We start from the raw sequence: 874,349 nt of genomic DNA, 5'->3' as shown, positions 1-874,349 counted from the left end.
TTCCACATTCAATCCATGATACCATTTAAAGGATCTCAGTAACCTTGAAAGAACCTCTCCTTGAGACTTTGGAGCACCAATCTAAATAGGCAATTGTAAGTTGAATAGTAGAAAGACATGTAAATAAATTTAGGCAATGTTATTAGGGGTCAAGAGAGTTCCATCTCCCTCCTCTACTTTTCTGTCTGAGCAGGATGCATTGGGTGCATCTCCATGTTCATATTTGAACAATTCATATCAATAGGACATTAATGAGAAAATTAAACACATGGTTAACTCCCTTCCATTGAAACAACGGGGACTTAAAAAATGTTTTTGACTGGATTATGCCCAAAGAATGATGAGTAAAAAAAGATTCTCATGCCCCCTTTAAACATGCAATTACCCATGCCTGCAGTTAATTTGTAATGATGTGGGATGTTTTGATTGCCCTGTGTACAATCTGAGATTTGAAGGAAGGAGCTCCTGCTAAATCCTTTATTTCAATTTAAACCTCACTTCTGAAGCTGTTGCTCCTTGATAACCATATGGAATAGATTAAAAAATACTGGACCAATATTGGGTGACTTAAGAGATTTCATGGCAGAATGACCACAAAGCAAAATAGGAAGCTAGTACTTGTTAAAATTCAGATGTGTGTGCAATTCACTTCTCTAAATTAAATTTAGCATCTTTTCATTTCTAGTATACATGCCTTCTTTTCAGCTCTAATTGTAGGCATGTACACTCCCATAGGAAGGGTGCAGTTATGCACATTTACTACTTTTCACTTCATAATGGAGAAGGCAAATCAGGCTCAAATTAACATCTTTTCCTGCAGTGGAGAAGGGGATCTTTGGATGGGTTGTCCTTCTTGCTAATGCCACTGGGCAAGGCATGTAAATGAGGTAAAGGTCACTCTCCAGGTTAACTGACAGCCATATAATCAAAAGCATGAATGAGTTACAACTGTTAGGCTGAATAATGGAATAGTTAGGATTCAATATCTATCTTTATGATGGATTATCAGATATCATGGGGGTGAAATTCTGGGGGAGTGAGCAACTTGCCTTGGAACATGAGTTAGAAAACTTTTAATTAACCTTTTACTTGTGTTAACTTCTCAGTATATAATCTTGTTTTTATTATTATTATTACTATTATTAATTGCATTTATATCCTACCTTTTCTCCAAGGAGCTCAAAGTGGCATACATTGTTCTCCCTCTCCTCATTTAATCTCCACAACAACCCTGTGAGGTAGGTTAGGATGAGAGGCAGCGACTGGCCTAAAGTCACCCAGTGAGCTTCATGACTGAGTGGGGATTCAAAGCCTGGCCTCCCAGGTCCTAGTTCAAAACTCTAACCACTGCACCACACTGGGTTTATAATACTAGGTTATAAAAAACAGAAATATTTAGAAAATTAAATTTAAGTTTATATCTAATCAGCTGAGGCAAGTCCTGTACCCAGTTCTTGGCTGGCTGGCTGGCCTAACCTGAAGGAGGAGACTGCCAGGACCACGCTCACCATATGCAAAGATACCCAGACCATGCTCACCATATGCAAAGGCCTGCATAGGGGCATTTGGCTAGACTGCCCCATGAGAAATGAAGATCTGCTCTGAAGTTTTGACACAAGAGTAGGGGAAATAGTCAAACTTCTTGTTTCTGCATATAAAGCTCTAGGCTTGACATATTATACTCTCATCTAACAAAATGGAATTAGGACCTAAGCTCAGAGGTACAAAGGGGTGCTGCTGCTAATCTTAAAGGCCTTTCATGGACATTCTGTTACAAAATAGGAACAGGTCATTGAGTGGTTGAAGGAATAATTAGCAGCAGGGTGGAGAGAGAGACAGTCCAAGGCCTTTACCAACTTAAAAAACTTCTCTTGGGGAACTATTTCCACACTCTTAACATCCCACATCTCCAGTCCTGCTGATTCGTTTGATCATTGGAAAGGAAAGAGTTACAGGTAAAATTGCTATATGTGTTTTTGAATGTTACTGCTTGACATAAAATGTTGGAAAACTTTTTTTTAATACTGAAGGGAAAACATCTTATACAACAAAATTAACTGTGGGCTACATGAAACATGTTGAACCCAACATAAGTCAGGCTAATTGGTCAATGGTCTGCTTTGGATAAAGTTGTACTCCCTCTGAAATAGCAGATTTGTAGTCTGGGGGTGCTCCTGGATCCATCTCCATCACTAGAGGTCCAGGTGACCTTAGTGGCTGCAGCCATTTCTGGATTGGGATAGCCTGACCACTGAGGTCCATGCACTGGTAACCTTCAGGCTGGATTACTGTAATGCACTCTATGCAGGACTGCCCTTGAGGTTGGTCCAGAAGCTGTAGCTGGTGCAAAATGTGGCAGTGTGACTGCTAACTGGGGCAGGATATTCCTAACATGTTACCCCACTGCTGAAATAATTGCACTTGTTGTCCATTACCTACTGGGCCAAGTTCAAGGCACTGGTTTTGGTGTACAAAGCCTTATACAGCTTGGGACCAGGACACCTGAAAGATCATCTTACCCATTATATACACCCAGTGGATCACTGCACTCTGCAGGTGAGGGCCTCCTGCAGATACCATCTCATCAGGAGATCCATTCCACAAAACATAGGAAGCAGGCCTTTAGTGCTGTGGCACCTACCCTTTGGAATTCTCTCCCTTTAAATATAAGACAGGTACCATCTGTTATCCACAGCATCTCCTGAAGATCTTCCTCTGTTAGCCCTCAGAAGACATATTTACTCATTTGTGGGCCCCAGATACTAAGCTAAAATAGAGGTGGGTGATGGATTGCAGGAGCCCACAAACAAGCATGGTGCACTCAATCTGTCTCCGGCTTCAGGAATGTTATAGTTAATATGTAACTTATTTTTAAATTTAAAATATTTATATGTTGTCTTCATGCCTGTAAAACACCTTCTTTCCACACCTTTGGGATGTTTCTGTTGGTGCTCTAACTACAAATTAAGGGCTTTACAATGCCACAGGAAAAAAATCTTCAGTCTTTTAGTACTTCTGTTAAATTGGCTCCTCAGATGCCCCTGAGAGGCTATCCTAAGGCAGGAATGTTTAAAACATCTAAAAAAATGTAAAACATCTTAATTGCTGTAAACTGCCCAGAGAGCTTCAGCTATGGGGTGGTATATAAATGTAATCAATCCTCTTTCAACAAGCCTTTGAAGTGGAGACCTTATCCCAATGTTTGCTGGAATTGCTTTAACACATTTTAAAGATTTTTTTTAAAAAATGTCTATTTTTTAAAATGGTTTTTTAAAAAGATTTTTATTTTTGAGATTTGTGTTTTGTTCTTTGGTTGCTGCCCTGGGCTTCTTCTGGGAGTAAGGATGGGACAGAAATGTAATAAATAATAATATACCACATGCACAAATCATCTTGGCAGTAGAAGGGGTGATTTTGGCTGATTAGAGGTGTTAACTCCCCTTTCTTTTAAATAGAGAAACCAACCTGTGCCTAGTTAACACTGCAACCCATTTTCTTGCCCTATTAGATTTATTCCAGAAGCAAGTCTTAGGTAAAGTGTTGCAAGTTATTTGAAACTTCATAACCTTCTCACTTAATGCTGAGGACACTAGAAAGCAGATACGAGCAAGGCAGAGCTATTTGAAATATGTAACAAGTTAAAGGCAACAGTGAATACTTAGTATTTAAGATTACTGCAACACAGATCTTGTAGTTAGCTCTAGTAATGTGGCCACCTACTGTCTTTCATATGCCTTTGAAACCTGGAAAAAATAATAATGTCCTAGCCTTCTATTAAAGTAGTTATGCTATGCCTGGCTCAGATGTAACGGCAAACCATAGTTTCAATTTGAGAATGTACTACAGTGAATGTACAGATGCTGCCCCCTCCTTCAAGTACAAGTGGAGAAAGTTTAAAGCCTCCATTTGAAATCAACCACAGCTTCCTGAATTCTGATGTAATAGGAAACAATAGCAAATAGGAGCTTTAAACTTTCTTCCATCACACTCAAGGGGGTGGGGAGGTGGTTGTCATAGAAGTTCCAAGGATCCCTGTGGTGTATTCTTGTAATGGCTCCAGGTCAAGCAAAATTTAAGTGGCATGGTTGCTGGCTACTTATTGTACCAAGACCGCCTTTACCATATTTGCATAGTGGCTTTTATTAAGCTAGTTCTGGTTAAGAGTGGCTTGATACTTTATTTCAAATTTCTCTAGGTTCTTATTCCTTGGCTGTATACACATACTCCAGTAATCCTGCAACCTAGGTGAATGAACCATGCTTAGTCTTGTGTACAGCAAACATAGCTACATGAACAAGAATTTGTCAAGTACTGCAATCTCACCTTCCTCGTCAGTGAAGATGCTACTCATCTTGTTTTTTATTGCCCTAGACAACAGCTGGTGCAGTTTAACAGCAAGAACATACGCCAGAAGTTAGAAGGTTCAATTTTCACCTCAAGTCACAAGCCTACTATGCAATCCACTTTTCCCTCTGCCCCACATGCAGTGCAGGGATAAGTGGTCCATATCAGAAGGCAGCTGTGAGAGCTCCCAAGTGTATGGGAGAAAAACTCTGAACTGAAATTGACTATTTGTTTAGATCATGTAATTTTCAACTGAAAAAAATAGTTAAAGAATTTAATGAAGTAGTTACAAGCCATGATAAATCATCATGTTCACTTTATTTATACATTTACCAAGATAGCTCCTCATATTTAGAAGCACGCCATTCCCTATTTTGGCTTGGGACAAAGAAATCTTGATTGTCTTAACTTTGAATGATAGCCAGCCATTATATATATCCTACCACTCATCTACAAAGTCCTTTGAACTGGCATTGCTTTTGAGATAATGTTCTCTTTATACCCAGTAATGTACCTACTGTGCCTATAAGTATACAGTCATGCATACAGCTTGGACTCTGGATAACTGTCTAGTTTTTACCCAACACCTTTAAAATACACCTCAGCTGGTCAAATCTAAAGGACAATTAATCTCTGCCACCAACTTCTGGCATTAGGCAATTCATTGCTGCTCCACCCCGTTCCGTATCAATTACATCATAGACTTTCAGGCCTAGCCTTTTCTACAAATGTAACCATTTTCCATATCTTTGCCCATTTGTGCAGGGCAAGTGTCACTGTGAAACTAGTGCATACATTTGCATTTCCCAGTTTTCGGCCACTAAGTGCATTAGGTTCTGCATAGCAGCATTGCATAGCAAGAGGGTAACAAGCAAGAAGACTGCTACACATCCATGTAGATGGACAGGCAGGTTCATTCCCCCCCCCAGCCCCCCAAAATACCAGTTGCTTGACTTGCTTTTCAAGTCTTTGTCCCATACAAGAAAATCTAGTTGCGTCACAGTATGCCAAGCAGATTCCCTCCCCTTAATACAATTACAACAAATGAGGTAGACATTAGGTTGCATTAGACTTCACAATTGCTTTACTACAGCTTTATTGGCAGGCTTTCCATTGCTGCAGCTTATTACTTCCAAACAAAATCTCTGCAACTTGCAAATTTATATTTAGGCTTCTTTCACTATTACCCTGTTCAGATTATATATTTGAAACTAAATGTACTATCACAAGAGAGACGTTTGCCTTTGCATCTTCCGCAGAGATCCTGACGATGGGGTCTCTTGGGATCTACATGGCGCAATTTCACAGGGCAGGTGCACCTTGTCTGCTTGCAGCTCTGAAATTGGCACACAAAAGTCAACTCTGAAACGTATTGCATGCATCCATGTATAACTTCCATAGGTGAAATATTTTTCAGGAGCATAAGTACGGCTAGGTTCACAGATTCTATACTTTAACACACTTTCTGCTGCAGCCCAAGAATTGCTTTCTATTAGTTAGGCTTTAGTGACTGGAAAACTCATGCATATTGGGTGCAATCTGTCCTACTAAGGCAAACTGTAAAAGCTAGTACTATTGAATCCTACCTAGTTTATACCACTATGACAACAAAGTCCAACTTCTCTCTAGATGGAGGGATGAACAGCAATTCCATGTTTAAGGCTGCCCAGTGGGGAAAGGTGTGTCTTGAACTTCAAACCCTGGTCTACACATGTAGTAGAATGAGGCAGAATGCATTGCATCACTTCATGCCACAGCTGAGGATCAGATGTGCATTATCTGCCCACCCCCATTTAAAGCTTCCCTGAAGATTAAAAGCCAGTCAAACAGGCAAAGAGATGGACTATACTGTATTTGCAGTATCTTAATTACATGGGGCAGCATTCCAAAGTAGTACTCCCCATTTGTCTGAGGCAACTGTCCATTCTATTGCCACATGTGGACCAGGCCCAAGTTAAACCTTAACAACTCCATAAAATATCCAATGATGGACCTATCCCAGTGCCACATTAACTAAAGACATACATTATGGCAGATTTCAGACTTCATGACATCAGTCCAATAAACCACAGTTTAGTAGCAGTAGTGGAACAACTGCCTCAATTTCAATTACCCACCAAACTTCAGTGAAGATATCCTGGTTTCTTAGGCCAGTTTCCCATTACAATCAAACCAGAAGAATGTGATTTAAGGGCACCCTCCTAACCAGGATCAGATATAGCCTAGAATATTTACTTTGAACAATTAATTTCCACAGATCCTCTCAATTTAGCTATCCTAACTATTAGCCATCCTGGTATAATCCAAGTTACAAGGTAATAAAATTCTCTTTTATCTTTGGTATCATCAGTATAAAACCTGAGAATTGCAGCAATTAAATGTACATACGAAACTATATATGCTGTCATTTAATGATTTAAAGGGTTTTTCATGTCCTTTATACAAATCCTTTATACAATCAGGTGTACATCTCAAAAATTGGTAGGAGCTAGGCAAGGCCAACCAAATGGAATGATACATCTTGATTCTATATAAACAAATCCTTTGTATTTTATGGGGAGACAAATATATCCTGCATTGTAATGTGGCTATCCAAATACAAGCAGTACAGCAAAAATCTGCCTGGAGTCAAAGAGTAAGCTGGAAAAGTATTTTGCCTTAGAGATAGCCTTCTAAGGGTCATTGCTTACTTGACAGGTGATATCCTCCACACGGTAAGGATTGTAGGATTTCTGACAAGTTCGGCAGAATTGCCTAAAGTAAACCTGATGGAGTGGGAAGAGAAAGGGAATGAAAGGAACACCAAGATGCTAAAACACCCCACTCAACCACTCTAGCGATACAATACCTACCTTGTTTGTGCCTTGCACACACCACACATAGGCACTCTCCCAGCGGATGTTGCAGTCCTTGCAATGGTAATAGCCATACTTCTGCTCTAGGAACTAGAGAGCACAAACATTAAGGGAACTGACATCCAAATTTGAACAGCCTCTTGTAAACCCTGAGTTGTGCTCACCTTGGAGCAGGTGGCAGCAGCTTCCCCACAGGCTTGAAGAACAGGAACCTGTTTAAGTCAAATTGAATCTGAGTCCAGAGAATTTTCCCTGGAGCGAGGTCACTAATGCCTCCATCCTGTATCAGATCATTGCCACTTTTTTATTATCTTTTGTATTCAATGAAAAGAACTAGGCAGGCTTCTTCCCCCTGCAAGATAGTCTTCATTCTCTCAAATAAAGCAGGCTATTATTTCACCAGGAGGCTTAGTGGTGGGAGGTGACAGTCTTGGGCCGATGACTTTTCCACAATAGCCAAGCCCCACAGCAATGGAGTTTAATTAACTTACCTATATTAACTCAGTCAGACCCAGCCTCAGTCTTTCATGCCCTACCCGCCTCTGGGTCAATTATTGTAGTACACTTTCTGTGGGCCTGCCAGAAGCTTCTGAATCATCTCCAGGTTGTCCAAACTGCAGTTGCCAGGATTCTTGACTAGAACCAGTAGATCAAGTCATATTACTCCAATTCTATATCAGCTAAATTAGAAACCAATTTATTTTGGGGTTCAATTCAAGGTACAGATTTTAATCTTGCCTATGGACTGATTTGTTTCGGAGGCCCCTGCTCTGAATGCCTATTCTCTGACCCCTGAGGCATAGCAGGAGAGCACAAGAGGCAAGATCCTCTCCCCTCCCTCTTTTTTTTTTTTTTTTGCAATGCCCAGTAACTGGGCAAGTCTTTCCAGAGATTTTTGGCTTCATTGCTTCCCACTGGAACATGAGCAAAGGCTCTTTACTTCAGAAAACGTCTTGCATATTGCTTTTTAATACAAGTATCTTCTGCCATATTGATTCCTCAAGTTGCATTTTATGTATTTTGTATTATTTTGATAAACTATTGCCAATCACCTTAATTGTTCCCATAAAAAGGCAGGATATTGAAGTTGGAAACAAGTTACTGCCATGAGGAAATTTAAGTTGCTTCTGGTCCCCATTTGATCCACACATTCAAAGGATGTGGTGGGTCAATCCACAGCAGGGGCAGTTGGGGATGCAGCACAGTATGTAGAAGCAGGGAGAGTGTATACCAAGTGAACTTTTGCCCCCTCCACCAACCACACAATTCTATAGATGACCTGGAGTCCAGTTTCTTCATACTCAATAACACCTTAGGCTCATGAGCCAACCACCTAAATTATGAAGGAGTTCTTTTTATTAACCAAATTATTTTGGCAATTGCACATGCACAACTGTGAAAACATACCTGAAGGTTTGTCTAAGCCAGGGATGGGAAGCCTGTCTCCTTCCAGATGTTTTGGATTCCAACCTCCATCAGCCCCAGCCAGCATGGCCAATGGTGCGGGATGATGGAAGTTGCAGCTCAGCAACATCTAGAGGGCCACAGGTCCCCCGCCCCTGGCCTAAGCCAACAACCTACAAAACATGAGTAGATCCTATGAATCCAGAACCAGAGGATCTACAGTATTCAGCTTTGCCCCCTTCCAATTAGCCTCTGATGCAAGTAAGTAATTTTCCTGCATCTCTGGATACTTTATCCAGTGATGCATCCCTGCATGAGTTTCTACTGTGGCATGCCACCATCTAATAAACACCAAAATCAGCCTCAGGCCGAAATATACAGGGCAGCTGCCAGGCTTGCAAAGTTTCACTTGCACACTACATACAGCTTTGGGTTTGTTTTTTTATCTGAAGGCAGCTTGGACAACTCACCACCACCCCAAGTTTGAGAGATTTATTTTGAGAGAAAGGGAAGTGGTTAAGCTGCTCCTCCATCTCATCATTCCTTGGTTCATACTTCCAGGCTGGGGGGGGGAGGGGAGCTCTCTCCAAACAAGGAGTTCAACCCCTAGTATATTTCACCCACCTAGAAATATACATTGCTATTTCTATGCCCCCTCCGAATTTTTTCCTGGTGTCTGTCCTCCTTGCCTATTTTTTTCTGGTGCCATTGCTGCCTACTGAGGCTGCTTCTTATTATAAACAAAAACGTCCAAGGAGAGAGATGTCAAACATCACATAGCCTATTGTTTGCCCCTTATGTTCGCCAAAATCCAGGTTTTCCGGTGCAAGAGCGGAAGGGTGTCTCTAATTTTAATTCAGAAAAGCAGCGCTTCTTTCAGCGACACTCGTCTGATCAAACTGAGTCCCAAAAGAGGAGAGGCTTGCATAGCAGAGCCAGACAGTACAGGGCAGATGGGGCTCATTAAGTTTTATTCACTCCGCCGATCTTTTTATGTCTAGCTGTATATGTTGTTCTGTTTTGTTTTATTTTGCTGGCCATGTGTTATTGTACTTTTATATTAATGTTTTCTTGCATACCCCTCTGAGAAGCGCAGCCAAAAAAACCCTCCACTTATATAAGGGAAAGCGCAAGGCATCCCAATCATCGACGGGGAGCTCACCCAGTTCGTTCCCCTCCCGCTTGAGCGTCTCGCGGCTACCACCCACCTGGAAGCGCACGCGGGTCTTACTTTGCCCCGCTTCCTTCCGCGCTTGCTGCTGAGACGCGGGTTTTTCGGCGGCCTGGAGCTCGCCCTCGGCTTCCCGCTTCTCCTCTGGCAGAGCCTCCTCCTTCTCAGTTGCCTCCCGAGACTTCGCTGGCCGTTCCTCCCCACCTTGAGAGGCTTCTTTTCCTTCTGCAGCCTCTTCCTTCTGAGGCTGCCGCCGTTCCTGCGCCTCGGCGGGGCTCTCCTCGGGGTTTTTCCAACTGGCGCCGACGGCGCCGACCGCTCCTTCGTCGACTTCTGGCGGCTGAGAGGACGCTGGTGGCGGCCGGGGCGAGGCCGTCAGCGTTTGTGGCTCGGGTTCCTCCAGAAAAGTGGTGAGGCGGCGGGAGGCCACTGGCGAGTAGACGGCGATGGTCCTAGGGAAGCGCACCGGCCGGGAGCTGCCGGTGACGGGGCTACCTTGCTCCTGCTCGACGTTGGCGGTTCGACGGCGCAGGAGCAGCGGCCGTGGCCCGAGCGAGCACTGCACGGAGACATCTTGGCGCGGGTTAACTTGCACGCCCACCTCCTTAGTGTTGGCTTTGCGCAAGCGCGGCGTTAGGTTGGGGTTCACCTGTGACAGGATGGCTTTCAGCTGCGCCCGCTGGTAGTTGTCGAAGTATTCAGCTGCCGCGGCCGCCACTGCCGCTGTCTCGCCATAGCCGGAGAAGTAGCCGCCCCGCTGCCTCCAAGGCCCTGGTCCTCCTTTGCCCTTTGGTGGCTGGTAGCGGTAGGAGTAAGGGTTGTAAGAGGGATACACGTAGCTCTCCATGGCGTCCTCCACCAAAGTAGCCATAATGTGCGCCCCAAACGGCGCTCGTTACGGAAGCTGTTTAAGTACCCCGCTGGGCGGGTCCCCAGAGGCTGTAGTAAGTACTCTTCTTCCCATTGATACAAATGAGAATCACTCAGCACAGCTGCGCTGTTCTCGTGGAGCAATAGGGCTAGGTTTGCAATCCTATGCACATTTACCTGAGAATAAGATCCACTGAACATAGGATGATTTCCTTTGGAGTAAACATGCATATAGGTTATGCTATGTACACCTACAGCCAACTCTACAGAAGGTTGTTACCCTGCAAGAAATACCATTTAATTTAATGTTTTTTTCCCAGTGAGTGTGCACAGGATTGTAGCCTCAAAGAGGAATAAGCACCACTGAACACAGTAGGATTTTCTTCTTAGGAAACATGTAGAGGATTGAGCTGTTAACCTGTTTTCTGATATCACATACAAATAAATTGTACATAGTAGAAAATGATTAACATGGATTGACATGCATTCAGATTCCCATATTATCCATAAATATGCATTAAAAGGGGAAATTAAACTTTTTAGGCTGTAATCCTAGGGCCACTTACACAGAAGTAAGGACCACTGACCTCAGTGGAACTTACCTCTGAGTAAATACACACAAGGTCTGGCTGCAAATGAAAATAATCTACTTTGAAATCAGTGCCATTTAAGGCTGCAAAACTCACCTGACAGTAAGCCCTGTTGAACCCACGGTGCTTACTTCTAAATACACATATACTGGATTGTGCTATAAGTGTACCAAATATATAGTTTATTAATCTTACTGCTAGGCCACATCCCACAAATGGCCTTGGTTTGGACTCTAGAATAGTCCCATAAACTTTGATATTATTGCACTTCAGACCTCAGTAATATTTAGCAATATTAGCAGAGGTCTAGAAATATGTTTCCTTTTAGTCCAATCCTAAACATATTTACCTGAGTAAATCCCAATTATTTCTGTGGAACTTAATTTCTGATAAATAGGCTTGGGATCACATCCTTGGTGAACAAGAAATCCTAGGTTTGATTCCCAAGCAAGCCCATGACCCGCAGAAATAGGATGCCACACACAATTAGCATATAGTATGCAAATAGCATATAGTATGCAAATTATAGTATGCAAACAGAACAATTTTCAGTTCCTGGCTTCTCCAGTTAAAGGGCTGGGAAATACCCTTACCAGTAGGGTTGCCAGTTTCAGGGCCTGAGACTGATCCTGTATGTTTAGGAGAAGAGAAAGTCAGCCAAGTGCAGGTGTTTTTGCAACACTGTAATGAGGAAAAACCACAAGGTGGAATTCTCCCTTCCCCCTGCACAACTTTTAAAGACACAGAAGACCTCTTGGTTGCCAGGCCCGGCCTCCAAGAGGTCTTCTGTATCTTTAAAAGTTGTGCAGGGGGAAGAGAGAATTTCACCTTGTGGTTTTTCCCATTACAGTGTTGCAAGAATACCTGCACTTGGCTGACTTTCTCTTCTCCTAAAGATACAGGATCAGGATCAGGCCCTGAACCTGGCAACCCTACTTACCTGATATCTTGGAGAATTGTTGCCAGTTAGAGTAGATCTGGACCACTGGTCCAGCTCCTTTGCTAAAACAGATTTGCCACATCTGCCATAAAGAGTTACTAATACCAAGGAGCTTTTTGTTTTTAAAAATGACCCTGCCCCGTTGGGGGTGTAGTCATCCAGGGTCCCATCTTAGACCCTTTTCATTTTTGGGAGCAGAGTCTCAGCAAGGTCCCAATGTCTCCAGCATCCTGTGAGCCAATCAGCGTGAACAGGGAGTATATTTTTTGTTGTTGTTGTGGGAGAAGGCATTAAGAAAGATCTCATTCTCAACCCCACAGCAAAAAAGGGGGGAGGAGGCATGATTGTGACCCTGCACTTCTGAATTTACCACTATACTACTGCACCCAATTTGAAGAGTACTTCTCAGACCACCACTGAGTGTCATAACAATCAGAAGGGAGTGAGTTCTCCTTCCTCTTCCCTCCGTGAAAGGAGTGACAGGTCTGATTTCAACTAGATGAAGCAGACAGTTTCTCATATGTCCTCTTAATCAATGGCTTGGTATCTTTACCAGAAATTTAATCAGTGGTAAATACACAGCATGAGTTCAACCTTTTCACATACATAGAAGCTGAATAATATGCAAGATACACAGCTTTGTTTTTTAAAAAACAGCAAATGTTGGTGACATTCAGTTACACTAGACAAATACTACCAGCATTTCCCCCTTGTTCTTTTCTTTCCTCCCTCTCACTCTAATCTTTAAAATTACCTTATACACCCGCTCTTTCAACATGCAGCCTTTTTCCTTGCTTCCATTTCTTTGTTCTATGTTTATTGTAATGGCTCATATTGATTCTTTGCAATATTTTGGGAGGTTGTCAGAGATGAGAAAAATATTGGCCTGGTTACAAACCATGCTGCTTCCTGTCATCATCCCCACCCCCACCCACCCCCACTTTGCTACAGTTTGCTACACTAGTCTAAAACAGGATTTCCCATTCAGGTCTTCCCTTCCTCTAGAGGGCAGTCTGTGTGGGTTCCATGAGCACTGAGGCATGGCCTTCAGCAGTCACTGTGCCATAAGAAGTATCTGGCACTTCCTCTTCCTTGAGTTTTTTGTAGGAAATTTCTGTATCTTCTTCTTCTTCCCCTCCTAGAGGCTCTTGTTTGTAGAAATCCTTGCCATACATTTTATAGGCCAATACAAACAGACCAGCTTCTGCAGCCTGGAAGAGGGCGTAGAGCAGGGGAAACATGTACATGCTCCCTATGAGCTCTGGAGGGAAAGTCAACTTGAGTATAGCGGTACAGAGCTGTACATTCTGGCAGCCGGTCTCCAATGACACTGTCCTCTTGCAGTGAGGTGGCAAGTGAAATAATGTAGCTATGCCATAACCACAGCCATAGCCCGCTAAGGGCATCAGCACAGCTACCACATAGACAGTAGCAGGGATAGTAGCCAACAGTTCAGGACCCAGCATAGTACCGGTGAGAATGAAAAGGATCACCAAGGTCATCAGGAGAGACCATAAGGAAACCTAGCAATGAAAGAAGTGGATGAGAAAGAATGGGATTTTGAAGTACTGCTACTCTTAATTATATCAATTATATTATTATTATTATTATTATTATAGATTGTTATTATATCCATAAGCAAACAGGTTATTTAAAAATATTTTAAGCATCAAGAAAGGGTGGGGGGAGATCCATGAAAAAGACACATACAATTGTTCCATTTGCCAAAGCATATTAATGCATCATGGTGATGTTATTTCAACAAAGGGCATGTACTTCAATGCATTATTATTGATTATGATTTATGTATATACTGCTTTTTGGCCCACAGTCCCCAAACAGTGAGCAGCATGTTAAAACAAAGGGAGGTACTCAACTGAGTCCAACTCATAGTAGACCTGTTGAAATTAATGAACGTAAGTTAGTCATGTCTATTAATTTCAATGGGTCTACTCTGAGTAGAGCTAGCATGGAATGCCACCCAAACTACACAGTAGAATTCAGTGAAATGCCATATATCATTCAGCAAGCAAAGTAATATAAGACAGCAAAATTACAAAGGAGAGCCAAAAGAAAGCCTTCCCTAGGGAGAGAGTTAAAGGGCGCTCTCGCAACCCACACACAGTATAGGGCTAGGAGCCTGAACAGACAATGAGAAATACTTAGCAAAAGCTTGCCTCCCCCCAACTAGAAGAATCAAGGGTGCTCTCACTACCACCCCATTCTAATGTGTTCAGAGGTTCAGGCTGAACAAGTAATCTATGTAATTAACTGCCAAAACATTTTTAAAACAAGAATACAATACTTAACAATATTAGTATTTGCCACAAAAATCCTATCTCATGTTTTCTAGGCAAGGACAGACCCTCCAAAAGTTTAGGATAAGCTTGCCCTTGCCTTTTGCCAACCCAACAGGATGATTAAAGGGGCCTTCAGTAATGATCCATTTATTGATGATAAATGATGATTAAGAATAATTATTGAATATTAATAAGTAGCAGCAGTAGAGTGTTGAAAAACATATGCCAAGAGATGAACCATATACTACTAATGTAATTTCCATTCATATACTTTGCTTCTCCATGGTACTATTCAGTTAGGTTGTCATGGAGGTGTTCATAACCTTAGATTATTCACATGTTGTAAGCCTCCAGTTAACGTGTTTTGTATTGACTGGCTCTTGTAATTATGCTTACCTTAAGTTGCTTTGCTTTTACTTTTGCTTAATTAAAATAGTTGTGCACATAGTATTGTTTGCTTGAGTGGGCTGGGAACAGAAAGCTCCTTACATGCCTCCTCTGAAATTCCCTAATTTGGTTGACTCCAACCCCATCCCCAACACTGAATATAAATCTACAGCATAGTTTCATTTTCTGCACCTCAGTCCCAAGGGGCACCATTTCAGATTTCAGCCAGTCCAGGGTGAGAGAGTTAAGTAGCAGGGGCACATTTCTCAAAAAAGTTTAAAGCATTACTCTTGATTGCATCAATGCATCATAGCACATGCCTCTCATGGCTTCTTAAAGCTATCTGAGAAGGTCTGACCATGTGGGTCCATGGTGTGATTAACACTTTGTTGCAGGATGGTGCAATTCCTGCCACCTTGAAGGAGGTTGTTGTGCAACCACTCCTACCCTTGATCCTCTGGTATGTGATAACTATTGCTTGGTCACTAATACTCCTTTCTTGGGGAAGGTAATTGAGAGGGTTGTAGAGGATCAGTTGCAGTCATTCTGGGAGGAAATGCATTATCTGCAACCATTCCAGCCTGAGTTCAGGCCTGGTTATGGGACTGAATCTGCCTTAGTCACCCTGATGGATGACCTATGTCAGGAGAAGGAAAGGTGGAGAGAAACTCTGCTGCTTCTCCTTGATTGGTCAGTGGCTTTTAATACCATTGACTACAGTATCTTACTTAGACGGTTTTATGTGATGGGAACTTGGGGCTCTGTTCCTGTTTTTGAGATTGGTTTTAGAGAATAGCATTGGATCACTGCTCCACAGCCCCCTGGCACTTGTTCTATGGTGTGCCACAGGGCACTATTGTGTCCTTAATATTATTTATCTATATGAAGCCGCTATTGGGAGCTGTCATTAGGGAATTTGGAGCCAGGTGTCATCAGTATGCTGACAGCTCTGCTTTTCTGTAACATCTAAATTGGGAGAGGCTTTGCAAGCCCTGGATCAGTGCCTGGACTCAGTGATGGACTGGATGAGGGCCAATAAGTTGAGTTTAGATCCTGGTAAGATGGAGGCATTGTGGGTGGGCAGTTTCTGGGTCTACAGATTGAGCCATTACCTGCTCTAAATGGAGTTGCACTCCCTCTGAAGCAATTCATAAGCTGGGGATGGTCTCCTATATCCAGAGTGGTCATTGGAGACACAGGTGTCTTTTATCAGCTTTGATTGATGAGACAGTTACAGCATTCCTGGATTGGAAAACCTTCACACACTAGTCTATGCGTTGGTAGTCTCAAGACTTTATTACTGCAGTATGCTTTACGTGGGGCTACCCTTGGATCTGGTCTGAACGTTTTAGCTGGTGCAGAATATGGCAGGTGATTGCTGACAGGAGTAACTTTCTGACAGCATATAACACCTGTACTGCAGGAACTGCACTGGCTGCCTGTATACTACCAGGCCAGGTTCAAGGTTTGGTACGAGTGTATAACCCTAAACAACTTAGAACCAGGGTACCTCAAAGAATGGTTCACTCCAAACTGGCTGGCTTGATCACTGAGATTGTCAGGGGCTGAGATTTTGGAGGTGCCTTATGTCCCAGAAATTTTGCTATAGAAGAAAGCATTCAGCTCAGGAGCCCCTGCATTATGGAATGCCTTCCCACTGGAGGTGAAGGAGATGCCAACATTGTATTTGGATTTCTGCGTGCGATGAAAAAAAATTTATATCAGCAAACATTTCTGGAATTTTAATTTTATCTGGACACTTTTAATACTCTACTGTTTTACTTATGATAGGTTATTTTATTATGTTGTAAATCACATAGAGATCACCAATGATACATAAATGTTATAAATAAATAAATAAAAATTATATTCAAAATTAAATTGCAAAAAGGAAGTGTGGCCCTCATCTACTACCATTTTCCGCCAAACATATGGTTGGGATATTTTACTACTCCAATCCAAATTCCAATGTATCTTGAGGTAGTAAAGGAAACCAGGTGTGTGGTGTCAGGAGATGTCAGTTTTTGTTTGAAAATCCCATGGTACATTTTTTTACCCCAACATTTTATATTGGGACAAAAAAGCACCCCAGTGGTAAAAATCTCATTTTATGGCACATGGCACTAATTTTTTTTCAGAAAGAAAACTGTAAGTGGTAAGCGGATGAAATTTGGGGAAATTGTTTATAGCTGTACATGTAACAATGTCCCAGAAGGATTATATTGTAGGTCTTCTTCTGTGTAAATTCCATTAATGAAATGTGCTCCCAGGGAGGATTTTATCTCACTGTACTGGATGATGGATCACCTGCTGTGGTTTATACTATTGGCCCATCTACCCCAGCATTGTCTACTTGTGCAATGACTCTGTAAGACCTCAGCTACAGTTCTTTCCCAGCCAACCCTGCTAGAGTCACCCTTTCACTGGGAGTGCCAAGGACCGAGCAGCAAATATTACACTTGGCAAAGAATGCAAAGCCATCCTGTACATTCTGAGCATATGATTTCTTGTTGCCTAAATGGAATAACTTTTAATTTGTTTCTAAATTTTTATTCTTACATTTATATCTTACCTTATCTCCAAGGAACCCAAGGTGGTGAATTGGGTTTTTTCTCCTCCCATTTTTTATCACAGCACCACTGTAAGACAGGGTAGGTTAAGAGGTAGTCACCCTCATGTTATACAGTGAGTTTTGTGACTACGTGGGGATTTGAACCCAGTTCTCCCTGAGCCTAGTCTGACACTCTTAACCACTGTTCTTGCATCAAATTAGATAGACCTATGGCCTGACTCAGTATAAGGCTGCTTCCTATATTCCTATAAAACAGGCATCTGGGACTAGGCTTACCTTCAGCAAGATGTCTGCCACCCTTGTGAATCTGTATCTGATGAAAACCCCAATGCCAATGGGGAGCAGAGTGCTGCATAAGGTCAGGGTGACAGCGCCCAGGGGCAACAGGCGCACTAATGGCGTGTTGATCCAAGCACGGCTGTAGATCCACAGGCAAAGAGGCATCAAGGCCAAAGCAAGCAAAGTGGACGACGCAGTCATTATAATACTGTAGGGAAAGAGAGAGAGCATCAGAGTCCTCAGGGCAAAATATATGTTGGATACTGAAGCTCCCCCCACCTCTCCAGTCACTTTCCATGGACTGATGAGGCATGTTATCACCTCTTGATTTAACATTTGAGATGCAAAAGTCTGTTGCTTTTATATTTTATTCGAATCTTTTCCCTGTAGCCTTTCCAACCTCACCCTGTAGGTGGGACCCTTTTCTCCAGTTGTTAATTTTATACACCCTTTGTGGTTTTTTTGCAGAAGTAGTAGTAGGTAGCTTTGTAAGGAGGGGATCTTTTCCCATTCATTTAATGCACAGTTGTCACCAAGACATGATGTGACATCCTTCATCTCCCCAGAGCAGGCTTTACTTAGATGCATTATCTCTCTTCCCCACACTCCTCTCTCTCTCTCTCTCTCTCTCTCTCTCTCTCTCTCTCTCACACACACACACACACACACACACACACACACACACACACACAGGTTCCTGCAAACAATGTTTTCCAGCTTTGCTGCCTGCAGGGTGTGTCTGACCATCATTGCCTGCGTGCGCGCACACACACACACTGGAGAAAAAGAGGGCTCCACATAGGTCTTTCCTCTTTGTGCCACCTTGCAAGTAAAACTAGACAGTCTCAGAAAAAGTGAAGGGGGAGTGACGCAAGATCTTAGTGACTTGCAAAAAGATGCAATGTGTGGAGGAGGAAGGCTGCCCAGATTGTGGAGGGATGGATGTGATTGTACCCCACCCTACAGCTATCTCCTCCCCCATTAATTCTTAATTTACAGAAAACAGTTGTGGGGGGCTAAAGCCATTATAGAAACTTTTTCTCCAAGCCCAAATGCACAGGTCTGTGGGTGATTCCTGGCAGAGCACCTGTGCCTTTCACAGGTGCATAACAGGCAGGCATTCAACAGGTCTAGCTTTTCTCAGCCTAGAAATGCAGTGATGGCAAAGGCTCTGTTATGAATGAAAGCCAGCTCTCCCCAGTACAGTTGCTCTGCACTTGCTCTCAGACAGTCACCTCTCTAACCCAGCCTGCAGATATCGATGAAAGGGCATTCATAATAACTCATCTAATAAATAAGCTGGGGAGTTAGGGATGCCATCTTTTAATATTTATTTATTGCTTTTTCTTGCAGGACTCCCATGCCTTTTGCAGCTGTATAACTGGCAGATATTCTACAGGTGGATCAGTCTTCTGCTGGGGATGAGAGGGGAGAAGGGTGCTAGGCCTGTTGAATGTCTACCTGTAGGGAACATGACAACCTTATATAGGGCTTTAAAACAGACAATAAGCACTGGTTCCCCAGACACCACCAAAGTCAGGATCGTTCAGACCATGGTATTCCCGATCTCTATGTATGGATATGAAAATCGGACAGTGAAAAAAGTGGATAAGAGAAAAATCAACTCATTTGAAATGTGGTGTTGGAGGAGAGCTTTGCAGATACCATGGACCATGAAAAAGACAAATAATTGGGTGTTAGAACAAATTAAACCACAACTATCACTAGCAGCTAAAATGATGAAACTGAGGTTATCATACTTTGGACACATCATGAGAACACATGATTCCCTAGAAAAGACAATAATGCTGGGAAAAACAGAAGGGAGTAGAAAAAGAGGAAGACCAAATAAGAGATGGATTGATTCCATAAAGGAAGACCTGAACTTACAAGATCTGAACAGGGTGGTTCAGGACATATGATATTGGAGGTCGCTGATTCATAGGGTCGCCATAAGTCGTAATCGACTTGAAGGCACATAACACACAAACACACCCCAGACAGGGGCATCCGCAGTCTTTCCCCACCCTTTGTTCCTTCCTCCCGCAAGAGAAGCGCTTTCCCCGCCTGATCTCGTCTTATTGCCACTTGTGTAGTACCACCACTTTTCCAAGGAGGGTGCTCGTTGTCACTACCCTCTTTGGCGCTTTCCTCTTCGTGCCACCACCCCTCCGCCCCGCCAATTAGACCTGTTGCCTGGCTCCGGCTTGCCTTTCCCAGAGTGACCCACCACAGCCCGCTTTGCCCTCCGTGTCCCGCCCCGCGAGGAATACCTGAGGTTCATGTCCCCGTTGACCAGAAGGGACATGATGTTGGAGAGGTTCCCTCCCGGGCAGCAGCCGCAGAGCAAGACGGCCACGGCGGCCACCTCGTCGAGGGCGAAGACAAGGGCCAGCAAGAAGGCCACGAAGGGCATGAGCCCGAACTGGCAGAGCAGCGCCAGCAGCAAGCCCAGAGGCCGCCTCAGCTGCGCGCCCAGCTGGCTCAGCTCCACCGTGCAGCCCAAGCCCAGCATGGTCACGCACAAAGCCAGTCCCACGAAGACGCTCAGTCCCTGGTTCAGGGGAGTGTTCCAGAACTCCGTCGAGGGGCTTCCGCCTTCCCGGGGCGAGAAGCTGGCGGTGGGCGCCCCAGGCGGAGCCAAGCTGGGGCTCGCGTTCATGCCGTCTGTGGTGCTGGTGGCGGTGATGTTCCCGCGTTCAGGGAAAGGAAAGAGGCCAGCAGTGCCGTTCTCTTCCCAGAAGCTGTCCATGGCCAGAGGCGCTCTGGACGTGCGTCCTCCTCGCTCAGACGCAGAGCTTCAAGTAAGACAGTCAGACGCTGTGGGCTCCCGTTGCCAGCCTCTTGAGCGCTGGAGAAGCCGGGCAAGCCCCCGCCAGACGGGGACAGACAGACAGACAAATGAGGAGGGCAGAGGCGAAGGAGGCTGCCGCTCGCTCGCTCGCTCGCTCAGGGGCTGGGCTGCGGCGACGCCACGTCCCAGCAGGAACCCTTAGACGCTTCTTCAGCACCTCTCTCTTGCCTCCATTCAATGTGCTTCCCTCCCAGCCACCACATCCCTTAGGAAGCCATTGCCCACCAAACTCGCAGCCTTTTGACTCTTTCCCACTGCCGGTGGATTTCTTGCCCTGGATCGTGCGAGTAAGTATCTTGCGACAAATATAGAAAGGACAGGCGCCTTCACAATCTCTTTCCCAGTGAATTTCCAACAAGTTACATTTTATTTTATTTTATTTTCAAAATAAAAACAAAACCCGTTGTTAGCCAAGGATGTGTAAAACCTCCTGACAAATTTTCTCTTATACTTGTAAAACAAATGATGCTTCTCTTGAAAACCTTCAGGTGTTTTGCACCAGTAGGTGCCTCCAAATTCATGTAGGCCAAATTTGGTGACATCTAAGGAAATATTACACCCCTCCCTCCCTGGAAATTTATCATATGGGGCCCAAGCTCCTCTCCCTCTCAAAATTTTTCAGATACCTTCTTTTTTGGTAGTGGTGGTGAGATTTTACAACAAATCTAATTATTTACACAACAATCTAACTATATCTACTCAGATGTAAGTCCTATTGAATTCAATGGGGCTTACTACTGGGTAAGTGAGGTTAAGATTGCACAGTAATTTATTCAAGGGCATCCATGTATAGGTTGTACTTCTCTCACATGGACATTGCATTTTCCCAGTCCTTCAACTACAGTATTTTATCCTGGTGTGTGCAGGGGGACGATGTTAATAATTTCTTCAGACAATGTGACAACAGCCATGAGAAATGTGCTTCAGCTAATATGCAAGCCCCCCTAGTAGCTCTGCAAGAGCACATAGAGATCATTAGAACTGCCCAGTAGATTGTCCACATAATAACCAGTGACCAATTATTTTATTAAGATTATCCTTTAAGGCTGAGCATTTACCTGCTATACCACCTGAGCACAGGAATTCTTGTAAATCTTTAAAAATAAACAAATAATTATGACAAGCAGCAGTACTGCCTCGGTACCCCAACCTGGGAAGAATACATGTTATTTTGGAAATAATATTTTAATATTTGCATATATTTCATTCTTAGCTGTTTGTGCACTGCTTTCCAGTGTTCCCCTAGTACAGAAAAAAGTGTTAAACATGATTATTCCGCAGCCACATTCTCCCTGCCCACATCTATTACAACATATAGCACAATTGTCTCTTTAAATGAGTGTATGGCACTACAGCTCTAAGCATAAAGCACATTAAGAGCTCACAACATAGACATGGATGAATGCTATCTCCTGCACTTGGACTGAAAAATTGAGGAGAGGAGCATAGCTTGATGGTCGGGCACAAGCTTTGCATGTAGACAGGCTCAGGTTCAGTCACTGCTATCTTCAGCTAAATGGATCAGGCAATAGACCTTGGGAAAGACCCTCGATTTGAGATCCTGGAAAACTGCTGCCAGTTAAAGTACACAAGTGTAGGTGAGATTGACAATATCTTACAACTGGTATGAGGCTATTTCCTATATTCCTATCAGTCACCTCTCTGTGGTCAGCCACATGCTTTTCACACAAAAGGTCCCAACCCCTGGCATCTCCAGTTAAGACTAAGACTCTGCCTGAAATCCTTGATTGCTGCTGCGGTTGGTATAGACATACTGAGCTAGATGGATCAATGGTCTGATCATAGAAAGCAGGTTCTTATGGTGGCATGCCCAGAAAAAAAGAAGCAAATGAATCACAAAATGATGTGGGTGGATGTTGCTGGTCTTCATGCTACAAGCACGATCCAATACAGGTTTGTCATGCAATGATCTTCCATATGTCAAGGGCAATAAATGATTATCGTGTTTGCTGGGCTGCTAGAAGGGAGAGGAGAAGATTGCTTTTCCCAGCTAGCGATACAGTGTTGTGTGATTCCTGGGGAAATGACATATTTCCAAAATAGAATTACTACCTGAAGAAAAGTTGTTGGTATTCCATGCAATAAAACAAGTAAAATGTATCTATTGTTTTATATATTTTAGGCCACCTTTCAGAATAGAGTCCTCAGGATGTCTTAAAGAACACCATAAAATCACAGGTTCAAGACATTTTGGTTCCTAATGCTGAAAATCCAAATGGTAGCCTGTGACATACATTATGTTAACATGGGGCTCAACACACTGAGGAGTTTTCCTGGGCAAGGCCCATTAAAATGAATGACAGCCATACAAGATCACTATTGTGGTCTTGCACAGATCAGATGACTCTAGCATTATCGCCATCATCATCTCTCTCTCTCTTTGCTGCCCTTAATAGCATGGCACTCGCATCTGAGGCAGCTTGCTTTACTTGAGAGACTGATTTACTCCTTACATACCCAGTAGGTCACTGCATTCTGCAGGAAAGTCTCCTCAAAGTCCCAAAAATATCAGCAGCCATGCTGCACAACAACTCAAAGCTGGGCTGCCCCTGTTTTGTGAAGTACCATCCTTGCTGAGATATGATGGGCACCCACTATTTGTACTTTCTGGAAATAACTGAAGACATTTTTGTTTTGACAGGCTTTCCTAGTTGGACAGCTTGTTTGTTTTTAAGGTCTCCAGTGTTTATTTGTTTTAAAACCTATTCTTAGTTGTTCTTATTGTATAAATGTAAGTCGCCTTGAGACTTATGGGAAAGATGATTAAATAATAATAATAATAATAATAATAATAATAGGGCAGTCTTTGCCTTTCATCTGATCAAGGAAGATCTGAGGTCTCAGATAATGGACCTTTAAGTATGTATGTACTGTATACAAAAAAGCCCCCTATTCCGAATGTGATTCTTTCTTACTAAACCATATTTAAAGCAATAGAATATAATCTTGAGCTAAATGCATAATAGACAACTGCTTATTTATGTGTAAAACCTATTAAGGATTATGTTTAAATTGGTTTTGGATTAGTCAACTGTAGATGAGAAGAAGGTAAAAGGGCTGTCCTCTCAGTATTTATTCATTTCTCCCATGTTTTTGTTATAACTTTGAGATTCATAGAGTATAAGTCCCCCAACTGCATATTTTCCTCCTCTCCTGTACATGCTGATCCTCACATGGGATCCCCTCCCACCAACTATATTCTTTCTATTATTTCTCTGCTGTATGAAAAATATCTATTAAGTGATACAGTAGCACACAGAGTTAATTTGTAGCCAACACCCAAGGGCCTTTATATAAGACTGCCACTAAGTGGTTTTAATATATTGGCCTTAAATTATCTGTAAAATTACTTATTTAAACATGTCAGCTTTCTAAGCACATTCTGCCTAGTTTAGTTCTTCCTGCTTGTCTTTGCTTGTCACATGTGTAGATAGCAGATAAGGAGACAGAACAGTAATGCAATGGCTGCTGCTTTAAAAGCATAATCAAATTTGGGGATATTGAAGGCTCAGTGTTAGGAATGGAAAGATCTGTCAATTTCTGTTAAAGATCTGTTAAATTCAGTTCTCTACATTCCTGCAGCAATCTGCAATTTAAAAAAAAATCTCATGAAAATTCTCCACCATTTCAGTGCGAATTTCTCCAAATAAACACATTCTTGTAGGCAGTTTTGACAGATACACATTTTTGCAAGCTATTTCTCTTACCATGTCATGCCTTTTTGCATGTTATTTTCATTCATATATTCATTTTATGCACACTGTCCCCTAATATATTCATTTTTGTAAATATTGTTTAGTTGGTGAACTGCATCCCAAAATTCAAATAAATGCGAATTTCAAAGGATGGCTGTGTTTCGGTTCTCATATTGTTTCGGAAAGTGCAGATTTGATAAATTCTGCTTGAAATGCGAACTGAATTGAAATTCTCACCCATCCCTACTCAGTGTATTGGTCTGCCTGTTTGTATAAATTTCAGTTGGTATTGCCATGCAAAACAGAATGTGGTGATGGTAAGATTAGATCGTAGGTGTGAGGAGACATCTTTGGGATTAGATGCTATGGTGTATGAAAAACATGATTCTGTTAGGTCTTTCTGGTGCCTTTGATACCAGTGGTCAAAGGTGTTGGTAGCACATCCTCAGAACATAGCAAGTGGTATTTTGCTGCATGAGATGCTTCCTCGGGTCCACTTCACTTGTGTTGTCTAGGTGTACACTTAAGATGTTTGATGTTTATACCCCAAAAGGTAGCATGTGAATACAAGAAACAGATGTTTACAAGCCTGCATTTCTTATGGGTGCATATTTAAGTGATTCAAGATTGGCTCTGGCTCCCAGCTGAGTGTACATTCAGAGGCACTTGGGTTTGCTGTCACATAATGTGTGAAACAGCCTTTTGATCTAGTGCAGAAGCTGCATTAGCAGCGAATAACTATTTCTGTTTGGTGGTGCACATAGCCATGCTTGATTCCAGACACCAAATCAACCTGTCTGTAAGCCTCCCTATCTTCTTGCAATTGAAACCTAATCATATGTCCTCTGTCCTCAAGGATACAGTGAACGATTGCTTTTTCATTTGCTTCTTGTAATCTTTTAGATATATAAGCATAGTTGACTGATCTCCTGCTTGCAACCACTTAACATTTCTTTCTTAAGGCTAAATATATTCAGTTCCTTCAGTCTTCCCTGAGGGCAAGATATGGGTACAGCCCTTTTTATCTATAATGTAACTTCTGAAATGCAGGCTGGCGTTAGAGATAGACACCTATATTCTGTAGAATTAGGTATTCGTTTAGACTGAATTTTAATGGTGAAAAATATGCATACAGTTAAATTCCTCCTTCCATTCCAGTTCCATTTGTTATTCTCAGTTGAGTTTTGCAGGGGAATTTTTTTTGGGGGGTAGGGGGAAGCAGCTCAGCTATGAGAACACTGTGATGTCCCTGTATATATAATACTGTAAATATGGTAAGTGCAGGTTTATTAGAGTATATGTGGTAAGTAGACTGAGAGGGGGGAATACATGGGTTGGAATGTTGATGAGTGTTGTATGATGATTGGCTGAGCGTTTGAGTGTCTGAAGGTATAAATGAGAGGATGACAGTTGAGAGGGAGTTGGTTGGTTGGTAGGATGGTTTTTGGTTGGTTTTGGAGAGAGTTGTTGGGTGGATTGGATGAGGTGGGTAGTGAGGCAGGATATTGATGACTAAGAAACATAAAGAGTAATGCATCTTATGAAATCACACGCTTGTTGACTATACCTTTAAGTAATCTTGTTATTCCCTGTGTATAAAAATAAATATTTCTTGGTTTACCAAAACACCTGATCCTTGACTGGATTTTCACAGACCAGAAGGGTGGGCAGGGCATATACCAAGGTTGGGAAACAGTATCAATGGTGACAGCGGTGAAGAGATAGTGTAACATCATCAGGTATCCAGAGCAACCCAGGGCTGTAATCTTTATAGGCACAAAGATACAGGGAGGTTGAGGCCTGTAAGTGCACCCAGACACAACGTAGCAATAAGTCAGGAGGAGACGAAGGCACAGTCTCAAGGCAATATTGTTTACATGGCCCGAAACACTGTAAAAAACGTCCTTTGTTATTTTTTCTATAAAGGGGGGCGTTACGTACCTGCAGCAATCCAGGTGTTCCAAGCACAAATTATTCCACAGTTACTTTTTGGTGTGCCATTGTGGATTCATGCTTTTAATTCATCAGTTGAAGCTGTTATTTCTCTTTTCTTACGTCAAATATTGGGGGCATTAAGATGTGATCCGGCGGCAGCTCTGAGATTAGAATGCGGTCTGCCTTCCATTGAATGCCAAGCGTGGCTGATGGCCACAAACTATTGGGCTAGACTATCCTATGAAAAACCTCCGGGATATTTAATATATCTCTGGAGAGATTCATTCAATTCAAATTGGAATATAAAACTTAAGAGCAAACTTTCCTTGATAGGCCTTTCAGTTGAACATTTAGCAACACATACCCCTACTTCAGCTAAAAGTGTAACACGGTCTCGCCTCAAAGACATAGATTTACAAAATGCCGTATGTATGGCTACAAAAACATGCTCTCCCATCCATTTTAATCTAAAATTCGAGCCCTTCATCTATGCCTCTTACCTGGATTTCCTTACGGTCCCAAAATTACGTCTGGCTTTTACTAAGGCCAGATTTAACTCTCTTCAGTCTGCATTACTGACAGGGAGGTATCAAGGAATTCCCTATGAACACCACTTGTGCCCTTGTGGGAAGGGTAACATTGAAACACTTACCCATGTTTTGATTAATTGCCCTATTTATGAGCACATACGATGCAAGTTTCTATCTGCCATAATGGAAAGCAGCCCTTTGCTGGTTCCGGATAATGTGGTTCACTATTTTTTATCAGGAACAAATAGAGCACTTACTCTTAAGGTTGCTAAATTTATATACGCTGCGCAATTGGTACGAACTGAAGTGTTGTCCAGTTAATTTGTATTTATATGTATATCAAATCCCTAACAGACAAAATGCATTGTTTTTTATCCTTTATTGTTTTTACTTTTATTTTATTTGGCTTGTATTATATGCCTGTAACAGGACGGGTCTTTGACCGCAATTAAACATACTACTACTACTATTGTTTACATGGAGTGTCTGGTGGTGCTGCCTAGCAGGGAGATCTTGAGAGATCTTTGCTAGAGCCGGTGAGAGAACCATTAAGATACCAGGACCCTGAGGTGGGACCATGACAAGGCGGTGTCCACAGGTGGGGGTCCTGACAAACACATTAATAAATTTGCAACTATAATAAAATAACATTTGTGATTACTATACCAATCTGAGTACTAAATTCTTAACCAGTGTAGTAAATCAGCACAGATATGTATGCAAATCAAATTGGGAGCTGAGTTAACAGCTGAGTTGTGCAACAGGAAGCCTATAAGCCAAATCTGGTTCAAATGCAGCCAGGCCCACTATTCTGTAAAGCCATTTAGCATGTTTAGCTCTAGTTAGTATGTTTAGTTCTAGTAAATCAGCTGTCCTTAGGAGGGAGGGAGAACTGGCAGAAACAAATAGATTGTGCTGCTTTTTGTGCTGTGTACCTCTTTCTACCAGAATAGTGAGTGCACCACTGGTTAATACCACTGGTTAATAATAGGGTTGCCTTTGCCTTTGTTCAGATCAAGGAAGAGCTCAGGATCTCAGATAATGGAGCTTTAGGTATGTATGTATACAAAAAAGCCCCCAATTCTGAATGTGATTCTTTCTCAGTAAACCTTATTTAAAACAATAGAATATTGTTGTGAGTTTGGGGTTGAAATGGATAATTTCTATGAGTCCCCTTCGAGCCCCCAATTTGGAATCCTGATGAGTTTCTTTTGTTAAGCTAATAGAGTGGCCAGGTTTGTTAATGGGTCTATCAGGTGTCCAGCAACTGGTGACTGGGCCAGGAAGACCCTTTTGTCATTGAAACTCTTCAGGAGAGCTTCCCCCCCTCCTGGGGCCTAGGAGAAGCTTGTGTTTTGAGTGTGTCTGAAAAAGGCTGGAACTGGAAACTGGAAAGAACAAGATGCCGTCAACCGGCAGCTGCAGGAGCACCTCTGAGAGATCCGTGAGCTGAAGGTGGTTAATGGGCGGCGGCAGGTCAACAACCGCGAGCTGCGCGACCTGTGCTGCTTCCCTGACGAGGACCGGCTCAAGGCCAAGCGCCTCACGTACCACTGGCAGCTCTTTGGGCACCACGTGGCGCAGGTGCTGCACGACGAGGTGGCCGCCTGCCTCTGCAAGCTGGCCGGCCTGGAGGGCCTTCAGGAGCGCCTGGCCAAGGACAACCTGGAGCTGAAGGAGCTCTGCCTGGCCCTCGAGGAGGAATGCACCTCCACACAGCCCAACACCAGCCCAGCCACGCCGGCGGCTCCTCAGAGCTTAGCCTGCCCTGTGGGCCCGTGACCTGGGCAATGGCAGCTCCAGCAGCCCAGACCAGCTTCACCCTGCTTGCACCCCGACAACTAAACCCGCGGGGAGGACACCTCGCTTCCTTCGCCCCCGCATGGGAAGATGGGTGCACCCTGCCCTAGCCCGCGGACTCTGTCCTTTGTTCTGTGCTCCTGGCATCAAAGAACCTGGACTGGGCACTATGCTTGCCTCTGTTCCTATTTCTCCCGCCCGGCTGAAGATGTCATGCCCAGGGAAACGCGTACATGTCTCAGTTCCAAAGCAGGGCAGCGGTGCGTGTATGTAATTTATTCTGAGTTTTTTTCCTGGACATTTTTTTTCTTAATAATGTTATTTATTTAGTTTAATTTTTGTAAATTGTATTGGTTTCATTGATGTATTTTTATACTTGTGTTTATTTTTCTTCGTAAGCCGCCTTGAGGGCCTTTGGCCAAAAGGCAGGGTATAATTAAATTTATAATAACAACAACAACAACTGGAGGCAGGGAGAAAGACTGGCTCTCTGCACCTTAGGATGCCTCCTGTAACCCTGATGGGAAAGCTGGATATTGGACTGCTGATGCCTTGAACGCCTCCATCCTAAGCTCAGGTTGGAATGTGTGTAAATAAACAAACCATATTTCATAAAGTCACCACAGACTCTGCTGACCTTCCCAAAGGAAACCAAACCCAGGGCGAGTGCAGAGACCCCTGGAGATCTCACTGCTCAGAGATTGGGGTGGCACGCAACAATATAATCTTGAGCTAAATGCCTAAGATACAACTGCTTATTTATGCTTAAAACCTATTAAAAATTATGATTAAATTGGATTTGGATTAATCAACTGTGGTTTCGAAGGAGGTAAGAGGGGCTGTCCTCTCACTATTTATTCATTTCTCCCCATGTTTGCCATTTAGCATGTTTAGCTGTAGTTAGTATTTTTAGTTCTAATAAATCAGCTGTCCTTAGAGGAAGGGAGAACTGGCAGAAACAAAAAAGTTGTGCTGCTATTTGTGCAGTATACTTTTTTCTACCAGAACAGTGACTGTACCACTGGTTCTTTCACTATAGACTAAGCATGGCCCTCTCTAAAAGGAGTAAATCAAACGGAAAAGAACATGAAATGCCATTTTGCCCTCCTAGATTTAATAAGACAAGGGCAAGGGTTGATCAATCAGGGAATAGGGCACATCTCTCTAAGCTAAGTCCTTAGTCTGTCCATCACCAGGTAACAATATAACTGAAATTTATTCAAGTAACCTAGGTAAGACAAAGTCCTGGACACTTTTATCCCAGACTCTGTGACAAAAGAAGCATCTGTCAGATTGGATGTGAGCAACTTTATCTGCAAAGTGTTTAGCATTAGGTTTGGAAGGGCTCTCCAAACTATACAAAAATGTTGGATGGCACTGAGCAGATGTTGTGGTAACAGATAAGAGGTCTTTGCTGCTCCTATCACCACCACATAGTATGTTCTAAGCAGTGTTTGATTGTATTCTGCACTAGAATTTTTGCAGGAAAACTTTGCAAACTCTACCTTGTGTTGAAATATGAGGATCCAACTTGTGAATCATCCCTCTTTCTGTCACTCCTTAAAAAGGATGTCACAGTCATCTTATTTATTTATTTATAGTTATAAGTATATATAAATATACTAAGTGCTGTGCAAAAATAAACTGTATAGGATAGGCTCATAATTTGAAAAAATTGAGATAAAAGGAGAAGGGTCTTGGAGGGGGAAGGAGGAAACTGGGACTGGGAGAGTTAAAGAAGCAAAAAGAGCTAAAAGTAAAAGCTATATGAAAAAAGAAAGTATTATTTTAAAAAATAACTTCTTAAAGTGAGACCAGCGAAGTATCTAAAGGGAGACAGTTCCACACATAAGGGTAAAATAAACAGGGAACAAGACCACTAAGAGCCTCAAAGGGTAAGATAATTATAGGAAACCAGTGAAAGGATACAAAGAGAGGCATACACATGATTAAAGCACAACAAAAGCAAAAGAAACAAAAAGAGTTGAGAACAAACATGAATGGCTTAGTAATAATATAATGTGCCATTTTATCAACACAAGATAGAATGAGAATCTGAATATATATATTAGTGCAATAAATAAATAAAAAGGATTAATTTTAAAAATATTACAGAGAAAGAACCAACAAGTCTTAACTAGAGTAATAATGAAAGTTGAGGAAAAAATGATCAAAGAAAATATCCATGAAAAGCGAAGAATTATGTCAATTGAAGGGGAGGGAGGAACTTTTTGTCCTTTCTTTAACTTAAACTTAACTTTAAGTTTTAGGGGAAACTCACTATATTTTGTCTTCTGTATAAGAACAGAGGAAGAGAAAAATGGAAGAATAAGATAGACCTGGATATCGTCAGTGAATTGTTGATATTGCAGCTTCTCTCCCACAAAATAAAATAAACATGAAATCAGATTGGCAAAATAAAGTGTATAAAGAGTAACGAGAAGGGAGCAGAGAATGGGCCTTGAGGGAACCGAACCAAAAGAAGAAACTGAGAAGAGAAAGAGCTATTGACAGGGCTTTAAAATAATTATTTTTTAATCAAGAGAGCACATTATCACCAAGTCCCAACGAATGAAGAGAACTAAGAGGAGAGTGATCAACTGTATCAAAAGCTGATGAAAGAACAAGGAGAAAAAGGACAAAAGCCCTTATGACTTTGTGTATGGAAAGTTACTAGAGATTTTACGTAAAACCATGTCGGTTAAAATGTTGAGGTCAAAAACCCAGTCTGAAAAGAGTTGAAAAGGAAGTTATAAGCCTCAGGTAGTTTGGGAATGAAAGAAAGACAGGAAATAGCGAGTTCAAGAGGAGAAGAGAATCCATTAATATTATTTTAAGAACTAGGGAATCGATAGCATATTACAGCAAGAAGGGGCAACACTAGAAGAGACAAACTGAAAACCTGAACAAGAGGAAAGAACAGAAGGAGCAGTGCAAAATAGTTAAAGGGAATGCATCAAAAATACATGACTAGTTCTTTAAGAAAAGAGAGAGAGGCTACATCACAGGCAGAAACTGGAGAAAGCAAAAGGATATGACAGGATGGTAGAAAAAGTAACCGGAAGAAGAGCAAGGTAACCAAGAAAGAAATTTTATCAGAGCTTGGAAGATTACTTTTAACAAGGAATAAATTACCATTACTGTTACATGGCCCAAAAAGGAATAAATTACCATTACAATTACAATTGTTCCAAAACGAATTGATTACTTTACCGTTACTCAAAAGTAATCACTACAATTACAGTTAAGTTACTTTAAAAAAAACCTAGAGTGCCTACAAGATACTGGCCTTGGCTCCTGCATACCTAAGCAGCCTAAAACAACATTAAACATAAACACACACAAACACAGAGGTAGTAGAACCATTCTTTTTATCCAGAAGATAGCAGTTGTGGTCTCTCCACTGATAAGGGAGGGAGGGAGGGAGGCAGACACCACCACTCAGATCTTTGTGTGTCAAATAGGGTTGCCAAGAGAAGATGGAAAATAAATAAGTTGAAATTGGCAAAAAAGGATAGGGGAAACATGCCACCCCCCAGCAACCCATTAGGGAATTTCATCAGCAAAGAATGACCTGTCCTACTTTTCTCTCTTCTTGCTACCATCCATTTACGTGTGCAGGTGTCCCACTGTCTTGCTGTGGTCTACTCAGGGGGAGGGCAGCAGTTAGCTGAGTTCTAAGAATGGTATTTAACACTAGTCCTACTAAGAGTAGACTACTGACATAATGGACACGACTAACTTAGGTCCATTTATTTCAATGGGTCTACTCTGAGTAGGACTTAGTTGACTACAACCCTAAGTGTTTTACATGGTAACTTCAGTGCATCACCCCTCATGATTTCCTAGGCCCTTTAAACCAGTAACATATTGCCTAAGTGGTCTAAGTAGCATGGCCGCGAGGAGGGGCAAACAGCCCTTGAGTGTGTTCAGAAATCAGTGCAGCCCAGAAATCCAATTAAGCAACTTGTTTAAAATGAGCATTTAAAAAAGGGGGAGAGACAGTGAGTATACACCATCAAAATGGAAATAAATCACTAAATTAGAACTGGCCTTATACTAGTTTAAGCAACATAGCAGAAAATTATTCTATGGTCACCCTCTGATGCTAGTAGCTGTTGTTGGCAACATTCCTTTTGTAAGGGCTCTTGACTCAGGTGAGCTCTGACTGACAGGTAGCTCTGAGCAGCCAATCACAGGAGTTGCACATAGCCTGGAAAGTGGGCATCAGGAGTGTAGTCATCTGTGGTTTTGGGGGCTCTTAGGCCCTCTACTTTTTTGGGAGCAGGGTCCCAATGACTCCAGCTTCCTATGAACATGAAAGGAGAATGTGTTAGCCACCAAGAAGGGTCTTCTAATATGCTTCTTTGTCCTTTCCTGCTAATTGGAGCCAATCAGAGTGAAAAGAAGTGAGTGAGCCACAGAGAAGACTCTTCTCAGTAGCTAACATTCTCCCCTTTCATAGATATTGGCTCCTAGGGGCATTTGTTGTTGTGGGAGAAGGCATTAACAAGGATCTCATTCTCAACCCAGCAGAGAGAGAGAAAGAGAGATTGGTGTGTGTGGCTGTGGCTATCATGAAGAGATCCTGCACTTCTGAGATTGCCAATACACTACAAGTGGGCATAACAGATTTTGAGGGCAAATGGAGGAAGTTGTCAGGGTATCAATGGTAAGGGGGCAGGGTACTGCCAGGGTAGACAGCAATCTTTCCTCAGCTTGGATATTGAGACTTGGCAGAAGCTATGTAGTGCCCACCTCTAGGGAATGGAAGCTAAGTGAACTGTAGGTTTGAAAAGAGACAGGCTAAGGATAGACCAGGTTGTAATATTAACTAGAAAAATCCACGTTTCTGTGAGAGCAAAGAAAAAGTGTCTGTGAGGGGGACAGGTAATGTAAAATTATTATTTATTCATTTCTGCAGAATCACAATTTAGAAGACCAAGTGAGGCAAAGACATGACAACAAATGCAAACAGCATTCAGATTATGAGAAAAATGTGGAGAACAGCTGGGATCAAAAGCAACAACACTGGCCAACGAAAGGTGAAAGAGATAAGAAACAGCCCTTTGAATGTGCAAAGAGTTGTATGATCTTCATTATGCTTGCAGAGGTAGAGCTAAATGTTGTTGATGATTTCACTTTTGTAGTTAGGGAACTGACATTGAGAGATAGTGATTTCCAGGACAAAAGAGTTCAGAATGGAGGTAGGACTTCATCTAAGGTCTCTCATGTCTCAGTCCAACTCTGCATCTGATATAAATAATGCATTGGCCTGATAGGTGCTTTAGCCCAGTTGTCCTCAGCAGAATGCAATTTCTTTTTGTATGTTAAGTTCTGGGAAGGAAAATAAAGTGAATGAGTGTTATTGAAAATAATTTGGGGTGCTCTTTCATGATGTCCTTGCATGATGTCCTTCATGAATTATATCTTAGGTTGTTGCTGTTATATATGTATGACATTTTACAGTTGAACCTGAGATAAGTAGGTAATAAGTTGTGAAACTTTGTATTTTACTGAGTATTTCTCATCATAATTGCTTTAATTTTTTATATTGTATAGATATTACATTAAGTATTGATTATACAGCCATGAGAGTGGCTGTATACTATAGTCAGTAGGGATTTTTTGTGTTCTACCATGTTAAATGAAAATACTCCCCTCACCCCTTTCTGGTGCTTTGTATAGTCCCAATTCAAAACAAAAACTTACAAGTCTTATACTGTTGGATTCAGCATCGCTTGCTCTACAACTCTGGAAGTTTTCTTGGTGATACACAACCCCCTCCCCCCACGGAGAATCCACAGGTTAAAGTGAAAAACGGGAGGGGAAAAAACTAGAAGCCGTTTGGACTTTTTTTTTAGAAATTGACATCTGTTGAAATTCATTAAAAATCAGAGATGACTGTAAGGTATCCCTAATCAAATCCCTGAGCTTGCCCCATACACAGTACTTCATCTGTAGTAGGTTTAAATTTAAAAAACAGCATGGTTTATTTTTAATTAATTTATTTAAAATGCATTAAAGTGGATCATAACGTACTGCATGCACAGAAGAAGAGTTCTTTCATTTCCCTCCCCCTCCCGTTAACTTGGAGGAAGTAGGGGAAGTCTGCTCCTGTGATTGGTGGGCAACAGACATGTGACTCACACTGGCCTTCTGCTGAGCTTGCTCTGTGTGAGGAAGCACATGAGAGAGACAGAGAAAATGGCCGACGGAGGGAGAAAGCAGCAGCAGAATGGAGGCGAATGGGGGGGGAGCTTTGAAGAACTCTGCATTTTTTTAAAAGTCTACTCAGAAGTAAGTCCCATTGAGTGCAGTGGGGCTTACTCCCAGGTAAGTGGAGTGGTGCTTCTGTGTGCTAGCAGTGAGCTTGAGGGAAGGCAGGTTGTAAAATGTCTACTCAGAAGTAAATCTCACTGAGTTCAGTGGGGCTTACTCCCAGGTAAGTGGAGCAGAGCTTCTGAGTAGACTTTTTAAAAATTGCAGAGTCCTTCAAAGCTCCCCCCCCCATTTTTTGACTCTTTCCTTCCCTCAAGCTAGATTCAGCGAGTGGGGAAGGCAGGCAGTGGGAGAGAGCACGGTGGGGGCAGGGCGATTGAGCCAATGGAAAGGGCAGGCTGTGGGAGACAGTGGGGGTGGGAACACACACACACACACACATCACCAGAAGTAAGTTCCACTGAGTTTATTGCAGCTTACTCCTGAAGTGAAAGTGAACATAGAATTACAGCCTTTAACTTCTAAATTCAGTCCTTTCATTTAAATACTAGGTGATTTATCAATAATTATAAAATTTATGTCTGTTAAATGTTCAGTGTGTCATCATGTGACTCTTACTGTTGCTTTTTTAACACCTGCTCTTCAGGATAGTGCCACAAATAGATTGCAAAAAGTCTGCTTTAAACTTGCTCCAAACCCCCCGTGGCATGTAATGAATATAATGAATGTTCCAGTTTGTCTGCATCCTTTTTGAAGTGCGAAGACCAGAACTGGATGCAGTATTCAAGATGAGGCCTAACCAGTGCTGAATAGAGGGGAACTAATACTTTACACGATTTGGAAATTATACTTCTGTTAATGCAGCCTAAAATTGCATTTGGTTTTTTTGCAGCCACATCACACTATTGGCTCATATTCCGCTTGTGATCAATGACAATTCCAAGATCCTTCTTGCAAGTATCCCCCATCTTATAACTGTGCATTTGATTTCTTTTTCCCAAGTGTAGAACTTTGCATTTATCCTGGTTGAATTTCATTCTGTTGTTTTCATCCCAATGCTCCAGCCTATCAAGGTCCCTTTGTTTGTCTTCCACCGTATTCACAAGGTTTTCCGTTTGAAAAGGAAAGGGGCTTCCCCTCTGCCCAGTGCCCACCCACCCAATATCCTCCCCTCCTCTTTCCCCCTCCCTGCCCCTCCCCTGGGTCAGTGTTGGACTATGACCTGGGAGACCAGGGTTCAAATCCCCACACAGCCATGAAGCTGACTGGGTGACCTTGGGCCAGTCACTGCCTCTCAGCGTCAGAGGAAGGCAATGGTAAAACCACCTCTGAATACCATTTACCATGAAAACCCTATTCAAAGGGTCACCATAAGTCTGGTCGACTTGAAGGCAGTCCATTTCCATTTTCAAATATGATTGCATAGAAATAAATCCCACTGAACTCAAGAAGTATGCAAATGATCAAACCAACCTCCCTTCTCCTCCCTCCTATCCTCTCCCTCTTGCCCCTTTGTCCCTCTCTCCCCATTCCCGTCCCCTTCCAATCCCCTCCTCCCCTTCCTCCTCCCCATGGTCAGTTTTACCTATCTTAAGCATGATTGCATGGAAGTAAATACCATTGAACTCTATAAGCATGCAAATGATCAAACCTGCCCTCCTCTCCCCCTTCCTTTGCCACCCTCCAATATACTCCTTCCCCCTCTTTTTCCCCATGGTCAGTTTTTCCTATCCTAACCATGATTGCATAGGAGTAAATCCCATTGAACTCAATAAGCATGCAAATGATCAGACCAGCTTTTCCTCTCCTTCCCCTCTCCTCTCCCTTCCTCCTCCCATCCCCTCCTCCTTCTTCCTCCTCCCCTGCCCACTCCAGCCCTCCCTCCCCCCTCCGGTCAGTTTTACCTATCCTAAGCATGATTGCATGGGAGTAAATCACACTGAATTCAATAAACATGCAAATGATCAAACCTGGCCTTCTCCACCCCTCCCCCTCCTTCCTGCTCCCATCCCCCTCCTCTCCTCTGTGTTTGTTCCCCTCCATCCTCCTTCCCTCCCCATCCTTTGTGGTCAGTTTTACCTATCCTAAGCATGATTGCAGGGGAGCAAACTCCATTGAACTCAATAAACATGCAAATGATCAATCCATTCTCAGCAAACTTGCACAGGACAGGATCAGAGGCACATGTTACCAAATTCTTCCAAGCTACACAGGAAGTGGATTGGACTGTGAAAGACCAACCCAAATGGTGTTTGCATTTTGACCAATTTGTAGGGCAGTCCAATATCTCAGAGAGGAGGTCAGGTCTCCTGCTCCCCTGGTGCATTCACTATAGCTGCCCAATTTCCCTGCTTTTTAAAGTTTGATAGAAATAGCTGTGGGCTATAGGTACATTCTTAAACCGCAAGGTTTTTTGCCTATTAGTGAATATATATTGTTTTTTCCGTTCTGTGTTGTAAACCACCATGGGGTCTCTTGACGAAGGGTGGTATATAAATGGAATAAAATAAATAAAATAAATAAATGATGTTTACTGCTTTCAGAAATCAATTCTATTGTTTCCCTTCTTCACAGCCAATAATTTGAGAAATTACTTTAAATAGTGTCCAGTCTATAGAAACCAAAAGAAGAAAAAGTGATAAATTGGGACTATGGTGTTAAGAAATCAACATCCTTTGTCGATTTCTCACTTTCAGCCTTGTGATGCTGAAGAAAGTTTAATTAAAAAAATGACACAGACTCAAGAAGATAGATTTTAAATCAATCAACCTATTTGATAAAGATCCAGATTTTGATCTGTTTTCACATTCAGAAAACTGCTAGATTTAAGGTAGGTCAGAGAGGAATATTGTGTCTGGAGGTATAATCCTTGCTACAACAAGTGTTTCATCATAGGCACAAGAAGGAAATCATGCCTCCTAGCTCCTTCAAGAATGTCCAAAGGGGGAAAAAGTGTAGGAAAGAGGCAGGGTATAAATCATTGTCACTGGGATACTTAGAGGAACAGTTTTTTTAGTTCTTTTCTTTTATGACAATTTAACTGAGGCATTCCTAAATCTTTTTTTCTAATTCCACTATGGATAGCAGGCTCAAAAATGTGGAAAAGTGTGAGGCTGCCACATCCATCTCTTTACTGATAATATTCATAGGCAATGGGCAGAAGTACAAGCTTCCACTGATTATTTCTTAAAACTAGTTGAAAGCCCATATTATTTGTTCTGTGTTTGAAGGGAGAGCTTGCATATTGCAGGGAGGTCTGGAAGAGTTGCACAGTGGCTCTGTGCACTCTGCACATTGTCCTCCATGGGGCCCTTGCCAGTGGAGGCTGGGCCATTCACTTGCAGTCCAGGACTGGCATACTTGGTCCCCAGTACAACATTCCCAATACAAGGTCTCCAAATTTTCCTCTCATAAGAGGATAGCTAGACATTTATGTGGGTGAAAGTAATGGGATCAGTTGGGGAGTAACAGCACACTCCCATGCATGTCTATTCCCAGATAAGTATAGGCCTGGTCTAGTGTCCAGCTGGTACAAAACACTGTGGCTAGACTGTTGATATGGACAGACTACCACCAGTGCATATCTCCAGTGCTGCCCATATGCTACTGAGCCAATTTCAAGGTTCTTGTATCAATTTATAAAGCCCTTAACATGCATCCAGGATACTTCAGGGACTGCCTGATCCCTTACATCCCTACTTGATCACTGAGGTCTTTGGGGGAGTCACTGTTAGTTGTCCCCCGTGGCTTGGATGCGTGACTCAAACCCACCAGGAGCTGTGTGTTCATTACATGGACCTAATTTGATGGAACTCCCTTCCAGTTGAGGTTAGACAGTCCCCTCCCTCCCTGTTGAACTTCCAGCACTTACTGAAGTCTTTTTTTTTTAATGCCAGCAGGCTTTTATAGTTTTAACTCATTTTTAGTTTCATTTTGTTGAGTCTCTGTATATTATTTAGAGACCACTATAATTAAGTGGTATATATATATTATCTAAATAAATAAATATAGGATTTCAGCCTTATTAGAGTGAAGTCTAAACCTAGCCCCTCATCTCAGTGACCCTATTTTCTATTTCGAAGGTCAGGATTTGCCTGTTCTCAAGCTTAACCCACATTTACTGTTTATATCCCATAAAAATCATTGTGCATTCTGCATTTTGACATAGGATTACCTTTTCATCTGTTTATGTCAACCTAAATGTAATACTAGAGAGTCATGGAACCTTGGGATCTGGCTTTTTAGACAGGCAAACAAAAAATACATCTGGATCTTTGCAGACACTGATCTATAGCTCTTTAAATTCCACAAAGCCTGCTTGTGCAATACACACAAATATTTAATAGTTGGATATAGCAGAACACTCTTTTAAAAATTAATTCTTGCAACAATTATTCATGCTTTTGGAGAAGATAATTGGAGATTGGGAGTGGAGGCTGTGGAGAGATTTGCTCCTCTCATTCAGTTTGCTATCCAGACAGAGGACATGAAACGCAGACATATTGGCTGGGAAAACAATGTGGTTATAGCCTTTTGGATGTTCTATTTTTTAGCACAAGCAGCAACCACACTGAATCTAACTTCTGTGGACTCTGTATCTTTTAAAAGCAAGGTTTGAACCACATTTCTGCAAAACAGAATGACAATACAGCTAGAGATTTATTTCTTTTTTCATTACACATCAATCTTTGGTAATTACATAAGAACGTTCAAAAAGCGTGCTGTATCAGGCTGATGACCCATCTAGTCGAGCATCCACTTTCACAATGGCCAGCCAAACAATGGCATTGAGCACAACCAGGAAAAGAAGTGGCTGCTCCGTTGCAAAAGGACAGAATCCTAGAAGCACTACCTTTATTTATTTATTTATTTATTTATTTATTGCATTAGTATACCACCCCATAGCCAAAGCTCTCTGGGTGGTTTACAACAATTAAAAACATTAAAAACAAATTTAAAAACAAATTTTTAAAAAGCAATTTAAAACACATGCTAAAATGCCTGGGAGAAGAGGAAAGACTTGACCTGGCGCCGAAAAGATAACAATGTTGGCACCAGGCGCACCTCATCAGGCAAATGATCCCATAATTTGGGGGCCACCACTAAGAAGGCATTTGAGGTGACTAGAGTAGACTGTGCAGGACCCTTATATGCAAAGGCGAAGAATTCACTAGAAAAGACATACATTGCACTTTTTACACATGCTATGACCAGAGCAATTCACTTGGAACTTGTCTCAGATCAAGGCACAAAGAGCTTTCTACTGGCTTTGAGAAGGTTTGTTGCTAGGCATGGATTGTGTAAAGTTATTTACTTTGACAATGCCAAGACCTTTAAAAGAGCAGATCAAGATTTGAGAGATCTTTGGTCACAAATGGAAGTTCACTCTATAACGAGGTGCCTGGTGAGGTGGATTTTGGGAGAGACTTGTTCGTTCTGTCAAAACCTGTTTAAAAAAAACACTGGGAAGGGCAGCTCTGTCATATGAAGAGCTTGAAATAACTTTGACTGAAGTAGAAGCCATACTAAACTCTAGACCAATCACCTTTGTTTACAGTGAAGTGGAGGAACCAACACCTCTGACACCAGCTTACTTTCCTTGCGGGTCAAAGATTAACAGCTTTACTTCCTCAGAGGTATCCTATTCCAGTGACACATACAACTACTCAAGATGAACTCAGTAAAAGATAGAAATACTGACAAACATTGATGAATCAGTTTTGGAAAAGATGGCGACAAGAGTATTTATTGGACCTACAATCAGTTCACCGGTGTTCCATCAGAGCAGAATGCTGAACTCAAAGTAAATGACATAGTTTTGATTCATGAGGATAACATGGAAGCCTGGTAGAATTGAAGAAATGTTCCGAGGACATGACAATAGAGTCCACACATGTGCTGTGCAACTTACATCTCAAGCGGTTCTGAGAAGGCCAATCCAACTATTATATCAATTGGAACTCGAGGATGAACTTACATGAAGCGCATTGGGCTGGAGCATGTTGAAACTATTTGTTGTCTCTTGAAGGGGAATGGTTTGCGTGTAACACAAAGAGAGGCCTAAAGGGATATCTTTTTATGTAACTCATATTGAATATTATGAGAACTGAAAGCAACTAGGTTTTCCTGACTTTTTTATTTTTCTTCCTTTTCCTCACAGTTTGTAGAAGCAGAGCTTAGTTTTGTTGTAAGCCAAGTTTGTCAGTTAATATATATAATCAGTGCTAAAGAAGTCAAGCCTCCAAGAACCATTATTCATTCCTGTTAAGAAGACCTTAGCTGTTGCAATAGAGCATCTTGAAGGAAGAGCAGGATATTAATGTGAGAAATTTAAAACTTTCTGGCTTAGGACATCAGTCTCTCCTTAATTCCATATTTTCAAGTAATAGATAGGATATTTTCCTTATTTGCTTCCTTAGTATTTTTGAAACAAATCAACACTAACTTTAGGGTTAAACTAGGAGTTACACAGGAGATATAACACTTCATTGGCTTTTATTTTTTAATTAATACGGCAGGGAGAGTTGTGATTAGAAAAAGAACAATATTGAGAGGGGAGGAACGACTTAATCCTCCCCTCTTTGCTGTTTTCATGCTGAACTGCTTTTCCATTTGTAGGAGAAAAGATACCCATACTATTTTTCCCTGTAGGGGAAAAGCAGCTGGGGGAGGAGTTGAATGGAGAAATGGCTAGAAGGAAAAAGATTAAGCACCTCTTCCCTCCCACCCTCATCCAATCAAATTTGTAAGGTGCTACTTCTGTTATTTTTATTTTATTTCATTTTAAATTGGGAGATTGTTATACATGTCTGATGTGCAACATCCACATTGGGCCTTAATCTAAAGATGATGGAAATGGAGATTGTGGGAAGACGTTCAGAGGAAGTTCATTTAACAAACAAATAATATGTGTAATAGCTTGGCATTTGGTGCACGATGCCCACTTACTGTCACCCCCTTTTTTATTTAAGATCAAACTATATGCAGGGGAAGAATTTATTCTCATTCATCACTCCCCAGTCCCCAGTCTACTGTTGGCTCTTAATCCATATGCAGTTACTAAAAATTGCTGTCACGTATTCAAGTGTTTCCTGATATATATTTTAAAATTGTACTATTAATCAGCAAATGAGAACAGAGTGACTCAGGACCCAATGTTCCACAAACTCTGTTGTCAGCTTCAATTGATAGTGCTTCCCATTTACATTCATGGCCACGTGCCCAATGATTTTCTTGGGCACAGGACTCTTGTCAGGTCCATAAGAGCACATTTTTCTCTATTACCTTATAAATGATCCACAATTATTATGCAACATTCATTTCCAAACTTTTTACTCAAAGGATCATCATTAGAATGTTAACAATGCTTGGGGCCTGCTTTTGGTCCATGTGCTCACTGACCTACATCAGGTCCTATCATGCTGAGGACAGCCCATCAGCCATATACAGTGGATCACCAGGGACTTGAAAAACCTTCTGCTTTTGCTGCTTGCTTAGGACTACAAAAACATGGGATTGGCAAGCAAGTGGGAGGCCATAATGCATGGCAAGTGGGCACATTCAGCCTGTTGGGTGGCAAGTTGTGCTAAATTGCACCCAAAACCCACAACTGGTAAAACAATTATGAAGCATGTATTCATGAAGACTTTCCTGCTCTTCAGTAGTTTAATTCATATCTACAGCATTAACATGATTAAGAGGTGAATGCATTCCTGCCTTATATGGTACTGATGCAGGCCTGCACAACTTGTGACCCACCAAGATTAATATAGCCTACCAGCTATGTATTGCCTGCCAGGTGCATGATAATCTACTTTTGCAGTCTCAGGCAAAGAGTACAAATAAATTTATCTAGCCACCATACATGGCAGGTGGGCTCCATTCAGCAATCACGAGTTGTGCTTACCCATACTAAGCTCTTCAGTCTGGATTTTACAGCATCCCTGCTACTTCTACTTTTCCACACATTTCTGTCTATATATCTAATATTTTTCTAAGCTGTCATGCCATCACACAGCGTCATATGATTGTGGGGCACAGTGTGGCGGCAGGGTGGCAAGCGAGGTGAGGGCATAAGGAAAGCAAGGATGGCTGGTGAGGGGTAGCCAGATGTAAGGTACATGAGATGAGTGGGCAGCTATGGGGTGGGCAAGCAAGGCGAGTTGGCAAGTGTGCAATGAGCAGGCAAGCAGCCAGGGGGAGGGAGAGTGGCTGGGGGGCAAGTGGCAGCAGCAGTCGCCTTGGGGGGGCAGGTAAATATCCTCAGTAAGGAGGTGGCCTAGGTACACTGTGTGACAGCACCATTTCTCAAGGGTAAAGCGGTGGTGTGGGGCGGCAGTGAGAGAGCAATGCAGCACAGGAACAGGCAAGGAGCACAGGGTCCAAGGCAGCTGATGTACACCAACACCTGCAGGCACTGGGGGGAATTGCAAGGGGGGTGCCTAGGGGGCATTTGCAAGTGCCTAGGGGGCACATTTCTGAATGTGTGTGTTTCTGAGTCTGTGGTGTGTGTGTTTGGGAGTGCCTAGGATGGGTATGTTTGGGGGTGGGTAAGGTTGCTATATTGCCCGGTTAGCCGGGTTTTACCCAGATTCTTTGCATGCCACCCGGCACCCGTTTAGCCCCTTAGGTGGCCTGGATTTTCAGCTTTAATTTTTTTTAAAAAAATTAAGTTTCTAGGTGGTCCAGTTCTCAAGATACACATAAAAACGTCAGCCACCCTCCCACTGTTAAATCTTTTTTTAAAACAAATCTGTCCTGTATAGAACTTCGTAGCTCAGTCTAACCCCGCCCGTTAGGATTGCAGCCAATCAGCATGAAGCCAATTTGGTTGACCTGGGCAGTGTCTAGAAAACCTCATTGCAATGCCAGAAAATGGTGGTCCCCCCCCCCGTTTATCTGAAAATCTCATAAATTGGGTAAATATATACATTTCAGGTTTTTTTCCTCTTGTGTGCAGGAGTCAGATCCTGGGCAGTGTTTTCAAAACCTTCCCAATACTTGCTTTTGTGGGGGTAAAAGCATGCTAATCCCATATGCCCAGAGTAAATCCCATTGAATTCAATAGGACTTACTTTTGAGTAGACATGGTTATGAATGTGCTGTAAATTAATGGGACTTTTGAGTGAATGTAAAAAAGAATTGTGTTTGTGTTCTAACTATTTCTGTCCCCTCTCCAGTCCTATTTTAAAGCAAGTAGGCAGGTATTACAGTTTTTATGCTGTAGGAAACTAATACTGATTTTTTAAAAACTAATACTGATTTTTCTGCAATGACCATCTGGTTTGACAATAAACTATTATATGGGCTGTATGTATTTATACATCTGCAGTGTGTGTGTATGGAGTCTTTCCAACAATCGTGTGAGGTAGGGTTGGGAAACCAAGGCAACTCACAATAAGAAATAAATCCATTTAAAATCCAATAACCATAAAGTAAGAATAAACAGTTGGAAAACAGCCTAAAGAGGCATGATTCTGTATTTTGGTTTGGGTGAATGAAGTTTATTTATTTATTATTTGATTTATATCCCGCCCTTCCTCCCAGTAGGAGCCCAGGGCGGCAAACAAAAGCACTAAAAGCACTTTAAAACATCATAAAAAACAGACTTTAAAATATATTAAAACATCTTTGAAAATATTTTTAAAGCTTTAAGAAAACATCTTTTTTTAAAAAAAGAAAAGGCTTAAAAACATAATAAAAAGCAATTCCAACACAGACTCAGACTGGAATAAGGTCTCAACTTAAAAGAACAAGTTGAGAGAACAAGGTCCTTATCACTTAAGGCTGTAGTTCTCTGCACACTTCCCAGTTTGAGTAAGCCCCATTGAATACATTGGGACTTGCTTATGAGTAAACAAATATTGGATTGCACTATAAATATATTTACAGATTGTGTAATTCATAAACATATTTGAGAGTCATGTTTATATAAATATTTCTTCATACTGTGTCCCAATAAGTATTTGATTTCACACTATGGTTGTAGATTATTTTTTCCTCTACATTTTAAGTGTGCCCTTCTTCCCGGGGGTGGTCATGGTTTTCTGTTGTTTTCATCCTGAGGGGAGGATAGTCTGAGAGATGGTGAGTAGCACATTTAAGGTCTCTTCACCTCCCCCCATTTTTTTATTTGTATTTATTTTATATTTCTCCAATATCTTCCCCTGGCTGTTTTTATGTATTTTAAATATTTTTAGATTAAATAAATAGGAAATCATAATTGTGAACCTCCCTAAAAGCAATTTACCTATACTTATGTTTTGGCAAAGTGATGGTGTGAAGGCATGCTGGTAGAACAAGAGACCATGTCTGAGGCATGTTATAAGGTGTTTAAGGACTTTGTCACACATTACTTTTTGAGACCTGTAGATTCATGTTGGAAAGAACACATGCACGTATTGAATGGTGGCTTGGGTGCTGTTTTTTCAGTCTGCACTGCATGCGTAGGGAAGGTGATACATCATCTGGCAGCTAGCTTCATAACGAGAGAATGAAAAACATTTGGATCACCATTCACTTGTTTACTTTTCTCACTATTGAGACCACTTCATATATTACTTTTTCAGACACAGAAATGTAATCTTTGTATAGGAAAAAGTATTTTGTAAAATATGAAGGGCAGTGGCTGCCCAGTCGGTATAACCACTGTACAAGATCTACTCAGCCACTGTAATTACCTTTTTGTTTTGAGTGCCCTGTTGTCTGGGTCTTGGTTCAGGTGTGTATCCAACTTTGATGTGCTTATGGAAGGGGTGTGAAAGTAGTGCCCCACCCCAAGTGTGGAGGCTTGTACAAACATTGTGTTATGGAAAACCAAAGTCTGTGTGAAAGTACATATTTGGGAATGCCATCACTGTAATCCTAAGCACACTTAATAAATAATGTCATATCGAACTTGCACGTCACAAAATATTTTACGGTCATGTCCATAAGCACCAGGAGTGTAGTCGCCCAGGGGGTCTTAGTCCCTCTGCTTTTTTGGGAGCAGGGTCCCTATGTCTCCAAGCATCCTACAGTCAGCATGAAAAGGGAGTGTGTTAGTCACTGAGAAGAGTCTTCTAATATGTTTCCTTGCCTTTCCTGCTGATTGGAGCCAATCAGAGCGAAAGGAGGTGAGTCAGCCACTGAGAAGACTCTTCTCAGTTGCTAACGCTCTCCACTTACATGCTGATTGGCTCCTAGAGATGTTTGTTGTTGTGAGAGAATGCATTAACAAAGATCTCATTCTTAATCCAGGAGCAAAAAAGGGTGTACGTGGCTGCAACTATCATGAAGGGACTCTGCACTTCTGAATTTTCTACTAAACAACTGATAAATACCTATGTAACTTTGTGTCTGGAGACTTATGATTAAGAATCACTTTCCATAATTGTAAGGAGGTATGTCCACACGCATGCATCCCAGGCACCTAAATGAGGGGTGAGAGCAGCATAGGGACATAAGCAGATGTCTTGTTCCAGGGGTTCCCAATCTTTTCTTCTACATAGACCACTTGAAAATTGCTGAGGGTCTGAAAGTATCTGAAAATTTACTATGGGCATATGCAAGATAATTAACTCCCATTAGTGATAAGAGCAAAAATGTATAATTATTATTTTAATTAAAACAAGAGGCTAATCAGTACTTTGAAGAGGTTGTTGTTGTTATGTGCCTTCAAGTCGACTATGACTTATGGCGACTCTATGAATCAGTGACCTCCAAGAGCATCTGTCATGAACCACTCTGTTCAGATCTTGTAAGTTCAGGTCTGTGGCTTCCTTGATGGAATCAATCCATCTCTTGTTTGGTCTTCCTCTTTTCTACTCCCTTCTGTTTTTCCCAGCATTATTGTCTTTTCTAGTGAATCATGTCTTCTTATTATGTGTCCAAAGTATGATAACCTCAGTTTCATCATTTTAGCTTCTAGTGATAGTTGTGGTTTAATTTGTTCTAACACCCAATTATTGGTCTTTTTCGCAGTCCATGATATGTGCAAAGCTCTCCTCCGACACCACATTTCAAATGAGTGGATTTTTCTCTTACCGCTTTTTTCACTGTCCAACTTTCACATCCAGGACTGGGGGGGGGGGGAGCAGGAGAGTAGTTGATAAGACAGACATCCTGGCATTGGTAATCTAATTAGCAAGGTATGTGTGGGGTTGTTGCACGCTTCCAGGCCCAGTTTCATTTTGAGTATGGAGGTGGAACCTGTGTAGATGTGGTTGATCAAAGGGAGAAGAAATTTTGAGTTAAGCAAAGCTCTGCTTTTATAAAACCTAAGAAACATACAGATACTTTGAATGTCTGAGTGCCTGCACCAGTGGAATACTGGAGGAACTTGTAAAACTCGCTGCTCCAGTATTTAGAACTGAGCATGTGGTGTGAAAGACTCCTTTTTCTAACATTTTGGCTTCTTGTTTTTCTCCACCCCCCACATCGTATATGTAATGGTTAACTGGACTGGTGCCCTGACTTACTTTATGTTTGTTGCTATTTTGTGTTTTTATTGTGTTTTTATATTGATTGTGTATTTTTGTTTTAATTATATTTGTAAGCTGTCCTGAGCTCTGTTTTGAACAGCAGAAGGGCAGGATATAAATCCTCTTAATCAATCAATAAATATTCCATAGTGTTGGAAACTAGAGTCTAGGCATTTAAGGCTGAAAATGTAAATAAATAAATAAAAAGATTTCTCACATCTTTCCCCAGTTTTTGGTGGTAATTCCTAGGCTCAAAAACAAAACAACTGGACAATCCAAATATTAATATGCAAATATTTGCATAATATGCAAATTAGCCTGCCCGGATTTGTGGAACTGGAATATGACAACCCTAAGGTTGGGGGATTGGCAAGTGAAGCAAACAGAGGTGCAGAGACTCCCTAGTCTTTTGAAAAATTCTGTATTATCTTTCAATAAAAACTCTCAGGGTGACACACAACAAAATAATAAAGAGAATAAATATATAAAAAAGATTGATGATGAAATGATGGAGTGCCTTCAAGTCGATTCCGACTTATGGCGACCCTATGAATAGGGTTTTCATGGTAAGCGGTATTCAGAGGGGTTTTTACCATTGCCTTCCTCTGAGACTGAGATGCAGTGACTGGCCCAAGGTCACCCAGTGAGCTTCATGGCTGTGTGGGGATTCAAACCCTGATCTCCCAGGTTGTAGTCCAGCACCTTAACCACTATGCCACACTGGCTCTCAAAAAAAGAGAAAAAGATTAGAAGAAATTAAAATAAATGCATGACATCAGCAGAACGGATAAAATTATAATTAAGACTAGTTTACATTATATGTTGAAATGTCTGGAGAAATTAGAATTACTTTGAATGTCACAGGACTGACACTCCCTGAGGAGGGCAGGGTGTCACAGTGAGGTAGGTCCTCTCTCTAGTTGCCACTCACTTAACTTCAGAAGATGATTACTGCAGAGCTTGGGCAGGCTTGTATGGTGGAAGCCAGTTCTGCAGAGACTTTGATCCAAAGTCATTTAGAACCTCATAGATTATCTCTAGTACTTTGGATTGTTATCAAAAGCCATGTTTTGTGAAGGCCAAACCAAACCTGACATTTGTAGTTTTATTTTATTTAAACACAAACTGTCCCAGTTACAAAGAGTAAGTCGGGTTCATGTCTAAAAGCAAAATGGGTGTGTGGCTGACGAGTGCAGAGCTTTTCACCCATCTGTGGATTATCTCCCCACAGCTTCTCTACCCAAGTGCTGAGCTCCAGTACCAGAAGTGACCCCAGCTAGGAGAAAAGTGCTTGAGGAAAGGAGCTCCAGGAAGGCAAGCTGTAGGCAGAGTTGGGAATTCCTCACCTGTGTGCCTATTTTGCTGTTAGAATCAGATCCCAGCTGCTCTTTTTGCATGATTGGGACAGCTTTTTGTTTCACCACATGGACCCACTACAGTCATGCCTAGTTTGGCTCTGAAGCACTGTTTAGGGTTTGTGTGTGGAAATGGATGTAGGGAAGGCAGGATTTGAATGAGAAATGACAAGGGAAAAGACTGCAGAAAAAAATGAAGGTTATGCTTAAGTTATAAAATAATGGTTCAAGTAATTAGATACATAAGAATATAATTTGATTTTTTTACAGAAATATCTGTATCTTCAAATTGTATTTTCCTCTGTTTTTGAGGGGTAAATTTTCATATACACTCACATTGTAATAAGTGGTTCAAGGACAAAGTGTCATGACTTTTTCTCAAGAGTATTTCATAAATTCCTATATGTGTGCTAATTCAATGCTAAGTGCTAAGTCAGTGGGAGTGAAATTTGCTCTGTACATGCTCAAAGTAACTAATTATTAATTTAATACATTCTTGGTGGAAGTCTGGTGCTGAAAACAGGCTCTGGAGCTGAGCCTTGATTACTCTTGGCTCAAAAAAAAAAGTCTTGATCCAGCAAAGCTGTTGAAGAAGCAGTAGGTCTGAAGGAGAGATTTAAAGTCAAGGACGGGGGCTGATTTGATGCATAGAGAGGATGCAGTTCCAAGCAAAGAATGTAGCTTTGAAGAACAGCATGGAAATGTGTCTTTTTAATTAAGAGAGAGATGTTTCGTCCAAAGCCCATGTTCCTTGCCCATTATTATTTTGTCATCCAAAAGTCTTGCTAAGACTGGGGACTTTGAAATGCAAGGAATGAAGCACCACGAACAAAGTGATGTACAGAGAAGGGGCAAGTTGACAGACAAGTCGGAATCAGACCACTGTATCCAGACAAGCTTCTGTTTTCCCTGCCTATCACAAAGTAACCCTTTATCACCGCTTGCCATTATTCCTTCCTATGAATCTCTGCATAATCCCCCTTGATGGCTCCCCATTGCTCAGTTCAGCCTTCCATTGCTTCTCACTTCCTCTCCTTTTCCTTGCCACAGGACCAGGATGTACATGGATTTCCCTTTAAAATAAGTCAGCATTGCTGCTCTCAAACCATTATATGCATCCTCCTGCCTTTCTGGACCCCAAACTAGGTGCATCATTAATTTTATTTTATTTATTTATTTTATATCCCACCCTTCCTCCCAGCAGGAGCCCAGGTGACAAACAAAAGCACCAAAAACTCTAAAACATCATAAACACAAACCTTAAAACACATTAAAACAAAATTTAGAAAGTCAAGGGACTTAGACCACATGTGACCTCAGGAGCATCCAATTTTGAATGAGGTTTAAAAAGTAGCCACAACATATGCTCTTAAAATTCTGTCCCCCTCCTCCCCAATTTCACTTCAAACAGGCCTTAGACTGTTGGTGCAAATTGTCTTATGAAACTTTGACCCAAACCAAGTCCTTTTTCATTCATCTTATTTAATTGTTCATCCATGTTTACCTTGACATTCTATGCTCACTTCCTGAAACTAGACTATTCAGAACACACACATTCTCCTTCACCTTACTACGCATATTACTAGCTGTGAAACAATAAATCTGTAAATAAACCACAGTTCTAGATGTTAAGCTGAAGCTAACTTTGTGGAACATGGACATAAACATGGGCAACCTGTAATTTGTGTTGAATCGTGTGTGTGTACACACACCAGGGCTTGTGCCAGGACCCACATGCATAGTGGAGTCTCTCACCACTAGCAGCACCTGGCATAGTAACCTCCTCCTGCCACCCATCTTCTTGATGCTACTGCTCCTCCACCACCACCACGTCAGCGCCTAGACCAGTGCTACCCAACCTTTTTCAACCCCTTTGCAAAATCTTTTTGTGCCCAATGCCCCCCTCAGATTAAGTATATGCCAATGCTTCCTATTATACTTAATATACTTAACAACAAACTCATTCAGTTTACCGGCATTGTTTCGTTAAACAAGTTCATTTAAACATCACAGAAACAATGGGTAGCGAGTGTGCCCCATTCCTGAAGAAAACCAGCTGTCTGTGTCACCCGTTTGCACATGGCACTCATCCGTTGGAAGAATGTGCCCTCCACCAATACACCCAGCTTATCAAACACTCTCTCGTGATTGGTTCCAACATCCCTCAAGACAGCATCAGAACATTGCTTAGTGCCGGGGCTTGGCTAATATCCCCATTCCTTGATATGACACTGGCCGCTATTCAGAATTTCTTTACTAAAGAGCACACACTATTTATAGTGTTATTTTCATGAACTGAGACTATTAAATACATTCTAACTGGGGACAAAACAGTTCAAAAATTAATAATTTGTGTATTAAATAAAATTAAACTTAAATGCTTCAACTGTCGCATCAGACTGCCAAATGTCAATGCCCCCCTAATGAACCCAAACGCCCCCCTAAAGTTTGTAGTCATGCCAACGCCCCCTCAAAAGCTGTAACGCCCCCCAGGGGGGTGCTACCACCCACATTGGTAGTCGCTGGCCTACACCCTTCAGCAGCTGGAGGCTCCAGGTGCTCCCCCACAAGCCCTTCCGCAGCCACCGCCACCAGAAGCATGTCGGACCTCCATGGTGCGGGGAACCTTGCCTTATGGACACCGTAGCTGTGCCGGCAGGCCCCTGCAGCAGCAAAGACAGGCAGTGGGAGGAGGTGACCTGGCCCAGTGCTGGTGGTGGGCCCCTGTGAGTTTCTGGGCTCTTGGGCCAGTGCCCAACCTGGCCACCCACTGCTGCTGGGCCACACACACACACACATGTCCCAGGGCAGTTGTAAGAGAGGGAGCGAGTGGGCAAAAGCCACGCAGCATTGCTGTTTTCAAGTGGGCTTTCAGGGAGCCTTTAAATTTAATGCCATTTTAAAGTACAGGCTGTTTCCTGTCTGTTCTAATACCGTCAGGCTACCTTTTACAATTCCATTGGGAAAAGTAAAACCAGCCTGTGTTTAATCTGATTGATCAGGTTAATTACCATCTGTTAAGAACATGCAATGGAGAGCCGTTATAAAAATTAGCAGATTTTGTTCTCAACAATAAAAACAAGAAGACTAACAACCACCTAAATTGACAGTATTGTTTCTTTGCCATACCTCAAATTTAAAGATGGTAAAATTCCTTTAAGATGATGCCTGGATGAAAACATTAATCACTAGAATTGCTGTTTGCACAAAATGGTTTCTTTTCTCCCTCTGAATACATAATAGGCCACAGCAAAACACTCAAGGCCAGCTTCAGGATTCTGTGAGCCCTTGGAAAAGAGGCCACCAGTGGGCTCCTTTGAGCAGGGAGGAGCAAAGACAATGGGATGTGTCAACTGAGAGAACATCCCGGAATCAGAATCCTCCATCCACATGATTAATGCAAGCCAGCCAGCTAAGCCACATTCCAAATATAATGTGCTAGAGATTATTATGCAAGTATGGTGTGTTTCAGCAGAGGGCAATAACAAAACAAGGTATGGCTAAAGGGAAAGTAAAAGATAATGTGCTGCCTTTGAAGGTTTTGTTCTGTTTTCTAAAACCTCAGTGGGCATTTCTGTTGGCCTCAGAGCTCTGGCAATTTCTCCACTTTTCCAGTCTCTAGAACCAACCATGGTAGCTTGACACTGGCAGAATGTACTAGATGGGCAAGTGTAACTAATTATTATTGTAGTGTGTTCTCTTGTAATATTAAGGTATCTCCAGGATGGAAATAATTCTGACAAGCTACTGATGTTAAAAAAAAAAGTGGCCTCATTATTCTGAGAGTTTAAACCACAGAAAAATATGCAACATTAATCCGTGGTGCTTAACCTCTGAAAGAATGAAGGAATTACATGTAACTTAACCAGAAATCTAGAAAGAGCTTGTAAGAGGAAAGCAATAGCTCCCTCTGTTGTGTCCTTTCCAAAGGTGTACAAGTTGAAAGTAATAAAATGAAGTAAATAAGATTATTTTTAAAAAATAATCAAAAACTGGAATATGCAATACTGACAAAATTTGCTTTGAGAAACTGAGAGAGTATACAGGCTGGAAGTACCATTAAATGAACATCGTAATCTGTATGTTATGTTAAACTGTTTATGTGGTTAGGAATAGAATTATACAGTTGTATCCCTGGGAGGAACCAGCAGTATTTCATCCATAGAGGGAGTTATTTTTGTTTGCTTGCTTATTCATTACCATACAGCTTGCACTTGGGGAAATTCTTGTATTTAGGATGGTTTCAAACATTACAATTTTCCCAAATCTGCCATTAGGAAAATTAAAAGTCAAATGTATTTTGCTGCATGAGCATTTTCATGAATGATATATTTATACTGTGAAAATAATTGTGCAGTTCACACATTACAGCCAGCTCTTATTTTCCTATACAAAGTTATCCCCATATATAAAAATGTTAATGTAGCATTTTTAATGAAGCAGACTTCTGTCTGAATGACTATAGAAGGGGGTTAACATTTGAAGAGAAGCACTATTGAGGACCATTAGCTGATCTTAACCTGTACCGAAATCCCAGTTTGCAAGAGCAATGACTGTTACAACATATTCATTGCAGATGATGGCTTCTGTGGTGGTGTTTAAAAGAACAAAAAAAAACACCTTGTCTATGAAGGCCTAGGCAGTTTGGCAGTGGGGAAGAAAGGGAGATGAAAAACCAATGACTGCTGCTATATAGAAGGGAAGTGGTTGCTCCTGAGAATGTTTCCCCCCTCCCAATATATGAAGACAATTTGATAACCCCTGCAGAGATGTACTGATCTGGGGACTCAGGGGTCTTAGACCCTTTACTTTTTTGGGAGCAGGGTCCCTACGTCTCCAGCATCCTACAAGCTAATCAGCATGAAAGGGGAGCATTTTAGCCACTGAGAAGAATCTTCTAACATGCTTCCTTGTCCTTTCCCGCAAATTGGAACCAATCAGAGTGAAAGGACCAGCACACAAAACATCTGTATAATCTGCGCATAAAGGTAAAACAGTACTACACTCCAAGGATGTAAGATGAGAGATTTCTATACACATGTCAAAGGGAAAGAAGAAACTGTCTTTTTCACTTTATCAAGAAGGCCTCTATACGGCCACTGGATTCAGTGTTGCCTATTGACTCAGTACAGTAGTGTACTGCAGACAGCTCCCTTCTTGACTTCACTGCCGAGAGCTATGACTAACCTTTCCTGCTCCTTTGTTCCCTTAGAAATACAGCACTCTGCTTTTAATTGCTCCTGCCTTTCTAGTAATAAATTATAACAATAGTCCCAAGGGATGTTAGGTTTGCTGAGATGTGTAATAGTGTTGATATCACTGAAAGCTATCCAGGTCATTAAGACCCAGCTAAATTACTTTTAACTCCTTTAGTTCTGCACGCCAGTATTGAAATATTACTACACAACTGGTTAAGGCAACAGAACAAAATGCTAGAGTATTATATGCCTGTGATACCATACTTTTTACATTTTGGGAATCTTGATGGATATATTTCACTGAATATGTTAAGAACAAAGACAATTGTTAGTTTATATAGCAAACACTATCTGACGTTGTGCATGTTTACGTTGTGTTCATTGAGTCTCACTCCCAAGTAAATATGTATGGGAATTGTTCCTTAATTGTTCAGATTCAGTTAATATAAGCCCTGAGAAGACATTGTATCAGGAAGGGAAGATGTTTGGAGGGGGAGTCAGGGTTCTCTCCTTTGACCCTACCTCCTCACTACCCCTGGCTATTTGATATTCATCCAATCTTCTGTTCAAAGCTTCTGTGTATACAAATAGTACACAAGTTGCAGTTTGTACACATGATCTGTACCATACAGCTTTGCTGGGTACACATATTACACAGCTCTTTAGAGAATGACAGATTAATGGACAAGGCCAGTGAGTGCAATCTCAATCCCCTCTCCCGTCCATGTCCTCATTGTTAGCCCAGAACTACTTCAAATGGTCAGTGTCATGTTTTTTAAAATACCATACCACTTGTTTAGATTTATATGTAAGAGCAATTTTTGTGACATATGTGTGGCCAACAGTACACATGAACTTATACCATATTACAGAACAGAATGGCAATGTGCAACTTTTCCCATGTTGTTTTGATTCACGTTGTATAGCACTTTAATGCCAAAAGTGGCCTGCAGTTTTGTTTGCTTCCATCCCAACAATCGTTTAAACAATACTGCCATTTCACTAATAGCAAATTGAGGCTGAGTGACACTACATCTGAGTAGCAATTTGAACTCATGTTTTGCAAACCCTTTAGCCTCTAGACTTGACAAAACTCTGGCTGGCACACAACACTGTATTTTATAATTCTGATCCCTAGCCCTCTTTTACTCTATCCACTTAGCAAATCAGGCCAAGAGGCATTTGGCCAATAATATAGGCAAGTTGTCATTCATAATTATTCTGCTATAATTCCTCATTCCTTTTTGGTTTTTTGTCTGAAGAACACGCAAGTGTCTCTATCCAGCTCCATCCAGGCAAGAATCCCCATTGAAACAAATGAGATATTACTTTCCTGTGCTGTCTCTACCAGTGCTTCATACTATATTTTCCTATAGTCACTGGGCATGCCAAGTGGATATAAGTAAGTTACAACTGCACAACTTCACACAAGCTCATTGGTCCTCTGAATTAGTAGTTTCTTCAGCAGTAGCTCAAAGTGACCCCAATCTATCTTGTATACATTCTTTGCTTTTGGTGTTCTTCAGTGTGTCCTCTTCAGTGCTCCAGAGCAGAGGTAGCCGACATGGTGTCCTCCAGATATTCTTGGGCTCCCATCAGCCCCTTCCAGCATAACATTGGCTACCCCTGCTTTATCCCACATCTTGCAAATGTATTCTCTGCCTTCGGCTTGAGGATGTTAAGTCTTGGGGCACAAATAAAATTTGTGACTGGCTTGAGTAGGATGCCAAATGAAAAGCTGGTCTGGTTCACCACTCAAAGTTTTCACTGTGGTACCCCCACTTTAAGAAAAACAAGTTTATCTCACAGTATTTAGTCAATCTCACCAGTGTACCATTAAGGAAGGCTTTTACCAGTTTATGTTTCAAACTATACCCCCCACATATCTTAAGCGCAGATATTATAAAGGGCCCATGTGGCCAGAGTAAAGTGGAGGACATTAAACATTATGTCCTACACTGCAGTAAAAGCGCTGGGTCAAATTACCATCACCTTCTCCCGCTCAGAAGCAGAAAACATACATGCTGGCAGATGCATTTCCTTATATTAGCTATCTAGTGGCAATTTTTACTCTTATCTTTTAAAATCAGAAAGAGATCTGCATTTGCAAATCATACTAGATGCCTGGCTAAATTGTAGTTTTAGGACTTGCCCTAGAATCTGGACCATTTTTATTAGCATTGTAATTACTATTTGACATTTTGAATTTAGTTTTATCTTAATTAATTTTTGGATGCATGATGTTTTAGTGCCTTTAAATTTTACTGGATATATGATGTATGAATGTTCTTGTGTGCGTTTTGATTTGTATGACCTGTGGTTACAATAAACTTACTTGCTCCTTCTCTGGAGAAAGCTTGAAAGCTCAAGTATTTATACTGGTCACATCTTTTTTCCCCCCTAGAAAGGAGCAGACAAGTCTTCTATGTTTTTAGCAACTGTACAACAGTAGACATTCAAAAAGTGAGGCTTTTACTGGAATAGATAAATAGGAAAAATTTAAGTTTCTGGTCTCACAATAGTTAAAAAGGCATGAGGGCCATGCTTTGGGGGGGGGCAACTCCTACTTAATTGCCAACACCAGAAATAACTTTAAATAGTTTAATGGTGAGACCACTTCTGAAAAAACCTTCCTTGGACCCAGAAAATTTCAGCAGCTACAGACCAGTAGCGAATGTTCCATTCCTGGGCAAGATCTTGGAATGAGTGGTTGCTGGCCAGCTCCAGGCGCTATTGGATGAAACCGATTATCTAGATCCATTTCAATCGGGTTTTAGGCCTGGTTTTGGCACTGAGACGGCCTTGGAGAGAGACAGAGGGAGTGTAACTCTGTTGATTCTCCTTGATCTCTCAGCGGCTTTTGATTCCATCGACCATGGTATCCTTCTGGAGAGGCTCGCGGAGTTGGGAGTTGGAGGTACTGCTTGGCAGTGGTTCCGCTCCTACTTGGTTGGCCGTCTCCAGAAGGTAGTGCTTGGGGAACATTGCTCGACACCGTGGGCTCTCCAATGTGGGGTCCCACAGGGGTCGGTTTTGTCTCCCATGCTTTTTAACATCTACATGAAGCCGTTGGGTGTGGTCATCAGGAGTTTTGGAGTGCGTTGTCATCAGTATGCTGATGACACGCAGCTCTACTTCTCCTTTTCATCCTCTTCAGGTGAGGCTGTCGATGTGCTGAACCGTTGCCTGGCTGCGACAATGGACTGGATGAGAGCTAACAAACTGAGGGTCAATCCTGACAAGACTGAGATGCTGTTGGTGGATGGTTTCTCTGATCGGATGGTGGATATATACCCTGTCCTGGATGGGGTTACACTCCCCCTAAAGGAGCAGGTTCGTAGTCTGGGAGTCTTCTTAGACTCTTCCCTTTCACTTGAGGCTCAAGTAGCCTCGGTGGCACGGAATGCGTTCTACCAACTTCGGTTGGTAGCCCAGCTACGTCCCTATTTGAATAAGGAGGACCTCACATCAGTTGTACATGCTCTGGTAACCTTGCGTTTGGACTACTGCAATGCGCTCTATGTAGGGCTACCTTTGAAGACAGTTCGGAAGCTACAGCTAGTGCAAAATGCGGCGGCCAGATTGTTAACAAGGACCAAGCGGTCCGAGCACATAACACCTGTTCTGGCTCGCCTGCACTGGCTACCAATATGCTTCCGGGCCAGATTCAAAGTGTTGGTATTAACCTATAAAGCCTTATACGGCGCGGGACCACGATACCTGTTGGAACACCTCTCCCGATACGAACTGGCCCGTACACTACGGTCTACTACGAAGGCCCTCCTCCGGGTTCCGACTCATAGGGAGGCCCGGAGGGTGGTGACAAGATCTAGGGCCTTCTCAGTGGTGGCCCCCAAACTGTGGAATAGTCTCCCCGAAGAGGTGCGCCTGGCGCCGACACTGTTATCCTTTTGGCGCCAAGTTAAAACCTTCCTCTTTTCCGAGGCATTTTAATTTAAGTTAACTTAATTTTTAAAATTTGTGTAACTGATTTTAGATTGTTTTATTTTTATATGTTTTGTTGTATTATACTGTGTGATTTTATTGTATTTCTTGTGTTCACCGCCCAGAGAGCTATTGCTAGTCGGGTGGTATAAAAGTCTAATAAATAAATAAAATAAATAAATAAATTCACAGCAAAAGTGTTGAGAAAATGAGACAACACAGAGGCATTTTTAGAACACACTATGGTGGCCTATTGATTTACATTAGTGGAGATTCCCATAGAAGGATCCATATTTTGTGAACTGGGAAATCCCAGTATTGATACCCGACTCTAAGATAAAGGTTTCCACAAAGGAAGGAAAAAACAAGACTAGTGGTTAAGTAGCCAAGCCTATATGTTTATGGACATGTGCAGGTGTTGAAAAGATACTACTGTTGAGATGTCAATGAGTGTTAACTTATCCTGGATCTTTTTGCACCTAAAGCACAGCAGTTTCTTCTGCACTTCAGAAGCAGGTAAGAACTACAAGACTCCCTTTAGGCAATAGCTTAAATGGTGCTATACAATAGTGGCTGTGAACATGTAATTGTTTATTTTTTTTAACAGCACAATATGTGGTACATTACACATTAGGATTGTCAGAGATGGTTACAAATAATATACTTATTTTCACTTCAACAGATCGCACCATGTATTGAGGGAGGTATGACATAAGAGTCTGCGGGATCACATTGATGAGCCCATCCAGTCCAGCATCCTGTTCTCACAGTGGCCAACCAGTTGCCCATGAGAAAGCCGCAAGCAGGACCTGAGTGCAAATAGCACTCTCTCCCTCCTGCGGTTTCCAGGAACTGGTATTTGGAAGCATACTGCCTCTGGAGGGCACAGGATAGTCATCGTGGCTAGAACTACTGATAGCCTTTTCCTCCATGAATTTGTCTAATCCTCTTTTAAAGCCATCCTCATTGGTGGCTATCACTGCCTCTTGGGGGAGCAAATTCCATAGTTTAACTAGGCACTATGTGAAGTACTTTCTTTTGTCTGGCCTAAATCTTCCAACATTCTAGTGTTATGAGAAAGGAAGGAAGAAAAGCTTTTCTCTATCCACTTTCTCCATGCCATGCATAATTTTATACACTTCCATCATGTCACCTCTTATTTGCCTTTTCTCTAATCTAAAAGGAATTATTCTAGTTTCTTTTGATTTTTTCATCCATTGAATAAAGCTGTACCATTGGCCCACAGAATCATCTACACCATCCAGACAGCTCAGTGCTCAAACTTGTTTTGTCAGCTTCTTTGTTAGTGCATTTTTCCAGACATAATACTACCATTCTTGTACTGTACATAATTAACTAATTTGCTACACTTTAACACCATATTCCAGTCCCCAAAGCAGTACAGTCCTTTCTCCAGCACTTAGTACAATTGTTAAGCCTACCTGCAAAAGGTTCTCTTCACACTACTGAGATTTTAGTCTGGGTGCGAGGTACATAATTCAGAAAATTTATCAAGAACTGTTGTCTACTGAAATTGTTCATCTTCACTGAAGGTCATCCCCCAGCCCCACACGTGTTGCTTGAAATAAGGCATACAAATGAATCACAATATTTATATTCTAGCTGTAAAGCAGAAAATGTGATTTTCTCAATATTGCTTCATCTTCTGAAACAAAGTTTTGTGTCAATAGCGTGACACCTATTTACGTACACTTCTCTTCACTGAAGAACTATTTTAAGTTTCCCAAACGATAAAGAATCAAGAGGAGCAGCCTTTACTAAACTATCTTGTGGAAATCCTGAAATGTCTGGTTGTTAACAAATTCAGGCAATTTGTAACTGAATTCAGGTGATTTAACCATAAATACCTTTGAGTCCTAATTAACGTTGCTTAAAACGAGCCATGACAACCATCTGTTTCAGTTTGACACTATCTTATTTTTGCAGATACGTGGAAGGGTGAGTGTGAAATAACCAATAAGTGAGAACATTAACCAGCTTAGGAAAAATATTTGAATTGGAACAAGTCTTTACAGGCTTAAAACAAGCAGTATATATAAACAGCCTATTGCAAATGCAGCAAGAGGTGAATAATGGAAGCAGATGTGAATCTGCCTGCTAAATTCTGCAATGCAACCATTTGTGGGTTTTGAGAAAAGACAGACATCACCAGCAGATGTCATTCTAGAGCTGTGCATGCTCTCTTGTTAAAAGAACGATTGTAATATAGAACTGCTTTTCCAACCCACCCATCTGAAAAAATTATTCAAAAGGCAAAGCAGGAATATTTTATCCAACTATACATAACATGAAAGTTCTTTGACCAGAACATTGAATGTTTTTCTTTTATAAAATGCAGCTGGGGAAGACCAAGCTGGATAAGGACTGTGGCACATGTAGAGGGAAGTTTAACCTACCTGCAAAATCCTTCCTGCAAAACTGTTTGGTCTGATTGGTAATACGTACAGGTATAATAGCCCAGTAGGCCTGTAAGTTTTTACTGCTGTTATGCTATATAGCCCTAAGCTACATAGGTCCAATAATGAGTTCCATTTCTAAAGAATACAAATGACCAGAGTATTTAAATTTAGTTGAAGAAACTTCAAATGTTGAATTGTATATACAGATTTTATTTTTTAAAAAGAGTCAAAGAATGTTGTGGTAAGAATATTTATATTTTTCCATTTTTTGTACTTTTTTATTAACACTTACAAAAACATTCAAACACTGAGAAAAAAATTAAATAACTTTGGAAGCAGAATTCCTTTCTTTTCTGCCTACATACATACAACAATTCTGAGCTGTTGGCACTAAAAAATAATCCACATTCATAAAACCCTTACTACTGTTATAAAACATAAATTAAGAAATCATAGGCACTAGTTTATCAATTTCATGTTTCCACACTTCTTCAATATACCCGAACCTCTAAACACATAAAGCCCTAGGATGTCTGGTAATCAAAATAAAATGGTGATGCACAAAATCTCCCCTAGTAAACTGGCAGTTTTCTTCTTCCAAAAATTTGTATTCACTGGATGTTTATTATGATGTAGCAGCAGAATGTTTCCAGAACTTAATATACTTTCAAAACGATTAAACAGCTGAGCTTTATAAAAACAGTGGTTTATAAAATATGGTGATACAGCTTGGTTAAAAAGGCAACATCTGAATTTTTGAATAAAACAAAATAAACATTTTCCTAATAAAAAGGACAAATTAGAATTTGTTCACTTCTGAAGACAGCAACATCTACTTTGTTAGAGACAAGTTTTGAAAATGAGGCTAGAAGGATTTACCTCAAATACCTCATATATTTTGCTCAATATACCATGTGTACAACACACTACAACATAGCTCTGTTAATTCTGCCTCAGGTTTCCTACAGGTTATTGGTTACTTTGATTTCAGAAGACACACCAAATCAGTGGATTTTGGTCCAGACAGACCTTAGCTGGATGTAAAGATCAGGGGAAATGTTTACTATTAAAATTAATGCCACTTCCCAGACTGTGCTTATGATTCACAGAAGTGTGTATCATTTCACTGTATAAAAAAAAGGTAGCATGGGAAAGTTTTTTGTACACGTCCACAGCATGCCCAAGTCTTTTTTGACAGTTTACTTATATTTAAACCATTTTCATATTGTGTCTTTAGAAATCAGTATGCTAAACATTCCAAGCAGTAGGAATCCCATGACTTAAACATGGTCAAATGAAGGGCCTCTTGTTTAATCAAGGCTGCCCATAGATGATGAAACTGCTGGATAAAAGATCTGGTCCTTCCCTGTCTTGTTCACTTTTCCAATTCAAGTAAAAGTTGCATGGCTTTTAATCCACTAATCTATGAAGACTAAAAATCCGAGGACTGAAACTCTAAAATCAATTACCCTTTGCTGCAAGGTTCAAAATGCACACATTTAAGAAGCAGGCACAAATGAGTTTAAAAGGCAGCCTACCACACAGTGCCTGTTGGATTCTTCAGTCATTACATAAAAAGTATCCTGATTAGTTTGTTTCATCAAGTACTTAATGAGTGCTACAGATTCATATCAGATGTCATACTTAGAGACTGCCCCCTCATCCTCTAATAAAGACATTTTCTCTTTACAACTGACCTACTCCCAGCCTGCTGTTTTCACGACACATATTCAGTCTTTCAATGTAGCAAAAAAACACAAACAAACTGAAAACAGGTATGTGTTTATGTTGCTGGGATAATGATGGTGGCGGGAGATGGGTTCTGGGTGTCAATAGTAGGAATTTTCTTTTTTGTTTACTGAGCAGATACTCGGCCAACAAGGAAAAGTAAAAACAGTGCCAAGTACTGGTTAGTCCGACAGCCATTAGAGGAACTAAGTATCTTGTAAACATATATGGCTGGGGTTTGTTTTTTTTAACTCTTACCAAGAATGTAAAATACAGGTGTAAGGCAAAGTACATGGTTAAAATACTAACATGGGCAATAACTTCAGAAGAAGTGCTTGCAATTAAACACAAATTAATTTAGTAAGCTAATCCATTTTTTAAAAAAGTGAAAGAAGATTCCCTCATACCATAAAACATTACCTAGATGAATATATAATTTGGTATCAACAGTACAGCTCATTTCCTTAGAATCTCTAGGGTATAAGTGCATAGTTCTCATTTCTTCATGTTACCTATAGGCATGTTCAGTTGAGTTCCAGGCTGTAAGCACTGTGGTATTTTTTTAATGGATAATTTCTCCTTCTTCAAGGAAATTTGCTCTAAAAAAAGGATTTCACAAAATAGTGTGAGCTGCGTGTTCAAAATGTGGCTGACAGCAAAGGCCATCTTCCTGAGCCAGGAACTGCTAAGTTTAGAAAGACTGTACAATTGATACTAAGCCCTTTTGGCAATCAAAATAAAGTAACACAAAACCAGTTCATGTCAAGTCAACATAAAAGAATGCAACCTATCCAACCCAAATATAGGAGGGCTGCTATATCCAGACTATTTAAAAAGACAAAACAATGACATGGCTTCCCTACCACTCCCAGATGAGACTCCAGAGAAAATTGTTCAACTGTGACTCAGCAATTTCTCCATCCAAATCTTCCACAATTGTCTAAAACCATTTTACTACACAGTAGCACCTTGCAATCCATTTTTTGCTTTGATTAATATGTTAATGTTTCCATATGCCAAACATATCTTTTCTTTAAATCAAATCAAGTCATACAATGTTTTAGATTTTTTTTGTTTATTATTTTACATGCTGCTTTTCAGGATGGGTATTTCTTTGGCATTTTGTGAGGTGTTTGCCCAGATATTCACCATTCTATCCATGTAAGCATTTACAACAATTTTTAGGTAGCAGGGGAAAAGCTCCACAGGTGAGAAGTGATTCATGTAAAAGTGATTTGAGTGATCACCAAGTGTCTGATGTTAATGTCATTAAAGTGCTGTTTTATAATCTCTGCCAGTTTGTGCTAACTAAGGACAGAGGTCTGAGGATTTACAAACCCCCCAAAGTCTTATCTGATCAGTCTGCATATTGATCTGTCATTTAGCCTGGTGAAGGAGTACCTACTGAACTATGTAGCTTTGTAGTTCAGTAGCAGCCGTCCTTCCAGCTCTCATCTTTCATGTTGCTGTAGGTTTTGGGAACTGGCAATGTTCTGAAATAGACAAAATAAATTCATATGGAAGTCTTCAACCTCAATATACAAAGACAATTGCTTCTTTAAAATTACATTTCACTGAACATATTAGCACCAACTACTATTTTAAGAAATTATCCCCAACATTAGACTAATGTTCAACAATTCACTAAGTGATTAACAAACAATATTAATATTTAACCAGTTTCAGCATTTCAGACACATCTGGCTGACTGCTGTTGGAACCAGATGCTGGTTTAGACTGACCATAGTCTGATTCAGCAAGGCATTTATTACTAGTACTGCATGATCCTGATTCTTTTAAGGAGGAAGGCCCTTACTGAAAGGATTGCTCCAATCTTTTTCTCTTAGTCTAGTACCAAAGTCAATCCTAATATTGAAACATAACGTCCCACAAATGGCACGTTCTACTGTTCTGTGCAGGCTATCTTGAAATGAATGGCATAGAAACATGGGAGTTGCATAGCAGAGGCTGTTGGTGAATTGTACCCAATGACAATAATGAAATTCTTTATAAGCTTGGCTGTCTCTCTAAGTTAAAGTTAATTGTAGTAACAGCAATTCCTTTACCTCAATGAGAGGGATAAAGTGTTTGATGTCAGTGCTAGGCTCAGTGGGAGCTAATAAATGGATATACAATTAAAAAAGGGAAAGGTTTCAATATGGATGCTTAACTAACATTTGAAGAGACTGAGCTCCCACTGAAAATGCAGGCTCATAGTTTGGGAGGTGGACGTGGACCCAGTATGAGACCTGGCTTTTCAGGCCTCAGCTGTGCTTTTGGAGACTATTAAGATTGGTGTGCCAGTTGTGTGCCTTTCTGGAACCATCTTGCTGCAGTGATCAGTTCCTTAGTTATCTCTCATCTTGATTACTGTAGCATGCCCTAAGTGGGGCTGCATTTGAAGACAATTTGGAAAGTCCAGCAAGTTTAGAATGCTGCAGCCAGGCTTCTTACAGGGGTGGGATGCATGGCTCATGTTCCTTTGCTTTTGTATCACCGACATTGGTTGCCTATTGAGCTGTGCTCAGAAATGAAAAGAAAGTGTTGGTTTTCACCTGTAAAACTCTAAATGGCTTGGGACCAGGTTACCTGAAAGATGCCTTTCCCCTCCCACCCCAGTTTTCCATATCCCGCCCCACTCCAGTCAGCCAGTCAGTATTCCATGGTCAGTCCTCACTGGAATGTTTTGGATCTCCCCTCCATTCTTAAGCCCACCCACCCCCCAAGATTTTTCATACTTCTGCAAGCCTCTGGTTCTCCTATTCTGCCAATACCTCTACCTTATGTGTCAGTGGTGCCTTTTTGGCTACAACCTGCCCTCTGAGACTTAACATTGCTATTAGTACACAGAGCAAATTTTACCCTATTAGAGCTCAAGACATGCAAGAATTTCTTTGAGGACTGCTTCAGATGAAAGCAACAGACTCACCTGCGAACAGGCTGTGCAAGTTTGCTGCGAGGCACTGGTATGCCCCCAGTGGAGGGAGCACTAGGTCTTGGCAAACCACTCCTCATCCCTGTTGTTCCTGCAGGTCTTGTAAGCGTAGCACTGTTGATACTGCTGGCTGGACTTGGAGATACTGAATTGGCAGCTGCTAAAGGCCCTGGTGAAGAGCTGCCGTGTGGAAGCTGGACGGCTTCTGGAACAGCAGAACTAGGTCCATGGTTACTAAATGCTTTTACCGGCTGTCTCAGAGCCAGAGGAGATGGTGCTGCTGGGGACCGGAATTTACTGGGAGAAGGAACTGGAAAATCATCAAAACAAGAATGTCATATTCATTGGCATAGCAACAAGATATAGCTTAAAACAGGCAGAACCTGTTTTTCTGCATCTGTATTATACTATAGATTAACACAGAACACAACACAGAGGTATTAATGCATGTAGACATCTTTTGGTAAAGTCAGAGAAAGAGTAAGTGTTTAGTTTACAATGTTCCACTGGAAGAGATTAGCTATTTGAAGTGTGGCAGTACACGAAAAGGTACACCTATCAGTCATGATCACAGGCAGACAAGCAGTTTTGCACCTATTTTGATTTGATCATTTTTAACAGATAAACCAGCTTGCATTGCGGTAGATATATTGTACACTGATTTTTACTGAGAAAAAAAAGAAAGGATAGAGACTCTATTACAATATGCTCCTGGCTCACTTAGAGAACTAGTTAGTTCTATATCTGAACCTGGTTGATACTTCAACAGCTGCACATGGAAGTTAGCATAGCACTCATTTTTGCAGTTGATTTTTTTCTTACATAGTTAAAAGTTATTCCCCTCTGTCCACAGTACTGCTCTCAAACACCCAGAACTCCCTCACTGCATCAAAAACATGGGGATATTTGGGATAGAAATTATGTAGTTGCTTCTTCCAGAGCTGCTGAAATATGCTGTAAAACAGGTATACACTGAATACAGAAAATAAGCTTTTAGTCACAACACAGGGGTAAATGGTAAATCTTCATGTAATATGAACCAAATCTATTTGCTATATTTGAAATATTTCTATTACCTTTTAAGATGGGATGAGGATAGGGAGATAATTCATAAGATAATGTAGCAAATACATATTATTAGAGAGTCTACATAAGCACTTACAGCCTAAATTTAAGGCAATGTTTAAAATCGCCCCAATGGCGAAGTTCGCAGGCACCATTCTTTTAAGAGATCCAGGAAGTATGGCTACAGCTCACAGAGAGTGTGAGTGGACTTCATAGTGGGATCAGAATGATGAAGGCAGGGATTATAAATCAAAGGAAATAAATAAATACAGACTCTTAACGCTAGAAGGTTTTGGAATCTCACTTCACGTAACTGTATCACAGGGAAGCTTCAATTGTTATTCAAGTTAATTCTTAGGGCCCTCAACTTACACATGCTTTAGCATCTTGAAAAAAAACATAGCTGTAGATGGCAATACTTCTTGGAATGTTTCTGGGTGAACATTCCATAAGCAGATAATGGATGCCCACACAGTAAAAAGCCAAAACCAAGTGAGCTGTTTTGGAAGAGATCAATACCACAAACTACAAGAACTACTAAATAGAAGTGAAATGTAGGAGCAACCTCAAATGTAATTATAGGATTTAAACGCTCTTGAAACTGTAATGAAAAAAGGATGCAGTTCCAGCATACTACAGAAAATGGTTTTCTGAACAATGCAACAATATTTTATACGTGACATTAATGAATAAAACTGATGATGAAAATCTTCTGAAGATTCCTATAAGTTCATGTATCCTCTAAAATAAAAACAGAATCCCTAGTCCTTTCTATTCAAATGACCCAAGTTATTCTATAAGACTATCAAAGCTCACTTTATACAATACGTCAATTTCCAACACTCCAGCCTGCCCACTAATTGTGCACAGCTGTGAATTTTGCCTGTTAACAAAAAGGTCTTTACAAGAGGAAGCATGTGGCTCAAAAAGGATTTCTTTGTTTGAGCTCCAAACTATGACCAGCCTGATGTAGTTATTAATAGACTCCTTAGTTAATTCCATTACACAGAAGCCTTTTGCTTAGTACATCTACAAATATCCTGCATATTCACTCTGCATCTTTTCAGCACCAGTTATCTCAAGGCAAAATTAAGTGGAATCTCTTATTTGTTTATTTATTATTAGATTTATATCCCACCCTTCCTCCCAGTAGGAACCCAGGGCAGCACACTTATGGTGGCACACTGGTAGTGGCCTTTCACTTAAGGAAAGCATTGACAAAAAAAGACAGAAGTATATGTAGTAAAAAAATAAGTGTGCCAAGAGTATCTTGAGGAATCGTAACCCAATAGGTAAAATCTACCTGTGTTTACTTACTTAAACACACACACACACACACACACACACAGAGAGAGAGAGAGAGAGAGAGAGAGAGCACAGCAAGCAACATTCTGATATATGGAGGGAAGCAGAATTACAACTTCTTGTAAATAAATGCAGACCAAAGTATACCACACAATCTAAACAGGGCATTTCCTCTTCGAGCAAAGTCCATACTTTGAGAAAGAAAATAATAGTATTCTAAAATAAATTCAAGAGATTTCTAGAGATATGGAGTATGCCCAGAGAAGTATCAGCACACTGTTGAACTCAAACGGCAGAAGAAACTAAGGAATAAGCTTGCTATCCACTACCTATTCTAAATGAAAAAGGACTAGTGTTTCAGAAGTAAGGAAACAAAGTCCAAAATAAAACTCTGAGTCCACTGTTAGGACAAAAATGTGTTCGTGCTTTACGAATGACCAAATAGGCTGCTTAATCCTCATAGCCTTGACTGGTATTGAATGTATTACAAAATATCTCTAAATGATTAAAACTATGGCATAGTCCCCCAAACAAAAATACTAAGAAAAGCGCTGAGATATTGGGCTTCAAGACCTTGGATCGACAGGGAATTATTTTGAGGAAGTATCATAACTAGTCACATGAATTCTGAACTAAGTTCACACTCTACATAGAAAAACTCCCAACACACCAAAACAAGGCAAAATGAACATGAAGAAGCCTCCCCAAAGATCATTTGACTAAGACTATCAACTTAAATAGGGAGCCAGACCAAAACTGCATGAGTAGTAAATAAAATGCACATACCCAACTACATGCAATAGTGTGCAAAATGGTTTTGGATTTTGGGGGCCTTCAGGTAATTATTGATGATATCCTGAGAATCTCACATTTGCTGTGAGGTGCTGGTGGGGGAACAGGCCAAGAACAGAACCACAAATAGTATGATTTGTAGTCATACCATATGATTACTATTGCCTATTAAAAACTTGCTTACTAAACCAAAATTGTAAAGCTTCTAGCGAGCAATAACACGTTTTTTTGGCCTTGCTTCTTTGTTTCCCAAATCAAGTAATGAAGACATCAGCTTGTTTTACCACAGCTAAAGATAACATAAGCTTGAAAACTACTGCTTTACGTCTGTGGGTCCAGTGAAAACAGGTTTTTCCCCTAAGATTAAATCTTATATTGATTTTAGTAATTTTAATTGTTTTATTATGATTTATGTATTTTATGATCTTTTTAAAACGCTATGAATTTATTTTATAAAGAAAAGCAGGGTATATATTATTAATACAAGAAAGTAACATGGAGGAAACTGGTGCTAGAATATAAGGGTTGTATTCAATGCTAGTCCTACTCAAGTTAATTGACATGACTAAGGCTGCAATCTAATGCACACTTACCTGGGATTAAGTCCCATTTAACCCAACAAAGCTTATTTCTGAGTAGATATTTATTTATTGTACTTATATACCACCCCATAGCTGAAGCTCTCTGGGCAGTTTACAGTAACTAAAAACATTAAAACAAATATACAAATTTAAAAACACATCTTTTTAAAACAATTTAAAATACATGCTAAAATGCCTGGGAGAAGAGGAAAGTCTTGACCTGGCACCAAAAATATAACAGTGTTGGCACCAGGCGCACCTTGTCAGGGAGATCATTCCATAATTTGGGGGCCACCATTGAGAAGGCCCTCTCCCTTGTTGCCAGCCTCCAAGCTTCCCTTGGAGGAGGCACCCGGAGGAGGGCCTCTGATCTTGAACGTAGTGTACAGGTGGGTTTATATAGGGAGAGGCATTCCATCAGGTATTGTGGTCCTAAGCCGTGTAAGGCTTTATAGGTCAAAACCAGCACCTTGAATCAAGCTCGGAAACATACAAGTAGCTAATGCAAGTGGGCCAGAACTGGTTTTATATGTTCAAACTGTCTGGTCCCTGTTACCAATCTGGCCACTGTGTTTTGCACAAGCTGCAGCTTCCAAACCGTCTTCAAAGGCAGCCCCACATACAGCGCACTGCAGTAATCTAACTTGGAGGTTACCAGAGCATGGACAACTGAAGCCAGATTATCCCTGTCCAGATAGGGGTGTAGCTGGGTCACCAACCAAAGCTGGTAGAAGGCACTCCGTGCCACCGAGGCTACCTGAGCCTCAAGTGACAGAGATGGTTCTAAGAGAACCCCAAAGCTACAAACTTGCTCCTTCAGGGGGAGTGCAACCCCATCCAGGACAGGTTGGACATCCACCATCTGGTCAGAAGAACCACCCACTAGCAGCATCTCAGTCTTGTCTGGATTGAGCCTCAGTGTATTAGCTCTCATCCAGTCCACTGTCGCAGCCAGGCACCGGTTCAGCACATTGACAGTTTCACCTGAAGAAGATGAAAAGGAGAAATAGAGCTGCGTGTCATCAGCATACTGATGGCAACACACTCCACAGCTCCGGATGACCGCACCCAACGGTTTCATGTAGATGTTGAACAGCATGAGGGACAGAACTGACCCCTGCAGAACCCCATACTGGAGAGTCCAGGGTGCCAAGCAATGTTCCCCAAGCACCACCTTCTGGAGGCGACCTGCCAAGTAGGAGCGGAACCACCGCAATGCAGTCCCTCCCACTCCCAACTCACCCAGTCTTCCCATAAGGATACCATGATCGATGGTATCGAAAGCCGCTGAGAGATCAAGGAGAATCAACAGAGTCACACTCCCCCTGTCTCTCCTCACAAAGGTCATCATACAGGGTGAGCAAGGCTGTTTCCGTGCCAAAACCAGGCCTGAAACCCGACTGAAATGGATCCAGATAATCGGTCTCATCCAAGAGTGTCTGGAGCTGGCCCGCAACCACTCGTTCAAGGACCTTGCCCAGGAATGGAACATTTGCTACCGGCCTATAGTTATTAAGATTTTCTGGATTCAGGGAGGGTCTCTTCAGGAGTGGTCTCACTACCGCCTCTTTCAGGCAGCCAGGGACCACCCCCTCTCGCAGAGAGGCATTAATCACTTTTCTGGCCCAGCCGGCTGTTCCATCCCTGCTAGCTTTTATTAGCCATGAAGCGCAAGGATCCAGCACAGACGTGGTTGCACGAACCTGTCCAAGCACCTTGTCAACGTCCTCAAGCTGCACCAACTGAAACTCATCCAAGAAATCAGGACAAGGCTGTGCTCTGGATACCTCACTTGATTCATCTGCCATAACACTGGAGTTGTAAGTCCTGGCGGATGCTAAAGATTTTATCCTGGAAGTGCCTAGCAAATTCATTACATCGGGCCCCAGATGGTTCTACCTTGTCCCTGGGGCCAGAGTGTAATAGTCCCCGGACAATTTTGAAGAGCTCTGCTAGCTTTTATTAGCCAAGAAGGGCAAGGATCCAGTGGTTGCACGATATGTACTGGATTGCAGCCTAAGTTCGGTTCATTAATTTCAGCAAGTCTATTCTGAGTAGGACTTAGTCGAATACAAACCTAAAGGGATATTCTCCTAATATTTATTTATTTATTTATTTATTTATTATATTTCTATACCGCCCAATAGCCGTAGCTCTCTGGGCGGTGCACAACATAAAAACATGCAATATACAAGTAAAAACATATATCAACAACTTAAAAACAATATACCAAAAATAGTAGAACATAATTAAACATATAAACAACTACAACACAAGCCTAAAAATATTAAAACGTATTAAATCAGTTAAAAGTATTAAGATGTTAAGATGTTAATACTATAAAATATTTTTTTATCTTTAGCAAAGATGTATCTTCCATAAATTCCAACAATTGTTTAAGCACCCAAAGCATGTGAGGCATGCAGGGTTGGCAATCTTTATTTAAACAGAAATAATGGTGTTTGATTGCATTATAATCAAGTTATAATAAATCTTATCAGAGATGAAAGATCCAAGACTGAGGCTGTTCTCAGATTTTTACAGATAATTTTTATGTGAACACTGGAACCAAATTATTCTGTGATAACTGATATGGGTGAATACAGATGACCATGGTATCAAAAATGTGTGCCTTGTGTGTAGCAAAGTTTTATCTGCCACTTAATCCTAAAATGCCAACTACAGGGTTACTACATGGTTACATTCATCCTGGGACCAGTCACTATTCAGGAAAATAGTATTCAGTGTCAACCATGTGCCTTCCAAGAATGTGGTAAAAAGTACAGACTTCTGGGCCTAATCAGTTCAGAATTTATGTTATGATAAAATACTGATTATTTTATCAGTTAAAGATTAAATCTCTTAAGCTAAAACTATGCAGCCAGTGACCATGGACAATACTTGGGTACTACTAATCCTGCACACAGTATCCCAAAAAGATAAAATTCAGTGTCTTGTCCCGTAATTCCATGGTTGAGGGCCAAAGATCATGGCCTAAGGATATATGCCAGTTTGAAGAAGGGACCATGATTGAAAGCAATAAATAAATAATAAGCTTCTTCCTTAGGTATTCTCAAACAAGACACTTAACCAACCATGAATCCACAACAAATTTCAGATACTGAACTTAAGAATATATCCAAACCTTTGGAAAATGCCACATAAATATTCTGTAAGTGTACTGAATTTGGCAAATGTTTGTTTCAAAATGCTTAGAACAAGATGCTCTTTAAAATATCTTATTTAGCACCAAGAGAAAGAAATGCAAGCTACATTTTGAAATAACTTATTCAAATCAAATCAAATTTTATTATGCGGTCATAGACCCAATATACAATTGATTTTACAGGTAGTAAAAACCATGGATTATAAAATAGAGCTGGCAAAGCTCGTGGAAGTTAAAACAGAGCATTGTTAACTAAGAAAATAACTTCTTATGAACTTAAGTAGTACAGATGCTTTAACTTGTGTACATATTGTATACAAAACCATGAAATACTGAAGATGAGTGCAATATGGTTAATAATCTGTATAGGAGTCTAAACCAACAGCTCCATCTCCAAACAAGAGAAAAGCTGTTGATTTCTGGAGAGTAGCCATACTTGAATAATTTTTTCCAGCTGTCCCAAACAGCCTACAAAGAAGACTAAATGGAAATGCCAGCTAAGGAACCAACAATGAAAGTCTATCTGGAGAGTATTAGGCAAACTTCAACTGTTCCAGATATGCCTGTTATCTTCAAATAAAGAGGAAGGAGACCTTAATAAATTTGCTGGTCTTCTTAGAATTCACCACGTGAATTTTAGTTCTATACTAACTATTCTCAAATGCTAAAACTATTAAGAGGGTTTCATTTCAAGGTAATGAATGAATTCTTTAAAACCTTATCCAGTGTTTTCAGAATTCTAAGACAGTAGCAGTGCTGTTACGCTGAAGTGAAAATATAAAAGTTTGCGCAGCAGAAGCAGCTGGTGATTTATGTTCCAACCTAATATAACCCATTCAAGTCTGCTTCTAAGATAGTTCTGACATGACTGATTATTTTATCAGTTAAGGATTTTTATGCAATCCTAAAGCATTTAATAAGTTTTAGGATCAATGCTGGCTAAAATTCAGCATTTATTTCCATTAAAAGCATATGAGCGAAGGCCACAACAGTCAATAGCTAGTCAACAGTCAATGTTGTAATGTTTTATATAGAAGAACCTATGACATTATATTCACCAATAAATGCACTTAATGTTAAGACTCCAGATTTCAACTGTATAAGGTTAATAAGCACAAAGGAACTATTTTCTAAATTTAGCTGGGGTTCAATAAGTGGCTGTAGTTAATTACCTCCTTTGGTAGCTGGAGTATGAAGTAGCTGTTTGGTTTTGAAGGCAACACGGGACAATTTTTTCTGCCTTTGCAGAGCTGTTGAAACAAAGACATGTTATATCTGTCTAGAGAGAGAAGATAATGAATTCAAAATCACTTAAGATTTAAGGACCTTATCTATCTATGAAGTGCCAGGGAGCAAAAAAAGCAGAACAGTTTTCAAAAGCTGTTATGGCTCCAGTAGTAGTAATAGTAGAGGTGGTTTGTTTACTGTGCTCACCACATCACCACAAGAAGGATTGCAAACAGATACATGAGATATTTTATAGAACAAAATGTGTTAAATGTTTTAAGCAGGCGGACAGCTTCTTGCAGGCCAAAGCCCAAAGAGGCAAAAATAATCCACACACCCAGAAGTGAAAACAAACCACCAGCCAAACATGCCACAGCCATATCAGTGCAAGGTTAAACTCAAAACACAATGGTCACATTTACAGTAGGGCCCCGCTTTTCAGCGGCCCGCTAATACAGCAGCTAAAATTAGAGTAAGGCCCCACTCATACGGTGCTTGTTCTGCTTTTACGGCATTTTTCAGGTGTCGGGCACCATTTTATTGAAGGAGTTTCGCTTTTTGGTGGGTTTCGCTTTTCAGCTGGGGTCTGGAATGTAACCCGCCATATGAGTGGGGCCCTACTGTACTCCCAACACAAGACACAAAGTTTCAATTCAAATACTCAATTCTGGAACATAGCTTCATTCTTCAATAGCTGAAGAAAATAACGTCTAATATGTATATATATGCTCTGTGCATGTGTAGCCTTTTACTTTCCTATTTGAAGCCAACATTTCTCCAACCCAAATATAATTTCAGTCAAATAATCTAGCACTATAGTATATCAAGTTATAATATCGAACTATAATTCTGGCCTCCCACAAAGAAGAAGCAGGCACAGGTTCAAACAGCAAAAAAAATCATCTAAACATGGGTTCCTTAATCAGTAGTCCACGAGCTTCATTCAGGTGGTCCACACTGTGTCTGTGGATTTATGGTTGAAGACAGGAGACAGCATATCCGTTGCATTAAACATTCATATTGATCTTTAATTATATTTTATTGCTTCTTTTATTTCTTTTATTGTATTTGATTATATAACAATTTGAATTCTATGGAATACAATACAATATAAGAACATAAGAACATAAGAAGAGCCTGCTGAATCAGGCCAGTGGCCCATCTAGTCCAGCATCCTGTTCTCACAGTGGCCAACCAGGTGCCTGGGGGAAGCCCGCAAGCAGGACCCGAGTGCAAGAACACTCTCCCCTCCTGAGGCTTCCGGCAACTGGTTTTCAGAAGCATGCTGCCTCTGACTAGGGTGGCACAGCACAGCCATCATGGCTAGTAGCCATTGATAGCCCTGTCCTCCATGAATTTGTCTAATCTTCTTTTAAAGCCATCCAAGCTGGTGGCCATTACTGCATCTTGTGGGAGCAAATTCCATAGTTTAACTATGCGCTGAGTAAAGAAGTACTTCCTTTTGTCTATCCTGAATCTTCCAACATTCAGCTTCTTTGAATGTCCACGAGTTCTAGTATTATGAGAGAGGGAGAAGAACTTTTCTCTATCCACTTTCTCAATGCCATGCATAATTTTATACACATCTATCATGTCTCCTCTGACCCGCCTTTTCTCTAAACTAAAAAGCCCCAAATGCTGTAACCTTTCCTCGTAAGGGAGTCGCTCCATCCCCTTGATCATTCTAGTTGCCCTCTTCTGAACCGTTTCCAACTCTATAATATCCTTTTTGAGATGAGGCGACCAGAACTGTACACAGTATTCCAAATGTGGCCGCACCATAGATTTATACAACGGCATTATGGTATCGGCTGTTTTATTTTTAATACCTTTCCTAATTATCGCTAGCATGGAATTTGCCTTTTTCACAGCTGCCGCACACTGGGTCGACATTTTCATCGTACCGTCCACTACAACCCCGAGGTCTCTCTCCTGGTTGGTCACCGCCAGTTCAGACCCCATGAGCATATATGTGAAATTAAGATTTTTTGCTCCAATATGCATAATTTTACACTTGTTTATATTGAATTGCATTTGCCATTTTTCCGCCCATTCACTCAGTTTGGAGAGGTCTTTTTGGAGCTCTTCGCAATCCCTTTTTGTTTTAACAACCCTGAACAATTTAGTATCGTCAGCAAACTTGGCCACTTCACTGCTCACTCCTAATTCTAGGTCATTAACGAACAAGTTGAAAAGTGCAGGTCCCAATACCAATCCTTGAGGGACTCCACTTTCTACAGCCCTCCATTGGGAGAACTGTCCGTTTATTCCTACTCTCTGCTTTCTGCTTCTTAACCAATTCCTTATCCACAAGAGGACCTCTCCTCTTATTCCATGACTGCTAAGCTTCCTCAGCAGTCTTTGGTGAGGTACCTTGTCAAAAGCTTTTGAGGTACCTTGTCAAAAGCTTTATATATATCATATAAAAGAAGCACTTAAACTGAAAATCATACAGCATTGAGCACAGGTGCATTATAATTGCTACAACAGGCAGAAAAATCATTAAGTGGCCCATCAATATCCTCAGCAATTTTCAAGTGGCCTGTGTGAGAAAAAGTTTGGAAACCACTGATCTAAAGCAAGCTGCTGTGTCTAAGAGGTCCTGCAGCATACCACCTGCCAAAGAGAAAGGGCCATACAAGCAAATCGGTGCTTGAAAAACATTAAAGTATGGCTAAGAATTCAACGCAATATGGTGGTCCACTGCAAGTGACTTCAAACTGGAGCCAAATAAATAAAAAAAATATACAGTCACACATCCATAACATAATCTTAAGCGATTTCTGGGAAAGGAACATGGAGTTCAGCCAAACCTCCTCTCCTGTATGTGAAATGTCTCATACCCTGTACCAGTGATCAGTGTTGTACTTGGCCATTGGCTAGTCCAGGTTAGATATAGTGCCTTGCAAAAGTAACCAGACCCCTGACCAAAGCCCTCATATTACTGAATTACAAATGGTACATTGTAATTTCTTTCTGTATGATATTTTACTTTGAAACACTGAAATTCAAAATCAATTATTGTAAGGTGACATTGGTTTTATGTTGGGAAATATTTGTAAGAAACAAAAAAACTGAAATGTGTTGCTGGCATAAGTATTCAACCCCCACACATTAATATTTGGTAGAGTCACCTTTCACTGCAATAACAGCTTTAAGTCTTTAGGGGTAGGTATGTACCAGCTTTGCACACAGTGTCGGAGGGATTTTGGCCCATTCTTCTTGACAGAATCGCTTCAGGTTGGTTGGACATCGCTTGTGGACTGCAATTTTCAAGGAGTGCCACAGATTGTCAATGGAAGTAAGATCAGGACTTTGACTGGGCCACTGTAGGACATTCACCTTTTTGTTCTTGAGCCACTCCAATGTTGCTCTGGCCTTGTGCTTGGGATCATTGTCCTGCTGAAGAATGAATTTCCTCCCAAGCTTCAGTTTTTTAATGGACTGAAGCAGGTTCTCTTGCAGTATTTCCCTGTATCTTGCTCCATCCATTTTTCCTTCGATTTTAACAAGATGCCTAGTCCCTGCTGATGAGAAGCATCCCCACAGCATGATGCTGCCACCACCGCACTTCATTGTAGAGATAGTATGTCTTGAGGCATGGGGGGTGTTAGGTTTGTGCCATACATAGCACTGTGAGTTTGGCCAAAAAGCTCTATCTTGGTCTCATCTGACCACAAAAACTTTTCCCACATTGCAGCTGGGCACTCTCATGCTTTCTGACAAACTCCAGACGTGCTTTCAGATGGTACTTTTTGAGTAATGGCTTCTTCCTTGCCACCCTCCCATACAGGCCAGTGTTACACAGAGCTCTTGATATGATTGACTGGTGCACCATTACTCCACTCCCAACCACGGAACTCTGTAGCTCCTTCAAAGTGATTGATGGCCTCTCTGTGGCTTCTCTCACAAGTCTCCTTCTTGTTCAAGCCCTGAATTTTGAGGGACCGCTTTTTCTTGGCAGTGCCTGAGTGGTGTGATCCAACTTCCACTTCCTGATTATTGATCCAACTGTGCTCACTGGGATATCCAAACACTTGGATATTATTTTGTATCCTTTTTCTAATCTATGCATTTTATTACATTATCTCTCACTTCTGTAGAATGCTCTTTGGTCTTCATTTTCCTTCAGATCCCCAACCAGACCAACAATCCCTCAACAATGGGGTTTTACTCCTGACAATGTGACAGCAACTTTAATGGTTCACAGGTGGAGGCCAATGCTAAGATAATTGTGTCCTTGATAGGGCAATTTCTTTCATCTGTGTAAACTGGGAGCTTCCACAGCACAGGGGCTGAATACTTATGCAAGCAACATGTTTCAGTTTTTTATGTTTCTTACAAATATTTCCTAACATAAAACCAATGTCACCTTACAACAATTGATTTTGAGTTTCAGTGTTTCAAAATAAACTATCATACAAAATGAAATTACAATGTATCAATTGTAATTCAGTAACATGAGAGCATTGGTCAGGGGTCTGATTACTTCTGCAAGGCACTAAACTCACTTTGAGGACCCTGATTAAATGTAGGTTGTCAGCATGAGTGTACTAGCATATTCAGTTTTGTTTTAACATGGGTTGGCAATGGTCACACAAACACAAAACTTGGGTAAAGAACGAAGGGGGGGAAATCATGCGAGAATTGAGTCAAATGTGGTCCTTCATCCTACTCCTTAACTGGATCGAATCAAAACCAGGCCTCAGACAGAATCTGCCTCTCACTTCTCTAGATTTATGTCTATGCCTAGCAACATGGCATTGAGAACTAGAATATGTAGATAAAACTGTAACTTAGAAAATGATGTTCTACCACTGCTACATTAAATTAATATACACCAAGTAGCGCCCCCCCCCCCTTCAGCAAGGATAGGAGAAAATGCGGTTCTCTTTGCTCTGGATAAATGGATGTGTCCACTTTTTCTGATCATGTAATCCCAAGCATATTCATTCACAAGTTTATTCCACTGAGTTCAATGGGGCTTAATCCATAGGCTGAGCTCCAAGGCACATTTACCTGGGAATAAGTTCCATTGAAATTCTGAATAAACACACTAAGGATTGCACTGTGAAGTCACATATCATTAAAGCTTAAAGCATAGCTTACGTTAAAAAACTGCAACAGACTAGAAAGTCATTTAAACATGCATTTTAGGTCTTAAAATAAATATAGTCCTGGCCATAACCAGCTAAAGTTAATAGATACACTTGTAGGATCCACTGTATGGTTCAGTGCAGTGTAAAAAGCACAGGTATGTTACCCAAATGCTTTCTCTTACAAGTAATGTCAAAATACAGTATCTAATCAAGTATTTACTCAAGGTAAGAATTCCCTTGCTAAACCAGACAAAAAGGTCCACCTAGTATCTGCTTCCAAAGATGGCCAGAAAGCAGCATTCAGGAAGATCTCTAAAAAAGCATGTCTTGGTTTAGATAGCTACATCTTATGACAATTCATTCCATAGTCTGCATTAATATATACCTCTTCTGTTTGTCCTAAACCTACTGGAAAAATCAGTTTCATTGGATGGCCCCAGTCCTAGTGTTTGAGGGAATTTCTTTGTTCACACACAGTCTACACTATTCTTGTTCCAGCTCCATGATCATCTTTGCCACGACTTTTCTGTACCATTCCTGAAATTAAGATATCCTTCTGGAGATTGAGTGACCAGAATCAGACATACTATTTCAAATATGGGTGTGTTATAGACTTATATGGCTGTTTTATATTCAATCCCTTAGTGATTCCTAATCTTGAATTTGCCCTTTTAACTGTTGTAACTCACTGAGCTTTCTATTCTAACTTCACAATCTGTTTCTCAGGTAGTTAGAATCAACTGAACCTTCAAAATATATGTGAAGTTAGAATTAAAAGTCACTTTGCATATGATCAAACCTAACTTCATCTGCCGCTGTATTGCCAAGGCATTCAGTTGAGTTCCTCAGAATGTGAAATTTTCAAATAGCTTCATATCATCTGCAGATTTGGTTACTCGCTGTCCATATTAGTTTGGAACAAGTTAAATACCACTGGCCCCCAGTATAGATATTCTGTGTTACATTGGCTACTTTCCAATCATTTGCATAAGAATAGAGATATGAAAGCCTGGAGGGGAAAGGGAATTTTTTCCCCCAGGCCTTAACATATCTAGATAAGAAGGCTGTTTTTAGTAGCAAGTTACGTATTAATAGATCATTTGAGTTCAACAACTTACAGATTAATGCTAGTCTGCTATGGTGACATTGCTTATATAGAACATGTGTCTTTGATAATATATTTGTTGATAAACTTGCTCACACTGATTCTACTACATCAGTCTATAGTTAGATTAATACCTTTTTCATTCTGCAATTTCAGTTTGGTGGGAAACTGCATAATTTGGCTGCTCTGGTACTTAACAGTTTAAAGTGAAGCTTCAAAATAAACCACACTTAAGTAGATGGCACAACAAGCCATAAGATTACCAAATTAGATGACTATTTTTCATGAGCTGGAACAAGCCTTGAACAGGATGGAAAAATGAAGCAGAATAAATTCAAAATTTCAACATACATTGCAGAAGTTTAGAAATCATCTTCCCCGAAACTTGTACAGGCATACCCCGCTTAACGTTGCTTCACTTAACGTTGCCTCGCTATAACATACTTGCTCCATACGTCCCCATACCCGCTTAACGTTCGCGCGCTTCACAATAACGTACATTTTATTGGCATGATGCCGCTGCCATCTAGTGGTGACTGCGTGCAGTACAAGTGAAGACAATTCCTTCACTTAAAGTAGATTTTCACTTAAAGTATACTCTCCAGTCCCATTGCGAATGTTAAAGCGGGGTATGCCTGTATAGGTGTGTCAATGAAACATGTTTACGTTTAGACAAGCTTAAGCTACACTGTTACACTGCCAACATATTTTGTATCACTAGCACCCACAAATTAAATACTGTAGCTTCTGAAAGTGAAAATTAAGGAATGAACAAAAAGCAAGAGTGGTTTTAGGCAGAAATCAAAGCAACCTTCCCAAGTTAAGCACATGCAGAGCAGCAATCTGAAGAGCGAGAACACCACTACATGTGTTTGGTAGTGTTTTGCAAAAAATAAATATATCAATAAATCCTAAAAGGTTTGATTTATTTATTTATTTATTATTTGATTTATATCCCGCCCTTCCTCCTAGCAGGTGCAGCAAACAAAAGCACTAAAAACACTTTAAAACATCATAAAAACAGACCTCAAAATACATAAAACAAAACAACTTTAAAAGCTTTTTTTAAAAAAGTTTTTTAAAGAACATATTAAAAAGCAATTCCAACACAAACACAGACTGGGATAGGTCTGAACTTAAAAGGCTTGTTGAAAGAGGAAAGTCTTCAAAAGGCGCCAAAAAGGCAACAGAGACAGAACAAGGCTTGAACAGGATGGAAAAAGGTTGAAGCACAAATACAGAAAAACCTCAGAACATCTATATACAAAATTGTATATACACTAGGGATGGGGAATCTGTGACCCTCCAGATGTTGTTTGACTCCAACTTCTATAAATCCCAGTCAGCCTAGCCAATGGTCAGGGATGATGGAAGCAGAAGTCCAACATCTGGAATGTCACAGATTCCCCATCCCTGATCAACACTAATCAATAAGCTACATGTAATTTAAAAACAAATAATTTAACATTGCATGTATTGTTGTAGACCGCCCAGAGAGCTTCGGCTATGTGGCGGTATACAAATGTAGTAAATAAATAAATGTATCATTGTTTAGCTGCAAATAGCCGCTGGAGTAGCCCAATCAGTATCAGGATGACAGTGGGTGAGGAGAAGACAACTCTTTCCTTCCCCGTGATCCTGACAAAAATCCCCCCAAAGCTGTTATTTGCATGAATGAAGAAGCTCCCATGAGCACTTATGGAAGGCTCTCTTCTGATGAAAACAAAAGCAGGGAGGGGATTTTGGCAAAATGAGGTAGGAAGATTAAGGTTTCCCTCCCCACCAGCTGTGGTTCCCATACAGCTTGGACCACCCCAGTGGTCACTATTTGCAATTAAACAAAGGTACATGAAATGTTAAATGACATATTAATGTGTAATTTGACCTTAAGCTTCCAAAGAGTGCATTTGTTACATTTACATATTCCTTCCAAATTGTAAAATGTATTCCCCAAATATGAAAGCACTTTTTACATTCTATCTGCATAATAAAGACCAAATTCCTTACAAACAAGGAAATTACCAGGAATTGAAAAGTCCGATCTCCATTTTTATAAACACAGCCTCCAAATAAGTTCCCTTAAAGGAGAGACTGGTTCTTTGGTACTATGGATGCGTATAAACCTCTACGAAACAACTATTAACAAAAGAGCATGTTCATACAAGGCCTTACTACTAGCGTTTGAGCTCACAGTCATATTACTGTGCTCAGCATACACACAGTAATTAATGGTTTGTTGTTTGGAGAAAGGAGTGCCCATTCCAATTCCTCCAAACAGTGAATATTATTTTTGAAAGGTGCAAGTTTTTCTATATAAAAATATTGTTTTAAAACAAAAAAACTTTATTACCTTTCTTTCAGACTCACTGAAATTTGTACCAAGGCATAACTGCAGAAGATGGAAATCTAGACTATCAGCGCACTTTTTTTACAGTCCTACAAGAATCAAAGTGTGTAGCTGCAAATTGCAACCCAGCAGGAGACTTCACAATTCCTTGCTTAATGAATATAAGCTAAATATAAAAAAAATGCAAGTCACACCTGCTTAGCAAATCAAGGGCTCATGGAATGATTAAGAAAGACTGTTAGGAAAATGCTTCCTATTGAAATGTTCATTACAAAATGCAGACAGTAAGGAATTTATCAATAACGAGAAGCAATGTGGGATAGCAATGTACACTTTGACATTAAGTACTGCACTTCAAAATTCTTATTTGCCCAACATACATCAGATTTGACTAAGTTTGCATTATCTGCATGAAATGTCTAATCCCTTTACCATGAAACTGTAAACACACTGCTAATTGTTTTTAGCCAGCTTTCAGAAGCTGTGTTTACAGCATCACTGTAAAGATACTTACTGGCTGAGGGTTGAGGTTGAATACGAGGTATTCCTCCATTTGGCACTTGAAAGTTTGAGTCACTTCTACTGTTTTTCACAGACTCAATTTGGATGTTAGATGTCCTGGATAGGTTTGGAAGACTACGCCTTAGTTTCTCTGTATTAAGGAAAGATAACAAGAACACCACAACATACCATCTGATACAGAGAGTGAACTATCATACCAGCCATGGCAAACTGAAATCCAAAGGAGCTGAGGAAAAACGTTTGCTACAAAGCTGCATAACACAAATACTATTTGCCTAATGCTACATTAACAAAATTACATTTAAGATATTTTAAACCTAGTAATATATACAAAATTACTAGGTTTAAATACTGGGAAGGAGGGAGGGAGGGAGGGATATAGCAAATACAATGTGTGTATTTTTTTCTATCCAGAGCAAAATGTATATAATTTTTGCCATCTGCTCTGAGAGGTTTGGATTTAAAGTACAGAACAAAGAAAATTGTTCATCTACGACTCCATTCTATTCTCTCAACATAACCATGGTGAGTGTATGTGGAGAGGGAGAAGGTTCCTATACAAGTTCTTGTGAAGGTCTGCACGGAGTCCACACACATACAACTGGAAAAGCATGGCAGCCAATTGTACCAAGAAAGCCTAAAACACAGTCACATGCAAGCAGAGTCCATGCAGGCACCCACGTGAATGTGGAGGCCTGCTCCCAATTATCTTTTTCCCACCATCATTTGCTCACCACACATGTCATGAGAATAGGATTTATGAAAGGAAGACCAGGGAAAGAAACATGTCTGACAAATAGTATCTATTTACATATCAAATAAATGTCATTGTTTAGGAAAGGAAGCATTTTTATGCCAGGCATTTATACTAGCTTTTTGAAGAAATCCTTCACCAAGTAGCTTACTATATTTTAAAAATATGTATCTTGCTTTATCAGTTAAAGGGGACTTCAATGGAAAATATCAAGTCTTTCAAATTCTATCATACAGAGATATTACTAATAATCACCTTCATGATGGTACAAAACAATTATTTAAGCATCACATTAAAACCATCATTAGAGAGTTTATGAAACACTGTTCCCAAATGAAATCAGTGTTTAGACATGAAGAATCCAATTAATTAAAATGGAATTTGAATGAATTTGTATTTCACAAAAACATTTTAGTTTGGACTTAACATAATCATTTAAATCTTTGCTCACGATGTTACAACTTTATAATTACATCTAACCAATCTGCTTTTTTTAAATTCTTTATGATTTTACTACTACCTTTTAGGTAACATTCACATTTGAAAAGACCAATTTCATAGTTATATGCTTTTTTGGCTACCTTTTCTTAAAAGGAAACATACTCTCAATATATTTATACTGCAACCACTGCCAAAAACATCAGCACATGTTAGCTTGTGGTAACTTTTGCTTTCTCCAAAAGGCAGATTCAATGGACCTTTTTTTACATTAAAGTGAATAGTGCAATACCACAATATCTCTATGTCATCCAAAAAGTCTTGGAAACTAAACTGAATTGCAAAAATTTGATATAGAATAATGATTTGGGCATGTGTTGAATCAGCTTTTAGACCACTGAAAAAGTCAACTCCTACTCACCAATTTATTAAAATAAAGCTATGGAGTTTGACTTAAGTGCCTGTGAGCAGACACAACATCCAGCAACCTTCTCCTGTAAAACATGGTACTACCCTAACTCCCTACCAAGTGAAGTGGTACCAGAAATTGCAATGGATGAATCTTGCTTTATCAGAATGAGTAGCTTCACCAAACCAGCCATTCCAGGTAAGGAATAAGAATACATGAAAATAACCTCTCAAATTTAGTAGACTTGAGAATAAAAGGTCAAGGTTCCTTGGCTGCTTTTGATGCAGCTCTAAATGCTCAAGAAGATTTATGTTCTTCTAATACATTAGATTCAACAATAGAATTCATGTATGATACACCAGCTTTACATCTACTTTAGGGGGGGTTAGTCAGGTAGCAACACTTCTTGTTGGTTGTTGATGTGTCCCTGTTTTTGGAGGCAGTACAGGAAAAACAAAAGGAAAAGTTCAAAAGCAAGAAAAATAATGCAAGGAAGGAGGAAAGAAAAGATTAGCAAGACTAGAAGCCTGGTCCATCCTATTCAAGATTTGTGCAAGAAACGTATTTCAGTAGCTTAAATCGTTTACCTAACATACAAAGTCCACCCTTGTGGTTGGTCTCCCACCCCATGCAGTTGTATGGCTACTGAAGAACAGAACTGGGCAAGCCTGCTCTTGCCATACAAAAGCTATGGTCACTTACAGCAGCAGAGGGATGTGTGAGAGGATCACCATGGACACATTTGCATCTCTATGGCCAGACAACTGCAGCAGCAGCCAGCCTTTCCCTAGCTCCCAAGTCCATTACTGTGGAAAGCATATGAGGGCCTTTGTCTAGCAATCTCAATACTGAGATATATCTTGAATCAGAATTAAAAAATTCAGTAGCAACATATATTTTAATTTGTGCCGTGTACCCAGACTTGGAAGAAGGGAACAGACTCCATTGTTACATTTTGGGGAATCTTTAACCAATTTCCAGAAAAATTATCCTTTTCCCTCTGTTTATTTCTGGTGCACGGATACATGTGCATGCAAAAAAGCATGAGATCTGCTAGCAGACCTTGAAAAGAAATGAGGAAAGCTTTGTTTTTCAGCCACATTATTACCTTTGCTATAGCAGTAGTGTTGAGCCATAAAATGCAGCAAGCAGAAGTTGCACTAACCACATGCTTTGCAGAACAGGAATACCATTATCCCCCCCCAAATACATCACACCTGATCTATTGCCCCAGCACCAGTGCTGCTACTGATCTTTCTAGGATCCATCTCAATTTTCTTTCTGGTCACTAATCACTGGCTGACATGGACACTGGTACAGGACAGGACACAACAAGTTACCCCACCTGTCTTCATCAGGACTCAATTCCTAACAGTTAGTGGCAGGCAGCACATTTGATAATGATGGCAGAGAGCTGATTGCAGAAGGATGAGCAAAAATGTTAATGTAGAAACGTCCTCCAGACCCTGAAGACTTTAACCAGCATTTCCTACTAAATGGATGGATTTTCCAGATTCAATTTTTTAAAAAAGGATTGAGATCTATAGAGGATGAGGTTACCGAGGTGCCAGTGTCAAGATTTCAGAAGTACATTCCTCCCCTCCGAGACTGTAAATTATTTTCTATTGGACTTCTGCAAGAGGACTTCCATTAAATTGTCACATTCTAGGCTTAGACCATGTACAGGAGATAGTGACAAAACCTGTTTAGACAGATAGCACAGGGAGTTTTTAAAAAAAATGAACATGCTTATTGTGAACCCTGGGCTTTTTCTGGGAAGAAGGGCGGGATATAAATTTAATAAATGATCATCATCATGTTTCTATACCATATAACCTTCACGCCTCTGAAAAAAAGGCATTCTCTGAGTATAATGACAGGGCCAAAGAATGAATATATTTTAAAGCAAACAACTGATCACTGGATGACATGGACACTGGTACGCGACAGGACAAGTTACCCCACCTGTCTTCATCAGGCTCCAATTCCCAAGACTGTCCCCTGAATATGTAGACCTTAATCAACATGCAGTTCAGCTAGTTAGCTGAGATTTTACACTGCAGAAGATATACAGAATTCAAAGCTTTCAAACAAGGAACTGAAGGAACATGAAAGCTTTAAAGAGCTGAATGAATGGATCCATTTACAGCCAACTTTACCATACAGCACAATGGTCTCAGCACCCCCCTTCCATAAAGCAGAGTTTGCAATGCAAGCTATCTGAAGGCATGCCTTAAGATATCTAAAGCAGGTTAAAAGCTGAGGAACAGGAACATTCAACAACAACAGAAAAAAATAATACTACCAAATATATTTATGGGATTTCCTAGTACAGGTTCAGTGTAAAGTTCTCCATAATATGTGAGAAGCCAAGCTGAGTGATTAAGCAATTGCTGATTTTACATACCTCATTAAAATCCATACAAAACAGTAACATCCTTTAAAATGGAAATGGTGACGCAACAAACATCCTGGTGACTTTTTCTTCTGTAATGAACTTATGGTTTGGGAAACACATATTTAACTTAATATTTTATTTTACACTGTCCTTGGCAGAAAACTACTTGAGAAACTTGATTATTAGGCAAATGTCAGGAAATTTTTAGAGAACCTTGTTCATGTATTTTGTAAACCTGACTATACTAGAATGTTTATGTTCCTCCCACAAGTATAATTTCTACGTTTCTAGACGTTGGAAATAGATTTTTAGGAATCAAATTAAGCTGTCTTATTTAAATCTTCCATGTAATATTTCTCATTGGATATGTCAACAAAACAGCAAGTATATACCGAACTTGTTACTTTAAAACAGGGGTGGAGACCCTTAGGTCCCTGGGCTGAATGTGGTCCACAGGCCTGTCTATCTGCCTCTTGGGACTCTCCCAAGGCCCAGCTTTGCATCCTCCTTGAATGTTTGTGCCTGGCTAAAACGTATCCTCGAACAATGAATCTTGCTTGTCTGGATGGAGGAGAGGTATGCTCGAGTGTGTGTACAAACAACCGTACTGTACAAAGGTAAAATATCATTATTCCACCAACTTTTGGGGCTTCCGGCCCTAGCCACCACTATCATGTGGCCTTTGGAAGGTTGCCTAGAAGACAGCCCTCAGGCTGAAAAATGTTCCCCACGCCGGCTTTAAAATACATACCTTTCTTTCATATGTTCCCTCCATTATGCTCACATCAGTATCAGAAGCCCTGCTTCACACCCCACTTCCTAATTGTGCAGCATGGGGGAGGAAACAAGCCCAAATCCGCCTTTTCATGACAAGAGAACCCGGTTTCTGATTTGTTTCCTTCAAATAAAGTATGAGCAGGAAGCCAAGAACCAACCTTGGCTTCCAGTGGGGGTTTGCTCACAGAAAAACAAATCATAAGCCCTGGTTTGCATGTCACAGCAAGCCAGGCTCCGCCTTGTTTTGGGTTTGCTTCCCCCTACACATAGTACTATCAGAAGCAGGGGGGAACAAAGTGCTTGGGTGCATTATTCCAGAGTTTATTTTAAAAGAAGGTTTAATATTCAGTGTGGATTAGGCCAGTAACTGAATACAAGGGTCAGGTCCTTTTCAGATGTGACATCAATCTTATAATATTCCCTCCACAGGTATACCTATCTGAGTCTCGTTCTGTCATCTACTTAAAACTAGCATTTTAGGCAAGTATTGGGTTTTTATTTCATTTTGTCTTCTAAGGTTTTCCAACTCTAGCTTTGTATTCATTTGCTGTTTTGTTGCTTCTTTTTTTTTCTTATATCACTGATATGCTTATTTTGTAGGTTTATGTGCTGTCATTATTTTATATTTAGTTTTGTACGGCACCTTTCTGAATATTCAACCTTTCTGGTGAACTATTCAGCACAAGAGCAATTGGAAAACTAAGCACCCACAAAATAACAATAATCTACATCTACTTGAAATTCAGTTAGCTCAATTACTTTTTCAGCTTATTGATTTCTAGGCACCCTAATAAAGAGAGTGGTCAAGATGCTTATTTTACATTTTCTTGCATGTTTCCCAGCAATTCAGCAGAAATGCCACTTCATTTACTTGGTTTTAAATTCTACTGAGCACCATACTTCCTAGATGCACACCACGACTAGATTAACGCTCGATGCACAAAATTCGAAACCAAGCCTTTTACCTTCATTTTTGACATTGTTAGTCTGTGAATCTGTGGGATGACCTTGAAGTGAAAGACGAGGCTGCTGTAAGCGACTAATCATAGGCTGGGGTGACACTCTACTATACTCCATTCCTCTAGCAGGTGATCGAGATCTAGGAGAATTCTTTGGGGACTGCTTTGGTGAAGGCCGTGGTGAATTGCGTGGTGATGGAGAGAACCGGTTAACAGCTGGGTGCACTGCATGATGGCAGCTGTCTTCATCATCTTCTAAGCTCTGTGCATCAAGTTCCTGGTCACTAAATGTACCCCGCCTCATAGAACTGCATGAAGAACCAGAGCTACGTCGAGAAGCAGTAGCTGCATATTCTTGCCGGAGACCTAATAACAGTAAGAATTATAAAAATCAAGAACAGCATAAAACAATTCAGCATAAAACTGGAGACAGAAGTTTAACTCACATTAAGAACTTCTTAGCTCACCTGAAGTTTAAAAAACAGAGGGACAACTGAAACTGAATTTTGCCCAGAAATGAACTGGAAACCAGTGCAGATAAAACAAAATGGGGGTAATATGATCAGCAAAATGGTTTCCAGAAATCAATCTGACCGCCTTTATTGTGCACTACCTGACATTCTCAAATTCTTTGTAGAAGCAGCCCCATGTAGTGCAAATTTCAGTAATCCATTCTGGATGTGACCAGAGCATGTGTGACAGTGGCTAGATCTGCTTTATCCAGATAGGGGAATAGCTGACACACCCACGAAAACTGTGCATAAGAACTTCTAGCTGTGGACACTACCTCAGGATCAAAGAATAAGGTTGGCTCCAGAAATACTTCTAAGTTGTGGACCTGGGAAGGCTGTCACTGAGTTCATGAGGAGGACTGCCACATCAACCACAAAGACACTTAGCAGCTGCAGGCACCTATTATAATTATACCCTTGAATTTGGGAGTTGTCTTGTAGGGAAATGGTCAGAGGCTCCAAAGAAAGTATAAACAAAAGAGGGAATAAGGGGCAGTCTTGCTTGGCACCTCAAAATAAGAAGGGATTGAAGTCCTAATTGTTAGTGCAGACTATGGCTTGAGTAGAACTATACAGTTTGGCTGTGACCCACTCCACTTTTTCACCCACTAGGGATCTGTTTAGTAACCTCAGCAGGTATGGCCACTCAAGACAATCAAACAACTTACAGGTGTTTAATGTGTTCAGGGTCTACCAGTAAGCCTGGTGTGTTGGATGAAGTTGAAGAAGAGAGTATGCCACAGGCTCTTTTAAAAGGTACCCACTTACCCATTCCAGATCAGGGGACATGTGCAAACAAGGGAACACATGCAGCTCAAGTCTGGTGATGCTGCTTTAATCTCGTTGTGTGTTCATCCAATTTAGAATCTCATGCAACTCTTCCACAAAGGGGAGGACATTACTTAAAAACCTATCAATCTGGGCCACTTCAGGATCGGTACAAGAATAAAGGTTGGCATAGTACTTGGCAAAGCACTTATTCCCCCAGGATCCCAAATTCTCTCTCCTTGATCTGAGTGAATTGAAAGGATTCTATTTTTAGCCTACTTTCTTCTGAGGGCATTGGTAAATAACCTAGAATTCTTATTCTTGAACTGATAAATGTTTTGATTCAGGAAAACTAAACATTTTGCTGTGGTTTCTATCTCTAGGTCCTCCAGAGATTGACTCCTTGTCTCTAGTGCCCTGTGGATTCTGAGGGAACACATTAGTCTTTAACACTCCTCAAATTCTTTGAAGTTGGGTGGAAGAAACATTCTTTAATCTGACAGCATCACTGATTGCCACCCAGAGTACCACCTGAGACCAAGGCTGGAACATGACTGTAGACCTTCCTTAGACCCAGGGAAGCACAGAGGCATCCCTCCCCACAAAGGAGGAAGCAGTCTACCAGGATATAGGCAATTCTAGAGACTGACCCATGATGGAAGAGCAGAAAGTGAATCCCAATTTAGTTGGATGCAATTCCTGTCATACATTCCTCAGATTGCTGGTATGCAATAAGTCTGCAAACCGGCTCTCCCGTTCTGGCCCTAACAGTCCAGTTCCTCCCAATGCCACATATTTAAGTCACCCCCTAATACAATTTTACCCTCCCTGGAGGAGTCTAGTAGGTTGAGAGTGAAGTTTATGAAAGACTACTCTCTGTGGTTGAGACAATATATAGATGCCACAGTTAAATGTTTAGAACCCAGGTTCCTTTTACAAACACATACCAATCCTTATGGTCCCTTTTAGCTTTCCGGACTTAAAAAAGGAAAGGGGAATTAAAAATTAGCACCACTCCCCTTGATTTCCTATCCCCTGCTGCTGACTAAAGACATCTGACTACCTGTACATTCTATGTAAGCATCACAACATCACCACTCCTACATTATGTTAAAAGAAAATGGTTGTCAAAATCACCCTCCCTGACCTAAGACCATGCCAATCTCTACTTGTTATGGTTGTAAAACTGTAGTTTAATAATAGTTTCAGGACAATAAGGAAACAGGAACTGTAAAACCAGTAACTCTAAAAAAGAAAAGCTAAATGCAGTACGCCCTCTTGCTAGGAGCCCTGACAAGCATGACCCTACAGCAGATTAAGGTAACTCCTTGCTGGTGACTGGCAATAAATTGGGAGTGGGGAGACCAAGATAGTAGAATTAACAGCCTCCCTCCCAACCAACCTCATTAGATGCAACAATTAAGCAGTACTGTGCGCCAGTCCCACCTTAACACATCCCACAGGATAAATGCCCACTTATAATCATAGAGACTTGTAGGGGAGCACCGGACACCAAGTCTGAGCTAAAACAAGGAAAGAATTCACCCAAGAAGTCTCATGCCTTCTTATGGATAATTTAGATAAACTTTTGAGTGGATCTGAATAAGCTGCTCTATTTGAGTTATCCTTGCCTGTTTGAGGAGCAGCTGTTTTTTGATGTCCCAGGTGCAGAATCAGGTCCTTGGAGCCCCTGATGGTGGTTCTTTAACTGATTATGTGAGTCTGATTCTTTAACTGATTATGAGGGTTCAGTGTGCTATGGAATTTCCAGGGAGCCTGAAATCAGGGCCAATCAGCTGAACTGTGGTGAAAGGAAGCCTTGGCAATGCACAATCAGCAGCACACTTTAAGGCTCCTGATTGTGAATTGCCAGCTGCATCTCCACCTGTCCCTCACCTGATATTACAGGTACAACAGGTGTGGAGAAGGTGGATGTGGTTTGGAGAACGGCCTTTCGGGCCAAACAGGGACCAGAGCTGAGCTTAATTACATATGTGGGCTGGAGGTTTCCCATCCTTCATAAAAGCATGCATATCATCCCATCAGAATTTGCAGGAATCCTGTGGAAGCAGGAATTCTGTTAACACTCTCTTACTTCAAGGTCTGAGATTCTGAGCTGAAGATCTAGGGTCATCTTCTTAAGCTTACCAAGCTGCTTTGTATGTTGAAACCTCATTTTTAATGCCTCAGAAGCTGAGGCTTCTGCATCTTTCATTTTTGAATCTAAAGGGAGGATTTTGTTTTTTAAAAATATTTTTTTATTTTTTTTTATTTTAAAGACTCTAGGGATTGCACCCATTTCTACGTCAGGTCCTTTTTTTGTTACAAGAACTGAGCTGCCATTTCTTTCTGTATGAGTGAAGCCAAGTCCCCCACTTTGGGTTTTCCCGCCTTCATGTTCTGCTAGCCATGACAGAGATCTCTTTCAAAGAATCCCCTGCCCCATCTTCAGGAGGATTTCTTGCTTTAAAACAGGAAGTTAAGGACAGTCCTTGCACCAGTGGGAAGCCCATCATGCCCCCAACATGGACTGATCAAAGAAAGCAGGAATCCAGATAATTTCCAGGGCTGCAGCCTGTTTATGCAGCGGTGGGACTGGAGCTCTCAGCCTAAGTGGCCATTTGCACTATATGACGTCACTTCCACCCCTCTCTCCTGCATTTCTCTTGGCCTATTAGTTTCTCAGACCCCCTCACCTTGGTCTCTGCTTTTTCATCCATCCTCTCAACTCATCTAATCACTTTTTGGATTAGACAGTTGTTTTTCATGTTGAATCTCTACAATTTTCCAACAAGAATCAGTTCTCCAAAAACATTAGTCAAAATTGGAGACTTGAAATGACTTACAAATATACTTACTTTCCTCTTGCATCCGTGCTAAAATTTGCACATCTGTTAAGTCATTTAGTTTGTAATTTGATCCAATTGAATCTTCATCCATTTCTGAAGCACTTAATTCACTGTCTATAGAGGATTGTGGGCTCAGTGGAGGATTTCTATCTGCTGAATTTTTGTAATGACCTATAAGAAAAGCAAAGAGAAAAAAATCTAAGACATACATCCACTATTTTACCTATGTGAATAATTTAACACAAGGAGAGGAACTATACTCGAAAAAGCAACTTAAGCTAGCTGACACACAAATGCACTTTTCCTTAGTTTAGGTGCAGATCAATTTACAATGTGTCAAATAGCATTAACCTTGCCTAGTGTAGATGATGAAGTCTTCACTTCACTGTCACTGAAGAAACAAAAGTAAGTGGGATGAAACACTTAAAAGTGTTTTGTCAAGACTGAATTAAGGAAACACTTTTTTACAATACCATTAATTCATGTATTCAATTCAGGCTTCTGAAGCTCCTTGCATTACCATCCTCAAAGTAAGTGTATTCAATCCTTGATATTAAGTAACGACAAAACTATTATTTAAAGTTATGCTTCCTGGCATTAAAAAAAATGAAATTGTAAGAATCAAATATCCTCACCCCCCCCCAATAGCAAGAACCACTTCAGAGCAGTTCTGTACTATCTCTAGCTGCATCAGGGTAGTTGGGAGTATTGGGTCTGGACATACTTCACCAAGTCACAGTAGATGCAATTCAAGTGTCTTGCTGAACAAAGCAATCTGCATGAGGCTGAACAAATCTGAGTGAGCCTTGGGCACAGTGGTCTCCTCCCACACATCCAGGAGGGCAGCTTCAGCAGCTCTTACTTTCAGTTTCCTTTAAAGTTGTATTGTTAGTGCATTTAAACTCAGGATCATGGTGTACCACTAACTATTACTAGTTTAAACAAGCCAGCTTCATAGCCCATGCGTTGAAGGTGGTATGTTTTGAAACCATTCATACATTAGTGATAAAACATAATCCCAAATTGGAACACAACAAGCTGACTTTAATGGAAACTTTAAATAAACACTGGCTAAGTTGTCTTCTTGGTTCTGTGGAAGGACAAACTATTTGCAAACACAGCCTCTTGCCTAGACATGTTTACTTCACAAAACTATTGCAAGCAGCAAGACTGGAATTGCACAGCTCTTTCAACTCTCCAAGTGCTACAGATGTTATAAAAATATCACTAATGTTCACAGTACCTCTAAGATTTCATTTTAAAAAAACAACACTAAGTCTTTAGCCTTCCTAGAAAGAAAGTTATGAAGCAAAATGTGCAGGCACCCTTCCAAGCTATTTCTCTGAAATTAACCAGCCTGACTGCTCCACCAATGAGTGAAGTCAGAGCTGTGAGTTATCTGGACACCAGGCAATTAGAATCCTTGGGGTCCAAAAGAGCTTCTGTTTTCCCTCCCTTTTAGTGTACTGCTTCTGTATTATTTTCTATAATTCCTTCATTCTCCAAAGTTTGCCCTTCCTTTCATCCTAGCAACCTGGATGCATCTTTCCTGCGGTGGGTTTATCTGAGATTAGATACTCCCTAGAAGTTATTTTCTGCAAATACAACGACATAATATGTGCAGGTGGATGTCAAGGAATCCCCTCCCCAAAAAGCAAATGTGAAAACTTTGCAAAGAGGCTTCAGCATGTCTCCTGCTGTTCAGGAGCTGATGTCCAGGCACTCACTAAGAATTCACCAATAATACAATGGTATATATGTCTATTTCAGAAGTAAATATATTTGTGTTTAATTGTGCTGGCTCCCAAGCAAATAGGTACAGCATGGCAGCCTATGCTTTGATTTAGGACTGGCATTGGGAAAACAGGGTTCTTATGCCTTTTACAACTGTATGTCCACAATCAGGACCAGCAGGATATAGCTGACTTCCCATAGTAACTTCCCATGAGGTTGTCTGGGGCAAGGGGGTGAAAAATCAGTAATGACTGCACTCTCTAAAATTTTATATTATTGCCATGACCCCCACAGCAATTACGCTGTTTTATGCCACAAACCCCACAGCAGCCACTTTGTGACTGGCGCCCTCTACACACTCTCAAAATTCAAAATGTGCCCTCTGGTCCAAAAAGTGTGGTGATCCCGGGCATAGGTAGAGATAGAGTCAAACAATAAGACTATTCTCAAAACACAGGGAAAGAAACCAGATCTCCAGTCTGACATTCCACTATACCATGACGTTCACCATGATTAGCACAAATACACACACCTTAAGGCTCATCTATTATTTATTTATTTAATTAATTAATTCAATTCTTATATCGCCCATAGCAAGGCTCTCTGGGCGGTGTACATTGGATAAAAAATATATATTTACATTCAATTTAAAAACCACCTGATCATCAAATCAACAATTTAAATATCTATGGTGTGAGTGTGCACTTTGGATGTCTAAATTAGCATAATTCATATAAATATTGGGAAAAGAGTGATTCTACCAACAATCCTGAAGCCACTCAATGGAAATCCAATAGGTGGCCCTGAGACTGGCTCTACCAACCATGAAATGACTTGTGTCACATTTTTTAAACTTATTTCAGAAGGGAAGTGGAGACACACTGCAACCGGCAGAACAGTGAGGGTGTTTCTACTCCTGGTCTGCTGTGAGGTATGGCTGTACCTGTCACTGTGGCCTTGCACAATTTTGGCTACAAGTTTTCATCAATGTAATATGTGCATGTTTCCAGCATGAAGTACAGAGAACGTTTATGGCAGATAATGGGGAATTGGCTGCTGCCTCTGCGGTGACAGTGCAGGACTTCACAGCTGGTGCTTTTTCTTTTTTTTACCTTTTTCCATATGTTGCTAATACGACATATATAAGCACTAACATCATGCATGGCAGTCTTCAGACTCTACTAACTATATTTAACACAATTTAGCCAAGTATTGTAGAGGAAAGAGATTAAGCAGATTAATAGGAGTACTGCTAGTATGTGAAGTCACAACACATTCATCTTTCTCGCAACTGAACATAGTTGTGCTAACATGCAAATCTCTTTTAAAAAACGGTTCAAAATTAACAAGGTTTTCTTGATGAACGTCATTTGCAATTTACAACCTGGTCAGACCCTTACCTGAGTTGCCAGGAAGTATGAGTTGTTTTACTGAAGGAGGTTTCACTGGAGTGGAGGAAGGAGAGTTGAAACTACTACTGTAAGGACTGCCAGCATTTGGACTATAGGAGTTTGCATAATTGACAGTGCTGAATGGACTACTATAGAGGCTGTGTCTCTTGAGGGCTGTATAAAAGAGCAAAAAAAAGTATTCGTACTAATTGTTTAATTTATATACCATAACCCTGCAAGTCTTAATTTTAATCTCATGTAGCATTTTAATAAAGAGGTGTTGGGGAGAAGAAAGAGAGCCACCTACACCATCCTGAGCTCAGTAGAGGAAGATCAGATAAAAATGTAATAAATAACAAGTGCTGAGCTGAATACTTCGATGAAAACAGCAAATGAATTTCATAAACAGGACAAGAACTCACTACAATAAGATAGTGAGCATCTTCATAAGGAAGAATGTTCGGCATAATAATCTACCATATTATCAGTTTTCATCTCAAAAACGAAGAGTTAGTGGATATTTAATATTACATCTCAAAAGAACGAGTCAAAAAATAAAATGATTAAAAGTAAATAAAAGCCCCCTTCAGATTGTTACAAAAAATGGAATGAAATTAATGAAATCCCTAACCTTAATGAGAACAGGTTCTAAGAGTTAACTCTGACTTCAAATAAAAAAATGCCGCTCACACAAAACCAGTGAAAGAGAAGTTGTGAATTGTGTTCTTTTTACTGGCAAGGAGCACAAGTTCATGATTCCTGTATAACCCTGTTCATAAAATGATCACTCACAAGAGCAGTTCCCCCCACTCGAGCTGGCTATTAGGTATATCATCAGAACTAGCATAGAGAAACAGTATTAGTTGTCAACCATATTTTCTTTTTACTTGGAAAGCAAACTTTTACCCATCTTCACTATTATATTCTATTTGAGTTACTTGCTTAACCTGAAAAAGAATGATTTTTCACACATAAAAGTAATAACTGGGGGTGGTTGTACACAACACAATTTTGCAAACAAATTAATCAAAGTGGGCAGTTGCTTCATCTGTGTATTCCTGGCTAAGTAAAAAAAAAAAATCCACTGCCACCACACTCATATATGTCATTTCCAACACACATTTATTCAGCAGTAAATGGTAATATATGAAGCAGGTCTGAAAGAACAACTGCCATTCCCAAATCCCCTTTAAAATGTATAAATACAGTAAGTACAAATAACAATGATAAGCACATCGATCTTAGTGATTTTGACACAAGAAAATCAAGTATATATTTAAAATTTCAATTCAAATCAACTGCAAGTAGAACTGTCACTTTCACAGGATCGTAACTTTTTAAAAAATCAAGTTTTGATATTAAAATACTGTACCTTTGCATGATTCACTAGAAAAGACAATAATGCTGGGAAAAACAGAAGGGAGTAGAAAAAGAGGAAGGCCAAACAAGATGGATTGATTCCATAAAGGAAGCCACAGACCTGAACTTGCAAGATCTGAACAGGGTGGTTCATGACAGATGCTATTGGAAGCCGCTGATTCATAGGGCAGCCATAAGTCGTAATTGACTTGAAGGCACGTAACAACCACCTTTGCATATTTTATTAGCATAACATTGATTCACAAACTCACCTGACATTGTCTGTTCAAGCCTGTGGATCAATGATTTTTTAGCACATTCAATATCTGGAGTTGGATAATCCAGTATTTGCCTGCACCAAACTAGTGGACTAATAGATTTCTGTAAAGCAGTTGCTTTCTTCTTTGGTGAGGTATACAACCTAATGGAGACCAAAACATCACAATATTAGATGAAGATACATATATTAAAATCTTGGAACTTAAGTGATTCTTTTTCATTTACGAAAGGAGCATAGGTCAAGACTGGTTATTTTTAACATGTGATTTCCTCAGTACCGAAAACAAGTCAACAGCTGAATGGCCAACAGTAGATCCTGTCAAGCTGAATAACAATAGGAATGCAAGCAATAAACTGTTCATCAGATTGTGGTAGGATATCTCTGCTCTCAACAGCAATGGATGACAATATAAAATAAGAAAAATTCCCTTTCCAACAGGATGAAGTGTCTATGCATTTCATATCTCAAGTAATTTTCAACAGCTATGATCTTGGGCCTGTCACTACCTCTCATCTTCAGAGGAAGGCAATAGTAAACCCCCTCTGAATACAGCTTACCATGAAAACCCTATTCATATGGTCACTATAAGTCGGAATCACCTTGAAGGCAGTCCAGTTCATTTTTCATCTAACAGGGAAAGCCTATGGCTTCTGACTCCAAAAGGATTCAGATTGATTAGAACAATCTGCATTTTAAGGAGTACTCTCTGTACATTTCAGTGCTTCTAGCTGCTATGCATTGCAAATAGATGGTTATAACCCTTCTCAAACATACGAGACCCAAAGTTCATTTCAGCATTCAAAGTCATCTGAATTTTATAAACCCAACAGCATGACATCTTGGTTCATAGAACGAAAGACTGCCAGATACGTGCAAGTATACGAGTATAAAATAAACTTGTTGATGTGTTTTAATCTTTTAGTTAGTTGCTGTTTTGTTGTAAAAATGTTTTATTTACTTGTTAATTGGTTTGTTGGTAATTTCTTGTTTTTTTTGGCAAACCGCTTAGAGGTTTGTTTGTTCTTTACAATCAAGCAGTATATACATTTTGTGAAACAATAAAAATTGTTTCAAAGGGCTTGTTCACACCTGAATTTAAGGTGTATTTGAAGCTGTTTTGCATTCCGCATGACATCCCCCCCAGACAGCTCCTATTCTGCTGGTTTCCCCTGTAAATTTCCCTGATCCAGGTTTAATCCAGTAAATTTTGAAAAATACAACTTCAAACCAGTCCACTCGAGACAGCAAACACATTGCCTCTTTCTGGCGCTGGTGAAAGTATCCATTTTCACTATTCCCTTTTCCATGCCCCAACATCCCCCCCCCAACACCTGTTCTGGCAGCGATGGTATCTATTTCTGGGGAGCTCCACAGCCTTTAAAAAACAACAGGCAGATATGTGCAAAACAGGAAAACTGAAAAACAATTATTTCTCCAGATTCATTTTTTCTATTGATTTCACTGTATATTATTGCACTGATTTCTTCCACATCTCCCCGTTTTAAAATGGGAAAGGCCTGTCATTTTAGGACTGAACATAAAGTAAACTGTGTGCACGCAACCTTGTATTGAATTTGGAATTCCCAGATGCATACTATTGTACAATTTCTGGGCGGACACTTAAAAAAAGGTGTGTGCACTGCTCAGCTGATTCCTGCGCACATGCCTTGTTTTTGCAAAATTAACACACTCGAATCAGCAAATTGGAAGACGGGGACAAAGACAAAAGGGAACACCTACTGGTATGGATGGGAACAAGTGGATTTTATCTTCAACAGCAACTGCAACTGCATGTGTGTGTATTCTAAATGGTGAAATCTGAATGGAAAAAGCATGGATTCCAAGCAAGATCAAGCTCAAACGTGTACAAGCCCTAAATTAACACAAGAACAGGTCTCTTCGTGCAAAAGGCTTTCCTGCCTCCTTCCCCCTGCCTCCTGCACCCCCCAAATGCCTCTCGTAAGGGTCAGGAAACCCTGAGGGATCGGAGCTGGTCAGGAGGGTGCAGCAGGCTAACACTGGGTGGAGGCAGCTTGCATGAGAGGAGCCCCTCCCCCCGCTGCCACTTCCTGAGCCCCATCAGACGCCGTTCCCAAGAATCCCCTGATCCTCAGGAGAGATATTTGAAGGGTGCAGGAGGCTGCAATGGCAAGGAAGAAGTGGGGAAAACTACTGCACAAATGGACTTCCAATGGAACTCTGGAAACAGCCTACATACTGTAAACCCAAATATTTCTGATGCAGAACACTGTTTGCATCAAGTGTTTGTGACAGGCTAAAAATGGAGCACAGAAACTATATTTGGGCCTCTTACAGCTTTAAACTTTTAATCTGGAACATTTATATGAAAGCAGCTTAAACTGCAAAAAACTACAGCTGTACATCCTAGTAATGAACCCCCAAACATATCTGTGTGCACACACACACACTCCTCTGAGCTAGGTTCAAAGAATATACTAGCCTTCAATATAAATCATATTAGGAGCTAAATTACAACATTTAAATGGAGTTTCTCAGTTATGTCAAGGCTCTAAATACTGGCCCCAAAAGATAAAACATTGGTATGACATCTTGTTTTATCTAATGACACCCTTCACAACATAAATGAACAAGTTTTATCTAATATCCAAAACTCTGTCTTCTTTTCAAGATACAGTTTCCATTTATTCAACAACTGTGAACCACATGTTCACAAGACTTATAAGCAAGTCTTATAATAATAGCTGTGTTTCTTTAGGTAGCGCCTGCAGGGTGAAGAGGACCGTCACCGCCCAGGGAGGGAGAGCCATCTGCTTGCTTGTGCTGCTGCTGCTGCTGCTTGGTTAACATCACCGCCCTCTCCTTCTTGGGCTTCTGCTCTGCAGGTTGGCACCTTGCAGGACCAGGCCCCAGGGACTCAGCCAGATATTGTTCCACCTGTCCCTTCCTCAGAGGGGATACATAAGCCAGCTGACTGAGGTGGCTCCTACTTTGTTTGCCTTTTTGTGGGTCTTGAATCATTTGCCTGGGAGAGAGGATTCCGAGCCAAGTGGGGAGACTTGAGGGGCCCCCAATTAGTGTAGTGACGGGTAGAGGGAGATATGGCGTTGTGAGGACTTGCCAGATAAGGGGAACACGGCCCAGGCAGTTAACGGCTGTGCCTTGTTCCAGTCCTCCTCACACCAGCAGGTTTGTTGGTTGCCCTATCAGCCAGCTCTCAGGCCTCCGGATGCTGCTCCTAAACGCCAGATCGGTGCATAATAAGATCTCCCTCATTCACGATTTAATTGTGGATGAGACAGCCGATCTGGCATGCATAACCGAGACCTGGGTGGGTGAGCAGGGAGGAGCCAGTCTCTCCCAGCTATGTCCACCAGGGTACCTGGTCCAGCATCAGGGTAGACCTGAGGGTCGGGGAGGGGGGCTGCTGTGGTCTATAGGAGCTCCATCTTCCTCTGCAAGCACCCTGTCCATGTGACTACTGGTCTGGAGTGTTTGTACCTTATGTTGGGTCAACGGGACAGACTGGGGATTCTGTTGGTGTACCGCCCACCCCGCTGCCCAACAGACTCCCTAGCTGAACTGACGGAGGTGGTCTTGGGTGTACTGTTGAGATCCCCCAGACTGTTGGTTCTGAGGGATGTCAACATTCATGCCGAGGCCACCTTATCCGGGGCTGTTCAGGATTTCATGGTTTCCATGACAACTATGGGGCTGTCCCAATACGCCATTGGCCCAACATATGTAGCAGGGCATACTCTAGATCTAGTTTTTACAACTGGACATGGAGTTGGTGATCTGAATCAGTCCCTCTGTCATGGACAGATCACTGCTTGCTGAAGTTTAGACTCACAGCAGCTTTTCCCCTCTACAAGGGTGGGGGACCTATTAAGTTGGTCCGCCCGCAGAGACTAATGGATCCGGATGTTTTCCAAAGGGCTCTGGAGAGTTTTCCAGCTGATAGGGCTGGCGCTCCTGTCGAAACCCTGGTTGAACTGTGGAATACAGAAATGACCCGGGCGGTTGACATGATTGCTCCTGAGCGCCCTCTCCTGTGTAGAGCTCGTATGGCTCCATGGTATACCCCAGAGCTGAGAGCGATGAAACAATATAGGAGACGGCTTGAGTGCAGATGGAGACGAACTCCTGGTGGATGCCATTATACACTGGTAAGTGCCTATGGTAAGCTGTATTTAGGGGCAGTAAGGGCAGCAAAAAAACAATATTTTGCTGCCACTATCAAATCATCACTCTGCCGCCCAGCAGAGCTCTTCAAAATTGTCCGGGGACTATTACACTCTGGCCCCAGGGACAAGGTAGAACCATCTGGGGCCCGATGTAATGAATTTGCTAGGCACTTCCAGGATAAAATCTTTAGCATCCGCCAGGACTTACAACTCCAGTGTTATGGCAGATGAATCAAGTGAGGTATCCAGAGCACAGCCTTGTCCTGATTTCTTGGATGAGTTTCAGTTGGTGCAGCTTGAGGACGTTGACAAGGTGCTTGGACAGGTTCGTGCAACCACGTCTGTGCTGGATCCTTGCGCTTCATGGCTAATAAAAGCTAGCAGGGATGGAACAGCCGGCTGGGCCAGAAAAGTGATTAATGCCTCTCTGCGAGAGGGGGTGGTCCCTGGCTGCCTGAAAGAGGCAGTAGTGAGACCACTCCTGAAGAGACCCTCCCTGGACCCAGAAAATCTTAATAACTATAGGCCGGTAGCAAATGTTCCATTCCTGGGCAAGGTCCTGAACGAGTGGTTGCAGGCCAGCTCCAGACACTCTTGGATGAGACCGATTATCTGGATCCATTTCAGTTGGGTTTCAGGCCTGGTTTTGACACAGAAACAGAGTTGCCCTGTATGATGACCTTTGTTGGGAGAGAGACAGGGGGAGTGTGACTCTGCTAATTCTCCTTGATCTCTCAGCGGCTTTCGATGCCATCGACCATGGTATCCTTCTGGGGAGACTGGGTGAGTTGGGAGTGGGAGGGACTGCATTGCAGTGGTTCCGCTCCTACTTGGCAGGTCGCCTCCAGAAGGTGGTGCTTGGGGAATATTGCTCGGCACCCTGGACTCTCCAGTATGGGGTTCCGCAGGGGTCAGTTCTGTCCCTCACGCTGTTCAACAACTACATGAAACCGTTGGGTGCGGTCATCCGGAGCTTTGGAGTGCATTGCCATCAGTATGCTGATGACACGCAGCTCTATTTCTCCTTTTCATCTTCTTCAGGTGAGGCTGTCAATGTGCTGAACAGGTGCCTGGCTGCGACAGTGGACTGGATGAGGGCTAATAAACTGAGTCTCAATCCAGACAAGACTGAGATGCTGCTAGTGGGTGGTTCTTCTGACCAGATGGTGGATGTCCAACCTGTCCTGGATGGGGTTGTACTCCCCCTGAAAGAGCAGGTTCATAGCTTGGGGGTTCTCCTAGAATCATCTCTGTCACTTGAGGCTCAGGTAGCCTCGGTGGCACGGAGTGCCTTCTACCAGCTTTGGTTGGTGGCCCAACTACATCCCTATCTGGACAGGGATAACCTGGCTTCAGTTGTCCATGCTCTGATAGGCTCCAAATTAGATTACTGCAATGCACTCTACGTGGGGCTGCCTTTGAAGATGGTTCGGAAACTGCAGCTTGTGCAAAATGCAGTGGCCAGATTGGTAACAGGGACCAGACGGTTTGAACATATAAAAATGATTCTGGCCCGCTTGCACTGGCTGCCTGTATGTTTCCGAGCTCGATTCAAGGTTCTGGTTTTGACCTATAAAGTCTTACACAGCTTGGGACCACAATACCTGATGGAACACCTCTCCTGATACAAACCCACCCATACACTACGTTCAAGATCAAAGGCCCTCCTCCGGGTGCCTACTCCAAGGGAAGCTTGGAGGCTGCCAACAAGGGAGAGGGCCTTCTCAGTGGTGGCCCCCAAATTATGGAATGAGCTCTCTGACAAGGTGAGCCTGGTGCCAACACTGTTATCTTTTCGGCGCCAGGTCAAGACTTTCCTCTTCTCCCAGGCATTTTAGCATGTGTTTTATACAATTTTTAAATTGTGTTTTAAATTGTTTTTATAAGATCTGTTTTAAATTGTATTCGTTTTAATGTTTTTAGTTACTGTAAACCGCCCAGAGAGCTTCGGCTATGGGGTGGTATACAAGTATAATAAAATAAATAAATAAATAACATTTGAAATTTGCTTTGCTGGTCTTGAAGATCATCTAACTTCTAAATGTAGATTTAGAAACTTAACAATTATTTAGCCCCAACCTATGCACCAAGACAATTCAAAATAATTTTAAAAGGAAGGAAGCCTCATCAATCCACTCCAAAAATTGAATAGCTCACACTTTACAGATGCCATTAGAATTGGTATGGTATAGTGGTTGAGCACATGAGTTTTGAAGGGGAAGTGCATCTCAAATATCTTTCAGACACAGATTTAAGTGCATGTGTGTTTGTCAAGCAGATGTGCTACAGGGTTAGCAGCAACATCAGATGCAGGAAAAGCAGTGGCGGGGTGAGTGCATCTTTATTTTCCACCTGCTCTTGCCTAGTATCTTTGTTGTTTTGTGGGCAATTTGGGCGGGTGATGAAACAAACCACACTGAAGGAGATATCCATGCTCACACACAATGCTAAATCATAGTTAAGGTCAGTAAACCAACAAACTGTGGCCTATTTTCACTAAGAAACCAACAAACTGTGGCCTATTCTCACTAAGAAACCATAATTAGGGCACTGTGCTGGGTTCAAATGTAATGGTAAACCATGGTTTAATGTAATGTGTGAACCAGGTCTAAGTGTTACATAGTACTGGTATGTAACATTAGTCTGATGGATACTTCTTCCTTGCAACGCACCCTTGAAGAAGCTGTGAGAGAAAGGTGAGTGCTTCACCCTTCACCTGCTAATAACTTTCACACTGAAACCCGCTATCTGCAAACCAGCTTCTACCCCCCTCCATGTTTGTGAAGTATACACTGGACCACAACTAACAACAGAAGGAGCATCTTGGGAGTATTAAATCTCTACAGGAATACAATAAGGAAATGGGTCAAGTAACCAGTCCTGGTCCACAGCTTTTCCTTGCTCCAAATGACCTCTGAGGATAGTCATCTGGCTAGTGCTACACAAAGATTCAGCATAAAATTTGTCTAGGTACTTAGATGACAATCTTATGTATGTTTTCTCAGATGTGATTCCCAATGTGTTCAATATGGGCTTGGGTTTAAGCACACTTAGGACTGCAACTTAGATTTGGGTGGGGAGGAAGAGACAAAAGATTGGCCTAATCCTAATTTTTGTTTATCAAGAAACAAGGAAAAATCAGCATCCAAAAGTCATATTGGTTTTAACTACGTATTAAAGCCAATACATAAGAATTGATAGGTAGAGGGTACTGAGTTTAGTATTATTTTTGTTGTTCTTTAAGTATCTCAAGTATTTTTGTCATATAGTCCAAACAGCTATTGTAAACCGATCACTTTTAGAATAGCAAAGATGCTGGATTATTAATGAAGTACTTTGATGTACTGAACCTTTTTTTTAAAAAAAGGGAAAACAAAACAAAAACAAATCAAAACAGGGTGTTTATCATGATGACAGTAATAACTGCAGTTGCCATTACATAACAAAGCCAACCCTAAAACAGAAGCATCAGCACTGACTCTCTGAAAGTGCTTTATTGCTCTTTTCTAGGTTAAGGACCAACAAAGAAAAGGGAAATCACTCACCTACTAGACCAGTGGTTCCCAACCTGAGGGCTGGGACCCCCAGGGGGGCCGTGAAGTAATCCAGAGGGGGCCGTGAACAGTAAAGAAATGAATTATTTATTAATTTTTTTAAAAAGTCTTCACTCCCTCTACATTGTCTGCTTTCTGCTGCCGCTGCAGATGACACCTCCCCCTTGCTCCAAATGAGAGTGGAGGCCCTTTCCTGAAGCACCAAAGCGTCTTTCAGGTGCACTAAGGGCAGGCATCTGCCTATAAAATACATGGCAGATGCCAAAGGAGGCTGAGGGTGGGGCTACCAGGAAGAAGAGGGGATTACTATCACTGATTCCCGTCTCCTTGCACTGCCGCTACTGACAACACCCTTACTTAGAATGAGAGGAGAGGGGTTTTTGTGAAGCAAAAAGAAGCAAGGCTGCTTTCCCCCTTCCTTCCTGGCAGCCAGCCTGCCTCCCTGGGGGGAGGGGGTCACAAAAGGTTTTAAGCTTATAAAGGGGGCCCCATGCTCATAAAGGTTGGGAACCACTGTACTAGACTGTAGTTATTTCATAAAAATGCCATCTACTTTTCTTTTTTTTAAAAAAATTAACTATGTATCTGGGTCCTCCAAAAATTAACATTCAAGACTTTAAACAGAGTTTTAATGTCTCCGTTTCTTGGCTAGCTAAAACAAAAAATCTCAGTATACTTTTCAGCAAGATAATTCCCCTTGATGATGATACCTGACAAGCTGGTACAAATGCCTTCTGGCTATCTCGAGAGTGAAAACACCCTTGAGTGAAAGAAACAGTAAACAACATTTCCAAAGCATTCACGTTACGTAAAAGGGAAACAAAGACTGCATTAATGGTGGAAAGGTACATACTCCATAAAGTATCTTAAAATAAAAAGCCACATAACACTAACTGCTGCAAGGTATTTTTAAAATGAGCATGGTCACACAACCAAATAGTGGTTTGAGCAAATATATTCATTTCTAACAAAGAAAATAAAAGAAAGAGCAATAGACAAAACTTGCAAATCACCGAATGGTATAATTCAATTCAATTTCCAAACAGGCTTAGCTGTCACTGTCAATGAAGGGACTGTGTTGATGGTAATATTGTCTGTCCATCTACTGTTTATGTAACAAGATCCCATCTATTCCATCGTAACATTATGCTATATTAATATCTGGAATGCTACAGCTATTTTGAAACATGGATAACATTTCTGGCTTACATAGAACTTAAGTCACTAGCAAACAAACACAGATGAGCGCATTTGCACTTTATGCTGCATACTTAAGGGATTTCTATACTGAACCTCCAACAGGAAGTTTTCAGGGCAGTTTTCAAAATGTACCATCAACAAAAACACAGTATAATAAAATTATTAAAACTACCAAAAAAAAAGTAGCAATTTAAATTAGCATTGAAATAGTAAGGCCTGGGAGAATATAAATGTCTTCATCTGAAGCTGGAAAGATAAGGTAGGCCTAAAATGAGCCTCTCCGGTAACAGAATTCCAAAGGTGGGATTCCACAACTGAGAATGCCCTCTCTCTGATACAATCATAACACACAGAGAGATACTTGTACTACAGGCGTGGGAAACCTTTGGCCCTCCAGATGTTGCTGAACTACAATTCCATCATGCTTGGTCATTGGCCATGCTCGCTGAGGCTGATGGGAGTTGTAGTTTTGCAACATCTGGAGGGCCAAAGGTTCCCCAAGCCTGCTGTATCATCAAGGAATTGCATGCATTTTCAATATCTGCTCACATAGCATTTTCAGTGCTTCCACACTGGGCGTTAGAAGCGGGAAAGTAGGAAGTTATATTCTCTAGGAGCAATACACTTCCCTTGTGGAGATTGTTCCATTCCTAGGACAGGGATGAGTAAAGGCCAGGAAAGAATCATGCTGATATACAGGGCAGGGTAGGAGAATCAAATACACTACCACAGAGCATTCACATTTTTCCTCCAGACCACACTGCTTAAATTAGTATCTCTGCATGTCAGTCAGTTTCTGAGATTTCATCAGGCATTGTCTGCTCACTTTCAAGTTTATCAACATCATCCTAAAGGCTAGAAATTGTTCAAACTGTTTTAAGTTGATGTCTTCAGTATGCTACACTCAAAACCAACATCTTTTCATATGCAGGATCACAGATCTTCACAGTTGCAACTGGGGGCACTTTGAAACAACAGTTTACTATGGACTCTGCATTCCTCATGTGTGTAAGTTTTTTACAGTATCCACAAGACATCAATCTCATCAAAATGGCATTCCACATTTCCCCATTTAATTCAGATTTACTGTTTCTGCAGGTTTTTCACTTATTGGATTTTCTGTGAAAACAAAAAATTCAGATTAAATGGGAAAATAAGGGATGGCATTTTGATGAGGAAGGTGTTCTGTGGGCACTGCACATGCATGAGCAGCACCAACTCCATGGTAAACTGCCACATGGAAGGGCCCTGGGATTTCAACCTACGTTGGTCTTAAATTAGACTTTTAGCCCATGGATGTAATAATGACTCATTCTGACACTGTCATACAGATGCTCCCAAAGCATGACCTAAGTCTTGATAATAAAACATTACTAAGAAATAAACAAGTAATTGTGTTCGAAAACAAATACTATGCTTAATTTCTTTATTTTGATTTTAGATATCACAAAAATCAAACTGAAATATTGGCTTGTCTGTCCCACAAAGTGGAACCCCAAAGCAGCTAACAGATAGAATTTCACACAACAAGAATAAAACAAGTTGCATAAATAACTGAAGTAAAACAAGAAACAACATAATAGAACTACCTAAAAAAATGAGTCAACAATTTTCAGTTAAGCTTGTCAAAGGCACATTGGAACAAGCCAAAACGTCAGAAATATCATCCTCAATTGGCCTCGTTCATTCCACACTGAGCATCCAAAACATAGGGAGTTAGTTAGAAAACAAAGTTAGAACAAACTTATTCACATCCCATTTACAACCACTAAATTAGTCTAGTGAATCATCTTGTAGTTTACTGAGACAAGGCAGTTGCTCTGATACCTCAACTATAAACATGTCTAATTAGAAGGATGTACTAATTTTAAATGAACAAATAATTTGAAGAGGATAGCAGTTTTATGTCTGAACAGTCATTTTAATTTAAATATGTAACAAAAAAGGAGAAATATACCTTAACTGATGGAATATCACAACAATAAAAGGAAGTCAAGGGTACACAAATATGTAAAAGCTGTTATATATAAAAGCATCAAATACGATAAAAATACTAACAAGGTTTACAAACAAAATGTATTATAAAGGAATAAAACCTACAGCTGAAAGATTGGCAACAACCATACATGGATCAAATATGGATAAGGCCTATATGTAGCACATTAAAAATGGTTGTGCATATGGTCTAACCAACATTGCTTGCACAGCTGACGCAACCATACAGGTTACTCCTCTGTAGATTTTCTGGATGAATACATGCCAAATGTGTTTTGTCTTCTTAGCATTCTTCAGTGGCCTGTCTGGTTACAGTATATTTTCAGCATGAATTCACCAATTTTGGTTCAGGAATTGCTTTGTAAATATCAAATAAAGCAGTCCAGCTACAATGGTGTGTAATTTAAAAATCAGTACAGAGGTTTGGGTTCTGTAGGTCAAAAATTTGTGAAAATTGGTGAACTCATGCAAGAATTGTCCAGGATTCAGCTTGTCACATGTTTAACTATTTTCTGTTCAGGTTTTGTATTTTATAATATACTGTATAATTTTGGTTTATGTTGTGAAATGTATATATTTCTGTGTCATCAGTCTTTCACCATATTTGTTTTTATATACAACAGCTTTTACACATTTGGGTACCTTTGACTCCCTTTTTTGTTGTTGCTTAATTTTAATATTCCTTGGTTTAGTTAGTTAGGAAAGAGATAAAACAAATCCAACTTGCATTCAAGCAGTCCACAAGGCTCTTTAAATGGTTTAATAAAACTGATAAATGCTGCTTACACTCTTCATTCTGCTAAAACTGTGCTTTGGTCTAAGCAGCACACAAAGAAAGTTGGAACTTTAAACTCAGGTACAAGTCATACTTCCAAGAATCCTTGTTGTCAACTATGACTGAGGAAAACTTCTGGAAGCCAAGGAATATAGGAAGCTTCCTTATACCGAGTCAGACCATCAGTCCATCTAGCTCAGTATTGCCTACAGCAACTGACAGCAGCTCTATAAGGTTTCAGGCTGGTGACATTCTCAGCCCTACTTGGAAATGTCAGGATTTTAACCTGCGACTTTCAGCTTGCAAAGCAGGTGCTTTGCAATGGGGTTTCCCAAACTGTGGCCCAGGGACCACCGGTGGTCCATGAGCTTCATTCAGGTGGCCTGTAGCACACTTCTAAAAATACAATTAAAAATCATACAGCACATTAAAATTGCGACAACAGGAAGAAAAATCATTCTGTGGTCAGCTAAGACCCTCAGCAATTTTCAAGTGGTCTTTGGGGGAAAAAGTAATCTGGGAACCACTACTCTACCCTTCAGGTACGGTTGTCCCCCTTCCACAGCAAGCCTGAATGAGATTCACCTCAGAGTGTTCACATTAGGGAACTTGCCACTATGAGGCATCAGGGCAATCCACACCTACAATTCTGCATAGCAATCATAGCAGCATATCTGCAACAATAGTACTCAAATGCAGACATAAGACATATTTGAGGTATTTCCTAGTTTGGCCCCTTCTTCACAGTCATCCAGAACTAGTCACGAAAACAAAAATAAGACCAGCTTCAAGTGTATCTAAGATCATAAGGTGACATAAAGTGCATCACCTGGGTCAAGAGGAAGACACAGGAGGGGAGAAAGAAGTTTGGTTATCTCTGTAACCATCAAACACAAAGGATCTCAGCCTTCTTCAGTGGCAAAGGGGAATGGAAGGTTGGCACTGCTTCTTAGCTTGATACAGATATACTAAGTCAATTCACATGCAATGCTAAGCCAAACCATGACACAGCAAAAATGTGTGGGTTTCGAGAGAAAAGATCATGACCGCTCCGATTCTCCTCTGGTCCTGCTGCTGTGAGCTAAGCCATGGTTTGGCTTAGTGTAATGTCTGAACTCGACTCATGGTTTATCTCCCTCAGATAAACCATGAGTGGTGATCCATAGAACAAACCTTTGCAACAGCTCATGGTTTTTCTGCAACAAGATAAACGACTAGTCTGGGTTTGGACTTAATGATGTCAAACCATGGCTTACCTCACAGCAGTGTGGCAGCAGGACCAGAAGAGGAGCAAAGCATCCACAATCCTCTCCAAGAATCCACACGTTTGCTTATTCATGCTAAGCCATAGTTAGGCTTAATATTACATGTGAACTGGGTCACAGTAGGAAGAGCTAGAAAGAACCTCTCACTTTGAGAACTGCTGATCTAATTAAATTTCCATTTCTAGTCACTCCTAACTATGGAGACATTATTTGTTATGACTTTATGAATTGCCTTTTACATGCATCTCAGAGTGATTTACAAACAAACCATAAACAACTAAAATAGTTTTGAAAATAGTACAACCCCCATCCAAGACAGGTTTAAAAACAATACAAAATGAACACCCTAAGGAAAGACCTTTTCATGCAGGTGGAAAAGCTTGACAAAACAAATGTCTTCAATTGTTTTTGTAAAGTATACATAGAAGAAACGTGTCGTATCTCAACAGAGATATTGTTCCACAGAACAGAAGCAGCCACACTGAAAGCCCTGCTCCAAGTTTCTGTAGAACAGGCTTCTAATATTTTCGGGACATAAAGAGGTAACATCAGAAGATGATGATGTTGGACGCACAATATCCACAGGGCTTTGGTTAAATTTTTCCTTCAAGAGTACAGTTATATTTTGGCTGCTCTTGTTGCAATACACTACACAATTCATGAAGATTCTCCTTCATGATAAACACTAGCTCCAAAAACTTTTCACAGAAGCAATGAAGAAGAAAAGACTGTGCAGCAGCTGTGAAAAAGGCAAATTCCAAGCTAGGGATCATTGGGACTGCCAATATCATAATGCCTTTTTACAAATCTATGGTGTGGCTGCATTTGGAATACTGCACAGTTCTGGTCACCTCACCTCAAAAAGGATACTGTAGAGCTGGAAAAAGTTCAGAAAGGGGCAACCAAAATGACCAAGGTGATGCAGCGATTCCCCTATGAGAAAGGTTGCAGCATTTGGGGCTTTTTAGTTTAGAGAAAAGGCGGGTCGGAGGAAACATGATAGAAGTGCATAAAATTATGCATGGCATGCAGAAAGTGGAGAGAGAAAAGTTTTTCTCCCTCCCTTATAACCCAAGAACTTATGGACATCCAATGAAGCTGAATGTTGGAAGATTCAGGACACACAAAAGAAAGCACTTCTTCACACAGCATATAGTTAAGACTATGGAATTTGCTTCCACAAAAGGCAGTGATGGACACCAACTTGGATGGCTTTAAAAGAGGATCAGACAAATTCATGGAGGATAAGGCTATCAGTGGCTACTAGACATGATGACTATGCTCTGCCTCTATAGTTGTTTTTGAATACCAGTTGCTGGACACTGCAGGAGGGGAGAGTACTCTTGCGCTCAGCTCTTGCTTGTGGGCTTCCCATGGGCAACTGGTTGCTGAACTAGATGGGCCATTGGCCTTATCCAGCAGGCTCGTCTTATGTTAACACTGTAAAGTTTGTTTTAAGAAATACTTCTATGTTCAAGTAGCAGCAACACTTCCCTCATTAGCTCCTTTTGCAGTGCATCACTCAGAAGGATAAACTGTTATAAAGTAACTTCATACTTTGTACACAACTACAAAATACATGTATATCACACATGTTATGAAGGACACATGTACGTATATATTAAAACCTCTTAATATACACACAAGCAATGAGCAGAAAACGAATGGATTATCCCTTACATCTATTTTAAAGGAAAAAGTCACAATGTTATGTGCACATGCATATTTGATAATCATGTAATATTTTGTAGTCAGGTATTTTCCTTTCGTAGCCTACCCATAAGATTTCATTCATACACCTATCAATCCCAAGTCACCATTTTGGGAATTATTAAAATATACACCAGTGTGCATATGTAGATAAAAGGATTCAAAAAATCAGTTAGATAATATTGATCTGTTTTCCTTGCCTATCTTCCACATCCTTCACAGGCATATTCCAAGTTCCCTTCAAGCATTCGTCTCACAAAAATTAAACATTTTGAAGAATACCTGCTTAGCATCTTCTCTGAAAAATAAAGAGAAGTCAGATTCAGAAAGGAGAGAAATGCCTAGAACTTGTAAAGTGAAGTGATGTAGCTTATGAAGACAAGCGCTAAAACCATGATATTGGAATATGTAATCAATGTACCAGTATACCAGTGAGCAAAGAATTTAAACATCTTTTTCTGGAATGTGCAGAAACCAGAGTAAGAATTTATGTACTACATACTATCCCAATAGCCATGCCTGAACTTTGTACGAGACATTTAGCATTTTTTAAACATTTCAGAAACTACAAAAACAAGCTCCCAAATACGCAAATCCAGATCTCAGACCACAGAAATATGAAGATTCAGTGCACCACCCAACAAAAATCTGAATGGGTATCCTTCATTGCTGTGATTCTGGCTAGGTATAACAAAAGTATACTGGAAGCCACCGCTTACTGGAGGAAGGACAAAGAGATTCTCCATTTGTAAACCCTTCCCTTCAGAAGAATTTGGTAGATTTTCTTTAACTTGACTAGACTCTCTAAAAGGAACCAAAACAAGCCTCTCCACTAGAGATAATGAAGGTGTGGGACACAGTTTTGTGTGGAGCCATCCAGATTCAAGATACCACATAAATATCCAAAAAGGAAAGCCGATTTTCTTGGGCTGCGGCAGCTTGAGGAACAATTGCTCTCTTCAAGAATGTACAGACAAGGTCTTGAGTCGGAAACTTGTGGCTCTCTCACTCCCGTCTCTCATTCCTGGACACCAAGATCAGGGGCAGTATGGCCCTAACCCTTCAAGATAAAAATAGGAGGCTTTACAGCATAACTGCCTGCATCTAGAGGGGCCACTACATTTAAATCAGTGGCATGTAATCATTCGTGTTTCCCATCTCTGTCAACCAAGCCCACCCACAGACCCACTGAACCCCATCACCTCCCTGCTTCTCACCAGCCAGTCTCGTCTTCTTCGCAGCCGGCCAGTCGCTCCAGTTCATCGGGCCTCAGTGGCTCCACTTCATCCAGGAGGCTGGCATTTTCCCCGGCTCCCCCTACTGCTGAAACCTCTGCCGCCGCCAAGCTGCTTCCTCCTCCGCTCTCTTCACTCGGGGGAGGCCGCCTGGGCCCTGCCTTGGGACTAAGGCAACGGTTCTCAAGCCCAACCAACAACGGGCTGTTCCTGACGGCGGGGAACGACGAGGAAGGTGACAGCGGGGCATTGGTGGCAGCTCCCTGGGCTGCGGCAGGAGGCGTCGTCGTCAGGGGAAGCGGCGGCGTGCAAGCGCCCGACCCTCCACTGCTGTTATTACTACTAAGGAGCCGTTTCGGGCTGCCGCCTGGAGCCCCACCAGCACTACGAATGCGAAGCTGTTCGTTCTGCTTCTCCAGCTTCTTTACCAGTTCCTGCAGCTTCCGCACTTCGGCGTCGGCGTTCACGTTGGAGTTAATGTCCTCCATGGCGCCCCGCGGCTCCACCCAACCCGGCGACCCTCTCACCTCACAAGATAACAGCAGGATCGCCGCCGCCTCTTCTCCCTCCCTCTGTCAAGCGAAGCTCTCCCCCCCCCCCTTTCCTTCGCCTCAAACTAAGGCGGCCGGTTGTCTCCTAAGCTGGGCGAAGCGAGGCGAGCCCCCTCTACATGGCCGGGCGGGGAAGCGCAACCTAGCCTATTTCCACTACTCTTACTGTTACCGCCGCCGCGCCTCCTGTTCGGGAGGTTGGGCCGGGCTGAGTCAGCTGTACCGGTGGCGGCCCTCAGCGGAGGGAGGCGGACACGCATATCCGGCCGTCGCCTCCCTCAGTATGGCCGTCGCCATGTCCGTTCTTTCCTTTCTTTCCGTTCTTTTCGTGGGTGGGAAGCTTTCTCTTTGACAGCCACAAACTTCGGCGAGCGGCTTGAGGCTCAAAGAACGGGCCAAGCCTTGTGGGAGTGTGAGGGAGGCACGCAGATGGCGCTTGGACAATAGTCGTGGACGATGATTTCATACATACATACCGCGAGCAAGGGAAGCTGCTACTGCTGCTGCTTGAAGGGCCATTAATAGCAGCTACGCCTTCCTACCGATCTGAAAAGTCCACGCGTTTGTTGCTGCCGCCGGACCTTAGGCGCTTCATTATTGTCTATTTACTTAGAAGTGATTCCTAATCTAGCTCTCTCAGCACCCGTTTTCAGTGTTACTATTATTGGAGATAAGGGTGTACCTGAGCATGTGCCAAGTGTTTTGCCATTAAAATAAGGTAACCCCATCCCCCCTCTAGTGCATGGGGAATTACAGTAGGGCCCCGCTTTACAGTGCTTCGCTTTACAGCGATTCGCTAATGCGGCGCCTTTCAGTTAGGGAAAGTCCCTGCATTAAGGCGCTTGTTCCGCTTTTACGGCTTTTTTTAACGTCGCGTACCATTTTGATGTCATTTTCGCGCAACGCGCACCATTATCATCAGTGGGTTCTGCTTTATGGCGATTTCCACTTTATGGTGGCAGTCCGGAACGGAACCTGCCGTATAAGCAGGGCCCGCCTGTATAGCTTTAGGGTCCCGAGGGCATAGGCCATGGCTTCTAGGAATAGAGGGGCAGGAATCCTATCTGTTCTTACTGTTGTTTCTTTTCTTTTTTTACAGATTAAGCCCTTGGGAAGTTGCACCAATTAAGGCTGCAATCCAGTGCACACTGCATTAGAAGCAACCTCTATTGAGAATACAACAGAAATGTATATAGGCTAGAGCTCTTAACATGAAGTTATTTTGAATCATTTCCATATTTGGCATACTGTAATATAGTTGAACATGGAGGGGGGCACCCAATTTGAACTATTCCCTGATCACCATATTTTGTCCATTGTGATGTAGGCCATCAGTTTATATGAGGTAGCACACATCAGGCCAGCCAGAATAAATAGACCTCAGCCTTTCTCCCCTTGGCAATCAGCAAATCCATTGGCAAGAGACAATATTTCTATACTGAGGAAAGTAGACGCATCAAAATTTGTGTTGTCCCATTAACCTTGATTGATTTGCTCCCGTTTAGCATACTGTATTATTTTTGTTATGATGGCTGAGCACTGCCTCTTGTATCAGAGGCAGTATGCCTCTACATACCAGGACTCACAAGTTGGAGACCGCTAATGTGCTCATATCCTGCTTGTGGAGCTTCCCATAGCCATCTGGCTGGCTACTATTCAAACAGAATGCTGGACTAGATGAGCTTTTGTTTGATCCAGCATGGCTACTCTTATGTTGTTATTTAGGTCATAATCTGCTCCTTTCAGTTGAACTCCTTGAGGCAACTGATGTAAAATTATGCAAGACTGGCTCCTGTCTAAATTCTAAGTAAGTGAAAACAACATAGTAATCTAAACTGTGTAAGTTTTCTATACTTTTTTTTACAGAATTGTTATAATTATTATGAAATCTTTTTAATCTTGTCCATGTATTCATTTATATATACGACTTGCCTTGGTGGCTGTGTAAAATGTTACTGGCAAAAGAACTCCCAAATAGGGGACTGGCTTATGCATGCTTGGAAATAAAGTCCTGAAGTGTTCAGTGGGACTTGCATCCCAAGTGTAATTAGGATTCGAGCCTTAATATACTCTCTTATTTAAATACCTTGAATATTATTTATCTTTTTAAATGTAATTATCTTCAGAACCATTACATCAACCAAGATGGCGGCAGAGGCTTCAGTCCCTTACGGAAACCTCGGCCACCATCTTTATTGATAGCAACCCTGCGCGAACAGCAGAGAAAGGTAGGTGAAGCGCGGGGGATGGCGGGCGGCTCGGAAGCTCGTCTTGCGATCCATGGGATCGCGAAAGGGGAGCGGAGGGCCCCTCAGGGGCTCCTAGAGCTGCGGGGCCCTCGGGCCAGTGCCCAACCTGGCCGCCCTTTGGAACCGGCCCTGGCTGTAAGTTCCCTGTTTTAGGCTGGCTGGAGCCTTGAAGAGAAGCACTGCCTGTTACATGGGCATACACTCAACATTTTGTTGTTGGTTTCACTTATCCTGTGTTCAAAATATATGAGTGTTCTAAAATGCAACAGAGCTGACCTCCAGAGGTGGGCTTAGAACATGCTACATAGAGGAATTAGCTACTATCTGAATCAAACAGATGCAGGCATAAATTGATGGGTTTGGATTGTGGAAATCCAGCCCTGTCCTGGAGAGCAACTGTAAGAATTTTGTCAGTAGCTGTGGCCAGGGGGAAGCTTATTGTGTGGGCTCTTGTTTGATGATGGCAGTTGTGTTTGTAGAGAGCACACAAAAAACTTATGAATGAATAAAGTGTGATGTATGGTATGCCTGGGTTTTTGTTATTTTATATTTTTATTTATTGTATTACACTTTTGAATTTGTATTTACTGATGTATTATTTTATTTTCTTCTGTATTATGCTGTTCACTGCTTTGGGAGCCTTGCCCAAAATGTAAACTAAATTGAAAATGTAAAAGTAAACTAATAAATGAATGAAATCCTACTGTGTTTAGGAAAGTTTGTTTATACCTGGGTAGCCTGGGCAGGTACAGGTGTATCTCCCTTGCTTTTAAAATGCAAATTAATACCCCCTACTCCACTGAGCTTGTGTGAATGAATGCAATAAAGATTATACGTGCTATAAATGAATATTGATTGTAATCTTACCCAAGCTACAGGACTGTTATACAATCTACTTTACTCTGAAATGGAAGGGAGTGAATGAAATTTTACAGATCAAGAGTTCCTCAGCTGTATACCTCCCTGTCAAAGCACAGTGTATGGAGTATAGACTATGGCCATTATACAAATAATTTGTATTGTATTTTGGCATTATGATTGCTTTGTTGGTCTTGTTTAGCTTTACTCTGATTTTCAATATTACCAGTTCATGATCTGTACCGCAGTCTTTCCTGGTCTTGTTTTCGCAGAAAGTATGGAACTTCTCCATCTTCTGCTACCAGTTATATAACCAATTTATTTCCTATATTGACCATTTGGTGATGCCCACATTTACAGTTGTCTTTTCTGTTGCTCAAAAAATGTGTTTGTAAGAAACAAATTATTGGTTTCACAGAATTCAGTAAGTCCCTCTCCTGCTTCATTTCTATCTCCTAAGCCCCATTTCCCCACAATTCCTAGTTCTTCTCTGTTCCCTACTTATGCATTCCAGTCCCCCATGATTATCAAAATGTCTTGTTTTGGTGTGTGATCAATTTCTTCCTGTACTTCTGTGTAAAATCTCTCCAATTCCTTTTCTTCTATGGGCTTGTCGAAACTGACCCGGATAATCCATGTTTTCCATATTCGCTTTGTCATCTGACAGTCCCCACTTTGTCTGTTTGTTCGCTCTTTCCGATGTAAAAAATACACTTTTTTTGCTCCTGCACACGCAGCGGGAAGACCCGTACATTATTTTTGCTTTTTCCAAGCTCCGCCTATAACACCACCCCCTATCAGCCAATTGGTCCGCAAAATATGATGTATGCTCTCCCCCTTTGCACCGAAGCGCAATAACGCGCATGCGCTTGAACATAAGAGCATGAAAGTTTGAATTCCCTGATGGTTTGGTAGTAGTGGCTCTAATGGAGTTCCTTGCCGCTTGCCACTCTAGAGCACGGCTGGCCCGGGGGGGGTGTTTCCAGGTGCCTGTGAGCGTCCAGGGGGATTGTGGGCAGTGCAAGCGATAAGCGCTTGTAATCACCGGGCGAATCCCCCGTAACCCTTGGGCTCATTCAGTGGAGGGTGTTGTGCAGCTCGGCGGCAGGAATGCTGCCCCCAAGGGAAGCAAACAGCCCCCCCGGCGGGTGACCACTCTGGGCTCGGGCAGGGAATGCAGGCAAACAGCCCTGCGCGCTGCTATGTCAATCTGCGCTGAAGCGCCCAGCACAGGCTTTGCTGTGTTCCCTCTGATAAAAGTCACATGCAAACCACTTATATGCCAATAATTCCTGTATTTTTGTTTGCTTTATTTGCGATATTTTGCAAAACTGACTGTATGCTTTTCTGTCTTTATGCATATTAAAATTTCTGGAGATACAGACGGCTGGCAATTCCACTTATTTCTTCAGAAAAGCAAGTAACGATGTGTCATGTCTAGGAAGGTAGAGCACCAGTCTCTATGGTTCCAGGTGGCCAAGACGCTCTAGCAAACCACTTGTATGCTTATGCCAATAATTCCTGTGGGTTTTTTTGCTTGTTTTGCAATATTTCGCAAAGCCAACTGTATGCTTTTCTGCCTTTATGCATATTAAAGTTTCTGGAGATACAGACGGCTGGCAAATCCACTTATTTCTCCAGAAAAGCTAGTAATGACGTGTCATGTCTAGGAAGGTAGAGCACCAGTCTCTATGGTCCCAGTGGCCGAGATGCTCTAGCAAACCACTTGTATGCTTATGCCAATAATTCCTGTTATTTTTTGCTTGTTTTGTGATATTTCACAAAACCAGCTGTACGCTTTTCTGCCTTTATGCATATTAAAGTTTCTGGAAATACAGACGGCTGGCAATTCCACTTATTTCTCCAGAAAAGCAAGTAACGACGTGTCATGTCTAGGAAGGTAGAGCTCTATGCTCTAGCAAACCACTTGTATGTTTATGCTAGTAATTCCTGTGTTATTTTTTGCTTGTTCTGCGATATTTCACAAAACCAACTGTATGCTTTTTTACCTTTATGAATATTAATGTTTCTGGAGATACACACGGCTGGCAATTCCACTTATTTCTCCAGAAACGCAGGTAAAGAGGAATTTATTGTTTCTAAACACGCACACAGAGAGAGCAAGCAGGTCTTTGCAGGAGGGGGGGAGGGGGGAGGGGCAGATAACGGGAGAAGATAAGTAGTGCATGGTGTGTGCGTGTGGGGGAAATCTCCGCCTGGGTATATGTCCAGTAGTATGTCGGTAGATGGAAAGGAAAATGGAAAATGAATGAGGAAGAGAAAAGTTAGTTAATGCGAAAGAAAAAGCGCCAGGGTCTCGCTTTCCCCCCCTGTGTGTGCCTGTGCGTGTCTGTCTGCCTCCCAGCGAGGAGGAAAGAGCAAAGCGAGCTCCCTGCACCAACCAGCCGCACTTGAGTGAGACCAGCCAGGAAAAGGGGGGTTTACAAACAACCACAATTGCCGCCCAGTTCGCACGCTGGCTAAAAATTAGTGCTGATTCTGCTTCTGCGCAAATGTGCTTTTTTGCATCTGCGCAGTAGAAGTTGCAGAGTCCCTCCCCAACACCACCCCATTGCTCTGATTGGTTCAGTTTTCCCGGGCTTTCCTGGTCATTTTCGAACATGCGCAAAAGTGGAAATACATGATTGGCTGGGAACTAGGGAAGGGGTATGGGGAAACGCCCAAGCACCTCCCACAGAACGCCTCCTGCTCTAAAGTCCGCGGTATTGCATCCGAGCACGTGAAGGTACAGCGGATGATTCCCGGTTTAAAAAAGCAAATCACATTTTTTGCGGTAATGCGAAAGCGGATTTAACCGCGAGAAAGTCCGCTTTAACAGGTGAGGTCGTATGGACCATGGAAAATTAATGAACACACAAAGAGATCATATTGCAGATTATACAGTCGTCTGGATGAGCCCTATGTTTGCCATTGGAACGTAGACTTAGATGATGGTTAGGTTAATAGGTTTCCTGTTTAATCTCATTGATATCACTCACTCGGACCTTGCGTTATAGCTCTTAATTGCTGTTGCTATATCACTTCTCACTATTAAAGCAACCCCATTTCTTCTTAATTTCTCATTTCCTGCCTAAAATTTGTTGTAGTTGCCTGACTGAAAATGTCCCATTCCCGTCCATTTTAATTCACTCATGCCAAGTATTGTAATGGTGATAAGTTCCATTTCTTGCTTGACAATTTTTAATGTTCCCTGGTTCATGCTTCTCACATTCCATGTTCCTATTGTGTATGTCATGCAACTCCGGACTCTTCTTTTGCATCTGTGCACATCAGTCTCCAGGGCTTCCTTTTGGCTTTGACCCAGCTGCATCATTAGTCACAGCGCTACTCAGGCTTGTCCTTTGTTCTTCCCCAGTAGCTTGGTGAGTGCCTTCTGACCTGGGGGTCTCATTTTCCAGCACTATCTCATGTTGCATTTTGGATAGTCTGTTCATAGGGTTTTCGAGGTAAGAGGTATTCAGAGGAGGTTTACCATTGCCTTCCTCTGAGTTTGGATGCATCTTAGTCTGGTGTCTCAGCTTTGACCATTCTGCCTTGGTTGACCCTGCTAGGAGTCTAGCCTCTTGGTCCAGACTCCTGACGGCATTCCTCTTAGCTTCTTCAACACTCTCAAACCCCCTCACCACATTAAGGTGTGCATCCTAGAGGAGGATGCACATTATAGATGAAAAGAAATTGTCCATTTTACCGTTGGTCATGCCCCCCATCCCAATATAATTTCCGAATTGTCCAAATAGTGTTACCATATTTATCCATAATTCATTGTTTCATCATTTTAACCTGGCTTCAGACAGATTATGTAACTAGCTTTATAAATAAATGATAATGTTCACATTTTAACATAGATGTAGACTACAATAATATAGTCCCAGACTAGTTTTCCTATCAGGGAACCAAAAGTGGTTTAAAAGCCCTAGTTCTACCACTGCTGATGTGAGACGGCTATCTCACGTTATTAGATCAGCTCAGAATTCAGGTGTACGGGTTGGACCAATTGTTTGAAACTACTCCCACATCACAATGTACTGTATCCTGCATGAAAAAATTAGATATCAGGATGAAAACCTAGGCTCTAAATTCTCTCTCAAGCTTTCTCTCAGATGACATAATGGTACAATTTTGATGTGTGGGGAAGGCTGGGGCACTTTCAGAAAAATCGCTCTTATGTATATTTTGAGGTCACACACTCATAAAGTGACAGTACCAGATTAAGCACTATTTGGATTACATAATGAGACTCCAACTTTTTGATTAACAAAAAGGCTGTTCAGATTCCTGATTAAGTCACTGTTGCCTCCCAGCTTTGCAGACAGAGGTTTTCAACATGTTTATACATACTCCTATATGTATAGAAGTGTTTAGCTGAATCCTTAAGTAAAATCTTTTATGAATTACAGAATTTGATACATAAGTACCTTCAGTTGTGAATGAACTGATAAATACACAGTTAGACTTTTAAAAATTAACACTATTTCCATGTATTTACTTTTTACATTTTTTACTGTTATCATATATGATACTGGACACCAACAAGAGGGGGGAAATAGATCCTTTCGGAATTTCAAGTATTGGCCCTTTCCTCAATAGAGATAACCCAGCAACAGTCATCATGGCCTGATAATGTCCTGGTTATATTACAGCAATGTGTTGTACATGGAACTGCTGCTGAAGACTGTTCAAATACTTCAGCTAGTTCCAGATATGGAGAAACCGACTGGTTCCCAATAGAAAAGGGTGTGAGATGGGTTATTTCATCACCCTATTTGTTTAATCTGTACGCAGAACATATCATACTGAAAGCGGGATTGGACCAAGATGAAGGAGGTGTGAAAATTGGAGAGAGAAATATCAATAATTTAAGAGATGCAGACACCATAGTACTAGCAGAAACCAGTAATGATTTGAAATGAATGCTGACGAAAGTTCAAGAGGAAAGCACAAAAGCAGCACTACAGCTGAACGTCAAGAAGACTAAAGTAATGACAACAGAAGATTTATATAACTTTAATGTTGACAATGAAGACATTGAACTTGTCAAGGATTATCCATACCTCGGCACAGTCATTAACCAAAATGGAGACAATAGTAAAGAAATCAGAAGATATGGATGTGAACGTTGGACAGTGAAAAAGGCGGATAAGAGAAAAACCAACTAATTTGAAATGTGTTGGAGGAGAGCTTTGCGCATACCATGGACTGCAAAAAAGACAAATAATTGGGTGTTAGAACAAATTAAACCAGAACTGTCACTAGAAACTAAAATGATGAAACTGAGGTTATCATACATACCATATGTATCATATGGACACATAATGAGAAGACATGATTCACTAGAAAATACAATAATGCTGGGAAAAACAGAAGGGAGTAGAAAAAGAGGAAGGCCAAACAAGAGATGGATTGATTCCATAAAGGAAGCCACAGACCTGAACTTACAAGATTTGAACAGTTCATGACAGATGCTCTTGGAGGTCACTGATTCATAGGGTCGCCATATGTCGTAATTGACTTGAAGGCACATAACAACAAGAAGAAGTTCCAAATATAGCTGCAAGGTTTTTGAACAGAATCAACAGGGAACATAGATAACTGATTATTAAATATATCAATTGGCTATGGGTCCACCGCTTTGCACAATTCAAAGTACTGGTGCTTATCTTCTAAGCCTTGTATGGATTAGGACCAGGATACCTGAAGGAAAACCTTTCTCCACATTAACCTGTCTGTGCACTGCAATCACAATCTGAGGCTTTCCTCCAGTGTCTACACCAGATATAATATGTAATATATTACACCAGATGTAATATGGATGGTGATTGAGGGAGGATCTTCTCAATCATGGCAGGGGTGCCCTGTTTACATGTTATATTTATTGTTTTTACTGTGTAAGCTACCCTGAGAATATTTAGGATGCACTGAAAAATAATTTAAAGCTGGTATTGGTGATGAATCTCGGTATAGTCAGGTTTTGAGGCCAAGGTGATTAGGTAAAAACAAACCTAACCCACACCTTACCTGATGGTCTAGACTCTGAACAGAAAGGACTCATTTGTCGTTCTTTTCAAAATTAATTGTTCAGCACCATGTATAGTAATGGTGACTTTCTATACCCAAAAAATAACACAAATTGAAGACAGTTTTCTAAAGGAATCAAGAGTATTGAAAAAGCGATTAAAATTGTTGCAAGTAAACCCGCTGTTGAGAAGTTAAAACAGATTTATAGCTATATATATAACTTGGTAATTTCTTTTACTGCTGTACTAAGCACTAGAACCCCACCCTTATGAGGCAACTTGATGATCTAAGATTCTACCCTTTGCAGGCCTCCAGTGCTCTGAGAATATTTTGCTCCACCTTTGCAAGTGTTGGCAACTTGATTAGGAAAATACCAGTTTCACTGCATTTTTCTGTAATTGAAATACCCTACATTTACACACATGCACACACATGCACACAATATGAACACATTTTTAGCCTCACACTTTTTAAATAAAAGGTATGTATGCAAATTCTCAGATTTGTTTAAATCCTCCAAACGGAAAATCACATGTGAACACTCTATACATAATAAAAGAAATATAATTTGGATTCAAAAATATGCTAATAGCAAGATTTCCCTTGTATATTTATCAACCATTGTAGTTACATTAGCTTTTTACTCTAAGAAGATTGAGGAGCTTTCTGAAAGGAATTTGCTTATAAAATATCTATCTGTAGAAGGGTGTCATGCAAAAGTTTAAATTAGCCTTTAATTAGGCCACTTTTCCAACACAAGTCTTGCACCAGCTGTGCAGTCTTGCTCTAGTAGGGTCATCTCTGGCACAGGGTTGCATACCATGTTTCAGAACCCATGTGGTTATTAATCAGGAACATCCATTTCTATGGCCACTTGACTGGTCATATATAATAGGTGATTATTAATAAACAATTATAAAGGAATAAAAGTTGTATTCAAAGTTGTCCATGCTCAGAGTAGATCCAATTAAATTAATACACATGATTATCTTAGGTCCATGACTCCCAGAGGGTCTGCTCCAAGTATGACTAATATTGGATACAACTCTAAATATGCATGCCAAAGACTCTTTGCTTGAATTTATTTATATTTATTTTGTTCATGATATTTTTATACCATGCTTCAATAAAAACCCCCAGGTTATTGTCCTGGATGGATGACAGTGCTATATTTATTACGCAGTATACAAAGTAAATGCCACCTTAGAGTCCTACTGGGAGGAAGGGTGGGATATAAATCTTATAATAATAATAATAATGAAACTACAACAAATGCTATTATTGCGTACTGGCTGTTTTTTCTTCGTCTGTTGAATACATCAAAGGATGGGCCTTTGAACCTTGCTGTGAATCTTGCTTATTGAAATATCTTCCCTCACTGAAATCTGAAATGGAACCATCTACCTTGCATCAGTGTACCCCTCAGGATTCAGCCATTTCCCCAGAAATTCCAAGAGTACATGCTTCTTTATGATGCAGTCATCTGCCCGCTTTACTAAACACGTATTTATGCCAGCATAACTGGGTGAAGAGTAAAAGCAGACATAGCAGTCCATCTTGCTGTTCCAAGAGAGTAAGGGGAATTCAGAATTACAGCAGTGTGCCTAGAGATGTGGAGGCCTGGAAGAAAACTGGAAAAAATGGGAGGAGGGACAACAATTCCCCCCACTTTTTGAGGGGGGACAGCAAAAATGGGGAGAATGGGGACCCCCCTTTTCTGGGTTTTTTTCCAAGGCCTTCACATCTCTAGGCGTGGCATGTCCATCCTTCCCTTTCTGCCCCTTACTGCCTTGCAATGGCCAGATGATCCAGCTCATCTCCACACAGCCTCCTGATCATTTGAAGGAAGACTGAGTCATTTCTGTGCAAGCTGATGCTTTTACTAATGCATCATAAACACACAAGGGTAAAATAATTTATAAAACTGTGATATATATTATATAATAAAATGCATACAGTATTGTACAACCTTACATCCTTTAGAAAAACATTAGAACACTACATTGTATACATTTCTATTTGTATTCACACTTTCCTGTAGATGTATGGCAACCATAGTAACCTAGCGGCAAGCGTGCATAGAGTCATTTACTTTGAACTATTAATAAAGTGTTATGTTACTATAACACAAGCCATTTCCTGGTTTTATTACAAAAATCATACCATTATATAAACATAGAGTGGTGACAATGCGTTAAGTTAGCTGTATTATTTAAGGAGTATGTGCAATTATCTTCAAGGGATTAGTTACCATACTGGAATCTGCACCCATTCTCTTGATACATCGCTACAGGAGAGGCATGTTTTTTCAGATTGAAGGGGGTGGGGTGGGAGTCCGCTATAGATTTGAAAATAGTTTTTTGCTGAAGATGACATGAAGGTTGTTATACTTTTTTTTTAACTTTTAAAACATATTTAAATCCAATACTGTGTTTTTTGAGGGAGTGGTGAGAGAGCCCTGGATTTTGCAGTTTTATAGTCAGTCTACACATTGGACACATGGATCAGGTAATCTATATACATGGTGCTGATGAGGGGCTATAGTGGTCATGGGCCTGTTTTTGAACTCCATATTTCCAATTAAAATACAGTAGATTATACAGCAATCCCAACAAGTCCCTTGATGCCTTACTTGCTTTACATCATCGACATGATATATATAATAGAATTGTCTTTTGCCATGTAAAAAGATGGCAACCCTAAACATTAAATGCAATATTATCAATATGGGCAAGCAGGCAACTTTTCAACATAAACTGGATGTTTTGTTATCTGTAAATGATAAAAGATTTAACGGAGCCTTCATTAATCGAGTTCACTTTAGTACTTCCTCTTCCCTTGCAGTCTCCATTATTATTTACAAGTCTGCTGTTTGCCTTGCCTCATGTCAAATGAAGATCAGGATAGATCATGATTTAAAAATAATTACCCAAGAAGAATGAGAGGGAGTCTCAGAACCATCTGGCACTGCATATTTGGCCACACAAAACTTAAATTACAAGACCTTTCTAGACATCTGGGGAGAAAAGTAGAAATTCAATTATAAGACAAACATAATTACACACAGGTCATCTTTTTCAACAATTATGCTCTTTCACAGCAGATAAGATTAATGGTAATTGTAAATAGGAGGCCTCTTTGACATTATATATGGCAAAAAGTTATTCTAAGGATATATTTTCCCTTTTTATCCTGCACGCTTTTTAGCTTTGTTCTCTGGAAAGTGAATGTGACCTTAATATGAGTCAAAATATCATGAACAGTTTAATGGTCAATCCGTCTTGTATTTTCTGATGCTTGCCTGAAACCTGGTAGAACTATATCTGAAAGTGGAATTTTATCTCATGTATTACAGAATGAAATCTATTTAATTAGAGAGCAATGTCTCATAAACGGGATCCAGCGTAATTTTAATGACAAATTTCTAACAATCCTAAACAAGAAACTCTTTGCTTGCAAAGAAAAGTAGTAATGTGATATGCTTGTAATGGTTTAACAGTATGCCATTTCCTTTTTTTTTTTGTATTACTTGCGGCTTAAGCTGACAAAATATAAATGACCATCTCTAGATGCTAAGCTATCCTGGGAAGTACTATACTGCTGTCACTAGAGGTCAGATTATACACAGTTATACTTACTTGAAAGTCTACATAGAAAAATATATCAGCAATATAAAACAATATATATATATATTATTAAATCTGAAACTACCATCACAAAGTTTGTAAATATTTTTTATGAATTTAAGTACCCAGGACGGAAAGAAGTATTACAATGGTACAGTGACATCAATTCCACCTTTACTTTGGCATATTTGTGGCATATATACTGTTAAACTACATCTAGGTTACTGTGACATGCACCATTGGGTGGGGGAAGGCTCAAAGCCATAGTTTTGGATTTAGCACAGAAAGCAGAACAAGTCTCTCTGTCTCTTCCTAGCCCAGTTCAGGTCTATTGTTCTTCTACGCTCATCAGTGAATCACCTCTAGCCAGAGGAGACGGGAAGCCTGATTTCGTTCTGGAAGCATGTCTAACTAGTTTTGTAGCAATCGTAAAAACCTAAGAAGAGCCTGCTGGATCAGGCCAATAGTCCTTCTAGTCCATAACTTGTTCTAGTTATACAGTGGCCAACCAGATGCCTATGGGCAGGCTGAAAGAAGGACCTGAGAAGGACAACAGCATTCTCCCCCACTTGTGAGTCCCAGCAACTGGCATTCAGACACATACTGCCTCCAACAGTGGAGGTAGAACATAGCCATTGTGGCTGGTAGCCATTGATACCCTTATCTAATCCTCTTTCAAAACCATCACAACTTGTGGGAGCTAGGGATGGAAAAATCTGTCAATATCTGTTCTTTCAGTTTTCCATTGTTCCAATCCTAAATTCAGTTCAGCAGCACTATGATAAAATTCTCATGAAAATTCTTCAGCATTTTAGTGTGAATTTCTCCAACTAAACACATTTTTGGATGCAGTTTTTACTAATGTACACATTTTGTAAACAATTTCTCCTAATACATTTTTGTATGCTGTTTTCACTAATATATTCATTTTTATGTACAATTTCTCCTAATATATACATTTTTTATAAACATTGGTTGTTTGGAGAACTGCCTCATAGTTTGGATAAGTGCAAATTTTGAAGGATGGCTGGGTTTCAGAAAGTGCGAATTTGATACATTTGGCTTAAAATGCAAACCAAAAAAAGTTTGTCCCCCAGGGCTGGCTCCAAATCATGGGGTGGGAGCTCCACCCTCCCAGGGGGCCTTCTGAGCCCCATGGTCCTCGGGCGTGTGCCCTATCTGGCTGCCCACTGACACTGGGCCTGTTCTCCCCTATCTCTAGTAGGAGCAAACTCCAAAGTTTAATTATGTGCTATATGAAGTATTTTCTTATTTATTTATTTATTGCATTTGTATACTGCCCCATAACCGAAGCTGTCTGGGCTGTTTACAAAAATTAAAAACATTAAAAACAAATATACAAATTTAAAAACACATTTTTAAAATGCAATTTAAAAACACATGCTAAAATGCCTGGGAGAAGAGGAAAGTCTTGACCTGCTGCCGAAAAGATAACAGTGTTGGTGCTAGGTGCACTTCATCAGGGAGATCATTCCATAATTTGAGAGCCACCACTGAGAAGGCCCTCTCCCTTGTTGCCAGCCTCCCAGCTTCCCTCGGAGGAGGCACCTGGATGAGGGCCTTGGATGTTGAGCGTAGTATATGGGTGGGTTCATGTTGGGAGAGGTGTTCCATCAGGTATTGTGGTCCTAAGCCGTGTAAGGCTTTATAGGTCAAAACCAGCACCTTGAATTGAGCTCAGAAACATACAGGCAGCCAATGCAAGTGGGCCAGAATCGGTTTTATATGTTCGAACCGTCTGGTCCCTGTTACCAATCTGGCAGCTGCATTTTGCGCAAGCTGCAGTTTCTGAACCGTTTTCAAAGGCAGCCCCACATAGAGCGCATTGCAGTAATCTAATTTGGAAGCCAGGTTATTCCTGTCCAGATAGGCGTGTAACTGGGCCACCAACCAAAGTTGGTAGAAGGCACTTCGTGCCACCGAGGCTACCTGAGTCTCAAGTGACAGAGATGGTTCTAGGAGAACCCCCAAGCTACGAACCTGCTCCTTCAGGGGGAGTGCAACCCCATCCAGGACCAGTTGGACATCCACCATCCAGTCAGAAGAACCACCCACTAGCAGCATCTCAGTCTTGTCTGGATTGAGCCTCAGTTTATTAGCCCTCATCCAGTCCATTGTCACAGCCAGCCGTTTTCTTGTGTCTATCCTGAATCTTCCAACATTTAGCTTCATTGGATGACCATGAGTTCTAGTGTTATGAGAGGAGAGACACTTTCTTCACACCATGCAGACTGACTGATTGACTGATGAAATTTATTGCAGTCTTAGACCAATAGTACAAATACAGAACATACAATCATACAATCATACAAAAGGCGATTAAAACATAATTAAAACAAAAAAAATTAAAAGTTGATATAATATTAATATGGGAAAATAGTAAAATCACAGAATTTGGTTACCGTATGCAATATCTATAGAAATAGAAGCAAAGATATTTAATTGTTAATGTATTATACACCAATGCTGTTAGAAAGAGATCATTCAAATTTCATTCCTTTTAGGAAGACATAGTTATACTTTTCCTAACAGAAATGGTTGCAGCGCAAAATTTAGCTAAAGATTGAGTGATATTAGCGAATTGGTCAGCAAGGAGGTATTTAATATAAAAAGCTTCACTTCTGCCTGGTAAGGAGGTAATTAAAGGCTTAATCAAAGAGTTCCTAGATTCGTGATAAAAAGGACAGTGCAGAAAAAGATGGATTAACGATTCAGGCTTTCCAACATTACAGGGGCATATTCGATCACTATAAGGTGTTTTGTTATATCTGCCCATCAGAAACGCATTTGGTAGGCAGTTTAATCTTGCCCACACAAATGCCCTCCGATATTTAGGTATATCTAAATTAGAAAGATATGGCATTGGGAACTGAGGGTTGATGTTCAAAATATGTTTCCTAATCAGAGCAAAATGCTGTTGGAGATCCAGATCATTAACTCTCTGGAGAGCTTGTTCTTTGGCTTTTGAAAAGCCCATAGCTAGGATAGCAGGGATTGAGAATCCTAAATATGTTATTTTATTACTAATCATCAATTCCCATGATGAGTGAAATCGATTCCGCAGGATATAAGGTGCAAGGCCTATAGGGCTAAAAATCAGCTTAAGCCAAAGACTGATTCTAAGGCACCAAATCCGCTCCTCTAGGGATGATAAACCCGCTTCCATTCGCAAAATAAAACTAGGAACGCAAGTAGGGACAGCAAAAATTGATCTGAGAAAAGTATTTTGGACAGCTTCCAATTTTTCAAAGTTTGTGAAAGTTGTAACTTGGGACCCATAAAGTAATTGAGGGATTATTTTAGTTCTAAAAATATTGATGTCTGGTATAGGGAGTTGGCCCCCTTTATTATAATAAAAGGATAGTAACGCTTTGATGGTTCTTTTTGCGTTTAGGATGGCTAATTTCGTGTGTAAGGACCATGAGCCATTAGATTGAAAAGTCAGCCCTAGATATTTAAAAGCTTTTACCTGGTCAATGGTATGTCCGTTAATTCTCCACACGTTTAATCCTTCTATTGGTAAAAATCATTATCTTAGTTTTCCCATGATTTATTGTTAGGGATTCCTCGGAACAGAAGGCAGCCACCCTGGCCAACAGTCTCCTCAATCCTACCGACGTTCGAGAAATAAGCAGAATGTCGTCTGCATATAATAGAACGGGTCTCGGAATTTCTGTTAATTTAGGGGAGTGTGAAACAATTGGCTACATCTGGTAAATGACAGAATTAATATAAATGTTAAACAGTAATGGGGCCAATATGCAACCCTGTTTTACCCCCTTATAGGTGGGAATGGGGTTAGTCAGTTGACCCATATGGTTGCATCGAACACGTAAGTACGTGTTATCATATAAGCCCCGGATTAATGAGAGTAAACGTAAGTCGATATTAGTATTAGCAAGTTTGTGCCATAATCTTTCCCTCGAGATGGTATCGAAAGCTGTTTTCAGGTCAATAAATGCTGTATACAGCGAACTCCCAGATCTGCCCTTGTACTTGTCAACCAAATGCTGGAGCACCAATGCATGGTCCAGAGTTGAACGGCCTGCACGGAAGCCAGCTTGCTCAGGGGCTAGAATATCATTTTGCTCCACCCAAGACTTTAATTTCTCATAGAGGTGTGCTGAGTAGAGTTTACTGACAGTATTCGGTAAACTAATGGGTCTGAAGTTAGCTGGATCCTGGAGCGAGCCCTTTTTATGGATTGGGATGATTATAGCTGTTCCCCAATCCCTGGGTATTTTCATTGAATGATCAATGTGCTTCACACGATGCATAATTTTATACACCTCCATCCTTTCTCTTCTTACTTGCCTTCTTCCAAACTTCTCTGAACCAGTCACTTGTACTCTTTAGTGATGCAAAGAGATACTTAACAGATTTGGCTAAAGCCATTCACTTAACAAAGAAACTGGTTTGACCACTTTTGTTGTCTCTTTTTCTACAGAATCCTGTTTTACAGACATGAAACTACAGGCTTGGAGGGGACCACAAAGACGACATCCAGACTGACCCCCTCAATCTTATAACATTATACATAGGCACTCAAATCCCTAGACTTTTGATGCTGGGGGATGTCAACATCCATGCCGAGGCCGCCTTATCTGGGGCGGCTCAAGACTTCATGGTCTCCATGACAACCATGAGGCTGTCCCAATACGCTATCGGCCCAACGCATGTGGCAGGGCATACTCTAGACCTGATTTTTGCAACAGGACAGGGTGAAGGTGATCTGAAGGTAGGGAGTCTTACATCAGCCCCTTTTTCATGGACAGATCACTGCTTGTTGAAGTTTAGACTTACAGCGGCTTCTCCCCTCTGCAGGGGTGGGGGACCTGTTAAGATGGTCCGCCCCCGGAGACTAATGAATCCGGATGGTTTTCAAAAGGCTCTGGGGAGTTTTCTGGTTGATAAGGCTGGCGCTCCTGTCGAACCCTGGTCGAATTGTGGAATACTGAAATGACCCGGGCAGCTGACATGATCGCTCCTGAGCGCCCTCTCCTGGGTAGAGCTCATACAGCTGCATGGTACACTCCAGAGCTGAGAGCGATGAAACAGTATAGGAGACGGCTTGAGTGCAGATGGAGACGAACTCCTGATGGATGCAATTTCGCATTGGTAAGTGCCTATACCAAGCTGTATTTAGGGGCAGTGTGGGCAGCGAAAAAACAATATTTTGTTGCCACCATACAATCTTCTATCTGCCGGCCGGCGGAGCTTTTTAAAATTGTCTGAGAGCTGTTACATTCTGGCCCTAAGGACATGATAGATCCATCCAAAGCCCGTTGTAATGAATTTGCTAGGCACTTCCAAGATAAAATCTCTTGCATGCGTCAGGACTTGGACTCCAATGTTATAGCAGTGGAACTAAATGAGGTATCTGGAGCACAGTCTGGTCATGATTTGGTACAGCTTGAGGATGTTGACAAGGTGCTTGGACAGGTGCGTGCAACCACTTCTACATTGGACCCTTGCCCCTCTTGGCTGATAAAAGCTAGCAGGGTTGGAACTGCCAGCTGGGCCAGGGAAGTGATTAATGCTTCATTGCGAGAGGGAGTGGTCCCTGGCTGCCTGAAGGCGGCGATGGTGAGACCACTTCTGAAGAAATCTTCCCTGGACCCAGAAAATCTTAACAATTACAGGCCGGTAGCGAATGTTCCATTCTTGGGCAAGGTCCTGGAAAGAGTGGTTGCGGACCAGCTCCAGACGCTCTTGGATGAGACCAATTATCTAGATCCATTTCAATCGGGTTTCAGGCCCGGTTTTGGCACGGAGACGGCCTTGGTCGCCCTGTATGATGACCTTTGTCGGGAGAAAGACAGGGGGAGTGTAACTCTGTTGAACCTCCTTGATCTCTCAGCGGCTTTTGATACCGACCATGGTATCCTCCTGGGGAGACTCGCTGATTTGGGAGTTGGAGGTACTGCTTGGCAGTGGTTCTGCTCCTACTTGGCGGGTCGCCTCCAGAAGGTAGTGCTTGGGGAGTTTTGCTCGGCACCCTGGGCCCTCCAATATGGAGTCCCACAGGGGTCAGTACTATCCCCCATGCTTTTTAACATCTACATGAAGCCGCTGGGTGCCGTCATCAGGAGTTTTGGGGTGCGTTGCCACCAGTATGCTTATGACACGCAGCTCTACTTCTCCTGTTCATCTTTTTCAGGTGAAGCTGTCAAGGTGCTGAACCGATGCCTGGCTGCGATAATGGACTGGATGAGAGCGAATAAATTGAGGCTCAATCCAGACAAGACTGAGATGCTGTTAGTAGGTGGTTCCCCTGACCAGATGGTGGATGTTCAACCTGTCCTGGATGGGGTTGCACTCCCCCAAGGAGCAGGTCCATAGTTTGGGAGTTATTTTAGAACCATCCCTGTCACTAGAGGCACAGGTAGCCTCGGTGGCAAGGAGTGCTTTCTATCAACTTCGGTTGGTGGCCCAACTACGCCCCTATCTGGACAGGGAAAACCTTGCTTCAGTTGTCCATGCACTGGTAACCTCTAAATTGGACTACTGCAATGCACTCTACATGGGGCTGCCTTTGAAGACGGTTCGGAAGCTACAGCTTGTGCAAAATGCAGCGGCCAGACTGTTAACAGGGACTCGGAGGTCCGAACATATAACACCGATTCTGGCCCGCTTGCACTGGCTGCCTATATGCTTCCGGGCTCGATTCATGGTGCTGGTTTTAACTTATAAAGCCTTACATGGCTTGGGACCACAATACCTGATGGAACGCCTCTCCCGATATGAACCTACCCGTACGCTGCGTTCAACATCAAAGGCCCTCCTTCGTGGGCCTACTCAGAGAGAAGCCCGGAAGGTGACAACAAGAAAACGGGCTTTCTCAGTGGTGGCTCCCGAATTATGGAATTCTCTCCCTGATGAGGTACGCCTGGCGCCAACATTGTTATCTTTTCAGCGCCAGGTAAAAACCTTCCTCTTCTCCCAGGCATTTTAATATGTTAATATTTAATATTTAAATATTTAACATCTTAATATTTAACCAATTTAATACTTTTTAAATATTTAATATTTTAGTGTTGAGTTTTGTAGCTGCTTATCTGTTTAATTGTAATATTGTACACCGCCCTGAGAGCCTGTTGCTATAGGGCGGTTTAAAAGTGTAATAAAATAATAATAAATTATTATTATTATTATTATGTTTAGGTTTCTGGTATAATTACTTTATTTTTAAGTTGTTTCATATATATTTTAATTGTATATTGGACGTTTATGTTGTGAACCGCCCAGAGAGCTTCGGCTATGGGGCGGTATATAAATCTAATTAATAAATAAATAATAAATAAATAAATAAATAATCCAAAGCTTAAGTGTGCTCCACTGGGCACAGTAAAGTTTCTGTTCAAGGGCGGTTCTCCATTCATTTGGGTGAGGGGAAAAATGTGAGAATAGCTGTCCTCTTCATTTAAATAAATGGTTAATATCTTGTGGGTAGGTTTCCCCACAGAGTCCATACCTAAAAGAAATAATTGTAAGAGGGCAACAGTTTGAAATCTGGGGCACAGTTTACCAAATGTTATGAAACAAATCTCACTGTTTTCAATTGGAGAGTAAAGCACATGCATACATTTCTTGCACTTAACTCAATGGGATTTAAAAGTGCTTATTTTTGGCTGGTGTTTTCAGAATGTACACATTAATATTTAAGGAACAATTCTATACATGTCCAATCAGATGTCAGTCACATTAAGTTCAGTGAGGCTTATTCTCAGGTAAATTGGTATAAGACTGCAGCATTAAAAATAAATTATTTGACCATATCAAAAGATCATTTTAGGCTCAAAATAATACTGATTTTGAGCAATTGTATCCCAACCTAATGATGGGAAAAGAAGAGAAGCAGGAACCTTGGGATGGGTTTCAAAGTAGCTGAGTTCCAAAACTGCGGGTTAGCTTCTTCTAAAAATCAATTGTTACAAAATGTCATTCATTATTATTATGAAGATTATTTATTAAATTTATATCCTGCCCTTCCTCCCAGTAGGAGCCCAGGGCAGCAAATAACAACACTAATAATACTCTAAAACATAATAAAAACAGACATTAAAATATATTAAAATAAAACATCTTTAAAAACATATTAAGACAAAACAACTTTTAAAACATTTTAAAGGTTTAAAAACATCTTAAAAAGCAATTCCAACACAGACACAGACTGGCATAAGGCCTCTGCTTAAAAGGCTTGTTGAAAGAGGAAGGTCTTCAGTAAGCGCCGAAAAGATAACAGAGATGGCACCAGTCTAATATTTAACGGGAGGGAATTCCAAAGGGTAGGTGCCACTGCACTAAAGGTCTGCTTCCTATGTTGTGTGGAATGGACCTCTTGATAAGATGGTATCTGCAGGAGGCCCTCACCTGCAGAGCGTAGTGATTGACTGGGTATATAAAGGGTAAGACAATGTTTCAAACATTCTGGTCCCAAGCCGTATAGGGCTTTGTACACCAAAACCAGAACGTTGAACGTAACCGAGTAGCTAATGGGCAGACAGTGCAGTTCTTTCATCAGCAGGGTAACATGTTGGCGATACCCTGCCCCAGTGAGCAGTTGTGCTGTTGCGATGTGCACCAGCTGCAACTTCTGAACCAACCTCAAGGGCAACCCCACACACAGTGCATTACAGTAATCCAACCTGGAGGTTACCTGTGCATGGACAACAGTGGTCAGGCTATCCTGGTCCAGAACCATCCACAGCTGTCTTACCAGCCGAAGCTGGTAAAAGGTACTCCTACTCACTGAGGTCACCTGGGTTTCTAGCAACAAAGATGGATCCAGGAGCACTCTCAGACTACGAACCTGCTCTTTCAGAGGGATCAATTATCTGACCTGATCAATTATCTGAACTCAGGAACCACCAACCCACAGCACCTTCATCTTGCTAGGATTCAGACACAATTTATTAGCCCTCATCCAGCCCAAAACCAAGTTCAGATACTGGTCCAGGGCTTGAAGGGCCTCTCCCAATTCAGATGTCACAGAGAAACAGAGTTGGGTATCATCAGTGTACTACTGACACCTTGCTCCAAATCTCCTGATGACTGATCCCAAGGGCTTCATATATTTGTTAAACAGCATTGGGGACAAGATGGTACCCAGCAGCACCCCACAGCATAACTGCCAGTGGGCTGGAAGACAATCACCCAATGCTATTCTGTAAAAACGACCCTGAAGGTAGGATCAGAACCAGTGTAAAACAATGTCTCTGATACTCATCTCACCAAGTAGGTTGAGAAGGATACCATGGTCAATCAAAAGCCGCCGAGAGATCAAGAATAACAGGGTTGCATTCCCCTTGTCATTCTCCCAATAAAGGTCATCCATTAGGGTGACCAAGGCCGATTCCCATAACCATGCCTGAAGCCAGATTGGAATGGGTCAAGATAATTTGTTTCATCCAAGAGTACTTGCACCACAACCCTAGAAATCACCTTTCCTAAAAAGGACGTATTTGCGACTGGGCGGTAGTTGTCACAAACTAACGGGTCCTAGGTGGGCTTTTATTTGTCTTATTCATAACCTGTTTTGAAAACCTTCCCAATATGAAGCTTTTCTGGGAGTAAAGCTGCAATGCTAATTCCACGTATCTGGGAACTAACCTCATTGAATTCAGTAGAAGTTACTTCTGAGTAGACATGATTAGGATCGTGCTGAAAATCAATGAGATTTGAGTGAACATAGAAAAGGATTATGTTCTACATCTTTCTCTCCCTCTCCGATCCTTTTTTTTAAACAGTTAGGCAGGCCTTACTTAGGTGTTGCTGCTTTTATTTGGCAGGAAACTAATACTTAAAAAAAAAAGTTCTGCAATGGCCAACTGGTTTTGACAATAAACTATTATATGGGGTGTTTGTATTTTTACATCTTCAGTGTGGGTGTATATGGAATATTTCCAACAACCCTATGAGGTTAGGTTGGAAACCAAGGCAGCTCACAACAAGAAATAAAGCCATTTAAAATCCAGTAACCATAAAACAAGTATAAAACAGTTGCAAAACAGCTTAACGTGGCATGAGTCTGAATTCTGGATTGGGTGAGTGAAGTTCCTTATCACTGAATTGCAGTCCTGTGCATGCTTCCCTGTCTGAGTAAGCCCCACTTAATACATTGGGACTTGCTTCTGAGTAAACATGCATAGGATTGCACTATAAATATCTTTACAGGTTGTGTAAATAATAAACATATTTGACATTCATACTATGTCTTGATATGTATCTGATTTCACACTATGGTTGTAAATTATTATTTACAAATTATTTCCTCTACATTTTAAGTCTGTCCTTCCTTGGGGTGGTCATGGTCCACCTCTGTTGCTTTCACCCTGAGGAGCAGATTAGGCTGAGATGGTGAGTAGCCCATGGTCACCAAGTAATCTTTGTAGCTGATTTCCATTGCAAAAATTAATTAAAATGATTTATATGCAGGCAAAGTTTATGAAGTAACGCAGATCTTCATAACAAATTGAAAGCACATCTAACCTGCATTTAAAGTGCAAGACATCCCCCAAAGAATCCTGGGAAGTGTAGTTTCTCCCTCACACTTATAATTCACACCACCCTTAACAAACTACAGTTCCCATGATTCTGTGGTGGGATTCATGTGCTTCAAATGTATGTTGAATGTACCTCAAATGCATGGTGTGGATCTACTCTGGTATGCTGTGCATTCATTAGTGAATTGAAAAGAACAATTTTAAAATATACTTTTTAAAACAGGGCTGTACCTCAGTGGTAGGGGACAGCTCTGCATGCAAAGGTCCAAAATTCAGTCTCTAGAAGAGACTATTGCCTGAATCCTGGACAGCCAATGCTAGTCCATGTCATCAGTACTGAGCTTTGTTGTTGTTGTTGTTATGTGCCTCCAAGTCCACTACGACTTATGGTGACCCTATGAATCAGTGACCTCCAAGAGCATCTGTCATGAACCACCCTGTTCAGATCTTGTAAGTTCAGGTCCGTGGTTTCCTTTATGGAATCAAACCATCTCTTGTTTGGCCTTCCTCTTTTTCTACTCCCTTCTGTTTTTCCCAACAGTATTGTCTTTTCTAGTGAATCATGTCTTCTCATTATGTGTCCAAAGTATGATAACCTCACTTTCATCATTTTAGCTTCTAGTGATAGTTCTGGTTTAATTTGTTCCAATTATTTGTCTTTTTCGCAGTCCATGGTATCCGCAAAGCTCTCCTCCAACACCACATTTCAAATTATTTTTCTCTTATCAGCTTTTTTCACTGTCCAACTTTCACATCCATACATAGAGATTGGAAATACCATGGTCTGAATGATCCTGACTTTAGTGTTGTGATACATCTTTTCATTTGAGGACCTTTTCTAGATGTCTCACAGCTGCCCTCCCCAGTCCTAGCCTTCTTCTGATTTCTTGACTATTGTCTCCATTTTGGTTAATGACTGTGCCGAGGTATGGATAATCCTTGACAAGTTCAATGTCCTCATTGTCAATGGTAAAGTTACATAAATCTGTTGTCATTACTTTAGTCTTTTTGACGTTCAGCAGTAGTCCTGCCTTTGTGCTTTCCTCTTACCCCCTCCCCAACCCCATTCCCCTTCCCACTCAGACCTGACCATTCCCCCCACTCTCCTTAAACTAGGCAGCGGCTGAGCATGATGAACAGTTGGCCCGCATAAGACAGCAGTGGTGGAGAATGAGAGAGGCCTGGGCGTTTGCCAACCTCAGGCGTTCCCTCCTGTCCCTGTAGTCAGTCAGTATAGGAAGCAGGCCAGGGAGAGGGTGACGTGTGGTCTAGAGACTCCAGGGGTGTTGCTTCAGGCCTAGTTGCCACTCCTGAGGTGTGCTCCCTTACCCTGCATGCTGCTGACTCACGTGCACTACTTGGGACATGGCAGCAGCAGATCTCCAGACTGGCTTGCTGCCACTTCTGGCCACCTTTTCATTGCAGTTCTCCTTCTCCTGCATCCTAATTGGCTGCTAGGGATGTGGCAACAAAAGTAGCAGAGAATCTCTAGGCTGGCCAGGGATGAGAAAGGAGGCCAGTAGTGATGCCAGCCAGCCTGGGGATCTGCAGAGACCCCAAGGTGGCAGAAGAACCAGCACAGCAGGGCAGATGCAGGTGGGCAGCTACAGCCTGTTCTGACTGTCCCTCCATAGCTTGCCTGGGCCACTCATCCACTGCCTCATGTCACGCTGTAGTTCACAGTGCCATGTGTCTGTGGCCAAGTGAAGTGCAGTGTGATGACAGACTTACATTTTTATCAGATAGATAGATATTTTGGGCCTGTAAATAAGCAGCACTGGCTTCCACTATCTTGAGGTCAATGTCCCTTATTATTATGGTGTTTTATTCCTTCCACCAGCTATCCCTCCCTCCTGCCTATGTTCAAGGAACTCTTGAGACAAGTAGTTCTTGAGAGTGTATGTCAGATAGGAAAACACAAATATGTATCTTAAATATCAAATCCTGGGTTACTTTTGTACTACAGAAAGGCCCAGAACAGCAACTCACTGTTCAGAATGTTGCTTGTGTTGCTCTAACACTGCTTCTGATTGTTTCCAGCACAAGATCTGGGCAATAGTTCAAAGACACATGAATGTAAGTTTCCATAAATATCTTCAAATATTATCTAGAATTTATTCTCAATTTCCCCTCTAATGGAGTTGCAGCCTGGGTCACCAGCCCTCCTTCTCCAGGTCCCAGCAAAGTGTACCCCACCCCATGCTTGGGCCTTGGCCTAATGTGAGGTGGTTGGCTACTTGGTGATGGTGCCTTTTAGGCTCCAGGTGAATGGATTTTCTTTAGTCCACGTATGTAATGGGCTGTTTAACTTGATTGGCCAACTAATTAATTTTGCTACTCTTTTCGGTTAATGGTTTTAATTACAGTACTATTGTTTGTTCAATTTGATTTTATTAATCATATATCATTTTAATTATATTAAAAGCCACCTTGGTTGACTCTGTTGAATGGCAAGGTATTTAAATACATTTCTTGTGAACTGCTTAGAGGTTTCATAACAATCAAGTGGTAAATAAATTTTGTTAAATAAAAAGTGTGGAAGCTGGCTGGGAAGAATACATGAGACTAATTTTTAAATATATTATGAGGCTTGTACCTCTTTAATGAAGGACAAGCTTTCATACATAATTCCCCAGCTCAAAAGTGTGGCAAAAGAGGATCATGGGATACAGCATGGACTGAATCATCTCGTGACATTATTCAGACAGACAGCATGGCTAAATATCGACCTCAACACACCTAAATATACTTCCTGGTTCTGAAATGACGGAATGCAACTGATGTGGGAAAGTGAATTTAACATTCTGTTTACTAGGATTTATGAACATGTTCCGTTGATGTATACCATGAAGAGGACAAAAGCATTGTATTCTGTGATTGTACACATCTTAAAATACTGTGCCAAAATGACCAAGAAAGCCAAACCCTTTGTGGAAGAATCAAAGGCAGAGCTTGCTTTTATTTTTACTGAAGAATGTTGCCATATTTTCTTTGCAAGATTTCCCAGCAGAAACAATGTGGGCTGGCTTGGCAGAAATGAGGTATTTCCTCTGGGTTAGGTTCCTACTATTGTTTACAAGTGAGCTGTTAATGGAATTATCCATTTCTTGTCATGCAATAGATATCTGCTACCAAACACATGCCTGCATATCAAAACATGAGGACTGTTCCTTACAGACTTCTTTATTTCACATGTTCACTACAGAATAATGGCACAAGAACCATCAGTCCCTTTCTAGGGAAAGTTCTTGTTAGCTTGTTTACTTAAAGCTTTAAAGGCTGTTGCATTTAGCTCCCCTAAAAATTAGAGAAATGTTTTCCCATTTTAATAGCTTTGGAGCAATTTTGCTCCTAATTATACCCTTTGATAAATGCTAGTGATAGAAGATCCAGTAATGATTTGAAACGAATGCTGATGAAAGTTAAAGAGGAAAACACAAAAGGAGGACTACAGCTGAACGTCAAAAAGACTAAAGTAATGACAAAAGAAGATTTATATAACTTTACAGTTGACAATGAGGACACTGAATTTGTCAAGGATTATCAATACCTTGGCACAGTCATTAACCAAAATGGAGACAATAGTCAAGAAATCAGAAGAAGGCTAGGACTGGGGAGGGCAGGTGTAAGAGAATTAGAAAAGGTCCTCAAATGAAAAGATGTATCACTGAACAATACAGTCAGGATCATTCAGACCATGGTATTTCCGATCTCTATGTATGGATGTGAAAGTTGGACAGTGAAAAAAGTGGATAAAAGAAAAATAATTTGAAATGTGGTGTTGGAGGAGAGCTTTGCGGATACCATGGACTGCAAAAAAAACAAATAATTGGGTGTTAGAACAAATTAAACCAGAACTATCACTAGAAGCTAAAATGATGAAAGTGAGGTTATCATACTTTGGACACATAATGACAAGACATGATTCATTAGGAAAGACAATAATGCTGGGAAAAACAGAAGGGAGTAGAAAAAGAGGAAGGCCAAACAAGAGATGGATTGATTCCATAAAGGAAGCCACAGACCTGAACTTACAAGATCTGAACAGGGTGGTTCACGACAGATGCTCTTGGAGGTCACTGATTCATAGGGTCTCCATAAGTCATAGTTGACTTGCAGGCACATAACAACAGCAGTGATAGAAGATAATGTCTTGATTTAAAGCTAATCATTCTACTAAAATTCAGAATTTTGTCAGGGCAAGGCATTCTTACAGAGTTAAATAATAGATAATGCCCTTTTTATATCAATTCTTTACTTAATCACTTAGGTAGGACAAGAGCCCGTGTGATATAGTGGTTAGAGTATTAATAATAGAACTGTGGAGGAGAGGAGACCCAGGTTCAAATTCCCAGTCAGCCATGAAACTCATTGGTGACTTTTGGCCAAACACTCTCAGACTAAATTATGTCACAAAGTTGTTGTTGTGTATGTGTGGGAATTGTGGCACCCTGAATTCCTTGGGGAAAAGGCTGGATATAAATGCAATAAATATGGCTATTATCAAGTGCTGTTCACAACCATTCAGTTTAACATTAACATTGCCATTATACAGAAGTTCAGTATGTTCAAGTGGGACCTCTAACAAATTCTTGCAGTGTAGCCTCCCCTCTTAACATGAATGTTCTGGTTCAGGTTTCAGCCAGCCACCTATACCATTCTCCAAGAAACACCATTCATTCCCCCCTACAAGTTTGCAATTTTTCTATTTAAACTGACCCTCAATGTTCTGTAGCTACTGAACATGCTCAGTCTTTATTGGGTTATTTTAGGGTTTTTTCCTGTCGTCTTAGGGGTTTTTTTTAAAAAGATCTTAATATTTCTGCAAAACTCAAGTGTTCCCCTTGAGCTTGCTGATAAATCCCTCTTGTTCATCAGTGACCTCTTTATGGCTTGAAATCTGTTAACACTTGCCATGTGGGTTCACTATTAGAGAAGTAATTCTGTTTGTGCATTTACATTGGTACATTCCAATCTACTGTATATTTAATAACAAACCAAGAGTTACAAAATATTGTATAAGAGTGCAGTACTACACTCTGCTCAATGTTAATGACTGTTGAGGGTTAGGATAATGTGTAGTAGGTTTTTCCTCTGCTGATAGAGGCCAGTAGAGAAGAGTGCTGTGTGCATGCATCTGTTGGTTCTGCCATGGAGGAGATCCCAGCTTTATCCTAGTGGGTGAAAAGCTACCATCAGTAGGTCTCCTGCTAGTGGTAGCAAGCCCCAAAACAGGGCAGGGCTTTGTTGGTTTTGGATCCAGTCAGCTGATCCTCAGGCCCTTCAGGTACACCAGCCTGGATCTGGCATAGGAAAAAAAAGTCACACACCCCATCTTGCACACTGGCTGGCATGAGACAGTAGTTTCAGATAAGTGCTTGTGTGTGTGCGTGTGCTTATCCACTGTTCTGCTCCTCCCACCTTCAGATTTCCTTGTAAATTGAATAAGAGTGGTTTAATGGATTCACTGTTAGATTTACTCTTTTTTTTTAGACTAAGTACATATGTACAAGAGAGCCAGTGCGGTGTAGTGGTTAAGGTGCTGGACTACGACCTGGGAGACCAGGGTTCGAAGCCCCACACAGCCATGAAGCTCACTGGGTGTCGGGACGCGGAATTGGGGTCCCGTGGATTTAGAGTCAGAAGACGAGGGGGAGGGGAGCCCCCTGTCAGACTTGAGCGAAGGAGAAGGAGAGGAATGTCCAGAGATAGGGTTGCCCAGCAACGGAGATCCTGGGAGCACCAGAGTCTCAGAGCCAACCTTGAAAGTTCACACGCCTCCCCCTCCGCCCGGACCTCCCCTTACGCCCATACCGGAGTCGGAATCTTCAGAAGGGGAGGGGCCGGCGCTTCCCCCCTCACCGCGTACTCGACGACGAGTGAAGAGACAAGAAAGGGGGAGGGGGAGACAGGTGGCCCCTGAGGGTGGATTGAGGCGGAGTGAAAGGCTTCGCGCCCGTTTGGGTCCTACTTAAGAGTTGGGCGGGAAAGTGCACTTCGCTCTGTCAACTATCTTTCCATGTCGCAGGATCTGTAAGTCAGTGGCGCTTTATGAGAAGGCGCAGCGTTTGTGTGGATGTCACTCTAATAAAAACTGAATTGCTTTCACCCACTGGTCTGGTCCCTCAGTCTCATCCTGGACCTGACAGCTTGACAGAGCCACCTAAATCGCTCTCAACGCTCTCTCCACGGGACGAGGACAAGATGTCAAAGGGAGCGGAGGGAGGAACAAATCCCACTTCTGAGACGGAAGAAGTGAGACTCTTGAGGACTAATGTGGCTGATTTACAGACGGATGTTCAATCCTTGTTGGCAGCAGTCAAGGCGCTGGAAACGGATAATCAGGCCTTGAAAGCCACGATCGATCGGATGCGAACCGCCTCTCCAGCCGCTGCGGTAAAGGTGCCCATTGGATTACCCCCAAAGTATGCGGGACAAAGTGATCAGTTGGCAACCTTCGTGGCTCAATGTGAACTATACTTGGATGTCAGGAATGCAGAATTTCCGGGTGATGGGGCTAAAGTGGCATTCGTGATCAGCCTCCTGGAGGGAGAAGCTGCAAAGTGGGTGACTCCGTATCTGGTGAGAAAGGATGCTCTCCTAGGAAGGTACAGAGGATTCATACAAGAAATGACCGAGATGTTTCAAGACCCGCAAAGAGCGGAAACTGTAGCGCGGCAGCTAGGCGCTCTGAAACAAGAAAAAGGAACTGTTTCCGAGTATACTAATGCGTTTAAAATTTTATCCCAAGAGACTGGCTATAATGAGGCAGCCCTGATGTTCATGTACCGGAGCGGACTGAACGCGGAGATCCTGGATGAACTGGCCAGGACCGCCCCCCCCACCGACCTGCCAGAACTTATTCGGCTGTGCCTGCAGATCGATCACCGACTGGAGGGGAGACGCCTGGAGAAGAGACAGGAGGCCCCTCGATACTCCGCCTCGGCACCTCGCAGCAAGAATCCCTCCACTTCGGGAACGACGGGTAGCGCGACCGAAGGGCGGGGGGGGCCAGGCCAAGGCTCTCGGAAGAAAAAAAAGAGAGACGACACCGAGAACACTTATGTTTCTATTGTTCCAAACTGGGTCATATGGCCCGAGATTGTGGGCTAAAGAAGGGGAAGACGGAGCCATCGGAAAACTAGAACACCCAGTCCACGTGAAGGCCGGTGGACTGGGGGCAGCGTTGTACAAAGGCCCCCCGATGACCCAGCCTCCCTCCAAAGGAGTGCTGGTTCTACCTGTGCGGATTACAACTGCCAGAGGAGTGATGTTCAACTCTACTGCCTTAATCGACAGTGGAGCCTCCACCAACTTCATTGACGCAAAGCTGGCCAAGCATTATGGCATCTCTAGCTGGACACTGGACACCCCCCTTTCCGTGGAGACCATTGACGGGAGACCCCTGAAGTCAGGGGGGGTAACGCAAGCCACGGAGGAATTGAAGCTTCAAATTCCCGGGCATGAAGAGCTCATCTCGCTGTACGTGTCAGATCTTTCAAGCTTTGAGGTGATTCTGTGGATGCCCTGGCTCACCATGCACGAGCCTAAAATAAGTTGGAAGGAGGCGGTGGTGTGGTTCACATCTCAGTACTGTCAGGAGAACTGCCAACCAGAAGGAATCAAGAACACCTTAGCGGGAGCCATACAAGAGGGCACGCCAGCGATGCTCCCTCCGAAGTATGAGGAATTCAAAGATGTGTTTGACGAAAAGGAAACGGAAACCTTACCCCCCCACCGTCCTTATGACTGTACGATCGATCTTGTGCCAGGGGCCAGCATACCGGCGGGAAGGATTTACTCGCTCACAGAGACTGAAAGGGTGGCTCTGAAAGAGTTCTTGGAAAAGAACCTGAAGCGAGGATTCATTCGCCCGTCACAGTCTCCGGCTGGGGCGCCTCTGTTGTTCGTGAAGAAGAAGGGGGGGGAGCTCAGGCCGTGTAATGATTACCGCGCACTGAATCAGATCACCACCCCTAACAGCTATCCACTGCCTTTAATCTCACAGTTGCTAGATCGGCTACGTTCAGCCAAGATTTTCACAAAGTTGGACTTGCGGGGCGCCTACAATCTAATCAGAATGAAGGAAGGACATGAATGGAAAACGGGGTTCCTCACATGTTACGGTCAATTTGAATACCTTGTCATGCCGTTTGGGCTTTCGGGAAGTCCAGGAATTTTCCAAAAATTCATGAACGATGTATTTAGAGACTTACTGGACACGTATGTAATCTGTTACTTAGATGATATCCTGGTGTTTTCGGAGAATCAAGAGGATCACGACCGACACGTAAGAACCGTGTTAAAGAGACTGAGAGAAAACCACCTGTATGCTAAGTTGGAGAAATGTGGGTTTGACCTCGAGTCTTTGGACTTCCTGGGGTATCGAATCTCAGCGGGAGGAGTGGAGATGGACCCAGGGAAAGTGAGTTGCATAAAGGACTGGGGGCAACCCGTCACGAAAAAGGATGTGCAACGGTTTCTAGGGTTTGCTAACTTCTACAGGAAATTCATCCCGGGGTTTTCCAAACTAACGGCTCCCCTGACCGACTGTTTAAGGGGAAAGAAAAAGTTCCAATGGATGGAGCACGCTACGAAGGCTTTTGAGGAGTTAAAAGAGAAATTCGCTACCGAACCCATTTTGCGCTTCGCTGATCCAAACCGTCCCTTCATAGTGGAAGCTGATGCCTCGGACTTTGCCATCGGGGGGGTTTTGCTACAAGGAGATCCCGAGGGAAAGGAGTTGTACCACTGCGCATACTTCTCTAGGAAGTTAAAGCCTGCAGAGAAGAACTACACGGTCTGGGAGAAGGAGTTACTGGCCATTAAGGACTCTTTTGAGAACTGGAGGCAGTATTTGGAGGGAGCCTCCCATCAAATTGAAGTGCGTTCCAACCACAAGAACCTGGAAAGTCTGCAAACGGCCAGGAAGCTGAACCAGAGGCAGATCAGATGGTCCCAGTTCTTCGCCCGGTTCAACTTCAGGATTACGTATCACGCCCAAGCCAAGAATCAGAGAGCCGACGCCTTGTCCAGGCAGCCGCAATTTAAGGAGAGTGAGCCCCAGGACCAGCCACAGTACGTGATCCCGCCGGAGAAATTAACACTAGGATCATGCCAACCTTCATGGGAGGAAGAGCTCAAAAGAGCGCAACGGGAAGGGACGGGCATGCAGCAGTACATTCACGAGGCGGGGCAGGATCCAGACTCAGAGGTGAATTTCTACTGGCGAGATGGGTTGTTGTGGTTTAAAACGGCCAGGGTCGTGCCAGAGGGAGACTTAAGACTCAAAATTCTACGCCAGTGCCATGACTCTGTCACTGCAGGACACTTCGGGATTTACAAAACCATTCAGAATATAGCTAAAGACTTTTGGTGGCTGAAGATGCGCCGGGACGTTGAGGACTATGTGAAATCCTGTTCGGTTTGTATGCGAGCTAAACATCAAACAGGAAAACCGGCAGGGCTGTTACAACCGTTAAAGGTCCCCAGTGAGCCTTGGAAGGACCTTTCCATGGACTTTATAACTGATCTACCAAAGTCACAAGGGATGACTGCCGTTCTAGTCGTGGTAGATCTACTTACCAAGATGGCACATTTTCTCCCTTGCCCGGGGCCCTTAGAAGCGAAAGAAACGGCCAAATTATTCATCAAGGAGGTTTACCGGTTGCATGGATTGCCCAACAGTGTGGTCTCAGACCGAGGGACTCAGTTTACGGCTAAGTTTTGGAGGACGCTCTGGAAGCAGCTGCAGACAGAGTTAAAACTCTCATCTGCCCATCACCCCCAGACAGACGGTCAGACGGAACGCTTGAATGCCGTTTTGGAGAAATATTTACGCTGTTACGTTTCTTATCAACAAACTGACTGGACTTCGTATTTACATTTTGCAGAGTTTGCCTACAACAACGCCTTACACTCCAGCACTCAGCAAACCCTGTTCTTCGCAAATTATGGATTTCATCCTAAAGCCTTTCCTAGCAGTTCGGAGGGAGTGTTGGTGCCCGCCGCTGAAGAATTTCTACAGGAGTTACAAGCCATCCAACAGACCCTGAAACAACAACTGGACGAAGCCAAGACGGACTACAAGCGAGCTGCCGATTTACACCGGAGAGAAGCCCCCCCCCCTTCAAGCAGGAGACCAGGTATGGTTGTCCACTCGTTTCCTCCCCATGCCAGGCAAATGCAGAAAACTGCAAGATAAGAGGGTGGGGCCTTTTGAAATAGAGACTCAAATTAATCCGGTGGCGTACCGGCTGAAGTTACCCAATTCATTCAAAGTACACCCTGTGTTTCATCGATCTCTGCTCACCAAAGCAGCCCCCCCCAGTGAGTTGCGGCCAGTGGAACCTCCAGGGGCTCCGATCAGGGTAAATGAGCAGACGGAGTACGAAGTTGAGGACATCTTGGACTCCCGAATAAGACGCAAGAAATTGCAGTATTTGATCCATTGGAAAGGGTACGGGTCTGCAGATAGGAGTTGGGAAAATGAAGTCGATGTGCACGCTCCAGAGTTAGTGAAACGGTTTCATGAGTTATTTCCCCACCATCCCAAGCCAGGTAGAGGGGGGGGGCTCAGCCTGGAAGAGGGGATGATGTCGGGATGCGGAATTGGGGTCCCGTGGATTTAGAGTCAGAAGACGAGGGGGAGGGGAGCCCCCTGTCAGACTTGAGCGAAGGAGAAGGAGAGGAATGTCCAGAGATAGGGTTGCCCAGCAACGGAGATCCTGGGAGCGCCAGAGTCTCAGAGCCATCCTTGAAAGTTCACACGCCTCCCCCTCTGCCCGGACCTCCCCTTACGCCCATACCGGAGTCGGAATCTTCAGAAGGGGAGGGGCCGGCGCTTCCCCCCTCACCGCGTACTCGACGACGAGTGAAGAGACAAGAAAGGGGGAGGGGGAGACAGGTGGCCCCTGAGGGTGGATTGAGGCGGAGTGAAAGGCTTCGCGCCCGTTTGGGTCCTACTTAAGAGTTGGGCGGGAAAGTGCACTTCGCTCTGTCAACTATCTTTCCATGTCGCAGGATCTGTAAGTCAGTGGCGCTTTATGAGAAGGCGCAGCGTTTGTGTGGATGTCACTCTAATAAAAACTGAATTGCTTTCACCCACTGGTCTGGTCCCTCAGTCTCATCCTGGACCTGACACTGGGTGACGTTGGGCCAGTCACTGCCTCTCAGACTCAGAGGAAGGCAATGGTAAACTACCTCTGAATACCGCTTACTGTGAAAACCCTATTCATAGGGTCACCATAAGTCGGGATCGACTTGAAGGCAGTCCATTTCCATTTCCACATATGTACATTGGGTCACATCCACACTATAAATTTAAAGTACGTGACTTTCCCAAAAGAATCCTGGGAACTGTAGTTTGTACCTTTCAGAGAGACAGTCTTCTAAGCTTCTACCTCAAGTATCTTTTCTAAAGTATTCCCTTACCTGTGATATTCATACTGTGGGGTGCGGTGGGGACTGGATTTCTATATAGCTGGGCTGATTTTTAATGTCTGAATAACCATTCATGTACATACATGAATAATAAAGCATCCTTTACTAACCAAGTTTCTACTTTCAAGAAGACTGTAAAATGAATTAAAAAGTTGAGGCCTATAAATCTGACCAACAAGCTATAAACTTTGGAGTTTATAGAGGGCTGAACCAGGCTTCCCAGATATTAATTTACAGTAGATGACTTCTCATCACCAGCCAGAAACTGGGCTGGGGAGGAAAGACACCAAACATATACTTTGTGGGCATCATAAATCAGTGCAAAGCATCAAAAACAAGAAGCCTATTATGTTGAAATTCAACGTATTATATTTCATAGAGCACAATCCAATTTCCACATGTGGATTTCCATACACTGTGCCCACATATGTATTCCCCTAGACTCTATTTTGGAGGTTCAAAGAGCAGTGCTGGGAGGGCAAGCACTGTTGTTCAAGGTATGTTCCCAATGCCCATCAGCTGACTGGCAGGTGTGATCATGCCTTGCTCTAACAAAGGAACAATAGGTAGTTTACTTTAAGCTTCTGATTGTTCCTTTGAAGACCTGCCCTTATCTGCCTCACACCTGATATCATGTATGACATCAGGGTGTAAGGTGGGTGACCATGGTTGGGCCAAAGGTTCCCCACCCCTGCTCTAGAACTCTCTGCTGCATAGGAGTTCATGCAGGTAGTTACAGGAAATGCGAAGTCTGAACATGCTTCCCTTATCACCATCTAGCTGTCTCTCACTTCCCCTGCAAGTTACTGTATGTATGTGCACTATGCCAGCAGCAGGATTTAATCGTAATTTTTACATATACAACTAAATACCAAAATTCCAATGCCTTTTAATTTAGTGCTCAGAACACTAAAAGGCAGGAATAGATTTTTTTTCTTGGTAGAATACGATTGATTAAACACTGTCTGTGTAGCTATTCATTGTATCCCTCTAAATAAAGGGGTAAAGCATGGGTGGTGAACCTATGGCCCCCCAGATGTTGCTGGACTACACCTCCCATCACCCCTGACCATTGGCTATACTAGCTGGGTCTGTTGGGAATCCAACATCATCTACATGTCCAGAGATTCCCCACCCCTGGGCTAGACACAACTTCATTTATATAGAGAGCAAAAAATCCAGGAAAGGGGCAGGGAATATTCATAAGGGGGACAACTCCTTGCAGACCCTCCCACAGCTATGTTCCTAAATATAATTTATATTAGAATTTTGAACTTAAGTGCAGAAAGAGGGGAGATAGCACATAACACGGGGGTCATCCCCCTTCCCCCATAATGCTAATGAAGTGGGCAGCATTCATGAACTGTTCCTGGGTTAGGACTTAACTCTTAGGCAGAGGCTGAGGTAAACCATCCACAATCAGGTCAGCAGCAGACAGAGATCAGAAACACATGGCATTGGTCAGAATAGGTAAGGTGGTTTGCAATTGCAAGAGTCTAGAAATATGTCCATCATGCTGGATGAGGCTGATGGGAGTTGGAGTCCAAAACATCTGGAGGGCACCAGGTTGCGAAGGCTGCAACATATACTGATCTAGATGGTTGGATAGTACAAAGCAGCTTCCTCCTATGTTCCTTGTTTCGTACACATTAATGAGTGAGCTCAGGATGCCAGCTCCTCAGTCAGATCAGGCTCAGCAGCTATAGTCTTTGGGCTCTTGGCTTGGTGGGTTGAGTCATTGGTGTCAAGACTCAAGGTGTTCCTTGGTTTGGTTTTGGGGCCCAGCCCACCTGCATCCCTGGCCCTCTTGACTCAGCTGCCTCCTTTCCCTCTTTTCAGTTGCAAGGTCACTGCTTGGATTCGAGATCATGACTCCTGGGAAAGGGTTCCCCAAGTACGTAAGAACCTCCACCCTGCCCTCTCTCAGGGCCCATTTTGGCCCATTAAAACTCAACATTTATCATATCCACCATTATAATGCGAGAAATCCCATAAATTAATGTTTAAATTCAAAGGAACATTCTGTCACGACCATGAAAATGTAGAAAGTTTGCTCTGAAGTGAGCAAAACTGCATCAAAACTAAGATTATTATTTTTCTGTGCTGAGTATGACATTTTGAACTATTTAATCACAAAGGGAAATTAGCTTCCTAAATAGAAGGATGTAATATAAATAAACAGCCTCTGTATTCCAGAAAATGGGTCAAATGGTAATTCTTTTCAGTAGACCAGCTTCTGTGGGTTGAAGAGTTTTCAACCTTTTCAGACCCAAGACCACACTTTTAATCCCAATCTGCAACAGGAGACCCATTTTTACTGTACAGCTTCATCTTTTTTCTCTGTGCATTTTTTTACTGTATATCTCCAGCTTTCTCTGTCTCTTTTTATCCATCTCTCTCCTATACAAACAAACCTTGAACAATACATGACAACGGTGGTACTACTGATATGATTCCCCTCAGGTCAGGGAGCAGCCCAGTTGTGGGTTGCAACCCACCAGGTGAAGAAGTATGAGAAGGGTATGTGTGATACAGGACTCAATGTTCTCTTTGTCTCTTGATGGCTCAGGGTTAGTGTTTGTATGTTTTCTATAGATGTATATATGTTTTTCTTCTTACTGAGACAGAGGGCTGTTCTTTGAAGTTAAGCTAATTATTTATCATTTAAAGGCATCAAATATTTGCCGCACATTCACCATATTGTGCTGTGGGTACACACACAAGGAAGCAAACATGGTCTGTCTAAGTTTCATAGTCTGTAGCTTTTCAGGATAAAGGTTAGTATCTCCTCCTTCAAGAGGTACTAAGTTTCAAAGACTGGAACTCTAATTAGAAGAGGATTGGGGATGTGTGACTCATATAGATATACAGTGCCTTGCAAAAGTAAGCAGACCCCTGGCCAGTGCGCTCATATTACTTAATTACAAAGGGTACATTGTAATTTTGTTCTGTATATTTTATTTTGAAACACTGAAACTCAAAATCAGTTATTGCAAGGTGACATTGGTTTTATGTTGGGAAATGTTTGTAAGAAACATAAAAAACTGAAACATGTTGCTTGCATAAGTATTCAACTCCTGTGCTGTGAACATAAGAACATAAGAAGAGCCTGCTGGATCAGGCCAGTGGCCCATCTAGTCCAGCATCCTGTTCTCACAGTGGCCAACCAGGTGCCTGGGGGAAGCCCACAAGCAGGACCCGAGTGCAAGAACACTCTCCCCTGCTGAGGCTTCCGGCAACTGGTTTTCAGAAGCATGCTGCCTCTGACTAGGGTGGCACAGCACAGCCATCATGGCTAGTAGCCATTGATAGCCCTGTCCTCCATGAATTTGTCTAATCTTCTTTTAAGCTGGTGGCCATTACTGCATCTTGTGGGAGCAAATGCCATAGTTTAACTATGCGCTGAGTAAAGAAGTACTTCCTTTTGTCTGTCCTGAATCTTCCAACATTCAGCTTCTTTGAATGTCCGCGAGTTCTAGTATTATGAGAGAGGGAGAAGAACTTTTCTCTATCCACTTTCTCAGTGCCATGCATAATTTTATACACTTCTATCATGTCTCCTCTGACCCGCCTTTTCTCTAAACTAAAAAGCCCCAAATGCTGCAACCTTTCCTCATAAGGGAGTCACTCCATCCCCTTGATCATTCTGGTTGCCCTCTTCTGAACCTTTTCCAACTCTATAATATCCTTTTTGAGATGAGGCAACCAGAACTGTACACAGTATTCCAAATGCGGCCGCACCATAGATTTATACAACGGCATTATGATATCGGCTGTTTTATTTTCAATACCTTTCCTAATTATTCCGAGCATGGAATTTGCCTTTTTCACAGCTGCCGCACACTGGGTCGACATTTTCATCGTGCTGTCCACTACAACCCCGAGGTCTCTCTCCTGGTTGGTCACCGCCAGTTCAGACCCCATGAGCATATATGTGAAATTCAGATTTTTTGCTCCAATATGCATAATTTTACGTTTGTTTATATTGAATTGCATTTGCCATTTTTCCGCCCATTCACTCAGTTTGGAGAGGTCTTTTTGGAGCTCTTCGCAATCCCTTTTTGTTTTAACAACCCTGAACAATTTAGTGTCGTCAGCAAACTTGGCCACTTCACTGCTCACTCCTAATTCTAGGTCATTAATGAACAAGTTGAAAAGTACAAGTCCTAATACCGATCCTTGAAGGACTCCACTTTCTACAGCCCTCCATTGGGAGAACTGTCCGTTTATTCCTACTCTCTGCTTTCTGCTTCTTAACCAATTCCTTATCCACAAGAGGACCTCTCCTCTTATTCCATGACTGCTAAGCTTCCTCAGAAGTCTTTGGTGAGGTACCTTGTCAAACGCTTTCTGAAAGTCTAAGTACACTATGTCCACTGGATCACCTCTATCTATATGCTTGTTGACACTCTCAAAGAATTCTAATAAGTTACTGAGACAGGACTTTCCCTTGCAGAAGCCATGCTGGCTCTGCTTCAGCAAAGCTTGTTCTTCTATGTGCTTAGTTAATCTAGCTTTAATCATACTTTCTACCAGTTTTCCAGGGACAGAAGTTAAGCTAACTGGCCTGTAATTTCCGGGATCCCCTCTGGATCCTTTTTTGAAGATTGGCGTTACATTTGCCACTTTCCAGTCCTCAGGCACGGAGGAGGACCCAAGGGACAAGTTACATATTTTAGTTAGCAGATCAGCAATTTCACATTTGAGTTCTCTGAGAACTCTCGGGTGGATGCCATCTGGGCCTGGTGATTTGTCAGTTTTTATATTGTCCATTAAGCCTAGAACTTCCTCTCTCATTACCACTATTTGTCTCAGTTCCTCAGAATCCCTTCCTGCAAATGTTAGTTCAGGTTCAGGGATCTGCCCTATATCTTCCACTGTGAAGACAGATGCAAAGAATTCATTTAGCTTCTCTGCAATCTCCTTATCGTTCTTTAGTACACCTTTGACTCCCTTATCATCCAAGGGTCCAATCGCCTCCCTAGATGGTCTCCTGCTTTGAATGTATTTATAGAATTTTTTGTTGTTGGTTTTTATGTTCTTAGCAATGTGCTCCTCAAATTCTTTTTAGCATCCCTTATTGTCTTCTTGCATTTCTTTTGCCAGAGTTTGTGTTCTTTTTTATTTTCTTCATTCGGACAAGGCTTCCATTTTCTGAAGGAAGACTTTTTGCCTCTAAGAGCTTCCTTGACTTTGCTCGTTAACCATGCTGGCATCTTCTTGGCCCTGGCGGTACCTTTTCTGATTTGCGGTATGCACTCCAGTTGCGCTTCTAATATAGTGTTTTTAAACAACTTCCAAGCATTTTTGAGTGATGTGACCCTCTGGACTTTGTTTTTCACCTTTCTTTTTACCAATCCTCTCATTTTTGTGAAGTTTCCTCTTTTGAAGTCAAATGTGACTGTGTTGGATTTTCTTGGCAATTGGCCATTTACATGTATGTTTAATTTAATAGCACTATGGTCACTGCTCCCAATAGGTTCGACAACACTTACATCTCGCACCAGGTCCCGGTCCCCACTCAGGATTAAGTCCAGGGTTGCCGTCCCTCTGGTCGGTTCCATGACCAACTGGTCTAGGGAATAGTCATTTAGACTATCTAGAAATTTTGCTGCTTTGTCATGACTGGAACACATATGTGGCCAATCTATGTCTGGGTAGTTGAAGTCACCCATTACTACCACATTTCCTAGTTTGGATGCTTCCTCAATTTCATATCTCATCTCAAGGTCTCCCTGAGCATGGAAGCTCCCGGTTTACACAGATGAAAGAAATTGCCCTATAGAGGACACAGATACCTTACCATTGGCCTCCACCTATGAAACCATTAAGTTGCTGTCACGTTGTCAGTATAAAACCCCCACTGTTGAAGGATCATTGGTCAGGCTATGGATCTGAAGGAAAATAAAGACCAGAGAGAAGTGAGAGATAATGTAATAAAATGCATAGATTAGAAAAAGGGTACAAAATAATATCCAATTGTTTGGATATCCCAGTGAGCACAGCTGGATCAATAATCAGGAAGTGGAAGCTGCATCACACCACCCAGGCACTGCCAAGAAAAGGCCGTCCCTCAAAATTCAGCGCTTGAACAAGAACGAGACATGTGAGAGAAGCCACAGAGAAGCCAACAATCACTTTGAAGGAGCTACAGAGTTCAGTGGCTCGGAGTGGAGTAATGGTGCACCAGTCAACCATATCAAGAGCTCTGCATAATACTGACCTGTATGGGAGAGTGGCAAGAAAGAAGCCATTACTCAAAAAGTACCATCTTAAAGCCCATCTGGAGTTTACCACAAAGCATGAGAATGCCCCAGCTGCGATATGGGAAGATGTTTTATGGTCAGATGAGACCAATACAGAGCTTTTTGGCCAAAACTCGAAGTGCTATGTGTGGCCCAGCCCTAACACTGCCCATGCCTCAACACACACCATCCCTACAATGAAGTATGGTGGTGGCAGCATCATGCTGTGGGGATGCTTCTCATCAACAGGGACTGGGCATCTTGTTAAAATTGAAGGAAGAATGGATGGAGCAAAATACAGGGACATACTGCAAGATAACCTGCTTCAGTCCATTAAAAAACTGAAGCTTGGGAGGAAATTCACTTTTCAGCAGGACAATAATCCCAAGCACAAGGCCAAAGCAACATTGGAGTGGTTCAAGAACAAAAAGGTGAACGTCCTACAGTGGCCCAGTCAAAGTCTTGATCTCAATCCCATTGAGAATCTCTGGCACTCTGAAAATTGCAGTCCACAAGTGACATCCAACCTACCTGAACGACCTGGAGTGAATCTGCCAAGAAGAATGGGCCAAAATCCCTCCGACACTGTATGCAAAGCTGGTACATACTTATCCCAAAAGAATTAAAGTTGTAATTGCAGCGAAAGGTGACTCTACCAAATATTAATGTGTGGGGGTTGAATACTTATGCAAGCAACATGTTTCAGGTTTTTCTGTTTCTTACAAACATTTCCCAACATAAAACCAGTGTCACCTTGCAATAACTGATTTTGAGTTTCAGTGTTTCAAAATAAAATATCACACAGAACGAAATTACAATGTACCATTTGTAATTCAGTAATATGAGAGTGTTGATCAGGGGTCTAATTACTTTTGCAAGGCACTGTATGTGCTGTGATCCAGGTGCAAGTTATGCCAATAACAGCTGGTGCAGAGAGGTTCAGATCAGTTTCTGATTCAGACTACTACAAAACACTCTAGAGTAGTTTAAAAGAGAAGTAGCTTCTTATTTCATCTATACCATTCATTCTTTGTGACTGTCACAGCATAACATTCCATCTTCTTTAGCAAAGATAGACAGCCAGGTCCAACAAAAATGGGATAATTGGGTGACAGGAAGTGTGAGTTCTTCCACCAAAAGCCATTTCTTGCTTCTCTTCGCCTCTTTTTCAAAGGAATCGACTTTTTCCATAGGAGTCAGAAGGTCAGTTGTGCATTTTGGAACTAGTCACCTTAAGAGACTGCAACTATTCTTTTTTTCTGGCAATCTTTGGATGAAGATTAATTGCTGGAAACATGCTGGGATTCATAATCACCTGGATTAATATATTCATCTTCTACACCTGTTGAATTTCTGTTTTTTTTCTTTGTCCTGCTGACAGTCACTATAGGTATCAAATTCACATGTTTATGCAGGAAATGTAAAAAACAAATGTAAAGACATTTTGATATGGGATGATTAAAATGGTTTTTGCATTTCTTGCATCTAAATAGGTAAAGATGAAATCCTGTGCACACTTTCATTGAATCACAGAATAATAGAATTGGAAGGGGCCTATACGACCATCGAGTCTAACCCCCTGCTCAATGCAGGAACCCAACTTAAAGCATTTTTGGGGAGTAAGCCCCTCTGAACATAATGGAACTTACTTCTGAGTGACCATGCACAGGATTGCGCTGCATATAAGTACAGAATAACAAGTCATGACAACTACCATAATTAGATAAACAAATGGTCAAAAATATACACAGTTCTATCATTAAAACTGTCTTGTCATCACATGCATTATGTTGCAAGAGCAAATACAGGTTTCTTCTAGACTATCAGTATTTTGTGTGAAGAATTCAAGCACATACTGGAAATATATGTTAGCACAATTAAAGTGGATCAAAGCATGCTGTTACCGCAGTGCAACAAATCCACTTTTTAAAAACTGCAGGGTTTTTTTGCAGTTAGAAAAGTTACAGGGAAATGCTCTGAAAAGTGTGAAGATGAAGAATTAATTAATGGGAAGAAGTGCAAGATGATTTACTGTGAAAGTAAATCAGTTTGAAAGATAATTGTCCTATACGTGAAAATAGAACAAATGCTCAATAAGGAGCTTACACAGTCTAACCTTTGCATAAGCTTTGTGCAACCAAATCAGGATGAACGCTCAATAAACAGGTTGTCTGGAAGAGCCCAAAGCCACCCTTTTCAGTTATATATCTGTTACTATTGGTTAATAGGAATTACTGGCTTTCAACAGAGCTATGTCATTCTTTTTCTCAATTTGGATGAAAGCTGGTTTGGTGGGAAATGCATCAAAATGCAGTATTTCATAAGAAATTACAAGATAAATATGGATTGTGGCTAATGTTGTGTGTACGCCGCTTTCCAAACCAGCAGTGGGTGTACACTGGATGCAGAGTAAAGGGGAGTGTGTACACAGGGCAAGACTTTGGGGCAGAAGTCCAGGGCTCCATTCAGTAGCAAGAGCGGAAGGGGCCCCAAACGCAGCCGGGCTCCCGGGGTACCACATTTTGAAGTAAGCGAAGCAATATCCATTGCCATCTAAAGATGGAGGGTCCTAATAGGCCATCAAATCCAGAGTCTAAAAGTACCTAACTGCATCACCGGTTGACCCACATCTTGCGCCAACCCCCCACCCCACAGTATTGGCAGTTTCTCGCCTTTGTAATTCCAGACCAATCAGAGTTCGATTTTGTTTCGAGACGGCTCTCCTGCACGTCATTACCTGCATCCACACCATTCACACGTGCAGGCTCCAAGGCGCTTGCTCTTTTGGCGCGGAGCCCTCCCGGAAGGGCGAGTCGTGAGAGCGGTGGCGAGAGGCGCCTGCTGTTGCTGGAGAGACCAGTGCGCGGGTGAGAAGAGAAGCTGCGAGCGAAGACCTCGTAGCCGTCGCTTCCTTTTTCTTACACCGCCAGAAACGACCTCCTCCTCCTCCTCAAAATGCAAACAAAGCGGGCGCCAGTAGAGGGCGAGGGAAAGGCCGCCCACTTTGGTGATCTCGAGCTGAAGGAGCGGCCGCGTTGCTGCTGCTGCTCAGCCTGTGGACGCCACAGTGCAGAGCTCGCTCACTCCAGCCCTTTCCGCAGCCGCAGAAGCAATTTCGGCTCTTCGCCCCGGCGTTACAGCCACTTTTAGGTAAGGACAGCGCGGCTGCGCTTGGCTTCTCTTTTTCAACCGCTTCCGATTCCTGGAACAAGCCAACAAGACTCTTTCCTCACGTATGTAGCTGGTTCTGAGACCAGCCGGTGGTCTGGCTAGCCCAGTGTTGCCAACTCGGACCGGGTGACAGCGGCTCTGTAGATCTCAAGTGTTCAACCTTCCCAGCGTCTGCTGCCTTAGGTCCTTTCACGATTACAGTTCAAACTGTGCTCTGGTGATCGGCGGTGGCTCTTCCTAAAGGTGAAGGATTTGCGTGTGTGTGTGTGTGTAATTGGGAGGCCGCTCACCTCCAGAGGAAGTTCTACTGATAAAAGGAAGGAAACTCAAAATGAGATCAGACATACTCTCGTGGACTTGTTTCCACACCTATTTTCATGCCGACGTCTCCCTCCCTTTTGCGATGCACCGCTCAAGATTCTTCTTCATCTGTGGTAGATTACAAATTACATGTCTGTGCTGCATGGCTTGAAACATAGACGTTTAATAAGTTAACGCTAGCACTTTCCTTAAAACACCTTGAGAATTGTTAGTAGAACTTTTAATCTCACGATGGATCTATTTGTGTTTAGTATTATCCCTGTGGCTGCTACCGACTGTTCGGTAACATTTACCTTCCCAAGAAGGGTTTATTAGAGGGCTCTGTGAAAGGGAAGCAGTGTGACCAGGACAGCCAGTGTGGAGAAGTGGTTTTAGAGTTTTTGACTAGGGTTGGGGGAGACCACAATTCAATTCCTTACTCAGCCATGAAGCTCATTGAGTAACATTAAGCTAGTCACAAGCTTAGTCTAACCTACCTCACAAGGTTGTTGTGAAGATAAAATGGGGGCTGGGGGTGGACAGAATGACGGGGATGGGACCTCTAGATGTTGTTGGACTCCCAGCTCCCAGGGTGAATGGTCAGGGATGGTGGGAATTGTAGTTTTCATTTCAGCTCAGGTTGAGAAATACTTGTTTCCTGGCATTTTAAGAGTTTTAGTCATAAAACCAGGCAAGTGTCTATTTTCAAGCCTGTTGAAAGTATATTCTGGGGGGCTTCTATATCATCCTGACATGGTTGCTCCTGTATTTACAGCTTCCACTAGAGAATCATACCTTGTTTCCCCAGTGTTATGGGGGTGCTACAGTGAATTTCACAAGAGAGCTCAAGACGAACATTATTCATGGTGTGGAAAAAGTGGATAGAGAAATGTTTTTCTCCTTCTGTCATAATACTAGACCTCAGGGCCATCCAATTAAGCTGAATGTTGGGAGATTCAGGACAGGCAAAAGAAAGTACTTCTTCATACAGAACACAGTTAAACTGTGCAATTTGCTCACAGATGATGTAGTGATGGCCACCAACTTTGATGGCTTTAAGACAGGATTAGACAGATTCATGGAGGATATGCCTATCAATGGCTAGTAGCCACAATGGCTGTGCTTGGTTTCTACTAGATGGATGAATGGCCTGACTCAATATAAGGTAGCTTCCTATGCACTGTTGAAGGTAGTATGCCCCTGTACGCCAGTTGCTGGGGATCGCAAGTGGGGAGAGCACTGTTCCACTCAGGTCCTGCTTGAAAGCTTCCCAAAGTCATTTGGTTGACCACAGTGAGAACAGGATGATGGCCTATGAGGGGCCTTTAGTCTGATTCTTATGTTCTTATGTTTAATCTTAATGTAGTTTTGGCTACACTCACACAAGCATGGTAAGCATGTTCTATGTATGCACAGATGTAGGTACAGTGCCAGTGTTATCCCTCCATCACAAATTTTTCATCACAAGGCATCTTGCGAACCCTTCTTCCACTTTCCAGCATGTTAAAGTTGCTGTAGTCACAGGGGGAGGTGCTGAAAAGACCACCTCTCCTTTTCCAGAAGAGTAGTGATAGTGTGTTGCATATCAAAAGGCTGTAATTTAAAGGAGCAATATACATGCAAGTACAACCACAGTTTTTACCACAGCAGTTTCCACTGCTGATGAGAGAAGTCACTGTTAGTTGAAAAAAGCAGCTTGGCTTTTTAGTAGCGGTAAGTGCTGAGCTGACAACGTCAAACACAGTTTCAGTTATTTTCACAGTTCTCTTCTCTCATGAGTATAATTGCCTCTATTGGGTGCTGTAAAAATGCTCTGGCAGTTTAGAGGCTATCTGGTGTGTATATCACTAATATGTTGCTAAAGGATTCTTTGACTGGGTTCACATGAAACACTGGCTTCATTTTTCTTGGCATACCAGCCCACACATTCTTTTGTCAATCATTTATAATCTACAAGGAAAAGAATAAGAACAAGAGAAACCTTTTCTAAAACTACCCCACTGAAAATGGGGTTGAAAACCTTCTTGTGTGAACTTTTCATTGCCAAATTTATACAGAGATAAACTATAATGTAGTCCTTTTTAGAATAGCGTCACATGCAAAATAGTATACAATGCCCATCAAAATTCTGCCACTTACCGTATATAGCACTGGGGGGGGCAAGGGGGGGAAAGAACTCAAGAAAAGCAACTGAATTTTACATATGCAATGCTTTTGCTCTAGCCCTAACTTACTGGCCTAAGAAATGTCCCATGAGATTATTTTTCAAGCAAACACTGACCCAGAGCAGCATATAGGTACCCTTCTTCTGACACAACACACATGGTTTTATTGTGGGACATTTTCTGAGACATATTTGAATTTACCTTGGGGTAGAAAAATACCCCATAAAACTGCCTATGTCTGTTTTTAAATTTCTTTTTAAAAATTAACATATTGGGGTATTTTTCTTTTTGTCCCATGTAGTTTTTCAAGCAAAAACTGACTAAAGTGCCTTACATGATACACATGACCTTGTTTGGGGCATTCTACTACTCCAGGATACATTGGAATTCAGCTTGGGGTGAGAAAAGGCTCCATAAAATTGTCTATGCTAATTTTTCTTGAAGAAGGCTAGAAGATCTCTATTTCGAATCTTGGAAGAGATAGGTTTACCTGTGATTGATGGGGTTGTAATCTCCCTAGCAGAACAGGCTGAAAGTCTGGGAGTTGTTGTTGCATTTGATCCAGTCTTGCTTTTTGATAAGCCAGTTGCTATAGTAGCTAAAAGTGCTTTCTGTCTGCCCTGTATGTTTGCAGTGCTCTGCCCCGTCTTTGACAGAGAGGATATTGCAATGCTAATCCATGCTTTTGTAACTTCCAGGTGTGATTACTGCAATACACCCTACTTGGTGCCATCCTTGAAAACAATTTGGAAGTTTCAGCTAGTTCAAAATGCTGCTACACATCCCCTTACGAATAGGAAACAGCACCATCATATTTAATCAGTCTTGCTTTAGCTAGCTGACACCATGCTTCTGGGTTCAATTCAAGGTGCTGATACTTTCCTACAAAGCCGTTCAGGTTTGGATCTCACAGATGGTGCCTCTTTCTATTTTGTCCCCTACATCAGCTTCAACTCATCTATTAGGGATGCTATAACAGCAGGTTTCCTGCATTGTTGTGAAGTTGGACTAGATGACTTTAAGGTTCCTTCCAAGTCTTTGATTGTTCTCAGGCCTTGCTCTGAGTTCTAACTGCACATGAAGTGGGGACTGTTGCAGAGCCTTTTAATTTAGGAAGGGAGATAAAGCTGTTAGATCAGCGGACAGTGCCTTGTTTATGATGGCCCCACAGCCATGGAACTCCCTCTCCTGAAATATAGTATCAGCTCTCTCCTTAATAGTGTTGAAGTGGGCTCCAAAAACATTTGATTTCAGAATATCTTTTAATGAGGGGGCTTGATAGACAGTTAACTCAGTTTTTATCATGTCTGGCTGTAACATGTTGATCTGAAATAATTTATGTTTTTATAAGCTTGTTATAATGTGGGAAAATAGCATATGTGAATGGTGCCTATTTTTTTTAATAAATAATGCCCTAAAGCTGTAGAATGGATACCCCCCAACATCTGCACTTCCCTCTCTTCACTTCTAGAGGGTGTTCATAACATATTACTTCTGTTTAGCCTTGGCTAGTTTTGTTTGTCAGCTAGTTTTGTTTGTTCTTCTTGATGCTGATTTTTTATGAGTGTGTCTGTGTTGTTAAATATGTTTAATTTGTTGTGTATGTTACCTGGAGCATTGCAAAGGCAGCTAATACATTGTTTTGACTGACAGATAAATAAATGTGGACACTCTCCACATATTCCAGACCTGTGTGCTCCCTCCTCCCTCTTTCTCAGATTCTTTTCTTCAGTTTTGAATTACTGTAACCACAATTTTATATGAAGTCCAAACTGGGCAACTATGGTTAGCAATAACTTCCAAATCATGATTTGCAAACTAATAACAAACTATGGTTTGGACATCAGCATTAACCGTAGTTGCCCAGATGTCATAGCATACTATGGTTAGAGCAACCTGTACATGAAAGAAGGAATTAGTACAGAGAGAGTATGTGGAGTGGGAGATCTGCAAACATGAACTGAGGCAATAAGAAGCACTTTTGAAGCTTTTTGAGCTATCTGTGAATGTTGTTTAATATGTGAAAGAATGTACAAAAGAAATTGAATTTCTCCTTGTGAGGTGTGCTGGGCCAGTTGGGGAAGGTTGCAGCTCAGTGGCAGAGCATCTGCTTTGCATACAGAAGGTCCCAGGTTCAACCCCTGGCATCTCCAGATGAGTTGGGAATGTCTCCTGTTAGACATCCTGGCTAGCCACTGCCAGGCAATGTAGACAATACTAAGCTAGATGGACCAACAGTCTGACAGTATAAGTCAGCTTCTTATGTACTATGCTCAGGAACACCTGTCTTTCTAAACTAGTCTACCAGCAAATTCTAATACCGCAGAGACTACTTCCTTCCCATCTTTGGCCTCTGGGTTGTCAGTTGCAGGACCAGACAGCACATCTCCAGGATCACCTTTGGCCCAGAGTCTTCTACTTGCTGACTCCAATAGAGGTTTTATATTTGCATGACTACAGATGGATTTAAGGAAGTGCTGATTAAAGCCTTGCATGTAAAATGCCCTTTGTCCATTTTTGTGGCAAATCATATATATCTAGCGGCCAAACAAAATCATTTCCAAAATTCAAGACATGTATATACTACCATATACATGCCACACAATCTAATGCCACACAAGAAATCCAGTATTCTTCCAGTGTCCGGTTCAGAGCGGGAACCACAAGTCAGAGACGAGGGTGCAAGGAACTCTTGCTTTATTAACGTAATGGATACATCAAAGGCGGAGCGCCTCATAGAAAAACCCTATGCTAACTTACTACAAGTCCCTAACTACCCTCTAGACATGCTCTGCAACATGTAATGAAAGTTGACTCAGTGTGGCAGTCTTAAATAGGAGAGGTCTTGGAGCGTAACCTTTCACTCCTTCGTACACACACCCTCTGCCCTGTCCGCTTCTCCCTACATCATGAGCACGGTGAAGGGGGGTGAGCCTACATGGGCTCATCTGACAGAACAGGGTCCTCATCTGCAGGTGGGGAAGCAGAGGGCTGGGAAGCGTTGGGCGTCTCTAGGATACTGCTTGGCACAGGAGGAGTTACTGCTCTTTCAGAATCCTCCCCTAATGGCTCCATGGGGGTGCTTGATGGCTGAGCGCTGTCCCATTGAGGGGCAGGGCCATCCGTGAGAACTGGCGGGGCGGCTAGCTCACTCTCTTCCTCAAGGTCTGGGCTAGACTCAACAACAGCTGGATCGTCCATGCCCGCTGATGGCTGAGGCGCCTGCAACTCATGCCTTCCCCCTCCTTTATCCTCAGGAGAGAGGCTGGGCTCAACACCCCTGGGCTCAACAGCCAGCCAAGTATGCAACTGGATGATACAAAAGTACAAATTCAAAATATTCCAGCAATTAGTACTCATAGTGACAAAACTGGCTGTGTATAGTTGGAGAGCACACAGTAAATTTCCTCCTAGAGAGCTCATCCCCCTCTAGGATGCACATCTTAACATGGTGAGGGGGTTTGAGAGTGTTGAAGAAGCTAACAGCAATGCCGTCAGGAGTCTAGACCAAGAGGCTAGACTCCTAGCAGGGGCACCCAAGGCGGAATGGTCAAACCTGAAACACCAGACTAAGATGCATCCAAACTCAGAGGAAGGCAATGATAAACCACCTCTGAATACATCTTACCACAAAAACCCTATGAACAGAGTATCCAAAATGCAACACAAGATAGTGCTGGATGATGAGACCCCCAGGTCAGAAGGCACTCACTGAGCTACTGGGGAAGAACAAAGGACAAGTAGCGCTGTGACTAATGACACAGCTGGGTCAAAGGCGAAAGGAAGCCCAGAGGCTGATGTGCACAGATGCAAAAGGAGAATCCGGAGTTGTACGACACACACAAAAGGAACATGGAATGTGAGAAGCATGAACCAGGGAAAGTTAGAGATTGTCAAGCAAGAAATGGAACTTATCAACATTACAATACTTGGTGTGAGCGAATTAAAATGGACGGGAATGGGACATATTGAATCAAGCGAGTATAAAATATTTTATGCAGGAAATGAGAAATTAAGAAAAAATGGGATTGCTGTAATAGTGAGAAGTGACGTAGCAAAAGCAATCAGGAGCTAAAATGCAAGGTCTGAGCAAGTGATATCAATGAGATTAAGCTGGAAACCTATCAACATAGCCATCATCCAAATCTATGGTCCAATGGCAAACACAGAAGAAGAGGAACTGGGGAGATTTTATGCAGAAGTACAGGAAGAAATTAATCACACACCCAAACAAGATGTGCTGATGATCATGGGAGACTGGAATGCAAAAGCAGGGAACAGAGAAGAACTAGGAATTGTGGGGAAATGGGGCTTAGGAGACAGAAATGAAGCAGGAGAAAGACTTATTGAATTCTGTGAAGCCAAGGATTTGTTTCTTGCGAACATATTTTTTGAGCAAAAAGACAACTGCACACAAGGACATCACCAAATGTTCAATATAGGAATCAAATATTATATAATTGGTAGCAGAAGATGGAGAAGTTCCATACTTTCTGCGAAAACAAGACCAGGAGCAGACTGCGGTACAGATCATGAACTGGTCATATCGAAAATCAGAGTAAAGCTAACAAAGAACAAAGCAATTATAATGCCAAAATACAATTTAAATAACCTCCTAGAAGAATATAAAGACCAAATAAGGAACAGATTTGAGGCTTTAAATTTGGTTGACAGAGAACCGGAAGAACTATGGACTGAAGTCAGATACATTATCAGGAAAGAATGCAAAAAGACAATACCTCTAGTTAAAAAGAGAGACCTCAATGGATGACTGAAGAAACTCTTAAAATGGTTAAAGAGAGAAGGAAAGCAAAAGCGAAAGGAGATAGAAACATGGTCAGAACCCTAAATACAACAATACAGCGCCTAGTACGTAGGGACAAAGAGAACTATTACAATAGTTATTGTATAGAAATAGAAGAGGACAACAAAAAGGGAAGAACAAGAGCCCTATTCCAAAAGATTAGAGAAATTAAAGGGAAATTTAAACCAAGAGTAGGGATGTTGAACAATCAACAGGGGAACACACTAACTGAGCGAGATGAAATAAAAGGAAGATGGAAGCAATACACTGAAGAACTCTATAAAAGAGATGCCAGGATGACAGATTCATTCATGGAGGAGCCGTATGATGAAGAACCAGAAATTTTAGAATGTGAGGTGAAAGCTGCACTTAAAATGCTTGAAATAAACAAATCACCAGGAACAGATGGCATACCAATAGAGTTGCTACAAGATACTGAGACTGAATCTGTCCAAATTTTGAGAAAAATGTGTCAAGAAATATGGAAAACTAAACAATGGCCCACAGACTGGAAGCATTCCATATATATCCCAATTCCAAAGAAAGGGGATCCCAGGGAATGCAGTAATTATCTAACTATTGCCTTAATATCCCATGCAAGTAGAGTAATGCTCAAGATTCTACAACAAAGGCTCTTAGCATATATGGAGCGAGAAATGCCAGACGTCAAAGCTGGATTTAGAAAGGGAAGAGGCACCAGAGATCATATCGCAAACATATGTTGGATAATGGAACGGACCAAGGAATTTCAGAAGAAAATCACCCTGTGCTTTATAGATTACAGTAAAGCCTTTGACTGTGTAGATCATGAAAAACTTTGGAATGCTTTAAAAGAAATGGGGGTCCACAGCATCTGATTGTCCTGATGCGCAACCTATACTCTGCACAAGAGGCTCCTGTAAGGACAGAATATGGAGAAATCGACTGGCTCCCCATCAGAATGGATGTGAGACAGGGGTGTATTTTATCACCCTATTTGTTTAACCTATACGCAGAACATATCATATGGAAAGTGGGATTGTACCAAGATGAAGGAGGTGTGAAAACTGGAGGGAGAAATATCAATAATTTAAGATATTCAGACGATACCATACTACTAGCAGAAACCAGTAATGATTTGAAACGAATGCTAATGAAAGTTAAAGAGGAAAGCACAAAAGCAGCACTACAGCTGAATGTCAAGAAGACTAAAGTAATGACAACAGAAGATTTATGTAACTTTAACGTTAATGAGGACATTGAACTGGTCAAGGATTATCGATACCCTAGGCACAGTCATTAACCAAAATGGAGACAATAGCCAAGAAATCAGAAGAAGGCTAGAACTGGGGAGGGCAGCTATGAGAGAACTAGAAAAGGTCCAAAATGCAAAGATGTATCGCTGAACAGTAAAGTCAGGATCATTCAGACCATGGTATTCCCGATCTCTATGTATGGATGTGAAAGTTGGATAGTGAAAAAAGCAGATAAAAGAAAAATCAACTCATTTGAAATGTGGTGTTAGAGGAGAGCTTTGCGCATACCATGGACTGCAAAAAAGACAAATAATTGGGTATTAGAACAAATTAAACCAGAACTATCACTAGAACCTAAAATGATGATTCTGAGTTTATCATACTTTGGACACGTAATGAGAAGACATGATTCATTAGAAAAGACAATGCTGGGAAAAACAGAATGGAGTAGAAAAAGAGGAAGGCCAAACAAGAGATGGATTGATTCCATAAAGGAAGCCACAGTCCTGAACTTACAAGATCTGAACAGGGTGTTTCACGACAGATTCTGTTGGAGGTCGCTGATTCATAGGGTCGCCATAAGTCGTAATCAACTTGAAGGCACATAACAACAACAACAACAGAGAGCTCATGACTAATGCATGCAGCACAGATAAACAAACTGTTATATACCATAAAGGTGAGAACTACTTTACTTAGTAATTAATAATTATTACCTGATGCCCCTTATCATGGCCAGCCCTACCATTTGACAGAGTGAGATGGGCACCTTAGTTAGTAGGGGTAGGGACAGTAGCAGCAGCAGCCCCCTCGATGTTCCCTCTGAGTACCCCCTTGCCATTTCCATCCTCATGAGTTGGACTGATGAGTGAGTGGCTGTCCTTAGGTGTGGTAGAGAATGCCGTTCAGTTGCCAGTGTTGAAGTAGGAGTCAGCTGCTAGTCCGGTTGGCTTTTGTATGTGAAAGGGACTGTGCCATCTTATCCTTTGCTTCAGGCAGTAAAATATCTTTGACCAGCAGGGCCTGCCCAGGATGTGCCCTCCTGAGATGCACAAGCCAAAAACGCTCCCCATCAGGCCACCGTCCCTGTGCCCCACCCAGCCCAACATTGCCCATTGCTGCATTGCTTGCAGCAGTGGTACTACTCATTCCCCTCTTGCCAAGGTTAGACTATTTTAAATAATTTTGAAAGGTAAAATACCTTTTAAAGCACATTGCTGCCCTGCCAAACTTCTGTAGTGGGGGGGACTGTGGATGTAGTCCTTAAATATTTCTAAAACTTATGAACATGAGAAGAGTCCTGCTGGATCAGACCAATGATCCATCTAGTCCAGCATCTTGTTTCCACCATGGCCAACCAGATGCTTCTGGGAAGCCTGAAAGCCGGACAAGAAGGAAAAGCCTTTTTCTTTTGTTGCTCCGAGCAGTTGGAGGTTGCATATAGCTGTCATCGTGACTTACAGTGAGTAAGAGATTTATTCTCCATGAATTTGTCAACCCATTTTCAAGCCTGCTAAACTTGTGGCAGCCAGTTCCATACATCATGACTAGTGTGAAAAGCACTTCCTTTTGTCTGCCTTGAATCTCAGTTTAATTAAACATCCTGAGTATTTGGTATTAAATACTTATCTCAGTCCAGTTCCTCCACTGCATGCATAATTTTATAAACCTCTTATCATATCACCCCCCTCATTACCTTTTTTCTGAATGGAAATTCCCAAGTTTTGTAATCTTTTTTCATAGGGAACAGCTACCTAATAATTTTGGTTGCCTTTTTCTGCACCTTTTCTAGCTCTGCAACTAGAACTTTACACAGTATTACAAATGTGGCTAAATAACATATTCTTTTTTTTGTTATTATATGCTTTCAAGTCAGTTATGACTTATGGAGACCCTATGAATCAGTGACCTCCAATAGCATTTGTTATAAACCACCCTGTTCAATCTTGTAAGTTCAGGTCTGTGGCTTCCTTTATGGAATCAATCCATCTCTTGTTTGGCCTTCCTCTTTTTCTACTCCATTCTGTTTTTCCCAGCATTATTGTCTTTTCTAGTGAATCAGGTCTTCTCATAATGCGTCCAAAGTGTGTATGATAACCTCAGTTTCATAATTTTAGCTTCTAGTGATAGTTCTGGTTTAATTTGTTCTAACCCCCAATTATTTGTCTTTTTCATGGTTCATGGTATGCGCAAAGCTCTCCTCCAACACCACATTTCAAGTGAGTTGATTTTTCTCTTACCCACTTTTTTCACTGTCCAACTTTCACATCCATACATAGAGATTGGGAATATCATGGTCTGAATTATCCTGACTTTAGTGTTCAGTGATACATAAGTCACAGAAGTGAAAGGCCTAGTGCAGGACTAGCCGACATGGTGCCTGTAAGGATGTGCCCATAGCAGACCAACATCTTGTTCACTTAGAGCCTGAGATGCACACCTTTACGTGGTGAGGGGGGTTGAGAGTGTCGAAGAAGCTGAGAGCAATGCCGTTAGGAGGCTAGACTCCTAGCAGGGGCACCCAAGGCGGAATGGTCAAAGCTGAGACACTAGACTAAGATGCATCCAGACTCTGAGGAAGGCAATAGTAAACCACGTCTTGAATACCTCTTACTGTGAAAACTCTATGAACAGACAGATTGCCTGGGCATTCAGGGTCAAGCCTGGGTCCAAAAGAACCCTACTTCCCTTGTCCTTATTTCCTAGATGCTGAATTCTTCTAGCTGTTCTTCCCTAGGAACTTTGATTTATTTCACCCCTCTTTAGGTTCAGAGCAGCCCATGGCAACTAGAGATCTGTCTGCTTACATTACTCTTTTGTAAAATTAGAAGAGCTCAGCCAATCACTTCTTACTACCACCTCCAAAAATTCTGTTGGCATATTACAGTAGAGATGGCATTCTATAAACCTCGACCAGTTTTTCGTCAGAGAGGTTTTGTGTGTGAATGATGAAGTAAATAAAGATATAGTAGTTTGGGGTCAAACAGCCACACAACAATTTTAAATTAATATATATTTTATATGTTGTGAAGGCATATTTCCTAGATTTCATTTCAGCATATAGAAATTAAAATGCTGTTGTTTATTATACTGTATACAAAATGTTTTATACATTCCTTTTTAAGAGATAAGAGAATATTTAAATGCTGAGCCATCACATATAGTGTTCATATGGGCCCTCAGATAGCTAAACCACTGATGTCCGTCTTGAATAGTGCTTCCTCCCTCCACCGCATGCTACTTCCCCTTTCTCAAAGTCACAGGGTATGCTGGTGGTTTCCCCTCTCCTCCTCTGTGGTTTCTTCTCACTCCCCTTTTTTTTTCCTGATTGTCTTTCATCGTAGTCTAAGTTCCTTTGAGGCTTGATCCTCTTGTCCATGCATTACCTTGCATGGACTTCATGGAGCAAGCTGAAGAATAATAATTTCATGAGATTCATTTCCTAGAGAGGGATCCTATTTCTTATAGTTTCCTGCAGCGGGCACATAATTGCCCCTCTATTTGTGCAGCTGTCATGACGTGCTGGATCAGAGACCAATGCAAGAGAAAAAGGGCAGGCAAAAAGGTGGGTGAAGGGGCAGTGGGTATTACAATAGTGATTTTTAAATCTGCCCAATGCATGACTGTGCATTTCTATAAGCGTTTTCTGCTCTCTTCTCTCTTCCTTCCAATAAGAAAGGATTAGCTAAATCATTATGGCCAAACTTGACATGCTGGGGCCATCATTCATGTGTCTTTGCTTATAAAGCGGGATGGGGGGGAGGGTTCAGGGTCTTATTTAAGAAACAGTGAAACAAGCTTGCAGAAGAGGTGCACTGAATTTTCATGCATGAACAATCCTTACCTCTTATTCCATTCCTTCAGTAATGTTTTCCCTTTTGTTGGCTTTGATATAAGTGAGCTAGGAATGGAGAACAGGGCTGGGGCAATGGACTGAGGGGCTGTAACATGCTGGAGGGGGGAGGGTTTAGTGTCTTTCCCCTGCAGGATGTTTTTACTGTTAAAAGTGAATACACACACACAAGCACATGTGAATGGGTCCACTCAGATCCTGAAACTCCTAGGTCTCTCTGGTTTTCAGTAAAATGAATTGCTAAATATTCTGACTAATGTCACTGCAATCAGGAATACACTCTGGCTTTGGTCCTGTTGTTTGGTCTCTTTAAACTGTATGCCCATATTCTGTTTGTCTGCTGTATGCTATATTCTGTCTTTGCTGTGAACAATTCCTCTTTTTGCAGACCAATTTAATGTCCCATAAAATGTGACTAGACTTTTTGCGTGGGTGGTTGCTCTATTCAGTTTATTTTGGGGCAATATAAAATTGTGCATATTCAGCACGGCTGCCTCTAAAAAGCAAAAGTTTTACAATTTCAATCATCTCAGAATAATGTATCACTCTACAAATGTCTGCCATTAATCTTATCTACCACAGATACATGATGATAAACAGCATTCTGGAGAAGAACTCAGATTAATGTCTCCCAATTAATTTAACTCAAAGGAACCAATGATGCAGTTTTCACAAAAGGCTCTTGTGTTTTTCTTTTCTTCTGCTGGTCTTAGCTAGTTGTGGAAGACATAGCACTGATAAATATGCTTATTGGTGGGCACCTTCTAGAGTGACCTGTTGTCAATAATTTATCTTACATATTGAGACTTTAAATACTGAAGGATGGCATGGAGGAACTTGGTGTTTGCAAAGGCTATATATGGGGAAAAGTAAAGCAGATTTTGTGATATGGCACTGACTCACCCTGCAATAGCATTATAATCAGTGTGTGAAATGTCACTACTTTTGCCTTGCATTGAGATTAGAAAGTAACTTTTTTAATACCACAAGAAAATGGTGTGTGCAGTTATTTTGATTTATGTTCTAGATATAATTTAATACATTTAAGACTGATTGGTTTCATTTGAAGAGGTAAGCAGGTGCCTTTTAAGGAATAGTCTGAATGAACATAGTGAGATTTATTTTCCAAGTAAACATGCATGGATTTGTGCTGCACAAATGCTGACCTTTCACTGGATCATGCCCATTAATTTTAATCCCCAAATAGGCAAGCCCAGAGTCTTAAACAAGTGTATTAGCTCCCCAGAATGAAAAGCACAGAGCAAAATGGCAAGATGGAGATTTATCCTGATTCAGGGTAAAGGAACCTGTGGCCCTCTGGATGTTGCAGTACTCCAGTTCCCATCATCCTTGACCATTGACCATGCTGGCTGGAGCTGATGTGAGACAGAGTCCAACAACTTCCTTGTGGTATTTGGTGCTTTTGTTTCTCTTCCATCTGAGAATTTTCTTAAGCCATGAAGCAGTATTAGCTTTCAAAAATAAATGTGTGCAATCCTCTTAATTATCTAAATCAGGGGTAGGAAACTGTCGGCCAGATCCATATCTTCTCTACCCCTTATGGGCCAGATTTCACACATGGGCGGCAGCAATCAGTCACTGGACATTAATATAACATCTGGTGATGGGGTGCTTTGAAGTCCTGATGATTGTCAGCACTCCAAAGCACCACACTGGGCTGGCAAAGTGCCCTGCACAGTGCTTTGCAGTGCTGCCAATCAGCTGGTTATTGGTGCTTCAAAGAGCTGAGCAGGGCTCTTTGCAAGGAGCAAGGGGCTTGCAAAAAGCCCTACTCAAATCTCTGTAAGCCCCTTCAAGGATCAGCTGGCTACAGAATTCCCCCATGGGTAATCCTAGGAAGCGTGAAAGCTCCACTTTCTGCAGAATTTGGCTGTGCTACTGAGTTCACCATGGGGAGTTCAATAGTGCAGCTGTGCCCAGCTGGATTGCTCTCACGGCCACTTAGCTGATTGGTGGTGATTGCAAGCTTTGCTTGCCAATACATAATTGGGAGTGCACTTTAAGAGTTCCGATTGTGCATTGGCAGCCACATCTCCACCTGCATTTGATCTGATGTCACATGATGTGGACAAGGTTTGGGGCAAATAGACATAGTTTGGGGGAAATGCCCTCATTACCCAAATTGGAATCTGTGCCCAGCCTAATTAGATCCATAGTCTGGAGGTTCCCCCCTCCTGATCTATCTGTTTTTAAATGACTATGGGACTCTGTGCTTCTTTAGTGTAGAAACAAAATACTAGAACAGTTTATTAGCACTTTTGAGCAGGTTAACTCATAATTTGCCCTTTCGTTTTCCTTACCTTTGCTTACCCTCCCCCATGCCTTCTTTTCCTACTAATTAACATTTAAATAGTGGCTGGAAAACTACTGATAGAGTCTGCAAAAATAGCTGTGTTATTCAACAAGAAAAGTATCCCGAAGAGGTGATTGTCTTGTAGATATTATTGTATGAAAATGAGTTGTAGTGCATATTCTGTTCTGCAGTGGCACTGGAACAATCCCATTAATTTGTGGGAGCTGAAAATGTCATTTCTAGAAAAGACAGTTTAGATGTTTGATTTGTGGCATACAGTTTATTGATATGTTTCCCAAGATGAACCCTAAAAATAACAAAAGGTCTCTCCTCCTTCACATCATGCTTCATGGAAACATCCAACCCAGCTATATCTACTAAAATCCCCTTTCTATCTATCACCCTAACCAAGAGTAAAGAAAATTACTATAAAGCCATGTCCTTACACTCACACATGCATATCTATATCTCTATCTATATCTAATATACTAGCAACTTTGTACCTAGCATCACTTAGGAATTCTAAGAAACCAAGAAATCAGTGCAGTTTTGAAATCAGTAGTTAAAATCAGTGCAGTTTTGAAAGGCTTGGTCCATCATCTTAATACAAAATGTTGTCCCACTGTAATCAAACATAAAAGAAAACCTATCCCAATGCCAGGGAGCACCTGTCAGCTCCACTTTCTGCAGGGTTTGACTACGCTACTGAGTTTACCATGGGGAACCAACATGCAAAATTTGGTTACAATATCTTAGGAGGCATCGAAATTCATAGCAAACAAGCAACTTTCCAATATATATAGTAGATGTATATATGATGATGAGTGTCAACTGAATGTATGAATTGACTCCATTGACAAAACATTGTATGTGAGATGAACTGAAGAGAGACACCTCCATTTGCAGTGTTTGATCTGTGATGGTCCATTCAAACATTCAGACTACCACTTAATGTTGTCATCACCAAGTGAATGGGTATTTGTGGAGCCCACACATTCAGTTAAGAACATAAGACCCTACTGGGTCAGGCCAGTGGCTCATCTAGCCCAGCACCCTGTTCTCACAATGGCCAACCAGATGCCTATAGGATGCCCGCAAGCAAGGTCTGAGCACAAGAGCACTCTCCCCTCCTGTGGTTTCCAGCAGCTGTTATTCAGAAATATACTGCCTCTGACTGTGGTGACAGAGCATAGCCATCATGGCTAGTAGCCATTCATAGCCTTATCCTCCATGAATTCGTCTAACCCTCTTTTAAAGCCATCCAAGTTAGTGGCCTTCACTGCCTCTTGTGGGAGTGAATTCCATAGTTTAGCTATGTGCTGCGTGAATAAGTACTTTATTTTGCTGTTCTAAATTCTCCAACATTCAGATTAATTGCATGTTCATGAGTTCCAGTGTTATATGAAAATTAATTTGCTATCCACTTTCTCCATGCCATAATTTTATACACTTCTATCATGTGGCCTCTTACTTGCCTTTTCTCTAAATTAAAAAAACCCAATTGCTGCATCCTTTTCTCATAGAGTTGCTGCATCCTATTGATCATTTTGGTTGCCGTTTCTGACTTTTCTCCAACTCTACAATAGCCTCTTTGAGGTGAGGTGACCAGAACCGTAGACAGTATTCCAAATGTGGCTGCACCATATATTTGTATAATGGCATTGTGATATTGGCAGTTTTTAATTCCTTTCATAATGATCCCTAGCATGGAATTTGCCTTTTTCACAGTTGCTGCACACTGTTTATCAAAGTTGCATTTGATAGCTTCAGTTAATGGACTGAAGTAATTTTTAAGACAACACATGCTTCAGCTCTTGGGATAACTTTGAAGTTGTTTCCTTTACAGCTTCCTCTTCTGGAGAAACTAAAAGTAAATTTGCTACAGTATTTTCTTTAGTCCTAAATTCATTCCATTGCAATAGTATAGGGGTGGCAAACCACGATTTCCTTGCCTATTCAGAAGAGGTATTTTAGAAGACCAATCCTGTGTGGGCAGCAGTTATCAGTTACTACAAACAGCGAGGCTAAAACAGCCAGGATGTGCACTAAATTACACATAGTTGCCAGTTACAGCTGCTAAATTTCAACTAGGGTGTCCAGGGCTGGCCCTAACATTGGGCAGAGTGAGCCAGGGGTCTCAGGCGGCAGATGCTAAGAGGTGGGGAGCAGTGAAAATGTGTTTGTGTGTCCTAAGCTAGTCTACTGCCCTGTTTGCACATTCTTTTTTGCAGAACATACAGGAAATGTCAATTTACCTTGCATTCTACAGGCAGGAGAGTATTTAAAACATAGTTAAACTATGGAATTCACTCCCACAAGAGGTAATGATAGCCATGAACTTGGATAGCTTTAAAAGAGGATTAGACAGATTCATTCTCAGAGGCAGAATGTCTCTGAGTGCCAGTTGCTGGGAATCACAAGCAGGGAGAATGCTGTTGTACTTAGGTCCTGCTTTTGGGCTTCCCATAGGCATCTAGTTGGACACTCTGAGAACAGAATGCTGGATTAAATGGACTAATGGCCTGATTCAGCAGGATCTTCTTATGTTCTAAAACACTGACCAAGATCTAAGCACTTATAATGAATTAAGAAACTCTTACACCAGGGCAGGTGAGTGAGTAAGGATGGGGGTGAGTGACTGCAAGGGTGGGCAATAGGCAGTGATAGTGTGGAAGGTTGGTAAGTTGTTGAAGTGGGGCAGCTGTGGTGGCAGCCTGGGCAGGCTGGAGGCTGGTAAGCTGCCTAAACGGAGTGGCGGTGAGTGTCTGGGGGCCATTTATTTATTTATTTATTATTATTATTATTATTATTATTATTATTATGTATTAGATTTATATCCCTCCCTTCCTCCCAGTAGGAGCTGGAGTTGCCTGAGGGTGGGGGGCATTTTGGGAGTTTCCTGGGGGTAGGGCTGGTTTTGGAAATTGCCTGGGAGGGTGGGGGCAGTTTTGGGAGGGGTGTGTGTTTGTGTGTTTTTTGGGAGTGCCTGGTGTGTGTATATGGGTGGGTATCTGGCGGTTGGCATGGGTGTGTGTGTGTTTAAGAGTCTTGGTGTGTGTGTGTGTGTTTGGAAGACCCTGTGTGTGTATGTGATTGGAAGTCTCTATTTGTATGTGCGTGGGGGGGGGCTTGCAAAGTATGCAGGGGCAAAGCCCCTAGTACATAAGATATAAATGGAAACCATGTGTCCATAAACTTATCCTGCTTCACCAGCCTTCTCGTTTATTATTGTGTGTCCATTTTTCTGCTAAAGCAATAGTACAGATACAGGAGTATCAGCCTGTAACTCTGTAAATCTCATCTGTAAGTCTCTGGTTGCCACTGAGATGTAGTCTAACATACTCATATGTTTTAAGCCCAGTTTTGTGACTGCATTTGCTGTTGACCCTATTTCTGTCAATTTCACCACCAAGTCATCCAGCCTTCTTTCAAAAGATAGCAGCATCACAGTCTGATCTTTAAGAGATGCTGTGGCAGTTGCTTTAGCTGTGTGGTTAATTATTTGCAGGCAGCGGTGTAGCTCAGTGCCTTGTGATGACTTTATTGGCCCTCTTGCTCCTCAGGCAGCAAAATGTCTTTGTTCAGTCCTGCATGGAGTTTTCTGTTTACAGGCTGGCTATAACTACTGAATCTCCTTTGTTAATCAAATAGAGTGGCCAGGTAAGATAATGGGCTCTATCAGTTGCCCAGCAATGGAGAATGGGCCAGGAAGACCCCTTTTGTCATTTAAACTCTGCAGGACAGCCTCCTCCCCCACTCCTGGCAGCTAGCAGAAGTTGTGCTTGTAGTTTTAGTGTGTCTAGAGGATTGCTGGGAACTGGAAGGCAGAGAGAGACTGGCTGTCTGCACCATGGCCTTTGGGGTGCCTCCTGCAACCCAGATGGAAAAGCTGGGTATTGGACTGCTGATGCATTGAACCGCTCCATCCTTGAGCTCAGGTTGGAATGTGTGTAAATAAATAAACCATATTTCATAAAGACACCGCAGTCTCCGCTGACCTTCTTCCCAAAGGAAACCAAACCCTGGAGGAGTGCAGGGACTCCCAAAATCTCACTGCTCGGAGATTGGGGGAGGCGCGCAACAGTAGTTAGCTATTCAAAGTAGTTACAAAAGCAGTTCCAATTACTTTACTTAAAATGTAGTTAACTAGAAAGAGCTAGATTTAGGTTGCAGTCATAATTAAAAACACTTTAAAAGTAATTAATGGTATCTATCAGGGAAAACAGCTACTCAGAACAATCTGTTCTGCCCAAGCATCAGCATAGCTAACATCATGCTCACCCTTGGACTCTTTAGCTGATTGTGCTTCCTGGGTTCGTCTCTGGATAAACACACACACACTTTTTTCAGTGGCTTTGAGAATATCTTCCTGAACTACTAAGTACCCAGAGCACCATTTTTAGATTAAGAGGAAGCCCGTAAGCAGTCTCCTTTCCAGACTTCCTATAAAATCAAGTCGTGCCCCTTCTCTTTTGCGACAGCCAGATCTTGTTTCCTCCCTCAGCAACTTTAAGTCCTCCCTGGCTGATTGTTTAGCGTTGGTTGTGTACACAGCACACACTTAAAGCACTTTTATTTTCTCCAAAGAATCCTGGGAATGTGTAGTTAAGGGTCCTGGGGATTGCAGTTCTGTGAGAAATAAACTACACTTTCCAGGATTCTTTGGAGGAAATAATGTGCTTTAAATGTATCCTGTGTACACAGCCGTGAGCTATTATTATTTTAGTTTTGGCTAGGTAGCAGGCAGAATGTCCAGCTCAGGAGTTTTCAGATTCTAAGCGGGCCATATGTACTCATTGCAAATACAAGGTTAATTTATTTATTATTTTTATTTATTTGTTTCATTTTTAAACCGCCCATAGCGAGTGGCTCTCTGGGCGGTGTACAAAAGATTAAAATACAGAATATCACAATAAAATCAACCTACTACATGTTTGTTTTATGATTTCTAGGAGCTCAGTGTGGTAGAAAGGAATTTATTTGCTTAGGATATAATGTAGTCTAAATATAATAAAATATAGAAAAGGCTTCTCTCACATTCCACAATTGCATCTGTAATGGGATGCAGAACTTGAACCCAGGATTTCAGAGTCTGAGGTGAGCTGTTCAGGAATATGTGTTCAGGCAGAATAGGTAAGAGCCAGGGCTGAGTGTGCTTTAAAAATCCTGTGTCAACAAAGGCCAGATAATGAAATTAAGCAAATTAAACAAGTTTTGCATAATCACCTTTATTGCATATTTTACTTCAGTTTTCATGGCAAGGGGCAAAGAGCTATGCAAAAAACTGTAGCCATACCTGTAGCCCCTGAACATTTAATTGAATATTGCTCACATACTTTCAATCATATATGTGCAGACATCTGCTCCTTCTGAAAAGGGAATGCAAGATTTTCAGAAAACTGGATTTTGCAACCAATTTGACATTCTTTATTTTTCTTGTTGCTTCTGCAGAATTGTAACATACAGGCAGCCCTAGGAACAGGGAAGCCCAACATCAGCTTCTGTGACATGCAAGCAGTTAGAGGCCTCAGGATTTGCCAAGTTAGGTATAAATACGAGAGCCTAGCTGTAGCATTCTTTGTAATTGCTATAAAATAAGACTCCCTTTCAAGCTGTGAAAGGAAGAATCCACACACGGTCTTCCTAACGTTGTGTGCAGTGTTTTGTTTATGCTTGAGACTTTGGGCCTGTTGAATCAGGAACAATGTGGATAAATAAAAGCCCATAACTGAGGGGGACTTTGCCAAAGGTGAACAAAGATAGTAGGTTAAAAGCAGGGCTAGGGAATTAGATCCAGGTAGCTGTCCAGATCATTATTTCCCCCCCCATGGGCCATGTTTGACAGGTAGGTGGGGCCAGTCACCTGATATCACAGTGATGTCAGGTGACCCATCTTTTGCCCACAAACAGTTTGAAATTAAACCATGCAGGCAAAGGTACAGCCTGAAAAGTGTAGATTATCAGCAGATCATCAGATCTTGCAAAGATTTGTGCGCAGGGCTTTGTAAGACTGAATAAAAAGTTAATTTTATACTCTCATGCGTACTGCATTTATTCAGCAAATAACACAGACTGACATTTTAAATCTTCCAGGGGTTGGGTGGAATACCAGACTCCATATCATGACGCCTTGAAAGTTGCATATACCATAAGTCATAATCGACTTGAAGGCATATAACAACAATAATCAGGGTGATCATAACTGACAGCTAGAGGGCAATTGACCAATGAGGGGGGAACTCATGTAGGTAAGGAATACTGGAGGAAGAGGTGATTAATGCTGGCAATTCCCCTCTGCGTTAGAAATGGGGTGGAGGTGGCTGCCAGACAGTGATGTGGAGTCAGTATTTCTGGGCTCTGTGTGTTTCTGAACACACTAAAGGGCTGTTGGTGCCCCCACCTTGCTTTGACTGTTTGGGCTACTTTTCTGGGTTAAAGCACATGAAAGATGAGGAGGGGGTGATAGGCTGAAGTTGCCAGACAGTTGGAGTTCACCTACAGTTCCCCTACTCATGTGTGGACCACTCTGAGGCAGTGGGGATCCTGCATCCTAAGTGACAAATAAGCAGGTAGCAGTGGGTAAAAAGAGAGGAATGTGACAAGTCACCCACTGTTAGTGTCCTACCTGACTGTGTTGGTGCTGGAGTGGGGTGTCGCCATCCTTTACATAGCTAACATACAACTAACTGTTCCACTTTGAGAGGAAGGGATCACACCATCAGGGATCATGCCACCTAAGATATTGACCTATGGGACAAGGCTCCACTACCTAGCAGATAGACTTCTCGCTACTCCCCCACCTGACTTGGCTTGATCACTCAGTTTGTGTATTATTGATTGTTATTGGTTAGGATAACGAAAAGTTGTTAATCTAGTTTTTGTTAGATTTACAGTATGTAGGTTTCATGCTTTAGAAATCTAAGAAATATGCCTGTGTGTATATGTGTGTTCAGAATTGTGTGTTAATAAATAATTGAAAAGACAAATTGACCCAGCTCACATTTAATGCTAAGGCAAACCATGGCTTGACATGAACACAATGAACATACAAGCTCCCAGCTAAGGGATTGCAGCCAATACACCCCTCCCCAGGTTCTGCTGCCATGCTACCCAGGGCTAAGCCACAGTTTGCCTTAGTAGCATGTCTTCTGAACCTAGGTTTGTTATTGGTTTGTAGCTTGTGATTTGTCTGTAGCAAGACAAACAATGAGTCCAGGTTCAGATGACGTGCTACTAAGCCCTGGGTAGCAGGGCAGCAGTAGAACCAGGTGTGGAGTACAGGAGCTGCTATGTCCTTTCTGAGAATGAGCACACCCACACGTTTGTGCTAAACCATGGTTTGCCTTACTATTGCATGTAAACTGAGTCACTGATTCCAACTCAATTCTACCATAAATGTATATTGTGTAAATATGAATATCAGTACTTACAAATATTGCATATTCCTTTTTAAAAGCAAAGAATCATCGAGGCTGTTATCCAATTTGTATATATATAATGATTCATTTTAGGATGAATCTTGAGTTTCAAAAATTAGAAGAATATCTGAACATGCTTATTTTTCATTTCTTTATTCTTAAAATAAAATAGCATCTGCAAGACAGAAGAGGGGTTCAGAGTATGTTTCCTTTTGTTAAATACAGATGAATGTGTTCTGACCTGACTTCTTCTTTTTTAGTGTCACACAATGCATGTGATTTTTTTCTTTTAATACTCCCCCCCTCCCATTTTCCAGTTCATATGACAGTCTTTGCTTAGTAACATCTTTCCAGAAATAGTTTTAAACAAATTTTTTTTTTTTTGAGCGGGGGTGGTACAAAGTCCTGGTGGAGAAATGGATTCAACACAATAGGTCAAATTAGAAGTATATCAGGAACTGGAGGGCAATAGGTAATGAGCACAATTTCTCACCCATGAAATTATAGTATTACCATAATTTGTATAATATACACATGAATAGGATGGATACCAACATTATTGTCTGCTTAACTTCCACCAAAGGGTGTTTCCCAGTTCCTCAGAAATTGGCAGTTAGTTGTGATTTATACTTACTTTTCCTATGCAGTGTATGTTATATATGTTAAAGGCCCCTGGAATGCCACCAAACACAGCAGCTGTCATGTTGATGGTAATTTTTGTAACCAAAACCTGCCAACTTTTCTGACCCTTTCTAACTACTGATTAGGTCAGGAATTGCTCAGCTTGACCATTTTTTCTGGCCTATGGCATCAGAGGTGGCTTTTTGTTTAAGTGTCCCGCATAGATTTTTGCCTCTCCTCCTTACCAATTAGCAGAAGCAGCAGAAGTTATGCAGATCAGTAAAACGTTTTAGAATGAATTTTGCAAAATTGGGGAAATCATTCATAATCGCCCATTTTGCATTATTCATACTTGGCTACAGGAGCGTAGGAAGTTGCTTTATACTGAGTCAGCCAATTGGAGCATCTAGCTGAGTACGCTGTCCAGGTTTCAGGCAGGGAACATTCCCAGCCCTACCTGTATATGCTGAGGATTGAGCCTGGGGCCTTCAGCACGCCACGGAGATGCTCTGCCACGGAGCTGTGACAGAATTCAGCTCTTGTTGCTGAATTTGACACATGCTAGTGCAAAATGTATTTCTTTGCAGAGCACAGCCAAGACTATGAGAAGATTTGTTAAACTAATTTTAAACTCGTGCATTTGTCATGGCTTCCCTCAGCAGGTTTTTGTTTGCGGTGCAAACATACTTCATGTTTACATCTAGGAAAGAGATGTTTTGAATATAGACATTTTTTGTTTTGGACAGCACAAAGAGACATTTTGTATTTAATTCTTCTTAAGAAGAAAGAGAAACACTGTTTTCTGTAGGACTAATCTTTGAACAGCCTATAGATACTTCCGTAGCTGTCTGTGTTGTTATTCCTGCAGATATGTGATATTTATTTTCAGAATCGAATTTATGCCTGTACCATGCTAACAGACACATTCCTCATCATTTCCTAAACCGTAAAATAAACCCAATTATTTCTTACGAAGGCTGCTACAGCCTTCAAATCAGGCCAATTAGAAAGTGCCTTAAACCCCTGATCTGCAGCTAGTTTTCCAGAAGGACCACTTTGAAAAGGGATGGAAGGTGGTGGAGCAGTGCTTCAATCCCCACCTCTTAAGGAGTTGGCAAGTTCTGTTGCTGCAGCTGCCACTTTCTTGATTTCTCTTTTCCCTCGATGTTGGCAACAGAGGGGTTGCTGGTTGATGCCTCCATTGGCCAGATTTGGTCCAGGATGCTCCAGATACCGATTCCTAGATTAAATTCTCATTAATTTCAAGTGAGCAAAGATGCCTTTGCTGATTTGCTGGTTATTGCAGAAAAATACTAAATATGACACTGAGCTGGAGAGGTTTCTGTGTATACACATACACAGAAACCTCTAGCTTAGTGTCATATTTACATTACAAATGAGACATGATTTGTAAAGGTTTTCTTCTATGTCCACAGACAAGTCTCTTGGATTTTTCAAACATTTTTTCCACTGCAGTTCATAGATTGTTATAAATGGGAGAGAAAAGAACAGAGTTTGAGGACCTGAATTGATTTTGCCACTGACTCATCCTATGATAAATCAGCTTACTCAGCAACTTAGTGTTGCAATTTCCTTGTGTGGAAAATGAGTTCTAATATTTTCTTTGAGGCTTTGATGCACAGATTAAAACATCTAGGTTCATAACTTGCTTTTATAATAAATAAGGTTAATGAAAGGAAGGAGTACGATGGACTACCTTGATGTTATTTCCTTTTGAGAAACAATGGGTTGTACTCAGCAAAGCCATTCTGTCCACACTAGCATTTCTGCAATGGAACTTCCCCTCCCTTTCATTTCCCCTCTCCGCATGCCTCCAAATCTGTTTTGGGGTTCTCCCAACCCTCCAGAACAGATTTGGGGGGGCACAGGGAAAGGAAAGGGAGGGGAAGTTCCGTTGCACAAGTGACAGTCCTTGTGTGAATGGAATGACTTTATTGGACACAACCCCATGTAAATCACTCTGTTAACCCAACTTGCTTGTTTTGGCAAGCATAGCTGTGCATTCTTGGTTGTGCCTTTCTTCTAGTGTAAGGGTTTTTTTTAAGTGTTTGAAGGGAGGGCCTCCAGATTGCTCCATTTTGTCATGTGTGGTATGTTCCCAGTTGCTGCTATAAATTAGTACAGTAATCTGAGGATTGTTGCAAAGTATGAACTGTCCACTCAGTGATGCACCTCCAACTGAATTCAGTCTACTGGAGTGAGGTTGCTATTATAAGGTGGAAGTCATACTGTCACTTTTGAATGAGACTAATTAAAGTGTCCTGTTTTCAGGCTTTCCTAGTATTCAAGATATCTTGGGCTGTGTGGATATCATATTTCATTTTTCTGTCTGTTGTATTTTGATACACACATTGACACCCCCAGTGTATTGATATGTTTGACTTTGATGCTTTGCCATTACATTTTCATCTATGGAACTCGCATCAGATATATGTTTTATACTGTGTTGTTTTGACAATTGAAATAAGAGTTAAGAGGCATAAATATTCCAGCAGCCAGAGGAACTGAGCATTTGAAACTCTCTCTGAGTTCTCAGAGAAGTGGTGGTTGTAAGTCCTCAGTAACTTAGCTAGTCAGACTGGCTAAGCAAGGGCTGGTGGAGCTGAGAATTATGGAAATTTGGGAGGGATTGCACTCTGAAACTCCCACAGCTATTGCGAACGAGGTTAGCCATATGCCTTTCAGTTTCTATAGGATATTATTGAAGTGTACAGCTGCTACGTGAGGAGATATGTTTGGCAGGAAATTACACTAAAAGCAGAAGTATTAAGACTGAACTCTGTTTTCACAGGTAAGTTTGGCTGCAGTGGATCATTTTCTAAGAAGTAACAATGCTGTAAAACTTCAACTCTTTTGACAGTGCACCCAACAAAGCTGGAATGGAAACTGTGGCACTGATTTAATATAACAATTGGAACGCTGGGGCAAATTACTGGCACATTACCTCAGTGGTTTGCACTGTAATAGGAGCCAAACAGGATGCCCTCAGGTAGTTTTTACAAATAGGTCATGATGGTGATGTCCATTTCCTATTGTTAAATCACAGAATTTGGTGGTTAGAAGAGTACCACTTCTGCATATGTCATGGATTCAATTGTCATGGCAAGCAATTGCCAATATATCCATCCAAGTATGAATATAGCCTTTTTGTAGCTATTTATTCTGCTAGCTATCACACCTTCATGTGGAAATAAGTTCCATAGGCAAATGCTATATTTTGAAAATAATTACTTATTTGGTATGTCTTAAATGTAGATGAACCTGAGATTTTTGTTTCAGCTGAGCAGAAAGAAAAATCCTTTATTTAAGCTGTTATTTTATGGAAGATGATGATCCATTCCCTCTCATGATTTAATTTACCCTTTCCCCTACATTCTCCAACTCTATGCAGTTCTTCCCACGGAGAACAAAATTGCAGACTGTCATTTAGCAAAATAAAATTATAGATTCATTATAGATGTAATATAATGCAGGGGTGGCTAGCCACAGGATGTATCCAGCCTCCTCAAAAAAGTTTTTTTGTAGTCCCCTTCCTCATTTGTCCATTATTTTTTAAAATGTTTATAACTTTCTCTCTCTCTCTCTCTTTTTAAAATGTAAACTGCTCCTGTAGGTATTGTGCAATAGCATTGTGATGCCAAAAGTAGCCCCCAAGACTCCTACCTCCCATGGATCCCCTGCTGTGATGTCAAAGTTTTTTGTGATCTTCCAAGACCCCTCCAAAATTTGTCAGAGAGAGAGAGAGAGAGAGAGAGAGATTTGTCTATGATCCCCAAATCTCTTTGCTGTAGTCAAAACCCCTGAGTGTGTTAGTTAGGATTGTTATTCCAACATGCACTACCTTAGATCAATTAACTTTGAATCTCATTTCTCTAGTCATCTGACTTGGAGACTTTTTTTTTTGCAGCACCCCTACATTAACTGTAATATGGGTATGAGATCTTGAAATTACTTCCAAGCAACTATATTTAGGCTTTAAGAGTAAATCTATGTAGGGCCTTTATCAGGTATTGTGCTAAGAGAACCCTGAATGTTGGTTTGCACATCCAACTTCTTCTGCATGTCAACAACCACAGCCTTACTTTGAATATGCATGCCAAAATTACAGTGGGAATAGTCTGTGCAGATATAGCTGGCAGCACTTCTGCTGATTGTGTTAGTGCTTTAAACAGCTGCCTGTCGTATAACCTCATTCTCGCTCACATTTCCCACTCATTTGTGATCTCTTACAAATGGCTGAACAGGGGTTGTAGCTGCCAGCATATAAAAAATACTGTGTGAACTCCTCCTAATGCTGCCTGATTTAAAATGAAAGGTATTAACTCCTCTGACATCTCTATAAATTCTCAGCTTAGCCCTTCGTTTTTTAAAAGGGAGTGTCAAATTGATTCATAAAAGGAAATAGGGAAGATTGGAACTATCTATAGATTGGAACTAGCAGCCTTTCTTCTGAAGAAGGTAGTTTCTGCAAGTAGCAATTTTAATCACCAAGTAAAATGTGAGTGTGGTCTACTACACACAAGGATCAGACAGACAAACAGATAGCACCATCAATCTTTTGACAGTTTCTCTTTTAAAGGAAGCCAACATTGGCTGGGTCCAGCATGCTGCAGAATGAGGTAGGAACAGATGCTAGAATGCTGAGGTAATAGAATAATGGACTGCATCCAGACTACAGATGGGTTATACCATTTTCAAATTTCCCCCTCACATTCAAAATATCCCAGCAAATAAGTAAGTTGTGTGTGATTCCTTTGTTCTCATGAGCTCTAGCAGTAAGCCTGCATGTGTTCATTTGGGGTAGGGGAACACTATTTCATTCTGTCTGAATATTCATTTAATATAGAGCTTATTTAATCTGTTTTGCATGCTCTGCTCTGTTCTGAGCAATATGAACTTTGTCTTCAACACTACAGCAGCTGAAATATGCTGTTCTTCATACCCATCAAGTACAGGCCTCCAGCTACAGGTAACATGCCATTGCAGACCTCTGCTAAGTAAAAAGTAAACCTTTCTGTCTAATGTTTAACTTCTATAAATTTCTGAGTTACTGTGCAATTCCACTGCATTTTGCAAAGTATACTGGTAGTTTGCCTTATTTTTACTGCCATGTATCTGTGTCACAGAAAAATATGACAAAATATTTGTTTGCTTTTTTTGCAGAATTGGATTTTCAATGGCTGGGGAAAGATTGATCAAGTGTCTGAAATGAATATGAACACTATCCTTGAAGAGATTCTGATTAAAAGATCACAACAAAAGAAGAGGACATCTCCTTTAAATTACAAAGAGAGGCTTTTTGTGCTTACAAAATCTATGTTAACGTATTATGAAGGCCGTGCAGAGGTAAGAAACTGGGTTTAAATTGTGCTTTTTTGCTGATCCTTGAGAGAATATTTATGTGGGGGATGGAATGTTTGCTGTGCTGATTAAATATGTATGGCACTGAACTTTGCTAGTGGTCACGGTGAGTTCAAGCAGTTGGTACTGAATGGAAAAATCATAACATTTATATTAGTAGTTTACCTTTTATGTAGGATTGTACTGAGTCTAGCTTGTACTGAAAATACTGGAAAATAGTTTGCTTGTTTCAAAATCAGCTGCCCTGAACCAAAGATCTGGATGTTGAATTGGGAAGGTTGAGGGAGAGTACGAAAGTGGTGTGTTGATTCAATGCATTCTTATATTAAAAAATCAGGACTAGTTGGAGGTAAAGGTCATTTTCTTAAAATCATTAGAGAGATTTTTTTTAAAGGGCTGTAACTTTTATGCAATGTTAAATCACTTTGTATGTGACTTAGAATTTAGAATCCTGCATTAGAGGACTGTGCCAAAGTGAAGTGGTACAGGTCAACCAGTGACCCATTAAAAGCCTGTCAAGGTTCACTGAGAGCTAACATCTCAAATGGTAATGGTTGGGATCCTAAGATCAGGAAGAAGCAAGCTAAATGGGGGCCAAAGGCCCCCCCCCAAACAACCAGTGTAGACTAAGGTAAGCAAACAATCAGGTTCAAGAGGCAGAATATGGGGAACAGTGATGAGCAGACAAGTAAAGGTAGTTTACAGCAAATGCCACAAAATATAGGTCCCTCAAGATGACTGAAGGTCCTTTCAAGAACTGATGGCATGAGCTCCCTGGACTGCTTCACTTCTGCCCTCCATCACATGGCACAGAAGGTTGAGTGAGGCTTTATATGGCCAGCACTGACACCTTAAGTCAATTGATCAGGTGCTGAGTCAGATTGTGGGGCTTTTAACGCTGCATAGGTTGCATCGCTGGGTAGCACAGTGCAACCTGCAGCTCCTTCAGCCAATGTGATATGGAGAAGATAAGGCACTGGAGCTAGGCTGACAGGAGTCCTGACTCAAAACCCACAGAGCCTTATGAAACCTTATTAACACCTAAAGCGATTGTCGGTTATGTGATCTGTGTTGCTATTAGAAGAAGAGTGACATGAACCCTTGTCCCAGGAGGACTTTGTATTCCCTTTGCAGACACACAAATCCTGCCCAGGGAGCTGTGTGGGTGTTGGGTGCTTTTCTCCTTCCTTCACTTTGTGTGTGATGCTCTATAACAATGGTTTTGAGGAGCATAGCAGGATTTTAAACCCTGCCTATAAGGATAGCTGTGGACTGGCAGTAGAGGGATTTTTTTATATTATTAAAATCATTTATAAACCACTTCCCATCCAAAGTTCCTGAAGTGATTTGCAGAATAGAATTCCAACATTAAAATGTTAAAAACATGTCAAAATCAAATAGGTATTAAAATATATATAAAATCAGCAGCAAAAAATAAACAATGTCAGGAATATATTCAAAGTGTCTAAAATGGGCCAATAACTGTGTTTTTAACAACCTTCAGAAGCACCCTTCTGTGGGTGCCTCCGAAATAGCAGATGGGAGAGCATTCCACAAAGTGGGCACCAATGCAGAGGACTGTTTCTGTGTCATCACCAAGCAATATATTGTAAAATGTGGCACCATTAACAAGGCCTCCTCTGATCATTTTAATGTCCTGGTAGTCAATATATGTGAGGAACCTTTGGCCCTGTGGATGTTGCTGAATCCCAGGTTCCTTTACTCCCAGCAAGCATTGTTTTGTGGTTATGTCTAGATCTAAATGCATGTCCACTCCACATTTATTTATTTTATTTTTATTATTTGATTTATATCCCTCCCCTCCTCCCAGTAGGAGCCCAGGGCAGCAATTATTTCTTTTATTATTTATTTATTATTTAATTTGTATCCCGCCCTTCCTCCCAGCAGGAGCCCAGGGCGGCAAACAAAGCGTTAAAAACACTTTAAAACATCATAAAAACAGATCTTAAAATACATTAAAACAAAACAGCGTTAAAAACATTAAAAAAAACAACTTTAAAAAAGGGTTAAAAACATTATTAAAAAACATTAAGCAATTCTAACACAGACGCAGACTGGGATAGGTCTCGACCTAAAAGGCTTGTTGAAAGAGGAAAGTCTTCAAAAGGCACCAAAAATATAGCAGCGATTAGACCTCCAACATACTATGTGAGAGAAGTTAGATCTTGTGCTGGAGACTAACGTGTGCCTGCCTTGATTGAGTGCCTTCTTCCATCCTTCTACACCCCCAGAACAACACAAAAAGATAAAATAAAGATTGGTTTATTGAAAGAGGAAACAGGAAAAAATATAGCATTTTAATTACAGTTAAACACAGGCAACATCTAACACAGTCATTCATTCCTTAGAGCTAAGAGAACATAAAGAAACCTTTACACCTAGTCACTTTCAAGAATGCCAATACATGGGGGCGTGGTTTGCCATCCAGCAAAATGGCGGCGTAGAGCTGTGTTTCTCACAATCACGGAGCAATAATCGCATGTAAAATCCTGCAAAACATAAGCAATTTTCTTATAATCATCTGGATTGGGTAGGTGATGCCACAGGCAACTCAAGGAACCCTAGCAAAAATCCTTAAAATTAGTGCAGAAGCTAATATTAGCACTGACTCTTCAGACCTGTCAGATACAGTGTGTGAAACTGACATGGCATGGGGAGGCCAGAAAGCACTCAAAGGCGGGAAACAGATAACCTCTATGTCAGTTGACTATGACCCAGATGGATATATTAATAAAATAAGAAAAATGCTTTCAACTGATTGGGTAAAGGCCCTACAGCCAATGGAGGGAAAAATATAAATTATCTCAACACAAGTGAAAGAAATAACTAAAGGAGCTAATGCAGCTATGGATCTAGGTTTAAGTCATAATGACAAGCTTGAGCAGCTAAAAATGGCATCTAAAAAGCTGGAGCTGAGAGTGACAGAACAGAATGATCGGGCCCGTCAAGGCAATATTCGAGTGAGGGGGATCCCAGAAAAAGAGGAAGGGGCAGACATGCCTAGGTTCATTACAGACTTGCTTAATACACTCAACCTAGGATTAACTCTCTCAGTCGATGACATTGACAGAGCACACTGGGCATTAGGGGCTCGCCCCAAACCAGACGGTCCCCCAAGGGACATTATTATAAAATTTGATCGCTTCACAATAAAAGGGAAAACCTATAAAGCGCTACACAATCTTCGGGAAATCAAGTATAATGATAATTTAATTGATATATTTCAAGGCCTTTGTCCAGATACACTGCTCAGGCTGAAAAGCTTTAGACAATATATAGCTGCACTTCAAGAGGCAGGAATCAGATACCTCTAGGGGTTCCCGTTTAAATTGGTAGAGCTTCATGAAGGGAATTTTTTTACGGCAAGCACTGGGAAACAGGCAGAGAAGCTACTCTGTGATCTTCATGTACCATATGCCAAAAATCGATGGTCAGGACCCTGACTTGGATGAAGGGGTCAAACAATGGGAACGCCAAAAAAAACAATAGGAATAAAAATAAAAAACAGGAAATCGCTACAGCGTCTGAAGGGGAAAGCAGCAGATGCAATAACCTCACTTTGGAAAATACTGATGACTGATCAAACTCGCAGCAGACCTCAATCTCTATATAAGCAAGCAGGATTATTTGTTTCACTCACATAAGCTACTTTGGCCACACCATTCACATACTCAGTGAAGGGAGAGGATCTATGTAGGATTATGGCTCCCATTAACCTCCCATTATCCCAGTGGGCTGAGACCATGCTCAGTGCTGTCTCATGGCAGTCTACTATATGTGGGTGGCCCCTGCTGATCTGTTTGATTTTGCTGTTCTGTTTAGTTTTTTCCCTATGTGGGTTTATAAGGTTCAGAGTACAGTCAAAGCAATCATTCCTCTGGCACCAACAAAATGAATCAGCACTTAAGCTTTCTCGTCCTCTCCTCTCAGCACTATGAGTATAATGATTAATACATTAAAGATACTCTCACTTAATGTCAATGACTTAGGGTCCCCCATTAAATGAGCCAGAGTAGTAGCAGCGATCAAACATGAACTCCCAGATTTAATGTGTTTATAAGAGACTCATCACTCTAAAAAAAACACAAAGCAAGGGGGCTGGATTGTTACAGATAGACAAGCAAGTATGTGCTGCAGGAACATCAAAGGCAAGGAGGGTGGCTGTTATGGTTGCCAAAAATGCCCCCTAGTGGTGACAGACAGCCTGATAGACCCAAATGGACATTATGTAATAGTAAATGGCATGACTGAAGGGGAGCAACTCACTCTGTTCTATATATGCTCCTAATGAACGACAACTGGTCTTTCTAAGAACAACACTGCAGATTATAGAGAATTTTGCCCACGGACCAATTATTATTGGGGGAAACATTAATAGCTGCCTCAACAATATGCTGGACTGTAGTGATAGTAGACAAGTGGGATGCATTAAATGACACTAGCATATCAGATTTATTCGCATCTCACATCTTGCTGGACTCTTGGAGATTGCTTCACCCTTCGGAAAGGAACTACACATTTTACTCCCATAGGTTCCATTCACATTCAAGACTGGACCACATTTTCATCACTAAAGAGGCATGGGAGCGAGTAGTGGAGGCTGAAACAGGAGTAAAAACTTTAACGGATCATGCTCCAATATCACTTATACTGCATAAGAAGTCATCCTTGAGACAAGCTATCTCATGGAAATTTAACCCCAACTTACTCGCAAATGAAAGCTCCAGCTTCAACTTGAAGGAAAACATTGTTCATTATTTCCAGGAAAATCACCCCAGAAGTTGTTTTGCACGTGGTATGGGATGCCATGGAGGTAGTTGTGAGGGGACATTGCATTAACGAAATCAGCTTTCTCAAGAGAGAACTTCAAAAACGCATCAAGATTGTTTTGGATGATATTGACAAACTGTACAAAAGGACTGGAGACAGGAAAATAGGCCAAACATTGAATAACAAAAAAAAAGGAACTACAATCCCTAGAGACTGACAAAGATATGTGTCAATGGCTTACACGAATAGACAATATTATGAGTTTGGTGCCAAAGGTTCCAAACTATTAGCCCAATGAAAACAACAATCTCAAAACCTCATTCCAGGAATTAAAAATGAATCTGGGTCTTTGCTTGTTGATTATCAAAAAATTAATGAGGAATTTACAACTACTATTCTAAACTTTACACATCGGACATGCCAGATAAACACAAAATAGAGGACTTTTTGGCTAAAACGGAATTGAAAAAATCTTTCTCCAGATCAAAAGTCCTACTTAAACCAACCAGTGACAACTGAGGTCACCGATGCTATTAAGAATTTGAAAAATGGCAAAGAGTCGGATGATGGTGGATTTACTAGCGATTTTTACAAGGCATTCAAAACTAAATTTGCTCCTTGGCTTACTCAACTGTTCAACAGCATTTTGTCTGGGAGGGTAATACATGACACCTGGTGTAACTAAAAAATAGTAGTACTTCTGAAGCCCGACACAAACCCTCAGTTAATGAACTCTTATCACCCCATAACACTCATAAATCAAGATGCTAAATTGTTGTCCTCAATAATGGCCAAGGGACTGAATGTGTTTATTAGACAACTTATATCCCCGGGCCAAACTGGATTCATGCTGAGGCACAATATTGCAGATTCAATACGTACAGTTTTGAATGCCGTACCTGTTATCAATACCGGCAATCTTCATGCAGCTTTTGTATCTCTAGACGCTTCCAAAGCCTTTGATAGGGTGGAATGGGTGTTCCTAAAAAAAGCTATTGCATGAGATGAACTTTGGGGAATAATTCTTTCATCTAATTGACCAATTATATTCAAAATCATCGGCAGTGGTCTGCACCAATGGTTTGGAAGTTTCTCATATAGAACTGGGGAAGGGAAACTAAACAAGGTTGCCCTCTATCTCTGTTGTTATTTGCTCTCACCATAGAAGCCCTGGCTCAGGGAGTCAGGCTCAGTCCAGAGATAGAGGGCATCCACACTGGTGGCAAAGACCGTACCATCAATTTATTTGCTGATGATGTGTTATTAATGCTTAAAAATCTAGGTAGAGCCATTCCCTTCATAAAAGCTATTGTTATTATGTGCCTTCAAGTCAATTACGACTTATGGCGACCCTATGAATCAGCGACCTCCAAAAGCATCTGTCATGAACCACCCTGTTCAGATCTTGTAAGTTCAGGTCTGTGGCTTCCTTTATGGAATCAATCCATCTCTTTGGCCTTCCTCTTTTTCTACTCCCTTCTGCTTTTCCCAACATTATTGGCTTTTCTAGTGAATCATGTCTTCTCATGATGTGTCCAAAGTATGATAACCTCAGTTTCATCATTTTACCTTCTAATGATACTTCTGGTTTAATTTGTTCTAACACCCAATTATTTCTCTTTTTCGCGGTCCATGGTATCTGCAAAGTGCTCCTTCAACACCACATTTCAAATGTTGATTTTTCTCTTATCCGCTTTTTTCACTGTCCAACTTTATTTATTTATTTATTTATTTAATTTGTATCCCGCCCTTCCTCCCAGCAGGAGCCCAGCTGGAGATCGAGAATACCATGGTCTGAATGATCCTGACTGTAGTGTTCAGTGATACATTTTTGCATTTGAGGACCTTTTCTAGTTCTCTCATAGCTGCCCTCCCCAGTCCCAGCCTTCTCATTTCTTGACTGTTGTCTTCATTTTAGTTAACAACTGTGCCAAGGTATTGATAATCCTTGACAAGTTCAATGCACTCGTTGTCAACTTTAAAGTTACATGGATCTTCTGTTGTCATTACTTCTTGACGTTCAGCTGTAGTCCTGCTTTTGTGCTTTCCTCTTGAACTCTCATCAGCATTCGTTTCAAATCATTACTGGTTTCTGCCATTAGTATGGTATTGTCTGCATATCTTAAATTATTAATATTTCTCCCTCCAATTTTCACACCTCCTTCATATTGATCCAATCCCGCTTTCCGTATGATATGTTCTGCGTACAGATTAAACAAATAGGCTGATAAAATACACCCCTGTCTCACACCCTTTCTATTGGGGAACCAATCGGTTTCTCCATATTCTGTCCTTACAGTAGCCTCTTGTGCAGAGTATACGTTGCACATCAGGACAATCAGATGCTGTGGCACCCCCATTTCTTTTAAAGCATTCCATAGTTTGTCATGATCTACACAATCAAAGGTTTTGCTGTAATCTATAAAGCACAGGGTGATTTTCTTCTGAAATTCCTTGGTCCATTCCATTATCTGATGTATGTTTGTGATATGATCTCTGGTACCTCTTCCCTTTTTAAATCCAGCTTGGACGTCTGGCATTTTTCGCTCCATATATGCTAAGAGCCTTTGTTGTAGAATCTTGAGCATTACTTTACTTGCATGGGATATTAAGGTAATAGTACGATAATTGCTGCATTCCCTGGGATCCCCTTTCTTTGGAATTGGGATATATATTGAACTCTTCCAGTCTATGGGCCATTGTTTAGTTTTCCATATTTCTTGACACATTTTTCTCAAAATTTGGACAGATTCAGTCTCAGTATCTTGTAGCAACTCTATTGGTATGAGCTAGGTTCAGATAAAGCCCTAGATACTAGGTAGGGGCGTCCACTTTCAGTAGCAAAACTCTAGTTTTTGTTTGCTTGTTTTGTTTTAAGGAGGAGGAAAGGAACTATGTTCTTTTTGTGTAAGGCCACTTGGAGGATGTGGAGGAGAACTAACAATGTATTCTCATCTTAAAATGTTGTCATGGTATTCTTTTGTATGGTTTAGATGTTTGACGATAGAACATTTTTAGAAGAGTTTGTACTCCCCTCCCATATGTGGTCTGATTATGCTTAAAGCATTCTGCCTATGTGCAGAGATACTTTTTTGCTTAACATATTTTAGGGATGAGTTCTGATAGTGAAAACTGTACTGGGAAATTATGAATCAAGTGATGGCTGCAGTTCTACACGCTGGGAATACATCACACTGAACTGAGTAAGATGTTCACCTGAGTAGACATGTATAGGATTGCAATCCTAAACTTTGGATTATGTGTACAGGGGAAGGAAAAGAGACAGGGAACAAAGCCCTGTTGTGAAAAGTACAAAATAAGTTCAGTTTGGACAAATCAGCTACCAAAGAGTATAAGGAAAAGGATAAGCAATGTAAGCCTATCCAAATGTAACCAGGTTTTTTTGGGGGGGTGGGGCCCAGAAAAATAATTACTGTTCTAAAGTTGTCAATTCAAACACACAAACACACACACTGGTTCTTATTGTTTTGAAATCCACTGTTAATATGCTTCCTTTGAAAGTCTGTGGATTATTAATATACTTGAACTGAACTTTTTAAAAAATCTGTAGTTCCAAATAGTTGTGTGGAGCGTTTGTTTTTGTCTGGTTGTTTACATGTGATTTTAAAAGGAATGACATTACAGAGTTTTCTGAATTTTGACAAATTTAAAATCCTGCAGACTGGCTAGTAATTATTTTTGTGAGCTAGTAACGCTTCAGGACTTATTTGCATTGGCTGAGTCAAAACCTTTGCACATTAGTAGTATAGGTAGACTATACTACTCCCATTAATAGGTTATGGCCATCATAACCTTGATCTCACAGAGTTTAAGTTACTAACCCCACTGGCTCCTACTGGGTGGAAGGGCGGGATATACAGTGCCTTGCAAAAGTAATTAGACCCCTGACCAATGCTCTCATACTCCTGAATTACAAATGGTACATTGTTTCATTCTGTATGATATTTTATTTTGAAACACTGCAACTCAAAATCAATTATTGTAAGGTGACATTGGTTTTAAGTTGGGAAATGTTTGTAAGGAACATAAAAAACCGAACCAACCCCCACACATTAATATTTGGTAAAGCTTTAAGTCTTTTGGGATAGGTATGTACCAGCTTTGCACATAGTGATGGAGGGATTTTGGTCCGTTCTTCTTGGCAGATTCACCCCAGGTCGTTCAGGTAGGTTGGATATCGCTTGTGGACAGCAATTTTCAAAGAGTTCCACAGATTCTCAATGGGATTGAGATCAGGACTTTGACTGGGCCACTGTAGGACATTCACCTTTTTGTTCTTGAACCACTCCAGTGTTGCTTTGGCCTTGTGCTTGGGATCATTCTCCTGCTGAAAAGTGAATTTCCTCCCAAGCTTCAGTTTTATAATGGACTGAAGCAGGTTCTCTTGCAGCATTTCCCATGTTTTGTTCCATCCATTCTTCAGTTTTAACAAGATGCCCAGTCCCTGCTGATGAGAAGCATCCCCACAGCATGATGCTGCCACCACCATACTTCACTGTAGGGATGGTATGTCTTGAGGCATGGGCGGTGTTAGGTTTGGGCCACATGTAGCACTTTGTATTTTGGCCAAAAAGCTCTATCTTGGTCTCGTCTTACCACAAAACCTTTTCCCACATTGCAGCTGGGGCACTCTTATGCGTTGTGGCAAACTCCAGACATGCTTTCAGATGGTACTTTTTGAGTAATGGCTTCTTTCTTGCCATCCTTACATACAGACCAGTGTTATGCAGAGCTCTTGATGTGGTTGACTAGTGCACCATTACTCCACTCCGAGCCACTGAACTCTGTAGCTCCTTCAAAGTGATTGTTGGCTTCTCTGTGGCTTCTCTCACAAGTCTCGTTCTTGTTCAAGCACTGAGTTTTGAGGGACGGCCTTTTCTTGGCAGTGCCTGAGTGGTGTGATCCAACTTCCACTTCCTGATTATTGATCCAGCTGTGGTCACTGGGATATCCAAACACTTGGATATTATTTTGTACCCTTTTTCTAATCTATGCATTTGTATTACGTTATCTCTCACTTCTGTAGAATGCTCTTTGGTCTTTATTTTCCTTCAGATCCACAGCCTGACCAATGATTCTTCAACAGTGGGGGTTTTATCCTGACAATGTGACAGCAACTTTAATGGTTCACGGGTGGAGGCCAATGGTAAGGTAATTGTTTCTTCGATAGGGTAATTTTTTTCATCTGTGTAAACTTGGAGCTTCCACAGCACAGGGGTTGAATACTTATTTAAGCAAAATGTTTCAGTTTTTTTATGTTTCTTACAAACAGTTTCCAACATAAAACCAAGTCACCTTACAATAACTGATTTTGAGTTTCGGTGTTTCAAAATAAAATATACAGAACAAAATTACAATGTACCCTTTGTAATTCAGTAATATGAGAGCATTGGTCAGGGGTCTGATTACATTTGCAAGGCACTGTAAATCTAATAAATAAATAAATAGATAATACTTACAGCTCAAATTAAATTAAGTTGCCTCAAGCCATAAATGTCTGTCTTTTAGAAAACATTTGGAATACTGGAAATAACTTTGCTTTGTAGATGCTAAATGTATATGCCTTGTTTCCTTCTGCAAACAAGACACACATTTCTCTAATGACTTGACAGGGTCTAATTGCAGATTGACTAATAAAATTTACTATTTGCTACAAGGGATGGGGAAGAAATCTGATACAGTTTGCATTGAAAGGCTAAAAGAAATTTGCACTTTGAAAATAATATATGAACCAAAACACAGCCCTTCTTTAAATTCACACTTCTTATGGCTTTTGTAGTGCAGTTCTCCAGCCACGTAATGTGCACATAAATGCATATAGTAGTGGAAAATGTGCATACTTTTTTATTTATATATTTAATTAATTTATATCCTGCCCATCTTCCCAGCAGGAGCCCAGGGCAGCAAAGAGAAACATTAAAAACACTCTAAAATATAAAAACAGACTTTAAAATATATTAAAACAAAACATCTTAAAAAATATATCAAAACAAAATATCTTTCAAATCATCTTTTTAAAAGAACTTTAAAAACATCTTAAAAAGCAATTCCAACACAGACGCAGACTGGGATAAGGTCTTTACTTAAAAGCCTTGTTGCAAGACGAAGGTCTTCAGTAGGTGCTGAAAAGATAACAGAGATGGTGCCTGTCTAATATTTAAGGGGAGTGAATTCCAAAGGGTAGGTGCCACTACACTAAAGGTCCACTTCCTATGTTGTACAGAATGGAGCTCCTGATAAGATGGTATCTTCAGGAGGCCCTCACCTGCAGAGCATAGTGATCGACTGGATATATAAAGGGTAAGACAATATTTCAGGTATCCTGGTCCCGAGCTGTATAGGGCTTTGCACACCAAAACCAGAACCTTGAACTTAGCCTGGTAGCTAATACACAGCCAGTGCAACTCTTTCATCAGCAGAATGGCATGTTGATGATATCCTGCCTCAGTGAGCAGTCATGCCGCCGCATTTTTCACCAGCTGCAGCTTCTGGATCAGCCTCAAGGGCAGCCCCACATAGAGCGCATTACAGTAATCCAGCCTGGAGGTTACCAGTGCATGGACAACAGTGGTCAGGCTATTACAGTCCAGAAATAGCCACAGCTGTCTTACCAGCTGAAGCTGGTAAAAGGCATTCATAGACATTGAGGTCACCTGGGCCTCTAGCAACAAAGATGGATCCAGAAGCATCCCCAAGCTATGAACCTGCTCTTTTACAGGGAGTACGACCCCATCCAAAGCAGGCAACTGACCAATTATCAGTTCAGAAGGATACCATGGTCAGTAGCATCAAAAGCCACAGAGAGATCAAGTAAGAATAACGCGGTTGCATTCCCCCTGTCCTTCTCCCGATAAAGGTCATGCATCAGGGTGACCAAGGCTGATTCAGTCCCATAACCAGGCCTGAACGCAGATTGGAATGGGTCAAGATCATCTGTTTCATCCAAGAGTACTTAAAATTGCTGCACCACAACCCTCTCAATCACCTTTCCTAAAAAGGGGTATTTGCGACCAGTTGTCACAAACCAATGGGTCCAGAGTAGGCTTTTTCAGGAGCAGTTGGATCACCACCTCTTTCAGGGTAGCTGGAACCACTTCCTCCCACAACGATGCATTGACCACACCCTGGACCCACTTAGTGAAATCCCCTCAGCAAGCTTTAAGGTCAAGAAGACACGTTGCTAGCTGCATCATCGCAAGCACCTTGTCCACGTCATCAGGCTGCATCAGCTGAAATGCGTATATTAATGAAAATAGCATACAAAAAATCAGTATATTAGGGAATTGCTTGCAAAAATATGTATATTAGTAAAAACTGCATACAAAAGTATAGTAAGATAAACTTACACTAAAGTTCTGACAAATTTTATGAGGATTTAAAAAAAATAAATTTACAAATTGCTGTGAAAATCTGGAAAACTGAATTTAAGATTGGAAAAATGTGAAACTGAGAGTACTGAAACTGACATCTACCCCTATTTAGTACTAACTTTGGGCTATCAGCAAATGTTAGTTCCCTGGTCCAAAACAGATGTAACTTGGAAGGTCCATGAGTAGGTTGCCCCACATTTTAAATTAAATTAAATTAAAAGAGCTGTAATGGTATTGGTTTGGATTTTGTTTATTTATTGTATTTATTTATTGTATTTATATACTGCCCCATAGCCAAAGCTCTCTGGGCAGTTTACAGTAACTAAAAACATTAAAAACAAATATACAAATTTAAAACACATCTTCTAAAAACAATTTAAAACACAATTTAAAAATATTTATTTATTTATTGTATTTATACAATGGATTACAGTTGTGAGGCGAAGGGCAGGTTATCCCTCCTCAAAATCACAAATCCTCCCACCCACCCACCTCAGCTGCTATTTGTTCTGCAAGACAAAACATAACAGTGTCATACAGGTACCTCATATTACCCCAACACACATTTGGGGTGAATTGCACCTTAAGGGCAATTTCAATTAGGAAACAGCATGGGAGAGAGGGAAAGGGTTATCGCCGCTTGCGGTTGCAATCTGCCCCACTTTCTTGGAGGTAGGCAATCTGTGGCACTCTAGATGTTGTTGGACTTTAACTCCCACCAGGCCCAACCAGAATGGTCAATAGAGTGTTTTAGTGCTTTTGTTTTCTGCCCTGGGCTCCTACTGGGAGGAAGGGTGTGATATGCATTTAATAAATAATAAATAAATAATAATCAGAAATGATGGGAGTTGGAGAGTAGCAACATTTGAAGAGCAGAGATTCCCCATCTCTGTTTTAAATTAACAACAAAAAACATGGAGGATCTTTTTCATGGATCTCCCCCTTTATATATAGTTTGGTTCTTAGTAACCAAAACCATAGGAGTTTGGATTTGGCTTCCTAGAGATGTAGAGAAGGCTGCTTTAGTAAATTTTGACCCAACAATTAACAAAAATCTGTAAACATCTAGGGCAGCAGCATCCAATGGCTTAGTCAAGCGGATGTTTTTATTATACTGTTGACGGAAATCCACTGTAAATATGATAACATAATTAAGCCAGATTTATAATGGGTTTATATCTCCAGGCCTGGCACAAAGTAGCTGGTATGTAGTCATTGTCATCTTTCAGTATTTTCAAAACAGTGTATTTTGAAATAACAGTACATTTTATCTGACCACTTCCTCCCAAGTTCAGCAACCCTTCAGTAAAGCTGTGACACTAATAACACTGCTACACACATCCATTCCCCAAACAGTGAGATCAAGGGTTTTCATTTTCGTTCAGGTGACAGATCACTAGTGTCTTATTGTGTTGTTATAATAACAGTATGTATGGCATTTTGCGAGTGAACGGAGTGCTAATGTAGACAGCAGAACTGCTAAACCTACTTCAAATTCCCAAAAGAAAGAAAATGCATTCCAAAATGGTATGCCTTTAGCCAACTCATACTTGTCTGATTTGATCAGTTGTAACGGCCATGGTTTCTCTCTCTGTTAATGAGCTGTGGTGAGTCTCCCCTTTCCTCCACTTCAATGCACCAGAGAAGGAGACTGGAAACTTCTGATTTTAAGCTCAGCACATTTTCCAGTGATGTTGGAACTTGAGGAACTATTAATTAGTGAAAACAAGCCAGGATCTGAAACCACAGTTTGTCCCTTGCTTATTCTCAAACCATTATTTAAACCACAGTTCACCAAGTTCCAATGTAACAAAAACGGTGGTTGGCTTGTTGCGGATCATTCAGATAACAGGAACACATATCCGAACTGAGGCTTCTATCTCTGCTCAAATTAAAATAAGTTATTTTCTCCACTCTCACTACCCTTCCCCCCCTACATTTCAGGCATATTGCCTGTTTACAAAAAACTCCCACAGAGGAAACATCAACCACCACATACTGATTATTAGCAACTTGTTAGTTTCACATTCGATAGTCACCCAGCATCTATAATAACACTACAATAAAGTTGCTCTACGTGTGTTTGTTGATTCTGAAGTGGACTGGTGATCTGATCCGGGTCATGATCCACATGGATCAGATCAGGAGAGTTTGCTTTCGAATCTGAGTAGGGTGGATTCCTTCTGTCTCTAATAAGAGCATGTAACTTGTATATAAGAGGCCATGTTGCAATAGGGTGAGACGTTAACCTTGTTTGAATTTGTGAGAACATTGTAGGTGGCTTGATATGAGTGGAAGTCATGTTGTACACATTTTATTCTGTTTCTGTTCTTTAATATTATAATACCCTGCAACTCTTTTGCAGTTTATCAAAGATTTCTTTATGAGATCAGTTTGCCTGAAAGACAATTTGTCTACCACTAGATTTTCCTCTTTAATATACCATAGAATTACCAACTACCATAGAATTACCAACTATAATTATAATTACCAATTATAATTACCATAGAAGGCGAAGAAGAGGCTACCTGTACCTTGTTCCTTGCTGCCACTCCTCTCATGGATTGGTTCCTCGTTGCTCATCTGCTGTGCCCACTGGCCTGTGTGTGTTGTTGTTTAATGCCAGATCGGTACATAATAAGACCACTCTCATCCATGACTTGATTGTGGATGAAGGTGCCAAATTGGTGTGTATTACCGAGACCTGGGTGGGTGAGCTTGGAGGAGTTGATCTAACCCAACTTTGCCCACCTGGATACTCAGTGCAGCACCAGCACAGGCTGCAGGGACTTCAGAACTTCCATCTCTGTCACCAGGAAACCACTCTGTCTTGGAGCTGGCTGTGAGGGCCTGCACCTGGTGTTGGGCCGAGGAGACAGCAAACTAGGGTTGCTGCTGGTGTACCATCCACCCTGCTGCCCAGCAGCTTCTCTGACTGAGCTGGTGGAGGTCGTCTCAGCTGTGGCATTGGAGCAGCCCAGAACGATAGCCCTGGGTGATTTCAGTGTCCATGCAGAGGCTGCCTCTAGTGTTTCAGCTCGGGACTTCATGGCCTCCATGACGACCATGAGGCTGTCTCAACTTGTTACTGGCCCAACACATAGGGCAGGGCACATCCTCGACTTGGTTTTTGCTCCAGATGAAGGAAGGGGTGGTCTGGAGATGGTGGGGTGGATGTCACCCCATTGTCATGGTCGGATCACTTCCTGGTGAAGTTTAGACTTACGGCTCCGATCTGTTCCTGCAGGGATGGTGGACAGATTAAGATGGTCCGCCCCCGGAGACTAATGGACTCCACTGGATTCCTGAATGCCCTGGGGGAGTTCCCACTAGATAGAGCAGGTGACCCTGTTGAAGCCCTTGTCACACTGTGGAACAACGAGGCACGTCGGGCTCTCAACACGGTTGCCCCCGAGCGCCCTCTCTGGCACTGTGGAGCCCGGCTTGCACCTTGGTACACCAGTGAGCTAAGGGCAATGAAACAGGCTGGATGACAGCTAGAGCGCAAGTGGCGAAAGATGTCCTGTGAGGCTGATCGGGCACGAGTAAAACATCATAACCATGCCTACTGTGTGGTGGTGACGACGGTGAAGAAGGCCCACTTCTCTGCCTCCATCGCATCCTCAAGTAGCCGTCCAGTGGAGCTTTTCCATATTGTCAGGGGTCTGTTGACATCAACTCCAGGAAATGGAGTCTTAGACCCTTCGGAGGCCCACTGTGAATTGTTTGCAAGGCACTTTGAGGGTAAAGTTGCTCGCCTCCGTAGCAGTCTTGATGCCCCATCTACATCTACTGTAGTCCCCAATGAGGTGTCCAGTGCAATGTCTGCTGCAATTTCTTGGGAACGGTTTCAGTTGATGCGGCCTGACGACGTGGACAAGGTGCTTGCAATGATGCGGCCAGCAACGTGTCTTCTCGACCCTTGCCCTTCTTGGCTTATTGAAGCTTGCCAAGGGGGTCTGACCGAGTGGATCCAGGGTGTGATCAACACATCATTGCGTGAGGGAGTGGTTCCAGCTGCCTTTAAAGAGGCGGTGATTCAACCACTCCTGAAAAAGCCCACCTTGGATCCATTGGTTTGTGACAACTACCGACCGGTTGCAAATCCTCTCTTTTTAGGAAAGGTGATTGAGAGGGTTGTGGCGCAGCAACAGCAAGTACTCTTGGATGAAACAGATTATCTTGACCCATCCCAGTCTGGGTTCAGGCCTTGGTTGCCCTGATGGATGACCTTTACCGGGAGAAGGACAGGGGGAGTGCCACCCTGTTACTCTTACTTGATCTCTCAGCAGCTTTTGATACCATTGACCATGGTATCCTTCTGGGACGACTTGGTGAGATGGGTATTGGAGGCACTGTTTTATAGTCGTTCCAATCCTATCTCAAAGATCATTCTCAGAGAATAGCATTGGGTGACTGTCTTTCAGCCCCCTGGCAGCTGTGCTGTGGGGTGCCACAGGGTACCATCTTGTCCCCCATGCTCTTTAACATCTATATGAAGCCCTTGGGAGCAGTCATCAGGAGCTTTGGGGTGAGGTGTCAGCAGTATGCTGATGATACCCAGCTCTATTTCTCTGTAACATCTGAATCGGGAGAGGCCGTGCAGGCCCTGGACCGCTGCCTGGACTCAGTGGTGGGCTGGATGAGGGCCAATAAACTGAGTCTGAATCCTAGCAAGACGGAGGCGCTGTGGGTTGGTGGTTCCCGAGTTTGGATAATTGGTCAGTTGCCTGCTTTGGACGGGGTTGTACTCCCTCTGAAAGAGCAGGTCCGTAGCCTGGGAGTGCTCCTGGATCCATCTTTGTCGCTAGAGGCCCAGGTGACCTCAGTGGCTTGGAGTGCCTTTTACCAGCTGCAGCTGATAAGACAGCTGCGGCCGCTTCTCGACCAGGATAGCCTGACCACTGTGGTCCATGCACTGGTAACCTCCAGGCTGGATTACTGTAATGCGCTCTATGTGGGGCTGCCCTTGAGGTTGGTCTGGAAGCTGCAGCTGGTGCAAAATGCGGCAGTGAGACTGCTCACTGGGACAGGGTATCGCCAACATGTCACCCCGTTGCTGAAAGAATTGCACTGGCTGCCCATTTGCTACCGGGCCAAGATCAAGGTTCTGGTTTTGGTGTACAAAGTCCTATACAGCTCAGGACCAGGTTACCTGAAAGACCGTCTTATCCCTTACATACCCAGTAGATCACTGCGCTCTGTAGGTGAAGGCCTCCTGCAGATACCATCTTATCAGGAGGTTCGTTCTGTACAATATAGGAAACGGACCTTTAGTGTGGCGGCACCTACCCTGTGGAACTCCCGCCCTTTGAATATTAGGCAGGTGCCATGTCTGCTATCTTTTTGGCGCCTTTTGAAGACTTTTCTTTTTCAACAAGCCTTTTAAGTTGAGAGCTATCCCAGTCTGCCTCTGTGTCAGATTTGCTTAATATGTTTTCAATAATGTTTGTAACCTTTTAAAAAAGTTTTTAAAATGTTTTTAATGCTGTTTTGTCTTAATGTATTTTAAGATTTGTTTTTATGATGTTTTAAAGTGTTTTTAGTGCTTTGTTTGCCGCCCTGGGCTCCTGCTGGGAGGAAGGGCGGGGTACAAATTAAATAAATAAATAAATAAATAGCTGTAGGGGTGTGTGTGTGTTAGGCTCTTACTAGAATGCATTTGCACTTTAGTTGAGCCAACAGCAAAGCCCAGCAGGCTCAACAGGGCATACTAGTGCCCATTTGAGCTGAGAGTGTGCCTCAGAATGCACCCCAGAATCCCCAGCAAAATGTAGAACCTCCTCAGCAGACAAATCAACATTTACCGAGGAGGAGAACTTTAATACCACTGGCCCATTGAACAGCATCCATTAAGAACAACAAGCTTTCTATACTCCACCCAACCTCTGTGTGTGTGTGTGTGTTTAAAGCAAAGATGAGGAGTCTGTAGCCCTCCAGATGTTGTTGGGCTACAACTCCCATAATCCTTGACCATTAGCCAAGCTGGCTGGGGCCAATGGGAATTGTAGTCAATATCTGGAGGGCCACAGGCTCCCCATCCCAGTGTTAAAGGATGAGTTCACATAGCTGCATATGTGTCCATGTTGTAATCATTTAGTTTTTTTTTTTTCAATAATTTTTATTCAGATTTTCATAAAACATACAAGACAAAATCATAAAACATTCAAAGACAAAAAACAAAATCAAAAATAGTTAAACAAAAAGAAAAAAAGAAAAAAAAAACAAAAATAAAAAATAAAGAGTAAAATATTGACTTCCCATTTGTCAAAGATCAAATCAGTTATAAGTCTATAATATATAACAATCCTGTCTCTTAAGTCATATTATAAAATCACTTTCCTCCAGTAGTTATCTTACTTAATCATCAAATCTCATAAACATTACTTTATTCTTTCCACAAAAAGTCAAAGAGAGGTTTCAATTCTTTAAGAAATATATCTATCAATTTTTTTTTCCAGATAAGCATATCGATTAATCCATCTCATTACTAATTATGATAATCTTGTTGTCATAACCATAGTCAAAATAAACATTTCAATTAATCCATCACATCAGAATCTGTTAGGTTCAGTAATTTCAGTAGCCATTGTTCTATTATCCCTATTAGTTCCATTTTCCATCTTCCATCTTCAGTAGTCTTGTTAAGTCCAGTAATTTCAGTATCCAATCTTCCATTATCAGTATTCCATAATAATCTTGCTGTCAAAGCCATAGTCATATAGTAAGAGTCTGATGGGAATTACCTCTATCCCAAATATTTTCTTGCCATCCATTCTGAATAGGTTGCTGAAATACTGCTGTAAAATCATATCTCTGTTCTTTTTTTCAAAATACACTGGGTCATCTCTTGAAAGTTTTTCCATTGTCACATGTTGTAATCATTTAGAAAGGAAAGAAATACAAAGTTTCAACTGAAGTGGAATTGACTAGAGCCAAAAGTACTTGTCAGAAAAATACAGCATTAGAACAATCTAAAAGAATGCTAAAATGCAGAGTTGTTCCTTGACATTCTTCACTGAATTATGCTAATACAAATATAAGCATAACTCTAGGTTTTGTAGCCCTTTAATTTAAAAAACTGTAGACTGTTTTTTGTGCATATTTTTAGTTTTATCTAGATTCACACATCCTGACATTCTTCCTGATTCTGAGCAGTAAAGCATGAACATAGAGTTCACATTTTCTGCTTCACAGTCGGCATTGCTGCTAAGCAATCAATCCTCCTACAAATGCACTTTAGCCCCTGTGCAATATTTTCACTAGTAACTTTTTAGTTACAATACTGTAATACATCTCCTGTGTATAGCAGAGGGGGAGGAGAACAGCCTTGCTGCAGGAAGTTTTATCACTTCAAACAAAAGCTTGCTGGATGTGCATTCCCACACTGTAGTAGTTTAAATGGTTCATAAAATTGTAGGGCATCATTATTGCTGCAGAGGATAACTTTCCATCTCTTTGTCTCTTTAAAACTCTTGCTAAATGTGCACAGGATTTTTAAAAGAGTGAGCACAAAGCCTCCAAGGAATTTAAAAATTAAATGTTTTCCAAATTGACACAGCCATGGGCAACTACATTCCCCACATCAGCCACTACAACAAGGGGAAGCATTTTATGCTCAGCTATAAAAATACTATGCTATAATATTCAGAAAATGAAATATCTACAAACAGGAGTGCTGCATCGGAGGAAGCAGTGAATGCAGTGACTGGAAAACAAGTGCATATTTATTGCACCAACAATTGTGTGGAAAGGCTTTGTGTAGTGCTCTTTTCTTTGTTGTTCCACATGAGTTGAGTGTTAACATGTGCCCCAGCAGCTTCTGTTATTGTTTTTATGCTTTTACCCAGAGTTTGCTCTCTTTAGAATATGTAAATGTATATATTTTCCAAAGGATACTTTCCACCTTTATATTTGGACAGATTCCAGAAGCCCTGTTGATTGAGCAGTCATCCTGATTAGGTTGCCCAAAGTTTGTAGGATATTTATACAATGAATATTGAGCATTCATTCTGATTTCTTTGTGTGGAGCTTGTGCCAAGACTTTGTTATCTCACACTTTCCACAGCATTTCCCCCCCATTTTCCTTACTACAAAAAAGTCCAGTGAGGGGGGAGGGTTGTTGGGCAAATGTGTCAAATCCATTTTAATTCAGCAACCTGAATTTGCTGGCATGCGATTGAATCCCATTTGCACAATAGCAACAGTCTGGAAGCAGCCCTAGAATTCAGCAAATCATTGTGTGGGTTAAAATGTTTACTCAGGAATGTTTGACACATGGCTAGTTGTGAGTCACACATGGGTTTGCAGAGATCTTGGCATACCTGTATCTCTCTGCAGAGATGAATCAGTATATTGCAAGAACACTTCCAGAAATGAAAATTGCACAAAGAAAATGACAACAGTCTGAGTGAGAAATTAATCTCTATATTTTTTCCCCTGTGTCCTCCACCATCTGGTTTTTCCTCTGCTTGCTTCTGCTATGGTTGGCAACTACCAGTAATTCTGAAGCATTTGTGCTCCACCTTCAGGATTGTCAAAGCCATTCAGCAATGCGTTACATTTCACTTGAAGAAAAAATGTGTCCCCTTCTGGCATAGTCTGTACAACCACATTTTGTAATATCTCTGAAGTTTGTACTGTAATTCCATGCATTTTAAAAATGTGATCTCATTATATGTTTGTTTAACATGTTGCAGAAAAAGTACCGAAAAGGATCAGTTGACATTTCCAAAATCAAGTGTGTGGAAATTGTGAAGAATGATGGTTTTATTATTCCCTGTCAAAATAAATATCCATTTCAAGTAAGTTAATGTGGTTTAAGAACACAGTCAACCCCATACACAAATCATAACTATAATGCACCCTTCTTCCACCTAGTCCAGATGTTTGGACTACCCTGACTATGGCCCATGGTGGTTGGGATGGATGAGAACTGTAGACCAAAACATCTGGAGCACACCAGGTTAGGGAAAGAGCTATATGGTCCATAGATTTCAACAAACATGTAAATATTAAAATACCCAGCAAACCATCCAGGTACAGTGTGGCCCCTTGACATAATTCAAATTGGACCACTTTGAGAAAGAATATATGTATGTGCTTCACGTTACCGTATTACAAACATGGTTTTGTTTGGAAAATCTGTAATGCAGATGTTGTGACTGTGGCCTGTAGGCAGAGCTGATTGCATTCTTATGCTCACCCTTATCCCATTTGAAAAGTGTCTTTTTTCACTTGCAATTTTTTCCTTTATTATTTGTTGCGAATTAGTGCAGACTTAAACTGCACAGAGTCTCAAATGTTCACCCAAATGTTACCATGCACTGGGCCTTTTAGGAATGTTCCTTCTAATTGCAGCTCTATTTTTTTAATTCCATATTTGGTTGAGGGCTGTAGATAGTAATGTTACAGGGTTCCCCTCCATTCTACCACCACTCCCAGGTTTCCAATAGTTAATCAATATTCTGTACCCACTGAGCAATGTTCAGTCCTCATTGGCTGCCTTTGTGGGGGAGGAGGTGTTCTTTCTTCATTAAGGTTTTGCTATGTTTTTTGGAAGGTGAGTGGACACACTGATCTCAATCCCAGCTTCTGTAACATCTTGAATTTCTCCTTTGAGTTCTATGTGCAGCTCTCACTTATGTCTCACCTGGGGACATTTTAATATAACTTCTCAGTATGAACTAGGCAATGACCTTTCTAGACAAATTAGATGGTTAAGAAGAAGAATTTAAGAAGAATCTAAGAAGAGCCCTGCTAGATCATACCAGAGCCCCATTAAGTCCAGCATCCTATTCTCACAGTGGCCAACCATATGCCTATGGGAAACCCACAAGCACAATAGACTTCTCTTACTTATATTCCCCAGCAACTAGCATTCAGAGCCGAAGCTTTACAACATGACTTGTTGCCACTGATAGCCTTATCCTGAATGAATTTGCCTTTAATATCCTAATGGTATTATGCAAATCTGTAGTGCAACCACACTTAGAACACGGTGGACAGTTCTAATCACCTTGCCTCAAAAATAATACTGTACAGCTGGAAAAGGTTTAGAAAAGGGCAAGGAGTGACTCCCATATGAGGAAATGTTACAACATTTTAGGCTTTTTAGTTTAGGAAAAAAGTTGGCCACCACTTGGACGAACACCACCTATCCAGGCAGATGAATGAGTTGATCACAAAGAGTACCTTTGTCTTGACAGAATTGAGCTTCAGTTTATTGATCCTTATCCAGGCCATTACTGATTCCAAGCACTGATTTGGCACTTATTCAGAAGATATTAAATGTATACTTCCTGCACAGCCAATGTTATCACTACTCTAGTAACTTTTCTTTTATTTCTCCTTTCCAGGTCGTGTATGACAATAGCACACTTTATATTTTTGCACCCACTGCACGTAGTAGAGATCAGTGGGTAAGGAATCTGAAAGAAGGTAACTGCAGCTATTTATAACATTTAGTGGCGAGAGGGAAGGGAGCCTGATCTAAAACCTAACAGACCTTTACCACATGTATATACTAAAAGGCCCTCAGACCGCATTTTTTAAAGCAGAAAACCTTAACTTGCATATTTCTAGTGCTATATTTTTGGGGGAGGGGAAGGTGTTTGTCATTTGAAAACTATTTAAGTGGGTGAAAGTGTGAGGAAAGGATCACAAGTAGTCACAGAAGTTAAGACTTCATAAGAAATCATTTTTTTAGAAGCTTATTTTCCTCTTCTCAGGGAACCTTGAGGAATAGATCTAGATGTTAAACCAGCAAGTGTGTCTTTCCTTAACACTTCTCTGCTGGTTAATGGTAATGTGGAACTGGAGCATAGCCCGTGCAGGGGAGAATAATCTGCTTAGACATTCTTGTAGCTGCAATGTCCCCTTCCAAGTCCTCATTGTCCCTGCAGGCAGGCTTCTTCTCGTCTTGAAGATTGACCAAGTGAACTTTTTTTAAAGCTGAGGAGAGGGGAATTTGCAGGGAAGAAACAGTGGACAAGTGATTAAGCCCCTCTACCCATTGATTTTTCCCTCGCAATTGTCCTCCCAGTCCTTGTGTGCATATTATGGGGTAAAGAAAGGGCTCCAATGCTGTGCTGCTGGATAACATCTAGTTCTACCCTTCCTCTGAGGAAGGAGGAAACTCTAATAGAGAACTCTCAGCCCTTTTCTAAACTGCAATTCCCAGAATTCTTTGGAAGAAACCATGCTGGTTAAATTGATATCAAATTGATGTAAATTTTGAGTAGAGGGTGAGTTGGAGTGTATGTAAGGTCTGTTAATGTTAACATCCTCATTTTCTCTACTTTGTTTTGGATTGTATGAGCAGCAAAGCAAAAAGAAAAAAAATCTCCCCCATCCCAAAATAAGTGTTCAGAGTAAAGTCTAAGATTGTATTTTGCCATAGATGAATTGGCTGTTAATGATTTGATAGAAGGTTTGACTTTTAATAATTATTGAATAATGTCAGTCTGCATAGTTTTATATTTGCATGGTGTTATTCATGTTCAAGTGTAATTAATCTCTGAACCGTGGAAATGTGTCAAAACAACTATTAATAAGTATGGTTCCCTTAGCGGAAAATATTAACACTGTTGAAGTTATAATATTAAATTATTAATAATACTTTGAAATGTTGCCATTTTGCTTTTTTGTAGAAATAAAGAACAATAATAATATAATGGTTAAGTACCACCCTAAATTCTGGACAGATGGAATCTATCAGTGTTGCAGGCAAACAGAAAAATTAGCACCTGGCTGTGAAAAATATAACCTCTTTGAAAATGGTAAGTGCTTGTGTTTATTACACCAGGGATGGCCAGACTTCAAACTTGCGCAATCTGCTCTCTCTCTCTCTCTCTCTCTCTCTCTCTCAATCTCAATCTCTCTCTCCCTCTCCTCCCCCCCTCGAACCTTAAACTGGAGTTAGGTGCAAAATAGTGGCTCAAGCAGGCAGACATACACTAAGAATTAAGGATCAGTGCCTCTGAGCATATGTTCCACCTGAGAATTTGTGATTAGTATTGCAACCAAGCTTACAAATCTATCTGTAGATCCCAAACTACCTTCTGGCAATTCCTGTCTTACTCTATTCAGACTTATTTTCATTTATGTACTTTGCCAGTGTGGTTGTTGCCACCTCCTGTTTCTGTTCAAATTCTGTTCTGTTTCTGTTCAAATGCTTCGGCCCATGCATGATTCTTTTGATAGCGTGGTTACCATGCAACACAAGTGACACCAAACACATTCTTAGATCCTGCTTTGAACCACAATAGTGGTGAATGCTGCTGCCAGATTAATTTAATTAACCATGGTTAGGCCCAATGTGGAAAGTTTGCACATCAGAAGGGGGGAATGTGTGAGATCCTGTGGCTCATTTCCATTTGCACAGTCATAGTTAATAGATCATCAGCATAATATGATTAGGGACAGTGCAACCATTATGATCTTTCAAATATCTGACATTTACATCTATAAGCCTACAATAGATAACTCTAAATTTAAACATTGCTGATTTCTCTTGTTTGTTTTAGGCATAAAGACATTGCTTCCACCAATGCCAGATAAAAATAAGGTAAGGAGAGAATTCAGAACACTAAACAATTATATCTGATAGAATCAATGGCTACTAGTTATGATGGCCACATTACCACCAGTATCAGAGGTGGTATATATCTGAATACCAGTTGGTGGGGATCATGAGTGGGAAAGTGTGGTTGTGCTCATGTTCTGCTTGTGGGCTTCCTATAGGCATCTGGCTGCCCACTGTGAGAAGAGAATGTTGGATTTGATGGGCCTTTGGTCTGATCCAGCAGGGCTCTTCTTATGCTCTTAACTAAGGGCTCATCCAGACGAATGTATAATGTGTGACATGATCGCTTTGTGTATTCATTATTTTTCAGTCGTCCATATGACATCGCGTGCTTTTGCACATTTTCGTGCGGTTAAATCCGCTTTGGCATTACAGCGAAAAATGCGATTTGCTTTTTTAAATCGGGAATCATCTGCTGCAACATTAGGGGCTCGGATGCAATACCGCGGACTTTAGAGCAGGAGGCGTTCCATGGGCGGTCATTGGGCGTTTCCCCTCATCCCCAGCCAGTCATATATGTCCACTTTTGCACATGTGCGTGAATGTCTGGGGAAAGCCCGGGAAAATGGAACCAATCAGAGCAATGGTGTGGTGTTGGGGAAGCCTCGGCAACTTCTACTCCGCAGATGCAAAAAACCACATTTGCACAGAAGCACAACAGCCATTACTTTTTAGCCAGCCTGCGAACTGGGCGGCCGCTCAGGGTGAGATCTGCAATTGTGGTTGTTTGTAAAGGCCCCCTTTTCCTGGCTGATCTCACTCAAGTGTGGCTGGTTGGTGCAGGGAGCTCGCTTTGCTCTTTCCTCCTCTCTTGGAGACAGACAGACACGCACAGGCACACACAGCAGAGATAAGCGAGAGCCTGGCGCTTTGCAAGGGCCATGGGAAGGAAAGGGAGAAAGGGGGGGTGAAGGCATCAAGTTTTGCCCAAAGTGGTTGGGAAGCTGCTGGGAAGCCTCTCTCAGTGGCTCTTCCCTTATGCTGCCGCCACCGCCTACACGGAGAGCAAGAGGCAAGCAGGGAGAGAGAGAGAGAGAGAGAGAGAGAATGGGGAGGAGCTGTTCTGGAGAAATAAGTGGAATTGCCAGCTGTGTGTATCTCCAGAAACGTTAGTAAGCATAAAGGCAGAAAAGCATACAGTTGGTTTTGCGAAATATCGCAAATGCAACCAAAAAACCTACAGGAATTATTGGCATATAAGTGGTTTGCTAGATGGCCACCCACAACCATCTAAGGAGGCTCTGGAAGGAGTGGAGGAAGGGGTCGCTGGTGGCAAGGGCCAGCTGGGGAGAGAGCGGGCAGTGATGCCAGGCCACCCCCACACGGGGGGAGACCCTAGGGAGCCTCCCAGGCAACCCCTTTCCTCACAGGAGCCTCTCTCCCACAGGCTGCTTGAAGCTATGTTCGCCAGCCTGAGGGAGAGCTGGGCAGCAAGTGGCGAGGGAAGGGGGCTGCCGAATCAGCTGTGGGGCGCTCCGACGGCTCAGCTGTCAGCCCAGCTGATCGGCAGCTTGGCGGAGGGGGGGAACGGCTGCCTAACGTGGAGCAGCCGGAACAGAGAGAGAGAGAGCAAAGGAACGAAGCAGGTGGTTGCAGTGCAAGCCTGTCTGTTGGGGAGGAGGGGGAGGGGAGGGGGAGATGGGGGTGGCGAGGGCTCTCGGAGGGGTGCCCCATCCCCCACTAAGCCCCTGGAGCCGTTGGCCCCCTCCTCGGGAGAGCTGGAGATTGTTTTTGCCGCCCCTTCGCTCCAGCAGCTCGTAGAGCGAAGTGGTGGGCTAGAGCACCCTGGAAGCCCTGGGGTGGATCAGAGAGAAGCCAGCCAGAGTGGCGAAAAGGGGAGGAGAGCTCAGGTGGCCTGGCAGCAGCTGGCAGGGGGTGCTGCCAGGCAAGGCGCCGAGCAAAAGGGGCAGCAGGCGATGGAGAAGGAAGGGGTGCCAGTCGCCCAGGCGCCCCTTCCCCCTCTCCAGAGTGCATTCAGCATCCTTTGGCTAGGAACCCCTGGCTCCAGGCCAGGATTTCATTCTTGCCTGCAGCCTTCTGCTCTCTCTGCTGATTGAGACTTGCCAGCCCTGTGTATCTCCAGAATGTTTACTATGCATAAAGGCAAAAACACATACATTTGTTTTTGCATTATATCGCAAATACAAGCACACAAAAATACAGGAATTATTGGCATATAAGCACACACACACCTGCCGGCCCTGCTCCAGAGTGGCGAGTGGCAAGGAACTCCATTACACCCACAGGAAATTCAAACTTTTGCGCTCTTACGATCAAGTGCATGCGCGATATTGTGCTTCGTTGTAAAAGGGAGAGGAGCATACGTCATATTTTGCGGACCAATTGGCTGATAGGGGGGAGTGTTATGGGTGGAGCTGGGAAAAAGCGAGAAGAAGTACGGGTCCTCTCGCTGCATGTGCAGGCACAAAAAAAGCGGTTTTTTTAATCGGGAAAGAGCGAACAAACAGGCAAAGTGAGGACTGTCAGATTGCAAACCGGATATGGAAAACGTGGATTATCCCGCTCCGTTTGGATGAGCCCTAACATACAGATCAATATTATTGTACTTGTTCTAATAAAAACTGAAATATCTAAGATTAGGTTTATGCTTGTGGCAGCACATTTGATTATTGCACAGCATTGAATATATAGAGCTGGTACACCAAACTTTGGGACTTGGGAATAATGGAGAAAGTAACTTGCTACCTTAAGTCACTAAGAAACCCAAAGTCAACAGGTTTATTTTCAACAACCTGGAGTGACTTTATTTCTTTTGTCAACCAGGAAAATGATGAGACACAAGTCTCTGCCAGGTGTACACAGATATGGGACTCATAAAAGGTTTGTTCAAATTTGGTGACAACAGTGCAGAGTTGGGAGATGTCACTTTTAAAGTTAGTCCCCCAAGATGACCTAAATGTCAAAGAAATGCAAAAATATAATATAGAAATCCTTCTCACCTGCACTTGAGATTTGATGTTATCATGCATTGTTATGTATGGCTGTGCTGTTTAGATGTGCTTATGCCGTATATGTTATTTTGGAATATTATTTCTTATAATAAAAGTTCTTTTAAAAAAAAAAAAACTTGAAATACAGGTCCAGATCTAAATCAAATGGGAGTCCAAAGAAAAGCTCCACACTTACCCTAGTGGATACTGGATCAATACAGTTATTTCTATTGATTTCAGCAGAAGCAGCCATCAACTGAAAGGTCTATCCCAAACTAAAAGGGCACTAGGCTGGGGATGGACAGATGAGTCTATTTCCGGTCCGTATCAATTTCACCTGTGTTCATTCTAAATTCCCTTCTTGCCTGTTTCCACATTAATCTGCAAATTAATCTGCAAACATTTTCTCACAAAATAAGGTTTTCTAAATGTATTTTATCATGCATTTCTAAACATATTATATCCCAAAATACACCTTTTGGTAATATTTTTTTTGAGCAGAGAACTTCATTGCAAGATGTTGGTGCACATATTAGTCCTGGAGGTGTAGCTCAGATCAATTTGCAGCGGAATTTGGCAAGAATGAATTCCTCAACTAGGCACACCAGTTTCTAAGGAATACAGGTGTGAAGGGGTCTGAATGCTAGGCAGACCCCTTTGCACCTGTATCCCTTAGAAACTGCCTCACATTCAGACTGCTTTGACTATCATTTTAGTAATTTCAATCAGAGCATGTTAAGGTCTTATATAGCACAAATTAAATCCTTGCTACCTTTATAATAGTCTTTGACACTCCTTACTTTCCCCGATTAGTTTTTCTGGAGTCCCCCCTGCTGTATTGACAGGATTAACTATTTCCTTGCCCTGCAATTCCTGACACACACACCCCAATTATTCAGTTAATTGTGCTGAATAAGAAGCAGATGGGGAAACCCAGGTGTATGTGTAGTGTTGCTTGTGTGCATTTTAATTGTTTCATAAATTATGATGAATCTTGAGTGAAACTGGGGCACAAATCCATAACAAAGAGCAAGGGTGGTATAGTGGCTCAAGCCTTAAATTTACATTCATTTGTATTTCTATTCAGCTGTGAAGCTAACTGAGGCCTAGTTCTCTGTGTAATGGCTGAATCTGCACCACTTCATGTTGCATACAAAAAATCCCATCCACATGGGCTCCTACTGGGAGGAAGGGTGGGATATAAATCTAATAAACAAACAAAGAAATGAATAATATATAATAGAAAGCATAGATGTTGGGGAGAAGAGTTCCAGCCCAACATTTCTCCTGATGTGTAGGAATATCTTTTTTAAAAAAACAACCACCATGGGGGAGCATTCCACCATGTAAACCCTTACTTGCAGTCAGAAGTGGTATAGCCTAGACCAGGCATAGCCAACATTGTGCTCTCTCTATGTGTTGTTAGATTCCAAATCCCATCAGACCCAACCAGTATGGCTAATGGCCAGGGATGATGGGAACTGCAGTCCAACAGCTACTGCAGTGCATCATGCTGGCTGCCCCCTGCTTAGACTTAGGCTGCTGCTAATTATTAAAAGAAAAACTGCAGAAGGTCCTAATCATGGATTATGTCTACTTTGATCCTAAGTACTAGTCCTGAGAGCTCTTGAATACGTCATGTGTCTCATAAGAAAGTGCTCTGAGTCCTTGACCACTCTTGACATTTACATCCACGGTCCTTACGATTTCCATTTGAGTGTTCATAGTGGAAAGTATTATTTTACTGTACTGATTTTATTCTCCTTCATTCAGAATCTAAGCAGTCTCTAATAATAATTTTAATTAAATATCATGATGAGAACCTTTCAATGAACAATACTTTAATAGCTTATTTCATTTTCAGAGAAGACCCCCGCCCCCTATTCCCCAAGAAGAAGAGGAGGAGGAAGAAGAAGAAATAGTAGTAGCCATGTATGACTTTCAGCCCACGGAATCTCATGATTTGAGATTAGAAAGAGGTCAAGAATATATCATCCTTGAAAAAAATGACATTCATTGGTGGAAAGCAAGAGATAAATATGGGTAAGGAATGTTATCATTATTTCAGCTTTTAATACTGGCAGAAATTATTTTCATAGTTGGTAGAGGGTTGGCTAACCATTTTTTACTCAAGAGCCACACTGAGGGTTCACCACCCTTCCAAAGGTTGCATGCCTGCGCACACACCCATATGCATGTGCACGCACTCACGGAAGACACACAGTGCACACACATACAGGCAGGCAGATGGACACAAATATTCAAGCAGGCAGGCCGGCCGGCTCACACACGCACATATACAAACATACACTCAGCAAATTGGATGCACGTGTGCATGCACACACATATTCAAGGAACTTTCCTGAAGGCAGCCACCACCACCATCACCACAGAGTGAGGGAGAGAGTTCAGTGCTAGATTAATGTTTACTGATGTGCTGGCACAAATAAGACTTCTATCATAAGAGGCAGACAGGACTTTTCATCCTCTCTTTCCTTGCAAGGCACCCACACATACAGGGGAAGGGGGAGGTCTGCTACAGTACTTCCTCGCTTCATGCCAATGCCTGATAAAGAGATGATCTCTAACTTTGTCTGCTCTCAAGACTGATAGGGATAGTATCTCTTCATCAGGCATTTCACTAGAAAAGACAATAATGCTGGGAAAAACAGAAGGGAGTAGAAAAAGAGGAAGGCCAAACAAGAGATGGATTGATTCCGTAAAGGAAGCCACAGACCTGAACTTACAAGATCTGAACAGGGTGGTTCACGACAGATGCTTTTGGAGGTCACGGATTCATAGGGTCGCCATAAGTCGTAATCGACTTGAAGGCACATAACAACAACAACAGGCATTGGTGTGAAGCTTCTGGAAGAGCCTGTGACAAAGTTTATCTAGCACTGCAGAACTGCTCTTACTAAGGAAAAGTCTGCCATGATCACTTAAAACACACCTAAGCAAATTACAAGAGCTGGAGATATAAAACCTCACCAAAAAAACCGTTTAAAGAAAACATCAGTTTTAAATAAATAAGGGGCTAAATGTCAGGGGATCTTCAGAGCCCACTAAAAATGTCTTGGGGGGGTAGTAGGGGCATATATGGTCCACTGATTGCAGGCCATGTGCCTGCCACCTCTAATCTATAACAAGCAGCCCATGAGAGCCAGAGTAATGTAGTGGCTACATTATTGGATCAGATTCCCAAATCTCTGTTCAGCTGTGAAGCTTATTGGGTATCCTTGAGAAAATCATTGTACTAGTATATCTTCCAGATCTATTGTAAGTCTAAATTGTTGCTCTGAGAACTTTGGATTAATGAGAAAATTCTGACTTGAAATACAGTACCTTGTCTGTGTGCCTGTTGGGGATGGGTGAGAATTTCGATTCAGTTTGTATTTCAGGCCAAATCTATCAAATCCGCACTTTCCAAAACAATATGAGAACTGAAACATAGCCATCCTTTGAAATTCGCACTTATTTGAATTTTGCAATGCAGTTCGCCAACCAACCAATGTTTACAAAAAGGCATATATTAGGAGAAAATGTGCATAAAAATAAACAGATGAGTGAAAATAACATGCACAAATGCATTATATGATGAGAAATGGCTTGCAAAAATGTGTGCAGGAGTCAAAACTCCCTGTAAAAATGTGTTTAGTAGGAGAAATTTGCACTAAAATGCTGGAGAATTTTAATGAGGAATTTTAATTTTTTTAAAAAAAGCAAATTGCTGCAGAAATGTGGGGAAGTGATTTAAGATTGGAAAAATGAGAAACTGAGAGAACTGAAACTGAGAGCACTTTTCATCTCAACTGCCTGTACAGATATTTAACACATAGTTGAACATATCACAGCACAGAACCTTTATTTGTTTATGTATTTAAGATTTATATACCACCAAATATTTAAAAATCTAAGTGGCATACAATTTACAAAATAAACAATATCATGCAACATAAACTCAGTAAACAGTAATATAAAAGCATATCAAAACAAAAGTTCAGGGAATTAAAACTGATAAAACTGGGTCTGATATTATGGGTAATGGAAAGCCTGGACCAAAATATAGTCTTTACAAGACATCTGAAGCAACTGATAGTTGCTGCTTCACATATGGCAGGGAATAGCTGTCCATAGCACAGGGGCAACAGTGGGAAATGCCCATTTTCAGGTCACCGCCCTATGATACTCTGTAGGGGGTGGTATATGAGGTAATTTCCTCAGATGATCTAAGCATCTATACAGGGGCAGTCAGTCTCTCAGGTAACCTGGTCCTAAGTAGTTTGGGGCTTTATATGTTGACAACAAGACCTTCAGCATAGCCCAGTAGCTGATCAACAGCGAGTGAAGCTCCTTCAGCATAGTTACATCCAGGTGCTCCACTCAACAACCTGGCCACAACATCCAACATGGAGATTAAGTAGATAGATCCAGAATTTGATTGGAGGCTGTTCAACATACTTTTTAATAGAAGCTACAAATAAAAATCAGCATTCCTTTATATACAGTGAGAATGAGAATTGCTTAACAAAAAGGATAGTAGAACAAAGCAAGCTATTTTATATATTTTTATTAGTTTATGATTATCCTGTACATTGCTTTGAGTGCCCTATATGGGCTACAAAGGTGACTCTGAAATTTATAAGTAAATACAAATTTATTACTGACGCTTGTCTGATATGTGTTTTCGAAGCATTTGTTGTTGTTGTTTTGTCATCTTTAGAAGCAAAGGATATATTCCAAGCAACTATGTAACAGGAAAGAAGTCCAATAGTTTAGACCAATATGAGTAAGTAAATAATTTCTTTCAATACTTGGTAGCAAAGTATTCTTATATATTTTGGCAACTGCATAAAAATAATTGTGTCAAGTGAGCTGTGACATCCAACTCTACATTATTCTTCTTTTGCCTGTTTGAGAGTAAGCTAACATTTAAAAACCACTCTTGGCCAATTCAGGAACTTCATGGATTTTTCCAGAAGACTGGAGAATCCAAAATGATTCTTTACACATCTCCCTGGTTCTTTTCACACCCTTATTAATAGAGGACCACATATTATCAACAGATATATCCTTCCATTCACAGATTAGAACCCTACAAGCTGTTGTACTGACACCTGCCATCTTTACTCACAGTGTAGAGTGGCTAAGTGCTCTACGCATTACACTGAGAAAACGGGATATTTATATATATGGATACACAACAAGGAAATGTAGCTAATGCAGAAGTCCATGTGACTTCTTACAGATGAAATGCTGGCAATCTTTTTTCTGTGATTAAGGGACCGGAACAGTTTGTGCCTTGAGTGCTCCCTTCACCTCGCTTCAGTACAAATATTCCCCCACATTTTTCTGTCTTAATCATGCTTTAATGTTTATTTTTTATTATTAAATTTTTATCCCATCCTTCCTCCCAGAAGAAGCCCAGAGTGGCAAATGACAAAACACTAAATATATCTATAAAACATCTTAAAAACAAAACAGCTTTTTAAAAAATCATAAGGACAAAATATCTTAAAAGAACATCTTGAAAACAAAACCTCTTAAAAAAAACATTAAAAACATCTTAAGAACAATTCCAGCACAGATGCGGATTTGGATAAAATCTCTACTTAAAAGCCTTGTTGAAAGAAGAAGGTTTTCAGCAAGCACCGAAAAGACAACAGAGACGACGCCTGTTTAATATTTAAGGGGAGGCAATTCTACAGGGTAGGTGCCACAACACTAAAGGCCTGATTCATATGTTGTGTGACAATTTGTAATCTTTTGACTGACAATTTGTAATCTTTTGAATAATATCAATAACATCATCACTTTGGAGGAAGAATTTAAACAAGCATCCCCTGATGAAGGCTATGTGTGATTAGCCGAAACGCGTTGGGCCTTTTATACATTTTTTATTTATAAAAACGGAATAAAATTGTGACTTTTTATCATATTGTTTTGTCATTCTGGGCACCTCCCTCCAACTACTTGTTATATTGAATGACATCCACTTTTTTCTACCTCTCATATGTTGTGTGGAACAGATCTCCTGATGAGATAGTGTCTGCAGGAGGCCCTCACCTGCATAGCGCATTGATCAATTTGGTATATAAGGGATAAGACATTCTTTAAGGTATCCTGGTCCCAAGCTGCATAGGGCTTTATACGCCAAAACCAACATCTTGAACTTAGTCCAGTAGCTAATGGGCAGCCAGTGCAATTCTTTCAGCAGCGGGGTAACATGTTCATGATGTCCTGCCCCAGTGAGCAGTCACACCGCCGCATTTTGCAGCAGCTGCAGCTTCTGGACCAACTTCAAGGGCAGACCCACATAGAGCACATTACATTAATGCAGCCTGGAGGTTACCAGTGCATGGACAACAGTGGACAGGCTATCCCAGTCCAGAAACAGCTGCAACTGTCTTACCAGCTGAAGGTGGTAAAAGACACTTCTAGACACTGAAGTCACCTAGGCCTCTAGTGACAAAGAAACTGCTCTTTCAGAGGGAGTGCGACCCCACCCAAAGCGGGCAATTGACTGATTATCCAGACTTGGGAACCACCTAACCACAACACCTTCATCTTGCTAGAATTCAGAGTAAGTTTATTGGCCCTCATTCAGCCCACCAGCAAATCCAGGTACCAGTCCAAGGCTTGCACAGCCTTTCTCAGTTATGTTATCTGCACCATTGTTACATCTGCACCATTAATATTACAACTGCACCATTATTAACAGATGAAGGCTAATTGGAGTTTCCCTTGTTTAAGAGAGAACATAGTCAGCACTAACCTTGGCTATCACTGCAGATATATAACCCTAAAACACGGTAAAGTAGAAAGGTAATGTCTCTGTGTTTATGTTATATATGTATAGGGAATACACACTGAAGATAGAAGGATGGTTTGGGGAAGTTTGCTTGAAACTATCTATTCCCAAGATCTTAACCATGGTTAAGAGATCATTAGCATTTCTGGACTTATGTCCTGTTGTGCTTTTAGAGCGTAAATACAGGCATACTATAGATGTAACATCCAAGAGCAACAGCCTAACATGTAATAGCTTTTGAATTTTTTTCTCTTTAGATGGTACTGTCGAAATCTGAACAGAAGTAAAGCAGAACAACTCCTCAGAAATGAGGTGAACATTTGTATTATTATGTTTCTGTTACAAAAAGCCAGGCCTGAATGGAGGCCAGACTGATAGGAACTCTATATTCCTTGAGACACCAATAAGGAATAGAGACGAGACCAGAGTACTGCAAATGCTTGCCTTTATTTGAACCTTTGCAAAGGGAGGGCCACTCTCAAGTGGCTCTCCAGAATTGCTGACAGCCATCATATTTATAGGCTATAGATGCGTCACATACATAACATTAGAAATGCATAGCTAATCAAGAATACATCATTGTTTAATTTCTCAGCATCTGTCTATTCTGGTCCACTTCTCTGTTCTCCTTCCAAACTTCCTCTATCCTTGACCTTTGGTTCGGTAAGCTGGGAACAACATTTTTAATTGTTAAAGAAGCTGATAAGCGGAAAACTCCCATACTTTTCATAAGGGAGGCAAGCATATGTTTCATTTAGCATTGTTTGATTTTATTTCAATACAATATTTTAATTTTAACTCATTGCAACATTTCTAAGTGCAATAAAGTTCAAAACTGTTAAAGCAACTCACAAATGCTTGAATAGACTCATTCTAATAGTAAAAGTTTCAAATTTAGTTTGATCTATAAAGCTTTCATTTTTTTGTTTAATTTTAGGATAAAGAAGGTGGCTTCATGGTGAGGGACTCCAGTCAACCAGGTTTATATACAGTATCCCTTTATGCAAAATTTGGAGGGTAAGTCACTCATAATCTCCTGATTATAGTCCCCCACACCTGAATTTCTTGCTTGTATGTATACAGACCTCTAGCTTTTAAAAGATCTATCTTTAAAGGAAGTAGTGTATGTTTTAATCGCCAAAACCTTTCTGCAGGATTGAGATGGGTGCTTCCATCCTTTTATCCAAATGGGAATTGGGAAAACTAAATTTGATCAAGTGACATCCTGGGATTTCCCTTTTATTATTGTTAAAATAAAATAATGTAAGACTTAGACTCTAAGACTCTCAACAATCAGGAGCACACACAAACAGCTTCACAGCAAACTACCTGACCTTTTTCTTGGTTACAGTATGTCAAGGCCATGCCCACTCATTTCTCAGATGTCAAACATTCCTTTTTCCCACATGGCTGTAATTCCACCTCTAGCTTTGATGTATATTTTATTTATTTATTTATTTATTTATTTACTTATTGAATTTCTATACTGCCCGACTAGCATAGCTCTGTGGGCGGTGTACAACAGAGGAATATAAATATACACAATAAAATCCAATAATTCGGTGCAAGGAACATGTATGTAGGCATCCACAAATCTAAAATCAGTTAAACATATTTAAAAGACTAAAATAGACTAAAATGCCTGAGAAAAGAGGAAGGTTTTAACTTGGCGCCGAAAAGATAACAACGTTGGCGTCAAGCACACCTCATCGGGAAGACTATTCCACAGTTCGGGGGCCACCACTAACAAGGCCCTAGTTCTTGTTATCATCCTCCGAGCTTCCCTATGAGTCGGAACTCGGAGGAGGGCCTTCAATGTGGAACGTAGTGTACGGGCAGGTTCATATTGGGAGAGGCGTTCCAGCAGGTATATAAGAGATCCTTCACTGGCCTCTCTTGTGTTTGTCTATCTGTTAGTACTCTTTCATTGGTCTCTTCCATTGAATGTGGCTTGATTCCTCACCACAGGTCTGTTTTCCTTCTGAATATATGAGGCTGCTTTATTCTGATTCAGATCATTGCATCTAGCTTATAATGTTAATTCTGTCTAGCAGAGACCTCCTATCTCAGATCCTTTATGTAGAAATTTATTTATTTATTTATTTATTTATTTATTTTATTACATTTTTAGACCGCCCTATAGCAATAAGCTCCCAGGGCGGTGTACAGCATAATAAAACAGATTAAAATACATGCAGATGTAAATACAATACAGTACACAATAAAACATAATTAAAATTTCCAAATTTAAATTCAATTTTAAATTTTTTAAAATGCCTGGGCAAAGAGGTAGGTCTTTACCTGGCGCCGAAAAGATAACAGAGAAGGCGCCAGGCGTATCTCGTCAGGGAGAGCGTTCCATAGTTCGGGGGCCACCACCGAGAAGGCCCTAGCTCTAGTTGTCGTTCTCCGTGCCTCCTTATGCGTTGGGACACGGAGAAGGGCCTTCGACGTCGAGCGCAGCGACCGGGTAGGTACATAGGCGGGAGAGGCGTTCCGCCAGGTATTGCGGTCCGATGCCGTTAAGAGCTTTATAGGTAAGAACCAACACTTTGAATCTGGCCCGGAAACATATTGGTAGCCAGTGCAGCTGGGCCAGAACAGGTGTTATATGATCAAATTTTTTAGTCCCAGTAAGGACTCTGGCCGCAGCATTCTGCACCAGCTGAAGTTTCCGAACCGTCTTCAGAGGTAACCCTATGTAGAGTGCATTACAGTAGTCCAATCTAGAGGTTACCAGAGCATGGATAACTGTGGCGAGGTTCTGCCTCTCCAGACAGGGTCGTAGTTGGGCTACCAGCCGAAGCTGGTAGAACGCATTCCGTGCCACCGAGGCTACTTGAGCCTCCAGTGACAGGAGCGGATCTAATAAGACCCCCAAACTACGGACCTGCTCCTTTAGGGGGAGTGTAACCCCATCTAGGGCAGGTTGGACATCATCCATCTGGGCAGAGAGCCCCCCCACCAACAGCATCTCAGTCTTGTCAGGATTGAGTCTCAGTTTGTTAGCTCTCATCCAGTCCATTATCGCGGCCAGGCAGCAGTTTAGTACATTAACAGCCTCACCTGAGGAAGATGAAAAGGAGAAGTAGAGCTGCGTATCATCAGCATATTGCTGGAAACGCACTCCAAATCTCCTAATGACCTCACCCAGCGGCTTCATATAGATACTAAAGAGCATGGGGGACAGAACTGAACCCTGTGGGACCCCATATTGGAGTATCCAGGGGTTCGAGTAATGCTCCCCAAGCACCAACTTCTGGAGACAATTCTCGAGGTAGGAGCACAGCCACTGCCAAGCAGTGCCTCCAACTCCTAAGTCCGCAAGACGTCCCAGAAGGATACCATGGTCGATGGTATCAAAAGCCGCTGAGAGATCAAGGAGAACCAACAGAGTTACACTCCCTCTGTCTTTCTCCCGACAGAGGTCATCATACAGGGTGACCAAGGCTGTTTCTGTACCAAACCCCAGCCGAAAGCCCGATTGACATGGATCCAGATAATCAGTTTCATCCAAGAGAGCGTGGAGCTGGCGAGCGACCACACGCTCTAAGACCTTGCCCAAGAACGGAACATTTGCTACTGGTCTATAGTTGTCAAAATGTTCAGGGTCCAAGGAGGGTTTCTTTAGGAGCGGTCTCACCACTGCCTGTTTCAGGCAGGGTGGTACCACTCCCTCTCATAGGGAGGCATTGATCACCTCCTTGGCCCATCCGGCTGTTCCGTTCCTGCTAGCTTTTATTAGCCATGAGGGGCAAGGATCCAGAGCAGAAGTGGTCGCCCGCACCTGTCCAAGCACCTTGTCCACGTCCTCGAGCTGTGCCAACTGAAACTCATCCAATAAAACAGGACAAGACTGTGTTCCAGACGCCTCATTAGGCTCAACTGCTACAGTGTTGGAGTCGAGGTCCCGGCGGATGTTCGTGATCCTATCTTGGAAGTGTCTCGCAAACTCATTACAGCGGGCTATTGATGGTATTATTGCGTTCTGAGGCCCAGAGTGTAAAAGTCCCCGAACAACTTTATAAAGTTCCGCTGGGCAGTTAGAAGATGACAGAATGGAGGCAGCAAAGTACTGCTTCTTCGCTGCCCTCACCGCCTTCACATAGAGCTTGGTAGAGACCTTCACAAGTGCAAGACCACAGCCGTCGGGAGTTCGTCTCCATTTGCACTCAAGCCTTCTCCTTTCTTGGTTCATCACTCTTAGCTCCGGGGTGATCCACAGAGCCACTTGAGCTCTGCAAAGGAGAGGGCGCACCAGGGCGATCGTGTCAACTGCCTGGGTCATTTTCGTATTCCACAGATTGACCAGGGTTTCGACAGGAGCGTCAGTTTTATCAGCCGGAAAACTCCCCAGAGCCTTCTGAAAGCCTTCAGGATTCATTAGTCTCCGGGGACGGACCATCTTAATTGGTCCTCCACCCTTGCAGAGGGGAGAAAACATTGTAAGCCTACACCTCAATAGGCGATGATCTGACCATGACAGAGGAATAGATGTAAAATCCCTTACTCCCAGATCACCATCCCCTGTTCCAGTAGCAAAAATGGGTTCTCTCTTCTTCCATTTCCCCTGGATATCAGTCCATCACATGGGTTAACCTGCCATCTGGTGTCCAAGGACAGGAAATGCACTGTATCTTTGAGGAAGTAGTCAGTTGTCACTGGCTTGTAGAGGCCAGTTTATTTCCTGTCCTTGCCCAAGGTGGATCTCCCAATCCTGGCTCCCACATCTTCTATTGTATGTATTCTAAACTGGTTTTTCCTGTCTTCCTTGACTTTTATTTAGACTTAGTATTAAATAAATAAATAAGGATCCCTCCCCTTTTCTACCCCCTTTGTACCTAGTGGGGTCTTTTTCTCCTGGCGGGGGGGCTTGGTTTTTTTCCTTGCCTCTACCTACAAAAGGAAAAAGAAAAAAAACAAGGCTGTGAGTGTGCTTAAGTCGTTTTGCCCCTTTTAATCCTCAGATATGACTCTTGCTTGTTGGCTCCCAGTCCCTTTGTTCTGAGGGACTGGCACATCAAGATTGTGTGAGGCTCCTGCCATATTGAAAAGGGACCAAGAGGCAGTTGAGCCAGCTGCCAGAGTCTATTCAGATCCTACTTTTTATGGCCCTTTCTTTCCACGTGGCAGCCCCTTCCAGTCCTTACGTGCTCGCTCAGATAGGGCAGCAGCTACAGCAGCCAGGAAGCAGCAGTTTATAATTTTTTTCTTTTCCTGGTCTCCCACCCTGCCTGCCCAGTCACAAACATTCTTTCTGGGGGGTTTCTTCCCGTACCTTCTTCTTTGTCCTCACCAGCTGTTTGTCCCCAAGAGGCAAGGAAATAAAAATGTGGATTATTTTGCCTCTTCCTTGTATTTTCCCTTTCTTCTGGTATCTTGTCTGGACAATTCCATTATAATTGAAGGCCCAGGGCTGCAACATTCCCTGTTGGTGAACCTTTTTCCTACATATTGTTGTTGTTGTTGTTGTTGTTGTTATTATTATTACTGGGGGGCCTCTCTATTACCTACTTGCCTGTCTTTTATTATTCTCTTCATTGCCTCAGACAGGCTAAAGAAATACTGAACCCCCATAAAGGGTAGCCATTCATCAAGGACCCAGAAGGGCATATGCGGCAAGCCTTTTCAGGAACAACTACAGCCCTCTTTTCACTCTCCCCCTCCCTGTTCGGCCTCTGCTGGGAAGTCAGGCCCCTGCCTCATTCTTCTTATCGGCTCCCTGCCCACAGGGAGGCTCAGGCCACATGGGTCCATTCCATTACCACAAGAGGCTTGGGGCTGTGGCACCCCCTACTGGTGAACCGTTTTTGGTCATTATTATTACAGTATTACTAATACAGTAGTGCTATTATTATTACTACCAAACCAGGATGTTCAAAGCTAATCTCCCTTACTATAGGGGACACTCTACATGTCTCCCTCCCTTCCTCCCTCTTCTTCTTCCCCTTGCCTCAGACAGGGTTAAGAGAGTGTGGAGCCTATAGAGGGCACTTCTCCCTGCAAAGATCCAGAAGGGCATATGCTGCAACCTTCCTCTGGAAACACAGCAGCCGCCCTTTCCCTTTTGCCAGCAGCAGCAAGCAGAACAGGCTGCCATAACAAGGAAATATGGTAGCAACGCAGGACGCACCCAACCAGCCCTGCTCGTCGGTTGGGCAAGCTGCAAATATTAGTGGGCCCAAGGCACTTCCGCCAGCAAGCATAGTGCCCCTAAATCTGCCTTGAGCACCAAGGTACGTGCAGAACCCTCCAAGGCCACAAAGTTCAGAAGTCTCAGGACAAGGGCTCAAAGACCTTGGCTGCATGCAGGGCCAAGTACATGGGACAAGAAGAGCTGGTGCAAGGGCACAACTTGGCTGGGGAGCAAACATCTGAGGGTCCCTGACACTACAATGCAAAAGACAGCCATCGCTAGGTTTGTCTACCTTCCCCCTGAACTGTTCTGCAGTGGTTCCTTTGCCTCTCAGCTCACCTGGACTACGATGCTATCTGGTAGCTGTTCCTCGGTGCACCCGCTGTTTTCTCTCCCCATTTCTGCTCTCCTTGGAAGCAGCTTGCTGCTGTAAATGGCTGCCTAAAGGTGAGTAGGTGCTTCTTCCAGGTTTCTGGATTTGCATTGGCCAAAACTTTTCTGCACTTTTCCTTCCTTTTTTGGTTGAGCTCTGTACCAGCTCTAAACCTCCCCTGAGCATCATCCCCAGCCAGTCCTGTTTTGCAAAGAAGGTGGAAGCACTTGTCCCTTAAGCATTTCCTTTCTTCTTCATTGCTATTTCCTGTAAATAATATGCTGTGGCTGGACATGCTAGTTTTTCACAGGCCTGGTGAACGATAAAAACAAGGATCATAATTGTTTTGTAGTAGCTCACTTCAATAACAGTTTCAGGGCAAAGCTTTTCCTAAATTGCACTACTGATTAAAATATGTCTGAAAATGTTTAATGAAATAATTTTGTTACTAACATGATTTTATTTAGTATAAGTGAAAAAACAAAACCATTCTACCACATTTTATTTTTTAATGTTTTTTTTTAGAGAAGGGTTATCTGGAATAAGACACTACCATATAAAAGAAACAATGACATCACCAAAGCAGTACTACCTAGCTGAAAAACATCTATTTGACTCCATTCCTGAGCTAATTGAGTATCATAACCACAATGCGGCAGGTAAATGGGTCTGTGTTTCTTGTCACTTGAATGAATGCTGCTTAGTAAACTAGATGCATAGCTTGGGAAGACAAGAAAGCCTGACTAGAGAGACTAGAGAGACTGTTGTCCACCGTACTATTTTTGACAACTACTGGATAGATTTAAGAGACTATATAACAGTACTAGGCACTATTACTTTATTCACTCATGGTCAAATATATTCATGTTTATAGCAGTCATCAATTTTATTGTAGTACCTATTGGCCTTGAAAACACATTGCTAGCAGTCTGTTTTTTAAAAAAAGATTTATTCAATAAAAGGATTTTATTCTAATCATCTTGCTTAATGGCCAATGAAACTTGTGACTGATGGATTGTTCCAATCTTTATTTGAACTGAGTTAAACAGCTGCCATTATCATGTCCATGGCAGTGAATTCTAGTGATTAATTATGGCTGAGCAAAGAAACATATTTTGTTAACACTCCTAACAATAATATTTGCAATTAAGGCCCACTGATATCAGTGGAACGTTCTTGCAGGTAACTTACACCCCAATATTATGATTTCAGTGGGTGTTCTAAGCGAGTGTGCTTATGATTGTAGCCATACCTTTATTTATTTATTTACTGCATTTGTATACCGCCCCATAGCCGAAGCTCTCTGGGCGGTTTACAACAATTAAAAACATTAAAAACAAATATACAAATTTAAAAACACATTTTTTAAAAGCAATTTAAAAACACATGCTAAAATGCCTGGAAGAAGAGGAAAGTCTTGACCTGGTGCCAAAAAGATAACAGTGTTGGCATCAGGTGCACCTCGTCAAACAGATCATTCCATAATTTGGTCGCCACCACTGAGAAGGCCCTCTCCCTTGTTGCCAGCCTCCAAGCTTCCCTCACAGTAGGCACCCGGAAGAGGGCCTTTGATGTAGAGCATTGTGTATGGGTGGGTTCGTGTCTGGAGAGGCATTCCATCAGGTATTGTGGTCCTAAGCCATGTAAGGCTTTATGGGTTAAAACTAGCGCCTTGAATCGAGCTGGGAAACATGCAGGCAGCCAATGCAAGGGGGCCAGAATTGGTTTTATATGTTCGAACCGTCTGATCCCTGTTACTAATCTGGCTGCTGCATTTTGCACAAGCTGCAGTTTCCGAACTGTCTTCAAAGGCAGGCCCACATAGCGCGCATTGCAGTAATCTAAATTGGAGGTTACCAGAACATGGACAACTGAAGCCAGGTTATCCCTGTCCAGATAGGGGCGTAGCTGGGCAACCAGCTGGTAGAAGGCACTCCGTGTCCCCGAGGCTACCTGAGCCTCAAGTGACACGAGATGGTTCTAGGAGAACCCCCCAAGCTATGAACTTGCTCCTTCAGGGGGAGCGCAACCCCATCCAGGACAGGTTGGACATCCACTATCCGGTCAGAAGAACCACCCACTAGCAGCATCTCAGTCTTGTCTGGATTGAGCCTCAGTTTATTAGCCCTCATCCAGTCCATTGTCGCAGCCAGGCACTGGTTCAGCACATTGACAGCCTCACCTGAAGATGAAAAGGAGAAATAGAGCTGCATGTCATCAGCATACTGATGGCAACGCACTCCAAAGCTCCAGATGACCGCACCCAACGGTTTCACATAGATGTTGAACAGCATGGGGGACAGAACTGACCCCTGTGGAACCCCATACTGGAGAGTTCAGGGTGCCGAGCAATGTTCCCCAAGCACCACCTTCTGGAGCCGACCTGCCAAGTAGGAGTGGAACCACCACCATGCAGTCCCTCCCCCTCCCAACTTAGCCAGTCTTCCCAGAGGGCTATCATGGTCGATGGTATTGAAAGCCGCTGAGAGATCAAGGAGAATCAACAGAGTGCTAAACTTGGTGGTCAGGATCAAAGAGCTACTTTGGGTGCACCCAAAGGTTGTACATACCCAGTGGGAGTTTTGGTGTGTTTTTTATTTAACGGTAACGGTATGCCATATCACACTTTGCTGCTAAAACTCCCTTCAGTTTCAAAATTAATTTACAGCGCAGCATTGGGGTAGCCTGCTCTTCAAGAAACACGCATTTAGAAAAAGTCCAAAATGCCTTGGAAGTGTGAGATTAAATGTACACTTATAACTAGGGGTATTTTCATTTGATACTATAGCCTTAATATTATTCAAGAAAGTAAACTGTTAATCTGTACCTCTCCTGTGTTGTCCCTCATTTTATTTGACTGTTTTCTAACATTTGAAGTTCCAATGTATTCTATATTCATGAACATTTTTACCACCAGACTGCTCTTAATTTTTAAGGCTCTGAGGGCTATAACTTACTATATTTAACATTCTTGACAATAAAGTCAAGCAGATGATGATGTACTTTAAAATTATTTTTCAAATTAGTATTTAACAAAAATATGCTCAGTAGGGTAATGCAACATGATAGTTTTAACAACAGCAGGACCGCATGACTACTCTTCCTAATTTCTGATGTAGAATATTCTCTGTATGAATTTTATCTAAACTTTAGGTCTTGTGACAAGGTTACGATATCCGGTGACTCCAAAGATGAAACCTTCACCAACTACTGCAGGATTCAGTTATGGTACATTTACATATCTATATAAAAATATATGAGTGTTGGAATTAGATTACGTAAATCAGCAAAGAGCTAAAAAACTAGAAAAAAATCTGTTTTTTCTTTCCTTGGTAGTGGATAGTTCAATGTTTACATTGCTAAAAAGTTTTCTCAACTCTGTAGACCTGCACAGAAGATGAATAGCAGTGGAGGCTGGTAGCTCTATGTCAGTGGGGCAGTGAAATCCACTCTGGGTTTTTCCTGGAGCTGTCCAAGGTGCTGCAACCTATTGTGAGAATAGGTTTCAGGAAATTAGACATGTTAGTCGTGTGATTGGCCCTTACATGCTTGTCTTTTACAAAATAAAAGGTGTGGGGTGGAGCAATCCAGGTCAAGACCACAGCATGCGGAGAGGGGGCTTTAACCCTTTGCCCCTGTTGTGGTCACAATGTGGATTTCCCACCTCCATGGTTACAATTTGTCCCTGGAGGGAAACTGACATTGGCGCTAACGTTTGCCTAGAGCAACTACCAGCTGCAGGGACCAAGAGTTAAAATAGTCCCCTCCCCACACCTCCTGGATCATGGTCTTCCCACAGTTGCTGTTTATTAAAGAAGCAAGCAGACATACATGGGCCAATCATGTGATTAATGTTGTGTCTAGTTTAGCCCTTGAATTTGCTTTTTACCAGGACAGTATAGTCTCCTCAACCCCAGTGTTGTGCCTTGTTTAACCTTGTCTGAAATGTTGGCTCCCCCTATGATGATTATAATGTACTGTTAAGTTAGGCCCAACAGTAATTAATAAGAAATATAATACGGTGTAACAAGACTAAGGGGAAAGGAGATATTCGCAGTAGAAAAAATACTTAAAAGTATGCTGGAACAAGAATTGATCACTATGTCAATGACAGACAGGACGTGAAATAATGTATTTAAATTACAAAAAGATAGGTTGACACATTAGGGGACGAAACTTCCTAGAGCAGTAGAACCAGCTGCCTAGAAAAGTACCTTGTAGTGCTTGTAGGTTGCCTAACAAAGGCTGGGTTGGCATCTGTTCAGCTCAAGAAGCATGAGAGATATTGTTTCAGAATGGGCAATTACACATCTACATTTGTTGGAATATAAAACATCTCTCATGCAAGATTTGTCTATATAAGAAAGATTTGAAGGTTGGGAGATTGGATATAAAAAGTTGCAGATGATTCAGCTGTTGTGATCATTTTCACTGAGAGACAGAAGGTCTACCTCTGGATCCAAGGGCAGGTTGCATTTCCCCAGCAATCCATTCTTCAGGAAGGTTTTGAGATGGGAATCCTGAAGAGCATGCCAAAGTACTCTGGTTGTGGGAAGGGAGTACTTTGGCAAGTAGTTCTGGCGGAACTGTTTTGGGTGCATGCGTGGAAAAGAACAGGGAGCCATAGGCACTGTCTTCCTCTCAATTTTATGCTGCTCCTGTGTTTTGTGGCCTATTGCCAAAATAAAACACAAACACCATTCATTGGGTTAAATCATGGGCCACTTTATTAAACGGAATCAATTAGAATAATGAACCTGCAGAGGGGAAATCAAGTGCGGGAGCATTCTGATGATCCAGGCAAAGCCTGCTTGCAGCCATAGGGCGACTAAACCTTGCCTGAGCCCGGGGCTGCCCTATGCCAGACCCCAGCTCAAGCCACACCCTGAAGATGTGTAGGGGGTCCAACCCGCATCACCGCCCCCCGGAGCCGTGAAACTCCGAGCGGATGAGGCACGTTGGCCCCAAAGGCGGCCCGTGTTCTGCCCCCTGGGCCGTATAGCCCTGAGCTGCAGGCCCCCGGACCGCCAATCGCCCCCAAAGGTGCCTAAAGGTGTCACCTAGCTGCCCTTTCCCTTTAAACCTTTTCCCGCACTTCTTTGCCACAAAAGGGGGACAAGCCTCTGCTTAGTCTCCCTTTACCCCACACCCGATAAGAATCTCGTGCAGACCCCTCTGCAGGTCCATCTGGAAGATGCCATCGTTGCCCCACAAACTGCATGTCCACGCATGCCTACTACTGAGGGCCTTGCCCTCCATGTCTGACCACAGCAGACGACCCGAGGCTACCGAGGCCTCAACTGCATGTCCTCACATGCCTGCCACTGAGGGCCTTGCCCTCCATGTCTGACCACAGCAGACGACCCGAGGCTACCGAGGCCTCAACTGCATGTCCTCACATGCCTGCCACTGAGGGCCTTGCCCTCCATGTCTGACCACAGCAGACGACCCGAGGCTACCGAGGCCTCAACTGCATGTCCTCACATGCCTGCCACTGAGGGCCTTGCCCTCCATGTCTGACCACAGCAGACGACCCGAGGCTACCGAGGCCTCAACTGCATGTCCTCACATGCCTGCCACTGAGGGCCTTGCCCTCCATGTCTGACCACAGCAGACGAACAGATGCTATTGTGGCCTCAACTGCATGTCCTCACATGTCTTGCCCTTCAGTAACCAAGGTAATTCCCACCCAGGGGAATGACCACCACCTGCAGAACCTTCCGCCCTGAACCCTGCTGGAACAACATGGGTAGGAGACCATTCCAGTGCATACTCTGTCGACCCAGCCACCAAACTGTGGCCCACCATCCGAGGCCCAGCTGTGAACCAATGTGCGTTTGCGGCCCCAAGGCCAGCCTATGAGATCATGCCATGGCTGCAGAGTAGGCTGCACGTCTGCTCCATCCCCATCCAGCAACCTGCCAAAACAGAAACAATCGTGAACAGTTGGGTCGCGGACCTTCAGACTCACCCCCAGGGTGAATGTATTCCATGCGCCCCCTACTTCCACCTCCTAATGGCGTGCACCTGCATATACCAAAACCAAATGGACCGTCCCAGGTAGGCAATTCCACTGCCGGGTAGGCAAACCCCATTCCGGAGGAGCATGTCCCTCAAACCCCCATGGGTCTGCTCCCAGGCACTGCGACACTAGACTGAAACTTTATAAGGGAAGATCCCTCCCCCTGAATATCAGGCAACCAGGCCTGTAGCTTCAGGCCAAAAACACTATGACGCCGTCATTGGGAAATGTCCAGTCCAGGGGGAGGGTAAAATAATGTGGACTAACTCTTGCACCCCTGGTCTGCCTGGAAGTCTGACCTGGCCCCCAAACACCCTCACCCCCCATCCGGAAGGCTCCGAATTAAGTGTGAGGGCCGCTACATGCAACTGCTGAGCTTTGAAGCATGATGGTCTCAGGGCACCTCCCTGATCAACCATCCCTGGCGGGTCAGGTGAACATGGAGGATGAGGATAAGGGGTGTGGGGGTGTGCATGGGCCAGCTGGCCAGCACCTGACATATCCCAAGACATCTGAATGGTCCTAAAGGCCCCCTGCCAGCCTACCTTGCGACACACTGACAGACAAGCTACACTCCTACCATGTGATGAATTCCAGCACGTGATTCATAGGAATAGGCCACACTTTGCATAGCCCCTGCCAGCCCCTAACTCCCAGGAATCCCCTCCTGCCCTCTGATAGCTGGTGAGCATGCTGGGGCAGCAGATAGGCATATGGCCATCTCTGACTCCCTTCCCCCATCTCCCAGTATGCAGTATGTGACTAGCTGAGTCGGTCCTTCCTCTAACTGAAACACCATTGACGCGCCGCAGGAAAGGAGGGGGCAACCACAGGTTGGCGCACAAGGCAGCCAAAAACTTTGAACTTGTGGTAAGGCTGTGAAATCCCTGTTATGGCACCATCACCCCCACCGTAGAAGGCCCCCAACACCTGAAGGGGAGGAAGCAAACACCTTCCCCAGCCCCTGAAAACTGCAGGATCTTGATCTGCAACAGTTCAAGCTTTTCCAGGGGAGCCTGCAGCCCTGGGTCCAAAAGTCAGTCTTCATACCCTGGAAGGTGAACACTGGGGCAGGATCTTCCCTTTCCCCAGCTGCCAAAGGAACCCCCCAGTTCATAGCTACGCTATAAACTGTGCCATCAGGTGCTAATATGCACCCAAAGTCTGCCCTACCCGTAAACTGTAAATCATGAAAGTAGTGCCCCACTGCTTCTGAGCCCTCTCGTCTCCAAGAAGGGGCTGAAGTGCTCCATGCAAGAATACAGCAGCCCCTAGGTAATGCTCTGCTGCATAGTTGACTTAACAGGCAAAACTCAGCAGCTCAAAATCCACCGTGTGTAACGGCCGGCAATGCAGGCAGATTAGCTGCCACACTTGCCCATAAGGCATCACTGAGTGACCCCACTTGTATGACAGATGGTGAATCAGGTAGACTTTGCCCACTGCCACTTTGGGCACCATACGGGGGGGGGCGCTGAGAGAGCAGAGGTAGGGGATGATGGGAAGGGGCCAATAACCCTGCCCAACTGTATGTCTTCATCAATTGTCCCCTGGACCAGTGCGTCCATAGGATCCGGAAAACCGCATAATAAAGAAAAACCACATCATAAAATGAGTCCCCCCATAACTGGGCAGTCTGCAAGCAAGGTCCATAGCCCTCGAGCGTAGCTGGGAAGGGACACTTTTTCCGAGCAGCCTCTGCTGGGGGCTGCCCTGGCCCCACATATCCTTCTGGCTTGTTGTTGTGCCTTTAATAGCAGGTTCGTATTCAGCAGTTATTAGATGGCATGGAGTTAAGCAATGTCATCTTCTAATGTCTGCAGATCAAATGACCCTTAAAGGCACAGGACTAGAGGCCTGTAAAAAGGTGGGCACCTTATCTACAGACCAGTTTGTAAACTAGCTAAAGTGAAGATGCAAGCAAATGTGCAGCCTGCACGTGATTAATTCCATTATGTTTAAATAATTTACTCAGAGAAATATGAATTGGACCAATTCTATGCATACTTACTTATGAGAAAATCCCCGAGTGTCTCGTTACTTCTTCCCCTGGAAGGGTGCATGTGATTGCACACATACAGCAGAATCCTATGTGTGTTTACTCAGAATATCACAGATTAAATGGGTTTTAGGACAGAGGTTTATGGGACTTAACTGATGGAAAGGTTCATATATTTTTACCTGGGTTTGAAGAACATATTGGGGGGGGGAGAAGCTTAACAGTGAAAAAAGGGGGGATGAGTTCCCTTTGCATTTTGGAGTTGAGGTAGTTTTGGAGGTGAGGTTGCAGCACTAACTGGGGTCCCTACAGGCTCCTGCCGCCTCCCTTCTGTCTCCAGCTGCCCCCCACCCTCCTCAAAAAGCCCCTGCTCTTTGTAATTACATTACATTGCTCCAATCCAAATGGCCGCTACGTTATGACAGAGCATCTTTCTAGGTTATTCTGCAAAAGAAGTGGCGGCCACAGGCAGCAGGAGGCTGAAATTTAAAGGAGGATTAAATTTAAAAGAGGATTAGACAAATTCATGGAGGACAGGGCTATCAATGGCTACTAGCCATGATGTCTGTGCTCTGCCACCCTAGTCAGAGGCAGTATGCTTCTGAAAACCAGCTGCCGGAAGCCTCAGGAGAGGAAAGTGTTCCTGCACTCGGGTCCTGCTTGCGGGCTTCCCCCAGGCACCTGGTTGGCCACTGTGAGAACAGGATGCTGGACTAGATGGGCCACTGGCCTGATCCAGCAGGTTCTTCTTATGTTCTTAACCCATGGCTGCTAAGCTCTGGAGGAAACCAGGTTAGGGAAGGCTGACTTATAATCATAAGATCACCTAGCTTTTCATTTTCGTAAACTGTTGTGATACCTCAGTTTGGTTCTTCAGCTGAATCCCTTTTTAAACAGTATTGTCACCCATTGTATCACATTGATTCACCATTCTGTGCAGTGAATTAAATAGGAATTAAATGATTGACAACAAAAATAAGCAGCTGTTTTTTAAACAAAAACACTCAACTAAATTGTACTGAATGGTTTTGATGTTCAAACAAAAAATCAACCACCTGAATTCCCACTATCCAGGGATCTGCAGTTCTGACTCATTTAAACTTCAGATGCATTTTCCATCTCCACTGCATATTAACATATCCTCCTGCTAGGATACTTTGAAAAACATGGATTAAATGCTAGCTTGCTCTTTATAATTCCATGGGTAGATCAGGATAATGAAGCAGCTGCCTTTTTATGAACAGCCACAGAGAATCAACAGGACTAATCAAGTAGTTTGGGGGCCAAAATCTTTATTAACCTCGTTGCCATGCTTGAAATTCTCACTGATGCACAGCATGGTGCTTTCAAGATAAACCAAGAAGCCAACCAAGTAATTAAAAAGAAGCTGGTAAATGTCCCTGGCTGGCACTCATTGCCTGATTAACAATCAAACAACAAAGCACTAGTTTAGATCTTATTCTACCGAGTGCAACTGGGAAGAATAGCATAAGCAGGCTGATCCTTTCTATGCTACTTAGAATTAATTCTCCCGTATTCAGTGGGCCTTATTTATTCTCTAAGTGTGCTTAGGAATGCAACCATAAATCTTCCTTACACCACCTCGCCGCGGCTGAAAGTCCTCCCGCGCCTCGCCGCCGCTGGAAGTCCTCATGTGTCTCGTCGCAGCCGCAAGGCCGGCCCATCGCGGCCAGAAGGCCCCCCGCGTCCCGCCACTGCCCCCGCAAGGCCGGCTCACCAAAGGCCCCGCCGCGGCCGGAAGGCCTCGCCCGCGCCGGGAGGCTCCCCGCGCCGCACAGCAGCCGCCGCCACAAAGCCTCAGCCGCCAAAGGCCGGCTCACCAAAGGCCCCGCCGTGGCCGGAAGGCCTCGCCCGCGCCGGGAAGCCCCCCACGCCGCGCAGCAGCCGCCGCCACAAAGCCTCAGCCGCCAAAATTCAAAGGAGGGCGGGAAGCTGGCAGAGCGGCCTTAAATGGCCTTCAGCCGCCCCGCCTCCTTCCTGTGTGTCGCGATGGCGCGCCGGCGCGCCGCGTGCATGCCCGATGGCGGCCTGAGCTTCGGCTGTGGCCGCAAACTCGCCCCTTTGCCCGGAAGTACCAGGCACGGAACGGGAATCTGGACATCTTTGTTTTATTTTCCTTTCTTGTAGAGAAATGGGAAATCAATCCTGCAGAGCTCACTTTTATGAGAGAATTGGGCAGTGGTCTCTTTGGAGTAGTTCGCCTTGGCAAATGGAGAGCACAGTATAAAGTGGCAATCAAAGCAATCCGAGAAGGTGCAATGTATGAAGAGGACTTCATAGAAGAAGCTAAAGTGATGATGTAAGTAACTGGAAAAGATACTAATCATTACTTTGAAAATGCCCAAGAGCCTGATCCTAATGTATCTTTTGGAGTACCATCTCCCTAAGATTTTTGGATGCAGCTTTACTTTGTTTCCACTTGCTTATACAAATTAAATAAGCTGTGACATGTAGGGCATTTTCTGTGATGGTTCCTATGTTGTGGAATCTGCTCCCTTGGGTGATTATTCAGTCCTCCTTGCTTAGCTTCATCTATCAAAAGTAAAGACATTTTTACTTCAGAGAGCTTATAATCATCAAGGCATAATTTGCACAAGGTTCTTATTTATTCTGCTCTGGCTTTTATTTTGTTTTAGATTGCAGATTAAAAAGCTTTTTTATTTATCTAATATAAACTAATGATTTTTAAATATCCCATTCTTTAGCTAAAGAGGTTTCTAAAGTGGCTTGCAAGGATGATGATGAAGACGATTCATCAAATGTATATCCTGCCTCTCCTCCCAAAGGGAGCTCAGGATGGCCAACAGATGATAGAGCACTAAAAATGTCTTAAAATATCTTGAAACGCAAAACACAAAGTCAATCCGTTCCCTCAGTCTGTGAGACATGACATACAAGGAGAAGGGGATGGGTAGGAAGGAGGGGGAAAAGCAAACTTACGCACAATTCTTAAAGTCAAAATGATAGATCATATAATGAGCAGGTGGGATAAAAACAGTTGTGGCAACTTGATGAAGTGGCTTCCAGTAGGTGACAGTTGTGGGAACAGTAGAAGCAATGAAATACATGTATTTTAATTTCTTTCAGGAAGCTGACCCATCCAAAATTAGTCCAGCTGTATGGCGTCTGCACTCAGCAAAGACCTATTTACATCGTGACAGAGTTCATGGAGCATGGTTGCCTTCTGAATTATCTTCGACAAAGACGTGGACGCTTCACTAAAGACAACCTGCTGACAATGTGCCAGGATCTATGTGAAGGAATGGAGTACCTCGAGAGAAATAGCTTTATTCACAGAGATCTGGTAAATAATATAATGAAAAGTCTATATATTTTGATTCATGCAAAAATCATACTGATTAAAGAAAGTGTGTTTAAAATGCCTGTTTTTGGTGGTTCATCATTTTCTCTTACCTAACTGGGGTGACAAGAGGCAAGGGAAGATGGGATTTAAGATTTGCTTTACCATGCATGACAAGTAGCACTTACCAAAATTTCACTTCTGCACCTCTATTAGTGCCTTGGCCTTTGTCAGGGATTCCCCTGGTTCCTCATCCTCACTTCTTGTAAAACAGGCTTCCTTAACTCTTTTGGTGCCATAAATTCACACAGAAAACTTTAAACCCTCCTAGTAGCATGTATGAAGGCATTAGGTGTGAGGTAACACCACCACTGCGAGAAAGCATAAATGTTAAACTATGTTTGTAGGTTTATTAAAGGGATATTATTTACAAAAGGGAATGCTGTTACTGAGGTTGGGTGTTTAAAGGTGCTTGCTGATGGGTTCTAAAGACTCCAGAGACACCATTGCTGTCACCAGCCTTTATGTGGCTGTCTCTTCAGGCCAATCTCACTAAACTCCACCCCAGCCAATTACCTCCACAACCCAGTCCAGCTACTGAGGCCACTCTGCCTCTGCCCCCAAAGCTCGTCTGGTTGCACTCCTAGCTGTGGGACAGTTTAGCCAGTGTTATACCCCAGTTGTGACACTTCCCTCTGGCAAGACCTTTCTACAGGGTGGTCCCTCAGACTAACTCAGTCATTGGCCCCCTTCTGATCTTCACCAGACCACGATTAGTGACATCCTTGGTAATGCTATATAGGCCTCACTTCTTCCCCCAGCTATTCTTACCAACACCAACTGCCCTTTCCACCTGCTAACTCCTGACTGGCGATTAACTCCCAACTGCCTAAAACCTCCAGCCAATCAGAAAGAATTTACCTGATCAGGCCCCATCTACTAGAATCTTAAAGTGTTCTTATCTCTCTCCTCTCAGAACCTGTCACCAAGCAACCACTGCCAAGCTGGCTTGCAACAGTGTACCAAAACAAGGTCTCATGGCAGTCATAGATATCATAACATTTTTTAACACAAACACATACATAGCATTTCTCCACAGCCTTCTTTGCATCTGGTTACCTCACATCTAGCCCAAACTGTCCTATTTCCATAGGCAAGAGGATATATTCTCCAGTAATTTAAGAGTTCCTGGTAAATCTCTTTTATTTGCATTCAACATTAAGCATTGTCCAATATTGGAAGAGCAACCAAACTCTTGCTCAGAAGCCATGCATGACGCTCCACTTTGAGATCTTTGGACAAAGGGCAGGATACAAATTTAACTAATATAAATAGATTATTTTGACTGTCAGATAATTAAGGAAGAGATAACCATTTCTTTTTCTTAAGCTCTGTTGTAGAAACTGTGGAGACTTTCAAATTGGGGACTAATTTCAGACACATGGATCCTCATGTGGAAATGAGACATCAGTCACCATGTGCAAGCTTCCAGCCTCATCAATATGCAATATTCAGTGGACTGAAGCATTTTATTAAAACGACTTTAGTCCTAGGTGAACTGGCTGGGCACTGGCTTAGGTGACTAGTTCATGTTTCTCAATAAGGGCTCTGGCTAATCAAAGCTCTATTAGGCTGTACAAGACTTTTTGTAGTTCTGTAACTGCTATCCCTTGAAAATATTTGGCTTGCCCTTAATGGGATCTAAAATATGCCTTCACCTGAGGCAGCCCGTACTAGGGTTAGCCCTGCACATGTGCATTTTTTACAATTTAAACTGAGCACACTACTGGATGTATCTTCATGGTTAACAATTTTTTTTCCCCTCCAGGCTGCTAGGAACTGCTTAGTGAATGAGTCGGCGGTGGTGAAAGTGTCCGACTTTGGAATGACAAGGTATTGGGCCAATGGATTTTGGGTGGAATTTGCTTGGGCAAATTTACAGGTGAAGCAGTATTTGTATCTAGATTAAATGTGCACAATTTGTGGTCCACAATCCATATTCAGTCCATCCTCCATAGATGGAGGCCTACAAGGGACTTGATAAATGACTGTCAAGTCCAGAGGGCTAGGACTCCTAGAAATAAGAACTTGGACTAAAGCTATGGTTGTGGAATATAGAGGTTTATTTCAGAGTACCTTCCTTGCTCACAAGTTACATATAGACTGCAGTTCTTCCTTCCAGAATTCTCTGTAAATCCCGGGGTGGACCACCCTATGCCCAGCCCAGAGCTTTCTGGAATCTTTGGTCTGGATCAAGGAATGTCTCTGCCATAGATATTATCAACTACTGCCTGCCTGGGACTGCAAAACAACAGGAGGCTGAGGTTGTCCAATTTCTGGCGGTTCCTAATGTATGTCATCTGGGCTGCAGTCACATTGATGGATCACAAGTTGTAGGTCTGATTTCAATATCAGTTCCATAGTTAATATTTTCCAACTATGTTTGTGAAACTTACAAGTAGCCGCTATGTAGGTGTTAAAACCTACCAATTTTTACAGGTTTCTAGGACTGATTCAGACTGGAAGAATCACAGTATTTTCCTTTTTAGGTATGTACTTGATGACCAGTATACAAGCTCTTCAGGTGCTAAGTTTCCTGTGAAGTGGTGCCCCCCAGAGGTTTTTAATTATAGCCGATTTAGCAGCAAGTCAGATGTCTGGTCTTTTGGTAAGATGGTACTGGTTTTTTGTTTTAAATTATTATTTTCGTTTATGAATCGCTTCCAATGAAGTATCCCAAAATGATTTACAATATAACATATATAAAACAGTTAACTATGTAAAAACAGTTAAAACAATTACATGTGTTCAATCAGTTAAATGTAGAATTAGTATTACTATTGGTGCAAACTGCCCATATAATTTTTATTTACTATTTAAAACGGGTGGGGAACCTTTTTAGCCCAGTGGACTGAAATTCATATTATTGAGTTTCCAGACATCAGCTTTTCATCATGAAAATGGAACTTGAAACAAAATTTGAAATGTTGAAGCTTATATTTTTAATCTCAAAGTTCACTTTATAATAATTTTTGCAAAATATATTGTGCTATGTTTTTGATACTGTTCTCTAAATTTCATTTTCATTTGTTTTAATTCTGTTTGAGTAATAACGAAGATCATTTGAAAAACTGGCTTTGAACCAATGAGTTCTGTATTTTCATAAGGAAAATGCCCCGTCCGTATTGAGCCTGTGAAATTGATTTTATACAGCCAAGAAATCATGTGATAACCATGGTTGTATGAATAGGCCTTCAGACCTCCCCGGAGATGTTACTCTTTATTATACTATTCTTAATTCTTCTTTTCAGTCACACTAGTTTTACTTCATATGGCTTATTCTCATTGCTCCAGTGTTAATTCTAAATTATTTTAGAAGATTTGGAACCAGCAGATTAAGGCCAATGAATAGTTTATTAGAAATTGTTTTCTGTTAACATAACATTCCTAAAACTTGTATGTTCTGGTTCAGAGCCATCTCTCTGGTAATCTGCCTAATAGTGTTTTTGTGTATCTTAATTTTCCAGGTGTTCTCATATGGGAAGTGTTTACTGAAGGCAAAATGCCCTTTGAAACAAACACAAACTATGAAGTGGTGACTATGATTAGCCAAGGACACCGTCTGTTTCGGCCAAAGTTAGCATCCAAGAATATTTATGATGTGATGATGATGTGCTGGCAGGAGGTACTGCTGCTACTACTTCTACTTTGTATTTTAGTTGTGCGTTTCCATCTGATCCCTGAGGTTCAGTGTAGGAATTCTCTTATCCTTAATCATGAAAATTTATGTTATCAGAGAACATTCAAGAAATAAAAGCAATGAGGTGTGTGTGTAGACAAGCATGTAATCTGATGGCTGTGCTCTGCCACCCTAGTCAGAGGCAGCATGCTTCTGAAAACCAGTTGCCGGAAGCCTCAGGAGGGGAGAGTGTTCTTGCACTCGGGTCCTGCTTGCGGGCTTCCCCCAGGCACCTGGTTGGCCACTGTGAGAACAGGATGCTGGACCAGATGGGCCATTGGGCTGATCCAGCAGGCTCTTCTTATGTTCTTAAGTCTACTAGAGACTTGAGAGTGGAATTTGGATGGTTCCTGGGTTTTAAGAATGAGCAATCCCCACTTTGCATGCTTAGGTGAAAGAGATGCCATAAAAAATTGAAAAGCAGGAGGAAAGTATTATTTATTTATTTATTACATTTATATATCACCCCATACAGCAATTAAAAACAAAAACAAATATACAAATTTTAAAACACAAAAAACAATTTAAAAACACAATTAAAAAAAATTTAAACAATTTAAAAACACATGCTAAAATGCCTGGGAGAAAAGTCTTGACCTTGTGCCAAAAAGATAAGTATTGATGCCAGGTGCACCTCGTCAGAGATCATTCCATAATTTGGGGGCCACCACGGAGAAGGCCCTCTCCTTTGTTGCCATCCTACAAGCTTCCCTCGGAGTAAGCACCCGGAGGAGGGCCTTAGATGCCGAGTGTAGTGTACGGGTGGGTTCGTGTCGGGAGAGGTGTTCCATCAGGTATTGTGGTCTTAAACCGTGTAAGGCTTTATAGATTAAAACCAGCACTTTGAATCAAGCTCGGAAACATACAAGCGGGCCAGAATTGGTTTTATATGTTCAAACCGTCTGGACCCTGTTACCAATCTGGCTGCTGTTTTGCACAATATATTACTTTTGGAGAACCTGGGAGGACTGGCCTCATAGGACCAGCTATGCCTGTAAAAAAGCTTTAAAGAATTAAGTAGAATCTCTTACGTTCAAAGTTACCCACTAGTAAAATGAAACCTTTGTCACTGTCAACAGATCCATTCTGATACTTCTAAAGTCTGTGTTCAGTTGCCCATCAGCAGTGGAGGATGATTGATTTGGTAACAGCAGTGATGAACAAGAAATCATTTGCTTCACTCTGTGTTCTCTTTATCCACTTATTTTCCCTCTACCATTTGAATTGGCTGAAGGTCCTTAATTTTAAAAATGAGAAATCAAACTCTTGCTTTCAGTGGTTTCTTCCCATTATATAAGATTTGTCTGAGCAAATTCATTAATGGGGTTGGGGGAATCCTCTCTCCTACTGCTTTATTAGTTTTTGCGTGATATATTATTATTGTATCAATACCAAAATTATTTTAATAGTCATTGATAACAACTGATAGTTTACAACATAGTCTGTTAATTTCTAGAAACCAGAGGGACGTCCTACATTTCAGGATCTGCTGCAGATGATTGATGCTATAGCAGAGGATGCTTCCTGAAAAGGCATGAGAGGAGCACAGAAGTTCACAGTGAAGAGACAGCATCACAGATGCTACTATGCTTTCATGAAAAGGCACAATCCTAGATAGATAAAAGGGAAACTTTTACCAAGGCAGCCATAGTTTGTTCAGCCATTTAAACAACTGTCTATGAAGTGAACACCGACAAGGGCTGCCAAGGTGAAAAATGTGGATCCTTTTTGGGACAAAGAGACAGGATGGAACCATCCTTTGAGCTCCAAATCACCAAGCAGTAACTGAATTATATAAAAGTTTATTCCCACTTCTATCAACCAAATATTGAAGAGTGTCAGGTAAAGTAATTCTCTTTGAGCAAGGACTAGATACTGCCACAGCAATGTTTTCAAAGCCTTCCTGAAAATGGAGTGTCACAATGGCTCACCAAAGCTATAAACAGTGCTGTTAGCTCATGAGCTTATAGTGTTCTATTTTTGTTTGTTTTGCTTCCTTTAATAGGGGGCACTGCAACACCTATCAACAGCTAGCTCAGAGCTGCCTCACCCCACATTAAGGACCATGTTTTAATCTTCCTATAGAATTTGCACTGGCAAATAGGAAGCAAGTCCTACAAACAGTGCTACTTAATTCACTATAGCATTTAGCTGATAGTAAAATGGTGACTGGATAGTGCTGTACTAGCAGAGGCTAGTTCTGTTCAGCAATGAATCGCATGGGGACTGTGGACCAATTACTGTATTCTAACCTACCTCACAGGGTTGTTGGGAGTATAAGGGGGAATAGATTCGATACCACCCTTACATTTCTTGGAAGAAGGGTGGGATAAAAATGTATAAATTTAACTTTAAACAGCATTCATATTTATATATAGTCTACATTCTCTAAATATACACACTGCACACGTATTTATATGAATGGGAATTTAATTTTTCCTGAAGGATTTAGAAAGCACAAATTGTTGAAGCCTTTTTATATGTTGCACATGCAGATTAACATACCACCATTATCAGAAAGAAAACAGTCTCAACTTTACCATAAATTGGGATGTTCTTGGTTGGTGTTTTGTTCCACCATGCAGCTGATAAAATGCGCTTCATAGCACTAATAATAAAATACTGTACTAACAAAGTGTGTCTATTGTTGCATATTGTTTGAAATCCTGATATAGCCTGTGGCATTGACTCTTATTTTCAGACTAGACTCTGCTTTATTAGGATTGCCCCAAGATGTTTTGCTGCTCTGGCATGGTGTTCTGCATAGTGTGACATTACAAGGAATCGTCAGAATTTTCTGCAGGGTTTTACCTCTTGGATCACAAGCTGCTTTATTAGAAGTCCAGGCCACCTTAGATGCAAGAGAGAAACTGTGACTCAAGAAGGTAGCCCTCCCATAGATTACATCAATCAGTGGCTCCTTGTAGCCATCCTTTGGCACTAAACACCCAGGGAAGGGGCAAGACAAAACATACAAGTCTAAGGTGTTCTGGAGCCTGCTGTAGTCTGTTTAATTATATGTACATATATTTTTTGATTACAATAAAATGAAGACAAATATTTTATTGTTTTTGTCAACTTAACACAAGTAAAAGGTTAAATACTAATACAAAGACAAACAATCACTAGATAAGCTACACTGCACTACCTTCAGAGAAACCCAAGGGATATTTGGATGCAGTGTGATAAGCAACAGCCTTGTGAAAGTGTTTAATCCATTATCTGATGGCAGTGACTACCTCAGAAGGGGAAAAGGAGTGCATCAGAGAGGTGTACTCAATTTTGGCTGGATCTCCCTTCACCAGGCACCCAGGGTAGCTTGGTGGAGGCTGCACACTGCCTTCAAAAAAACAGCTAGTCCTGGGACAAAAAACCCCTCACCCAAATTTTATTCAGAAACTTTTCTGCTTTTGAAATCTCATTGTTTCCCTCATACACTTGCAAGAGCTAGAAATGTAGCTCTTCTTAAAATACAGAGACTTTCAGGAAGCTGAATCTTATACTCACATTTTGTAAGACTTGCAAACCTGCGATATACATAGCTCTCCCCATGTTACCTCTAGAGAAGAAAGCCAAGATAAATGAACCCCAGAGTATGTCTAAGTTTAGTGTCTCATACAGAAGGAGAGGATACCTGAATGTTGTATGAAAAAATTCCCACATATTTTTCTTTGACTTTATTCAAAAACAGAGCTGCGGGAGGCCTATATAAACAAATCCTTGCACATAATGCCCATTACTCGTTCCCAGGGTGGTCCACTATAAGTTCATACAGGAAACATCCCAAATCCCCCAAAACACTACTCAGTCTTTTAAAGAAAAAAGTGGGCACGCACTGATTTTATCAAAACAATATACTTTTATTCTACCATTCCTTTGTTTGAATATTACCATATCAATCTTCAAAAATATTTCTATGAAGTTAACATTTTTTTAAAATTGTGTTCAAATACAAAGTCAAAATGTTTGTACATAGAAAAAAATCTTTCCTGAATAACATTAAAAACTTTTCTGCAAATAAAATTATGGTTCTCTAATACGCATTTTAAAGGACAATGCTTGCTCATTTTACAATGGATGTCAGTGCTGGGTAACTAGAGTGCAAATAGGAAATGATCAAGATATTTCCTAAGTTGATCAGATATTTTTTACACCCTGTTCAATTTCCAAGTTTTTAACATGGACAAATACCATATCTAATATGAACACAAAGCATGTATCTATAGACGTATGTAGGTATTTGGTCAAGCCATAAATGTAGTAAATACATATAAAAAGCTACACCTGCATAAATTTACCATTAATAAATTGTTTCTGATGGAACATTATCTCAGTGCCTGTTGATGGGTGACTATTCTCAAACTGATCCAGAAAACTCTTTACGTTCTGTAACAGATTAAAGGCTTCTGTGCCCTAGCATATACCTTACGTAGTTAGGAATACATCTTAGACAAGCCTCCTTAACCTCATATACCAGGGGCATAAAGGGCCTGATAAAGACAGGAAGGGGGATGGCAGGCACAGAAGCTTCGAGGCCAAGATGCTCATCTGGTAATGGCATTGGGTATGCACTAGAGTCTAGAGAACCCCTGAAAAGATTTGGTTTCCTTTGGACCAATTTAGGACTACTAGAAATTTAAACCAAGCATCTAAACAGCAGATCCTGCCCAAAATCTGTCATAAAATGCAGTGGTATTAGAACTCACTAACAATTCTCATGTATATGACTTAAGTTAGTTGAATGTCAGATTTCAGAGAATGAGGGTCCATAATAAGATACTCAGTTAAGGTAATCCATCAAAACTCTGTATAGGTAACTTCCTTGAAATGAACACGAGTAGTTTCAATGGAGCTAATACAAGAAGTTCCTGGCAGACCAAGCACCAAAATAAAATTTATAAAGCTACACGGTCAGATTTTGCTATAAGCAACAGGGTGTTATGTAAGTCTGTACTTGTTCCACTCCTATAATACAAGCATGCCTTTTGTATTCTTCCAACCCATACACTTTCAGAAGGATTTCCATCGCAATCCTTTTTTTCTCCCCTAAGCAGTTTTGGAACTGAGCAGGTAGTATTGGATACTGAAGAGCTGGTTCAGAATTTACTTCAGCAGCCAAGACAATGATTACTGATGCAATGCTGTTCCAAGAAGAAGCTTTCAGGACCTGACCATTCAGGTTTGAGATGCTCACATTTGATGACTAAAGTCATCTTCTGGTTCACAAAAAAGTAAAAAGGTAGATAAGAAGAACCCTGTCAACACTATAAAGAACTGAAATATAAGAGAGGAAGAATGTTTTTGTTTCTTAATTTAATTCATCTACCCTGTGCATAAAGGACTCCTTTCTAGTATAAGTACAAGATGATTTTAAGTTTGGTAGACTTTTGTAGGAAATGAAGATGGAGGATTTAAATGGCCAGTGGCAACAATTTTAGCAGAACCCCCTTCTTAAAACTGACTACATATAATGGATTGGTTTTATTTTTCTTTTAATGTTAACAGATTTTGACCAAAACTACAAATCAACAAAATTGGCTTGACTCATTTGTGATGAAACATATTCAGAATTCTTAAAACTCTTCTACAAACTAAGTACTGCATGATGGGAATCCTGTTCCAACCTCCATCTATTATATAATAATACAGTAATTATCAATATACAAATTTCCCTTTCCTCTTTTAGATGGCCAAGAGGAAATACTTCTAGAAATCTGGTTTTAGAAGTCTAGGAGCAATACTTTGGTCTAGATACACACCATCATATTAAGAAAAAGTGGAGTGAGTACTCAATAGGAATGTAGTTTTGAGGTTTTTCCTAAAACCACTAACAAAGTTATTAGGTCTGTTTGCTAGGAATATGTAGTAGTTCTCACATAAAGGAGATAAGAAAAAAATCAAGTTAAGTTTTCATGATGCCAGTAAAAAATATGCTTCTAAATAATTCAGTGCTATCTGGCCTATAAAATATCCCTTTTTCCAGTGAATGTATAGTTCTTTGATAGAATTTTTAAAAAGATAAGTTTTTTTTCTCCTTTTGGACATTTGCTTACTGAAAAACTTTTGAGTGAACATTAGACATCCGCAATGCTAAGATGACAACCTTTTGGAAGGTCACGATTTTTCATATAGAACAGTAACTCAGCCAAGAAAAAAACTTAATTTTTTTCAATGCAATAAAAACCATAAAGTGCTATCTATAAAAATATGTTACATATATTGTAATTCAGTTATCTTTACAAAGAGTACTATCCCCCAAACAGCACCACAATTATCAGTGAAGTTCATATGCTGCAAAGATGGGAAGTACATGGAAACATCATCAGTACCACATTTTCTTTTTTGTGCTATGAGCAAACACCATAGCAACTACTTTTAGTCCCTCCGAGTACAACTCAGGGGTGAATGGTTATAAGTTTTCCAAATATTTATTTTGCTCTGGATAGCAGCAGAGATGATTTAGTGGTGGCCATTACCTTGCTCATTTCCATGACTGAACAGAGCATTATCGTCATCGTATGTCGAGGCTGGAGCCTCCATATTCTCCAATAGAGTATGATGAGCCTCATAACCATGGAGTGGCAAGACTGGCTCTTTTTTAACAGAAGATGCTAACTGGTTCCAGGTGATGTTGACATTTTTAAAAGCATGCAGAAAGAAGATGCCTATAATTATGGTGAAGAATCCACTCAAAGTCCCAATGATATCGCCAAGCTCCATGCTATTCCACTCTTTGAAGAGGATCACAGAGCAGATCACCACCGTGGTTGTAAAGCACACATAATAAATAGGTGTTACTACAGACGTATTAAACACATCCAACGATTTGTTGAGGTAGTTAATCTGAGTACTGACGGATAGCACCAAAACTGCTGCCAAAATATAAACCAGTGGATGTCGGAAGACTGGCCTCTGATATAGCAGATCTTTAATAGCAATACCCAGCCCCTTGACAGAGGAGACTGAGAATGCTCCAATCACTGAACAAATGGAAATGTAGACCAGTATATTTGTCTGGCCAAGCCTTGGAGCAACAACAAAAATGAGCACCAGCGAGATCACAATTATGATAGCAGCAAATGCAATGAATACTGTTTGAGAGAAAGAGAGAGAGAAAGGAATATAATTACATAATGTGTTTTAAGCACAATGAAAAAGATGTCAAATCACAATTTGTTCACCTCACTGGACTGGATCCATATACCCATGGGCAAAGTTCAGCTCACAGAATACTCCTACTTATGGCAAGGCAAGGGGAAGGCAAATTTTGCCAATTCCTTCTACAGCCCTCAAAACTCTGCTCTGGGGGCTCCAGAAGACCCTTTCAAACAGCATGGGACATGATGCAAGATGAACTGCATCACTTCCTTCCCCTCATCCATGAGCAACTCCTTTTAGCTTTGCATCCAAGCCAGTGTAAAAACCATTAGTTAAAGACAACATAGTTGCATCTACTATACCAATTTGTGTGGCAAGGCAGTCCCATGCATAAACATTTAAAACTTACCCATTATCATCTACAGACCAGGGAAGAGCTGTGTATACTGAGTGCAATCTTACACTCCTGCAGAGGGAGTTGTATGCACTCATGGAGCTCTAGGTCACAGCCAAATATATTTCAGCATCTTACATTTACTTAAGTTTTCATATAATGAGACTTCAAAATCTGTTTGCAAATAAGAGTTACACCATGGTTAGCAATAAACAAATATAAGCACAGCTATTATCAAAAATGGCTGAACACATCATCTGCTTTTTCCTTCCCAGACAGGAAGTGTTTTTCTTCTGAAACATCATAGTATTTCACCTCTAGATGATTTTTGATTTCCAAAATTTGTTATACAGGATTTGGAAAAGATATACTTTTGTTAGGAAAAGATACACCAGTAGTGAAATCATACACATCAGCTCCCTCTATGTTCAATGGGGCTTGTTCTCTGGTAAGAGTGCAACGGATTCCAGCTCAAATCACTCACTCCAAAATCCGTAATAACAGACATCTGATCGAGAAATTAAGTGAATGCTTCCACTCACACAATAATGCTCCAGGAGACAGTGCTGGCACCTTCCAAGCCCCTATGGAAATCTGCTTGCTGTCTCAAAAACCTCACTCAGTTACACGAGAAGGGCTATTGCTGCAAGAGAAGCCACCCTTCTCAGGAAGATACCAGCCCACTCCCCTCATTTATTTTCTTTAATTACATGTGTGTATGAGTATGTGTGAGAGAGCTCTAGCCGTTTCACAGATGGTGACATAAGCAAAAATGTGCACAGTTTTCTATGCAACTGCACATGAAGAAGAAAGCCCATGATTGCCTTCCAGTGTTCCAACTGAATTCTAGTACTCCATGGCGGTCTGGATGCTTCAGTTCTTCAACCCCTTTTGGACAATTTTATCAATGGGTGGGATCTCCAATCTATCACCTAACATCACCATTACATCAGATGAAGTCTTGTGCATTTGCAGGTAAACAAGTGTTTGCAAGTATTGACAATCACCTGATTACCAGTGCTTTGCAAACTCCACTTTTGGCAGGGAGTCAAAATATATGATGTCACATGTATGGCAGGTGGATGTGGTTTGACTGAAACAACCTCACAGACCAAATAGGGAGGCCTGCTAGGACTAATTAGGCCTGAGGGCTGTAGGCTCTTCAGTGCCGTTCTATCAAATAGCAAATTCATGATGGATCTTTCTACGAGACCAAGTTGCGCATGTATCTCAACCAAGGAATATTTAAGAGAATGTACTTTCCGTACAAAAAGTCTCAGTTCCAATCCCCAACATTGCTTCTGAAAGAATATTAGGTAGGAAGGCTAGGAAAGATCTCTGGCAACAGTGGACAGCAGATGGCTCAATAGACCAAAGGTCTGCTTTGGCATAAGGCAGCTTCACACGTCCAACACTGCCTCAGAACAAGAGAAAGCCATTGTATGACTCCACCATCACATTAACTCAGAACAAAGAGCATGGAAGTTTGCTCAAATAATTAAGCAGGCAGAGTACACAGTAATGTCAAGGTTGATTGCTTGACAATATCAGCCTTCTGATCTCTGCAAAGCTACACACTCCTGCACCTGTCTGCCATGTAGTCAAGGAATCACCTAGAACACAATGTATGAACAAAGCAAGATCTGATGTCAGAGCTGGGTCTTACGATATCAAACATAACTTACTTTTTCTTACTTATTGGTTTGGTACCAGCAATACAGTGGGAGAAAGCACAGTGTGCATCAATGCCAATGCCCAATCTGAAAGTCTATAGTTCATAATTCACACACAAGGCTTCAACTGCAGAGAACGTGGGTGCAGTGGGGAAACAGGATCTACCCACCTACTGGGCTGCCAGTCCACTATTCAGGCCCACCTAGCATCCAAAATTGGATGTAACACTGCAATGGGGTTCTTTACATTGTAGAGTACAACATGCACAGACCATAATCCATCAGCTCTAGGAATGAACAGATTTGGCACTAAAGCAGACATTTCTACATTGTGGCATTTACACATTCCGAATTAATTATATGAATGACATACCTGGGTCTCTTAGCTTTATTTCCATTTCATCCAATGATGTCACCTGCTCCTCTTCAGGGGCATGAATCACCATCACAGTGGATCCCAAAATGCTCAATACACAGCCCAGCTTTCCATGAATATTGAGCTTTTCATTCAAAAAATAGGAAGATAATATTGCACTATTTGGATTTAAACAAAAGAACAGCTTACATATCACAAATCTAAAAAATCATGTTCAGAACAGCCACAATTTATTTATTTAGACAATTTATATATTGTTCACTACTATTGTCTCTAAGTGGTAGGCAAAAAACTCAATGCCTGCTGGAAATAAAAATGCCTACCAAAAATTAATAAGAACTAAAGAAAATACCATACATGTATGGCTCTAGCTTCTTCAAAAGACACTGAAGGCATCTGATGGAATATTTCTACAGACTTGAAGTAACAATGTCTACAACAACAAGAAATGTGAGACACAGAGATGGGGCAAGAACAGAGATGCTGTGAGTGCAACAGAGGTTTCTCAGGTCATACTCCCAATTCCACCCATAAGAGAAGTTCAGGTGGGTGGTGGCAGGGGAAAGGCCCTTTTCTGTGGTGAATTAATTTCAATCTGAGATGCATCTTGCACCAATGCTGTTGGCCTTTCATCCACAGGTGAAGATGCACCTTTTTGCACAGCCCTTTGGGAGGGGTGAAGTTTAACTATCAGAGGCTGAGATACCTGAAACTGGTTGCTCATCTGCTTCCATGGAGTTTTGCCTGGCAATAGAGTTGTTATTGATGGTTTCACAATTGGCAGAACCTGTGTGTGTGTGTATGAGTTTTTGGAATTATTAATTGTTTTAACAATGTATGTATCCCCTTGCAGGGACCATTTGTACAGGTTATGAATACAGAAAATAAAAATACTTTTGGCTAGTTCATGTACATATTTGGTCAGAGATATGAAGTGCACGATTGCATGATGGACAAAACAGGCACATATACGTTCCTTCCTGCTTAAAAAAAGGGAGGATTATACAAATTGTGTGTGCATGTGCCTTTTCATGCCTATATCACAACACCTGTTATATAACACAGAGAGGGTGAAACAGGTGCATGCCTACACTTGCTCTCCTAAAATGCATGTTGTTTCCTCAACTTGATGATTTGTTGATCATCTCATTTTTTCCTAGGCAGTATTACAAATCAAAAGCTTGATGAAATTATCAGGACTTAATGTGGAATTTATATGCCATGTATAGTAAAATGTCACATTACTAAGAAAGGCGCACCTTTCTGCAGAAAACATGAGATTATTTGCTCCAGCTTCTTAAAAATCAACTGATAACATCCTTTTCTGAGAATTATGGTGTAAATGTATAAAATGTAGAAGAAAAGTTATTCTCAGGTGTAGAACATTCATGTTATTTACAGAGGCAAAAGGTACATATTTAGACTATAAAACCATAACCCCAACACAGGCCTTCCCAGATTGCTGCTTATTATGGTTTGTGGAATGATTGTATTTTAAATTGATTTATCTTATTTTTATTCATTGTTTACTCTTTTTTGTACACCGCTATGGAATTGGCCAAAATTTCTACATCATCAATGTTAAGAAAAAATATAACAGTGGTGAACAGCATAAAATCAATAATAAAATTGCATTCATAAAAAAGTACAAAATAGATCACACATTCATTTTTATAAATATCAATTTATTTATTTGTAAAGATTTATAACACACAATACACCATAAAAAATGTAAGAGCAGTCATACTGGATTGAACCAGGTGTCTGTTCAGAGCAGTGGCGGACAGCCTTTTTGACTCCAAATCAATGGAGTTAGGCAGACGGTTGGAGGCTGCACACTCAAATATACACTCAGACACTTCTTCCCTCACACACACAAATTTTAATATTTCCCATTTTCACTCCACTGCTAGCAAAAATTGTAATGACAACCTGAGGGAAAGTTAAAGACCAACCAAGAGCTCTGTGCATTGCCTGCAGTACCTCAACCATAGTACCTGCAAGGTAGACCACTGAGGAAATGCTTACCCTTGCACATCGAAGTTGGATAAGAAAGAAAGAAAGAAGTTGGAATAAAGAGCGGATGGGGAAAGCAATTTCAGTGATCAGCACAGTGCTGGAGCGAGGTAAAAAAATCTGGACCACTGGATCTTTATGCTGCACTCGGCAACAGAGTAAATTCAGCAGTAAATTTGGCAGCAGGGGGTCAGATGCAGGCCACATAGGAAAAGAGCAAGGACCACTTGTGGCCCATAGGTTGCTCACTTGTGATTCAGACACCGTCAGTAGTAGTGACCATTCAGTTGCTTCTAGTAAGCCGAAAAACACTCCACTAAATATCAGTTCAAAGCACAAGATCAATTTAAGATGTAAATACCACTCAACACAATACGTAGGAACCATTCAGATGATTCTCAAAACTCAGGGAGTTAAAAATACGGTAAGATGTTTCCTAACTAGTTTCTAGGAATAGGTGCACCACTGTGGCAATATCCCAGCCAGACTCCTGGTTTTGACAAAGGAGTGTTAATAACCTGGGATATTCAGGTGATGTGTTTCTATGGAAACTCATTGCTAGACAATCATCTCTAAATCTTCTGAATGGGGAAAAAACAGCCTACCTCCCCCCAGCTAAGGACGATATAACCTAGGTGACTGTAAATAGAAAGGTAAGGGATAGGTTGCAGCTTTCAAGTAGGATACAGATATAGTTTTGGGCTCTCATCGATCACTCAGGCTCCTAGTTCACTTCCAGGCTCAATTCAAAATGCTGGCAAACAGTAAGTGTCAAAATAAAATTTCTATAAGCTATGCCAGCCTTTCCCAACCAGTGTGCCTCCAGATGTTGTTGGACCACAATTCCCATCTTTCCTGACCATTGGCAATGCTGGCTGAGGCTGATGGGAGTTGTGGTCCAACAACATCTGGAGGCACACTGGTTGGGAAAGGCCGAGCTATGCTTTAGGTGGTACTTGATGCTTGTGAGATTAAAGCGGATACATTCAAAGAGTAACAATACATGTTAGAGATGTAGGAATCTGCATGCTGATATGTAATGTTTCCGGCATTACTGGGGGGGGGGAGCAGGGGAGGTCTTCTGCTCCTCTGATTTGTGGATGAAAATCACGTGCCTCAAACTGGGCTTCTGTGCAGCGTCACTCTTCTCTCATGTTCTGTGGGTGGATAGAAGGTGATGAGGGAGGAGGTGGAGAGTGAGATTGGGTGGAGTGGAGAAAACAATTGTTTTAAAAATGGATGGTGGTGGGAAAGAATGGAGTGGAGAGAAGAAGGAGCCGGAGGGCAAGAACATGGATAAAGGAAGAGAAGGAGGCAGCAGCAGAATTTAGATAAAGAACTGTGGAGATGAAAGATGACAACGTGTGTGTGTGCGTGTGTGTGAATACTGTGTTTGCACTTGGCACACAAAGTGGCCTCCACCACCCTCTCTGGCTACTGTGCTGCATTTGCAGTATTTTAACTTTTATGCATCTCTGGGGAAAATGTTTGCTTGGGTGAGTTGTCCCTTAGCTGGTGGCAGGGCAGGGTCCGGGAAGTGGTTAAGTGAGAAAGATTATGCTTGCTGGCTGAGTGGCAAGGGGGGGATTGCACTTGGTTTGATGTGCAAAGATCTGAGCTGCGGCCTCTGCCTCCCTCCCCACCTCCTTTACCAGTGGAGAGACCACCATTGCTATCTTATGGATAGATAGAATTATTCTACTACCTCTGTATGTGTGTGTTTATTTTTAATGTTGTTTTAGGCTACTTAGATGTGCAGCAGCCAAGGCCAAAACCTTGTCGGCATTTTTTTAAAAAAGTACCTGAAATGTAATTGTAGTGATTACTTCTGAGAAAAAGTAAAGTAATCAGTTACTTTCAGAGCAATCGTAATTGCAACGGTAATTACTACTTTTTCGGCCATGTAATTGTAACTGTAATTTATTACTTCTTAAAAGTAATCTTCCAAGCTCTGGTTATAACAAGATATAATTTACCAGCAGATCCTTTAATAGTTATCCTAGGCTATATTAAAGATCTAGTATTAAAGAATGATAGAGAATGGTCACCTCTTTATTAACAATTGCCACGCTTACAATCACTTCACACTGGAAGAAAATGAGCCCTCCATCATTAGATAATTGGACTACTAAGCTATAGAACCCCTTCTAGGATGCACACTTTAACATGGTGAGGGGATCTGAGAGTGTTGAAGAAGCTGAGAGCCATGCCGTCAGGAGTCTAGACCAAGAGGCTAGACTCCTAGCAGGGGCACCCAAGGCAGAATGGTCAAAGCCAAGACACCAGACTAAGATGCATCCAAACGCAGAGGAAGGCAATGGTAAACCACCTCTGAATACCTCTTACCATGAAAAATCTATGAACAGACTATCCAAAACGCATCACGAGATAGTGCTGGAAGATGAGACCCCCAGGTCAGAAGGCACTCACTGAGCTACTAGCGAAGAACAAAGGACAAGTACAAGTAGCGCTGTGACTAATGACGCAGCTATGTCAAAGCCAAAAGGAAGCTCAGACGCTGATGCGCACAGATGCAAAAGGAGAGTCCAAACTTATACGTGCACACAATAGGAACATGGAATATGAGAAGTATGAACCAGGGAAAGTTAGAAATTGTCAAGCAATAAATGGACGGGAATGGGATATTTTCAATCAGGCAACTGCAAAATATTTTATGCAGGAAATGAGAAATTAAGAAGAAATGGGGTTGCTTTAATAGTGAGAAGTGATGTAGCAAAAACAAGTAAGAGCTACAACGCAAGGTCTGAGCGAGTTATATCACTGAGATTTAACAGGAAACCTATTAACCTAACCATCATCCAAGTCTACGCTCCAATGGCAAATGCAGAAGAAGAGGAATTGGAGAGATTTTATGCAGAAGTAAAGGAAGAAATTGATCACACACCAAAACTAGATGTGCTGATAATCATGGGGGACTGGAATGCATAAGTAGGGAACAGAGAAGAACTAGGAATTGTGGGGAAATGGGACTTAGGAGACAGAAGTGAAGCAGGAGAGAGACTTATTGAATTCTGTGAAGCCAATAATTTGTTTCTTGTGAACACATTTTTTGAGCAACCGAAAAGATGACTGTACATGTGGACATCACCAAATGGTCAATATAGGAATCAAATTGAATATATAATTGTTAGCAGAAGATGGAGAAGTTCCATACTTTCTGCAAAAACAAGACCAGGAGCAGACTGATCATGAACTGGTAATATCGAAAATCAAAGTAAAGCTAAAGAAGAACAACAAAACAATCATAATGCCAAAATACAATTTAAATAACATCCCAGAAGCATATAAAGATCAAATAAGGAACAGATTTGAGGCTTTAAACTTAGTTGACAGAGAACCAGAAGAACTATGGAGTGAAGTCAGAGACATTATCAGGGAAGAATGCAAAAAGACAATACCTCTAGTTAAACAGAAAGAAAGACCTCAATGGACGACTGACAAAACTCTTAAAATGATTAAAGAGAGAAGGAAACCAAAAGCAAAAGGAGATAGAAACACAGTCAGAACCCTAAATGCAACAATACAGCGACTAGTACGTAGGGACAAAGAGAACTATTACAATGGTTATTGTATAGAAATAAGACAACAGAAAAGGTAGAACAAGAGCCCTATTCCAAAAGATTAGAGAAATGAAAGGGAAATTTAAACCAAGAGTAGGGATGTTGAATAATCAACAGGAGAACACACTGACTGACCAAGATGAAATAACAGGAAGATGGAAGCAATACACTGAAGAACTCTATAAAAGAGATGCAAGGATGACAGATGCATTCACGGAGAAAGCGTACAATGAAGAACCAGAAATGTTACAATGTGAGGTGAAAGCTGATCTTAAAATACTTGGAAGAAACAAATCACCAGGAACAGATGGCATACCAATAGAACTGCTACAAGCAACTGAGACTGAATCTGTCCACATTTTGACAAAAATTTGTCAAGAAATATGGAAAACTAAACAATGGCTCACAGACTGGAAGCGTTCAATATACAACCCAATTCCAAACAAAGGGGATCCCAGGGAATGCAGTAATTATTGAATTATTGCCTTAATATCCCATGCAAGTAAAGTAATGCTCAAGAGTCTACAACAAAGGCTCTTACCATATGTGGAGCGAGAAATGCCAGGCATCCGAACTGGATTCAGAACAGGAAGAGGCACCAGAGATCACATCGCAAACATACTTTAGATCATGGAACGGACCAAGGAATTTCAAAAGAAAATCACCCTGTGCTTTATAGATTACAGCAAAGTCTTTGATTGTGTAGATCATGAAAAACTATGGAATGCCTTAAAAAAAATGGGAGTGCCACAGCGTATGACTGTTCTGATTCGCAACCTATACTCTAGACAAGAGGCTACTGTAAGGACAGAATATGGAGAAACCAATTGGTTGCCCATTGGAAAGGGTGTGAGACAGAGGTGTATTTTATCACCCTACTCATGTAAGCTATATGCAGAACATACCATACGGAAAGCGGGATTGGACCAAGATGAAAGAGGTGTGAAAATTGGAGGGAGAAATATCAATAATTAAGATATGCAGACGATACCATACTCTTAGCAGAAACCAGTAATGATTTGAAACGAATGCTGATAAAAGTTAAAGAGGAAAGCACAAAAGAATTACCAAATTCTTCCAAGCTACACAGGAAGTGGATTGGACTGTGAAAGACCAACCCAAATTGTGTTTGCATTTTGACAAATTTGTAGGGCAGTCCAATATCTCAGAGAGGAGGTCAGGTCTCCTGCTCCCCTGCTGCATTCACTATAGTTGCCCAATTTCCCTGCTTTTTAAAGTTTGATAGAAATATCTGTGGGCTATTGGTACGTTCTTAAACTGCAAGGTTTTTTGCCTATTAGTGAATATCTACAATAAGATGGGAGCTGGAGAGCCAGCAACTTGTTTATGGCTCAGTTCAAATGCTGGATTGTACACTGTCTAACATAGCAAACTGGATGTCCCAAGTATGAAAAATTTGTACTAACCTTATAAGAACACTCAGTGCACCCAAAGGAGTTACCAAAGTTGCTGGTGCAAAAGCATATGCGGCAAAGTTTGCTGCTTCTCCTATTCCCACTGCAAAAGAAACTATTGTTAGTAGGACAATTGAGATTTGCCAACAGTTGCAAGAACCTTGGGATTGCGTGTCACAAGAAATTGTGTGTATTTCTTGATGCCTATACCAGTTCCATAAATGTTTTTTTCCCCATGTCGTGGGTATTACCAGAATAAGGAGTATGAAGTTACTGAACACAAGTTAAATTATTCCATTTCTTATTCTTATAGGCCCACTAGTCTTTTAGCCTGAGTAGACGCGGGGACAGAGTTGACTTCTGTGCTTGTTGCAGGGTTTGATCATGTTCTCTGTTTCTCTGTTGAGTGGATCATCATTGCAGATAAGCTGTTGTTTCAAATTAAGGTGTTTGTCAACAAGGAGAAGCCTATCCCTGAAGCCCTGAGCAAAGGAGGTGGAATATTAAGATGACAGTTACAAAAGGAACACTACTTAACATCTTTTTTTTATCATTAATTTTTATTCAAATTTTCAAAGACAAAAAACAAAACAAAACAAAAACAATTAAACAATAAAATAAAATGTTGACTTCCGATTTGTCGCAGATCAGTTATAGGTCTACAATATATAACAATTCTGTCTCTAAAATTATATTATAAAATCACTTTCCTCCAGTAGTTATCTTAATTAATCATCAAATCTCATAAACATTACTTTATTCTTTCCACAAAAAGTCAAAGAGAGGATTCAATTCTTTGAGAGCGATATCTTTCAATTTTTCTCCAAATAAACATGTCGCTTAATCCATCTGATTCAAATCTGTTAGGTCCAATAATTTCAATAGCCATTCTTCCATTATCTATATTAATTCCATCTTCCATCTTCAATAATCCTGTTAAGTCCAGTAATTTCAGTAGCCATTCTTCCATTATCAGTATCCCATAATAATCTTGTTGTCATAGCCATAGTCCAAATAAACATATCGATTAATCCATCTCGTCAAATCTGTTAGGTCCAATAATTTCCATAACCATTCTTCCATTATCAATATTAATTCCATCTTCCATCTTCAATAGTCCTGTTAAATCCAGTGGTTTCAGTATCCATCATCCATTATCAGTATCCCATGATGATCTTGCTGTCATATCCATAGTCATATAACAAGAGTCTGATGGGAATTTCCCCCATCACAAATATGTCCTTGCCATCAATTCTGAATATGTTGCTGAAATATTGTTGTAAAGTCACATCTCTGCTCTTCTTTTTTACAAAATGCACTGGCTCATCTCTTAAGAGTTTTTCCATTGTCACATATTTGTAGTTAATTCCATAGATTTTTTCTATGTCAAGCCCCATCACATCATTCCAGTCAAGAAAATTATCCAAGACATTGATAACTTTATCACTAATATCTTCATTAATTTCTTCAGAGACAACGTTGAATTCCAAACAGTAAACTTTATTTCTAACATCCATAAACTCCAGATCTTTTTCCAATTCCATATTTGTTCCAGTCTCCAGGGCTTGTATCTTCCCTTTAATTTTTCTTTTCTCATCTCTAATCCCATCAAACTCCTCTCTCACAGAATCCCCTATTTCTTTAAACTCCTGCATCATTTTGCTAAATTCAATTTTCATCTCCTGTCTACCCTGTCTCAGGGTTTGTTTCATTATCTCAATCTCACTCATTATTTTCTGAAACATAATTTCTTCCATGGTCTCAGTCACTTTCCTGGTTGCCATTTTTAAAACCACAAAAACAAAAAATTATTTCAGCCACAATTGGGTTAATATTCCAGGCTTGCTGACATCAGTGTAGACAGTACAGCCTGCCTTATCTCTTATATGTTCAGGAAAACAAAATAAATTTAGTTCCCAGCTTCAAACAGTTAGTGGCGTCGTGAACAAGCAGATTCGTCAAAATGAAATAGACCAAAAAAAAAATAGTCCCAGACATATAATACTCCAAAATTCATAAATCAAATTTATTTATTTTTTTCCCTCCTCGAAATAGAAATCCCTCTTCCGTTAGTATCTTTAGAATGCACCTCCAGGCCAGCTTTTTGCTATAAAAACAAAGATAAGCTTTTTTCGATTTCTTTCCTCCTTAATTTCGTGAGTAAAAGAGAAGAGATATAACTCACCAGAAGTTCTTTATAGCTGATTCACTGACAAATCTCTTTTTTGCTGCAACAATTTAAACCAAGTAAAAAAAAAAAAGATAGAAAGAAGGATGCTTGGCTGTTGAGTTCCGTTTTTCTTTGAAGAAAAGATAAACGTGTCGCTTATTCAGAAAGAGCTTGATGGAAGTCCGTCCGCATTGCTGGCTGAACTTTCTCTCATAAATTAATGAAATCCAGTCCTCCCAACAAAAACAGGCTTTGTGGTTAATCTCTACGTTTCTCCCTGCCCGGGAGAAAATCTTTACCAGTCAAAAATAACGTTTTGACTGATTTTAGAACTGAAAAAGCTTCTTCAGAGACGAGAGCTCGTCTCAAAAAGCAGGCACAGACGAAGCTATCCTTCCCGGAAGTCACTACTTAACATCTTAATATTCAATCGATTTAATGCATTTTACATTTAATATTTTAGTACTGAGTTTTGTAGTTGTTTATATGTTTAATTATGTTTAGGTATTTTTGGTATAATTTTTAAGTTTAATATATGTTTTTAAATTGTATATTGGATGTTATATGTTGTGAACCGCCCAGAGAGCTTCGGCTATGGGGCGGTATAGAAATATAATAAATAAATAAATAAATTCTATTGGCATGCATACTAGTGCACGAAAAGCTAAATGGGAGGATGACTTCCCATAAACCAGCTATGTCTAAACATCATTTTTAAAAGCCAAAAGAAGCGTTTTGAGAAGGATTATCTTGCAAACTTCCTAATCCAGAAATTTGTTTACAAGCTTGAGAACAGTAAATGGGATGTAACTAAAGAAAAAAAGATAGCTCCCTGTAGACCAGGGATAGATAATATTTTTCAGCCGGAGGACTGCATTCCCTTCTGGGCAACCTTCCAGAGGTCAAATGGCAGAGGTGGCAGGGCTAGAGGCAAAAGTGGTGGAGCCATTAATTTGTTATATACAGTAGGCTAGTTTCTATACACAGTCCTCACATCCAGACAAGCAAGGGTTATTACCAGAGTTCAAAACACATTCCAGCCAGGCAAACGTACTTAGCCAAGGAGGGTGTGAAGCAAGGCCAGTGAGGGGTGTGACATGGGAAGAGTCCCCAGGGTCAGACAGAAAGGCCTGGAAGGCCACACTTGGAGCTGGGCCTGGGATTCCCCACCCTTGCTATAGACCAATAATCCTGAATTCTGCAATGGAGACATCAAGTAAGATCACTTGTGTGTTTTCTTTCACAATACTAATGTTTTGTTTATATTTATTTATATATTTATTAAATTCATGACCTGTCCTTCCTCCCCAAGAAGCCCAGGGCAGCAACCACAAAAGTGAAAAAACAACAGTGTTGCACTCCACCCCAATCTCCGAACAGTGAGATTTCCGGGGTACCTGCGCTCGCTCTGGGTTTGGTTTCCTTGGGAAGAAGATCAGCGGACACTGCGGTGTCCTTATGAAATATGGTTTGTTTATTTACACACATTCCAACCTGAGCTTAGGATGGAGGGGTTCAAGGCATCAGAAGTCCACTATCCAGCTTTTCTATCAGGGTTACAGGAGGCACCCCAAAGCCATGGTGCACAGAGCCAGTCTCTCTGCCTGCCTCCAGTTCCCAGCCTTTCTTAGACACACTAAAAAACACAAGCCTCTCCTCGGCCCAGAAAGGGGGGTGCTCTCCTGAAGAGTTTCAATGACAAAAGGATCTCCCTGGCCCATTCACCAGTTGATGGGCACATGATACACTCAATAACCCACCTGGCCACTCTATTAAATTAACAAAAGAAACTCATCTGACCAGCAGAGCGGGTTTCTCACCCCCAGGTGCAAGTCTCCAAATCAGAGGCTGGAGGGGACTCATAGAAAGTATCCAGCTCAACCCCAAACCCATAACAATATAATTAAAAATAAAATAAAAATACAAAAAGTGGCAACTGTATACATTCGGTTGTATTCAACTAACTCCTGCTCAGAGTAGACCCACTGAAATTAATCAACCCAAGTAAGTCATGTTCATTAACTTCAATGGGTCTACTTTGAGTAGGACTAGCACTGATTACCATCTATGATGGTTGCCACAACAAACAGTGATGTTTTTCTAGCAGCAAACACACAGATACGTTGGCCTTTGACACAAGAGTATGGGCTGGTTCACACGGGAGCTGAACTTCGGATTAAAGACGCAGCTTTTCCCATCGTGATAGGTTTGCAAGGGTCACATTCCTACCTTCCAATCCACTGTTTTCCATTCACACTGTGGGGAAAGGATTAATCACACAGCTTCCTAATGATCACGCCCTCTTAAGGTCAAATTTTCACTTCCTCTGGTTACCTTGGCAACTAAGCATGCTCAGTTTGTTCCAGAGTAAGTTTCATTAAAAAAAAAAACACCCTGAACTGCAATTATTTCTATTTTCAGAATCCAGTGTAAATACAAATATTTGTTTGAACAGTGTTATGCTTTTTTGCACAAGTTAGTGGGGAAAGAAAAATAAAGCACCATTTGCAGCAGGCTTACAGAACGGGAGCCACCAGGTAATGACATGAAGAAAGGGAGGAAGAGGAAGTGGGCATGGAGGGAAGAATGACTGATACACCCATCTAAAAGCATCGGAGCAAAGTGTCTGCAAGCCCTACAGATACGAAGCATAGACATTTTTTCCTTCCCTTTTCGGATTAGAATTAGATTGGTTTGATATGGGAAAACTGTGCGGTAGCTGCTGATTGCCTGCAACATCATGTGAACCATGCAAATTAAATGGGGATGCAAGTAGCACCAATCTCACAGCACGTCACCATGTGAACAAGCCCTCTTTAAATACCAGTGTAAAGCCACATAAGAAGTCTGGCCCAGTCATGGTTTCCAAATGAGTATACACATAGCTTTAAACACCAGTGCGTGTTGTCCACACATTAGCTTTAACACTGCCATTTTCCTTCAGTAAGCAGCATGTGGAACTATCCATATACTTTGAAAACAAAGCTCTTTAATACTCACTTGAAAGTAAACCTGCCCACCATAGCCATTCCTTCAGGTAAGAATGCCCACCCTGTCCTGGAAAAAAAAGTATTATTTTCACCTAAAGTAACATAGAAAGACCAAAGAAATCTTTCAGTACACCTTCTTGTTAGTTTGTCTATTAAAGTGTCCTCTGTTCAAGCATGCCTCTGTGCAATTCTTACTCCATTAGCTCTACCTTCAGTTTACGATGGCAAACACAGTGCCATTAAAACATAAATTTCTTTTTCAATAATATCAGGTTTTGCTTTGTTCAACTTTCACTGGCAGCCAGAGGGGCGGCACATGTGGATCTCTGTTGCTCTCCCAGCACCACAGGTTGCTGTCACAGTCCAAGAGGGAGAGGGGCAAGGAGCTCAGCACCGTGGGGAAGCTAATCCAGTGTTCCTGCCACTATCCGCAGCACCAAGCTCACCCTGCCGCATCAACCATCTGTGGTTTTGGGAAGCCAGGAGAGCAACAGAGACCACCAGCTGCTACTGGTCAACATCTTTCCTGATGTAAGCAGCCTGCTTCCATCCAAAGTGGTGCTGGGGTGCCATCCAGGCTTTCTGTTCTGCCCACTGCCAGAAGGCTCAGAAAAGATGAAAGGAGAAAACAGACGAAACAGCTCTAATTGGGCAGTAGCAATAGAGCGAAGAGAGATCAATTAGACCTGCTTCCTCTCCACTGATGAGTTCTATTTAGAACTTTTCTACATTTTAATTTAGGCATTACTAGCACAAAGAAGGCCATATTGATCACTGGTCCCACCACCAATGCACCAAAGATCACCTTGAAAAACATTCCATAAAAAAGATGGACCTGCAGAGAAGATGCTACACAGACTCTATTAAGACTGTGCTTTTGGAAACTTTAATAATTCCACAGAGGCAGTGCTGATTGTTAGAAGCAACGCTTTGATTATAAAACAAAGAAATGGCAAACATTTGAAATATATTCTATGGCAGTGTTTTGACAAAAGCATTCACAGATTTCAGTGTTGACAAAATTCTACAAAATCCAGGCCCCAATGTTATGTCAAGGAAAGTTTGCTTTTTTCCCTCATCACCTTTGTCCATGACTCGTGGAACAACTTTTAAGAAACAGAAGAAAAGGCAAAGAAAATTAGTCATTAAGTAGAAGCCATCTATTCAGTTGAAAGATCAACAAGATGGAGACACAAATCCATTTTCCAAGACAGAAAAAGTAACTGCAAGCTAGCTGGCAGAGACAAATTAAGGGTGGAAACATAATACAATATCTTAGATAAACTTCAGATGGAACTGGGTAAGTGCTCCTGCGCTTACACAAAAATTGTGAACTTATTTGGATTCCTGGCAAGACTGGAGTAGACTCCATAAAAATCACAGTACGCTGAAAAGGGATGCAGAGCATTTGTGAGAATTAACCCAAAAGATCTTCAAATTTTTGTTGAACCTAAAACATTTTGTTAACTTCTTAGATAGAGTTATCCGAATACTGCACAGAGTAGTTTGAAGATAAATTTATCACAAGCAGCGTTTCCAAATGTTACTATAGCTTTTCACTTTTATGTAACTCTGCCATTTTAAATCATAAAAAATAAAAATAATAATTTGGAGAATAATTCCATTACAAATAAATTACAGTCAACAATGCTGCAGTCAAGACTGTAAAAAAGTTGTCTCTAGAGAATGTGAATTTATGAAAGTCTGTTGATAATCCCATATCTCAACTGCTGCCAGGAAAATTAGAAAAAAGATACAACTTTTACAATATAACTTCTACAATGACCTGAATATAATATGTCATTAAATATTTTAATTTACTGATGTTCATATTAGTTGATGAAACTTGAAACGAGGATCCCATATGCAGAAGGACTGAAGAAGTTCCTTATATTGCAAGTGAATTCATTAATGATTTTTGGTCTTTGAATTTTAATGACATAGAATCTTAATATGCTGCTTCTGGTACTAAATACATATTTTTTTAAAAAAAAGATTACATGTATATTTCTTTTCTTTTTTACTGGGGAGAGGGAATGGCATTGACACATGATACAATGAGGGTCCCCCTCAAATGACCATTCTGCCATCCCCAGAGTCTTGAATAGGCCCTGCCTGCACATCTTCTGAGGTAAAAAGATTCAACTTTGCCTAACTGTGCCTAAGGAATGATGGATGACCAAAAAAAGCTCAAGCTCTCCAAGGTCTTTCCTACCTTGGAAAGTTGTTTAATACACTGACAATGTCAAAGAGAAAGGTTAGATGGTAAAACAATTCAAAGTATCACTACGTTGTTTTAATGGACGACATTCTATTTGTCACCAGTAATATTAAGTCATGTTAACAAAGAATAATGTCCATTTTGTATTATTTTCATGTCTCTTCATGAACTTATTTGGATGAAAAGTGACTAAGTCAATAAGGAAGCTCCTGTAATGTATTGCTCATACAAATCCATAGCAGATAAACTGTTGTCTCAAGTCCTCACAGCAACCATTCAAACCCAAGTGATTGCAGAGGAAAGCCTTTATTAAAAATCAGTAGTCCTTGCCTATGTGAAGAACAGAAGCTATGCTTTCCATAATATTCTCACTTTGATACAATTGAAATTTACTAAATATTAAAATACTTATCTTTTTAACATGTAATGCCTGCTTTTGGGCTTGAGCTTTCCATGTTTAAGACAGGAGGTTGGTTATTTATCTGAAAGTTATAAAGTATGTAGTATTTCTTACCAGCTCTAGTGAATCCTTTTTCAGCCAACTGCAAAAGGCCCTTTTTTTTCAGTATAAAGCTGGAACCAACAAAAATACTGGAGCCTATGGCCAAGGCCACGCCTACGTACAAGCTGTATTTGCTTCCAGCAGACATGGAAACACTTAGCTTGGTTTCATTGGAGTATCTGCCAGAATAGGCCAAGAAAGAAGCTTCTAACTCTGATACATTGAGGATCTGACACCATGCGTGATGAGAGTTGGGACACAACAAGGGAAACACGTCACCTGGGCAAAGAAGGAAATATACATATATATATATTATTGAAACTTGTCAAATCCACATGTATAAAAGACTCTGAAGAAGCTATTTGCAGGTTTATAACAAATGATATCTCTTGTCTCCAGTCCAAGCTTTTGTATAGCTTATTACTACAGAGCAGAGCTCTGACTTCCTGCCATCCATTTCACCTGAGCAAGCTAAGCAACTCCTAACCTCCCATTTGTTACAATTAGAGTTGTGGTAGCTGTTTTTTCCTCTCTCCCCCCATTTTTCTTTTTTTCCTGGGGAAAAAAATGGAGAAAATGGAGTTGGGGGGAACCATTCCTCACACACCCAATTTTCCTAGTTTTTTCCCCCAGGCCTTCACATCCCAGTTACTACTTCAACAGTTACTACTTGTGAAGATTTACAGCTCACCTTTAAATACAGCAGCACCCAAGGCAGGAAACTATTAAAAATCACAGAAACAATCTGTAAAAATGTAAGTGAATAATAATTTCATAACTGATGATGGATATCAATGTCATGATTAGGCACTGACAATAGTTCAAGCCTCTGGAATTTCTGTTATGTCCCCTGGTCTTGGAACAGGGGTATGAGATAACGAAAATCTTTTTACTATCTTGATTTTGGTCAGTCGCTTAAACAAAAAACCTCCCACAGTTCTAATTTTGAAGCTGAGTCAAGGAGATAGCTGAGAGGTTCCTAGCTATCAGGAGCAGCTTCTGGAACACCACAGTGCTAGACTAGAGATGTAAAATTTCCAGAAATTTTGAAACCATGGAAAAAACCTGGGGGTTTTCTGTTTTTTTTCAGAAAAAGAGAAATTTTCAGAAAAATGGAAAAAATGCAATATTAGCACTTTTTACAGATTGAAAGTCACTTTGTTACTTCAGGAACATCAAATGTAATTATGTACAAGTTGGTTTGGCATAAAATTACCACATTTGGTATATTAAAAGTACATTTTATTCAAACAATTATTACAAATTGAATTTACTTTTTAAAATGTTTACTTTTTTTGGTAACAAATGGATCTACAAGATCCTGAACTGTAAGGAACACCTGAACTGTAAGGAACCTCTTTGTTTTGCCAGTTTATGAGGATCAGGCAAAAAAACAATTTAAAAAACCAGAAGAAACCATCAACATTAATAACAAAGAAAATTATTTATGTCTCTCCTAGTCCTCCACACTGTCAGACATAAAGCATCCATTCCCATAAAAAGTACTGAGAAAAAGGGGTGGACCAAGATTCAATGAAACATTTTATTCATCATGCTAAAATAAAACATTCCATAATCCATTATTTCTTCATTTTCAGAAAAAAACAAAAAAGGCTTTGGGAAAAAATGGGGGGGGATTCCCCCCCCCCTGAATTTTTCTGGTTTTTTTCCAGGCCTTCACATCTCTATGCTAGACTGATACTGCTTTGGATAGACAACTGCCTACCTACATCCCATCTGCTCAACCTATATATTTCTGTAAACAAACAGAACAAATCCCCAGTACTTGTCTTCCCACAAAAAAAATCACCCTAACCCAGCAAAGCTAATCCTAGAACTAACACCTGGGGACATATATGTTGGAAGTAAAGTACCAACACATGGAACTAGTAGCCTGAAGGGGGGGGGCAATAGACAGAAATGCAACCTGTTCTTCCCTTGCCGATTCCTTCTTTCCTGTTGTTTTTTCTCAAGCTTTACTTCCTTCTTTCCTCTTGATAGTTAGTATTGGTGTGTATGATGACTCTGTATGCGTATACTCAGAACAGCTTTATTTCCCTGTAATAAACCTTAAGTTCCTTTATTCTTTTAATCACCTCTCTTACCAGACCACTCATTTCTGCTCTCTGCTGCTACATATACAAAACTCCAATAGCATAAACCACCTTGAGATCATACAGCCATGAGAGTATACTATATTTTTCACATTCTGCCATTTAAATTGAAAATAGTCCCCCACACCATCCTGCTGCTTCCCATAAACTAATTTCAAAACAAAATCTTATAAAACTTATATTCCTGAACTCAGAAACACTTGCTTAACAACCCTCTTAAGTTTTCATGGCAATATAAAAAACATTCAGAGAGAATCCAGACTTTAAACTCTGAAACACAAGTAAAGACAATCCAGACCCCTGTTGGACCTTTTTCTGTCAGTGGTCTCATAATTTGTTGAAATTAATTTAAAATCAGTCATGCTCACAGAGTACCTGTAATCCTATTACTGACCTTATCTCATACTCTGACCTTCATCTTCTGCAGTTTAAAAGTTTAAAAAATGCCTGCTGATTTTTAATTAATTTAAGAAAATTAACACTGGAGTCTATGATAAGCACAGGCATGCACAGTAAGAACAAACTGTCAATGTTTTAAAAGCCAGAGCAACAGCTGTTTGGCTTGGGTAATTCAGGGGGCCACACCCACGCCAGACATTTATTCCACTTTAAACAGTTATGGCTTCCCCCAAAAAATCCTGGGAAGTGTACTTTGTGAAGGGTGCTGTGAGTTGTTAAGAGACTCCTATTTCCTTGATGGAGCTCCAGTGGCCAGAGTACTTTAACAGTCAGCCCCTCTTACCAGACAATTCTGGTAACTGAGGGGAATAGGGTGTCTCCTAACAACTCTCAACACCCTTCACAAACTGCACTTTCCAGTATTCTTTGGTGGAAGCCATGACTATTTAAAGTGGAATACGTGTCTGGTGTTGCTGTGGCCAGGGACAGCTTTGGTTTAAATTTGGGTGGGAGACTATACCCAAATTCTGCTGCAGAATAAAAAGGTAGGGGTAACCCTGAAAAATAACGATACTGTTAACAATGTTTTCCTTTTGGAAAGGAAAGGGTCTTTCTCTCTGCCCAGTGCCCAGCCTCCTCCCCCTCCCCCCACCATATGCTCAGAGGCACGTTACCAAATTCTTCCAAGCTACACAGGAAGTGGTTTGGACTGTGAAAGACCAACTCATATTGTGTTTGCATTTTTACAAATGTGTAGGGCTGTACAATATCTCAGGGATGAGGCCAGGTCTCCTGGTTCCCTGGTGCTTTCACTACAGCTGCCCAATTTCCCTGCTTTTTAAAGTTTGATAGAAGTATCTGTTGGCTATACGTACAGTCTTAAACAGCAAGGGTTTTTTGCCTATTAGTGAATCAGCATTATGAAGAGCGATAGATAAAGTGCCTTAATAAATAAAATAATCAATATGAATTTCTCTTCTTAGCAGAGCCATTCCCACTGAAAATATTACTTCTAACTATCACTAGAAGCTAAAATGATGAAACTGGGGTTATCATACTTTCGACACATCATGAGAAGACATGATTCACTAGAAAAGACAATAAAGCTGGGAAAAACAGAAGGGAGTAACAAAAGAGGAAGACCAAACAAGAGATGGATTGATTCCATAAAGGAAGCCACAGACCTAAACTTACAAATACTATTGGAGGTCACCGATTCATAGGGTTGCCATAAGTCATAAGCGACTTGAAGGCACATAACACACCCAAAATCCTTCTTTGGAATGCATAGCAACATATAAAATTTGCCTTAAATGATTTGCCCATCTCACCCAGTATTGTGTACTCTGACTGGCAGCAGCTTTACAGGGTCTCTACTATGCTGCAGAGTGAAGTGACAAACAGTCCTGCTTCAGGCAGCACCATGCTGTTAGAGGTGGAGAGGAAAATACCTGAAGGCAGAACTGGTGTCTGAATAATGCAGCAAGACTTTTTAAAGTGTTGGCCCAGACAGGCAGGCAGGAGTGGTCAGTAGGGCTGCTCCTAGCTTCCCAACACTGGGGTGACTGCCAGCAACCAAGAGGGAGAGAGGCAAGGTGGTGGAGTGGTTGGCACAGTGTAGCCCTGCCAAATGCTACTGTAGGCAGGGGTCTTTCCAGCCCTCCTACCTACTAGAGAAGCCAAGGACCAAACTAGAACCTTCCTCAGATTATTCACCATATTGTTTGAACACATCAGAGATACATCCCATGAGATACACAATACAAACAGGGAGCTAGATAGTTAGCAGAGTCCTATGGCGCTTTCCACTAATGCATGGCATCAGACCCTGGTTTTGTAGCCAAATCTCACAACAGATTTCATGCCAATTAATGTGAGCTCTACTTACTTTAGAGGGGGAAGTTAATTAGTAATAGGTGGGCAGTGCCCTCATGAATATATATTCCACAAGTGGCTGCTGCTGAAGAAAGTCATTCATTCATGAACCGTTCATAACAGAAATAAAAGGAAGTTGGAATGACGGCATGTCAGCCAAGTGTGGGGGGAGGGAGGCAGTGGGAGACAAATAATCCCCTTCAGTTTGGGGAGGATTTGAGTGTAAGTAAAGCAGATGTACTTTTTTAAAAAGTAAAAGCACTTTTCTTTTAAGCAAATGGTTTTGGTTAAAGACGAGCAACAGTAAAAAGTCAGGATGGATGTTTAATAGCTAGAAAAAAGATCACAGACCCCAGAAATCCTCCTTCAAGCATTCAAAACATTCAAATGCTACCTACATCTAATGATGTAATGCTTGGCACTATGGAGAGGTGAAACAAACCCCGGGGGGGGGGATATTGAAAAAACTGACAGTACACATAATTTGCTATGGAGAGGTACCCTAGAAAGAAGCAGGCTCTACCTCAGTATAATTCCCACAAATAGTTCAGGAATGAGGTTATTACTCCACTTTAAAAAATGTAGAATCCTGTTTCTTCTGTCTCTCAACTGCAAAGAGGTAAACAGGGGCAGTTAAGGAATATTAAAGTGGATACATGCACTATAATGGCTTCCCTTCGCATATTAATGTCGCAGCCAGGAGCCTCTTCAGCCAGCTTAGTTACTCTGCAAGGTGTTCCTTTTAATATATCTTATTTCTGAATCAGACTGCTTCATTACGTGCACAGGTAGGTCAATATCCAATATACAAAGTGCTATTCATCATTTCTGAAGTAGAGTTATTTACTATTCAGAAGTCAAATACACATTTAGCAGGAGCAAGACAAAAGGTTGTATCGCAAACAAGAAGTTGTAGTCAGGAGCAACACAAAAAGCAAACCTAGCGTAGGTGAATTTTGGTTGTTCTGGGGGCAGTAGTGAAACCCTATTAGACCAGTGGTCTCTATGTGTTTATTCCACAAGAAAAATTAATAAAGAGATGATATTAACGGAAAAGCAACTTTAATCTGGATAGCAGTTTAATTTTTTGATGTTGTGTAATTTTGTTTTACAAGGTTTGTTTTGTATTTGGTTGTTGTTGTTATGTGCCTTCAAGTCAATTACGACTTATGGCGACCCTATGAATCAGGGACCTCCAAGAGCATCTGTCATGAACCACCCTGTTCAGATCTTGTAAGTTCCCATCTGTGGCTTCCCCTATGCAATCAATACATCTCCTGTTTGGCCTTCCTCTTTTTCTACTCCCTTCTGTTTTTCCCAGCATTATTGTCTTTTCTAGTGAATCATGTCTTCTCATGATGTGTCGAAAGTATGATAACCTGAGTTTCACCATTTTAGCTTCTAGTGACAGTTCTGGTTTAATTTGTTCTAACACCCAATTAAGTGTCTTTTTCACAGTCCATGGTATGCACAAAGCTCTCCTCAACACCACATTTCAAATGAGTTGATTTTTTTCTTATCAGCTTTTTTCACTGTCCAACTTTCACATCCTCACATAGAGATCGGGAATACCATGGTCTGAATGATCCTGACTTTAGTGTTCAGTGATACATCTTTGCATTTGAGGACCTTTTCTAGTTCTCTCATATCTGCCCACCCCGGTCCTAGCCTTCTTCCGATTTCTTAGACTACTGTCTCCATTTTGGTTAATGACTGTGCTAAGGTATTGATAATCCTTGACAAGTTCAATGTCCTCGTTGTCAACTTGAAAGTTACATAAATCTTGTGTTGTCATTACTTTAGTCTTCTTGACGTTCAGCAGTAGTTTGTGCTTTCCTCTTTAACTTTCATCAGCATTCATTTTAAATCATTACTGGTTTCTGCTAGTAGTATGGTATCGTCTGCATATCTTAAATTATTGATATTTCTTCCTCCAATTCTCACACCTCCTTCATCTTGGTCCAATCCCACTTTCTGTATGATATGTTCTGCATATAGATTAAACAAATAGGGTGATAAAATGCACCCCTGTCTCACACCCTTTCCGATGAGGAACCAATCGGTTTCTCCATATTTTGTCCTTACAGTAGCCTCTTGTCCAGAGTACTGGTTGTGCATCAGGACAATCAGATGCTGTGGCACCCCCATTTCTTTTAAAGCATTCCAAAGTTTTTCATGATCTACACAGTCAAAGGCTTTGCTGTAATCTATAAAGCACAGGGTGATTTTCTTCTGAAATTCCTTGGTCCATTCCACTATCCAACATATTTGGTTATTTCTCTTTTATGTTAATTCTAAAATTAAGTAAGTGCTTATATGTTACTGCCATAGTTTTGACTCCTTGAATATCTTGTCAATAAACTATTTCTTGTCAAGAAACTTTTACTATTAAAATATCATTAGTCTGAGAACATATAGTAGTATTACATGGTTTTAATTTGAGCAGGTATTTCAGCTAAGGATTTAACCTAAGCCTAAATTACTGAGGGCATACATGTTATTTAAACAGGACCCAAGGACAGGTTAATAATAATTTTCTTCTTCCACATTAAATTTTGACTTAAAAATTCTAAGTGTTACTTGGCACAATATTAGCAGACTTCACCTGTTGCATCAAAGAGAGAAGGTTGCTTAGCAAAACAATAGCAGACTTTGGGTGCTTTCTGAAGTGGAATTAACGTTATGAATATTGAGATATTGCAAAAGGGTCACCTTTTGTTTTTAACATCAGATTTTTTTCCAGAAAGGGTAAATCCAGATTAAATTGGACTATGGACTGGCATTTTGAGGACAACAGCATTGTGTGGTCACTGAAAAAATCTTCATGCATGAGGAGCATCCATCCCACAATAAATCTGTCTGAAGCACTCTTGATCTGTTTCATTGAAAGAAAAAACGAAGCAAAGTACTGTTGGCACTTGGCAATCAAAAGGGTCACTCCATCCTCTTAAGGCAAGATGGGGAACATGTGGCCACCCCCAGACGTTGTTAGATTACAACATCCATCTTCTCTAACCATTGGCCATGCTGGCTCCAACATCTGGAGGACCAGATCTTGTCTGTTTCCTATCCTCCTCATCTGGCTTCTTGACACAATAGTACCCAAATGCCTTTTAAAACAAAAACAAAACAACTTTATGGGACAAGCTGGAGTGGGAAAACTGTGAGGCAAGGAAGGGGCACTTAACCCTTTCCCTGCTCCAAATCAGCTCTCCTAGAGCTTTTCACTTGTGGGGTTGCAAAACTGTGTGGGCCATGTAAACTCAGGCTTGGAACCCTACAGGAGGTATACCCTCTGGCAGAGAGGATCTGAAGCTGAGATACCCTGGACTCTCCATTGTGGAGTCCCACAGGGATCGGTACTGTCCCCCATGCTTTTCAACATCTATATGAAGCCGCTGGGTGCAGTCATCAGGAGTTTTGGAGTGCGTTGTCACCAGTATGCTGATGACACGCAACTCTATTTCTCCTTTTCATCTTCCTCAGGTGAGGCTGTTAACGTACTAAACCGTTGCCTGGCCGCGATAATGGATTGGATGGGAGCTAACAGACTGAAGCTTAATCCAGACAAGACTGAGACGCTGTTAGTGAGTGCCTTCTCTGCCCAGATGGTGGATGTTCACCCTGTTCTGGATGGGGTTACACTCCCCTTGAAAGAACAGGTTCGTAGCTTGGGAGTTCTTATCGACTCTTCCTTGTCTCTTGAGGCTCAGGTAGCCTCAGTGGCAAGGAATGCTTTCTACCATCTCCGATTGGTAGCCCAGCTACGTCCCTATCTGGACAGTGACGACCTTGCCTCAGTCGTTCATGCTCTGGTAGCTTCTAGATTGGACTACTGCAATGCGCTCTACGTTGGGCTGCCCTTGAAGACAGTTCGGAAACTACAGTTAGTCCAGAATGCAGCGGCCAAATTGCTGACGCGGGCAAAAAGGTCCACTCATATTACACCCGTTCTGGTTCGTCTGCACTGGCTTCCTATTTGTTTCCGGGCTAAATTCAAAGTGCTGGTTTTGACCTATAAAGCCTTACACGGCATGGGACCGCAATACCTGGTGGAGCGCCTCTCCCAATATGAAACTACCCGTACACTGCGTTCAACATCTAAGGCCCTCCTCCGAGTACCATCCCATCGAGAAGCTCGGAGGGTGGTGACTAGAAATAGGGCCTTTTCGGTTGTGGCTCCCGAACTATGGAATGGTCTTCCTGATGAGGTGCGCCTGGCGCTGACGCTGCTATCTTTTTGGCGCCAGGTGAAAACCTTTTTATATTCCCAGGCATTTTAATGCGTATTATTATATGTATTGTTGTATTTTGCTACTGTCTGATTATTTTTGTTTACCTTTGTTGGTTTGATTCTATTGTTTTATTGTATTTATATATTCCTGATTGCTTTATTTTATGTACACCGCCCAGAGAGCCCTTGGGCTTAGGGCGGTATATAAATTAAATTAAATAAATAAATAAAATAAATGTACTCCTTTTCTTCCTATTCAGTTTTGCATTCAAAAAAAGGCACTGTTATACTATTTTTGTACTATTCCCCTGAAATTATGTTTATTAGCCATGCTCCTGCCTTTTAGTTTTTAATGTTTGTTGCTGCAATGTTGATATTGTTTTAAACAGGTTGTAAGCTGCCTTGAACTTTTTTTTTTTTTAATAGAAAGGGAGGATAGAAATATGGGCACTTAGCTCCTCAAAACTAAAAGGACAGATAAAGAATGATCACCCTCTTGGACCCCTCCATCTTGCATTCTCACCAAAAACAGAAAGACAGGAGACCATGTACATAACAGCGGGTTCCCTCCTCCTTTTGTTCATTTGTCTCCTTTGCCATTTCATGTAGTGTAGAAAAAAAAGAAAAGAAAAAGAAAAGAGGCAGTGATGGCTGGACATATTGCAGAGCCACTTGGTGGTGCATATGTGGCCTACCCAATTCCATTCAAAGTAGCCAGCAAGTAGATGCACTGGCCACTTAGGACCTCAGAGATTAACAGGCAGGTTGCAGCATGCACCTTTGTAGACCAGAGCTTCTAGCAATGGAGTGAGAGACGGCTGGGCAAACATACATGCAAACTGACATAACAAATATGATTGATAACCTGTTTTCAATATGAATAGGAGAGAAGGCAGAGGCAAGGGAAGAGTAGGAAGCAAACACTGGGCCAATTACTCACAGTATTTACATATGTCAGATTGCTCAGTAGTTTCATCAACAGTATGGCTGCATTTCTTAACTTGCTTTGACTACTAGCTCCAGTTTCAATAGAAAATAACTGGTTTTGTGTGTGCGTGCGTTCAATATGAGACTTATCTTGTTTTCTATACCACACATTTACCATCTTACTTCCTAAAAAAAATCACTTCTCTCATTTGCCAGAATCAATACAACAACACCACTTCAAATATATGTTATTTATGTGGGGCTTTAAATTGAGGGTTTATGCCCAGTTCACAAGAGCTTTTTCGTGGAACAGCTACAGCTATCCCGATCAGAAATCACACAGAGTTTTCATATCACATGGATTATGTGCCCAACAGTAAAAGAAGCATGTTTATTCAGCAATAAGCTTCAAACTGGTTCTGCCAGTGCTCTGAAGAGATGTTTATGTGTTCAGTTTAATTAGCAATAACTATCACATGATCAGCTTCCTTGCTTTCCGTAGGTGACTCCCTGATGAGGTAAGAAACAAAGATCACTTGAGAAGTGACCAACATTTTACAACTCTAGGCAATCAAGCAATTTTGAAAGTTAGTACATGAAAAACATAGTGCCCTCAAGTCCATTCTATTGCTGCTATTAATATCAAAGAACATCTTTCTACCCAGTGATTAACGGCGCCACATACACCACCTTGCCACTCTGTGATAAATAGTACTCTATACACCCTGCTATACAGTGCTTTAACCTGGACCACTTTTGTCCTGTCTGCAGTCCAATCATCCGGTAAAGCATTTGGTTTCACCCTTTTTACTAAGATCACATGCTCATGGACATTTTTCTTCAAGGCTCTTATGTTGGCCTCCTGCAGGGCTTTTCTACCATTACATTAGGTAGGGTGAGACAGCCCGCCGGAGCCCTGAAGTGACAGATTAAATTGCAAAATGTTTTTACCACTAGGGGTAGGTCGAAGAGTATCCTTTGGTTATTATGCCTCAGGCCTTGGCCATCTCCACCTGGCTTTACTCAAACACACCTTGATTTGTATTACTTTTTGCCAGATACTCCACCAGAAGTGGCAAGAGGATCCACTCATGACTCACAGAGGGAATCACAATACATTATTGGAAAAAGCTTTTGTAGGACTCAGTCTTGTAAAACAAAAGATGCTGGAGCTCAACTCTGCTTCAGAAGTTGAGTTCCCCTGTCATGTGGGAAGCTGCTCCGGTTAGCATGGGAAAGGGACACTGAAGATGCTCAGAATCACCCTTCACAACTGTTTCACAAGCTCCAGGTATGAGTGTGGGTACGAAACTGAGACTGCAGCACACACCCTTAAAACCTTCCTCTCCCTCCGCCCCTGGCCACCCATCATCTGACAACTCTTCTTTATTCTCAAATGTGTGGGGAGGGAATGCCACTCTCTCTTTCAGATATTTCAGGGAACCTTGCTTCATCCACCTGTTCTCACTCTACAACTTTTTCTTCTCCAGGACTCAGAAATTTCACTTATCAGCATGTCCTCTTAGGCAAGTGCAACCCTCAATCCGGCACTTCCCTCTGCAACCTTACTACAGGGTGGGGGAACCTTTTTGGCTGGCCAAGTCCAATATTTATCTCTCTCACCCCTGTGGGCCAACTTTGACAGCTGGACAGGCCAGTTCACTTGTTAGTCATCTAACATTCTGTTGACACCAGGTGATTGACAGGTAGGTTGCCCTGCCCAGTTGTCAAAGTTGGTCTAAAGTTGGGGGCAGATGCTGCCCAAGCAGGAATGCACTCCCTGCACATCAGCTGATGTATGGAGAGTTCAATCCTGCTTCCTGTGGCGTTTGGGGGTGCCAGTATCAAGCAGGATTGAACTCTCCAAGAATCGGCTGATGCATGGGGAATTCAGTCCTGCTTTCTGCTGCTGTGCCTCTACCTATCCCCACACACTCAGGTGTAGGGCAGGTGGGTGTTGTTTCAGGAAAATGGCCCCATGGGCCAAATGAGATGGTTTGATGGGCCAAGTTTGGCTCATGGGTCAGAGGTTTCCCACCCCTGCTTTACCATATCCCCTCTCCCCCCCCCCCCCCGTAGCAGCAGAAGTGGCTTAATTTGTGCCAGGGCTCCAGTTTGGAGCAACACATAATAAACAAGACTACATGCAAAGTAAATTTCCTACACTAGCAAAGCAATTACACTTAGTTTCCAAACATCATAGCAGGGTCTTTGAAAAGAAAGGGAAGGGAGGCTTCAAGAAAGTATTTAGACTCGGCGTTCATCTGGGATTATCAGAATTCAACCTTCAACCTATTGTCACATGTTTCCTTTCCTACAGGGCAAAGCAAAATATTCTCTAACAAAGAAGATATAAAACCTGGGGGTTGGACTCAATGGTCTGATAGGACCCTTCCAACTCTACTATTCTATGATTCTAATACAGCTAAAATATGGATATCCATGCAGTCTATGGTTTGTATTATTTTATGGCTGTTGGAAATGATGGGGTTTTTTGGCATTTTTTAATTTATTAGTGGTTGTGCTCATACATTTTATATTATTACAAACTGTTCTGTAATTTTTTAAAATAGTGATATATAGGTAAAATAATATGGGGTTGCTATCTCCCTCCCTTTTTTTACACACCTCAAAATAATTTCTACAAGGCAGATACAAGTACAGCTTTCCCCATAAAGGCACCTGCAGGTCAGAAGCTTAACTTGCTTAATTTCTGCCCACAGCTGAGTTCTACAAGAAATGTTGGCCACAAATGCAAAACAAGAATTTGAGCAGTGAATAGACCACACGTAGAGACCATACGGCTTCCAAACAAATCACAGCCGCCCTCTTCCACAGAGAATCAGGGTTTCTTACCAAAAGATATAGCTTCCCAGTAGGCGTGAAGCCGGATTAATACCTTCAGATATTAATTTCTACCCACCCATCTCTCACAGTAGAAATATCAGCAAGGGAAGAGGGAAAACCCACACAGTGACTGACCTTCGCGGCATGTATCTCGGAAGGGCACTACTTTCACCCCCATGGCCACCGCCTGAGGTTCTCAAAGAAACCAACCGCCTTGCGTCCCCTACACCGAGTTCTCACAACCATGGAGAAAGCAACAAGCTTTTGCTACTTCAAACGCGAGCCCGCCCCCTTTCGCTTTAAAGATAGAACAATAGTTTGCAGTCTCTTGCCAACCCTCTCCGGCCAATCCCAACCGAGGGGCGGCCGTAAAGAAGAGAGACCACGGACTTTCCCGGCGCCTGTTCTTTCTATCGTATCAGTCCATTGTGGCGTAATAATTATGAGGTTATAAGAGAGGGAACTCCACACTCGCCCGCGTTCCTATCAGTGTTAATCTTAGTAGAAGGAAGGCATTGCCTTTTTGTTTACATATTCATTTTCATCAGTCTGGGGGGGAAATCACCGGCTGAGGTATCGTTGCTGGACCAAGTCTTTACCCAAAACCAATTTTCACAGAGTCTTTGAGGATATTCTTGTTTATTTTCTTAATACGAATTACCTTCTGGAGGCCCTACTTCGGGATCCGTTCAAAAGATGCATATCACAACAATCAAAACGTTGTACTTTGCCTGTGGTCAGAGGAATAACAATTCCTTTGTACTCAGTGACCACTAACTACCCTCACTCACTATAAAGCATGTTTGTTCCGTGTGTGAATGTCGTTGATGCAGGAGGGGGCACAGAAGGGAGGAACTTGTACAATAAGGCTAGAAACCTATACCTTTTATCAAGGGAATAAAACCTGTTTGACTCAGTGGAACTACTGCTGAGTAGATACGTATAGCGTCGCACTGTCAATACAGGCTTTCCACTTGCATTAATAATCCGATTTAAACAAACCCCTCTTTAAACCAGTCAGCAGCAGGGATTAGAATCAATACGCCATACTTAAATCTCTGTTCATAAAGTGAAAAAGATCTACACCCCTTAAGCATCTTTAAATTGTTCTGAATAAAAACAGGTGGTTAATTTTTGTGTTGGGAGAGATTAATCCAGGATTGTCAACAGATGGGCTGCCTTTTCACATCCTAAGAGATAAACATTATTACCTGCCTCCAGATCCAACTGCTGTTAAAGATACAAAAGCAGGGGTCAGTAAACAATCTGGAAATCCTCTGAAAGTTACATCTGCAGTTTAGGCTACAAACATTAGACTTTCCACAGGAATAGTCGTGTTAGTCTGGTGCAGCAAAAGCAACAATGAGCCTTACAGCACTTTTATGACCAACAAATTTATTATGGTACAACCTTTATGAACTAAAGTCCATTTCATCAGATGCATGAAGTTACAGGAATATATACACATGGTGGGGAAGAACTGTAAGCCATAATTTCAGAAGGAAATTAAATGCAGAAAGTACATGAGATTATAGTTATGCTGTTAGCAGCCATTCAAGCAAAAAAGGTTGTCATCAATTGACACATGTAGTGTGATTTTTTAAAAACCGCACACTTTGTCCCTATTCAATCCAAAAGTGATAGCGCTGAACCTCTTGAGGGATACTAATTCAGGGTTTAATATTACAGTCTTCCTTTGTAGTCCCTTTGTTCAAGCACAATGACGTTAAGGTCAGCTACAGACTATCCTGGAAGGCTGAAATGTGTCCCCATGGTTTGGAATATTGCAGTTTTTGATGCCAGATTGTGTCCATATTTTTGTGTGTGAAGAGACTAGCCTGTTTGTCCTATGCAGAACGCAGAAAGGCATTGCTGCCAGATGATAGCATATATCACATTGGAAGATGAGCAGGTGAATGACACCCCAACCCCCATGTTGGGCATAACATTATTAGGTCCTGTAATATTGTTACTAGAGTAGACATAAATACAGAGGTGGTAGCTGGGTCTGGGCCCTGTGTCTGCATCTCATTTATGGGGCATGTTGCTGCTGCTGGTGAATAGAACTAGATTTAGAAGTACACCTTATGTTTCGTAGCCTGTAACTAAACATAAACTAGTGTCACTGAAACAATGGCATAGTCTTTCTATGTTTACTCCTTTGTCCTCTTTTATAATTTTCCCAATGCTGAATTTGAGTTAGACTATACACATCTTGGGGTAGAGACCTATCTTATTGTACACTGTAAGATGTCATACATATTGATGGTGCTTTATTGTATTATTATTAGTCTGACACAGTGAATTAACTTCACAGTGTGCCTTTTTAACTACAGACCAGAGTCAAGATTCCTTTAATCGCTTGGTAAACCACCATGGAGGCCTTTGTTGGTTGCCCTGTCAAGGAACCAATGTATAATATAAATAAATTGGTTAATAGCACAATCCTCACTATGCCTGCTCAGAAGTAAGTCCTATTGAATTCAGTGAGGCTTACTCCCAAGTAAGTGGAGTTAGGATTACAGCTGAAATTGCAACCTCCTAAATGGAGTCTTAATTTAACATCGAAGGTGCAGCAGATATGTGTTTCCTACATTTTGCATGTTAGTGAATAAGATTTTGGGGTCCATGACAAACACACGCACACAACAATAAGGTTGTTGTTTATTTTTATTTATGTTGCCATTGGGAATAGAGTAGTGTATTCCAATCTTCATTCCATAATTCTAAAACTAGTTTATAATCTGTAATTGGTTTTTGGACATTATAGCCATGTGGCCTGTACTGAGGGCTGACTCTGAAGGCTACTACTTGGGCCTAGGTAATTCTTGTTATTTGTCTGGTGGGAAAGTTGCTGTAACAGTTCTGTGTGGTTGATTGCTTTAAGTATATATACATAAGTGAAGCCTGACTTGTTGCAAATATGGTCATATTTACCCATTAGTGTAGAAGACCACACCCTTATCAGGAAAATATGTAGCTCTGTAATAACCAAGACAGATGCTGAATTGGAATATTAACCATATTAATTATTACAGTTCTAGTTTCAAGATGTTGAATGCAAATGGGACCTGCAATAAAATGTTGAAGTTTATCCCGCACCCCCACAGAGCGGTGTTCCTTGTCATAGCTGCAGACAGCATAGATCAAGAGGGGGGGGGGTCAGGTAAGTTTCAAGAGTGGAAAGGGATAAAGGATGTGTTACACAGCAAGTAGGAAGACAGCAGTCACAAGGAAAAGAACTACCTATGTGCTTTACAGTATAAGCCTGTAAATGTCTAAGCAGAAATAAATCCCATTGCATCCTTAATTTCCATCTTGGAACTTGGAGGGAACTGCAAACATGTTTTTAAAGGTTTAGAGTCTCTTTTCTGAAGAAGGCAAAAAACACAGCCATCCTTTTTGCTCCAAATCAAATTGCTCCAAATTGTGCTTAAGACCTTTATTTCAGAGGCCTGAATTGTGTAATTTAAAAAACAAAGAGGTGCAAGCCTAGCAAAATAAAGTACTTAAAGTGTGGTCTTTGTTCTGGAGTGCTGGCCTTATTGGGTCTGAGTTAAAGGTGTTTTATTGCATCAGAATCAAGATGACCCCCACTTCCATTTGGAGACTCACAGCCGTATGGAGGACTGAATTTATTGATACTGGTTTGGGACTGTGGAGAAGAGCACTGGGTGGCTCATATTCTTGTATCTATAGATTAAGGCAGCTATGTTGGCAATAAAACAAAATGCTCAGTTTTAATGCAATTGTAACAAGGAAGAATTGTTTTCATTTACTTGTAGTAATCCATTGTTTTGTCAAGTAGCTTTTTAAAATGGTAGACATTTTCGTCTGTGTTAACAGTTCATTGTTCCAAATACTGTCAGAGAGAGAGAGAGAACAAGAGAAAGAGAAATAGGAAGACCTCTACTCCAGCATCCCATTGACCATTACAGTCAACCACTCCAGGGCGCCCACAGCAGGCTATGATCTTGATGACAACCGTCCTCTCCTGTTGCTGTTCCAGATAACTTATTTTCAACAGCATCCTGCATCTAAACTCTGCACCTGCACTTTGCTTGCAAGCCAAGGTTGGGCTACAGCTCATGGTTAATGAGGAGCCCGGATTCAGACAACACTCTAAGGCAAACCTTAGCTTACCTCGCATGGCGTGGGAGTAAAAACCACCAGAGAGAAGCAAAGCAACTGTGAGCTCCTCTCCAGGAGCCCACATCTTCATATAGACCCAGTAAGTCATAGTTGGCTTATTGTGTCGTGCAAACAAGTTCTGGTTAAAGAGTACCTTTTGAAAACAAACAGGATGAGTTCTTAACACTGTTCTGAATATTCCAGCTGAGGTTGAGAATGTGTTCTCTAATTTCAGTGTTGCATCTAGAACTTGGAAACAAATAAATCAGATCAGAGGCAGAAAACTAGTTAAATTGTAATGAAAAATTATATTGATGTAACAAATCCAGTTCATTCTGGCCAGAAAGGATAATAGGTCTATACTTGGAAGTAATGGAGGTTGGTCTATTAGGGCAAATGGGGCACTGGCCCAACAATCTGTCTGCTATCAAGCTAGCTCCCACTGGCCTATCTCCTTACTTATAACCAGTTGAAGTGATGACCCTGGAGGTCAGTTTCCTCTTTAGTCTCAGTGTTGCCCTAATAGTATTCAGCAGGGATGAGGATGGTGACAAAACTATCATTAGTTGGCTCTGCCTGTCATTGGCTCTGGTAGTCCCAATGAGTACCAGCTTCCACTGGCTGGAAAGAGGTAAGCAAGATATAAAATATCCTGATCTGAAAACTACTAAGCAGGAACTCAACATGACAGAAGCATAATAATCAAGAATGAAGTATATAAATATTGGAAATTGGACAGGAATGTAAGTATTTGCCTTATACTGAGCCAGACCATTGGTCCATCTAGTTTACAACTGTCTACAGATTTCTCATGTCCAGGAGGTGGGAAGACAGCCTGTTCTGGATGGCATTGCTCTTTCCTTGAAGGAGCAGGTCTGCAGCCTGGAGGTACTCCTTGAACCAGCTGGAGGTTCAGGTGACCTCAGTGGCTAGGAGTGCATTTTTCCAGCTCCGGCTGATTCACCAGCTTCAGCCCCTTTTGGACAGAGAAGACTTGGCCACAGTGTTTTATGCTCTGGCAACTTCAATAATAGATTATTGTAGTGCACTCTACGTGGGGCTGCCTTTGAACATGACTTGGAAACTTCAGCTGATCCAAAATGCAGCAGCCAGATTACTGGTAGGGGTTCTGTTTAGAACTCATATAACCCCTGTTTTAAAACAGCTGCATTGGTAGCCAGTTAGTTTCCAGGCCCACATGAAGTGTTTAAAGCCCTAAACGATTAGGTCCCAAATATCTGAATGATCCCCTCCTTCCCTACAGACCCTCTCGGGTGTTGAGATAATCAGAGGGGGCCCTTTTGGTAGTTCTGCCACCCTCAGAAGCTCACGGTGGTGGTGGCCTGGGAGAGGGCATTCTCTGCAGCAGCCCCTAAGCTGTGGAACTCCCTTCCCACTGAGGTGTATCTGGGTAACTTTGGGCAAATGCTGAAGATGCACCTCTTTACCCTGGCTTTCAACACCTAAGATGTATATTTTTAGGACCCACCCTACCTTCTGTGATGATGTTTAGGTTATTTTTAACTGTTTTAATTACTTGGTTGCCAGGCCCGGCCTCCAAGAGGTCTTCTGTATCTTTAAAAGTTGTGCAGGGGGAAGGGAGAATCCCATCTTGTGGTTTTTCCCATCACAATGTTGCAAGAACACCTGCACTCAGCTGACTTTCTCTTCTGCTAAAGATACAGGATCAGTCTCATGCCCTGAACATGGCAACCCTAAACACAATCCTTTGCTATGTTCACTCAAAAGTCCCATTGATTCACAGCACAATCCTAACCATGTCTACTCAAAAGTAAATAAGTCAATTCAGTGGGGTTTATCCCCAGTGTGTGGAATTAGCATTGCAGCTTTCCTCCCAGAAAAGTGAGTATAGGATTTAAGCTTCATATTGGGAAGGTTTTCACAACAGGCTGTGAATTAAACAAATAAACTGGCCTCTTCAACAGGCCAGGAAATTTTAAACTTGTATGAGTCCTTATAGTTAGAAAAGTATAACACATTGTAATGGCATCATATGCTTCAGCATGTGCACCTTTTCATATTTCTGTTCAAAAACTATTTTAAAGATAAAATGTATAATATGTTTTTTGCAAGTAATTAAATAACCTGCATGTGCACTTTTATTATAATCATAATTGAAATCGTTTACTGTGTGTGCATCCCTGCCAAGATCCTGCTGTGATCTTCAGTTCTAGATTACATTCTGTTGTGAACAGTTTAGAAAGCTGCACATTCTGCATCAAAATAACAGCAAACAAACTGCTCTGGTTGCAAATATTTCTTCAAACCTAAAATTATCAATCTGTTCAGACCAGATTGTATGTACATTGTGGGTGTTGGTGTCAGAACACAGATCTGATACATTCTCATAAGAAAAGTCATAACAAAGTTTTTTTTATGTTGAAATACATTTGTTTGGCTATGAGATGAAAATCAGTAAAGGATATTTTTTTAAAAAAGAAAATGGTGCATTTTTCTTTTTATTGGTTATACACATAGACTTATAATTAATAGCCTCACTTAGGTTTCTCAGTTTCTGGCTCCTTACACTTTGATGTTGGTTTTCATGGGAAGGAAGTTTTTGTCCCTCAGGAGAATATGGTAGAGAATGCAGAATGTGAGGCTTTATAAACTGTTCACAATCCAGAAGTGAAGATGTTACATCTGAACAGTGGTTTTAGCTCCCTCTCTTGACTTGTGGTATGTAGAACCCTTTGTGATGCTTCTTGATCCATAGGATCAGGTTTTAGGAAATTGCATATCTTACAATTACACTCCTTCAGAACGTTTAGGAAGTGCCTCAATCAGCTATCAAAGCCTTTAGGAACTGTCCAGGAACACAGAACAATTTGGCATCTGCCTTCCTGCAGATCTTTGAAACCGTTTGAATGGTGACAGCTTTAATGAGATAGAAAGGAATTAGAAAAGATCTGACCAAGCAAGATCCAAGAAGAGTTTAAAGATGGCCTATTTAAAAAAAATCCACTGCTGCTATCTTTCTCCAATCTAAGATTACAAACTTCAAGTAATCAAGGGGTGGGCGATCCTATTTTGCAGAGAGATTGGCTAATCCTGGAAGTTTAATTTTCTTCTTTATTTGGAGATATCTGTGAATTTTACTTCCAAAGTAACACAAAAGCTGTCTCACTCACATTACTGAGATGGCATGGTGGCACTGATCACAATGTTCCTTCCTCCATCAGTATTGATACATGTGTGTGTACATGTGCTCATCCACACACACATGCTTTCTACATGTGGCTGCTTATGCTGGTGTGGGAAGGAATGATCTGTTCAGTGCAATCCCATGTGATTTGGAGTGTCATTTATTACTGAGACAATATGAGAACAGACCACAAGGAAGTGGTATTTCAGAGGCTACTATTGTGCCTTTGAGTCAGGTTTAGCATCCAATGGGACAAGCATCCTGATGGGATAAGCCTTAAATACACTGAGCCAGTGAGATGCTGCAAAAGAAGCATGTAGAGGGCTGCTGCACTAATTGACTTAGATTGTCTGTCTGGAATAAGCAACGGTTCTTGTGAATTCCACCAATTATTCATTTATGCATTTACTTTTGCATTTGTATTCTACCTTTCCTCCATGGAGCTTGAGATGACGTACATGGTTCTTCTCCTCTCTATATTGCCTGCACAGCAACAGACAGGTTGCTGAGAGTTGGTAACTGGCCCAAGGTTACCTAGTGAACTTCATAACAAGAGCTTGAAAGTAATTAATTAGGGAAATGAATTACTTGTAATTTGTTACTTTTTGATTGTAATAGAACAAAGAGTAATTTTATTATTTTTGAGGTGTAATTGTAATGTTTCCAGGATTCCTTTTGGGCATTACTGGGGGGGGGAGGGAAGCAGGGGAAGTCTTCTGCTCCTCTGATTTGTGGATGAAAATCATGTGCCTCAAACTGGGCTTCTGTGCAACATCATTCTTCCCTCGTGCTCTGTGGGTGTTCAGGAGGCGACGAGGGAGGAGGTGAAGAGTGAGACGGTGGTGGAGTGGAGAGAAAGAAATTATTAAAATGGATGTGGTGGTAAAGTATGGAGTGGAGGGAGAAAGCAGCCAGAGGGCAAGGATGTGGATGAAGGAGGCAGCAGCAGAATGGAGATGAAGAATTGTGGAGGTGAGAGACGAGGGTGTGTGTGTGTGTGTGTGAAGTGTGTGAGTTAATATTGTGTTTGCACTTGGTGCACAAAGTAGCCTCCACCACCATCTCTGGCTACTTGGCTGCATTTGCAGTGTTTTAATAATTTGCACTCCAGGGGAAAATGTTTGCTTGGGTGGGTTGGTGGCAGGGCAGGGTCTGGAAGGTGGTTGAGAGAGAGAGAGAGAGAGAGAGAGAGAGAGAGAGAGAGTTGCACTTGGTTTGGTGTGTGAAGCTCTGATCGGTGGCCTCTACCTCCCTCCCCATTTCCCTTACCAATGGAGAGACAATCACTGCTATTTTATGGATTAAATGATTTATTCTCCTACCCTTTGTGTTTATTTTTAATGTTGTTTTAGACTACTTTGGTGTGCGGCATCCAAGGCCAGCACCTTGTAGGCATTCTAGTTTATTTTTAAAGAAACTTAACTGTAATTGTAGTGATTACTTTTGAATAATGGTAAAGTGATCAATTCCCTTCAGAACAAAATTGTAATGGTAATTTATTATTTTTTGGGACCATGTTACAGTAAGTGTAATTTATTTCTTTTTAAAAGTAATCTTCCAAGCTCTAGCTCTGTTCATAACTGATATGAATCCTGGGATACCAGGTCCTAGTCTGACATTCTAACCACCACACCACACTACCTCTCTTATTTTATCTATTTATTTATTGAGCCCAGCTCTGTTTCAAGAGTGTTTAGAGTGATGATATATTTTTTTAAAAACCAAATAACAATGATTAAAAACAATTTTTAAAACAGTACATAACCAACTAAACACTTACCTATTAACATAGGGCCGTTGACAGCTGGCACTGGGTCCAGGGCAAGAGGCATGATTGGGCCCTCCTCCCTTATCTTCCTACAAACCAAATGTTACTGCTTGCTTTAAACAATTTTTTAAGTGACTTAGGGTGAGAAAGATTGAAAATAAATGAAAAACATCAGAATGGAATAGTTAGCTTAATATGTTTATTAAAAATAACACTGTTCACAAATCTTAACAGTTTTAGTACTACTACATTACTAAATTACTTAATTGTGTTAATACGTTTGAATCAAAACACACTGTTTATGACTGATTATCAGTCTATTTGTCTACAGCACACTTAACAGTGCTTTGCAGGATTTTCTGTTAGAAAATGTTTCAGTTATGTAATTAACATTTACTTTTCTTGCAAGTTTTGATTTGATAGCCAAGGTTCCCAAATCTGTGAGGCACTCTTCTTGATACATATAGTACCTGAGGCAGTTTTTAACATGAGCCAGAGTGCTGAATGACCTCTCTGTTTCAGCTACGGTCACTGGTAGAGTGCAAAAGATATGAAGAACTACACAATCAGGAAATAATCTTGAAATGTTAACATATTTAAAGGCAGGGGTTGAAAGTCCAGGATATTAGTTTCATTTGTACAGATACTGGCTGAAGGTGTGTCTACAAAGCATAGCATAAAATATAATATATTACTTTTTATTTAATATGTCATCTAACAACTAAAATACTGGCTTGGGTCTCGGCAGTCTGAAAGAACATAGTGTCCCTCACAAGTCCGCCTAGGCTTTGAGATCTGCGCGAGTGGCTTTTCTCTCAGAGATGGATGTGAGATAGGGCCTTCTCAGTGGCTGCTTCCAGACTGTGGAATTCACTTCCAAGAGAGGCTAGGCTGCCCCCCTCCCTGTTGTCCTTCTCTGGCAGACAAAGACTTTCTGTTCAGGAAGGCTTTTGGCAACTGACAGGCTATTGAGGACACGGATTTTAATGGGTGGGGGCTGTACTTTATTGTTGGATCCTGGCATGAGCCATTAAGCTGTTGTGCCTAAAACAACCTTGAAAAATGCATAAGTTTTTGCATTGCATTTTTTTAAAAAATCCACATTATTTTGAGACATGTATTTTATATCAGTTATATCATAATTTTATACTGTTTCCAATGGTCTAAAAGATTTATTTTTTTACTTAGAACAGGACCTACAAAGGAGATTGAGAAAACTGATAGTGCTCCTGCATTTTACTGTCCACTGTACCGTCCACTAATATTAATTCGATGTTTGAAGAACAAGTATTTAGTATTTGGTTTTACTCGCACACACACAAAAGGATAAGGACAGAATATGGAGAAACTGATTGGTTCCCAATTGGAAAGGGTGTGAGACAGGGCTGTATTTTATCACCCTACTTGTTCAATCTATATGCAGAACATATATGGAAAGCAGGACTGGACCAAGATGAAGGAGATATGAAAATTGGAGGGAGAAATATCAGTAATTTAAGATATGCAGATGATAGCAGAAACCAGTAATGATTTAAAACGAATGCTGATGAAAGTTAAAGAGGAAAGCACAAAAGCAGGATTACAGCTGAACGTCAAGAAGACTAAAGGAATGACAACAGATGATTTAAAGTTGACAATGAGGACATTGAACTTGTCAAGGATTATCAATACCTTGGCAGAGTCATTAACCAAAATGGAGACAATAGTCAAGGAATTACAAGAAGGTTAGGATTGTGGGGGCAGGTATGAGAGAACTAGAAAAGATCCTCAAATGCAAAGATGTATCACTGAACACTAAAGTCAGGATCATTCAGACCATGGTATTCCCCATCTCTATGTATGGATGTGAAAGTTGGATGGTGAAAAAAGCAGATAAGAGAAAAAGCAACTTACTTGAAATGTGGTGTTGGAGGAGAGCTTTGCGCATACCATGGACTGTGAAAAAGACAAATAATTGGGTGTTAGAACAAATTAAACCAGAACTATCACTAGAAGCTAAAATGATGAAACTGAGGTTAGCATACTTTGGACACATAATGAGAAGACATGATTAACTAGAAAAGAAGGGAGTAGAAAAAGAGGAAGACCAAACAAGAGATGGATTGATTCCATAAAGGAAGCCACAGACCTGAAGTTATAAGATCTGAACAGGGTGGTTTATAACAGATGCTCTTGGAGGTCACTAATTCAAAGGGTTGCCATAAGTTGTAATCGACTTGAAGGCACATAACAACACAAAAAGGAAAGAAAATGTGAAAAATTATTCTGGTGTGCTAAGTGTACAGGCAAATTAATTCACAATGAAAAATTCAATAATGCAATATGAGACCAATCTATCCTTTCCCCGAGTAGTGCTAGTGCATCTCTGTTCTTCTACTTCAGCAGATCCTCACCAGCTTTTTCTTGAGTGTTTGATGACTGGCTTTCACTAAATTCTTCTTCATCACATGATGATTTTGAAACAAAGCACAAGTTGAATAAACAAGCCTGCCTTTTTTGTTTGCTTTTTAATATTTTATTGCTTTTATTTTCTCTTCTTTGCTCCAGACTTGCATTTGTACTCCATCATGTTAATTTCACCTTAAACCAATGGCAAAAAAATGTAGATTTATTCCAAAGTGTTCCAGTCACAGACCAAATAATGGAAGAGGTGACACACACTTCCATGTATTAGCTTTCTCTTTATCTGCCACTCTGGCATACTGTTCCTTTAAGAGAACTGCAGGAAATGCTTGCGGAGCATGCAGTAGTTCTGGTCTCAAGGTGTATATTGCATTTTGCCATGTCTGAATCATATTAATAAATCTTGGTGCTTATAGAAGAGTTGGATATGTGGAGATTTAGCAACAGGCCTTATTGCCACTCTCTGGTCTGTTGAGAATGAGATAGCAAAAGTTATTTTGTAATGTATTGTTTGTTTTTTCACAGTCCAGGCCCTCAGAGGTCCAGGCCCTGGGGATTCTGCTTCCCCTGTCCCCCTCTTCTCAGGCCTGTATGAACACCTCAGAGAATGCAAATATTTAGCTGTGGGTGAAAGCTGAATAGGATGGGAGCTGGCCAGTGTTCCCTGGGTAGGGAGTTTCAAAGGTAGTTGACCCAACTGAAACAGTCCTGTTTTGTATCCTCACTGTTCTGTATCCTAATAGTCCATCACAGGATGGAGTACAAAGTGGAGCAGATATGACACCCAGGGACGGATGATATCTGTTACAGTACTTCAGAATGTCAAAGCATCCTAGCCTTTGACATAATATTCATATTATTAATATTCCAAATATTCATAAGCTCATGTTAGGTTGATATCTTTTCTCTGACAGACACTCTGCATCCTTGAAAATTGCATGACATACAGAAATGCAACAGGTGGAATTTTCTCTTACTCCTAGGGGACAGCATCAGAACATTATGAATTTCTGACTGACACAAGCTGCTAGAAACATAGTTTCTTTTTGGGAGTGGTGGTGGTGGTGAGTGGCAGCTATAAATAAAGGTGCTTGGTGTTTCTGTCTAATTGAAAATCTGTCAACAATGTGTCAAACAAATGTTACTAGGTGCTTGTGTCCTCCCCTTAGAATAATACTGAACGGTGCTAACTTATATTGAACCATTTGAAACTACTTTGAAAGGGTCATTTGTTCCTTGCTTGATTTGGAATTTTCATTATGGCTGTGGTTTCTACAGTGTGGAGGTTTAAGGGATTGCCTTCATTACACGTAACAGCAGATTACATTTCCAAGGTAAGCACATGCAGTTGCTATAATACCATCTTATTGTGACTGTATCACTGGCTTTCTTTTCACTAGAGTTCATTTAGCTTAGCTCTCTCTTTTTTGTTTTGTTATAGATATACGTTTACCTAGGAGGCTAACAACTTCATTACCATACAGGATTTACTGCAGTACATGGAATGAATAGAATGAGGTTGGTAAGTTTGACTATATCAGTCAGTTTTGTTTAAAAGACACACAGGAACGTAGTAGTGGGTTATTAATAGACATAAGTTTGCCTGGATATGTTGCATGGAATGTAAGGAGTGAGCAATATTGAAAAGAGGTTGAGCTGAAGTTGCAAACTATGCATAACAAAATAAGAAACAATGTAAATTTATTTTGCAATATGTTGTGTACCCCCCCCCCCGTTAGTCTGGTGATCATTGTCTAAACTGCAATTACCATGTCTAAACTGCAGGAAACAACTGTTTCTTTTCCAGATGCATAATGCTAGAGAAAACAGATCAATGACATAATTGGCATGATCCAGCTAAATGGAAGTACATTTACTAGCATAGTCCTATGCATGGTTCTACTTGGACAAAAGTCCCATTGTGTTCAGTGAGGGTTAGTCCCTAGCAAGGATGTTTAGGATTACTGCCCAAATCCCATTTATTTCAGTGGGGGAGAGTTAAGCATGCAGTATTTTACTGACGTCAGTAGGATTTATATGTGCTTGGATTTGGCTGGATCATACCCATAGTCCTTTTTGTTTCTTATTTTTTTCTTATTAGTTTTCTGTTATTCACTCTAGATAAAACCAAGCGAACCAGCCTCACAAACACTTTTAATTCCCATTGGTTTAAATGGGAGAGTGTTTGAAGTCAATGGTACATGTTTTCTTTTTACTTGCATCATGCCTATGCAGATTAAAATCAAGCTGACTTTGTTTTAATGCCGAATCTTCAGACTGGACATTTTGAAGGTATTTTTTCTTCTCACTCTCTCCCAGATAATACTCTTCAATTATGACCACAAAGACAGGGGTGATCTGTACCCATCACTCACATTCAGATGTTCACAGCTTGGTGATCCAGGGCAGAAATGAAAGTATAGAAGAAGTGGAAGATGGTGAAAGCAGGCAAGTAGTACTAACCAATTGATCTTTTCTAAATTTTTCATTGAGGATCTGCATTTCAATGGAAGTTAATGTCTTGTCTATTACATTCTTCACTAATATTGCTATCGCATTTCACTATCACAATTTAGTGAATACTTAATTATATGCAGTGCAATCCTAAACATGTTTATTTAGCAGTAAATCCCATTAAGTTCAGTGAGATTTACCTCCTAGTGTGTGTAGGTTTGCAGCCTTACTTACATGGAACACAAGCCAGCAATCAATTGAAATTAGTAGGGCTTATAATTGGTTAACTTTGGCTGGATCATGCTTTAACCTTATATATGACATCACCATATCTAACCTTATATATCCTTGTGCTGTATGAGTACTGAACATGGTCTTCAGGTTTGTGATTCCTCTTGACTTGTTGACAAAGCAGCAATAACAACATAGGAAGCTGCCTTATACTGAGTCAGACTAGTGGTTCACTTAGCTCAGAACTGTCTACGTTGATTATAAGAGGCTTTCCAGGATTCCGGTCAGGGATCTCTGCCAGCTCTACCATGAGATGCTGGGGACTGAACTTCTGCATGTAAAGCAGATGCGCTGCCCTAAGGCCCTTCCCCACTACAACACTGAGAAGGAGTAAAACATGTCAAGATGTTTCCATACAGGGGCTTACTGTTGCAAATAGGTTGTTGAAATATTGTGAATGGGTTGTTGCCAACAGGTTTATTTATTTATTTATTGGCTTTTACCCAGAAAGGGAAAATCTGGATTAAAAGGGGGGGGGGAATAACAGCATTGTGTGAACACTGCAAAAAAGCTGCATGCAAGAGAAACACTGATGCCACAATAAACACCTGCCTGGAAGTATTCTCCATCAAATTATGTAGCTTGAAAATGGAAAATTCCCTTGAAAATTCTAGTTTCCATCCCATTGAAGTAAATGGCAAATTCTTGTTGATTTGGATGGATTTGGATGGACTTTCAAAGGGTATAGCGTCTCACAAACAAATGAAGTTGAGTTCTTTGCACAGCTGTGCACATTAAATTTAATTTATTTTGATTCCAAGGGACTTACATACAATTACGCAGAACTGCATAAGATCAGCTGAGACCTTGCTGCCATCTACAGGAGGACTAGATGATTGCCAGTGACAACTGCTTTTGATTATAATTTGCCATAGCTTCCAACAGATGTTTGTGAAAACACCGTACATGACAACTACCTACAGAAGGAGCAGATAAAGCCATACATTTGCTGATGACAACACTGGTCTTTCTGGAGGAATGAGTCTGGTATTTACAGCGTCTGCCTCACCCAGTTGCTTAAACCACTCTAGTTGGTTAGCATGGTAGAACTTATCAAATTGCAACAAGACATACCTTTATTAGGCCAGCAGAACCCGAAGTGAAACACACAGGATATGATTTAAGTCATGAGGCAGATGTATAGAACTGCTGGATTTTATATTTTCAAAAGTGGAGAATTTGGCAATCCTTGTGTATTTATTTATTTATTATAATTTGATTTATATCCTGCCCTTCCTCCAACAGGAGCCCAGGGCAGCAAACAAAAGCACTAAAAACACTTTAAAACATCATAAAAACATCATAAAAACAGACTTTAAAATACATTAAAACAAAACATCTTTAAAAACATTTTTTAAAAGCTTTCAAGACATCTTAAAAGAAAAAAGGTTAAAAACATATTTTTTAAAAAGGTTTAATTAATTAATTAATTAATTAAATTTCTTAGTCGCCCATCTGGCTGGCTATCCAGCCACTCTGGGCAACGTACAAAATAAGCATACAGATACAATAAACATGAAAAATCTGGACACAAGATAATAAAATCTAGCCCATATTAGAAAGCAGTTCCAGCACAGTCATAGACTGGGATAAGGTCTCAACTTAAAAGGCTTGTTGAAAGAGTAAGGTCTTCAATAGGCACCAAAAAGATAATAGAGATGACGCCTGTCTAATATTTAACGGTAGGGAATTCAGCAGGGTAGGTGCCACCACACTAAAGGTCTGCTTCCTATGTTGTGCAGAATGGACCTGCTGATAAGATGGTATCTGCAGGAGGCCCTCACCTGCAAAGCGCAGTGATCGACTGGGTATATAAGGGATAAGACGGTCTTTCAGGTATCCTGGTCAAGCTGTAGAGAGCTTTGTACATCAAAACTAGAACCTTGAACTTGGCCTGGTAGCAAATGGGCAGCCAGTGCAATTCTTTCAGCAGTGAGGTGACATGTTGGAAATACCCTGCTCCAGTGAGCAGTCTCGCCGCCACATTTTGCACCAGCTGCAGATTCTGGACCATCCTCAAGGGCAGCCCCACATAGAGCACATTACAGTAATCCAGCCTGGAGGTTACCAGTGCATGGACAACAGTGGTCAGGCTATCCTGGTCCAGAAATGGCCGCAGCTGTCTTACCAGCCAAAGCTGGTAAAAGGCATGCCTAGCCACTGAGGTCACCTGGGCCTCTAGTGACAAAGATAGATCCAGGAGCACCCCCAGACTACGAACCTGATATTTCAGAGGGAGAACTATCCCATCCAAAGCAGGCAACTGGTCAGTTATCTGAACTTGGGAACCACCAACCCACAGCACCTCTGTCTTGCTAGGATTCAGATTCAGTTTCTTGGCCCTCATCCAGCCCACCACCAAGTCCAGACAGCAGTCCAGGGCTTGCACGGCCTCTCCCAATTCAGATGTTACAGAGAAATAGAGCTGGATATCATCAGCGTACTGCTGACACCTCACCCCAAATCTCCTGATGACCGCTCCCAGGGGCTTCATATAGATGTTAAACAGCATGGGGGACAAGATGGTACCCTGCGGCACCCCACAACACAATTGCCAGGACCCCGAAAGACAATCACCCAATGCTATTCTCTGAGAGCGACCTTGGAGATAGGATCAGAACCACTGTAAATCAGTGCCTCCAATACCCATCTCATCAAAGTCGGCCCAGAAGGATACCATGGTTAATGGTATCAAAAGCCGCTGAGAGATCAAGTAAGAGTAATAGGGTTGCACTCCCCCATTCCTTCTCCTGATAAAGGTAATGCATCAGGGTAACCAAGGCTGATTCAGTCCCATAACCAGGCCTGAAACCAGACTGGAATGGGTCAAGATAATCTATTTCATCCAAGAGTACTTGCAATTGCTGTGCCACAACCCTCTTAATCACCTTCCCTAAGAAGGGGGTATTTGCTACCGGTCAGTAATTGTTGCAGACCAGTGGGTCCAGGATGGGCTTTTTCAGGAGCAGTCGGATCACCGCCTCTTTTGGGGTTGCTGGAACCACTCCCTCCCACAATGAATACAGACTGAAATCTTCATTGCCTCCAGCAGAGCCTAATCTATTAAAGTCTGTTACCTCTTTCTAGCTCCTATATACCAACACAGCCACTCCTTTTTCTGTAACAAGAAAATAATGGCAACAGCAATTGATTGTAAAATTGTTTCTGTGGTACTCATGAGGAAAAGGAAAATCAAAAACCGAAGATGGACTAATATAAGATAATTAAATAAGCATTGCAATAAGTAATAGGACAGCTCCTTTTCTGAAGGGATGGTTCTACTTTTACTGTTACAGTGATATAATTTCAATCATTTTTTCAGCAAATTTGATGGTAAAAGGAAAAAAGAAAATGATGCCGCGGGCAAAGAAAATAAGGACAACCATAAGAGAAATAAAGATAAACCTGAGAAGAAAAATAAGGAAGAGGAGTAAGTGTTTTCCAAAGCTCTCATGCATTATCACTGTAGAATAGGTTACACTCTTCACATGGCTGGTCCTCACACCACACTGTGACTGTTGGTCATTCTGGTTGGGGCTGGTGGGAGTTGTAGTCCACAACATAGGGAGGGCACCATGTTGACTACCTCTGCCATACAGGAGCATGTGGACTGGGCTGATGACATGCTTATGTGCTAGCATGGGAAGTAACCATATAATTTCCCCCAGCCTCTATAGTAGGGATCAGCAACTGGCAGCCTATCCTAGGGCCACATTTGGTCCCCAAAGGATTACAAAGGATTACCAGCCAACAGGTAAGTGTGTGTTTGTGTGCTGTGGACAGAAAGTAGTGGCTGTGGGCATGGGATTGGCCAGTAGTCCTTTTCAGTAGGTGAGGTATTGCCCTGGTGTGCCACCCACCATCTCCTCTCAGAGGGTCTCTCCATTAAAACTAGTTACTGACAAGGAATGCTTACAGACAATACCAGTTTGTTATGGGACCCTACTCTGTGGGATTCGTAACCATACATGCATGAATTTTCCTATCCATTTAGTGTTAATAAATTTTATTGCAGACAAATGGAGGAATCATCCCTGCCCCCCCCCCGGTCAATGGGAATATGTCTCCATGGAGAAGTACAGTATTTGTTTATTTATTACAATTACTTACACCCCACATTTCAGGATACAAATCCTTCCAAGGTGGTTTACATAAAACTACATTTAAAAAACAGCCACACAATAAAACAATACTAATTCCTTAAAAAGTCATCTAGATCCTTCTTACAGGCAATTGTTTGCATGTTTTTTAAAAAAGATTTTAAAGATTATTTTATTATTTTTTTCTTTTTACTTTAGGATTATACCTTTTAAGTTTTTATTTTGTATTGTTCTACCATGGTAACTGTAAGAGCATCCATGTGGATGTCCCTTTATCCAATTATTTTTATCTACTTAGGCTTGTAAGATGACTCCTAATTATATGTTGTACTATATTTGAATTGTATATTGTCTTGTGATTTATTTATTGTATTTTAAGAGTTTTGCTCATAATGATATTTGTTAGTAGCTTTTTTTGAGAATGAAACTCAAAGTGACTTACAAAAAAATCTCAAAAACATACACAGAATAAAGATATCTTTATTCTGTGTATGTTTTTGAGATTTTTTTGTAAGTCACTTTGAGTTTCATTCTCAAAAAAAGCTACTAACAAATATCATTAATAATACTAATACTAATGGCCCTTGGGGCAGAAGCTGCTGGTGCCCAACGGGACTGGTAGAGCAGAAGGCAGGGAGATCAATAGTAGCTAGAGCCAGAGACAATAACAAGTAGAGACAACTAATTCTAGTTTTCTCCCTATCCTCCTCCCTGCTGAGTTCTACAAGGGCAAGTAGGTGTGGGTGAGGACAGATTGAGGTTGGTTAGACAGTGCCCATTCACCCAAATGGACCATCCTCCACTACCCAGGGGTGGGGGAGTCCAGCTGAAGTGGGCCCTGAGGTGGTCTTTGCCTGGCCATGTTAGTGTGAGCTTATTTAGTCAACATAACAGGGAAGACTTTAGTGGTTAACTATACATATATTTTAAAGCAAATGCCTACCAACTGTATGGAACAAGGGCGGGGAACCTGAGCCTCAGGGCCAAATCCAGCCTCCAAGGCAGCCTTTCCCAACCAGTGTGCCTCCAGATGTTGTTGGACCACAACTCCCATCAGCCTCAGCCAGCATTGCCAATCGTCAGGAAAGATGGGAATTGTAGTCCAGCAACATCTGAAGGCACACTGGTTGGGAAAGGCTGCTCCAAGGCCTCTCTGTCCAGCCTTTGGGACTATCCCTAGGCCACCCCCTTCTCTCTAGTCCACCCCCTTCTCTCTAGTCCACCCCCTTCACTGGCCCTGCTCCATGCTCTCCTCAGGTGCCCTGATCTATGATAATGCCTCATGCTTGCTTGCCTGCATGGATGTCTGCCTTTTGTCTGGTTGAAATGCAGCCCACTGTGCAAAGTTAATCCATTGTCCTGCCCAGAGTCCGAGACATGGGACATGAGACGGAGGCGAGGTTTGGTTTAATTCTTGTTTTATTAGTGTGATGGTTACATCCAAAGCAGTGTGCTTCATAAATCTGTCTACTCTGACTCACTACTTTCCCTAACTAGTCTACCTAATCAGTCTCTGCAGCGTGTGGGGAGAGTTGACTCAGCATGAGAGCCTGGGTGGTCACCTGCTTAAGTAGGGAAGGTTTTCGTCCATAAACGACGGCTCCTCCGAAGTTTCACCCTCTGAAAGTCCCTCTTCTCGCACCTTCTTGCGTGGGGTGAGGGGGGCGAGCCTCCGATGGCCCATCTGACAATGGGGCTTCGCTAGGTGATGGCGCAACCTCAGGGAGCAGAAAGCTGGCTGGCGGGGAAGCTTTTGAAGTGCCAGGTGGGGATTCCTGCATCGGTGGGGTTGGTGCGCACGCAGGGTCGCTTCCTAACAGCTCAGGCGAGGAGCTTGCAGATGGGGCGGGATCTGCCTCGATGGGGGTGCTGGCTGAGGAAGTCTGCAGGCTAGGAGAGTCCCCCCCTCCATCAACACTCCCAGGGACCTCGTCCACATCTGACTCCTCTCCCTGATCTAACTCCCCTTGCGCCTGGGGCGCATGATCCATTGCCCCACCCACTCTCCCCTCCTGAGGCTTCTGGCAACTGGTTTTCAGAAGCATACTGCCTCTGACTAGGGTGGCAGAGCACAGCCATCACGGCTAGTAGCCATTGATAGCTGTGTCTTCCATGAATAAATGTGTACAGCTTAAGTTTCAGTAGAGTTAAACCCATTGAAATGAATGGGAAAATGCTGTTGGCTTTTTTTTATTCTGGCTATTTTGAATCAGTTTCTCATTAATATATTATTTCCTTCTGCTTACTGTTTAGGGAGAAGGAAGAAGTATTTGTTATTGATCCCTCAGGAAACTTGTATTACAAGTGGCTATTCTGCATCACACTACCTGTCATGTACAACTGGATAATGATCATTGCTAGGTATTGTAAAACAACACAAGGCTGCAGCATATTAATCTTTACTGGTATTTTTCTTTATCTTAAACAGAGAAATGAAAGGAAGCAAGAACATTTCAACAATAAAATGATTTTGCAGTGTCTAATGGGAGAACCCATAAGATGCTTCATGAGCTAGCTAATGTAGTTGGCTAAAAATCTGAGCAACAAAATGTCGCATCCAACTTTAATTCACTAGGGTCATATTCACACCATAAACTGAACGTGACAATTCCCAGCACCCATAACAACCTACCGTTGCCAGGATTCTTTGGAGGAAGCCATGTGCTTTATATGTACGGTGTGGATATGACTGGAGCCTTTCCCAACCTTGGTTCCCCAGATGTTGTTGGACTACAGCTCCCATCTACCCCAGCCAGCATGGCCAATGGTCAGGAATTATGGGAATTGTAGTCCAGCAACATCTGGGGACCCAAAGGTTGGGAAAGGCTGAGTCCTAAGGCAAGCCCAATCATAGTTAGGTGACATCTCTCCATCACTATTCTGCAATGTGGAGATGGTAATACTCACTTGCTTTGCAGGGTTGTTGTAATGATTGCAGCTACAATGTAGGCAGAGAGCTTTGAACATTCAGAAAATCCACAAAAAATGACAATTTATTGAACCATCATGTGATAAAGTTAGATACAGATGTTCTCACTGTAATGAGTGCTGCACTAAATTTGATTTAACCTCAGCAGGGGGCTGATTTACACACTCTTGTATTTGGCTTGAGAGAATCTTGATTTGAGCCAGGGTGACAGCAAAGAGATAATTTGATTGCTCTCTCATGCATTCTATCAGCACATTAAAATTTAATTATTTTTAAACTTATGCACTGATGAGCAAGCTGAACAAAGGATAAATAATACTTCTGAGCAGGTTCTCTTAGCTACTTTAACCTGTGCTGTGAGACATTTATATTACTTTAACCCATGTTGGGGTGTATCATTTTTAAAACCTTGATTACATTTTTGGCTGCATTTTGCCATTGGTTACAGGGCATTTCCCCTAGGAGTTCCGACCTTAGATGAATGCAAACATTGAAAAAGTGGTGTGAGCATTGTCATGCTTACCCATGATAGGAGTTTTTAGTGGCAGTGGAGGCACAGCCCCATCAACCTCAGCCTTCTCTTAGCCATCCCCCACCTGCCTGCCTTCTTACTTACAAGTCCAGGGGGTGGCACTGCCTGTCACCTTTCTCCTCCTCCTTTATCTCAATGTTGCCCTTTTAGAACTCAGCAGGGAAGAGGAGGGGCGGAGGAGGAGGGGGAAAAACCAGAATTAGTTGGCTCTGCTTGTCACTGGTTATACGTCTGCCTGTCATTGGCTCTAGTTCCATCTATTATTGGGCCCCCTGCCTTCCACTCTACCAATCCCAATGGGCACAGCTACCACTGTGTCCTGGAATATACTGGGCAAAATGGAAGTAAAAAGGTCACTCAGGATGCACACAGATTCAGAATGGGAAATATGAACGGGCAGTCCTCCCTCAATCCCATTGACATGCCTATCACACATGGAAGTTAATTTCTATAGATTAGCTGAATGCCTTTTGTCCTTCTTTTGAGTAGTGCAGGGGTGGGGGACCTGTGGCTCTTCAGATGTTGTTGGACTACCGTTCCCATCATCCCTGACAATTGGTCATTCTGGATGTGGCTGATGAAAGTTGTAGTCCAACAACATCTGGAGGGCCACAGGTTCTCCATCCCCTGGTTTGATGACTGTATGGCCAAAATGCTTACTTTTTAATTCTAATTTTTAAATACTGTTTCCTTTCTTACTCAGAGCCTGTTTTGATGAGCTTCAGGGTAACAATTTAGAAATGTGGTTGATTTTTGACTACATATCAGATATTATTTATGTTGCTGACATGTTTCTACGAACAAGGACAGGTAAGAGTACGCCCTGTTGAATAATCTTATCAGTAACTTTTTATCTGTCTGGACTTTTTCTCTTGTTAAAATGTATAACAAAGAAAATGTAACCTGGTAAGCTTCTTAGGTAGGTGTCTTGAAAGTGTCTTTGCTAAGAATGGACCATCTTAAGATGGGGAAATGCAGCCGTGAGGTCCTGGAAGCAAAATTTAGGTTGCTAGGACCTCCAAGGTGGCTTTCTCTGAAATGCTACCGGTTCCACGCGCAGGACCAGCCAGACAGGCCCAGCTTCGCAGTCTCAATGCGTGGATGAGACGATGGTGTCGGGTGGAAGGGTTTGGATTTGTTAGGCACTGGGGAACATTTTGGGACAAGCCGGGCCTGTACAAAAGGGACGGGCTCCACTTGAACCAGAATGGAACCAGACTGCTGGCACTTAAAATTAAAAAGGTGGCAGAGCAGCTTTTAAACTGACTGAGGGGGGAAACCCGACAGGAGCTGAGAAAGGTCCGGTTCGGAATAAACCTCCCCCCTGGGATAAAAACCAAAGAAATGATGAAATTTTAAAAGGGGTAGGCCTAGAAGTAGGCATTGTGAGAGCAGGGGCACAGGATATAAATTCAGAAGAGCAAAATTACCACAGGCCTAACCACAAGTGCCAAAGACACTTGAAGAGAGACACTGCTTACAAGTGCCTGTACACTAATGCTAGGAGCCTGCGAACCAAGATGGGAGAACTGGAGTGCTTGGTCTTAGAGGAGAGCATTGATATAGTGAGCATAACGGAGACCTGGTGGAATGGAGAAAACCAGTGGAATACGGTTATCCCTGGATATAAACTATATCGGAAGGACAGGGAAGGACGTATTGGTGGCGGAGTCGCTCTATACGTGAAAGAAGGCATTGAATCCGGCAAGCTCGAAACCCCAAAAGAGGCAGACTCCTCCACAGAATCGTTGTGGGTGGTGATACCATGCCCCAGGAGGGACTTAATACTGGGAACGATCTATCGTCCCCCTGATCAAAATGCTCAGGGAGACCTTGAGATGAGATATGAAATTGAGGAAGCATCCAATCTAGGAAATGTGGTAGTAATGGGTGACTTCAACTACCCGGACATAGACTGGCTGCATATGTGTTCCAGTCATGACAAAGAAGCAAAGTTTCTAGATATTCTAAATGACTATTCCCTAGACCAGTTGGTCATGGAACCGACCAGAGGGACAGCAACCCTGGACTTAATCCTCAGTGGGGACCGGGACCTGGTGCAAGATGTAAGTGTTGTTGAACCGATTGGGAGCAGTGACCACAGTGCTATTAAATTCAACATACATGTAACTGGCCAATTGCCAAGAAAATCCAACATGGTCACATTTGACTTCAAAAGAGGAAACTTCACAAAAATGAGGGGATTGGTAAAATATAGCGTGCTTTTAAGCTTCAAAGCTATGAAAAATATTGTGTGCTCTAAAAAATTGTTTTAAACCACCAAATACAAAATACAACAATGAAAGAAGCAGACCTGGTAGATTCTTAAAACAATAAAATATGAAGAACAGCAATATAAGTTGCCTTAGACAATAAGTGCATGTACACTGCTGCTTATATACTTTAGCTTTTGCTGATCTTGCAAACAGGTTTGCAAACCAAGATCAAACTCTGCTTTGCTATTCTAGTTTATAGGAAGTTGCTATTTTTAGGTGAGATTCAATCACATACCGGCAAATTCAGGCTGTGCAATTATAGTTGATTGGGAGGTCTTGTGCAACACACCCGCTTCCCCAAAACATCAGACTTTTTGCAATAAGGAATGTGACATGAAAATGCACTGGAAAGTGTGGGATAACACTTGCTTTGATGCAACATCATCTAACGTCCCCACAAACAATCAAAATGAATGCTCATTAAACAGCCAACATTGTCTAAGCTCCCTACGAACAAATCAGGACAAATGCTCAATAAACAGGTCATCTGGAAGCATCCACAATTTCCTGGTTTGGATGTCACAGGAAAACGGTGAGGTTTAACAAACCAATTAGTATTTTCCGAGCCTGCCAAGCAAGAGGAAGGGGGAAATGGATGAGGAAGCAATTGAGCTTGTCACTAGTTCTTGTTTTAACTAGCCATAGTTTGTTGGATTCCATTTGAACTAGCTCCCTCTCTCTTTCTGCCTAACCTTTCTCTGAGTTTTTGTGAGGATAAAAGAGCATCATGTTTGCCTCTGATCTCTTTGGAAAAAGAGTTGTAATAGAAAAAAAATCAATTCTACTAAACAGCGCTTCAGCATGCTTTGATATTATTGCTGACAGGAGGAAGGGAATAGTTCAGAATTATTACCCAGTTATGGTTTCACTGGAGTTCACTGTTTTATGAAAACATTTTTTAGTGAATTCAGGTGTTCATTTACCAAATGTTAATTTGCCATTTCCCTGCTAGTCCAGATTTCTGATTAGGTGTAGAACTGGAAATAATATAAAATTCTAACCACTTGGCAGGTTTACCAAGTAGTTACAAGTAGTCACTAAATTATCATCTCTGTTTAGCCTTTGCCATATCAATAAAAACAAAACAAAATTGCATCACAAATAATTTTTATATTTTATTTTAGGTTACCTGGAACACGGTTTGATGGTGAAAGAAGAAATTAAACTTAAGAAAAAATATAAGGGAATGGTACAATTTAAATTAGATGTATTGTCCATTGTACCAACTGATCTACTTTACTTCAAGTTAGGGCTGAACTATCCAGAAATAAGAATGAACAGATTACTGAGAATATCACGTATGTTTGAATTCTTCCAACAAACAGAAACAAGAACAAGCTACCCAAATATATTCAGAATCTCTAATCTTGTCATGTATATTATAATTATTATCCACTGGAATGCATGCATGTACTTTTCAATCTCCAAAGCCATTGGCTTTGGCACAGACACATGGGTCTATCCCAACATTACCCATCCTGAATTTGGCCGGCTTGCTAGAAAGTATGTATATAGCTTATACTGGTCAACACTGACCTTGACAACTATCGGTGAAACACCTCCTCCTGTGAAAGATGCTGAGTATTTCTTTGTCATTGTTGACTTCTTAGTTGGTGTATTAATTTTTGCTACCATTGTTGGTAATATTGGTGCTATGATCTCTAACATGAATGCTGCAAGGGAAGAATTTCAAGCAAGAATTGATGCTATTAAACAGTACATGCAATTTCGGAATGTGAGCAAAGACTTAGAAAAAAGAGTTATTAAGTGGTTTGATTATTTGTGGACAAATAAGAAGGCAGTGGATGAAATAAAAGTATTGAAGTATCTCCCAGATAAATTACAAGCAGAAATTGCCATCAATGTTCATCTGGAAACATTAATGAAAGTCCAGATTTTTGCAGATTGTGAAGCTGGTTTACTGGTTGAGCTAGTCTTAAAACTACAGCCTCAGGTGTACAGTCCTGGAGATTATGTCTGCCGAAAAGGTGACATTGGGAAAGAAATGTACATTATCAAAGAAGGGAAACTTGCAGTAGTAGCTGATGATGGAGTTACTCAGTATGTGGTCCTAAGTGATGGCAGTTACTTTGGGGAGGTTAGCATTCTTAACATTAAAGGTAGCAAAGCTGGAAATCGGAGGACAGCTAACATTAGAAGCATTGGCTATTCAGACTTGTTTTGTCTATATAAAGATGACCTAATGGAGGCTTTAACAGAATATCCAGATGCAAAGGCCATTCTGGAAGAGAAGGGAAGGCAAATCCTTATGAAAGATGGATTGCTGGATTTAGATGTTGCAAATGCAGGAACAGATCCTAAAGATATTGAGGGAAAGGTCAACCAAATAGAAGTAATGCTAGATAGTTTACAAACAAGGTTTGCTAGACTTTTGGCTGAATATGTTGCTGCACAGCAGAAACTGAAAACAAGGCTAACAGAAGTTGAAAGCATTGTCAAACCTCTTGTGGATTTTGATTTCTCAAATTTAGAAGAAACTGAAATAGTTTCTGGTTACTAAAGAATGCGAAGAGTAGAAATATGGATATTCTGAGCACTCCAGAATCTGTAATAAAGTCTAATAAAGGACAAAATAAGGAGGCTTCATTGAACATGAAATCTGTTAATCTTAAGAACATAAGAACATAAGAAGAGCCTGCTGGATCAGGCCAGTGGCCCATCTAGTCCAGCATCCTGATCTCACAGTGGCCAACCAGGTGCCTGGGGGAAGCCCGCAAGCAGGACCCGAGTGCAAGGACACTCTCCCCTCCTGAGGCTTCCGGCAACTGGTTTTCAGAAGCATGCTGCCTCTGACTAGGGTGGCAGAGCACAGCCATCATGGCTAGTAGCCATTGATAGCCCTGTCCTCCATGAATTTGTCTAATCTTCTTTTAAAGCCATCCAAGCTGGTGGCCATTACTGCATCTTGTGGGAGCAAATGCCATTGTTTAACTATGCGCTGAGTAAAGAAGTACTTCCTTTTGTCTGTCCTGAATCTTCCAACATTCAGCTTCTTTGAATGTCCACGAGTTCTAGTATTATGAGAGAGGGAGAAGAACTTTTCTCTATCCACTTTCTCAATGCCATGCATAATTTTATACACTTCTATCATGTCTCCTCTGACCCGCCTTTTCTCTAAACTAAAAAGCCCCAAATGCTGCAACCTTTCCTCGTAAGGGAGTCGCTCCATCCCCTTGATCATTCTGGTTGCCCTCTTCTGAACCTTTTCCAACTCTATAATATCCTTTTTGAGATGAGGCGACCAGAACTGTACACAGTATTCCAAATGCGGCCGCACCATAGATTTATACAACGGCATTATGATATCGGCTGTTTTATTTTCAATACCTTTCCTAATTATCGCTAGCATGGAATTTGCCTTTTTCACAGCTGCCGCACACTGGGTCGACATTTTCATCGTGCTGTCCACTACAACCCCGAGGTCTCTCTCCTGGTCGGTCACCGCCAGTTCAGACCCCATGAGCGTATATGTGAAATTAAGATTGTTTGCTCCAATATGCATAATTTTACACTTGTTTATATTGAATTGCATTTGCCATTTTTCCGCCCATTCACTCAGTTTGGTCTTTTTGGAGCTCTTCGCAATCCCTTTTTGTTTTAACAACCCTGAACAATTTAGTGTTGTCAGCAAACTTGGCCACTTCACTGCTCACTCCTAATTCTAGGTCATTAATGAACAAGTTGAAAAGTACAGGTCCCAATACCGATCCTTGAGGGACTCCACTTTCTACAGCCCTCCATTGGGAGAACTGTCCGTTTATTCCTACTCTCTGCTTTCTGCTTCTTAACCAATTCCTTATCCACAAGAGGACCTCTCCTCTTATTCCATGACTGCTAAGCTTCCTCAGAAGCCTTTGGTGAGGTACCTTGTCAAACGCTTTTTGAAAGTCTAAGTACACTATGTCCACTGGATCACCTCTATCTATATGCTTGTTGACACTCTCAAAGAATTCTAATAGGTTACTGAGACAGGACTTTCCCTTGCAGAAGCCATGCTGGCTCTGCTTCAGCAAGGCTTGTTCTTCTATGTGCTTAGTTAATCTAGCTTTAATTATACTTTCTACCAGTTTTCCAGGGACAGAAGTTAAGCTAACTGGCCTGTAATTTCCAGGATCCCCTCTGGATCCCTTTTTGAGGATTGGCGTTACATTTGCCACTTTCCAGTCCTCAGGCATGGAGGAGGACCCAAGGGACAAGTTACATATTTTAGTTAGCAGATCAGCAATTTCACATTTGAGTTCTTTGAGAATTCTCGGGTGGATGCCATCCGGGCCCGGTGATTTGTCAGTTTTTATATTGTCCATTAAGCTTAGAACTTCCTCTCTCGTTACCACTATTTGTCTCAGTTCCTCAGAATCCCGTCCTGCAAATGTTAGTTCAGGTTCAGGGATCTGCCCTATATCTTCCACTGTGAAGACAGATGCAAATAATTCATTTAGCTTCTCTGCAATCTCCTTATCGTTCTTTAGTACACCTTTGACTCCCTTATCATCCAAGGGTCCAATTGTCTCCCTAGATGGTCTCCTGCTTTGAATGTATTTATAGAATTTTTTGTTGTTGGTTGTTATGTTCTTAGCAATGTGCTCCTCAAATTCTTTTTTAGCATCCCTTATTGTCTTCTTGCATTTCTTTTGCCAGAGTTTATGTTCTTTTTTATTTTCTTCATTCGGACAAGACTTCCATTTTCTGAAGGAAGACTTTTTGCCTCTAAGAGCTTCCTTGACTTTGCTCGTTAACCATGCTGGCATCTTCTTGGCTGTGGCGGTACCTTTTCTGATCTGCGGTATGCACTCCAGTTGAGCTTCTAATATAGTGTTTTTAAACAACTTCCAAGCATTTTCGAGTGATGTGACCCTCTGGACTTTGTTTTTCAGCTTTCTTTTTACCAATCCCCTCATTTTTGTGAAGTTTCCTCTTTTGAAGTCAAATGTGACCGTGTTGGATTTTCTTGGCAATTGGCCAGTTACATGTATGTTGAATTTAATAGCACTGTGGTCACTGCTCCCAATCAGTTCAACAACACTTACATCTCGCACCAGGTCCAGGTCCCCACTGAGGATTAAGTCCAGGGTTGCCGTTCCTCTGGTCGGTTCCATGACCAACTGGTCTAGGGAATAGTCATTTAGAATATCTAGAAACTTTGCTTCTTTGTCATGACTGGAACACATATGCAGCCAGTCTATGTCCGGGTAGTTGAAGTCACCCATTACTGCCACATTTCCTAGTTTGGATGCTTCCTCAATTTCATATCTCATCTCAAGGTCTCCCTGAGCATTTTGATCAGGGGGACGATAGATCGTTCCCAGTATTAAGCCCCTCCTGGAGCACGGTATCACCACCCACAACGATTCTGTGGAGGAGTCTGCCTCTTTTGGGGTTTCGAGCTTGCTGGATTCAATGCCTTCTTTCACGTATAGAGCGACTCCGCCACCAATACGTCCTTCCCTGTCCTTCCGATATAGTTTATATCCAGGGATAACCGTATCCCACTGGTTTTCTCCATTCCACCAGGTCTCGGTTATGCTCACTATATCAATGCTCTTCTCTAAGACCAAGCACTCCAGTTCTCCCATCTTGGTTCGGAGGCTCCTAGCATTAGCGTACAGGCACTTGTAAGCCGTGTCTCTCTTCAAGTGTCTTTGGCACTTGTGGTTAGGCCTGTGGTAATTTTGCTCTTCTGAATTTATATCCTGTGCCCCTGCTCTCACAATGCCTACTTCTAGGCCTACCCCCTTTAAAATTTCATCATTTCTTTGGTTTTTATCCCAGGGGGGAGGTTTATTCCGAACCGGACCTTTCTCAGCTCCTGTCGGGTTTCCCCCCTCAGTCAGTTTAAAAGCTGCTCTGCTACCTTTTTAATTTTAAGTGCCAGCAGTCTGGTTCCATTCTGGTTCAAGTGGAGCCCGTCCCTTTTGTACAGGCCCAGCTTGTCCCAAAATGTTCCCCAGTGCCTAACAAATCCGAACCCTTCCACCCGACACCATCGTCTCATCCACACATTGAGACTGCGAAGCTGGGCGTGTCTGGCTGGTCCTGCGTGTGGAACTGGTAGCATTTCAGAGAAAGCCACCTTGGAGGTCCTGGCTTTCAGCATCCTACCTAGCAACCTAAATTTTGCTTCCAGGACCTCACGGCTGCATTTCCCCATGTCGTTGGTGCCAACGTGCACCACGACCACTGACTCCTTCCCAGCACTGTCTACCAAACTATCTAAACGACGGGCGATATCCGCAACCTTCGCACCAGGCAGGCAAAACACCTTGAGGTCTACACGCCCATCACACACCCCACTGTCTATGTTCCTAATGATTGAATCACCCACTACAAGGATCCCTCCACCCCCTGGAGATATATCCTCGGCACGAGAGGATAGCTGCTCATCCCCCAAGGAATGGGTCCCTTCTAAGGGATCGTTTCCCTCTTCCTCAGCTGGATGCTCTCTTTCCCCGAGACCATCGTTCTCCATGATAGCAGGAGAGCTATCATCGTTGGAGTGGGACACAGCTATAATGTCCCTGAAGGTCTCCTCCACACACCTCTCTGCCTCTCTCAGCTTTTCCAGGTCCGCCACCTTGGCCTCAAGGAAATGAAGTCGTTCCCGGAGAGCCAGGAGCTCATTGCACCGAGAGCACACCCACGACTTCTGTCCAACAGGCAGATAGTCGTACATGCTGCAGGCGGTGCAAAACACTGGAAAGGCCCCGCACCCCTGCTGGCTTCTTACCTGCATAGTTTTGTTTAAGGTTTATTACGTCAATGGGTTGGAGACTGCGGTTTAGTTGAGGTCAGGGAACAGACGGGCAGAGTGGGGGGCCCTGGCCTCCTCGCCCTGCTGCCGAACTCGCTCTGCTGCTTAACTCGCCTTGACGCTTCGTCAGCTGGGGCTCCCTCTTGGTATTGATTTTCTTTTTGAGGAGAGCTTTGCGCATACCATGGTCTGCGAAAAAGACAAATAATTGGGTGTTAGAAGAAATTAAACCAGAACTATCACTAGAAGCTAAAATGATGAAAATGATATTATCATACTTTGGACACATAATGAGAAGACATGATTCACTAGAAACGACAATAATGCTGGGAAAAACAGAAGGGAGTAGAAAAAGAGGAAGGCCAAACAAGAGATGGAATTATTCCATCAAGGAAGCCACAGACCTGAACTTACAAGATCTGAACAAGGTGGTTCATGACAGATGCTCTTGGAGGTCACTGATTCATAGGGTCGCCATAACTCGTAATCGACTTGAAGGCACATAACAACAAATGAAGACTATTCTCAGTGATTTACATTTTACCTGTTACAAGTTTGTGACTTCAATGACTTCACTTGATCTGGATTGTAAATATGCTAAACTCCCAATGGATCAACATTTATGTCAATTTGAACAGGAATCATTCTGTACAGTTGTAGTATATTCTGTATTATTCCCTGTATAATGCACCTAATATCAGATAGCTGGCTGGGCTCCTCAGCAGTCTGTTTGGGTTTACAGATGTTGGAAAGTTTGTTATGCTGTCCAATCAGAACAAAGTAATTACTAATTCGACATCTTTGTTTGCAGTAACTGCCCAGAAATTTAGAGTGGTAAGCGGCGGTAACACAGCCGAAGCGCTGCTCACGGCCGGAGTTCGATTCCAACGGAAGGAGGAAGTCGAATCTCTGGTAAAAGGGGTTGAGGTCCACTTAGCCTTTCATCCATCCGTGGTCAGTAAAATGAGTACCCGGCATATGCTGGGGGGTAAAGAAAGGCCGGGGAAGGAACTGGCAATCCCACTCCATATATACGGTCTGCCTAGTAAACGTCGCAAGACGTCACCCTAAGAGTCGGAAACGACTCGCACTGTAAGTGCGGGGACACCTTTACCTTTACACATACTCAGTTTTGGGTTATGAAGAGAATTTGATGTAAGAAAATTCCATTCTGGTTAATATATTTAATGATATATGTATGAGAATGTTGGTATTTGTACTGACTGGCTAAAAGCAGCCTCTGAGGCTGATGTGTACAAATGTATTTCCTGATATATATGGCTGTGTTGAATTCTTGTCATGACTGTCCACTGTTTGAAACAAATAAAATATAAGTAAACTATTTCTAGAGTGCATATGGTGACTGGTACTGTAGATTAAATAAAATAAAGACACAAGTCCTGTCCTCAGGTTACAAGATTGGATAGAAGGAGAAAGTGGAAGGAGGACATAAGTTTGAAAATGGCAGAGTGAAGAGGTGAATTTCAAAACACATGGATTTAAACATGCAGCGCTGTTCTCCCTGAGTGTCAGTCAGCTGCAAGGCAAGACTCTTCATTACTCAGATCACTGAGCCACTCTAATCTAGAAGTTCATATAAAGGGGCCTATCTGTGTTATACATTAAAGCAGCATGATACTACTTTAAAACAGGCATGGCTTTCCCCAAAGAATCCTGGGAACTGTAGTTTGTTAAGGGTGCTGGGTTGTTAGGAGACTCTTATCTCCCTCACAGAGCTACAATTCTCAGAGTAATTTAACAATCAATCCCTTATCTCAGGGAGTACTGAGACTTGTAGGTCTGTGGGGGTCTCCTAAAAATTCTCAGGACTCTTTACAAACTACAGTTCCCAGGATTCTTTGGGGGAAGCAATGACTGTTTAAAGTAGCATGACACTGCTTGAAGTGTATAATGCAGATGGGGACAAGGTCATGGAATATTACCTGACCTAGTCTGGACTAACAGTTTAGGATTCTTCAGTTGGTGTGGTTTGTTTACACTGTTTTTTTTCCTGGTCAATGTTTTGGACCAGCTGATCTTCTTCTTGAAGGTGATCTTGCTGGGAGAGAGGAGTGTAAACTTTCAACAACCCTTGGTGAACTGTTTCATCTTGATTATTATATTACGTACCTAGTATTTATTGGTAACGTTTGCAGCGGATGTTTATATGATTTATGCTTTTACTGGTCTATCCAGGCATCCTTAAAATGGGAGAAAAAGTTTATTTACTCAGAAAAAGAAAGTTGTACTGCAACCATTAGCACTTATTTGCAGACCACTGGTATTTAAGACAAGCAAGAATGAATTTAGCTACAGGCAGCCTGAGTCAGATCACTTGATTTAAAAAGAGGGTTGAAGGGTTTGTTTGTTTATTTCAGCCTTCGGGGAGGGGGCTGAAACCTGGAAAACGGCAATTCTAATATATTTGTATGCACACAAAATATTTTTAAAAAGGATCCTGAAAACTTTTTCCTACACGTTGCTTCCCCCCCCCTTTTTTTTTTGCTACAGGGCTTTTATTCTGAAATAGTCTAGCGCGTATATTGGTTGCTTAAATGTGATTAATGGCTGTATGAACCAAAGTGACACTTGTAGAAAAAGATAACCTCTTCCAAATATCAAAGATCTGAGCCTAGGTGAATTAGCCCTTACACAAAACGAAGCGCCCGATGGCACTCCTGATGCACTTTGGGTACTGTAGTTCTGTTTGAGTAACTTTCAAGGCCAATCGTTCTGTATGCTCTCTACAGAAGGAAGGGGAGGGGAAGTCCAATACACCATGGTTCCGGTTTTTGTCTTTCCCTTTTCCGGATATTTAATGCCAGGTCTTCTAAGCTTTCTCTGGCGTGAGGAATGCTGGGACTTGTAGTTTTGGTGCCGGCACGTCGTGAGCAAAAAGCTACGTTTCGTAAACCAGCTGTGTCTTATTTGGAAGGTGGGGGTGGGGTGAGCGAGCGAATTACTTTCTTGAGATAAGGCGGTGAAGAACAGCCACTTGTTCGCTTAAGGTCCAAGCAAGGAACTGATCCGGTGGTGGTGAAGAAGAAGGGGGAAGAATGGAAACGGCTTGGCGCCAGGGCGGCCGCGGTCGGGGTAGGGGCAGAACTGGAGCCGGTGGGATCCCTGTAGGGAAAGGACCTGGCGGCCGGGGAAGGGGAAGAGGCGTGGGAGGCATTTCACCGGTCGCCCGTGGTGGTGGCAGCAGCGCCTTGGGAAGCAACGGTGAGTATTTCCCACCTTCGGAAACATCCTCATGCTCCACGTCGGGCCCAAGGGAATAGCAAAGGGGTGTTTTTTGAGAAGAACTTTTTTTTTTTAAGTATTAAAGGGAGCAAGAAGAGTCTCCTGTAGTCTCCTCAAATAAGAGTTAGTAGGATTTTTCCCCATTGAGGATAAAAAGGTTGATGAGGACGGTTATGTGCTTGTGATAGCTTCTAATCAGAAGCTGGTAGGTTCTGTTTGAAAAATTAAAATATGTAGTTATATCTCCATTCAGATCCAAATCTGTTCGTAATAATGAGTTTTTAATATAGTACAGATTTTAAATTCGGCACCTTAAGCATATACAGTACGGTACCCAGTTACCATTTTTATTAGTAGATTAATCAATAAAGATGGGATTGTTAAATCGGAGATAGGAAATCTAAGAGCGTATCTGCTTTCTATGGCTTCTGTTGTAATTACTGAACAGTTCCATCGTATGTAAACGATCATCAATGGGCATATATATGTCCTCTCTCCCCCCCCTCCCAAATCTGCCTTGAGAGTGGTAGATTTGGAGTAAAGAATGTGGAGGTTGGCTACTGTGTGAACAGGATACTGGACTAGATGGCCCACTGGCCTGATCAAGCAGGCTATTCTTGTGAGGTAGGATAACTGTTTAGCCTTGCCCTGCCCATTGCTTTTCTACTTTAAATGTCCTTACAAAATATACCAAAAGTCTTTGCAGATATACATTTGGAATCCCATAGTGGAGGGTAAAAGCAGCCGTGTGGCTGTTGGAGTGGAGATGCAGCTGGCGGACAGAGAAAGATTTAAGCAGCCCTGTCCACTGCTTCTCTGCTTCAAATTGGCCCCTTCTGAAACAGAAGAGAATGTGGGGTCTGATTATATGCATTTTCATATAATTATTAGTTAGGCCCTTAGAATCAAGCCATTATATGCCTTTTTCACACAGATGACGATGCAGTAAGAAACCCAAGTGTTGGTGTTTCAAGAAAATATTGAAACCAGCTGTGAAGAGAGTCTAAACTTTCATGTGGCCTTGCCCTGAACACAAAAGATGCTCAAAACTATAGAAAAAAGCAGGGTGTGGCCATTGTCACAAATCTTTTTAAAGCTACTAATCTTTACTTAAATGACTATTTATTTAAACTGAGTTTTTATTTGTTGCATTTATTTTTTGTTAAAAATGCTTTCATATTTTAAAATCTATTGATAGCTTAATGTGGATGTTATCACTTTATTCCTTTAACAGAGTTAACCTCTCAGAAAAAATTTGATGAAATTAAGAAGGCTGATCAAGCTGCAGCTAAAAAGCTTGTTGAAGATCAGTTTAGTTCCTCCTCTGAAGATGATGATAACAACGAAGATATTAAAGGAAAACATGGAAAAATATTGGCAAAAACATTTACGACTTACACTAATCAAACTGGTAAAACCTTTATATTTTCCTTTCTCAGATCCTTAAAGTCCTTTCATTAGAAAGGCTCAAATATCATTGCATTGAGAACATAATTCAGGTAATGATGTCTATAGTTGGAGAAATAACACATTTCTTAATTGATAGTTTGTTCTAGGAACAATATTGGATCTAAGTATGTTTGCTCAGGAATATAACTCAGTCCATAACAAAAGTCATGAGTTTAACTGTAAATACGGCAGCTGCATGAGACCATATAACACTGGTCTTGAAAGATCAGCACTGGTTACCTGTTCCTCCCTGAACCCAGTTCAAGATGTTGGTGTTGGTCTATAAAGCCCTAAATGGCTTTGGACACAGTAATCTGAGGGAGGGCCTCCCCCTGTACTGTTCTGCATGTGAGTTGAGATTCACCAGAGATCGTACCATTGTCCAGGTGAAGTCTGGAAATGAACTTTGAATAGGGTCTTCCCTGTGGTCTCCTTCCCCTGATTATGGAAAGCTCTTCCCACATATTTTAGGCTGAGACTGACATTGATGTGTTTTGTTGCCAGGTGAAAAATTCCTCTTTTGTTAGGGAGATGTGCTTTAAACTATTTATGGAGCTGATGAATATGTTTTTTTAACAGGTGGGGAACACATGTACTAATTTTATTCTGATTTTGCTGAATTAGATTTGTTTTTTACTGAACTGAAGCAACGTGTCTGTTGTGACTATTTTTGGTGAAGGGTGGCATATAAATACTCCAAATAAGTAAATTTAATAAAGTGCAGATTCAATGCTCTTTTTTCCAACAGTACCTAGCCAGGTGACTTATGAAAACCCAGAATGAGGAATTATTCTATTAGATTTCATTATTTCAAATAAGTAAATCATTATAGTACTAAAATTCATTGTTGTAGGTCCGTAGGTCGTGCCCCTCTGTCTATTTGATGCCCCCTAATGGAATTCCAAATAATTGAATATGGACCTTTTTAGACCTCTTTTCGTGGGCACATTACAAAAATGGGAGTTGAGGTGGAGAATGCCTGTGTCACCTGCATTGCTTTTCTTCCTGGATTCAGAGGCATGTGGTATCAATTTTCCCAATCTGTTATAGGCAGGCAGACAGACAGCCATGCTATATAAGCCATTTGCACAGGAGATTTTTAATTGTATGCATTTCTGGAATAGAAAGCCTTATGTAATGTTGGTGCTAAACTCTGCAAGGAGGACTAGAAATAAGGGAAGGGTAGATGAGACTGAAGGAATTGGCATGGGAGGATATGGGTGTGGAGTGTGATGGTAGTACAGAAAGGGAGAGAGTATTATGGTATATAGAAACTTGTCTGATGGGAAAAGTGAGAGGGTAGGGTAGCTGATATTTATTTACTTATTTATTGCATTTATATCCCACCTTTTCTCCAAGGAGCTCAAGGTGTGGGGTACATGATTCTCTTCCCTCCTCATTTAATCCCCACAACAATCCTGTGAGGTAGGTTAGGCTGAGAGGCAGTGACTGGCCCAAGGTCACCCAGTGAGCTTCATGGCTAAGTGGGGATACGAACCCTGGTCTCCCAGGTCCTAGTCCAGCACTCCAACCACTATACAACATTGGCTCTTATGATGAGATCTTAGGGGTGGGGAGAGAGCAAGCAGTATAGCCAAGAGAGAGAAATGTGGAGAGATCTACAGAGCGCAGAAGGAAAGGGAGGAAGTTACAGAGATGCAAATACAGAAAAAGCTGTGATAATTCAGAGGGGGGGAAAGAACAGCATCTGCTGTGGATTGCAAAGCAAAGAGAGGTTATGCTAAGGAGCAGAGATATAAAAGAGAGGGGTGGGGTTGGAGCTACTTGTGATGATGCTGTGTGGAAAGTGCGTGCTATGGGGCGCAGAGGAAAAAAAGACTAACAGTTGGGTGTTTTTTTAAAAAAGCACTGTTAAAATTATAGCAAAAACTTCAATGAGGTGTTTAATGTAACAATATAAGTCATAATTGACTTGAAGGCACATAACAACATTAAATAATTAATGTAACTATATTAGTAAACAGCATCTTTACAGGAAGGCACAGATAGATGCTGAAGGTGTAATGCTGAAAATGTCTCATTGAGGCATGATGTAGGCATGCCCAGTGATATATATTCTTTTTGGTCTGAAGGTGTTCATACTAATTTTTGTCTTGGCAAAATCCTTGATATTTGCAGCTGTTCATGTACTTTAAACTGTATTCCTGTAGTATGGGGATTAATGGCAGGACAGCAAAAGTGAATTTGTGGGGCCTTATAGACTTTTATGTTGAGCCAGGAAGGATCAACACTGACCCTCTATTATGTAATGGTTTGAGGACCTTATCAGCCTTGCTACATTTGAACATAATTCCTATAAATGTTAATCTCATGCGAATACCTCTTTGGATATCAGAAGGGCTTATATTGACATGTTTAATTTAAAATGCGTGTATTGATAGTTATTGTATCCTTTATGTGAGCTGACAGTGTTTTTTGTTATCATTTTTTTCTTCCCTTCACTTTCTCTTTTTGTATTTCCTTTTTCTTTATTCAATTTGCTGTTAAAATATTAATTAAAAAAATTAGTAAATGATTAGTAAAAATATAAAAGCAGCTCTAAGTGATTTAAGCTAGGCATCTTTTCTATGTTGGCTTAACCCAAGAAGCAAAAACCAAGTCAATCATCATCTATTGCTAAGAATTTCTGTATCTGCATAAAGTAATAGTATCCTTTGACTGTAACAAAGTTACCTGTGCTCAGAAGAAAAGAGGTAATTAAGGCTAGTAAGTCTTGGATGCTTTCTTGTTGCATTTTGAATGGAAACCTATCCAATTAGCCTTGGATTCCACCAGGAGAAAAAAAATTATCCATTTTAATATGTAGTGTTTTATGTGAAGAAGTTAAATGTAACTACTTAACTTCATCTTCTAAATGCAATATTGCAGATGTGCAGCCATATTGGTGTAGTTCCCTTTTATGGGAGACATATAGGAAGCCTTTTAAAATTTGGTTGGCATGATTGTTGTATGTACTTACAGGATTTATGTATTACTTTTTTTGCCAAGGCAGTTTTCAGTTTTCCAATTTTCCCATCCACTCACCAGCAGATAAAAATAAAATGCAAGTGTACCCAGTCCTCTTCCCTGGCCCTCCTCCTTTCTTTCTTTTCACAGGGCAGATGAAATGTTTCCTTTGGCACTGTGTGCGGGATGGGACAGTCTGACTAGCTCAGGGCCTGAGGGTGCCTCTGCTTGCCTCCCCTGGTAATGCGGTGACAAGCTGAGCAGTGATGTGAAGGAGGGGGAGATGGTCATGAAGACAAACATAACGCAGTAAGAGCTGCACTGTATGCTGTAAAAATGGTATCTCCCTAACAAGTTTCCCCCTTCCTACCATAACATCTAGGACAGCCTTTCCCAACTAGTGGCCCACCAGATGTTGTTGGACCACAACTCCCATCAGCCTCAGCCAGCATTGCCAATGGTCAGGAAAGATGGGAATTGTGGTCCAACAACATCTGGTGGCTTGCTAGTTGGGAAAGGCTGATCTAGGACATGTAGGGCATACTATCTACAGCTTTGAAGCAGATGCACCTTGGAGGTTTGTGGAGGGAATATGAGAGTAGGTGTTGCTATTTGATTGTCCGCATCATCCCTTCAGAAAGAGAGATGGCAACAGAAGTTAGGTTTTTTGCATAGGAGCACTAATTTTGACCCATCAGCATCTTTGAAGGATAAAATGAGTCTGTTAAGGAGCCTTTATAAATTGGGCTTTAGAGAGGCATAGCCTTGATTCATGTGGTTTCCATTGCAAACAATCACTAAATATTAACATGGCATTTTCTTTTATATGGAAATAGAAGCTTCACAAACAAGCTTTTGATTTATCCTTTGGCACTGATCCTCTGATATATTTACAAGTTAGAATAATATGCTCTTGACTACTGCTTCATATAATAAAAACAATTTTATTGCTATGTATTCAAAGATGGAGATGCAAGTGAACTGGAACGCACAAGGCAGTACATGAATGATGCTTTTCAGTCTGGGTCAATGACTTGCTTGATATGTATTGCTTCAATTAAGAGAATCCAAGCGGTAAGCATGTTCCACTATGAGTATTGTCATAGTACCACTTTTTCTTTATTTACCATTCAGTTGGAATATCCTGGCTCTCTAAACAGAGAGGGCATATAAAGAAGTATACTCATAACTGCACCTCCACTTCATCTTTGAAACCCCCTTCAAAAGGCAGTTGGTATCTTCAGAAAGTCATTAAAAGCCTCTCTTTTTTCAGGTATTCATCTTGTGGCCAGGCATCAGCTAAGCATGAATGAACAATTTTATTTTTACAAATGGTTTATTATTTGGACTGCCTGCATTGGATTCAGCTACAGAAATCCAACCTGATCTATATCCTGTTGCTACTGCTACAGTTCGCATTTTCCAGGTCTAATAGTAACACACAGTCTGCATCTATGTTGGCATTGCTTTTTAATATGTTCTTAAACCTTTTTTAAAATGTTTTTAATCTTAGAAGATGTTTTGAAAGCTTTTTTAAGAAACATTTTTAAATATGTTTTTGTTTTAATTTGTTTTACAGTTTGGTTTTATGATGTTTTAAAGTTTTTAGTGCTTTTGTTTGCCCCCCTGGGCTCCTGCTGGGAGGAAGGACGGGATATAAATCAAATAATAAATAAATAAATAAATGTTGAATTCATTGGTCCAATTCTGCTGTAATCAACACACTGGCGTTCTCTCACTTGGATTGGTACAGATTCTACTCAAAATGAGCATTCTTTGAAAGAGGTCAAGACCAGGGATGAGTGACTTCTTTGAAGGACAGATTGGAAAAAAAGCCACTTACCTTTCTGGTGCTCATTGACTTTGTTTGCACATCACTGTAAACCAAACTATGGCTTACTACAGGGGTGAGGAACCTTTGGCCCTCCAGATGTTGCTGAACTCCCATGAGCCCTATCAAGCATGGCATATGGCCAGGGTTGATGGGAGTTGTAGCTCAGCAACATTTGGAGGGCCAAAGGTTCCTCATCCCTGGCTTACAGGGACCATGTGAACCTGCTGGCTTCCAGAGAGGAGCTTGTGCCCACTTTGCTCTTCCCTAGCTGTTTTAGCACAGCACAATATGGTGTGGCAGCTAAGCCAAGTTTTGGCTTAACATGTCCAAATCCATGGTCATGGTTAAGGTCTTTCCTCCTTAAACACCCAAGGTTTGTCCTAAAGTTACAGATCATGGTTAAGGGGGAGACACCTTAACCACAATCCCAGGTTTAGGTGATAGGGGAAGCCAAACCTTTGCTCAACTGCCATGTCACACTGTGCTAAAAGGACAAGGAAGGAACAAAATGGGTGGAAGCTGTTCTTTGGGAGACAGTACATTCATACAATCTACGTAAGCCATAGTTTGTCTTGCTGTGACATGCAAACTAGGCCACTGTGTCTGTCATGCTTTGACCACTTTTTTTTTTACTTCTTACGAGGCTCTGCTCCATTTGCTTAAAATCTAGCCAAACCTACAGTGGAGCTTTGGCTAAGGCAATTCCACAGCTACGCTTCCTGCAGGAGGCCTACCAACTCCTCTCTCTATAGGCTTTTGGGAAACTTAGAAAAACATTCATTTTTTTAAAAGGAAAGCTTTTGTAGGCATAATATGTAACGCTTTGTATTTTAGAGTTTGATATTTTAGTTGCTGTTGGACTTGTATAGTTTTTGAATTTTATTAAATATATTGTTGGCTGCAAGAAATAGAATGTGGCAATTACTGGATATAAAATATTGAACAGATACAATGGTTGTTCTAGACAGGCAGATGTAACTGGTACAATAAATAAAATACAATCTTCCCCTTAGTTGCCTCTATATGGTGAATTTCATGTGCCAAATCGCTAATGAGTTTACTAGGAAGGGACTCTGATGCATCTTTGTCTGTCTTCTAGGTCTGGAGTTGTTCTGGATGTTTCTGCATATTTCACATGCCATGCATTCAGAAGTGGGCTAAGGATAGCCTTTTCCTAATATCTTCCCCCTTGACAGATGATGATTTTGGAAAGAAGGATTATCCATGGCCATGGTAGGCTTTTACAATTTTATTTTGAAAGCTTTTATGTACTGGGAAAACGGCTTCTAAAAAAGCTGTGTGTATTGCTAAACAGCTGCAAAACATATACTCTAATGTTGCCTTTAACAAAAAAATTCCTTCACATTGAAGTATCCTTGGCAACAGCAGTGTACTTTGGTATTATATATATTAAAAATACCACCTTGGTGACTGAGGACTTGCCCGCACTGTTGGCAAAACCAAATAAAGTTAAGCAGTTTTAAGTAATGATGGGTGAACTTGTCGTATCAGAAACCATAAACAACTTGTCAAGTTTTGAATCCCACATTGCAGGCTCCAATGAAAGTTCTGTGTTTCAAGATCTTTTAGTATATACAATTTTTTTTTTTGCACATGGACATCAATCAAGTGTTTGTTGGGAACATGTCATGCATACTGTGGCATAATGTTTGGCATGATATCAGGCACCACTACATTCCCTTCTCTGTCTGTTCACACATGGGTTTACAGTTAATTTGTTATTCAGCTGCTGCTGTTGTAAGATTTCAGATCCAGATTTTCAAATTGATTAGTTAAGAGTAACTAAAGAGTTGAAATAAAACTATTCAGTGAACAACCACAGAGGCGCACCTGGCACCTTCACTGTACAGTTTTCAGCAAATTCTAAAAATGCACCTCTTTACCTTGGCCTTTGGCACTGGAGATGTATATTTTCAGGACCCACCCTATTTCTGTGTTTGTAATTTGATGTTTATACTGCTGTAACCTACCCCGGGACCTGCTAGTGAAGGGTGTGTAATAAATATACAAATATTAATGTGAGTATGCACAAAGAAGGTGGAGTTTGGATGCTTAGTAATTCAGAATGTGTAGAAACTTGAAATTAACACTTAATCTTGGTTTGAATTGCAAAAGTACTTTAGTTTGTTTGACAGAAAACCAGGCTCAGTATGCATTCAGGCATTTGCAAACTTAATAGTAAATATGTGAACTGCCTAATTCTTTGTGGCATTAGTACTCTTAAGTGCCACTGATTTCAAAGTGGCATTTAAGCACTTTAACTCCCTTTCAAGTTTATCAATTTTAAATAATAACAATAATAATAGTAATAAATTTAATTTATGTGTTGCCTATCTGGCCAGTGGCCACTCTAGGCGACGTACATACAATAAATATAGCAAAATACAATACAAAAAATACAGTGTAATAGTATAAATTATAAAACAAACAATACATAATAGGAGGCATGTAAACAAAAAATATTAAGCCTCCCCAGAAATCCCAAAAGCCTGTTGAAAGAGCCAGGTCTTTAAGGCCTTGCAGAACATATTCAGGGAAGAGATGTGCCGAAGATCTTGTGGGAGGGAGTTCCAGAGGGTGGGGGCCGCCACTGAAAAGGCCCTCTCTCTAGTACCCGCCAATCTAGCTGCTTTGGTTGGCGGGACTGAGAGAAGGCCTTGTGTGGCCGATCTTGTTAGGCGGCATGATTGGTGGCGTTGTAGGCGCTCCTTTAGATAAACTGGGCCGAGACCGTATAGGGATTTAAAGGTTAATACCAACACCTTGAATTGGGCCCGGAAAACAACTGGAAGCCAGTGTAGATCAAACAACACTGGCGTGATGTGGTCCCGGCAACGACTGTTTGTGAGTAGTCGAGCCGCCGCATTTTGTATAAGTTGTAGTTTCCGGACCGTTTTCAAGGGTAACCCCATGTAGAGTGCATTACAGTAATCTAATCGAGAGGTGACCAGGGCATGCACTACCAGTGGGAGCTGATGAACAGGAAGGTAGGGTTGCAGCCTACGTACAAGGTGTAGTTGATACCAAGCTGCCTGGCTCAGATCTGAAATCTGAGCCTCCATGGACAGCTTGGAATCAAGTACAACCCCGAGGCTGCGGACCTGGTCCTTTAGGGGTAAACTCACCCCATTGAACTTCAGGTCAACAGTTCCCAACCTTCTCTTGTCCCCCACGAGCAGTACCTCGGTCTTGTCGGGGTTCAGTTTCAGCCTATTTCTTCCCATCCATCCACTCACGGACTCCAGGCACTTGGACAAGGTTTCCACAGCCAACTCTGGCGAAGATTTAAACGAGAGATAGAGCTGAGTGTCATCCGCATATTGGTGACACTGCAGCCCAAATCTCCTGATGATCACCCCCAGCGGATTCATATAGATGTTAAATAGCATGGGAGAGAGGATAGAACCCTGTGGCACACCACAATTGAGAGGCCAAGGGTCTGATACCTCCTCCCCCAACGCTACCTGTTGGTACCTGTCGGAGAGAAAGGAACGGAACCACCGTAATACGGTGCCTCCTATTCCCAATCCCTCTAGGCAATATAAGAGGATACTGTGGTCGACAGTATCAAAAGCCGCTGAGAGATCGAGGAGGACAAGGAATATGAATTCTCCCCTATCTAATGCCCTCCTCATATCATCTACCAGAGCGACCAAGGCTGTTTCAGTTCCGTGACCAGTCCTGAAGCCCGATTGGTATGGATCCAAGTAATCCGTTTCATCCAAGTGTGTCGACAACTGATTGGCCACCACTCGCTCAATGACCTTGCCCAAGAATGGTAAATTCGAAATTGGGCGAAAGTTATTAAAAACTTGGGGATCCAAGGAGGGCTTCTTCAGGATGGGCTTTACAATTGCCTCCTTGAGGGCTGATGGCATCACACCCTCTTTCAAGGATGTGTTTACCACCGCCTTGATCCCCTCACCCAACTTCTCTCTGCATCTCATGATGAGCCACGATGGGCAAGGGTCAGTTAGACAGGTGGTAGGCCTTACAGTCGAGAGCACCTTGTCCACATCCTCAGAAGACAGAGGCCGAAAATGATCCCAGCATACCGGCGTGCAACTGGTCAACTCTGGTTCATTCACTGTATCCACGGCGCACGGGATCGAGCTCCGTATGTGTTCGATTTTATCAGCAAAGTGCTTAGCCAAAGTGTCACAGGAGGCTTTTGACTGTTCCAAGGGTTCCTGAGCAACTGGACCGACCAGACTTCGGACCACTTGGAATAACCTCCTGGGACAGCACTCTGCAGACGCAATAGAGGCAGTAAAGAAAGCTTTCTTTTCTGTCTTTATTGTCACTTGGTAGGCAGTTACTGCTGCTCTAACTTGTGTCCGGACACCTTCGGAGCGGGATTTCCGCCACCGGCGTTATAGTAGTCTCACCTCCTGTCTCAGAGTACGCAACCGTGGCGTATACCACGGTGCTAACTGAGTTCTATTCAGGGGGAGAGGACATTTCGGAGCCACCCGGTCTAACGCCCCGGTGATCTTTCCATTCCACTCCATCACCAGGGTTTCAACCGGGCAACCTTCAGCAGGTTCCAGTTCCCCTAGCGCAGTCAGGAATCCATCAGGATCCATCAGGTGCCTGGGGCGGACCATTCTAATAGGTCCATCACCCCTGCGGAGAGGGTGTGGCATCGAGAGATCCATGTTTACCAGATGGTGATCTGACCATGACACAGGAGTGGAAAGAACCACTCCCAATTTCAGAGCACTTTCCTCCTCTCCCAGGACAAACACAAGGTCGAGAGCATGACCGGCTACATGGATGGGCCCAGTATTACTGAGGTGCAGTTTCCAGGAAGCCATGGTTTCCAGGAAATCCCAAGGGGCTCCAGTGAGAGGCTGTATTATACTTAGGCTGTATTATACTTAGGCTGTATTATACTTAGGCTGTATTATAATCTTTGAGTTCACTTGTGAGCTCAGTGTTAAACTGTTGGCTAAATTCAACTCGGCTCCATGTACACTGAAAACACCAGAGAATATCTGTGCATGTTCTGCAGAAGCTGTCTATGAGCTTCAGGCTGCACTGCTTTTAGAGAGGGGCAAATGCTCCTGTCGAATTGTAACCCAATATAAAATAATATCTGAGGATAGAGAGCCTGATCTGACCTTTTTCTTTACCAGGCATCTTCCTTGTTGGTGTGATCTGGTCTTGTAACCTTTTCTTCCCTTGCATTTTGACCTGCACTGTTTTGGCCTGTAGCCTTGGTTAATTTCTTCTGGCACATGTGATCCTATTCTGTTCGTTTCAAGGCTTAGCAGCTGCGCAGAACAATATAGTAGAATATGAAATTTCCCCATAAAATCTGTCCAGCTCCTCCAGTCAGTACCCAGCTGTAATCCAAATGCTCCTTGATGTATCACAAAAAAGCTCTACAGAGGTACAAAATGATGTCTTGCAAACCCAGTCAGGACTCTGCCCACTTAAATTCAATTTATCGTAGACATAATTTTTCTGACGACTCATTGCAGTCAGCTGGAGCTGCAGTCCCAAGTGCGTTATCTTGTTCTGTTTCATTCTATTTTATTTTATTATATTTTTCTTAATTAGGCACATATACTACTATGCACTGACACCCCCCTCAAAACAGAATGTGGCAAATGACTTTCCAAGGTGGGTGTTAAATGCAGCTTCAGGTATATGCTGCTCTGGGTGCCTTTTTTCCTTCCGCTACAGGAATCGCTCAGCTATAACAATTATATATTCCACACTAGGCTAATATATAGACTTTATATACAGATTTGTCCAGAACGAAACCAGGGTGTTTAGTTTCACCTGTTTTAGGACAGCTAGGTTTTTTAAAAAAAAATGTATACACCAAGCCAAGAGTTCTGTGCCTTTTTGAAATGACCTTGAATTGGGTTGAATTAGGTGAGCTACTTCTGAAGAAATCATCATGAATTCTCTGCTCAGTGATTCTTGTTTAATCTATTAAACAGAATGAAAGTACAGTGGTCAGGCTACGTTCTAGTACAACAGCAGCATGCTGTTATGACGGAGAACTCAGTACTCCAGAATTGCTGCATTAGTAAATAGTATTCATGCAGTGATTTCTAAGAGCACAGACAGCAAACTTGCTATTGTAAAAGTTTTCTTTCCTAGCAATGAGAGAGTCTCTGATCAGTTCATCTGTGATCTTTGGATTTTACCCATTCTCAGCATCTGCTGTCTTGGGGAGTCAGCACGCCTTCCCCAGCATAATCCATCAGTATGCCCTCTGCATTTGCCAGCATGTGGGGACGGGGGTAGGAGCAGGGGGAAGATGCTGCATGTAGGGGACATACCCTTGCAATAACGTAAATGTAGCGGAGCTTGCATCAAGCAACATCTCCTTGCCACATTTTTCCAGATGGCTACTAATTATATTTTGCCAAAGTTCTGTCAGTTTGTTAACACGTGTACATGTGAATCCCCACATGTGTGTATACCCATCGGGAACTCAAACGACACCCCTGAGAGTGTATTGGAACCTTTTACTGAAATTAATCACACATGTCACCCTTACGCTTGTATAAATCCACTCTTAACCCCAATAAAGCACACAAAGAAAAGGAAACAGGAAAAATAAAAGTAGTTTCAATTCTAATTAATATGATCAGTGTCTAGCTCTACTCCAGTCATTCATTCCCTAATGTTATAGATAGCATAAGACAAAGACCCTAAATCTAGTTCTCTTCAAAGTTACACAATGTCATACAGAGAGAAAAAGAGAAAAACTCAAGCACTGGAGGTGAGTATATCTTTCCTGAAAATGCAGCAAGACTCTAGGCCAGAATGGAACTTCTGTATCTAGCCTGTGAGCCAAAGCTCCACCCTTACTGTAACCTGAAAGATCTCACCCTTCTTGTGTTCCTGTGTAGTCTTGATGTTCCTGGAGTGTATTGTGTAGAAAGAGGAAGTTGTTGGAGCCCCAAGAGGCGCTGCCGACTCCCCCCAAATACTAGGTGTAAATATACTTTGAGACTTCATTGGACCAAATGTAAATTGGGAGGGGTGTACTAGTGAGTAATTTGGTACGTGAAAGAATATCCTGTGACTTGATTGATCTCTGTCTCAAGTTAAACCTTTACCTGTAGCTTTCTGAGAAATAGTATAAATTAAACCTAAACCTTTGTTTGGGTTTTGTTGAATCAAGCTTTTCACCTGGGCATAGACTGTTGTTTAATTAGAGGGATTATTCTTGAGCAAACCTGAAATTTGGAACCTTCCTTGTTACTTGTTAACCCTGTTTGTATGTGTCTTCCTAAGATCAGCAAGCCAGTTCATCCCATGACTTTGAGGTCAACGTAAGGTCTTTATTATAGAGGTCACCCAAATTATAGATCTGATCCACTGAGATGAATCCGAGCATAAAAAACCCATTTTTTGCATACCTCCTTACAAGTTTCCTCTTTGGCCCCTTAAGAGTGCCTTGTTTTCCTCCTGTACTAGAGGAGCCACCATTGCATAAGTTTGTGCTACTGCTACGCAGTGTAGAATGATCAAGGCCTTGATCTCTTCTGACAGATGACCCATGGCAGGTAAAGAATGGGGGTGGGGAGTGTGACCCAGCTAATTCTCCTGGACTGTTTGGTCTTTTTGGACACTATTTTTCATGGTTTCCTAGCTAGAATCTGGGAACTGAAGTCATGCTATTACAGTGAGTTCAGTCCTGTAGGGCCATTACCACAAGGTGGTGCTGAGGGATTGCTACTTGGCCCCGTGGAAATTGTGCTACAGGTAGATTTCCATTTTATCCCCCATGTTTTTAAATATCTACGTAAACCCACTGGAGGAGGTCATCCAGGAATTTGGAATGAAGTGTCATCAGTTTGATTATGATGCCTAGCTCTGTTTCTCCTTGACAGATGAGCCTGGTGAGCCTGTGGAAATGCTGAACCAGTGCTTAGAATCAGTAATGGGCTGGATGGGAGTTGATAAACTGAGCAAGACTGAGGTTTTTTGAGTGGCTAGGTTTTTTTAAAAAAAGAAATAGTGTTTGGCCTGTTCCAGGATGGAGTTGCACACTCCCTGTAGTAGATCCAGCTGTGTCACTGGAGGCCCAAGCGACCTTGGTGCACATAATGCTTTTCACCAGCTTAGGGTGGTACATCAACCTCTCTTGGATAGAGGGAGCCTGACCATTATTATCCATGTGTTGGTAACTGCCTTCTTAAACTGCTGTACATGGGACTGCTCTTGAACACAGTCCAGAAACTTTTAATTAGTACAGAGTAGAGCTGCCAGGGTAGGAACTGGGGCCGGCTGCTGGGAATACATCTAATAGGTGTTGAAAGAAGTCAACTGGCTTCCAGTCTTGTTTCCAAGCAAAACTCAAGGTGCAGGTGCTCTACTTTTGAAAGCTCCATGTGGCTTGGGATAGGTACCTGAAGGGTCACATACTTCCATGTGAACTTTATGTCAACTAAGATTATCTGCTAAGACCACTGTGCAGCTCCCCCTGCTATCGGAAATGAGGCAGCCTGGCAGCCAGGGAAAAGGTGTTTTTGGTTGTGGTATCTTGAATTTTTTCCCAGAGAGGTTCATCTGGTGCTTACGCTGGTGTCTTTTTGGCAGCAGGCAAATCCTTTTTTTATTCTCTCAGACTGTTTAAACTGTTTTGTCTTTCTAATACTGCTTTTCTTTGTTGAATAATGTGTTTGGACTGAACCTGTTTTTGTGTTATTTTTTTACATGTATCTTTGTAAGCTGACCTGGGTAATCATTTTGAAGGGTAGTGTAAAAATCCAATAAATAAAACTATTTTCAGTTTCTCATGATTAACACTGTAGTGTCAGACTTTCACTTTTTTTGGTAGTATGTTAAACTCTTTGGATTATCAAGTGTATATTAAAAATTGGCATTTAGCATCCTTGCTGGAATATTTTAATTGTGGTTGCATCACTATTGGCCTAATGTGTGGCTGCAATAAAGCTGTAGATTTAACTTCAGTAAACACTCCATGAATTTTTCTCTGATATTTCAGTCCAAAATGCAGGTTTGAGTACAAGCGATCGGAGACTCCCACTCGATATTACTGCTATTGTGGAAAGGTAGAGGATCCACCACTGGATCCCTGGCTAGTTCCACATTCTTGTGGCCAAGTATGTGAAAGAGATTTCAAACCTTCCTGTGGACACAAGTGCCTGCTGCTTTGTCACCCAGGTATGTAATGTTAATGTAACAGTATATAAGCTATAATGAAAACCAAGCTGCTTGAAAGCATAGGATGGTGCAGATTTAAAAATGTAATGTGGCTATGTAAGAGTGAATTGATTTTTTGCATCGGGTAGCATTATAAAAAGTTATTAATAAGTGAAAGCATTGGGATACTAGGCACTTGAAGACTACTTGTCTTCAAGTTTGTTTATAGCTTATTAGGCTTTTCACATAATTACAATAAGACAATACAATCTTTTTCTCTCCCTTCCTCCACCCAACTCCCCCATCTCCATTTGCCCTCCCCCCTCTTTTGTGGTTACAACATTTTCATGTCTGATGTTCAGTTGTTTGGTGTGCTGTGCGGTGTTCAGATTAACATGCTTCGATAAGGGTTGAGGTAAAAGAGTGTCAGTATTTTGTTGGAGTCCCAGATTAACATAAGAACCATGAAGCTGAAGTTTCCATCTCTGTATTGTGCCTTCCACACACTATATATTTTATATGTACCTGGGCATTCTCATGTTATCCTTGCAGTAACCTTATGGGGTAGGTTAGACTGGCCTAAGTCACCCAGTGAGTTTCAGGGCTGAGTTGGGGTTTGAACTGAGGTCTCTTGTTTATTTTGTTGACAATTTCATAATAACTCGGCAACTCAGTTGGCCTGTGTTGGAATGTCTGTTTCTTCATAATGTTTCCTTTCCTTCTTGATAGGCCCGTGCCCACCTTGTCCAAAGATGGTCACAATAACCTGTTACTGTAAGAAGGCGAAGCCTGTGCCACGGAGGTGCAGTACGAAAGAATGGTCATGTCAGCTGCCCTGTGGACGAAAACTGCCATGCGGACAACACAACTGTGAGAAACCTTGTCATGCAGGTGTGGAGCTGTCTGATGTTACTTTACATTAAATCTCTCACTTGTCTGCAGGATCAGCCTCCTTCCTCCTTTCCTTTCTCTCTCCTTCTCCCCCCCAATCCTGCTCCCCATTGGAGAAAAAATTAAAATGATCACTTTTCAAGCTATATTCTAATACTTAACTCCACCTTACCTTTAGGAGACTGTCAACCCTGTCCAAGAGTCAGTAAGCAAAGTTGTGTCTGTGGTAGACAAGCAGCAGAAAGACTTTGTGCAAGTCCTTTATGGCATTGCGATCAGGTAGGTTTTTTCTTAAAAGTTGCCATGATACAAGGTTTGGTTATATAAAAAGGTGGGGCAGATGTTATCAGTGCTGAATCCTCTCCCACCCCTAATAATGGTTATTATGAAGAAGTGGAAGGGCTTTATATTGTAGCTTGGAAAAACAGCAGGTTTTGAACCCGTCATACTTTTAGCAGCCAACCTACTAGTCAGCTTGCAACTCATCTGGGATTACATGTAGATTCTGGAGTGTAGGTGCCTGGTGGTCTGAATCATTGCTTCTGCGTGGGAGCCATTTGTGTGTGTGTGTGCAATAGCTCTTTTCCAAGTTGCCACTGTATATTGCTGTGGCTCCTTGCGCTGTCAAACAAGTATCCATGCTATGCAGTGGGGCTTTCCTGGCCCCTTCTCATTGCCATAGGCCCCTATGCTCCCCAAAAACTTCTTCAGGGTGTAGGATGTTGCTTCAGTGGGAAGGAAAAATTGGAGTAACTGCCTTCTGTAATGAGAAGTGACTTTGACTTCCGCTAGAACAACTTTGGATCTAAGCTATAACTTCTAGACTGAGCTGTTGTCATTATGGCAAGAAATTCTCCAGTGACAGTATGAAAGCTTAGTTTTTTTAAGAGTCAAATTTAGTTGCTCTCTGTTTAAAATCTAATGTTAAGTGATAGGAATTTATCACAGTAGTTTTCTGTTGTAAGACAGTGACCAGACATTGCACTAAACCACGGCTTAGTGTGTTGTGAAGAAAGTGGAATGAGGTGTAGTGAATCTTGGAGACTCATGCTTCTGCCCACTGCACAGCTGGGAGGAAGAGTTCAGAAGGTTTCATGGTTTCAAGTTTATTTATTTCAAACAAACCATAAATAATATCACAGTTTGCTGTTTCTGATAAAACAGCACACTGTGATCAAGCAAATGCTTCCAAACTCCTCCCAGCCTGGGGAGGAGGAGAAGGAAAGGGTAAACTTGCAAGTTTGCAGCTTATACACATTGCACTAAACTGTGGTTTAGCATGATGCTGGAATATGGCCAGTCTGTAATCTGATGTCATTTTTTCTTGCTGAATAAAGTGAATGTAATTTTAACCAAGCTTTGTTCTGTAAGAGGTTTAATTCTTATTATTGAAATATAGTTCAGGGAGAGTTAATCTTTTTTTCTTCCTGCCTCCTATGTATTTTTTGTACTTTGTTGTTTTGTTAAGCTCCTCACTTGCAAGTGTTGTATGTGCTTTCCCACCAGGTGTGTGGCAAAACATTGCCTTGTGGCTATCATGCCTGTGAACAGATTTGTCATGGTGGCCCCTGTGGTGAGTGTCCTCGATCTGGCAAAAGGTGTTGCCCATGTGGAAAATCAAGTGAGTGTTTCTTTTCTGCCTATCTAGTATACATCCAGTTCATCAATATAGTTAAGCTTCCTAAAATGGAAATCTAAACTGCATTCAGATCAAGCTAAAGTAATACTACAACAGACTTTGGTTAATACTTACGCTGGGACTGGCTTATTTAAAGGTTACCAAAAAAGGTTGCCCTGCTTAGCTTAATTAAATTGTATCATAGATATAAAAGCTAAATCCCTGTTGTGATGTAAAGTCTTATTTTTAATGAAACGTGATACACAAAAATGTAGCTTGCCTTTTTCAGTTTCATATTAAATGAGAGCAGCTTTATTGTTTCATTTTGACTTTTTACTTAGAATTTTCTTTACCCTGTACGGAGGATGTGCCTACTTGTGGAGACAGTTGCGACAAAGTGCTTGACTGTGGAATTCATAAATGTTCGCAGCGCTGCCATCGAGGTCCTTGTGAAATCTGTAGACAGGTTAGCATTTCTCTTCCAGTTGAGCCCTGTACTTTTGAATAATTTTTCATTATTTCAGGAGCTGTGAAGGGGGTTTACCTCCAATGAGCTTCCCTAAGGTATTGGAGAAACAGAAGACATGTTCCTTCTTTTAGCTGTCCTCTTGTCTCTAAGCCCAGGACATTTCCTCTTTGCTGCTGCCTCTGCATTCTCAACCACACACACAAAAAAACAAACCACGAACTACCACAACCCCTGGTTTCTGTTCTTCAAATCAGGAGAATGAATATCTAATTGGTTTGAGATACTGAGCTCAGTACCTTGGATCAATGTGTGGGAACATGCTGAAATGTGGCATGCTGCTTCAGATTTATCTGCTTGTTGTATGGATTCAGAATGCCTTTTTCCTAGACAATCCCACCGAACAGTGTCCTTCAAAATAAGCTTAGCAAGTGTAACATTGCAGGGGAGAAAGGCACACTTCCACAAAAGTCTAGCATCCAGTTGCAGAGTTCAAACAGGACCCAAAGGTTAAGTTTGAGAGATTCCAGGATCTGGAGGCCTATTGGTAGCTGCTGCCCCCAAACCCAGCCCCTCCTAGCTTCTTTCCCTTAAAAATTGTTTTGCGGATGCTTTCCTTCACCATCATTTTAGCTGCTCTTTGCATGATAAGGCATGCTCCAAATTACAATTTTTCTCTTCTGAAAATGGTTGCCTTCCCAACTCCCTCATGCTTGTTTGCGCCTATATTCGCCTAGTACATACAAATAGATGAGAAAACAAACAATTTTCTCAAGATCTGATCAGATTAAGCTGTTTTTATTTCAGGCCTTCTGTCACAATATATTAGGAATCTTCTATGCAGCTTAATTTCCATCATCAGATTCTTTTATATGCTACTTTTTTCTTTGTAGATTTTCTAGTTGCTTGAGTTCTGTTATCAATGATATCCCTTAACTTTGACGCGCTTTATTTACAGCTCTTAGCTTTAGTTTCCTTCTAATTGTATCCTAACAGGAAGTTGAAAAGCAGTGCCGCTGTGGAAAGCATACAAAGCAGATGCCCTGCCATAAGCCATACCTTTGTGAAACAAAGTGTGCAAAAATTCGTGACTGTCAAAAACACCAGTGCAAGAGGAAGGTAAGTAAGTATTAAAGATGCATCAACATTCTTTTGTAGTTAGAATCACCTAACTAGAATGATCAAGGGGATGGAGCGACTCCCTTATGAGGAAAGTTTGCAGCATTTGGGGCTTTTTAGTTTAGAGAAAAGGCGGGTCAGAGGAGACATGATAGAAGTGTATAAAATTATGCATGGCATTGAGAAAGTGGATAGAGAAAAGTTCTTCTCCCTCTCTCATAATACTAGAACTTGTGAACATTCAAAGAAGCTGAATGTTGGAAGATTCAGGACAGACAAAAGGAAGTACTTCTTTACTCAGCGCATAGTTAAACTATGGAATTTGCTCCCACAAGATGCAGTAATGGCCACCAGCTTGGACGGCTTTAAAAGAAGATTAGACAAATTCATGGAGGACAGGGCTATCAATGGCTGCTAGCCGTGATGGCTGTGCTGTGCCACCCTAGTCAGAGGCAGCATGCTTCTGAAAACCAGTTGCCGGAAGCCTCAGGAGGGGAGAGTGTTCTTGCACTCGGGTCCTGCTTGCGGGCTTCCCCCAGGCACCTGGTTGGCCACTGTGAGAACAGGATGCTGGACTAGATGGGCCACTGGCCTGATCCAGCAGGCTCTTCTTATGTTCTTATGTTCACCTGGAAGTTTACTTAACCTTCCAAAGTTTCTTTTGTTTCTAAGAAACAGCCTGTAAGTGTGTGAGTACATGTAAGAAAGTCACAACAGTTTCCACCTTACAGTGGTCTGGTTTGCATGTTATAGTAAGCCAAACTATGGCCAAGCAAACAAGCTGGCTTCTGGAGAGGAGATTGCACCCACTTAACTCCTCTCCATTCCTTTTAGCTTGGCACAACAATTATGCCAAGATTTGACTTAGCATGTCATCTGAATCCAGGCTCATGGTTAAGCTCTTTCCTCAACCGTGAGATATAGCTAAGAACAAACCTTGGCTGAGGAAGGGAGAGCGTAGAGCAACTAACCCATGTTGACACAACACACTGAGCCAAACCATCTAAAAGGATTGCCGGGGAAGAGCAAAGTGTCTGTGATCTCCTCCTTGGGAGCCCATGTGTTCATGCTAAGCTGTAGCTTGGCTTGGCATTACTTGTGAACATGGCATGTGAGGGCTCCTTTGCTGTTTCGTTGTGAAACGACCTCATATGTATGACTTCCTCATTATTTTGTACTGCATTTCCACTCATGGAAAGAAATTTGCTTGGTAAAGAATGGTCTAATTAAAAATTGTTGCTATTATGGTACTTCCACTATGCAAGACCTGCAGAAGGTGGCAGTAGTAGTTCTAATTGGACTAGCTTCTCCCAGGCATTTTAGCATGTGTTTTTAAATTGTTTTTTTTTTTAAAGTTTTTAAATTTGTATATTTGTGTATTTGTTTTTAATGTTTTTAATTGTTGTAAACCGCCCAGAGAGCTTCGGCTATGGGGCAGTATACAAATGTGATAATGATGATAATAATGATATTATTATTATCATCATCATTATTATTATTATCATGATTAATATAGCTTGTTGAAGCAGTTAAAGAAAAGAAACATGCTTTTTCTCTGATATGTATTAACTTCCTTCAGGCTAAGATGACTTAGATTTCAAAGGGTTAAAGGAGCAGTGGAGGGAAAGGAATGGAGAAGAGTATTTGCTTGCTCAATACTGATTGTATTAGCCATTCAAAGCCAATAATCTGATATACAGAAGAAACATACAGGGTGAAGTAGTGGGTGCTGGAAACTTTATCTGCTATCATATTGCTTTTTGTATCTCGCTCCCTTTCTCTGGAATCGTCTCCTTATTCATTTATTTAATTTACAGTATTTGTATGCTACTTCGTAATAGTATCCTCTGGATGGCTGGTAGCAAAACATGTAAAATGCAGTGACATCAGTTTCTCATTGGTCCTTACCTCTGTTTTTTCTTGTTCCATTTTAAGAGACTTCTTCAGCCTCTCATTTTTCTCCCAGCCTTTTCCAGGCAAACTGTTTTGCTGAGGCTTGTACTTTGACCCTCTCTCCTTCTCTTTTTGTGTCCAAGATTATAAATCTGTGAAGAGCAGCTGTATTTAGGTAGAAAGTCATCTGATCAGCTAAAATGTATTTGAGGTGATATGCAAAATATAACTTCAGTTTCATCAAAATAGGATAAAAAAAACCCAACCATGCAGAGGTAGCTGTGCTAAAACAGAAAAACAGATGCTTAGTTGTAGGTGCTGTACTATTATTATTACTATTAGCAGCAAAGTCTTTGTATTGGACAGAGAATAGGAAGAAATCCAGAAAAACAGTCATATAGATTCAGCGGTATATAGTAGCAAGATATTCTGTTAGGGCCAAACTAAGTAGGTTTTTCAAAAGTAGACAGTGGGTGTGAGGGGAGAGGTTGTTGTTGTTATATGCCTTCAAGTCAATTACGACTTATGGCAATCCTATGAATTGGCAACCTCCAATCACATCTGTTATAAGCCACCCTGTTCAGATCTTGTAAGTGGCTTCCTTTATGGAACCAATCCATCTCTTGTTTGGCCTTCCTCTTTTTCTACTCCTTTCTGTTTTCCCCAGCATTATTGTCTTTTCTAGTGAATCATGTCTTCTCATTATGTGTCCAGAGTATGATAACCTCAGTTTCATCATTTTAGCTTCTAGTGATAGTTCTGGTTTAATTGTTCTAACACCCAATTATTGGTCTTTTTTGCAGTCCATGGTATGCGCAAAGCTCTCCTCCAACACCACATTTCAGAAGAGTTTATTTTTCTCTTACCCACTTTTTTTACTGTCCAACTTTCACATCCATACATAGAGATTGGGAATACCATGGTCTGAATGATCCTGACTTTAGTGTTCAGCGATACATCTTTGCATTTGAGGACCTTTTCTAGTTCTCTGATAGCTGCCCTCCCCAGTCCTAGCCTTCTTCTGATTTCTTGACTATTGTCTACATTTTGGTTAATGACTATGCCAAGGTATTGATAATCCTTGACAAGTTCAGTGTCCTCATTGTCAACATTAAAGTTACATACATCTTCTGTCTTCATTACTTCAGTCTTCTTGACGTTTAGCTGTAGTCCTGCTTTTGTGCTTTCCTCTTTAACTTTCATCAGCATTTGTTTCAAATCATTACTGGTTTCTGCTAGTAGTATGGTATTGTCTGCATATCTTAAATTATTGATATTTCTCCTTCAGTTTTCACACCTCCTTCATCTTGGTCCAATCCCACTTTCCGTGTGATATGTTCTGCATATAGATTAAACAAGCAGGGTGATAAAATACACCAGTCTTTCACCCTTTCCGATTGGGAACCAATTGGTTTTTCATGCAGACTCTGTGAGGTCTTTCTGGAGTAATTAATACAGAGATTATATACTCACTCACTCACTCACTCATACAAAGTAAAATATTTAAAAATTATACGTAGTACTTTCAATTGTACAAGTGCTTTACTTAAATTATCTTGGTGATCTATACAGTGTTTTTGTTTGTAATTCAGTGTTGTCACCATGATGTGGTTATGGAGGTGAAGTTAAGATAATAGTAGCTGAAGGCCATCTAGTTAGTTCATGGCTGAGGCAAGTTTTGGATTGGGTACTTCCCAGCTTTATGCTCTTACCTCCTGGAAGATACCAGCTCTTATTTGGAACTTGCCTGTTGGCTTCTGTCAAGCAGTCAAAAGATTATTATCCCTTCTTTAAAATGTACAAAAACTCCATCCTGGTGTGTGTGTGATCAAACTGCTCTCTCCAAACTGCTAAAACACTGTAAAATGGCAAAGGATTTTCTGAAGGTACAATTTCAAGAAAGGGACATCTTCACATGTTAATTTTTCTTTGACATTATCATTTAAAAAATAAATCCTTGTTGCTTCACTGTAGGCAGACTTGTACAGCACAATCCTACGTGTGTTTAATCATTGGCTAACACTCCCATGTAATGCATAGGTTTGCAGCATTAGATACAGTTTCTATGTGTCAAAAAAATTGTGTATGTTACAGTGTTGTTCTGGAAATTGCCCACCATGTGATCAAGCATGTGGACGAACTTTAGGATGTCGGAATCACAAGTGTCCTTCAGTCTGTCACAGAGGTAAGATTGAGCTGGAAATCTTTATTGTAGTCTTTCAACCTAAATGACACTTTTAACTTTACTTAGTTGGATCTCTGTTGGTGGTTGTTTTGAAAAAATAAGTTCACAAGCTCATATTACAATTCAGATTCTTTAAGTGTCTGTCTTCATTTATTTATGTTTAAAACAGACCAACAGCAGTGTGTATTAAAGTATAAGGAGAAGTGAAAAAGCTGTTTAAAAAGCTGTTTAAAACTCATTATTTCTGAGTCTATATCCTGCTTTTTGAGACTCCAGTCCTAGTCATTAATGGTTGTTTCACAAGAACCTTTCAGAGTAAATGTAATGTGTTAGGTAGCACTTATGGGGATAAAAATTATATTGTGAATAAATGTTCAGTTGCTGCCCTTTGGCTTCTGGAATGCTTAGACTGTTTTGGGCTGAATAAGTTGTCTGTCTTTGGCTACAGTGTGACAAATTTTTATTTCTCTTACATTTGCTTTATCTCTCTTCCACCCCTTTATTTTTCATATCATAAAAGGATATTCATATTCCAACATTATTGAATACAAATGTTGAGCCCCTTATGCAGACAAGGGACATGTTTATATCCCTGCAGTCTGTGATTTCAAAAACTGCTTCTTATAAATGTCAGAAATCTGATGTTCTCTAACCTTTCAGAAAGTAGAGAAAGGTGTTCTTTGTTTTGACATTCAAAATTAATTCATGAAATATAAAAAGCATTCTCTAGGTGCAATTTGGTCAGCCTGATGCCTCTTGAATTCATAATCCTTTTGGGAATTTTAATTGTACTAATTGGCTAACTTCATAATTGGATCCCAGGTAATTGCAGGATAGTTTTAACTGCTGTAGATGGCTCCTAAAACTGTGTTTACTCCTTTTCCAAGGTTGGTTACTTGTAATGTTTGTCTTCATTTTAGGCAGCTGCTATCCCTGTCCTGAGACTGTAGATGTGAAGTGCAATTGTGGCAAAACTGTTCTCAAAGTACCCTGTGGTAGAGAACGTACCACCAAGGCCCCCAAATGTAAAGAGCCATGCAGGTTAGTATTAAATAACAATACATCTGAGTTGTATATCTGCAAGCACATACAAAGGATGGGACCCAAAGAGCTACTTAGGCATGTCCAAAGGAGTTTTTTCACTATTCTCCCCTTTTAACACCAGTCTCCTGTGTGAAATCGTAAGTTGCTTTTGAAAGTTCCTTTGGTTTCAAAAACAGCTTGCTTCACAGAATTAGTTGGGCAGTCCCTTGGATCTTGGCGAAGGTTCTTGTTTACAGTTGACTGTATGATTTTGATATATATTTCTAAATATTTTCCTAGAACTATAGAAATAAGGTATACATTGAACCAAGTCAGTGGGCTTTTAAACAAGGGATGTCTATATTCTGTGCCAAAAAGGCACCAGATGCCGAATTCACATTTGCAAATTGGATCCGAGGACTGTGGCAAGGTAAGGGGGATATTCACTTACTTTATAATAACAAAACCTAGCTCCCACTCCAGTGGTTCTCCTAAACCTGTGCCACTGCCATTACTTGGTTTCACTTATTTCTTCTGAATCCTTAATTTACCAGTGACCTGGTAACTGGGGTATAGGTGCAATACAAAGCCAGTCAGATAAAATATTACACTTAACAAAGGTTTTGAAAAACTCCAAAATGTCCAGTGGTAGGAGAATCATGACACTGACACAGGACTTTGGCTCTTAAATCTCCAGGGGGCACATGCATAGCTGCATAATGATACAACACCCCCCCCCCCAGCGCAAAGTCAACTGTGCTTCCTGGAGGCTGCCCCTCTAGCTCTAGCTGCTTTTCCTTAACAAAAGGATCGAGCTCCTGCGCCGAACACAATTCCTCGAACCAGTAGTCCTGGCATGCAGCCGCCACCATAAGAACATAAAGAACATAAGAAGAGCCTGCTGGATCAGGCCAGTGGCCCATCTAGTCCAGCATCCTGTTCTCACAGTGGCCAACCAGGTGCCTGGGGGAAGCCCGCAAGCAGGACCCGAGTGCAAGAACACTCTCCCCTCCTGAGGCTTCCGGCAACTGGTTTTCAGAAGCATGCTGCCTCTGACTAGGGTGGCACAGCACAGCCATCACGGCTAGCAGCCATTGATAGCCCTGTCCTCCATGAATTTGTCTAATCTTCTTTTAAAGCCGTCCAAGCTGGTGGCCATTACTGCATCTTGTGGGAGCAAATTCCATAGTTTAACTATGCGCTGAGTAAAGAAGTACTTCCTTTTGTCTGTCCTGAATCTTCCAACATTCAGCTTCTTTGAATGTCCATGAGTTCTAGTATTATGAGAGAAGGAGAAGAACTTTTCTCTATCCACTTTCTCAATGCCATGCATAATTTTATACACTTCTATCATGTCTCCTCTGACCTGCCTTTTCTCTAAACTAAAAAGCCCCAAATGCTGCAACCTTTCCTCATAAGGGAGTTGCTGTGGTCTCCGGGTCGGATTCTCCAGATACTCTGGCTTGTGGGACAGTGTGTCTGCCTGCTTATTCTGTGCCTGTGGAATGTAATGAATTTTGAAGTGAAGTTGAGTGAAAAACTGAGCCTAGCACATTTGTCTCTGGTTCAGCTTATGTGCGCTGTGGAGACCCTCCAAATTCCAATGATCTGTGCAAACCGCCAAGTTTCAAAAACAGTACGGATTGCCAGCAACTCTTCCCCATATGGTATAGTTTTGCCCAGAACTTGTTGACTTCCGTGAAAAGTATGCACATGGCCTCAGACCCTCCCCTCTCTGGGCTGGTTGCAAAAGCACTGCTCTGATGGCCATGTCCGATGCATCTGTCTCCACCACGAAACGGCGTGTAGGATCCTCATGCTGCAGTATGAGTTCAGAGGCGAACAGGACTTTTAACTCCTCTCAGGCTCCTTACACAGCTTCTGTCCAGCGAAAGGGACCTGAACCCTTCAGGCAGTCCGTGAGCAGCACAATTTTGTCAGAGTAGTTCGCAATGAACCGATGGTAGTAGTTAGCGAACCCTAGGAACTGATGGAGATCCTTCTTCATTTTGGGAGGTTGCCACGTGAGAACTCTGTGGACCTTACCCAGGTCCATTTCGACTCCTGTGGGAGAAATGTGGTATCCCAAAAAGTCCAACGTGGTTAAATCAAAAGTGCACTTCTCTAGGTTGGCATAGAGGTGATGTTCCCTGAGGCGTTGCAGCACCACCGCACATGCTCGTCATGCTGAGCTGGGGAGTCTGAGTAAATGAGAACATCATCCAAATACACGATCATGAAGTGGTCTAAATAGTCTCTAAAGATGTCATTCATAAAACTCTGGAAGACCCCAGGACTATTCGATAGCCCAAACGGCATGACCAAGTACTTGAACTGTCAATATCGAGTCTTGAACGCAGGCTTCCACTCATCCCCTCCTTGATTCGGACAAGATTGTAAGTTCCCCTCAAATCCAGCTAGGTATAGATCTTGGCTGACTGCAGTCGCTCCACCGCCTTGGTGATGAGCGGCAAGGGGTAGCTGTTGGGGATCGTGACTTTGTTAAACTCTCACTAATTGTTACACGGACATAGCTCCCCCCTCTTTCTTAACAAACAGCAAAGGTGCCCTGGCAGGTGACTGAGACGGTCAAATGAAACCCCTCTTTAGATTGGTCTCTAGAAATTCCCTTAGCACCTCCAACTCTGGTTCAGACAAGGAATCGATCCGTCCCGAAGGGATGTGCACCCCCAGCATCAGATTTATTGCACAGTCATAGGGGTGGTGGTGGGGCAACTGGGGAACTTCCTTCTTGTCAAAGACATCCCGGTATTCCTCATATTTTTTGGGCAAAGTGGCTCCCTCTTGTAGCACAGTTCTGGCCAAGACGGTGGGGGGAGTCTCCTTTCATGGTTGGCAGTGCTGATGGCAATAACCTGAGGTAAATACTACCACCGCTTCATCCCAGAAAATGGTGGGGTTGTGCTGAACCAGCCAGGCCATTCCCAAGACCACTGGAAAGCTGGACAGAGTGGCCACGTTAGAATGACAGGCTTTCCACATGTCCCGGAATTTCTATTCTCGGCATCTCTGTAGCCTTAGTAGCAGTTCCTGACTTTAAGGACCGCCCATTAATGGTTTCGACAGTCAAGGGCTTCTCCAGTGTTTGAATTAGCACTCCATGCTCCTTAGTAAAACCCCTATCCATAAAACTCGAGGAAGCCCCAGAATCTATCATGGTGTGGACCTGGAGGCTTTGTCCCGAAGGTAGAATGAGCTGGACTGGCAGGTGGAGGGCTGGCTGCGATGGAAGGGGCTGCTGGTGAGGCCAGTATTCTTGCTCCATTCCCAACTCTTTGGCCTCTACGAGAGCTGGGATTTGGAGTTTTTCTGCACCAGAGCCCTTTCTTCTTTGGAGAGGCACCCCCAAGCTAGATGCCCTGCCTTCCTGCAGTACAAACACAGCTGCTCCCTCCTGTGCTTCTCCTTCTCTGACAGGCATGGCCTTGCCCCTCTAATTTGCATGGGCTCCACCCCTGACAGTTGAAATTCACATGCTAGGGGTGAAACGGGCGTGGGGGAGTGGCATGGGAGCCTGAGAACATGGAGCTTCTGCCTTGCACTCCAAGCAGTGACCTTCGGGCTGACTGTCTATCTGCAGACATAATTGGATCAACTCTGCGAGGCTGCTTGGCAGGGAGGCACATGCCAGTTCGTCCAGCACTTCTGTGCTACCTCCACTCTGGTAGAAATACATCAAGGCAGAGTCATTGTAATCCACCTCTTGAGCTAGGACACAAAAAGTGTTGGTGTACACCCCCACAGAACTTTTCCCCTGCTTCAGGGTTCCCAACTGCCAGGACACAGTCTCTTTCCGCTGAGGATCATGAAACATCTCGGTCATAGCATTAACAAACGCAGTATACTGGGTCAAGACAGGATTGTTATGCACCAAAAACGGAGTAGCCCATTTGGCAGCTTCCCCTTCCAAGACATTGATACCTGTCATGGCCCCGTCAGAGGACTCCTCAGATGAGGACGACTCGGGAGTAACAGCAGCAGACCCAGGAGCAGCAGGAGACACGGAGGAGCCTCCTGAGAATCCAGCTCCTTCTGCCCCTCAGCTGCAGAGCACCCCAGGGACAGCAGAGGCCCTGCAGCCAGACACAGACAGTGAACAGGATATTCCCCCCCTCACCTGCAGAACGTAGACAGCAGAAGGTCAGGCAGAAGAGAGGCAGGCCTGTCTCTTAAGGCCCAAACGCTGAGGGCTCACACCTGCTGTCCATCCTGCTCTTTATAAGGCACACCTTGGCTGCAGCTTGTTGCTGACTGCAACGTTAGGCGTGGCTTGTGTGTTCCTAGTTTCCTGGCACCCTCTTTCGGACTGACCCCTTGGCACTTGATCCCGGACCTCTACTGACCTCGCTTCTGGACTCCTGACTCGGCAAGTACGCTTCGGACAAGCCTGGCCCTTATCAGATTCCCTCCTCCTAAGACCTGGCAGATTTATGGCCAGACTGCCGGCTAAGGACTTTGCTTCCCTGCCAAAGACCCAGGAATTTCCAGCCCCCCCTGACACTGCTGATGCAGTGTAGAGCTGACAATAACAAAAGCCACCTTCACATCATCATTCGGGAACTCTGCTTGATGCACTTGCATGTACAGTTCACACTGGGCAAGGAACGTGGCAAACTGGTCACTCTGGCCACCATGAGGCAATCCCACTGGCTCTTTGACATGGGTGGGCAGCGCAGCTGCTTGAGCTGCACCTCCTTCAGCAGCTTGGTTAAACATGGCTTGGAGGTTTTGATTCTCCAGTTGGAGATTCTGGGTTTCTGTGTGGAGGCTCTGGACTTCTGCATACAAAGCTTCAACTATTCTCTGAAGACCCCTTCTGTGCCGCCGCTGGCCTCCATGGCGTCTGTCATGGGACCGTCAGTGAAGGGAGGTAGTGGCTGAGTCAAGCTGTCCTACCCACAGCCAAAGGATGCAGACTGAGACAAGGTAATGTCTTTTGCTCTTTTTATTAAAGTTATGGTTACATCCAAAGCAGTGTGCTTCATCTACCTGTCTACTCTGACTCAATACTTTCCCTAACTATCCTAACTAAGCAGTCTCTGCAGTGTTTGGGGAGAGTTGACTCAGCACTTGTGCCTTGGCAGGCACCGGCTTAAGTAGGGAAGGTTTTCGCACATAAGCGGCAGCTCTGCCTGAGTTTCACCCTTTGAAAGTCTCTCTTCTCTGCCTGAGTTTCACCCTTTGAAAGTCTCTCTTCTCATGCTCTGGCGTGGATGGCACGATCAGAGTTGCCTCCTAACTGCTCTGGCATTGGACTCGCAGGAGGGGCCAGTACTGCCTCCGTGGAAGTGGAGCCGTTATCTGATAATGACTCCATTTGTAGGATGGTATCTGCTACTAGAGAGTTAGAAATCTGGTGTTGTGCAATTTCTGTATCAAAATAAAACTGAAGGCTACTTCTTTTGAAGTAAACTCCATAAACATGGATAGGACTGGGCTGGAAGATTTTTAGGGTACCTCAATGCACGGTTGTCCCGCTTTTCATATGGAGCATGCTCAGCCTTGTTCTCTCTCTGCTTGCTCTCTTAGTCCAGCTGGTGTACCTGGGGTCAGATCTGGTCTTTTGCACTTTTAAAGTATGGGGAGGGAGACAAGATGGCTACGTGATAGGACGCATAACAAAGAAGCTCCGTGAATATACCTTATTTTATGTTATTTTATGTTATTTTAACCTTCACTTCTAAGACTCATGAATGCTAGACTCTTTATCACTCTATTACTCCTCAAAAGATATTGCTAGCTCTATTAATACGGGACTTTTACAATTTACAAACTTCGTGCTTATCTATTCGAGGTCCGTTCGACATCAGAGACAGTAAATAACGCAGTTATAATTCAAAGAACTTCCTTTCAAACTTTAGTCTTATCTTATCATAGAAAGATGGATATTTTAACTTGGAACCTTGAAACTCTTGCATATACTTTCAAGAAGAGAGAAGAAAAACTAAATAGGAAAATAAATAAGGAGTGCTAGAAAGAAAAAAGAAAGACCAAACCTGTGTGTACTATAAAAAGGAGTTGGGATCAATTGAAACAAAATGGTCCTAACAAGACAGTCTTATAGAGAGCAGGGTATTACCCCCTCTACAACCATGAATTTACAAATGAATATAAGTAAAAAACCTTTTAAAAACAACAACCAAAAATAACACAATATTATAAACATAAAGAACAAGAAGAATCAACTCACCTGCTAGTGAGCGAACTAAGTGGATGTAATTTAAAGGAACATGGTTCAATAGAAAGACCACCTTCATTTTCAACGAGAGAAAATATGTTATCAAAAGACAGCATAGCCTTTGAACTATTAGGTGAAGGAGAATTAAAAAACTTTTTGCCGCCCTCTGAGGAAGACGATCCAAGTTTAGATACATCTACAAATATGATCATAAATAATAGCACAAGCAGTTCCATGCCAACATTAGAATCATCCTTCAAGAGAGATCTATCTCCTTCAGAAGATGTGCACCAACAACCCGGTAATATAAACCAAAGACCTGAGTACTACGAGAACTTATCCCTGACAACCCATAACATCATAGAACATGAAATTCTTGAAGATTGGACTCCACAACGGAATATGGATGAATCAATAACATCATTTTGGAGATATATGGAGAACATAGAGAAGATACCTACCCAAGACAGATATATAACAGAATAAACATGGACAACAGCAGTTACTGCTTCCCTGGCACAAATCTCCAAATACATTGAAGAATCTGTCCCATTACTAACACTATTAACAGAAATTATAACAAATACAAAGACTCTTGAAATTGAAGATGATAAGAAACTTACCAGGAAAACACAAGCTACACAAACAACATTAACTGATCCCTTGCTAATGGAAAAAAAGGGAATAAAGATGAATAGGAAGATAATAAATTAAAAAAAATCAGAAAGTGAAAGTTAATAAAGGAAAGTATCATTCCTCTTTTAATTTTAAGAAATTGTTTTATTAGACACCTCGCAACAATTGGCCAAGAAAAAAGAAGAAAAGAAAAAGAGAAGGAGAAGGAAACATAAAAAATGTAAGAACGGACCTAACCAAGAACTAAATTCACCTTCACCCCCACTCTCACTGAGCCGGCCCCCAGAACAAAATCTACCTTCACCTCTGCCTTCTATAAGCCAGTCTTGAAGAAATGTAGCCGGGAGAGGGATGATGGATGACGTGATCGACGGTGTGAGCGGTCGGTTGATTATGCCAGAGCCTGATGGAGAGAGGATGTGCCTTACTCCGGAGATCTTACCTGGCGATGAGTCGCCCCAGCCGAATGCTTCGAGCCAATATCAGAGAGACGATATGGGAGAGACGATGGAGGATGTGACTGATGGAGAGAGCAATCAGATTACTATATTGGAGCCTATCAAGGATGAGACGTGTCTTAATTCAGACCCATTGTCTGATAGTGAAACAAATCTAGCAGAATATAAATGGAATTTAACCCTAAATGATTATAAACTGGTGTTTATCAATTATCCAAAACCGAGAGGCATGTTAAATTCCTACCAACGTAAATTACACTGCTGGAAGATTATAGAAGCCACGGAAACTGGACTGTTGAACATAGATAAAATTCTATCAATTCAATATTTATTATTTAATTATAAAAAAGCAAGAGCAATAATTAATTTTAAAGATAACGATACCGTGAGACTCATATATAATAAAAGATCAATATTCAATTATCAGAACATCCAAATATCGAGATTATTTGAAAATACTGCTCCGCCGCTGAATCTTAATATATTTAAATCTACTAAACAAACGGCTACTTATCAAAAAATTATAAAGAGAAACACAGTTCCTAAACTAACAACAAAAACACCTTTGCCAGAAAAGTCTAAAATTTGCCTTCAGGAAACATTTGACCAATCTACTACCATAGAGAACTATACATCTTCGGCCCTCCTACCAGAAGAATTGATGCTTTTAGGTCTATGTAATGGAGACAATACAACTGAGCGACTAAACATTATTACTCGATTGAGAACGTTACTATCAATTGCTGAAAGGGAAATGACAGGAAATATATCAATCAACGATGAACTAAAAGAGCACCCTTTGAATTTAAATATAGCCGCAGTACCCTTCGAGTACAACTTAGAACCAATACATTTGGATCATTTAAAGATGAACTCCATTATCTCGTTAACCAACTCTATCACACGTGACCAAAACCATGAATATAGTAAATCTACATATCCATCTACTTGACTGAATAGACATTCTATATTGGATGATCTTAAAATAATATCTTGGAACATTGCAGGTTGGCAAGCCAAAGCAAATGATGAAAATCTAAAGCTGTTCCTATTAACTTATGATATTATCCTATTGCAAGAAACCTGGTTAAAAGAAAACCTATATATCAATGGATATACTGTATTTGAGATCCCAGCCACCCCTAGTTCTATGGGAGGGAGACCTAAGGGAGGGATAGCAGTATTAATCTCGACATCTCTAACTGTTAAATTAAAGCAATTGAATTCCCTTGACGAATTAGCAGTGGCTATAATATTGGAATTCTCCTATATATCAATTATCCTGATCAATGTCTATATACCCCCTGGCCGGGCTAAAGCTCTTATTATTAACAGTTTTAATCTCCTAGGAAAATATCTTACTGAATTGGCAATTAAATACCCAGCACTCCTGATACTATTAATGGGAGACTTTAATGCCAGAATGGGCAGTTCCGATGGCGCATTGTATTCTAGGTACTCCCAACAACATTTAATTCCTGATGAGCTATCGATATTCCCCACAAGAACCTCAAAAGACCCTGGAATAAACTATGCGGGACTTTTGTTATCGAAATTAACACATAAAATGAATATGACTCTGATGAATGGTCGTTGTCCGGGAGATATAGAAGGAGAATTTACTTATGTCTCATATTCAGGAACATCTCTTATAGATCTAAGTTTTATTTCAAATGAACTTCTCCTCTCGGTGTCAAATTTTGCAGTTATTAGATGGATAGAAAGTGACCATTTTCCAATTGCTCTAACAATAAATGTTAATGAAGAACATATTCACCTAGTTAAAGACTCCTTCCCTGATGAGAATATTGAGGTAAATACCAAGAGAGTTAGATGGATTCCCAGAATAGCTAGCCAAACTACAAATATACTTAATTCCTCAGAGATGCTGACGATTAAACAAAAAATAATAACTAAATTAGAGGTAAATGAGACAGTGAATCAATTCCAAAAAATAATGGAGATATTAAAGAAATCCCTGTCAAAACAGGCCATAAAAAATCCGAAAGGTAAAGTTAATAGAAGGAAAACCTGGTTTGACCAGGACTGTATCCAGTTAAAAAAACAACTTCGTGAAATATATAAAACATACATTAGGACAGGCCTACATGAAGATTTACAAAGATATGTAATAGTCAAGAAGAAATACAAGCAATTAATTAAGATGAAAAAACGAAAAGAAAGATCGGAAATATGGACACGGTTGCTAGAAGCTTCCAAATTAAGAAACCCAAATATATTTTGGAAATTGATTACACATTACTGGCCAAGATCTCATCTACACTCTAATATTTTGGCTGGAGATTGGGAAAAGCATTTTGAAACTCTCTATAATAATTCAGGGAAAGAGGAAATATATGAATATGCATTATTGGATGACTTCCAAACATGGACACCTGTATCTGAAGAAGAAATTATAGGACTGATTAAGAACTTAAAATCTAATAATGTCCTGACAACATTCCATCTGAAGTATTCAAAAATAATGTTAATTGGTGGGCTCCAATCTTGGCGACATTGTTTTCACATATTGATAATACTACTACTATACCTGAAGATTGGGGCATGGCGACAGTAGTATCTATTTTTAAGAAGGGTTAAGGACAGACCCAGCAAATTATCGGCCAATCAGCTTGTTAAATGTCATAAGCAAGTTATACTCCGCCCATCTATTTAACAAACTGATTAATTGGGTTGAACAATTAGATGTAATAATCCCAGAACAAGCTGGCTTCCGCCCAAAGCGTTCAACAATGGACCATATAATAGTTTTGCAGCATATTATTGATAAATATACTCTTAGAAAAGGGGGATTTTTCTATGTGGCCTATATTGATCTGAAAGCGGCATTTGATTCGATCCCAAGATCAAGACTATGGTTGAAATTATACCGTCTTGGAGTTGATAGACGACTACTAACCCTGTTACAAGGCTTATATAAAAATACTAAACTAAGAGTTAGATGTAACATCCAGGGACACCTAACAAATTCGATAAAAACGCAAAAAGGGGTAAGACAAGGATGTGTTTTATCACCCTTACTCTTTAATTTATATATTAATGATATTATCAAAAAGATAAATCATTGCGCTATACACTCCCCTATGCTACCTAACATCCCAAGAAATGCCCTCCTATATGCTGATGACATTGCTCTATTATCAAAGACCTCGATAGGGCTGAAGAAACTATTAAGAGGAACAGCTCAATACTGTCAAACAGAAGGCCTAGAAATAAACTATCAAAAGACCAAGGTATTAGTATTTAGTAAAAAACGATTGAAACATAATTGGATGTTAAATGGAAGCACAATTGAACAGGTGAACTCATTTAAATATTTAGGATTCACCTTTCAAGCGACAGGCAGCCATAGCCACCATATCAAATCAACTATATTAAATGCTAAGAGAACATCTAAAGCCTTGATAACTTTTTATTACACCAATGGAGGACAATTAATCATCCCTGCCCTCAAAGTATTTAAAGCCAAAATAATCCCACAGCTCATGTATGGACTACAAGTAACAACAAGGGACAAATTCCCAGAGATAGAAGCGTTACAAACCTCTTTTATACGATCTATCATGGCACTACCTAGATGTGTCCCTAATAGTCTTATATGGCTAGAAACTGGAGTACAATCCATAGAATCCATTATTTGGACATCGAGGATTAATTATTGGCTAAAACTATCTTTAGATCCTCAAGGCCTAGCGCCCCATATTCTGGAGGACAATTTTAAGTCAATATGGAACACTATAATTATAGATAAACTTCAACATCTTGGCTTTACCGTACAAACAATAAAACAGATGGGATACGATTCGGCAAGGATAAATATTAGACAACGTATCAGAGATATTGACTTACAAACCCATCGAGAAATGGCGAAGAAATATAGATATAATACCAGTCCTTACCTTCCAATGCCCTATTTGACTAATCTTAACATACCTAAATATAGAAAAGCATTCACCTGGATTAGATGTGATGTTCTCCCATCAGCGGTACTGGAAGGCCGATATAGTAAGACTCCATATATTGATCGCCTGTGTCCCTGTGAAAGAAGAGAAATTGAAACGAATGTTCATGTCCTATTATATTGCCCTCTATACGATCAACCCAGATTACACCTTATTGCACCCCTTTTAGACAACCAAATTTTAAACTCTGATGCTCTACGAGTAGGCTATTTATTGTCGGACCACAAGAAAGAAATCACATGGGAGGTAGCAAAATTTGCTACAATAGCAATATTAAAAAGGAAAGAGTCATTTTAGAGTTTTAATCTTTAATATCATGAGAAGCAGATATGATATATAAGTTTTAAATTAAAATATGTCTATATTCGGGAATGTAAACCGAGATGTTATAAATGTTTTTATATGTTGTATGGATCCCTGTGATCGTTAATAAATACTTACTTACTTACTTTTAAAGTAGTGTGTTAATTAGGCGCAACTCGGAAGGGAAGGGTAGGTGGCATGAGCATAATGTGGTCAGAAGTGCCAGAAGCTGGTGTGTGGTCAAAGCAATTGTGAAGAATGAAAGACAAGTTTTGTCCTTGTGGGCTGTGGTGTGGCAGGAACAGGTAGACCTGTGCACCTCACCCAGAGCTTGGAAAAGTTACTTTTTTGAACGACAACTCCCATCAGCCCAATCCAGTGGCCATGCTGGCTGGGGCTGATGGGAGTTGTCGTTTAAAAAAGTAACTTTTCCAAGCTCTGACCTCACTAGATGAAACCATGGGTGTGCTATAAACTCCACTTTCTGCCCTTGCAGGGTTTAGAAGATGTGTCAACCCTGATGTAATTTTATATGGGACAAACTGATCAATTTTTTCTTACTGCTTCATTATTTTTATTCTTGTGCCTGCTATCAAGATAGAGGACTGAGAGGCTTTTAAAAAGCTATACAATATACATAGTGTGATATTTTTGAAACCTGTGGACCACAGTGACTTCAAAGGCTTTTTAAAAACAAATGTGACCAGTGAATCCTATTTACCACACATCTAATGGCTAGTCCTATAGTATCATGGACGCAGCCTTCATGGGGATGTGAAACATATATAAAGCACAACTACCAAGACATGAAACAAGAAAAGAAACACACTGGATTCAGTTGTTTTTCCCCCTAAATGAGATCTCTTTATCAGTGTATAAATAAGGATTTTTAAAAAAACTTCAGGGTTCAAAATAAGGATGTTAAGTTTGAAATGGTGGCAGAAAAAGTTCTGATCAAGTTGCTAACCCTGGCTTGTTACACACACCATTAATTCCTACTAAGTTCTTATTTTATTTTAAAAGTTAATAAAGGATTAACTTTAAAAAGTCATTCATGTCTTGCAACAATATTAAAAGGATTTTGATACTTATTGAACAGTGATTTTGCGATCTGATCAAAGGAAGATGCGAACATGTAGTATATCTGTTTAGACACATATTTAACCCCATTTTTCTCAAATAAATAAATCCACCAGGAAGTTGCTAGCAGCTATTATGTTCTCCCTTGCACCTTAAGAATAAGGTACCCTCTGGATATTGTGTGTATATGAATGGACATGATACGTAAGGCTTCATGGAGGCACAGTTCAGATATATATTTCTTTTGGCTTGTTGCTTCCCAGTAGGTGGTGCTATATTAAGACAGCGTGCATTTGGCAGGTTACTGCTTTGAGATAAGTATGTAGTGAAACGATTAGTGTATTTATTAGCCTTTGACAGAAAATAGTGCTTTCATACAATGTCTTGTCAGCCTGTGCATAATATATAAGAAACCAATACCTAGATACCTTTTGTGAGTATCGGTTCAGGGGCTGATGTAATTGGAATGTTTTATAACTGTTTTTGTAATAAAAATTACAACTTAAAACAGCCACAATAAAATGAACAAAGTATTATTAAAACAGTATGTTGTATATACATACTCGCACATGCGTGTATATATACAGCAAAATTCTGTACATATCTGCTGAGAAGAAAGTCCCATTTAGTTCAGTGGGGCTTAACTGACACTGAACTAAATGGAACTTGGGTATAGGATTGCAGCTCTTTGGAGGGCGTTTCAGAGGCTGATGCTGCTATGGGGAAGGCTCTATTTTGAATCCCAACTAGAAAAATTTATTTATAAAAATATTTCTATACAATTTCATAAAAAATAAAGTGGCTTACAACAATTACAGTACAATAACAGTACAGTAAAATAAACAATTACATGAATCAAAACAGTTCACCAGCTGACTATTACAGGAGTGTTCTCTTAATTATCTGCATAAGTCTGGCAGGAAAGAAGAGTCTTCAGCAACAACTTGAAAGTCAATACCGAAGGCCCCTGAGGCCTCTGCTAAATCTCTGTTGGAAGAGCATAGCACAGGAGTGGGTCAATAACACTAAAGACTTGGCTTTGTGTTGTCAAATCAGCCTCACCAACTTGGGGAACAATCAGTAATGCTCTAACAGATGATCTCAGTGATTGAGCTAGGATATGAGGGCGGTTTCTAAGATACATTGGACCTAAATTGTTACAGGCTTTGTAAATCAATACAGGTATCTTAAACCTGGCTTGGTGGTAGATGGGTAGCCAGTGCAAACGTTTTAACAATGGTATTGTATGTTGGCTGCTATGTACCCCCAGCAGTAGTCTACCTGTCACATTCTGTACCAGCTGGAGCTGCTCGACCAGGCCCAAGGGCAGCCCTACATAGATTACATTGCAGTAATCTAGCCCTCAGGTTACCAACTCATGGACTAAAGTGGTCAGGCTGTCCCTGTCCAGGAACAGCTGTAGCTGGCGATTCAGACAAAGCTGGTAAAAGGCACTCCTAGTCACAGAGGACACTTGAGTGACAAAGATGTATCCAGGAGTACTATCCCAAGTGGTGAACCTGCACCTTCAGAGGGAGTGTAACACCATCCAGAACAGGTAGCTTGTCTGTCTCCCAGACATGGGAACAACCCACCCAAAGAACCTCTGTCTTCTCAAGATTCAAGCATTGGCCCTCATCTGATCCACCACTGCATTCAGACACAGGCCCAGAGCTTTCACAATTTCTGCTGATTCTGATGTTTACAGAGCTGGGTGTCATCAGCGTATTGATGACACTTGGGTCCAAAACTGCTAATGACCACTCGCAACATATAGATGTTAAATAGCACTGGAGAGATGCTAGAACTGGAACAGGTTCAAAGGACAGCAACAAGGATGGTCAGGGGACTGGAAACAAATCACTATGAAAGAACTGGGCATGTTTAGTCTTGAGAAGAGAAGACTGAGGGGAGATACGTTCGCACTCTTCAAGTACTTGAAAGGTTGTCATACAGAGGTGGGCCAGGATCTCTTCTTGATTGTCTCAGCGTGCTTAGGTTGCAGGAAGCCAGATTTCAACTGAACATCAGGAAAAACTTCCTAACTATTAGAGTGGTACAACAATGGAACCAATTACCTAGGGAGGTGGTGAGTTCTCCAACACAGGAGGCAGCTGAACAGTCACCTGTTGGGTATACTTTAAGTTGGATTCCTGCATTGAACAGAGGGTTGGACTTGAAGGCCTTATAGGCCCCTTCCAGCTCTACTCTTCTATGATTCTAGTACTTTGAAGAACCTCATAGCACAAAATACTCACCCAGTGCTATTTGCTGAACACAGCCTTGAAGGGAAGAATGGAATCACAGTAATACAGTGCCTCTGAAACCCATCCCACTGAATAGGTCCAGGAGGATACCATGGTCAACGATATCAAAAGCTGCTGAGAGATGGAGCAGAAGTAATAGGGTCACACTTCTCCTGCCTCTCTCAGAATAAAGGTCATCCATCAAGGCAACCAAGGCTGATTCAGCTCTGCAACTGGATCAGAACCCTGATTACTATGGATCTAGATAATTAATCACACCCAGCAATATCTGCAGTTGCTCCACAACCACCTTCTCCTCTGCTGTTGCCAAGAAAGAAGTATTGGTGACTGTTCAGCAGTTATAACAATCCATTGGGTCTACAGTGGGCTTTTTAAAAAGTGAGTGCACTGTCACCTCTCTTAAGGGCACCGGACAGTGCTCCATCATGCGAATATATATTTACCACTCCCTTGACCCATTCAGTCACCCCACTCTGGCTAGCTTTAATAAGCCAGGATAGGCAAAGATTTAAGGAGCAGGTGATTGGGAGCATCACTGCAGGTATCCTGTCCATACCATCAGGCCGCATTAACTGCAGTTGATCCCACAATGCTGGATTCACTGTTGCATTGGGCACCTCAGCTGGCACTAACACAGTAGTGTTGTCTGAATCACTGTGTAGCCAAGCGATTTTATCCTCAAAATGTTTAGCCAACTGGTTATAGCTAGACACCGTGTGCTTCAGAGGTCTGCCCCTCTGGTCAGGAGTGACCTATCTCTGGACCACATGGGATAACTGCCAAGTGACTCCTTGAGGATACAGTGGAGGCAGCAAAGTAGGATGAGATGAGATCACCCCTCAGCCACATAGTAGGCCAGATTATGAGCCTGAACCTGTGCTTGGTTGGTTCTTGAGTGAGATTTACTCGACTTGCACTCTAGCCCTTGCCTGGTCTGTTTCACTGACTGCAGCTCCTGAGTATGCTAAGGAGTGAACCAGGTTCCATAGCACCAGAGAGGACCCTCAGGAATGATTGTGTCAATGGCCTGCGAGTCTCACCATTCCATAATGAAACTAGGGCTTCAACAGGATCATCTGCTCTATTCACTAGGAAAAATGAGGAGCAGTCAGTCTCCTGGAGTGGATCATCCTAACCGGTCCTTCACCCCTGCAGGGAGAATTGATGCTGCAAGTCCAAACCTCAAATAGACAGAACCTGGAGCAAGCTTCTCTTGGAATCTTGGAGCACGAGGTGTGGGTGGTGGGGTGGTATCAATGGGTGATGTTTGCTGCCTTGGATATCATTCAGGGAGGAAGGCGGAGATATAAATTTAATAAATAAATTTTCTGTCAAATCTTTTTGTTCAGCTAGGGAACTACAGAGTTTCCTTTCAAAAATACTGTTGGAGGTGAGGCAGGATTGGCTGACCTGTCTATAAAATGTGGAGTGAATGGTAATTTTAAAGTGGAGAATAACATAAGAAAAGTAATAAAATAAAATAAAATAAATGCTGCTATAAATTGTTTATCTTTTCTTCAGCAGTGGGAAATTTCAAGATAGCCATCGAGTCAGTTTCCTATGTAGTGGAGACAGAGAACTGGCATTTATGGCTTTCATAAATGCCTGATTATTTTACAATTATACAGGTTGAGTAGATTACATCAAGTAGGTACACAGGAAAGGCAATGCTAGTTCCAAAGCTGAATTAATCCCATAGCAACAGCAGCACCCCTAAAATTCCAAGACACCTTTTTCGTGCCAGCTGTGAAAACCTTCGTTTGGCCTAATTCAGACTTGTTACTTTAATGTGGAATTGTATATTCCTTTGTTGTGAGTGCTAAAGCTAGACCAAGACTATATTGAGAAAATTACTGTACATAAGAGAACTTGCTTATAGCAATAATGGGTTCATGAATTTCAGTCACTTGATATAATCCAAGCTGTCAAAAGCAAGTCTAGAAATAGTGTTCATAAGTATTCTGAGAGCTATTTGGGGCTTTATGAGTATCATAACTCTAGTAAAGACACAGTAAACTACCCCCTCACAGACTTGGCGTACGTGGATGCTACTACTAAGAATGCATCCTCAGCTGATCTTGGAATGCTCCATTTCATGGGATGTAACAGAGCAGGCAATCTACCAAGTATGACTGAATCCAACCCAGCAAATTCTACATTTGCTTGAAATTAAGGTTATGAGTTCAAAGGTTGCTAAATATAACTTCTTGTTTTCAGTTTGAAATAACTGAGCAGTGGTGTATTGTTTCTGTTGCTTCCTTTTACTTAAATTTGTTTTCTTTTAAGTAAACTGTACCGAAATGTGATGAGCACCAGAGAAAAAAGCTTTGCTAGCTGCCATTTACCATGTAGTCTGGGCTTCACCAAGCCTCTATGGAAACTGGGACTGAGGCCTCTGCAGCTCTTTAAAAGAGTTTACTCTGCTTGATGCTTGTTCGCGTGAAAGAGTTTATTCATCTCATGATGCTACGATCTCCTAGGCCAGAGAATGTTTTCACTCTCTTTCTGCTAATGAGTTTTTTCTGATTGGGAGGTTATTTTATTATGTATGTAATGAAACTGTTTTGTTTTCTGTGGAGATATTATGGATAGCAATGTACTATATAAGCAGTATATCAACTTGGTTAAATAAATGATTTTAAATCAATTTTTGTAATAATTATTAACAGTTCTTGTTTTTGTTTTAGGCAGCCACCTACCTGCCATCACCCTAGTCGAGAGAAGCACAGCTGCCACTTTGGCCCTTGTCCTCCTTGTCGTCAGCCCTGTAAGAAAATCTTTGAGAAGTGTGGTCACTCCTGCCCTGTTTCTTGCCACGATGAAGCGCTCGTAAAACAAACCGGTTCGGTGAGAGAAGATTCTGTGTTCTAACATACTAGCTTACTTCTTATCAAGGAAAAACTGGGGGGAAATTGTGTTGTGTTCAGCCTAGTTTCATGATTAATAATTTATCAGCTAAAAGGAAAAATTTAAGGACAGGTTTTATTTTAGAGGTATTTTCAACTGAAACATTTAGAAGAACTTTTTTCTGCCCAGGTAACATCTGTTGTTTAATTTCTTTGCTTAATTTGGTAGTCTGCAGCTCTTTCAGATCTGGACTTAATTTAATTTTTTTGTTTTTTTCCAGTTCAGTACCATTTAAGAGTTTGTTTGTTTTCTGTTCAAGATAATTTTTTTCGTCTTTCTCTCCCTGTTCCCCTCCCCCAAATCTATCTTCCCTCCCCTTTATAAAGTGGGAGATAATGGTATGTTGCCATGAGTGTGGTGTGCCTAAGTTTGGGGAAGTACCTAGATGTGGGGCAAGACTCACCACTTGAAGACCGATGCTGTGGCTAACATTTAGTTCTTCATATTTCTGCAGAAAATTCCTTTCTTCTCTTGCCCATCAATGTCCTCTGTCCCTGCTCCCCCCCCCCCAAATGCTATGCTCCTGCTTGTCGAGATGCTGCTCAATAACGGCTTTCAAATGTCAGAAGGAATTTCATACTTGTCGAATCACAGTGTCCAGCTGCCATCCAGCTGCCAGTATGAGCAGTGGTCAGGGATGATGGTGACTTTAGTCTGATAACATCTGGAAGGCCACGGGTACCCATTCCTGTACTAGAGGTTTATACTGTCATATTAGAAAGAAGCTCCTAATAAACTCTGCACTGGTTTTTTTTATTCTAAAGCTACTTATGTAATCTATAGCATTGCTTAAAAATGTTCAGTAAAAATACTTGGAAAATGGAGAACTGTTCTGTATTGTTTAACTTGATGGACAACTCCTATGATTCTGAGTTGGCTAATTGTATTTCATTACCTCAGTCATCTTGCAGCAGCCCTTTTGAAGTAGTCAGTCTTTGGCAGATAAGAAAATGAGGCTCAGCTATAGGGCATGGGTGGGTAAACTCAGGCCCGGGGACCAAATGTGGCCCACCAATCCTTTCCATCTGGCCCTTGGAATTCTCCCCAGGCCACAACCCTCACCAGCCCTGCTGAATACCCCGAGTGTTTTTGCCTTGCTGGAACATGTCCTTGAACTCTGATGCTGCTGCTTGCTTATCTGGATGGAGGATAGAGAGGGAGATGTGAGTGTGTGTAGAAACTAGTCTATTGTACAAAAGTAACATTTATATTCATTGCTCTGCCCTCTTGTCTCTGGCCCACCTACTACTGGCATGTGGTCCTTGGAAGCAAGGTTGTCCAGAAGGGAATGTTGCCCTGGGGCTGAAAAAGGTTCCTCGCCCCTGCTATAGGGCCATGTCTTGCTACTCAAGTCCCAAGACACTCTCCAGTGGGTCACGGTGGCTCTTTCCAGCTTTCTTGTTTTGTTCTTACTACATATATTACACACTTTAGAATAATTTTGCTAATATTTGACTTTAGTCTCTTGCTTGACTTCAGTCAATCCACCACACCAAACAGCCTGCCAGGTATGTGCCCAGACCTGATAACCTCTGTCTTTTGCTTGCTTGGGGCTGCAAAAATGGGCTAATTGGTTGTCAAGCAGGCCAAAATACATGGCTTGTGTGCTGTGATCAGCTTAATGTGTCAGCTGGACGTAAAGCTTTATGATGTGAAAGGTAACAAGTTGCATGACTTCAACTCTTATTCATTTACTCAAGCAGCATGTTGTTGCTTGCTCTGAAATGTTTTGAGGTGAGTGTCTTTGAGGGAGGGGAGGATATCATGAGCACTCCCCATAGCAATGTCGCCACTTTCCTGAGAGAAATGTGCCAATTGCATGGGAAGCAGCCATGATGACGCTGACATTGTTTGTTTGTTAGATTTGTTGGCCGCTTGCTACCCAAAGGTCTCCAAGTGACTTATAGCACTGTTAAAACAAAAACAAATACATCGTTCCATAAAAAAAACCCAATAAAACAGTAACAGCAAACATCTCCACACAGCCGCAGAAAGCTTTGGCAACACACTAATAGCAAACAGTATCATCTTAATCTATGAAAAACTTGGGGAAAAAGTTAAGTCTTTACCTGGTGCCGAAAAGATGTCAGTGAAGGCTCTAGGCAGACTTGACTGGGGAGCGCATTCCATAGATAGGGAGCCACAACTGAAAAGACCCTTCCATTATTCCCTTCCATGTAATCTCCCCATTTCAGATGTTGCTGGAACCTATATGGAAGTGACAGCCATCCTGTTAGGGTATCATTAAGAATTGATGGTTGGTCATAACAACTTTTAATTGTTGTGCATTGAATTCTAATAAGTCAAGGACACTTCTGGAGCAGAGGGGTGTGTAATTCTGGACTTGCTAGGCATGCTTAGTGTTCATAATATGTACTGTGCAGCAAGTGCTAAAAATGTATTTCCTCCTAGCATCAGCCTGCAGGCCCTTGGGAACAGTCAAATGAACCTGCATTTATTCAGACAGCATTACCTTGTCCTCCATGTCAAGTCCCTATTCCAACGTGAGTATGAAAGTATGCCTTGAAATGTCGTATCTCTATGTGTTTGAGTGACATGGCACTTTTCTTGTTTTAGTATTTCCAGTATGTGCTGTAATACTGCGGGGGTGGGACTGTGCTGGGACCATCGGGGGGTGGGCATTTCTGCCTGCCTTGCCCCACCCCTCTGCCTGGGCCTTGTCGGGGGGGGGCTGCAGACTGGGAGGTACTGCTGCAGGGATGGGACTGTGCTGGGACCATTAAGGGGCATGCTTTTCTGCCTGCCTTGCTCCACCCCTCTGCCTGGGCCTTATCAGGAGGAGCTGCAGGCTGAGACGTGCTGCTGCATGGGTGGCACTGTGCTGGGACCATCAAGGGGCAGGCATTTCCACCTGCCTTGCCCCCCACCCCTGCTCTTAGTGACATTTTTCTAGGGACTGCCCTTTACCAGGAAGATGAATGCTTTTGGTTTGCTGCTCCTGTTTTTTAGAGATGTTAGGACTTTGTTAGTTTGATTTTTTTTTTTGTAAATTGTATTGTTTTTATTTGTATTTGTATTTTTGTGTGTGTGTAAGCCGTCTTGGGGGCCTATTTGGCCGAAAGGCGGCCTAGAAATAAAACATTACATTACATTACATAATGTGCTTTGTTTAAAAGAGCTTCTCTTTAAAACTATTTCCAAAGGTAAAAGCAGATCATTTACAATAGGTAAACAGCCTGTAGTTAAAGATCCACAATCTGGCACGTGCATAGACTTCTGTTTGGCTTTGAGCTGGTGGTGGGCACAATCTACTGAGAGGTTCTCTTGGGCAAGAGTGTGATGGTGTCCTACGTAACTCCTGTCAGTTTATTGGGGCTTGGGCAGACAAACTTCCCAGTGGATTGTGCACATTGAGAGAGCCTAAATTATGTGTATAGCTCAGCATTACTGGACTCTAGCCAACACCTGTGAATTGGATCTACTGCTTATTTATAAACATCACATCTGTCTGAGAGTTTGTTGTTCGCTATGCAAGAGAGTTCAGGTACTCTCAAAAGATGGTGCCACCCCATACTCAATCCAATGGCCCACTTATCTGGCTGATGGTTCCAGCAGATTTGTTTTTTTGTTTTTTACATTTATCCTACCTTTCTTCCATCATGGAACCTGAGGCAGCATACATGTGGTTCCCAGGTGGTCTCTCCAGATACTGACCAATCTTGCTTAGCTTCAGCAATGTAACTTCTGTGCCTTCAAACCACACCCTGTGGTAGCAGCAGGCCATCTCTCTCTCTCTCTCTCTCTCTCTCTCCCCCCCCCACTCCCTCCCCCTCTGCCAATCCTTCATCTATGTAGCATGCCAGGCACAAGTATACCAAGTAAATAAGTAAAGGTATAGTTTCCTAAATTTCGCAGATGTACTTGCACAGAGGGGGGTGGGGAGAAGAGGAGAAATGTATCACTGGAGCAAGCCACCATGTAAGGTGCTGGGGAAGGGGTCTTATCAGACCCTTTGGTGCTTCCAGAGACATAATTGGGGGCACAGTGGGGTCTTGTTGAGCTCATATGTGGTTTAACAAGGGACCATCTTCCATATTTGGGAAAACATTTGCCCAGTTATGAGTGTAAAAGGGTCAGCCCATTGCTATTTAACCAGATAAAGCCTATTGCTCACTGTTAGAAGGAAACACAACTTTAATGTTTGTGTTTCTTTCATATGATACTGTAACAAATGGCTACGTTGTGATTGTCATGCCTGCATCTCCTAAATGGCTGCTGAAGTTCAGGCGGTTGATTAATTCAAGGCGTAATGTTCAAACTGACTTTTTTTATTCTTATGTATTTACAGGCAGTGCCTTGGGAAACACGAGGTGAGTCATAAAAACAGTATAATCTTTTAGAATAAATCTGAAACATGAAGCCTTAACATTTAATTGGTTTGCCATGAGATTTATTTGCAACTGCAACTATTTTGCTTTTTCATCTGAAACCCAAAAATTGTTTTTCTTTAGAGATCTGGCATTTCCATAAGAGTTGCCAAATTGTTTTAGGAAATTTGTAAGAGTGAACTCAGTATTAATCTTGATGGAACTTTAAACTTTTGACATTGTGTTTCAAGCAGTGTGGAATGCTGGCAAAATGCTTTTCTGCTAGTGTTTACTAGAATGATTTAGGATGAGCTCTGGTTTTATAGAGCTTACTACTTTATGGCTTTTCCAAATTGTTTGGACATGTTTAAATGATCTCTTCTTGTGCAGTTTATATTGCTGGCTTGATATGTTCTGTAGCTGTTTTTAAGGAACATCTGCAAATTATGTTTTGAAAATTGATACTAACTGTTGCTTGGGCTAGTATGATGTCTAAAGTTGGAATATGAGAGCTCTCAAATTGTAATGCAGGACTTGCAGCTAACATTACACAGTGAGGCTTATTGTAATCTAAGGGTGTTTTTTGTCTGAAGTTGTTTTAATATTCTGTAGTATAAATGGAAACAAGCATGAACTCTGTCTTGAAATAAGCGATGATAATATTTCTGTGGGAGGTTACAAAACAGTGACGATACAGGTGGACATTATATTTGTGCAGAGGAAAAGTGAATTGATGATCTAGGTACAACAAATACATTAGAAAAAATATGTGGGTGATATTTTACTTTATCACTGTTAATGCAGAGGTTGTATCAAGATTAAACCATTATGCAGTTTGATTTGTAATAGCTATTGAAGCATAAAAGTGTGTTTACACAGATGGAAGGTTGCTCAGTGGCTGGAACTGGTTGAGGCAACTTTATACAAGTTTAAGTAGATTTTTAAATTTATTTTGCTAATGGTATTTTAAAGCAATCAGGGCATTCCACTTCTCTCTTGCCTTTGGGTTCAGTTCTTGTTTTTCAGCTGTCAAATCTACATTCCGTGGCTACTGAACATGTTCAGTGCTTAATAGGCTGTTTGATGATTGTTGGGTGGTTGTTTTTAGTTTTGTTTCTGCGCCACCTTTGTTTTCTTAAAGGTTTTTTTATATCGCTGCAAGCCTTGGGCTTCTTCCCAAACATGCTGATACTTCCATCTTGTTTTCTCAGTGGCTTGGTTATGGCCATCATCCTGGCAGCACTCTCAGCCTGAATTTGCTGTTCGGATGGGAGATTATTTCAAATAGGCATAACAGAAAAATGCAGGGAATTTCATCTGTAACAATTATGAATAGTTGTATGTATTTTGAGTAGTACCATGCGATTTCAGATGGCATGCCATGGGAATTTATCTAGATAACTGAAAAGCTACTTAATTTAATCTAATCAGTTTGGACTGAAGATTTTCTCAACCTACAGGAAGTGATTCCAGAAATGCTATGTGGCCTTGGCAATTAGTGTGATCTGGGCCACATCTCCTAAAATCATGCTTTTGATGTTATCGGCTTATGTGTGGGCCTGAAGCAAAACATTTATCTTCTTGGGCTTTGTTCAAGACTTGCAATACTCCATACTTTGAAATAAATGGGTAGATGGAACTGTCAAAAAGTAGTGGACAAGCAATATCTTAGTAGGCTAGTCTTAGTAGGCTAGTCTTATAGAAGTCACATTAATGTGTTGCAAGAGGTATATGCCTTGTTGATTCATTACAGAGAATATAATTTGATTCCAAGCAAAAAGGTCTTGGCAAAAATGAAAAATGTTTGCAGACATATTGACCTTTATGAAGTGCATAAGGGGTGCCACATTTTCAGACTGATTGTGCACAATCATCTTCAGTTACAATGCAGCATATGTGACATATGGAACTTTGCTGGTTACTCTTATCTCCTGTTTGTGTTACCCATTGGTGGGAATTATTCTGTTTTTATCAAGCAAGAGTAAGTCCACTCAAAAACTATGTCTGGGTCTACATATATAGAAGAATGAAGTAGCATAATGGACTGTGTCACTTTAGACTGTAGGTACGACATAGCGTAAGAAAAAAAATACTCTCCATATTGAAAAGTAATACATTAGATAGAAATTCTGTTTTGAAGCATTTGCATGCTGAGCTAGTTTTCTACTTGCAGGGAGTTTTTAATGTAACCAGGTATTAAAATATGATCATGCACTTGCAGTGTGAAGTTGTGTTACCACCTTCTGCTGCATTTACCAGGCAAATACTCCAGAGTTCTTCCTCAGCATCACTCTTTTATAAATTTTGTATGTAGGTTTTTCTTAGATAGTTTGCTAAAACACAGATGGGCTTCAGTTCTATAGTTTCTTGGTACTAAAGCAGAAAAACATGGAAGTGTAGGAATTATGTTCACCTTCAAACAAGTGCTGGTCAGTATTGATGTGCCTCTGCTAGACTTCTCAGATTGGCCCCATTCATGTAGAAAAAGTAAAGGTAGCTGGTTGGTCCATGAAAGAGATGTCAAAATCTGTGGTAGGCAGATGATAGTGTGCACCGACTTCTCCAGAACTCTTTATCAGGCTACATGGTAAACGGAGCGAGAGAAAGAAGGAAAACATTGGCTGTTGATGGAGTCTGATAAAACACTTGGACTGTGGGAGGAGATAGCAGACAGTCAAATGAGGTTCAGTTAGGTGGTAAGCTGGTTTGGGGGTGCACTTATAGATGTTGGGAAGAAGGAACATAGAATGGTCAGTCATCCATATTTGAGAGTATGATACTCAGCTGTTACCCAAATCTATCTCCATCCTCAGATGAAACATGCAGGTGACTTATTCCTGTTTTCCTCCTACCAAAGAGCCTATATGCTTCACCTAAGGCAAGCTATCTTGATATAATTTTAACTATACCAACAGTGACTTTGTATGAATGCCACAAATACTGACATTTGATTCAATGTATTTAATATAATTTAATGCATATTATATAATTATGATTCTTTATGGATCACCTTAAAATTACTAACAGATTCTAATGTTGTGTCAATGCTTCTGATTAATTTTAATTTTTTTGTATAAATTCCGCCATCTAGGATGCTGGTTTATGGAATGCTCATTTTCAGATTTCTAGGAATTTAAAGGAAGCATGCTAATTTTAATATTCAGATTATAGGACAGTAATGAAATTACCAAATCATAAATGAGAGGGTGCTGTGCTCTTCTGCTGATTGCTTTTAACTTTGATTTGGTTAGAGAGCTAATTTCTCATAGATGTAGCATAATGTGCATGTCAACTTTTGGTGGTTTGATGATTGGAAACTGGTTGTCTAAGTTTATCTTTTTTAAAAGTGTTTGTGTGAATATATATATTTAAAAAATTGTTCTATGGAAAAAATGAATTGCATATTTCTTAGCCAGATAGCCTCAGACTACTTGCTTGTTCACTGTAGTTTACATTACTTTACACAGAGTGTGGCCCTTTATTTTCATTCCAGAGTTCTGTAACAAATGTCATGCTCTTTTTCTAATTAATTTTATGTTACGCAAGCATACAAACAAAAACAAGAGGTAGCATGCGGTGCAGTTAGTATTGGCAGTTACAATGTTTTTGAAAAGGTTTAACATTAAATACGTAGCTATGGTTGACTCATCTCTGTGTTGGTTATTCTAGTGTAAATATCTTAGATATATCTAAGAGATTCTGGGAAATAGAGGTTAAGTTTGCACCATCTTGAAACTATTTGATTCTGATTCTGCATGGTGGATTATGGCTAAATTGTAACTAGAGCCAAGTAATTCTAAATTGTTACATCTGTATTCAATCCTCCTTATATTATTTTGTCTTTTAGTTCTGTTATGATCCTTCTCTGCAAGTGTGTGATCCTTATAACTTTTCACTGCCATCTTGACTGCAGCTTATTTGTCTTTACTTCTTATTTGCCCTGCTTATTTGTCTATACTATTAAGACTTAAAATTAACAATCTGTCATTGTCTTGATAATAGCAACATGCTTCTTCTTGATCTTTTGATTTCTCATCACCATCCTCTTACATTATCTGTTCTACTCACCTTGTTTGTTCTGTTCATCATTTTGGCATGTTGCCTTTTATTTCTGCCTCTCCCACATTGGTTTTTGGTTTTCTTTTTCTTCAGTGTGTTCATGTTTTTCAAGGAGCTATGTTCCCTTGCGTGTTAATTCCCCTGCTCTGTACTTTTGGCACATTACTATTATTTAATCTAGGGATAGCAAACATGGTGCCCTCCAGATGTTGGATTCCAGTTCCTATCAGCCAGAGCCAGCATGACCAATAGGTAGAGGTAGTGGGAGTTGTCCACCAAATGCTGTGGACTACAACACGTTGGATACCATTGATCTAAACCAGGTGTGAAGAACCTTTGGTCCTCCAGATGTCGCTGAACAACACATATCAACCCCAGCAAGCATGACCAAAGGCCAGGGATGATGGGAATTGTAGTTCAGCAACATCTGGAGGGTCAAAGGTTTTCCCCATACCTGATTTAAACAGAGGGCCTGTCTGTGTCCCTAGACTTACGCTTTGCCTTTTTTATAGAACATACTTTCTCACAGTCAGCATTTATATGGCTGTTTCTCTCCCAGTGTTTAAACAATGCTTGGAACTCTTTCTTTTTGCCCAGGCATTTCTGTTTTCATTCCCACCCACGTATGTGGGTCTCCGTCCCTTACTCTCTGCTTTTTAGATTGTCTTACTGTTTTTGTAGGTGCCACAAGTGTAGCTGCACTTCTCCATTGCAAATGACAAAAAAGGTTTTCATGTTATATTTCAGTAACATGCTTTCTAGTTTCCTTAATGTATTCTCCATTCCTTAACGCTTGCACTGGAATATCATCCCAAAATGCCATTAATTCCATATCTTCAGAACAATTTGCTGGCACAGCAAATTTCAGAGTCTGGCTCTAAGCATTTCATTAGAGGTCATTTCTGATATTGCTTTCTCATCATAATGGAATTATTCTTGCTATCCTGCTGCTGCTTACATAGAGCCAGACTTTTGTTCTTTAGCTGCAAAGCTATTCTGAGTGATGTTTTAATTTAAACTTCTGACCATGTTCCAGTATGTTGACACCAGTATGTTGTTGCAGCCAATGGGTGGCTGCCGCCAAAAGCAGTAACCTTCTCCTGGTGGTAATTGTTAATATTTAATGTGTGATGTGTTGATTGTTTTGTGAGTTTCACTGACTTTACAAATAGCATGGAAAGGGTGCAGGAAAACTTGCAATGAGATGTTGCATTACTAAGCATTATGCCAGGAAGAAACTTTAGACCCGGGGCCAAGGGCAGCCCTTAGCATTCTCCGTAGGCTCACACCCTCTTGAGCCATATCCCTTACCTGCCCTGCTTTGCACACTCCTTAGCTGGAAAGGGCTGTAGTTCAATGGTAGAGCATCTGCCTTGCATGGAGAAGGTCCTGGGTTCCATCTCCAGATAGGGCTAGGGGTGACTCCCTGGCTAAAACCATGGAGAGCTGCTGCCAAGCCAGTGTAGACAGTACTGAGCTAGATAGACCAGTGGGTCTTACGCAGTACAAGGCAGCTTCTTGTGTTCCTATGAATATGTCCTTGAACTTTGATAATCCTCCTTGGTTGCCTGGTTGGAGGACAGAAAGGCATGTGCGGGTGTGAAAACACTAACCTACTGTACAAAGGTAAAATTCACATGTATTGCTCTGCCCGCTTTTGCCTCTAGCCATACCAACCATTGGCATGTGGCCCCTGGAAGATTGCCTAGACGGGAATATAGACCTTGGGACCGCATAGCGATCATTAAGTGGTAGCTATCACTATTCTCACAGACTCTCAGCCATTTCTGTGACCATCTTATCCCCAACCACTGTTTTGTACCAGTTTTTAATTCCTACCTTCTAGGGTTAAATTGTTGAATTGAATCTTGGACTGATAGCTACCCATTCCTCTTATCAGGAAGATAGATATTTCACACTTGAAGTAGTGGTCCACCTAGTGTTTCAAGATTCTTCTTAAGGAAACTAAACACTAATCTGTGTCTTGGTAAACCTGAATGTCTTTTTTTTTAAAAAAAGTTTGTTATAACATTTTAAATATATTTTCTGATTTGCTTTATTTTGATATAAATTCCAAAGTTTTCTGACTTGATTTTGTCTTCACTTTCCACTGGCAGTGTCATTGGCTAATAACAAGCATAACGTTAGCTGAACAAGGAGCATATCATTTTATATTGGAGGAGGTATTTATTTATCTCAACTGTTTTCTGCCATCTGTATACTGAGGAAAAACATGTTTAATCTTCTCCATTGGTAATATTTTGGAAACGTTGCTTGCTTAATCTCTTTCACCTCTTATTGAGGTGAAAGTTCCGTAAGTTACCTTGATGTTTTGGATTTGTGAATATGTTTATTTTGAGTAGAAGTAATCATTTTGGGGGGGAAATGTAGTTAAGCAGAAGATACTGAAACTTCAAAGCATTCCTTAAATGCTGTTCTTTCAGGCATGGAAATGGATTTGGTGTTGGAAACTAAGAGCAGAAATGTATTACACAGCCCAATTGCTTGTGTTAATGCTGGTCTTGCTCCTGGGGATGTAACTGTACCCAATTCTCTGACTAAAAAGCAGTTTGTGACAGAAGCAGAATACTGTAGTCACCCAGCCATCTAGTCACAACTTACAGTTTTAAGCAGGAGAGTTGTGTGTAGCTCCTTCCCTAACCTCGTACCCTTCCATCCACCACAGACAGCATGTCTAATGGTCAGGAATGATGGGAATTGTAATCCAACAGCATCTGAAGGGCACCACATTGTGGAAGGCTGGGTTACACATTCCTGAACTAACTTGATTGATGCCTCTTTGTGCTTTCTTACCCGTTGTTCCAGGAGCTGTTGTTAAATTTCTACCCATGTGTTTCTGCTTTTCAACATGTTTCTTAACATGCAAGTTGTGTAAACGTGCTCTAAAATGAAAGCACGTATAGAGGTTTTCCTATATTCCTGGAACATTATGGGAGCAAACCCAATATTACTCTCTACCATGTCTCTCCAGGTATGCACAGAGGGGATTTAGCCTCTTGTCCTATGGCACTGTAGGGCTAAAGAAATAAGCTGAAGATTTTCTCTTCTTCTTATCTTCCCTTGCATTGCTTATCCGTAAATATTTTATGTAGGTTCCATATACCAGTAGTTGCAGGCGGGAAGGAGGCCTGTTTTCTGTCATTGCATGGGGGGAGGAAGGAGGGAGCAAATGGGGTGGGGAGACTGTTTTCCTTACATGGCCAGCAGCCTATTACCCGGGCATTCTGTCTGTATATTTGAAGAATTTTTATCCTGTTCTTCAGCCAAAAGAGGCTCCCAGGACAGCATAAAGAGCACTTTAAAAAAACCATCCTTGCCCTCAGGCTTGTTGTCTAAAAAGACATGACTGGAAGGAAGAGGAAATAAGTGAACTTGGGTACAAGTTATTTGTGCAAGTTCTTCTAATGACTAGCTGTGGTGGAAAAGCTCCAGGAGAAGAGGCACCAAACATTGCTGGCCTCTCAGCTGCCCTGATGGAGTAACCCAGCATCCTTTCTTTTTTCCTCCTCTGTTGCAGCCTGATGTAATGGCTATAGTCAAACTTGTACCAGAAGCCAATCTTGTGGCCTCTTGCAGGTGGGACTGGAGAGACAACATTCTCCTTCTGGTCCACTCCTAGGGTATAAATTCCAGGCTTCTGTGTTGCTTTGGGCAGTGCATAACAGGCATTGGTAACTTCAACACTGAACACACTTGATGGGGCTTTCCTTGTGCTTGGTCCAGAAGCTACAGTTAGTGCATGATTTCTGACAGGAGTGAGACCTTAGTGATGTATTACACCTCTGCTCAAAGATCTGTAGTGGCTGCCAATTTGTGACCAGGCGAAAATCAAGGTGTTCCTATTAGTAAATCCCTGAGCAACTTGGGACCAGTTTACTTGAAGGATCGCCTTAACTCCATATGTGCCCACTTTACCACTTCAATCCACAGAACTGGCACTTTTACAAGTGCCTCATAATGTTTGTTCTGAACTTGCAAGGAATCAGTCTCTTAGGGTGGCACCACCTGCTATCTGGAACTCCCTGCCTGTTGATTTTAGGCAGACACCTTTATTGTATTGTATTTGATACCTGCTAAAAGCTTTTGTTTTTGGCCTACCCAGACATGTAATTTTGTTATGTGTTATTTGTTTTAAAATCTGTTGATTTTGCCCACATTTTAATAATGTCTACAGTTTTAAGATGTTTTTATTGCTGTTTTTTGTGCTTTCTACCATTTTATGTAAACCACTTAGATTTAGCAGTATATAAACCTTGTGGTATATAAATTTAGTGGTATATAACCACCACCCCCGTTTACTATGAACAGAGGCTAGCTGCTGGTTAATGGGATTCAGATGGAATTTTTCCTGGAGTTGTGATTGGATCTACACAGCAGTGCTGTTAGTTGATGGTTTTTGTGATTGTAAACTTGCCACGACTCACAACTATATTCTGGTAGAGAAGGGATTGGTCTGGATCCGTATTGGGAGTAAATGGGGATGGGACCCTGATCCTCACAGGTAGATCTCTTAAGAGATTTGGGGTGTTGCTTATTGGCTCTAGTCCAGCTGGTTGGGTAGAGTCATTAAACGTGCCACTCTCCTAAGCATTGTCCTGGCAAGTGGCCAGCATGCAAACTGCTGATGGTTGGATCTTTGCCTTATACTCTGCAAAACTCTGAGCCGTAATCAATAAAGTAGTGGCCTTTTGAATCCCCCTCAGCCTATCTGTTGTTTTTGCTCTCAAAAACCACACTTGCACTTTGTGCTGCTGGTGCGATGTGTGCATTGAAACATTAATTCTTTTTTTCTCAGTTCCTCAATATGATAATCTGCCAGGACCCCACCGTATAGAAAGATTAAAAAATACTATGCCCGTTGACTGCTGAAGTGGGTGTTAATTGGAAAGCAAGAATGGTGTAATGGCTAGTTAGGGTATAAGACTGGGGCCAAAGAAATCCAGGTTCAAAACCCCATGAAGCCCACTGGGTTGGACCAGTCACTACCTACCTAAGAAGTGGTATGGGGTGTGTGTGTAGGCTGCCTTGAGCTCCTTGGAGGAAAGGCAAGGTGTAAGTGCATTAATAAATAAAAAGTAAATTGTGAGATGTTTTTGTCTGAATTTTTAGAATATATGTAGCTGATAAAAATGCAATGAATACTCAAATATGTGCATCTTGAGGTTTTTCTTAATTCTGATTGGACTTAACTGCCTATAAATATAGCGAATCACCCCACACTAGCAAATTTCAGTTGTACCATGACAAACCAGATTGATGAATGGTGTATTATCTATTGGATTTATGAGGCTGCAATCGGGTACACATTTATCTGAGAGTATGTCCCACTGAACTCTATGGGCTTAGCAGACAAGTGTAGGATTGTGCTGTGGCTGTTCAGGTTTTTTTTAAGTGTTCTCAGGTTCTTTGTGGATCTTGGGTGGTCAAAAGATGAGGCATTCACATTTTAAATTAGTAAAGAGGAATGTGTATTTTGAGTCCTTAGTTGGAATTTAGTCATGGTCAGCTAATTGGTGTGTTTGCTCATATCACATTTTTCTATTGATTCTGTATTAAATGATCTTGTGATAACCTAAGAACTGGACAGCATGAAGAACTGCATGATCTGATGGTTGGTTAGAAGGTACAAAATTAAATTTGAGTTGTAACTGATGATTTTGGCAAAGAGAGAATTAATTCTGAATAGCCTATCTGAATTTTCTGTTATTCGGATACTTATCTAAAAGCAAAATTGTTATAGAGCTATGCCTAAGTATACAGGATTAATTTTAATGTTTTAAATTCTTATTTTATGGAAACTTTAAATATTGGAAGTAGTCATAGTGGTGCTCAAGCAGCTCCCTTTCAATCTTTCAGGTGCGTCCATTGCAATGTCATGCTGTGGGTCCCTTTTCCTGTAAGAGGCTTTGTGGAAGACTGCTCGACTGCCAGAATCATACATGCATGAAAGAATGTCATAAAGTTACTGGAACAGATAGTGACAACGATATCCAGAAGGTAAGCTTAACCTTTCTTGCAAGCACAGGAGAAACACCTTGCTTTCAGGAGCTACAAAATACGACCAGCTCAGGCCCTTTTATTGCGTTTGGTTTCTTGTTGAGCTTGGTTTGATTGTCCACATTAAATGGCAAGGGATGTGTGTTTTAAACATACAGTTTGGAGTCTCATGTTGTTTTAAATTATCCAGAAATAATATGTAAGTCTTGCATGCTTTCTGCTCTTCATGAAAGTTCTTCGTTGGAATTTTAATGGTGTGAGCTTGCATTTGTGTCTTCAGTTGATAATGCCAAGCACAATCTATGTAAAGCGGAGCAGGGGTAAAAGCAGTAGCCCCTTTAACTTAAACTGCTTGACAATTATTTCTTATACCATTATTGCCTCGCCTTTTCTTTTTATGTATAAAATTTCAGTTTAAACATGCATGTTCTCGTGGGTTTAAATTTGTGACCTGAAGGGATGTCAGGTGTCTACCACAACCCATAAAACCTCCTTCTCAAGAACATGAGAAGCGTCTGCTGGAGCAGGCCAGTGGCCCTACTACTCCAGCGTCCTGTTCTCACAGTGGCCAACCAATGTCCATGGGAAGATCACACCCAGGACCTGAGTCAAGAGTACCTCCCCCCACCCCTGCAGTTTCCAGCAATTGGTATTCAGAAGCATACTGCCTCTGACGGTGGAGGCAGAGCATAGCCATTATGGCTAGTAGCCATTACTACTGTTATCCTCCATGATTCTTATCTAGTAACCACCAGCTCAGACCCCACCAGTGTATTTGTGAAGTTGGGGTGTGTGTTGTCCATATAAGCCTTTTTTTGTTTTAGTCATTATAACAATAAATAGGTATGACATTCTGTTATTATTTAATTTCTGTCAGAAACAAAACAAATATCAAAACAAAAAACTATACAGTACAATTTTCCAAGTTTCTGATACCCATTTTTCTTTTTATAACTGTCAAGTCTAGTTTTGGAAATATGTTCCATAGTTATCCATGAGTCTTTGGCACTCTCCAGCTGATGCCTCCTCTATTCACATAGTTGAAAAAAGCATATCATATATTCTCAGAATCATATGTCTCATCTCCACCTTTTCACATCTGCATTTTTGTTTTTTCTAATAAAGCAATTTTTGGCTACAGCTTGTGGTTAGCAAGAAGAGAGCTTAACCATGAGACTGGATTTGGATAGCACACTATGACAAACCTTGGCATAGCGCAGCATGGTACAGGAGTAAAAAAGAGCAGAGATGAGGAAAGTGGCTGGGAGCTCCCCTTCAGGAGCCTACACATTCACAGGGTCCCAGTAAGCCATAGCTTGGCTTACCATGACATACGACCAGGCCCATCACTGTCTTTCAACCTACCCTATCTTGCAGGGTTGTTGTGAGGATAACGTGGGAAGGGGAAGAATAATGTACACCATCTTGATCTCCTTGGAGGAAAGGCGGGAATAATGTAACAATAAGTTAACCTATAATCTTGCTGTGATATTGCATAAACTAGTGTAGTGAGGAGACATAGGAAATTGGCTGGAAATATGCTGCTTCTGTTGGCCGAAATACTGGGAGAATTTAGGTGATTGAATAGTTTTTAAAATGACAAAATCACAGACTTTTTTTAAAACACAAAAAGGTTTGGAAAGGCATACTTCCCAGATTTTTTTTAAAGTAACTATTTAATTTACCATCTATGTCTCTTAGGCTACAACTCCTTTCACGTTTGTTACATGATCTCTCATTCAAGTCTGTATTTGATATTCATTTTGTCGTGTTGTACATGTTCATGTAAATTTTAAAAAAGAATAATGTGACAGCCTTATATACTGCCTTAGAATAGGAAGATTCTGGAGAAAAATGCATGATAGCAGGTGCCTCCCTATGCTTTTCATGTCGATGATTTAAGTATTATGATAATCTGGTTTCATTTCATATTTATCTGCTTCAGAGTTTGTTCTGAGCAAAATTAATGTTTTATTAAACTCAAAACCAGCTCTTAATATTACTGTGTGAAATTCTTAAGAATTGTGTTCAGGCCATAAAATGGGGCCAGCAAGCACTTTCATTATGTGTGTGTGTCGTCATTCCTTAACGAGTTTGTTTTTTTTAATTTGAACCATTTGTTTCCTGGACAGTGTACTAAGGGAGGCTAGAATCTCTTAAGTAAATTGCCCCATTGAAATAATTTTAAACCTAGCTACAGTGGATACAAATAAAGATATTTAACCTTTAAAGATTGGCCTCTTATCTGTGGTGGAATATGTATAATCATTACTCTGACAAGCCTTTTAGCTATTTGTAGAACAGATTCTCATCTCAAAAGGTTATTAGAAGACATTAAAAGTACAAAAATCAGAAGTTCATATTGCTGAAGAAGGTGTTTAAAAATAGTTGTGCTGTCATTCTTAATACTATATACTTTTTGACAGAAGCTAAAAACAAGGCATTCTGGGATAGTTGTCTTTGAGTGTGTACTTCTTGCATCCAATATATATTTGAACAGTGACTCATTTGAGTCTCAAATTAATGTCTGTCAGTACTCTGCAGGTGAAAAGCAATAAAAGTGCTTGCTTTGTGATCAAATGCCATAGTCACAATTGTGTAACAATTTTGTTCATTTTAACCTTTGCAAGATTGGCATTTGGTGACATTAAACTTTCTTTGCTTAGTCTCCACCTTAACCCTCCTTTTGTTCTAATTTCCCTTTTGTAATTTGGTGCAAAGTAGTTCAGCTGCCTGTGAATAACAAGTGGAACAGAATGTTGCAATATTTAATTACCTCCTAATGGAGAGGAGGCAAGGAGATAGGGCAGTGAGCTAGCTAGGATTGGACCAGTCTGTCCTAGGAGAAATCCCACAGAGATTGAGCACTGTGGCTGCTTGGGGGAATGTTCCTAAAGGTATTGCTTCCTTAGAGAATGGGTTACCTGAAGGGGAACTTAAGATCTAGTAGCAAGATGCAGGAGTTTTTCACAACAAAAAGTGCAATAAAATGTAATTGTACTGCCTTCAAGTCGATTCTGACTTATGGCGACCCTATGAATAGGGTTTTCATGAGGCTGAGAGGCAATGACTGGCCCAAGGTCATCCAGTGCACTTCATGGCTGTGGTGATTCGAACCCTGGTCTCCCAGGTCATAGTCCCAACACCTTAACCACTACACCACACTGGCTCTCTATAAAAAGTGCATACACTAAATAAAAGGAGGTAGAATAGTTTAATTTTAGCAGAGCTTGGAAAAGTTACTTTTTTGAACTACAACTCCCATCAGCCCAATCTAGTGGCCATGCTGGCTGGGGCTGATGGGAGTTGTAGTTCAAAAAAGTAACTTTTCCAAGCTCTGAATTTTAGTTTCCTGCCCCAGGGAGTTTGGTGGCTGGCTAAAAGAACAAAGGTGAGTTCCATGTGCCTAAGCTCAGACTACGTTTGACCACAGGTGTCTGGTGCAAAAAGGATTCTTGATGCAAAACTTGGGGCAATATATCCAAACCGTGAGAAATGCTAGTCCTGGAAGATCGGGGGTCTTTGTTGGGCCACATTTCGTGTTTGTTTTTTATGTTTTATTTTACAAACAATATATTTCAGTGCATCTAGGAAATCACCCAACTATATGGAAACCACTATCTTATTTTAGGATGCTTTGTTTTGCTTTCAAGCTGATGGGCGCTTAACCACCGAAGCTTGTTATGATTATTGGTGATAGAGTCTTATGTCTACCAGAAGTTTTGAATAACCAAGTAGGACTGTTACAGGATTTTCATAGTTAAAAAATAAAGATGTTAAATGCAAGTATTATGTCACTATGATGCAATATTGTTGGGAGAGTAATGCTAAGGCCAAAACTCTAAAATTCCTTTCACTGGAAAAATACAGGCAGAGGTGTGTCAGAGAGAATGTCTTAATATCATTAGGACTTTTTTCCATGTGAATTTAATAAGGAAAGGATGTGATTTTTTTAGTGGCTTGGCCTTGATTCAGTGGCTCACATAATGGGCTCCTGCTCCAGCCTACCTCAGGAGAGGCTTTTGGGGCAACTCCAGGGGGGAGGGAGGGTTAGAAAAGTTCAATTTCTGAGTGGCTTTAACCACACAAACTCTGGATCCAAGCCAATATTATTAGGAGTGTACTGCTTTGAAAGATCAAAGTACTGATTTTTTAAAAAAACAACAGGTTGTTGAACTAATAAATTGTCCAAAGAGCAAATTATGCCATTGGTCTGCCTTTTTCTTGTTACTAGGCAGGTCAAGAATGTTCTCAGTGTGAAGAAGAATGTTCCAAGCCACGACCACCTGGATGCCCTCATTCATGCTCTCGGCCCTGCCACCCTGGAGATTGCCCACCATGTGCCCAAATGATACGTATGAAGTGTCACTGCAAACTCACAAGCCTGTATATTGAATGCATGTATGTAATTAAAGGAGACTCTGATTCATCTTTGAAAATATAGAATATTACTATGTGTGTATGCTGTTACATAGAGGGGAGGGGTAAAACCTTCCCCATTCTTCTGTAGTGTTGGACATGAATGCAGCAAGAAGCCTGTTCAAACAGGAGCTCTGATTTTGCGGCAGCTATGTCTGCCTAATGTCCACAAGTAGTATAGTGTGTTAAAATAAGGGTCAGTATACATAACATTCCCATATCCTTAGGTCCAGTCAGGGCTGGCAGGCAGGACTTACTGACTGCCTCACTACATCTAGACTCTGTGCAGTTACAACCATAGGAAAAACCTTAGTTACAGTTGTGGTTTGCCTGGAGAGAGTTAAACCATGAGCCTGGGCTCAGTCAACATGCTAAGGCAAACCATGGTTTAGCTCAGCTACAGTATGACCGGAGGAGGAGAAGCAAAGCAGCCACAACCTGATCTCCAAGAACTTGCATGTTTGCTCATACATGTGTGCAAAGTGTATTTCTGTGCTTGGTTTATCATTGCTGCCTGCCCTCTTCTTGTGGCATGGTCCCATATGATGTTGGGCTATATCACTTGGTCTGTCTTGGTTTAGTACTCTCATCCTTTTTCAGACCTTTTCTCTGCCTGTTTCTGTTTTCTGTTTTTTTTACATAACTCATGGCCAAACTAGACACTGGTGGTAAAGCACAGATGTTTGAGCTAAAACCTTCCTCTTGACTGTTTTCACTACCATGCTAAAACTACTTCTTTTGAACTGTGTTACTCCACTGGAGGATACTTCTCCTTTCAGAGCCCCAATAGGAAAAACAAGAGCTTTGTTGGAGTGGGGGTGGAGAAATATGAGCATGTTTTGTACCTCCCCCTACTACCTGCCCATACTGTACTTTTAAATGCTATATGTTATATAGTTAATTTGCACAACCTGCAGTGTAGCTTATGAGTTATGCAAGGCAGTTTCTTCTTTAGAAAAAATAATTTAGTAAACTTTGGGCTGCTAATGAGCACTGTTCAGCTGCCACCACAGCAGCAAGAGCCATAATAGCAAGCATCAGTGTTGTGCTAAAACATTTACTCAATACAGTGCAAACTTCTAGAACAAAATACTACTGCTTAATGAGCAACTTAGCTAAGATGAAAGCAACCAAGAGTTCTATGGTATTTTAATTACTAACAAATCTATTATGACTTGATATTTTGCTTGCTAGAGCCCACTTTGTCAGATGCATGATGTGTTGCCTTTATTGGACAGGGTGTGCGTTTTCACACACATCATTTATTTATTATATTTATATACCTCCCCATAGCCAAAGCTCTCTGGGTGGTTTACAGCAATTAAAAACAATAAAAACAAATATACAAATTTTAAAACACAAAAAACAATTTAAAAACACAATTAAAAAAATTAAAAACAATTTAAAAACACACGCTAAAATGCCTAGGAGAAGAGGAAAGTCTTGGCACTGAAAAGATAACAGTGTTGGTGCCAGGCGCATCTCATCAGGGAGATCATTCCATAATTTGGAGGCCACCACTGAGAAGGCCTTCTTCCTTGTTGCCATCTGTCAGGATCCCACCTGCTGCCACCACCTGTCAGGTCCCTCCAGTCAGGATCCTGGTTTTTATTTGTTCTCTCACCGGCTCTAGCACAGATCTCGCAAGATCCCACTGCTAGGCAGCACCACCAGCCACTCCCTATTTCACAATATTGCCTGGGGACTTTGCCTTAGTCTCGTTCTGGCTTATTGTTACTTTGTGTCTGGGTGCACTTGCAGGCCACAACCCCCCTGTATTTTTGTGCCAATAAAGCATACAGCCCTGGGTTGCCCTGGATACTTGATGATACACTATCTCTTCACTGCTGCCACCATTTGATACTGTTTCTCCACCTTGGTAAATACCCTGCCCACCCTTCTGGTCTATGAAAGCCCCAGCCAAGGATCAGGCTTTTGGTAAACCAAGAAAATATTTATTTATAAACACCAGGAAATAACAAGATTACTTAAGGTATATTTAACAAGCGTATGGTTTCATATATTGTGTTACTCTTTATGTTTCTAGTCATATATAATCTGCCTCAATACCAGCCTAATACAATCCAACCCACAACCCACTCCTCCTCAACCAACCATCCTCTCTCAACTGTCATCCTCTCATTTATACCTTCAGCCACTCAAACGCTCAGCCAATCATCATACAGCATTCTCCAGCATTCTAGCCCATGTACTTCCCCCTCTCTCTCACTCTACTTACCACATTTACTTTAATAAACCTGCACTTACCATATTTACAGTAATATCTATATATAGGGACATCACACCATCCTCTGAGCTTCCCTCGGAGTAGGCACCCGGACGAGGACCTTAGATGTTGAGCGTAGTGTACGGGTGGGTTCATGTCAGGATTTGTAAGCAGTATGGCCAAAATCCCTGAGTAACTTAAGTTGCTGGGTATTTTCTTTTCAAAAAATTTTTTCTTTCGCAATTTAATTATTGTTTCTTTAGAAAAATCACATGTGCTGATTTAAAGAAAAAAGATGAGCTGAGTTCCTGCAAAAATCAGTGTCCAAAAGAGGTAAGCTATATATGGAACTGACATATTTGGGGAATATTTATGGGTATTAAAGTAATCTATTTTCCACTTCTTAAAATTTAGTTTGTTTTGTAACTTGCTAAACATTGGCAGAGCAGATGCCAAAATAACATGAGGTACTTAAAGGTGTATTCACATTTGTAAGATTTCACTGTGCAAGACTCTGGTGATGGGGGTAATTTCCCCCCCTTTTTTAGTCCTAGAAGCTGGTAGGGAAGAATAGAGAAAAATAAAATAAATATCTTCTCGTATATGTATAAAACAGGGTGAATAAAAATTAATTTAAAAAGAAAAATTAAAAACGGTAACTAATTTTCCCTTACGCCGTAACTAGGATAATATTTGGTAATTTGGATATACAGTGCCTGAAAAAGTACTCAGACCCCTGACCAATGCTCTCATATTACTGAATGACAAAACACTGAAACTCAAAATTGATTATTGTAAGGTGACATTGGTTTTATGTTGGGAAATGTTTGTAAGAAACAGAAAAAACTGAAACATGTTGCTTGCATAAGTATTCAGCCCCTGTGCTGTGGAAGCTCCCAGTTTACACAGATGAAAGAAATTGCCCTATCGAGGACACAATTACCTTACCATTGGCCTCCACCCATGAACCACTAAAGTTGCTGTCACATTGTCAGGATAAAAACCCCATTGTTGAAGGATCATTGGTCAGGCTGTTGATCTGAAAGAAAATGACGACCAAAGAGCATTCTACAGAAGTGAGAGATAATGTAATACAAATGCATAGATTAGGAAAAGGGTAGAAACTAATATCCAAATGTTTGGATATCCCAGTGAGCACAATTGGATCAATAATCAGGAAGTGGAAGTTGAATCACAAAACTCAAAACTCCGCACTCGAACAAAACTCAAAACTTAGCGCTCAAACAAGGAAACTTGTGAGAGAAGCCACAGAGAGGCCAACAATCACTTTGCAGGAGCTACAGAGTTCAGTGGCTGGGAGTGGAATAATGGTGCACTAGTCAACCATATCAAGAGCTCTGCATAACACTGGCCTGTATGGGAGGGTGGCAACAAAGAAACCTTTACTCAAAAAGTATCATCTGAAAGTACATCTGGAGTTTGCCAGAAAGCATGAGAGTGCCTCAGTTGCAATGTGGGAAGAGGTTTTGTGTGATCAGATGAGACCAAGATAGAGTTTTTTGGCCAAAACTCACAGCGCTATGTGTGGCGGAAACCTAACACTGCCCATGCCTCAAGACATACCATCCCTGCAGTGAAGTATGGTGGTGGCAGCATCATGCTGCAGGGATACTTCTCATCAGCAGGGGCTGGGCATGTTGTTAAAACTGAAGGAAGAATGGATGGAGCGAAATAATGCAAGAGAACCTGCAGTATTGGTTCTGTTGTACTGCTCCAAAGAGTTGGCAGTTTTTTCTGATATTCAGTCAAAATCTGGCTTCCAGTAACTTGAGCCCATTATTCCGTGTCCTGCACTCTGGGACAACTGAGAAGAAATCCTGGCCCTCCTCTGTGTGACAACCTTTCAAGTACTTGAAGAGTGTTATCGTATCTCTCCTCAGTCTTCTCAAGCTAATCTATGTCAGGGTAGTTGAAACCCATTACTACAACATTTCCTAGTTTGGATACTTCCTTGATTTCATTACTCAACTCAAGATCTCTCTGAGCATTTTGATTGGAGGGATGATAGAATGTCCCCGGTACTAAGTTACTGTTGGGTGCAGTATCACTATCCACAGTGATTCTGTGGAGGAGTCTGATTCTTTGTGAGTTTTTAGCTTGCTGAATTCAATGTCCTCTTTCACATATAGAACATCACCTCCAATATGTCCTTCCGATATAGCTTATTCCCAGGGTTAACTGTCCCACTGTTTTTTTCCGTTCCACCATTCCGTTATGCTCACTATATCAATGTTGTCTTCTAAGACCAAGCACTCCAGTTCTTCCATCTTGGTTTAGAGGCTTTTAGCATTAGCTTATAGACGCTTATATACATTGAAAGTGTCTTGCTTGTGGTTTGGCCTGTGGTAATTTTGCCTTTCTGAATTGCTATCCTGTGCCCCTACCCTCACAATGCCTAGTTCTGCCCCATTTAAATTTTCATATTTTTGTTGTCTTTATCCCAGGGGGAGATTTATTCTGAACCGGACCCCCCTTAGCTCCTTTTGGTTTTCCCCCCTTAATCAGTTTGAAAGCTGCTCTGCCACCTTTTTAGTGACAGCAGTCTGATTCCATTCTGGTTCAGGTGGAGCCCATCCGTTTTGTACAGGCCCAGGTTGTCCCAAAATGTTCCCCAGTGCCTAACAAAACAAACCCCTCCTCCCAACACCAGAATCTCATCCACACATTGAGACTACAAAGCTGTGCCTCTCTCCCTGGCCCTGAGCATTTCAGAGAAAGCCACCTTGGAAGTCCTGAATTTCATCATCCTACCTAGCAACCTAACTTTTGCTTCCAGCACCTCATGGCTGCATTTCCCCATCCCACTGGTGCCAACGTTCACCACGACCACTTACTCCTCCCCAGCACTATCTACCAAGCTATCTAAACAACTGGCGATATCTGCAACCTTTGCACTAGGCAGGCAAATAAACCTGTGGTCTGCACGCCTATCATACACCCCACTACCTATGTTCCTAATGATCAAATCACTCACTACGAGGATTCCTCTACCTCCCGGAGAAGTATCCTCAGCGCAAGAGGATAGCTGCTTGTCCCCCAAGGAATGGGTCCCTTCTAAGTGATCCTTTCCCTCTTTCTTAGAGATGCTCTCCTTCCCCGAGGCCCTCATTCTCCATGATTTCAGGAGAGCTATCACCTTGGAGTGGGACACACCTATAATGCCCCTTAAGGCCTCATCCCTAAAGCTCTGTGTCTCTTTCAGCTTCTCCAGGTCAGCCACCTTGGCCTCAGGAAAACAAACTCATTGCACTGAGGGCACACCCACAATAGGTAGATAGTAAGATAGTCACACATGTTACAGACAGTGCAAAAGACTAGAAAGCCCCCACACCCCTCCTGGCTTCCTACCTGCATAGTGTTTTGAGTTATTTAAGTTAATTTATTGAATGCTAAGGTTTTATTTAGGCTAAGGGACAGACGAGTAGAGTGTAGTGCCATGGCCTTCTTGCCCTGCTACTGAACTCGCTCGGCTGCTTAACTCACCTTGACTCTTTGTCAGCTGGAGATTCAATGCTTTGTCAGCTGGGGGCTTCCTGTAGCTCATGGAACAGGCTCCCTTGCTAGGGTGTTCTAAGTTTATATGGGTGGCTGGTTTCTCCCAGCTACTGCTGCCAGCCAATGAGTTCAGGGTGTGTGGCTGAAATCCTTGTTCATCGTCAGTTTAGCCCCTTGGGTTGGGGAGTGCAACAAACTACAAAGGTAGTGGATTAGGTGAGGCTGATGGCTCAAAACTGCCAACTGGGGATTAAATCCTTGGAGGTTAACTCAGCCTTCCTTCCTGAAAGAGAGGCCTGTTTAAAAAGTTCTAGTAAAGACACAAAGGAACGCTAAATAGCTTTTACTTTATTTTATTTGCTGACAACAACTTTTATCAGTGTAAATTTCCCTGTAGTTTTAGATGGTGCCTTGCACTCTAGCCTGGACAAACTAGATTAGCTTTTAGATTCTTTTAATCTAAACAGGAGGCTGAAACTTCCAAGTGAGTTTTTTCCCCACCCAGAACAGCCTAATCTTTTTAAACGTAGGAAAACAGCTTGTTAGGTGTACATGTGTTCAAGAAAGGCTAGGCCTCCCCTTTTAAAAACTGAGCTGACTCTCTCACTGTTAGTATTGGTGGAGTTTCCTTTTTATCCCTTCTCCAAAATTGGAGTTTAGCCTGGTTAACTGTGCTCCCCCCAGCTTTTCTGCTAGGGTAGTGCTGAAAACTAGGTTTCTATAGGCTTCCTGCCCCTAGAATTTGGATCCTAAGTTCTTTCAGGGGTGAAGATCAGTGTATTGAAAACTTGGTGAAGAAATGTGCAGATGTTGATACTTAAACATAAATTTGATCTTGAAAGTACTCGTTTACTCCCATCTGGTTATCTGTAAAATATTATGTACTGTATAATGCTGCAGTCATCTTGATTTATTAACATAAAATTCAATTTACTAGCAACTGGAAATGTGGAAAACAGGTATCCTAAATATTAAAATAATTATGGCCCCTGTGCCATTTTTTCCCTAATAGCAGTCTGCAGAAGAAAATTCACGTTAGAAATTAGGATCTCCAGGTAATATTTTTCCTGAGCATACTCGAAACAAAAAGCATCTCTATAAATCATGAAATCCGATACAAAGCTTAGGTACTTCCTTCTGTTTTTTACAAGACACTTTTAAAAAGTAGTGTGAAAGTGTTTACAGTAATATTTCTTGATGTTTATGTCAGAGATATGTACAGCAAAACTTGTTACTTTGATTTTTTAAAAAAATAATGATATTATTGGGATTCTACAGAAAAGCCATATTCAAGTGTTTGGGGCAAACGTGTTTGGGCTTAAAACATGTTAGAATCCTCCTTTAGATCTTCTCACTTAATGTAGGAAGTTCTGAAGTGGAGCCAGTGTATATGGGGACACTGTGGGCAGGGTTTGCATGCATAGCCCTCCCCAACTTTAATTCCAGATGCCTGAATTAGGGTTTAGAAGTTAATGAAATCTGGGGGGAAAGCCAATATATATGTTACATTTGAAAACAAATATGGCCTTGTTTATAGTGCTCCATGTCCAACTAAGGCAATCCAATACATACACCTGGAAGTAAGTCCAGTTGAACCCAATGGAGCTTATTTCTGAGTAGATATGTATTGGATTGCAGCCTAAGTCATCCTCTTACTAGACCCACTAAAATGAATGGGTGGTATCCAAATAAGTGCTTCTGCTAGCGAAAGGTCTTTTGGTTGAACAAGGGAACTTCTCCTTCCTCTCCTCTCCCACCTCCTAAATCTGTTGTGGGTTTCCCCCTAACTCACCAGAGCAGTTTTGGGGAAGGGGTTCACAGGGAGAGAAGACAGAGAAGTTCCGCTGAGCAAGTGGAAATCCTTCTGCTAGCAGAAGCCACTTCGTTGGATACTGTTTAGGGCAATTATGTCTAGTAATTTCAGTGGGTCTTTTGTGAGGATGACTTAGGCTATATGGATGATATCCAAGGATGACCCTAGAATAGCACCCTGGGCGAGGAGTGCCTTTGCCACCCCCCCACGGACAGCTTTGCAGGGCCACCTGCTACAGATGTGATACTGTGGGCCCTGCTGCTGCCCCCTACAAGGGCCCATGCATGTGTGCACAAAGCTGGGGGCCACATGCAAGAATTATTGCATGCGCGGATTACATGTGAGAATTCTCACCTGCAGCTCCTTGGAAATTGAAAAAGAGATACACTTTAAAGCTAACTGAAGGATGATCATTTTTGTAGGAAGTACTAACAAAATCTGTAGAACCTTGGAGAAAAAAAGGTTACAGGCACTTATTTTTGGCCACTCTAGCTCACTGGGGACAGCACATTCAAAAAACACAGCTCCTCAGCATAGCTTCACTCTCCAGGCTACCACCCAGCTTGCCCACACCTAAGGCCAGCCCTGGCCATGTTGTCTTCCCAATTTCTTTACTGTAAGAAAGAAAGCCTGCTCTATGCTTTGCATAATTCAGATAATTGGTACTGTTATATCTCAAATTTCATGGTAGGGTATCTTGGTGTAAATGAAGTGTGTTGAATATAAATGGACTGGAAAGTGTGTCAGAACAGCCTTCCACTTTTTGCAACATGAAATGACATTCTGCATTAGTTGGATTTGCATTTGATTTATGGCTGCAACTTGTAGAATGCAGATCAGGAACCTTTGCTCTTGCTTCTTTTTACTGTGTGTTCCTCAGCATGCTGTGTGTTCCTCAGCATGCTGTACTGCCACGTCCTTTCATGTTCTTCAAGGCAAGCACTAAAATGGTAGAGGCAATAGTGCTTTTGCAATTAATAAAAAAAGGTGGGCTGGATAGAGTTGCACAGTTGCTGAAGAACTTTTTGAATGAAAATGATTTAAGAAACAAAGTTTACAATATGGGGTAGGCATGTTTGAGGTGGGGGCAGAATTGGGGTGCTTATCTATATTGGTAGAATCCAGTACACATTTGAGACATTTGAGCGACCACATTCTTTCTACACAGCGGTCATAATAGATAAAGCATAATAAATAAGAAATGAATACATGTTTATAAAGAACAAATGCAAGTCAATGGAAACAAAGCATTTATCTGGCAGACTTTTGTGCCACATTGGTACATAGGAGGATTAATGCTCCATTTCAGACTAATACTTCTTCTCTCCGTCCCATGCTGTAGCTGCCCTGTGGTCATCGATGCAAAGAGATCTGCCATTCCTCTGACTGTCCTCAGAATTGCAATCAGAAGGTTAAAGTCCGATGTCCTTGCAAGAGACTCAAAAAGGTAAAGTTCATGGTGTACTTTTGCAAACTCTAGTTTTCTATTAAAAGGTTTATGTTAATATATTTATTCCATTAGTTTATTAAGGTATTTTTATATCACTCTTCATATTATTGTCCCAGAGTGGTTTTGCAGTGCATATTAATTCAAAACAATATACAATCAACCAATTAAAATGAATAAATAAAACATATTGAACATCAGTTAAACAGCAGAGTGAAAATTTCATTTCCAGTAAGGTCAGATTATCATTGGGAGCAATTGCACCAGGGTCCTGCCTGCAAAAGGGTCCATACTCTGAACTTTAATTTTTTTAAAAAAAGTAAATTGGTCTTCTGTTAAGGAAGTTAGGAAACAAAACATGCAGACAGATGAGCCAGCCTTGCGTTTCCTGCCTTTTCAGTGTTTTTAGCCAGTGAGTGAAGTCAGAGCTGTGATTGACAGGTCATTTGTTTTAGCAGCAGGATGCAGACATCGCTCGGTCCTAAAGAGCAGCTGTTTTCCCTTTCCCTTTAATTTCTGTTTCCTAGTCTATCCTGTAGCTTGCCCAGGCCCAGCAGCAACAGTCAGTGACGTCAGAGAACACTATGTACATTTGTAATTAATTCACTAATAAGCAAAAAACCTTGCAGTTTAAGAACATACCTATAGCCAACAGATATTTCTATCAAACTTTTAAAAGCAGGGAAATTGGGCAGCTATATTGAATGCACCAGGGGAGCAGGAGACCGGACCTTCTCTTTGAGATTCTGTACTGCCCTACAAATTTGTAAAAATGCAAACACAATTTAGGGTTGGCCTTTCACAGTCTAATCCACTTCCTGTGTAGCTTGGATTTGATGTGTCTGTGCTGGAATTGCTTTTTAAGATGTTTTTTTTAAAAAAAAATTTAAACTTTTTTTTAAGATGTCTTCACAGCTTTTAAAAAAATGTTTTTAAAGATGTTTTAATATATTTTAAAGTCTGTTTTTATGATGTTTTAAAGTGTTTTAGTGCTGTTTGCTGCCCTGGGCTCCTGCTGGGAGGAAGGGTGGGATATAAATCAAATAATTAATAAATAAAGAGAGAAAAGAGCCAGACAGACCCCTGTTTGACTTTTTTCTGTCACAGTTCTCATAATTTGTTGAAATTAAATAAAAATGCTCACAGAGTACCTGTAATGCTATTACTGACCTTGCCCCAAACTCTGACCTTCATCTTCTGCAGTTTAAAAGTTAAAAAAAATGCCTGACCGATTTTTAATTAATTTAAGAAATGTATCATTGGAGTGAATGATAAGCCTGGGCATGCTCAGTAAGAACCAACTGTCAGTGTTCTAAAAGCCAGACTCACAGCTGCTGGGCATGCCTAATCAGGGGGCCACACCCACACCAGACATTTATTTCACTTCAGACAGTCATGGCTTCACCCAAAGAATCCTGGAAGTGTCGTTTGTGAAGGGTGCTGAGAGGAGACTCCTATTCCCCTGACAGAACTCCAGTGGCCAGAGGGGTTTAACAGTCAGCCACTCTGATTGAAGCTCTGTGACTAGCAACTCTCAGCACCCTTCACTAACTACACTTCCCAGGATTCTTGGGGAGAAGCTATGACTATCTAAAATGAAATAAAGGTCTGATGTGGATGTGGCCAGGGACAACTTTGGTTTAAATTTGGGTGGAAGACATGGGCCTGCTGTAGAATACAAAGGTGAGGGAAATGCTGAAAAACAATGATACTGTTCACAATGTTTCACTTTTGGAAAGAAAGGGGCTTCCCGTCAGCCCAGTGCCCACCCACCCAATCTCCTCCCCTCCCTGCCCCTCTCCCAAGTCAGTTCTACCTATCCTAAGCATGATTGCACAGGAGTAAATCCCTAAATGATCAAACCTACCCTCCTCCCTATCCCCTCCCTCTTGTCCCTTAGCTCCCTCTTCCCTTGACCCTCCCCTTCCCCATTCCCTTCCAATCCCTTCCTTCCCCCTCCTCCTCCTTACCCTCCCCCTCCCCATGGTCAGTTTTACCTGTCGTATGCATGATTGCAGGGCAGTATATCCCATTGAACTCAATAAGCATGCAAATGATCAGACCTGCACTCCCCCTCCCTCTGATCACCTCCCTTTTGCCCCTTTCCTCTCCCTTCCTTCACCCCTCCCCTTCCAATCCCCTCCTTTCCCTTTCCTCTCCCCTACCTTCCTCCTTTCCTCTCCCCTACCTTCCTCCTTTCCTCTCCCCTACCTTCCTCCTTTCCTCTCCCCTCCCCTCCTCCTTTCCTCTCCCCTCCCCTCCTCCTTTCCTCTCCCCTCCCCCTCCTCCTCCACTGGTCAGTTTTACCTATCCTAACCATGATTGCATGGGAGTAAATCCCATTGAACTCAATAAGCATGCAGATGATCAGACCTGCCTTTCCCCTCCTTTCCTCTCCCTTCCTCCTCCCCTCCTCCTCCTGCCTGCTCACATCCCCTTCCTCCGCTTCCCCCCCATCCCCTGTGGTCATTTTCACCTATCCTAAGCATGATTGCAGAGGAATAAATCCCACTGAACTCAATAATAATAATAATAATAAAATTTAATTTATGTGTCGCCTATCTGGCCAGTGGCCACTCTAGGCGACGTACATACAATAAATTACAACAAAATAGAATACAAAAATACAGTGTAACAGTATAAATTATGCTAACAAACAATATATGGTAGGCAGTATTTAAATCATAAGGACATTAAACCTCCCCAGAAGTCCCAAAAGCCTGTTGGAAAAGCCAGGTCTTTAAGGCCTTGCGGAACATATTCAGGGAAGAGACGTGCCGAAGATCTTGTGGGAGGGAGTTCCAGAGGGTGGGGGCCGCCACTGAGAAGACCCTCTCTCTAGTTCCCGCCAATCTAGCTGCTTTGGTTGGCGGGATTGAGAGAAGGCCTTGAGTAGCCGATCTTGTCAGGTGGCATAATTGGTGGCATTGTAGGCGCTCCTTTAGATAAACTGGGCTGAGACCGTATAGGGATTTATAGGTTAGTACCAACACCTTGAATTGGGCCCGGAAAACAACTGGAAGCCAGTGTAGATCGAACAGCACTGGTGTGATGTGGTCCCAGCGACAACTGTTTGTAAGTAGCCGAGCCGCCGCATGTTGTATAAGTTGTAATTTCCGGACCGTTTTCAAGGGTAACCCCATGTAGAGCGCATTACAGTAATCTAATCGAGAGGTGACCAGGGCATGTACCACCAGTGGGAGCTGATGAGCAGGAAAGTAGGGTTGCAGCCTACGTATAAGGTGTAGTTGATACCAAGCTGCCCGGCTCACAGCTGAAATCTGAGCCTCCATGGACAGCTTGGAATCAAGTACAACCCCGAGGCTGCGGACCTGGTCCTTCAGGGGTAGACTCACCCCATTGAACTTCAGGTCAACAAATCCCAGCCTTCTCTTGTCCCCCATGAGATCAATCCATTCTCAGCAAACTTGCACAGGATCCCATTTCTTATCTCCTGGATTAAAAAGCAGAGAAATTCACTAATAGGCAAAACAATGTTGCAGTTTAAGAACATACCTATAGCCAACAGATATTTCTGTCAAACTTTAAAAAGCAGGAAAATTGGGCAGCTGTAGTGAATGCATCAGGGGAGCAGGAGCCCTAATCTCCTCTCTGAGATATTGTACTGCCCTACAAATTTGTCAAAATGCAAACACAATTTGGGTTCGTCTTTCACAGTCAAATCCACTTCCTGTGGAGAATTTGGTAACATGTGCCTCTGAGCATATGGTGAGTGGTGGCAACACCTGCAAAGAGCCCGTATAAGAGACATGTTCTGTGCTGATCTTGTTTTAGCAGGGAGGAAGCAACAGTATTAAGATAGTTGATATAGTTCAGATAAATATGTTTCATTTACTTTGCAATTTTATTCTTATTTTATTTATTTATTAGATTTATATCCCGCCCAAAATAGAAATAGAATCTCCTGTTTGGAACACAAAAGGCTATCTTCACCATTATATGACAGTGACCAATAAAAAGGCTTTGGAATTAATAAAAATAAATTTGACACAGATTTCTAAGATGAATAATGAGATAAATATAATTTTCTAAGTTACATTCTCAGTAGAAACAATAGTAATACAGGAGAGAAGCAAAGTAAGAACAACAACAAAAAATATAATTCTCCATCTTTGGAGATGTAGCCCTGATTGCAGGTGTTGCCACCACTCAGCATATGCTCAGAGGCACATATTACCAAATTCTTCCAAGCTACACAGGAAGTGGATTGGATTGCGAAAGACCAACCCAAATCTGTTTGCCTTTTTACAAATTTGTAGGGCAGTACAATATCTCAATGAGGAGGTCAGGTCTCCTGCTCCCCTGGTACATTCACTATAGGTGCCCAATTTTCCTGCTTTTTAAAGTTTAATAGAAATATCTGTTGGCTATAGGTACGTTCTTAACCTGCAAGGTTGTTTTGCCTATTAGTGAATTAAAATGTCTTAGCCTGATACCTGAAATAGAGTAATAGTGGGTGGTAGTTCAACGGGATCTTTGTTAGCTTTTCATATTTTAGATATTGGTTAATTTAAAATTGTTTTACCTTCATTGTGAGCCACCTTGAGAGAAGGTGGTACAGAAATCCATGAAAAATATATATAAAAAATTCTGCCTTTTTATAAAACACGGGGATTTGGTGTGAAGACAGTTGTTTTAGCCATTATAGCCTTAAAAGAAATTTAATTCACTTAAAAATGTTCAGACTTCTAAATTCTGCTGGGAAATACATTGTATAGTTTTCCCAATAATGGCTAGTCCAGAGTAGAGAGAGGAAATATGTTTTCCTCACTAGCAGTTGGGAGAAGGCATATTTAATTACAAAAAAATTGGACCAAGAACAGTTGTTAAACTTTTGAATCCCTAAGGTATTTTTACAGCAGACGTTCTGTAAGTCTCAGTGCAACTGTGGTATTATCATCACTGCTGATGTAGACGGTATAATGGATAAATGGCTTCTTCTTACATTACATATTAATATTTTGCAGAAAGTAATAATTTTCATTTTTAATAACACTTGTAGTTTTATGAAAAAGAAAAACTGCTTAACACAAGCATTGTCTGTCTTTTTGAGTCCTTTGCAGAAAAGAAATCTATAAATATAGCATAGTGTGGAACGTCGACTTTTAAATCTGGGACACTCACGTAATCCCTGCATGCATCATGCGACCCATCTTTCTTTTTTCACCATATATATGCTTTCATGTCCCTCTTTCTTTTTTCCACACATGCCTGATTAGAGAGCCCCTAAAATTTGTCATGTGTACATTGTAGCTCATTCTGTCAAGTACAAGGCTGAGATCAGCATACTATAGGAAATGCTGAAGTTGCTTCAGCAAAAAGTCATGATGTGTTAAGTCATATTAAGAAATTGGCTGCTTGGTTAATTTGATATAAAAGATACCAAATGTAGGCACTTTAGGCCACTTAAGTGAAGGAGAATTTAAGTTTAACTTTCACACTGAAATCAATGGGGCATAGAAGGGTTGAACATTGGTTGGATTAAGCCAAAGGGATTTGGATAGTTTAGACTGGTGTTACTAAAGAAATGGAGAAGAGGGTGAAATTGCATCTGGCAAGGGTCAGACTCCTAATAAGGACACTAGCTAAGACTCCTCACCCACAAAAGAATGATGATCTCTCTACTAGTGGTAATAACAAGGTTGATATGGATACTCTGAATTTGGCTGGGCTGTCCACTTCAGTGAGACAAGCAAAAATCAAGAAGCTTTTAACCTTTTAGTATTTAATACAAAGATTGCTTTCATGTGGTTAATCTGTATTACATGCAAACGCCTTTGGGAAATGTATAGTATGGCCCACTTCAGATGTAAGATTCCCAGTCCAAGAAATCATGGAGTGAGAATGAGATCAAGCACTCCTTTCTTTGCCTCGTATGTCCAAATTAAGACCAGACTTCCTAGTTAGTTAAATTAGTCAGTTTCCTAATTTGGACATTGCGGAAAACTGTGGTTTAATAAACCAGGAAGTCTACTCTGAAGCCAGGTATGCAGGGCAGAGGACTCATTCCAACTTCATCAAACCTTGATTTGTTAAACAGGAAACATTTCTCAACTGGGGCATTGCTTTATATTATGTGAATAGTCAATAACCTTAATGAAGATGGCTTCTATCAAGGCGCAGATATATTTTAAGGAGATTTCAAAATGTTCAGTTGTAAGTAGCACATTTTGGAAAAGTATATTTATTTATTCCCCTGCTTTCCTATCCAGCAGATGCACAAGGCGGCTTACAAATATTGAATTTCCATCTAAAAAAATCTTAACTAGATGTCAGATGCTTAACTAATTTTATTTATTATTGAAAGAAAAGCAGCTATTCAAATCCCAATGAAATGTAGGATTGTTCTATACTTTAGGAGAATCTGTCTTATATATTTGTAACCTAAAGGAGTAAATTCTTGTGACAGAGAGAAAAGATTCTTTGACACTTTTTATGTTTTGCTTGCTCAAAGTACTATATTGGGTATCAAAATTAACAAAATAGTATTCTAATAGCTTTTTTTTGTAATGCAATGTGTTGTGCTCATTATTAAAATGGAAGCAAAGCTACAGCAGATGGATCAGTGCCATTTAAAATTATTCCAGTTTAATTCTAATAGCGCTAACCAATTTGGCATAACCATTATTATCCCTGGTGAATAGGACTCATATGGCAAATGTGATTCAGTGTAAGCAAGCGTAAAGGGGATGCACATTGGGGCAAAAAAAATCCTAATTTCATATATGATTTCACTAGGAGAAGGATTGAGAATAACTGCCAATATCATAATGCAATTATTCAAAACTACGGGGTGACCATACTTGGAATAGTGTGTATAATTCTGGTCACCACACTTTAAAAATATTATAGAGGTGGAAAATGTTGAGAAAAAAGGAATCAGAATGATTGAGGGGTTGGAGCAACTAACTCCAGAGAGCAACAACAGTTTTTTCAGCGCTTAAACGTATAATTTTTTTGTTACAATATATGATAGAATACATATTTTAAATATGAATTTCCATGCAGATTTTTAATGAATGAATCCAGACCAGAAACAGACTGATCCGTCTGTCCCTAGAAGGAGCTAGTCAAAGTGTATAGCAAGCAGATTTTTCAGCAAGTAGAAAATTAAATCCTAGTTCCTCTTTGAAAACATGGCAACAACCTCCATGCAGGGGAATTTTTTAATGAAGTCAGAGTTCAAAACAAGTATATGATCTGGATGCTACTATTAAGCAGGGCTGTGGAGTCGGAAGCAATTTTGGGTGGAGTCGGAGTCGGTAGAAACGTACCGACTCCGGCTTCAAAATAAATTTTGATTGACAAATTTTTAAAAATATAAATTCAAAATGTCAAAGAAGCTTCCCATGAAGTCAGCTGTAGTCGAGCATTTCACCATAACTTAAGATGGAAAACATTTTGCGTGTCAGTGTATGACACAGGACCCAGATGAAGACAAATGCTGTGATGCCAAGATCAGCGCCTATTCAGGCAGCGATAAAAATGCTCCTATGAGAGCTTCCAATTTAAAAAGACATTTACATCCCTTTCCAGGGCTGTGGAGTTGGAAGCAATTTTGGGTGGAGTCGGAGTCGGACAGTAGAAAAATAGAGGAGTCGGAGTCGAAGGTTTGGCGTACCGACTCCACAGCCCCGCTATTAGGTCTGAAGGATGTTGACACTTGTTTGACTGGAGAGGGAAGGGTTAAAGTCTGCTGCAGCCATGATGAAAAGCGGAGGGGTCCTATGCTTAGTTGATTCTGTTTTGTTGTTGCTAATCACACTTTTGAAGTAAGCTGCTTTTGATCTAATCATCTCTTAAGATGTAATTAGGTTCTTTGTTTAACTGTGATAAATATTGCTTCAGATTTATCAAGTGTAGATTGGTGAAATTCATTCCAAGAAGGGAACTTACAAACCTGTGGCCTATCCTCAGCCTTTTAACTATGTTTGAAGGAGCTTTAATGTTCTCTGTTTGTCGTAGCCTTAGTAGATTACTTCACACATACATTTATTTTGTGCACTCTGTCCTTTCTGGGACTCTGCCACATTTGCCCTCCTCTTCCACTTCTACCAAGAGGAATGGTTGCCTTGTTTCCCTAACATCTAGGGGACAGCAACTTCCCAGCCCCAACCCAATTTTATTTTGAAGGCATTCACTTATCAATCTCCAAAAGCAGTTTACAAGTGCATATGTCAGATTTATAACACGCTTATGGCATAAATGTATGTTATGGTGTGAATATATTTTCTGATTAATGATTTTATTTGTACTTCATTCACTATGGGAATAAAATGGTTTGCAAGCTAAATATCTTGAGATTTTTTTTATTTCTATAAGAAACTGTGTTTATAAATATGTGTTTACCAATGAGATTAATGAAGAAAAATAATATATTTTTCTTTACTTGGCCTCTGCTTGTAGGAGTTGCTGTGCAGTAAGGTTCGGGAAGGCCAGTTTTTGTTAGAATGTGACACAGTATGCAAGGAAATGAAACGGAAAGCTTCTGAGGTAATTTTCCTTTTGTGGTTACAATGATTTCTTGCTGCTTCAAGAAAGCAGTGAGTGCAGAATTGTTTTCTAAGATGACCGTGCAAGAAATATATTCCATGTTCAACGGTTGCTGTGTGTTAAACTTCACTTTTTTTGTGTATTGTGGAAAGTTTGTCATGTTGTCTTGCTGTTTATGATGATCCACTGCACATGTTGTGTTAGAATAATGTTGCTCGTGTCTGTCGTTTCCTACCTTTCTTCTTCCAGTCTGGTGTGTCTCTTGAAGAATCCTTTTGTGGGGGATAGAGGTACACATTCATTCCGTGGGAGGGGGGGCAGGTCATCATGTTGTTGAAAGGTGTTAGTCCACACTGTTCAATCCATTAATTTGGAATTGGCCTAGCTTAATGAACGCATCTACTTAAAGTTCCAAAAATCTGACAGCTAGTTTATATGCATGCACGCACATTCAGACTTCACTTGATCTCTTAATGCTCAATGACTATTGGTTGAACATGCAGATGAATTCACTGAGAGCATGAACATTTTCAGATGGGTAGCCGTGTTAGTCTTGTTGCAACAAAAAGACCAAAGAGTCTTGTGGCACCTTAAAGACCCGTACATTTTATTGTGGCATAAGCTTTTGTGGACTACAGTCTACTTCATTTGATGCATGAAGTGTTCTAAACAGTGCGGTCACATGGAAATGAAGTGCAGAAGAGTACAGACAGTGATTGTGAATTACTGCTGTTTATTATGTAAAGCACTGGTTGATAACGCATATATCCAGGCATCAGTAAGCACATTAATATCCTTTGACTGAGAATAGCTACTCTAATGTCACAGAGTATCCTGGGAGGTAGAAATGTTTTCCTTTGGGTTTTGAATATTGCCATTTTTTACGTTGAATTTGCATCCATGTATTCTTTTTGTGTAGACATTGGTGTTTGTCCTGTGCAGAAGTACACTGATGTCACATGATGAGATTTATCACATTGGAAGATAAACAGATGAATATTGAACCCCTGGTATTTTGGACGACATTGTTAGGTCCTATAACAGTGTTGCCAGAGTAGACACAGTGACAGTTGGCCTCTGGGTGTGTCATAAGGTCTGGTTCTTCTGTGTTCATCTCTGTTATGTGGCATATTTGCTGGTAAGTAGCTGTTTTAGGTTGTAAGCAAATACAGGGCTACCACCCCAAGACTTGTGAGAGGGAAGTGTCATTGCCCAGGATGGACTATAGGTTATTGATCATACAATCAAGTGGTTTCAGCTGGTGATTATAAGCGACAACAAGTGGTGTTCTATCATTTTCTCTTCTAGGTCTGTCCTGTTGTAGATTATTCGTGGGTATGAATCTGGCCTTGATTATCTGTTTTTCACTTTGTTGAGTGGATATTTTGCTTTTAAAATTTAGATCAGGCATTTCTCAGTTGGGAGTCTGTACAATAAGTCTAAATGGATGTAAATGTACCATAGGGACTTGGTTATAGACAGTGGATTTTTTGGTGTGTTTTAGGTGAAAATTCAAAGCATGTAATTCTGTGTAACAGTTAAGTCTGTTTCCTATATAAAGTGATGGTTTTGTCCATTGTGTAATTGCACAGTAGTGTCTAGAAAGTGAACCTCTTGTGTGGACTGACCTAGGCTCAGATCAATGGTGAAGTGAAAGTTTATTGAAGTCCTGTTGGAACTGCTCCATTGTCTCCTATCTGAATCCATATGATAAAAATTTCATAGATGTATCTCCAGTAGAGACCAGGAACTGAGAGAGTTTTGTTTTCAGCCATGAATATATTGGCATACTGTGGAGCCATGTGAGTGCTCAAGACAGTGCCATTGTTCTGGAGATACACGTTCTCCCCAAAGCAGGGGATGTTGTTGTAAAAGGCTGTGACATCCATGGAAGCTAGTATGGTGTTTTCTGGGAGATTGCAAATACATACAAAGGGACCTAGGCAGTCCATTTTTTTGGTAGAAGCCTGCCAATTTGTTCAGAAAGGGGGGGACCTATTTTCTCCAAGGCATACAACATAAAGCTTTTAAATTTTGGTTAAAATACTACCCCTTCTATGGGTTCTGAAACTACACAGAAAGAGGTAAATGCTTGTAAAAGACAGGAAGAATAAGGAAACAAACTTGATGGAAAGAACTTTGATGGGGTGGAAGAACAGGATAGCTTCAGAAGGCATTGAGCCCTAAGCCACAGGTTGTCCGCTTGTTCCGTATAGGAAACAGCATGTATAACATAGGTAAGCTGTAATATGTGAAGAGCGTACATTTATATATTTGGCTACATGAACATGTAAAAATGTAAGTTATGCAGGAGTCGCAAGATGGCAAAGTGTTTGAGCTGGAGATGAGTCCTAGTACAGGCCCTAGTACAGGAAGAAAGTTAGAATGCAAAAAAGGAACTGCTTGGGTATCTCAGCAGCATTGCATTACTTTGGTTTGGAAATAGAATGATGAGAGAGAAGAAGAATGTGAGGAAAGAATTTTGGAAGGAAATTGTATTCATGGCCATGCCCAGGGCCCTTTCACACACTTTTATAGCACACAATTGTGCTCTTGTTCCTTATTAATTAGTCTACAATCTGCTTATCTTCAGTTAAATTGGTATCGGTGAGTACCCAATTGTTTCTGCAATTCCTGTGTGAACTATATGGTGTTTAAAATAATAAGCAGCTGGTGACTGAAGGGACGTGTCCTGAAGTACAACTAGCAGCAGCTGTGTGTGTGTAGTTTCATTCTGTTTCATGAACTCTCTCAGCTGGTCCAGAGGGTATACAAGCAAGCCAGTTCTCAGAGATGAGAGCTGGCTTGCTTGTATATCTTCTGGACTAACTGAACCAACAGAGTGAGCAAACAGGGAGAGCTAACAGGAGTTTGACATTGGAGGTGTAGAGAGGAAGAGACAAAAAGCAAAGAGATGGATAGGTGGAAAGGCTGAAGGGCTCCATAGCAGCTTAATTGAAAGGGACATGTCCTGATTGCTGAAGACTGAAGGGGTAACCACCTGATAATCACTGAGTGCCAACTAGCATCAGCTATGTGTGCTGGAAGTTTCATTCTGTTTCCTGGCTCCTAACTGATCAGAGCAGAGGGAGCTGTCTCAGCTGGTCCAAAGGATATACAAGCAAGCCAGAGTGAGCAAAGAGTGAGCTAACAGGGAGAACTAACAGGAGTTCGGCAAGGGAGGTCAAGGTGGAGGTCCCTGACAAAAAAAAAATCCTCTAGCGCACACCACATACCAGTGGGACTCTCCTGTTTACCCTGAAGGAGAACAGGAGAACAATCAGGCCATCCTAATACAAGTAGAAAGAAAGAAACAGAAGGTAATAGCAACTATGGAAAAAAGAACACTCCCATGGTGGAGACCTGCAAGGTGTGTGCGATGTTTGTTTTCTTGCATGAAAACAACATGGTGTACATGTGCAACAAGTGCAAGCTGGTGGCACTGTTGGAAGAAAAAGTGAGAGGCCTGGAGCAGTGGGTGGCCACGTTGAAGAGTATAAGAGCAGACGAAGAGTTCTTAGACAGAACACTGGAACAATTGCTGCAAACAGAAGTACAGGAGGTGGAAGAACAACAACATGTTGAAGCAGAAGAGGAGACTGTTGTGGAGAGGGACAGTGAAAATGGAGGAAATTCCATGGAAAAGGGTGACAGGAGCAGAAGAGCCAGAAGACACACTTCACCAGTGGAACTATGGAACCACTTTCAGACACTGGAGGATTAGACTGGAGGACAACCTGCAGAGGAAGAATTACAGGAGACCCATGGGACAGCGAGCGAGAGGCTGAAGGTCAGTCAAGCAGAGGCAATGAAACCATGTCCCACAACAAGAACAAAAGAGTAGGAGTAGGAGTGAGAGATTCCCTACTGTGTGGGATTGAAACCCAAGTATTTCAAGAAGACCCATGGACTCACCAGGTATGCTGTCTCCCTGGAGGATGGATTAGAGATGCGACTGAAGGGTTGCCATTACTCATAAAGGATAAAGTCTCATATCCTTTTCTCACCCACATGGATGAGAACGAATGATACTGCCAAACAGAGCTACGAAGAAATCACTTGTCTTTGAAGCTCTGGGAAGGAAACTCAAGGACTTTTGGGCCCAGATAGTTTTCTCATACAACCTTCTGGTACTCAGAAGAAGCATAGAAAGGGAAAACAATACTCCGGGTAGATGATTGGCTACAAAGGTGGCACTGACATGAGAGATTTGGATTCTGCAACCACGGGCTACATTTCTTGGAAGAACGACTACTGGCAAGTGATGGGTTGCACCTCACAAGGACTAGGAAGAATGTATTTGGCCACAGCATGGAGAACTTCATCAGAAGACCTTTCAACTGAATCCTAAGGGGGAAGGAAACATAAACTTGGTGGTAATGACTGACAAAGGCTTGTGCACACTAACAGGAACTGAGATAACAGCTCTAATAGAGCCCAATAATAGTCTTCATAAAAATGTAGGAGGGAACCCAGACCATAAATCGCATCGTCTTCGATGTCTGCATACTAATGCCCAGAGTATGGGAAACTGGATGAACTTGAACTTTTAATACAGGAGGGTAAATATGACTTGATTAGGTATAACTGAAACTTGGTGGGATAACTCCCATGACTGGAATACAGTAATTGAAGGATATAATGTGTTCAAAAAGAACAGGAGAAATAGAAAGGGAAGCGGAGTCACACTGTATGTTAATATATGTCCATGCACAGAAATATAGGAGGATGAACTGGGTAGCTCCACCTAGAGTATCTGGATTAAAATAAATGGGGCAAGGAATAAAAGGAATGTGGTGGTTGGAATCTACTACTGACCACCCAAGCAAGGAGAAGATGAGGAAGAAACTTTTGAAAAGCAAATTGCTAGTGTTTCGAGGAGGAATGATGTAGTAGTAATGGGGGACTTCAATTATCCCAATATCTGTTGGGAGAAAAATTCTGCCAAACACGGCCCCTCCAAGAAATTCCTGACTTGTGTGGGAGATAACTTTCACCTACAGAAAGTGGAGGAAGTAACTAGAGGATCAGCTATCCTTTTCATTCTAACCAACAGAGATGACTTGGTGGATGAAATGGCAGTTATGGGAACTCTGGGGGAAAGTGACCACGCTATACTAGAATCTTGATTTTAAAAGAAGCAAAAGCTGAGAGTAGCTATGGACTTAAGGAAAGCTGATTTTAATAAACTCAGAACAATGATAAGGTTCCTAATGAGAAAAGGAGTTCAAGATGAGTGGGAGTTTCTAAAAAAGGAAATTCTAAAGGCATAATTGCAAACAATTCCAACAAAATGGGGGGGGGACAGCAGAAGAAGCCAGTGTGGCTTCACAAAAAGCTTAGAGAAGACCTGAAAACAAAAAAAGGATGCATACAGGAAGTGGAAGGAACACCAGGCCACAAAGGAAGAGTGCGGACAGGTAACACAGAATTGCAGGGATGGCATCAGGAAGGCTAAAGCTGAGAATGAACTGAAGTCAGTGAGGGATGCTAAAAGCAACAAAAAAACTTTCTTCAGGTACGTCCATAGTAAAAGACAGAGGAAAGAAATGATGGTACAGCTACTCAGTGATGATAGCAAAATGATAACAGATGACAAGGAAAAGGCAGAAGTGCTCAATTCCTACTTTGGCTCAGTCTTCTCCCAAAAGCGGGTCTATGACTTTGCTGGCAAATGTGAAATTGAAGGGACAGGATTGCAGCTTGACAGACAAATGGTCAAGGAATACATAATCACTTTAATGAGTTCAAATCTGCAGGGCCCAATAAAGTGCATCCTAGAGTATTGAAGGAACTGGCTGAAGAACTCTTGGAACCACTATTATCTTTGTGAAATCATGGTGAATGGGTAAAGTGCCAGATGACTGGAAGAGGGCTAATGTTGTCCCTGTCTTCAAAAAGGGCAGAAAAGGAAGAACCTGGGAATTACAGACGAGTCAATCTGACATCAATCCCTGGGAAAATTCTGGAGCAGATTATAGAATCATAGAATAGTAGAGTTGGAAGGGGCCTATAAGGCCATCAAGTCCAACCCCCTGCTCAATGCAGGAATCCAAATCAAAGCATTCCCAACAGATGGCTGTCCAGCTGCCTCTTGAATGTCGGAGAGCCCACAACCTCTCTAGGTAATTGGTTCCATTGTCGTATGGCTCTAATAGTTAGGAAGTTTTTCCTGATGTTCAGTCGAAATCTGGCTTCCTGCAATTTGAGCCCATTATTCCGTGTCCTGCACTCTGGGACGATCGAGAAGAGATCCCGGCCCTCCTCTATGTGACAACCTTTCATGTACTTGAAGAGTGCTATAAAGTGGTCAGTCTGTAAGCACCTTGAAAACAGTGCAGTGATTACTGGAAGCCAACATGGATTTATGAAGAACAAATCCTGCCAGATTAATTTTATCTCATTTTTGATCGGGTAACCTCCATGAAAAACTGGGAATGCTGTGGACATCTGATCAGCAAGCTAACTAAATATGGGCTGGTTGGAACAACTATGAGGTGGATTCACAGCTGGCTACAGAATTGTACTCAATGGTTCCTTCTCAAACTAGGGGGAGGTAACAAGCGGGGTACCACAGGGCTTGGTCCTAGGTGCTCTTCAACATTTTTATTAATTACTTGGATGAGGATGTGAAGGGAATGCTTATCAAATTTGAAAATGATATAAAATTGAGAGGGATAGCTAATACTCTGGAGGACAGAACAAAATTCAAAGTGATCTTGATAGGCTGGAGCATTGGGCTGAAAACAACAGAATGAAATTTAACAAGGATAAGTGCAAAGTTCTACACCTAGGAAAAAGAAACCAAGTGCACAGTTATCAGATGGGAGATACTTCGACATGTGAGAAGGATCTTGGGATTGTTGTTGATCACAAGCTGAACATGAGCCAACAGTGTGATGTGGCTGCAAAATATGCAAATGCTGTTTTAGACTGCATTTAACAGAAGTATAGTTGCCAAATTGTGTGAAGTACTAGTTTCTCTCTATTTGGCACTGGTTAGGCCTCATCTTGAGTACTACATCCAGTTTTGGACACTGCACTTTAAGAAGAATGTAGACAAACTGAAACAGTTTCAGATGAAGGTAACAAGGATGATCAGGGGGTTGGAAACAAAGCCCTATGAGGAGAGACTGAAAGAACAGGGTATGTTTATCCTCGAGAAGAGAAGACTGAGGGGAGATGTGCTAGCACCCTTCAAGTACTTGAAAGGTTATCAGAGGAGGGCCAGGATCAGGGTGCAGGACACAGAATAATGGGCTCAAGTTAAAGAAAGCCAGGTTTTGACTGAACTTCATGGAAAAACTTCCTAACTGTTAAGCGGCATGACACTGAAACCAATGACCTAGGGAGGCAGTGGGCTCTCCAACACTGGAGGCATTCAAGACGCAGCTGGACAGCCACCTGTCAGATATGCTTTAAGTTAGATTCCTGCATTGAGCAGGGGGTTGGACCCTATGGCCTTTTAGGCCCCTTCCAACTATGATTCTATCATTCTTTGAGTCGCTCATTACCTTGCTTACCAAAAGACTGTCGACCATTTTGATTAACTTAAAATAATGATGATAATAAATGTTATAGTGCTTAATATACATGAACCCCAAGTGGTTTGCAAAAGATGTTAAAACCAAAATATAAATACTTATCACAAAATAAAACCATGAACAGTTACCTCACATATCAATGAAAACAACAATACAGTAAAGTGCATTTTCAAGAGACATTGGAAAGTAACTAACATTTCTGCCTCTGAATTGCACATGGGAGGGTGTTCCAGAGTGTGGGTGCCACCACTGAGAAGGCCCACTTCCTAAGTGTCATAAGGTAATATTCAATTGATTGTGGCATTGCCACCAAGCAAACCAAGGAGAGGAGAGTCCTCAGGATGCAGAGGCCAGATGACACTGCAGAGTTGATGAAATTTTAAAGATAATTTATTGCTTGGATAGTTTGAAGCTAGCTTGTTGCACATTGGTGCCTCCCTGTTGTTCCAGGTTATAGCCAGCAAGGCCGCCGCCTGAAGATCTTGGAGATTTGCTGAGGATATATAAGGGGAGGCAGGGAATTTCAGTTGTGTGAAATAACATTCCCACAATTTAAAATACTGTACACCATTTAAAATACTGTGGAATTTTTAAAAACTGCTTTACAGTGTTTATCTCAGAGTAATTCAGAATTTGGTGACTTTGTCACGGCCACTCAGTGAGGTTCATGGTAAGTTGGCATTTGAGCCTCTGTCTTTTGCACCAGTTCAAGATCCAAAATTTCATCAAGTGCACCACATTGAGCTCTTAAAGGAAGAAGGCTCCACAACTTTCAGGTTCAGGTTGAAGGTTACAGGCTCAGTTCCCAGCATATTCAGGATCTCAAGTAGAATAGCTGGGAAAGACCTCTACATACCCTTTTTGGATTATACAGTACTAGTCTAATCTGATCTATTATATAGGAACACCTCATATGTTCACATGAACCCTAGGGAGATAGCATGTGTTGCAGTTCATATAAATGGCAGGCGCAAGAGAGGCCTTTTTAGTGGTGTCCCCATCACTGTGGAATCCCCAAGCACCCTGGTCACAGGATGTGCAACTGACTCTTTCCAGTATTATTTAAGCAGGTTTTAAATATTTGTCTATTCCAATCTGCTTTTAATTGAACTAGTTGTTCTATAATTGTAACGGTTGTTATTTTGATCTATAGTATTGTGTTGGATAGTTTACTTGATTTGAATCCTAAGTTTTAAATTGCTTTTATGATTTTAACTGTGAACTGCCTTAAGAGGGCCAAAGGCCATGAAATGCAGTGTAAATAAATGAGCAAATGTGTCATATTTCTGCAATAATCAGTAAATTGTAGCTTATGTATGTGTCAAGTATTACTTTTTTTCATTCACACAGATTAAAGAGGCAGAGGCCAGAGCTGCCATTGAAGAGGAAAAACGAAGACAACAGGTACGCCACCTACCTTTTCTTCCTTGATAGTGCAGAAAACTCTAGAATTATCTTGGACTATAAACCTATATACAGCTGAGCTGCTTAAATCTTAATGAAGGCAACTAAACACAGAAAGATGGGAATGATGGTGATTTTGTAAAGACTGTTTATAAGCTGCCCTTCATCCGAATGCATCCTGGGGTGGGGAACAAAGTAGAAATACATACAATTACATAAAAACCACATTAAACAATAGGAGAAACTAAAATAACAAAACCGGCTATCTACCATCAACTGATCATTGCAGCCTTGGTAAACTTTTTAATTCTTTATACTTTTTAAAATTTTGTAAGGGATTTTGTTTAGTCGATGTGATCTCTAGCGTCAAGATGTCTCTTTGAATTATTGACAAATACCAAGTCCCATTACAATGGCTGTATTCAGACATCATGCTAAACCATGGTTTAGCACCATGGTGTCCAACACAGTTGCCACTCGCCACATATGGCGTAACTGCTACTGACCTGTAGCAAATTGATGCTTTGATTGATTGATTGATTTTATTTACGGTCATAGACCAAACAACATATACAAATACACAAATGCACAACAATAGTTAAAAGAAGCATTAAACATAATCACTCTTGTGCGATACCCACTTACTGCATATCAAAACAATAAAATTAAAATATTAAAATTAAAAAGAGAATTGTTTAATTATTACTTTTCGACAATAGCTGCTGCAAAAAAGCTGGTGGTTTTTATTGTGACCTGGGGGTTCCGGTCAGATAACAGATACTCTAAGTAAAATAAATCTGATCTACCTGGGATTTTTATTAAAATCGGAGTAATAAAAATAACTCTAAAATCACAGTAAAAAGAACAATAAAACATCACATGACGAATTGTTTCCACCTCCCCCGACCAACAAGGGCACAGACACTCCCGGAAGGGCACACTCTTAAATCTGCCTTCAAGGAGGGCAGAAGGTAGGACATTAAGCTTGGCTAACATAAAGGCCTTCCTATATTTTGGGACTGATAAATTAATTAAATAATTTGCCTGTGCAAATGACGCCAACTCGTCCCTGAAATCTGGATAAGCTGTGGCCAAGCCTACATATTCTTGAAGTTCAGTGTCCCAAATACGTTGCTTAATAGCTGCTTTGGCCTTAGGATATCCTAGGGCCAATAATGCATCGGGGGCAAAGCCCAGTCTCTGTAATTTTGCTATTAACGTTTTTTCCACTTGGACTGGAAGGCATCTGTGAGCGTCAAAGGGGCCAATCCCACTGGGAAAAACAGCAGCTTCAGTCAATAATTTAACTTAAGCAGCCATGCTCAGGCCTCTATGGATGTTTGACCTGTCTCTAAACGAAGAATTGTGTTAGGTGTACAACTTGGCACTCCCAGGATAGCTCTCAGAAATTTGGTTTGGATCTTTTCGAATGGCACAAAATTGCTATAAACGCATAACTGAGAGCAATATAACATTTGTGCTGTGATGGCTACAAATACCTGCTGGATGCTTTGCTTCTGCCACCTGTTCTTTCTGTGGGTGTTGCTCTTTCCAAGTCTGCACAGATCGTTGCCTCACTTTCAGAACAAGCAAGTCTTATTGTGACAGCAGCCATTTTACTTACTTTGTGTGTGAGAGTAAGGTCAGATTATCAACTGGAGCAATTGCACCAGGGTCCTGCCTGCAAAAGGGCCCATACTCTGAACTTTAATTTTTTTAAAAAAAGTAAATTGGTCTTCTGTTAAGGAAGTTAGGAAACAAAACATGCAGACAGATGAGCCAGCCTTGCGTTTCCTGCCCTTTCAGTGTTTTTAGCCAGTGAGCGAAGTCAGAGCTGTGATTGACAGGTCATTTGTTTTAGCAGCAGGATGCAGACATCGCTCGGTCCTAAAGAGCAGCTGTTTTCCCCTTCCCTTTAATTTCTGTTTCCTAGTCTATCCTGTAGCTTGCCCAGGCCCAGCAGCAACAGTCAGTGACGTCAGAGAACACTATGTACATTTGTAATTAATTCACTAATAAGCAAAAAACCTTGCAGTTTAAGAACATACCTATAGCCAACAGATATTTCTATCAAACTTTTAAAAGCAGGGAAATTGGGCAGCTATAGTAAATGCACCAGGGGAGCAGGAGACCTGACCTCCTCTCTGAGATATTGGACTGCCCTACAAATTTGTAAAAATGCAAACACAATTTAGGGTTGATTTTTCACAGTCCAATCAATTTCCTGTGTAGCTTGGAAGAATTGGTAACATGTGCCTCTGAGCATATGGTGAGTGGTGGCAACACCTGCCATCTCCAAAGATGGAGAATTACATTGTTGTATGTTGGTGTACTTTTCTGTGTTACTACTCTTTCTACAGAGAATCTAACCTAGAAAAATATATTTCTCATTATTCATTCTAGAAATCTGTGTCAAATTTATTTTTATTAATTTCAAAGCCTTTTTATTGGTCAATGTCATATGATGGTGAAGCCAGCCTTCTGTGTTTCAGACTGGACGTTATGCTGTATTTCTATTTGGGGCGCATTAACAGTTGAATCTGAAACTGCAGTTTGATGTAAAATCAAACTGTTTACAATGTGTTACTACTTCAGCAATGACTCTAGCTGTTGGGAAAAACAAACCTGGCCTGCCCAAGATGTTCAGCCTGCTATGCTTAAACCACCCCACTTAAGGAAAGGTGGGCCTGGTCAGTTAAAAACATAGAACACATCTAGAATTTTGCTAGAATATATTTCACCTCCCACTGTTTTATCTTGTGCAAACTGAGACACTCCTCATGTACATTGGAAACTGTTCTGCAGAATAGTCAGTGCTGTTATTCCACAATTGTTTTTGGAGCTATTTTTTTTTAGTGTTGCAATGTGCTGTACTTCACATATTCACAGAAAGAGAAGCAAAATAATATGATTTACTATAGGAAACTTAACTAAAATTGCAAAGTAAATCAAACATATTTAAAGTGACTATCTGAATTATATCAACAGTTTTAATATTGTTACTTCCTTCCTGCTAAAACACGATCAGCACAGCACGTGTCTTGTTTCTGTTATTTGGGCTGATTGCAGGTGTTGTCACCACTCACCATAAGCTTAGAGGCACATGTTACCAAATTCTTCCAAGCTAATTCTTCCAAGGAAGTGAATTAGACTGTGAAAGACCAACCCAAATTGTGTTTGCATTTTTACAAATTTGTAGGGCAGTACAATATCTCAGAGAGGCGGTCAGGTCTCCTGCTCCAATGGTGCATTCACTATAGCTGCCCAATTTCCCTGCTTTTTAAAGTTTGCTGGAAATACCTGTTGGCGATAGGTATGTACTTAAACTGCAAGGTTTTTTGCTTATTAGTGAATTTCTCTGCTTTTTAATCCGGGACGTAAGAAGTGGGATCCTGTGCAAGTTTGCTGAGAATTGATTGCATGCCTATTGAGTTCAGTGGGATTTACTCCCCTGCAATCATGCTTAGGATAGGTGAAACTGACCACAGGGGATAGGGAGGGGAGCAGGGGGAGGGGAGCAGGCAGGAGGGCAGATTTGATCATTTGCATGTTTATTGAGTTCAGTGGGATTTACTCCCCTGCAGTAATGGCTAGGATAGATAAAACTGACCATGGGGAGGGAGGCCTGGAGTGGGCAGGGGAGGAGAGGGAGAAGGGAGAGAAGAGGGGAAGGAGGGATTTACTCCCATGCAATCATGCCTAGGATAGGTAAAACTGACCATGGGGAGGAGGAGGGGGAGGGAAAAGTAGAGGGAAGGAGGAAGGGGGGAGAGGGGAGCAGAAGGAGAGGAGGGGGAAGGAGGAGATTGGAAGGGGAGGGGGAGGGGAGGGGCAAGAGGGAGGTGATGGGAGGGAGGAGGAGGGGAGGCAGGTTTGATCATTTGCATGCTTATTGAGTTTAATGGAATTTCCTCCTGTGCAATCATGCTTAGGATACATAAAACTGACCATGGGGGAGGGCAGAGGGGAGGGGAAGGAGGAGTGGGAAGGAGGGGAATGGAAGGGGATGGGGAGAAGAAGGGAGGGGTGAAGTAAGGGGGAGGAAAGACGGAGGAGGGGAGAAGAAGGGAGGGCAGGTTTGATCATTTATATGCTTTTTGAGTTCAGTGGGATTTACGCCTGTGCAATCATGCTTAGGGTAGGTGAAACTGACCTGGGGGAGGGGGAGGGATAGAAATAGAAAACATTGTGAACAGTATCATTTTTCAGCATTTTCCCAACAGCAGGCCCATGTAGCCTCCCACCCAAATTTAAACCCAAGCTGTCCCTGGCCACATCCACACCAGGCCTTTATTTCACTTTGGACAGTCATGGCTTCTCTCAAAGAATCCTGGGAAGTGTAGTTAGTGAAGGGTGCTGAGAGTTGCTAGGAGACGCCCTGTTCCCCTCACAGACCTTCAATCAGAGTGAAAGTGATAATGGTGAGAAGGGTGTGGGAAAAGAGATGGCCGATTTTTAAAACATTTTAAGATTTTATTCCTGATTATGATTTGTCTTATTTCTGTTCTTTGTAAGCCACTCTGGAACCCTTTTTTGGCTGAAGAGTGGGGTACAAAAAGCTTAGGATTTTTTTGTCAGTTTTATAGTGTGCAAAATAAAAAAACTGCTGCTTCAGAACAGTAGAGCTTGCTTGGGTTCTTAAAGCAATGAGGTCTATTCACCAGTTAGTTAAAAAAAAAAAAAAGACTCAACAAATGAGAAATATTTTTTAAAACTTTGGCGGCGGAGGGTGGGGAAGAGTGAAAATAAGAGCAACCAAACTGGATGAAATCAAAGGTCCTCCTAATTTAGCATACTGCTTCCCATAACGGCAGCCAAATGCATCAGGAAGCCCATAAGCAGGGTTTGAGGCCAATAACCTTTTTCTGTTATTTGTCTGTACTCCCTGAGTTACTGGTTTTCGTTCCCATAGTTTTCTTCTCAGAATTTGGGGTCTCCCATTTAACATGCAGCAGTAGATTAAGAGACAACATTTCTTTCATACTGCACATCCTGTGGTATTGGCTACCAATTTAGACATATTTAAATTTAAAAGGGGATTAGACAAAGCTGCTTTTGAGGTCAAAATCCCTTTTCTGCTGGTCTTCCCAACTTTAGCATATTCAGAGGTAGACTGCCTCTGGCCCTGGAGGTTCTATATAGCAATAAATTGACATATACATTTACTTCTCCAGGGTGAGAGGCAGTGTCTACTTTTGAATATGCCGAAGGAGACAAACAACAGAAAAGTATTATTGGCTTCAAACCTTGCTTGTGTGCTTCATGATGCATCTAGTTTCCATTGTGTGAAGCAGGATGCTGGACTAGATGGGCCTTTGGCTTGATCCAGCATAGCTGCTCTTGTAGTCAAGGGATTCCACCCCCCTTTCAAAGAAAAGGTTGCTTCTTTCTGGTTCATAGAGTCCAGTTTATTTTTGTTGTTGCTAACCTGTGAACACAACTAATTGCTTCAAGAACCTAAGCAAGCCCCGTTGTCCTGAAGCATGAATATTTTAATTTTGCATACTATACAACTGACAGAAAAATATTTTCCCACTCTTCAGCCTAAAAAAGGTCCCAGTCAGAGTTGACATGTAGTCTTAACTGGTTTTATGCCTGATTTCCCTGCGCTAGATGTCACATTTCTCACTAATTCTCTTAATAAGTAATTCAAGACATTATTGTGTATTTTTCTACCCTCAAATGCAGATAACCTTTTTTTTTGTAATGTGGCAAAAATGTGAACACATTTGCCTCAATTTTTTCAAGTATGAAAAAACGGTTGAACTCCATTGGTTTAACACATCAGTGGGGAGCCTCCAGCATGCAAGCCTAATTAGGCCCAATATGAGTCCTAATTTGGTCTATGAAGCTGTTTTCCCCAAACGGCACCCGCCTGCTCCCTACCTGGCATCGTATGTGACATCAGGTGTGGGGTAAGTAAAGATGAGGCTGTAAAGGAACAATCAGGAGCTTTAAAAGTTCCTTGTTGCGATTGTTCCTTGGCAAGCAGGACTTGCTTCAGCATGAATCCGCTAATTGGTGTTGCCAGTGAGCCCCACTGACATCAGTTGCACTAGGGAGTTACCCCATTAGGAACTCATTAGTATAGCCAAAGGGGCTTGCTGTTGGCACTGATTGGTGGTGACAGCAAGCCCCTGCAAAAAGACTTCAAAGGGACTTGATGTAACCACTGACCAGTGGTTATGAGCACCTTTGAAATTGTAGTATTGGCACCAATCGGCTGATGAGTGCTAACAGCATACCTTCAAAAGATTGCTGTCATCTCCAATCTGCACTGAGAGTGAGCCTCTTGGAAGTTGTTGCCTGATGTCATAATGGTGTCTGGTGATTAACAGGAGCAGCCCCGCCCACTTGTCAAAGTTGGCCCACAGGGAAGTAAGAATCTGACCCACTGGCCAGATCCATTTCCCCTCTCCTAGTTTAGCACAGTGTGGACAAGCTTAGCTTCCTCTTTCACTTAGTCAGAAGGAACAGTTTGAAAGCTTGTGCTTTCAGTTGACTGCCATTTGTCATATCATCTGGAATGACAAACTTTGGTTAACATTGACAAATCAGCCTCAGATTGTGGTTTTTGAGTTGGTTTATTTAAACTAACCATAATGTTGACCACAGGTCCTGGTTTGAATATCACAGGAAGCTGTACTTAACTGAAAATGGAAGTGAAAACTTCCAAACTCCTCTTCATTGAGTGGGTTGCGTGACATACAGCCATAGTGCTGAAGTATATTTTGTTAACCAGCTCTTTTGTTGTTGTTGTTATGTGCCTCCAAGTCGACTTTGACTTTGACTAAATGTTGTACTGCAAATTTGGCTGCTATTTCCTAGCTACCATGCCCTAATCTGCATGCATTACAAGAGAGTCTTTCATCACAAAATGAAAGGGTGCTATTTTACAGTGAAACAGTATGCAGCTAATATGCATCTGTGGTGAAAGAAGAGGGCAATACTCTTGTTTGTGTAACTGTAAAAAAATTGAAGTGCTCAACACGTTTGCAAAGAGGCTTACCTTTTAATCCTTGTGTGATTAAAAACTCTGATTTAGTATTTAAGAATGGAATTGTCAGACATTCTTACTAAAGTTACTCTTATGCATCCCAAATCGGTAACATGAAGGTATACTAAATAGTGGCTTCTAGATGCTCTGTGTCTTGCCCTTCAAGCCACTAATAGCAAATAGGTATTAAAACATCACTTCTTTAGGTTGCAGTAGAAAACCCTCAATCTATAATACACTGTACACACTCCATGTAAATGTGTGACTTCAAGTATGAAACATACTCTAAAGTCATACTTTTTCATTCTGAATAAAGAACCATAGCCTTTGGAGTGAACTTTGAAATGATTTAATGGGTTTGTGACAAATGTTTGTACTTCAGTTTCTCATGTGTTCCTCTCATGTTGCTGAATTACATGAGCAAAATGTCCAACACTTTGGTAGAATTACAGTCTGAAAAAAACAGTGCGCTCTAAATTGCTTCAGAGAAATTTAGTTTCAACATGCCCTAGAGTTGTTCTTCCAGAGCAAACTTCCTCAGTGCTGGCCATGGACAGCTTTCTGTAATAATGCATTTGAAGCAGAGCTGTATGAGAGAGACCTTGCCACTGCCTTGCTTGTGCCACCTTGGTACACGTTATCTTGTACCAGAATGCCACTGGGAGATTGGGCCTGATTATACAAGAGGACAGAAAAGGCAAGAGATCTTTAAAGTATAAATGAAGGGGGCATGCAGTAGAAAAGGAGCCAACCCTGAACCCAGTGAAAGTGGGTGAAATAAATGTATTAGCAGTGCTGGTTAGTTGAGACCCAGGGACCGAGATTCATTGAGATAAATGAAAGAGGTGATGAGCTGGGGTCTTCAGCTGAATGGATGTTTAAAAGGAGGGATGGCTTAGCCAGAGGATGTTATGAGACGGTTGGAAAGCGTCCTCAAGGCCAAGGAGCGTCAATAACTTGTGCTGGGCTAAGGAGGGCAGTTTAAACCATTTTTTAAAGAGGATAACAGGAGCAAAATTAGGGCCAACCTTTTGGTAATTCTGTATTAATGAGCTATGTGATCTCATGTTTACAAGTTTATTCATAAAAGCTTCATTACATTGTGGGTCCTAATGGCCTCTGGATGGTATCTGTTAAGTTATTCTATGCATTTTTTATCTCTATGGAGGAGGAAAGAAGTTATCTTGTCACTTCAAATTTGGCAATTTCCATTTTCCTCTCTAAGCTCCGACTATAGAGTCTGCACAAATCAGCATGTAGCAAAAATTCACCATAATGAATAAATGGAGTTAATATGGTAGTACAATACTAAAGCTTGTCTATAGTGGTAAGTCTAAGCTATAATGTCTCAGACAACCAAAGAGGCTACTATTTTATCCACATATAAGCTATAAGTTCTACTTAAGGATGACGTTTACCTTTCCTTCCACAGGGGCTAATGTAAATGTACTGCCTTCAAATCAATTCCAACTTATGGAAACCCTATGAATAGGGTTTTCATGAGGCTGAGAGGCAGTGACTGGCCCAAGGTCACCCAGTGAGCTTCATGGCTATGTGGGGATTTGAACCCTGGTCTCCCAGGTCGTAGTCCAACACCTTAACCACTATACCACACTGGCTTAGCCCACAGGGGCTACGCAACTGTAATCTACTCTGCATAACAGAGTCCTTCATACTTTTGCCTTACAGCAGTTTTAACAAGCTCAGTAACTTCATTGGCATTGAAAACAATATCAGAAAGTTGTTGTCCCTTCTGCAGACTTATCTCCATGAGCACTGCAACACATTTTTATTTTAAATAAAGACTATGATACTTGCAGTTATCAGTTGCTACCCCAGGTTTATAAAAAAACTTCTTTCAGCTCTTCTCTACACCTCTATGTATTTCATCTCTTATGCAGCAGAAATTTAAGTGCATTGTGTTATGTGCTTTGTAACTATTAGCAGAGAGAGCTATTACTTTGTTGCCTCCACTTAGAGGAATATGTAAATTAAAGAAGCACCAACCTTATTTCTTAGTCTTTATCTTAATCTGAATGCTCAATAGCAATCTTGTGTCTACGCAAGTATGCTTCTGACTTTAATATGTGAATTTGGGGGGTGGCGGCAGAGTTACTATATATAATTAGCATATATACTGTTTTTGTTCCCATGATCTCACCAAGTTCTATTGTTCTATGCATATAAAATAATTTTAATGTGCATTATTTTGGGACACAATTAAAAAAAAGTTTCCTTTTTACAGTAACAATTTCATAATATTTCTGCTTTTCTCCTATCCAGGCTGAGCTGGAGGCTTTTGAAAACAGGCTAAAAGGGCGACGGAAGAACAAGAGAAAAAAGGATGAGGTTGAAGTTGAACAATCTGTATGGCAAAAATATAAGAACATGATTGTGTTGCCAGTATGTGGAGCTGCTGTTGTAGTGGTTGCATGGTTCATAGCCTACAATGACTAAATTGTTCTGTTTCAAAACATCTTGTTACGATTATAGGAAACTAACTGCTAAAACGCTATGATATAAATTAGGATTTAATGTTCAGTTACAGTTTTTAATCCTTTTCCTCTCATCATCTAGAGAAAATAAACACCAACCCCAGTCTTTATACTTTACTCCTAAATCAGTTAAAAATGCTGAGATGAGATGATATGATTGACAGTTGTGTAATGTAGGTGGCGATAGCATGCCATATTATTTTTGTAAGTCTAATTGAGAACCACTGAGTACTGTCCCTATCAGCAACTATTGGTTTCATTCTGTTTATGAGGATTCCCATGTGTGCAATACCTGAAGGTGTAGTCATCTTTAACAGTATTGATCACCTCTTGACAGGTGGAAGAAGGAAACTATCAAATTATCTATCACAGATGACCACACCTACTTGCTGTCAGACTATTTATGAAACTCTGATCTCACAAGAGTCTTTGTACCCACAGCCCCAAAATTAGATGTTACTTTAACACACATGCACACTACAGCACAGTTTTGCATGCAGAAATCACCCTTGCTTGGTTCAGAGCACTTGACTTCAAATGCAAGCACTGGGTTGTGAATTATGTTGTTATCTGAAGTCAATATTTTAATTTTTCCATCTTTCCTGTATTAATGTAGATCTTCAAAATAAAATATGAAGCTACACTTGCTGCTTAGCAGTTCTAATTATACATTCTTAAAAGTATATTTTCCAATATAGTACAGGTATACTATACCTCCAAGATAAATTTTTGCTCAAGATCATATTTCTAAATAGAAATGTCAGCTTTTTCTCATAGACCTCTTTCAAAACTGGTCACATGCAAATAGACAATTATATTGGACTTTTATTTCAAGTTCTACTTTTGCTGTTCCCAACTGAAAAAACAGCATTTAAGGATATTGCTGTCCCTCTGGAAAAAAAGCTTTCACAAAGAAAATTTACTTTAAATAAATGAGTATCTATGTGTATAAAATGGCAACTACAATTTAGAGAACAGTATATGTATATGTGATAAGTTAATTCTTGATTCAGATGTATAGAAATGTACAAAGATAAGAAATGTTGTCTTAAATAGATGCTCTCAGAACTGGATTTTAAGTGTAAAACCAAGTGGTTGGTTAAATGTCCTAGCTAACCTAGTAAATGTTTATATTAAAAAACTGGCATCCTTACAATTCAAAAGAGATTGATAATTGCTTAACATCTGAACTATTGTAGTATTATAGAGAGATAATATTGTCACAATAAATGAGGAAGTTCATCTAATTCTTTTGCTAGTACTTAAAATATTACTGATGGTTGGTTTCCTATTTAAATTTTGTGCTCATTAGAATGGCCTAAATCCAAGTCCTGCATCTTGGGCAAGCATCCCAGGCAAAGTCTTGGTAGGAATTATTGGAGCCCTAAGCTGATGTTGCAAATAACTTCAAGCTGGTATTGTCACATATTGCTACCTATGGGTTTGATCTACTTGTTAATATTACACATTGCAAAAGTATCTTAGCTTAAACATATCCACTGTTCAGGGTTATTTATATCAGATGTATGGTGTGCAAATTCTGAACTGTTTATTGGAAATAGAGGTGCAAAATCTTGTAGCTTTTGACCTGCTATATTTACAAAAGAGCAAGGTTATTTTGTTTTTTACTGCTTAAATTAACTTTGGAAGAAACCTATCCTGCAATTGTACATTGTTAGAATCTTAACTAACTTATAGCTGACTTCTGTCCACATGAATAACTTAGGTTGTCAGATTTCACTTTTAGGATATGTTAGCATGAACCACTTATTTTTGTACTCTTATTAAAAAAGGAGAGAAAATCCATCTGTCAATATAGATAAATTGATGAAAACCAATACCAATTTGAGTCTTGTGCTTCTGTATTATATGTTTGGTAGATCACTGTTCTCTTGGTTGGAATGTTGATGAGATTTCTTAGCTTCTTAACATAAGTAACTGGAAAGCTAAAAGCTTTTGGCTACTTCAGCACTAGTATTAAAACATTTATATTCTGTTTACATCAAATAATTTTAGCTTCATTTGGAAGAGAGTGGTTCCTTTCATGTTTTGGATGTTCAACTGGGGGAGAATTACAAAAGCAGACACAATTTAAGTGAACAAAAATCAGAATCACTTGCCATCTCTTGATATGAATAAGGGGAGAGAGCCTAGCTCAGTGCTACTTTGTGCATGTTTGAGTGTATACTTTGCACGCAGAAAGTCACATGTTAAGTCCCTAGTATCTCCAGTTAAAAAGATCCCAAGTTGCACATGATGTGAAAGACGAGTTCCTGAAATTCTGCAGAGCCATTGCCAGCCAGAGCAGACAGTATTAGGCTGGATGGACAAATCTGGCCTGGTTTATGGCAGCTGCTTATGTGATTATGACTGCCACCAGGATTTTTGTACTGGGCATGCTATTCAATATGGCATTCAGGAAATCTCAGCTTTCATCAGCTGAAAAAGTTCTTAAGCTTTATGGCTATAAAAATAAGAGCTGAACGGGTGTGAACAATGCTTGATGACATTGGGAGTGATGGCGGTGAATTGATGTTCTAGTGGTCATTAGTTGGTTTTTCCTTTCACTGAATTAGCTCTTTTCCTCCCTGAAGCAAGCAAAATAAATGATACAAAAAGAAATAAACATAAATGTGTGCATATGTTTAATTTGTATAATTTTGCAATAATTCAGTTTTTCTCACCTTAGGTTTTATCAGGAATCTTGTATGTTAGACTTGGATAATCAGAAGCTAAAAGGAAATCAGTCCTCTTGCAGGCATTGCATTGTGTGTTTGCTTAGTTGTATGTTTCACAGACCCAAACAATGAGAAAAGATTTATGTAAAAACAGGTCTGTGACCACTTTTCAAGAAAGTGTGAGTGGTTAGTGATTTATAAAGTAGTACAAATGGCCAATAGGCTAAACAGTAATTTGAAATGTATGTGAGGAAGATCTCTGTCCAAATATTCCATATTATTTCTAAATCCTACTAAGCTGCTTCTGCACTTAGGTGTTCCTTGTAGCATCACTTTTTATTAAGAAACATTTAGAACTAAAGCTTTAATCATTTTAGGGCTTTTCTAGATTATTCACTTTTTTTTTAGTAAATGTAATCTTCATCCATTGTAGAAGATCCAGATAACTTTCCTTGCATTAGCTGTATACTGGTTACATTTTTTCTGCGTTCAATGTTACTTGTGTTTGTGTAGACAAAACAATTTCCCTTCAGCTAAGGCATCACATAAGTGTTTAGAATGTGATTATTCCAAGTGTCACAGGCACTATTGGATACTGATGCATCAAGCCCTATAATAATGAACTTGGGTGGTCCAGTATCTATTGGTATAATAAAGTATTGGTTTTTACATCACTGGAGTATGCAGAATCATATGAGTGTAAATGAAACTAAAACTGGCCTGGCAAGAAGCTGTGAGCTTCCAGGATATATGGAATATTGAGATGTCTATTGGGAGAGGGGGAAAAAGAGGACCTGCCCAAACCTCTAGCAGTTAATAGTAAGTATCCTGGAAGGAGGATTAAGTTTGGAGGCATGTGTGCTGTAACGTTTTGGAAAGAACTCCCATTCCTGCACTATACAAGGTTTCAGGAGAAAAAGGGGTTATATTTTTTGTGCCCCATGCTCTGGAGTCCCCCTTTGCCATATTTAAAATGCCCGGTTTGGGGTTGGAAGCTAGCCTCATCCCTTTTGTGCTTAGCACAACAGGGGCAGCCGCAGGGTAATAGGAAGTGGGGGGGAAGGAGATCCTCTCTCTACCCCAGGGCTAGAACAGTACTACTAGGTTTATTCTACACTGTCTGGAGGCCTGAAGAAGAGCATTCAGAGGGTGGGGATATATTACTTTTTTCTTTTGCAGGTTCCACTTGTTCATTTATATTTCTATGCTATCTCCTCCAAATAGCGTTGAGGCAGCTTTAAGAAAATAATTGGAGTTTGTGCAATACAGAATGTATGCAATACAAAACCACACACCTCTAACAGCTTGTTACATAAAATTATTAACATCAAAACAACTTGATACAATATATCACCACAGCAGTTCTTTCCTCATTTACAAATGTACATTAGAAAAGGCATAAGATCCCTATCTGGACAGGGATAACCTGGCTTCAGTTGTCCATGCTCTGGTAACCTCTAGATTAGATTACTGCAATGCACTCTACGTGGGGCTGCCTTTGAAGACGGTTCGGAAACTGCAGCTTGTGCAAAATGCAGCAGTCAGATTGGTAACAGGGACCAGACGGTCCGAACATATAAAACCGATTCTGGCCCGCTTGCATTGGCTGCCTGTATGTTTCCGAGCTCGATTCAAGGTGCTGGTTTTGACCTATAAAGCCTTACACGGCTTGGGACCACAATACCTAATGGAACACCTCTCCCGATATGAACCCACCCGTACACTACTTTCAAGATCAAAGGCCCTCGTCCGGGTGCCTACTCCAAGGGAAGCTCGGAGGGTGGCAACAAGGGAGAGGGCCTTCTCAGTGGTGGCCCCCAAATTATGGAATGATCTTTATGATGAGGTGCGCCTGGCGCCAACACTGTTATCTTTTTGGTGCCAGGTCAAGACTTTCCTCTTCTCCCAGGCATTTTAGCATGTGTTTTAACTTGTTTTTATATTGTTTTAAATTTTAAAATTGTGTTTTAAATTGTTTTTAAAATATGTGTTTTAAATTGTATATTTGTTTTAATGTTTTTGATTGCTGTAAACCGCCCAGAGAGCTTTGGCTATGGGGCGGTATACAAGTGCAATAAATAAATAATTAAGATGTCCCTCAAATGCATTTTGGAATAGGAAAGCATTGTAGCCTTGTGAAACAGTTAAAAGCGGGAGCACAGAAGAATCAAAGTCATGAGGGTGGCAACAATAAACCAGGTTCCAAAGAGGCAGCTGAGTCCAAGCAAAGTAGTTGTGCTTATGTTGAAGACCTATATATTTGCCCAAGCATCTGCAGGGTATTAATGCTGAGAGCTAGTAATCTATTTTTACTGTGCTGTTTGCTGGGAATTATGTGCCTTAGGATAGTACTATGGAATATTGAATTGTGGCATACTGTTTTGTAGTGGCTTCATACTGTTGTAGCACACCATCAGATCATTTTAAGTGTGGCTGGAAACTGGGGCTGGAAAATCCAAAGGTACAGTTTAAACATACTTTCCATTAACAAAATAAGTTCAAAATACAAAATTCTGTTAGAAGTCCATGCCACTACTTAAAACAAGATAAATGCTTTCTGAAACTGTTTTTTCATATTCAAATTATATTTCTCTAGAGAAGAGCTTATGGACTTTAAATGCATTGAGACTGGTGTATAGTAAATGTTAAGTTTAGAAACTTATAGAGATTAATATCTCTAGGGAGGGAATTTCAGATAGTTGGAGTCCATAATGGAAGATAGCTTTTTCATAATACAACCTGAGCAAGGCTTCCCCAGCTGTTCTTGATAGAAGGGTTAGCTCACATGGAGGAGTAGGGTTGCCAGGTTCCTGGCCTGAGACTGACCCTGTATCTTTAGGAGAAGAGAAAGTCAGCCAAGTGCAGGTGTTCTTGCAACCCTGTAATGAGAAAAACCACAAGGTGGAATTCTCCCTTCCCAAGAATTCCACCTTGTGGTTTTTCTCATTACAGGGTTGCAAGAACACCTGCACTTGGCTGGCTTTCACTTCTCCTAAAGATACAGAGTCAGTCTCAGGCCAGGAGGGCAACCCTACCAGGAGGCACTTCAGATGTAAAAGTAAAATAACAGCTCAAATGGCCTGCCTATGCCACCATAGTGACGTGTTTTTTAAACATCCCATTCTATACAGGGTTGAGCAGAGCAAACAATACAGAAGCTACACAAATCCCCTGACTCTTCATGAATTTCATTAGTGAAGGATTTCAGTAGTGGGAAATACTACTTTTTAAGTATATTGTTTAAGGTTTCTAAAATAAAAGTCATTAAAAGCATAATTATTTATACATACCAGCCTATTGCTCGAATTATTTTTCATTGCTAACATTGTCAGCTAGATTTACTCTGTTCCAAAAACACAATGAAAGCACATTAATCTATGACAGGTGGGGAACCTTTTTGGCTTTGGGTCAGGCTCTAATCTGATCCTAGCCTCTGAAGCCATATTTGACAGGTTGGTGGTATAACCACCTATCAGTCACCTGATGTCACACTTTAAAGTCCCAAAGTTGGGACATCAAAGCAGCATGCAGGTCTTGTAAAGAGGCTTTAAAGTGCCTGAGGCTTTCATTTTACCACTTCCAGCTGTTAGGCAGTAGAATGGAAGCCTCCTTTCTTCAGACATCATCAGTTGGGCAAGTGAGTTCCCTGCAGAATGCAGCTCTGCCACCAATCAGCTGATGGGCAACAGCTGATGCCTGTTTTCCCCTGCCAATGTGCATACTCTTAAATCTCCTGATTGTAAATTGGCAGCTGTGTCTCCACCTGCCCCGTACCTGATACCAGGTGTGGGGCAGGTGGTTGTGATTTGGGAGGAACAGACTTGCAGGCCAAGTTTAGCCTAATGGCTGGAAGTTCCTGAACCAATGTAGTGTGGCAGATAGTTTTGGACTTGAGACCCTGATTTCCACAGCCACAAAACTTAGGGTATGACAAGTTACTATCTGTGAGCTGAACATACCTGTTATGATGGTAAAATGGTCAAAACTGCTCAGTATGGGAATTTTGCAAAGGCAAAGTGAACAAGATGAATAATCCAGAAAGTAGTTTATTCTGTTATTTCATATTTCTAAGTGTTTCCTCCTGTTAAGTGTTATCCTGTGCAATTGCAGTTTTGTCTGACATTTTTGTCAACAGTTCTGATGGAAGACAAAGAGAATAAAGTCAGGAACTAAGTTAATAAATTACATTTTTCTGAGAGCATTTTCAAAGTCAATATTTATCCTACTTGTAAGGAGTCTCTGAAGGATCCTGGGAATTGTTCAAGATTATTGTGGCTAATTGACATTGTGGAACTATGCTGTAAAGGGGACATCCTTGTTCCCTATGTCTTATTGAAGCCTACTACAGTATCTTTTTTTATTTGGGAAGGAGCTGGGTGTGATGTCCCTGCTACTACAATAAGATACCCCATTCATGGGGATATGTTCTCCAGAAGGTGCACAGATTTGAATATGATGGCGCTGCTACAAGGTTCACATTTCCACTCTTACATCTATTCAGGATTATGATATTGTAATTTAATTGTAAAAGCATTTGAAATAGTTATTATTTCATACTTTCATTATATTAATAAGAACAATGGTCATGTGTGCCTTTGGCCTGCATACCTTGTATATTGGCACTCTATAGCTAGTTCATACTGATGCTTCTGAATACTAATCTTGTATTCAAAACGGTGTTGGGCATGAGAGAAAAATGTACCTATGCTTTTGCGTGCCTATCCAGCATTCACTGGTTCTTGCTCCTAAACTCAGAAGACTAAATGTAAAATTGATTTTCAAATCTTTGTGCACAAATAGCCCAAGTACTAAGATCTTCCACTGCGGCCCTTCTCAGAGTGCCACCACCATTAGTGCCAGAGGCTAAAACTGTAGCAACAAAGAAGAAGCCATTCTTGTCGTGACACCCTAACTGTGGAACTGCCTCTATAAGGAGACATGTCTGGGGCCCACTTCATTGCCTTTTAGATATTAAGCATTATTTTTACAAATAATAGTGGAAGGATGCTATATTTTAAAATACTGGATTTTTTTTACTTTTCTGTTTTAATTGCCATTTTGATTTGTATTGTGCTAATTATGTTTATTACTTTTAATTAGCATATTGTATGTTTTATTTTGTTTTGAATTACATTAACTGCCCTGGACTAAATATTATAAAGAGTTATATATAAATATCTTAAGCAAATAAACACTAATTTTATATTTTGGACTTAGTTTGTGGTACACTTGCCAAAGAAATTGCCCTTCACTGTTTTAATCTTATTTGAACAGAACACTAATTATGTCAAGGTACTAACTGATAAGTGACATAATTCTATTCCCCACAGCAATCCCAGTCACAACATATTTACTCTTTAGAGCAGCCTTTCCCAACCGGTGTGCCTCCAGATGTTGTTGGACCACAACTCCTATCAGCCTCAGCCATTGGCAATGCTGGCTGAGGCTGATGGGAGTTGTGGTCCAACAACATCTGGAGGCACAATGGTTGGGAAAGACTGCTTCAGAGGAAAGTTTGCATTTGCCTTGGTATAAAATACCATGTGTTCAGTTCTTACAATGTGTGAGTTTTAAAGAAAAGGTGTGGATTTTATGTAATTGTTAAGAACCCCCTAAGAACTTTTTTTAAATTGCCTACACTATGAACTCTTCCTAGTTTCATCTCCGTTATGCCTTATGAAGTCTAACCACTACCTGAGTTAGAGTTCTTGTTTTTAAGTAGCTAAAATCAAAGGCACTACCACTTGATTGCGAGAACTGGCTTTGAGAGAAACTTTTGTTGAAAGAGTTTTATATAAGCCTCGCCACGTTCAGCTCGTATTAAGTACAGCTTAATACTGTTTCATACGGAGAAGCGAAGGGAGGGGCTGGGCAAGAGGGATTATGAGGCAAAATAATCGACTCTTTCCTGAGGGTCGCTACTGGAAGAAGTGCCTTCCGTGCACTTAGCAGCAGCCGGACACTGCCTATCAGGCCAGCCTTAGGGGAGCTCCGCTTTTCTGGTGCGACGTGCGCGTTGAGGTTTAAGGCGACTGAAGACTTAGCAAGGCGAGCAGGTATGTGAGAAAAGTGTGAGTGACAGGCATAAACATCTACCTCCCTTTTAAGGCTCCTCTGGCAGCCTCCTGCTTTCCTTTTGCTGCCTGACCTTGACACATAGAGGTCTGTTTTTTTGGGGGGGGGGTCTTGGAGGTGGGGTGGATCAAGCTCGTCTCCCGTCTGCAAAAAGGGGGCGGGGAGATGTGTGGCTTTCTCACTGAGTTTATTATTTTGATTCTGGGGAGGGGTTGGGTGTAGATTGCTGAACGGACAAAATGCCGAGCCACCCCCACTCAGAAGGAGCCTGCCAGCTTTCCTGCCGTGGGGGTACTACACAGCCGTGACGGTGTGTTTTGCAGCCAGGCGGACAGCCCCAACCGGGGAAGGTGGCGAAGGAGTCGGAGCATGTTGGCTCTGCATCAGCTCCCGCCAGCAGAAGAGTACTACCAGCAGGTCCTCGCCAGTCAGCGGGTAAGACAAAGCCGGCTCCTTCTCAGCTTTGCCCTGCGGCGCCCTTTTGACAGCCCGAGCCTAGCGAGGCATATTGGGAAGCAAAATCCCAGGGGTTTCGTAGATATATTAGGACTGCAGTCTCATGCTCTCCTGTCTACACGGCGGCTAGAAAGGCTTGTTCCCAGGGGAGCTGGTGCTTAGATGATATTTTTGAGGATATATCCGCACGATCGCTTAATGCGAACTCGCTACTTATGCCTTGCTCTTTTTAAACATTCGTCGATCTGAATCTGATTCTTAAGCACCTTTTAAGCCACTCTGATCTCACGGTAGTCAAAAAGAAATGGTGGATTTTCCCACTCCTGTTTATGCGTAGAGTGACTGTAAATTTAGAAGCAGGGAGTGGATATTATTCCAGATTAATAAAGATGAATTATAGAGATGTGACCTCTTGCTCTATCACGCAGTACATTTTAAGAGGACCTTTAAAGATTAAAGTGTGAATGCAACAAACAGATGTCTTATGAGCACTCTCAAAGAGTCAAGATTGGATGCAGCTCCTGTAAAGTGTACATTCGTGGGGAACCTGGGCTTTCTGTTCCGTAACGTATGAAATGGGCGACGAGGAAAAAAACAATTTTCCGTGGCGGCCTGTCCATTAATCTTAACGCATGGACAGACCGCGTTTCCCATTTCTTGCCAGCCGCTAATTTGGAGAGGTTACTGTCCAGTTGGTGAAGAGATTATTTGTCTTGACTCGCGGAATAAACCCCAAACAGTTGTCCCCGCAGTTCATTGACAAACTAAATATAACATTCATTAATCAGTAGCTCAAAGCGAAGTGATTTCACTGCGTTGTCCTATACTTATAGTGTGCGCTTCTACGCTCTCTCTCTGTCTCACACACACACACGCACAGGTGTATATAAGGAGGAGTCCTTGGGAGCGCATTTCAGCGTCAAGGAAGAGACATGGGGCGATAGTTAAGCCAGCTAAAATGCAATTTTCGCGAGTCTGTTTTTAGTGGGAAGAAGAGCCTCGTGTCCTTAAGTGGTGCCCAAACCACCTAGAGGTCCAGTTAGCCGATAGAGATTGCTGTTGGAAAGCTGCGTCTCGAGCTAGTCTGACCTAGGAGTTGCAAACATGGATAGACTAGTTTAACAGAAGCGTGAGAGGAAATAAAAAAAAAGAGAGCCGCCTTTGCTGTATACATTGTCACAGTGAACTCATTGGACAAAGTTAGGGAGGAAGCAGCGCCTACAACAGGTTTGCGTGCTGGGGCTGCCTTCGGAGAGCGACGGGCCGAATTTAAAGAACCAGGAGAATTTTGTTTGTTGGCTTGCTGTTTGTAGATAGGGAGAGTGGCGTTCGGACTCGTCCTTTCTTAACTGGGACTCAAGATCAGAACTAAAGTGATTTCTAAAGTGCGATTTTGCATCTTCCTTTCTGCAAGAGACTTCACTGAGATTTACCTCATTGCCTGGGAAGACGGATCCGCTGTCCTATACTTGGTTTTTCTTTTGCTGCATTGTCTTTCCAAAAACTGTCTCTTCTTAACGGAATTTTCACCCAGAGTGAGTGGACTGTGGATCCAGCGTTTAACAACGCACACAGAAGCAGGCTCTCATGTTCCCTATGTCTCTAGCGCTTTCAGAATGTAAAGTGGTTTATAATTCTTATCTTATGTCAGTCTGCTTTTTCTTCTCCATTTTCCTCTACGTTTTCTTCTCCCTTTTCAATAGCGACAAGAATAATTCCTAATTTTCTAAGAGGTGAAAGTAGTACTGTATGTTGCACAACTATTCTAAAGCATAAAATGACGATCACTGAAGTAGTTAGTGTTGTTTGTTTGAGTTTGTTAATGCTTGTGGCCCGTTAAATTGGCACCAGACTGCTCCCAATGAATACCTTAAACTTCATAGGTTGGAAAGAAGCTGCAAAGCACCACCATGTAACATCTAACTGCTTCAAATCACAGTACTGGCTGGACTACACTCTTTAACAGCAATGCTTGAAAACACTTCTGTACCATAAAGAAGTGTGTGCACGTTTCTTTGGAACCAACTCCCACAGAGTTCAATGAGACTTGCACTTAAGTAAGGGTGCATACAATTACCTGGGAGTAAGTTCCATTGAGCTCAGTGGGATTTTCTTCTGAGAAGATATGTATAACATTGCACTGTAAGTATGCATAGGATGGCAGCCTTACTGCAGCTTTCTTGCATCTGACTGAAATGTTAAGTCTGTATACAAACAAATGGCTTCTTCAAATACCCCAATACAGGTGCTTGGATTCACAACTCTTCAAACAAGCTGGCCCAGCTGACTTCAATTGTGGTTGAACCTTCATAAAATCTAAATACTTTTGGTCTGATTGTGGTCTATTGTATAACATGCAGAAAAGATCCTGATGCTGTAATATTTGTGGCAGTAACACTTGTATAACTGATTTTTCCATGAAGATACATTAATCATGGGATGGAGGAAGACGAGAAAAGGAATACCTTACCCTTTGCATCCTCTATCTTTGTGACCTCCCAGTTAGGGCAAGTCCTAGCATATTATTTATTTATTTTATTTGCAACTTTCTGTAAAAGTCTCAGTGATATACAGCAATAACATTAATACACACACAAATAATAGAAATGCAGCATCTAAAATCAATGACAAAGTAATTATACACTAATAATTATAATAAATGAAAATATCCTCTCAACATACAGCACAAGTTTAAATGGCTGCAAAACCCACAACAATTTTAACCCTCAAATGCTTGGGAAAATAAAAATGACTTTATCTGGCCCAGACATATGTCCGTTTTGATGCTAGGCAAGCCTCTCTGGGGATAGCATTCCACAAATGGGAAGCTGCCCCCCACCCTGTTTTTCATTGCCACCCTCTGACCTCCTGGAGGGGGCACATGGAGAAGGACCTACAATGAAGTCTTAGGGTGCACATGAGAAAAGGCAGCCCACAATGTATTGGGATCCTAAACTACAAAGTAAAGTTTTGTAGGTTAAAATGAGCACATTGAGTTGGGCAGCATAAATGGGCCTTAACACTTCACACACCAGAGTAACTTTGAAATAAAGAAGTCTTTGGTATCTTCTCTGTGACTGAATGAAGCTTTCCAATCTTGTTTCTTTTAAAAGTATCATTTCTCCTCCTATAATGGAACAATTCCAGTTGATATTGCAGGCATATCTTATGAATGACCGAACCAAATTAAATTTTCCAGAACTGAAACATATCTGATTACTCCAATTTGATAAAATCATATTCTGCTTATGGGAAGTCTAAGCTACATTTGTTGAGAAGTAAACTGAAAAATTCTTTGTGCAACAACTTGTGGCTTATGCCTTTGGAAATCTCAATCCATTCCCAGTTTCAAATAATCAATATTTTCCTTTTTGGACCTGAGTTGCTTGTGCAGTCTACCCCAGAAGCAATTATATTTTTATGGGAAATAGCCATTCCACAATGGAGATGTCTTTCTCACTATTCCACCCCCCCCGAAATAACAGCAAAAGCATCCCTCCTCACTTGCCGTGGTGATTCAAGCAGTGATTTAAATTTATAAGGGTAAACAGAATATGGATAAACAGAATATTATTCCTTCTTAGGCTCTCATAGTAGACTGTAACTGCAACATGTTTATTCAAGAACTTTGCACCAAGGAAGTCTTTTGTCACTTAGAAGGTGTCAGCAAACAGCATATGGAAATAGTACTATTGCATGACCAACTTTGTGGTTTTCCATTTTTGAAGATCTAAAAATGAAAATATTGTCCTCAGCCCCATTGTTTTATCTGATGCACTTTTGGGGGTGTTTTTCTTACAAATATGAAAAGTGAAATATGCTTTCACGATATGTGTATAACATTAATAAAAAGATTAAAAGTTGACAATTGTTTTCTGGTTTGGAGAGAAATGAACACTTTTGAAATTAATGTTTTCAGAAATCTTTGATTTGGCTTAGCTACTACAAATACTACTGCTACTATTACATCATCTGATAAGTGCTGGAAGATTTCAGTTTGTGAAAATGTGTACACCTGCACAGAAATTAAAGACAGTGAACATGGTAGCCCTTTGGAGACTATCTGGGTAAAAATAAATGGAGAAATAAACAAAAACAACATTGTGACTGGAGTCTATTACAGACTGCCAAACCAAGAGAGGATGTGGATGATGCCTTCTTGAAACAAATTACAGGTGTTTTAGGGAAGCAAGAATTAGTAATGGGGAACTTCAACTACATTGATAACTGCTGGGAGACATTTTGCTAACTATGGGTTCTCTAAGAAATCCCTTACATGGCCTGTTAACAACTTCCTGATGTTCCTTCCTCCACCTTCTGAAAGAGGATCAGTTATCCTTGACTTCATCTTAATCAAAAGGAAAAAGTTCATCAATGAGATTAATGTAGCAGGAACTTTTGGGAAAAGTTACAGTGTAAAACTGGAATTAATAATCTTATGAAAAGTAAGAGATGAATGTAGTCAAACACATTCCTTGGATTTCAAGAAAGGTGATTTTAATAAGTCCAGTGAAATGCTAAATATACTAATCGGGAAAGGAGCTGAAGATGGGTTTGAGTTGCTGAAGAAGTCTCTAAAAAGCACAATAATAAACTATTCCAATGAGAGTGAAAAACAGGAGACATCAAAAAAACAGCAATATGGCTGCACAAAAAGATAAATGAGAAGCTGACTGGGTTTTTTTTTTATCAGGACTTATATAAGAAATGAAAGGAAGAACAGGTCACAAAGGATGAGTACAGTCAGCTAGCCCAGACTTGTAGGGAAGATGTCAGAAAAGCTTTAAAGCTCAGAATGAGTGGAGTGTGGTGATGGATGCTAAGAGCAACAAAATGCATATATTTGAAAAGGAAGGAAATGCTGCTCAGTAAGTATGGTTAAATCTTAACAGGTGACAAAAAGATAAGGTAGACTCGTATTTAACCTCTGTTTTCTTCCAAAAGAGGAACTGTGTACAATCTCATGTAAATAGCATGATTAATGGGTAAATGTGTGTCAGATCAAGATTGATAAGGAATTGGTGAAGAAGCACCCTTAAATTTCATGTTTTCAGGGCCAGATGAATTGCATTCTAGGATACTGAAGGAACTTGCTGATGTATTCTCAGATCCTGTGTTGATCATCTTTGAGAAAGATGGAGAAGTGGGATGCCACAGAACTGAAGATGGGCAAATGTTGTTGAAAAAGGACAAAATGAGAGATTCAGAAAATTAGTCAGTCTGACTTTGATACTGAGGAATATACTAGGAAAGATTATAAAGGAGTCAATTTGTAAGTATTTTGATGACAATGTAGTGATTAGTAGAAGCCAGCATAGATTTGTTGAGAATAAATTCTGTCAGGCTAATCCTACCTTTTTTAACAAATGGGTTATTAGTTTAATAGATTATGGGAATACTGTCAATGTAATTTATTTTAATTTCAGCAGAATATTTGATAGTGATCCCCATGTTATTCTGATTACCAGACTAACCAAATATGGGATAGTAGTATTCAGACCTGGTTGGAAAACTGTACGCAGGGTGTTCATCAATGGTTCTTCATCAAACTTCATCAATCTAGTGAGGTGCTGTCCTGGCCTTGGTGCTCTTCAACATTTTAATCAATGACTTGGATGAAAGGGTGGAGGGAAGAGAATACTTATACCTGCAAATGACACAAAACTGGGACAGCTAACACCTTAAAATATAGGAATAAAATTCAAAATGGCCTTGATAGAGTGGGAAACTGGGCCGAAACTAACACAATCAAATTCAGCAATGACAAATGCAAAACTCTGCATTTAGGCAAATAATGCAATATATACAAAAATCAAATGTACAGGTCTGACTGCAGTACATTTGAAAAAAGATCTAGGGATTTTAGTTATAAGCTGAACATAGGTCAGCAGTGTGATATGGCTGCATAAAAGGTTAAGGCAATTTAGGCTGTTTTGTGTGGTGTAGTGGTTAGAGTGCGGGACTACGAACTGGGAGACCAGGGTTCAAATCCCCATACAGCCATGAAGCTCACTGGGTGACCTTGGGCCAGTCACTACCTCAGCCTCAGAGGAAGGCAATGGTAAAACCACCTCTGAATTCTGCTTACCATGAAAACCCTATTCACAGGGTCTCCATAAGTTGGGATCAACTTGAAGGCAGTCCATAAGTAAATAATAGAAACATAGTTTCCAGTTCATGGGAAGTAGTAGTTCCACTTTATTCAGCACTAGTCAGAACTCATACAGAGTACTGTGTCCAGTTCTGGGCATCACAGTTTAAGAAAGATGTAGACAAATTGGAATGGGTTCAGAAAAGGATAGTGATTATGGTCAGGGATAAGAAAAATAATTCCTCTGAGGAAAGGCTGAAGTAACTGTGGATGTTAGGCTACAGCAGGCAAGACTGAAGGAGGGAATGAAAGCCCTCTTCAAATACCTGAAGGGTTGTCACCATATAAAAGCACAAAGACTTGTTCTTGTCTGTCCTAAAGAGCAGGACTAGATCTAAGGAGCTTAGGTTCCATAGATGGGTAGATTTTAGTTGAACTTTAGGAGAAACATCTTAATGGGAAGAGCAGTTCGACAATGCAACCAGTTAGCAGGGGGAAGGTGGGATTCTCCCTTCGTGGCGGTCTTTAAGCAGAGGCTGGGCAGCCACCTGTTTGGGATACTCTAGCTTTGGATTTCCTGCATAAAGGTAGTTGGACTTGATGGCCTACAAGAAGACCTCCTCCAACACTAATTATTTGGTTATACCTCTTAGGTAATTTGAAGCAGGGATTGCCACTACTAGGATGCAATCTCTCTCCTCTCACAGGAATCCAGCAAGGGTAGCATTTATCATATTGGCATTACTTTGTTGGGGAAAACAGCATCTATTGGATTTTTGTCCATGATGCAGTGGCAAAAGGTACAGAGCATCTGCAGGGAGGGGGGAGGTAGCAACTCAACCTCAGAAATTTTTGTTCATCCCAAGAGAATGTGAAATTAAAAATAACAAGCTTTTCCTTCCTATAACAGTTAACCACAGCAAGAAGCTCTCCCTATCTGATATTGGGAGGAAAGTTTACCTTTCAGAAAATATGCTGTCTACTTGACAAGTCTAACTTTGCCAGCTTCCCTGTGATTGTGTTCCTGTGACAACTGTATGATACACAGAAATTCAACAGGGGTGAAAATTTTCCATACCATTCCCCTCAATGATGGGGAGGGAAATTAACCTGAATTACAAAATCCAGAGTAGTAGCTGTGTCTATAGCAGAAAAAACAATAAAGGCTAACAGACATTATGGCATAAACCCACGAAGGTTTATGTCACAATAAATTTGTTTATCTTTAAGGGGCTGTTTTTTTCTTTTCTCAGTGAAAAAGTCACCCAGGTCCTGCTACACAAAACCTACTTGGGCTATGTCGCAAGTTTGTTTACTTATTAAATTTATATCCCGCTCTTCCTCCCAGAAGGGAGGAATTGGTTTAGGAATTAAGTGTTGCTCCCGAAGTGGCACTTCTCTTTGTACTTTGGTTCTAAATAATATTCGAACTGGGCGTAAACAGCACACCAATACTGCCTATTAGTTTGTCCCTCAGCAAAAGCGCGGGAGGGGTTAGCGGGAAAACGAGGCGACTGAGAGGGGATTGAAATCGGAAGACGAGCAGGGGATTCCCTTAGAAATGTCAGCAGAGAGATCTCGGGGGCTGTCTGACATGTTGACGTTGTATTTTCCCTTCTCTGCGGGACGCCTACAGCAGCTGGGCGGGCAACCCCGCCACCTCCCGAACCCTGCAGTTATAAATAGTGGCAGCAAAGTTGAGATGTCAGATTCCCGGGGCTCAGCGCTTTCCTGTGCAATGGAAAGTCTGAGGTAAAAAATACCACCATAAAAATAGAGCACCAGGGACGCCAGCCCGCTGGGGGAAAATCCTAGAGCCTCGCAGCATAGGGATGAGACTGGAGATGTCACTTCCCTCACCGCAGGAACCAGGGCAGCCAGTATTCACATACTTCACACCCGTCTTCCCTCCAGCGTGGCATCTCATTCTTTCAGGGCACATTCCCCGGGCCATTTGAGGGCTCCACCAGAGTTGAAGCAATGTGAGGCAGGCGCTTCAAGATAGATTCCAAAAGAGGCACAATTTTCCTGCCATAGTTTGTCATTTTAAAATGCACGCTTAGTTTTGAGTTTCACATTAAGTCTTTCTTCACGTGAGAAAGTCAACGCATAGAAACATTAGCTCCAGACAAAGGCCAGCTTCCTTGTCAGGGTGTATCACAGGAAGGGCATCTAGGATAGCCTTATTTCCCCCCCCCCTTCTGTGCATTTAACAACTACAAGAAAGACAGAAATTCAAAAGCTGAAGCTTTTGAAATCTCCCTGTTCTGAAAAGCCTCACATGTTGAATTTCTGTCTGCTAAAGGTGAAATCACACAAAGGTAAGACTGCCATGTTACACCCCCCCCCAATGTCCTGGTTCTCACATTCTATTCCTCCGTTTTTACATTATCACCACCCCACATGCATACAAACTACATGGTTTCTCATCCAAGTGATTATATGAACAAATTATGCTTTAACCTGTACTTCTGAAATATTTAGAAAAATATATCCTTCAACTTAGGGAACCTAGGCTCAACTAAGAACATCACAGAAAGGGGAAGAACCCAATGGTTTTTGTGTTCAAGATATTGTAGAATTCCCCATAAGCTTTGTATAAATAATAAGCTTACTAATATGTCATTTGTTAATAATCAGCTCAGAACCACTTTCAGAAACTGTTACATGTTTTCTTTCATAATGTTATAAATGCTAAAATAATTCTATTATTGAGAAAAATTTCATGTTCAGTCATTCAGCTTCAATACCTAACAAAATATAGACTATCTGGATATTATTACTGATTTAAAGTCAAATACATAATCACACTAAATCTAGAAATTTTCCAGTCCCCTTTCCCTCAACTCCAATTTAGAGGGTAATTTTAAAGTCTACCAATTAAGAAATATTTCTACACATTCAACCATTCAAATATTTACAAGCAAATACAGATTTTTCACCTGTACTAGATCTTTGTCGTTCTTCAACAGTCACTCAGATTACTCCTTTGGGAATATAATCTCAGATAATTAAGCTAACCACTGTTACCCAAAATATACTCACTTTCTTACAGGCCCAGCACACACACACACACAAACTCATCCCTAAACTCACACACAGTATCAGATGTTTGTGGTTATCAATAGTATATGTTGTACTAGAGGTAAATGCTGTGTATTTTTGACCTCATAAAGATTTCATATTTTTATAAGATGTATACGATGTGCACTAAATGTGGGTGGGGCTCTTTGTGAAGATGTATAGCCATAGATTATCTGGCTGACATAGCTGAAATGTTTCTTGGTAGACAGAAAAGTATTTGGAATTTTCCTGAATCTGTGCAGGTGACTTGAAACAGAAAATGTTATTAACTGTTTTACTTGTATTAAGTTCCAATATAAATATTTCAACAAATATGTTCTCCTCTGAGCCACATTATGCTTTTTGGGACTAATAACACATAAATTTTAAAAATCAGTGTGTACGTATATTGAATATATGGCTAATTTAACTTCAAGCTTCCCAGGCACCTGCGTATCTCAGTTCCTGCAGCATCATTCAACAACAACCTGTGAACATAAATGCTTTTTAACTATTTTAGGTACCACTGTAATTAAGGCAGCTTCCATTTCTTCATTTTTTGCTCCATTAATGAAAAAAGACCACAGAGTTCTGAGCAATGCATTGTGGATTTCTTAAAAAAAATAAATTGGTACTACTTTTAGAGAAAATAAGGACTCATTATGGACATCTAATTTTCCATTATAGGAAGAGTCTTATAAAGGGATTCCCCTTCAGATGTTTGGAGATGGGAACTGTACACCAAATATACTTTCTGTTCCTGGAATCACTGATGTGTATTATCATGTGTATTATGTGTATATTATGTGTATAATCACTGATGATTATTCCAACAACATATTTGCATAGGAATTCCATGCTGCCAAGAATAAGAAAACATATGTGAATGGGTCTTAATTTAGGCATCAAATGGACTTTTGCATCCCCTGGAGAATAGAAGGCATAAGAAGATTCTGTTATGCTGCACCAGTGAAATTATAGTTTTTTCTTTCTATCTATCTATAGAAATTGAAGTTGAGTACTGGCTCTTGTATTTTATTTTATTTATTTATTTATTTATTAGATTTGTTAGACGCCCATCTGGCAGAGGTTAATCTGCCATTCTGGGCGATGTACAACAAAATACAATACAATCCATGTAAAAATTCAAAAAGCAAACACTATAAAATTTAAAAACTGAATAAATCCCCACAGAACTACCCTCTGCCACCCTAACCCCCTTCCCAAGCCTGGTTAAAGAGCCAGGTTTTCAAGGCCCAATGGAAGCATAACAAGGAAGGGGCCTGACGGAGGTCAGTTGGCAAAGAATTCCAAAGTGAGGGAGCCACTACTGAAAAAGCTCAGGACTGTATCCTCCCCAATCTCGCTGCTTTTGTTGGGGGAATATCTTCAAAAAATTTCCAGATACCTACTTATCAGGGAACTAAACTTATGTCACCTGGAGCTCAATTATAAATAATCATTCACTTATTAACAATGTTTATATGTGATTTGGCCAACAAATTTAGAGTCTTACCCCAATTTATCACATCTGCATTTTTACTTTGTCATTGTGGCAAATTATCGTATTTTCTGGCTCAAGGAAGGTGAAATAGTTTAATGAAATTGTAACTGGAGGGAAAAGTAAATAACAGACGTAAGGGAGGACAGTCTGTAGCAGTTATAGTACCAAAATCAGGATTCAGTAATTGGAAATAATTGGGATATCCCCCCTATCATATTGGCTAGAGAGATTAACTTTAATTGGTTTGCTTTTCTCTTCACTCTGGCTTTAGTGTTTGTCTGGTTTGACATAATCATATTACTAAATAGTTTGTGTAATATGTTGTTTTTACTGCTCTCAGTTTACGGCACAGTGTAATCTGGGTGTGGACTGACTTTCAGAGAAACTGATATGGTCTTATATTTACCCCAGAAAGTAAGAACTTAGGGTTCCTTTCAGACCTATGAAAGATACAATTAAAGGGATAGAGCCTTATATGTGGTAGCACCCCATTTGTGAAATGCCCTTTCCTTGCATCCATATCACTCCTGCAAGAGGCAGTGATAGCCACCAAATTTATGGAGGATAAGACTATCACTGGCTACTAGCTATGATGGCTATGCTCTGCCTTAATGGTCAGAGGCAGTATGCTTCTGAATCCTAGTTACTGGAAACCACAGGAGGGGAGAGTGTTCTTGTCCACAGGACTTACTTGTGGGCTTCCCATAGGCATCTGGTTGGCCACTGTGAGAACAGGATGCTGGACTAGATGCCATGAAACTCACTGAGTGACCTTGGGCCAGTCACTATTTCTCAGCCTTAAGTACCTCATAGGGTTCTGAGGATAAAATTGGGAGGGGGAACAATCAGGTTTGTACACCACCTTGAGTTCTTTGGAGGAAAAGTGGAATATAAATGTAATATATAAATAACAGGCCTGATCCAGCAGACTTTTCTTATGTTCTTATCAGGTGTCAACACTGCTGTCATTTTGGAGTCATATTGGTGCCAAGTGAAGAGGTAACTGTATACTCAAGTATCTTAGGCTTTTGAATGGGTGACTATTTTTATTTTTCTCTGCTCTGTTAAGCTGTTATTAGCTGTCTCTGTTTCTAGGTGTTTCATTAATTTCTTCATCATTTACTTATGTTGTTGTATCCGGCCCTACTATTTGTACTGAAGGCTGAGCTCTAAATCTTTTAAAATCCATAAACCTACATAATTACCAGGAAGTAAGTCCTATCAAATATAGTTTGCCTATGACCAAACATGCACAGGATTGCAGTATGCTGAAGTTGGGAAGACAACCCGTTATGGATGGGGTTGCACTCCCCTGGCAGGAGCCAGTTCATAGCTTGAAGGTAGACCTGGATCCAACATTGTCACTTGAGGCCTAGATGGCTAGGAATGCCTATTTCAAGCTACGGCTTGTTCCCTAGCTACAGCCCCTTTTGAATTTGGCCATGGTACTCCATGCTCTGGTAACTTCCAGATTGGATTATTACTGGAAACTTCAACTGGTCAAAAACATAATGGCCAGATTACTGGTTGGGGTTGCCTTAGAACTCATATAACTGATGTTCTAAAACAGTTGCACTGGTCGCCAGTTCATTTCTGGGCCAAATATGAGGTGCTCTTGCTAGTGTTTAAAGCCCTAAATGACTTGGGCCCCATATATCTGAGAGACCTTCTCCTTCCCCACAGACCTGCTTGAGTGTTAAGATAAGCAAAGGTTCTTGATAGTTCTGCCTCCCTTGGAGGTTTGGGGGTTGGTGACAAGGGAGAGGCAGCCCCTAACTGTGGAATTCTTTCCCAACAGAGTTGCATCTGGCAACCTCATTATACTGTTTTTGGTGAATGCTGAAGATGCACCTCTTTACCCTGGCCTTTGATACTTGCAATGTGTGTTTTTAGGACCACCCTATTCTTGTGACTGTAATTTGTCTTAACTGTTTTTAATATTGAATTTTAAATTGTGGTAACCCACTCTGGGACCTGCTAGTGAAGGGCAGGTAATAAATGTAATAATCATTCTTAAATCTGTTTTCTTTTTTTTAACGGTTACTACAAAATGTCATTCATAACTACACAGATAATTAAAAATACAAATACAAAATTCATGACGTCTTTAAATTGCAAACTTATTCAACCAATTAACCATTAAACCAATGTGAACAACTGTGGTTGTACATTATTAAATTTATAATTCAAAAAATGAATATAGTTTGACTATTTATTAACAAATTGATATTCATACCTTTTTACATTTTATCACTGTAGCTATCAACTCTAGCTATTTCCAAATTCCAAGTAACTTCTGTTTAACTATACTAATGATTTAATTAGTACATTCTTAATTGAGTCACTCAGGGGGTTGGCACATGATATGTATGTGGTTATTGTCTTACTGACCCATTGGTTGGGTTGAATACTCTCAGGCAGATGCGTTCCTTGGGAGTGCTCTGTGAGAAGCTCTCACTGTGAGCGTCTCATGTGCAGTCAGCTATGGTTTGCACTCATTGATTTATAGCAGAAGTGGGGAATCTTATCAGAAAGCCTATTACAGAGGTTCCTTAACTGTGGTCTACGGACCACCAGTGGTCTGCTTAATTCAGGTGGTCCACAAAGTATCTGTGGTTGAAGATGAGAGATGGCACATCCATTCTATTAAATGGTCATACTGTTTTTAAATTGTATTTTAATTCTTGTATTGCTTATATTGTATTTTATTGTATTACAGTTTGAATTCCATGGAATACAGTAAAATACAATACATAAGAAGTAATAAAAATACAATTAAAATCATACTGCATCTAGCACAGTGCATTACAATTGTTACAACAGGCAGAAAAATCATTAAGTGGTCTGTCACGGCTCTCAGCAATTTTTTAAAGTGGTCCTTGGAGAAAAACTTTGGGAACGACTTTGTGCCCCTCTTCACATTCAGGGACACCACATATGCATATATTTTGACAGTGATTCTGATCCTGCTGATCCTCTAACAGCATCTGAAGATCTGTAATGGTGCTTGCAGCTTTCCCGGATGGGCCTAATTTTGCTGCCCCAGGTCCAACTCTTCACTAGCTATCACGGATATGTCTGCTAATTTGCTCAATATATATTTTATGGAGGGCTCCAGTGGTTTTAGAGCCTTCTCCCAATCTTTAAGCAAGTCTTGTCTCAGCTGTTTAATTTGCTTAGCTAGTTCATCTGTCAATATAGACTTCTCTGAGCTGTTATTTGAAATCTTTCTTGCCTTTTTCCTGCTCACTGCCATAATAGCCTTGTCAGTTTCAAGTTCCTCTGAACTGTGAGAAGCACTTAGGTGCTCTGGGGACTGAGCAGGTGGTTTAACAGCTTTTTTTCTTTCTGTGTCTGGAGTCTTTGTTGTGTCCCTCTAACATGTACATATAAATTATAGTGAAAAAAGTTATATTTGCCCTTGTCATAGCTTTAGAATCAGTGGATTAGCACTGTCACATATTATGCAGCCATCTTGTTTGTTTACAAATAATGCTTCCCACCCGTTATGGAGTCTTTCTGAGAAGCATGAATGAGCCACCCATGATGACTCATTGTCTACCAGGGAGAAAAAAGAATTATTAAGGAAACATGCAAAAAGCAGGAGCACATTCATAATAATAAAAAGGACATGTAAAGTAGTTTAGCCTTAATATTTAATACTAATTTATTATTTGATTGAATGAATGTTAATTTGGTTTTGTCCCATAGCTTTCTAGTGCATCCATCAGACCAGTTTGCATGGGGTTGGCAATTGCAGATTCTCTTTTGTACCACAATAGCTGTGAAGCCTTTCAGTTTTAAGTTTGTCTTTCTCACTATGGTCCATGTGCTGGTAACCTCCACGCTGGATTACTGCAATGCATTCTATGTGGGGCTGCCATTTAGGCTGGTTCATAAGCCACAGCTGGTGCAAAATGAGGTGGTGGCTTGACTGTTCACTGGGGCAGGATATCGCCAACATGTTACCCTGCTGCTGAATGAATTGAACTGGCTGCCAATTAACTGCCAGGCTAAGTTCAAGGTGCTGGTTTTGGTGTATAAAGCCCTCCACTGCTTGGGACCATGATACTTGAAAGATCATCACACCCCTTATACATCCAGTTGATCACTGCATTCTGCAGGTGAGGCCTCCTGCAGATACCATCAGTAGGTCTGTTCTGCACAATATAGGAATCAAGCTTTTAGTGTGGTGGCACCTACACTTTGGAATTCCCTCTCATTAAATATTAGACAGGCACCATCTCTGTTTGTGTTTTTGGCATCTGTTGAAGGCCTTGTTTCCCACTCTGTATTTATACTGGAATAGTTTTTAAGATGTTTAATTGTTTTATCACTTGTTGTTGGCAGCCCTGGACTCCTTTTGAGAGGAAGGTTGGATATAAATTTAATAAATAACAACAGTAATAATGAAACATGCAAAGTATGGAATCTGGTTCGGAAACTAGATAATCATAGTATATCATACTAGGGAAGAGATAAATTGAAGTCCAGATCTACTCAGTGCTTAAATTTCTGTATTCAGTAACTGCATGTCTCAATGATAATAGTTAATATCTTGTTCAAGTATGTAGGATTGGCTAAATTTGTATTTTATTTTTTTATTTATTATTTGATTTATATCCTACCCTTCCTCCCAGGAGGAGCCTAGAGTGGCACAATTTTGGGATATGGATATGGAAAATCCAAGTTCAAATCTCTCTTTAACAATAAAGCTTGTTCGGTGGCCTTGGGCAAATCATTCTCTTTCAAACTAACCTACCTTGTCAGATTTTTGTGAGTCTAAAATTCCCCTGGAGGAAAATTATAACCACTAAATACATTAAACAAACCGTATCTCGGTAGGGTCATTTCCCCCAAATACTGCAGGAATGAAAACTTGTAGCCAATTGAATGCAACAATGAATTTCCAACATCTAACCTCCATGGAACCTCAGAATGTTGCAAAGAACACTGTAGTCTGGAACAACATATCCTGGAACATATCATATGCCATGGTACCTGGGCCTGTTAACCCTTGCAATTGCCCTATATGAATTGTGGATATGACCAAGAAATATACAAAACTCCCCATAGGCTGCATATTGCAGGGGAAGATTGGTAATGATAGCATTCTCTTTCATAGCAGGAGACTAGGTGATACAACTCAAAATTTTGCTCCTGGACTGCCATTTGCTAATGATTGCCCCTGCATTTTCTTAATGATCCTAATCTCAGTAGTTTTTAAAATGTTAATATAAACAGATGCTTAAACAGTTTTCTTAAATGAATATTTGAAATCAATTGAATTATCAATAATATATGTAAAGATCACAATACAAATATGTGAAAACCAGCTTGTCATGTTGTTTCCACAGCTATTTTCAGTTGTATAAAGACACTTATCTTGTATAATAGTGTTTTAATTTACCAATGCAGTACTAATTATATTCTAATAACAAAGCGTAAATTATAAGTAAGAACTCACTTATTAGAATTATGATGTAAAAAAAATGTAAATGTACTGCCTTCAAGTTGATTCTGACTTATGGTGACCCTATGAATAGGGTTTTCATGAGGCTGAGAGGCAGTGACTGGCCCAAGGTCACCCAGTGAGCTTCATGGCTATGTGGGGATTTGAACCCTGATAATCATAGTATATCATACTAGGGAAGAGATAAAATGAAGTCCAGATCTACTCAGTGCTTACATTTCTATATTCAGTAATTGCATGTCTCAATGATAAGATAATATCTTGTTCAAGTATGTAGGATTGGCTAAATTTTTATTTTACTTATTTATTTATTATTTGATTTATATCCCACCCTTCCTCCCAGCAGTTACTTTGTATTATTTTCCTAATGCCAAAGGTGAAAATAGACTTCAGTGATTTTTTTGATCCCTTTTAGAAATATGTGTCCTTTTCTGTGTTATGCAAATTTGTAAAGTTTTTTAACAAATATATGACAAATACTTCTTAAGTTTAATACTAACTTCCATAGAATAGAAAAAAAGTGGATCATCACCAAGGTTATTATAACCAGGGTTTCAGTCTAGATAACAACAGCATGCAATATCACATGTGCAGACTGAGGCAATTATTGGAGATGCACATTCCCATCAGTATTGTAATGCAGATGGAAAGGTGTGTCTACCTATGTAGTATAAATGATGCCTGGATGTCTCATATCACCATGCATACCTCAGGAAAGAAGCACATGCTCACAAGGAAAGCTGTCAGTAGAACTTGCTTCCACACACATATTGCTCTTGTTGGATTTTGTCACAAGTTCCATGATTTTGTATTCAGGATTTTGGAGTTTATATTATTTTCAGGACTATTTTGTCCCCTATGTATTAGTTACATTAACTTTACTATTTAAGTTATTAGTACAAGTAATCTGCTGTAAAAGGATTTGTTAAAAACAATGAAGAAATTAAACTAACTGTATTATTTCCACTCAGTGATATGCTTTGTGATGCAACAGAAAAAACAGTAGAACTTCTGTTCAAAGTTATTCCTTTCTTTCTGAACATGTTTTTAGTTATTTTTTGAAAGGAAATATTGCATGCTGTTTACAAGAATGAATACATGTTCATCACAGATATTTCAGTTTATGAGAACACTAAAGAACAAAAACATTTTAGTCTTCATGGTTTTTACTGTAGCTATGCAACAATGTTTGCAGCTGTAGGAAACAACAGCAGAGTCTGCTAAGCTCTAATATGCATTAACAACAGTGTTTGGTCTCTGAATAACCCCATCCAATTTTTCCAGGAAGACACTTATACATTTCTCATCATTCATTCACTGGTTCCATTGTGACAGACAAACTAAAACAATGAAGTTATCTTCAAAAGCCAGTCTTCATGTATTTTCATTGGTTCAGTATGCATGGATTTGGCCATATGAGTTGTCTAGGCTTTATGTACTACTGAGCATGAATTTTAGAGATTCAGTCTATTTTTATTTTATATCTTTTCTGCTTCTTCTCATTTCTGTTTGGTTCTAGACAGAATGAATGAATTATGTATTTTACTAGTATTGAGCAGGTTACTCCCTTAATATGTAGTTGAATTTATCTCCTAGCAAATTAATGTAGGACTAGTAAACAATGGTCCACAGCCACCTGAATAGTAAATTTATCTGAACCTTGGTGGCCCTACCAAATTTTAATCAATATGTGTGGTTGTTGTTTCTTGGACTTTAGTTTGTAGTTGTTGGTTAGGACAAGTTAGGTAGATGATTAACTAGATCTGGAGAAATGCTGAGATTTGGGAGACAGGGAGGGAGGGGATAATATGGGTTTAAAGAAGAGGAGTTGCTTTTGATGGTGGAAGTAAACTCATTTTCCAGTTTTGGTTAGTGCATGCATAACTGGAATCTGACAAAACAATATTCATTAGAATGAACCGTGTGGTCTGAGTCTCTGCTGTTGGCTTTTATAAGCGAGACAAATATCTTGGCCAAAGGAGAAATCCATGTATTGGGATGAGGCATTGTTTTGGCAGTGGGTAAACTTGCCCTCTTTTTTAATCATATCACTGTTTGCCTGCATTTAGTGCAAAATTAACCTTCTTTAATGTTAATGATGTTCCAGCCCAATAAATTGTATAATTTGATTACTTGCGTTCAGGATCCCACCATTGGATTAATAACCTTGCTATTCAAATAACCTTATAAAAGGGTTAGTATTTGCCCTACAGTTATAGTTTTTTTAAAGAAACAAAAATAGACTCTTTCAAAAAAGGGGTATGTGTTGTATATTAAACACTTCTCAACTAAATCTTTTAGGACAGCTGTTCCAGCCTTTTGGACCCCCCCACAACATAGAGATTACTTTGTGTTTGCTTAAAAATATATTCTCTTATCACAGTTTTCAAAGTAATTTGGACATGTATTTCCTTATAAGAGCATGTTTTTCAATCTTAGCATGTGTTTCTATACATTAATTTTATAAATACATTCTATAGACTGTATTTTGCTATACTGTCACTCTTAGCCATATGTAGTTGCTTTTATGTTAGAAATGTAAAAAGTAGACTTCTCTGTGTTTCAGGACCCTGTAACAGATGAAGATAACATGGCAGATGGATGTTCTCAGAAACTTGTCTCTGCCAAGCATTTTCGAATCTTGTTACTGATATTGATTCCATCCATCTGTGCTCTTATACTTTTGTTGGTGATACTTCTTTCATTTGTAGGTAAGTACTACATTTGTATGTGAGGACATAAGGATACATTTATGAAGATAAATTTAACTGGAGAATGTAAAGTAGCATCAATAGTGTTCTTTTTATCATTTTAGTTTTTGAATTGAAGAAAATAAGTGTTTCATATCTGCCCTGGTAGGCAAGGATAATAATGCATTAATCATGGAATCATAGAATAGTAGAGTTGGAAGTGGCTTATAAGGCCACTGAGTCCACTTCCCTGCTCAATGCAATATAGTTCTATGTGGAGTGTATTCTGAGGTTCCATATCTCTCTGACCCATGGGTCATATAATTACCTCCTTTGCTTGCACTAAGGCCTGTTCTTTGTGTACAGGAGAACCCTATAATAAAGCCCATCTGTAATGGTACCATTTTGGAATGCAAATGGTGAACCACCTATAAAAAACTCCATGCTTCTGGAAATCTAGCATGTCAGCAAGAAGGATTTTAGCTTCAGTTGTCAGTTTTCTGTGCTATTATCTATGACACACAAACATATGATTTAAGCATTTTAAAGCATATTTCCTTAGGACAGAGATGGGGAACTGTTTGCAGCCCTTTCTGGGCAATCTTCTGGGGGCCACATTCGAGTGGTGGATGGGACCAAAGACCAAAGTGGGCAGAGCAACAAATATAATTTTTACTTCTGTAGTAGGTTAGTTTCTATACCCACTCTCACACAACCTTCTCTATTCTCTTTCAAACAAGCAAGATGCATTATCAGAGTTCAAGCACAATTCTGGCCAGGCAAAAATACTTGGACTGCAAATCAGGGGCAGTGAGGACTATGGCTTGGGGAGAGTTGTGAGATCCAAATACAGAGGACTGAGGGGTTGCCTTTGGATTGGGTGGTGTCTCACCCCGACTTAGGAGAATTAAATAATATAAATTCTAACCAAGTGAAGAATAAAAACATTGGAAGCAGTAATATTAAGTGACTGAAGAATACCACATAAATAAAAGATCTTTCACTGGAATAATTTTATTCCATTGAACTTAGTGGGGAAAACTCCCATTGATTTTAATAGATTTGGATCACATTCAAACAAACACATATGGAGAGAAAAAATCATGTTTAGCTAATGCTATTACCTCTGCCAAAGGTCAGGACAACTTTCTATTTTCTCTATTTGGACCTTGGGATGAATTGCAATAAAAGCTTTTTTTTATAGCCTATTTATTTTTATTTTTGATAATCTATTGATGATCAAGCCAAATAAAGGTAATTACTGGGCTGATTGATACTGAAACTGCACTGGGTCTTGGGAACTATCTTTAACCAGAGAACAGGCTGAGGGGAATTAAGATCAAGCATGTCTGCCAAGTAGAAACATAATATTCAAAGTATATTTCTTAGAATTCAACCCCTGAAGCCTACATACCCTCTGTTCTATTCCATTATGAAAACATAAATGAGGAACAGGTAGCAGAGACTGTCATAACTGTGTTCCACTTCAGGGAGAAATGGTACATTAACTGTTCAGCTAAAACAATTAAAACTAGGAAAGAATATCAGATTTGGATATCACTAAATTATAATGAACTAGCGTCCTGATACCTGGCATTGTTCAGGAATTCTAAGAAATAATAATAAAAAAGTGTAGTTTTGAAAGGTTCAGGCCACCATCTTGATTCAAAATGGTGTTCAATTGTTTCCAGGTCTAGATGAAAACCTGATACTTTATCTCAGGAACCACGATGTAAATCCTGGTTAAAATCAGTGCAGTTTTGAAAAGTTCAGTCTGCCATCTTGATTCAAAATGGCATCCAACTGTTTCCACACATAGACAAAACCTGCTGCTTGATCTCAGGTACCATAATGGAAAATTTGGTTTTATCTTAAGAGGTGTTCAAATGCATAGTAACAGACAAATGACTTTCCAAAATATATAGTAGATTGGAAATATCCCAATTAAAATAAAGTAGCTGTTGTAAAAGTGGTGTATGTATGCAAGTCACTATTGGCCAGTACCAGTATAAAGATTCCAAATCAAGTAGCAGGTGAACTTTGGAAATCAATTAGTAGTTTTGAATGGCAAATAGTAATGATAAATTATTTTCATATTTGGAGCAATATCTTCTCAAAACCATTCATATTCACCTGATGGACTGGGATCTGCAAATGAAGTATTCCACCCATTCTACAAGGTGGAGCAGGCTGAGATGCTCTTCCTTTACTCATGGTTGACTGCCACCATTCCTCTTGCACTGTAAAACTGAATCAAAGACAGTCTCACAATCTCATGGGTATTTACTTGAGCATAGGAAATAATGTCTAGCCTGTCTGCTGGCACTGACAGCCTGGATCCAATCCTGTTATTTCTGTTGATTTTTTAAAAACAACACTTTTAAATTATTTTTTTGTTCCTTGTTTCAAAGATCACAAGGGGAAAAATAAACATAATAAAAATAATGGTAACAACTAACATATGATAATGAACATTGTCAAAGGCATGCTACATGTCTGGGGAAATATAGAAAATGTTGTCTCATAATATAATTGGAAGTTTTGATATGCAATTGAAAAGGGAAGAAAAGAAGGAAAGTCATTAAGAATAGTGTCAAGATTACAGGCATTTCCAAATGTCCCAATAATGTGGTGTGGGTTCCATGTAAAGGACATATCCATTGTTTAAGAAATAAAAGGATGCCAAATAAAGTAAAAAGCCTGGAGGTTCTTATCCTTCATCTGGTGTGTTATCTTTTTCACAAACACAGTTTTCCATAAATTTTGATGCTTACTATGTGTCCAATGACAGATTCTAGTATTTCTGTTTAAGTTCAAAGCATGTAGTGGAAAATCATTCCTCGCAAACTCACATCTGACTATAGGCAGCCAGTCCCCATTATGTGATGCCCAATATGCCAAAACCTTGGAGCATATAGCCTGTGCAGCTCAACTTGTGGAAGATATACCACCAGTCAACCTCCAGTGTTGTTTTGTTCTGTTTTTCAGAAATGAGACAGGAAGGGGTGAGAGGGAAACAAGCCAAGTTCAGGATAAAATAAATGCAAAATATATTCCAGTTAGCATAAATTTGTGCAAATTATAATCCACTTCCATGCTGGAAAATGTATGGGTCTTCAGTAATGCTTAAACTAAAATGAAAGCATAGCTAAAACCACCCCATCTTTATTTTGTGAATAGAGGGGATGAATGATTGGCAGTTGGAGGGAACCTGATATGTAGTTTGGGGGGTACTCATTGAACCAAGAGTTGTCACTTGTGGCGCAGGTGGCCTCTGTGGCTAGGACAGCTTTTTATCTGTTTTAGCTAGTTTGTCAGCTATGGCTGTTCCTGGATAGGGATAACCTGACCACAGTAGTTCATGTGTTTGTAACCTCATGACTGGATTACTGCAGTGCCCTCTATGTGGAGTTGCCCTTGGGTCTGGTCCAGAAGCTTCAGCTAGTGCAGAATTTATTTATTTATTTATTTTATTCAATTTTTATACCGCCCGAAGCCAGAGGCTGTCTGGGCGGTGCACAGCATAGCATAAATACGATACAATAAAAATACATTAAAATGACAATAGTAACACTAAGCATATATGTTAAACAATTAACAGCCTGGTCTATGTAACAACAAAAATTTAAAATATTTAAAAAGCCTGGGAAAATAAAAAGGTTTTAACCTGGCGCCGAAAAGATAGAAGTGTAGGCGCCAGGCGAACCTCATCAGGGAGACTATTCCATAGTTCGGGGGCCACCACTGAAAAGGCCCTAGATCTCGTTACAATCCTCCGAGCCTCTCTGTGAGTCGGAACTCGGAGGAGGGCCTTTGATGTTGAGCGTAGTGAACGGGTAGGTTCATATCGGGAGAGGCGTTCCGCTAGGTATTGTGGTCCCGCACCGTGTAAGGCTTTATAAGTCAAAACTAGCACTTTGAATTTGGCCCAGAAACCGATAGGTAACCAGTACAAACGCGCCAGAGCAGGTGTTATATGTGCGGACCGTCTGGTCCTAGTCAACAGTCTGGCTGCTGCGTTTTGCACTAGCTGTAGTTTCCGAACTGTTTTCAAAGGCAGCCCCACATAGAGTGCATTGCAATAGTCCAATCTAGAGGTTACCAGAGCATGTACAACTGAGGTGAGGTCGTCGCTGTCCAGATAGGGATGTAGCTGGGCTACCAACTGAAGGTGGTAGAACGCATTCCGTGCCACCGAGGCTACCTGAGCCTCAAGAGACAGGAATGGATCAAACAAAACCCCCAAGCTACGAACCTGTTCCTTCAAGGGAAGTGTAACCCCATCCAGAACAGGTTGAACATCTACCATCTGGGCCGAGAAGGCACTCACCAACAGCGTCTCAGTCTTGTCAGGATTGAGCCTCAGTTTGTTAGCTCTCATCCAGTCCATTATCGCGACCAGGCAACGGTTCAGCACATCAACAGCCTCTCCTGAGGAAGATGAAAAGGAGAAATAGAGTTGCGTGTCATCAGCATACTGATGACAACACACTCCAAAACTCCTGATGACCGCGCCCAGCGGCTTCATGTAGATATTAAAAAGCATGGGGGACAGAACCGATCCCTGTGGGACTCCACAATGGAGAATGCTACAGAAAGACTGGGAACGGGAACAGATTCCGGCCAACACTTCACACCAGAGTTAAAAGACCTGCACTGGTTTCCTGTCTGCTACTGGGCCAGGTTAGAGGTTGTTGTACTAATGTACAAAGCCCTGAATGACTTAGGCCCAGGACACCTTAAGGACCGCCTTTAGGATCCTCTGCAAAGACATCTGTATCCAAGCAGGGCTGGCAGCCCCTTGCCTGGAATGCCCTGCCTGCCTTTTAATGTAGCTGCTCCAAACCTCTTTACAGACTGGATTCTTCACTGCAGAGAGAGGTTTGAGAGATGAGTAAGAGTTAAAAAGATTCTCTACCTTTTCTGCCTACCCTGTGGGCTGCTATAAACTCACTTTAACAGCAAACTCAATTCCAGTGAGTAAAAATTGACAGAGAAAACACACATGGTTTGGTTTATATTCACAGGCAGTAGCTTGGCAACAACAGCAATTGAAACCACACTTCCCAGTATGTGAATTCTCTTTTACCACTATTGGGCAAGAAACAACCATCATGCAACCAACAAGGTGCATCATCAGTGGGTTTAAGGAGGTTGAGCGGATCTCATGGAACCACTGTTGCTGCTTCTATGGTTGTAAGGGAGTGAGGTCAGAGGTAAATGAAATGCAAATGGAAAAACAAAAGACAATGATGATTCCCTAAATGCAATACCATACCAACCACAACAAAATTCCTATGAATAAGGCAGAACAATAATCATCCTGCAACCAGTCAGGGTTCCTAACCAAAAACCAAAACTAAAAAAACCTGGCAGTCAGTCAGCCAAGGTCACAGAACTCCCCATGCAACACAACTTGACCTGGGGGCTGCAGTTAGTACAGAATGTTGTGGCATGATTGCTGACATGAGTGAGACTATGAGTTGGCAACCCCCTGCCTGGAATGCCCTGCCCGTACCTTTTAAGATGGATGCTCCAACCTTCTTTGCAGATTTGATAATTCACTTCAGAAAGAGGTCTGAGAAATGAAAAAGAGTAACAAGATCCTCTACCCTTTTCCATCTATCTTGTGGGCCGATGTAAACTCACTTTGACAGCCAGTGCCAGTGCCAGTGCCACAGGGCAGCCAGGTTGGGCCCTGGCTGAGGGACCCTGTGGCCCAGAAGGGCTCCTCCTTAGGGTGGGAGGGTAGTGCTCCTGTTCCGCTATCCATGGCAGTGTCTGCTCCTGACCCTGCTGTAGATTGCAGAGAGGGAGCTCCCAGGTATCCCCCATACAACCACATAGGCCCCTAATGCCCACCTGCATGTCCTACCTACCTCTCCCATTGTGGTGAATGCTGTGCGAGCTGTGTGTGCATAGCTACCATCAACCAAGATGGCGGCTGAGGCTTCCCTAAGAGGCTGAATGCGTGCCATCAACCAAGATGGTGGCGGAGGCATCAGCCCCTTAGGGAAGGCCCCGCTGCCATCTTGGTTAATGGTAGGCATGTGTGTGTCACATGCCCAGCATTCACTGTAGCGGGAGAGGTAGGTGGTGCATGTGGGTGGGCGCCACAGGCCCAGGGCAGACTGGTGCTGGCCCTGTTGACAGCCAACCCAATTCCAGTGGGTAATAACTGATAGAGAGAAAACAGGCATGGTTGGTCTACCTTCGTAGGTAGCAGCTTGGAAACAACAGCAGTTGCAGCCACACTTCCTAATATGTGAACTCTTTTACCACTGTTGGGCAAGAACCAAACCATCATGCAACCAACAAGGTGCATCATCAGTGGGTTTTAAGGGGGTTGAGCTGAACCACTGTTGTTGCTTCTTTGGATGTAAGGGAAATTAAATGCAAACAGAAAAAGAAAAACAAAAGACAGTGAAGATTTCCTAAATGCAATACCATACCAACAAAATTCCTATAAGTAAGGCAGAAAACTCAGCATCCCACCAGTCAGGATTCCTAACCAAAAACCAAAACTAAAAAAATCTTGGCAACCAGTCAGCCAAGGTCATGGAAATCCCCATGCAGCACAACCTGACCCAGGAGCTCCAGTTAGTGCAGAATGCTGTGGCACGATTGCTGACAAGAGTCAGATCCTATCAGCACATAATACCTCTGCTCTGAAATCTGCACTGGTTGCCAATTTGCTACCAGGCCAAGTTCAAGGTGTGCTTTCCTTGATACGGGTGCCACATACTAATTGTTCTGCTCTTGTAAGAAATTAGTCCTTTAGTGTGGCAGCACCTATGCTTTGGAACTCCCTGTCTATTGACATGAGGCAGACACTTTCATTGTACTCTTTTCAGCACCTGCTAAAAACATTCTTGTTTTAGGCAAGCCTACCCAGGCAGGTAGACGTTATTGTGTTTTTTATCTGTTTTTAACTTATTGTTGGTTTTATTATTTTGAATGTTTTTAAATACCTGTCTTTAACTGTTTTTGCCAATAATTTTATTGTTTTAATTCCTTCTGTAAACCGCTTTGAGATTTTTTACAATAAAGCAGTATATAAATCTTGTAAATAAAATACATAAATAAATTTTGGAGTCACTGTGGCCCTTGGGTCTCTTTTCACTTTTAGGAACAAAGGAAACTACCTTATACCGACTCAGGCCATTTGATACCATCTAGCTAATCTAGCTCAGTACTGATGACATGGACTAGCATTGGCTCTCCAGGATTCCAGGCAATAGTCTTTTCCAGAAATTGAATGTTGGGCCTTTGTATGCAAAGCATATGCCTTGCCACTAAGCTATAACCCGTCCCCTGTTTTAAAAAGTATCTTTTAAAATTATTCTTTTCAATTCACTAATGAATGCACAGCATACCTAGGGCAGATTCACATCATTCATTTAAAGCACATTAAACACAAGTTGAAGCACATGAATCCCACCACATAATCATGGGAACTGTTAGTTTGTTAAGGGTGGTGGCAACAATAACCGTGTGAGGGGGAAACTACACTTCCCAGGATTCTTTAGGGGAAGTCATTCGCTTTAAATTCTAGTTGGATATGCTTTAAATGTATTGTGCGGATCTACTTAATAAACTTTGCCTGCATGTAAATCGTTTTAATTAATTTTTTAAAATGGAAATGAGCTATAAAGTTTACTTGGTGACCATGGGCTACACACCAACTGTCAGCCTAATCTGCCCCTCAGGATGAAAACAACAGAGGGGAACCATGACAACTCCAAGGAAGAAGGGCACACTTAAAATGTAGAGGAAGTCATAATGTACAACAATAGTGTGAAATAAAATATTTATCGGGACCTGGTATGAAGAAATATTTATATAAGCATGACTGTCAAAGATGTTTATTATTTACACAACCTGTAAAGATATTTGTAGTGCAATCCTATGACTGTTTACTCAGAAGCAAGTCCCAATGTATTCAATGGGGCTTACTCAAACAGGGAAGCGCACACAGAACTGCAGCCTCAGGTGATAATGAACACTTACCCAACTCAAAATTCAGAATCATGCCACTTTAAGCTGTTTTGCAACTGTTTATACTTTTTATGGTTTTCAAAACACTGCCATCTTCAACAGCCCAGGAAAATTTAAACTTGTTTGACTCCTGCACACAAGAGAAAAGAAGATGTGGTACTGCTGTAAGCTATATACTCACTCAATTGTGAGATTATCAGATAAACAGGAAAAAACAAGTTTTCTACCTTTGCCATGGAGTCTAAGTACTAACTGGAGGACCAGAAATCCCTTGTCAATCACAACCCTCACTTCACTTATTGGCTACAAACCTGAAAGGGAGGGGTTGGCCAGCTAAGAGATCATTTCATGGAAGTTGTTGGGGGCGTTGACATTTTGGTGTATATCTCATGAACCAGACCACCTAGAACTTAATTTTTTTAAAATGAAAGCTGAGAGTCCAGAGATTAAGATGACTCACTTGGAGACCCAGAGAGAACCCAAACAATCCAGAGTCTTTGAGCGAAAACCGGATGCTGGCAACTCTAACTGCCTTACCCCGTACATCCCAAGTCAATCACCAGGATGATCTGGGGGAGCACTATTACTGGTTCTCCATGAGCCAGAAGCATAAATCAGGTCAATGAGAAGTTGTGCCTTCAGTGTTGTGGGCTCAACTCAACCCTACTCAAGAGTAGGCAACACAGCCCTGTTGTTCTTACTTGGAGAACAGGAGTAGAGTTCTGGAAGTGAAAAAATATGGCAAGAAACTGGAGTGTCAATGAATTTCTCAAAATGCTTCAGAAAAAAACAATTATGAGCATTATATTCTGATTAGCTTTTCCTCCATTTTGCTTATAGAACTACCAATGCTTCTTAGTATTTTTAAATATTTCAATTTTTTACCAATATATTAATTATTCAAAAGTGAAATACTGCTGCAGATCTGTCAGTGTAATAGCTGGTAGAGCAATGAAATGAATGCGTCTTGAGTCTCTATCTTATTTTTATGCAAAATATACTATGTTCCAACAAGCATGCTCTATTTTTTTTAGTATCTCTCCTACTTTAGTTTTTTTTAATTCCTTTTACTTAATTTCCCTAAAGAGATAGCTACATATATATGTTACCAACCTGCCCCCCCAACAACAATTTAAAAAATAAAATAGCAGAAAGGGGGGGGAGGAAAAAGAACAATCAAGGACTAGCCTGTCAGGAAATAATATGCTGCTGCTTTTTTCAGCTTCGTTCTTCTGTAGATTTTTGCAGGGGATCCAGGATCCAAAGTTTCATAAACATTTTTAGTGTTGGTTGGCAAGCATGAAGCATTCTAAATCCTGGCATATCTTGCCAGAACACTCTGGATATTATTATCATGAATTATATAAAAATAAAACTTTGTCTAATAAAGTTGCCACCTTTTGTCTATATCAATGGTCATGTACCTTTGGCAGCTATGTGATCGGCAGAAATTTAACAGAATTGGTTTCCCTATCACTGCATCTCTATGCTAAGAAAGCTGCACTTAATTTCTGCTGGATATGCATCTATAAAGATAGAGTAGCTCTACTAAAAATACATTATTAAAACATTAATATTTTTTAAATTATTATTAATTTTGTAACCAATGCTACCTGCATATAGTTCTGTTGGTGCAATTGGCCTTCTGCTTCCTCTGCTGCATCAGTGTGTCCCAAAAATCTGCTCTGCAGGATTCCCCAACTCTCTGGAGCTGAATTTGAGGGTGTGTGGGGGAGGGTCTGGAGGAAACTCCATTGTGTGCATGGAAGTCTGATTGTGCCAGTGGAGTGGCATCTTTGGATAGGTGGTGGTAATAATAATAATAATAATTTTGTTATTTGTTTCCTGTTATACTTTATTTATAAATTTATAAAGGTTTATCAATGTATATCTATGCACAAGAGACTATTTTTTATTTTTAATGTTTGAATTTATTACAGTGGTAACTATCTAAAGAATAGTATATACTTTTTATACACCCATATACACACTAACATTTATTTTATGCTGTCTTGTTGGTTCATATGTTAAAATAAATATTCAAAAGAAATGTGGAGAGAATTTCGTAGATAAATACATATGAACAAGTAATTGATAGCTGATGTTTTTAGAAATGAAGTGCATAGTTTTAGAATTAAAAACAATTACCATGGGATCAATTAGTCTGCTGTGGTGAGATTACAGTTAAGAAATCCTAAATAAAGTAAAAATGTCTCTACAAATAAAATTTATGCTGTACCCTGAACAGGCCCAATCTCCAGATGAGAATGCTAAGCAGATCTCGGAAGCTAAGCAGGGTCAGGCCTGGTTAGTACTTGGATGGGAGACCGCCTGGGAATACCGGGTGTGTAGGCTTAGAGGAAGGCAATGGTAAACCACCTCTGAATACCTCTTACCATGAAAACCCTATGAATACATCCAAACGATTCATAGGGTTGCCGTAAGTTGTAATCAACTTGAAGGCATATAACAAAGTCTGCTAGAAGTTGGTAAAACTAAAATGTTTATAACTCAGTTTGCATCTTTTAATGTTAATCACATTTTTCATATAAGATTCATAAAAGGTATTTGGATTCTAGATGATCATATACTGTGAGGACAAAGCATTTGTGGGTTAAAAACAGCAGCTGCTTGCCACAGAGGAATCCCACAGGGCTCTGTTTACCAGCTTCCATATCCCCAGTACAAGGGGATATTTCAGGGAATGGAGAATTTATGTTTTTCATAAAGAGAAGAGTGAAATTGGTTTAATGGAAATGGAAGTTTGAGGCAAGGTTGAGCTGAAGAAGCTCAAAAGGGGGGAATGTGGAATTAAAAATTTGTAGGCCTCAAACTTTGGTTCAGATTTTGTAAGTGAAAAGAGTGAAGGGAAGAGTGGCATTGTAAGAGTACTGAAAGGATATGGCACAAGACATCCCGAGAAAGTGCTGATTCTCAACTGCAAGTAGATAAAGATGTTTGTGTAATGATAAGGAAGTTCTGTTTCTTAAGAGACAGGAAGCAGCTTTCTGTGTGCTCTTGAAAATCACCATAAGTATGTGCTGAAAACTGCTTGGGACAGAGAACTCTTGGACTTACATGGTGTCCCCATGCCTGTCTGAATTTCTCTCCAAGCAGCTGCTTGATTTTAATAAAGTACCTCTGGCAGATCTGATTCAAACACAATGTGAAGCTCTGTTTCTTCCACATCACCTAGCCTTCCCTTCATGTACCATGCAAGTATGGTCTACAGCAGCCTTTCCCAACCTTTGGGTCCACAGATGTTGTTGGACTCCAACTCCCATCAGCCAGTGGTCAGGAATAATGGAAATTGCAGTCCAGCAACATTTGAGGACCCAAAGGTTGGGAAAGGCTGCTCTAGAGCACATGCAGCGATGGTCTAGATTATTGCACAAAGACAGAGAGCACCATATGGATATGGATGGTGTGCATGGAATTCTATTCCCTGAATACTTCTTCATGCTGCCTTCATGTGTGCCTATGCAATCATATTGCTGGGATTGGGAAACAGAAAACAGGGGTCTATTAAACCCTGTAAAATAGCTCTGCAGTGGCAGTGCATTCACACTTAACTGGACCAAACATTATGTATTTATAGGTTGGAAAATAATATACAATTATAGAATGTGGATTGTATTGCTGAAAAAGAAAGAAAAGAATTTAGGGTATGAAAATAGGAACACAAATAGCTCATGAATCTGTTTATAGGTTTTAACTTTAAATTTGCTCTACGTAGTAAACAGTATCTACTTGGCATTTTAAATGTTATGATGGGGAAATATTCTTATCTATAGATCAATAAAGTGGCTTTTTAAAGATACAGCTGTCAATGTACACCATGGAAGGAAAACTAAAACACTGATGTCAAGAATTAAACAAACCAACAACTAAAAAACCCTTATCACCTCTTGCCTTATATACTATAGCTTCCAACCACCTGTCTCTTCCAATAAATAGTATATGGGATGTTCTTGTTAATTTTGGCAGGTGCTCTGATTTATGTTCTATGGTTTTTCTTCCATGCAGGTGTATTGGGGAAAAAATGCTTTTATTCAAATGGAAGTGACTTTGGCAGTGATGGTGACACTGGGATGCCTGGCATTCCTTTTCCTAACACAACTGAAAGTCGTTCAAATGCATCTCCACCAATGGGCAACAAAATACAGCCACCATCTTGGACCACAATCCCATTATTTCATGTTGACCAAATACATAAAAATTTTAGTATACATAAAGGGGCTACACAAGTTGCCTCACAAACCCCAGCACTGAAAACTACAGATGAAAGGATTTTGACCAAAGCTCCTGGAGACAACTCCTGGTCATCAGCCAATACAGAAGAAGAAACCCTATGGTCCACGGACATATCTGTCAAGGTCACAGACAAAACATCTTTTCCTGTGATAAAGCCTACCAATCCATCTGCTGTCCAGGGAATGGACTTGGAAAAAAGTAAGTTAATGTTAATATGGATTAACCATGATGCCAGGAAGATAATATACAGTTAGTGGTATTATGAGTGGCATATTTCCCATAGCAATGGGTACTAAGGAATATTAGTCAGATCAGGTAATTTTCATAATGATTTCCTCATCTGGACCTGTTTGTTGGTTCAATATTGTCTTCCTCTCCATGTCCTTGGGCTCGCTCAGCTGCTGCTGGCAGTTTATGTTGGAGGGCAGCTATGGGAGCTCCGGGATCTGAGCTGTGCCTGGAGCAGGAGAGGGAGAAGGACGTGGAGGCGGTGGCTGTTGTCAAGCAGGAGGCCCCACGCCAGGAGGCCCCGCACAAGAGACCCTGTGCCAGGCTGTTGTTGGGTAGGAGGCGGCAAGCTGTTGTTGAGCAGGAGACCCCCACTCAGGGAGATCCCGTGCAGGAAGTCCCACACCGGGCTGTTGTTGAAGAAGCGGCAGCAAGGACCTGGGTTCCTCTGATGTTGTTCTGATGTTCCAGTTGTTGCTGCTGGTCGAACAGTTGCATTACATTTCCTTGTCAGTTGCTTACTGTAGATATATACAGCAAATCAAAGGGGAAAATATGGAACCGCAGATTAAATAAAAATAATTTAATAGTGTTTTAAATATCTGATCAAAAGCTAATAAAAATATAAGTGGAGTTGTTCTGCAAACAGACCTAGAAACATTGTACTAGAGGGGACCTAGCATGGGCACAGCCCTCACAGAAGAGATCGGAGCCAGCTCAAGACAGCTGCCTCATTCTGTCTAATGGTAGGACGGGCCCTGGGAGAGAGGTTGAACTACCTGTTCTACACTAAAAGTAGTTTCTGCTATGTGTAATCAGACTGCTTGAGAAGAGGGTACCTTTACTCCCAAGTTGTAGTTACCTTCTAGAACACTCCAACTAATTATGTATGGGAGAAGCCAATAAGAATGCAAGGAATCCACTGCATATTGAATTTTAAGAGTCTTGCATCTTAAGTGTCAGAACCTCTAATGACTGAATTAGTGAATACTTGTTGGCTCTCTCTAGTGCAATAAACATTTTGATTTTGGAATTCTAAATTACACATGGAAATAGTTGCTATAGATAGCATCTGCATAACCCAATGTTTTGTTGTTCACCCACCACTTTCTCAAGCTTTTTGTTTTCAGAAAGGAAAAAAATGCATTTTGGAACAAAAATTTATTGTGCCATTCTTTAGTGTGATCAGTTTGTATGGACTATATCACCATACTCTTAATTTCAAGTAAAAAGTTACAAGTTTACTATATTTCTATTGCCTTGATCAGATAATAATCATACAATCTACAGCATAGATGTATCTCTAATAAAGGTTTATAAATCTGGAGGTTGCTGGTTGCCAACATGCACAGCCTGATCCACTTAAGCCTTTTTTCACACAGTCTTATATGCATATACATGATTGCCTGGAAGAATCTGACAGCGTGAACAAACCTTTGAAGTGTAGTAGAAGTACCTTTAAAAGCAATTTAATGTAAAGAACAAGAGCCCTTTCATTCTTGAGCCAATAGCATTACATTTATAGTTCTGCATGTTTAATTATAACATCTCACTTTCCTTAATGTTTTTCTTAATGATACATTTTACTTATTATATGAAGAGAATCTTTGCCCTGGGAAAGTATCAATTAAATGTTGTGCTACTGTTGCTCTTGCAAAGCAGTTTTTGATCCACCCAAATAGGAGACAATTCTTGCCAATTCCTTCTCCTCCAGCCCTTGTGCCACCTTCCACACTGTTTTGAAGGGTCCCCTAGCCTGGAATAGATTTTCAGAGGGCACAGGGAGCTGCAGTGAGAAGGAGGGGAGAAATTGCTTCCCTTTCTCTTACTGGATGGATGCTTCCACTCAATCAAAAGCTGTTCTGCAGCCATATGGCAGCACTGGATTTCACCCTATGTCTGGACTACAGGTTACAATATGAGAGTGTCATTGTACTGAAATTGTACTTGGCTTTATTTTATAGTATAGCTTATTTGCTGTCATAGGTAATCTAACAGTGGGTCATGCTTAGCTCTGAAAAAGTGTTTCATTTGACAAATGATATGAAATAGAATAGTTTTTGTTTCCAACAAAGCACTGAAATGTGCACATATTCACAAATACATGGTGTATTTTTGTAAACACAAATCTTACAAACCAGTTGCATAGTTTAATGTGTCTATATATATACAAAATTATCCATGGAAAAAGATTATCATTGTGTGCCATGTTTATTGTTTTTTTTATAGTAAGGTGGTACAAAAACACTAGAAAGAAAGAATATAATCTCTAGTGGCCTGGCTATATATTACTGCATCAACAAATGGATATTAGCATGGTTTGTACAAAATGCTATTCCAGTATGCTATATTTTTACATCGAAGGGGACAATAGGCTGACACCAATTATGGAAAAGTTGAGTTACTTTTATTTATCTGTGAAAACAAGTTTTTTTCAAATGACATGCTGTGTTGTTTTTAGTGAAACATTTTCATCTAATTTCTTTGATTTTGCATCATCAGTAAATGTTAGTTGCTTAACACTTTATTTAGTAATTTGATTGATAGTGCAAACCTGAAGAAATCTGGATTGTTGTTTTGTGCCTTCAGACTGACAGTATTCTGAAGGAAGGATTTCTTTATTTATTAGAGTTATATTTTATTTATTTATTTATTTATTAGATTTCTTAGTCGCTCATCTGGCTGGCTACCCAGCCACTCTGAGCGACGTACAAAGCAAAAAACATATAAAACATCAAAAACACCAAAACACTAAGCAAGAAAGCTAAACAATAACATAGAGACTAACTCAGTTACAATAAGGCTTCTCGTCTGTATAGTCCAAGTGCGCCTTCAGATGGAAACTCCTGATGTGAGTCTTCCCACCCTAGCACAAAGACCGGTGTGGGTGATAGTCCATATGCAAGACCAAAAAACAATCCCCCTCTTGATCTCAGCATCCAGCGTCCAGTACATTCAGCAGGGGGTGGGACATGGCAAACAAACCCCTTAAAGTCGCGACTAACAGGGAAGTTCTCTTCAGAAGCCAAAAACAAAGGCACTAAGATGTAAACATGGCCAAAATTAAGGGCAAGCAGACAGAGGTCAGATGGTAAGATAGTGGCGGCTGCAGGGGCATTCCCCTGCCCTCAGCATTCACCGAAAGATCATCACAACAGCGCGGTGTTCCCAGGGACAGGCCGCGGCACCAGACCTGCCAAAAAGCCCCAGCCCCAGCCCAGCTCCAGCTTCAGCCTGGCTTGATGCGAAGGTAGCAGCGGCAGCGGCGGTGGTGGTGGGCTGGTGCAGATGTAAGCACCAAGCTGCATCCTGGTCAGGTACGAGGGAGACGGCATAAAGAGGGGGGAGGCTGCCTCGTATTTCCAATATGTTGTAGCCTCCGGCAAGGGGAATTTATGTAGAAAATTACCCCATAAAAGCCATCAGTGGTGGAACTCCCTCGTCTGTAGCTGTTGCACCTCTGCTATCTTCAAATCATAATCCTGCTGTTCCTCCCAGGAGCCCAGGGTGGCAAACAAAAACACTAAAACAGTGGTTTCCTACCTTTGAGTATGGGACCCCCTTTGTAAGCTCAAATTTTTTTTGTGATCCCTGCCATGCTAATTGTAATTTTAGTCTCTTTTAATTGAAAAAATGGTCTGTGGCAAAATCATATCTCCAAATATCCCTTTTCATTAAAAGCTCCCTACCGATAGGGAGGTGTTGCTTTCTATTCTTAATGCAAAGATCCAATCAAATTGGTATCCCTTTCCCCTCCTCCACATTATGAAGATGTACAGACCTGTCTCCCAACACCAGTGGGTTATAATGTTGGACTAAGAACCAGGTTCAAATCCCCACCCAGCCATGACGCCCACTGGGTGACCTTGGACCAAACAGTCTCTCAGGCTGACCCTATCTCACAGGGTTGGTGTAAGATAAAATGGAAAGTGGGGGACCATATGCACCACCTTGAGCAACCTGGAAGAAATATAAGATATAAATGCAATAATAAATAAATAAATTTCTGCTGCAGTACCAGGATCCCAGCCTCAGCCAACTGCTGAGCTTTTTTTCTTTTTCTTTTAAAAATAATAATAATAATCAAGAAGCAGCAATGTGTTGGGGATGGGGATGCTAGATTGTGCACTGCAGACAACAAGGTGCACAGACTGAGGAGGGGATTAGTGCTTTCAGGCCTTGGGATGATCATCAAAACTGATGACTTGGTTAGTGTGCACTTGGGGAATGAAAGCGGAGCAGAAGACAGATCAGTGCATGCACACACACACCTGCCCCTCCTGCAAGCATCTGCAGGCTTACATGCATTCAGACACATGGGAGGGGGGAAGCCCTCAACTGCTGCAGCATCTTGGAGAGATGGGCGGGTAGGTGGAAGAAAGGAGGGACACTGGCACACACACAGCCTCAAAAATGGAGGGTGAGCAACTCCTGAGCTTCGTCACTGCTTCTTGGCTCTGTCTGGGCTGAAGGCAAGATCTGGGTGGCCTCACAAATAAGAATAATTTTTAAAAGGAGGTGGCAATGAAGAAGGAGCGAAGAAAGGCAGGCAGGCCAGCTGCCAGGAAGGAAGGGGGAAAACAGTCTTTCCTTGCAGCTTTGCTTCTTTTTGCTTCACGAAAAGCCCTCTCCTCTCATTCTGAGCAAGGGCGTTGTCAACAGTGGCAATGCAAAGAGATGGGATTTGGCAATAGTAATCCCCTCTTCTTCCTGGTAGCTCCGCCCTCAGCCTCCTTCAGAGTCTGCCTTGTGTTTTATAGGCAGACACCTGCTCCCTCAGTGCACCTGAAAAAAACTCTGCCGCTTCAGCAAAAGTCCTCCCCCTTGTTTGGAGCAAGGGTGAGGTGTCATCTGCAGCAGCAGTTGGGAGCATCCAGCATCCAGGGAAGGAAGACTTTTAATAAATAAATAAATAAATTCATTTCTGTGCTGTTTGTACCCCCCCAGATTACTTTGTGGCCCCCCTGGGGGTCACAGCCCCCAGCTTGGGAACTACTGCACTAAAAACACTCTAAACATCATAAAAACAGACTTTAAAATATATTACAACAAAACATCTTTAAAAACATTTTTTTTAAAAGCTTTAAAAACATCATTTAAAAAAAGCTTTAAAAACATCTTTTTAAAAACAATTCCAATACAGATGCAGACTGGGATATAAGGTCATCACTTAAAAGGCTTGTTGAAAGAGGAAGATCTTCAGTAGGTGCCGAAAAAATAGCAGAGATGGTGTCTGTCTAATATTTAAGGGGAGGGAATTCCAAAGGGTAGGTGCTACTGAGCTAAAGGTCCACTTCCTATGTTATGTGGAATAGACCTCCTGATAAGATGGTATCTGCAGGAGGCCCACACCTGCAAAGCGCAGTGATCGACTGGGTATATAAGACGGTATTTCAGGTATCCTGGTCCCAAGCTGTATAAGGCCTTGTACACCAAAACCAGAAACTTGAACTCAGCCCGGTAGCTAATAGATAGCCAGTGCAATTATTTCAGCAGCAGTGTGACATGTTGGTGATACCCAGCCTCAATGAGCAGTCTCGCTGCTGCATTTGCACCAGCTGCAGCTTCTGGACCAATTTCAAGGGCAGCCCCACATAAAGCACATTACAGTAATCCAGCCTGGAGGTTACCAGTGCATAGACAACAGTGGTCAGGCTATACCGGTCCAGAAATGGCCACAAATGTCTTACCACCCAATGCCAGTAAGAGGTACTCCTAGCCATTGAGGTCACCTTGACCTGTAGCAACAAAGATGGATCCAGGAGCACTCCCAGACTGCGGACCTGCTCTTTCAGAGGGAGTATGATCTCATCTAAAGCAGGCAACTGACCAATTATCTGAACACCAACCCACAGTGCCTCCATCTTGCTAGCATTCAAACTCAGTTAATTGACCCTCCCCATCACCGAGTCCAGGCAGTGGTCCAGGGCTTCCAAGGCCTCTCCTATTCAGATGTTACAGAGAAATAGAGCTGGGTATTATCAGCGTACTGCTAACACATTGCCCCAAATCTCCTGATTACCACTCCCAAGGGCTTCATATAGATGTTAAACAGCATGGGGGACAAGATAGTACCCTGCGGCACCCCACAGCACAACTGCCAGGGGGCCAAAAGACAATCACCCAATGCTATTCTCCGAAAACGACTCTGAAGATAGGAGCAGAACCAGTGTAAAACTGTGCCTCTGATATCATCTCACCAAGTTGGCCCAGAAGGATACCATGGTCAAATGGTATCAAAAGCCACTGAGAGATCAAGTAAGAGTAACAGGGTCTCACTCTCCCTGTCCTTCTCCTGATAAAGGACATCCATCAGGGTGACCAAGGCCGATTCAGTCCCATAACCAGGCCTGAAACCAGACTGGAATGGGTAAAGACAATCTGTTTCATCCTAGAGTACTTGCAATTGCTGCGCCACAACCCTCTCAATCACCTTCCCTAAAAAGGGGGTATTTGTAACTGGTCGGTAATTGTTGCAGACCAATGGGTCCAGGTTGGGCTTTTTCAGGAGCGGTCGGATCACCGCCTCTTTCAGGATGGCTGGAACCACTCCCTACCGCAATGATGCATTGACCACACCCTGGATCCACTAGGTCAAACCCCCTCGGCAAGCTTTAATAAGCCAAGAAGGACAAGGACTGAGAGGACACGCTGGCCACATCATCGCAAGCACCTTGTCTACATCATCAGGCCACATCAACTGAAACCATTCCCAAGAAGTTGAAGCAGATGTTGCACTGGACACCTCATTGGGGACTACAGTAGATGTGGATGGGGCATCAAGACTGCTACGAAGGCGAGCAACTTTAAATTATGAAGGAAGACCAACCTAGGTTAATCTTGAGTTTATTTAGGCAGGCTGCAATCTACCTGGTAGTAAGCCCCACTGAACTCAATGGGAGTTAACTGAGTAGTCATGTATTGCACTGTGTTTGGAAACAACTATCAAACGGAGATAACATTTTCTTTCAGACTGGATTGGTGCATGTACTACAGTTACTTGAATGCTCAGCAGTGTGTTTGATAAAATTAGTAAGGTGGCCAGAAACAAAGGGCTCCTGTACCTTTAATAGTTGTGTAAGAAGCCGACATTTCAGCAGATGTAATTTGTCAAACAATTATTACACATTTTTTTCATCTGGCCACCCTAAAAATGAGATGTTACCACAATGCAGCATAACTAGTGCAACAATGGACAAATTAGGAAGTGATTTTTTAAAAAAAATATACACCTTCTAAGATTACTTCTGTATGTCATGTTTGTTTCCCCCTCAAATCTGTGAAAACAAGGGTTCCAAATGGAACAAAAAATTAATAAGACTGGATGCTTTGGAACTGAAACATCTGATAAATATTAGTTTACCTAGCCTTAAGAAATGTTATTCTAGAGCAGGTGTGGGGAACTCTTGGCCCTCCAGATGCTGCTGAATGCAACTCCCATCAGCCCCCACAAATATGGCCAGGGATTATGGGAATTGTAGTTCAGCAACATCTGGAGGGCCAAACGTTTCCCACACATGTTCTAGAGTAAAGCACGAAAAATGCAAAAAGCCTTAGAAATTCAAAAGAACCTTGGATGTTAGGACATAATGTAGCTTTTGGGAATATAATTTTATTGACAACAAGGATGTGTCCTCTCCTTGATTTGAGAGAAAAGACGAGTTCTAAGCTTTATTTATGGCTATTGAATTAAAGCTACTTCCATATGGATTGGAAACTATTGATCCAATTGGGATTATCCATGTCATAAGTGGTTATAACATAATATGGTTCTGCATGGAAGCTTTTCCAGTGATATCCATGTGGCAGCTTAAACGTGTTAACCAGTGCTTAAACTATCAGGTAACTCAAAATTAGGTGTTTTTGAAATTTAAAAACCTTTTGGAAGCAAAATTCTCTGAATTTTCTTTGTTATAATGATGATTGTCTGCTCTGTTGGGGCATCAGCAAATGGATCTCCTTGAGTTTCTAAAAAAAACCCTAAAGAATGTCTATAGCTTGATTAAGTAAGACACAAGGTCTACTGTACATTAATGGTGAAATCTGGTGGAGATATTCGTCAAAGTTCCTACTCAGGACTCTTGTTTGATCTCCCTCTGTTGAAGGGATGTCTGTAGCTGCAATACAGTTACTTTCATATACTTTTTGAATTATTAACTACACATTTTAATTAATTTCTACATCTTTTACATAATATAAATTTGTACTTCACAAGAGTGAAAGATCTCTATGGGTACTGATACTATTTAACTAATTCATGATATGAATTCAGGGTCAGTAGTAAAATTAGTCAGTTTGCGGATAACACTAAATTATGCAAAATGGTGAAAACTCAGGAATACTACCAAAAGGAGCTCTTCTTCAAACTGGGTAAATGGGCAATAAAATAGCAAATGAGAGTCAATGTACAGTATACAAATGTACAGTGATGCATATGGGGCAAAATATCCTAACTTCACATATAAATGATGAAATATTTTTTATTTTAAAAATTCTTTTTATTTAATTTTCCATAAACAGGTAGGCACATATACATATTTGTAACCAAATCATCCCTTTCCATTGGCTATGCTGCTGGGACTAATGGGAGTTGGAGTCCAACAACGTCCATGAGACTTCACCTTGGCTACCCCTGCTGTAACTGATGACATTTGAACTGGTTGTGACTATCCAGGAAAGAGAACTTAACAGGTGGTAGGAGTGGTGAAAAAGGCAAACCCTACATTAGGAATTATAAGGAGAGGGACTGAAAATAAAACCACAGATATAATAATGCCTTTTTGTAAATCTATGGTGCAGCTGCATTTAGAATGCTGTGAAATCATAAAGCTAGAAAAGATGCAGAGAAAAGCATCCAAATCATTAAGTGGTTAGACAACTTTCCCTATGGGAAAAGAACAAAACATTCAGGATTTTTTCGTTGGATGGCTAAGGAGAAAAATCATTGACGTAATAAGACTATCCATAGTGTAGAGGAACTGAGTATATATATTTTCTTCTGTTAATACTAGAACTCAAGTTTACCCAATGAAATTAAAGGACAGAAAAAAGGAATGTCTTCACAAAATGTGTAATTAGTTTATGGAATTCACTGCCATAAGATGTAGCGATGTCCATGGCTCAGATGATTTTAAAAGAGTTTTGGACAAATTCATAGAATATCACTCTATCAATGCCTACTATATGTTATATGTTCAAGTGTTGTGTGCTTCTAATGCCAATTGCTAAAGGGAAAACAGGATGGGGGTGGGATGTTGCTCTATGTACCCAGAACCAAAATGGGTGTTGGTAGGGTGCAGAGTAGGCAACAAAATGAGAAACAAGAATCAAGGCAAAGGGGAGATAAAGGAGGTTTGAGGTAGAAAAAAGCTGAAGATAGGATAAGCAAGAAAGGGCTCATAAAAGGAGCTAAATGTCACATACTGATTTCAACGAGCCAGCCAATTTTTCTCTTGTAGTATAATGTTGTTCATGCCCCAATTATTTTCTCATTTCACAGGTTCCTGCATAAATATCATCTACAGCCAGTGCCAAATGCTGCCATATAACCACACCACTTTAACACCAGTCCTTCCCATTGTCAAAAGCATTGAAATGGAAAAATTTCTTAAGTTCTTCAGTTATCTCAACCGCCTCAGCTGCTATCAACACATCATGCTGTTCGGCTGTAGCCTTGCTCTTCCTGAGTGCATCAGTGATGGTGATGACAGGTATTTGGGGACCAAAGCTGGCCAGTGATTAGAGCTAGTTACAGCAAAATATTGAATTGTGGCAATTCAGTCTAGAGTCAAAATTTACGCCTTTTTAATTTAGCTAATTTAGCTATGGATGGCAGTCTTCAACAGATTGTTGCCAAGCTAAAAGAGGTGTAAAGAGCAAGCAGTAAAGATTTAGTAAATAGCGTTATAACAGTGTTGAACACATTAACTCCTGCAAATTATTTTGCTTTGGATTATTAGTCTGATCCAGGCAGTTGGATGATTCTTAATCCAATCTAACGGCAGAATTAAATATGCAGCATTTTGAAAAAGGTCTGTGAAACTATTTGTCCTGTTCTCTAAGATAATACAGCTCACGTTAAATGTAAACGAATTCTTACCTATTTCAGGTAGTTTTGCTTAGTTTCACAGGGTGTGTTGTGCTTTAAATAGCTGCATGCTAATGAGCAGTTCAATTTCTCCCATCAGTACTCCTGTTTAGATGATTGTTCAGGGGTCCCTATGGTTCTAGATCATGCAGGTGGCTTGTAGACTCTGTGGGAGGCTGTGGTGGGACCTGACACTGTCATCCCGTTCTCCCTTACTCCTGTTGTGTTCACATAATTGTGCTTTAAAGTTGTTGTTGGTGTACAAAATCAAGTTTCTTTCTTCTACCAGGGGAAGAGTTTCCTATACTACACAGAGCAAGCTCACACATACATACATGTACATTGTTCTGTTTGCTGGCATTTGCTTCTTAGTCAAATGTGTTAAAGGACTACTCTGGAAATGTATTGCATTTGTGTTGATGCTGGGGGGATATATATATATATATCATAATAATGAAGATTATGATGATGATTTTTCAAGCACCTAGAATAATATATAACAATAACAAAACCTGTCCACACCAGCTTACAATCTAAATAGTTTCAGTTAGAAAAGGAAAGAGGAAGTGGGTAAGAAGGGACAATGAGGGAAAAGAGACACTAAATTAAAATAATTGGAAAAGATACATGAAAATAATTGTAACTTGAAGCACTTGTTAAAGAGCGACTGAATCATATGAAACTCTGGAGGCAATGAGTTCCAAGTATAAACTACTGGCAAAGAAAATGGACAGAGGCATGGGACAACAAGTGTAGCCTTTGGCTTAAGTAAGAGATTAGTACCAAGGGAACACAGAGCTCTAGAAGCAGTAGTATAGCGGCAAATTCAGAAGTGCAGGGTCCTTTCGTGATAGCCATGCCCCTTCCTCTTTTTTTGTTGCTGGCTTGAGAATGTGATTTTTGTTAATGTCTTCTCCCACAACAGACGTCCCTAGGAGCCAATAAACACACAAGAGGACAGTGTTAGCTACTGAAAAGAGTCTTTTCCATGGCTGACTCATCTCCTTTCACTCTGATTGGCTCCAATCAGCAGGAAAGGGCAAGGAAGCATGTTCCTTCTCAGGACTCTTCTCAGTGGCCAACACACTCCCCTTTCATGCTGATTGGCTCATAGGATGCTGGAGACATAGGGATCCTGCTCCCAAAAAAGTAAGGGAGACCCTGGACGACTGCACCACTGCCTAGGAGTAGTACAAAGATTAAACAAGAAATATAAAAAGGAACAACAAAGTACAAACTTTTAAAATCACAAAGTAAGAATTTGAAATGAATGTGATAAAGGACAAGAAACCAGTGCAGAGAAACAAAGAGGAAGGAATGATCATTTTTACAGGCATGAAAGTGAGATTTACATTTGTGTGTGTGTGCATGTGTGTTTAGCGCATTAGTAGCTGAATACTTCTCTGTTGCACCATTCCAGTATGGAAGTGCTAATCTATACATGAAAAAGAAGTGGTAGATACTAGTAAGGTCACTCTATCCTAATTGCCCAAAGCAGTGTCATCATTTTATGAGGCATTGTTAATTCATTTAGTTGTTTGAAGGCATGTTTTTGCATCCTATCACTGTTTATCTCACAAACACCTTCAGTTTTAACAAGAGTTAGAAAAGGGAAATGTTTAGTGCTGAAATAAATTTGATTCCATTTTTTTCTCAAAAATTTCCTTTGCAAATTTTGACATAAAACATTATCTGAACATTTAACCAGTTGCCAAACATTTGGTGTCCAGTTATATTTGGTTTCAAAATTTGGTATATGGCAGTTACTTACTAGTTGACATATAATGTATCTAGTACTTGGTGGTATTTGATAGCGTCATGTAAGTGTGATGTATTTAATATTTGACAGATATTTATGATAGATAAAATGGAGTTGCATTTAGTATTTGACGGCTTATTATATTTTGCATTTGATCTCTGCCAAAACCATCAAAAATGCCAGCAAAAGAATGGCATGGATTTTGAATTCTGAGATAGCATTATGCATTCAAATATTAATGAGTATTGGTTTAAGCGTTTAGAAGATTGTTGTACTTGATATTTTTTATTTATTTTGATGCTTCTATCTAACGGGCAAAGCTTCAAATTTTTCTATTGGCATATATGCCATTTTGCAAATTCATAAGAATATATGCAATAATGGTACAAGATGTTAGGCGGCATTCATCATTAGTCCTACTCAGAGTAGACTCATTGAAGTCAATGGACATGACTAACTTAGGTTCATTAATTTCAGTGGATCTATTCTGAGTAGGACTGAGTTGAATATAACCCCATTTTTTTCTTGATAGGATCAAAAGATCTGTGCAAGCTATTCTTGATGCTCAAGGTCGATTTGGAACTGCGTTTAAGAAATTTTCCTCCTACGCATCATTGTGAACTGTTTTTGAAAATCTGAGATGTTTTTAAAAAAGTTTCCACTATGACATGTGAGGGTTAGGTGTTCAAGGTCACGGACACCATGCCGCATGCCTAAAAAGTAAAATACCTCTTTGGATCTCAGCCATTGCTTTTCTGATGTATCAGCATAACAGTTTTACTGTGCAAGCCTATACAAGTCTGTTTGGAAGTAAGTTCCAGTCAGTTCAATAGAACTTACTCCCAGGTAAGTATGTATAGCAGGGATGGATAGCAGGGATGGATAGCCTTCGATTCTCCAGATGTTATTGGGCTCTAGCTCACATCAGCTCTAACCATAATGGCCAATGGGCAACAGGGATGTTGTAGTCCAACAACATCTGAAGGGCCAGAGGCACCCTAACCATGGTGTGTAGGACTGCAGCCTCAGTAAGTGAACTATTGCTAAAGTAAAGAAAGCTTTTTATTACTTAGTACTATGAAGTACTAAATCCAAGAATTAAAACAATTAAGAAGTGGTGCTGAAGTGACAGATGAAAACTACATCAAATATGTAGCTATTAATAGCGATTAGAGGGGGCCGAGAATTTGGTTATGTGTAGAATGAAGAGTGGTAAGAAAATAGAGGGCTGAACGATAAGGGCTGCTGACAAGGAGATGGGTGAAATGAAAAAGGTTGTTATAGATATGAGGGAGTCTGTGAAACACTTGTTCTAATTATGGTTGTCAAGGATTGACATATGTCAAATGTAAAAATACAGGCACATTTTGATCTGATTCAATTATTTAATCTTGATTTTTATTTACATTTTCTGCTATTTATGTATTTCTTGTGACTTTGCAAATCTGAAACTTCTACTATTTTATGGCATGGTATCAAGCACATGTTCTGGGAGTTTTCTTGTCCAAATTGCAAGCAGGAAAGCTTGGTCAGGGGGCACACCAAACCCTTTTTCTCTGTTGTTACAGAAGAAATAAAGGTTCTAGCACCTACTACAGGACTGGAGAGAAACAGGAAAAGTCAGACAGAAGCAGGGAAAAGAGTCTCTGGGTATCTTTCTCCAGAGAAAAATTGAGTAAACCTCTGTATTCTCTTTATTGACCAGAAAGGTCTGCAGAAAAGAATGTCTCTGGCTAAATATCACTTAGTCTCAAATACATTACATTTAACATAGCAGGTGAAGTGTTTTTTTTGGGGGGGGTGGGGCAATTTCAGCCAGTCAGGTGTGTTTAAAAGAAAATTAACTACATTTAGGGACCAGGAAGAGCTAGTTTGATATGCATATTTCCTGCAGAGTGCATCTGGTAATTCTGCCTTAAATAGACCCCTTGATTACAATCACTATCAATTGTGTAAATGTTTTTGTGAGATAAGGTAGGCCAGTAAATCTTCCATTTTGTATTGGTACTAATTAGCTAGGGAGCAAATATTAATTATAGACGTTGACAAGACGTTGACAAGGTGCTTGGACAAGTTCGTGCAACCACTTCTGTGCTGGATCCTTGCCCTTCTTGGCTAATAAAAGTTAGCAGGGATGGAACAGCCGGCTGGGCCAGGGAAGTGATTAATGCCTCTCTGCGAGAGGGGGTGGTCCCTGGCTGCCTGAAAGAGGCAGTAGTGAGACCACTCCTGAGGAGGCCCTCCCTGGACCCAGAAAATCTTAATAACTATAGGCCAGTAGCAAATGTTCCATTCCTGGAACGATTGGTTGCAGGCCAGCTCCAGACACTCTTGGATGAGACATCTGGATCCATTTCAGTCGGGTTTCAGGCCTGGTTTTGGCACGGAAACAGCCTTGGTCGCCCTGTATGATGACCTTTGTCGGGAGAGAGACAGGGGGAGTGTGACTCTGTTGATTCTCCTTGATCTCTCAGCGGCTTTCGATACCATCGACCATGGTATCCTTCTGGGGAGACTAGCTGAGTTGGGAGTGGGAGGTACTGCACTGCGGTGGTTCCACTCCTACTTGGCAGGTCGGCTCCAGAAGGTGGTGCTTGGGGAACATTACTCAGCACCCTGGACTCTCCAGTATGGGGTTCCGCAGGGGTCAGTTCTGTCTCCCATGCTGCTCAACATCTGCATGAAACCATTGGGTGCGGTCATCCAGAGCTTTGGAGTGCGTTGCCATCAGAATGCTGATGACACGCAGCTCTATTTCTCCTTTTCATCTTCTTCAGGTGAGGCTGTCAATGTGCTGAACTGGTGCCTGGCTGTGACAATGGACTGGATGAGGGCTAATAAACTGAGTCTCAATCCAGACAAGACTGAGATGCTGTTAGTGGGTGGTTCTTCTGACTGGATGGTGGATGTCCAACCTGTCCTGGATGGGGTTGCACTCCCCCTGAAAGAGCAGGTTTGTAGCTTGGGGGTTCTCCTAGAACCATCTCTGTCACTTGAGGCTCAGGTAGCCTCGGTGGCACGGAGTGCCTTCTACCAGCTTCGGTTGGTGGCCCAACTACATCCCTATCTGGACAGGGATAATCTGGCTTCAGTTGTCCGTGCTCTGGTAACCTCCAAATTAGCTTACTGCAATGGACTCTACGTGGGGCTGCCTTTGAAGATGGTTCGGAAACTGCAGCTTGTGCAAAATGCAGCGGCCAGATTGGTAACAGGGACCAGACGGTCCAAACATATAAAACTCATTCTGGCCCGCTTGCATTGGCTGCCTGTATGTTTCCGAGCTCGATTCAAGGTGCTGGTTTTGACCTATAAGCCCTACACGGCTTGGGACCACAATACCTGATGGAACACCTCTCCTGATACGAACCCACCCATACACTACGTTCAAGATCAAAGGCCCTCCTCCGGGCGCCTACTCCAAGGGAAGCTTGGAGGCTGGCAACAAGGGAGAGGGCCTTCTCAGTGGTGGCCCCCAAATTATGGAATGATCTCCCTGACAAGATGCGCCTGGCTCCAACACTGTTATCTTTTCGGCGCCAGGTCAAGACTTTCCTCTTCTCCCAGGCATTTTAGCATGTGTTTTTAAATCGTTTTTATATTGTTTTGAATTTTAGAATTGTGTTTTAAATTGTTTTTAAAATATGTGTTTTAAATTGTATATTTGTTTTAATGTTTTTGATTGCTGTAAACCGCCCAGAGAGCTTCAGCTATGGGGTGGTATACAAGTGCAATAAATAAATAAATAAATAAATAAATTATAAAAAGCATACTCTGTCAAATAGGATTTCACTACATGTTACATGCAAATACATGTAATAAAACAGTGAGGGAGCCTGCTTTATGAGCAAGAGGATATCCCCAGCTGACAAAGTGTCTGCTCCAGTGACAAAATGTCAAGATAACAAGCGAGTGAGGCAGCTGTGCAAGGAGGCCAGGACAGACTTCTTTCCCCCCTCTTTTGACCTAACAAATCCCAAGCTCCCAAGTAAAGAAACTCAAATCAGTACTAGATACGCAGGCAGATAGCCAGGGGGGATGTGGAGACTATCCAGTGCATTGTAAGTAAATTCACATGTACAACTATCTCCCTGCTGGATAGCAATAAGTGTATGCTCAGTGCAGTGAGCTATGAAACTCAAAGAACAAGTTTGTTCCCATGAGGCCTAGGTAACTGACCTGGAGAAGAAGAGACATGGTAGTGGCATCCCATTCTCACAACAGCAGCTCCTCTGCTGTCATGGAGAATGAGGGTCTCAGGAAAGGTCACAACTCTCTGTGGAAGAGGGAAATGATTCCTTAGAAGCGACCATTCCTTTGGGATCATGCAGATATCCTCTCGCACTGCAGATGCTCCTCCAGAAGATAGGGAGTCCTTGTAGTGGGCAATTCTATCATTAGAGTCATAGATAGCTGGGTTTGTGATGGGTGTGCCTATTGCGTGGTTACTTGACTGCCTGGTGCAAAAGTTGTGGATGCCATGTTTCATCTAGATAGCTCCATAGATGGTGCTGGAGAGGACTCAGTAGCACCATAAAACAGTAAACAAATGGACGTGGAGAATTGTAGCTGTGTGGCAGCGGAAGCAGGCAATGACAGTGTCCAGGGGGACATCATAGCCATTCAAAGAGGTCAAAGCACCATAGGGGAAAATGCACATTCTAGAAACATTTAAAGAGAGGCATGAGCTGGATACAAAGTCTATAAGGAAGGGCAGGGAAGGATGTAGTGGGGGTGCTCTGTATGTCAAAGAAGAGATGGAGTCAAGCAAACTAGAAGTTCCAAAAGGGGGCAGACATCCTATTTACTGCTGCTCTGCTCCAAAGTACCCTCAAGCTGTTTCCAAGCACATGTCCAGCAAGCTTAGTAGTTTACTAGATACGGGTATAAAGAGGGTGAATAATATTGCAAACCTTATTTGTGTTATGGGTTGGCTATATGCTGAAGTCAATGTGCACCCTAGTCTGTGAGGATCCACTTTCCACTCAGCACCTGTTTTCAAAAAATCACATCAGCAGTGAGAATTGATAATAACTTGTAAATCTTTGTTTAGACGAAATGTAAACAATTTGTATTTTTCTTTTCTTTTTTCATTGTATACCCTTGCACTGCCCTGATTGTGTTAATTGCATGAATGGTAGGGTGGGGGAGTTTTCTGCTGTTGAGAATGCCCCATTAGGCCATTGAAAGGTGCTGGCTATTGCAGAACTACTGCTGGCAAGAATCCCATTGGTAGTATCTGGCATAACACTCCCAAATAGGGCATAACTGGTTGAATCAGGGATGGAGCAAGATCAAGGGGTTCATTTGCTTGAAAGGGGTTTGATTAGAGCCCCTCTGCTATTCTAGCCTGGAGTTTGCACAGCACTTCCCCCATAAAAACCACCCCCACCTTTCACCCTGACAGGCAGAAGCTGGTAGGGCTTCAGATGTGGTGGTGGTGGCTCTTTCATTCTGATTGTCCCTGGGGCCAAGTTAGGATTCCTCTGTAAGGATTTAAGGATGTTTGAAAGAAGAGGGAAAAGTAGCACTACAAGGGAATTCTTGGTCGGAGAAGGAATTACAGAAGGTAATGGTCATGGCTCTTGGTCATGTCACACGCTTTACATGCACAAGGTCCTAGGTTCAATTCTTGGCATCCTTAGATAGGGCTGAGAGAGACCCCTTCCTGAAACCCTGGAGAACTGCTGCCAATCAGTGTAGACAGTACTGTACTAGATTATTTGACTTGGTATAAGGCAGCTTCTTCTGTTCAACTGTTCCTACATTAAGGACAGCAAGGGAGAATGGACAGAATCCTATTATTATTAATATTTATATATTTATACCCTGCCTTATGGCCAAAAGGCCCTCAAGGCGGCTTGCAAGAAGAACACATCAATACATCAATAAAACAATACAATTTACAAAACTAGATAACAATAACATTATTTTAAAAAACAGCAATTATCACACACACACACCAGGGTGTAGAAGCAGGGTAGCATAGATGTTCTAGGCAGCTGTGTCAGTCTGAGAGGAATGGCCCTTGCAGCATGGCCTCCAGTTAGAATATGCATCAGGTAGGAAGCTAAACAAGAATCTTATTGAACACTCCTGACTCCACCCAGATATAACTAAATCCAATGCCTCTTCATGACTCTGTATAATGACACCATCCACTCAAGAAAAGAAGATAGGGGATATATTGAGGTATGAGAATGGAAAGATAAAGGTAGAGTGATGAGGCCAGGAGGAGGTTTAAACTGATACCATTGAAATATGTTAGGATTAGGCATTAGTTATTATAACTATGTTACATCAGAAAAAGTAGTGTTCTTTGGATACCCTTTTTACAAATAAAGCTAAAGTAATCTGCTGATTCTGGTTTGTTTTTGTAGCAGTTGAAAACTGGCTACAGATTTTAATCATAGCGTTGTTTGCCAAGTTATATATGAATAGCAGTTGTGTGAGATTCCAACACTTCTTAGGCATTTCGTTTGTTGTAATACAATTTTTAAAGAAAGAGCAGAAATCAATAAAATGTTTATCAGCTGTGTGATAAATCTCAAAGAGATTGGTCTCAGGCCCAGGAATGAAAATAGAAATGGACTGCCTTCAAGTCGATTCTTACTTATGGTGACCCTATGAATAGGATTTTCATGGTAAGCGGTATTCAGAGGTGGTTTACCATTGCCTTCCTCTGAGGCTGAGAGGCAGTGACTGGCCCAAGGTCACCCAATGGGCTTTATGGCTGTGTGGGGATTTGAATCCTGGTCTCCCAGGTCATAGTCCAACACTCTAACCACTACACCACACTGGCTCTCTCCCAGGAATGAAGGCATGTAAAATATAGCTTGGATTTAAAGAAGACCACAGCTTTCTAGAATTAGTTATTCAGTATTCTACAGATTTGCCCAACTTTAGTTTCTCACTTATACTAAAAGCTTAGCTAAATAAAACTTGACTTGTCAAATCACATAATGACATACATTTTACATATAACTCATATTGGTGCACCAGAAATCCAGAATTTCCCCACACAAATGGATAAGGAATGAGAGCAGAAAACATTTTCCCCTTTTAATATCATGTAACTTTATTAAAAATACAGCTTTCAACTCAAAATACAAAATAACTGATCATAATAGTAAAATACAGTTGTTCTGAATGTTGATTTTTAGACTTGTACAAGAATATCAAAGTACTGAACATTACTCTGATCTGACTGCAGATTGCCTAGTAAACATTCTGTTGCTTTTTCTAAAAGAGACTACAATATGATTGCTCATTTGCAAACTGTTGTGTGGCCACCAATAAATAATGTCATTAGCTGCTGTGTAATGCAATCCTAGGCATTCCTAAAGCTGCAATCATATACATACGTGGTTCCCACCCTCAAGCAGAAAGGCATGCAGCTGTTAGCCAGTCATATGAGCAGGGTGGGTGAGCAGGGGGGAGTCAGTCTTTCCCAGCTATGTCCACCAGGGTACCTGGTCCAGCATCAGGGTAGACCTGAGGGTCGGGGAGGGGGGGGGTTGCTGTGGTCTATAGGAGCTCCATCTTCCTCTGCAGGCACCCTGTCCATGTGACTACTGGTCTGAAGTGTTTGCACCTTATGTTGGGTCAGCGGGACAGACTGGGGATTGTGTTGGTGTACCGCCCACCCTGCTGCCCAACAGACTCCCTAGCTGAGCTGATGGAGGTTGTCTCAGGTGTACTGTTGAGATCCCCCAGACTGTTGGGTCTGGGGGATGTCAACATCCATGCCAAGGCCACTTTATCCGGGGTGGCTCAGGATTTCATGGTCTCCATGACAACCATGGGACTGTCCCAATATGCCATTGGCCCAACACATGTAGCAGGGCATACTCTAGACTTGGTTTTTGCATCTGGACATGGTGATCTGAATGTGGGGGGCCTTACATCAGTCCCTCTGTCAAGCTTGGAGGCTGGCAACAAGGGAGAGGGCCTTCTCAGTGGTGGCCCCCAAATTATGGAATGATCTCCCTGACGAGATGCACCTGGCTCCAACACTGTTATCTTTTCGGTGCCAGGTCAAGACTTTCCTCTTCTCCCAGGCATTTTAGCATGTGTTTAAAATTGTTTTTATATTGTTTTAAATTTTAAAATTGTGTTTTAAATTGTTTTTAAAATATGTGTTTTAAATTGTATATATGTTTTAATGTTTTTGATTGCTGTAAACCACCCAGAGAGCTTCAGCTATGGGGCGGTATACAAGTGCAATAAATAAATAATAATAAATAAATAATAATAATAATAAAAATATAGCCCATACTTCTGAGCAGAGCACTGAGGATAATCTTCTAGCATCTCTGTGCCCCTCCAAACCTGGTAAGCCTTAAGGCAGTGAATCTAGGAGGCGTCCTTAAACTAAGCCATAAGAGGCTTGTCCAGAGTCCCCTTTGCCCTATCCCAGTAGCAAGGAATAGGCAAGCAAGAGAAAGGCACAGTGAAAAGAAAGAGTGAAGTCTGCCTTCTTCCTCTTCTTTGTTGGTGGATCTTTCAGGGGAGGCCTGCAGATCAAAAGTAAGCTGCACTCTTTTCTGTGCAGCAGACTATGGTGGTGGGAGCAGGAAGACAGAAAGGGAGACAGAACCTCTCTAGTACCCAGTGTACCTGGCAACCAAGAAGTCTTCTGTATCTTTAAAAGTTGTACAAGGGGCAGGGAGAATTCCACCTTGTGGTTTTTCCCATTATTGTTGTCTGAAAGGCCCGATGCTGCAGTTAGACCCTGTTACAATCACATGAAAGAATGCCTTCTCTATAGTGAGTGATTCCCATTTAGGGTGCAATATTTGCAACAAGTACTAGTAATAATCACAGATGAGTAACCCTATCTTATGCATTTTACACTTCCCAGCAGCCACCAGCAATATAGAGCAGGGCTGGTGAAACTGATAACATTATGTGTTCAGTTCTTATGTTAGAGGCCTGGTGGAGGTTGCTTGCTAGGTGCTACAGGAAGGCTGTACTTGACAGCATTCCTCTCTAGTACTCCTCTATACTCTAGATATCAATCTCGAGAAAAGTTGTAGAAGCACTGTAAGAGCTAAATACATAGTTGGCAGCTACATATTTTGATTTTCCTTACAGGGACAGAGAAGTCAAATCCTTGATGGCCTTGTTTGACGCTTGGTCATACCATGGTTTAGTGTGTATGAGCAAACATGCAGGTTCCTGGTGAGGAGATTGCAGCCACTTAATTCCTCCCTAGTTATTTTGCTGCTGCACTGAGCTAAGGCATAGTTTGGCTTAGCTTGTTGTGTTGTGGCTTGGCTTAACATTACATGCAAATGAGGGCACAGTGAAGTAAAAGCTGTGCATGGGAAGGTGAGCCTTATCACTTCTCCACTGAGATCAAAATGAAGAATGGCTCTTCTGTGGGGCTAGGAGCCTAGGAAATGCTCTTAGCAAAGAGGGGATCTTTGCTATTTAAAAATAAAATACTGTATTTGTGCCTTTCATTTTAAAAAGTAAAAATAATTATATATACTGGGACAGTAATCTTAGGTATATATTTTTCCTTTCTAGTCATGGACTGCTGCCTTGTAGATCATTTTGTGAGGCTGCAAAGGAAGGATGTGAACCAGTTCTTGGGATGGTGAATTCTTCATGGCCAGAGTTCCTTGCATGTTCCCAGTTCCAAAACAAAACTGAAAATGACACTGCCAGCCACAGGAACTGCTTCTCCCCAGAACAAGAAAAAGGGAAGCGATGTAAGTTCTTTTAAAAAATGTTGCCCAAGTGCATGATGCAGCATGTTTCAGGTTCTACATATAATGTTCAAATTGCATGTTACAAATAGCCATATCTTTTCTCTCGCACGTTAACAGTATATTTTCTCCTGTTGGTTTTTGAGTGGAAAAAGCAGCTGCAGAATCTCCCTTTGGATAACAAAAAGATACATGTGGCTGTGTGTAATGTGTTTTGGGTCTTTCTTAAGATTTTGTAATATTGGTACTATTTTAATTTGGTTCACTTAATGTTTTTTAGTGGCCTGATCTGGCCTACATATTAGTTTTAAATTGTTTTAAAGGGAGAAAGCAAGAACCCTCAACGCTATGCATTCACAGGAAGTAGAGCCTGCCTTTCTGATATCAATACTGTGGTGTTGTAACTGTTTTTCAAAACTGTGACTTATTTTAATGATATTATAACCATGTAAACTGCCTTGTGAGTGGTGTCCTAAAATGTGGCTTAAAAAAATCTCTATTTAAAAATAATTAAATGTGCAAACATGTATCTTGGCCAAAAAATGGTAAAAGCCTTGATGAACTGTCAAGTCCTCTAAAGAAATTGTAGACAGATTCAGAAGAGGAAAAATGTAAAGCAGGAGAAGGCAAACTCTTCGCTAAAATGGAGTTGCTCCTTGGGCGTCATTGATCTTACTTTTGGGGTTTAAGTCTAGAAAGCAATATTGAAATTCACATAAGCTTAATGGTACTGTCTTTGGAGAAACAAGGAAGGTTAGATTTGGTAGTAACTAAAGCAGTATTTCTCTGCAGTTTGGGGTAAGGCAGGTTTCGTTGGTCCCCATAAGAGTCTATAACTGATGTAGTCTATTACATTTGAATGTTAATGCTATTTTCCGGATTTTGTATGTGTGTAGTTTGTGAATTGTTCAGTATGGTTTTAAATACTATCCTCACTGAAAAGATGGGGATTATGCCAAGCCAATGGAACTGAGTATTTAGTCTTTTGTTGTAAAAGTGAATTAGGCTGCAGTCCAATACATGCCTACTCAGAAGTAACCTCCATTGAGTTCAGTGGGATTTACTCCTAGGTAAGTGTGTATTGGATTGCAGCATTAGTGTTTGTTGTTACTAACATCTCTGTGCTTGCATGATACTGCATGATGCTGAAGCCATTTTAAATCTACAGATTCTCATTTACAAGATATAGGAGCAGGGTTGCCAGGTTCATGGCCTGAGACTGATCCTGTATTTTTAGGAGAAGAGAAAGTCAGCCAAGTGCAGGTGTTCTTGCAACACTGTAAAGAGAAAAACCACAAGATGGAATTCTCCCTTCCCCCTGCACAACTTTTAAAGATACAGAAGACCTGTTGGAGGCTGATCCTGGCAACCAAGAGGTCTTCTGTATCTTTAAAAGATGTGCAGGGGGAAGGGAGAATTCCACCTTGTGGTTTTTCTTATTACAGTGTTGCAAGAACTTCTACACTTGGCTTACTTTCTCTTCTCCTAAAGATACAGGACCAGTCTCAGCCTATGAACCTGGCAACCCTATATAGGAGGCTGACGAGGAAATATGCTAGATTCTATATTTTCAAATGACAAAATCTCTCCTTTCACTGGCTTAAAATATATGGACTTTAAAAACTGTTAAAGTAACATAATATCACGTGAGCTTGTGTTTTAGAAACAGACATGTGGGGATGTGAAATCACTTGCAGTAGATAAAGGGGGCATAGAGGATAAATAGTCCATTCTTCTTTGTCCCTCTTTCATTCTTAGGAAGCAGCTCTATATTAAGTCAGACCATTGGACCATCTATCTCATTATTGCCTCTACACTAACTAGCAGAGGGTCTTCCAGGGTTTTAAACAGGGGTCTTTCCCAGCCCTACATTGTCACTTTAGGCACATTTTTTCATGTCATAGAGTATATTTTAGCTGTTTGGGCTGATTCTCCTGTTGTTCTCCTCTTCATCTGTCTGAATAGATGTAGCATGGGTTCATTCACTAATAGTCTGGTAATAGTTAGGTGACTCTGTTGAAGCCCTTGTTATACTGTGGAACAACTAGACACATTGGGTCTTAATACGGTTGCCCCTGAGCGCCCTCTCCGGAATCACGGAGCCTGGTTTGTACCTTGGTACACCAGTGAACTAAGGGCAATAAAACAGGCTGGATGATGGCTACAGCACAAGTGGCAAAAGGCTGATTGGGCATGAGTGAAACATCATAACCGTGCCTATTGTATGGTGGTGAGGGCGGTAAAGAAGGCCCATTTCTCTGCCTCCATTGCATCCTCAAGTAGCCATCAGGTGGAGCTTTTTCGTATTGTTAGGGCTCTGTTAACATCAGCTCCAGAAATTGGAGTTTTAGATCCTTCAGAAGCCCACTGTGAATTGTTTGCAAGGCACTTTGAGGGAAAATTGCTTGCCTCCATAGCAATTTTGATGCCCCATCTACATCTGCTATAGTTATTATTATTATTATTATTATTATTATTATTATTATTATTATTATTATTATTATTATTATTATTATTATTTATTAAACTTATATACCGCCCAACTAGCAATAGCTCTCTGGGCGGTTAACATAAAATAGTTCTCAGTGAGGTGTCCAGTGCAACATCTACTGTAACTTTTTGGAGTCAGTTTCAGTTGATGCAGCCTGATGGCGTGGACAAGGTGCTTGTGACGATGAGGCCAATGACGTATCCTCTCAACCCTTGCCCTTATTGGCTTATTAAAGTTTAACAAGAGGGTATGACTGAGTGGATCCAGAGTGTGGTCAATACATCTTTGCAAGAGAAAGTGGTCCCAGCTGTCCTGAAAGAGGCGGTGATCTGACTGCTCCTGAAGAAGCCCACCCTGAACCTGAGCTACTGAGGATCAACAAAGGACAAGTTTGAGTAGCGCTGTGACTAATGGTGCAGCTGGGTCAAAGCCGAAAGGAAGCCCAGAGGCTGATGCGCACAGATGCAAAAGGAGAGTCTGGAGTTGTATGATGCACACAATAGGAACATGGAATGTGAGAAGCATGAACCAGGGAAAGTTAGAAATTGTCAAGCAGGAAATGGAACGTATCAACATTACAATACTTGGTGTGAGTGAATTAAAATGGATGAGAATGGGATATTTTCAATCAGGCAACTACAAAATATTTTATGCAGGAAATGAGAAATTAAGAATTAAGAAACGGGGTTGCTTTAATAGTGAGAAGTGATGTAGCAAAATCAATTAGGAGCTATAACGCAAGGTCTGAGTGAGTGATGTCAATGAAATTAAACGGGAAATCTATTAATATAACCATCATCCAAGTTATCCATCATCCAACCCATTAACATAACCATCATCCAATGGCAAATGCAGAAAAAGAGGAATTGGAGAGATTTTACGCAGAAGTACAGGAAGAAATTGATCACACACCAAAACAAGATGTTTTGATAATCATGGGGGACTGGAATGCAAAAGTAGGGAGCAGAGAAGAACTAGGAATTGTGGGGAAATGGGGCTTAGGAGATAGAAATGAAGCAGGAGAAGGACTTATTGAATTCTGTGAAGCCAATAATTTGTTTATTATTATTTATTAATTATTTATTTAGTATATTTGTATGCTGCTTTTCATCACCAGGTGACCTCAAAGCGGCTTCCACAGCAAGAATAAAACAATATAATAAAAACAATTCAGAACATAATAATAAAAAACTTCAACAATATCGACACCACAAAATATCACTAAACAAGCTCAAATCAATCTAGTCTGCAAAAGCTAGAGAAAACAAATATATAGATATAGATACAGATATAGAAAAACAAACATACAGTAGAGCCCCATCACTGTATGACCATTCATGTCTCCAAGAGGAGAAAGTTACACCACTAGGGCACTATTATAGACCCTTCTCCGGAGAGAGTGATGTAGCCACGGATGTAGCCACCCATCCGGTGTTGGAGGAGTTATTTCAGGCATTCTAATAAGCACACAACAGCAAACACATTTTTTGAGCAACCGAAAAGATGGCTGTACACGTGGACATCACCAGATGGTCAATATAGGAATCAAATGGATTATATAACTGGTAGCAGAAAATGGAGAAGCTCCATACTTTCTGCAAAAGCAAGACCAGGAGCAGACTGCGGTACAGATCATGAACTGGTAATACCGAAAATCAGAGTAAAGCTGAAGAACAACAGGAAAGCAATCATAATGCTAAAATACAATTTAAATTGTTGACCTGCGCTCCTGCTGGGAGGAAGGGTGGGATATAAATAAATAAATAAATAATAAATAACATCCCAGAAGAATATAAAGAATATAAAGATCAAATAAGGAAGAGATGTGAGGCTTTAAACTTAGTTGACAGAGAACCAGAAGAACTATGGAGTGAAGTCAGAGACATTATCAGGGAAGAATGCAAAAAAAATACCTCTAGTTAAACAGAGAGAAAGACCTCAATGGATGACTGAAGAAACTCTTAAAATGGTTAAAGAGGGAAGGAAAGCAAAAGCAAAAGGAGATAGAAACACGGTTAGAACCCTAAATGCAACAGTATAGCAACTAGTACATAGGGACAAAGAGAACTATTATAATAGTTACTGTATAGAAATAGAAGAGGACAACGAAGAGGGTAGAACAAGAGCCCCATTCCAAATGATTAGAGAAATGAAAGGGAAATTTAAACAAAGAGTAGGGATGTTGAATAATCAACAGGGGAACACACTGACTGACCAAGATGAAATAAAAGGAAGATGGAAGCAATACACTGAATGTGTGGTGAAAGCTGCTCTTAAAATGCTTGGAAGAAACAAATCAGCAGGAATAGATGGGATACGAATAGAGTTGCTACAAGCTACTGAGACTGAATCTGTCCAAATGTTCGCAAAAAATTGTCAACAAATATGGAAAACTAAACAATGGCCCACAGACTGGAAGCGTTCAATATGCATCCCAATTCCAAAGAAAGGCGGTCACAGGGAATGCAGTAATTATCGAACTGTTGCCTTAATATCCCATGCAAGTAAAGTAATGCTCAAGATTCTACAGCAAAGGCTCTTACCATATATGGAATGAGAAATGCCAGGCATCCAAGCTGGATTTAGAAAGGGAAGAGGTACCAGAGATCATATCGCAAACATACGTTGGATAATAGAATGGACCAAGGAATTTCAGAAGAAAATCACCCTGTGCTTTATAGATTACAGCAATGCCTTTGACTGTATAGATCATGAAAAACTATGGAATGCCTTAAAAGAAATGGGGGTGCCACAACATCTGATTGTCCTGATGCACAACCTATACTCCGGAAAAGAGGCTACTGTAAGGACAGAATATGGAGAAACCGATTGGTTCCCCATCGGAAAGGTTGTGAGACAGGGGTGTATTTTATCACCCAATTTGTTTAATCTATAGCAGAACATATTGCACAGAAAGCGGGATTGGACCAAGATGAAGGAGGTGTGAAAATTGGAAGGGGAAATATTAATGATTTAAGATATGCAGACGATACCATACTACTAGCAGAAACCAGTAATGATTTGAAACGAATGCTGATGAAAGTTAAAGAGGAAAGCACAAAAGCAGGACTACAGCTGAACTTCAAGAAGACTAAAGTAATGACAACAGAAGATTTATGTAACATTAAAGCTGACAACAAGGACATTGAACTTGTCAAGGATTATCAATACCTTGGCACAGTCATTAACCAGAATGGAGACAATGGTCAAGAAATCAGAAGAAGGCTAGGACTGGGTAGGGCAGCTATGAGAGAACTAGAAAAGGTCCTCAAATACAAAGATGTATCACTGAACAGTAAAGTCAGGATCATTCAGACCATGGTATTCCTGATCTTTGTGTATGGATGTGGAAGTTGGACAGTGAAAAAAGTGGATAAGAGAAAAATCAACTCATTTGAAATGTGGTGTTGGAGGAGAGCTTTGCGCATACCATGGACTGCAAAAAAGACAAATAATTGAGTGTTAGAACAAATTAAACCAGAACTATCACTAGAAGCTAAAATGATGAAACTGAGGTTATACTTTGGACACATCATGAGAAGACATGATTCACTAGAAAAGACAATAATGCTGGGAAAAACAAAAGGGAGTAGAAAAAGGGGAAGACCAAACAAGAGATGGATTGATTCCATAAAGGAAGCCACGGGACTGAACTTACAAGATCTGAACATGGTGGTTCATGACAGATGCTACTGGAGGTCACTGATTCATAGGGTTGCCGTAAGTTGTAATCGACTTGAAGTCATATAACAACTGTCCAGTCGACAATATTCCCTTTATAGGGAAGGTAATCAAGACATTTGTGATGCAGCAATTACAAGTACTCTTGGATGAAACAGATTATCTTGACCCATTCCAATCTGGGTTCAGGCCTGGTTATGGGACTGAATTGGCCTTGGTTGCCCTGATAGATGACCTTTATCAGGAAAAGGACAGGGAGAGTGTGACCCTGCTATTTTTACTTGATATCTTAGTAGCTTTTGATACCATTGACCATGGTATCCTTCTGAGTTGACTCCGTGAGATGGGTTTTGCCTACACTGTTTTACAGTGGTTCCGATCCTATCTCCAAGGTTGTTTTCAGAGAATAGCATTGGGTGACTGTCTTTTGGCCCCCTGGCAGTTGTGCTGTGTGGTGCCGCAGAGTTCCATCTTGTCCCTCATACTGTTTAATATCTATATGGAGTTCTTGGGAGTGGTCATCAGGAGATTTGGGGCAAGGTAGCGTACGCTGATGATACCCAGCTCTACTTCTCTGTAACATCTGAATTGGGGGAGGCCATGAAGTTCCTGGACTGGTGAGTGGACTCGGTGGTAGGCAGGATGAGGGCCAATAAACTGACCCTGAATCTTAGCAAGACAGAGGAACTATAGATTGGTGGTTCCCAAGTTCAGATAATTGATGAATTACCTGCTTTGGATAGGGTCGTACTCCCTCTGAAAGAATGGATTAGTAGTTTGGGGTGCTCCTGGATCCATCTTTATTGCTAGAGGCCCAGGTGAGCTCAGTGGCTAGGAGTGCCTTTTACCAGCTTCGGCTGGTAAGATAGCTGCAGCCATTTCTGGATTGGGATTGCTTGACCACTGTTGTCCCTGCACTGGTAAACTCCAGACTGGATTATTGTAGCATGCTGTATGTGGGGCTGCCCTTGAGGTTGGTCCAGAAGCTGTAGCTGTGCAAAATTCAGTGGTACAACTGCTCACTGGGACAGAGTATCACCAGCATGTTACCCTGCTGCTGAAAGAATTACACTGGCTGACCATTAGCTATCAGGCCAAGTTCAACGTTCTAGTTTTGTTGTACAAAACCCTGTGCAGTTTGGGACAAGGATACATGAAAGATAATCTTATCCCTTATATACCCAGTCACTACACTCTGCAGGTGAGGGCCTCCTCCAGATACCATCTTATCAGGAAGTCCGTTCTGCACAACATAGGAAGTGAACCTTTGGTGTTGTGGCACCAACACTTTGGAATTCCCTCCCCTTAAATATTAGACAGGCACCATGTCTGTTATCTTTTTTGCACCTCTTTCAACAAGCCTTTTAAATAGTGACCTTATCCCAGTTTACATCTGTGCTGAAATTGCTTTTTAATGTGTTTTTAATGTCATCTTTTAAAGATGTTTTTAAGATGTTTTCTTTTAATATGTTTTAAAATCTTTTGTTTTTGAGATGTTTTAAAGTGCTTTTAGTGTTTTTGTTTGCCTCTGTAGAGTCGTTCTGGAAGGAAGGTGGGATAAAATTTAATAAATACATAAAATAAACATAAAAATATTATGCTGGTGCTTTGCCAATTTGCCAGACTCTAGTTCCAAGACTGTTTCTGGGCCTGATTCAGTTTACTGGCTTTGGCCTTTTAAAGCCCATCAGCATTGGCAGCCAGAGGATACCTGAAGGTATCAAGTGGGTGTTGAGCACCATCAGGCATTCACAGGCAGGAATTGCAGAACAACTGCCAGCAGTCACCCTGGTCATGTGACCCGCAGTTCATTTCCTGCCTTGCATCCGGTCAGTTGCTTTTTTCTAAGCTCCTTCACATTCTTCAAATTCTCTGCTTTATTGTGATTTTCTCTGTATCCCTCAACCTCCATTTCTTGCTTATCCTTGTGGATGGTGAGTCTGTCTTCTGATTACTACCCTCAGCACTCCTTCCCCTTCCTCTTTGGGAGGCAGCAATTTCCTCAGTGTGTTATTCTTATCTTCTCCCTTCCACTTGTTAAAAACTAAAAACCCTCTACCTTTCTTCCTTCAATCTTCTTGATCTGTTGGGGCAGGATTCAGTGTTTTGGGGCCAAATCAGTGCCCACTGCTGGAGTTTGTGCTTGGGGACTCCCTCATATGATTGCGGCCAGCCTTTCTAGTTTTCTCTTCCGCACCCCGATTGGTGCGTGAGTTGAGTATGATGACAGATACAGGCCCCTCTACTGCTGAAAACCAGACTACTTCAATGGCCACCACCACAGTCTAGCCTTCTGAGGCAGAGGCTTCAAGCTCTGTGCACACAACACCTCAGACACAGAAGCTTATTTCTCCATCCCCATTGGCCCTTCTGTTTATGACCTTGCCCCCAGGAAGGCACTTAAGAAATCAAAGCACAAGACAACTTTGCCTCCCAAGAAAGCTCCTAAAAAATCAAAGAACCTGTCAGCTGCCTGTACAGCATCCATTTTCCCTAGGGCTTCTGTAGTCTGGCTAAAGGACTCGCTGTCTTCTCCACCACAGGACCCTGCTAGGGTGAGGAAGACATGCATAAGCTGCACAGTGTGGCTGCCTTTGTCTCTGATGCAACTCTGGATACAGTACAGTTTTCAGTTCACTTGATGGAGGCTCAAATTGTCACCAGACAAAACTTGTGGCTCTGGCACTGGAATGCCAACACAGGGGCATGTATCAGTTTATCCACTGCTCTGTTTGTTGGTCAAAACCCTTTTGGAGAAGTTGGGCCTAAAGGGCCTAAAGAAGTCCTGTTTGACCCAAATGAAAACCAGAAGCCAGTGTTAGCCACACTTAGGAGAGACGAGTGGATACCTTCTTGTCATTACACACTCTAACATTCATCTGCATGGTTGTTTCATTCCAACCGCTTGTCAGGGAGAGGACAAGACTTCAGATCTGGCAGACAGTCCTGGGGCTGAAATTGTTTCCAGGGATGCTCCAATTCTCAGTCTGGAGGGAAGTTCTCTGGTACCTCAGGATCCAAGGGCAGCAGATCACAACAGCCACCTCATCACTACTGATGCTATCTTCCCTCAGTCATGGTGTCATATCACCTCAGACAGATGGGTGTTAGAGGCAATTCAGGAAGGTTATAAAATAGAGCTTCAGAGTTTTCCTCCCAACTGTTACTTTCCCTCACCCATTTCCACTTGCCCCCAGGAACATCAGTCAGTGGAGGAAGCGATCCGACACCTTATGTTGATCTAAGCCTTTGAGGAAGTGCATCCTGAAGCATTATTCTTAGTTTATTCCATCTTTTTTGTCGTGCCCAAACGAGACAAACCGTGGAGGGCTATCTTAGATTTAAAATTCTAAATCTAGTTTGTCTATTACAGGAAATTCAGGATGGAATGACTCTCATCCATCCGAGAGGCTCTGCAAGTTCTGGACTATCTTTTCTCCATAGAGCTCAAAGAAGCTTATTTTCATATTCTCATTCACCCTCAGCTCAAGAAATACCTGTTTCAAATATGGAGCTCACCATTATCAATAATGGCCAATGCCTTTCAGACTATCCTCTGCTCCTTGAGTCTTCATGAAGGTGATGGTCACCCTGCTGGCCTATTTCCAGCTCCAGGGTGTCCATATTTACCCCATCTTGGCAACCTGTTGATTCGTTCTGACAGTGCAGCTCAGGTGAAAATGGGTGTTCGCCTCACCTTGCACATCCTGTCAGTTCATGGATTCCTAATAAATGAGCCCAAGAGTCATCTGGTTCCTATGCAAAAGCTTCAACATCTGGAGATGGTCCTGGACACTCAAATTGTCTTTATCCTTGCCTTGATCCTCCTCTTCCTGGAATGTGTGGCCATGATCCAGAAGGTGGACAAGGCCCTTCTGGCAACGCCCCTGGCGGATCTTCTAGCCAAAGTTCTCATCCTGTTCATCTCTGCGATACAAATTGTTCCCTGGGATTATGCGGCAACTTCAATGGTTCTTTCTCGCCTACCAACAAGACATTATGCACACCAGGCATTGCATGCTGTGCCTGCCACCAGCCCTTCAAGAGCTCTTCCAATGATGGACATCATTACTCAATCTGCAACAAGGGATTCCCTTTTGGGATCCCCACTGATAGTGATTACTATGGATGCCAGCCTGTCCGGATGGGGAGCACACTGTCATACTCAGTTCATTCAGGTTCAATGGATGCCAGAGGAAAGCCTTCACAGCATCAACCAGCTGGAATTCTGTGCAACCAGACTGGCTATTCAATACTTAATATGGAGGTTCAATATTCACCATGTTCTCCTCTGCATGATAATACTACCATGAAAGCCCACTTCAATCCGCAGGGAGGAATGTGGTCTTAGAGGATCCAGGCCAGCCTTTCCCAACCAGTGTGCCTCCAGATGTTGTTGGACCACAACTCCCATCAGCCTCAGCCAGCATTGCCAATGGTCAGGAAAGATGGGAGTTGTGGTCCAACAACATCTGGAGGCACACTGGTTGGGAAAGGCTGCTCTAGGTTGAGGCTACCCAGCTAATGTCCTGGGCAGAGACCTACACTGAGTCTATTCCAGCACCTCAATGGGGACTGAATTCGGCTGCGGACTGGCTCAGTCAACAGTAGGTCCAAACGGGGGAGTGGATGCTACCTTCTTTGGTGTTCATCAATCTCCAGAGGTGTTATGGTTACTTTCACACAGATCTATTCATCTCCCCATCTAATAATCAGGTGCACAGGTTTTTCTCACATTATCTGTCACCCCGGACAGCTGCAGTGGATGCTTTGGCAGTTCCTTGGCCCCTGGGGCTACTTTATGCCTTTCCTCCAATTCCACTCATCGCTTGCATTCTGAGGAAACTGCAGGAGGAATGGACGGAAGTTGTCATGATAGCTACATTTTAGTCTCACCACCCCTGGTTTTCCAAGCTGGTCTGGCTGTTGAAAGAGGACTACTGGATTCCCCTGGATCTTCTGACCCAAGGACCAGTATCTCTTCCAGACCCAGCATGGCTGAGATTGACAGCTTGGCGATTGAGCAGTGCTACCTAAGGGAAGCAGAATTGGTGTGGGATGTCATTGATACAGTTGTGGCATCCCACTCTCCTTCTGCCAAATGCCTCTACAGCTGTACATGGCGCACATTCGTATCTTGGTATTCCCATAAGCACATAATGTCCCTTGAGGCTTCTGTACCACAAATTCTGCGTTTTCTTCAGGATCATCTTTGTTTGGGCCTCAGATCTAATATGTTGCACAGACAAGTGTCGGCCTTGTCTTTGGTCCTCTTGCTGAGTTCCTTGCAGTCGTTTGGGTCTCATCCCTGGATCAAGTGCTTTCTGAAAGGGACAGTGGCATTGTGCCCTTCAGTAACGCAGATTTCCATCATGGAATCTCCACAATGTGCTAGTTGCTCTTCAGCATCCACAATTTGAACCTCTCTGTTCTGTATCCTTACGGATTCTGTCATTCAAGTTCCTTTTCCTGGTGGCAATTATGTTGGCCTGACGTATTTCCAACCTGAATGCATTATCTATGGCAAAATATCTATGTGTCTTCCATCCGGTTAGGGTGGTGCTCCTGTCCATCCTTGGGAGAAGGCCTGGCACTCTCTTGTTGTTCAAAGGGCTTTAAAGGTGCACATCAACCACACGAGGGACATCAGACTAACTCAATCCTTGTTTGTGCCTTTTCACCCACATTCTTTTGGGAGGGAAAGTTTCCAATTCCACATTTTCATGTTGGTTTTGAGCCTGTATCAAATTGGCTTGCACTTACCTGTTCCCTCTGGGGTCACTCCTTTACTGGAGCTCTGCAACTTGTTCTTCGCCCATCACATTTATTCGCCATTACAAGGTTGATGCCTATGCCTCAGACAAGGTGGCCTTTGGCTGATATGTTCTTCAACATGTCATCATTCCCTGAGGTGCAACCGAACCTTATATCCTACCCCTTTTAGGCTGCTTAGTACTGCTTAGGTACATCCCACTTGATGGACTATCATCCAGGGAGAAGAGGACTTTACCTGAAGGTAATTTCTCCTCGATGATAGTCCATCAGGGCCCACCCTGCTGTTGTGGGTAGTTTGGCTGCTCATTGCATGCTATCTTGCTTATCTGTTAACTCTGGCGGTGAATGTTATATGTCCTTTGTTTAAGGCCTCAATGCTGTTTTTTCTCTGGTGGTATCATTTTGTATGTTACTGCTCTTCTTCACTGTTACTATATACTTGTAGTGCTCAGTACAGTTCTGGTTAATCTTTGGAGTGTGTTACTTTTTCTATAATGGGGGGAATAGGTCTTCCACTGTTTGGAGTGCATTTCTTTTTGTTTATTAGGGGAGTAGATTTTTTGCTTGTGTTTTTATATCCAGGTACAGCCTTCTTCAGGACTTGCCATGAAATCAACTGTGGGTCACATGATCAGTTGTTCTGCACTTCCTACCTGTGGACCTCTGTAGATGCTCAACACCTACATGATAGACTATCATCCAGGAGAAATTACCTTCAGGTAAGGACTAAGTCTTCTTCTCCTGCTGTTGTTTCCCAGCAACTGGGATTCAGAGGCATGCCAACTCTAATCCTGTAGGTAGAATATAGACATCATGACTTGTAGCCATTTATAGGATCTTCCATGAATTTGCCTAGTCTCCATTTAAAGTAGGGGTAGCCACCCTGCAGCCTTCTAGATTTTATTAGCCAGGCTGATGGGAGCTGGAGCTCAACATCTGAAGGCACCATGTTGGCTACCCAGATTTAAGGTCATCTAAGTTGGTGGCCATCGCCATTTCTTGTAGTAGTGAATTCTATAAGTTAACTGTCCTGTAAGAAGAAATGCTTTTGCCTATCTTTAATCTCCTATAATCCAACTTCTTGGATGATGTCAGACCCCTACTCAGGGTCTGGTCTCGTAATGGATCTCTCCCACTGGCCCCAGCACAGGTCTCTCACGATCCCACTACTACCACCTGACAGTCTGTAATGCAATACTGCGCTGAGACTGTGTCTTAGTCTCCTCCTAGCTGATTGCTATGTAGTATCTGGGTGCACTTACAGGCCACAACCCCCCTGTACCTTTCTCCTTTTAAAGATTACAGCCCTGGGTTGCTTTGGATACCTGCTGCTGTTACTCTATCCCTTCACTGCTGCCACCATTGATACTGTCCCCAGCTTTGGTATTTGTTCTGTCCACCCTTCTGGTCTGTCATATCCCAGCCAAGGATCAGGCGTGTTGTTAAACCAAAACTATTTATTTATTAACACAAGAAAGAAACAATATTACTTTAAGTTCAGTCAACATGCGTGAGGTTACATATAATAGCTTTCTCTTTATATCTCTTAAGTCCTAAAACCTGGCTCACTACCCACCTAAACACAACTGCACCCATCCAAAACCCAGAACCAACAGCAACTAACCAACTCCCCTCTCCAACTGTCATTCTCTCATTTATATCTTCAACCAATCACAACTCAGCATTCCTCAACATTCCAACATGTACTCTGCCCTCTCACTCTACTTACCACATTTACCCTACAAAACTGACACCATAATTGTTGTACAACATTTACAGGGGCATCACTGATGACCTTGGGGTCTAATATTGTGAGAGATGGAGGATTTATTTATTTATTAGATTTATATCCTGCCCTTCCTCCCATTAGGAGCCCAGGGCAGCAAACAAAAGCACTAAAAACACTCTAAAACATCATAAAAGCAGTCTTTAAAATATATTAAAACACAACATCCTTAAAAACATATCAAAATAAAACTTCTTTAAAACATCATTAAAAAAAAAAGCTTTAAAAACACATTAAAAAGCAATTCCAACACAGACGGAAACTGGGATAAGGTCTCTACTTAAAAGGCTTGTTGAAAGAGGAAAGTCTTCAGTAGGTGCCGAAAAGGTAACAGAGATAGCACCTGCCTAATATTTAAGGGGAGGAAATTCAAATGGGTAGGTACCATTACACTAGAGGTCCACTTCCTATGTTGTGTGAAACAGACCTCCTGATAAGATGATATTTGCAGGAGGCCCTAACCTGCAGAGCTCAGTGATCGACTGGGTATATAAGGGGTAAGACAGTCATTCAGGCATCCCGGTTCCAAGCTCTATAGGGCTTTGTAGACCAAAACCTTGAACTTAGCCCGGCAGATAATAGGTAGCCAGTGCAATGAAAAATGGAAATGGACTGCTTTCAAGTCGATCCCGACATATGGCGACGCTATGAATAGGGATTTCAGGGTAAGCGGTATTCAGAGGGGGTTTACCATTGCTTCCCTCTGAAGCTAGTCCTCCCCAGCTGGCTAGGGCCTGCTCAGCTTGCCACAGCTGCACAAGCCAGCCCCTTCCTTGTCCGCAACTGCCAGCTGGGGGGCAACTGGGCTCCTTGAGACTATGCAGCTTGCCCATGGCTGCACAGATGGCAGGGCACATAACCCCTGAGCCACTCACTGTGGGGATGATCTTTAACTGGCCCTTGACACCCAGTGCAATACCTGTTCTTTATCCATTTTCTCTACACCATGCATAATTTCATATACCTCAATCATGTGACCCTTGAAGGTACAGGTTCCGAGTTTGGTCTCATCTTGTTTCTGCTTTCTCTAACTTCTGCTGATGTGCCAGCCACATCTTCTGCTTGATGACCAGGACCATGTCTTGGTAATCTCTAGATTCAATTTCTGTAACTTGCTGTATATGCTGATCTGAACCACAGCTCTTGAATGTTAAGTGGTGCAGGCTGCCAGTTGCATTTAATACATATAAAACTCATGTAAACACCAGTTTAGAGTGTTGGAAAGACCAACATAACCTAGCTTTTGGGTACCTGGAGAAATGCTTCCTCCTACATATCACAAATTATATGTTAAGGTCCAAGGAATTAATTCCAAGAAATTAATACAAATTAATAAATATTATTTTTAAAAGATCTTCCAAGTTTATGATTGTATTATTTTTATTTTATTTTATTTTATTTATTGTAACTGCTTAGAGAATTTTTCCAAAGAGCAGTCTATAAACGTATCACAAATGAATGCCTGCTTCATAATGTCTGCAAAAGACATCAACTGTCATATGGAAACAGAAGGAATTGAGAATTTAGCTGATTTGGAATAAATATTTCTACAAGTTTCTTAGATAAGATGTCCTCATACAAGGGAGTGAAAGTCAAGTTTTCATCAGTCTTTCCTCCTGCTTGATCCCTCTAACCTATACACCACTTTGTTCACTGACTTGGACAAACAATATTTAAACGGCATTCCTGTGGGTCAGAAATGTACCTCCCTAGCAATGAAAATACTTCAGTTATATTTTTCTTCTAGTCCTCCCTTCATATTCCTTGTATCTTGTGTTATTTTGACCAAATCTGGGAATTGTGTTTAAAACTGCAGTAATAAATATAGAAATGACTAATGAGAAAAGCAAATTAAATACTAAGGAACAAAACATTTTAATGGCTTGTGGAATCTTCACATATGATCAGTTTTTTAGTGCAGTAAATGCCCTGTTGCCACTCACTTGTCACATTGAGGCATTGAGAGTTGAGACATTTTCCCTGCACTGACTGCACTTGCATTTGACTGCACTGAATATGCTATATTTTGCACCTGGAAAGAAATCTGATGGTAATACCCTTCTAATAACACACCTTGTCCCTTACTATTTTCTGATTGGGATGTGTGGGATGCAGTTGTGAAAATGGCAGGGTACTGTTGTGTTATTTCCTTGAAAGCCTTGAATGGCTTGGGACCAGGTTACTTAAAGAACCACCTGTACCCATACAGTCCTACCCATACCTTTAGATCTAGATCAGAGGGTCTGCCTCAGTGCCCATCCGTAAAGTTCTTTTGACCGGTGAGCACACAAGACAGGGCTCTGCAATTATGTAATGCAATTCCTGCATTAGGCAGAGATTAGACAGCCTCATCTGTGTCGTCTTTTGTATGAAGTTCCAGATTCAATTAAAAATTAGAACAAATATTTTATTAATGAGCAAGCACACATATATGTACAACATTCATCAACTGAACTTAACCTTCTCTAACTGACTGAGCTGACAGACTTGCTCTTAAGAGTCTACTCATCTTAAAGATACATTAACATTATTATTATTATTATTTCATACTTTGGACACATAATGAGAAGACATGATTCACTAGAAAAGACAATAAAGCTGGGAAAAACAGAAGGGAGTAGAAAAAGAGGAAGACCAAACAAGAGATGGATTGATTCCATAAAGGAAGCCACAGACCTGCACTTACAAGATCTGAACAGGATGGTTTATAAGAGATGCTCTTGGAGGTTGCTGATTCATAGGGTCGCCATAAGTCGGCATTGACTTGAAGGCACATAACAACAACAAAAAATTATATCCCGCCCTTCCTCCCGGTAGGAGCCCAGGGCAGCAAACAAAAACATTAAAAACACTGTAAAACATCTTAAAAAACAGACTTTATATTAAAACAAAACATCTTTTAAACCTATTGAAAACATGTTAAAAACATCGTTAAAAAACTTTAAAAAACATCTTAAAAAGCAGTTCCAGCACAGATGCACACTGGGATAAGGTTTCCACTTAAAAAGCTTGTTGAAAGAGGTAGGTCTTTCATAGGCACCAAAAAGATAGATGAGGGGTTGCTACCAGCATTGCACGTGTGTACATACACACACATGTTCCCTGACAGGCACTGCAGGGCCATGGGAGGGATGAGGAGGAGGACCTATCACCCAATCACTAACATTCCCTTTTTAGGTAAGATGCTTGAGAGGGTGCTGGCAGTTCAACTACAGGCATGTTTGTAGTAAATAGATTATCTAGATCCATTTCAATCTAGCATCTGGTATCCATTTCCAGGTATGGTACTGAAATTGCTTTGGTCACCCTAATGGATGACTGACCTTTGTTGTGAGAGAGATGGAGGAGTGCAACCATGTTGATTCTCCTTGCTCTCTCAGCAGCTTTTGACATCATTCCATATGGAATGCCTTTTCCTCTGAGGTGAAACTTGCACCAACATGGATTAGATGCTTTTCATTGGCACATCTTTGCCCAGGCTCTTGGGGAAAGATGAAATGTTGTAATTGAAAGTGGTCACATTCAGCCACAGAATACTGCTTAGTTGCTGTTTTAATTGTGATTTTACTTGTTTTAGAGACAGGGCTCGTGCCAGAGGGCAGCGAGTTCGGGCCCTGGACAAGGACCCATGGGGCCAGAGGGGCTCCTGAAGGGCCTTTTCTTAGGGTGGGAGGGTAGCGCTCCCATTCCAAGATCCATGTCAGCTCCCAACCCTGCTGCAGATTGCAGAGAGAGAGCTCCCAGGCACCCCCCCATACAACCATGTAGGTCCGTAATGCCTGTCTGCATGCCCCACCTACCTCTCCCATTGTGGTAAATGCTGTATGCACTGAGCGTGCATATATGCCATCAACTAAGATGGCAGCTGAGGCTCCCCTAAGGGGCTGATGCCCTTGCCACCATCTTGATTGATGGCATGCATGCTTACATTAACCAAGATGGCGGTGGAGGTATCAGCCCCTTTGGGAAGACCCTGCTGCCATCTTGGTTGAGGTAAGTGGTATATGCAGGTGGGAGCTGTGGGCCCGGGGCAAGCTGGTGCCAGTCCTGTTCAGAGATTTTATGCTGTTGTAATTTTGATGATTATATTTTATGTATGTATTATGCTCTATAACCTTTTGGTGATGGGCAGATTAAAAATTAGTGAAATAAATAAAAGAATTCTCTCCACAATGTGCACACAGTTTTCTGGCAATTTCCAGAGAGGCAGCCATGTTAGTTTGTTGCAGAAAATAAAAATATTGTGGCACTTTTAAAGAGTAACAGTATGGTATAACATTTTGTGGATTACAATCCATATAATCAGAAGCATTAAGTGTTATGCTGAGTTGAATGAATGTTTTCATTCAGAGATGAATATTTTGTGAACTTTTTTTACAAAAAAAAGCTTTCCTAGCGTGCTGTAACAATGGTCCTCAATACTACTTGTTTTTAACTTTTTGTTTTTAAGTAGTACTCTTGCTACTTGCTCTGCCCCACTCTTTCTGGAAACTTTGCTTTAGGAATATTGTGTGAGCTCCCATTTCCTCATACACTTTCTCCTCACTGTGCCAAGCTAGTACAGAAAGGTTTAACCAGCCCAGTTTTATAAAAGTTGTGAATAGCAGTATGATCATCCTCCGTGCAGCAAGCTATCCCTCCTTCTATTATGCAAGCACAGACTATTATTTTACTAGGTTGGGGTTAGAGCAACTATAGTGGTAAGGGTAAAATTCAGGAATTTTAATAATCTGGGAAAGTCCTCCTTAACTGGACACGGGTGAATGCACCATATTTCTTCCTCGTACAATGACAGTATCTGTAAAGAACCTGTGTATTAAGAAAACATGGTCCTCCCTTGTTAATATATAATCTAATATCCTTGAGAGTGTGTGGGTTAATTAATTTCTCACTTATGCTGACTAATTTCATGGACAATAGTAAAATATTTTTCTGAGAGATACAACAGTTTCTCGTTTCAGTGTCTTTCTGTTTTCTTTCTTTATTACATATAATTTACTCTTCTTAAGAGCATGTTGTTTGGTGCTCCCAAGCAAACACTTATCTTGGCATTCACTGACTGATTTACTTCAGTAAAGGAATGTCTTTTGTTATAACAATAGATTTGGAAATCTTTCATTTACATTGTTTTCTACATGTAAAAATATGCCTATTGATGAAAATTATTTTTCTTTTGTCTCTGACATGATCTACTGGATAGTATGTCTGGTGCATCTGTTGGCAAAAATAATAGCTTCAGATCAATTCCTGCTGAGTTGCTTCTAATCTGTGGGTATAAGGAAAGAAAATTGCTGGTGAATTTTGAATTGACTGGTAAATTGTATGTGGATGTTATATGATATGAGTGTTTATATTAAACATTAATAAAATATTTTTAAAATAACAAGGAAAGACAATTGATAGGAAAAATTCATTTACCTAAATGGTGAATTTTGGAGGCCAGCTGAGCTCATTTTGTTGCGTGCTAAGCAACAATGTTTAGTTCATGTACCATAAAATCTTGAGGCACTGACTAAGCAGGAAGCATTTACAATTTGTTTAAAATAACTACCAGTTTATATCTGGATCTGTTTAGAACAATTTTCCGCAAGCATACTGTTTTATTTCCCCCCAAGCATACTGCTTTATAAATATGCAGTAAAATACCTAATAGTTCTTTGAAAAGTTTGTTTGATATTCTGGATGTTATAACTGTGATGTATAACCCTGGAAAATATTTAGAGACTTCTATTATAAGATTTTGCAGCCAGTTGTGTGGATACCAGATGGTTCAGTCTGATAATCAATTTACTTTCCCGGCATGTAGTTCCATCATCTATCTAACAGAGAAAATGACAATCTGCTGCATGCATAGGGAAATTAGATTTCTCTCTACAACTCTTTGAAGAGCAAAAGTTGTTAACTGTGGAGGAGACATAGAATTAAATTAATGAAATTGTGTTTGAATTATATATAAGACAGGGTGAGGGGAAGCTTGGATTTTCAATTTTCAGTAAGGGAAGTTCACCCTGCTTTGCTCTCCATTTTTATTGCTTCTACTTTGCCCCCTGTTGTATTCCCTGCAAAATAGTTTCTGATGATAATTGTAGGCATATAGAAGATAAATGCTGTTCTGGTTTACCCTTAGGCTGAAGCCTAGGCATAATGCGGGTCTAAGCTTGTCACAGGGGGACTAACTATCTTGCTGTTCACAGTGGTTGTTTTTCAGCCTGGCTCCCTGCAGGAGTTGTACAACAATTAGGGGATGGGAGAAACACAGCCCCCATGGAAATTTAAAAACCATGCAAATGTAAATGTACTTTTTAAAAAATCACAAAATGGTTCAGGCACTGTTTTCTGGGGACAGGCTTTGTTTCTGTTAGCCACTTTAAAATTGGTTAGATATCACTGTGCAGGAGCTGAACAGCAAAAATGTACATATTTATTTATTTTTAAGTCTTAAGCACTGTAAAAGCTATACAAAATGGCATAGACATGGGTTATGTTGTTTGTCACTCAAAACTAATGTTCAGTAGGCACCTGTGATAAACGTGTATCCACAATCAGAATAGTAATGAATTCATATATGAGAGAATCATTGTATTTGCACAGTATGTTTCACTGAATGTTTATCCGTCCCACAGCATCACACCAGAAATGCTACCTTGAGAGAAGACATGTGGAATATATGCAACAAAAGGGGAGAAAGCCCAATGTCTTTGCAAGTCATCAGTTTGATGGTTATGTTGCTTGTTTGCCTAGATTTGCGAGATAGTTGGACCATCATAACAAGACACAGAAATAAGTGGAGGCTTTGGGGTTGCCACCCCAACTATGTGGGACAGGGGGAGCACAGCATGAGCCCAAAGCTTACAGTGGCGCATGCACAGCACACTGATCTGTGGTTAGGTTTACTGTGTGAATGTAGCCTGTGAGTGCACAAGGAAGCCTGTAAAAACTGTTTGGGTTGCATTCCAGCATATTGGCTCTTTGAGTGATCCAGTTTGCACTTTCTGAGGAGCACAAATGGAAGTGCTACAGTTAAAGAGCAATCATAAGTGGGGTTGTGTGTGAGGAAGTGACATAGCAGATGTACTTACTACATCCTGCCATGATCCTGGGATCAGACTTTTCTTCAGGGGAAAAGAAAACTTGTGCAAGAGGACGTTGCTATTTCAATGTCTCTGTAGCCTGACAGCATTGCCTTTCTTAGACTCTGAGGATTCCAGCTTAGAAGGCTTAATGCAGATACAATAAAAATTATATCTTTAAGTGTTAAAGGACTTAATTCTCCAAACAAGTGAAAAAAGTATGGTTTTTTAAAATCCAATTAAGGATAGAAAAAGCAGATTTTGTATTTTTTCCAAGAAACTCATATAAAAAGAGGCAATGAATGTTATCTGAAATCTCTTAAACTAGGTCACATTTTTGCTTCCTCAAATGAGAGAAAAAAAGGAGTGGTGATATTAGTAAAGACTAACGATTATTGTCATCAAGATATGTTAAGAGATAATGAGGGAAGATTTGTTATGATAAAAGGTATGCTAAAAGGTAGAAATATCACTATGATATGTATATATGCACCAAATGTTACACAAGGAAAGTTCTTTAAAGATCTAACCAAATCTATGGAAGATTTAGTGGAGTGGTAAATTATAAACTGCATAGGACAAAAGGTAACAGCAACTCAAGAAATCTTCCCAAAAGTTTTTTTGAACCCTGGAGATATCAAAATCTGAAAGGAAAAGACTATAAATTATATTCTGCTGTTCATAACTCTTACTCTCATATAGGCTTTTTTCTAATCTCACAATTCCTTCTAAGACGAATTAGTTCAATACAAATTAGACCTATGACCTTTATTATTTATTTATTTATTTATTGCATTTATATACCGCCTCATAGCCAAAACTTTCTGGGCGGTTTACAACAATTAAAAACATTAAAAACAAGTATACAAATTTAAACCATATTAAATTAAAACCCATAAAAACCGATAGGCAAGTTAAAACACATGCTATTCAAATGCTGTTAAAAAATGCCTGGGAGAAGATGAAAGTCTTGACCTGGCACCGAAAAGTTAACAGTGTTGGCACCAGGCGCACCTTTGCAAATCATTCACAAATAATCTTCACATGGATAGATAAAATTCAAATAGGTATAAACAATGGAGGTTAAATACCCTCTTTTTAAAGAATCAGGGACTACTTCAGGTAATAAGAGAGAAGAGTATTTCTGGTATAATATCACCCCAGATGTAGAATGGCCCACTATTGGGACACCAGTAAAGCTTATATTAGAGGCATATTTATTAAAGAAATTACAAAACATAAAAGAAAAACGTTTGAACAAGAATATAATTTTAAAAAAGAATTGGAAAGGTTAGAACAACAACATAAAGCTAACCCTGTGTCACAAATTCATGAATTATTAACAAATGTGAAAAATCAATTGGAAGCTATAAATAAACAAAAACTTCAAGAATCCATAACTTATTTAAGGCAAAACAATTTTGAATTTGGTAATAAACCATCAAAATTATTAGCTAGAATGATAGCAGAAGAACAGAAAGAAAATGTTATATCAAAAATAAAATATGTTTGTATAGAAGTAACAAGTGCAGAAGTTATAGCAAATCAATTTTAAAAATACTATGAAAAACTATATGCAACAGATAAACCAGATCCAGTTAAAATTACTGATTTTAAAGGAAAATTTACTAGAAGTAATCTTGAGAAATTAGATGCACCCTTTGCAATAACTAGGATAAGAGATATAGTTAGGAAGGTTAAAAATGGTAAAGCACCTGGACCAGATGGACTCCCAGTTGAATATTATAAAACTTTTTCAGAAGTACTGATGGCTCCATTGTTACAAACAATAAATGAGAAGAAGTACAGGAGGGAGGGGCTATGTCTGTGCTGTGGAAATGGGGGGCACCTGGCCCGAGGATGCCCCTCCAAAACTGAGAAGACCCCAGTGCCGGAAAACTTCAAATCCCAGCTCACGTAGAGGCCCAAGAGTTGGGAGTCAAGTCAACAAAGCAGCCTCATCAACAACCACTTCAGTCGCAAGGTGCCCTTCTCATGCCGGTCCGATTGACTCTGCCCACAGGACAGAGTTCCCAAGTCAAGGCCATGATTGATAGCGGGGCGTCGTTGAGTTTCATGGACTGCCATTTTGCCTGCAAGCATGGCATCCCCGTTCAGACACTTGAGCAACCCCTCTCTGTTGAGACCATTGATGGGCACCCCCTAAAGTCAGGAACTGTGACCAGAGTGACTGAGATGCTAGGGATGGAGATCCCGGGGCATGTGGAGGAAGTCATTCTATGTGGCTTCTCTGCCTTGTTTTCCAGTGGTGTTAGGGATGCCTTGGCTGGTGCAGCACAATCTGACCATTTTCTGGGACAAGGTGGTGGTGGCATTTACCTCAAGATACTGTCAACAACACTGCCAGCCTCATGAAAAGCCCACCCCTGAGATAGTGGCTGTAACGACTCTGCAGGAGGAAGCTCCTCTACCCGAGAAATATGTGGAATACCGGGATATGTTTGACAAAAAAGAAGCCGACCAACTGCCCCCCCACTGGCCATGTGACTGCGCCATCAACCTAATGCCAGGAGTGCCCATTCCATCTGGGCACATCTATTCCCTGTCAGAGCTGGAGTTGGCAGCACTGAGGGAGTTTCTGGACATGAACCTGAAGAGAGGCTTCATTCAACCCTCTCAGTCCCCGGCCAGGGCACCTCTGCTGTTCGTTAAGAAGAACAGACAGTTATGCCCATGCAATGACTACAGGGCGCTGAATCAGATCACCATCCCCAACAGCTACCCCTTGCTACTCATCACGGAAATGTTGGAGTGACTGCAGTCCACCAAGGTCTATACCAAACTCGATCTGAGGGGGGCTTACAATTTGGTGCGAATAAGAGAGGGGGACGAGTGGAAGCCTGTCTTCAAGACCCGACATGGACAGTTCGAGTACTTGGTGATGCCATTTGGGCTATCTGAGGATCCAGGTGTCTTCCAAAAGTTTATGAACGACATCGTTTGGGACTATTTGGATCGATTTATGATCGTGGATTTGGATGATATCTTGATATATTCGGACTCCCCCAAGGAACCCGAAGAACATGTGAAGGCTGTGTTGTGGCACCTCCGAGAACATCACCTCTATGCCAAGTTGGAGAAGTGCGGGTTTGATGTGGCCATGTTGGACTTCTCTAGGGCTCATTCACACTGGAGTTAAATGTGGATCTGAAGCTGCTTGTGTCTCTATTGTTTTTTGTGGGGTCCACACAATATCCACCTCATCCAAGGAGTAGCTTGCAGCCCCCCCAATTTGGATTTTCCCTCTCCATGGATAATTTGATGAGGAAATAAAATTCAATTAAAAATGACATGTTAGCCAACTACGGACACATTAAAGTGAATTGTGTGGATGGGCTTTTTTACATGTGTGGTGATATTCGGCTGAGTGCTGTCTATTGCCATACCCTCTACTTCCATTTTGTTTTTATCAACCCAAAGGAAAGGATGTAGCCAGCCCTTTTCTACTAGTTGTTGTTGAAGTAATGTTCTCTGTACTTCGCTTTTTAAAACAGTTCTTTGGCACAGAACTACTGTTGCACAAAACAGCTGTATTTAAAATAAAAAAATCTGTATTTGCAAGTATAAGAGAAAGGACAAGAGGAGGAGAGGAAGTGGCAGCCTTTTGTGTGAGCAACACAAAATCAGAATGATAGATAATACATGACTGACTGCTTTCTTGTGCAAATTAGTTGTTATACTGTAACACCCATATTTCAAAAAATGTTTTTAAAGTGTACGTGCACTAGGGATGGGTGAGAAATTTGATTCAGTTCACATTTCAAGCTGATTCTATCAAATTTACAATTTCTGAAACTATGAGAACGGAAATGCACCCATTCTTTGAAACTTGCACTTAATTGAATTTTGTAGTGCAGTTCACCAACCAAGCAGTGCTTACAAAAATATGTATGTTCAGAGAAAGTGTGCGTAAAAATAAATACATGAGTGAAAATAGCATATGGAAATGAATTATATGATAAGACAATGCTTGCAAAAATGTTTATATTAATCAAAACTGCCTATAAAATGTCTATATTTGGAGATACTCAAACTTAAAATGCTGGAGAATTTCCATGAGGATTAAAAAAAATGGCTGCAGAAGAGTGGAGAACTGAATTAAGATTGGAAAAATGAGAAAGTGAGAGAACTGAAATTGACAGATCTCTCCATCCGTAATGTGCACAAGTAAAATAACTGTGTGTGCACCCCCAAAGGATTTCAGGCTTCCTGGCTTGGAGTGTATGTGTGTTTGTCCACACACACACACTTATTTATTTTACTTCTCTTTTGTGAAAATGAAAACTTTTATTTCAATTTTTTTGTTTTGTTGTAAAAGGTGCGCCCAGACTAGGGTTGTGCTAGAATTCTGCCCAATTCAGATTTGTTCCTAAATTTTCCAGTAATTGACTTATTCTCTGTTATTGTGGATCGAACTTTTATGTAGTGAATTCCATAGCTGTTTTTGATTTTTTTAAAAAAAAACCACCTCTAAAATACTGATATCAAGAAAGTTAATTTTATCGATATTTCCTTTAAAAATATCAATATGAATATCAACATTTTTTATGAGGGAAAGAATGAATTGGTAAAAGCAGCGGCTAGCAGACAAAGAACGAACTCAAATTGATACTGGCCTGTGAGGTTTATGGAATGTTTTCAAACTGGCACTAGCCGATTTCATCCCTAACCCTGACTGATAAACAAATAATTGCACACATGCCTGGCTAGGAGTAAGATGCACATTTTTTAGAATTATTTTTTTACTGCTCTTTTTTGCAAAACTGTTATATAAAAAAACCTGTATTTAAAAAAATTAATCATTGATTTTTTTTAATAGTGTAGGCTATACACATGCCTACACTGGATTTTAGGTGTCCAGAACTTCTGCTGCATGGGGAAGTACTAATTGAGGGGAGGGGATAGCAACACACAGCATGAATATATCCCATCAAGCACTGTCCACTGGTGTGTACAGGAAACACTGATTTTTTTTTTGAGGCATAAAATTGAAAGCTCTCATGTTCGGATGAAGTTGCACAAACATTCAATGAGACCTGCAACCCATGTATTCATGAATGCTCTGGTGTGGACGCAGCCCTGTTCTCCAGCTACTTGTCCTGCCCAGAGGTGATGGATTCAGAATGAGGTGAGGTGATGTCTTTTGCTCTTTTTATTAAAGTTACAGATACATCCAAAATGGTGCACTTCATATACCTGTCTACTCACTACTTTCCCTAACTATCCTACCTAAGCAGTCTCTGCAGCATTTGAGGAGAGTTGACTCAGCACTTGTGCCTTGGGAGTCACTGGCTTAACTTCAACCCCCTAAGCTCCTCTCTTGAAACTTCAAACGCATCCCTGCCCCCGAAGCCAAGCTGGCACCTATCGAGCCTGTATTGTCAGATGAGCTGGCAGAGACGCACCCCCTTTCACCCTGTGTGAGATGCCATGAGAAGTGCCTCAGCCAGAGGGAGGTCTTTGAAGAAGTCAGAGATTGTGGGCGAAGACCTTTCCTACTTAAGGCAGCGCCCCCCCCGACCTGGGTGCTGAGTCAACTTCCTTCACACGCTGCAGAGTAAGCTTAGGTAGCTTAGTTAGGGATAGAAGTGAGTTAGCATAGCAAGTCTATGAAGTGTGCTGCCTTTGATGTTTCATTTACCCCAATAAAACAAGAATTAATTCCATCCTCGTCTCCGCCTCATGATTTGCACTCTGAGCAGGACAGTAATAGATTTTTACCTCAGCTGCATCAGGTCCCTTCTACTATCTTGGGTCTCAAAAACCAAAAACTGCTCCACTGAGGCCAAAGAAGTTTTAAAGGAGGCAGTAGTGCGACTGCTACTGAAAAAGCCAGCCCTGGAACCACTTGTAACAACTATCTCCCGGCCACAAATACTTCCTTTCTGGCAAAGGTGATTGAGAGTGTTGTGGCAGAATAACTGCAGACATTCCTGGATGACATTATTTGGATTCATGCCAGTCTGGGTTCAGGTGTGGATTTGGGACTGAATCAGCCTTGGTTGCCCTGATGGACGACCTTTATAAAGAGAAGGACAGGAGTAGTGCAGCCCTGCTCGTTCTGTTGGATATCTCAGTGGCCTTCGAAACCACTGACCATAGGAAGCAAAAGAGAAGCATGGGGTAGCTTGCAAGGCCCTTTACTATCTTCCTTGTGCATCTCCTCTCTAACCCCAATGTCGGAGGTATAAAAGTGAAGCATCTCCACTTCTTTAATTAACTGAGTGAGCAAGTGGGTGAGTGGGTGGCAGAGGTGGCGGCGGATGTGTGTGTCCTCCACCCCCATGGCCACTGCATCTCATGAGTAAGGATTACATTCTACTGCCTTGGTTGTACAATTCTGTTGCCTGCTTGGATCAGGGTGCGCAGCCAGTGCAGGATTAAACCCTGCCCTTCTGCCCATCCAGTGACATCACCAAGTTGGTTTGGTTTGGGGAAAATGGCTTCATGGGTCAAATTGTGTTAGAATAAGCAAACTTGCATGTTCCCTTTAAGGGATATTTGGGAAATATCCCATGTACCTGTTTACCAGTGATGTAACTTCCTAAAGGGTGGGGTTACCTGGCTTTCTCTTCCTCCTCCTTTGTCTGGGATTTTTGCATATTCTCCATTAAGCTTCAGGAGAGAGAAGCATCTACATGGCTTCTCTTCCAAGATGACCATTATAATGGACTGAGACTTCTATTTTTCATTTAAGCTAGAGCCTATGTTATCTGAACATATGAGGGGTCATTAGTAACATTCTTTATATTTTACTTAAGAAGATTGTGTTTGTAATTATTTCTGTCTGAGGGAAAGGGTGGACTGGTTGATTCCCATCCCACTGCTTGCATTTATATCTCTGCTAAGAAATAGGACCACGAAACGATTCCTATTTCACACATATTTTTAAAATACCAAACAAATTGTACCCCCTGGTGGGTGAAGATTGGCCCATGGGCCGGGGGTTCCTCACCCCTGCTTTGTAAGTTGCATGCTATCTACATATCCTTTTATGAAACTGTGGATTATAAATACTTCAATTAATAAAATAAAAAACAAAGATGTAGGCCTACACTCAAGACTCAAAGGATCTCCAAATCTGAGTCCCAGACCAAGATTCAGAAATCAAAGTTTTGGAGCTGAATAATCATAGAGTAGAGGGGAGAGTCTGAAAGCTCTCTGTAATATCACTCCCACCAAACATTTACTTCTAATTAATTCACAGGATATTGTATTCTTTCCTATTTTCAAAATATGTTTATTATCCCTGTATTTGTTAGTGTCTAGCTCTCAGTCTCACTGTCCACAACAGATTGAAGGAGAAAGATACTGAGACTGAATGAACAGGCTAAACAAACAAACAAACAACAAATCAGTGAGCAGTTTAAACATTAGAAAGAGGAGAAAAGTGTGGAATGGATGTGAGAAGAGAAACTTGCCACTTCTGGATCCTCATCTTGAGAATTAACTCTGTTCCCCAAAGATGTTGAAAAGGAGCCTAAAACCTTGAAAGCAGGGGGTGAGGCTTGGCAATTCCATCTTTAGATGGGCTGGGCTTCTTCCGCTAACTTCGGCAAGAAAAGAATTACATGCTTGTTGAGAAAATGTTGGTGTCTGGTTTTATTGGCTGTTAAATGTTTGATCTTGTACATTGGTACAAACAGTAATATTTGTTAAAGTAGTATGCAGATAAATAAATGATAGTTAGTTGACTTTTGTGAAATTGGCCAAAGCTTCACAATGCAATTAAGTTATTTTGAATGCATACAAATGGCTCATGAAATGCCTTTTGAGTTTTATTTATTTATTTATTATTTGATTTATATCCCGCCCTTCCTCCCATCAGGAGTTTTTAATAAGAAGTTTTTTTAAAAATCAAGGACTAAAAAGGCTTTTAAAAAAGTAATGCCATTTCCATGGCATGCGGACATTAAGGCTGGAATCATGCACACTAACTTGGGAGCATGTTCCAATAAACTCCATGGGACTTACTTCTAAGTAGATAGGGTTGTGCCATAAAGATTACTTTAGTATTCTATGATACCCCATTCTAAATTGAGTACTAAATCAAGTGAAGGGAAGAGGCCAGAGAGACAAGGCAGTAAATAATATTGGGACAGCAATTCAACTCAGGGGACGCCGGCATAAATTGTGCTGTAGCAAGAGAAGCTGGCATAAAGTTTCACTGCATCCAATTGCCATTCAGGGACCTCTGAGACCAGAAAGTAAAAGCCTGCTCTCCCAAATACCCCTGCCAGGGAGTAAGCCCTCAGCATTGACTTCCACTGCAATTATTTTCTTAGACAGACTTACTTCCCAGTATAACTTTTGCCTGGATTGGGACCTGTAAGAGCACTCTGAACATGAGTTACATGTAGTTAAGTCTCCTCACCTCAGCCTCTCCCCTGACATGCTTCTTTTTCAGGCCTTAGGTCAGCTTACACTGGCTCCACTTGCACTGGTCTTGGCTGAGCTGGGCTGAAGGATTTATGCTGGCATAACCTGGATGAGCCAGGGCTCAGCTGAAGATCCGCCACATCCAACTCCCTTCAGCCCAATGTCAATGCAAGTTGAATGGCACCCTTTGTGTGTGGTTGTTAATGCATAAGTCCTCTCACTTTTACATGAAAAACTAATACAGCAATTAGATAACATGAAAAGTAGTTTTCATAGTTCCCCTCTTTTGAATAGAACAGATCATTCAAGTCATGGGAATATATAATCAATTTATTTAGCTGTTTTAAATCTGATAATGTAAGGAGCAAAAGAGCTATTTTGCTGGTAAATGCAATCTAAATAAAACACTTGTAGATATGTGGTTATACATATTTGAAACAGAATATGTAATATTATGTAAATATTGACATAGCTTCTGTATATTACATAGAATTCTCTGGCCACAGTGACAGCTATATGTGCTTACTTATTTCATTTATATTATATTATTTTCAAGATATCTAGACTGCTGTTCATCACACACAAGTGATCATGGGGCATTTCACAACATATTATTAAAACCATTATAAAACATAAAATACAAATACAATCAATAATTATCAAACAGTAAAACACAACAGCAGTGAATAAAAACCTGAAGTCTTGGACAACCAATTCAGTGGTAAATATGACAGCTGGCTTTTGAAGGTTCCACTCCTTGCCTTTCTGGAATATGGGTGCCAACAGGATTTTCTGGGCCCAGGATTTTCTGTATCAGGGTTAGGTAACCTGTTTCAGCCCAAGGGCCACATTCCATTCTGGGCAACCTTCCAGGGGCCGTACGCCAGTGGTGGGCAGGACCAGAGGCAAAAGTGAGCAGAACAACAACTGTAAATTTTACCTTTGCACAATAGCCTAGTTTCTATACAAACTCATTCCTCTCTCCTCTATCTAGTCAAGCAAGAGCCATTTTCAGAGTTCAGGAATAGAATCATAGAATAGAAGCAGAGTTGGAAGTGGTATATAAGGCCACTGAGTCCAACCCCCTACTCAATGCAAGAATCCAAATTAAAGCATACCCAACAGGTGGCTGTCCAGTACCTCTTGAATGGCTTCAGCATTGGAGCATCACCTCCCAAGGTAATTGGTTCTACTGTCATACTGCTGTAACAGGAAGTTTTTTCTGATGTTTAGCCAAAATTTGTCTTCCTGCAACTTGAGCCCATTATTCTGTGTCCTGCACTCTGGGACAATCGAGAAGAGATCCTGGCCCTCCTTTGTGTGACAATCTTTCAAGTACTTGAAGAGTGCTATCCCGCCCTTCCTCCAGCAGGAGCCCAGGGTGGCAAACAAAAGCACTAAAAACAGTTTAAAACATCATAAAAACAGACCTTAAAATACATTAAAACAAAATATCTTTAAGAACATTTTTTTTAAAAGCTTCCAAGACATCTTTTTTTAAAAAAGGTTAAAACGTTTTTTTTTAAAAAGTTTTAAAAACATATTATAAAGCAATTCCAACACAGATGCAGACTGGGATAAGGTCTCAAGTTAAAAGGCTTGTTGAAAGAGGACGGTCTTCAATAGGCGCCAAAAAGATAAGAGACGGTGCCTGTCTAATATTTAAGGGGAGGGAAATCCACAGGGCAGGTGCTGCCATACTAAAGGTCCATTTCCTATATTGTACAGAATGGCCAATATCTCTGTTATACCTCCTTCTCAGTGGCTCTGCCCTGGCTCTACATGAATAAGGCCCCTTACTACTTGAAAAGTGTTCTGCTACCCAACAGCTCAGAGGAAGGCAATGGTAAATCACCTCTGAATACCACTTACCATGAAAACCCTCTTCATAGGGTCACCAGAAGTCGGGATCGACTTGAAGGCAGTCCATTTCCATTTTCCACCAAACATTGTGCTGACACAATGATGACACAGAGTAAGTTTTCTCTGCTACCACAGTAAGCTGTAAGGGGTTCTCACCTGTCTTAGTAATATTCACCACAAGTCTTTTGCCATTTATGCTGTGGTTGTTGGTCTCATTGTTTCATTGCCTACAGCTTCCTGGAATACCAAAGAATCAACATGCTCTATAATTGATTAGTTAATTAATTAATTAAATTTCTGTCCTACCCTTCTTCCCAGAAAGAGCCCAACTATTTTGTAGGGGATGCTTGGGAGTGATCATACATCTATTAAAAGTCACATGACAATATCAAATCTGTCAATGATCTCTAGTCATACAGCCTTATGTTCTGTTCTCCCCCTAAATAGGCTTTGGCAATGATCTCGATATCAGAAATCAAATGTCATTGGAAACCCAAGCATTCACAAACTGATTTCTTTGTGTTGTCATTTTTAAGTATAATTGTGTACATTGATTCTCTTGCTTGTGTCGTTTGCCCTAAGTAAACCACTGAAGGGCATTGTAGGGATGTGATGGTAGATTCTACACACTAGCTATGATTAAATTTTTGTTCTTCTGTTCCCAATACTAATGTGCCTGGACCACTGCTAGTTAACACCATCTAACAGCAGCTTTAATCAATCTGACTTTTTTGTTGTAACAGAAGTATAGATTTTTATTTTAAATCTGAGGGGAAAAATTCGTTTTCCTTTGTTCTTCATTTTTCAGTGCTTTGTAAAGGGGAAGAAAACTTCTTATGCACAACTGGAATTTGCATCCCAAGGAAACTGCAGTGCAATGGCTACAATGACTGTGATGACTGGAGTGATGAGACACTTTGCAGTACGTCATTTAAGTGTATTATATAATGTATGTCTGAAAAGAACAAACTGCAACTATTTGGATGGACATGGAAATGAAACTCATATATTGTATCAAAATAACAGCTTTGCATAAGATTTACATATGCCCACATTCTGACCTATGTTTCAGAAATTAATGAGGCCTCTTTACCTTTGCCGAACCTGACCACAGAACATGCTTATAGACCTTTTAAATTTTTAGGTTTTAAAAAGCATGATTGCATTAGTAGTTCAACAGCTAAAATTTCTGTAAAGACACACAGGGATTCTTAGTTATATTTTAAAGTCTGAGTAATCCACCCACAAATACTATCTTTGTAAAGAGATAACCCTCACAATAAGCCCTTAGTATATATTTTTTTGGTCATTTTGTTGCCATTACATTACAGCATATGCAAAACAACCTGTTTATAAAACTATGTTTGATCTATCCCTGAAGGTGGTCACAAAAAAATACTTGTTCATAAAAGAAGTACTGTGGAAAAGAACATGTGGTTTCTCTAGTGTATGGTGCATTCAACCACATCCTTTTTCTCTGTGTACATGAGAAAGCTAAAGGTTGGATCACACATTCCACACTTGATGAGTGAGCACACTTAAGCAGATCTTCCTCTGCCCTTTTGAAATCCTGAAAGACATACCAAGCTCCCTGCCACCATCAGGTACCTTTATAAGCAATAAAGACTGGAGAGTGCTTGTTGAATCCTCCCCTTTCCTCACACTTCTGGTGCAGAAAGAGCTGCAGTACTGTCACCATGAGCAACACTCAATCTGGCAGTTTACACTGGTTTGGGAAATATTGATGCAATTAAAGTGATGCCATATGATCCAATCTTCCATATGGACCATAGACAGTGACCGTGAGCAGCACACCATGTGATAATGAATGAATTAGAGCTGCTTCTTAGCTAATGCTAGGGCTTGAACTTCTCAGAACAAGAGTGGAATACCAAATGCAAGAAATTAATTACAGGAAGGTAGATTTATCAAAAGTAAAAAGCTGTGGGTTCTCTGTTGTGGGAGAAGGTTCTATAGCAAAAGCACAGGAAAGAGTTTGCAACTGCTTGTGTAGAAGAACTCTGCTTTGAGAATTTTTAAAGAAGGAGGGAGGCAAAAGTATTCCTTTATATTTATTCAGTGGCAAAGGGGTCTATTACAAGGCCTTTTCTAGGATGAAGGCTGGCAACTTCACAAACATGATACCCAAGGCCAAGAGCATATCAATGACTATGACTATAAGCCAAATTAGACATGATGTTAAGTGTCTCACTTGGTACTGTGGTTTTAAAATTGTTAATAGCTGTGGTGGGAGCTATGGCAGAAGAGGAAAAGATTACCCGCCCCTGTTTACCATGGTTCTAATAAAAATTGACAGTCCCAGGGAAGCTACTAACAATTAGAAAACAACAACCATGACACTTCGAGTGACATCTTTAGCATCACATCTAGTTTTCGCTCTTTGACTTCCCCTTGTGAAGGTACATGTGTAAATAGGATTTCAAAGTGTATGGCAGAAGAGGAAAAGATTACCCGCCCCTGTTTACCATGGTTCTAATAAAAATTGACAGTCCCAGGGAAGCTACTAACAATTAGAAAACAACAACCATGACACTTCGAGTGACATCTTTAGCATCACATCTAGTTTTCGCTCTTTGACTTCCCCTTGTGAAGGTACATGTGTAAATAGGATTTCAAAGTGTGGATTCAAATCAAAGTATGATCCAAGTCAGAAGAGGTGTCCTGAGGAAATGAGCAAAAAGAGAAAAGAAATACTAAAAATGAGCATTAAGAAGTAGCAGTCTTTTTGTTACAACAGAGGGATGGGAAAACATAGAGAACTGCCAGGATACCTCATGCTGGTAAAAATTCCAGATAAACAATGCACTGAATTTTAAACAGGTGAGTGCCTTATTATTCAATATAAAATCATCTACAGAGTACACATATTTTCATTCAGTTTGTAATGTTAAGGATTGTATGTGTTTGGTATTTACTATTCTTTCATTCTTTGTGTTATTTCAGAGCTAAATTTAGATTCCTCTGGAAAATCCAGAACACTGTGAACTATTGTGTTCCTTCCTCTTAAACAGTAGTAGAAGTTAGCTTTAATGTGTTGTACTGGATGTTGGACTTGGATTGCGGAGACATGGGTTTAAATCCAGCTCAGCCATAAAACTCAGGGGCAAACCATAACTAAAGTCTCTTCAGGAGGGGGTAATCTGGAGGGGAGGAGATGTTTAACCCTTTCCTTGCCAATAACTTATCTCCTTCAAATTGCTCTCCCAAAGTAGTTTTTTACACCTCCTTTCGGCTTCTGAATGTATGTTTTCTCCTGCAAACATGTGTTTTGCACTGTAAAGGAACAAAAATTGCTTGGGGGTATCTTGGACACCCTCCCCTCCCCAATCTCTCTAAACTGCTTCTTCCCTGAAACAGAAAATTGTTGCTACTGGATTTTTTGTTAAACACATTTGTACTTGTTAGGTCCTCACTGAGTGGCTGTAGGCAAGCCATTCTCTTTCTGTCCAACCCAAACTTAAGGGTTTTGGAGGATAAAATGGGATAGTCCCATGTAAGATGTTTCTTGGTGGACAGTAGAGTAATAATAATAGAGATACTATGCATGTTAACTTAGCATCAGTGCTGGCCTAAGATAGTTTGCTGCACAGTACCCATGGAAACTGTTGTTTTGATACCTGAGACAGAAAACGCCCCAAGCACTTCTCCCTCTTCTTTGCAGTAAAAATAAATCAATAATAAATTCAATAACTAATTATTTGCTGCCTTTTTAATGAGGTGAGCTGGCCGCCTCACTCTGCCTCATGGTAGAGTTGGTACATAATGAAATGTTATAGTCAGTTTGGCACCTCATTCTGCTGAAATAATAAGAATAAAATAGGGTTATCAGTATGTGGAAGCATCTGGCCCTCAACATTGAGTAACCACATTCAACCAACACACATTTGGGATTGTGGGGGCAGTACTTACAGTTCAAGCAGCCTGACTTGCAGCTATCGACAACCAGTGTGGTACAGTGATTATGGTGTTGGTTGTTGACTTGAGAGACCTAGATTAAAATCCATACTCAGCCATAAAGTTTACCATGTGACCTTCAGTTTATCAAAACTTATAGAGTTGTTTTAAGGATACCATGTTTTAAGGATACCATGTATACCATCGTGGGCTTTGTTGAGGAAGGTCAGGACTAACAACAACCACATCTATAGAGCAGGGGCGTATGTCTATCAGTGGTAGTCAATGTGATGCCTTCCAGATCTTGTTGGACCAACTCCCTAAATGCTACCCTGGGCTCCTTTGATATATTTAATAATAATAATAATAATAATAATAATAATAATAATAATAATAATAATAATAATAATAATAATAATAATAATAATCCCTGAATATTGGATATGCCGGTTGGTGTTGATGGAAGCTTTAGTCCAGCAACACCTGGAGGGCAACACATTTCCTTTCCTGTGTACTGTGTTGAAAAGGCACAAATGTGGTAGTATTGCAAAAGCTAGTATCCCATGCATTTTTTTTCATTTTTACGCTACATTTTCACCCCAAAGGCCCTCAAGACAGTTTTGTCAGTTTTAATTTTAAAAATTCAAGTTCTTAGCTCCTATAGTGAATGCAGACTTGAAAATGTGTGATCAATGTTTGATGAAATCTTTGAAGCCAAAAAAGAGATTAGTAGGATATCTAATGCTCAATGAGTTAATTTCAGTCTTTTGTGGCTCTTTTCCCCTCTATATAACCAGGAGAAATTGGATAAATTACACAAAAGAATTGCCTAATTTATACATGTAACAGTTTTTCTTGGTGCAGAATTTTGATCTTTCTTTTTAGCTTCTATAGCCACAGCCCTGCTTGAGCCACAGAATCTCTTAAACAGTACATACCATTATCACATTATAGATTGTGTAGCATTACCTATAGAAGAAAGGATTACGGTGGCTAGCTACATATTTATATGAACAGAAACTCTGCATAATAAGGAGAAATCAACAGGTGTTGTTTCCTGTTATTGCAATTCCAAGCTGGAAATTGCTTCACTTGTTGATTTTTGCTTGCTATGCAGCTGCTGAGAGTACAAAACCAATGCACAGTAAAAGGTTAGCTGGGAGGTTAATTTAGTATATGGATGCACTGAACCCTGGCTCAAATTAATTATTGGGATTTGGTGTTATTGTGTATCTAAGGCAAGATAAAGTTTCAAAAATACATGTTTGTTTTTCAGACTGTAGTGGAGTTTTCCGTTGTAAGATGGGAAAATGCCTCAATTACAGCTTTGTTTGTGATGGGTATGATGACTGTGGAGATCTAAGTGATGAGCAGAATTGTGGTAAATAACAAATATTATTTATTTTATATATAATATATTAAAAATCTTTAATGTAGTAGACTAATCCCACCCCCTCCAATATCAGTAAGTAAATTCCAGGATCCACACTTCTTGATAATGCTCAGACAATTGCACCATAGCTGGGCTCCTTCTGAAATCACAGCCACTGTCTCTTTGTGGACAGAGACAACTCTGGAGCAGACAAAGGCTATAATCCAGCACAAAGTTATGCACACATAAGCCTGTTACAATTGGTTTGTCTGTCACATTGCTGGATTGTGATCAGGCCATTGTGTATTTTCCTATGATGGGGTCTAAGGGAAAATTAATGTTTTAGAAATGTTAAGAGTTCCATTGCTTTCCTTCTATTGAATACTTATTACTGAGAAATTCACATCAGATCCACACATCTGAAATTAAGAATCAGAGAGAAAACTTTCTCTCTAATGTCTAGACTTACCACATAATAATTTGAAGGAACCTGCAGATAATGCATCCCCACTTACATAATATAGGTTATATTTACCTTCTGATGCAGTAGAGGCCTGTGAGAAAACTATACCACATCAAAAACCTCATGTTTGAATCAGTTCTAAGAGAAATAGCTTATGTTCTGGAGTGTGACTTTTGCTTGAACTCCCCGTATTCTTCAAAGTAAACCCTGGATCACTAGGGCATTTCTGTGATTCTTGGACTTTAATTTCCTTGTGTAACTTGAGTGATGTATCGTTTCACAGTGGCTTCTTGAATATTTTTTAAAAAGGGAAAGAAATGAAATCTTCTATACAGAGTATTGGTGCAAAACTATAATTTGACAACATTAAATTCATGCTCACTCTAGCTTTTCCTCTCTATCTATGGCTGCCAACTTTTAAAAGAAAAACATTCTGATAGCTAGGCTAATGATGCTTAATAAATGCATTCTTTGTGAATTCCATCACAACCTGACCTGATACACACATCCTGGACTTTTAATTGGAATGCAGTTGTCCTTTGTATTTCACACTTCTCAATTTTGAGATGCATTTCAGCTCAAAAATGTACCTAAGTGCATAAAAAGGTATTTGGATAGAGTACATCCAGAAACTCACTTTAAGAGAAAATACACTGGAAAAAATGTTTAAAAAGATGTATTTAAATACAGAAATTTGCAGATCAATGCAGAAACTGGATGGAACGGATCTATGAATGAATACATGCAAAACTGACCCAGACCAGACTGATCTGCCACCCTGAGCTAGGCAGGGCCTGAAAGTGAAGCCCTCTAAAAATATTCCCTGCCACCAAGCAGTGCAATTCTATTGCACCCTTTATGGGGCTGCCCCTCAGATAGGCCTGGAAGATCCAAAAGGACCTCTGCAAACTGAGTGGGCAGTAAAATGGCAAATGTAATTTAATGTAAACAAGTACAAAGTGATGCCTGTGAAGGCAAAACATCTTGATTTTCCCATATAAGCTCATAGGGTCTGAAATGGCTGTGGCTGACTAGGAATGGGACCTTGCGGTTGTAGTGCATAGCTCAATAAAGATGTCAGCCCAGTGTGTGGCAGCTGTGAAAAAGGCAGCTCTTCATACAGCTTATAGTTAAACTATAGAATTCACAGTTGCTGGAAACCATATGAGGGGAGAGTGCAGTTGCATTCCCATAGGCATCTGGTTTGCCACTGTGAGAACAGGATGCTGGATTACATGAAACTTTGGCCTTATCCAGCTGGCTCTTTTTATGTTCTTATGATGCTGTATCAGGCAGACAAGCAGAGCAGGTAGGAGGACACTGCATTGGCCAAGTACTCCTATTATTCAATATTCGATATTTTTCATTTCACATTTTGCTAACCTCAGTTAACGTAATCTGACTAAAACAACCTTTCTCAAACTTCCACATAGACATTGACATAGTTTCAGCTTCCTTCCTTACAACACAATCCAAATCCAAGATCTACTGGGATCAGAGACTTTGGATTTGGTGGATGTCGGGCATCAGTCTCTCACACTGGGTCAGCCAGCAGAATTTAAGCTGGCAGAAGTCCCCAAAAAGGGCCATTCTGGCAGTGTGGTAGCGGCAGGGCAGGGCAGGGCAGGGCAATATACCTAGTACAAACCCCTTTCAGCTCAGTCACATGACCTAGCAATCCAGTGGAATTTAGCCACCAAAAAGGGTGGTGTAAGTCAAATTCCTCCTGAATGCAAGTTGGAATAGGGGTAATTTAAACCCGGACAATTTATTCTGCTTTTCTATAGTTAGGATTGCTTTGTTGTTCTATTTTTCTGACTTCTCCCACTAACAATCATAGCTGGTCAAAATCACTTACAACAAGAACCCACAATTCGTAAACAAACATTTTTCCCCAGGTAGCATGCCATCATGTGGGTAATAGCGCCATCTAGCATCCGAAGGCAAGAATGTATTGAAGTCAAGATCTGGGGCATCAAGCCCCTCCCACTCTCCAGTTCATTCTAGCCTTCGTCTGAGGCAGTTAGATTCTACAGTTAGGCTAGCATTTATAGCTAAGTTGAGTGTGTGTGTATATTTGTGTGCATTTGTGAGTAAGAGAGTGGGTTTGACTGATTGTGTTGTTTTCCCACTCGTTCCCTTCCCTCTTTCACCGTTTTACTTTTGACTGAGGTGTTTTTGGGGGCTTTTGTTTGTTCTTCTCACTTGGTTGCCCTTCCTTCCTTCTTATTCCCTTGGTTGGGGGCAGTGGCGGCTGCCGTCCCTCTTTGGGCATGGACGTTGCCTCGTCTGCCGAGCCTTGGCTGGGAGCCTGCGGCTGCGGCTCCCCCCTTGCAGCCTTAAGTCCTGTTCTTGCCGCCAGTTGCTTCATCCGACGAGCCTTGGCTGGGAGCCTGCAGCTGCGGCTCCCCTTTACGGTCTTGAAGCCTGTCCTTGCCGCCATCCTCATTCTATACAGGCGGTGGCTGCGGCTTTGTATTTTTTAGCAGCTCGCCTCACATTTTCATGGCGAGATTTTTTTCCCCTCCCGGCTCACAACCGTGGCCATTAGAAGACCGCAGCTCTGCCCACCACTGGCTCGCTACTGCGGCCATCAGGAGAATGTGGTGAGTGTTCTGTTTAGGAGAACGTGGCTAGTTCCCCCCCGCGGCTCACTACTGCGGCCGTGAGGAGGTCACGGAGGCCATTTTTATTTATTTATTTATTTATTTATTTATTTATTTTTAGGCAGCGGCGGCTTCTCTTTGCTTGCCGTTCGGGCTTTTCTCAGCCCTTTGAAGCTCTCTGGCAACGTACGGCCACCATTGCTTCTTTATTCAGTGACTCGGCCACCATTTTGTTTTGATATTTCCTGCTCTTTCTCAGCGGGCGTCATTTGGCTTGCATTTTTCCTGCCCTTTTTGTTCAGGACTGCTGGTTCCCTCTCACACCTTAATGCCTCCTTGTGTGTGTATGGTTTTAGGCATCAATTTTTTATTTTAAAGACAAAAAGTACAGAGAAGCCCTGAACAAGCCTCAACTGCACAGGAGCAGTACTGCACCTCTCCCGCTGTGTGTGTACTGCAGTGTTTTTGGCATTGTACATTCTCCCCCACCTGTGGGCATGTACTGAAGCCCCTCTCCACACCACACCCCCACCTGCATTTGGGGTTGTACATTTTCCCCCATCTGTGGGCATGTACTGAAGTCCCTCTCCACACAGCACCCCCACCTTTGTGCATGTGTTGGTGATTTATACCCCACCCCCACCTTTGTACGCATATATGATGGCAGATCTACAGCCAGAGGCAGCTCATGCGACAGGGGCAAAACAACTGTGCAAGGCCACGTCGCATCACAAGTCTGCTAAGCACAAACAACCCAGACTACATTCCAAGGCTGTCGCTAAAACCAAACACCTATCTAGCCACAGCACTGCCAAGTGAGCACGTTACATGTCTGTTCTGGCTTCTGAGGATGCTGGCTAAGAAAGATTAACAGCCCACTTTCATTCTCCTGCTGGGTCGTCTGAGGACAAATTTGAAGGGTTCCCTACCCAACCAGCAGTGGGCGGTCTGTCTCAACCCATATCATCGACTAGGGCTCATACGTTTCATTTGTCTGATGAGCCCCCTGTAATTTTGCCTCAACAGGAGCAACCACCTCTGCTCTGCCAAGGGCAGCCAGTGCCCTCAGATCCTCAGTTGGCTGCTCTTGCCCCTCAAATGGGTTTGCAGTTGTCTCGTGAATTTCTCTCACAGTTGCAGGACATGTTGACCTTCTTATCACAAGCGCAGTCACGGTCACAGATGAATCCACTGCTCCAGCAGAGTGCGCAGTGACAATCTGGTGCTATGGCTCATTGCGGTGGCAGTGATGTTGTTCCACCACCCTCACCAAATCCATTTGATGTTGCCAGAGGCAGGATTCGTGATGAGATTACCAGTTTGCAGGATCCTTCATATTCTCTAAAAGCTGAAGGAGATGAGTGGAGCGATGATTCGGTAATGGAGGAGGACTCGTCGTATCACCTCTTTGATTTGGCTGACTATCTTCTCCTCGCTCGTAGAGTTCTGGACACTTTAGGCCTCCAATCTTTACAATCTGAATCTACCACTCCTGTGAAGGGAGCCAGGGTCCTCAAATCTCCCAGGTCGACAGATCACTACCTCCCATCGACAACCTGGCCAAGAAAGAATGGGCTCCCCCTTTACAGGCACGCCATTTCTCTATGCTTGCCAATAGACTCTATGCCTTGGCCCCGGAGTTCATGAATCGCCTCAACGTTCCGGGGATAGATGAGCCAATTTCTAATTTAGTTTTGAGGTCCCTCCTGCCAAAAGAAGGGGACTCACAGCTGAAGGATCCTTCTGAGCTATGGATAGACTACGCTCTGCGTAAAAATCATGAGGCTGCCACCTTTACTATACAGGCCTCTACTGCAGCTTTCATCTTTTCTAGAGCTCCTATGATGTGGCTGGATGAACTTTTAGATGACCCTACTCCAGATCCAGTCAGGCTCAGAAAGGGCCCACTGAAGTTACACAAGGTTGCAGCGTTTATCGCCAATGCTACCTTAGATGCAACTCAGCTGGGAGCACAAGCTCTAGCAGCTCAGATGGTGGCTCGGCATACGCTTTGGCTCAGGCACTGGGATGCAGATTCTATGGCCACGGTCAACTTATCGAAGGTTCCTTTCTCTGGGTCATTACTTTTTGGAGATGAAGCCCTCAAAGCAGTATTAGTGGACCCCAAAGATAGTCGAAAGCCAGTCTTGGCTACGGCCAAGAAGGATGATCGCAGGCTGTTCAGATGCTTCACTCCATACCGCTCGTTTCAGCCCTTTCAGGGTGTGCGGCCAGGGGGCCAGGGCCGTGATTCTCATGCCACTGATTTCCGTCCCTCCAGGGGAGCCTGGCACAGACAACATTTTCCAGGCAGATGTCAGTACCTCGACCTCCTCATATGGTAGAGGAGCTCAGCAGTGCAGACAATACTGATGCGATCCCGGTCAGAGGCAGATTGCTTCTGTATGCAAACCTCTGGCTGCATTTAACAAAGGTCTCTTGGATCAGAGATCTCTTCCATCACGGCTACAAACTAGAGTTTTGGTCAACTCCTCTGGACAGATTTCTTCCCTCTCCTCTTCCCAGAGCTCCACACAGCCACTAGATCATTCAGAAAGCTATAGATGATCTCCTGGACATAGCTGCAATATAACCAGTACCAGCAGCAGAGAGGACGGAAGGGGTTTACTCCCTCCTGTTTGCAGTTCCCAAATGAGATCTGTCATGGAGGGCGGTGTTAGACCTCAAGTTCGTCAACTGTTTCGTGAAGTATCAACGATTCAAAATGGAGTCCCTAAGGTCCATCATAGAAAGCCTACATGAAGGGGACTTTCTGGCTTCCATTGACCTAAAGGAAGCTTACCTTCACGTGCCTATTTGTTCTGCTCACAGAAGGTTCCTACGGTTTGCCTTCGGCCCCCAATACTATCAATACTGGGCAGTGCCATTCGGACTCTCGTCAGCCCCGAGAGTCTTCACCAAAGTGTTGCTCACCTTGGTCGCTTTCCTCTGCCTCCAGGGGGTACATATTTATCCCTATTTGGACGATTTGCTCATTTGTACGGAATCCAGGGATCTGGCCTGCCTTCATGTTTACCATATGCTCAAGGTTCTGCGCACCCATGGTTGGCTAGTCAACCACGACAAAAGTCATCTACAGCCAACTCACCAACTACAGCATCTTGGAGCGATATTAGACACCTCACAAGCCATGGCTTTTCTATCACCAGACCGCATTGTAGCCGTCAAAGAGATGGGCTGAAAAACATCTGAAGTCACTGAGGGCAGAACATCTCAGTGGAATTTTGAATGTGACGGCAGACTGGCTCAGCAGACAACAGGTGATTCTGGGAGAATGGAAACTTCACCCGATGGTGTTTGGTCTTCTCCAACGTCGGTTCGGCGTGCTCTCGGTGGATCTGTTTGCTTCCCATCTCAATTGCCAGCTGCCCCGGTACTTCACGAGGTACCTGGAAAGTACAGCAGAAGCCGTGGATGCACTGTCAACAACATGGCCGGATGGTCTGCTCTGCACCTTTCCTCCGATACTGCTACTGGGCAGGACTCTGAGGAAATTGCGATACAAGGGGGCCAGACTGGTCCTGATAGCTCCGTACTGGCCTCATCGGCCATGGTTTTCGGACCAGCTTGCTCTGTCAGTGGAGGATCCTTGGAGGCTGCCAGTCAGGCCAGACCTCTTGTTACAGGGACCGATTTGGCACCGGGACCCTGAATGGCTCAATCTGACAATTTGGCTTTTGAATGGGGGCATTTGATTAATGCAGGACTATCTAAGGAGGTTGTGGCCATAATCCTGGCATCTAGACGGCCATCAACTACTCGCATATATCAGAGTACTTGGTTGTGAACATATTAGTGACAATAACTTACAAAAATGCATTGTATTTGGAGAAAATGTTTGCAAAAATATGTACATCAGTCAAAGCTGCATATAAAAATAAGTTTATTAGGAGAAATTTGCACTAAAATGCTTAAGAGTTTCATGAGGATTTAAAAAAAGTCTCAAATTGCTGCAAAGGTGTGGAGAACTGAATTTAAGACTGGAAAAATAAGAGAACTGAAGCTGACAGATTCTTCCATCTCTAGTGATGTCTTGATTTTTTTACTCAGTTGAAAATTTGATTTCCAACAACCCTATAGCAACCATACTTCACCAAAGAGCTTTGTTGCAAAGTATGTATTCATCATGTACGTATTCTCATTTATGCCTTTTCCTTGTTTAGAGCAAGGCCTTTCAAAAAGACTGTTAGATTTTAGGAAAGAAGACTTCCCTTTTGGGGGGGGGAGTCTTTATTATTATAATTCTCATTTCCCCAGAGACCACCAGCAGATTAGCATGCATCCAAATAGGTGAGGACTAGGGTTGCCAGTTCTCAGGGTTCCCCCTGGAGACTCAGGCATTGCTGTTGCTGTTCTGACCTCCAGTCAGAATCACCCGCATTTCCCTGAATCTCCAGCTTTTGTGGATGCCCACCCAGCAGCGCATGCATGTTCTAGCTTCCAGACATGCATACGTTAATTCCCACCTTGCTTCTACCTGCTTCAATACCTGCTTCCTTTGCCTCTCTCTCTCCGTTGCACGCACATGCATTGCGCCACCCACCATGGCAGCACAACAACCCACCAAGCTGGTGATGGGGAAGGACTCCATTCGCCTTCCCAACAAGCACCACCCCTCATTCTCATTGGCTGCCCCTGAGGCCCAATGAGAGCCCAGGCTTCCTCAGCAGTGTCGCAATCAGAGAAAGGGAGGGAGGAACTTGGGACAGGTACGGCGTGAGACCCCTGCTTGGATATGGATATCTTTGCAGAGGATCCCTAGTCAAGCTTTACCAACAACACAATCTAAACCATATCTACTGAGAAGTAAGTCCTATTGAGTTCTATGGGGCTTATCCCATAGTAAGTGTGTTTAGAATTGCAGCTCTTTGGGGGCATCCATCTTTATTCCTGAATGCTCCCATCTAATCTCCACAACACTAGGCTCCTTTCTTCCTACAATGGACTTCTGGTGACTGGCCTGGCCTGGCCTGAGGGCACTTAAAGTAGGGTTGCCAGGTCCATGGCCTGAGACTGATCCTGTATCTTTAGGAGAAGAGAAAGTCAGCCAAGTGCAGGTGTTCTTGCAACACTGTAATGAGAAAAACCACAAGGTGGAATTCTCCCTTCCTCCTGCACAACTTTTAAAGATACAGAAGACCTCTTGGAGGCCGGGGCTGGCAACCAAAAGGTCTTCTGTATCTTTAAAAGTTGTGCAGGGAGAAGGGAGAATTTCACTTTGTGGTTTTTCCCATTACAGAGTTGCAAGAACACCTGCACTTGACTGACTTTCTCTTCTCCTAAAGATACAGGATCAGTCTCAGGCCATGGACCTGGCAACCCTAACTTGAACCCTTTTCGCCAGAAGCTAATTCACTAGATTAAATGTTCCCTACCCAGGCTCCATCTTTTAGCTAAGATTTCTATCTTAATTTCCAATCAGATAAATGTTTTTGTATGAATTGTATGCGTCAAGCAACTGTGGTTGATGCTTAATGTATCATGCTTATTGACATTACTCATATCCTGCTTTACGCAGATGACACAGTTCTACTATCACGAACCCAGCTGGGTCTGAAAAGGCTAATCTCTGGCTTTGCAGCCTATTGTAATGATAGCATCTTAACCATTAACCATGCTAAGTCCAAGGTGATAGTGTTCTCCAAGAGGAAGGTAAGATTCCCTTGGTATTTAGGCTCCACTAGAATTGAGCAGGTAAACTCCTGTAAATACCTTGGGATCTGGTTTCAAGAGTCAGGCTGTTGGCCCTCTCAGGTTGATTACATAAAAGCTAAAGTGAGTAAAAATCTAGGAGCCATAACTCGCTTTTATCTTACCAATGGAGGAAAATATGTTCTGGCAGCCATACGTATAATTCGAGCTAAAATTATCCCATCATTGTTATATGGGGCCCCAATTTGGATTCCATACCACAAAGGGTGCTTGGATAGCATCCTTTATCCTTTCTTAAGAACTATCTTTGGTGTCCCCACATGTGTTTCTGGGGCTACACTTTTGCTGGAAGCAGGTTTAAACTCTCTTCACTGTTTATCTTGGTTATATACCATTTATTTCTGGCTCCACTGTTCTTCCATACTCTCCCCTGAATCCTATGCTAGGCGAGCCTTAAATCCTCTTTTTAACGTAGCATGGCCCAAATTGGTCATGGAAAAAGTTTTGTCAGCTGGTCTCCTTTAGAACTATTAAACATGAAATTTACAGCGGCCAAAGCTCTGGTAAAATGCAGATTAACAGATATTGACAATCAAGAGCTACTGGCCAAGGCATCTGGCCCTTGTTCTCCTCGGGCACTGGGCCTGAGTGTTTTGCCTCATGCTGATGGGATGCGTTACTTATATTGGCTTACCGTCCCTAAATACAGGAGGGCTTTTACTTTGGCTCGCTTTGATGCCCTCCCGTCAAGACTTCTCGAGGGTAGGTTTGATAAGACCCCAAGAAACCTTAGGTATTGTCCATGTAATGTACACGAGATTGAGACCGTCTCGCATGTCCTATTCTACTGTAATTTTTATGATTGTCTCAGAAATATTTTATCCCCAATTCTTTTATCCTTTCCAGGCCGGCCTAAAAATACACTTTTAACTTTTCTTCTTCAGGGCTGAGATGAATCTGTTACCTTATGTGTAGGCAAATTTTTAAATCAGGCCATGCAGATAAGGAAGAACTTGGTTAAGCTTAAGTCCTGATTTTATGTATTGTTGTTGCTACGTTTTATTTGTATGTGTTTTATTCGCTCGATTGCGGAGGTCTATGGACTATGCAATAAAGAATTTGATTGATTGATTGACATCACTCAGACCTGCCCCATGATGTCACTTGGACCCACCCCATGATGTCACTTAGACCTGCCCCATGGCATCACTCAGGCCCGCCCCCAAAATCTCAGGGTTTGGAATGCTTCTGACCTGGCAACCCTAGTGAGGACACATTCATACTAGCTTGTTCTACAGGTGTTTCATGTGACGCTGTTTGTATAATTAAAGGAGCAACTCCCAACTTGAGATAAACAGTGTATTTTAATTAAGTAGGTTTGAAAGAAAGTATTTACAGGGCCTGCAGTTCTCATTCACTGCCTCTGTAACAATGTCTCAACTAGTCTCTCCTGACCAACTTCCTGTTCCTCCTTGCAGCTCCACTTCCTGCTATTGCTGCCTTTAGTTTAAGCTTCATGTTGCTACAACAGCATTTGTTCCAGGAAAAATTGGTATTATTTATACTAAATCCCAGGTGGAGTCACAGAATGTTTCACTATTGGTTTGAGCTATAAGAAAATGAGTTTTTCTTCTTCAAAGGAGAGTACTTTCACTGTAGTGTTTCATGTCTGAATAGGCATATTGGGAAACATTGCCCACTTTCCCTTCAGCAGCTTAGCCAACAAGGAAGCCATCTGCAGTTCTTTCAAATCCAAGCTGTCATTCTTCCTTGAAAACAGATACTTGTGAGTGGAACAGACAGTGAGTGCTGGCATGGTATAGTGCAGTGATTCTCAAACAGTGCGCCCAGGCACACTGGTGTGCCCTAAGAGGTGGCTAGGTGTGCCTCAAATATTATGAAAGTATATTGTAAAAATGAGAAGAAACCCATTTGTAAGTAATAGCTTTCTATAGTTTAAGTTATCTTTATTCATAGTTTAAAATATATTAATATATTTTTAATTTTGTACATGAATATTTATATGTTTTACAGTGCGCCGCAAACCAAAAAAGTTTGAGAACCACTGGTATAGTGGCTAAGAGATAGAGCGACAAATCAGGAAATCCTTGCCCCTGCCATTAACTTAACAGGGGTCCTTGAGCTATTTTCTCTCTCCTTACCACCCACATTCATAAAATAGGGAAGCTGATCTAATTTATAGGGCTGTTGTAACAAATACAGCAAGGTAATATGTGCAAAATAATTTTAAAGTGTTCAAAGTGCTATGAATGCTGTTGTAATTATTATCTTATATTTTATTCTAATCTGGTTTACATTTTTTTTCTGGGGGAATGGATACAGTGTTGTCTTTGTCCCTTTCAATTAATCTAAAAGGAGCAAAATAAAAAAATGCTGCAAGATAACAAATGTTAAAGCACATGAACAAAACTTTGCCTAACAGAATAGTTTTTTTGTTTCAAGAGTTGAGTTTTGGTGTGCTCCTGTTGCAACAGCTAAGGTCTTGTTAACAGGAATAATGGTTCTTGGAAGCTTGACTTTGTTAAGTCTGATTATATTTATTAATTGACACACTTGGCTTACAACAACACTAAACTCTGCTTCTACAAACTGTGAGGGGAAAAAAGGGAATAAGAGAGAAAAAGGTGAGAAAACTAGTTCCTTTCACTTCTCATAATATTCAATAGCGGTTACATAAAAAGATATCCCTTTAGGCCTCTCTATGTGTTACACCCAAACCATTCTCCTGAAAGAGACAACAAACAATTTCAACAGCTCCTTCCTCTGTTAACATAACATTTTTGAGATACATAATAGTAAGGAATAGCTTTTTTACAACTGCAACAAGATGGCCTACTGTTCTGAGCTAAAGCAGCTGAAATTACATTATTGTATCTATGGGTAATTATATTATCTGTCTGCAAATCCTTTATCGTGGTCTTCACTTTGTTGACAGTTTGTAGGCTGCAGAATTCCTCCATTGTCACTGTTTCTTAATAAATAACACTGTTTCCATCAACACTCCATCTTGCTCAATTGGCTATGAGTCTTCCAGATTTTTGTAGATTTCAACTGATTCCAGCAAGTCTTTTTCAATATGCTAGATTTTCTGATATGACCTTTCCCCATTTGAGCCTAATTTAATTTTATGCAGTGGCTTGTCTGTTATGTAGTCCACTGAATATATGCGAGTCATTGTTTCATCTTCTATTTTATCTCAGACATGTTGTCAGAAAAAAAACTGGTCTCTACAGTACACAGTTAGTAACTGCGCTGTTATTCTGTCATCTATAACCTGCAGCCTAAGGATATGTTTAATGAAGAAGTTAGTGTTAGAGCTGCCATATTTTTTTTACTCTGACAGAGACTTTTACAATTGCAAGAAAGACAGAAGTCTTGCAGAGATAGCTATTTCGGGCGTGAAGACGTCATGACTGAGAAAGCTGCAGCTACTGAAATTCTTCTCACGTAGCTCTTAAATGCATGGAGGGATTGGTTCTAATCTTTATCTGGGAAAAATACATTTGAAAACCAACTTTTTTGTTTGTTTTGCTTAATGTTAATTTTAGAACTTCATATGAAAATAGGGACCAGAATTCCAGCAACTGTACCCTTCCGCACCCTTTCTATTTCTGTTTCACAGGTCCAATGGGAGATCTGTGCCTGAACCTCGGACACCTCTTTTAGTAAGGGTGGTCATTACACCATACTCACAATAAGGGGTTTTCCTTTCCCCTTCCTACCATTTCTTGAATTAATTTCTCTCAGAGTTATTAGCTATTGGGGGAGGTAATCCCAGGTAAAATATGAGTACCTTTCTTTTTCTACTCAGTGATGAGCAGCACTTTTGTGGGGTGAGTTGGACCAGAGCTAAGGCTGCCTTTAAATGAAATAAAAATATGTGAGAAAAACCAGTCTCCTGTGTTTGGTCTTCAAATGGCAGCCCTCCAGGCTGCATAGCAACTTCTTTTGAAATGAAACAGAATTTCAAAACAGTTGTTTTAGTGTTAAGTTCTGATGATGAAAGTATAACATAAGAAAATCCACCAGGCACATCTAAAGAAGCCATTTGGTTTCTGGTCAGCTTTCCTTTTTAGTGCCTGACGTTAATAATTTCAACATAGTGAACAGTTTGGCCAGCACAATGTCTGTTATCTTGGCATAGTTGACACCCTCCCCCCAACTTTCACATGCCAGTAGTTTGCAACTGTGTATATTGAATGTGTATAGGAGTTGTTTTATTCTTTCTCCTCCTCCCCACTTTTGTCAATGTTCTAATAAAGACTGTGATCCAGTAGCTCAGCACCGATGTGGAGATGGGAGATGCATTACAATGGACTGGGTGTGTGATGGTGACCATGACTGCACAGACAAATCAGATGAAGTCAATTGTTGTAAGTTATCTGATTTTGTAAATGTCTTGATATCAGTATTTTTAAATACAGTAGAGAACAATATTGCTTGAAATGAAAAGAATGTAGCATGTTGATGTTCTGGAAGATTTCCTTGCGAATCTTATGTGGAATTTAGAACCTAATTAAATATAGTGTTTATTACTGTGTTATAACTGTATGGATTAGCTGTACTGTTTTCCTTACGTTTATTATCATTTTAACCAACCAATTTTAATAAAATTAAATTCATGTGATCTTATATTGTAATTATATCTTCTGTGTTGTGTTCATTTAAATATAACTAATAAATTAGTTGTAATTTATTATGCATTTTTAATTTATCGGAAATGGAGACAGTCTAACAATTATCAGAATATCTTCTTGTTTTTTTCCCCAAGCATGCCATAGTCAGGGACTGGCAGAATGCAAGAATGGGCAATGCATTCCCAGTGCTTTCCGGTGTGATGGAGATAATGACTGTAAGGATGGAAGCGATGAAGAGAATTGCAGTGAAAGTAAGGGTATGCCATTTGCTACTTAACTTATTGAAAAGACCCAGTGTGAGAAGTTAATTGTAGTATCTGCATATTTTATGGGAGAGCACTTTTTATTTATTTATTTATTATTTGATTTATATCCCGCTGTTCCTGCCAGCAGGAGCCCAGGGTGGCAAACAAAAGCACTAAAAACGTTTTAACATCATAAAAACAGACTTTAAAATACATTAAAACAAAACATCTTTTAAAACATTTAAAAAGCTTTCAAGACATCTTTTTTTTTAAAAAAAGGTTAAAACATATTGTTTTACAAAAAGGTTTAAAAACATATTAAAAAGCAATTCCAGCACAGAGGCAGACTGGGATAAGGTCTCAACTTAAAAGGCTTGTTGAAAGAGGAAGGCCTTCAATAGGCACCAAAAGGATAACAGAGATGGTGCCTGTCTAACATTTAAGGGGAGGGAGTTCCACAGGGTAGGTGTTGCCACACTAAAGGTCCACTTCCTGTGTTGTGCGGAATGGATCTCTTGATAAGATGGTATCTGCAGGAGGCCATCACCTGCAGAGCACAGTGATAACTGAAGACTGTCCATCTCCCAAACACCATTATTTTATTACAAAGTATCTATACTGTCTGTCCTCTTTATTTCTGTCTGTCTTTTCATGTTTTAAGACACCGAGAGAGCTTCCAGTGTAGGTCCCACTGCACAACTCCCATATGTGTAAACGGGGCTTATGACAGAGACCTTCCTGGGGGATTGTTGTCTTACATATCTCTACACTAAAATCCCTTTGCTGCAATTTATTTTACTTTTATTGTATTTTAATTTATTGTGTGTGCGTGTGTTCATCTTCCAAACACACACACACAATTTTTTTTTAAAGAAACTAAGTATACTGTCATAGTGCCTCTAAAGATGGAGGATGGAAATATGGGCACTCGTGTGAAATGATCCTCACTGCTAATGGAAAAGTTCAGTAGGCAACTTTGTGCTGCATGTATATATGAACAATTGGAGGAGAGGATTAAACTGAGGTAAATGGGTTGATGGGGATGTCTGGGCTGTAAGATGAGAAAGAATTACACTTGTTGTTATGTGCCTTCAAGTTGATTATGACTCATGGCGACCCTATGAATCAGTGACCTCCAATAGCATCTGTCATGAACCACCCTGTTCAGATCTTGTAAGTTCAGGTCTGTGGCTTCCTTCATGGAATCAATCCATCTCTTGTTTGGCCTTCCTCTTTTTCTACTCCCTGCTGTTTTTCCCAGCATTATTGTCTTTTCTAGTGAATCATGTCTTCTCATGATGTGTCCAAAGTATGATAACCTCAGTTTCATCATTTTAGCTTCTAGTGAGAGTTCTGGTTTAATTTGTTCTAACACCCAATTATTTGTCTTTTTTGCAGTCCATGGTATGCGCAAAGCTCTCCTCCAACACCACATTTCAAATGAGTTGATTTTTCTCTTATCCGCTTTTTTCACTGTCCAGTTTTCACATCCATACATAGAGATTGGGAATACCATGGTCTGAATGATCCTGACTTTAATGTTCAGTGATACATCCTTGTGTTTGAGGACCTTTTCTAGTTCTCTCATAGGTGCCCTCCCCAGTTCTAGCCACTTCTGATCTCTTGACTATTGTCTCCATTTTGGTTAATGACTGTGTCAAGGTATTGTTATCAAATAGTATCTTTATTGCTTGGTCAACCGACCATTGCGATACATTAAAACCACTATATACAAGGAATTAACAATAAAACATATTAACACAACTTAAATAGGCTCTGCAGAGAAACAGCTGCAGACAGTACTTAGGGGCAAGACACGCACTTATGAGATCTAGTCTCCATAGCCAAGTTCAGAAATTTGGCCACTTGGATTGTAATTGGTCTGCCGGAGCCCTGGAGGAGAACTACCAGAAAAGAGTCCGTAGAGCGACCTGGGAATGCTTGCAGAATGGGGCGTAAGAGACCAGTCCTAGCTTCATCATAGAAAGGGCACTTAAACAAAACATGTGAGACTGTTTCAACTTCAGGTTTGTCACAGGGGCAGTATCTGTTGCTCCTCGGTATTTTCTCAAATCTGCCCTCCAGAAGTTTTGACGGGAGAGCATCAAAACAGGCCAAAGAAAAGGCCCTTCTATACTTTGGCACAGTTAGCCATCATAAGTAGCGCATCCCATCTTTGTGAGGGGAGCCTGATAGGCCCAATGAGTGGGGGGAACATGGTCCCACAGCAGCTGCAAGGAGCTCCTGGTTATTAATATCGTGCAACCACTGTTTGTGTCAAGGTATTGATAATCCTTGACAAGTTCAATGTCCTTATTGTCAGCTGTAAAATTACATAACTTTTCTGTTGTCATTACTTTAGTCTTCTTGACCGTCAGGTGTAGTCCTGCTTTTCTCTTTAACTTTCATCAGCATACGTTTCAAATCTGGTTTCTGCTAGTAGTATGGTATCATCTGCCTATCTTAAATTATTAATATTTCTCCCTCCAATTTTCACACCTCCTTCATCTTGGTTCAATCCCGCTTTCCGTATGATACGTTCTGCGTATAAATTAAACAAATAGGGTGATAAAAGACACCCCTATCTCACACCCTTTCCCATTGGAAACCAGTTGGTTTCTCCATATTCTGTCCTTACAGTAGCCAGAATATGTGTTGTGTATCAGGACAATCAGATGCTGTGGCACCCCCATTTCTTTTAAAGCATTCCATAGTTTTTCATGTTCTATACAGTCAAAGGCTTTGCTGTAATCTATAAAGCACAGGGTGATTTCCTTCTGAAATTCCTTGGTCCATTCCATTATCCAACGTATGTTTGCGATATGATCTCTGGTACCTCTTCCCTTTCTAAATCCAGCTTGGACATCTGACATTTCTCGCTCCATCTATGGTGAGAGCCTTTGCTGTAGAATCTTGAGCATTACTTTACTTGCATGGGATATTAAAGCAATAGTTCAATAATTACTGCATTCCCTGGGATCCCCTTTCTTTGGAAGTGAGATATATATTGAACACTTCCAGTCTGTGGGCCATTGTTTAGTTTTCCATAGGAGTCTGCTTTGCAAGGGCTCCTGGTGGACGCTTGGGATAGCACCATTCTAACTGCTTTGCCTCATGAACCTGTGCCCACTTTTGGGAGGCCTCACTGTTCACTCCAGCTTCTCTTTAAGACTTTAGATTTCAGGATTGCCCTGGTATCTGACTGCTACCTTATTCCTATGGAATTTGAACAGCCCTCTCTCCCAGGAATCTAGCTTTCCCTTGCCTCCAACTCAGGGACCAAGCCTGGACCAGATCAGTGCAGGACACACATAGGGAGGGTTTTTTTACCTTTTCTATGCACTGTTTTCTCACCAAAAATCCTCCCTGAAGCTGCTGTTTGTCCCAAAGTTTGCATTTGCTGAAGTGGCAACTTCAGGGGCAAATGGCAGTTTGAGGACAGGTTTGGCAAGGAAATGGTATGAGAGGAAATGTCAGTCATCCCTCCCCATGTGTCAACGTGGCAACCCTGACTGCTTCCGCCATGTGGCTGCTAATTCTAAATTGGAACAAACCCAGGAGAGACAGTCATGTGGCAAACATGTCATCTGTTTAGGGCTTCATTGGCACATGAAGGTCACAACTTGATACTGCAGCTAACAAATGGTGAACATGTATGTGTTAAGAGCAATATGAATGGGTGGCTTTATCTGTGTTGTATTTCAGGTCTTGGATATTGGAGCCTTTTTTAAGTTACACAATAATGTATCCATCCTAAATGAATAAAACAAGAGGGTTAGAGGGTTAATCCTCTTGATAAGTAAATGTATTGGTTTGGTTTTAGAAGTGGCAGGGAAGAAAACAGTATCCATGTGAAACTTTGAGTAGAAATGGAAGGGCGTCTTGTTGGTATTCTGATATTTCATCTGTGTAATTGCAAATGAAATGAGCTCACTACATGGTTGAATGAGTAAAGCAGTCTCGTTTCCATATGGTCCTTAAGGAAATGCAATTAAGGGATAGGCTGACATAACTGCCATCATTCATTCTGTAGAAAGAGAAACCCAATACAAGGTTCCTATAACTACGTCAATGAAGTTGTCCAAACAAATGGTGTTTATAGAAATTCTATTTCACCTGTGCAATGATTAGCAAAAATCTGTGTGCTGTTTCATGCAGATGCTAGTTTTTAATGATCTGAGAAAGGAACTCCCATAGAGAAATAGGGTGAGAGTGAGGAGTTGAGATTTTTGAAAATGAATTCTATTTCACAGACTCATGATATTTTGAAACCTCTGTAAAAGCTAACTGCCTGCATGTGTAGTTTTAGAAATACATGTGAATTAAAGCAATATATCTCCAAACCTGCCCTTGAAAAGCATGCACAAATTGGCCAATGATTATCAGGTGGTTTATAGCACATTCTGGCCTACTGCCACACAGACACCATGCTGCACATGTGCCAGCCTCAGCTTCAACAGCCTCAGCTTCTCTCTACAGCCTTCCCTTAGTGACTGGTCACATAGGCTATGCCAGTGAGAAGATGGTCAACCAACCAACACAGACACTTAGGGTAGGAACACACTCACTGTTCTGCTACATCTCCATCTCTCTCTTTTAAAAAAGGGAGCACGCAACAGTAGCCAAACCCCACCCCTTTTATTGTAAAACCTGACTGGAGTAGCTTGAGTGCATTTTTAAAAAAATTCAGCTTCAGAATGATTTTGCAGCTGATAGGCAGATCAACCCGTTCCCCCTCCAAGTGTTGCTAATGGAAACACTTTTGTTCTGGTGACTAGTGTGTTTACAGCCTTAATTTCCTAGCAGAGGATGCAGCTTCTTCTTCTTCTGCTATCATCATCATCATCATCATCATCATCATCTTAAAAAAGTCACTTTCCTCACAAAGCACCCCAAACCTCTGGGAGAGGGAGGGAGAGTTCACAGTCCATCTGTGTCAATCTTTCCAAAGGCAGCCTGGGGGCAGAACAAGTTTAGGTGCTCTTGTATCTCCTTGGTGATGTAGGAGGAAATTATTTACCTGGGTTTGATTAAGTGGATTAAAGTCAGGCACTTTTCAGTTTCCCTGAGCAGAAAGTAAGCTCCTAAGCTTATTTCACAGAGGTAGAAGCAGGTTTGCTGTAGGAATAGGCACAGCCACAAGAGCCACTGCAGAACTCACTACCTCTCCCTCTACCCCACAGGCATTGACGATGTGTCCAGGAGCTACCATCTCTCTTGCTACCACTATAGTTCACACTGGGGAGGCCATCACCATTATTCTCCTAGCCCTAACCCCAGGTCCTCAGGGAATGGAACAGTCTACTTTCTCTAGAAGAGTCAGGTGTTTATGAGATGTTTCATGGCACTGCATTTTGGAAATTAAAGTTGGCAGCTGGTCAGAGTCCAATGTCTCTTGCTCCAAATGGAAGTGTTCCAGCACACTGTTTAATATCACTGGAGAAGAATGGACTCAGTTGATGGCAGCTGGATAGTAATGCTGACACCAGTGTGATCCATCAGTGCAGGTATCAAAGGGATTATGCAGATAGCCCAACCAAACCTGGCATCAGCCCTGTATTTATTGCACCACACTAGTTGTCAGACATACAGTTGGTGTGGGATAGTGTAGAATTTGAACTCACAGGCACATGGGTAAAACTGAAGTGAGGTAATGGGGTTAAAACAGACTGACACTGGCAGGTTGTTTTTTCAGCAAACAAACAAACAATTGTTAAGCATATGTGTCAAATTCCCATTCTAATGATAAGTGAACCTGAGTTAATATGCAAGGCAAGAATGCTGTTATGATAATTTGTGTCTTTTACGAAGGATGGAATACATGTTGACAATCAGTACTGCTGTTGTATTGTTGAGGTTTCTACAGGATCACTGATGTTGCCACCATTATGTGTCAATGACTTTTCTCCCACCACAGCACTCTCATGTATAGTCAAAGATGGAGGAAGTGCATGCCCTGACTAGGTGTGTGGTCTTTTGCCCACATTGGCAACACAGTAGGGCTCCGCTTTACAGCGCTTCGCTTTACGGTGCTTTGCTAATGCAGCGGTCTAAATTAGATGCAATTAGACTGAAGCCCCACTCATACAGTGCTTGTTCCGTGGTTTTCGGGCATCGTGCGCCATTCTATTCAATGAGTCCCACTTTTCAGTGGTTTTCCAGAACATAACCCGCCGTATGAGTGGTGCCCTACTGTAGCTAGTTGGAAGCAATCACTGCCAGAAGGGAGGTGCTTGGTTACCTGATCAACCCAGATTTTTCTCCTTCCTGAAGTCAAACCCCATATATTTTGTTACTTTATCATGCTGTATCACCAGAGCCAGTGTGGGTGACCTTGGGCCAGTCACTGCCTATCAGCCTCATGAAAACCCTATTCATAAGGTCGCCATAAATCGGAATCGACTTGAAGGCAGTACATTTACATTTTTATCACCATATTGTTAGTGTGTGTCAAGGAAACAGAATGTTGGGAACTGTTATTTACCACTGACTGTTGCACTGATAAAAGCAGTGGCAGGTGGTGACTCCTGGACAGTTGGGTGGTGGACTCTGCTCTGGGTTTTAATCTGAACTTTCAAGGAGCTGTCCAAGATGCTTAAATCTATTCCCAACTTATGTTCAGCACCCCGGACAAATCCTTGAAAGTTTGGACTAAAACCTGGAGCAGATTCCACTGCCCCACTGACTTGAGTCACTGGATAAAAGCATTCTTACAATCATTGTAAGATTTTATTTTGTCCTTCTAGGTCAACTGCCATGTCAGGAGAGAGATCAGAAATGTACGTCTACTTCCTGTTCTGATTCCTGTAGCAACTTTCATCTCTGTGACGCAGATAATAGCCGAACAAATTGTAGTGAGTAGGATATCGCTTCATAACATTGTTGTGTCTTGTGCATGTACTAGTAGCTTCATTGCATTGATAACAGAGTATTCAGTATTCAGAAAAAAACAATCTTTTTGTTTTTGTTACTTCTGATTATTAATGATCACGTCTCAGTGTTGAAAAGATTTTGATTAGACTTAACAAAAACCAAAGGTATTTAGTCATATGATATCATGACTAAAGATGAAATGAATGTTACTTATTCTTCACATACTTTGTCTTTTCCGTATGTGCCTTCATTTTTGTAACAAATTTTCAAATTATGTTGTGAAAGCATGAACAATCAGATATGAATGAAAGAGCTAGAGCTGGTTCTTGATCATGAATCTGCATTGCTGTCAAAACAATAAAATGAAGTGAATGTATGCCTAGGTTTATGTGCCTATTTTTCTTATGGCACAAAGACTTTTTTGTAGTCATCTCTTGTGGTGAACTTCTCATGGAACTGAGTTGCATGAAGGTACATAGTAAAGCACATACTTTACATGCAGAAGGTTCAAGCTCAGTCACTGCTATCTCCAGGTAGGACTGGGGGGAAAACTTTCATGTGAAAGTCAATGCCAGTCAGTGTATACACAATACTGAACTAAATGTGTTCATGCTCTGACTTGATATAAGGCAGCTTCCAATGTTCCTGTTTGGATAATGGGGCCACACAAAGGGTATATTCACTCACTACCTAACAGCCTCAAGGTGAGAAGGGGAACAGCTCTTGCCTCTCTTCTGCTTACTTTGATACAGTGAGAAGGTGATCACTGAACCAGAAGATGTTGCAGTCAAGTAAAAAATGAATCTCCAGGTTCTGGTGTTATCTTCTGTTTCTGTCATACAAGGAGTGGGGGAAGAGAGGCGGATAGAACATGTGACTCTAACTCCAATGTAATATCACCCTGGATATCATCCTAGAGGCCAAATAACTAGGAAACCAGCTTCACTAGGTCTGCAAACTTGATTTTGGAGGTTATATTCCCTTATATATGGGTCAAGAGTGATAGACATGTACAAGAATCTTTAACTGAAGGTAAAGTGATTTTAAAAAGTCCAAGATGATACAAAGCTCAAAGGATCTGGGGTAGGAAAGAAAGCAAAATGTTTTGTGGAGCACAATTATTCTGTTTTATAATCAATGTTTATTACATTGAAAGTAAATACCTAGGAGCTGAGGGATGGCTGATCAGGAACCAACCACTGTAATTTATACTCACTATTTCCACTGTGCTAAGGTAACCTTTACCACTGGACACTTGATGGTACAAAATAGGTAGAAAATGTTGACCATTGAACCACACTGTCACTGAGTGTTTTTCCATCAAGTCTGAAAGTGTGGAAATCTGTAGCTAAGAGAAGTTATGTCTTTGCCCAGTCTGGGAACGGATAGCCAAGGCCGTTGTCATGGCAGCATCAAGATAGACTGGGAGAGTTCTAGCAGTTATCTGTGTTGAGCTGTGTCTTCTGTGTAATGTCTTTGAACTAAGAACTTCTCTCCTAGAGGGGGGATCTTAAAGCCTTAAGCCATAATGTCTTAATAAAAGACTCTTAACCTGATCTAATGCATCTGAGAAGTTTCTTGAGCAACTTAACTCCAACGTAACATATGCTGTTTCACACAACAACGCACACACGTCAACAGAAAAAAGGAGGGAAATAAATCTTCCAAGAAAAATGGAAAAGATAGAACATTAACAGAAGACTAAGGAGAAGAGATGGTATCTTAAAATTGTCAGTAGTTAGTACCAGGAATCTTATGCACCACCCATCCTTGTATGATGTGTGGGCTGTATCCAGACTTAATTGAACGTAGGTTCCATTGAAACCAATGGGGCAAGTTAGTCATGATTTAAACAATGAATATTAGGTGTAGATAGTTTAGTCCAGATCCAACTTTATGTTAGAAAAGCTTCTGGTGGTTTTTTTTTAAAAAAACAACTTTAATTGAAGGATTTTCATTCTTTAAATAGCTTTAATTAACCGGAAAATGCTTATCCTTTGCAATATTGTTCCTCATTCTGCATATAGTTTATAATTCTGGAAAACTGCAAGAAAGAGCATAGATGTTCAGCACAGACATGCCTCCAGACAAAATAATTTCTAATCTATTTCTAATCCATTTTATCTGTCATTGTAAGGCTGCTACAGTAAGTTACTTGTGACATATGTCCTATGTTATTGTTTGGAGATAGTTTCCAAGGAAGCTTAGCAATGTGTTCATTGTTTTAATATGTGTCAACAGGGTTGCCCTATTTTTTATAAATCACTTCTTTACTCACAATCAACCAGAAACATTTCATATTATAGTATCCTTTTAGTATGTATTCAGTGATTTAATACTTTATTTTGTAGTAAATAAAATATGTAATGAGATTATATGAATCAATAATGTGGCTGTGCAACCAGGCTTGGAGGCAATTGCCACCCACCATATTAAAAGACAAACCAAAACCTCAAACAAACAAAAAAACCCAAACCAATTGGAGAGACAGCCAGGCTGCATTTCACAGTTTCTAGCAGCTGATCAGGACCTGCAGGGCCAGTCCTACCATGAAGTAGACTGAAGTAGCTACTTCAGGAGGCAGACTTTGGGTTCTGTTAAAGATAGCAAATTGTCAGTAATTTATTGTTTTACTTTTTTATTATTGGCAGATGCTATTTGGATTTTAACACTCAAAGATGAAAATGTCATAGACCAACACTTCCAATTCTCTTTATAGGGTAGGTTTTGGATGTCTTGGAAGATCAAAGTGGCAAGTAGTTAGATAAGAATCACTTATCACACAGAGCAATTTCAAAACGGTAGAAATGAATTGGCCTTATATCAGGGGTAGTTAACCTGTGACCAGGCTGGCTGGGGCTGGTGGGAGTTGAAGTTTATTGAAACAAAAGGAAACAACCTCTAGTAGATTATTTAGACCACCATGTTATCTTAATTCTGTCCAAATGAGTATTTTTGTTTTTAGCTCTTGAGGAAGGAGATATATTCTCTGAAACACGCAGAGCATGTAATAAATAATCTACATAGCATCAGAGCTTGTCTCCTTTTGTTTCAACTACTATATGATGCTTTCCCCCCTCTTTGTTCTTGGGAGTTGTAGTTTAGCAATATCTGGAGGACCACAGGTTAGCCACCCCTGTTCTATATTATGAATTATACTAACGAGGAAAATTCATACAGCAGGCAGTGAAATGAAGTGTAGGAAGAAGAAAATGTCAAATTCTGGGTAGGGGGAGAGGACAGTGACTCTAGCAATTAAGTCTATGGGTAGTGGCAGTTAAAAAGAGGAAATGGATGAAAGGGAGACAATTGACCTGGTAGTAGAGATGGAAGAATCTGTCGATTTAGGTTCTCCCAGTTTCTCATTTTCCAATTTTAAATTCGGTTCTCTACATTTCTGCAGCAATTTGTGATTTTTTTGTTAAAACAACTTTGTGAAAGTTCTCCAGCATTTTAGTGTGAATTTCTCCTAATAAACACATTTTGTATGCAGTTTTGACTAATGTGGACATTTTTCCAAGCAATTTCTCCTAATATAATGTTGTAAGTGCAAATGTTGAAAGATGATTATGTTGCATTTCTCATATTGTTTCAGAAAGTGTGAATTTGATAATTTGTTGTTAATGTGAATGGAATCAAATTTGTCTCCCCATCCCTACCTCTAGGTAGATCCTAACCGTTTATAATATCCTTCCTTGAGGTGCACATTAGGATCGAGAGATGTAGGCCAATAGTTAAAGAGTTCATTGTTTAAAAAGCAGGTCATTTATTTATAAATAAATTTGTATATTGCTATTTCATTTAAAAACATCAAAGTGGTTTACAACAAGTAAAAACCATTAAAATACAGTAAATACAAAAGTCAACTATTGCAAAAAAAAAAAGACATCTTCTTAATTGCCTGCATAAGCCTGAAAAACAGAAAGGTTTTCAGCAAGGGTTTAAAGGTTAAAACAGAAGGTGCCTGCTGAATCTCTGTTGTCCGAGGATTCCAAAGAACTGGGCTAATGACACTGAAGGCTCGATTTCGTGTCGATGTTAAAATAGCCTTGCCAACTTGGGGGATGACCAAAGTCATTCCTTCAGATGATCTCGGTGACGGAGCTGGGATATAAGAGTTCAGGCAGTCCCTAAGATACCCTGGACCTAAGTTGTTCAGGGCTTTGTAAATTAATACAAGGACCTTGAACCTGGCTTGATAGAGGATTGGCAGTCAGTGCAGCTGTTTTAAGAGTGGTGTCACTTGTGCCGATTTGAGAAACCTGGAGTAAAAGGCAGACTATCAGATTCTAACGTTTATAGGATATTATTGGAAATCTAATCTTGGGGAGTTACGTATGTAAAAAGAAATGGTATACACAATCCATGAGAGATGCTGGCAAAGAATCTCTCTCTCTCTTTCTGTCTTTCTTTTACCCTTAAAATAACCCTATTATAAAATGATCTCTAGACTACATATTTTGGATGGTTTGTTTTTTTTAAAAGAACACTTAAATCAGTGTTGGAAGAGCTATGGACTTAAAGGATTATATGTGCCAATTTTCTGAGACAAGCCCCAAATAAAACTCTTTTAAAACCGATTCTGGAGCAGATTCATTCAGTGGTTGAAAGAAAGATCATGACTTTATCCAACAGTTTTGCTAGTAGGGAGGACATGCTCTAGAAGGACCCTGAAGTTGCTGTTGTGAAATGTTAAATTAAGAAACTTTGGAAATTAATTAAAATAGGGGGGAACATACTTCTTTTGTTAAACATGAGAGAAGCCAGAATTGAGCAGACATTTTCAGAAATGGATGAATTTTTAATTAATTTTTCTGGATGTTGCTTAATGTTGCCCATTATTGTATTGGTTCAGGATAAGAACAAAATAGACCCTAGAATATCATTGTATTGATAACAGAACTGTGTGTCTCATTTTGATGTGATTTTTGCTTCAGGCTGAATCTTGTAAAAAAAGGATGCATTTTCAATAATAAAAATTATTTGCCTTTTATTGATTGATTGATTGATTGCATTGCATTTGTATACCGCCCCATAGCCGAAGCTCTCTGGGTGGTTTACAACAATTAAAAACAAATATACAAATTTAAAAACACATTTTTAAAAAGCAATTTAAAAACACATGCTAAAATGCCTGGGAGAAGAGGAAAGTCTTGACCTGGTGCCGAAAAGATAACAGTGTTGGCACCAGGCACACCTCATCAGGAAAATCATTCCATAATTTGGGGGCCACCACTGAGAAGGCCCTCTCCCTTGTTGCCAGTCTCCCAGCTTCCTTCAGAGTAGGCACCCGGAGGAGGGCCTTTGATATTGAGTGTAGTGTATGGGTGGGTTCGTGTCAGGAGAGGCATTCCATCAGATATTGTGGTCCTAAGCCATGTAAGGCTTTATAGGTTAAAACCAGCACCTTGAATTGAGCTCGGAAACATGCAGGCAGCCAATGCAAGGGGGCCAGAATTGGTTTTATATGTTCTAACCACCTGGTCCCTGTTACCAATCTGGCTGCTGCATTTTGCACAAGCTGCAGTTTCCAAATTGTCTTCAAAGGCAGCCCCACGTAGAGTGCATTGCAGTAATCTAACTTGGAGGTTACCAGAGAATGGACAACTGAAGCCAGGTTATCCCTGTCCAGATAGGGGCGTAGCTGGGCCACCAACCGAAGTTGGTAGAAGGCACTCCGTGCCACCGAGGCTACCTGAGCCTCAAGTGACAGAGATGGTTCTAGGAGACCCTCCAAGCTATGAACCTGCTCCTTCAGGAGGAGTGCAACCCCATCCAGGACAGGTTGGACATCCACCATCTGGTCAGAAGAACCACCCACTAGCAGCATCTCAGTCTTGTCTGGATTGAGCCTCATGCAGTCCATTGTCGCAGACAGGCACTGGTTCAGCACATTGACAGCCTCACCTGAAGAAGATGAAAAGGAGAAATAGAGCTGCGTGTCATCAGCATACTGATGGCAACGCACTCCAAAGCTCCAGATGACCACACCCAACGGTTTCATGTAGATGTTGAACAGCATGAGGGACAAAACTGACCCCTGTGGCACCCCATACTGGTCCAGGGTGCTGAGCAATGTTCCCCAAGCACCAACTTCTGGAGCCAACCGGCCAAGTAGGAGCAGAACCACTACCATGCAGTCCTTTCCACTCCCAACTCAGCCAGTCGTCCCAGAAGGATACCATGGTTGATGGTATGGAAAGCCACTGAGTGATCAAGGAGAATCAACAGAGTCACACTTCTCCTGTCTCTCTCTTCCAACAGAGGTCATCATACAGGGTGACCAACGCTCTTTCCGTGCCAAAACCAGGCCTGAAACCCGACTGATTGCAACCCCACATCCCCTAGATCTAGGCTTCTGGAGTGCCACAAAAACTCTTTTTCCCACACTGTATAGTTCCTCTCAGCATCCTTCAGTTTTCTGGAGAAGTACGCGCAAGGGTGTAGCTCCGTTCCTTCCCCATTCCCCTGTAAGAGGACCCCCCCGATGGCAAAGTCTGAAGCATCTGCTTCCACAACGAAAGGGCGGGTAGGGTCAGCGAAGCGCAAGATGGAAGGAAAACTTTACCTTCAACTTTGCGAAGGCTCTTGCAGAGTCCTCTGTCCATTGAAATTTTCTCTTCCCCCTTAAGCAGTCAGTGAGAGGGGATGTTAACTTGGAGAAACCTGGAATAAACTTTCTGTAGTAGTTGGCAAATCCCAAAAAACGTACATCCTTTTTAGTGGCTGGTTGTCCCCAATCCAGTATACAACTCACTTTTTCTGGATCCATTTCCACTCCTTCAGCTGAGATGCGATACCCAAGGAAGTCCAAAGACTTGAGGTCAAATCCACATTTCTCTAGCTTAGCATACTCTCTCAGTCTTCTCAACACAGTTTTCACATGCTGATCATGGTCTTCTTGGTTCTTTGAGAACACCAGGATATCATCTAAATAACAGATTACGTACGTGTCCAAAAGGTCTCTAAACACGTCATTCATGAACTTTTGAAACACGCCTGGCCTTCCACAAAGCCTGAATGGCATCACCAAATATTCAAACTGACCATAAGAGGTCAAAAACCCTGTTTTCCATTCTTCGCCCTCCCTCATTCTGATCAGATTGTATACCCCTCGTAAGTCCTGTTTCGTGAAGATTTTTGCAGAGGGCAGTCGGTCTAGCAGCTCTGAGATCAGGGGCAGCGGATAGCTGTTAGGGATGGTGATTTGATTCAATGCACGGTAATCATTGCAAGGCCTGAGCTCCCCCCCTTCTTCTTCACGAACAACAGGGGCGCTCCAGCGGGGGACTGTGAGAGACGTATGAATCCTCGCTTCAGGTTTTTTTTCAGGAATTCCTTCAGGGCCTCTCTCTCTTTCTCTGTGAGAGAATAAACTCTTCCCGATGGAATGCTGGCTCCTGGCACTAAATCAATCGCACAGTCATAAGGGCGGTGGGGAGGTAACGTCTCTGCCTCTTTTTCATCGAATACATCTCTAAATTCTCCATACTTCGAGGGGAGGGTTACCTGCTCGATCTCCTGCACTGCTCCAGCCAATGTGTCAGGTTTTTCTTCTGCCTGACAGTTTTCCTGGCAATACTGAGAAGTGAACCACACCACAGCGTCCTTCCACTTTATCTGTGGGTCATGCTTGACTAACCAGGGCATTCCGAGGATTACATCAAAGGTCGAAAGGTCTGTTACATACAACGAAATGAACTCTTCGTGCCCCGGGATTTGCAGTTTCAATTTCTCTGTTGCTCTCGTTACCCCCCTCCTTTCAGGGGCCTCCCATCTATGGTCTCCACTGGCAAGGGGGTGTCCAGTTTCCATTGGGAAATTCCGTAACGCTTTGCTAGCTTTGCATCAATGAAATTTGTGGTTGCTCCACTATCAATTAACACGGTGGAGTTAAACATTACTCCTTTGGAAGTTGTAATCCGAATTGGCAGTACCAAGACTCCTCTTGAAGGTGGCGTTGCCACCTGGGGCCCTTTGTCCAATGTAGCCCCCAGTCCACAGGCCTGTACATGGACTGGGTTCTCTAGTTTCCCGCCGGCTCTGTTTTTCCCTCTTTTAGTACACAATATCTAGCCACATGGCCCGGTTTTGAACAATAGAAGCATAAATGTTCTTTACGACGCCTCTCCCTTTCTTCTTCTGACAGCTTCGGCCTGGCCCCTCCCTGTCCCTCAGTCACATTGCCTGACGTTCCTGGGGTCGGAAGGGTCTTACTGCGAGATGCTGAAACCGCATATCTCTGGACCTCCTGTTTCTTTTCCAGGCGCCTTCCTTCCAACCGATGGTTGATCTGTAGGCATAGCCGAATCAGTCCAGGCAAATTATTTGGGGGGGAGGCTCTAGCCAATTCATCCAGTTCTTCAGAGCTCAGTCCACTCCTATACATGAACATCAAGGCTGCATCATTATAACCAGTTTCCTGGGACAAAATTTTAAAAGTGTTGGTGTACTCTGACACCGTTCCTTTCCTTGCTTCAAGGCCCCCAACTGCCTGGCCACCGTCGCCGCCCTTTGAGGGTCCTGGAACATCTCAGTCATGGCTCGCATAAAGTCTCTATACCTTCCCAGAAGGCCATCCTTTCTGACCAGGTACCGAGTTACCCACTTGGCAGCTGCTCCTTCCAAGAGACTAATGACGAACACCACCTTGGCAACATCACTGGGAAACTCTGCGTTTCTGATGTCCAAATACAATTCACACTGAGCCACGAAGGTAGAGAGCTGCTCACTCTGTCCCGCATATTTAGGTGGTAATCCTATAGGGATCTTCACCACAGCTGCCGGAGGGGCTGCTCGCATCTGATCTACTGTGGTTCTCAGGGCCTGATTGTCAGTCTTCAAAGTCCTGACAGCCGCTAACAAGGTTTGAACATCTGCCTGTAAATCCGCCACATTGGTCCTCAGCCGTCTCACTTCTTCCGTCTCAGAAGTGGGATTTGTTCCCCCTGCTCCCTTCTCCATCTTGTCGTGTTCAAGCGGTGGGAGCGTTGAGGGTGAAGTTGGTGGTTCTGTCAATCTGTCGTGTCCAGGGCTGGACTCAGGAATCACACCAGTCGGGGAAGGGTGACTTAGCCTGTGCCTGCTTTTGAGACGGGCTCCTGCCTCAAAAGAAGCTTATTCAGATATATCAGTCAGTTTTTTCTTTTTTTTTTGACTGATTAAACTTCTCCCGGGTAGGGAGAAACGAAGAGATTAACCTCAAAGCCTATTTTTGTTGGGACGACCAGATCTCATTAATTTATGGGACGAGGTCCAGCCGACGAAGGTGGGACGGATTTTCAACAGCAAGCTCTATCTGTTAAAGCGAACGTTCATCTTATCTTCTAAGAGAGAACGCACTAACAGGCAAGCACCCTTCTTTCTATATTTTTCTTTTACTTGACTTAAATTGTTGCTGTTTAAAAGAGATTTGCCAGATTGATCGGTTTTTGACATCTCACTGGGGAGCCGTAACTTCTCTCTGCTACGCACTAATTAATAGCTTATCTCTGTTTTTGTTGCAAAAAGCTGTCCTGGATTTGCATTCTAAAGATACACACAGAAGAGGGATTTCTATTCCAGATTTTTATTTTGAAAAATATTATACTGTTTTGAGACTACTCTCTTTTTGGTCTATTTTATTTTGACGAATCTGTTTCTTGACGATTGCCATTAATTGTTTCGATCCTGGGAACTGCATTTTGTTTACTTAACTATTGGAGAGATAAGGCTGTCTGCTCTGTTTATACTGTGATGTCACCAAGTTTGGAGTATTAACCCAATTGTTGCTGAAATAAGAAGTGGTTTTCCTATATTTTTCTTTTAAAATGGCAATTAAGAAAGTGGCTGAGAATCTGGAAATAACTATGTTTCAGAAAATAATGGATGAGATTGAGATAACGAAAATTGAATTGAGTAAAATGAAGCAGGAGATTAAAGATATAAGGGTCCCTGTGAGAGAGGTGACCCTGGAAGGGGTCCCTGTGAGAGAGGAGACCCCGGAGATTGGAACAGGGGTCCCTGTGAGAGAGGAGACCCTGGAGACTGGAATAGGGGTCCCTGTGAGAGAGGAGATCCCGGAGATTGGAACAAACGTGGAACAGGAACAAGATTTGGAGTCTATGGACTTTAGAAATAAAATCTATTGTTTGGAACTCAATGTTATCTCTGAAGAAATTAATGAAGATTCTAGAGATAAAGTTATCAATGGCATGGATTATCTTCTGGACTGGAATGATGTGATGGAGCCCAATATAGAGAAAATCTATGGAATTAACTGCAGCCATGTGACAATGGAAAAACTTTTAAGAGATGACCCAGTGTATTTTGAAAAAAAGAACAGAGATATGATTTTACAGCAGTATTTCAGCAACCTATTCAGAATGGATGGCAAGAAAATATTTGGGATAGAGGTAATTCCCATCAGACTCTTACTATATGACTATGGCTTTGACAGCAAGATTATTATGGAATACTGATAATGGAAGATTGGATATTGAAATTACTGGACTCAACAAGACTACTGAAGATGGAAGATGGAAAATGGAACTAATAGAGATAATAGAACAATGGCTACTGAAATTACTGAACCTAACAGATTCTGATGTGATGGATTAATTGAAATGTTTATTTTGACTATGGTTATGACAATAAGATTATCATAATTAGTAATGAGATGGATTAATCGATATGCTTATCTGGAAAAAAAAATTGATAGATATATTTCTTAAAGAATTGAAACCTCTCTTTGACTTTTTGTGGAAAGAATAAAGTAATGTTTATGAGATTTGATGATTAAGTAAGATAACTACTGGAGGAAAGTGATTTTATAATATGACTTAAGAGACAGGATTGCTATATATTATAGACTTATAACTGATTTGATCTTTGACAAATGGGAAGTCAATATTTTACTCTTTATTTTTTATTTTTGTTTTTTTTTTCTTTTTTTCTTTTTGTTTAACTATTTTTGATTTTGTTTTTTGTCTTTGAATGTTTTATGATTTTGTCTTGTATGTTTTATGAAAATCTGAATAAAAATTATTGAAAAAAAAAAAAGGAATCACACCAGTCGATGAAAGCAATTCAGTTTTTATTAGTGTAATATCCAGACAGAGACTACGTCTCCTCATGAAGCAACACAATACACGTGTCCTGCGACATGCAAGAGAGTTGACAGAACAAGGAATTCCCACCCCCCTTATCCTTTTTAAGGGGGCTTTCTGGCGCGAATTCTCTCACTCCACCTTAGGACAATTTCTTCCCCGCCCCTTCTCTCTCTCCCCCTGACTTGTTTTTCCCTTCTCCAGGTTCGTGGTGAGGGTGGAAGTTCTGCCTCCCCCTCCTCTTCTGAAGATTCTGTGTCTGGGATTGGAGAAAGGGGGGGTGAGCGTCATGCCCATCAGGCTGACTTTTCCCTGGCTGAGGAGGGAGTGGAATCCCCCCCTCCTTCTTGGTCTAACGGCTCTGGCTCAGTGAGGGGGGTAAGCGTGGGAAATTCCTGAGTAGTGTCTGTAACTTTGTCTGCTGGAGTTTCAAGGCCTCTGTGGTCACTGGGCAACACTATCTCTGAGAGTTCTCCCTCCCCCTCTTCACCCAGCTCTGAGAAAGTGATCTCCTGCTCATCCTCTGAAGTGCTAGGGTCCCAATCCTGCATCCTGACAGCAGAGCTGGGAGAGACCTACTCCGCCTTGGTCATTTAGCCAGGTTTCGGTAATACAAGCGAGGTCAGAGCATTAATCCAGGATTGAGTCCTGAATTAAAGTGGTTTTTTTAGTCACTGACCTTGCATTCATCAGCACGACAGTAAGATTCAAGGAGTTCCCAGCATAGCTACTAGGCAGTGTCCTGAGGGTTGGAAGGGGGACCAGAAGGGATGCAAGCACAAAGATGTCTTATATCTCTTTCCCTGTAACGGCCTGTCTGCCTTCCACCGCTATTACATCTCCTGCCCAGTATTACCTCAATGACAGGCCTCCGACTACTCCTACTCCGGCACATGTTAAAAGAAGCCTGACACTGGGGGGAAGGAAGCCTTGGCTAGAGGTGGCTCTTATGAAAGGGAGCTCTCTTCCCTACCCTCTGGCAGTTGTCTTCTCCCTTGTTAGCCCCAACTGACGTCAGCTGGCACCCAGGCCTTGCAGGGGGTAGCAGTTGACACCAGAGGAAGCCTGCAGATGGAGTTTTGCAAGAGGCCACAGCAGCAAGGTGTAGGTTCTGCTGGGTTTCTCTCACCTTCTTCAGGGCTTGCCTTGGCTAGAGGTGGCTCTTATGGAGGGGAGCTCTCTTCCCTACCCTCTGGCAGTTGTCTTCTCCCTTGTTAGCCCCAACTGACGTCAGCTGGCACCCAGGCCTTGCAAGGGGTAGCAGTTGACACCTGAGGAAGCCTGCAGATGGAGTTTTGCAAGAGGCCACAGCAGCAAGGTGTAGGTTCTGCTGGGACTTAAGAGTATAAACAAACCCCTGCTAGATCAGACCAAGGGTTTACCTAGTCCAGCATCCTGTTCCTCACAGTGGCCAACCAGAAGCTTCCGAGAAACTCACAAGCAAGACATGAAGGCAACAGTCCTTCCTTCTTGTTGCCCCCCTGAAAATGGTATTCAGAAACATAATGCCTCTGAAGAGAGGTTCCATTTACCCATTATGGCTAATCGGTGGTAATCGTGGAACTCCTGCTAAGGAAAGTACAGTTGTCCCCCACACTATTTATATTCAGACAGCAATTAAACACATATTTGTGTGTGCCCAGGCAGTTGCACCATAAACTGGCTCTGGGATTCAACATTTCTGTTATTATGCTGCATGCTCTACTGTTTTATAGTGTTGTAGTTTTAGATGTTTTAATTGATTGTATTTGTTACATGGTGCACTGCCTTGAGATCCTTGAGGAGGAATGGTGGTATGTAAATGAAATAAATAATAGCTGCTGATAGGGCTATGCTCCTTGAATTTGTCTAATCCTTTTAAAATAATCTAAGTCAGTGGCTATCACCACGCACAGACCATGTTTGCATGTGGTTTACTGTGAACCTGCAGTATGCTGTTTCACACTGCCCAATGATTTCAGCTTCATTCCTCCCTTAGTGCAAGCAAGGTACATAATACAGGAAGTCTTGATTTTCTATTACCTCCAAATCAGGGGTTGTGGTTTGTTGCTTCCTAAAAAGTGGCAATCCTTAGCTAAACTTAAGCCGGTGTCTGTTGTTAGTTTGCTGATTGTGGCTTGTTAGGGAGGAGTGAAGCATGTGCACTAGCACACTGTGTATTTACAGTAAACAACATACGCCAGAAAGTCTGATTTGTTATTGCACAAGAATGCAGCCACTGTGGCAGAGAATTTCATAAATTAATGCTGTAATAAAGTGAAGTGCTTCTTTCATCTGTCCTGAATCTACTACCATTTTTACTTGTTGACCCCATGTTCTAGTATTATGAAACAGGACGAAAAAATTCTCAGTCTACTTTTTTCACACCATGCATATTTTATCAGCCTTTATCGTATATAAAATTATATTCCACTGTAATATTTTGTTGTTATGTGCCTTCGAGTCTCAATAATTCCAGAATAATTGTTTCTGTTTTTTAAAACTTTTTTTTTTTACTCCACCAGGTCAATGTGAACCAATTATACTGGAACTTTGCATGAACCTGCCTTATAATTATACTAATTACCCCAACTATTTGGGCCATCGGACACAGAAAGAAGCCTCCATCAGCTGGGAGTCCTCTCTCTTCCCAGCCTTGGTTCAGACTAACTGTTACAAATATCTTATGTTTTTTGCCTGTACAATATTAGTGCCAAAATGTGATCTTCAAACAAATCGACGCATTCCGCCATGCAGGTAATATTAGATAGCTAGTTGCATGTTTAAAAAAACCCAAAACTTTTGATGCAACTTTAATTCTGCTTATGGTGTAGTGGAGTATTAACAATTCATCGTTATTGTATAAACTAAAGCCATGTTAGCTTTATTTTGTTTAGTTAGAATAACCCTGTATTTAGTAAAGACTAATTTATTATACCACTGTGAGGTAAAATGTCAAGGTGGTGAACAATAAAAACACCATTAAAAACAGGATGTTTATTTATCAACACTGCTTTGTGAAGGGGCACTGTAATTATTTTACATACTATTAAGCTTTACATAATTATCATAGTATTTTAAGTAATATTCCTCTGACCTTGACATTTATATATTTTTCTTTCTGCACTTTTTGTTGTTTTAGCAAAGGAAATAGAACTGTTTCTGTTAACACAGGATCATTATATAACACCCATATCAATATGTGGGTAAGGAGCAATGTATTGTGTACATCAAGGGTCACCAACCTTTTTGGACCAGAGGGCACACTTCAAATTTTGGGAGAACTGATGGCTGGTCACGAAATGGCTGCCTTGGGGGCTGTGGCATCTCTTGTCAATAGAAAAATGAAATAACTTAACCCACAGCGAAACAGTAGCTCTTTAGGGCCTCAGGGATTCCTGTTGCCTGGTATTCAAATAACTCTCTTATCAATCACAGCTCTGACTTCTCTCATTGGCTAATAACACTGATTGGCAAGAGCAGGCAGGCCAGTTCATTTCAAAGAAGTTGCTTAGAATGTACCTGCCCATGTTGTAACTTTCTTCTTTGGAAGAGTAGAGACTTGCTTTCTAAAAAAAATGAAAGCTCCAATTCTGGGCTACCTGCTGGGTGTGCCACTGAAGGCTTTCATAAGTGCCATGGCACCTGTGGGTGATGGACTGGTGACCCTTGGTCTACATGGTATTTATTTATTCTTCCGAACAAACTTGTGAAGAAGGTTAGATTAAACTTAGCAACTTGTCTAAGTGAGATTTATGGTTGAGCAGGGATTTGTATTCAGGTCTGCCTACCCCCAAGTCCAACGCTTTATCTACTACACCATGATAGCATGGCTAGAGTCAGTGTTGCTTGTGCCTGTAAACTGCAGCTTTGTAAAAGAACAGACTGGCAGCATCCAGGTTTGGTCATATATATAATTTAAATAATGATTGGGCACTGGCAATGACTCCAAAGGAATCTACAAGGTGCTATGGGATGTTATGAACTGCAAGTCTATGTTTTGTCTAGTTCCTAATACTTATCACACGCACATCTGATTTGTAATTGAAATGTGGGGGAAATAATGATGGATGTGTTTTAGAGCCTTTATAGGCACTGATGAGATATCGTTTCTAATAACAGTGTGTTCTATTTCTGGTTAGTCCATCTTAAATGGTTAAAATGAATAATGAATAAGAATAAACCCAATAAAGAACAATCAAAATAATTATGATTAGAAGAATTTCAAAAGAACAGGGCTGTTGTTATAAGCAGTAGGAGTATAAAAGATGGCACACACACACACACACAAACGTATATCCATAATGCTCTGATGCTCTGTGTAGGTACATCAATGCATTATGCTGTTCTCTGCTGTCCATGGAAGATGTATGAAGTTTCTGAACTGTGCTGAAAGCAATGTGTTTAGAACTATATAATGCTGTTATGTAACCCACAAACAACTCATCTGATGGTTCTGGTAGAGACTAATTAAATGATGTACTTAAGCAGCTCTATGTACAGAGCTCTACAAGCATATCAAGCACACCTATTTATATGTTGCATTCTAAGCAATTAGACATTGACTTAAAAAATCTTAGATTGACTGCAGAGCTAACATATCAACAAATAATTTGATAAATGTGTCTGCCATGTGATGTTTTAAATCTTAATTTTCTTAACCAGTTTTGGTGGGTTTAGCCAATTATTTTTTGGGGGGATGTCAATTTATCCAATCTCTTGTTTTCCCATCCAATATAATTTCTTAATATAATCTTTTCAGGGCACTTTGTGAACAGTCCAAGGAAAAATGCGAATCTGTACTTGGAATTGTAGGTTTACAATGGCCAGAAGACACTGATTGCTCTCAGTTCCCAGAAGAAAACTCAGACAATCAAACCTGTCTAACACCTGATGAACATGTAGAAGGTTACTTAATTTTCAGAACTTCTAAACTGGACCTTGAATACCTGAGTTTTGTAGGCTAGCATTTCATTACCTGGTATTCAGACATCCTCCTCTAATCAAATTATATGCAAAATAAGTTAATGAAATGAAAACTGATATATTCATGCTTTTAGAAAAATTGTTATTCTCTTAATTGGCGGGCAGCATTATCTGATTTTAGGATTGCACATGGCAGCCAGAGTATAAAGTTGCTGTCGGATATGTACTAAAACTTTCATAAGATGTAAAAAGTCTATGCAATTTTAAAATATCATTTAACATAATTGAAACAATTCAAAGAAGTAATCTAAAAGGAGAGCAAAACAGGTCCTTCTTTATACATTAAACAGCTAAGTGAAATTAATGGGAGCTGTGGAACAGCATTGTAGTGCATTTGCTATGGTACCTGTCATTATCTAGGGCTCTGACTGTGGGGATAACGGAGACAGAACACTACCATTCCGTTTGGTGGGGCTAGATCAGGAGAACGTCCTGGCAGTTATGATGCTGGAGTCAGATCTGTCTGTCTCTTACTCTGCCTTTCTTAGTAGTGTTCAGAATCTAATGCCTGAGGCAGGTGACTCACACTGCATCATGACAGGGCTGTCTGTTTATTTCTATTGCATACGCTTTGTTGTCCTTTAATTTTAATTTAGATTGTGCGGCTTTTTGGTAGAGACTTGTTTTTATTGTTTTATTTTCTGTATAGTGCCGTGCATTGATGACACTATATAAATAAATAAGAAGTACTTTGTTGAATGTATTGTGTATAGACTGGAGGTGGCTATGTGCAAATGCCCTTGTTCATTCAATCCTTGTTTTAAATGGGGCATGGTTAAGGCAGCTTTTCCAAACCTTGTGCCCTCCAGATGTTGTTGAACTGCAGCCAGTTCTAGCCAATGGTCAAGGATGTTGTTGACCAAAACATCTGGAGAGGACCATGTTGGGGAAGGCTGCTTTAAGGTTAATGCATAGTTTCTGCTGTTTTGATGTATTGTGATGCTTGAACCAGTTTTTTTATAAGACTGCCATTTTTTTAATCTTTGATAAATTATATTATATTTATATTGTGGGTTTTATATTTTGTTAGCTATTTTGTTGGCATTGAGGCCAATGCTGTACTATGTCACAAGTTATACATTCTAAGATAGATAGATAAATTCAGATTTAGCTATTCTTCTTCAAAGTTCTAAAAAAAATACAGTTCTACAAATTAATTTGGCAGCAGATGCCTGCTATGCATCATACTGATCTACAGCACCCCTGTAATATCACCAAATCCTTCACTAGCTTCTAGAACAGTTGTGTTCCTCAAAAATTTTCTTTTTGAAATCAATAAGGTGATAAAGAGGCGAATAAATGCATGAACATTCATGTCACATTTTAAAAATTATTTTTAAAAAGGGAGAACGCTTGCCTAAAGCATAGGGGAAGACTGGTAGCTGAGCCACCATTCAATTTGCTGGTATGCCTGTCTGACATTTCAGTTGCAAAGCTGGGATAAAACTGGCATCACCCCATGGCTGAAGGATATGGCATGACCTCTCTTTTTCTTTGTCTGTCTATGTCTGTCTTCACCCTGTAATGATGAAAGCTTTTAACTGACTGGATTTTGTAATTTTCCTGGCAGAGTGCTCACCCAGCCACTTCAAATGTCGTTCAGGCAGGTGTGTCTTGTCTTCCAGAAGATGTGATGGACAGGCAGACTGTGAAGATGACAGTGATGAAGAGAACTGTGGTAAGTTAACTAAGCAAGACTGTGTATGGACTGCAAAGTAGGTAGGTGTTGGAAGACAATCAGTGGTTATTAGCCCTTACTACGGTATTTTCTTCTCTATACAGTAGGGCCTTGCTTTTCGGCGTTCCGCTAATACGGCGCCAGCAGGCCGATCAGCTGGAGGGGGGCTGGAGCTCCCTGTGCTCCAGCTGATCTTGGTGGAAGAGGGGAAGATCAGCTGTAGCGCACTACAGCTGATCTTCTCCTCCTTGGGGGCAATCAGACTCCTGCTGATCGTGCTGGATGAGGGAAAGATCAGCTATAGTGCGCTACAGCTGAACTTCTCCTCCTCTGGCACAATCAGCGGGTAAGGTTCCAGACCCCCGCACTACAGCTGATCTGCTTTTTGGCGGTTTTTGCTTTTCGGTGGGGGTCTGGAACCTAACCTGCTGTATGAGTGGGGCCCTACTGTAATACGAATATTTTATAGGTATATAGGCTAAGCAGAAAACATGATGGATGTACAGGTAGAACAAGAGATTCCATATGCTATGGAACTTAGAAAGAGTTCTAATTTGCACCCATATTTTCTCCAAGGTTGCATATATGGGTTTCCCCATTTTATCATCGCAACAGTCCTTCAAAAGCACATTAAAGTTAGAGAGTATGACTTTGCCAAGACATCTAGTGATCTTCATGGCTGAGCTACGATCCTGAAATTCAGATCTCTCTGCTTTGAATAGAGTCAAAACACACACTAAGTTTCAGTGTAAAGCTTTAGTCAAGGTAAAGCTGTAAACTTGATTTGAAAAATAAATTTAATACAATATTAGTTTGAGTTCGATTAATGTGTTATTTAGTCCAGTATACTCACTACAGTTGTGGTCAGTAGTGAAAGCAAGGAAGAAAAATACATAAATGTCTAAAGCAGTAACAGTACTCCAGTGTTTACTGATCAATTCTAATTTTTGACACTGATGTCTTTCAGTGTGGATTGTAGATTGTTATTCAGGGTGTATTAGTTAGGTTTCTTAGTTACTTTTAAGAGAACGTGAATATAATCAGTTCCCCATTGCTCATCTGTCTCCCGCTGGTCTGTTTTAGCTCACAGATGTCAGTATAGTGGGGCTGGGGCAAAGAAACATGCTGAACAACACAGCGGGTGATGTAATGGCTACAACTTTAATAGGGTATAGCATCATAGAGGCAAATAGCATGACATAATTCCAAGGTCTTATTTCTGACAACCTGTTCATTGCCAGAATGCTTGGCAGGAAGTGGCCATGGCTGTCGACAGCTCACCCCATTCTGATGGTGGCCTCACCCCAAACTGTCTTTACTTTTAACATCACTATTCTTGCTTGTTCTTAGGAATATAGGGACATTGAAAGCTGCCTTACACTGAATGAGATCATTGGTCCATCTAGTTCAGTAATGTTTACACTGACTGGCAGCAGCTGTCCAGGGTTTCAGGCAGAAGTTTCTCCTGGCTGTACCTGAGATGCCAGGGATTAAACCTGGGACCTTCTGCATTCAAAGCAGATGCTCTACCACTGAGCCACAGCCCTTCCTCTTCTATGTAATTACCAAGTACTTCCATTTTTTTAGTATTAACATAAGTTACTATACTGCAGTGACCACAAAATTTATATTGTATCTGTCTCATTTGGAAGCAGTGAGATCTGTTCTGTGTAATTTCAATTTGATTCATTATTTGGGTCCAAATCTGATCTCTAAAATCCAAACCTCTGTTTGTCCATATTGACTATTACAGAGAATCTAAAAATGGCTATGACTTTTTTCCTTTCCATATAAGTGGATAAAATGGGTAGGCAAATTATTCCCTCCATAATGGATTAAGCCTGCCAAATTTCAGGCAGATACACGGAGGGGTTTTGTGCATGGGTCCTTTAATTTTTTTTCAAAAGAGAAAAAATCTTTAACTTTTCTATTTGTTGCCAGAATTGGATGCAAATTATAGACATGGGATAAAGCCTGCCAAATTTCAAAAAGATAAGTGACATATGAGTAACATTCCCTCACTGACTTTTTTGGAGGGTGGGACAATTTGAAAATGGGGGACATATGGGAAGTGACCCTGTGTAAGAAACTGGCAAGTTCAGAAAATATGCCCAGTGGCTGTCATGCTAGGTGATTTTCCCCAGGCAGCATGCCTTCACATGGGTTATAGGACCTCCTAGCGTCTGAAGGCAAGAATGCAAAAGAAACACAACAGTGCATTTAACTTTATGGAAAAGCTGAGGCAGCAGAGCTACCTGGAAGGATGGGCACTCCCTGATCTGTCTCAACATGCCTTATTAATGATGTGATCTGACTTGGTAACATGAAAGACTACCCCAAATCACCCCAATTTATCTTATTTCTTGGGGTACACACACAGTTGATGCACACCCCTAGCAGCTACCACTCTAGACTTGGATGTGCCTGCTGGAATATATCCCCAGTCTATTCAGCAACTCTTTGATACATTGACTCAGAACTCATTGGCTCAGTTCAATTCATAAAAAGGTAATAATGAGAAAGTGAATATAACATGTAAGTTAATTACAAGTCAATTGAGATGTATAATTAAATAACCTCTATCTTCTTGTTAACATTTGTGTTAAGTAACTTAACACAACTTAGTTGAGAAGATCATCAGTTACAGTGAAATCCTACACATGTCTACTCAGAAGTAAGGCTCACTGAGTTCATTGGGGCTTACTTCCAGCGAAGTGGGTATATGATTGTAGCCTGAGTCTAAAATGTCAGTAATTAACTGGAACAAGATAAACAACCTTTAGCTGATTGACAAGTCCTACAATATAGCTGATCATGTGATCAAAGTTCAGCAGTTACTTCATTTATTGAGAGACAGGAAATTCGTCAGTTAATTCATTAATTTCATATGGTATAGTTCAGTTTATGGATCAGTTGAAATCAGGTGTCAATCGTGTAAAGGCCGGCTGGGGTATTCCCCCGTGCCTTCCCTTGTCCCAGGAGTCAATCCCCAACCCAGGGCAATTGATCCTGGCAAATATCCTGCTTTGCCAAGGCTGTGCATGCCCACAACAGCCCTGCAAGGCAGTCAACTGCCACCACCTTCCTTACTGGTTAGCCACTCTGTGCCGAAGGGGAATCCAGAGCCCAGTCACCCACCCAGGCTTTTACAGGGCAAGAGCCAAAATACAGTCCTTGCTCCTAAAAGCCTCAGGTAAAACACTTTAAACTTACACAGTAGTTATGGTCGATGGTAAGGACTGAATTTAGGACTGGTCTTCTCGTGAAATGAACACACACTGATAATAGAATTAAAGTTTATTAAAGAATAAAAAAGTAAAAGAATACAAATACGAAGGTAAAAAGGTAAAAGAGGTGCACAAGGTTTAGCAGCAAAATATTTCCTTAAAGACCACACCCAAAGGGCAAGGTACAGCAAAAGACTTGAGAGTTCAGTCACAAACAAAAATAACAAAGTCTATCTAGCCTATGATATACTTATAGAACTAAAAGACTTGTAGATGGATAGCCTTCTCCCCTCAGAGAGATTCGGGTCAGGATGGTAAGTTGGAACCGCAATTGAGCAGCATCAAGCAGGCATGATGGCTCCCCAAAACGATTTAATTTTTAAATTGTGTTTTAGATTGTTTTTATAAGATCTGTTTTAAATTGTATTTGTTTTAATGTTTTTAGTTACTGTAAACCGCCCAGAGAGCTTCGGCTATGGGGCGGTATACAAGTATAATGAAATAAATAAATAAATCTCAATCTGTTCATTTTAAGAGGATCATAATAAGAAAGGATTCATCCATTTGTCTGTTTGTCCATTACTTGATTAGCTCTTTAGTTGGAAGGTTAGTTTTGAAAAAAGATTTCAGGGTTTTTTTAAAACGTCATAATATATAAGGTGACAGCCAGTGTGGTGTAGTGGTTAAGGTGTTGGACTACGACCTGGGAGACCAGGGTTCAAATTCCCGCACAGCCATGAAGCTTACTGGGTGACCTTGGGCCAGTCGCTGCCTCTGAGCCTCAGAGGAAGGCAATGGTAAACCCCCTCTGAATACTGCTTACCATGAAAACCCTATTCATAGGGTCGCATAAGTCAGAATCGACTTGAAGACAGTCCATTTCAATTTTTCAATATATAAGGTGGTTAGTTCATATATTAATTTCTTAGGCTTGATTTGAGAAAGAAGATGAGTTGCTAGAAAAGATTAAAGTTCATGGTCTAATTTTATTTATTAATTTTTTAAAAAAGTTTTTAAAGTTGTTTTGTTTTAATGTATTTTAAGGTCTGTTTTTATGGTGTTTTAAAGTGTTTTTAGTGCTTCTGTTTGCTACCCTGGGCTCCTGCTGGGAGGAAGGGCAGGATATAAATAAAAAAATGAATAAATGAATAAATGAATGAATGAATGAATACTGCTGAGAGGGCAGACACACACATAGAGTTGTGCCAGTTCCAGTACATCTCCACCTCTCCTTTCTAACAATGGGGGCACATGACGCTAGTCAAACTCTGCCCCTTTTTACTCTAAAACTCTGTTTGGATCAGCTTGAGCGTGTTTTTTAAAAATTCAGCTTCAGGCAAATTTTGCAACTGATTGGTAAATCAACCCTTTTGTGTTCCAGGTGTGGCCAATGGAAATGCTTTGCTGCAGGCTCAGGCAGAGACAGTGACTGGCCCAACACTTTGTTGTGGGCAGTCCTGAAATGTCTGAAGTCAGCAGTGGGGAAGAGAGGTGTGACCAGCAGAGGACAGAGTTGCTCCAAAACACAGCCAGAAAAACCATTCTGGCTGCTTTTCAAGTGACTACTTGCCCACAGCCTCAGTGTCACTATGCACAGGTAGTTTTGCTGTATTCCTCACTTTATGCCTTTATGAATCAATCCGGTTCAGTTCCCTTGGGAGCCTCAGGCTCTCCTTCTTGCTGGATTCATGGTCACTTGGGTTCTGCCTTTATTTTAAAAGAGGTAGGAAGTACCACAATTCTATTTTATCAGTGTGACTCCTCACACTCTCTCCTTCTGATTGTAATAGCTGTAACAATGATTTTCCATAGTGTGGATGGTAGTGTTGTTGCTCATTAATCAACTCCGTTACTCGTCCACTGTGTTCCCGAAATGTGTCCCTAACTGCATGCTCACACTTCGCAGTCACACTTTGCATATTGCCAAGGCAGAGCCTTGGCTGCTACTCTGTTTAAAATAAGGAGATACTAGAGATATAGTGCCTTCCAATCAATCTGGTTCAGTTCCCTTGGGAGCTTCAGGCTCTCCTTTCTGCAGATGGGGAAAAAGCTCTTCAGAGACAGAGCTAGTGCTGCCTCCACCACTTAAGATATTTTAAAAATACCAAGCAGTTTATAAATGCTTTAAAATAAATAAAATAAATTATGTTACACCTTGTTATAGCAAAGAGGGATGGGTAGGGCTGGGCAGGCAGGGAAAACAGTGGCTGGGTCTTTGGAAAGGGGTGTCCCTTTTAATCTTTTCAGGTGGACCACAGGGATAACTGCCTTGCAGCTTTGCCTGGGTGACTCTCCACCACTGCCTCCCTCCTAGTACATTCCTGATTAGCTGGAAGGGGAGAGAGGGCCACCCGCACCACAGCTGCACAATATCATGGGCTTGAACAACATAATCCAAATGGATGCTCCCATTCATTCTTGATTACAACAGTGGTTCAGATGATGTCCTTCTCAATGAACATGGGTATTGTTTAGATCTTCAGGAATGGGAACATTATGAATACCCTTCAGTATTATTTTATTTATTTTAGACCCCGCCCTTCCTCCCAGAAGGAGCCCAGTACTATTCCTGGGGCTATCTGAATATGTTGTTAGTAACTAGAAGAAAGCTTTGTCCCCAAAATTATATAACTGACATCAGTGATCACATCTACACTAAACAGCAACAATATATATAATCTACATAACATACAAAGGTAAAACACAGTCCAGCCAAACCTAAGCACTTTTATACTCGTTATTTCACATGTGTGAGTTACACATCTGCTTAAATTTATTTCATTGAAAGAAACTTCATTCAATGAAACTTATTTAGGTTGCATCATTGCCCTGTTATACATGCTAAATATTATTTGTATAACTAGTCTAGTTTCTGTTAACTAGGTTAGGTTGTCTTACTGTGAATTAATCTGATACTGTATTATGAATTACATTTTTGAGGTCTCTCGTTAGTGGTAGGTTACCCCAAACATTTTAAACGTATGTTTTCTTGTTTCTTATAACAAGGTAGGCTGAAGTTCCTACCTCAGACAGTGAATTTGGAAGCAGCAAATGTTGAAAACATTTTGTTCTAATAGGCTGCCTCTGGGTTTAAAATGGCAGTGGTAGTAGTTTAGGGAAAGCAGGAGGCAAGGCAGCATTAAGCATATAAACTGTGTATTGGTTTTTCTAAAATGATTGTCCCATTAGTGCCATTTTGGATTTAGGAAACCTGCATGCAATGTTTATTTCCAGTTCCATCTGGGAGTTGCTTCCCCACAATCACTGGAAGAGGACAGCCAGGTATACATGCATGATAAGGAAGACTGATTGGCTTAATTTTTTTAGCTCCCTGTTTCTTAGGCCAAAACTAGAAGAGATTATGGGAGATCAGTGACTGAATTCCCTACACTTTTTTCACAGTTAAAGGCTGCCATAGCAAAAAATAAATAAATAAAAAATCTAGATTGTGCTTCAGCAAGAGGGCTTTTTAAAATCCTTTCCCTTTTCTCCCTCATAGAAACTGAGCCTCTGAACTGACTTTTTACCTGCAGTGTGGGGGAGATTTCTGACAGGAAAAAAAAACCTAGAGGAAAGAAACAAATCTCGTCCTGCGCTGCAGTCCTAATCTAAACCAGGGCTCCCTGTGGGCTGTGGCTTTTAGTGTGAAAAATCCTGCAAAATATCTAGTCATGGCTTTCCCATTGTCTCATTTAGTCTTTCATGAGAAAATATTCCACTATATGAGTGCTTAAATTAGGAATAAATTGAGTAGAAAATAATGAATGACATTTTGTTTCTGTTCATTTTTAAAAACAACAACAACATTCCTCAAATATTAATTTCTTTGCCTTTGGGAAAAAATTAATATGCTCTTTCCTCTGCAACATTATTTTTGTTCCACTAAAATAGCAATATAAAAGCAATATAAATAAGGAAATATTTTTCCAGTACTTTGTTTCTTTACTTTAAAGTATGAAATTCTGCTTAGTTACATAAACTGAATTCCTTTAATAGTTAATTGCCCTTCCTCTGTCTCCTAGACAAATGTTTAGTGGTCAACAGAATTCTTATCAGCTTCTATCAATATGGGAGACAGCATCTGCTTGAAAATCACAGCTGTCAGAGTGACATTTCTTTGACCATAGCTAATGTTGTTACTGAAGAACAGCCAATGCTTTTAGAGCTCTCGAAAGTTGTTCTGTCCCCATTCACGTTTTTAAAAAAATGGAGGACAAAAATCAAAGGTCTTTGAGCATTATTTGTGTAGATGGACATAATTTGGATAAAGTTCGGTATACTAAAATCCCCTTCAAATCAAGGACACTGACAGAACAATCATATACATGTCTATTCAGAAATAAGCCCCATTAATTTACTCCTCCCCAGAAAATATGTGTAAGATTGTAGCCTCAAACACTTTATTGGCTGGTGGAGAACTGACTATAATAGTGTTCTTTAGTAGCTCTTTCTCTACTTATCTGTTGCCACCAGGAAACACCAATAATAGATTTTAGGTGCAAATTCTATACTGGAGAAACTAAACATTTAAATCCTAGCCAGCATCTAAATTCATGGTGGTCCTTCTGGATTTTTTCAGCCATACTAATCAAAGGAAGAGGGTTTGCACTTGATAAGGTCATTTGAATCTTTCTCATTAGCTATCAAATAATGTTCAGGATTATTATAATTAAAATTCGTAGTGATTTCTCTGAAGTATAGGAAAACAGCACAGAATAGATATTTCTAAAGAGTGAGTTGCACACTGCTGATCTTTGGATTAGTGTGTGGAAATGACTTAGGTACTATAATGTTAGGGATGGGTGATAATTTTGTTGAAATCGAACTTGGCACTGGCGACCATCCACAGCATTTCCCAACACTGGAGTTTTGCCAATGTGAAACTGAGCAGCCTGCATCTTACTTTGCTAATATAAACTGACCAGCCTGAATCCTTGCTGTGCTAATATGAAACTGACTTTTGACTTCTTCAGGGTCCTTCTTGCATTCCTTGTCTGTAGTAGCACATGAGGAAAAAAAGCTTCCCCAGCTTCATTTCTCCCTGACAATCCATATGTGCACTTACAGCTGTGTAAGAAACAGACAGGTTGCAGCTATGCACTTGCAAGCTCCTGCTGGGAGGAAGGGCGGGATATAAATTAAACAATAAATAAATAAAATATATGGAGCAGTGGAGTAGGGGGAGAGAGAGGCTGGCTAGTCTGGCTGGGACAATCTGTTGAAGCCGAACCAGAGCTGGTGCCATTAGCAAGTGTGAATTACACACATACAATCAACTCTCTCCCTCATCGGCCGCCCATTTCCCCCTTGAGCAGCTCCTGCTATTTTGATTTCTTTCTCTCTACAACTCGCAGACCAGCCTGCTCTTTTCTTTGCTAACATGAAACTGATGAGTCTGCATCTTTGTTTTGCTAACGTGAAACTGACTTTACCAAAACAATAAAAACAGAAGATAGGGAGAAACAAACAAACATGGAACAGAACCACCTGCTAGTTTGACAGAATGCAATCCAACCAAAACCAACAAGTGGATCCCATCCATAGCACTGACTTCTTATATCAAAGAGTATATGAAATCCAAACCTTCCAAATACCAGTATATGAATACAGGAATACCCCACTTTACGGACCTTCATTTTACGTACACTCACGAGTATGGACATACTCCATACGCCACCATTCCCCACTTTACGTATGCTCGCTTCGCACTTACGGACACTTAATGGCATGACGCCACTGCCATCTAGTGGCGATTGCAGTGCAGTACATGCATCGATAAGTGCTTCACTTTAAGTACATTTTTGGTTTATGTACTCGCTCTGGACCCATTGCGTACGTTAATGCGGGGTATTCCTGTATATATATATATGTACGCCGACCACCTGTCTGGTTGATCCTTGCCCATCATGGCTCATCATGAGCTGTAAAGAGAGACTGGGCGAAGGGATCAAGGCGGTGGTGAATGCATCCTTGCAAGAGGGTGCAATGCCATCAGCCCTCAAGGAAGTAGTAATAAAGCCCATCTTAAAAAAACCATCCTTGGATCCCCAAGAGTTAAACAACTTTCGCCCAGTCTCTAATTTACCATTCTTGGGCAAGGTGATTGAGAGGGTGGTGGCTGCGCAATTACAGACACACTTGGAGGAAACGGATTATTTAGATCCATACCAATCGGGTTTTAGGACTGGTCATGGTACGGAAACAGCCTTGGTCGCTCTGGTAGATGATATGCGGAGGGCATTGGATAGGGGTGAATACACCTTCCTTGTCCTCCTGGACCTCTCAGCGGCTTTCGATACCGTTGACCACGGTATCCTTTTAAACCGCCTAGAAGGATTAGGAATAGGAGGCACTGTCTTGCAGTGGTTCCGTTCCTATCTCTCGGATAGGCAGCAACGGGTGGCATTGGGAGATGAGGTTTCAGACCCTTGGCCTCTTCATTGTGGAGTGCCACAGGGTTCTATCCTCTCTCCCATGCTATTCAACATCTATGTGAAACCGCTGGGAGCAATCATCAGGAGTTTTGGGTTGCAGTGCCATCAGTACGCAGATGACACTCAGCTCTATCTCTCCTTTAAATCCTCACTGGAGTTGGCTGTGAATACCATGTCCAAGTGCCTAGAATCCGTAAGTGGATGGATGGGAGAGAATAGGCTGAAGCTGAACCCCGACAAGACTGAGGTATTACTTGTGGGAGATAAAAGGAAGTTAGGAATTACTGACCTGATGCTTGATGAGGTAAGTCTACCCCTGAATGACCAGGTCCGCAGTCTTGGGGTCATACTTGACTCCCAGCTGTCCATGGAGGCTCAGATTACAGCAGTGAGCCGGGCAGCTTGGTATCAATTACATCTGATATGGAGACTGCATCCCTATCTTCCTGTTCACCTGCTCCCTCAGGTGATACATGCCCTGGTCTCCTGTCGCTTAGACTACTGCAATGCACTCTACGTGGGGTTACCCTTGAAAACGGTCCAGAAATTACAGCTGGTACAGAACACGGCGGCACGCTTGATTACGCATAGCCGTTGCTGGGATCATATCACCCCAGTGTTATTAGATCTTCACTGGCTACCAGTTGTCTACCGGGTCCCAATTCAAGGTGTTGGTGTTGACCTTTCAAACCCTATACGGTTTCGGCCCAGTATATCTGAAGGAACGCCTCCAGAATCACCGATTGTGCCGCCTGACGAGATCAGCCTCGCAAGACCTTCTCTCGGTCCCACCGGTGAGAACAGCTAGGCTGGTACGGACCAGAGAGAGGGCATTCTCTGTTGCGGCCCCCACACTCTGGAACTCTCTCCCTTTCGATCTCAGACATGCTCCCTCCCTGTCCAGCTATCGGCGAGCCTTGAAGACCTGGTTGTTCAGGCCGGCCTACAAGATTGGGACAGATTAACTTATGTTACAATTGACTTAATGAATGGTTTTTTAGCTTAAAATTTGATTATGTTGATCTATATGTATTGTTTTTATTCTTGTTGTTCGTCACCTAGAGTGTCCCTAACCCAGACAGATAGGTGGCTGAAAAATAAAATTTATTTATTATTATTATTATGTGAATGCATTCACAGGCCTTTTGGCCCCATACATATAAATACAGCTTACATTCTTACACCCCTCCATGTTGCATGTTTACTTTCTAATACTGAGGATGTAGTTGGATCATGGATGTAACAACATTTAATTTTATATATCTTGTACATACTATTTTTGATATCCCAGAGAGTGTAAGAGGCCAAAGAGTCTTTCTTTATGTAATAAAAATGCTTCTTTTACACTATTATCAGTGCTCTGCTGAAGCAAAGCAGCCCTACATCTTGATGGTGAAATGAGCTGTTTGAAGAAAACAATCTGTATAAAATCTATAGAAAGATAAATATTTTATATATCTATGCTATGCCTTAATTTCCTTCTTATGACAAACCAAGAATTCAATATCAAAAGACTGTCACAGTTATACAAGAGTTCATCTTGACGTTATTATGAAACCAGTACAGCTGATTAAAGACACTTGGAAGAGACAGCGGCTGTGTTCACTGAATAATGATGAGCCTCTAGACAGGTGTATATCATTGCCACAGAGCTGACATTTCTCCTGTTTAACTGTGTACATGTTCCATCCCTGTCTGTTGTCTTAACTTTTTTTTTCATTTTTTTTGTTCTTTAAATGCTCATTTATAATATTTTTAGATATGTCATTAAAATACAGAAAATCATTGCTCCAAAGTCAGGTCCTATTCATTTAAGTGGAAGAATTAAGCATATGAACAATTTTGTAATTGAAATAAATTACAGTAAAGTTTGGCTAAAATCTCCAGCAAAAAATAAAGCCACGTTTTTAATGTTCCAGTTCCTATTATTAGTGAAATGAAAGTTACGTGACTTAGAGCAATCCTAACAATGTCTACTCAGAAGTAAGCCCTATTGATTTCCATGTGGCTTACTTCCAGGTAAGTGAAACTAGGATTGCCGCCAAAGATAGTAATCTCAACTAGAAGATCTGCTGGCTGGAGTGGGCTAGGTTGGGGCAGAGGTGGCTCTCTGCGACCAGGAAGGAGTTCTGTCAGTTAAATGTCACATCCCTAGAGACCAGAGTTAAAACCTCTGCAGATGTAGTTCTACATCTCCTTCTAGGAGGAAGGGCAGGATATAACTTTAATAAAATAAAATAAATAAATAAATATTGCTGGTAATGTTTGTGGTAGGAGCAGGCCCCAAACCGGATGTTCTGGGACCAGGGCAGATGCAGCTTCTGCCTTGGCTGGCACAAGCTAGTAGGACCTTGGGAGTGTTGCATCATCCACCATTTCACTCTCCCCCCCATTAAGATTGCTCTGCCCAGTTAACCCTATGCATATTTATGGAGTAAGTTTTATTGGACTTAAGAGTAAGCATACATGGGACTGTGCTGTTTTAAGGGCCCCCCGATCTATATGTGTTTAATAATGTAATTTACATTTTTCAAAATTATTTGAATATTGTTTCTTAAATTTAAGCACATTCATAAAACTCTTTTGTGGATAGAAGTGCTATCATATGCCATGTTTATGATGCATATATAAACAAGATGGCTCTATAAAATATGGGGCAGAGGTCAGTACGTATATATATTTCATGCTGACTTTTGTATTCTCTATAGCCCTCAGTTGTTGAGCCATTCATAATAACATGCCCTAATTGATTTGTTGTTGAAGCTAAATATTGTTAATGCCTTTTAATTTCTTGCCTCTAGGTTGCAAAGAAAGAGGCCTGTGGGAATGTTCATCAAGCAAACTGTGTATCAAGCATACAATGATATGTGATGGTTTTCCAGACTGTCCTGATAATGTGGATGAAACTAATTGCTGTAAGTGTTTAATATTACAATGCCTGAATTGCATTCTTCTGCTACTAGTGTTAGAGCTAACATTAGAGAGCTATAGCACAACATGTCCATTCTTGGGAACAAAACAAACTCATTATATCCTTCTGTTTTGATTTCTACTCTTGTATTAGCTATTCTTCCAGCTCCATTTGTCCCTACTCCATACTTCCTTGCTCCTTTCTCCCATTTCTGTTCCACATAATGATTTCTAGTCTGGATGTCTCTATCCCATTCTCATTCCTGTTCCCTTGCTGTTTTTCTTTCTTTGCTATTTATTTATTATTTGATTATTTGATGTATATCCCACCCTTCCTCCCAGCAGGAGCCTAGGGCGGCAAGCAGGGGCCCCTTCTTCTATCTGGCTCCTTAGTCTTCCTCTGAGATCTAGGATTCCTTTTCATATCATACTTTTGTCTGCAGAGCTGGCACCAGATTGCAGCAGGCCCTCAGCACCCCCCCCCCAATGCAGCTGGGGAAGGCTTAAACAGTCTTGGCAGTGCGATCTCCCATGTTGTTGCATCAGTGCTCTGCAAGCGCACACACCCCATCTTGGGTGATGGCAGGTGTGTGCATGCAATGCACTTTGGCACTGATGCTGCAATGCAGGAAGTCATGCTGCTAAATATATTTAAGCCTGTGCTACCTCCTGCGTCGGCGCACTGAGTGCGTGCACTCACTTGCCATCACCCAAGATGTCATCCTGGGTGATGGGTGTGTGTGCACATAACATGCTGACATGGCAACATGGGAAGTTGTGCGCCCAGGCCTATTTAAGCCTGCGCTGGGTGCATGGGTGTTAGATGGGAGGGTGGAGCTCGCATGCCACGATCCATGCTAGAGTTGGGTTGCAATTTGTGATCGCAACCTGTGACCCAATGTTGGCATAGATTCTAGAGCAGGAGCTCCACCTTTTCAGCTCCCAGCTCCAGGAGTCCCTCTCAGCTGCAGGGCCCTCACCTACTGCCTGATCTGAACTCCTGCTTGCGCTGGGCTTGTTTGTCTGAATATTATTTAGTATTGAAAGAGTGTTCCTCTTGCATTCTTTTGTTTACTTTCTTTACAGACTGTGGCTGCTGAATCTTGTTGCTATTAATTTGTCACAGGAAATATCACAAGAACATAAGAAGAGCCTGCTGGATCAGGCCAATGGCCCATCTAGTCCAGCATTCTGTTCTCACAGTGGGCAATCAGTTGCCCATGGAAAGCCCGCAAGCAGGACCTGAGTGCAAGAGCACTCACCCCTCCTGCCGTTTCCATCAACTAGTATTCAGAAGCATATCACCTCAGACTATGGAGACAGAGCATAGCCATCATGACTAGTAGCCATTGTCCTCCATAAATTTGTCTAATCCTCTTTTAAAACCCTCCAAGTTGGTGGTCACCATAGTTTTACTATGCACTTTATGAAGAGGAACTTTCTTTTGTCTGTCCTGAATTTTTCCAACATTCAGCTTCATTAGATGTCCATGAGTTCTAGTGTTATGAGGGAGAAAAACTTTTCCCTATCTGCTTTCTTTATGCCATGCATAATTTTATACATTTCTCTCATGTCATCACTTACTCACTTTTTTCGTAAACTAAAAAGCCTAGAGTGAATTCTGTGTCAACCCCTCCCTGGTGGTGGCCATACTTTATTATTTATTATTTATACTTTGTTGTGCCCCCTTTGTTAAATTTACATGCCACCCTTCCTCCCAAAGGTGAGGGAGTTTGAAATGATAAGTGCCACAACACTAAAGGACTGATTCCTATATTGTGTGGAACAGACCTCCTGATGGTATCTGCAGGAAGCCCTCACCTGCAGAGTGCAGTGATGGGCTGGGTATATAAGGGGAAAGACAATCTTTCAGATGTCCAGGTCCCAAACTATATAGGGCTTTATACCCCAAAACGAGCACATTGAACTTAGCCTAGTAGCCTGTGCAATTCTTTCAGCAGCAGGACCATATATTATGATATCCTGTTCCAGTGGACCACTCACATTTTGCACCAGCTGCAGTTTCCAGACGAACCTCAAGGGCATCCCCAAATACAGTACATAACAGTAATCCAGCCCGGATATTACCAGCACATGGATGACAATGATCAGGCTATCCTGGTCCAGAAATATTTAGTTTAATTATATACCAATATCCAGTAACCTACTTTCTGATTGGAAATGGGCCAATATGAGAAGAAATACATATGTATACAAGTTATAGAGGCATCTTTATACATGATATACAATATATGTGGCAAAAGTAGCTAGAATCGCTCCAAAAAGTAGTTGCAATTTTGATGGCGTAAGAGATGCACACTGATGACTCTGTGCCAGTACATATTTTAGCCTCTGGCAAATTCTCTGATTAGTAGCAGTGGGCAAGTTTCAGACCTGGTGCATTTTTGTCAGAGAAAATATAAAAATAAAGTAACATATAACTGCTGCATACAACATGATCGTATATGATAATTTAAGATTTCTTGTTTTGGGGGGGCAACTCTGTGGGTCTTTGTGGTCCCCACTGCTCCCTGTCCAAATATTGTGGCCTGATAACCAAAATATCTATTGTCAGAAGGAATTATGAACTGCACATTTTAGCATTTTCAGTGGTTCAGATCTTCAAATTTTAACTCTTGGGGCAAGGAAGGGCATGGAGATATATTATTTATTAATTAAATTTATATCTTGCTCTTCCTTCTAGTAGTATCTAAGCTTTTATATAACTATGAGGGCTATAATTTTGCTTTTTTTAAAAAGTAAGCAAAATGAAAACAGTAATCTCTGGATGTTGAATTTTATGCCAGAGTGCAGACTCCGTGCTTGTCTGAAATACACACATCTTTTGGAAATATCCCTTGTATCCAATGTATACTGATACATACATCTTTTGGAAATATCCCTTCACCTGTGCACTATAATTACTCAAGGCCTGCATAATGGTTGCACTCAGTACTCAGGTTCCTCCTCATTTCCAGATAATCACTGATAGTTCAGTTTCACATACTCCAGTGTTTACTGTGATAGGAAGAGAAAGCAGAATCAGAGAATGCAAAATAGTGTTGGTTGTATATATAAGTATAATGTATATTATATGTTATAAGTCTCTCTGTGTGTGCATATTTAGCATAATTATACTTGTTGGAGGGAGTGAAAAAGTTCTGGTAAATTAAAGCTCCTCTAGTTTGCAAGAATATCTGTAATTAAAACACTTGTTCTTCCATTATTTTTATTTTCTTTTGTGTCTCCCAGAGGGCATTCCAAAAGCTTCAGGAAACACGTCTCCTGAAGCAGCAGGAAGGGTTCAATCATGTACATCTTCTCCAGGGATCTACAGACCCTGTGCTCTCAGACTACCCTCACCTAGTGACAGCAAACCAGGGTTTTTAGTGAGCTCTCCAGAGGACACTCTTTTTCTTTCTTTCTTTCTTTCTTTCTTTCTTTCTTTCTTTCTTTCTTTCTTTCTTTCTTTCTTTCTTTCTTTCTTTCTTTCTTTCTTTCTTTCTTCCTTTTTTTCTTTCTTTCTTTTCCTGTGACATGACAAAACAATGCCTGGTCTTTGCCCACCCTACCTGGGATTGGGTCAGCAATGGGATCAGGGTCAGGTTGTCACCCCCCCCGGGTTGGAATGGAACAACTGTTGCCAGATGTGCAACCTGCCACTGAGTACATGGATGGACTGTTAGACCAATCCTTCAAAGGTGAGGTTTTCAGATCCATAGCACATCTGAACAGTAGTGTCTCCCCCACACACACTAAAGGGTTTATCAACACTTGCTCCACTGCAAGTGCTTCCAACTTCGTTTCCATGGGCAGGGCAGGCAGGAAGAAGAGTAGCAAAGATTCAAGCTGTATTACACTGGCAGCTCTAATTTCGGAGCGTGCATTAGAAAGAAGTGGCAGTAGGTCAGAAATGCTGGATGGCTTTTTGGCACCAACAAGGGATGTGGCAGCAGCAACAGATGGGTGAGTGACTTTGGGGTCCCCATTCCATCACCTTCTTTTACACCTGGATCTCAGTAGGGATTTGACCAAACCATTTTGTTGTTGTTGTTGTTATTGGGTAAGGTCCTTGATATTACAGGAAGTAAATGGGGCTCTCCAAGTCTACGCTCCAACATCAAACGCAGAAGAAGAATAATTGGAGAGATTTTATGCAGAAGTACAGGAGGAAATTGATCACACACCAAAACAAGATATGATAATCATGGGGGACTGGAATGCAAAAGTAGGGAACAGAGAAGAACTAGGAATTGTGGGGAAATGGGGCTTAGGTGACAGAAATGAAGCAGGAGAAAGACTTATTGAATTCTGTGAAGCCAAGGATTTGTTTCTTGCCAGCACATTTTTTGAGCAACCAAAAAAACGACTGTACACGTGGACATCACCAGATGGTCAATATAGGAATCAAATTGATTATATAATTGGAAACAGAAGGTGGAGAAGTTCCATACTTTCTGCAAAAACAAGGAGCAGACTGCGGTACATATCATGAACTGATCGTATCGAAAATCAGAGTAAAGGTAAAGAAGAACAACAAAGCACTCATAATGCCAAAATACAATTTAAATAACACCCCAGAAGAATATAAAGATCAAATAAGGAACAGGTTTGAGGCTTTAAACTTAGTTGACAGAGAACCAGAAGAACTATGGACTGAAGTGAGAGACAATATCAGGGAAGAATGCAAAAAGACAATACATCTTGTTAAAAAGAGAGAAAGACCTCAATGGATGACTGAAGAAACTCTTAAAATGGTTAAAGAGAGAAGGAAAGCAAAAGCCAAAGGAGATAGAAACACAGTCAGAACCCTAAATGCAACTATACAATGACTAGTACATAGGGACAAAGAAAACTATTACAATAGTTATTGTATAGAAATAGAAAAGGACAACAAAAAGGGAAGAACAAGAGCCCTATTCCAAAAGATTAGAGAAATGAAAGGGAAATTTAAACCAAGAGTAGGGATGTTGAATAATCAACAGGGGAACACACTGACTGACCAAGATGAAATAAAAGGAAGATGGAAGCAATACACTGAAGAACTCTATAAAAGAGATGCAAGGATGACAGATTCATTCACGGAGGAACCATATGATGAAGAACCAGAAATTTTAGAATGCGAGGTGAAAGCTGCTCTTAAAATTCTTGGAAGAAACAAATCACCAGGAATAGACGGCATACCAATAGAGTTGCTACAAGCTACCGAGACTGAATCTGTCCATATTTTGACAATATAAGGGGAAGAGATTGGGTGGATGGGCACTGGGCAGAGGGAAAGCCCCTTTCCTTTGCAAAAGGAAACATTGTTAACAGTATCATTATTTTTCGGAGTTTCTCCCACCTTTTTATTCTACAGCAGACATATGTAGCCTCCCACCCAAATTTAAACCAAAGCTGTCCCTGGCCACATCTACACCAGACATTTATTCTACTTTAAACAGTCATGGCTTCCCCCAAAGAATCCTGGAAGTGTAGTTTGTGAAGGGTGCTGAGAGTTGTTAGGAGACAGAGCTACAATCACCAGAATTGGTTAAACCACTGGAGCTCTGTCAGGGGTATAGGAGTCTCCTAGCAACTTTCAGCTCCTTTCAGAAACTACACTTGCCAGAATTCTTTGGAGGAAGACATGACTGTTTAAAGTGGAATAAATGTCTGGGGTGGGTGTGGCCCTGATTAGAACACTGATAGTTGGTTCTTACTGAGCATGCCTGTGCTATCATAGACTCCAATGTTAATTTTCTTAAATTAATTAAAATCAGCCATACATTTTTTAAACTTCAGAAGATAAAAGTCAGAGTGTATGGGGCAAGGTCAGTAATAGGATTACAGATACTCTGTAAACATGGCTGATTTTTAATTAATTTCAACTAATTATGAGACCACTGACACAAAATTATCCAACAGAGGCCTGGATTATTTTACTCTTGTTTTATACTTTGAACTCTGGATTCTCTTTGAGTGTTTTCTGTATCACTCTGAAAACTTTTGTTGTTGTTAAGCAAGTTCACGGCTATAAGTTTTGTAAGTTTTTGTTTTGAAATGAGCTTATAGGAAGCAGCAGAATGGCAAGGGGGGCATATTTTCAATTTAACATGGTGGAATGTGAAAAATCCATGCTGGCTCTAGTATACAGACACTGTTGTGGCTATATAAATAGTTCAGTTAGTCAGCTATAGCAAGTATGGATGACACTTCGTGATGCCAGTGTAGGCTATAAAGACAATAGTGGCAAGATATTATAAAAACCTTAGTGGAAGAAGGAAACTACACGGGGAGGTGGGACCTCTCAGGTTCAGAGACAGTAATCTATTCAGTTTCTGAATTCTGTTTACTGGGTGGTAAACAGCAGGGGAGGGTTATTGCTTTCAAACCCTGTTTGTGGGATTCCTGGAAACTTTGAGCTGGCTTCTAGGCAGGATGCTAGACTAGATGGATCTTTGGTCTGATTCAGCCAATTTCTTCCTAGGTTCTTATAATTAATTTATATTATTTATTCCATCCATATAATTTATATCAACTAGAGAAATTGTGTTCTGGTGACAACGCTGGCATTTTTAGAGACGTACAGTGAATTCTGCTTTAAAGCAGGAGAAATCCAATTCACTGATCTACTAAGGGCATTTTCACAGGCAATAATAAGAGGCATTCATCTGAACTTGTAAGTTTTGCAACAAAAATGTGTATCTTTTTCATTCTATTTACTGCTCTCATAAATGCTGAGTTGTATTTAAGCACCAGTGAAACTAACCTAAATATACTGTATCTGTATATCCTTCTGAGGTGGTTTTTTTTTTTTGCTTCCAGAGGAGTTAGGAGCTGGAGAGGTCCTTTTCCATACTTTTGGTATTTGTTCCTTTTGCAGTAATCCATGATGATGATCCATAGTCTCTTTTCAACCTGCCATTTTGTTTTATCTTTTAATTTGGGTTTGTTTTGCTTTCTGTTTCTTTCTTTCTTTCTGGTTTTATATGTCACTTAAAGCATTCTTAGTTCATGTATTTGGAATGCCTTTCTTGTGGGTGGTTTGATGAATGGCATGCTGGGTTTTAAAGTGCTGATCTGTTTGCCCTACTTAATTGCTTCAGGACGAATTCACATCAGGGAGGGAGATTATGCACTATTTTCCTTTCTTGGAATTGTGTGTTTTACTTGTTTGTAAAAAAAAAAAAGGATTCAACAATGTTGGAGCCATAGCCGTGAAGATGTAAACAAGGTAATTCAGAACTCTTTATTCCTTTCCATGTCAGATCTTAGAGGGGAGTCAGATTAATAGTTCCCCTGCCCCCAAATTGGGCACTGATTTTAGCCATCACTGCAATGTGGGGCTCCATGAAATTGTACTATCAGACCTCTCCCAAGAAGCAACTCTGGGCATTGTTAAAACAAGGATTGATGATTATGTGAAGAAACCTCAGAATTTACCTCCTGTTAAGGAAGCTCAACAGTCATGATTTGTTATTGCTCTCCTCTTCATAGATTCTGCCATTCTCATTTCTGCAAAGAAACTACTTATTCTTCAGAATTTACTATATGTCTGTCAAAAGCTGTACTTTTTCACCCTTAAAGATTGTTTTTCTCTAATCTGCATTTTATGGCAGCATTTTGCAAAAAGGATGAGCTTACATGTGCCAACCATGACTGTGTGCCTCGTAAATCATGGTGTGATGGACAGATAGACTGTGCTGATAAATCAGATGAATGGAGCTGTGGTGAGTTTGTCTAGAATCATAATATGAGATTTTCAGACAGGGGAAAACTTAATCCAGGGAAACATTCAATGCCTGAAGTAATTGGCTGGTTCTGTGAATTAGGAAAGAAAGGTGCAATAGACCTTTCAAGGTAGGACATTGCTTCTTTCCACTTTTATACATGGAAACGAAAATCCCAGAAACAAAGACTTTAGGAAAACCATTTAGCTGTGAACAGAACAAAAGAACACAGACATGTTTCCTTCTTAGTGCATAAGTCCAGAATAAGAGAAAACTTAATAGAAGGGCTCTCAAGACCCAAAAAACAAGCTAAAGCAATACTGGAGTGGTGTCTTAGACTGCAATCCAATACACACTTACCTGGGAGTAAGTCCCATTGAACCCAATGGAGCTTACTTCTGAGTAGACATGTATTGGATTGCAGCCTTAGTCCATATTTTCTTTCTTCACCAGCAAATAATTGGATTCATTGTATATAGAATATTACTGAAGCCAACATATTCATCTGCCTAAGGCCTCTGCTGTATTAATAATTAGTCAGATGTTGGGTAGATTATTCTGAATATAAGAAATCTGCCTGGTTGCTTATTGAAAACAATCTTTCTTCACAAGTCTGGGAAACTCACAATGAATAAATAAAATATTCATGTCATGAATAAGGGTGGGAAAGAATTTTGAAAGCTAGATTGAAGACAGCAATAAGCTAAATTGGGAATTATTTGTATTGGCCTTTATAATGAATGACTGATGGGGGTTGGGAGAAAACCTAGAAGAATGATTGTCTTCTGATATATGTAAAGTATAACTATTTTAAATCCATGTCTCTATGCATCCCTGGAGACAAGCAGCAAAGTGTTCTGATATAGCAGTTTGCAGCCACAGTCAGGAAATGAAGAGGTGAGACAAGCAAGGTGAAGTGTGGGTGAAACAAGGGCCACGTCTATTTAGATAAAGCCAATTAAGTAATTGATTATGCAAAATTATCTGCAGAGATAAAGTGTGGGATAGAACTCTTAACCAATTAGGTGAGGATACCCTGCCATGGGAAAGCGGGTGGTCCAAGCCAGGCCCCTTCCCCAGGCTCTAGCCCCACAGGGTGGTTAGGTAGGCCTTCCTGCTCCACCCCCTCCCAGAGCCTCGCAACTCTGAGTGGGTGTTACAACTTAGCCCCAAAGATGAGCCTTATCCTGCCAAGAGGCCTCACCATCCCAGAAGGCAAGCCTCAGATCCCACCTTTCACCTTAAATGGTGCCTAAGAGTGCTCACCAAGCCCTACACTGTGAAATTCCCGCATATATCCTCCACAAGGGAGGACAAGGCTCAGCTTTGTTAGTCCCTCTTTCCTGACCTACATCCAATAATTTCACACAGCGCACTCTGCAGATCACTAAGAAATAGATGAGCACTGTCTAACTGGTAAAGATCAGCCCTGCCACATTTCAATTCTGGATGGAGTATTATCTTGCCCTGCGAATCAGCAAGGGTGAGCTGGACCTCTGTATTTACCTTCTTTTGAGCCTTGTTCAGGCTCCTAGAGTCAATTCCCCACCCTCCAAATCCTCCTAGGGAGGATATCAGACCAAACTATGAAGTTCCTGGGCCACCAGCTATATATGACTTCAAAATCCAAGCAAGCCTGAATGATAAGGGTTTCCCCCTTCAACATTCCCAGGTCATTGCCTCCCAAATGTACAACCAAATCCTGCTGCACCAACAAAGGATCAAACATTTTTGGTAGGAGGCATTCCCACAGCATGCCACGTCTACCCAGGCGCTGGACCAATGTGCTGTGGCTGTATCCCAACTAGGTTCCATGCCTGGTCTGTGCCACCCTCCTTTTGGCCCAGAATGCCATGTTGTGGCCATATATACCTTGACTCTCTCCAGCACCCTCCAACCTGTTAAAACAGAAACAAAACAATTAACAAGACACTATCTCAACAGTTAACAAGGGCCTTTGATTGGCCTCACATAAGTCTGGAAAGCACTTGATTGCCAGCGCCCTACCATCTGTATCTCTGTGCTCCCAAAGCCCAAGCTAGCCCCAAGGGAATCCGCACCAATCCTAATAGAATGCATACCAAACTGCCCAGGATAAAGACCCAAACTCGCCAAGGCCTCTCTGGTGATGGTCCCAAACTGAAACTTAGTTAAAGACTTCCCAACTTGCCCATAAGCCACAAAAATGAACCTAAAGCTCGGACTGGGCACAACCCCTCCATGGGGGAAGAGGCCAAAGTGATGCCAGACCCTCGGCCCCTCTGGTCAGTCTTACACATGCACAGTCGAATCTGAACGCTGCTGTCACCTACCGTAACATCACCTGCCTCTAAAGCCCAATCAGACCTGTTATTCCTAGAAAAAGGGAGGAACTCTCCCATACGAAGAGCAACAGGATGAAATAAAACTGCCTCGTAGTTAGAACAACATAAGGACACCCAAAGCCTATAAAAGCCCAACAAAATAGCTGGTGATATAGGTTAACGGGTGTTGGGCACAGGAGAATGGGTACAGGTCCACCCCTCAAGCATTTTCCTAATCCTAAAATCACCTGAGGAGTAAGGCACACCCTGCTAACTTAACCCTGATAGTCTTCACAGAAAGGCCTTGTTGGTGAAGAACCACACAAAATTCAACCAGCTGGTCCATTGGGATAGGCCAAACGAAGCGTCAAGGCGAGTTAAGCAGCAGAGCGAGTTCGGCAGCAGGGCGAGGAGGCCAGGGCCCCCCACTCTGCCCGTCTGTTCCCTGACCTCAACTAAACCGCAGTCTCCAACCCATTGACGTAATAAACCTTAAACAAAACTATGCAGGTAAGAAGCCAGCAGGGGTGTGGGGGCTTTCCAGTGTTTTGCACCGCCTGCAGCATGTACGACTATCTGCCTGTTGGACAGAAGTCGTGGGTGTGCTCTCGGTGCAATGAGCTCCTGGCTCTCCGGGAACGACTTCATTTCCTTGAGGCCAAGGTGGCGGACCTGGAAAAGCTGAGAGAGGCAGAGAGGTGTGTGGAAGAGACCTTCAGGGACGTTATAGCTGTGTCCCACTCCAACGATGATAGCTCTCCTGCTATCATGGAGAACGATGGTCTCGGGGAAAGAGAGCATCCAGCTGAGGAAGAGGGAAACGATCCCTTAGAAGGGACCCATTCCTTGGGGGATGAGCAGCTATCCTCTCGTGCCGAGGATATATCTCCAGGGGGTGGAGGGATCCTTGTAGTGGGTGATTCGATCATTAGGAACATAGACAGTGGGGTGTGTGATGGGCGTGTAGACCTCAAGGTGTTTTGCCTGCCTGGTGCAAAGGTTGCGGATATCGCCCGTCGTTTAGATAGTTTGGTAGACAGTGCTGGGGAGGAGTCAGTGGTCGTGGTGCACGTTGGCACCAACGACATGGGGAAATGCAGCCGTGAGGTCCTGGAAGCAAAATTTAGGTTGCTAGGTAGGATGCTGAAAGCCAGGACCTCCAAGGTGGCTTTCTCTGAAATGCTACCAGTTCCACGCGCAGGACCAGCCAGACAGGCCCAGCTTCGCAGTCTCAGTGCGTGGATGAGACGATGGTGTCGGGTGGAAGGGTTCGGATTTGTTAGGCACTGGGGAACATTTTGGGACAAGCCGGGCCTGTACAAAAGGGACGGGCTCCACTTGAACCAGAATGGAACCAGACTGCTGGCACTTAAAATTAAAAAGGTAGCAGAGCAGCTTTTAAACTGACTGAGGGGGGAAACCCGACAGGAGCTGAAAAAGGTCCGGTTCGGAATAAACCTCCCCCCTGGGATAAAAACCAAAGAAATGATGAAATTTTAAAAGGGGTAGGCCTAGAAGTAGGCATTGTGAGAGCAGGGGCACAGGATATAAATTCAGAAGAGCAAAATTACCACAGGCCTAACCACAAGTGCCAAAGACACTTGAAGAGAGACACTGCTTACAAGTGCCTGTACGCTAATGCTAGGAGCCTCCGAACCAAGATGGGAGAACTGGAGTGCTTGGTCTTAGAGAAGAGCATTGATATAGTGAGCATAACCGAGACCTGGTGGAATGGAGAAAACCAGTGGGATACGGTTATCCCTGGATATAAACTATATCGGAAGGACAGGGAAGGACGTATTGGTGGCGGAGTCGCTCTATACGTGAAAGAAGGCATTGAATCCAGCAAGCTCGAAACCCCAAAAGAGGCAGACTCCTCCACAGAATCGTTGTGGGTGGTGATACCGTGCCCCAGGAGGGACTTAATACTGGGAACGATCTATCGTCCCCCTGATCAAAATGCTCAGGGAGACCTTGAGATGAGATATGAAATTGAGGAAGCATCCAAACTAGGAAATGTGGTAGTAATGGGTGACTTCAACTACCCGGACATAGACTGGCTGCATATGTGTTCCAGTCATGACAAAGAAGCAAAGTTTCTAGATATTCTAAATGACTATTCCCTAGACCAGTTGGTCATGGAACCGACCAGAGGGATGGCAACCCTGGACTTAATCCTCAGTGGGGACCGGGACCTGGTGCAAGATGTAAGTGTTGTTGAACCGATTGGGAGCAGTGACCACAGTGCTATTAAATTAAACATACATGTAACTGGCCAATTGCCAAGAAAATCCAACACGGTCACATTTGACTTCAAAAGAGGAAACTTCACAAAAATGAGGGGATTGGTAAAAAGAAAGCTGAAAAACAAAGTCCAGAGGGTCACATCACTCGAAAATGCTTGGAAGTTATTTAAAAACACTATATTAGAAGCTCAACTGGAGTGCATACCGCAGATCAGAAAAGGTACCGCCAGGGCCAAGAAGATGCCAGCATGGTTAACGAGCAAAGTCAAGGAAGCTCTTAGAGGCAAAAAGTCTTCCTTCAGAAAATGGAAGTCTTGTCCGAATGAAGAAAATAAAAAAGAACACAAACTCTGGCAAAAGAAATGCAAGAAGACAATAAGGGATGCTTAAAAAGAATTTGAGGAGCACATTGCTAAGAACATAAAAACCAACAACAAAAAATTCTATAAATACATTCAAAGCAGGAGACCATCTAGGGAGACAATTGGACCCTTAGATGATAAGGAAGTCAAAGGTGTACTAAAGAACGATAAGGAGATTGCAGAGAAGCTAAATGAATTCTTTGCATCTGTCTTCACAGTGGAAGATATAGGGCAGATCCCTGAACCTGAACTAACATTTGCAGGAAGGGATTCTGAGGAACTAAGACAAATAGTGGTAACGAGAGAGGAAGTTCTAAGCTTAATGGACAATATAAAAACTGACAAATCACCGGGCCCGGATGGCATCCACCCGAGAGTTCTCAAAGAACTCAAAGGTGAAATTGCTGATCTGCTAACTAAAATATGTAACTTGTCCCTCAGGTCCTCCTCCGTGCCTGAAGACTGGAAAGTGGCAAATGTAACGCCAATCTTCAAAAAAGGATCCAGAGGGGATCCCGGAAATTACAGGCCAGTTAGCTTAACTTCTGTCCCTGGAAAACTGGTAGAAAGTATTATTAAAGCTAGATTAACTAAGCACATAGAAGAACAAGCCTTGCTGAAGCAGAGCCAGCATGGCTTCTGCAAGGGAAAGTCCTGTCTCAGTAACCTATTAGAATTCTTTGAGAGTGTCAACAAGCATATAGATAGAGGTGATCCAGTGGACATAGTGTACTTAGACTTTCAAAAAGCGTTTGACAAGGTACCTCACCAAAGGCTTCTGAGGAAGCTTAGCAGTCATGGAATAAGAGGAGAGGTCCTCTTGTGGATAAGGAATTGGTTAAGAAGCAGAAAGCAGAGAGTAGGAATCAACGGACAGTTCTCCCAAGTGGAGTCCCTCAAGGATCGGTATTGGGACCTGTACTTTTCAACTTGTTCATTAATGACCTAGAATTAGGAGTGAGCAGTGAAGTGGCCAAGTTTGCTGACGACACTAAATTGTTCAGGGTTGTTAAAACAAAAAGGGATTGTGAAGAGCTCCAAAAAGACCTCTCCAAACTGAGTGAATGGGCGGAAAAATGGCAAATGCAATTCAATATAAACAAGTGTAAAATTATGCATATTGGAGCAAAAAATCTTAATTTCACATATACGCTCATGGGGTCTGAACTGGCGGTGACCGACCAGGAGAGAGACCTCGGGGTTGTAGTGGACAGCACGATGAAAATGTCGACCCAGTGTGCAGCAGCTGTGAAAAAGGCAAATTCCATGCTAGCGATAATTAGGAAAGGTATTGAAAATAAAACAGCCGATATCATCATGCCGTTGTATAAATCTATGGTGCGGCCACATTTGGAATACTGTGTACAGTTCTGGTCGCCTCATCTCAAAAAGGATATTATAGAGTTGGAAAAGGTTCAGAAGAGGGCAACCAGAATGATCAAGGGGATGGAGCGACTCCCTTACGAGGAAAGGTTGCAGCATTTGGGGCTTTTTAGTTTAGAGAAAAGGCGGGTCAGAGGAGACATGATAGAAGTGTATAAAATTATGCATGGCATTGAGAAAGTGGATAGAGAAAAGTTCTTCTCCCTCTCTCATAATACTAGAACTCGCGGACATTCAAAGAAGCTGAATGTTGGAAGATTCAGGACAGACAAAAGGAAGTACTTCTTTACTCAGCGCATAGTTAAACTATGGAATTTGCTCCCACAAGATGCAGTAATGGCCACCAGCTTGGATGGCTTTAAAAGAAGATTAGACAAATTCATGGAGGACAGGGCTATCAATGGCTACTAGCCATGATGGCTGTGCTCTGCCACCCTAGTCAGAGGCAGCATGCTTCTGAAAACCAGTTGCCGGAAGCCTCAGGAGGGGAGAGTGTTCTTGCACTCGGGTCCTGCTTGCGGGCTTCCCCCAGGCACCTGGTTGGCCACTGTGAGAATCTTCCAACATTCAGCTTCTTTGAATGTCCGCGAGTTCTAGTATTATGAGAGAGGGAGAAGAACTTTTCTCTATCCACTTTCTCAATGCCATGCATAATTTTATACACTTCTATCATGTCTCCTCTGACCCGCCTTTTCTCTAAACTAAGACGTTAAGCGGGGTATGCCTGTATACTGTTGACATTCAATATATTTTATGCATGCCCAGCAATCAGGGACTGGACTGGACCTCCAGTTTAACTACCACCTCTCTCTTGAAGACTGAGGACTCCTTTTGGCAGCCCAGATATTTGAGAGCTTTGCAGATTGTAAAGAAAATTTAAATAAGTTTATACTTAGAAACTGGATTGGAGGTATTAAAGGTCTCTAATAAAGGAAGAGCATACATAAATACATGACATGACATGACAGGAAAAGAACATACATGAATGCATACATCATAAAGAACATACCTCTTAATAAAAAGCATAACACAAGTGACAAGAAATCATTTGATATACATCCATGTGTAAGCCAGCCCATAGTCCTCTGTAGCCATAATAAAGTTGTATTTCCTTTTTTTCTTCACAGTGACCCTGTCTAAAAACAGAAGCTCCTTGATGTTCCTCCTGACTGTTCACAAGTCAGCTTCCAATTACCACGTGTGCGCTGATGAATGGGAAGAAAATTTAAGCCACTTGGCATGCCAACAAATGGGTTTAGGGTAAGGTCAGTAGTTTGTACCACTGATTAATTTTCTGAATGTGACTATGAGTCTGGGTAGAGCTGATTGAATCTGTGACACTTTTAAATCAGCAAAGATGTTATTTTCTTCATTTGTTTCTTCTGCCTACTAACTTGTTGTTGTGCTTCCGAGTCAACTACAACTTATGGCAACCCTATGAATCAGTGACCTCCAAGAGCATCTGTCATGAACCACCCTGTTCAGATCTTGTAACTTCAGGTCTGTGGCTTCCTTTATGGAATCAATCCATCTCTTGTTTGGCCTTCCTCTTTTTCTACTTCCTTCTGTTTTTCCAAGCATTATTATCTTTTCTAATGAATCATGTCTTCTCATGATGTGTCCAAAGTATGATAACCTCAGTTTCATCATTTTAGCTTCTAGTGACAGTTCTGGTTTAATTTGTTCTGACACCCAATTATTGGTCTTTTTTGCAGTCCATGGTATGCGCAAAGCGCTCCTCCAGCACCACATTTCAGACTAGTTGATTTTTCTCTTATCAGCTGTTTTCACTGTCCAACTTTCACATCCATACAAAGAGATTGGAAATACCATGGTCTGAATGATCCTTACTTTAGTGTTCAGTGATACATCTTTGCATTTGAGGACCTTTTCTAGTTCTCTCACAGCTGCCCTCCCCAGTCCTAGCCTTCTTCTGATTTCTTGACTATTGTCTCCATTTTGGTTAATGATTGTGCCAAGGTATTGATAATTCTTGACAAGTTCAATGTCGTCATTGTCAACTGTAAAGTTGCATAACTAACTTAGTAGAACCAAAACTCTCTGATGTTAAGTACTGTGGCCTGGTTTGCACATCATGCTAAGCCATTAGTAGGACCACACAAGTGTACAGGGTATCAGAGAGGAGCTCACAGCCACTTTGCTCCTCCCCAGTCCTATTTGCTGCCACACTTTGCTAAACTACTATTTTCAATATTGCAGAGTGGCATGTATGCTGAGGTTTTGCTAATAACCCAACATATCTAAATGTAATCAGTTGAAAGATATGATTAACCAATTTACCAACTTTTTGATCACTTGAGAAGCCTGCTGAGGAGTATCCCTAAGCTAGGTTTTTAATGGAAATTTTGTTGGAAGCAGGAATTTAAATGGAACCTAGATTTAGTTTTGGATTATTAGGTTTGGTTTGGTTGTGTTTGATGAAGTGAGCAAGTGATTCACATTTAATAAATAAATGTTTCTTCTAATGTTAGCCAATTGTCCACATGCTCTCTTTTGGTCTTCCATAGGCATCTGGTCGGCCACTGTGGGAAACTGAATGCTGGAATACATAGGCATTTGGTCTGATCCCGTGAAGCTCTTATTATGTTCTTCTCCATGTGTTTGAAATTATGGTTTGCCTCTTGTAAACCTGACTTCTGAAGCAGCTGGGAGGACATAAAAGACCCTTTTTGCTTATTGTAAAACTTGAGCAGTTCTCTACCTATAAGTTGAATTCCTGAAATATTATGTTGTTGCTGATTTAACCACAGTTATAGCATAAAGCACACTGATGTCATATTTTGTTGTAGGAAACTCTTTTATGGTGAATGAGGTTATTTTGTGGAAGTTTTTTATGTGTGGCTTAGGTGTAACTGCCATTCAAACTAGACAAGCGGATTTAGGGTTTTTTTATTTCTGTGCAGAGGAAAGATATTTCTTCTGGCAGGATATGAAACACTGATTCTTAGATAACCATATATGCTCCCTTTGAATTCTAATAAACCAAATATTACATGCTATTGGTGTAGTATTTTTTTCTTCTGGTGTTAAAAATTCAAACTGTGAGCCTGTCATTTAATAAATTATTATACAATGTTTAGATTTGAAAACACTTTGTAAATAATATGCATTGCAAACATGCAGTTGGAAATGTGTTGCTGTGTTGCTATTATTTCAGTGCTTTTTAAAAACTTTTCTTGTTTTATTATTTCAGTTGATATTTATTGTCAGTTATCTCAAAAATATATTAAACAAATGTATTTTTAAAATTAAATTTTCCATTCAACCTCTGAATCCCTACTGACCTGATAGTTATCTCTTCTTATTGCTTTCAGACTCTTTTGTTAGTCACTGGATGAAAGTGATGGAGAAGAAGATATTTAGGTTGGGTTTTTCTCCTGACTTTTTGGACAATTATGGGTTAAAGATGGCCTGATTTCTTGTTCAAAGACTTGTAGACTTAGATCTACAGCAATTGAGAACTGGTGCCAATAAATCTTGTTCTTCATTATTTTATAAGATTCCTGCTGATTATGGAATCTTCACAGCTTCATATCTGTACACATTAACCATTCCAAAGTACAAGGAAACACACACTCTTGCTCGCTTTAATATGCTGCCATCAGCACTGTTAAAAGGATGATTTAATGAGCCCCCGGATAATGAATGGATATGTCTGTGTGGACTGGAGCAATAGAATCTATTGAACATGCTCTTCTACTCTAACCTGCCACCCTGGGAGGAAGGGCAGGATATAAATCAAATAAATAAATAAATAAATAAATAACCAACCTACCTACCTGTATAGTGAATATACAGGACGGTTAATTCTCCCAATTTACAGCTTTTCCAGGAAGATCTCTTGTAAATTCAGTGCTGTTTCATCTATTTTGTCTAAAGAATGTGTCATCTTTTATTACTGAAAGCGTTGCAAGTTTTTTTCTGACCTCTGTGCAGAACAGGAAAAAAAACACCCGCTCTTTTCTTGAGCTAAGGAGTTGTATAATTTGTGCTTGGTTTTTAATTGTTGTATTTCCTATATTTGTATTGAATTTTGCTGGCCAGATACTATAATAAATGACTGGACTGGACTAGCCAGTAGTCTTTGTTTCTACCTGTGTTCTGTTCCCATTCCGCCCTTTTAGCCTTCCTTCCTCTCCCTGAGGAAGGGCAACTGCTTTTTCCAGGTAACAGAGAAGAGGCACAATTGTTGGGTAAAGTAGTTTTTAGACCTAGCAGTTATATTACAGTCCCATGTGAATTATTCTGACTGTGTAGATCAGCTCTAAATAACAATAAATAAAGGAGCCATTGTCTTATGGCTAGGCACAACAGCTTAAGATAGTAGTCCTGTGCTGTTTTTCTTCTGATAAGCTTATCAGAGGTAGGGATGGAAAGTTCTGTCAATTTTGGTTCTCTCAGTTTCTCATTATTCCAACTTTACATTCAGTTTTCCACATTTCTGCAGCGATTTGCACTTTAAAAAAAAAACCTCATGGGAATTCTTCAGCATTTTAGTGCAAATTTCCCCTAATAAACACACTTTTTGTAGGCAGTTTTTTGTCTAATGTATACTTTTTTAAAGCATTCATTGTTGTATATTTTCAGTCATATATTCATTTTTTGTGTACTTTCCCCTAATATGCATTTTTGTGAATGTTGCTTGGTTGGTGAACTGCACTGAAAAATTTGTATGAGAATTCCAAAGGATGGCTGTGTTTTGGTTCTCATATTGTTTTGGAAAGTGTAGATAAATTCAGTTTCAACTGCTAACTGAATCAAATTTCTTGCCCATTTCTAATCAGCAGGGCCATTATATTAGCTGGAGTTAGGACTCCTGACCCCTCTTTCCCCTACAAGTTAGAGAATTTTGGAACTTTCAATGGAAATAATTGTTGGGATTATTTGGAACTAGGGCTGGATTGTTGTATTTCTACACCTACCAGTAACAGTGGTTCTCAGTATACAGTAGGGCCCTGCTTCTCGGCGCCTTGCTTTTCAGTGTTCCGCTAATATGGCGCCAGTGGGGTGATCAGCTGGAGGGGGGCTGGAGCTCCCTGCACTCCATCTGATCGTGCCAGAGGAGGGGAAGATCAGCTGTAGCGTGCTACATCTGATCTTCTCTTCTGGTGCAATCAGACTCCCCCGTTTGAGCTGATCGCGCTGGAGGAGGGGAAGATAAGCAGTAGCATGCTACAGCTGATCTTCTCCTCCTCGGGGCGGTCAGACTCCCGCACTCCAGCTGATCGCACGCTACAGCAGATCTTCTCTTCTGGCACGATCAGACTCCCTCTCGAGCTCATTGCACCCGAGGAGGGGAAGATCTGATCTTCTCCTCTGGTGCGATCAGCGGGTTAGGTTCCAGACCCCCAAGCTACAGCTGATCCGCTTTTCGGCAGTTTTCACTTTTTGGTGGGGGTCTGGAACCTAACCTGCCGTATGAGTGGGACCCTACTGTATTTGTAAACAAGGAAGTTATTTCGATGATACAGGTGTCTAGTGCTATTTCACTAAAAAAAATGATTTTGTTGAAGTCTTCATTGAATTTCCCTTTGCTTGGGAGAAATAGGGAGCAAAATACTTGTGTGAAAATGCCTATTAAGTTAAATGAAGAAGTTATTTTTATTTATTAGGAGAATTATATTTATGTAGATTTTCTATATATGAAATAATAAACCATTTATTATTTTAAAATATTTTAAAGACCTGTAAATTTGTGACTGTGAAGTCAGAGGAGAATCAGGTTAGGTAACTGAGGAAGACATCTGGAAAAACCTTTATTTTCCCCTTAATAAAAGAAATGTATGCAAGTTGTTGTGGAAAACAATGCTTCCATATGCCTGTTATTAGCTGTGGATGTGAGCTGTGAAACTGTACATGATGAATGGTGAGGTTTGTTGCTATACGTAAGTTGAGCTGCCATAGAGATTGACTTATTATGGAACTTTGCATTTATTCTTAGCCACTACTAAACCATTCATCAGGGTGAAAAAAAGAATGTTTTAGTTTCGTGCCATCTTCTTAGCAAGGAATAAAGAAATGTATTTTGGCTGTTTCTAACAATGTAGGCTTTAAACACTGCATCCATCTTTGTTCCTTGTGGATTTAGAAGAGCAACACTCTGATATTATGTTGAAGGATAAAGCCATGGAGTACACTGTCTATATTGCTGACTTCTTGCATCTTCTGTAATGAATACCACAGTAGTCTGTAATTTAGTCTAGCACGATAAAACAACAACTGATTTATCAATTGCATGCAAAGCATCATGTGAATGTAGATGTTCTCCCAAGAGTGTCTTAAATGCACAGGCAACTAAGAGTTTATCAATTTACCATTTTGCTTAGTACCAGAAGTCCTGATCCATCTAGAATTAATTAGTCCTATTAGCTAAATAAGTTCTTCTGCAAAGTTAGGTGCACCAAAAATGAGCAAGTAAGGAAGCAGAGAAACAGAAAATTTTCAAACAGAACAAACATGAAAAAATAGCAAGAAAAGAAAATTACAGAGAATATTATAATACAAAATTATCATTACATCCAATGCTTTTTTTGGTAAAATTTTAGGTGTCAGTTTCATACCTTGATAAAAGTGCCATGGATGCCAGCACAAAATGGTTGCCATGGGCAATAAAAAAAGATCACTGTTACAAAAAAAGAGAGAGCACTGATTACATCTGATGCAATATGTCTTTATCTACTTTTGGTATGTGAATGTATAGCTCCACTAGCTCCAATTCAGTCATGTGCAACAACACCAATCCAACCAGCAGTTGACGACACATGTTCCCAACAAAATTTAAATGTGGATGGAATATGCACCCCCATTTGCACTGTAGAGTCAAAAGAACCTGTTCTAGGTGATTTGCATCTTATATTATATAATCTGTGCTTTTTTGTGACAGTACTCACAAGTTGGAGTACCAGCATCTCCTTTTTTGCTGCCCACGATGGCCATTTTGTGCTGGCACCCACAATACTTTTATCAAGATATGAGTACTGGCATCTCTTCCCCTCCCCCAGCACTATATATAATGCAGATGAGCATCTATTTCCAGTCTATACCTGCAGTTTCTAGTCTAGCAAAAGAATTATCATGTGGAAGTTGGTCAATCCAGAGAGTCCAGTGGAATGTAAGCATGCATTCCTTCTCTGAATGTTGCCCCTTGTGCAGCAGTCTATTAAGTAAGTTTTCTAGAACTATTATTTTCTAAATTAGCATATTTAAGTTTGAGAACACCTATCGAAATGTAGGGATAGTTAAAATGCAAACCTCCTGAAGTCTCACTTCCCAGAATAATACTTTGAACTGAAATGCAAGGTCACACATCACATTTCCCTAACTAAAAATTTGTACAAAACTGGATATACTAAGGGAAGTGCACATAAAAATGAATTTGTTAATTAGAATAACAAAAAAAATCATTACCCTCCCAACTTGTAATATTCAGCAGGAAGGTTCAAATTACTATCTTGCACCCGTTTAGGCTTGAAGAAACTACTTAAAAGGTTTACAGTACATCGGAAAGAACAAAAACTCAGTATAAATTTCACTAAATCCAAAATAATGATATTTGGTCACCACTCATCAAAACATAAATGACAAATAGATGGACACACAATGGAACAAGTCCGTATGTGTGTTTAGGTATCCTCTTTGAAGAGAACTTATCCTGGAAAGCACACAGAGAATCTAGTGTTGCAAAAGCCATGCAAATGAGTAGAGCAATATTGAAGTTTTTTTTCCACAGAGGGAGGGCAGGTGTTAACCCCTGCTTTAAAAATATTTCAAGTCAAGGTGATTTCTCTAATGCTGTATGGTTCAGAGGTATGGAGGGGGGGAGGAATAAAATTCATACTAAACCATTGGACATAGTACAGAATAAATTTCTACGGAGACTATTAGGTTGTCCTGCAGGGACCCCAGCCGCTGTACTTTGAGCAGAGGTGGGTTGGCCCTCCACTGAAGTGAGGATACTGTTGGCACTATTTAATCATCATAAACATATGTATATGTTATCAGAATATAGGCAGATAAGCATATCTCTTCTCAAGGAATATGGGAAATCAAAATGATATTACACAAAATTTATTACAAAAGTATAATCTGTGAGAATTATTTTAGGCCACTTAGACAAAAAAGAACTAAAGAACAGAATATACAAAGAACAAGCTGGAGAGGATATGAGGTTGTTACGAAAATCCAAATTTTTCCCAATGGTATCATCTTTTTTAAAAAAAAAGACCACCAAAGAGCTAGAAACTTAGAGGAACTGACAATGTAGAAGAACTGAAGAAGTGTTTCTTCTTCACAGGGCTTTTTAGAACTATGTTTACAGATTATGCCTTCACCTATGCTGGAGGCAGATACAGGAAGATTCCATTTCTCAACAGATCTGCATATGTAATTTAAAACAAGTGGAAAATATAACCCTGTGTATTGAAATGCCCTTTATATGATGGCCCAGGGGGAAAATTCCTGAGAAACATTTTGTCCAGCCTAACAACGTACTGTGATCATGAAATTATCTGCTTTCTTGTAGAAGACGATTACCCACATATAACATATAGAACAGCACTATATGCTTTAGCTGCAAAGAAACTCCGAGCAGAAAGAAAACTCCGAGCAGAAAGAACTAGTGAAACATTGCAGATGATGTTCAAGAGTTTTAAGAGTGTTCCCAGTTAAATTCAGTTTAAATTGGGTTTTACTGTATTGTATCAAAAGTTTTACATAATTATATATAATTATATATTTTAATTTTATTATTCTATTATCTAATCTTATTCTACTGTATACAATGAGATATATTTTAATATTGTTAAGGCCAATGGCAAATACAATAACTTTTTGATGATTTATTTATTTATTTATTTATTTATTTCATTCGATTTATATACCGCCCACAGCCCGAGGGCTCTCAGGACGGTGCACAACATGGATAAAATACAATAAAATCACAAAAACAGTAAAGTATACATTATTAAACAAGTAAACAACCTAATATACATTAAAACACAATAGATTAAAATGCCTGGGAGAATAAAAAGGTTTTGACCTGGCGCCGAAAAGATAGAAGTGTAGGCGCCAGGCGCACCTCATCAGGGAGACTGTTCCATAATTCGGGGGCAACCACTGAAAAGGCCCTAGATCTTGTTACTACCCTCCGAGCTTCTCTGTGAGTCGGAGCTCGGGGGAGGGCCTTAGATGTTGAACGTAGTGAGCGGGTAGGTTCATATCAGGAGAGGCGTTCCGCTAGGTATTGTGGTCCCACGCCGTGTAAGGCTTTATAAGTCAAAACTAGCACTTTGAATCTGGCCCGGAAACAGATAGGTAGCCAGTGCAAACGAGCCAGAACAGGTGTTATATGTGCAGACCGCCTAGTCCTTGTCAGCAGTCTAGCAGCTGCGTTTTGCACTAGCTGTAGTTTCCGAACTGTCTTCAAAGGCAGCCCCACATAGAGCGCATTGCAGTAATCCAATCTAGAGGTTACGAGAGCATGCACAACTGAAGCGAGGTCGTCGCTTTCCAGATAGTGGCGAAGCTGGGCTACCAACTGAAGGTGGTAGAACGCATTCCGTGCCACCGAGGCCACCTGCGCCTCGAGAGACAGGAATGGATCGAAAAGAAGCCCCAAGCTACGAACCTGTTCCTTCAGGGGGAGTGTAACCCCATCTAGAACAGGTTGAACATCCACCATCTGGTCAGAGAAGGCACTCACCAACAGCGTCTCGGTCTTGTCAGGATTGAGCTTCAGTTTATTAGCTCTCATCCAGTCCATTATCGCGGCCAGGCAGCGGTTCAGCACATTAACAGCCTCACCTGAGGAAGATGAAAAGGAGAAATAGAGTTGCGTTACATCAGCATGCTGATGACAACGCACTCCAAAGCTCCTGATGACCGCACCCAGTGGCTTCATGTAGATGTTAAAAAGCATAGGGGACAGAACCGATCCCTGCGGGACTCCACAATGGAGTCCAGGGTGTCGAACAATGTTCCCCAAGCCCTACCCTCTGGAGACGATCCACCAAGTAGGAGCGGAACCACTGCCAAGCAGTGCCTCCAACTCCCAACTCCGTGAGTCTCCCCAGAAGGATACCATGGTCGATGGTATCAAAAGCAGCTGAGAGATCAAGGAGAATCAACAGAGTAACACTCCCTCTGTCCCTCTCCCGACATAGGTCATCATACAGGGCAACCAAGGCTGTTTCAGTGCCAAAACCGGGCCTAAAACCGGATTGAAATGGATCTAGATAATTGATGATGATGTTACAAAAAGCATTATGTTAGGGAAATTGCTTGCACATGTGTGTATTTAGTGAAATTGCATATAAAATATGTATATTTCAAGAAATGCACAGAAAAATGATGATGAATCTTTTGTAAGGGTGTCTTTTTTTAAAAATCACAAACTAGTGTGGAATTATGTACCAGATTGGAAAAATGAGAAGTTGAGAGAAACTGAAAATGACAGATTTGTCCATCCTTATTGGTATGTAATTTAGAAAGACAACTAACACTGCATTTGTGTATCAAACTTTATGTGATAGCAAAGTAAATACCTCTATTCTGGCTCACCTAGAAAAATATTCTCCCTTTTGAAACTGTCCCCACAGAGACCATAAAACACTCACATCCCAAATATCATGTTCTGCATGTAAAACAGGTTAGACTGTATTTTACAATAGTGTGTGCACAATAACTAGCCTGAATTATATCAGTTTAAATACAATTTGCTTGTAACAGTTGATCTTTTATTCTTCAGCTCAAGCTACACATTATATGGAATTCTTTACTTAAAACAACAACAACAACAAAGCATTCCGCTTTTACTGCTAGAGCAGGGGTTCCCAAACTGTGGTCTGTGGTCCATCAGTGGCCTGCAAGCTTAATTCAAGTACAGTAGGGCCCCACTCATACGGCGGGTTATGTTCCGGACCCCCGCTGAAAAGCAAAAACCGCCAAAAAGTGGAACTCATTGAATAGAATGGTGCACAATGCCCAAAAACCGCCATAAAAGCAGAACAAGCGCCATATGAGTGGGGCTTTAGTCTAACTGAGACCACCGCATTAGCGAAACGCCATAAAGTGAAGCGCCTTAAAGCGGGGCCCTACTGTAGTGTGCAGTGTGTTTGGGGATTTGTGGCTGAAGATGGAGGATGGTACCTCCATCACATTAAATATTCATAGTGATTTTAATTGTATTTTTATTGCTCCTTTTATTTCTTATATTGTATTTTATTGTACTGTGAATTGAATTCTATGGAATTAAAATTGTAATACAATAAAATAAAATACATAAGAAATAAAAGAAGCATCAAAAATACAATTTAAAAGCATACAGCACCGAGCACAGAACATTACAATTTATACATCAGGCAGAAAAATAATTATGTGGTCCGCCAAGACCCTCAGTGATTTTCAAGTGGTCCATGGGAAAAAAAGTTTGGGAACCACTGTGTTAGAGCACTTTCCCCTCCTGGGCACACCAGGAGGAGGAATGGACTGATCTGCCAATCAGTTGCAAGATCTCTTTGCCGCCAATTAAAAAAAAACAAAACTTAAGCTGATCCCACCAAGTTTGACAGTAAAAAGTTGTGGAGTTTGACTAGCGTTGTGTGCCCCTGTTTTCAGAAAAGTGAGGTGGAGACACACTGCAACCGGCAGAACTGTGTGTGTCTACCCCTAGATTCTCAGAGTCCCTGGCACCTGGCTGAGATGCTGCCATTTCAGTATTACAGATGCCAGGGAGGAATGGAAATCTCACAGAGAGGCCTCCTCCAGGGCTTTCCACTGTCATTTTCACTGCCAAGTGACTTTTGGGGGAAGGGAATGAAGTAGCTGTGATGGTGGTGGAGACTTGGTGAACTCCAAAACTTCATTAGAGTTTGGGCTTAGCTTGTAATGAGTTTGTATGGAGGACAAACGCTTAAGTTGTCCCAATTCCAAACTTCAGCATTAACACCAATAGAGCAATAGAAAATCTTTTGCATGTGGAATATGCTAGATGGCTCTTGCAGAACTAATAGTTTAATGCGCCAGAGAAATGCATAATGAATAAGCCATGGAGTCAGAAACAGCCATAGGGAGGTCCTGAATCTAGTTCATTTTACCAGGTCCACTGAGATTATTTTCATCTGGCTGCCCTGACAAACAAGCCTTGCCAAAATACCACTTTTGTTCATTCATCTCCAGTTGTATGGTCAAAGGCTAGTACCTGTTTTAAATCATTCTAAAAGGAATGTAGCTGAAATTGAGAAATAGATTTTGAAAGGCTGCAGAGTATATGCTGCCTCTTGAGAAACGCGAAGGCTTTTAAGAAGTTTTATTCATGATTCTCTACTTTGTTTTCCCAAGACTTTTCTCCAGTAATATATTTATTATATCAGCTGAGGAGCAGCAATCCTTAGGAAAAATCACTTGCTACAGACATGAATCAAGTCTTATATCATTAGTTTTAAGCTAAAAAAATAACTTTATGGGAAGAATAAACAATCTAATCATTTAAGATTTTTTTCTTTATTTTTTTTATGCAAGCAACCCAAACAGCAGCCTTTTCTGAGTCAGTAATGACTGCAGTTTCTGAGTCAGTAATGACTGTAGTTACTCACCATCAAAATAGATTACATCTAGTTCCCACAAATATCCCTTGCTTTCTCATCACTTGAGTACCCTACAGTTTGGGTTGGTTCACACATGCACATTCATCACTTAATAACTGTATTATCAAGTGCTGGCAAGGGCCATCTCAGATCTAACAATATAGACAGAACTGTATGTCCTCAGATACAGTTCAACAGACAGTTATCAAATGTAGAGAAATCAAGTGATGTACATGTGTAAACTAGGGCTTGATAACACATCTGAATGTGTGAACAGAATCAATTGAAAAGCATTGTGTCTGAGGGATATGAATGTTTTGCAACATTTGATCTATATGGCTCATTATATGGCAAGTTATCATTAGATGCTATGGTTTTCAACAGATGAATATGTATGTGTGTGAATCAGCCCTTTACAGTGTAATTCTAATCCATTTTCAGTTGTGTGTTCAGCAGATACAGAGGATGGTTTCAACCATTCCACTGAACTAGTTGGAAGGGAAGCATCAGCAGTTAGACTTCACTTGGGACATATATGCATCCCCAACATATGTGCCGCCCTGGGCTCCTAGGGGAGGAAGGGTGGGAATCAAATGGAATAAATAAAATAAAAATTATATCTGGAATAGATGGCAGAGGAAGTGTGAATTGCTCATACTTCCTTTCTCACTGCTTTAAGAGAATGTCCAAATCCACTCAGACAATTATGCTTGACATCATAATTGTGAGGTTTTTCTCATCACGGTGATATGCATGAAAACAGAAAGCCCTGTTCATGGAAGTTGCAGTTGTGGTATTGTCCAAGTTCCCTATGCCAGTGGTACACTGTTCACATTAACAGACTCACTTGCCTGAGCCTGTTAAATACACAAATTAAATGCCACCCTGGGATCCTCTGGGAGAAAGGGCAGGATATAAGTGTAATAAATAAAAGTAAAATAAATATAAGTGATCAATTCTAACGTTCTTGCAGATGTATTATCAGGTTCTAGATTTGCTAACTGAGTAAATAATTTTAGTTCATTGATCATCTCTCTTTTAACCACTGAATTATTTGATTGATTATATTTAAATAGTTTACATAATACAAAAACCTCAATATTTTATTCATTTATTTATTATTTGATTTATATCCTGCCCTTCCTCCCAGCAGCAGCCCAGGGCGGCAATATGAAAGATTACTAACAAATAAACACAAGGCAATCTTTAAACAAAGATTTGCCTATTTTTCTTACATACAGGATCAAGATGGCCTAAAACATATTGTTATGAGTTTGGGGGAGGGTTGGAATGGATGATCCCTGTGGATCCCCTTCCAGCCTCTGATTTGGAGACTTGCGCCTGGGGGGAAAGAAACTCGCTCTTCTGGTCAGATAAGTCTCTCCTTTGTTAAACAAATAGAGTGGCCAGGTAGGATAATGGGATTATCGGTTGCCCAGCAACTGATGAATGGGCCAGGAAGACCCTTTTGTCATTGAAACTCTTCTGGAGGGCATCCCCCCCTTCCTGGAGCCCAGGAGAGGCTTGTAGCTTTAGTTGTGTCTAGAGAATGCTTGGAGACTGGAGGCAGGCAGAGAGACTGGCTCTCTGCACCATGGCATTTGGAGTGCCTCCTGTAATACAGATGGAAAAGCTGGATATTGGACTGCTGATGCCTTGAACCCCCTCCATCCTAAGCTTGGGATGTGTGTAAATAGATAAACCATATTTCATAAAGACACCACAGTCACCGCTGACCTTCTTCCCAAAGGAAACCAAAGCCTGGATGAGCTCAGGGACCCTGGAAATCTCACCGCTTGGAGATTGGGAAGGTGCGTAACACTGGTGTCAGGAGTAGGACTGTGTTTCCTAGAAGCAGCATTGGGAACAAGGTGTGCCTGAGTCAAGATGGAGAGGGTAACAGCAACCCTCCTGGAACAGATGAAATTGATGTTCCAGCAGCAAGCAGAACTGATTGAGAAATATGATCAAGAGGAACAGGGGCAAAGGCAACAAGAGCAGCGGGAGGAACGGGAGCAAAGCCAACAAGAGCACCAGGAGGAAAGGCAGCAAAGACAACAAGAGCGCCAGGAGGAAAGGCAGCAGACAACGAGAGCGCCAGGAGGATCGGGAACACTGGCAACGAATGGGGGAGATGATTGGAAGCTTCTTGGGAGAGGAAAGGGAGACCCCATGTGAGGAGGTGAGAGCCCTGCCTGATCAGCCGCTACAAGGGGTCGAGAGTGACCCAGGAGTCCAGCTGCAGAGCACCCAGACTGGGGTGGCTAAAAAGATCCAGAAAGTGGATGGGCAGCTGGATGGATTGGACTGTGAGGAGTTGCAGTCAGTAGTGGAGAAGAGAGAAGATGTGATTGTCCAGGAGCCTGCCAGGGGGGAAGATAGCAGAAAGCTGGAAGTGAAGCCCCAAGAGTTGAAGGAGGACAGGCTGGAAAATGAAGAGGAAGAGGCCTTGGAAGAAAGTGGAGTAGAGGCTGGAGAAGAGATGCTGCTGATACATTTCTCCGCTCCCTGTGTGCCTGCTGTTAAAGATGTAGTGCAGGAGGAATAAAAAGCCTTGGAGAAAGGTGAACTAGAGGCTGGAGAAGAGCAGCTGTCAATAGATTTCTTCACCCTGTGTGTGCCAGCTGTGCAAGAAAAAGTGCAGGAGGAGAGGCCTGAGGTGGGGGTGCAAGCCCAAGAGGAACTCCCAGCGCGTGGAGAGATGGGTGAGAAAAAATCCCCAATTGACTTTGCACCTTGGGCGCCCCATAATGGTCTTATAGGGTGGTATGCAGCTCCTGTGATGGGTGCAGTCCCTGGGCAAATTGCAGGAGTGAGAGGCACACAGCACCCTGTGAGTTTGGAGAGCAAGAGACACTGGGAGGGTTACCTGCCTCTGTTTGAGCCCATGATTTACACTGGAGATTGTGAGGGAGAACAGAGGAGATTTCCTTCTGCCAACCTGGGTGGGCTAGGCCAGCTAGTCCTGAAGAAGATGCCCCCAGATAAAGACTTGTGGCATAACTTTGATTTGGAGTTTGGGGCAGGAGACAAAGTGGACTGGCTTACAGACTTTTCCCAGGGCAGAGAGTGGGGAGAAAATGGCTACAGCCTGCCATGTGCTGATGAGGAAACAAATCTGTTCCTGGAGAGGAGTCCCAACCCCCTGCAGGCAACAGCAGGGATCAGCTTGGACTGGGAACTCCATGAAGCCCCAAGACAAAGGGCCATGTGGCCGACCGCATGGTTTGTGGGTGGGGGTTGTGCTTATGGGACTGTGTACTGATGGGACTGTGTACTGATTTGCTGTAGGAATTTTTCTGATGGTTTTAGTATTGCCTTTTGAAATGCTGTTGATTTGTGCTTTTGCATGTGTGTGGGATATGAGCTGTTTAATGATTTTTTTAGGAATTATGTTGACAGTTTTTTTTTGTAATAAGGTTTTAATGTTAAGATTTACTATTCTGTGACTGTTGGATTGTGGGTGTATGTACAACTGTTTGAGGGCTGCTGTGCGGCAGTGGCACAAGGCAGGACAAAGGAGCTCCAGTACTGAGGCTGTAATATTGCTTAAATATGTCGGCAACAGTATCTTGGCCACTGTCAAGTTATGAGGACTGGGTAAGCTGCTTGGATGCAGAACTGTGACTGGGGGCTCCAAGAAAGAGGAGGAAGCCTGAAGAAAGAGTAATTCATTGAAAATTTGCTGAAAGGGGATGGACTGTATTTGTACTTGTGTGGGGATGCAACTGTCTTTCTATGACTATGCTTTTAATGATGTATACTTCAGTGTCTTACTAAACTGTACCTGTTATTTCTTTGTAGGAAAAGCTGTTATTCTGTTGTTTGTTTGCAGGTCTGGGACAGACCTTTTTCAGAGAAGGGGCAGTGTTATGACTTTGGGGGGTTGGAATGGATGACCCCTGTGGGTCCCCCTCCAGCCTCTGATTTGGAGACTTGCGCCTGGGGGAAAAGAAACTTGCTCTGTTGGTCAGATGAGTCTCTCCTTTGTAAAACAAATAGAGTGGCCAGGTAGGATAATGGGATTATCGGTTGCCCAGCAACTGGTGAATGGGCCAGGAAGACCCTTTTGTCATTGAAACTCTTCTGGAGAGCATCCCCCGCTTCCTGGAGCCCAGGAGAGGCTTGTAGCTTTAGCTGTGTCTAGAGAATGCTTGGAGACTGGAGGCAGACAGAGAGACTGGCTTTCTTCACCATGGCATTTGGGGTGCCTCCTGTAATACAGATGGAAAAGCTGGATATTGGACTGCTGATGCCTTGAACCCCCTCCATCCTAAGCTTGGGATGTGTGTAAATAGATAAACCATATTTCATAAAGACACCACAGTCACTGCTGACCTTCTTCCCAAAGGAAACCAAAGCCTGGATGAGCTCAGGGACCCTGGAAATCTCACCGCTCGGAGATTGGGAAGGTGCGCGCAACAATATATATATACAAGTATGCCCTTAAATCTTAAACGCACCATCCAGCCTTCCATCCATCTGTGGTCGGTAAAATGAGTACCCGGCATATGCTGGGGGGTAAAGAAAGGCCGGGGAAGGAACTGGCAATCCCACCCCATATATACGGTCTGCCTAGTAAACGTCACAAGACGTCACCCTAAGAGTTGGAAACGACTCGCACTACAAGTGCGGGGACACTTTTTTTATCTCTCTATATTTGGGTCTTAAAGGATATATGTGTTTTGTGAGCATACAAACAAAAGTCCCCCTAAAATCTGTTTATTTTTGCCATTTGTGTGCTGTCCTATAACATAAAGTTCTCTGGACAGCTTACAATAAATAAGTAAAAAAACAATTTAAATACAAACTAAAACATAAACGCATAAAGTCAAAAACTACACAAATATAATAGAAACAAAATTCACCCCAGTACAACAGCACAGATTTAAAAACTGAGAGGGCTACTGTATAACTTTCTTAAAAGGCCCTGAGTGAACAGGAAATGCATAATCTGGTGCTGAAATGACAATAAAGATGGCCCCAAACAAACATCCCTGGGAAGGCTGTTCCATAATCAGGGTGCTGCCACTCAAAAGTTCCTCTGTCTGATGATTACCCATCTCATTTCATTCAGTGTGGTCACCTGGAGTGGGGCCTCTGAAGAGAATTTTAAGGGTGGAGTAGTTATGTATGAGGGAAGGCAGTCTTTCAGGTAACCTGATACCAAAACATTTAGGGCTTTAAAGGTTGAAACTAGCACTTCATTTTTAAAGGCAGACATGTTAAAAGGCATTTTAATAGTCTAAGTGAGAGGTTACCAGAGTGTGTGTAATTGTAGCTAAGCTATCTCTCAGTGGCGTCACTAGGGTTGATGTCACCCGGTGCAGTAACTCATGGTGTCACCCCCATGGACCTCCTCCCGTACCAGACCACACAGAATCCTTAGTAATGTTTTTTGTACTAACGTTACTCGTAAATTGTAATTCCCGTATATCACTGAATGTAATAGCACACACACACACACACACACACACACACACACACACACAGAGCCAGCTGTGGGATCGTCACACAAACAACCTAGAACATTTTTTCCCTTTCACAAGGACATGCAAAAGATTGAACCCAGGACCTTCTGCATGCAAAGCACATGTTCAGCCTACCACTGAGATACAGGGTAGAAAAGCACTCACTGTCCTGCTGGCCTGGGGATAATTCTGAGGGCCAGTTGGAGAGGCTTGGAGGGTCACATTTGGTCTCTGGGCCTGAGTTATCCCCCCCCATTCTAATGAGCAGCCACAAGTGAAGCAGGGCAGGGGGTGCAGAAATCCTGATTCAATAGGTCCCCTTCCCAAGTCTGCACAGTTTTGTTTTGGCTTCAGAGGATCTCCAAATCAAGGATTACAGGGACAGAAGAGGCAATGTCATTTCCACACAGAATTGAACTGAAATCTATCTTTTTTTGAGAAATTAAGCACTGGGGATCATATTGCACCAAGTCTAACAGCAATGGTAAATTTCAAAAAAAACAAAAAAAGTGCCAAAGCTCACGGGTGCTTGCTAGCTCTGTACCCCTAAACCAAGGGATGTAGTCATCCATTGGTCTGGGGGGGGTTAGACCCGTTGATTTTTGGAAGTAAGGTCCCTGCAGGGTCCCTATGTCTCCAGCACCCTACAAGCCAATCAGCCTGAAAGGAGTGTAAATTACTGAGAAGAGTCTGCTAACATGCTTCCTTGTCCTTTCCTGCTGATAGGAGCCAAGCAGAGTGAAATGAGATGAGTCAGCCACTGAGAAGTAAGTCCCATTAATAAATGGCAGACTGGAACCTTAATTGGGTAGTAATTCACAACATTTCTAAGTAACTATTCACTGGAACTCTGAATTTTAATTGGAAAGAAAATGCAATTTAAGCAAATCAAAGTTGCATGGGAGCTCTTAAGACACAATTCTGCAACAGTTTTAATTCAGCAGCTAATTTTCAATGGTTTAGTTAGTCCATGCTATTTAAAATTATGGATTGGGAATGGGGAGAGAGAAAAAGCAAGCAAACTGTGTGTTCTTGTCAGAGCTTGGAAACCTACCTATGAGCTTGGAAAAGTTACAGCCACTGGATTGGGCTGATGGGAGTTGTAGTTTAAAAAAGTAACTTTTCCAAGCTCTGGTTCTTGTATACAGTTTTATTCCTGGACAGCACACAGCCACAAGCACTGAGTCTTGGAAAGACCACATGTAGGATATCCAGGGTTATTTTTTAATAAAAAAGAAATCCAGGTTTGCTCTATACTTAACTGATTCTACTTACTATTGTAGACTATCGCAATGCCATCAAAACTCTCTAATAAGTATATAAAATTCAACATTTAGATTGACTTTAGGTTCTTATTATTACTTTGGTTTGTCTCCTTGGCTGCTGTGCTTAGAAGTTTTATAATAGATAGATTTGTAAGATATCTTGTTAAACAAGAAATAAAGAACTCATCTCTTTAAAAGCAAACAAACAAGCAAGCAAGACCTGCAATCACTGCAAAGGAGTAGTTTGGGATTCCAAAAGGCACTGAAGAAACATCAGCGGCATTTAGCAGGCGAGCCAGAGAGGGAGGGGAAGGGGAGGATCCTGAGCAAACTTCCAGTGAGCGAAGCTTCAGTTTCTAGGGTTTTGTCACAGAGAGCGAAGGAGACGAAAAGTAAACAATCTCATCCAGCTTCTGCCCCATCCCTCCACTGCCGCCGTGCAAGCTGCCCACATTTTAAGCCCCTGGAGTCACACTCTCTCTGTAAGGGAGCAGCGACTACAAAGCAGCCGGAGCAGGTGCTCCGGTCTCAGGCAGTCTTAGGGCACAAGCCACACAAGGGTACTGGTATAGGAGAAGCTCGTCCCCGGAGCTACCCAAACTGCCACCCCCCCGTGCACAGATGGCCTCCTTGCTCGCCCAATGCAACAGGCAGACTGGGCGGCCGCTTCCCTTTTGAGAAACCTCCTCCTGCCAAATCTGCCCAACCACAGGATCCCACCACTTCTTGCGCTCCTGCAGTGAAGTGGGGGACAGCGGGTCTGCAAGAGAGGCGGAGAGGCTCCATTTCATTAAAAAAAACCCCACCAAACTCTTCCTTGCCCTTTTATCTTTCTTAAAAGGTCCGCCTGCCCCGCTTCCTGGTGCCTAGGGCGGCTCTGGGTGTCAACCCCCTCTCATGGTGTCACCCAGTGCGGTCCGCACCCGCCGCACCTGCCTAGTGACGCCACTGCTATCTCTATCTCAGGCTGTGAACACACTAGTTGTCAGATCAAAGTGTTTCCATTAGCCACACGTGGAGGGGGGAACGGCTTGATCTGCTGAGCAGTTATGAAATATCTTTGAAGCTGGTTTTTTTTAAAATGCACTCAGGCTGCTCCCACCAGGTTTTACAGTAAAAAGGGGTGTGGTTTGACTAGTGTCATGTGCCCCCATTTTCAGAAGAGAGAGCTGGAGACACATTGGAACTGGCAGAACAGTGAGTGTGTTTCTACCCCCAGTAAGATTGCAGCTGGTGTATCAGGCAAAGGTGATAAAAGGCACTAGAGCCACAGAGGTCACTTGAGCCTCTAATGACAATGCTGAATCAATAAACACTTCCAGACTGTGGACCTTATATTTCAGGGGGAGTGTAACCCTATCTAAAATAGGCTGAACATCATTTATCTGGGTGGCTAAACCAACAACAACAGTACTTCTGTTTTGACTGGATTTATTTTTGTCTCAGTTTATTTGCACTCATCCAGTTCATTACTGCACCCAACAACTAGTTTAAGACAGACACAAACTCGCCTGTATCTGATGAAAAAGAGAAAAAGTTGGGTGTCATCCACATACTGGTGACACCCGAGACCAAATCTCCATATTACTTTTTTCAGCGGTTTCATGTAGATGTGAAACATGGCAGACAGAACAGAACATGTGGAAACCCAAAGCATGACTACTACCAAGGGATCAAACAGTAGTTCCCTGCACCAACCTCTGGAAATGGCTATCCAAGTAGGAGCTGAACCATGGCCAGGCAGTGCCACCCACATCTACCTTCATCCAGAAAGTTACCATGGTCAGTGGTACCAATACCTGTTGAGAGGTCCAGAAGAAGCAACAGGGTCACAGTTGTCCTGTCTTTCTTTTCACAAGGCCATCCCACAGGGCAAACAATGGTGTTTCTTTCCCAAAATCAGGCCTGAAATCCAATCAAAATGTATCTAGATAATCGGTATAATCCCCAGGTGATAGGAATTGCCCAGCCACTACTCTTTTGACACCTTGCCTAGGAACTGAATGTTAGCCACTGAACCTCCAATTGTTAATGTTGTCTGGGTCCAGGCTAGGTTTTGTCAGGAACCTGGGGAACTTTTCATAGGCATTTTAAGGACTGGTTCTAAGGCCTATAGTCTGTGTATGCAAGAATACCCTGTATGGTTTGGTTTTCAGAGCTGAAAACTGGTCTGACATTCTGTATTGCGAGCTGTTAGCTGTTAACAGGTTCTAAAAAAGTCTTATTTCCATAGTCTTGGGACACAAATGTAAAGATGGGTTTTCTCTCTCGTAATTACCTCTGCCAAAGTGGAAACTGCTTTTAAACTCAGTTTTGAGAGTTTTTCTGTAGATTTCCTCCATGCAGAACTGCCTATGAATTCCAGTGCCAATAAAAAACTGTAAGAGTCTGGCACATTAATATCTGAGTTGCAGTTCCATATAGAGGAAGAAAGGATGTAATCCTCTGCACACTTGGGAGTAAGACCCATTTAAAACAATGGATATTTCTTCCAAGTAAGCATGTATAGGATTGTGCTGCAGAACTGATTTATCTCCAACTATCAGTTGTGGATTGTCTTGATTTAATCATTTCCACCACTTATCACAAACTATTTTCTAGAAGCAGGAAATAGCCAGAAATAAAATGAAAAACACTTCCATAACTTTTGACTGCATACACAACATACATATAAAGCACATCGCTTCCTCCAAAGAATCCTGGCAACTAGTTTACCCCTCATAGAATTACAATTTCCATCACCCGTAACAAACTAATGTTCCCAGAATTCTCAGGTAAGGAAAGGTCATATGCTTTAAATGTATAGTGTGTATGTAGCCTCTGTCTGAGTACTTAAGAGAGAAAATGCCATTTCATACATATGTAGATGCAAACCTGTGTTTGCCACCAAGAGTACAATCAGCACAGCCACCAAATGGGTATACATATTTGACAGATACTAGGGATAGGGGAGAAATTCAATTCAGTTCACATTTAAAGCCAAATTTATCAAATTCACTCTTTCTGAAAAAACATGAGAACTGAAACACAGCCATCCTACAAAATTTGCTTTTATCTGAATTTTGCAGTGCAGCTTTCCAACTAAGCAATGTTTGCAAAAATGCATGTATTAGGGAAAAGTGTGCATTAAAATGAATATATCAGTGAAAATAACAATGCACAAAAATGCATTATATTAAGAGAAATTGCTAACAAAAATATGTACATTAATCAAAACTGCATATAAAAATGTGTTTAGTGGGAGAAATTCTCAATAAACTGCTGGAGAATTTTCATGAGGATTTTTTTTTTTAAGTTGCTGCAGAAATGTGAAGCGAATTTAATATTGGAAATATGAGAAACTGAACTGAAAAATGAAAACCGAAATTGACAGATCTTTCCATCTCTAACAGAGAGCCAGTGTGGTGTAGTGGTTAAGGTGTTGGACTATGACCTGGGAGACCTGGGTTCAAATCCCCACACAGCCATGAAGCTCACTGGGTGACCTTGGGCCAGTCACTGCCTCTGAGCCTCAGAGGAAGGCAATGGTAAATCCACCTCTGAATACCACTTACCATGAAAACCCTATTCATAGGGTCACCATAAGTCGGAATCGACTTGAAGGCAGTGCATTTCCATTTTTCCATCTCTAATAGATACACATGTTCGTAGCATTCACATTTTACATATTTAATATAGCTAAAAAGATCTAACATGTACAGCTAAAAATACAATGTGAGAAGTGGCACTTATAGGTCTTTCTTAATCAAAATTGAGAAAAGGCTGGGTACAGATGAATGTATGCTAGGTGTAACATCTTATAGCAACAAAATTATTCTGTATTCTGCAGTGATGTGGAAATTGTTTAGCATGAGAATTATGTTCTATTGTAAATTCAGCTTTTAGATCTGTCTGACAGAAGATGTGAGAGAAATGTTTTAAGTGTTCCTTAGATTGGATTTCATTGTCAATTCCAGGTGTGAATGAACTGATTTGGGGGAGTACAAGGGGAGAATGAATAATTTATTGAAATTTTTGTTCCTGATGAATAGTCCCCCTTAGGGCTTAAGTATTTGCATGAATAGCCTTGTACTAGAGAGCTTTGAATACAGAAGGAAATTTTTAGTTACCTAAACCCAAAAGCAATGGGATGAAGAAACTGGACTTATAGACTTGCCAAATCTGATTATTTGCTTCTGGGTCTTTTTTAAAAGAAAGACTGAATTTCAATACAATCTGAGATATTCTTCTGTGTGAATAGTTCTCTTAGTCACCTTAAGGAAAATAAAACCTTCTACCGTATGAATACTCCTGATAGTATCTTATTAGAAAAGCAGTGGGAATAAGACTGACAAGACACATAATGGGTAAGTGAAGACTAGCCAGGAAGAAGAAATCCAAGGAGAGACAAACACTGAATGTGGCCATTAACATTATAGCAAACAGTAATGCATTGGACAGATGTAAAGAAAAATGAGCTACGCTTTGGGCCACTGGAGAAAATTCTTGCAATTTCCATTTCCCAGTCTCATTCCTCCTTCTGGAAGTCAGATACATTCTCAGTAATAATATAATAAGATGTTACCTGGTCCAACTTTGGAAAAATGTCTCCCTGAAGCATATGTAGAAGTAGAATATAATTCAAAGGCCTATTTTTGAATTGTCTTAGAAATTACTTATCCCATGTGAAGGCCACAGGAAAACCCTTACTTATGCCAATGCTATATACAGGGAAGGTAATGTTTAAAAGCACTTTATGTATAGCATATGCCTGCCTATGCTGCAAACATCTGGTGGCAGTAGCTCTGGTGTGCAAACACTATGTTGAACCCTGTGTACATGATAATGAACTTTCAGCCTTAGTATGAACAAGGGGTTTCCATAGTGTGCGCAATAATTACATTTCCTCTGCAACTGAAGCATCCTCTTTCTTTCCATATAAAGGTTCAGATTCTAATATCAATAAATGTACTAAGCTACCTTGGCTGTGTGTTTCTTTCAGGGGGCCACCTGTGACAGAAATTGTTTCAGAGTATGAGCAGTCGCCACATGAGAAATGGTTGAATCTACACTCTGACTGGGAAAGCAAAAATGTATCCACGTTGCAAGCCCTTTTAATGACAGGGTAAGAAATAGCTAGGCTTCTGTTGTTGCTTCTAAAAATCAAGAGACCTCCAATTTCAAATTGCATTATTTAATGAGATAGGACAATCACTGGTGCTTACAAGAAATATTCAGCAAATAAATAATCAATGTGCTTATATATTAAGCAGGAGCAACATGTGTGTAACAGTTCCTCACAAAAGCTTTGTTTCTGCATCTGTAGGTTGCCATGCAGAAGCAGAAGTATGGTTTCCCTTCTCTGCTCTAAAGAAGGTAAGATGCATAGCTTACCTAACCACAAAGAAGGAAATTAGATAGATAATTTGAAATCACTAACACACCCCACTGATAATGTCTGCTTGAAAGTCTAGGGAACTCTCTGTAAGACCAAATATTTTTGTAGTACAGCATCTGGCTTCCCACAGTGGAAAATAGATGCCTCCCAAGAAGCTCACAAGCAGGTTGTAAAGAGAATGGGTTATATCCAACTAAGTAGGAATAGACCCATTGAAATCAATGGCGTTAGTCAAATCTATTTATTTCAATAGGTCTACTCCGAGTATAATTTAATTGGATACAATCCATGAGCACACTCTGTTGTGACTCCCTAGCAATTTGTATTCAGTGGTTTAGACTGCAATCCAATACACACACACAATGGGATTAAGTCCCATTGAACCCAATGAAGCTTACTTCTGAGTATACATGTATTGGATTGCAGTCTTAGTGCCTCTGAACCTGGAGGTTCAACGTAACCATCATTACTAATAGGCATTGACTAGTGGGACCTAATACTATATAGTTGCACTGTAGAGTGCTCATGTTCTTCAGCTATGGCTTCCTCTAGGGTACTTCATTACATTCCCACTTCCTCTTGGTTAAAATCTTTGATTTTTCCATTGATATCTATGGGCACCTCTTACTTCCATCCTGTTTAAGAACAGCTGTTCATTGTGAACCAGGAAATTACCTATCTAGATAATGAGATGATGCTCTTAGCCTATCTTCTTCCTTATTTCTTTTCTAGGATACCGCATTCCATTGTCTTTCCCACTCAATTTCCTTCTCAATCAGCATTTGGTGTCACTGAGCACACTAGGTCCCCATTATGCTGTTTTGGGGTTGTTTTTGTTTTTGTATTACTACAAATCTACATCTTCCTTGTTCATGAGTGGTGCAAGTTTGGCTACATAAATGCAGGCACTCAAAGAGTTGATACCAGTATTCGCTATATATGGTAATATACATTTTCCATGAATTTGTATGCTCTCAGTTTAGCTGTTGATATAAAAAATATCAATTAATCTAGTAATCCTTTTACTGAAGCAATGGAAACTGGATTTAATAAATGTTCTTTTGTTACTTTTGTTTTTAGCTCACCTTTTATATTTTTGATAAAGATACACTATCATCATAATTATTATTATAAGCAGCATTTATTGCCCGCCCTTCACCCAGAGGTCCCAGGGTGGGTTAAAACAACCTTGAAATAGAGTGTTAAAAAAACAACCAGAATCACACAAAAAAGGTGGGTCCTAAAAGTATGCGCTTCAGGTGTCAAAGGCCAGGGTAAAGAAGTGTGTCTTCAGCATTTGCCTAAAGCTGTACAGTGAGTTTGCTAGACACACCTTGGTGGGGAGGGAGTCCCACAACTTGCATATCAACAATTTGGCAATTGATATAATATGGGATTATGCAAACCTTGCAGCTTAATTGAGATAGGTCTTTCTTTTCACGAAGCAAAGTATATGGTGTTTACACAGATAAATGATCTAAAGTAAAGGGTAATCACTGAGGTGGCCAGGTTTGAAGATGATACCACGTCGCTAAATTATTTCACAGTGTCCTGCTTCAGTAGTGCAGCTGAGAGTTAATGGGGGCAGCCCCAGAATCACAGTCCTACAGCAGTCCAAAGCCCAAATTCAGGAGCAACACAAGAAGCAAGGTCCAGAATCAGTCTGAGATCCAAACACATTGTGTGTGTATGTTCCAGCAAGCACCTAGGTGGCAGGGAAGCACAAAGCCAAGCTGGTGCAATGATATTGTTCTATCATATATATCCCTTTACTCCTGTGGAGTCCTTGGTCTTCAGATGGGGACTTCGGCATCTGGTGGGCAAATGAACTTTCCTGGGGCTTGGCAGCCCCTTGGCATATCTAATAAATCTAATAAAAAAACAATATGGGTCTGATTCTGGGAAGGGGCTATATGTGTTGTGAGGGGAAGGTTAGATTGCCTTTTCCCTGAGGGCCCCAGATCCCCCTGGTCTGCCTCACAGTCACTTGGCATAGGCTGCTCCCCTGTGATGTTCACTTGGGAAACTCCAGGTCATCCTCCAAAGACAATCCTTCCAGCCGGGAAGTGGTGGCTGGTGCCTATTAGATCTAGTGGGGCTGCTAAGAGGTCACAGGGGCATGGCCAAGTTGCTCTGGTTTTCTCCCCATCCTCTCTTGCAGAGATACTGTACACCCTCAAGCATTGCTGTTTTACAAATACCATATAATTAAACTGAAAAATGCCTTACTTTGGTTCAGAAGGTGTAACATAGCTGCTTCTCTGCTGGCAGAAAGGCTGTCTGGCCCCTACCTTATCCTCCTCATTTGAAAAGAAACAATGGAGACTTAAACATTCAGTTATATTAATATTTAGCACTTAAGTGTTAGTTCAGAAGGGGTTCCTGCTGTTACAATTTCTTGTGTGGATTTATGCCAGAATAACCATACATTACTCAGAGGTCAACCCCCACTGAATTCCATGGGAATTGCTCACCATGTATGGAATTGCAGCCTGGATTAGTTAGTTTTAAAGGTGCCATACAGAACTATTAACAGGAGACCCCATACATTTCCAAACCTATGCAAAAATATTATTTTCCCCCTCCCCCAACTTATTTATTTCCACAAGGTGAAATAAAATGCAGAGAAATTAAATGGTCTTGAACCTTGGAGACTACAGTTTAAATCACCAGTTGGCCATGAAATGCAATGTATGACCTTGGGCCAGTCATTGTCTCTCACCCTGACCTACCTCAGAGGGTGGTGAGGATAACATGAAGAAAAGGAGACCTGTAAATGCCACTTTGAGCTCCTTGGAGGAAAGGTGGAATGGGTATAAACATAATACTGATAAATAAGTAATAAACAAAATAAAAAGTTTCTCTGCAGCCTGCCTTCCCCCCTGTTTTGGATTAGAAGGGACCCAGGTTTGGAATCATGAAAAAACTTAACCAGTTCCTCCTTGCAAACCACAGGTTTGAGCAAGGAGACATGATTAGGAACTATAATGGCATGAGCATGCAGAGTGCACCTTACTCACCAATGAGGAACCTCTGTTTGTTTTAATAAGGTGTTTACACAACAGGTATCCTTTGCATAAACAGTGTATCTTATAATCACCACAGTAGAAGGGGACGGTGTAAAAGCGGGAACAGAACGGAACAGGCCAGAACGGGCCCTTTATAAAAGAAATTGATGCCAAAAACACTGGGATGTGTTAGAGACACTTGAGAACAACATTTAGGAACAAAAACGATTCCGATAGGATTTTTTATTAACCCTTTAACAATCAAAATGCCCTCCAGAACGGAATGAAACAGCCCAAAACGGCAACTTCCCAGTGAGCCAGACCTCTGAAATTCACCAGTCCCACATGACTACATGGGATGCATGCAATAAGACACAAAACTTCCGCGCAAACCACGTTCCGATACCCGTTCCGGGCTATAATACGCTTTTACGTAAAACAGCCCAGAATGGCGACTTCCCAGCGAGCCAGACCCACCAAATTCACCAGTCCAACATGACTAGCTAGCTAAAAAAAATGTGCTTTGAGGTACAGCCTTCAAAAACACAGTTCTGAGCATGCTCAGAGCCAATGCATGATTCTGATATAGGCTAAGGCTACCAAATTGGGCTACTTTTGAAGCAGACCTCACTAATCTCTCTGACTCCTCCCTCCTCTGGTTATGCTAGATAGCCTTTATAACAACGAACTGAGTGGAAGCCTGTCCAGCAGGGGCTGGAATACAGGCCCAGGCCACATGGCTTTTCTGCTTAGAGACACATGGGAGGGACTTCTTTGCCATAGCTATACTTCTGGATTTGGATTGGCTGAGTGGTGCAGAGACTTGATTGGCCAGAGAACAGGAGATTGACAGAAATGCCACTCCAAGCCTACCACCTGTCTGATTGATCCTTGCCCATCATGGTTTCTTATGAAATGTAGGGAGAAATTAGGCGAAGGGATCAGGGCGGTGGTAAATGCATCCTTGAAGGAGGGTGTTTTGCCACCAGCCCTCAAGGAGGCAATTATAAAACCTATTTTGAAAAAGGCCTCCTTGGATCCCAAAGTCTTGAACAACTTTCGCCCCGTTTCAAATCTGCCATTTTTGGGGAAGATCATTGAGCGAGTGGTGGCTGGCCAGTTGGCAGCACACTTGGATGAAATGGATTATTTGGATCCATACCAATCGGGTTTCAGGACTGGACATAGTACTGAAACAGCCTTGGTCGCTCTGGTGGATGATATGAGGAGGGCATTAGACGGGGGAGAATCCACCTTTCTTGTTCTCCTGGATCTCTCGGCGGCTTTTGATACCGTCGACCACGGTATCTTGTTGGATCACCTGGAAGGATTGGGAATAGGTGGCACTGTTTTGCAGTGGTTCCATTCCTTTCTCTCTGACAGGCATCAACAGGTAGCATTGGGAGATGAGGTTTCAGACCCTTGGCCCCTCACATGCGGAGTGCCACAGGGTTCTATCCTCTCTCCCATGCTATTTAACATCTATGTAAAGCCGCTGGGAGCTATCATCAGGAGTTTTGGGCTGCGATGTCATCAATATGCAGATGATACGCAGCTCTATCTCTCCTTTAAATCTTCACCAGAGATGGCTGTGGAGACCTTGTCCAAGTGCCTGGAATCCGTGAGTGGATGGATGGGAAGGAACAGACTGAATCTCAATCCTGATAAGACTGAGGTGCTACTTGTGGGTGACAGGGGGAGGTTGGGTGCTGTTGACTTACAGTTTAATGGGGTGAGTTTACCCCTGAAAGATCAGGTCCGCAGCCTCGGGGTGGTTCTTGATTCCAAGCTGTCCATGGAGGCTCAGATTTCGGCAGTGAGCCGGGCAGCTTGGTACCAATTACATCTCATACGGAGGCTGCAACCCTACCTCCCTATTCATCAGCTCCCACTGGTGGTACACGCCCTGGTCACCTCTCGATTAGACTACTGCAATGCGCTCTACGTGGGGTTACCCTTGAAAACAGTCCGGAAACTACAACTGGTGCAGAATGCGGCGGCTCGGTTGCTTACAAACAGCCGCTGCCGTGATCACATCACGCCAGTATTATTTCACCTACATTGGCTGCCAGTTGTTTTCCGGGCCCAATTCAAGGTGTTGGTATTAACCTTTAAATGCCTATATGGTCCCGGCCCAGTTTATCTGAAGGAGCGCCTCCAGTACCACAAATTAAGCCGCCCAACCAGATCAGCCACACAGGGCCTTCTCTCAGTCCCACCAACGAAAACAGCTAGGTTGGTAGGGACTAGAGAGAGGGCATTTTCAGTGGCGGCCCCCACTCTCTGGAACTCCCTCCCATTCGATCTTCGCCATGCCCCTTCCCTGGATATATTTCGCCAGGCATTAAAAACTTGGCTTTTTGGACAGGCCTTCAGGAATTCCGGGGAGGGCTAAATTTTTTGGGATATTTTATTATCTATTGATCGCCCTAACTGATTTCATGCTGCTGTGATTAATGATCGTTCTGATTTTATTGTATTTTATCTGTATTGTATTGTAATTTACTGAATTTTAGTTTGTACGTCGCCTAGAGTGGCTTCGGCCAGATAGGCGACACAAAAATTAAATTTATTATTATTATAATTTATTATTATTAACTAGGCATGTTCTCAGAAGCTCCTTCATGCATTCAAGTACATTTGGGTGTCGAATGCTTGAACGGGTAGGATTGTTCAACAAAACCGATTGGCAGTAGACTCTAGGCAGAAAAGAGGAAGTATGTCTTCACATAACACATAATTCATTTATTGAACTCACTGTCACAAGATGTGGTAATGGCCATTAGCTTAAATGCTTTTAAAAGGGGACTAGACAAATCCATGGCTGTGAATTATGATGGCTAACAGGGCTGGCACGAAAGGGCAGCCAGGTTGGGCCCTGGCCAAGGGACCCTGGGGCCACAGGGGTCCCTGAGGGGTCCCTCAATAGGGTGGGGGAGGAGTAGTACTCCCCTTCCGCGATCCATGGGAGCTTCCCAGCCGCCCGCCTGTTTGCTGGCTCCACCAACCTGTCTCTCCTGCCTTTTGCGGCTGCACAGACTGCGTGCGCAGGGCTGCCATTAACCAAGATGGTAGCCAAGGTTTCCCTAAGGTGCTGATGCCCCTGCCACCATCTTGGTTGATGGCAGGGATGCGTGCGCTTAGCACCCATGTGTGCCATCAACCAAGATGGTGGCAGAGGCTTCAGCCCCTTAGGGAAACCTCAGCCACCATCTTGGTTAATGGCAGCCCAGCGCACACAGCCACAAAAGACAAGAGAGACACGTAGGGTGGGGTGGGGTGCATGCGGGTGCACTGAGGCCTGGGGCAAGCTGGTGCCTAAGGGCCCCAGCATGCCTGGTGCCGGCCCTGATGACTAGATGGAATCTCCAGATTCAGGAGCAGCATACAATAGATTAATGTTGCTGAGGAATAGCAGCCAGTCTGCCCTCAGACTCCCAGGGGAAGTCTACTGAGGGAAGCAAGATGCTGGACTAGATGGTCCTTTAGTCTGATCCAGCAGAGCTGTTCATATTCATACATTTAGTTTAGCGTCACATTTTCAGTTTATTCCATTCTCAGAGATGCTGTTGCAAGTAATTTATGAGAGGAAGAAAAAAGGGGGAAAAACCCCAAGATGCCAAAAAGTGTGTTTATGAAAATAATTCCAAAGCAGTTTATTAAAAAGGCAAGCCCAACGCGTTTCGGTCACCTTATGTTTTGGCCTTCGTCAGGGGCTGAAAATTGAAACATACAAACATGTAATCAGTATTAAAATCTTACTAGTTTGGGACATACAATTCATTATCACATAGCATAGGAACAAACACCAATCATTGTACTTGCATACCAAAGATGGAAAGTAACTTTTGCTGAAGAGATTTCAAACAGTATAGCTAAAGGTTCTTTGTAAAAGGAAAGTATCCAAGTGCTTTTTCTGGCTGCAAGCCTGATATTAAATCCTTACATTCAATTGCCTGCAGGTTCTGAAGCCGAGAGATAGATTACAGCTGTAAGCAAGGGAACGTCTCTAAAGTGTAAGACTCACAGGAGGGGAAGTAATTCCAACTCACCGTTCAGACCACTCGGGGTTAGTGTGTCAAGTTCTAAGATCCAAGCCAGTTCTCTCCTTAGTAAAATCTGTGTGCTTTGTGCGTTTACCTTCTCTACAACCCAAAAACTGAAATTTGTCAGAGAATGTCTGCAATTGGTGTTATGCTCAGTCAAAGGAGCTTCCACCTTGTTGTTCTTGACGTTGTTTATATGCTCATCAATTCATTTTTTTAGAACTCTGCTGGTCTGTTCTACGTACAGCTTTGGACAGCTGCATTGAATGATGTATATAACGTTGGGAGTGTTACATGTGGAAAAATGTTTTAACATGTATTCCTTCTGATTAATAGGATTAGTAAATCCCTTCTTTTTTTGCGTATATCTACAATAGGCACAATGGCCAAAAGGGTGGTGTCCTATAGGGGCATTTGTGCCAGATATGGTCCTAGTCTGCAGCAGGTTCTCTCTGAAAGTACTTCTTACCAATATGTCCTTAAGATTCTTAGTTCTTTTAAAAGAGATCATCGGCTTTTCCATACATCCAGGGATATGCTGCACTATGTGCCAGCATTTATTGATGCTATTCTGTAACCTGTTAGTGACGTGGTCGTAGGTCAAGTGGCACTGAAGTTGTTCAGAAGGTGCTCTGCGTGTGGGTTGTAAAAGGTCTAGACGGTTTTGGCATGAAGCTTTCTCATAGTTTTCCTCTACTACTTTACATGGATAACCCCTTTGTAATAAGTTGTTCAAAGTCCCTATGAGAGCTGCAATTGTGTTTTACTCTAAGGAACTGGCTGTAGGGTAAATTCCACCTTAATGCTCTAGGATGTGAGCTATAGTATCTCAGGTAAGTATTTCTGTCCGTGGGTTTTCTGTACATTGATGTATATAAATGGTTTCCTTGCTTGATAATTCTGAGATCCAAAAAGTTGACCTCGATTGGACTAGAATGAGTGTCAAACTGAATGTGAGCATTTCTCTCATTGACCCAGGTGCAAAACTCTGTTAGCCGGTCAGTTGTGTCCCTCCAAATAAGGAAAACATCGTCTATATACCGCAGCCAGCAAATAAGTTGTGCTGCATAGGGACAAGAAGGAGTGGTGATCTCTCTCTCATAATGTTCCATGTACAGGTTAGCTACTTCAGGGGCCATGGAGCATCCCATGGCCACCCTTTTGAGCACATTGAGTACTCGGGTACTTATTAACAGGGTACTTATTAACAAAGTGCTTCATATGTTTCTTAATAGATTGTGGCCGCCGCCCTGCAGCTCGCATGAGCAAGAGGATCCTTGGTGGCAGGACCAGTCGTCCAGGACGATGGCCATGGCAGTGCTCCCTGCAGAGTGAGCCAAGTGGGCATATATGTGGCTGTGTCCTCATTGCAAAGAAGTGGGTATTAACAGTGGCACACTGCTTTGAAGGGTGAGTAGTGCTGAGAATGTTTTACTAATGGTGCAGATGTTGTTTCTAAATTGTTGTTACAAAATGATCAGCTGGTCCATGGATTAAGCCCTGTGGGCTGGAAGTTGCATTATAGATGTTAAGTTGATCTTACTGAAAACTGCTTTTCTGTGGGGACTGATCCCCACTTCGCTGGTGGCATTTGGAAGTATTTCCTTATGGACAACCTTCCAGGAGCCACATGCCAGTGCAGTGAGTGGAGCTAAAGGCAATGAGTGGGTGGAGCAAGATATAAGCTCTAGCTTTATACAGTAGCCTACAAAGGGAGGGAGGCAGGGAGAGAGAGAGAGAGAGAGAACACAATGTACTTTCTTCCCTCTTCATTCCTGAATTAGAAATCAGTACAGTTCTATTTGCCCCCACACTTAAAAATATCACATGGTGACTATAATTTATAAACATACTGTTTTCATAGATCAGTTTGAAATGCAGCTCTCATAATATGGGGCCTGATTTTTTACACATGGTTAGTTTGCTATTATTAGATAACACTTCACATTATGACTTTTTACTGGCCCAAGGATATGCATTTAAAATAGAAAAGTTTTTTTGTTTGAACTCAGAGGAATGAAAAACACAACAAATTTCTGAGAACAGAAATATCTTTGCTCCTCCTCCAGTTATATTGCTGCTGCACTGCACTAAACCATGGTTTGGCTTAGCATATCATCTCAATCTAGGCTCATGGTTTACCTCTCCCAAACAAAACTTGAGCTGTCAACCACAGGACAAACCTTGGTTACAGCTTGTGGTTTGTCTAGAGAGAGCTAGACAATGAGCCTGGGTTCATGACATAGGTAGGTTGCAATCCTATAAATGCTTACCTGGAGGCTGTAGGGGTTTGCCAGGTGGGGTAGAGATGCTATGATAGCTTTCCGGCAGGTGATGATGATGATGATATTTCCATTTATAGACTGCTCACTATCTGAAAGATCTCAAAGCGGGTGGGTCACTATTGTTTATTGAGAGGGAAAGGACTAAGTAGCAAGAAAGTCAGTTTGGTGCAGACACACTGGCAGGAGCCCTGGATTGGCTCCACCAGTGTGGTTGCACCGTGCCAACCACCCCACTACTTCACCCCTCCTCTTAGTTAGTAACAGCAGCCATCTGTGGGGAAGCTCCCATAGCAGTTCCACTCCACCCAATGAGCCACTTCTGCAAGCTGGAGGTAAGCCCCATTGAACACAGTGGGCATACTTCTGCATAAACATGCATGAGATTTCTCTTCATGGCTGCAATTCTAAACATGCTTACCTTGGAATAAATCCCACTGAACTCCCTCGCTAGGTCTCAACGTTCCATTTTTAGGTGCACTCTTGAAGGGTTCATTTTGTGGATCCAGGATTGGAGGAGGATTAATTCGCAGGGCACTCAGGCTGCTCCAATACCCTTTTCCTTTAGTTGCTTCCTGGTATTCCTTTCTCCTCTGTTTTTGTTGTTTTAAACTCAACTTTGTTCATTTAAGGGTCTGAGGCAATGCATTCCTAAACCTCATTCAAAGAAGCCTCACAACACTGCAGACTTTACAGACATGCAGTGCTTAAATAGCCCCTGGTCCCCATCACCACCAGCCCCAAGAACTCATTAGTGTAGTACCAAATGTGACCTCTTTGAGAGATAAAACTGGTGCTTCTATTTCCCTTTCCCTTCTGCTTTCTCCTGTCTCCCATTTCTAAGTTAGCCAGGCTGCTGCTAGTGCCACAGATTTAATTATTTCCCCTCATTATACCAATTAGGCTCTGCTTGTTTGCTTGGCATCTCTCACCACCTCCATTTTCTTCATATTTGGTATATTGTTACATTGCCCCAGCTATAACTGAATTGCTGGTTTGATTTTAATGCTGTTTCATCCAGTCCTTTTTCATTTTGTAATAATCTGCACATTACTATTTCTATTTTTAATAGAACTGTACATTCTTCTATTCTCTGGTCTGTTGTCTAAGTACTAATTCCCCTCTGTATTATTGTGTAGTGTAGTCTCCCCATGGTGCACCATGACACAGAGTTAAGGATCTCATTACATATGTCAGGAGAGCACATAAGTATGCACAGATGTTTGAATGTAATGTGTGACTGAGGATATAAGGTAATAGTAGAACTAACTTCTGAGATGACAAGCATAGGGTTATACTGTAAAAAGAAATAATGGCCAGACTGTTATCTGACAGAAAATCTTGTCTTTTCATATAGCTATAAAAACAGGCACAATGTTGATATTTTTTGTTGTTGTGCTTGGCAAAGCTTAATTCTATTTTATCTACAAGGTCAGTAGAAGCCGAACAGGTTGCTGTACCCAAAGCGTTGAGCCAATATAGTGCAGTGGATAGTGTTGGACTTAGACTGGATTTTGCTCAGGCCTGGACCCTGAGTGAAAATGGACCATTGGTCTCTCCTGAAGGGTGATTTTCCTATGAGTACGGACATCACAGCGGGTATTAGCTCCACCTATCGTGCGAAGGCAAGAATGTCTTTGAAGTCAAGACTAGGGGCGTCAGGCCCCTCCCACTCTCCAGTTCATTCGCAGCGAGTCTAAGGAGAAATATCTAAAAATACAAGAACAAGGCCAACAGGCCTGGCAGCAGGAAAATAACACAATAGTACCATGCATAGTAACATGATTCCAACATAGCGGTATAACAGAACTAGAAGTCTTGACTTCACTCTTAAATTTAAATATAATAGCGTAACAGTAATATATAACACATTAGAAAATATATAGTCATCCTCCAACTGGGAGGGCCGTGATGTCCGTACTCATAGGAAAATCACCCTTCAGGTGATACCAATGGTCCATTTTCCCTATGAGTCCGGCCATCACAGCGGGATGTACCAGAGCAGCCCATACAGGGTGGGACCACATGCTAGTCCTGATTAAGAACCTGTTGCAACACTCGTCTGCCAAAAGAAGCGTCAGCAGAGGCATAGCGATCAATTTTATAATGCCTTATAAACGAGTGTGGGGTAGACCAGACTGCAGCCCTACAACTATCGGCAACAGGAGCATTAGTGGCAAAAGCAGCCAAAGTGGCAGCTGACCTGATAGAATGAGCCGTTATACTAGCTGGAACTGACAGCTTCAGAGACTCATATGCTAAAGTAATACATGCCCTTAACCAACGGGATAAGGTAGAATTGGATACTTTATGTCCCATAGACCTTGGATGAAAGGATACAAACAGAGACTCCGTTCGTCGAATCTCTTGGGTCCTAGACAGGTAGGTCTTGAGAGCCCTCCGGACATCTAACGAATACCAAGCCTTCTCGAGGGGATGGGTAGGATTCGGGCAAAAGGAAGGCAAAACAACGTCCTGGTTGCAATGAAAAACCGAATCAACCTTGGGACGGAAGGAAGGATCAGTCTTCAGCACAACCGAGTCCTTATGGAAGACGCAGAGGTGTCAAGCAGAAGACAATGCGCCCAACTCCGAAACACGTCTGGCAGATGTGATTGCGATCAGGAACAAGACCTTGAAGGACAGTATACGGAGGGGCACAGTCCTGATGGGTTCAAACGGAGGGCGTTGCAAGGCCTGCAGAACTTTCGGCAAACTCCATGAGGGAAACCGATGGACAACAGCCGGAGAGCGTAGGGCGACTCCCCTCAAAAAACGTTTGATGAACGGATGTGAGGAAATAGGAGCTCCAGTAGAGGACACTGAGAGAATGGACGACAGAGTGGACGCATGTCGGCGTAGAGTGTTGGGTCTAAGTCCCATCATGAAGCCGCTATGGAGATATTGCAGCACCTGTTGCATGGTGGCCTGGGAGGGATCGTGGTGGTGGAACTGGCACCACTTGGAGAAAACCACCCAAGTATGTTGATAAATACGAGTGGTAGATGGTCTTCTCGAGGCCAAAATAATATCAATCACAGCGTCAGACAGGCCAGCTAACCTCAAGTGTCCCCGTTCAAACGCCACACTGTTAGATTGAGTCAAGTAGGGTCCTGGTGCCATACTGGACCCTGGGATAGGAGGTCTGGCCTGACTGGAAGTGTCCAAGGCTCCATCATTGGCATTGCCAGAAGATCTGAGAACCACAGTCGGCGTGGCCAAAATGGTGCTATCAGAACCAGCTGTGCCCTCTCGGTTCGCGCTTTCCTCAAGGTTTTGGCTAACAATGGTATCGGAGGAAAGATGTACAAGAGACCGTCTGGCCACGGTATTGTCAGAGCATCTATTGCTTCCGCTGTTGAATCCAGGTATCGGGCAAAGTACCTGGGAAGTTGGCAATTGCGACTGGAGGCAAACAGGTCGATTGAGCATTCGCCGAACTGACTCTGAAGACGATGGAAAATGGCTGGGTGAAGTTTCCATTCCCCCAGAAAAACCTGTTGTCTGCTGAGCCAGTCTGCTGTCACATTCCAAATCCCTCTGAGATGTTCTCCTTTCAGGGATTGTAGATGATGTTCTGCCCAGACAAAGATGAGGGAGGCTAGGTCCTGCAGAGGATGAGACCTGGTGCCCCCGTCTGTTCAAATGTGATTTTACACAGGTGTTGTCCGTTCGAATGAGGACATGGTCCAAAGGGAACAGAGACTGAAAATGAAGTAGAGCTAAATGTACAGCCTTTAGCTCCAGCCAGTTGATGTTTTGAGTCTGCTCTGTGGTGGACCAAACCCCCTGAACGTACTGGGAGTTGCAGTGGGCTCCCCAGCCGATGAGACTGGCATCTGTGGTTACAACAGTTCTGTGTGGTTCTCTGAACGGCGTGCCCTTGGAGAGGTGTTGGGACCTCGTCCACCAGCGGAATGATAGGCGCAGCGCGGGGGTCAAGTGAACTTTGCGATGGTTGGAGCTGGCAATGTCCTGTTGAAAGGGCAGTAGAATCCATTGAAGATGCCGAGTGTGGGCTCAAGCCCATGGCACAATATGGATTGTAGAAATGAACATTCCGAGCGCCCTGGCTAGAAGCATGACATCTGCTGATGTTTGTTGCATCAGGGACCTTGCGATGCTTGTGATGGCAGTGATGCGATCTGGAGCCAGGAATACCATTGCCTGCAGGGTGTCCAACATTGCCCCTAGATGTAGTAGGCGTTGAGTTGGTTGGAGATGGCTTTTGTCGAAGTTGACAAGCCAGCCGTAGGTCTCTGCCCTGGAAGCGTCGGTTCCAGGAGCCCCTGAATGAATTGGGGTCATAGGATCTGAAGTTGCGGCCTCGTCCTCCTGGCTGCTTTCCTCGAAAGGGCTGGTTAGTACGGAAGGAAGGAGATCGCCTGAAAGGCCTGTTGTCGATGTTCTGGACAGTGGCCAGAACCGGTTTGTGGGCGTCTTTGGGATCAACCAGCACTGCCTTTAGAGCTTCCTCGCCGAAGAGTAACGATCTGGAGTAAGGAGCCCTGGACAGATTCATTCTGGCCGCCCTGGACAGATTCATTCTGGCCGCTGAATCAGCTTGCCAGTGGTGAAGCCAGAGGGTTCGTCGAGCGACTATCTGAGCCGTCATGGCTCGTGCCCCCAATTGAGTGGTATCCAAGGTGGCATCGGCCACAAAAGCTGCTGTCTTATGCAACTTTACCAGTGACCTTCTGAGGGCGACAGGATCAGGGCTAGTGTCCTCTAGAAGATCATCTAGCCACATCATAGCTGCTCTGGAGAAAATGGAGGCTGAAGTGGAGGCACGCATGAAGAGGGCAGTGGCCTGATGATTTTTGCGGAGGGCGAAGTCTATTTGTCGCTCAGTAGTGTCCTTTAGTTGGGATTCCCCTTCCCTGGGCAAGAGAGAACGTGAAACGAGGTGAGCGATTGGTTCATCTATGCCAGGGACGTCTAACTTGGTGGCAAAGTCCGGAGCTAGGGCGTAAAACCTGTCAGCCAGGTTCTTGAAGCGGCGAGAATGGAATGGGTGAGCCCATTCTTCAGAGGCCAATTTGGCAATCGGGTCCGGCACCGGAAGGTAATGTTCAGTAGGTGCAGGGGATTTGAGAACCTTGGCCCCTTTGATGGCTGGGGTGGAGGAAGTTGAAGGCGCAGTCTGGAGACCAAGGGTATTAACTACCCTGTGTGCCAGGGGCTGATAGTCTGAAGCATTAAACAAGCGATACGATGTATCCTCCTCATGATCTCAATATTTGCTCCAGTCATCTCCTTCAACGTGGTCAGTGAAGGATGACTCCTCCGCATACGAGGCTTCGTCAAAAACTCTGCCTCTGGCTACATCAAAGGGGTTAGGTGAACAGGAAGGATGAGCTTCATGACACGCACGTTGGTCCATGTTGAGTTGGGGTATGGCAGGAACTTGTGGTGGTGACTGCATTTGGGTGAAAAATGCCAGCATGGCTTGAAGTTGGAAGAGGAAATCAGGGGACGGCAGCAGCCCAGTTGTGGTAGATGTTTGTGCCTGAGTGGCTATTGGAGCAGATGTTTGGGACGGTAAAATGGAGGGAGGCTGGTTAGGCAAAGGCTGAGTGTGGAAGCCAGCAAAATCTTCCTCGTCAGAGGAAGCAGCAGGGGAATGAAGTATATCGCTTATGTGTGCCTGAGTTGCTGTGGTAGTGGTGGGGGTTGGCACAGAGGCATAGCGTGGCCGCTTTGGTTTGCTATGGCTTGAAAGATGTTTTGTCTTAGCCATTGCTTTAACATGCTTAGGCTTAGTCGCCTTAGAGTGTTGCGGCTGGGCTGTTTGTGACATGCCTGGCTGATCTGGTTTGCTATGGCTTGAAAGATGTTTTGTCTTAGCCATTGCTTTAACATGCTTAGGCTTAGTTGCCTTAGAGTGTTGCGGCTGGGCTGTTTGTGACATGCCTGGCTGATCTGGTTTGCTATGGCTTGAAAGATGTTTTGTCTTAGCCATTGCTTTAACATGCTTAGGCTTAGTCGCCTTAGAGTGTTGCGGCTGGGCTGTTTGTGACATGCCTGGCTGATCTGGCATCATATTGGCTGCTTGCGACATGCCTGGCTGTTCTGCCATCTTATATTAACTTGGGTGCAGTACACGGCCACAGAGGGGGCAGGATGTAAAGACCCGAACTGGCACAGTGTACAACCACAGAGGGGGTAGGATACACTGGCAGATGTCTAAGTGCACGGCAACAGAGGGGGCAGGATGCACTGTGGTATCAGCGTTAAAACAATATAGGCTGTATATTAGGCTTGGTACACGGCCACAGAGGGGGCAGGATGTACAAAATATAGTTCAGATTAGTGCTGTAGGCTGGATTTCAGGCGTGGTACACGGCCACAGAGGGGGCAGGATGTACTGAATATAATTCAGATTTATTACAAGTCAGGCACTGATATTAAAGCTCCAGCCTTGATGATACTGAATATAATTCAAATTTAGTACAAGTCAGCCACTGATATTAAAGCTCCAGCCTTGATAATACTGAATATAATTCAGATTTAGTACAAGTCAGCCACTGATATTAAAGTTCCAGCCTTGATAATACTGAATATAATTCAGATTTAGTACAAGTCAGGCACAGATATTAAAGCTCCAGCCTTGATAATACTGAATATAATACAGATTTAGTACAAGTCAGCCACTGATATTAAAGCTCCAGCCTTGATGATACTGAATATACTTCAAATTTAGTACAAGTCAGCCACTGATATTAAAGCTCCAGCCTTGATAATACTGAATATAATTCAAATTTATTACAAGTCAGCCACTGATATTAAAGCTCCAGCCTTGATAATACTGAATATAATTCAGATTTAGTACAAGTCAGCTCCAGCCTTGATAATACTGAATATAGTTCAGATTTAGTACAAGTCAGCCACTGATATTAAAGCTCCAGCCTTGATAATACTGAATATAATTCAGATTTAGTACAAGGCAGCCACTGATATTAAAGCTCCAGCCTTGATGATACTGAATATAATTCAAATTTAGTACAAGTCAGCCACTGATATTAAAGCTCCAGCCTTGATAATACTGAATATAATTCAAATTTATTACAAGTCAGCCACTGATATTAAAGCTCCAGCCTTGATGGTACTGAATATAATTCAAATTTAGTACAAGTCAGCCACTGTAAATTTGTGTGTAAGGAAGCCCTGTAAGTCTGTCTACAACACACATACAACACACATACAGATAACTTGCAGGGAAGGTATCTGTTGGTTAATAAAGGGGTAACAAAAAAGGCGGGAAATTTGAATTCAACAAAAATGGCGCCCAGAAAAAAGAGCGGGAAAAAATGATCCAAAAATGGCGGAGGGGGAAGAAGCAATGGCGGCCGACTGGTAACGAACTGGGGGAAGGGCTGCCCAGCACAGTCTCGCAGGGGGAGGCGCGGGGTCTATAGTCACACTTGCGGCTCTAAAAAACCCCAAAAGGAGACTGCCGAGAGACGCCTGTGTCGGGAAAGGCAGCAGGAGGGAAGCCGCTGTCGCCGCCGAGTAAAGGGCTCTCCGCGGCAAAAATTAAAGTCACGGAGAGAGAGGGAGAAAGAGAGGGCAGGAAGCCGCAGCCGCAAGCTCCCACCTGGGAGAGAACCGCAGCCGCGGTCTCTCCAAAGCTCCTCAGAGCGCTGCTTGAGACAGCCCAGCAGAAGGAAAAAATAGAGCCGCGAGCTCCCGATGGATGCAACAGAGCCAGGGGGAAAGCTCAAAAGCGGACAAAAACGAAGAGAACCGCAGCCGCTGTCTCTGAGGGGACCCTCAAACAAGCCTCAAACAAGTAAGGGAAATAAGCTTAAATAAAAACAGGGAAAGGAAGGACTTCAAACAAATACGCGAAACTTAGCTAAAAGCTACTTGCTACGCTTAAGATCCAATCTTGTTCGTACGAAGGCAAGAATGAACTGGAGAGTGGGAGGGGCCTGACGCCCCTAGTCTTGACTTAAAAGACATTCTTGCCTTCGCACGATAGGTGGAGCTAATACCCGCTGTGATGGCCGGACTCATAGGGAAAATAACTTTATTCCGAGAATGTTTTCATTTGAAGTTGCTCTTGTAAAGAACTAAATTCATAACTAATTGCATATCTTATTTCTTTCCTTTTCACAAGGAGAGAAAACCCAGCTGTGTGGAAAGTGGTGTTTGGCATCAACAACTTGGACCATCCTTCAGTCTTTATGCAGACCCGCATAGTGAAGACTATTATTCTGCATCCCCGTTATAATCGTGCTGTAGTGGATTATGATATAAGCATTGTGGAACTCAATGAAGACATCAACGAGACAAGCTACGTAAGGCCAATCTGTCTACCCAGCAGGGAGCAGCTAGTTGAGCCAGATACGTATTGCTACATCACCGGTTGGGGGCACATGGGCAACAAAAGTAAGATGAATATTTTCCACATTTTCACACAGACCTGTTCAGGTTGCACTGACCTCTGTCACTTCTCTGTCTCTAGTGGATAATCTACTGTTTCAAAGTAGAAACAGTACTAATGAAGAACTTTTGCTGTGTATTATGAAATATCATAACATATAAAATACACTTAGCCAAAGTCCTCAGCTTGTTCATACTTCACACGTCTGTTCATGTTTTGAACTGATTAAGGACTGGAATCCAAAGAAGAGAGAAAATCATAGACTCATATCGATTTTCATTATTGTTTAGCCACAGTGAGGGCCCCAGGCACCTGCAAGAGACATCTGTGGGGCTTCACAGAGTTGGGAAGGCGATTGCCAAGGGAAGTAGTAGGCTTGAGGAGACAAAGTCTTGCAATTGGCTGGACTTCCCAGATATTGCAAGATTTGGGCAGGTGCAATTATTGGGGGGAACCCAATATAAGGCCTCTCTCCACATGGCTCGGCAACCTGCTCTTAGCCTAACCTCATGGTTAGAGGAAGGGGTTTGCCATAATCAGAAGGCTCAGGCTTGAACATTGCACCAAAGAGGTATTTGTGACTGTATAGCCAGTACAAACCTTCACGTCAAGTTGACTAGAGAGCAGGGTTGTAAGAAGGGATTTTTCCCTATTAAGCCCAGTGTTTGTCGCATGTAGCACTATTTCTGTTCCACTGCCATTTGTCTTCTCCTAGGAGATGCCCTATTCCCCACACAGAGCTACAGTCTCCAGAAGAGGGGCTGTCTGTTAAACCCAGGGCCAGTGCCAAAGGGTGGCCAGGTTGGGCCCTGGCTGAGGGCTTCTGCAGCCCAGAGAAGCCCCTGAAGGGCCCCTTGTTATGGTGGGAGGGTAGCTCTTTCCTTCTGCAATCCGCTGCAAGGTGCCTGTCACAGATCACAGGGACGGAGCTTCCAGGCCAGCCGCCCGTTCACTGTCTCCACCTACCTCTCTCCTGTGTTCTGCTGCTATGCTTGCTATGTGTGCAGGGCTGCCATCCACCAAGATGGCAGCGGAGGCTTCTTTAAGGGGCTAATGCCCCTACTGTCATCTTGATTGATGGCAGGCATGTGTGTGCACATAGCATACCATGCATGCATGCCATCAACCAAGATGGTGGCAGGGACATCAGCCCCTTAGAGAAGCCTCCACCGCCATCTTGGTTGATGGCCAGCATACAGCAGCAGAACACAGGAGAGAGGTAGGTGGAACAGGCAGGAGCTGCGCGCCCAGGGCAGGCTGGTGCCCAAAGGCCCAGTCATGCATGGCACCAGCCCTGGTTAAACCACCCTGGCCACTGGAGCTCTGTCACTGGAATAGGAGTCTTCTAACAACTCTCAGCACCCTTCACAAACTACACTTCCCAGGATTCTTTGGGGGAAGCCATGACTGTCTAAAGTGAAATAAAAGTCCAGTGTGGGTGTGGCCATCTGATCAGCCAAGCCAAACAGCTGTGAGTCTGGCTTTTAGAACAGAAATAAGTCCAACAGGGGTCTGAATTTTTTCCTGTTGTTTTAGATTTGAACTCTAGATTCTCTTTGAGTGTTTTGTGTATCACCATGAAAAAGGGTTGTTAAGCAAGCTTTTCTGAGTTCAGGACTAAGTTTTGTAAGGTTTTGTTTTGAAATGAGCTTATGGGATACAGCAGAATGGCATGGGGAGATATTTTCAATTTAACATTGCAGAATGTGAAAAATCTATGCTGGCTATGTATACAGCTACTCTCGTGGGTGTATAATTACTCATATAGATTGGTGCTATGCTATCATATGGAATGGATTCAGGCCAGCGCTACCCTGTTTTGGAGTTGATAGCACCAGTTTACAGTGCCAGTTAGGATCTGCCAGGACTTGTAGTCACTTGTGTTGGCACTACATTTCAAAGATGCTAATGAAAGCAGTTTGCAATCTGAAAATCTGATGCTAGGACTTATTTTTCATATTGTTCATGATATGAAATTTGCATCATGGTATCTCATGTGATGTTATAGGTACTGTAGGGGGTGTACCTTTCAGATTGTGCAGTATCATGTGAGCTGAGAATCTATGACATTGCAAGGGATCCTGTTCTTGGGGTGGCAAAGTGTTTAAAACACTCAAAGATGATGCATTGGAGAAGGAATGAACATCAACCAATATATCCTGAAGACAGATTAAATTCTAAATACAGTAGGGCTCCGCTTTTCGGCAGCCCACTTTTCGGCGTTCCGCTAATACGGCGGCTTTCAATTAGAGTAAGGCCTCACTCATACGGCGCTTGTTCTGCTTTTACTGCATTTTTTGGGCATCGGGGGCCCTTTTATTAACAGAGTTTCGCTTTTAGGCAGGGGTCTGGAACGTAACCCGCCATATGAGTGGAGCCCTCCATTTAAATGACAAGAGTGAGGCATAGTGATAATTTTTGTACAAGTATGTAAGTTTATATACTATGTCATCTTTGAGTGAAAGTAAATATATCCTCAATAAGAACTGTACATGTTATATGGCCATGAATGACTACTATCATCTAGTCCTAGAATCATAATACCATGAAGATAAGAGGAATCATGGAATCATTTAGTCCATATGATTTGAGCACATTCTAGTTTGTGCTATTGAATCACTTGGTCACCAAAACATAACATAACAAAAACAAAACTGAAACAGCAACATAATTTTTGCGATTAGTAAAGTGATGGGGAAATGCATTGTAAACTGTGGAGTGAATGAATGATTAATGGGAAGACATACAAACACCCTGCAAGCAAATCAGAATGAATGCCCATTGTCATGTAACCACCCCATCAACAAAACAGAAAGATTGCTCAGTAAAGAGCAGACATTGTCTAAGTGCAGTTTAAGCACTGTGTAAGCAAATCGGGATGAATGCTGAATAAACAGGCAATCTTGAGGAGCCCTTAGACAGAGGTGATAATGTCTTCACTGTATATAACAGAACTGTGGCTATGATGGTGTTTATACATAACTGTATATAACTTGACAAAAGTTGTGTCTTTTCTCCTCTAGTGCCTTTCAAACTTCAGGAAGGAGAAGTTCGTATTATTTCCTTAGAACAGTGTCAGTCATACTTTGACATGAAAACCATTACCACCAGGATGTTATGTGCAGGCTATGAATCTGGCACTGTGGACTCTTGCATGGTAAGCCAGTTCTGTTGAAAAAAAAAGTGTTTAAATGTGCTGCCCTGAGCTCCCTTTGGGAGGAAGGGCAGGATAAACATTTAAACAAACGAACCAAGTGAAAATGCATGGAGGAACACAGATAAAAATGACATAAATAATCGTAGGTGATTGTTCTCTAAAACCTGGAGTATTTGTCTGATAACCATATATTTCAAGTATCCCTAATAATGACTGCTGGCTCCCAAACCTATTCATGTCTTGATTTAGATTTTTATTTTGCCCTGTACCTAAGACTCTGGGTAGTTTGCATAAATATTTTCAGTTAGACAGGAAAAGGAAACAAAGGAGCATGATATTTCCCTGAAATATTCTGTGAAAGAGTTTGTGCCATACACTGCCTTCACTAATTGTTGCTGATGATGGAGTACCTTGCTGGGACAATGTGGAAGCATGTTCCCAGTCAATTGTTGTACCCTTCATTGAATGATTCCTTACTAGATTGGACATAAGCTCCTAGCAACATTGGGTGATTTGATTAGTGGCTAGGATTTATTCACAGTGCTTAGATTGAAGTCGGTTTAGTCTCTTTGACTTCTGCAAAGTTTAATATAAACACATTAATGTGCAGCATTATTTCTTTAATAGTATGTTGCCAAAGTTTCAGCTGAACCTGAATGGACATTTATACTGCAGAAAATCTTTGAACATTGGCAGGGGAAAAAATACAAAGTGATGATTTCAACTTTATTTTCTTCCTTTAAAAAAAATGCATGAGGTACATTCATTCCTGCCTCCCTCTATCCCTTTTGGTAGTGCGTATAATTTTGAAGCCAACTGAAATCAGATTGGACTGTCTAGAAAGGACTGAATTCATTACAAGGTCATTTCAAAAGAAAAACTGTGAATCATGAACCAATACTAGCATTCATTTCTACTGACTACATGGAAAATATTCCCAAAGAAATAGGCCTGCACCATTTTCCTCTCAGCTCCAAAGCATTACTTTCATACAGTTGCATTTGCCCAAATGGTCAGTGCCATCCACGAGGAGGGCTGCTCACTCCTGCTGCTGCAGGGCTCTTATAATGTACCAGGTATTTTCTGGATGGAATGTAATTCCTTTAGTAGGGTTGGGATGGAAGTTTCTTAGATAGTCTACTTTCTAATTCCTTTCTCCAGGGGATGCAGAGAAATTTTAATATCCCAAGCTTCTATCCATCTGTGGTTGGTAAAATGAGTACCCGGCATATGCTGGGGGGTAAAGAAAGGCCGGCGAAGGAACTGGCAATCCCACCCCATATATACGGTCTGCCTATTAAAGGTCGCAAGATGTCACCCTAAGAGTCGGAAATGACTCGCACTACAAGTGCGGGGACACCTTTACCTTTTTTAAGCTCTTTGTACTTAACTCAGAGTGCTTGTTCTTTTTATGTAAACTGGAGAGCCTTTGTTAGACAGAAACACCAGAGCTTGGAAAAGTTACTTTTTTGAACTACAACTCCCATCAGCCCTGGCCAGCATGGCCACTGGATTGGGCTGATGGGAGTTGTAGTTCAAAAAAGTAACTTTTCCAAGCTCTGAGAAACACAACATATAAATAGAGAGCACCATCAAAAGACTACTTTTCACTGATCTTAGGAGATATGATGGAATATAGGTGTGGATACAGGTATAGCCAAACCATTCCAATCTTCTAGATGGTAAAGTTAAGTCCCTGAATTGTACCTGGAAGAATTACAGAAAGCCAGTGCAATGCTGTAGCATCAGTGTTTAATGTATTTACAGTGAGTCATCCTTATTAGAAGGCGGGCTGCCATGTGTTGACCTGCCTAACTCTTCCAAAGCAATTACACAGAAATCTCAGTGCAAAAAAGGGTTGCACCTATGGCATCAGTTGGCTGGTGAAAAATGTCCGTAGCTACGTTGCTGCTGTGAAAGCCTGGAGAGAGTGATAGGTCAAGATATACCTAAGGGTGCTTTCTGGGTGATTAGGAGAAGCCAGATCCCCATCAATGACAGGTGTCCTCACTTCTTTTAGCTCATAGGATCAATTCAACAACCATCATTATCTTGTTACTTTGTATAGTCAGTAGAAAGTTACTCCCTTCCTGGAGTAGCCTTAAACTGTGGAATAACCTCCATTTCTTTACAGGGTGACAGTGGAGGACCCCTTGTATGTGAGCAGCCTGCTGGACGTTGGACATTGTTTGGCTTAACCTCTTGGGGCTCTGTCTGCTTTTCCAAAATTTTGGGACCTGGAGTTTATAGTAATGTGTCTCACTTTATTGAGTGGATTGAAAGGCAAATCTACATCCACACATTTCTGCTTCGCTGATTCTTCCGGATAGGAATGCTGTGCTGACTGACAAAAGGTCAGAACAATGAAGATGCTGAACTGAAGAAACTTGGTGAATTATAAATTCTACGGTTGCAGATAACAGGCAATGGAACAGAGTAAAAGAATTTGTAAATCCTCTGGTGCCACAGGTGCTTTTGGGTAATGATCAAATATTTTTGTAATCACATCTGGCATTTTTTCTTTAGTGCGTTGAGTTACCTTTCACATAAACTGACAACAAAATGCTTAAAGGAAAAATCACTTTTCAAATGTGGTATTTGAGACACTTAAAATCAGGGGTTCTATAGAAATGCTAGCTGTCTAAAATATCAAGACAAAAATTTGTGTTGCTGATGGAGAATTTCAGCTTCCTTTTCTTGCAGTGAAGAGTATAAATTTGCAAAGGTCATGGGCACATCTGTTCAAAACAACCTTTTTAAAAACTCCAGCTAGTCCTGTTCAGTGCCACCAAGTTAACCTGATTTTCATATGCTGGTCTCTGGTTTCACTCACTTTAACAGTGAGTTGGGTGTTATCAAATTTTGCACATTTTTAGATACAGATTTATTGTTTAAGCCAGTGGTCATCATCACATGCACATATTACAAGGAAAAACAAATCAATACAAAGCAAACATGATTATTATGGCAACAGTCAGCCAATCATTTTGAAATACAGATTACCTTAAAAAGAATAACATATTTTAATACAGATCCTTTGTTGAGAGTTTTGCATAACAATATAATCAGATGGGCCAATACAAACTCAGATAAAAGGGAAGGAGAGGACGGGAAAAGAGGAGGTCGATGTCAGTAGTAACTATAGAGAAGAGAAGGTGTTAACATGGACTGTGAATAACAGATTTTAAATGAAGAATCACCAATATACACCAACCCCCAACACTGGTGAGACCAGTTTCCAGGCAACTTACCAACTACTTTGTAGGTTACAAACAAATCTCTAACCTTTAGTACATAATGAACCTTCCATAGTCCAGGAAGCAGCCTTGCCTAAAATATCTGACACGAATTTACCTCTAATAGAGTTTGAAAGGGACTATTTTAGGAGGTACTGTAGAATAGCTTCAACCCTCTAGACAAGACACACTTGTAACCAGTGCTAAAATGCAGTTCATCGAGATTGTCTCTGTGCCAATTCTCCACAAAATGGACTATATTTTTAGAAGGCAGAGTATATAAATCATTAGAGATTGCCTTTAAGAACAACATGCCCCTTCCTGCAACCACCCAAATATCTTCTGCCACAGCAGAAGGTAGCCAGCTGCTCTTTCTTGCAGGTCTCAAGGCTTAGCAACAAATTTTCAGTTTAGAGAAGATACGTCCAGTTTACATCAGAAGTGCTTTGCAAACTCCTGAGCAAGTGCCCACTTGATTTTATGGCAGAAAGAGAACATCATGCAGCCTTCCTTCAGTTGCCTTTTCTCTGGAGTGTGTCCAGAGGAAGATAACACAATATGGTGAGGGGTCTGGAGAATGGAAACCAAGTCCTGCAGGGAACAATTAAAAGAGCTGAATATATTTAGCCTGGGAAAAAGAAATTGAATATCTGAAGGGCTGTCCAGCTCCAGAGCGCAGGATGGAAAACTGCAGGAAAGCAGATTTAAGCAAAACATTAGACAAATCTTCCTATAACTAAGAGCTGTTAAAGAGACTTCGCTACAAATCAGGAAATCTGCAGTTTGAATTTTGCCTTTACCACGAACTCACTATGTGGCCTTATGCAAGCCACTTTCTCTTGCTGTTCCCTCCTATCTGCAAAATGGGGAATAAGAATACTGATGACCTTACAGCAGGGATAGAGAATCACTCTTGGCCTGGGGGACAGGATCCAAAAGTGGTCAACCATTCACAGGCCACATTGGCAGGTGAGCTGGACAAGAGACACAAGAAAATTCAAGCTCCAGCTACAAAGGAATAATTCTGTCTTAACCCACAGGAACTGCAGGAAAAAGTATGGTGCATGTCAGAGAGCAGATAAGTTTTTCCGTTACAGGAAAAATGGTTTTTGAACAGACACCGCATTGTTAACTGAATTCGAGCAGAAAGGTTTAGAGAAAAGGCATGCATTATGGAAACCTATAAGGCCTTTGGGGCTTCTCCTAAAAGACAGGTTAAAGTCCATTGTGCAAGAGAGCAGCAGTTTCTTGGTGAATATATGCGGAGAGGCTACTTGGTCATCATCCCCTTGTGAGGCATTACAGGAATGAAAATCCTTGCCTCACTTGAGACTGCATTTAGGCAAAGGCTATACTAGATGGGTAGACTATTTGTTCTGTTTTGGAGACCATAATGGAATGTCCACTGATTCAGGCCTTTCTTCAGTGTGGTCTGTCCCATCCTTATAGAAGTGTGTACTGTTTTAGTACAATCCATCGTGTGGAGTGGCACCTGAAACAATAATGAGAAAGTTGTTTTGCAATCCTCCCTTTGAGAACAATGGAGGCCCTAGATTGGAAACACAGCCCAGTGAATGCCTTTCTAAGTCTACATACACAGAGGTATGAAATGTACTTTTCAAAGCTGAACGGGGCTCTGAAGTACTGTTATTGCTCAGACATACCCTGCTGGGCTGTCACATACTCCAGCCCACTGTTACAGAACTCGCAACCTCTGTCTTTCTCATTTGATGCACCTTATGTAGCGTGTAATAGGCAATGTCCACTGTATTCCTAAATGTTACTGTTTATGTAGATTGAAAAGCTGTATTTGATTCAGAATCATTTATTGCTTTCTCAGCATCAAAGAAAACACCATGCTTTTATATGTTTCTGTTCATACTGTGGAATTGGGAGGGGGTAGCAAAACTGAGTAAATTTCTCCTTTGGAATTCAATAGAACAAGATAGGGTACAGGTATCATGATCTTGAATATAATTAGACTGAACCATAACTAGTTAAGGCTGAAGGTCCAGTAAATTACTCCATGTGACTCTGCATGTGGGTACACTACTATATGAAGGAAGTTTGTATATGATCACTATCATCATGCTCTCAGCTGCTGGAAAAATGCAGCCATGATCATGAAAAAGGCTACAGTTCTCCACATGTTCAGCCCTTGTAATGTTAACCTTTCTTTCATGCACTTGTGCACCTGTGTACATGATCACACAAACAGGATACTTTTATTCTTATTCAAATCATGGTGGTAGCCACTTTTTCTTCCTGCAAGGGTTGAATGTACATGTAGCACATTTGCTATGTATACTGAACCACTAAAAAGCACAAATACCAGTATGGCTGCAGTGAAAGAGACTCTGCAGTTTACCACAGACATTCAGGGTAGCTGTAGGCAGATCTGTTTGCCATTTGTACATTAACCCCATATGCGTACAATGTTGAGCTCTCGTGCCCCGAACCAACAAGGCAGACGTTACTTGTTGCACAGGACACAGAGGTGTGTGAGTAACAGCGCTCCTGAGCCGGCAAACAGGAAGAAAGCACTCCGACGCTCTTGAGCTTTGTGCCAGTAAAACAAACTTTATCCAAGTGCATACAGAAATAATCACCAACATAAGCTACACTCCTATCTTCCCCCACACAGCCTGGCTCTCTGGGCTTGTGTTTTATAGCCAGCCCCTTTGATCTGGTACAGCTGTGTGTCCTTCACATAATTACTGTGATATAGTTAACCCATTCCCAACATGGGGAATGACTCAGCTTAATGAGCCAACATACAATCCTCAGCTGTATTAATGAAAAAGTAAACTCCCAAAGTGTGAATTGTATCCTCAGTTCCCATTTTTTCAGGGGGGCTAAATTAGAACTAAACTGAACTCTGTATGGGGCAGAGGGTGGCATTCTCAGGCAATTTCCCCTAAGATTTCCAGCGTTCAGGCTGTAAGAGCAATCTCTAAGGGGGGGAAAGACACCCAAACAGCTCATTGAGCATATTCGGTGGCCGCAGAATGCTGACTAACTGCTGGAGGAAAAAGGGAAAATGAGGGTAGGGGAAATATAATGGAATGGCTGAAATCCTGAACAGGATCACTCCATATTGCAGCATTTCATTGCAGAGCCTACTTGTTTCTCCTAATTCAGATGTTCATGCAACATTTTACATTAATTTAATTTGATCCCCTCTCCTCCTTCAGCATTCCCAATTTACAGATACTATCAGGTCTGGGTTTATTTTATTGTTAAAAAACTTTAAGACTGAATCTAACAAGTAGATACTTCACTCATTAGTGTCTTAAAATTCATAGACAGAGTGTAAGATTTTAAAAAACATTCCTAAAGGACATATTTCAAAAACAAAATTCAAGAGTTCATATCTAGGGAGGTGGTGGGCTCTCCAGCACTGGAGGCATTGAAGAGGCAGCTGGACAGCCCTCTGTCATGTATGCTTTAACTTAGATTCCTGCATTGAGCAGGGGGTTGGACTCGATGGCCTTACAGAGTGACCCCTTCCAACTCTATTCTATGATTCTATGAATTCAAAAATTCAGAATTCAAGTTCTGATTTTTGTATAAATTTGTACAAAAATGTTTTTTGGTAAATCTAGTTTGGTTGAACTAGCTTGTGCATCAGACTGAAAAATGTGAGCCGCTGAGGATACATCTCCATATCCTGTGAACTGTTTTAATTTGTTATGCCAGGGCCTCAAACAGTGTCTAATTAAAATAGACTAGAAATGTGCAGTCAAGATTTGGCTAATTAGTTCAATTCAGTATGTGGAGTTTTGGCCTGACCTATTCCACCCCCTCTGCCACCCCCCTCTGCCACCCCCCGCCCTACAGTTTCCCTGCCTTCAATCACTCACTGCGAACCATACATTGGTACTTCTGTTCCTTGACCCCATTCGAGGTTGTTCCCCTAGGTAACATATGAGCAACCCATGGCCAGCTGACTGCATACAGCCCTCAGCTGGTTTTGTGAGGCCTGTAGCCTCTTCCCTGCTCCCTGGCTGATTCCTCCCTTCCTGTTGCTCAGCTGATTAGCCCTAGGAATTGCTTTTCAACTGTTCCCAGCACTAATCAGCTTGGCAACGGGGAGGGGCATGATGGGATCTCCTGATCCCCACACAGAAAGAAGGGGGGAGGGGAAGGATGGTATTTTCTCCCTCTCTTTCCTCTCTGTCTCTGAAAGAGGCCTCACTTAGGCCTCGCACACACACCCTGCATGCGGCCCCCAATTCACACACCACCACTGCATACAATCCTTGGAGGTAAAAAGTTGCCCACTCATACCACAGCCCTTCTATCCTCTTGGCCATTTGCTCTCTTGGCACCATGTCTTCTTTGTGTCATGTCCTCCACAACATTCCATGAAGAGAAAATATATTTATATTATTTTATACATGTATTTTTAGACTGTTTTTCATATGTATGCTTACGCAAATATATACCATGGGTTTTAAAGAACCAGATGTCACCCATGTGTGGTTGTAGACAGACAATCAAATGTATCCAACAGTTGTGAGAGAAGAGCCTTTCTTTGATGAGATTCATACTCCAATACTGTTTTACTGCCAGAAGTGAAGCAGCATATGTAACCCATGTCATGTAAACAAAAGAGTTTGTTTTTATTTGAACTCAAAGTGAGCAAAAATGCACATATTTATTTTTTCAAAATAAATTCTGTGAACAAAAATAGTTTCAGTTCCCCCTCCCCTGGCAGTAGCTTCAACAGAGTTGAGCAACTGTCTCATAGCACTGATGACAGCACTGAAAGAAAAGGAGTCAGTTTCTTCACCAATCACAATTGTGAAGACTAGGCCCTTTGTGCAGTAATAATATCTGGGATCTGTTTTTTTTTCTCCATTGAGAGATACATAGTGGAATAGTCACTCCACCTAAAGGAATCTTATTTACATCTTGGTAGTACAACAACTGGGACTCCTAATGGTTCCATTTCAAATATTTGTGAGCATCAACCAATAGCACTAGAGTGTATTGTTTGTTTGCTTAGAAAAAATTATAAACCACTTAATGCTGTACATCAAGTAATAAAATAATAATACACAGATAAAGCAAATATTAAGTTATATATCTGGATAGGCTTGTTCGAATAAAAAAAGTTTTTAGCAGGCTTCTAAAAGAGTATGATGAGGGTGGCTATCAACAGTATGAGGGTGGAGCTGTTGCATTGCAAACCTCTGTTGTAAAGAACAGTTTGGTTAAAGCAGGATCCAGAACCTGTGGCCCTCCAGATGCTGTTGAACTCCAAATCCCATTCACTCCAACCAACATGGCCAATGGTCAGGGATGATGGGAGCTGTAGACCAAGAACATCTAGAAGGCCATCGGTTCCACATTCCTTGGTTAAAGGAAGAGCAATGCTAATGGTGGACAAATGTACAGGTGGAGCGGTGAATACCATGGGGCAGGGCCAATGCTCTGTGGTAGAACATCTGCCTTGTGTGCAGAAGGTCCCAGGTTCAATCCCTTGCATCTCCAAGTAGGGCTGGGAGAGACTCCTGTCTGAAACCCTGGCGAGCCACTGCCAGTCAGTGCCGACAAAACTGAGCTAGATGAGCCAATGCTCTGATTCAGTATAAACTTCGTATACTGGCCAGTTTCGGTAAGTAATATTATTTAATTAACCAGGCCCTTCCTGTACTGATTGCCTAGCTCATTAGTTTAATAGAAGAGCATGTGGAATCTCATTTGAACACACAATAGTCACAAATGGACCCAGTATTTTAATTATCTGGCATGTCCATAGCTAATTACATTAATCCAAGCCAGTTGCCTTTCTTCTACATTTCAGCAGTATGTAAAGTTAAATAACTTTAGAACATTAACTAAAAACTCTCTGTTTCTCAGTTTAATTTTACTTATCTGTTAGGATGTTCAGTTTTGTGGTCTATTGGAAAGAACATTATTGAGCATAACAGTTAAACAAAAAGTTTATGTTAGTGCTCTCTTTGTAACTGAAGATTAACTGAGTACATTTTTTAAAAATCCAATATCATTGTGGTCATAGGAACTGCGGTTGACTATATGCCATTTCTGCACAAAATGAGGAACACTGGCGATGTGGAAAATCTCTCTGGCAAAACAGTGAAGTCTCATTTACTACCTTAATTTATATCAGAAAAACATGGAACAGAGCAGTATCATGCTATAATATTTTTGGAGACTTTCCTGTAATGGTTCCTCCTGTGGTGTTTGCCTATTTTTCATTTGTTTCCTGACACACTGAGCGAGCACATAAAACTTTTAAATATCTCCTTTGTAGCCAAACAGCAAAGCAACCACTTTAAACTATCTGAGGCTGTACAAACTTGATTTAAGCGCCTCAATAGTTGCTAAAATGTTCTATGAAGGAACAAAAATGTCCCTGCAGTTATAAATGTAGTTGTTTTTTTAAAAAAGTGTTGTTTAAGGGAAACATTAATGAATCAACAATGGAGATGTGACTTCAAAAGCATTTTGGGTTGATAATGTTCTTTGGCACTAGTCATCCTTCAACTCTAGAACTGAAATGCATAGGGCACTTAATCTAGCACCTATGCACAGGTCCCCGTTACCTGGGTAAAATGTGAGTATCCCAGCTGACTACGTAAACATCAGAATTCAGATCCACTCCATCAAGGCTGTTGACGGTGCCACAGGAGATCTATGCATGTGATTCAGTCTACCCACATGACTGGGAAGAAAACTAGAGGACTGGCAAATTTTTATTAGGGGATTATTTGCCGTAAGTGACTTTAAAGATTTAACATTCACACATAAACAACCTGATCCAAAGTTAGTTATAATTCATGTGCAGGGCTGGCATAAGCACACGGGACGCTTGGGCCCAGAGTCCCAGCAGAGCCCATTACTGTCCTGTTGTTCCTTTCACCTGAGACTCCAGTTTGAAGACTAGCGAACAGCCAACTCGGAGAGCTGCCATTCTCATTTCCCCAAATGTCCCAGAATGTTCTGTCAATGTGGAAAATTAAACCAGCAGTTCCTTGAGAGCACTGCTGCTTGCTGCTGCCTGGTAAGCCCAGAGGACTTTTTTGGGGGGGGAGGGAGGCACTGATGTAGGCAGGGGCTCACCAGAGGGCACCTTTGCGGGCCCCCTCAAATCAGGTTACAATGCTATGCTTACTTACATGGGAGTCAGCCCCCATGAACTAACTTGAGATTTACTTTTGATTAAGCAGGTATAGGATTGCACTGTGAATCCCAGTGAAACCAATGAGATAAGTTAGTTTTGACTAATGTTACAGTGGGTTTGGCTGGATTACGCCAGTGAGTTACGGGAATCAAACTTTCTATAAACTCGAAATGACCTTCAGCCTGTTTGAGTGTTCTTCAGAGACCTCACAGTGTTTTGTTACAGATTTCTGAAGGAAATTTAAACATAGTCCTGAAACACCCTGCCTGCAGTATGTAAAGAAAGGAGCATTCTTTCTCTCCTGTAAAAGGACTTTTTTTAAAAAAATGCCCTTCCATCCTTGGCATTCTGCAAACATATAAAAAGAGAGTACAGTACTAAAAAGGATCTCAATATTTATTTACTGCCAGCAGCTGCAGTTTTTGTATGGCTCATCTGCACAGACAATAAACCTTTTAAAAATAAGCAATTTCCCCTCCCTCAGTAGACTGTACTAAATTCCTAAAATCAGTCTCCTAGTGGGGCCTTGGATTAAGATAGGATAGTGCATTTTGTTTGTTGAATTTGTTTTATATAAAACATTTGGATTTCCAGTGCAAGCCCTCTCAGGTTCCTTGTTATTATTATTAATTAAATTTATACCCCACCTTTCTTTTCATGATAGAAACCCAAGGCAAGCCGCATATGGTTCCCAGGAGGTCTCCCATCCAGGCACTGACCAGACCTGACCCTGCTTAGCTTCAGCAGGGTGCTGGCTGATGTGCCTTCAGACCATAGCCTGGGAAAAAAGATAATAAAATGGTAGTATAGGGGTTGATGTATTCTTCTCCAGAACATGAGATCCAACTACAGAAAAGGAATATAAAGAATGAGACTAGCACATCTAGAAAAGCAGAATTTGGCTCCACTTCACATGCTACTTTAAAAACAATTTATCAGCTGAAAAACTGCTACCCTATAGTTTAGCTCTGTTGCTTGAGTAGCATATGGAAGGCTAACTTCATCATTCAGAGTTGCCCAAATCAGTCGCATTGTTACTTCTCTTGCCAGTGGCCAGAGTTGGTGAATGGTGCTGGTGTATGAAATAGTAACATGATTTGGGCTACTCCACATGACTTAAAAACAGATTGCTGGTCTTGAAAGATGTCTTTCAAGTGATCATCTGTGCAGTCGTACTGACAGGATCTGTACCTGTGTAGAACTTCAGAAACTTCTAGAGTTTTAGCCAGGGAACTGGCAGTTGCCTCTCCTTCCCAGGATGGGAAGGTGTCTTCCTGGTCAGTTTGTTCTAACTGTTGCCAGACACAAGAGGCACACGAGCAGCCTGGAAGGATGTAGCACAATCAGAAATAAGTTGCATGGAGTTCCAAGAGGCATTTTCCTCTTCATATAATTAAAATAATCCTTAGAGCAAGGGTGGGGAACTTCTGGCCCACAGGCAAATTTGGCTCTCTGGTCTGCAAAGTAGTTTTTGCCAAGCAACACCCACCTGCCATGCATCTGATATCATATATTATATCAGGTGTGGAGGAGGTAAGGTGGAGCATGGCCAAAAGGGGCTTTACCAAAGTCCCAGCACAGTGTTTCTCAAGTACTCGACACTTGATTGTTGGGCATTTGGGAAGAACTGTGGTTTGAGAGGCACCAATAATCAGAAATCATAATGGTATTGGATGATTGACAGGCCCCAGCCACCTGTCAAATTTAGCCCATGGGAGCAGAGGAGATAACCATTTTGCCCACTGGGCCAAAAAGGTTTCACACCCCTATCTTAAAGATTGTGAAATATGATCAGAACCTAACATTTTCAATCAGCAACTGTAGAAAAAAAGACTGGAGGAAGCATCATTTAACATTTCACCTTTTAGAAGTTTCCTGCATCATTGGATCACCACTGAACTTCAGCTATACCATAAGTAGAGCTATTCTCCCAATAAATACTCATGCAAATAACTAAATAATTCTTGTCTTCCTGTGTTCTCACAAAGGACAATAATTTTGTAGCAATTAATTTTAGTACTTCTTGCCATTCATGAATATGTATAGAAATAAAGATGTGTGGAGGGATGTCATAGTTTTTATAGAGACATCCCATCTAAGAAACTGGCAATCTTATTCCTTTCTCTTTCTCTCCAAATGCACTCTGCCAAGTGGACCATATCTGACTCAAATACATTAGTTTCTGAGTCTTAGCTGACACATAGATCAATTCAAAGAGTACCAGAGAATACTCTAATTACATAGACTATGGGAGAAATTAGTGTCTGCCAGCTATGTCTGGGACTGCAGAAATAGCCTGGGTCAATTTTCTATAATTCTGTGCCACACCTAGGTAGGGATTAATATGAAACCAGTGTACAGATCATCCAATTATTTTCTGCCTTACATACATGTGTTCATGTACTGGGGAAGTTGAAATTCATTATGATATTACAATAAATATATAATGTGTGCAACCCTTACACATGGTAAACTGCCCATCATGGGCTTCGCATTACTTCTTCAACAGAGGTGCCTTCTGTGTAAGAATTTAACAAAGTGACTCTTGCCACACATGCCACTGGTGATGCAGTTTGCTCTGTAAAAATCCATTTTGCATGAATTGTGAGGTGGTATTGTTGTGTAAGAGAACTGCTGTATCAGAAACAGCATGTTTGAATTGGCCTGAGTAATCCAAAATTAGGTTATAATAACCTGGAGCCATTCCCTGCTAAATACACAATTGCATATTGAAAAGAGATTCGTATTTGTTGTGGCAAGATGAGCCAGCAACTCTTCTAGGAATTACTCCTAATTTCCCACTGAATGTCAGCTGGAAGAAACCAGTATTTTAGCTCTGATGGGATACTCAGAGGGTTCAGATGCAGATGATGGCAACTATGCTTAAAACCAGGCTGCTCACCCCAAAAAGTTTGAGGTATAGTTAAAGCTGGGTCTAGAATTGCTGGCATGTGGACTAAATGGAGACCCTTCCTCTTAATATAAGGAATACGTTTTAAGAGGGACTGAAAGAAATTTGGCCAGCAATCTTGTTTAAAAATGTTTTTTTATTACTGAGGGCCTGGGGTAACCTCCAAGAAGATGAAAGCACTGCACAGGTAAACGATTTCAGAATATTCTCAGTTTAGCAGTATGCCTAACAGCTGGTATAGCACAGTGGGGACGAGAGCCTGGCTGGGAGTCCAAAGTCTGTGAGTTCAAATCCCCATTCGTGTCTCTTGGGTGTCAAGGGCCAGCTAAAGATCACCCCCACAGTGAGTGGCTCAAGGGTTACGTGTCCTGCCATCTATGTAGCCTTGGGAAAGCTGCATAGTCCCAAGGAGCCCAGTTGCCCCCCAGCTGGCAGTTGCAGACAAGGAAGGGGCTGGCTTGTGCAGCTGTGGCAGGCTGAGCAGGCCCTAGACAGCTGGGGAGGACTAGCCTCAGAGTGAGGCAATGGTAAACCCCCTCTGAATACTGCTTACCATGAAATCCCTATTCATAAGGTAGCCATAAGGTGGGATCAACTTGAAGGCAGGCCATTTCCATTTCAGCAGTATGCCTACAGAGTACTGAGCCAAGAGATTGATCCCACCCCCAAATCCTAAACCTCTTTACATTAGTTTTAATGGAACATTCTTTAAGTGAAGGTAGTGAAGTTTATTATCTAAAAACATCAATCTATTTACAAAGAAGGGGAGAAGGAAGGGCCACGCCAGAGCACACACTCTATATTTAGAAGAACAAATTTAACAGTATTCCTTACATAAGGAAATATAAGCCAGACAGTTTCTTACATTCACATAATCATCATATATACAAAAATGTGGTGCTTGTGTAGAAATCTGTTTTCCTGTATCCTCAGCTAGTTTATACTCCAGAGAAATGGCTCTGAACATGTCATATTTTGTCCATGAATCTTGCTTCCATGAAGAGTTACAAATATTGTTTATTAGGAAAGTGATTAAGCTAAAGGTTTTGCACAGCTGTTTTTAGAGGGAATGCCTGTGCACTACTCTGACATTGCCCAGGAACATTACAGTAATAAGTACAAAGAATACGCAAAATTCAGTAAGCCCAAAAACCTCCTTGCCAGGCCAGGCTTAAATAACATCTCTTCAGTGTTATCAAGGCTGATATTAAATTATTTCTCCAGGGTTTTTTTTTGGCATTTCAACAACACCTAATGTCTGCTTATATCTTGAATAAATTATTGTAAGCACTTTTTTTTTTTAAAGCAAAAGCAGTGAGGGTGGTGGAGTTTCACATAAAAAAGTAAAGTCATTTAAATATACCACCCTCCCTGTTTGGGTATTTAAAAAATTATTAACAATCCCTTTTGGACAGAGTATTTTAAAGCCTTCTATATGCCCTAGGCAGAATTCAGTTCAGCCTCATTTATTAGAGAAAGATAAATGTGGTCCTCTTCAGAAGTAAAGTCCAACCCTTCATCTTAAGAATCACTAGCTCCATATGTGATGGAATAGAATTCCTTTGAGGGGCTTAAACATTTCAATGCCCTCACAACTGAGCCTGCCACCATTTCCAGACATGTCCCTGGGCCTGTTCAGGCTGTCTTCAACATTATTACAAAATGGTGCTAGGTATATTGGCAAAAACAACAAGCCTCAGCCTTTGGTGTTGTTTTCTTTTGTGGAATTATCAGAATTGGCAATCCCAGAATTGGCAATCATTTCCACCCCTCATGCTCGGGCTGTACTTCCGCCACGGTGCTGACTCTTCCGGCCTGTAAGGACCCGGCCTTCAAGGTGCTTGGCTTTCATGAGTGGACTTGGAAATAATGTAGCTTGGATCACCCTGAACAAATACCTACAGTATAAGAAAGGATTCAAATAAGTGTTATAGGCATGGATTAAGTAGGTTTGGGGCAAGTGGCCTCTTATGAAACAGTATTTATTCTGAACTGAACAGTATGCTCTCATTATCCAGGTGGTTATAAAGATCCTTCCCTTCCGTCTCGTTATCTCAACAGCTAAGGGGAAGGATTTTGGTCACAACCTAAAATCCAAAAACCATATACTTACTTTGTCCCAACAAATGCAAGTACTGTATCATGCTGAAGCCAATGCAAAACTGATTGTCGGAGACTGGCTTGAGGATTATGGAGGTAGGCAAGTTTTTATTTATATTCTTACCTGTCTCTATCTGAAAAAGCTCAAGTGAGTAACAGCAGACAGAGATCCTGTGTGGTTACAGTGGCTAGAATGTTGGCCTTGGATATGGGAAAGGTTACGTTCAAATTCGAGCTCAACTATGAATTGCACTGGTGACCTTTAAACAAGTTATTCTACCTGCCCTAGCTCACAGGCTCACTATGAGAATAAACCACTGCTCCGAGTTCCTTGAAGGGTGGGATAAAGATGTCATATATAGCAGAAAATCAGCAGGATAAAATTGCATTTGCTTCAAAACTCCCCCCAACTTAAAGCTGGCATAGAAACATTGCATTTTGACTGAAAGCAAATCTGCCTGATCTCCATATTCATTAATAGCCAAAAAACCCCTTACTGTTTAAGAACGTACCTATAGCCAACAGATATTACTATCAAACTTTAAAAAGCAGGGAAATTGGGCAGCTATAGTGAATGCACCAGGGGAGCAGGAGACCTGACCTCTCTGAGATATGGTACTGCCCTACACATTTGTAAATATGCAAACACAATTTGGGTTGGTCTTTCACAGTCCAATCGACTCCAGGGTGGGTAGGCGGAGAAAAAGCCCCCTTCCTTTCCAAAAGAACATTGTTAACAGTATCATTATTTTTAGGGGTTTTCCTCAGCTTTTTATTCTGCAGCAGACACATGTAGTCTCCCATCCAAATCTGAAACCAAAGCTGTCCCTGGCCATATCCACACCAGACATTTATTCCACTTTAAACAATCATGGCTTCCCCCAAAGAATTCTCGGAAGGGTGGCGAGAGTTGTTAGCAGACACCCGATTCCCCTCACTGAGTTACAATCCCCAGAATTCTCTGGGAAGAGGGGCTGACTGTTAAACCCCTCTGGCTACTGGAACTCTGTCAAGGGAATAGGAATCTCCTAACAACTATCAGCACCATTCACAAACTACACTACTCAAGATTATTTGGGGAAAGCCAAGACTGTTTAAAGTGGAATAAATGTCTGGCGTGGATGTGGCCACCTGATTAGCCAAGCCAAACAGCTGTTAGTCTGACTTTTAGAACACTGACAGTTGGTTCTTGCTGAGCATGCCTGCGCTATCATGGGCTCCAATGTTAATGTTATTAAATTCATTAAATTTTTTAAAAGTTCAAACTGCAGAAGATGGTCAGAGTATGGGGCAAGGTCAATAATAGGATTGCATGTACTCTGTGAACATGGCTGATTTTTAATTAATTTCAACAAATTATGAGACCACTGACAGAAAAAAGTCTAACGGGTCAGGATTATTTTACTCTTGTTTTAGACTTTGAACTCTGGATTCTCTCTGAGTGTTTTGTGTATTACCCTGAAAACCTGGAGACTTGTTAAGCAAGCGTTTATGAGTTCAGGACTATGTTTTGTAAGATTTTGTTTTGAAATGAGCTTATGAGAAGCAGCAGAATGGCATGGGAGGAGGTATTTTCAATTTAACATGGTGGAATGTGAAAAATCCATACTGGCCATACAGCTGCTAGAGTGGCTATATAATTCAGCTTTAAAAAAGATGTCCCAACTAATGTTAAGCACTACTGAACCATCTGGACCAGAAACTTGAAAAAGGTGTGTGTGTATGTGTGTATGAACTCCCTTTATAAAAACTAATTCTTAGAACCTAGACTAGGAAAGAACCAACATTTTTTCCTTTCAATTTCAGTAGAGAGTTGATAGAATCCATTGCTGTGCAGCCAAGGGCTATGAATAAATTGGTGGGAAAGTGCAATTATTTATTACAGTGGATGTTTTAGCTAATAATTCCAGTGTCTTGTATGAGATGGCGATGTGGTGGCATCTGTAGGGATCCCTATGTGAGACACTGGTCTGTTTCTTCTTGAGGTGGTACACCTGTCTAGGTAGTACCGCTTCAGCCTGCAAGTGAGGGATCACAGAATAAAATGCTTCCCCATGGAGGAGGGGGAGAGATATTTACAGATAGAAAACAAGCATGTCAAAGAGAAGGTTAGGCTAGAACTGTTCTTCCTGACCACTAGTTCTCTATATGGAATGATTTTGGGAGGTGGGGGAAGAAGAGAGAATTCAATTATGTGAGCCCCCACCTGCAGTCTGAAGTGGTATAGCTCAGATATGGGTTTACCACCCCAGTGAGAACTAGACCTAAAATAAAGAATGAACTCTTTTGACTTTGGTATAGCTCTTTTTTTTATAGTGGTCAAGAAATCTGTAGTAGTGCTAAGATTTTTTTAAATTGAACACCTAAAAATGCAAAGCATGAATGCTACAAACTGATGTTTGAAAACACATTTATCATATGGGCACACTCTGCAGATGGATAGAATTAGCTGTGGCTGCAGCTCCCTGTTGACTTTACACACAGTTTTGTTGCACTGTCATGTGTGAAATGGGCCCTTTTAAAGGCAGAAGAATCATAGCATGAAAAATGCATTTCTAATTATCCAAAAATGTTTGGTTCTAAACCAATGAGATACCTTGGAAGAAGAGCCACAAGAACTGAGATGATGCAAACCAGGTAAAACATTGGATTAGACAACTGTCTCTGCAGGATCCAGTATGGATTGGCTGGTGGGTTGCAGAGGACACAGGTAGCTCCAAATGTCCCAAGGATGCTGAAGTACAGGAAGATGCTGCCAGCTATAACAAATAAGTGTACCACATTCTGAAATTAAAGAAAACAAAAACACAGAAGAACAAGCTGAGTAAGAACACGCTGCTTCCATTTCTGAATAACTGAGAGGCAGAGATAGGAGCTCACACAGATAGTTGATCACATGCACACACACATATGCACACCATTCAAAACTTGCATTGTTTATATGCTTCTTGGCCCTTATAGTTTAAGGGTGAATTCAGGTAACTGAGTGCTATGTGGTAGCTGCTTAAAAAGTCCATTCTCCTGTAGTTTTCTGTAGATGCAGTTAAGCCTAGTGTTCCTTAACTAGTAACTCCTTTGCTTCTCCAGATTTCCAAGTGACCGTGGGTGGCTGGGCTTAACAATGCGAATGAAGGCAGCAAGCAACTACTGCTTCAGCAAAGGCCCCATAAGTCATACAAAGGGTAAAGGTCCCTTTGTAGTTTCCCACCAGTTACATGGCCAGGCCTTACCTGGCGGGTGGGAGTGGAGAGGAAGCATGTTGCTCCTTTGGGCCATTTACGTATTTGCTAACACAGAAGGGTTGCTTCGTGGCGGTGGCTGCAGACTGGTCCAAGGAGTCCCAGCTATGGCTGCCCAAGTCTGAGGCACAGAAGGCTGTGAAGCCTTTCTTCAGCATTTCCCTGATTGCACTGACTAGCCTATGGTGTCCTGACTGAAGCCGCTCACACTGAGGCACAGAAGGTGCCAAAGCCCTTTGCCACTCTCCTGGCTGGCAGGACCTGAGAATGTTCCAAGGAGGTTCTCCTCTTCTTGGCCCACTGGGATTACATCCTTCCTAACCCTACCTGGATGTACTGGGATGGAAGAGGAGTCAAAAGGGAAAAGACTTAAAAGAAAGGCACTAGAAATTCAGCAGACTGTGAGGGAGCTTCACTGAAGTGCTGCTAGCCGGCAGGGCAAGAAAAGCAAAGTCCGTCCCAATGTGCAGTAAATCAGCAGCTGGCCCTGTTCCCTGACTAGGGGAAGATGTCCCAAAGGAAGGATATTATTTTAGTTTGGCAGACACCACAATGTGCTGTCTCAACCCTCTGAAACAAACACTGAGGTTAAAACCAAGAAGAGCAGAAACTTATGATGAGACGTGGGGAATTTGCAGAGACAGAGAGAAAATCTTGAAGATCAGATTAAAGCCCCTTTTTTATTTAAAACCCACCTATTAATCTGAGGGGCTCTTATGTTTCTGTATTGGCAGCGGCTGTGTAGCCACCACCATTTCTTCCTCTCTCCCATGCTACCATTTTTTAAAACAGCTACCCAGAGTGACTAAAACTATCTCTGTTAGAAATGGCTGTTCCCTTGTTATGACATCATTAAGGAAGGAAGAAGGCTGAGGAGAAGTACTTGCATGGGGGAGAAGCCAGTTTCTGAAGAGTCTGTTAGCAATGTAGCCCCCCTCTTTCCCCTTTATTTCAGGGGTTATTCAACAGGTTCTGCACAATATAACTGAAGGGGAGGAGGAAGAAAGGTAGGGCCAGATAAGATTTCACTCAGTTGTATACATTTGCATGTGTATGGATGGACAGATAAAAACTCCAAGCCTAAGAAAATCAGAGAGAAACATGGATTTTTCCTCCAGCCCTCTCCCCACCCAGGTTTCTGCAGCAGACCTGTTTCACATTTTGAGAACTTCAACTGAAGGAAACTTTCCCCCTCCCCTGGAATTAACTACCCAAATTGATCGTGTCCAGCTTTCATCGTCCACAGACAAATTATGTTTAAGAAGTGGACTCTAGGGAGTGAGGTGGAAGACACAAAGGAAACTCACAAAAAGGAGGAAACAAGATTTTGGTAGGCCTGATTATCACATTAGTTTTGGACATGGCAATATTATTCTACAGCGATTTTATCATGTCCATTTAACACGGCAAATGCTGTGCTTTCACATGGTTGGAATGGGAATCTGCCTCCTCAGCTACTGAAGACTGCTCTGGTGCTGTAAATCCTGTCACTACATGTGGGTACATTATCACATCCACCATATGACTTGACCCTGTCGAAGAGTAATTTGTGAAGGGAACCTTAGAATGAATAAACTAATGAATGATGTACTCACCAAAGTTTTACTTTCAATGATGAGGTGTAGTATTATTATAAAAAACATGGTAGTGTTAATAGGACTCCCAAAGGAGTAGAGATCTATATCAGAGCCACGAAAGGTCTGCAAAGGAACAATAATGTAAGTTTATGTACTCTGTGCTTGTATTCCCAATAAAGAGTCACACTGTAAGACAACTGGGTTTTTTTCATATAAAAATTCTGTTCTTATGAATATTAAATTTTATACAAATAAACAGGCAAAGTTAGCTTTGCCTTACTTTAAAAACAAAGATAGAGACAAAGAGGCAACAGTTCCTGATACTTACCCAAAAAGGGACAAAAAAGCAAACCAGGCTTTGGTAAAAACCATCTACCAAGTTTATTACAAAGGTTGAGCTCAGATATGGCTGAGAAGGAAACACAGGAGAAACACATATTTAGTTTGGGAAGATACAGATTCTAGTCAGTTTGCAATATCTGCATGTTCAGACACCTGGATCTTCGCCTACTGAACTTCTGAAAGCAATGCTTAGCTGGCATGTACAGCAGCAGCATCCAACATCCAGGGCACAGCCTTCAGTGAGAGTTTGAGTCAATCTACAGTGTGCCAAGTCACATATGAGAGAAGGCAAACCTAGTTATAAGACTAACATTTCTTGGAATATAAAAATGCAACTTTTAAGCTGCAAAATCATATCCCAAAATATCATGGCCAGTCAGGGTTTGAACCTACCTAAACTCAAACAGAAATTGGTTCAGTAACCCAGGGACCAATCTAACAGAGATGCTTGATGGTTGCAGGTGGATACATATAGAACTTATTGTGAGATCCACATATGGAGAGTACACTGACAGAGCTCAGAGATTCTGCTATCTATGCTGCATAAGACACCCACCTCTAAAGTAGACTCGCTGCACCACTTTGGTCAAGTAATTTCTCCTCAGGTTCCCAATTCCTGATATTTTTATATAGTCTGGAGGCTCTCCTAGAGAGTTTCACCCTGACTTTTACAGCATGTCTTTCTAGCACATACTGTAGTATATGATGAGGCCAACATTTCTGCTGAGGCCTCCCTCAACATGCTACAGAAACACAAATAAACAATAGCAACCAATGTGGCAGACAGTGGTAACAGGGCATCCATCAAATGACTGTCTTGTGTATAAGCTATGTTATAATAATAATAATAAATTTAATTTCTGTGTCGCATATCTGGCCAATGGCCACTCTAGGCGACGTACAAAATCATTAAAACACAATATAATAAAATACAATAATACAATATAAAAACAGTATAAAAGCAATACAGCTGCAACAACAATATTAAAACAGGGCAGGAGGCATTTCAATCAAGACAATTAACCCTCCCCGGAGATCCCAAAGGCCTGTTGAAAGAGCCAGGTCTTTACACTCCTAAGGCCACCTACATTCATTGGCCAGAAGCCTAGGTAAGAATAACGTCTTTCATCTCCACATCTCCATCAGATTATTTAACAACAGGGAAAGTTCAGGTTCATCTGGTAAGGAATGGTCAACAGAGAACATGCGAGTCACTTCAGTTTTTAAGTATTTGTGCCAAGCCAAGAAATACCTCGTTTTTCTGACTGGCCTTGTAAAGTTCTGGCAGGTGCAGAAGGACGTCTGCTGAGATATCTTTGTCCAAAACACCATAAATAACGGGTGGTACTGATGTGAAGAGCAGATTGAAGAAAATCAAACTCCAGTAGTCAGTCATGGGTGTTCCTGAAAATCCACAGAAGAACTGGAACCAGAACAGGAGGTTTACATATGCCTGTTATGAACAGAGGTGGGAATGAAAAGGTGGGAATCCATAAATGAGACCAATGAAGGACATACTGAGTCAGACCACTGGTCCATCTAGCTCAATTTTGTCTGGCAGGGGCTCTCCAGGGATTCAGGCAGGATTCTCTCCCAGCCTTACCTGAAGATGCCGGGGATTGAACCTGGGATCTTCTGCATACAAAGTAGATGCTCCATTGCTGAGCTCTGGCCCTTCCCCTTTGGGGGGAAAGAGCTGCAGGGTCAAAATATTTTTTACAATAGGCTACAGGGATGTGGCATGTCAATGATACAAATCAAACTGTCAATGGTACTGAGGGTTCAGGGTTGCTAATATTTTCTCAGCTCTGAACTCTTTGGAGAAAACATGACAATCAATTTAATGCCAGCGTGAGGACAGAAAGAGACAATAGCCAACCTTAGAACAAGTAGTAGAGTTGGAAGGATCCTACAAGGTCATCAAGTCCAACCCCCTGCTCGATGCAGGAATCCAACTTAAAGCATACCCGACAGATGGCTGTCCAGCTGCCTCCTGAATGCTTTCAGTGTTGGAAAGCCCATTACTTCCCTAGGAAATTGGCACCACTGTCATACCACTCTAACAGGAAGTTTTTCCTGATGTTCAGTCGAAATCTGCCTTCCTGTAACTTAAGCCCATTATTCCGTGTCCTGCACTCTGGGACAATCAAGATGAGATCCTGCCCTCCTCTGTGTGATAACCTTTCAAGTACTTGAAGAGTGCTATCATATCTACCCCTCAGTCTTCTCTTCTCAAGACTAAACATGCCCAGTTCTTTCAGTCTCTCCTCATAGGGCTTTGTTTCCAGTCCCCTGATCATCCTTGTTGCCCTCCTCTGAACCTGTTGCAGTTTGTCTACATTCTTTTCAAAGTGCGATGTCCAGAACTGGACACAGTACTCAAGATGAGGCCTAACCAGTGCCAAATACAGGGAGTAACACTTCACGTGATTTGGAATCTATACTTCTTTTAATGTAGCCTAAATCAGCGTTTGCCTTTTTTGCAGCCACATCACCCATATTCAGCTTGTGATCAACAACAAATCCCAAGATCCTTCTCGCATTTAGTATTGCTGAGCCAAGTATCCACCATCTTATAACTGTGCATTTGGTTTCTTTTTCCTAAGTGTAGAACTTTGCATTTATCCCTGTTAAATTTCATTCTGTTCTTTTCAGCCCAATGCTCCAGCCTATCAAGTTCACTTTGAATTTTGTTTCTGTTCTCTATGGCAGCCTTTCCCATCCTTTGGGTCCCCAGATGTTCCTGGACTACAGTTCCCATAATCCTTGACCATTGGCCATGTTGGCTGGGGCTGATGGGAGTTGTAGTCCAGCAACATCTGGGGACCCAAAGGTTGGGAAAGGCTGCTCTAAGGTATTAGCTACCCCTCCCAATTTTGCAAATTTGATATGCATTCTTCTGCACCTCCTCATCTAAGTTGCCCTGGGGTCCTACTGGGAGGAAGAGTGGGATATAAATCAAATAATAAATAAATAAGTCATTAGTAAAAGTGTTGAAGAACACTGGGCCCAGGACTGACTCCAATGGTACCCCACTTATTACTTTGTGGTAGCTGCTTAAAAATATAATATATTAACATAGTACCTCTAACTGCATAGAGAGATGGTTGGCTATAGGTTCCAGCCCTTTGAAGCTGAGTGTTACCATTGACTACTATTTTCCTGGAATTTCAAATAGTTATAAGTATGTAGAAATACTAACTTTATTGCATGACTGGAGGCTACAGACTATCAGCTCTTCAGTGGTTAGAGCTGCAAGGGGCACATTTTTAAGTGGCTGGCAAAACAGCTAGGTTTTTCCAGGAGTTATGGCATAGCTAATGTTTGTCTCAATTCTAAATTAATAACATAATGAACTCATTCTAAGTTCTTACTGTTCAGAAGAAAACAGTTCAAGTTCTGCATTGAAGCTGGCAAGGCCAGCCTGTTTCAGACACGTTTCCCCAGGCAGAAATTATATAAAAGAACCCTTTTATAATTTGCAGGTTTCAATAGTGGGGCCAACTTGTCACAATCTCTTATTAATGCTGACAGGTAGCTTTCTGGCATTGGCCAGATTTAATTGATTTAAATGCCTCTGGAGCAGTGACCCTTAACCCAAGGCAGATGGGTAGACTCATTTTCTGCTGATGCAGATTCTGAACACAGATTCTACTAGTATTCATCTCCTGTTTTCAAGTATTAAGAAGCTGTTCTTCCACACTGTCAAACCCATCATGCCATCCCCAGAAGTTACGTACCAAATTCTTGTAAAAAAAATAAAGGATCATGTTGGCTAGTCGTGTGTAACACCAGTGACCATGAACAAACAGCAGCTTGTTGAGATGTCTGAACTGAGAAATTGCAAAATCACTTGCCATCACAGCCTGAAAACAAACATAACACGAAATGAAAACAGCAACCAAGAAGATCGCTGCAAAATGAAGTCAGGAGCTTTCATTGACTGCTTTGTTACTTCCCACTCCTGTGCCACACTGAAGCTGTCCGTACAACCCCATTGTAGGTTTAAAAAAAGGCTCCCCAAAGTCCTCCTTGCTTCCTTGTCCAAGTTAACACCTCGTTTATTCTGTTATATTGTTTCTTCTCCCCATCATCTCTTTCTCTTAAGATTTGTTTCCTACTTGTCAATCATCATTTATTACTCCTCTATTACTGAGTGGCCTATTAATTACTAGTCAGTTCACCCTCTGTCCTTCTGAATTAGCATCAAGGCATACTTTGGTGCCTCACAAACTAGGAAAGCTGCTGAACGAAAACCTTTGTGCTAACACTTCACACATTAGCTTGCTCCCATGAGTCAATTGAAAACTAAAACAGTCTCAATGACTCCTCTATAAGAATCTTAGGACATCAGCTCAACCCTGCTTTAAAGAAGATGTTCCATGAAGATAATCATGGCGGTACAAATTCCTAGATCCTCTGATTTCAAGGAACATTCCCCTGAAATATAATCTGATTCCTTAGATTCTAACATAATCTTATGTACCTAATAACAGTGTAATATGTTGATTAGGAGGTTTTCAGAACCCTTATAACTCTACAGTTATGTAATATCATGGTGCTTGTCTTTCCAATAGGTCTGGTCTTTTGACCCAAGCATTTGCAAACTGTAGGGTTTGGGGTATTCAGATTTTGAATCCACTGACATATTATGCAGTTGGAAGGGCTCATGGCTCCTAGAAAAATGGATCTACTGTATAGGCAATACTACTTCATTTACAGACCTTTCAGTCCATCCTACCTGCATGCCTTCTTGGCCAGAGATTCCAATTCCAATATCAGCAACTTGGATCATACTAACATCATTGGCCCCATCACCTTCCAGGAGAGGGAAAAGAACAGTGTTGCAGTGAAATTGGCTTGCCAGGTTAATACTTCACACACAGACTTGATGAAAAAAGCAAATATATTGAGAATACATGGCCTAACATCACTGCGTTTTCCAAAAAATACAAACAGCATCAGCTGGGAATGCTGGGAATTAATGGCATCACTGCAGACATGGTGTGAACTGAACCCTATCCCCCTCTGCAGCTGCAAATTCATGTCTCGTTTGGTCCTCAATTAGAGTATCTAGGATTATTATCAAAGTGTTATATGCTGCAAATATCCTTTGCACTTTCTAAAGTGAAATATGAAGACGGAGGGGATTCATTCATGTTTGCTTATTTAATATTTAAATTAATAATGATAATTTTAAGATAACAGATTTATGAAATATGAAATATTTCATATTTTATAAGTGGTTATTTATATGGATGTCATTTGTAAGTTTGTGCACGATATATACGTAATATATACACACATATATACAGAAATGTTTGCTTTTGTGAGAAATATTGTGATTATATGAGACTAATATATTTGATATAAAGAAGCCTAATAAAGCATGAATTTTTAAAAAGTGCTAAAGGTCAAATGGGGTGGGAGTTGTAGACCAACAACATCTGGAGGGCGATAGGTTCACCATCCCTACTTGAAAAGTAAAGGAAAGGTAATACAGCATATATGTTCCTCCCTTGTAAGGAAGGAGGCAACTCACCTATAGCCAGTGTCATCACCTTCAGCTCCTTCCGCACCTGCTTCACCACTTGGCTCTTCTGCAGAGGAGTTGCTCTGCAACAGATGACAGCCCGCACACATGCTGTGAGCTGTAGGAACTTACTCTGCACACTTTCATGCAAGACAAATTCTAATGTTGGTCCATCTATAATTAGGGCAGCAGTGAGCTGTGGAACAGGAGCTACTGACATGGTTGGGACTCTCAAATGGTTTGTGCTGCGTCTTTCTTTCAAACGAATAGTTAAGTTGATATCATCCAAAATCTTGTCGAGCAGTAATGAACAGGCATCCTGGAAAAAGGAAGTTGGTGAGATGATAGTTTTGTTTGGGCTTAGTTTCTCGTAAGAGCACATTATAGCTTCACTTTACAAATCACATCTCAAGGACTATACATGTATCATAAGCAAGTTCCTTAACAATAACGATCCACCTTTTATAACTCTACAAACGATTTACAAGACTATAATGGGAAAGGTCATCATAAAGATTCTGGGCTAGTATGGATATTACCATAAACCACTTTATTGTGATGGGTGGAGGGGATAAGCAGAGGGAACCTCAGGGTCGCACACTCTGCCTCCCCTTTCCTCCTCCTCCTCCAGCACAGCCATGAAATCAGAAGCTTTCACTTCCATTTTTAGGACCATAGGAAGCTGCCTTCTCCTAAGTCAGACTATTGGTCCATTCAAGGTTTCAGGCAGGATTCTCTCCCAGCCTTACTTGAAGATGCTGGAGCTGAACTTGGAACCTTCTGTACACAAGGCAGATGCTCTACCACTGAGCTGTGGCCCAGTTTAGTGTTATGTCCAAACCCTAAAGTATGGTCAATCTTAACTATGGTTTGTTGAAACAAGCCAACTTCATAACCCTTGGCTTGTTTCAAACAAATCATGTTTAAGATCACTGTTTGTCGGGTTCAGATAAAACAAGAAGATGTGGTTAACAAAAATGGAAACAAAAGCTTCTGTTCTCCTTGTGACTGTGGCAGGAATGCATACAAAAATCTTGAGGCTCATTGTGGCTTGTTCCTGGCACAATAAGCCATGATTTATAGATGACATCCCAAACCAGCTCTCTGACACATGAACAAGGCTTCATTAAATGCTTAGCAAATGAGCCATACATTTTGCTTTGAACAGGAAACCAAATGCTATCGGAAATTCTGAAAAGGGCTATCTTCTAATACATTTTTTAAAAATATGACAAATAAAAGAGGATGTATTATAAAATGATGCTGCACATGCAGATCTGTAGGGTTTATTAAAACTACTAATAAAAAGAACTTGTTATTGTCAGTTTACTGTTAGTGAGATTCCAAAGCTTCCTATCACTGTTATTGAAGTGGGGCAGGGGCTGTTTTGTATATGTTGTATGAAATATTAATGTTTTATATGCATTTTCCCTAAGGTACACACTATTTATGTATATGCTTTTAAAAATAAATTGCTTGGAGACCTTTCAGGTAACAAGTGACTAATACATTTAATAAACAACAACAAATTCTCTTGCTTAGCACCACTGAAATAAATGGAATCTGCAGAAGATCAAGTTTATTGATACATGTCTCACTGAACTGAACGCGAGCTGTACATGAATTGTGTGCTAGTTTCTCAATGATACACAGTGACTCATACCATAATGTCTGCAGGTGTTTCTACTTCAACATCTAGTTCAGTGGATTTGAATTTTCAGTGAAAGAACAGTTTGTCTAAAATTCTAATTAAATGATACTATGGAAGTACAATTAAAAGAAACACTGCACTGTCTAGCCAATCTTTTTAATGTGTTATTCCATTAATTCATCAGTTTTCAAGTGAGTCATCTGGGGAAGACCTGAATTTATAACAAACAACATAACTGTTGCTACCATCATCCAATATTCTTTTCAACCTTGTTTTAAAAGAAAGGCAAAACATTTTTTGTCCCTGGTTTTTGAGCAAACTAACAGTTATTGCTTGGATTAGAATCAGCTAATATTAATAAAATATTTCCACACCAGGGCACAATCATTATATAAAAAAACCTGGCTTCTCATTTAAAAATAGTGAGAATTTTCTTCATTAGAAAATGTAAGTAGATTAATTTTCTGGAATGCTGTGTGTAGTGCCATTCTAATAAGATAATTCTTAGCACTTTAATGGTAATCAAACAGGGCTGCGGGAAGATATGACAAAGAGCAATTCACAAAAACTACATTTGTTCCAATTTACAAGACAAAAATGCCTAGTTTGACATTCATATGGCTAATATAATTTAGCATCAAGCTCTTGAAAACACTTTAACAGCATTTTACAGTGTGTCAACTTTCTACCCAAGGCAGAGAGACAAAGGAAATGGTGGACTGAATTTTAATAATTAATAGAAACGTTGGCTTTGATTCAAGAAGAAATTTGTGCAGAACATTACAGCGTATGCACATTTATATATTTAATATAAAATTAATTCATCGTATGCAAGATGAAATAATCTGAAGAAACTGAAGTGGTCTGGTGGATAAGTATGTTCCTGGTTTGTTTTTCTGTTATGAACAGAGCTGTCTCCTAGCCCTGCAGCATACAAACATTTACAGCAAAATCCTGCAACAACAAAAACCCCACAAATGTCACACGCACCAGACAATCAGACTTGAGGGTGAAGATTTTGTCAGCTGGCTCCAGTAAATTACAGGAATGTGCTATATTGATGGCTGTCTCACGTTTATCACCTGTCAGCATCCAGATGTTAATCCCTGCTTTTCGCAGTGCCTCTATAGTTTCTGGAACACCCTCTTGCAAGCGATCTTCAATGCCAGTGGCACCTACAACAGTGGTCAGCTTGATTAGGTCAAACAACAGCAAGAAGAAAGCCTCCAAATAAATGCAAAAACGATGCAGCAGCCTGGTGTGGCAATATGTACTACTGAGAAATGCCATGTTTCCCTTAAACAAAAATATGGTGAGATTTAAGTTTCAAGGATTTTTAAGAAGGATTGCAAGTGTAATTACAGGTTTAGCTACCAGAGGATTCTACTCAAGATGGCTGCAACTGCATCTGCTGCCTTGGGCTCCTTAAGAACATAAGAAGAGCCTGCTGGATCAGGCCAGTGGCCCATCTAGTCCAGCATCCTGTTCTCACAGTGGCCAACCAGGTGCCTGGGGGAAGCCCGCAAGCAGGACCCGAGTGCAAGAACACTCTCCCCTCCTGAGGCTTCCGGCAACTGGTTTTCAGAAGCATGCTGCCTCCGACTAGGGTGGCAGAGCACAGCCATCATGGCTAGTAGCCATTGATAGCCCTGTCCTCCATGAATTTGTCTAATCTTCTTTTAAAGTCATCCAAGCTGGTGGCCATTACTGCATCTTGTGGGAGCAAATGCCATAGTTTAACTATGCGCTGAGTAAAGAAGTACTTCCTTTTGTCTGTCCTGAATCTTCCAACATTCAGCTTCTTTGAATGTCCACGAGTTCTAGTATTATGAGAGAGGGAGAAGAACTTTTCTCTATCCACTTTCTCAATGCCATGCATAATTTTATACACTTCTATCATGTCTCCTCTGACCCGCCTTTTCTCTAAACTAAAAAGCCCCAAATGCTGCAACCTTTCCTCGTAAGGGAGTCGCTCCATCCCCTTGATCATTCTGGTTGCCCTCTTCTGAACCTTTTCCAACTCTATAATATCCTTTTTGAGATGAGGTGACCAGAACTGTACACAGTATTCCAAATGCGGCCGCACCATAGATTTATACAACGGCATTATGATATCGGCTGTTTTATTTTCAATACCTTTCCTAATTATTGCTAGCATGGAATTTGCCTTTTTCACAGCTGCCGCACACTGGGTCGACATTTTCATCGTGCTGTCCACTACAACCCCGAGGTCTCTCTCCTGGTCGGTCACCACCAGGTCCTCCTTCTTGGAGGAAGGGCGGGATATAAATCAAATAATAACTAAATAAACTCCTAACACAAGGGTTGTCGAAGATTAGAAATCAAGAACTGCTAAATAACAGATTTTATATGAGAGAAATTCCTGAAGAATTTGAGAAATCATAAGGAACCAGGTTGGTTTAATTTGCAAAGTAAATGGAGTAGCTTCTCCAACAGAATCACAGCTGTTGGAAGGGCATATGAAATTATGTATACTAACAGTGGTCTGTGTTCTCCAAGTACTGGTCCTTATACAGGCAAAATGGCACCATCCATGCACAAGAGAGAGGTATCAGCAGGCTCAGAGGAACCCCAAGTTTTGCAGAAGTACAAAAACATTTTTTTAATGGGGAAAAGATGTCAGGAGGAAACTTCCTGCCCCACCTGCCCCATCAGCTCAATGACTACTGAGCATGCTCAGTAGGCATTGAATGCACACTACCTGTTGGAGAAAGAACTAAAAAAATGGGGAGAGGTGGTGGAATGCAGCATCCAGAATACTGATCAAAAGCACTGCTGTTCAGTTAATCTCTTCTTGGAAGAAAGCAGATTGTCAAGATAGGCTGTAGCTTTGTACAACAAATCACGATTCAAATGATTCATTAACAGCTGCCAACCTACATGCTTGACATAAGACATAGGTAATTGGCCATAGAATCATAGAACCATAGAATAGTAGAGTTGGAAGGTGCCTGTAAGGCCATCAAGTCCAACCCCCTGCTCAATGCAGGAATCAAAATCAAAGCATTCATAGAATCATAGAATAGAATCATAGAATCATAGAGTTGGAAGGGGCCTTGTAGGCCATCGAGTCCAACCCCCTGCTCACAGCAGGAAGTCCACAGCTAGAGCATCTCCTGCAGATAGCTGTCCAGCCTCTGCTTGAAGACATCCAGCGAAGGGGATCCCACCACCTCCCTAGGCAGTCGGTTCCATTGCCGAACTGCCCTTACTGTCAAGAAGTTCCTTCTAATGTCCAATCTGAATCTACGCTCCTGCAACTTAAAACCATTAGACCTAGTCCTACCCTCTGGGGCAGCAGAGAACAAATCTGTACCCTCCTCTATGTGACAGCCCTTCAGGTACTTAAAGAGTGCAATCATGTCACCCCTCAGCCTTCTCTTCACCAGACTGAACATGCCAAGTTCCTTCAACCTTTCCTCATAAGACTTGTTCTCCATACCGGCTATCATCCTCGTCGCTCTCCTCTGAACCCGCTCCAACTTGTCTATATCTTTCTTAAAATGAGGCGCCCAGAACTGAACGCAGTATTCCAGATGAGGCCTGACTAATGCAGAATATAGTGGGACTATTACTTCCCTCGACCTGGAAACTATAGCTCTGTTTATGCAGCCCCAAACCGCGTTTGCCTTTTTTGCCACAGCATCACACTGCTGGGTCATGTTCAACTTGCGATCCACTACAATTCCAAGGTCCTTCTCACACGCACTACTGCTAAGCCGGGTATTTCCCATCCTGTACCCATGCATTTTGTTTTTGTGGCCTAAATGCAGAATCCTGCATTTGTCTTTATTGAATGTCATTTTATTAATTTCAGCCCAATTTTCTAATCTATCCAGGTCCCTTTGGATTTTATTCCTGTCTTCCATTGTGTTAGCTATCCCTCCCAGTTTCGTATCATCCGCAAACTTCATAAGGCTTCCCCCCACTCCATCATCTAAGTCATTGATAAAAATGTTGAAGAGTATCGGCCCCAGGACAGAACCCTGTGGCACTCCACTCGAGACCTCCTTCCAGTCCAAAGCAGAGCCACCGACGACCACTCTTTGAGTACAGTTTTCCAACCAGTTGTGAATCCACCTGACAGTATTTCCATGTAGTCCGCATTTGACTAGTTTGCTAATCAAAAGGTCGTGGGGGACTTTGTCAAATGCCTTGCTGAAATCTAGATAGATGACATCTACAGCATTTCCACCATCTACTAAGCTAGTGACCCAATCAAAAAAAGAGATGAGATTTGTTTGACAGGATTTATTCTTGACAAACCCATGCTGGCTCCTTCTAATCACAGCATTGTCATCTAGATAGTTGCCAATGGACTCTTTTATTATCCGTTCTAATATCTTTCCCGGTATTGAAGTCAGACTGACCGGCCTGTAATTCCCCGGATCTTCCTCTTTACCCTTTTTAAAGAGTGGGATGACATTTGCCTGTCTCCAATCCTCCGGCACCTCTCCCGTTCTCCATGATTTCTCAAAGATGATGGCAAGAGGTTCCGAGAGTACATCCGCAAGTTCCTTCAATACTCTGGGATGCAGTTCATCAGGCCCTGGAGATCTGAACTCATTTAGGTTAACTAGGTATTTCCTGACTATCTCCTTATCAATCTCGAACTGCAGTCCTGACCCCTTACTGAGATTGCTACCGATGCAAAGTTGCACACTGTTCCCTTTTTGGGAGAAAACGGAGGCGAAATAGGCATTGAGCAGTTCTGCTTTTTCCTCGTTATCTGTCAACATTTTGCCATCCTCATTGAGCAGCAGTCCCACCGTTACCTTGGTCTTTCTCTTGCTTCGAACATATCTGAAAAACCCCTTTTTGTTGTTCCTCGCTTCCCTCGCCAGCCTCAGCTCATTCTGGGTTTTAGCTTTCCTTACGCTATTCCTGCAAGCCCGAGCCGCTCGTTGGTACTCTTCCTTGGTGATGCGTCCTTCCTTCCATTCTTTATACATGCTCTTTTTTACTTTTACCTCCTCCACCAGACTTCCGTGTAGCCACATTGGCTTTTTCTGATGTCTTCCATTTTTCTTCCTCTTTGGAATTGTTTGTGACTGCGCTTTTTGTAATACGTTCTTCATGAACTCCCACGCTTCTTGGGCTCCTTTTTTCTTTAGTCTATCTAGCCACGGGATCCTACTCATCATTTCCCTGAGCTTGCTAAAATGGGCTTTCCTGAAATCCAAGGTCCATGTTTGACTATCTTCTTCTTTGGCTTTCCCCAGAATCCCAAATTCCAGCATTACGTGGTCACTTTCCCCCAAGGTACCGACCGCTTTAATTCCCGTGACCAATTCGTCCGTGTTAGTTAAGATCAGGTCCAGGATTGCCGATCCCCTTGTTCCTTCTTCTACTTTTTGAAAGAGGAAATTATCAGCAAGGCCTATCAGGAATTTGTTGGAGGCTTTGTGCTTCGCAGAGTTTGTCTCCCAGCAGATATCCGGGTAGTTGAAGTCCCCCATCACTACTACTTCTTGCCTCCTTGAGATTTCAGAGATTTGCTTGAGAAAGGCCTCGTCTACCACCTCTTCTTGGCCAGGGGGTCTGTAGTAGACACCTACTACCATGTCGGTTTTATTTGTTTCTCCATTTATTTTTACCCGAATGGTCTCTACCGGACCCCTTTGTTTGCTCTCTTGGATTTCCATAGAGGTGTATTTGTCTTTGACGTATAACGCTACTCCCCCTCCTTTTCTGTTGCTTCTATTCCTTCTGTAGAGTTTATATCCTTGAATGGCTATATTCCAATCATGGGAGTCATCCCACCAAGTTTCTGTTATCCCTATGAAGTCATATTTGCCTTGATGCACTAAGACTTCAAGCTCCCCTTGCTTCTTTCCCAAGCTCCGCGCGTTGGTATATAGACACCAGAAGTCTCTTTTGTCCCGATTGGATTCCTCTGTTAATATACCGTGAGCTTTGCCGTGCATCCCTTTCTCCCTCCCAGTGTCTGCTGTACCATTCAAATCATTGAGTTTACAACCCGCTGTCTTTGGATCGGTCTTTAAGCTATCATCTCCATCCCCCAGAGGCTTTAGTTTAAAGCCCTCTTGATGAGTTTTGCCATACTTCTGCCAAAGAGATTCTTCCCAGTCCTCGTGAGGTGCAGCCCATCTCTTGCCAACAGTCCCCCCTCCAAGAAGCTTAGACCATGGTCCCAGATTCCCGACAGATGGCTGTCCGGCTGCCTCTGGAATCCTCCAGTGTCGGAGAGCCCACTACCTCTCTAGGTAATTGGTTCCATTATCGTATGGCTCTAACAGTTAGGAAGTTTTTTCTGATGTTCAGTCGAAATCTGACTTCCTGCAACTTGAGCCCATTATTCTGTGTCCTGCACTCTGGGAAGATTGATAAGAGATCCCGGCCCTCCTCTGTGTGGGAACCTTTCATGTACTTGAAGAGTGCTATCATATCTCCCCTCAGTCTTCTCTTCTCCAGGCTAAACATGCCCAGTTCTTTCAGTGTCTTCTCATAGGGCTTTGTTTCCAGTCTCCTGATCATCCTTGTTGTCCTCCTCTGAACCTGTTCCAGTTTGTCTGCATCCTTCTTGAAGGGAGGAGACCAGAACTGGAGCAGTACTCAAGATGAGGCCTAACCAGTGCTGAATAGAGGGGAACTAATACTTCACACGATTTGGAAACTATACTTCTATTAATGCAGCCTAATAGCGTTTGCCTTTTTTGCAGCCACATCGCATTGTTGGCTCATATTCAGCTTGTGATCAACGACAATTCAAGATACTTCTCACATGTTGTATTGCTGAGCCAAGTATGCCATGGTGGCATTTCAGCTGAAAATTTGTACTGCAGAATGAACCCCCCCCCCCCGGGCTCATCCTGGCTGCTGCTCTGGCTATAGCCACAGAAGTGGTAAACCAGTGTCGGGGTTCTACCTCTCCAGGTGGGTGTTCACACGGTAGAATTATCCTCCCTAAAAAGTGCATCCCCCCACAAAGAAAATGTCAGGAAAGAAGGTTTTCTCTCCAATACACTAGTTGCCTTATGTAGGAATGTATTTCATCCCTGCGCTCCATGGGGGAACATTCCATCATGTGAGCCTCTACCTGCAGTATGCAAAGGTATGCCCAGGCTCAAGTTTATCATCTCAGTGACAGCCAGGCCTGTGCCATTAGATTTGCTGCTTCAGGGAACTAAATGATACAGGATACAATCCGAGACAAAAGTTAAGTACGCTCAAGTCCACAGACATCAATGGCTAAGTGCATTTAATGTCGCATTGGACTAACTGAGGTTGCATTCACTGATTAGATTTGACCCTGTATTTTTTAGGTGTTTAGCAAAATGACAATTTTCTTTCCAACTCACCAAGCAGTGTTAATTTGTTCTCAAGCCTCATTGCAGACTCAAGGAGCATCTCATCCCTGTACTCTATGTTGTTTTCTGCGGCATAATGTCCTTTTAACCATTCGGCATACTCCTCATCACTCAGCACCTGCAGAATCAGCAAAAATGCATACTGATCATAAATAAAACCAATTTTAAAATCACAAACCAGTTCCTATCATTCACTCTTTCATGTAATATCAAATGAAATATACTGATTTTTTAAAAAAATGCTTGCTGTTTCCAATTGGTCAGGACTCATATTATTTGGTATTTCCCCAAAATCATTGGCGCTCCCTCCAGAAACCTCCCTGTATAGCAGTGGTGACTTAACCTACAACCTACATGCCATAGCTGACCTCCAAGAAGTTTTTTGTGGTCCCCCCAAGATTTCTTCCCAAATACGACTTTTAATTTGTTTGAAAAACAAAATTTTAACTTCTTCATGCCATGATGTTTAAAGCTTTTTTGTGCTCCCCCCAAGACCCTTCAGAAATTTTTGTATTTAAAAAATAATTTAATTTTTTAAATTAATTTGTTTTACTGATTGCTCCCATAGGTCCCCACTGTAATACTGGCTTTGTGGTCCTCTAAGCCTCCCCCCATTTGTAACACACACACACCTGTTTTAGTGACCTCTCCCATAGGTAATGTCAAAAGATTTTCGTGATCCCTCCAAATTAAACTTTAAAACAAAATTGAAGTTTCACCCACACATACTTCTACACTTTGGCTGTACCCTCTGTGACACTTTGCCCCCCAGAGGGTTGACCATGGTTCAGTATGGCCCTTGGTTCTAAAATGGTTAGCCACCCCTGCCATATAGTGTGTGTAGGGGGGGGTTAACTACACAACATGCATCCACATGCATCTGCCCTCTGCTACCAGGAAAGAAGCAACACGCAATGTTCGCTTCGTCGCAAAGTTTGTCATTCCCACACTGCAAAGCAAAACTGGCTCAAAATACACACCTAAGCCTAAGATGCTTAATCTCCTTGGAAACAGTGCTCAGCCAGGCCCCTGTATGTGTGACTTCAGCCTGGAAGAACAACCCCAGATGAGCACATACCCAATCACTGGTGTATAGGACTAAGGTCTCTCTGTAGTCAAGGTAACACAAAGTGTGAATGATGCCAATAGCTGGGGGAGGGGGGAAAGAGACAAGAGCCAGGGTGGAAGATAGCATCTTTGGGGGCAAGATAGGAGGCAGGAACTTGGCATCTACCTTGAGCAGCATGATGCACCCGACACTAGAGCCCCCACTCTTTCTTCCTCCTTGTTCCAGACTGGCCATCTAGCAATCAGAGTACCTAACCCTGGTAACTATAAGCCTGCAGAGTGTTTGTTAAATGTGTGAGTGTGTTAATGTGTATGTGTGTGTTAGGGTGGTGTGTGTGCATGTGTGCGAGTGCACACACATGTATGAGAGTTCTTACGTGTTCACTGTAGGGTTTTGCCCTTCCCTCATCATATAAGACTCCTGGCTACATTATTTCAGGTTAGGTATAGACTGAGGATACGCTCAACAATTATACACTTCTGCGTATTCTTCCTTACTTTTGGGGTGGTCCCATATCACTTACATACTGATAGTCACAGAACCACCAAGTTCAGTATTAGAGACCATGAGGATACTGCAAGAATTAGAAGTAGAATACTTTGTGGAAAGCAACAACAGAATGTGTTATAAAGGAGCTGGCTATACCATTGAAACAGGTACCTTCAAATATTATGAAAAACCTCCAAAAATTGTAAGTTTCATATTATTTGTTTCTTGAAGTAAGCATTTTCTTGTCACAACACAGCTCAGTAAATACAATTTGTATTAAACCAGGGTTCTGAGAGCAACATTCTGGTGGATGTTCAGGCAATGTAGCCTTTTATCCTCCACTGCCATCTACTGAGAGTCTGCAAGTAAAACAGGCTCTCCTTGCTTAAAACAGTAACAAACCCCTCTTAAAAACTCCAGTACTGAGATAAAAAAAATAGCTATAGATAGTCCCTACATGCACACAAAGAGCTCTTGTGCACACAGTTTACCCATTCGCTTTAATGAAGTGGCACCTTCATTTGGCTATCCCTTTGTACATGCAGGATTTGCCCTTCCTTTGAAGTGAATTTGTGATGGAAAACCATGTGGTCAAGCCAAGTCGATGCTTTCTACTATGGTTTGAATGTAGATGATGGGCACATGTGTTTGAAAATTTCATGGTTGCTGATCAGTGTCTCAGCCACATCCTAAATAGGGAGAAAGGTACCTGCCCAACCGGACAATCTTAACCCCCAACCTGCTGGTTGGAAGAAGTTAGGAAGGAATGGAAATGCTTCGCTGCTAGCAGATAAGGGCTTCACTGGCAGAGGGTCATGCCCATCATGGAGGCCTCTGGTACACCCAAAGATAGCCCTAAGGACATAGATCCACTGCTGGCAGGTCTTTGGAAGAGGCAGTTGATCCTTCCTCTCTCTCAATCTTTTCAAAATATTACCTTCATAGCTACGCAGAGAGTGCGCAGTCCTTGTGTAGCATAATCATCCAAATGCCTCTGAGTTCTTTCTTTAATTCTCCTCCTTTGCATGTCAACCTTTTTATTACCTGAGATTTGAAATAATAATAATAACAAAAACAACAACAACAATACTAAACATATGGGTCATCTTTGTAAAAAGATTAAAATCTTTATAAAAGATTAAAGATCTTTATAAAAAGAATCTGGGTTGGTTCAAGAGATATGGCAGGGGAAGAAATCCTGGCAGGTGCACAATTTTGCTATTTGTTGTGCAAGACCTAGTGGAACACTTTGTGCAACACAATCTAAGCACAACCATGCACACTGAGACCTTGTCATACAAGACCTTGTATATGAGATTGTACAAGCCCTGTGCTAAAAAACCTTGTGCAAGACACCATAGAATGTCTTGCGCCAACATGGATCTCAAGGCTTTGCACAAGAGAATCTGCAACATCTTGGGCTAACAGAAGCAGACCACTGGATTTCACTTCTCTTTTTGCACACAAGGATCTGGAGCAAGGCTGGGTAAAGGATTTTCACTCACAGAAGGGAAGCTCTGAATTGAACCCTACAATTTATTTTCCCAATAAAAAAATAGAATTTAAGCAAATTTTTGGTGTCAAACAAAGATAGTGTTCTAAAAATGTTTATCTTGGATATTGTTGCTGGAAAGAAACACATATGGGCCCATTCTAGTGATGGCTATAGAGATAATCAAGGCAGGGGTGACCTTACCATAAGATGTGAGAAGGTGGCTAACTGAGGATCATAAAGGGTTGCAAAGTCAGAGACACAACAGATCTGAGCCATGGGATGGATAACACTGGGAAATTATCCAACCAAGCCCAACAGAACAAAATGGGAGGTACCCAAGAGTACCTTCTATATTTTACAATGTGGTTTGTGCAGGGGAATTTCTTGGTAGATTCTGCCCCTCATTAAATAGGGTGGGAGCTGATGGCATCTGGATTCTCTGCCTGACTGAGAAGAATATTTGAGGGTCAAATAATTGTTGGGAGGATTTTTGAGACTCAGGCCTGTCTAGGTCTTTGCCCAAAGAGGGAGGCTTCAATTACAGAGTGCAAGAAGCAGCAGCAGTAGCAGACCTTGGAGCCAGCATTCTGGCTGGAGCAGGATGTGCCAGCAAGTGGGAGGTGAGGAAAAAATACTGATGCTGGAGAAATGCCTGAATCAAGGGCAGACAAAGGGCTGCATCTGGAGAGAAGGCCATGGATCCTAGGAGTGGGTTAAGGAAACAGAGAGAAGCTAGGAGCAAGCAAGCACAGAATGAGAGGGAGCTTGTAACATATGCTGTGAAAGAAGGGTGAAAGGTGACACATGAGAAAGAAGGTGGGGGTGAGTGTGTAATCCTGAGGCAAAGGAACAGGATATAGAGCTGAGAGGGAAGATAGCTGTGGCTTGGAAAGCCAGAGACAGCAAGTCAGCAGAAAGCTGCATGGTGGCAGGGGTTTAAGTCTGACTGACAGTGGTGATATGAGGCTATGTGGGAGAAAGGCAGTGCAGAGAGACATAGATAAAGGCTGCAAGGCCACAGGGGAAAGAAAAAGGAGGCAAGAAATTACAGAGGCAAGAAGGAGTCCCTCGTAGAAGGTCAATCAGACAGACTGGCCTGAAGAGAATTTAGCCCAGCTAGGGGTTAACTGTTTGGTTCTTCCTCAGTGTGAGAAAGAGGACAGGGTCAGGAAGGTTCGGAGAATTTCCGAGATTAAATTCCCTCAGTGGCGGGCCTGAGAAAGCACAGAGCAAAAGAAGTGTATTCCTGTGATAAAAACTACAGACGCACAAGCGTAACATACTCCCCAGCTGCTCTTGACAGAGAGGCACACTGGATATCTGAGAACACCTGGGACACCCAGAAGAGAGAACATCACATACAGCGATGGCCTTCAGTAGAATAAACTCGCTTTGGAAACTGTAACTGATTATTGAAATGTTCTCATGCTAATTATTGAAAAGACTAATTTTCAAAAGGACTCTTTTTAGGTCAGGGTCTCTCTCTTCAGGCCAGGGTCCTTTCCAGTTCTGCTCCCTACTCTGCTTGAGAGCTTTTGCTTGGCTGGAATGAGTCCTTGAACTCTGATAATGCCTCTCGCTTGCCTGGATGGAAAGACGTCTGTGTGTGGAGGGGGATAGAAACTTCAGGCTATTGGATGCCTACAGTACAAAGATAAGAGCCAATGGCTGGCCATTAGCAGTACTAGGCCAGGTTCAAGGTTTTGGATTTGGTGAACAAAGCTCTATCAAGGTATGAATACCTTATTTCTTTTTAAAGCACAGCTTTTTAGCACATAAACTTTACTGACTGACTGGCCCTTGCATTGGGATTGCTGCTGAGTTATTCTGTGGAACGCTGCTTGCCGACAATGGCTTCAGGAGACATTTGCTACATGGTCACTGATAAGTACTGTGTGAGACTGACTGATTTGCTCAGCTCCATAGAACTTTAGGTACTGATGCAGGAGCTTGGTACTGGGCCCCTACATACTGAGAAGCTCTTTAAGTATCGAGGCTGTAGCTTGGTATAAAAGTGCTCTGTACTGAGAAGTCTCCTATCTACCAAGGCTGTAGTTTGATCGTGAAGCCTTCTGCACCAAGACGCCTCCTATGGTCTGAGGGTGGGGGGCTTGGTACAAAGCTGTCTGTACCAACAGGTACCCTAGGTATTGAGATTGGAGCATGGTATTGAGGCACTTTGTGCCAAAAAACACTCCAGGAACGAAGGACGGGGTTTGACACTGAGGCTCTCTGCACCAAGAGGCATTTCAAGTATTAGGCTGGAACTTGGTACCAGAACTCTCTGTACCAGAAAGCCATCCAGGTGCTGAGGATGGAGCTTTATGAGGCTGTTATAATTAGTATTTAATGAATGTGTGCAGCCACAGAGAAACAAACAATGTTGGTGTCAGCTTCATGCTTCCTTGAAGTCTCAGAGTGCTGTCCTCAGTTGGTATTGCTTCAAGAATAGGACATTTTTGAACCCAGCAGCTGGATCAGCAGGTCAGACAATAAGTTGAAGCTGAAACAGACAGTCCCTTGCACTGAACAGTCAATAAGTCTATGACTGAGACCAGTGTGGCAACCAAGGCAGATGTCGCAAGACATACTGATCATCCAGAATTGTACCCAGTCGAGCTACACTCATGCCTTGGTTGGACTTTAGACACTCTGGGACTATGTACTCAGGGGCTATAACAAAAGCACTTGAGTTAGACTGGCCAGTGAATGGTTGTGTGAAGGCATCAGACATATAGCCTGGGGCCCGATCTTGACTTGGCTGAGACTATGCTATTATCATCATCATCATCAACAACTACTATATGGGTATGCAGCTCTTTTTACTATGTTTTAAAATGTTCTTAATGTTCTTCAATGTTTTTAGATATTTTAAATATGTTTTTATTTTAATTGCATTGCTTTATTGTTTGGTTGTTTACCACTCTGGCCTCCCTTGGGAGGAAGGGTGAGATGGAAATTAATAAATTAATGTAAATAAATTAGTAGTACAGGCAGAAATTGATGTTAGGAATCCAAGCAGAATGCTACAAAAAAGTAATGACAGTGAGAATGCCGACATGAGGGAAAAAGCAAGTGGAATGCTGAGGTAAAAGCTTCTTGTGAGGAATACTCACAAATGACAATGTAACAAACTCACTCTGCCTGTAGTCCCCCTCCTCCAACTTTCTTCTTTTCCTTTCTCTTTTTAAAGTAAAATTCAATGGAGAGATGAATTGGATAAAATCTGAGCTAAAACATCTTTTGAGGAGTAGATAGGAGGAAATATTTCTGATGCTCTAAAGAGAGTTACCTTTTCGCTGCTGCTTAACGTGAAGGTAAACGAGAAATCAAAGACAGCCCTGGCCCTGCCTCTGTGCCATGCAGAGGCATGAGGTTTCCCTGCTCAGGGGTCTCAGGCTCTACACAGTTCTGGAAGTTTCCAAATTCTGCCCTGTGAAGGTGCAGATCCCAGATATATGAGTGCACAGAGACCACAAAGAACTGAAAATGCTCTTTTTGCTACTGTATTGTTGATTTTTTAATTAATTAATTAATTATTAATTAATAAATTAATAATTAATTAATACCCCACCTTCCGGCCAAAGGCCCTCAAGGCGGCTTACAAAAAACACAAATATAAAAATACAATATAAAATACATCAATAAAATAATACAATTTACAAAATACAATTTACAAAAGTTAAATGACTGCTTAATAAGTAAAAATAATAAGTACAACATGGAACATAATCCCAGAGAGCCAATAAATAACACACCAGGAGTCAAGCTGATATGAAAGAGGCCGAGGAGTATTGAGCAGCAGCAATAGGAGCAAGCCTGGTTTAGCAGCCTTTAGCCACATATTTGGTTACAGGAATGAGCTGGGAAATGGGTTTGTTATTTGGACAGGCCGCTTACATTTTTCTTTCCTTTTCTTTAAATTAAAAAAAATTACATTTTAAAGGATTATTATTGTTGTATAAATGGGAAATGGCTACTTCTCGGATTACATGACCAGACTCTGAAGGTTTTAAAACATCTGAGTTAGAGACAAAAGGCTTCTGTAGTGACAATTTAGAAAGTTGACAAAAGCGTCATCCATACCTGTTGGTTCTCTATGTAGTAAATCCATTATGACGGAGTCTGCACCTTTGGTGTACATCACGATTTGGTTTAAAATTGGGTGCCGCACCACAACGGACATTCGTTTTCGGAGAGAATCAAATGGCAAGATGTGCAACAGCTGAAAAGTTAAATTTCCCAAAGGTTCCAAGTCGACTGTCACCTGCTCAGGACTCCTAGACTGCAAAGTGCATTGGTAAGCCCTGGCAGCATAAACTAGTGCAGCTTCATCAGGACTCTCTGCCTCATAAGACAATTCAGGTTCAGGAAGTGGTTCAGGAAACAATTCATTTGGTTTAGTATTCAAGGACTGCATTTCTTCATGCTCTGAAACTAAGGAGCTTGGTGAGCTTTCGGAAGACGATGTTTGATTTGAAAAAGATGGTGGAAACTTTGCCCGGAAAATAGACAGCTTCGGCGGAGAACTCTTGGTGCTTTCAGACTGTGATTCACCTGAGCCTGAGCTTTGAACAGATGTGGGGCTTGTTTTTCGGGATGACAACTTCTGAAACATTTGCTTCAGTTCATTCAGGCGTAAAGCAGGAATTCTAGTTACTGAAGACCACCGCCTCTGTAAACGAACAAACAAAACAGTCAATCAGTTAGCAGCCACCAATGACATAATCCAATGGTCTCTACACAAAATGTGTAACTAAGACCACAAATGGCCCTCTATTTATCCTAAGGTCTTGTGGAAAAAATATTAAAGTACTCTCTCAGGGGCAAGATCCTAAAGTTCCTGAAACATTAACAAAGCACAAATGAGACAAGTGACAGCCCCGAGAATCTTACAGTCTAAAGTCTGAAAGTAAAGAGAGAACAGGAAAGGGAACAAAGAGGAAAAGTAAGGGTTGGATACAAGTACTTTTACTTTATGCAACATATGCTTAATTTTATTTATTCATTTTGCAGATGTAAATGTAAAAATGAGAAAGAGGCTTGTAGTCTTTAAAGACTGAGTAACTTATTGTGGCCACCATACTACCCTGAACACATCTAATTTTGTCTGATCTCAGAAGCTAAGCAGGGTCAGGCCTGGTTAGTACTTGGATGGGAGACTGCCTGAGAATACCAGGTGCTGTAGGCTTAGAGGGAGGCAATGGTAAACCACCTCTGAATACCTCTTACCATGAAAACCCTATAAATATATCCAAAAAAGATCGATAGGGTCACCATAAGCCATAATCGACTTGAAGGCATATAACAACAACTTATTGTGACATTTTGTGGACCAGTGTCCATTTCATCAGATGCAAAACAGTGTAATCTTCAGTTGCAGGTATATGATTTTTTTTGCATTGTTAAATTGTTTGGTTTTTATGTTTGCTGCTCTGGACTCCTTTGGGAGAAAGGGCAGGATATACATACACATATATATACACACACACATGGGAAGGGCAGAATTGCAAACAATGAGAAGAGGGAACTGAAATGTAAAAGGACAAACAGAAACAATTCAGTTAGAGCTAGAATGAATGCAAAATGAGCACAGAATAGTAGTGAAGGCCTGTTGAGGGTTACTGGGTTTTTTTGCTGTTTTAACAATCAGCCTGCTCTAAATTTATGCTTATCTCTCCCACATATAAAAGTCATTCTATACAAAAAATAGAAAACTATCCACAGCAGATTGTACTTTTTGTCTAAATTTTTACTGGCTGCATACTCTGTATAAATTCAGCAGACTACCCAGTTCTACCAAAACTGTTTTCTTTTCCCTAAGCCAAGGGTGGGTAACTTGTGGCTCTGCTGATGTTGTGGAATTACAACTCCCATCAGCCCCAGCCAGCACAGCTAATGATCAGGGATGATGGGAGTTGGGAGTCCAGTTAGAGGGCAGCCGGTAAAACACCCCTGCTCTGAAGGGTTATGAGAAGCCAATGGAGAAAGGTAAACATGGATAAATGACAGCTTGTATTACCAAGACAGCACAGTGCCAAAGAGAGTTATTAATATTCAACAGCAGGCAGAGGTATGACACACAACGTCTCTGGTTTCTCCCCAACCCTTGCCTTTAGCCTTGGTTGATCAGGTGTTGAAACAACGACAGTGTTGCAAATCGCTAGAGCAATGAAGAATTCAGCGATGTACACTATCTCTGGGGTTATCCCTGTCTCAGGTGTTACATAGGATTTGAGAGAGATCCGTCTCAGTTTCCTTTCAAGGCGTGTGTCAGGCACAACATCAGTCTCCTGTTGGTCAAGTAAAAACAAAGTTAAGATTCTTCCACTTCTTTAATGATATGCCATTAAAATTATCTTTTTAAAAAATGTTACATAGCAATGGGGGCATATCACTGGAAGACCCAGCTTTTCAGATCATTTCATTTACTTCTATCTAAATAAAAATGTAGGCATCCTGCTGCGGTTTGCAGCACCACAAATAGGTGCTGCTGCTAACTGTAGCGTGAATGCTTCCTACACCTGCACACCGCTCGCATCACTCTCCTTGACAAGTAGGTAAGGCGGCAGCTGCAGCCTAGCCAGGGAGAGGGAGCAGCTGTTCAGCTGTGCACCACCAGCGTTTGTCCAGGGGAGATGGCGGTGCATGGTAGTGGAAGCATTGGGCAGGAGGCCAGTCTGCAGCCTAGCTGCAATGCGTGGCCTAGCTGTGCTGCGACGTGTGCCTGGGGCAGCAGTGGCAACAAAGGAACAGGCAAGGTTGGCAAAGGGACTGAAGTTGCCTGGGGGTTGGCAGGGGTGGGCGAGCAGAGGGGCAGAGCTCCCCTTGTATTATTTAAATGTGTAGTCCAATGTTCCATATAAATATGCTAAAAGTGGCTCACAATAGAACAAAATGCAAATCAATACATCATTACCATAACAATTGAATACTAAATCATTTCCAAACATAACACAACAGTCCAACACAACTCAGTTTGATACATGAGCATTATAATTAAAGCAATGATAAAACAAACAATTAATCATTAAAACAATCAGTCATTAAAATCATTAATGCCAAATATAATAAACATTCCAATACAATTGCATTTCAACAGCAACTGGGGGTGAAAGGCTCAAGCCTCTCCCATAGCATTGTCCTTTATTGCAGATGGATTCCTTAGGACAGTCTTGTAAATAGCCACTCTCCTGGTCTTTTACTGCCAGTCAGAAATGTTTCCAGATGACTAGGTGGGTCAATGTTGCAAAAATTGGGCATCTTTTTTTTTGGGGGGGGTAGCATACATATGTATGGAAAGCTGAGCTAGTAGCTTTGATAGAATCATGCGCAAGTCTGGCATAGGTTCTGGGAACACTTACAATTGGGCTACTGAAGGCCATCTGTTTCATGTGTGACACAGCACCCCCCAGTGCAAAGCTGGTGCTACATAAGTGGTTCAAAGACTTGGTACTCAGAAACCTGGAGGTGGAAAACCTTGATGGACGCTTCAAAGAGCAATGTGAAGCATGTAATATTTCCTCTTCATCTGAATCATAGTCTAGATATGCTTCTAGCCTCTTAGCTAGAGAGAGAGAGAGAGAGAGAGAGAGAGAGCACAATTTTTTTAAAGAAAAAGAATGAACCCATTACTCTTCTGAACCCAAATATTTACAAGGAATTCAATGCATTTATTAGTTAGATCTACATCCCACTTTTCCTCCAATATAGAGCCAAAGGTGATGTGTGTGTATGTATGAAAAATACAAATAAAACCACTATAAAACCATTAATAAAATTCCATAAGCTACAGAGTAAACAACAGAGTAACAGATCAGTAAAATAGAAGAGTAAAAACTCTTCAAGTAAGCACTGGGCAAAATAAAAAAAGTTTTGGATCATTAAAACCATGTATTTTCATAGTGACTAACAAAACAGAAGCCATCAGAGCAGCTGAGCAAGCCAGAAGCTGAAATGTTTCAAGGTTTCAACATTTTTTATGATATGATGCATTATTTTAGTTTTAAAGTGTTTCAATTTTGTATTTTTAACTGAGATGTGTGGCTGCCTTTGACACCTTTGGGAGGAAGGGCAGGATAAAAATCTAAATAATAATACTCTCTCTTATGTTATTCGCTGTAATATTATATAATATTTTATGAAGGCCAAGAAGTCTGGACTATATGTCAATCATTTTATTTCACACTGAAACTTTGCTTCTGGGTCATAAAAGCCAGCGAAGAAGGAAGCACATGAACAGACAAGGGCGAAGCTAAGGTTTGTTTGTTTATTTATTAAATTTATATCCTGTCCTTCTTTCCAGAAGGAGCCCAGGGCAGCAAGGTTATCAGAATATGCCATATACTCTAAGAATGTGATAAGCTGGACTTGAACAGCTCCAGAGGACATAAAAGCAAGCGAGGCCAGGAATTTAGCAGGGTTGGCATTACTTTTCCCCCCAAGCAAGAAGGCTGAAGGAAAACAAGTGAGGAAAGATACTGGAACAATCTGGAAAATCCCACGGCAAAAGGATTTGTACAACTCTATATTCTTCCACAGTGGTTGTAGAAAGGATTCAGAGCCCCAGAGAAAGCAGTCCCTAAAGTTTCGCTGAAATCAGTGCAACCATTTATTATGTGACTTAATATAATTTAACCCCCCCCAAATCACTTCATTTTCTTTAACCCTTCATCAGCAGGCGAGGTCAAAAAGCACCCCAGCAACACTGGGGGAGGGGGAAATCAGAAAACGTGCATGTCAGCTGTCCACAACTCCATGTTTCCAGGGAATCCTCTCCCATGTTGAGGTCTGAATTGTTATCGGGAGTTTCAGGTCCCCCCCCCCTTCTTAGTTTAGTGAAAAAGTGGCATTTTTACTCTTACGGCTTTTGGGGTCAATTCTATCTCTATTAGAATTACTGGGGGGAAACAGGCAAAGAGTGCTAAAAGCCACAGTTATGCCACAAAGTATTTAAAGTTGTTAGTTACTTCTCATGTCTACAGAAGCTCAGCCCAGAGCTTATTGTGTGAGAAAGGTGGTTAGAGGGTGAAAAAACTGTTTTTGGTCTGTTTTCATAGTAGACAAATCACTCACTTCTCTTAACATCACCACCAACGGTATCAAAGGTCAATAGTACACAACACATTTAACAAATTCCTATTACAAACCTGAATTTTAAAATGTTTTCCCCAGCTAGAAACTTCCTTATGGCCCAGCAAAACTGACTTTTTCATCATAGCCATCATTTTGCACACAACATCTGACTTTTGTTCAACAAACCATGGTTAAAACAAACTATGGGTTTACAGCAACATGTCAATATAGCCAGAGGCCTGTCACCTTTCACATGTGAAGCCAAATACAGCTTTGTCAGCAAGGTGCAAACCCATCAATGGGAGCAGTGGATTAGCTCCACTGGTGCATATGCATTGTACCAAATTCACCCCCACCTTGCCACCTTCCCACTCTACCTCCTGGAAGCAGCTGTGATGCAACCAACCGGAGGTCAAGTGACCGCTGTAATCCCACCATGTCATCTGCTATTGGTCTTTGTATTGTGGTTTTCTAGATACTTGACAGATCTCCATTTTAGCAGCCCCAGTCAACAGCAAAGGCAAGAGGTTCCTCGAGTTCCCGGTGAACTCCTACTCATGAATAGTATTTGGCATCTGACTTGGAGGATCACAAGTCAGGTCTAGCATCAAGGATCCTCTTCTTTTTATTACATTGCAGAATTAATAGGAGCTGCAAAAAAAACCCCACACCAAATGTACACCCCACACCTCTATTTTTTTCTTAATACTGGCTAGAAACTTGACCAAATTTTTTGCAAGCAATACATTTGCATTGCTTTCAATTCAGAATCATTTAAATCTTGCACAGTGTCATCTCTTGTTGCATTCATTTCCTGCTAGTATTACTGAATCTTGTTGAATTAATATGTAATGATATTGAACAGAAAGCTTTTCAGAGTTATATCTGACCCAGTTTGTTTGGATGATTTTAACTAATGTCTCAATATAGCCACCAGAGGGCATCACTGGCTTCTTAAATAAGTGGTATCAGATATACCGGCCAGTTCAAAATGAAAGTTGCACATGTATATGAGTCATCCTTCGTTGTCATGGATTTGGTTTGTGATTTCATGTAGATTTAGGTTTTGCTGTTTGAAAGGGCAAACATCGTCAGTGATCACTGCAGAGCTAGACTGATTAATAAAGCAGGTCCAGTAGGTTTACATGAATGATCATTGTTTAATACCTTTACATATACATATTTACTAATAGGCAAAAAAAACCCTGTGGTTTTTTATAGCCAACAGATATTTTTATCAAACTTTAAAAAGCAGGAGATTGGGTAGTTATAGTGAATACATCAGGAGAGCTGGAGACCTGACCTCCTCTCTGAGATATTGTACTAGCCTACAAATTTGTAAAAATAAAAACACAACTGGGGTTGATATTTCAGTCTGCAAGGGTTTTTTTTGCCTGCTAGTGAATTTCTCTGATTTTTAATCCAGGAGGTAAGCAATGGGATCCTGTGCAAGTTTGCTGAGAATGGATTAATCATTTGCATGCTTATTGAGTTCAATGGGATTTACTGCCCTACAATCATGCTGAGGATAGGTGAAACTGGCCAGGGTGGACAGGAGTGGGGAGGGGAGGGGGAGAGAGGGAAGGAGAGAGGGCAGGGAGAAGGAGAGAGGGAGGGGAGGGAAGGTTTGATGATTTGCAGGCTTATTGAGTTCAGTTGGATTTACTCCCCTGCAATCATGCTTGGGATACTGACTATGGAGAAGGAGAGAAAACGGAGACAGGAAGGGCTGGAGTGGGGAGGAGGAGGAAGGGAGGGGAGAGGGTAGGTGGTCAGGTTTGATCATTTGCATTCTTACTGATGCAAATAGGATTTATTCCTGTGCAATCATGTTTAGGATAAGTGAAAATGACCTGAGGGAGGGGCAGGGATGGGGAAAGGGAACAAGGAGGGAGAGGATAGGAAGGAAGAGGAGGGGAGATCAGATTTCATCATTTGCATGCTTACTGAGTTCAATGGGATTTACTCCCCTGCAATCATGCTTAGGATAGGTGAAACTGACTATGGGGGAGGGGCAGGATGAAAGGTGGAGGGGAGGGAGGGAGGAAAGGGGAGGAGTAGGGGGAGGGAGGTGAGGAGATTGGGTGGGTGGGCACTGGGCAGAGGGAAAGCCCTTTTCCTTTCCAAAAGGAAAACACTGTTAATAGTATTATGGGGGGGGGTTCCCCATCTTTTTCTTCTACAGAAGACACATGTAGTCTCCCAAACAAATTTAAACCAAAGCTGATCCTGATTAGGCAGGCCAAACACCTTTTAGTCTGGTTTGTAGAACAATGACAGTTGGTTCTTACTGAGCATGCCTGCACTATCACAGACTCTAATGTTAATTTTCTTAAATTAATTAAAAATCAGCCAAGCATTTTTTAAACTTTTAAACTGCAGAAGAAGAAGGTCAGAGTATGGGGCAAAGTCAATAATAGGATTACATGTACTCTGTGAACATGGCTGATTTTCAATTGATTTCAACAAATTATGAGACCTTGACAGAAAAAAGTCCAACAGGGATCTGAATTTTTTTACTCTTGTTTCCCGACTTTAAACTCTGGATTTCTCTGAGTGTTTTGTGTATCACCATTAAAACTTAGAGGGTTGTTAAGCAACCGTTTCTGAGTTCAGGACTATATGTTTTGTAAGATTTTGTTTTGAAATGAGCTTATGGGAAGCAGCAGAATGGCATGAGAGGAGATATTTTCAATTTAACATGTTGGAATGCGAAAAATCCATGCTGGCTAAAGTATACAACCACTCCTGTGGCTGTATAATGTATATATGTGTGGGTGTGGGTGTGTATCTTATATCTGAATGGATGAAATGTATGATTTCAATTTAATTTCTATTGTTCCATGCTATTCAGGATTTTCTGCATTTCCTTAGTTTACACAGGAGCCCACAACAAAGCTGTGTGTGCCTCCATGAAATAAAGCATGCACAGGATAAACAGGCAGATTAGATATTTTTATCAATTTTGTGTTAACAGGTCCAACATTTCTGCCTCAGTGCATCAGTTTATACAGACTATGGGCGGTAGCCATCATTTCCTGTTCCACTAGCACAAGAGACTTCCACTTGCGGGAATGGAACTTTCCCCTCCTCTCCTCTGCAGCCCCCTAAATCAGTGTTGGGGGATCCTCTGAAGCAGATTTTGGGAATGCATGGGGGGGAGGGAAAGTGCTGTTATACTTTTGGAGTTAAGCTCGTGGAGCATTGGATACCACCCAAAGAATTATACACATGGAATAGGAAAACAGGGGCCGAGAGTTAGAGATGTCATAGGAGCCACAACACGATACTGTTCCATGAGACAGGCAATACTGTTTAAATATACAGGACAGGACCCGCAGAGCTACTTTAGGCACTTTCTTCCAGGTAAGAATGCTTCTACTGTAATTTAACAGCCTAGGTAAAAAAACTCAGAAGTAAATCCCAATAGAGTTTACTTCTGAATATACGTAACAGTACAATCTTATGTAGGTCTACTTAGAAGTTAGCCCCATTGAGTTCAGTGTGACTTCCTTCCAGGTTCAGTAAAGATTGCAGCCTAAGATTCCAATCCTGTACACACTTACCTGGGAGTTCTGAGTAGACGTATGTAAAATTGTTCTGCAAGAGTGTTTTCACATATCCATGAAAGTATCATGAACTGTCAGATTCAGCCCTGGAACCTTTCATCTCTTCCTAGCACACCAAATGCACCAATGTATCTTTCTACCTCAGCCTTACCATTCTCTTCATGGCCATATTCAAGCCCTGCAATACTGCATCTGCGAAAAACCATTTTGTTCTCAGTGAGGGTTCCAGTCTTGTCAGAGAAAACATATTCAATCTGCCCAAGGTCTTCAGCAATATTCAGAGATCCACACTGAATCCGGGTGTCTGTTGCTTCATGGTACAAATCAATGTCATTCTGGATAAAATAGATATGCCCCAATTTGACAAATTCAATAGAAACATAAAGAGAAATCGGGATCAAGACCTGTCAAAGAAAGAAGAAGTGGATTTAATATGGCTTACTCATGAAGTCAGATCCTGCTCCCAATTGCACCAGAAAATGAACTTGAAATCCTAATATGAGGAAGTAATTTTGGTTTGATAGGGATCACTAAGACTTGGTGAGATGAGACTCATGATTAGAGTATGTCTGAAGGGTATACCTTGTTAAAAACCATCAGAATGGGAGGATGAGTAGAGTTATGTGTAAGAAAGTAATCACCTGCATGGAAATACATGAATCTGAGAGTGGAAATCTGGTGAAAGCATCTGGGTAAGGATCGAGAGAGAGAGAAATGGTATTCTTGTAGGAGTATACTACAGACCACCCAGTCAACTGGAAGACATGGATAATGTAAAACATGATTACAAAACTTTTACAATGGGAGATTTCAGCTATTCTCATAACTGCTGGAAGTCTCTGCTAAGAATGGAATGCCCAAATAAATACACGACAACTTCATTTCTCAGAAAACCAAAGGAGGAACAAGGTTCCCTTAACTTAATCCTGACCAATTAGTTGACAAAGTTAAAGTGGCAAGAATTTACAGCCATGTCATCTTGTAATTTGTGATAGCAAAAGATGTGAAAACAGCACAGTCAGACATGTATCCAGAACTTTAGGAAAGCAGATTTCAAGGGCTCAAAAAAAAAAAAAAATCGGAATGATTACGTGGCTAGAAATTCTGAGGGACAAACCTGTTTAAGAGGCCTGAGAGATTCTGAAAGGTGTGGTTCTGCGTTCAGTACTTCAAACTAAAAATGGGGAACATCTAAAAAAGCCAGTGTGGTTGCAAAGGGTGCTTGCTGATGACATTTAAGAACTGCATCTATAGATACATATAACCAAGGATGTGTGCAACAAAGTAGCCCAAACCTGTAAGGATCGGGTCAGGAAGGCTAAAGCCCAGGATGGCTTGTGTGAGATGTTAAAACACACACACACAAGGCTTCTTAGACTATTTTCAGAGCAAGAAGAACAAGGAATGGTTATGTCTGCTGCTTGCAGAAAATTGTGAGATGTTAGTAGGTGGCAGACAGAAGGTGAAACTACTCAATTGCCATTTTATCTTGGACTTATTCCACAAATGGAATTAAGTTCACCCTGGGAAAAGCAGAATATTAGGAAGGACTTACAGCACAGGTTAGGTAAGGAGAAGGTTAGAGGACCTAGCTACTTAAAATGAGTTCGAGTCTCCAGGTAAATTGCATCTCAGGGTGCTAAAGGAGCTTGTGGATATTATTTCAAGACCATTGTCAGGAATCTTCTGAGAATTCTTGGAAAACAGATAAGGTGTCAAAAAATTGAAAAAAATTGAAATGGCTGCCTTCAAGTCGATCCTAACTTATGGCGACCCTATGAATAGGGTTTTCATGGTAAGTGGTTTTCAGAGGGGGTTTACCCTCTGAGCTCCCCAGCTGGCTAGGGCCTGCTCAGCTTCCCACAGCTGCACAAGCCAGCCCCTTCCTTGTCCGCAACTGCCAGCTGGGGGCAACTGGGCTCCTTGGGACTATGCAGCTTGCCCACGGCTGCAAAGGTGGCAGGGCACGTAACCCCTGAGCCAGTCACTGTGGGGGTGATCTTTGGCTGGCCCTTGACACCCAGGAGACACGAACAGGAATTTGAACTCACAGACTCTGGACTTCCAGCCAGGCTCTCCTCCTCACTGTGCTATACCAGCTACTTGTCAAAAAAAGAGAGACAGGCAATTGTTCCTATTTTTTTTTTAAAAAAGGCAGGGGGCCAATGGGGAGGTGGATCTGGAAAGCTACAGCCCAATCTCCCTGATAGTGAGCAAAATTCTAGAACTGATTATTCAGCAGTCAGTTTGTGGGCATCTAGCAAATAACATATTGATCACTAGGAACCAGCATGGGTTTATTAAGAAAAAGTCATCCAACCATATCTCCTTTTTTGATAGTTACTTGTTTGGTAGACCATGGGAATGCCATGGACATAGTATATCTTGATTTCAGCAAATAATCTGAGACAGTCTTTCATGATATCATTGTTGTAATATAACAAAATGCGGGCTAGACAAGATTAATATAAGGTGGATCCATAGCTGGTTGAACAACCATATCCAACAAGTGCTCATTAACAGTTCTACATCATCTTGAAGGAGGTCCTGATTGAAGTGTCACAGAGTTCTGTCGTAGGTCCTGTAAATGACTTGTTGAGTATGTAGCAGGAATGTTCAAGTATGCAGATGACACAAATCTGCAAGGGACAGCTAGCATCATAGAAGACAGAATCAAAATTAAAAATAAGTCAGTCTGTTATCCAACAGAGATAAATGTGGAGTCCTGCATTTAGTACAGATCAACAACAAAAACAAAGGCAGAAGTAAAGAATCCAGAAGAGCCGGCTTAGCACAGGAAATAGTCTAGGTCAGGGATTGCCAATGTGGCATCGTCCAGATGGTGTCAACTATGAAACATACAGACTACATCTGTCACCATCCCTGACCATTGGCCATACTGGCTACGGCTGACAGGAGTTGTGCTCCACAAAATCTGGAGGGCACTACATTGGCTATCCCTGATCTAGGTGTCTTAGTTCATCACAAACTGAACATGAGGCAGCAGTGTAACGTGGCTGTTAAAAAAAAAATCTTAGGCTGCTTTCTCATAAGCATAGTGTCCAAATCACAAGACATTTATTTATTTATTAAATTTATATTCCTCTGTTCCTCCTACAAAGAGCTCACAATAGTTTCATTCTATTCTGTACGGCATCTGGAGTACTGTCTCCAGTTCAGGGCAGCACATTTTAAGAAGGGCATTCAGAAACAGGAGCATGTCCAGAAGAGAAGAGTGAGGGGTCTAGAAACCGAGTCCTATGGGGATGGAAGAGCTGAGTATGTTTAGCCTGGAGAAGAAGAGATTAAAGGAAGTGGTGGTAGTTGTGAACATAATAGCAGCTTTCAAATATTGGAAGGGCTGTTACGTATAAAATGTAGCAGACTGCTCCTCTGGAGGGCAGGACAAGAGTGGAAACTGGAGAGAAGCAAATTTCAGCCAAACATTAGGACAAACTTCCTAATGGTAAGAACTGCTCAGCAGTGGAACAAACAACCTTGGGAGATGGTCGGCTCCTCTTCACTGGAACAATTGCACTGGGAGCAGAGACTGGATGGCCAAATGTCAGGGAAGCTGTTGTTGCACCTTGCATTACAGATCCTGAATAGAGCAGAGGGCTGGACTAAATGACCTCCAAGATCCCTTCCATGATTTCTATAATTCTAGGGAAAGGTCTGGAACACGTCACCAAATTCACGTTACTCCAGCTTTCCAACAGTATGAATAAAGTGCCATAGACAGAGCAAGCTGTGAACTTACCTGCAATAAAATAATCATAGTCCAAAACATTAAAAAACCTCCCAGCGTTGGAGAAAGTTGTCTTCCACTACTATAGAGAGGTGGATCTGGATGGGTATTTAGCCAAATTCCATGTCCTTTTAAAAGAAAATAGAGAATCCATTAGCAAAATCAAATGATGAATGGCATTGCATTCAAGGCAATGTGATAAACAAGTATATTCCCAAATTGGCGCTCTACAGATGTTTGTGCTGGTTGAAGCTGATGGGAGTTGTCATCCAAAATATCTGGAGGGCACCAGGTTCAGGAAGGCTATACTAGTCTATCGCTGAAAACAAAGTTATCAATCAGCTTCTAAATTACCCTAGCTTTATTTTTTCAAAATCATCTAAAGTGTAAGCTGATGACGGCTGCAATCCTATACATGCTTTCTTGTAAATAATATCACTGAATGCAGCAGGATTTACTTCTGAGTAAAAATGCTTAGGATCATATTGTCCTATTAACTTTCAGAAACTTAGCACACATTCAGATAAGGTCTCTGGATGATACAAAGCCAAGCAAAGCTTGCGTTATTCATTTTTACACCAGCAGTATAATGAGGTAGGATTTCAAGATGTTAAGGTAGCTACTGCGCAGCAGTGTTTCTCATTGACAGCAATGACCATCACCATCTGCTCTTCACCACAAGGTCCCAGAGCAGGTTGTAACAATGTAAAATATGACATTAGAAATAGTTTAAAACACATTACAATCACAACTAGAGTGGGACTTCAAAATATATGTATCACAAGTGTCAAAGGCCAGGGTAAAGAGGCTCGTTGTCAGCATTCACCAAAAACAATACAGTGAAGGTGCCAGATGAACCTCTGTAGGGAGGGAGTTCCACAAGTGCCTCAGAGAATGCCCTCTTCTGGGCCATTCCCCCGAGCTTCTGAGGGCGGTGGAACTACCAAGAGGGCCCCTTCTGCTGATTTCAACATCCAAGAGGGTCTTTAGGGAAGAGGTGATCTTTCAGATATTTGGGGCCTAAGTTGTTTAGGGACCGGAAACACACTGGCAACCAATGCAGCGGTTTTAAAGTAAATGGATCTAAATGGAGCCCCAGCCAGCAACCTAGTCACTGCGCTTTGGACCACTTGAAGTTCCCGAGTTGTCTTCAAGGGCAGCCCCAGAGAGCTCATTGCAATAACCCAAACTGGAAGTTACCAGAGCATGGAGTACCAAGGGGTCATAGCTGGTGAACTAGCCAGAGTTATGGGTTAAAATCCTCACCACCACCATCACCCCAGGAAGTCGCCTTATACCAGGCCAGACTACTCGTCTGTCTAGTCTAGTATTGCCTCTTCTGACCGGCAATGGCTCTCCAGGGTCTCTGGCAGTGGTCTTTTCCTTCACCTGCTGCCTGATCATTTTAACTGGAGATGGCAGGGATTGAAGCTGACAGCTTCTGCAGGCAAAACATGTGCTCTGCCGTGAAGCTAGGGCAGCAAATGAAGTCTACAGTAGCTTCACGGTTTTAATCAAACTAGGGATGGGAAGTGTCATGACCCCCAGACCCTCAAGGTACTGGGTTCATGCATCAGACTCAGACCCCCACCCTTAGGGAAATGAGACTGGAACCAAAAAGCTATTACTTCACCCTTGCCAAGGCTGTGTACGCTCACAACAACCCTGCAAGGTAGAAGGTAGGCTGCCACCACCCCTGTATACTGGTCCACTCAGAGCCAGGGGATCTCTGAGCCCAGAAGATATATAAAACCAAGGTCCTAAAAGGCAAGAGTCACAGTTACACTCCTTGCCAGGCACCTCTGGTTTAACACTTAAAATCCAAGCCTTTAACTTCTTAACCTTCTTTGGTAGTTAGTGACTGAGATTGGTCAAGGTACTGAATCCAGAACCACCCCTTCTCTCAATTGAACACACCAGGTTAAATAGAAGTAGCTTTATTAAGATATATAAGTGCACATAACATATAGCAGCAAGTAATCCTTTAAGACCATTCACCCAACAGGGGTTTAGGTTCTTACAAGAGAATTCATACACACAACAAGAAAATAACAAACTAACTCACCTAACTACTTACACACGAGGTAGTTGGTTGTGTGGCACCTCTCCTAAGAGAGATGGATGTTCAACATAAAGCAATGGAACCAGACATAGGTTGCCTTCCCATAAGCAACCCCTGGAACCATAAGGCAGAAAGGTTTGGAACTCTGGTGCCAGTCAGCATAGGCAGAGAACAGAGAACAAAGGCTATGGGTCTCTAGCCCTATACTTAAGGGAAAAGGATCCTAACGGTCCAAAATTAATTGACCAATCAGGAATTGGCTGATGTAACTTTCTTCTCGATGTTTCTCACATTTTCGCGCCTTCAGGCCCCCCTCCCAACTGTGTTTTCCAACTGTACAGGCCAAGGATGACCTTGGGTACCAGGCACTTGCTAATCAGCAAAGATAAACAGGTGCAGCTTGTTAAGGCTTCTCTAACCATCTTCAGCTGGGAAGCGAAACTCAGATTTGCAAATTGGCAAAGGCTTGTCTTTTCCAACTGTAACCGTCTCCCAGAGTCCCTTACTGGAGCCAAAGTATTGCTATTAGATTTTTAATAACTCATGACCATTACAGGTTCATGACAGGAAGATCTGTCGATTTCGCTTGTCTGTTTCTCAGTTTTTCCAATCTTAAATTTCGTTCTCCACATTTCTTCAGCAATTTCCTAATTTTTATTTTTAAAACATCCTCATGAAAATACTCCAGCATTTTTGTGTGACTTTCTCCTAATGAACACAATTTTGTAGGCAGCTTTGACTAATGAACACATTTTTGCAAACAATTTCTTGTCATATAATGCATTCTTGCATGTTATTTTCACTCATATATTTATTTTAATGCCCACTTTCTCCTAATATATGCATTTTTGTAAACATTGTTTGGTTGGCAAACTGCATCACAGAATTCAAGTAAGTGAATTTGACAGATTTGGCTTCAAATGCAAACTGAATCAAAATTTTTGCCCATCCCTAACATCTGAAAATGGTTTCTTAGAATAAAGTTCTTTGTAAACAGAAGTCAAACGCAGCCCGTCTCTGGTGCTGAAATAAGAGTCAGCTGCCAATCCAGTCAACTTCTGTGCATGGAATGCCTCTGGCAGCAAAAATGTCTTAGGACACTAAACTTCATTTTCAAATCCTTAAAACAGAGAGTCCTAATCAAACCTAGAAAGAGAGAATATCCTACTTGGTAGATTGGATCTTACTCTTCACTTACCCAGTGCCCCTACAATGCACATCACAACTAGAAGCAGAACACACCAGATGATATCTCTGTTTAAGTTCTTCTCTAGTTTACTTCGCTTGTAACGAGTCCCTGTGTTGTTTAACATTGCTTTGGTTTCGTGACCTTTTGACACACAAAACATGTTGGATCTTTTAATGCAAACTAGAACAATTAAAGAGCATCCCACAAGGGTTAAGAACAGATAACACGGACACTAAATATTCTTGTTCGTTAAATTTGTGAAGAGTCTCTTGATGCTTACTAGATACAAATGGCCATATGTACTGGAGAAAAAGGTGGAAATCCTAATAAAATGATAATTTGGACTAATTATGGTAGTTATGCAATGTCTGCATATAGCCAGCCAGAAAGAAATCAAGTGCAGAAAGCAAATATGAAATTACTTGCCAGACAAAGTAGGTGAGCTGCATAATGAGCATGGGGGAAAGGTCTTTGGGCAGCTACAGTGGGACAGATGGGAATACTCCAGTGGTGGCTGGTGCCCATGGAGACTGGTGGGGTGGAAGGCAGGCAGCCCCATAGGAAATGGAGTCGGAGTCAGAGTCAATGACACAGACAACTAATGCTAGTTTTTCCTCCTCCTCCTCCCTTCTGTGGTCTACCAGGGCAAAATTGGAACTAAGGAGGAGGAAGCTGAAAGGCAGGACCATCCCCTGGACTGGTTGTAAACAGGAAGGCAGGTGGGGAGGGGAGGTTGGCTGAGGGCAGATAAAGGTTGGTGGGGAGTGCCCCATATACAAGCCTCCACTGGAATACTCTGAGGGCCAGACTGTCCACAGCTGCATAACCTTACTCCGGTTTGACCAAGAAGTAAAAAACCCAGTTGCTATGCAGAAAGGGGCAGACTCTGTTCCCAGTGCAACCCCGCCCCAATCAGTTGTGGTGCCCCAATTGTCTCTTTAGAGAGGCAAGCCTTTAGCCTATGTTAATGTATTTTAGGCACCAGGTAGAATCCTTTCTATTTCCCAGGAATTTTAACTTCTGTGTTTCTTAAAATCTACTAGTATCATTTTAGTGCTACGTTTTACTAGTCTAAGATGTTCTGCTCTGTTACTATAAACTGCCCTGGACATTTTGAATTGAAGGAGGCCATCGAAATATTTTTTTTAAATAAATAAAATTAAATTCTATGGAACTACAGAAAAAACCCTGTCCCCTGTCCAAGAAACTGATGCCAGGAGTCTTTGCAATTTACTAGACCTCACTTCCAACCCTCACCTGGCATTATAATGGGCTAATCCTCTATATTCAACTGTTACACAACTAGGATAGTCTTTGTCACACAAAACTTTAGGATGTATCCAATGAAGAGTTGTATGTAATGTTCGTCCTACTTAGAATAGACTCACTGAAATTAATAAGCCTATGTCCATTAATATCAATGGGTCTACTGAGTAGGGCTAGCATTGGATACAATTTATTTGGGTTGTAGTCAAGTCCTACTCACAGTAGGTCCACTGAAATTAATGAACCTAAGTTAGTAATGCCCATTAATTTCAATGGGTCCATTCCAAGTAGGACTTAGTTGAATACCTCCCTTTGTGTTTGCAAGTGATGGCAATGGATGGCTTCCTTCTGTTTCTCAGGCAGTGTAACCCAGCGATTTCTAGCCATGGCACTGACCTGCATACACCACAATGCCAACAACAGTTTCTGTATTTCTGACAGTGCATCCTCTCATCAGCAAGTTTTCCTTACTCAGGCCCACTCGCTCCTTATCTGAATGTTCACTGTAAAGACATTAACACAAGTCCAGCTGTAATCGTTATCTGTTTAGGGATGCTCCTCAAGAGTGAGTGCTTTTGTGTTCACAAATATTCAGCATACACTGTAACACCCATGGACAGACTTTTAAAAGAATACACGACAGAGCATCTTGTCTTCTTTGAAAATATCTTCATGTGTGGAGGTTTGGTGTTTTGGGGGCAAGTAACTGCCAGGGCACTCTGAAGAGGACACTTTCAATGCACCCCCCCATTTTTGATGGTAAGTCAAAAATCCACCCCCAAAAGCAACTTGCTGTCAAGTCACATTCCATAATCCCTTGTACCTCCAGCCCCCATTTGCCTCTTGGTTGGCAAATGAGGGACCAACCGGCAGCCATCAAGCTAGGTTTGGCCTGGAGACTGCTAGTTGCTGACCCTTGCTTTAATATGAGTGCTATAAGACTGTATCAAGCGGAGACAGCAAACAGCGTTAAGAGCTTACCCCAAATTACTTACATAAAGCCCCGGAACCTGGTGAGATCATTGTTAGGGGCCTCACATTCTATTCTACTTGAGAAAGCTTCTGGATCAACTTCAGTGCCCTATATATGGATGGAGGGAAAGGGGGAAAAATGAAGCTCAAACATAGAAAGCAGCAACTTCTAGACATAATGAATTCTTGTGTCAACAAATAGTATTGTTTCTTTTCACATCTGTCCCCCTAGCTGGCATGACAACTTGATGTAAAACCCAGGTATTGCTAAATCTAGATCCTCAGAGAACTGAACAGGTTCACAGACTACACATGGTCTACTTTACTGCTTATTGGACAAATCCTAGGGAAAGAGAAGAAACACTGTTTAGCAAATGAAGAAAGAGTATTTTTAATGACTGATAAAGGGCCCATAGCCAAGCATCAGAATGCCTGCTATGCACGTATGACATCTCAGATTCAGTTCCCAACATCTTCAGTAGCAGGTGGTCTAATACAGACCTCTATTTGAGAAACACAGAGAGCCAAGGCCTATCAGACTAGAAAATACTGGACTAGGTAGATACATGGCCTCACCGTTTAATCAAGTTTCATGTGCCATATAAGTAAAAACTGTTTACTTTTTTATGAAGAGGTAGAAATACAACTGGCAAACAAGTAGAGGGGGGAAAGGAGTTTTTCTTTTTAAGGTAGAAGATTCCAGTCATAAGCGACTCCTTTGACTTGATACCTAACTAGTCATAGCATGGGGGTGTATAATATATGGTATAATAATATACATGGGCTGATTAAACCCTGTCTTGGATTTCTTATATATATAAAATATTTGCAGACCTGTCACTCAGCTGCCATTCTCCCAGCTGTGAAATGGAAGCTATGAGATAGTGTCTCTCATAGTTGTGGGGATAAAATAATTGCTTGCAGAGCTTTGTATGGATTGAGTGCTAATAAAGATGAATAATCTCTGTTGCGGTGAATGCCCAAAATGTGGTGAATGTCAACATTCACCAAGATCAAGTGAGGGAGTGTCTCTGGAACGACATCCCATGAGACACAGGGGCTGCTGCCAGAAGAAAGAATGTGGTTGCTGTCTGTGTTCCCTATTCATGCAAAAGCTTTTCCTTGTGTGCAAAGTGGCGGGGGGGGGGGAGAGGGAAGGAGACAGGTATACTGGAGACAGAACAAACAGAGCCAGGAGTCCCAAATCAGGTACAAACAGCACTGTCAAAAACTAGTAAAATGTAAAGGATTTTTTCTTCCAGCATCATTATGATATCGATTATACTGAGGCTTTCTCCCAACAAGTGCCAGTTTATCCCAACAAGTGCTAGTTTATACCTGCTCAGCATATCCTTTTACAACCTGCCTCTGTTTTAGGTTGGTCTCTCCATCAAGGCTTGATGTTTCAAGGTGACAGATTCCATCGCCATCACTAGTATATATCAGCACCATGTCAGCGGGAATTTTCTCATTGCATGACAGTCGGATAAAATCACCAACTTTAACCTCTTTCCAGAACTTCTCTATGTATCTCTTTGCATTTCTGGGGGGAAAAAAACAGGAAAGGGGGCAACCCTATCTTAAAAAATGATAAACTAGTAGGAAAACACTGTAAGCAATAAACTGCCACACACTTAAGAGCCTGCAGGATCAGGCCAATGGCCCACCTAGTCCAGCATCCTGTTCTCACTGTGGCCAACCAGTTGCCCTGAAAACACCAAACCTCCACACATGAAGAGGCAGAGCACAGCCATCATGGCTAGTAGCTACTGATAGACCTTTTCTCCATGAATTTGTCTAATGCTCTTTTAAAGCCATCCAAGTTTGTGGCCATCACTGCCCCTTGTGGGAGCAAGTTACATAGTTTAACTATGCACTGTGTGAAGAAGTACTTTCTTTTGTCTTGAATCTTCCATCATTCAGCTTCATTGGATGACCACCAGTTCTAATGAGAGAAAACGTCTCTATCCACTTTGCCCATGTGATACATAATTTTATACACTTCTATCATGTTACCTCTTACTCGCCTTTTCTCTAAACTAAAAAGCCCCAAATGTTGCAATCTTTCCTCAAAGGGGAGCCACTTCATCCACTTGATCATTTTGGTTGCACTTTTCTGAACCTTTTGCAGTTCTACAATAACCTTTTTAAGGTGAGGTGACTAGATCTGCTTGGGACCACATGGCTTGGGACCACAATACCTGATGGAACGCCTCTCCCAACACGAACCCACCCATACACTATGCTCAACATCAGAGGCCCTCCTCCAGGTGCCTACTCCGAGGGAAGCTGGGAGGATGGCAACAAGGGAGAGGGCCTTCTCAGTGGTGGTCCCCAAATTATGGAATGATTTGCCTGACAAGGTGCACCTGGCACCAACACTGTTATCTTTTTGGCGCCAGGTCAAGACTTTCCTCTTCTCCCAGGCATTTTAGCATGTGTTTTTAAATTGTTTTTTTTTAAAGTGTTTTTAATTTGTATATTTGTGTATTTGTTTTTAATGTTTTTAATTGTTGTAAACCGCCCAGAGAGCTTTGGCTATGGGGCAGTATACAAATGTAATAAATAAAAAATAATAATAATAGAACTGTACACAGTTTTCCAAATGCAGCTGCACCAAAGTTTTATATAACATTATGATATTGGCAGTTCTATTTTCAATAACTTTCCAAATGATCCCTAGCATAGAATTTGCCTTTGTCACAGCTACCACACGCTGGGTTGACATCTGCATTGAGCTATCTACTACAAGCCCAAGGTTTTGTCCCTGGTCAGTCACTGCCAGTTCAGACCCCACGAACATGTGAAATTAAGATTTTTTGCTCCAGTATGCATAACTTTACAGTTGTTTACACTGAATTGCATTTGCCATTTTACCACCCATTCACTCAATTTGGAGAGGTCCTTTTGGAGCTCTTTGCAATCCTTTCATGTTTTAATACCCTGGAACAATTTAGTATCCTCAGCAATCTTGGCCACCTCACTGCTCACCCCTAACTCTAGATCGTTTACGAACAAGTTAAAATGTGTAGGTCCCAATACCGATCCTTGGGGAACTCCACTTTCTACAGCCCTCCACTGGGAGAACTGTCCATTTATTCCTACTCTCTGCTTCCTGCTACTTAACCAGTTCCTGATCCACCTTTCCTCTTACTCCATCACTGCTACGCTTACACAGAAGTCTGTGGTGAGGTACCTTTTCAAAAGCTTTTTGAAAGCCAAGTGCACTATATACTTTGAAAGCCCAAGTGCTTAAAAGTACTTAAAAATCCACTAACTTCTCCCCCAGGAAAAACAAAAGTTTTTGTTACGTAGTCATTCAATTGTGACTTTATATGAACAAAGGAAATTCTATGATCAGATCGAATTAGGCATGTTCAAAATATTTCCTGGTAAGAAAGAAGTACAAATGTTAACTTTAATTTGTCAAGTGTAGTCTCGATCATCTACCTTGCATGCAAAAGTTCTATGTAGGCGAGGCTCTGACTGTGTATAGAGTCTATGTGACATTGGGAAGCAGAACTGTGCACGCTTGACTCCCCTTTGGTGTACTTGCCATGCCTCTAGTACCCACACAATGGACACTGTTGTGGAACTGGGGGTCAAAAATATAGAGTTCAGTGTATGTGTGCCCAGTCTGCACTATCATACTACTGCACCTTCCATTGAGAGGTAATGATCATATATAGCAACCTACTTGCACAAGAATCAATGTATTGAAGCTCTTCCTTGAATCTGATGGGCAACACGCAGCCAACAAACACATCAGGGACCAGGGCTGGAGCACTGCAGGGCAATTGTGATCTTGCAGTAAGAGCCTCACCTGAATAGGGCTGGATGTGTACAGTGACTTTCTTTCTCTTGTAGTCACACATTATACACCCTTCAGATACTTAGCTCTTCATGCCTTTCAGGAAATAGGAAAAGCTGCCTATTTGTTTCAGGCACAAAGTGCTGGTTTTTACCTATAAAGCCCTAAAAGACTTGGAAACCAATTACATGAAAGACTGCCTTCCTCCATATGATCCTGCCCAAGATCTAAGATCTTCTGTAGAGGTCTCTTTCATTTGTCTCTTCAGATATTCATAAGGTGACAATAAGTGTCAGGGACTTTTCTGGGGCGGCCCCCTCCCATGTCTAGATCCCCCTCCACTAAAGGATCTGTGTGGCTCCTTCACTGCTTGTGTTTAGGAGGGCAGGGAAAGCCTTTCTTTTTCCACCAGGCTTTTGAACTCTCCTACTTATTTCAGCTGTTGTATTATCATTGTTATTATTATTTTGCTTGAATATATTGTTTTACCGTTCCTTAGAGAGGAAGAAAGAAGTAGCCTCACTGAATTCAATGAGACTTATTTTTGAGCAGGCATACATAGGACTGCATATATAAAATGTAGTTTAAGGTTCTAAATTATTTTTACTGATAATTTTAATGTTTCTTGTAAACCTCTTAAGAGTATTTTTACAATCAAGTGGTATACAATCAAACACCTCGTTACCCTAGCCTTTGACACCCAAGACGTATATATTGAAGACCCACCTGATTTTGTGGTTTTAGGTTGTTTTTAATTGTTTTTAATGCTGTATTTTAAAACTGCTGTAACCCACCCTGGGACCTTTGGGTGAAGGACAGGTTATAAATGCTGTTCTTGTTAATATATATTTTGTTAAATAAACAAACGAACAAACAGAGTCTCCTGTTGCTTAGACTTCCTTCTTCAGAGAGGGGAGCTCTCTGAATGTCCCGCTGCTTCCATTCCCCTGTCAGATACCAGCCACAGCAGTCATAAGAGGAGGGCATACAGAGAAATGAAATGAGGAAGCCAGCCATATTTATGCTTGCAACAGTCTGTTCCTCTTCCTGAGCAGCCACTAAAAGAAACACCTCAATATTTACAAACTATAATGTAATCACAGGCAGGTAAGATGCCTGGATTGAGATACACCTTTCTTCTACCCACCCAGAGAGTGGAAGTAATTAGTTACAAAAACTTGTAATTTTTTTTTTTTTAGGAACGAGTAGGTAATTTCTTTACATTTTGACTGTAACAGAACAAGTAGTAATTTTAGGAATAATTGTAATGTTTCCAGCATTACTTTTGGGCAGGGCCAGATTATCCATTAGGATTAGTAGGCTGAAGCCTGGGGGCCCGGAGCTCTTGGGGGCCTGCGATCCACGGAAGCAGGACAGGAGGTGCGGATCACAGGACAAGAGCTTCCGAAACGCCCGCCATCCCCCCGCTTCACTTACCTTTTTCTCCGCTGTTTTTTGCGGTTTGCCATCAATCAAGATTGCAGCTGAGGTTTCCCTAAGGGACTGAAGCCTCTGCTGCCATCTTGGCTGATGGCACGCATGCGTGCTACATGTGCTCATTGCTGCCATCAACCAAGATGGCGACAGAGGCTTCAGCCCACTAGGAAAACCTCGGCTGCCATCTTGATTGATGGCAAACCAGCACGTGCAGTGCGAGCAGCCACAAAAAAAGCACAAAGGTAGGTGAAGCGGGGGGGGGATGGGATGGGACGGCGGGCGGCTCAGAATCAGCCTAGGGGCCCTCCTCAGCTTAATCCGGCCCTGCTTTTGGGTGCTACTGAGGGGGGGAGCAGGGGAAGTCTTCTGCTCCTCTGATTCGTGGATGAAAATCATGTGCCTCAAACTGGGTTTCTGTGCAGCATTGCTCTTCCCTCATGTTCTGTGAGTGTTTAGGAGGTGATGAGGGAGGAGGTAGAGAACGAGATGGGGGTGGAGTGGAGAAAACAATTGTTTAAAAAATGGACAATGGTGGGGAAGAATGCAGTGGAGGGAGAAAGTAGCCAGAGGGCAAGGATGTGGATGAAGGAAGAGAAGGAGGCAGCACCGGAACGGAGATAAAGAACTGTGGAAGGGACAGACGACGTGCGAGTGTGTGTGTGTTAATACTGTGTTTGCACCTGGTGTGCAAAGTGGCCTCCACCACCCTCTCTGGCTACTTTGCTGCATTTGCAGTGTTTTAACTTCTTTGCACCCTGGGGAAAATGTTTGCTTCGATGGGTGTGCCTTAGTGGATGGCAGGGCAGGGTCCAGGAGGTGGTTGAGTGACAGACAGTGCTGGCTGAGAGTGTGTGTGAGGGTTGCACTTGGTTTGAAGCGCAAAGATGTGAGCAGTGACCTCTGCCTCTCTCCCTGCCTCCCTTACTAGCAGAGAGACCACCACTGCTATCTTAAGGATAAAAAGTATTGTTCCATTACCTCTGTGTGTGTGTGTTCATTTTCAATGTTGTTTTAAGCTACTTAGGTGTGCAGCAGCCAAGACCAGAACAACCTTGTAGGCACGCTAGGTTTTTTTAAAACAGCCAGTGTGGTGTAGTGGTTAAGGTGTTGGACTACAACCTGGGAGACCAGGGTTCGAATCCCCACGCAGTCATGAAGCGCACTGGGTGACTTTGGGCCAGTCACTGCCTCTCAGCCTCAGAAGAAGGCAATGGTAAACCACCTCTGAATACAGCTTACCATGAAAACCCTATTCATAGGGTCGCCATAAGTCAGAATCGACTTGAAGGCAGTCCATCATCACATAACTGTAGTTAATTGTAGTGATTACTTTTGAGTAATGGTAAAGTAATCAATTCCTTTTAGACCAATTGTAACTGTAATGGTAATTTATTCCTTTTTAAAAGTAATCTTCCAAGCTCTGCACCCACTCCTCTCCCCAGATAAGAAGGGGATGTGTGGCAACAAAAGGCTTCGGTTCTTTGCAGCTCCCCATGGCTTATGGCAGTTTTTATGGTGCCTTTCAGATGTTTTGGACCACAACTCCCATCAGCCCCAGCCAGTACAAGCGTTGTAGTCCACAACATCTTGAGGGCACCAGGCTGGGATAGGCTGGCTTATGGAAAATTCCTGCAACTGTACACACTCCCCCCACCAAATCACACATAAATTCATCCATGTTAGACAACCCAGATACCAATGGTACAGAAAACCACTGTGGCCCAGAAGAATCAACAGGATCTCACTCCACTCATCCATCTCCCAGCACAGGTCATCCACCAGGGTGGCCAAGGCAGTTTCAGTCTCAAAACTGGACTGGAAGCCAGAGTGGAATCGATCTAAATATTCAGTTTCATTCAGGAAAACCTTACGCCCAACCCCAAGGAAGATTTGGCATGCCTTTGATTATTTTCAGAGATAGGATAGTGGGTTGGATGAACAATAGGTTTGATGGAGAAGGTGAGCAGTAATTGTAATACTGCATTTGTCAAAAGCAACGGTAACATTGTTTCTGATTTACTTACCTACGGTAGACCTGGGTCACTAAGTTGTTTATTTTTTTGTCTAATTTGTATTTTGCATAATCCTCCAGGCCATCTTTCACTGCAATAATTGTGAGAACCACAACGAGAGGGATCATTGTGATTTCTTTCCGAAAGGCTTCCACCGCTGGAACCCAGTTTAGCAGAACTATAAATAAGAAATATAAATTGGCAACTCTGAAAGAAACAAAAGAACAGAACAACACGTAGGATGTTGGTGTCAGCCATTGAAGGGAGTGTAAAAAAGAAAATGGTCTGGAGCTGGATATGACACACCTAAGAAAGTATCAGTTAACTTCAGATTTGTATTTAAATCAGCTTGTTAAGGATGTTAAGTTGCCACTTGTGTGCCAAAGCATGTGCATACATGCTATGACTGTGTGCATTCCATGAGATTACAAACAGAAGTGTTATGTTACCTGTGAAGCATGACTAGCCAGCATGTAGGCAATTAAATGAACTATTAACTAGGGCTGTGCATGACTCCACTTCACTGGATCTTTGTCCTTCAGTAAACACACTTGGAACTTCTGCAAAAGGTTTGTACCCACAAAAACCATAGCACTGTAAGGAGTGGGGATTTTACAATCTAATGAGGTGGGCGGGTGGGTTTTCCATCTCCTCCCCCTTAAAAGCTACCAAGGGCAAATGCTGCACTCAGCAGCCAGTCACTTAAGAAGAATGACATGGAGAATGACACTACGAGATGATGCAACGTGATGGGTCTATAGGGGGAAGCCATCTCCCCACTCCAAACAATGTCCTGGGAACCATGATACATCATAATGTAGCATCATTCCCAGTACCATTCTAAACAGATTTCTAAAATAACCAGTAACCAGTTGCTGCCTTTGTTTAGTTTTAAAAACTGTAAAAATAACAAGAGAGATTCCTTGGGTGCCTTGTCAAATTTGATAAGCACTTCCCCCACCTAAAGGTCTGCCCCCTGGAAACCTCTGTACATTTAGATCAGTCCAACTATTGACAAACCCATGTAAGTAGGAAAAGAAAAGTGAATCAGAGTATTTTTCCTCTTTTCTCTGGTAGGCAGGGCCCATTAAGGTGGTGGAGAGTCTATCCTGTATATGAAAGTGGTGCTTGACATTTGTCAAGAGGGAAAGCATGGAATGGAGATTCTAACTCTGGGGTAGCCAACACAGTACACAGACAAGATCACTTAAGGGGGCTTTAAGGAATAGAAAATGCTGGTCTTTTTTTCTGTCGATGCATGTTAATTGTGAAATAATTGTTCTAACTGTGCTAGTGATTGTGTACAAGAATGTAATCCTCAGTACATGGTGTGGAAAAGGCAAGAGAATCAAAATGCCCTGTTTTTGTTTTTTAAAATTCTGGCCCACTGATTTAGAACAGAGGTTGCTAACATGGTGCCACCCCCATCATCCCTGATCACTGGCCATGCTGGTTAGGGTTGATGGGGGCACTGTCAACATACAAAAGCAACTCTTCTCAGTCTGTTCAGCATACATGTCCATCACAGCACCTCCTACACCAACAGCTCTGAATAATGTCACCATCAATTGAGAGGGTTCAGGGGGTATCCCTACCCTACTGAGGCCCCTAGAAGCAGGAATGGGGCCTGTGACAGGGAGGCAGGAAGAAAAAGGCAGATCACAGAGAAAGAACAAACCTGGTGTGGTCACAGCACATGGACACATATTCACAGAGCTTGGAAAAGTTACTTTTTTGAACTACAACTCCCATCAGCCCAATCCAGTGGCCATGCTGGCTGGGGCTGATGGGAGTTGTAGTTCAAAAAGAGTAACTTTTCCAAGCTCTGCATATTCAATATGTTGGCAAGTTCAGGCAGGGAGAGCAATGATGCCATGGTGGCCTGCAACAGTTCACGGGTACAGGCCTATGTACCAGAAAGTGGATGTAGCTAGAGAGCCACATATAAAAGAAGGCAGAAGCCCCAATCATCTATGTTTTCATCAATTACTGCTGTTGTGAACAGTCACTGTGCTAATTTTGCATGCATTTAAGCTTTCATTAAATTATTACATGCTATACTTTTTCTATTTCATTGTCATCTCACTCCACTGTTTACTGTCAACTAAGGATAACACTTCATGCATCTGACACCAAAATGTTAGTCCTACAGGTGTTAGTCGTACAGGTGCCACAAGACTTCTTAATATTTATTGTGGTGACAAGCTAAGGTGGCTATTATTCTGGATGTTGCAACCAATACTATCTGATTAATAATAATAATAATAAAATTTTATTTATCAGACGCCCATCTGTCCGACTGAACGGACACTCTGGGCGACGTACAATATAAAATACACTCAATATATACATAATCATCATCACAGTATTAATATCATAGCATCTCGTCTAACAGAACCATCCTACGCTAACATAGTATAGAACCTAACCCACCCCAGAGATCCCATAGGCCTGCCTGAAGAGCCAGGTCTTCAAGGCTCGGCGAAAAGTCAACCATTTAATTTAACCATACAGTGCTTTACCTGTGAAATTGTTCAGATATGTTCCTTGGGATAAAGGTCCATAATCTGTACTTTGTAGTCCGTATTCTGTTATTCTTATACAGTCTGGACACTTTTTCATATTCTTCATTAAAATGCCCCAGACATGGTATAACTGTCCTATGTTTACTGGTTGTCTTGGCTGGCTGTGGGGAACTGCCAACATCCCTTTCTTCTGCAGATATCAGGCGCCGCCAGTGGTATCTGGCCCACTGAAGCGGCTCTGCCATGTTCTTAGAAGGGTTCTTCAAACCAGGTTGTGTCCTTTACTTTGCAGCATGTGAAAAGAAAAGAAAAAATTACAAAATAAGCTTGGTGAAGTTCTAATTGAAATAAAATTAAAATCCAATTTATTCAAAGCAAATTAACATTATTTATGTAGCAGAATATTTTGTTATTTGTAGTTACTTATTTTGAAAACTAATAAAAACATATTGAAAAAATAAAAGCAAATTAACATCAAATTCTAACCATTAGATATTAACCATTTCAAACAGACCACAAATCTTTGATTTATGAAAATCATAACAAAATGACAATGCAGAGCGATTTATTTGGGTTTAATTATGTTGGTTATAAAATAAAATAAAAACCCGAAGTCTTTGTATAAGACATTTTTCAAGAGGATCATTTTTTAATTCTGTGTTTGACTGGAGAGCTTTAAGTATCAACAGGCAGGAAGCAAAGGAACACTGGCCAAGATCCCTAAAGTAAAATCCTCATATTGCTGAGATTGACAAAATACACCCAGTCTATATCTGCCAAGACTCAACATAGCCCTCCTTCCCTGAAGGAACAGACACACCCTAGCAGTGTCTGTGAGGAAGACCAAACTAGTAGGCTACAAAGACCATCAGACACTTCTCTTTCCCTTACCTCCACATGGCTGGGGAGGAGGTTACTGGGAATATATAGTCATATCCAGGCCCTCCCTTAGCATGTGTGGGGCCTGGAGCAAAAGCATAACTGCCCCCCCCATTCTTTCTCTCTCTATATATCCTTTCCTCCAGGCAGCGGCGGAGGCTTTGTATTTTGTCTGCTAGGAGCTTGCAGCTGCGGCTCCCTTTTTTGCAGCCTTCGTTGGCGGCGGCTTTGTATTTTTTGGCTGCAGCTCCCTTTTTTGCAGCCTTCGTTGTAGACTCGCTTAGCCTTTCTTGCTGTGAGGTTTTCTCCTTCCCATCTCGCTACCGCGGCTGTCAGGAAACCACCGCTGCACCTCTTCCTCCCGGCTCGTTTCTACGCTTCTCTCAGCTCGCTACTTCAGCGTGAGGAGGATGCGGCTGCTGCTTTTATATGCAGATCGCCAAGCGCAGGGCCCCCCCAAAGCACATGGCTCGGGGCAACTGCCCCGCTTCCCGGTGCCTAGGGGCGGCTTTGGTCATATCTTGCATGTCACCTCGGGACAGGCAACCTGAAAACTGGCCATAAACTAACAAACGGACAAATAAGCATGCATGCCAGAAGAGCATCTCTGTACTTCTAGTACATCTGAATCCTTGGAGCTTCCCCAATATCTTTGGTGGCCCTTAAAGGAAACCTCAACTGCATCACCCGGTTTATTGAAGAGTTCTACTCAAATTCTCAAGGAACAGGAAAACAGAAAGCTGCCCTATGCTGAGTCAGACTATTGGCCCATCTAGTTCACCATTATCTAGAATGACTAGCATAAGCTTTCCAGGATTTCAGGCAGGAGACTTTCCCAGCCATACCTGGAAATGGCAGGGATTGAACCTGAGACCTTCTGCATGCAAGGCAGATGATCTACCACTAAGCTACGCACCTTCTAAATCACCCACTGCTTATTATTACTGAGAAGCTCAGTTCAGTTGGAACTTTGTACGTGCCTCAAGACTATGCCAGTGTGCATATGTGTGATTTAGCTTCATTCTAGTAGCAAGCACAGTGATAGTACAAATGCAGGCTAAGAGCAAGCTAAGCATCGTTTTATTAAGTAAATCTCCAGAGGTTCCTGACAATTATCCTCCAAAGACTAGGTACAGAAAAGGGGAATCTCCCCATAGTGACCAGTATTATGACTGCATTTGCTTAATGAAGTGCAGGTAACACCTCTAATTTGGCCATTAATGATCCCTTGTGAGCATGGATGTAAGAAGGCATTGTTTTCCATTCCTGCATTTGTCGTATGCAGCACTGTTTCCGTTACAGTTTGCCTGTCTGCCAAAAATGACATTATTCGTCTGCTGTGGTGAAATTACATAACTAAAATTATGTTATGTTTTCCACCCCATTCATTTCAATACAAAATAAACACTTTCCAAATGGAAGGGACATAATTAATTACTTATCATTTGCAGATTGAAAGCAACAACAGGGAATGACAGATGGTATGCGCTGGATTAATTTTCATTCTGGACACGGGATGAATATGTGAACATGGGCAATTTCTGATCCCGTTTCTGCCAGAACTCTCCAACATCCCTTCTTAATTATTATATTATAATGACAATAAAAGAAATTGTGTGGAGCTTGCATTTAATTCCCCTAAGCAAGCTTAATAATATTGGCATTTATTGGTTATTGCAAAATCCCCCATACATAACCAAGATAATATTGGTGTGTGCCAAGGTAATCATGTCCAGTGCAATAATATCTGTGGTACTAAAATGTCCCCAAATTAATAGTTCTGGGAATACAGGTGTAAGATATGAGTTCAAACATACATGTGAACAGACACATGAGCACACCAGGTAACATAACCCATGGTTTGATCACTGTTGAATTAAAAAACTGAGACACCAGCTGTGTATCCTACTTTTCCAGTGTCTGTGGCTGCTTTCACACTGCACTTTATTCTGTTATTCTGACAATTTCTTACCTGGTAATTTGCACGTTATATTTGATCTTTTACACGGTGTACAAACTAGTTCTGGAATTCCAGTGGAATATAGTGCAAGTTTAGCACTAATTTCCATGACAAATAACAGAAATAATCCGTTTGCAAGCTTGGGAACCTGGAAAATCGCAGGAGTTTTTCGCTAGTTGCAGCTGCTCACATGACAGGCATCCCAGCATGCAGTGTGTTCCCGCACTTTAGGCGCGCACTGTTTTTTTGCCTGGCAAAAATTGTACTGGTGTTCCAGCGCAGGCATGGGTAGCAGTAGCATCCCCCCCACAACTATATATATGTATGTATGTATGTTTGTATATATGTATATACATCAGGTGCTAAAAGGAGAGGGGTTGCATGGTGACAGGTAAGATTTTAGACCTCCTACATAGTGGGGAACTACAGTGTGCATGTGTATAAAGGGTGAGGGACAAAAACAAGACATTCATGGCAGCTGTGTGAAAGTCAGTTGTGCAAAAAGCTGGTATATTGGCTGAAAAAGCTACTGTTCCTTCACGCAACAGGTACTGCAGTGTGAAAGGAATTTTAGAAATCGGGACAGAAGCGCTACCGTTTTAATCCGTTAAACTAACACAATAATTACATATATATAATCTCAATCCGGAGCCATTCTGTGCTTGCAGAGGACAATCCAGCAATCTGCTTGTCCTTAGGTCCTGCATGTGGTTACGCTCCCTTACTGAGACACACCCAGCCTGCACACCAGGAATTATTTATTATTATTATTATTTATTTAATTTATTAGTCTCCCATCTGGCTGGTTGTCCAGCACAACATAAAAACATACAGTTCACATTAGAGCCTTAAAATTCCAACAATAACATTAAAATCTGGAAGAAAAGAAGGGTGACTACAGTGCCCTATGGAAAGCCTGAAAGAGGTTCTGCTTTGACATAACTGGTTGCAATAAAGTGTGCAGACTAGAGATGTGAAGGCCCGGAAAAAAAACCCAGAAAAATCCAGAAAAAAAACTTTTTCTGTTTTTTCCCAAAGCCTTTTTGTTTTTTTCCCCGAAAAATTGAAAAAATTGAAAAAAATGAAGACAAAATGAATTATGGAATGTTTTATTTTAGCATAATGAATAAAATGTTTCATTGAATCTTGGTTCCCCCCTTTTTCTGTTCTTTTTATGGGAATGGATGCTTTATGTCTGCTTGACACTGTGGAGGACTAGCAGAGACATAAATAATTTTTCTCTGTTATTAATGTTGATGTTTTTTTCTGGGTTTTTTGTTTGTTTGTTTGCCTGCTCCTCATAAACTGGCAAAACGAAAGAGGTTCCTTACAGTTCAGGTGCTTCTTACAGTTCAGGATCTTGTAGATCTATTTGTTGCCAAAAAAAAGTAAAAATTTAAAAAAGTAAATTCAGTTTGTAGTAATTGTTTGAATAAAATGTACTTTTAATATACCAAATGTGATACTTTTATGCCAAACCAACTTGTACATAATTACATTTGATGTTCCTGAAGGAGCAAAGTGACTTTCAATCTGTAAAAAGTGCTAATATTGCATTTTTTCAATTTTTCCAGAACTTTTCATTTATTTTGGAAAAAACACACAGAAAAAAACGGGTTTTTTCCATGGCTTCAAAATATCTGGAAATTTTACATTTCTAGTGCAGACAAAGTCACTGCTCACCCAGTCCAAGGGTGGTCGTGAAGCGTCCTGCTTGGCTCCTATTGGTAGCCATGCCATCACCTGCTCTCCACATACATGCAGACTGGATTGTGTCCAGTGATTCAACCTCAAGGGGTTATTTGTTGTGAGAATGAAGGAGATGGGGGGAAATGAATTGCCACAAGCTGTTAGAAGAATGCAGGAAATAAGTAATACTGAGGAATGCATATTAAACCTAAACTTTTCTCTCTCTTTCTGCACATGCTATTTTTCTTTGGCTTTTTTTTTACTCAAAACCAGTGCTGAATAGGGATATATTCCCGTATAATATCAGCAGCAGAATATACCTTATCCACTACATTCCCATGAACAGATATTGCAATATATCCACTTGCCGTTGCTCTGATAGCCTGCAGATACTCCTGCAGGAGCAGACACAGAATAATGCCTCAACAAGACATCCCAGCTTCCTAGGCTAATGTGGATAGGGCAACAGGAAAAGCTGTGAGCCTGAGCTGATAACACCATTTTGAAAGGAAAAGCCATTTAAACTCACAGCTGGTCATCCAAATCCTTGAGTCAGCATCAATGCAAGAACTGCTGTTGAGGGAGTCTTGATAACATTGTGCCCCAGGGGCCCATCTGTGAAATGAGCACCAAGATCATGTGACCCAAGGAACTCTTCTCAATGAATTAGAGGGGGGGACAAGAATGTGTGGGCCATCTTGAGATTTTCATAAGGCCAAAGCTACAATGCAAAAGCTGACTTACTCAGCTACTCCTCCAGATTAACCACTGCTGGTAGGTAGGCACCAGGTGAATGAATCCTTCCCATTTGTTCAGCTCATGAATTTACATTACAGACTGTACACTCCCTAGTTTCGAATGAGATAAATGACAGGAAGGCAGTGGTAAAAACCCATTGGCTTATTAGGTGGAGGGGCAGGGAGGAGAATGACTCTCTTTCGAACCTCAGCTTCATCACAGTGATGTAAGACTCACATCAATCACTTAGCCACAGATAGTTCTATTCTGTGCTGGGTTTTTTTGCTGTTTTTAAGAGATGCAGAAGGACTCCAACTCCTATCAGCCCTGGCCAGCAACCAGGGCTAATGGGCCACACATTCCCCATCCTTGCTCTCTATAGAGTACCAAATGTCCACGTTCATGAACAACATAATAAGAATAGCCAGATGATGCATACTGAGCCTCAAAATACTTGCCACATAAAAAGTCATATTTTTCTGTGAATCCATTATATAAACCAGCTATGGCCTCATTATCATGTATTTGGTAAATGTATAAAGAATAATAAAAATGCCTCTTCTAAAGCAGTCCTAAAATGTTCCAGGCCAGAAAGTACTCTGGATTAGATTTTTCTGAGCATATCAATACACAATCCCAAAATTATTTATTTATTCAATTCTTAACCAACAATGAAGTTCTCTGACTGATTTAAAATTAAAACTATAAGATATACGAATAAAAAGTGAATGTGATACTATGACTGCTTATATGCAGATAACTGAGCACAAATGGTTATACAGGAGTGATTTGCTTAAATTTAGCCACCTTTTCATATGAAGATATGTAATTTTTAAGACTATAATCACATTAAAGAAATCTTAAAGAAATCACATTAAATTTTTAAGACTGTAATCACATTAAGTTGATTAATTATATGGGTTTTAGTTAACTGATAAGAAGTCTGCATGTAAGAAATCATTTTAAAATATATCGAGGCCATTCTATTTAAAGTTTAGATACAATGGCACTGATAGATTATAAATCCATTCCTTGGTAGTTCCATTTCTTGCTATCACACCTGCAGTGTTTGTATAGCACAGAGTCTGTCTTGATTGCAATCAGCATAGTCCAAAGGATAAGATACTGAACGTGAAATCTCCGGGACCCGAGTTTAAATCCCTACCTATTTTTACCCACTGGTAGGTCTTGTCTTGCATAAGTCTCTCAGCAGTAATTCCTTATCAGGAATTTAAATGAATTATTTCAGACAGGATATACAAAAATGAATGATAAGAATGCCCATTGGAAACAATGGGAGTTATCCTACAGGAGCCCTCATGTGACCCATTCTATTCCCTCCAAGAATCCATTTTGTGTTTTGTTTGCAGCCCACATTTATTTCCCTGGAGCCCAGCAATATCAATTGGCATTTGCAGCTCCCTGTATTTCCTGTTGTCTTTCAGATAGCTCCCATTGTTTCCAATGAGCAGTTTTGTCATTCCTTTTATTACATCCCAACGCAAGTACCACTGTGAGAGCAGGACAGATTTTGCTTGGTACCTGAAAGCGCACCTTCCCCGGTATCAACCATCTTGAACCCTATGAACAGCAGGTGAGGTGACAGAGCCTTTTCAGAGGTGGCTCCATTTGTGGAATGCTCTCCCCAGTGAAGTGCATCTGTCTCCTTCATGAATGATCTTCAGGAGGAATTCTGTTCACCCAGACATTTGATGGCTGAAGGAGACTTCTAGCAACTCAGAGATCATTGAATGGAAGACTGTTTTTAGTATTTTTATCTGTACGTGTTTTCAGATTGCTTTTTGTTGTTGTTGTTAAAATGTTGTGTTGATCTGTTTACTACCCTGGACTCCTTTGCGAAGATGGGCAAGATATAAATTCAATAAATAAATAAAATTCAATAAATGAAAAAGATCAAATATAGAAATGAAGGTACCAGATATAAAGGGCTAGGTATAAAGTTCCAAAGCCTGGTGCCATCACAGAGAAGGCCCTTTCTCTGACAGCTGCTCACCTAACTTCTGAAAGCAGGGGCATTCAGAGCAGGGCCTCTGAGGAAGCATGCAACCAATTTGAAACAATTGCCAAACTAGCCTCTTGTAGTCCATAAGCAGCCCATAAACAAGTTTGCCAGACAACCTATCAGTCACCTATTCCTTTCTAGTGCTAAAAAGAACCTTTTAGGAAGCTGAACTCCTCCTTCAAGGGAAGAATGGGGAAACTGCCTCCATGTTTTGAGCAGTCTACTCCAATATCTCAGGAAGAATAATGCATCCATTTGGCAGTCTGAGTTTCTTTCAACTATGAGTATGTTAGCCATATCAAACAAAGAAATAAGGGGGGTGAGAGAAAAATGATTTGGCCTTTCACTTTCTGGGCTCCGTCCTAGGTTGGGCTACCAATCATTCTAGCTACCAATTGCCACTGTATTTATTAATTACAGTGGGTGCATGCAGATGCTTGGTTCAAATACGATTATTACCTTATTTGTGTGGTTTTGGATATTACTATGTCCTATAGGTCCATAGAGAGCCAGTGTGGACTACAACCTGGGAGACCAGGGTTTGAATCCCCACATAGCCATGAAGCTCACTGGGTGACTTTGGGCCAGTCACTGCCTCTCAGCCTCATGAAAACCCTGTTCATAGGGTCGCTATAAGTCAGAATCAACTTGAAGGCAGTACATTTATATAGGTCCATATTTTACACGTACAATAGAATAGAAACAGCAGAATAGAAACATTGAATACAAACAGTAGAACATAGAGCTACATTACACAAGAATTCTTAGGGTTATTTCAAACCATCAGTATTTCTGAAAAATGTCTTAACAAAATCTCTCTCCCTGTACACAGTGATGTCTGGTTCTCTGTGTTTTTCTTCTTTTTTTGTAAGAATTCTGCTACCATAGGGCGTGGATCATAAGCAGCAGTTTTTAATTTTAATTTGCTTTTCAACTGATGCATTTACTGGTAGGTGGGCAGGCTAGTGAGAATTTTGATAGGCTAGTGACTTGTTTAAATGTATTTGCATGGCTATAGTCACTCCCTAGACAGATATATGTATTAGTTTTAACTACTTTTGCCTCAATCCAAATGTCAGGGTTTGTACGTGGTAGAGAGGCTACCACATGCAAGCCACTTAAATGAACAATTCTTTTTAAAATGCCCTGTAGGCAGAGGACAGGTAGGAGGGGATGTTTGGGTTAAAATATCTGTTACATTATGAGGAAAAAATGAAAGACCCAGGCCCTGCAGGAGAAAGAAAGCATCGCCCCAAGGGAAGGAGAGGCTGCTGCTGCTGTGCTGCTGCTGCTGCGGGACCACCACCTCCACCACCCTTCCCAGAGGGACTTCTGCCTGGCAGGACCAGGCCCCAGGTACCCAGCCAGCCAGGACTGATTCTTACCACCTGTCCCTCTTTGGAGGGATACATAAGCCGGCTGGCTGAGGTGGCCTGGGAGACCCAGGCCCTGCAGGAGAAAGAAAGCATCGCCCCAAGGGAAGGAGAGGCTGCTGCTGCTGTGCTGCTGCTGCTGTGCTGCTGTGCTGCTGCTGCTGCTGCTGCGGGACCACCACCTCCACCACCCTTCCCAGAGGGACTTCTGCCTGGCAGGACCAGGCCCCAGGTACCCAGCCAGCCAGGACTGATTCTTACCACCTGTCCCTCTTTGGAGGGATACATAAGCCGGCTGGCTGAGGTGGCCTGGGAGACCCAGGCCCTGCAGGAGAAAGAAAGCATCGCCCCAAGGGAAGGAGAGGCTGCTGCTGCTGTGCTGCTGCTGCTGCGGGACCACCACCTCCACCACCCTTCCCAGAGGGACTTCTGCCTGGCAGGACCAGGCCCCAGGTACCCAGCCAGCCAGGACTGATTCTTACCCCCTGTCCCTCTTTGGAGGGATACATAAGCCGGCTGGCTGAGGTGGCCTGGGAGACCCAGGCCCTGCAGGAGAAAGAAAGCATCGCCCCAAGGGAAGGAGAGGCTGCTGCTGCTGTGCTGCTGCTGCTGCGGGACCACCACCTCCACCACCCTTCCCAGAGGGACTTCTGCCTGGCAGGACCAGGCCCCAGGTACCCAGCCAGCCAGGACTGATTCTTACCCCCTGTCCCTCTTTGGAGGGATACATAAGCCGGCTGGCTGAGGTGGCCTGGGAGACCCAGGCCCTGCAGGAGAAAGAAAGCATCGCCCCAAGGGAAGGAGAGGCTGCTGCTTTTGCTGCTGTGCTGCTCCTTTCTTTTTCTTTTTTTTACTTTTTGTTGGTGTGTTGATGCAATTTGAGATGAATGGGTGCCTGATTATATGAATGTATGTTTGTTTATATGCTGTATATATGGCTGTATATATAGCTGTTTTTATACGTTTAATTGTTGTATATTTTAGTTGTATTATGTGCTTCAGAGAGAGTTTTATCCATCAGGCGGGGAGACTTGAGGGGGCCCCAATTGCCGTAGTGACGGGCAAAGGAAGGTATGGCGCTGTGAGAAGGACGTGCCAGGTAAGGGGAACGCGGTCCAGACATGTTGTGGCTGTGCCTTGTTCCGGTCCTTCCCACACCCGCAAGGTCGTTGGTAGTCCTATCAGCCAACTCTCAGATCTCCAGTTGCTGTTATGAAATGCCAGATCGGTATATAATAAAACCTCCCTCGTCCACGATTTGATTGTGGATGAGGCAGCCGATCTGGCATGTATAACCGAGACCTGGGTGGGTGAGCAGGGAGGAGTTGGTCTCTCTCAGCTCTGCCCACCGGGGTACCTGGTCCAGCATCATGGTAGATCTGAGGGTCGGGGAGGTGGGGTTGCTGTCGTCTATAAGAGTTCCATTTCACTCACCAAGCACCATGTTCATTCAGTTACTGGCCTGGAGTGTTTACACCTTGTGTTGGGCCAGAGGGACAGGCTGGGAATCCTTTTGGTGTACCGCCCACCTTGCTGCCCAATGGCTTCCCTAACTGAGCTGGCGGAAGTGGTCTCGGATATATTGTTGAGGTCCCCCAGACTAATAGTACTGGGGGATTTCAACATTCATGCCGAGACCACTTTGTCTGGCGCGGCTCAGGACTTCATGGCTTCCATGACAACCATGGGGCTGTCTCAATATGTTAGTGGTCCAACACATGTATCGGGGCACACTCTAGACCTTGTTTTTGCTACTGAGCATGGGGAAAGTGATCTGGATGTGGGGAGTTTTACAACACTCCCTTTGTCATGGACAGACCACTGCTTGCTGAAGTTTAGACTTTCAGTAACCTCTTCCCTCTGCAAGGGTGGGGGACTTATTAAAATGGTCCGCCCCCGGAGACTAATGGATCCTGAAGGTTTTCAAAGGGCTCTGGGGGATTTTCCGGCTGATAGGACTGGCGCTCCTGCTGAAGCCCTGGTCGCTCTGTGGAATACGGAGATGACCCGGGCTGTAAACACGATCGCTCCTGCACGCCCTCTCCTGTGTAGAGCTCATACAGCTCCATGGTATACTCCGGAGCTGAGAGCGATGAAGCAAGATAGGAGGAGGCTTGAGCGGAAATGGAGACGAACTCCCGACGGATACAATTATGCGCTGGTTAGTGCTTCGACTAAGCTCTATGTAGGAGCAGTGAAGGCAGCTAAAAAACATCATTTTGCTGCCACTATTAAATCATCTCTTTGCCGCCCAGCGGAGCTCTTTCGAGTTGTCCGGGGGCTTCTCCATTCAAATCCTCCGGACAGGGTGGAATCATCGGAGGCCCGCTGTAATCAGTTTGCCGATCACTTCCAGAATAAGATCTCATGTATCCGCCGGGACCTAGACTCTCAAGTTATAGCAGTAGATCCTAGTGAGGTGTCCGGAGCACAGTCTTGTCCTGTTTTGTTGGATGAGCTTCAGTTGGTTCAACTCGAGGACGTGGACAAGGTGCTTGGACAGGTACGTGCAACCACTTCGGTACTGGATCCTTGCCCCTCCTGGCTGATAAAAACTAGCAGGAATGGAACAGGTAGCTGGGCCAAGGAAGTGATAAATGCCTCTTTACGAGAGGGAGTGGTCCCGGGCTGTCTGAAAGAGGCAGTGGTGAGACCACTCCTGAAAAAGCCTTCCTTGGACCCAGACAATTTTAACAGCTACAGGCCAGTGGCGAATGTTCCATTCCTGGGCAAGGTCTTGGAACGGGTGGTTGCTGGCCAGCTCCAGGCGCTATTGGATGAAACTGATTATCTAGATCCATTTCAATCGGGTTTTAGGCCCGGTTTTGGCACTGAGACAGCCTTGGTCGCCCTGTACGATGACCTATGTCGGGAAAGAGACAGAGGGAGTGTAACTCTGTTGATTCTCCTTGATCTCTCAGCGGCTTTTGATACCATCGACCATGGTATCCTTCTGGAGAGGCTCGCGGAGTTGGGAGTTGGAGGTACTGCTTGGCAGTGGTTCCGCTCCTACTTGGCGGGTCGTCTCCAGAAGGTAGTGCTTGGGGAACATTGCTCGACACCGCGGGCTCTCCAATATGGGGTCCCGCAGGGGTCAGTTTTGTCCCCCCTGCTTTTTAATATCTACATGAAGCCGTTGGGAGAGGTCATCAGGAGTTTTGGAGTGCGTTGTCATCAGTATGCTGATGACACGCAGCTCTACTTCTCCTTTTCATCTTCTTCAGGCGAGGCTGTCGATTTGCTGAACCGTTGCCTGGTCTCGACAATGGACTGGATGAGAGTTAACAAACTGAAGCTCAATCCAGACAAGACTGAGATGCTGTTGGTGGACGGGTTCTCTGATCGGATGGTGGATATATACCCTGTCCTGGACGGGGTTACACTCCCCCTAAAGGACCGGGTTCGTAGTCTGGGAGTCTTTTTAGACTCTTCCCTCTCACTTGAGGCTCAAGTAGCCTCGGTGGTTAGGAATGCGTTTTACCAACTTCGGTTGGTAGCCCAGCTACGTCCCTATTTGAGTAAAGAGGACCTTACATCAGTGGTACATGCTCTGGTAACCTCACGTTTGGATTACTGTAATGCGCTTTACGTAGGGCTACCTTTGAAGACAGTTCGGAAGCTACAACTAGTGCAAAATGCGGCGGCCAGATTGCTGACAAGGACCAAGCGGTCCGAGCATATAACACCTGTTCTGGCCAGCTTGCACTGGTTGCCAATATGTTTCCGGGCTAGATTCAAAGTGTTGGTATTAACCTATAAAGCCTTATACGATGCGGGACCACGATACCTTGCGGAACGCCTCTTCCGATATGAACCGGCCCGTGCACTACGTTCTGCTACGAAGGCCCTCCTCCGGGTTCCAACTCACAGGGAGGCCCGGAGGGTGATGACAAGATCTAGGGCCTTCTCAGTGGTGGCCCCCGAACTATGGAACAGTCTCCCTGAGGAAGTACGCCTGGCGCCGACTCTGCTTTCCTTCCGGCGCCAGGTCAAAACCTTCCTATTCTCTGAAGCATTTTAAGTTACATTGATCTAATTTTAATAATGTTTATTGTATTGTTGATTGTATTTTAATATTATTTTGTTATTCATTGTATTTTTATACTATTTTATGTTCACCGCCCAGAGAGCTATTGCTAGTCGGGCGGTATATAAATTTAATAAATAATAATAATAATAATAAATAAACTGTTAATTAAAAGCAAAAAGGTAGCACACAAATATCCAAAAGTTACTCCTTGTTGAAGTTACAAAGTCCTACCAACTTGCAGTTTAAGAAAGTACCTATAGCCAACAGATATTTCTATAAAACTTTTAAAAGCAGGGAACTTGGACAGCTATAGTGAATGTACCAGGGGAGCAGGAGATCTGACCTCCTCTCTGAGATACTGTAGTGCCCAACAAATTTGTCAAAATGCAAACACAATTTGGGTTGGTCTTTCACAGTCCAATCCACTTCCTCTGTAGCTTCGAAGAGTAAGTCTCCTCTCAGCACCACAAACGACACTTCCCAGGATTCTTTGTGGGAAGCCATGACTGTCTAAAGTGAAATAAAGGTCTGGTGTGGGTGTGGCCCCCGATTCGCCTAGCCAAGCAATCTGGCTTTTAAGACACCTACAGTAGTTTCTTACTGAGCATGCCAGGCCTTATCATTGAGTTCAATGCTAAATTTCTTAAATTAATTAAAAATCAGCCAGGCATTTTAAAGGTTTAAACTGCAGAAGATGAAGGTCGAGTATGGGACAAGGTCGGTAATAGGATTACAGGTACTCTGTGAACATGGCTGATTTTTAATAAATTTCAACAGATTATGAGAACTCTGACAGAAAAAAAGCCCAAAAGGGATGTTTCTCTCTCTCTCTTTTTACACTTTGAACTTTCAATTCTCTCTGACTGTTTTGTGTATTGCCATGAAAATTTAGAAGATTGTTAAGCAAACATTTCTGAGTTCAGGACTATATGTTTTATAAGGTTTTGTTATGAAATGAGCTTATGGGGAGCATCAGAATGGCATGTGGGGGTATTGAAAATACCCCCACATAACATTGCAGAATGCAAAAAATCCATGCTGACTATAGTATATAGCCACTCTCGTGGCTGTATAATAACCTGAGTCAAAGCTGTAAGGGAAGACTGAAATTAATAGGACTCACATGGGGTGACCTTGGGCCAGTCACTGCCTCTCAGCTTAACCTACCTCACAGGGTTGTTGTAGGAATTAAATTAGGAGGGGGAGAATAATGTATGCCACCTTGAGCTCCTTGCAGGAAAGGTGGGATGATGATGATGATAATGGCAGTCTGCTTTAGTTCTACTAGGAAGGGAAGGACTGTAATTGTGGTGAAACAGTATTTTTTGGCATTAAGAGGCTTCTGCTACAGAACTGACAGTGGAGATCCATTAATCAACCCAGAGACCACAGTAAAAGGAAAAGTAATTCAAGACCAAAAGTTGCCTATTACAGGCAATATTATTGTGAGAATTGGCCCTCATTTACAATATTAAACAGCTGGTATAGCACAGTGGGGAGGAGAGCCTGGTTGGGAGTCCAGAGTCTGTGAGTTCAAATCCCCGCTCTTGTCTCTTGGGTGTCAAGGGCCAGCTAAAGATCACCCCCACAGTGAGTGGCTCAGGGGTTACGTGTCCTGCCACCTCTGCAGCTGTGGGCAAGCTGCATAGTCCCAAGGAGCCCAGTTGCCCCCGAGCTGGCAGTTGCGGACAAGGAAGGGGCCGGCTTGTGCAGTGGGGAGGACTAGGCTGAGAGGGAGGCAATGGTAAACCCCCTCTGAATACCGCTTATCATGAAATCCCTATTCATAGGGTAGCCATAAGTCAGGAATGACTTGAAGGCAGTCCATTTACCATGTTAAAGGGAGTAGCCAAGTCCTTCCAATTGCTTTATACTCTCTCAAAGGACAACAGTAAAGAGATACAGCCCATTAAAAGTCAATATATTATACTTAAAAAACAGAAGCATAAAAGTCAATTTATCTGTTACAAGGGGCTCTTATGGTATAATAATTTTTAACATTCTTTAGGTGTCCTTATGAGTACCTTGTATCTATAACAGCCTTTTGCTTTTAAAGGGCAAGCCAATAATTTATAAAAGGAAGTAAAGTGATAGAACAATCACTCTCTCCTCCCCCCAAATTCTCATTAATATTTTTTTAATGTATGTATGTAAGTCACTATATATTAGTTTGAGTGGGTGCACTGAAAGCACTTACGTTGCTTCTTTTATTCTTTACCACAGCTATGCATAATAATTCAGAGCTTGGAAAAGTTACTTTTTTGAACTACAACTCCCATCAGCCCCAGCCAGTACGGCCACTGGATTGGGCTGATGGGAGTTGTAGTTCAAAAAAGTAACTTTTCCAAGCTATGCATATTCTTATCTTTAAGGCTACTTACCAAACAAAACTTGTTTGACAAGTGAAGTGTGACGCCTAGTCTCTTTCAAATACTGCAGTGGGTGGAACCTCAACAGTATGGATTTCTAAAATCCTTGCTTGGGATTTTCCTGCTGTTTCCCTATGTGTTCACTCTAGATCACTCTGCAGTCTCTCACATACATTTAATAGTGGGACTTCGGAGTCCTCTGGCTGACAGGACACTCCAAGATATCCTATCAGTACATTTGTCCTTTAAGTTTATGTGCACAGAATCTTTGATTCATGCTGGCAAACAGTATTATAGTGTCAAATTCAGAAGTGCATGGCCCCTTCAAGATAGTCAAACTACAAACCCCTCACAGTCACTCCTTCAGGATTTACCATCTCTTCTGAAATTACAGAACCAGAATAAAACTGCTGTGTGCATATGCTTTCCCCCACCCGGTCTTGCTTTCTGGGGGTTAAATATTGCCAGAAGCATTTTGATTTTAAGCATTCATAAATGAAGCCAAGTGTGGGACTACCAATGACCATGGTATCCTCCTGAGCTGACTTGATGAGATAGGTATTGGTGGCACTGTTTTACAGCGGTTCCAATCCTATCTCCGGGGTCATTTTCAGAGAATAGCATTGGGTGATTGTCTTTCGGCCCCTGGCAGCTGTGCTGTGGGATGCCGCAGGGTACCATCTTGTCCCCAATGCTGTTTAACGTCTATATGAAGCCCTTGGGAGCAGTCATCAAGAGATTTGAGGTGATGGAGAAATTTTTATTTTCTCCTGTGGGATCTTTGCTGGGGGTCCTTTAAGTAAATTAAAGACACAGGCTTAAAGCAAAAAGGTAGGCCTTTATTAACTTACAAGCATATGCAAGGACAGTCCTCCAAGATCTAGGAGGGACTGCAAAGAAGTATGGTGTACACAGATCTTTTATACAATACAGTTACAGCAGTACCGTTACAGCACGTGACAATGATTTAATCAATCCCCCAAGTCCCTCCTAGATCTTGGAGGACTGTCCTTGCATATGCTTGTAAGTTAATAAAGGCCTACCTTTTTGATTTAAGCCTGTGTCTTTAATTTACTTAAAGGACCCCCAGCAAAGATCCCACAGGAGAAAATAAAAATTTCTCCATCAGGGGCAAGGTGTCAGCAGTACGTTCATGATACCCGGCTCTATTTCTCTGTAACTTCTGAATCAGGAGAGGACGTGCAAGCCCTGGACTGGTGCCTGGACTTAGTGGTGGGCTGGATGAGGACCAATAAACTGAGTCTGAATCCTAGAAGGACAGAGGCGTTGTCGCTGTGGGTTGGTGGTTCCTGAGTTCAGATAACTGGTCAATTGCCTGCTTTGGATATGGTTGTACTCCCTCTGAAAGAGCAGGATCGTAGTCTGGGGGTGCTCCTAGATTTATCTTTGTTGCTAGAGGCCCAGGTGACCTCAATGGCTAGCAGTGCCTTTTACCAGCTTTGGCTGGTAAGACAACTGAGGCTGTTTCTGGACTGGGATAGCCTGATCACTGTTGTCCATGCACTAGTAACCTCCAGACTGGATTACTGTAATGTGCTCTATGTGGGGCTGCCCTTGAGGTTGGTCTGGAAGTGACTGCTCACTGGGGCAGGTTATCACCAACATGTTACCCTGCTGCTGAAAGAATTGCACTGGCTGCTCATTAGCTACCAGGCCAGGTTCAAGGTTCTGGTTTTGGAGTACAAAGCCCTATGTAGCTTGGGACCAGGATATCTGAAAGACCGTCTTATCCCTAGTCAATCACTGCACTCTGCAGGTGAGGGCCTCCTGCAGATACCATCTTTTCAGGTGGTCCATTCTGCACAACATAGGAAATGAACCTTTAATGTTGTGGCACTGATACTTTGGAATTCCCTCCCCTTAAACATTAGATAGGCACCCTCTTTGTTATCTTTTCAGCACCTATTGAATACCTTCCTCTTTCAGCAAGAGGAATATGTTGGGTGTACTTATTTGGATTCCTGCATTGAGCAGGGGGTTGGATCTGACTTATAGGTCTCTTCCAACTCTATGATTCTATGATTTGAAGCCTTTTAAGTAGATACCTTATCCCAGTCTGCATTTGTATTGGATTGCTTTTTAAGATGATTTTTAAGGTTGTTTTTAAAATATGATTTTAAGATGTTTTGTTCTAATATGTTTTTAAGTCTTTTGTTTTTAAGAGATTTTAAAGTGCTTTAAGTCTTTTTGTTTGCCACCCTGGGCTCCTTCTGGGAGGAAGAGCGGGATATAAAATAAATAAATATACTAGAAGTTCAAGTTCTTGTGGGCAGCTTTTCATAACCTGCCCCACACAAAGTTTTGCTCTAAGCAATGTTGTACTCTACAGAGCCGCTCTTCCGTGTGCACAGACAAGAAGCATTTGATGCAATCTTTCTAAGCAGGAAGGGCTGGCTCCATATAATAAGCCTCACTGTGAGTAAGTATATATAAGCATACTGCCTTCTCCCCCACCCCACCCCCGATGGCAGCTGTGTGCATTTAACAGCTCAACTACAGGTAGAAAATGAGGTGTAGCTTAAGGTGATGCAATGAGGGGGAAAGCAGCAACTTCTGAAATTCTGCCAAAGATAATACTATTAAATGCACAGAGCCACTGCTGTGGAAAGCTGAGAATCACACAGGAAAGTAGCCAGACCTTCTAACTTGTTCATCCACTGGCTAACACAATCTGAGCAAATTTCAAGGGTCAGTATGGTTGGGCCTAAGGCCCACATCCCTGCAGGGGGCCCTCTGCCATTCTCTGCAGGGGGCCCTCTGCCGTTCTCTGGAGACTCCTGGTCCTCTCTGCTGTCTCTACTTTCATTGACCTGCTGCAAATAGTGGCAAATGTGAGATGACACAGCATCATCCTGCACCTGCTTTGTCCTTTCCCCTGGGCCCAGAGGGAAGGGCAAAAAAGTGGGCAGCAGGGCCTTGGAAAGGAGAAGAGGGGGCCCAACTAAGGTCATTTTGCTCAAGCCCCCCCTAAAAAAACCCTGGAACTGCCCCTGAATTGGATAAAATGTTTCTAACCTCTCACAACACACTAACTAGAGCTCTCAAGCAGCCTTAAGCCATGCCCAAGACAGGGCTTTCTCCACATTCCCCCTAAAGGGACAATATCGAAAGATACCCCAAAGGGATAATGCTAAAGGTACTTGGGTGACAGCATCTCTGGTGGTACCTCGCCACGCTCATGTGCAACAGTTTGCAAAAGGCTGAATGACTTTCAGATGCTTGGCTGTTAGTGTCAAATTTTAGGTGACCAGATATCTAGGATTTTCCCAGCCTTGCAACTGCTACAACAAAAGTTGATTTCAATAAAATAGCATCTTACCTCTTTTGGATCCAAACTGTTCCAAAGCAAGTAACATTATTTTTATGCAATGAAATTTACCAACTCTTCAGCCATTGCTGCTGGAGATATTTGCAAATGGCACAAGGCAAGCTTTTTAAACATAATTTTTAAACAACCACAAAAAAGTACTATGGTACTGCAGCATAGGTGGTCCAACGCTTGCTCACAAATCCTATATGGCTCCTGTGCAGTCCAAGTATGGCTCTTGGTAGATTTTTAAAGATGAACAGAAGAAGCTGATCTATACAAATAAGCCCAAAATGTGTGTGTGTGTGTTAGGGCATTTATCTGCAGTGCCCTCTTTCTCCTTCTCCCATCCCTTTCCCTAGCCACACAGTGGCCAATAGATCCCAAGAGCATGGAGCAGGCTAAGGAACAGGAAAGTAGCAGCAGCGACAGCTGGAAAGTGGAGGGAAGGGCCTGTTGTTACACCTGGCAGAAGGTTGGAGCAGGGGTGTCAGTTGAGGGAAGAGAGAGGAGGAAGGCACAGGGATAGAGAGGATTATGGGGCAATCCTAGGGGGAACAAGGAAGCAGTGGCGGCAGCGGGGTCTGTTGAAAGAGAAGAGATAACTAGAGATGGTACTGTGTTGGGATCGTTGCAGACAGAGAAACAGCAGCAAGGCTGTGTCTTGTGGCTCTCAACCATTTGAAGAAATTGGTATGATCTCCCTTGGCACAGAAACTTTGGCCACTCCTGTGCTACAGCTACCTTTCTCAAGCTCAGGGACTTCTGCTTCGGAACCACCAACTAACTCCCACTGTTCCCAAATTCTAGAAGAGTTGGAAAGAGTCATGTGACCACAAGATGGCTGCTCTGGAGTTCTACTGCACTCTCCTCCCAGTCTCTCTCTCTCTCTCTCTCTCTCTCTCTCTCTCTCACACACACACACACACACACGGATACCTGTCCCTGCTTCTAAACCCGAAAAATATTGTTATTAGGCAGAAAAGAGAGACCTATGTCCCGGAAGCCTGGAGTCTGTAAAAAGTAAGATTCAGAAAACGTTCTCCTTCCCCAGAATGCTTAACTTCTGACTCAGAATAGTGGGCCTCAGGCCTAATATCTGATTCTGATATACCTTCCACACTCCAACATTAATACAAAATATCAAGAAGTGTCGGGGCCTAGTCTCCTTATAATGACAACTAAGGTCAATCTGATTTTCTGAGGAAAACAAAGGAATGTGTGCACCACAGGGATCCTTATAGATATCCATGATCTATATACAGGATGGCTATGCGTCCTGCTTTACAGAGGACAGTCCTGTATTTGAAGGATTCCTCTGAAGAGCTGCCCAGGTCAAGTCCAGTCTAAAAATAAAGATCCATAAGAAAGGAGAACAGCGGCCTTGCAGTTGTCCATCCGCAACACCTAGACAGGAGAATATGCAAGTATGCAGGCCACCTGGTCCTGGTCTTTCCCACTGTGGTGAGATGTACTATGTTTCTATTTAAATTATAGTAATCATTTTGAAATGAGCATAAAGATATACAATTATAAATTAGCATATGTAAATATGTGCCCTCTTTTCTCTTTATTTTTAGAAATGCATTTTTTTCTTTTTTGTGGATGTGTAAGTGGCCTTTCTTAGATTAAAAAAAAAAAGACCAATCTGCTCATACTGAGTGGATTTCCTTCTAGACCACTTAGCAGGATTCTTCAGTGGCCACACTCGCATCAGTGGGAGGAGAACTTCTACTGAGTTTAGTTTCACTTTTAAATAATCTTGGCTTAGTGTTATAGTTTTATTTATTATTATTTATTTATTTGATTTGTTAGATGCTCATCTGGCTGACTTCCCAGCCACTCTGAGCGACATACAATACAGCATATAACACATCAAAATATCAGAAACATCAAAAAACTACAACAATAACAATAAACAATATAATGAAACAATGTCATAGAACCAAGTTCAGAATATAGTATCAGGGCGCCTCGCTTGTGTCAATTCCGAAGGTGCACCTTCAGATAAAAAGTTCACGGTGTGAGTCTTCCTGGACCTAGCATAAGAGCAACAACCAGGGATACTGGTTTAAAACAAACTGGTTAGTTAAACATACCAGCTTCATAACCCATGGTATGAAGTTGGCTTATTATGAAACTGGCAAGAGTTTTCTCCCTGGTTTAAAAGCCAAGATTGTTTAAAAGCCAAGATTGTTTAAAAGCCAAGATTGTTTAAAAGTGGAACCAAACTTGACAGAAGTCCTCCTTATTGCCGCACAGGAGGAAGAGAGGGGACATTTTTCTCAGGCTCATTGAGTCTCCTTCATGTAGCACTAAATCATGGTTTAGCATTATGTATGAATTGGGGCAGTATGTCTGGCAGAAGTACAGGCCTGACTCTTATGTCGTAGCCAGGCCTACTAGCTTTCCTGCTTTAACTTATCTATGGCACAAATGTGGCACTTCAGGTCTGTCAGCTATAGCCATCCTTGTGTTACAGTGATCTGCATATTGTTCTTTCGGGGGGGGGGGACATAATAAAATGAAAACTCATTTCATGTAATTGACAAAATCAACTCAGAAAATGGAAAGCCTAATTATCTTGTGTGGTATGACAATGTCTGGCTCTTAACCATTCACTCTGCACTAGAACGGGACAGGATCCTACATGCTTTACTGACATGAAACATCTTGAGTACAGTATCTGGCTTGAAAACTTTTTTTTTTACTACAAGTAACCCACAGGCAAAATACTCATACAGAGTGCTGAATGCTGCCATTTTCCCAGTCTGGTCTAGCTAAGGTTGCCAGGTAGCTGTAGCAAGCGGGTTTCCAGGTAAGCGATACAACAGGTATGAGAGGGGAGTAAACAGAAAGGACCCAGGTTAAAAACAGTTGGAAGTACCTGAAACTGCCTCACCTCCCTGGAAATTTAAAGGCACAAAGAGAAATCTCTCACTTGTGGCCTGGCAACTCTAAATGGTCTCAATTTATTTAATTTTAATTTTTTTAATACCTTGTCCAATTATCAAAGGAACTCAAGGCACAACCCAAAATACAGAGTAATAATAAAATATTTAACAATATCCATTAAAGTCACAATATTGACATTAAAGCCAAGCCCTCATTAAAAAAATCCAGAACAGCCAACAATGATTGTAAGACCACCAGGCAAAGACTGTTGTTGTGTACAGCACCTAGTAGTGTAGAGAATTAGTATTGACTAAGAGAATGAGATACAAATCAAGAAAGTCCCTGGTTCAAATTTTGCCTCTGCCCTGGGCTCTCTATAGTATGGTCTAAAGGCAAGCCACTCTCTCCCTCAACGTTAGTCCCCCCCCATCTGCAATATGAGGATCAATAGCGCTGACTGACCTTACAGGGTTGTTGTAATAGATTACAAGATAATGCACATGTAGCGATTGAACAAATGAAAGTGTTACTCAAATGCTATTTCCCTCTCTACTTTCTTCACTATGGTTATTGCCCAAAGGAATGAAGCAACAAAAACTCAGCTGTCTGTGCCATTAGGCCAAAAAAGGAACTTTCCCCAAGACAGAATCCTCTGCCAGTCTTTTATCTAATATAGAACGCAAATGTCCTAAGGCACAGGTGGTGAACCAGTGGGATAAGCAGAGGGGATTTATGGTATACCTGGACAGGTGCAGGAGACTCTGTAGGCCTGTTCATAGAACAGTGTCTATCTACTCCCCTGCCTTTCATTCTGTGCTGTACTGCTGCAAAGTGCCCAGCTGAGAGACCACAGGCACACAGTAGATGTAATGGGCACTAGTGCTGGGATACTTAATACTTTAGACTTGTGTCTTTGCCAAAAGGTCTGGCCATCATTTGTCCTAATTAATCACAAATGCAGAACAACAACAACTAAAAAACTCCAGAGCTGTGCCCTATGCTCATAATTACAAAAATCACATGTCACTGCTTTTTACTATTCGCAGGATCCCACAGGTTCCATTTCCCATAGAGTTCAACAAACAGAAGGTCAAGCTAGTTAAAGAACAAGCAAGGTGGATTTGCTGGTGTGTGTGTGTGTGTGTGTGTGTGTGTGTGTGTGTGTGTGTGTGTATGTGTGTATATGTATGTGTATATATATATATATATACACTGTAATGTATTTAAAGCACATCAAAAGCACCTTCCCCGCACAAATTCTGGGAACTGTAGTTTACTTCTCTTCCCAGCATCCTTAACAAACTACAGTTCCCTGGATTCCTTGAGAGGGAAACCCTGCTTTTGTTTAAAGCTGTGGTGTGAAGCAGCCTCACTCACAAAATCGATCTGAGCAATACAAAGTTTAGTTTCATGTGACTGCAGGATTTTATTAAATCTTCCTTTAGAAGGGTTACAATGCAATCCAGCACATACCTACTCAGAAATAAATCCTGCGAGTTCAATGAGAGAGGTAAATGTGTACAAGTTTGCAGCATTAGACAGGCTCGTCTGAGGAACGTTTATGTTTTCCGCCCTATATAAGTAACAGGCTGATGAACAGCAAATAAAATAAAATCCTGATTTAATGACAGCTAAAGAAAAATTATGCAAATCGAACTTTCTGAGTATTTTAAGGGGATTTCCGACAGACCATGATGGATGTTAAAACGTTTTAGATAGACGAAAACAACTGCCCTGAGCCAAGCACAACACAGAAGAGCGAGTGAACTACCAAGAAAAGATTCCTCTTACGAACTGCCCCAGTGGGAGCATCACAGAAGGGCCTCGATTCTCCCAGCGTAGCTTGCCCAGATCACTCGAATGATGTCATCCTGCCCTAGATCTTCCCATTGCCGCACGAACCCAAAATCTCTCGTCAGACAGCTACTGCAAGCCGATCACCTCTAAACCTGCTGTAGCAGGGAGTATGAGGGGAAATAGCGAATCGCGTTCACGAGACAATCTTTTAGGACCCAGCCTCCGCCCACTCTGACGTCTCCTTCAGGCGTTTTTCTCTCTTCCCAACTCCGGCACGTTTAGAGTTAGGCATTGTTGGGTTTGTGGCAACTTTTGTATCATGGTGTTACATTTCCTTTCTCTTCCACATATTTCCTTTCATTTTAGGGTTGCTTCTATCTTATTTTGCGCTTTTACCCCGTTTGTTGTCTTTCTTCTCTTAGAACCGAGTCCCGCTAAATTCAATGAGACTTCTTAGTAACTCTTGTTTGGGATTGAAGCCTTGGGTGAAAGGAAAGACAGGATTGTGTTCAACTAAGTCCTATGCAGAGCATTGAAATAAATGAACCTAAGTTAGTCATACTCTGTTCATAGGGTTTTCATACTAAGAGGTATTCAGAGGTGGTTTACCATTGCCTTTCTCTGAGTCAACTCATTTGAAATGTGGTGTTGGAGGAGAGCTTTGTGGGTACTGAGAAAAAGACAAATAATTTGGTGTTAGAACAAATGAAACCAGAACTATCACTAGAAGCTAAAATGGTGAAACTGAGGTTATCATACTGTGGATACATAATGAGAAGACATGATTTATTAGAAAGACAATAATGCTGGGAAAAACAGAAGGGAGTAGAAAAAGAGGCAGGCTAAACAAGAGATGGATTGATTCCATAAAGGAAGCTGCAGACTTGAACTAACAAGATCTGAACAGGGTGATTTATAACAGATGCTATTGGAGGTCACTGATTCATAGGGTTGCCATAAGTTGAAATCGACTTGAAGGTATATAACAACAAGTTAGTCATAATAGATGTACTCTGAGTAGGGTTAGCATTGAATGAAAATGGAAATGGACTGCCTTCAAATCGATTCTGACTTATGGCAACCCTATGAATAGGGTTTTCATGGTAAGTGGTATTCAAAGGGGGTTTACCATTGCCTTCCTCTGAGGCTGAGAGGCAGTGACTGGCCCAATGTCACCCAGTGAGCTTCATGGCTATGTGGGGATTTGAACCCTGGTCTCCCAGGTCATAGTCCAACACTAACCACTACACCACACTGGCTGCCCTCCATAATCTTTATGTGCAATATCCAAGAGTTCTACTATTCCCTCCCCCACTTTATTAAGAAGTCCCCTCCCCACTCCGAACTGTGAGAGAAATTAGTTCTTCCCATTTTCTTCCATTTGACTAGCAATCCCAGCTGGGTTCTGTCCCATTATATATATTATTATTATTCCGCATTCTTCTGTACCATAAATATAGTCTTGATTACAGGCCTATAAGAGGGTGGTTTATATCAGATGCTATTGGAGGTCGCTGATTCATAGGGTCACCATAAGTCAAAACAGACTTGAAGGCCCCCTGAGCAGCTGTTCTTTCCATGAGACTTCCCTAACATTTCTAAACCACCTCTCAGAATATAAAAGCATGTACAAGGTGGTATACAATTCTAAAATCAACCACAATCACATATAAAATAGTCAATTAAAAAACACATAATCGCTTAAGATGAACAGTAAAAGTTAACAAACTGTAGGCTGAAATAAAAATGTCTTTCTTTTAAAATTAATAATGATGGAGCCACATGGTTTTCCAGGGAGAATTAATTCCACAAATGCAGGGCCACTGCCAAAAAAAGCCCTACTCGTGGTACCCATCAGTCTGGAATTTTTCAGTGATAAGCCAGGGAGGAGGGCTTCGGACACTGATCTTAGCACAGAGACAAGCTCATATAGGTATGGGCAGTCCTTCAGATAATCTGGTCCCAAACTCAGTAGTCTCTGACGCCACAAATAAAGGATCACATCCTTGTATTTATGTCAGTAGAACCAGAGTAACTACCGCCCTAGTTCCATATCACCAGTGCAGATTAGAATTCCCAATACTTTTCTCTAGTTTTTATTTGATTTTGGCTGTACTGTGCTACAGATACCACTCTCTTTCTCTCTCTCCCCACCTCCATGTCTATAGACTTACATACTCTAGACCATTTAACCATCCAGACCTGAACTTACAAGATCTGAACAGGGTGGTTCATGACAGGTGCTCTTGGAGGTTGCGGATTCATAGGGTCACCATAAGTCGTAATTGACTTGAAGGCACATAACAACAACAACAACAAAGAGTGCTGCAATACTGTTTGGTGTTTTTGTCCTGGTTGGGCATATGATAAGACACTCAGGTTGTCAAAGGATAACTAATCAGAATTAAATGACAGTGAATGTTGCGAGTTGCGTGTGTAGGTCAGACGTGGTTTGAATCCAAAAGCCGTTTAGAACAGGAATAAGACAGGCCAGGCAAGTTTCATGTAAGAGTCTTTACTAGGCAAAGACATTAGACACATCCTTCTCCATTGACATTTCTTCCCCCACACTCTAGTTCCTGCCAGTTCCCAGCTTATCACACTCTCAGCCAGCCACACTGACCTTGATTGTCTGGAACTCTGTTCTCACAGCTTAACCCTTCTGCTTCAGGTTTCTCTCTCTCTGCTAAAAAAACCTTGTCTGTGAGTCTCACAACCTGCGTCACTGACCAACAGCCCCCACCTGAGACTTACAGACTACAAAACATCATGTTACAATTATTACATTTTCTACAACATTAGCTTTTCATTACAAATACATTTCAGTACATGGTTTCTTACAGTTTCTATTTACAGTTTCAGTTCAGTTCAGTTTCTCTTTATTCTTTATTTACACAAGTTTCACAGATTCATGTTTGCTTTTATTTGATGATACAATTACGTTTCATTCTTCAACACAATACTTCCACATTAGATCCATTGTTTCTTTATCTATTGGTCCCTCTTTTTCCCATTCTATTGGAATTTCATCTGTCTCATTATTCTGTTGTGTAACATTAAATGCAAATCTCTGAGGAGGTTGACCTTTCGTTTTTCTCTCTGATTTCCTGACCGTATCTATTTCCATTTCTTCTTCACTCTCAATTTTACTTGGACCAGCACCACTAGTACTAGGTATTTCTGTATCATGTGTTATGTCTTCACTTCTCAGTCTTTTAACAGTACGTTTGCCATGGATCAAATCTTTTAATGCAGTTTTTAATGGAATTTGCTGCCCGAAAGGAACATCCGCAGCTTCCTGTTTGCTTTCACTCTCTAGAATCACTGTTTGACTGTCTCTCCAAGGTTTATCTATCACTTTTATGTTTCTGCTTAACACCACTTGTTGTTTCTCAGGTAACCAAACTCTATAATATGAATTCTGAAATCCCAAAATGCGTCCTGCCTGCTCTCTTGACTGTTTTGCAACATGTACCCAGCATTTTGCCCCAAAACGTTCTATGTGTTTCACCCTGGGTTTTCTTCCAGTCAGTTTCTCATAGGGAGACATGCCTATTGTTCTGTGCATTAGGCAGTTCTGAATATAAACAATGTACAGAATACATTCACCCCAATAAGTGTTATTCATATCTGCATCTGCTAGCATTGCTCTCAATGAATCCTGCAATGACCGGTTCCTCCTCTCTGCCGTTCCGTTGGAGGATGGGCTGAAGGGAGCAGTTAGACTTTGAATTATCCCCTTCTTTTCCAAATATGTTTGAAATGAATTACTGGTAAATTCACCACCTCTATCTGATCTGATATTTTTGATAACAACCCCATGTTGTGTTTCTGTTCTCTGTATGAATGCCTTTAATTTCTCTTCTGCATCACTTTTCTTTTTCAATAAGAACACATGTGTAAATCTGGAAAAATCATCCACAATCACTAAATAAAACCTTGCTCCACCTTTTGAGCACTGAAAAGGTCCAGCTAAATCCACATGTATAAGCTGATAGGGTTCTGAAGTCGTGCTTTCACAGCTCTTATTTACTGGATTCACAGTCATTTTTGTTTTATAACATACCTCACACTCATCCACATGCTCACAGTGTTTTAACTTCAAATCTTGACTATATTTTGGGGTGTTTTGTATCTTTTGAAAATGGGTGTGTGCTAGTTTTCTGTGCCATTCATGGACACAATTATCATGTTTCTCTTTATTTACTGCTATCCAGCACACATGTCTTTATCAAGCTTGCATTCAACTATAAACATATTGTTCTGTAATTTCCCTTGCATGCATATTTCACCATCTTTTCTCACAAAACATCTATCCCCTTCAAATGTAACTTTACAACCTATTTGAGCCAATTTTCTCACTGATAGAATGTTATATTTTAAACCAGAAATCAATAATACATCTGTTAAAATCCCCAAATTACCCATCTTCAGTGTTCCTCTCGCAGTAGCGTCCTGAGTTGATCCGTCAGCCAGATAAAGTTTCTCCTGCGTCGGCTTTGAAGTGTAAAATAAACTAGAGTCTGTGATTAGGCAATTAGACGCTCCACTGTCAAGAAGCCATTTAGAGTTAATCAGTTTATTGCTCTCCTTAGAAACAAAGTTCACGCTTGCTCTTTGACTTTCAAAGTTTCTGTTATTCCTCTTCTTTAAACAATGTCTCTGTATATGCCCACGTGATCCACAAAAATAACATATTTTAGTCTCTTCCCTGCTTCTTTGATTTCGTTGTTGTACAGACACAGTCTCAGCCTCTTTTAATTCCATTTTCTTATTTTCTTGTCTCCTACACCACTCTTGTTGAAGTTTCTGTTCCACAAAGTCCAAAGTTAGATTCCCGTCAGGTTGACTTTCCAGACCAGCGACCAGCACGTCCCATTTTTGATCAAATGAAGATAACAGGAGATAAACCATCTGCAAGTCATTATGATGCACGCCTCGATCTTGCAGCTCTGCATTTAATCTACGAAATTCAGCCAAATGCTCTTCCATAGTCACATCATCTGTAAAACGCATTTGATATAGCTTCCGTGCTAAACACAGCCTGCTTCCCGCAGTTTGCTGTACATGCGCGGCTCTTAACTTTTCCCACATCTGATTAGCAGTCGGCTCATTACTCACCAGCAACAGTTGTGAATCTGATAGCCCCAGAGTAATAAAAGCCTTCGCTTTCTCATCTTTCTTCAGCCACGCTGCTGAAGGAGCTGCCGGAGGGGTTTTTTCCACGACATCATTCAAATCCTCTTTAATCAGAACAGCTCTCATTCTCCACTTCCAGCTGGAGTAATTTACAGCATTCAGCCTCTCCATCGGCATCCCGGAAGACAGATTTACAGCCATTTTGCCCACTCTTACTTGCCTCTCACTTGCACTTTGTTTCTCTCTGCAACAACGCCACTTCACCAGCTCTCGAACCCGCTACCACGCCTCATAATCTGGGTCCATAACCCCTGTTGCGAGTTGCGTGTGTAGGTCAGACGTGGTTTGAATCCAAAAGCCGTTTAGAACAGGAATAAGACAGGCCAGGCAAGTTTCATGTAAGAGTCTTTACTAGGCAAAGACATTAGACACATCCTTCTCCATTGACATTTCTTCCCCCACACTCTAGTTCCTGCCAGTTCCCAGCTTATCACACTCTCAGCCAGCCACACTGACCTTGATTGTCTGGAACTCTGTTCTCACAGCTTAACCCTTCTGCTTCAGGTTTCTCTCTCTCTGCTAAAAAAACCTTGTCTGTGAGTCTCACAACCTGCGTCACTGACCAACAGTGAATGTATGCACCCAAAAGATGTCTAAGTTCTTTTTACAGTAGGGCCCCACTATTCAGTGGCCCGCTTTGTGGAGTTCCGCTAATATGGTGGCTTTCAATTAGAGTAAGGCCCTACTCATACAGCGCTTGTTTCACTTTTATGGCGTTTTTCGGGTGTCGGGCACCATTCTATTGAATGTTACGCTTTTAGGTGGGTTTCACTTTTAGGCAGGGGTCTGGAACATAACCTGCCGTATGAGTGGGGCCCTACTGTATTTAAAAGGGAAAATTAAACACATACAGAAACACTCCCACTGAAAGCAATGGGACTTAAAAGGGATTAGCAGTCAGTGTATGATTTGAGCAGATACACATTTGTCAATCAATCAATATTATAGATACATCATTATTGAAGTCTCCTTGGAAATTGCCTGAAAAGTGGTACACAATGCTGCTGCAAAGCTTTTGACTACAGCCAGCATTCTCCTTAGTTAGATTGTCTTTACTGGATGCTAGCTTATTTCTGAGCCCAATTCAAAGTGCTGGTTATTAGCTTCAAAGTGTCAAGATCTTTGAAGGACCACTTTGCACATTGAGTAAAAACAACACTTTGGACCAGAACGTGTTTGATATGAGGTCATTCAAAGCTTATTTGGGAGTGCAGTATAAAATACAACTCCTTTTTCAGGCTGCTGTCAGGTGGAAGGCTGTCAGGAAAGCCTGCTGTCAGATAAGAAATAGGCACCAGTTTTAGCCTTGTAATGAAAGCCTGTATCTCATCTTGAATCAGATCGTAGGCCTCCTTGTTTTTGCTTTATTTACTAATCTTTGTACAGTAACTACGAGTTCTATGCCTTATCTTATCTCTAAATAAAATGCAAGTTATCTCTAGATAAAATAAAAGTGACATGTCACATTTGCAGTCTGCACTGTTGTAACATTTTCCCTGCTGATGTTGCGAAATTTTGAGAATTTCCCATCCAACTTCTATGTAACCCATTTATTATGTTCCACGGAGAAAATCCAGAGCTGGAGCTTCCCCACCACCTGTCTAGCCATGTGTCCAGACCAGGGCCACGCGCAAAACCAAACTGCCATTCCATCAAGAAATGCCGCAGACCAGCAAGCAAGAACTCTAGATCAATTTAGGCATTGCCTCTACGTGGACGGACGCAGCACTCCTTAGCTTTGGGCTTGAGAGGCAAAACAGTAGAAAGCCCCCCCCCCCCCGGCGCTGCGCATGCGCTCTCGTCCCCTCTCACAATGCGTGAGGAGGGAGGAGGACGCTGGGGCGGAAGAGGCTTTCTCCGGATGCTGCGATAGAGCAGACAGGAGACCGTAAGGTCACGTGGCTTTTCCCGCATTTGCTCTTTCAGGCTGCTTTCTCACCTCCCACCGGGTGGATGGATAGTGGATGGGCCCGCGCGTGCGTGGGGTGGGGGAAAACAGGAAGATGAAGCTGTTAGAAAAGTTGCCGGCTGAGGAAAGGTTGAAGGTGAGAGACCGGAGGGGGGAGGGGCTCCGCAGGCGGGTGGAATGGAAAGGAGCCGTTGGCCCCTCTAATTGGATTGGGTGATCCAGTTGGTCTGCGTTGGAGGGTCCGCTTTGAACAAGGGGAGGGGGTTGAGCCTATTCTGTCCCAAGAGGCGGGGGGGTAAGGGAGGGAGACGCCTCTGTGACTGCCGTGCGCGCACACACACACATCAAACTGAGATCCCACCTAGCCTAGCGTTTTTTCTCTTATTAGTGACGAGCCAGATATCTCTAGCTGTTCACAAACGGGGCACGAAAAGGTTGGTCGCCCTCTCCTGTATGTGTCTAGCATCTGGTATTCAGAAGAACACTACTCCTGTTCATGGAGGTTACATTTAACCGTCATGTTTTTTTTAAATTGTCTTGTTTAGTTTCAAATAAACTAGCCCACTGGGATAAAGAGCAAACGTATCGGTTCTACGCAGAAGAAATGTGTATAGATGTCACTGAGTCATACTGACACATTCATAACATTGCCTGAACACAACGAACAGTACAAACCCACCTTGCCCCCTCTCCCATCACAAACAATTGCAGAGCAGTATCACTGCCATGACTGTTTGATCTGTTAATCTGACTTTATCCTCTGAATGTATTTATTATTTGCACATAATAAGCTTTTTAAAAAAAATACTGAAGGTGATTTACCTCAAATACAATGAAAAGCTCAAGACACGTGATCAATAGTGTCACTGAAAACGGTGCAGAAATTAAAACCATTTAAACACACCATCCCTATGGTGGTGGCAGCTTCATGCTGTGGGGATGCTTCTCATCAGCAGGGACTGGGCATCTTGTTAAAATCGAAGGATGAATGGATGGAGCAAAATACAGGGACATACTGCAAGAGAACCTGATTCAGTCCATTAAAAAAACAAGCTTGGGAGGAATTTCACTTTTCAGCAGGACAGTGATCCTTGGCACAAGGCCAAAGCGACATTGGAGTGGCTCAAGAACAAAAAGGTGAACTGTGTGCAAAGCTGGTGCATACCTACCCCAAAAGACTTAAAGCTGTTATTGCAGCGAAAGGTGGCTCTACCAAATATTAATGTGTGGAAGTTGAATGCTTATGCAAGCAACATGTTTCAGTGTTTTATGTTTCTTACAAACATTTCCCAACATAAAACCAATGTCACCTTACGATAATTGATTTTGAGTTTCAGTGTTTCAAAATAAGATATACAGAACGAAATTAGGTGTTTGTTCACCGCCCTGAGAGCTATTCTGCTAAGGGCGGTATATAAATTGAAATAATAAATAAATAAATAAATGCCATTTGTAATTTAGTAATAGAGCATTGGTCAGGGGTCTGATTACTTTTGCAAGGCACTGTGAGACCTAATTAAACCCACATCCTGTATTATGGCCTACCAGTTATTTGGCAATCCTGCGCCTTTTTTGGCAGTCCGTGGAAAAGTGCAACAAGATGTTTATTGTGCTCTTGATGGTTCACGAGAGTTCATGCCACTGTACCCTCATCTGGGGTTCTTCTTATGCCTGGATCAGTTATTTTCTACTTGTCAAGCTAAATTTAGTTTTCTCCTTTTAATTCCTCCTCTAGATACATTTCTAAGCCTTTTTTAAAAGCCATACTATCCTGTGCAATTCTTTTCTCAAGACCTAAATTAATAATTTTGCTTGACACATAGGCTCATGGCTTAGTGTGAGCGTGCAGACTCCCAGAGGAGATTGCAGCCATTCCTCCCTAGTCATTCTGCTGCTGCCTGCACTAAGTCATGGTGTTTGTAGTTTAGCTCTCCTGAAAAAACCATGAGCCATAAACCATAGGACAAACTTTGGTTATAACTTGCAGTTGTTCTGGGGAGAGCTAACCATGAGCCCTTATTTGGATGACATGCCAAGCCATTGCTTAGCTCAGGACAGCAGCAGGATGACCAGGGAGGAGCAGAGGGGCCACAATCTCCTTTCCCAGAGCCCCTGTGTTCATGTTAAACCATAGTTTGGCTTAGCGTGACATGTGAACCAGGCTATAGTGTGACATGAGAGAGACCTGCTACAGTTTTGAGATAAAAAAATAATGGAAGAATTAAAGCATTCTGTGACCCACAGAAGAGGCTGCCGGCTGTATCTTTGGATGACTCACTGCCATGGCCTTCCTTCCAGCAAGTTTCTATTGGGGGCCAATAATTCTTGGTACGGTTGGATTACTTCCAATAGACACAATTTCCCCTACAAACTATCAAAATGTGTGGAATAACTTACTAAATTGACATTATTGGCTTTGCCTGTTGTGTTTTATAATAATAATAAATAAATTTAATTTCTTCGTCGCCTATCTGGCCGATGGCCACTCTAGACGACTTACAAAATTGTTAAAATACAATTGATAAAATACAATAATACAATATAAAAACAATACATCTGCAGCAACAATATTAAAACTGGGCAGGAGGCATTACAATTATAACAATTAACCCTCCCCGGATACCCCGAAGTCCTGCTGAAAGAGCCAGGTCTTTAAGGCTTTCCGAAACACATTTAGGGAAGAGGCGTGCCGGAGATCTTGTGGGAGGGAGTTCCAAAGAGTGGGGGCCGCCACTGAGAATGCCCTCTCTCTAGTACCCGCCAATCTGGCTGTTTTTGTTGGCGGGATTGAGAGAAGGCCCTGTGTGGCCGATCTTGTCGGGCGGCATAATTGAAGGCGCTCCGTGAGATAAACTGGGCCAAAACCGTGTAGGGATTTAAAGGTCAATACCAACACCTTGAATTGGGCTCGGAAAACAACTGGTAGCCAGTGTAGGTCGAACAACACTGGTGTGATGTGATCTCAGCGGCGACTATTCGTAAGTAGTCGAGCCGCCGCATTTTGTATCAGTTGTAATTTCCGGACCGTTTTCAAGGGTAACCCCACGTAGAGCGCATTACAGTAGTCCAAACGAGAGGTGACCAGGGCGTGTACCACTAGTGGGAGCTGGTGAACAGGAAGGTAGGGTTGCAGCCTTCGTATGAGGTGTAGTTGGTACCAGGCTGCCCGGCTCACTGCCGAAATCTGAGCCTCCATGGACAGCCTGGAATCAAGCACAACCCCAAGGCTGCGGACCTGGTCCTTTAGGGGTAGACTCACCCCGTTGAACTTCAGGTCAATGTCGCCCAACCTTCTCTTGTCCCCCACAAGTAGTACCTCGGTCTTATCAGGGTTCAACTTCAGCTTGTTCCTTCCCATCCATCCACTCACGGATTCCAGGCACTTGGACAAGGTCTCCACAGCCAACTCTGGTGAAGATTTAAACGAGAGATAGAGCTGAGTGTCATCCGCATATTGATGACACTGCAGCCCAAATCTCCTGATGATTGCCCCCAACGGCTTCATATAGATGTTAAATAGCATGGGAGAGAGGATAGAGCCCTGTGGCACACCACAATTGAGAGGCCAAGGGTCTGATACCTCCTCCCCCAACGCTACCTGTTGGTACCTGTCGGAGAGAAAGGAATGGAACCACTGTAATACAGTGCCTCCAATTCCCAATCCCTCCAGGCGACGCAGAAGGATACTGTGGTCGACAGTATCAAAAGCCGCTGAGAGATCGAGGAGGACAAGAAAGGTGGATTCTCCCCTATCTAATGCCCTCCTCAAATCATCTACCAGAGCGACCAAGGCTGTTTCAGTTCCGTGACCAGTCCTGAAACCCGATTGGTATGGATCCAAATAATCCGTTTCATCCAAGTGTGTTGACAACTGGTTGGCCACCACTCGCTCAACGACCTTGCCCAGAAATGGTAGATTCGAAATTGGGCGGAAGTTATCGAATACTTGGGGATCCAAGGAGGGCTTCTTTAAGATGGGCTTTACAATTGCCTCCTTGAAGGCTGATGGCATCACACCCTCTTTCAAGGATGCGTTTACCACCGCTTTGATCCCCTCGCCCAATTTCTCTCTGCAGCTCACAAGGAGCCACGAAGGGCAAGGATCAGTAAGACAAGTGGTTGGCTTCACAGATGAAAGCACCTTGTCCACTTCCTCAGAAGGGAGAAGCCGAAACCGATCCCAATTTACCGGCATGCAACTGGCCAACTCTGGTTCATCCACTGTGTCCACGGCGCACGGGATCGAGCTCCGTAAGTGTTCGATTTTATCGGCGAAGTGTTTTGCTAATAAGTCACAGGAGGCCTTTGACTGTTCCAAGGGTTCCTGAGCAACTGGACCGACCAGGCTTCGGACCACCTGGAACAGCCTCCTGGGACAACACTCCGCAGTCGCAATAGAGGCAGCAAAGAAAGCCTTCTTTCCTACCTTTATTGCCACTTGGTAGGCAGCTACTGCTGCTCTAACCTGTGTCCGGACATCTTTGGAGCGGGATTTCCGCCACCGGCGCTCTAGTCGTCTCACCTCCTGTCTCAGACTACGCAACCACGGTGTATACCATGGTGCTAGCTGAGTTCTATTCAGGGGGAGAGGACGTTTCGGAGCCACCCGGTCTAATGCCCTGGTGATCCCCACGTTCCACTCCTTCACCAGGGTTTCGACCGGGCGACCTTCAGCAGGTTCCAATTCCCCAAGCGCAGTCAGGAATCCATCCGGATCCATCAGGCGTCTGGGGCGGACCATATTAATAGGTCCTTCACCCCTGCGGAGGGGGCATGGCAACGTGAAGTCCATATTTACCAGGTAGTGGTCTGACCATGACACAGGAGTGGCAAGAATCACTCCCAACTTCAGACCACTTCTCTCCCAGGACAAATACTAGGTTGAGAGCATGACCGACTACATGGGTGGGCCCAGTATTACTTAGGTACAGTTCCCAGGAAGCCATGGTTTCCAGGAAATCCCGAGGGGCTCCTGTGAGAGTGGCCTCGGCATGCACGTTAAAGTCACCCAGAACTAACAGCTCTGGGGACAATGCCCGTACAGCCGAGACCACCTCCAGCACCTCGGCCAGGGAATCTGCCGTGCAGTGGGGTGGGCGGTACACCAGCAAGATCCCTAAACTGCCCTTCGGGCCCAACCTCCAGTACATACAATCAACAAATTGAGTGCTATGGAGGGGAGGTCTGGCAAAAACCAAGGACTCTCGATAGATGACTGCCACACCCCCTCCCCGCCTTCCCACCCTCGGCTGCTGTGCGCAACGGAAACCTGGCGGACACATGGCCTCAAGAATTGGAGCAGAGGCTTCGTCCAGCCAAGTTTCCGTAATACATGCCAGGTCTGCGCGCCCATCCAAGATCATATCATGGATGAGCGAGGTTTTCTGAGCCACAGACCTGGCATTACATAACAGCAGTCGAAGGTCGGTAGGAACCTTGCGTCCCCCAGTTTTCGTCTGGTTCTGAGCAGACCCGGAACATGGGATGGATATAATGCATCTGTCCCGTGTTCCCCTATTCCGGCATGGTCTGCTAGCAGCACCCTTCCAGCGCCTGCCGCCCAAACTTCCTATAACTTGGCCCCCCACCTCCCTCTCCGGCTTGCACATGCCTCAATCCCTATCTGCTTATCAGCAGGCCACCCACCCTAATAAAATTAGTCCGGAGACCCGCCTCCGTACCCTATAGCAGCAGTATTTACTAATTTAAATTAAAGTAATTAAACCAATTCAATTAATTAATTAAACTAAATTAAATTACATCAAATTAAATTAATTAACTAAAACAATACAATTCAGTCCAATTCACATTCATACACATTCACACACTCATACAACTATACATCCATACATACACCAATTTAAAACAGGAACCGGGTTGTGATAGCCATTCATCTCAACCAGATCAACCCACCAACGCAGTCCCGCACTCTGTGCGCGTAGGAGCAGGCTCCAAGATCTCTCCTAAATGCTCACTCTTTCTTACACCCAGACTCTGGCATAAACACAGCAGGTGATTTCTCAGGGTAGGTGATTCTGGACTATCTGTACATGAAGGGTGATTTGATTGTCAGTAACTTTAGCAGAATCCCTTGTCCTAGGAGACTTGGTGGAGGGATTCCCAGAGCCCCACAGTACTCTTTCATTATTTTTAATTAATTTCATTCAGGGCATGCTTTGGAAGTGACTAAACTGTTTGTTAAAAAAGTTGTGATACTAAATAGCAAAGTAGTTATTTAAAGATCCTGTTTGGTGCTTCTGATTACAAACATAACAAAATATAAGGTATATAGCAATCTGTCATGGTACTACTCTGTACTGACACTAAAGAAAGAGAGACCATGAGTCAGTAGAACCAATTGTCCCTCAAAGTTTGTTTTATATTAATTTCTTCCAGTTCTTTCACAAAGTAATTGATGGGATTTGTGGCCGTGCCTGCCCTCGATATCAAGACTATAACACTATTTGGAATTTGACAGAATGGATGGAGATTCTAGAACTGACTGCAGCATATTTCAAAAGTACAGTCGGCAAAGATCTCTCGGAGGAAGAGGTATGAACACCTGTTGCTCAGATTTGACTTTGTAAAGAAAGACTTAGTTCAGCTATTCTAATGTTTGTAATAGGAAAAACTCTTTATCCGAAAAATTATAAGCAAAGGCTTTGTATATTTTCAGCAGACAGCCACTGCAAGATTAGGAGAGTTCAGTTCCATATGCAACTTTAATTAAAAGAGATTATACATGAGTACTTTAGCCAGTGTGTTCTGTAGCTCTTGTAAGAAAAGAATTGAATAATAATATTTTTTAAATGCATTGCTTAATTAAATCTAATTTGGGATAATATTCAGTTAAAAAAGGCTTTTCTTCTCAGATGTATTAATCTATAGCTGGCAAAGTTGTTTGTAAATCAAGCATTTACTTGATTTTTGTTCTCCAAATGTTTGCCATTTCTCTGACTTCATTGAACATTTCTCCCCCAGTAGCAAAACCAGGTGGTGAGTGCCAAAAGAAATGGAGCCAAAATGGGGTCACTGAGAAGCAAGAGGGAGGTACCAGCATGCAGTGGGGGGAGGGGATCCTGAGGTTTGCAGAAGTAAAAATAATAATATATTTCAACAATAAATCCAAAAACTAAAGGGCAAAAAAAATCATCCCAATGGGGACTGGCCTCGGTAGCAAAGAATACTAAATGTCAGTTGGAAAAGAATAATGGAAAACCGGGAAAGGGATGATGGACCTGTTTTAAAGTGAGGGCATAATTTAGCCTAGACTCTCAAAGACTACTAAATTGCTTGGTGTCCTAGAAAATCCAGCTTGAGTGCAATCTGCTGTGAAGTTATCCTGAGTAAGCCTCTTTTAAATGAATATGACCTTGTGATCATTCAGTCAGATCTTGCACGAAGAAACTTCCCAGTGGATTTAAAAATAAATAAATACAGGTTTACAACAGAATGCAATGATGCAAAGCAAGCAAACAACACAGCCCAGTAGCCCTTATTTTTTAAAGTAATGGGTCATAGAGTGCTTCTCTTCAGTGCTGCAGGCCCAGGACAACTAGCAGGTAAAGAAGCAGACAGATCCTCAGTGGTAGAGCATGTGCCTTGCATGCAGATGGTCCCAGGTTCAATCCCAGGTAGGGCTAGAAATGCCTCCTGTCTGAAACCCTGCAGAGCCTCTGCCAGTCAGAGTAAACAATATGAGCTAGATGAACCAATGGTATAAGACAGCTTCCTGTGTTTCTGGCAGTGGGGAGAAATAAGCTCCCTGCATTTGCTCCTTTCCTGGCTGGTGGATGGGCCAGGTTAGTTTTCTGTTTGGCATGATATTCTTCCTGGGAGACAGGAGTGCTGTCTCTTAGTGGCCCTTATTTTTTGGGCATATTTTAAACATGACTGTCCTAAGTATAAAAACTTCCAAGTCTCTTTTAAGCAAGAAAAACAACACATAACTTTAGAACAGCAGTTCTGTTCTTTGTATTTTTCCTGTTAAGTTCTGGTGAATTTGAAGCTTCATGTTTGAGACACAGGGAAGAGTGAGGTTCCAATACCATCTCACTTTTGCAATAAGCAAATGCAATACGTGAATCATGAAAAGCTGCAGAGGCATGCTGCAGCTAAAGTTAAGCCTTTTAGGGCCCCGTGGATTTCAGTGTGAGAGAGGTATGCCTATGCTTAATTATTTCCAACTGAAATCAGTCAAGACTTTAAAGTTTTTGACTCTGGTTTGTGCCTATGGATTTTAACCTATGTTGCTGTAATTGTACAGCCAAGAACCCGTAGACATTCCACTGCTACATGATTAGAGTACTCGTCATCAGATGATCAGGAAGAATCAAACAACTGGAAAGAGGTGACAGGTACAGACATCTGCAGCCAAACCAAGCAGCTGTATGTGCTCCCTCTCCAAGCTGGAGCTGAGAGTCATGCCAGATGCTGCTGGATGCCATGTCATTCCTAGTGTAATTTTTTTACAATCTACCACAAGGTGTTTCCCTTTTTCAGGCACTTCCCTCCATTGTAGCTTTATTTATTTGATTTATTTTATTACATTTGTATACCGCCCCATAGCCGAAGTTCTCTGGGCGGTTACCATAATTTTCTGTACAAGTCCAACATCTGAAAGCAAGAACTACAAAAAAAAAATACAGTTAACTGAACAAAACATCCTCTTTAGTATCAACGTAATACAAACATTGCATATAAAATTAAGTACAAGGAAAAAAATCATAATATACATAATAGACTAAACAAAATATTCCCTATGTTTCTTTGACACACAGGACTCAGTACAGTAGAGGAGGCAGTTTAAAATTTCACAGCTGACCACTGGCTCAGCTGCTTGTTTCTCCACAATTATTATCTAAGTAGCTGGAGCCACTCTTGACTGTGCAGAGGTCGTGTGTGTGTGGTCCCCAACTGCAAGACTGAGGCCCATGTTTTTAATCAGTGCTGAAAGTAACAGCAGAAATGGCATTGTGTGAGCTTTGTCCTTATAAATACGGCAGTTTTTAAAAGCTGCATAACTGCTGTATTTCTTTTCTAGGCTATTCAGCTGCTGAGTGAGCTGAGTTCTGACTCTCAAAAAGCAGTGGTGACCTGCTTGAAAGGCAGAAGACAGGACATCCGGCATGCCCTGATTGAAAGAACAAATTCCATCTGTTCCGCACGGCTCCTAGATTTTGACTGGCAGCTGAAGGTTAGACTTATACAGCTAGGAATGTGACTATTAGACTGTTTAGACCAGGTTAGCCAACCTGTGACCCTCCAGATACTGTGGAACTACAACTCCCATCAGCCCTGACCAGTGGCCATGCTGGGTGGGGCTTATGGGAGTTGGAGTCCAACAGCATCTGAAGGGCACCACGCTGGCTATCCACAAATATAAAGGTGTCCACAAGGCTGGGGAACATAGACTGTGGCAGACCAGCTGAGCAGGCCTGAGGTTCCTCATCCCTAGCTACAGTATGTTGCATAGGTTCCAAACAGCCATTATTCAACTGTCAGGATAATAATGTGACTACCCTTGAGAATTTGTTCCCTCTAAGACTGTGAAAGGACGTATCAAGGAAGCAGGTTTTTATGTCTTGTGTAATACACATACAATGTTCACAATACAGTATTTCTTCACTCTCCTGAATTGGACTGTCTTACGGTACGTTTACTACCATGGTATAATATGCAAATATAAAGTACCAATATAATCTCCAATTCCCCTTGGAAAATATATAGAACCTTCAGATTGTTTATAAAATATGTATAAAAGTATCAGAGCTAAATCCTTTATACTAGTTTTGTCATGTTAATGAGAATTACTTGGCCAGTAGTTTTCAAAGCATCTGGACATAATGCAAAAATATTTGCTCAGAAGGGTAATTATTATTTGAATGTGCTTTTGCTAGCTTCACTGTGGCAATACTGCTTAAATTTCTTCTGGAAACCATTAAATAAAAAGAGCTTTCTGTCTTAGCAGAGTTCTTGAAAACATTATTTGTAGAATGCCAACACTTCAACAGGCACCTAATTGAGAAATGGTTTGCCTTTAATTTATTTATTTATTAGCGTTTATTTTTATTTATTTGTTTATTTATTAGATTTATATCCACCCTTTTCCCCTGTAGGAGCCCATATTAATCTGTAGCCACTTGTGACTTCTAATTTTTGAAGGGTTTGCAACTTTTCTTTATGGTAAATCTGGCTAATCTGCAGTTCCCCTGTCTTTCCCCTCTGGTTTATTTAGTACTGTCCAGTGCTGTATTTCTCCTTTGTCGTTTGTGGAAAGCAATTATACACATAGTGCCTCTGGGAGGGTTGGCTTCTAATTTCTAGAGAGGAATTTTAGACTCCTATTGGTTCTCTGGCTTTCTCCTACAGTCTCCTAAAAAGCAAGAGCAAAGCTCAACACTACCCAGGTAGCTAGAAATGTAGCTTACTCGGAAGTAAGAATTAATGTTGATTCTGGAAACCAAAAAAGGAATGGATTTATTCCGATGGGAGTCTGAATACGTTTTCTGAATAGATTGATGTTCTTATTTTATTGTGGATCATCCTCTTGCTAGGTTGGGATGGATAATGTTTAACCTTCGAACTGCTTGCATCTGGCCAAGATTTTTGCCTGTGTGCTCCTATGCTGCCTTAATAAGGGCATCGTATCAGAGTTCTGATGATTCCATAATGTGTGGACTTCTATGGGTCACACTGGGAACCCCAGCAGACTTCATAAGACATTCCCACCACCACCATTATATATTTGGCAGCCCTGCTTTGTAAAGGATTTATAAATATAATGTTGAAGTGTAATGCTAAGTTATTCATAACCTTAGCAGGGGTGGGCTTCCCCATGTAGATCTTCCACCCTAGAACAGACCTGTTCATGATACTCAGGTTCTGGTACCTTGACCTTGGTGGATCTAGGGCAAAGGGCAACTCCTCTCAGCTCAAATCTGGGGTCAGTAACAATGTCTGTGTTGGGGGCACTCATGCTGCACTGTCCTTTCTAGAGACAGTTGGCTTGATAGCAGCTGGAATCCTTGTAGGAGTGAACTTTATACAGTTGCCCTCCTCCCTTACCAGTATCAGTGGTGAGTCTCCTGACCTCTTCGTTTTGGTGTCACTTTTTAAAAGTTTTAATTCACATCCTGTCACTGGCTGTTACTTCCAGAGGAAGTTGCTGTGACCAAGGCTCAGGGAATCTGTGGGGTGTATGCTGAAACCTGGCAAGCATTTCAGACTTTTTTTGCGGGGGGATTATTATTAAACAAACCCCTCACAAGTATTGGACCTCATAAAAGGAACTGAGTCGTGAATAAAGTTTTGTTGCTATTCTGGCTGCTTCGTCCATTTGTTTCTGCAGGGCCCTGCCTGTTGCTTGGGTAAATGAGATGAGTACATTTCTTCCCCAACACACGTGTTGCAAGCTACTAGATCCCCTGCCCCTCATAGCCATTCTGTCCCACGTTGACTCTCTCTTCCTATCTCTCTTCTCCAGTCTCCTCCAACTTCCCCTCTCCAACTGATCTTTTTCAACTGACCTTCCCTTCTTCCCTGCCATTCTGTTCCCCATAGCAACTGTTGCCATGAGGGCAATGTTACACTCCAGCTAACTTGAAGCCTGTAGGTTATTTAGTCCACACAGAAACCTCAGTTGCTCAGAAATCTGTGTTTTCTTTCTGATTACAAATCCTGTTCAGGGTTCTCATTTACACTGATTATATAGTTAATAAAAAGTAAAATACTTTATTCTTAGCCTTTCAGCATTGATTCAAATAACAAGGTTCATTCACTGTTTGTTTGTTTATTTGTTTATTTGTTTATTATTTAATTAATTTATTTATTACGTTTATACCCCACCTTTCTTTTCATGATAGAAACCCAAGGCGGCTTACATATGGTTCCCAGGCAGTCTCCCGTCCAGGCACTGACCAGACCTGACCCTGCTTAGCTTCAGCAGGGAGCTGGCATGTGCCTTCAGTCCAGGGTGGCAAACAAAAGCACTAAAAACACTTTAAAACATCATAAAAACAGACTTTAAAATACATTAAAACAAAACATCTTTAAAACTTTTTTTAAAAAAAGCTTTGAAGACATCTTAAAAAAGAAAAAAAAGGTTAAAAACATACTGGTTTTTTTTTTAAAAAAGGTTTATAAACATATTAAAAAGCAATTCCAACAGAGATGCAGACGGGGATTAGGTCTCTACTTAAAAGGTTGTTGAAAGAGGAAAGTCTTCAATAGGCGCCGAAAAGATAGCAGAAATTGTGCCTGTCTAATATGTAAGGATAGGAAATTCCACAGGGTAGGTGCCACCACACTAAAGGTCCGTTTCCTATGTTGTGAAGAGTGGACCTCTTGATAAGAGGATGTTACACTATGATGTAAAGATGCCATAAAAACTGATCTAAACTAATTGTTTTTTATTCATTGTTTTATTCTGCATAGCTTGCCCTCTCTAGCGATAAGTTATCCATGCTGCAAATACCGCTTCTAAACCTTGATCTGGATTTGACAGAGAATGGTAACCTCAAGCTGTTTTCCATAGAAATGAATAAGGAGGAGCTCCAGAACCTAATAAGTGCACTGGAAGCTGCCAATAAGGTTTGTATCCCATTTAAAACAAAAAATAAAAACCCCTGAAATGACCCTAACGATTCTCCTAACAAATCTAGAGATACTGTAGTTCTTTGTATATAATGAGTATACGTTATGGGTTTTATCCAGCAAAGTTGTCCTATTAGTGCAAGGACCTCTGCCTGCACAACAGGACTTCTTTAGGCCGTATTAGTTTGAAAACATTTCTCTTAATCCCCCGCCCCACCCCAAGCAGGAGCAAGAAGGTATAAAGCCTTAGCTTGTTATGTCTGAACTTGGGATCATGGTTTGTTTCCCCCAAACAAGTACAATCAGAAAGCCAAGAACAAACCATGATTTGGGAGAAACAAACTACAAATTCTGGGCTCAGACATAACAACAAGCCAAAGCTTTGTGGTTTGTTGCTGCCACCCATGATATGGGAGGAGTGACCGGAAGCAATTGGCCAGCATGAATTAGCATGCAGCTAGACCACAGTAAGCCATCCTTCCCCCACCTGGTGCCCCCAGATATTTTTTACTACAGTTCTCATCAGCTCTACCCAGTATGCCCATTGGTCAGGAACGTAGTCCAAAACATCCTGGAGGGCACCACAATAGGGAAGGCTGTGATAAGCCATTAACTGTGACTTTTAATGGCCTTGTTCAAACAAAATAAAAAATTCAAATATGATGGGACGACTTTTTATTGTTAGTAGTGGGGTTTTCAGCTGACTTTTATTTAAAGTGGTCATTTAACTATGAATGATAAGTCTAAGGTATTCTGCTGGTTAAAATTATCTTTGGGTTCACTTCCAGTTCTGACTTTCTGCTCTCATTTGTTGCCTTGAAAGTTCTATGCAAGTAAAAGCCTGCTATTTTTCTTATGGAAGAAGATTAGCAAAGCACTCCTTAGTTGTGTGAAAACCATTAGATATTTATTTTATGCTTTAGATGAGAAGATATTATGGCAAAATGTGGGGGTGTGCTGTAAAGTATGATATGCATTCAGACATTTAAAGAAGCTATGCATTATCTGAGCCTTCGAACCTGTAGATTTGTTCTGATTTGTCATTTAGACTGAACTGCTCTCAACTTTTTCCCCCTTGAAGGTTGTACTGCAACTGAAATGATTCCACTATCAGATGTGTGTTGGCTATGAGAAAATAGACCTGTATTCTACAAAAAGAAAAAGAACCGAAGTGCTTTTGAAGTTGACATTTTAAAGTAGGAGATGGAAAAATGTTATTCACAATCGTACTAAGAGTCCAACTCTTGATCTATGCTAAACCAAAATAAACGCAAAATCACTTTGGGGCTAACCAGTGAACATAGCTTTGATAGACTGCTGCATTTCTGAGAAGTCTTTACCACGTAAAGACTTCACTGGGGATCCTGAAGATAGGGTGGACTGTGTCTTCTCATGTTACAAGCCAAGCAGCCAACAGTTCTCTCAGATAACTTGATGTGAACATTCCTTTTCTGCTTTGCTTGGGATTTATATCAGTAAATTACAGATTAGGACTGCAAAAACAGTTTTGTACTCAGAGGCGCAAGGTGCTGTTCGATCTCAGAAAGAGGTTTTGTTATCCAGATTGAGCTCTGTTGTTATACGTTATATATAGAATGTGTCTACATTTTTCAGTGTATTGGGTTGAACATGTCCACCATCACAGGGCTTAGGCTATCGTAAGCATTCCACCTAACTCAGACTTGTTATTTGCCTCTATACATGGAATAAATTGGTTTTTCTTAATGAAATGTTAAGATTAGACTAAGAAACAACAACAAAATTGTTCTTACAAAATGTCAGCCTCCACAACCAGCCCTCCTTATTTGTGTGGTCCAGCTGATACTTCCTTATCAAGAAAATTTATGCAGAGTCCTTTGCTGCAGTTGTAACCAACCAGAAATGGTTCCTCCTCCTCCTCCGGACCTGGTAGAAAGGCTGAAATGGACCACCTGAAAACAGTGGTAGGACACTGAAATGCTAGCTGCTTGTTAGTGCTGGTGACGACTTTATACTTTGTTGGCAGAGTGTGTGTCTTTTTGATGATGTTAGTTTTTCTTTTCCTTCCTAAATTGGGAATCTTTATTATGTGCTCAAATTGCAGGACTGGTAGCAAGAGAATTGCAGGAAAAACAAGAATTGGAACCATGGGTAAAGCAAAATGAACCACCCCAAACAATTTTGAATTAGTTTAATGAAAGTCCAGAGCGGAGACAGGTGAAGTAGCCAGACTTCTTCGGGGGTGCATAACTTTGTTTCAAGACCATGTCAATTGGCCCTAATGTCAATCTGCATTTAGAGCCAGCATAATATCATGTCTTTTGATATTGCACTCATTTTGTTGTCTCTGTGTTCCATTGTAACCCTTATTTCCTTGTGAGCAGGTCTTTGGATTGGCCACAAAAGTATAACACACTTTCATTAAGTGATTTTTATTAGCACATCCCTTTTCTTGAGAACTGGAGAAAGGACTTACAGATTTGTCAATACCTATAGTATTCATTCACATTGCCAAAATATGGTGATATAACATTTCTTATATATAAAATACTACTGATTTTGCATGTAATCGTGGAGAAGACAATTGCATTAACATGTGTTGCTACACCAGAACTTAAATGGAAATACAAAAAAGTGTGTTTCTCAAATGCTTAAAAGTTTCTCCATGATTGACTGATAAAATGTGATCAGAGGAGAGATGTTGCAATATACTTTTCCATGAGTTTTTTTCATAAACCAAATGTGTGTGTTTTTAATGTACAGGAAACAATATTTTTGTTTTGTTTTTTCAAAGTGAAAGGGTAGCAGACAATTTAGACATACAAAGTCTTACAATGCATGTTTGAGGTCTCCATTTATATAAAACTGCACAATGGAAAGCTTTTAAAAAAAATGTTTATTCGGTTACTAGGAATACATCAGTTAATGGAATTTACCTTGTATTACACTTTCAGAAGCTATGGAAAGTGGTTTAATGATGAAGGGTAGATAATACTACTTTCTTCTGCATCTTCTTCATTTTTATCTGCTGTACTTACTGCACCCTTTGACAGGAAATTCTGGTAAATAAAATACTGAATGGAAAAACAAGAGGGCAGTAGTTGCTTTGCTACAGCAAAATTTAACATTTCTTTGAGTACTATGTTTCAAAACTGGTGGCTTTGTTTTCTAAAATATGTAATGACTAAAAGTATATGGGAAAAGCAAAGATGGAAATGGATGGAGTGTGGAGACAAAAGATGGCACCAGACATCTAACAGAAGATGAGTCTGAAAAATCTTTGTAGTTGAAAGAAACAGCCGTATCTGTGTACCTGAACGTTGGGGTGCCTTGCATCCAGTATGTACATGTACAACGGTCCAGAGTAAATGAAGAGAATGATACAAAGAAGAATGGCTCATGTGTTGCAGCATATTAAATGAGATGGATGCATTCTTATGCTACTTTAAAGATTTGCAGGCTACCTGTGCCCCTGATCAGTCTGTGATGTTGTAGATGGAGTATTGGCTGGTACTGGTGAGGCCTGGGTATGTATCCCTTCTTGGCCATGAAGCTCCCTGGGTGGGTTAAACAAATGTTTAACATTAAATGTTAAACATTAAAACCTCTTGTTTAAACAAAGGGATGCTGTTTATCTTATGGCAACAACACTGCTATAGCTGTTGTAAGGGTCAAAGGAAATCTCACAAAATGCACTTATAATACACTGTGCTTTTTTTGTTCTGCAATTTAACCCTTAAGATAGACTAGAATGGACTTTGCTCACCAAAGTGAAATGATGCCACTGGTCCCATTGCAATGAATTGGGAGCTGAGCAAGAAAAAATGGGGCTTGTACAGGACACCTTCTTGGTGGATTGGGCCCTTGTCCTATACTAGATCATTTGAATTGGCATATGAAAATAATCACAGTATTATGGGTTTTACAGATTTTTTTCAAAACATACAAAATGTACAATCCACTCCCGGAAAACACCTTTGGAAAAATATCTGAAAGAACATTTGTGTTTACAGCAAAAGATTCTAATGCTACATTATGCAGTATGTGTAAAAAAACAAACATGCAATTATATACAGAAAGGAAAAGGCCTGACAAGAATGATACACAAAATGCACACTTTTTAGAAAGTTAGATTTGAATGTGTAAAAAGCAAGTACTAAATTCACATTGCATTAACAGATCAGGAATTTTAATCAGAAAAATGCAGCATATCTTCATACAAAATAGAAAAGTTAATCATAAAAAGTTGGTCTATTTTTCCTACCTTGGCATTTTATCAATTTTATTTCCTAGAAACCTTTCCTTTCATTTTAGAAAACAAACATTTAAAGGGATCCTTTTAGCAAATGATCCCTGTAAACTATGCACATGTCAAAGCTTTTCCAACTTACATAAAAAGAATGGTTTGGAAAATGAGTTTGCAGTGAAAATTAAGCTTGAATGTATAAGGTTTCATGACAAAATTAACTTAATAAAAACACATGCTTTGATGAAAATATTTCTTTAAAACATACAAATGAGATTGAAATGAGCCACAGAGGAATGTCCTACACCCTACCCCACCCCATTCATAAGGAAATTCTGTAATGTGTGCAGTGGTATTAGGACCTTGGTTTTATTAGACAAATACAAAGGGAAAAATGATTTGGAAATAGTTTCTTCATTAGTTGCTGGAAGAGGGTTTTGATGACAAAATACCAAGTTGGTCAGTGACTATTTTAGTTGTGCTGCTGTCTTGAGGAAGATAATCTCAACTGGGGAGTGGTAGATATTTCAAGCAACTATCGATAGATTTGGATCATCATGTCATGTGAAACAGTTAACTTTAGATAAAGATTTCACTCTGATAATCTCATCCTGATAGCAGCCATGGGCACTTATTACTCTGTAAGTGGTCTTTGCCTCATTTTCAGAAGTCTAGTTGCTTAAGGCTTGTAAAGTTCAGATGTGTTGCCTCAGGTACCAACCCTGATATATATTACCATTATTAATTGGTGCCCCATCCCTAGGACAATCACAAAACTCTTTCTTTAAAGTTAATAGGTAAGATTATACACATAGAGTTTCCAAACTTTACACATTTTTTTCCTTTTAAGATTCTTGTTTAGCTTCTTGGCTAAACAAGAGGTTGGGCCAGGTTGATTAAACAAGAGGTTGGTGTCTGAAGGCATCAGTGGTAGACCAAGAGTAACAATGAAATATCAACTAAGGCCCTACGCTATGCAAATACAATCAGATATCACATGAGCAGCTACATGCTTAGGCAGGAGGTACTGATGGCTTCATGGTGGCTAGTTCACACTCAGGTTCCCAAGAGCACGTGTCGTAACATATAGCAGCATACCTAATCTGCACATCTTGTGACCCACCAAGCTGATTACAATCCTCCACGGACATTTAGAGCAGTCCAACAATTTAACAGACCTCAAATTTTGCTGCCTGCCTGTGACTGCATGAAAAGGAGAGGGACTCTCAATACAATCTGGGCTTAGTGGATCACAAGTTGTGAAGACCCTACTATAGGGCTAGCCAATGTGCTGCCCTCCAGGTGTTGTGGACTACCACTCCTGTCATCCTTGGTCATTGGCCATAACATCTGGAGGGCACCATGCTTGCTATCCTACTTTACTATGTGTATATATATTTGCAGCGAAAGGAACACACAGAGTGGATTACTGGCCAAGAAGAAAGCTTCATTTGATTGTTTCTGCCACTAATAAAACTGTTTAAGTAATGTGTTCATATGCCTTTTCCTCCTTCGGTCCTGCTGCATTTTTTAATTTGAGAAGAGTCATTTCAAACATGGGACTATTGCATTAAGCAAGGGTTAACAAATTTTACAAATGTATGCGGTGACAACTTGCTGGATTTACGTATTGGGTAAATTGCCTGCTGAATCCATTGTGACTCATGCAATAGATTCCAGAAGTAGATTTACCACCTTGTTATCTCTGGCAAAATGAAAGAACTCTTTTATGGAATTAGCTGATAAAATATGCTGTCTTGCATGATTTCATATTTGCAGAGGAAAACATTAGACAAAGCCAATTAGATATTTTAAATGGGTCAGAATTGTAAAAAGACACCTGTACTCCTCCCCTCCCCACCCTTTAGGTGCAATTTGTCTCAGCAAGTAAAGTCCAGATAATTCAGTTCTGTACAACATTCAAGCTTTCCTGGCTACACACAGACATTCATTCTCTAGATCTCTCTTCTTCCAATCGCCTATAAACCAAATGCAATCTTGCTTTGACAATATGGAATCTGGTTGACATGCAACTTACGCATTTTTACTTGTAAGTCCCCTAATAAGTTCAATAAAACTTACTCCCAGATAAATGTGTACAGGATTTGCAGCCTTAAAACTGTTGTGCAAGCAGCTAGCTGTGAACCGTGTGTGGAGGCGAGCAGGAGGCATAGATCAAAGAGTATTAGGGAGCACATTGGGGATTGAGCAGGCTACAAGGTTAGCAACTGGGGATGGATATGTATAATATATGAGTTCAAGAGTGAAATTAAAAATGTAAATGTCCTGCCTTCAAGTCGATTCCGACTTATGGCGACCCTAAGAATAGGGTTTTCATGAGGCTGAGAGGCAGTGACTGGCCCAAGGTCACTCAGTGAGTTTCATGGCTATGTGGGGATTTGAACCCTGGTCTCCCAGGTCGTAGTCCAACACCTTAACCACTACACCACACTGGCTCTCTCAAGAGTGATATCAGTGCTTCAATTTAGTTGTAAGGTGCTTTGGCCCTGATAGCCCCTTGTTCCAAAGCTTCTGCCCTCATCTTATTGTTTGAGTCCAAGGATTAAAAAGCATGGCCTCGCTTTCAGTGTTACATTAACTGAAGCCAAAGTCTGCTTGATTGAAAGGTAGGCCTGCTTACTTAAAGGAACATGCAAGTTAGTGCGGCTGTGTGTTTTTGAGCAAAGCTGATCCACACTTATATCCATCATGTAATTTGATAGCTTCATTTTGTTGTTGATGCCACTTTGCTTTTAATCTTAGGTGGCACCAGAGAAGCCTTGGCTCTCGAAGGGATGACAGCAAAAAGAGAAATAAAGAGAGCACACTCTTTTTATTGACACGGGAGAGCATTTTTTCATCTGAAAATTTCAAGGCAAGCCAATTAGTGCCAACTTCTCTTTTTGGCTTTACAGTTGATGTGTACCCTAACCTCTAAGTGCTAGCAGTAGTGGTGAATCAAAATATATAGTTGTTCTCCCCACTGATTAGGTCTTTATGGGTGGAATCAGTTGTATGAGCTGTTTTTCTCAATGCCCACAAGAATTTAAGTAGCTCCCTATAAAAAAAAGAAACAGATTAAAGACCAACTTTTTAGAAAACAGAAGAATTTGCTCCAGTAAATGTCAGCTTTAGAAGACTAAGATGCTGTGATTTTATGCCTGTTTGTACAATTATTTTGGAAAAGAAACAGACTTGTTTTAAAAAATGAACTGAAATTCCAGCAAAGCTGTATACACTTTCAGCATCAAGAAAATTGGCATTATTCAATTTCTTCCTGGGCTATCTTTTCCTGAGTCCTGTATTATCTACATATACTCTCTAAACTCACAGCACATGGCATTAAATCAGCTGTTTAACAAAACATATTAAATATTTCTGTGTCCATTTTGGTACACAATTTAGGAGGGAATCATTTTAGACATCAGCCCCCATTACACTCATTTTAATAATAAAACATTTGGCTCAATTAAAATAAAAATTAATCAATATTTACATAAAGAAGGCACTTCTGCAAGCATATGTTGCTTTCATGGATACTTTTTTCATGGATTTAGATATCACTCAAGAGTGGTTGCATAAGAAGGGACAATGTGTGTGAAGTCTATTGACTCAAATTTAGTATGGGCGTGCTATGCACGCGCATACCTGCCATCAACCCAGATAACAGAAGGGGCATCAGCCCCTTAGGGAAACCTCAGCCGCCATCTTAGTAGATGGCAGGCTTGCGCCTGCAGTGCAACCAGCATTTACTTCAAGGGAGAGGTAGGTGGGGCATGCAGGAGGGTGTCGCGGGCCTGCGTGGTAGTAGGGGGGTGCCTGAGAGCTCCCTCTTTGCGAACCGCAGCAGGGTCAGGAGCTGGCACTGCTGCTGATTGTGGGAGTGCTACCCACCCACCCTAAAGAGAGGCCCTTCAGGGGCCCTTGGCCAGGGCCTGACCTGGCCGCCCTCTGGTGCTGGCCGTGCCCTTTACTCTTGGCTTTATGAAGATTGTTCAAGTCACATAAGGAAGGTCTCCTGTTTCAGACATCACAGTTCCAAAATGTCCTTTCTCATTGTTTGTTTTTAAGTTGTAATCTAGTGACTAGGTCTGGATGATGGTAACACTGTGTGGCCCAAATTATGGTTTGCACTTCTCTGACAGGACGTCCGCTAGAAAGATAGAATATGTGGACGTCCATCATTTTCTAGCAAAGAGGCTCTGCTAAAACAATAAATGTGGGAGACAAGAAGCGAGCAACACAATATATTTGTTTCTTGGGAACAATTGTATCTATTTTGATAAGGCATTTTCAGCCCCATCCTATGGATATATTCAGAAGTAAGTTCCGCTGAGTTCAATGAGACTGCAGTTTAAATTATGCAAAAATGTAAAGGACTGCAGCCTAAATTATAGAGGAAATGGTGATTCATTTTAAAGATCCAGACTGTAGCCCAACTATAGTGTATCCCAGAATTGAATGTTCCTGAGCCACAGAACCTTGACATGTGCATGTTGTATGTGCAGTGTTAATGACCATATTTACATGTGATACCAAGTACATGGAACCTATCCAGTCATCACTTTTGAGACCCCACCTAGAAGGAAATAGCAATACAACAGTTGAGCAGAAGTAAGTCTTAAAAGCATATGAAATGGCACATGAAGGCAATATTTGGCAGGAAAATGGCAAGCTTTGAAACAGATATGACAAAATCACTTTGTGGTGACTTTATCAAAAGTGCCAACTGAGTCTTGGGGGTCAGTACATGTATTCATCAAATTGATGATTCTCCACATCTGATGAATTATTCCCCACTGCAAATAACATGTTATACATGACCAGGTGCATATGGGTGCATTAGTGTACAACCAATTTCTTTTTTAAAACGGTGGTGAAAGTACTGCAGGGACGGAGTGTATGTTGAGTATATATATATATACACTTACAAATAAACTTGCCTTTCGGTTTCACATAATGATGAATGCATTAATCAGGTGCATGTGCATGAGTTCACTAACACAATATAGAACAGAGATGTGAAACTTGTGGATTACCAGATGTGGCTGGACTCCAGCTTCCATTGGCCCTAGCTAGTATCTGGTGGGCCACAGGTTCCCTGTCCCTGCTATACAAGAGGGGAAGTGTATAACACTGCTTGGCTGTACAGTAAGGTCAAAGTGGACAGGGATAGGGAGAGGCTGGAAATGCTGTCTGAGCCTACTAGTCACTGTAAGGAAGGCTCCAAGGAGGGGAATTATAGCACACCTTGTCTAGCACTAATAGAATGCTTGCATTTGCCTTGCTCCAGAAATGCATGGCTCAGTCAACACAAAAACTAGTGTGTAATGGCCAATCATACAACTTAGGGGTTGCTAACCTTTTTGGGCCCATGGCCACATCTGCAAACTGGAAAAACTGTAGTGGGTACCACACACATTGCAACTAAGCATGCACCCGTACCTATTTTATTGGCTACATTAGGATGCTTTCTTCAAGCCTAATTTCAGTGACAGGGAGGGAACCCTGCGGGTGCCAGAGAAGACCTCTGCAACAACATGCATGTCCTTGGGCGCCACATTGGTGCTCTCTAATGTAATGTCATATCTGCTTTGGATCTGTAATTTTTCTTTTTTATTAGTAGGTATTTTTCCTCAGGGGAAATAGTTCTGTCCTAGGGGCTAGGAATTGCTAATAAAGACTTCTCACTATTCTCAAAAAAACTAAAACTATGGCAGAGTTTGATGGGTATACATCTCATATAGGTTTGTAAAACACCGTCAGTGAGAGTGGGAAAGGCAGAATCTGAACTTGCCTTCACTTTTCTTCCAGCAACATGTAATGCAGGTAATGCACCTCTGCTGTAGACAGCCAATGGGCCCAGATTCTAAGGACATTGTGTATTCTGTCTCACCTACTTTAAGAAATCACAGCGTTGTATTCAAGGTATTGCTAAGGTGAATGTTCTGCTAGTGCAAGGATTTCTCCTTGCACCACGAAACCTTCTTCCGTTCTCCCCCCACACGTGCCCTAAATCTGTTCTGGGGGGTTCCTCCAATCCTCAGGAGTAGATGGTGTGGGGATGGTGGGGGGTGCGCACAGGGGGAGGAGATGGGGAAATCCTGTTGCACTGGCACTGATCCTTGCACTAGCAGAAGAACTGAGTTAATACTGCCCTCAGTTGATTCATTGTATGAATTTTAATCAATTATCAATTAAGTCTGCACACATGCACATAAATAAAGCAAAAGTCCTAAAAAAAATTATTTGTTTTTAGAGATTTATGCTCATGTTGTTGCAGCAGGCATTCTTGCAGTTTTGGGAGAGGCACTGCCTCCTTAGAAGGCTGCTTTTAAGATGCTTCCTGCCACCTATTTCTTTTATGGTACATATTAGAAATTAATAATTTTTATAAAATCTACTACCTGATTCATTAAAATGTTTTTGATCTATGAATTAACAGATTAAATGATGCAACCCTAATTCTGTCTGCTCAGTGTCAGAAACACTATATATGCATTCACACTTTGAAGCTGTATATTAGTTCTTGATCTGGGAGCTCATTTATGGTGAAATGTGTACAGTGCAATCCTATGCATGTCTACTCAGAAGCAAGTCCCACCCTGCTTACCCCTTGAGAAGTGTGATAAAAGGTTGCAGCTATAGTCTGACTTTTCTTGAATCACACTTGAACTTTGTTTGGCAAATAGTATGGTGACACTAGGAGTGTTCACAAGTTACTTTCAACGAATGTACAATCTGAGTACACAAATAGTTGAACTGTACAGTTATTCACATGTAACATTCAATGAGTGTACAGTCTGTGTACACAACAGTTCAACTGTACAAATCAACAAATCAACTGTACACTTTTAAATAAACGCTTGGGTATGTGTAGAGACAGTTTGTACCTGTGTTCAGTGTCATGTCTGAACAAGCCTGCTGTTAGATATCAGTGTGGGTGTTTTAGAAAACAAAGCAGAATTTCATGTCACATTTTAAATGCTAAGAAAAAAGAAAGGAAAGATCACCAGAAATAACATTAAAAAGCAGAAGAATAGCACTTTCATCTTCAATGTTTCAATTTCATCTTTCTTTGAAAGCAGATCTAAAAGAATGAGAGCATGTTCAAATAGATACTGTCCTCTGAAGTAAACATGATTTGATTTTTTTTTATGGTTAAAAGAACACCATAACCCACAGAATGGCTGAATATTGTACTTTGAATATGTAGCATTGTGGCTACAGCAGTCTTTAAAGTTGGCAAATTTAAGAACAGGAGTCTGGGCTAGGTGGGTGGAGGGATCACAGCACAACTCAGTGCACATAATAAAGCCAGTAGACCACATTAAAAAGGATAAATGTGATAGGAAAGACCATTCTGGACCACTTGTCTATGGAATTGACATCAGTCAAATCTGGGATTTTGACTTTCAGCTGCGATGCTCTTCTCCGTAGGCGCCCCTTTTGATGGACTGCTTGTCTATCCAAAGTGCTTCTGCTGCAGAGGTCTCTTGCAGTGGCTGGCCTCCTGTAATGGATGCTGGCGCTGTCATAGGAATACATGGTAGCTCTTGGGTCATTCAAAGTTGCCAGCACATCAGAGCTGCTGACCTCATTTCTCATTTCCAGGGTAGTAAGGAGAATATTCCCACGGGCATCAATCTAAAGAAGGAGCATGCTTTAGAGAAGTTATCTGAATTCTTTAGTGCTGGTTTACATGCTTGCGAATGAGTGAGTTGCTAATGAAACAATTGCACAAAAGACAATGAAAACTTCAAAGAGGGCAGAGAATGGGCAGCCTTCAGCTTCTAAGTCTATACCTTCCCATGCTAACGTTGCTGAAGAAATGCTAACGAGCATTCTAAGGCAGAACCTTGGCTTGGAGATTACTTAAGTTAATGTGAACTCTTCTTTCTCTGGATATTTGATCACGTTTCTTAGGATTACATTTTTTTCTTTCAGGTATTTCTGCCTGTAATAATGCTGATTATTTTGATGTGATTATTTTGTCACAGGACACCAGGAAGGTACCAGAGGTTTCAAACAATCAAATGGGTGAAGAATATTTGTATTTCTTCCATTTTTTGTTTTACTAATTAAAATTTTTAAAATTAAAAAAGGAAGTTGTAGAGGTAGGAATGGTAGAAATATGGTACTTGGTATGAGCCTGTACTACAAATGATAAGCAAGTGGTTTTCCCAACTATCTACTGAAATTGCATTGATTACCATTGCAATTTAAGTTTCTTTGAGTTTCATAGTCATTATCTCTCTTAAAGACCTGGCACCTAGATAGAGTCACACAGCAGCCTCATAGTGCTTGCCAAATATCCATTTAAAGATTCAATGTATGGGAGGAATATGCAGGAAAAGAAATATTGTGATGGTTTACATGGAGAATGGTGTGCTGGACTGAGGCAGGCTTAGATCTCTGCTTAGTCATTATTGTTAATCATGGGCAAGTGTCTCATTTTGTAACTATTGTAGTGATTTTTCAGAGTGTATTCTGGGGAACTCTGGGATTCTTTGGAAGCTAATCAGTGATCGCTTTAAGAGTATATCAGTTAACGGAGGGCAAGCTTTTCTGAAAGACAGCTTGCCCAGCATCAGTGATTCCGCCCGCCCCCCGCAAAGTTCAGCCACAGTGTTCAATGTGCATTCTCAGTTCAAGAGGGCTACTCACTAAGCCTGGGCAGTGTGATTGCTTGTGTATTCAGTAACACAAGGATGTGGAACCTCCACCAGTAGCAGTCAGCAAGGTGGTGGTGCTTAACTGGCCTCCCATCACTGGTGTTGCTGTGGCTTACTGAGAGGGAGAGGAGAAGGGCGGCAGTGAAGTCAGTGTGGTCCAAATGCACTGGCAGAAGCATTGGAGTGGTTCCACCAGTGTGTTTGCACCTTACCAACCTTCCTGCCCCCCCTTCTTCCAGGTAAGCCACAGTGATGCTGGTGACAGAAGCTCAGGTAAGTTCAGCCATCCCACCCCAACAACTGCTACTGTCCTCCAGATGTTACTGGACTCCAACTCCCATTAGCCCCAGTCAGCATGGGCAATGGTCAGGGATGATGGAAGCTGTAGTCCAACAACATTTGGAGGGACACAGGTTTTCCCCCTCTGCCCTATAACATTTCTCAGAACGTTCAGCAGGAACTCCATGGCACAAAAGTCAACCTGGAAGGGATTTCTTGAAAGGAGGAAGTTTGAAAATCACCACACTATCACAAGACATAGAATGTATACAGTTACACACTATACATTTAAAGCACGTTATTTACTTATATATTTTACATCCCACCCTTCCTCCCAGAAGGAGCCAATGGCCGCAAACAAAACACTAAAAACACTCTGAAATATATTAAAAACATACTTTAAAATATATTAAAACAAAACATCTTTAAAATCATATTAAAACAAAACATCTTTAAAAAAACGCTTTAAAAACATCCTAAAAAGCAATTCTGACACAAAAACCTGACTGGGATAAGGTCTCTACTTAAAAGGCTTGCTGAAAGAGGAAGGTCTTTAGTAGGCGCCAGAAAGATAAGAGAGATGGTGCCTGTCTAATATTTAAGGGTAGGGAATTCCAAAGGTTAAATGCAACTACATTAAAGGTCGACTTCCTATATTGTGCACAACGGACCTCCTGATAAGATGGTATCTGCAGTAGGCCCTCAGCTGCAGAGTGCAGAGATCGACTGGGCATATAAGGGGTAAGACGGTCTTTCAGGTATCCTGATCCCAAGCTGTATAGCACATGACTTTCCCCAAAGAATCCTGGGAACTGTAGTTTGTTTAGGGTGCTAGGAACTGTAGCTCTGTAAGGGGTAAACTACAGTTCTCAGGAATTACTGGGGAAGCCATGTGATTTAAATGTGCTTGAAATGTATGGTGTGATAGCCTCTAGTTTTAGAAAAGGATTAGACAAATTCATTGATAAACCTATCAAGTTATGATAACTAAATGGAACTGCCATATTCAGAGACATCATATTTTGGAGTATGAGATTCTGGGGACAAGCAACAAAAACAGGATGCTCTGTTGTTGCCTGGATGAACTGCACGTCTATAAGCTTTTAATTACTGAACAATTCAATTGGTAAATTAAAGCGCTTCCCAATTTTATTATACAGTACCTGCAACCAAAGTGTAAATACCATCAATATTGCTCTGTTGTTTCTGCTCCATTGTAAAGATGAATAACTCTCAAGTGCTAATGGTTTAATCTGTTGATTCATGTGAGTCCCTTCATTTAAAGCATTGTGCACTCATTACATATTACAAGGCAAGTGGCAGATGAATTACTGCTTTAATTTAAAGCGTTATAAACGAGGCTGCTACATTTTAAAATGAGTTTCTAAATCATTTTGAGCCCCCTGTTCTGTATATATCATCAGACTATTCATTTTCTCTGAATTATAGGTTTTACAATTCATAACAAAGAGTTTATCAAGATTGCTAACAAATTAACACATTTCCCCAAATGGAAGGAGGCAATAATCTATATTTCTCTTTTCTAATCTACCTTCCCCCAAATTCTCTACTTGCCCAGTGTTACCAAGTGGGCAAAGGGAGGTGGCTCAGTAGGTAATGTGGCCTTTCTCATTGCAAGTAAATAGTGCAGGGTGTCCTAAAACGAGGACATAATTGCTTCTATAGAAACTGACTTGCACCGGAAGGCTAAATGGCCCGACGCCCAGAGGAACATGTTGCAATTATTATTCAAGTGCCCAAATGCCCCCAAATGACTGCTCATCTTCTTAGAAGAACTATTATCTTCAACCTTAGGTCAACTGAGAAGAAACTTGGAAAAGAAAGAACAGCAACATTTTTCCTGATTGGAAACACGTAGATTCTCCAGCATGTAGCTACAATGCAACATTTCCACTCACATTAAGAGCACAGAGAGCCAACCTACAAAACCCAAGATCAGATACTTCTCCGTTGTCTACAAAAGGAGAGGGAAGGAAAAAGATGATCAGAGGCAAAAAGGGAAGGCCAATCTAGATCGATATTGGGTAAGGAGCTGGGGGCAGGTGACTCCAGGCTTCAGCCCTCTCTGGCCTCATCATGGCCAAGTATAGACACAGCTGGGCTGGAAATTGGCTAATGTGGTGACAGGAGGGGGATGAGAGCCTCAGCCCACCCTTATCAGCAGATAAAGCTGGTGAGAGGGTGAGCAGCTGCCATATAACTGGGAAGTTCTGCAGCTTACAGAGGCTAGCAACTAGAAGCCTGTGCCACGCCAAGGGAGAAAAGCTAAACAAAAAGATATAAGGGGGGCGGATTTAAGCAGACTGTGAGTGATGAAACTCCACAGCTCTGTTGAGATGGGGGGGGCGGAGAATAAGAAAGTAAAGTTTGGGATTGTATAAGAATTGCTTAAACAAGATGGCTAAACAATATTATTTGAAACTTAAGTTCCTGATAATGAGAAGAGTCTGGGACCTCCTGTACAGCCTCTCCAGGTCTCCTCAACAACCCTGAGGTACTCTGAGGGAACCTAGGTTGCTGAAAGTTGCTGAACCCTCTTAAGTGGAAAGTAAACTAACACGGCAGTAGTAAAAATAATGCAGAACATGAGATGATCAAATTGGGACGCATGTGGATCTGGAGAAAATAGCCCCTAAGCCCAATGGAGATTGATCCATTAGGGGGAATGGGGGACTGCCCCACCAACCTGTTTGCTCTCAATCAGGCCCCTCCTGTGCCCTGCCTGCCTTCTTACAACTAGCCCAGTGTCGTGTCCAGGGCTGGACTCAGGAATCACACCAGTCGATGAAAGCAATTCAGTTTTTATTAATGTAATATCCAGACAGAGACTACGTTTCCTCATGAAGCAACACAATACACGTGTCCTGCGACATGCAAGAGAGTTGACAGAACAAGGAATTCCCGCCCCCTTATCCTTTTTAAGGGGGCTTTCTGGCGCGAATTCTCTCACTCCGCCTTAGGACAATTTCTTCCCCGCCCCTTCTCTCTCTCCCCCTGACTCGTTTTTCCCTTCTCCGGGTTCGTGGTGAGGGTGGAAGTTCTGCCTCCCCCTCCTCTTCTGAAGATTCTGTTTCTGGGATTGGAGAAAGGGAGGGGTGAGCGTCATGCCCATCAGGCTGACTTTTCCCTGGCTGAGGAGGGAGTGGAATCCCCCCTCCTTCTTGGTCTAACGGCTCTGGCTCAGTGAGGGGGGTAAGCGTGGGAAATTCCTGAGTAGTGTCTGTAACTTTGTCTGCTGGAGTTTCAAGGCCTCTGCGGTCGCTGGGCAACACTATCTCTGAGAGTTCTCCCTCCCCCTCTTCACCCAGCTCTGAGAAAGTGATCTCCTGCTCATCCTCTGAAGTGCTAGGGTCCCAATCCTGCATCCTGACACCCGGGAAGGGAGGGACACTGGCTATCAGCTACCTCCTTCTTTGTCTCAGACTTGTCCTTGTAGAACTTAGCAGGCAGGAGGTCAAAGGATAGGACAAAACTTGAATGCATTGGCTCTGGATCCTGTTGGTCTCCCTGCCTTGCACCCTATGAGTCCAAATGGGCACCAGCTATCACTCCCTAAATCTCTCTCTCTCAAAGAGTAAAATTGTCAGGAGCGGTGACCACAACAGGTCCTGATTTGAGAGATGGTGGAAATTCAGCCAGTATTCCATCACCAAGACAATCAAGAATCATCTCAAGAGCAATAGGCTAGAATGGGTCATGTGCTACTGCCTGACCGATAAAAGCTTCCTGGTGTGAAAGGCTATGGTCTGAAAGCACATGAGGCCACCACCTTGCTGAAGCTAAGCAGGTCTGAGTCTGGTCAGTGCCTGGATGTGGGACTGCCTCGGAACCACATGTATGTCACCTTGGATTCTGTGATGAAAGAAAGGCGGGGTATAAATGTAATAAATAAATAAGAGAACTCTGCTGCTGCTGCTCTATTATTGTCTGCTTTCACCTCTGCCCTGCCCTGGCTTGCTTTTGCATTTCCCCTCATGACAGCAGCTAGGGCTGACAATACAGTACTGTACCTATTCCCCATCTGGCTGCTTTATGACAGACATGTCATGTTTTTTCAGTTTCACACAGCATTTTTTTTTGTACCATTAAGGTGCTCCTGCTCCCTTTTTGATTGCAATGTGATATCCTATGACACTAGTAGCCCTGTGCATTTTTGGTGGCTTCCCAGATCCCACCTCCAATTCTTTCTCTAACTCACTGGACACATTCTAACAACATCTCTCTTTAAAATCATCATTATATTTCTGAGATGTCTTTCTGACGTGTATATGTATATCACCTTATGTGATTACAGCTGGAAGAGTCTAGCAGTACTGGGCTGCGTGGACAGGCTGATTGAGATGAAAGCACTAGCTTTTTTCCCTAGGAAATATATATAAATGTTTGTGTGTATGTATGTATATGCATATATTTGCATATCTATGCTTTGCTTAAAAGCACTCTGATCCTTCCTGTTGCATATCTCTCACACCAAGGTCCATTGTTACCATAAAAATGGATCAGCAATATGAGCTGCAAGTCAACTGAACCCTGAAGTTACTAGATACAATATTCCATATGGAATTCTGTAATGTGGCAGAAGTAGGATAGCTTTATACGTGTTTCCTGATCTGCTTCCTCAATGCTTTTCATCTTCTGATATAAATGAAAACATATGAAAACTCAGTTACCTGAACCTTATTCATTTCCAGTTTCCTCTTGTCACTGGTGGCCTTTTCAGCTAGTTTCTTCTGATGCTGCGGGCCTTTACCAAAGAATGTGTAGTTTACAAATGCATATTCCAGCAAGGCAAGGAACACAAACACAAAGCATCCCATTAGGTAGATGTCAATTGCCTTCACATATGGAATCTTTGGCAGTGTCTCCCTGAGATGAGTGCTGATGGTGGTCATTGTCAACACAGTGGTGATTCCTAGGAAGAAGGAAGCAGCTTGGTACACAAGGCAACTCTTCATGTGGGAAGATCCCATGAATAAACCTCGGTTTAAATCCTATTTACTAATAGCAAACTATTTCTTTGAGTGCCAATCCTCATGTAGCCAAAATGGCACCACCCACACATAAGAGGAAAGTATCAGCAGGCTCAGGGGAACCTCAAGAAACTTCAGGGGCAAAAATTAAGGAGGGATCCCCTTCCTCCAAGGAACAGCTTAGTGAGGACGTGGGCATGCTCAGTGGCTATAGAATGCTAACTAACTTTTGAGAGGAGGAAAAACAACAACAACAGAAAACCAGGAAGGAGGGGAACGGAATGGAGCATCCTGGAAGAGGGTATGGCTGTCTGGCCAAATCCTTGAACACAAGCACTCCACACTATGCCACTTTGCACACAGTAAATGTATTTTAAATATAGAGCCCATTCCTCCATCATTGTAGTAGCATGGTTTCTGCATCCCATCTTAGCAGTGCTGGGGAGTGCAACCACTTCATATAAGCTTTCCACATGTTATGTTATTAATTTGATGTGTTTTAATTGACTGATAGCCTGTTTTATGATGACCGTAAATGTGATAAAGTTTAGGTAATCAATTGGAGTTATTGTTGGATTTTTATGTCTTGAAATGATTTGAAATGATTATTATGTTTTCGAAATGATTGCTATTGATGTAGTGATTTGCATTTTTGTGCTATTGTAAGCCATTTTGAGCATATTTATATGGAAAAGTGGGCTATAAATTCAAGTAATAACAACAACAACAACAATAATGTTCTTTTCATTGCACAAGTTACTAAAGCAGCATAGGAAGCAGCCTTGCGGAAGTGGGAACGTTACTAAGAGTCTCAGATACTCCATTATAATTAGAGATTTGGGGGGGAGGAGGGAGGCAAAGATGCTCCGACTAAACAGCACATTATCTATTTTGAACGTCTTCTATGGCCCCTTTTCAGGGCCACTGTCATGTTGGATGCAACAATTTTTGTAAAAACGTTGCCTGGGACACACATTGCCTTCTAATAACTACAAAGAGTGTTTAAGTAATTTCATTGTCCAAATAATAAATTACCTAGTGCAACTCGTGCAGCAGATGCATCATAGTTGATCCAGAAAGATACCCATGACAGAATTGTAATCAGAGTAGAAGGCATGTAGGTTTGCAAAATGAAGTAGCCGATATTTCTTTTAAGCCGAAAGCTCAGCGACAGCCGCGGGTAGGCCCCTATAAAAAAAAATTGGAAAAGTGACACCAGAACATGGCTCTTTTCTATTGCTATTCCCAGAGAATGTCTCAGGATGCTCACTGCTTACCTGTTGCAAACTCTACTCTTTTTGAGATCATCTTGTAATCAATAATTGAGAACTGAGGGAGCTCAATTTTATTAACTCCACTCACAGCAGATTCTCCTCCATTCCAATAGAACTCAATGTCATCTGTTGTGTATCCATCTGCAGTAGGAAAGATATAACCAAGCATGTTAGTCAATTGACTAAATGTTTTATAAATTAGCCAACTAATTAAATGAAATCGCAAAGCAAAACAAATTACAATAAAATAAAAATAAGAACAAACATTACTGTCCATTACTTGAACTTCCCCCATTTTAATTTGAACTTTCCCCGTTAGTCCATTGTTGAGTGAATGTTACATATTTTAATTGGAAATTTTTACTTCTTATCGTACTATTTCTGATTCTTAGAAATTATAAATAAGATCTGACACCATTACTGCCTTTCAGATTTTCTACCAAGTCACTATTTAAAATAAGAAACTACCCTCATACTTTAACTAAGGATCTAAAGTATTCTATCTATGCTTTCATGGTGTCTATTACATTTTGTAAGAGCAAGCATTGATTCCAGAGTTAAAGACCCTGGGTTGCATCAAGTCCTACTCAGAAGAGACTCATTGAAAGCCTTAGTCCTGTCTATTAATTTCAGTGGATCTACTCTGAGTAGAACTAGTAGTGGATACAACCTTATTTATTTAGATGTTTATCCCACCTTCTGTCAAAGGCATCATGAAGATACCGGAGGAGAGTGGGCGTGGTGATTTAAGTCTGATTCATAAGTCATCATTGGAACGATGGGCACTATATCTGTAAGGCTGCAGTCCTATGCACACTTTTTGTAAGGAAGCCCCACTGAATACAACTGGGCTTTGCTTCTGAGCAAACATGCATAAGGTTGCGTTGTACCTCATGCAGACTTAACAGTGAAACCCTGCCTACTCAGAACGAAAGCAAGATTCTTCTTGGACCATGTAGTAAAATTCAACATGTTAGCAATAAGAAAAAGAATTGTCAACAAGCATGCTGCAAAATAAGGATTCCTCTGCCAAAGCAGGTTGTGACTGAGTCCTTGGACCAGCTCTAGGGGGCAGTCATGACTTGCAAGATAATTCTCTGCTGTCTGCCAGAACTATCTGATTAAAAAAAAAAAAAAATCCTGCAGGTTTCAACTTCCAGTTTGCTTATTCTTCACACTTATTTTTCACTCATCCCACATGTGAATGTAGCATCGCTACAACTTTCAACCTTTGAATCTGAAAGGAAGATTCATGTTAAACTCTCTCTGTGCAACAGCAGTGAAGGCAAGTAGTAGCTAGACTGAAGGATGACAGCAGGTGGTTTTGGCAATGGCTAGTTTCTACAACAGCTTTAATTTGGTCACAGACTCAGTCCTAATGCAATGTTGCACATGTGATTTATTTATTTATTTTGTGGCGTACAATCTTTAGTTGCATATCAAGATATTCACCTATCGGTTTTTTCAAATGATAGCTGAATGGTTACAACCTTAGATGTAGCTGCTGATGAATAACACATAATTTTATTAAGGCTGGAATGGATACATGTGATTTTAATTCTGAAGACAATCAGCAGAATCACTCTCAAGATTCAAAATATGCTCATGTTCCCCAGGAGGGTGGATGTCAGTTTCATACATTTGTAGAAAGTAGTCATGCATTGAATTTGCATTGCAACTTTTCATTGGCCTAAAAACACATAGTGCTTCATTAGGAGTAGTTAAGAGATGCTAGGTACCACTGATATCCCTGATATGGTCTAAGGGAAGACCTAAAAAGATGACAATCAGAAGCCTGCTGTTGAGAAAAGATTGAGCACTTCCATTTATGTGCAGTGATTTGTGCCTATGTCCCAATATAAATATGCCATGTATTTCTCTACTCTTGCAAGCAGTGCCCAGTGATGTCGTGGAACAAGTAATTTCACAAGACGCTAAAACTATGGTTTGAAGTTATGTGAATGAAACTGGTGAACCTTGGACATATGCACATCTCCCTCCCCTCCTCTAGCATAGCTACAAGGAGGGTGATGGAAGCTTTTGCTTTATTTTCAATTAAGTGCAGTTTAACACTGTTTCTGAACCCTAAACTGTAGTTAATCTTATCTATGTTTTATTACTGAAACAAGACAGCTTCATAAACTATGCTTGCTTTGAAGTTGACTTGTTTCAGTAAACCATAGCTTTAGCTAACCATAGTTACGATAACAATAGTTTGTTCTGGTTCAGACATACTGCTAAACTGCAGTTAGGAAAAAACGGGAGTGAAAGCTTTGAATCAGCACCCTGTGACCACACCATAGGAGAGGAGAGGGGTGAACAGGCTCATTTGTGTAACACTAAACTGTGATTACTGCACACACAATATGGGGCCGTGTTCAGACACGTTTTTAGTTGGTTGCTATATCATTTGTATTTTTAAAAAGCGTGTTTATTATGGAGGACACACATTGAATTAATTAAGTAAGAGTTTTGATAAAAATCAAGTATGAAAATGGAGTTTCCATTGCAGCAGGGACTGGAATAATTTATCAAATGCTGCACCAAGCTTATCAACAAAGAAAACCTTTGAATTCATTCTTTGCTTAGAGAGTCTGGGCTTCAAGCAGCTGTTCACACATTGGCAGAAGACCAGTAAATGTACAAACTGTGCCAAAGGCCAATAGCATGAGAATAAATGCATTACCACCAAACATTCAATGCCTTTTCTCCCCTAAAAATGTGAAATGACAAGATTCACAATTTCAGCTGCCTACACACAGAGATCTATTTGTGGTCTGACTGAATAAAAAGTTGCCAAGAGCTATCACACAACAGACCGGCAGTTTCAGAGTTCAGACAGCATCACACACTAGGGCTTGCCTGCACGTTCACTTTGATTGTCAGAACTTGTATAATGTGTGAAAGGTCTAGGTCTGTGTTTCTCAACCTTTTTTAACCCATGCCCCCTTTTAGCTAACATAAAAATCCCATGCTGTTTCAAACCTGGCTTCCATAATTATTTTATTTTAAAATATAATCACTTTTATAAGCCCCCCTGGGGGGCACCAGTTGAGAAACACAGCTTTAAGTACTTAGATACAGCTGGAAAACCTTTGTAGATCATTCAGACTTTGTTGTCTGCGAATATGGTTGTAGCACCTAGAGAATGGTGGAAATACATGAACATCAAAGCAACTAATTCAGAAACAGCAATTACATGGAAGCCTGTTGGATTACTAGATGCTAAAGTACATTGAGATACATTGAGAAGTTAATTATAATTTATGAACAGTAAGCAGATGCTACAGTTGCTTTAGTTAATTGGTTAAGAAAGATCTGGTGAAGGAGGCATGGATTGCTCCTTATGACCTGTTTATTGAGAATTCATCCTGATTTGTTTACATGAAGTTTGTGGGGAAATTATACACAAGAGGTAGTGATAGCCACCAACATGGATGGCATTGAGCAGAGGGTTGGACTCGATGGCCTTATATGCCCCTTCCAATTCTTCTATTTTATGATTTTATGAAAAGAGGATTAGACAAATTCATGGACGATAAGGTTATCAATAGCTACTACCCATGATGGCTGTGTTCTACCTCCACTGTCGGGGGCAGTATCCCTCTGAATACCAGTTGCTGGGTAGAATGCTATTGTGTTTCAGGTTCTGCTTTCCCGTGGGCATCTAGTTGGCCACTTTGAGAACAAGATGCTGGACTAGATAGGCCTTTGGCCTGATCCAACAGGCTCTTGTTATGCTGCGATGTCAACTGCTTCTAGAGTATTCATCCTGATTGGTTTGCGGGGAGGTTATACTATGTTGCAGCAAGAAATTCTCATCCCACACTTTGCAGTGCATTTCCTTCTTACACAAAAAGTTTAATTTTGGGGAAGCAGAACTGTTGTGCAAGAGGGCCACATCCACTATAATTGTGCAATTGTGAATTTGCCAATAAGTGCTTGAATCCCACCTGCAAAATAGCAACAGTCTAGAAACACCCATAAATTCTTCAGTGGGAAATAGAGGAAAGCCATTAACGTCCAGTGGCTCAACCTACCATTTGAGTATGTTTTCTCCACACCTCCTTAAATATTTATTTTCAGGCATTTTGGATAGCCTTTGGAAAATATCTTGAAGTCCATGGTAAGCAGCCAGAGCTTGGAAAAGTTACTTTTTTTAAACTACAACTCTCATCAGCCCCAGCCAGCATGGCCACTGGATTGGGCTGATGGGAGTTGTAGTTCAAAAAAAGTAACTTTTCCAAGCTCTGTAAGCAGCTTACCTTGTGATAATAGCCACCATGTGGAGCGATATAAAACAATTTCCATGTGGCAGCTTTACCTCATGAACCAGCCATCAAGCAGGGGTGATAATAGCACAAGAGGAGTAGGAGTAAAAAACGAGGTGAACTGTCCCATGTGTCAGATAAGAATGTCACAGCTGACTAGACACTTAGTGGCTTGAAGGCTTTTTGTGTAGAGAAAAAAAATGAATAAACCTTAAGCACATGATTGCAGACAAGCCTGAAAGACTCAGAAACCATAAAGTAAAATGGAATAATCACTGACCTCATTTTGTTTTATAAATCCATAGTTTCTAAGCTCATGTCAGGGTTTTTGATGAGCTGCCTTAAGCGCTTGTTTTCCTGCAATGGCTGGAATATTCTATTGGGGTGGGCTTGTCACAGTTCACAACATGATAGAATTCTTTTTGGGGAAATTCAACGCCACGCTGAGCACCGATAGAATCTGGCACAAGGTGGCCCGCAGTAACGGGAGAGGGACAGATAAGAAAACCAATACCACCACCAGTGCTAATTTCTTTGCATGTGAGCTCAGGGAGTACTTAAAAAGGTACATATCATCGCCATTAGGGAAAATGTATTAAAAGTGCTAATGGCTTCACTAAATTCAATATAGCAAAATATCTGCAGAGATCTAACGCACAGTATGTCATGCAGCTGTGAAATAGGCTCAAGTCTACAAGAAATATTTGTACCACTTGTTTGTGTGTGTTTGGTGTGTGTGTGTGTGTCCCCGCAGTCAGAATTAAGCAGATATTTTGCCCACCCTAGCCTGCAGCCTGTCGCTTGTCCCACGGTGCGGCGCCTCCTTTCTTGTTCGTCCTCTGCAGTCTGGCCCTGCTTTTATCCATCCACTTGGGGAGGGCCGCTTCTCTCCTGCCTCCTTCTCTGTGATGCCAGGGGTGAATGGGGTAGATCGGATTGGCGGGGAGTAAATCCCATTCCTAGTTAAGAGTGTCAGACTAGGCAGGGCCAGCTCCAGGTTTCTGGGGACCCTTGGGCATAGAGAACCAGTGGGCCCCTTATCCCGTTCCTCCTCAAATCACACTCCTCCTCCCTCTTGGCCCCAGCCCTGTTAAGTAAAACAAATCTTGACCAATATAGAAAACCTCCATTGTCAAAGTAAAACAATACAACCTTTTGAGTATCACTGGTTGCCTTTTTAACTTTTTTTGTGAACAATATAATTTGTCAGTATAGCTTAATAAGAAATCCTATACTCTCTTACCTGGAAATAAGTCCCATTGACCTCAGTGGGGCTTACTTCTGAGTAGGCATGTCATTTATTGGGATTATATACTTCTCTTAGAAATCTAAATGGGGGGGCAACATGCGGATAACTCCCTCCTCTGTAGCAGAGTAAAGTCTCAATTGTTCCAAAATCATTTTCGGGAAGGGCCATAGCTCAGTGGTACAGCACTTGCTTTCCATGCAGAAAGCTCCAGGTTCAGGCCCTGGCATTTCCAGGTAAGTCTGGGAATGCCCTAGTCTGAAACCCTGGACAGCTGCTGTAAGTCAGTGTTGATAATATTGAGCTAGATCTGACCCAGTATAAGGCAGCTTCCTGTGCTCCTGCTTTTTTTAAAAAAATTTTTTGTTGTTATCTGCCTGGTTTCTCTAATTTGGGGAAGTGGGAGGGCAGGAGAGAGAGAATGGAAAAGTTGGAAATGAAAGAGTAAAATGATGAGGAAGAGGGAACAGGGGAACCTGCTAGAAAAATGAAAATGTCTACACAGAGCTGAGTGTGTGGTGAGCTTTGCAGTGCAGGCAGGAGTGACTGTGGGAAGCTTCAGCCACCAGCTCCACAGTCATTCCCCCCATACCTCTATCCTATTTTCAGAATATGCCAGCTAGGGATGGGGGAGAAATTGATTCAGTTAGCATTTAAAGCCACAGTTATCAAATTCACACTTTCCGAAACAAGATAAGGACCAAGACGCAGCCACTGTTCTAAATGCGCACTTATCTGAATTTTGCAATGCAGTTCTCCAACCAAGCCATGTTTACCGAAGTGCATATATTAGGGGAAATGTGCACAAAATGTATTGGTGAAAATAACAAATAAAATGCATTACATTAAGATAAACTGCTTGCAAAAATGTGTACATTAGTCAAAACCTGCATACAAAAATGTATTAGGAGAAAATCGCACTAAAATGCTGAAACCTTTTCATGAGGATTTTTTAAAAAAAAAATACTGCAAATTTCTGCATAAGTGTGCAGAACTGAATTTAAGATTAGACGAATGCGAAACTGGGAGAACCAAAAGTGACAGATCGTTCCATCCCTAATGCCAGCAAAGAAATATGTGGGATGGGAAACAAGATAGGTGTTGTGTTCTAACACTTTACCCTGCAAACGTAAGCATGTTCACTCAGAAGGAAGCCCCACTAAAATCAGTGGAACTCAACCTACGATAAGTGTGTTTAGGATTGGTTAGACATCGAGGTGGAAGTGAGGCTGTAGCAAGCAAAGTTGGAGGGGAGGAAATGGATGGTGGATAGTCAGAGAAGCCCTTGGAGTGTGAGGAAGGAAAGAGAATGAATGGGAAGGAGGGCTGAAAAAGGGACAGAAAGACTGAGGGATAGGAAAAGGTGACATGCTAGGGCTGCTGCACGTTCTCCCACCTCCACTTCTCTCTCTCTTTTCTTTCGCACACAAACCTCTGAGAGGCAGAAGAGCTGGCTGGCTCTTGGGGCTGCGCTCCCTGGAAGAATACCTTTAATAATAATAATAATAATAATAATAATTTTATTTGTTAGACACCTATCTGTCTGACTATACAGACACTCTAGGCGACTTACAACACAATTAAAATACTACAAACAATATACAATATATAACATCTCTGATAACACATCTCATATATACAACTGAAAGCTAATCTACCCCAAGATTATAGGCCTGCCCGAAGAGCCAGGTCTTTAAAGCTCTCCAGAAACCTGTCAGAGAGGAAGCATGTTGGAGATCATACGGGAGAGAATTCCAGAGGGTGGGGGCCACCACCGAGAACGCCCTCTCCCTGGTCCGCACCAGCCTAGCTGTTTTGGCTGGAGGGACCGAGAGAAGGTCCTGTGAGGCTGATCTTGTGAGGCGGCCTGATTGATGATACTGGAGGCGGTCCTTCAGATAAACTGGGCCGAAACCGTTTAGGGTTTTAAAGGTCAACACCAACACCTTGAATTGAGCCCGGTAAACCACTGGTAACCAGTGTAGGTCTACTAACACTGGGGTGATATGATCCCGGCGACGGGTATGCTTAATTAAGCGTGCCGCCGCGTTTTGTACCAGCTGCAGTTTCCGGACTGTTTTCAAGGGTAACCCCACGTAGAGCGCATTACAGTAATCCAAGCGAGAGGAGACCAGAGCACGTACCACCTGTGGGAGTAGATGTACAGGAAGGTAGGGTTGTAGCCTCTGTATCAGATGTAATTGATTTCTGTTTTATCCATGGTGGCAGCTACTGCTGCTTTCACTCTGGGTCCTGAGTCCCATGCGCTTCTCCAGTTCCTGTTGCTGCAGCCGCTCCTCCCCTCGCTCCAAACTATTCTGGCCCCACCTCCTTAGCCTTGCCTTGCATCACTCATCTGGCTCACTAGCATGTCAGGCAACAGCACATCCTCCTCCTCCATCTTCTATGACAGTCAATGCCTGCGCACTGCCAGTTGGGGCCCAGGCCATGAGTCACCCCATGATTGGACTCATTGCCTGGGCAGCCTGGGGATGGAAAGCAAGGCCTGTGAGGACAAGAGACTCTGGTGAGTTCCTGGGCCCTTAGCCAGTGCTCCACCTGGGCACTCGATAGTGCCGGCCCTGAGACTAGGCCCAGGGAGAGCCAGGTTCAAATGAAACTCCTTGGGTGATCTAGGGCCAGTTACCACCTCTTAGCCAATCCTAGCTCACAGGGTAGTTGTGAGGATTAAATGAGAGGAGCGAGAATCATGTATGCCACCATGAGCTCCTTGAGGGGAAAGTGGGATATACATGTAATAAACAGATAAATAATATCTGTTTATCCTTAAGTCCCCTTCCCTAAAAAAAAAGCTTAGTTATATAGATTGATTCATACGATTCCTGAGCCATAGACTGCTGTTGCTTCCAAGTTCTGCATAAGTAGTCATTGGTACTATTGATCTGAGTGCTAGGATACCACTCTAGTTGTGGCCTGGGTAATGGGACCAAAAGCCAAAAGCCTATCCAGTCTAGCATCCTGTTTCTCACCCAATCAACCAGATGCCTCTGGGGAGTCCTTAAGATGGGGGTGGGGAACCTATGGCCGTCCAGATGTTGTTGGACTCCAGCTCCCATCAGCCTCAGCCAGCATGGCCAACAGTCAGGGATTGATGGAAGTTGTAGTCTGGCAACATTTGGAGGGTCATAGGTTCCCTACCTCTGCCACAACGGCAGTAGCCCTCTCCCACTCTGATTCTCCAGCAAGTGGTTGTTGTTGTTGTTGTTAATGCTCCTGCTGCTGCTGCTGCTGCTGCTGCTACTACTACTACTACTACTACTAATATTTATTAGGGGCTTGCTACCTGAAGGTCTCCAAGCAACTTACAACAATGTTAAAAACAAAAATAAATATATCATACTATAAACAACAACACCCCCATGAAGTCAAAGGAAATTTTGGCACCATATTAGTAACAGTCTACATCATCTCAGTCTGGTGCTGAAAAGATGTCAATGAAGGCACCAGTTGACCTCACTGGGGAGGCATACTTCCTCGAAACCTCGAGGTAGCATGTAGCCATTGATACAAATTTAATTTTCTTTTAACTTCTGTAACATACCTCAGGCCTGTGGTTGTGCTGCTTCCCTGAGGTGACACTATCACAGCTCTGACCATCAGTTAGGAAAAGATAAAAAAGGGATTCTGGCTAGGTTCTCCCTTTACTCCCTCCCAATGAAATAGACATATTAAAAACCAGCAATGTGAGAATGCTGCCACAGGATCAAAGTCTCAATATCCAGCAGCTCTTTAAGCATAGGCTAAACCAGTGGCTCCAAGGAGCTTAGTGATTATTGATTTTGAACCAGGCAATACAGTTTTGTTATAACCCCCTTCCATTTGTAGGGCTGGGGTAGGTGTGTAAAAGTTGTATGCAGCCTGGTATAATCCAGGTGGGTACTTATTAAAGAGATCCTCTGCAGAGATAATTGTTCATTTAAATCACTCTGTCTGACAGGAATGAGAAATCTATGGCCCTCCAGAAGTTGTTGGACTATGACTCCTGTCTCCTTTGCTGGTTGAGGCTGATGGGAGTTGAAATCCAAGAACATCTGGAGGGCCAAAGGTTCCCCATCACTGCTGTATGAGCACCATGAGCAGGATGGCTAACTCGGGCCTGTTCATTCCTTTGTCCCTTTATTTGATGCCAACTCTCCACAAACAATTATGTTTAAAAAATTAGGTTCAGCTTATGACCTAACAAACTGAACACAACCACCCAGCAATGTATTCTGGACTGCTTGTTGCTTGAATTCTCCCTGATTTTGCCATCCCACACAGGAAGGGGGAAAAGGAGGCTTATTGAGCCCTAGGTAGACAGCCATGTATGGCTGGTGGACTCTCACTGACAGTGGGTAATAGGATGTGCAGGTCTGCCCTAACCATAGTCTCAACAGGAAGGTGGCATGGCTGATTATTAATTATTTTTCTGTCTTTGCCTTTGGCCCTGAGGAGCCCAGAGAGGCGTACAGATATACAAACAAAATTAAAATCTTAAAAACATAATACAAAATGACATTGGTAAGACAATTCAAAATTCAGGGTATATATAATATAGCAGATAATAAATAGATCAGCCACATTCATCATTCCCCAAACGCCTGGACAAAGAAGGAGGGTCTTTAGTTATCAGTGGAATTGGCTTGGCCCCAGTGGTATGCAGTGTATGTTCACCTTTATTGTGAAACCTTTGTGGTCCAAAATGCATGCTCTCAATATGCAATTATCACATCAGTGCAGTGTATTGTCTCAAGGAGGAAGTGATAATCGTTCTGTTCAAATCGGCCAGAACACTTTTTGCCTATGTAAGTGGTAATGAAGGTTCTGATAGGAATGCAACTATTGGAGCATTTCCCCTCCTACTTGGCAACAAACTGCGGAGAATGCCCACTATAGAATACTTTTTTTTTAATTGATTCATACCAATGCCTCTTCAAATTGACCTCTGGCTTTGTTCAGCCATTATGCACGTTTAAGACTGTATTTATTTTTGCAGAAAGGAGAAAACACAGCAACAGGCTTTTCCAGAAACATAAATGCCTTAATGAGATATTTTCTGTTCCTCCCACGATCTCTTATTTAATGTGGGAGCCAATTTTATGGTGATATTCGCTGAATGCTCACAATTTGATATTTAGTGTTTTACATTTGGCAATTAGTATTCAGTAACTGGTGTTCTATATTTGATAGTAATTGATGGTGGTGGATAACATTGGAAAAGATGACAAGGATGCTAAACCAGTTCTAAACAGAAGTGATGCCAGTCAGGGCAAATACAAAATCAGAAAACCGCTTATTCAGGCATGCACAATTTGTGACCCGTTGAGCCATACGTAGCCCAATACAGCCATACATTGTGGTGTGCCAGGTATTTGACAATATTGTATGTATTGGTTTATTGCGGTCAAAGACCCAAGAAATATAAAAGTTCACCAGTAATACAGCAACTATAAAAACATTATAAGTCGTTAGTACACATATACACTTTAAAACGGGGAAGATTTGACAATATTCCCAATCCTGCTCATAAAGTCCTACGCAGGTATTATTTGTATGATTTACATTTTTATCCCATCCTCCTTCTGTACTCAGGGTGGTAAACATGATCCCCCCCCCCATTTTATCATCACAATAATCCTGTGGAGTAGGCTAAGCTAAGAGATAACTAACCCCAAATCACATGTACTTCATGGCTGTGTGGTGATTCAAACCCAGATCTCCTAGTCTGCCTCTTTAAGCACTACACCACGTGAGGTACAAGAGTTTATTGAGAACCTGGTGGGACTCAGTACAAAGCTGGCGGATGGGCAGTGTCTTTGTTTTTCATGGTAATCTAATCAGAGCTTGGAAAAGTTATTTTTTTGAACTACAACTCCCATCAACCCAATCCAGTGGCCATGCTGGCTGGGCCTGATGGGAGTTGTAGTTTAAAAAAGTAACTTTTCCAAGCTCTGAATCTAATGGTATTACAGTTAAATGAATTATAATATCTAATTACCAACATGTTTAGACAGCCTAATACACACATAAACAAGTTATTAACCAACTAGGAAGCACAACTAATATGTGCTGCTCTGAAAAATTAGATACACTGAGACTAGAGTGGGAATTCCCATTGAATTTAGAGCACTGTCTTAAACAGAGCCAGACCATTGGTCTATATAGCTTAGTATTGTCTACACCAGGGGTGGAGAACCTGTGGCCCTCCAAATGTTGATGGACTTTAACTTCCATCAGCCCCAGCATGGCCAATGTTCAACAATATATGGAGGCTCATAGGTTCCCCATCCATGGTCTACGCTGACTGGCAATGGTTCTCCAGGGTTATAGGCAGGAGACATTCCCAGTCATACCTGGAGATGATGGGGATTGAACCAAGGACCTTCTGCTTGCAAGACAGATGCTCTACCACTGAGCTACAGTTTTTCCCCTTGAGTTCAATGGGGCTTATTCCCAGGTAAGTGTGTTTACTGGATTCTAGCTTCAATTGCTGAGGGCAGAATTCCATACCGTCTTCTTAGAGTTTAGAGGCCATGGAAGTTTTGAGTTGTGTGGTATGAGCAGGGGTGTAACCCTGAGGGTAGAGGAGAAATGAGACAAACCAGTCTAGTGGATAGGTTAGACTAGGCCACAACTTTACTGATTACAAGCAAGTACACATGGTTGGCATGGCATTGGGCAGGGATTCATATTCGAACAACCTGACTGCTATTCAAAACCATGCCCAACTGCAGGGCACATGCCTTGGGACATTGTAACTGTCCCTAGTGTGGCACAGTGCAAGCATCTGAGAATCAATTGACAACCTGAGGTGAGTGACATCAGACCAGGCCCTCTGAGCTCAGGCTGCAGCCTGTTGTGCCGACCAAAGACCCTCTATGGGGGTTAGAAATGGGAGAGAATTCATCTTAATTTGGACTTGGTACCAAATTTTGCAATAGTTCACATGCTCACTCCGTTTGCAAACTGAGCATGCTTGCTGTGGACTTAGGGTTCATCCAGACGACTGTAAAATGTGTGACATGATTGCTTTGTGTTTTCATTATTTTTTGGTCGTCCATATGATGCTGCGCGCTTTTGCACATTTTTGCGCGGTTAAATCTGCTCCTGCAATACCGCAAATCATGTGATTTGCTTTTTTAAACTGGGAATCATCCGCTGTACTTTCAGGCGCTCGGATGCAATACTGCGGACTTTACAGCTGTGTGCGTTTGATGGGAGGTTCTTGGGCGGTTCCCCATATCCCTTCCCTCATTCTCAGCCAATCACGTATTTCCACTGTTGCGCATGTGCGTGAATGTCCGGGGAAAGCCTGGGAAAAAGGAACCTATCATAGCAATGGTGTGGTGTTGGGGAGCCCCCTGCAACTTCTACTGCGCAGACGCAAAAAAGCGCATTTGCGCAGAAGCAGCAACAGCGGTTAAGTTTTAGCCAGCCTGCAAACTGGGCAGCCGCTCAGGGTGAGATCTGCAATTGTGGTTGTTTGTAAACTTTTTCAAGGGAGAAAATATTTGTCTTTGCCTAACCTCCACCTCCCACCCCTCACCCCCCGCATCAAATGCCCTTCTTGAACGTATTGGTCTTTGCTTCCAGGCATCCAGAGTCGAGGGAGAGGGGTAGAGAAGAGAAATAGAGGCTTTCCTCTTGGATTACAGACACTCACACACCCTTAGTCAATTTCGCTTTCCTGCCTGCAAGGCTACTCTCTTTGAGTGTTGTCAATTTCAACCACAGCCTGCAGGTTCTCCACAGCCCAGCTGAGCTGAAAAGCATACAGTCACTTTTGCGAAATATCGCAAATACAAGCAAAAAACCCACAGGAATTATTGGCATATAAGTGGTTTGCTAGAGTGTCTCAGCCACCCGCAACCATAGAGACTGGTGGTCTACCTTCCTAGACATGACACATCGTTACTTGCTGTTCTGGAGAAATAAGTGGAATTGCAATCATGTATCTCCAGAAACGTTAAAGGTAGAAAAGCATACAGTCGGTTTTGCGAAATATCGCAAATACAAACAAATAAAAATACAGGAATTACAGGCATATAAGTGGTTTGCATGTTTCTTTTATCAGAGGGAACACCGCAAAGCCTGTGCTGGTCGCTTCAGCGCAGATTAACACAGCAGCACACGGGGCTGTTTGCCTGCATTCCCTGCCCGAGCCAAGAGCGGCCACCCGTGGGGGGGGGCTGTTTGCTTCCCTCAGGGGCAGCATTCCTGCCCCGAGCCGCATAATGGTCCGGGGCTGAACTCTGCAGTGAATGAGCCCAAGGGTTACGGGGGGATTCGTCCGGCGATTACAAGCGCTGATCCCTTGCACTGCCCACAACCCCCCTGGATGGTCAGGGGCACCTGGAGACACCCCCCCGGCTGGCGCTGCTCCAGAGTGGTGAGCGACAAGGAACTCCATTACAGCCACTACTACCAAAGCATCAGGAAATTCAAACTTTCATGCTCGTACGTTCAAGCGCATGCGCCTTGTTGTGCTTTGTTGCTGTCAGGCCCAGGATGTGACTCAGGAACCAGACCAACGGCTGTAGTTAATTCGTGTTTTATTAGGGTAATGTCCAAACAAAGACTGCGTTTTCTCATGAAGCAATACAGGGATACAGGTCCTGCGGCATTGGGAGAAAGTTGACAGAGCAAGGGACTTCTTCCCGCCTGTTCTTTAAGAAGGGGCCAAACGGGCGCGCAATCTTTCGCTCCTCCTTAACTGCCCCTCAGGTACTGCCCGCCTTCCCCCCCTTCTCTCCTGTCTTTTCAGCTGTCTGCGTGTGTGCGGTGAGGGGGGAAGCATCACCCCCTCCTCTTCTGAAGTTTCCGATTCCAGGATGGGGGATAGGGGAGGGGCTGATGGTAAACTGCCTCCCCGCTTTTCGGCTGTGAGCAGCCCTCCCTCTTTCCCCTCTTGCTCTGAGCCTGAAAGAGGGGGAGGCGTGAGAATGTCCAGGGAGGGCTCAGGCTCCCCGTCGCTAAGCGACCTTATCACTGGCAGTTCCTCTGTTTCGTCTTCGCTCCAAAGGGGGGAAGTTCCTCCCCCTTCCCTCTGCCATCCATCCGAATACTCTTCTCCCAACTCTCCGGGATCCAGCTCCCCGGGATTGGGACCCCAGCTCTGCCTTCCGACAGTTGCAAAGGGGGAGAGGAGCATACGTCATATTTTTGTGGACCAATCTTTACCCCAATACCAGATTTGCTGAACATCTGCAGAATGATACACAACCCTGCAGCTGCTGTCTCCCCCCCTCCCCCCCCTGGCTAGGCATGTTTCACTGCTATGCCCTGCCTGGGCTTGCTGTCACTGTAGAAGAACACCGAGCCCAGCCCAATCTCTGCCTGCAGGCCTGCAAGTGCATTGGGAGTGCTCCCATCATGACTCTGAAGCTCCCTGCTGCTGCTGCTACACCGCTGGGTGCCACCTTCCCAAGGATGCCTCCTCTTCCTCCTCTGCAATCTGGCTTGGAGCCACTGCTGCAGTTACTGCTCCTTCCTTCTGCCCAGGATGGCAGTTCTTCTGTCTCCTCCTCCTCCATCCTCAGGAGCCACAATTGGGACATGGTGAGGTACATCTCCTCCCCCTTCTCTTCCCTGGATATATGGCTCCTGATGGTCCTGGTGGAGGGCGTTTAAAGGGTGACTACTACAGAGATAAAATGCAATCCTAGAAAAGTTGAGGAGACTCTCTAGGTTTGCCTTTTAATCTGTAGTATTAACCCTTTAAATATTCTTCCACCCATGGAAGGGGGACTCATATAGGATAAATGAAGATGGCAGAAACAAGCAAGCATGGGACAGAGCAGCCTGCCAGTTTGCCAGAACTAGATCAGATCAGCAACAAGAAGGGCATGCCACCCATAATGAGGGCCCCTGTTAAGGAGATGATTCTGCCCAATGCCATTTTCCACCACAGTTGTGACAAGAAAATGTAACACCTAACAATAAACATTTTGCACTTTACTGAGGTTACCAACAAGAAAAACCTCCTGACCAAGGGCCAAATTATAGTGGAGAGAAAAATTCCTTTCCAGCCCTGCCAACAACCAACCAACCAAGTCCACAGTAAGGGTCTAACACTAAGGGATGGTGATGATGATGATGATGATTGTTGTTGTTGTTGTTTACATTTGTATACCGCCCCATAGCCGAAGCTCTCTGGGCGGTTTACAACAATTAAAAACAAAAACAAATATACAAATTTAAAAACACTTAAAAAAAAACAATTTAAAAACACATCCTAAAATGCCTGGGAGAAGAGGAAAGTCTTGACCTGGCACCAAAAAGATAACAGTGTTGGTGCCAGGCACACCTCGTCAGAAAGATCATTCCATAATTTGGGGGCCACCACTGAGAAAGCCCTCTCCCTTGTTGCCATCCTCCGAGCTTCCCTCGGAGTAGGCACCCGGAGAAGGGCCTTGGATGATGAGGGCCTTGGATTGGTGGGAAAGCTTACATGGAGAAAGGCTGCATCTTCTGGGTGGCAAGAGCTTTTATACTCTCTGTCCCCTTGGCCCTTTTGGAGCTCCTCTGAGACTGCAGGAGCTCTCACAGGGTCTCATGAGACCATGGGAGCTTCCAAGGGGTCTCCTCAGATCCTGGCACAAGGAGAGGTTGCCTCTGCCAACAAGGTGCACAGTGGAGGAGACAGCAAACCAGGAGTTACTAACAAGTAGGCCAAATTAAGCCCTCCAAGATGTTGTCGGACCCTCAGACGTCTTTCTAGGCCAACTTTTCACCAGCCCTGCTCCCCCCCCCACTTGAGTGCTTTATCCTGGCTAGGATGTGTCTTTGAAATTTATATTGCCTGTTCCCTGCCTGGATGGAGAGATACGCGTGTGAGCATATGAGCAGAAATCTCTGACTTTTCCACGGCTGGAATGTAGCTTTCTGTACAAAGGTAAGAGTCACATCCATTGCTTACCTGTCCTCCTTTTGCCTTTAGCCCTGTCTACTACTGGCAGTGGAAAGTTGCCCATGAGGGAATGCGGCCCTTGGGTTGAAGAACGTTCCCTAACCCTAATTTTATGACGGTTGAGAGGACATAGAAAGGGTGGGAGCGCTCTCTCCTGTTTTCCCCATCCTGTTTATCAATGCTGTTGTAGTGGGGAATGTAAAAGGTGGGGCAATGCTAGCTTCTCCATTGGGAAAATGGATGTGGTGAGCAAATGTATGGGATGGGAGTAAGGGCTAAGTTTCTCCATCCCTCCTTTGCTTATTGAACTTGAAAGGCCTTTTGCTAGTTAACAATGGCTATGGCTATCAGTTGATTATAGACATCTGCATACTATCAAAGCCTCAAAAGGGATTATTCTCTGAGATACTGAAGGAACTGTGAAAGAATTTGCAGTTGGACAAAGGCTGCTACTCATTGTTAGGAGAAATGGCGTGTTCACTATTTTTGTTTGCACTCCCTTTTATAGTAACTCAGCAGAAATAAAATACCCTAAAAATGACACAAGTATCAATCCCACCCATTTAAAATTGCCCTCACTGAGTTCCATTCATTAAAAACTGCCTTCACTGATTAGAAGTGGCACCTACAGATTAATAAGCAAAAAAGACATGACAGATGAGGGGGCTGCCAAACTGGCACCCATGGCAAAATAGTGTGATGAAGACTTTCACTGGCACCCCTAGGCAGGGGACCCAGACTCTGAGCTTTAATTTTTTAGAAAAGTAAGTCTCTAGCCTTACTTCTTTTTATATTCTGCTTATGTAAGCCACCATGGGAACTTAGTTGTAGGGTGAGTTTACATCCAAACAGATCCCAACTAATGCTCAGCTGCAACTTTCATCTTGGGCTGGGGGATTATGTGCAGATGACCAATTTTCATGCAGTACACCAGGGAGAAGGAATCTGTGGCTCTCCAGATGTTGCTGGACTATAACCCCCAGCGCTGACCACTGGCCATGCTACCTGGGGCTGATGGGAGTTGGAGACTAACAACATCTAGAGCAGGGGGTCATAGTGCCCATGAAGGCCTTCACTGATACCCCCAGGCAGAGGACCCAGACTCTGAGCTTTCATTTTAAAAAAGGAAGTCTCTAGCCTTCCTAGAAAGCAAGTTATGAAGAAAAAGTGCAGGTATCCTTCCAAACAATTTCTGTGAAATGAGCCAACTTGGTTGCTCCAGCCTGTCGGTGTTTTCAGCCAAGGAGTGGAGTCAGAGCTGTGATTGATAAGTGAGTTGTTTGGACACCAGGCAATAGGAATCCCTATTTCCTCTCCCATTTAGTCCACTTTTCCTTCTTCTGACTTATTTTCTAGTAGTGTGGTTTGTCCTTCCTTTTTACCTGACAACTAGGATGCATTTTTCCCATTGTTTGTTTGTCTGAGATCAGGTACTCCCGTAGAAGTTATTTTCTGCAAATTCTACTACACAATAAGTGAGTGTGGATGTTAAAAATCCCCTCCCCAAATAGCAAATGCAAAATGTGAACACTTTGCAAAGAAGCTTAGGCATCTGTTGTGCAGGAGCCAATTTCCAGGCAGTTATTAAGAATGCACTGTATAATTAGCACACAGTATAATGGTATACATTTCTACTTCAGTAGTAATTCTCTTTGTGTTTATTGGGTCTTATTCCCAGGTAAATGGGTACAAGACAGCAGCCTGGGTTTTGGTTTAGGATTGACATTTAGGAAAATAAGGTTATTGTGCCTTTAACAGATATGTCTCCACAACCAGGATCAGCATGACATAGCTGACTTCCCATGGTAAACATGAGGGGTTTTGGGGAGAGGGGGGAGAAAAGTAGCAATGACTGTACTCTCCCTAATTTCGTGTTATGCCATGTCTCCTGGCAGCCATTTTGTTTTATGCCACACCCTTATAGCCAGGGCCGACGCCAGAGGGTGGCCAGGTTGGGCCCTTGTTGAGGGCCCCTGCAGCCCTGAGGCACACTGATTAGGGTGGGATGGTTGTGCTCCTGTTCCATGATCCAAGGCAATGTCAGGTCACAGAGAGGGAGCTCCCCCAATACAGACAATGCAGGCTTCAATAAACCCACAAGCATGCTCCACTGACCTATCCCATCAGTGTGAATGCTGTGCGCACTGTGCACGCATGCCTGCTATCATCTAAGATGATGGCTACATACACATGACATGAGAGATAGGTGGGGCACATGGGCAGGCTTATTAGCCCCATGCCGCCTATATGGGGGTGTGCTGGGCTATGGCAACAAGGGGGAGGCTGATGCCCAGTCATGACTGGCACCATCCATGCCCATAGCAGTCATTTTGTGACTGGCACCCTCAGCAGTCTCTCAAAATTCAAAATGTGCCCCCTGGTGTCTGGTGACCCCTAGAATAATGAAGATTACATTTCTCTGTCCTGATTTTGAAAAAATAATACAATTCTATGATGTATGTAACTGATTGTAGAAAACTATTCCAGTAATTAATTAATCTAGATGCACCACCATAGAAGGAGCAACTATTTATGTCCCAATGTTAAAGATCTGATAAAGAGGCATCATGCTGTTTCCAAGGTTTTTTAAGGAATTAACTGCCATCTGGGCTAAGTCATTAACTTAGATCTATACCATAACTTTTAGACAATATCTCAAATGAAGCAAGAGATATTATAAGCAAATACATTAGGGCTCAGAGAAATGGCAGTAATTTAGATGTAAGTTGCTTTATGTTATAAATGTCCTCCTTGTACCATATGTCTTCTTCATCATGCATTCTACTGCAAAACAAGTTTGTATTTTTATATAACCTGTAGAAAATGGCAAGACAACTTACAGCTTTCAATTTCCAGTGTGCAGTTTTGTTCATCCAAGGGGTACCTGCGCAAATCCATCATGCAGGCAGCCGTGGTAGTGATCCTGAAAGAGCAGGGTGGGGTGGGGGAGAAGTTAGAATCAGGAAGGAAGGATATGTGGACTTGCAACTCAGGTCAAACATTTTAACATTTTTAAACAGCATGTTCTCTTGAAGCGGATCATGGATCTCAGATCCCTGAGGAGATAACAACTTTCTGATACATTCTAGTCCAGGACTACATGAATTGTGATCCCCTACTCACCCAGGGGCCAATTATGGTCCTCCAGTCTTCTCTATCTGGCACTTGGAATTCTGCCCAGGCCCCTTCCCAGGCCACACCCCTGCTTCCCATGAGAGCTCGGAAGATTACTTTTAAAAAGGAATAAATTACAATTACAATTGTTCTGAAATGAATTGATTACTTTATCGTTACTCAAAAGTAATTGCTACAATTACAGTTAAGTTACTGAAGAAAAAAAAACTAGAGTGCCATTGCCTACAAGATGCTGGCCTTGGCTGCTGCTGTAGATTAAAACAACATTACAAATACACACACACACACACATACACACAGAGGTAGTAGAACAATTCTTTTTATCCCTAAGATAGCAGTTGTGGGCTCTCCTTTGATAAGGGACGGAGGGAGGGAGGGAGAGGCCACCACTCAGATCTTTGTGTGTCAAACATTGGCCCCTGGGGTGCAAAAAAGTTAAAACACTGCAAATGCAGCAAAATAGCCAGTGAGGGCGGTGGGGGCTGCTTCGCACACCAAAGGCAAATACAGTATATATATACACACAAATGTCTCTCACCTCCACAGTTATCTCCATTCAGCTGCTGCCTCCTCCTCCTTCATCCACATCCTTGCACTCCGGCTACTTTTCCCCTCCACTGCATTCTCAAAGCTTAGAAGAAATTTGTTACTCATTGAGGAACGAGTGGGTAATTCCTTTACATTTTGATTGTAATAGAATTAGGAGTAATTTTATTACTTTTGTGGAGTAATTGTAATGTTTCCAGCATTACTTTTGGGCATTACTTTGGGGGGGGGGGGAAGCAGGGGAAGTCTTCTGCTGCTCTGATTTGTGGATGAAAATCATGTGCCTCAAACTGGACTTCTGTGCAGCGTCGCTCTTCCCTCATGCTCTGTGGGTGAGTAGGAGGCGACGAGGGAGGAGGTGGAGAGTGAGATGGGGTGGAGTGGAGAAAACAATTGTTTAAAAAAATGGGTAGTGGTGGTGAAGAATGGAGTGGAGGGCAAAAGGAGCCTGAGGGCAGGAACATGGATAAAGGAGGAGAAGGAGGCAGCAGCAGAATGGAGATAAAGAACTGTGGAGGTGAAAGATCACAATGTGTGCATGTGTGTGAATACTGTGTTTGCACTTGGCACACAAAGTGGCCTCCACCACCCTCTCTGGCTACTGTGCTGCATTTGCAGTATTCTAACTTCTTTGCATCTCAGGGGAAATTGCTTGGGTGAGTGTCCCTTAGTTGGTGGCAGGGCAGGGTCCGGGAGGTGGTTAAGTGAGAGAGATTATGCTTGCTGGCTGAGTGGGGAGGGTTGCACTTGGTTTGATGTGCAAAGATCTGAGTAGTGGCCTCTGCCCCTTCCCCACCTCCCTTTCTAGCAGAGAGACCACCATTGCTATCTTACGGATAAAAAGAATTATTTTACTACCTCTGTATGTGTGTGTTTATTTTAAATGTTGTTTTGGGCTACTTAGATGTGGAGCAGCCAAGGCCAGCACCTTGTAGGTGTTTTTTAAAAAAAGCAACTGAAATGAAATTGTAGTGATTACTTTTGAGAAAAAGTAATCACTTTCAGAGCAATTGTAATTGTAATGGTAATTACTACTTTTTGGGCCATGTAATTATAACTGTAATTTATTACTTTTTAAAAGTAATCTTCCAAGCTCTGTGCATTCTTCTCTACCACATCCATTTTAATAACTTTTTCTCTCCACTCCACTCCCATCTCACTCCCCACCTCCTCCCTCATTGCCTCCTAAACATCCACAGAACATGAAGGAAGAGCAATGTTGTGCAGAAGCCCAGTTTGAGGCACATGATTTTCATCCACAAATCAGAGGAGCAGACTTCCCCTGCTCCCCCCCCCCCAGCTAATGCCCAAAAGGGATGCTGGAAACATTACAATTACTCCTCAAATGTAATAAATTTACGCCTCATTCTATTACAGTCAAAATGTTAAGAAATTACCCACTTGTTCCTCAAAAAAGTAATACTAGTTATTGATTTGTGTTGTTTTCTTTTTGTATTGTTTTGGTTTTGAAAATTGGAATAAAAATTAATTGAAAAAAAAAAGTAATAAATTACAAGTACTGATTTTTTTTGGTAACTAATTATTTCCAAGCTCTGCTTCCCACACACAAACCCTGCTCCACTGCCTCCACAAGTGCTTTTGCCTGCCTGGAATGTGTCCTTGAACTGTGATGATAATGCCTCTTCCTTGCCAGAATGGAGACAAAAAACCCCAAATTTTCTGTGGCTGAAATACAGCCTGTTTGTACAAAGATAAGAGCTACATGCATTGCTCCACCTGCTTTTGCTTCTGGACCAGCCCATCACTGGAATGTGGCTCCTGGAGTATTGTCACAAGGGAATGCGGCCCTTGAGCTGAAAAGGATTCCCTACTCCTGTCCTGTACCAAAAGTAGTCCACTAGCCACGTTTGCACACCAAGGGGCTGGATAGACAAAGGGTTTTGCTGCGTATCAGGGACTGCAAAAATGAAGAAATTGTGCAGCATTTGGCAGTGCACAGTAATAATATTTAGCATGTCTACAGTGCATTTAAACTGTAGAAAGTTTGCCTTTACATGTAATCCTTGCAATAAACCTGTAAGGTATGCAAATCTTCCTAGCCTCATATTGCAGGTGAGGGGCTACAGGAAGTGGCTTGCCTATAAAGATCACTAGTGAGTTCATGACAGAGGCAAGATCCCAGCCAGGGACCTCTTGATTTGTAGTTCAGTCTTTATGGGGAAGGGCTGTAGGTCAGTGATAAGAGCATCTGCTTTCCATACAGGAGGTCTCTGATTCAATCCTGGCATCCCTGGGTAAGCTTGGGAACTTACCCTGTCTGAAATCCTGAATAGCCACTGCCAGTTAGTATAAACCGTTCTGAGCTAGACAGGCCAAGGATCTGAAGCAGTATAAGGCAGCTTCCTATATTACTATGCTCTTGGTGAGCTGGGCTCAGCTTGTTGTGTCACAAATTGGGCTCCCATTTTCTTATCCTATTATAACATACACCATACCTGGCCCTGTACTTCAGGGCAGTTTATGTGTTGTGATTATTGCTGTGGATGTGGATATTTCGTTATTATTTATTTATTATCTTTATTTATACCCCACCCTTTTTCCAGTGGAACTCAGGGCGGCTTACAACAACATAAATACATATGATTAAAACATTCAAAATTCCACATTAAAATAAAATTAAACCATTAGCAAGATTAAAACATTTAACATCCACTTAAAATAAATAAAACAAATTAAAATAGTGCAATTAAGCAATAGACAACGCAACAACCTCTCAACGAACTGTCCTAATGTGGATACTCAAGGTGTGATGCTCACGCATGACATGGTGTGTACATATTACAGATAAGGAATGGAAAAGGTTGCACAGGAATGGCAATCTCTCCTGTGCAGCTCAGCTTTTATCTATTTTGCTTTTCTGCTTAAAATATTCAAAATAGCTTACAAAACCACTAAATAAGAGATAAAAATAAGTACCAGCAACAATAATGTTTTGTGAGTTTGGGGGGGTTGAAATGGATAATTCCTATGAGCCTCTGATTTGGAGACTTGTGCCTGGGGGTGAGAAGCGCTCTGCTGGTCAGATGAGTTTCTTTTGTTAATCTAATAGAGTGGCCAGGTGGGTTAATGGGTCTAGCAGGTGCCCATCAACTGGTGAATGGCCAGGGAGATCCATTTGTCATTGAAACTCTTCAGGAGTGCCTCCCCCACCCCTCCTGGCGCCTAGGAGAGGCTTGTGTAGTTAGTTGTGTCTGAAAAAGGCTGGGAACTGGAGGCAGGCAGAGAGACTGGCTCTCTGCACCATGGCTTTGGGGTGCCTCCTGTAACCCTGATGGGAAAGCTGGATATTGGACTGCTGATGCCTTGAACCCCTCCATCCTAAGCTCAGGTTGGAATATGTGTAAATAAATAAACCATATTTCATAAATACACCACAGTCTCTGCTGACCTTTCCAAGGAAACCAAACCCTGGGCGAGTGCAGGGACCCCTGGAAATCTCACAGCTTGGAGATTGGGGTGGTGCACAACAATATAAAACAATAATTATAACATAATAATTGAGCAGTAGCAGATACTAATGTTAGCAGTACCAGGCTGGTGTTCCCCTTCTTGATGTTCTTTCTGGAGCAAGAAGGGAGGAAGGGAGAGGTGTTACCTCCCTTCAGTCTTTGGTCCTCTGGCCGGTGCCTTCCCCTTCTACATTGAAAACACCGGTGTCTATTTCCTTTGTTGATTTCTTCCATCCCAGCAGTGTGGAATGCTAATGGAAGAATCCTCCATGCAATCCAAGGCAGTCATTTCTCAGGTAATTAGTTGCATTCTGCACAGTGTGAATGCAGGCTCGTTATTATTCATTTCTATGGAGTGCCTGCAGTTCATGAATCAATCTGAGATTCTGATTCTGCCTTTGGGCTAGTGCTGTCTGTGCTTGCTGTGCCTATGCCTACTCTTTCCTCTCAACCTGCACATTTATTAAAGTAAACAAATGATGCTATAAGCACATCCTATGAAACTCCAGTTCGTGCTCCTCTGAAGGAAAATGGATTATGCGAAAGCTCATTGAATTTTCTATTGCTTGGGGAAATGTACAGAATCATGACTTTATCAGAGCCGGTTTTCCAACTTCATTTAGGGTCCCCAGCTTTTTTGGGCCTGGGGGTACATTTGGAAATCTAAGAAACTGTTATGGGCACCACAGAATACCAATTTCACAGAAAAATTGGTGATGCTCAGACACCCCCACACACAACAGACAACACCTATACCCCCTCCAAACCAAATAAAATACAGAGTAAAAAAAGCGCCCCAGCCAAACAACAAAAGCCCAAAACACTAAAAAAAAAAAAAAAATGGAAGAAGTAGGGATCCTTGGCAGGCACCATGGTGGTGTCTGAGGGCAGCATGGTGTCCACAGATGCCATGTTCAGGACATTAGCAACATTTGGCTGTATAAGATGAGCCATGTATTAAAACATTCAGAACAAAATAATCCTCTCTAAAGAATTATTTTTATTCAGTATTGACAGTACTGATTTCTTCTTATGTAATATCTCTTAAGGATTCATGGATCAAAGGAGCCTGTTGTTTAGTATTATAATGTATTTCTAAATGTCTTTGCCCCAAAGCATCTAGCAAAAAAGTACTGCAGCATGAGAAATTAAATAAGTTTCCAAAGACAGAAGATATGAATCCCTCCATGCAAAAATTATTTCCCCCTTGTACAAGACTCAGTATATTGCCTGTCTCTGCACTTTAAGATCTTCATTCAAGGCCCTTCTCTGAGTGCCTCTGTCAGGTGAGGTGTGATGGGTGATCACTGGGAGACAGGAATTTTTCAGTGGTGGCACTCTCATTATGCTCACCCAGTGTCTACTTGATACGTTTTCAGCACCAGCCAAAGACCTTTTTATTTTCCCAAACCTTTTAATCAGTTTTAGCTTCTATAATTTTTAACTCTACCAAATGATTTTATGCTGCTTTTGTATATATCATCTGTTATTACTTTCATTCTATGTTGCATTTTAAAAACTTTGTATATTCTGCTTAAGTAAGCCATCATGGGAACTTAGGGCTCATCCAAACAGAGCGGGATAATCCACATTTTCCATATCCGGTTCGTCATCTGACAGTCCTCACTTTGCCTGTTTGTTCACTCTTTCCCAATAAAAAAACCCACTTTTTTTGCGCCCACACACGCAGCGAGAGGACCCGCACTTCTTCTCGCTTTTTCCCAGCTCCGCCCATAACACTCCCCCCATCAGCCAATTGGTCCGCAAAAATATGATGTATGCTCCTCTCCCCCTTTGCAACAAAGCACAAGAAGGCGCATGCGCTTGAACGTTAAGCGCACGAAAGTTTGAATTTCCTGATGGTTTGGTAGTAGTGGCTGTAATGGAGTTCCTTGTCGCTCACCACTCTGGAGCAGTGCCAGCCGGGGGGGTGTCTCCAGGTGCCCCTGACCATCCAGGGGGGTTGTGGGCAGTGCAAGGGGTCAGCACTTGTAATCGCTGGGCGAATCCCCCCGTAACCCTTGGGCTCATTCACTGCAGAGTTCAGCCCCGGACCGTTATGCGGCTCGGTGGCAGGAATGCTGCCCCTGAGGAAAGCAAACAGCCCCCCCCCACGGGTGGCTGCTCTTGGCTCGGGCAGGGAATGCGGGCAAACAGCCCCACGTGCTGCTGTGTTAATCTGCGCTGAAGCGACCAGCACAGGCTTTGCGGTGTTCCCTCTGATAAAAGAAAAATACAAACCACTTATATGCCTATAATTCCTGTATTTTTGTTTGTTTGCATTTGCGATATTTTGCAAAACTGACTGTATGCTTTTCTACCTTTACGCATATTAACGTTTCTGGAGATACACATGATTGCAATTCCACTTATTTCTCCAGAACAGCAAGTAACGATGTGTCATGTCTAGGAAGGTAGACCACCAGTCTCTATGGTGGTGGCTGAGACACTCTAGCAAACCACTTATATGCCAATAATTCCTGTGGGTTTTTTGCTTGTATTTGCGATATTTCGCAAAAGTGACTGTATGTTTTCAGCTCAGCTGGGCTGAGGAGAACCTGCAGGCTGTGGTTGAAATTGACAACACTCAAAGAGAGTAGCCTTGCAGGCAGGAAAGCGAAATTGACTAAGGTTGCATGAGTGTCTGTAATCCAAGAGAAAAGCCTCTATTTCTCTTCTTCCCCCCTCTCCCTCGACTCTGGATGCCTGGAAGCAAAGACCAATACGTTCAAGAGGACATTTGATGCGGGGCTGAGGGTTGGGAGGTGGAGGTTAGGCAAGATAAATATTTTCTCCCTTGAAAAAGTTTACAAACAACCACAATTGCAGATCTCACCCTGAGCGGCTGCCCAGTTTGCTCTGATAGGTTCCTTTTTCCCGGGCTTTCCCCGGACATTCGTGCACATGCGCAACAGTGGAAATACGTGATTGGCTGAGAATGAGGGAAGGGATATAGGGAACCGCCCAAGAACCTCCCATCAAATGCCCACAGCTGTAAAGTCCGCGGTATTGCATCCGAGTGCCTGAAGGTACAGCGGATGATTCCCAGTTTAAAAAAGCAAATCACATGATTTGCGGTATTGCAGGAGCGGATTTAACCACGCAAAAATGCGCAAAAACGCACGGCGTCATATGGATGACCGAAAAATAATGAAAACACAAAGCGATCATGTCACAGATTTTACAGTCATCTGGATGAGCCCTTTGTTGCAGTGTGAGTTTAAATCCAAATAGATCCGACCCAGAGAATATTCAGGTAAAACTTTCAGGTTAGGCTGTGGAATCATGTACAGAGGAACAGTTTAGATGCAATACACCAAGGATACAGAACCTGTGGCTGTCCAGATGTTGGTGGACTACAACTCCCAGTCCTGACCACTGGCCATGGTGGTTGGGGCTGATGGGAGTTGGAGACTAACAACATCTAGAGCAGTGGTCACCAGGCCTTCATTGGTATCTTCAGGCAGAGGACCCAGACTCTGTGCTTTCATTTTAAAAAAGTAAATCTCTAGCCGTCCTAGAAAGCAAGTTATGAAACAAAAAGTATAGATACTCTTCTGAACAATTTTTGGGAAATGAGCCAGCCTGTTTGCTCCAGCTTGTCAGTGTTTTTCACCAATGAGTGGAGTCAGAGCTGTGATTGATAAGTGAGTTGTTTGGACACCAGGCAATACAAATCTCTAAGGTCCTAAAGAGCGTTTGTTTTTCCCTCCCTTTTAGTGTACGTTTTCTGCTTCTGACTTATTTTCTAATAGCCCTTGGAATCGCCATAGTTTGCCCTTCTTTTTTTTTTGTAGCAACCAGGATGCATCTTTCCTGTGGAGGGGTTTGTCTGAGATCAGGTACTCTCTAGAAGATGTTTTGTGCTAATACTAGTACATGATAAGTGCAGGTGGATGTTAAACAATCCCCTCCCCAAATAGCAAATGCAAAAACTCTGTAAAGAGGCGTAGGCCTGTATCCTGCTATGCAGGAGCTGATGTCCAGGAACTCATTAATAATTCACTGTATAATTTTTATTATGTTTATTCTTTATTAATTTTTAATATGAAATTAACAAAGAAGAAAAAAGAAAAGAAAGAGAAAAAAGGGAAGGCACAAACGACACAATAACAAAAAACATCAGATCACATTAAGAATTCTCTATACAGTTAACTTACAGTACAATGGTATATATGTCAGAAGTATGTCTCTTTGTGTTTAACGGGCCTTACTCCAAGGTAAGTGCATACAGGATGGCAGTCTAGTCTTTGGTTTAGGGTTGGCATTGGGGGAAACAGGATTCTTGTGCCTTTAACAGCTGTATCTCCACAATCAGGACCAGGAGGACAAAGCTCATAGCTGATTTCCCATGGTAAACTTGATGTTGTCCAGGTAGGGGGAGGGGACAGCCATGACTGTATTCTCTCTAATTTTGTGTTATACCATGTTCCCCTGGCAGCCATTTTGTGTTATGCTACACCCCCATAGCAGCCATTTTATGATTGGCATCTCCAGAACCCTCTTAAATTCTAAAGGGACACAGATTCCCCATATCTGCAACACCATAGCCAAAGGTAGCAGGCAGAAACCCGTAGCTGGGTCAAGGCAAATTATTTTGCAAGAAACCACGAAGATTAATTGCCAAGTATTCTGAAGATGGCAAATACAAAATAACATTGCACTGTTTTATTATTATTTTACAAAATACCCTATAGGGTTGAGAACTATTGAAGAAACTTCAGCACAGTTGGCCTTTTTCACTGTGAGGCTATAAATACAATCAAATAAAAATTATAGCAGAAATTCTGGCAGAGCTATAACTACACTCCTGCAAACAAGACACTGTAATAAAAGTTGTCTGGGAATGGAAAACAAAATTTATTGCAAACGAGTTTTGTTTGACAGAGCAAATACACTGCAAGTCTCTGTGTGTGAGTGTTTTTTTTTAACCCAAAAGGGAGTGGAAAATGTCAAGTTTAAGAAAGCAAAAAGAGAAAAGCAAACTTGAGGATTGAACAGGCATTCTGAATGTGAAAATGGAGAGGAAACTCAGCTTAATTTTAGTGTTTTTTAAAAAGTTCACAGAAGGATATTTACACATGGACCAAGTCCTTTGTGGATACGTCTTTCCTCATCCCACAGCAAGATTGACAGATTTTCTTCTGGAAATGGCACCTGACTTTTAAAAAGCTTTCCAATACATTTCCCTGGTTCTGATTTATTGTCAACTTCTTCTCTCATCTAGCAAACAATTGTCTAGAGTTGCTTCACACAGTAGTTACTTTCTACAGTAAGCAAGACTGAAAATACCCAGACCTGGACCTTGAGAGCATCTTCAGAGGCCCTTTCCAGGTGTCCTTTCCAGGTGTCCTTGCCAGGTGAACTGTGGTTATTGTGGTTGTGGAAAAACTATTAGGGAGATGGCCTTTTCTATAGGGGTTCCTTGGCTGTGGAACGTTCTCCTCAAAGAGGCTCACCTGGTGCCTACATTGAGGTCATTTTGGTGCCAGGCAAATAATGTCTTATTTTCCCATACCTTTAAAGACTTTTTTCAGTTTTCATCAATCTTTTATATTTTTCTTTAAATCTGCATTTTTATTGTTAGTTTTTGTATTTAAATGTTTTATTGGTACTCCGAGCCACCCAGAGAACATTCTTATTGGGCAGCATCTAAATGCGGTAAAAAAAGTAAAAAATAAATGTGTGCAGTATACTGTACAAAATTCCAGTTCATCAGCATACCACACAACTGTTCATTCCTTTCTCTATGTTCATGGCTAGTCCTCTGCATTGTGGGATGGCCCTGAAGCTCAATGATAGAGCACATGATTTGCATGTAGGAGGTCCCACGTTCAATCCCTGGCATTGTCAGCAGGATCTTGAGTAAGAGGGCTGGGAAAAACTCCTTGAGACTCTAGAGCAGCCTTTCCCAACCAGTGTGCCCCCAGATGTTGTTGGACCACAACTCCCATCTTTCCTGACCATTGGCAATGCTGGCTGAGGCTGATGGGAGTTGTGGTCCAACAACATCTGGGGGCACACTGGTTGGGAAAGGCTGCTCTAGAGAGCTACTCCCAGACTGAGTAGATAATACTGTGCTAGATGGTCAAGGACAAACAATCTGACCTTGTATAAGGCAGCTTCTTCCTATGTTCAGGATTATACATTGCAAGAGTAACAGTGTGAGAACCAGTTGGATCAGGAGGATGACCTCATCATGTCCCACATCAGCCATTGTCCCTTCATGGAAGTTGGCAACTCTTGTATGGCAAACAACCATATCTATGTGTGATGTTAATATTGTCATTGCCATACTGTTCCTATTTGGCCGGAAAACAATGATGTGGCCAAATTTGGGGCCTGTTGGGCAGTTGCCAAGATTTTTTTGTATGAAAGTTATGGTTCTGAGCAAAGCTGGGTTTGTTTGTTGTTTTGATAAACTAGAAGTCACTGGTATCATTTTAACTTTATGTTCATGACTCAACGGTGCAATCTATACATGTGCACAAAGGAGATATGTTGTTCAGCTCAGTCCCAGCTTACCATTTTACTTGCTGCTGCTGTACAAGAGACTGAAGGGTACATTTGTGTGCCAACTTCCCCAGGCTCTGTTGAGGCAAAGTGAGCAAGCTGAATTGTGGCAGAACAACGTCAATTTGACAGAGGAAACTCTGAGGATTGTTCTCACAACCATTTTTCTGTGTGGCTCCTTCATGCCATGAAAGAATATATGGATGGGTTCAGCCCACTAGATCAGCGAACACCTGTCAGAAGGGTCTTCTTGACGTGGGATTTCAGGTTGGGAAATGTGGAATTTACTAAGGTCTGGATCTTAATTTATTATCTCAGATTTTTAATAAAGCAACCCTTCCCATTTGTGAAGAATTAAGAGAAAATATACTTCTATTATGATTTAGGAGAAAGGATGTTGGTCAATATTAGATCACATCCTTTGCATACAGAAGGACCCCGATTCAATCCCTGGCATCTCCAGGTAGAAGAATGTCCCCTGTCTGAAACCCTGGGAGAGCCACTGCCCGTCTGAGTGAATGATGCTGGTACAAGGCAGCTTCCTATATTCCTATTTAAGCTCCAGTCCAAAGCAGCCTTCCCTGGGAGTAAACCATATTGAACACAGTGGAAATTACTTCTGAGTAAACATGCATAGGATTGCACTGTTAAGGATTTATTAAAATAAAAGTTAAAAAAATTCAGATTTCTGAATGAGAGATATAGACATAATAATTTTCAGACTTACAATTCTAGAAAAGCTTTGAACAATGCATTAGGTTGTTCAGACAAGAATGTAAGAATTCTGCCAAGTTAAGAAACATTAATTAAATATTATAGACGTTCCATCTTATTTCTTCAGAATTACAAAGATACTGAAATATTTTGAACTTTCAGTGGCCAAGTGAAATCCTTTATATTACCATATACAAATGGCGAGAATCAAGAGAAGTTTCCTTATGAGGCAAGTGAGCCTAACTTCTGTGATGTTTTCGTTCCCATTAACTATCAAATTATAATACATATATGCCTAATTACCGTTTGAGAAAGAAGCAATACTGTTACACTTTTCCTGCTTCTGTGTTATTTTCTAGTCCATGGAATCTCTGTAGATTGCCCTTCCGTTTTCCCTAGCATCTAGGTTGCATCTTTCCTGTGGTGGATTTACCAGAGATCGGGCAGTCAGTAGAAACTATTTTCTGCACATGCTATTACCCAGTAGATGTGGGTGAATGTTAAACACCCACTCACCCACCTATACCACAAATGAAAACTATTTAAAAAGAGGTCTAGGCAGGACTGAATGAGACTCATTCAGAATTCACTGCATAGTTAACATATTATTATTATTATTATTGTTGTTGTTGTTGTTGTTGTTGTTGTTGTTGTTGTTGTTATTATCTTTATTATCTTTATTTATACCCCGCCCTTTTTCCAAACTGGAACTCAAGGCGGCTTCCAGATAAAAACAAGTATACATCATTAAGAACCTATAAAAATATAAAACATATAAACATATAAAATCAGCATTAAAACAGGATTAAACTATTAAGATGTTAAAACCAATTACTCTTAAAATACTGCAACCCAGTTTAGGAGCATACAGGCAAAACAATAACATATAGCATCCTCTTCAGTCACTACCCTTAAAACCTTCAGTTCCAAAGGCCTGCCGGAAGAAAAAAGTCTTTAGCTGTCGGCGGAAAGACTGCACAGAGGAGGCCATTCTTGCCTCCCTAGGGAGGGAGTTCCAGAGCCTAGGGGCAGCCACCTAAAAGGCCCTATCTCGTGTCCCCACCAGTCGCACTTGTGAAGGTGTTGGGATCGTGAGAAGGGTCTCTCCTGAAGATCTCAGGGCCCGGGCAGGTTCTTATAGGGAGATACGGTCTGACAGATAGCCTGGACCTAAGCCGTATAGGGCTTTATAGGTCATAACCTATAAATTGAATTGTGTCCAGAAACAGACTGGCAGCCAGTGGAGCTGTTGCAGCAGGGGAGTTGTATGGTCCCTGTAACCAGCCCCAGTTAACATTCTGGCTGCAGCTCGTTGCACCAGCTGAAGTTTCCGAACAGTCTTCAAAGGCAGCCCCACGTAGAGCGCGTTACAGTAGTCTAAGCAGGATGTAACTAAGGCATGTGTCACCATAGCCAGATCAGACGACTCCAGGAACGGGCGCAGTTGGCGCACTAATCTTAACTGTGCAAAAGCATTCCTGGCTACCGCAGAAACCTGGGCCTCCAGGTTTAAGGCTGAGTCCAGGAGCACACCCAAACTGCGAACCTGCGTCTTCAGGGAGAGTGTAACCCCATCCAGCACAGGCTGAACCCCTATTCCCTGATCTGCCTTTCGACTGACTAGGAGCACCTCTGTCTTGTCTGGATTAAGCTTCAGCTTGTTCACCCTCATCCAGTCCACCACTGCTGTCAGACACTGGTTTAGAACCAAGACAGTTTCCTTGGAATTAGGTGGAAAGGAGAAGTAGAGTTGGGTGTCATCTGCATACTGGTGGCACTGAACACCAAATCTCTGGACAACCTCTCCCAGTGGTTTCATGTAGATATTAAATAGCATGGGGGACAGAACTGAACCCTGAGGGACCCCACAGGCCAACGGTGAAGGAGTCGAACAGGAATCCCCCAGCACCACCTTCTGGGTTCGACCCTCCAGGAAGGAACGGAGCCATCATAAAACGGTGCCCCCAAGTCCCATCCCGGTAAGGCGACCCAGAAGGATACCATGGTCGATGGTATCGAAAGCCGCTGAGAGGTCCAACAGAACCAACAGGGACACACTCCCCCTGTCCAGTTCTCTGCGTAGGTCATCTACCAAGGCGACCAAAGCCATCTCCGTCCCATAACCAGGTCTGAAACCAGACTGAAATGGATCTAGATAATCCATTTCATCCAGGAATCCCTGTAGTTGGGAGGCCACCACACGCTCTATTACCTTGCCCAGGAATGGGATATTAGACACTGGTCGATAATTATCCATAATAGAGGGGTCCAGGGAGGGCTTTTTCAACAAAGACCTTACAACTACCTCCTTTAGGCACATTGGAACTCTGCCTTGTTGTACGGAGGCATTGGCCACTTCCTTCACCCACTCGGCTAGGCTCCCTCTGGCACTTTTAATAAGCCAGGAAGGGCAAGGGTCTAACAGACATGTGGTGGGCCTCACCTCTGCAATGCAACAGTATATATCTATATTCACTAGAAGCTAAAATAATGAAATGGAGGTTATCATACTTTGGACACATAATGAGAAAACAGGATTCACTAGAAAAGACCATAGTGCTGGGAAAAACAGAAGGGAGTAGAAAAAGAGGAAGGCCAAACAAGAGATGGATTGATTCCATAAAAGAAGCCACAGACCTGAACTTAAGATCTGAACAGGGTGGTCCATGACAGATGCTATTGGAGGTTGCTGATTCATAGGGTCGCCATAAGTTGTAATCGACGTGAAGGCACATAACAACAACAAAGTATGAAAATACAATTATGAGAAAAGTTTCACCTGTTCACATTCTGTCTGTTAGATATTTTATTATGTAGGTGGCTACTGATTTATTTTAGGAGCCTCCACTCCTGCAAAAGAAGAAACGAATGTGTATATGACACAAATCATATGCAAATCTTGTGCAATCTGTAAGCTCCTTTCTGAGTGGGTTGGAGGGCCTAATCCACATACAGTTGTCCCCCCCAGGTTACTCCACCAGTAGTCTAGAGTGGAGTAGTCCATTCTGTCACCTCAGGACTGTACCACTCCATCCCCATCTTATTCTGCTGAAGCTGCAAGTATAGATCCTAGCCTGTTTTGACAAATGTGATATCTAGCAAACTAGAACAATTGAAAGCATATACCTTGGTCATTCATTTTTACTTTCATCTACTGTTGGAAATATAAGTAGTAACACAAGGCAGAGAATATAAGTGCAGGCATAGATGCACTTTTCCTTTTAGTAAACAATAAATAAGACAGGAGCAGTATGCTTAGCAATTTTCTCCCGAGTTTTATGATAGCCTAAAATTAGGGAGCATAACAGCAATATCTCTGCAATGTTAAGGCACAGAGATTATTAAGTTTTCATAAATAGCCTCATTTATGTTCCTTTCAAAGTTATCCTTCACACCAAGGAAACTCTTCAAATAAAACCAACAGTGAAGATGTTTACTATTTTTAATTCTCATTGCATATAGCTCCATTATGTCTCTGGTGATATTTCATGCCTTCCAGATGTACTCAACAGATATTTAAAGGATTTCATTTTTTCCGTTTGACATGAAAAGGAGTGCAGCAGAAAATGGAAAGCTGATTACCAACATTATTATTGCCCTCCTGTGGCTTTCTGGCTTTAGTACATCTCTCTAACCATCCATGCAATCTTTTCCTTCCAATTGCTTTGGAATACTGAGGGGGGAAATATATTATCCAATATGTCAAGCGGCTGGCTAGTTTACCTGGCTATAGTTGTAAAGATTTTGAAGTCCAGAAACAGAAGGTAGTTACAGATGCTTGTTTCATCACACAGTTTATCACATCTCTGCACTTGATGGTGGTACGGTACTTTGGTCTTCTGAATAGGCTCTACGTCTGGATTCTAAAAATATACTTCGAAGCTTCAGGAGCATAAAAGGCATTCTGTCATTTATAAAGCACTGGTGTGTAAAGATGTGTTTTTCATGTTTGCCTTCACAATGGTCATATGAGTTTGGTCACTACTATGTCTAACATTTATAGGAAGGAAACTGAGCTGAGGGACCACATTTCCTTACCTGAGCCAGGGTATGAACTTTGTTCACTTCCCAGGTCAATATCTAGCACTAGGAACATACAGTAGGAAGCTCCCTTATACAGAGTCAGACCACTGGGCCATCTGACTCAGTATTGTCAACAACATTGCTTGGTAGAGGCTTTCCAGGGCTTCGAGCAGGAGTCTCTCCCAGCTCTGCCTGGAGACAACAGGGATTGAACCTGGGACCTTCTGCATGCAAAGCATGTGCTCTGCCACTGAGCCACAACTCTTCCCTTTGCTATCAGGTCCAAGATCACTCTAAGGGGGGGGGATTGGTTTGATTCGCATTTAAAGGGAAATGGAGTGGCTTGCCTTCCCTTTCCAAAAAACGTCATGCGATCACAGCAAATTAAAAGGGAATGCAGTCAGCCTCAATCTGTTATTAAATTGCCGCGTGAATGAGCCCTCAGAACAATCTAAGTTCACCATTATATTCATTCTGACTTTTAGCATCAAGGTGTATCACCAATATATCTCCTTTGATTTGATGGTTGATACTAATCTGTTATATGTACATGAATAACAAATACTTTCCTTTGGCGCAGTTTGCTCATCTTAGATTTCTTACTTTAGAGAAGAACCATATAGTAGTGGATTTTTCTCTTATTACCCCAGAGTCTGTAGACTGAGGATTAAAAGCATTTGAAAAAATAATCTACTTCAGTCTTGCAGAAATAAAGATGAAAGGGAGAGTAATTAAATTTGTAGCTTACATTGGATTTCCAGTTTGCATGCAATTACCTGGCATACTGATGACAACACCAATATATATCAAGAGAAATCTGGTAACATGGATTTCAGTGTGAATAAGCTATGCCTGATTTCCCTATTACCCTACAGGCAGAGGGGTTCAGGTACAACGACCATCATTCAAATGAGTTGTTAGTATTAAATAAGTGTGAGAATCAGGCAGTGTTATTTGCAAATCGAATTGTATTGCTGATGAATTTGGTTCTGCCAGCAAGCTTGGCCAGTGGTCAGGGATGATGGGAATTGTAGCCCACAACATCTGAAGGGCACCATATTGGCTACCTCTGTTTTGCCTGTCTGGACTGCCTTCAAGTCGCTCCCGATTTATGCCGACCCTATGAATAGGGTTTTCATGGTAAGCGGTATTCAGAAGTGGTTTGCCATTGCCTTCCTCTGAGGCTGAGAGGCAGTGACTGGCCCAAGGTCACCCAGTGAGCTTCATGGCTATGTGGGGATTTGAACCCTGGTCTCCCAGGTCATAGTCCAACACCTTAACCACTACACCACACTGGCTCTCTACCTCTGTTTTAGTCTACAAATAAAGTAATCCCCATTTTGGGAATTCAGTGAAACTGTGGCAGGCTTCCTTCCTGGAGAAACCTTCCCCTACAAGCCCTCACCCTCACCCCAATCGTGTTTTGATTTATAAAGTTTCAGCATGTTCCCAGCTAAGAATGGGGGGGGGGAATTATCCAGTTTGCATTTAATTCCCACTTTATAACACTTTCCAAAACAACACAAGAATTGAAGTACTGCCATTCTTAATGTGTACATATTTTGCAGTACAGTTCTTCAGCCAAATAATGTGTACAAAAATGCACATACTATAGGAGAGTTTGCATAAATGTGTATATATGAGTTAATAGTAACATACATTATTTTAGGGAAAACTGCTTTGCAAAAACATGTACTTATATTAGACAAATTGTATACAAAAATGTGTATATTAGAATAAATTTGTACCAAACAAACTGCAAACTTGCATGGAAATGTGGAGAACTGACCGAAGACTGGAAAAATGAGTAACGGAGAGAAACCAAAATGGACAGATTCGCCCCTCCCTACTCCCAGCCCAGTTTGTGGAATGCGAGCAGAAATGTATTTATTTATTTATTGAGCATTGAAGAACCTCTAGGTATAAGGCATCACATCGAGATTGTTCACCCCTAATCAATCTTGCTCCCCTCCCTCTCTCCTCCCACAGTGTTCCCTCCCCTCCATTCCATCTTTGGCATTCTGTATTCGGTTTAATTAGAGAGCTAACATAACATACAGTCTCGTATTCCCCCTTCCAAGCTTCTTGAGCTATTCAAGGAAGTCTCTTATTGCATTAGACTTAAAGGCCCCATCAGGTCACTGTTTGCCCCAGTTCCTCATCACAGACCCCAGTGGCTTGGCACCTAAGGCAATCTACCAGCCCCTGCCCCTAAAAAAAAGACTCATTTTCTCCCTCTGCTCTAGGAAAGGTCATAGCATCACTCTGATTGTCTCTTTCCCAGTTAGTCTACTTCTGTCTTTCCATCTTCTCAGTTCTCAAGCAAATATAGCCACACCTAACACTGTTTTAATTTTAACTTCCCTCTCTAACCCAATTCAGACCCATTTGGCACCTGCCAGCCTTCCCTTGACATATTTGGCATAAGACTCCTCCTTCATCTACTGCCTCCAAGATTTAACCCCAAAGTTGCTTGTCCAATTTTTACTTTTGTAACAACCTGCATATTAACCAGTTTCCCCTAATTTGTAATAAATCGTATGATTTTTTATTCAAAGCTTTGGTTTCTTGTTTAATTGCTAGCCCCAGTATAATGGGATAAGTGTACCTTGCCTTGCAGTCTGCCATGACTTTGAGCTCAAGAGCTACAACTACACATGTCCGTTGGGTACATGTATATGTGGGTAATTATGCACATCTGTATACAATGGCATACAGTAACACCTGGGAATGATTATAAACTTTGGAGATATGAAATGTTTTATCTCCTACTATATTTTATACTGTTTTAACTGTCAAAACTTTTCTGTACCAGTCTAATATTCAATTTTATTGCCACCGCAAGAAATATAAGAGCTTCTCATCTCACATATTGGAATAAATGAATGACTGTCCAGTTACAGCATTGCAAGGAAGGCAGTGCAACATGTTTCAAAAAAAATGTTTTCACATCCAAATATCCCTCAAAGCAGCACTATAAGCTTCTTTTGAGCAGGCAGTTTGATGGATAGGAACCACAGTCCTGAAGATTGAAGGCAATTAGATACGTTTTCCTTATGCTCTGTTTAACAAACGATAACCACATTCTGGAATTTCCTCATAAGCACCTTGTTTTCTCTTTCACAGCTGAAATACCAGCTCCCCCCCTCCCCTAACAAAAGCCATTTATCTCCATCAGTGAGGTCTCCCATTCCCCAAGAGAGACTTAATGGCAAATTTTGCTTGAATCATTCATAGAGGAATGAAGCAGGGTGGCACAAAAGTAATGACAGTGCAACCTTTTTTCTTGCTGCTATGGCCTGAGTTTCATTTCAAGCTTCTGTATATTTGTTGTGCAGAATGATATTTTGCTGTTCCTGAAATGATTGCAGGCATCTGTCATTGTTCACATATAGATTTAACCACTGAATGCCTTGATCTTGAACAGATTCCATAAGCAGTAAGTTTGCAGGACATGCTGGAGTTTCCTGCAGCATTCAAACAAAGCTGTTTTCCTCAGACCACGCCCACCTGCCCCACACCTGATGTCATATGTGATATGAGGTGTGGAGCAGGTAAGAATGTGTATCCAAGGGAACAATTAGGAGCCCCAGTCCCCCCACCCCCCACCATTTGCAATATGGAGATAATAGTACTGGCAAGGCTGTTGTAAAGATCACTGAGATAATGTACATAAAACACTTTCAACAATCTGTTTGTCCACAGTCTACTACAACGTGAACCACATTGCTCAGAGAAAGAGGCCAAGACTTATCTCTATCACTGAATTCTAGGTGACTGCTAAGGGTAAAACAGCCTTTGTCATATAGGGTATAATTTTCTGAATCGCAATGCTGAAATGGTAAGCAGGCCAAACATTGTGTCTGTCAAAAAAGAAAGAAAGAAAGAAAGAAAGAAAGAAAGAAAACCACCTTGGGATGATGGATTAGCCTATTTCAGGTCCATGTAAATCACAGGTTCATAAATCTGTCCTATCCTGTTTATTCTTTAATCTGTTAATTTGTTTAAAAACAGCTGCAACTTTTGTAGAGGCGTGGAGCCAGTTTGGCAATGTCCTCTCTGCATGTGGTGTAAATGTACTCCTGATCTGTGGGCTGTAAGTGTAAATATTGCCATATAAAGGGATCCCCTCAAAAATGGCCATGATCCTTGATAAAGTTGACACTATCAAGCTTGTAAAGACATCTTTGTTGGGGACCATGTGCATTCCCAGACATATCACCACATGAAAATATATATATTCACATATTACATGTAATATTTACGTGTGAAACATCTAACAGCAACATTTTTTTCTTATGAATTAAACTGTCATCCCTTGATTACAGTTTGTTAGGGCTACCAAGAATCAGATAAAATTGCTTGAGTGTGTGTCTGTGAGTACTCCCTGAATAGGCTAAAATAAAAGTTTTTCTGATAAATCATCAGGCATGCCAATTCTTATGAGGAAACCTACTCCAGTAAGTAGCTATACAGTAAGATTAAATGTTACATACCGCAGACCATAAAGGACTGTTCCATCAGGATGTAGCCGAATCATTCGATTTTTCACAGTAACTCCATGAACAAAGGATTTCTTGTCATTCAGGAAGTATGTATCTGGTACCCAGAGATAGTCAGCCACTCTGTTATCTAAAGTCAGATTCAAAGGTATTCCAGAGTATGATAGTCTTTTATCCCTCCAGGACTGCTGGAAGTACATAGTGAGTGTGTAGTCCTGAAAACAAAGGAGAAAAAACCCAATTAAATGTATGTGTATTTTGCATTGTTTCTTTTTAAAAATTATTTGAAGAATGCAATTGTTGCCCGTATATGTTGAGATTCGCTGGAAAAAAACCAGGAGTTTCATGAGTGTTGCTTTTGTTGATCTATCTCTCCTTTAAGTCCTCACCGGAGTTGGCTGTGAATACCATGTCCAAGTGCCTAGAATCCGTAAGTGGATGGATGGGAGAGAATAGGCTGAAGCTGAACCCCGACAAGACTGAGGTATTACTTGTGGGAGATAAAAGGAAGTTAGGAATTACTGACCTGATGCTTGATGGGGTAAGTTTACCCCTGAAGGACCAGGTCCGCAGTCTTGGGGTCATACTTGACTCCCAGCTGTCCATGGAGGCTCAGATTACAGCAGTGAGCCGGGCAGCTTGGTATCAATTACATCTGATACGGAGACTGCGTCTCTATCTTCCTGTTCACCTGCTCCCTCAGGTGATGCATGCCCTGGTCTCCTCTCGCTTAGACTACTGCAATGCGCTCTATGTGGGGTTACCCTTGAAAACAGTCCGGAAATTACAGCTGGTACAGAACGCGGCGTCACGCTTGATTACGCATAGCCGTCGCTGGGATCATATCACCCCAGTGTTATTAGATCTTCACTGGCTACCAGTTGTCTACCGGGCCCAATTCAAGGTGTTGGTGTTGACCTTTAAAACCCTATACGGTTTCGGCCCAGTATATCTGAAGGAACGCCTCCAGAATCACCGATTGTGCCGCCTGACGAGATCAGCCTCGCAAGACCTTCTCTCGGTCCCACCGGTGAGAACAGCTAGGCTGGTACGGACCAGAGAGAGGGCATTCTCTGTTGTGGCCCCCACCCTCTGGAACTCTCTCCCTTTCGATCTCAGACATGCTCCCTCCCTGTCCAGCTATCGGCGAGCCTTGAAGACCTGGCTGTTCAGGCAGGCCTACAAGATTGGGACAGATTAACTTATGTTACAATTGATTTAATGAATGGTTTTTTAGCTTAAAATTTGATTATGTTGATCTATATGTATTGTTTTTATTCTTGTTGTTCGTCGCCTAGAGTGTCCCTAACCCGGACAGATAGGCGGCTGAAAAATAAAATTTATTATTTATTATTATTATTATTGATCTGTTGATACTAGCTTTCTTCTTATAAATCTTAAACTGTTCTTGCATCCACCTTTTCTGTGACGTTCTTGCTTAAACTCCAGGATGTAACTGAGAGCGTTCTGCACAGAGGTGTTACAGCACCTTAAGAGCGTCCATAAAGACTTTGCAGAACATATATTCATCTTGTTCAGCTTAAGGACAGAACTACCACAACCTGCTTGACAACGGGCTTAACCTCATTGTGCTCAGCCTGAAGGTTTATCCAAATATTATAGTCCTAGACCCCAATTCAGAGAAAGTTATTGCATTTAGGTCCCCTTGAATTAAACTGGATGATTTAGACATTACTACCAAGCTTCAATGAGACTCAAGTACAACTAACTTTCTCTAGATTGAGGCCCTAATATGAATGCTGCCCCAAAGTAGAATTGGGATGGCTATGACCCATGTTGGAGTCATAGTTTAAAAATGGTTCAGCACATGGATGTTCCCCACTGTGTAGAAAGTCTTTACATCAGCTTTGGCATAATGCAGTGGTCCTCCAACGTTTCTCCCCACAGACCACTTGAAAACTGCTCGGTGGAGCACTAAATAATTTTTCCATCGAATTCAAATTGTAAGACAATAAAATACAATATAAGAAGTAAAAGAAGCAGTAAAATACAATTAAAGATCAGTATGACTATTCAGTGCAATGGAGGTGCCATTTCCCATCTTCAGCCACAAATCCAGACATGCTGCGGACCACCTGAATGAAGCTTGCAGATCACTGGTGGTCCATGGGCCAGTTTGGGAACTCCTGGTATTATGGATAGTTTTTTTTTAATATTGTCACCTTCAAGTAGAGTGTTCTCCCATGGACCTGTTTTTCAGTCACCTTCATGTACAGACTCTCATTTCACCCTCATTCTCAGTCTATGCCTGTCACTTGAGTAGGTTTGTTGATGATTTTATCCCAATTTTCTGAGGTGTAGTTTTTTATGTCCGCCACTGATTTTAGTATATTAGTACTGTCTCTTGAAAACTGGTTCCTAAAGACTTTTGCTCTATTGGCTATACTTTTTCTATCCCTATCACAAAGAGTAGAGATACTGTGCATCACTAGAGTCAAGGCCTCTTAACTGTTTGCAAATCCTGACACTGACTGTTTGCAAAACCTCACACATTAATTGCTTGCAAATGCACCAAACATACATGCTGCTGCCATATGGCAGCTCTTCAGGTTTCCTCAGAGCAGGGACTCGAATATCAGCTCTCGCCACCCTGACAGGCCTCTCCAACTCACTAGATGTTGTGCCTGTTCCATGCCAGCTTGCCTGAGGTAGGAAAGGCAACTGAGAACCAAAAGGGAAAGTAATGACAACAGCTGGACTATTTGTAAGGCCTTTAATTAGAAACGCAGAGAGGATTCGAGAGCTGTAATATCTATTGGTATCAAACACTGTGGTTGCAGGACAAGTGCTCAATGTTTAGATCCAGAAAACTGCATAAGCTGTTAAAAAATGCAGGTTGTATGTGGCTTTATTTCTTAGCATTTTTCCTGACTCATACCCACAACTTAATGACAATGGTGTAGTTTAAAAAAAAAAAAATGCACAAAATTACTCATATGTTAATTGCTCCTGTAAGTCAGGGTGGGGAAGCATTTTCAGCTTGAGGGCCACATTCCCATCAGGGTAATCATCTGGGGGAGTCACATGCCAATGGTGGGTGGGACCATAAGGAAAAGAGGGCAGAACAAGAAATGTAAATTTTACATTTGGACAGTAGGCAAGTTTCTACACACACATCTCCCTCTCTATCCTTCATCCAGGTGGGCAAGAGGCATTATCGGTGTTCAAGGACACTTTCCAACCAGGCAAAAACATTCAAGGAGGGTGCAAAGCAGGGCTTGTGAGGGGGTGTGATCTGGGAAGAGTCCTGAAGGTCAAACAGAGAAGCTTGGAGGGCCACATTTGTCCCCTGGACCTGAGGTTCTCCACCTCTGCTGTGAGTAAAATGTTTGGCATCTCATACCCCTTTGTGAGTCTGTTTATTTTGTTAAGGGGTTACCATGTCTCTTATTTTACTTGTATTTTACTGTTGTATTTTCCTTCAGGATTGCCTGTTCCTATTTCTCACTTCCTTAACAGAGCAATCCAACTCATGGGAAGCCAGCAGAAGGGGCGCCGGCAGAGGAGGAGTCAGTGGGAAGGTCCGTGGCATCCAATTGCCATTCAGGAGCCTCTGGACTGGCTGAATGTAGGCTCAGCCGGGAAATGTGTGCGGGGACCAGAAAGTAAAAGCAGAGTCTCACAAATATCCCTACTGGGGAGTAAGCACTCTCCACAAACTTCTTCTTAGACTGACCTTTTTCTCAGTGAAACTATGGCCTGGATCAGGACCCGCAGAAGCTGGCAGGGTCCTGGCTTTGCCATGGCCTGAGCTGGGGTGCCAGTGGAGCCTGATGGAGCCTGGCTGAGCTGGGACCCTGCTGCCTCAGCTGGGGGTCTGCTATATCCAACTCCCCTCAGCCCAGCGTAAATATGAGTTGGATTGTGCCATAAGTTGCAATTTGCTGTGCCTCTGTAGTACTTTTGTGGCAGTTTTGCAGAGTGTAAGGCACTTCATAAGGCCACTTCTGATATAACTTTTGCCTGTACCAGATTTCTCTGTTTCCATGGAGACATACATGCAATAAATGTTGTGTCAGCAGTAGGGATGGCTGGAAAATTTGATTCAATTCACATCTCAAACTGAATCTATCAAATTCACACTCTCTAAAACAATATGAGAATCAAAACACAGCCATCCTTCAAAATTTGCATTTATTTGAATTTGGCAATACAGTTTGCCAACCAAGCAATGTTTACAAAAATGCATATGTTAGGGGAAAGTGTGCATTAAAAATGAATATATGAGTGAAATAACATACAAAAATGCATTAAATGACAATAAATGCTTGCAAAAATGTGTACATTAGTCAAAACTGCCAACCAAAAGAAATTAGCACTAAAAGTTGGGGAATTTTCATGAGGATTTTTTTTAAAAAAATTGCAGATTGCTGCAGAAATATGGAGAACTGAATTTTAAGACTGGAAAACTGAGAAACTAGGAGAACCAAAACTGACAGGTCTTCTCATCACTAGTCAGGTGCTATGCAGAAAAGATCTGCGAGCAGAAAGTAGCATATGGATCTGGTGTCTTGCTTGTGAATCGTTCCCAAAAAATCTATATGTGATTAATTTTGACTGAATTTCTCACAGAAGCCCATGCAAAATAATGAATTGTGCCAGTCCTGAGATCTTATTAACTGCACTGGATACACGTTACATATACATACATACATAGCAGCGTAATTAGCATGGAAACACTTTTGTTGGGAAAGCTGCAATGGAGAAGTCAATCAAAAGTCCACATTATAAAACTGTGATGGATCAACAAATGGATTTATACATTTGGCTCTATCCAGGGTGCCTTATTAATTTCCAGTTTTTGATGTTAATAAACTCAGAACAATGGTAAGTAAGATTCTGTGGCAAGCGGCCCTAATGAGAGAAGGAGTCCAAAATGGGTGGGAGTTTCTAAAAGAGGAAATTCTAAAGGCACAATGGCAAACAATTGCATCAAGGAAAAAAGGGGAAAGACAGCAGAAGAATGTGGCTTCACAGAAAGCTTAGAAATGACCTGTAAACAAAAAAGGACACATACAGAAAGTGAAAGGAAGGCTGGACCACAAAGGAAGAGTATAGAAAGTTAGCATGGAATTGCAGGGATAGCGTCAGGAAGGCTAAAGCTGAGAATGAGCTGAGGTTAGCGAGAGATGCCAAATACATCCTACCGCTACTTATTGAGGCTGGCAAAATGATAAGAGATGACAAAGGAAAGGCAGAAGTGCTCAATTCCTACTTTGACTCAGTCTTCATGGGAAACATGAAGTTGAAGGGGCAGGATTGCAGCCTGAGATTAATACACAAATGGTCAAGAAATACCTAAACACTTCGACTGAGTTCAAATCTGCAGGGCCCAAGGAACTGCATCCTAGAGTAATGAAGGAACTGGCTGAAGAACTCTCAGAACAACTGTCTATTATCTTTGCGAAATCGTGGAGGATGGATAAATTGCCGGACGATTGAAGGAGGGCTAATGTTTTCCCAATCTTCATAAAGGGGGAAAAAAAGGAACCTGGGAACTACAGACCAGTCAGCCTGGCATCGATCCCTGGAAAACTATGGAGCAGATTATAAAGCAGTCAGTCTGTTTTTGTTGTTATGTGCCTCCAAGTCGACTACGACTTATGGCGACCCTATGGATCAGTGACCTCCAAGAGCATCTGTCATGAACCACCCTGTTCAAACCTTGTAAGTTCAGGTCTGTCGTTTCCTTTATGGAATCAATCCATCTCTTGTTTGGCCTTCCTCTTTTTCTACTTCCTTCTGTTTTTCCAAGCATTATTATCTTTTCTAATGAATCATGTCTTCTCATGATGTGTCCAAAGTATGATAACCTCAGTTTCATCATTTTAGCTTCTAGTGACAGTTCTGGTTTAATTTGTTCTAACACCCAATTATTTGTCTTTTTCGCAGTCCATGGTATCCGCAAAGCCCTTCTCCAACACCACATTTCAAATGAGTTGATTTTTCTCTTATCAGCTTTTTTCACTGTCCAACTTTCACATCCATACATAGAGATCAGGAATACCATGGTCTGAATGATCCTGACTTTAGTGTTCAGTGATACATCTTTGCATTTGAGGACCTTTTCTAGATCTCTCACAGCTGCCCTCCCCAGTCCTAGCCTTCTTCTGATTTCTTGACTATTGTCTCCAGTTTGGTTAATGATTGTGCCAAGATATTGATAATCCTTGACAAGTTCAATGTCCTCATTGTCAACTGTAAAGTTGCATAAATCTTCTTGACGTTCAGCTGTAGTCCTGCTTTTGTACTTTCCTCTGTAACTTTCATCAACATTCGTTTCAAATCATTACTGGTGTCTGCTAGTAGTATGGTATCGTCTGCATATCTTAAATTATTGATATTTCTCCCTCCAATTTTCACACCTTCTTCTTGGTCCAATCCTGCTTTCCGTATGATATGTTCTGCGTATAGATTAAATAAATAGGGTGATAAAATACACCCCTGTCTCACACCCTTTCCGATGGGGAACCAATCGGTTTCTCCATATTCTGTCTTTACAGTAGCCCCTTGTGCAGAGTATAGGTTGCGCATCAGGACAATCAGATGCTGTAGCACCCCCATTTCTTTTAAAGCATTCCATAGTTTTTCATGATCTACACAGTCAAAGGCTTTGCTGTAATCTATAAAGCACAGGGTGATTTTCTTCTGAAATTCCTTGCTCCGTTCCATTATCCAACGTATGTTTGCGATATGATCTCTGGTGCCTCTTCCCTTTCTAAATCCAGCTTGGACGTCTGGCATTTCTTGCTCCATATATGGCAAGAGCCTTTGTTGTAGAATCTTGAGCATTACTTTACTTGCATGGGATATTAAGGCAATAGTTCAATAATTACTGCATTCCCTGGGATCCCCTTTCTTTGGAATTGGGATGTATATGGAACGCTTCCAGTCTGTTGGCCATTGTTTAGTTTTCCATATTTCTTGACAGATTTTAGTCAAACTTTGGACTGATTCAGTCTCAGTAGCTTGTAGCAACTCTATTGGTATGCCATCTATTCCTGGTGATTTGTTTCTTCCAAGTATTTTAAGAGCAGCTTTCACCTCACATTCTAAAATTTCTGGTTCTTCATCATATGGTTCCTCCATGAATGAATCTGTCATCCTGGCATCTCTTTTATAGAGTTCTTCAGTGTATTGCTTCCATCTTCCTTTTATTTCATTTCAGTCATTCAGAGTGTTCCCCTGTTGATTATTCAACATCCCAACTCTTGGTTTAAATTTCCCTTTCATTTCTCTAATCTTTTGGAATAGGGCTCTTTTTCTACCCTCTTCGTTGTCCTCTTCTATTTCTATACAGTAATTATTGTAATAGTTCTCTTTGCCCCTACGTACTAGTCGCTGTATTGTTGCATTTAGGGTTCTGACCATGTTTCTATCTCCTTTTGCTTTTGTTTTCCTTCTCTCTTTAACCATTTGAAGAGTTTCTTCAGTCATCCATTGCGGTCTTTCTCTCTTTTTAACTAGAGGTATTGTCTTTTTGCATTCTTCTCTGATAACGTCTCTGATTTCATTCCATAGTTCTTCTGGTTCTCTGTCAACTAAGTTTAAAGCCTCAAACCTGTTCCTTATTTGATCTTTATATGCTTCTGGAATGTTATTTAAATTGTATTTTGGCGTTATGATTGCTTTGTTGTTCTTCTTTAGCTTTACTCTGATTTTTGATACAACCAGTTCATGATCTGTACCGCAGTCTGCTCCTGGTCTTGTTTTTGCAGAAAGTATGGAACTTCTCCACCTTCTGCTACCAGTTATATAATCAATTTGATTCCTATATTGACCATTTGGTGATGTCCACGTGTATAGTCGTCTTTTCGGTTGTTCAAAAAATGTGTTTGCAAGAAACAAATTATTGGCTTCACAGAATTCGATAAGTCTTTCTCCTGCTTTGTTTCTGTCTCCTAGGCCCCATTTCCCCACAATTCCTAATTCTTCTCTGTTCTCTACTTTTGCATTCCAATCCCCCATGATTATCAGCACATCTTGTTTTGGTGTGTGATCAATTTCTTCCTGTACTTCTGCATAAAATCTTTGCAATTCCCCCTCTTCTGCATTTGCCGTTGGAGCATAGACTTGGATGATGGTTATATTGATAGGTTCCCCATTTAATCTCATTGATATAACTCGCTCAGACCTTGTATTGTAGCTCCTAATTGCTCTTGCTACATCACTTCTCACTATTAAAGCAACCCCATTTCTTCTTAATTTCTCATTTCCTGCATAAAATATTTAGTAGTTGCCTGATTGGAAATGTCCCATTCCCGTCCATTTTAGTTCGCTCACACCAAGTATTGTAATGTTGATGCGTTCCATTTCTTGCTTGACAATGTCTAACTTTCCCTGGTTCATGCTTCTCACATTCCATGTTCCTATTGTGTGCATCCTACAACTCCGGACTCTCCTTTTGCATCTGAGTGCATCAGCCTCTGGGCTTCCTTTCGGCTTTGACCCAGCTGCGTCATTAGTCACAGCACTACTCATACTTGTCCTTTGTTCTTCCCCAGTAGCTCGGTGAGTGCCTTCTGACCTGGGGGTCTCATCTTCCAGCACTATCTCGTGTTGCATTTTGGATACTCTGTTCATAGGGTTTTCGTGGTAAGAGATATTCAGAGGTGGTTTACCATTGCCTTCCTCTGAGTTTGGATGCATCTTAGTCTGGTGTTTCAGGTTTGACCATTCCGCCTTGGGTGCCCCTGCTAGGAGTCTGGCCTCTTGGTCTAGACTCCTGATAGCATTGCTCTCAGCTTCTTCAACACACTCAAACGCCCTCACCACGTTAAGGTGTGCATCCTAGAGGAGGAGTCAGTCTGTAAGCACCTTAAAAACAACGCAGTGATTGTTAGAAGCCAACATGGATTTATCAAGAACAAATCCTGCCAGACTAATCTTATCTCACTTTTTGATCAGGTAACCTTCCTGGTAGACTGTGAGAATGCTGTGGACATAATATATCTCGACTTCAGCAAAGCTTTTCACAAAGTTTTCCATGATATTCTATTTAGCAAGCTAGCTAAATATGGGCTGGATAGAACAACCATCAGGTGGATCCATAGTTGGCTACAGAATTGTACTTAGAGACTTAAAGAGTGCTTATCAATGGTTCCTTTTCAAACTGGGGGGAGGTAACGAGTGGGGTATCACAGGACTTGGTCCTGGGCCCACTGTTCTTCAACATTTCAATCAATGACTTGGATGAGGAGGTGCAGGGAATGCTTATCAAATTTGCACATGATAGAAAATTGGGAGGGATAACTAATACCTTGGAAGACAGAAACAAAATTCAAAGGGATCTTGATAGGCTGGAGCATTGGGCTGAAAACAACAGAATGGAATTTAACAGGGAAAAGTACAACATTCTACACCTAGGAAAAAGAAACCAAATGCACAGTTATAAGATGGGGGATACTTGGCTCAGCAATTCTACATGCGAGAAGGACCTAGGGATTGTTGTTGATCACAAGCTGAATATGAGCCAACTGTGTAATGTGGCTGCAAAAAAAGCAAATGCTGTTTTAGGCTGCATTAACAGAAGTATAGTTTCCAAATTGTGTGAAGTATTGGTTCCCCTCTATTTGATACTGGTTAGGCCTCATCTTGAGAGCTTCCAGTTCTGGATACCGCACTTTAAGAAGTATGCAGACAAACTGGAAGGGGTTCAAAGGAGGACAATGAGGATGATCAGGGGACTGGAAACAAAGCCCTATGAGGAGAAACTGAAAGAACTGAGCATGTTTGGCCTTGAGAAAAGAAGACTGAGGGGAGATATGATAGCACTCTTGAAGTACTTGAAAGGTTAACCCACAGAGGAGGGCCAGGATCTCTTCTTGATCACCCCAGAGTGCAGGACATGTAATAATGGGCTCAAGTAGCAGGAAGCCAGATTTCAACTGAACATCAGGAAAAACTTCCTAACTGTACAGTACGACAATGGAACCAATTACACATAGGGAGATGGTGGGCTCTCCAACGCTGGAGGCATTCAAGACGCAGCTGGACAGCCACCTGTCGGGTATGCTTCAATTTGGATTCCTGCATTGAGCAGGGGGTTGGACTCGATAGTCTTATAGGCCCCGACCAACTCTATGGTTCTATAATTCTATATCCAAAATTTGCCTCATTTTATTGAGATTTCTGCTCTTCATAGGAGCTGCCAAAGTCTCTGATTAAAAACAACAGCACAACCTCTAATATTTATTTATTTAGCAAGATTTATATATTGCTTAATAAAAATATCTATACTGTATAGTACTATAAAATAATCATTACACATATTGATAAAAATATTTTAAAAAATTATTATGAATAGATCAATTTAAAAAAAGATCTAATAAAAGCAGAAGCCTGCAAAAATATGTATCTGCAACAGAGATTCCTTCAGTAGTTTTTCAGAGTCTCCTAGGCTTCATATAAGATTCTATATCAAGGACATAGTCACCTTCCCGCTGGTAGATTTCTAATACGCCACCAATCAAATTGCTTTGATGTGTCTGTTGATTATTTTCTCCTCACTACAGGCTGACACCTTTGGCTAAGTGAGAATTTGTTGCTTCATCGGCAGAACGATTTCACACGAAGAGCTATTAAGAAAGAGATTTGAATAGTAGGGGGGGAATGTTTCATCATCCAAAACAAGCTGTTATTCCTCTAACACTTTGTAGAGTTACAGCCTATTAAAATTTGTGCAGTCCTGCAAACCTGTTGCTTAAGCTTCATTGATTTTTGTAGTATTTAAGCAGGGATGCTATAGGCAGGACTGCAGGCTTCATCTGTGAGAAGAAAGTATAAGCAAAGTCAGCCTGTTCTACACTAAGCCAGGCCTACACTGTCTATGATCCATCAACCAAACATGGCCCACTGTAAAATGTTGTAAGATACTTCATAGATATATGGAGAATCAGATTATATTGCAGCAAATAAGACTGATTTAATTAAAGCAGGATGGAAAACCTGTGGCCTTCAGATAATGTTGGACTTTTAACTCTCATCAGCCCCAGCCAACATGGTCAATGGTCAGGGATGAAAACTAGAGTCCATCTACATCAGGAGGGCAACAGGCTCCCCATGACGGAATTAAAATAACTATGGTGTAAGATATGTAAAATTAGGCCTACCAGGATCTTTCAAGGTTATCTAGTCTGGTCAGATAGAGCAGTGCTGCCAGATAATTGATTTGGGGTCCTCATCTCAGACCAGGGCCAGCTCCAGGCCTGAGGGGACCCTTGGCACTGAACTAGATGGGCCTTTGACCTGATCCAGCAGGGCTTTTCTTATGTTCCACTGATCAACACCGGGCAGCTGCCATTTTAATTTCCCCGCAGTGTTGTTCTGGGAGCTTGTGGTAAATTAAAATATTTGGGGGTATACGCGCGTGCGATGTTAATCAAAATACACTAAAGAAACAAGTACAGAATGGGTCTCCTGACAAGAAGGTTATAAGAACAATAAATTATTTTTGTAAAAAGCAGATAAAATTTTCTCACATTCATTTTAGTCTGAGGCTCGCTAGCCACACTAGTAACTGCTACTCTGCTGCCCAAGTTAGTGCTGCATCAAATAACCCTGAATTTATGTATTTCTGAATATTTATACCTGAGGTCCCCAATGTGGCACACGTGGGCATTATGGAACCCTCAGGCACTGTCATTGGCCTCTCCTAAGGCCCCCTGTGCCTTCCAATTTTAATTTTTTGAGTTTTGGGAGGGTTGGCTGGAAGCATTAGCTTTGGGGTGTCAGTGTGTGTAGGTGTTTTGTCTTATTTGGGAAGGGGTGTTTTCTGAATATGACCAGTGTTTAGATTTCCAAATATGCCCCCATGCCCCAAAAGGTTGGGAACCCCTGATTTATACAGATGCATCATTCTGCTTTCTGACAGAGCTGTTAATTTGTTAACTGGATCCATTTATATGATTTTAGAACTTTTGTACATATTTTCTCTGTTTATCTTATGTTGTTCCCTGCTCTTGGATTGAAACTATTCAATGAAGAGTGGGCTATAAATACTGTAAATAAATAAAAATAAATAAATATACTCCATAGAGGCAGAAACCCTTAGTTCTTGCATCTTTGGCAATACTGAGGTGGAAAAGCTGAAGCATAAGCATAAGCTCCAGATTCTTGAATATTAAAAATAACACAGTATATGGACTAGAGTTCTAAACATTCGCTAGGCATGCTTTGTGGCTGGCAGTGGAGGCTAGTCCATTAGGGCAAGTCGAGCACTGCTCCACCAAGCTCAGTCTGTTCTCAGCCAGTCCTACTTGCCTACCTCCTTACAACAAGTTCAGGGGCTGGCACTGGTTGTCAGCATCCTTGTCCGTAGTCTCAGCATTGCCCCTTATAGAACTCAACAGGGAGGAGAACTGGGACAAAACCAGAATTAGTTGGCTCCACCTATTATTGGCTCTAGCTTCACAGGCCATTCGCTCTGACACCACTACTTTTGGCTTCCTTGACATTTGCCCTACCAACCTCCACTAGTGGCCGGGCATGTCTGTGACAGTTTTGCAAGGCCAGACAGGCAGCACAATCAGAAGGCCTACCAAGCCCCTCTTGTGTCATAAAATGGCAGCATTTGGGTTGGTAGATCACATTGTGCAGGTCCTTAAGCCCTTAGATACCCTGTCTGCCTTGATCAGTTGTGTCAAACTTGCATATGCCAACTTCAGATACAAGAATGCAGGCTTGAAGAGGACCCAAAGAAATCATCTATCTCATTCCTCAGTCCCATAACAATATATACAGTATATATATTACCAGTCTGCCTCTCTATATTCCATATCACATCAGACCAGAGTAAACATTTCAAAGCATGTTTCTGAAAGGATGGAGGGAATAATTGTCATAAAGTAGATAAGGGCTCCAGATGAAAACTCTGCCAATGCTGTAGTTGGAGGTAGAGTTCTCCAGGTCTAATTGATAATGCTGCCAACACTTAATCATTCTTTGAATTCTGTCAGTGCTTGAAGATGAAGCTAAGAGAACTTTAAAGTTTTTTTTTCTGAGAAGGAAATGTGTTTTAATTAACTTTTGGCATCCAAAAATGTCAAAGGAACAGATGTGATTTTCATTAAAACTGATGCCTCAGTGATGAACAAATCCTTTGACTTGTTTTCTATGACCTGGAAACTGGTGATTTCATTTGATGTGATCCAAAATCAGTATCCCTCTTTGAGTTTAAATGAAGATACCATTCTGAGCTTGCCTTTCAACCCTAATTTGATATTCACTGCATTGCCATCCATCTTTTATGCTTTCATGCCAATGCCACCTCATATCAAAGCCCTGGCAGATGAATTTCCACAAACACTTGAAAGCTAATTCTATAACACTTGACGTGTTCATTGAGTTTTTCAATGCGTAACAGGCTTAGCTTGGATATCAGTATTCACCTGCACCAATGCCTCTAGCCTCATGTCTGAGCATGGCTCATTTCTCCATAATAACTGAACTCAAGCAAAGATGAAAAAGTAACAAAAAAAAATAGACTGCATGAGAGCTCGTAAGTTTGTGCAGAAAGATCTGCAGTAACAAATAACAACATATCAAAGATAGTGCAAGAACACAGTTGCCATTGCAAAACTGGTTACTTTCAAAACCTATCATTGCCAGGAGCAAACATAAAAGACAACTATTCAAAGCAATCATAACAACACTTACTTAACAGCCAATATGTTTTCAGAGTGGAATGGAAGGCAAACCATTATAAACTATTCCTAAAGGAGCCTATTAAAACTCATCAAAGTCATTCAAATTCCTTTCCATTAATTTTCTGACTTAAGTAGGCTTGTTTCCTTTCTTATAAAAGCAAAATTGCTACAAAATATTTAAACAGTGCAATGCAGTGCAATCTCAGCATATCATGAAATCAATATGATTCATGACTAAGGGTGCTTCTAGATGGGTGCTTAATTTGCAAACTGGATGCTGGCAATGGAGTGTTTTTATTTATTGGATTTCCCCTGGAAAGGGTGACTCTGGATTAAATGGAGAAAACAATGTTTTGTGGATGCTGTAAAAAACCTTCATGCACAAGGAACACCCATCCCACATGGGTGTTCCCACAAGGGTCCATCTGGAAGCACTCTTTGAGCTGAACCCCATTTCATTTATTTATTTAAAATATTTCATCCAAGCAGATTCATCCAATGTTTGATGGGCATTTGGTATTAAAACTATTAATACCAAACAGAAATGCAACAAAAAAGAAACACATCAGCATTAGCAATGAATTAGTAAACTGAGAGGCAGCCCTAGAACTTTACAACAAGAATGCAGCCTAAACACCACCATTTAAAATGCTTGCATTTTAACATCCAGAATAACTACCACACTATGATCCCATACGAAGTAGTTCATATATATATATTTTTCTTGACTGCCCCAAACTAGGTTTGCACTATTTGTTTTGTGTGCATGTATGTGTATTATAATCTTTATTGAAATTTTGAAAAGAGAAATTATAACACCATCGGTACACTAGCCAGAGGAAAATACAGGCAAAGCTTTGTAGAACATCTTAGTGCAGTACCACTAAATAAACATAAAACTTTACCCACTTACAATGCCAACAGTGGGTGATCACAGAAGAAAATCAAAACATAACTCCCTCTCACCCCCCCCCCTGCAATGGCATAAACTCAGAAAAGCATAGTAGGGCTACCATATCACAGTGTAGTGAAACATAAAGCAAAAAAGAAACCCTAGTGCTTAACTATCAGCCCTGCTATCAGTTGGGTGACAGAGCTGAGTATGGGTCAGGAAATGTGTGGTTGAGTAAGGAAGCGTTATGCAGCACCCTATTGAGTGATCATGCCCAACATGATGCATTCCAAATATTGACATAATGAGCTGGAGGATCCTGACCATGCTCCTTTTAACTTACATAGGCTATGAAGGAGTGTCAGACCTTGGCAAATGCATCTTTTTTAGAGGTTCCCTTTGCCACTCTGAGCTTGGGCGTGGAAGCTATGTGCCACACTTTTTGATACCAATATTGGAGAGTAGTTCCTCTCAAATATCTCCAATGTTTTGCAATTGTTAGTCTTGCTAAGATGTCGTAGAAGATGTCCTATTAATATTTTATTGTTTAAGTCTTTGTTAGCAACCATGGAAAAAATGTAGACTAGCCCACTGTGGCATTCTGTCTGGGGTCTGTGTAGTAATTAGTTGAGTTTCTTCAAAAATTCAATTAAAAAAAATTGAACTTGCACACAGTATCATGATATGTGGTGGTATGTGCCGGGTGTATCACAGCCTCTCCAACATTTGGATGAAAGATTATGATTTATTCATGATGTGTGTATTTGTGAGCAATTTTCAGCATGGTCTCCCAAATTTGATGTGAGGAAGTGACCACTAGTGGTTTATTCCTGTGTTGTGTCCAGACCTCCTGATCAATTTTGGTAGACCAATCCCCTTCCCATTGCACTTTAAGCCCCATCAAACATTCCTCCCTCCCCAAATCTGATAACATAGCATATAGTTTTGAGACAATCCTTCCCTGTCTTGAGCTGCAAGGGTTATATTTCTAAAAAAACCATCAACTCTGCAATAGCATGTGCTTTAATTTTGGCGTGAGTGAGGAAATGTCTCCAATGTAGCCATTAGCCCTGATGATTCATGGCAAGACGAAAGTCCCTTTCTGATATTAGTGTTTTATTCAGATAGAAATCACAGAGGCGAAAGAAACCCTGTTCCCTTCATTGCTGCTAGGGTACAAATCTGTTTCTATTTAAAAACTCCTGGTGAAAAAAATAAAGCTTAAGGGAGAGAGGTTGTATAATAGCCAGCGTCCCCATTGTTTCCAGCTCCTCAAAAGTACTGCTGTGAAGGGTCTGTACCATTTGTGACCCACCAACCTGGCAGCCATGTATAATTTAATAGCCTTCTGTTTTACTCCCTGCCTAGGACTGCAGAAGTTGATAAACATTTGGCAGGACACTGAGCATGCCTGATGGGCTTTGCTCAGTGTGGTGGGTTCATGTTGGACAGACATGTTGTTAGCCAGCAACCAGGAAATAGTTTGTAGAGAAGGGTCTTGTGGCAGCTTAAAGACAATCAAACAGGGTGGCCACTTACACAGTGCCAAAAAAGAGGAAATGCATCACCAAAAAAGAACACAAAAGAGGACACAGATTTGCATAAAATTTCCAAATGCTGATTTATGTGAATAGATGCACATTTAGACTCAGTTACAGCCTTTTAAATAGAAATAGAATGCATTTCATCACAGTAGGGAAGACTGTGACCAGGTGACCTGTGTGTCTGCTTAGTCTGCTGATCAGGTGTTAACTGTTGATAAGCAACTTCCAGGCCCTTGCTCTCCCTTCCAAGGCTGGCCCTATGGATAGACAAATCTGTCAGTTTCTGCTTCTTTCAATATCTCATTTTGCCAGGCTTAAATACAGTTCTCCACATTTCCACATCAGGTTGCATTTTTTTTTAAGGAAAAAATTCTCATGATGAAATGGGAATGGCCTGCCTTCAAGTCGATTCCGACTTATGGCGACCCTATGAACAGGGCTTTCATGGTAAGTGGTATTGAGGGGGTTTACCATTGCCGCCCTCTGAGGCTGAGAGGCAGTGACTGGCCCAAGGTCACCCAGTGAGCTTCATGGCTGTATGGGGATTTGAACCCTGGTCACCCAGGTCGTAGTTCAACACCTTAATCACTACACCACACTGGCTCTCTTCCATGCAAATAGCTCCTAATATATTCATGTTTATATGCAATTTTGCCTAATATGCACATTTTTGCAAAGCATTTTACTGTAATATTTCTGTGTTGTTTTCACTAAAATATGTATTTTTATGCACACAAAAATGCATTTTTGTACATATTACATGGCTAGAGAACTGCAAAATTCAGAGAAGTGTGAATTTTGAAAAATGGTTATATGTTGGTTCTCATATTGTTTCAGAAACTGCGAATGATATAGGCCGGCCTTTAAATGTGAATGTAATCAAATTTTATTTATTTATTTATTTATTTAATTTAATTTATAAACCCATCCCTACCTGGCCCAAGACATTTTGCTGCCTGAAGTGAAGGACAAGATCCCCTCCACCCCCAGTTCCACATACAGAAGTGAAGTGGACAGGCAGTTGAATCTTCCTTCAATACTGGCAACAGGACAGTATTTTCCACTGCACCTGAGGAGGCATCATAGGCCACATGGCATACATAGTTCTGTCCTCCAACAAAAGAATATAACCAGGGGTCTTAGGAGGATCCCCCCGGGATTTAACACTTGGGACATTTGCCTCATTCTGCCTAATGATAGGGTTAACCCTATTCCCTTCTTAGAGTTCTTTATCTTTTAACCAGAATTGTATCTGGCAGCCCTTCAAACAGAGGACAAAATATTGGCAAGTGCAGCTTGCCAAGTCATGTTGGTGCAGGGATGAGAAAATATACGCTGGTCACAAATCCCTTTTCCTATAGGCTTGTTCACATGTTACAGTTAACACAGGTACAAGTTGTCTCTACAAGTACACAAGTGTTTTTGTGAAAGCACATACGCTTGCTGATTTGTACAGCTCAACTATTGTATGCACAGATTATATAGTTGTTGAATATAATGTGTGAACACCTCTTATGTTCAGTTCTGAAAAAAGAGATGTCCTCTACCCCATTGCGTATGGTCGTAAACCTCCTCTGAATACCGCTTACCATGAAAACCCTATTCATAGGGTCGTCATAAGTCGGAATCGACTTGGAGGCAGTCCATTTCCATTTCCATTTTTAATGTGACACGTGAGATCTCTGACTCGAACTCCCAATGTCTTTTTCTTTGGTTAAAAGCAACCAAGAGAGGAGGGAAACAATTTGAATTAGGGAAACATCTACTTTGTCACATCTACTTTGGCTCTTAAAAAATCATAACTTTAAAAGTTGAAACCAATTTTGTTTTGTTTCCTTTGTTGGCAAGTTGCACAACAAATATCCAATGGAGGATCACATTCCATATGTCTATGAATAAACCAAACACATAAAATCTGACAGCGTCCTTCAGCAAAACTGTGTTAGGTTCTTACAATGACCATTATTTTCAGGTTGCTATGGCAACTGTATTTCTAAGACAATTTTCCAAGCTCACTGGGAAGTTGTGAGGATGAGTCTGGTGTTAATAATGTAACATGAATGACATGCTAGGTATTAAGCAGTCTGTTTAAAATCTGAATAATCGAGAATAGAAAATGAGAGGCTAAGTACTATATATGTTAAATTAGTTCTTTTATTGCACTAACTAGGTTGAGTATTTACAAATAGCAAATGTGGTGATACAATGTACCACTTCAGACTACTTACCAGTGGAGGGTATATGACTATATGGAATATCCAGCTTCAGACTACAGGTGGGAGAATCATATGAGCAAAAAATCCAATGCATAGAAAACTAGCACTTCCAGGGAATGCCTAGGCTTAGCACTTCCAGGGAAAGACTACAACTGGCTTTCCATGGAAGTGCTAGTTTTCTATGCATTGAATTTTCTCTATATACTATATTTTTGTAGGTCCCTAACCCATCATGCTGCAGTTCACTTGGCCACAGACAGGTGGTGCTACAAACTGCAGCATGACTGAGCTGTGCTGGCCTCAAGAAGGGAGGAGGAAGGCATGGGAATGAAAGAAGAACGAAGGGAGGAAGAATGAAGCAAGCAAGCAAGGAAGTAAACAAGCAAGCAAGGCTGGGGGGGAGGAAGCAAGGCAGGTGGGAGGCAGTCTATGTGGGACGGCAGCCTATGTGGTGGCGGCAGCAACAGCAGCTTGGGCAGGAGCAGCCTATGTGGTGGCAGTGACAGCCTGGGTGGCCAGGAAGCTGGTAAGCAGCCTGGGTATGCTGCACGGTGGCCTGGACATGCTGCATGGTGGCGATGTTTTCAAGGGGGGCAGTGTCAGAGGCTACAGCAGTGCATCAACAGACAAGGCAAGCGGGTGAGGAGTGAGAGCATGTACATAGTGGCTTACATGTGCCAATACCTGGAGGTACTGGGGGGTATTGTGAGGAGGGTTGGCAAGGGGAGTCAAGGTCCCTGGGGGTGGTGAGTTTGGCATGCAAAGCACACAGGGGCTAAGCCCCTAATTTGATCATGTGATTCTCCGACTTGTAGTCTGAAGTTATATACTCCATTCAGATGTTTACTATCTTATCTGTTAGAATCAGGCCTAGGCATTAACCAATAGTGCAGCACACTTGAAATCATAGGTTTCAGCTAAGGGGGCTTGATTACAAGGCAAGGCTGTATTGTGATGTATGCAGATAGCTGCTAGGTTTGGAGCAGGACACCTCAGGCTCTGAGGATCAAATGCAGCCTTCCTGGTCTCTTTTTCTGGCCCTTGGAGATCTCCTTGGGCCATACCCCATTCCCAGCCATGCTCCCATTCACATCCATTGCTCTGGGCACTTTTGCCTCTGATCCCACTCATTGCTAACATGGTGAAAAAATTTTCTCATCCCTATGCTAGGGTAAGGTTCTGCTTTGCAATTTTTCATTTGTCCTGGCTGTGCTCCTGTATAATCCTTCTAGAACAGTGGTCAGAATACCATAGCTAAAGTCAGAGCTTGGAAAAGTTACTTTTTTGAACTACAACTCCCATCAGCCCCAGCCAGCATGGCCACTGGATTGGGCTGATGGGAGTTGTAGTTCAAAAAAGTAACTTTTCCAAGCTCTGGCTAAAGTTTACTAAGGCTCCTGTCCTGTATACACTTATTGCATTCAATGGATTTTGTTATTGAGTTCATAGCATAGGATTGTGCTATAATGCTAGCATATTTTGTTGTTAAAAGCCAAAGTGTTCCTATATCCATGCTGTAACATACAGTGAAGAAGTTGAGCTGAACTTACAACCTTGTTCAGTGAAAGGAACACAGAAGGGGTGCCATTTTATTTTGGGAGTATTCCTAGCTGCTGAAAGATAATGTCTACCACCTTGATGACTCTTTCACAGTTTAATCAACAGGAGTAAACCTGGGAAGAGTACTGTGAAGTACTGACTTTTGACTGCTAATGATATAATAGACAAAGATAAAATGGCAATTCTACTCATAAGTGTGGGGGCTTGCAATTCCTAGCAATATATTACAATCAACACACACAAAATATTATTTTAAAATCCTTGTTTACCTTTATGGAGTATCCTTTGCACCTGCTATCTTTTAAAAAGACCATTAGGGGATTGGTTTTGCATTATGGGTGAACCAGGCTAGTGGGGGTTTCTTCTAAGTACCCTTGCATAGGATTGCACTGTTAGTGTTGCTAAGTTACTTCAATAAGTTTTTGCCTAACTGATCAACACTCTTCTAGATTCTGAATATTTGTTAAAAAAGAAATACCAAGAGGCATTGGCAATTTTTTTAAAAAGAAAAAGCTTTTAAGGATTAAAGGCAAATGCTATAGGCCAGCTCATATATTCTAATTCACTATTAGCCTGTGTGAAGGAATGAAACTGTCCATTATTTTGTGTTATTTTTGGTTGTTGTAAAAGGTTGGTTTTTATATTCATATAGGTCTATGAATATATCATTTTCTCTAAAGGCTTTCCTGCACAGGAGGGTCAAAAGTTCACAGGAGGCTCCTGCACAGAAGGGGCAAAGATTCACTGAGGGAAGTTGTGCCAAAAAGGGTAAAATGTAAATGGGGCTGTTTTGCTCAGGAGATTTTCCACAGGAAGGTCAAAAGTTCAGCCTAGGAACCTGGCATTTAAAAGGACATAGAAACTTAACCAGGAGTCGACTCTCCTTCTGATTGGCTAAAAGGTTGGGAGGAGGAATTAAAATGTTGTATATTAATCAAGTTAGAAAATAAGGTAGTAATTGGAGGTACTGAAAAGTTGTGGGGTCAGAATCTTGAAGAGTTACATAAGAGAAAAATGCCACTCTAGCCAGTATTGGGAGTAGGCTGGGTCCATCGAATTCCAAAAGGTTAAAGGGCCCCTTAGTGGAGGCAACCAGAGGAACAAAGATATCCACTTGGTGGCAGTGGTGAAGTTAACAAGGAGGGGCTGATTTGGCTGGTTTGCTTGCATCCCTTCCCTCTCACACTGCAGGCTACAACCCATGCTGTCACAGGTGGATAAAATGTTTTTGACATGCAGTGCTTTTCTTTAGGGCTTGAAACAGTGTTAGCTGTTTCTCCGCCGCGGTCCGTGTCATCTTTGCCGCCCTGCCACCGCCGCTGCGGCTTGTGCTTCCCGCTGCGGCTAGTGCCTTTTCCATCGCCGCTGTTGCGGCCTGCACTCCCCGCCGCGGCTTGTGCCTCTCCGCCGCTGCTGCTGATTGGTTGTCTTTGGGGGCGGCGTCCCTTTGGCGGTTTTGGGGTGCCTCCTGCTCGGGCGGGGGAGTGGCCGGCGGCGGGTGTGGTGCGGCGGGCCTGGGTTGTGGCCCGGGTGCGTTCGTGCTGTCCGCTGTGCTTTTGGCATTCTTGGCCGTGGTGGAGAAGGGGAGGGGGCCGTAACATCAGCGGTGTGGTCCGATGTGCCCTCCACTGGCCACGATGGAGGAGCAGGATCCGAAAAAGGGGGGAAGATAACGAAGCGCTTTGGCCGCTTTAGCCGTGACAGGAGGCAAGAGGAAGAGGTCCATCGGCTGCAGGCAAGCCAACCCCACTTCGTGGACTAAGAGAGACACGGGCAATTCATATACTTTCATTGGGGGTGGGGGGCCTGCCTGATCAGCAGACAGGGAGGGGAACATGTGTAGACCGGAGGGGAGGGCTGTGGGAAGGGTGGGGAGCCATGACATTATAAGGCTAGGTGGCAGATCCTGGAGAGGCACGGGTGGCAGGCCATGCCAGTTGAGGGGAACAAGGGATAGATGCATTATATCCATCCCCTGTTCCGGGCCTGTCCACAACCAGAAGATAACGGGGGGATGCAAGACTCCATCCAACCTTCGACTGCTGTTGTGTAACGCCAGGTCTGTAGTTCAGAAAACATCGCTCATCCATGATATTATCTTGGATGAGAATGCAGACCTGGTGTGTATTACGCAGACCTGGCTGGATGAGGCCTCAGCTCCCATACTTGAGGCCATGTGCCCAGCCGGTTTCCAATATGCACAGCAGCCAAGGATTGGTTGGCAGTTATCTATTGGGGGTCCTTGGTTTTCACCAGACCCCCTCTCCACGAGACCAAGTTTGTTGATTGTATGTACTGGAGGTTGGGCCCAAAGGGCAGTCTAGGGATTCTACTTGTGTACCACCCACCCCACTGCACGGCAGACTACCTGACCGAGGTGCTCGAGGTGGTCTCGGATGTGCGGTTGCTCTCCCCCAACCTATTGGTTTTGGGGGACTTCAACATACACGCTGAGACCACTCTCACGGGAGCACCTCGGGATTTCATTGAAACCATGACTTCTTGGGAACTGCACCTGAGTAAGACAGGGCCCACCCATGTAGCCGGTCATGCTATTCACCTTGTGTTTGTCTTGGGAGGGGAGGGAAGTGTTCTGAAAATGGGGGCTGTCTCTTCTAACCCCGTGTCATGGTCAGATCACTACCTGGTGAATATGGACCTCTCAATGCCGCATACCCTCCGCAGGGGACAAGGACCTATTAGGATGGTCCGCCCCAGACGCCTGATGGAGCCTAAGGGATTCCTGAATGTGCTGGGTGATTTGGAGCTGACTGAAGGTTGCCCGGTCGAAACCCTGGTGGTGGAGTGGAACAGGGAGATCACTAGGGCGATAGACCAGGTGGCTCCGAAACGTCCTCTCCCCCTGAATAGAACTCAGACAGCACCCTGGTATACACCACGGTTGCGGGGTCTGACAGGAGGTGAGACGACTAGAACGCCGGTGGCGGAAATCTCGCGCTGAAGACGATCGGACACTGGTTAGAGCAGCAATAGCGGCCTACCAGCTGGCAACAAAGGCAACAAAGAGGCAATTCTTTGCTGCCTCTATTGCGTCGGCAGAGTGCTGTCCCAGGAGGTTGTTCCAAGTGGTCCGAAGCCTGGTTGGTCCAGTTGCTCAGTAACCCATGGAGCATTCTAAAGCCTCCTGTGACACATTTGCTAAACACTTTGCCAATAAAATCGAGCGCCTGAAGAGCATGATTCCGTACGCTGTGGATACAGGCAGTGGGCCAGAGTCGGCCAGTTACATTCCAGTCTGGTGGGATCGGTTTCAGCCTCTTCCCTCTGAGGATGTGGACAAGGTGCTCTCTACTGTGAAGCCAACCACTTGTTTGCTTGATCCTTGCCCTTCGTGGCTCATCATAAGCTGCAAAGAGAGACTGGGCGAAGGGATCAAGGCAATGGTAAATGCATCCTTGGAAGAGGGTGCAATGCCATCAGCCCTCAAGGAGGCAGTGATAAAGCCCATCTTGAAAAAGCCCTCCTTGGATCCCCAAGAGTTGAATAACTTTCTCCGGGTCTCTAATTTACCATTCTTGGGCAAGGTGATTGAGCGAGTGGTGGCCAAACAGTTACAGACACACTTGGATGAAGCAGATTACTTAGATCCTTTCCAATCGGGCTTCAGGACTGGACATGGAACTGAAACAGCCTTGGTCGCTCTGGTGGATGATATGAGGAGGGCGCTGGATAGGGGAGAATACACATTCCTCGTTCTCCTGGATCTGTCAGCGGCCTTTGATACCGTTGACCATGGTATCCTTTTAAATCACCTCGCGGGATTAGGAATAGGGGGCACTGTTTTACGGTGGTTCTGTTCCTATCTCTCAGACAGGCACCAACGGGTAGCATTGGGGGATGAGGTTTCAGACCCTTGGCCTCTCAATTGTGGAGTGCCACAGGGTTCTATCCTCTCCCCCATGATATTCAACATCTATGTGAAACCGCTGGGAGCCATCATCAGGAGTTTTGGGCTGCAGTGTCACCAATATGCGGATGACACTCAGCTCTATCTCTCATTTAAGTCCTCACCAGAGTTGGCTGTGAATACCTTGTCCAAGTGCCTGGAGTCCGTAAGTGGATGGATGGGAGAGAACAGGCTGAAGCTAAACCCCGACAAGACCGAGGTGTTGCTGGTGGGTGACAAGGGAAGGTTGGGAGATTTAGACTTGGTGCTTAATGGGGTGAGATTACCCCTGAAGGACCAGGTCCGCAGCCTAGGGGTCATTCTTGACTCGCAGCTGTCCATGGAGGCTCAGGTTTCGGCAGTGAGCCGGGCAGCTTGGTATCAATTACATCTGATACAGAGGCTGCGACCGTACCTTCCTGTGCATCTGCTCCCACGAGTGATACATGCCCTGGTCTCCTCTTGCTTAGACTACTGTAATGTGCTCTACGTGGGGTTACCTTTGAAAATGGTCCGGAAATTACAGCTGGTACAGAATGCGGCGGCATGCTTGATAAAGCATAGCCGTCGCCGGGATCACATCACTCCAGTGTTGGTAGACCTACACTGGTTACCAGTTGTTTTCCGGGCCCAATTCAAGGTGTTGGTGTTAACCTTTAAAACCCTATACGGTTTCGGCCCAGTTTATCTGAAGGAACGCCTCCAGTATCACCAATTATGCCGCCAGACAAGATCAGCCTCACAAGACCTTCTCTCGGTCCCACCAGTCAAAACAGCTAGGCTGGTGCGGACCAGAGAGAGGGCATTTTCGATTGTGGCCCCCACCCTTTGGAATTCACTTCCTCTTGACCTTCGGCATGCCTCCTCCCTGATGGGTTTTCGCCGAGCCTTAAAGACCTGGCTGTTCAGGCAGGCCTATAGGATTTCTGGGGTGGATTAGTTTTTACGATGTATTAATTGAAGGATGGTTTTAGATTAATTGATGATTGTGGTTTTTTGATTGTATATTGTATTTATATTGTTGTACGTCGCCTAGAGTGTCCATTAGCTCGGACAGATAGGCGACTAACAAATAAAATTTTATTATTTATTATTATTATTATTAGCTTATTAGATGGAGAATGGATCAGAAAAATCAATGGCATTTGTGTCACAAAGCTTGTTACCTGTGGAACACACTTGTGCACACCCAGACCAGGAAAGATGAGCAGCACAATTTTGAAATCATAGTATCAGCAGAGAGGGTGAGTGGGGTGAGATTCAAGGCAGATTGTTTAAAGGACAGACATTTAATAATTTCATAAGTGAATTATTAAAATTTTCAGCTTGCACTGAACACAATTTGGTATAATAAAATGAAAGGAGACCTATACATGGCATCACCTAGGACGCAGAGGCTGGCTGCTACCTTATGGGTCTATGAATATATCATTGGGTACAGAAGTGAAAAAGAAATAGGTATTGCAGATGCCCTGAATGTCACTGCCATTGCCAGGAGAAACCTACAGAAATGCAAAATGAGGGCTAATAATTACTCATGGATTACAGAGATACTCCACTACTAACAGACTTGCACGTAATGGACAGATACAGACCCACTGTTAACTGAGGGCAGATAAAATGTTTTGAGAAACAGCCTTGATTGTTAAAAACAAGGAATTTGCACCATACTATCAGTATGTACTGTGGGGAAGGTACAGTATTTCTAAAATAAGAGACAAGAGATTTATACTAACCGAACTATATGAAGTCACCTTGGAATTATCAAAATGAAAGCTTAGCTTTTGGCTCAGCTGCTCTAATTTGCATATTTGTATATTTGTTTTTAATGTTTTTAATTGTCGTAAACCACCCAGAGAGCTTCTGCTATGGGGTGGTATACAAATTATTAATAATAATAATAATAATAATAATAATAATAATGTCACCAAAGGCAGCATCTAACCAGTTGGTTCAATGTCACAAGTGAATGGGAAGACTTTTTAAAAAATTGATGTCTACAAGCAAGTAAAAATTAAACTTTATATGTATTTCTTGCAGTCTTTCAAATGCTTCCATTGACTGCACGTAAAATCAGGCCTTCAGACCGGTAACTGGTGTAAATCCTCTAAACTGGCCACATCTGATATGAATAACAGGAGTTCAGTCTGTTGTCTCTGCCAGGTTAACAGAGCAGAACTTCTGCTCTGAAATACTTCAGGCTCTGTCTTCCAGTAACTCAACTCTGGATGCTAAGGGAGAAAACACACTCCGAGCATGGCTGCCCAAAGCCTTGGCCTGGCCCTGACATCCATTGACAAAAAGCCAACTTGGCATGCAGACAAATCCCCTTTTGCACCTAACTGCTGTTCCATGATTACAAAGTCTCAGAAGTAAGGAAATAATTTTCTCTTCTTATTAATTTAAGATTTCTGTGGATCTTTTCCAAAAAGCATCGCTTCCCATTCACACAGTGGGAGACATCCTCTCAGATGGGATAAATGAGAATAAAACAATTTTTTGGAAATGACTCTGCTGACTTCCAAATATTTCATATTTCATTAAATTCTCCAAAATTCTTTGTGCAAGACCAACAGTCAAACCTTAAAAGAATCCATTGCATTACTGAATTTGCTTCTTCATAAGATGTTCTATAGAGGCAGGTATGAATCTGCTTAGACTTCAGTTTATGTATGGATGGTGAATGTTCAACCCAATGCTGCAAGCTGACAGCCTGGGACAAAGATGCATGCAAGGATAAGAACACAAAAAGAGCCCTTCTGGATCAGACCGAAGGACTATCTAGTCCAGGACTTTCATAGAGACGAACTAGATGCCTATTGGAAGCCCACAAGCAGGACATGAGCCCAAGAGCACTTTGCTGCTCATGCTCACCTGTAACTGGGATTCAGAAGCATGCTGCCTCTGATACTGGAGGTAATATGGCCATCATGACTAGGAGCACTGATAGCTTTGTTTTCCATGATTATGTCTGCTCCCCCTTTAAAGCCATCTAAGTTGGTGATCATCACTACATCTTGTGATAGCAAATTCCAGTTTTAACTATATGCTATGTGAAGAAGTTTTTGTGTGCTAAAGTGGAGCATGTAATGTGTTGTTATGTGCCTTCAAGTCGATTTCGACTTATGGCGACCCTATGAATCAGCGACCTCCAAGAGCATCTGTCATGAACCACCATGTTCAGATCTTGTAAGTTCAGGTCTGTGGCTTCCTTGAGGGAACCAATCCATCTCTTGTTTGGCCTTCCTCTTTTTCTGCTCCCTTCTGTTTCCCCAGCATTATTGTCTTTTCTAGTGAATCATGTCTGCTCATTATGTGTCCAAAGTATGATAACCTCAGTTTCATCATTTTAGCTTCTAGTGACAGTTCTGGTTTAATTTGTTCTAACACCCAATTATTTGTCTTTTTCACAGTCCATGGTATGCACAAAGCTCTCCTCCAACACCACATTTCAAATGAATTGATTTTTCTCTTATCCACTTTTTTCACTGTCCAACTTTCACATCCATACATAGAGCTCGGGGATACGATGGTCTGAATGATCCTGACTTCGGTGGTCCGTGATACGTCTTCTCAGCTTCTTCAACACTCTCAAACCCCCTCACCACATGTGCATCCTAAAGGGGGATGTAATATGTAAATTTTGGAATTTAAATAAGTTTATCTCCCTATGCTAAAGTAATCATCTGTCTAATAGAAACACTGGTAGACACTAGAGAAGTTCAGTTGGCTTCCTCTCTTTTAAGCATCAGGCAAGACCTTTTTGTTTTGCTGAGATGTTAGTGTGGGTTAAACGTTTTGTCTCCCTATTTTTATGCTGAATTGTTTTATCCTGTTTTTTGGTTTCTTGTATGAATCTGATTTTAGTGTTTTTCTGTGTTTTATGTATTTTAAGAACTTTTTTTGGAAACCACTTTGAGTTTTATAGCTGCTTGATTTTATGAAGAAAAATGGGGTATACATTTCTAAATAAATACATAGCCAATAAGAATAATGTATATAAGAATGTTTGAGTTCTTGTTCCAATAGATAATGGCATGAGACTAACTGGCAAACTATTTGTCTATATTACTGAGATGAATATGGTCTTTTACAGCAAATGGCTCAAGGTAACATATCTGGGTTCCTGGTTGAATTGGTATCTTAGATTGCTTCAACTGTCTTCTTGGTAATGGATAATGGTAGCTCCTCGTGAGTATTGTCCATTTTCAAAGTCCTCTCCTTTCACTTGTTTGATGCCACAGGGCATGCTTCAAGCTTTATACATATCCCTAGTTATCTCAGGCTAGGAGTGGGAAACCTCTGGCCCTTCAGAGTTGCTAAACTACAACTTCCACAATCCCTGACCATTGGCAATGCTTGCTGGGTCTGATGGGAGCTAGAGACCAAAAACACCTGGAGGGCCACAGGTTACCCATCCCTGCCTTAGGCCATGATTCACACTGGTGTTACACTATTTTTCAGTATCGCTTCATATAGAAAATATCATGTATCAGTCAGCTGTGATTCCTGATTTTCTTTGCATAGGATAACTCTTCTAATTGAGCTTGTCTACCACTTTCCGTATATCAGGGTTACCGAGTGTGCTGCCTGTACTTTTTTGTTTATCTTTTCCGAAAGCCTTAAAATGAGTGCTTGGTTTAAAAGCCAGTTTTATTTAGCTGAAGTGTCTGATCTGTTCGTACACTAATCAGAGCTGTTAATCCCTTTTCAGCAGGCCAGATAAATGGCATGTTCATGCCACTGTATGCAGTGATAATTAATTTCCCATTCACTTTCTGCTCCTCTGACTGAGTGATAGTGATGCCATCCCAAAGCTGTTTTTTCCAAACCTTTGATTGAAATGTTTATGGACAGCTCTTAGCAAAGAGCAGAGTTCAGTGATAAATGGTTGCTCAAATATCTACCATGGCCCAGCATACCAGCAAGAAGATTACATAATGCTTTAGTGAATGCCTTGCATCATGACACGGCATGTAGCTATTGTTTTTACTGTTCTTCAAAGAACTGAGTTACATGGTCAACAGTTCCATGTTGATGCACTGTACCATTTTAGACTACAGGTGAAGGACTGAATGTTTTGATCTGCCACAGCAATAAAATATAGAAATTAGCATGTCAGAAAGATAACTAGGCTAGAACATTCAGAAGCTAGAAGAGAGTCAGATGCAAGAACCTGGAGCCAATCGGAGCTTAAAATTGCAAATAAAACAATGTACCTGACAGAGAAACTGAGGCTTGAATCAGGAATCTCATGGGTCTGAGGATGGACCTTTGCTGTAGCATTATCTGGATCTGTGTGGACATGAAAGCACTTTCATCCCCTAAAGCATGCAATTCCTTCTTTGCTTCTTTCTCTCCTTCCTTCCTTCCTTCTTAGTATTTGTCATAGTAACTTGACAAAGCCACACATTCTATGAACATTTCTAGTATTTACAAGGCAGCAATCACCAGAATACATGAGCACCCTCAGCCTACCACAGGTAATACACATCTGTGAGTTCCACTGAGTCATGAGCCGAAAACGGAATGTGAAGAAATTGGAAAGCAAAAAAGAAGCAAATTTTTATTATTTTATTTATTTGTGGCTTTAAAGACCCATAAAACCTGAAGAGCTTACATATTTAGCTTCATGATTCCAGACAGTTTACATTTCTTTAAAAAAACAACAACACAGTAAACTGATTTTTTATTTTTTTTTAAAAAAAAATCTGTTTTGAGATATTGTATTCCCAATACATTGAAAGTTCTCCTTCACAACATAATTGTTATTTTATTAAACTAGAGATATTGTCCAGTTTAGAAATAACATCTTGGCATGGCAGTGAAGAAGAAAACACATATAGTACAATACCATGGTCAAGGTCAGAAATGGGGAACCTGTTGCCCCCCAGATGTTGTTGGACTCTGCAACTCCATCAGCCCCAGCCAGCAAGGCCAATGACCAAGGATGATGTGATTTGTAGTCTAGCATCTGGAGGGCAACAGGTTAGCTGTCCTTGGTCTAGGTACTAGTTTTCCTAGAAGACCACTTTGAGGAGTGCTGAGCCAGTAACTCAATATCTACCTCCTGTAGTTGCCTGACAGCGTGTTGCCACATATACCATGTTTGTAACGAGGAATCAAATATTGGGGATTTTTAATCTTTGATTCACCTCAGTGAACCAGAGTTTGGAAAGCCTGCAACAGCAAAGTTTCCTGGGAGACAGCCGCTCTGTGACCCCTGAGTACATATCTTGAAAGCCTGAAGGTATAGACTTCCTGACTCCTATGGAAATTTGGGGAATGTCACCCAGTAAGAATAGGTGCTCCTTTCAAACTAGGAAATGTTATGCATATCTAAGCCTTTAGGAGGAGACAGGATAACTCCTTTCAAACTAGGAAATGGTCTGCATAACCGTTATGATAATTTTAACCTTTAGGAAGAGACAGAACATTAGGCGTTCACAGGTAGGAGATTGCCGTCATTATCTGGGAATCCCTTGAGGAATGGTTTCTGGAAAAACAACAAATTCCTTGACTGATGATCCTAAATTCTTTCATTGTTCTTATTTGTCATGTTCACATCTTCCTGGAGACATTTACATTGGGTTTACATTGGGGTCAGTTTAGTTAGGAAAAGGTATAAAACACGAGGGGTTGGAAGGGGTTGGCAGTTCCTCTTCTGGAGGGCTCCAACAGCTGCTTTTCTTATCAATGCACCCTAGCATCTTTGGGACAATTGCAGAGCTTCAGAGCTACGGATTTGGGTGAGAACTTTCAAATCTAGTGCTCGTTACAAAGGGTGGAGCTTTGGCTCATTGGGCTAGATACAAAAGTCTCTCTCTCAGCCTTAGCCTTGTAGCAACTCTCCAGGAAAGGTATATGCAACTTCTGGGCCTTTCCTTTCCTTTTTCTTTCTGTGTGGGTGAGCTTAATGTGAAAGCGTTCATAGGGTTAGTCTCTTTGCTTTAGTCTATCCAGTGTTGCTGAATGAATGAATAATAGTTAGAAAGCTGCTCATTGTTAACTGTAATTGTAAACTGCAATATTTTTCCTTGTTTCTTCTCTTAATAAAACCACTCTTTATTTTACTTTCTGTGTATGTGTCATTGGGTTAAGGGTAAAATTATACATGCTCTGGGGGTGACGTGCGGGTAACTCCAGCAAAAGATCCTGCTTCAATAGGGGAACTTGGATTTCTAGTGAGCTATGCTCATGAGGAAGTTCAAGGTCCATTTGTAACACGTTCTCCATGCTGCTTGTTGTGTCTAGGCTGGCAAATGGAATGCTTGCGGGGGAGAGGAAGAACATCAGCTGCTGGTATCCCTCATGGGTTAAATTGCTGATCCGTATGCTATTTAATTCATCCAAATCAAAGCTGTTGGGACAGCACAAGACAATCTCATCCTAACCCTACCTGAGTCTTCAAATGTGCATATCATGCTGGCAGTCTGGAGCCTCTCAGATTGTCTGCCTCTCTCTTTCTGTGCAGGTTAAAAACCTGGTAGGGCATATTTGCATATGACAGCAGGTGCACAAGTGACAGTTAACTGTACTTGCTACTTTTTTAATCAGGCAAAATTAGTACAAGTGCCTTACTGTGAGCAAATACAATCATAGGTATCTTGTAAACTTGTCTTATTTCAGTAACTAAATACAGGCATACCCCGCTTAACGTCGCCTCACTATAACGTACATGCTCCATAAGCCACCATACCCCACTTGATGTACGTGCGCTTTGCAATTACGGACACTTAATGGAATGACGCCGCTGCCATCTAGTGGCGATTGCAGTGCAGTACATGCATAGATAATTGCTTCACTTTAAGTATGTTTTCACTTTACATACACGCTCCGGTCCCATTGCATATGTTAAAGCGGGGCATGCCTGTATGAAGATGGAAAACAGATCACCAAATGGTCACTATAGTCTCTTATTGTGCTACACAGCAACTTCATTGTCAGACTGGAGGCAATAAACAAAATAACTTTTTTCTTCTTAAATTGTGGGTCTTTTTTCTTTTTGCCTACAAAAAGAAGCCCTTTCCCCCTCAAATATATTTTCAAACTGAAGTTTGTTTAAGCCCACAGTTTTGCCGTCACAGAAAACATGGACAAACACCATGCATAATATATTTTCTACTTATGACAGGCAGAGCTCCTGAAATATTAACAGCCCATAAAAATTGTAAATGGGCGGCGATTCTCAGGTATCACCACTAGCTGTTCTACATATGCGTGTGGGTGGTGTGGCTGTGTGGTGGGAGGAGCATGCAATTCCAAGGCTCAATCCCACATTCTACTGCCTACAGCAGCCTTCCCTAACCAGGTGCCTTCCAGATGTTCTGGACTACAACACCCTGATGATTAGCCATGTTAGCTGGGGCTGATGGGAACTGTAGTCCATCTGGTAAGCACCAAATTAGGAAAGGGTGGCATATAGAATAACACATGCTGGGACATTGAATGAACCAGCACAGGGGGCAGGGTTTAGCTTGGCAAGCAGAACCAGGGTTCACTGTACATTTGGAATCTTAGCTAGGGTTAAGAAGCAACCTGTGGTTTGTGCCAACCTTATTTATTTTGTATTTATTTATACAAATGTTTAAATGTTATGCCTGCATTAGGCTTATAAATTTACCTTCAGTTCCTTGAATTGTTCACAGCGTTACTCTGTAAAACAGATCTGTGTGCTCTTTCTGGCCACAGGTGTGCTACACAGAGGCCAACACTGGTTAAGATACAGACTCAAAGAAGCTAATTTTAGGAATCAGCTTTCATGCCCTTTTTAATAATAAATTCCAAAGAGAATAATTTCTGTGTAAATTAGTGTTAGGTCCAAACCCAACACGCGAGCCGTCTCTGTCTACCCCAGCTCACATCCACCCGGGAAGGGTGCGGAGATGAGTGCAATTAACCCACTATCAGAGATCAAGTAAGCACAACACAATTCCTTTGCAAAGGGGAACCCGATACTTACAAGTGTTCATCTGGGCCAGAGAGTAGCACACAGCTCTTAATAAATCAAATCAAAAGGCTTCACCACACAGGGAGGAACACATGGGGTGCAAAGAAGTGACATGAAGTCTGAACAGGGCATACGGAGCCTGGACATGAGTCTAAGTAGCTCACGGATAGCAGCAGCAACCACTACTGCCAAACTCATTAGTCGCTTGTTACCTAAAAGCTTTCCAAGTTACTTACAAATTAGCAACTTACTGAGAGGCAGAGGCAGAAGGAGGAGGCAGCACGTTGCTTGGCATGGATCGGGCTCTGCAGCAGGATTGTCGGACTGAAGCCAGGCAAGCCACACTGCTCCGTTGGGTGCTACTAGGAAGGAGGAGACACACACAGGCTGCCTGCATGTCTCCTTCCTCCACCTCTCACCACCACCCCTTTTGGCTGCCCGAGATCATCTTGGGTGGACACAATCTGACCTGGGGTGACCTGGGGCTGCCTCAACCCAATCCAGCTGAATCTCAGGTCAGCTCGAATCAGCCTGACTCTGTTCACCATCCAGGATTCAGATGGATTTCAGTGCACAGACTTAGTAATTACCCCCCCCCCCAAAATATAATGCATAGAGGAGGAATGGGGAACCCTTCTCAGCCCAAGGGCCACATCTTCTTCTGGAGAATACGTGTAAATATTACTTTTGTACAGAAGGTTTGTTTCTACACACACTCTCACCACCACCCCTATCCTCTATCCAGGCAAGCAAGATGCACGGCCAGAGTTCAAGGACCCATTCCAGCTGGGCAAAAACACTTAGCATGCGGAGCAGGGCCAGTAAGGGGTGTGGCCTGGGGAGAGATCTGAGGTCGGATCGAGAGGCATGGCAGGTCCCATTTAGACCCCAGCCCTGAGATTCTCCACCCCTGACATAGAGGAATGCTGCCATGCTCACAGTGAAAATGGAGAGATCTCAATAGGACTGTTTAGGCTCCAGTGACTTGTTTTCCAATAGTGCCTTTTTTAAATTAAAAGATGTGATGAGACAGCTCCGAACTCCAATTGTAGTTAGGGCTGCTACAGGTTTGACATCCTGGGTAAAGTGTCCTTTGGAAGGTCCCCTCTCTATCAAGGGACCTTGATAGGCTTATCTGTCAGCAATGGCAGCGTTCCAAGCACTGCTCGGGAGGTGGCTCTGGCAATCTGTTCCATTGCCAGAGCTACGCTAGGTCTGGGGCACTGTGGAAAATTAAATGGGAGCCTAGATCCAGCCGCCTGGCACTAGAAAAAGAAATTAAGTGAATGGGGGAAGGCAGGCATCAGCAGTATGTTCTGCCAGAATGTTGAGGCTCCAGTAGCTGCCCAAAGATGTCAGGTGCTGATGCAATAGCCTCCTTGATGCCCTTTCCCCACATCTGTATGGACAGCTGCACAGACAGTCCAGACCTTACAATCAGATGATGAGGCAGCAACTCTAGACTGGTCTGGCCAGCAGTACAGTCTGTCTATAATGCTTCAATCTGCTAACAGAAACAGCAAAAACCATCCAGCCTGGTCATCGCTACCTTACTGCTCCAGACCATTGACTTTCCTGATCTTCAGCTTTCAGGAAGTTTTCAGGCAAATATGTTGCTGTCTGAAGTGGAGTCCGAATGCTCTCAAACTAAGAACCACATTTGATTTCACAATGACTTAAAGAAACCTTCTTGTTTTGAAGCATTAAGTAAAATAGGGGGGGGATTGTGTAACTGAGCTGTGTGAAATGAACGTGAGAGAGATCATGCACTTTTCTAAATAGTATGTGGATTCATGATAAAGACTGTTTCATAAAGGGGCTTGCAAATACCACAGAGAGCCCCATGTGAAGCTGAAATTTTGGTTTGTGCTTTCATTGCAGTAGTTCTGACTGCTGAAGAGACAAGCCTTATGTACAGAAGCTGATCTCTTCCACAGTGAGAATTACTACAGTAAAACTGGGAAAGCAAAGTACTGATATGTAAGTATAACACAGAAAACAAAGGAGCCAAGTTTCAGAACTAGGGAAATATGTATGGCTATGTTTAGATCCAGTAGCCATTTCACACACACCCTCAAATAGGCCTGTTTAGATGCCTTAAAATCTTCCACACAAAGTTTCCTGATGAAAGGTACATTTGAGCAAGTGAGACCATGTTGACTGGTGCTGCTTCCAGTGGTAATTAGTGTAAGGGGTGTGTTTACTACCATGCTCATGACATCTACTAGGAACCAGCACCTGTCAATGGGGTCAAGGTGGGTAAAATTTCCTATTCCCATGTGGTTGTATTTATGGGAATGTTCAACTTAGAATATTTGGGGGGCTTCTGAACAAGCTCATAGATCACAGCATCCATGCCCCTGTTTCCATAGGAATGGAATTTCTGGGCCAGATTCTTATTATTGGTAGATCTATCCAAATACTGTTTTCTCACAATAAAATGTGCACAGAATTAGGACCTGAGAATACAGTCATTACATGTCTGTTTGCCTTCCTAAGTTCAACAAGCAGGGTCATGGCAAGTTGATGCACAATGAGCTCAGTCACAATAAGATGAGGATTTTCACCCCAAAGTCACTCCTTAGTAAGAAAACAGTTACATGGATCTATCCTTATGCTACCCTTCTGCTCACATTTACAGTGCTGGTAGGAAAGGGCAGCAGATAAGGGTAAGTCCCGACAGTTTATGGTAATCACTTTTACCGAGCTGTGCTGTAATTTGAAACTTTTGGCGCCATGTTCTTGTTTTTTTCTTAATGCCTTCTGCTGAAGGGGTGCTCTGGTATTACTTACAATATGATGAAGCAGACAGATTATTATAAATATAGTATGTGTAATAAAGTATAGTATAAATACAGTATACGTAAACTCTCACCCATAGATATGATAAGTCCAAATTGCTTTTTGTTCTGTCTACCGCTAGTAGACAGAGGGTGGCAGACAGCTCCTTCTGTAATATGTATGATGCAGCTGGTAGATTATTTTCTGTTAGTTAATGAAATGAGAGAAACCTGCTGGGATCTTCTGCTCCAATTTTTGTATGCGATGAGCAGTTCACGGAGAAAAGTTTCTCCATTTTCTTTTCTTCCACATGTACAGTGAGCTAACTCTATGTGGAGATTTTTTTACTAGACACTGATAATCAAATGGAAACCTAGACATAAAAATATAGTGCCTTATGCTGAGGCAGACCATTGGTGCATCTAGCTCCATACTGTCTACACTGGCTGGCAGTGGCTCTACAGGATTTCAGACAGGAGCCTCTCTCAGTCCTACGTGGAAGAGCTGGGAGCGGAAGCTGGGACCTTCTCCATGTAAAGCTCTTTCACTGAGCCATGGCCCTCTACTGTAATAGAAACACTGGAAGTTGCCTTATACAGTAGGGCCCCGCTTATATGGCGGGTTCCGTTCCGGGCCCCCTCCGTAAAGCGGAAAACGCTGTAAAGCAGAACCCCATTGACTTTAATGGGCTGCGTCGCATGAAAATGATGCGAAAACGGCGCAAAATGTCGCAAAACGTTGCAAAAGAGAAAAAAAATAGCTTTTAAATTAAAAACGAAAGCAGCCGCATCAGCAGAACACCTTAAAGCGGAACGCTGTAAAGTGGGGCCCTACTGTATTGAGTCAGAACTTTGGTCCATCTAGCCTCCTTGCAGACTTGTGGGGCACATTTGCACCCCATGTGCACTTTTCATTGTGTAATTTAAGTAGACCTACAGTGAGGATATTGTCACAAATTTTAATCTGTACAACATCGCCCAATTTCAGCCAGTTGCCATTTCCTGTTTTTCTTCTGCAAACAAAAAACCACCTGGGGTCAAACTATACCCCAGCAAAAAGCCCTGGGGACAAAGTTCTACCTTTTATTGTGTAATTTACACATGAGTAGACCTACAGGGCTGTCCTTCTAGTACATTGTCACAAACTGTCACCCATACACCGTCCCCAAAGTTTAGCTAGTTACCACTTACCGTTTTCCTTCTGCAAATAAACAAACAAAAAACACAGGGGTCTAAAAATACCCCCAAAATAGTGTTGTTTACTCACTAGCCATGTAGAAGGGGCCAACGTATACTGCTCAGAAAAGGTCTACCTCCTCTGAATAAGTGCTTTTTGGCTTACTGTGTTATGGTAGGACAAACACACTTGTGCTGTCAACACAGACAAAAATGGTCTCTGGGGGACAAAGTTACTCCATCCTTCCATAGGAAATCTTATTAGGATCCAAATATACCCCAAGGTCAGGCAGTGTGATCCCCCCCCCGTTTCTGCATGAAGGCTAGCTTACTATTTTCTATACTGACTGACAGCAACTCACCAGGGTTTCAGGCAGCCATATCTGGAGGCACTGGGGATTGAAACTGGGACCTTCTTCATGCAAAGTAGATGCTCTGTCACTGAGCTATGGTCCTTCCCCTTACTAGCTCTAGCTGACCTGCTTCTCTGGTAAACCAAGGGGCTGAACAAGGAGAAGTAGAAAATGAGATGGGCAAATCTCATTGAGGCAAACTGGACAAGATCAGTCAGATTTGCTATTTGCATCTTCCTGTAGATCAGCCTTGCGGTTTACTAACAGTCCAAAGTCATTCTTTATTAGCCAAGGGACATCAATTGTATAAAATATATATATACAAAAGCACTTCTGAAATCTCCACGCTCCGACAATGCTAAAAGACAGTAAAACATAAGTTTGCTACTGGCAGCTTTACCTCCCTACTTTCATTGCTCTGAATCATGTTGGCAATCAGTCATATGACATGAGATTCAGTCCATTCTCTTTTAGTAGCCAGAATGGCTACCAAAAAGCTGGATAGATCAAAAATAATCTAATGGATCTGGTTTGTCAGCAAGAAGACTAAAATATCCTTTCCACTCCAATCCATTTTGTCCTCCAACCATTTCTGCCTGAATTTCTGCCTTGGACAACAAGATCTCCATCATAACTGGCAACAGCATTCTCCCAAGGGGATCCCTCTGAACCGTCCCGTGGTAACTGCTGAGATAAAGTTGTTCATTCTTAGCAAGGTAATTGCTTTCCGACATCTTGGATAAGTTAATTTTATTATATATAAGGGTAGAGAGCTTGGTGGGTATAGGGGGGCTGTTCTTTGGGTATTAATCTCTGCCAGCAGTTTATGAAAGTCTAAATCCATAAGTTGCCTCACCAAATCTGTTGCTTTTTTCTTTCCTTGAGTTAATAGGAATTCCACTGAAAATCCTATTGAGGCTATCAGCCGATGTACTGATTTAACCCAATCCCCATCTGAGATACTAATCAATGCTATATTTGAGAGGTTCTGACTCTTTCCATAAACCATCTTAATCCAGTAGTCTAGCATCTTCTTGTCTATAAGCAAAGTCAGCTTTGGCAATGTTGCTTCACCTCAGAGCAGGGAAGATGGTGTACCATTTGACACTTGAAAAATTGTTCTGAGGTATTGGTTTTGGACAGATTCAATCCTCTGTAAATCAGTATTACCCCAGAGCTGTGCTCCATAAAACAACTGTGCCACTACTTTTGCCTTATAGACTCTTAAGTGCAGGCTGAATTAGCTGGCCTCCTCTGCCAAAGTAAAATTTAACTACTCCATTTGTTGTCCAACCGGTGCATTTTCTGGTTGACTCCAGATGGGCTTTAAAAGATCCTGAGCTGGAAAAGGTGATCCCCAAATATCTAAATTGCTTGGGCTATTTGGTTTCCATTCATAGACTATGTTGTCTCTGACCTTTCCCTACTGCCATAATGTGAGTTTTACCATAGTTGATAGTTAGTAACTTGGACTTAGAACAAGTTCTGTTGGTTTTTAAAACATTCAACTTCAAAAGACTCAAAAATATCACACATCTGAGCATTTCCAGCCGAAGGCTTGCAGCAAGTAATACAGATGAAACCCTTTAACCCTGTCAAAAGATAAAGCAAGTATATTCAGTGTCTACATATGTCAATTGGTGCTGCCAAGCAACTTGCAGCATTTTAAAACAGTTAAAATGATTAAAAACAACACATTTTAAAAATGGGAAGCTAATCAAACAAACCACGGAGCTCAAAGCAAAGCACCCTCCTTTGTTGCCATCTTTCCCCCCCAATAAAACCTACTAACAGGTATGACAAAGACTAACTAATGAATACTTGGTTAATACTGATATTTGGGCCAACTTGCTGTAGAATGAGCAGTTTCCTCTTCTGCCTCAAAGGCTGCATTGATATAAATACATTTCTTCCACTATTCGTCCACTTTAAACAGTCATGGCATCCCCCAAAGAATCCTGGGAAGTGTGATTTGTGAAAAGTGCTAAGAGTTGTCAGGAGACCAACCTATTCTGCTCTCAGAGCTATAGTTTCCAGAGTTCTCTAGGAAGAGGGACTGACTGTTAAACCACTCTGGCAATTGTAATCCTGTGAGCAGAATAGGGCTTTCCTAACAATTCTCAGCACCCTTCACAAACTACACTTCCCAGGATTCTTTGAGGGAAGCCATTACCGTTTAAAGTTGAATAATATTGGAATAAATATACAGTGTGAACAGGGCTGGCCCCAGACATGCTGGGGCCTTTGGGCATAAGCCTGCCCTGGGCCCCGGCACTCCCCTTCCATGATTCACAGAAGGATCGCTGCCGCGGATCGCATGGTGAGAGCTCTGGAGCCCCCGCCATTCCCTTGCTCAACCTACCTTTCTTGGCTGTTGTGCAGTTGCGTGCGCAGTGCTGCCCTTAACCAAGATGGTGGCTGAAGTTTCCCTAAGGGGCTGAAGCCTCTGCCGCCCTCTTGGCTCATGGCATGGATGTGCATGCAACTGCTGTATGCGCAACCACACAACAGCCAAGAAAGGTAGGTTGAGCAAGGGTTTTTGGCAAATAGAAACATAACACTTCGTAGAAGCAGTTTCATAGTGCTTCTTCAGCTTTGTAAACATTCAAGTTATTCTGAGGACAATACAGTTCATTCGGTTTTTAGAATAGTTCAACCTGACTGAGGAAAAGCTGGCTGCAAAGAACACCCATTGGCTGACACACTTAATCTGAGTAAACTCTTCCTCCCTATCCTCCATAGCAATTTTGCAACTTGTTTTTAAAAAAGACATTAACAATAAAGTAGTGGCAAATTTAGAAGCGCAGGGTCCCCTTCGTGATAGTTGCAGCCATTCCTACTTCTAAAATTATACAACCTTCCTAAGGTTATAAAATTATCTGGTCAGGTTTGAAGACTACTTTCTGCTTCTCAGTCACTTGTCACCATTTGACTGTCCTTTGTCATTACCAGAGATATTGCTTGAACTACTGAATTCAGTGTCTACACATTTATCTCCTGCTGCCTCCAAACTGCTTGATGATGTAGATGGGATACTATCATCAGGATTCACTGTCTCTTCTTCTGCAATTACAGAATTTTTACTCTCCACAGATTGTTTTTTGAAGTAGAAACTCATTGGAACGCCTTTCATTTTGATTGGCTCCAATCAGCAGGAAACAACAAGGAAGCAACTTAAAAGACTTCTCAGTGGCTCACACACTCCCCTTTCATGCTGGTTGGCTCATTTGACACTGGAGACATAGGGACCCTGTTGGGACCTGGCTCCCAAAAAAGAAGGGGTCTAAGACCCCCTGAGACCTTGGATGACTACATCCCTGAGGAACTGCTTTTCATAAAGTAAAGTATGATCATATGTGTCTCTCTCTGTGTGTGTATCTATCTGTCTGTGTCAATCTATCTATCTATCTTGCTGCCCTGGGTTCTGGCTGGGAGGAAGGGCGGGATATAAAATAATCTGTCTGTCTGTCTGTCTGTCTGTCTATGAATAAACATGGAGGTGCCACATAGAAGCATTTTAAAAGTTGATAGTTTGCCTGATATATAAACAGAAAGGCTGGACTGAAGCATGATCCAGAATTCAAGTTGCTGGTATGTGTATATCTGTAATGCAAGTTGAGAAGTCTGACGCATACAACAGATCAAGAACTTGCTGTGACTGCTCTTAAAATACTATACCTGTTGTCACCCATAGGTGCTTTGATGTTTTGCTGATAAGTGGATTTTAGGAACACATAATTGAAGTGTTTGCCCCTAGTTTTTTTTAAAATTACAATTTCCTAAACATTGAATGGTAATCCTTTTTTAAAAAATATGATGCTAAATTAATTCAGTCAACTGGGGAAATATTTGTGAGCAAACTTTGATTTTGCATGGATGGATACACAATTGGGAAAAGCCTTTCATAATGTATTCAGTACCCAGTTTCAGCCCATGGGACACTCACAAACTCTTTGAGATTTGCCATGAATGCTTGGCATTCAGCTTCCAAGATGAAAGGCTGGAAACTATACAAAGATGAGGAACTTTCCTTCTTCATGGATGGATTGATAATGTGGGAATTGGAACACTTCAGCTTCCTTGCTCTCGTCTTGAAATAAAATTAAGTAGAAACAATCAAAAGATTAACAGTATACTCCTACCCATGTCTACTCAGATGTAAATCCTATTGAATTCAACTGGACTTACTCTGAGGTAATTGGGTATAGCAGCCTGTACTCTTATACCCACTTATCCAGGAGCAAGCCCCATTGAACTCAATGGGACTTCTGGGTAGACGTGTATAGGATTGTGCGGTAATTCTGCTAGCTTATTGGGATGGGGTGGGGATTTATTGCCACTACTGATAAGGAAAATACAGGCTATCAAGTGATGATGGTGGGATGATATAAGCTAGATTTGTGTGGGAAATGAATAGGAGCAGGTCTGGCAACAGCATGACATAGAAACTGCAGAATGGCATTCCCGCCTTGAGCGGGGGCATGTTTGCCGCCACCACCACCCCACGTCTAGAAGGCTCGGGAACTTGTTGGAAAGTTTTCGGGAAGGTCAGGTGGGGTCTGCGGACCAATGAGAAGGGAGGCAGGAGCGGGTTTAAAAGCCCGCTCCTGCCTCCAAACTTGCCTTTTTTGCCTTGCGGCACCTGCCTCCCCTCCCTTGTCAGTATGGGCTTTGCTAGTCGCCAAATGGGGCTTAGTAGGAATTTTTTTAGGAGGATTTTGATTTCAAGATCCCTTTGGTTTTGCCTACTCCATAATGCTGGGTTGATTTGACTGGCTTTCGGGGGAGGTTGTGGATGACTTGCTATGGCCGGCATGGAATTCGGGCAGGTGAGGAAGATGGGGACAAAGTAGAATGAGGCATGTTGTTAAAGGGCACTCCCTAGGGAACTACCAGTGCTGAATGACTGGTGGGGATATGGGGGTGTCCTTGTGAGACCGGCTTGTGCAGCATGGTGAACGCCTGTACGGTGGGGCCAGGCTGCGGATGTTGGAAACACATACTTGGCTCTGCTGGCAACGAGGGACAAGTTAACCCACATCCTTGGCAGGGGAGTCACAGTCTGCAGTGACTGACATGCCCAGGTGATGGGAGAGAATACTCCCTTTCAGTCAAGATTATCTTCACCTGCCCGAAGTAAGATCAAATTGGTTATTTGGTTGTAATTGGCTGATGTTTAATATTTGTTATATTTTAATAAATATAACATTACTCCATGATGGTGTCATGAGTCTTCTTTGGTGTGGTGGCAATGACAGGCAGAGAGGCAAGCAGAAAGCTCGGGTTAGAGGCAAAAAAAAGGCACCTTGGTACACTTCTGGGCTGCCTCTCTCTGGAGATCTGATGTGGGCCAGTGGATTTACTGAAGCTTCTTTGCCTTCACCTATGCTTACTTTGTGCGTTTGTAAATAAACCCCAATCATATAAAAATACCTTAAGTCTCCAAAGATCCCTCCTTCCAAACGAAACCAAAGCTGGATAACCATTGCCCCAGAAACGTTTCACCTTCCAGGGAATGCTTAACAATGTATCAGTAGTGGAAACAAGGCAAAGGATGGGAGCCAAATCATCTATATCTTGTCATTTAGGGGAGCTGCTTATTTTCGGCACAATTCACTGGGAATGTCTCTTGAGGCAGCCCTAGCTGAAAAGAAAGGGAATTCATCATGCTTTTGTGAATCTTCCATTAATTTCAATAGAGCTTGTTAAAGAAAAGTTCCCAGTGGAATATATCCTTCATTAGTAAGTGATTTTCACTTGCCACACTGAATTTGTTAAATATTTCATACCAAATCTGAACAGTGATTAGCAGGCTCATAAAGGATAGGCTTAGAATATGTCTAATCTTGCTACGGCAGCAGTTGAGTATCATGGGGCATATTTTCCAATGAGTTTTATTTATTTTTAAGCCCTTACTAAAAACAAGAAGTTCCATAATGTCTCTTTCCAACATTTTAAAGTATACCAAACAAATTTGAACGTTCTAAACAGAAGCTAGGAAAAGAAAAAGAATTCATATTTTAAAGCTAAAAATCTGTCCTGGTGAGATTTTCAGCCATTTTAAAAAAACAAAATTATATCCTTTTCAACTTCTCCCTTCCTGGGGGCCTAAGGAAACCTTTAAGAAATATAGGATGAAATGTGGGCGGATCCTAACCTCCTCCATGGGTCACTTTGTCAGGTGGGGGGAGCTGCCCACTTGTTAATCACCGGATGTCATTATGACACCAGATGACTTTAAAGGGGCTTGCTGTCAGCACCAACCAGCTGGTCGATGCTGACAGGGAGCTTCACTTTGTTCACTTGCTAACCATGCCTGCAAATGGACATTTTCCCCCTGCAGGTTAGAAAAGCTGCCTGCAAAGCTGATCTACGGGGGGAAAATGTCCATTTGCAGGTGTAGTCTAAACTGTACCTGCAAATTGACAACTTCAAAGGGGCTCACTGTCAGCACCAATCAGCTGATTGCCTCTGACAGTGAGCCTCACTTGCCAAGGAACTATGAGGAGTACACTTTCAGCTCCTAATTGTTCTTTTGCAGCTGTGTCTTTGCCTACCCCACACCTAATGTTGGATATGATTGCATATCATGGGCTCCTGCTGGAGAAAGGGCAGGATATAAATCAAATGATAAATAAATATGTCAGGTGTGAAGCAGGTGGTCATGGTTTGGAGAAAATGGCATTGTGGGTCAAATTTGGATCCCTGCCAAGCCTAATTTGGCCTGTGGGGTGGAGGTTTGCTGTGCCTCGCTTAAAAGATGGGCTCTCCCAGACCAATTTTGACAGATAGATTTAATGCACTACAATACAGATGGGCAATCTGTGGCTCTAATGGCACTTTATGCAGTCCCTGACCCTCTTGAAGGTGCTCCACTCTTCCATCCCATCAGAATTCCTTCCTTCCTATCTGTATCCTACTTATTTTCCGTTGCCATTTAAGTGTTTTCCCTCTTTCTATGCCATTTCAGAATAATTGGAAGGGGCAGTATTTCATCTCATAAAAATAAATTGACACAGCGCCGTTCTAAAGCATTGGCATTTAATTATAAGGTGTAAAATATGCAAATTAAACATGACAGTGCTTAATGAGATGCAAATAGATTAAAACCTATAAATCACCTCTTGAGATTCTCCAAGGGTGGAGTAATTTACTAGGCTAGAGGTATTAAGTTAGAGGAAGTTAGGTTTCAGTTGTACAATGTTGACACTTAAGTGAAAATTCTATATCCAGTTGTTGTGGGGCAAGTGGAGATGAGCTGAAGACCCATGTGATGTATCTGTTGCTGGGGCATATCGGTTCAAACTACAGGTAGGGAAATGAATGTTCAAAAGGTCCACTACATCAAAATGCTCCCCACACCAGGGGTCACAGCTAGCATGTCAGGGGAAAACCTTGCCGAGAACCTAGAACTTTATCCTTGATATGTTAGTTTTGCAGATGCAGAGAATATTTTATGCATGGAGCAATTAAACATTCAGTACCTTATCTGCAGTCTGAAGTGGCACAGCACAGTGACAGTTATATAGCGTGAGGCCTCTGCTCATCTTGTTCAGCTCTAACTGGGAATTCACATATGCAGAAAATAAAATTAAAAATACATGACACAACAGAATGCTAGAATTCCACAAGAGGTGGATTCCAGAAATTGTACTACATATCCTGCCTCTTGCTTTTCTGACATTGTGGGGTGGGTTTCTGGTTGCATGTTTTAGGTCAGGGTTGTCTAACCTGTGGCCCTTCAGATGTTGCTGGACATCTCCCATCATTCCTGACATGGTGGCTAGGGCTGATGGGAGTTAGAGTCTGTTCCAACAACATCTCGAGGGCAAGAGGTTTGCCATTCCTGTCCTTAGTCAATGAGAGCAGGACTAGGGGTGTGTGATACTAGCAAATTGCTAGCACAATTTTGGACTGAACTATTAGAGCCCCCACCAATTTGAGCCAATGCCAAACTCCATTTTGACTAACATGCATATCTCCTCTCTCTACATAATTGATATTTGCATTGTTGCTATAGTTATCTGAACAGAAAGTTATGGTGATGAGTCACAGCTCCCTCTGATACTATTCATGCCAGCCCTATTCATGCACAATTAGCCCATAGCAGAATTGTTGTGAAATTTGGCAATGTTTCTATTTCAGATTGAAAACCATGAACATCCAGAGCAGGACATTCCCAATGGCTGTGGTCAGTATGAAGGCTACCCCGCCAAACAGTTTGTTGTTCTATGCTGCAGAAGAAAGTAGCAAATAGTGCTTCTCCTACTTCTGAAAATGTAAAAAGTCTTTGCCCAACAGACCCATCAATACTCTACTCATCTAACCCTCCTCTAAGATCAATCCACCAGGCCTGTAACACTTCTTAATGCCTCATTAATAGCAGCATCACGTTTTGAGTTCTACAATTGAGGGGCCAGCCAGTAAGAATGCTTCTCTATATTCCCTAGATGAACTGGTGGTGCAGTCACAGAATTAGTGGAATATAGAGTGCTCAGTGCATTATATGCAATGCAATTACAGCATCCCTGGCGGATGGCCATCCATCCATCCTCTGCTACCTCCAACAAAGGAGAGCCCACTCTGTCTGGAAGTAATTTGTTCTGCTGTTGCTCCAGCAGTTTTTCCTAATATTTATCTGAAATCTGCTTTCCTGTAATTTCCACTCATTAGTTTTAGTCCTGCCCTGAGTAGCAGAGAAGAAAAGGTACATCTTAGTTGATCTTCAGGGATGGCAGAGCAACCCAAACTATAGGAAGCCTGTGTAATTTACACCAGCCTAAATTAAACCAGAGAAAGTTACCCCATTCCTAACTCCTTTTAGGAGCAGGGCTACATCCCTTTTTGAGACTTACCCCATGTTTGGCTGAACCCCTGGGCTGGAGGACTTACACTGGTGTATCTTTAGTTAAGCTGGATTGGGGACTTCAGCCAGCTTATCTAGAGATCTGCCTGTTCCGAACTCCCCTCATCTCAGCAGACCTTGGACTTGGATTCCTGCCTAAGAGAGGCTACTGTCTATGAAGTACTTGAGGCCCAAGTCATGAAGGGCTTTACAGATTATTGTGAATGGCTGGGTGTGGATGATATGATATGATATGATACTCTGTTTTTCAGACAAATATTGTCTCCCAAACTTGAGCTCTGGAGTTCTGATAAGCAGTACTATCACAGATGACAGTTCTCTGAAGTTCATGTCAGCTTAGCACAAAATGTGCCTCCCTATTTAAATTGATCATGCTGGTAATAATTCTTGAGTATTCATTATAACAATTTGATAATGATTAATTAATTTGCTCTTGTAATAGTTGACATGAGCCCTACTGTAGGAAGTAACATATATTGCAGCTGTGAAACATTCCCAAAGGTCATTGACAAATTTCTCTCCCTATGTCCCTATTGTGCATTGAAAACTGTCTTCGCAAAGTTCACAGTGTCTGTTTTAATTGTGTTCCAGCAAATACCCTAAACAGACAGACTAATTGATGCTTTATTGATGTGCATAAGGAAGTGTGAAATTAGACAAAGGCCTTTGAGAAGACGTAACATGGCTCACATTGTTATGAAAGAAAGAAATGGACCCTGTGTGATTAGGTCCATGCTTTCTAGCAAAATGTGGCATGATCGCTCACTGGGGCAGGATATCGCCAATATATCACCACGCTGCTGAACAAATTGCACTGGCTGCCCATTAGCTACCAGGCTAAGTTCAAAGTTCTGGTTTTGGTGTACAAAGCCCTATACAGCTTGGAACCAGGATACCTGAAAGATTGTCTTACCCTGTATATACCCAGTTGATCACTGAGCTCTGCAGGTGAGGGCCTTATGCAGATATCTTATCAGGAGGTCCATTCCTCACAACATTGGAAGCGGTCTTTTAGTGTAGTGGCACCTACCCTTTGGAATTCTCTCCCCTTAAATATTAGACAGGTGCCATCTCTGTTATCTTTTTGGTGCCTGCTGAAGACCTTCCTCTTTCAACAAGCCTTTAAGTAGAGACCTTATTCCAGTCTGCATCTGTTGGAATTGCTTTTTAAGATGTTTTAAAAACTTTTTTAAAAAAAGATGTTTTGTTTTAATGTTTTTAAAGATGTTTTGTTTTAATATATTTTAAAGTCTGTTTTGATGATGTTTTAGAGTATTTTTAGTGTTTTGTTTGCTGCCCTGGGCTCCTACTGGGAGGAAGGATGGGATACAAATAAATAAAATAAATAAATAATTAATAAATAAAACACTGATCATTCTGATGGATGGAAGGCTGATATTGGAAGGAGGCCTAGAATATATGCTAGCCACTCAGATGATGCTCCAACTCTCAAAGAGGGTGGTGGTTTTTCTCCCTATAAAGGGGGAGGGGGCAAGCCCACAGTGCCTGCCATCTGCAGTATTCAGATGGTTTAAATGACGGATTCATCAGCTAAACCAGAACTAGTGACCTGCCACTCACGAATGGAGGCCCACCATCAATTTAGCCATTTGTGATCTAGCTCCCAAATACATGTGCTATGGCCTTCTGCAATATGTGGCAAGCAAGTTGAATGTGTGGCCAAAGGAAGGAGAAGCATCATTAAAGCATATCCACACTCAAAACAGCCAATGATCAGTGTGACTTTGGACTCCTTCCCCAGATTTATTCTGAATAGAAAAACAAAGATGTGCCACAGAGGATTCTCACTGATTTTCAAAGAAATGGCAAATAGCATGCCTGTGCTATCAGACATCATCAGAAGTTCCAATGAGTCAAATTACTGCTGAAAAGCTTTGGCAGTAGATAAGAGCACTCCTAGTCTCCTACAAGATAGCGCCTCTTCACATTACTTCTGAGTAACATCTGAGAGTACAACTACAAACTATAAGAAGCTGGAGAAGGCAATGGCACATAACAAGCTATATCTAGTGAAACATTCCCTTCTACACAGCTATTAATGGAGCAAGATCCTGTCTTGCATCTCTCCGCCCTAAACATGACAACTGTGTTAGCTCCACTACTAAAGAGGGGAAATACCCTTTGTCCCCCAGTGGAGGCTGGTCCAGTAGGGCAAATGCGGCACTGGTCCATCAACATCAGTGTGACCTCAGCCAGCCCCCACTTTCCTATATTCCATTCCAGAGGGTGGCCCAGGCTGTCACCTTCCTCCTTCTTATACTCAATGTTGCACTTGCAGAACTCAGCTGAGAGGTGGATAGGGGCAAAGTTAGAGTTAGTTGGTGCTGCCTGCCATTGGCTCTGGCTCCACCTACTGTTCGGGGCCCCTATCAGCTATGATGAGCACCAGCCACTGCTGCTGTCCATTGAAAAATAACTTTTAAGAACATTTATTTAGCATAATTTATATACCATTTGAATGTAAAAAAACCCAAACACCTCCATGCAGTTTACAAAAAACATTACAATTATCAATGAAAATAGTTTAAAACAAGTAATTAAAACATTTTAAAAGGCAATTAAAAACAACAGTAGACTAAAAAGAGATTACAACACATCAGCAGCTATGTGTTTGGATAGGCTTGCTTAAACAAAAACTTTTTAAGCAGGCGCCACAAAAGAGTACAGCAAACATGATCTTGAAAAGGTGGCACATATTGTTGCAGATTAGGTAGCCTTACATATCTATATTCTGAAGAGGCACATATGCATTCATTCTCCACTTTGCTAAAGAATATTTATATATACAATATATATAAATACATATTTATATATATTTATATATATATATATATACAATATATATATACAGTAGGGCCCCACTTTGTGATGCTCCGCTTTACAGTGTTCCACTGATAGGCCCTGCTCCTACAGTGCTTGTTCTGGTTTTACAGCGTTTTTCAGGTGTTGGGCACCATTTTTGTCAATGTTAGTCAATGTGTTCTGCTTTACAGCAGATTTCGCTTTAAAGCAGCGGTCCGGAATGGAACCCGCCGTATGAGCGGGGCCCTACTGTATCTATCTATCTATCTATCTATCTATCTATCTATCTATCTATCTATCTATCTATCTATCTATCTATCTATCTATCTATCTATCTATCTATCTATCTATCTATCTATCTATCTATCTATCTATCTATCTATCTATCTATCTATCTATCTATCTATCCACACACACATGAACAAACTTTAAAAAAACTTTAAATACCAGTTGCAAAATGGATTGGCTACATGCAATAGTACACATTTGGTGATTCAGTGTTTGTCTTTGTTCTGCAAGAAGAAACTGGGTTTTCCTCAGTTGATTTTGAAGCATGCTGAAAACCTGTTAAAGAGCTTGCCAAGGGATGGCGTGGGGCTGGTTCTGTATGTTATTTGGCCCTGATGTTGCTATCAAATCTCAACTCCTCTGAAAAATATTGTCTGAGCACAGCCTCAGTCTGTACTTGGTACCTTCTCCCCTTTGATATACATCCTTTTATCTCTCTTATTGACAAATATTGGCAGGAGTTGTGAACCACCTCCCCACCAAAAAAAAGAAAGAACGAGTGCCAATATTGTGCATCCAGGTAGCATATCAACTATGGAAAGTTTGGTCAGTTTTGGTTCTCTCTGTTTCTAATCTTTTCCAATTATTCAGCCATGAGAGTGGCTGTATACTATAGCCAGCATGTTTTTTTTTTTGTAGCATTCCACAATGTTAAATTGAAAATACCCCTATGCCATTCTGCTGCTTCCCATAAACTCATTTCAAAACAAAACCTTACATAACATATAGTCCTGAACTCAGAAACACTTGCTTAACAGCCCCTAAGTTTTCATGGTGATACACAAAATACTCAGAGAGAATCGAGAGTTCAAAGTGTAAAACAAGAGAAGAAAACTCCAGACCCCTGTTGGACTTTTTTGTCAGTGGTCTCATAATTTGTTGAAATTAATTAAAAATCAGCCATGTTCACAGAGTATCTGTAATCCTATTACTGACCTTGCCCCATACTCTGACCTTCATCTTCTGCAGTTTAAAAGTTTTTTTAAAAAAATGCCTGGCTCATTTTTAATTAATTTAAGAAATTTAACATAGGAGTCAATGATAAGCATGAGCATACTCAGTAAGAACCAACTATCAGTGTTCTAAATGCCAGATTCACAGCTGTTTGATTTGGCTAATCAGATGGCCACACTCACTCCAGACCTTTATTTCAGTCATGGCTTCCCCCAAAGAAATCTGAGAAGTGTAGTTTGTGAAGGGTGCTGAGAGTTGTTAGGAGACCCCTGTCCCCCTGACAGAGCTCCAGTGGCTAGAGTGATTTAACAGTTAGCCCCTCTTCTGGGGATTGTAGGTCTGTGAGGGGAATAGGCCATCTCCTAGCAATTCTAATCATCCTTCACAAACTACACTTCCCAGGATTCTTTGGGGGAAGCCATGTCTGTCTAAAGAGAAATAAAGGTCTGGCATGGATGTGGTCAGGGACAGCTTTGGTTTAAATTTGTGTGGGAGACCACATGTGCCTATGGTAGAATAAAAAGGTGGGGGAAACCCTGAAAAACAATGATACTGTTCACAATGTTTTCCTTTGGAAAGGAAAGGGGCTTTCCCTCTGTCCAGTGCCCACCTACCCAATCTCCTCCCTCCCCTTCTTTCCCCCTTCCCCCTCATCCCCATCCCTGCCCTTCCTCCAAGTCAGTTTCACCTATCCTAAGCATGATTGTACATAAATCCCACTGAACTCAGTAAGCATGCAAATGATCAAAACTGCCCTCCCCTCATCCTCCCTCCTATCTCCTCCCTCTTGCCCCTTCCCTCCCCCTCCCTTAACCCCTCCCCCCTCCCCCTCCTTTCCCTCCCTTCTCCCCTCCCTTTCTCCCTCTCCCCCATGCAGTTTTACCTATCCTAAGCATGACTGCATGGGAGTAAATCCCACCGAACTCAATAAGCATGCAAATGAATGGACCTGCCTTTTCCCTCTCCTCCTCTCCCCTCCCTCTCTCTTTTTCCTCTTTCCCTGCCCACTACTCACCATATGCTCAGAGGCACATGTTATCAAATTCTTCAAAGCTACAAAGGAAGTGGATTGGACTGTGAAAGACCAACCCAAATTCTGTTGCATTTTTACAGATTTGTAGGGCAGTACAATATCTCAGAGAGGAGGTCAGATCTCCTGCTCCCCTGGTGCATTCACCATAGCTGCCCATTTTCCCTGCTTTTTAAAGTTTGATAGAAATATCTGTTGGCTATAGGTATGTTTGTAAATCGGAAGGGTGTTGGTTTTTTGCCTATTTGTGAATCTTAAATTCAGTTCTGTACATTTCTGTAGCAATCTGATTTAAAAAAAACCCTTATGAATATTCTCCAGCATTTTGATGTGATTTTCTCTTAATAAATACATTTTGTAGGCAGTTTTGACTGTTCAATCTATTTTTGCAAGCAATTTCTCATAATATATTTTAAACTCAAATTGAAACTGTTGAATTTCCTTTTTATTTTTGCTATATCGCTAGGAAGTATAATGTTGCCTGCTAATAGATGTAATGTTATATTTGTAGTGTTGAAAAGTTTTTTTGTTTACTGTGATATTTGCTGTTATGTTACTGTTTTAATATTTTTGTTTTTATGAAATTGTTCTTGTAATTGCTGTTCACTTTGTTGTAAGCTGCTCTGAGCACAATTTTTTGTGTGGAAAGGCATATATTCATTTTTATGCACACTTTCCCCAATATATGAATTTTTGTAAACATTGTTTGATTGGTGAACTGCATTGCAAAATTCAAAGAAGTGCAAATTTTGAAGGATGACTATGTTTTGGTTCTCATAGTGTTTAGGAAAGTGTGGATTTGATAGATTCAGCTTGAAATGTGAACTGAATCAAATTTATTGCCCATCCCTAATATCAACACATGCAATCAATTGAGTTTTATTGGAGACTCTTTTTCCTTATTATGCTCTAACACAGCCTTTCCCAACCAGTGTGCCTCCAGATGTTGTTGGACCACAACTCCCATCAGCCCCAGCCAGCATGCCAATGGTCAGGAAAGATGGGAGTTGTGGTCCAACAACATCTGGAGGCACACTGGTTGGGAAAGGCTGCTCTAACATGTAAAAACAAGAGGAAATTATGAAGCACTGTGATTAGTCTGGTGCTGCACTGTGTGTCTCTTGCTGAGCTAAAGCTTATTTACCATTCGTCTTCTTTGTATCGACTGCCATTTTAAAATGTCATCATTTCTCTCCCCCTGGCCAAATAACACCACTGAATGTCATTCAAAATGTCCCACAGGAGTCAAAGTATTGCAAAAGCCATAACTAAAATTCACACTGAGCTGTTTTCTTACACTCTGCCAGATTTTCCCTTGCCAGGCAGGTGTTCACGCTCACTCCCCTCTAAGCTAATGAGGGCAGCCACCGGGAAATCACCCTCCCATCTTTCTCCCACCTCCTCACTTCCTATCACCCTTCTCTCTCTCCATGAACACCTGATATGCAGGAAGCTGATAACTGGGAAGCCATCTAGCTAAACAAGGTAAAAAGCAATTGATGTTGTGGGGGAGAGGAGGCATGTTGTCTATTGCTGCAAAGAAAAAGCATGCACTCAAGGGCAAATGGTTAATGTCACATGTGGTTATGGATGGGGGGGAAATTCGCTTCAGTTCGCATTTAAAGGAGAACCTACCTAATTCACACTTTCTGAAACAATATGCAAACCGAAACACAGCCTTCTTTTGCAGTGCAGTTCTCCACCCAAGTAATGTACAAAAATGCATATACTAAGATAGAATGTGGGTATATTAGTGAAAATAACATACAAAAATGTATGTTAGGGGAAACTGATTTGCAAAAATCTGTAGGCAAAATTATAATAAAAACTTGGTATATAAGGAAGAACGTTCACTAAAATGGATTTTCATGAGGACTTTTCATTGTTTTCCCCCCAGCTGATGTGGAAATGTGCAGAATGGACCTGAAGATTGGAAAAATGAGAAAGGGAAACAGACTGAAATGGACAGATTCACCCATCCCTATATGTGGTTTGGCCCTCAACCTAGCCTACCTTACAAGATTGTTGTGAGAATGAAATTGAGAGAGGGAGAACCATGTGCATTGCCTTGAGCTCCTTGGTGAAGGGTGGGATAGAAATGTAATAAATATATCATAATAGGTGATCTTTGGTGAGCCACTATGTCCCTCTCTGCAAAGAGAGGATAGGAATGCTGGCCAGCCAAACCTTTGGAGTTTTGTAAGGATTATTGTGATAATATATGTAAAGAGGGTAGGGCCATCGCTCAGTGGCACAGCATCTGCCTTGCGTGCAGAAGGTCCCAGGTTCAATCCCTGGCATCTCCAGGTAGGGCTAGGAGAGATTCCCTATCTGAAATCCTGGAGAGCCACTGCCAATCAATGTAGATGATACAGAACTAGATGGGCCAACAGTCTGACCCAGTATTAGGCGGCCTCCTAAGTGCTTTTAAGCACTCTGAAGCACTACACAGATGGATGCTAAATATTATTATGAAGAATACTTACTTTCTATACTTTGCAGAAATGCTTCTTGGCAATGTGTTTGCTGTATTCTCTAATTTAAACATAGAGACCAATGTGCAACCATTACCCACTTAAAGACAGTGCTTTTTTGTGGTGGAACTCACTGGTATAGAGTACCAGCACCTTTTTTGCTGCCCATGGTAACTATTTTATGCTGGAACTCACAGCACCTTTATCTAGATATCAGTACTGGCACCTCATTTTTTTCACACAAAAAAGCACTGTGTTAAGACATATATATATATATATATATTTCATGATGGGCTGCTTCACACATGCACATGCATCACCTGATTGTCCACATTTGGTGGCTGGGAGATGAATGATGAATTGACTCTGCCGAAGAGCACTGGATTTGAGCCAATGTTTGAACATGTTCTCTCAACATACACACTTTTAAATTTAACATGAATTGAAATTTAATATGAATTCAAATTTTCACGCCGACCTGTTAAAAATTACAGACTGATGCTGTAATAAAGATGGAAAGAAGTTATGAATGAAAACACATGGAGTTGACATGGACTAGAAGCACAATGATCCATCTATCCCTACAGCAGAAAGGTAGGTATGTGCGTGGATTTTTCAATTAAATGCACACATTCACACCATACATTTATTCCACCTTTATTCCACTTTACACAGTTAGCCAAAGAATCCTGAGAAGTGTCGTTTATGGTGCTGAGAGTTGTTAGGAGAGTCCTTTTCCCCTCGCAGAGCTACAATTCCCAGAGTTCTCTGGTTAAAGGGACTGTTAACTCAGGGAATTGTAGTTCTGTGAGGAGAACAGGAGTCCCCTAACAACTCTCAACACCTTTCACAAACTACACTTCCCAGGATTCTTTGGGGAAGCCATTACTGTTTAAAGTGGAATAATAGTGGAATAAATGTATGGTGTGAATGTGGCCTTAGAATCCTAAGATTTTCCCAATCCTTTGCAAAGTAGGCAGACCTTGGCAGTCAACTGATGTAAGCCAAACCATAGAGAGTAATTACACTGCAGAAAGGCTCCCACAGAAGCAATAGCTTTCAGTGGCTCAGGGAGAAGAGACCTGAGACACATATCAGGAGAAGGCAAAGCAAAAGCAAAATTCTGAATGTTTCTAATGCAAGCAGAAGCCATCCAGTGAACATACTGCAAAAGAAAATGGTATTGGGGCAATTTCAAATCACCCAACATCATGGATTCCACAGCAGGATTTTGTCCTCACTCTTCCTACCAGAATTGGGCTATGGGACTAAATGGATAAGTTATCATAAATAAATAGTGTTGTGAGATCATAGGGCCAGCTCACACTTCCAGATTCAGCTATGTGATTATATAAGCCATACACCTGAGCTCAAAAGACTGTGTTTGCAAGTAAAGACAATTCCGAAATTCCCAGGATGTGCCACCTGCCCATGAGTCACCTGGACGTGGGTCAATGAATTGAGACTGGATCCTGATGAGACAGAAGTGTTATGGGTTCTGAGTTCTTGGGTCTGAGAAGTGAGAAAAGTCTGTTCTGGATGGAGTTGCACATCCCTGGAAGGAGCAGGTCTGTAGCTTGGGGGTACTTTTGGATCTAACATTGCCACAGTTGGCTTTGGTGGCTAGGAGTGCCTATTTCCAGGCAGTCACAGGCGACATGGTGGGGCAGTGTCACTCACCTGGCCTCTGGTCAGTTGCATTGCTGTTGCTTACCAGAAGGTATAGGGGGAGGGACAATGCTGTTACGAGTGCTCGGGCTAACCCCCACTTTGGAGTCAAAGGGGTGGCAAGGCCCTGGAGTATTCTGGACTACATTTCCCACCCCACATCCCCTGTTTTCTGACTCATTGTGCCTTCCTAATTACTGTGAAATGAGGACAAGAAGCAAGGACCATCTTTTGGCACTTTTGGAGGAACATGAAGACCCTGAATTAAATGTTATCTCATTTTTTGGCATATTTCCCTTATCCCCAGCAGAACAATCCCATTGTTCAAAGACAGCATTAGAAAGCAGCCTTAGTTTCTCTGAGTGTCAGCAAGAAACAATACACAACATGAGTTCACCACATACCCAGACCCCTCCTTTTCATGTTGATTTGTAAGAGGGAAAGTGTATTTAAGAGCAGTTTTTGAGACCCAAGAGGCGAACTGAGCTCCAACATGTGTAACTACGCTCTCAAGGAACACAGCCCAGGATTACAGGCCACAGATTGGGAAGGCAGTTTGTGTCTCAGTGGCAAAGAGATTCCTTCCTGCTTTTTGGTCAGAGCTCCTTCACATCACTTCAGCTGTATTCCACTGCCCACTCCTGGGCCTAGGACAGGTAATCTCTCCTACCTGTCATTCCTTATAGCAATAGGGATCTTTTATTTCTTTAGTGTAGACTTAAGAATGGGTTAGGATATTAATGATTAATGCTGCCACGCACCCAGTAATTTTGTAATGCTATTCTTACCTTTTCTCTCAATAACATAAAGTTTTGTTTTAGTCTGGTTTGGACCTGCATTCTTGGGGTTATACATACACTATTAAGGCACATTTCAAGGCAAAGCGCTTGTTTTATCCCTAGCAAAAGATCCCCTTCTTCTCAAGGAGGTGTTTTTAATGGGGCATGTGGGTGGTAGGTTCGCACAGGTTCCCAATAGACACGTCTTAACAATGCGCTGGTAGGATCAGTGTAGTGCAAATGTGCCAGAGGCACCAATCTAGCAGTCCTGCCAGTATGTCTGCACCATGCCAAACTTCCCATTGCCTTGTCCCTCCTGGTAAGCAGCAGTGAAACCACCATGTGTGGGCAGGTGAGTGGTGCTCCCCATGCCCTCTGCTACTGTTTCTAAGTCCGGCTGTGGACTGTTTTGGACAAAAATGCTGTGGACACTGTGCTCCATGCTCTGGTAATCTCCAGAATTGATGACTCCAATGTGTTCTACCTGCTCTTGAAGATGACTTGGAAACTTCAAAGGATCCAAAAGGCAGCAGCCAGATTACTGGCTGGGATTCCATTTAGAACATACATAACCCCATTTTGAAACAGGTGCACTGGTTTCTAGCTTGTTTCTGGGCCCAATTCAAGGTACTCACTTTGGAATTTAAAGTCCAAACCCATAGGTCCTCAACATGTGAAAGATCACCTCCTTCCCTACAGACCCTCCCAGGTATTAAGATTGCCAGAGAGCTTTCTGGTTAGTTCCACCACCCTCAGAAGTGCAGGGAATGAAGGCCCAGGATAGGGCTTCCTCTGTAGTGGCCCCTAAATTGTGTTGCTCCCTGTGGCCATTGACATGTGACATATTTTTAGGACCCACCCCATTTTTCTGCTATATATATTCTTTTAACTGATTTTAATACTGTATTATTGTGTTATTGTAAACTGCCCTGGGACTTTGTGGTGAAGGGTGGGTAAGAAATTCCATAAGAAACTAATTAACTAATGAAATAAAATCTTCCATCCAGTTGTGCACCAATGTGGAAGTATTATATGGAGGCATTTGACAGCATGCTGATAGTTTTTTGGGCTAGCAGTACATTTCTCATCAAGTCTGGCTTTTGCACAGGAGAATGACAAAACCTCTTGCTTATCATCTTCCCTATGCCTAATATAAGGGATAGTAATTAGACTGCAATCCTATACACACCTACCTAGGAGGAAACACCATTGAACTCAATGGGGCTTATTTCTGTGTAGACACGTGTAGGATTCTACTGTTAGTACAGTATATTTGGCTTTTCTTTTTGCAAGTCAGTCTGTTATCGACAAACAAGATTCTCCCAGTTGGTCTTGCTACACGATAATGTAGAACGTGACTCCCCAACCCCCGCAAGTCAAGATGTGATTCTGCCAAGCACCTAGCAACAGCTCCTCTTCATCTCCATGTTGCCAGTGTGTTCCCTTGTAAACATACTGCAGTGGACAGCTGAAGCGGCTGAAGCGAAACCTTCACAGTTGCCTATTGCTATATCACAGCATGCCAGTCAGCATCCCCACTGAGCAGAGTGTAATTATCATGCAGCAGGTCTGTGCCGCTTTGGAGTCACTTGCAAGGTAAAGCCAGGAGTAAATAGCTGTCACTGTGAAGGAATATTGTGTGCTAGAGGTGGGCCTCGTGGGCACTGATGAATGAAAGATCACTGAGACAATTTGATGAACTGCATTCTGGGGGAGTATAGCTTTCTGATGGTTGAATCCTGTTTTTCTTTTCTTGCCAGCATCCAGGGTGGAAGTTTTGCTCATCCTGTGGCTGAAATTTGCCATAATGTCAGTCTTTGCTCATGGTGGACGCACTCTTTATTTTTATATCTCCAACCCGAATGGAATGCAATCATCACTTTGCAATAGGAAAACAATCTTCATGTTTTGATTTTTGAAGTTAGATACAGCCTCTACAGAAAGCCCTTCATGCCTGGTTTGCAGTTTTATTATGGCAAAATCAATATCTTGTAAATTCTTTTCGTTAGTTATTTATGCATGGGAAAAGAATCAGTCCCCTGTTCCCCATATGAGCATGCAGCATTGAGCTACTCACATACTGCTGTTTGCACATCTCGAAATACCAATTAGATTGCCAGCCCTGTCAGCATTGACCATACTATTCACCTCCTCATGGGACGGGGGCTGGTTTTCATTTCTCCTGCACTAAACACTAAATACCTGAGATCAAAGCTGCATGCTTCTGATCCAGATGCCTTTCTGATCCACCATAAGAATATGAATGTATAGTCCAGATGAGGTGATCTTGCTGGAGAAACCAGATGCATGACTCTTGCACACACTGTTCCCAATCCAGAGGAGTATTGATGTTCAGAAATGTCCATTCTTCCATGTTCATTCCCCTTCTAACCCTGGGCATTTCTGTTTAAATTATTTTATTTTATTAAAGTGAGCAAGTCCCAGGATTTGGCTTCCTTTGGAAAGACAGATCACTGGAGACTTACAGTGGTTTGTAATATTTAGGTTTATTTACAGATATACAAGTTGAATGTAGGTGGAGACAAACAGCAGATGACTTCTACAAGGGGAAAAAACCCACCGTCCCTAATATCAGATCTACAAAGAGGCCTTCAGCTCACTTGCTCTGCTTCTTTCTAAGTCTCAAAATGAATCTTTTTTGTCTCTCTGCTAAAACTTATTTTGATCTAAGACTCATCTGTTGTGGGAGGGAAAGAGAACTAAGTCATCTTCTTCAAATCCCTCTCACATTCCAGAGAACAATTCAACTATTTTCTAGCCCTTAGTTCAAATAAGGAATAATCAACCAGCAACTGACATTCTTTTGCCTGGCAAAGTACTGTAAATGTCAATATGCTCAAGCCAGTATTCATAACAATATCTGCATTATTTCAGAAGACCAAATCCCCAGTAAGATATAAGTTGATGCTCCACTGGCACAACAAATAGGCTTTTAACTGCACAAGCCACATAATGGTACGAATTTGAGGTTGCTCATAGAAACTTAAGAAAGTGCCTTATACTGAGTCAGGCCATGGGTCAATCCAGCTTAGTATTGTCTCTACACTGACTCTTAGTGGCTCTCCAGGGTTTCAGACAGGAGCCTTTCTCAAACCTACATGGAGATGCTGGGGCTTGAACCTGGGATCTTTTGCATGCAAACCAGGCACTCCACTGCTGAGCAATGGCTCTTACCCCTCAACCCCAGAATGTTCTTGCCCATTCTAGTTCATTTTGTAGGCTACGTCTTGTTAACCTTGCTGTTCCGTGCTGCAGTTATCATGAGCTACTTGTTTGCTATCGGAAATGTATATAGATTTATTTCCAGTTAATAACACTAGAAATTATGTTCTGTATCAATGCTATAAATGGTATAGGTGACTGCCTTTTCTTAGCTCCTTTGTACAATCATGTACAATAACCTTAAATGATGGCCTTGAATTTGGTAACTGATTTATGAAGGTAAGTACTGCTGAGGGAGCCATACAGTTTGTGTCCAGGCTTGGAAATACTCAGTAGCGACATTGGACATGTCATATTGTGATTTAGGAGTGTATTTGCTCACAGCCTACTGAAAGAGTCTTTTAAAGTACAAGTTAGTATGAATATCTGAACCAGACCTGGACTGTCTATTGAAGAACTGAGACACCTTTTCAGGGTGTTTGATTTGTAGGAGGTACTGATTTGCTACCTTACATTTATGAGCAATCTGGCATCTTAGACGTAAGTGCCTTTGAGCATACACAGAGTTCCTTCAAAGGGGGGGGGAATCTTTCACACATACAAAATAACCAAAGTGCAAATTCTTAGGCAGAATAAATGCATCTTCACTAGATGCCAAATGTCACAATTTGACATCTCTGTGTGGGCAGGGTGGTTATTCTATGTTATTGGGGTTTTTGTGTCGATTAATACTTTTAATATATTTCTTTAATTTTAATAATTTTAAAAAATGTTTAATTTTAATGGATTTTATTGCATATTGTATGTTTCCCCTGTAAATCACTTCGGGACTTCTTTTGAGTGATGTAATACACAAGCTGAATAAATCTAGTCTAATTTAATTTCTAGGGAATCTCTCAAGGAATGAAGGTCCACAATCCAGGTGCCACCCCCAATAAAGGTATATTTCCTATGAAGCAGTGATGGCGCCCAGAGCAACATGTCTCCTGCCAATCGACTCATGAGGTTATATATGTGGCAGTGAGGTGTCCGCATTTACCATCTTCACAGTACACACATGCACTTTCACTACAAGTGCAACCACTATGCATGTATGTGGAAGGGCTGTAGTTCAGTGGCAGAACATCTGCTTTGCTTGCAGAAGGTCCTAGGTCCAATCCCTGGCAACTCCAGTTAGGGCTGGGAAAGACTCCTGCTTGAAATCCTGGAGAGCTGCTGCCAGTCAATGCAGACAATATTGAGCTGGATGGACCAATGATCTGACTCAGTTGAAGGATGTTTCCTATGTTCTAAACAGCATGTGCACTAAACTGCAAGAATGGGTCAGACAGATTTTTTTTGGTACCCTCTTTGCATCCTCTGATTCTGAGAAGTGGCCAGCAAGATAACGTTTGGGCTGGTTTGCAACCCTACTGTAGGATCAGCTGCAGAGTATCCACCACAATCTATCCTTTCTCATATCCACTGTGTTTCACATATGACCACTTTTGCCAGACCCAGAAGCAACACGTGCAAAACCAAAAATCCTTTTCTGCTGCCTTGCAGCAGAACAACATCTCTCTGCCTATCGCCAGATCGTTGACATGGTTTTAATGCCACTCACTGAATGCAGAGTTGGGATTGATTTGCTCTCTTTTGTAAGTCAGAATTGCATGTCTTGAGTGGGACTCTCCAATCCAAACAAAAGGCTCCTCCTCCTCCCAAGTATGCTGTATCTAATGTTGATCTTTGTTCTGCTAAACTCTAGGGAATCTGCCCAAACCCCACGTCTTGTTGCAAACCTTGTTTGATTTTAGACACATCAGAAATCCCAAGTACAGTGCCAGAAAATTTACCCAAACTATCAAACCTGCACCTCGGTTTCTGACATGCAGTTGGAATTGGGCAAGGAGAGAGGGAAGGGGCAGTGCCCTGCTCCCCTGCAGGGCCAGGACCTCCCTGGAAGAGGAAAGAAGAATCTGGATCTCTGTAAGTGTGGAGTTGTTGCTGCAATTGGTCAGAAGTACAAAGGTTAAAAAAGCAAGTAGGTTGGCCACTTATGCATCACCAAAAAAAGGGTGTGGTTTGCATAAAATGTGCATATACTAATGTATAAATATAGATGCAATTTAAAAATGATTACTATAATTTAAATTTACATGGAAAACATCTCACAATAGTGGGGAAGACTGTGGCCAAGGGCTAACCGTCGAAGGGCATCGTCAAGACCCCTCATCTCCCTTCTTAGATTTCTGTAACTTGAAAATAGGCTTGGACCAAACAACCATTTGAACAGAGGACTTCTTCAAATAGAGGGCTGTTGACTGAACAGAAGTAGAACAAACAGTCCTGATCTGGCAGCATCCCATCATATCTTACCCTTTCTGACATCATACATTTTACTCTGTTTTTAAAAAACACTCTAAAATCATGATGATTGTGTGTATGATTTTTTTAATGCCTAAATGTATGCATAAGCAAAAGCAGGGCAATTTAAATGTGTAGAACATGATTTTTTTTTAAAAAAAAGTGGAAAATTGTCAGTTTGATCTTTTTGTTCTTTCAGCCTGATCCTAAATGGGCTCATCCCAAATACTCAGAAGTCAATTCCACTGACATGGTTCAACAGAGCATAGACTGCTTTTATATGTAGCCTTACCCACCTTGAATTTCCACGTCCAAAAATATTTTAGAAAAGTTTCATTTTGTTTAATGATAAAATAAGATTAAGATTACATGATAATACTTCTAAAATGGCCAGAGGGGAGGGGGAAGCAAAAGATAAAGGGAAAATATTAGGGAGAGATATTAGGGAGAGGGTTATTGTGCTCATGTCCTGCTTGTAGGCTTCCCATAGGTCTCTGGTTAGATAACATGAGAACAGAATGTTGGACTAGATAGGTCTGCAATCTGATCCATCAAGACTAAGGACATCAACATTCATATTTCTAGGACTCATAATACCAATTTGGCTAGTTTGTGATAGTCACCTGAGATACAAGGCCACCATTGTGTACCCAAAAGGTCTTCTTCAGACTGAATTTTAATATAAACTGCAGAGGTCCTTCAGTGCCTCCCTCCCACACTCCCATAATTCCATCTCCAAACCCCCTTTCCTTCACTGCCGGTTGCCCTTAGTGCTGCTGCATCAGCAGGGGAATGGAGGGAGGAAAATCTTCCTCCCCTCTTGGATTCCTGACACAGTGCTATGATGATACTAGGCGCCCGGAGTACAGGGAAATGCAATTTTCCCAGTGCTACACATATGGGTCAGTAACACCCATATCTGGGTGTATCTAAACTTGTGGCAGATCAAAGAGTTAAAGCACCCTCCCAGGATCCTGATCTAGATCATCCCCACCTGTGCCTCCCATGTACTAAAACAATCCCTCCCCGAAACCCTTCTCACAATTGTTGATTGTGTGAATGGTAGCACATCTAATTTGTCCCCCAGTTAATTTCCATTACTGAGGAGAGATTTCAGTCGGAGTTTCCCACATCCCAACAGATGGCCATCTCCATTGCACCACGCTACAGATTTGTGTCACACTGGAATATCATTTGTGTCTTTGATTGGATCCATCACCCTTCTTTTTCTTTTGTTAAAATCAAATGGAGATTCTCCTTGGTAAGATACCATACATCTTTTTAGAAAGCCCACTTAGCAAACAATGTCAGCCTAGCTAATTACATCCACAAGTTGGGTGGAATTAATTAATGCTAAGGAAGCCAATTTCTAAAAGTGGGGACCCCCTGCAAAATGCAATGGGCATAAATGAATATTTTTCTACCCAGTTATTCTTGTATTTCTGAGGCAGACTGTGCCATGTAATATAGCTGTTTCCATGGCAACACTTGGTGACTCATGATGATTACGAAGAAAAGCCTCAGGTAAGTGGTTCAGGTTCCACTGCTATCCTGATTGTGGTTGCTTAAATGGACAAACTATTTCTATTCTCTTTTTCTGTTTTCCTCTTCTCTTTTTTGAGATGTGGATGTTCAGCATGACTTTTGAACAGTATCCTTAATCACTAGATTCATTTCATGTAATTTGTTGCTGGGCCATCAGTCTGCATGTGGAGAATGAATATTTGAATCATCCCCCACATTAAAAAACAAAAACAAGACAACATAGCATGCTTAATAAAAAGAACATGTCCATGTTCTCCCCAGAAGGGTTGCCAGGCGACAGTGTAGAGATCTGTTCTGTCCCTTTCCAATGACCAAAAGAAGTGTGGGAAGACAAAAAGAATAAGGTAACCAGAAATTAAACTGGGTAACATTCAAGAAAATTACATAACTATGTGTATGAATCAATTATTGGTTTTAGTGGAAGCATTTTTAAAACTGCCGCCTAAACCAGTTTAGTGCCAGAAAGAGTGAAGAATGCACTAGAAAATATGTTGAGGAGGAAACTATCAGAGGTTGATGACTTTGTACTTGGGGAATACCATAAGAACCCCATAAAAACTCACACAAAAATGGATGGGAAATTCTATGAAGAATACGGAGAGATAACATATTCTTCTTGGAGTGGAGCAAGATACCATCCTTCAGAATCCCAACCCCACCTTTCCTGTTTCTAGCTTTTTCAATCAGCTCCATCATTCCTCCTTGCAGATAAGGTTATCCTTTTGGATAAAGGTTCTTGATTAGATTTATTTATTTAGAACATGTATATCCTGTCTTTCTTTCATCATGAAACCCAAGGTGGCATAAATGAGTTTCCCAGGCAATCTTCCATCCAGGCACTGACCCAGAGCAGCATAGTGACTGGAGACTGAGACTGTAAACACACTAGTGGCCTACAGCATAGATTTTCCTTTGGCCACACTTGGAGGAGGGTTGATCTGCCAATCAGCTGCAAAATCTCTTTTTAAAAAAGCACTTCAAGCTGATCCCACCAGGTTTTCAAGAGGTGGGGTTTGACTAGTGTCATGTACCTCCGTTTTCAGAAGAGAGAGGCAGAGACGTAATGGAACCAGCAGAACAGTGAGTGGGCCTCTACTTTCTACACTGACCCTTCCTTTACAGTCACTTCCCTTCTTCTTTTCTATTTATGCTTCTCAGCTGAGAGGCACATGCTGACGCAGAGAAGAGAGCTGGGCATCCCTTCCAGTGGATACCATCATCTCTGGTGCAAACTATCTCCAGAGTGAACTAAATTCTTTCTCAGTCACTCTGAGTGGGTCCTTTCAATATCCACTGGCCCCAGTTCATATCAGGGTCCATTCTCTGGCATCTGTCACAGGTGATAAATAATAGGCAATCCCAAAGATGTCACTTATGTTTAAGAATGTGAATTTGGAATACTGATTGAGTTCACTAGAAGCTACAATGATAAAACTGAGGTTATCATACTTTGGACACATCATGAGAAGACATGATTCACTAGAAAAGACAATAATGCTGAGAAAAACAGAAGGGAGTCGAAAAAGGGGAAGACCAAACAAAAGATGGATTGATTCCATAAAGGAAGCCACAGACCTGAACTTACAAGGTCTGAACAGGGTGGTTTATAACAGATACTACTGGAGGCCTGAGAAGGGAGGCAATATGGCAACGAGGGAGGTTGCCTTCTCCGAGTTCTGTGGTTAGTTCCATAGTTTATTGATATTTTATAATTTTAAATCATCCCAAACTGCCTTAGAATGCTGTAGCTTGTCTGGTGGCACAGACTGATGCAAACAGACACTGAGGATTTCTGCCCTACCGGCCTTATTACGTTATTACTTTCTCACGAATGCTAAAGGCTGTAGCTCAGCTTTATGTCGACAGCACCACCGGGGGTGGAGGCTCGCATATGTGTTGAATATCTTGGACTACGAAGGTTCAGAGTGCAAAGCGTGGAGAATGAACTATAAATCGTAAACTTCTTTTCTCTAATTGCTTTGGTCACAATCTTCAGCTCAACTCGAGTGGAAAAAAAACATCATTCAGGAACTCTGAATAACTGCTTCTTACACTAGCAGAGATGGGACAACTTAAAAGAGCCAGAAGCTTGGCTAAGAGCGATAAGTTTCTTCCCCCAAGCTCCAAACAAAGCAGAATGGATAAGTATTTCCGGCTGAAGGAAATATTTGACTCTGGCCCTGAGGAATTTACAATTCCAGTTTCAAATCGTTTTGACCCTTTACAGGGGGAAGTGACCACCTATGGAGCCGACGTGAAGGATAGACAGGCAAACAGTGTGTTTTCTCCTTTGCATCTACTGTCTGAATCGAAACAGACACCGACACCTGGGAAAGTGGATCTGTTGGTGGAACAATCTTTATTGATTAGCCAGACAGTTCAATCCATCTATGAACGACTGAATACCACCATGGAGAAACTGGACTGCCTCTTTAACAGGTATTTCCTCACACCTGTACCTCTCAACACGCATTATCAGGAATGGCAGGGGGAGGCTAAGCAAGTAACTCACTATAATCCATTAAAGGACAAAGAAATAAGAACCCCCTTACCTTCAACTAGCTTGATACTGAGATCATGTGAAGTTATAGTTCACCTATTCCCATACAAGGGACCTTGCCAAATTGGGGGTCAGTTGCTTGGGCTAAAAAAATCTGACACTCTTATTGGGGTTACCCCTCGGCTCAATTGACTTGAAATCCATCAGGAGTCTTTTTAGCACTGGACATTCCAGGAGAATTCTTCTAACTTTCAGCTGTCGAAGGATTCCCACAACGATTATGAGAAAGAAAAATCTCCTAATACAGAAGGGGTTATTCCCTTATAGGCATTTCAAAGACACAGTGGTAAGATCCCTGCTGCCCTCCAAAAAGGAGGACACAGTGAGGGAATCTCCTTCACCTCCTACAAGTCTGGAAGGCGGTGAGGATCCAATCCGGAGGGATGCCTCAAACATCCCCACTGGGGTCACAACAGCAAAGGAAGTCAAGCTTCAGGATCCAATGCAAGTGACATCGGATCTGAGTAAATCAGCCCACAAGGTTTTAGACCCAGATCAGCAGGATTGGACTGATGCAGCAGAGGAGGATTTGATAATTGCTTTTCACAGACTTCCGGGTAAGGAACAACACAAGATTATGGACAAGCTAGAAAAGCTACAGGATAAGTTTACTCAAATAAAGAGGGGCAATCAACATAATATAGGAAGTACAGCCCCAAACCAGTTTTCTCAGACTAAAGTGTGGTCACCCAGATCTGTAGACAAAAGGAATAGGAATAGTCAAATCTACAGATGGATATCCGCTTAATGAAGGTGTGCCCTTTTGAGGTCCAAACAGGGAAGACCTTCTGGAGACAAATGTTGAGATAGTGAATAGAGACCCTCTTGAGAGCAACAGAGTATATCTCAGGTCAATACTTACAACTGAGTACAGGGCATCTTGCAGATACCTGGAATTACACGAACTGGGCAGTCCCACCCCAACCCAGCAGCAAATAATGGATGTGGGTGGGCACAGGCATATGGGCCCTGTTCAGAAACATAATGGTAGTGTTTTTTTAGACTCTGTAGGTCTAACCAAGATAGATTGATAGCAAACCACTCAGAACAACTATTACGTATTCTCTGATGGAACATGGCAGGCTGGTCAAATAAGTTCGTCGACTCTGAATTTATCCCTTATATACAATCATTTGATTTGTTGTGCCTCCAAGAAACTTGGCTTATGGACATTAATGATATCCACCTCCAAGGTTTTAAAATAGTGGCCCTCCCAGCCCTAAAAACATCTAAGTACGGGCGTGGAAGTGGAGGTTTGGCTGTACTTCTCTCTACAGACACACATTTGGACATACGGGATTTAAAATTAACGAATAATGGATATATTCAGACTATATTAGTAAATCTCTCTAGAGTTAATCCAGTTATTTGCGTGAATGTATATATCCCTCCTAAACCCATGAGCCAACATGGTAAACAAGTTTGGCAGGAGTTAGAACAAGTGTTACAACATAATGAGGAAGTATTTCCAAAAGCAGATGTTATGATGTGTGGTGATTTTAATGCCCGAATTGGGGGAAATAATGAACGAATCCATAAAATTCTTGCTTTAGATGAGGAGAGTGTGGATAATGTTAGTATTTCAGATAGACGTTCTCAGGACAGCCTCATTAATAGAAATGGACAAATACTATATAATATGGTATATAAGCATCAACTACAATGTTTAAATGGGGGACCGTTGGATAGGTCATGTGGCCATTATACCTACTTAACCCAGAAGGGGGGAAGTGTAGTTGATTATATCTTTATGTCACATAACATTTACTCTAAGGTACAATCGTTCCACTTAGATGAACGGGTGGAGAGCGATCGTTTTTCTTTGGTTGTAGAGGTACGTAATATCAAGAGCTGTAAACAACCTACCATATCCCACCCTATTCAGGGTACCCACTTTGGGAAAAGACGTATTAGATGGTCATTAAGTCTGGCGGATGAAATAAGGCAAACTCTGTGGAATCAGTCTATGATGAAGCTAAGAGGAGAACTTATAAATAAGGAAGGCAATGCTATTAGTACATATCAGGTCCTGATAGAAAATCTAAGGCCCTTTTTGGTACAATCTGGACACCACAAGCCGAAATCTCACACCAAATCCTGGTTTGATGCAGAATGCAGAAATAGCAAACACAATTTGGTAAAAGCGGCCAGATCTCTTAGGGCAAATAAATCTGATGAGCAAATCAGGAGGTATTTAACATACAGGCGGGATTATAAGCAACTCCTAAGAGGGAAAAAGAAAGACTATACTAACAAATTCTGGAAAGACCTTGGGCAAGCCATTATTAGTAAGAATGAAAAATATTTTTGGGATCTCGTAGCACGTGGCCTCAAACAAATTAAATCAGTAGTGGAAGGTCATATCCCAATGGCAAAATGGGTCTGGTATTTTGGAAATATGTATAAAGGTAAGGTTGAAGGCTATCAAGCAGCGAGATATGAAATAATGGATAAGTCATTCCTAGAGATCCTCCCTACATGGCCCCCGGTGAGCACTGCAGAAATAAAAGGTGTTATTGCGAAGCTCACCCTGGGCAAAGCCCCAGGTTGGGACATGTTACCAGCTGAAATTTTCCATATAGACCCAGTGTGGTGGGCGCTAATTTTGGCAATGCTATTTACATCAATTAACACAACTGGAATATTGCCACGGAGTTGGATGTCTAGTGTTGTAATCCCAATTTACAAGAAAGGGGACCAGGGGAACCCTCAAAATGATCGACCAATAAGTTTACTTGATGTCCCCACTAATATATACGCACGACACCTTATTGATAAACTAGAACTTTGGGCAGAAGAACAACAAATTTTATCCCCAATGCAGGCTGGCTTCTGTAAGGGTTTGAGTACAATTGATTAGTGCTTTGTTCTGAATCACTTAATCCAAAAAAAGTACATAATGCATCAAAAAAACTATACGTTGCATTCGTAGATTTATCATCTGCTTTCGATTCCATAGACAGACAGCGACTATGGTAAAAATTAGAGGCTAGTTCAATGGATAGACGTCTACTATTTCTCTATTCTAACACCGATATTAGGATCCGAGTTGGTAGGGCAGGCTCTCTTTCTGATTCAATCCACACTTCGAGGGGTGTCAAGCAAGGTTGTATCTTCGCCCCACTCCTATTCAACCTTTATATAGATGACATAACACAGGAAATTCTTGACCCGTCCTTCTTCCCTCCTGCCGTTGGGAAACAGAAGATCCCAGTTCTGCTTTATGCAGATGACATGGCCCTCATTTCTTTAACTTGTGTGGGCCTGAGGAGATTGCTTACCAGATTTGAAATGTACTGTAAGCATGAAGGATTATCTATTAATTATAATAAGATGAAACTAGTTGTTTTTGCTAAGAGGCATGAGCAGCATATATGTAAGTAAGTAAGTAGGTAAGTAAGTAAGTAAGTAAAAGTTTATTACAGTCAAAGACCAGACAAGAGCAGCATATATGGTCTCTGGATGGGCACAGAATAGAACAATGCTGCTCATTTAAATATCTGGGGCTCCATTTTTCTGAAAACACCCTGTGGTGTACCCATCTTGAGGCAATTACATCTTCAGCTGCTCGTTTACTGGGGCCTATAAAGAAACTTTATTATACTGTAGGTTACCGTATAGTAGAACCAACGTTGAAAATTTTTGTGGCCAAGATTGTCACCCATCTTTTATATGGAGCTGCAATTTGGGGGGAACATTGCAGAGACCAATTGGATGTAATTCAAAACAAGTTTCTGTGCCTGCTCCTATCTGTACCACATGGTACACCCGGTTCACTGTTAAGGAGTGAGGTAGGCCTCCCTTCCCTAAAAGCACGCATACACAAATCCATTATATCATACTGGAAAAAGTTATCAGTGATGCCAGAACATTATTTAGCAAAAATTTGCTTCTTGGAACTACAAAACTGAGAAGGTTGGGCACAATCTTGTAGAGGCCTGATGCTCAGTTACTCGATCCCTTCAGCTGTGATAACGCAGGATTTACCTGGACATGAGATTCGGGATATAGTTTTTGGTAAAGACGCTCAAAAAGATCTTGAATATATAAAGAACTGTAAGTCTGCCATTTGGTACGCTAAAATCAAACTGGACCATGAAAGAGCTACTTATTTGCGGGAGTTAACTTTCTTCCCTACAAGGTGCGTTTTTACCCAGCTCAGGTTTCATTCGATGCCTACTGAATATCTGGCTGGTAGATACGCAAAAAAACAGGCAAAAGATTGCTTTATATGTGGATCAGGACAAATTGGAGGCATGGAACATTATATTGTATATTGCCCTTTTGCCAAGGGCCAAGTTCATCCTACCTCTTCTGACTTCCCTAGAAAGCCAGCCAGACAAGTTTAAGATCAGATGGCTGCTGGCAGATACAGACAACTTTATCACCTACAGAGTAGCTCTGTTTGCATTAGCTGCAGCAAAGATTAGAATGGCTTTTCTTAAACACACTAGTTTTAAAGCAACGGGGAGCTCATTTGATTGTATTTCTAATGTAAATGAATGTAGAAAATTTTAGTTTCTTCTTTTAAAGTTTCAGGATTTTATTCATGTAAACTGGACTGAAATCCAACATTTTATCATTGTTTACAAATATGTTACTTGTATGTTTTATATTGTCATGGCCATTGGCTAAAACAATAAAGGATACTTGATATTGATACTGGAGGCCGCTGATTCATAGGGTCACCATAAGTTGTAATCGACTTGAAGGCATATAAAAACAAATAAAGAAAAATAAAGAAAAACATTTTTCCTAGTGCTGTACATAGCATAGAAGTGATAAAGACTGTGCATGGAAGGTTTACATTCTGCATTAGATTAAGGATCCATCAGCTGATGTTTTGGAGAAGGGGATAATCACATTCCAGAGGCAAATGTTTTTTGTTAAACAAAAGGTGAAGAACAATCTATAAATTTCATTTTGAGCAGGAATCACTGGAATATTAATTTCAACGGGGAACAAATAAGATCCTTAAGTCTTGATCTGAAGAAAACAACACATATCAGCAAGCTGTTAAATATGCTTAGGATTTCAGTCTTTGGCACAGTCCTTGCCACAAGAACTCAAAACAACCTCAGCTTTTCTTGTGTGTTAATTCTTTTGTGATATAAAAGAACTGTCAGGTCCAGAAGTGGTTTTTTTGTTGGCTCATAAACAAGTATGCAACTACAGAAACTACAGCAAAGATGTTACTTGTGCAGCACAACTTGAGCATAAGCTCCATCGGACTTCTTGTTGTTGTTATATGCCTTCAAGTCGATTACGACTTATGGCGAACCTATGAATCTGTTTTGGATATATTCATAGTGTTTTCATGGTAAGAGGTATTCAGAGGTAAATGAGTACAGATAAATGAGTACAGGATTGCATTCTTAATGTAAGTCAAAGCAAAACATTACAAGATGTAAAAACAAAACAAAACAGGCTTTGCCTTTGATGCCCTATAAATCACACTTAAGGTGTCAGATTCCAGTGATCTTGTAATACATGTTTTGCATTGATCTCCTATTACCATTAAACTATTTTATGCAAACGGTCTTTAAAAATGCATTTAGCAGTTTGTAGACTACTTTTCCAATTTGTGCTAAGAAAACTTAGATCCAAACCACTTTTTTTAAAAAAACAAACCCGGACTCACAGTAGCATCTCACTTATACAAGACCTAAGAAGAAGAGCTGTGAACACAACACTTATTATCAAAAACTAAACTATCAAATCAAAATGCCAAGTAGGAGCTTCTTTTGCATCCCTGCTACCCATCCTCCTCTTTGACCATCACCTTTTCATTCACAAAAAGAGATCAGTCCCGCCCCTTTCACAGCATACTAGCCCCTACCCAGTAACCAAACTTATCCCACACTCATGCCAAAGGGTTTCCTCTTCCCTGATCAGAGACTGCTGAGAGTGAAAAATGTTGACGGATTTATGGGCTGGAGGTGTTCCCTTTTAGGAAACATTTTTAGACAATTCCTTTCTCTTGTGGATAGCAGACATGAAAACATTCACAGACACCTCTTACGAACAGCCAGTTTCACTCTAAAGAAGTTGCTTCAGAAAAGCAGACAGCTCATATTGACAGAGTCTAATAGACTTTGTCATAGTCATAACCCTGCTACTAATGAAGTTATTTCATACTCTTGTAAATGTTTCACAAGATTTTTGTTATCGTTAAATTCTGTTAAATTGCTATTAATTGATGCTACGCCAAAGGGTCACCTTGTAGATCTGAAAGCTGCTCTGCAAATTTCAGTGAGAGGGTCCAAAAAGCAGAGGTGGAGTGGAATCCCATTAACATATGTCTCATGGTTGTCTAGGATAGAAGCTGTATATTGGCTAAAGCAGGGGATCATGACATCTGCAACTCATGCTCGCTTATTGTCTTTGATGTCAGACACACTTTTAATCACTTGGCAACACGGAGCATGTCCATAGAGAGGATTTCCCCCCTCCCCCCGGTTTCAGATGGACTAACTGAGGGCATCCAATGCCAGCAAGTCATGTAATAACTGTGCTGACATTGCCCTGATGTCATGGTAGTTTACGAGGCACAGATCAGCATGGCTGATCAAATCAGAGGAAGTGCAGAGCCTTATCAACAGGGTGCCTTCCCCCAATTTGCTTCTGGTTTCCAAAGAACCAGGAGCATGAAACGTTCCCATCCAGACACACCATCATCAGCTTACTAATGTGTAAGAGCAGCTCAGCACTTTATACAGCAATTGTGTATGCCACAGGTACACATGTGCTGCCCCAACTTTTTCTACAGCAGCCATTTGAAATATTTTATTTATTTATTAAATTGATATGCTAACCTTCCTCCCAGAAGGAGCCCACTCAAAATATGAGTGACATATATATGTTCTCCCATGTACACAAAACAGGGAACCTGGATTGGGCCTTGGCTCCCCAATATTTAAGACGTCTTAGGCAGGTGTCTAAGGATGTTTTTCATGCTTCCACATGTTTGTCACAGTAAAAAAAATGGATATTCACATGTGATATGCCCTAAAATATTGTAGGTTTACACATTATTGTGTTGTCTCACAAAACACAAAAATATTCAGGATTTCAAAATTTGACACCTTTTCATAGGCTATATGTTGTTAACTGGTTATGCTCATTTGGACTATAAATTCCACTATCTCATACAAATCAGCTGTATAATGGTAACTGCACCCACAGAGCAAAAGCCAGGCCTAGATAAGTTTGCAACATCAACACAATATCACAAAACATGATGCTGCAGTGGGGAAGCAAGAGTGGTGCCCCATCCTAATCACTTACCTTCAGCTAATATTCATGCTGGGGAAATAATTGGCATCAGGCAGTCAGCATGGAGAAACCACCATGGGTGTCAGAGACCCAATCAAAATAATCTTGGACTTCCTTCAGCCCACCCACCCCTCAAAAAAAAGATGTTGGGAGATGAATTCACATATCTCTGACATCATATCAAGTTCGGCTTCAAATGGTTTAAGAAATGGAAGAGATCTCTTCATATCCAGACGCACCCACCCTCACATTCTGCAATATACAGCCTACCACTGCTATTGGCTTCCTTTGTAACTGGCCTTACCAGGCAAGTTTCAGCTTCTAGGTAGAAAATCATGTTCAGGTCCTACGTATTCTTGTTGGCCTTTATTGCCCAAAAAGGTTGAGACCAAAAGGGAACCTCTGTGCATGGCACAGGGTTCTTCTGGCTTTGCCTTCCAAAAGCAGCAAAGTAGGAGGAAGTGTAAAGATAGAAGAAATGAGGCAAAGCACACAAGGAACTAAACAACAAGAATCTTAGATGAAGCCCAAATATGTGGTGGGCGAGCTCCTCCCTGTCATAGAATCATAGAATCATAGAGTTGGGGCCTTGTAGGCCATTGAGTCCAACCCCCTGCTCACAGCAGGAAATCCACAGCTAGAGCATCTCCCGCAGATAGCTGTCCAAATTGGATCAGATCAAAATAACTGAAGCGATTTCTCTACAAACTGGGAAATAAGTTTAGCTTATCTCTGAGCCAATTCATTTCAGTATCCATGCTCAAACCTAACCCATCCAACCTCCATCCTCTTTCTACCAACCCAGATAGGCTCTAATTCCCAATCCTTTGCCCACCCATAATCCTCCAAACCTCTGTCCTTCCTTCTCTCCCACCTCTCTTACATTGCAGCAGCTCTTGGGAAAACTCCATTTCCCAAGTCTAGTTGTGCCACTGGTAGAGAGCAGCATGCCAGGAGCTGATCAAGAAAAGATACCTCCTTCCCTTTCTTCTTCCCATCTGTTGCCACAGCTTCAACATCAGATGCAAGCAGGTAAGTGGGGTGGGAAGGAAGGGGTTTGGAGGATCATGGGCATGAGGAGAAAGAAGAGGAATACTTTTCCAGATCCAAGCTGGAAAAGTATTTGAGGAGAACATTACAAGTTTGACATACTCATATCCTCTTAATTGTGTCCCCTCCTTCTGCACCCCACTTTCCACATTTCACTTTTCTTATTGGAAGTGCTTCAGGAAATGGGCATTTTTCCTTATGTTACTCTGAAGGGTACCATGAGCTACGTTGGTGCTGCAGTATAGATGAGAGTGCTGGTGGTAGTGGTGGTAGCCGTGATGGCTGGTGCCAATTGGGACTGGTGAGGCAGAAGACAGGGAGACCAACAGTGGGTGGAGCCAGAGCCAATGATAGGCTGTGCCACCCCCTGATTGGTTGTAAGTAAGAAGGTAGACTGAGGGTGGTGTGGCACAGTCCTTATGGACCAGCCTCTACTGGGGGGTAGTGATGAGGACGGTGATCACGGTAATGGAAAGGAAAGGGGAAGGGGAAGAGGTCTGAACAAAAGGACAGAGGAGACAGGAATTAACAAAAAGGTGGGCTAATGAATGGGGGAGCTGTGGAGAAAGCTCACAGGGCTAAGAACAGAAGTGGCAGCAGGAAATGTAGGAGGAAACACAAGAGTCCTGAGCAGGCAGTGAGGTTGCCCAAGAGTCAGAGTGAAATGGAAAGCAGAAGCAACACACACCGCAGAGTGGGGATCTGAGGAAGCGATGGTGGAAGGTGGCATGGCCCTGAAGAATGGAGTGAGTTTACAGAAAGCAGGGCTGGTGCAGAAAAGTACAGCCTTTGTATACAAAAAAGCTGGTGTGAAATGTCTGACTTAACTAGTGCAGGGATCTGCAGTGGGTGGGGGAGGGTGGATGGGGCTGTGGCCCTCCAGATGTTGTTGGACTCCAACATCTATCAGCCCCAGCTAGCATGGCTAGTGGCCAGAGATGATAGAAGTTGGAGTCCAACAGCACCTGGAGGGCCACAGGTTCCCCATCCCTGATGGGGTGAGACTGCATTAGAGGAGAAAAGAGATTTGTGGTGCCCTGTCTCATGGAAGTCCAGCATTCCTTTCTGGTTTCTTCATTCCACTAGAACGCCTCTCCCAATATGAACCTGCCCGTACACTTCGCTCGACATCAAAGACCCTCCTCCGAGCTCCAACCCACAGAGAAGCTCGGAGGGTGGTAACAAGAACTAGGGCCTTCTCAGTGGTGGCCCCCGAACTGTGGAATAGTCTCCCTGATGAGGTGTGCTTGGCGCCGATGCTGCTGTCTTTTCGGCGCCAGGTTAAAACCTTCCTCTTTTCTAGGACTTTTAATTTAACTTAATTCAGTTTTAAAGTGTGTTGTAATTGTTTTTAGATCTTTCATTCTCTGTACTTTTGCTGTATGGTATTATTGGATTTTATTGTATATATTTGTATTGCTTGTTGTTCACCGCCCAGAGAGCTATGCTAGTGGGGCGGTATAAAAATTTAATAAAATAAATAAATAAATAAATAATAAGAGCATATTCTTGTCATGTTATTTATGCCCAAATCATAGCATTGCACATAATAAAGGTATACTATGAGAAGGTAATAATTACTACCCTCTCATTCAGGGGCAGAATTTCATTAGGGAGGGGCAATGAGCTTTTTGAAGCAGGCAACATTCTCAGTAAGTTTTCAAAGTTCATGCTTGGATCAGTTCAAGGTTAACTTGCAAATCTGAAAAAGGAGTATCACATTTGTTATAGTTACTTTCTAACAGCCAAAGCAATTAACTAAATTGTCACCCTTTCCTTATGCAAAGGGATTTTGTCTTTTGTATTCATACCTGTTACATACTCCCATTTCCAAGTTCATAATAATAGCTACTCAGTTTGTTGAACCAGTAAGTAGGCCAAAAAGATAGATGCTCTTGAGATCAGAAACACGTGGGGTGGGTGAGGTGGAGGCTGGGAATCGTGTCTCTACCTCCTTAAATATCCCTGTCTTGCACCAAGTGATTATAGCATGGCTTCTGATCTTTCAGCAAATGACATTTTCTTAATAGATATTATTATACTTTTAGACATAATATCAGAGTAATTGTTATTTTATTTGCACCTGGCTTAAATGGAGATCATTTATAATAGGAAGAGGCTAGAAGCTGAATAAGTCAGGAATCAGTGTGAAACAGCAAAACCAAAAGTTCAATATGTTTAAACTAAAGTTGGTTATTTAACAATATTTTTAAAAAAATATTTACGTGTCAAGTGTCCAATTTGTTCTCAAGCTAGGAAGCTAAATGACTATCCCACCAGGCTAAAATGAAATAAATTGAAACCATGGTTAACTAGAGCCAACAAGAGAAATGTGAGAGGCCATAATCCTCCATTCAGACACTATAACAATCCACCTTTTGGGAGTATGTGAATTAACTAGTTGAATTATAAAGTATGTGTCGCTTTTCTGGCTTAATAGGCTAGCCATTCTTGAGTTGGATCAAGAATCTTCTAGACACTGAAGGACCCTTATCGTGTCTTGTGTGAAAACAACAAGGGGAAGGAGATCCTGTGCTCTGGGCGTATACCAGTTCAGAAAGGTGGTGTGAGTATGATCAGGGTGGCGCCAAAGGTGGCCAGGTCGGGCCCTGGTCAGTCATCACCAGTTCAGACCCCATGAGTGTATATGTGAAATTTAGAATTTTTTTGCCCTGATCTGCATTACTTTACACTTGCTTACATTGAGTTGCATTTGCAATTTTTCTGCCCATTCACCCAGTTTGGAGAGATCCTTTTGGTGCTCTTCACAATCCTTAATTTGTTTTAACCACCCTGAACAATTTGAAATTATCAGCAAACGTGGCTCCCTCATTTCTCATCCTTCACTTGAGATAGTTTATGACCAATGATTGTTTATGAGGAAAGGCCATAGTTATGGAGAAGGCCCATAGCTCAGTGGTAGAACACCTGCTTTGCATGAAAAGGGTCCTAGGTTCAATTCCTGGCATCTCCAGGTTGGGTTGGGAGTGTCCCTTGTCTGAAAATCCTGAAGAGCCACTCAGTAGACAACATTGAGCTAGACAGACCAATGGTCTGGCACAGTATAAGGCAGCTTCCTATGTTCTTAACAAGTTAAATCAGCCAGTTCCATCTGCTCCTAGTGAAAAATTTCTTATCTTGATGGATACCAGATATTGTCTCAGCTTGTGTGATGCATTGTTCTTAAGGCAAATATTCTGTGATAATACTTCAATTATTTATTGTGTTAAAAAAAACAGTCTTTTGGAATTACATCCAACGGCAGTTATGAAGAATTTTACAGCCATAACTATGCTGTCTGGTTACAACTTGGAAACCTTCTGTCAACAGCTCTTAAATTTTACTAAAAATGTAAAAAGGCAATATAAAACATTCTGTCTAAACTCAGAGTTCTCTTCAAACTGAGAGTGGGCAGGCATCACCTGTTAGTGCACAGGTATAGGCTAATCCAGAGGTTTCCTTGTACATAGGCTTTACCACTCATTCCAATGGAAGACCTGTTCTGGCAGTACAAAGGGATGCATGCACAATGTAGCTGTCATTTCCACTGAATAAATTGGGAAGCCTTTTCACAGAGAATGCCTATGGGGTTTTCTATCTGTGCAGTGGTACACAGTCTTGGCATGATTTTCTCTAAGTCTTCCCCACTGAGACAACTGGGAACATACATAATGCTTGGGGGGTGGAAGAGAAGGGATGAAGAGCTTTACTTGTTGCACATTATTTTGTTGCAACAATTAAAAGGATGCAGTTGGTAGACTCATGGGTCCCATAGCAATTCTCTCTAAAATGAGAGTGGGAACCTTTGGCCCTCCAGATATTGCTGAATTACATATCCCATTGACCCCAGCCATTATGGCCAACAGTCAAGGCTGATGGAAGTTGTAGTCCAACAGCTGGACGGCCAAAGATTTGCCACCTTTGCTCTAGAAGGAAATATCTTGAAGCCCAGCAGATTTCTTCTGGTTCTTTCATAAACTATCTAGGAGCCTTTGGAGCCAGGTATATGTAAGATTACAGAGGGCTTTGCTTCAGGTGTATGAAGTAGAAAAGTCAGGTGTACCCATAGTAATGTATGGTTGCTCCAGAAAAGTACAACAGCAAGAACAGGGACAGAGCTCTGCCTACTGGGTAGGAAAGAGAGATCTGATGCTGTCTCACTTGGAACATATTGCATCCAGCTGAAGTGATGCTGTTTGCATTTCTGCAAAAAATTGGGCATCCCAATTGTTAAAAGCCCTTTTAGATCAATTTACCTGCCCTAGGGTGATGCTACAAGACACGTTTATGCCAGCTCAGCAAAGACTGGAGTAATATCAGACCTTGGCATAGGGTAGGCATGTTATGAATCATGCTGTTTTGCAGTTTATTTATTTATTTAGACCATTTATATACTGCTTATATTTAAATAAAACTCTAAGCAGTGTACAATGTAAGTTAAAACATCTCAAAACACCAGATACAAAAACCACCATTGATAAAATAAAATTAATAACTGAGCAAAGCATCCACTTTAGTATCAACATATAGTATAAACATTGATTATAAAATTAAGTACAAGAAATACAAGGAAAAAAATCATAACAAACATAGTAGACCAAACAAAATATTCCCTAGGATTCAAGAAAAAAAATAATAAAAAGCAAGTTAAAAAAAGCAAGCTTATTTTTAAACATAGCAGATTAAACAAAATAAATCAGCTCATTTCTTAATCACAATATAATAAAAAGAAAAACAATTAAACCAGCCAGCTCCCTTTATAACATACAGAATTTCATCTAACTACAGTTGAAAATAGATTTCATTCACTTTACTCAAACACGCTCTTACAAGATCAACACACTCATGTTCAAACATATCAACATTCTAAACAAAGATACTCAAGTTTACTATTTTAGCACACCTCAAATCACACTCTACAAACACTCACATAATCCAATCTCACATCCAAAAAACAGCACACTCACATGTCCAAGAGAAATATTGCTGGGGTAAGCAACACAAATCCCACACCACTCTTATGAATCATGCAGTGACATTCTGAGTCTCTTCAACTTCCAGTTAGGTTAACAGAGTGTGCCTAATGCCTGAAAGTTCATGGGCATCTCTTACAACTAGACCTTTAACTCTGCTAAGGACAGCATTAATTTCACTGTGCAATTACACATTCAGGCAAGGAGGTTAATGAAAAATCATGTCAGACTTGAAAAAGCATTGTTTACAGCATTGTGGCAGAAGGAACAGATTGCCCTGTTCAAAGATCTTGACCTTTGTCAACCAATCATAATTTTCCTCCTTGGAACAGTTGGGATAATTTCAAACATGGTCCTTTGGGAAACGTAATTCTATCTAGAAAGGAAAATGTTTCAGCTGTGACCATTGTTCTCCTAATCATTTCTTAATGACAGAAACACCGGGGTGTACTGCATGACATTTAGTAAAACACACAAGCTATGGCACTTGGACCTGACCCCAAGGATATTCTTATAACTAGGTAACCCTCAATGGCTTTTATTGTGAGTTTGATAGTTTGTTTTGCAAATCACTCTCAGTACTTGTGCAGAGAACGCTACAGATAAATTATATGTGTGTATCTATAAAACCAAGAAACAGGCAGCTGGACAGCTTTCTGTGCAGGGATAATTTTTGACAAGACAGCATATGGAAGATAATGCCTTTCCAGCCACAATTTTCTGCACATGCTTTTGCTCCTTAGAATTAGGAGCAGCCAGGGTGAAGGAAGGACGAGGAGCCTGGTGATTCAGAAAGACAAGAAAGAAGGGGGGAAGGGGAGAGGGAGAAAGTATCTCTATCTGTAACCACATTCACTAAAAATCAACTTGGATTAAATTCAGCACTGCCAAAATAGTAGCATGAACTGGCCATCAAGTCTTCTTTGTACATTACTTACTCAAATGTAGGATACTAAAACATATGGAGAGAGGCAGACAGGCAAAGACCATACCAGAAGCCTGCTTCTTTGTCAGCTGGACTTCCCCTTCCCCACCGCAGGGCTATCTAATGCCAACTGTCCTATGAGAAAGAATCCAGGAATGAGAGACATGCAAAATGTCTGGTTCTGTTCCAGCTGGACTGTCGCTTCTTCTGCCATGCAGCCATCTGACACCAATTGCCTTGTGGAACTACTCAATTCCCTGCTCAAGTGGAACTGATTGTTTAGTGTATGGTTCTAGATATGCCCATTTTACATATATAACAAATGAGGCATTGTGAATGGCTACTGGTGAGAGAGCTTGTTCAGTGGTAGCACCCCAGATATAGAATGTCTTTCCCAGACAGGCTTGCCTGGTGCATATGTTCTGGCTTTTTTGGGGAGGGGGGCAACCAGGTGAAGGCTTTTTTCTCTCCCCTCGGCTTTTCAATCTTAAAACTTTTTTAAAATTTATAGATGTGTTAATTCGGCCATTTTAAAATCTGTGAAATCTTTGGTGATGCTGCTGGTTTTATGTTGTATTTCTTTTTTTGTTGTTTCGTGGTTTTGATTTTGCATGTAATTGTTTTACTTTTATTGTAAGGCACCCAGAGAAGAATAAAAATACTGTAAATAACTACATGTGAGAAGATTTGAGGACTGTAGTCATAAAGCAGCATATAAATCAACTAAAGAAATAATAAATACTGTATGATGTGGCCCTCATTTTCCAGTTGCTTACAAGAAACACAAATGGGCTTATTCTATTGAGCTAATAGCTGGCAAACTCCTGATCTGATTTCTATCTTGAATAAGCTCATTCAGACCTTCATACTCAATTCTTGTCATTATTTTTATTACTTAGCAGGAGTTCCTCAAGTCAGCACTGCTATTCATCAATCATCACTCAGCAGTTACGGTTCATCTTTGTTAGAGACAGCATTGGTGGCGGGAGGGGTTGGAATCAACAGACTTTTCTATCTCAGACATCAATGCAGCTACTATCCCAGCCTAATGAACCAGTCACTGTGATTTAGTCTAGCACTAAATATTATCAAGAGTGAAATCATATAAATGTGAATTCTTAATATAAACAGGATCCATCTTCCTCCATCACCTGGATTCCAAGAGTTACAGAAAGCTACCGGTTGCATACCAAATCATATGAGACCCATGTTTTCACCCCTTTTCTGTTTTCTTCTTTGTGTCCTGTCAGCATTTGATCCCAAAAGATTAGCAATGGCATGCTCCCATCCACAAGTGACTAATCAGTCTTGATTAGGCTCCCCTCTTCTGTCTATTTCACCCCAATACAATTGCAATTTGATTCCTTTCCCTAATCAAGCGCGGGGGGGGGGATAGGAACACCAGTATAGCGTATGAACACGTCGCTGTCCGCGGTGCTGAAACTGGTTCGTAACCTGCGGCGGTCGGCAGATGGCGCCGTTCAACGTTTGAAAAAGGTAAGGCGAACGAGGTGGCAGCAGTCAAACTCATCTCAAAACTGATTTCTCCAGCACCGCACACCTAAGAACAGGACGCCACGACATTAAACTCAACAAACCACCAATCTCTCGTGCACAGTGTTCTGCTGTTTCAGAGGGGCATGTTCCCTCTCCCAACCTCTCCCGTACATGCTATTCCAAGGGAGTACTCACCATGTTGACTTCTGAGACCGTATCTATACTGGCAATCTCTATTCTCATTCCAACGTCAACGGGAGAGCCTGCAAACCGAAACAGGTGTTGGTTTTTAATGGCCAGCAGGCAAATGAGTTGAACGACCAACACTTCTAAGCCTCAAAACAGCATCACCGACCCGAATGTGTCCTGTACCTGCCCGCATGTTTAAACGGAATATGAAATAGACTTTCTTGTCTAAAGAAGCGTTCTGTGAAATTCAAAAGCCTGCGCCCGACCCTAACAAACCCCATTGACATAAGGAACTCTATTTACAGAATCAACTTAGATCCGTTTGGTTGGGAGCAACAATAGGTGTGCAAGAGTGGGTATGAGAGACGGGGGTGGCGTGGGGGGAGAAATAACGTACCTTTCTTTGGGGAAAGGGACAAGCTGCCAGAGACCATCTGCGTTCTAAGTGACATCTGCCTCTGACACTACAGGGAACGACCACAGCACCGCCGCCTTGTCTTCCCGTCAACAGATCTGAGGAGACTTACCTCCAAAGTCCGGCCTCAGACGAATGTCGTATCCTTTGAGCAATCTGTCCACTGTCTCTTTCACGTAGGACATGTTGCTGGGCTCATTTAGGCTGAGGAGAAACGAGGAAGAGGAGGATTCAGAAGGAGCGCTTAAAAACACACACACACAGAGCGAGCGAGCGAGCGAGAGCGAGCCCCGAGCAACCTCCCAGCAGAGAAACAAATCCATCGAGTTGGGCTCCCGAAGGATGAGATCTATCATTCAACACATCTGTCTCTCTTACACGCGTCCTCTCGCGTCCAAGCGCCATCCTCACCTCTTGGCATAGCAGACCACGGCTATCATCACAGGGAAGAGCACGATCCCCACGCACTCTCGCAAGTGAACTGCCCACATTCCTTCCTCCGGGTGGAGAGTTGCTGCCTCTTTCCCCCCCCCACCCACTCCCCACCCCCTCCCGCGAAGATTCAAGGAATGCAACTTTCCGTCCACAGGCACAGCTACGAAGCCGAAGCGGGCGACGCATGCGCGGAGCTGGCCCGGTATCCGAAGACCCCGTTTAGCCTCGGCAACGATGTCAGGGCAAGCGATCAAGAGCTGCGGCGGGACCTTGAAAGTTCCCGGTCTGGCTCCCGCGGGAGTCGGGCTGTGGCATGTAAAGCGCTTTCCCGCCTGCCTGGGCTGGGTCGGGCTGGGTCAGGATGGAAATGGTCCCCTACGGAGCACATCCTGCTCTAGGTTGCCGATCGCCGAAGAGCAACGGGGCCAAGGGCGGACTGACGGCGGCTCCCTCCCCACTTTAAACCTGCCGCTGCCTCCGCCTACATTCCCTCCTAGCCTCTGCTCTTTGAGACCCAGGCGCTCTTCGTCACCGCCTCCCTTCCGTGCCCTTTCAGCACCAAGGGGAGGTGTAGCCGCCGTCGGCGGGCCCTTTGAACCGGCTGCCCGGCTGCATTCAGGGGTGACCGTGGACAGGCCTACCCCAGAAGGACATAGGATATGCCCTTCCCTCGTCCTTAAAGACTCTGGGACTGGCGGAGATGGGGTACGTGGCAGAGGTCATGGCTAGAGAGCCAGACCTGACCGCCAAACCCAGGTGTCGTGGCAACACGCAGGCCTAGCAGCATGGTGCTTCCAGTTTGCAGATGTGTGTGTGTGTGTGCGCGCGCGCATAGAATCTCTAATATGTACTGGTTTGGGATGTTTCCTTTCTTGCTCAAAGGGAATGGGTCCTTCGTGGTTTCATTTCCAGGAAAAGGTTAAAGACGTGATGCCAAACGAAGTAAGGTGCACTTCAGTCTCATGACTAAGTTGCCCCATTGAGTCTAATGGGACCTGTGTTCAACTAACTTAGCCTCAATTTAACGGAAAGAGTTTAATTTTTGAGACAGGTGGAGAGAAGACAATGTGGGATTTTAAATGCTCATTCGAAAGTTTTGACCATGGGAGCTTTATATTGGGGAGGGTTTTCAGTAGGGGTCAGATTGCATTGGGATTCGAAGGGCATGGAGTGCCTTGTGGGAAGGAAGGATGTGGGGCTAGGGAAGACCAGCAGGTTAGCTGCCACAGATGGAGCAGGTGTGTATTGTGATCCAAGGTATTGGGGTTTTAGGGTAATGTGGAATATGATCCTTGGAAGGTAAAGTGAGTTTGTAGAGACAGACAGAAAGAAACAGAACTTCATGTGCATGCTGAAGATCACTTAACAGTAGAGCTGCAACATTTAATTGATTCAAAACCTTTAATCAACTAAAAGTCTGCCCCAATTAACCAGGCAGCAGATATACAAAGAAATACAGTATTTATTTAAACTATTCCTTAACCACCCTACATAAAAAGGCAGTACATGGCAGTATACAGAGGTGTGAATAAAACTCTCCATGCAGCGTTTAAACACAATATTAAAAACCAACAGGAAATATGCATTATTGTATTTTAAACATTTATCTCCTGCCTATTTCTTCAAAGAGGTGGATAGCAAAGAGTAATAAAAACAGTAAAGCAAGCACAACCTCCTAACTCCCAAATATGCATTCAAATTAGTAAGTTAAACATATATACAGCAAAAGGAGGCCCTTCTCTGCCACAGGTCCACAGCTATGGAATGCCCTCCCCCTGAGGTTCAGCTGATGAGTGCAACTTAATCCAACTTTCACTGCCAGCTGAATTTTTTCCTTTTCCACCAGGCCTTTGACTAATCTAGGCCTTTGAATAATGTGGGTATATTGACCTTTGTAGTAAATACTATGGGGACAAATGGACTGTACTTGTAATGTTTCTCAAAATTCTGTTTACTGTTATTATTGATTTTATGTAATTTTAATTGTTGTGACCTGCTTTGCGGGATATAATTTTGATAAAATAAATAACTAACTAAACCCAAAAAACTATGCAGCAGGGTAAGAGAAAATTCTAACTAAACTGTTGTTTAAACTGTCTGGGTAAAGAGTCAGACCTTTCACCTGACACTGAAAATATTGTAATGTTGGTGCCATAGTTGGGGTATCACTGCAGAAAGCCCCCCATATTTTGTTAAAGAGGGGACTTGGAGAAAAGCCTCTACAGAAGGCACAGGCAGG

The 874,349-nt window shown here is 41.6% G+C and overlaps 11 protein-coding genes, 1 long non-coding RNA gene, 1 other non-coding gene and 2 pseudogenes across 44 annotated transcripts; 7 read left to right on the top strand and 8 right to left on the bottom strand.

Moving 5' to 3' along the window:
• Positions 1-4,643: 4,643 nt before the first annotated feature.
• ZAR1 (zygote arrest 1) lies at positions 4,644-10,702 on the bottom strand. Of its 4 annotated transcripts, XM_061584316.1 has the most exons (5): positions 9,812-10,700; positions 7,364-7,411; positions 7,197-7,289; positions 7,035-7,109; positions 4,644-5,680 (listed from the first exon to the last, which is right to left on the bottom strand). In XM_061584316.1, the coding sequence occupies exons 1-5, from the start codon at positions 10,643-10,645 to the stop codon at positions 5,537-5,539; spliced, it is 1,194 nt and encodes a 397-aa protein (XP_061440300.1). In that variant the 5' UTR covers positions 10,646-10,700; the 3' UTR covers positions 4,644-5,536. The 4 variants fall into 4 exon arrangements, with proteins under 4 accessions (XP_061440300.1, XP_061440302.1, XP_061440301.1 ...); XM_061584318.1 differs by lacking the exon at positions 7,035-7,109 and having other exon boundaries at positions 9,812-10,702; XM_061584317.1 differs by lacking the exon at positions 7,364-7,411 and having other exon boundaries at positions 9,812-10,697.
• Positions 10,703-12,770: 2,068 nt separating this feature from the next.
• Positions 12,771-20,702, bottom strand: SLC10A4 (solute carrier family 10 member 4). The gene is made up of 3 exons (XM_061583132.1): positions 19,986-20,702; positions 17,710-17,920; positions 12,771-13,697 (listed from the first exon to the last, which is right to left on the bottom strand). Exons 1-3 carry the CDS (start codon positions 20,462-20,464, stop codon positions 13,176-13,178), a joined length of 1,212 nt encoding a protein of 403 aa, XP_061439116.1. The 5' UTR covers positions 20,465-20,702; the 3' UTR covers positions 12,771-13,175.
• Positions 20,703-22,082: 1,380 nt separating this feature from the next.
• On the top strand, positions 22,083-28,821 carry LOC133364296 (coiled-coil domain-containing protein 85B-like; annotated as a pseudogene).
• A 31,516-nt stretch (positions 28,822-60,337) lies between these two features.
• Positions 60,338-113,427, bottom strand: SLAIN2 (SLAIN motif family member 2). Of its 5 annotated transcripts, XM_061583127.1 has the most exons (10): positions 112,531-113,427; positions 96,641-96,789; positions 95,019-95,183; positions 91,894-92,055; positions 87,762-88,121; positions 82,013-82,150; positions 72,893-72,970; positions 64,806-65,121; positions 63,282-63,369; positions 60,338-62,475 (listed from the first exon to the last, which is right to left on the bottom strand). In XM_061583127.1, the coding sequence occupies exons 1-9, from the start codon at positions 113,034-113,036 to the stop codon at positions 63,303-63,305; spliced, it is 1,941 nt and encodes a 646-aa protein (XP_061439111.1). In that variant the 5' UTR covers positions 113,037-113,427; the 3' UTR covers positions 60,338-62,475; positions 63,282-63,302. The 5 variants fall into 5 exon arrangements, with proteins under 5 accessions (XP_061439111.1, XP_061439110.1, XP_061439112.1 ...); XM_061583126.1 differs by having other exon boundaries at positions 60,338-63,369; positions 112,531-113,425; XM_061583128.1 differs by lacking the exon at positions 72,893-72,970 and having other exon boundaries at positions 60,338-63,369; positions 112,531-113,423.
• A 43,508-nt stretch (positions 113,428-156,935) lies between these two features.
• On the top strand, positions 156,936-245,479 carry TEC (tec protein tyrosine kinase). Of its 5 annotated transcripts, none has more exons than XM_061584975.1 (18): positions 156,936-157,231; positions 185,147-185,329; positions 206,226-206,330; positions 207,885-207,966; positions 209,178-209,306; positions 210,054-210,094; positions 214,928-215,106; positions 217,787-217,852; positions 220,132-220,186; positions 220,812-220,891; positions 226,909-227,042; positions 229,537-229,611; positions 236,553-236,724; positions 237,513-237,729; positions 239,555-239,619; positions 240,276-240,394; positions 241,254-241,411; positions 242,922-245,478. In XM_061584975.1, exons 2-18 carry the CDS (start codon positions 185,192-185,194, stop codon positions 242,991-242,993), a joined length of 1,887 nt encoding a protein of 628 aa, XP_061440959.1. In that variant the 5' UTR covers positions 156,936-157,231; positions 185,147-185,191; the 3' UTR covers positions 242,994-245,478. The 5 variants fall into 5 exon arrangements, with proteins under 5 accessions (XP_061440959.1, XP_061440963.1, XP_061440960.1 ...); XM_061584979.1 differs by lacking the exon at positions 156,936-157,231 and adding an exon at positions 157,277-157,495; XM_061584976.1 differs by lacking the exon at positions 156,936-157,231 and adding an exon at positions 182,683-182,774.
• NIPAL1 (NIPA like domain containing 1) lies at positions 245,305-279,297 on the bottom strand. Of its 2 annotated transcripts, none has more exons than XM_061584982.1 (6): positions 278,959-279,297; positions 265,914-266,180; positions 263,189-263,245; positions 258,031-258,121; positions 251,004-251,164; positions 245,305-248,556 (listed from the first exon to the last, which is right to left on the bottom strand). In XM_061584982.1, the coding sequence occupies exons 2-6, from the start codon at positions 266,047-266,049 to the stop codon at positions 247,925-247,927; spliced, it is 1,077 nt and encodes a 358-aa protein (XP_061440966.1). In that variant the 5' UTR covers positions 266,050-266,180; positions 278,959-279,297; the 3' UTR covers positions 245,305-247,924. The 2 variants fall into 2 exon arrangements, with proteins under 2 accessions (XP_061440966.1, XP_061440965.1); XM_061584981.1 differs by lacking the exon at positions 278,959-279,297 and adding an exon at positions 278,433-278,708.
• Positions 279,298-280,873: 1,576 nt separating this feature from the next.
• On the top strand, positions 280,874-304,868 carry CNGA1 (cyclic nucleotide gated channel subunit alpha 1). Of its 2 annotated transcripts, XM_061583951.1 has the most exons (7): positions 280,874-280,953; positions 291,207-291,283; positions 292,085-292,213; positions 295,833-295,940; positions 298,864-298,971; positions 300,775-300,881; positions 303,472-304,868. In XM_061583951.1, exons 3-7 carry the CDS (start codon positions 292,101-292,103, stop codon positions 304,866-304,868), a joined length of 1,833 nt encoding a protein of 610 aa, XP_061439935.1. In that variant the 5' UTR covers positions 280,874-280,953; positions 291,207-291,283; positions 292,085-292,100. The 2 variants fall into 2 exon arrangements, with proteins under 2 accessions (XP_061439935.1, XP_061439937.1); XM_061583953.1 differs by lacking the exon at positions 298,864-298,971.
• A 7,073-nt stretch (positions 304,869-311,941) lies between these two features.
• Positions 311,942-412,178, top strand: NFXL1 (nuclear transcription factor, X-box binding like 1). Of its 2 annotated transcripts, XM_061584022.1 has the most exons (22): positions 311,942-312,338; positions 313,594-313,770; positions 317,740-317,849; positions 319,709-319,842; positions 327,611-327,789; positions 328,498-328,659; positions 328,838-328,938; positions 330,166-330,280; positions 330,619-330,743; positions 331,740-331,862; positions 335,850-335,940; positions 336,861-336,981; positions 354,577-354,736; positions 357,209-357,300; positions 359,106-359,127; positions 369,061-369,201; positions 373,436-373,602; positions 376,111-376,180; positions 382,519-382,623; positions 391,051-391,137; positions 400,032-400,085; positions 409,366-412,177. In XM_061584022.1, exons 1-22 carry the CDS (start codon positions 312,173-312,175, stop codon positions 409,537-409,539), a joined length of 2,676 nt encoding a protein of 891 aa, XP_061440006.1. In that variant the 5' UTR covers positions 311,942-312,172; the 3' UTR covers positions 409,540-412,177. The 2 variants fall into 2 exon arrangements, with proteins under 2 accessions (XP_061440006.1, XP_061440007.1); XM_061584023.1 differs by lacking the exons at positions 311,942-312,338; positions 313,594-313,770 and adding an exon at positions 316,352-317,084 and having other exon boundaries at positions 409,366-412,178.
• Positions 412,179-417,812: 5,634 nt separating this feature from the next.
• Positions 417,813-639,234, top strand: CORIN (corin, serine peptidase). 10 transcript variants are annotated; one of them, XR_009757878.1, is made up of 25 exons: positions 417,813-418,311; positions 418,540-418,765; positions 437,484-437,628; positions 449,632-450,057; positions 459,587-459,797; positions 471,465-471,649; positions 503,521-503,634; positions 507,904-508,008; positions 521,025-521,135; positions 521,534-521,656; positions 528,391-528,498; positions 542,109-542,340; positions 544,346-544,491; positions 546,140-546,247; positions 558,710-558,823; positions 566,420-566,530; positions 573,952-574,084; positions 597,144-597,266; positions 597,468-597,517; positions 605,829-606,003; positions 614,998-615,269; positions 618,288-618,421; positions 620,556-620,900; positions 633,783-633,917; positions 636,909-639,234. XR_009757878.1 is itself a non-coding variant. In XM_061584455.1 (24 exons), the coding sequence occupies exons 4-24, from the start codon at positions 437,508-437,510 to the stop codon at positions 620,736-620,738; spliced, it is 3,285 nt and encodes a 1,094-aa protein (XP_061440439.1). In that variant the 5' UTR covers positions 417,813-418,311; positions 418,540-418,765; positions 430,395-430,443; positions 437,484-437,507; the 3' UTR covers positions 620,739-631,631. The 10 variants fall into 10 exon arrangements, 8 of the variants coding, with proteins under 8 accessions (XP_061440439.1, XP_061440437.1, XP_061440438.1 ...); XR_009757877.1 differs by having other exon boundaries at positions 633,740-633,917; XM_061584455.1 differs by lacking the exons at positions 633,783-633,917; positions 636,909-639,234 and adding an exon at positions 430,395-430,443 and having other exon boundaries at positions 620,556-631,631.
• Positions 547,723-547,794, bottom strand: TRNAS-UGA (transfer RNA serine (anticodon UGA)). The gene has a single exon. It is a non-coding gene; the product is annotated as a tRNA-Ser (tRNA).
• LOC133364402 (uncharacterized) lies at positions 603,902-604,475 on the bottom strand. The gene is made up of 2 exons (XR_009757935.1): positions 604,377-604,475; positions 603,902-604,263 (listed from the first exon to the last, which is right to left on the bottom strand). It is a non-coding gene; the product is annotated as an uncharacterized LOC133364402 (long non-coding RNA).
• ATP10D (ATPase phospholipid transporting 10D (putative)) lies at positions 632,410-711,484 on the bottom strand. 7 transcript variants are annotated; one of them, XM_061584445.1, is made up of 23 exons: positions 711,290-711,484; positions 688,232-688,518; positions 685,722-685,916; positions 679,788-679,992; positions 678,473-678,558; positions 677,874-677,980; positions 676,221-676,352; positions 672,973-673,088; positions 669,364-669,616; positions 663,933-664,135; positions 662,682-662,861; positions 660,655-661,243; positions 656,011-656,117; positions 653,507-653,633; positions 647,154-647,338; positions 644,522-644,831; positions 643,721-643,797; positions 642,720-642,845; positions 640,232-640,432; positions 638,966-639,046; positions 638,656-638,760; positions 636,418-636,605; positions 632,410-633,619 (listed from the first exon to the last, which is right to left on the bottom strand). In XM_061584445.1, the coding sequence occupies exons 2-23, from the start codon at positions 688,477-688,479 to the stop codon at positions 633,493-633,495; spliced, it is 3,948 nt and encodes a 1,315-aa protein (XP_061440429.1). In that variant the 5' UTR covers positions 688,480-688,518; positions 711,290-711,484; the 3' UTR covers positions 632,410-633,492. The 7 variants fall into 7 exon arrangements, with proteins under 7 accessions (XP_061440429.1, XP_061440427.1, XP_061440431.1 ...); XM_061584443.1 differs by having other exon boundaries at positions 688,232-688,513; XM_061584447.1 differs by having other exon boundaries at positions 711,310-711,484.
• LOC133364679 (5S ribosomal RNA) lies at positions 661,641-661,756 on the top strand (annotated as a pseudogene).
• A 6,834-nt stretch (positions 711,485-718,318) lies between the features above and the next one.
• COMMD8 (COMM domain containing 8) lies at positions 718,319-734,449 on the top strand. Of its 2 annotated transcripts, XM_061584441.1 has the most exons (6): positions 718,319-718,559; positions 722,500-722,674; positions 724,820-724,975; positions 727,467-727,619; positions 730,859-731,014; positions 732,099-734,449. In XM_061584441.1, the coding sequence occupies exons 2-6, from the start codon at positions 722,555-722,557 to the stop codon at positions 732,117-732,119; spliced, it is 606 nt and encodes a 201-aa protein (XP_061440425.1). In that variant the 5' UTR covers positions 718,319-718,559; positions 722,500-722,554; the 3' UTR covers positions 732,120-734,449. The 2 variants fall into 2 exon arrangements, with proteins under 2 accessions (XP_061440425.1, XP_061440426.1); XM_061584442.1 differs by lacking the exon at positions 722,500-722,674 and having other exon boundaries at positions 732,099-734,441.
• Positions 734,450-742,541: 8,092 nt separating this feature from the next.
• Positions 742,542-872,166, bottom strand: GABRB1 (gamma-aminobutyric acid type A receptor subunit beta1). Of its 2 annotated transcripts, none has more exons than XM_061583828.1 (9): positions 872,087-872,166; positions 871,788-871,879; positions 871,267-871,334; positions 789,785-790,005; positions 769,728-769,810; positions 750,465-750,602; positions 750,223-750,375; positions 748,888-749,129; positions 742,542-742,889 (listed from the first exon to the last, which is right to left on the bottom strand). In XM_061583828.1, exons 1-9 carry the CDS (start codon positions 872,164-872,166, stop codon positions 742,542-742,544), a joined length of 1,425 nt encoding a protein of 474 aa, XP_061439812.1. The 2 variants fall into 2 exon arrangements, with proteins under 2 accessions (XP_061439812.1, XP_061439814.1); XM_061583830.1 differs by having other exon boundaries at positions 748,894-749,129.
• Between the last annotated feature and the right edge of the window lie 2,183 nt (positions 872,167-874,349).

This window comes from Rhineura floridana, chromosome 9, assembly GCF_030035675.1.
Source record: "Rhineura floridana isolate rRhiFlo1 chromosome 9, rRhiFlo1.hap2, whole genome shotgun sequence".
NCBI lineage: Eukaryota > Metazoa > Chordata > Lepidosauria > Squamata > Rhineuridae > Rhineura > Rhineura floridana.
This window is presented reverse-complemented; position numbering and strand designations above follow the sequence as displayed.

Coding starts and splice junctions, on each gene's coding strand:
- ZAR1 (XM_061584316.1), bottom strand. CDS start 10,645: ATGGCTACTTTGGTGGAGGACGCCATGGAGAGCTACGTGTATCCCTCT. Junction 7,412..9,811: donor AGACCCGCGTGCGCTTCCAG/GTGGGTGGTAGC, acceptor TGACTTAAACAG/GTTCCTGTTCTTCAAGCCTG. Junction 7,290..7,363: donor CTGCTGCCACCTGCTCCAAG/GTGAGCACAACT, acceptor TGTGCTCTCTAG/TTCCTAGAGCAGAAGTATGG.
- SLC10A4 (XM_061583132.1), bottom strand. CDS start 20,464: ATGGACAGCTTCTGGGAAGAGAACGGCACTGCTGGCCTCTTTCCTTTC. Junction 17,921..19,985: donor AACGGGGACATGAACCTCAG/GTATTCCTCGCG, acceptor CTTTCCCTACAG/TATTATAATGACTGCGTCGT. Junction 13,698..17,709: donor TGGCAGACATCTTGCTGAAG/GTAAGCCTAGTC, acceptor TTTCATTGCTAG/GTTTCCTTATGGTCTCTCCT.
- SLAIN2 (XM_061583127.1), bottom strand. CDS start 113,036: ATGGAGGACATTAACTCCAACGTGAACGCCGACGCCGAAGTGCGGAAG. Junction 96,790..112,530: donor GAAGAAGACGAGACTGGCTG/GTGAGAAGCAGG, acceptor GGTCTCCATTAG/GTTGTATACCTCACCAAAGA. Junction 88,122..91,893: donor AGCACGGATGCAAGAGGAAA/GTAAGTATATTT, acceptor TACTGTTATTAG/GTCTCCGGCAAGAATATGCA.
- TEC (XM_061584975.1), top strand. CDS start 185,192: ATGAATATGAACACTATCCTTGAAGAGATTCTGATTAAAAGATCACAA. Junction 185,330..206,225: donor ATTATGAAGGCCGTGCAGAG/GTAAGAAACTGG, acceptor AACATGTTGCAG/AAAAAGTACCGAAAAGGATC. Junction 236,725..237,512: donor GAAGAAGCTAAAGTGATGAT/GTAAGTAACTGG, acceptor AATTTCTTTCAG/GAAGCTGACCCATCCAAAAT.
- NIPAL1 (XM_061584981.1), bottom strand. CDS start 278,475: ATGGGGGTGAAAGTAGTGCCCTTCCGAGATACATGCCGCGAAG. Junction 266,181..278,432: donor CCGAGATACATGCCGCGAAG/GTCAGTCACTGT, acceptor TTCTTTGCCCAG/GTGACGTGTTTCCCTTGTTG. Junction 263,246..265,913: donor AAAAGGATTCACTAGAGCTG/GTAAGAAATACT, acceptor TTTTTTTTCCAG/GACAGGGTGGGCATTCTTAC.
- CNGA1 (XM_061583951.1), top strand. CDS start 292,101: ATGACCACAAAGACAGGGGTGATCTGTACCCATCACTCACATTCAGAT. Junction 295,941..298,863: donor AAGAAAAATAAGGAAGAGGA/GTAAGTGTTTTC, acceptor CTTACTGTTTAG/GGAGAAGGAAGAAGTATTTG. Junction 300,882..303,471: donor GTTTCTACGAACAAGGACAG/GTAAGAGTACGC, acceptor ATTTTATTTTAG/GTTACCTGGAACACGGTTTG.
- NFXL1 (XM_061584022.1), top strand. CDS start 312,173: ATGGAAACGGCTTGGCGCCAGGGCGGCCGCGGTCGGGGTAGGGGCAGA. Junction 330,281..330,618: donor TTGCCCATGTGGAAAATCAA/GTGAGTGTTTCT, acceptor CTTTTTACTTAG/AATTTTCTTTACCCTGTACG. Junction 376,181..382,518: donor AAAATCAGTGTCCAAAAGAG/GTAAGCTATATA, acceptor CCCATGCTGTAG/CTGCCCTGTGGTCATCGATG.
- CORIN (XM_061584451.1), top strand. CDS start 418,700: ATGTTGGCTCTGCATCAGCTCCCGCCAGCAGAAGAGTACTACCAGCAG. Junction 450,058..459,586: donor GGGAATGGACTTGGAAAAAA/GTAAGTTAATGT, acceptor CTCATTTCACAG/GTTCCTGCATAAATATCATC. Junction 528,499..542,108: donor TAATAGCCGAACAAATTGTA/GTGAGTAGGATA, acceptor TTACTCCACCAG/GTCAATGTGAACCAATTATA.
- ATP10D (XM_061584443.1), bottom strand. CDS start 711,330: ATGCTCCCACTGGGGCAGTTCGTAAGAGGAATCTTTTCTTG. Junction 673,089..676,220: donor GTGCATTGTAGGGGCACTGG/GTAAGTGAAGAG, acceptor TTCTTTTAAAAG/GACATGGAATTTGGCTAAAT. Junction 661,244..662,681: donor CTGATCAACCAAGGCTAAAG/GCAAGGGTTGGG, acceptor GTTCGTTTACAG/AGGCGGTGGTCTTCAGTAAC.
- COMMD8 (XM_061584441.1), top strand. CDS start 722,555: ATGAAAGCACCTTGTCCACTTCCTCAGAAGGGAGAAGCCGAAACCGAT. Junction 724,976..727,466: donor AAGATCTCTCGGAGGAAGAG/GTATGAACACCT, acceptor TTTCTTTTCTAG/GCTATTCAGCTGCTGAGTGA. Junction 731,015..732,098: donor CACTGGAAGCTGCCAATAAG/GTTTGTATCCCA, acceptor TCCCCCTTGAAG/GTTGTACTGCAACTGAAATG.
- GABRB1 (XM_061583828.1), bottom strand. CDS start 872,166: ATGTGGGCAGTTCACTTGCGAGAGTGCGTGGGGATCGTGCTCTTCCCT. Junction 871,880..872,086: donor GTGGTCTGCTATGCCAAGAG/GTGAGGATGGCG, acceptor GTTTCTCCTCAG/CCTAAATGAGCCCAGCAACA. Junction 871,335..871,787: donor TCTGAGGCCGGACTTTGGAG/GTAAGTCTCCTC, acceptor TTCGGTTTGCAG/GCTCTCCCGTTGACGTTGGA.